This window comes from Sciurus vulgaris (assembly GCF_902686455.1).
Source record: "Sciurus vulgaris genome assembly, chromosome: 1".
NCBI classification, from domain to species: Eukaryota; Metazoa; Chordata; class Mammalia; order Rodentia; family Sciuridae; genus Sciurus; species Sciurus vulgaris.
In genome coordinates this window covers 208,657,479-209,795,693 of record NC_136461.1, presented here as the reverse complement: position 1 = coordinate 209,795,693, position 1,138,215 = coordinate 208,657,479, and the positions used below count along the sequence as shown (strand labels likewise).

The following is a 1,138,215-nucleotide window of genomic DNA, read 5'->3' as shown; positions in this document are numbered from 1 at the left end:
GAATCCCAGAGGCCGAGGATTCCTTTCTTGCCATAGCGTTATTATCCAGACTGGGGTTTTGCTAGAACACCCTTCTGTTGCAATATGCTAATTCCATTTACAAAGAAAGAATATAAAAGCTATATTTTGAAGACTTGAGTCACTTCAGAAAAACCTACATACACCCTTCTGTCTCCCGCCTTTCACGTCACATGAACACGGAAGCACTGCGCTGGAGCCAAGAGCCGCGTCTTTTCGCCAGGATAAGGTGCCCGTTGTTGGTGGTAGTGTGATTTCTCTTGGAAGCAGAAACACTTTGTACCAGAGCACCTCCAGACTGCAGCAAGGAGTCCAGAACCACCATTTTCCATTTTTATATGATTTATAAGGAAAGATTAAAGCCATGTTGACCCCTATAGCCACAGGCGCTGGCTGACCCTCATCGTGTCTGTTTTCCCCATGGAGAACTAAGCGGGACACAGGGGTTTGGTTCTCTAGATGTCCAGCTATTGCACCATCGTCCTCTTAGATCATTCTGAAGAACACACCCTCCCTTTAGTTTGTCGGGGGATATGAATTATTCTCAGGAAGAATATAATGAACTGTACAGTTACTTTGACCTATTAAAAAGGTGTTGCCGTAAGGTTCTCATTGCAATGTGCTTTCTTTTGATTCTTTTCCTTCAGGTGACTTAGAATTTTTCAGAGAAACCAGGCACAATGCCTCAAGCCTATAATCCCAGCCACTCAGGAGGCTGAGGCAAGAGGATCAAGAGTTCAAAGCCAGCCTCAGCAAAAGCAAGGCACTAAGCAACTCAGTGAGGTCCTGTCTCTAAAATACAAAATAGGGCTGGGGAGGCAGCTCAGTAGTCAAGTGCCCCTGAGTTCAATCCCCAGTACCCAAAAAAACAGAATTTTTCAGAGGTGTTGTCAGATACAGTAGTATGCAAGAAAGCTCTCACTAACTAATGCTGGCTTCTTTGTCCCTGTGTCTTCTGAGCATCTGGAAGACTGTCCCCTGGGTGACTACCCCACATCAGCTGACCCTCAGTCTTGTCACACTTACAGAATGCTGACTTCAAGGTGCTTCTGCATGGAAGGGTTCCCTCTGCAGGCCGCGTGTCAGAACCATCTATCCAGACTCGAGGAAGCCACTTGGGCACAGGGCCCAAGTTAAGGGAATTGCTGACTTTGGTCTCCCAGGCCCTCCCTGATCTTTCCATAATCTCTGAACCACAGAGCAAATAGAATTGTGCCCCACAGCTCCAGGACTATGGGAAGGAGAAGGCTTAGGAACAGGGGCCCCAGGGGAGGATTCTGAGGCAATGTTCTCAGATGAACACTTATTTATAGATGCACAGTCAGTCCCATTTGTGGATATATGGCATTTTCTTCATCTGAAGAAAGCATCAATAGCTATCATATTCTCAGTCAATCTTTATTTTCTGGCAGTCTTGGATCTCTTGAGTCATTTTCCTCCGTTTTAAGAGGTGATATGGGGAGGGGGTGGCTCAGTGGTAGAGAACTTGCCTAGTGATACACAAGGTCTCAGCACTTTGCAATGGTTTACCTAGTGATGATTCAAGACTCAGCACCACAAAAAAAGAAAGAAAGAAAGATGGTTATGAGGACAGTGATTATGAAATAAGAAAAACCCAGTGCAGAGGTGAGGGGCTGCTGAGCCATTTGTGCTTGTGGGGTGTGCAGCAGCAGGCAGCTCCCACAGCTGTGATAACCAGAGCTTTGCAGACATGGCCACGTGCACCCTGGGAGGAGACCAGAACTGCCCCACTCTCCCCTCAGAGGCCTCAGAGCAAGGCTTGCCCACAGTCAAGACACCCTTTGCCCTGTGATCCACTATTTGGGAAATCCTGCTTTTCCTCTTGGGCACAAGGTGGCAGGTAAGCCTCACACCTTCCTGTACTCCAGAGAAAGGCGTTGGTTTGAGAACAGGTGGAAAGACAGGTGTTAGTGCCAGGGCTGGAGGACCAAGGTGCAGTGTGGCCCCCACAAGGTGAGCAAGGCTGGCAGCACCATGCGGAGGCCCACTAGGGAGGCCTCAGTGGCTTGAAGACCCATTGGGCATGAGGTAACTTCCACTGTAAAACAAAATGGAGAGTTCAGGACGGAGACCCAGAGAAAAGTCCAGGTGAGCCGGGAGGTCCTCAAATGCTCCCCTTTATGGTTCTGCCTGCCTGCTACCCAGGTGGCTCGGGCCTGGGAGCCAGCCACCCACCACTCTCCTCGTGCTCTTTATTTTACATTGTTGAAGAATAAACAGGAAAATTCATGTAAATAGAGCTCACTGAATTCCTCCACAAAGAAGTACCCTGTCGTAACTGACAGTCACTCAGAACCAGCACCCTGAAAGTCCTGGGTCCCCCTCCCACTGTCTTTCCCCCCAGAGGAGCCCCGCCCTGGATGTCTTTACCAACCACCAAGATCCAATCTTCTAGAATCTGGTCGTGCAATGGCGCACACCTGTGATCCCAGCTACTCAGGATGCTGATGCAGAAATGCAAGTTCAAGGCCTGCCTGGGTGACTTGGGGAACCCTGTCTCAAAATGAAAGGGACTGGGGTGTAGCTCAGTGGAAGAGCCCTGCTTAGCATCCTGGGTTTGATCTTCACTGGAAAGGGAAGGGGAGAGATCCTGCATACCCTTGGCCCAGTTTCCCCTAAATGTTTTGCTGTTTTTCTGAGAGTTTTCTCATGAGTTGGTGTTAGGTTTTGTCAAACACATTTTCTGCATGTGAATTTTCTTTATACTGTTAATATGCAGGATTACACTGATTGAGTTTCACATGCTGCATCCCTGGAATGAGCCCCTCTTGGTAGTGGTGGTACCTATGTATTTTTTTAATACTGGGGGCTGAACACAGGGGCACCTTACCACTGAGTTACATCCCTAATCCTTTTTATTTTTGAGAGACCCTTTTTTTGGTGGTGCTGGGGATTGAGCCCAGGGCCTCACATGTGCAAGGAAAGCATCATACCACGAAGCTGCATCCCCAGTCCTTTTTATTTTTATTTCAGCAGGGTCTCATAGAGTTGCTTAGGGCCTTGCTAAGTTGCTGAGACTGGCCTGGAACTGGTGATCCTCCTGCCTCAGCCTCCAGAGTGGATAGGCTGTACCACCACACCAAGATAACCCTGTGTTCTTAGGAACTGGGAACTGGAGACTTCCCTGCTTTTCTAACGTATGTATGTTCGTATGTAGAGCTACAATTTCCTTCTCAGCATTGCTTTAACTACATCCAGAATTTCACTTTGTTATGTTGTATTTTCATTCAGTTCAATGCTTTGTTTCCCTTGAGACTTCCTTTTCCAGCTGTGGATTATTTGGAAACATATTTGTCACTTAACCCTCAAGCACTGGAGACTTTGTTGTTACCCTGCTGTTGCTGATTTCTGTTTGGATTCCCCTGTGCTTTGAAGACTTCACCCACATCAGGCCCCTTTACTTCTGCACTGGGTGGCACAGTGACCCCCGCCCCCAAGCCTCAAGTGCACTCCAAACCTATGGATGTGGCCTTACTTGGAAATAGGGTCTCTGGATGTCATCATGTTAAGGTAAGGCCATGCTGGACAGTGCTGAGCCCCAGTCCAGATGGTGTCCTTGTAGGAAGAGGAAAACTCCACAGGTGGCCATGGCACATGCCTGTCACCCCAGGGCCCAGGATCCTGAGGCGGGAGGATTAGGATACCTGCTCCTCACAGCATTCTTGTGGCTCCATGTTGACTGCCCATCTCCCCTTGGGTGTCCATACTCACAGCATCTTGGTGACATCTTGACTTGCGTGGGACAGGGTGGGTAGCGGGGCCAGGGGCCCCCTCTTGCCATGTTCCTGCAGCCTGGGAGCAGGTGCTGCCCTTTGTTCCTGGAGAAGGGCATGTGGAGGAGCCTCTGTAGGCAGTGAGGTGCCTGGAAGGAAGACACGGCCCTGTTGGCTCATCCACCTGAATACCCACTGGTCACGCCAGTGCCAGCTTCCCCGGAGGAGGTCCAGAGAGCGTGGCTCCTTACCACAGGGGGCTCAGGGCCCCACAAGGCCTGGCACAAAGGACTGCACATGAGATTAGCATGGAACATAACAGCCTGGAGACTGGGGAGCACACATCACCCTGATGAGAGGAAATCCTGATTTTTGGACATAAATATGGAAGTGCAAGGGGCTGTCTACTCCCTGGCCAGGTGGCCCTCACTGCATCCTCCTCTGACACACGACCTCCACGTGTCTGACATGGGCTGCATAATCACACGTGCACACATGTACTTACCCAGCAGAGCCTACGTGGCAGTACGGGCTAAGCTGTAGTGTCTGAAACAGTCAGGCTGGTCACGGTGGCACACACCTGTAATCCCAGTGGCTGGGGAGGCTGAGACAGGACTGCAAGTTCAAAGCCAGCCTCAGCAATTAGCGGGGCCCTCAGCAATTTAGTGAGAACCTGTCTAAATAAAGTGTTTACAAAGATTGGGAATGTGTCTCAGTGGTAAAACACCTCTGGGTTCAATCTCTGGTACAAAAAAAAAAAAAAATGCCCCCCTAGGCATGAGGCCCTGGGCTCCATCCTCAGTACAACATAAAAATAAATAAATAAAGGCATTGTGTCCATCTACAACTAAAAAATATTCTTAAAAAAACATAAGACATTTTAAAACCTTATTCAGGATTTGTGATACTTCTGATGTTGGCAAGACCCTAATTTCACCAGTAAGGTGAAATTTCTGCTGGTCTCTCCTCTATACTCAGTCCTAATTCATTTCCTAGCATCAAAACAACCCATCATAAAGGCCAAAAAACATGTAGAAAAGTTAGATGTGAAATTTTGGTTTGTGACTTTCCATTTTCTTCAAGCTGCTCAGTGACCAGGAAGGCTGGACAGTGAGGAAGCCTCCAGAATCTCCTTTCCAAGTTCAGCGTCCAAGGAGTGCCTCCCTTCTCCTGGGCCAGAGGCCCTGTCTTCCTGCCACTGCTACCTCTCCACCACCCTGGTCCTGGCTGGCCACAGCTGTGTGCCCTGAGGATGGGACCAGGACACACCCCAAACAGGTGTGTCCTCTACCCCTGAACTTGTTTCCAAAGTGCATTGCTCACTTCCTGTCTGGCTATGGAGTCAGGCGGGACCAGGCCAATCTAGAGAGGAGCCCAAAAGGCTGAGAAAAAGTGAATTTGTTTCCTGTTCCTCTGGGAACCAGGACACATCTTCTCTCCTGGACATAGAAACCCAGGTTCTCTGACCTTTGACCTCAGACTGAGAGTTCCCCAGTGGCTCCTCTGGGTCTCCAGCCTTCACACTTGGACTGAGCTGCACCTCTGGTTTCCCTGGTTCTCTGACTTGCATCCTGCAGGTGATGGACCTTCTTGGCCCCCATAATTGTGTGTGCCTCTTCCCCTGATGAGCCCCTTCTCAGCTGACTAGTTAACTGCCGACTCCTGTTGACTCCATTTCTCTGGAGAACCTCGAATGATGTGGGGTCAACATGCTGTGGGAATGGAGCCAGACACAAAGCGTATGTAATATGACCATTTTCAGAACGTGCTGCAGGCCATAGGGTCGGGAAGTGCCGTGGGGCTTGTCAGGGCTTGGGAGGTAATGCAGAGTAGCTGCCTCCAGTTTCAGGGCTCTGCTGGGGTAAGAAGCATGGTCGGGAACTGGCTGGAGGCAGCATCTGCACAGTGTCGTCCCTGTCCCAGGTCACTGTGAGGGTTAATTTTACATCGGTGTATTTACCACCAGTACTAAAAGCAGCTGCATGTGGTGGTGCCCCAGTGGTCCCAGCTACTCTGGAGGCTGAGGCAGGAGGATCACTTGAGCCTAGGAGTTCAAGACCAGCCTGGGCTACGTAGCCTGACCTCATCTCAAAAAGAGAAGAAAGAAAAGAGAAAAAAAGCTTAAAAGTGGGGAAAGGAAAGCAAATGTGGGGACCGAGCAAGTCACCCTGGCTCCCTCCCTGGACAGGGTCTCGGGAGCCACCTGACCAGTCCTGGTGGCTTGCCGTCTGGGCGAAGCTGGTGAGTCACTGTCAAGCTTCACACTAGGCCTGCCGTCCCGACGCAGCTCCAGCCCAGTGCCCTTTCCACACCTCGTTTTACAGACGTTCCCACTAAACCAGAGTCAGAACCTGGCTCTGTCCAGTGTGGTCCTGCTCCCCTCACTTAGGGACCACACTCGGCCTGTGTCCCCGGCTGTGGGGGAGTGACGGAGCTGGGCAGGGCTGCCCCAGGAGCACCCCGAAACTCACTAGGGAACTGGGAGAACTCTGAAGGGCCATGTCCAGAGGGGCTACCTTAAAAAAATTTTTTTAAACTGGGGATTAAACCCAGGAGCACTTTACCACTGAGCCACATTCCCCAGCCCTTTTTTGTGTTTTATTTACAGACAGGATCTCAGTGAGTTGCTTATTGCGTCACTTTTGCTGACGCTGGCTTTGGACTCATGATCCTCCTGCCTCAGCCTCTATAGGCGTGGGCCACCGCACCCACCTCCAGTTCTTTTTTTATTTTGAGGCGGGGCTCACTAAATTGCCAATCTGTGCTGGAGCTTGGGACCCTCTCCCTCCCGAGTCACTGGGATTACAAGCATGCATCATCGTTCCTGGCCCAGAGGGTCCATTTCTGTACAGGATCCTCCCTGTGGGAAGGAGAGCCTGCCTGCACCCTGGTCAGGAAGACATTTCCACCAGGCCACATTACTGGTGTCTGAACTCTGGGCTCCCTGCTTTGTGTGGGTGCTCTGACAAAAACAGGGATGGAGTGGTCTGGACCCCATCCCTCCAACCCCCAGCGCAATAGGATGGGAGAGCAGCAGCCTGGAGGAGACCTGCAGGCAAAGCCAAGACATGCCTGGGAAACTGAAGGCTCCGAGCAGCTGACTGGAGCATTTAAGCACCGCCCCCGTCCTCTCTCTTCTCCCCGCCCCACTTCTACTTCTCCCCTTGGCAGAGGCTGTCATGCCTCTGGTGAGGAGAGAGCACCTTGGCTCAATGACACTAAGTCTGAAATGGAACTGGAGTGTTTTCTGGAACCTGCACATGTTTCAAGAGCCATGTGCTAAAACCCACATGAAACTCAGGCCCAATCTCTTGAACGTGGATGGCATGAAGTAATGAAGTAGGAAAGAACTGACTTTAATAAAATCACTTTATTAACTCACTTTTAAAAAGGTTCCACTTTGGGTCAGTCCTCTTATCCTGTCAAATGCTTAGTGTTCTCTGGCCCTAACAGCAAAGAGTAACCCTGACAGGGGAGCCATCAGGGAGTGTTTCCAGAGCAGTGTCTGCCTTGCTCCTTCATGAGGATCTTAAGAAAATCTGATCCTGGTGTTTAATAAAATGAATGAAGGCTTCTCTGATTTTTATACTTGGTGCTCATTTAAGAAATCCCCAAAGCCAAACCCGCAGCCTAGCACACACATGCACACACATTTCCCAAGTGACCACAGGAACTTCATCCCACCCCGGCTTCATTCCATGTGTGTTGCTGCATTGTTGTGAACTATGTCAAAGAGCGCATTGATTGGTTTCTTTTTCCTGTAATATATGATAAAATAGATACATGAATTTTGTTTTTATCATTGAAACCTTGACTGCTTTTAGTAATCTGTCTTATATTGTCCCTTAATTTCTTTCTCAGTGAATACTACGCTGTTCCTGGAAACGTGTCTGAGCACACTGAGGTGGGTTGGAAGATGTGTTCACCTTCTGTAGGGAATCAGTCTGAGTAACAAGAGGTCAGGCTCAGCAAAGCAGATTGCGTGCCAAATCTTCCCATAAGCTAAATAAGCTAAATCTACAATTCTAAGGGTCTGACAGAAATGTATTTAAAGAATTAATACAGCAGGGTGTGGTGGTGCATGCCTGTCAATCCAGCTGCTGGGGAGGCTGAACAGGAGATCACAGGCCAGCCTGGGCAATTTATTGAGACCCTGTCTCAAAATAGAAAGGGCTGTGGATGTGGCTCAGCGGTAAAAGCCCCCACTACTCAGGTTCAATCCCCAGTACCGCCCCCCAAAAAAAAACGAGCACAGGTCTGGGGCTTGCACCTTTTCCTTTCTGTTGGGCAAGGCCCTGGAGTGGACTGCTGGGTCACAGCGTGGATATACACTTGCTTTTGTTCAAGGCCAAGTTTGAACAGAGTTTAGCAGAGGACAAGCAGCATGTTTGCTAGTCAGCAATGCAGAATCTTACCTCACTTGCCCTTTCCAGCTAGTTCTGTTGGTTTCTTTCTTACCAGTCATTCTAGTGGTTTTGAAGTGGTGATTCCTTGTGGCTCTAATCTGCATTTCCCTGATAACTGATGACATTGAGCGCCTTCACACACGCTTAGCGGCCATTCGTATTTTCTTTTGTGAAATGCCATGAAGTGGAAAAGAACCAAAGGAACGCCATTTTGTTCTGACCTGGCTCCATTGTGTGCTTGCTTTTACTGTTTTCCTTCCAGCCTCCTGAAGCTGCGTCTGTGGACAGCACAGTGGGACCTTCTCGCATCCCTGACTATGGCCCTGATGTGTAACAAAAATGACTCAAAACTATCCTCTCATGTCACCAAAATATCTGTCTCAACAAGGCCTTTTCTGACCTGCATGTGCCTCAATGGTTCCTGTGGTTTTGCCTTTGGCAGCTGTTCTCCCAATGGCCATGTTGGGCGTTGTGTGAGACAGGCAGCCGGCTGGCTAATAAAGACTCTCAAATTTGGACTTCTCCGTGGTGATCAGTCTGTTCTTCAGTTGTGCCCCTTAACAGTTTAGTCGAGTCTTTTGCCTATTTTAAAAAGTTGAGGGGCTGGGGTTGTGGCTCAATGGTAGAGCGCTTGCCTTACATGCATGAGGCATTGGGTTTGATCCTCAGCACCACATAAAATAAGTAAAATAAAAAATATCTATATAAAAAGCTGAGTATTTATTTTGGGTTGTTGATCTGTAGTGATACTTTATATGTGCTGGATACAAGTCCTTGCCAGCCATCAGTCACAAGTGCTCTCTGTGTGACTTGCTACCTTCTTATTTTCCTAGAACTATCTTTTGTAGAGCAATAGTTCTTAATTTTGAGAAAGTTCAATTTATACTTTTTTAAATACTTCTTAGTGCTTTTTGGCATCTTTTCTAAGATACCTTTGCCTACCCCAAGTTTGTAAAATATTCACCATATTTTATTCTAAAAGCTTTCCAGTGTCAATTTCATGTTTAGTTTTGTGATTTATCTTAATTTGCGTGAGGAACAGGAGATGGATGTTGAGGAACGTTATTTTCCATATGAATATTCAATTTGTACAGCACCATTTATTTATTTTAATTAATTTTTTTTTATTTTTACAGACATTTTGATTTGTTGTACACAAATGGGGTACAACATTTCATTTCTATGATGTAATGTAGATTGTACAGCACCTTTTATTGAAAATATCTTCCTTCCTCTACTGGATTGCCTTGGCAGCTTGGTTGAAGATGAATCAATCTGTCTGTGGATGTGTTTCCAGGCTTGCTGGTCTCTTGGTCTATCCTTATGTCTACACCACACCAGCCTGATTACTGTAGCTTTGTAATCAGTTGTGAAATTGAAGAGTTGGTCCTGAAATTGACTAGTGCAAGGTATCTGATTTTGCTCTTTTTCAGATATTTTATTTATGGCTTTTCTAATTCATTTGAAGTTATACATACATTTTGGGATCAATCTGTTAGTTTCAGGGCAGGGGGTGTGGCTCTGTGGTAGAGCTTACTTAGCATGCAGAAAGCCCTGGGTTTTATCTCCACCACTGCAAAAATAAATAAATAAATAAATAAAAAATAAATAAGATTTTTTTTTAAAGAACCAATTTAAATGTAATCCATCATGTCAATAGACTTAAGGATAAGAATCATATGGTTATTTCAATTGACGCAGAAAAAGCATTTGACAAAATACAACACCCCTTCATGCTCAAAACACTAGAAAAAATAGGGATAGTAGGAACATACCTGAACATTGTAAAGCCTATTTATGCTAAGCCCATGGCCAACATCATTCTAATGGAGAAAAACTGAAACCATTCCCTTTAAAAACAGGAACAAGACAGGGATGTCCTCTTTCACCACTTCTATTCAACATTGTTCTCGAAACTCTAGCCAGAGCAATTAGGCAGACTAAAGAAATTAAAGGGATATGAATAGGGAAAGAGGAACTTAAGCTGTTACTATTTGCTGATGACATGATTCTATATTTAGAGGATCCAAAAATCTCCTCCAGAAAACTTCTAGACCTCATCAATGAATTCAGCAAAATAGCAGGCTATAAAATCACACATAAATCTAAAGCATTTTTATATGCAAGTGATGAAACATCTGAAAGGGAAATGAGGAAAACAACTCCATTTGCAACAGCCTCAAAAAATAAAATAAAATACTTGGGAATCAATCTAACGAAAGAGGTAAAAGATCTCTACGATGAAAACTACAAAACACTGAAGAAATTAAGGACGACCTTAGAAGATGGAAAGATCTCCCATGTTCTTGGATAGGCAGATTAATATTGTCAAATGGCCATACTACCAAAAGTGCTATACAGATTCAATGCAATTCCAATTAAAATCCCAATGACGTACCTTACAGAAATAGAGCAAGCAATTGTGAAATTCATCTGGAAGAATAAGAAACCCAGAATAGCTAAAGCAATCCTTAACAGGAAGAATTAAACAGGGGGTATCGTACGTAATACCAGAACTTCAACTATACTACAAAGCAATAGTAACAAAAACGGCATGGTATTCATACCAAAATAGACAGGTAGATCAATGGTACAGAATAGAGAACATGGACAAAAACCCAAATAAATACAATTTTCTCATACTAGACAAAGGTGCAAAAAATATGCAATGGAGAAAAGATAGCCTCTTCAACAAATGGTGCTGGGAAAACTGGAAATCCATATGCAACAGAATGAAACTAAATCCCTATCTCTCACCCTGCACAAAAATCAACTCAAAATGGACCATGGACCTTGGAATCAGACCAGAGACCGTGCATCTTTTAGAAGAAAAAGTAGGTCCAAATCTTCAACGTGTCAGCTTAGGATCAGACTTCCTTAACAGGACTCCCATAGCACAAGAAATAAAAGCAAGAATCAATAACTGGGATAGATTCAAACTAATAAGCTTTCTCTCAGCAAAGGAAACTATCAGCAATGTGAAGAGAGAGCCTACAGAGTGGGAGCAAATCTTTGCCACTCATACTTCAGATAGAGCACTAATTTCCAGAATATATAAAGAACTCAAAAAACTCTACACCAAGAATACAAATAACCCAATCAACAAATGGGCTAAGGAAAGAAGAAGAACTACAAGCAATCAACAAACATATGAAAAAATGTTCACCATCTCTAGTAATAAGAGAAATGCAAATCAAAACGACCCTAAGATTCCATCTCACCCCAATTAGAATGGCGATTATCAAGAATACAAGCAACAACAGATGTTGGCGAGAATGTGGAGATAAAGGTACACTCATACATTGCTGGTGGGGTTGCAAATTAGTGCAGCCACTCTGGAAAGCAGTGTGGAGATTCCTCAGAAAGCTTGGAATGGAACCACCATTTGACCCAGCTACCCCACTCCTCGGCCTATACCCAAAGGACTTAAAATCAGCATCCTACAGAGATATAGCCACATCAATGTTCATAGCTGCTCAATCCACAATAGCCAGACATATATATATATATATATATGTATGTATATGTATATATATATATAATGGAATGTTATTCAGCTATAAAGAATGATAAAATTATGGCATTTGCAGGCAAATGGATGAAATTGGAGAATATCATGCTAAGTGAGAAGCCAATCTCAAAAAACCAAAGGAGGAATGATCTCGCTGATAAGCGGATGATGACACATAATGGGGGGTGGGAGGGAGGCAAGAACGGAGGAAGGAGGGACTGTATAGAGGGAAAAGAGTGCTGGGAGGTGTGGGGAGGGAAGGGAAAAAATAACAGAATGAATCAAACATCATTACCTATGTAAATGTATGATCACGCAAATGGTATGCCGTTACTCCATGTGCAAACAGAAACAAGTATCCCATTTGTTTACAATAAAAATAAATTTAAAAAAAGAACCAATTTGTCAATTTCCATCTTTTTTCTTTGCAGTGTGAATTCTTTCTTTTTAGATGTCGATGGACACAGCATCTTTATTTTATTTATTTTTATGAGGTGATGAGGCTGAAACCCAGTACCTCACACATGGGAGGCAAGCCTCTACCACTGAACAACTCGAGCGACTGCGAAGCGAGTCCTGCTTGTTGTGATGGTCTTCACAGGCAGAATCACAGGTCTTTAGAGGATGCCTGCGAGGAGCGGGCGTCAGCGTGCCTTCGCACCCCAGGCTCTCTGGAGTTATGGGTACAGGGCCGCCCTTCGGGGTGTGTGGACTCTGAAACCCGCGGAGCAATCTGCACACCCACCCAGGTCCAACCTGCTCCAGGTCACGGGAGCGTGCTTGGGAAAGCAACGGTTGCGCACGTCGAAGAAAACAGATCATACTGCCTTTTCTTGCAAAATGAAATGGAAAAATAAATCTAAAACACACTTTTCAAGAGTCATTCTTTAAACTTTATATATACATGCATATAGAGACTATATTTATTTACTTATACGTTAGAGCGTTCTCTCTCCCTCCCTCCCCCCCCCCCTCTCTCTCTCTCTCTTCCAATTGACTCTAAATTTCCATGTTTTAAAAAGCACCTTGGTGGCTGGGGCTGGGGCTGGGGCTCAGTGGTGGGCGCTTGCCTCGCCGGTGTGCGGCACTGGGTTCGTCCTCAGCACCGCATACAAATAAATAAACTAAAGGTGTCGCGTCCATCTACAACTAAATATATACCAAAAAGCAGCTTGGGGCGGGGCGCGGCGGGCACACCCGTCCTCCCAGAGGCCACAGAGGCCGAGGCAGGAGGCTCGCGAGTCCAGAGCCAGCCTCGGCAGCGTGGGCAGGTCCTAAGCACGCAGAGAGACCTGTCTCTAAATACAAAAATAAAAAGGTCTTCGTGGTTAAGCGCCCCTGGGTACAATTCCCCAATTCCCGAAACCAAAAAAAAGAAGTGCCTCGGGCGGGGTTTGAACCTCGAGCACTTCCGGTGACGCTGCGCCCGCACCCAGCAGCCGCTGGCGGTCAGCCGAAGCCGCGGAGCTTGCGGGAGGCGCTGCCCCGGCTGCACTGGCCCCGCGTCCACTCAGGGGCCAAGGTGGGGCAGGAGCTGCAGGGAGGACCAAATCGGAGGGCTCCGAGGGCAGACGCGTGGGTTCCAGGGGGAGGCGGGCGGGCCTGGACCGCAGCCCAGGAGCCACGCCTTTCGTGCAGACTGCGCGGGACCAGGGAGGGTGGCAGGGCTTGGACCAGGGAATCGCAGCCCTGGGCGTCATCCGCCCGGTGAGAGGGCAGCACTCGGGAGCGCTGGCTAGAGGCTTGAGGGGATTCAGAGAAGCACTGCATCTCGGTGACAGAGCCTCCTCTGCTCCCATCGGACCTTGAGGGGCACAGACCTCTCCAGAGCTGACGCTGCAAAATCGAAAATGGGGACAGAATTGATGAAGGACCCCGACGACGCCCAACGGCGACTCAGGGGAGAAGGCGGTTCTTTAAGAGATGTGCTTGCAGGGCTGGGGTGGGGCTCAGCCGTAGAGCATCTGCGGAGCGTGGCCGGGGCAGCAAAGGAAGAGAGGGACGCGTGTCCAACCACATTGTACTTTTCGGGATGGATCGTGGCTATCCAGAAGCTGTACGTGTCTGCGTCAGCTGTGTACTGGTGATGACAAACAAGATGTTCTTTCCCGGTACTGGCATTGAACCCAGAGGCCCTCTACCACTGACCCACATCAGGGGCTGGGTAGGTTGCCCAGGCTGACCTCAAACTTGAGTGCTCCTGCCTCAGCCTCCCCAGCCTCTGGGATTACAGGTGTGCAACACCAGGTCTGGAAAGGATTTTTTATCTAACAGTTGGAGCTTTGCAGGAAATCAAGCAAATTTTGAGATTTCCATTTACAGATGCTCCCCCCATGCTGGAGATGAAGCCAGAACCTTGGAGCCCTCTGCAGCCGAGCCATGTCCCATACCCTACATCCAGTTCTACTGCAGAGAAGTATGAAGAGGGAGCAACGAGACTTTTAAACATAAAATATCACCTGAGGATAAATACCTACAGAAGAATTAAAATGCAGTGTGGGTTCCAGGAGCACAGGATGTCTCATGTCTGCATCCTGTGCTATTTCGAAAGGGCTATGAGGGACATCAAATCGATGTGATATTTATATCCCATCTGGTTACATTCTTTAAAGTGATATGACAGTTTTGCTTGTAAGTGTCAATATTTACAATATGCCAGAAGTTGCGTTCTTTGTAACTACTTAAGCTTCTGTAATGTTTTAGGTGGCAACTTAATGTGTCGGGGTGGAAGTTTTCAGATTGTAGGGGTTTATGAACAAGATTGTTTGAAGACTGCTGATGCCACCTGCTTTCAATGACTCTTATGGTCAGAAGGAACCCAGAGACCAACCTCGGGGCCCCTTGGTGTGACGGTCCCACTGCGCCTCTTGGGAGGTGGCTGGTGCCACACTTCAGACCAGCCTCCTGGTTCAAAGCCTGCTGTGCGGACTCCCAGCCTCAGTTTCCCATCTGTAGGGTGCGGGTTGAATGTGGAGTTCATGCAGGGCCCAGAACAGGCACGTGGGCCAGCAGGAGCACACCGTGCCAGCTCTCCTCACGGGGCCAATGGTCCTATAGGCTGTCAGGTTCCTCCTCTCAGGGAGCCATTCTCGGTCTGCTTTTTCAGGAAACAGAGCAAGAGTCTTCCCTTCTAGGTGTAAGGGCCCAATAAGAGGCCTTGGTATGTTTGGGCTGAAACGAAACGTCACAGACTGAGTGGCTTACAAACAAGAGAAATCAGGGCTGCCAGGGTGGGGGTGCCCCTCTAGTCCTGGGCACTCAGGCGGCTGAGGTGCAAGGATCACTTGCACTCAGGACTTTGAGGCCAAGCCTGGAAAGCACAGCAAGAACCCCAGCTCAGAAAAAAAAAATGGGGAGCAGTAGGGAAGGAGGGACAGAGGGAAGGAAGAGGAGAAAGCAAAATCAGGGCCGAGCAGGTAGCTCAGAACGAGGACTTTGCCCCGTACATGCGAGGTCCTTACTTGGAGTCCCAGCACTGCCAAAACCAGAACATCAAAAACGGATTTTTCACAGTTTTGGAGGCTGGAAGCCCAAGACAAGGAAGGGCAGATTCAGGGCCTGGCAGGGCTGCCTCCTGGTCACAGATGGTGCCTGGGCTGCATCATTGCCTGCTGGGTCCCTGGGTCTCTCTTAGCAGGGCACCAGCCCCGCTGATTGACAAAGACTCTGCCTCGTGTCCTCACCACCTCCCAGAGCCCCCACATCCTAACACCGTGGGAATCAGTCCTCAGCATAGGAACTGAGGGCACACGTGCATTGAAACAGCAATGCCCACCACCCGCCCCACTGACTCAGTTCAGAACTCAAAATTTCCTTAATATGGGGCGCACTTCCTTTTGATGAATAAAGTTCTTAATGAACTCAAATTTTTCTCACAGTACTCTTCTTTTGTCTTAAGAAATTTGCACTACATTCTCAGTGTGAGATTCTCCAAGATGAAATTTATTTTGAGATGATCACAGATTCACGTGCAGGGCTAAGAAATAACAATTACTTCGCACATGCCTGTAATCCCAACAGCTCAGGAGGTCAGACAGGAGGATCACGAGTTCAAAGCCAGCCTCAGCAAAAGCGAGGCACTAAGCAACTCAGTGAGATGCTGTCTGTAAATAAAACACAAAAAAGGGCTGGGGAGGTGGCTCCGTGGTCGAGGGCCCCGAGTTCAACCCTGCCTCCTGACGAGGACTGCTCTCATTCTACCAGGTGTGCTGGCCACCCCCGTGAGCCCAGTGACTGCTCGGGAAGCTGATGCAGGAGGATCCCAATTTCAAGGGCAGCCTGGGCAATTTAGCAAGAACTTGACTTAAAATTTAAAAAGTTGGGGGCTAGGGTTGTGGCTCAGTGCGTGCGACCACTTGCCTAACGTGTGAGACACTGAGTTTGATTCTCAGCACCGCATATAAATAAATAAAATAAAGGTCCATTGACAACTAAAAATAAAAAATAAAAACCTTATGAGGGACTGGAGGTAGCTCAGCAGAAGGGCGCCCCTGGGTTCAATCCCAGAACCAAAACAGAAGGAAGGAAAGAAGAGAGGACCAGAGGGAAGGAAGAAGGAAGGGAGGAAGGGAGATGCTCTACTCAGCTCCCCAGTGCTGACATCTGCAGAAGCACAGGACAACAGCACAACCAGGGCGGTGACACCCACTCCAGAGGTGTCCACCCCCTCTCCTCAGGGGTCCCTCACAGGTTCCTTTATGGCCATGCACTCCTGCCTCCCCTCCCCCAGCTTCCTCACCCCTGGAACCACTGATCTCTTCTCTGCACTCCTGTAAACTCTGTCATTTCAAGAATGTTACACAAATGGAATCGGCTGCATGTGACCTTTTGGGATTGTTTTCCACCCTGCGTAGTTCCCTTAAGCTTCCTGCTGGGGGCTGTGTATTTCAGGAGTTAGTTCTTCCTTTTCTGAGTCTTGCTCCATGTCATGGATGTGCTACAGTACGCATGATCCTTCACCTATCGAAGGACGCCCAGTTACGTCCAGTTTTAGGCTGCTACAAAGAAAGCTGCTGAACACACTCATGTGAAGATTTGTGCCTAGACTAAATGAATGGTAGCTTGGGGAATAAGGCAGAGGAATGCCACTGCTGGGCTGTGGGGGCCGCATGTCCAGCTGGTTTCTGCTCTTGTTGTGTCCTGGGGATTGAACCTATATCCTCGACCCTTTTTGTTTTTTATTTTGAGACCAGGTCTCAAAATAAAACTAAGCTGCTGAAAGTCTTGCTCAGCTACTGAGGCTGGTCTGGAACTTGGGGTCCACCTGGCTCAGCCTCCCGAGCCATTGGGATCACAGGTGTGCACCTCTGTGCCCAGCAGTTGCTTGCTTTTTGACTGTTGGGGCTTGGTAGTTCTTTCCATGTTCTGGGTACCACGGATTTTCTGAATAGATTTGCAAATATTTTCTCCCACTCTGTGTCTTGTCTTTTCATCCTTCACAGAGAAGTTTTCTTTTTTTCTCTTTTTAAAAATTTTGAGACAGGGTCTCACTAAGTTGCTGCAGCTGGCCAGGAACTTGAGACCCTCCTGCCCCAGCCTCCGGAGTGGTTGAGTCACAGGTGTGGCCACAGTGCCTGGCTAAAGGCTTTCATTTTGATGAAGTCCAATGTGTCAAGTTTTCTTTTATGGATTGTGCTTTGCAATCAAGTCTAAAAACTGTCTTATCCTACAACTCAAAGATTTTCTCCTATTTTTTTGTAAAATCCAAGTCTTTTTTTGTCTGATCTTTAAACCCGCCAATCACAGTGAATTAATTTTCCAGAGTCCATGTTAGTTACATCTTGGCTGCTCTTCCCTATTTAGAGGGCCTAGAGCAGGCAGCGCCCCTGGGTCTGTGTTTGAGGCACTGCTGCTCTGTGTGTATGGCCCCTCTCAAGCCCAGAGGTGCCATGGTGCCCCTGGAGCTGGGCAGAGGTAGCCCTGAGGGTGTGCAACAAGAGACAGGGATGTGATTATGCTAAGTGGTCTCCGGCTCAGTTGCCTTCAGTGTATAGGTATTGCTTAGATGTGTGTTTTGTTTCTACTGTGAGGGAAATATTTTTAGAATCACAACTAGTTTGTTTTTGTCAGCCTGTTCACCACTGGGACCAAAAGACCCAACAAGAACAATGCAGGGGAGGAAAAGTTTGTCTGAGGCCCGTGGTTCAGAGGTGTTGGTCCATAAATGGCTGACTGTTGTTCTGTGTTGAAGGTGGAGACAGAACATCAGGGCAGCAGGATGTGACAGAGGAAGGCCACTCAGGACATGGCAATCAGCAGGGAGAGCTCTCCCACCTGGGACAAAATATATGTCCCAAAGCACACTCCCAAGGAAAAGTCTCCTCCGCCACACCCACCTGCCTACAGTCACCACCTAGTTAATCGCTGTCAGGGGACTGATGACGGATCAGGTTATTCCTTTCATAACCCAACCATTTCACCTCTGAACTTTCTCGCATTGTCTCATACCTGAGCTGTTGGGAGGCGCCTCATATCTAAACCATAACACAGTTTTGTTTGTTTGTTTTTTTAAATGTGGTACTGGGGATTGAACTCAGGGCCTTGCACATGCTAGGCAAGTATTTTAACCACTGAGCTATACCCCAGGCCCTCAATTATTGAATTTTTATTTCAGAAAAGACAATACTTTTTATTCAAAGAATCTTGAAGTGTGGCCAGGTGTGGTAGTACATATCTATATAATCCCAGAGATTCAGGAGGCTGAAGCAAGAGGATAGCAAGTTCAAGGCTGGCTTGGGCAACTCAGTGAGACCCTGTGTCAAAATAAAAAGATGAATAAATAAATACATGAGGCTGATGGTGTGGCTCAGTGGTACAGTGCCCCAGGGGAAAATCTTAGAATGCGAAAGTTGGGTCTCCAAGAACCCAAGCTCTGTTGCCCACGTTTCCTCCCTGACCCCTTAAGGTACCCAGGATGAAAGGACTCTGTGGCTGAATGGCCTGGGGACAGGTTGCACACTTTCTACTATGGCCTAGCGCCTGAGGTTTGTTCCCTCAGAAAGACCTACTGACACATAACCCCCAGAGTCGCATGTTAATAGTGTTTGGAGGTAATGAGGTCATGAACATGGAGCTTCCCGAAGGCTTCGGTGGCTTTACGAGAAGATGAAGAGACCCAAGCTAGCAAACATGCACTATGTGGTCATGTGATGCCTGCACCACGCCACAACGCAGCAAGAAGGGTCACTGGATGCCAAGCAGATGCTGAGCCATGCTCCAGAACCAGAAGCTAAACAAACCTCTCTCTCTCTCTCTTTTTTTTTTTTTTTTGGTACCCAGGGGCACTTAGCCACTGAACCACATCCCCGGTCTTTTTTTTTTATTTTGAAAAAGGGTCTTGCTAAGTTGCTTAGGGCCTCATTAAGTTGCTGAGGCTGTCTTTGAACTTGTGGTCCGCCTGCCTCAGCCTCCCAAATTGCCAGGATCACAGATATGCGCACCACATCTGGCCAAAGCTCTATTCTTTTATAAATTATTCAACCCGTGGTGTTCAGTTACAGCAACAGAAAAGATGCCATCTCTGTTTCCCTCCTTTCTCTTTGTAGAAGTATGATTCCTCATACTTTGCTAAAGGCTCAGAGGAGGCCTGCACTCAACAAAGCAGTGTTGTTTGCCAGTGCTTCTCAATTTATTGGTGTCCTAGACCCTCTTTAATCACGTGCAGAACATCTTTAGGAATGAGGATTCATTCCAGTGCCCACGGTTTAGTCTGGGAGTCTATGAGCCCCCAGAGTCAGGGGCTTTGCCGGCCCCTTCTCGGGGGCTTGCTTTGTGCTTCCCCTGGTCTCTCCTTCCTCTTTGCTGGATGCACCTAGCTTGCCCAGCTACAGAGCAGCCCAGCTCACCTGAGCTTCCCTGCCTGGGATTGGAGCCCACCGCCTTAACACAGCACCAAGACCCCCAAATACAGAGCACACAGTGCAGCAGGAGGAGCTGGCCCTGCAGGCTGTCCAGAGAGCTGGCGAGCAGTACAGCAGGGTAGGGAAGGGTTCTAGCTGCAAGCAGAGAGGAGGTCGTCCCAGGAAGAGATGGAGTCACTGACTGCAGGAGAAGAAGACAGAGGGGAGGGAGCTCCTGGCTCCTCTGGTGGATGGTGAATCTGTAGGCCCAGCTGGGAGAGCAGGTGGGAAGAGGGGCATGCACTTGGCTGTGGCCTAGAGCTCTTCAGAGGGTGGGAACTGGGGCTGCAGTAAGGAATTGACATCTGAGAGAGGACCGGCTGACCAGAGGACGGACAGGCACCGAAAGAGGCCAGGCCAAGGAGCACCCTCTGACCCAGCGCTGAGAGGCAGGACCTGGATCCAGCCACTGCTTTTGCCCTCAGGCTCTGGACGCCAATAGGGGCAGACTGTAATGGCAATGCTTTGCCAGCAGGGGGCTCCAAGTGTCAGGTCTTTGCAGTGAAGCAACACAAGGACAGCTTGAGGAGACAGTTTCTTGCTGCCCTCCAGGAGGGAAGCCTCGCAACAAAGTATCCCATTCAGTTTCTGTTAAGCTCTGACTCCTCCTTTTCTGAGGTCCCAGGAGCAGTTAGGCTTCCAGCCATTTAGGGCAGAAGCCAGTTTTGTGGGTGTGTGAAGGAGAGAGTTGAGTGGTAGGTGTGTGAGTTGGCAATTTATGTGATGGTGTGGTTCATAAATGGGACAGTGATAACCTTTACGATCAGTTTCAATGTTCTTTGTTGAGAAATATAGCAAAGGTACAGAAGGTATGTAAAAATGTCAATGTCGAACTACATAAAAATACTGGGGCTGGGGCGGGGGCTCAGTGGTAGAGCGCTGGCCTAGCACATGTGGGGCCCTGGGTTCCATCCTCAGCACTAAATAAATAAATAAATAAATAAAAAGGTATTGTGTCCTCTACAACAACAAAAAATATTTTTTAAGAAAGTACACAAAAATGTGTTAAAGGGATGGCTGCAGAATGAACAGCAGGCAGTACTGCTGGCAGGAACGTGCTGGCACCTCCAGAGCCCCCAGGGCCCTGCTCACACCTGCTCTGCCCATCACTCTGATGCTCACCGGTATCCGCCTTGTTTTTCTGTCAACTTTTTCTACTTGATAATATATTAAACAATGTAGTTTAACTTAAGGGCTTAGAACTTTATGAATGGAGTCACGCAGAAGGCCTGCAGCCTGTTTGCTGAGATTCATCTGTGTTGCTGTACTTGCCTGCAGTGGTGGGTTCCCTAACAGCTGGATTCCATTCTAGCTAGGCTTGATTTCTCAATGTGCTGCTAGTGAGTACCCAGGAGCCTCAGCGCTGTCCAGTCCTGGCTGTGATGAGTAGCACTGCATCCCTATCCAAGATTCCTGGTACACAGAAACCCATTTTACCCTGATGCTTCTGTGGTTGCTGCTGTTTGTTTGAGGTGGGGTCTCCCTGTGGTGCCCAGGCTGGTCTCCATCTCTTGGGCTCAAGAGATCCTCCCGCCTCAGCCTCCCGTGCAGGTGAAACCGTAGGTAGGCATGTGCCACTACCTTCAGCCATGATGACTCATTAGTATCAACCACTGTGTCCATTCGCTCTCCTTCTGAGTCTATCTGGAGGGGAGTGCTGGTTTTCCTGCACTCACTTGGGGCCCTCCTTGAGGACTTGAAGTAACTAACAAACCTACTTGAACTCTTGGCAAGAAGGACCCCTGCTTATCCTTTGACCTGGACCCTCAGCACTGGGCATTGCACCTCATAAACAGATAATACCTGCTTACAGGACAAGGGAAGGAGTTGGCAGAGATGTTGAGAGAGGATGAGCCACTCTGGGCTGTATTTCACCTTCTGCCTTCTGATCACCGATTAGGGGAGAAAGCGGGCAACCACTGTCTGGCTTCTGCTGGACTCAGGGGCAAGTGAAGGACCAGGACCATTTGGGTAGGAGGAAAAAGGACTCCAGCAAGTGGGGAAGGTACAAAATGCACAAAGCAGCATGATGGGACCCGTGAGGCCGGCCGAGCACAGTGTGTTGGGTGCTCTGATCGCTGGAGAGGGAGTCTTTGATCTGATCCTTGACAACTGTGAAAATTTCCGAAGACTGACTGTACTTTTTGAGTGCTTTACGCGGATTATCTGGGTACTTGGGACGCGCCGGGAGGTGGCAGTGTAGTCGTGTGCTAGGGCCGAGATGCGCTCAAGTTCACGCTCCGGGTCGGGAGAAGCTTCGCGTTCGGTTAATAACTTAAAGAGCCAGGCCGCGAGGCTGGGGCGGGCGTGCGCTGGCAGGACGCGGCCCCCTCGCGCAGGGTGCAGAGCTCGCCCCGGCGGGGCCCGTCCTGCCCGGCGCCCCGCGCGCGCCGGGAAGCGCCCGGCGGGGCTCCGCCGACCACCCCGCCCCCGGCCGCCCCCGGCCGCCCCCCGCCGGCCCCCGCTCGGCTGCGCGTCTGGCCGCCCGGGTGTCCGCCCCGCGCCCCGGCCCCGCCCCGGCCCGCCCGCCCCCGCCCCGCCCGCGGGCCCCGCCCCGCCCGCAGGCCCCGCCCCGCCCGCAGGCCCCGCCCGCCGCCCCGCCCCCGCCCCTCCCCCGCCCGCCGCCTCCGCCCGCCGCCGGCCGCGTCGGGTAAACCTGTTTGGCGACGCGGCCGCGCCGGGGCGGATCGTGCGGCCGGCGGCTCCCTCGCGGCTCGCGGCGTCGGGGCCCGTGGCGCGGCGGCCGGCCCTCGGCCCCGGAGCCTCGGCGGCGCCACCATGTACTCGGGAGCCGGCCCCGGTGAGTGCTCGCGCGGCGGGCGGCGGGCGGCGGGCCGGGGTCCTTCGCCGCCGCCCCGCGCCCGGCCTGCTCGCCGCGGGCGGACAGGGCCTCGCGCGGCCTGCGCCTGGCGCTCGGGCCTGGTCCCCGGCCGCCGCGCGCCTAGGCCCAGGCGGCGCCCGGCCCGCGCCGCGCCCGGTCTGAGGGTCGCGGGCCCCGCGCGGGGCGCCGGGGGCGGGGGCGCGGGCGGGGGCGCGGGGCGGCTGCGCCCGCGCGCGGCGAGCCTGGGGCGCCGCTTCCGTTTTCCTCTCGGGCCCGCACTTCGTAGGCCCTTCTCCGAGGGAAAGTCTGGAAATGCTGGATTTCGCCCAGTTGGTGGTAGTTGGACCGCAGGCTGAGGGATGGAGCGGCCCCGCGCCCCGCGCCCCGCGCCCCAGCGCCGCTCATTTTCATGCCAGACACGCCGTCTTATTCAAGTGCTAATTGCCTTGTACGATTTACTAGGAGAGGTGGGGAGACGCGTTGGTTTCTTTAGCACCCCTTCTTACTACTCAGCCTCGCTCTGCTTGGAAAAGTTCCAAAAAACTTAAACCAATAACACATTTTTTTTTTCTTTTTCGGTTTCATTGCGGAGTAGAAGGGCCGTTTACTTGCAGGGCCAAGAAAACGGTGAAGTGTTCTAGGGCTTTTTTGCCTGCTCCCGCCAGGCACGTGGCTCCTAAATTTCCCGGCACTTGGACTGGGCATTCCCTGCTCCCCTTTGTCCGCCACGCTCCAGCCTGCCGCCTGCCCCACAAGTCCCCGTCTGTGTACCTGGTCCAGTGCTAGGTGGTCACATCCCGGGCCTCTCCAGACCTTCTCCAAACTGTGGGTCTAGAAGCCTGCCCGATCCACTCGGTTCCCTTAATGGTGGCCCCACTGCTGTGTCTGTACACAATTAGTTCTGTGCCTTGTGAATTCTGAGTGCCTTGGTTTTTTTTTTTTCCTTGATGTCACTTAGCTGCTTCAAGACTCTCTGACCAACTTTTAAACCCTCAAGGGCCCTCAGCAGTTTGATTGAAGAATGTTTAACCCTGCACCTAGAAGGTGCCACAGTCCTAATTGCAAATATTGGCCTCTGGAGACCCTGGCAGTCAGCCCCCTAACTGTGAAGTGGACTGGGCAGCCCCTGCCGTGTAATGTGAGAATCTTCTAGAGCAGAGTTGCAAAGGAACCCCGCAGATGTTAGCCATGGAGCTGTACATTTTTTCAGATTATCAGCTTTAAAGTTGAAGGCCCAGAAAATGTGAGGAACCTTGAGGAAGGTCAGGCTTGGATTCTGTGTTTTATGTGTTGATCCATTCAGCTTGTTGAACTTGGTGGAGTGCCTTCGTTTTGAAGGCAGGCAGCAGAGGCTCAGAGAGGTTAAGAACTCTGCCAAGGTCATGGAGCCAGGAGCATTAGAACAATCTGCCTGGCTCCACTCCTGAGCTGATTTTCTGAACCCTCCTTAGAGAAAGTGGCTCTCAGTCCCTTTTGACCTTGACCCACAGTAAGAAATACCTCTTAGGTCTAGACTAGATCAGCCCATGCTGCGTACTCATGAGAACTTCAGGAAGAGGCATTGAGGCTTGTGCTATGTGTACCTGCACCAGGCTGTTGACTTATCTGTGGCACACTGCTTGAAGATGGCTTTTGTGCTGTGGGCCTCTGCCTGGTGCCTCTGCCTGGTGGCCTTGTGGGGACTCCTGTTAGCCAGCTTTGATGGGGAAAATAAATGTCTGCAGGATAATTCCTAGCTAATGGCAGGACAGGATTGAGCCCAAGTTCCAGGTGTACAAATGTGCTATAATTATGCGGTTTTTTTTTTTTTTTTTTTAAACACACTAAGGCTTTTAATTTTGTTTAAAAGGAATTTTTGGAATAGAATCTCTTCAGTGAGACTCCTAATATTTTGTTTCGTAATTTAGAATCTTAATTGGATCTGAATTGTAGAAAACTTACAGATAGTTCTAATTGTAATATAACTACTAAGCTGCTTAGTAAATTAATTTTTTTTTGCGGTGGTGGGAGTTGAACCCAGGGCCTTGTGCTTGTGAGGTAAGCACTCTACCAACTGAGCTATATCCCCAGCCCAGTAAATTAATTTAAAAAATGGAGTTCACAGTAGATTTATATTATGTCTTTTACAAAAAAAAAACAAAAAACAAAACTGTTGCATATGTGAAACTGATATTTGGTTGTCAGTTAGGAATGTTACCTTTTTTTCATTTTTCTAGACCATTGGAAAGAGAATAGGTCGATTCTGCACCACCCTGAAACTTAACAGGTGAATCGACTAGTTGTGGGCTCCCCTGGCTCCCAGTACTGGGGATGGGAGTTGGAGGCCTGTGCCTGTTAGGCAAATGCTCTGTCACTGAGCTACATACCAGCCCCTGTTTTTTAATTTTTTATTTTGAGACAGGAACTTGTAGGTTGCCCAGCTGGCCAGGAACTTGTGATCCTCCTGCCTCAGTGGCTGGGAATACACGCATGTGCCACCAGAATGCTACGCACTGTGTCCCCCATTTAAAGACCTTAAGTGATATCTAAAGATTGTTTCCTCCAAGGGGGTGGTTTCTGAGGGTTTTGCCTACTTAATGTTATACCCTTTTGGGTTTGCTACAAAGTAACCTCTGTGATACCTGAGTCCTAGTGAGAGTTGTCTAAACAGGATCTTGACTTTGAGAAGTCAAGATGGCTTTTATTGGTGCTTTCTGGTGCCACTTAATTTTTTCCAAACCCCATTTCTCTTGAACTCTGAGTTGTCCAGTTGTCCCAGCATGGATATGAGGAGCTCTCTCAGTGATGGTACCCGTTTCCCAGGACAGTGCTTCTGCCTGTGTCACCCAATGCTGCCCTGGACTGGAAGGCATGGCAGTGTGGCTCTATACGGGGCAGTCTCCCTTCCGCCTATCTGCAAGAGCTTCAACTCCTAAAAACTGCTGTTTTCAGAAGTAGCGGTATTTTTTCAAGTTGTGATTTCTGCATTGAAAATATACTGTTTTGTTTTAGACCTGCCCTCACTCCCACTTTGGAGGAGTACCCAGGGTGCTCTACCATCGAGTGACACCCCCAGCCCTTTTTGAGACCGTCTCTTGCTGAGTTGCTGAGGCTGGCATCAAATTTTTAGTCCTCCTGCCTCAACCTCCCCAGTGCCTGGCATTATAGGCACGGCCCCTGCAGGAGGCTATATTGGATGTTTTAACAAGGGTTATTTATGAGTTAAGTAAGCAACATTCTACTGTAGTGTGCCAGTCTGATAAAATGTGTTTTTATTTTATGAATTGTTACTGTGAACTTTGAAATGCAACACTTGATTTGTTAAAAAGAGTTACTATTGTGAAATAATTTGAAGAACATAACAGTGGAGTGACTGGTACAAAACTTGCCCGTTTCTCTCTCACAGGCTTCAGTGGTTGCCAGAATTTGTACCTTTGCTGGCTCCCCTGTTTTTTTTTTTTTTTTTCTTTGTGGACTGTTTTTTTTTTTTTTTTTTAATTTGTACATAAACACAATACCTTCATTTTATTTGTTTATTTTTATTGGTGCTGAGGATCAAACCCAGTGCCTCCCCACGTGCTAGGCAAGCGCTCCACCACTGGGCCCCGACCCAGCCCCTTTGTGAATGTTCTTTACAGCAGATTTGAGCCCTGCACTTGTTTCCACGTGTCCATGCGCACATGGAGGCCAGGGCAGTCCTAGACATGACCCGTGCCATTGTCACACAAGTTGGCTGTTACTTCTCATTTTCTCAGGGACATGCTTACAGTTGATTGTTTTATATCCTGGATTTTAATAAAAGTTATACATAAATGTGGGTTTCTGTCTTCTAAGGCATTTTACTGAGTCCTTGAAAACTAGCCCCCCCCCTGTCCTTTCTTTTAACTTGTTACAAACATTTAAGTTCTTAGAAGTATCTTTTCTTCAGAATAGCCATCTCCTTCCTCCTCTTCTTTCCTTCCTTTTTTCTTTCTTTCAGTTGAACCCAGGGGCATTTTGCCACCAAGCCACATCCCTAGCCCTTTTTGGTTTTTATTTTGAGACAGGGTCTTGCTTAGGGCCTCCCTAAGTTGCTGAGGCTGGCCTCCAGCTTGCCATCCTCCTGCCTCGCCTCCTGAGCTGCTGCGATTAAGGTGTGCATTTCTGTGCCCAGCCCAATTTTATTTACTTGGTTCTACAAAGAACCCTGCATTCACAATCCTTGGTTTCCCTGCTCTGTTGAGGCTGAATGGGGACAGTGCTATATCGTCACTCCAGTACACTCGCCTCAAGTGTCTTTGCGGACAGGTCTCGCGGCCTTTCATCCCAGGTGCAGCAGAGTCCTCTTCATGTGGCACTCAGTAGAAGAAAATAGAAGTGACACTTGTGGACTTGAAATCATTCAAGAAGATGGATCTCTCCTCCCCCACTTTGGGGGCTGAGGCTACCTCTGTAGCATGAGGTGGGGTCCAGCCCCCCCCAACTGTGCCCCTTATCTTTCCCCACTGTCCCCTGCTCTTGGCAGCTTCACCCCCACCTGACTCCCTATCTTCTCATTGAGCATCACCAGCCCACACCCATGCTGGCTGAGTCCCAGCGGGTGCCATGGCTGTGGCATGTCCTTTTCACTCTGCCACTTAAAATCAAGCTCTTGGTGTGATGAAATGTCATCGAGCTACTCTCTTCTAATTTCTCCACCTTTTCCCCCCAAAAGTTTAAGAACCTGAAACCACTGTTTGTTCTCTGGTCCCTTAGTCTTTGTGACCAAGTAACTGCCCTTCTGGTTGCTCTTTCAGTAGAGCTGTACCGGTGACCACAGCTTGCCCTCTAACCTGGGGACTTGTGTAAGTACAGTGGACACTCTTAATTGTTCCCTGGGGCCGCAGGCACATGCGGGGACCATGGGCAGATTTGGGTCCTGGTCCCTGACTGAGCCTGGCACAGCTCAGAGGTGGGGGGCCTGCACCTTTGACCCCCACTCCTCCGTGCTCCTGCGCTTCCCAGGGCTGCAGCGGGGTCCAGGGTGTGCAGGTGACTCTGCTGTGTGCTAGGAGGAGGAACTGGAGTCCCACTTCCAGCCTCTCTCCTCCAAACACCAGATTGGAATCTGGTTACCAGCTCCAGCCCTGTCCTTCACTTGTGCAGTGTGGGCAGTTTGTCCCCTGTAATGGCTGGGAGTGTGACCAGTATGGCTCATGCTCTTTCCATCTACCCCCAGGGCCAAAGGCCAAGGAGAGCTGCACATTTCCTCCTCATCATGAGACCATTCTGGTGGGGTGGCTGTCACCTAAGGTTTGAGAGAGAAGGCCACTCAAGGCCCAGCAGGAATGGCCAGAGCTGGGGTCAAATCCAGCGGGCAGCGCTCAGCTCCCTGCCACTGTGCTGTGCTGCCTGCAGAGATTCTTTGTGTCCATATAGACCTTGGGTTCCAGAGTCGGGCATGTCTAAGAAGCACCGTGCTGCCTTAACACTGAGTGGGATGTCGGGGTGCAAAGAGCGGCACCTTCCCGCCACATGCACGCAAAGGTACCAGTGCCTCCATGGCTGCTGGCCCCAGGTCCCTGACTTTCCTGACTCTGGGGGACTCACTCACACAGATGTGTCCCTGGGAAGGACAGGCAGCTCAGGATGGGAGCACTGGCTGTCCAGGAAGCAGGAGGTCAGAGCAGGTGAGGTTGTGGTGCTCTGGAGGTAGGTTTTGTGGGGAGGAAATGGGGTTTGATAGCTGGGCAGCACTAGTTGTCCAAAGAACGGGGGTCTTGGGGCTGGGGCTCTGGCTCTATGGTAGAGCACTTGCCTAGCATGTGTGGCACAGGGTTTGATCCTCAGCACTGCATAAAAAAAAATGAATAAATAAAATAAAGGTATTGGGGCTTGGGGAAGATAGCTCAGTTGGTAGAGTCTTGCCTTGCAAGCCCATTGCCCTGGATTCAATCCCCACCACAATAAATAAATAAATAAATAAATAAATAAATAAATAAATAAATAAATAAATAAAGTATTGTGTCCATCTACAACTAAAAATTAAAAAAATAATAATAAAAATTAAAAAATAAAAAAGAATAGGGACCTGTCTTGGTGGCACATACCTGTACATCAGACTACTCTGGAGTCTGAGATAGGAGGATCACAAGTTTAAGGCCAGCCTGGGCAACTTAGTAAGTCCCTGTCTCAAAAAAAAAGGGCTGGGGCTGTATCTCAATGGCAGGGCACTTGCCTGGGTTCAATCCCTAGGACCACACACCAAAAAAAAGGGTGGGAGGGACTGGACTCGGGGAATCTTTGTTATGAACCCTGGACAGCTGAGCCTGCTCTCCTGGGAGACAGTGGCATGAGACCCTCCTGCTCAGAGAGAGTGGTGGCAAGGGGGTGTCTGGAGCCTTGGGACAGCACAGAGATGCCCCACAGCCTGTGCGGCATGTAGGGAAGGGCCACTGAGACTGGGAGAGGCTCTTGGGCCTCCCAGGCACATGGCGGGTCAGCTCGTCGGACTTGTTCTAGAAAGGACATTCTAGTAGCATTGCGGGGTAGGGGTGTGTGGCACCCCTGGGGGGCAGACGAAGCTGGGGGGCTGATGAAGGGTGACAGTGGGGAGGAGAGGTTAAAGACGGGTGCTCGCGACTTGAGAGGGCTTGTGGGGTGGGGGCTCTGAGGGGAGGAAGGGACAGGAGTTGGTGGACCTGGCTCACCACCTGGACCCTGAGGGAGAATTCGCACTTGGAGTGATACTCTGCTGCTCTGTGGGAGGGACAGCTGAGGCTGCTTACTCAGGCTAGAGTCTTGTCTGCACGAAGCTGACCACCTAGGTAAGGGGCCCATGTGTGGCCTCTGGCCTCCACCTAGCTAGCTCCATGGCCTGGACAAACTGCAAGGCTCTCCAAAGACCCCCTTCCTTACCTGGAAGATGCAGGTGATAGTGCACCTTCCTGAGGGCTGGAATGGTGAGACAGGTGACAGGCTAGCTCATCACTCAGGGGTGACTGTCACCCTGCCTTACCAGGGACTTTCTGCAGTTCTCTGGAGAACCCAGCACAGGCCGCTGCCTGGAGGACGCAGCCCACACATGACTTTGGGCCTGGGGGCACCTTCGTCTCCTAATGTCATCTCTGGGGATACTTGGAGGAGCAACTAGTGTGCTGTGGTGCCGTGGGCGGTGACATGGTTAGCATGTGAATACCCAAGGATCCACAGGCTTGGGGGTGGGCTGCGGGGCTGAGTGGTGTGGGCAGAGGCTGGGGCTGGGAGATGTGGTGGGAGGGTAGGGCTCCAGGGTCAGTGAGGCTGCACCTGGGGCCCCAGTTGGCCTCAGTCAGGCACACCAGCCCTGGGCAGGGGCTCCAGAGGCTCCTGAGGCCCAGGGAGTGGGCTTTGCCTGTCCCAGATGATTGCTCTTAGGTGGAGCTTGGGGCCCACTGGTGCTGGAAGTGGGGATGGGCAAAGGATGTAGGAAATGGGCCAGAGCCAGGCCCATAGGACACGCAGGCACAGCCTGAGAGCAGGATCATATCCCAGAGGACACAATTCCAGAGGTGCAAGTTGGGTATCCCAGAGAGGACTCTGGTGGATTGAACGTTGTCAGTTGATCTGTGCTCCTTTTCAGAAAAAGCTTAGAAGTCTGACGACTGGGCTTGGGTACTGTGTGTGCTGCGATGTGTGGCTCCTGGGGCCATGAGCAAGTGCAGCAGGGACTGGCCGCATCTGTTTTTAAGACCCTGTAGCCCCAAACAAACAGAACTCTAGCAGGGTTTAGACAGCCAGGCTCGGAAGCCTGGGTGGCTCCTGACGGGGATCCCTTGCTGCGAGTGACACTGATCTCCTGAGCGTCCTTCTGCAGCATGACTCGGTGGCAGCGTTTCTGTGGCTCCCCAAGCTATCTGGGTGCTTCCGCTCTGAACGCTAGGGTATACTTTGTGTGGCGAAGCCGACAACCAGAAACTTTTGGCAGTTCCACATAAAAAGTTCAAAAAAACGAAGGTTCCCAAGTCATAGTCCATCATTGGAGATGTTTTGTCAGGTTTACTCCTAAAGTAAGATAATACAGCTATTGGGATTTTATCTCACAACCTGATGACCATCTGTTGGAGGAGCTTTAACCCAGTGTGTTTGTTCTGATGGCTGAGGACCCACTGGGGTGTCCTGCTGGGGTTCCTTCCTGGACTTTTTTTTTTTTTTTGGGGGGGGGTGTGCTGGGGATTGAATCCAGGCCTTGTGCTTGCAAGGCAAGCATTCTACGGACTGAGCTCTCTCCCCAAGCCCAAGAAATATACTCATTTTTTTTTTTCGTGGTGCTGGGAATTGAACCCAGGGCCTTGTGCTTGCAAGGCAAGCACTCTACCAACTGAGCTATATCCCCAGCCCTGCTTCCTGGACTTTGATAGCAGGAGGGCCCTGCAACTGGAGCTCAGATAGATGCTCAAGCCCTGGGGTCAGCCTTGCTTTGCCTGAGCTCATTCAGGACAGAGAGGGGGCTGGTGTTGGTGAGTGTAGGGTACTCTCTGGGCACTGTGGTTGCCTCTGAGTCTCAGATACAGTGACTGCTGCTCCCTTCCTGTGGCACTTGATGTGCTGGGAGTCCTTGACACAGTTCTCACCTGAGCAAGGTCCCCACACGTGCGGCCACGTAGCTGGGAGAGCTGTGAATGAGGAAGCCGTGCCAGGCTGCCAGTGACGGCAGTGTCCCCAGACTTTGATCTAGCAGGTAGTTGCGTCATTTAACAGAGTGATGGCAGGAAAGAGTTGGGGAGCAGAGGAGGAGCCGGGGACAAGGAGGTGCACTTGAAGAAAGCCAGGTGTCAAGGGCCCTGAGCGCCTGCCCTCAGCACGACATAGTGAGCCGGCTCCCTGGCAAGCCAGGTGCCTCTCTTCACCTCTTGGGTCTCCAGTCTCCTCTGGGAGCATGAAGAGCATGTGGGGGAACTTTGATCAGGTGGGAGTGATGCAGGCCCACTGCAGTTGCTCACAGCTCGTGGCCAGGAGGAAGTGCTGCTAGTCTGTACTGCTTCTCCCGCCCCCTCTTGCTGTTTACCCTGCAGGTGCAACAGAAGGGCAGCAGGGCTCCTGCCCACGGCTGTGCTCCACCACTGACCTCTGGGTCTTGTCTTTGAAGGGGGGAGGAGTGGAGACCAGGTCTCAGCTGGGCAGCATTTGCTGAGAGCCTGTTGTGCCTGTGCTGCTTTGTGAGGTGTGACTCCGATGTGAGAACATGGCACCAATGCCCGGGCCCCAAGGCCTGCCTGGTGGACCTCAGGGCTGTGGCGCTCCTGCAGTTGGATGCTGGCTGGAGCTGTGGACCAGCCTTGCCCACACAGAGGGTGGGGAGCACTGCTGAAAGAGTGCCATGTCATGTTCCCAGATCACAGCGCTGCCAGCTGGGCGGGGCTGAAGGGCAGTGCATGTGTGGTTTCCCTGCAGTGGGTCTAGATTGGCCGCTGGCTGACCTCGTTCCCCCTCCAGGTGCTGCTGCTCGCTGAATGTTAAAATGGGTGACTTGATTTGAGTGTGATCGCATTAGCCTTGGGAGTTTCTCAGCATCTGAGACAGGCATCCAGAGCTGTGGGGGAGGTGCAGTCCGGAGCACACCCAGCGGCAGAGGCCCCTGTTCTGCTGGCTGCCCTGAGGAGCGCAGTGTGTTCTCTTGAAGTGCTCTGGAACATCTGAGGACCCTCTGGATGCAGCTGGCCAAACCAGCACCTGGCAGTGGAATGTAGGAACTAGGACAGCTGCCCAGAGAGAAGGTGGGAATGCTGGTTGGAAGACCCCATCTGCAAGGGACTTGAAAGGCAGGGTGGATGCCAGCTTAAAAGGAGCAATGGAGAAGAGGCCTTGGCACCGCGTGCTGGGGACCGACACTCCAAACTCGTCACGCTCAAGGAAGTAGCAGGTGTGTCTGGCGCCTACAGCAGAAGAAAGCCTGTGTGTGGGAGGGGGTCCCTGGAGCCAAGAGCAAGGACTGGAGGTGGAGGAGTAAGGGAGGCCAAGCACACAGTGCACAGCTGCAGCGAGGTAAGGGCCCAGGTGTGGCTCGACTTGGAGGGGAGGCTCCCAGGAGGGGCCTGGCAGGGTTGGGCACCAGCTGACTGTACTGCTGCGGTGAGAGTAGATTAAGGGGTGGAGTGAAAGCAGGGAGACCTGCCTGCAGGAGGCATCAGAGAGGTCACTGTGCTGGGACTGGCCTGCCAGGCCTGCTCAGGACCTGGAAGAGCATGTGTGCACGCTCCCCGCCCTCCAACATCCATGCGGCTCCTCTTGCTGCTATTTTATCATTTTGGTGCTGGAGATGGAACCTGGGGTGCTTCACCACAGGGCTACATCCCAGCCCTTTTGATTTTTTGAGACACGGTCTTGCTAAGCTGCTCAGGCCAGCCTCTAGCTTGGGATCCTCATGCTTCAGCTTCCTGAGTTGCTGGGATCACAGGAGTGCACTGTGTGCTGAGGCTGCCTTCACTCTGCTTACAGACGTTCCAGAAGATGTCCTGTGAGTGTGGTTCTGCCTCCCTCCCTGTGCACAGGCCCCTGAGGGCTGTCCTGACTGGGGACAAGTAGAGTTCAGCTGCCCAGGTTTCTCGTGGTGTGGGGATCCCACGGTGACTGGAATCAGAATGCAGGGACCAGAGCTTTCTCCTGGTTCTCCACACCTTGCTGTTTACTTGTGGAGGACCTGGCTAGATTGTGCTGTCACATTTCCCAATCTGGCTGGCTGCACCCCTGGCGTGCGCCCTGTCCCTGTCCTATGTGTGCCGCTGCAGCCCAGGAGTGAGCTGTGGGCTGCTTTCCTATTTGCCTCAGCAGCTTCCTTGCCGGCAGGTAGGGCTCCTGGTTGTCTCGCATCTCCCGCGGCTGCCTTCCGTGGCTGGGCTCCTGTACTACTTCACCAGAGCTGTGGCATGCACATATGCTTTTTTTTTTTTTTTTTTTTTTGGTGGTGCTAGGGATTGAACCCAAGGCCCGTGCATGCGCGGCAAGCCCTCTCCAACTGAGCTATATCTCCAGCCCTGGCATGCATATTTTAAAATTCTACTTCTTCAAATAGGTTTCCCTGGTCGACTGTTGAGGTTGGGGGTATTTTGAGGGCAGGAGGAAAGCTGGTGCGTGATGTGAAGGCAGACCACTGCTGTGAGCGAGGAGGGCTGAGCTGCTGCTGAGGGAGGGGCTTCTCGTTCTGTGGGTGGTGGGCATCCCCAGGGTGTTGAGCAGGTGGTGCAGGCTGTAGCTGGCCAAGCAGGGGCAGTGTGGCAGGGTGGGGAGGCACAGAAACCAACCTCACAGCCAGCCGAGAGTGGGGAGAAGCACCTGGGGTGAGCTTTTTCAGATATGCCAAGTTTTAAGGTGATTCTGAGAAGTCCAGGAGAAGAGACCACTGTTGGGGTTGTGTGTCTGCCTCATGGTGGTCTCTGTCTGCCTCCTCCGCCTGCTATGAACCCTCCCTTGCTGCCCGAAGATCATCACGGTCACCCTGCTCTGCTTCCCAGGATCTGATGTGGTGTCTTCTTTGTTTAAAAAATTGAGTAAAAAGTTTAAAAGTTGATTTAAAAGTTAAATCTGGGGCTGGGGTTGTGGCTCAGTGGTGCAGCGCTTGCTTGGCATCTGTGAGGCACTGGGTTCCATCCCCAGCACCACATGTAAATAAATAAAATGGGGCTGTGGGAGGAACACTTAGCCTAATCCATAGAGACCATGGATGTTATTTCTTGGCTTGTTTTTATTTCTCAGCTGAGGATGATACTAATTTCCTGTAATAGACTTTTTAATCATTTGGGGGGAAAAATAAAGGCCCATTGACAACTAAAAAAATATTAAGGAAAAAAGTTAAGTCTGTGCATTAAAACTTGTTAATGCCTTTGAGAATCTTGCAGGCACCTTCCCTTGTGTGACCCTCCCCTGCGGTGTCTAGTTTCTGGTGACATGGGCTCTCCTCGGTCCTGGCTGTGTGGGGCAAGAGGCAGCATCTGAGGGTGGCCAGTGTTGAGTGTCATGGAGGGAAGTAGGTGAGTGGAAGGGATGGGCAGGAAGGTCAGGTCCTGAGACCCCAAGAGCAGCGAGGCGGCTCCTTCCACCCCGCCTCTGTGGAGCACGCCAGCTCCAGGCATAGATAGATCGGCACGCCACCCCGTCAGCCACAGTGGCCTGAGTGCTTCCTTGGTGCTGTGCCCTCAGGAGACTGGCAGGAGGCTGAAGGCCATTCCTGGAGGCCGTGGAGCCTGAGAGCCGGAGCCTTCCCACGCTCTGTCTAAGGCAGGGACAATGGTGGTGCCTGCCTTCCTGTAAGGATCAGCCGTGGTCACACGTGCCGGGGCTCCTCTGGGCCACACCGTCCCGGGATATGACGGGCGACTGATCAGGGATTCGCGGTTTCCCAGGATACGCAGTCCCCTGGCGAGAGTTCTGTTTTCCCATTATCTGAGTCTGGTGAGCTGCCTGCCCTCTACTGAAAGCTCTTAGGTGAACGAAGGAAGAAAATGGGTGTCTTGAAGGGACATTCTTTGCAAAAATAAATGCTGTGAAGTAAATAGAAAAAAAATGCCGAGAATTTTGAAAGGCAGCAGTTGTGTGTGTGTGTGCGCCTGTCTCTTTAGGAGCAGAACACAAAACCGGGTTGGCCTGGAGGGATCAGCGTTTCATTCCCTGGCATCCTCTTGCTGGTGAGATCCTGGCTGCCTGGAGCGCCAGCTGAGGCGGCCGCTTCCTGGACAGGCGCCATGTCAGGCTATCAGTATCTGCCACCAGCAGGGCGGGGAGGGTGGTGCCCTGTGTCCACGGCTCTGCCCTCCCTGCAGACCCACTCAGGAATGAAGTTTAAGTTGTGGTTTGTAAGACCCAGCCTTCCTGAGCTTTCCCATGGGACCACACTGCAGTGACCGTTTATTTAAAGTGTGGTTTCTATTTTATTTTTTAACAATCCGAATAAAGTGTTTTTAGTTAATCTTATAGGATGGCAAGGGTCAAGAATCTCCAGAGTGGCCTCCACGTTGCTCCCAAGCCTGCTGTAGACAGTTGTCAGCTTAGCCCTGGCCTCCCAGACACAGCCCATCTCCCTCTGGTCCCCACGGGGCAAGTCAGTTCTTCCCAACCTGGACTCGGAGTCTGACCCAGCAGAAGTCTCGGCTTCTATGGATGTGCTTGTGTTGTCTCATCCAAGTGGGTCTGTGTTGTTAGCAGAGGGAAAAGAGAAATGACCCATGTTTCAGAGGGAGGAAGTATTTTAAAAAACGGTGTGAAATTCATGCAACATAAATTTAACCATTTTTAAGAGGTTTAATGGTACTCATTGAGCCCCATTTTGACCCCTCACTCCCAGCCTCTGGAAATCTGCAGTTTGCTCTGACTGAATGGATCTACCTATTCCTAAGATCTTGAATGGCAGTTAGATAGTAAATGAATTTTCAGGGTGCACATTTCAGTATGTATCAGAACTAGATTTCTTTCTCCTCCCCTTCTTCTTCTTTACCAATGAGCCACATCCCTAACCCTTTTTGTTTTATTTTGAGAAAGGATCAGGCTGGGGAGACAGCTCAGTTGGTAGAGTGCTTGCCTTGCAAGCACAGGGCCCTGGGTTCAATCCCCAGCACTGGGAAAAAAAAAGTTTTGGGGCTGGGGAGATAGCTTAGTCGGTAGAGTGCTTGCCTTGTAAGCACAGGGCCCTGGGTTCGATCCCCAGCACCCAAAAAAAAGAAAGGATCGTACTATGTTGCTTAGAGCCTCAAACTTGTGATCCTCCTGCCCTGGTCTCTCGAGTTGCGGGATTATAGTTGTGTACTACCACACCAGCCTCTCCTTTTTTTTTTTTTTTTTTTTAGGTACTGGGGATCGAACCCAGGGCCTTGTGCCCTTGTGCTTGCAAGGAAAGCACTCTACCAACTGAGCTATCTCCCCAGTCCCCAGCCTCTCTTCTTTTTTTAAGATGGGGTCTTGCCACATTGCCCAGGCTAGTGTTAAACTCCTAGGGTCAAGCGATCCTTCGGCCTTAGTCTCCCATGTAGCTGGGACTGCAGGTACACAACACCAGACCCAGTTCTGAACTTCATTTTTTTTATTGCCAAGTAATATTCCATTGTATGGATATACCACAGCTGATCATCCATTTGTGTTATTTCTACCTTTGGCATTTGCGTACGAGTTTTTGTGTTGTGCAGGTGTACACCTGGGAGTGGAATTGCTGGGCTGTGTGGGGACTCTGCTTTGTGTAACTTTGTGAGGAATGACTGAGCTGTTTTCCATATGCCTGTGCTAGTTCATGTTTCCATGCAACACAGGAAGGTTTCGGTTTCTCCATATCCTTGCCAGCGCTGGTCGTTGGCATCTCACAGCTTTGAAAAGTGAACTTTATAAGTAGTAAACCATTCGTGGCAGATTTTATTAGTCACCAAACTGGGAAAATGTTAGGTCTATGCTTTTTTTTTTTTTCTTTTTTTCCTAGACCAACCTAAAACACATAAGTTACATTGATTTCTTGATGCCAGAGTGTAGTATTTGGAACTTGGACAACCAGATGAACACAGTAAATTCAGTATTATTAACAGGCAAAAAAATAAAAAAAAGAATCCAGATTCAATCCTGGGGTCTAATGTCAAAGAAGCTCATTCTTTGATAAGCATGGTGTGCCAGCTATGTCCTAGGCATCACGCTGGGGCTGGGAAGTGCAGACTGGCTGCTGCCCCCCATGTGCTCCCCCACGTCCGAGTATAGCTGTGGATCAGGCGGTCACTCCACATCCACAGGCAGTCCAGGTGTCTCTCACAGATCATGGGGTGAAGGGCACAGTCTCCTGCTAAGTGAGGGACTTCGAGGGCCACAGGGTGGCTGGGGATGGCCAGCAGCTTTGAAATGACAGACACAGTGTGGCAGGGCCTTTTCAAGGCCCCCTCCAGTGGCGGGCAGGAGCCAGGCAGGAGAGGTGCCTTGCACTGGCGTTCTGTCCCTAGGCTTCTGTGGCGTTGCCTTGGATGGTGGGACTCATTGATCAGAGACCAGGTTTATGTTGTTGGTCACCTTTGAAAAAATGTTTTAAAGTCTTTGTTGTGGAAAAGTTAAAATACACACAAAAATGGAGGGGAAACTCTTGAGGCCCACCGGGTGACCCTCAGCTGTGGGGTCAGTGCAGCCTTCTCAGCCCCACCTCTGTGATTCCATGCAGCACATCATCATTTTTAAAATATGTTTTACTTATAGATGGACTTAATATCTTTATTTTTATGTGATGGCATGCACGTGAGAGGCAAGTGCTCTGCCACCGAGCTACAGCCCCAGCTCGCAGCGTGTCACTTAACCCATTACGTTTCTTGGTGCTGGAGGCTGAACCTGCGCCACGCACAGGCTGCGCCTGCACTGCCCGCAGCCCCGACTCTTCACTGAACCACTGGAAATGACTTTGGGATTAAGAAGGTGGCCAGAGTCACCTGAGTTCCCTGATCAGCCCCTAGCCCCCAGTGTCCTCATCCTGCCTACCTTGGGCCAGCGTGGGAACCTGGACCTCCACCTTGGAAGTGCTGTGCCCAGGCCCGCAGGTGGACGTGCGCTTGCGTTTGTCTGACCACCTTCTGTTTGTGGGCCCTTTCCAACACGCTGCCGTGTGGTTAACCACAGCTGCTCGCCTGTGTGTCTCTTGGCAGCCTTGACCTGAGTGCTCTTGCTGGTGGGCCCCTGTGTGGGTGTGGCTGCCCCTCACGTTTTGTGACATTTGTGCATCTCCCTTTTCACTGCGAGACGCTCCAGGCTCTTGTGGGCTTATCCTTCGCAGTCCGTGTCATCAGCGAGCTCTCGTTCCTTTTATTGGAGATCTGGGTACTGGCGTGCTCGGCTGCTGCAGTGGCCTGGTCCTCTGGGTGGACACAGCCAGGAGGTCCTGTATTTATATGAGCAGATGTGCACACACACTTCTGTACTTATCGTTCTGCATTAATGTTAAAACCCCCCAGTTCACGTGGATATTTCTGGTTTGAATCACAGTGGCCTTCCTGGTCCTTGTTTGTGACTTCTTTTTGAGAAATGCCCGGCCCTCCTCACCCGCAGCATGTTTGCCTACTTGTCCAAACACAGTGTCCACACACAGGACTTCCAAGATTGCTGACCAGCGTCCCTGTGAGAAGCAGATCTACTTCCAGATCACTGGTGTGTGGGTTGCCCAGAGATATGGTCAGGCACTCTGCCCAGTGTGCTCCCTGGGGTGCTTGCATGGCCCAGGGTGCTCTGCGGCCCATCCTCCATGCCGCTTTCCTCTGAGGGGTGCATTCTGGATCGCACGTGTGCCACAGGACATTCTCCTTGTTCCATCGCGGGTCCTTCCCTGTGTCTTCCAGTGCATGTGAAACTCAGGGCAGCGTGTGAGGATAGCAATAGGATGGAGTGGGGAGCGAGGCTGTCACTCAAGTTGCAGTGAGAATCTGAAGCAGCTTGAGGAGGCCCCGAGTCTGGCTTCTGTCCCGCTGGAGAGGCGAGAGTGGCCTGTGGAGTTGCTGCAAGTATGTGCCTGAGCCCTGAATGGTGGGGTGGCGCTGCCTGTGTGGTGGGTCTCTGCCTGGCAGGGTGAGGTCCCAGATAGCCTTATCTGGAAAGGAGGCCCGGTCTCCCTGGCTTCCCCAGCACACTCTGTCCGTTTGCTGGGTATGCGCTGCGAGCACAGCCAGTTTTGCTTTGATTTGGTTTTCTTTTTTTAAGTTATTCTCTTTAATAATAAAGAGGAATATCTCCTCCCAGAGAATTTAAAGGACTGGTGAATAAGAAGAAACAAAATCGTGTTTAGTGTGTCACCTGCCAGAAATGGCGGCTGGACCCAGTGTTCCCTTGCAGACCTTTCCCTGTGTGTGGAGCTGGAGCTGGACCCAGTGTTCCCTTGCAGACCTTTCCCTGTGTGTGGAGCTGGAGTAGCTTGTTTTTCAGTTTCTTTTCTTTTTGGGGGAGGGGAGGTACTGGGGACTTAACCCAGGGTGCTTAACCCCTGAGCCACATCTCCAGCCCTGTTTATGTTGAGGCAGGCTCTTGCTGAGTTGTTTAGGTATTGCTAAGTTGCTGAGGCTGGCCTTGACCTTGGGAGCCTCTTGCCTCAGCCTCCCAAGCTGCTGGGATCACAGGTGTGTGCCACACCCTGCTGTTCCTTTTCTTTTCACCTCTTATCTTGAGCATTCCCGAGTGCTGCTTACTTGTCCTGGTGGAACCAGGTTTCCAACACTTTCTGAAGTAAAAAGCTGATGACTGTACTCAGATCAGATGGTGGGCACCCATGGGGTGGGGCTGTGTGTGGGGCAGCTGTGGACCCAGCTCTTGGTGCCCAGGAACTCCCCATCTCCTGTTTGGTGTGGTGGTGTAACCACAGTGCTCTCCTGGGAACCATAGATGAGTAGCTGGTATACAGCGGGCGCTCCTGTGGACCACCTTATACTCCTAGAGCCCCCTTTTTCCTGCAGGTGCTCTTGAGTCTCTAATAGTGTGGGGAATGGTCTGGTGTCCTGTCTCACTGCCCAAGAGCTTGACCATATCCTGGCTGTGTCCCCAGCATCTAGCACAGCAGAAGCTGAGAGCAGAGTGTCTGTGCTAGGTGGAGGGGCGTGGACGCTGCTTAGTGGGACTATGGGTGCTTTGCTACAGTTGCTTTGCTATAGTTGCTTCATGCTATGACATTTCCTCGGGGGTCAGGTACAGAAGCACCATGCTGTGTGGACTTCTGAGCACCTGGGCCTAGTGGAGAGGGGTGAGCCCTGGGTAATGATGGGCCATCGGTTCCTGGACTCCTTCCCTGGCTTCAGCTCTTTGGGCCTGTGTCCACTTCTGTAAAAGTCTGATAATAGTTCCTATTGTTATTGTTAATTATTGTACTATAAAATTATTAATCTGAAAATTTAATGTTAGTACAAAATTGTGTATCATGACTATCAGCATAATATACTGCATCGCATTTTATGTGGTGCGTGATGTTTAGTAGTTTATGTATATTATGTATAAGCTGTAGTTGATGTCATGATAACTCGATGTGAAGGGAAACGAACAGATGTGTGAAGGTCCCTGGGGACACGGGAAGTGCCTGCTGGGTGGAAGGGATGCCATGGCTCCTCGAGGGGCTGCTCCTGCTGGGATCTGCAGGTTGTGCCGTGTTGCCCAGGTGGGGCAGGGGTGCTGGTGAGGTGGAGTGGGGCTCCCTGGGGAGTCTCCTGGGCTTGGACCGTGGGGTGTAGGAGCTGTGCTTGACTCATGTGAACTGTCACAGAGAACCCACCCGTGCTTCAGTGCATTCCCCCATGTCTGAGGAAGGCCATCAGGTCTGCAGATGGATGCACGTTGACGTGGATGAGTGATGTCAACATGTGTCTCATAGAATGTTCTTCCTTGAATGGGAGCAGTTATCTTTTGTTCTTCTAAGTGACTTTACCAGCATTTGGTCCCAGTATTCGTTAAAGTTGTCTTCTAAACAAAGCTGCAGAAGAGAAAGAGCAGACACATTAGTGCTGTAACTCAGTAGAGCATGTAATTCAAGCCACACTCTGGGGCTAGGTGTCTCTGGTGCCCAGGAGAGCATCTCTGCCTCTAGCAAGGCCAGAGATGGACACGCAGGAGAGTCATCTTTTTTTAAAAGAGAACTCTGAACCGAGCGTGGTTGCACATGCCTGTAATCCTGGCGGCTCGGGAGGCTGAGGCAGGAGGACTGCAAGTTGAAAGCCAGTCTGAGAAACTTAGTGAGGCCCTAGGCAACTGAGGGAGACCCTGTCTCAAAATAAACTATAAAAAAAAAAGGCTGGGGAGGTGGCTCAGTGGTTAGGCAGCCCTGGGTTCAATCCCTGGTATCAAAAATAACAACAAAAAACTCTGAACAGGATTGAATCTCATGTTAAGATTTATTCCCCAAGCTGAGGTGCAGACGCAGGTGGCAACCATAAGTGTCGAGGCTGGATTCTGGCCTGGGCAGTGCCTGCAGTTCCAGTGTCTTGACCGCTGTCCACGTTTGGGTCCTAGTCCATGTGTTAGGCCTAGGAGGAGGCGTGACTGTGGGGGTCAGAACAGGCCTACAGAACTGTATGGGGATTCTTTGAAATAGAGCAAACTTGGTAAAGGAAAAGGAAGGGATTGGCTTAGAATTTAGTGCGTTTGGATTTTTTTTAGTGTTTTCATTAAAGAACGAACAGTCAGCTGAATGGATTATCTTAGGATGCTTTTGTTTTATTTACTTACTTTTATGTGGTGCTGAGAATCGAACCCAGTGCCTCACAGGTGCTCGGCAAGCGCTCCACCACTGAGCCACGACCCCAGCCCCCTGACTTGAGTTTTACTCTTGCTTTTGTTGTTTTGACCATGGATTCACGCTGCCCTGTGGTATGCTGTGTGCCACTGAGGCTGCAGGGCCCCAGACTCCGCCACCTGAGGCCAGTGCCTGTGGTCCTTGTCACCTGCTTCTCTGAAGGCTGATGACACCCACTGGGTGCTAGGGTAAAAGGCCTTTTCAGAACCAGCGCCTGGCTCTCCCACTGCCCCCTTTCCACATCAGAGCAAAGGGGTGCTCTTGGTGCCGTGGCTGTGGAGCCATGGCTGCCAGCAGATGCCTCCCTTCTGTGCTGTGGGGCAGCTTGGACTGGGCTTCAGGTGAGCTTGCTGGCCTGCCATCACGTCGCATCAGGCCCGTCTTGTGCTTGCTGTGTGCTTGAGACCCTGCCTCAGGAGCTGGAGCTGGAGCGGACGGTGTTCAGTAGCAGGACCCCGGGGTTTAGGACACTAGGCCAGCGGCTGCCCCTGAGCTGCACCCCGAGCCCAGACTTCTCCTTAAGGCTAAACTAAAAAATAAAAGGTAAAAGGAGAGCAGCTGTGTCTCAGCCCTGGGCTCCCCCCTGCGCCCGGGGCTCCAGGTCAGGCTGGGGAGGGCCGCACGGGCCTTCAGCCCAGATTCTGCCGCAGCTGCACAGCTGTTTGCTCACTCAGAGGGCAGAGGCACACCTGTTTGCTCAGCTCTTTTCCCTGGTGCGGTTTTATGTATTTTGAAGTGAATGATGTTTGCTGTCTTTTGAGTTAAGCACTTGATAAATAGTTGTTTAAACTGAAGTAACTGGATAAACTCAGAGGTAACATGATGATTTGCCAGACTTCCATGAAAATACAGGAAGTGTGTCCTGGTCACTAAATTAGGGATTCTGGAAGTTCAGTATTTGCAGAACGTGTGCCCACCTCCCTCCCATTCTGCGCTATTGATACTAGAAAAAACACCTGGGTTAAAAGACATTCGTGAGCTAGCTTTACACATCCAAGGCATTGTGGAGGATCTGGCTGCTGATCAGGAGTGTGCCTTTCCCCGTGCCCTGGGGTTGTTTCCTAGGGTGCCCATTCACCCTCGGAATGTCTCCCCACTCTGCGCCCACCGTGAGGAAGAGGAAGTGCCTTCTGGCCTGGCTGGTGTTGCTGGTGGACGAGCCTCCAGAGAGTGGCTGGAGGACTTGGTTATGTCGGACCCTTAAGACCCGCCAGCCCCCACCACCTGGGCACGTGGACGTTTCCGTTGGTGTCCTGGTTGCACTCCAGTGTGTCTTCCAGGTTGCCAGTGGCTCCATGCCTGAGGAACAAAGTACTCTGGTGACTACACTGCCAAATCATAAGGCCAGACGGCAGTCCTTGAGCCTTTGGGGTCAGCCCTTCTTTGTATTCTTCAGTTATTGAGGACCCCAAAGACCTTCTGTTTATGGGGTTATGTATCTATCAGTATTTACTATATTACAAATTAAAGCTGAGGAGTTTAAAAGCACTTAACGTAATGAAATGACAATAACAAACCAAATGTGTATTAATGTAAACATTTTTATGAAAGATTTTTGTCTAAAACAAAAATAATAGTGAGAAGAGTGATGTTTAACTTTTCAGTTTTTTTAAAGTTGTAGATGGACACAATATCTTTATTTTTACATGGTGCTGAGGATCGAACCCAGTGCCTCACGTGTGCTGGGCAAGCTCTCCACCACTGAGCCCCAGCACCAGCCCCCTTTAACGTTTTTCTAAAGGCTCCTTATGGCTTGGTTTCCTAGAAGACAGCGATTGGCTTGGTGTCCATTCTGGGACATGTGTAATAGGACTGGAAGCAGCCCTGCCCTCGCCCAGCTATGTAGCTGGAAGGGAGGATTATTTTCCTGTAATGGTGGATTTATTTATGTGCTGTGGGGACTGAACCCAGGACCTCGGCATCTAGCTAGGCAAGTGCTCGTCCACTGAAGTACCCCATTTTAAATCTCATTTGGCACAGGGTCTTGCTAAGTTTCCCAGGCTAACCTAAAACTTAAGATTCTCTTGCCTGAGCGTTTGGGTGTTTTCTGCTTCTGTGCCAGAACTCCACAAGTTGACCGTCCCTAATTTGGAAATCCAAAACGCCCCCAAATCTGAAAGTGAGCGCTGACACACGCCACAGGCAGAACCCGGCCTGGTGCCCCGCTACAGTCAAAACCTGGGCGCACTATCGGCCTAGGCGCAGTGAGCGAGGGCCGTGCGCTGGACGCGTGCGCGGGTCGTCGTCAGGTCGGGTGCACCCACCTCGCTGTCTTCGCGTGTGCGGGTCTTGGGGCGTCTGCACCGTCTCCTCCCACCCTGGAGGGGAGCCCGCAGCCGCGCCCGGCGCTGCACCCCCGGAGTCCGTCACGCTGCACGTCGGTCTTGGGAGCGGACGCCGCTGCTCACACAGGACCACACTCCCGCCGTGGCCGCGGTCCCCTCCTCCCGGGGCTGAGGCCAGGAAGCCTCCGCTGCGGTGGCAAGCAGAAGTGTGGGCCTCGGTTGTCCCTTCGGATTTGCGTGTCGCAGCTTGAGTTCCATAATTGGCACACTTGCGCTGCGGTTTCTTAGGAGGGCAGCGCCCGCGCCTGGTCTTCCTCCGTGGAGGGGATGGGCTCTTGCCCCGCCCTCGGCCCTTGCTGGGCTGCCCCAGGCCTGGGGGCGCTTCTCCTCCCCACGGGGTGGAGAATGGGCTGGAGGCTTAAGGGTCCTGAGGCGGTGCTGTCGCTGCTCCGTGCGGGGTTTTAGGATAACCGGGCCTGGCGGTGGGCGCCGTGCCCGGGCACCGGCCGCTCCGCCTGCTCTGGCCCTCTGCCGTGGCGCCTGCCCCTGACCCGTGAGCCCTTGGGCTGCGCACGGATGGATTGGAAACATCCGGACTCCGCTTTGCGCAGCAGAACCGCCCGCGTGAGAGGACTTCATTCCAGGTTGTTTAGAGACCAGCTCCTGTGCTGCTGCGGCGTCTTGGAGGTCTTGGTGCAGAGGGCCTCCCCGGGCGTCCAGCCGTGCACTCCTCAAGGTGGGCTTTCACCGGGAGGTGATTCCTTACGCCTTTCTGTTTCTCTGTCGTGGAGACAGTCTTCCCTGCCTGGTCCTCACCGTATGCATAAATACAGCGTCCCCCTCCCTCCCAGGACACGCAGAAGCTTCCAGGAGGCCTGGATGTGGCTTGGGGAAGTGTTGCTGCTTGGTGACTGTTTTCAGGATGGTTTTGCATGTGTTGGTGCCAGTGGGCTCTGACCTGCGGCAGTGAAGGAGGCCCATGGTCCCTTGTCACAGGCAGCCCTCTGGGTGGTAGCCCTGCTGCTGGGAGTCAGGACCTGCCATGTGTGGTCTGACCACAGTCCCAGCGCAGGGACCTCAACAGAACCCTCCTTTTTTTTTTTTTTTTTTTTTTTTTTAAACTGGCCCACAAACTTGTCTTCCCTCTTCCTTAATGATGTGAACTCGCAGATTTTAGTTGAGCACAAGTCCACAAGGATAAGACATCATTTCCCCCCCCAACCCCCATACTCCAAAAATGGCATCTCCCAGTATCACTTTCTAGCTTATTGTGTCTGTGAGATGAAGTTCTGGATCCTGCAATCTTAAGTGTCTCATGTGACTTTCTGAAATTTTATTCAAAGGAGAGGAGCAAACTTTTTTCTTGTTGACTAGAATACAGATGAGATGGCTGGAGCGCAAGCAGCTCAAACCATGTGCAGAAACAGTAGAATAAGATCAAAGGACCCTGCACTATGGAGCACACTATCAGCCTGGAGAGCCGACTTCTTTTTTTTAAATTTTATTATTTTATTAAAATCTTTTTTATTTTTACAGTCACATTTTGATTCATTGTACACAAATGGGTTACAACTTTTCATTTCTATGGTAGTACACAATGTAAATTCACACCATTCATGTAATCTATACATATACAAGGGTAATACTGTCTGTTTCATTCTATTTTCTGCCCCCAACCCCCTCCCACCCCATTTTCCTCTACACCATCCAAAGTTCCTTCATTCTTCTCTCCCCCCCACCACTCCCCCTTGTTATATATTGTCATGCACTTATCAGAGAAAATATTCGGCCTTTGGTTTTTTGGGCTTGGCCTATTTCACTTAGCATGATATATTCCAACTTCATCCATTTACCAGCAAATGCCATGATTTTATTTTTTATGGCTGAGTAATATTCCATTGTGTATATATACCACAGTTTCTTCATCCATTTGTTAATTGAAGGGCATCTTGGTTGGTTCCACAATCTAGCTACTGTGAATCGAGCTGCTATGAATATTGATGTGGCTGCATCACTGTAGTATGCTGATTTTTAAGTCCTTTGGGTATAAACCAAGGAGTGGGATAGCTGGGTCAAATGGTGGGTCCATTCCAAGCTTTCTGAGGAATTTCCATACTGCTTTCCAGAGTGGCTGCACCAGTTTGCAACTCTACCGGCAATGTATGAGTGTGCCTTTTCCCCCACATCCACGCCAATACTTACTATTGTTTGTGTTCTTGATAATAGCCATTCTCATTGGAGTTAGATGAAATCTTAGGGTGGTTTTAATTTGCATTTCTCTAATTACTAGGGATGATGAGCACTTTTTCATATAGTGTTGATCACCTGTTTATTTTCTTCTGTGAAGTGTCTGCCCAGTTCCTTAGCCCATTTATTGATTGGGTTCTTTGTATTTTTGGTGTAAAGTTCTTTAAGTCCTTTATAAATTTTGGAGATGAGTGCTCTGTGTGAGGTGTGTGTGGACAAGATTTTCTCCCACTCTGTTGGCTCTCTTTTCACATTGTTGATTGTTTCCTGTGCTGAGAAATAACTTTTTAGTTTGAATCTATCCCATTTATTGATTCTTGCTTTTATATATTGCACTCTGGGGGTCTTTTTAAGGAAGTCTGGTCCTAAGCCAGTGTGATGGAGTGTTGGGACTACTTTTTCTTGTATTTGGTGAAGGGTCTCAGGTCCAATTCCTAGATCCTTGATCCATTTTGAGTTGACACTTTACAGAAAACACCCCAACCCCCAGAGCCGGGCATGGGGACACCCCAAGTCCCCATGGCCACCACACACCATGCAGAGCATGTGCCATGTGGCTTCTTGGCTGTGCGGCCTTGGCCCTTCTGCCACTGCTGGAAGCTGCCGCTTCCTGTGTCCTGCTGGGTCCTCGCCAGGTGGATGGCCATTGACTTGTCGCCGGCGTTTCCTTTTCCTCTCCTTACCTGTTTGACTTGCTGCAGGGTCTGAGTCTCACTGTGTGGTGGCCTCGTGAGGGCTGGAGCTCTGGGCTCTGCCACCTTGCTCCTCCTCCTTTGTTGCCACCAGACATTTGGCCACTCAGCACACGGTGGTAAGGTCCTGAGAATATTAGGATCTGGGGAGGCAGAGGTCCCTGCCCTGCTGGGACTGAGGTGGTGGGGACTGGCGAGGGCTGCCTGCAGCAAGCTGAGGGGACAGGGAAGCTGAGAGTCCGTGGGACTGGCATACTGCACCTAGCAGGACCTGCCGAGATTGGCTGGCCAGATCCTGGGTCAGGGCTAGGTGGGGGTCTCTCTCCCAGCTATGGACTGTCCCACAGGGCCTGTTCAGATGCCAGGGTTCACTGAACATTGTTTTGTGACCTAGCAGGTGCCCTCATCATGCTTTGGAGCAGCTGGAGAATTATTATCTGACAGACGCTTCTCCTCCACTGCCTTCGTCTGCCTACCTTGGCTTTCAAGGGTTACAAAGCTCAGAAGCTTGGTCTGCACAGTTGAGTCCGGGACCTGGTAGTTTCTCTTGGCTAGGGGCACTGCAGGTGAGGTTCACAGGTGACATGCTTTGGACCACTGACCCATGACCTTGCTGCAGCCCTCCACTTCTCTGTGGGCTTTTGAGAAGCCAGAGGTGTCTGCCCACATCTACCGCTGAAGGCAGCTTAGGGACCTTAGTAGCACCAGTAAGAGAGATGGAGGTATTGTTCAGCAGTGACGCTGGGGGAATGAAGGTGTGCCTGGCAAGTATGCCAGAGCCTGGGGAAGTCTTCCTAGGAGCTCCGGGGAGCCTGGGACCTGCTGGCTGCAACGCTGAAGGGCGGTGAGGGGGGTGTGCCGTCACCTCCTGAGGGGCAGCACTGATACCTGTGAAACCACAGCTGCACCTCCTCAGGAGTGTGCCAAGCCCTGGGCTAGGGGTCTGAGCTCTGTTGCTACCAGGCACGCCTCCTGCCTAAGTTCTCCATAAGGCTGTGGCGGGGGCTCAGGAGGAGCTCAGTGCTGAAAACAGTCATGGAGTGCGTTGTAAACGTGTGTGCAGAGCGCACAGAACAAACCTCCTGCTGCCAGGTGTCCATTGGCACTGGGTCTGTCCAGTGTTGGGCAGCCTCCGCGCCTGGCCCACATTGTGGTGTTCTGTTGTCCCAGAGGGAAACCCTGTGCCCCTCAGCAGTCATTCCCCGGGCCCCTTTGATCCTCAGGAAAGGAGGGACATCTGCCAGATTGTGACTCTCCAGCTTCTCCAGAGGGTGAGGAGGGGCGCCCCCTGGGTCTGTGCTGCCTCAGTGGGCCTCCCTGTTACGGGCTTTGCTTGCATGTGGACTGTGTGGCGCATGGCAGTTTGTGGCAGGCTTCTGTTGCCCAAGTGCTTCCTTTTTCTTTTTTTGGCGGTGCTGGGGATTGAACCAGGGCCTGTTTTGTGTGAGGCAGGCGCTCTAGCACTGAGCTGCAGCCCTGCCTGAGCACGTCTTCAGGTTCCTTTGCGGCACAGCGTGTAAGTGCTTCACCCGCTTATGAAAGGGTGATGTTCCACTGCAGGAAGAAGTACTACCTTTGTTATGTCATTCTTCAGTAGACATCTGGGTTGTTTTCTAATTTTTTATAATTATAGAATTAACTTGCTGTGCTAGAATTTTAAGTGGGTGTAACCTTATTAGGACACATTGGTTTGACTGTTCTTTCACATTGTGACAGGAAGCATGTGTCACAGTTGGTCCTAGTTTGCCCTGGCAGTGAGTGGGAGCTCCCTTTCCCACCACACTGCGGTGGGTGGGCTTGGGCCCATCCGCATTGGCCCCCCAGGGGTTGGAATCCTTGGATTTCTTCAGGTGATCTAGGGTCGGAGGTCAGGCTGGCGCCTCCTCTCTGTGTGTAATCATGGAAAATCTTGCCTTATTTTTAGTAAACCTTTCTGAGTTGTAAATGTGTTGCTGCGACTTGTGCTGCTGTGACCATGATGAAAAACAGCTTATTCTGTGTGATTGTTCGTAATGTTGGTCATGCTTACTGCATTTCAAGGCTCGAAGGCTTAGAATGGTCAGCACAGGGGAAATTAATGAAGTTGCCTTGTCACTGCTTCATTTCACAGGAGTTAGACAATGGTTCCTCCAAGGACTTCTTGTGCTGGGATTTCTATTGCACAGGACCTTCTGACCCTCCTACCTCGGTCTACTTCTGGGCTAATTTTGAAGCCTTTGAGCAGGTTTTTGGCTTTTCCTCCTCTCTTTAAGGTGTTTGTTTCCACTGCTTTTCTTGTTCAAGTTTATGGTCAGGAGGAAAATGCTTGGAACTAAATCTAGGCCCATACCTGTGTGCCAGGCTCCTTGCCGGAGGTCCTTCAGGAAACCTGCCAGCCCTGATGAAGCTGCAGGCCCTGCCCATGTGATCCTGTGCTCCCCAACTGTGTGCACAGTCCAGACAGGTGCCTGGTGGAGGTGTCCCTGTACATCCCCACAGGGAGGCCTCGCCCCACTGCCCAGCCCCCAGCCTGCAACCCGCAGTGTGGGCTGCTGGCTCAGGGGCCCCCTGGCTGGGAAGCGACATTCCACCCCATCTGTCATTCCCTCGGGTGCTGTTATGTGGTGATGATTGCATTTTGGTGCTGTGGATCAAGCTCAAACTTGGGTGCTCTACCACTGAGCTACATTCAGCTATTTTAATCTTGAGATGAGGTCTCCAATTTGTGATCCTCCTGCCTCAGTCTCCCAAGAAAGCAGTTGTATTTCTTTGAAGCTTGAAGACATGCCCACAGATGTCACACAAGCAGGAGAGTCTGCTCTCCTTGCTGCCAGCCGTGAGAGGTTTCTAATCTCACTTCTTTACCTGGGAATTTTGAGGCAAATCCCCATATTTGATCCATAAAGACTTGAGTGTGTGTCTGAGAGCGAGACAGAATCAAATAAAGCACTGAATCACAGCACCATGACTGCAACAAATGGCCACTTCTCAGTGTCACCAAATGTACACTTGGGGCACAGATTTCCCTGGTTGACTCAAATGTATTTTTATTTCCAATTTGAGTATTTGTATGCTGAGCAGGCTGGGCCATCCAACACTCCTAGCTATTCGCCTGATGACTTCACGTTGTAGGGTGAACTGCAGCTGGAGGCTGCGTTGCGGGCCACTCTTCCTGGTGCACAGTGCACATCACCCCCTCTGCTGAATTTAAGAACGTGTACTTCCGGGTACCCTTTCCCTGCTGCGCCCCATCTGGGAGTGGCCAGTTGAGCAGCTCAGCCACCACCGCTGGTCTCTGGCCGCCAGGTCTTTGATCCAGGTTCCATCGGTGGAACTGGTGGCTCATCCCCAGAGAAGGAGCAGAAGCAGGCCAGCACTTTGATAAGCCCCCGTGGTTATGGAGCAGTTCTTGGCCAGAGGAAGCCACCTGGATGCGCCCAAGTCTGTGGAAGGGTCCAGGGTGGCACGGGGAGCAGCCAGCAGTGCCATCCCCGACCCTGCCTGATGTTCCAGGTGCCAGCTCCTCCTGAAGCCTGGGAAAACCAGTGTAGGTGAGAGCAGCCACCACAGGGATGAGCCTCAGTAACGTCTGGCTGAGCACAAGGAGCCAGGTGCAGAGGCCATGTGTTCCGCCATGTCTTTGTGGAAGTGTCCCAAGCAGGCGGGTCCAGAGGCAGAGGCTGGACAGAGGAATGGGGTGATATCAGAAGGCACGTGGCTCCTCGGGGGTGAGGAAGGAGCTCTGGAATTAGCGTGATGGGCTGCACAGTACTGCCAGCGTGGCGAAAACCACCACACTACACACTTTAAAATGGTTAAGGCAGCAAATTTTATGTGAATTTTAATATGAAGAAGGATAAATCTAGGCCCCGGATCATTTCATGTATATTTATCAGCCCAACTTTCCAAACTTAGCTCTGCGTTGGGCTTGAAGGCCCCTCAAGCCCTGCATTAAGGTGTGTGCTTTTGGCCCACTGGCTCCTGGGTGGCATAAGGGCCCAGCAGGGCACACGGACCCAGCCTCCCATCTCACGACCCACCTGGGCAGCTGTGCCAGGAGCCCTGAGGGCGAGGCCCACCTCTCGCCTCGTGGAGCGGGGAGCAGACGTCTAGCAAGCGCTGGTGCCCAAGGTGGATGGGAGAGTCGGGCAGACGGCAGTCAGCCTGCGGCAGGCACAGTCCAGGAGCCGCGGTGTGTGTGTCATCTTTACGTTCGTTCAGTCTTCTGAAGAACACATGCAGCTGTGATTTAGTTCAAATTGTGAGCTTGTCTCCAGGAAAGATTCGATTGAAGAAGCCAAACAGTCCTGGGGACTTTATCTGCTTGATTTTCAACAATTTACCTCCTAATTAATCATTCTGACTAGAAAAAAAAATTGTCCTTCTATGGGATGCAGTGTTTGGAAGTGACATTTCAGACGTCCGGTTGATTTCCGTCATTTGTTAAATTCACTTTTTTTTTTTTTTGCGGTGCTGGGGTGTTAAATTTACTTTTAAGTGTCCCCTCAGGGAGTTGTGTTCATTCCAAGTGCCAAGAATTGAAGTGGAATTTGCATTCAGTTGAATTGGATTGAGCCACAGGTATTGGCTGCAAAGCCTTGCTAGCTTGCAGGGAAATTTTGCTTTATAAAAGCAAAGGTAAGGATTTTTTTTTTAAATAAAGGAACATTTTGGTTCTTATCTGGAACATCATGGTTTTCTAATACACCATGATGCATATATAGTTTCCTATTCAATGTGTGCCCTGTTTTGTCAACATTAAGACAGTATTTCCATTTGCGATATATAGTCATTATAATTTAAGATAAGTTGGGAGTGTTGTGGTAGCTGAGGACCTGCTGAATTGAAGTGCTGGGTAGAAACATATCACACGGGACCTGAAAATCCAGGCTGGGGGGCCTGCTGTGTCGTGGGAGGCCACATTTATCTCAAACAAGGTATCACAAGCAGAGGCTCCATTTCCCCTTTGTAATACTTTTTTAGCATCCGTTTTATACTTTCTAAAAAAATAAGGAGTCTTCCTGGTGCACTGTGGGAAGCATGGTGGGCTGGAGGGAGCTCCCGACACAGCAGGTCCTGCTGGCGCAAGGCTCCTGAGATCCGCCACACAGTAGGCGGTGCAGGAGCATCGCTGGGAACTTAATCCTTGTCTTAAAAAAGAGGAGAGGAGGACTGGGGAAGTAGCTCAGTGCTGGGGAGAGTACTTTCCTAGCGTGCCTAGACTCCAGGCTCATCCCCAGCACCAGAAGGTAAGAGAATGGAACAAAAGGAGCACAAGCAACACCAAACACGGTGTCCCTCTGGGAATGCCGGTCCATAGATATGGTTTCCCTTCAGTGACTCTCCACGAGTGTGTGACTTTCGTGCTCCTCTGTCCAGCTACCTTGGCCACTGGCATGTGCAGCTGCAAGGGGAAAGATGGTGGCAGGGTGTTTTTGTGGGCACCCAGAGTTTACTTGAGTTGACTTGCTTACCAGGTGCCTGGAGCATGGTATAGCTGGGCAGCTGCACACCCTGTTGCTGTAGAAGAGTCAGCAGGCCGAAGTGAACAGCCAGCAGCTTCTGATGTATTGGAGCAAAAAGGGAGTTGGGTTGTACCTGGAACCTGCCCATCATAGTCTGCACATTCCTCAGCCTGTCGTGACCAGGTGGTGTTCTGAGTGCTGGAGGAGCACCAGGGAAGAGAGCAGGGAATGCCAACCTTCTTGGTTTACCTGGTGCAGGGAAGACAGATAGCGTGACAAGCCTGGTAGCAGAGAGAAGAGTGAGGGTTGGTTGAGGGCAAGTGCCATTCTCATAAGCCATCAGTAGTGTTCTCTAAGAAGGTGACGGTCCAGCAAAGACCTGCAGGGGTGAACGAGCAAAGGCCCTGGGTATGCAGTGAGGAGGAGAAGAGTTGGAGACGAAGAGGCCTGCATGGGCCTTTGCCTGTGGATATGGAGGCCATTGGTAGCCTTGAGCAGAGGAAGACCCAATCACCTGACCACTCCTTGGCTGCTTCAGAAATGGAAGGGGACTCTCAGGTATTGTGGAACAGTCCAGGTAGGAGAAAATGTCAGCCTACAGTGGCACTATTACAGAAGAGAGGGTAAGTCGAGGCATTTCCAGATGTTAGAAACACCGAGGTGCCACAAGGAATCAGACGAGTGTTCGGAAGTGGGTGGGCAAGGCACACTTTTGCTCCTGCCAGAAGGTCTGCTGCCGAAACGTGGCTAGCAGGGTGCCTGGGTGGACGGTCCGCCTGTTTGTATCCCTGACTGGAGAAGCGCCGGGCCACAATCTACGTGATTGGCTAATTTTGAAATTGGGGTGGGCAAAGGGAAGGGCTACAGCTGAAATGGCTACATGTGGATCCAGTTAAGGCTATTTGGAAGGTGGGCACGGACTTCTGTGTCTCAGACGGGCATGCTGGGGTGTTTCAGTGTCAGGGCAGCGTGCTGTGGTGAGAGGGACAGAGCCTCGGCTTCCAGATGGATACGAGAACATGCAGGGTCTGGGGGCTCCAGTCACAGGTCCAGAGAAGTCAGGACGCTCTGCTTGGCTGGAGGGGAGGACTGGAGCTGGCGAGCTCAGGGGGCTCTCCGGGAGCAGTGGGCCACAGCAGGCTCAGGTGTGGGGACAGCAGGGGTCAGAAGCCCTGCCCCATGGCTGGGTGAGGTCCCCAGGGTGGTGTAGTTTTGTGCCCAGCTGACTGTTGGGACCCAGTTCCATGTGTTCCAAACTGAGAGGATGGAAGTGGGGGCAGCAGTGAGGTGGCAGTAGAAGCCAGGGATGCAAATGTCTGGCAGGGGGCAGCAGGTTCATGCAATCTCCATGACGCCCATGGCCTCAGGGGCTGAGGTTGGACCATGGATGCTGACTTTGCAACAGCGGGGTCATTTGCTAGGTGTGAGTGGGAGATGGGACGGAATGGAAGGTGATGAAAGGATGGGACCAACTGATGGCTGGTTGGGGACTGCAGAGGCAGCGTTCCTCATGTGGACCACTAGCCTGGCATTCCTCCGAGAACTCCTTTGTCTTCATTCTTCACTGAGAGTGTTTTAAGTACACGCCTAGAATTATTTTCTCTTTGCACCTTGACGACTTTATTTCTGTATTCTGGGCAAGCGTGGCTGCTGTTACAGTTGGCCGTGTGTCTGATCAGTCTTTTTTCTCACCCTTTTGGGATCTTTGCCTGTCTTTGTTTCCTTTGGGTTGCAGCGTTTGTATGCTCTGGGAAAGACCAGATGGAGAAGGGACTAATGTCTTGCTATGGGAGCCAGACTGGTCCTCCCTCGGGGCAGTCAGAGTTCCCTGCACAGCAGGCAAAATGCTTGGGCGGTGTGAATGCTGGACAAGATAAAAGGCCAGCCGCCCAGCTGCCTGGTGCGCAGTCTTAGGGTAAGCCCAGGTGTTCCTGGGAATGGCCTTACCTGTTAGGCAGTGTTGGTAACAGGACTGGATATGGTACCTTTACAGTCTGATTTGATTTTCCTCTGAGCTTGCGAGCACTTTCGGGTCCTTGAGCCTCCACAATGCTGACCTGTCACAGTGCTGCAGGGTCCTGAGTGGAAAACGTGTGGTCACATGTGGCCCCATAACACAGGCCCCCCGCCAGTGTGGATGGACAGATTCCTCTTTGAAGTAGGTCTTGTGCTTGTCTCTCTTTTGTACCTTTGGTCTTTGTTGTTTGCAGATGGCATCTTTGTAGAATCAGCTTTTAAGGTTGGTGTTGCTCAGATGCAGGGACGAGAGCCCATCAGGCTGGCTGCGCTGGACTCTGACAGAGAGCCCTGGTTCTCCTGTGTTTGCAGCGCCCAGCACCACCTGTGTGTGCTGGTACTGTGTGCTGCCAGCCTCGCTTCCTGCTTGCTGCTCTGCCTGCTGTGCTCTCTGAGTCCTGTGGACCTCATTGTCTGTGAGCTCGAATCTAACACTTCCCAGTGGGAGTGATGTTGCTGCAGGCCTTCTCGGGCCAGAGAAGCAGCCCCCTCTCCTGAGGTGCTCGGGGCTCTCGTATGTCCGTTTATTTTTGTCTTTTAAGTCATGAGAGGCTCTTGATTTTTCAGACAGGTGAACAGATGCAAATCATACGAGGGATGTACGCATGCTCGCCACCTGGTTTAGAGAAGCAGCTGCAAGCTCCCTGGGGCACTTCGTGTGTGTGTGTGTGTGTGTGTGTGTGTGTGTTTTCAATTTCTCCGGGCTTTCTGGACCTTCAGAGAGTGCAGATTCAAAGCCCAGCCTGTGACGGGCTGGTAGCTAAGGACCTTCAGGAAGCCTGCTTTGCCCCCACCACCTCCTCCAGCCCTGACTGCTCTTGGGCAGACCTTGTTCCTCGTTGACACTGGGATGCCCTCAGAGCCCACCAGACTGGGTTTGTGACTCTGATCGTTTCTTGGTTTATCTCACCCCATCTTGTCTAAGGTGGAGACAGTGGAGGATACTTCATAAAATTCTTCATGCTAGTTAAGAAAATGAACACAGTGCTCCTTGCACATTGTAGGTGTTCAGTGTCATTCCTTTCAGATGCTGCTTGCAGGGGGACTTGGAGGACATGGTCACAGGTGCTGAGTGACAGCTGCACCACAGTGAGCACTCACTGAGCGTGCCGACCTGCCAGGTGTTAGCGTGGTCTGGGAGCCCTGCCTTTCTGCACAGCGCTCAGGAGGTAGAAGGGTTCTGAGGCAGGAAGGCAGGAACATCAAGAAGGGAGAGGTGCTCATTTTCTAGCACCGCAGGGGCAAAAAGGGAAAGGTGCACTTGGAGGAAGGGCACTGGTCGAGTTTGCCTCACTGAGCAGAGCAGAGGCAGGAGTCGTTGGAGGGCTGGGTGCCGGGAGCCACTGCTGCTGGTGGCCACATCTCAAGGTCATCTGCTAGGGGATGTCAGGGTTTCGAGGCAAGGTGACGTCTGCCCTGCAGTGAGATCCTCTGAGTCAGTCTCTTTCTCAGTGAAGGCGTGGCTGCTTCTCTGGAGGACCTGAGGCCCAGGAAGCAGGCAAAGGACAACGTCCAGAGTGGTGAGGGCAGTATTTCCTGGGGGAGCTCCGCAGTGCTGAGCAGCACGGGGTAGCAGCCATTGATCTGTGCTGCGGCTCCTCAGTGCGGGGACCTCGGGTGCCTGGAGGGCCTCAGTGTTTGGCCTGCCAAGGATTGAGGAAGGGCTGGGTATCACACTGGTAAAATACACAGGTCTCTTCCAAGGTTGGGCAGTGATGAGCAGAAGCTGCTCCGGAAGGTCAGGCTTCACGTGGTGGAAGCAGACTGGGGGTCCTGTCAGGTCCTGATGCTTTTGCTCAAGGTGCTAACAGAACCCAAACCACGGCTGGGCTGTGGCTCAGTGGTGAGCACTTGCCTGGCACGCGTGAAGCCCTGGGTTCCATCCTCACCACCACACAAAATAAATGAGTAAAACAAAGGTATTGTGTCCATCTACAATTAAGAATGAATTTTAGAGAGAACCCAAACAGCCCAGGACGTTATTCTTCTGTGACTGGAGCCTCTTGCCCTAGAGGTTGTGGGTGTTCTCGTGGATATCCACTTCCTACCTATAATGCTGCTGCCAGTGGCTCCTGGGCAGCTGTGTGAAGCTCCTGCCCCTCCGTGTGGCCAGCTCTCATCCCTTCCCTCTCCCTCTGTGTTAGGTCATGTGGAATGATCAGCTCAGTGCTGGACGGGGTACCCAGAGAGCACAGTCACGTCTTGAGCTGTGAGGTCCTGGGCAGGAGGGTCATTTCCCAGTTCTCCTGGGTGGCAGGTGACACAGTACCTTGTGCAGAGTGCACAGGGTTTGTGTGATGTGCAGATAAGTGGGAGATGCTCATGGGTTTTGCTGCTTCACTGGCAAAAATAGACCTTCTTTTCAAGACAGGCCAGAGCTAAGACTTGCAGAGCTAAGGCCAAGAGCTAAGACTCACACAGAGTTAGTTGTCAGGGACAGCATAATGCTCATTCACCACAGTCCTTCACCAGCATGTGGGCTTCGGGGCAGGAGGGCCCTGCTCTGTGGCGGCCAAGGCCCTGGCCCAACCTGGTTGCTGTTGGTTGTGGCTGTTCCAGCAAAGCAATTAGAGAAAGCAGTGGCAGCCAGCTTTGGTGGGCTGCCTGCCACTCGGTGAGAAACTCACCTTTCAACATCTCTTTCACACTTGTGCACTTTCAGGTAAGAAAGGCATAGATGGAAGTTCACAGCATGGGATTCCCGAGTGCAAGCACCACACTACCCAAAGTTTGCATTGGTGCCAGGCAGGTGGTCAGGTCTGGAGATGGTCTCCTCCCAGTGCCCACTGCAAAGGGTATATGTAAATGAGGTGTATTTTCAACACCTCAGAAAGTGGCTCGACCTTTAAGTGTGGGCAGGAGAAGGGACCTCCCTGCCTGTGTCCAGTGGGGGAGCAGGTCCCTGCCTGGCAGTGTTGGGTAGAGCTGTAAATGAACAGAAACGGATCTGCCGAGGCGCGTTTCTTTTGTACATTTGCAGTGTGAGTTCTCTGTGATATAAACCCAAATTGTGGCTTTTGTCCTCTTCCAAATGACACGGTCACCAGCTGTCCTGTAGGAGAGCAGGGTATGCTTCCATGCAAGAATGCTGTTTTCATCCTGCCCTGGCTGGCTGGGGTCCCTGGGCATCTCCCCAGGGGCTGGTGGCACCAGGGGAATTTTCCAGGAGAGAGCTGTTTGACCGCAGGGTGGCATGTAGTCTGCATCTCCAGCAGATGATGGTGCTCCACCTTTGTGCTGGGCGCCTACCCCTTAGCCTGCTGCTATACCTTTTGCCTTCCAGCAAACATGTGACCTGGGCAGGAGCTTTGCCTGTAACTCCACTTTGTCGTTTGTGAGGTGCACAGTGGGGAGACAGGCCCACCTTGGATTTTGAAGTGGGGCAGCAGTGACTTTGCATGCACATCACCTCAGAAAATGTCAGGAAAAGATTGACATGTCAAGTGTGCATTGGCCTCCTTCCGGAAGTCACTTGGTTTGTCCCTGTTATTTTTCTAGTGATAGATGCATATGCTTACTTTAAAAGTAGAGAAACACAGCAAAGAGGTAGGAGTCCAGTTGTAACTTGGTTACTGAGGAATGGTCACTGTTAGCATTTTGCTTTATAATCTGCCCCTTATTTTCCTCATTCCTGCACCCAGAGCATGCGCGTGTCGACACAGGACAAGTGGGATGGCCCCACCATCTCGGAACTCTCCCACATGCTGGTGTGGGCCTCTGTGTGATAAGCCAGCTGCACAGGCGCTGCCCCATGATGGGTGCATTGCTCTGCTCTGGGGCTGCCTGAGCCTTGCCTAGGTTGGAGGGGAGTTTCTGGAGGAGAGGCAGTGAGTCGGACCTTGCAGGAGTGTCCAGTGCTAGCAAGGCAGGTGGTCCTTCCCTGCTGTGCCACATGGGGAGGCAAATGCAGTGTTTCATTCGTATTTTCCGTTAAAGGCTAGTTATAGTTTATGTTTCTCAGCCTCTGGTGTTCATCCTTTGTGCATTTCCTGTTGGATTCTAAGATTTTCTTGTTAATTTACATGAATGGAATGTTTAAGTTTATACTTTTAGGTTTGCAAATTTATGATGCCATAAATTTTCTGGTTTTGTCTTACAATTAAGAGTCTTTTTAAAAAAAAAAAAAAATCTTGTGTAGGGCTGAGAATGCAGCTCAGTGGTACAGTGCTTGCCTAGCATACTCAGGGTTCTGGGTTCAATTTCTAGCACCAAAAATTAGGTAAAACAAAGATTAAAAAATGGTAGGTAGTTGGACTGGATGTGATTCAGTGGTAGAGCACTTGCTTAGTATATGGTGAAGCCCTGGGTTCCATCCCCAGCACTGCCAGAAAAAAAAGTAGTAGTCAAGCTTGCCTTTTGGGGCCTCTGGTTTTTTTTTTTTTCTTTTGAGAAGGTGTCTCCTGCCAAAAATTATTAAAAAAATCATTGAATTTTAAAATACTTGGGGATGTTTTTGTTTTGCTTAAAAATATTGACTGTTCAGTTTTGCTCCCAATTGGAATTTGTTTCACAGGATGTGAAAGGGATCTCTGCCTTACTTTTCCCTCAGATGCTCAGCAGGTAGTTCCCATGCTGCCCCTGCAGTGGGCCTTGGGTCTACCCACTGCCTGCTGGAACTTCCCCCGGGTGGTTCCTAGCTCTGCCAGCCTTGGCCTCGGCCTGGACGATCAACCTGTGCTGTGCTGGCTCCTCGGGGTGGGTCTCAGGCACGTTTGCTGCTGCGCACCTTTGGTTGATGCACACACATCTGCTCCTGAAGGGTGGGCAGCCTGGCCCATGCTGGTCTGCCTGCTTTGCCTAAGGACTGGCTCCTCCATACAGGCTTGGTTTCCCCCTCCATACAGGCTCCTCTGCTGTGCTGACTTCACGAGGTAATCTGTGGGGTGGTATTTGCATAGTGTATGGCACAGTAGTGGTTCTTGGTTCTTAAATTCTTAGGCAAAATTAAAATTAAAAGGGAGATGTAGGTATTGACAAATGTTCTTAGTGTCTAGGATGAATTGATTACGTTAAAAGAGCACACAATAGTTTTTGGCGTTTTCCTAGCTGCTTAACAGACAAAGGAACCCAAGGGAGGCAGGTCAGATTTTTGTGCGTTTGGGTAAACCAAGGAGGGTTAGGGTTTTGGGAGAAAGAATTCTTCCCTGACATTAAAGCTGGGCTCTTGTAAAGGAGGTGTAGAGTCAGTGGACTAGTGGGTACCTGGTGGGTTGGAAATTGGAGTCCTTACCTTGCCGTCTGCTGCCAGGTGCTGGTGCCGTAAGTGGCCCTGAGGAGCCCCGACTCCTCACCTGTGATGTGAAGACTGTCAAGTCTGAGAGTGGGGCTTGAGGACCGGTGAGTGTGTGCCAAAGCCTGGTGCCTGGCATGTGGTAGATGTGCACTGTGTGTAAAAGGTGGAGGGACAGTTCCCTGGTGGGGGCTCATGACTTTGCAGTGAACACCCTTGGAGAGCTGCTCTGGCAGGGCACTCCTGTGGGAGCGCGTCTGCCTCCTGTTCCCCGCGTGTCCATTGCCAGGGTCTGTGCTGCTTGAACGCAGGTGGTGGGTCAGAGGGGTTGCCTTTGACCTGTGAGGGACCTTTATTCAAATCCACAGGATGTTGGGGCTGGGGCTGGGGCAAGTGAGGCGCCGGGTTCCATCCTCAGCACCTTGTAAAAATCAATAAAGTGAAGGTGTCTGAGAAATTCCCAAGACGAACAGGTCGTCTTTTACCGGACATGGGTGGCTTTGGGGATCATTCCTCAAACAATGAGAGTTGGAGTTTCGGGCTGAATCGTGGAAGCCCGTTGCTGTTGGAGTGGATTCCCTTCGCAGCGAGAGCAGCAAGCCCTGCCCACAGGGCAGTGGGACGTGTGTTTACAGCTGGTCTTAAGCTCTGTGTCATTGCTTTTCTTATGCACGCCATATTGCTCACTAAAATAAGGTCAGAATATTTTTAGAAGATTACTCATTAAACTAAAAGAGCTGTGTGAGGAATGGTAGTAGCACTGGCGTAGAGGTGGGAAGCTCTCCACTTGTGCCGGCCTTACATGCTAAACGGCATCTTCCCTGGGGTGCGCTCTCCGCCACCCTTGCTGGCACCTGCATGTGCCCTTGTACCAGTGACCTCCCTGTTCAGCTGTCTACCAGGGCCCCTCTCTGGTGCGCCCCCTGGCTCTGATGGACTGGAGATGCCCCGAGGGTTTTACATGGGAACAGCAGAACTGAACTGACTTCCAGGACTGTGCTCTCCTACCTGCCAAGTTGGCAGTGCTCAGAAAGCAGTTCTCTGGCCTTCCTGCATGGTGTCCTCCAGTCCTGGGGTGCCCAGCTCAGGGCTCCCTGCAGGCCCTCCACCCCTCCCCTACTCATTCCTGAACTGGCAGCGCTGGCCCAGTCTCCCTGTGGGTCAGGAGAATTGATGGTGAAGTTCCTTCTTGCAGCAGCTGGATGTGTCTTCTGCCCCAATACCTACAGGAGAGGGGAAGGAGTCATTTATCCAGCTGGAACCCATGAGGCCCTGAGGCCACAGTAGGGGTCTGTTTCCAGGAACAAGGGACCATTGGCTGATGGGCAGCCATTGTCAGCCTTGTCCTGGGTCTCACAGGAGAGCACTGGTTTGATGGTTCCTGTGCTCTGGTCTCTGTTCCTATGGGCCATCAGGATGCGTGCTTTCCTGAGCAGAGCAGGCCTGGTAAAGCAGTCCCTGTGACATTCCCTGAACCCGTGCTCCCCGGGCAATCTACTCTCTCATTCACACACCCTAGTGGCGCCAGCCACACTTGATCAGGACAGGTATTCTTCCTTCTAAAGTGAACTGATCACACACTTTCTACCTAGTAGAAAGTAGTAGTAGTAGTAGTGCACACTTCCCATGCATGTGCTGGCATGAGGAGCAGCCTTCCGCAGGGTGGCTAAAAAGGCTGGGACCACCACCCTTTTCCACCTGGAATGTTTGTGTGCCTCCTTTCAGTCCTGTTTCTGCAGGGTCCTCTAGGTCTGGGAGCTGGGATCTCGCTCGCTCTCTCTTTTTGCAGTGCTGGGGATCGAACCCAGGGACTTCCGGCTGAGCTATCACCCCAGCCCCAAGAGCTGGGATCTCTGAAGGGCAAGGGTTCCTTTCCTTCCCACTCCGGTCACATTTTACTTTTCTTATTTCTCTGTATACCTGGAAAACTTAGGAGCTCACTCTGGATTGAGTTTGCCAAGGTTTGGGAGTTGGAACTGGGGCAGGGAGGTGCCTGACTGCAGATGCAGTTCCTATCCAGGCTCTGCTTGGCCGTGATGTTTGAGTGGGACGTGAGAGTTAGTGTTCTGTGCTTTGGCATTGATCATCCTGAAACTCGTGGCCCTGGGATGCAGGCTGAGTTTGGTTGTGTTTCTTGTGCATTTGGCTAGGCGGTGGTCCCGTGGTGCTCTGCATTTCTTGTTTCTTCTTTGCAGTTGGCTAGGCGGTGGTCTCGTGGTGCTCTGCAGTTCTGTGGGTGGAGTGCAGTTGTGCTTATTCTCCAGCTGACTAAGCAGCTGTTCCCAGCTGCATTTTGTTTCTTTATTTATTTTGAGATAGGGTCTCTGTAAGTTTCTGAGGCTGACCTTGAACTTACCATCCTCCTGCCTCAGCCTCCTGAGTAGCTGGGAGTAGAGGCTTGGCCATTGCACCTTGTTCTGGCTACATTCTCAGCACCTATTTTAAATGCCCTGTTCATTTCTCCAAGAAGGATGCTGTGGTTGTGTTGAATGCAGTCCAGTTCATTTGATGGCCAAGAGTGGGACTTGCCATGCAGGCAGCAGGTGATTGCCAGCCATGTGTCCTCTGTCTCTCAGGAGGGCAAGTGTTTGGTGGTACCTCCTCTCCAGTCAGTGCTCCTGTGAGCCATCAGGATCCTTCCTTTTCTGGAACCAGTGATAGGTGGCAATTCTCTTGGCCACTGCCTGGCCAGGAGACCCTGATGAGGCTGTCAATCCTGCAGCCTGTGATTCCCCTACAGGTATAAAGAAGATGGTGTCTATGCCTGGCTTGGCCCAGGTTGTAGCACAGAAGTGCTCCCTAGCTGAGCCATTTTTCCACTTTATTTGGCCTTCGCGATTCCTGGAGGCTGCCAGTGTGACAATAGCAGTTCTAGGAGGAAGATGGGGAGGTGCGACTTGGAGCAGTGATGCTCGGCTTGAGGCCTTAGCAGAGCGGCCTGGAACTTGGCAGTGTTCTTGCCCCCTCTGGGGGTTGCTGGGCCTGCCTCCTGGAGGAGAGCCGAGCACCCCATGCCAGCCCTGCTGCAGACCGTGGCACAAGTTCAGGCAGCAGCAACAGGTACATTGTGGGAGACCCTGGGCCCTGGGCTTCTCAACTCATGGTTTATTGGACAGCTCTGCGTGGTTTAGATTTTCATGAGTCACCCAAGAGTGAGCAGTGATGCGGATCTTTTTGCGAAGGCCACATAACTCATGCTAAGAAAGAACATGGGTTGCAGGCATGGTGACGATGGAAGCTTCAGACAGTTGCCAGCCCTGCTGGGAATTCTGGGTGCTGTCTCTTGCTGTTCTCTTTTCATTTCCCCTTCCCCAGACCAAGCCCCCTAGACTGTCTCCTTGGCCTTGTGTCTCCAGGTGGGACAGAGAAGGATGAGTGATTCTCTGCCCCTTTGGTTTCTAAGGTGACTTCCAGCTCAGTTCTGGGATTTTTCAGGCATTGGTTGTGGTCAAGGACACGGTCCTGGGCCCTGTGCTGGTGCTCATTACACCATTGGGTATAGTGAAAGCCTGACTCTGGAATGGGATGAGGTTGGGGTGGATGTCTTCTGCCCTGTAGGTTTGAGGTCCATATGCCCAACTTAATGGGTTGAGCAGCTGTTTTTTGAGTTCGTGTGTTGGAGCCTGTAGAAAATAGCAGAGAGGCAATCTCTGGCAGACACACTCCTTTGCTTGCATGCCCTCCAGAGTGCTTTCCATGGTAGACCCTTTTACTTGCCAGTGGCTGCTTGTTGCTCTTGGCAGGGGTGCCAGCAGAGCCACTGCCCTGGAGCATGAGTGTCAGGTCCCCAGGCCACCGACTTGCTGGCTTTCCAGGCAGCATTGGGGCATGGCTGTGAGGTTTGTCAGGATGACTGCTTTCTGATTACCAGCACTGAGCCCCACCCACACCCAGGCAGCCTGTGTGGTAAGACAGACGTGCGCAAAAGAGCATGGTTGTCATGGCAGCTGGTACATTGTGAGCTCGGAGCACATCAGTGCAGCCATGGAGACAGCAGGGCCCCTGCTGGACTGCAGTGCGTGGAGCCTGTCCTGGAGCTGCTCCTCAGAACCCTGGCAGGTGACATGCCCAGGGACTGTGTCAGAGGAATAGCAGTCCCTGCCCATCTTACCCCAGCGCAGGCTTGGGTGATGTCCTCAAGCTGAGGCACCATCTTCTCTGGTTAGAGAGGCCACTGTGCCCCAGGAGAGGTGGTTCTCAAAGGTTAGGTCAGCCTGGTGACGCTCATGAGGAATCCTTTCCAAATAATGGTTTTCAAGGACAAAACAAAACATAGGATGGCAGACGAAGCCAGTTGTACTGAGATATGGTCATCAAAACACTGAATAAAATGTGACAAAGTATCACATGAGTTCTTTATCACATTTGATTACAAGGACCCAAAGCAGGTGATTTGAAGTGCACTTTGTGGCCTTGATGACTGTTGTGTGACATGGGGACAGCTGTGTCTTCTGTTGGGATGGCAAGTACTGCTGGCCTTGCAGTGGCTCACTGTACACATTCCCAGTGGATAGGAGAACAGTTTGCAACCTTGAGTTTCAGGGGTGAAAATTCCAACTCTTGGGTACCAGGTGACTTGCCACCAGCATACAGTGGTCAGGACCAGTGCTGGGACGATGATGGCTCGAGAAGCTTTCCTGGTGAGGACTCTGGTGCCAGGGACTTGCCTGGCAACCTTTATATGTAGGCTTCTCCCAAGGGAAAGATGGCCAGGGAGTTTGTGGTTTCCCAGGGAGCACAGGATGTCAAAACCACAACCACTGCTCACCCCCCTCAGAATCATGGTGTGGCACAGGAGTGTTGGTGCTGGGGTTGAGGGAGGCAGAGAAGCAGGGAGCAGGGTCCTATTGCTGCTGGGCTCGACCTTGAACTCAGTGCATTCCAGGGCTGGGAGCACCTACAAAGCAACGTGTGCAAGGGTCCTTGTAGGATAGGATGGGGCTCTGAGCCTGGGTTGGTGCATGGGCCAGGGCCAGACTCACAGGGCAATTGATCTGAAAGTCCAGAAGCTGCAAGCCAGAGGCTAGAGTCTATCCTGGAGGAGTAGAGGTGTGTCAGGAGGGTTGGGTTTACATTGCTGGGTGGAAGGGCAGCAGGGCAGGTAGCTCAGTGTGGCAAAAGGGCGTCCTCCGGCTACTCTGGTTCTTCCAGGATGAGGAGGCTGCCTCAAGGGGCCTCAGCGGAGTATTTATATTATTTAGTGTGAACATTTGTAAGCCCTGGGCACTTAGGAAGGGCTATCTGGTCCTTCAGAAGTCTCATTCACAGGTGCACCTCTTGGCATCTGCTGTCCACACCGAGACTTGGTGGTGACCCAGCTGCTCACACAGTACGTCAGTTACACGCTGTTTCTCTCTAAAAACGGGATCTTACCACTGCTGTGCTGAGTGACCTGCAAGTCAGCAAACACTTATACCCACTCTGTCCCTGACACTGCTGGGTTCTGGGCCTCAGGAGTCTCGCTGCTAGGGGACGTGCTCAGCAAGGAATCCCTAGCCAAGGGGTATGTCATTAATGTGCAGAGCAATGACACTGCCCCTTCCTGGAGCCGCCGGGGTCCCTTCCCACTGTTAACATCCAGGGAATCCTGGATGAAAAAGCAGGATTTTCCTTCTTTTCACATCGACTCCAGAAACAAGACAGAAACAGGTGGAAAGTATTTAAAACAAGGCTGTGTGACCCACTGCCAGGTGAAAAGCACTAGTGTGCTACCTGTGGCCTGGAGGAAGTGCCTGCTGGGGACCTGGAGGTGTCTAGGACCCTGGGGAGGAGGCACAGTCCCTTGGGCCAGTGTGGGCAGGCAGCATGGCTGCAGCTGGAATGAGGCCAGGAGGAGTGGAGCAGAGAGCAGGAGCCAGGCATCTCCACAGATGCCCCACCCCAGCCTATTACTTAGGCTCCCATTTGTTCAACAGAAATCTTGTCTTTCGGTGAAATTAGAGCTGATGTGTAGCACATCTGGCTGCCCTGGTGCCCTCTTCTCTCCCAGCCTCCTGGAGCGTATGCTTTCCATCTTGGCACATCTCTGCCCGTCAGGCGCAGAGCCTGCAGGGCACAGGAGCAGCCCCTGCCCTCTATGCCTGCTTCCTCTCCATGGGTGTGTGCCCTGCGTCCCTCTGCCACCCTCTCTCCAGTGCTTTGGTCTGATCCTCCGCTTACCTTTGGGACTCCCAGTGAGTGATAAAAATAGCCCAGACGCTCTCCCAGGGCTCGAGGCCCTGCAGAGGGTTCCTGTTATTCAGGGGGAATTTCCTTCCCCAGGGAGGAGGTGCAGGCCCACTCCCTCTGCTTGGAAAGCTTTCATGGCTTTAACTTGGTATTTTCTATTCCGTGTGTCTTCCAGTGAAGTTGTCGGTATTTTCACGATTCCCAGGAGCAAGGAACAACTATCTTGTGAAATTGTTCATTTTATAAATATATTGCTTTTGTATTTTCTCATTGCTTTTATTCATTTGGGTTGGTGACACAGGCTGGTGGGCAGTTTTCCTTGTTTCCCACAGTAAATGTGAAAGGAATGGGGCCTTAGGGATGCTGCTTAGGAGAAACAGGGTCGACCCGAGAAAGGACCTGCTCCGAATCTATGCTGCTGGTCGGGTTTAAGTACTGGTCCATCAGCTGCGGTGGCCGGCCAGGAGGAGCTTGACCGGAGCTGTCTCTGCGCTCCTGCGTCATGGCCTCTAGTGTCCCCTCTCAGTGGTGTCCCCCTTCTCTGTGCTGGAGAGGCTCTAGTCAGGAATGTCCATGAGCGTTCTGTAAATCATGCCTGCCAACAAGGACTGCTCGTTCTCTTCCACCTGGAGAGTGCACTGGCCCTGAAATGGACTGCAGGGTCAAAATCGGTGTCTCTGTGTGGACGTTTCCTGGGACACTAATGTAACTTTGCTTCTACTTTTTGGTGGGATGGGTGGAGACACCTGAGGACTGGAGCACTTGTCTGTTGGTCTTCTCTCTGTTCAGCACCTCCTGGCTTGCAGAGCCCTGTGGACAGTGATGTTCATTCCTCGTAATGTAAGAGTCTGCCTGGGAAATATTGCTGGTAAAAGTGAAACGGCTGGGCTGGGGTTGTAGTTCAGTGGTAGAGCACTTGCCCAGCATGTAAGACCCTGATTCTGTCCCCACTACTGCCAAAAAAAGAAAAAAGGAAAAAAGGGAAAAGCTTCCTCCATTGGGGTGACTTACACTCAAAACAACAGGAAACTGCTTGAGAGCAGTTGTTCCTGGGCCCCCAGCTGGGAAGGGGCACAGCAGGTGTGCTGCTGGGCACCGAGTGTCCTGCCTCTGCACAAGTGTCCTCCCCTGAAGTGGGACCTGTGGAGACAACTCAGTGACCTTAGTAACCCTGAGCGTGTTAGTTTGTTAGAGAGCAAAACACAAGCAGTTCAAGAACTGAGCTTTTCTAGGGCAGAAGTACAGTAAGCACAGATCACACTTGCTCTTGTTACTGAAATACTTGCTTCCAGTGACTATGAGTAAATACTTAAGTACAGCGAGTTCTTTTTAGGAGAGGGTGTAACTGGAAAAGAGCGTAGTCCTGGTTGGACAAGGGCTTGCGTTTTTCCTGGACTGCAGTGTGAGCCTTACTGAGGTGCGGGCCTGGAGATGTGAGCTGGTGGCGTTTCCTTCCCCTGCTCGTCTACAGTGTTTCTGAGTAGACTGGCGTCTGAAGAGCAGTGAGAGTGGGGCTCCGCTTTGACCCTGATGAAGGGGACCCCTTCATCGCAGTTGAACCTTGCCCTTTGGCCTCCTTGAGCTTGCCAGTGCTTGATGCTGCCTGTCTTTCCAAGTGCCCGGGTGTGATAACCTGGGGCTGCTGAGAGTGACAGACGCCAGCAGGTGGGCCCGCATAGCAACCGCATAGCAAGTGCTCTCAGGCCCTGTGGCGGATGTGGGCACAAGCCTCAGTGTCAGGAAGGCTGGCCTTTGACTCAGAGTGGCGTGCACATCTTCCTTTGTGACTTTGGGAACATTCCTGTACCTCTCTGAAATAGCCATGCAAGGGTTGATCAAGTGGTCCTGGGCTCCTGTTGTGCCCTCCCAGACCCTGGGGGGCAACAGACAACAAACAAGATGACTGCGGGGCTTAGAGTGGGAATGGGAATAGGGTGAGGTTGAGATGGGGGAGGGTGGAGTCCTGGCTAATGATGCCGGAGCAGGGCCTCAGGACCACCAGGCAGAGCCCCAGGGCAGAGTCTGAAGCAGAAGGCCGGCTCTCTTGGCTGGGAAGAGAGTTCCTCTGAGTGCAGAATGTTAGACTGAGGCAGGCCAGATTGCGAGGACTGGTAGGTGCCTAAATGTGTTGGGGAGCCATTGAAGCATTTGAACCAAAAGTAATCAGTAACTCTGGCCCACAGCCGGGAAGGTGGGTGCAGGGGAAATGGAGACTCCTGCCTCCTGCTGAGAGGCTTCTGTTTGGACCCCTGCAGGACACAGGGAGCCCCAAGCTGAGCAAGGGTGAGGGTTTAGAAGGAGAGGAGGCAGCAGGGGAAGGCAGGGCAGGTGAGGCACGCTGCACAGTTCCCTGGCTACCCCAGTGGGAGGCTGGGGCAGGAAGTGTGCCTGTGGACGCAGAGTCTGAACTTCACTGAGCCTCCAGTGAGAACCCAGAGGGCTGAGCAGAGCAAATCCATTTTGAGGATCTGGGCAGAACATTTTGAAAAGAGTGGCATGGCACAGCGTCAGTCGCCTCCAAGCCATCAGAAGTGGGGACACTGCAGATTCCTCCAGCCTGGCAGTTAGGGGTCCCTGGGATGAGGAGGGTCTATACAGGGACAAGGGCCAAGCCTCAGAACATCCAGCTGGGTGGCGAACCTCAGATTTCCCCGCAGGCCCGAACGTGTGAGCAGAAGTGGAGGAGTGGCCGTGGAGAAGGTAGAGGACGCATCAAAAGGGGTGACAGCTGGGTCCCCGGGTAGCAGGAAGGGCAGGGTGTGCGCCGGACCTGGGGAGTCTGCTGCCCTTGATGACGGGAGCTCTCCCACTGTTTTCCAGTGCTTGCGCCTCCTGGGCCCCCGCCACCGCCCATCCAAGGATATGCCTTCAAGCCTCCACCTCGACCTGACTTTGGGACCTCGGGGAGAACAATCAAACTCCAGGCCAACTTCTTTGAAATGGACATCCCCAAAATTGACATCTATCACTACGAATTGGATATCAAGCCAGAGAAATGCCCAAGGAGAGTTAACAGGTATTCCATTCCATTCTTTATTCGTTTTCTCTGGTTTATGTGGGAGGTTTGTGCAGACATACTCAGTGTTGTTTGGCGGTGCTGGGGATTGAACCCAGGACCTTGTGCGTGCAAGACAAGCACTCGACCAACTGAGCTGTATCCCCAACTCCACACTCAGGGTTTTAAACTAACCAACTCTCATTCTCAGTGCATCCTTCCAACTTTTTTCCTTAAAGTTTGTGTTGCATTTGTTTTTGAGAAATGTTTTAGTGTTGACAATTTTAGTACAGTGAAATATAGACCCTGTAAACGTAGAGCTCTGAGTTTTGAGGAGTGTCTCCACACCACCCTTTCCAGGATTAGTTTTGGAGATTCACCTGTATCGTTTTGTATACTGTAGCTGATTCTTATTGCTAAGAAATACTTTGAAAACAAAATACTTCATTGTGTACTCAAAATTTATTTATTTTTCACTGTTCTTTTAGACGCGTGGGCCGTCTAAACTTTGACCAGTATAAATAGAGCTGCTGAGAACACTTGCTCAAGTCTTTTTCTTTTTGTGCACGTTTTCATTTTTCTTAGATAAATACCTGGGAGAGGAATGGCCAGGTGCAAGGCAGGTATAGGTTTCTCTGCCTGTGAACCTCCCCCAGGACAGTCCAAAGTGATTACATCAGCAATGTGAGAGGGTCTCGCCTGCTGCATGCCCTTGTAAGCTCCTGATGTGGCCAGTCTTCTGGGAGGAGTGCAGTGGCTTCTCCTGGTGGTCTGGGTTTTCTTTTCCCTGATACTGGTGAGCGGAGCACCTTTTCATATGCGAGAATTCTTATGTTCACGTATTAAATATTGATTAAATATTGCTTCTAGTAGGTATCTGTCAAAGTCTTTTTTCTATTTTTATTTGGGTTGTCTTTTTATTCATTTGTAGATTTTAGTAGAGTCTAGATGCAAGTCTGCTGGAAATATTTTTTCCCATCTGAAAGGGAAATCAGCTGACGTCCGTGTATGGGTTTGTGTGAGCTTGCTTCTGTCCTGCTGTCGGCTGTCACTCATCCTCTTATTCCCTGAGGTGTCCTGGAGAGGCATGGCTCAGAGAGACCCAAGACCTTCTGTTCTTCACAGTTGTTTTGCCTGTTCTTGGTCCTTTGCTTTTCCAAACAGACAGAATAATAAATAGAAATAACTGATCAAATTCTACTAGAAGCCCCTTGGAATTTTTAAACTCCGATCACTTTGACTCTAAGACTTGATGTGTTCTTTGCTATTGTGTATAGTATTTAAAAATTTCCTCCAGGAGCAGGGGAGTGACTGCTGATGAGTTTGGAGTTTCTTCGTGGGGGTGGTGAAAATACTTTAAATCTAGATTGCAGTGATGGTCGCAAAACTCAGGAAATACTAAGCCATTGAATTATGCGTGTTTCTTTCTTTTTTTCTTGTACTGGGGATTGAATCCAGGGGCACTGTACCACTGAACCATCCCCAGTGATTTTGATTTTGGGACAGGGTCTCCTTAAGTTGCTGAGGCTGTTCTTGAACTTGCAATTTCCTGCCTCAGCCCCCCGCCAGTTGCTGGGCTTATAGGTGTGCGCCACTGCACCTGCCTGAATTCACTTTTAATGGTGGATTTTATGCTTATGTGAACAGTATCTCAATAGAAATGTCAAAAACTTTTTCATTTTTTTTTAATAAAGATGTTTTGCTTCCTCCCAGTTTGTAATGTGTCTTATTTCCTTCACTTGCCTTCATGCGGGTGGGACACCCAGCGGAGAGTTGAGCACAGTGGTCGAAGTGTGAGCATACTGTGTCATTGTGGTCTGTAGGATGCGGGCCTCTCTGTGGCATCTTCCTCCAGACTCTCAGACTCTTGCCAGGCTGAGGGATTTATTGGCCTAGTTTGCTGAGAATTGTCCTCAGTGGTAAGTTGGATTCACCTTTTCTGCATCTACTGAGATCATCATGCTTTTCTTTTCCTTTTTTTTTTTTCTGTTAAATTAATGCATATTATTTCTGTGTAGTGCTAGATTGAATTTGTTAGTGTTTTGGTGTGAATTTTTATGTCTGTGTCTGAAGGGGCGTTGGTGTATAATTTTCTTGTGGGTTTTGTTCTGTTTTGTTTTGTTTCTTTCAGTGCTGGGGTTGAACCCAGGGCCTCAGGCATGGAAGGCAAGTGCTCTTTCACTGAGCCATGTCGCCAGCCCCCTCGCCATGTGCCGATGCTGGGGTTATGAGGCGTCACTGAGTAAGCTATCAGGTGTTCCCATTATACTGAAAGAACAGAATGAAAGATCATCTGTGTCGCTTTTTCTTAAACGTTTGACTGGATTGATTTATTGTTGAAGCTGTTTGCTCTGAAGTTGTCTTTGTAGGAAATGTTTTTGTCAGTTAATTGCTCTATCAGATGCCAGGCTGTTTTGGCTTTTTTGTGTTTTCATTTTGCGTCAGTTTGGGTGGTTTGCCTTCAGGATTCTTTCCACCCCCTCTGTGTTGTTGAGTCATTGTCAGAAAGCTGTTCGGGGTATTCCCCCAACGTTGCTGACCTGTGGTGAAAGCCCACTTCAGTCCTGATGTTTTGAACTCCTGTCTTTTTCTTTTTCCTCCGTTGGCCTTACTAGGGGTTTACAGTTCATTCGTCTGTTCCCAGAATCAACTTTTTTTTCTCTCTCTCATTTTTCTGCTTTGATCTTTTTTTTTCAGTGCTGGGGATCAAACCCAGGGCTTTGTGCTTGACAGGCAAGCACTCTACCAACTGAGCTATCTCCCCAGCCCTGCTTTGATCTTTATTATTTTATCCCTTCTACTCACTTTAGGTTTAGATTATCAATTTTAAACATTTAAGGTAGTCAGTTTCCCACTTAACTTGGTCTTAGCTGTAACCAGTAAATTTTGATTTTAATTTTCATTAAGTTAAATATTTTCTCATTTTTCTTGTGGTTTTTTGAACCCGTGGGCTTGTGGAAGTGTGCTGTTCCATTTCTAAGTATCTAGGGGATTTTTAAATATCCTGTTGATGTTGATTTATGATTTAATTCCTTTATGGTCAGAGCACATATTCTGGTAAGATCTGAGTCTTTGAAACTCTGGAGGCATTGGTTAATCTTTCTTTTCCTTTCTTAAATATTTTTAGTTGTAGATGAACATAATATCTTTATTTTATTTATTTATATGTGGTGCTGAGGATTGAACCCAGCATTCTACCACTGAGTTGTAACTCCAGCCCCAGTACAGTGTTATTATATGTGAACAATTAAGGAAAGCTGTTCTCTCTAGGGGCTGGGGTTGTGGCTCAGTGGTAGAGTGCTCACCTAGCATGTGTGAGGCCCTGGGTTCGATTGTCAGCATCACATAAAAATAAAATGAAGGTATTATGTCCACCTAAAACTAAAAAATATATTTTAAAAAAAAGAAAAACTTCTCTCCCCACCTTGAGTGCATGGAGTGTTCTTTGTTCCTTTCTGTGGACAGGTATCCTCTTGGGGCTCCGTTTACTCTAGCCCCAGAATGTCCTTCCACCTTCACTGTTTTGCAGGCAGGACTGCCTTCTTGCTGGGGACGGAGCCCAGAGCCTCCTGTATGCTGGCCTGGTGCTCTACCACTGAGCCATGTCCCCGGCCCGCATTTTAAAAAACGCTCCAGTGTTTTTGTTTCATCCTCACTTTGGAAGGATATTTTTGCCTGATGTAGACTTCTTCCCATCCCTGCAGCCCAGGGGCCAAGGATTGAACCCAGGGCCTTGTGCATGCTCTGTGTAAGCAACTTGTCCAGCTCGAGGTATAAAACTGATTGATAGTTTTTCTCCTCACCACTTAAAAGAATCTCTCTTTCTCTCTCTCTCTCTCTTTTTTTTTTTTTTTTTTCTTTCTCTTTTTTATTTTCAGTACTAGGGATCAAGCCCAGGACCTTGCTCATGGTAGGAAAGTGCTCTGACACCGAGCCACATCCTTAGTCCTTATTTTGTCCTTCTGACTCCACTGTTTCTGATGATACGTCAGTCTACATTCGTATCATGGTTCCTGGTGTGTAATTTCTTTTTTCTTTAAATGTTTAAAAGTTTGCTTTTCCAGTGTTTGACTTTGATGTGCTTATGTGCAGTTTTCTTGGTATTCTTCCTTCTCTGCGTTCATTGTTTGGATCTGTGTGACGCTGTCCTTCAAGAGGCAGGGGAAATCGAATCCTCTTCCTGCCTCACTTTCTCCTCCGTGGAGTTGTCAGTCACGTGCATGTTCGCCCATTTGATGCTGGCTCCAGGCCAGTGAAACCAGAGTTCCCTCTCCCTTTTTCATTTGGGATGATTTTTTTATTGCCTTTTCTTCAAGATCACTTTGCCCGCCTTCTGTGGTATTTGATCTGCTATTGTAACCATCTAGTGAACTTTTCATTAGGAATTCTACTTTTTAGGTCTAGAATTTGCATTTGATTCTTTCTCATAGTTCACATTCTCTAATGATAATTCCTCATCCTTTTACTCATTATTTCTGTCTTTTTCTTGATGACCTTGAATATGTTTATCCTAATAGCTTGTTTGTAGTAGTAGCCCTTGTCTGCTGGTTACAAGATGTGTCATCTCAAGGTCTGTTCCTGTTGACAGGCTTTACCTTAGATTATACCTCACCTTTCTGGCTTAGTCACACCCACAGTGAGTTTTTTTAAAGAAATAATTATTTAATTTTTATTTATTGTTTTCTTTATTTCTTTTCGGTGCTGCCTCACACTTGCCAGGCAGGCGCTCCACCGCTGAGACCCAGCAGGCCCTGCACTGTGCGTGTTAGGAGGTGACACGGGTCTGTGAGTCCACTTGCTGTCTGTTCTGATGCACTGACTTAGCAATTCCTGTCTTGTGTGGCTCTGGACGCCACTGCGTGTTGCCTTGGCCAGGCAGAACTCTGGGCTCCTAACCCTGGGTGGTGGTGGGACTGCTTCAGAGCAGGGCACAAGGACAGTGTGGGGCCTGCCCTGAGTGCCTGCCTCCCTCCGTCCGCAGCCCCAGCTGCCTGCTTCTCAGTGCCTCTGTTTGTCGCAGCTGCTTAGGGCAGGAAGTCTGACCTTTACATTGTGGGAGGCAGAGATCTTGGTCTCTTCTGGGCTCTGCAGTGTGTGCTGGTGCCTTGTGGGTAAGCAGTCTTTGCTGCAGTGCTTGCTTGGTTCTGATCACAGCTCGTGTAAGAAGATGGGTGACTGAGAACTCTGTTCCTTTACCTGTGAAACTAGCTAATGGTTTCCTTCAGTGTGCCCGGGACATGTTGACAGCATGAGGTTCGTTAAAGGCACCCTTACTGAAAAGTGTTTCTCTCTGGGTCCAGCACCTCGCACCTGGAATCCCAGCACTGGGTGGCTGAGACAGGAGGATTGCAAGTTTGAGGCCAGCCTCAGCAATTTGAGAGGGTACAACTCAGTGGTAGAGTGCTCTGGGTTCAGAAACTACAGGCACAACTGGTTAAACTCCTTCCTCCCGCCCTCCCTCCCTCTCTCCCTCCCTCCCTCCCTCCCTTCTCTCCCTTTCTTTCCTTTCTTTTCTCCCTCCCTTCCTTCCACTATGAGGATTGAATCCAGGGGCACTCTACCACTGAGCTATACCGCTAGGCCTTGCTTATTTTGAGATGGGGTCTCACTGAGTTGTTGAGGCTGACCTCGAACTTGTGATCTTCCTGACTCCACCTCTCAGGCTGCTGGGATTACAGGTGCCCGCCACCACACCTAAACAGCTTTCTTTACTGAGGGTTTTTCTAGATCTTTTCTTGGCTCACCCTATGTGACTTCTTGGTTTGCTTTTCAGTTTTTTGGGGTGGGGACTTCTGTGACCTAGGATGCAGTCTCAGAACTAGAATGAGGCTAGAAAAGACTGCTTGTTTCCTGCACTTGGCATGGTGGCTGTGGGGTCTTGAGTCTCCATTAGGTGCCCAGAGGCTTCCTTTCTAAAGGCTGGCGTGCCACAGGCTCTGTACCTGGCAGTGGCAGAAAGCAGATGGTGGTCACCCATGGAGACCATGGGTGTCCTGCACCCCTTGTGTGCATCCACGTGCCTGTAGATTCTGAAGTGCCTGCCCTAAGGGATGGGCAGGCTGCACGCATGGCCCAGGCAGCCCTGTGGGGTTTAAGACGACAGTTGTCATCACTGCCAGGCTTCGCTGCAGCCCACCCTTCTCCCCAGCTCCTCTCCAGCTCTGGTTCAGGCCGGGGAAAGGAGCTGGCAGCATAGAGGTGGCATCTGCAGCTTCCCACTTGAGCTGGGGGACTGCCCGCCAGCCACCTGTGGGAGTGCAGATTGAACTAGACATCAGAGGCAGTTGGGTGTGCACAGAAAAATAAAATGTCGTATATCCTGTGGCTGCTGATTCTCCTTTCAAGATTTTCATCTCAAGCTGACATGTATGTACAGGATGAAGGAAGATGATTCTTAATATTGCAATGATCCAAAAAACAAAAACAAAAAAACCACACCACCACCACCATCACCTAAATGTCAGTCAGGAGGGAAAGATTAAATGAATAGCAGTATCCAGCGAACGTAAGGTGGAACTCTGGGCAGCCTTCAACACCAGCCAAGTGGGCCCTCTGGGTAATGCAGTGAACAGTTTGTCAGTACTGTCATGGCACGATGCAGGTGAGAAGGAAAGATCTTTCCTATGGTGAGAAGGAAAGATCTCAAAGTACATAGTAGGAAGACAGCAAGCTTCAAAATCATGTATCGGATACCATCTATATAAAAAATAATAGCCCATTTATTTTTATATACCCTGCGTTTGTAAACCAGGAAGGGTGCTTCTGAGGGGTTTGGTCAGGAGATGTTTCGAGCAGACTCGGCTTTGTCTGGCACTGTGAATGCACAAACTTAAAGCCTGTGTGATTAGGGGTTAATGGAAGAATGACTGAGGTAGTATCTTCTACAATGGTGGCAGAAAGAACAGGAGCTGATGGGGAGCCTGCTAGCTTCTCCCAACTTGGAAACATGTTCCGCTTACTGTGCAGCAGCTCCATGTGGGGATCAGGAGCAGGGACCCAGGAGAGGCCTCGCCTAGGCCCTGTCACGTTGTGTTCCCTGTTCTATGCCTCGATGTCCCCGCGTATGAGGTGGAGATGATGGCATCTGCCGCCTAGCTTCTCATGAGGTGGAGCAGTGGTTCTGCTCCAGGTACTTGGGGAGAGTGACGCTAGCAGGCCTGGGTCACTGTTCTCACTGCTGTAGCCCAGGGCTGCCCTGTTAGATGCTGGGTGCACAGGGGGCCCGGAGAAGGTGGACAGGTGGCCTCTTGGACTTGTCCTTCTGAGTGAGGCCGGACACAGCCTGTGACTGTGTTGGGGGAGGGGTTTCTCTGGGGAGCTGTGCTGGTGCAGTGCAGCCCCTGGCCTTCCAGTGGTCCCCTCGATGTCAAGGAAGATTGGATCCGGGGACTTGGGGGAATAGCATCCCGATTGTCCTCCCAGGTGTCCTGGGGACAGGGCAGGGAGTTAGTGCCTTACAGGTCTGGAGCTTTGGCTGGGAAGAGAGAAAGTCTGTGGACAAACGACCCAGCGGTGGCACACCACTGATAATGTGCGCGATGCCCTGTGTGCTTCACATGGGGCCGTGCGGTGGCAGAAACGGTGAACTCTGTTATCTGTTATTTTACCACCATTTAATTTCATTCATCTACATTTATATTTTGTTTTCATTTTGATGGAACACTGGGGCCTCACACATGCCAAGCAAGCGCAGAGTTATACCCTTGCCACCATCTTAGAAGAAGGAAGAGGGATTTCCTGGAAGGGTTCCAGGGCTGGGTGCTCATGTAGGACAAGATGCTATTCAGGAATGGGCAGCAGGTTAGGTGGCCAGTTTCTGTTGGACTTTACCCAGAACAGTAGTGCCTTCTCTTGCACAAAAGCAGATTGCTGAGGCTTGCGGGTGGCATGTGAGTCTGAGGGCCGACCTCTTGGCAGCACAGGTCTGGACGGTGCAGTGCTGTCTGTAGTCATGGCAGGGGTGTTAAGTGTTCTGCTGGGGCAGCATCTGGCTAGGATGTGCCTGCCCTCTGTGTGCCTGGTGCCTTGCCCAGTGCTGGGCTCTGACTCCTGCCCCAGACCAGCCCCCCAGGATGAGTCCAGCTCAGGAGAGGGAGTGTTAACATGGGGAGGCTCCTCGCGGTTTGGGCTCAAGTACTTTCTTTGAATACTGGGTGCCAGTTGCCCCAGTATTATTTATTGAGAAGTGCCCTGTTCTCTGTTCTACTGCTTCTAGATAAGCAAGTTGGCCCTTGGCATGGTGTGTTTCTGTTGTGTGGTTTGGTCCTGAGCCTCCTCATCTGCCTGGGGGAGGTGAGGGCCAAGGCTTTATGTCAGTACTTCATTAGGCACCTGTGTGGGAGACAGGTAGCTAATGAGGTGAACTGACATGCCCCCAGAAGCCCCTGAGATACCAGGAGATATGTGCCAAGCAAAGACCTCCAGGAGCCGGAGCCTGGAAGGTCGGGGGCTACCGTTCTAAGCCTCTGAACCACAGGCAGTCAAGCCCCCTGGCCATTTGCAGTGTGTTCTGCACATGTGTGCTGGGGGCAAAGGGCGCACAGAGAGGCCTCAAGCCCGCTGCATGCAGAGCAGCAGGACAATATGGTTGTGTTCATCAGGTTTGTGTTGAGGTGACACCAGAGGAACGCACAGTGCTGAGACCTCAGTTGCTGCCTCTGAAGGTGGGCTGGATTTTGGCAGGGCTAGCTGGGACAGGCTGCTCTGGGCTTCAAGTCAACTTCAAGGCTGTCATTCTGGTAGTGACACAGGTCCTGGTGATCCTAGGAGCACCAAAGGCCAAGCCAGTCACACGAGACCCACACTGGACCCAACAGGGATGCTGTGTGTATACTGTGCAAGACCTGCACAGTCATGGCAGAGGCTCCCATGTCCGAGCTACAACTGTGGGGTGAGAATCCATCAGTGCCACTCTTTAGGGGCCTGGGAATTCTGGAGGTTCCAGAAGTACGCATGGTCTGAAGTATGTGGGCTTGCATGATCAATTGAACTAACATTGACCCACTTCAGGTCCTGTGTCGATGGTCACTCACTCTACTAAAGGAAGCTCAGGTCTTAGGAGGCCTGTTAAAAATCAGTGTCAGTGAAGTGCCATATTACAGTGCTCTTTCCTTGATTTCTGTTGACACTGACTTGAATTCTTTGTTTCAGGGAAATAGTGGAACATATGGTCCAGCACTTTAAAACACAGATCTTTGGGGATCGGAAACCCGTGTTTGATGGAAGGAAGAATCTTTACACAGCCATGCCCCTTCCAATTGGGAGAGATAAGGTAAGGGCACAAATTGGGTCAAGTGGGATGCAGTGCGATTCCGATGGACTGGAGGTTAACCCTTCTTACCACATACGACGTTGTTTCACCAGGAGAAAGGCACTGATTGCCTTGTGCTGTGTCCCAGGCTCCATGAAGACCCCCCCATGTGGTGCCGTGTGCGATGACCAGGATTAAATAGAGTGTGCAATTCTGCACGGCATGTGTGCACCCAAACGCGTGTCTCGGACTAGCACCAGGCAAGGCCTGTGGACAAGCGTGCTTGGCTGGGGTGTATCGTGGCATGAGTGTGCCTGGCTGTGTGTCCCTATCACCTAGGCCTGTCCCTTTCACCACCAAGGAAGTGTGCTCACACAGGATTGTGTGCGTCACTGGCAGCAAAATGAAGTGCACATTGTGCTGTAGCCAGCAATGGATGGGAATCAGAAGAGGGCATCTGTCAACCCAGACAGGTTGTGACAGTAAAATGCCACCTTTTCTTGTGACCTTCATCCTTACTGTGGCTTTGTTCTAAAAGTAATAAAATCTCTCCCTGGAAGTTGTCATTTCTGGGCATCAGCTTTTACCAAATGTCCTTTCTCGGGTGACGGTGGGTGCTTGTAAGTAGAGGAGCAGAGACCAGCTCCGAAGGAACCCTTACACGTACTTTAACAAACACAAGAAAAACCAGCCACTTAACAACTGTGGGAAAGTGCCAGCTAATTCCTTCTGGGAATGACACACACCACCAGTCCTTAAGCCCTGGGTCCCTGAGGAAGAGAAGAGTTGGGGTCTGAAATCACTGTTCCTCTACAGAGCTGGAGATACTTGTGCTCTTGCATCTTAATGGTGACCTTAAAGCACGTGAGCTCCTGGGCGGCTCCCAGCCTGTCTGCATCTCTGGCAGGCCCTCTGCTCCCCGGTGCTGTGTGCTGAAGGGGACAGCTTTGCACGATGACTGAAGGCCAGGTGCCGTAACATGACTCTGTCCAAAGGGCTCTGGTCTCATGGTGATCCCCAGAGTCACCAGTGGTACGTGGCATGTCGTTGCCAGCCCAGGGCGGGGCATGACATGTTCCAAGTGGAGCAATGCAGGACTGACTGCACCTGGGCTGAGTGTGAGCTCAGCAGTTCAGGATGCTGTGATGTGAGTCATCGGTCTTATAAAGTTTTGTGTTTAATTTGCATCTGTTTTGTTTATATAAGAAAGGAAAGCATAAGGGGATGATTCAGTTTTGTTTGTACCTATTTATAGTTAGACACCAGGAGGGCATGATGAGAACTTTCTTTAAGAAGGTGTTGGGGAGTCTTGTTGCTCGCATTCAAAACCTATCATTGTGAAAGTCGATCCCAGAGTAGATTTGCCCCTCTGGGTGGCGGGACCCAAGCACAGCCTCTGCTGGCAAGACTGTGTCCCCTCGGCAGCACTAGAGGTCAGGTCGTCCCAGAAGGCCCAGCCAGGAGGGTGGGTCTCCCTGAGATGCGAGTGGCTCTGGGGCTGCACGTGTCCAGCCAGCCCCAGAGGCTGCACCTGATCCCTGCGTCTCCCTCTGCGTAGCAGGTGTGTGAGGCGCTCCATCCCGCTGCCAGGACGTGAGAACGCTTGACAGATGCTTGGTTGCTGTCACTGCTCTGTCATCCTGGCCCAGTGCAGAGCATCACTGGGGGTGCCCAGTGCCTGCAGCGGCCTTCACACACCCAGCTGACACCTCGGGGACTCAGTGCCTCCTGGAGACCCCGGGTGCAGCTTAGTCCGGTGGGCATGGTCTCCTCTCCTAACCACACCTTTCCCACTTTCCCAAGGTTCTGCCACACGGGAGGGACATGGAGGCGGAACCTCCGTGGGAGCTGAGGGCTGCCCTTCCTGTACTCGTGCTGCTGTGTGGCATGGAGCAGAGGCATCATTGGGACTCGTCTTTTGTTTTCTCTTTTTACCACCTGTAGTAAGAATCGCCAGCTGGCCCTTAACCCATGCCTGCCAGAGGTTTAGTGGGGACTGTGGTGGTTCTTGCCCAGGCTTTGAATGGTGGCCAGTCATGTCACTGTTTGAGGTGGCTCTTCCCAGACCTCTCCTTGATCTCCCACTTGGGCCTTCACCTCCCTGCCTTTCTTCCAGCCCCTGAGTGGAAGGAAGGCAGGTATTTGGGTCAAGAGATCCCTGACCCCCCAGGCCTGCACCCACACTTTCCAAAGTAAGAGACAGACTCAGAGACTTGTATGCACCGTGCAGGGGTCCCAGTGTACCTTGCAGACGCACTGGGTGGGACTAGTTTTCATCCCAGGCATTTGAAGGGGCAGTGGTCTGCCTCTCAAGACAGTCGGTTGCTGTGCAGTCACAGAAGCCTTTTAAATAGTAGCTCCCTCGTCACAGTTCAGGATGTGATCTGCAGCTGTGATTCCAGCCCAGCCTGGCTGGTGCAGTGGGCGTGACACCCTCCTTGGGTCCAGGAGGGTCCTGGCCATGCCAGAGCTCTCCTTCTCTCCAGGGCACCTCCAGGGCTTAGTGGCCTGACCGCTGAGCTCGGTTTGAGGAAGTCTGGAAATGTGCAGCTACTACTCTGAGTTTGCTGCCCCCCAGGTGCACACACGACTTCTTTGTGTTCTTCAAAGTGTCATATTCCAGTCCTTTGTTTCTTAGTTGTATAGTGGCACTAAAGCAGGTTTCTCCCCATTACTGTTCCCACACCTAATGATTTTTCTTAACAGGGTGTGGGGTTCAGTGCTGGGTCTGCTGGGGAGGTTGCTTCCCCAGGCCCTGGACTGGTGCTCAGAAGTGGCAGTCATAGTGTCCCTGCAGCACAGACAGCCTCCTGCAATGCCTGCTGCTTATTCCTCATGTACAGAGGGGCCTAATGGAGCCACCTGCTGTGGTCAGACCTTGGGGCCACAGGACCATAGTTCAGTTGGGGCCCTTGGGATGCTGTGTTAATGGGGCACATATCATGCCATGGGGTACAACCAGCAGCCCAGACACAAATCAGGCCTGCTCTCCAGATGCTGCTGGGCCACTCTGCCTGGGAGGGGGTGAGTCTGCCAGTCTCTCCCCTAAATTACCTCAGGTCTGTTGAGAGACTGTGATTGGCAGAGGGTGTCACCAAGCCTGGGGTGGGCATGGCAGCTCTTTGTGTGTGGCCAAAAGGAGGCTGGGCTAGAACACATTTAAGAATGTAAGTACAGCTGGGTACAGTGGCACACGCCAGCGACTCTGCGACTCAAGACCGAGGCAAGAGGATTGCAAGTTCAAGGTCTTCCTCAGCAGCTTAACAAGACTGTTTTCAAATTAAAAAATGAGAAGGGCTGGGGGTAGAGCACCCCTAGGCTCACCCCCCAGGTCCACGAAAATAGATGAAGCCTTAAACAGACCTTGAAAGTGTAGGGTCTCCTCAGTGTTGGTTCCGAGCATCTGATGGGTCCCGCTTTTCCGAGTGTGCCTGGGACTCGTGGAGTGCCGTCGGGTAGGGCTGTGCAGGCTGAGTCCCTGCTGCCAAGGCGCGAGTGCCGTTGGGAGGCCCGCAGGCTGGTTTCCACTCCCACGTGCGCTGTGCTGCCTGTCAGCCTCTGTGGTGGGAACCAGGTCTCTGCCAGGCCAGCGTGGCAGCATGGTCCCACCATGATTCCACCAAAGGGGACATCTCTTCGGCTTTCTGCCCTGTGGCCGGCGAACCTCACTCGGCTTCTCTGGATCTTGAGGCTGTGGCTGTTAACAGGGGAAGACACCTACCACGTTATCAGAGTACATCAGATGACTGACTGCAACTTTTATCCAGAGTAGAAATAAACCCATATACCCACCCCAAGCCCCCAGGCCCCCTGGTGCTCCCTCCCTGGCCAGTGACTTGGGTTGGTCCACCCTTACCCTAGTGCACGTGCCCCCTCTCATGGGGGTTGATTTTGCTTGGTTCAGTTTTGGAATCTGGAGGGAGCCAGGGTACAGTACCCTTGGTGGTTCTTTGTCTTCCCAGCGTGAGAGTTTGAAGGCCATTGGTCTGAAGAGTACCTTTTCACAGCTCTCCTCAACAGAAGGACCTCGGCACTTTACAGTTTGGAGTCTCAGCTGCAGTGGAACTTCAGGCATGGTCAGGTGTGAGGGCACAGCTGGAGGCCCACGCCTGAATCTAAAGCATATGTGGGCCTGGGACTTGGCCTGCAGGGTGGCAGCAGTGCATTTGATCTTTGTCCTCGGGAGGCCCAAGCAAGGAGTGGCAGGTGGGACAGGAAGGCTATGTGGAGGAGGCTGTTGAGCATCCGAGCAGAGTGTGGTTGGTCCGTGAGTGAGTGAATGCCCAGACCAGGATTCAAAGGCCGATCAGGGTTGTGCAGGGTATCTGAGTTGGAGAGGATGATACATGCACATGGGGCAACAGGTATGGGTGTGAGGTGGGCACTGGGCTGTGTCCATGCATCTGGGTCGTGTGGCCCAAGGAGGCCAGCTCCAGGCCTGCACTGAGGTCCTCGTAGCCCAGACATCACGTGCAACCCAGCCTGGTCCCCATCCCATCCCTGCCCTTGCACATTGCTGTGGCCTTGGCCTGTTCGTTAAGTCTGAGTGTTATTAAAAAATGGTGAGCCAAGTCTCCCTTGCTGGGATTTCTGGGCATTTAAGGATAAAATGTAAATAGTCAGTGACCCGTCAGATAACTGATCCAGAAATGCCGGGAAGTGCCTCAGCGGAGGGAAGCCACGTAGTCATCCCTTGAAGGGTCTGTGTGCGCCACAGTCAGGACACGCCGATGGCCTGGTGGCAGTCTGGCTGTGGGTTCTAAGTGGTGGGGCCAAGTGAGCAGGTGAAGGCAGGTCTCCTCTTGTGGAGCAGGGCGGTGCCTGAGGTGTGATCTGGAGGCCCTGAGGGTAGAGTGGTTGCTGCTTGCTAAGCAGCAGCCCACGTGCATGCTGTGACCGTTGTTCTTCCTGTGGGCATGGCCACACAGCTATGTGGACAGGCTTTCACTGAACGTTGACACAGCTGGAAATTCAGTGTCCTGATCACATCTGACGTGCTCAGTGGTCACATGTGGCCAGAGGATAGGTAGGTAAATGGCTCATGGCTGTCTGTGAGCTGCCAGCTGCCCTGAGTGGCTTCTCAGGAGGGAGTGACTCTGTTTCTGGCCCTTCGCAGGTGGAGCTGGAGGTCACGCTGCCTGGAGAAGGCAAGGACCGGATTTTCAAGGTGTCCATCAAGTGGGTGTCCTGCGTGAGCCTGCAGGCCCTACATGACGCACTCTCGGGGCGTCTGCCCAGTGTCCCTTTTGAGACGATCCAGGCCCTGGATGTGGTCATGAGGCATTTGCCGTCCATGAGGTAAGGGTGCCAGCGGGGACCAAGGGCTAGAAGCGTCTGCTGCGCACCTCAGGTGTGCTGGGAGTGCGCAGTGTCCTGAGGCTCGTTTGGGCATATTCTGTGAAGGCAGCAGGCAGTGCTGATGCGAAAAGCGTCCTGCATGAAAAGGAGTCACCAGCATTTTCAGCCAAGCACAAAAAGGTCATCTGTGACCCCTCATGGTGGATTGTCACAGAGTCCCCTGGGGGAGCATTCAGTGTTCCCTGTTCTTGTCCCTGGAACTTGAAATTGAAGAGTACTCACAGTATGTTACTTGACTCAGGTCTATCCCAGAGAAGCCTTCTCCACAGCTTCTTGTTGACTCTGGGTAACATCGTAGAAGGCCTCAGACTTACTTTTTCTTTTTTTCGTCTGGGGATTGAATGCAGGGCACTCTATCAGTGAGCCATATCCTCTGGCCTTTTTATTGAAATAGGGCCTCACTAAATTGTCTTGGCTGGCCTCAAACTTGTGATCATCCTGCCTCAGCCTCCCAAGTCACTGAGATTACAGACATGTACTACCACGCCCAACTCAAGCCCTCAGACTTCTTGTTTCATTCTTTGGGATTCGTTTTTAACCACAAAAAGGTAAAAGAGGAGCACTTACCATTGCTCGGAATGAGAGCAGGTGAACATTTCAGTGACTCCTCATTTGCAGAGAGTTGTACTAACTTCCTGGGACAACTTAGAGGAGCCAGACCAGCTCTTCACATCCAGATCTGCGTCTTCACATCAGTAGCCCCACACATTTGGCACACAGTAGGACCTTGGGAGCTATATGCAGGCCCTGTGAAAAGCAGAGACCTGACCTGAAACAGCTCCACTTTGAGTACCTCCTGGGCGGAGCACACTCCGAACCAAGGCGAGAGTGGAGGCTCCTTCATCATGTCTGGAGAGATGGGCTTTGAAGTCATGCCTTAGCTGCAGAGTGGGCTCTGGAGGCGACCACACCCAGGACCAGCTGTCACTCTTGATGGGCCTTGGCATATAATCTGCCACTGGACTGATAACACTTTTCTCAGCATCCTGCTTGGAACTGTGGATGGGTGCAAGGTGGAAGGGCGCAGAAACATCCAGAAGGAGGGTTGCCAAAATGTCAACTGTATTTTTAATCGAGTGGCAGGAATTACTGTCATGATTTTGTTTCTGAATTCCTTTGGATGGTTTACATTATTTTTATAGCAGGAGTAAATGGCCTTTTTCATTTGGGGAAAGTAATAGGAATAGTGGCAGAATTAACACATCTCCGGTGGAAAATGAAAAGGACCCACCTCTATGATCTTAAGAGTGATCCGTATGTGACGGTGTTTGCTAAACTGTTCATCCTCTTTCAGGGTCAGGTGTGGTGGCACACGCCAGGCAGCCCATAGGTGAGGTTGCCCTAGAGAATGTTTCCAGGTGACCCTGGTTTAGGCCAGCACTCCAGGCAGGAGGTGTGTGGATCTTCCTGTGCTGACCTTACTATCCCCTGCGTATAAACTCAAGCTCCAAGGGCAGTGAGCTCAGTGCCACCTGCTGTCTCTAGGTGCCCGATGCATGGGAGGCACTCGTTGAACAGCTGAGCAGAACAGGGAATAAAGCTGGGTCGTGCATCTCAGTGACATCCACAGTAGCCATACAGCTCAAAGCCACATCGCCCCATGACCTGGAGCTGGCCAGTCCAGCTGCCTCGGCCTGGTAGTTGTTGGCACTTCTAAACCACTCATGTCTACCTGCATGCCCCATGTACCTGACACAGCCCTGTTCTAGAAGTGACTTGCATGACTGCTGCTCTGTGATAAACAGTAAGCAGAAGTGGGCAGAAGACAGGACTGGAAATCCAGGCAAAGCCAGGCCTCTCCTGTGCCTGGAGGCTCTGAGCCACAGCCAGAGCTTTTCCCCAAGGTGCCTTTGTCTTTGAAGAGACTCACAAAGGGAACACCCTCTGAGAACCAGTCACGCATCCCTGAGCTGAGACCACCGTGGGTCTCTGGCCCAGCTGACACCAGCACTGGGGAGAAAAGTCCCCTGGGTCTCCATCCTGTGTAATATGTTGAACATCTCATGCTGCCCCTGCCGCAGTGCCACGGGTCCCCAGGGCTGTTGCCTGCAGAGTGTCCCTCAGTCAGCTGTGAACACAGGCTGGAGGGCAGCATAGTAAAAGCAAGCTGACAAAGGAAAAACAATGTCAGAGTGTGTTTGCCTGGCTGACTGGTGTGGAAGAAGGGCAGACACGGAGTCAGCCTGCCCCTTCCTGGCTGTGCTGTGACCAGGCGAGGCCCCTCTTGGTTACAGGTACACCCCCGTGGGTCGCTCCTTTTTCACTGCCTCCGAGGGCTGCTCCAATCCTCTTGGTGGAGGCCGAGAAGTGTGGTTTGGCTTCCATCAGTCGGTCCGACCTTCTCTTTGGAAAATGATGCTGAATATAGACGGTAAGCAAAGCCCTGGGCCTTTACTGTGGGTGGATTGGGGACCACGTGGAAGAGCCATGACCTTGGAAGGACTTTGCTGGCGGGCTCCAAAAACAGCCTGTGGCACCTGTGCGGTCTGCGGTCAGGAGTGGTTCTCAGAGGCCCAAGGAACTGCCTCTACCATGGCCCTTGGTGCTGCTGAGGTTGCCAGGTGCAGGTTTGGCACTGCATGCCGGACTTCCCACCCTGGTGCCTCAGGCTCACAAGTTGCTGCAAGGCCTGAGAACAGTCAGGGGCCAGCCATGTCTGGCCTCCCTTGGCAGGTCTCATGTGCCGGTTTGGGCATGGCTGCCCTTCCCTGAGGACAGGAATTCTCAACTGAGAGTTAGTATATTGTGAAAAGCTCTAGAAAGGCCTGAGATGCTGTTCTGCTCAGAAGCACATTCATTGAACAACTTCTCAGTACTGTTTGTCAGAAGGTACCAGAAAATCCCAGGCTGTCATGATTATTAGGCTTTATGTTTTAAGAACCAATTTTATCAGCAGTGACTCCACCTAGGCTCAGCCAACCCCTTATTGTTGAACCCCTTGAGCTTGGTTCTGCCCCTCTTAGGTGGTGGAGGGCTGGCCTGCGAAGCCTCTGGTTGCCAGGGCCCACCTGCAGGGGCGCAGACAAGCCTTCGCCTTTCCTTTCCCGCCCACAGTATCGGCGACAGCATTTTACAAGGCGCAGCCAGTGATCGAGTTCGTTTGTGAAGTTTTGGATTTTAAAAGTATTGAAGAACAACAAAAACCTCTGACAGATTCCCAAAGGGTAAAGTTTACCAAAGAAATTAAAGGTAATGAGCGCCCCCACCACTACCAGGTTACAGGGCTGGGCAGCCCCTCCTGGGCCTCCCAGGCCTCTGAGTTCTTGTTCTTTGCACGTGGAGGGAGGTGGAGGTGGCAGGAGAAGGTAGCAGAGATGGTTGAAACCCATTCATTCCCCAAAGTCAGAGTGGCCATTCCTAGTTCAGTGCCTCTCCCTGTGGGTTGGGTCAGTAGTGTCCAAGTTGCAGATGTGAGGACTAGAAACAGCCTCGGAGTGGCAGTGTGGTGACACCGGCTTGTCCTCAGAAGACTGCAGGATGCTTGCTCATCCGTGGCCTTCTGACCCCTCACGTTGTAGTGTCTGCTCAGCCTGGTGTCTGCTCACTCTAGAAGACGTGGTCCAGGATTCACCTCTGCCGGTCGGTAGCAGCGTTGGCTGCACCTGCCAGCAGAGGGCCATCGGCGCTGATGATCCCAAGGGGAGCACAGGTGCCTGCACTCCACGTGTCGTGCGTGTGCTCCCAGGCTGGGGGTGCTTTGTCTTACAGCTTTGACAAAGACCTCAGATTTTGGCCACATTTCCCTGTAGGGAAGTGGACTCCACCTCAGTGTCCTGTGGTGGCCTGTGACACCCTCCCTGGGAGCCCTGCAGCAGATTTGGAACCCGCACGGCTGGCTCTGTAGGCACAGTGGCTCCTAAAGTGGAACTCGGCCTGCAGATGCTGGATGCTGACTGCCGTGCTGTGTCCCCCAGGTCTAAAGGTGGAGATAACGCACTGCGGGCAGATGAAGAGGAAGTACCGTGTCTGCAACGTGACCAGGCGGCCTGCCAGTCACCAAACGTAAGATGGCTGTCCCTTCAAACTCTGGCCCCTCCTGGGCAGGGTCATTCGTTCCGCTTTTACATGACAATACCCTACCTTATGTGACTGAGTAGATCCCAAACTTATCTGATAAAATAAACCCAAATACTGAAGTTCCACCTGTGTGGGGTAGTGGGCGACGGGCTTCTTATCATCTTTCCTGCTTTCACAGCAAAAGGTCATTGTTTTAGTACTGTGAGTGGTGCTGGGAAGAGTTGGCAGCTGTGGACATGGTCCTGACCCCCAGGGCCGTCAGGCCTAGACTGGCCCCATCTAACTGCCTGGTGTGTCTATCTTCTGCTGTCTTGTCACTTTGACTTCATACTTCAGTGTCCACATCCATGCTGTCCATCACTGGCTACAAGAATGCAGAGCTGTTGCAGGCTGAATGTGGGCTCGTTTGGTGGGGGTCGAGGGGAGTGATAGGTTTGGACCCTGTGGCCTATTTGGGGTCTGCTGATCCCAGTCTTACCTTATAGTCCTGTATGGGAAATTCCTGACCTCTTGCACAGCACTGGGGGTTCTGAGCTGCCCAGGCCCTTGTGGTGTAGTAGGTCAGCCGGGTCTGGCCTGATGCCTTCTCCCTCTGGGCAGAGGCTGCAGCCTGGGCGGACTGGATGGAGCAGAGGAGTCTGCACGGAAAGGCCGAGCTGTGTGGCCTTGTCTTCAGATGGGGCCACCCTCCCCAAATGTGTGGGACATCAGCTGACTCTCCCACCCTGCTCCCTAGCACCCCTCAGCATGCACAGGGCAGTGAATAGCGGGCTTGCTCTGTCCTCGTCCTGTCCTGGGAGGCCTCAGTTCCTCGTGGGCATGTGGGGCCTAGACATAGGAGTGATTTTCAGAGTCACATGGTCTTTTGAGAAGCACAAAGAGGCCTTGGTTTCTGAGCTTGTCTTCATTTATCCCGAATTCTTTCTTTACTGTGGACATAAGGTGAACTCGTGACCATCACTTCTATGTAGTGGAGGGCATTCTTTATTTTCCACAGGTGGAAAGACAGTGAGAATGGTGGGCTCGGGAATAGTTCAGGTCAACCAGGGTACAGGGCCTGTCTTCCACTCCCAGAGATCCTTGGACATTTGCTTTCCTCAGATCACCCAGCAAAGCAAGCACAAAACACAGCTCTGGGTGGGCACGTGCAGGCTCCAGCGCCTGCTCCAAGCATCTCAGGAGGTTCTTGTCTGAGCCACCTCTTTGCCCTCAGGTTCCCACTGCAGCAGGAGAGTGGGCAGACGGTGGAATGCACAGTAGCCCAGTACTTCAAGGACAGGCACAAGCTGGTTCTGCGCTACCCCCACCTCCCATGTTTACAAGTCGGACAGGAACAGAAACACACCTACCTTCCCTTGGAGGCAAGTGGCTTGGAGAAGAAAATGGGTGGGCCAGGCCTGGCAGCCTCAAGAACACCAAGGTCCCAACCTGGTCATCACCTGGTGCTACAGCACCTTGGGCAAGTTGGTGGATACTGCTGAGCCTTGGTTTCCCCTTATTAGAATGGGACCAGCAGCTCTGGTGGGATTGGTGTGCGGTCTGAATGAGGTCTGGGGCCTGTGCCCAGCAGGACAGTCAGTGCTTGGTGTTTGTGCTGGGTGTTCACTTCCCGTCTAGCCATAAGGCCACTTGAAAACTGCCTTCCTTGGTAAAAGATCCACACGGCAGCAAGCCATGTTAACTCATCCTTGCATGTCAGTCTTGGGGTTGCTCGGGGCCTTGGCTTCTCCAGGTCCCAGACCTTTTCTTGGGCAGCCAGTTTCACATGCACACCTTTTACGTTGATACCACTGATGTTTGGAGAGAGCCCCAGAACTCTTCAAGTGGAGCCGGGCCCTACATGCCTTACGTGCCTGGCAGGCTGAAGTCAATACCATGGCCCGCACATTTGTGTCATGCTGGGTTTCCTTAGAGCGGATTCTGCTATGAACCAGAAGGGATTCACAGTGCAGCACTATTGTTCCTGTGCTGGTGCTTGGGCTCCACCACTGAGACTCCCATTTGCTTCCTGGCTGCACATGGCACAGTTGTTGACCCCTTTCCATATTTTCTTTGTAGGTCTGTAACATAGTAGCAGGACAGAGATGTATAAAAAAATTAACAGACAATCAGACCTCAACCATGATCAGAGCGACTGCCAGGTCGGCACCCGATAGGCAAGAAGAGATCAGCAAATTGGTGAGCATGTGTCCTGGGGGTTGGTCCTGGCGTGGGACACCAAGGCTAGGAGACCTCCTGTGCTCTAGATAGACTTGGCTGCTAGAAGGAACAGAGGCCCTTCGTGACTCTAGGCTTTCTCTTTTCTCCCTTTTCAAGATGCGAAGTGCAAGTTTCAATACAGACCCGTACGTTCGTGAATTTGGAATCATGGTGAAAGACGAAATGACAGACGTGACTGGGCGGGTCCTGCAGCCGCCCTCCATCCTCTATGGGGGCAGGGTAGGTGCGGAGTGGAGAGGGTGCATGAGTGCCTGGCACTGTGGGCAGCAGTCTCCGAGCCTCCTTTGATTGCCCCATAAGGAGTAAAGACCTGAGAAGACCTGACTTTCCTGGTGCCTTGTGAAAGATTGCAGATAATCCATAATGCTTTCAAAATCTCATTTTTATCCCATCAGAATTTTGAAACTGTCATTCTTCACATGATCTGTGCTCTCCCAGTACTGAGCTCCTCTCTAGAGGCTTCTTCTGTGCGCCTGTTGTTTAGTTTTAGATTCTTGGGTATTTGGTAGCAAGCATGGCACTTAGGTTTTTTGTTTTATTTATTTATTTTCCTAGTACTAGGGATTGAAGCCTGGGCCTTTTATATGCCAGGCAGGTGTTCTACTACTGACGACACCTGCAGCCCTTTTCTTTTTAACTTTATTTTGAGACAGGCTCAAAGTTGCCCAGGTTGGCCTTGAACTTGTGGTCCCCTTGCCTTAGCCTTTCAAGTTGCAAGGCTTACAGGCCTGGCCACCATGCCCAGCAGCACTTGGATTTTGCCAGTTTTACCTGATTTTGTCACTTGTGACCCAAGGTGTCCTGCCCACTGAGCCTAGTAGGCCTCATGAGAAGAGTATCCTCATTTCCGCTGGGATGCAGAATATGGAGCATTCTGTGGGCAGGTCCTGGGTGATGGCCCTGGGGGCCATGCCTGGGCCTTTGGGCCTGAGCATCCGAGGTACCATCTCCCTGGCAGCCAATCCTGGGGGAGGACTCTACCTGTCTTTGTTTCCTTTTTACCTACCACAACTTTAAACTTCAGTCTTGAAGACCCGTAACAGGGTTTTGTTTTGCCGCTGCCGCTGCTTTTTTTCTTTTTTCTTTTTTGCAATGTTAGGGTGCGAATGCAGTTACCCTCCCAGGAAAAACATGTCATCTTTCTCTTTTGTAAAACCACCCAGGGATTATTATATTTTTTTCATGCTTTTTTGTTTAAATAGTAGCATATCAAGCACACTGTACCCTGCCTGTTATCACTATCCTGTTTACCTTCAGAACTCACAGAGGTCTCACAGGTCATCCGTGCTGTCTGATTCTTGGGAGTCTTATTCTTGGTGACTGTTGTGTGGTATTCCACTGCTGACCATGGGCTGCAGCTTGCTCCCCGTCCTGGAGGGACTTCTGAACAGGCCTCCTGCTGTGAGCCTGGACACTGTACATAGCACCTGGCCCCTCCCCAGCCCAGGAGGAGAGGGAGGTCCCAGTGGCTCCGGAGCGATCCCAGGGCCAGGCGGTGGAATGAAGACTTCTTCAAGCCCAATGTTCCACACTGCTCCATGCTCCCATCCACTTCATGGTGGTGTTCTGTCTTTTAGTGAAGATGGACGTCCTAGAAAGCAAAATAGCTCTTGTAACCAGCCTGCAAAAATCTTAGAACCGACTGGATGAGAGGAGCTCGTGATGTTTCTAAATGAGCATGCTTCTTCAGATCTCTGAAGCTTTCTAACTGGAGGACACTTTCTTGATCACCTCCCTCACTTGTTGTGCACTGTTAGCACAGGAAGTTAGGTGCCCTTCGTAAACAGGGCATGTAGCAGAGACTCCCAGCCAGGGGCTATTTCACCCCATGGGGACATCTGGCAGTTTCTGGAATCATGGTTGCAGCTCAGGGCTAGAGGAACTGCTGGCTCCCACTGAGCAGAGACCAACATTCCACAGTGCACAGGAAGCTGCAGCACAGAGAGCCACCCAGCCCCAAGTCTCAGTTGAGGTTGAGCCATGTGGATCGTTCTAACCATCACCTCTTGTGGGGGTGGGGGTGGGGGTGGCTCTTGTATAGAAAATCTTGAGAGGAACCCATGTGACAGCAGTCCAGGCACAGCTGTCCTGACATGGTGCCCACAGGCCTGGGATGATAGTCCCCTCCTACACATGGCCCTTCCTGGAGGATCACATGGAGGCAGTTCAGAGATTCCTTAGGTGGTGGTATCAGGGCTGGTCGTTTTTTGGTGGAAAGATGGCAAGATTTACACAGATGCATGGCTTCGTGTTTCTCTTTGTAAGTGGGAGTAGCTTCCATTTCAGGCACAACTGTAAGCAGTGGCAAAGTAGAAGCAGCTATGGGCTCAGTCCTTGAGTGCCCGTGCACTGGCCACAGGGCTGGGGAGAAGGACTTAGACCTCCTTGCCTTTTCTGGCAGCTTCATTGATAGCAGAGGAGGTAACATAAAGGCAGCATTTATACAGCAGGAAGCCTTGCTGTACCCTCACATGACACTTGTGTCCCACCAGGCTCCCTATGAGTCTGAGTGGAGTTTTTGGCCTTCCTGGTCTCCCAGCCTAACTTCCACGCACCCCCTCCATCTGTCCTCTGCTCAGCACCTATCCATCTCCTCTTCATCCAGCTCCCCCGCAAGCCTCCACCATCCCCTGCCCACCCGTTCTGCAAATGTGTGCAGATTGTCTATGACACTGGTCCTGTGAGAGACAGGAGACCACTCACAGGTTAAGTTTTTGTTCTCAGATCATTTTGGTGAGAGGTCCAACACAGTCCAAGGTCAGAGGAATGTGTTCACCATTGTTTCTTCCTATACTCTTCTCGACACTTGCAGAACAAAGCGATTGCCACCCCTGTCCAGGGTGTCTGGGACATGAGGAACAAGCAGTTCCACACGGGCATCGAGATCAAGGTGTGGGCCATTGCCTGCTTCGCACCCCAGCGCCAGTGCACAGAAGTTCATCTTAAGTAAGCTGCTTGAAAACCAGATGTGCCTGGCAGTGGTTCTGCTGGGTATGGGGATGTGAGGAGCTGAATGGCTACTTGGAAGACTGGCTCTGTTCATGTTCCAGAGCATCTGCTGGGATCCTGATGTCTGGGTTGTCAGCCTTTCCCTATCAGAGAGTGCTTTCTGGGGCAGCCAGACCAGGAGCTCTGGCCCGCTTGGTGTGCATCTTGCCCACAGGACCACTGTGAGCATGGGCGCGAGCATGAGCAGGTAGCACAGATTACAAACAAGGGTACCTGGGAAATGGATCTGTAAGTGCAGACAGAGCCGGTTGCGTGGCACACCCTGTGACCCCAGCAGTGCGGAAGAGGCAGGCAGGAGCACTGCAGGTTCCCGGCCAGTCTCGGCAACTTAGCGAGACCCTGCCTCAAAATAAGACGGATTTAAAACGGGGCTGGCGTGTGGCTCAGGACCATGCCTGTTGTAGTGGTGGTACCCATAAGTCCCAGCTGCTGAGGAGGCAGCCCAGGAGATCAATATCAGCTTGGGCAACCTAGCAAGCACCTGTGTCAAATAAGTCACTAAGTCAGTAAATAAATGTAGAAACAAATGAAATTGAATTCATGAACTAAATTAAAAAAAAAAAAAAGTTTGATATTTCTGTAAATTGAGAGAACAGAGACAGTGGCGGATGGTAAAACAAGGTGGCAAGCCTTGGGAGCATCTCCTGCTCAAGGAGAACCATCTAAACAAGGAGGGAGAGTGGCATTTGTGACCCTGCATGGTGCACAGGACCACTCAGCAGAGGGGTGCTGGTAGGGACCTGTCCTGACCTGGTATCGGGACAGTTTCATAGCTCGTGCTTTTGCGCTGGAGTTCAAAAGGTAGATGAAATGTTTGCTTCCCCCTGTCTGTGGGGCAGTAGTGGAGCTGCAGAGCCCATGAGTATAGCTGATAACTTGACCAGCCCAGCCAGGGGCCTTCTGAAAAGCAGTGGCGCTCAGCGTAGCCACCCAGGGGTGAGAGGCCATCATCCCCTGAAGGCTGCACTGCTGGGAGGATGGGCTGGAATCAGAGAGAAGGCTCTGGAGGCGGGAGAGCCTGGACGTCAGGCAGCTCTCCAGCCTGTCACTGATTCCGTTCTGTCCTCTGGCGTTCGCTTGGAGCTCCATGGTGCTGAGGCACACATGGGCACATGTAGATAAAAATGCAGAGGCAAGACGTGGGGAAGTGGGTGCGGACCAGCTGTGCTGGAGCAGTGTCCTCTGCCTGATTGTAGAAGTCGACACAGGATTCCTCCTAAGCTCAACATAGAAGCAGTGGATTCCTCTCCTCCCCCGCTGAGCTTCCACACCAGTCGCCCTGGCTGCGGGTGGTCCTCTGCCTTGGGTTGATTTCCTTCCTATTATAGTTGTGTCACAAGTCCAGGCTGTTCCCCCAGGAGCCAGGATGACAGTGCGCGGGTTGAACGCACCTGGCGTTCTTGTGGGGAGACCAAGTTCTCACCTGACGCAGGGACAGCCCTGGCCCGCAGGGGATCCGCAACCGCTTGGCATGGTGCTTTGAAAGGACGACACCTCTGCACCTTGGGAGCCTCAACCAGGGAGACAGCTTGAGCACAGGTGGAAGTCTGCTGTTTGATGCTGGCCTGGCCACTGTAGTACCTTTCTAGTAGCCTGGATGTTTATATATTCATCTTTTTCATAGGTTGATGTTTTGGTAGACGCTGCTTCGAATTCTGGCATTGTCTAGAACTTTAAGAAACTTAATTCTGACCATGAATGTACTTCGGCTTCATGAACCTTTTGCTCTTTATTTAGGACCTGTGGTTGATATAACTTCTTTGCCACTAGCTGTGCATTTTAACAAAGTGGACCTTCTTCCTCAGGTCCTTCACAGAGCAACTCAGAAAGATCTCAAGAGATGCTGGAATGCCTATCCAGGGCCAGCCGTGCTTCTGCAAGTATGCCCAAGGAGCGGACAGTGTGGAGCCCATGTTCCGGCACCTGAAGAATACCTACGCTGGTCTGCAGCTGGTGGTGGTCATTCTGCCTGGCAAGACCCCTGTGTATGGTGAGTGTCTGGTGACTGCTGGCTTCAGGGGCCATGGTGGCCTTTGTAGGAGTTATTGGTAGCCTGGGCACCCTCATGTTCTGCCACACTGGAGCATTTACTTCAGGTCCGTCCATGAGTCTGAAGAGGAAGAGGTAGCTCCTGGTCACTGCACTCCAGTGTCCAAGGTCAGCCTCATTGCTTCATCCGAGGTCACAGTACTGAGGAGCCAGCACCCCGGACAGCCTAGAATTTAGCCAGAGAGTAGGTGTGTGCACCATGCCACATGAACGCTGGCAGAGGAGCGGAAACAGGGTTCCTTAGCTCGGCAGTATCTCCCAGGACGCTACCAGCAGCTCCTACACCCACTACAGCCTCGCTTTGTTATCTCTAAACCCACCTCAGAATTCTCTAGAAGTTCCTCAGAGTCTTTTATGCCAAAGGACAGTCGCACAATCTTCCAACCATGGTAGCCCAAGCCCTGTGGTGCTGCCCCAGCCGTTGGAGAATACAGAGAAATCAGACATAGCCCTGTGTCGGGGGCCAGGGTGAGAGCACGATGTGGACCGCCGGGGAGAGCCACTGGCAGCAGGGCGGAGCCCAGAAGGGCCCAGGAGGCGTGGGGGCTTGGTGGGTCACCCGCAGGTTTACCTTCTAGTCAGAGGCCAGTTACAGACAAGTGAAAGCCTGCTTCTCCCCTCCAAGTTCAACTTCCAAACAAGAAGTAACGAGTGAGCAGTGGGTGTCGAGGTGCTCTCACTACTGCCTGGGAGCCGCTCTCCCCGGGCTGCTCCAGGAGAGCGTCCAGTCCAGCCAGCAGCTGTGTGCGGAGGGCCTCCAGGGCCAGGGCTCTCTGATGCCAGCTGCGTTTGCCAAGGGTTCCCAGGGCATGAGTGTTTTTATACCGGATCACTCAAGCCTGTGCTGTGGTAGAAGATGTCACCCTGCTCAGCAGAGCCACATCTTCTGCCCGTGGCCCTGGATAAGTCACTTAAGCGCTCTTGGTTACAGACTGGTGGGGTGAGATGTGCCTGCGTCCCATCCTGCTGAGGGTAAGCCTGACGCAGGTGCACAGCGGTGCTGAAGAGCACTCAGCCAGAAGCTCAGCCCTTCCACCTGCCAGAGGTCCTCTCACGTAGGTGACTGCAGTCACTCAGCCAAAAAATGTCCAGAGAAAGCGCTGCAGCTGTGCCAGTGCAGTTCAGGTGGGGGCTGGGGGGTAGGAGAGCTGCAGACAGCTGCTGCCCTAATGCCAGCAAAGGAAGGGACGTTGGCAGAATCTGTGACGTTGCACCTTTGTGTCCTGCAGCTGAAGTCAAGCGTGTGGGTGACACGGTGCTGGGGATGGCCACGCAGTGCGTGCAGATGAAAAACGTGCAGAGAACCACACCACAGACCCTGTCCAACCTCTGCTTGAAGATCAATGTCAAGCTGGGGGGCGTCAACAACATCCTGCTGCCCCAGGGCAGGTGAGCCAGCCCTTCTGCCCACGTGCTGGGTGCATGGATGGTTTTCAGTGGGGCGGGGAAGTGTGTAGGTGTGCAGAGGCGCCTGGGCGAGGGCAGTGCTGACAGTGCTGGGGACAAGGGCCCTGACTACACACAGTCTCTCTGGGACCAGGGGCATCTGCAGGGGGCAGGTGCAGGGCCGGAGTGGGTGCTCTTCCCATGCCAGGAGTTGTGCAGCTGAGCTGAGCAGGGCACACTTGGAATGACCAGGACAGGGATGCCCGGTTCACCTGCAGGACCTGGAGCAGGATGTTCCTGTGCCCCCTGCAAGAGGCTGACAAAGGATGATACTTGATGCTAGGATCGGAGCACTTTGGACAGAAAAGTGCCACATAGGAACCACTGTTGGTGAATCCCAGGCCAGTCCAGGAAGTCTGACTGAGCACTAGCTGCCAGCGTTGTCTCTGGAATGGGGGCGGGGGTGAGCAGCTGTGCCTTCCTCCAGAGTTCCCTGGAGCTGGCTTGCTGCCCTGGTTATTGGAGGGCAGAGCCAAGTACACATGTGCCACTCCTCAGAAACCAGGGCCTCCAGCACAGGCAAAAGGAGCAGTCTTCATGGCAACAAGTGTTGAGGTCTTATCATTAAAGACCCAGGCACTTGTCTTAACATAGAAATAACAAAAATGGTGAAGGCAGCCAGATAATTCAGTGAACCAAACTGTCTTGGTGTAAAAGAGATGAGAAGGCACCACCTGTGTGCAGATCTCCAGCCTGCTCTGGAGTTATCCTAGTGTCTCCTTTCATTTTCTGTTGTTATAAAGAAATACCTGATGCTGGGAAGTTCACAAAGAAAAGTGGTTTATTTAAAGGCACAATAGAGGTCCAAGAGTGAGCTGCCAGCCCTGGCTTCTGGCGAGGTCTCATGGTGAATGGCATCATGGTGGGAAAGCTCATGTGCATGGAGGAGAGGGGTCACATGGTGAGAGAGGAAACTTTGTAATGACTCCCACAGTAACTAACTCACCCCAGCAAGATGGGCATTAGTCCTTTCCCAGGATGATGTCCCAGTGACCTGATCGTCATCTGCTAGGCCCTGCCTCTCAATATCCTTACACTGGGGACCACACCTCCAGCACTCGATGCTGGGGCCACACTAGAGTGCAGCGTGAGACTCCCCTGCAGGTCTGGTTAACCACAGTGTCTGACTCAGCAGTTCAGGATTTGGGTCCAAGAACTCACTCTTCTGATGGCATTCTGCACTGCTGATGCTGGTGGCTAGGGGACACGCTTTAAGAACGGCTGCGTTGCCCTCCTAGCTGGGGGAGGAGGTGTGGTGATGCAGAATGAACCTGGACTCTGCCTGAACGTGGACCCTGGCTCTGCAGCAAGCAGTAACTCCACTCACGCATTCAGGGGAACAAGTGAGGACACACCAAGAGGCAGCTGCGAACCAAGAGTAATTCCATTACCAACAGGCTCTGTGGTTTTGAGTGCCTGTCGTGTGCGAGGAGTCTGGGCCGCAGAGTGAGCACTGGGACCTCAGCTGTTCCCTTTAATGGAGGGGAGATGGTCCATGAGGACGTTCACCTGGCATGCCAGTGGCAGGGGCTGCACTCAGGAGTGTGAGGACATGGGGTTTTGTGAAGGGGAGAGGGCCCTCCCAGGAGGGTGTCAAGCAAGTGGATTCCTGGGAGAAGAGCACTGGCCAAGGGTGTGGCCTCCAGGGCCCTGCAGCAGGAGCCATGGGAGTGGTGGAGGTTGTTTTTGCTGAAAGCTACACGTGCAGTGGTTCCTGTAGGCTACAGCTGCTGCACCACACCTGACCTGTGTTCTGGAAGGCCGCCTGTGGCTCTGCGTGGAGGGTGCTGCGGGCCTGGGCCAGGCTGGAGGCAGATACGGAGAAGGAGCACCCAGGCTGTGAGTTGTTTTGAAGATAGAGCCCCCTGGGGCTTGCAGGCAGAGTGGATTTGGGCTTTAAACAAAAGGGAAGAAGCAAGGATGACTCCACAGCCTTTGGCCTTGTTCCAGAGAGGTCAAGTTCATGCTCCTAGCTGAGGGCCCTGGGCTTACTGCTCAGGCCTCTGGAGAGCACCTGTGTGCATATGATGTGTCAATGTGGGAAGGAGACATCTAATGTCCAGAGGCAGCGAAATCCTGGAATCCTGGGTGGTAGTCAAAGCCAGGAAGTTGGATGAGATCTCTCAAGGGTGAGAGTAACAGGAACTGAGTGCTGGGAAGTCTAGTGTTAAAAGTCATGGGGAGCAACAGTGGAGACAGAAGGTGAGGCCAGGGAGGAAGGTTGCCAGGTCTCTGAATGCTTGGGAAAGTGTGTCCTGGGTCATGAGATGACTTAATGAGGTCTTAGTACATTTCTAGGCATAGGATTCTTCCAATACTATTCAGCGTGTGGGTCCATTGGACCAGCTGAGGTGGAGGTCCCTGGAGACCTTGCAAAGAGTAACCTGGTTGCCATGGAGTGTGAAGTTGATTAGGAATCTGGGAGGCAGTAACGAGTTTAGGAGATTCAGGGAGCTTGACTGCAAAGCAGGTGAGGTGGCTGGCGTAGGTGTGGTTTTTGTTGTTGCAGGTGATTTGCACATGTGAATGAGGGTGTCACAGGCTGCTATGCACTCTGAGCACCCTGACAGCAACAGCATGCCAAGACCTGCAGCAGGACTTCCCGCTGCTCCTGCCTTCTGGCTAAGCAGGGCATGGTGAGGCCAGGTGGGGTGCATTCCATCCGTGGTCCACTCCCTCAGGGTTACTCTGAGGCGTATTTCAGCCCTCATGTTATTTATCTGTGAGGTTACTGTGTTACCTTTAAAGGTAAAAATTCTGTTCAAAAGTATAGCCAGGTAGCAGTGGTGGTAACTAACATCATCAGAGCTTCGGGCCATGTCCGGAGCCTTGGCCTCCAATGCACTTCCCTCTGCAGGCCTCCAGTGTTCCAGCAGCCCGTGATCTTTCTGGGAGCAGATGTCACTCACCCACCTGCAGGGGACGGGAAGAAGCCTTCGATTGCTGCAGTGAGTGTCAGTGCTTTCTTCTGAGCCCTCTCTTGATGGCCTGGTGCTCAAGGACCCTGCAGAGACCACCAAGGCACCTGTGATCTCTGCAGTCATGTGGCCAAAGTACATGGAGGTTTGCCCAACTGCTCAGTGAGCTCAGAGCCTCATGGCAAATAGGTGATTGAAGGGGACACTGCGGGTGGCATGGAACAGGCTCTAAGAAGCTCTGAGTCGTGTGCACTAGCACTGTGCACAGACACATGTGGACTGGCTGCCCGTCTGGCCTTCCGTCCTCTTCAGTTGGGCCTCAACATTGCTGCTTAGCAGTGCCAATTATTCTCAGGAGGACCTGGGATCACTGTTCTAGTGGCCTTTCATTTCATTTTATTTTATTTTATTTATTTATTTATTTATTTATTTTGCGGTGCTGGGGATTGAACCCAGGGCCTTGTGCTTGCAAGGCAAGCACTCTGCCAACTGATTTATCTCCCCATCCCAGCCTTCTATTTTAAAAAAGATGGAACCAAACATGCCTTCCTGATAGTGAGGTTTTAAGCTTTGGAGTGCAGAGAGCAAAGGGGGTCACTTGAGAGCCATCTTTACTGAAAAGCCTCGTAGCAGTGGAAAAAACATCATTTGGTCATTGTCTGGAGCCAGTGGGTTTCCTATGGTGCCACCTTGAGTTCTTGCGCCTGTGGTTCAAAGCAGTGCTGGGCTGCTGGCAGGAATGGGAGTTTGAGGGCCATAAATGTGGGTGCCCTGCTCCCACCCTGCAAGGAACATGGAAGCACAGCCTGCAGCCTCTCCCTGTTCTCTGCCGTTCCTTTGGGCCAATTAAGCTTAATATTCCTGAGCTTTCACTTGTGTAGAATGAGGAAACTACTGTGGGCCTCTAAAGAGTATTGTGAGGCAATGTAGTTAAGCCCCACCACAGTGCCTGGCTCATGACAGGTGCTGAGGACACGCGGCCATCGTCCCATGAATCTGGAGGGAATCTGGTGCAGGAGCATCTGTCAGGGCGTGGGAAAGCCAGATGAGCCCTGGGAGGAAGGGAGCTGCCGTGTTCACTGTGTGCATGTGGGTGGGGCACACCTTGGGAAATCAGTGTCACATAAGCAAGGCAGGTCCTGCTGCCTGGCCCGGTAACCCACGGTCCTGGCAACCACGGTCCTGGCACGTCCCGTGTGAGTAGCGTTTCTTGCTTTGCTGAGTGCTTTTTAGCTCCTTCCTCCTTCGGACAGAGAGCAGCAGCTCAGCAGCTCTGCTCGAGGCGGCTGACTTGTGCTCAGGTTTGCAGAGGAGGAAACTGAGTTCAGAGAGGAGGCTCCTGGGGCTTCCCGAGCTGGGCTCTGCGCCCCAGCTAGCTCTCTGGGCTCCAGCTCCGGGCACTTGCCATCTTCCTGCCTCACCTATCCCTATTAGTGTTTGTTTTTCTGGACAAATGTGGCGTAGTGTTGAATATTGTCTCTGGGTTTCAGAGGGTTTTTTTCAAGTTTTTAGGAACAGAAATCTGTGTTCATCCCGACCCCCCAAATTCTCAATAAATAGAAACGGATTTCTGTTTATGTTAATTTATTTCTGTTTATATCAACTTAACATTACGGGGTCCGTCTTTTCACTTGTTTGAGAGGAAAATCTTGGCCCAAGGCAGGATATAGGCGAGAAGTCTGGGGCTAGCTCTGGGAACACTGTCCTGTGTGGGTTTCCTGAGAAGCATGGCTTCCTGGAGCCTGCTTTCCCTGGGCTTTCCCTCGGTCCTTCCACTATAAGGAGCTTGCCTCCCAGTCAGAGGTGAGCAGGGCCTGGGAGTGCCTGGTCCTTGTCCCATAGGGCTGAGCTCCATTGACCCTGGCGTTTCTTGTTGCCCTGACCAGAGAGCCATACCCTCGTGGCTCACCGTTCGCTTGCTTCTGGCGAGCATCTGCATACTTTGGCTCACACAGCTCTGGCCTTTGGGTTCCACCCCTCCTGAGAATCAAAATCTGGGTTGCTGTGTGTTGATAATGCCAAGAGTTCTTCAGAAAAGAGTTACCAAACCTTCAGAGGAAGCAAGGACACCACTGCCATTTTGCTGTGTTGGGACATCCAACTGGAGGCCTTTCTGCCTATCTGCAGGCCTTTTCCCACACATACCTGAAAGAGGGAGCCTCGGAGAGCCTTGCGAAATGCTCGGTGCGTGTTCCCACAGGTCGTGGGCAGCATGGATGCACACCCCAACCGCTACTGCGCCACTGTGCGTGTGCAGCAGCACCGGCAAGAGATCATTCAGGACCTGGCCGCCATGGTGCGTGAGCTGCTCATCCAGTTCTACAAGTCCACACGCTTCAAGCCCACCCGCATCATCTTCTACCGCGACGGCGTCTCCGAAGGCCAGTTCCAGCAGGTTGGGTGTCCACTCTTTGAGCCTCTTTCTATCCTCATCAGGTGTCTGAGATTATTCCCCAGTACGCTAATGCAGACTGATGCAGCGGCTCTCTGCCCAAGGTTGATGTGGTCAAAGTGTGGAAGGGTGAACGGGGTGGAGTCTGCAGGACACAGGATTATGTAGACCTTGGCCCTGCTCAGGCCCGTGATGCAGAGGCAGGGTGGAGGAAGAGGAGGAGGTGTGGGTGTGAGCTTGGGCACTGGAGACATGGAAGTGAGGGTCGCACCTGGCTGGTAGTGGTTCAGCAGCATAGCACACGGCCTGTGCTGTCACAGGCTTTGAAGAGGTGTCAGGGGAGCAAGGTCTTTGCAAGACAGGGGCCTTGTGTCGGGAACCCTCCTGTCTGTGTGTGAGGGACAGGCTGGAGGGGGTGCCACAGTGGCAGGGTGAGCAGACCCTGGTACAGTAGTGCATAGAGATGGGTGGGCCTAGTGTGGGTCCGGAAGGGTAAGAGCACCCTCACTTACAAGGGTGAGTGAGGGCATGGAAATGGCTTTATTCTCCTGATTGTACCTGCAGCAGTCAGGGGGTCACGGTGCCCTGCCAGTGGCAGTAGAACTCCATCCTGACCCTGAGATTCTCCCCGTCAGCTTGGGGTAGTGTTTCTTCACTCCCAGAGCAAGTGCTTTGTTAAGAAGCGATAGCAGTGGGGGCCACACCTGGAGGATTCCTTGTGCATTTTAGAGGCTCCAGGTGCACAGGAAGCTGCCCCCCTTGGTCACAGGCTGATACCATGTGGCAAGGCGCAAACATTTGCCTTCCTGGTCCCTGTAGAAACAGTGGCTCATGCTCCTAAAGTCCAAGATCCCCTGGAGAAGAATGGACTCGGCTTCTTGACCGAGTGGCCTTTCTGAACTGCTGTAGCACCTGGACTGGCAGCTCCCTCTGTGCCCTCACAGCCCAGGGTCCCACTGTGCTGCCAGCCCACTGCCTCTTGACAAACCTTCTGGGCTCCCCCAGGGGGACTCTTCTCCCTCCCTTGAGCTCCTAGCCCTTTTCCCCCATATCACAGTCCCATTCCCTGTTAGAGAAGGGACCTGCTTTTCTAGACTCTGAGCACTCTGAGCACTCTGTCTTACAGAATCCCACAACTGAGTTTTCTGCACCCAGAACTTAAGGTATGTTCTTGAGACGTTGTGACAGTATTTTGGTTGAGACTTGCTTAAGATCTATAGTGTAGCCAGGCACAGAGTCATGTACCTGTCATCCCAGCTACTTGGAAGGCAGAGGCAGGAGGACGGCTTAAACCTCAGAGTTCAAGGGCAGCCCAGGCAATACAGCAAGACCCTCTCTCAAAACAGTAACGAAAATTCAAAGTGCCCGGTACTTAGGCTTTGCCCGTCACTCCCAGTCTTCACATCAGGACTCAGGTAGTGCAAGCATGTTTTACAGGTAGGTTTGGGGTCAAAGTGTGTAGTTTTCCACATGACTATTTGGTTTCAGAGCTCAGATTCAAATTCAGGTCTGACTCCTAAGCCAGTGTTTTTTTACATTGGATCTATATAAAAAAAGAAGCAGCAGCTTAATGAATGACTGAATTGGTTAGTGCTTGTAAGTCTTCTATGTGCCCCTGAGGAATGTACCTGAGAATATTCTAGGTGCTGGGCTCGTCATTTTCATGCACTTTCTAACTTAAAACTGGTTAGCCGTGAAACCTGGGTATCCCTAGCTCCGCTGTATAAATGGAAACGTGAAGCCAGACAGGAAGTTCTGTGTCCAGGCACATACTAGCAGAGCTGGAAGGCCTGACCCTTTGCGTTTAAGTGGTACCTATTGTTAAGGTGTTTACTTCCAGATGTATGAGGCCTAGAATGACTCCGAAGCCTGCCTTTCTTGCTCTCCCCTCAGGTCCTTCACCATGAACTCCTGGCCATCCGCGAGGCCTGCATTAAGCTGGAAAAGGACTACCAGCCAGGGATCACGTTCATCGTGGTGCAAAAGAGACACCACACGCGGCTCTTCTGCACTGACAAGAACGAACGGGTGAGCTCCACGGCATGTCCTGGGGACACAGGGTCGTTAGGGTCCTGGGCCCTCCTGTTAGCCTGGACCTGAGCCACACTCAGAGCTCCCGCTCTGCAGAGCCTCCTGGCACCTGCCCCAAGTGTCCTGGATGGCTCTCCTTGCCTTGGGAGCGGTTTTATCTCGTGAATCTCGCAGAGCTGGGAAAGGTCTAGTCACAAAATGTCATTTATCTCATGAAATACCAAAAGATTCTAAGAACCCGTTGAACACACAGCTATGGACTGGGCAGCCGTAGAGTGTGGTAGGATGGAGGCAGCTGGGGCCCTCGAGGGGGTGTTGGGAAGTGTGCAGGGTGGTTCTGAGGAGCTCCTTCATAGGTCTGTAATAGCCGAGAGCGTCTTTCACACGCCTAACAGGACTCATGGTCCTGCAGCTGCCCAAGAAAGAGTGCCCAGGAGGGCAGGACCCAGACCGAGAACCATCGCCCTCGCACTGGTGGCAGCAGGGCGAGACCGTGGCTGTTTAGATGCACTCGGTGCTGAAGGGGAGTAACAGCTCAGCCTTGGTGGCCCTACTGCCACACCAGTGCAAGGAGGCAGTGTTGTTGTGTAAATGGAAGAGGCAGAAGGTAAGTGCTACAGAGAGGAAAGGGGATATTTTGTCTTGTGAACAAAATAATTCACTATCAAGATAAAGCACCTGGGGCTGCAGCTGTGGTTCAGTGGTGGAGCACTTGCCTGGCATGTGTGAGGCACTGGGTTTGATCCTCAGCACCAAATAAAAATAAATAAATAAATAAATAAAATAAAAATATTGTGTCCATCTATAACTAAAAAAATTTAAAACAAAAGCAACTGTGATCTTAAATGTACCCAGAACTCTGACCTAAAATTATATAAAGGGGAAAGAAAGTGGAGCAAAAACTGACAGAATTTCATCAGAAGTTGAAATGGGCAAAAAATGAATGAGAACTGACAACTGAAAGAGTGAAAAGAATGATCTGATGCAGTAACTCGATAGAACCCTGTCTGCAGCGACTGGGACACACGAAAGGGTTGCAGAAGTTGGCTTTCTACCGGGACAGAGAAGTTTCTCGCGTTTTCATACCTCACTTCTTGTATAATAAGCCTTATGTTTTGATCATTATACAATTAAATTTTAAATCAGTAGGAATGAAGTTTAAGAACACTTGAAACTTTCAATTTACTGCTGAGTAGCTAATGCATTAAACATATAATGAGGATGGAAATTGCAGAGCCCTTGGAAATGAACAAAAACCAGAAGGTTCCTAGCAAACCTGTGCAGTGCAGCTAGAACAGCACAGCCTCTAGACTTAGATGCACTCAGTGTAAAACAAGAACAATGACCATGAGTGAGAATAAAGACAGGACAGAAAGAAGGGACCCCAGTATTCCATTCCGGAGCCAAGGGAGCTGCAGCACCCTGCGGCTGGGCGCCTTCCTCTTCTCAGTCCCCAGGTCTCCGTTGCCAGGAAGCAAGGAGGCTCCGAAGGCAGCTATTCCTGGAAACACCTACACCCTCTCCCCCTTCCCAGAATGGAAAATTAGTAGAAATGAAGAAGCAAGAGAGGAGATTAAAATCAAAACCTGCCTCCTTGAAGATAGACCAAGCGTGACTCCACAGGGAATGGAAGAGGACCTTGTACCAGCATAGATCATAAAGGGGTCATACAGTTGTTCTTAGAAGGTCCTGGGCCCAGGGAGCTTCGCAGACACATCCTTCAGACCTTCAGTAACATGTCGTCTTAAGTGCAGTGGAACACACAGAGGCCAAAAGTTACTTGGCATATTTATAAGTGTAGACCAGAGTTTCTCAGGTAAGGTTTGTACCTTCAAGGAAAACACTTGTACCGTTTCAGAGATTAAGAATGAGGGAGAATCAGCTTACATGCCAAGGTTGGTTTTCTAACTTGGGTACTGTGGTGGGGTGAAGGGTACAGGGTCTGAGGGAGGTGGCCTGGGCTCCATTCTAGCCCTCGCACACACTGGCTGCTTGACTGTGCTTCCCTTTGCCTGCTGGGATCACTCTCCACTAGGCGAGGATGTTGAGAGGTTTAACTGTGTTGATTCACACTAAGCACATGGCTCAGCCCCTGATGTGGAGTGGGGGGTTGTCATGATGAAAGCTCTCGCATGGTTGAGGGAACACAAGCCACAGCTACCTTGCAGCATGATCTGGGTGTCTGTCCTGGAGAAAGTCACATGCCTGAGTGCAGGGAGACATATTTCTTGTGATGGCAAAAGTAGAAGTAAACTTACCTACCCATTGAACAGGAGGAAAGATTGTGCTGCGTTATATATCAGCATTCTGTGCTGCAGAGGAAAATCAACACATCATACCAAGTAGATACTTCTCAACTGTGGTATTAAGTAAAAAAGCAAGTAGCATATGTATTTGTGATGCATATGTAAGAGTTTTCAAATCTGCAAAAACAGTGACATACACTGCTGATGTAGCCTTGAATGGGTAACAGATATAAAAGTGTAGAGCGAGTGTCCCTCACCCACAGTGCTTGAGGACCCACAGCGTTTCAGATTTGGGACTCTTATCTTGGGAATGAGAGACCCAAGCCTAACATGACTTTTTTGAGGGGAGGGGTACCATGCATTGAACCCAGGGGCACTTTATCACTAAGCTACGTTCCTCAGTCTTTAGTCTCACTAAATTACTAAGGCTAACTTTGCACTTGCAATCCTTCTGATTCATCCTCCTGACTAGCTAGAATCGCAGCCCAGATTTTTTGTTTCTTTAAAAATTGGAGGGACTGGAGTTATGGCTCAGTGGTAGAGCGCTTGCCTGGCATGTGTGAGGCACTGGATTTGATTCTCAGCACCACATATATATGTATAAGTAAATAAAATAAAGGTCCATCAACAACTAATAAAAATATTCTTTAAAAAAAATTGGGGGCTGGAGATATAGCTCAGTTGGTAGAATGCCTGCCTCGCAAGCACAAGGCCCTGGGTTCAATCCCCAGCACCACAAAAAAAAAAAAGGAAGGTTTAGGGGCTAGGGTTGTAGCTCAGTGGAAGAGCACTTGCCCAGCATGTATGAGACCCTGGATTCAATCCTCAGCACCACGTAAAAATAAAGGTATTGTGTCCAATACAACTTAAAAATAAATAAATAAATAAATAAATAAATAAATAAATAAATAAATAAATAAATAAATATGCGTGTGTGTGTGTGTGTGTGTGTGTGTGTATGAGATGTATTTTGACATACTGAAGGTTTGTCTTTTTTTTTAAACACTAACAAGAAGTGAAATAATGAATCTAAAGCTACCAAGGGAGCACACTGGAGATTTTCTTTTTTGTATATATATCTGAAATATTTTATAACTAAAAATGACATATACATAGGTGGCTTTGTGAATGAGCAAGGAATGTGCACTGAGGGGTTTTGTAATAGGGGGATCTTGGCCAACTAATCCACAATTACAAACTTCAAGTTAGATTACTGAGCAACTGTATTTATTACAGCTTCTCCACAACATTTCACGAAGCCACACTGCTCTCTTGCAGGTAGTGGCCAGGAGCCAGCCACTTGTGGGAGCCCCTGCCAGCTTTCAGGGCTTTGCTTTGCTGCCTTGATGCTGTGTGGACGTGCTGGGCACTGGCCTGCAGAGGGTCCTTGCCTGGCTTGGTTGTAGAAGCATGTTGCTTCAGTGTGTTGCTGGCAGTACCCCTGGACCCCAGGTCAGAGTGGCACCAGCAGTGCCGGAGCCCTCTTAGAATCATGCTTCAGTGAAGACTGCATTTAGGCTGTGCAGCCTTGTAAGGCGTGAGGGCAAAAAGCCAGCCAAGACAGAGCAAGTCCAGTCATCGGTACCCGGTAGATTTTACACTGTACTCTGAGCACATGCATTAAGCAATTTGAAAACTTGCTTGTTAGGGCAGCTTTGGCCAGAAAGCCTGGTATGGACTAGCTTGCTTGCTTGCTAACTGTGTCCTGCTGACCCTGCCATGTCTGATGAGGCTCTTATGTTGCTACAGGTTGGGAAGAGTGGGAACATTCCAGCTGGCACAACTGTGGACACGAAAATCACCCATCCAACCGAGTTTGACTTCTACCTGTGTAGTCACGCCGGCATCCAGGTGAGGATGGAGGGCCCCACTGGCATAGTCTGAGGCGTCGGCTACAATGTCATCCACAGACAGGGATCTGCCTGCCCCCCACCCGCAGCTCATACTCTGGCTAGGAGAGATGGGTGGTTAACCTGGGACCCAGGAGACTGTGGCCATGTCAGATACTTGGAAGGAAAGAACCACTGAGGTGCTGGGTTAGACCATGTGGAGTGGCCACCAGGGCCTCCCCAGTTAAGTTCCAGTGTGGATGAGGTGAGGTCCAGGCAGAAGGAGCAGTGAGTGCCAGGGTACTTGAGGGGGACAAAGGGTGTATTGTGGCTGGAGCTTAGTGAGCTAGAAAATGAGACCTGAGTATTCACGAGGCCACCAGGAAGCTGCTGCAGTAGGGGTGCCTGGAGAGGCAGCCCTGGCCGGCCAGCCTTGCAGTCCCCTCCACACAGGCTTGCTGCTGGGCAGGCTCGAGGCGAGTGTCGGCACCAGGAGATGCAGTTGCCGTCTCCTTGTGACCCCATCAGGCTCCTTCAGGGAGGAGACCTGTATCTGGCCAAGGGTACCACACATGCATGTAGCCACCAAAGTGCCATGTCCATTGAGGACTGCAGCCTAGGGCCATGGCCATTTGGGTAGACCTGAGACCAAATGTGTATTTTTACACATTTGAAGCATTGTTCACAAGGAAAGGAAGAAGAAGAAGAAGAAAAAAAACATAATAAAGGTAGAGAGCGTAAAGGTTTTTCTGTGAGTTCCTGGTACAGATCGCCTGCCCTCTGTGGTCCCCCACAGCCCCTCTGGGCAGCTTGCTCTGTAAAGGCACGTTGTTTCTGAGCCATTCCTCTGCTGCCTGCCCCTCCTAGTTTCCATCCTGGTAGGAGAACCCTCACTCTCAGGCCTCTTTGGCTTTTCTGCCCAGGAACTTTCTAGTGGGGAGACTTCTGGTGAGATGTGGAGGCTGTTCACAGGGAGCCCAGGGAGCCAGTGTTGCTGCCCCGTGTCCCAGGCACACCACCTGGACAGTCCTGGGATGGTCTCTCTGTCTTCGAGCATGGTTGCAGTGTTCTGTGGAGAGATCTCGCAGTGCATCTGGCTTATCTCATCCTCTGATCTGCTTCCAGGGGACAAGCAGGCCTTCCCACTACCACGTCCTCTGGGATGACAATCGTTTCTCTTCCGACGAGCTGCAGATTCTCACCTACCAGCTATGTCACACATATGTGCGTTGCACACGCTCTGTGTCTATCCCGGCACCAGCCTACTATGCTCACCTGGTGGCCTTCCGGGCCAGGTACCACCTGGTGGACAAAGAACATGATAGGTGAGTCTCATGCCTGTCGGGGCAGGGACTGTTTCTGATAGGGACCCCTGCGGCTGCCTGTGTCCACCAGGCACACAGGTCCCTGAACGTGGCAGCCTTGCACCACTCATGCACTATGTGCTGTCACACGCTGCCCCCCTCCCCAGGTGCCTGTCAAGTAACGGCTGTGTTCTCTCTCATTCCCTGTGTCTGTCCCTGCAGTGCTGAGGGAAGCCATACCTCTGGGCAGAGCAATGGGCGAGACCATCAAGCCCTGGCCAAGGCCGTCCAGGTCCATCAGGACACGCTGCGCACCATGTACTTTGCTTGACGTGTTCTAGTGTTTAGCAATTGTGTACCAAGTTGGATTCACATGAGACCAGCTACACTCAGACCAACAGACACCCAGCCCTTCCGTGACAGCCAGCATCGAACATGAGACGTCATTGATTCTATCAGATTCTCCATTTTCCAGATTGCCTTCCGTCCCAGATTTCAAACTTGGATTTTGAACTGCAGACCTGTATGAGACCCCACTGTCGTAGGAAATATGGTTTGCCAAAATCTATAAGCTGCTTATTAAAATAGAGTCCCGTGTTTCCTAAAAATCTCCTAAAACCAGTCTATGAACTCAGGGCTTTAAAACATTTTTTAATTTATTTGGTCATTCAATTTACTTGTTTTTAACACATAATTCTCTATGAAATTGATGGGCTCAAACTAGCTGTGAATGTTCTCTGAGAGTGAAAGCAACACAAAACATTGTGGTTTTAAAGCCTTGAACATTCTGATGTCGTCACTGAAGTTGATTTCCAAGTGGCGTGGCTGTGGCCTGGCTGCACGAGCTCCGGCCCCAAGGGCAGTTGGCCATGCGCAGCGTCCACAGGTGTGTCTCACTCTGCCACCGCCTGCCTCACAGTGTGAGCTGAGGAGCAGTGGCAGACGAAGGGCCACGTGTGTTTACAGCAGTGACATGTCCAGAGAGATTGGCAGACAAGTGCCATTTTAACAATTTATTTAAAAAGAGAAGAAAGACAATATACCGACAGTCTAATCATAAGATTTGTCCTATAGGACTGTGATGTTTATTTTCCAAAGTTTCTAAAGAATACGGGTCTGTGGTGATAAATACAGTACAATCCTTTTTCACTGTTATGTCTTTAATGTAAGAGAAGAATATATATATCTGGTTTGCAGTATTAATGTGATAGGTAGATGCTGTTTTCCTTTTGTTGACTACGGGGTGCTTCTTGTGACCTGTTTTGCATATCAGGAGTGTTAGAGCCTGGAGACAGGCCACCTCTTGTGGCTCTTAGTGCTTAAGTACAGGAATATGCAACTGACTCCATGTGACAGCCATCTGCCCCCAGTGTGGACTGTGTGGCCTGTACCTCGGGAAGGGACTGCGTGTCCACCAGTCACTCGCCACTCCCTCTGCCTCCTCCCCAGTGTGCTGCTCAGCCGATGAAGCACAAACGGAGTCTGTTTATTCTTCCATCGCTGGGGAACACGTTCCCGTGTCAGAGTGCACTTCTCCCGGCGCGTGGTCTTGGTAGGCGAGTTTCATAGGATCTATGCACTGAGACAGAAAGCTGCTGCCAGTAGCTCTCCTGGCTGCAGTCGGGGCAGTGGAACCTGCCCTGGGGGTCGCCCGTGGCGAGGCCAGCAGAGGGCACAGAGCGCTGTTGGGATTTGCATCCAGGTCCCCAGATGTGGGTTTGCCAATCTAGAAACCATTGCACTAAGAGCGACACCACAGACGGCTTTGAAGGTGACAGCAGATGTGGCTGTTTGTGCTGAATGGGCCTGTTGTCCTCGTGCGCAGCTGAGAATCATACCCGTGCTCCGTGTAGACCTTAAGGAAGGGGGCGAGCCTCCCCTGTGCTGCTTTGTGCCCTGCAGGTTTCCTCCCTCCCTGCTGATGTCCCTTCCCCATCCCTGTGTGACGTTACCTCTGGCACTGCGGTGGAGTGAGGGTCCCAAAGGTGGTGCCTCATGCTGGAGTAGGCACCTGCCTGCCCCCACCCTTCACTCCAGGGGTGTCGGGCGTGTTGGTGAGCCCCTGGCAGGGCATCCTGACCCTGGGCCTGGCTGGCGGCAGTGACAGGCGGCTGTGGTCTGTGAAGATGTGTACTCAGTGGGGTCTGTGTGCATGTGGGTCTCTTACTGATGACATGAGTCTTTCCTTGCTGTATCTTTTTCACTGTTTCTGAGTGACAGCAGCCTCCGCTCTAAGAAGTACTGCAGCTGCCTGTGGTCTTGTTGGCAAGTGGCACTTTTTCCTGCTTCCCGAAGGACACAAGTGCACTGAGCTGAGCTCACCGGCACACTGAAGCTGAAGAGGGACTCTTGGCTAGTGGATTTTTAGAATCTGAAATTTAGTTTCAGCCATTCTTAGAGCCATCTGGAACCACGTTTCCCAAGGCGTTTCTCTACCCCTGCGACAGAATCTCAGTGTCAGGGAATGGTGGGTCTTATTCAGATGCAGGTTCCGAGCCAGCTGCAGACCTCCTGGATCAAGTCTGGGGAGCAGCGGGGCAACTGCATTCTGAGCTGTCACTTGCGGCTCTGGAGGAGCTGGGGAGGCATTTTCTAAGGATGTCCTCCCAGGGCGCCCAGGCACCTGAGGGTGCGCCCGCTCAGCCAAGCAGGAGGTGCCAGGAGAGTGTAGGCTGGCCGGAAATCAGACCTGGTTTTGTTTTGTTTTGTTTCTAGTTTAGTTTTGATCCCTTTGAAGGATAAGTTTTCTTTGAAGAAGGGTACTTTTTTATAGCCCTGTGCTTGTTTTGTAAAACTTTTAATACTAAAAACATTAACAGACCAAATGTCCCCATTTGTCAGCTGCATACCTTTGTACATGTCTGATGATTCAGAACTTAAATGGCTGTAGTCACAATTTCTCAGGTAAATAATTGTTTGATAACCCCATTATCAGCATACGTTTTGAGACCATGCAGAGCCTCGAGTTCAGTAGTGCGCCAACCCCGCTCGCTCGTGGAGACCAGGAGGTGCCGCCACGGCTCAGGCTCCCGGATGGCTGCTTCCTCCCCGGGCTCCTGTGCTCATGTTCACATTTGAGGGCTGGCCACTCGCTGGCTTTGTCCCCACCCCACTGTTAAGTAAGGTGTGCCTTGCTTTAAGCAAACTGAATGTGAAGATGACAGTGTGGAAATCTGGATTCATCTAAAAGAAAAACTGGGATTTCTCTCATCTCTTTAAAAGAGGCCTACCAATTAATGATGATTCTTACTGGGACTCTTCCCAGTGTACTTCAAAATACTCACTTCTTAAAACCATTAGTGAACTCCCATTTACCACTATCCCTTAGACTCAGCAGCTCCTTCCTGTGATAACTAAGCGATGCCAGGCCCAGGGGAGAATTTAAAGGAGAGCCCCTGTAACATCAGCAAAGACCCCATCCTGTCACCTGGGTGTTGTGAGCTCAGCTTCCTAGCTCTGAAAAATTTTGTAAGACTGGGTGTGTCTGTGCTTTTTAGAAAGGGGCTGCTTGCTCTTGGCCTGGGTTTCCTGTCTGGAGAAGTCTGCGTGTAAACCATTCTAGGGTCTGCTTGGTCTTCTCCAGATCGGGCTGCTTTGGCCAGGCAGTATCCTGGCCCAGACCCAGAGGCTCCAGGCCATCTTCCTGCCCCCACCCACCCCCTGGTGGGTGTGGCTGCCAGTAGGGAGTGAGCTCGGCTGTGTACAGTGGCCTGAACAGTGCTGTTCCTGTTTACCCCTTTATTGAGTGCTCATTAGAATGATCATTTAGGTTCAGTCCCTGCAGTGGGATTCAGGATTTGGGGGAATTTTATTGTTGTATGTTGTTTTTATTGTTGTTAAATGCAAATGTTGCTATTTATTTTTTTCCTTTCTGCTCTGGTTTGATTTGGCCAATGTGGGTATTCCAGTGCGTGGTACCTGATGATATGGTAGAAATGATTTTCCCCAATTTTTATAAATGACCTAATGTTTACCTTCAAGTTTGCTGGATGATTTTATTTTTGAAAGCCACAAATGTAGTTTTTCTGGATGAATTGTTTTTTTAATATATGCAGCTGTGTGCTTTCACATTGATCTGCCGGGTGGTTTAAATTTTTATTTTTACAAGGCAGTTTTTCAGTCAAATTATATATTTGATATAATATGTCAAGGGCAGACCAGCCATGCATCATGCAGTGGGACACCAGAGGGTCAGGGGCCTCTGGGGGCTGGTGGCCTCTCCTGGCTGTCCAGGGTCCTGGTAGCAGCTTGTTGCCGGGGCCTCGGGAACCGGGTGGGTCTTACATCTCATCTGGCAGACAGTTACAAGGATCTCTCACGGGCATTTTCCTGCACCTATGGACGTTCCGTTAGGCGCTTTAGATGTTGACCTAATCAGACAGTGGACAATCCCGGTGGCCCCGACAAGCCATAAGAAGCTCTCCTGTGACCTCTCTTTGACTCATCTCTTGCGCTCATGAGAAAAGGAATGTATAAGTAGAGACAGATACTCGCCAGTGTTCACATGCCTCACCTGCAGAATGCACATGTTTTATTTATACTTCAAGCCCCCTCCCCTCTCCAGCTGCTGTGCCAGCAGTCTCACTGCTGTGACGTGTTTCCATGTGAACACGGTGCACGTGTGACTCTGTCACGGGGTTGTCCCTGTTACATGCATGTTGACGCTTTTGTAAGGAAAATTTTTCAGCTCAAAGTAATTGCACTGATTTTTTGACAACTTCTTTTTATCGTGTCACCTTTGCATCCTGTACTTGTTTGAAACGACTGTAAATAGACTCACTGTGGCGAAAATGATGTGAAGACAGGAGCTGCTTGGCTTCCGTGCTGCTGCCTCGCGTTTCAGTATTGCGCGTGAGCGTGGTGCTGACTCGCCTCTGCCCTGCTTCCTGCTCCTTAGCCTCGTGTCTTGACCCTTCGTGAAGGACAGACGACCCTCCTTTGCTTGTGTCTCTGACAGGAAGTTTCCATCTGCTCTTCTGATGTCTGCAGAGTCAAACTTACAGGACTGACTGTACACCTTTGGGAATCCTCTTGGTCTGTCCAATTCCTTGCATTTGCCATGGCTCCCGAGAGTACTCCTCCTTGTAGTTCCATCCAGCCTTTGGGCAGAAGCGTCTGCGTGGCCCATGTTAACAGACCATGGGGGCCTGTCTTACATCTCTTTGGCCAGTTGTCAGTTTAAAACCACAAGGTCACTGTCATGTCAGACTGTCATTTGTGGCTGCACCCATAAATGCCAGAGAGACCTGAAGCCCAGTGTTTGCCCATATACCTTGTGTTCTGCTGGATCCAAGGGATGTGTTCCAGCTGCCATGTTTAACTCTGTTTGTGGTCAGGCTACCCAGTATCAGATACAGAAAGAAGCTTTTAAACCCATACGGGTCGTGTGTGTGTGTGTGTGTGTGTCAGTCAGTCATCAGTGCCATCACGTTGCCCCGACTTTGCTTCTGTGGTTATGTCCTGCCATTTTATTGTCTCAAGTGAATGTATTGACTTAGCCAAGTCACTAACAGAAGGTGGTTTCTGAATACCTTTTAGTTAAAACAAACAGATACAGATAAAAAGCTACCTCTGAAATCTCAAGATTCTTATTTGCTCTTAAGCGTAGCTGTCCACACTGAAAATAGCCAAAATGTTGCCTGAATAAACTGAATTTGGAACATCTCTCTGTTCAGTTCTGGCTTGAAAAAGTGTGTGCCATACTGTGACCAGGGCAGCCCCTCCTCTGCTGTGGCAGTGGACCAGGGACAACTCAGTGCTGTCCAGTTGTGAGGGTCGAGCGCTCTGGGAGGCCAGGCGCAAAGGAAATGAAGGGCTCCCTGCGCAGTCAGAGTGCCTTCCGCCAGGCGGTTGGGAGCGCCCCGCTCTGCCTGCCTGGGCTTTCCTGTTGAATGCAGGAGGCACTTGTGTTCTGCTTGCTTCTAAATGGGTTAACTACGGCTTCCTCTGCTTTCCTCTCCCTTTCTACCCACTCTCTAAAATCACGAAGGTGCTTTAACGCCGACTCTCACGTAAGAGACACCTTTGAGATAGTTGCAGGGTTTCAAAAGAGGGCAGGCATGATTGACCTTTGATTTTGATCTGAGTTACTGTCACTCCCTATTTAAAAAGGAACTAAAGGTTAAAAGCAAAATGATCTGTTCCAACCCAGGGTCATTGGAAGACCATAGCTTGAGGAAGGTCCTGCCAGCCATCCTGGGGGTCATACCTTGCAGGAAGTCTGGCCTGGGAGAGCCAGTGCCGCTGACCAGCCCCTGCGTGATCATCCACTTGGCTGTCAGAAGCGTCATCCCCACACCCTGCACTGTGGATCTGCCAGCATCCTCCTGGCCTGCCTCCCGTCTTTCTGTAGGTTTCTCATGTTCCTCTGGTCTTGGAGCTTGGCAGTCACTCCAGACCCCTCCCCCAATTATTTGGCTTTGGAATTCTTGAGGGACAGGTGACAGTTCACCAGTGTAGGCGTATGGTGTGTGGAGGTGGCTCTGTGCTCCCTGTGGCTTTGGCCCTAGCGGTCTGATATACTGTTCCCTGGAGAAGTTGCCTGTAACACTGTGGTTTGGGATGGGATGGGGTTCGTGCCATGTGGCGTGTTTTGATTCTGAAAGAGCCAAGTGCCCTTCGCAGTCTAAGAATGTTTGGATTCTGCCATCACATTGTTCTCTACCCCAGGAAGGTCGGGTGCCTGTGATGTCCCTGACTTGCCTCCTTGGCTGCTTGACTCCTTGTTGGCCTTGGGTTTTCAGCCAGAGTGCAGTGCTGGGCATTTGAGAAAACCGTGCAGCACCAGGCCCCCACTGCCCTCGGATCTGCCTTGCCCCTGCACCGTCTCTAGTAGGCAGAGGTGACTTCTCCGGCTCGGCTCCGGGTGTGTGGGAAAGCTGCTTCAGAAGGAAGGAGGCACTGAAGATCACTGGTGCTTTTGCTGGCACTTTTCTTATTGGTTGTGGTGAAAAATTCAGACATGTTGGGTCTCTGGAGCCCTTGGTGGTGTGACTGGGGGTAGGTCCTCCCATTGTCCCTCTCCCTTTGGCGGGGAGGATGTGTGGAAGGAGGCTGAATTATCCCCTATTTAAAACCTCCTTGAATTTAGATAGTTCGGAGTTAAAGCTAAAACACCAAATATTGATTTCCCATTCTGTTCTTTCTGTAATTTCAAGGTCCTTAAAACTAGTGAGTTGATCCCAAGAATACCTGCGCCACTCACCGGCGGCGGGCAGGGCTGTGATGCAGACTGCCTGGCAGAGCCAGCCTTGCGCACAGGACCGAGGCTCCTGGGCATCCTGGAGATTGTGAGAACAGTCTCAAGGGTGGGGTGGGGCAGGCCCCCACCCTGAGAGGCGGGTAGCCCCAGGTCTTCCTCCGGTCTCCACCCGAGTCTGGAGACTCAGTCCCAGACTCTGTGCCTTTGAAATCTGGTCCTCAGTGTTGTTTTAGAACGGCGCTGGGCAGGGTTTTAAGTGGAAGCAAGCCCGAGTCATCCTACAGGTCAGCCAGCGCTCCCTGCCACCCTCCGCTCCTGCCTGCAAACTGATGCGGGCTGGCTTCGCTGCATGTGGCCCACGGGTGGTCCAGGTACCATCCCTCCCTCGCATCTCCTACCCTCTGAGAGCACACCTCTGCTGGGGTTTCAGGAGGCTGATGCAAGACCACCTCTTAGTCAGGCCTTGACCATGACCATCAGCAAAGCCTGATGGTCTTGTTCCCTTAGTGACTCAGCAAGAATATCCATTGTAATGGACGTAGATTGTTTAAAAAAAAAAAAAAAAAAAAGGAGTGGGAATCGTGTTGTAAACGTGTGTGAAGTCCTCAGATGTAAGGTGCTCTTCGGTCCTTCTGTACTTACCTTGTTGTTGGCTGTTTCGTGACTTGCGGGGACACCATTTACTTGGCCTGGTGTCACGAGCTGTGCACACAGGACTCTGCTTTCACATGCAGTGTCATCTCTAGCTTTCCCAAGCCAGGTATTGAGCAGCTTCTTGGTCAGTGGTCTGATTGGAAACCACCCTCCCTGTCAAGGGATGATCTTGTTGGTTTTAATTGGAGAAATACTCTATTGTGTTTATTTTTAAAATATATGGAAAAGGCCTTTCCCTTGGCAGAGTCACTGGCTGCAGAGGGATGATTCATTAACAGTTTTGGTTCCTCTTCGAAGCCAAATAGACACACGTGACTAAGATCCTAAAGTATGTAGTTTAATTAGCATTAAATTGAAATTCAAGTCCTGAGTTTGATAGTGGATTTTAATATAGTTGTTAAAGGTATGAATTCATGTTTTATAACTGTAGAGGCAAGTGAGTTTTTTATTTTTAAAAAAGTTTTAAGAGAATAATTGTAAGTTTCTGTGCAGCAAAGTGGCTAATGGCTCATTAAATACAAGAAGAGAATGTAGTATCTAAATCCAGACTTTTCTTACCTCCGGTACACTTCAAGATTACTTGCCTAATATGTATTGAGGGATTTTAACCCTTAGTTTTATCAATTTTTCTAATTTTATTTTATTTTTATAAAATAATTGAAAAAGAACCAAAAATGAATTCAAAAGTCCCATGATGGATCTTGCCCCTTCTTAATTTTACCCCATAATAAGACATTTTAGAAGACATTTTGAATCAAAATGTATTATGACCATTTGAAGTTTACTGTTTTCTAAGAAGTCGAGCAGCTAAAGGGCCTCATTTCAGGTGGCACTCCATGTGTTGTCCCTGGACTCGGTGGTACCTGCACGCGGATCTGTGTGAAAATGTCTTGTGCTTGCGACGTGGAGACCATGCAGTGCTGTTTGTAAATTGACAGTTCCTGTACAAAACCGTTATTTATATACGTTGGCCTCTCTGTATGATTCTTAATTTGCTACATGGATTGTATGATTAATCATAAAATTATAGTACCTGCTAAATCCAGTCTGAGGCTTCCTGTCATCATCTGTGGTTCTGATGCCATTCCGTGTGTCAGGATGTCCAGTGCTTGCGTGATGCTAGGTGGTGATGCCACTTTAAGTTTAAGCCTTAATCAGACACTAAATTTGTGAGTTTCAGAGTATGCAAAAATAGTAGACAGAGTGAGTTTGAACTGTTCCAATCAAGACATTAGACCATAAGTAAACAGATTTTTTTCTCTGAAGTTAAAAAGGGAAGCATCCAGTAATTACCCCCCGCCCCTGCCCGCACCCCCAATCTGGCTTGGCTGTTGCCCTTGCTTGATGAAAATGGACCATTGTGCATGTCTGTGGCAGTCAGTCAGTCAGAAGACCTGTTCTGGAAGTCTAGAGACTTTTTCAGGGTTGTGTAAAATGTTTGATTTATTTCCCCTCCAGTCTGAGATTCAGTTCTGCTACTGGAGAGCACGATTTGGGTGTAGGTCTTACTTGCAAACCTGCGCATGTTTAAGCTTTCTGCAGATAGTGCCACCTGTCATTGCTTCTGCATACGACTGAAATGAATTTATGTTTTGTAAAAGCATAATTCAATTTAGAGATAAAATGGAGGGGACCCAGCTTTCTTTACAATGTGGATCTACCTCAGTTAAACAGTTGGGTGCTATTACTAAGTCTGTCAAATTAAATTGGAAAAAGTAACCAAACAGTGAGATGTTAACTCCACATGAAACTTGAAATCATAGTTTCCGTTTATTTAATAATATTTTTATTTATTTTGTGCCTTTTATGTTGAACCCTAATGCATTTGAAAAAAATCAGTGTAGAATTAAGCATTTTACATTGCAGAGGGGGAGAAGAGCCCAAGTGGCCATGGAATTTGATAGATTCCCAGCCAACTGCTGCAGTATATCAGAACCCCAACTACCCTCTTGTGGAAAGGAAAAAATTATGTCTAAAAGCAAACTTACCATTTTACAAACTCCAAACTCTTCTATGCATATATTTGTAACTATCACTTCCATTTTCTGTGCCAATGAAGGGGTGGCCAAAAAAAAAAAATCCTTAAGTACTTTCTTCATTGCGGTTGTAGCCATTCATGCCCCTCCTCTGGCGTACTCTACCAGAGCGTCTTCATGAGCAGCGGATGGCAGATGGGCTCTGCTGGCCCATCTCTCCTGGCCCAGCCAGCACCGGTGCTGGCGACCAGGAGCAGAGGAGGGGTGGGCTCATGGCTGTCTGGAGGCGGGTTTCCACAGCTTAGGACGGCTTCCTGACGGGTGAGAAAATCAGATAGGAGATTGGTGACTTTCCACACTTTTATATTTGGCGGTTTACAATTCTAGACTTTTCCTACTATGGCAATCTTTTTTAACTTAATTCTTTGGAGGTAACACAATATTTTGGAGTCTTAAGAATTTGATTTTATACCAATAAGAAATAAAAGTTAGGGATCTTTCCTGTAGTATATAGTTTTACTATTTTAAGGAGATCTCTGAATTTTACAAGAGAACCAACATTCCTTAGTGGCAAAACTTTGAAAGTTGATTTGGGAGGCTTTTTGCTGTAGGATCGTAAAAAAAAAAAAATAATAATTCTAGTTTAAATGTTTTTAATTTTTTAACTTCCATCAGGTTGATACATAAGCTATATTTTATAAAGAGTAAATCATCCTTTAGTATGCTGCATATAAAGATCAGCGTTGTTGCACTTTCTCGGTAATAATGAATGCCCTACAATTGGCTCGCCAGGAAGCATTTCGTTTTCCCCTAACAAGAGTACTCTGGGGGGTGGTGATTAAAATCTATATAGGTACCTCAAGAAAAAAAACCTGCATATGCTGCATTTTGTTTCTTTAGCTTTTACATGTAGCATTTTGTCTTGCTTTGGTTATTTTGTTTAGATATATGCTTTCTGGACCCCAATAGACTGTTCAAAGAAAATTTCAGAGTTACTCTTGCTGAGGTATAGTATCCTTTTTGACGCACTGCAATATCTGATTCAGAGGTTGCCCTGCATTAGAACACCTTGCCCGGCACCTGAGGAAAGGGTGCTACGTATAGCAGGCGGAGATGTTGCGGATCCTTCCTGTTCACGCTGCTCTCGATTCCCTTCTCCATGTCATCAGCAGTTGGACACCTTATTTCTGAGCTCAAAGTTGAAAACCATGGCATTTTAGTTTTTCAACACAGACCTCACAGAGTTGCCACTGGGCAAGCGTGTGACCCACAGTGCTGCTGATGGCAGCAGCTGGTCAGCCTGGCCTCTGAAGAGCCAGCCTGCGCCTTTCTTCATTCCTCAGCACTCACCCCGAGCGATGGTGGGGGTGGTCTGGATGGACAAGACCAGCTGGTGAAGGAAGCTAGATGCTGAGACACTGAGCGCCTACTGTGTTAAGCTGAGCTGGGTCCTTTCAAGTTTGTTTTTACAGCTTACTAGGTTAAGTAGTTTGCACTATTTTTGCAATAAATTCATGGAAAACCTAACAGTTACTTGTTTTGTTTCTTACTGTGTGTATATAAACTAATATTAAAAGTTTGGCATAGTGTTTTTTCACCTCCTTACATAACCCCTAACATGCACAGAATGCTGTAAATCTGATAAAATATGATGTGAATGATATTTTATAAAGTTATTTTGTATGGTGTCGATTTTGTTTTGCCTCATAGTATGTCAGCAAAAAAAAAAAAAAAAAAAAAAAACAAACAATAAAATTCCTCGTATTTACAGCTGCCTCTAACAAAGGTCTCCAGTTACTCAAAAAAGTCTGCCTTTGGACACTGTCACACACGGGTTCAAGTCCAGTTTCCAGGTGGACTCAGGCCTCCAGGAATGAAGTCCAGAACCCTCTTCCACAGCACATTGGGGCAGTTCCGAGCCAGGCATCACCTGAGGACCGGAGTCTTGGGGAAGCGTGGGACAGCACTGAGAGTGAATGTGGCATGCGGGACTTCGGTGTTCCGAGGCCAGCAGCCAGGGAGAAAGGACCACGTAAAAGGCCGGTCGGTGGAGCTGTCATGAGCAAGACTGAACTCCTTGTTCTGTGGGAGCCCAAGCTGGCCGCGTCCTTGCTCATGGCCTGGTCAGCCCCTTCTCTCCCTCTCCCTGGCAAGTTCACCTCCCTCTGCTCTGAAACTCCCAGTGCTCGCTCTCTGGGCTGTTTTTGACTTCTGCTATCTGTACTGAAAGAATAGGTGGTGCTGGGAAAGGAGAGGAGGGTGGGATCAAGAAAGCCAACAGCTAAAAATCCCTAGGACGTACGCGTGGCTAAAGCAGGCCATGTTTTGTCATTTGAGCTACCACGATCCATTGTTGAGGTAATTACTCTTGACATTCTGGTCTCTTGCTCCCGTTTTTTTCTTTTTCTAAACAAAATTAAGATGTAGTGATTTATTAATGTATCTAGGACCCTGTACCACTACTACAAAACTGTATCTGGGCATGGTGGTGCACATCTGTAATCCCAGCGACTCAGGAGGTTGTGGCAGGAGGATCACAAGTTGGAGTCCAGCCTGGACAACTTAGTCAGATCCTGTATCAAAATAAAAAGGTCTAGGGAAGTAGCCCAGTGGTAGAGTATCCGTAGTACCACGCAAAAGAAGAAAATCACAAAATACCTTTGTGCCCACGGGCCCTGGAACATGCTCATCAAAATCCAAAGAATACTCAAACTAGTAAGAGATCTACAATGTACTTACTACAGCCTGGCCTGCTAAAACCTGTTCACTGTCATTTATTGAACATCCAGAAGCAGTCACAATCTGACTGGAGAGACCTAAATGTGAAAGCAATGCATGATGGTTAGTGTTGAGTGAATTAGGAAAGGATTCCAAAGAACAGCAGCTCCTTGAAATGAGGACATTTTTGGTCTATATACGAAAGGAAGCCCGTATCAGCAGGAAATGAGTCAACAGAGGAAAGTATTAGAATAGAGTATGAGAGCAGGCTCATGGGCTTGAATGTTAAAATGAGAATCTTCCCCAGTGTGAAAATGTTACTTTTTAAGCTGCAAAGTCCAATGAAAAGTCTAGTCTGGAATTTCAATTCCATTTCCACCACTTACGAAAAAAGGATATTAATCTTCATTTAATTGTTTTGATAGGAGGGAGGCCGTAGAGATGGTGAGGAAACCAGTTAGGAAGCTGTTAGAACCATCCAGCACGTGGCGCTTCCTAAGCAAGTGGGTCTGGCGTGCTTGTGGTTAGGTGTTTTAGCTGGTCACGCAGGGAAACCAGTTAGTGTTTTTCCTGGGGAGTGCTCAAACTACTAGGCACAGACTCAGGGCCATGCATAGAGCTGACATAGAGCTGACATGCATAGGCTGACATAGGAGGCCTTCCTTGACTGGGTCTAGCAATCAGTTTTTAGATCGGACAAGAAAAGCATGTTCTGATCATAAAAGACTAAAACTAATCAACTGGACTTACATAGCAAGCCAAGCCACAGGCTAGAAGGCAGTGTTTGCAAATCACACTTCTGGCAAAGGATTTGTATTCAGGATATACAAAACTCAACAAAAACTGATACGAAGTTTGGCAGAGGATGAAACCAACCAGAACTCACTCACTGCTTAGTATACACTTGCACTCCTGAAATTAAATCCTGTTCATATAAAAGCTGTTCACAAATGCCCATAGGGATTCATTCATAGCCGTCAAAACTGGAAATAATCTAAGTGGAACATTATCCATGTACCTGGAGAATGGATTTACTGGTCTAACCATACATGGAATCCTATTCAGCAATAAAAAAGGAATGGACAGCTAATATTTGCAACCACTGATGAATCTCAGATGCTCCTAAATACAAAAATGCCAAACTCATGCTACATGCCTTGATTCTAATTATGAGTCAACAAACTGGTTTGTGAGCCAAATTCAGCCCCATTTTTATACAGTATGTGAGCTAAGTATTTACTTTTTTTTTTTTTTTTTCTGCTACTGGGGAGTGAATCCAGGGGGCACTTAACCACTGAGCCACATCCCCAGCCCTTTTTGTATTTTATTTAGAGACAGGGTCTCACTGAGTTCCTTAGGGCCTCACTAAGTTACTGAGGCTGGCTTTGAACTCATGATCCTCATGCCTCAGCCTCTTGAACCACAGGGACTACAGGCATGCACCACCACGCCCAGCCTACATTTTTTACCTGTTAAAGAAAATCAGTATTTCACGACCCATGAAAGTTATAGAAAATTCAAACTTCAGGGTCCATAAATAGTTACTGAAATACCTCCATGCTCATTCTTTTGCCTTTGTACTCTTCTATGGCTGTTTTCCTACTACAATGGCAGAGCTGAGCAGTTGCTAGAGATTACATAGATCAGAAAGCTTAAAATATTTGTATTCAGCTCTTTCCAGAAAGTTTGCTGGCTCATGCTACTACAACTGAAAACAGCTCAGAGGTTGCCAGGGTAAAGTGGTGGAAATGACCAGGAGAGTATTGTCCAGAGGGTGACAGAATTATTGTGTCTTAACTGTGATGGTTACATGGTTACATCAGTTTAAAACTCAAACTCAACAGAAGTGAATTCTTAAGTACTTTCAAGTATTTAAAAAAAAAAAAAAAAACAAGAGAAACAGAAAAATGTCAGCTGTTGCCGAGGGTTGGGGATAGACCAACCATAGGCAGCATAGGGTGACCTTTGGGTTGCAGAACTGTCCTGTGAATCGATCGGTTACAAATCTGCATTTGTGGCTGGCACAGTGGTAGGTGTCCATAGTTGTAGCTACTAAGGAGGCCAAATTTGAGGCCAGCCTAGGCAACATGAGACTCTGTCTTAAACAGAACACAGCAAACGAACACCCCCCCAAATCATACATTTGTCAAAATTCACAGACTTGAAACTAAAAAGGGTGATTTTACCAGATGTAGGCAAAGGCAGTATTTCTGCATTTCATTTGATAATCTGGGAGCTTTCCTTTAGGAATAAAATTGGGCTTCTGTTTTTTGGTGCTGGGGATCAATACCAGGGCTTGGTATATGCCCTGGCTAAGATACAGCCCCTGAAAGAAATGCTTGATTTTATGTTTTACAAAACTCTCAGGTAGTAAGCAAAAGATTAAAACAAAAGGGTCCTAAAACTAGTTCCACAAAGCATGTGACTGTAAAAATATGTACAGATCTTTAATAGAAAAGAAAAAGTATATTTCTTTACAATAAAAAAATAAAATTTGAACAAATAGTCAAATTTCTAAAAAATACATAAACTGAAAGGCAACATATGACCTATTAAACTACATATTTACCTAAAACTAAACACAGTTCTTTTAAGAACAAATTTCAGAATATAAATCACATATAAATCCACAGCTTATCCAGAAGCTTGTCAGAATCTATCTGCAAGTTCAGAGGTGTCAGCTGCAGGGTAACCTGTCAGACTGCAGTGGCACTACTTTCCCTTCAGCTCTTTATGGTGTAGATGCAGGAGATGCTCAGTCTTAGCCATGAAGGAATATGCTGTACTGGAAGTTTCTGGAAAAGGAGACCAAGGCCACATGGTGACGTGATTGCTTCAGAGCAACAGGGCTCTCGGGAAGGGCCTCGCCAGGCGAGTTCCAGACGCGTTCTTCCTTGGTTTAGGACTCTGCTTCGTCGTCGTCACTCCCGCCATCCCCATCCTCATCCGCTTCCTTCTTCTCTTTAAGCATTTTCAGGTACTTACTAGCTAAAATCTTCTTTGGTAATATATCTTAAAAACATAAAGCTGACATCAGCAACTGGTTATAATAAACTATAAATTTAACAGTACAAACTGAAACCAAACAAACTGGCTCCTATTTTGACCTCTAGAACAGGTTCCAAAACAAGCTGAAACTACCAGGGAAGCCAGCATTGTCTAACGGATGCTCTAGGCCTGTCCCCACTGCACCAGCAGCAAACCATGTGCTTCTGTATTCTGGTGTTATGAGCAACCCTGCCAACCTACCTGAAATGGACCAAGGGCAAACTCAAGCTCCTTTTAGCTGGGGCCCTGTTTCACAGAAGCAAGCACTAGTTCTGTTCTGTGGGTCAAGTAGACCCACTCTGAGTTCCCTTCAGTGGCAGGGGTTTGGGATCTACCCAGCAAACCATGTTCCCCATTTATTGACTTTATTACTGTTCTAGGTGGGCTACAAATTTCATAACAAAATTTCTAGTCTTCAAATATAAAGGACTATGTGCCAGGTCATGGTGAACTGTGGCACCTGAAGAGAGCACCAAGGGATCTAATTCACTGCAAGAACAACCAGGGTTAAAAATTTAATTATTAGGGATCCTTTAACCAGAATGTTTCAAAGACTAAGTACCTGCGAGAAACTGGAAAGTGTCCGATTCCGCTGCAGTATTGGCTAAATCACTGTAAGTCAGGGCTTTCTTTTCTCTTCCACTGCCATGTCTGTAGGAATAGGTGGCTAAGTACTGAACGAAGAGTTCCTAAAAGAAAATGAAAGTCAGATGAAAGGTGGGCTTTGAAAACCATAGGACTAATTTTTAAAAATTGCATTAAATTTATTTTTATTTTAGTTTTGGGGTATGGAGGGAGTGAACTCGGGCACTCAACCATTGAGCCACATCCCCAGCCGTATTTTGTATTTTACTGAGAGGCGGGGTCTGAGTTGCTTAGCACTTTGCTTTTGCTGAGGCTGGCTTTGAACTCGCGAACCTCCTACCTCAGCCTCCCAAGCTGCTGGGATTACAGCCATGTGCCACTGTGCCCGGCTAAAAGTACATTAAGTTTATAAGTTTACATTGCATTTAAAATTACATTAGGACTTTCTATAATCTTGTTTCCTTGAAATTACAGAAAATCACTTTACAGGAGAAAGGAGAAACATGAAGTCAGAAAGCAAGGTATAGGGCTGGGGAGATAGCTCAGTTGGTAGAGTGCTTGCCTTGTAAGCATAAGGCCCTGGGCTCATCCCCAGCACCAAAAAACAAAAAATCAGAAAGCAAGGTATGTCGAAGTTAGAAGGGGGCAGGCAGTTCCAGAGTCTAGCATAGATGTGTAACTTATGAATAATATTTACAAATGATTGAAAACAATCATAAATGTTTAATAACCAATCTCTACAGTAAAAATAGGTAGCAAAGGACCACTCGAAAACTCTACACAGGGTACAGTGCTTGTCTATCATGCAGTAAGTCCTGGGTTCAATTCCCAAAATAGCCAAAAAATATTTATCTATCTTAGGAAGGCAAGCTTTTCTTTTGCCCACCACTACTGGGGATTGAACCCTGGGCTGTGCATCTGCTAGGCAAAGTTCTCCACTGAGGTACACCCCCAGCCCTTTTTATTCTGAGAAGGTGTCTCACTGAATTGCCCAGGCTGGTCTTGAATTTGCCATTCTCCTGCCTCAAATTTGGGAGTACTGAGATTATAGTTGAGTGCCACCATGCCCCTCTAGACCACTTTTTTGTTGATATATATATATATATATATATATACACACACACACATATATATACATACACACATACACTCACATATATATAAATGTATTCTGACATTATACATACATGTACTGTAACATTCTAATTAGGATCCCATTCTTACAGCTGCACATTAGGAACACATTTTTAATCTTCTATTTTAATCCCTTGTTCAAAGATGGTTCACCCTACGGAATCAAACACCTGAAGCTAAAAATGGACATAACCTGTGTTGCTCAAACACCTCTTGTATGCTGGGAACTGACCCACAATTCTCAAACCATCCTAAAGCAACAACCTAAACTTCAGACTTCTTTCCTCAAAGGTCAGACTAATCCATCAGTCCAGTTAGAAAGGAATTAAAGAGGTGCCTGTATAACTTAGTTCCTTATTACTGACAAGGAAGACATGAAAGTCCCAGGATCTCGCCGGAACATGCAATCGCAGTTGCCCTGATTTCCACGTGACTCAGAGTATACAGAAGGAAGTGATTCGATTTTATGTGAATACTACACCACTTCCTACCGGGAGCCGAGCACCCAGGACTCCGATATCTATCTGGTCTTGAGATCCATCACAAGAACACAAAGGGACGACTATTTTGCTGAGCTCTAAAAACGCATGGCTCTGGCACGACACGGAAAAATTCCTGACCTCCCGCTTCCCTTGGCCGCGGCCCTCCTTCACCGTCAGACACCATGCACTGAACCAGCAGGGCTGGGAACTAGCCAGAGGAGGCTGGAGCGATTAACTGCGACTTAAACACGGCCCAGTCTCGGCCCAGGAAGGCTGCGGTCGGCGCTCATCCAAACAGGAGGGGCAGGGTGAGCCGCACACATCTCGGCCCCGCGCCGCCAAGCAGGCGGGCAGGGGAAAAAGGGACCCAGGTCTCTGCGGTTCGGCGAGGGAACGGTGGACACCCGCGCCCGCCCGTGCGTCGGACTCTGAGCACCGTGAGATAAGGAAAGTGTGGGCAGCGGGAAAGGCGCGGAAGGCGCGGCAGCGCAGGGCACGACGGGAACCGGAGGGGGCGGGGCGAGCAGGCGCGCGGGGGACGACGGGAGCCGTCAGGGGCGGGGCGAGGGCACGCAGAGGATGGCGGGACGGCTCAGGCGCTGGAGCGCGCGCTGGCGAGGGCCGGAAGCGGGGCGCAAGAGAGTAAGGCCGCAGGAGACCCGGAAGTGCCGCGGGGCCCGGCGGGGCGGGCGGTTCAGGGCGCCCACGCCCGCCCCTCACTCCACTCCTCCCGGCGCGCGGGCCGCCTCACCGTGGCCTTGGCCGTGAGCACCAGCGCCTCCTGGTTGATGCTGGACACCTCGGGGGAGCTCTTCATGATGACCCGGATGCGGGACAGAGGCAGCGACACGAGCCGCTGCTCCCCGCACTTGTCCTTGCCCACGGCCACGTCCGCCATCTTTCCGCTGCCTCGCAACTCGGCGGCCTGCGCGGGCCAGCGCCCCGCTGCCCCCTGGAAGTTGTAGTCGCTGGGAGTTGTAGTCGGAGCGGGCGGCCCATGATGCCCCGCGCGCCGCGCCTGCGCAGAGCTGCCGCGCCGTCCCGTGCGCCGGGATGCCTAGCGCCGGCTGTGCACAGGGCCTGAGGTGCCTGCGGGGCCTGCGGGAGGCGTCGCCTACTGGCCACGTGGTCCAGGGAGGACGGCGCATGTGCACGTGCTCTTGCTGTCTGGTAGGCAGCACCTGAGGGAAGACGAAGTCATGTAGGACACCGAGGAGCTGTCCCGGGAAACAGGCGCAGAGGCCCTGAGGTCCGCCGGGATTAAACTCCTAGGAAAGGTCAAGGAGAGACCACTGTGGGGAGCTGGGAGCTGCGTCCGGGTGGAGTGTATTCCAAGAACAGCAGGTGGTGGTGGAAGAAGAAACGATGAGCCATCTTAAGTTTTAAAAAGATCCCTCTGGCCACTGGTTGTGAACCGGTGGGAGCATAGGGTGGAAGCAGAAGACCAGTAGAAGAGCATTACTACCACGCAGGCAAGAGATCAGTAGCCAGTGTGCCTGTGGCGGACCCGGCTTAAAAAAAAGGGCAGGAGGTAGCGGTGCCAGATCAGGTCGCACCCGGACACTGTAGAACTCTGTGTGGGGAGGCTCTTGGAAGAGTAAGGTGGAAGGATCATGAGAAGTGGTAGGAATCGAGATCTGATATTAAGAACAGCCACAACACTTGCGGATGTGATGTGGAATGAGTGAAAGAATGGTGGGTCCATTTACTCAGAAACCCATGGGCGGAGCAAATTTGTCAGTGGTTTGGCCTGAAGCATGTCAAGTTTTAGTGCCTTCTTTGCCATTGTGACCTCCAGTTCTGGCCCAGATAAGTAAGCACACAATACAGTTATCCCTCAGTATCTGCGGGGGAGTTGGTTCCAACACTGCCCCCAAAAATACTTGGGTCTGCAGATGCTCAAGTCCCTCATAGAAAAGATCTGTGCGCATCCTCTCTTACACAGTATTTTAATCATCTCTAGAGTACTTAACAATACTGCATAACACTCACATCTTCTGCGAATGCTTGTTATGCTGTCTTCTTTGGGGACTAATGAGAAAAAAAAATTCTCTGTTTTTCTGAATATTTTCTGTACAAGGTTGATTGAAGCAATGAATGTAGAACCCATGGATACGTGTCAATCAATGTTAGGCAAAAGGATATATCCAGCGAGTAAGACAGCCATGGTCCCTGCTCTCATGGCACTTCCTTTCAGTCCTGAGGCACACTTAAAAGTAAAAACATTTCCAGTTGTGGGAAGCCATCCTTATTTAGCAGAATCAGAAGCATGTGGTGCTGTGTGGGAGTGGTTCCCTGTCTCCTGGAATTTTCCCCCTAAGAGAGTGGCTTCCCTAACTCCACCCTTATCCTGTCCATCACAGAAGCGCCTCCCAGTCCTGGCCTCCTGTACCTGTATATTATAAATAAAGGAGAGTTTGGTGAGTTGTAAGAGGCCAGACCCATCAAGTCCCCTCTCCTTTTAAAAGAGTATTGGCTCTTGTGTGTGTATTGAGTAGATAAGTTTTTTGGGTAATAGAAAAAATGCCAACATCCTCCTCCAGCAGTTAACCCTTCCCTCCTCCACACAGGAAGTGTCAGAGAGGATCCCCACATCCAGTGGTAAGCACTACAAGGAAAACAAAAGGAGCCAACCATGCAAAAAGCTGGGACAAAAAGAGTTTTCTGAACGAGACAGCCTGGAGAACACCCCAGGAGAAAGATGCCTTGGCAATTTGAGGAACAGGCCAGTGTCAAGGGAGCTCATTGAGTGAGGAAGAAAGCATGAGAGATGTGAGCAAGGCAGGTGGGTCAGCTCAGGCAGCTGGGTGAGCTTGGCTTTCATTCTGAGAGCAGTGGAAACCACCAAGGGGTGTGAAGAAAGGGAGCAGATCCATTTTAGAAGCCTAAGTGGTAATGACTGAATACACTGTACCCCATGCATAGCCAACTTTCTGGATTTCCACCTCAGGGTTCAGCTCTTGGCAGAGGAGCTTCTTTCCTCTAAGTGGGGAAGCCCTGGACCTTCACAAAAGACATAGAGAACTGCTCAACAGATACACAGTAAGGCCCTTTGCTTCACACAAGAAACAAGCAAACATGCTGACTTATTTTTAAGTTTCTAAATGTGTTGTTCCTTGGTTATTTTTTGTATGACTTTTTTTTTTTTTTTTTTTTTTTTTTTTTTTAGTGTGTTTGAGGGTAGGATGGATTAAGATGAGGAAAGAAAACAGGCAGAAAGTGTCTGGAGACAAGATAACTAAAAGAACTCAAGTAGAGGGATGAGAAGTTCAGGTTTAGAGGTGACAGCTAATATTCACAGGCATTAATCATTTGGGAACCAGAGAGAGGAGCAAAGATGGAAAAGAAGGGACCAACCCAGCACTTAAAAGAAAGAAATGAACTTCAAACCTAAGAGGATAGAAGTGGACTGCATTGCTTGGCAACATCCCTGCACTGGAGAGTCACACGAGTTGGTAATCTGTTGATAGCTCTGCGTTCTGCTAGCTCTTGTCTTTCCACCTTCCAGAGAGGTATGTTGTTCTCTGATGCCTCTGCACCATGCTCATTTGTGCTAGAAGGGGCCTGATGCCACTCTGGGAGACACTCTGGAAGTCCCCTGCCTGCTTGTTTCCAAGAGGCTATGGGAGGGGAGGAAGGAGGGAGCACTGTTTATCTGCTGGTGAGCGCACTGACACAGGTGCTGACTGTAGGGGGGTTACAGTGAATGCCACCAGGTTGAGCTTTGTAGGCTACTAGGTTCCAGGCCAGGGGCAGTACCCATTTCTGACCTCCAGGTAGCATCTTCTCCCTTGGGTGCCCCATACCTTCCTGTCCTCCCTACAGCCTCTCCAGCTCTTCCAGCATCCTTGGAAACATTTCTTGGCTTTAAATCCCTATTTGAAATACCTGGAGAGGTTTCTGCCTTTCTGGCTGAATGCTGAATGTGTGTGCTTAATTCCTGGAGTGATCCTAAAAGCTTGCATGGGTACATGTACGCATGCACATGCACACACACACACACACACACACACACACACAGGAGGCTGGGGATGGTCTCACTAGAGTGAGCCCTGGAAAAATAGTTAAATGATTGCCAGTCATTGGATAGTATGTCTGTTGAAGGCAAGACTGAGGCAGCGATCATCACAGTGGGAATGGTGACCACAGACTTGTGGGATGGGCTGACTTCTGATTGCAGCAGAGAGATTTCAGAAAGTTAAAACTCAGGATTTAAGATGTCAGATCAAACTTAGAGAACCAGTTTCCCTGAGGACCCAAGGAGATTCTCTTATATTATCTTAGCCTTTGAGCTGATAAGGCTGCAGGTCATGCTGGCCTTTGATCCTGCCTGATCCATATTTACAGCAGAAATTCAATTTGGAACTTCAGTTTTATGTGAAGTCAGGCTATTGACTGGGAAGGATAGGGTCCTAAGCATGAGACTAAGGAGTGTTGGGAGGATACAGTAAGCCTGAGAACCTTTAACCCCAGTCCCTGTGAGCCACTTTGTCTTGAGAAGTGGTGACTGCCTCCCGCCATCTGAAGCAGGAGCCTTTCCTTGCCAGGAGGTCCTCTTACTGACCTCCCTGGAGTCCACCTGGCTAGGGCATGCTGTCTCCTTAAGGCTGCCTCCTCCCAGCTCTTGCCTTTTGCCACATCCCACAATGCCTGTGGGAGACACCTGCAGAGGGTATTGTGGGAGATAGTTCACTCACTGAAAAAACTGTGACCCTTTGTTACCAGAAGGAACCTGGGGAATGTATGGGAAGTGGGTTCAAATGGAGTCAGTCTGGAGCACAATATTGGATCAGGCTGAATCTCTTAAGATAGTAGACATACCTAAGGTTCTAGATTCAGTACTAGCTCTAGCAGATAGGGATGGTATAGTTTGCCCAGCTAATGTGGAGAGAGATCTGGACTTAAGTGTCCTGCATGGTGGTTTTCTTTGACATCTGGAGACAATGTCGACCACATCTGAGTGTGCTGTTCTTACCTGTTTACCAGATAATACCAGTTCCTGTGATGTTCAGGGTGGCCATACATGTCCCAATTTGAGAGTCACAGCATAAGTTCCAAGGGGTCTCGAGCAAAGATATGGCCTCTTCTGCAAGAAGTATGCTCTGTTTGACCAACAACTTCATGTTTGCTGCTGGGCATTGGCAGAAGCCAAATGCCAGACTATGAGACTGAACTGAGCATTGAGCAGAGTTCAGCGTGATCTGAACCACTGAGCCACACACCGTACCCCATCATCAAGGGGAAAATCAACCTTGATTGAGCAGGTCCCAGGAGCACAAAGTTCCACAAGCGTGTGGCTCAGACTCCACAGCACCTCTTCCCATTCCATCCCCTTAAAACTCTGGACCTGCTAGGGATTCTCTCTGGGCAGTGAAGTGAGGAAGAAAAATGCAGACCTGGCTAACAGGCTGTTTCGTAAATATGCTGGCAAGGGACATGCTATGACCTAACTCCTCCAGAGCATGCCTGAAGTGGAGGTGGAAGGAAATCCCCCCAGGTGAGGTGGAGGGGAAGCTAGGGTACAGTTTCAACTCAGGGACAAGAGCTAACAGTCGGTTAAAGGTCCAGGAACTTGGAAAGAACAAGTTTGAAGACTTAAAAGACAAGGAGTCTTGCAACAGGACACCTTCACAAGAGATCTTTGAAGAAGTGGCAAGACCCTGTTTAGGAGCGTCAGCCTTTCCAGCCCCTCTCAAGTGCCATGCCAGTGCTTGTTCTGTCATGCTTACGTACTGAGTGGCTGTGGCCACTTCTGGAGCTATAGAAGCCAAATCAGGAATTGATGCAGCAGGGATATCAGCAAAGACTCTGGGCCTTTTCATCCTTTTGCTTTGTGTTTTTGGCATGTTGGTTTTAAGCCTCATGGTTCCAAAATGACTGCTGCTCTTCCAGACTTTGTGAATGCATTAGGAGCAAGAGGAAAAGGCAATAGCAAAAGACTTTCCTCATTGGACCTCAAAGTTTTGTCTTTTTCCTGAGGAAGGGACAGTCTCTCTTGGTAGTTTTACACACCTTATTTGTAAGAATCGGGTCATTAGCTCACCCTGATTCGAGTCACTGGCCAAAGGGAATGAAATTCCCCTGGAGCTGGCTTATACCAGTCAAGATTTATCCCTTGAGCTGGCTTCATGCCATCAAAGGATGAGAGGGGTGTGCAGCAGGGTTAAGGCAGGGATGTTAAAGCAATAGCTGATTACTTGCTAAAGTTGCCTGCATTTAAAACTTCAGAGATTTCACTTATAAATTCAAATTGAGGTGTGGGAAAGGATGGGCTGCATCTGCTCCCTAGCATTGTCGAGGTGCTTCTGTGAACTCTTGCCTGTTAAAACCCCAGACACAGGACTTAAGGAATTACTGGGGAGATTGGAATGAATGGGATGGACAGAGGAAGGAAGACTTCAAGAGCTGAACCCACACCTTACTATGCATTTCTTGGCTGGAAGTGCTTATAAATATTTAATAATAATGCTTATTTAACTCATAGAATATGATTATATAAATTATAAAAATAAAATTATGCCAGGCTATCAAATTAATGGCCTAAATACAGAGATAATGAGGATTAGTAGAGCCCTCTGTCATGATGGCTGCCAATAGGCACTTGAGACCACTGTAGGTCTTCATGTAGGTTGGGGGCACCTGGCAGCTAGGAGGAACGGGGAAGCAGCAGTGTGGGCCCAGGGGAGAGGTCAGTGGGAGCCAGACTCCACAGAACCTTGGGACAGGGTGGCTTAGTGGGACAGCTGCAGGAGAGCAGCAAGTGTTGACAGGGTTCTTAACATGTACACTATTGTACACAGCTACTCGAGGTTGATGCAGGAGGATCACAATTGAGGCCAGCATGGGCAATTTAGCAAGCCCCTCTCAGGGGTAGTGTACTTAACTTGCGTGCATGAGGCCCTGGGATTGATACAAAAAAAATTTTAATATGATAAACTACATAGAACATAAAATTTACCATTTTAGCTATTTTTTGAATGTTGGGTTGGGGGTGATACCAGGGATTGAACCCTTGACCTTGAGTTTACTGGGCAGGCGCTCTACCTCTGAGATATGACCCCATTTGAACCTTTGAAGTGTATAGTTCAGAGACACTGAGTGCATTCACATCGTCATCCAAGATTGCCACCATGCATCTCCTCCCCAGCCGCTGCCACACCTCTATTTTGTGTCCCTGTGAATTCCACACCTCTTGGCAGCTGGTGGCAGTTGAGGCCACGCAGAGTTCGTCCTGTGCCTGGCTTCTTTCACTCGGCGCGTGTCCTCAGGATCTTGTGCTGCAGCATGGTCAGAATCTCCTGAGGCTGGAGGCTGGGTGGCCTCCCCCTGTGTGCACAGACCATGTCCTGCCGCCCATTTCCCCATCAGTCACCTCAAGGCTACTGTGTAGGGCTGCTGTGAATGTAGAAGTACAAATGTCTCTTAAACCGCCTGCTTGCAGCCTGTTTCTTGCGGTTGGCAGGTTTGCGGTTGCCTTCTTACTTTGTGCACAGTGTCTTTCGTATTCAAGTTTTAAAATGTCCTCATCAAGTCACTCTGTCTGGTTTTCCTTTGCCTGTGCCTTTGGTGTCATGTCTGAAAAACATTTCTGATGACATGTTGTGAAGCTTCGGCCCTACATTTTTTTTTTTTTCAGTTTTTTAAAAAATATGTTTTTAGTTGGACCTTTTTTTATATGTGGTGCTGAGAATCAAACCCAGTGCCTCACACATGCTAGGCAAGTGCTCTGCCACTGAGCCACCTCAGCCCTACCCCATGTTTTCTTCTAAGAGTTTTTAAAGTGTCAGGACTCACACTTAGCTCTTCCATCCATTTTGAGCTAATATTTGCATATGGTTTAAGGCAAGAGTTCAGCTTCATTCTTTTGCATGTGCATATCCAGTTTTCTCAAACTGAAAAGACTGTCCTTTCCCCATTGAATGGCCCTGGTACACCCCTTATCAAAAATCATTTGAGCCAGGGCAGCACACACTTATAGTCCCAGTACCTTGGGAGACTGAAACAGGAGGATCACAATTTCAAGGCCAGCTTCGCAATTTAGCAAGTTGCTGTCTCAAAATTAAAAAAAAAAAAAAAAAAAAAGGCTGGGAATGTAGCTCAGAGGTAGTATGCCCCTGGGTTTAATCCCTGTGCCCTCCACAAAGTCATTTGGTCATATATGCAAGGGCTTATTCCTGGGCTGTCTATTCTGTTCCGTTCTCCTCTTTGTCTTTGTTTATGCTAGTACCACACTGTTTTGATTACTGTAGCTTTTTAGTCAGTTTTTTTTTACAAGGTCCATTTTATTGTTGTTATATATGGCATAACATTGGTGATTCTGATTTTAATGACATTTGATATAGATGAAAGAATGAGAATACAAAAGTCAACAATACAACACACAAGCATGTTGAAAAGCATTAATAAGCTATTCTATCTTCTGAAATTCACTTACCAAAATTAAATTGTTTATGCATACAGTGTAACTAATGTCCTATGACTGTATTCATTTATTCAAGTAGTAATATCCACTGTGGGGCAGGAATCATTCTCAGCCTAGGAATGAATAGGTAAGTGAGCAAAAGAAAGATCTGGTCCTTAGAGTTTCCATGGAAAGGTTATATAGCAGGCTTCTTTCTTCCCTGAAAGGAGAACACTTGTAATATGATGTAACAACACATGCATGAAGCTAATTGTGGATTTGCCTTCATTCTCTTCCTCACAGAAAAAGAAAACTTCGCTATGAAGTAAAGGTATAATCAAAGATTGTGTTTTTGAAAGTATTTTGAGGCTACACTACAATGTTATGTGATACCCTAAAATGCTGTACTTTAAATGAATGTAGCAATAAAATTTCAACAAATATTACTCTTAGGAATATGAGAAGGTCTGTTGTGCCAAATCAAATATGGCTGGAGTAAACAGAGGCCAAGACTTCAAAACTCGAATTGTAATAGACTGAGTTATTATGAAAGTCAACCACACTCAAATATATAAACTGATGAAAAAAATTTTAAATTCAGGAAATATAGTATATAGTATATAAGGCTAGAAGGAAGTTTTCAAAAAAGAATCTTCTTTTCTTCCCTTTTTTTTTTTTTTTTTTTTTTTTACCAGGAATTGAACTCAGGGGCACTTAACCACTGAGTCACATCCCCAGTCCTTTTTTATATTTTATTTAGAGACCAGGTTTCACCGAGTTACTTAGGGCTTCACCAAGTTGCTGAGGCTGGCTTCAAACTCACAATCCTCCTGCTTCAGCCTCCCAAGCCACTGGAATTACAGGCATGTGCCACCACACCTGACTTATTTTCCATAATTTCGATAACATTGAACTCAACTTACAGTGAGACTATATAAAGCATAACATCACTCAAATGGTATTCATGGCTGCACATTGTACTGTCTGTTTTGAACCTTTTTTTCTAATGCTAGTTTTACAGAGTCTGACATCAAGCACAGGAATTCTGATCAAAAGTCAATACTGTATTGTTGGGGGCTGTGCCATGTTGGCGGCGCCGGGATGGCTCCTGATCACATCGGCAGCGAGGAGGTTAATAGACATAAGCACAGACATAAGCACACTCAGGTGATTTTCTCGTCCATGCACACAATGTATGCACATGTGTTCTCGAGCACTAATTGCCTGCTCGGAGCTTCTCGCCTAATCTTTGCATGAGAGGCGTGGCCCTGCTCTCCGCCTCCTGGAGGTGATATAAGCGTAGGCGGAGCGAGACAGAGACACAGCAGCCATTAGAAGTAGCCAGAGGGAAAAACATGGATAGCAGCCATTAGCAGAAGAAAAGCAGTAGCAAAAGACACGCGGCGCGGCAGTAGCCAGAGAAGACACGCCACAGCAGCCATTAGCAAAAAAGCCAGAAGAAAGAACACAGCAGCGAGTAGGGGCAGCGGTGGAAGACAGATCGCGGAACGGAGAAAAGCCTGTCTTTCAAAGTTTCTCTCTTAAGCAAAGTTTCTTTCTCTCTGATAAGCGGGGTCTCTCTCTCTCTCTCTCTCCTCTCAAAGCAAGTAAACCTCATTTCCTCTGTCCTCTATAAACAAGCAAGAAAGCAGTGCACTAAAGAGAAAGATAGAAGTGCCTCAGTTTCCACTCCACCACCCATAAGACCCGTGCAAGTTGTTGCTGCAGGCGGTGACAAATATCCATGGATTTTGGAACCGCAAAGAGCCAGCGACGCTGTATTACAATACTAACATCAAGGAATTCAGTAGAATTTGATAAGGAAATGGGTTTCATTATGACCTTTTTATATTTTACACTTAGCATTTCACAACAAAGCCCAAGTTTCCATTGAGATATAAATTTTAAAAGTCACTACTGGAGTCATAGCCCTGGCTGTGATAAAAGAACATCCTCCTTGTATGGTGCTCCACACACAGACTTTCCTTCATTTTGTAAACTTTGTGCTGAGTGACACTCCTGCTCATCTGTGCTGCAGCATCTAACACATGGAAAAGGCTTCTCCTCCCAAGGATTTTACATTCTATTTGAGGAAGATGTACATTAAGTAAACAAAATTTAAAGTTAGAACCATAATCAGAGTTAAGTGCTATGAAAAAAGTCAAGTAGAGGGGATGAGAAGTGACAGAACTCTACCACAGCTGCAATGGTGAGAGAGACGACTCCTTGCTCTCTTCACCCTTTTCCTGTTGGTGCACATCTGAGTCTGCAGGGCAACCTTCGTTCTAGAAAATCTATGATTTCTCCTTCCAGTTGTCTTCCCTCTCCTTCAGGCTTTGTTATCTCTTCTTGTTGAAATCCTTTAAGGTTCTTAAACTTGTCCTTTAATTCTTTTTCAGCCTCTTTAAGTGTTGTTTCTTTCTCCTTTTTTCTCTGCTTAAACCTGTGTTCCAATCTTCTTTCTTCTGACATTGATCATAAAACTCTTGTCTTTTGGTCTCATACATCTCTTGAAAACTAACTAGCTGGTTGGTCCCATGTCTGTAAAGCCCATTTCCTGAAGTTTGCAGCACCTATAACATTCAGAGTAACAAGAGTGGGTTTGTTCCTTCAGGTCTTCCATTTGGTACAAAGAAGCATATCCCAGGGCTTCACAAAGTCACAGTGATTTTAATTTTCCATCTGCAAAATTTCCAAATGGTAATGATGGCCTGTGACCATGCTTTTTCCAGCTTTTATCTCCCCCATACACTGCACCACAGCGAAAAGTAGCAATCCATTAGTCAAAGAGTTTGCTTCTACTGTAGCTTCATCTTTTGGGAACTGATATATCTGGATATCATTGCTAATCAGTTAATTCATCAGCCTAATCTTAAGCTTCTGTAAGTCATTTTTAGAAATTGTATCTACAATCAGTGGTATAACGTCCACCTTATTGCCAGTGCTCTCCACTGTCAGGAGATCAAAAGACTTCAGAAAATGTCCTGTAGTTGAAATGAAGTAAAGACACACATGGGCATGACTACCATGATACTCAAAGAAGGAACGCTTCATCTTCAGTTCTTGAAGAAAGGCCTCAGGCTGAGCTTCTACGTAGTTGACTGCTGGTTAGTAGCTCTCTGAGGAGCAGCATTCCTGTTGCTTGAATCCTGAGCCTTCCCCGGACCAGCCATCTTGAATCCCCTGTGTCAGTTTTGTGGTCAGGTTCTGTGAGACCTCCAGCTTTGTTTTCTTTTCCAAGATTCTTTTGGCTATTCAGAATCCCCTGAGGTTTCACACAAATTTTAAGGTGGGTTTTTCTATTTCTGCAAAAAAAACCCCGACTGACATGCACTTTTAACTTGGGGTGTGGTGGGCGTGGAAGCAGACCAGTTAGGAGCAGCATGGGCAGGAATGAATGGTGCTTCTGAAAGAGAGGTAGCACCAGACAGAGGAGCCTGGACAGAGTTAGCAGGTGTCAGGTGGTGAAATCAGTAGGATTTAGTGATGGACGAGGTATGAGTGGGGAGGGAAGGAAGGAATGACTCCTCAGCTTGGAGGTGGGACAAACAGCAGTGTCCATTGCTGGGATGGAGAAGACAGAAGAATGAAAATGTCTGGGGATGGGTATCAAGAGTTGCATTGAGGACACCAAAGTCCAAGGTGGCCCTGAAATAGCCAAGTGGAAAGTTCATATGTGCTGTGGACACCACAGCTTTTGGCTCCAGGGAGAGATGTTGGCTGGATTAGAAATTGGACCTCGTCACCAGACAGGTTGCATTTAGAGCCACATGGCTGGTAGGGTGAGCAGGGAAGGAGAATAGCTGGAGAAATGGCAGTCCCACGACCAGGACCCTGGTATTGCTCACAGGGAAAAGGAGGAGTGGAGTCAGCAAAGGCAGCCTAAGCTCTGGGGAGCAGGCTTGCTGTGATCGCCATGGTACCCAGGCATGAAAATCAGAAGGAAGCCAGGAGCCAGGCTCCTCTGGTCCTGGGCTGAGGTTCTGCTGCTGCAGGAAGGCACCGGCATTTGAGTAGGCAGGAGACTAGTTTATTAATACTGTCATTCCCACTGGCTTTAGGGCCTGGGGACCCCCATCCACCTGACTCAAAACCTACTTCCGACCCACCCATCTCCATGCCAAGGTCCTACCCCTTCTTTCGTGCCTCTCTTTCTGCTGAAGACTTGCCTCCCCTAGCAGGCCCTAGGACTGCCACTTCTCACCCTGCCTGGTCACTGTGGGCTGTGTCTGTGCAGTTGGAGCCCCAGCACCCTGTAGAGCCCTCAAAGACAGAGAATGTGTCTATTCATCTTTGTTTCCCTGAGCCCAGTTTGGAGTTTGAATTTGAGAGATTAAGGGATATTTTAAAAAATATTTTTGCATTTATGTTCTGATTTCTATATCCTTGCCCTGTATTATTTGTGTAATTATTTAAAATAACCAAAGCTGCCAGGTGCAGTGGTACATGCCTGTAATGCCAGTGACTCAGGAAGCTGAGAAAAGAGGATTGGGAGTTCAAAGCCAGCCTCAGCAATTTAGTGAGATCCTGTCTCAATAAGAAGCAATAAGGACTGAGGATGTGATTGAGTGGTTAAGTGCCCCTGGGTTCGAGCCCTGGTACCAAAAAACAATAATAATACAATGAAATAACAAAAGCTAAAAAAACAACAGATATGAAGGTAGAATAAGCACTAATTTGAAAATGACAATAGCCAAGTGCATTCGCCCCTGCATTCCATAGTGATGGAGTGGGCACCCATGGAAGGCAGCCCTGGGCCAGTTGCTGGAATATGCACTCTGCAAGAAGAGGTCCAGTGGTGCCTGGCCTAGAGAGAATGTATGTAACTGCGATTCCCACTGCTGGTGCAAAGTTATGTGATATAGGCCCCCTGGGGAACAGTTGGCATGGTAACATCCTCCTACTGTGTTACCCAGCAACTCCCCATATTCACCCAAAGAAATAAATACTTACATCCATGCAGAAGAGTGTCCCCAATACATTAGCTTTCTTCACAATGGCCAGGAACAGGAGCACCTGCATGCCCAGGAGCCGATGGGCAGGTAACACCTGTGCCATGCCCACTCAGTGCATCAATGATGCGCTGCAGAAGAGAAATGGTCCGCAGAAATCTTGTGGACCTTGGAAGCGTTATGCAGAGGAAACGAAGCCAGACCCAGAGACACTCACACTGCATGACTCCATTGTGCGAGATGCTAGGTCAGCTAAACTAATGCACGGTGATGGAAAAAAGGTGGCAGTAGCCAGCCAGTGGGGACTGGCCCTGACTGCTGAGGGCATGCTGGAAATGCTCTGTGTCTTAATGTGGTGGTTACAGGAGCGGATGCATTTGTCAAAACTCAATAAATTGTATATTAAAAAGGGTTGTCTTCTGTATGGAATCATATCCCGGTGAGGTTTATAGAAAAGAAAAGGCACGGTCCCTGCTTTCATTTAGCCAGGGAGTGAGAGATGTGATGCAGGTAATGACAAGAATGCATGTGGAGTCACCACCTGTGGCAAGTGTCTCCAAGAAAACATGCTGGACTCTGCAGCCTCGCAGAGGGAGCCTGAGGTTGGAGCCAGCTTCCCAACTAGGAAAGAAGCCTAAGCTGGCCTTGGTTGGTAAGGGCAGGGACAGGGCTGCCACTGGAATGGCCTTTGCTAATGCAGGAGCTCCATGGGGCCAGACAGCTTGAGGGAGGGCAGAGTTCCTGGATAGAGAAGAATCTGACCCAGGTCTGAGTGCCTTCAGCACCCTCACAATCTTTTTTCTTATTACCAAAGATTGCCAAAAGAATGTGGGAGTGGGGAGTCTTGCTGAACTGACTTAGCAGGGATTGTATAGCTCTGGATTTCACAGACAGGTGCAGACAGCCTGCCCCTTGAGTACAGTATGGAAAAAATGAGAAGAAAGCAGACAGACAGAAAGAAGAACCTCTGCTTTCTCCACATCCTGCCTGCACAGATCTCTGATGTGCATCCCTCCAGACCCTTCTTGATGAGCTGGACCTTGAAAGAGAAGCAGAATCGGTGAGAGAGGGAAGGGTGCTTCTGGAAGAAGGCACAGCTTGTGCGGAGGTGGGGTGTGAAGTCAGGTCCTGCCCATGGTCACACGCATCCTGCTACCCCATGGTCTGAGTTAGTCCTGGCTAGAGAGAGCCTACCACAGAGTGAATGATGGGGGCTCTGGTTACTGAAGTGGAGGGATGGACAGGGGAGGAGAGAGGGGTTCAGGAATCCAGCTCCTCCCACTCCCCAGGGCTAGGGATGAACCTGGGGCCTATGCATGCTAGGCAAGTGCTCTGCCACTGAACTACACCCCAGCCCTGAATCCAGTTTTAAAGTAGAAATTGAACCATAGTCCCTACCTCAGGCTTACAGAATTTAGCTCTCGATTCACAAACCATAAAACTCTTTAATTCTTCATATCAGCAATTAGGCTTGGAGATGGTTTTCAGGAATTAGTCCCCCAGGGCATCCACGCGCTGCCCATACGGCCAGGCTCCTCTTCGCGCAGGGCCTGCTAAAAGTCTCCTTGTGTCACTAACACCGTTATTTTTCTGGTGATATGGCCACTACTACAGTCAAAACCGTTGAGTTCTAGAATTGGGGAGGTGGGTAATGATATGAAAGAAGTTGCCATTTCTGTCTTTAAGTTACACTGATTTTTATTAGCTTTTATAAAATGTCTTAACAAACAGTAATCACTATTAAAAAAAAAAAAAAAAGTTGAGTTTCTCACCTGGGGCTTGTCCCCTGGACCTGTGAATGGCCAGCTGGAAATGAAGAGCAACCCAATGCTGAAGTTCCTGGGAGCTGGGCAGGAGCCTGGCCAGCCCCCACTCTGTGCTGCCCCTCTCAAGCCCAGGTTCTGTCCATAGCAGTGGGGTCCAGGGAGATCCAAAGGTCGTGTTGTGTAACAGCTGACCCTGGGCAGAGGCCTCCACACTGATCAGCCTCCCTGTGACCCTCCCAAATCGGCTGGGGAGCTGAGCTCAGCTCAGGTGGAAGGAATGTGCCTTCAGGGACTTCACCTCAGGCTCTTCAGGCCCTACCCAGCCCAGCCTGCTGACCACACCACTGACCTCCTGGAAGGTTCTTCTATTGCTGTTGCTTATCTCTGTGCTCAGTTTCATTATTTCCCACATAGGGTTTGTTAAACATTGTTCAGTGTTGGAAAGCATAGTAAGGATCATGGAGGTAGGTACAGAGGCCACTGCCACAGGGGTTTGTAGCAGAGGAGGGAGATTGGGCTCCAATCCAAACCCAGTAGGGCCAGTGGGAATTCATTGTCAGGGAGCAAGTAGGGTCAGTGGTTGAAGATGGCTAAGGGGATACATCAGGGTAAGGAGGATTCTGGTTTAACAGGCTCAAGGCAGGCCATGGTGACCTTTAAGTGATGGGGGAGGAGGAACATGATCAGGTGTTGAGGGTGATCAGGTATTTGCAAGGTCGGGGTGGGGAGTCTTGCTGAACTGACTTAGCAAGGATGGTGTAGCTCTGGATTTCACAGGCAGGTGCAGAGAGCCTGCCTAAAGCTTAGCCAAGCAGAGAATATTTGTCAGGTTTGCTGGTGCATGTGGCATCAAGCCAGCTGTTTTAACTCTGGGCTACCCTTTCTCCACCTGTAAGAACAGAACCCATTTGCAGGGTGGTGTAAGAATTCAGCCAACAATGTGAAGAGGTACCTCCAGCGCCTGGTGCAGAGCTGTCCACACATTCATTCACAAATCTCACTTTTTGGATAGATAGTGGAGTGTCTGTGCATAGGCTTATTTGCCAGGAAGGACCCTTTGAACCAGCATAATTAACAAAGGGCCTTTCATTTTCCAGAGTGTCCTGGCTTGAATGATAATTGATACTGTCACCCCAACACTAACAAATCACCTCAATCCTTTTTCACCTGGGAAGGAACAACAGGCTGGGAAGGAGTCACCGCCCTCAGTGACAGAGAGGTAGGTAGCAGAGCCAAGGTTGGAGCCCTCCACGTGTGTCTCAGGTACAGATCCATTTGCTTAGGATTTACCCAATCGAGTTTATATTTCTTACATGATGAAATGTTTAGCCCCATAGGGAGATCCTTGTGTTTTAAGAGCTTATTAAATTTTTCAGGTGAGCAAGCCTCTTGGGACTCCTTTGCCTTAATGTCAAGCAACAAAAGTTCAAATAACTACAACTAGCAAAGCACATTGGTGAAAAGTGACCAGAAGCAGAGAAGGCACTACCGCCACTCACAAACAGGGAGAGGCCGTCTGCTTTTCTCTCTCTTCCTGCAGGGCCTGCACGAAGCTTCAATCCCAGCGCAGGGAGCCTCATAGAATGCTTGAAAAGGCGTCCACCTTGGCTGGCACATCCGCTCGGTGTGCTCACCCTTGTGCCAGCTCCTGCAGATCAGAAACAAAGCAGTAATCCCTTAATGATTGTGGCTCTCTGGGCAGGGGCTCATTCATGCCCTGCTGGGCTGTGCACATTGTACTAACTAGAAAGCTATTAGCAGTACGTAGCTAAGGTCTTAACAAATAAAATAAAATGGGGGACCCAGCCTTTGATCCTGACTGTGCCTCTGGAAATGTGTCTAAGAAAATAATCTGAAATTTGTAAAAAGCATTTTACACAAAGATGTTCATAGCAGTGTTATTAGTCTAGCTGGAATCATTTTGTTGAGTGGAAGGTACAATGGGGTCATTTTTTTTAATTCTTTTTTTTTTTTTTTTTTTTTTTTTTTGCGGTACTGGGGATGGAACTCAGGGCCTTGTGCTTGCGAGGCAAGCACTCTACCCGCTGAGCTATCTCCCCAGCAACCTTGAAGTTTGTTTTTTTTTTTTTTTTTTTTGGTGGTGCTGGGAATTGAACCCATGGCCTTGTGCTTGCAAGGCAAGCACTTTGCCAACTGAGCTATCTCCCCAGCCCCTTAGTTCACTTTTATTGTAAACAAATAGGATACATCTTGTTTTTCTGTTTGTACATGAAGTAGAGGCAGACCATTTGTGTATCAATGGGATTATTAATGTGAGAAATAAAACCATGTCTATGTCATAGCACCCTGAAGGTGCCTGATCTTTTCTGATCTTGGAAGCTCAGCAGGATGGGCTTGGTTAGTGCTTGGATGAGAGGAATAAAACTTTAAGACTGTACAAATGATGTTTACACATAACTTTCAGCAATGTGGAAAATAGTTTGGTTAAATGGAAAAGTAGGCATCGTTACCTACACACTATGATTACAATAGTATTAACTGGAAACTCAGGCTAGAGAAAATCTGGAAAGGCTTTTAGGAGATTATTCTACACAGGTCTCAAATTTCTACACAGCTTGCAAGCAAAGGCACAAACAGCCTCTGCTCCAGACAATCTTGCAAGAGACAGCCTTGAAATTCGAGTTAGTATCTCCATCTGGAGCGGAGGGCAGGTTGCCTACTGAATGGGGTAACAGAGATGCAAAAGTCAACTTTGCTTACATCTCATTATGAAAGTTTGGGATTTTCTAAGTTCAGGATTCCTCATCTATAATGCAAACCTACTGTGTTTATAGCATGTACCTGGGCTACTTCCACGTGCAAGGGCAGTTCACACGACTCTGTAGCTCATGAGTTGCTGCTTGAGTAATCAAGTCTCTGAGTCAGGAGTTTGGAGTCTTCTGCCTGCATCCTTAAAATCGTGGTAGATGAATTGTGAACAGGGTGAAATATCAGAACTTCATGAGAAATCGAGCAGCTTTAACAATGGTTGAGTCTGAATCATTGGCACCATTGGTCTTTTTAAGTATGTGCATGTTGGTGCACATTTGGGCATTAGACCTAGGGTGGCCTGCATGCTAAGCAGATGCTGTACCACTGAGCCCCAGCCCATCTGCCTATTTTTTTTTTTTTTCTACTCTTTAGGTTTTTGGGGTTTTTTTAACTTTTTTTTTTTTTTGGGTACTGGGGGTTGAACCCAGGGGTGCTTAACCACTAAGTCATGTCTCCAGCCCTTTTTATATTTTATTTTGAGACAGAGTCTCGCAAAGTTGCTTAGGGCCTTACTAAGTTGCTCAGGCTGGCTTTGAACTCTCGATCCTCCTGCCCCAGCCTCCTGAGCCTCTAGGATTACAGGTGTGCACCACCATACCTGACTTATTCTTATTTTAATCAGAATACTCTGTTTTTACATTGGCAACAGTATACAATCAATCTTTGTCCTTAGATTACTTATTTGCGAATGTTAGCACCTGCCTGCTAAAGTTTCTTTGTATTGCCAAATCAGTGCTCATGGTGTTTTGAGGTCATTTCCGGACCTGTACATGCATAGGACAGTGAGACCTTGCGTCACTAGATGCGCACATTCCAGCTGAGGTGATGTGAGGCCACCCTCCGCCTTCCGTTTCAACTCTCATACCAGAAACAAGTATCCTTCTTGCAGTCTCTTTAGTGCCACACTTTTGAACTTTTGTGCTCTTTGTTGGAGATCTTGATGTTTATGAGGGGCCCCAAGATAGTGCTAAAACACTGTCCAGATTTCCTGGGCGCCAGAAGGCTGTGACGTTCCTTATGGAGAAAAGCTTGGATGAGCTTCATGCTGGCTGTGAGTTCAATGTTAATTATGTCAACAACACATTTTTCTGACTTTTTCTTAATTGTCAATGGATTTTCATTTATTTATTTTTATGTGGTGCTGAGGATGGAACTCAGTGCCTCACACGTGCTAGGCAAGCGCTCTACCACTGAGCCAGAACCCCAGCCAATGTCAACAACATATTTTAAATAAGGTGTCTTTAAACAGAAGCACACATCAAATGAGCAGTTGACAGAATGTTGTCACCAGAGGCTCGAGGCTCGCCGTATCCTAGCCCTGTATCTCCCAGGGGCAGCTGTTCAGTATCTTTTAATTCAGTGTTTGTAGCAATTTTAACAACAACCACAAGTCATGAAAACTGACTCTCTTATAAAGCAAAAACGAGCCCAGTTTCCCTTGTGGGGAGGTTGCCAAACACCATCCCACAGTTCCACGCAGCCAGGACGGGCCCTTGGTGCGATGGGCCCTGCTCCTGCCTCCTGCTGCAGAGCTCCTGGCGATGCCGCGGTGCCGGCTGCGGCCCGTGGTTTCCTTGGCCGGGCTCCTTCACTTTTGCGAACCTCAGTCACACACTTGTCAAGTGAGACTCCTGCATCCCCAACAGGCCAAGGGGTGTCCCCTCTCTGCAGCTGTCACGGCAAGCTAGAGATGGTGATACTGAAGTGCAAGAGGCTGCACAGCTTGCCCAGAGGCACTTGGTGGAGAAGCAGCAGAGAAAATTGAAACTCGGGTCTCGGCCAACTCCAGTCCCAGCCTAAGTGAGTCTCCCCATCTTTTCTGCATCCTTCCAGTTCACAAACTCAACCCCCACCCCCTGTATGACTTCATCCCTTCTCATAGCTGAACTGCAGCCATTGTGTTGTTACAAAAAATTTTAGAAATGAATTAAAATGTTTCTATCCCACCCCATTTCATGACTCTCACATTTGTAAATTCCTTCCCAAGTCTTTTCTGTGTGCAGATAATACTTTCCAACTTGGCATCCTGCCTTTTGCTTATCATCGAAGTGTTTTTCTTATTCTCTGTAGGTTGCTCATCGTTTCTTAGACAAGTAGGAGGAAATGCATTTAATTGCCAGCAGTGGTTGTATGATACTAGTCCAGTTCTGGAATATTTTTCTTCTTTCCCCTTTTTTCAGATCTTGCAATTAGTTTTAAGATAAAAACATGGCTACAGTGTCAACACTCTGCAGTCAATTAATTCTCAACCCTGTACTGTGTATGTAGATTCTATTTGGTGTCCTAGCCCATGTTTTCTGAAAATGGTCTTCAAAGCTGCACCCAAGGAGGGTACCTGGAGGTTTTTATTCTGAAGGGAGATAAACAGTATAAATTCTGTCCATGTCTCAGGGAGGAAAAAATGTCCTGAAAATCTAGTAGCATATTGATGGAATTTCAGGCACATTTGGTTATTGGAGCCAAGCCAGGGACTTGCCTGCATCCCGCTGCCTGCCCATATAAGAAATAGGCAGATGATGTAAAAAGAAAAAAGTAGTTTTATGCAGCTTGATCCCCTGGTCCTGCAGGAGCAGTTGCCATTTATGGAGATCAGAGACTGGTGATGCACACTTGTAGACTTGGAGAGGCTGTGCTTGGCTGGAGGACATCGGCCTTGGCCTTTTTGGATCTGTCCTGAGCATCAGGGAGTTTTTATTGTCAGCGTAAGGAGGCTCAGGAGCTCTCTGCTCCAACTTCCCTGTTGATTCATCCCTCTGTCTTGAGGGAACTGGGGCTGGTGTCCACCTGTAGGGCAGTTCACTGCATGGTATGTCGAGCCCACCAAGGAGGAAACCAGGTGCTTGTTTCTTGAGGAGGCAATGTCTGAATGCCTACTGGTCCCACCTCTGAAGGATCTTAGTGCTGCTGTGCATAAGAACTCTCTGAAACTTACGCTCTTCATTCTGGTGATTGGACACAGGTATCCATGAAACCCCTGTCTCAGAGAGACATCCTGGGACATTGCTGATTATTTGCCAAGCATGGTGGTCCTGTGTCAAGGCAGACTTGTCCCATTCTTTGATTTCATTGGCCCCACATTGGATGGGAACTGTCGGAAGACCCCTCTTCAGCCAATGTTAAGAAACGGAAGGTATTAGAAAGATTAGTTTTCAGGCAAGTTTATCTAGAAGTTTACTGTCAAGAATTTTAATGGCAAGAACAAATACAAAATGTTTACTAAGGGCAAAGCACACCATGTGGAAAACACAGCCGGGAGACTCATTTTTAAACTGCTCTTGCTAAGTTGCCAAGTCTGGCCTGAAAATTGCTATGGTCCTGCCTCAACCTCCTGAGTTGTGGGATCACAGGTGTGTGACCCCACACAGGCTCAACAGACCTTAATGACTAGTTCTCCTCTTCCATTATTTTATGTTTCCATGCTTCCTTCTCAAATCTAGGTGAAAAGAACATTTAATCAAAAACTTACTTTAAAGGTCTAACTGACTTTTTCTAGAATGATTTCAAGTTCTTCTCAAGGAACTAACACATAGGACACTTGTATGCTGGCTCTGGTAAATGGGGCACCTTCTGTAACAGGTGTTGTGAGTCTCCTGTGTTTTCGAAGACTGGCACATTTTCAAGTTTGACGTGGCACCTGGTTCCAGAAACTCCATTCTGCTTTGGTCAGTCCAAAGGCAGCCTCCTGTAAGCTGGTCACCAGGCCCTCTCATTTCTTAGGGCATAAAAAGCCCCTGCATCTAATGTCTTTTCTGGAAATCCAAATGCATGAAAATATTTGTAAAAGTGATGTGCTGTGCTCCTAAAAGGAAAGAAAAAAATAAAGGAAATCCATTCTGTATAGTAGATTTGAACCAATGAGCATCATGTCTTTAGTTCTGTCATTTTATCTAATCAAAGGAAATCAGCTTGTCTGTAAAAGTGGTTCTGTCAGTGGGCTGGGGAGATAGCTCACTCGGTAGAGCGCTTGCCTTGCAAGCACAAAGTCCTGGGTTTGATCCCCAGCACCGCAAAAAAAAAAAAAAAAAAAAAAAAAGTGGTCCTGTCAGATTTGCTGTAGTGCTGTGGCAACAGGCATGTCCCTCAGCAGTGGAGCACTCTCCAGTAATGTCAGAGAAGGGGTAGATTCCCCAGCACTGCAACGAAGTAAATACATGACAAAGAGTGCCTGCTACTTAGAGTCCTTCTTATGCGAATCAAGGTTAATTACCATCTGAATATAAAGCCTAGCATCACTTTTTATGACATCTTTAGAATGAAGGTACATTTTACAGAATGTAAAAATTTTGAATACAGGTTACAAGACATAAGAGTATTTTACTAATTCAGATCATACATATACATACTTAAACGTGTTTGTAAACTGTCATAATGCAAACAGTACAACTGGAAAAACTTAAAATATCCTGTCTTACACATATCTTATGTCGAAATCTTTAACCTTAGAGTTGTCTTGAGTTGGAGGACAAAGAAAGCTAGGCTGTCCCTTATTAATTGTAGAAACACAGCTTGTGTTATCTAAAGTGACTGCAAACAATACATAAGATATTATTACTATGTGGTGTCTTTTTTTTTCCTTTTGTGGTGCTGGGCGTTGAACCCAGGGATGCTCTACACCCCAGCCTTCTTCTTTGTATTACTTTTGAGACAGTGCCTTACTAAATTGCTGAGCCTAGGCTCAAACTTGCAATCTTCTTGCCTCAGCCACCCCAGTCACTGGAATTACAAGCATGCACCACAACTCCCGGTGATAAGGTGTTTTTATTATAGAGAGTTTTGCAATTTAGCAAAACAATTTAGTTCCCTTTAAAATATGCTAAGACAACAATGATTTGTAGCATTATATTAGGACTACCAGATTTCAAAAACTTTTAAAGTATTAATATCAATAAAACATCTCATTATTGTAAGAATAGTTTATTTAACCAGGATTATAAACCAAAGAGAAACTTTGAAATGAATAAAGATTTGAATAAACCCTAACTCTTGTAGGACTTAGTTACTCTGTTAAGCAATAAAAAAACTAATAAAATCAATAGATAGAAAGCATAAAATCTTTGTTCTTTAAGTCAGTATTTTACAAACTTTCCTAAGAGCAGATCATTTAATGCCAGATTGTCGGATTTGTACCTATAAATGCATTTTAAAAAGTTACTCTGTTTCTTTAGAATTTAAGCATCACTAGACTTTTCACCTCAGACATAGCACAAGATCCATTTAACAGCTTTGAGAGAGATTTTAAGAGACTGTGAAGCACCTTGCTGATTCAAAGAATAAAACCCCAGCCCAGCACGGTGGCACACACTTGTAATCCCAGCCACTCAGGAGGCTGAGGCAGGAGGATCACAAAATCTTGGCCCCCTTAGGGAGAGCCTATCTCAAAACAAAAAATAAAAAAGAAATGGGGTGGTTTCCCAGCTCTGGGGCCCCTTTTGTCCAGGAAGTTTATCTCTATTTCTGTTGCTTTTGCAATAAACCCACTTTTTGCTTGCTTAAAAAAGTGTGGGACTTAGCTCAGTGGTAGCTTAGCTTGGTTCAATTCCCAGTATGAGGAAGGAAGGAAGGAAGAAGGGAGGGAGGAAGGGAGGGAAGGAAGGATACCTGCTAGGTGTGGTGGTACATGCCTGTAATCCAAGGTTTTCTGGGAGGCTGAGACAGGAGGATCGTGAGTTCAAGTCCAGCCTGAGTATTTTAGAGACAGCCTGTCTCAAAAGAAAAAAGAAAAAAAAAAAATGAAAAGGTTGTGGGGCCAGGCACAGTGATGCACGCCTGTAATCGCAGTGACTCAGGAGGCTGAGGCAGGAGGATTGTGAGTTCAAAGTCAGCCTCAGCAAAAGCAAGGCACTAAGCAACTCAGTGAGACCCTGTCTCTAAATAAAATACAAAATAGGGCTGGGGAGGCGGCAAAACAACAACAACAACAACAACAACAATACAGATAAGTGCTTCCATGTTTTATTATAGACCCTGGGCATTAGGTCACACACACAAACACATTTGGTCACCATTATTTCTATTGGGAATGCCCTTTATTAATTGGCTTTTGTAGAAAAACAAAGGATTCTGAATGTTTGTAAACACCTACCCTATGTATGTATCTAATTACTTATTTTAATAGCTATTTTTAGATTACCCATAGAAAGAAGAGTTAACATTTTATTTTGTGTAAAAACCCTGAAAGTTCTGAACATAAGACATTGAACATTATATTTTTTCACATTTTTATTGATGCATTATGAAAATTATTTCTTAAATATATAGAGACAAATACTTCAGTTGTTTCACAGGCCAGAAAAAATGTTATCAAATGTTAAAGACACATTATTAACAAGTTCAAAATAACTTGTTTGTCCTAGATTTACTAAAGTTACATGAATCAAAAGACACATTGGACTAATTTAAACAGGTTTTAAGTTATATGCTTATTATCTATAAGCCAACTTGATACCATGTAAACAATATTTAATATGAGCAATAAACAATATTTAATACATATCCCAAGTACAGAATCCCAAGTCTTAGATTTATCATTTGCCAGTTTTAAAAGCCAGACTTAGCGAGGTGTGGTGGTGCACACCTGTAATCCCAGCAACTTGGTTGGCTGAGGCAGGAGGATCACAAGCTAGAGGCTGGACTAGGCAGTTTAGGGAGATCATGTCACAAAATAAGAAATAAAATGGGTTGGGGATGTAGCTCAGTGGTAGGGCCACCCCCAGGTTAAATCTCCAGTACCAAAAAAAAAAAAAAAAAAAAAAATTCAGACTGCTAAGTCCTAAGTGGTCCTTAAACCCTAAATGTGTGTTTCCAAATATAAAACACTCAGTTGAGGCTAGGTAGAAAATTTATATCGCAAAGATTCAGACCTACCAACCTTGAGTAACCAGTTTTTCTTATCAGAGGAAAAAAAAAATAAAAGAAAATCAAAAGTTTTAATCAGACAAAATGAAAATTTATAATTTATACATAATCAAAATGTGAGTTTACTGGGGAAGGGACATGGGCTCAACATAAAGTGGTTGTGGGTAAGTTTCGTCCATTTTTTAGACAGAGGCTCATTGGATGACGCATGGTTGGGAAAATGTAGCTAAATCTCTGTCCCTGTAGCCATCAAATTGTCATCCGCACTCAGCCAGCTGTCAAGCTACTAAGCATATAAAGCAGCGGCCCTGAGTCAGAGTGCACTCCTACAGGCCACGCTGTCAAGCTCTCAGGAGCCCCAGGACGAATTGCGCGTCACATGTTCTCAGCAGAGATCTCCCGAAGCAACACCCCACTTCTCCACGCTTCTTAGTGTCTTCCAAACACACTGATACCTTCGAACAAATGATCCCCCGACAGAGACTAGGCCACATTTTCCTGTTAAACAGTTCTAGAAAGAATTCCAGATTGTTTCAGAAAAACACGCAGTTGGCTACATAGCCCCAGAGGAAAGGAAAGAAAGGATGAGGGTCTGTGTCACTGCCCGTGAGACTGGGGGTGACCAGACTTTGGGCCCACCTTTTCCTTAGAATTCCTTTTTCCATTTTATCCAAAGCAGCAGAGGGCAGTCAGCACTGATCAAGGGGAAGGAAAGAGAGTCTGCAGGGTTGTTCCTTGTCAGTTCCGTTCCTCCGGAGTGGTCCACACAGAAGGCAATCTAGTCCAGTCCAGGTCACCGTCATTATGGCAGCAAGCCAGGGACCTGCCTGGATCCTGGCTGCTGGAGTCAGCCACCTGCCCACCTAAGAAATAGGCAACTATTGCACAAAGGAAAAATGAATTTTATGCAGTCTGATCAACTGGGGAGAAGCAGCTAGCTTGTTCCTCTGCCAGGCCTCCAGAAGAGGTTATGATTCATAGAAACAACAGCCTGTGATACAGGCGTCGATTAGCCAGGCTGTGCTTATGTCAGTGTTGGCCTTCTTGGCATCTGTCCTCAGCATAAGGAAGTTTTTTTTTCTCAGTCGGAGGAGATTCAGGAGCTCTCTGTTTCCATCTTTTCCACTACATCTAACAAATAGAGGGCCACTGAGTTTCAGAAGGCAGGGACCTTTCTTGCTTATTTGTTTCTCCAGTGCCTGGCTAGTAGGTGCTCAGTCAGTGTTCTGGGAATGAGAATTTTCACTTGGCTGGGAGCGTAGCTCAGTGGCAGACAAGCCGGAGATCTTGGATCAATCCCTAGCACCAAAAAAAAGAAAAGAAAAAAATGTTCATTTAATTAAGACTAGGTGCCCCCAGGAGAATGACATTAAAGCTCCTCTAGAGTTTGTTTATTTTAAGTAGAATTCAGAAAGATAAGCCTTTGAAGTAAATGAAAAAATTTCAGTCAACAATGAAGTGGGAAATTCCATGGCCACAATTCCAAGTGCATCAGGCTGATCAACTCAGGCTTATTTTGTAAACCATCTCCTCTCACCTTATGACATCAGCCCTATGCCTTTCAAGGAAAAATCTCTTATCATGGAGACAGAACACAGGGCTCTGGCTGAGCTGTGAGTTTTCCATGGAAACACATTTTTTTGAGTGTTCTGTTCTGGATCTATATTGAAGACATTGCTAAAGTAGATTTATTTCAGGGGCAAAAACAAAAAACAAAACAACCCACCAGTCTAAATTCACCTGGACCAGACTTAGCAGACTGTGGTCCCTCTGCATTGCAGTGTGGGTGATCACCTGGATTACCTGGAGTCACATCTCTTCTAGGGCCTGTGGTTGACTGAGACATGTCCCCAAAGATGCCCCATCCTAAACCTGGGGACCTGAGACTATGTTAAGTCATACAGCAAAGGCGAATTAACACTGTGCTGGTCAACTGATGTGAAAGCGGGGAGGTTGACCTGCATTATCCAGGTGGGCCCAATACAGCCACAGGGTCCTTAAAAGTAGTTGAGGCGGCAAAGGTGTGGAGACAGAGGGAGCGGCGACTCTATAGTGTGAGAAGACTGAGCAGGCTCTGAAGGTGGTGGAGGGACAGCCAGCCATGGAACAGGGCAGCCTGTGGATGCTGCCAAGGACAAGGGATCCAATTCTCTCCAGAGAGAACTAGATGGTGGTAGTGGTCACCTCCATGGGCGAAATGGTGAATATGTTGGAAACCACTGAACTGTACACTTTAAAGTGCTCTGTTTTATGTTACATGAATTACATCTCAGTAAAAAGGAAAAGAAGCGTAAGGTAGGGGCAGCCTCTTTCCCCCGCCTCTGGGTTTGTTATCTATGGAAATGAAGCCTGGCTGCTGCAGTCACAAAACACAGTGGACACGCAGCAGCCAGGCTCAGAAAGGGACGTGCCTGGGCTCTGGCTGGCCTTGGTGAGCCCTCGATAAGCCTCCTGGCCACTGTGTGTGCTGGAATGGCGCTCAGGCCGCCCTCCCCGCTGACTTCCTGTGCTGCAGTCCAAGTTATTGCTGACCGGTCAGTGGCATGGGGTTTTCTGGTCCTTAGAGCCAAGATCATTCTTCCCCAGTGTGCTGAGCCTCTAGGGGATGCTTCTGCCCCCAGATGGAGTCTTGCTCAGTGACTTGGAGGAGGTGGCACGCTCCCCATGCTCTGCTCTTGCTGTGCCCTCCCTGCTGCTCCTGCCGCAGCCACACCCTCGACCTTGGAGCAAGTCTGCCTCTTGATTGTCCTTTCTGTCCCTCCATGAGTCTCTTTTAGGCACTCCCTGCAACCCTGGGTCTGGGGCATTGGGGTTGACCAGATGTCCTCCACCCCCTTCCTAGAGGAAAGCCCAATGCCTGACCCATCACACCCATTAGGGCTTCGTTACAAAGCTTGATATTGGCCCTAGCACTCAGTAGGTCCCCAGGAATGGCTCATCAAGTTGATCAAGGAGGTGAGATTGACCTCAGTCGAGTGCATGTGATGAGATGGAATCAGCTGCTATAGGTCGTGGGGAGCAGGAGTCGTGAGCAGGTGCCAGTCCCCTGTGGAGCTCCTCTCAGGCCCACACACTTCTCATCTGCACACCCCAAGGTGAGCTCTACTGTCTCCATAGGTGAAGAAAAATGGTTCAGAAAGGTGAAGCCACACAGCTGCAGGTGGGCCAGCTGGCACTCAAGCTCAGTTCTCTCTGACCCCCGCTCTAATAACAAGTGACAGCTGACATTAGATAGTGGTCATTGTGCACCAAGTGACAACACAACTCAGTTAACCCTCCTAATTGTTATTAGCTCCACCTATAGTTCAGCCAACTAAGGTCCAAAGAAGATAAGAGTCCGTAGCTAATAAGTGGCAGAGCCCTGCTCAGGTGGCATCAACGGGCTTGAATCCTGCGCTTGTCCATTGTGAACCCTGCTCTATGGACCTGGTTTGGCTCCTGACTTGGCACTAAGACTTGCGCCAACACCTGGATACCACCAGGTGTGTGTGACCAGAACACAGGTAGACAAAGCAGTCAGTTCCATGGTGATTTTACTCCGCGGTATGTTCCTATTCCAGGCCTTGTTGGGGCTGTAGAGAAGGTCGGCGCTTACCTGTCCCCAGGGAACTTCCAGGCTGATGGAAGAAACAGGGTGGTACCAAATCAGGACATTCCCACTACCATGGTGCCATGGAGGCTAGGGCGGAGGCAGGGCAAGTGGTGACACAGGCCACGTGAGAGGTAGTGTTTTAGTCAGCTTTTCACCACTGTGACCAAGAAACCTGATGAGAACAACTTAGAGGAGGACAAGTTTATTTGGGGCTCACAGGTTCAGAGGGCTCAGTCCACAGACAGCCAACTCCATTGCTCTGGACCCAAGGTGTGGCAGAACACCATGGTGGAAGGGTATGGTGGAGGAAAGAGGCTCAGGACATGGTACCAGGAAGCAGAGAGAAACCTTGCTCAACAAGGAGGAATATAAAACCCAAGGCACACCACCAGGAAGCCATCTCCTCCAGCCACACCCCCCCTGCCTACAGTCACCATCCAGGTAGTCCCCATCAGGGGTTTCATGCACTAATTAGGTCATAACCCCATCATATACCTCTAAACCTTCTTGTATTGTCTCACGCATGAGCTTTCGGGGAACACCTCACACCTAAACCATAACCAGTAGTGAGACCCAGGCACTCCGGCCAGGCAGAGGGGGTTCCAGACAGAGGGACAGAGTGAAGCACAGAAGCGTCAGTGAGCATCTGACTGGGACAGCAGTGACGGGCAGGGCCTGACCCTGCACACTGGCCAGGTCCTGACAGGATGGGTCACTGCTCATTAACTGTAGGGCCTATGGGATTGCTTCCCAACGTGGTCAGAGGGACTCTGCAGGTGCGCTTACGGATCCTGAGCAGGGAGAACTATCCTGAATCATCTAGGCAGGCCAATGGACTCCCAGGATCCTCAAAAGGAAGAGGAAGGCGAGGAAGCTGCCACAGAGAGGCAGGGGCAGAGGCGCCTCCAGGCGTGCAAGGGCCTCACAGGAGTGCTGGCTTTGAAGGAGGGGGCAAGTCTACCCCTCAGAGCCGGAACAGCCCCACTGACACCCAAAAGGAAATGGGGCCGCAGTCCTACAACCAAAAGGAACTGAATTCTGCCCACAGTGCAAGTGGGAAGGAAAACGGATTTGCCAGAGCCCCCGGACATCCGCACAGCAGAACTCTGAGATGGTCAACTCGTGTAGTCTTAGCTTCTGAAATGGCAGGAATCTGTGGCAGCAGCGATAGAAGATCAGCACACGCTCCGACCTCTTTCCACTGGGGCAGACTCATCCTCTTCTCGTCCTGGAGTCTGTCTGCCAGGACTGGGCTCCCAGCCCGGTTCTCCTGAGACCAGGTGCGATCATTTCAAGGCGACGTCGGTCTTGACCATGGGTGGGAAGGTGGGGCCTTGAGAAGGCCAACCTCACTCGGCTGCAGGCCCAAACCAAGCTCTGGGTACAAGTGTGCTTGCCTTTGAAAAAAAGTCAAGTGCTGACCCACTTTTTCCTAACTCTGGTTAAGACACATCCTCTAAAAGGAGATGCCTTCCAAGTACACATTGTCCCTGCTGACATCACCCACTTTGATTGGAAGTATGGCACTGAGGAGAGATCTCAGGGGCTGGCATCCAGTTTTGGATCATGGAGCAAAAGCCCCACAGACTGCTGGGCGTGGTGACTGTGTCAGCCTGGGATGCTGGGTAGTGCTGGAGTCAGCCTTCTGCATGGGATTTGGCCCTGTGCTCTGGCCCTGCTGTGCAAACCTGGCAGTCGGAGATCGAGCAATGTATGCCCTGGCTCAGCAATGGCATGCCAGCAGCCTGGCATGGGAGCTGCTGCCAGGACAGAAAGACTCCCCAGGAATATTGCTTCCCATGAAGCCGCGGACCTCCAAGCAGGTCTGGGTCTGGTCCACGTGACTGCTGGAACACTTTCTGAGCTCTGCACTAGCCTTGGCACCACGGACACATCAGGGAAAGGATGTGCACTTCAGGCTTGGCCAGCCTCTGCTTCAATCCTGGCTCTTCCTTCACTCACTGGGGGACCCCACACTAAACCTCAGATACTCCATGTGTAAAGTAAAGGTTGTATCAGTTTCCTATGGCTGCTGTAACAAATTGCTGCAAACTCAGTTGCGTAAACTGAACAAGTTTATTATGTTAAAGTTCTACAGGTCAGAGCCAGGTGCAGTGTGCACACCTATAATCCCGGTGACTTGGGAGGCTGATGCAGGAGGATCACAAGTTGGAGGGCAGACTGGGCAACTTAGGAAGACCCTGCCTCAAAATAAAAACGGCTGTGGATGTAGCGCAGTGGTTGAGCTGAAGCCCGGCATGCTTGAGGCCCCGGGTTCATCCCCAGTACTAGAAGAAAAAGAGAACAACAGTAAGCAAAGCAGTTCTGGAGGTCAGAGGTTCTGAGCTCAGCGCTGCAGGGCAGCACTCCTGCTGGAAGCTGTGGAGGAGTGTGTGCCAAGTGGACAACCAAACCTGCTTCCATGTGTGCCAGAGATGGCCTGCCCTCAAGGTGTTGGGTCTTTGAGAAGGCCAGCTGAAATGGCACATGAATGCAATGGGCGGTCAGCAGGTCCAGTCTGCATTTGGCATTGTTTTGTTTTTACCTCACATTAGTTTTGTCTGTTCTCGTATTTATGTAAATGGCACCAGATAGCAAGGACTCTGGTATCCTGTTTCTTTGGCTCAACATGACATTGGTGAGGTCCATACATGTTGCATATGTCAGTAGTTGATTTTTATTGCTAAGAAGTATTGCATTTCATGAATATAGAACAGTTTATCAATTTTTCCATCGATTGGTAACTTGAGTTTTGTCCAGTTTTTGGCAGTTTTAAATAAAGTTGCCATAATCATTTTTGTGCAAATCTTTTTGTGAACATACGTTTAAATTTATCTTGGACAGGTATTGGTACCAAAATAGGTAGATCAATGGTACAGAATAGAGGACATGGACACAAACCCAAATAAATACAATTTTCTCATACTAGACAAAGGTGCCATAAATATGCAATGGAGAAAAGACAGCCTCTTCAACAAATGGTGCTGGGAAAACTGGAAATCCATATGCAGAATGAAATTAAACCCATATCTCTCACCCTGCACAAAAATCAACTCAAAATGGATCAAGGACCTTAAAATCAGACCAGAGACCCTGCATCTTTTAGAAGAAAAAGTAGGTCCAAGTCTTCAACATCTTGGCTTAGGATCAGACTTCCTTAACAGGACTCCCATAGCACAATAAATAAAAGCAAGAATCAATAACTGGAATAGATTCAAACTAAAAAGCTTTCTCTCAGCAAAGGAAACTATCAGCAATGCAATAGAGAGCCTGCAGAGTGGGAGAATATCTTTGCCACTCATACTTCAGATAGAGCGCTAATTTACAGAATATATAAAGAACTCAAAAAATTCTACACCAAGAATACAAATAACCCAATCAACAAATGGGCTAAGGATATGAACAGACACTTCACAGAAGAAGATGTACAACCAATCAACAGATATATGAAAAAATGTTTACCATCTCTAGTAATAAGAGAAATGCAAATCAAAACTACCCTAAGATTCCATCTCACCCCAATTAGAATGGCGATCATCAAGAACACAAGCAACAATAGGTGTTGGCAAGGATGTGGGGAAAAAGACACACTCGTACATTGCTGGTGGGGCTGCAAATTAGTGCAGCCACTCTGGAAAGCAGTGTGGAGATGTTGCCGCCCACAACAACAATCTCGCAGTAATTTATCGGAGGTGGACTGGAACTGAACTACTTCTATTATCTTTATCTGGGCTTTCTTGCTTACTTGCTTGTTCATTAGTTTATAGAGGAAGAGAGGCTTTGCTTACTTTTAGTTTTAAAGGAAGAGAAGCTTTAAGAGGAAGAAAGACTTTGCTTAGAGGAAGAGAGACTTTCCTTAGAGGAAGAGAGACTTTGCTTAGAGGAAAAGAGACTTTGCTTAATTTTAGAGAAAGCAACTCTTTCAGAGAGGCTACACTTTTCAAAGGTCTACTGCTTCTTAAAGGTGGGTCGCTTCTTGGAGGTGTAGCGTGCAGCATGCAGCCTATGTCCTACAACCTGCGATCTGCGACCTAGAGTTGTCTGCTTAGTCCTGCGTTCTGCAATCCTACAACCTGTGACCTAGAGGTGTGTTCTTAGTTCTCGGTCCTGCGATCTAGAGGTGTGGCTTAGTCCTGAGTTCTGAGATCTGCAACCTGCGTTCTGCGATCTATCAGAAGTGCTGCTTATCCGAGGTGCTTCCTATAGGTGTGTGTCTTATATACCTAAGGCAGCCAATCAGCTTAGGATTAAGTAGCGTGGTTGGAGCATGTGCCACGGTACCAATTAAGAATGAGGAACATCTGTTGACCACTAGCGCAGAGGAGACATTAACTAATCAGGCAAAAGTAGATCACGCCGTGTTAACACTAATTATGCGCCACCTCTTGGCCCAACAGCCACCATCCTAGGGCTACCCAAACATGTCTCTGCATGGAGATTCCTTAGAAAACTTGGAATGGACCCACCATTTGACCCAGCTATCCCACTCCTCGGCCTATACCCAAAGGACTTAAAATCAGCATACTACAGAGATACAGCCACATCAATGTTCATAGCTGCTCAATTCACAATAGCCAGATGGTGGAACCAACCTAGATGCCCTTCAATTGACGAATGGATAAAGAAACTGTGATATACATATATATATATGCACACACAATGGAATATTACTCAGCCATAAAGTATAATAAAATTATAGCATTTGCAGGTAAATGGATGAAATTGGAGAATATCATGCTGAGTGAGATAAGCCAATCTCAAAAAACCAAAGGACAAATGATCTCACTGATTAGCGGATGATGATACATAATGGGAGGTGGGAGGGGGCAAGAATGGAGGAAGGAGGGACTGTACAGAGGGAAAAGAGGGATGGGAGGGGTGGGGGGGGAGAGAAAAAATAACAGAATGAGCCAAAAACTATTACTCTATGTAAATGTATGATTACACAAATGGTATGCCTCTACTTCATGTACAGAGAAACAAGATGTATCCCGTTTGTTTACAATAAAACAAAAAGTAAAAAAAAAAAAAAATTATCTTGGACAAATACCCAGATGTGGAATTGATGGATCAAAGGATAATTGAGTGTTCCACAGTGACATATGAGATCTCCAGTCTCTCCCTAATATCTGGAGGTGTTAGCCTTTTAATTTTAGCTATTCTGGTGGCCTTCTAGTGGTATGATATATATTTCCTTTTGGTATTGGAGAATCAAACCTAAGGCCTGTGCATTCAAGCAGAAGCTGCACCTCCAGCCTCTGATATCGTGGCTTGAATATGCATTTCTCTGATGACTAAAGATGTTGAGCAATTTTTTCATATGCTCATTGGCCATTTGTATGTAATCCTCTGAGGTTTTTTTTTATTTGCATTTGTCCAATTTTAAAGTTGTTCAATCAGCTTATTATTGCATTGCAGGGCTGTGTACACCTCGGGATGCAACTCTGTTGTTGGATGTGTTTTGCAGGGCTTCGGGCCATGTCTGAATTTTGGAGATAGAGGAGGCAGCCCAGTGGATGCCTGTGCACCAGCAGCGAGTCCAGTGGCTACCAGGACTTTGCCCGATATCAGTTATTTGTCGCTTCCACACTTCTTGCTGAATATTTTTTTCTTCCCTCTTCCTTATGTCATGGGGTTTGCTAAGTTGCTCAGGCTAGTCTTGGACTCCTGGCTGGAGGCAGCCAGCCCCCAGCGGCAGCCTGCAGACTGGTGGGGACTTTGGGTGCGCCGTCATGCCCCGCTTATCAGAACTTTTCAAAGCAGCTCCCAACTGTTGTGTCACGTCTCTCGGGAATGCTTTCTGTTGCCACCGTTTGTATTTTTCATGTTGCTGAGCTTCCCAGTTTCTTCTTCTGGTGACCAGCTTGGATCACTTTTACAAAGACCTTTCTAGTGCTAAGGTAACACAGGAGAACTGTCTTTTATTCTGGTAGTTTTATGACGTTGATTTGTTTTAACAGACTTTGTTTTCATTGGGTGATTTCAACAGTGCATAGCAAACCCAGCAGGAGGCACCGAGTTCCACAAAGCCGGCTCCCCACCCCTGCCATCAACGCCATGTTCCCGAGGGGTGTGCTCACTGGCTGAGGCTCTGCACTGTCTGTCTCACCAGGTCACCTCAAGTCCGTGGTTTCTAGCATGATTTCTTGCCACAGCGTGCATTCCATAGGCTTGACACGTGTGTACACACAGGCGCCCCTCCTCGCCCTGCCCCGCCCCTGCAGGCCACCACCAATCTTCTTACTGCCCTCTCCAGAAAGCCATGTAGTTGGAATGATGTAGTGAATACCTTTGAGATTGGCTTCTTTCACTTAGCAACACACATTAAGTTCCCCGCATGTCTTCTCACGACTTGATGGCTCACGTTTTATTTATCCACTCACCTACAGGGGGGCTTCTTGTTGCTTCCGGGTTTTGACAATTACGACTAAAGCTGCTATGGACATCTGTGTGCAGATTTTTGTGTGGACATGATTTCAACTCTTGGGTAAATACCGAGGAGCACGATCATTGGATCATGCAGGAAGGGTATGTTTAATTGTGTAAGAAACTGCCGAGCTGGCTTCCAAAGCTGCCGTCCCGTTCTGCAAGCCCAGTGCGCGTGACTGCATGTTTACATTGCCGTATGCCCTGCCCAGTGGTTGGCGGTGTCAGTGGTTGGGTTTGGACCTTTCTAATAGGTCACAAAAATTTGAATTTACAAATAGGCATAATTTGCAATTTTATTTATTCATATAAGTCTGGTCCTTGAAAAGTTGTCCATATTACACAAGTGAGCTTAAGATCTTCTGAAGATTTCTCAAAATTGACATACTTGACCTGCATGGCCAAGTACATTATTATTGACACTTAAATGTTTTCTTAAGAAGCTGCAAATGATGTAAGTTCCAGCATTAATAAATATGGAACTTTTAACACAAAACGTTACTTTTTGATGTTTCCAGCAGAAGGGAATGTAAACACACGTGGTGGGAGCCCACTGTAAACATACTTTCAGCTCCTCTTCAACCTTGGAGTTGTATTTCCGTTCCACTTCTTCCACCAAATTTTATCCCTTGCTGAAACCCTTTTTTATAGCTCCCTTTGATATGAATATTTACATCAATTGAATATTTAAAAATGGCACTTGGGAGGTTGAGGAAGGAGGATCAAAAGTTTAAGGCCAGCCTAAGCAACTAAGACCCTGTCTCAAAATAAAGAAAAGGACTGGGGATGTAGCTCAGTGGTAGAGGGATTGCCTAGCCTGTGTGGCACCCTGGGTTTGATCCCTACCACTGCACAAAAAGGAAGTTTAAAAATTTAAACTTCCTAAGACTATAGGCTCTTTTTAAAATTATGTTTTTGAAAAACTTTTTGAGTCAGGGGTCTCACTAAGTTGCTGAGGCTGGCTTTGAACTCGTGACCCTCCTGCCTCAGCCCACTGGCTGAGTCACTGGGATTACAGGTGTGGCCACTGTGCCTGGCCCGTAAGCCCACAGGCTGCAGGAATCAGAACACTTTTCTTCTTCATTGACTTCTTATCAAAGTTACTGTTGGCACACAGTTGACCCAAATAGCATGCATATGTCACAAATTCCAACAGATATTAAATTAACAAGCCAGGTGCTATATCATCCTTAAAGAAAGGGGGGACTGTAAAATATCATGTCCCTGAAATCCCCCAAACCTGGCCAAGTTATGGGAACAATGACGGCAAGTCCGAGCTGGAATCCAGACACATTGTCTTTCAGCACACTGGCTCTCGTGCACCCTGGGAACTAGGGCAAGCCACTGCGTGTGGAAAGTGGTCTCTGCATGCACACCAGGACAGCTGCTCCCAGGAGGCCAGTCGCCCGAGCTACCTAAGCAACTGGCGCTGAGGGCGTCACTGCCTCTGGGCATGAGCAGGAAACCCCTGTCTCTGTGAGGCCACTGTGGAAAGAATGTGTGTCCCTTGTCTAGCTGGTCACCACTGGACAAGTGAAGGAGAGGAGGTGTTGCTTGGCAAAGCATAGTGAGCAGGGGCCGTCTGTCCCGCCTATTGGCCTCAGACCCGCCCTGCGAACGCCTCTCAATAAGGCCTCCTCTCTGCACACTGTCCCTGGATATTTTCCCACTGCCCTGGCACAAGCAGAGTGTGGACACAATAGGGCCAGTGGCACGACCTGTAGTCCCAGCCGCTCAGGAGGCTGAGGCAGGAGTCCTAGGCTGGCCGAGGAAGCTTATCGAGACACGGCCTCAACAAATTAACAATTAAGACCTTAAGACTGACACACTCATTTTATACATTATGAATTTTATTGAGCACATTATTATTATTATTACTATTATTTTGCAGGGCTAGGAATATGGAGCCCAAGTCCTTACATGTGTTGACAAGTGCTCTACAACTAGGTTGTACTCTCAACCTTGAATGCTTTATTATATATAATAAAACATACCAATTTAATAGTTTGACAAACACGTAGACCTGTGTAACCAGCATGAAGATCGAGGTATAGACATTCCCATCACCCCCCAAAAGTCCCTACATCTTTTCCCAGTCAACTCCAAACTGGGCCCAGGGTGACACTTGATCTCCCTGTCACCTAGGTCAGAGTTGTTCTTTCTTGTGGGTCATATGGATGGTCATGACCTCTTCTATGTCAGATTCCTTTTACCAGCACATCTACGGAATTCAGCACATGACAACACATATCAGGATATCAGGAATCTGTTCCTTTTTCTTGCTGTATGTTTTTCCCTAAGGCTGGCTTTGAACTCGCGATCCTCCTGCCTCAGCCTCCTGAGTTGCTGGGATACAGGGTGCCCCAACACACCTGGCTGTCATTCTGTTGGTGGATTTTTTTTCTGTTTGTAGTAATTATGAATTAAACTGCCGTGAACATTTATGGACACGTGTTCGTCTTTTGGTAGTACCAGGGTTAAGTGGTAAATATGTGTGTGTGTGAGATGGAAAGCGCCAAACTTTATGCCAAAGTGTTTGAACTATTTTGAATTCCTTGGCAACGTATGAAAGGTCCAGTTTCTCCATATCCTTGTCAAAGACTGGCATGGTTGGTCTTTTCAATTTTAGTAATCAAATAAATGTTAGGGCTCTCTAGTTGCGGTCTTCATATTGCCAGTGAGAGAATTATTCTGTTGCTTCTTTTCTTTTTTAGTACTGGGAATTGAACCCAAGGGTACTTTACCTCTATACTATATCCCCAGTCCTTTTTATTTTTTATTTTGAGACAAGGTCTTTCTAAGTTACTGAGGCTGGCCTTCAACTCATGATCCTCCTGTCTTGATCCTCCTAAATTGTTGGGATTACAGGCCTGCACCCCTGCGCCTGACTTACTCTGATACTTTGTAAAGCAGCTAGAAGACTTTATTTAGGACTCTGGCAACAGACACTGAGACTGGCACAGGGGAGAGGGATCAGACTCATTTCCACACACAGTGAAGACAGCTGAGGATTCGTAGCCACAACAGGATGAGGGAGTCTGTGGGTGGAAAACCACTAAATGGGATTCTTGCCGAACTGATGTAACAGAATTTCCACAGAAGGCAGGCCAGGGGATCGAATGCCAAGGGCAGGGTATTCTCACTAGGTTGAGCAGGACTCTTGCTAAAACTGGGCAACATCAGGCGGTCAAGGATGGAAGCCAGAGTCAAGGTCTCACTGAGAAGTGGGCTTGGAAGAACAGACTCTCTCAGTGAGCATTTCTCTGAAGACTAGCACTTAAGGTTTTGTTTGGGGGTCTGGGGTCAAGCCTGTGGCCTTGTGCTGGCTAGGCAAGGTCTCCACCGAGCTATGCCTTTCCCCACCCACCGCCGGTCCATTTTTTTTGCAGTACTGGGGATTGAACCCAGGGGCCCTCTCCCACTGAGCTACATCCCCAGCCCTTTTTACTTTGAGACAAGGTCTCACTAAGTTGCCAAGGCTGGCTTGAACCTATAATCCTCCTGCCTCATGAGTGAGTAGCTTTGATCACAGGCGTGCTCCATCATGCTGAGCCCTAATCATTTTATAGTTGCTTTTCCCTTTTCAAAATCACACGTGTGTATAACTTTAAGATGGACACATAGATAATGCATGGGGCTTTACTATGCACTTACTGTGTGGGTCAAAGAAGCCACAACTACTTTTTCTTTCTTTTTTTGATTCAGGGTCTCAGAGTTTCCTAAACCCCTGAACTTGAGTGCCCTCCTGCTTCAGCCTCCTGAGTCGCAGGGATGACAGGAATGTGCCACTGTGTCCTACTCATCTCCATTTTTTTCCAGTACTGGGAATTAAACCCCTATCCTCACACATGCTATAGGCAAGTGCTCTACCACCCAGCTACATTCCCAGACCTTTTTATTTTGAGTCAGGGTCTTGCCAAGTTGCCCAGGCTGGCCTTGAACGTGTGATCCTTCTACCTCAGCCTCTGGAGTTGTTGGTGTATCAGGTGTGGCCACCACACCTGGCTAACCTGTCCGAGTCGCACAAAGAGGACTAACATCATGAAGAGTGTGGCCCTGGATTGTGCTGAGGCTCCAGAGCCCCCTTCCTCTGACACACGCACAACAGTGGCCACATGTCCCGCGCTGGCCGGAGGAGCGCACACCTGCACTTTCAAAAAGGCTCTTAGCTCGCTTGTTTTTTTTTTTTTTGCGGTGCTGGATTGAACCCAGGGCCTTGTGCATGCGAGGCAGGCACTCTACCGACTGAGCTATATCCCCAGCCCTAGTTCGCTTGTTTACATTCATGTGACGGCAAAACCAAACCTAGTTGTTTAGTGAAGTTATAAAAGTGCCATGGTAAACCAGTACCTGCGGAAGGGTCAGCTCCCCTCCCCTCCCCTCTCTCAGCCTTTCTCCAGAAAGCCTGACTGACCCCAGGTCCCTGCCTTCCGGATGGTAGACAACTTCCCCTGGGAGTCTGACTGCTCCCCTTTGAAGTGTAAATGCACCTGTGGAGGCTCGGGGCCCAAGGCTAGGTAGAGGTTTATTGAAGGCCAGCTGGCCGTGTAAGAGGAGCCAGTTCTTCTCCTGATCACGCTCTGTAAACATGCTTCCCGTGCACAACTGTAATCGCTAGACTAGAAAATTTCTGACACTAGATAGCCTATAAATGTTGTGAGAAACTGTGGATGGGAGTCGGAATTTGGAGGTTGCTTTCCCCTGGCCCGCCGGTGCACAGTAAAGTTGGGGCCCTCCTCCTCTCGAGCGCGGAGCCTGCTTGCTGCTTCTCCACCATCTGCTTCTCACAGCAGTAGCACTTGTTTAGCAGGAGAGGGGAGGCCTCCCATGCAATGGCGGAAATGGAAAGCAGAGCTCAGATCAGCAGAGGCTGACTTAACAAGGAACAAATGAATCCAGCCATGGAGACCTGAGTGATCGTCCATCTCACCCCAGGAGCAGCTCCTTTCCACACCTAACACTGCTTTTAAAAACATGCGACTCTGCCACCCCTCCAGTGTTCTCAGCCAGTCTGTCAGAGTCAGCCAGGAAATCGTGGTGTTTTGAACTGCTTGAACTTTCTCTGGAATTCTCTCTCTTTTTTTTCTTTGTTTGAGGTAAGGTCTTGCTGTGTTAGCCAGGCTGGCCTCCAACCCATGATCCTCCTATCTCAGCCTCCTGTAGCTGGGAGCACAGGTGTATGCCACACATGTGGCTTGGAATTCTTTTCTTTTCTATTTTTGCGGTGCTGAGGATTGAACCCAGGGCCTTGTGCTTGTGAGACAAGCACTCTACCAACTGAGCTATCTCCCCAGCCCAGGAATTCTTTTTAAAATAATTTTTGGAGCAATTTCTAACTTAAGTTGCAAGTACAGATACAAGTAACATTTTATTTTTTAATTTTTTGGTACCAGGAATTATCCCCACATCCCCAGTCCTTTTTTAGATTTTATTTAGAGACAAGGTCTCACTGAGTTGTTTAAGGCCTAAGTTGCTGGGGCTGGCTTTGAACTTGTGACCCTCCTGCCTTGGCCTCTGGAGCTGCTGGGATTACAGGCATGTGCCACTGTGCCCGGCAGAAGTAACTTATTTTCCTGAATCACTTTCTAGTAAGTGGCTGAGCTGAGGCTCCACCACCCCTGAAGAGTTCAGTGTGCATTTGCTACAAGAAGAAACATTCTCCTGCATAGTCTCCACACAGCCATCAAAACTAGGGCAGCAGCATTCATGTGTTACTGCCATGGGCTCCTCAGCCCCATTGAGTTTCACCACTTGTTCTAATTTGTATGAGCCAGTGTGCAACCACACACAACATCCAGTTGTCCTATCTCGTTTGTCTCACCAGGCTGGGCTTTTGGACTTGGCACTTGGAAAGCTCCCAGGCCAGTGTGCTCCCCAAAGGCCCTTTCTGCCTGCTGCTTCCTATGGCTGAGCCACACTGCTCACACCCCCAGCCCAGGACGCCGGGCTGCTCCAGGCCTGCCGTCGGGCGGGCACCATCTAGATCTGTTCTGTTGGCACCCTTTTCAGTCCCATGAGAATCCTCATGACCTGCTTCAGAAAAAGAGGAAAGGAAGGGCACAGGGGTTAAACAACAAAAACCCTCCACTTGCTCTGTCCCTGGACCATTCAGATAAGCCCTGTACACCAGTTAGCAGACCACAGAGAGGTGGCCTCAGTCTGTCTCTGAAATGTTGCTTCAAGCCCGTTAACAGAAGAGGATAGAATGTCACTTGAATTATGATACTTGACATATATACAAAACATATTTCCAACTACATTATTACATATTACTGTATATGTAACATAAAACAACATAATAGAATATAATGTAATAACTTGAATTCTTAAATTACCCAAGATTAAACCACTGACAATTTGGATGAATCTCTCTCAACCTCTCATTTCTGGTCTGTTCTGAATTCGCATAGAACTCCCTTACAAAGTGACAAAATCCTTGTTTTCAAAAGCAATTTGATCCTAATTCAGCCCAAATGTGAATGCTTGCCTTTCTAGAACAGCTTCGAGTCTCATATGCCATCTGGTGTTCACACACGGAATTGCAGTTCTTCAAATGTAATCTTTGTCAGGATTTTTTAAAAAACTTAAATTTTGAAATGTAAAATACAATTGTATTAAGTGGGATAGAGCATAACTTATTTCTGCAACCTTTTTGGCTCTACAAGCAGTCACCACATATTGGTGAGAATACTTAAGCATTAGCTAGGTTAGAACATTAAATATAACTTTTGACAGTTCCTCGCGTGTTATGTTTTTACCAATTAAAAAGGCACTGCTAATGTGTGAGAGAAATACAATGATTAACGAAGCAAAACTCAAAAAATGGCGAATATGCTTAAGGGGTGTATGGGAGTTACAATTCATGCCAACCTTCTGGTTTGAAAGCACAGTTGAAAAGCTAACTCCAAAAAAGTTGTCACACGCCTGTGGCCCCAAAGACTGGGAGGCTGAGGCAGGAGGATGGCAAGGTTGAGGCCAGCCTCAGCAAATTGGTAAGATCCTGTCTCAAGATGAAAAATAAAGAGGGACGGGTAGGGCCGAGCACCCCGGGTTCAGACCCCAGAGCTGCTCCTGACCGTGTGTATGTCACAGACACTCTATTGTCCTGTATATTCGAAAAGAACACGTTTTTAAATGTGGGGCGGGGGAGCTGCTCCTGAGGCCACACTTGTTCAAAGCGCTCCCTTTCTCAGAAGCGCCCAGGGCTTGACTCCTGGAGGCCGCCCACCGCCCGGGCCCGGAGGGGCGACTCGAGGTCGAGGCCCCGCGATCGCGTCCCCGACGCCCCGCAGGCCGCCCGGCGGGCACTCTTTCCGAACGTATTAGGCGCACAAAAGCAGACGCCGCCAGAAGCCGTGACGCACGCTGGACGCACGCGGGACGCAGCCCGAGAGCTCGATTTCCAAGGCGACGGCCGGCCCGCCTCTTTCCGCTCGGGCTGCACGTCACTTCCTGTCGCCTCGCTCTACTCTGGGCCTGGCGGAGGCTGAGGGTCTGGGCGGGTGGAGACCGTGCAGGGGGAGGGCCGGCCCAAACGAGGCTTGAGTGCTCGATAGGCGCTGGGCCGCCGCGGGGAGAAGGCGGGGCTTGGCTCCCGCCCTCCCGGCCAATCGCTTTCAAATGTGCCGCCGCGGCGCCGCGGGAAAGCGGTGCCTCGCTGCGGCCGGCCCGAAGGCATGCGCACTGCCGCCGCGGAGCCCGGGATCCGCATCCGGGATTTGCGCGCAGCCGGACGGCGCCCGAGGGCGGGCGGGGGCGTGGCCGCAGGCGGGCGGCGGGCGGAGCTGTGGATTGGCCGGCGGGGACCCGGCGGCGCGCCCCGGCGTTCCGGGCTCGCTGGTTCCTTGGTGGAAGGCGCCATGGTTTGTTGGCAGGGCACAGCTGTGCGAGCTCGTGCTAGGCGCTGGGGGTTCGCGGGTGCGGGGCGTCGCACTCAGCCCCAGCCCTCGCGGAGCCTGTTCTGGCCCACAGGGCGGTCTCCCCTCCTCTCAAGTCCAGTGTCTCGTTTCTGCAGAAGGACCTCGGTGGAGAGACCGGCTGGCCGCTTGGCTTTAGTCTCAGAAAGGATGATGCCGCTGCCTTGCACGGGGATTGTGAGGTTCCAGATGAGCTTGGCACTCAAGCTGGGGTCGAATCGGGGTGTCACTGTGATTGTGATTTCCTTGGACTGATTTCGCTCTCCTTTCTCTATTATTACACACTCAAGAAGTGGGGAGGGAGGGTGTTAACGGCTCTTTAAACTGGAACAACCTGCATCGTAGGGTCAGAGTGAGGGTTATGTGAGATATTTATGACATCACATTGCACATTACCTGCCTGTTGTTTTCAGGGAGGAGATGTGAAGGTCTAATGAAGCGACTGGTATTTAGTGGTGCTAAGTAAGTGTGGTTAAGTGAAATGATTTTTTTCCTCCTTGGTCTGTGAGCTAGAAAAACCAGACGAGACGTGGCACTGTGGACAAGCATCCCAGTGCTGGTCCGCTCATATTAAGAGAGCTGTACAACAGGGGAAAGCTTGAGGGACCTTACACTATGGTGGGGGGTCAAAACCTGCAGAAACGTTGGCTTTTGCCTGAGGTGGGATGATCACAGCAACCAACCAGGAAACAGCCAGGACAACAGCCATTACCGTGGACTGTCCCAGGCAAATTGAGACGTATGGTCACCTTATCCCAAAGCCCTGTAAACATGTAACAGAATTTGTCTCACGCTGTCTAAAATTGCTTTCCATTATTTTATTTAGTCCTGATCACAGTCGATGGAGTGGTACCCTCAATCAGTATGTGAAAAACATTGACATTTATAGCTAGGGAGGGCTGGAGAAGAGCCACCAACTTCTAACTCGAGGCTCTGGTAATAATCAACCCCACCAAGCCTAGTTGGGCATAGGTCCTGTGCTTTGAGACCCCTTGATTGAATGTTTCAAGGAAGCAGATTCTGGCTCTGTTTACTGGAGGATTTATATAGAGCTTGTTATGAACTGGATGTGTACCCCCTGAATTCACATATTGAAATCTAATTCTGTGTGTGATAGTATTAGGAGGTGGGGCCTTTGGTAGGTAATTAGGTCATGAGGACATTGCCCTCACCAATAGGATTAGTGTTCTAAGAAGGGACTAGAGAACTAGCCATCTCCTTATCTGCTGTGAGGATACAAGAAGTCAGCAGGCTGCAGCTCAAAGAGGGCTGTATCAGTCTGTTTTCTGCTCCTAATAATACAGTATCAAAGACTGAATAAATTGTGAAGAAAAGAGGCTTATTTTGGCTCATGATCTGGTAGTACCTTCTTGCAGGCAGAAATTGAGGCAGCACAGGGCAGAGACAGCGCTTGGATATGTGTCTGACCTCTCTTATAAAGCCATCAAGATGTAATCATAGGAGCTTCATACAGGTTACTACCTAACCCTAATCACCTCCTAAGACCTCCGTCTCTAAATGCCAAGGTCAGATTAGCTTTCCATCCTCTCATTTCCTCACAGTGGGACTGAATATTAGCATTTGGAGTCTTGGGAGGCGCTCAGACCACAGCAAGGACCCTCCCTGGAAAGGACCCTGCTGGCTTCCTGATTTCAGACTTCTGACCTCTGGATCCTGAGCAATCAACACTTGTTTAAGCCACCAGTCTATGGTCATTTGTTAAGTGACCCCAGACAATAGAAAAAGACATGGCGTCACAGCCTTCTACCAAGCCGGACACGGGGGCTCACACCTGTAATCCCAGCAACTTGGGAGGCTGAGACAGGAGGATTGTGAGTTCAAAGCCAGCCTCAGCAACTCAGTGAGAGTTCCTCAGCCTAAGGAACTCAGCAAGACCCTGTCTCTAAATAAAATATAAAAAGGGGTAGGATGTAGCTCAGGGGTTAAGCGCCCTTGGGTTCAATCCCCAGTACCAATAAAGAAGATGAAAAGAGCCTTCCACCAATCAATCTCTCTCTTTTGGTACCAGCGATGGAACCCAGGGATGCTTAACCACTGAACCACATCCCCAGCCCTTTTTGTATTACTCAGAGACAGTCTAAGTTGCTTAGTGCCTTGTTAAATTGCCGAGGCTGGCTTTGAACTCATGATCCTCCTGTCTCAGCCTCCCAAGCCCCTGGGGTTACAGGTGTGCACCATCACACCCAGCCTCTGTAGGATTTTTGTAAAGGGGATCTGGTATGGGTATGAGGTGGCTCATATTATTTTAGAGGTTCCTTCCAACTTTGCGTGTCTAACCAGGGCAGTCTTTGTGTGCTCTTTGACTCTCAGTATCCATTCTCAGATGCTTGGGAGATGTTAAAGCTGGTATAGAAGCAGAACCAAGTCCCAGAGACAGCCCTGGGCCTGATTTGGACACCCCCACTTGGCAGTCTTGGGGCTGTGCAACCTCTCACACCTGATGAGCATCTATTTTTCTCATTAATAAAGTTTCAGAATGATGGTTCCTTCCTCCCCTGCAGATTGGCTGGGACAGTGAAATAATAAAATGGGTATTATAAATAGGGAAATGCTGAACAAAAACAAACAATGTTTCAGTTTGCCAGCTTTCCCAGTTGCTTGTCTTATTCATTTATAGATTAGAAAAGAACTATGGAAAGAGTACAGGTTGTGGAGTCAGACAGCCCTGCATTAGCATCCCCAAATAGCGCCAGCCACTTGTGTGTGACCCCAGCCAAATGGTGTGTCCTTTCTGAACCTCAGTGTTCAGAATAGCTACTTTTTGTGGATCTGTGAAGTCCTTGAGTGAGCATGGAGCCTGCCTGCTGTCACACAGACCTCCATTACTGGGCTTTTTAAGCTGTCTCTCTTCTGTGCTCTGTAACTGTTAACCACATGTGCTCCTAGCCTGAGGAGGCCCTCCCCTGCCCCCCACCAGCTTTTTATGTTGTCTAGTGGGCACTCTTCCTCAGTCCTCCCCTTCTGCCTCTGTTGAAAAGGCTTCCCAGCCTCCTGGCGTGCTAGAAATCCCCTCTACCTGCTTTGCCCTGAAGATGTGTTTTGTTTATTCATCATTCCTACTCCTTACAATTCAATGAAAACTCAATTGGTTTTCTGTGGCCTTGGGTAGGAATGAGGGATAGCATATTATTATTTTATAAAAGTATGAATAATAAAATAAGACATAAAACAGTCTTGGTCACACAGCAGAGGGTCAATAAATGCTTGCTAGCTTAAAGCAGAAGGGTTGGCTCCGACCATTTTTCTGTTGCTGCTGTGTTTGCTGAGAGAACCAGTCTTGGCTTCCATTACTGTTTTATTTTTTAAATATTTTTAATTGAAAAAGAAATGCATGCATATGGTAAGATATTCAAACAGAACATTAAAAATACACAAAGGAAAGAGACTCCCTCTGTTTTCTGTCTTCCTTGGAGATGCCACCTATTACGAATTCCTTCTGAGGCTGGGGATGTCGCTCAGTGGGAGAGTGATGCTTGTCTAGCACACAGGAGGCCCTGGGTCCAATCCTCTGCACTGCAAGGAAAGAAAATTCCTTCTATGCTGTGCATATTCTAAGCTACGTGTATGACTCCTCTTTCCTTCGTCCTAAACCCAGAGCAGTTTATGTCCTTAAGTCGCTCCCGTCCCTGCTAGGCAAGCTGGGTGCTGTGGTCCTGGAGCTGATAGAGTGCTCCAGCACCCTCCGTGGGTTTGATTGCTGGGGTCCTCCAGTTGGGACACCCAGGCTCCAGGCTCAGGCTATCTCTGCCTGGCCCTGCCACCCTGCAGATAAAGCATGCCCTGGAGGCACTCCCACACACCAGGCCTCAGTCTCTCTACCTGCAAAGAGCGAAGGATGGTGGTGCACTGAGGCAGCATGAAGCCCCCTGCAAACCCTGACTCTTATAGTCACGCCACAAAGATTTCAAGACGTTGCTGAGAGTAGCAGCCATGAGTTTATTAGAAGGGGTACAAAAAGGGACAGAGAGACACGCCCAAGGGGGAGAGTGGGTCATCTCAGAGATGGGGTGGCACACCTCTCTTGCTCTGCAGTTTTACTGGGGGGCGGTCCCTGAGAAGTTTCTTGAGCGTCCTGACCAGGCCCACCTCTTGACTTTTGACTCACAGCAGGATGACTTTAGACTTCCAAGTCTCCACTACCATGACAATTCTAGGTCTCTTTGTCCCAGACTTTGCCCCAGTGGACCAGTTTGAACTGGAACCTGTCCTTAAATGTTTTATGGTTAGGGGATGATCCTTATCTCCCTGAGTTCTGGGATCTGGTCTGTGTAAGGGTCACAACGTTGTGTGTGTGTGTGTCCCTTCAGAATATCCCCCTTCAGAATAACTTGTGCTCTTATCTGCATTTTGGGGCCTGCATTTCTCCTGCAGATAACAGGTTGCTTGCTGAGGAAGGCAGGGCTGCAGGTAATTGCTTTTTTTTTTTTGCGGTACTGGGGATCAAAGCACTCTACCAGCTGAGCTATCTCCCCAGCCCGCAAATTGCTTTTTAAAAGTTAAAACATGTGGGGGTCAGCACAGTGGGCCCATTTTATAGAATTATTCCCTTAACTTCATGTTTCCACCTACAGCATCCATTTGCCCCCTGTCACTAGAGTCTTTAAAATTTTTTTGAGTACCAGGGATTGGCACTCGGCCACTAAGCCACATCCGCAGCCCTATTTTGTATTTTATTTAGAGACAGTCTCACTGAGTTGCTTAGCGCCTTGCTTTTGCTGAGCCTGGCCTTTAACTAGAGAACCTCCTGCCTCAGCCTCCAGAGCCCAGGCGTGCAGGGATCTCTACTACTAGCCCTGATGGATTAGAGTGGCTGGGAGACAGGACAGGTCCTTCTCTGGGGGGTGTGCTGCCCTAGGAGCAAAAACCTTGCTCTTCATTTCTGCTCCTCTCCCTCATCTCTTCCTTTCTTCCTCCTGGTCCTTTCCCCCTCCTTCCCTCAGCTCCTCCTGGTCCCTCCCTCCTCCCTCCTCCTCTTCCCACCATCCCCCGCCTTCAGCTCCTCCGGGTCCCACCCTCCCTCCTCCCCGATCCTGTCCAGCTCCTCCCGCCGCCCGCGCTTCCCCGCGTCTCTCTGAAAACCCGGGCTGGAGCGCCGGCAGGACGGGCGTCCGCGCACGCGCAGGAGCGGCGCCGCTCGGCCCCAGTCGGAAGCTCCAGCCCTGAGCCGGGGGAGCGGCCGCAGAGGCAGCTCGGCCCGCAGCCCGCCAGGCCGTTGGCTCCTGCTCCGGCCCCGGGCCGCCGGCTGCGTAAGTGCGAAGCGGGGGGCTCCGGCCAGGGAGTCCGGCCGGCCGGGGAGGCGCGTGTGGTGGCCGTGCAGCCGCCGGGTCCCGCGGAGGGGCTCGCAGCCCGCGCCTGCCGGCCGGGTCTCCCCCTGCCCGGGTCGCTTCCCCGCCCGGGGGCGGTCGGCCCCGCTCGCCGCCCCGACGCCTGTCGCCCTGCGCACACCTGCCCCGGGCCGTGTCCACGCCCGCGGCAGACCCAGCCGCACCTGCCCGGGACCGGGCCGCACCTGCCTCTGGACCGGGCCTGGGCCCGCCTGGTCGGCGCGGCGTCCACCTTCGCCGGGTGCCCTCGGCTGGCGCCCCGGCGCGGGCGGCGACACACCCCTCGCCCGGGACCCGCCGCTCTCCTGCTCTCTGCTGCGGGAGGAGCGCCTCGAACCCTTCCCTGCAACTCCCGCTTGTCCCGGTGCAGCCGTGGGCAGGAAAGTGTCACCCCGCGCTGGCCTGTCACCCCTCCGCCCGCGCCCGCTTACCTTCCCGACGACGTTTTGGTGATGCTGGGTATTTAACCCAGGGGCGCTCCACCATTGAGCAACACTCACTTTGAGACGGGGTCTCCTAAGTTGCTGAGGCTGACCTCGAACTTGCCATCCTCCTGCCTCGGCCTCCAGAGTAGCTGGAATTACAAGCGTGCGCCACCGCACCCACCCATAAATGCCTTTCAACTATAAGTTTTCTGGTGTTAGGATGCAGTGTGTGTTGTCTTCACGTGTTTTTGTGGAGAGGGGGAAATTGCACTGCTGAAAGCCCGGCTCAGTTTATTTCAAAATGAGCTGAAGGTTTTAGGCTGTGACTGAGGCATCCCCCCGCATTTAAACCCGTGACTGTTCATTTCTAAAAGCACTGATAGCTGCTTCCTGGGCCAGCTTTATTAATAGTTGAAACAGGAGCGCCAGCTTCATGATGTCAAAGACCTAGGAATGTTGCAGTCCTCCAGATCTGTCAAGGTTTTGTTTTGTTTTTAAAATTATACAACAGACTAGTAGTGGAGAAGGAAAAATAATTGTCAAGAAATTTTTTTTCCCCCTGATGCTGAGGATCGGTCCCAGGGCCTCAGGCATGCCAGGCAAACACTGTACTACTAAGCTACATCCCCAGCCGGTTTTAAAAAGTTTTATTTTGAGACATGGTCTGGCTCAGTTGCTAGAAGTTGTGATCCTTCTGCCTTAGCCTCCTGAGGATCTGGGATTACAGGCATGCAGTCCACACTCAAGAAATGTTTAAAAAATAACAGCTTTATTGACAAGTCCTTGACCTAGCAGCAAACCTGCTCGTTTAAGTGTGCTGTCCGGAGAGTTTCAGTGTATCCTCCGCCGTGCCACCACTGCCATTCCAGAACGTTTTCCATCACCCCAGAAAGAAGCTCCACCCCTGTTTGCAGTCCCGTCTGGTCCCCCTGCTCCCCATCACCCTGCAGCCACTGATTTCTGTGCCCTTGCATGTTCTGGGCATTTCACATTAGTGTGACGCGTGTCATTTGTGTCTGGCTTCTTTCTTTGGGCACAAATGATGCTGTCAAGGCTAGGTGATAGCATGTATCAGTTCTTGGTACTTTTTTTGTGGCTGAAAAACATTCCATGGCATGGATAGACCATCTTTTGTGGGTCTGTTTGGCACAGTGCACATTTGACTTGTTCCACATTTTGGCGAATTTGAGTACTGCTGCTATGAACATTTTGGACATGGGCAGGTATTTTCAGATCTCTTGGGTATATCCCTGGGAATAGAATGTTGCTTTTCTGGTTGCCCTCTGGTTTCACTCTTGGAGAAGCTACCATGCTGAACAAATACATTTTTGATGTTTTTACATGTGTGCCAGCTTTGTCTCCGACACGCTGACCACCTTGCGCCAGGCTATGTTCCATTAGATTCCCCGGAAGGAGGCAGTAGGGAACCGCAGGGAGCACCTGCCTTGGGGGCTTGCGGAGTCTGAGTGTGAAAGCGGTGCAGTCTCAGTACGCTTCCTTTGCCAGCGCCCCTAAGAGCCGTTTCTTCCTGGGTTAGAGGCATGGTTTGAATCTAGGGCAGAAGTTTATGAGAAATTTGCTCTGGTTCCGAGAAGCTTCAGGGACAACTTTTGCTGGGTGGTGTGCCAGGGCATGGGTGTGGCCCCTCCTGTGCTTCTCAGGGACCCTGAGGAGGACCTGGTTGTTGAGACTTTGTAGGTGAAATCCCAAAGCCTGGAGGGTCAATAGTTGGGTTGCGTGTCTTCGATTTTGCCCAGACAGGATAGTTGAGAGACATGTAGCCACCTCTGCTTGCATCTGCGTTTCATACACGTGACTTTTTTTTTTTTTGACTGAGATGGTCTTGCTATGTTGCCCAGGCTGGTCTTGAACTCCTGGCTCAAGTGAGCCCCCCCTCCCGACCCCCCTCAGTCTCCCAAGTGCTAGGGCCACAGGTGCACCCTGCTGTGTGCTGCTAAGAATGTTTTTAACAAAAAAGGAAGTTACCCTAAGAAGAAATGATTGTCATGGTGAATGTTTACCAGGCACTTAGTAGGTTTGCTGCAGATTTATGACGAGCACACACATTCTTGTTTTTCTCATTTTTCTTCAGAGGAGAGGAATAGAACACTCCCCTTCTCAGACCCGTGTCCAAGGCCACTGTCCCCGTCTTCAGGCAGAACGGCATCTACAGCACACGTGACTTCTGAGTCTTCGCTTTCTCCTGAGAGGAGCCTTGGAGGAGCAGCAGAGTCCCTGGGTGGAGGAGGACTGTGGTCCCGCACACGGCAGCCTGTCGCGTGCTAGACTGTAAGCACTTGGAAGGTTGACTTTCTTCCTTTTCATAACTCTCAAAAATCTTTGAAAAACATAACATCAAATGTATAATGTTTGAAATATTCATTTTTGATTCTTTACAAATTTCGAAGTACACATCCAACATGAAATGCTTGCGTAGGTTGGGGACGACCATTGAAGTCCGTACCTGCTGCGCAGGACTGCGCTTCCCACCATCCCCCCTTCCCCTCCCGCAGTGCCGCTGCCCACATTTCTTTATTTTTTGTCGTTTTGTTGTGTTTGTAAATATTCTTCAACAAAATATTGTTCAGTGTTGCCTCTTTTTTTCTTTTTCTGTGTGGGGGATCCAACCCTGGGCCACGTGCATGGTAGGCAGGTGCTCTGCCCCGAGCTGCACCCAGTGCTGTTCCCTGTGTGTGAATGTGATGCAATGGAATTGTTCTGTTTGTATTAGTCTGCAACGCGTTTCACTTCTCTTGCCCATTGTATTTTTGAGGTCCACCCGGATTCCTGCAGTATAGCTGTGGGCCATTTGCTGTCACTATTGCAGTGTATTTATCCCTTCCTGTGTTGGCAGGCATTCACGTCATCTCCGAGTCTGGCTTCTGTCAACTCTGTTTATGTCTCCTTGCCATCCGTGTGCCAGAGTTTCCGTAGGAGGAGTGGCCGGGCCCAGGGCGTGCGCGGGCCACCTGTGTCATTTCCACAGTGGACGTACTCTCTGTGCTCCCATTTGTCGAATGGGAGAGTGGCCTTCGTCCACAGCTCTGTGAACGCTTGCTGCTTTTCATACTTACATATTTTTGTCTGTATAGCTGTGTCATAGCAGCAGTATTCACAGCAGCCAAAAGTAGAAGCAGCCCACGCGTCCATCAGTGGATGAATGAACCAAACACGCTATTTACACACAATGGGATATTATTCAGCTTGAAAGGGGAGGGAATCCTGCACGTGCTACGACATGGGTGAAGTAAGCCAGTCACAAGAGGACACACTGCGTGATTTCACTTATGTGAGGTACCTACTGAGTCAGAATCCTAGAGATGGAGTACAGTGGCAGTGCTCAGGAGCTGTGGGCAGGGGAGTTAGTGTTTGGTGGGCACAGAGTTTCAGATGCAAAGTTCTGGAGCTGGGTGTGGCAAGTCCTGCCCAGCAGTGTGACTGCACTTCATGCTGCAGAACTGTGTGCTAAACAATGGTAGGATTTATGTATATTTTATAACAATAAAGACTATTTATCTTTTGGTTCTAGGGGTTGAACCCTGGGACCCTCTGCCTCTGAGGCACGCCCCCTCCTTCTCAGCGCTGAGCGGGTCACGCGAGCTGCCGCGGCTGGCCTTGAGCTTGCAGTGCTCCTCTCAGCCTCCCCAGTTGCTGGGATGACGGGCATAGGCCTCCGTTTTCTTGTCAAGCTGGTGGGTGCCAAGTGACCTGACTGCCGTGGTGGTGGACCTGCTCCTGGCGTGGAGAGGCCTGTGTTCCGGGACACGCGTCTTCCTTCCGCGTGCTCTGGTGCTGGGCTTGCCTTCGGGCTGTCCGTCCAGGAGTGCGTCTCCTGCCGTGGCTCAGTGGCAGCTTGTTGCCTTTCACATCTCCTCGTGTGTGTGGATCTGGTTCTGAGCTTGAATGCTTTTCGCCGGGCTAATTATCTCCGTGAGAATGCTGTGCTAACGGTGGCTTTTTATCTTTATTGAGATATCATCCAGGTCACCAACCTAAGAATATGAGCTAGTGGCCTGGATCACATGCAGATCAAGCTGCACAGCCAACACCACAGTCAGCATTAGAACATTTTTGTCATGCTGCAAAGACACCCTGTTACCCCATTAGCAGTTCCACCTGGTCTGTACATGCCCCTTCCTGGTGGTACCTCTGGGGTTTTGTAAGTACTCCCGACCATGAATCGGTTGTTATATTTCATCAAAAATCTGGTAGGGTCAGGTGCAGTGGTGCACACCTGTCATTCTAGCTCCTTGGGGGATTGAGGCAGAAGGACTGCAAGTTCAAGGACTGCCTGAGCAGTTAAGTGAGACCCTGTCTCAAAATAAAAAAAATAACAAGGACCAGGGTGGTAGCTTGTTGGCAGAACGATCCCCAGTATGGTAACAAGAAAAAAAAGGGAATGCTGGGCGTAGCTCAGTGGTGGGGCACCTCCAGGTTTAATCCCCACTATCACAAACACACACACACACACACACACACACACACAACCTGGTAGGAATTCTAATCAGAATTGCATTGACTCTGTCCAGCTGGGAGAATTCACTTGTTTACGATGTTCGCTTCCTGTCCATGAGCACTTCTGGCAGCCTGTCTTTTCTGTGCTCATGACATTGGGAAGGTGAATGATGAGATTTTGCACATGGTTAGTTTCAACTGTGGTTTCTCACCAAAAAGAAAAGTAAGCCTCAGTGACATTGCATGGGTCACTTGTGTCACACAGTGATGTCCAGTGTAGAACCACAAGCCCATCGGGGTAGAATGGTGCTGGTGTTGAGGTTGCTGTCCCCACTACTGATGGGATAGCAGCACAGGCTGCTTGGCCTCCCTGAGCCATGCTGAGGTCACCACCGCTCCTCAGAGTCTAGTTTTCTCTCTTTGGACAGGGCCTTCAGGATGAGTGTCCCCGACTACATGCAGTGTGCTGAGGACCACCAGACCCTGCTGGTGGTGGTGCAGCCTGTGGGCGTCGTCTCCGAGGAGAATTTCTTCAGCATCTACAGGAGGATCTGCGCCGTGAGCCAGCTCAGCATGCGGGACTCGCAGCGCGCGCTCTTCATCCGGTACCGGCACCACTACCCGCCCGAGAACAACGAGTGGGGTGACTTCCAGACGCACCGCAAGGTCGTGGGCCTCATCACCATCACCGACTGCTTCTCGGCCAAGGACTGGCCGCAGACCTTCGAGAAGTTCCACGTGCAGAAGGAGATCTATGGCTCCACGCTGTACGACTCCCGGCTCTTCGTCTTCGGGCTGCAGGGGGATGTGGCGGAGCAGCAGCGGCCCGACGTGGCCTTCTACCCCAGCTACGAGGACTGCAGCTCTGTGGAGAAGCGCATCGAGGACTTCGTTGAGTCGCTCTTCATCGTGCTGGAGTCCAAGCGCCTGGACAGGGCCACAGACAAGTCTGGGGACAAGATCCCTCTTCTCTGTGTCCCCTTCGAGAAGAAGGACTTTGTGGGGCTGGACACGGACAGTAGGTAAGTAGACCTGGGGGACTGCTGACCCTGGGGCCTGGGCCCCAGGGAGCTTGGGTTGCTTCCTTCTGCACAGGGGCGCTGATGGTGGAGTTCTGTTGCAGTGGGGACAGGGTGTTGTCTGTTGTTTTTTAAGACAAATGACTTTTAAAAACAGGGTGGCCTTAGAGTGAGGGGAGTCCCCAGGGTCAGTGTGTATACTTGGTCCCCTTGGGGACCTGGTGAGACTCCTGCAGCTGCTGACCAGTGCAGCAGCCACAGCCACATGTGTTGAGTGCAGCAAGGGGGCCAGTGTTGTCCAGGTGCGCTGTGCAGAACATGCACGCCTGGTTGTGGGACTCACTGCTGAGGAAAGGACAGAGTAGCTCACTGATATCTTTATGCCTGGACTTCATATGTCAGGTTAAATGAGGTATTATTCATATCTATTTCAGCTCTTTGCTTTTACTTATTAAAAATGTGGCAACTAGAAACCTAAATTTACCTCTGGCCTGTGCTTTGTTTCTGTCGGATAGCACTGCCCGGTAGCATGGTTTGGAACCTTTTTTTTTTTTGAACCCAGGGCCTTGCACATACAAGGTAGGTGCTGTACCGTTGAGCTATGTTGTCAACCCTGAAAAATTTCATTGAGACTCATCACTTTCATTCCCAGATGAGATACTGATTCTGGTGAGGCAAGAACTAGGTGCTGGGTTCTCACCTAACAGCCACAGCAACACAGAAACACAGCCAGGGAGCCTCTGAAGAGCTGCCTTAGGCCAGCGGGAGTGTGCTGCACTCCGTGTGCCAAGGGGTGCTAGATAGAGTGGGGAGTCAGTCTCACACCGTCCCTGCTGTGAAGTCAGCATTCCCTGGTGCAGGAAGCAGGCCAGGTCTCCTCTTCCCTTTGCCCGCTGCCCTTTCTCCATCCTGCAATGCCGCTGCCCCATGGTAGAGGTGCATTCAAGCTTAGCAGCAGCCTCTGCACAGGGGAGCCCCTCTTGCTGGGGGGGGAGTGCAGAGCGCTGTGACCCCTGGCCTGTGGCCTCAGAGGCACCTGGTCACTCGAGTCGCTTCCTCACTGGGATTGGAATGGTAATCTGAGGATCGCATGGCCCAGGGTCTGCCCCAGAGCAGATCCTCGGGTGCTTCTGGAACTGCTCTGTGGCCACACGGCAGCTTACTGGTTGGTGGTAAGTCTGAGGAGACGTCACAGAACCCAAAACAGCTGGCCAGTCTGGCCTAGGAGTTGGAAGCACAGAGTGGGCCTGTCGCATCCTGTGGTCTTTGCGGGTCTGTGGGAGTTCCATTTCCTCAGCTGCACGTGTGCTCTTGGCTTGAGGATGAGGATAAAGGGCCCTCCTGGTGTCCCCATTCTCACGATTGCAAACACTGGTCACCTCTGCACTTGGGTAGCTTGTGAGGCCAGCCAGCTGGGCAGATCCACTCTCCTGGTGGCTGGTGTCCTGGGTCTGGTGGCCTGTACCCCTCAGCTCCCACGTTCTCAGGCTGTGGGCCGGCGCAGGAGCAGAGTTGGCTCTCCCCTTGCCTGCACCTCCTGCACGGACACCGCGTTCTGTGGCCGGATGTACGTCCAGGTGCCCTGGGTGTGGGTGTGTGCTGCCCCAGGCCCCCGCCTGCCCTGCCTGCAGAGCCACGATCATTCGTGTGCGTAGAGTTGTAGCTCTCAGAGTTGTTCTTGTACGTTTCTAATGTTGCTTGTTCCTCTTTCTTTCCTTTCCCTTTCTTTTCTGTCATACCGCCCTGTGAGTGTGTTGTTGGGTCTGAAAAGGTAGGCTGTGTGCGCTGCTTGGCCGGCTTGCCCTGCGCCTGGCTTCTCGTGCCTTCCTTGCTTTCCCACATATACTTACCTGCTGCCTCCATCCACGTGTTAGCTGGATAGCCCTTGATTTTAATTGTTTTAATTGCAGCTTTGTTGGCATGTGGCCCATTGGTGTTTGATACTTGTTGAAGTACTTGCTGGGGAGAACTTGTTTGGTCTTCCATGTTTGGTGACAGATGAGGCTTTATTAACTTTTTTGTTTCCTTTGAGAAAGTGAGGTGCCACTTGATCTCAGGGCAGTTTAGCTGGGGAGCCGTGGGGTGCAGTGCCTGGCTTGAGCCTGGGCTTGGGAGCGGGCGCTCAGGCTTGCGCTGGGGCCATGGCTGGCGATGGGACGTGCTTGATGGCAGCCGGCTCTGGAGTGTGTGCCAGGTGGGCGGGCGCTGGTGCTGTTGGGACGGCCGTCTGCCCCCACCTCCGCATTCACTTCCAGCCTGCGTCCCCTCCGCCTTCGCCTGGGCACCTCCCCCAGCAGGGGCAGAGGTGACCCAGACTGACCCAGCCCCTCGCCCCCTTGGGAGGGCTGAAGGGCGAGCTTGCTGAGTGTGGGAAGGACAGCCCTCTCCCACAGCTGACCTCATGGGACCCACCAGCTCCTCTCTGCCTCCACGTTCGGACTGGGGGTGGGGGGGTGAGTGGGGGTCCCCACTGCCATCACAGTCCTCGCAACAGCCTTCCCCCATCCCCAGACAGGTAGGCCCATGTCCACCACTGCCGGCACGTCACTCATTTGACCTGGCACCTCCCGTAGCCATGGTCAGCCCCGAGGACAGGGTCCCAGCACACTGTGGGTAAAGTGTCACTTCTGCACATTGTTGCTGCCCCCTGGTGTGTACTTTAACGCTGTGGCTCCAATGACTGAGACAGGCTGGACTTCCAGAAAGACTCTTACATTCAGGCGGGGCACCAAAGAGCATGGGAAGTGCAGGGCAGGTCCTCCGGACTGCGGGCCGTCCTGCCTTGCTGAAAGCGGGGTTCTGCCCGCCTCGCCTGCCCACCTCTGGCAGGCAGGTCGTTAAGGCCATCACCCGGGAACTGTCTGGACTCGTGAATCCCTGTCCTGGGCCTCCTGTGTCAGGGACAAGTGTCCGTCCTAAGTGGAACAGGTAGGAGAGACCCCCTCATTAGTGAGGACCCTCCAGTGCTGGCTCAGCACACATTTGGTGGGTGCTTGCTGGGTGTTGTGCTAGGTCCTGGGAACCAAGCTGAAGGGTACTTTAGAGACAGGATTTCAACTCTGGGTGTGGAGTGGGCCATTGATGGTGAGGGGAAGACTGGCAGGTGCCTGTCTCAAGTGGCGGTCTGAGCTCGGGGCTGACATCGCAGAAGAGTTGGATTTGAGTCTGGGACTCGGGCTAGGGAGAGTCATTGCTCTCTGGCCTGCACTTAGACGCACAGATGTGGACGATCTGGGGAGACTGCAGACTGAGGCAGCGGGGAGGCCTGGGGTTAGACCAGGAGGCTGGAGGAGAGCCCAGACGGGGGTGGTGTGTGTTTTCTAGACTTGGTCGTTAGGGACGAGTGGCAGGCGGCTCTGAAGAAGTCAAGGCCCCGTGTGGCCAGATGCCATTCTGGCTCAGACACCGGAGTGCCCATGCGAGGGGGCTGGTGGTGGTGGGGAGGGGACAGTCAAGGGCTCCAGGCTGAGCAGGGGGTCCAACAGGTCTGCCCAACAGGTGGCAGACCAGGTGGGGTCAAGGGAGAGCGGTGACGAGGGCTGAGGGCTGTGGGCCAGTTCTGGAAGAGTCTTCCTGTTACAGACTTAAAGAAGCAAGCCCCCTGGAACGTGGATGTTCTGTGTGGGGCAGGCAGTTCTGGTTTGAGCCTTCCAAGTGTAAGGCAGCGTGCTGCGTGGGTACACAGCCAAACACGTGAGCACGTCAGACCGCATTCCTGGAGGAGAGTACCAGCTGAGAAGGCGGGGCGGAGGAGCCAGAAGGACGCAGGCAGCACCAGGCCACCCTCCCTGCAGGCTTCCTTCATGTCACCTGGGCTCTCTGAGGTGGGTGGTGGCAGGCCCATTTTGCAGAAGTGGCAGTCTCAGAGAAGTTCAGTAACCAGTCCAGTGTCACACAGCTGAATGATACAGCTCAGGCCTGCCAGACTTCAAAGGCTTGTGCTCTCTGCTAAGGCCTTTTCCCCGTCACACGTCACGGGACAGTTGGAACCTTCCAGGAAATCTCTCAGAAGAACCTCTCTTAAGTCAGAGCTGGCGTCCATCGAGAGGCCCAGCCCTCTCGGGTGGTTGGGTGCGCTGGTGTTTCACAGCCAGAGAGCCGTGTTTCCCTCGACGCTGCTGCGCGGACACGGCTGCAGAGAGCGTGTGCAGTGAGAGCGTGTGCAGTGAGAGCATGTGCACAGTGAGAGCGTGTGCAGTGAGAGCATGTGCACAGTGAGAGCGTGTGCAGTGAGAGCATGTGCGCAGTGAGAGCGTGTGCAGTGAGAGCGTGTGCACAGTGAGAGCATGTGCACAGTGAGAGCGTGTGCAGTGAGAGCATGTGCGCAGTGAGAGCGTGTGCAGTGAGAGCGTGTGCAGTGAGAGCGTGTGCAGTGAGAGCGTGTGCAGTGAGAGCGTGTGCAGTGAGAGCGTGTGCAGTGAGAGCGTGTGCGCAGTGAGAGCGTGTGCGCAGTGAGAGTGTGTGCAGTGAGAGCGTGTGCACAGTGAGAGCGTGTGCAGTGAGAGCGTGTGCACAGTGAGAGCGTGTGCGCAGTGAGAGCGTGTGCAGTGAGAGCGTGTGCACAGTGAGAGCGTGTGCGCAGTGAGAGCGTGTGCAGTGAGAGCGTGTGCAGTGAGAGCAGACGCGGCTGCACCTTATTCTCTCCTTTTTTCGGGCAGTGCTGGGCACGGACCCAGAGCCCTGCACCCTGGGCCTGGGCTCTCCTGCCGAGCCCCGCCCCGCCCCGCATTTGCACTCCAGCAGGTCTGCAGCCCTCCCTCCTTCAGCAGCTCCCCGGGCGGGCGGAGCTGTCAGCCTGGAGAGGTTCAGACGGTCAGTCGGTCCGTCGGCACTACTGGTCTGTCTCTGGTTCCTCATCGGGCAGCGTGCAGGACCGGTAAATGCAGCAGGTCCCCTGCAATCGAGTGTGAAGCGTTGCATCTTAGCTTCTACTCAGGGCTTATGGGTATGGCTGTCTGGAGCTTCGACTGTGCCACCTGGGCACCTGGCAAGGTGTTTTCTTGATTGCATTTGCGTGATGTCTGTGATGAGAGGCTCCCCACTGCAAAACATCCCAGTGAGAAATCATGAGCGGTGGCTGCTGGTTAATTATGGGAAGACTTTGAATCTATGGAGCACCTTCCCCAAAAGAGATCGGCTTCCTCAGAGTTCCTTTGGATTTTAATTGCAAACTGTTGTGCAGCTTCTTTCGTTATGAACATACAGTTTTTTTTTGCATGTAAATTGGTTTTTGTATCGGGACACTAAGCTCTCATTTTTCATAAGCCATATAAATAGTACCAAACCCACAAATATATCAAGCATTTTTAAGAATCTGATTAAGTCATGAAAACAGAACCACCTGTACCTTTAGTTGTGTTTCCCTCAGGTTCTTCGGCTGTGCTGGGGTGAAACCCAGGCCCCCTGTGTGCTAGAGCCCCACTGCTGAGCAGCCCAGCCACTCCAGCTGGACGCGCCTGTGTCGCCTGTGGAAGGGAAGAGCCACCGAGCCCCGCTGTGGGGTGGGCCCGCGTGCTGGGCACCCCTCGGGAAGCCCCTCCCTTCACTGTGCGGGCTGCAGCGAGGGGCGTGCAGCCCAGCGCCCATGGGTGGCCGGCCTCTGACTCCGCTCGCTGCCCTCCCACCACTGCAGTTCCCGTAGGCCGTGGCGGTCACCAGCTGGGCCTCTGGGATGGCCAGAGAACATGAAGACGGATGGCCCTTTGAACTGTGGAGAGCATGCTTATTTTTCTGAGGCTACATTCTGTCGCTTACAGCTCTGAAGTTCACTACTATTTTAAAATTTGCAACAAGCTAAATTGTATTTTTAATATTTGAATTTTGTGTTAATGTTAAATTTATTTCTACTGCAGCTTCATGCTACATTTTTTCATTTTTGTTCTCCGTGGTGCTGGGCCTTGTGCACTGCTAGGCAGACACTCACCACACTGAGCTATGTCCCCAGCCCCCTTCTTTTTTTTCTAACTTTATATAAAAAACTTATTTAGCTCACTGTTTTTAATTTTAACATACTGTTTCTTTTTTTAAAGATATTTTCAGTTGTAGGTGGACACAGTGCCTTTATTCTATTTATTTTTATGCAGTGCTAAGGATGGAACTCAGTGCTCACACACGCGAGGCAAGCGCCCACCACAGAGCCCCAGCCCCAGCCCCAGCCCCAGCCCCATTTCTTGCGGGCTTTTCTCCATTTCCATTAGCATAGTGAATGGTCATGTAATGTATATAAGAATTCAAAACTTCTAGAGGGATTTAAAAAACTAACATCACTTTCAAAGAAGAAAAGATCCATATCATTTTGAAAAAGCTTGGAGTTTAGTGAGAAAGCCTATATTCTGAATTTTACTACAATCGACTTACAATCTTTTAGTTGTTTATCTATATCATAACTAATTAGAAACTGAATTGTCTTAATTCTGTTATCTCTTTTTTACTCTGCTGTTCAGAGGATTATAACAATTACTTTTAGTCTTGAATTGATCCAATTTTGGGACGTAGAGAACTCTTGAGGGTAGTTATTTTAGTATATGTAAATCTGGGGTAGCATTATATTTGTATGGGATTGTAGACTCCTCCCAAGGTATTAACATTACTTTTATTTTTTTATAATAAAAATACTTTATATGATTTCATTGAATCATACGACCTTAGTATGAAAAACTCAGATTATTTAGATGATTTTTTTTTTGTAGGTCTTATGTTTCAAAACACGTTTTTTTACAAAATATTTTTTAGTTGACAGTGAATTTTTATTTATTTAATAAGTAAATAAATTCTCAGCGGTGCTCAGAATTGAACCCAGTTCCTCACACGTGGAAGGCAAGTGCTGTACCACTGAGCTACAATCGAGCCCTCAAAACACATTTTTAATAATTATTTTATGTATATATTTTTAGTTGTAGATGGACACAGACTTTTATTTTTTTGTTTTATGTGGTGCTAAGGACGGAACCCAGTGCCTCACATGTGCTAGGTGAGCCTCCACTGCTGAGCCACGACTCAGCGCTGTGCCTCTTACCTGTGAAGAATTTCCAAGCTGTATTTCACTATAGCAGATGTGCACTTTTTTTTTTTGGTGGTGGTGCTGGGATGGAACCCAGGGCCTCGTGCATGCTAGGCAAGTACCCCAGCCCTGATGTGCACTTTTATTAGGTTCACGTGTCTACGTATAACTTGCTGAAGGAAGCCCAGCCAAGGGCTGGAGCATGCTACCAGGGAAGACTTCCTGGAGGAGGCGGCTCTGTGTTAGGTTCCGAAGACAGACTAGGAGTTGTCCAGGGGAAAGGGCAGCCTGGGTAGAGGTCTGCAGCCTGGAGCCTGGAACTGGGACTGGGACTTGGACTGGGGACAGTGTGCTGGACTGAACAGCTCCCAGCAGCCCCTGTCCTGGGCTCAGGGTGAGAGGAGGCTCGTGGGGCCAAAAGAAGAAGACTTTGGAGGAGCCCATATTTAGGAGAGTGGACAGCAGAGGGAGGCAGCGAGGGGTCTTGCTCTGCTCACACTTCTGGGGAAAGTGGGTGTTGGGAAGGGCGTGAGCTGCTTGGCCCCAGGCCGTACCTTCATTTGTCACGAGTGTCAGGGCAGAGGGCCATGTAGAACCTCCGTGCCTCCTCGAAGCTTACCAGCATAAGCAGTCCATTAGGATGAAGTGCTCCAGGGGCCCGGCAAGGACACCTTCCCCACATGCAGAGGAAGGCCTCCTTGGAGATGGCGTGAGCCTTGGTTGGACACCCTTGGCACCGTGGGCCTCGATGTGGACCCCATGAACCGTGGGAGGAGCCTGGGATGCAGCTTCTGTGAGCCCCGTTTTCCTAGAACTGGGGGTCCTTTGAAGGCTTGAAGCAGGAGAGTGACACTGCAGCTCTGGGCTGTGCCACTCTGGCGTGCGTGCAGAAGCTCAGGAGGGGCCCTGCTTGGGCGATCAGAGACCAGCGGGAGGCTGTTGAGGTGGCCCAGTCTGGTGGGGGTGGAGGCACGGCAGGACTGCCGTGGTTCTCAGGGAGCACGCGTGGGCGGAGTGAAGGAGCAGAGTGTGGGCGACCTCTCCTCTTTCTCTTCAGGTCAGGTCTTGGGTCAAGCATTTGGCATAGACGAGATAAACTTCAGGCTAGCCAGCGCCTGTTGAGTTCAGGACTGTGGGAATCCTCTCTGCCATATCCCGCACGGAGGAGGAAAGGCTCAACTGCTGGAGGAGGATGCTGGCGGTTTTTCTGTCTATTACCCAAAAACTTATCTACTCAATACACACACAAGAGCCAGTACTCTTTTAAAATGAGAGGGGGCATGACAGGTCTGACCTCTTACAACAACTGCTTGCCCACTCTCCTTTATTTATAACATACAGGTAAGGGGCTGGGACTGTGGGGAGAGGGTGGAGTGAGGGAAGCCATTCTCTCAGGGGGAAAGTTCCGGAAGGAGACGGGGAACTACTCCTACACAGCGCCACATGCTTCCTGGCAGGCCTCTGCAGCCCATGGCTCAAGCTGGTCTGAATCTGCTAAATAAGGACGGCTTCCCACACAGGCAGTAGGTCTGATGGGGTGGCTTCACCCTGACGCTGTGGGTCCCACTCAAGTAGGAGCGGCTGTCCTCTGGAATCCCGCAGGCTCATTTTGGATGCGATTGCTTCCTCCAAAGGAACACGTAATAGCTATTCTTCTACTTCTTCTTTAAATTTTATTTATTTATTTTTACAGACTGTACACAAATGGGGTACAAGTTTTCATTTCTGTGGTTGTATACGATGTAGATTCACACCATTCGTGTAATCATATGCTGTTCTTTTAAAAAAATCATACCTTAAGGAACTTGATATTCAGAAGATTAGGACTATTTTCATATGATAAAGGTTTGGGTATGGTTGCTTTGGCTTCTGAGTTGATATGGAGTTTGAAGCCTTTGCATTATTTAACAGCATGTCCTTGCCAATATTTAAAGAGCTGAAGCATGCATCCCGGGCCCTGCCCTGAAGGCTTTATTAAAGCTTGCTCTGAAATTGTGAAGGTAAAGGTCCTGTTTGCTAAAGCCAAATGGTTGGCTAATAATAGGCAGCATTTCTCTCTTCATAAAATAGTAATAGATTAATGTTAAAGTGGAACATAATTGACTTTTTGAAAAGCTGAAACACAAACTTTCTTGTGCTAATGCTGCAATTGGAAAAGATGAAAAATGTCCTGCTGCAGTATTGTCCAGGTGAAATCCATAGTCGGAGTCCTGCACACCTTTGCCTTTAAAGGGTCACTTGGCAGTGCTTTTGTGAAGTTGGGAGCCCTCTGGCTCATGTAACTGGCAGTGATGGTCGCTGGCTTCCAGTGCCAGAACCTGAGGCTGCCTCCCGAGCAGTGGCTAGCAGTGAGGGAGTGGGTAGTGTGCCCGGGTGCAGCAGGCAGTGAGTGACGTGTCTCTCTGCACTTTGTTTTGCAGACATTACAAGAAGCGGTGCCAAGGACGAATGCGGAAACACGTGGGGGATCTGTGCCTCCAGGCTGGGATGCTGCAGGACGCCCTGGTGCACTACCACATGTCGGTGGAGCTGCTGCGCTCAGTGAATGACTTTCTGTGGCTGGGGGGTAAGGTGGCCGGCCAGAATGCTCAGAGGCCCTTGTTTTGACTCTTACTGCCCTTGACCTCTGCTTAGGATGCCATTGCCCACGCCTCACCTCCTGTACTCTGACCAGAACCTCCATACATCAGATAATGAGTGGGTGCACAGATGTGGAATGTCCACAAGGTGGAATATTATTCAGCCATAAAAATCGGTGAAATAGCCAGGGGTGGTGTACTCATGTACTTCCACAACTCAGGGGGCTGAGGCAAGAGGATTGCAAATTCAAGGCCAGCCTCAGCAACTTAGTGAGACCTAGGCCACTTGAGCAAGACCCTGCCTCAAAATAAAAAATAAAAAGTGCTGGTGCTGGGGATGTTAAGTGCCCCTGGGATCAATCCCCAGCACCTCCCTGCCCAGTACCTCCCTGCCCTCTCCCCTGCAAAAAAAAAAACCCAGGAAAGAATAAAATACTAAAATCTCTTACATGGGTGGGTCTTGAGAACACTGTGCTAAGGCCAGAACAGACGTGGAAGGTAGGCCCGCGCTGCGAGGCCTGGGGAGGGGAGTGGTGGCTGCTGGCCGGCTGCTGTCTGGGTGCTCACATGCCCTGGCGGCAGGTGGTGGAGGTAGCACAGCTGTGGGTGTGCTAAACACACTGAACTGCACGCTTGAAGTGGACGAGTTTGGTTGTAGTGAATCGAATCTCGATTTTAAAGAAATGAGAAGACGGAGGAGCAGCAGTGCCGTAGGGCTGGAGTTGGACCTGGGAGTGCTTGTCCATGAGTTTTCCTTTGGGGATGGCGTCTGCTGGTGGCGGGAGCGGAGTGTGGACTGGGGTTCTCCATCCAGGTGTCCTGTAAATAAATGCCTGTTAGGTGGAAGTTCCGTAGGCCTTTTCCTTGAGGTTGATGGTTAGTGAGGGGGCCGTTGGCCACTTAGAATAAACTGAGTCAGAACAAGGACGGGAAGGAGTTCTGTGTGGTTGAATAGACACCTTCCTGGATGACAGACCTAAAATGGGCTCGAGGAGTCCATAATTTGGTTTCTTAAAGAGAATAGAGGGTCCAGCAAGAGGCAGAGACAGCCTGACAGTTCCCCGGTTTCCCTGGGCACGGCCTCAGGAGTGCGTGCCTTGCTGGGGACTCGGTCTCCCCGATGCCGTGAGGCCCTGGGCCAGTGGTGCCTGCTTGTGCAGGGCACACTGGGTGGGCAGCTCCTGAGGAAGCACACACAGGCCCTTGCGTACTTCCCCTTGGTTGCTCCATGGCTGAGGCGGCGATTTCCAGAGGCTGTGCAGCATCTGCATTGCTACAGACTACAGGCAGAAGCAGGCTGGAGAGCCCCGCTGTCTTGTAGTGAGTCAGGCATTAGGGAGATTAAAAAGTGTAAGACGATGCTATTTTTCCAGTATGTTGTTTGTATTTTGGAGAACACATATTTTTCATTTAAACAACATGTGATTAGCTTATTATTATTATTATTATTATTTTTTACAGTACTGGTGATTGAACCCAGGGCCTTGTACTTATGAGGCAAGCACTCTACCAACTGAGCTATGTCCCCAGCCCCGCTTATTATCATTTAAAAAGGAATTAATACCTAAATATTTAAATCTTGTCTCAATTTTATTTTGTAATATGGCAAATCCCTATAGGCATAAATCACATTAAAAAAGAAAAGGGGCTGGGGATATAACTCAGTTGGTCGAGTGCTTGCCTTGCACACACAAGGCCCTGGATTCCATCCCTAGCACCACATGTACACACACACACACACACACACACACACACACACACAAAAGTGTTTGTGGTCCTTAGTAATTTTTAAGAGTGTCAAGGAATTTCAGGACCAGAAGTTCAAGCACCTCTGAATAAATGAATAAAGATGACCAGGGTGAACTTGGGAGCTCGACTCTGGAACCTGTAGTGTGACTTGAGACCAGGAGGGAATTCCTGCCGGCCAGAGGACGGGCGCCCTGTGCATGGCTCCTGGGAAGAGCCGGCCTGCACGTGTTCGCTGCAGTTTCGAGAGGAGTGAACATGTGTTGGAGTGGGTGTTTTCAGTGCAGGGAATGCCAGGCTTCCTGTATCTGCAGGTCGAGGATCCACCAGGCCCTGCTGTGCTGGTCCTGGGGCTGCAGAAGTGGACAGGTGCACCTTTCACCTGCACGCCCACGCTGTGGCCCCTGGAGCCTGGTGGGCTTTGTGCGTTGCCAGCCTTGACGAGGCCTGTGAAAGCCGGGTGGCCAGTTTCTGTGTGTCGCATAACCATTGATGTTCAGATTTCATTTTTGTTTTGAGGAAAAACTGACATTTTCAAATAATCCAGCCGTTTAAATCATTTTTAGCTACTATACACTGAGCTACTCTTGGGCCACTGACTTGACTGTTCATCCCCCACTTTTTTTCTTTAACATCCAGCTGCCCTGGAAGGGCTGTGTTCAGCTTCTGTCATCTACCACTATCCTGGAGGGACCGGCGGCAAGACTGGGGCTCGGAGGCTCCAGGGCAGCTCACTTCCGGCTGAAGCGGCCAACAGACATCGACCAGGTACACTCTGCTCTTTCTTCCTGTCTCTGACTTGCAGTCTTAAAAGAAAGCAGGAGGAGTTTATCACTTTTTCCTCTGAGTTAGGGCTGATCAGTGCTTATATAAAGTGTGAGGCCTTTTGAATCAGAAATCTCGCACACGAGGCACTTCCTTCTGATTTTCTCTAGTGCTTATTCTTCTTACTGAGTGCAGTTGATCATAGTGTTGGGTTGATTTCTGGAATTCTGGCATGGAATTCCATGGTGGAATAGCCTTGAGGATCTGCATTGAACCCTTTCCCCCATTTCTATTATTGGGTGAGGCTGGTCCCAGAAGTCAGTTTTAACTGCTAATGTAGGGCTTGGGCTGTTTTTGGATTTTTGGGTTAGTGAAGTTCTCTTTAAGGAGTTCAGTTTGATTTGCTCATGTTTGTTGGCATCAATGACCAGAGAAAACACTTCTTTGGAGGAGCAGCCCCACAAGTCCAAGTGAACTTGAACTTTAGCCCTTAACAAGTAAACTGGCCTTCATGGTATGGGATGTAGTCACCATGTTGCAGAGGCCCCAGGTGTGGTGAAGAATGCAGAAACCAAATTGCTAGGTAGTTTTCGACTCATGAGATTTTTGGGTATCCCCCAGAGTCAGCCTGCATTTTTTCCCCCTGACAGAAAAGATGGTGGTCAGTGTGTGTAGAGGGTTGGCCTGGAGGTGTCCATCCATTAGCAGAGACCCTAGATGCTTCTGGGCACTGGGTGCTGCCACACAGCCGTGCGGGTCCTGGTAGCCCCGTGCAGCTTTTAGATGAGGTCCGGCAGTTCTAGAGGGCACTGATGGTTCTTCATGGGGAGACCCCCGGGTGCCTCTCACTAGCCAAGAGCAGAGTGAAGTGGGCTGGGAGGGGTGGGTAGAGGCTGGAGAGAGGAGCATCTCCTCTCACGCCTCCTGTGCTTTGGTCTGCCTCGTGAGGTTCTGGCATTGGGCCTTGTGGTTGTGACTGCTGTCCCTGTGACAGCCTTCTAAGTGTTACTGTTTCTCCCCAGTCAGTTCCCAGTTGCTGACGTCACCTTCATGCAGAAACACAAGGGCAGGGTCCCCGTGTCTCTGTAAGGAAGCCCTTCTGTGCCCTAGGGAGTGACTTTCCCAGGGTTTTCTTTTCTTTTCTTTAAATTGTGGCTGGAAGAGGCGACAGTGTGTGGACTGTTCTGCTGATGTGCTTGGTGAGACTAGAAGCCTTTCAGGGCAGAGTTGCATTTCACCCTGGCTGAATGTAGGCAAAGAAGTTTTAAAGAAGCTGAAAAACTGCTCTGTCCGCATAGAAAAATGTCTTTATTTAGCTCTCATCGTAGCGTGAAGGTCTTGGGAACTTGTACTGTTGAAGACTGCTTTTGGAGAGGGCTCTCCATTGATGCCCACGGGACAGCGGGGACACCTACCCAGGAGCCTGGAAGTGACCCGCCTCCTTGGAGGCAGTGTGACAGCCAGACCTGTCCACAGGCTGGATCTCATGAGCAGATAGTGGCCCCACGTCTGTGTCAGGGTCGGGATCAGTGGGTCTGTAGCTGCTTCATCCTGCTGGGAGATTCTGGCTTCTGCCTCCTGAGAGGAGGGCTAGACCAGCGGATCATTTACGCTGACCCCCTTCCTGCATCTTGGGGGTGCATAGCTCAGGTCCCTCTTCAGCAGTGAAGCAGCAGGGACACAGAGGCCGGCTGCTGCCAGTGTGAACGGGAACAAGTTGTGTAGTCTCCTTGTGCCCTAGTCGCCTTATCTGTAAAACAGGGAAGATGATAAGTTCTACCCACAGGGTCGCTGAGAAGGTGGAATGAGGTGCACGTGTAAATTAGGACCCAGCATTTGCTGATGCTAGCAGCTGTTATTACCAGTATCACTACTGTTGCCAAGTAGTGATCTGAGTTCAAGGGTACTGTTGAAAACTTCCAACATCTTAGACCAAGATTGTGTAGTTGCCAGGCACATTTCCTCTGAGAAAGGGGCACTTTTCCCCCTTCTTAAAATTGAGTTATCTTAGCCTAAAACAGTTCTGTAACTCCTGCCTTGTTTTGTTTTAATTCTTCTTTTGTCTTAATTCATTTTTTTAAACTTTACATTTGTGGTATCAGAGTTTGGGTCCACTAATGGTTTATTCTGGATACTCATATGTGAAACTGTAAGTCTGAGATTAACAGATGATACAGTTTACCTAAAAATGAACAGGATATTCTATAATTAATCCCTAAGAAAATGCTTATGGTAGACTCACATTTTCTTTTTTATGGTCGTCTCTACTTTCGTTTCATCTGAACTCAGTGACCGTAGCCATCATCCTCAGAGTTGTCAAATAGTGCTGGCCTGGCTGCTGGTAGGGCCTTTGCTCAGCAGATGTGAGGGTGGCTCTCCCAGCACACGGGCAGGGGTGTGGTCAGATGAGTCCTTCAGCACCAGGCCAGCAGCTGTGCCCAGCGGGCGCCTGAAGATGGGTGCCAGTGCTTCTCTGCGAGGGACTGAGGCCAGGTGGCTCACCAGCAGGGGAGCGTCCGTGTCGGGCTGTGACCCAGCTGCTCCATCACACAATGGCCTTCTCAGTTGCTGCCTCAGCGGCCCTGGCCGAAACGCTGCGAGTGAGAGGCTTCTGTGGCCTTGCCAGAAGAGGAGGCACTGGAAACAGGAGCCAGAGCGGCCAAGGCTAAAGTTGTGTCCCTACAAACGTCTTGTTCACAGCTGACCACTTCAAAGTCAGTGTCTTTTTACTTTCTTAACTTTTTAAGCACTAAAAACAACACATTAAAAATGATTCCAGCGCAGAAAAAAAAGTGGCTTGGAAATTCAGCTGTTGCTCAGTCGCTGTTTGTTTTTCTAGTGATGCTGTTAAGCAAAAAAGCCATGAAGACTGAGTTGGTTTGGTGGAGTCTTTAGTGTGAAGAAAAGATCAAGTCACTCAACTAGTGAGTTTTGAGAGTGTAGACCTCTGTATTCTTTCTTGATGTTGAATGTAGTTTTGTGGCCTGATTCTGTTTCCTCGTTTGCGGGAGGGATGAGGTTGCTCACCTCTTGTGACTGTGACAGTAGAACCGCTGAGAGCACCCAGGGGCCAGTGCAGAGTGACCATCACGGTGACAGACTGGGTAGAGGCACCATCTGTGGAGAACGCAGGTGGGGGTTTATTTCCGATGCATGTTGGGTACGTGCGTGCTTGTGGAATGTGTGGACATGATGTGAAGTATTATGGGTCATGAAGTTTGGGTGAGATCAGTGTCATCCTGGTAAGATAGGGCATAGCTAAATTACTGCAGGCTGAAGAATTTAGAATTATCTGTATAAAATATACGTTTTCATAACTCAAAATTCATATTGCCACATAATCAGCCACTGATTTAAATCACCTTTAAATTACTAGAAACTTGTCATTCAAAAGTGGACCATAGCCATGAAGTTCAGAAAAATTGATATTGAGCTGTTTTCAGGGAAGGAGTTTGTCTCTTTTGCGATTGAAGAAAAGCTTGACTTTTTCTGTATGCTGTTGCCCAGGGGCCCAGATGGAAGTGCTGACTTGACACCTTCAGCTTTCCCGTTTGGAGGAGGGAAAGGCGTGTCCCTGAGAGGCATGCTTTTTAATAAGTGCATGAGCACTTTTGCTTCTCAGTGGTTGTGCCACATTGGCAGCCCTTTGGGAGGCACCATGCAAGGCACTGACATTGTCTACTGCTCCAAAGTCAGTGATGGCTTCATGGTGGCAGGGTTGAGGATCAGTTGGGTTTTGGTATAGAGCAAAATACAGAGCCTAGGAGGAAGCCTGGCGTCTGACTGTTGGAGAGGCAGATAGCTGGGGAGGTCCAGGAAGCTGCACTGGGTGCCCAGGATCCCTTCCTGGTCAGTTTAGTTTCTGTGAGCCTCTTTGTTTTGTCTCCATGCAGGGGTGTGGAACTTTTCAGATTAATTACTGATACCATCCCTTCCCTGAAGCTGAATTCACTGTGTGCTAAGTAAGCTTTTAGTCGTGGTCTCTGAGCATCCTATCTTAACCCCTCATTGCTTCTTGGTACGCAGGCAGTTTACTTTGCAGCATCCTTTTCAGCAGCGCGGGTGGCTTTTTAGCCGTAGGTGGAGCTGTTGCACCTGTGTTTTTAAAGGCCTAATTTTCTTGTTTGTAAAGAAGATTCAAACAAGGTTGCTTTAATTTGATTCTTTATTTAATGCTTTGGAATAGCACGACGTCCATTATTTCTGGAGACCTGAAAGAAGCATTCCAGTTACATCTCATTTTGTCTGTCATCTCAGCATTTTAGGTGTTGTGTGAGAGAGTGGTGATGTTGAACTTTCCTTCTGATATTAGAAACCAGCTGGCTGCAGCTTCACGAGAGAGAGACCATGTCTGCAGCCCCTTAAAGCTGATGAGAACGCGGAGCCCCCAGGGTCTCGCCCCCTGTTGTGCATTCACTAGTGGGACTCCTTTGGCACCACGGGCAGCGCCTCATTCCCAGGTTCAGCTGAGTGGGTCTGAGCGCAGGTGCTGCACCAAGCCAGGTGCGTCCAGTGAACCCTCTCAGCTGTGCAGGGCTGCTGGTGTCTGCACAGTGGAGAGAAGAGGAGAGAGTGCACCGCGTTCAGCAGCGGGGTCCTCCTGGATGACCTCGGCTCGCTGGCTACTAGTTTCTGTGTTGGAGCCCTCATTTCCTGGTGTCAGACAGTTACTAAGGGACTGAACTAGGAGGAAATGGTTTTATGAATAAAGACCCAATTAAGAAGTGAGCAGGCCTCTGAGGAGGGCATTGCTGAGGTCCTGGGTAGCAGCTAGGCCTGGGCTGAGGCCGTGTGTCTGTAGGGAGTGTGTCCTGGCCCCACAGCGGCACTCCTGCTTTCTGCTCCAAGCAGTTGAGGGATGAGACTAAAGAGTGTGAAGGCAGAGAATGAAAATGCTACCTCTTGCTGACGAAGCCACATTCCCGGTGCGCCTCATAGTGCAGGACAGTGGGTGTCAGTACAGTGTCCCACATCTCTTGTTCCAGGGTGCTGACCTACACTTGCCCAAACAATATTCCCTTCTCACTAGGCTTACTTCTGGAAATGAGAAACTCTCATACTCGTTTAAAAAGAGTTGGAGCAGGAGTTTGCAAGGTGGGGGCACAGAATGTGGAGGCACTTAGCTGCCTGTTGAGGAGATGGTAAGAGTGGCTTTTCTTTCTTTCTCTGCAGCACAAAGGCCCCGTACTAGTAACGCTGACTCTGAGTTGCTCTTCTGATCACCTTCAAGTGTCCAGATTTTTCAACGCTGTGAATTATGAAATGTGTTTTAGTAGTTATCTTTAAAAGTAGTTTTGTTTTCCAAATAAAAGACCCTAATCTGTTCTCTCTTCCAGGGGCACAGGAGGTTCTCATTGATCCAGGTACATCATCTATGTGCTTAGTTCTTTTGTTTTGTTTTTTTTTTTTTAAGTGCTTGTTTCATGGTGGTGTGAATGAATCTTTAAAATTTCTGGATTGTGATCTTGGGAACATTCTGATTTAAGAAACTTTAAATCAGAACTGTTAAAAACCTGATTATTATTTGGTCCTTGTCTGATGGGGCACCCTGTTGCTTTGTGTTGTCTGTTGAAGAAGATTCTTGCCCTAGCATGGTTAAGTGAATGGTTTGAGAAGTGTGCCTTAATTTTCTGAATGCACTGCGCATGCTTGTCCTGTCAATTCTGAATTCATTGATAATAATGACTTCACTCCGATTCTGTGGCTGTGTTCCTTTCAAATGACTTCAAATTCCCTATTGCATTTGCACATGTGTTCTTAACAGGGAAAGACATTTTGCATTTTTTTTTTTTTTTTTTTTTTTTTTTTTTTTTTACACAGGTGGTTTTTTCTTTCCCCTCTTAATACCTTCCATGATTAACACAGCAAAAATCTATCCTATTACAGAGCTTAATCATTTCACGATGAGCACTGGTGTTTTCCGGCCTCCTTTGAAGAACAACCAGGCAGAGTCACTTCCTTGGCGGGGTTGTGGGGGGCATCTGCTTTTGTCCCCCGTGTGTCTGCATTCTGAAATGCAGTTGCCTTAGGTTTGGAGACTTTTAATATTTGTGTCCCCTCCTTTCTCTAGGCTGATGGCAACAGGACTTCACAGGGTTTGTGGAAAGTGCAGAGGAAGGACAGCAAAGTGACTTTGCTTTCAGGACACTCAGTTACTGATGGGCCAGGGGCCTGTAGGCAGGGCCTCCAACTCCAGCTGAGTGACTGTGCCCACACCCAGGGGCTCAGCTGACCTGGATGTGGATGTTTGACCGGCAGACGTTTGTTGAGCCTGGACTGGCTCATTGTGCCTCACGGGAGGAGCTGACCTCACGGGAGGCGCTGAATTGCCCTGTGTCACTGCATTGCCTGTATAAGTGGTTTGGAGCTACTTCTAAAAGTCAGATTTGTCTTCCAATTAAAAAAAATCAGTTGAGATAGAGTATTTTATAAATTTCTGAAAAGTTCTCAAAATAAGATTGTGTAGAGGTGAGATCAAGTTTGGGGTGGTGGGAGTAGGGTGATGGCGATCAGCAGCCTTGTTATTCAGGGACTCCAGGTCCTGCCCCGAGGGGAGAGCTGCCAGGAAAGAATGTGGGCCCTGGCTGGTGGGCCTTCCCCGGGAGAGCAGTGGGCCTGACTGCCTACCGTGCCGCCAGGGGGCCTGCGTTCCTGCTCCTCCCCACGCCGCCCGTGTCCTCTGCTGCTGCACCGCACAGCACCTGCCCTCGAGCCGCTCCTTGGTCTTTTTTTAAAATTGAACCCAGGTTGTGCTCTGCCTCTGTCCCCAGTCCTCTTTAGTTTTTATTCTGAGCCACATTGGCCTTGAACTAGTGATCTTCCTGCCTCAGCCTTCTGCCTTGCTGGGATTAGAGAAGTGTGCCACTATGTCCAGCTCTGAATCTGAAGAGCTAATGTCCCCTCAGGGTGATGGAATTGTTCAGCCTTGCAGAAAACCCACCCAAGTGCAGCCATTGCAAAACTTCCCACTTTTATTTATTAATTTTAATTTTAAATTCTAATTAGTTATACATGACAGTAGAATGCATTTTGACATGTTGTGCATAAAAGGAATACAACTCATTCTGGTCGTACATCATGTAGAGTTCCACAGTTTGCATAAATCCCATGTGTACATAGGGTGATAGTGTCTGGTTCACTCTACTATCATTCCTACCCCCAGCCTGCTCCCCTCCCTTCACTCCCCTCTGTCTAATCCAAAGTACCTCTCTTCTCCCTTTGCCCCCCCCCCCACAACTTTTACTTAATTTTGAGTTTTAAACAGAGATAGTATTTGTTTCCCCACGACTGTTTGCAAAGCCCGAAGAAGAGTTGGATGGTTTGGGGTGCGTGCTCCGCTGCCCACTTCAGGGCGATGAGTCTCCTCTGTCCTTCTGGGTCCTTGGTCTGCACTTTAAGTGGGCGCATCTCTTCTCATTGCTGTCTCAGTCCTGAATGCTGCACATTCAGCGTGTCCTCCACCCAGGGACAGCCCTGCCACTCACGGACTCTCACTTGCTCTCCCCTTGCCGTGGGGAGGGCCGTTTCCTCTTCTTGTGGAAACCGGCAGCGTGTTTGTTTTGAGAGAACACTGCGCTCAGCTGCATTTCAGTGCTGTCCCGTTGAAAGCATAGCTTGAGTGGTTTATGTGGACTCAGAACTGTGTGACCACAAGCACAGCCACTTTTAGGACATTTGCTTCACCCCAGCAAGCAGCCCTTGCACCCGCTTACAGGTGCTCCCCGTTACCGCCCCCAGCCCCCAGCCCCAGCCCCAGGCATCGTCATTGACTTTCTTCCTCTCTTCTGTGATCTGCCTGATCTGCACATTTCACATGAATGACAGCATAGGACATGTGGTCTTTTGTGACTGCCTTGTGTGTGTGTACTGGGGGCTGCACCCAGAGGCGCTCTACCTCTGAGCTACACCCCAGCCCTTGTTAGTTTTTGTATTTTGAGTGGGGTCTTGCTAAGTTGCTCACTGGCCTTGAACCTGTGACCCTCCTGCGTGGCCCCGAGTGGTGGGACAACAGGCGTGGCCGGGCCTTGTCACAGCTGTGTCAGTGCTGCGGCTTCTTCCTGCTGAGTGCTGCGCTGCTCTGTGACGGGTCTGCTTCCGCTCACCCTTCCCTCAGTCGACGCCGGCCTTCCTCCCTGTGGGTGCTACGAGCACTCTGGTGCCTGTTTTCGTGTGGACCTGTGTTCTGGGTCGTGTGTCGTTCGATGTTGAACTTTCTGCGAGGCCACTTTTTCTGCTGCACCACTTTCATTCCCACAGGAGAGTGCGGGAGTTTCTCTCCCTCTGTCCTCGTTGGCATTTGTTAGCCAGGGCCGTCCTGGTAGGTGCGAAGTGGCTTTGGTTTGCCTTTCCCTTGAAGCTGATGAGCAGGCTTCATGGTGGGTATTGGTGCACTCCCTTTGGAAAGAAGTGCGTTTGGGTTTCTTATCCATTTCTTAAATCGGGCAGTCTGGTTTTTGTTGTTGAGGTGTGGGGGTCGTTTTTGCCGTAGCTGGGAGTCCCTTTCTAGCCGTGTGACCGGCAGAGCCCAGTGTGAACGCAGTGCTCCTGGCCCGGCAGCTTCCTCAGATGGCAGTGTTCCGGAGCCCACACCTGGCAGCCAAGGCTTGACAGCAGGCCCTGCGGTGTTGCGTGTTTCACGAGGGGAACAGTAGGTCTCGCTAACACAGAGACACCTGCGGTCTGGTAGGATCGAGGAGCGACACCAATCCCCGAAAGGCGTTTTCAGCATGGCAGGACTGTGTGAGGCAGGGTGTGGTCACACAGCAAAGGGGAGTCGTTACTTAGATTTGACGAGAGATGTGCACTACTGGTTGCTTGTCTTAATTAAAATATTCTGCTTTGATTAAAGTAATTAGTACCCATGAGTACACAAAAATTAAGTTTGCATTTATATGGCACATGAGGGCAGACTTCATATATACATGTTCTGTGTTTTTCTGAGCATTTTTAGCTTTTTTAGCTTTTCAACAAGCTTCTAACTTTAGATTTCTATTTTAAACATCACTCCCAGCTCCAATGTTTTCGACCGAGTTTGTCCTGTGTTCTACATTATATTGAGTTAGTGTTAAGAGTTATAGGGCTTCTAGGCCTTTTTTGTCCATTTATTTGAAGTTGGCTGTCAAATGGGGTATTACCTATATTTCTTTGGTTTTCATTATTCAGTTAGAATTTTTGAAAATGAATTTGTTATAATGTGTTACCTACATGCTTCCCAAGGAACTTCATGTCCTTGTGCTTTTAAGTTTTTAACATATAAAAAACTTAAATGCACTCTTGTTTGTTTTTTTCCACTGGGTATTTGTTTACTCTTTATAGTTAAAATCTTTTTTTTAGAGAGTAGATGTGCATGTTTAAAAAAATTATTTCCTCCCTTATTGTATAGATCTTGTTCATTGTAGAGAATTTAGAAAATAAGGATAAGGTAGGTACATTGTAAGGTTACTCCTCCCCAACCCCTAGATAAGACATAGTAAATTTTAGATTTGGGAGGTGAAGCCCTTCAAATTTCTTCTTTTCTTTTGAGATGTTTTTGATTATTCTGGGTACCTTGAATGTTCATCTGAATTTTAGGATCAGAGAGTTAGTTTCTACAAAGACTCAAGCTGGGATTTTGGTAGGGATTACATTGAATCTGTGGGTCAGTTTGGGAGTGTTGCCCTCTTAAGTGTATTTCATCTTCCAAACCGTGGGCACTGGATGGCTTTCCACTCATTTATCTTTATCATCATCCTTGTTGTAAGGCACTGGGGGGTCACCCTTGGGACTTGTGCATGCTAGTTGAATGCCTTACCACTGAGCAATATCCTCAACCCTAAATTTAATTTTTTTAGCAATGTTTGGAGTTTTTGGAGTATCACGTCATGCTTTTTTTTAAAATATTTTTTAATTGTCAGTGAACCTTTAATTAATTAATTAATTTATATGTGATGCTGAGGATCGAGCCCAGTGCCTCACACATGCCAGGCAAGTGCTCTGCAACTCAGCTACAACCCCAGCCCCATGCTTTTTTTTTTTTTTGTTTGTTTTTAGATTTATTTTTTGTTTTTGGTACTGAAAATCAAACCCAGGGCACTTTACCACTGAGCCACATCCGCAGTGCATTTTACTTTGTATTTTGAAATGAGGTCTCACTACATTGCTGAGGGTCAAACTCAGTTGCCGAGGCTAGCCTTGAACTTGAGATCCTCCTGCCTCAACTGGGTGAGCTGCTGTTAATGACAGGTGTGCCAGTGCACCCAGCCAGGTTTATATGTAAGAAGTTTCATCTTTTTGGTGTTATTGTGAGTGGAATTTTGTCTTACTTTCATTTTCAAATGGGTCATTGTGAGCATATTTGGGTACAGTTAGTCTTTGTATGTTGATCTCATATCCTGAAACCTTACTGGACTCATTTGTTAGCTCTGGTGATTTTTTAGTGGATCCTTGAGGGTTTTCTCAATGGAAGACCATGTCACTTGAAGATAGAAGTGGTCTGCTTCTTCTTTCCCATTTGGAGGCCTTCTCTTACGCCTGGTCTTATGGGGGAACACTGGGTCTTTCTCCATCACGTGTGATGAGCTGTGGGTGTTCACAGAAGCCTTTCTCAGGCTAAGGACACTCGCTCTGTTCCTGTGTGCAGAGTGTTTTGTCATGGAGGGTATTGCATTTGTCAGTGCTTTTTCCCTATCTCCTGGGATGATCATGTGTGTACTCTGCTCACATCTGTGTTGCTTTAATTAAGTTTTAGATGTTAAGCCAACCTTACATTTCTGAAATCAGTCTCACTTGATCGTGTTGCATTATCCTTTTATATCTTGCTGGATTTGGTCTACTAGTATTTTGTTGAGGAATTTTACATCTATATTTGTGAGAGATAATTGGTCTGTAGTTTTCTGTTGCTTTGGTGCTTTTTTCTGGTTTTGGTATCAGGGCAGTGTTGGTGCCATAGAATGAGTTGGTTAGAACTCCTCTTAGATGTTTTGGAATTGTGTGAAGAATTGATATTAATCTGTCTTTAAGTGTTTGGTAGAATTCAGCATTGAAACTGTCTGTACCCAGGTTTTTCTTTCTGGGAAATTTTTTGATTATTGATTCAATATCTTTGCCAGTGTGTTCATTCCGATTTTCTTTCTCTTCAGTTGGATTTGGTAGTTTATGTCTTTCCAAGACTTTGCCATCTCATCTAGATTACACATACTGACTTGGCAGCTGTTTCCAGCATTCCTAGGTCTTCCTGTCCAGCTCTGTGAGGCTGGTACTACATCTACTCTCTCACCCTGATTTTAGTGATTACACTAAGATCACTTTTTTTTTTTTGTCCATTTGTCAATTTTGTTGATCACGTTGAAAAACAACTTTTTAGTTTGGTTGATTTTTCTATTTCATTTATTTCTTTTGCTTGCTTTGAATTTAGTTGTCTTCTTTTTCAAGTTTCTTAGGTTACTGGCTCAAGAGCTTTCTTTCTTTTTCTTTTCAAACTATTTTTTTTTTTTTTTTTTTTTTTGCAGTTTGAGGATTGAAGCCAGGGCCTCACCTATACTATGCTAGGCAGTCACTCTACCCCTAAGCACACTCTCATCCCTTTTTATTTTATTTTAAGACAGGGTCTCACTGAGTTGTCCAGGTTGGCTTTGGACCCGCCATCCTCTTGCTCGGCCTCTTGAGCAGCTGGATCACAGGTGTGCTCTATCTGGTCCTTACGGCCACTTTATTTTCACTGTTTATAGTCCATTGAATTTGTAACTGGATTTTTCTCTCAACTTTCATGAACTCTTCATGTTTCAGAGATACGCACTTTGTGGTGTGTTGTGGGTATTTTCTCAGGTGTCGTGTTTTGCTGTATGATTAATAAGTTGAATATATAGTTTTTTTTTTTTTTTTTGCTACATTTGGTTTGAGTCGCAATGGTCTTTCACTGTACCTAGGTTCTGAAGGAATTTGTGCTGGATTTTGAGCCTCTTCAGGCTTTCTGTTTACCTATAGATCCCAGACCCACTTGCAGTTTGTTCTGGTGTTCGGCGGAGGTGAGGGTCTCATTTTCCTGTCCACAGGTGGCCATCCGGTTCCCAGAACCAGAGTGAGAAGGTCCCTCTTAGTTTTGTTCCCTCAGGGTTGTGCCTTGACACTGCAGGCTTTGTCGTGTGCTGGTCCAGCTTACCTTCCAGGCTCATGGAATCACTGTCTTGCTGCTAGTGACAGCTGGGCGGCACCGTTTTGAAGCCTCATTGACACTGGCATGGTAGCTGCTGCAGGAATTATTGCCACCTGAGGACTTGTCTCAGTTCCTCTCTATATGGCTTTGCCTTTCTCTCTAGCATCATTCATTTCTGCTTTACTTCCGCTTTCTCTTGCGTTGTTTTATCTGTATTTCTGAGTTCCTTCTTGTGTGAAGTGGAGCTTGCAGCTGCCTGCCAGTGATCGCAGGATTGCAGGGTGCGTCCCTGAGGAGCCAGGTGCTGGCGTCCCCGCCTCCCTGCCTTTTCACTCTGGTTCTCTGCCTGTGGCGTTGGTTTTCCTGCAGCAGGGCAGGGCTGTTGGTCTTGATGGCACTGTTTCCCTGGCCCACAGGAATGTTCCTGGGGGGCTGTCAGAACTGTGGCTGTCAGGAAAAGCAAGTCTACTGAGCTCTAGTATATTTAGAGCTTGTTATTCTTTTATTGAGTGGAATTAAATCAGTCTGGCCTAGTAAGCGCTCCCTAGTGCTCTGCTCTGCCTGCCTTCCCACCGACGACACTGCCCTTGCTGTCTGCTCCAGCCTGGGGGTTGGAGTTAAGTTGCTCACGGAGTCTCGGTGCTGATGTCCTTTATCCAAAGACGGAGGAGCATCTGGGGACCTCCTCTCTGGTGCTCTCATCCTGTGCCGCGTGACAGAGGAGACGAGGTCCCACATGAGAAGCAAATAGCCTGCTTCCCTCTAACCCCCACGGCTCTCCTTCCTCTCTCTAGGGGAAAAGAGAATGACAATAATGTAAAGGTGATTTTCCCCGTCATTTATTAAATGTTAATTTGTGCCAGAATCAAATGTATTATAAGCCAAGGGAACATGCATAGCAGTGCATAAGCCCCAGGCTTGTCCTGGGAGGCTCCTAGCAGGGACACCGGCCTCTCAGGACCTGCCCCTGCCCTGCAGAAGTGGGGCTCCCTTTGAGCTCCTCCCTTGGGCTGGCCATGGGGGGTGGAGTCCTCAGCGTAAGGTGACAGGTGCTGCTTTGTGGTGGTATGGTGACCACCCTGTGTGAACTTTGCTCCAAAGGGACACCTCAGTTCTGTGGGCACACAGGCCGGGTCACTGGCTCTTGCTGATCTGAGCGTGTTCTTTGAAGAGGATATATTTCAGGTGTTTTCATCTAAGATGCCCTTTCCTGTTAGCATTTATAGTTCTTTCCTCTCATTTCTTGCTGTGATTTTCACAGAATCTATAGGACACAGAAGTGCAAGTCCCTGCCTCTGTGCGGGGTTTTGGTGAGGGTTCTTTCTCCTGTTACTGAGGAGGAATCTCGCACATGGCGTTTTCTTTGTTTCTGGTTTGTAGTTTTTCTGCCTGTGTATTGGGATGTCACACCGCCATCTTTCCACTTACCTATCGTTCATTCCTCTTCTGTCTTGTTCCAAAACACGTTTGAGGCAGCTCACAGAGTTAGAGTGAAGACACAGGTAAGGAAGTTGGCTCCAGATTGGAAACAAGGGCCGGAAAGTGCCTCCTGGGAGCGTGCGGTGCATGCCCTGGCTGTAGACAGCAGTGGGCTCGTCCTAGCCTGGGGCACGGAACGAGGGTCTCGGGAGAAGCCCCACTCTCCCTGCTGCTCAGCCTTAGGACTATTCTGGGAAACCAAAGGATATTCCATCCTTTTTCCCCTCTGGAGTTCTCCGAGTTGGTTATGTTTGAAAACCGGACTTTCTCCAGAGCTCTTCCCTGTGGGGGTGTGATGGCTGGGGAGTAGGGGTTCTGTTAGTGACTGAATTTGGGCAGAAATAGAAATGACAGGCATGGAAAAGAGGGTGGTAGTCATAGGTGATTTTGTTTAATAGCAGGCAGTTCAGTAAATGTTTCCCATGGTTTATCTCCTTTGAAGATGCAGCATGGGCCCTTGCTAGCCAGAAGAGCTTCCGGCTGAGAGAGACTGCATGCCGACTGCACCCATCTCAGAACGGCTAAGATGCCTTTGTAAACATGTCACTTTTATGTTATATGTTTCATATTCTTTAATACACAGTTCCAACCAGGAGGAAAGCTTACCGAGTTAATTAGCATTTAATCGAGTGCTTTGATGGTAAGGCTCTTGTAGGGGAGAATGTGATCTGTGAAGACTTTAACCGCTGTTCCATTATTCAGAGTTCAGTAGGGCATGTCTTGGTCTTATCTTATTCCTGCTCCTCTTTAACAAAGAAACAACACTTGAAAAGCAGAAGATCATTTTTCGTTTCCTGCATTTGCAGGTGCCCTCACGACCAACGGCATAAACCCTGACACCAGCGCTGAAATTGGACGTGCCAAGAACTGCCTTAGCCCCGAGGACATCATCGACAAGTACAAGGAGGCCATTTCCTACTACAGCAAGGTGCCTCTCCACTCTGTGTCTTGCATGTCATGTTGTTTCAGTCAGAAGCGCCTGTTGTGTGATGCTGCGGTCTCCTGCTTGTTTTGTGTGTGCCTGTGATGCTGTGTGTCCAAGAGTGGTTTTTGTTTGAACACAGTATGTGTTTGATGAAAGACATTTGGTGAAAGGGGAAGAGGCTGTGGTCGCCTCGGTACTCAGATAATCACTATGAATGCTCCATACCTGCTTTCTAGGTGCCTTTGTCAGCGCGTGCTGTGCATATCGCAAAGGTGGCCAGCTCACTGTCCGTTTGCTGTGTGGCGAACTGTGGTTTTCCTTCGGCATGAGATGTGCTTTTCTGGGCTGCTCAGTTTTCCATGGGGCGACTTTCAGTGACTTCTCTAGCATTCTGTTTTCATCAGTGCAACATTCTTGTACTTTGGACTTAATTTTTTCCTTTTTTTGTGGTGCTAGGGTCTGAAGCCAGGCCTTGCATGGGCTCTGTCACTGGGCTACACACCCTGCCCTGAGAAAGTTTTAAAATCTCAGCCTGCTTATGACACACTGAAAGGGGCCACGTGGGCTGTGTGGAAGAGGAAGGCTCCTGGGCAGGAGCCCGCTGCCCTCCTCCCGAGGTGGCAGTGCACCTTTCAGGACTCCTATGCCTGCGAGGTGTGGTTGTGTTTCTTGCAGACGTGGGACCGGCCGTCTGTCATTCTGCAGCTTGCTTTGTCCACTCACGGTACTTCACAGCTCATGTCCTCCTCCTCAGACTGCTGGGCTCTTGGGAGCATGGCGGGGAGATCCCCATGTGCATGTGGTTGTCTGTCCCCAAGCTGCTTGGTGCAGGGCTGTCACAGACAGTGCCTGGAGTGAGAAGAGATGCCCACTCTTAGCAGCTCTCAGCTGCCCGTGGTTTGCGAGGTTGCCTCCTGTGGGTGGGTGTTAGGGTTCCTCACTTCCCACCGTCAGGAGAGTGCTTTTCTGGGCATTCTTATTTCTGTGGTGCGTTCGATCACACGTGACTGGGGTTCTTTGTGCGGTGTTCGTACGTGCATGTGATGTGATGATCAGCCTCACTCCCTGCATCTCCCCTTTCTCTCCTGCACACCCCCCACCTTCTTGCTCTGCTCTCCTGACCTTCCCTCTGTTCCTATGGTTGTTAACTAGTGTATCATGATCACACAAAAAAGCAGCATTCACCGTGGGGTATCTGGACCTGGACATGGCAGTTTGGCCGTCAGTCCCCAGTGCTTCCTCCGGCCTCCCCTCCTCCCTCCGCTCCATCCCCTTCCTCTGTCCTGTTGGTCTTGCTGCTGTTATCATGAGATCCCCATCTTTCACATGAGAGCCAGCACTGGACCCGTGGCTTCTGAGTCTGGTGTATTGCACTCTACTTGGTCCAGCTGCAGCAAGGGCCATGCTTGCTTTTCAGGCTTTTCAAACATTCGTGTACATAAATTCTTGTGTTCTTGTGTGAATATTCCTTTACGTCAGATTTCTAGACATTTAATCACTGGAGTGACATTAAGATTTCTCACAGGTCATTTTCAAGTCGCTTTCCAAATCCCTTCTTTAGTAGAGGATGAAAAGGTACGTACAGAACTGTGGACTTGAGCAGGCTCATTCCTGGATATCACTTGGCTTCGATTTTTCTTTCCTCTGTTGTGAACAGTGGATTTTTTAAAAGGAGATCATTCTTAGAAGTAGACTTGAGTCAAAGAACATAAAAAAATTTTAGGGTTGTATATTCCTATGTTGTTTTTCAAAAAGGTCGCCAACAGTTTCAGCTCCCCCCACCTCAAAACACCAGCTGTTATCCTTTTAAAATATTTGCCAATATACAGGCAGAGGTGATTTTCCATTATTTTAGTTTGTATTTGATTACCCGTAAGATAGTGGACATTTGTCATTTGTTAGCTGTTTGATTTTCTTTTATGAATTATCCTTTTGTGTACGTTGTATATATCTAAGGGTGCTTTTCTTATTGCTTTGCAAAAGTTCTTTGTGTGTTGTATTATTTTCTTGTCTATCATAGACATTGCAGATCTGTTTTTTTAATTTTATTTTTGTGGTGCTAGGGTGAACCCAGGGGCCTTTGTATTCTAGGCGAGCACTCTGCCCCTGAGCTACACCCCAGCCTGCAAATCTTTTTCTTAATATTATTTGTGTTTAAATTTTATTTAAAAAGGTTTTTTCTTTTTGGTTGTGGTCAAGAACATATTTGTGATGTAGTGATTGCTTTCTTTATGGTTTTTATGTTTGGTTATTTGCTTGAAATTCTTTCTTGACAATAGGATAAAACTATCTTCAGTTTTTGTCTACAATGGGCTTGACAATAGGACTCATCACAGAGTTGTGGTTAGGAGAAGCGGATGTATGCAGAGTGTATCTGTGTTTGCTGTTACTGATATTTTAAAATACCGATATCATCTATAATTTATTTTGTCTGCATTATGGCATAAGAATATAACTTATTTTTTCCAGGTGATTATCTAATCATCTCAACCAGAGTTTACTGAATTGGTGTTTTTCTTCCTTGATTTGAAATCTCACTTATACTCAGTACTTAACTGTACTCTATGTTGAGCTCTTCACTTCTTCACATGGACGTGCTTTCCTTCTGTAGCACCATGAACGTCCCTCTGTTGTTCGTTCCCTATCCAGGAGGACGGGCCCTTTTCCTTCTGCCCTCCCTGTCCTCTCTCTTTGCCTGGCAGTACTGGGGACCACACCTGGGGCCAGGTGCACTTGTGAGGGGTCTTCTGTCAGCTGGCTAAGCCCTGGCCCACCTGTTAAATGTTCTTTCCTCCCTTCCCCAATTTTCTTGGCTAATATGATGAATTTATTACTCCTGAAGAACTCTGAAGTACTTTGTTTTTTGTCGTTGTTTATCTTTCAGTCTCCTTTGGCCCTAGGGTTTCTTAAACTAAAGGACTTTGTTCAAAGTAGATTCAGCCTGATATGTTGATGGCGTGTGTGGTGCTTCTGCTTATCCTGGATTCTCCTTCATCTGCACGTGCTGTTTTCCTCTTTGTGATTTGTCAACATCCTTGTGTCAGGACACCTTATTTTAGGTCTTTCTGTGTAGTATTGTAGGGTTTTTCCCCTCTAGTGATTGTACCGAGGGGTGTTTTACCACTGAGCCACATCCGCAGCCCTTTTTATTTTTTATTTATTTTGAGACAGGGTCTCGCTCAGTTGCCCAAGCTGGCTTTGAGCTTGAGACCCTCCTGCCTCAGCCTCCTGCATGCAGGAATCACCACCGTGTGTTGTAGCTTTCTTCACGTTGTTCGGGAGCACTGCTTTGATGCTTATTCCTAGTTATGTGTGTGTTTTTGTTTGTGTTTTTGTTTATTTTGTGAATGAGAATTTTTTTGCCACTATGTTTTCTGTCTCTTTAAAGGTGATAAATCGGCGTTGATTTGTCAGTGTTCATCGCACACATAGCACTTATTTATTTATTTATTTATTTATTTATTTATTTTTTTATGGTACTGGGGATCGAACTCAGGGCCTTGTGCTTTAGAGGCAAGCACTCTACCAGCTGAGCTATCTCCCCAGCCCTACACATAGCATTTAGAATAGCCCTTTCTTGTCTATTTTTAACAGTTGTTTCCCAAGTGTATCACAACGGTGATAAGTGGGTTGCTGGAGGAACCGTGTGGAGTGTATGCACTGCAGTGGTGTAGTGGCCGCCTTGGCCTGGAGAGAGCCCATGGGGCGTGCGCAGAGACCACTTCTCCTGCTGTCATATCCAGCCTGTGGGCATGACAGGCAGATGTCACTTTGCCAGCCAGGCCTGAGCCTCAGTGGCCCCTGGAGCCCTGTGGCAGGAAGGCTTAAGGCCCATCTGTATGGGAAGGCCATCAGGGCTGTCCTGGGTATGCCAGAGCAGACCTGGGAGTCAGACAGGACTGAGAGGCCGCCCCTCTGCCGTTCCCTGGCTGTCCCATTTCATTGTGGTCTTGTGACCTCCGTGAGCTCTGTTTTCTGTTCTTTCGAGTGGGGACATGAAGGACTGCTGTATAGAATACTTAATGAGGGTAAATGATTTCATGTGTATGAAATGCTGCGCAGTGACAGGCAGGTTAGCACCGCTCAGTGGTCTTTGGCTATTGTCTCCTGTTCCTTAGGTCTGTGTTCTGCAAGGCTCAGGAACGCCAGTTCCTCCTGGGATGGGATGCAGGTGGAGGAAGGACATCACTGCCCCTGCCTTCTCTGGCTTGTTCTTTGTTCCTCTGCTTCACTTTGCTCTTTCTTCTTTTCTTTCCTCTTTCACCACCACAGAAAGGGCCTGTGACTTCCCATGCTATCAGCCCCCAAGACGAGGTTGCCTTTAAGGCTGGTCCATTGTCAGGGAATGATAGTGCAGAAAGGACACGTGTGCACACAGGGACTCTGCAGTGATTGTGCACAGACATGCAGACACGCCTGCTGTGCTTCGCCCCACTGGATGAGTGAGCAGCACTCCCTGCGGTTCTCATTGACGGGCTGACGATGGCGTCTTCTGAGCAGACCCTCTCCTGGCCTCACGAGTGACTTCTTCTTGGAGCCTCACTTTCGACCCAGGAAGTTCTCCTCTAGTGGGGGAGCTGAGATGGAGATGTTCTGCTGAGATGCGGGGCCACTGTACTTCTTGATGGAAGGAACTGCAGACCACATATAGCCTTCTGCCTTTCTATAGTTGTAGGGACCCTGAGGCTCAGAGAGGCCACGCGTCCCGGTCAGTCACACAGGGGCATAATTTGGATGAGAACCTTGGGTCATTGTGTGCACACAGGTAACAAGGCCGTGGTTTGGTGAGGATGGGTGGACACCCTGCTCACTTGGGTCCTGGTGTCTGGCGGAGTCATTAGTGCTCCCCGTCGTCACTGTCCTCGTGACCTCTCCACAGAGGCTTTCTCCCTGTAGACAGTCTCCAGTCAGCAAGGGGTTCTGGACCCACGCATGCTCCACAGGGCTGTCCTGCTGGCTTTGGGAGAAAACAGATCCCGAGAAGCAGGGCACAGAAGCTCCTTTTTGCTGGAGGTTGCCCCCAGGACCCGCATGTGTGTGGGGCCAGCTCAGGTCAGACCTGAGCAGGAGGGTGGCAGTGTGGTGCTGAGCTGCCCCGGTGGTCTGAGCTCAGGTCCTGCCTCACCAGTCACTTGCTTCGTGACTGTGGGCAGGAAGCTTTACTTTTTGGGTCTCATTTTCTTTATTAATTTGTTAATGAATAGGGGTCATATTTGTTTAGGGGCTTTGTTTTGGAATGAGTGAGACAGCTCCCTCACTTATTCTGAGATGTTAGCTGTGTGGCTCTGTGCTGGGAGCTCGGTAGGTGGGTCGCGCCTGGGCACGCCTGCCTCTCAGAGCTCACACTCAGGGATAACATCTGTGTGCACATCTAGGTATGCAGGAGGGTTCCAGTAACTGTCTGCACTGGTATTGACACTTGGGATGAACCAGGATTCTTTACCACTGAACCATGTCCTCAGCCCTTTTTATATTTTATTTTGAGACAGGGTCTTGCTAAGTTGCTTAGGACCTTGATAAGTTGCTGAGGCTGGCTTTGAACTTGTGATCCTCCCGCCTCAGCCTCCCTAGCTGCTGGGACTACCAGGCGTGAGCACTGTGCCTAGCATTTCCACATTTTTTTATTGGTACATTATAGTTGTACGTAATGATAGGATTTGTTGTTACGTATTTCTTTGTGATATGATTTAAAATATGTAAATTTGACCAAAAATATGTGGAAAAAACATCAAGTTGACCTTTTTCTCACTTAAATAGAAATGGTTTAAGATTTTTGAGGGAAAAACATTCTTTTTAGTTCAATAGAATCAAATTCCTCCGTTAATTCTTTGTTGCACTATGAGGTGGTGTATACAGTTGGTAGATCTCTGACTTCAGTCTTGGTCTTTGGGTAAGTTTATGTAGTCCGTTTTCCTGATCATCCCTGATAATTGCCTGTAGTATGTCACAGGTCTGTGTGGGTCATGGGCACGGAGACGGGGAGAGGCATGACGTCTCGGCCTTTCTGCTCCATAGCTACAGAGCAGTGTCCCACCTCGCAGGTGATCAGTGAGATGATGACGGGTTCCCTGGTGGCTTTTTGAGCTTGGCAAGCAGGCAGGCTGCGTTTTTGTGAACAGTCCCACCTGGCCAGGCCCACTTGGGTCCGCAGTTGACCGAGTGCTTCGATTTCCGTGTTAGTGCCTCTGCTAAGAGAATCCTAGTGTGTTATCCCTGCCCACCTCAGGTCCTCCTAAGTGCTAGTCCACATGGCCTCACCTCTACAAACTTCTCTTCAATTTTAAGAAAATTTTCCCTAATTACATCAATTGAAAATCACTCCAACTGGGTTAACTAGCACTGATGCTCAGAAAGTGCACTAGTCAAGTCCAAGCAAAAGGGTCCCCTCTGAGAACCCCAGAGTCTGAAGCACTGCTGAATAAGGCACCCTCAACCTGTATTTAGAAATTTGGTAAAATATTAAGTTAATGTGATTGCTTTATTTTAATGAATGCAGATGTCTTTACGTGGGCAACTGTATGTTTACTCAGTCCCCTTAACCCCTCTTGCACCCACATGGGATGCTTACTAAGGACCATGTTCTCCATTGGTGTGCAGTGGGGGGCTGGTCACAAAAGCCGTGTGCCTGGGATGCGCTGAGCTGTAACATGGTAGAAACCTCTTTTTTGACCGAGGTGCCCCTTTTATACCCTACAGTATAAGAATGCTGGAGTGATTGAATTGGAAGCATGTGTCAAAGCTGTGCGTGTCCTGGCAATTCAGAAGAGGAGCATGGAGGCTTCAGAATTTCTGCAGAACGCTGTGTATATCAATCTTCGACAGGTGAGCCTGCTTCTGCCCCTGGGACTTGGTACAGTGCTCGTGCAGTTGCTCTCTCCTGACCCCACCGTCTCTATGCCAGAGTGCACTGTGGCTTGGAAGGAACTCTGGGGCGTTAGCTGGATAGCCAGGCAATGTAGTTATTGGTAGATTTCACTTCTTCTTTTTTTTTTTGGTGCTGGGGATCGAACCCATGGCCTTGTGCTTATAAGGCAAGCACTCTACCAACTGAGCTATCTCCCCAGCCCCTCACTTCTTCCTTTTATGGTATTTTACTTTAAAAAGTCAGAACTTGCTGTCCCTCAGGTTTTTCTGATTGGAGAAGCAACTTGGCCTCTACCAGCTCTGTGCCTTGACTTTGTCACTTGGGAAGTGCTTGCCATTTGTCACCACCCCAGGTGTCAGGTTTATAAGACACGAAGTCTGAAGTCCGTGGTGGTACTTTGTGTAGTTCCTTATACCCAGTGGGCACTCCACAAATGTTAGTTAAGTCTGAATCTGCATAAGTTCTAACAAAACAAAGTTGTTAAAACAGGGGAGTTGTAGATTGATAATGCCAGATCGCCAAACGGAGGGTCCAAGGAGGATTTTAGATAGCTAGCTGGTCTGAGTGGCTCTCATGAGGAAAGCCAAGGGGAACCACGGCTTCAGGGGGCAGCACTTGGGAAGGGTCAGTGAGGATCCTGAGAGGGTCACGGGAACACCTGGTGTCTGCATGTGGTGGTCAGGTTGGGCTCTGAGAAGGGCAAACTGTACAAGGCATGTGAGGGCTGATGGTGCAAGGCAGGTAGGTGAGCCTGGGGCTTAGGTGAGACAGAGGGCAGAGGGTGAGGGGAGGAGAGAGACTACGGTCGTTTTCTACCTGAACATATAATAACAAGGCGCTCATCTCATTCAACATGTTGGTGCTTTGCCATGCTGACTGTAGAGATTACTGTATTTCAATAGAAAGTAAATAGCTTAAATAGAAACAAAAAAAGAGTTGACCACCATCTTAGAGTTGGTGAGTATTCTTCTTGTCCGTGACTTGATCCTTTATGTGTATATAACCAGAGTCTATGAACAGAGAAATATTTGGACATACTAGTTAAGCATGTGGACTCCAGACATGGACTGCTGGGGTGGGCTTTGCCCCTTGGCATGATACCAGCTTTTCTGTGCCGTAATGCCCTCTGTAAAGCACGTCTGCTGCACCTCAGGCCCCTCATCCCAGCCCATTTCCCAGATCAGACACCGAGAGTGAGGCTATGGAAAGTGTGTATGAAGTGGCAATGTCAGCCCCACACCAGAGAGAGGGACCAGGACAGAAGAGAGCTGGCGAGCAGGAACAGACTGATGCACAGCCTTTGCCTAAGGGAGTGAGCAGGCTGGACCCGGCCGGGGTAGGTCGGCATCTGCGCTGCTCAGGATCGTCAGGCTGGGGAGGCTGCTGTCTCCGGCTTGCCTTGAAGTCTCAGTAAAGGTGGCAGGAGAAGGACGGTCCTGGTGCCTCCAAGGGGAGGCTGCCAGTCCCCAGCAGTGCTGGGTTTTATTGGGCAGTTAACTTCATTCTTGGGTGGCTTATGCAGGGTTAGCAGTGTGCCAGGCCACAGATTTGCAGGTATGACGAGGGTGTAGTCCTTGCCTGGAGCTGGTAGTCACAGTGGCCTGTGCAGGGCACACACACTCCTGGTGGGGCTCAGCTTGGCTTTCCTGCAGATATGTGCTCAGGAGAGGGAAGGGGGCTGACCACAGGGGCGTAAATGCACAGCTGGGCATTAGCATTACCACAGCACTGGAAGAACTTTGGAGGCTGGAATGACTGTGTGGGAGGCAGTGAGGCAGGAGGGGCAGTGAGGGTAGGTGGGCTCCTGGTGAGGGCCATGCTTAAAGATGAGGCGTGCTGGGTCTCATCAGTGAAGCGAGAGGATGCTGGGGAGTGCGCTGGCTGCAGGGGCAGTCACTTAGGCCAGGGCTCAAACCCACCTTCACCTCCTGGTGGCTGCGTGACCTTGAGCAGAGCCACTCAGGGTCCTAACCCTCAGCTCCCCATCTGTGAGGCGACACACGGCCAGCTCACATGTGAGCGGGCGGATCACTTCAGCACTGTTCGCGCCTGCCCCGTGGAGGGACTGTGGTGTTCAAGTGCTAGCAGGTTGAGGGCTGCAGGTGCCACCTGCCGTCTTGAAGCAGACCCCATGGCCGAAGCTGTGGAGTGGCAGCCCTTCAACAGGGGAGGGGGCTCCGGGCCTGGGACTCAGGTGCTCCAGCACGTGTCTGCCTCTGAAGACGCCCACGCCTGTGCCTGCAGCCACCGCAGGCACCTTTACAAATTAATCTGGAAACTTTGGGTTTGCTGTGAAACTGTTTTTGCAGGTGGGCAGATAAATACACAAATTTTACAAAATATCGTGTTTTCACTTAACGTGTGGGCATTGGCTGCCTTCCGTGTTGCTCGGTCTCCTGCAGAGCACTAGAGGTCACCAAAGCCTTGCTGGAAGGGCCACCTTCGCTCCCTGCTGTGTGGCACGGTGCCAGCGTGGGCGCCCGGCGTCTGCATCCTCCCCGGCAGCTCTGTGCTTCAGTTGACTCATCTCTCTATCTGTTTGCCAGGCGAACAGGCAGCAAGATGACGAGCTCTGGTGGGGATTTATGATCGCAGTGGAGGGAAGGGCCGGTAGTTTTTCTGAAATAGAGCAAGCCTCTGGTTCTTGGTCCAGTGTGTTCTTTTGTAGCATGGATGAGTTGTGTCTGTTCCTGGGGAACGATTGTCAAATGTGGACGTTTTGAAAGGAGCTGTGGTATGGTTACTGCAGTTTTCTCCTGCCCCAGGAGACCCTGCAGGGCCTCAGAACTGGTGAATGCTGCCTTTGGACTGAGTATGACAGGAGACAGGGCTGGGTACCTCTGCTTTGTGTGCTGGGTCGTGGATTGGCCTGTTTTTCTCTTTAGTTGTTTAGGTGAGTGGTTTATGATAATTATCTAACACTGACAAACGGCAGCAAACATTTAATTTAATAACTGGCTGTGCACAAATCTGCCTTGGACATGAGGATTTTATAGGCAGATGGGGAGAAGTAGAGATGAGAGAGAAGGAGCTCAGGTTTCAGCCTCCCAAGATTGAGGTTTAAACCCGTTTTGTCATTGTGAGACCTGAAGTCATTATGTAACGTCTCTTGGCCTGTTTCCAAACCTGTAAAATGGGATCGATAATAATAATTTCTCCTAGACTCGCCAGTTTCAAGTGGTACAGTGACACCTGCCTAGGGCAAGAGGCCCTGCTGGGCACATTTTGAGTGCCAGTGCCAAGTAGGCACATCTGCTTCCCTGGTCGGTACCAAAGGAGGAAAGGCACTTGGAGGCAGGCTGAGGACCCACTGCAGATGCTTCACTGAGGCTGTGCATGTGGCTATTTAATCTTTTAACTTCTGTGTCTCAAGGGCAGTCATCCCTGTTGGAGAGGAGGAACCTCGGGCCACCCAGAGGTGCCGAGGCTCATCCAGGGTTGGACTGCATGAAAGGTGGACACACCTGCTTTTTCAAAATCTCACCTGCTGGTGCATAGCAGGCCGATTTGAGGCATCGTGGTGCTGCCTGCCCTTGACTATTCAGCAAGTGAGAGAGCAGCTGGTGCTACACCAGTGGAGCTTGAGGTCTAGAGGGGGAAACTGGTACTGAGCAGATGAGCACTGAAGTAAATAATTCTGCTGTGCGGATCTGGGGCATTTTCTAGTTGGGGCTTTTCTAGTGGTTTTAACCCTAGGAAAATAAGTTTTGTTACCATGAAAATAAGGCAAAAGGCAAAGCCTCTGCTCAGACCAGGTAAACTGGGATTCCTGGCAGTACTTACTACTAGTAAGCTCACTGGCAGTAGTTGATACTCACTGGGTAACCTGGCCAGTGCTTTACAGATACTGGACAACTTTGCTAAGTAGTTTGTTTTACCCAACTTCAGAGTCAGCAAAATCAAGGACAGGTACCCAGATTATCTTATGAATTCCACCATTGGTGTTTAAATCTAGTTTGCCATGTTTGTAAAACCCAAGTGCCACTGGGTGCTGGTGCACACCTGAAATCTCAGTGACTTGGGCGGCTGAGACAGGAGGACTGCAAGTTCAGAGCCAGCCTCAGCAATCTAGAGAGACCCTGAGCAACTTAGCAAGACAGTGTCTCAGAATGAAAAGGACATGGCTCAGTGGGTAAGTGCCTTTGGGTTCATCTCTGATACCAAAAGGAAAAAAAAAAAAGAAAAGGAAAAGAAAAAAAAAATTTCAAGCTCTTTGTACTGCATTATGTCGCTTTCCCTGAATAACCCAAGTGACTGAAATTAATTAATAGTAAGGCATTGTTTGGAAAGCTAAGAAAACTCTGACCTTACCAGCTGTGGGAAGGTGCTCTGGCTGCCTGCAGACCTTGTGCTTGGGGATGATTTGAGCCATTTGAGAACTTTTTGGTTTGTGACACTGTTGACCAACACCTGCAACCTCTTGGTCTTTGGTTGATTTTGTCTTCAGAGTCATTCAAGTCTGATGCAGGCTGCTCTGCTCAGATGTGAGCACAGCTCTACAGTTTTGATGCTGTTCCTTAGTGAAGCCGTTGCTAACGAAACCTGCGAGAACCTGGTAGAGGCGTCCATAGTGACCGTAACCCCAGAACTTTGTGTCAGTTTAAGCTCAGAATCAGAGGGGTGGAGGTCTGGGAAAGCTCCTTTCAGAAAGAAGGGACGTGTAGAAAGCAGCTTAGGTGAGGCTACGACAGATCTCACACAGTACCTGGCTTCCTGAGGCCTCTCGGGGGATTCCTGTTCTTACAAAGAAACCCTTGGGTGGGGAGGGAGGAAAGGCAAGTTCCTTACTGGAGAAGGCACTGAGAACTTTCTGGTCGAACAAGCATCAGGGATATGCTGTCACCTTGTCTTTAGGAGTGGGAGTCTCATGGGAAACGGGCGTAGAAACGGCTCACTCTCAGTGAGGTGTCAGAGCTGCAGAGAAATGAGCAGTCTGTGCATGGCCTGTGGTGCCTGGCTGCCCTCTGTATGAAGAGCTGCCTGCAAAGCGTTGGGACCCTAGCACCCAGCCCTTCCCCTGTAGCTCAGGTCTGCATCTGCAGCCCAGTCCAATGGTGCAAGAGAGAGCTGGTATCAGGAAGCCAGAAGTGCTGCAGTTGTTGGAGAGTGGCGCGGGGATGGCAGTGGTGCCTCAGAATCCCCCACCTGGGCATGTGCAGGCAGCGGGTAGATGTCTAGCTCACGGGCATTGTGGATGCTGTAGCTCAATGTTTTTTTCTTTAGCTGTTAGCAACCTTAGGTCCTAATCTGTATATACTTTTAATAATTACACCTGCTTTGTGGCAAAGCATTTTTTGTGATTAAACCCTGGATTTATTTCACTATAATCCTTATTTTCTTCTCACCCTAATTTTTATCTCTTTGTTGTTATTGTTGTTAAATTGTGTATGTTTAACAATTGATTTTAGATCCTTTTATAGAATGAGGCGGAATGTAAATAAATGCATAAACAGTGTATCACAGACACTTGCTGCTTTTAGAAATTCTGAGCTATTTACCTTAGGAGTTTAAAGCTGATCTGAGTATTAAAGCAATACATTTAATAGGAAAGTTCAGAAATTCACGCAGATTCTAGAATGGGGACCGCATCTAATTTGTCTTTATAATCACTGTGCCAAACACAATTCTTGTCAGACACCAGGCATTTGCTGATGTCTGTTGGATGCATGAAGTGGAGTCAGCACTGACGCATGATTTATCTGCTGCTCGGTGGGGCACTGGCCCTGCTCCTCTGAGCAGCAGTGACAGCGGGGACCGCGGGTGGATGTGCAAGGAGAGCTCTCCACCATTTCTGCATTCACGCCTGAGGATCCTCCTGGGAGGAATCATTTTTATTTCGTACTTATCACTGTATTTTATTTGGAAAGACTTGAGGCCTTCGGGAAGGTTACAGGGGCAGTGCAGCCAGTGCTGGTCTGCCCGCCGAGAACAGCGTCTGTGCTTTGTGTCTGACTGACTTAGTGTGACTTTTCCGGGTGTGTTTGTGTCGTAGTTCACACAAGTACTCCATTCCCTTTTATGGCCAGGTGATTTACTGTGTGGCTATGCCATGTTCTGGCCATCCATTCGTCAATGGACACTGGGTTCTTCCTACCTTTTGGGTATTATGAATAATGCTTCTATGAACATTCACATACAAAACACATTTTCAGTCCTCCTGGGGATATGCTTGGGAGTGTAATTGCTGGCCTGTATAACTCAAGTTAACTTCTTTTTGGTATTGGGGATTTAACCCAGGGGTGCTTTGCCACTGAGCTACATCCCTGGCCTTTTTGCTTTTTATTTTGAGACATGGTCTCGCCCAGTTGCTTAGGACCTTACTAAATTGCTTAGGCTGGTCTTGAACTTGCCATCCTGCTGTCTCAGTCTCTTGAGCCCCTGGGATTACACCATGCCCAGCTAGCTTCATTATTTTGCATATGGGTATTCAGTTGTCCCAACACCATTTGTTGAAAAGACTGTTCTCCATGGGTGGTCTTGGCATGCTTGTGGAAAATTAGTTGAGCATAAGTGTAATTTTCTTTCTGGGCTCTTAGTTCTGTTCCATTGATCTGTGTATCTGTACTTATACTAATTCTGTATTGCCTTGGTTATTGTAGCTTTGTAGAAAGTTTTGAAGTTGGGAAGTAAGTCTTCTCCAATATCGTTCTCCTTTTTCAAGACTGCTTTGGCTATTTTAGGATCCTTTGTACTTCCATATGAAATTTAGGGTCAGTTTAGCAGTTCTCTCAACCCAGCTGGGGTTTTGACAGGGATTTCGTTGACTCTGTAGATCAATTTGGAGAGTTTTGCCATCTTGACAGTATTGTCTTCTAGTTCCATGAACAAGGGTATCTACCATAAAGAGCCATCGGATCTTGCTTTTCTTCCAGGAAGGAGACACATTTATTTGGTAGCCTTTTATAACTTGCTACAACTTAAAAATGTTAGTTTTTTGTTTTAATTGATTGTATTTTACTTTGACCATTTCCTAATAAGAGAGGCATCTTATTGTCATACTCAGTGTTCTAGGAATTGCTGATTGATCCACAGGATATGGACTTGATTAACTTTGTAGATTGTTGTCTTCTTGCTTCCCTCCTTTCTGGATTTTGTATACCCATTCTATTCTAGTTGTGGCCTTACTTTTTAAAAATGTTTTTGCGAATTTCATTCCAATATTGAATCTTTTATAAAACAAACAATATCTGGGACAAGGGATTTATCTTAGCATTTTCCTACATTTGTTTCACTTTCAATGTACAATGTGATTTGTGGCTGATACTGATTTTCTGAGGGGAGGAGTGTTGTTAGCAAGATGACAGAATAGGACCTTCCAGCACTTGTCCACCTGCAGAAACACTAACCCAGCAGCTCTGTACTCTCTGGAACACCTTCACAAGATCCAGGACCCCAGGCAAGGGGCACAGCTGGACTTGAGTGTAGCAGAGCTAGGAGAAGGTGCACTGAAGAGGGAAGGAGGCCAGCCCGCACTCGAGGCTCACCCTTCCTCTGGCCCCAGGTAGGCTAGTGGAGGGGCACCTCTGCCTGGGGAGCGAGAGTAAAACAGCCTCGAGTCCAGCCTGCCTGGTAAAACCCAGGTGCCAGCTTGGCACCTGCAGACAGGAATTTTTTTTTTAATTAAAAATATTGTTTGTCAGTAGTTAAAAGAAAGAAAAGAAAAACTCCAAATCATACCTAAGTGTGGAAAATAGCTCATGGTTCTGTTTTTGGTAATATGGTGATCCAAAAACTCAGAACAGTTCCTTAAAAATGCTGATTAAGAGATATTTTTTTTTTCTCTTTCAAAATGCAGAGCTAATTGTTAAGAAAGAAAGGGGAAGTCTTCAGAGGCCCAAAACAACCAAAAGCAAGAATTCTGAGAGCGAGCCCCGGAAACCATAGAATGGCCACTCCAGCTCTTGTGGGAGGGACGGGGCCTCAATTTTAGACCTGCACACACTCGGAGTTGAGTGGCAGACACATACCTAAACTTGAGATCCCCCAAAGGATGCATGCTTAACAAAAGAATGCCCTCCCTGGAGCAAGAAAAAGGAAACTCGTGACTCTGTTGGGAGGCGGAAGAATCCCAACGGGAATAAGTTGAACTGTCTTGGCATGAGCAGGGGCACAGGCTGGCAGGGGATGTGGGATGGGAAGGGTGCTCTGGGTGAGCCAGGAAGCAGTTGGCTTGAAAAAGGCCACAGAGGCCCCGCACTGCTCCCCACTGCCTCTCTCCCAGGGCCTCACTTGAAGCTCTTGAAGGGAGAGCGCTTTGGTTATGTCTCATCTGCTGACTGAGGGTGTGCCAGGAGTCAGGCCTCCAGGCAGGTCTCCCGTGCTCTGTGCCAGTAGGGGCAGTAGCTGCCAAGAGGCAGGCAGGACATTCTAGCTGTGTACAGTCCCATTCAGGTGGCCAATTTCAGGCTCCATGAGTTGTCTTGTGAGGGAGTAGATTTTATGGAGGGTGGACTTAAAGAGACTCAGTCCTCAATATGGAAACAGTGTGGAGAAAATCTGTGATTGAGTTTGTGCAGTTATCAGTTCATACAGACTTGCTTTCTAAGCCCAGATGTGAAAGGAGGCCATGCTTGAAGCCAGAGAAGTTGGTTTTTCAGGTTGTCCAGGAATGAATCATAGGGAGTTGGGGCAACTGGGAGTCGAGCTTCCATCTTGCCCTGGCTACCTTTGGGTGGTGCGCTTACCATGGATACTGACTGTAGGATTCCATCCCTCTTCAACACTTGCTGAGAAACTGAGTGTAGGGGCTGGTAGGTTCCTGCCCAAGAGCATGGAGCACAGGTCCTTGGGCCATCCATCTTGCCAGTGATCCCGTGCAGAGTGATCCTTATTGGCTTGTTTATCTCCTTTTCTGCCTCGTGACTGTCAAAGGACCAGCTCTTATTTCTTTTTTCCCTTTGAATGATTAAGACTGAAATGGATCTCATTGCTTTAGGCAGATGCTTCTTAAAGAAGGTTCCTTGGTACATGCCTTGCTTTCCTGCTTGGGAGGCAGGAAGGGAAGTTCCATTCTTACCAACTTTTTTTTGCAGATATGATGAAAATTTGGGGTATATATTTCTCTCTGTGTAATCATGGCTGAATGTAATCAGGGAGAGAAGCAACGTGCTTCCTGTGCCATGTAGAATCTGGCCTTCACCGTCTCCCTCCATGTCCACAGTCAGCACTTGATGCCATCCCCAGCCTGTCGGAGCCTCCACCACTGTCTTGCTCTTCAGATCTCTGTGTTTCCTGTGCTTCTGAGGCTGGTGGGCACTGAGCATTTTCTTGAGTGTCCTGGTTGGCTAATGTGGTCACAACCTGTGATTCCAAAGGTCTTAACCAACAAGGATATTTCCCGTTTCCTGAGCCCCAACTAAGGGTTTTAGGCCTTTCCTCAATATCCACATTATTTTATTTGGTCTTTTCAACAATCACATTTATACTTGATTATCCATTACCAGCTTTTGCTGATACACAGAGTGGCAGACACGGGATGGGGCTCAGGCCTTTCTGATTCCATCATGTCCTCTCTGTCATCCTGCTAGAGAGCCAGTGCACTAGTCCTGTGGCCTGAGTTTTCCCAATGTCTCCACCTCCTCACTAGTGGAACAGAGTGGGTCTAAACTGACTTTGCAGCTGGAAGTGGAATGGCCAGTTAAGGTGGGACCCCGGTAGCCTCTCTTGTGGGTCAAGCCTCCCTTCTTGGCATCCTCGAGCCACCTGTGTTGGAACTTTGTCTTAGCATCTGGGTGCAGAACTCAGGCATCCTGCCTACATGGCTTTTGAAAACTTAAAACAGAGATGTGCTGATAATGCTCCCAGGGCTAGAGAGCAGCAGGTTAGAAATGAGTTTGGGGGTTCAATTGCATTTAAAAATTTCCTAAGAAAGCAGTATGGAGATTCTTTAGAAAACATGGAGTGGAAACACCGTTTGACCCAGCTATCCCACTCCTTTGTTTATACCCAAAGGACTTAAAATCAGCATCCTACAGTGACTCAGCCACATCAATGTTTATAGCAGCTCAATTCACAATAGCCAAGCTATGGGATCAACCTAGGTGCCCTTCAACAGATGAATAGATAAAGAAAATGTGGTATATATACATATTGGGATATTACTCAGCTCTAAAGAAGAATAAAATTATGGCATTTGTCGGTAAGTAGATGGAACTGGAGAATATCATGCTAAGTGAAACAAGCCAGTCCAAAAAAACCAAAGGTGGCATGTTCTCTCTGATGTGTGGATGCTAACTGTAACAAGGGAGAGTAGGGAGGGGAAGTGTAGAAGTTCATTGGATTAAAGGGGAAGGAAGGGAAGGGAAGAGGATAGGAACAGGGAAGAGAGTAGAATGAATTGGACATCACTTTCCTATGCTCACGTATGAGTACGCAACCAGTGTCACTCCACATCATGTTCAACCTCAGGAATCGGATCAGAATTGTAGTGGGCTGCGCCCTATGTATGTATAATATGTCAGAATACACCCTACTGTCATGTATATCCAGAACCAACAAGTACAAAGTCTTTCCTGCAGATCTTGGCCTGGCATCTTGCCTGGGACCGTTTCGGGTTCCCCTGGAGCTGTGTGCTGGTCCCTGCATGCCCACCGTGCACAGCCCTGTCCTTGGGCTCGCAGGGCTCCGCTAGGAGAAACCTCCTGCTCTGTCCACACCTGATGCTGGGAGACTGTTGTGCCCAAGGTTTCCTGCTAGGGATCTCTCTGAGGGCTTGATGTGACTTTGATTCCATTTGTAATGTAGTGTTCTTTCATTCTTTGCTGCCGTGTTGCATTCAGATGAAAAGGAGAAGAAGCCTGCATACCAGTCAGAGTATCACAGCCCTTCATTAAGGAGCTCCGTGGAAGCACCCACGCCGCTCTGGTGGGTGGGGGCCAAGGCTCGGACCCTGTCTTGGCTGCCACCTTGTTTTCATGGGTCTCAGTGAGGCCACAGCCGAGCTCGCCCTCTCCACCCCTGTCTTGTTGGGCAGGTACGGGTGCAGTGAAGCTCTGAGTGTGTCCGGGGTTGTGCTGGAGGCACCTTGTGCTCCGTCCTTCCTCTATGGACTTCCTCCATCCTCTGTCGTGGCGCCGTCACAGGAACCACCCCCACCTGTGCTACACGTTCACAGGAAGCGGAACCACAGGCCCGAGCACAAAGCTTCTGGAAGAAAACAGTGTCTTTGTAGCTTTGGGCAAAGGTTTCTTAGGGCATGGGAAGCAGTGACCTGAGAGAAACAAGTGATAACTGAGCTGTGTCACAGTGAAGTGTCTACTTGTCAGGAGGGCCCCTTAAGAAAATAAATTGGCAGATAGCCTCTTCAACAAATGGTGCTGGGAAAACTGGAAATCCATATGCAACAGAATGAAACCAAACCCTTATCTCTCACCATGCATGAAACTCAACTCAAAATGGATCAAGGACCTCGGAATCAGACCAGAGACCCTGCATCTTTTAGAAGAAAAAATAGGTCCAAATCTTCACCTTGTTGGCTTAGGATCAGACTTCCTTAACAGGACTCCCATAGCACAAGAAGTAAAAGCTAGAATCAACCACTGAGATAGATTCAAACTAAAAAGCTTTCTCTCAGCAAAGGAAACTATCAGCAATGTGAAGAGAGAGCCTACAGAGTGGGAGAATATCTTTGCCACTCATACTTCAGATAGAGCACTAATCTCCAGAATCTATAAAGAACTCAAAAAACTCTACACTAAGAATACAAATAATCCAATCAACAAATGGGCTAAGGAAATGAACAGACATTTCACAGAAGAAGATCTACAAGCAATCGACAGATACATGAAAAAATGTTCAACATCTCTAGTAATAAGAGAAATGCAAATCAAAACTACACTAAGATTCCATCTCACCCCAATTAGAATGGCGATTATCAAGAACACAAGCAACAATAGGTGTTGGCGAGGATGTGGGGAAAAAGGTACACTCATACATTGCTGGTGGGGTTGCAAATTAGTGCAGCCACTCTGGAAAGCAGTATGGAGATTTTTCAGAAAGCTTGGAATGGACCCACCATTTGACCCAGCTATCCCACTCCTGGCCTATACCCAAAGGACTTAAAATCAGCATACTACAGAGATACAGCCACATCAATGTTCATAGCTGCTCAATTCAGTATAGCCAGATTGTGGAACCAACCTAGATGCCCTTCAGTTGATGAATGGATACACCGTGGCATATATACACAATGGAATATTACTCCGCTATGAAGAATGGTAAAATTATGGCATTTGCAGGCAAATGGATGAAATTGGAGGATATCATGCTAAGTGAGATAAGCCAATCTCAAAAAACTAAAGGACGAATGATCTCACTGATAAGCGGATGAGGACATATAAGCGGGGGTAGGAGGGGTTAGTGTTAGGGTTAGGGTTAGGTTTAGGGTTAGGGATAAGGAGGGTGGTAAGAATGGAGGAAGGAAGGACTGTATAGAGGGAAAAGAGGTTAGGAGGGGTGGGGGGGGAAGGGAAAAAAATAACAGAATGAATCAAACAATATTGCCCTATATAAATTTATGATTTTTAATTAAAATAAGTAAATAATAAAAAAAAAGAAAATAAATTGGCAACAGGCTGGGAGGAAATATTTGCCAACCATATATGACTGAAGACCACGCTCAGAACATACAGAGAACTGCTACAGCTCAGGAACAAGACAAACGATCTAGTTTCAAGAGTGGACAGGAGATTCGAACAAGCACTTCACAAAGGAAGGTGTACAAGTGGCCAGCAATCATATGGAAAGATGTTCAGCATTGTAGTTATCAGGGAAATGCAAATTAAAGCCAGCAGAATGGCTGAAATTAAAAAGACTGATAACATCAACTGTTGGTGAGCACATGGAGGTCTGTGGCATGTGGGTGGGCACCATGGCTGAGCGTGAAGTGGTGCTGGGGTCTTCCGTGCTGGGGTGGGGTCTCAGCCTGCACATGGGTGGGGGAGAGCAGCGACATGGAGTCTGGGTTCTGGGAATGTGTGGGAGGAAGCAGTGGCTTGCGGGGACATGAGGTGGGCTCCTGGATGTGGGCAGCGTGGGGCGTGGGTCTTTGAGGGAGAGTTGGGTGTGGACGACGGTGGTTGGGCAGAGGGGCCGGGGGCTGGTGCCGGAGCCTGTCCATCTGGCGGAGCCCTGGGGTCCGTCTGGAGGCGCCTGCCTCCCCGCGTCGTCTGGGTGCAGCCGCCATCTTGTTTCTTTGCTTGCTGGTCTGCTGTCTTCTTCCCACTGACGCTCAGCAGGGTCCAGCTTCTTACCCTCTGGAGGCCCCAGAGGAGGGGTCTTTGCTGTGCTCACTCTGTCCCTAGCCATCCTCCTGTCTGGCATGGGGCGGGCATTCACGAGGGATGTGCTGACCGAGGGTGGAAGGGTGAGCAGCAGGGGGTCCATTGGCTGTAGGTGGGCCGTAGCCAGAGATGCAGGGCGGGTTGGGGCCGACGTGGGGGCAGTGTGCCTGTGGGCCTCTGGGCTATGCTTGGTGGTTCTGAGGGGTTCCTTTTAAATGGGGTTGTCTTGGTCCTTTCAGGCCACTGCCAGCAAAATACCATGGACTGGGCAACTAATGAAGTGGAAATTCATTTCTCCCAGTTCTGCAGGCTGGAGGTCCAAGACCAAGGCACGGGCAGATTGGGTGTCTGAGGAGGCCTGTGCTTGGTCTGTAGGTGCTGTGTCCTCATGGGGGTGGGTGTGGGGGGGTCACGGGAGTCTCTTTCACAAGCACCCTGTCCTGTGCGTGAAGCCTCTGCTCCCCTCTGGTGACCTGGTCACCCCACAAACTCCTCCCACTCCCATCATGGTGTCCAGGTTCAGCACAGTCTTTACAGGGAGGTGCCTCTGAGCCGGGGCGAGGAATGCCAGTTCTGCCAGGTGTGTGGGGTGGGTTGAGGAAGGCAGAGGAGGTGGAGGCAGGCCCTGGATGAGAGGTGAGAGCATGCAGGCTGGGGAGTGCCCAGGAACTTTGGAGGAGGGAGTGGGGGGGAAGGATCAAGGGTGCAAGTTGGCCAGGTGTTCGGATGTTTCCATGCCCTCACAGAAATGTCTGGGAGTAGACTCACCATCAAGGCTGGGACAAGAGAGAGCCAGCTCCTCAAGTGAGCTTCCTTGTATAGCAGGGGCCTCCAGCTGCCTTCGTCTCTCAGGACAGCTGTGTTGCAGCCAGGCAAGGGCTGGGCAGTGAGCAGGGCCTGACTCACTGTCAGATCTTGTCTCTGATGCTTCTTGGTTGGGTGACTTTGCACAGGTTATTGATGATGCGCTGAACTTCCAGTGCCTCGTCCACAAGCTGGAGTACTGTGGCTCATGGGTTGCTGTATTGATTAAAGGAGGTATGCTAAATATTCCGGTACACAGTAGGTGCTTAGCAGCAGAGGTCATTATTACTACACCTCAGAGTTGTTGGGAGAATGCAGTTGTGTCTCCGTGAAAGAAACTTGGTTTAAGCCGTGAAGTCTTAAGTCTAAGTAACGATTCATTTTCTACCAAAGATGTAATTGTTATTTTTAGAATATTCTTCTTAAAAAACAGCACAGCTGTCTTTATTTTTTCCGTTTATCATTTGTCTTTGTGCTGCTGGTGAGGGAACGCAGAGCCTGGCGCGTGCTGGTTAAGCACTGCTCCGCTGAGCTCCCCCGGCCCTGGCTGTGTGTACTCTGGGGTTCTATCAAGTACTGTCTTTGATGGCAGCTCTTGCCCAGATTCTGCTGGACTGTTGCTTCTCTCCTCTTTTCCTTGCTTCCTTCCTTCCTTCCTTTTTTTTTGGTGAGGATGTTTTATGTCATGTGTAGCAGACACCTTTGTGCCAGAGTCTGGGCCTTCTCCCCAGAAGGTGAGGAGGCATTTGGAGCCGTGGGCTGGTGGAGGGCTCCGTGGCATCCACAGTGGCCCTCAGATCGTCTCTCAGTGTTGCTGTGTCCCTGCCAGTGTCCATGCGCTCCCTCTCCTGATGGCTTATCTGGCCCTTGTTTGGTAAAAGTCTGTTTTAGTGCGTTTCCTTATTCATTGGCAAGCACGTCTGAAGAGCATTTTGTTGCTTCCTGTGCTCCAGCTTTCCGAAGAAGAAAAGATCCAGCGCTACAGCATCCTCTCCGAGCTCTACGAGCTGATCGGTTTCCACCGCAAGTCGGCCTTCTTCAAGCGTGTGGCAGCCATGCAGTGCGTGGCCCCGAGCATTGCGGAGCCCGGCTGGAGGGCCTGCTACAAGCTCCTCCTGGAGACACTGCCCGGCTACAGTCTGTCGCTGGACCCAAAGGACTTCAGCAAAGGTACCCATGTCCTGGTACTGGGGTGGAGATACTGTTTCATTTCTGTTGACCATGTGCAAGTAAGCACCTGTTCCATCTGGTGAACTTTGTCACTGGTGCTGGTGGCTCCAGGGGGGCCAGAACCCTGCCCTGCATGAGGTTCTTACAAATAGGTTTCTATTAGAATGAAGAGCTCTGCTTTGGGGTTCATGCTGCAGTCTTTACAGTGGGGGTCAGAAATCACCCTTGAGCACATTGCTGTGGTGTGTCATTGACAGAGCACTTGCAGTACCTCATAGATTTCACTTAGGATATTTAGTTAACAAAAGTCAGTGAACCAGAACTATAGTGCATGTGCTTATGTTTGGTGGTAAATTCTTTTAGTTCTTTAAATTGTTTTTCTTTTTTTAAATTTCTTTTATTTGGTGGCAAATTCTTATTTTGTAATATTAGTGCACGGTGACACATGTTAAACATAAAACTATGAATCTAGTATCAAGTGTACAGAAGTGTAGTGCCCACACTGGACAGAGCTGACCTGTAGGGTCCAGGCAGTGGCCTGCAGCCTTTTTCCCCAGTTAAGATCCATTTTGTGGAGGGAGGGGCTGCCAGGTAGGGAGAGTGAGAGACCCTGTGGCTCTAGTCCCACCAGGATCCCCAGCATCCTTTTCTATACGCCAGGTGGGCCCTGGCTGGAGGGGGAGCTCGTGGTCTTGGTGATGGATCCAGCTCTGCTTTGGGGTGACATGGGTGATGTGGCTCCCCCCAGATTTAGTTAGCAGCCATGTTCCTCCGTGGTTTCCCTCACGGGGATGTCACTGGACGTACCCTTTCCTGAACGTGGATGTAACGGCTTCGTGGTGCTTGGGTCCTGTGCCGTGTGGCGTGTTGGATGAGCCCCCGAGGTGATGGTGGGGTAGACAGTCCCTGCCCTCCAGGGAAGATGAGGAGGCTCACATACCATCCCCTCAGGGGTTTGCAAGAGCCCGCAGGTCCTTCCAGAGCCTTTCTGTCTGCGTGTTTCCCGTTGCTGTGGCAGTCCTCGTGGGTCCCCCTCCTCAGACACTTCACCATGCTGACCATCTTCCCAGAGCACAGTTTCACTCCAATAAAGCGCCTCAGCTCAGACTTTCAGGATGAATGCGGACTAATCAGAACAGAGTTCTGTACACTTGTTCTGCAAAGGGCCATGTTGTGGGTGCTTCAGGCTTTGGGGCCTTGTCCCCTCTCCTTTTTGGCACTGTGCTCTGAAGGCAGCCGTGGCTGATGTATACACCAGCTAGAAGAAGTGGCGGGCAGATGTGGCCTGCTGACTGACCCACCAAACCCCTGGCTGAGAACACAGTGATGCCTAAAGTGTTTTTTTTTTTTTTTTTCCAAACAATTTTTCTGAAATCCTTGAGAAGGAGGCAGTGAGTTTGAATGAGAGAGGGGGACTTGGCATTGTAGCTGGAAGATTGCTGTCTGGACAGGGAAGGGGGGAGGAAGCAGGTACAGCGGCCATTTCCTCAGCCCCTCACTTTTATTGCAGGAGGACACCTGACCTGGGGCTGTGCTGAGCCCTTAGCTGGGCCCGGCAGCCAGGCTCTGCCACAGGCAGGTGTGTCGTAGGAGGGGTTGGAAGCCCCTGGGGGGAGGCAGCCCTGGGTTCTTGTCTCCAGGGCTGAGCATCTTCCTTCTCTGGAGCCACAGGGCCAGGGTTGGTGGGGCAGAGTGTCACTAGTCTACCCCTCTGCATGTAGCCTGCCTGTGCTCCCTTCCTGGGTTGGGCCCTCTCCATGAGCTGGCCAGGTCCCCACTGTCCTGCACCCCTGTCACGGCTTGTTCACCCTAATTAAACTTGGAGTTTGACATTTGTCCACATTGGGTGTGAGTGAACGTGACTCGTTTGGGTGGGTTCATGTTGGTCTGGATCCTGTCCCTTGCTTCTGTATCAGCCGTTGGTGATGGTTTCAAGTGGAGAGGCCAAGAGGAGGATGTGGGATCCTTTCTAACAGCCCTTGTATTCAGCAGAGATTTCTTGGTCTTTTTTGTCCTGGTGCCATACCATGTGTGGCAGAGGGACACCTGGTGTGCTGAGCCCCTGCCAGGTCCTCAGCTGTGCCTGCGTCCCCTTGGTGCCTCTCTCTTCCCTTTTGGGGCTTGCCATCTTACCCAGATGGATATCAGGACAGGTTCCTCCACCTTCCTGGTCACCTGATCTCCTTTTTCCCTCGTGGTGTCCCCAGAGAGATGGGATGGGAACTGAGATTCTGTGACTGGCACTTTCTGACGGACTGAGTGGTAAGAATGGATGCTGGTGCTCGTGTGCTTCTCCTGCCGGGCTCTGACCTCCAGAGCTGGGGAACCTCCTGGGCAGCTGCCACGGGGCTGACCCGGCCCGCTCCTCCGGCACCTCCCCCAGCAAGCCCAGCTCCCTGCACACCTGCTGTGGGGGTTCTGCATGACTCTGAGAAGACTGGCTCATCCTGCCCTCTTTGCAGGTGGGGTGGGCTCTTGCTTAGTGCTGTTTCTGCTCAACCCCATTGGTAATGGAGAGAGGAAGGGGTTCCAGGAGTGAGGCCCTGGGACTGGCTGCCCATCGGGGGTGGGGACAGAGGTCAGTTAGAAGAGAGGGAGGGTGTGATGAAGAGTGGGATCCAAGGTCAGACTGAGCAGGGTGAGGAATTTGGAATCCAAATAAGGTCATCCCTTCTCCTGTGACCAGCATGCTTTACAGGAAGTGCCGCAGGGACCAGACCTGCGGGCGGGTGAAGCGGTGACATGGCCCTCAGGGAGCGTGTGCTCCTGTCCTCACTGGTCTGGCTCCTGCTCTTGTACCCACCCAGTGCCTCGCATCCTGGGGACTGGCCTAGGGTGCGCATTCCTGAGCGCCTGCCTCCGTGTAGCTGCTTCGGCAGCCCAATTGTAAGCAGCTTTCTACTCTCCAGAGGAGAAACGAGGTAAACTGGGCTTGCTGCTGGTGGGTGATGCCTGGCTGGGACCTGGGAGACGGAGTGTTGGTAGGCTTGCCTCCCGTGCAGTCCTGTGTCCAGGCAGCACGGTAATTGGCCAGAGAGGGCCCCCAGCAGGAGAGGTGCGCTGCCAGCAATAGTGTGTGAGCCCACGTCTGGGAGCACACATTCTCTGCAAAAAGCACTGCCGTGTGTCCACACGACCAGCACCTGCCTGTCTTTCTTTTTAAAAACAGGTCACTTAAGAATTTGTTTCTTTCATATTCTTCCCATCATCACACTTTCCCCTCTGTGATTCTACGTTATTTAAAACATTTATTTTTTAGAACGATTTTAGGTTTACAGCAAAATTGAGTGTACAATATAGAGTCCCCTAGTCCCCACTGACAGAGGCACAGCTGCCCCCTGCCAGCATCACCACCAGGGAGAGCACTTGCCTCTGCCCACTGCCCGGAGTCCAGTCTGCATCCGGACTCACTCTGGGTTGGTCTGTGGATTTGGACAAATGCGTAATGACACATGTCCACCGTCACAGAATCACACAGAGCGTGTCCCTGCCCTGAAGGCCTCTGTGCTTTGTCTACTTGTCCCCTCTTCCTCTGCCCCCCTGGACACTATTACCCTTTTATTCGAGCCTCCATAGTGTCCCAGAAGGCCACACGGTTGCACTTGAAGGGTGCAAAGCCTTTTTGGATTGGCTTCCTTCACTGGGTAACATGCAGTTAAGCTTCTTTCATGTCTTTTTCATGGATTATTACCTCGTTTCTTTGTAGCCTTGGAGATACTACAGTTGTTTATTCAGTAGGCTAAAGAATCTTGGTTCACATCTTGATTTCTTGCAAGCCTTGGAAATTCTGAATAAAGCATCCATAGTATTCACGTGTAAGTTTTGTGGGGCGTAAGTTTTCAACTCCTATGGGTAGATGTCAGGAGAACTGTTGCTCCTTCACATGGTGAAGGTACATTCAGTTTGGCAGGAACCCACCAGACTCTTGCATGTGGCTGTGCCGTTCTGCTTTCCCGCCAGCCATGGAGTGGCGTTCCCCAGGCTCCACACGCTGCCTGGGGCCTGGTGATGTCAGTGCTTGGGAGTCTGGCCCTGCTCACAGTGTTGAGGGTGCCTGTTGCTGTTTTAATTTACAGTGCTTTAAGGACATGTGGTATTAAGCTTTTTCCATGTGCTTATTTGCCACCTGAATATCTTCGTGGGTGAAGTGTCTGTTCAGATCATTTGCCCATTTTAAAATCAGGTTGTTTTGTTCATTTCGGGAGTGCATGGTGTGGTTCGAGTGACCATCTCTATCTGACGTCTTCTGCAGATGTTTTCTGCCAGTCTGCATGTTGTCCTCTCGTTCCCTTGGTTGTGTTGTTCACAGAGCAGAGGTCTTCAGTTTTAATGACTTCTGGGTACTGGTTCTCTCTTCTGTGGACGGTGGCTTTGGTGAGTGTGAAAGTCATTGTATCCCAAGAGTCACACCCACTTCTGTGTTGGCATCTAGGGTTTATAGTTGTGCACCTGTGTGCTCCTGGTATTTGTGCAGAGTTCGAGGTCTGTGTCGATTGTGGCCGAGCTGCCAGATGTCCTGCTGCTGCAGCCCATCCGTCATGGGGGGGCCCTGGTCTGTGTCGCCTTTGTGCCTGTGTCAAAGACTTGCTGATGGTGCTTTGTGGGTCTGTTTCCAAATTCTCTATTCTGTTCTGTGGATCTTTTTGTCTGTTCTCACACCAAAACCACTTGGCCTTGATTGCTCTAGCTTTGTAGTCAGTCTTGAAGTTGGGGATATTTTTATTTATTAAAAAAATTGCCCTTATTGGACATTACAAAAACGGTTGTTCACAAAAGGTGATTGTTCACATTCTCATGGCAGTTTCCTGGTACGTGCAGGGATGTACCAGGGAGCTGCCGTGCTGGGCGGAGCTGCTGCCTGCCGTCTGGCCCGTGCAAGAGTCCTGGGCCTCACTGCTGGGCACTGCTGGGCGGGCCTATTGCCCCACACACCTCGCGAGGCTGTGGGGTTTCTGTCCACTTGGATGCCGTGGCCTCTCAGTGAGCGGTGTCGCACGTTTCTCACTGCTCAGGGAGCGGAACCTGTGAGTCCCACGTGCTGCACCAGGAGATGGAGGCTTGGTAAGGTGAAGTGCTGTCTCTGAGGTTGAAACAGTGGCCCCCTGCTGTGTGACCATGGCCAAGTCACCAGGTGTCCTGAGTCTGTGAAGTGGGGAAGCTTATTGAGCCAGAGGGAGGTCATCACGGGTCGGGTCAGCAGTGCTCACGAGCAACTTAGGACAGTGCTCTGCAGGTTTGGGACTAGCCAGGTGCTCTTTCCAGATCTTCCAAGGCCAGTGAAGAGGCAAAAGAAAACACACCGAGTCAGGGTGCATCTTCTTCTGGCGCCACCCAAGCAGAAGCAGGTGTCACTGGTGGGGCCTCCTCCCTGGCTCCTGGTGGTGTTGATTGGAGTTCAGGGCAGAAATCACTGGACAAGCCCTGGAACCATGTAGGATTTACATTCAAAAGGCTAAGAGTTAACAGGTGGAAGAGAAGAGCGAGTAGGGAGAGTTGAAACTCAGCTTTGCTGTGTTCCTGAGGAACCCGATGGGACTGGGTGGTATGGGGAGAGGGGAGAGAGCTTCAGGGCAGTCGCACTCTGCCACTTTAAAGGGAGACAGGGAAGTATACTTTTTTTTTGATGCTGGGGATTGAACCCAGGGGTGCTTAACCATTGAGCCACATCCCCTGCTGTTGCTCAGGGCCTTGCTGGATTGCTGAGGGCCTCCCTAAGTTGCTGAGTCTATCCTCCAGCTCGTGATCCTCCTGCCTCAGCCTGCTGAGCTGCTGGGATTATGGGTGTGTGCACTGTGCCCGGCAGGGAAGGGTATTTTAGGAGGGTTCCTTGTGCTGTGAATGGAATCCCCATTTGGCATCCTTCTGAGACACTTCAGGAAAGTGAAGTGGAATTGCTCTCTGTTACTTTTTTTTGGTATTCTTTGATGTAACCCCAGGCTAGCTTCAGGGTGAAGCACGCCACCTGTGCTTTATGAAAGTTGCTCCCGAGTTGTCTTCATTTTCCTTTCCCTACTGAGACCAGTTTCTGTCACGCCTAAAAATGAGCCAGTCTTCAGTCTTCCAGCAGCTCTTCTCTCCTTCAGGGGTCTCCTCCCTACGCTGCTGTCTGACTTCTTCCTCGTTTCTTGAGAGAGGCCTTCTGCGGCCCTTCTGCCTGATGCACTCCTCTCACTTCTCACTGAATGCTGTGGTGCTCCCGCAGGGCGCTCACGCGGTTTTACGTGTGATTAAGGGACGCGTGGGGTGATCACTCCACGCCCCTGCTGGGCCCTCTGTGCACTGTGGCCCTGGCGTGTGGGTGGGTGCCTGTCCTGCAGGTCAGGCCAGGAGCAGCCGCGGCGTCTGTGGCCACTCAGCGAGGCAGTGTTTCTTGCTCTTCATTGGTAGGTCCTGTGAATGAAGCATGTTTCTTTTGAAAAACAAGACGAGCAAGCGTGCTTCCAAGTGATTTGGAACATTTTACTTGGTCTCATTTCAGGAGGGGACATTTGCAATCATTTCATGAAAGAGATCAGGGAAGGAGGGCAAGGGAGTGAGATCAAATAAAGGAAAAATGGTAAATGTCAGCTGGCTGTATTTTTAATTAAAAATAAAAACCACTTTAAACCCTGTCTCCAGTGGTGCCCTGGAGCTCCACCAGAACCCCGCGCCTGGGAAGAACAGGCGACCTGCTGGCGTTCCCCATCCTGTAGCAGCACCTGTCTCTCTAGTTGAGCGCTTCCTGGGGTTGTGGCATCCCGCATCCAGGGCCCCACCCCTGAAGGTTGGGCAGTGCCTCCTGCTCAGCCTTTTCCCCTGTGAGGTTGGATTCCGCCAGGAGCTCCTCTGAAAGAGGCTGCTGAAGCAAAGTGGATCTGCTAAGTGACCGCCATCCACGCATGCAGTAAACCCCAAGCCAGTGGGCTTTCGATTGCAAGAGAACTTTGTCACTGAGTCCGTCACATGCTGCCAATCTGTCTTGAGAAAAAAGAATCCTGTGCTTTGTCAGAGGAGCTCTTCGAGCCACCAAGAGATCACCACTTGCACACTATCTACTGCTGAGAAAATTCACACTCGGTCTTACTTACAGTTACCTGTGGTAGGAACTGCATGATCATCTGCTTTCACAAGATCAGCACCATGATATTTACCCGTTCCTTGTGAGAAAATCTTGGTGTTGAAATTGGCTGGAATTGGGTCTTTTTGAGGCATGGCTAGGTCAGTCACGACACTAATTGCCTGATTCTTTTTAAAATTTCAACTCTCGGTGTGCGATGGCCCCAGCTTTTGACAGTGGGCACTACAGGACGTGCCTCATTCCCTTCCTTCTGTTCTCAGTGCTACCATGTTACCCAGGAGGCTTCTGGAAGACATCTGTACTTGGGGACGTGCCGAGGGGTGTGGGTCCAGTCAGGTCGTCAGAGTCCAGCACATGCATCATCATTAGGCGCTGCAAACATTCCCAGAGCAGACAGCAGTGCTGTGGGCCCCCAGCGGGTTAGACTTGTGTCAGGATCTTAGCGCTGGGCTGTATCTCTATCCTCACTTCTCCTTATTCACTTTCTGTCGGAGTATTTCTAGTCAATCCTAGCAACATCATGTTTCAGCCTCAAATCCTTGAGTTTGCAGGCCTTTCTTGCCTCAGGGTTTTTTTTTTTTTTTTTTTTAATATATTTTTAGTTGTTGTTGGATCTTTAATTCATTTATTTATATGTGGTGCTGAGAATCAAACCCAGTGCCTCATACATGCTAAGCAAGTGTTCTACCACTGAGCCACAATCCCAGCCCCAGGTTTCCATCTTGACCCTGTGCTTGCTGAGCGCCAGCTGTGCCTGGGTGAGACTCACCCCTGGTTCCTAAGCTGAGGAAGGCCCACCGAAGAGACAAATGCATGGTCCACAGCTCGCCTGCATTGGGCCAAGGCTTGTGCCCTAGCAGGTGGCCAGGGTGTAGGAGAAGAGGCCAGGAGGGGCCGTGAGTGGAGGAACCCTTTGGGAGGAGTCTGAAATGTTGCAGGTGAGGCCCGGAGGTCAGGGCATGAGAAGGAGCCTCCTCCTGTGGTCGAGCTGGCCCATGCAGAGCCCTGAGGGAGTGCCTGGTCCACTGCAGCCTGCTTGGGTAGTGCGCTGCCGCCGTTCAAACGCAGGGGCTCCGATCCTGGGCAGGGTCCTACCCAGCCATACCCTGGTGGAGCTGGGGAGGTGCAGGGTTCATTCTTGGTGAAGCGTGCTCAGTTGGCGTCCACCTGGGCACAGCTGGAGTCAGAGAGCGCCTTGTATGCTGCTGTGTGTGTTCCTGGCCCCATGATGCTGTCCATGCTGACCAGCGGGTGTTTATTAAGAGCTTGTGGGTTGCTGCTGGAGCTCTTCAGGTGACTCACTGCCCTTGGAACCTGCTGTGCTGTGTGCTTACAGCTTCATGTTGCCACCTTCTTATGGAGGCCGCACCTCGGACGTCCCCTCCTTGACACCTACCCTAGCTGATGTTACACACTTACCTGCTGCTGTTGTTCTTGTGTCCACCTGGCATCCACCAGCGTGCTCCCTTCCCTGGTCCTGTGTCCCCTCCCACTCTCTTGCCATGCCTGCCTTGTATTAGGCTCTCGGTAGACACCTGTTAACTGACCTGCTATTGTGAGCTGCTGAAGATGGTCAGTGAATGCTGGCTTTGTCTGAGTTGAATGCACCTGCGTGTGTTTTTCATGGCTAAGTTTTAGATCAGTGGGAGCAGTGATTGCCACTCATCTGGTTGATTGTCAGGGTTAGAGTGAGAGACTTAAGAACACAGATTCCCTGGTCCCCATCCAGATGTTTCAAAATCAGCATCTTCTGGTGCAGAGGGCATGCTGCAGTCTGTATTGTAGTCTCTGTAAGTGGCTCTGCCCACCTGCTCAAGGGAGACTGCTGCAGTGGAGGCCACAGGGGCTACCATCAAGCATCCAGTGGGGAATGGATCCCAGCAGGTGGACGGCAGCCTTGAGGCAGGGATGCCTTCAAATCAGCCCTGCTGTGTCTGAGGCTTGGGTCTGAAATCATATCCCCAAACCCCTGAGCCCTGGGCACGGTGCAGACTCCTGTTGCCTTATCTTCTCCGTGAAGTGTTTTAGGGGTGGATATTTAGGTTCGCAAAGAGAAATGGAGTAAATGACTCTCAGATTCTGGGCTCGAGGAGCTGCACTGCTGGCCGTGTGCCACATTTCCTGCCTGCAGTTTGAAGCGCGCTGAGCTCACTTGGAAGGGAGCAGCCATAAAAACTCCTCGACAGCCTCTTTGTCCAGTTTCTCCACTTTTCTGTATTTTTCTTACACTTCAGAGAAATACTAGCTTTTTAACTTAATATCCTTGGTTATTGATAATGAAAGCCCATCAAAATATCATTGTTTTGGGTTGGGATCATGGCTCAGTGGTAGAATGCTTGCCTCTCACAAGTAGAGGCACTGGGTTCGATCCTCAGCACCACATAAGATGAATGAATAAAATATAACTTTTTTGGAGAAAATACGTCTGTAACTCAATGCCATTGAGAAGTGTTTTATTGTAAGTTTATTAGAGTTATCTCAGAGATACTTTTGAAATTGTGTCTCTGTGTGGAGAGAATATGAGACATTTTCATGTGTGGAAAATGGGCCCTTTAGGGTTCTTCTCCAGGATTGGTGGGCGTGGGGGAGTATGTGCGGTGACCCTTTGATGGGAGAGTTGAGGTCTCGCCACCTCTGCCAGGCTTCACACGTGTTGCGTGTTTGGTCTTTGCTGCAGGCACGCACAGAGGCTGGGCTGCCGTCCAGATGCGTCTGCTTCACGAGCTGGTCTATGCCTCCCGGAGGATGGGGAACCCTGCGCTGTCCGTGAGGCACCTGTCCTTCCTCCTGCAGACCATGCTGGACTTCCTGTCGGACCAGGGTGAGCCAGCGTGGACTGATTCTTTCCCAGGCAGCGGGTGTGGCCGCGTGAAGGGAGGTCCTGGACGCCGGGTTTGGGTTAGTGGTGTGGTGCTGCTGGGTGGGCTCCAGCCGCCCCTGTCCTTGGTCTGTCCTCCTGCCCTGCCCAGGACCCCGGTGCTCCGCCTCGCTCCCACACCTCTCAGGGCTCTGCGCTCTGCCTCCTTCCCTCTGCCCTCAGCCACCTCCTCTCCTCCTGTTTGGGCTCCCTTCTGCCACCCACCTTGTGTCAGGCGTGAGTGCTGCAGTGTGGCACCTGTGAGGGGAGGGCTCAGCTCCCAGGGACGCTCAGGGAGTTTCACCCTGTGGCCCCTGTGGCCTCCCTTGGTGGGAAGTGGAACAGCCAGAGGCCTAGTCCGTGTGCCTCTGGATGCTGCTCCTTCCAGGGGATCTTCTGTCCTTGTTTCCAGCAAACGTGAGGTTGCCCGTGCTGCTCTTGTGGGATGAGTGGGTCTTTGCCCACCCTCCACGGCGGGCCTCCTCCCGTCCCTCTTCCCACACTGCTCCTGGGCCGTCTGCGCTTTGCGGTTCAGTTGTGATCTGTTCATTTCGCGACTGTGGCATGTCTCCCCGGTGCCCCTAGGTGCTTCAAAGTCAGCGCCAGAGGAGGATCCCAGCGGCTTCCCCATCTGCCTCCCCCACTCCTCCGTGTCCCCGTAGGGTGCCGGCTGGATTTTCAGGGAAGTGTCTTCTGCTGTGAGGTCATATGCAGGGAGCTTATGAGGAAGGACTCCTGGGACCAGCACCCTCTGAGGTGGAGAGGAAGGGAGGCTGGTCTTGCTCAGGTGCCTGTTGAGAGCTGAGGGCTGGGGTGGCCTGCGCTGCTGACCCAGGCCTCTTGCTCCCTCACTGGCCAGCTGTTGGTTGTAGGTGGGTGTCATCCTCTCCAGCAGCTAAGGGGTGGCCTCAGCTGACCCATGGACCTCTGCCGCTGTGATGGCCCCACAGCAAGATCCGTGAGGGTCTGTGTCTTCATGCCCTTCCTGGGCACGTGTGCACGCGGCTCCCTGGGGGGCTGTGACCTGGGAGGCCAGCTTCTGGAGGGGCGCTGCTCTCCCGCTGGACACCCCCACCCTCGCCCTGAGTTGTGACTGAGCAGTGCCGTTGTCTACTGCAGTGCTGTGTGGTCACTGCTGCTGTCGGGAGCTTGAGAGGCCTGCCCAGGCTTTGCCAAGCTCTGTGCGCCCTTGTCCATTTTCCTGTCTCCCCACCCACTGCTTCCCCTTGAGCGTCCCTGTCCTGGAATTGAAGCAGTCTTCTCCAGCCCCGGGGGCCTCAGGGAGCGTGTCTGCCAGGGCGGTTGTGGGGCCTGGATGTGCCAGTCCCTGCAGACAGGGCCCACTTTGGGCACTGTATGGCATTGCCCTCAGAAAGGATGTGCCCTGCACAGAAGGGGAGGCTCCTGCCTCCTCAGCCTCGCTTTCTTGAAGTGAGAGGGGGGTTTCAGTTGTAGCTGTTTCATGAAACCACAGCACATGTAGCAGAGGGGTTGAGAATCCCGGTTGCGGGTTGAAGTGGCCAGGCACATTAGTCCAAGTCCCTCCCACCTGAAGCGCCGTCTGGGCAGCACCACGTGCTCCTTCTGCTGTGCCCCTCAGTTGTGGAGCCCTCGTCTTGGCCCTGCTGGACTCTGGCCTCATCTGAAGATGACCATCCGCTGCAGCAACTTCCATAGCCTTTTCTACCCTGAATGATCTCTCCTTCCTCCACCTGCCCCCTCCATCTCCAGTGTTCTTAAAGTGCTCACCACTCACTGTGGTCACGTGCCTCCCTCGTGGTGTGGGGTAGCTGTTGTTTTTACTTAGGACTTCTGGTGACCTGGGGGACTCACTGCTGGGACGGTGGCTTTCCGGACAACAGCTCAACTCCTGTGTGCCTGCCTGGTTGATTTTCATTTCCCTTGGTGTTGTGTTTGAGTTACCACTTGGTTTCCCTATTCTGGCAGGTCCAGCTGCCCAGCAGCAAGGACACGTGGACGCTGCCTCCGGGAGCATCTGGTTCCCGGGACTCTGTAGGGTCTGGATCCTGGCTCCTGCCACGAGGCGCGGCTGCTCATGGGCAGTGGGGTCCCTGCTTGCATCGTCGCCTCTTCGCTCTCCCTGCTCCAGATTTCATGACCCCACCCGAGACCCAGCAACCCGAAGAGGCAGCACAGGATTCCTGCCCTCTCTGACCTGAAGACCTGGCCCTCTCCCTTGGCTGAGGCTTTGCTCTCTCTTGGTACTGTCCCCTTGTCACTTTGAGATGTGTATGGTCTCATGTACCCGCGTCCTTCCTGTGCCGCTGACACCATGGGCCTGCCCTGCAGCCCATGAGCCTCTCTCCTCAGCAGCACACGCCTTCCTTCCTCGTTGGGTCCTTCACCTCTGAGTGAGGACCCCTCCTGGCCTGACTGCAGGCAGGCCAGGAAAGCTCTTCTTTGTTCTCTTGCTCTGTTCTTTTTTTTTTTTTTTTTAATTTATTTTATTGTAAACAAATGGGATACATATTGTTTCTGTTTGTACATGGAGTAACAGCATACCATTTGCATATTCATAAATTTACATAGAGTAATGATGTTTGATTCATTCCATTATTTTTTTCCTTCCCCCCCCACCCCTCCCACCTCTCTTTTCCCTCTATTCAGTCCCTCCTTCCTCCATTCTTGCCCCCCTCCCATCCCCCATTAAGTGTCATCATCCGCTTATCAGTGAGATCATTCCTCTTTTGGATTTTTGAGATTGGCTTATCTCACTTAACATGATATTCTCCAATTTCATCCATTTGCCTGCAAATGCCATAATTTTATTATTCTTTATAGCTGAGTAATATTCCATTGTATATATATACCACAGTTTCTTTATCCATTCATCAATTGAAGGGCATCTGGGTTGGTTCCATAGTCTGGCTATTGTGAATTGAGCAGCTATGAACATTGATGTGGCTGTATCTCTGTAGTGTGCTGATTTTAAGTCCTTTGGGTATAGGCCGAGGAGTGGGATAGCTGGGTCAAATGGTAGGTCCATTCCAAGTTTTCTAAGGAATCTCCACACTGCTTTCCAGAGTGGCTGCACTAATTTGCAGCCCCACCAGCAATGTATGAGTGTACCTTTTTCCCCACATCCTCTCCAACACCTATTGTTGCTTGTATTCTTTATAATCGCCATTCTAATTGGGGTGAGATGGAATCTTAGGGCGGTTTTGATTTGCATTTCTCTTATTACTAGAGATGTTGAACATTTTTTCGTATATCTGTTGATTGCTTGTACATCTTCTTCTGTGAAGTGTCTGTTCATTTCCTTAGCCCATTTGTTGATTGGATTATTTGTATTCTTGGTGTAGAGTTTTTTGAGTTCTTTATATATTCTGGAAATTAGTGCTCTATCTGAAGTATGAGAGGCAAAGATATTCTCCCACTCTGTAGGCTCTCTCTTCGCATTGCTGATAGTTTCCTTTGATGAGAGAAAGCTTTTTAGTTTGAATCTATCCCAGTTGTTGATTCTTGCTTTTATTTCTTGTGCTATGGGAGTCCTGTTAAGGAAGTCTGATCCTAAGCCAACAAGGTGAAGATTTGGACTTACTTTTTCTTCTATAAGATGTAGGGTCTCTGGTCTGATTTCAAGGTCCTTGATCCATTGTGAGTTGAGTTTTGTGCAGGGTGAGAGATATGGGTTTGGTTTCATTCTGTTGCATATGGATTTCCAGTTTTCCCAGCACCATTTGTTGAAGAGGCTATCTTTTCTCCATTGCATATTTTTGGCACCTTTGTCTAGTATGAGAAAATTGTATTTATTAGGGTTTGTGTCCGTGTCCTCTATTCTGTACCATTGATCTACCTGTCTATTTTGGTGCCAATACCATGCTGTTTTTGTTACTATTGCTTTGTAGTACAGTTGAAGTTCTGGTATTGCAATACCCCCTGTTTCATTCTTCCTGCTAAGGATTGCTTTAGCTATTCTGGGTTTCTTATTCTTCCAGATGAATTTCATGATTGCTTGCCCTATTTCTGTAAGGTACGTCATTGGGATTTTAATTGGAATTGCATTAAATCTGTATAGCACTTTTGGTAGTATGTCTTGCTCTGTTCTTATGTGGCTAGGTCTACGTGCTGCCCAGGGCCTGCGTCTGCTCCAGAAGCATCTGTTTCTGTGGATATGGCGTTTCTCAAGGATTGGGGTCTGCGGTCACGGGGCCTTGGCAGTGTGTGGTGTTGTTAAGTGGCCAGGTGTGGAGTGGGGTCCTTCAGTGGAACGATGCGCTCCATGCTGTGTGTCAGCTATGAACCTGACCTTCTGCACTCCAGACACATGGCCCTTTGTCCTGGCTTAGCTTGGCAGCGTCACCTCCCTCGCTCATGGTCCACCTGCGCGTGGGAGGCCACAGGAAGAGCAGAGCAGGCGCCTGCCGGGTGCTCGCCAGCTTCCCTCCATGGGTGGCGTCACCGGCTGTCCACAGGAGGCCTGTGCCTGTGAGTGGAGGTGTGTGTTTGCTGGGACTCAGAGGAAACCTCCAGTGAGCACGTGTGCGAATCCTGCTGGGCCTCAGAATTGTGATGATTTCCTCCTCTTGTTTTCTCATCCTGTTTATATTTTAAGATTTCTTTGTCTCTAAACCTATTCTGTGATCTTTCAAAAAGGGCCATGTGTATGGGTAACCAGGCGTCTTATAATAGGTCATGTTGAAGGCTTTACTGGTCTATGCATGTGAAATATTTGAACAGAATACAGTTGAAATAGCATGTCTGTAGTTGCCTACGGTCTCATTAAGGCCAGTTGAAATACAGTGAACTCAGGGTCAGGGTCTGGGCTGACTCCTTGTCTCCCTCAGGTGGTCAGGGCAGTATTGCACCTGTGGCCAGAGTCCTGGGGTCACCGTGCTGTATGCTGCCATCTCTTCTTGATGTGTGTCTCAATGGAATCCTGAAAATAGCTTTTTTTCTTTTTTTTTTTTTTCTCTATTCCTTTGAGATCTACTAGAAGTGCTGGAGCATAAAATGAAAGCCTCGAGTTTGAATCACGTGGGATCCTTCTTTTCCTGTGTTCCCAGAGGTAGCGTGGGGAGACGCTTTGTCTGCACCTGGACCTGGGTGGGGCCCTGGAGGCTCTTTGAGTGCCACACAGGCAGCTCTGGGAAGGGCAGTCACCAGGACAGCAGTGTCCTCCTTTCTGCGGTTGTCTTTTGGGGGTGGCTAACTCCCAGTGAGGACACAGAGAGTGGAACCAGTGTGCGTGTTTAGTCTTTTTCCTGTGGGCTGCCTTCCTTGACTCTGGAGTGAAGGATGGGGTCCTGGCTGTATGTTTTTAGGTGACAGAAAGGTCTGTTTGCCCATAAATGCTGATAGTGTCACACGGCTTGCTGGAGGTCTTACTGATTAGAGATTTAAAGGCATGTCGTTTACGGAGAGGAGAGCCTGGGCGTTTGATATTGCTGGACAAAATACCGTCTGCCGAGAGGCTCAGGGTGATGTCCTTGGTTAATTGGAGTCTCTGAAGAAGGACAGAGGGCAGGAGGACTGGGAGGGCCTCTCTGCCCCTCACCTTTGATCAGCGGGCCCTCAGGTCAGTAACTAGAGCCTTCCTGGGTCTCCATTTTCTCATTTGGACAAGTGGGATGTGGAAACTCCTGTGTGGCGGTGTTATTTTTAATGATGGGATTTTGATTTATTCTAGTGGTGGGTGCTTGGGCCTTTCCCCTGAAGAGCTCGGGGCACCCCTTGCAGGCTGGATAATCAACATTTCTAAACATGCCTGCACTGAAAGGGAGCTGGAATGGAGAACAGCATAGAGGAGAGACCAAAGACGTGCCCCTGCTGGCTGCTAGCCGTGCAGGCAGCCCCCAGGGGCTCCTCGCCTGTCCCTCCCTGTGTGTGTGCCTCTGATATGTGCAGAGTGCGCTTCCAGACAGGTCAGGAGGCCGCTCTTCACACTACCAGGCTCTGAGCTCCCAGGGCTTCGGTCCTGTTTGCCAGGAAGAAGTTCGGACTCGAGGACTCATGGCATTTTCTTTGGAAGTGCAGCTGCCTAGGTTTCACTGTACAGGGCCATGTTTGTGCAGATTTCCTGCCCACCTGTGCAGGTGCAGGGCCTCCCCGGCATTGCGGTAGTGGATTTACGAAGCTGTCATCCTCTTAAACCTCATGGGCTGTGTATGCCATCCTGGCCTGCCTATGAGGCAAGGGTTTCCTGAATCCCTGCTCCCTTTGTGGGGGGGCCTCGGGTTTCAATGACTACGGCTACACCCTCTCTGGCCTCCCTGTGCCCCTTGCGGCTCTCCTGCTCTGGCTGCTACGTTCCAGACGGTGCTCCAGGCACAGTGGTGCTCCCTCCCTGCAGCCTCCCTGCACACTGCACTGTCCTGCAGGCGTCTTGTGGTGGCAGCGCTCCTCTCTTGTTGCCAGGGCTCTGCTGCCCTCAGAGCCACCCCCATCCGTGGAGGGCCTGCCTTATTTCAGAGAATTCTGTCCTTGGGATGGTCCCTTGGTGCCTCCGTGCTTCTGCTCTTGGGTGCAGGTGGAATTCCATGTGTCTGCTTGGGCTGCCCTTATGGGGATGTGGAGGAAGTCTGCTGGCTTCTTTTTGCAGGGAACTCTGGGAAGTGAAACTCCCCCAGCCCAGGTTTGGGTCTGCGTGCCGTGTCGTATGAAGGGTAGAGGTGACACGCAGCAGGTGCTTGCAGATGTCTTGAGATGGTGAGGCTCTTCCTGGGACTTGGAAGTGGCTCTTCAGTCAGAGTGTGGTGGTTCTTTCAAGCCAGGTACTATAAAAGGACCCTAAGAGAAAGGGAACAGCAGGATGATTCCAGAGGGCGAGTAGACATGTGTACTGCTGCCCAATATGGCTGACTTAGGATTTGAGTTCCAGCGCTAGCCTTAATGATGGCATGCTGAGTGGGAGCCGGAAGAAAGGAAGGTCCAGGAAGGGCAGGGCGGCACCTGGGAGGTCGTCTCTGGGCAGTGATCCGTGGTCAGGCAGCTGCTGATTTGGCATGTGCCATTTCTGCCTCCCCAGGTCTGCCCACTGCCTTGCCATGAACCTGCAGCTCAGAGGCAGTGCTGGGGCATGGCTCAGTGCAGTGGCACAGAGGCCTGCTCCCGTAGCGTGCCCCTCACTGGGTTTCCTGTGGTACTCGAGGGCCCAGGGAACATGAACTTTGCTGGCCTCCTCCCCAAGCTGACTGCAGGGGTGGGCAGACACAGGCATGATGTCAGGGTCAGGGCTGCCCAGCCCTTGTCCTCCTCGGCTGGAGATTCCACCAGGTGTCTGGACACATTAGTGGGAGAAGAAACGAAATAATGGCCGAGTGACTTACAGCACGTTTTGCACACCCTCGTTCCCTGGCTTCTCTGTGCCCCGGCACCCGTCGGTGTCTGACAGCGGGCGCGGGTGAAGCCTCTGGAGCCTGCGGAGCAGAGTTGTGACCCGAGCCCGTGGGAGACCGAAGAGCTCACTCAAGTGGTTCTCTCACCTGTTGAGAAACAGGGCACACACCAGTGCAGAGCCACCCAGCTAACGCACATTCGAGGATGCGCGGGTTTGTTCCCGCGTCTCCACACGCGAGCGCTGATGCTCGTTGTGACGCGGATGGTCCTTGAGCACATCCTGCCAAGCCAGAGAAGTCGGGCACGTCTCCTGCTTTGCCATGCGTGTGCCGGCTGGGGATGGCCCTTGGGTTGGCAGCCAGCAGAGTCCGTGGTGCTTCCTGCAGGCCCCTGCCTCTCTTTTCTCAAGCTCAGCGAGAGGCCCCAGCCCTGGTAGTGAGTCTTCCGTGCTGTCCTCTCTGCACTCGGGATGCCTGCTGAAGCCTGGGGCCTGTCCTGGGGACCCTCGTTTAGCTCCGGTTGGGGTGCCCTCTCTTCAGCAGGAGCCTCCCCTTCAGCCCTCACACTTTTCCTTCACACTGTGAGATGATATCCTGCCCTCAGGTAGGGCCGTTCCTGGCTTCGCCTGGCTCCTGTGCTGAAATCTGGCACCTCGCTGAGGCCTGCAGGCTTCACCACACCCTGCCTGCCTCCTCTCCAGCCTGCTGTGTCTCACTCAGTTGCCTGTTCTGTCCCCTGGCTCCCTGATGTCCAACCTGCTGTCTCTCTCTCAGTCCCCTCCCCTGCCCCGGTATTTATGGCTGTGTGACGTGCCTGGAGCCAGCGACTGCTCCACCTGCAGGGAGGTTCCTCCCGTGCCTGGACTCTAGCCCGCCCTTGCCCCACAGCTTGCTGCCCGGCTCCCCATGAGGCTGTGAGCAGCCTCCCGTGCCATGCTGACTCTCCCTTGGCAGACCACCCGGGCACCTGCCCTTGGATACTTACCCTAGTGCTCCTTGACGACCATTTTGGAGGTTAGATGAGGGGCTGATGGGGCTTGCCTGGGGCCCCTTGGCCTGGGCGCTGATCTTGACCATGGACACGGCAGAGATGCATGCCCTGCGCAGAAGGGGAGGACCCCCTGCAGCCCTTTGGAAAGCAGGCAGAGTGCTGCTTCAGGAAAAGGCATTTTCTGAGCCAATTTATTGGCTGTTTTCACTCGTGGTGAAAACTGCTGGTGGCAGTGCTACCCACCTGTCCTCAGCAGCTGCCACCCGTCCTTCCAAGTCTGCCTCTTCAGGGCACACCTGCATGTGGTGGCCGTGCTGCCATTTTGAGAGGGCAGTTCTGCCAAGGACCGCCGGCCAGACTGAGACTGTTGCTCAGGTGGAGCTCACTTCTTCTCAGTAAGTGCCAGTGACCCGACTCCACGTGCTGAAACTGAGCAGGATTATGGCCTTGTCACTGAAGAGATGGCTTTGTGGTCTGTGCCCGCAGTAGGCCCCGAGACAGCCACCCCGGGAGTGGATTCAGCTGGTCACCTTCTTCAGCTTTCTTTACCTCCTCGCACCACCCCCACATGTTCCGCATGGGCCTGTACTTGAAGGGACACTGCTGGAATGGAACTGTGGGACTCATGTGTCCGGTTAGCACACTGCCTGGAGGGTGGCATCAGGCAGGAAGCAGGCTGGCACAGCACTCTTCTGCTGCCCGCTCCTCTCCAGGTGCACCGGGCCGTTCTGTGTGTGCAGATGCACAAAATCACCATGGCCTCCTGCCACACTGGACAGAAAACCTCCCCTGCAGAGCGCCGTGTGCGTGCCCCCTTTTAAATTCGCACATGCTGGAGGACGTGTCTGATTCCCTCTGTCCCAGGCCTGTCTCAGGCCCCTGCGTACATGCCACAGCCACCAGTTTCCAGAGCAAGTCCTTTCCTCTCCTCCAGCTCTTCTTCCCCAGCACGTCCTCATGGTCTTCCTTCCTTTCCTCAGCTGCCATCACGCCACGGTAGCTCCTGCCTGGCCTCCCTGCCGAGTCCTCTTCCACTGATTTCTGTGTGTGGGGCACTGGCTTTGGGGCTTGGTCCCTGGTCTTCTTGTCACTTTGCTCCCTCTCTGTCCCAGGCCCTTAAATGCCATATTAAACATACACTTGCCTCTCTGCATTCGCAGACCTGTGTCCCTGTCCCTTCAGCTGGTTTTAAACACCCACACTGCAGGCGGCCCTGTCCCCGCTGGAGGTGCATGGCGGCACCCTCCTTGTGTGTGAAGATCAGCGTCTTTCCTGTGCTCTGTGCTTTGGGTGGTTTTGCTACTGTATTTGATACTGTGCTGCTGCTGCGTTTCAGGTCACGGCTCCTCAGCAGGGAGGGTTCTCTGGGGGCTTCTGGGAGGCCATGGGCATTCCTGTTGCCGCTGAGCCCCGTCCTCCCATTGCCTCTGCAGCAGCGTGGCTGACTCCGTGTGTACAGAACGTGGCCTTGCTGTGTTCTTGGTGACGTCAGGTTGGACCCCTTTTCTCTGTGTCTGTGTACCAGTCGTGGCTCTCGCGTGAAGCTCTTTTCAGGTCTTCAGTGCCTCCCTATCTCCTGCCGCATGTGATTTTCACTGAATGTGGGTGAGTTGGGTGGGGGTAGTGTCCTGGCCATGGTGCCAGGTGAGGGCCGAATGCTCTGTGATGCTGATTAACTATTTTGCCCAAGGTGACCAAGTTCTGCAGGACAAAATGCAGCTGCTGACCCACCTGGGGCACAGATGCAGCTTAACGTAGAGATGTCTGTGCCGCACCAGACCTGCATGGTGGGCTTGTGGGTCAGGACGGCTCCCCACAGCACTGTCATTGACCCAGGCTGAAGCTGCTCTATCAGGACCATCTGTTGTGGACATTGTAGGATAGATCTCCTTGGCATGGTCTGAAATTCGAAGCTGTTGCTGGAGCCCTGAGAGGTATGTTCACCTGAGGGAGGGTTAGCTCCAGATGACGTGCGCGAACTCACAGGGTGGCATGGGGCTCGCTGGGCCTGGCTGCACTGGCAGCCTCTTGGCAGGCTGCGCAGTGCCTCCCTTTTGGTACTGCCCTCTCCCGGTCCACACCCAGTCCTTCCCCCACTGGCCTGCCCTTCTCATGCCCCCACCGTGGAGGGGTTTCTCGGCTGCTTCCTCAGTGCCCACCCGCTGCCTTGCCTTTTTCAAATGTGGGCTGGCTTTCCTCCCAGGTGGGCAGTTTTGGAGCAATGGACCCATCCTTTATGGCTGTCCCAAGATCCCTCTCTTGATAAACTGTCTCCGAAGCTGGGCCCGTCAGGGAGGGCGAGGCTGAGTGAGGGGCTGGGTTTGAGCCCCAGGGAGGGAAGGGCTCTCCTTCCCCCACAGGTTCGGAGGAGAGGCATGAGGCCAGGGAGCAAGGCTCCCCTGTGTCCCGTGAGAGCAGAAGCTGGGAGTGGCGCCCACGCTGAGGCCTGGGCCGCCCACCACTTCAGTGCCCTGGGTTCTCAGTGTCTGACCAGCTGCCTCCTTTCACTCCTGCCTGCAAGGCTGAGTGTTCAGACACTGCAAGTGGTGGCGCACCCGGTGGCCCCAGATGTGACCTGGCGGTCCTCGGGCCACTCTGGGTAGAGTGCCTCTCCGCTTCCTCATGGTCAGCCATTTACTTGCTCCTGTTTATCATTAGTTCTCCTAGGAGCAGGTCAGCTCCAGAGGACAAGGACCCTGTGGTAGGGCCTGTTGCAGAGACTCAGACCAACTCAACACTTCTGATGGGGTCAGGGCTCCCCACCTTCTCCTAGGACCGTCTAGAGCACCTGGGCCGCCCACCCACCATGTTCGCCTGTCCCTGCAGTGTGGGTCTGGGTGTGCGGGTGTCTCCTTAAACTGAAGCTCACTGAAGTTGAGGCTGCTGCGTGAGAGCATCACCGTCCTCTAGCCCCACAGAGCTGGGGCGCAGGGAGTGGTGGCCATCAGCCGCTCTCAGCTTCTCCATTCTGCTCCCTGCTTCAGCACCCAGTCCTCCCTGGGCCAGCCTGTCCCTGGCTCTCTTCCTTACCACCCCTTTCTTGCCATTTCCCTAGGAGCTTCCTCCTGGAGTTGTAAGGCTCAGAGCCTGACTCCTTCCTCTTCCTGCCTGTCTCCTGCTGCTCATCCCTCCGCCTGCACATCTCTGGTTGGGAGTGTGGGGCTCCTGCGCTGTGTCCGCACCCTTCCTCTCCTGTGTCTCCTTCTGTCACAATTGCCTGTGGGCCTTTGCTCCCGCTTCTGCAGCAGGATTGTGCCTGTCTTCATCGCATCCCTAGACCGTAGTAGTCTCTGGCCAGGAGTATTGTTCAGGAGCTGCTCACTAATGGCATAAACAATTTAAACAGTATGCAACAGGGCACTTAGAATTGGGTGGACATGTAGACATTTGAAGGAATGGAAAGAGGTGATATTAATAGTTGATTCCTGGTACCTCCATTGGCAACTGGAGATTTTATGTATATTCTTTGAAAATGGGTTTAACAGTGAGATGGTGAGATTCTATTAGTTTTTAGACACAAGTTTTCCAACTCCATATGAAAGGACCCACTAGTCATTCTGCATGCAGAAAGGTGAATTAGACCCGTACCTACACCACATAGGAAATCAACTAAGAATGGTTGCAGACCTCAATGTAAGAGCTCAAATTGTAGAACTTTTGGAAGGAAGTATAGAAGAAAATCTATGTGACCGTAGGTTAGGCATCGTTGTAGGACTCCAAAAACACAACCATGAGAGTGAAAGTTGGTCAGTTGAATGTCATCCAAATCAAAACTTTTGTCTTTGAAAGACTCCATTAAGAAAGTGAAAATGTAAGCCACAGACTGGGAAAAGGTATTTGTAAATCAAATGTCTGAGGAAGACTTGCATGCAGAATACGTGAAGAACTCTTACAGCTCATCAATGAGAAGACAACCTGACTAGAAAGGTGGAGAAAGGATGTGAATGGACGTTTCACCAGAGAGATCCTGTGAAGGCTGGTCAGAACCTGAAAATACATTCGGCATATTGGTCATCTGGGAACTGCATGTTGGAAACACTCCCCACCGGCTGGAATGCCTGCCTTGGAAGGAGACACCAAGCACTCGGAACGGGCTACCATTCATCTCCCCAGGGCTCTGAGAAGGTGCAGTTGTTTTGAACGAGGTTTGGCTGTTTCTTAGAGTTACACTGTGTCACATCGACCCAGGAATAGTGCTTCTTAGGTTTCCTGGAACACAAGCGCGCAGTCCCACTGAGAGTGTATAGAGTGTGCATGCGTCTTCGTGGTGGTTACCCACGATGGCCCTGCGGAGGGCCCGCCGGCTGTGCTGGAGCTGCTGAAGGCGGAGGGAAGGCAGTGTGTTAGTGCAGCAGCGTGCCGGTCAGCTGGGGCAGGGACAGGCAGTGGCGTACTCCCCCCGTGCTCCTCAGCACTGCTCACCAGAAGCAGCCGGAAGCGGAGGCTGTGTCATGCATGGTTCTTCATGAGAAATGCCCAGATGGTACGGGAAACAAGTGGTGGTTGCTGGGGCTGGAGGTGGCAGTGGGCATGGACACGAAATGAGCAGACGATTTTTTGGCGTGGAATGGTGTGCACCTTGGCTATGGCAATGGTAGCTTGACTCTAGCTCACTAAAGACTGCCGAGTTGTGTGCTTCTCTGGCATGTGAAGAGTAGCATATTTGATATTTTACTTATTAGCACCTGGTGCAACTTTTTGTTTTCTTCCTGGCAAGTCCATACTAATAGCTTTGGATGGGTTATACTGGAATAATCGGAAAGATAATTTTGCCCTACTTCCCTGTGTGATGTCAGAACATTGATCTGACATCATATGATGCTTTGAGTGACCATGGATTATGCTGTGAAGAGGAGAAAACGTTCAATAAATATATGAAAAAATGTTCAACATTTCTAGCAATTACTCTAAGATTTCATCTCATGCCAATCAGAATGGCAATTATCAAGAATGCAAGCAACAACAAATTTTGGTGAAGATGTGGGGAAAAAGACACACTCATGTTATTGGTGGGACTGCAGATTGGTGCAACCACTCTGGAAAGCAGTGTGGAGAATCCTCACAAAGCTTGGAATGGACCCACCATTTGACCCAGCTGTCCCACTCCTCGGCCTATACCCAAAGGACTTAAAATCAGCATACTACAGTGATGCAGCCACATCAATGTTTATAGCAGCTCAGTTCACAATAGCTAAACTACGGAATCAACCTAGATGCCCTTCAACAGATGTATGGATAAAGAAACTGTGATATATATATATATATGAGATGGAATATTACTCAGCTTTAAAGAAGAATGAAATTCTGGCATTTGCTGATAAATGAATGGAGTTAGAGAATATCATGATAAGTGAAATAAGCCAAACCTGAAAAACCAGAGACCAAATGTATTCTCTGATATGCGGAAGCTAATTCACAGTAAGGGGGTGGGGGATAGGAAAGAATAGAAATACTTTATATTAGGTAGAGGTGAATGAAGGGAGGGGAAGGGGTATAGGGGAAGGAAGAATAGTAGAGTGAAACAGACACTATTACCTCATGTACATGTATGACTGCATGACCATGTGATCCTACAGTATGTATAATCAGGAAAATGAGTTTACACTCCATTTATGTATGATCTATCAAAATGTATAAATGTATTCTACTCTCATGTACAACTAATTAGAACAAATAACAAACAAAAATTTTTAAAGATTATACTAGCCTAAGCTGAGTGTGGTGGTACACACCTGTAATCCCAGCAGCTTGGGAGGCTGAGGCAGGAGGATCACTCAAAACCAGCCTCAGCAAAAGTGAGGTGCTAAGCAACTCAGTGAGACCTGACTCTAAATAAAATACAAAATAGGGCTGGGGATGTGGCTCAGTAGTTGAGTACCCCTGAGTTCAATCCCTGGTACCCCCTCTGCCCCCCAAAGAAGAATGTACTAGCTTAGAAATCATAATTATAAACTATATAAAATATATTTAAAATATATTTAATTTAATAAACATAACAAAACTATTAATTGCATGTTATAGAAGAAAAAAATCATTGAGATTAGATTATAAAAATATGAGGTATTAGAGTCAACAGAAACATTCTAACCTGGCTAGTATATATTTTTATTTTCTGAAAGAATTAAAAATAACTATAATTTCCATCATAATCACCCTGTTTCTTAGAAAACAAATCCTCTCAATAAAACTCTCTTCTTACAAGTAAAAAAAAAAAAAAAAAAGACAAAAACGTGAAGTTGTCTGTTCCTTTTATTTCCATTTGAAGTAGCTAGGGGTTTGTGTTGGGAGTGAGTTCTAGTACGCCCTCTGGGCTTGGCGGGAGTGTGTGGGTTCTCCACGTCTTCCAGACGCAGGGTGCCCGGCGGGAAGCTCTCTTGTGTACCCTCCATGTCTCTCATGTCGTGGAGTGCTGCGAGTGCTGCGCTGGATCCCTCAGGACAGGAGGCGACCTTGGGCCCATCTGACTGCTGCAGGCTGAGGGAGGGCGTGGTGCTGTCGGCCAGAGTCTGCAGGAGCCATGGGGCAACCGTGGTGGTGCCCCTGGTGTTTGCGGGCGGAGTACACGGTCCACAGCTCACTGGACGTCTGTGCTGGGGAGGAAGCGTGGCCAACCTGAGAGGCCAGGCAGGCAGGGCAACGCCAGACCCTGAAGTAGGAGGAGGCCTGGTCCTAGAGGCAGAGGCAAGGGAGGCTTGGGGCATGGAAGGTGCCAATTGCCTTCCTCTTCTCAGGAAAGGGAGGAGGTGCTCTAGACAGAAGGCGTGAAGTTCGGGGTGAGTGGAGAGACCGACTTGGGTGGCTTTGGACTGAGAAATGGTTGTGCAGAGAAGCCAAGGTCATCTGCCTCCCCGTTCATCCCTGAATTGCCTGGCAGGGAGCCTCAGGGCCCAGGGATGGTGGGTTTTCTGGGAGGCTGACAGTTGCCGCGGTCCTGCCTTTCCTCTCCAGGTGTAGGTTTGGGGCGTGGATCATCACTTCCTGTTTTTGTTTCCTTAGCTAGCCCAGCCTCTGACCCTCTGTGCATGTCCCTCAGGGTGCCCCTCACAGCGGCCAGCTCCCCCATTCTGCAGTGGGGCAGACCAGCCCCTCTGGGCACCAGCCCCATTCAGGAAGGCTTGGCTCAGCCAGGGCTCTCCTGAGGCCACACGGGCGGGCTAGGCTTCAGCACACGTTCAGACCACAGCAGGGTCACGCCTGGGAGTGGGGCAGTGTTCGCTCCCTCCCTGGCTTCCTCCTCTCCTCCAGGTGCCCTTAGCTGGGTGTGGATTTTGTTATTTTGTTCAAGAAAGACCTGGTCCTCAGGGACAGTAATCACATTTCTAAAGAAAAACTTGAGAGATTACAGTGCCAGTCCCAGGCCCGCCCTCTAGACCTGTGGAGTCAGTGTCTGCACCCAGGGCCAGGCGCACCCTTCACGAGGACGCTGGTGCAGGTGGCTGGCAGTGTGCAGCGTGATGGCGAGTGGGCTCGGATCAGCAGTCATGACACGAACGCCTCCCTAGGCTTCCCTGTTTCTGAAGACCAGTCTCTCCTGTCCCCTTGGTCGTCATTTAACTGGCTAGGAGGTCACAGTCACTGCCCTGGCCACCCACGGGGATTTCTGTCTCCTTTCCTAGCTCTGCTTTCTGGGTGGCAGTGTTGCCCAAGTCCCAGTCCCGATGCGCGTCCCTGAGATCTCCCAGGGTTGTGAGCTGTGCCCCAGCTGGGCCAGAGCTAGTGAGTGCTTCTGCTGGAAAGCATGGGGGCTGCCATTCCAGGCTCGCTGGACCGGAGGACCAGGCTGAGCGGGGACACAGCCTGGTCTCCACCCAGCTGCACTTGCCTTAGCTCCTGTGTGAATCCCTGTGCTTGTCCATCACCTCTTAATTCCAGGTATTTCCTCCCTCCCTCCCTCCCTCCCTCCCTCCCTCCCTCCTTCATTCCTTCCTATTGAACTCAAGGGTGCTTCATCCCCAAGCCAAGTTCCCAACCCTTTTCTATTTTTCATTTTTGAGATAGGGTCTCCCTAAGGAATGTTTTTGAATTTAAGGAAATTGTAAGGTAACATTGGAAATTAGAATGCAAAATCTCTTTTCCTAGGTTTTGGTATTGGTTAGGGTAAAATAACGTGGCCATAATAACTGGAAGTTTCCTGTGCTGTGACTGTCAGTTGGGAGCATGGGTGTGTCGGAGGCCCTGTGTGCTGCTCTTAGTTCCTGCCACCAGACCAACACACCTGGCGTTTAGGTGTCGGCACTGGCTTCGCTCGGCAAAGCACACAGAGCTCTACGGTGACTCTGGCCACAGATGAAGAGTGTGGTTTTTATATCACTAAGGCAACACTTTTTTCCTTCCTGTTTTCCGTTTCTAGTGTTTTTCCCCTTGAGGTTCCCCCCTGGATTGTGTATATGGCTTCTTGGGAAGTTTTAATTCGCTCTATTTCATTTTTCACCTGGGTGGGGGAGAAAGCAAGGTCTACATATGAACTGCTCTGTTACAGAGTCCTGCTGGGAGTTCTTCAGGAAAGAGTATAACTTGTTTCTGTTGCAGTTTATATGATTCTTTTTGTTTGCTCAGAAATAGGCAGAAGCAGTTGAATAAAACCTAGGGAAAGGAAGGGGAGCTTTGGACTTCCTGTTACTTGTGTGTTGAAGAGATACATGCTGTGTAGTGCATAATGGGAACCTTCTAATAAGATGTGTGTTGCTGGAGAAACCACAAATGTAACAGCAAGGTGAAGAAAGCCATCAGTGTGGCAAAGTCCCAAGTGTATGCATGGATTTACTAGTTAAGGGAAAATACTAATTTGTTGAGTTGTGGGTGGACCAAACATGAGCGTCCGGGTGACCTCAGAAGGACCTTCTGCAGCCTCCTCAGAGTCTGGCCTCTAGGATGGAGTGGCTCCACTGACCTGCTTTCAGTGGGTGAGCACAGTCCTGCTGCCTTGCTGACTGGCCCTGTCACCATGTGTCCTGGGCCCTGCCTGCCATTCAGTCTGGAACATGGTAGTGCCTCCAAAGCCATCTCCTTGCTTCCCAAGCCCTCCCTATCCTGCCTGCCCTCCTCTGGGTGGCCCAGTGATCTCTGAAGCAGGTACTTACCTGTAGCTTCTTACTGCACAGATAGCATCAGCGCTTCCCTTTGCGGACAGAAGCCAAGCTTGGCGCCTTAGCACGCCGTGCCCTGTTCTTGGTCCGCGCCATCCACTTCCAGTGGCTCCTGTGTGTCCCCGCCCCACCTCCTTGCCCATCTCCCTGGACACCTTCGGGTGCCACGTGACTCCCTTCTCGCGGGAGTGTTTCCCCACAGTGTGCTGGGTGCTGATCAGTGCTTGTTGGTTTCCGGCTTCCACATCTGAGCTGCTGTGTGAAACCTGGGCAGCTCTTGGTTTTTCTAGATGCAAGCCCAGCACAGAGTCCGGCTTAGGGGCTCAGTAAGTGCTGGTTAGATCGAGTTGCCTTGTTTTTCTGTGGCGCTGAGAGAAACATCGTCTTGCTGTGCACTTGTGAGGATCGGAGTCAGTCAGCATGAAGAGCCTGCCCGTGCAGTGTGCTCAGGAACTCCTGTCCTTGTTCTGGGTTTGCTCCTCACGTCTAGAATTCCGGAAGCGTCTACATGCTATTCCTATGTCGCGGGAAGCAGAGGGTGGAGAAGCAGCAAGTGACACTCGGAGAGGAGGAGGGCGCCACCGGTGGGCCTAGAGGAAAAGGTCACTCCAAATTCGGAGCCTGATCCAGTGTCTCACAACATTTGTAGGTTATTTGGCGCCGTCTCAGACCCTCCTATCACTGAGGCTTCTCCCTCCTTTAAAAAACATCCTAACCTACTGCTGAAGGCCTGTGCGGCGTCTCTGACGGGAAGCTGCTCACGGAGCAGACGGGAGGAGAGGGCTCTTTTCACAGGCATCTGTGGCATTTCAAGAGGGAGCAGCCGGACGCCTGGGGCTGTCACTGACCGTCCTGGAGGTGGGGACCCACCTGGAGGCCTCCTGCAGAAAGGCTGAGAGGGGGCCGGCCCTTCCCCGGCACCGGCCTCTTGCCTGACGTTTCTGTGATTTCATTTCAGGTGTGGTTTTGCCATCACACTTAAGCCAGGAATCCTCCAGCCTCCTGTTTTGATGAGAGTTCATGTCCGTTGTGGGACCAAGTGCAGAGAGTGTAGAAAAGGATCAGGGATGCTTGATTTTGGCAGAGGAAAGTATGGACTGTGGTCTTCAGACTCAGGCAGAGCTGGCTTTGCATCCTGGCTCATCTACTTATTAAATGTGACCTTTGACAATTTATTGACTATACTAAGCCTGATTTTCAAATGTAAAATTAAGGCAAGTGTCTGGTCCGCTGGGGATTGTGGGACCTGGCATGAATCACCTGCGGCATGGTGCTGAGAAATGAGTGCCTAGGACGAGTTCGCATCCTCGCTCACTTTCCTTGCTTGACAGGAAACTGCCCCAAGGTTTCCAAAGGTCCTCTTGCTGGAGGTCCTGCATCGCTGGCTCTGAGTGGTGTCACTGAGACTTGGAGCTGTGGAGGAGCCACTAAGGGAGCCAGAAGACCCTTCCAGGCAGGATTTACCCTGTCAGGCAGGAACGGGGTCGGGTGGGGGCGGCCTTTATTTTTTGGCTATGTCTGACTCATCTTCATTTTCTTTAAAACAGTGTTTTTCTCAGTGGTGAGTTGCAGGTGCTTATTCGTTGCTATGTCTGACTTGAATGACAGATCTGCAGGCATGTCAGGCCCGTGTCAGAGTGAGGTAAGCAGAGGCGTGGTTAGAATCCAGGCCAGAGTGGAGAGGGAGGGTGGTCCTGGGGAGGTGCTGATTCTGAAAGCGGGAGCATCTGGCAGATGTGGTGCTGGCTCTGTGGACTGTGACTTGGCCTTGCTTGGGGCCTGGTGTGGTCCTGCCAGTGGAAATGTAGGACGTGACTCATTGGCCACTCGTGAATGCCCATTCCTTTACTGAGTAGCTCTTTAGGTTTCGGACCTCAGATCTGACGTAGAATCTTGAATCTGTTAGCATTTTCTGTCACTTTCCTGCAAGGAGTTCAAAGTCACAAAGCCCAGTGGGCACCACAGGGGCTCTCACCCAGGGCAGCTACGACGGCGGCTGCTGAGCAGTGGGAAGTACGTCGTGTGTGTCCTACGGTCTGTGGCATGTGTCTCTTGTGGCCACCGGTCCCTATTTGTTGGCTTTGCTTGTATGTGTGGCATGCGGACAGAATGCCCATAGTTGTCCCAGGCAGTCATCAGATCCTGCTGGTGCCCCACTTCAGTGACCTGGAGAGAAAGAAGGCATCAGCTCAGTCTTTATTGGACACCATCTTATTTGTTGTTGGTGCATTGTGGTTGTGCATAGTAGGGCTTCATCGTGGCATGTTCGTGCACACGCATGGCATGAGGTGGGCGATTTCCTTCCCCCTCTCCCCTCCTCCTGTCTCTCCCCGTCCCTTTCCTCTACTTGCTGCTGACCCCCTCTACTTCACGAGGTCTCTCTGCTTACTTTCTTCTCTCTAGCGTCTGCCTGTGAGAGAACATTTACTGCTTGACTTTTGAGTGCTCGGCATGATGCTCTCTAGTTCCAGTTGAATAAGAAAGGGACTGGGAGATGCGGTGGTGGCTCAGTGGTAGAATGCTTGCCTGGCAGGTGAGCGGCACTGGGTTTGATTCTCAGCACCGCATATAAATAAAGACCCATTGATAACTAAAAAAAATTAAAAAAAAAAAAAAGGAAGCGTTTGGGTCAAGTCAAACTAACGGTATCTCTTAAGTCATTTCTAAGCAGCTGGAATCTACTCGAGGGGAAGATATGACATATTACCTGGTGAAGTAAAATGCAGAGCCTCTCTTTAGGATGTTCAGAGTTGGTCCCCTTTGACTGCTCAAAGAACACAATGGCCGCTTCAGGGGAAGAGCCTCTCAGTCCATGGGGCCAGCCTGTTCTCCAGGCCTTTCCAGAATATCTGCCCTAGGCTGTAGGATGCCAGAACCCTGTGCCGGCTTTGGCCTTCGTCAGCAGTCCCGAGGGCCCCTGGTGTTTTGGATGTCGGCCTCCGCAGGAGGCTGGTTAGAGGCTGCGCCTGGCTGGCCAGTGCTTCCTCTTCAGCATGCTGTCCTTCCTCTGACGGTCATCCTGAAAATGAGGTTCTCTCGAGGCATCCAGGGGCGCACTCCCGCTCCTTCGCTGTGGTGCTGGGACCCAGGGCCTTGTGCGTGCTGGGACCCAGGGCCTTGTGCATGCTGGGCCCGCACCCCACCACTGACCTGTGTCCCCTGCTGTTCAAGGGCTCTTCTAACGTTGCAGCCACGTTTGGTGCACCTTGGGGGAGAGTCTCTCCTGAATCTGAAGGCTATGTACGGATAGTCCCAACCCTGTGAAAGCGGAGGCTCTGCAGCGTGAGAAGGTGATGCGCTGCGGCCGTAGCGACACAGGAGGTCAGAGATGCGGTGGACGTCGGCCTCACCCCAGCCACTCTAGGGTCACGGGGCTGCGGTGCTCACGTGGTGGGGCATCAAGCTCCTGGAGGTGGCGAGGCCACAGGTGAGCCTGGGGATGCTGGGGCCTTGGAGGTGGCAGCAGAGGGAGCAGAGCCCCCGCCTCTGCTGTGCTGCGGACCCACAGGAGCTCCACTGTCAGGTGCCTCTCTCTGGTCTCCCGCTCCCTCCGCCCTGATACTTGGGTTTGGGTCACAAAGCTCACGGCAGCACTCACAGCTCCTCCACAGGAGGGTGCTTGTGCTCAGTCCCTGCCAGCCCACACCTGCGCCCCCTGTGGTGGGAGGGGGAGGGTGCGTGAAGGGTGGGAGGTGGGCCGAGCTCTCCAGGGTGACTAGCCGTCCAGCCTGAGCTGCTGTGTCTGTGTGCCGTCTTGTCTCCTCAGCCTCTTGTTCGTGCGTCAGTGACGCGTGCTTGAGCCGACTGCCCTCTTGCTCCCAGGGGTGTGTCTCGGCTGCCCTCCTGTTGCAGCGTCCTCACGTGTAGCGACTGAGTCACAGGACACGCGCGCGAGCCTGTGTGCCGGGAGCTGTTGGGAGGGGAGCTTCCTCTTGGCAGTGCCGGGAGGAGGGGCTTTGCAGCTGCTGCCCTGCCCTTCCTGGCCCTCCTCATCTCTGGCAGGCCCAGCGAACCTGGGGCCTCGTCACCCATGGACGAGGGTGGAACCACCAAGGGCTGCCTCCGTGGGCATCAGGTGCCACACCTCGAGCTGACCCCTCTTCTGAGGAGGCCATCTATCAACTTAGGTGCTGCTGTTATTTGTTTGAAAGACGGAAATCGGATGAGATGGAAATGTCAGATTTGACTCATTCATTTTGCCGCCAGCTCATTACTTTGCTACTCAGCCCAAAGAAAATGCATTAAAAGTCTGCCATTCATCAGTGTCACGGTGGGCAGGGACTTGGCCTGGTGAGGCTGTGCTGCGTGGGCCTCCATCTTGATGAGGTGGACCTCGGTCTCTGCGTTTCTGGGCCGGGGGAGGGCAGGAAATGAAAGAAGTGATGCGCTGCCTTGGCGTTCCCAGGGGTCCTTGGTTTGGCTTTGTCTTTCCGCATCTCCTGGCTCCACGCCAGCTCTCTCGCTAGCTGCAGAGGAGGCAGGAGCCAGAGGCAGGTTTCCCTGAAGCCGCCTCTGGAAACAGTGGAGGGATTCGCTGAGCAGAGTCGGGCCACACTGCACCTTGTGACCATCACACCATGAAATCAGGGAGGCCTCGCGCCTCGAATGCCGAGTGCCTACTACTTCAGGGATGTGACAGAAGTGCGTTTCGCTCACACTTCACCTGGGGAAGAAAGTCAAGAAGTTGGAAGAGAAAAATTAGGAAATCAGTTACATATTGTCAAAGACAAGATTTGTTATGAAGAAAAGTTTACTATAAACCAGAAATTACAAAGAGGGTCAATGAAGGCTTAATTAAAAAAAAAATTCTTTGAAGGTTTAAGGTGGGAATTTAAGAGTGAAGCTTGGGCTATTAAAAAATATATTTCTAACAAAAATTTGCTTATGATTTTATATAGTTTAGACTTTTATTGCTTCAGTTTCCAAATGAAGACTGGGCTTGTCTTCTCATGGGACAACACTGTATCCTCAGTTGAATTCATCATCTTTTCCTCCCATGTTTCCTGTTTGAGATAAGGGTGATAACATTTTCCTAGTCTTGGAAGCTTATGGTCGTAGCCCTGGTTCAGACTGTCAGCCTCTGTTGATCGGATCATTGCAGTAGACTCTTAATAACAGGAAGCCATGATGTTTCCTGACTTTTCTCCTTGCAATCTGTTTTTCACACCAAAGCCAGAATCATCATTTTTAGCACAGAAGCTTAGTGACATTCTGTTCCTCAAGAACCTTCAGTGACTCCCTTCTCTCTAGTAGTCTCAGCTCCATCTCAAAGCTGTTCACGATCAGGTGCAGCCTGTGTGACAAGCCTGGTTTCATACTCTCTCCATCTGCATAATGTACGTGTCATGTATATTGGGCATTTTTGTTCTCTCAGCACATGTCACATGTTGTGGGGTGTGCGCTCCTTCTGCTCGAGGACCTGCTGTTGAGTGGCTTCAGGAGGGAATCTTCCTCATACAAGGTGAATGGATATGCAACATCTGTCTGTCAAGTGACTGTTGGGTGAAGGAGGGGCTTTAGAAGAAAGGGAGGTGGCTGAGCACATGAGGAGCACAGCAGTGTGGTCCCTGATGCAGAGCAGAGCTCTGCACTTGGGCTTCTTCGCCTGCAGGATGCGCAGAGCATCGCCCCACGGCTGGCTCTGGGGATCACTTAGAGCGTGTGTGCAAAGTCTTGGGACGGTGCCTGGCGCACACACGCCCGCACAGGACGCCAGCTGCTGACGAGCAGCTGCTCCTCAGCCTGCCGGATGCCTGTTGGCACTGGAATGGCTGTGCACTGCCTGCCCTTAGCCCTTCCCCTGGGAGGTGACAGGAGCTCGAAGGCGCCTCCCCCACCAGCCTTTCCAGCCCGCGTTCTTCACGCACGCAGCACCTACACACAGATCCTCCCTCACGAGCCGTGCGAGTGTCCCCAAGACACCAAGAACGCACATCTGGGCGGAGGCACTCTCTTCAATACAGGGTGCTGGGAAAACTGGGCGTCCACAGGTAGCAGGGCAAGGCCAGACCTCAGCCCTGGCCACTCGGGGTCATCACGTGGGGGTCATGCACTTCCCCGCGAAGCCCCACACCCTAGAGCCCCTGGAAGAAAGCAGGGAGATGCTCCAGACAGCAGTCGGCAAGGGGTTTTTGCATGAGGTCATAAGAGCACAGGCCACGACAGAACCAGACTCAGGGTGGGTCAGACTAGAGCATTTCTGCACAGCCAGGGAAGTGGCGTGAAGTGCACCTGGGGATGGGGCATCCTGCAGACTGCTCATCGCAGGGCATCCGAGCCTGGCTTTCTGTATGGAACTTTCTGAAAATTCAGTTTTATGCATTTTAAAATAATTCTATTACACAAATAATGCATGTTCCATATAGAAATCATGGGAAGCATCAGCAGATGGAAAAATTCTGCATAATTTCACATAGGTACTAATATCTTAGTGTATTTCTCTTGTATTATTCTCTATTGTTTAAAAAAAATGGATTGATTTTTTAAGATTGAATTTACTTAGTTATTGTAATTCTGCACCTTGAATTTCCAAGGCATAGCAGACATTTTCCATATAGAAATCATGGGAAGCATCAGCAGATGGAAAAATTCTGCATAATTTCACATAGGTACTAATATCTTAGTGTATTTCTCTTGTATTATTCTCTATTGTTTAAAAAAATGGATTGATTTTTTAAGATTGAATTTACTTAGTTATTGTAATTCTGCACCTTGAATTTCCAAGGCATAGCAGACATTTTCTGTCTTGCTGAAGACTTTTTATAAATGCCATTCTTGATGACCCCAGTTTCCCTAACCACCACTTCATGTTGACTTCCAGATTCTCTCTCTCTCTCCCTTTGTGGTGCCTGGGATTCTACGGGGCCTTGTGCATGCCAGGCAAGTGCTGTACTCCTTAGCTTTACCCCCAGATCTTTTTAAATTTTATTTTGAGACAGGTCCTCACTAAGTTGCCCAGGTTGGCCTCAATCTTGTGATCCTCCTGCCTCGGCCTCCCGAGTAACTGGGATTATAGGTGAGTGCCACCAGACCCAGAGAATGTACACATCCTTTCTAATTATTTACTAAGTCTTTGTTCTGTTTTGATTTATGACTGTAAGGACTAGAGGGATTCACCAGGCCATGTCTCATGTGCATGTAACACGATGGATTATTCTCGTCCCACTGCCTGCCCTCTCCTCCCCTCCTTCCTCCCCCATCCCCTCTGCTCTCCTAGTCTCCTTTCCGGTAGTGTTAGTTTTAAAGTTGGTGCATTATAACTATGTAAAACAGTGGGTTTCATTGTGGTGCATTTGTGGACGTGGCATGAACTGGTAGGTTTCTCTCCCCAGTGCTTCCCCAGGCCCTCAGTCCCCTTCCTACGTCCTCTGGTCTCCCTTGGATTATGTGAGGTTCCTTTATTCCTTTTTCCCCTCCCTGGCATCCATGTATGAGAGAAAGCATTCACCTCTTGCCTTTCTGAGTCTGGCTCATTTCACTCAGCATGATGTTCTCTAGTTCATCCATTTACCAGCAATCGACGGAATTTCAGTCTTTCTTATGGCTAAGTAAAACCCCATTGTGGCCACATACCACATTTTCTTTATTCATTCATCTGTCAGTGGGCACCGGGGCTCGTTCCACAACTTGGCTGTTGTGAATTGTGCTTCTGTGAACATTGGTGTGCATGTTTCACTGTACTATGCTGATTTTTGTTCTTTTGGATGAAGTCCACAGAGTGAGGAAAAGGTGTACGCATACGCTGTTGGTACAACCACGTTGGAGATCAGCGTGGAGGTTCCTCAGAGAGTAGGAATGGAACCACTGTATGACCCAGCTCTCTAATCTTTATTCTTAGGTGGTTTTCTCTTTTAGACATCATACTAAGACCTTTAGAGATGTCTAAAATTCTTCTAGGTAGTACATTAAATGGGTAATTATGGAGTGAGTTGATGGCTTAACATTATTGCTTTTCATTTTGGGAGAATACTTTTATAAGCTTGAATGGGACACAGGGAAATACCAACTCTCATGGTACGCTTGAATGATTGCTTGTCACTGTGTGAAGTGTGTGAGAACGGAGGCGAGGGGTGTGTCTGGGAGGTGACTCCTGTGGCTCTCTGCGTTGTTCTGCTTTGGAGAGGCTTGTTTTCCTGTTTTGTGGCAGGTCTTAGACGTGTCCTGGTCTGCCATGTCACTGATAATGGCAGGTGACTCTTGTGTCCCTTGTAGGTGGACCGTTACGCCACCTGGGAGGAGATTCGTTGCTTTCCCTATGAGGTGTCACTGTGGTGCACGTATGGATTGGCCATTTTGGGACATCTGTGTTTTCCTTACATATGCGCAGTCTGCATTGGCAGTGTGACAAGATGAAACAAGCACGAAGTCCGAGCTCAGAGCTCTGATTTTGGCAATGATTTAGGCACGTGTTACTTTGATAACACTTTGAAAGTCACAAGCCTCAAGTTGCCCCTCTGTAAAGTGGGCCCAGTGACACTGTGAGTGGTGGAAAGATCATTAGATTAGACGAGTCTGGGAGAGCCCAGCCTCGCCCACCCACAGGGTGACCTTGGAGAAGCCTTTTTAAATCTCAGCTCCCCCTTTTCTCATCCCTGCAGCGGGGCTAACGGAACTGCCCAGTTGGCCTGCAGATGTGGCCCTGCTACGTGTGCTTTGAATGTCCCTCGCCACCGAGGGCGCTGGCTGCCACTTTCCCACCTCCTGCCCAGCTCTCCACGTCTGCTCTGTGTGCCTGCAGCTTGTCCAGGTCCTTTGGAGGGCCACCAAGGATGGCTGGACTCCCAGAGGGGGTCCTGACTGTCGCTCTGTGGTGTCCACACCCATCTCCCCTTTCCAGGAAAGCTTGTCCTCTGCTGGAGTCCCATCACGGACTGCCAGGATTCTTTCCAAAAGCATCCACTGGCGCTCCCCTTTCTCTCTGCCTGTGTTTTTCCCAAGGTGCTGTCCTGGGGTCTGTGCTCCCCTTCACTCCTTTCCCTGGCACTTAGGTGGCTCCCGTGTGATGGTGGCCCCTTTGTGCTTCAGACGTGGCCCACCTAGACCAGCGTTGCGATCAGCTCTCCCGACCTCTGCACCTCTGCCTGGGCCTGAGCTCTCCTCCCTGCTCCCAGCCTATCCTGCTGGCGTCATCTTGTCTCCTCTTCAGCTCCGCCACTGTCGGGGCTCATGAGTGCTCCTTGACCTGGATGTGGTGCCTTGATCATGCTGGCACCTCTGGGTCTCCAGGATCTTGCCACCCGTGACACATGGTGTCTCAGCCAGTGGCTGTGTGAACGCCTTCTTAGCTCTGAGCCTGCGGATGTGAATTCCCTATGTCTGGGGCTTTCCTGGTGGCTTTGGGTTGGACTGTGGTCTGTGAGTCTTGAGCTTGCTCCAGCTGCAGTGCTCTGGGTGGCCGCTGGAGGCTTGGGCTGGCTCCCGGGGCCCTTCCTTGTGAGTCCCTAGTGCTGATGTTTGGTTCTGTGAGACTCTGGTGTGCAGGGTCCCCATCAGGCCGTGGGCTCAGGGTCACAAATGGGGAGGTCTTCCCTCCTCTCTTCTCTGAAAGAGACTGTGGGGGGCACTGTTCTCTCCTCAGTGTTGGGTGGGGTGCTCTGGCCAAGCCACCTGGCAGGGGCTTCCCCGGTGGGGTTTGACAGACACAGGGCCGCAGTCGCTGCTTCTTGTGTTGCTTCCCCGGGACTGTGTCTGTCACATCCTTTAACAGTGTGCCGGCTGTGGGCGTTGGTGCATCCCGTGTCCCCTCCGCCCTTCGTCCCTGACATGCATGTTTGTGTTTCTCTCTTGACTTGTCTCAGTGTTATCAATGTTTTCTAAGAATCAGCTTTGGGTCTTGATCTTCTTCATCGATCTCTGTTTCATTGGTTGTTTCCTTGGGTACACTTCATGTTTCTTCCTAGCTGTCACAGTGGGGACGAGCAGTCGCTTTGGCCCTTCCTGATTTCCTAGTGGAGACGCCGGCAGCCGCGAACTTCCTCAAAGCTTTGGGTGCAGGTCACACATCTCCATGCGCGTCTTCCACCACCACGTGCAGGTGCTTCAGCAGTCCCACTCAGCTTTAACTTGGACGCATGTGTTGCTTGACTTCCAGGTGTCGCGGGTGCGGTGGGTCTCCCGTGTGATTTCTGTTTCAGTGTCGTTGTCGCTGGGGACACAGTCTGCGGGATCTCAGCCTCATGTAGCTATCGAGACCCGCTTCTGGCAGGGCGTGTGCCCTGTCTGTGTTGGTGTGTCTCCCTGAGTGCTTGAAGAGGATCTGGACTCTTCAGGAGACGGTGCAGGGTTCCATAAACGTCAGTCGGGGGACGTTTGGTCGTGTGCTGACTCTTCTCTGTCTTTACTGATTTTTTTCTACTCATTCTTTTAATTATTTTAGTGAATGTGTTAAAGCCTCTAACTTCAGAATAATTGTGAATCTTTCTGTTCCTTCATTTGTTTATTTTTAAAATAGAATTCATTGTGGGTATTGGAGGCTTGCCTGCGATGCTGTGGACACCTGTAGGTGGTGGAGTGGTCGCTGCGGCGAAGCAGGTTTCTGTACCTGTGTCACAGTGACTTCCTGTGGCAGGAACAGCTAAAGTGTGCTCGTTTCGAGCCCCTCATGTGCCCCTCACGCCCGCTGAGCTCCTTCCTGTTTGCCCATCACGCAGGTCGCCTGTGAGAACCGTGGTCAGCAGAGGGAACATGGAGGCAGGTGTCCTTATAAGGGGGTGAGCTCATCTCCTGGGTCATCTCCTGGGGCGTGCGCCTGGAGGAGGGGAGACTGGGCTGGACGGGATGTGCTCTCATTTCTCTGGGACGCCACCCTATTTTCCATAATGCTTTACCAGCACTCCCTTCTGTGGAACACCAGGGTTCCCTCTTCTCACACACCCACACCAGGATGTTCGAAGATCAGTCGTTTTTTGTTTTTTTGTTTTTTTTTTTTGCCCTGGGGATTGAACCTCAGGGGCACTTAAACTCTGAGCCCTAGCCCCACCTTTTTTGTATTTTGTTTAGAGACAGGTTCTTGCTGAGTTGCTTAGGGCCTTACTAAGTTGCTGAGGCTGGCTTTGAACTCAGGATCCTCCTGCCTCAGCCTCTCAAGCTGCTGGGATTACAGGTCTGTGCCACCACACCTGATAATAGTGTTCTTTTTTTTTTTTTTTTTTTTTTTTTAATTGTAAACAAATGGGATACATGTTGTTTGTCTGTTTCTACATGGGTTAAAGGCATAACATTTGTATAATCATAAATTTACATATGGTAATGTTGTTTGATTCATTCTCTTATTTTTACCCTCCCCCCACCCCTCCCACCCTTCTTTTCCCTCTAAACAGTCCTTTCTTCCTCCATTCTTGCCCTCCTCCCTAACCCTAACCCTAACCCTAACCCTAACCCTAACACTAACTCCCCCCACCCTCCCCCTTATGTGTCATCATCCACTTATCAGCGAGATCATTCGTCCTTTAGTTTTTTGAGATTGGCTTATCTCACTTAGCATGATGGTCTCCAATTTCATCCATTTGCCTGCAAATGCCATAATTTTATCGTTCTTTATGGCAGAGTAATATTCCATTGTATATATATACCACAATTTCTTTATCCACTCATCAATTGAAGGACATCTAAGTTGGTTCCACAATCTGGCTATTGTGAATTGAGCAGCTATGAACATTGATGTGGCTGTATCTCTGTAGTATGCTGATTTTAAGTCCTTTGGGTATAGACCAAGGAGTGGGATAGCTGGGTCAAATGGTGGGTCCATTCCAAGTGTTCTAAGGAATCTCCACACTGCTTTCCAGAGTGGCTGCACTAATTTGCAGCCCCACCAGCAATGTATGAGTGTACCTTTCTCCCCACATCCTCGCCAACACCTGTTGCTTGTATTTTTGATAATCGCCATTCTAATTGGGGTGAGATGGAATCTTAGGGTGGTTTTGATTTGCATTTCTCTTATTACTAGAGGGGTGGAACATTTTTTCATATGTTTGTTGATTGCTTGTAGATATTCTTCTGTGAAGTGTCTGTTCATTTCCTTAGCCCATTTGTCGATTGGATTATTTGTATTCTTGGTGTAGAGTTTTTGGAGTTCTTTATAGATTCTGGAAATTAGTGCTCTAACTGAAGTATGAGTGGCAAAGATATTCTCCCACTCTGTAGGCTCTTTCTTCGCATTGCTGATAGTTTCCTTTGCTGAGAGAAAGCTTTTTAGTTTGAATCTATCCCAGTTATTGATTCTTGCTTTTATTTCTTGTGCTATGGGATTCCTGTTGAGGAAGTCTGGTCCTAGGCTGACATGTTGAAGATCTGGACCTACTTTTTCTTCTATAATCTGCAGAGTCTCTTGTCTGATTCCAAGGTCCTTAATCCATTTTGAGTTGAGTTTTGTGCAGGGTGAGAGATATGGGTTTAGTTTCATTCTGTTGCATGTGGATTTCCAATTCTCCCAGCACCATTTGTTGAAGAGGCTATCTTTTCTCCATTGCATATTTTTGGCACCTTTGTCTAGTATTAGAAAGTTGTATTTATTTGGGTTTGTGTCCGTGTCCTCTATTCTGTACCATTGATCTACCTGTCTATTTTGGTACCAATACCATGCCGTCTTTGTTACTATTGCTTTGTAATAAAGTTGAAGTTCTGGTATTGCGATACCCCCTGCTTCATTTTTCCTGCGAAGGATTGCTTTAGCTATTCTGGGTTTCTTATTCTTCCAGATGAATTTCATGATTGCTTGCTCTATTTCTGTAAGGTACATCATTGGGATTTTAATTGGAATTGCATTGAATCTGTATAGCACTTTTGGTAGTATGGCCATTTTGACAATATTAATTCGGCCTATCCAAGAACATGGGAGATCTTTCCATCTTCTAAGGTTTTCTTTAATTGCTTTCTTTAGTGTTCTGTAGTTCTCATTGTAGAGGTCTTTCACCTCTTTTGTGAGATTGATTCCCAAGTATTTTATTTTTTTCGATGCTATCGTGAATGGGGTAGTTTTCATAATTTCTCTTTCTGAGGATTCATCACTTATGTATAAAAATGCTTTGGATTTATGAGCATTGATCTTGTAACCTGCTACTTTACTGAATTCACTTATGAGTTCTAAAAGTTTTCTGGTGGAATTTCCTGGTTCCTCTAAGTATATAATCATATCATCAGCAAATAGGGATAGTTTGAGTTCTTCTTTTCCTATTCATATTCCTTTAATTTCCTTGGTCTGTCTAATTGCTCTGGCTAGCATTTCAAGTACGATGTTGAATAGGAGTGGTGAAAGACGGCATCCCTGCCTTGTTCCAGTTTTTAGGGGGAATGCTTTCAGTTTTACACCATTTAGAATGATATTAGCCATGGGCTTAGCATAGATGGCCTTTATAATGTTAAGGAATGTTCCCACTAACCCTATTTTTTCTAGTGTTTTGAGCATGAAGGGGTGCTGTATTTTATCAAATGCTTTTTCTGCATCTATTGAAATAATCATGTGATTCTTGACTTTAAGTCTATTGATATGGTGAATTACGTTTATTGATTTCCGGATGTTGAACCAACCTTGCATCCCTGGGATAAAACCCACTTGATTGTGGTGCACTATCTTTTTAATATATTTTTGTATGCGATTTGCTAAAATTTTGTTGAGAATTTTTGCGTCAATGTTCATTAATGATATTGGTCTGAAATTTTCTTTCCTTGATGAGTCTCTGTCTGGTTTAGGTATCAGTGTGATATTGGCTTCATAGAATGAGTTTGGGAGGATTCCCTCCTCTTCTATTTTATGGAATACTTTGAGAAGTATTGGAATGAGCTCTTCTTTAAAGGTTTTGTAGAACTCGGCTGAGAACCCATCTGGTCCTGGAATTTTCTTTGTTGGTAGGCTTTTGATGACTTCTTCTACTTCATTACTTGAAATTGGTCTATTTAAATTGTGTATGTCCTCCTCGTTCAGTTTAGACAATTCATATGTCTCTAGAAACCTGTTGATGTCTTCGAGGTTTTCTGTTCTGTTGGAATATAGATTTTCAAAATAGCTTCTAATTATGTTTTGTATTTCAATCGTGTCTGTTGTGATATTTCCTTGTTCATTCCGAATTTTAGTGATTTGCGTTTTCTCTCGTCTTCTCTTTGTTAGAGTGGCTAAGGGTTTATCAATTTTGTTTATTTTTTCAAAGAACCAGCTATTTATTTTGTCAATTTTTTGTATTGTTTCTTTTGTTTCAATTTCGTTGATTTCAGCTCTGAGTTTAACTATTTCATATCTTCTACTACTTTTGGCGTTGGTCTGTTCTTTTTCTAGGGCTTTGAGCTGTAGTGTTAGGTCATTTATTTGTTGATTTTTACTTCTTTTATTGAATGCGCTCCATGAAATATATTTTCCTCTAAGTACTGCTTTCATAGTGTCCCAGAGATTTTGATATGATGTTTCTTTGTTCTCATTTACCTCTAAGAATTTTTTAATTTCCTTCCTAATATCTTCTGTTATCTATTCATCATGTAATAGCATATTGTTTAATCTCCAGGTGTTGGAGTAGCTTCTGTTTTTTACTCTTTCATTTATTTCTAATTTCAATCCATTATGATCTGATAGAATACATGGTAGTGTCTCTATCTTCTTGTATTTGCTTACATTACCTTTGTGGAATAATATGTGGTCTATTTTAGAGAAGGATCCATGTGCTGCTGAGAAGAAAGTGTATTCGCTCTTGGTTGGATGGTATATTCTATAAATGTCCGTTAAGTCTAAATTATTGATTGTGTTATTGAGGTCTATGGTTTCCTTGTTCAATTTTTGTCTGGAAGATCTGTCCAGTGGTGAGAGCGGTATGTTAAAATCACCTAGTATTATTGTGTTATGGTCTCTTTGGTTTCTGAAATTGAGAAGGATTTGTTTGACATACATGGATGAGCCACTGTTTGGGGCATAGATGTTTATGATAGTTATGTCTTGCTGATTTATGCTTCCCTTAAGCAGTATGAAATGTCCTTCTTTGTCCCTTCTGACAAACTTAGGCTTGAAGTCCACATTATCTGAAATGAGGATGGATACTCCAGCTTTTTTGCTGAGTCCATGTGCATGGTATGTTTTTCCCCATGCTTTCACCTTTAGTCTATGGGCATCTTTTTCTATGAGGTGAGTCTCTTGCAGGCAACATATTGTTAGATCTTTCTTTTTAATCCAATCTGCCAGTCTATGTCTTTTGATTGATGAGTTCAGGCCATTAATATTCAGGGTTATTATTGAGATTGATTAGTATTCCTGGTCATTTGGTTCATTTTATTTATTTATTTTGACACGACTTGGTTCTTCCTTTATTTGACAATTCCTTTAGGATAGTTCCTCCCATTGCTGATTTGCTTCTTTGTTTTTCATCTCTTCCTCATGGAATATTTTGCTGAGAATGTTCTGTAATGCTGGCTTTCTTTTTGTAAATTCTTTTAGTTTTTGTTTATCATGGAAGGATTTGATTTCTTCATCAAATTTGAAGGTAAGTTTTGCTGGGTATAAGATTCTTGGTTGGCATCCATTTTCTTTCAGGGCTTGAAAAATGTTCCAGGCCCTTCTAGCTTTTAGGGTCTGGATTGAAAAATCTGCTGATATCCGTATTGGTTTCCCCCTGAATGTAATTTGATTCCTCTCTCTTGCAGCCTTTAAAATTCTGTCTTTATTTTGTATGTTAGGTATTTTCATTATAATGTGCCTTGGTGTCGGTCTGTTGTAATTTTGTATATTTGGAGTCCTATAAGCCTCTTGTACTTGATCTTCCATTTCATTCTTCAGATTTGGGAAATTTTCTGATAGTATTTCATTGAATAAATTGTTCATTCCTTTGATCTTTTTCTCTAAGCCTTCCTCAATCCCAATAATTCTTAAATTTGGCCTTTTCATGATATCCCATAGTTCTTGGAGATTCTGTTCATGATTTCTTACCATCTTCTCTGTTTGTTTTCAAGGTTAAATATTTTGTCTTCAATGTCTGAGGTTCTGTCTTCCAGGTGTTCTATCCTATTGGATATGCTTTCTATGGAGTTCTTAATTTGGTTTATTGTTTCCTTCATTTCAAGGATTTCTGTTTGGGTTTTTTTCAATATCTCTAACTCTTTATTGAAATGATCTTTTGCTTCCTGTATTTGCTCTTTTAACTGTCGATTGGTGCGATCATTGAGTGCCTGCATTTGCTCTTGCATCTCATTGTTTGCTTCTCTGATCATTTTAATTATGTACATTCTGAACTCCCTTTCTGTCATTTCTTCTGCCATGCTGTTGTTGGGTTTCATTGATGTAACATCTAGATTTGTTTGCAGCATTTTCTTTCCTTGTTTTCTCATATTGTTCAGGTAGCAGTTGACCGCTGTGATATTGCAGATTTTCTCTATTGACTTATAATGTCCCTGAAGATTTCTAGTATATCCCCTCTTAGCCTTCAGTAGCCTGAAGTCTTGGAGGAAGTTGATAATGCGGTGCTCCACAATTAGCTGTCTCCCTAGGGGTGGTGGCCTTCCGGCGGGGTATATTCCCTGCTAGTGGGCAGAGGTACCTTCACTTGCTGACGAATGGTCATCCAAAGGGGCAGTAGGATGTGGGCTGATGCAAGGCCAGTTTGGGCCTGTGTCTCTGGTTTTACAGTCCTTTTGGGAGAACCTCACCCGACAGGGAGGACTCACCCGGTGGGGAGGTCTCGCTGGTCTGTTCCCCTCCTAGAGGTTCCGTTCAATTCACAACTACCGCCTGGACTGGTCAGCCTTCTTCTGCAATGTTCCCAGGGACCTGGACCTACTTCCTGGGCCTGGAAGCCTCGCCCTTCGCAGACGAAACTCCTTAGGCTGCCTCTCCTCAGAGAAGCTGCCTGCAGTCCTGGAGCCTTCGCTCTGCCCCTCAGTTTGTCTGTGCGGCTCTTCCACCAAGAAGCCGCCTAGGCCCTGGGACCCTGCTCTGCACTTTTCGCCTGGCTATGCGGCCCTTCCTCTGAGCAGCCACCTGGAGCCCCTTACAGTGGCTCCGAGTCCCAGTGACCCGCCACACGCCTTTTCCTCCGGCAGCCGCCTGGTGTTCCGTGCGGTCGCTCTAAGTCCAGGTGACCCACCGCGCACCTCCTTCTCCACCAGGCAGTCACCCAGAGATCTGGTGCATTCGTCACGATCCCAGGAACTCACTGTGCACCTCCTCGTCCCGACTGCCACCCATAGCCCTGATGCAGTCACTTCGAGCCCAAGCACCCCGCCGCGCTCCTCCTCCTTCTCCAGACAACCCCCCTGTGTTTAGGAGCGGATGCTCTGATTCCATACCACTCACCACGCTGCTCCTCCGGATAGCCGCCCGGAGCCCTGGCGCAGCTGCTCCAAGTCCAAGCGATGTGCCGAGCCCGTGCTTCTCCTTCTCCTCTGGGCAGCCCCCTGTGTTCAGGGGTGGTCGCTTTCAGTCCAAACAGCTCACCGCGCACCGTCTCCTTTGGGTAGCCTCCCAGAGTCCGGGTGGGTTGCGCCGAGTCCAAGCGCTGTGCTGAGCGGCCTCCTCTCCGATGCTCCCAGTTGTCCGCGTTCACTGCTCCAGCGGGGGGAGGGGTGTCTTCGTCGGGCAGCTCTACTTCACAAAGTTCCTTGCGTTCGGGGACTACTGCCCCATCTGGGACGCCTCCCCAACGGGAGAGACTCACCCGGCTGCTTTGAGTTGGTCGCAAGTCTGTGTATATCTCCTCTTCTTGAGTCCTGAGTCCTGGAGCAACACGGAACGCAGCCACCCTCTAGTCCGCCATCTTGAATCCCCCGATAATAGTGTTCTTAGAAAAGAAATTCAGATATTAACCCTGTTTTCCATTTCTATAAGTGAAACTTACCAGAATTAATTCTGAAACTATAATTTCAGATTGCATCAAACCGCATCTGGACTTTTTTCCTCTGCATACTTCACTCTTCTTTGTCCTTAGTTTTTCTTTGCTCTCAGATTTAGAACAAAGGTGTACTTCTTTCTCTATTTTCTCCTCTCTACCTGTTTGGGACACCCTAACAGACTTAATGCAAACATGGCTGTCTCAGATGATTACTTAGAAGGAACAAGAGTAAACTGCGGTCACGATGCGGTGGCTCTCATGGCCGCTCCAGCTCCTGAGATGTCGGATGACCTGCAGATTGTTTGCAGGCAGAAGTCAGCGGACCACATTTTCTGCCTCCATGAAGAAGAGTTTAATGAGGTGACAACCATTTTTCATCAGAGATGGTCTTCGTTTGTGTGGATTCTTTAATCTCTGGCATGGAAATAAATAGCTCTCAAAGACATTAGGTGCTCTAATTTGAATGAAAGCATCGTTGGGCATCCTGATCAAAATGAAATGAGGTTTATTGATTTTTGGTGAAATGAATTAAGGAGCTATTGCCTCCCACTGACTGGGTCATATGCTTGAGAATGTCAAGCTTTATCACAGGTTTCACTCTGGTTTGGAGTGTTGACAGGTGTCAGCAGCCCCAGAGCCTGGTGCTCTTCCACTGGTGTGGTGGTGGCACTGGGCCCCATGGTCAGGCCCTGTTTGTTGGGATAGGAGGACCCAGTCACATCCCTTCCTCTTTGTGCCCTTGAGAAGAGCATCTCACTTCCTCAGGCCTGTAGAACAATACGTGCAGGAAGCGGTTTGAAACACAAAGGTGCGAAGGATAGCAAAATAATTCCCTGCACACCAGCTGCTCCGGTTCACTGTTCCTTGAGCGTTGCACATGTTTACTTCACTTCTTGTTTTTTTATTTGCTGGATTATTTTAAATCTTCATACTTTAGTATGCCTTGTTGAAAATTGAACATTTTCTTATATAATCATGATGTTAATCTTAGGTTTCAAATTACTAATTTTTTGGTAGTGTTCAATGTCATTCTGTAATCAAATTTCCAAGAATAATGTTTATTGTCTTTCAAGGGAATAATAATGCCTTCCCCTCTACCCTGGCAGGAATTTTGTGAGAGGGTATTTTGAATCAGAAAATACTGAGATCCTGTTATATACCAGGATACCTTGCTGTAAGGATTTTAGTGCCTGGAAAACTTTGTATAGTATTTGGCACATAGAAGGTGCCCAGAGAATGTCAGTAATGAAAGGCACTCTTCCCTTTAAGGAGCTTTCAGTACAAAACCTTTCATGGTTAGTTGTCAAACTTTAAAAAAAATTAAAGTAAAAATCACTTCTTGGGCTGGGTCTGAAGCTCAGTGATAGAGTCTTGCATGTGTGAGGCGCTGGGTTTGATCCTCAGCACCACGTAAAAATAACTGAAAAAATATTTTAAAAAATCACTTGTTATGTTAGCACTTTTTAAAATTTTTGAATTTTTTAGTTTAGGTGGATGCAATACCTTTATTTTATTTTTATGTGGTGCTGAAGACTGAACCCAGGGCCTCACACGTGCTAGATGAGCATGCTACCACTGAGCCACAACCCAGCCCTATCTCAGCACTGAAAGGCCTAGAAACACAGTGGGAATCCAGTAACTCAGCACCCTGGCTTCCAGGTTCTGGTCTCTGAACCCTTTCCCACCGGAGGGAATCGAGGCTTGTCGGAGAAGTAATTTGATCCTGGGTCTGTGGCTGGAATGAAGGAGAGTGTCAGAGTGCATTGAGGCCTTATCCACAGGACCCAGGAGCCAACCTGTTCAAAGAGGTACACTTTGAACATCAAAAAGAATGTAACGGGGAAGAGGTCCACGATGGCGAACCAGAGGGCGCTGCACTCCTTGTCGTTCCGTGACTCGGGATTCAAGAGGAGGAAATTCTGCTTCTCTGCTAGGCGGTCATCACTTCCCATTGATCCCCTGCAGTTTACTCCCATTCATCCACTGTGATCACCACCCTCTGCCAGAACATCGCCCACCTTTTAAGTGCAGATCGCTAGCTGACTGCTGCCTGTCATCTGCCATTTGCTGGTTTGCCAGCCTCTTGCCTGCCCATTGCCTGTCTTTCACCTACCCATCGCCCACTGCCCAAAATCCACCCGCAGATTGTTCTCTGTTAGCTTGCAGACCACCTGTAGACTGCCATCAGATCTCCTGCTGCCTGCTGTTGCCTGAAGTCTATTGTCACACTACCCACGGGTTTGGTTACATGCCACCATCTTGGGACACCAGCCAGGGCCTGCAGGTTTGCTGCTGCCACCTCTGCCATTTCAGGGCATGACCACCTTGGTCTGGGGACACAGGCCAGGTCCTGAGATATATTGGGGTACCTGCAGGTCTGGTTGTACCTAAAGTCTTTGTGCTCAATGTGGTAGTGGCTGCCATCTGGCTACCCCTTTATAGGGTTGCTCCTTTGTGTGAGCATGTCCCTGGTGGTCTCTCTGCAAGTTGAAAAGGCATTAATGGGAATGTGGAAGTTGAAGCCCAGGTCCATCAGATTGCAGCTGGGTTTGCGTGGGCCAGTCTGGGTTTGGCAAGCCTGTGGAAAGACAGAGATGAGGGGCAGTTCCATTGGGGGCACACAGGTTGAAGAAACTGGAGAAAACAGGACTCTCTGCAGCTCAGTGAGCCCAGAAGTATGCAGAGACAGAGGGGACCAGCTACATTGGGTGGGAAGACTGTACGAGAGTGTGAGGGCACCTTGCTATCAGCTCACCCACCCAACCAGTCTGGCACCCACTGGAATGGAGCTAACATCAAACTTCAGACAACCCCACCTATCAGTGAAAAAGGGAAGTGGAGAAAAAATTTGAAAATCAATGGAAGCAATCATTCGATTTTCCATTGAAACTTTTTTTTTTTACCTTATCTCTCACATTTTTACCGTCTTTTTTAAAAATATTTTTTTTAGTTGTCAATGGACCTTTATTTTATTTGTTTTTATGTGGATCATAAAAGGATCGAACCCATTGCCTCACACATGCTAGGCAAGCACTCCGCTGCTGAGCCACAACCCCAGCCCCCTTTACTGTCTTTGAATTCAAATTTTTTTCATGCATCAATTTATTGAGAAATGGGATGTCTGAATAGTATATTACAGTTTTGTTGTGTATTCTTATATTTTTACTTTAAAAAAATCTGCATGTTTTTTCTCTTACCTGTCTGTTCCCTGGTTTCCCTTTCTCACTTCTCTCATAATAACAGTCAACCTCTATTAACTCCTCCCTCACTCTTTCTATAAATTTTTACCTCTGTCTTTTCTCCCTCATAAACATCACATCTTACACTACTTCTGTTCCCTCACTGTCCATCATTTGAAATGGACTTAGCAAACTTACTGCTTATATTGCAGACAATAATTGATCACTTCATTTCTGTTTATTGCAACAAAACTGTATAAATTCCTGAGTAGGAGTCATTTAGTTTAAGGAGGTGTATTGTTTGCATTGGGTGCTGTTAATATTGGTCTCCCTCTTAAAGGTGAGGTACTGGAAGCCTTCAGGAACATTATAAGACTACAGGGTAGAATCTGTATTGCCTCAGATTGATACTGATAGATGAGAAGACACACAAACAACATGAAAAAACAAGAGAACATGGTGCCTCAAACAGACCAAGTTGTTCCAACAATATAATCCATAGACAACAGAGTGGAAGAAATGTCAGAGAAGGAGTTTAGAAAATACATAGTTAGATTGATGCTTGAAATAAAAGATGGTGTCAGAGAGAAAATACAGAAAGTGAAAGATCACTTCAATAAAGAGGCAGAGACTATAAAAAGGAATCAAGCAGAAATCCTTGAAATAAGGAAACAACCAAATTAAAAATTCAATGGACAGCATCACCAACAGACAAGACCACTAGGAAGACATAATCTCAGACAGTGAAGAAAAAAATATATACTCTTGAAAATAAAGTTGACTGCACAGAGAAGATGGTAAGAAACCATGCACAGAACTTCCAAGAAATATGAGATAACATGAAAAGACCAAATTTAAGATTTAGTGGAATAGACAGACATGGAGATACCAACCAAAGGAATGCACAATCTTTTCAATGACAAAGTCAGAAAACTTCCCAAATCTAAAGAGTGAAATGGAAAATCAACTACAAGAGGCTTACAGGACCCCAAATGTACAAAATTACAGCACACCCACAGCAAGACACATTATAATGAAAATGACTAACATACAGAATAAGGATAGAATTTTAAAGGCCATGAGAGAAAAAAATCAAATTACATATAGGGAGAAACCAATTTGGATTTCAGTTGATTTCTCAACCCAGACCCTTAAAACCAGGAGGTCCTGGAATAACATATATTAAGCCCTGAAAGAAAATGGATGCCAACTGAGAATTCATATCCAGCAAAACTAAGCTTCAGATTTGAAGATGAAATAAAAACCTTCCATGATAAACAAAAGTTAAAAGAATTCACAACTAGAAAGCCTGCACTACAGAACTTTCTCAGCAAAATATTTTATTTCATGAAGGGGAAATGGAAACAAAACAAAACAAAACAAAACAGTGAAAACCAGCAGAGAGAGGAACTATACTCAAGGAAAGGTTCATCAAAGGAGAAACCAAGTCAAGTTAAAAACAAAAATAAACCAAAATGACCAAGAATACAAATCACATCTCAATAATTACCCTGAACGTTAATGACCTAAACTCATCAATCAAAAGACAGGGAGTGGAAGATTGAATTAAAAAAAAAAAAGAAAAAACCCTCAACAATATGGTTTCTTCAAGAGACTCACCTCCTAGGAAAAGATATCCACAGACTGAAGGTGAGAGGTTGGGAAAAAAACGTATCACTCACAGGGACTGCTCATACAGGCAGGGGTTTCCATCCTCATATCAGACAAAGTGGACTTCAAACCAAAGTCAGAAGGGACAAAGAAGGACATTTTATACTGCTTAAGGGAATCATACACCAACAAGATATAACAATTGTAAATATATATGCCCCAAATAATGGAGCATCTACACACATAAACCCTTCTCAATTTAAAGAATCAAATAGACCACAACACAATAATACTGGGTAACTTTAACACACTTCTCTCATCACTGGATAGATCTTCCAAACAAACACTAAACAAACTATAGAATTAAATAATACAATCAATGATTAAGACTTAATGGACATAAAGTATTTAATCCATCAACAAACGAATATGCTTTCTTCTCAGCCACACATGGATCCTTTTCTAAAATAGACCATATGTTATTCCACAAAGCAACTCTCAGCAAATACAAAAAAATAGAAATACTACCCTGCATTCTATAAGATGAATGAAACTAGAAATCAACAATAAATAAAAAATAAAAGCTGCTCCAACAATTGGAGACTAAATAGAATGGATAAAAGAAGAAATTAGAAAATAAAAAATACTTAGAGGTAAATGAGAACACCAATAACAACATATCAAAATCTCCGGGAGGCTATGAAGGCAGTGCTAAGAGGAGAGTTTATTGCATTGAGCTAATACATTAAAAGAATAAAAAGGCAACAAATAAATGACCTAACATTATATCTCAAAGCCCTAGAAAAAGAACAAATCAGCACCAAAAGCAGCAGAAGACAGGAAATAATTAAAATCAGAGCTGATATCAATGAAATTGAAACAAAAGAAACAATTGAGGGGCTGGGGATATAGCTCAGTTGGTAGAGTGTTTGCCTGGCAAGCACAAGGCCCTGGGTTCAATCCCTAGTACCGCAAAAAAAAAAAAAAAAAAAAAAAAAAAAAAAAAAAAAAGAAACAATTGAAAAAATTGACAAAGCAACAAGTTAGTTCTTTAAAAAAATAAATAAAATTGATAAACCCTTAGCCAGAGTAACAAAGAGAAAGAGAAAACTCAAATGACTAAAATTCATGATGAAAAAGGGAATATCAAAATGGATGCCTCTGAAATACAGAAGATAATTAGAAACTATTTTGAAAATTTATACTCCAATAAAATAGAAAATCTCTAAGACATTAACAGATTTCTAGAGACATATGATCTACCCAAACTGAAGCAAGAGGACACACACAGTATAAATAGATCAATTTCAAGCAATGAAATAGAAGACACCATCAAAAGCCTACCAATGAAGAAAAGCCCAGGACCAGACAGATTCTCAGCCAAATTCTACCAGACCTTAAGAAGAACTATCACTAATACTCCTCAAATTATTGCATGAAATAGAAAAGGAGGGAACCCTTCCAAAGTCATTCTATGAGGCTAGTATCACCCTGATACCAAGACCAGACAAAGACACATTAAGGAAAGAAAACTTCAGAACAATATCCCTCATGAACATAGATGCAAAAATTCTCAATAAAATTCTGGCAAATTGCGTACAAAAACATATTAAAAAGATAGTGCACCACGATCAAGTGGGGTTCATCCCTGGGATGCAAGGTCCGTTCAGCACATGAAAATCAACAAACGCAATTCATCACATCAGTAGACTTAAAGACAAAAATCATATGATTATCTCAGTAGACACAGAAAAAGCATTTGACAAAATACAGCACCTCTTCATGTCCAAGACACTAGAAAAACTAGGAATATAGTAAGAACATACCTCAACATTGTAAAAGCTATCTATGCTAAGCCCAAAGCCAACATCATTCTAAATGGAGAAAAACTGAAAGCATTCCCTCTAAAAACTGAATTAAGACAGGGACTCTCACCACTTATTCTTAACATAGTCCTTGAAACTCTAGCCAGAGAAATCAGACAGTTGAAAGAAATTAAAGGGATACAAATAGGAAAAGAAGAACTCAAGCTATCACTATTTGCAGATGACATTATTCTATATTTAGAAAATCCAAAAAATTCCACCAGAAAACTTCTAGAACTGATAAATGAATTCAGCAAAGTAGCAGGATATAAAATCAATACCCATCAATCAAATGTAGTCCTATATATAAATGATGAATCCACTGCAAGAGAAATTAGGAAAGCTACCCCATTTACAATAGCCTCAAAAAAACAAAAACAAAAACTCAGGAATCAATGTAACAAAAGAGGTGAAAGATCTCTACAATGAAAACTACAGAACACTAAAGAAAGACATTTAAGAAGACCTTAGAAGATGGAAAATCTCCCTTGTTCTTGGATAGACAGAATTAATATTGTCCAAACGGCCATACTACCAAGAGAGTTATACTGATTCAAAGCAATTCCTGTTAAAATCCCAATGACATTCTTCATGGAACTAGAAAAAGCAATCATGAAATTTATTTGGAAAAATAAGAGGCCCAGAATAGCCAAGGCAATACTTAGCAAGAAGGGTGAAGCAGGGGGCATCACACTACCAGAACTTAAACTATACTACAGAGCAATAGTAACAAAACAGCATGGTATTGGCACCAAAATAGACATATAGACCAATGGTACAAAATAGAAGACACAGAGACAAACCCACATAAATACAGTTATCTTATACTAGACAAAGGCACCAAAAACATTCACTGGAGAAAAGATAACCTATTCAACAAATGGTGCTGGGAAAACTGGAAATCCATATGTAACAAAATGAAATTAAACCTCTATCTCTCACCCTGCACAAATCAGCTCAAAGTGGATCAAAGACTTAGACACCAGAACAGAGAACCCTGTACCTAATAGAAGAAAAAGTAGTCTCAAGTCTCCATCACGTTGGCTTAGGACCTGACTTCTTAATAAGACTCCTAAGGCACAAGAACTAAATTAAGAATCAATAATGGGATGTATTCAAACTAAAAAGCTAAGTAACATGAAGAGAGACTTACAGATTGGGAAAAAATCTTTACCACACACACCTCAGATACAGCACTAATCTCCAGGATCTATAAAGGACTCAAAAAACTCAACACCAAAAAACCAAATAACCCAATCCATAACTGGGCTAAGGAACTGAACAGATATGTCACAGAAGAAGAAATATAGTTGATCAACAAACATGAAAAAATGTTCATCATCTCTTGCAATTAGAGAAATGCAAATCAAAACTAAGATTTCATCTCGCTCCAGTCAGAATGACAGTTATCAAGAATGCAAGCAATAGTAAGTGCTGGTGAGGTTGTGGGGAAAAGGTACACTCTCATACATTGCTGGTGGGACTTCAGATTGATGCGACCACTCTCGAAAACAGTGTGGAGATTCCTCAGAAAACTTGGAATGGACCCACCATGTGACCCAGCTATCCCACTCCTTGGTTTATACCCAAAGGACTTAAAATCAGCATACTACAGAGATATAGCCACATCAATGTTTATAGCAGCTCAATTTACAATAGCTGAACTATGGAACCAATCTAGGTGCCCTTCAACAGATGAATGGATAAAGAAAATGTGATGTATATACACAATGGAATATTACCCAGCCTTAAAGAAGAATGAAATTATGGCATTTGCAGGTAAATGGATGGAACTGGAGAATATCATGCTACGTGAAATAAGCCAAGCCCAAAAAACCATAAGCTGAATATTTTCTCTGATAAGTGGATGCTGATTTATAGTGGGGGGTAGGTAGGGAAGAATGAAGGAACTTTGGATTATGCAGAGGGAAGTGAGGGGAAGGGTGGGGCAGTGAGGATGGGAAAAACATTTAAAAATGTTATTTATCAAAAAATAGATCAATGGTGGTGTTGATAGTAAGAGAAAATTTTAAAAAAGGTACTTACAAAACAAAGAGTAATGGGCTGGGTCATGGTTCATGGCGGAGCGTTTGCCTTGCATGTGTGGGGCACTGGCTTCGATCCTCAGCACCACATAAATAAATAAAATAAAAAGTATTGTGTCCATCTACAACTGCAAATTTAAAAAAAAGAATGTAACACAATTAATAAATGTGAAAATGAATTGAACAGACACTTCTCAAAAGAAGAAATACAGATGGCCAACAAATAGATGAAAAAATGTTCAACATCATTAGCAATTAGGGAAATGCCAATCAAAACTACCCTGAGATTTTATCTCATACCAGTCAGAATGGCAGTCATCAAGAACCAACCATGATAAATGCCCGAGAGGATGTGGCGGAAGGGGAACACCCCTGCACGGTTGGTGGGACTGCGAATCAGTCAACCACTGAGGGAATCAGTGTGGAGGTTCCTCAGAAACTAGGCCCGGAGCTACTGAACCACCCAGCTGTCTTACCTTGGTTTCCCTTGAAGAATTCAAGTCGTCCTGGCACAGTGATAGGTGCGTGCCCACGGTTATAGCAGCACGATTCGCAGCAGCCACGTTGTGGAACCAGCCCGCGTGTCCATTAGTGAACGGATGAGGAATGTGTAGTATGTATGCACAAAGGAACTTTATTCAGCCATGAAGAAACGTGAATTGTGTCACGTGCAGAAACCTGGATGGAAGTTGAGACAGTTGTGTTAAGTGAAATAAGTCAAACTCAGAAGGTCAAAGGCCTTGTTTTCGCTTACGAGTGGAGACTGGAGAGGCAAAAGGAAAAGAGAGGTGGAAAGGTGGGGATCTCAGGAAAATCCGAGGGAGATCAGTGGAGGGGCGGTTTAGGGGTCTGAGGCAGGGAGGGCAGGGGCGCTGGGGCAGGAGAGTGGCCAGAGTACCTTGTTACATTGTGTTTGTGTACAAACATGGCGACAAACCCCATCAGTATGTACAACCCTAACACACCAGAGAGAAACGTGGCCGCAGCCAGCTGTGCAGGGATCGTCTGCTGGTGGGGGGAATGAGTAAGGCACCCCACTGGCTGTCCCTGGCTGTACAGGCACTGTTCTCCACCCGGACCACGGCAGGGACGCCACCACTTGTAGCCTCCTGCGGGTGTCGTGTGTGTTAGGATAAACAAACGGTTGATGCGGGAAGCATTCTTCCTGCAGGACAAACCCAGAGTTATGAGTGCAGAGAAACGAGCTGCATAGAGGGCCACCTCGAGTCATCGATGGAGCAGTTGATCTGGGCAGTGGTGTCTGGCTGGTGCTGGAGTCCAGCAGGAGCCCGGCCAGTGGAGCGTGACGGCGGGTGGGCTGTGCTGTGGTCACACACCAGCACCCCACTCCGGATGCCTCGCAGATATCGCCACGGAGACCCCTGGTCGTGTGGAAAAAGAAAGCTGAGAAGCACCTGTTCCCGGGCCCTGCGCAGCCTCCAAAGGCAGTCCTGGCCTCTGGATGCTTTTCCAGCACTGGGGATTGGGCGGGCCTCTGACGGTAAGGACAGTGACAGCCAGGAAAGCGGAGACATCATTGAAAGTTGTCCCCGATCTCCTCGGCTCCCGAGGCAGGTGACTGTCCCTTCTCTACCCGGCAGGTTAGTGTCTGTTTGACGGTGGGCATCCTAGTCATGCTGCCGCAGCAGAGCACCACAGACTGAGCATTTCACACAGCAAAGGTTCCCACAGTCCTAGAGTCTGCCAGTCCAAGGTCAAGGCGCTGGCATCTGGTTGTGCCTCCAACGCTCCGTCCTCACCTGGCAGGAGGCAGAAGGGCCAGACTTCCCCAGCAGACCCTTTCAAATGGCACAGGTCTGTTCCTGCGGGCAAAGCCTGTGTGACTTAAATGCTCCCCCGAGGCCCCACCCCTGACACTGTCCCATGGGGCATGCAGCTCCTAATACGTGAATTTGGGGATGCACTCTAAGCACACGGTGGGTAAAGCAAAAATGTGCTTGGCAGGGTGTCCCCAGGCAGTTGGAGAGGTGCGCCTGGCTGCGACCAAGGAGAAGGAGTGACTGTGGGCCCCCATGGGATCCTCTGTAGGAGGCAGGCAGAGGTAGCTGCAGCACAAGGGGTCCCTGCTGGCGGGCCTGCAGGCCATGCCTCAGCCAGCCGCTCGCCGTGGGCGCTGCTCTCCAGCAAGGTCTTTGCAGCTCACTCAGCCCCTGTGTGGGGCTGACTTCTTGGGTAGCATTAGGCTTCGTTCGTTTTAGCGGCGTTTACTGAGAGTGTACTTGGAACTGGCCTAATTTAGCCTAACAAGACACCTGAACCGCAAGTGCTCTGCCCATCACTAGGCAAATTAGGTAATTTGCATAGCATCAGCTGGAGCCCTTGGGGAGATTTATCGTCTATAAATTGAAAATGATTTGATTATTTAAAGATTTTTTTCATGTTGCGGGTGAGCATTGCTGTCTTGTATTCAGAAGTAGTTCTGTCTACTTTCCTGCCTCCTGCTTCCTGGAGAAAGCGCCTGGACAGAAAATCTCTGTGTGATTAGGGTCAGTCTGTGTGGTTAGGGTTAGGGTTAGGGATCCAGGGGGTTCCCGCCTTAGCCCTCGCTGTGGTTCCCAGCCCGAAGAGAGCTTGGGGTCTCTGTGCAGCCCGTGGCCTTCTCTCTGCCTACTGTCCAGCCTGTCCCTTGCAGCCTCTGATAGTGCCACAGTGGTCATCATTTCAGTTCATCCAGTGCCCTTGTCTGCAGGCCGCTGTTCCTTGATGCAGTGTCCCGGTTGGCCCTGGATGCTTCCTTCTGAGGGCTGAGATGCAGAAGGGCTTAGTGCTTCCCCTCCAGCGGGCGGGGCAGGGAAGGCCACCCTCCACCCAAACCTGGGCCCACGTCACTGTTGATTGTCCCCTCTGCTGCTGTTCTCTTCTAGTTCCTGCCTGCCTTCCACAGTGGCAGCAGGCATGAACCCCTTGTACACACCCATCTCCCCGTCTTTGCTTTTCTTGGTTTTCGTTCTTTTTGTTGTACCAGTAGTGCTCTACCACCGAGTCACATCCCTAACCCTTTTCAATTTATTGTTGAGACAGGGTCTCTCTAAGTTGCCCAGGCTGGCCTCCACCTTGTGATCCTCCTGCCTTTTGGGTCACTGGGGTTACAGGCGTGTGCCATTACACTTGGCCTTTTCTTAATTCTTAAGACGCTGCAGTATGAAGACCACAGACTTAGGGCTGAGTTCACGATCTTAGACAAGCTGCACTCTTTGCTTGGTCTCAGGTTTTTCCTCTGTAATGTGGGAATAGTACTGCCTGCTGTCCCAAGTCATCACCTGAGCATGTGGGGGGCTCTGGACCTCACAGTGCTGGGGTGTTGCAGGGTCTGAGCGTGTGTCCAGAGCCTGCCTGGACAGTGAGCACATATTGTTGTCACTGACCGTATCTGCCCTTCTTCCTTTCCAGTGGAAGGGACGGGGTTGGGGAAGAGAGCAGTCTTACCTCATGAAGCTCTATGTTTGCGTAAAACTGTCAATCTGTGATTATTTGCTCAAGTTATCTGTCATCTAAATAGACTGGGTACTCTTTGGGGACAGGTCCTGGCATTGTCCTTGGTCCTAGTAGTTGCTGAGATGTACTGATTCTGCAGGCCTGCCTGGCTTTCCTGGAGTTGGGTAAGGACTTGTTCTCCTGGATGGCAGCTTGAGGCCTGCAGGGAGCAGCTGCTCAAGGTTATTCATGTAAGTCAGATAAAGGGTCTGCTTAGTTCTCATCTCTGGTAGTCACTGACCCTTATTTCTGCTGTAAGATTGGACTCACGGGACTGGTGTTGATTGCAACAAATAAAAGAAACAAAAACCCCCAGTTTTGCTTTTGTCTAATGAACTTTTATTTTGTTTATATTTTATCTTCAGAGAAAAAAGATGTGACTCAAAGCCTGGAGAGCTACACATCCAAGTGCCCTGGGACCATGGAGCCCATCACTCTCCCCGATGGCCTCATGCTGCCTCCGGTGCCCTTCACCAAGCTGCCCATCGTCAGGTGAGCCGGCCCTGTGCCCAGACAGCAGGGTGCACCTCGTGCCCACTCCTGCCCTGGTCTGGTCGTGCGTGGAGATCAAGGGGAGCTCCGTGTTTGGCTACGAATCTGGCTTATCAGCCTGTGAACCATGCCAGCAGTCCTTGGAAGAGTGAGTGTCGTACGTGAGAAAATCCAGTGGCATCATGTGACTACTGTGGTCCCACGCCTGTCAGATGGCTGAGCTGCCTGCAAATGGGTCTCCTGTGTCCCTGGCTGCACTGCGACCACTGAACTGTGATGGAAACTGGCCTGTCCTGTCCCTCTCCTGCTTCCAGGCATCTCTTTTCTTGGCCTGTGTCCTGCTGATGGCAGTGGGTGGCCCTCTTTTGCTCTGGTGCCTTTGCCAACTTCAGGTTCCATCTGCCAGGTTTCTGGGCCCTGTCCTGCCACTGTGGTGTGAAGTTCAGCACTGCTCACCTCAGTAAGCGGCTGCCACAGTAAGCTGTCCTTGGGTCCCCATCCTGGGGTCTCCTTCCTGTGATCCCTTTCTGTGCCACTGTCTCTCAGAGGGTAGTGAGATTCTAGAAACAGCAGAATGGAAGTGCTGTAGCACAGGGTTCCACAGCAGAAGGCACCAGCCCCCTTGGAAGTGCTGGTTGCTGCTCTTCCCTGGGTCCCGTGGCCTTGCGCTGCCCAGGGAGACCTGGGCCAACTCACAGGCCTGCTGCCTGGGTGACAAGAGCCCCTGGTCTTTCTGGGCTTCAGTTTCCTTATCCCGCTCCTCTCCATTGAGAACTGAAACCCAGGAAGGCTGGGCCGTGGCACACTGCGCTCGGGTGCCAGCTGGGTGTCAGAGAGCCTTGCCGTGCGTGCGTGCAGGCCCCAGGCAGGAAGCCCCATGCTGTGACGTGCTGCTACCTCCTCCCTGATGTGGACAGGAAAGGAAAGGGTCCCTTCTGGGCTTTCCTATGAGCAGGACTTAGAGTGGAATACGTTTGATTTGGGATTAAGGTCATGATTCATTTTTAAAAAAATAAAAGACTAGAAAAACCTTTCTTAATAATTTTTTATCTGCATCATGACTTAGATATTTTTTCAATTCAGAAAGGCTTGCATAATAGGACATTCTGAACTTCCTAGAACTTTCTGGGCTTCTGATGCTAGATCTGGATGTCCGAGCACTCAGGCCTCTTGTCAGTGAAGCTGGGGAAGATTGGTGCTGGCAGGGCTTCCTCCCCTGCAGAGGCCCAGAGACCGTTGGTTGCCGAGGCAGCCACACAGCTGGGTTTGTTCTCCAGCAGCCTCCTCTCCCTTGTTTTCAGACGGGTGTAACGTCTCTTGCAGGGCTGCTTGGCTTCGTTTCAGCTGAGTGATGGGCACGCAGTGTGGAGCATGGTACGTGGCACACACGAGTGCCCAGTCAACCTTTGTTTCTCTCTATATTTTTAGTTGTTGATGGACCTTTATTTTATTTATTTATATGCGCTGCTGAGAATTGAACCCAGAGCCTCACAACTGGAAGGCCAGTGCTCTACCCCTGAGCCACAACCCCAGCCCCCATCTGGGGACTCTTTTATACCCACATTTCAAACACTGCTGTGCCTAAAAATACTGTCATGTTAATATTTTCATCCCTGAGCTGTTTACAAACATGAGATAGAGCAAACTGGGCAGAGAGTAGTGGTTACATTTAGGCAAATACCACTGGGTAAGTCTGCTGTAGGCCCCTCCTTGGCTTCCAAGGTCTTCCCAGCCCTTCCGAGAGCTTTCCTGCCAGCAGCTGGGTCTGCTGGTGTCCTTGTGCTCTTCTGCCACCTGATGTGGTCACAGACTGTTTTCTCCAAGCTGATCTCATGCACTACCCGCTGTCTGTGTCAGCCTGTCCTTTATGGTTTCAGAGACCTTTAGCTGGACAAGTCAGCCTGGATTGTCCCGGTGATGGGTTGACGGAGCATCGTTTATGCCAGGACCCGTGAAGGTCTGGGAAGAACCAGTGCTTGAGCCGTGGTGCCGGAGTCCCGGGGTCAGACCTTTCCACCCAGGGGAGCCCTGCTGCCCCATCTGTGAGCGGGAGCTTGTAGGGAAGATAGGAAAGCCGTGTGGCCGCAGCCTGTGCACCGCCCTTCCCTGCTTTCAGTGTCTGGCCGGGCCTCGGGGCCACCCTGTCTGGCCTTGATTGTGAGCCCCTTGTTTGCTTGGTCCGGCTATCCCCTGCCCCTTGTAGAGACCCATAAGGTAGCTCAGATGTGTGATGGGCTCAGGCCTCATCTGCCCGGAGCACGGCCTCTTCTCTGTCTGCCTGGTGGTGCTTCTTGTCTTATGAGATTAGCTCAAGGGTTACGTCCTCTACGAGGCTTTTTTGAAGGTGCCCAGGTAGCAATGACTGTACCTTCTGTGTAAGTTAGGTGTTACTTCAGCTGTGAAGAGCACTAAACAGTCTGGCTGTGAGTCCAGGAGGAGGTTATTTTTCTTATTTATGAAGAACCTGAGAAAGGTGGCCTCTCTCTGATTCTGCCTTTACCGCACGATTACCAGGTGACTGCAGCTGCTCTAGATAACACACTTGCATCCAAGCCGGAGGAAGGAGGGGGCAGGTTCAGGGAGGGCTCTCCTTTGATAACAGGACAGAAGTGTTCCTGACAGATTCGCTGTGGGTTTCTGCCCCAGTCTCCCCACCCAGAAGTGTGCCGGGTGGCCTCTGGTCATGAGGGAAGCTGAGGCTGCCTGCACAGAGCTCCTCTGGACTGCACAGGCAGCCAAGGAGGAAGGTCAGGACTGGCGTTTGCCTGGCCCGCCCACAGTACCTGCTGCAGCGTCTGCTGTGTCCTGGCCAGCAGCCGTGGAACGTGAGCACACGTCTCTGTGGGCACCCCGTCTTTCTTTTAAGAGCACTCAGAAGAGCTCTTTGTTTGGCCTGGCTCTGGCCTCTGAGCATGCTCAGTGAGCAGAGGGATGTATCCATTCGAGTTCTTTTGTAGCAATGGTTAGAAAACCTGGCCTAGACTATGTAGGCAGAAAGGATTTAGGGCATGTATACTCAAAAGCCCAGGGGAACAGAGGCAGGCTGGGGCGGACACTCACGCAGCCTGGGGGACCTGGTTTCCCTCCCATGGCCATGCCTCTGTACTGTGGGGGACATTAGTTTTCAGCCCCAGGAGGCATCAGAGTGGCAGCAGCAGCTCCAGATGTCATATCCTCTTCCCACAGGGTCCAGGAAAAGAGAGAGGTAGCTTTTGGAGACACCTGTGAAGGAGGCTGTGTCCCCTGGCCCCTCACTGCCTCTCATGGGGTCGTGGACTCAGGTCTAAGTCTAACAGCAAGCTGCCGGGGTGGGGGTGGGGGTGGTGGGCCCGTGTGGTTTTCTAAAGTGAAGCCCAGGAACTGGGGCCCAGGAGGAGGGAAGCAGAGCAGCAAGGGCTGAGTGTGACATGCCCAAGTCCCCTCCCTACTGTGCTGCCCTGGACAGAAAGCCCAGGCTTTGGCCTCCGCACTGTGATGTGGACCATAGAGACATGTCACTGAGTGGCAGCTGCCTTCCTGGGGAAGCACTGAGGAAGTCCCTGGGAGCCAGGTATGATCCTGGCTGTAGGCCACCCCTCATCGTCCCTGGACCTGGGCTCTTCTGACCCAGAGGACCGGTTATATATTCCTGTTTTTTATCAACAAATAGGTTTGTTTTCATTCCAGATTAATTTTTACCCCGATATAATGCTACTTTCTTGTATTTTCCAGGTTTATTTTTGTGCCATTCTCCCGAGTTTTTGCCATTTTGAAATAGGAAGAATTGGAATGCGTGTGATGTCTTGTCCCATGGTCTCTGGACTTCACACTTCCCTCCTCCCGTCAGAGCAAGGTCCTTTTCCTCCACAGGGCTGCCGTGGCTCTCCGTGAGGAGGCTGCCCTGTGTACTCTTGTCCATTTCCCTGTGTGACTTGTGAGGGACACTGCATGCTTCTTTAAGTCTCAGGGAGAAGTGCAGCAGCCACGTCCTGTTTGTGCCTTTCTATAATGTTAGGGAACACAGGTGGGTCCAGCAGTCTTGTGTTCAGATTCTGTGTGCAGTTAGTCCTGGGCACTTCTTGGAGCCCCCGTTTCCTCTGCCCAGGCTGCGGTCAAGGGTACCTCCTTCCCACCTTCCCATGGCGATTGCAGTGAGCGCTGGGCCAGGTGCTCCTGAGCTGTAGCGCTCTCCACAGGCTCAGGTGCCCTGGAGCCCAGGGAGTTGTCCTTCTCTTTACAGCCTCTCCACTCTTACCTTTCAGTCATTCCTTTCTCTAAACATGTTAAATTAAATCAACTGAATTTAGTTCCATCCTCTCACGAGGAATGCTGAAATGTAACTTTCCTCATTTTTGGAAGTTCATATTATCTTTGATGGCAGAAATGGGAAAAGGTGTGATTTCGATATCATCATCAGCAAGAAGCAGCCTGGTTGGTCATGCATCCCTCTGTCCCTCCTGAGCAGATGTGGACCACACTCACGCTGGGGTTGTGTAGTTCCCCCAGAGGATGAGGGGTGTGGTCCTCTGTTGTCTGGCTTGCTCAGTCACATGGTGGGACTTGCAGAGCAGTCGATGCCCAGGCAATAGTGGGCCTTTCTTCAGGAACAAGGCTGCCTGCGAGCGAGGGGGCAGGAGGTGGGCAGCAGAGTTCAGAGCCCTACTCTCAGGCGTCAGAGGAGGGCAGGTGTGCCGGTGCCAGTCAGTGCTGGTGCACAGGGGGGAGCGTGGGCTGCTGAGGGGAGGCAGGTGGAAACCACGCAGGGGCAAGGTTTCTCCTTAGAAACAAGTCTCGGGCTATGTGAATAGGAAATGCCTCCAAGTCCAGTGTCCAGGAATGTGGGCTTCACCAGTTTAATTTGAAAAATCAAGACAGGCTTTGCAAGTCATTCCTGTAGATGCAGGGAGAGTGTTTGAGGGCTCCAGCTCCTGTTGCATTACAGAAAAAGTTGGTTAAATGTGTCTGAAATTATTAGATATAAGCTAATTTACTGTCGGAGATGTCCCAGGTCTGTGATTTTCTTTTTTTTTTTTTTTTTAGAATAGGTGTTTGGAGCCATTTTCTTTTTGATTAGTTTTTGACAGTAAAACCATCTTAGCAAGTTATAGGAAAATCTCACCTGTTCTTCAAGGCCTGGGAGCATGAACTAGGTTCACCCCAAAGTGTTTTTATGTAATCATGATACAGATTAATAAGAAAAATGAGCCAAAATACATCCCTATTTAATTCTACTCCTAAGTTCACTTAATCAAACGTGCCTTGATTGCCCAAAGTGGGCCTGGCCTCAGCTGACCCTTCTGGGCTCAGCAGCGGTCAAGTGTGACCTCAGCCCCCAAGAGGCTGCCAGGCCTAGTGCCAGGCACTGCTTTCCGTAGTTTTAGGAGCTGGCAGACAAAGTAGTAAGAGGTCTTAGTTTATTCCTCATAGAAGTTTCCACAGAAAGAGGAAGAGCGTACATAAAAGCCAACAGAGGAATATCAGGCCGCAGAGTGTTTTGCTGTGGATCTTTCAGAGAACATTTCTGTATGTTTATTGCTTCTTTTTATGGAAAAGTTCATCTGCCATCTCATAGTCTTTTTTTCCTCCTATGTTGTGGATTATTAAAGAAGAAATTGGAATTGAATTTAAGTTTCATTTTCAGTTAACCAAGGAGTCTTTAATTTGCCAGTGGAAATGAGAAGGGCTGAGGACTCATCAATTGTTTTTTTGATGAACATTGATTTCCTTCAACCCAGAAAAGGGATCTGGAGTTAATGAAGGCATTTAAATTAATAAAGATCCAACCTGGCAGCCAGAGTGAGCTTTGAGTTGCTCGGGTGCATTTAAACTTAAACTTTTCAGGTTAATTTTACCATTTGGGGAATCAGTATAGGCACTTATTCAAAAATGGCTGAGAGCTGATCAGGGTGGCACACGCCTGTCATCCCAGCAATTCTGGAGGCTGAGGAGGAAGGTTGTGAGTTCAGGGCTAGTCTGGGCAACTTAGTGAGACCCTGTTTCAAAATAAAAAATAAGGTGGCCGTATAGCTCCTCACGTAGAGTGCCTGACTGTCATGCTGGAGACCCAGGTTCGAGTCCCCAGCCCTCTGTGATTGTGCAAACGCCAAACAAAATAAAAAATAAAAAGGGCTGGGAGTGTAGCCCAGTGGTGGAGCACCCTGTTGCCCCAGGACCTCCCAGCTGAGAGAGGTGGTGATCTCCGGACTCTGTCACATGGTGTCTGTTAGCCAGAGACTGGGCTGTGCCAAGGCAGGGCAGCCAACCCCGAAGCCTCACTGACTGACTGCACAAAACTGTCCACTCACACAGACTTTGTGCGAGTTGGGCTGTTGTCTGGGCAGTTGACCTTATGGACTTGCTCAGTGACCCAGGCCATGCTGTCTTGGTCACCATCTTAACACCTAGCCTCCAGGGCTGCCACGTGATAGGAGAGCTGGAGGCTGGCACATTGCTTTGAAGTGCTGTATCCGGGCCCACAGCCAGAGCTACACAGGTGACCTCACCTTCCTGCAAAGAGGCTGGGAGGCGGGGTGGGAGAGCACGTCCACACAGCCAGTCAGCCAGTGTCCCCACAGACCTCTCAGTGCCCCCACGTCTACCCCTCGTCCTTTCATTCTCAGGCCTAGGAATATTCCAGATCTTAACGCCATCTAGCCTAATGGTGGTAAAGGAGGTCTACACGCAGTGTCTCTCGTCCTCATCAATTCCAGCCGCAGGGTCGGTTTCCTCACTGGTAGTGTGGAGACAAGTGTCAGAGCTCTGAAGCTGTGCAGGGGGTCGTGATGTTAATTGAGAAGGTGCTGATGTCTGAGAACATGCCCCGGTGTGCTCAGGCTCTCTGGATTGGAGGGGCCTCCGTAGATGCTGGATGCTTGGGTTTGGACACGTGCCCCTGTGCTGGTATGAGCAGTCACTCACATGGACAAAGCAGGGGTGCGGTTAGTGTGTGGACCAGGCTCTTGCTCCCACGTGTTCTGGGCAGGCCATCAGGAGAGGGAGACACCGAGAGAAGAGCCACCTCTGCTGAGTAGCCCGCCTGTGCCAGGTCCTCACCCCAGTTCCACGCGCAAGGCTCTGACCCCATCTGCATCTTATGGACAGGAACTCGCGTCTTGGAGAAGGCAAGGCCTTGTCCAGAGGCGTGCAGCTGGCGAACAGGGTGGTGGAGTTTCAGCCTGGCCCTTCTTACTGCAAACCCTGCTTGGGCCCAGGCACAGAGGCTGTGGTACAGCCATCAGCAGCGTTTGGCCGCCTGTCCTGCTGGGTGTGAGTGCCCTCTCTTCCCGCAGCGCGCTTTGGTTTTCTCTCACGTGGTGTTTGGGAAGGTCTGTCCTAAAGCCACGCCACCAAGGCAGTTGATGCGTTTGTGTTCTGTTTGAAATCATAGGCGTGTGAAGCTGCTGAGCCTTCCTGCCAGCCTCCGGCCCCAGAAGATGAAAAGCTTGCTGGGCCAGAGTGTGTCGACCAAGAGCCCCTTCATCTATTCACCCATCATCGCACACAACCGCGGAGAGGAGCGGAGCAAGAAGATAGGTAGGACCTTTGTCCCGCCTTCCCGCAGCACCCGCTCCCGGTTCTCAAGGCTGTTCTGGGATTTTAGGACAGGATTTCAGGCTGGATCATCAGGCCAAGTGTGCGCATGCGCATGAGTGGGTGTGACTTAGATCTGGCTTCTCCGTGTGCTCACTGTGTGCATGCATGCATGTTGGGCCTGTTCACCCATGTGTGCGCATCCATGCCTGCTTTAAGGATGGCTCATCTGTGTGCCCATAGATCTGATATTTGAAAACCTATTTTTTGAAAGGTGATTTTGTGGAGTTACTGGAAACCAGAAAGACTCAGGGCATCACAGAGAGACAGGAGCACATGATGTGCATCTTTTCTGGACTCTGTCCCTCTGACAACCACCAGGATATAACCACGGGGCCACCTTCCTGACCTTCTTTGACCCTAGTCAACTCCTGAAGGCTCAGCCTTGAAACGCCAGCAGCAAACTCAGTTTCCATTCTCTTAATGCTTCACAGTGTAGATCAAGTTTCCACCCATGCCCCCGTGGACCCCTGCCACCTCGTTCAAACCATGGCAGCACTTAAGGATTGTAGGAGATATTCTGCTTTTTTTTTAACTTTTAAATTTATTTTCATTGTAAACAAGTGGGATACTTGTTGTTTCTGTTTGCACATGGAGTAATAGCATACCATTTGCATAATCATACATTTACATAGGGAAATGATGTTTGATTCATTCTGTTATTTTTCCCTTCCCCCAACCCTCCCACCCCTCTTTTCCCTCTATACAGTCCCTCCTTCCTGCATTCTTGCCCCCCTCCCACCCCCCATTATGTATCATCATCCACTTATCAGCAAGATCATTCTTCCTTTGGTTTTTTGAGATTGACTTATCTCACTTAGCATGATATTCTCCAATTTCATCCAGTTGCCTGCAAATGTCATAATTTTATTATTCTTTATAGCTGAGTAATATTCCATTGTATATATATACCACAGTTTCTTTATCCATTCATCAATTGAAGGACATCTAGGTTGGTTCCACAGTCTGGCTATTGTGAATTGAGCAGCTATGAACATTGATGTGGCTGCATCTCTGTAGTATGCTGATTTGAAGTCCTTTGGGTATAGGCCGAGGAGTGGGATAGCTGGGTCAAATGGTGGGTCCATTCCAAGCTTTCTGAGGAATCTCCACACTGCTTTCCAGAGTGGCTGCACTAATTTGCAGCCCCACCAGCAATGTATGAGTGTACCTTTCTCCCCACATCCTCTCCAACACCTATTGTTGCTAGTATTCTTGATAATCACCATTCTAATTGGGGTGAGATGGAATCTTAGGGTGGTTTTGAGTTGCATTTCTCTTATTACTAGAGATGGTGAACATTTTGTCATATGCTTGTTGATTATTTGTAGATCTTCTGTGAAGCGTCTGTTCATATCCTTAGTCCATTTGTTGATTGGGTTATTTGTCTTCTTGGTGTAGAGTTTTTTGAGTTCTTTATAGATTCTGGAGATTAGTGCTCTATCTGAAGTATGATTGGCAAAGATATTCTCCCACTCTGTAGGCTCTTTCTTCGCATTGCTGATAGTTTCCTTTGCTGAGAGAAAGCTTTTTAGTTTGAATCTATCCCAGTGGTTGATTCTTGCTTTTATTTCTTGTGCTATGGGAGTCCTATTAAGGAAGTCTGGTCCTAAGCCAACATGTTGAAGATCTGGACCTACTTTTTCTTCTATAAGATGAAGGGTCTCTGGTCTGATTCCAAGGTCCTTAATCCATTTTGAGTTTAGTTTCGTGCATGGTGAGAGATACGGGTTTAGTTTCATTCTGTTGCATATGGATTTCCAATTCTCCCAGCACCATTTGTTGAAGAGGCTATCTTTTCTCCATTGCATATTTTTGGCCCCTTTGTCTAGTATGAGAAAATTGTATTTATTTGGGTTTGTGTCTGTGTCCTCTATTCTGTACCATTGATCTACCTTTCTATTTTGGTACCAATACCATGCCGTCTTTGTTACTATTGCTTTGTAGTAGAGTTGAAGATCTGGTATTGCAATGCCCCCTGTTTCACTCTTCCTACTAAGGATTGCTATAGCTATTCTGGGTTTCTTATTCTTCCAGATGAATTTCATAATTGCTTGCTCTATTTCTGTAAGGTACATCATTGGGATTTTAATTGGAATTGCATTGAATCTGTATAGCACTTTAGGTAGTATGGCCATTTTGACAATATTAATTCTTCCTATCCAAGAACATGGAAGATCTTTCCATCTTCTAAGGTGTTCTTTAATTTCTTTCTTTAGTGTTGTATAGTTCTCATTGTAGAGGTCTTTCACCTCTTCTGTGAGATTGATTCCCGAGTATTTTATTTTTTTCGAGGCTTTTATGAATGGGGTAGTTTTCCTAATTTCTCTTTCTGAAGATTCATCACTTATGTATAAAAATGCGTTGGATTTATGGGCATTGATCTTGTAACCTGCTACTTTACTGAATTCACTTATGAGTTCTAAGAGTTTTCTGGTGGAATTTCCAGGTTCCTCTAAATATATAATCATGTCATCAGCGAACAGGGATAGTTTGAGTTCTTCTTTTCCAATTCGTATCCCTTTAATTTCTTTGGTTTGTCTAATTGCTCTGGCTAGAGTCTCAAGAACGATGTTGAATAGAAGTGGTGAAAGAGGGCATCCCTGCCTTGTTCCAGTTTTTAGGGGGAATGCTTTCAGTTTTTCACCATTTAGAATGATATTAGCCATGGGCTTAGCATAAATGGCCTTTACAATGTTAAGGAATGTTCCCACTATCCCTATTTTTTCTAGTGTTTTGAGCATGAAGGGGTGCTGTATTTTATCAAATGCTTTTTCTGCATCTATTGAAATAATCATGTGATTCTTGACTTTAAGTCTATTCATATGGTGAATTACGTTTATTGATTTCCGGATGTTGAACCAACCTTGCATCCCTGGGATGAAACCCACTTGATCATGGTGCACTATCTTTTTAATATGTTTTTGTATGCGATTTGCTAAAATTTTGTTGAGAATTTTTGCGTTGATGTTCATTAAGGATATTGGTCTGAAATTTTCTTTCCTTGATGAGTCTCTGTCTGGTTTAGGTATCAGTGTGATATTGGCTTCATAGAATGAGTTTGGGAGGGTTCCCTCCTCTTCTATTTTATGGAATACTTTGAGAAGTATTGGAATGAGCTCTTCTTTAAAGGTTTTGTAGAACTCGGCTGAGAACCCATCTGGTCCCGGACTTTTCTTTATTGGAGGGCTTTTGATGACTTCTTCTATTTCAGTACTTGAAATTGGTCTATTTAAATTGTGTATGTCCTCCTCGTTCAGTTTAGGCAATTCATATATCTCTAGAAACCTGTTGATGTCTTCGAAATTTTCTATTTTGTTGAGGTATAGATTTTCAAAATAGCTTCTAATTATGTTTTGTATTTCAATCCTGTCTGTTGTGATATTTCCTTGTTCATTCCGAATTTTAGTGATTTGCGTTTTCTCTCGTCTTCTCTTTGTTAGTGTGGCTAAAGGTTTATCAATTTTGTTTATTTTTTCGAAGAACCAACTATTTATTTTGTCAATTTTTTGTATTGTTTCTTTTGTTTCAATTTCATTGATTTCAGCTCTGAGTTTAACTATTTCATATCTTCTACTACTTTTGGTGCTGGTCTGTTCTTCTTTTTCTAGGGCTTTGAGCTGTAGTGTTAGGTCGTTTATTTGTTGAGTTTTACTTCTTTTATTAAATGCGCTCCATGAAATAAATTTCCCTCTACGTACTGCTTTCATAGTGTCCCAGAGATTTTGATATGATGTTTCTTTGTTCTCATTTACCTCTAAGAATTTTTTAATTTCCTTCCTAATATCTTCTGTTATCCATTCATCATATAATAGCATATTGTTTAATCTCCAGATGTTAAAATAGTTTCTGTGTTTTACTCTTTCATTTATTTCTAACTTCAATCCATTATGATCTGATAGAATACATGGTAGTGTCTCTATCTTCTTGTATTTGCTAACATTAGCTTTGTGGAATAATATATGGTCTATTTTAGAGAAGGATTCATGTGCTGCTGAGAAGAAAGTGTATTCGCTCTTGGTTGGATGGTATATTCTATAAATGTCCGTTAAGTCTAAATTATTGATTGTGTTATTGAGATCTATGGTTTCTTTGTTCAATTTTTGTCTGGAAGATCTGTCCAGTGGTGAGAGAGGTGTGTTAAAATCACCTAGTATTATTGTGTTATGGTCTATTTGGTTTCTGAAATTGAGAAGGATTTGTTTGACATACATGGATGAGCCACTGTTTGGGGCAGAGATGTTTATGATTGTTATATCTTGCTGATTTATGCTTCCCTTAAGCAGTATGAAATGACCTTCTTTATCCCTTCTGACTAACTTTGGCTTGAAGTCCACATTCTCTGAAATGAGGATGGATACTCCAGCTTTTTTGCTGAGTCCATGTGCATGGTATGTTTTTCCCCATGCTTTCACCTTTAGTCAATGGGTATCTTTTTCTATGAGGTGAGTCTCTTGCAGGCAACATATTGTTGGATCTTTCTTTTTAATCCAATCTGCCAGTCTATGTCTTTTGATTGATGAATTCAGGCCATTAACATTCAGGGTTATTATTGAGATATGATTTGGTTTCCTGGTCATTTGGCTCATTTTTTAAATTTTATTTATTTATTTGTTTGACACAACTTGTTTCCTCCTTTATTTGACAATTCCTTTAGGATAATTCCTCCCTTTGCTGATTTGCTTCTTTGTTTTTCATCTCTTCCTCATGGAATATTTTGCTGAGAATGTTCTGTAATGCTGGCTTTCTTTTTGTAAATTCTTTTAGCTTTTGTTTATCATGGAAGGATTTGATTTCATCGTCAAATTTGAAGGTAAGTTTTGCTGGGTATAAGATTCTTGGTTGGCATCCATTTTCTTTCAGGGCTTGAAAAATGTTGTTCCAGGCCCTTCTAGCTTTTAGGGTCTGGATTGAAAAATCTGCTGATATCCGTATTGGTTTCCCCCTGAATGTAATTTGGTTCTTTTCTCTCACAGCCTTTAAAATTCTGTCTTTATTTTGTATGTTAGGTATTTTCATTATAATGTGCCTTGGTGTGGGTCTGTTGTAATTTTGTGTATTTGGAGTCCTATAAGCCTCTTGAACTTGATTTTCCATTTCATTCTTCAGATTTGGGAAATTTTCTGATATTATTTCATTGAATAAATTGTTCATTCCTTTGGCTTGTTTCTCTAGGCCTTCCTCATTCGCAATAATGCTTAAATTTGGCCTTTTCATGATATCACATAGTTCTTGTAGATTCTCTTCATGGTTTCTTACCATCTTCTCTGTTTGTTGAACTTTGTTTTCAAGGTTAAATATTTTGTCTTCAATGTCTGAGGTTCTGTCTTCCAGGTGTTCTATCCTACTGGATATGCTTTCTATGGAGTTCTTAATTTGGTTTATTGTTTCCTTCATTTCAAGGATTTCTGTTTGGGTTTTTTTCAATATCTCTAACTCTTTATTGAAATGATCTTTTGCTTCCTGTATTTGCTCTTTTAATTGTCGATTGGTGCGATCATTCAATGCCTGCATTTGCTCTTTCATCTCATCATTCAGTGCGTGCATTTGCTCTTTCATCTCATTGTTTGCTTCTCTGATCATTTTAATTATGTACATTCTGAATTTCTTTTCTGTAATTTCTTCTGCCATGCTGTCATTGGGTTTTATTGATGTAACATCTAGATTTGTTTGCAGCATTTTCTTTCCTTGTTTTCTCATATTGTTCAGGTATCAGTGGACCGCTGAGATATTGCAGATTTCCTCTATTGACTTACAATGTCCTTGAAGATTTCTATATATATCCCCCCTTAGCCTTCAGTAGGCTGAAGTCTTGGAGGAAGTTGATAATGCAGTGCTCCACAAGGAAGCTGCCTCTCTAGGAGTGGTGGCCTTCAGGTGGGGTATATTCCCTGCTAGTGGGCAGAGGTGCCTCCACTTGTTGACCAGTGGTCATCCAAAGGGGAACTAGGGTGCGGGCTGAGGCAAGGCCTGTTTGGGCTTGAGTCTCCGGTTTTACCGTCCTTGTGGGGAAACCTCACCCGGTAGGGAAGACTCACCCGGTGGGGAGGTCTCGCTGGTCAGTTCCCTCCTAGACGTTCGCCTCAATTTACAGCTACCGCCTGGGCTGGGCTGCCTTCCTCTGCAAAGTTCCCAGGGGCCCGGCCCTACCTCCTGGGCCTGGGAGCCTCACCCTTCGCAGATGAATCTCCTTAGGCTGCCCCTCCTCAGAGAATGTGCCCGCAGTCCTGGAACCTTCGCTCCGCCCCTAAGCCTGTCTCTGTGTGGCTCTTCCACCCAGAAGCCTCCTAGATCCTGGGACCCTGCTCTGCACCTAATCACCTGGCTATGTGTCCCCTCCTCTGAGCAGCCACCTGGGGCCCCGTACAATCGCTCTGAGTCCCAGAGACCCGCCACACGCCTCTTCCTCCAGACAGCCGCCCAGTATTCCGGTGCGGTCACTAGGAGTCCAAGAAACTCACTGCGTGCCTCCTCCTCCCACCAACCACCCGTAGCCCTGGGCAATCAATCACTCCGAGTCGAAGTGACCCTCCCTGTTCCTCCTCCTTCTCCAGATAACCCCCCCGGGTGTTCAGGAACGGTCGCTCTGAGTGGCTCTGAATCCATGTGACCCGCTGCACGCGTCCTCTGGGCAACCGCCCGGAGCTCTGGTGCAGCCACTCGAGACCAAGCGACCCACCGCGCTTCTCCTCCAGGCAGCCCCCCGTGTTCAGGAGCGGTCGCTTTAAGTCCAAACAACTCACCACTCGCCTCCTCCTCTAAGCAGCCGCCTGGAGTGCTAATGCAGTCACTGCGAGTCCAAACGTCCCGCCGCGCTCCTCCTCCTCCTCCTCCTACTCCTCCGGGCAGGCCCCGGTGTTCAGAAGTGGTCTGAGTCCAAACAGCTCGCCACGCAGCCCCTCCTCTGGCAACCGCCTGTAGCTCTGGTGTAGTCACTCCGAATCCAAGTGGCCGTGCTCCTCCTCCTCCCCCTCAGGGCAGGCCCCGGTGTTCTGAGACCACACAGCTCTCCTCGCCGCTCCTCGCCTGGGCAGCCGCTGGAGCCCCGGTGGTAGCTCCGAGTCCCAGCGCTGTGCTGAGTGGCCTCCTCTCCGATGCTCCCAGTTGTCCGAGTTCACTGCTCCAGCGGGGGGAGGGGCGTCTCGCCGGCAGCTCTACTTCACAACGTTCCCTACGTCCGGGACTACTGCCCCATCCGGGATGCCTCCCCAATGGGAGAGACTCACCCGGCTGCTTTGAGTTGGTCCCAAGTCTCTCAATTTCTCCTCTTTTGAATCCTGAGTCCTGGAGCAACATGAAATGCAGCCACCCTCTAGGCCGCCATCTTGAAACCTCCGTCATTGGGATTTTAATTGGAATTGCATTGAATCTGTAAAGCACTTTGGGTAGTATGGCCATTTTGACAATATTAATTCTGCCTATCCAAGAACATGGGAGATCTTTCCATCTTCTAAGGTCTTCCTCAATTTCTTTCTTCAATGTTTTGTAGTTTTCATTGTAGAGATCTTTTACCTCTTTGGTTACCTTGATTCCCAAGTATTTTATTTTTTTTTGAGGCTATTGCAAATGAAGTTGTTTTCCTCATTTCCCTCTCAGCTGTTTCGTCGCTTGTGTATAAAAATGCTTTAGATTTATGCATGTTGATTTTATAGCCTGCTATTTTGCTGAATTCATTGATGAGGTCTAGAAGTTTTCTGGAGGAGGTTTTTGGATCCTCTAAATATAGAATCATGTCATCAGCAAATAGTGACAGCTTAAGTTCCTCTTTTCCTATTCGTATCACTTTAATTTCTTTGGTCTGCCTAATTGCTCTGGCTAGAGTTTTGAGAACAATGTTGAATAGAAGTGGTGAAAGAGGGCATCCCTGCCTTGTTCCAGTTTTTAAAGGGAATGGTTTCAGTTTTTCTCCATTAAGAATGATGTTGGCCATGGGCTTAGCACAAATAGGCTTTACAATGTTCAGGTATGTTCCTACTATCCCTCTTTTTCTAGTGTTTTGAGCATGAAGGGGTGTTGTATTTTGTCGACGCTTTTTCTGCGTCAATTGAAATAACCATATGATTCTTATCCTTAAGTCTGTTGACATGATGGATTACGTTTATTGATTTAAAGATGTTAAACCATTCTTGCATTCCAGGGATGAACCCCACTTAATATGTTTTTGGATACGGTTTGCCAATATTTTGTTAAGGATCTTTGCATCTATGTTCATCAAGGATATTGGTCTAAAATTTTCTTTCCTTGATGTGTCTTTTCCTGGTTTGGGTATGAGGGTGATATTAGCTTCATAGAATGAGTTCGGTAGGGTACCCTCCTTTTCTATTTCCTGGAATACTTTGAGAAGTATTGGAATGAGATCTTCTTTGAAGGTCTTGTAGAACTCGGCTGAGAATCCGTCTGGTCCTGGGCTTTTCTTGGATGGTAGATTTTTAATGGCTTCTTCTATTTCGTTGCTTGATATTGATCTGTTTAAATTGTGTATGTCCTCCTGGTTCAGTTTGGGAGGAGCATATGTCTCTAGAAATTTGTCAATGTCTTTGGTAGTTTCTATTTTGTTGGAATACAGATGTTCAAAGTAGCTTCTCATTGTGTTATGTATCTCAGTGGTGTCTGTCGTGATATTTCCTTTTTCACCATGAATTTTAGTAATGAGTCTTCTCTCTCCTTCTCTTTGTTAGTGTGACTAATGGTTTTTCTATTTTGTTTACTTTTTCAAAGAACCAACTTCTTGTTTTGTCAATTTTTTGAATAGTTTCTTTTGTTTCAATTTCATTGATTTCAGCTCTGATTTTAATTATTTCCTGTCTTCTACTACTTTTGCTGTTATTCTGTTCTTCTTTTTCTAGGGCTTTGAGCTGTAATGTTAGGTCATTTAGTTGTTGACTTTCCATTCTTTTCTGGAATGCTCTCCATGCAGTGAATTTTCCTCTTAGTACCACTTTCATAGTGTCCCAGAGATTTTGATATATTGTATCATCGTTCTTATTGACCTGTAAGAATTTTTTAATCTCCTCCCTGATGTTTTGTGTTATCCATGTTTCATTCAATAACATATTATTTAGTCTCCAAGTGTTGGAGTAATTTCCCTTTTTTATTTTGTCATTGATTTTTACTCTCAGTCCATTATGATCTGATAGAACACAAGGCAATATCTCTATTTTTTTGCATTTCCTAAGGGCTGCTTTGTGGCATAACATATGGTCTATTTTCGAGAAGGTTCCGTGTGCTGCTGAGAAGAAAGTGAATCCGCTCGTTGATGGATGGAATATTCTATATATGTCTATTAAGTCTAGGTTATTCATTGTGTTATTGAGTTCCATGGCTTCTTTGGTTGGTTTTTGTTTGGAAGATCTATCTAGTGGTGACAGTGGTGCATTAAAGTCACCCAGAATTATTGTGTTGTGGTCTATGTGATTCTTGAACTTGAGAAGGATTTGTTTGATGTACAGGGATGCACCATTGTTTGGGGCAGAAATATTTGGTATCATTATGACTCCCTGATTTATGGTTCCCTTAAGCAGTATGAGATGTCCTTCTTTATCCCTTCTGACTGACTAACTTTGGCTTGAAGTCCACTTTATCTGATGTAAGGATGGAAACCCCTGCTTTTTTACCTAGTCTGTGTGTGTGGCAGGTTTTTTCCTATCCTTTCACCTTTAGTCTTTTTCTATGAGATGAGTCTCTTGCGGGCAACATATTGTTGGGTATTTCTTTTTAATCCATCTGCCAGTCTATGTCTTTTGATTGAGGAGTTTAGGCCATTAACGTTCAGGGTTATTATTGAAAAATGATTTGTATTCCCAGTGATTTGGCTTCTTTTTGGTTTTTAATTTGGCTTGGTTTCTCCTTTGAGTGGTTTTTCTCTAAGGAAGTTCCTCCCTTTGCTGACCTACATTGTTGTTTTTCATTTCCTCCTCATGGAATATTTTGTTGAGAACATTCTGTAGTGCAGGCTTTCTATTTACAAATTCTTTTAACTTTTGTTTATCATGGAAGGATTTTATTTCATCTTCAAATCTGAAGGTTAGTTTTGCTGGGTATAGGATTCTTGGTTGGCAACCATGTTCTTTCAGAGCTTGAAATATGTTGGTCCAGGCACTTCTAGCTTTTAGAGTCTGGGTTGAGAAGTCTGCTGCTATCCGTATTGGTCTCCCCCTATATGTAATCTGATGCTTTTCTCTCGTGGCCTTCAAAAATCCTATCTTTATTTTGAATGTTAGGGATTTTCTATAATGTGCCTTGGTGTGGATCTGTTGTGATTTTGTGCATTTGGTGTTCTATAAGCCTCTTGTATTTGGTTTTCCATTTCATTCTTCAGGTTTGGGAAATTTTCTGATATTATTTCATTGAATAGGTTGTTCATTCCTTTGGTTTGTATCTCTGTGCCTTCCTCAATCCCAATAATTCTTCAATTTGGTCTTTTCATGATGTCCCATAGTTCTTGGAGATTCTGTTCATGATTTCTTACCATGTTCTCTGTTTGGGCAACTTTATTTTCAAGATTAAATATTTTGTCTTCAGTGTCTGAGGTTCTGTCTTCCAAGTGGTCTAGTCTGTTGGTGATGCTTTCCATTGAGTTTTTTATTTGGTTTATTGTCTCCTTCATTTCAAGGATTTCCTTTTGGTTTTTTTGAGAATCTCTATCTCTTTTTTGAAATGATCCTTTGCTTCCTGCAGGTGCTCTTTCAGCTTATAGGTATTATCATTCGTTGCCTGCATTTGCTCTCTTATTTCATCCTTTGCTTTGTGAATCATCTTAATCATGTATAATCTGAAGTCCTTTTCTGACATTTCTTCTGTCATTTCTTCTACTGACATTTCTTCTACATACTGTCATTGGATTCTATTACTATAGAATCTAGATTTGTTTGGATCATTTTATTCCCTTGTTTTTTCATGTTGTTTATGTATCTTCCCTCTAGCAGTGCAGATCTGGAGTATTGCAGATTTCTCTCTATAGGCCTATAGTGGCCCTATAGGTTTCCAAAACTCTTTCTTTAAGGGGAGATCAATATTAGCAGTGCCCAATTCAGACACTATGCAATCCTAGACCAAATAGCCTCTATTATGACAATATCAAAATTGTCATAATAAACAGAATGAGTTCAAATATTATCTTCAGTAAAACAAACAGATTTGCAATAAGGTCTGCAGTTTCAGATGGAGGACAAAGAGGATGCAGAGGGATTTAGAATATGGCTGTTAATGGGATAAGAAAAGAATATACAGAAGTTCTAGATAATAGAAAGGGTGAGAGTGTAATCAAAAGAAATTGGATGTTAGCATGCAAAAAAGGGAGAAAGAGACTCTGAGGGAACAGGTAAACAAAAGGAAAAGAGAGCAAGAAAAGTAAAGAAATAGTTAAATTTTTTCAATAAGGAGAAAAAGGAAAATCTACAGTATAACAATCATATAGTAATAAAACCTCCCAGTGTTCAGTAGCCTGATGCATGAGAGGTACCTGACAATGAGCTTCAAGTCTCCAGCAGGCGTCTCAGGATGGGATTTCCCCCACCTAAATAACGGAGCTCTGGCTTACAGGGTTATCCAAGATGGGCACTCTGACTTCCAAATGTTTTGGCAAATGGGGAGCTGCAGCTCAGAGTGTGGCCGTGGTCAGCAGGAGGGCCTAGAGGCGGGATGCAGTTGGTCAGGCAGGGGTCCTGGAGGTCCCGTGTGTTTGGTGTGGTTGTGGGATCCTGGAGGCCGGTTGCAATCAGTAGGTCTGGGGTCCTGGTGATAGGGCGCATTCAGTTGGTCTGGGGGTCCTGGCGGCAGGGAGCAGTTAGTCAATGTGAAGGCCCCAGAGGCAGGGAGTGATCGGTCGGGCTGAGGGATCCTGGAGACGGGGCTCGGTCAGTCCGGCCAGGGGTCCTACGGGGCCTGGCTTTTGTCTGAAAATGGCGGCAGCCATGTGTAATCAAACCTGCAGGTACTGTGACAGTGAACTTCCAGGCAAAAGCAGGCAGCTGGTGCTCCACTGGCGGTTGGCAATCAGTTTGCTGACTGTTGTCAGACGATCAGGAGGTGAACTAAGAAACAGATATCCTCTGCTTGAAACCAGAGTTACAGAGCGACAAGGAACTCAGCCTCCCTCTAGTCCGCCATCTTGGATCTCCCCTATTCTGCTTTTTTTATGAGCAGGCTTTGTGTTGGGCAATTTTTCCCTGCTGGAGGCCAAGGTGGGTGCAGGTGCGGCTAAGCTGTGATGGTTGGTAGGTAAAGGCCAGAGGTACTTTGGACTCAGTAAGGGTTTTTGGGATGAGGAGCTGTGTTGCACAGTCCCTGCCTGGATAGCTTCTCCCATTCAGTTCATGCAGGTGGGACTCAGAACAGGATGCTGAAGGGGGAGACAGTGTGAAGGGAGTTCTTGGGAGTTGTGGCCCTGGTAGCCCTCTGCCAGCATCTGGTTACCTACTGCTGAACTGGAGTGAGCAGCAAGGGCCAGTCCCTGGGAGCAGGGCCCCCACAGACTTTGGGCCACTGTGGAGGGGAGTGCCCTGGGCTTCCTGCTGCTTGGCTCTGCCTGTGCCCACTTTCCCTGTTGAGGTGAGAAAAAAGTAAAGGGAGACGTGAGGGGCGGGGCCTTGGAGAGCGCAGCTGGCACTAGCATGGGATCACATGTCCCTGAAAGCAATCCAGCCTCGTTATTTTTTTCCCTTTAGTTCTAGGAATTGGGGCTGTGGATGTAGGAATTGTTTCTGAAGACGTGGCCCCTGAGTGTTGGCACCTACCCCTGGGGGAGCGTCCTGTGTATGCATGCATGAGTTCTAGACATTCCATTGCTAGTCCTTGGTTTTGCAAGACCACGCCAGCCTTTTCCCCTACTCTGCTTCTCTGCTCCAGAGAACTTTTGGGGGTGAAAGGAAGCTGAAGAGCCAGATGTGCAGGGTTGTGGGGAGGTGGTGAACCCCAGACCCTGTCTGGTGTGCACCCCAGGGAGAGGAGAGAGGGGGGGGTGCCACTGCATGACCTCCTAGGGGGGCTTCTTATGCCACCTCCTTAGGGACAGAGGACTGGGGCCCTGCGCTAGCTGGGCCTCTCTCTGGCCTTGTGACAGTGGCAGCTGCGTCCTGACTCTTCCCTCCAGGCTGGACCTGGATGATGTTAGGGCTGACGGACTCTTCTCCTGGCCTTCCCGGAGTCTCTGCCTGCTTTCTTGGTTCTCAGTATGCTTTTTTCCCTAAAGAACTTTTAAGGCAAGTCTCAGTCCTTTTGTTTAGAGAAAAACTTGGGAGGTGATAGTGCAGGGGTCAGACTCCCTCCCAGGGCCATCAGTACCTTTAGGGGTTCAGTGCAAATGAAAACACAGGGCCCTTTATTTAAAAAGTATCAGGAATTTGTATACAGCAAGTGCCAAGCATGTAGCAAATATGGGGCCTCCAAACATGGGGCTGCTGCTGCTGCCTGCATGGATTGCCTGTCCCTGAAGCCAGCCCAGCCTCGTTATTTTTTCCCTTCAATTCTAGGAAATGGTTGAGGCTTCTTATTAGGAAAATACTTCTGTGTGTGGGGAGAGGCTGGAGCAAACTTTGCACCCAGATTCTCATAGCTGTTTGGAACTGATGTTGCAAGCGTTGCTCTTCTCCCTGTTTACCAGTGGGAAAATTTAGACTGGATGCAGATTACCTGCCCTGGGCCAGGGAGCTAGCAGGCGGCAGAGTGCCGTCTCCATCCATCACTTGATGCCCAGGGAGTTGTTCCAGTGTGATGTGGCTCCTCACAGGGGTGATAGGCACCTGCTCACTTGGGTGGAGGGTGACTTCCTGGCTGATGTAAGGGTGTTTTTCTGAGCTCTAACAGAAGGTTCAGCCACGATGCACATCATTTGCAGTCTTGATCGGGAGTTTCCCTGCCAGGTGGGTCCATGTGGTGTGGTGCACAGAGCTTGTCAGCACTAGAACTGCTGGCTGCTGCTGGTCCTGGCATGCCAGCATGGTGTAAGGAGGGCTGGTACAGAGGGTGTTTAGTAGTTACCAACTCCTGTGCCTTCCTGATCTTTCTATGACAAAGTATTGAGGAAGGGGCATGTGCTTTGATACAGGGTGGGCTGGACCACCTTCTTTCAAACAAAAATAACTTACCACATAAATGTAAATCATTCCTTCCAGTATCCCAGAGCATGATTTAAAAAATGATGTTTTTTGACTGCAGAGAAAATGATTCCTTAGCACAGGCATAGTGACTTATTTTAAAAAGCAGTGACTTTCTCACCTGTGGTGAGGAACCGTCAGGCCCTACAGACGCCCGCAGGTCAGGGGCACTGTGAGGGGCGGTAGGGGCCGTGCTGTGCTCTGGGTGCTCATATGTGTGAGGGTGGAAGGTGAGCCCTGCAGTGGCTTCACAAAGGATCCTGGGCTTGTGCAGGGTGGTCAGGCAGGTGTGGTGAAGGAGAGAGGGGGCAGCGTAGGGGAAGCGCTTGGGTTTCAGAGCCAGGAGGACTTGAGTTTGAATTGCAGCCCCCATTTATCAAGTGGGCAGGGATTTTCCATTTTGTAGAATGAGAATAACAGGTGTTCTACTGACCCAGTAGAGTGTGGTCATTGACTGTGCTGTCCAGGGCTCACGCTCAGCCAGTGCACAGCTCTGCCAGTGTTTGTGCACTAACTCACCTGGTGGCCTTGTCATTGGTCCATGCAATTGCAAGATGCCAGGCCTGGTCAGTTGTCACAGATGTGGGGGAGCTGGTCTTAATCTCTGTGCAGGGTGTCTGGTACAAAGTGGGACAAAAGCTATAGTTTGGAAATATGATGTGAAATCTCCATGAAGCTTGGAGAATTCTAGTCAATAAGTCTTGCACCTGCTCTAGAAAGAGCCCTGCACTGCCTTGAGCTGCCTGTGCTGGGTCTAGATACCTCTTTGACGTCAAAGTCCTGGGCTGAATCCCTGTTGGCTGCACTTGCCAGTGGCAGGCTTCCTAGGCAAACTACCTAACGCATTTGGCTTGTGAGTGCCTGCCTTGTACCGCTGTGGCCTTGACACCCATGTCGAGAGTAAGGAGGTAGCCTGCGTGGACATGCATCCCACTCACACCTGCCAGCATGCCCCTTGATCTTGAATTCCCTCTGGTCCCCTGATGTGGTGCCTCAGGTGGAGGGGCAATGGAAGTGGGGATGGGCGCTGTACTGGTTTTCCATAGCTTTGTGACAAATTTCTGCAGTTTACCTAGTGGCTCAAAATATCACCAACATCTTTCTCACCGCATGGGTCAGGAGTTTCAGTTGGTCCTTGCTGAATCTCGTCACCGGATCCTCATCTGAAGGCTCCCCTGGGGAGAGGTCTGTTTTGAAGGTCCCCCAGGTTGGTCTTCCTTCAGTGCTTCAAGGTTGTGTGACGTAGCTGTCAACAGGGACTGCTCTCTGCTTCTAGAGGCCACCCCTACGTACACCCTTGCAGGAGGGTCTCAACCCCACTGGGGACCCAGCCAGTTGGATCAACCTGTTTGCGAAGCCCTTTTGGCTAACTCAGAGGCAGCTGATAGGGCCTTAGTTGCATCTGCACAACCCCTTCACTGCTGTTACACGATGTCACCTAATGCGGTGTCTGCGCTCCAGGGAGGGTTGCACCGGGCATGTATGCTGAGCTGTGGGGCCAGGCTCGTTTCACAGTTCTGCCTCTGAACTGCAGTGGCCTGGAGTTAAGAGAAGGAGAAACCACACTCTTCTCTCTTGGTCTCAGGGGCACAGGGAAGTCATGCTTTGTGCCCTTGACCCCCCTGCCATCTGCCTGCATTGCCAGCCTCTGGACCAGTGCTGTGTGTGTAGTAGCTTGTGACCCAGTGCCAAGGGTGGCGCCCTCTGGATGGAGCTTGGCTCCATGAAGTCCTTCCCTGTGGAGGTCGGCACTGTCCCAGTGCCACCTGCTGAATGCCCTGGGAAACGTCCTCCATGGTGCATCAGTGTGGCAGTGATGGTGGACTTTACGGTGATTCAGAGGGCTGGTGTCAAAACCAGCTTTGGATTGTTCCTCTCAAGGTGATCATGAGGTCCAAGGTGATCATACTGGACGAGTGTGTTGCCACAGGGGTACCTGACACCCCAAGAAAGCACAGAGGTGCTGACTAACCTGTGGATTCTTTTGTGCTCTGTAGATTTCCAGTGGGTTCAAGGAGACGTGTGTGAGGTTCAGCTGATGGTGTACAACCCAATGCCGTTCGAGCTCCGCGTTGAGAACATGGTATGCACTGCCAAACATTTGGCCTTTTGGACTAAAAACACCAATTTATCATTAAGATACATTTTTTAAAGTATATTTTTTGTAACTTTATTTTGTTTATTTATTTTTATATGGTGCTGAGGATTGAACCCAGTGCCTCAGATGTGCTAATCAAGTGCTCTACTACTGAGCCACAACCCCGGCCCCTGAAATACATTTTTACTTAATATTTGACATATACATCCTGTGACATTTTTTTTTTCCATTTTGCCAGAGATTATGAGCTTGTTGTGAGTGAAGACCACATTTTGTCATTTTGTGTCTTTCTTTATGCTTGGTACTCAGTGAACATTTGAATCCATAAACAGAGCTCTGATTTGCACACCAACTGAGCTTAGCCAATGGGATATGCGATTTGAAGTGCTCATTTTGAAGTAACCTGAGACCAGCACAGATTCCGATAACAGCATTCCGATAAATGCTGCTCGATAACAGCAGCAGCATTCCATGGCTGCAGGGTGACTGGATGATCAGGGCCCAGGGCAGAATGAGCAGGAGGCAGGAGAGTGGGCTGTTACACTGCTGCTGTGTGGGTCTCAGTTTGCCATCCCGACATGTTCCGAGCCCAGTGCAGGCTCTCAGAGACTCGCTTGCAGGTGGGTGTCCCTGGAAATGCTCAGCCCCCTCCTGGGACGAGCCCCTCCCGCCCTCCCCACTCGGGTTTGACCCTCAACCTTTGCTGTGCTGCCTGTGGTGGTGCTGTCTGGTGTTGACATGAAAGGGCTGTGTGGCCACTGAGGAGTGGTCCCACCTGGCATAGGGTAGGCTGCAGCTCTCCATGCAGTGCTGAGCTGCGTCCCTGCCAGGCATAGGCTGGGAGGCCTGGACGTGGAGGGGCGTGCCTGGTGTGGAGTTGGGGCTTCCTGGAGACGAGACTGTTTGGTAGTCATGCTTCCTGCCTGAGTTTCCCAAACCTGCCCAAGTGCTGAGAGACCCCCAGCGGCTCCAACCTGGCTCTGGGCCTTCCCTTCCCCACCTCTTGGCTGGGACAGGCCTCTGCAGTGTGTCCTGCTCCTGGTCTGGTCAGGAAATGTCAGTGTTTACAGAATTTCCCCCAATGGTTAAAGTGTCAGCCCTGCTACTCTTTCTCACACATTTAAAAAAAAAAAGTGTCTTTCATTTTTATCTGGCTTAAAAGTAATATGCGTTTATTATGAACATTTAGAAATAATAAAGAATAAAATAAAATAAAAAGATCCATTTGGAGATTTCCCACAAATCATGGCCAAAATTTCAGAACCTGAATTGTGAAATATTTCAACCATATGAAACATTACAGGGAGTCATAACACACATCAGTCCAACATCCACATGAACAATTATTAATAGTTGGTCATACTGCTTTAGCGGTTTGAAAAGGAAATAAGAGAAGCCAGGTGCAGTGGGGTATGCCTGTAATCCCAGGGGCTCAGGTACCTGAGGAAGGAGGATCACAAGCCAGCCTCAGGAGCTTTGTGAGGCTCTAAGCAACTTGGCGAGACCCTGTCTCAAAATAAAAAATGAAATGGGCTGAGGATGTGACTCAGTGGTTAAGTGGCCCTGGGTTTAAAAAAAAAAAAAAAAATCCCTGGTACTAATAAAACAAAGACATAAAAGAAATGCTAAAATATTCTGCCAGGGACAATCTAATTGTTTTTCTGCTTCTACCCCTGCCCACACTGTGCACCCCTGAATCATTTCACAGCTCTGGTCAAAATCCAGGCACTAGGTGCACTCAGTGTGTCAGAGTGTCCTTGCTTCTGGGTGCTGTCTGTGAGCGAGTTTGAAAAGTGTGCACACACACATGCTTGCATTTGTACACATGTACCTCTGTTTGCATGCCACACACTCCCTATACTTACATTTGTATCCACACACTCACCTCTGTGCATCCATACTTATATTTGCATACTCACCTCTGCACACACTCTGTACTTACATTTGTATCTGCACATTCTCCTCTGTGCATGTGCACACACATACACACACACTCTTACATTTATGTTTGTACACAACATCTCTGAAGCTTCTGGGTTTGTATGAATTCCTGACAGTCCTGGGTGTACTTGTAGCATGTGCCTCAAGGTTCCTTCAGACCTGATCATCCACGATGGGCTTGGGTTGGGCCTGCTCATGATGCACCTCCTTTGCTTTTAGGGGCTCCTCACCAGTGGAGTGGAGTTCGAGTCTCTGCCTGCTGCACTTTCCCTTCCTGCAGAATCTGGTCTGTACCCAGTGACACTTGTTGGGGTCCCGCAGACAACTGGAATGATTACTGTGAACGGTGAGGAGACTTCCTCTCTGGTTCTGCTTGCCAAGTGCTGCTGAGCTCGCGCATCACTTTGTCGAGGCCTAGAGCTGATCACCTGTCCTCTAGTCCTCACCGTGAGAAGATAAGGATGAGAAGGCGTTTCTGTGGATGCGGCCTGGGAAGAGCTGGGTCGAGTGTGTAACGGTGCGGAGGCTGTGCTCCTGCTGGCAGCCCATCCTGTTCCCTCCCCACCCGCACCACTTTCCCTTCGGTGGTCCTCTGGGGGTCTCCAGACACGTGCTCAGCTTCTCCCACTGCCCTTTGGAGGCTGTGACGTCTCCTTGCTGTGGCCTCCTTGTTTGCCCTTGGAGTTGTGCGTGCATCCTGGATCCACTTCTCCCCTCCCAGTGGTTTGTCACATTCTGCATCCCAGATCTAGCCCAGGCCACTTCACCAAAATCCTGTCCCCCAGCCGCTAGTGGTCTTTAGTTTTCTCTGACTGAATCCAGGGCCTGCTTTCAGTTTTTTTTTGTTTTTCTAACCTGACTGCTCAGAGGCCACCCTTCCTATAGGGAGAGCTCTGCTCCGGCTTTGGTGACCCACACCCTCTGGATTTGGTTGTTGTCATGGTGCACGCTTGGCAAGTGCTCCACCGCTGAGCTGTGCCCCTGCCTCCTTTGGGTTTTCTCCTGCCTCTCTGGCTCTTGCTTCTTGGTCTCTTCACATGCCATGTGTCACACTAGAACCACTGCCTCTCCTCCCCAAAGTGGCACCTTCCCCTGTGGCCCCATCCCAGTGACGGTGTCACCATGAGCCAGTTGCCCTCGCAAGCTTCTTGGGAGTTGTCCCCAGTGCCCCACCTCTGCTACACCCTGGACTGCCTCCCTGTCTCCTGAGTAGGTGAGCCCAGCCACTTCCTTTCCTGCAGATCACGACTCCCTTGCAGGGCTTCTCCCAGTGCATTGGGCCTGGTGTTCCCGCCCACGGGCCTGCTTGCTACCAGGTCTGTCTTGCAGGCTGCAGCCCAGGCCTTCTGTGGTGTGCCCTGCCCTGCCATGCCATGCCTTATTTGCTGGCCTTTTTTGGTGGCCATGCCTGTCTCACCCAGCAGCGCCCTCAGTGTCTGGTGTGGAGCCCTCACACCAGGGGGAGAGGTGCAATCTGCTGGGCAAGGGAGGCCAGGGCAGGAGTGGCCACAGGTTGTATGTGTTGCGGAAGCATCAGGATCGAGCCCCGCACGTGGAGGTAGGACTGGGTGTGGGGGAGGTCGACAAAGGCCTGTCATAGCAAGTGACTGGGAATTACCCAAATGAACGGGAGTGGGCAGTGGAGAAGCAGGGGCTGGTAAGCAGAGTGTAGAGAGGGGTCTTGGGCAGAGAGAACAGCTGGTCTAGAGACTGGTGGTAGGGCAGACAGTGGTCTCACTCAGGGAGCCCGGGTGACCAGGAGGTCAGGGCAGGGGAGGTGGTGACGGGGCTGGAAGGTTGATAGAGGGCAGCCCCAGGGGACCTTGGGAGTCACCCTGAAGGGTGCTGCCTGCTGCCTCAAAAGGGGCAAGGGTGCTGTGGCAGGAGTGCAGGAGCCAATTCAGCCTGGAAAGCTGTGTAGAGGAGGAGAGCCAGGGCTGATATGTACCAGTGAGCCCAGGGCCTCCAGGTGACCCCCGGTGTCCGTGACGTGAGTGTGGGGCCTCCAGGTGACCCCCGGTGTCCGTGACGTGAGTGTGGGGCCTCCAGGTGACCCCCGGTGTCCGTGACGTGAGTGTGGGGCCTCCAGATGACCCCCGGTGTCCGTGACGTGAGTGTGGGGCCTCCAGATGACCCCCGGTGTCTGTGACAGTGAGGGTGGGGTCCCCAGATGACCCCCCCAGTGTCCATCCTTGGTGCCAACTTGTGTACACTTCTGTCCCTCAGACTTGGCCGGAAGGGCTGGCTGTGTTATCTGACATCCTCATGGGCCACTAGCACGTATTTGTCATTAGACTTGGGGTTTATAAGGCAGTTGTTTTAAGCAATAGGTAAGAAAAGGGAAAAGCCTGTAATTAGGAATTGTAAGATAATGGTTGCTTAGCAGACAAAACCATACCATATCAAGTTCTGCAGAGAGAATAGTGTGGGGGCATTGGTGACATGGGGGTTTCTGGGTAGGAAAATGTTTGCCAGTGAAAGAAGCCTTTAAGAACTCACCACGGAGAGGGGCGAGCCCAGAGAGCATGGCGGCTGTGTGTCCCGTGAGTGGGGAGAGAACCTGAAGCTGCTGGGGAGGCTGATTCTGGCAGGGCTGGCCTGGTTTGCGTCTGAGCAAGTAGTTGGCTTCTCCCTTTGGAGATCTGTGCCTCCCAGCACGGTGTGCAGAGAAGGTGTTGCCCTGAGCATGGGCTCTGGGTGCTGTTTAATCTTGTTGCATAGTGAAGTTGTTTTTGATAGTGGCCTCAAAATTTCAAAGGCCATTTTAAAGGTTTGCTTAAACAATTTTGAGGGCTTATCTAACCAACATTTTTTTTGGGGAGGGGGGGGGGCTTGGGAAATTTGCTTATCTTAAGTGATAGTACTTGTATATATGGCAGATTTGCTGTATCACATAACAGCTATAATAGCAGTAATTGAACTTTCATCCTCAACAGAAGGTTTTGAAACATTTTTCAGATACTCATTAAGTCACATTATGTCCTGCAAAGGCATATTAACTATCGTTCTCATTTTGGAGATGGAGAAATCTGAAAAGCAAATAAGTAAAGGAATGAGATACTGATTATTAGGTTCTGGAGATTTCTAGTTTGCAGGGACCTTTACATCTGCTCTTCATTTGGACCTGGTCAGCAGTGAAATAGGACATAGGTGCCATTATCAGCTGCATCGAGGGTCCCAGGTGGAGGGGCAGTGGCAGGCCAGGCCTCAGGACTGGGGCGCCTGCACTCTTCTCACTGCGGCTCTGGGTGGGCTGTGGGCTTTGCCAGGACGTGTGAGTTCTGCCTTGTGTTCCAGGTTACCGTACCACTGTCTTCGGTGTCTTCAGTGACTGTCTGCTGGATAACCTCCCGGGAATCAAAACCAGCGGCTCCACCGTTGAAGTCATTCCAGCCTTGCCGAGACTGCAGATCAGCACTTCTCTGCCCAGGTGTGTTTCCACGAATGGGTCTAAGTGCTGATAAGACTTGGCTCTTAGGATATTGTTTAGTTATACATTTTTAAAAATATCTAAGGAGTCTGAGTTAGTCTGAAATTCTTTGACCAGAATGTGACTGAGGTTTTCTTTAAGATGCCAGTAGTTAATTTGCTTTGCTGAACGTGAATGAGAACTAAGTTGAAATCTTTCTTACAGGATGAGAACCAAATGTGAAGTTAGCCTTTTTAAATGTAACTTTTTAGAAGAACAATGTTTGAAGTCATTTAAGAATTATTCTTTCAAAAAATGATTTTGTTCTTATTTGTTTGTAGAGAGGGAAAGAAGTCTCAGGAGTCCCAGAATCACTCACTATAAATGCTTTGTACTCTTTCTTTGTGGTGTTTTGTCCACACTTTTTTTAAAAATACATATTTGAATACTTGAAATCATACATCATATATAGTATTATAGAAAACTTTCTGTGCAGCTACATAACATAAAAACATTTTCATAAATTTTTAAAAATATGCAATTTTAAATTTGATTAGGTACCTCACACAGATATGTCAGAGTTGCATAACCTTTTATTTCCTTGCTGTTGGAATTTGTGATATTTTAAACTTTTGCTATTATGAACAATGAGCATTCTTTTGGTCATCTTAATAGAAGGTATCCTGGAATTTTATGACATGCTTTTAAAGGCTGCTGACATGTTCACTGGCCCTTTGCTCTGCCAGGTGCTGTGCTAGGTGCTAGGGCTGTGACAGTGAGCTTGTAGTTCTGTCCCTTGCCCACAGAGCCCTGTCAGTGGCAGAGACTGAGAAGCACCCAGCAATCGCAGTTTGCTGTTGCTACAACTCTGATGAGCCCCTGTGCCGAAAGCGCTCCTCCAGGGGGGACTCTGCAGGGACCAGAGGGGGCTGGAGGAGGCACTAGCTGTGCGAACGGGCAGGTGGAACAGCTTCTGACAAAGGAGCAGAGGACAGAGGAAGCATCATGTGACTGGGGAGACGCTAGAAGCAGAAGACAGTAACTCGAATGGAGCACAGACCTGACAGGAAGAGGCGAAAGGTCCAAAACTTTTAGAAGAAAACAGGAGAGAAGAATGTTTATGACCTTGCGTTGGGCAAAGATTCTTTGATATGATGCTAGAAGTAGGCTCCATAAAATAAAATGTTGACAAATTGGGCTTCATCAAGATTAAAAACCTTTGTACTTCCAAAGACACCATCAAGAAAATGAAAACTCACAGTCTGGGAGAAAATATTTGCACATCATATATCTGATAAAGAGCTTGTATTCACATAAAGAGCTTTTAAAACTCAGTAATAAGAAAACAAACAACCTAATTAAAAAGTTGGCAAAAGAGTCAAATAGCTGTTTTACACAGAAAATATCCAAGCAGCTCAAAGCAACCTGGAGGGGGGCTCGGATCATTAGTCTCTGTGGAGCTGGCGTCATCTGAAGTCCCAGTTGCAGGGTGGCTGGGATCAGGGTGGCAGGGGGGAGGAGCTGACCCGCATGCCGTGCTGAGGGAGCGTAAAGTGGCACATCCCTTTCAGAGACACTTGGGAGCTCTCCTGAGAAGTTGAGCACAAGCTTACCTGTGACCCAGCAATTGCAAGAAGGTCACAACACTTTGACACAAAAATCCGTGCATGGACATTTGTAGTGGCATTACTCACAAAGGTCAGAAGAGAAGGAAGGACCCATACGTCCATCATTTGCTAACAAAACGTGCCACATCTGTACAGTGAAATATCACTCAGCAATAACAACAAGCCGGCTCTCGATAATGCTGGAGCACACACGCACCTCGGAGACACGCCATGGGAAAGTGGCAGGTGCAAAGAGGAGTCGGCTGGGTAGGGGCTGCGGGCAGTGGGGGGAGCGGGGGCCTGCAGGTGCACCAGGGCCTCTCTTCTGAGGTGATGGCGACATTCTCAAATTGGGTTTCAGTTGGTAAGCTTACTGAGCACAAGTGTTGACCTAAAAGAGGAGGACATCATGGCTGGTACGTCACACCTCAGTGAAGTGGTTTACACAGATCATTTTGCTTTGGCTTCAGTGTGTTGTAGATACCTGGTCTCAGTCGAGGTCTTGGCAGCCTTGGGAGGTTAGCCTTGTCCTTGTTCTCGAGGGCAGGACTGCCTCAAACCCTGTCACTCCAGCAGAGGACCCTGCAGACTCCTGGCGGACCTGACCCATTACTCTTCCTGCTACTGTGGCAGGTGGCAGACACCTGGTCGGGAAGGACTCCTGGCTGAGCTCCTGGACTTTTGCTGAGATTCAAGGTGACAGTGTAGCCTGCTCACATTGCCAGTCCCCCACATGGCAACCCAGCTGAAGGGCGGGCAGCGTAAGGTAAAAGGGCTCCCAGGTAGAGGGCTATTACCAGGAAGGGAGAGGATTTCAGGAAAAGGAACTGTGAGTGCCCTGCTCAGAGACCATCTTGCCAGCTCCGGAGATGCAAAGAAAATGGGTGTGCTAGCTGCCACTCCATCTCCCTCATTTTCCTCTTGCCTTTAGGATAGTTCTCAAAGATACCATGTGCCCACCTGCCCCGTTTCTGTGGTCCTGTGGTTGGGCACATACACTCGCAGGTGTCGGCTGCCTCCCAGTGAGGAGGCCTGGGGCTCTGGGGGTGCAGTCCAGAGTGTGCATCCTCACCTGAGCTTCTGGGCCTTGGAGAGAGACCAGGTGTTAGCAGAGGGCGTTTAACTCCAATTTGGAGTTAAAAGTGCTGTTTCTTGTTTTTAAGAATGTATGTATTTTACTAAGGTGATTTTCCACCTTAGATGAGTTGATAATATTCTAAAATAAAAACACCTGAGACAGGCACAACACATCCACTCACATTTATTGACACCTGTGGTGTGGTTTTGGCCTTGTGGGATAGGACTGGCATTTAAAACTCCCCTTGACCAGTGCCTGTCCCCTATGTGAGCTCAGTCTGGAGGGAGGGACAGATCGACTGGAGCCAGGAGTGCCTGCTGCTCCTGCAGTGAACCCCAGTGGACCAGAGCTCAAGTCTCCCCTGGGGCCCCAGGAGGGCCCATGCCAGGACGGCGTGCAGGCCCGAGGATTTGCAGAAGTCGGTTAGGTAATGCAGCAAGGAAGAGGGACCAGCAAGTCAACACACAGATGCAGACCACAGTGAAGCAGAATTGAATGTAGAGGGAGAGACCAAGGTAGCGTCACTCATGTGTCCAGAGGCCTTGGGTCTGTAGAGGCAGAAAGCAAAGGCCCTGCCAAACAGGGCGGCACACTGTCTCCAGGGAGCTGTCAGGGAAGCCCCTCAGGTAACAGAGCCCCCGGCAGTGGAGCAATGTGGCCTTTCAGGCGGGGAGGCCTAAGCCTGAGCTGGAGTCTCAAGCACTGGTATTTTGAGAAGCTGAGACAGGCAGGTGGCCTGCTACTTGGGGTGGTACCAATGGTGGGGTGGCAAAAATGTGTTATCTGTGGTCTCAGCTTGACCTCCATCCCCAGTGGCCCCTGGCAGCTCCAGGGCTGCTTGGCCACCACAGACATGTTAGGGCCTTATCCCTAAAAGGGGCTTCCTCTGCTTAGACCTCACCCTTCCTTCCCAGGCTCGCCCAGGCAAACCTCCATTCCCATCCTGGAGTGCCTCTCCTCCCCTCGGGATGCTGCACCTGCCCCTGGCCTGGCCTGGGCAGCCCTCCCTAGGGGCCTGACCTGCCATCTCAGCCCCTATCCTGTGCTTGCTTAAGATTGTCAGGGCCAGGCCCTGTAGCTCACAGCTCCTCTGCTCTGCTCTCTTTAATCCCTCCTTCCTGCTCTGCATCTGTCTGTCTTTATTTTTATTTTTATTTTTTAAATATTGGGGATTGAGCCCAGGGGTGCTTCACCACCAAGCTCTATAGACAGCCTTTTTTATTTTATTTTGAAGTAGAGGCTCGTGATCCTCCTGCCTCTGCCTCCTGAGTCGCTGGGATTCTGGGTGTGCCCCCACCCTGCCCTTGCTTCCTTCCCACCTGCCTGAGGGTATTGGCAAACTGCTATCCGAGATGCCAGCAGCGAGTCCCAGCAGGGCTTTCTTACACCCTAATACCTTCTCCACTGACAGCTCTTGCCTGAGGAGGCCTGCGTGTTAAACAATGGGAAGAAGGATGTGGGTCAGTTTTCCTTCCTTGGCAGAATTAACTTCCCGACTCAGAAGAGTTTATCCAGATGCCTCATACTCTTGCTTTCTGGGAGCTTAGCATGGACATCAAAGCTCCCATCAGTTTGGAACCCAGGCCCCAGGAAGCGCACAACTGCTGACCACACCTCCTTTGTTACATTTTTAAAAAAGTTTTAAATTCTTTAAACATTTATTTTTTACTGTGTGTAAATGTGTATTACATTTACACATAATGGTGGATTCGTTGTGCCGTAGTCCTGTGTGCTCACACCATGGTTGGATCAGTCTCCTTCCCCGCATTCCCTTTCCCTCCCCCACCCTCCCCCATCTCTTGCTCCACTCTTCTCGGCTCCCTCCTATTATTGTTATTGCCATTTTAATTAGTGCATTATATATATATGACTAATTTGGTATATTCGCACGTGAACACTTCCCCATGCCCTCCTTTCCTCCCTCCCTCTCTTTCAATCCCCTTCTTCTACTTCCCTCTATTTTTGTGAGATCCTCCCATTAAAAAAAAAAAATTCCATCCCTTCCCCACCATGTTTTAAGAATGGTTTCTTTTCTCTGGTAGTAGATGTGTGAGATCTTTGCTGTCTGGAACATTATGTCCTGTTCCCTGCTCCACACAGCATGGACATGAAGCTCTCCTGTAGTATGGGAAACTGTACTTGGGCTTGACGTGAGACTGTGCACTGACCAAGGCAGAGCCAGAAAGCTGGTCATTGGAGGCTGCTGGATACTGGTGAGGTGGTGGGGTAGTGTGGCGTGCCTGGGTCTACTTGATCATTTCATAGCCCATCTTAGCTTCGACTGAGCACAGAGTTGGCTTATGTACCCTAGGCCAATTGTGGCCCTGGGTGGAAATCCTTCAGAACAGGAAGGAGGGGGGTGGGGTGCTAGGCAAACCCCCAGGCTCCAGAAGTGCCCACCCTTCTCCATGACGTCCTGCAGCTCCCCCTTTCCTTGATAGCCAGAGTTCCCCAGAATTGTGTGTACTTGTGTGTATGTGTGTGTATGTGTGTGTGTTGTGAGGGATTGAACTTAGGGATTGAACCTGTGTAAGCCTTCTTACCTCCCTACCATGTGCACTTCTCCCTGTTTCCAGCTGTTCTTTGTTCCATCTCTGTTTCCTGCGATCCCAGTGACGACCTAGGCAGAAGTCTGTTTGCTACCTGTGGCCTGGGAAGGAGAGACTGGTCTACTTAGTAGTGTGGATCCAGTGGAGTTCACTGGAACTTGTGCAGACTGCAGGCCTGAGTGCACCAGGGTGTTGGTGCAGGAGCCTCAGGGAGGCCCCAGAGACTGGGCTGTAGTTGCATGCAGGGCTGGCTGCTGGGGCTTGTCCCACGTGCAGGGCCTCACCTGAGTGGCAGGAGGACAGAGCCCCACAGTTGCTGCCCTCTGTTACCTTGGTCTTTGTGGGTGTGGCTCATGGCTTGCACTTGGGAGACCAGATTGGTTCTGTACACTTCTATCTCCCTGGCTCTAGTTCCAGTAGGAATTGTTTTAGAAGTTTCCCTCTTAAGTCCATGATTTCCCCAAGGCACTTTGAGCATGAGCAGCACCCTTGTGGTTTGCTTGGATCAGTTCATTGTTTAATTTGTGTCTTCCACAATGCAGAGATTGAGTTTTTTGTCCTTCACACACCCATGAGCAGTGAGGGCTGAGCGAGGGTGACCAGGTTTTCAGCACCAAAGCCCAGGCTGGTCTGCGTGTGGAGGACCCTGACATGTGGCACCTTGCCTTGTCCCTGAGAGCTGGGCCTGAGGTCCCGGAGTAAAGCCAGGTTTCCTCTCTGCTTCTGGAGTGTGTTAGTGCAGATCCTCCTCCCGATGTGGATGGTCTGAGCACACAGTCGGCTCTTCCCTCCCTTCCTCCTCAAACTTACCTTTGTTATTGCTCTTACTTCAGATCTGCACATTCACTGCAGCCTTCTTCTGGTGATGAGATATCTACTAATGTGTCCGTCCAGCTGTACAATGGAGAAACACAGCAACTTGTCATTACATTGGAAAATATTGGAATGGAGCCACTGGAGAAACTGGAAGTCACCTCGAAAATTCTCACCACCAAGGGTAGGTATTGGGAGGAAGGGCTGTGTTGTTTCTTGGCAGAAGACCTGTTTTGAATGACCAACTCTGTTGGCTTAAAGCGGATCTTAGTCTGGGAAATGTGATGATACTATTCCACCCCCCCACCTCCATTTTGGGAACCAAATAAATGCAGTAGACAGAAAAATCTCTCTCTAATGCAGGATACCTTCATGTGGTATTTGGAATTTAAGTTAATTGTATAGAATTTGGTTGGTGTTTGACCAAGCAAGCTAACATTGAATACAGAAAATTACAAACTATATGGTGAAATTCTTTCACATCTGCTATAAATTTGTCTTGCTTTTACAGTTTAGCAACTGAAAAGTGTTTTCCTTCTCTCAAATAACCCTAAATTGTAGATTGTGTGATCATCATTCCTCATGAGCTGCTTGTCTTTCTGAAGCATGGTTCTACCTGTCTCTCGAGACCCTTGGGAGCCCTTGATGGGCTCCCTGTTGTCCCTGGTGCTGAAGTCCTGTGTGACAAGGCCTCACCTATGGTGCTTTATCTTCATCTCGGCCCGTCCCCTGTACTCCACTGGCATTGGTCCTAAGGGGCTGATCTCTTCTTCCTGACCTGGGCCTTAGGCCAAGCCACTTTTACTCTGCCTAGAACTCAGCCTGCCAACTTCTGCTGCTGCCCCTTTTGCTTCCTAAGTGTTGATGAATTTGTCCTTTGGTGTTAGCCTTGCTCCTTGGGTCCTTCTTTCTTGCTCAGAGTGCCCTAAATCACCACCACAATAGCCGTGTCACCACTGTACATGGCGACTGCTTGTGTTCTGGTCCCTTTCTTCAGTGACTGTGACTCAGTGTTCTTTATTCCCAGGGCCTGGCCCATAGGAGGTGCCCAGTACTGAGGGATTGATGATGGAAAGCCATTTCCATGCTTGCAGAATGAGGCTGTTTGGAGACGGCTGTCTCGCGTGTTAGTCCAGTGGAGGACAGCAGTGGGTGAGCCCCACTACTTTCTGATGCGATGCCCTGCTCCTCCAAGTGTGCCGTGTGCTTTCTGCGGGCTGTCCTCCTTGCTGAGGAGCCCTAGCTGCTCCTGCGTGCTCCAGGCTGCCTCTGCCCAGCATCTTCTCAGCCCTGCCTTTCCAGGGTACCCTGACATGTTTGCTCTGTGTGCCTCTCAACTCTTGTGGAGCTTGTTCTTGCGTCTGCCTTTCCTCCTTCCCAGTCTGGTTACCAAGTACTCAAACACAGAGGAGTTGACGGGATTCCATAGTAAACCTGGCCCCTGCCGTCCAGGCTCTGCCATGAACACTTGCTTCCTCACAGGTCTGTCCAGCCTACTAGTCATTAATTGATCATCTTATTTTTAAAATACTGCTTAATGTAAGTTGCAGGCTTCCATACTTTTTATTCTTAAATGCTGCAGTGTGCATCACTGAAATTCAGTTTGTTTTCATATGCAGTGAAATGGGTCATGTGATGAGTCTTGACTAATATGTGTACCTGTCTAGCCCACCCTGTACAAGATCTCCAACGCACCAGAAAGTTCCTGTGTTCCTTCCCAGGTAGTCCTTGCTCATCCCAGGAGGCAGCCACTCTTTTTCTTGTACCTGGTCATCCCTAGTAAATACTTACTAAGAACGAGGCAGGAAGTTGGGAATGCTCATGGCAACCAGACAGAGTTCCAAGGAAACTGTGGACACTGTGGATACAGTTACCTCTCTGCCCACATCTACAGTTCCCATCATGCCTTGCACACATCTGATCTGTTTTTGGTTGTGTTGCTTTTCTGTGCTGGCATCTGGTTGATCCTGGCATGAAGTGGGCGAGTGTTACTGCCTTCACTTGATGGACAGGGAGAGTAAAAGCAGAAGGGGTCAAGGACCTGTCTCAGGTTCACAAGGAACCAGGGCGAGAGCCAAGGCTTCCTGGTTCTCAGCTCTGGTATCCTCGCTTTTCATGTTGAGGGAGGAGGACAGACATGTAATATAGCAGGGTATAGCCATTTTCAGAGCAACGCAGTTACAAGCGAAAAATTAAAGCTATCATTCTTTTTTTATTATTGTCCTAAGCTACAGTACATTTACATGTGAAATTAAATTAATGGAAACAAACCATCTGCTTCCAAAATATACAAAGGGACTAATTCCTGTGGCTGGTGTGCTGTAGTCCCAGAAGGCCGTTAGCAGAATGCACGACCTGCCCTCTGAGGGGATGAGAAAATTGTCTGCAGCAGAAACCTGAGCTGGTGATGTGTGCGGGAGGGTGGGGAAGGCGGTTCCCGGTGGCGGATGGTTAGCAGCACCCATTTCTGTTGCAGCATCATCTTATCTGAAGCCCTTTGTGTTTCTCTTCTTTAGTGGTTTCTTAAATTTCTACTCGGTGACATTTCCCCACATGGAATTAAATGCTCCCTTCTCTGGGCTCCCCTGCTCTTTTCTCTGTGTGCAGTAAGTGTTGCTTTACTTCTCAATGGTAACAGCAGCCTTTCCTCTCTGGGCTCTTCATGTGCCATGTGCGCGGCACTTCACCGTGAAGCACACAGAACCACCTCAAGAGGTCTTCTGGTGTGTGTGGCGTGTGTCCTTCTGTCTCACTGCTGTGGCCTCTCTGCCTAATAACGGAGGACAGTGCTGGTGACACGGGAGCCCAGTGAGCGGGAGCCCTGGCACCCCCTGCATGGGGCTGTCATTGGGTGAGGCACTCTTTCAGAAGGCAGAAAGCTCCCGGACATCCCCGAACCCAGAAGCACGTCCCTGGCAAGCATGTCCCTGTTCACAAGTTCTGCCCCAGAGATGAGTACTTATGATCTGCCCAATTCCAAGACAGAGATTATCTAGCCACGTAATGTAATCATGCTAATTATGTACCACTTGGAAGCAAGCCTGTAGACTGTGAAAGATGTAATGCTTCCTTGTTTAAACAATTATAGATTCTGTTGTAATGAATTCCCAATTAAGAAGAACATATCAGCTTTCCCTCACATGACCCAGGCTGTGTGAGTGTGTGTCCGAGTTCAGCTCTCTATCCAGGCATGCCCAGAAGTGCACACGTGCGTCCCTGGGTTTCTGCATCCTTCTAGCTTTTACTTTTTTAACAAAAACTGATGACTCCATGTTGCTATGATTAAAAGTCCGAAAGTGCTTTGTTTGGGGCAGGGTTCTCCTTACTGCTTACTTCTCTCACAAATGTCCAAGTCCAGCATTCCTGCTATTAGCCAGTGTTAATGACTTCTTGTGTGTTGGAAGTCGGTAGTAGTGACTCTTTCTTTACTGTTTTCAGAGTGAAACAGCCAGTTTCCCTTGGTGGCACTAAACCAAACTACGGCATTAAGATAGTGACCATTATTTTAGACACTGAATTTTACTGGAGAAACAGTGACATATGCTTTCTTTCGCTAGTCCCAACTGCCTTTTGTGCTGCTGGGTTGGCAAAGCTCCTTTAGATATCCCATGCCACACACAAAGAGGGAAAGGGACGGGAACAGAAAGGCCTGCTTGTGAGGCATCGAACCGCCTTCAATCTGGTAACTGGGCTGTTCTGCTCCTGTGTTGCTGTAGCTGCAGGAGAGGCCATGTGGCACTGTGGCTTTCCTCGTGCCATTTCTAGATGCAAATACTTGGACTCTTTGGCCTCAGAGGGGAATGAGCTGTTCCCCATGCGTGGATTTGCCTGTTATTTGAATGTGTTACACTTAAGCCTCAGAACTTAATACAAAAATAAACCACACTGCTAGACATCTTTCCAAGTGTGCTGTGTGCTCAGAAAGAGCAGGACCCTGCAGTGGGAACTCAGGCCTGTGCAGTTGCTGGTCCTCGGCATGGTGTTGTGGGCGGATGGTTTTCTAGTTTCCTGCTCTGCTGTTGGTGCTTGCAGTTGCTGGCCCAGCCCACCATGCTCTTTGGGTGTATGTGGCCTCTTCCCCTTTCTTGGTCACTGCTGGTACCATCGGTACAGGTTACCTGTTGCCCGTTAGCTGTGTGACTCGTCTTGAGTATGTTAGCCAACGGCTGATGACTTAGTGCTCTTCTCTGGATGCTCACCAGACCAGGACCCAGTCCTCTCCTGTGCAGTGGTTCTAGAACCAGCATCAACATCTCTAGAGGACCCAGCACTGTGCTTGACACGTAGTGGCTGGGGAGTGGTCACTTGGTTGCTCTCCAAGCATATGGGGAAATGAGCTCATGATTTTGCTTTCCTGTCCCTCTGGGACTTGGGGAACTAGAATATCAGAATTATTAAGGCTTACTTTAAATAAGCAAATGCATGGCCCACCTGAGGAAGATGGATGGGTGTCTTTGTCTAAATTTCCCTACTTAATCTCTCTCTTTTCACTAAGATGTTTTAGAAATCATTTTAGCTTCCCCCCCCTTGTTCTCAGACTTTCTGGAATGGTGTGTTAGCTTCTCATCGCTGTGACCAAAACACCTGACAGGAACAACTTAGTGGGGAGAAGTATTTTAATCTCACGGTTTCAGAGTCTGACTGTGGCAGGCCTACTCCATGGATCTGGGCTCAAAGCAAAGAGCAACATCATGGTAGAAAGTTGTGGTGGAGGAAAGCAGCCCAGCTCCTGGTAGCCAGGAGGCAGAGAGAGAGGAGGAAGAGTCAAGGGACAAGACGTAATCCCCAAGGGCACGCCCAAGTGACCTACTTCCTCCAGCACCCTACCTGCCTACAGTTACACCCAGTTATTAGTCCTTTTAAATTAGCAATCCATCAAATCCATTAAATGGATTAATCCACTGATTAGATTAAAGCTCTCATAATCTAAACATTTCACCTCTGAACATTCCTACATTAACAGGAGTTTTTGGGGGACACCTCATGTTCAAACCATGACAAATGATGAAATTGAACTGTTCTCCAGATAGACGAGGGTACTTTGCATTAAAACTAGTAAACCCAAGCTGGAAACCCTATAGCAGTGTCAGCTGAACCCACCTGTTACCAGAAGGAAGGGAGGGAGGGAGGGAAGGAGGGAGCAGCATCTGGCACCACGCAGCTCTATGGGAGGGAGTGGCTGACTCCTGGTCAACGGGGAAGCATGGGACCAGGGGCCCAACAAGGAGCTGGCTGAGGTACCAGTGGGCGTCACCTTCCCTGCTGAGGTCTTATCTCTTTGGCCTGGATTGTTTCTGAGTCATGCTCTTTTTATATAATTATTGCTTTTAACATTGTAGCACCACAGGGCAAAGTTTTAAGAATGAATGTTGTAGAAAAATAGTTTCTACTTGATATTGTTGGGGAGCGGGGCATCCTGAGGAGGCAGGAGAAAGGACTCAGTTTCTCCAGTCCTTCCTGCAGCTTCTGTTGCCAAGTCCCACTTGCTTTTGGGACTGGGAAGAGGTAGAACTGGAGCCACAAGCAAGCTCTTGCAGCTGGCATTGGGCCAGTGGGGGTGGCGGACTGGTAGGAAGCCCCAGGGTTGGAATGAGTAATTCCAGCCAACAGCACAGTCTTCAGAGCGAGACCCGCCTGGGTCTGAGTCCTGGTTCTGGCAGGTGCAGTCAGTGACATGGACCACGCTATTTGTTTCTCTTCTGTGTTCATCTCTTCCTGTGGCGGAGACAGTCTCCGCTCCTTTGGGTTGTGGCGATGCACGTGAAGCAGTTAGCGTAGTCCCCGGCATTAATAAGTACTCAGCGATCAGAGCGCTTCCTGTGAGCTGTTGTTTTTTGTTGGTGCTGCCGCCACCGTTGTTTGTTTATTTAGTTGTTTGTTTTCAGTACAGGGGATGGAACGCAGGGCCTCTCACATGGCTAGGTCAGTGCTTTGCCATTGAGCTACATCCCAGCCCTTTTTATTTTTATTCTGAGGCAGAGTCTTGCTAAGTTGCCCTGAACTTGTGATCCTCCTGTCCCAGCCTCCTGAGTAGTTGGGAGTACAGGTTTGTGGCACTGTACCAGGCTCATTGTTTATTTCTTTTTTCACACCCACTCTCTAGTACCCGTTGTTTCAGATACTGTGTTATGGGGAGCAGGGCCACAGCGATCATGTCCTCATGGGGCTCAGAGTGTTGTCCTGCAAAAGCAGAGGACAGGACTCAGGCTGTGCAGGAGTTGCACTCTCAGTTCACCTTTGCCACCACCAGCCCCTTGCTTGTCCATCTATTTGTTGTTTGACTGCCATCTGCCCATCCCCTCGCTCGCCCTTTGGCAGGCCTGTCCTGAGCACTTCCCCTGTGCTGGATATTGTGCTGGGCACAGGAGACCCCCAGGTGAGTCAGGTCTGGCTTCCACTTGTGGGGTGCACATAGTGCTTCCACAGCCTGTGAACACTCTTCCGTGTGCTGAGAACTCTGCTCCCCCAGCCCCATCTTCAGTTCTGCCCTCCTTCGCAGCCCGTCCTCATGCGCCTCCTGAAGGCTTCTCTGATGTCTTCCAGTAGAGTTGATTATGCTGCTCCTGCTGCATGGCCGACTCACGCTCTCTTACAATAGCGCTCACCTCACTTGGCTTTGTATTCTTCAACAATCATACATTTATATTACATTTATATGCAGCCACTGTGCCAGCACATGAATAATGCACGAATACTGTCCCGAGGATTTCACGGTTTAGTGTGGGAGTCAGATGTGCTTGCTGGATTGAGCTGAGCTCTGATTGCACATCCTGTGTTATTTCTGCTCTGTGTGACTGACCACAGTGAATGGACTTGCAGGTGTGCCTCCTGGGGAGATGTCAGAATTCTTGAATGACTAAAAACCGCTCCACCTGAGGCTTGCATCCATGTGGGATTGCCGCATGCTTCTCGTACAGCCCAGCACTTAAACACAGCTCCAGGTCATGCTGGAGAAGTTCGCAGACAGGTGGACCAGTTGACAGGCCTGTTAGTGCTGGGAGACTTGGTGTGTTCCATGCTTTGGAACATGGGTGGCGGAAAGTGAGCCAGATGTGGAGCATGGGAGAAGATGGGAGCTATGGTCCACAGTTGGGGAACTTCCCAGCTGTTTGGGTCCTTGGTGTGTCATATTGTGTCAGCCAGTGTTTTGTTGGGGTGACCACAATTCCTGACAAGAACAGCCTGGAGGAAGAAGAGTCATTTAAGCTCATGGCTTCAGAGGTTTCAGTCTATGGCCGGCTCAGGCAGAAATGAGGCAGAGGGTGTGGTAGAGAGAAGCTGCTCAGCTCATGGTGGCCCAGAGCAGAGCGAGCATGGGGAGGGACCGGGGACAGCAGAAGTGTCCACGGGCCTGCCCTCGGTGACTGCTTCCTCCAGTCCTGCGCCACCTGCCTACGCCTCCCAGTGGCCCATTAGGATGGTCAGTCCATCGAGCGGATGAATCGCTGATGCGGTCAGAGCCCCCCTCTGCGCCTTGCTGCAGTGGGCTTCCACACACGGACTTCCGAGGGACGTCGCAGATCCAAGTCACAGCACATGGTACACAGACGAATAAAATGAGCAAAAATTCAGCATTATTTCCTGGGTTTGTTTTTAGGATCCAACAAGTGAACATGAAGGAGGCAGTAGTGTGGGGGTTGTTGAATCCTGGCTGTCCCCACTTCTGGGTGGTCTTGAGCAGCCTCCCTAAGTGGGTACACTAGGGGGGCCACGCAGAGGGACACATGGGTTCCCTGAGGCAGCGCAGCGCGGAGCCCAGCGTGGCCGGCTGGCAGACAGGCCCACGGGAGCCATGCCCTGGCCTGGCAGTGCTTGCCTCTCCTGGTCCCTTCCCGGGGCTGTGGTTGGCAGTGCCCCTGCGGCCCAGCTGAAGTCTCGGGGTGGTGCTTTTTCAGGTTCACTCCCCTCTGGCGGGCCCTTTCCTCCTGACCTCCTTGTCCTTGGGCATCTTGCAGTTGGGGCTGTGGGGAACCTGGGGGGCTTTCTGAGTTCATTTTGACAGACTCTCAGGTGAAACTCCCTTATGAAACAAGCAGCCGTCCAGAGAGACTAGCAAGACTAGTGCTGTGATCATGGTTTCTGAATTCCGTCCCCCCGGCTAGTTATAAATTTCTGGTTGGCTACACTGATGGCTGAGAGAATTTGTTCTTTAGCTACAGATCTGGGGCCCCCTGGACAGTGAGTCTTATTTTAGTTCTAGGCAATTAATTCAGCAATTATTGAACCTGTTCTCTGTGCAGTTGGAGGTATAAATTCCTGAGAAGTTTCTAGATGGAGGGGGACCTCATCTCTCATCTGGTCTAGGTTTGGGGATTTCTCCTATGCCTGTCTCTTCCTGCAGTCAGAAACCCCTTTCAGTCTCTGCTTTGTCCCTCTGTCTCCGGAAGCCAGCATAGTACCTGCTGTGAGGATGTTGGTGGCAGTGCAATGGCTGTTCACTGGATGAGAGTAATGGTGACAGTGGACCAGGGAAAGCTAGCATCGCTGTGCTCTATAGTTTCTAGAGACTTCCATGGGCCCTCCCCATGCAGTGTTCATGTGCTGTGGCTGTGCTGAGCCCATGTGGTGTCCCTTTCCCACTTCACAGTGACTCTGCTACTGTCTCCACTTGCCACTGGGGCTTCTGGGGTGATGGAGCAGGTGCGGTCGCACCTGTGCAGGTTGCAGGTGGACGGCAGGCCTGGCTGCCTCCTCTAGGCTCGTCTGGGCCCTCCTACCTTCCTGCCTGCCTTCTCCTTTCAGGGTGCTTCATTATATCTCCCTCAGAAGGTATTCCTGGAAATGGTTGTAGTGTGGGCCAGAGCAATGGTCTCAGGCAGAGGAGTGGAGAGAGATGGAGAGTATCCTGGAGAGAGCCGTCTTGGCCAGTCCCTGCTCTGACGCCTACTGACAGCTTGGGATGAGCTGCTTGCACTCTGAGCTTGGTTGTCTCTCCCATGACTTGAGGATGTCGTAGCTCTCGTGTGTGTTGGAAGACGGCACTTCAGCAGTATTATTTCAGTTTTTACCTTGGTTCACTGGGCATGCTCTTCTGCCTCCCCCCCCCCAGAGGGCCCTGCTGGGCCAAGGCCATGCAGGAAGTGGAAAGGGGTCTGGTCTTGCTTTTCCTTGGCCTGGTCAGCCTCCTTTAAGGCATTTGACCACCTGCCAGTAGCAGGGCTGCCACAAAGTGAATCCACCGCCTCAGAGAAGTTTCCTTAGCTGGCAGGGTTGAGTCTTGAGACTCAGATGGTGACACATATGCCCCAAAAGATTGTTTTTCTTGTTGTCAGTTCTCATCATTGCCTGACCCTGATCTAAGGCACCGTAAGAAGCACCTGAGCCCACCTCACTGTCGTGGGTGGCTGTGGTCCTCAGCATGAGCAGTCTTGCATGTAACTCTCCTTGCCAGGTTCTCTAGTCTATGCTCTGCAATAAATTGGAGGGTTGGTGGGGTAGGGGGAGGAATAGACTTAAGCCTGAACTAATCTCATGGCTTTATATCAGTGTGTGTGTGCATATGAGTTTGTGCATTTGTTTGTAAAAGGCTACTATAGCCTCATTGTGGAAAATTCAGAAAATACTAAACAATTTGAAGCTCCCCAAGAGTCTATGATCAGAACATTGGTGATATAGGTGTGTTTTCTTCTTCAGTTCTGTGTTGATGTTTTGGTGCATTGAACTTCTATCGCATTCCCTTTCGTCTCCTGCTTTCTCCCATCTGTTCTAGTCATATGTAAATCTAAGACGAAGGGTCGTGTGGTTCTGGGCTCTGTGCTGCACACACCGAGTGCCTGGTGGGGCCGGGCTCTGTTAGCCCTCAAGTGGGGAATGCACGGGCAGCTGTCACTAGTGCACGCTCACCGAAAGCCTGGTGCAGTGTTCGGTGCGCTGTGGGAGTTCCTCCACCTCACACAGCTCTGGTGCAGGGGCGTGAGGGTCACCCAGTAGGAAGAGCAGATTGGGTTTCCAGGAGCAGGAGGGATCACCAACATGGGTTGAGTGTTTATCCTGAGCCCAGCTGTGTTGTGAGAGCGTGGCATTATGAACACGCTGATCCTGCATGACAGCCCATGCTCCAGGTGAGTACAGTGGGGGCACACAGCAGAGTACCCAGGAGTACCTAGCCAGAGCCAAGGTGTGACTAAGCAGCACAGCATCCTGCCTTGGGGTGATAAAACTGAAGGCAAGGTTCAGCCCTGCTTGGTGTGCCCTGGACACGGGGCGACATTCTCATGGACGTGTGGGAAGGAATAGCTCCACAGGAAAGGAGCTTCTGCGCCGGGACCAGGAGGCAGAGCAGGAACTCCCTGCCGGAGGGAGCTGGCCTGCCGGCCTGGCAGGTGTTCCTGTGCCTGGTGCAGAGTGTGCCAGGCACAGGTGCTCCGAGTACTCACCTGTGGAAGGACCAGTGACGGGAGTGGTCCAGGGAGAGCCCCTCTTTCAGAGTGCCGGCTCCGTGCTGGCGGGAGGCCCCACCTGAGAGTGCAGGGCAGGATGCCATGAATCGGAGGCAGATCCTGGGACCTGGGCGGGAGAAGGCCAGCAGGAATACAGCCGGCAGAGCAGGTGGGGAAAGACAATTCTGGCAGTGGGACGTGACGGGGCACAGGTGTGGGCCCGAGGAGCTGTGTGGCTTGCCAGGGCCCACCAGCACCGGCTGTCATGGAGATGCTTGCGTGTCGGCCTTGAGAAAGCCTGGCACTGCCCCCTCCACTGGCAGCTCCCTGGCATGGCAGCTGGACCTCGTCCAGCGCTTGACTCTGTGTTGCATGAGGCCTTATGTCAGACCAAAGTGGCACTGACCTGATGTTGTTAGGATGGCTGCTGGCCACTGAGGGCAGGGAAGGCAGGGAAAGGTGAACTGAGGGAAGCACAGGTGGGCCTGGGAGCTGCCACTGAGAGAAGCCAAGGACAGAGGGAGGTGAATGTGGACAGGGGCAGGCACAGAGTTCAGGTCCTGGCTCGGGACATCCTGACTTTGTGCCCTTTGGAAAGGTCCTTGACCTCCCTGGACCCTAGTCTATTGGTTCATATCTTTGACTACCATGTGTGTATGGAGGTGTGGGGAGGAGCAAAGGGACAGTGTAAGTTCTGACCCTAACCCTGCCCTGTGGACACTCAGCTGCCTCCTTTCCCCTGGACTGTGAGCTTCTGATGGCTGGGCGTGGAGTTGGTGCTCACACAACTGAGTACTAGTTGGGACTGGAGGCAGCAGGCCTGGGCAGTGGCATCCCATCCCGGGGATGTTCTTGACCAAGCTGAGTGATGACAAGCACTGCCCTGAGGTTCCCTGGTACCACATGCTATCCTGAGTACACTGCAGGCTTTCACCCTCCAGCCTGCCCAGCAGCCCCGCCCAGTGGGGGCTAGTCTTCTCCCACTTGGGGAGTACAGGAGAAGCTGAGACCCCAGGGAGTGGTAGAGCTGGTTTATCTGCAGGAGAAGCCAGTATTGGGGATTTGCATTTTGGGGGAGGGTAGACCAGAAGTTTGGAGGGCCTGCAGCAAGCCAGCTTCTTGAGTGCGTGTAGAGTGTGGTGACCAAGAGGGGCCTGATGGGGCTGTACTGGGCACTGGCAGAAGAGTCCCAGGAGAGGGGAGAGAACTGGCCCTGAAAGGACAGTGGGGCAGGTATCTTAGGGAGCAGAGGGAAGGAAACCAGTCATCCCTGCAGCAAAGCACCCAGGTGTCCTCCGCACTCTCTGGGAGGCAGGAAGAAACATAGCCCTGTGGCTGCATGATTTTAGGTCAGACTATTGCCTTTTCCTTTTCTCACCTGGAAGATGGCTGTGGAATCTTTTCCAGATGGACACAGGTCTCTGCTCTTCCTGTGAGTGCATGCCTTAGCTTCCCAGGGACAGGGCACATTAGGAAGCATCCCCACATCCTGGGGAGCAGCCAAGAGCCTTGTGTTGTGTGCCAGGGCATGTTTCCAGTCGATAATTCAGCCACCCAGCTAAAGACCCAGGAATCCGCGTTCTCTACCATTTACCATTCTCCCCAGAGTTTTGCTGAAGCGTTTGGATTTTTATCCTGTAATTTCAGTGGCTGATCTTGGATGCAATGCACTTTCTTCTCTCTTAGGTTCTTTTTGTTGGCCCACTCCTCTCTTGCCTCACTGAGACCTGGTTACTCTCCTCTAGTTCTCTATTTCCGCATCTGTGCCTAGATTCCCATGAGAATCTCCTTTGACACCACAATTTCTTGAAACCATCCAACCTAGGGCGATTGAGCTATTGCTGTCATTGCAGTTTTGCTCCCTAGGAACCAGCCCTCTCAGCAGTGCTGCCGTTTCCTCCCAGTGTCCACCTTCCAGATAGTGCTGAAATGGTCATGATACCAGTTTACATGACATCTGGAGACCTTGTTAAGGGGGCCGAGTTGGTACTACTAATATTCATTGAGCACCTGTCAGATGCCAGGTCTTCTGCTTACTCAGCAGGTGACTTCAGCTACAAGTGTCCACCACCTGGCTTCTAGCAGGTCACTAGTGACAATTTCAGTGGTTAATGGGGCGAATAAGCGAGGGCATACGTGGAAAGTATCTGGCATGTTCAAGGTATTTAGCGAATGGCTAAGTAAACAAGCGTGTGTGGTGTGGTTTCTAAGCACCTTTCAGGGACTCCATCCCTCGGTCTGCTTCTGTTGGCTCAAGTCCCTCTTCCAGGAGACCAGGAGGAAGGCCATGACTACTAGCTGAGCTGCACCCCAGCGTGGCCAGCTCTGGAGGATGCCCTGATGGAGCTCACCTCCTGCCTGACAGACGGGGCGGACTGCAGCGTGGTTTGCCTTCTGTTCTTGCCTTTAGAGCAGACCTCGCTGGTCCTTCCTTCACGTAGACCTCTGCACTGTCTTCTACTGAAGTCCTTGGAGTTTAGTTTTAGGGTCCTAAGACCAGAACTTTTTTCTTTTTCTTTTTTGGTACTGGGTATTTAACTCAGGGGTTTTCTATTTACTGAGCTACATTTCCAGCCCCTTTAAAAAACTTTTATATTTTGAGACAGGGTCTCTCTCAATTTCCCAGACTGGCCTTGGACTCCCTTTCCTCCTGCCTCAGCCTCCTGAGTTGCTGGTATTATAGACAAGTGTCACTGTGCCCATTTAAGACCAGGACTTCATATTTTAACTCTACCATGAAGTGCCTTCATGCAGGAAGTGAATGTAATGACTTTGAATCATTTGTAGAATTCTAAAACTTTACCTGGTTTGTGAAGTTCCTTAGTCTCATAGTCTCTCTGAGCCTCCATTTGCCTTTTCAGTCAGAGGAAACAGCACAGAGAATTGGTTCCCAACAAGGAGCCGGTAGAACAGCTGTTAGCTGCTCCCACTCCATGACTGCAGGGGCCACCGGAAGAGGGTAGTAGCAGGTCAGGAAACCAGGCCCTCTTGACAGAGTGGAGAGGGACAGGGCCTGCTGGCCATCTGTTCTCCGCTGGGTGAGGATGGATTCTTGTCTGTGGGAAGAACCCGGAGGGAGCTTGTGTGAGGCTGTTGGAGGCCGTTCGAGGCCCCCCAGGTCCCTCCCTGTTCTGCTAGGTAGAATGCAGCACGTGGACCAGGCCCTGATTTTAGGTCTTCCCTGGCTAGGGAAGGAGAGGCTGACCGGGAGGAGGGAGCCCTGAGGGGACAAGGTGGCCCTGTCCACCCCTCCCCACCTCAGGAGGCCCTGTCCACCCCTCCCCACACCATCTCACCTTGGTCTACAGAGGTTGCATCTAAACTGCAAGCAGCCCGTGGGGCGGGGGGCGGTAACCACCCTGTATGTGGAGAGACCTCAGCCCCAAGGATTCCTCATTCTCCATGGCGCTGCAGTTAGTGTCAGAAGGGCAGCCTGCTCATCCAGCACTGACGGAGCTCTTCAAAGACAGGCCGACTTGTGGGGAGCCAGTGGGGCGCTCTCCTCCATGTGCCCTGGCTGCCACCCTCAGGTCTCTACTTGTGGCTGTGTCCTCTCTTTTGTCCAAAGGCTCCACCATTTGAGGACACTTCCTCCACTACACTTGGGTCTGTTCCTCTTTAAAGGGTCATGTTATAGGAAATCTCACGTAGAAATTTAGCTTAACTCTAGTTCATGGAAACAGAGACCATGGTTCCTTTGTGGGTGAGAAGCAGCTGCTCATTGGAATGGAGGACTCAGCCTGAAGATCCGAGCTGACCACCTCTTCCTCTGCTCCGAGCCCTGTACACAACAGGGGTGACTGCCTTGCAACTCTTGTTAATTCTGGAGTTTTCTTTGATATGTTGTCTCTTAATGCTTTTCATTTCTCATCACTTTTAAGAACAGGTCAGCATTTTCTAGGGGGATTGTTAAGCCCATTGCCTCGAGTGCTTCATCTTTATCATTGTTGTTTTTGTAGAAAAGCTATATGGCGACTTCTTGAGCTGGAAGCTGGAAGAAACCCTGGCCCAGTTCCCACTGCAGCCCGGGAAGGTGGCCACTTTCACCATCAGCATCAAGGCGAAGCTGGACTTTTCCTGCCAGGAGAATCTCCTCCAGGACCTCAGTGACGGTGAGTGCTTCCCAGGTTCAGCTGGCACATCCTTCTCCTGTGCAGCGCCCCTCCCCTGCTTGAGGCCCACTGTGCTGTCTTGTAATTTGCTGCCCAGTTGCTTGCTGAAGTTACTGAGACTTCGGGACACTTCGTTAGCAGAGTGAGTTACTGCATATGCCTAAAGTAATAAAAGTACATTTTAGCTAAATGATTTCTTAATTCTCACTCTTTACAGTTTTGTGCTCATTTGCCAGGAGGTCAGCCTAAATTAGTGGAATGTAGGAATTGCTGCATTTTTTCTAGTTTAACTGCTGTGATCCTGTACACTTCCAATTAACAGCAATGATCAAGTGCTTCCTCTGAGTCTGCTGATTTCTGCAAGGATATGGAGTCCGGGGAAATGGGCATTTGTATTTGTCGTGATGTTAGGATGGGTCCAGAGGTCTGAGATCGGGGAGCAGCATGGTGGGTTTCTGGTGAGGGTCCTCTTCCTGACTGGCAGGTGCTATCTTCTGGCTGTTACCTCTCATGGAGGGCAGTGAGTTCGTTTCTCTGGTATCCCTTTCTCTTCTTGTAAGGGCCCCAGCCTATTACATTAGGGCCCCATTACCACCTCAACACAGGCCCTATCTCCAGATAAAGTTGTTGAGGGCTGGGACTTCAGCATTTGAGTTTTAATTTGAGTCTGTAATGTGACTGTTGTTGGAAACAGTCAGTGGATTCTGTCTCTAGAACTTACTGAGTATGTGACTTTGGGTGGCTTAACTTCTCCGTGCCTTAATCTCCTAATTTAAAAAAATGATGATAGCCCCATTTCTTGGGTCATTGTGCAGATTTGCACGCCACCTGGAACATGATGAGGATCTGCAAGTTTCAGCTCTGTGAATGAGCGCTTGGAACACCTAGACTCATGGGTGTGACTTAGATGCAGCTTGCTTTTTCCGGAAAGGTCCTGCAGGTTGATGATGTTGCCTGGGGTCTAGACCAGGAAGCTTCCAGGGTGAAGTGAAGAGTGAGCCCCACAGCCCTAGGGGGAGCAGGTACAGTGGCCCAGACACTAGATGTCTGTCTGTCTGTCTGGGATTCTCTTTTCCCAGCATTCCTGCATGCTCAGAAACAAGGCTGTCACGGTGAATGAAAGACACCCTAAGACCAGTTATGGGTTTCGTTTTCCTGTGGCAGGAAGTCCCTTCCATCCTCTTTCCCTCTCTGGGGAGTCTCCAGCTTTGGGGCAGCCCTGTCTCAGGAGGGCACCCCTTCTATTTCTTCTGCGTCCTTGGCAGCTGCCCTTCCCTCACCGAGCGCTCTGCTGCACAGCCCTGCATGGCCTGCACCTTGTTCCACAGCCTAGGTCTAAACTTGCCACCCTGACCACTCTGCTGGAGTCTCTGCGGCGTCCCTGTTCCTCACCTGCTTACTCTCAGCACTCCTGGAAGTGTCTCGCTGCTTCTTTTCCTGCCTGTCTCCTGACTTTAGAGTGGGGACAAGGGTCCTGACTGTCGTCTTCTCCTGACTTTAGAGTGGGGACAAGGGTCCTGACTTGTCTTCAGTCCTGTGTCCCACTCTGGACCTTGCGGGCGCCAAGGGTTCCGTGTTTGCAGAGCAGGTCACAAGCAAGCCCTCTTTCCCTGCTTCTTCCCTTAGTGGGGGGCAGTTCCATATTGTTCCATTCCTGTTCATTCTTGTGAGAATTTCCCCCCAAAAGATCTCTTTGGGGAGTTAGGGCAGGTCTCTGCTTCCTGTGCAGTGTTTGACGGCATGGTTGTGTTAAGGTCCAGCCAGTCACTCTGTCTTAGGCAGCTTGTGCTCCCGCAACAGGTCACCACAGCTTATTGGACTGAGTGGGACACTGCCAGCTCACATGTGTGGACCTGGGAAGTCCATGGTCAGGGTGCTGGCAGGTCTGGTTAATGGCCAGGGCTCTCCCCTGGCCTGCAGATGGCCGCCTTCTTGCTCTGTCCTGGTACAGTGCAGTCTGGGAGCTCTGCTGTCCCCCCTCCCTCTTCTTCCAGGTGAAGGAGCTTCTCAGGAGGTGCCCCTCAGGACTTTGTCCTACCTTGTTCCTGATCGCCCACCTCCTGACACCACCGCATGGGGGGCCAGGACTTCAACACAAGATGGAGTCTGTATTCCCCCTCATAGAAGTCACCCTCCGTACACTCCGCAGTGTTTAAGACCATCATGGGATTGTTATAAAATGCTAATCCTTAATAAAACATTATTTTCACATTATTAGTAAATGTAGGGAAAAAAATTTAGTGTTGGAACATGTTAGAAACTGAAAAAGTCACGTGGTTTAACATATCAGGACTTCAAGATCTCAGTGAAGCAGACCCCTAGCCCCCACTGGCAAACTGCCTTTCGCCACCGAGCTGCAGTTCCCCGTCAGTGGACAGAGGGGTACCTGGGTCCTGACTTCTCTGTCCCAAGAAGGGAGTGTGGCAGCATAGATGGGCTCAGGCCTGGGAACCTGTCCAGATACCTGTCCCACAGATGCTTGAGTATCATCCCAGGTGCTCTTGGGAGGTAGACTTCTGCCTGGGACCTCCGGCATGGGAGCAGTGAGGCACTGGGGACTTGGTCTGCACTCCTGGCCTGTGTCATGCTATTCTCTCTCTTTTTAAAAATCAATTAATTAATTATTTTTTATTTTTAAAGACTGCATTTTGATTCATTGTACACAAATGGGGTATAACTTTTCATTTCTATGGCTGTCCACGATGTAGATTCACACCATTTTTGTCGTGTTATTCTCTAGGAAGGGTCTAGAAGGCTTTAGGATGGAAACCTTAGCTATTTGTGTGGTGGTGGCTATTTGAATTTACATGCCCAATGCTGCCCTGTTTGGTTATGTTCCTGTACTTCTCTTGGCTCTCTAAGTTGAGAGTGAGGTTGCAGTTTGGGATTTGTAGTCAGGGAATACCTTCTTCTAAATTTTAAGATAAAACCAAATCAGAACCAGAATCATGGTTATCAGATGGCTTGAGATGGAAGGCAGGCCAAATTCCTGGTCAGTTACACAATAGCCCACATGTGAAACAGCATGGTCATTGGAGGTCCTCTTTATCATTAGTGTTTAGCAGAAGCTTTGGCCAGTTGTTTACATAGCTTGCAGAACAATGTGCTGTGTAAACAGAGAATCTTAATGGGCAAGTTTTACAGAAGAAAAAGGTGGATGCAGGGACTCCGAAAGAGTGCTCCCTAGACGGCGCCTCATGATGCGCAGTTCAGTCTGGGTACTCGGTGGCAGGGCTCACTGTGGCCTCCCAGAGCTGAGAGATGACTCCCTGTGGCTCTTAGTCTGGCAGTCTAAGAAGCATTGAAAAGGACCCAGTTTTTCAGGCATGAACTCATATTAAGTATGGTTACTAAAATTAGATGTCACTTCTTAAATTTACTGCTGTCACATAAAACTAGGAGGCTGACTTCAGTGTGTGCTACGGACAGACGGGAGGAGGTCTGTTGCGCATTGTTAGGCAGTGTGGGCTGGCCACTTTATTTGTATTCTTTTTATTTAATCTTCCCAACAACTGGATGGAGTAAGTGTTATTGTTACAGTTCCCATTTTGTAAAAACAAGTGGGAGGACTGTTGTAACCAAAGGAGATTGAAGAAATATGACCATAAGATGCTCCACATGGTCCTTAATAATATCCTGGATTAAAAAGCTGAAGACATGTTTGGGACCATTGGGGAAATTGAATATGTGCTGCATATTAGAATATGTTATTATATCAAGGAAATTGCAATCATAGCAGAATGTTTTTATTCTTGGAAAATTCGTTCAGAAGTACTCAAGTATGAAAGCTAATCAAGCCTGCACTGTCGTTGACATGGTTGGGGAGACTGAGAATGTGAATGTAGGGAGAACTAAAGTAAATGTGTCAAGTTATTAAAACTTCGTGACTTTTAGGTGAAGGACATGTGGATGTCCATTTCTATTCTTGTAACTTTTTTGTAGGTTTGATATTTTCAAAATAAAGGAGGAAAGATGCCTTTGTAGAGTGCTGCTTTGATTTATCATGTTTTGATTTCTAAGTGAATGCTCAGCCAGCAAGTGTTTTCCCGGATCTTCCAATTCTTGGGCAGCATCTGTCTTCCTCTAGGGTAAGACAAATCAACCTGTCACCTGGGAGAGCGTGTATTTTTTCTTATAATACAATACCCAGAAATCTTGATTTCTTGGAATTTTATGGGTAAGACTAGAAATTTTGGGAGATGGTGATAAACCATTATAGACCTTGGCTATCTTTGAATTACCCAGTAAGTAATCAGACTGAGCAACTCCGATGGGAGGATCAAATTCCCTTTTAGGCAGAGTGTACGACTGAGCCAGATACCAGGGTATCGCCAAAATATAAGCAAGTGCAGGTGAAGCCTGGGCAGCTGCATGGCCTCGGCAGCACAGAGGAGGCAGGTGAGTCACTGTGACAGTCCCAGGGACCCCCAGACAGCCAGGGAGTTCTCACCAGCCGGTTCAGCACAGTCGAGAGCAGCAGCCGAGAGGCTGGGGGCATCTTGCACATTCCAGGGACAGCTGAGTAAAAGGAATTCGAGAAGGAGGACCACCATGGGCAGCTGCCAGGAGTAGACTTTGGAGAGCAGAGCAAAGGAAGACACAGCTGCACTCCAGGAGGAGCATGGTGCTGGGCCGTGTGCGGATCATGCAGAGTGCAGACACAGCCAGGACAGCCAGGATGCATCCTCTCTCCTAGAAGCTCATGTCGACTGGCTTCCCGTGAAGACAGTCTGTGGGAGAGGACCCAGGTCCAACTGCAGGAAGTGACCGTGAATTCACGGCGAGCACAGTAGCACAGCAGCACCCCAGGAGTGCGGGCCGGGGAGTGTGCTGCAGCTGTGGAACACCACAGAAGGGAGCAGAAACAAGGGAACCCCAACATGCTGAAGTCTGTGATTCAAGAAAACTTCCTGACGTTAAAAAAGTAAAAAAAACCACCTTGAAACTATTGTGTGGTACATTGTGTACATGAGGACTCTGGCCCAGAATGACCAAGACATCTTCTAATAACATTGTTAGAGTTGGAAAACACATCTTTCTTCTGGGCCTTCAGACCAAAACAGCAAGTGACTTCAAGCCCCAGAACCACGTGTGTGAGGTGCTCACGTGATGAAGATGGGAGCCCGAGACCCTGAGGCGCAGCCGTATGTGCTTCGAGGTTTCAGGGACCCAGACAGATGTCTATCAATGTGCAGGACACAAAGCTCATGCTCTCGGGCACCTTCTCGAGGGTCCACTGGGAGGACGACCAGAACAGCTAGAGAGATGTCCTGAGGACCGTGGCGAGCATCCAGCACACAGTGGCTGTGTGGCTGGCTCCCAGTGACACCAGAGGGACAGTGCAGTGCCCGGGCCATCTGCTCCTATGGCGCCTCCCAGGGGACTGGATGGGAAGGGAGCAAGAGGCCATCACCCGTGGTGCTTTTGGTGGGGATGTCGTCAGCCTTGGAACATGCGGAATACAGTAAATGAGTCGTCCGGTCATGAGCTGATCCTTCATGGGTGGACTCGGCTTCTTAAGTGGAAGACAGGAGGAAACCGGTATAAGATGGAGGGCGAGTGAAGACCATGTGTTCTAGAGTGTCAATTAAAGATACCAGCGAGCAATCACGAGCTGTTTAAGAATCAGTCAGTCTGTCAGTCAGTCAGTCATCTGTCCCCGAGTCCTGTCTTTCACCAGAGCTGGAAATGGTGTAGCACAGCACAATGGCGAAGCATTCTTTCCACTCCGAGGAACCAGTCCTTCTTGCAGGATGGGCAAACTCCAGGTTCGGAGCAGGAGGTAGAGCAGTGAGGTGGTGGTGTTAGAACAGCTGTGCGACCCGCAGCAGGGGAGTAGCAGGAGAGTGCTGAGGAGATGTCAGAAGGACCCTGTCTGAAGAGGCCACCACTGGCAGTTTAAGTGTCCATAGGAAGAATAACTGCGTTTCAGCCCTTGAGTTCCTGGTACCACTAAAAAGAGTTGTTTATCTTTGGAATATGCTGGAGAACCGATTTGTTATTTTGAAAGTGATAAGTAACGAGCATTTATTCTACTTTTCCATACAGTCTGTACACTGGACCGTCTAAGAGTTGATGAGGGTTTGCTCCTAATAGAAGTTGCCCAGCTAACAAGTGAAGAAGGGTGATAGAAGCACAATAGCATCATTTTGCCATCTCTGTTGGATGATGGCTTGAGGCAGTGATCACCCACAAGAGCCAAGAGGCACTGCACATTATGTTCCTCCTGCTGGCAGGTCACAGTGCCTCCTGAGCCCCCGGCCACACCTGAGGCTGGCCTGTGCTCTAGCTCTGACACGGCCTGCAGGACCAGGGGACAGGAGCACTTGCTGACCCACATCATCAGGGTGCAGCTGCAGGGCAGATTCTGGAAGCCTGCGTTGTAAGTGGAGAGGAGGAAGAAGGTTCTGGAGGTGGGGGTGGGGACGGTGGCACAACCTCGCCAAGTGTTGCTGAGCTGTTCTCCTCAGACCAGTCAGTGTCAACCCTGCATTATACATGCTTCATACCCCCCAAAAGGGAGTGAGAGGGGTGCCTGTAGTTTAAAAGAAAAGTAAACAACCTGTTTGAAAGTGAACAGGTGCAGCTGCAGGGCAGCGTCGGGCTCCACTTGGAGGACAGGAGTGAAGCCAGGCAGTGGCTGCGGGGAGGCAGGCCTGGCTCTGGGGAGGCGGGAGATGAGGCTGGGACGAGGCACAGGAACCTCTGGGTGGCTGGTGAACTCCTCTCTTGACCCACACGGTGGTTTCCGGGCTGTTTGCTTCTTAAGAAGTCATTAAGCGACCCATTTATCATGTGCAGTTTTAGATTTTACCATAAGACGTTTCTGAAAGAAAAGTCAGCCACATCTTGGCTTTTGCCTCACAGACGCTTTCTCATCTGATCAAATTGAAAAGTTATTTTTACCAGAGAAATTTTTCATCACGGCATCATCTGGAAGACCCAGCCAGGCCGCAGCGTGGCTGTCTGCGTCTGAGGGTGGTGTCTGTGCGCAGGGAGCTTCCATGGGGGTGGGTGCAGCAGAGTTTTGATCTCCTGGGGTTGGTGCTCTGGGTGAGAGCGCCTTCAGGGTCTGTTGTCCCCTGACGGCGGATGGGAGCATGGTCTGCTCTGGTTTCCTTTCCAGTTAATTCATCATTTAATTTGATTTTCCTTTTCTCTGTACTTTTTGGCTCTCGGTTTCGTAAGAGAAATGTCAGCCTTCCCGCGGACAGTTTCTGTTGGCTCGATGATGACATGTGGCGTTTCAGTGTCAGCGTGGAAGGAGTGTGATCCTCAAGCCTCACAGGCCTGTGGCATCAGTTTGCTTTACAGAGCAGGAGGCGGAATCCTAGGAAGGAGAAGGGACGCTGAGGCTGCGCGCGCAGTGCCAGCAGCCTGCACACCAGCGGGGTCGTAATGTCCCCACTGCTTCCTTCCCTCAGGGAGTGACAGCCCCCACAGCCTCATCTGCCCTGCCTGTTAGAGCTCTCTGGGGCTGTGACCTGGTACCCAGGGGCACCTGGCACCCTTGGATGGGGACAGCGTGAGCCCTGGGCTTGGGATTGTTTGCCACTGTTGTGTCTTGACAAGGGCGGGTGACTGCCAGGCACTGGTGTGCGCCCATGGACTGTCATGCTGCAGAGAACGTGGGGCGTCCACCAGCCTACCCCGGCTCTCCCGCTCCTCGGCACGTGCTTGCCCCTTCGGGGGGGGGGTCCTCCTCGACCGCCCCTCCTTCAGGAGTGCGTTTGCATTTCTGTCGGCCGTCCTGGAAGATGTCTGACCCCTCTCCTCCAGCCTGGGGTTCTCCCCATGGCTGTGGAACGTGCTTCCAACACCTTTACTCGAGCCTTCCCCGGAGCCTAGCAGCTCTCCTCCTGGTACAGCCTTGCCTCTCAAATCCACCTTCTGTTGTATCCTAGGTTCTCCTGAAAATCCAGCCCTGCACAGACTGGTCCCCGACTCCCTGCCCTGCTGTGCCTCTGTCCTGCTCCCCCTTGCTGGGCCCTTGCAGGCCACCCTGCAGCTGTTCTGAAACACTCCTGTTTGTTCAGTGCTCTGCCACACCTGCAAAGCCTCCTGCCTTGGAACACCATCTGGCCTCTGTCTGCCTGCCAAGCACATCTTCAACTGCCTCTTGGTTACTTATTGATTTATCTGGTATTGGGAATTGAACTTGGGAGCACTCTCCCACTGAGTTACACCCCTGGCCCTTTTCATTTTTCATTTAGAGACAGTCTCTCTGAGTTGCCCAGTCTGGCCTCCAACTTGCTATCCTCCTGCCTCAGCCTCTGAAGTAGCTGGGATCACAGGCTTGTTCACTGCACCCAGCAGCCTGTCACCTCCTCTTTTAAGTTTTTGCAGGTCTTTTCCCTAGTGGACCTTGCTGGCAAAGGTGGCTCTTTTGTGTGTGTCACTGTGGCACCTTGGATTACCACTCCACCTTCTCCACGCTGCCTCCCTTTGTAGTTACTTAGTGGGGGCCTGACCCAGAGATGCCCAGTACACACTCACTGGAGGAGGGGTGACAGGCATTGGGCCTGGCTGTGTTCTGGACCCTATGTTGAGAGAAGGAGGGGCATGATTTGACGGTGGGTGTTGCTGGCTGGATGAGGGTCCTTGAACCTGGGGCCTGACTGAAGATGATCTCCCTGCCACCAGCCAGATTGGAGGCAGTGGGCAGCCTTAAGCAAAGAAGATTCTGGCAGCCCAGAGGCTCTGGGTAGTGGGTAAGGGTCAGGCCGGCTGTGGAGGTCTGATGCCCCAGAGGCATTCTGGGTTTTGTTGGGAAGTCTGGAGGTGGGGGCAGAGAGCGGCAGCAGAAAGGGCTTTTTAAAAAAAAAAAATTTAAGAGTAGGTGGGTTTGATGGAGACTGAAGCAGGTGGGCGGACTGGGTTATGAGGGTCCTCTGAGGTTCATGTGGGCGTAACAGGTGGCAGTGCAGAAGTCAGGTGGGTCACAGAGTTCCCTGCATGTTCCCCAGGGTTAGGCCTGGCCCCAGGTCCAGCCTCCTGCCTCCCTGTGCACCGCTGCTGCAGGACACCGCTGGGCTTACAGCCCTGAAGTTAGAAGCAGAGTGAACAGTCGGGGGCTCCTACTGGAACCTGTTCGCTCTGGTGGAAAATGTGGGTCTCCTGCCTGCTGCCGTGTGTTTGTCAGAGGACAGACCACCTGCTGAAGGTCCAGCTGGGGTAGGGTTAGGGTTAGGGTTGGTCCAGAACTGGGGCCAGTGCAAGGAACATTTGCATCTGGCATTTCATTCCATATTGTTTCTTCAGGATTTAATGCCCATAGAAGCTTCTGTTTGTTACTGTGACCAAGAACTGAGTCAGCTTGAGGAGTTGCTGTCTTGTGCGCTGTCTTCACCTTGATAACCACCCTAGCCCCTGACCATGTCCTCTGAAACTGGGGCACCTGTTCAGTGTCTTTGTCCTGGTCTGCTGCCCCCCTTGAAATTAAATACCAAGTTTTGGAATTCCAATCTTATTTTTTAAAGAACAGTGACTCATCCTGAATTATCCAGAAGCCAGAGACCAACGTGACTGGAATCTTAAGGCCATAATATTTCTTCTTTTCTTTGCGGTTCCTAGATGCCTGAGTTTTTCACAAACATATGTGTTTTTAAGAGGGTGGCTAGGGATTTGTTTGAGACTGTGGTTTTTATCTGGAGGCCAGGGAATGGAGGGACAGAAGGACTGAGTGTTTCCTGAGTGCTCACCATGTCTGGTCGCTGCTCAGACAGTCCCTGCAAGCTCTGCAGCCACCTGCCCTGAGGCAGGAGTAGGCTGCGCGGTGCTGCCCCGGGCCTGGCCTCAGCCCGCTGCGAGCTCTGGCGCCAGCCCTGTGCTCGTGCGCTGGTGGTCCTGCTGCCTCTGCTGGATGCGTCCTTGCTGCTGCATCTCTTCTTTCCCTGGCAGCTCTGTCGACATCATCTGCAGCATCTTCCGCTTCCTTTCCACTGGGGGCCGGGATTCCTGGGCCCTCCATCCCAGGTCCTCTGAACCTTCTTTCTGACTGTCTCTGAAGATTTTTGTTTGCCGCCTAGTTTCAGTGACATCTGCCCCACAGGAGACCTGGGGAAGGCACATCGTGGCTCCCCGACACTGGGTTTCCCTTCGACCCTCCTGCTTCCCTGCTGCTCTTGGTCATTGCCTGGCTTTGTGTCCACAAGAGCCAGCAGAGGCCACCATGCCTCCCAGCCAGTGCTAGGTGGTAGCTTTCTCAGGGCCCTCCCTTATCTGCCCACGAGCTCCTTGCAGAGAGGCCTGTTCGGGGCGAAGGTTGCCTGCCTGCTCCGGGTCTTCATGTGGCCTTCACTCTCTGGCAGCCATCCTGGGCTCGAGTGGTAGATCACTGAAGGCTGGTGCCGAGCTGCTCACGGAGGTGATGACGGGGCCTGCTTCTCCTTCAGACACCTCTTCATAGTTCAGTCTGGTCTTTCCTGTGACTTCTTCCCCCTGAGCAGTCAGGGAAAGCTAATTTCCAGTTTATTTAGTGCATTTTCATTGTGAGAGCGGGAACAATGTTTCTGTGCACTCTCTCCATCCTCCAGCTGAAATTGAGTTAATACCTTACATTTTGATTCAGATCTGCCATCAGTTTTGCATCCAGTGGGCTGTTTGCCATGCCATGTACAGTATGTGTTCATGTGCAGGGCTGTCTGCTTGTTTGAAGGAGGAAGCCGGTGGAGCACTGGACAGCCTGCCTGTCGTTGTCTTTAGCCTGGGCCACCTACCAGCCTTCTGACTCAGACAGTAACTTCACAGCACACGACTCAGCTCAGGGAAAGGTCAGCCTGCTCCTGCTGCCCAGCTGCTCTTGGGGCACATCTCTGAGCATTGGCCTTCCATAGACATAGAGCCTCATGCGCCCCAAGCTGGATTCCTGCCCCAGACACTATTAGTGACCTGTGAGGTACACTTATCTCCTAGTCACCAATTGCCCCACAGCTGGGAAGGTTGACTCAGTCTTTTGATTTACATTTGGGTTGCAGAATAACCTCCTACACTGCCAGGGTGGCGTGGAGATCCTGGTCTTGTCATTTGCCAGCAACAGGTGACCTCTGCAGTCAGCCAGGCGGAAGTCCTTTGGACCATGATCTTGCTGTACTTACTGTTGCCTTTTCCAACCAAGCTGGTGGTGACTTGTCCTGAGATGATCAGGGGGTACTGGGGAGAGGACTCAGGGGTCTTGTATCCAGAAAGGGAAGGATGGTGCCAGGGCACTGCAGGTGGGCTTCCTGCCAGCTCCTGGTGCAGAGCACCGAGCAGGTCAGAGTTGCTTCCAAGGCACCCAGCCCATCTCCCCGCACCTCCCTGCTGCACCCTGCACCCACTCTGGAATCCTCTTGCTCAGCTTCCCTGCTGGCATTGTTCGACTGATCGCCCACTTTGCTCCTGCCACTGTCTTCCACGCTCTTGCCACAGTCACAGTTACGAAGCAGAATCTGATCATGCCCCTCTGTGGTAGGACTTGTCGTGGTTCTCCTCTGCCCTCAGGGTGGAGTCTCTTTCCCTTGCCGCCATTTGGTCTTGCTGCCCCTGCCCCTCCCTCCTCTAGCGTATCTTCCAGAAGTACTGCATCACTCGCTTCTCTTCTTCACCACACTCTCTTGTTTACTGCACGGGTAGCTGAAGGCTCTCTAACCTTTCAACTTGTTGGAATCGCCTAGGATCTTCACAATGCTGACCTGGTTCCTGGCATAGACAGTGTGATTTAATTTGCCTTTGGTACTTCAAAGGATTCTAGTGTGCAGCACAGTTTGGGAACCACTGATGTAGACTCTCACTCGTTCTCTGCATCCCAGGTCAATCGTTCAGATTTTGGACTTCTGCCAGTGGGGCCCGGGCCCATTGAGTGCCCACCCGCTGTGATGATGCGCTCTGAAGTCTGGCAGGGCAGGTCTCCTGACTACCTGATCTCTGTGGTCCTTTCTGGATGTTCCGTACCCTTGATCTTCTTTAGGAATCTTAGGATCAGTTTGCCGGAGCCGTGCATCAGAGCATCGCTCGGACTGCGTGGCTTCGGTGGTTCAGCCGGGCGACGATTGTCACGGCCGTCCTTTTCCTGTGAGTGTCGTGTATCTTCCTTGTCTTTCAATGATGTTTTCTAACTGTCTCTATAGAGGCTCTGCAGTACTTTACTGGATGTGTTCCTGGATATCTTGTTTTTGCTGTGTTATAAACGGTTCATACAATACTTAGAGCCGAGCCAGGTTCAGGGTGGCTCCGCCGCCCTCCCTGAGCCCTCACCCCGGAGCCTGGCCTCCTCAGCCGCGCTCTGCCCAAGCGTGGCCCAGCCCCTCTCGCAGTGCGTGCGGCTGTCCGGCCAATCCTTCCTCACTGCGGGTGCGCCCGTCCCTCGCGTTCCTCGGGGCCGTGTGCGGTGCTGTCCTGCAGGGCTTTGGCTCTCTTGCCAGGGTGCATGGTGTTGTGCTCCTTTCACAGGATTTTTTATTATTCAGTTCTATATTTTTATGCAGCATCTGCTAAAACAATTTCCTCATTTTTGTTACTTTCTTGTAGTTAATTTGTAGGAGTAATTAATGTATTTTGCATATTAGTCTATTTTTAGTTATGAATATTACAGATATCTTCTTCTAACCTAGAGCTAGGCTTTTTACCCTCTTAATGTTATCTTTTCATGAACAGAATTTCTTAACTTATCATTCTTTTCCTTCTAGTTATTGGTAATTTTTGTTTAGGAAACCTTTACCATACATGAAGGTCATGGAAACATTATTTACGTTTTCCTGTTTCAGTTTTACAATTAGGCCTGAGACATCTTCAGTTAGCTTTTGTGTGCAGAATTATCATGTTGTTCCCACAGTGTTGTGTGGTGCGTATTAGGTACTCACAGTACTATTGATCGGGAGCGGGTGTTGTAGAATACATGGAGTGGCATCCTATAATTTTTGTTTACTTTGTTTGCAGTGCTGGGGGTACACAGGGCCTTGGCCGTGCTAGGCAAGTGCCCTGGCCCATGTCTTGCAGTTTTAAGTTTAGCGATTATTAGTGTTCTCTTCCAGTCTGGTAACAGGATTTAGCATGGTTTCCTCCCCTTTGGGGGGGTTCGGAAAGCAGGGTATGGTTTGGCATTCAGGTTTTCCCTGTCACTCTTTCACATGTCTGTGATGTATCTGTTGTCACCTGTTTTGTTCCCTGTGCTGAGGAGCACAGCAAGTCACTGGTCCCCAGGCCCAGCATCTTGCCGGTGCCGTGCCCTCCCACAGAGCCCCCTTGACTGCTGTGTTGTCCAGACTGTGGCTGCCATGTGAGACTTTGGCACTTGAGATGTGCATCGTGCTTCTAATAGACCAACCATTAATTTTATTTGATTTTAATTTCTCCAAGTTTTAGTGCTTTTCTCTGGTGGTTCCTGTATCAGAAGCTCAAGTCTCGAGGGCGAGAAAACACCCAGTGCAGCCACATGCCCTGCACAAGGGAACACTCAGTGCTAGCTGTGCAGGGTATGCTACACGGAGCAGGGCACAGGGCTTGGCCCAGTTTGAAGGACCAAGGCTTTTCCACGCAAGCAGGTGGGGTGAGCAGTACAGAAGGGGCAGGACTCAAAAGGAGACAGGGTGGGCGGGCGCAGTAGCTCTTCAGGCACTGTAAGAACCCTACAGCAGAGAGCAAAACAAATCCCAGGAACTTAAACGGTTTTCTGAAAACTGTGTGTGTGTGTGTGTGTGTGTGTATTTGAGGGAGGGACCTTGACTCCTGAGCTTAGTTCCTGAAAGGCTTAGGCCATAGGTATCAAAACTACTTACTTTATGGGGAAGAAGTTTTCTTGTGACGATTGGCTGAGTTTTTCCTTTGATAATTGTTAAAATCAGTGGTCCACTTGAACAGTCAGCTTTGAGACTTGGCTGAATGTTTATATTTTAAAAGAGTGCAACAATTTTTTTTATTAGAGCATTATAATTATACACAGTATTTGGATTCATTTTGACAAAATCATATATGCATGGAATTTGGTTTCACTTCCCATTCCCCACCCCTTTCCTCCCCTCCTCGCCCCTCCATCCTCCTCCTCGACTCTACTGATCCTCCCTTGGTTCCTTTATTTATTTATTTTTGAATGGTACTTTCTAAACATATATAAAAGTGAAATTCCCTTTGGTACATTTATGTATGCATGTAACAAGGTTTTGTTCAATTGGTTTCTTATTTCCTCCCCTTTTCCTTCCTTCTTCCTCCTTCTAGCTCTTCTGCTCCACTGGTCTCTGCTTTATCCTTGTGATATCCAGACACCTCCACCCCTGCCTTCTTTGGTTTGAACTTCCACATATGAGAGAAAACATTTGATCCTTTATTTTCTGAGCCTGTCTTATTTCACTTGGCATGGTGTTCTCTGGTGCCATACACTTACTGGCAAATGCCATCATTTTCTTCTTGTGGGCCTAGGAGAACTCCATTGTGTAGATATACACATTTTCTTGACCCATGCATCCATCCAAGGGCATCTGGGCTGTAGACTGGCTATTGCCAATTGTGCCACTATAAATATTGTGGCTGCATCCTATAGTACCTAAAAGATTTTAGGTCTTTTAGATAAATGAAAGACTGGGACAGCTGGGCCCTATGGTGGTTCCATTCCTGTTCTTTTGAGGAGTCTCCTTACTGCTTTCCAGAGGGCTTGCACTGATTTTCAGACCTACCAGCAATGTATGAGTGCACCTGTCCCCCACATCCTCTTGGCTGACTGTTGAATGAAGAAGTAATGACTTTCCCTGACTATGGACATGCAGTGCTTAGGACTGCTGTGCAGAACGCAGAGAACATTTAGCTTGTCCTTCAAATTTTTGGTTTCTACTTGGAGAGCAAGCATGTGTTACTGTAAGGCTTGGGACGCCTCTGTGCCCCTTTATTATCATATGAAAGAAGCAGTGGACTTTAATCTCCAACTGACAGTTCTCTGGTTTTGTTTCCCTGATTTTTATCCTGAAATAACATATGCTAATTGAGCTATTTCTGTGGCTTTCTTTGGAGAGTTGATGCAGTTAGGCCTATGAGCCATCTTGAATTAATTCTGGAGAATGGATGCTCATTTGTTTGTGTTTCTCTTCCAGTAGGAATGGAGTTACACGTGTAAACAAGGTACGAGAGAAAGGAAACCCAGAGCGGAAACATGCGAGGATCCGTGTCGGTGCTGCTGGGGTCCTTGTGAGGGAGATATAGGAGGGCGTAGGCTGCGGGGCAGGTTGGCCCACGAGGAGGTTGGGCCAGGAGCACGGAGAGGGCCTTCTGCTGAGGTCAACTTCCTGCTTGACCAAAGCACTTGTGCACACAGGTGGGGCCCCCATCTGACCACACTTCCGTACTTGTGCTCCAAAGTGAGGGATCCAATAGAAAAACCAAAACAGATGCGGGGACCAAGGAGGTACCAATCAATAACAGTGAGGAGCTCGGGGACAGGGAGGAGATAAGGAGAGGAGGAACTCGCAGAGACCCTAAAAGAACAGGCCCAAACTCCCGCACTGGACTCCCAGCTCTGGGGCCCCTTCTCTTCTAAGAAGTTTGTCTCCGTATCTCTGTCTCTTCAAGTGTAGAATTCCTGTCTCCAACACACCTGGTTTAGTAAAATACCAGCAAAAGGCAACTTTTGTAAGTGCCTGGGTCAGTTTGAGCTGCCCTTCTTGGTCAGGTGCACCCTGAGACCACCATGTCCCTTGAGGGTTTCTGCAGAAGAAAGAACAGTGCTTTTGTTTGAATACACATTGTGGGTTCTGTGCCTGTGCTGCAGCTGTGCTCTCTGGCTGAGTCCAGCTAAGTGCTTGCTCAGTTCTCACTGAGTCAGGTTTTGTCTTAGTCATCTGTGAAGGGGAGGAATTTGCAGTACTGTCCTTAGGCGGACAGGCTGTTGAGTAAAAGTGCTTCCTTGCAGCCGAGCACTCAAGGGTTGCTGTCCATCAGAAGTGACTGTTGTGGTCAGCAGGCTTCAAGTGCCATCGTCATTGGACATGGGCTCCTGGAGCACATCTTGTCTATTCTGAGAGGACCTGGCTGCAGAATGAGTTCTCACATTTCCCCTCGGAGGGGACAGGCTGGCCTCCCCATGAGATCACCATGAGGAGGTGGACAATCTTACCTTTGTGTTCTCCCATTATTGGGGACTCCAGGAGGGGGTCTGCTGTCAGATTTTAGGGCTACACCTTTACAGAACTTTTCCTTTTTCCTGCCCATGTGACATTGTTGGGTCCGTCACAGATGCTGGTGGCCTTGAGAATGTGTGGGCCAAGCCTGATGTTTAGACACGTGTACGTGACATTTTCTGTTGACCTTTTCTTTTTTGCCTATCTGATCTTCCTTCTGAAACTAGTTTTTTGTGTTCTCCAAGTGTTTCACTGAGAGCTTCCTGGTGAAGGAGTTGTGGTGTTAAGTTTTCTCAGTGTTTGTCTGAAGCGTCTGGTTTCCATCCTTCTTAGACAGGAGTCCCACTGTGCACGGAGTCTAGTTTAGCAGTTCAGTTTTCTTAAAAGCCTGGAAGATGGATTTGTGCCACCTCGTGGCTTCCATTGTCTTGAAATGAGCTGTCGGTCTGCCGTTGTCCGTTTGGATGTATTTCCCTTCCCTGCTTTCCCCCGATTGGAAAGTGTGTGTATCCTAAGGAACTCATACTGTCCTTTTAGTTTCAAAATGTCTTTCTTGAGCTAGAATTCACTCCCATAGGCTCGTGTGTGTGTGTATTCAAAGAGATGTGTAGGCATCACCATGATTTAAGTTCAGAACTAGCTAGGACCCAAAACATTGCATCTGTTGAGGTGGTGGGTAGTTGGCCTCATGCACAGCAGCGTGGGCAGAAGACGCCAGTCTGGTCCCATGACAGCATGCACCCATCACAGGGAGAGGAGGGGAGTCTCGGGGTGAGAGAATGGGGACTGTTCATTAAGGGCTCCTGTTTCTGTAGGAGTTATTTTTTCTTTCCTAAGCATATTCCAGAGTTTCTGAATGAGTGAGCTTGCTGCTTTCTCTGTGGAAGTTCAGGACGAGTGTAGGCTAATTTTCCTAGCCAACTTCTGTTGTTGTGGTTCTCTTGAGGATATTTCATGATAGCCAAGTGGGCTTTTTTGGGCACCGATGGAGTTTATGAATAAATGAGAAAGCATCTTTGAAATACATTCTACCTGGAGCCGCATGCTCAACAGACTCCCTCTGAGAGATTGTCGCTTCCTTTTGCCTTTGTAAACATATTTTATTCTCTTTTAAGTGCCTGTCACAAAAGAGAAAAAGATATACTCTTGCTTATTCATTGGTGCTCTTTTGGAAGTGTGCAAAAATGGACACGACCCTGAGTAGGTTCTGATCCCTGAGTAGACCTGGAGATGGGCGCCAAGCCATTGTGGGGTTTTGAGCAGGCCTGATGGGATGTTGCCTGTACAGTTGTGACCACAGCTCCTGGCTGGGAGCTCTTCAGGTGCGCCACCGTGCTAGGGTGGTTGTGCTGCGTCATGACAGACCTGAGGGCTGGCAGTTCTGGTTTTGGCCATGCCTCCGATGGTCTGTAATGTGAGAAGGTCTCCCATCTTTTCAAAGCCTCCACTGTCGCTTCTGTGGCGTTGATAAGAAGCTGTGTGCCTCGCAGGGAGCGAGGAGTGAGAGCCGAGCCCAGGGTGTCTGCTGCCCGTGTAGCTGGAGGAACTGGAGGGCACTTCCAGAGGCTGAGAAGTCCCGCAGCAGCTGCCTGCAGGCTGGAGGCACAGGAAGCAGGAGCATGACTCAGTCCAAGTCCAAAGACCTCAGGACGCGGGAGGCCGATGATGTCACTGCAGACCAGGGATGAAGCTTGTGATCACAAAGGTCACTGCTTCAAGTCCTGGAGTCCCAAGGCCAGAGAGCTCAGGGGTGAACTCCAAGGGCAGGAGGAAGAGTGCCCAGCTTTGGGAGAGAGCATGAAATTGCCTTCTCTCGGCCTCTTTTGTTCTCCTCAGGCCCCCAGCTGATTGGGTGGTGGCTGCCCAGCCCACTCCGGGGGGTGGGTCTTCCCTGCTCAAGTCACACACAGGGGCCAGTCTGCAGAGACCCCCTCACAGACACACCCAGAAAGAGAGGGTTTGCCAGTTCTTAACTCTTCTTAATCCACAGGTTGACACACAGTTAGCTGTCACCATGGTCACCCCTTCCAGTGTGGCTGTTTTTATTGTGATCCTGCATTTTCTTTCCAATGCACGTTCCTGCCTTCAGCTGTCATCTTCCCTTTCGTCATCATGGATGTGATGTGGCTGAATTCAAGAGAAAACAGTTATTTCAGCATTCAAAATTGTATTTTTGAATTGCCTAAGAGATGTTTTTAGTAGGAAGATTGAGCATGGTAGTGGTGACTTTGAAATTCTCTCCAGAAGCTTACTTTATTCTCGCTGCTCCGCTGACCGCTCACCATCCACCCGTATCCTCTGTCCCCATAAGCCCACAAATGCTTTGGTCCTTCCTCAAGGCTGCCTTCATCTGCTTTTACCTTTGTTGGTTCTGCCTTCCCATTAACTGTCAACCCAGCTTGTTCTCTGTGCTGTTCGGGATGGCCTGGGTTGGCAGGAAAAGCGGCCAAGAAACGTCAGCCCTGCCCCGGCTGGCGAGGCTCCGCCGTGGCGTTCTCAGCAAGTTGTTCCTGTGCACACGACCTTTCTGAGCCATCACTCTTGCAGCTGTCCTGCCCCCCTCTGGTGGCTCTCCCGTGAGCCTGCACCTGAGCGGGACACATTGCCCAATTCACAGCCCACATGCCTCTCGTTCTTCCATCTTCAGCTGGATCAGAGAGCAGAACTCTGGTCTATGAGAAAGATAGAATGGCTTTCTTAGTGTTTTTCTGGGCTTGAAGACGACAGATTTCAGTTTCTTTGAGATTTCAAGGTCTGTGACCAAAAGGAGGCATTTTCACGCATAAATCTAACTTTTTTGCAAAATGCCTGTTCCAGACCCTTCCAGTTGCCAGGTGCTGCCCATCTGTATTTCAGAGATGCTTTTGCATTGCCAATGGAGTCCTGTGAGTTGGCTCCCTGTGCTCAGCTTGCCTGCGTGCAGGGTGGTGAGCAGCAGCTGTGGATCTCAGGACAGAGGTGCTGGAGCTCAGAGGGAGGAGGCCTTGCTTCAGTTAGGGCAGTAGAGAGGCACCAAGGGCGGGCTGGCACCTGGACTGAGATGAAGATTTGGGCATATTAGGTGAGCAAAGATGGTTGTCACAAAAGTGCAAAATGTGGGCAGACAGGAGTGACAAGGAATGCATTTTGGCATTGGAATTGTTAAGTCCTGTTGCAGGGGCTGGTGGCTTTCAAAGCTGGGCTCCAGCACCTGTGAGGACTCCTTTGTCTCTGGTCTGCTCTTAGTGTGTTGCTCTTTGGGATCCCAGCTGGAACTTCTGGATCATTCACTTTCTATCCTTCATTCTCCATGAATGCCATTTTTATTTTTTTAAATTCACACAGTCCCCATGAATATGTTGGAACCTGGGCTCAGATCCTCAGGTTCTTGGTCAACTCTTCTGGAATTCACAGGCAACTGTAGAGGGAAGTTCCTACCAAGCTCATGTCTTGGTATTCCTCCTTCTTTGGCTAGGTTTTAGCCCTGTGATTTTCCATTGCCTCATGAGTGCTCCACTGCTTGAACAGATATCAAAACTACTTTGCCCGTATTTTCCAGTTGGCCTCTGTGCCCAGGGGTCTGAATCGTCTGGCCTGTTGTTTTCAGGAGTGTGATCTCCTGAAACTCGAGCTGCCGTGGGACATCAAATGGGCCACTGTCGCTCACGCTTGATGCTTGAGTAAAGGCCTGTTTGGCAGCTGTGTTTCGTTTGGAAGTGCAGAACTTTCTCCCACATGCTTACTTAGTCTTCATTTGTATCTTCCATGGGAACTTCTGGAGGACACAGATCGATTTGTAATTTTCTTTATGGATACTCAACATTTGATTCCTGCATACTATTTTGAATATAATGTATAATAAACCTTTCAAATACACTATTTTTAATTTGTTAAACGTAATTTAGCTTTAGAAGATTTGAAGGCTCTAAACAGAGTTATTTAATTTTCCTTACTTCAGATGAATATTGTTTGACATCCTGAAAATTGAATTACTTATGGGAATATAACCTAGCAAATGATGTTTAAGTTTTTTTTTTTTTTAAATCATGAACCATTTCTGTTATGCTTGGTTAGTTATAAGTTTTTCAAAGACATTTAGGCATAAGGTCTTGAGTCTGAGTGGGAATTTGGGAATACCTGTTCTGTATCAGTTAAGTGTAAATGCTCTTCATCTTATCATAAGAAAATTTACTTTGCTAATAAGAAGTTACTTAGATGGGTTTGTTTAAGACAAGCAGCCATTTCGATTTTCTTCCTCAACAACTGTGTTGTGGTGACAAGCTATGAGACTTGGACTCAGAGGCGTTGAGGGTGCGTCTCAGGTGTGACACCCATCTTCCCTTCCACCCGTCTAACCCCAGCCAGCCAGCCAGCCGTCGTCCATCTGTCCACCCAAACTCACTGAGTACCTGTTCATGTGTGGCGCTGTGCCTCAGGTCATCTCGTGCCCTTGTGAACTTAGATGGGGACAAGTCACCTACATCTCTTTCTGTCACTCGCGCTCGTCTCGCTGTTCTCCTGCTTCTCGTGTCAGCATTGGTGTTCCTGCTCCCTCCTGCACCGCCACCTTGGTCCCCTGTCCTCGGGGCCTTGGTGCCCCGAGTTCACCACGCACAGCATCCTCGGGCGCCCTCCCCGACAGGGACTGTCCCGCAGCTCTGGCCACTTGAAAGTATGTATTAGGAGGGAGCTCTTTACGTTCCTGAGGATAGTAGGGCTCTAGTCAGGTCACTCAGCAGCGCAGCCGGTTCCTCACCTGTCACTCGTGGCTGAGGGCCTTGCCACGGCCCGGAAGACCTGCGGTTGGTGAGTGACGGCGCTGCGAGAGGGCTTTGGTGGGCCAGCTCTGCCTGCTTACTTGTGGAGAGTAGATGGTCAAGGAGCAAGGGTGACATGGGGGAGCTGCTGGGAGGGAAGTGACAATGGCTGAGCCCAAGGTGCTGGCCGTGAGCCATTCCTGGATACCCTCAGCTGGAGCTGGGTGGGGTGTGAGATACGGAACAGACTCAGAGGCAAGTTAACAGAAACAGATTAGAAGGCTGTGAATGCTTCTCTTGAGGGCTAGAAAGGGTCTAGTGGCAAAGAGGAGTGACCCCTTGTCACTGGACTGAGAGGTGGCATTTAGGTGAAGGTCGAGTGGTGAGGTGGAACAACCCTGCAGAGTGAGGGGAGGAGCCTTTCAGCCTGAGGGAGCAGCTCCTGTTGAGGCTTGAGGGGAGCAGAGGTAGCGTGGCTGTGGGGCCCGTGGGACAGGTGGCAGGCAACTGGCTCGGACAGGAGTGGTCTTCTCGGCATGGTAGGGATAGTAGGTGTGAATTTTGCTTGTGCAAGATTTCCACATTACAAGTCATACAGAATATTATAGTAAGGACAGAGCCCAGCGTGCTCTTCCTGCTAGCATTTTTGAGAAAACCCCAAGCTCAAAAACCCTACATTAAAAAACAAAAAACAAAAACCAATGCTTGAGCTCAGGTCTGACTTACAACATTTGTTCTTGTTTCCTAGATGGAAGCAGTGTGAGCGGCTTCCCCCTATCCAGTCCTTTCCGACAGGTCGTCCGTCCCCGAATGGAGAACAGACCCTCGAATGCCCCTGAGGGCAGCAAGGCAGGGGACCCCAGCCACCTGAAGGTGAGTCTGCCCAGAGGACAGGCCGCCGGCCTAGTTCAAGCCTGCAAAGCCTTTCCCAAGGCTGCCTTTGGAGTGCTTTTCCAAGAGGAAGGGCAGTGTGTGGTTGGAAGTGGTTTCTCAGGTTTTCCCTCTTGTGGAATGCTTTGGAAAGTGGTTTGGGGTAGCTCGGCCCTTGCGTTTTGGTGCTGCAAAGCATCGTTTCTTTGCGATGGGGGAATTTGGTGGAAGGAAGGAGGACAGTGGTGAGTGGGCCATTTCCTGCCTTTCTGCTCAGCATTGGAAAAGGCATCGATGGCATGATCGTTCTGCCTGGATGTTCACCTCTCCTTTGGTGGGGCCATCCAGTTGTTGGTTTATAAGTACATGGGAACAGGGTGACTATCTGTACAAAGTTGAGATGCCTGGGACTGGCAGGCCAGCCCGAGCAGAGACTGCAGGCTGCCAGTGCCCTCCCTGGAGAGTGAGCAGTGGGGTCACTGCAGGACTTGGAGCTGCCACTGGGGTTCAAGTGAGTGTGTGCTTCTGACCAGCCTTTGGGACTGCTGTTTATAGTCCTCATTCCAGAGTGTCAGGGGGCACTGGATGGTGGGACACCTGATGAAGGAGCTTGATTGAGGTGCCTGGGTCGGTCACCAGGAACTACACTGTAGAGCTGCCCTGGCAGGGCAGCATGCGGTGGGGAGCCACTGTCTGAAGCAAGGTCCTGGCAGGAGGGAAGCAGCCAAGGGTGTTGGAAGTGGAATCAGTACCTTCTGCACTGAGGGCCTGCTGTGCATTGCTGTGCCAGTCTCTGGTCCTAGCCCAGGGGCCTGGGTGTGAGGAGGAGATTCCCCCCAGGGAGAGTAGAGGTGCAGCAGGGAGCAGCACACACAAGCAGGGGGCTGTGGTGCTGCTGGGGGAGGCCTCGGGGGGCTGTAACTGGTTCCTTGCCTGCAGCTTTGTGTCCTCACCACCGACCCGTGAGGCAGGGGCCACGGTGAGCACTCTGTTTTCCAGAGGCACGTGATGGCCCAGGTGTGATGGGCAAGAACCAGCCCTGGAATCAAGTGGCAGAGGTAGAAACAGGTGCCTGGCTATCCAGTACGTATCTTGTGCCATCCTCCAGGCTGCTGGTACACTCAGGGATGGCACATCCTTGAGGTGCTGAGGGCAGAGAGAAGTATGGTACAGGAGGCTCTGGTGCCCCATGGGAAATTCAGCACCTTAAGCAGCCTTTGCAGGTTCCTTCCCTGGTGACTGCAGCTGCACATTACTCAAGTGGAAGTCACTGAGCCGCTCAGAGAGATGAACTGATATGCCCAAGGTCAAGCAGTTACTAAGTTAAGACCCAAACCAGGTGTGTCTGAATGTGAAGCTTATACTGTTTCCACAATACCATGCTGTCTCTTTACACATAATTTCTAAGTTTCTAAACATTATGGGATACAAAACAATCTCTATTGATTTAAACCATATTTATAGAGCAGTTGTGTATAAGCTTTCTGGCCTATCTGACCTCAGTTTCCATTCTGTGAAAAGCAGATAATACAGCTCCTCCTGGGCTATTGTAAGGAGTTAAGTGTCTGCTATTAGCTCTGGTAGATAAGAAAAGCTTACAAAATGGCAAATCCAATTCGGTTCCAAATTATTTCTAATCTGTCCTAGTGATAGTTATAGAGACAGGGGATTTCTTCCTGCAAAGTTTAAGCATAAAAGCTTCAAAGGAATCCTTTAATCTGCTCAACAATTTCAAAACTTAATAAGAAATTTAGAAGTCAGAGATGTGGAGAGAACCTGCTGCCTGTGGAATTCTAATGTAACATTGACATTTGAGGCGCGCTAGGCCAAAGGAACGCTCCTTGAGGTTCTGTGATGTCCCAGGCTTGTGCCTTTTGTGATCAGCGTGTTCATCCAAGCCTCCTGCAGCATTTTATTCAGTTCATCCCTTCCATGGATATCTAGTACGCAACTGTTTCACGCCTGTTCTGGATGCTGGGGCCATAATAGTGAACAGGGTCTCAGAGCCACATTCTGGCAGAAGAGAGACCAACAGCAAAGAGTATCAGGGTGTGTCGAGTGCAAGATCAAACCAAGAGGAAATAGGAGCAAGTGCTACTTGCTGTTTCAGAGAAAGGGTCACCACAAGCCTCAGTGCAGACCCTCTGTGAGAGGAGGCAGCCCCTTCCCAGTCTGAGTGACACTGCTGTCCTGAGGTCAGCGCGTTATTTGGGCGACAGCATCAACTGCCAAAATTGCTGGTTTTCCCCACTAGATTGTGAGTTGATCAAGGCTAAGGATGAGGTCTCCTAGTCTCTGCATTGCCAGCATGTTGCACAGGGACACATGCTCGCTCGCTCTCTCTCTCTCTCTCTCTCTCTCTCTCTCTCTCAGGACTCTCAGTAAATGTTGAATCACTGAATAAGAAAGAAAGTGGAAGGCTCCTAAGACTTGGCTCTTCTCTTCCAGTGAGAAGAGCAGGTATCACATGCTATAGCTCATCCTACATTGCCGTGGGCAGAGCTGCAAAGGGTAGCCAGCGTTAGAATCTCCTGGGAGGCCTGTAAGCCAGCTCATTGGGCTTGTCCCCACAGTCTTGTAGGTCCAGCAGGGCCTGAGAGCTGCATCTCTAGCAGGTTCCCAGGCGACAGTGATACCATAGTGTGGGAGCTCACCCCAAGGGCCACTGCTTAAGAGAACAAACATTGTGCACCTCATTTTGATCTTCCTTAAGACTGGACTGTAGCATCCTTAAGAAGGCTTCTGGACCTTTCTGATGTTCTTCACAGACACAGGCACATGGTAAGCTCTTTCTAGGTACCCCAATGGCAGATTTGAAAATACCTGGGTTCCTGAGAAGGTATTTTTTTAGACATCTGTGACACAATTAAAATTAAATCTAGGGAGGCTGGTGATGTACCTCAGTGGTACAGAGCTTGCCTAGCATGGGCAAGGCCCTGGGTTCAATCCCCAGTATCACAAAAAGAACAACAACACAACAGAACAACAAAAAGTGACATCTAGGCACTGAAGTGCTTATTTTGGGGCAAGCCTAGAAACGCCCATATAGAGAATGCTTGAACATGTCAGCCCTGCCCCATCAGGAATTTCCCCAGGCTGGAGCAATGTCAGCACAGCATCGGGGTCCTCAGGAACCCTCACGGCTTTTGAGTGTGCAACCCTGTTGCCGAGAAGCGCGTGGTGGTTCATTTGCAGGATCCAGGGATTCTGAGGCACTTTCCTAGTGAAGGTAGGTCTTGTGAACTGTCATTACAAACCAGCTTCTGCCTCTGCATGCAGCATGATTGATCTGCAGACAGTGGGGGGAAAACCAGACGGTAGAAGAAATTGTGTACTTTTATTGCATTCTTGCCAAATAGGAAAATTTAGTTAGGTCTGCTATTCAGAATGACTGACAGAAAACAAATATGTTTGCTCTGAGTAAGGACATTTAGGTGACATTATTAGTACCTACAAAATCCAAAGCAGTTTAGCGACCACATCAAACAAAATGATTCTATCTCCCGCCTCCAGAATATCACTGTGGAAAAACCCTATGTTTGGCATTCAGCAGACCTGGAGTGACCCTTGCTTTTTGCCAGTGTTGCCATGGCAGATGAATTACTTCAAGGCATATGTGAACTGGAGGGGACCCTTGGTACATCCAGGGGAGTTCCTGCAGTGGGCCAGGCTGCACAGAACCCACCAGAGGAGCACGCCAGGTTTCCTGGGGCTGAGCAGACACAGGCCCTGTGTTCTTGCTGTGGTGTGCCTGCTTCCTGGCACCTCACTGTCATGTGATGGAGATGCTGACCCACTAAACCTCAGGCTCCATGAAGGCAGAAAATATCATTCTCTCATCTTTCCCCATGCCCAGCAGAATGCCAGGCACAAGCCAGATGTCCAGGCTACCAAAAGGATGAAAGTTGTCTTGGAAAGGAGGGGCCTCTACCCTCAGCAGACTGGTGGGAGCAGGCCTTGCAAGGAGCAGCAAGAGCCAATGCCAGGGGATGAGCTGCTTATAGGTGTTCAGAGGAATTGTGCCGAAGCATGACAATGACAGAAGAGGTGAGAGAGATGAGGGAGACCACAAGCGAAGACTCCTGAGTGCCCCTTGAAGGCCCAGCCCAGATAACACGGCTGTGGAGCCGTCCTGAGGCTGCCGGGGGCAGTGACTGTATGGCCTTCCCCAAGCCCATGTTTACCAGCTTTGTCAACCCCAACTCCAATATCCTGGGTTTTCTTCCTTGCTCTGTCAAGGAAGACACAAAACAGAATTACCTGGTGTCCATCTCGGATTAGACAAAAGATGTCCTAGGATATGGAAAATCATTGGCTTTATAAATAGCAGTCCCTGAAGAAAAATTGAAGATAAGAAAGAAATAAGGAAGCAGTTAAACGACTAGATGCATAAAAGGAGTTAGATACTGTAGAAAAGACTTTGACTAACTTTGAAAGCAATTCCATAACTTCAGAAGATAATTACTTTATATTTCTAGTTTGCTAAGATTTTTTTTTTTTTTTTAACCAGGAATGGGTGTTAGTTTTCTCAAAGCTTTGTGTGTTTTGAGATGAGCATATGGACTTTCCATCTTAGTTTGTTAACATGATGATTTTCAAGGATTGGTTATAGCCTGTCAAACCAGCTTTGCATTCTTGAGATAACCCTTACCTGGTCATGATGTATTATCCAGCCTCAAAGCATAGGAAATAACTTAGGAATGAATCTGACAGAAGGGGTGAAGGAGCTGAGACAGTCAGCAGGGGGGATGATCAGGGTCTGCAAGAAGACCGGTGTGTGGGAGCAGAGTGGCTGCACCTTGCTGGTGTCTCCTGGGTGACACAGTACTACTTTGGGGTGAGGATCAGCACTGAGCACGTGGAATGCCAAGACTGAACGCAAGGCAGGGGCGGTGGTGATTCTGGAAGCTCTGCTGGAGAGTGCAGCGGAAAGCGAGCAGGAGCCGCTGAGTTCCTGCCGTGTTGCCCAGCCCTGCCCTGCTGCCCATCGCCCACCGGGCTGGCAGTTAAACGGACTTGAACAGGGACCCTGCACTGGGCTCTTTTTCACTCTCATTTTTCTATTCACATTCCTTTGATTCTTAAAATAGTTCATGTGGTGCATTCATGACTTAATGTCTCTTATTTGTAAATAGCCCATGAAGTGGCACTCTGAGAATTTCTGCTCAAGTTTTTAATCTTACCATTTCCTCACGGTATTTAGACAACATTAATTCTGTATTAATGAGACTTACATAACGGTCTTTTTATAACTGATTATTTTAGTGAGGTATGTTTTTGACCTTTGTAGATCTTGCAGTTTTGGGTTCCTAAAACTAAAATAAATGAACACATTTACTGTAGCCTTCAGGACACGGTTCTGTATTGCGCAGTTTGAACTGCTTCCCTTTGATCGCTTGTGGGTTGTCAAATGACTTATCCATGTTTTTGATACTCTCTTTGTCTTCTGAATGCTGGTGATATCTTTTTTAACCCCTGGTGACACCAAGAATTTTGAGGTAGAGTAATTTCGACATTTGAGTTACAGTAATGGAGACTTCATTAGTTACTACTTTATATGATCTCTCTGCATCTAGGTTGGGGATTCCTATACAAATTCCCTTCTTTTTTATTTGTTTTTAAACTGACATTTCTTTGGATGATTTCTGAATTCCTTGAGTAAACTCTTCCTGTTATCTGTATTCACTCCTTTTCCCTTCAGTGAAAACCTCTAGCATCTGGCTCGGATCCTCAGCGTCTGTGAGTCATGTGCTCTGGGGCCATCTGTGAACCTGTCTCGTTCTCAGGACCATCTGTGAACCTGTCTTAATGAAACCCAGTGGTCTTTCTCTCACTGCTCTCATTCATCTTTTCTCTTTTCACCAGATTTGAAGCCCTGGACACTGTTCTTTTCCAGTGTCCCCTTGGCCTCCTACATGGTGTACAATGAGGTCTCCTGGCTTTTCTTTGTGTTTGTAGTCCTTGAAGCTTCATATTGTGGCCTCACGTGATGTCCTTTCCCATTGCTGGTGCCCAGCCAGCTCACTAGTAATGACCATCCATCAGCTACAGCCCCAGGCCCAGCTTCCCACTGCCACTGTGACGAGTCCCCCAGGCACGGGTGCCACAGGACCACTGTTGCCTTCTTGCTGAGCAGCCCTGTGAAGCTGCCAGGGCACGGTCATTGCACACAGACCACCTGCAGACATTTCCCTTTGCAGAAGTGGTGCTGACAGAGACTCCTTCTGCAGTGTTGTTGAAATGCTTGAAACAAAAAGTGGGGAGATTTTGCTTTCCTCTGCTGGAGCCAGTACTGTGAAATGGGGGTGCGTCATGCTGGATCTTGCAATGGGCATGCATACGTGCATACCTGTGTTTTTCTCCTAAATCAAAATTAGAAAACTGTAAATACTGTTTTTTAACTCACTTAGTTCAATTAGTGATATTCCATGTTCTGTTTCAGTAATGTTTTTATTGCTTCTAATATGCAAATGATATTAAATGTCCCCTTTGGTCCTCAAGCTATACCTACCTACTTAGTCTAGCCCAGGGGCAGTCAGGACCTCTCCTTGCCTGGAGTTGCTATGTCACTCAAGGTGATTTTAGGCTGGTGCTTTTTTTTTTTTTTTTTGCATTGACTTGTGCAAGAGGTCAGGCCAGTTCTCCTATGGGTTTTCTTTCCTTCTGAATTTGTGTTTCATTGCAGTGTTCTTTGCTTTGTTCCTCTGTCCCTTACACTGGAAGTTTTGTGTTAAAGCTTTATGGATTCAGATGAGGTGTTTTTGCCTAGAATACTGCACAGGTGAGGTTGGAACTTCAAGTTGTATTTCATCAAAGATGCCCTGGGTCTGACTGTCCCACCATTAGTAGGACAAGGAGGCTCTAAGCCCAGCCCATTCCCTAGCACGAGAAAACATTCTGGGTGTTGGTCTTTTGACAGTAACCTAGTGCATCACCCGTGCCTGTAATGGCTTTAAATCCATTGTCAATCTGTCCCTGGTTCCAAAATGTCATAGTTTTGTAAGATGATATTCTCTATTATTTCTTCTGTCTTTGTAAGGTGGACTTCTCTTACAAAGGAGGACTTTTAGTTCTATAGCTGGGACTATTTGGGTGCCTGTAAACATTGCCTACCAGAAAAACAGAAACAAATGTTTCCTCTTTTCACTTTTACTTTCTTATTTCAAAATTTCTTCACATAGTGTGACGACAGTGTCCCCACCCCCCATTTTTTTCCGAGTACCATCATGGACTGATGGGTTAATCCAATGTTTTAATCCACTTAAAGCCATTATTCTCATTGCTCAGATTGTCACTCTTTGACCAGAAGGAGCTTTCTTAAGATGGCTCTATGTCCTTTTGGCATGCTTGTTCATCTCTTAGAGTTTCACTGCTTTTTATACAGAAAATGAGCTCTTTTCATCTTATTTCTATAATGTGTTGATGTCTCCATTTGGAAGGGGGAAGCTGAGGCTTGGGCAGATGTTTTGTACAGTTAGTGCAGGCAGTCATTGACACCATTGTGGTGCAGACTCGGGCCTTTCTGACCCCCAGTCTCCCCCATGGTTCTCCTTAGCGAACTTCCACCTTCTCCTTAGCGCCTTCCCATCTACCACCGCTCTGCCTGTGTTTCAGACTCCCCTCCCCACCCCGAACGCCAAGCTCTGCATGCAAGCCGGCACCAGGCATGGCCATCTTCCTGTCCCTGAGCACCACCCCATCCCTGGCTGCTGTCCTTTTTCTTCCCTTTTGATCAGCTCTAGGATGATGACATTGACTGAGTGGGTGGGTGGGAGTCATTGCGTAAGAATGTCCCCAGCAGCAGAATGATGCAGTTGAAGTGTGGCTTAGTTTAAATTAAGTATCAAGAGCTGTCCTCTGACAAACACATAGAAGTGATAGTGAGCTATGATGTTGGAAATTAGATCTGCTCTGGGGAACCGTGCTTTCTGTGTAGTGCACATGGTAGACTTTGTAGAGCGAATGGGAAGGGGCTCATCTATTTTCTGGAAAAGTTTAAAGTAAAATTTGCCAAATTTCAACTGAGTTTAGTTTTTTTAAAAACTAATTAAGGCATCCTTGGGAAATTCCAGGACCTATTTTCTTCAACACCAAACCAGATGAGGAGGTTAGCAGTGTTTATCCAGGCAATAGAATGTAGGAACCCTTCTCTTAAGAAACTTAACCTAGGGCTGGGGCTGGGGCTCAGTGGTGGAGCGCTTGCCTAGCATGTGTGAGGCACTGGGTTTGATTCTCAGCAACACATGTAAATATATAAATGAATAAAGATCCATCAACAACTAAAAAAATTTTTCAAAAGAATTTTAATCTATAAGAGTAAACAAGGCCCTGATATTAATAAACCTTCCCCCTGAAGTACGCTATTACTATATTAAAAAACTGTAAATTAAGTCCACTGTATAAATGACATTCCAGTCTCCAGTATTTATTCCTCAGCTCAGAGGAAGCAAGTGGCCCCAGGGCCTGGGAGGCTGAACTGCTTGACCAGCCACTGCTTTAGCAGCACCAGCTAAGGGCGTGGGTGGGCCCTGGGAGTGTGCTGGCGGCGTGGACCAGCAGCCCCTGCCGCAGACTGCATTCTAACAGGACCTGGTGACCAGTTGCGCACATGCTGATGCTCAGCTGAGCCTGGGCTCCTGCATCTCTCGTGCCGGCATCTCCTCCTGAAGTCTTCCGTCACCCTCGCCTGGTCTCGCATCACGTTTTGCTTGCTGTGCTGTTGTCACCGGTTTTCCTGTCCTCTCACTGCCCCATCCTCCTTTCCATACACGGTGTCTGATACACTGAATTGTTCAAATATGTGCTGATTAATGAATGTTCTTGACTTTGGTCCAACTCCTGAGACTGTAAGAGGAAGCAATTGGCCCAGCCACTCAGCCCTTGCAACCCAGAGAGGAGGCAGACTCTAGGAGTCCATTGAGACCACAGGTACCCCAGATGCAGGATGCTTTGAACACCCAAGGAGGGATGCAGATTCATGTTGCCTAAAGCAGGTGCTGCTTGAGCTGAGCTCTGGAGACTGGCCAGCAAGGCACTAAGCCTCCTCCTCACCCCACGCCCAGCATCCTGGAGAAAGCACGTGTCCCTTTGCTTCCTGATGCAATAGAGGTGACAACCAGTTCATGCAGGTACCCTGTAAGCTTCCAGGAAAGGCCCTGAGGACCTCCTACTCTGCTCCGTCTTTAGCCTATGCAGGCTCCCCTGACAAATCTTGATTTTTTTTTTTTTTTTTTTGTTCTGTGCTTTCTTGTTTTATATTCTGTGCTCTTGAAGAGACAGGGCTATTTTAAAAAGCAACACAAAACTCATTAAATGAAATATCCCTAAGGGTTGGATTGTGGCCTGAATGTCAATACGTATCTGGTAGAGAGAGGAAATCAAACCCCACATCACTGGGTTTCATGTGGCTAGGTCTTGATGGCAAGGCAGACACTCCCAATAGCAAGGCTGTGAACAGTGCAAATAGCAGAAAGCCCCCTGGGCTCCACCCAGGTTCCATTCCCATATTCTGTTTCTGGAAGGTCACTGCGCTGCTCTGGGCCTCGGGTGTCTCCTCGCAGAGCCCACAGTGCTTTCCTCACAGGCTTTAAGGGCATCAAAATGAAGCGGTGGATGTGTGCATGCTCGTTTTTGCCTGGAGGACTCTTACATTGACATCAGGGAAAACTGTATTATTGGTTCCAAAGTTTAGTCCCCAAATATTGTCCTAGGTGAGCCCAAGGTTTCCCCCCTTTTCTCCCTTCCTGCCTTCCTCCTCGGCCCTGCTGCTTCCTGCTGCTCCCAGCCTTCACGGCAGCCCCTCCCTCTCCGTCTGCGCTCCTGAGGCTCATTCGTGCATGGGATGGCATTCTGAGCCTTCCTGTCTCCTGGGCAAGTTAGTTCTCCTTCTCCTTCAGTCTTTGAGATGGACCATATTTTCTTGGCTGGTTCTGAAACTTTTTGGGGAAGAAATTGGGAATAAATGGCGTTTTAGTGGGCTTTTCTTCACTGTGACCAAAATACCTGACAGGAGCAACACAGAAGAGGAAAAGTTTATTTGGGCCCATGTTTTCAGAGGTTTAGCGTATGGGGGGCTGAGTCCACTGCTCTGGGACCAAACAGTGCCTCATGGGGGAAGGATGTGGCAAAGGGAAGCGGCTCAGCTCCTGGCAGCCAGAAAGTAGAAAGGAGAGATGGAGGGGCTGCAGGGAAGATGCACTCTCCTGGGCATAACTCCAGTCGCCTGCCTCTCTGGCCATGCCCTACCCCACTGCAGTTACACCCAGTCTACCTGTTCAAACCAGGAGGGGCTGATTCAGTTACTGCTCTCACAGATGCAGTCATTTCACTCTGAACCTTCCTGTGTTGATACAGGAGCTTTTGGGGGACATCTCCTATCCAAACTATAGTCAATGAGATGAGCCAAAGGAACCAGGGTGTCATCAGGTGCAGAGTGCTTAGGCTCCTGATGCCTTGCTCAAGGATGGGTGGGCGGGAGTGGGAGACAGGGTCTCCTGTCCCTCCAGGGACCTCATGCCTTGAAGGAAAATTGGGACCTAGGCAAGGGACCTAGGGTTATGTGGTAGCTACTATTAAGATCTCTGCAGGGGGCTTGAGTGGAGAGTTGGATTTTTTTCAGTGACCATTGCATCAGGAAGTGTGGTCCTGGGCTGAGTTTGAATGATTGGGGCCCTTGGGCCTGCTGCAGTGACAGCTTCTCAGTGGACTGTCCCCCAGGAAAGTACAGGCCAGCTGGTGTGACATGTGATTGCACCCGCTGGCACAATCATAGTGCAACATGTCACTGGTGTGGCTTTCTTTTCAATTGGCTTTTAGTGATAATTTTATTGATTTGCTTGATTCCATAAACAAAGGGATATTTTGAAATGCTGGGTTTAATTTTTAGTATTAAAAGTAATTATTAAGATCTGATGATTTAACACTTTAAGACAAATATTTTACACCCATAAATTCTCACTCCTGTTGTCAAGATCTGATGATTTTTAGGATTCCTTTTTTGTACCCACTTTAGTGAAGAATAATGCAGGGATACAGAAACTACATTATTAATGAAGTATACAATCAAGAAGAAAAGGGTAATTGCTTATACTCTAGGCAATATCACTTATAAACACTAATGGTAAATGGAAGTACTACAGCCACTTAATAACTTCTTAGGGTTTTATTTTTAATTGACATCATAATTATGCATATTTATGAGGTACAATGTGATGTCTTACTACATGTACAGATTGTATAATGATCAAATTAACATATTCATCACCTTAAACATTTGTAATTTCTTTGTGCTAAGATTATTCAGAATCTTCTTTTCTAGCTATTTTGAAGTGCATGACATTGCTGTCATCACCATGCTGTGCCATGATACTGGACCTTACTCCTCCTGGTGATCTGTAACTCTGTGTCTCCCGCTCCCTCAGCCTCTGGTGACCACTCTGCTCTTGGCTTCTGTGAGTTTGACTTGGTCCACATGTAAGTGAGATCTTGTGGTAGTTGTCCTTACGTATCTGACCTATTTCACTTAACATGGTATACTCTGAGTCCATCCATGTTGTCACATTACAAGATTTCATTTTTTTGTGGCTGAATGATGCTATTCCATTTTCTTTCTTTTCTTTCTTTCTTCCTTCCTTCCTTCCTTCCTTCCTTCCTTCCTTCCTTCCTTCCTTCCTTCCTTCCTTCCTTCCCTCCCTCCCTCCCTCCCTCCCTCCCTCCCTCCCTCCCTCCCTCCCTCGGGATTGAACCCAGGGCCTTGTGCTTGCAAGCTCTACCAAACTGAGCTATCTCCCCAGCCCTACATTCCATTTTCTATGTATACCTTTTTTTTTTAGTGGTGCTGGGGATTGATCCCTGGTCTTTGTGCAGGTTAGGCAAGCACTGTACCACTGAGCTACACCCCAACCCACTATGTATTGTATTTTAGAAATCAGTTCATCTGGATTGGCACTTAGCGAGGAGTACTAAAGTTGTCCGTGCCCTGGCTCTTGTGAGTACTGCTGCAGTGAACTTGGGAGTTCAGAAGCACATTCCAAACACTGATCTCAGTTCCTTTGCGTATGTACTGGTAGTGGGACAGCTAGATCCTAAGGCAGTTCTTTTTTTTTGAGGAAACTTCATTCTGTGCTCCACAATGGTCGTACAGATTCACAGTACGCCAACAGTGTACAGGGTTCCTTTTCTTTCACATCCTCTCCAACACTTGTTTTCTTTTTTTTTCTTTTGATAATAGCCAATCACACAGGTGTGAGTTGACGTCTTATTGTGATTTTAATTTGTATTTCTGTGATGATGAGTGTTTCTGAGCATTTTGTCATGTATCTTCTCTATTTGTATGTATTCTTTTGAGAAATGCCCATTTAAATCTTCTGTGCATTTTATAAAGTGGTGTTCTTGTTGTTGAGTAGTTGAGTTCCTTATTGTTTGGATATTAGCTTCTGATCTGATATCTGTTTTGTAGATATTCTCTCCTGTCCTGCAGGTTGTCTCTGCATTCTGTTGATTGCTTTTTTTTTTTTTTTTTGGTCAGAAGCTTTGTAGTTTGAGCCATCCCATTTGTTGTTTTTGCTGTCATTATCTGTGCTTTTGGGGTAGTATCCAAAAAAATCACTGCCCAGCCCAGTTTCACGGAGTTTGTGTTTTCTTCTAGAGGTTTCATAGTTTTGAGACTTGACTTTAAGTCTTAGTCTGTTTGAAGTTGATATCTATACATGGTGAGACATGAGGAATTTCATTCTTCTGCCTGTGGTTGTCCAGTTTTTCCAGTTCCATTTCTTGAAGAGACTGACCTTTCTTTATTGTGCATTCAGTGTCTCTTCATGATAAGGACTCTCTCAACAAATCAGGCATTTTAGGCATGCAACTCAACACAGTAAAGGCATATGTGTCAAACCCACACCTAAAGTTGGAAACTTTGTCCTCTGAGACCTGGAACAAGATAAGGATGATTGCTTTTGCCACTTATATTCAACACAGTGCTGGAATCACTACCCAGAGTATATGCAAGAGAAAGAAAGAAGTCATCCATATTGGAAAGGACAAAATTAAATTGTCTCTGCAGATGATTTGATCTCATATAGAGAGAACCCTTGAGATTCCACAAAAAACTGTTAGAACTAACCAATTCAACAATATTGCAGGATACAGAATCAGCATATAAAAATCAGGAGCATTCTTATACACTAATAGCAAACAATATGAAAAAGAAATTTTAAAAAATCTCATTTATAATAGCTACAAAAAGAAAAATACCTAAGAATAAATTTAATCAAGGGGGTAGATCTTTATGCTGAAAAGTACATATTATTAATGAAAGAAATTGAAGAAGAAACATGTAAGTGGAAAGATATCCCATGTTCATGGATTGGGAGAATTAATGTTAAAATAACCATACTACCCCAGATGATCTACAGATTCAATGAAATACCCATTGAAATTTCAATGGTATACTTTACAGAAGCAGATAAAACTATCCCAAAACACAAATGGAACCACAAAAGGCTCCAAATAGCCAAACCAGTCTTAAGGAAAAAGAACAAAGTTGGAGGCATCACATTACCTGACTTCAAAATATGCTACAAAACTGTAGTAATCAAACCAGCATGGCATCTGGCATAAAAGCAGGCAAACACATAGACGTAGACCAGAATAGAGAGCCCAGAAATAAATCCATGCATCTATAGTCAACTATACATGAATCATCTGCTGTATAGCTGCTTGAGCAGTCTCCTAGAATAGGATTTTTGGGGTCACTTTTCTTCCCAGTCTCATATCATCTTGGAGCATGCCAGGTTCCTCAATGTGGCTGCCACAGCACTTCCCTATGCCATCCTGCCACCTCCTGGGGGGAGGCTGTGTGGCCGACTGTGAACATGCAGCATCCGGGATGCAGGACTGTGAGTAGGATGCTTTGTCTCCGCCCTCTGCCTGGTAGTACCCAAGGCTGTGACCTGTCTTGCTCTCTGAGGATTAGGCACAGCAGCAAGCTGGGTCATCCCTTCCTGAGCTGTTTATTCACCCTGATTGCTCAAGCCTGGGCTGTTAAGGGAGAGGGAGATAGAACTCTGTGTTTTTTCAGTCCCTGGCACCCTGGCATGGGGTAGCACTTGAGCCTCTGCTCCCCTCCCAGCCTCCTACCTCTCTGCCTCTCTCCAATCCATGTCTTCCTGGGGCCCGGGGCTCTGCCCTCACCGTACCTATGACTTGGGTTTGCAACTAAGTGTGCATATGCACCTGGGAGCAGGAGGGCATCTCGTCCTGCAGTGCACTCGTGAGGAGCACCATCACCCAGTGCTGTCGGATGACCCCACGTCCTCCACAGGGCCTGGTGCTCAGCGCGGGCCGAGGCCTCTGACTGTAACACATGCAAATCCTGTATCTGAATGGGGAGTGGGGGGTCCGAATTTGAGAATATGGTGGGCCAATAGCTCTTACCCTGTGTGGAAGACAAACTATGGTGTGGGTGAGCCATCTTCTGCGGGGCAAGTCTGAGGATGAGCAGTTCTGTCATGTTCAGTCGTCACTGCTGTGCAAATCTACAAGCTCGGTGACCCAACACGGGCAGGATCAGACCCTGGAGTGGGCCATCTTCTCTCTGGAGCTGAGTGCCGGATTTAGTTTTTCCCTTTGTGATAATTTGTGGAGCCTACCTTTATATTTTGGGTAATTTTATGTATACGCATTTTATTTAATAATAAAAGTAGTACTTAAGAGGTAACTAATTTTAATTATTTTTTAAATAATAAATGTTTTACAAAATGAGCACAGCCTCTATAATTAGACAACAGCATCAACTTTGGGTGAGTTTTCTTCCAGTCCTTTCCCATAAATATTGCTTTTGAAAGAATGGTGTAACACTTTCAAAGTGGAAAAGAGCCGTGTGCCCTATTTTGAGTAGATTAAGGTAGTACATATATATTTAACAGGGGTTATTGTTGGCTGGGCATGGTGGCACAAGCCTATAATCCCAATGTCTCTGGAGGCTGATGTAGGGGGATTGCAACCTCAGCAGTTTTAGTGATACCCTGACTCAAAATAATGAAGGAAAAGGTCTGGGGGGTGTAGCTCAGGGAAAGTGCCCCTGCAAGCAGTCCTCAGTACTACAAAAGGTTGTCTGAGGATGTCCCCAAGGCCCCAGAGGTGCGCCTGCTTGCTCTGCTTGTCGCTCACCAGTTCCCTCGGGCTGGTCAGGAAGAAGGCCAGGCCTTCCCGGGGTTGGGGACTCTGGGCCCCCACAGTCAGTCTGCCAGTCTGCTTCTTACTGTCAAAGCCTGTGGTTGTTTTCCAGCTGGTTATTTTGAGCCCTTTTCTCTTGAGACTCGAACTCTCAGAGCTGCTGTGTGCAGTGAGAAGCGATAGAGATGAGGCTCTGTGTTCAGTTTTTAGTATCATTCATCTCTTTCCTGAGTCGGTCCTTGGAGATGCCCTTGGACTTGATGGTCTGGTCTCTGTCCCTCCCTCTCTCGCTCTTCGTCTGCCTGCAGGTCCTTTTCCCTCTGACCCCGTGTTCAGTGAACTGCTGAGGATCTGGGGTGATGAGAGGGCAGCGCCGTGTCTGTGTGCAGGGCTTCCAGCAGCCCTCCCCTTGCCCAGCTCGCTGTGGGCGCCTCTAGCAGGATGGTTTCCTTACTGTTCATTCTCCTCTGGTGCCCAACAGCACCTGGAACCCAGTAGGCTCACACATGCTTTTTGATTCAAGAATAGATGAAAGCTAGAACTGGGGAGAATTATGATCAATTCAGTATCATTTCTTTTCCTACATCAGTTTTATGTGAGAAATGAGTGAGGTGATACTGATGGAAGCTTCTAGTGACTGCTGGGAGGCAATATGAGGCTCTCTGTAGTGACACAGACACAGCTTCCTGAGTGCTGGGGTGCTGCTGGGCAGCTCGGGCTGAGCCGTGGTCTGAAGGGGGCATGACGCAGGCTGGTGTGCCCGACATGTGTGCAGCTGAGAGAGGTCAAGGCCGGGTCAAGGAGGACTTGATTGCCAACAAGTTGTATTTTTAGAATTTGAAATTTCTTAAGTAAGCTCTTAGGATTTAATAGTCAAATGGTGCAAGGATTTGTTCTGCCAGCTCCTGATATTCTTTATTGGAGAATGAAATGGAAAGGCTGTGAGCAGGAGGCCGAGAGCGCACTTAACAAAATGGCCCTTTTCAGTGGATCAATGTGCACGAAATCGTTCTAAAGTGAGCACAAAGGTAGAGCTGTGCAGTCAGGAATTAGCGCATCAATAACGAAGTTGTTTCCTGTCTGTGGAGCAGCAGCCTGGGGGAGGCAGCCGTTCTCAGGGATATCTGAAACTGAATTTAAGGTAGTGGGCAGTTATTTCTGGAAGAAAGCACTCCCTACACCAAATTTCTTTTTATTTACTTGAAATATGTAGAAAATAAATTAATGGAGCACGTTCTTGGGGAAAGATAGGTTTTAACCCAGAGACCATAATTTAAAGAATTTTTGATATATGTATGCATTAGAGATCTGGAGAGCAAGATTTCTAGGTACCTGAAACAAAGAGGAAGTTCAAAGTTGCAATGATGAATGGAACCTAAAGCCAAAGTGCCTCTTGGTGGTGGACTTCACAACTCACGTGGGCTTCTGTTGTCCACGTGGAAGAGGGAGCTGGCTGCAGGCCTCTGGCACCGAATCTCATGAAGGACTTTGCAGAAGCTGGAAGGAAAGTCTGTGCCCCAGATTAGGGAGTGGCTAGGAAACAGTTGAGGTCTTCCCTGAAACCTGCGAGTAGCCATGCCAGGTAGAAACTGCTCTGCAGAGACACTTCCTGGCCACAGACACATGGACACTCCACGTGAAAGAATCTGTGCAGAGGACGGGGTACCGTGATCCACTACAGACTGCCATGAGAGCAGATTGTCATGGCGGGGAATCCACAGGTGCAGCAGATGGGAGCATCTCGACATTCTTGAGTAGTCCTGTGTGAAGCGATCATGACAGTACTGGAGGAAGTCAGACCACAAGTGTGAAGCAGCAGAGGCTGATTTGGAGAAAAACTGCATGGACATCCTAAAATTAAGAAGGAAAAAATATGTACACCTAGCTGTTGAGGCAGAAATAATTCAAAATAGTAGGTGGGTTGAAGAGTGGCCTAGATGAATTGAAGACAGAGAGAGAGAGTGGATTGGTAGCTAGCTCAGAGGAACCTCCCTTGATGGGTTTCAGCTGGAGAAGGAGAGACCGTGCAAGAGTGGCTCAGAGGATAGAATAAGAGGCTCCAGTGTGTCTAGTAGGAGCTCCAGGAATAGAAAGCACAAAAAATATTAAAGAGGAAAATATTCAAAGAGATAATAACTGAGAATTAGCCTAAGGAGTTCCTGAGGTGTAAAATTGAACAAGTATATCAAGTTTTGGGGTTTCACATTTTAATTAGAATGGTAAATCCTCAGATCCAAAAAGCTTAACAAATCCCCAATCAGGGATTGTGATCAAATTGCTGAAAACCTGCTGTGTTAAGGAAGATCTTTACAGCAGTCGAGAAAAAAGGTACATATTACGTGGGAGCAAAGACAGTGGTTGTGGACATCTTGTCAAGAGAAGTGCAGTTGGAAAACAACGGAGTGCCACTTTTCACTTGGCAGAAGAAAACAGCCGGCTGGTGTGGTGATGCATGCCTGTTAGGCGGGTTCCCGAGGCTCAGGAGGCAGCACCTCTTTGCTGAGGAGGATCACAAGTTCAAGGCCAGCCTCAGCAACTTAGCAAGATCCTATCTTAAAATAAAAAATAAAAAGGGTTGGGGTTGTAGCTCAGTGGCAAAGCCCTGGGTTCCACCCCCAGCACCAGGAAAGAAAGAAAGAAAAGAGCTGTAAGCCTAGGAGTCTATATTCCAGCAAAAGTATCCTTTAAAAAAAGATAAAGTACAGACAGACAAACACTGAGAGATTCGTCTCCAGCAGACTGCCCCATAAGAGGCTTTAAATAGGTCCTCAGGCAGAAGGAAGCATGCCTCAGATCTTGAGATGTGTTGAATATGGTAGAAATGTGAGTAAGGATAAGAATAATTAATGTAATGTACTTTTTTTTCTTTGGAATTTTAAAGTTTCCTTAAAAGAAAATTGTTTATACTTTAAGGAAAATATATTTGAAAAACATATAAAATAAAAAATATGACAAACATAGGGAGAGAAGAGAAATGAAATTATATGGTGGGCTAAGTTCTTGTACTCTAGTCATACTATGTACATTATTATTTGATGAGCAACTGATAAGCTCAAGATGCATATTATAATCACAGAACAATTATAAACTTGAGTTCAAAGCACCGTATCACTAAGTAAGTAGTGAAGGTAAACTAGAATCCTAAAAAATATTTAATCACAAAGTAAGGTGGGAGAAGAGGGGAAAAAAGAAAGCAAAAAGAGGTGGCACAGATGGCCAGGTATTGGTATTAAACCAACCCTGTCTACAGCTGGTGGAGTGTGAGTGGTCTAGACACTTCAGTTTATTGGTAGACACAATCACATTGAACTGAAAATAAAATCAAGACCCAACTGTATACTGCTTATACCAGATGCATTTTAAATATAAAAATACAGGTGAAGTGTAAAAGGATTGGAAAAGATGTGATGTGGAACCTTTCCTAAGAAAGGGGGAATGTGTTAATGTAAGATGAAGTACAACAGGAACATTACCAAGTTGGTAAACAGTAACATTTCATAATAGAGAAAAAGTAAATTCTTCACGAAGATGTAACATTCTTAAATGTATATGCAAAATATATGAGGCAAAGAATTGACAATATAGAAATGAACAAGGGACAGATTCATAATTTCAATCAGAGATTTTAATGCTCCTTTCTTGGTAACTGATAGATCAAATAGAATATCAGTAAAGATATAGAAGACTTCATACAACCAACTTGATCTAGTTGACACAGACACCTAACAGCAAAATACTATTCATCCCTTTCAAATATATATTGGACATTTAGTAAGATAGACCATATACAGGGCCATAAGTCCATTCCCAATAAACTAAAAAATATTTAAATTATTTAGAGTATCTTCTGTTACTGTAACAGAATTAAATTAAAAACCCATAACAATAAGATATCTTGCTAAGCCCCAAATATTTGGAAATGAAGTAACATACATAAATCGCTCATGGGCTACAAAAAGAAATCAAAAGGGTAATTTGAAAATGTTGTGGATTGAATAAAAATAAAAATGCAGCATATCATAACCTCTTGAAGCAGCTAAAGCATTCCCCAAAGGGAAATTTGTAGCATCAGATACTTACTTAGGGAAGGAAAAGACTTTGAAATTAATGAACTGTGTTCTACCTTAAAAAACCACAAAGGAAGGAGAAATTAAAGCCAAGGTAAACATAAAGAAGGAGGAAAAGCCATAAATTCATGAAATTAATAGCAGACAACAGAGAAAAAAACCAATGAAACCAAGAGCTTGTTCTTTGAGATCAATAAAAGGCATAAACCTCTAGCCAGACTGATCCAGATAAGAGAAAACATGAAGTATTAATATCAGAAATCAAGAGGCACACCAGTCTTGTCTAGAGACATTAAAAGGATAATAAAGAATTTTAATGGACTTCATATAGTCAATTTGATAAATAAAAAGAAAACCCTTCATGAAAGGACACATCGCTAAAAGGTACTCAACTGACATATAATATCTAAATAGCCCTTTATTAAAATAAAACAGTTCATTGTTTAAAAATATTCCCCCAAATAAAATGCCAGCCAAAGAACTTCAGCAGATTTTATCATATTACGGGAAGAAATACCAATTTTTATAAAACTCTGGCCAAAAATCAAGAAGAGAACACTTCCAGTTTATGAGGCTAGCATTATCCTGACAGCGAAAGCAGACAGACATTACAAGAAAACTATTAATCAGAATCTGTCATGAGCACAGAAGCAAGCAAATGGAATGCAGTGCTACACTTATTAAAAAAATCAAAAGAACAAGTGATGTACCACATGGGTGTTTCATCATGATCCATGGGCTTTATTCTAAGAGCGGAAGATTCATTAAACTCTCAAAATCAAGTCACTTTAATTCTCTATATTAACAGAATGTAGGATAATAAAAACCATGGTATCACTAGATATGATAAAAGTCCTTGACAAAATATAACACATTTATGATACAAAAATACTCAGCAAACTAGAAATAGAAGGCCACCTGCTCTGCTCCCATGGGCATTGACAGAAAAATCTGTACTTAATTTTATAGTTCATGGCGGATGCTTTCCTCCCAAAGTTGGTAAGAAGGCAAGGTTTTCATTCTACTTCTATTTAATATTGTACTAACAAGTCTAGTTAGTGCCATAAAGAGCAAAAAAGAAATAAAGTGCCCAAATTAGAAAGAAAGAAATAAAACTCTCTTTATTCACTGAAAGAATACCATTTACATAGAAAATATTAAGGAATTCACAGAAAGTCTGCTAGAATAATTAAGTTTATTTAGCAGATACAAGGCCAATATAAAAAAACTCTTATTTCTGTATGTTATCAATGGACACTTGAAAAGTTGAATTAAGAATACCATATCATTTACAAAACACACAAAAAATCATATACTTGGGGATACACATAAGAACAGATATGCAAGAATTGTACTTTGAAAATGACGAGAGATTGCCTTGAGGAAATAAAGACCCAAATAAATAGAAACATATCAGAAGGTACACAGGGTAGTGGTGTGGCACCTCATGTTAAGTTGGCGATTCTTTCTGAGTTGAGCTTTAGATTGAATGCCATTCTAATAAAAATCCCAGCAGACTGCTTTTTTCTGAAATTTGTTTTGAAGTACATAGGATCTGAGATCCCTAGACAACAGAGCCACAGAGGTTAAGTGGTGTGGTATTGGCATAAGGCTGAGCGCAGGGATCAGTGGGGACAAACTCAGGAGTCCTGCAGGAGACCATCCGCAAGCAGTCGGCCGTGCCAAGGTGAAGCACAGGGGGAGTACTGAGGCTGTCGCTTGTGATGCCAGAAGAACCGATGACGAGTATGTGAAAATTAACTTTTGATCCGCATGCTGCACATACATAAAAGTTAGAAGGGATTGGATAGGTCCCTAAACATAAGAAACAAAACCGACATTCCTGAAGGTAGCACCAAGGAAAACGCTCTCAGCCTTGGGCAGGCAAAGGTTTCCTAAGACACAAGAGCACTAGATACAGAATGAAATAATAAATTAGACTTCATCCACACTTAAACGTCTCTTCACAGTTACTTTTAAGGACACGAAGAAGCCATCCTTAGTCTTGGAGTAAGTATTTGCAAAACATGTCAGTGGAAGGACCTGCATCCATAATATACAAAAAACTCTTACAACCAACAATAAGGCAAAGAACCCAATTTTAAAAATAGGTAAAAGCTTTGAATAGTTAGTCCACCAAAGAGGAGAATGGTGAATATGCACGTGACAGATGCTGAGCATCGTGTGTCAGTAGCACCTAAAGCCATGGTGCGATGCCCGTGTGCAGCCTGTCAGGATGACTGTGGTTCAAGAGGGGTCATTCCGGGGGTTGGCCAGGCTGTGGAGGGACTGGCGTCTCCTGTGTCGTTCATGAGAGTGTGAGATAGCACAACTACTTTGGAGGACGGTGCAGCCATTCCTCATGAAATTCAACTGTTACTTAGCTTAGGGCCCTCAGTTCCTTTCCTGGTCATTTGCCATAGAGAAATGAAAGGGTAGGTTCACACCACGCAGACACAACAGAGGCCCTTAGCAGCTTTGTTCCTAGAGCCCGGCCTGGAAGCGGTGAGTGTCTGTGAACAGGTGAATGGATGTGGGAACCGTACGGTGCAGTGCCGCTTGGTACCAGGAAGAAACGAAGCCCTGCTGATGACGCTCAGCAATACAGGTGGCTTGCAAAGACATGCTCTGCTGCAGAAGCCAGACAAAACACATGCCGTAGATAGCATTCCTAAGGCATTTGGAAGGCGTAGAGCCCAACTGCAAGGCCAAGGCGTGGATCATTTTGCTGGGGCTTCAGGTGGGGCAGACTCTGGCATGGATAGGAGGAGCCACGAGGGAATCTTCGGGGCTGTGGAGATATCCTACATGCTAGCTGTGCTCATGGGTTCACCAGGGCGCTATTTACCCAAGGTTGTTCTGGAGACAGAGTGGGAGCATTTTAGTGCATATTCATTTCTTCCTCAGTGACGTTGACTAAAGCAACTTTTCGCCTTCAGCAAGGTCTCCCTCCACTGCCTTTCCTCGTGGTCCCCCTGCTACTGTGCCCAGGGGCACCCTGTGCTCTCCCTTACCAGGACACTCAGTGCACCTGAGTTGTGATTGCTTCCTTCCCTGCCTCCCACGGCAGACTCGCAACTTCCTAAGAGCATGGTCTGTCTTTTACGTGAGTGTCCTGAGAGCACAGCTCAGGGTGGCACGGATCCTTGCTGCGTGACAACCAGTTTATTGATTGCCTGCTGTGTGTCCAGGCGGGTGCTGGAAGCTTTTCCTTCGTAGGTGTGTGTTGCGGTAGAGCACAGTGAGTTGCAGTCGCATGGCCACATGCCATCATGGAGTGGGATGATTTAAACACTTGCTCGAGGCCATTCTGCTGCTTGCCAGTGCCAGGACTGAAGCCCCTGGAAGGCGCTGACTTCTGCTGTTTCTCTTAGGGAGGCCTAGCTGTGCTTCCTGTTCTGAAGACTCAGTTACCCGTTGTTTCTTGAATTGGTCTTGTAGCAGGTGGCGTTTACTCTGATGACATGGGCCTTGAGTTTTCTAATGGACTTGACAGCACTTTTTGTTTGGGGATAATGATTTAAAGTGGGAAATACCCTGGAGCCATCTGTCTTCAGAACCTGGCCCAAGCTTACATTGAGCAGCATTGTTGCTGCTTACTTGCATAATAAACCAACTACAGGACAGGAGCCTGAGAACTCTTGTGGCAGCTTGGATGCCAGTTTCTGCTTGTTCCCTTTCCCTTAAAGAAGAAATGAATCTCTCACAACTCTTAGCATGGTGAAAGTTCATAATTCAAAAACCAGTTATTTTGAGAACTAATGGATGAATTTTCTTTGGCATCCTTTTTTTGGTTGTTTTTCCTGTGAACTGTGTGTTCTGTTTTCCATAGAAATGTGGTAAGTGGCTGTCTTTTGGTAGTTCCATTATATTGAGTGGATTTAATGAGTGAAACCAGGCTGTCCCAGAACCACTACAATTTTATTTTCTATTAACTCCTAAAGAGGTTTAAAAAAAGAACTTAGACTTTGGGTTACAGTAAAAAACCAAATAAAACAAAAAAACTGTTGGAAAACAGTTTGGTATTTTTTCAAAAAATTAAGCATGGAGCTATCATCCGACCCAGCAGTTGCACTCTGACTCCAGAGAGCTGAAAACATGGTCACTCAAGAACTTGTCCACGAATGTCCACAGCGGTGTTGTTCCTGATAGTGCGAACACCTCGCATGGCCGTCGGGTGATGAACTATAAACGGAGCGTTGTGCAGTATGTGTCTGGCCCGTGAAAGGATGGAGCGCTGACCCCCACAGCGTGAATCCTGGAGGATAGCATGTGGAGAGGAAGGAGCAGGCACAAGGTCATGTGTGCCATGCTGCCGTTCAGTCTCCAGAGTAGGTGGCACCACAGAGGCAGAGGCCGGCTGGCGCTCGGGGCTGAAGGGGCCAGGAGCCTCAGCTGGTGGGGGCCCGGTTCTCTTTGGAATGGAAGAAGCATTCTGAAATTCAGTAGTGGTGGTGACTGTATGGTTCTGTGACTACACCAAAGGCCACCGAGGGGGACACCACTCTAATGGATTCTGTGGCATTTATGAGTCACATCTCAGTTAAGAACTTCTTAAAGAGACCTTTCTCTCCTACTTCTCTTCTTGCCCTCCCTGGCGCCCAGCTCCTAAATACTAACTTGTTGCCCACACTCCTGTTGTGCGTCTGCTGGGCCAGGCACCCGGGTGGCCATTTTATTTAAGGTGTACAGCAGTCCTGCTGCACAGATGTGGACAGGGCCAGAACTACTTCAAGTCCCTCGTGATTCACCCCCCGGTGGGCAGGAAGAGCCAGGATTGGAATGTGGTCCTTGGGACTCCTGGACATCTCTTGCTCTTGCTAATGTTCTTCCACCTCATTCAGGGAACTCTTCCTGGTGTGTGTTTTCAGTGAGGGGACCGCTAAGCTGACATCCTGCCGTGTGGATGTCTTAGAGCAGTGGGCTGCAGGCAGGTCCCTGGGGGGTGTGCAGCAGACCACATCAGCACCCTGCCTGGAGGCAATTCCATATGTTTCCATGACACTGGGGGCAAAGCAGAACCTGCCCTTCAACCAAGGGACTGGTGCGGGATTTCCCTGCTACACTGTGTCCTCTTTCTTCTGTCTTTTCTTACAGTTGTAAACTATTTATCAGATGTTGTTTTGGGTGATGACTTGTTCCTATGTCAATATCAATTGAGTCAAAACACAGACTGCAGAGAACAGTGACGTTATTGTTGCCTATCAAGGTGGCTTTGATTTCAGCATCTGTCTCCATGGCTACTGTCACATACCTCGAGGGCCTTGTGATTGCTGGCTTCGACTCTTATGCAGGCTTTTGACTGTCCCTCAGCCTTGGTTTCTTTCCCTCCGTGCACTCCTTGCCGTGTTGCCAGCAGGGGTGATGGATCAGAGACCCAACCACTTAGCTGTTGACCTTGGCCAACATAATCTTAATCTCACTGAATCTCATCTTCTACAAAAAGTGGGAATCAGTGAAGCTGGGGGTGATAGTGCTCATCTCAGAGGCTTATCAGGAGGATCATTTATGATGGTCGTAATAGCTAATTGTGTGCTCGCTGCGTGCTGGACCCTTTCTGAATCCACGTAAGGTGTGTAGCACAGTGCATGGAAGCGTCTCTAAGTGCTCAGTAGGTGTCAGCTGTTCTTGTTATTATTACATCTCTCAAGCTCAAATTCAGGCTCTTCCTTCTTGATTCTCCTTCATTGTTCAGACATAGTCCACACTGGCATGATCATATGCAGTTCTGACTTCAGTCTCGTCTTCCTTGGGGGACTCTTCTGCTGTCCCACTCGGATAGCTCTGCCTGCCTTGTGTGTTTCAGAGGTCCTTGTGCCTTCAGGCCCAGCTCAGTGGCATGGCTGAACTTGCTCTTGCATTACTGCACAAAGAACCAGCTCCTTCTCGATGTGCCTGTTATAGCGTCTGTGTGCTGAGTGGCAGCGGTCATGGCCCCGAATCCTTCTGTGTTGCTCGCCTGTCCTTCAGGTCCTCCTTCAGCCTTCTCCAGGGCCAGGTTCAGAGCCTTGTTCACATAGCACCAACCGTGGTGTTGCTTTTGTCTTTGTCTTTCTTGCTACACCAGGTGCTCCTGAAAGCAGAGACCTGGACCTTTGTCCCACCCCCAGTAGTTGCTACGGAGTGTACTGGTTTGGTGTGGCCATGTGCCTCCCCAGGATCTCATTTTTAATGTGCTAAAAAGTATAAAAATGACTCTGGAATATAGTACAGGGATCTCAGGAACGTGGGCTTTAGGTTCTCCTGTTTTGTCCCTCCTATGATTCTGTAGGGATCCGTGTCCTGCTCAGATATACTTCTTGGCCATGCTGAGTTGGAAACCCCAGAGTCCCCAAGAAGCTCTGCGGCAGAAGACTGAGTTCTTGCATGACTCTAGCCGTGACTTTTATACCTCACTATTTATAATTCTTGCTATTAATAACTCTTGTAAGATTTAACAGAACACAGCTGTAAGCATAGATAATCACAGAGACCCTCAGTGACTTCTAAGTAAAGCTTCTAAGAGGTGTCCTTCCCGGGAAATCAGCCTTCAGCTTCCCAGGTTCATTTCCATGGACATCTGCTGACTTCCATGTCCCCGGGGCCAGGCGAGCGGTGGACGCTGTTGCAGCATTACTCATCATTTGTCTTCACTTCTTCAAGGGTATTTTCCTCACCTATATTCATAGTCATCAGTTTCTCTATAGTTAGTGAATCAATTTTATATCTCTAGAACGTTTTCATAAGAATGTTAGGGTTGAGATTTCCATTATCTATCTAGAGACCCAGGAATGCCCAAGTGGTGGCCTGCTATTCACTCCCTTTCCTCACCTGAGATTCCAGGGAGCTGTGCAAGAAAGAAGGTTCTAGTGGGGCTCAGACGTTCTCCTCCTCAGCAGCGATGAGGCCTGCAACTGCAGGCATGAGCGTTCTCGTGACTCTGTCCCTGGGGCAGGCTGGTCTGGGGACCGCCCTCCACTTCTCTCCACCTGGGAGTCTGTAGTCTCTTCTCTGGCCACTGCTGTGTGGGGAACATGGGGTCTGCCCTGCTTGCTTTGTCTCCCCCTCTGTTCCTGTGCAGCAGAGAGGAACTGTGACTGTCACTACTGGCACACACCACCCATCCCGGGCCTCAGAGGCTCAGCAATCAGAGTGGTGTTTCTGTTAAGGACTGTTGTCCTTGGACCTGGGACTTACTGAAGTCCGGTGTTTCTCAGCAGGATTCTTCACATCACTAATGGCAGAAGCCCCAGCTCTCTGTGATCTCGGCTCACTCAGTGGAAATTTGGGCAGGTTTGTTTTAGCTCTTCTCTTCCCTCGTTCGTGGCATTCTTGGGTTCCATGCAGCGGAAGCATGGCTAACTGGTGATGTCAGTCCCTGGTTCTCCTAGATGTGAGATGACAAAGAGAAAGTGTACTTCCTCTTAGACTGGACATCCTCGGGGCTCCCCTCCACTGCACAGCCACTGGCTGATTGATTGGAGGCTGCAGTGGTGATTCCCACTTGGAGCAGGAGAGTGAGGTGCTGGGGCCATGATCCTCCAAGGGAAATGGGAATGTTGTTGTCACAAGAGGGGTGCGTGGGCTGCAGAGAGCCCAGGTCCTCCAGCTTTCCTCCCAAGCATTGCTTCAAAGCCTGCTGTTCTGTGGGCTCTTTCTGATTCTTGTTGGTTTCTCCCTAGTGCTTAACTCATTCCGTCGCACGAGAGTTTGACATCCATGTGTTTCTCTGATTGGATTTTGAGTTTCTGAAAAATAAAGTCTATTTTCCACCTTTCTCCTGCAAGCCCTGGCATGTCTCAGATGCCCCAAATGTTTCTGAGTGGCAGCCAACCTGGAGTGAGGTGTCTGATGAGACACACTAGCTGCCCGCCCCCCTGGGGAGTGCCGCTTGCTTTTTAGTGGATCAGCCTTGCAGACGTAGTGTCCGCCCTGGAGAACAGGTGGGATTAATCTCCTGTGCTCGATCGTGTGGTGGTTGTGCAGCATGCCTGGCCTTGCTCTTCATAGACATGAAGGTGGTACCTCTTGGGAGGTGTGAAGCAGGGCACGGTCACTCAGCAACTCTGCATCCCCACCAGCCCTGTCACCACTGCCAGAAACTTCAAATGCCGAGTTTCCTAATAGGGCTTCTGTTGGATAAAGCAGCCGTAAGAGGAAGTTTGTTTAGTGGTTTTATTACTTCCATGTAAGATACTCACTGTATGATTGTTCTTAAGGCTTGGAAGCAGTTACAAAAACATGCCAGGGAGCCACTGCTGTTTCCACTTGTGCAGTTCATTTCCTCTGTGGCTTTGTTCCAGCGTGTTTCCAGAATGTGTGCTCTTGGCTGTTGTTCTTGTGGCTCCACTGACAGGGTGTCCTGGTACTGGCCTCACCCACCTCCCACCAGCTGGGTGCCAGGAGGTGGGAGGCGGGGTTAGCCGTGGGCAGTGGTTGAGGGAAGCAGTGGAGGAGCAGAGCTGGGATGAGGTAGGATGGCTGTCTCCTTGTGTGGCACTTCCACCCATGTCTGGCTCTCTGTAAGGCAGGGACGGATGGATTGAAGGCCAGGAGAGGAGGTGCTGCCCGAGGCTGGTGTCCAGGGTTGTAGGCCCTCTCCAGACCCAGCCTTTCCCGTGGCATGAACATTCCTGCCAGGCCCTAACCCTGTTTCATCCTGAGCAGCCCGCTGGGAGTCTCCTTCACGAGGCTGCATGTGCTTGGGGGCAGGATAGGCTTTGTCTGTTCCTGTGCCCGCAGTGCTTGGGCCAGCACCTGGGATAGAGCAGCTTTTCATAAATGCTCAGTGAATGAATGACTAATCGCAGATCCAACACCAGCTATCTTCAAGGGGCACACTGTCCCCTGGGGAGATGGGCGGGTGAACCAATGGTGAAAGGAGGTCAGCACAGCACATACTTCCTAAGGGACCTGGGGAAAATTCACCTATTTTTAAATAAATAAAAATTACTATTAGGTTTTTTTTTTATGACGAACATTGATTATGTTAGAAATGAATAAGTTATTGACTGTAAATCAAAACCCTGCTGAGGTGCCAGTTCCCATGGAGCAGAATGACTGTGATGGAAACCCTGGAGAAGAGCGAGTGTCGGGGCAGCTGTGGGGCAGCTGTGGGGCAGCCGTGGGCCATGCGGATGGTTTGGTGCTGTGGAGGACCCTGCTCCTCGAGGAGTTCCGCTCCTGGGCGCCGGCTGAGATACCTCCAACCCGGCGTTCAAGCAGGTACACATGCTTGTGTGTCACACAGCGCACCTACTACCATAAGGTAGGAACAGCCCAGACTCTTACCAGCAGATTAATGGCTGAACAAATTGTGGAGCAGCCATAGTGGTGTTATTCAGCCATAAAAGGGAGGGAAGTACTGACAGGCCCTGCAATACAGAGGAGCCTGGAGACTGTGTTCGGTAAAGGTGATGGAAGTGAAAGTGGCCATTTGGCTTCTGTGCAGTGTTCAGAATCGGGAAGGCCATGGAGGCACCACAGAGTGGTGGTGGTGGCCTGCAGGACCTGGTGGGACTGGGGGGCAGCTGCTCATGGCCATGATGTGTTGAAAGTATTTTGGAACTGGGTAGAGGTGGGGTTGCACATCATTGTGAATGCACTCAATGTCACTGAATTGTTCACATTAAAGTAGTTAATTTTATGTTACATCAACTTCACCTTCATTAAAGAAGTTGAAGAAAATGGAACATAACCCTGATGATTTTGAAAGGCTGCTATGTGTGGCGACGGATAATTAGGATGCCACCTAATTATGCACCTGGATGCCTTTCTACACACCCTGTTGTTGCTGTGTCTTGTCATGGAGCCAGCTGCCTGTGCAGGGAAGGCGTGTGGTTCTGGGAGTGCAGATGATGGCTTGGTCTCTTTATAGCCTTGTTTCACTTCATGTCTCTGCTGCATGGATTTCTGCAAAGCCCAGCCTTTCCTTTTGTTTGCTGCAAGGGTTTCCTGGGTGCTAGGGTCTCTAGTACCCTGACCAGAGCTCCCTGTGAGTGGGAAAGCTTCCCTTCAGTGAACCATGAAGGAGATGGAGGTGGTCTCAGATGATGGCCGTTGTTTCCTTGTGGAAGTCCTGAGTGTGCTTCTGGGCGGCCTCCTGATCTGCAGTCAGCAAGGAGGGTGTGCTTTCGTGCTTCCAGAGTGTGCTCGTCTTCTGCCTTGCCTTCCTACCTGAGCCCTTTTCCTGAGCACCCCTTACTTTCCAGGTATGCCCATGCAGATGTCTTCGTGGCCCTATGAACTCAACATGTCCAGACTGGAAGCTGTCTTGTCCAGACTTGGGTTGGAGGCCTGTTGCAGCTGTTTTCCACTTAGTGGTCTCTATCAGTTCTCAGAACCTCAGTTTCCACTCCTGTGGGATGGTGTGAGGACACCCATCTTGGGCTGTGCTGAGGATTGTTGGAAAATGTGTGCATCATCCTCAACATGGTGTTTTTGGTGTGTGGAATGTGTGCACACTGTCATTCCCCTCTCACGTGCCAGTCCCTGAACCACTTCATCCTTGTTTTTGAAATCCTCTTATAAAAATCTATAGCATGACCCCTGACCCTTCACCTAATTGTCAGGGCCATTGTTAGTTCCCAGGAGACTTAGCTGCTTGCTTTATACTTGCTTCTCTATGTGATATTGATTCTGCACAGCCTGATCTTCTAAATCTCAGTATAAGGTTGTGTTTTGGGGCTAGGGATTGAAACCAGGGCCTCTTGCTTGTGTATGTTTGTCCGTGTTGGGAAAATCAAGGCAGCTGACAGTGAACGTTTGTGTTGGGGGGTTGACTCAGCTACCTGTTCTTTGTCTTCAGAAGTGCTGTGGCAAGAGTGTGGCTTTGGGTTGAGACAGACTGACTGGCAGTTGTTCTAGTTGGGAGGTTTAGGCTTTCCTTCTGTGTGTTATGGAGGCACAGTGAGCTCCTTCTCAATGAGGAGGGACTTGGGGAAGCACAGCAAGCTCAGGCTCAGGGCTTACGCATAGCAGGCATGTCCTTTCACTAGATGACGAGGCCTGACTCTGTGCCATGACCGGGGACTTGGCTCTGGAGGAGCTCATTGTTGTAGTGAAACAGGAGGAAAGACTTTTAAATTGGTGTCAGAGTTGCTATACCAGCAGATTGGTCCGGAGGAAGATTGTGTTTTAATAGAAAGTCTTGTTCTGAATTCAGGTCTGGGTAATGGCAATCATTGTTGATCTGCACCGAACCCCTGGAGAGGGGCTGCCAGGCCTGCTGAGCCCAGGCCCTCCCAGCAGTTGATTTGGGCCGTCTGTCTTCCTGTTGGCATCATGATTGGTGTCTCCTCCAAGGTTTCCATCTGCACCAGCTGCTCCTAGGCAGGTGCTGGTGGAGGGGACTGTGGTTCGTGGCAGCAGGGTTTCTAAAGGAGTTGGTGGTTGGCGTGGCAGCTGGGGCCCCCTGGGAGGATGATCTAATGCTCCAGGAACTGGGGAGGCGGGTCCTGGCATCGGAGCACAGAAGCAGCTAGAGCTTAGAGAGGTGTGGAAGGAGGAAGAGACTTGTTCTCACCAGGTCGTGTGTTTTGGGGGCAAGTGGTGCATGACAATACTGAAGCAGTGGGCGAGGTGCCAGGAGAAAGTGGCTGGTAGTGTGGGCTCTGGCTTTAGCTTCAGATGTGGCTCCGCTGCCAACACACACGTAATCTCAGTAAAGTTACTTCAACTCTGTGGACCTCAGGTTCCTCCTCTGCCAAATGAGCATGGTGGTAGGATGCATTTCCTCGAGTGGGTGTTGAGACGAGTGGGTTTACCACTGCAGCGCTGTCACAGTTCCTAGGGCGCAGTAGGTGTGGCACTTAATGCTTCACGTGTCACCTCATTACCACCAGTAGGGCCAGGTGCTGGGCACTTTTAATCTCCTGGCCAAGTGTTGCACATTAGGGACCTACTAAGGCCTGAGCGTCCCAGCAGCCTGCTCAAGGCAGACTTGAGAGCAGAGACAGGTGGCTGCTGGTGGTGGTGCTCGGAGATGAAGTGGGCTTGAACCCCATGTTGGGAATGGATAGACGTTATGGATTAGATATGAAGTACCCCTAAAAGCTCATACGTGAGACAATGCAAGTATCTTTGGAGCTGAAATGATTAGATGATGAGAGGTATAACCTGATCAGTGGATTAACTGTAGGCAGGTGGGGTGTGGCTGGAAGAGAACTCACTGGGCTGTGCCTTTGGGGTTTATATTTTGTTCTTGATGAGCAGAACTCTCTCTCTGCTTCCTGGTTTCCATGTCCTGAGCTGTTTTCCTCCACCACACCCTTCTGCCGTGATATTTAGCCTCATCTTGGGTCCAGAGCTACAAGATCGGTCATTTATGGACTGAGATCTCTGAGACCGTGAGCCCCAAATAAGCTTTTCCTTCTCTAAGGAAACTTTTCCTTCTCTAAGTTGTTCTCATTAGTTCTTTTGGTCACTGCAACTCAAAGCAGTAGGAGAGGATGACTAGGGTCGACAGACCTCAGGATCAGTAAGCCATGGTGGGATAGATTTTGGTTCTGAGCTGGGTAGCTCTGGGTAGAGTCGGGTGTGGTGGGTGCATGTGAGCTCCACTCGGGCATGCCGAGTCCCCAGACGGCAGTGGCTGGTTGTCCTGGGAAATCAGCCAGAGATGGAGACATGGCAGCTAGCCACAGGTAAGGGGAAGAGACAGCCGCATACTGGTGGTGCTCACTCAGGAGATGGGGCTGTTGCTGGAGTCCTGAAACCTCAGTGTCTAGTGTCGGCAATCAAAGAGATGCCCGTGGAAGAGACTGAAGTGGAAGGAGGGTAGGTCAGAGAAGTCGAAGGCTTTTCCGGCAGCTGACCCGATGGGAAAGGTGCATAAGACATCAGCTGTCTGGGCAGGGTGGAAGCTGCTGGCCTGGTCAGGTACTGGAAATTCCTGTGGAGTGTGTGGGCAGAATCTGGATGGTGCTGGGGAATCACTAGCAGGACGTGACCAAGTGCCAAGTGTGGCACTTGTTGTCAGGTTAGTGTCCCTCTTGCCTGGAACCATGTTTCCCGAGAAGATGTGTATGGCAGGTGATCTCCCCCAGGTGGCTGCTATGGACTTTGAAAAAAGATATATAAAACTGTAGGATTTAAGTTAGCAGCTCTTTTATTAGGTGAGGTATTTTTAGTTTCTCAAAACGGTCTTCATTTGTTAATTAATCCTAAGCCTTCTTTTTGAAAATTACATGAATTCTAAGTCCGTTCTCTCTTCACCACTCTCTTCGAGGACCTGGAGTTAATAGGCTTTTACGCTGACCGTATTCATTCTTCGAGATCTGAACTGGCAATTATATTCTTCATGCTCCCCGCCCCCCAGCTTTTCCTCTAAAAGGCAATTTATTGAAGCAGAGGTCTAATAACTAATAGGAAATCTCGATGAATTCTATAAGGGTTGTCAGATGGACCTGGTTTTGGCACTTGGCTGCTGCCCCAGAGGTCAGCTTCCACTTGAGACTCACGGCATGACGTCTGTGTCTGTCTCGGCCTGCTGCCTGTTTCTACCAGTGCTCACTCAGCACTTCATTCACCCATTTGTGGGTCAGCTCAGCACTGGGGTGGCATCACACGTGGGTGAGTCTCCCTGGTGGTAAACGGCAGTAGTGCCCAGAGATGTTCACATGTGACCTCTGCTCTGCTCTCCCATGGTGGATGCTCTTGGCGCAGGTCTGGGCAAGGCAGCGGCATGGAGTGAGGATGGTCCCTCTCCTGAGGGGTCACCACTCAAGTTAGAAGCACAAGTCACGGTGAGGTAGGCCAAGCTAGTGTGGCTGTGCGTCCCTGGCCGGTGACAAGGCCGAGGGCCACAGCCTCATAGTGATGGGCTGTGGGCACACCTTCCAGATTTCCATGGCTGTGGCTGAGGTGTAGGAAGGCATAGTCCTCAGGATGGAAAGAGAACACACCTTGCTTTTAAAAGCACTTTTTAAAAGTCTGCATGGCATAAACTTTACTACTGTAGCCGTTCCTAAGAGTGCAGTCCAGTGGAAGCACCCAGAAACCACTCCAGACGCAGGAACTCAAGCAAGAGATTTTATTAAGCAGATAGGCAGAGTGTCTGCCTGCAGGGTGAGAGAGAGAGAGAGAGAGAGAGAGAGAGAGAAGGAGAGGGAGGGAGGGGGTAGAGAGAGAGAAAGAGAGAGGGAGGGAGGGAGGGGGAGAGAGGGAGGGAGGGAGAGGAAAAGAATGGCGATGGAGCTGTTCTTCAGTGGTGGAATTTCGTGGGCTAATAACAACGAACCAGTGATTGACTAGGAAATTTGTGGGCTAACAATCTGGACCGCTAACTGCCGGGAATGTTCGCAGGCTGACAAGAGGACCAGTGGCTGGCTAGGATGTTCGCAGACTGACGATTGGGTTGTAAAATGGTGTGTGTGTGGCGGGGGGTGGGGCAGAATGCTGGCGGCAGCAAAATGGCAGGTCTGATGCCAGTACAGGCCTGTTGTGCCGCTCTTGCCGCTGTCCCACGGGCTCCTGTGTCTGTGCTCTTCCTTCCGGCTAACACCGATGGTGGTGGGCTGCTGGGGTGAGTGATGTGGGCAGTCTGCGGGAGCCAGGCTCCCGGGAGGGCAGCCAGGACAGTGCAGCTGCCCCGGTGAGCCCGGAGGGCTTGGGCACCGCACATGGGGGAGTCCAGGGTGGCATGACAGGTGTCTGGGGACTTGAGGGGTCAAACGCACATGAGTCCTTGGCAAGAGATTGAGTCAGGCATGTGCAGAGGTGGGGTGGGGACAGGGAGGCAGGTGGCAGGCAGTGGTGGTCTCTGTGGCCTTCATTTGAGTTCTTCTCAAACAGGAAGCCATGTGTTTCCGTCATGCTCAGTTTCACCTGGGCTCTCTGGGCACTGCACAGTGCCCTTTGCACTCACAGAGCGACAGGCCATAAGCTCCAGGCTGACAGAGGGCGTCGTGCAGCCGAGCTGGCATCCTGGCAGTGGGCACCACCCCTCTGTCCAGGGCAGTGTGAGCAGCGTCTTCACCTGCAGGTTCCAGGGGCAGCGCTGTGGGGAGCCAGGCTTCCTCTGGTCATTTCTGTCCCGTGGCTCCTGTGGACTGCCGTGGCCCCTGGCTGTGCCTGCCTGCCTCTCCCTCTCGGCCCCTCGCTCCCCTCCCTCCATCCCTCTGCCTTGCTGAGGCCCACAGTGCCCGGGCTGAGATGCCACCTGTCTCTCGTCTCTTTTGTGGCTGTAAGCTGCAGTTGAATGGGCGGTTACATTTGGAGCAACAGGCCTGGGGAGCCGGTCTTGTCTGCTGCTAGCGCACCGTGTCATCTGGGGCAAGCCACGTGATCTCTTTGAGCCGAAACGTCTACATCCATCAGACAGGGATGAGACTTCCCTTGGGTGCCGTGTGAGGAGAGGTCATGTATGCGAGGTGCCTAGGTGCCTGGAGTACAGCCAGTGCCCCGTACACGCCACAGCCGGATTTACCCTGTTCTCCAGAGAGGGGAGAGTGGAGGGGCTCGCGTGCTCTTGCTTTCCATGAAGCACGGGGGTTCCCTTGCACTCGAGGGCAGGTGCTGCCCACATAGCTTATCGCCGCCTCTGTGCCTCAGCTTCCTCATCTGTAAATCAGGGATGACAGCAGCCACTGTGAGCACGGGGCACAGTACAGGACGCAGCCTGAGCGCTCAGTGCTGGGTGGTGCATGCTCCCCGTCCGTCTGCACTGATGTTTCTCCTCTTGCTCAGGACAGTTGACCTCCTTGCCTCTGTCCACCTTGTCCATTACTGAACAGGGCAGAACTTTTAGAACAGGGGCCAGCAAATGCCTCGCTGTCTTCTCTGGCTGGAGGAGGATGAAGGGATGCGGCAGCCCGTGACATTGCCATTGCAGTTCCTGTGTTCCGCCACGCAGGGCTGCCCTTCCTCCTGAAATGTCGGCTGCAGGGTGTCTGTGGGGCCTCAGAGGCTGTTCAGAGAGCGCCATCGCTGGGCTTGTTGTTCCCCCGCCCTTCCCTTCCTTCCTTACCATAGCCGCGCGGCATGGGAGAGGTGTGGGGTTCTGGCAGTACCTGCGGGTGCTGTTTTGTTTAGAATGCATGTGCTGTCCTTGTGGCCAAGCCTCCGAGGCAGGTGGAAGCTCAGCTTTGCAGGGGTGCTGCCGGCAGTTTCCATGTTGCTGGAGAGCAGTGGGGTCTGGGGAGGCCAGGTGGGTTCTGGACAGTAGTTCAAAGCTGCTTATTGAGGCCTGCCATGCTGGGCACCATCCTCAGGTGGGGGCGGTGAGGTCCTGCCTGTGCGGAGCCCACGTTGCAGCCGGGTGGCTGTCAGTGGAGTGAAGGCAGCTCAGGCATTTGGGGCCTAAGTTCACCTGCGTGGTGTTTTAGGCCTCAGGTGTTAGGGGACTAAAGGAAAGAGGCGTGTGGTGGGGGCTGTGTGGTGGAGGGAGTAGGCAGCTGCTCCGCCTCCTGGCTGGGCCCCTGACAAGGAGGCAGGGTTGTTCTGCTCACACTGCGTGCCTGCAGGATGGCAGATGCCCCTCAGGGCTGTGGAGTGAGCGTGTGGAGTTTGTTAGGCTGGAAAACTGTAACAAAAAGCCCCAGTTGATAATCTAGGAGAGGATGGGTCAGCCCAGGCAGTGCTTGGCACATGGGTGCTTAGGGAAAGGTTCATCCCAGCCTTCCCCAAGACAGTGTGCCACCCGTCCTGAGCAGAGCGGCATCCGCCTGGCTCCAGAGGGAGGAGTGAACAGCTGCGGGGAGCAGAGTGGGAGTGTTGGCTGAGTTGTCGAGTACAGTCTACCTGAGAAGGGACATTATGTTTTTAAAATAAACATTTAAATGTACCAAAAACGTGCCTGTTTCCTTTTGTGGCTATAACAAATACTGTAAACTCAGTGGCTTAAACAACACACATTTATTAGCTCATGGTTACAGAGGTCGGACACGTCATGGGGCAAAAGCCGAGGGCGAGCCAGATCCCTTGCTTTCCTAGCTGCTACAGGCCCTGCATGTCCTGGCTCCTGGCCCCTTTCTTTGTGAACACAGCCTGCACGCACATTGCATCTTTGCCTCCTCTGACTTCCCTGCCTCCCTTTGCCCTCTGAGGACAGAGCTCCCCTGGCACTCTTGGAATCCTTCACCTGGTCACACCTGCAGAGTCCCTTTTGTACATAAGGTCACATGTTCACAGGTTTTGGGGATTAGGATGTGGACGTCTTTGGGGGCTTTCTTTGTCCACGATGGGATCTGAATCTTTTGATCCAACAATCCCATAATTAGTTTACATTAAGAAAAAATTGGACTAGTTCACAAAGATGTGTGTGCTAGGTCCTTTGACATAGCATTATTGATAATACCAGAATCATTAGAAGCAACATAAATGTCCAGTAATAGGGACTTAATTAAATAAATGATGATGTATCCCTTTGACATACGGGTCTAGAAGGACATCAGTTCACGTGGAGGGAGATCTCTGAGTAGAGGCAGGTCATAAAACAGAACGCGGGGTCCCATTCTTACAAAGCATCTCTGAACGTGCCTTTGGATCTAGAGGAGCGTGCATGAGACGTTAACCAGGGTCATTTCCGGGCTGTGGGATTCTAGGTACTCTTCCTTCTTTTTACTTCACACTATTTCCTAATGTTTTGACAGTGGAAATGCATAAGTCTTAAAAAAAGAACCCCCTCCTTCTTAAAAAAGAAAGATGACTGAGTTTGGTGGGAAAGAACATTTATGATCCGGCGTGAGTTGGTGTCTGAGAGCTGCGCTTGCCAGGAGCTGGGCTGTCCAGTCAGTCCCTGGCCCTCACGCAGTGCAGCAGAGCACCAGAGCCTGCTGGCGGCTCCTAGCCTCGGTGGGATCACTTCACCCTCCTCTGACAGCTCCCCGTGCCCTGCCACCTGTTCCCCAGAGGAGGGGAGACCGAATGGAAGAGGGCTGCTCTTCCTTGGCCACCGCACCGCGGGTTGGCCTGTTCCTCTGGAACCTGGTTTTTGAAGCCCTCTCTGTCTTGCATTAGAATTGTCATTTTCTTTGCTTTCAGTGTGTGTGTTTTCTTGGTTGAGCTTCCCTTCCTGAGGCCCTGTGACGGTCCCCCAGTGCCTCAGTGGCAGTGCACTCTCCTTCGTACTCCTAACTTGAAAACAGCTCGCTTTCCTCCTCTGGAGCTGCACCCTCTGCCACTGGAGAGGGCTGGAGGGGCAGGCGGGGCTTGCCGCGCAGGCTGCTGCCTGTCCCCCTCAGGAATCCCATGGTCGTGGTCTTGTTGATAGGGGAAGGAAAGCACATTAGTAACTAAAAAGTAGTCAGATAGCATTTTTGCTTACAGCGATAACAGCGGCTCCATGCAGCCCTTTCACCTCCATTCCTCCTTCCTGGCCTCCCCAGCGCCCTGGGGCAGGCCTGCCATGCCTGTGCCTTGCAGTGCAAATGTTGAGGCTCGAAGGTGGTGAAGGATTGCCCTGAAGTTACAGCTAGTGAGCTCGAGTTAGGCTCACTGCTTGGGTCTCCTGGGGCCCAGATCATTGCTACCAGGTGTCTGTGTTTGTCTTTGTGATCAGAGAGATCTTGAGATACATGGCCCACATGTGCGAAACACATGTCCAGGGCTTCCTGTATATCAGACCCTATCCTCGTATTCTCCCAGCGATCATGTCTGGCTTGAATTTTATACTTTTCATTTAGCAATGAGTGTGCTGAGGCTCAGAGAGGTAAAGAAGGTTGTCCTCAATCACACAGTTGGTGTGGTTGTGGCCCTGGTCCCTGATTCCAAACCTCGCCACTCCATGTGCTCCTTGTGGGCCATGGTAGGGTAATGACTACCATGGCCACCCAAACAGTTATAACCTTGAACATCAGGACTGCACTCAGATGGGCAGTTTTAGAGGTTTGTAAGTGTCTCCAAAGCTGTGAGGTGTCATTTCTTGTCAGTAGAGCATAACCCCTTTCCCATTCGGCATCACCAATCAATTCGGCAGCTGTTACAAGGGCCAAATTATACACTCAATTGATTTGGCTTTCCTGCCTTTTTTGGGCATTGATTGACAGCCGGGGGGTGTAGTGGGGACACACGTCAATAGACCCAAAGAAATTTATCTGTTTTGGCCAAAGGGTCATGCATTAAGACAAATGAGACTGTCCTTCTAATTTATTCAAGTGACTTCTCAGACGCCAAGGTCTGGAAGCAATCTGCACAGTTGCCTGCAGGCTCTGCCAGGTGGCCATCTAGGGCCTCTCTCTGCCTGTTTTTCTCGCTCCTAGTCAACTCTGCCAGATGTAGGGGTTCCTTCCACAGCCTGTGGGCAGTGGCTTTGGCCTCCAAGGTCTTGGTCACATCCAGTGATGGGAGCGCAGTTTCTGCCTGGTTACCCATCTGCAACTGCTGTGCCTGTTCTGAGACCCTGCTGCAGCCAGACCAAGTCTGCATGGGGTGGTGGGGGCGGGGCTTATCTCCTCAGAGCCCCAGGCCAGAGGATCTGTGGCCCCTCTATTTGCTGATGGAGAGTTTTGCTTTTTTACCTGGTGGCCCTCAGAATATGCCCATCCACAAGTGAGCTTCATTGTGAGATGTTCACTGAGGGCTGCTGAGTGCAGCTTGCAGGAAAGAGCGTCTGTGCACACGAGCTGAGAGGCTCTGACAGAGGCTTGACAGCAGCTGGGGGTCATCTCTCTCTGAGAGGGTCAGTGAGCACAGGTTGCACCTAGCACACGCTTGAGTGCCTCCTCTGTGCCTGCTGGTGCTGGGTGGTTAGGCACGATGCCATGTACCCTCCCATGGGGTTTATAGGCCATGGGTGTTGTGATCCAACCAGTGAGGGTTTACTTCAGGCTGAGATGGAAGCTGGAGGAGAAGGGACCTGGTTCTGTGAGGCCATAGGCCTGTCTAGACCCATGGTATCAGCCCAGGCTTTTCTGAGGAGGTGCAGGTCCAGGGCAGTGCCACTAGCCAGGAGGCTGGGGCAGGAGATCTGCACACACAGACTCGGAGGTCATGGTGGTGTTTGTAACCAGAGCCGCGGGAGCATCTGGAGGACCGTGGGGGTGACCAGAAGGAGCCAGCTGAAGGATCTGATTTTGCCGTGGGGGAGGCCGGGTGGCGGTGGAGGCAAGAGCCGCCCTACCAGAGCAGGAAAAGCTGTTGTGCTACCTTAGAAGTGGGATCAGCAAGGGATGGCACTTGGTGATGGAGGATGTGGAGAGGAGACGGGCCAGTAGCATGTCCCCAGGATACTGCTTGGGCATGTGGAGGACAGTCGGGTCACGGGCCTGGGGCTCAGAGGAAAGACGAGGCAGTCTTGTTGGCTGCAGCAGGGTGGAGGTTAACCGAGTCTGGCTTCGACCTGGGAATGTGGGGTCCCTCTGAAACACCAAGCGGAGGAGACGGCCATGTGAACAGAGCTCAGGTCAGAGGCGAAGTGTGGGTGGGCCCTTGGGGAGATGGTCCTGTGGCCTCCGGGCAGAGTGGGAAAGGCAGAGGGTGTGACGTGAGCAAACAGGGGAAGCTTCAGAGTGAGGGGAGTTGTGTGGTTTGCAAGGTGTGGGGTGGCGAATGGAAAGACATGGGGCCAGGTGGGCTGTGGAGCAGCTTGTGTGCTTGTTAAGAAATCTGGTCTTTGTCCTAAAGGGTATCGTAGCACCTGAAGGGCTTTTAGTAATTGAATATCATAGCAAATCAGCACTTCAGGAAAATCCCCGCTCTGAAGTAAGGACGGATCAGACGAGCCACTCACCATCCATCTGCCGTGCCACGTGGCGTGCCAAGCCTGCGTCGAGTGCCGTGTCCATTCTGCCGTGCCACGTGGCGTGCCAAGCCTGCGTCGAGTGCCGTGTCCATTCTGCCGTGCCACGTGGCGTGCCAAGCCTGCGTCGAGTGCCGTGGGGTAAGGTCAGCGGAGCAGAGACAGCGCCTTTGCTGGATTGTTGCCTGCGGGGGACGTCGGGCATAAACGTAGCGGTAGAATGTGAGATGGCCAGTGGATGGTCATGGGAATAGCACTCCAAAACAGAGGGACGGGGAGAGTAAAATAGCCGAGCAAGCGTAGTGTCAGGAAGCTCAAGTCAGTTTGTTGCCAGAAGGCAAAGAGCAAAGCGGAATGGTGATAAGCGAGGGTGGAGATGAAAGGAGGGGCCGGGCATGGACAGTGTCCCTGTCTGAGGAGGTGGCTGCCATGTGCTCAGCTCTGCATTTTAGTCGATCACCTTGGTGGCTGTGGGAAGCATGGATCTGCAGACAAGAGACCGAGTCCCTTTATCACAAGACAGGAAACAACAAACACCAAACCTTATCAGGGTAAGATGAGCTTCCCCAAAGGGATAAAGGGCATCTGAGAAACCCCCGAAAACCCCACAGCTAGCATCGTGCTTTTTGGCAAAAGACCCGAAGCTTTCTTCCTAAGATCAGGAATTAGACAGGATGTCTATTTCTGTTTGACATTATACAAAAAGTTGTAGTTAAGGCAATTGAGCCAGGAAATGAAGTGCAAAGCACCCAGTTGGAAAAGCAGCAGCAAAACTACTTCCCTTTGCAGATGTCATGAACTTGTATGTAGAAAAATCTACGTAGTTCACTAAAACACTGTTTGAACTAATGAATGAGTCTGCAAGATTCCAGGATTCCAGATGTCCATACAGAAACCAGTGATCTCTGAACACTGATAACAACCAGGGAACCAAGTTAAGAAAATAGTTTTTATGTTATCAAAAATGATAATTAGGAATAAATTAACCAAAATAAGTACAAAACATCTGTGCTGACCACCAGAAGAAGGTCAAGAAGACCGAGGTGGATGGAAAGGTATAACATGTTCAGGGCTTGGAGGGCTTAGTATTGGTGGGGTGGTAGCCCTCCCTGTCAAAAGCCCATCTGCCTCTGGGTGCAGATTCAGCAGCTGACCCTAAAATTCATGTTTTTCCGCATGACTTCTTGGGAGAACGCCCTTATCTAACTGTAGCTAACTTGATATGTAGTTGGGATGTCTGTGACACAGTGCTGTCTGAGGCTTTGCTTTAGTCTTTTTATCATGAATTAACTAATTCACATTACCAGAAGCCTGTACGTTGCATTGATGGGTGAGGAAATGAGAAGTGACCAGCTCATGGGAAGCAGGGTGACGACCCCGACCAGTTCTCCTGGCCCCTAGTCCACGGCCTTTCCCTATGGAGCGCTGCCTCCTCCACACCAGAGAGCCTGCAGGAGTTCTGGCCGTGCAGAGCAGGAGGCCGAGGGACACCAGTGCTGCTCAGCAGGCAGCCCGGGGAGGAAGTAGTACGGCCTCCAGGTCGTGGAAACTAAGAGAGAATCAGAGTTTGAATGTCCAACCCCTCTCCTCCCGCTCCGAGGCAGCCTGCCCTGGAAGCAGTCCAGTTAGCGTGAATTCTCCAGCATGTCTGGCTACCTCCTACACAGGGGAGATGGGAGGTAGGCATGCCACAGGGGGAACGCCCCTTCCCCAGCACAAAGCCACCACGTCTCAGCCAAGGAGGGACCTCCAAAGGAACGAGCCCTGCCACGCCCTGCTCTCAGACCTCTAGCTTCCAGCTCCGTGAGACAACAAAGCTGGGAGGCCCGAGTCTGCTCTGGACTGACATCACAGACTCTTTAAAGGAGTGTGACTCCAGAAGAGAGTCACACTCCTGCCCCCGAGCAGAAAGGGGGCCAGGTACCTCCCTTGCTGTGTCCTTCATCGGCTGTCACTCTGTCCTCCTCATCCCTGTTGAGTTTTTTGAACCTAAATGAGGTGGGTTGCTGGGAAATGTCATCTGGGCTGGAAGAAGTGGCCTACCTTGTCTGCTCTGCTGTACTTCAGAGGAGACTCTAGATTTCCCTATAGATCCGTGGTGGCCACAGAGCTAAAACAAACTTATTTGTCCTTATTTATGTCACTGGGAGACACAGTGCCAAGGGCCAACTCCAAAGGGCAGAGCCTGTTGTGACCCTGGGGTCTGTTGAGACCTTCCTCTCCCCTTACTCTGGGTCCCAGAACCCTAGCCCTACCTCGGTCTCTCTTCTTACCCTGGTCCTTGGTGGTCACCTGCCTGGTCTTGACTACTCTTCCCTGCCTACTGCTCTTACCTGCTGCTTTCAGTGTCTCCTCAGGTGAATTCTGCAGTCCAGCTGGTATTCACCCCTTGAACTCTTGGGCTTTGGGTTCCTCATCTGTAAATTGGAGATAATGATACATAAGAGTGCAGTTGCTATGCAGACTACATGAGATAACATGAGCAGAGGACTCGGCAAGGGTGCTGGGCACATGTCGAGCCCTCATGGATGTTCACCATCATGACCACTGCACCACCACCACCATCATATGACGCATTTCCCAGGAGAGATGGCTGCCTGCTGGCTCCCTGTGCCCAGTTACTGGACAGCAGCCTGTAGAGTGTCTAGCTCTAGCCCAGTAGCTCTGCTGCTTCTCCCTTCATCTGACTTCTGGATTTTAAGAGTGGCATACACATCCATAGACGTATGCATGCGTGAGTGTTAAAGGAATCATCTTATACTGTTTTTTGTACTCCATATGCTGGGCTAAGCTGAACAGAAAGGCAGAGGAGATGAGCAGACACAATACATACTTGTCAAATAGCGTGGAAGGTGATTTATATGCATTCTAATCAACATTGCGCCCTCGCGTGGCAGATACTTGACCCCATGTCACAGATGAGGATTGGAGAGCCTGTCTCTAATCCTGGGGATGTTTTATTCCTGTGCGAGGGTCCAGGGAACCTGCAGCGCCTTCTGAACTTCTGGGCCCATTTAGGATGGACTTGCCTTCTAGGGTCAGCCGACCAGGGGGTAGGTCAGGTCCTGTCGATCACTGTGCATGGGCAGGCGGGAGCAGTGGCGGGACCAGAGGGGCTCACTAGTGTCATCCCCACTCTGGTCCTGCCACCAGAGGTATCTTCTGTGTCATCCCAGCACCTCGAGACGTACCGACTCAGCCCGGTGCATCACAGATTGGAAATGTAACACTTACCTGTGCTCTTTTTCTGCTTGAGATACAGCAGACTTGTGAAGAAAACCGTCCCCAAAAGGGTTAGCTCCTTCAGGAAATCTGATCAATAAAACAGGGCTGTAAATAGTGTCTGTAGATTAACCATTTGCAATCCCAATAAAGCAGGAACAATTGTGACAGCAGATAGAAAACCGAGTATCCACGTGGGGATCACTAATCTGCGTGGTTCATCATGCCACTCGCCTCCAGGGGTGGTCTCCTGTCGTGGGGTCAGTGCGACGCAGCTGGCCTGGCCTGCTCTCCAGACTGCAGCAGGGTAGTGGGGAAAGCACCTGATGGGAAAGCCCTTTGGGGCCCCCCTCGGGGTACAGGGTACCAGGGGTACAGGAGGCTTCCTTTGGGGGTGGTGGGGTTCTTGAACATGTTGTCAGGGATCTGACGGTCCCAGCTTCGCTGTGGGCTCTTTACGGCACACTGAAGTGACTCCAGGGTGTAAGAATGGGAGGACCAGTGGGCAGTCGCCACCTTCTCTTTAGACGGCGAGTCTGCCAATGGCAGTGGGATTTTCTCTTTGACAGCAGAAAATCTGGCGCAGAAAAGAGTTCAGTGGGGTCCAGGACGTGGGTGTCCTTATCAGGGGAAGTGCGATTCATGCCTGTGGATGGTGCCTTGGAACGGCAGTGAGGGGACTCATCGCTGTATGTGTAGAAAAGCTGCAGAGCACACCTGGCTTCTGCAGCAGCTGGTGGCTTTGCCCTGCTCCCTGCACACACGCCTGTGCTGGCACTGCCTGTGGGTGTGACCACTGAGGGCACCTGCGAGGGCAGAGCTCCTGGGACCTGAGCCAGCACTCCGCGTGCAGTGGGGTGGAGCTTGTGCCCTCTGCCAGGGCCTGCATGCTGTGGGCACATCTGGGCACTGAGTCCAGGCGCTTCTCCTACAACAATGCCATGTCACTTTGCTGTGGCCACCGCCTGACCTTCAGTGTGCTCTTCTGTAAACTAATTCTCAGTGACTTATTCTGAAAATAAAACATATGAAAATGCTTATGTAAATATGAGTTGATGTTGGTCATTAAGCTGTGTCTGCCTATCATTGTTATTATGTTCCTTTAGGTTGGAGTGATGTTCACACTTAAGATAAAAGCAACTTAATAATGTTAGTAAGTTCTGATTTAATCTTTGATTTCTCATCTTCTTGTCCTGAAGCTATCAATTTATAAATAAATGTTATGACTACTTTATGACAAAGGAATTGAAATAGGGTTTCTTATCTGACACAGACAACTTATCTGTGCGACACCAGCCAGCGTAGCTCGGTGTCTCCTGTGACTGTCCGTCATACCTAGAACGTGGCATCGTCTGAGAAATCTAGACGTTTATAAGATATGAAGATATGAAGCTCTGCTGTGTGCTAAGAGCAGATGCACTGTTCTCAATAAAGTGACCCCTTTAAATATATATTAAACAAGAGGTAGATGGGATGCAGACCTGAAGGTGCTCTCTGCAGAGGCGCCTTTCTCTGCCAGGAGTCCTGCAGAAGCCACACTGTAGAGGGCGTCATAGGGGTTGAAGCTGAGTATGCAAGAGCAGCAAGTGGGTACTGAGCACCGAGCACTGCGGGGTAGAGCAAGTGCAGGACAAAGAAATGAGAGGGGCAATGGAGGGAGAAAGGAAGAAGGAATGATGATTTGGGCAGGAATGGAAGAAAGTATGCCTTTATTGAGCACTGTGTAGTTGCTCCTTTCAGTGCTCAGTCACGTTAGTCATCAAACTCATACTACAAAGTAAGTGCACTTAGTTAGCCCCACTGTTTCCTCCAAGAAAACAGGCTCATAGATATGAAGTCACTTGCCTGAGGTACAGAGTTCAGAAACGACAGTGCAAGTGGTTCCCAAGTCTTGTGTGTGGGAAACCTAAGAAACTTGTGAGTTTTCACTCTTATAAAGAGATATAGTAACAGGAGAGAGGCAGGCAGGAGCCACAGCATTAGGGTGGGACTAACAGGAGAATTTAAAAAAATTCATTGCCACATATGATAGTTTAAAAAAAAAAATCTTTTAAAACCGAGTTAGTTTCCAGAGACTTGCTTTTTAAAATGGAGGTACTTATACTGGCTCAAATATAAGTTGAGTTTAAAAATGTGCCACGCACCTGTCCCTGCCCACCCCCTCCCCCACATGCATACAAGGGACCTGCTGACTGGCACATATTCCTCAGCTTGGAGTGTGGGAGTCAGTTCCTCACCAGACCCCACTTGGATCCTGCTCTGCACAAGGGGACTGACAGGCGTCTGCTGCGACCACTGGCCTACGTGCCTCCGTGGCCCACATAGCTGCCTCTGCAGACTCAGTGTGATGCATCTCCACAGCAAGCAGAAGTGAGTAGCCAGCGGAGGCTTTACTAAATATATCCCATGAACTCTTTAAATATATAGCACCACCAAACTCTTCATCCTTGAAGAATCTTGGTTTTTGAAAATTCAACTTGTGTATCACACACTCAGCGATTTGTTATCTGATGGAGCAACTCTTGGGTATACAGGGTCTCATGTAAGGTAATAAGCAGAGTGTGGGGAAGGTCGGAGAAAAGGACAGACAGTAAGGATGGAATCACAGACGGGTGCTGGTGTGGCATTCCAGCCAAGATTGCCCAGTAGGGCTGAGCTTTGTTTTGTCCTGCCAGGCAAAGAAGAAACCTAACAGGAGAAAGCCAGAATACCTCAGATACCTTGATGGTTAAAAAATAGGATCAGCGTTTAATGAAATAGAAATAAACTCAAACATGAAACAGTTAACGAGTTCCTAGCTCACAAGTTTCATTGGTGCTAGGAGTTTAGCACATGCAAATAAATCTAAATAAAATGTTAGGAAGTCAAAATCTGCAGGTAATAAAATGAATACTGTACTGTGACCAAGTAGGGCTCACCTCAGAAATGCAGACGCTTCTGCATCAGACAGCCTGACTGAAGGGGAAGTGTACTAATTTAGATAGCTACAGAATGATTCACTAAAACTCATTTATTCGTAATCATAGCAGCTCTTTGTAGACTAAGGCTGCAAGGGAGCATGGCTTGCTTAATAAAGAGTGTCTGTCAAAAACCTCTAGGAAGCATCATTCTTGCAGTGAGCATTTTGATACCTGACCTTTGAAATCCTGAGCAAGCCAAGGATATCTGCCATCACTGCTTCTGCCTGAAGTAGTCCTGGTGCCCGCTGAGGCAATAAGGAAAGGCAAAGACAGGGGACATGTGGATTAGAATAAGGTGAGCAGAACTGACCTTATTTATAGGTGAGAGCATTTTCTTTCTAGAACGTTAAAGAGAAGGTATGAACAAACTGTGAGAACTAGTGAGAGAGTTTTTCTTGATTCAAGACAAAAATTAATAGCATTCTACTGTATCAATAAAAACCAGCTAGAAAATGCAGTTTACAACATTCCCCTTTGTATGTCATTGGCACGCTAAGGCACCTTAGAAAGCCGAGACCTTTGTGAAGAGCACTTCAAAGCAATAGTTGGAGCACACAGAGTGGCGTGCAGAGGATGGTCTGAATTGGGGAGCAAATGAGAACGTTTTTATAAGTGGTGCTGGGATATGTGGTCACACACATGAGGAGGATTGATACGCTCAGGAGGTCAGCATCAGGAGGCCGGTGAGGCTGGAAGACTGTCTTTGGGCAGGTGAGCACAGCCCGAAGGGAAAAGGCCCAACAGTTGACGCTGTTCCCCTATCACAAAATTCTATGAAGGCCACTCTGAGCAGCGTGTGAAATCTCAGGCACGTGTGGATTGTGTGCTAGGCATCTTTTTGCACGTGTGCTAACCATGATGCAGGAACATGGAAGGATGGGGGAGCGTCCCCAGCAAGCACAGCCCTGTGGCCAGCACACCTGTTAACAAGCCCTGGTGTCTAGAATGCAGGCTTGGAGAGGTTAATTATGTGTGCAAGTAAAATAATAATGTGCTAAGCCAAAGTCCAGGGCTGCACTGTCTGGCTGCCTGCCCCCTGGCATATGTAGACAAGAACCTGTCCTGGGGGGGCATGTGGGTAAGGTGTGGGAGGAAGACAGAGAGGTTGCTGGGAAGGGCTGCGGAGAACCCGGCTAAGGTGGGGCTGCTGCTCAGTCCAGCTTGTGCTGCTCCTGTGGGGCCACTGCAGAACAGCCTTTCTAGTGCTCACGGCATGTGGAGCCTGCAGGGCCACCCTGACACACCAACACTGAGGCCACTGCCTGCCCCTGCTGCCTCCAGCTGACGGTAGACTATTGTGTTTTGGGAGATACTTTCTGGAATATTGCAGTGAAAGAGGAAGGTCATAAGATGTCACATTGTCTATTGTGCACCTCCAACATTCAATTCTTGGCACTAGGAAAAAAGAAAATGAAAACCCTTCCTGTGTGTGTGTGTGTGCATGTGTGAGTGTGTGCACAAGATGCGGTATTTCTGAGGACAGGCTTCAAACGAGAATGCGCTGAGCTATTTTTAGGCACCCTTCCTCCCGACAGTGCTGTTTAAAGATTCAGCTCAGGCTGCTAATAGGTATATTTATAACCATTCTGTCGAGGTCCCAGCATGAATGCTGCTGCAGATGATGCTATTCTTGGAGGCAGTTGCCATGGTTACCATTAACCCTTTTGCTTTGAAAGAGTCTATCCGTGGGATGCTTTGTTCCCCCCAGGGTACTCAGCAGCCTTTGAAGGCATGAGTGTACTCTGAAATGGAAATAAAAATCAAGTGTATTTTATGCTTAAGTAATGAATAAACTCTGTAAATGAATGGGCAGCACTAGTGATTAATATTTGTAGAGATTCCCCCCCTTGTCCTTAAAAAATTTAACAGTTACAGGTAGCTTTGTAGCTACTGTCCAGCACAACAGTACAACAGTGCTAAAATCATTTGAATTTGAACATAGACAAATGTGTGAAAAAGAAGAAGTCCCTTAAAATACATTGTTCCTGCTTCATTACTATGATTTCTCTAAGTTAGTAACTTTGAGATTTAAAAAATCTTAGTTCCTTTTAATGCTTGTTCATTAACTGGAGCTCCAACGGCACCAGGCTCTGGACTCCTCATCCCTGAATGCACAGGTCAGTCCTGATTTATCTGGAAGGACTGATGGGTCGGGTGGGGGGGCGAGTTCAAACAGAACTGAGAGGTAGTCCAATAAGCAGACTTCCAAAATTCCCTATGCTTTCAACAAACCCCCCCACCATGAGGCATGTGGTGTTAGAGATGTCTTTCGTTTTCCTACCCACAAGCAGCTTATAGTTGGCAGAGGAATTAACCAAATTTTTTAGCATGAAGAACAAAGTAAGTATTAGAAAAAGATAGCAGAAGTGTTTTATGGAAATGTAAAAAGTGTTCATTTGCACTGATCCTTAAGGATTAAGGATGTTAGGTAGAAAGTAGGAAAGCCAGTGGCTGTGGGATGCTCTGGCCACACAGCCCTCTGGAGCAGTGGCCAGGACCCAGACCTCACAGGAGGGATATGGTGGCAGTGCCTGGGAAAATACCTTGGCTTGACCCTGGGAGGCCCCGCCCAGCCCAAGGAGCTGCTGTCTGCTGAGGAGCCTTGGAAGGCTTTTGAGAAGAGTCCACTTGACCCGACCTCTGTCTTATGCAGGCAGCAATGTGGCTGGGGTGGTGAGGCAGGGGCGCCAAGGAGGGTGCTGCGGGGTGTTTCTGGCAGAATCTGAAGTGCACAGCCGTTTTTCTTCTTGGATGGTTTCTTGAATGGAACTGTCCTTCACCCATTGATGGGTGAATACGGGAGGTGTTCTCATGCCCTTGTTCTGTGCCAGGTGCAATGCCAGGCACCCCGGAGAGGCTGGGTATTAAGTGTGTGGTCTCAGACATACCTGGTGGGGAAGGGGACTCTTCTCACTCTCCGGAGCCTCTTTTAATTGGAAGGCATGCATCTGGAAGGAGCCAATCTCCAGCACTGCAAAAAGAAAAAAAAAATGCCAGAAAGATATAACTCACCGATTATTTGGGTATCTGCTGCCCAGGTTCAGGATGTGTTCCTTTGGAGCCCCTGTGACCCAGCACCCCATCAAAGTTCTCTTTTCTCACCTGGTAGACCACAATCTGTAGCTAGATGCTCATCAAGCCCAGGAGGTTCTCTGCTTCTAAAAACTGATGCTCACCCAGCAATACCGATGGTGACTTGTAGCATCTTCTAAATTGGGTTGTGTGAGCTGTAGGGGAAGGCAGAGCCCAGCGTCCAGGGCCTTGTCAGGTGCGTATTTGGAGAGAAGGCCAAGGGCAGAGGTGCCTCTGGGAACCACAGCCCACTGGGAAGGCCTGGGGGGAAAGCTTGACTGAGCGAGGCTGGGCCAGGCATGCGAGCCTGTGGGAAGGCGGGGAAGGTGAGGACGTTGTGGTTTGCAGCCCTGGTGTGGCCTCTCCAGTCCCATCTGCATCTGAGAAGTGTTCACAGCAGACATTATTCTTACTGTTAGGAAATTGAACCTTTGGAACACAGCAATGCTGGGATTCTCATCAGCCACACCCAAAACATCCCCCCAAATCCTAATTTCCATGAAATGGAGGCAGTTCTGGGCTTTCCTTTGGGTATCAACTTTGAAACATCCTGCCCTGAGCTCCACTTGTCTGGTTGATTGGTAAATAAATTAGATGAATCAGACATTTCAATATTGTTTTTCATGCCACAAGAAAAAATTCAGCATATTTCTCAATAAATCCAATATTATCTGATCTTTCTTATCATCAAGCATGCAGGTGGACTGCTGCAGATTAGACGCTCACTATGGATTACAAATCTCTAGAGAACATTCCAGAAAATCGAAGAATGCCACCTTGTTTTCTCAGATGTTTTATTTGTAAAAGGGAGGGGTGACATGTAGTTCTGCCTCCTGTAACGGGTTGCCTGGAGTGTCAAGGTCATCAAACCAGCCAGCAAGTGGCACCAGGTGAGGCTTCAGGCATAGTCTACATTCTGCCAGCGTGTGCTTGCTGAACAAAAGTGCCATTTAGAAATGCCGCCGGGCTGCCGGACGGATGGCACTGTCAGCCTGTGGTTGAGCTCTGGACGCTTTCTGGTCAGCTCCTTCCCCTTCTCCAGGCGAGCCTTCTGTGAGGTGTGGTTTGGATTGATGTGGTGCTGAAGCAGCTGTGGGGCACCAAGAGCCCCTGGTGGAGGGGCCACTCTGGCATGTGGACTTCAAAGAGGAAGACGGTGGACTCGACTTTTGCTAGTCCTCAGCGCACGCCAAAGGAGCCCGAGGGTGGCGACTGTGGTTTCTTCTGTCCTCTCTCTCGCACATACAGGTCCACTCAGCACCACCCGCTCCATTTCCTCTTTGGTGAAACTCAGACAGTAGTGGCTTCTGCCACACAGTCAGGAGGAGACCAGAGGACAGTGCTACCCTTGTTGAGAGGTCATCCCCCCTTGCCCCTTCCTCTGTCTAGGACGCTGGGCCCTAGGGATACATGGCAGCCATGACCTGCTTTCAAGGTGCTCATGGTCTGATTAGTGCCTTCACTGGTCAGACAGGTGACTGGTGATGTCCTTTGGAGAGGGAAAATGGCACACAGGCTTTGTCATTAGAAAGCCTTCTGTTGAAATATTGGGTACTGAGCCACATGGACTGTGTGATGCTGAAGACTCAGAGCTTTCTGGAAAACAAAGATGGCGCTGCTGAGCAGGGTGGTGGGAGGCTTGGGTCAGGTCACAAGCCCTGCCCAGCTGGCACTGCCCTGTGCCCTTGCCTTGCCAATGGTAGACGGGAGTGGGAGGCCCAGACTGCCACTGCGAGACCTCAGCCTGCACCTTTTGGACCAGGGCATGTGTGGATCCTTTAGCTCTGCTTCTAAAGTTCTTTCTCAGTGTCGCCCCGTGGACTTCTGCACTGGACCCTCTGCATTCTTGAACACCTTGCTGGGCTTGCTTTCAATTCTGGGAGGCCGAGGCCCATTGGTTTTGGCCCTGCTCCTGACAGAACACTGCTGTCTGCACTGGGCCCTGCACCTTCCCCACTGCCCCAGGTCACCGGCCACACCCCTGGATCAGCTGATCATGCTGCCACCTATCTGCCGCCAGCTCCTCCTCCTCTTCATTCATTTATTTATTTAGAAAGAAAACTTGTGGACCAACTCGGCTGTTGCTTGCTCTCTAAGGCAGAGTGCCACACACACCTTTGTCTCTGCTTGTCCATGCTGTTCCGTGCTGCCTTCCCCGACGGGTGGGCTCACCAGGAGGCGGGCAGCTTCAGTCAGGCCTGAGCCGAAACTACCATGAGTCCCCACAGGCGTGGAGGAGATGGTCCTGCTGAGGAAAGCAAACTGGCAAGGACACCGCTCTAGAAAGGAAAGCTGCCATGTGGGCATCCTTTTTACCACACCAAGTCTCTTCCTAGCAGACCCAGGCAGCAGAGACACCGTGTGCTGAACACACAGGGCCCGGTGCTCGTTAGTGCTCCCTGGGCATCGCCTTCCAATATGATCGTCGCTTTAGTGATTCAGAGATAATGTTGCCATGTATTTGCTGTTATCTTGTGGGGACTCAGCAATACCATGATATACTTGCAACCACCGTTTTCAGAGTGAGACATACTAGATAGTTTTGTAATTTATTTTATTGATAAAGTATAACTGGTTACAAAGCAGACATACCTAGATTTAAAGCTAACCCGGTGACTGTCTTAGACAAAATGGGTGTGATCACCATACATGTGGTATGTATGTTTCTTACATACCGTGTGAGAGGGAGATGCCAATACCTTCGTCACAGGGTTGCCAGTGAGCCCGAGGTAGGCATCGCTCCCGAGAGGCCCCTGAGGATGCAGCCCTGCCGGCAGGCCTGTGGGGCCGATGTTGGCGGCCCCACAGCAGCTGAGCAGCTGGGGGACTGTGCCCAGGAGATGCTCACGCTCTCCACTCCAGAGGGAGCCAGGCAAGGCCCTCCACCTCTGCAGCCTGAGATGACTCACTGGAGGAGGGATTACTACTGAGGCGAAGGAAATTGAGGGTCAGTTGTAGGGCCAAGGTGGTCACTGGAGCCTGTGGTCTCTGCTCTGGAGTCACTCACAGTCTAGTGAGGAAGATGACCACCCAGCGGACCCCAAGAAAGAGAGGGCTCTTGGGAGCCACTCAGTGCACGGCATGGCTCTGTGCATAGCTACTGGTGACTCCATACTGCAGGTCAGACTTGCAGGCTGCTGTGGGTGCTTGTCACCTTCGGCGGCAGGGTACTGCACCCCTTCCTCCCTACCTCTTCCTGAGACCTCTGTTTTCCTTCTTCTACCTGAGTCTGCACTCCTGGCTCTGGTGGACCAGTTCCTGAGGGGCTGGGCGCGTCCTTCCTCCCTCTGTAGAGCTCAGGTTTAACCTCTTGGGAAGCCCATTCCGCTGGGGCTGGAATCAGGCCCTTGCTGGCCCGTGGGGTGCTCACGCTGGTCCCGTCCCTCTGCTCAGACTGTCCCGGCAGTGCTCACAGTGTGCCGGGCCAGCCTGGGCCTCTGCTTGTGGCAAGTCTCCCTCTGCTGCTCGCTGGCCGTGTGACTGTGTGTCCTCTGCACAGTGCTCCAGTCAGTCCCTCCGAGTGGCCCGACTCAAGCACAGTCACTTGCTGGATTCTGGAGCGAACAGTGGTGGTCCTGTCAGTTCCCAGGTCACCTGGCGGTGGCGCAGGTGCAAGCCCAGGCGCCTGGGGTGGTGCTGGTGTGGGCACGCCGCCCGCGCCAGCCCCACGTTGGGTGCGTGCCACCTGTTGGTAAATGGCCTTCCGGGCGTGTCTGCTTGCTTCTGATGTCACTGGAGAGTGTGCTCCTTGCTCGTAGATGACACGACTGTGGCACTGCATGCTGGGCCATGGGCGACCTCTCCTCATGGCCGCTGCGTCCCAGGTTGCCCCAGGAGGCTCACAGAGTGGCCGCCCCAGGCTCCAGGTGTGTGAGCGTATGGAGACGTCTGCATGGCAGTGGCTTCCCTGACCCGTGCCCCGGCATGGCATTGGCGAGCCACACACGCCCGGCACGTCTTCCCTGCGTCCCGGCTGTCCACCTCTACCCTTTACAGCCACTGCTCTTACGAGGACTGCCCTCCATGCTCAGGCTCCCAGGCACAGAGCTGGCGCTGGTGACTTGTTCTTCTACTTCCCAAAGGGTCACGGGATCCTTGCCTGCAGCTGCTGGGCAGTTGCTGCCTGTCCATGCTCAGTGAGGACCTGTGACCATGGGCACAGGGCAAGCGTCCGCCCCGCCACCCTCCCATGGTCCTCTGGGGCGGTGAAGCTTGAGGCCTCTGCTCGCTCGCGTTCTGCGCATTGTCTCTTGGTCTGCCAGCTGCAGGCCTTCCCAGCAGCCCTCTCCCTGCTCACTGGACCCTAGCGTACCCGAGGCACTCATCTTCCTGGCCGTTGCAGGACGGGCGAGGTGCAGCCACGTCCTCCTTCCGCCCACGCCTGCACCCCGAGAGCTCCTGTGCCGTTCCATCTTCTGTGAGCAGTCAGCAGTTTAGTGCTCTGTCACTTGTGTTTTATTGTCATGACATAGCTTCTGAAGCAGAGCTGACTGTCGCTCTTTTTCTTAACCCACTTGCCCGTGGGCCAAGAGCCAGCCTTCTTCCAGCCCTATAGCCAGACGTGCTCATGACCCCAGGTTCTGCTCCATGTGCAGCAGCTGCTCGGAGTTCTTGCTTTCTCTCCTTAAAAAGCATTTTAACATGTTCACATGTGCAATTCAATGGCATTAATTACATACAGAATGTTGTACAGTTACCTGCCACTCTGTTTAAAGGCTTTCCATGTCGCCAGCAGAAACCATACCCATTAAGCAACAGCTGTCTGTCCCTCCACCCTCTCAGCTCATGGCATCCTTCACTCTCCTTTCTGCCTTTATGAATCTGTCTATTTTAGACATTTTTTATATGTGCATCCATACACTACCAGTCCTTTTGTGTCTGGATTATTTCACCTGGCATAATATATTTAAGGTATCTCTGTTATAGCATGGGTCAGAATTTCCTGTTTTTCTGGCTGAGTAATATTCCATTATGTATCTACAGCAGAATAATTCATCCATTCATCTGTTGATGAACATTTGGGTCACTTCTGTCTTTTGTCAACTGTGAGTGATGCTGCATGGCACTGGCACACAACTGTCTGCTTGAATACCTGTGTTTTATTTTGGGGGTATATATTTGGGAGGGGATTTGTTAGGCATAGTAATTCTACACTTAGCTCTTTGAGGACTCACTGAGTTTTTCCACATTGGTCATGTTGCTTTATGTTCCCACACGGGATGCACAGAGGTACTGGTATTTCCATATCCTCACCAACACTTATTATTGCTATCCTTGCGGTGGGAAATAGTATCTCACTGTGCCCTGATCTGTGTTTCTCTCGTGTAATGATACTGAGCATCTTTTCACATGCTGGGTGACCATTTATTTCTCTGAAGAAATACTATTTAAGTTATTTGCCCCCTTTCAAATTGGGTTGTTTATCTTTTTGTCTTTGAATTGTAGGAGTTATGTATTCTGAATATTAAGCCCTTATCAGATAAGCGATTCATCAATGCCTTATTCCATTCTGTAGATTGTTTACTTTCTTGACAATGTCTCTTCATGCACAAAAACTCTTACTTTCGACGAAGTCCAACATGGCTGCTTAAAATTTTTTTTCTTATGTTTTTGGTGTTATAATTAAGAATTCATTGCTAAGTTTAAGGTTACAAAGATTTATCCCTATGTTTTCTTCTACAAGTTTTTTGGGTTTGGCCCTTACACTTAGGGTATTGGTTCAGTTTGTGTGCATATATAATGTGAGGTAGGTATCAGCTTCATTCCTTCACATGTAGAAATCCAATTGTCCTAATATAATTTGTTGAAGAGATTATTCTTTCCCCATTGCATAAACATGATTCTCTCATAAAAATTAATCAACTATATATGTAGATGTTTATTTCTTGACTCTCAATTGTAGTTTGCTGGTCTGTGAGTCTCTCTGTATGCCAGAACCACAATATTGGTTATTGAGGTTTTGTAGTTTTTTTTTTTTTTTTAATTGAGTATGTGAGTCCTCCAGCTTTGCTCTTATTTTTCAATATTTTATTTGCTCTTTGGGGGCCTCTTTGCAATTTAGCTGAAGATCAGCTATTCCACTTTTGAAAAAAACATGCTGTTAACATTTTGATGGGGATTGTGTTTGAATCTTTATTTTGTTTTGGGTGGTATTACCATCTTAGCACTAATTAATTGAATCCATGAACATGGGCTGTCTTTCCATTTATTTAGATCTTCTTTTATTTTGTTAGCAATGTTTTATAATTTTTAGTATACAAGTCATTTATTTTTTTTGCTAAACTTAATTTTAGGTATTTTATTCTTTCATATGCTATTTTAAATGGAATTGCTTTCTTAGTTTTATTTTCAGATTGTTCATTGCTAGTGTATTGAAATACAACTGATTTTTTGTGTACATTGCAACTTGACTAAATTTTTAAATTAGCTTTCTTATATATTCTTCAGGACTTTCTATATATAGAATCATGTCATCCATGAATATAGATATTTTTATTTCTTCCTTTCCAATTTGGATGCCTTTTTCTTGTCTAATTGCTTTGGACAGAACATCAAGTACAGTGTTGAATAGTAATGAAGAAAGCAGGCATGCTAATTTCTGATCTTAGGGGAAAAGCTTTCAGTCTTTATTGGATACAGTGTGGGTTTTTCATAGAGTTTATCGTGTTCAGGATGTTGCCTTACATTTCTATTTCAGTGAGTGTTTTTTTTTTTTTATTATGGAAGAGTGTTGAATTTTTTCAAATGCTTTTTCTGCATTAAGATGATTGTGTGAGTTTTCCCCTTGATTGTATTAATCTGATGTATCACACTGATTCTTAGAAATTGTTGACTCATCCTTACAGCCCAGAAATAAATTCCACTTGGTTATGGTATATGACCCTTTTAGTACACCATTCGATTTGGCTTCCTAGTCTTTGGTTGAGAATTCTTGCATCTATATTCATCAGGAATATTGGTCTGTAGCTTTCCTTCCTTGTGCTTTTTTGTCTGACTTTGACCTCAGGGTGATGTTGGCCTCGTGGAATGAGTTAGGAAGTCTTCCCCCTTTGAAGTTTTTTGGAGAGTATGAGGAGGATTGGCCTTAGTTTTCCTTCAAGTGTTCGGTTGAATCTGCCAGAGAAGCTGCCTGGTTCTTGGCTTGTCAGAGTGGGGTTTTTGATGACTGTTTCTGCTCAGGGTTCCTTGGATGCCCCGTCTCCCACCCCCGCCTCAGACTCAGCTCAGGCTGCCGGCCCATCCCAGGTCCCCGCCCCGCCCTCCGCAGTGCTTCCTTCCCTTCTGGTGACGGACCGCCTCTTGGAAGTTTATTCTGACTCCCTCACCCCCAGGTTCTTTGCTTTCCTCCCTGACCGTCGGCACCCTGTGGATGTCTTGTGACCCATCTGTCTTGCTCACTGGACCAGGGTCTCAGGGCTAAGGTCTCTCCCAGCCCTCTTGGGCACCTGCACCTCCAGGCATGCAGGGGTCGTCCTGATAGCAGGGTGCCCTGTGTGCAGGGACTGCTGTCTGTTCTGTCCTGTGTCAGCCTCTGCAGTGGTGGGCTTGGTGAAGCGACACTGCAGTGGCCACAGTGAAGCCCTAATCTCATTTCTCAGTGACTCACAGCATAAACAGGGAAGATGATGTAAGCCACTGAGACTGAAGTTTGGGTCACAATAAAATAATACAAGAGAAAGTTATTCTGTTGAAAAACATTTCTGGCAAAGAAAAAGATCTTTGGGTCTCAAGATTAGAAAGGAGTCTTATGTGGTTCCAGTCCTTTTTACATGGCCTTTCCCTCTTCTGAGAATGATTGCCTCTAAAAAGAGGGAGTCCAGAGAGGGTGCGGTTTAGAGGCCCCAGCTCCCATGCTCTGGGGCATGGACCTCGGGACAGTGTGCTGCAGTGTGCACCAGGCTGTGCTGGACCCTGGGCGCAGGGCTGAGAGTGGGCGAGTGATGAGGGCCTCTGCAGTGTGGAGCGGGTGATGCCAGCAGAGGTGGCCGGGGAGGGGATGAGCAGCTTGGACAGAGGCAGCTCTGAAGTTCATGGCTTCATCATCCAGTGAGGCACAGGCACGGCAGTCCCCTCCGGAAGGTGGGGAGACTGAGGGTGGCTTGGGACCAGCCTGTGTGGCTCGGGTGGACTTTGGGCCGAATGTGGAAGCAGTGAGATATTACTGACTGTGTATGGGGCCAGAGGTCGTGCATGGAGAGGACCACCTCGGGGTTCGTGCCAGGGTGACTGAGCCCTGGGACTCTGCTCCCTGAGGTTCCCTGGGAAGGAAAGGCCTGGGGGGTTTGCTCTGTGGGATGAGAAGCGGGTGATCTGTTCCTGGGCGGCCGGGCCTCTGAGAGGAGGGCCTGTCGTTTTACGGTGTGTTCTGCCCTTGGGAGCGTGAGGCCTCGGCTACGCCCCCGGAAGCCTGAGCTTGGGTCTGTCCATGAGGGGTTCAGAGGTTCAGAGTAGTCCGCTCCGTCCTCGCTGGGTGGATGCAGAGGCCACAGGAGCTGTATCTTTGACAAAGCCTGCGTGTCCCTAGCGTAGGGTGGAGGTGGTGGTATGAGAGCTGAAGTGTCTGTCTTCAAGCCGAGATGCCCAACTCCACAGACGAGGCTGCGCTCAGTGTGTTCTGAGGGAAGTCTGGCAGTCCTCAGAGTCCAGGACCAGGACCTCGCAAAGTGCTCACTCTGCCACCCTGGCTTCCACACCGCTTAGCACACCGAGGGAAGAGCCCAGGTGCCCAAAGATGGGTGTGCAGGGAGGAGTATCACAGTGTTGTTCATGAAAAGAAAGAACGGGCAGCAGCGTGTAAGTGTGAGATGATAGGGGACTAGGTAGTTGAATCACCAAGCACATTTACAACAGAACAATAAGTGGTCATTGAGAGTTGGAAAAGTACATTATAAAATATTTTATGGTGTAATTTCAGTTTATTAAAAATCAGTAGCAAAGGGGTCTCTCCTTGGTACCCCCCAAAAAAATCCATAGAAAAGAACTGGAAGGTGGCACACAGAGTCCATGTCAGTTACTTCAGTGATGCAGTAATGAGTCATTCTAATTCTCTGAATTTTCGTGATGAACATTATTTATGCTTAGCAATTTAAGACAACTGGAATGCTCATACCCAGAAGTTGCAGATATCACACAGAGGACCTCCTCTACCCCACCTCCTGAGTCAGCTGGGAGCAGAGCACGCTGTTGACCCAATGCCCCAGTGCCTGTGGATTTTTCACTGTGTCACCAGGTAGGGACAGGGCAGGGGGAAGTGCAGTGACTCTGACCTCCCCTCCTAGTGCACGTGTGGGTATGCCGTGGTGAATCTCACCATCGTGCACACCCAGGCTCCCTGTGGGTGCCCCCGTCTGCCCAGGCTCACCCTTGGGTCCCCTGCCCTGGTTCATGCCTGTTTGGCCTCCACCAGGGGAGACCCCCTTCCCACTGCTGCTGCTGTGGCAGACTGCCCCTTGCTGGGAGCCCTGGGTCCTGCACGCTGAGAGCCACACGTGGGCACCTTCCTTGTCCTCTCTGTGCTCCCAGTGCCAGGAGCTCCTCCTCGGGCGGTTTTGCCAGCGTGACCTCGCTCGGGCTTGGTACCTCGACCTCTCTCTGGGTGGTGCCTTGCTGCCTCACCTGGTGACTTCAGCACTGAGTTGTTCAAGAAGGGGCTGGGACCCTGGGTTGTTGTTAAGCAGATCTGGTATGGAATCAGCATGTGCTTTAGAGGTGACTTGAGGCTCAGAAAGGACTTTGCCTTGTGCTAACTAAAAATTCCCATGAAAATCAACGTCCTTGGCAGAGCAACAAAGATCTTCAAAAAAGGAGTCTTCTTGATGGGAGCGCAAACAACTGTGGAGTTGCCTCCTTTTGAAAGGAATCAGCTTTAGCGTCCCCTGTGTGCCGACCTTTTCCTAGGATGCACTGACTCATTATTGGAAGGACTCAGTGGAGGGAGAGCGGATAGGTGGAGAGAGCAGTGGCTTTGCAGCTGAGCAGGCCTGGCTCCAAATCTAAGCTCTGCCATTTACCAACTAAATCACATTGACCCCTTGGGCAATTCACATGCTTCTTGAGCCTCAATTTTCTCTTGTGTAAAGTGTAGCACTGTTAATCCCTGCCTCACAGGACTGTTCTGAGGCTCTACAGCACAAAAAGCATAGTTGGTATTCAATTAGCGCTAGTTCCTTTTTACTTCTCGCAAAGAAAGTGAATTTGCCTCACCCAGACTCTCAGGAAGAAATGGGAATGATCTGTACCCTAGCCTTGGTCCCCATCTTGTTCTTCAGGCTGCACAGCCCTGATTCACCGGGCCTGCATGCAGCTCCAGTGGCGGGGCCCACCTCCCGTGGATGGCCTGCACCTGCAGGAGCAGCGTGCGTTTCCACGACACTTGCAGGAGCAGATGTCCTCCTGCAGTGAGAGGGAGGCTCGCTGGGCGCAGGCTCCATGATCTGAGGCACGCGGGACTGAAGAGTCCTGCCTTTGTCGTCGACAGAAACATATTAAACCAATTGTCAACCCTCACTTCTGTATATTTCATTGTCTGCCCTGTCTTTTTTTCTGAAAAGCCAATTTAGCTCTTCTCTATGAATCACTTTGGTGAGTCAAGTAGATGCTATCTTCATTTGTCGGCTTATAACTCACCCCCAAAGTCAAAATATTACTTAAACTTTCATAATAAAGGTGAATTCAGGCTTCAGAATTTATGACTTTAGGTTAATCTGAGTAAGAGCATCTTAGTTCATATGTCACAGGGCCTCACTTCTTGGCAGGAACCTGGTGGAACAACAAAGATTCGTGAACTCAGACTTTATTAATCATCAAATTTTGGGGCTTACTGGTTTGTGCATAGAAGCAGCACTTCTGGGTCCGGTAGATGCTTCCTCGGTGGAAGGACCTTCTCATAGCCAAGAGCATTTTTCCTTTAAGTGTTTACTGAAAAAGTGAAGTGACTTCTGCAGTGAGTGCATGATCTCCAACGGAATCTGTGGCTTTACAGTAAACACTACTTTCAATTAAGGAGGCGAGACATTTCAGTTTCTGTTTTGGTTGTCGTCGTTGTTCATGGAGTGTTTGTTAAGCACTCACTGTGTGTTAGATGCCAGTCAGACTCCTAGGGGTGTGGTCAGGCACACTTCGTGGCCAGTGCTCTCGGGTGTTGGGGGTGGGGTGGCGTGTGGTCCCGGTGCAGCTGTTCCTGTCAGTATCTGACCCAGACTCACTGAACTTTATTTCTTGGGTTTCTTCACACAGGGACACACTTGGCTGTTAGGTGTCCATAATTCTTGTTCATTTGTTTGTCCATCTGTTCAGTGAACACATAGATATGTACTGAGCCCCTGCCTGTTGGTGGTGAGCGACCCAGACCTGGCATGGGTCTCTCCGAGCTTCTGCCTAGATGCTCCTCTTCCTTGGATCCATCTTAAAGAGATGGCAACAGCGCCTCTACTTGGGAGGCAGGTTCCACACTCAGTGCCCGTGCACACAGCAGTGGCCCGGTTCTCTGCCAGTAGGAGGCCTGTCTTTCTCTGGCATTGTGCTGTGAAGTCATGAACACACACCCAGTGACAGGTGAGGAGTCACCCTAATGCGAGGATCACAGCACTTGTGTGTCTGGGTCCCCAAGGCCACACACATGCTGCAGGCTTGCCAGGCTGCCCTCCATGGCCCTGCTACCAGGATCTGGGGTGGTCCCTGGTGAAGCTGACCTGGCTGAGCTGCTGTTCCTCACTGCGTAAGCGCTGGCTAAATACACTGTCCTAATTAAATGTTTCTTTTTCATCTAAAATTCCACAGTGCTGTAATTCAAATTAGAAAGCTGCTGTTTTGACAGATGATGTCATTTAATTTTAGGATCATTGTGCTTCTTATATTCAACCACAGACTAAATTGGACCCGATCTCAGAGCGTTTATACATTATAAAATACTACGTTCTTATGAGTGTCAGGATGGGGTCTTTGAATTCCCCTTTGCTGATGTTCTTCAAGAGGACCCTGGATGAGGGTGGAGATGGGGTTAGCTGGTTAATTCACTTGTTTGGAGCCTGGTGCCTGAGGAGTCCAGCTCTGAAGTGGACCTGTGAGTTTCCCTAGGTCTGGCGGCCATCAGCTGTCCCATAGTGTGGCTGATCCAACAGACCCCACCTCCCTTCTCTCTAGGCCTGGTTCTCCTCCTTCACTTGGAACCCACCTGGGAGCCAGAGAAAAACTGAGCGTTGCTCCTGTCTCTCTCCTTGCCTCCCCACGTTCTGCTGAGCCCGAGTCCCCTGGACATTTCTTCCTACTCTCACGACCCGCGCTACAGCTGTAGAGGGGGAGCTGGCAGGAGCACACCTAGCAAGCTGCAGCTGCCCGTCCCCTCTGCGCCACCCCTCTCCCAGACAACACCCTCTTTCTGGATGTGAGGTGAGAGCTGGCCGCAGTCACAGTGCTTTCTGCACGCCTCCCTGCCCCGCGCTGCCCTCTTCCTACTGGGGCTCCCAGGGTGGTCACGGCTCTCCTGAGAGCTGCTTTCTGTGCTGCCCGCAGCTTCCAGAGGAATCTTTCTCAGAGCCCGACCTGTGGTCCTCTGGTCAGCCTACTGCTAGTCCCTGTCACCGTCTAGCACACTCCACTCTCCCTCCTGGGCCCTTTGAAGAAGTGATGAACACATTGTCAGCTCTTCCTAAGGTGTGAAAAACAGCAGGCAGGACCTCCCCAAGGCCACCCCGCTGGGCACCTTTATTGAGTGTGCCTGGGAGGACAGGGCTTTCCCTCTAGAAGGGTGAGAGTGGAGCCTGAGGACCCTGAAGGCCTTCTTCCCTAGCTGGGAAACATGACACCACCGCCCCAGAGCCCGGACGGGACTCTTCTCCAAGCGCTCAGCCTGCCATGACATGATATTGTCACCAAGTGTCTGCCACCCTCCTGTGGGGGTTGCACCCCATGCTCTGGCATCATACTCTGCCAAGGGGCCGGGGTCTTCCTCCCTGTGAGGGGCTGGGCTCCCTCTCCTGTTGGTGCCAGGAGCGAGTGGTGAACTGCTTTGGCCATGTGACAAGGTGACAAGAGGGGAGCATCTCTGAGCCCACTCCCCAGAGAGGTGCAGGTCCTGGGACCCTGTGATCACGTGGCCGTACAAAAAGGGCTTTGTCACTGCGATTAAGTTAAGAAGGTGGGGAGATGGTCCCAGCATATCCAGGAAGGCCCACTGTGATAATCAGGGCTGCTGGAGCCGGGTGGGAGCTCAGATCACAGTGGGCAGGGGACAGTGGGAGCAGGAGGGGCAGCAAGGCCAAGCAGGTCAACCAGGAGCACGGTGGCCTCCCAGCACCGAGCAGGCCAGGGGCAGATTCTCCTGAGACACTGGCGGGAACGTGCTGATCCCAGCACTTCTGACTCCAGAATGTGAGATAATGTGTTTAAGACTCAAGTTTGTGGCCATTTGTCACAGTGGCCATAGGAATCTAATTCAGGGTATGTGGAGACTTCTGAGTGAAGCTGAAGGAGCCGTCGTGAGCATGGCCATCTCTCTTCTCCTCTGTCCTGAAGCTGGTCACACCCTGGACAGGGCCAGCTGTGTCAGCCGGGCCCGGTGGAGATGGATGGCACCAAGGCCTCTCTGGGGGAGAAGGGAGGTCTGGGGGCTGTGGCTGCCTCAGCACAGCCTGGTCTTCCCTGGCGCAGCCTGCCTGTCCTGCTCACGGGAGCTGGAGCCTTCCATCACCCAGCAGTCACCTTCCATGCTGGTGTGGCTGGGCCCTGTGCTAGCCCTGGCATACGGTAGGCAGCAGATGGACCTCAACCATCCTTCTGCTTGGGACCTATAGTCTTGTTGGGAAGACAAAAAATAAATAAGTAGCAAATGAATCTGTGATTAATGCTAAGTTTTGACGAGGGTATGAGTGAGGAAGGAGTGGCAGGGGAGGAGGGAGGGCCCTCTCACGGGAGGGACCCGGAGCAGAGCTGAGGAGAGAGCCCGACCACACAAAACGGACGGGGCATCGGAGGCAGCAGAGGAGACCGATGTCAGGCCTCCGAGGCACCTGGCACCGAGGGTGGTGGGGCGGATGTGGCCGTCCTGATTCCAGGACCAGCTTGCTCAGGGTCTCCCTGGGTCAGGGTCTGCAGTGGATGCAGAGACAGTGGATGCCAGGGAAGGTTTTAAGCAGGAGTGAAATTCGCAATTTCACTTAAGAAAATAGCTGTTTTGGCTGGAGTGTAGAGTGGATGGAGGAGGCAGGTGGGTGGTGAGGCAGCCGGGCAGCCAGAGTTGGTGTCATTGTGGAGTGGGCCTTTTCTTTGTCTGTCTGTCTGTCGTTGTCTTCTTCTTCTTTTCTTTTTGTTGTGGTTTCAACACACATTTCTGCAGGACACATAGCCAGACTTGCTGTGGCACTATAGACGGTGACCAGCATCAGGGTGGATGGCGGGACTGTTTCCTGAGATGGGAAAGCCTGGAAAGGGCCAGGTTCAAGGGGAAAACAGGAAATTCAGTTGTGGAGGCACCAGCTTTGAGGTTCTAGTTGGCATCGGGGAGATGTGTGGACGAGTCAGGCTCACGGCGTGAAATGAGCACTCCGAGGGCTCAGGAAGACCTCTCCAGGGATGCCCTGGGCAGCCATCCAGCGTGTACGCACCACGGAGAGCGCTGTGCTGCCTACCACGGAGCTCGGCGCTCCTGACCTCAGCCCTGCTCAGGACTAGCTCAGTGCGCTTCTTGAGGGTCACTTGTGCAATCATGTGCATCCTGTCACCTCGTCACAGCTTACTGGTTAGAAACAAGTCACCCACAGCCAAGGGGAGTTGAAGGACAGAGGGAGGAACCTTGGGAACCACCTCGGACTGTGTCTTACTTATCACCACTGTGCCTGCCACAGGAGCCAGGGCCCTGCAGAGGGTCCTCCCGTAAGTGAGGGTGACACGCCAGGCCCTGATCCTCCGTCAGAGCTGCCAGCCTGCAGCTTTGCCCTCAGCGAGGACTTCGCAGTGTCTGAGGCTCTGACACTGGCAGGAGAGCCCAACTGGTGTCTCTTGAATCCCTGTGCCCTGTCCAGTGCTGGGGTGGCAGCTCCTGCCCAAGCCCGCCGCTTCTCCCTGGGGCACTTCTGCTCCAGCCTCCTGCCTGGGTCAGACCCCACCATTTGTCCTCTCTTCCTGTCACTTCCCTTCTCATGACATCCGACTGTTCTTCCCCGTGGATGGAATCCCATCACCTTGGCTACACCACACCTGGGCACTCTCTGGTCCTCCTTCTCCAGTCCCTCCTGCCACCATCCCTCTCTTGTGCCAAGCCCAGACCTGTGCCTTCGTGCACACCGTGTTCCTCCCTGACATGTGCCTTTGCCCCTGCTCTTTGACTTGCCCACACACCTGTGGCCTGGCGAACCCCCACTTCTCCCAGATGTGACCCACAGCTTGCTGCAGATTCTCTGACAGCCTCGGGACAGCTCTCCCTTCCTTGACTTTCTTACTGCGCAGTGCCTGGTGGACCCCATCACAGATCTCATCGTCCTGCAGAGTTATTTGATTTTGTTCTCCATTTGTCTTGATTGGATGGATGGGTGGATGTGGGTGGGTGGGTTAGGACACTGCAGTGAGACTGTGTGGAACTGAAAATCTTAAAAGCAAGATCTATTTAAAATTCCTTTCTGGGAGAGGCGCACTATATTGTATTAATTCACTCAGAAGCTTGCAAATTAGGGAAATGCTAATGATCTCTTTTTTCCAGTTGCTGAAGAAAGGAACTGGCAGAGTACCCTCTTCATTCATCATTTTTAGCTTAGGTCTGACTGTGCTTATTTTTCTGGTAAATAAGGAAATGAAATTACACCATACTTTGAGTTGAAGAGATTTCATTTGGAATCCAAAGTTGCCTTAATTTCTGTTTTGTGGATGTGTACTGGATATTATCTAATTCAAAATCCGGGGCTATGTGTCACCTCCTTTTTTGGGACCAGCCATTGTGCCTAGACCAGTGCTGAAAGGCCCATACTAAAACCTGGGGTCAGCTGGGACATAAATCCTGAGCAGTGCTCTACATCCAACTTGCCTTCATTTACTTCTTTTTTTTTGCGGTGCTAGGGATCGAACTCAGGGCCCTGTGCTTGTAAGGCAAGCACTTTATCAACTGAGCTGTCTCCCCAGCCCTTCATTTACTTCTTGAACATTTACTAACCATTAGTTTTGTGAAACTGGCATCCAAGAGCCTGACTAAGACTTAGAACCCAGGAACACAGTCTTGTGGGGGGGCCAGAGTGGCACAGAAGGAGGTGCTGGTAAAGTGGACTGTGGCAGGGACTCTTGAGAGGCCTGGCATGTTCCAGGGAGCCCAAATGAGGGAAGTGGTCCTTTCTGGCTTATAGGAACTTGGCAAGCTTTAGTAGGGGGGTGATATTGGGCAGACCCCATGGTGTTAACTGCAGGGTCTCTGCCTGCCGGGCTCTCAGCTCTTGCATTCTGCGTTTCTTGTCCCTCTGTCTTTTTCTGGTCACCAGCTCCCCTCTCCTTCAAACCCTGGCCCCCAGCAATGACTGTCCCAGGCCCAGCTCACACCACTCCAGGGGAGATAGCAGCCCTGACCACTGGACGCTCTCAGTGCTGCTCCAGGCTTCCAGGAGGAGCCTCCTTGGCCCGGTTTCTGTTTCGTGTTCTTCCCTGGTCCTGTCACAGTGAGCCCATTAGTGACACACATGGCTGCCATTGGCCTTTCCTGTTGTAGAGGACAGGTTCTGAAGAAGGGGACACCGTGGACTGGGCAGACTGCTGAGTGCATCTGCTGTGACACAGCTGCTCAGCTGGACTCCCTGGATGCCTTGCAGGCCACGATGGGCACGCGTTCTTTCAGCTCTGGCTCGTCACCTGTGGCGGAGGAAGTGGTGGGACTGTGAGGGTGCAGTGTGCACGCGTCTGTGGCCGCTCTCCAGAGCCTGGTGGACCTCCTGCGCTGCAGCTGCGTGTAGGGCAGGCCTGGACTTCCCCTGACTGCCGTTCCCAGCCGGGGTTCTTCTGTGGTCCCGGGCCGCCGGGTGGGGGCGGCGGCATGGCGACTGCTTCTCTTTGAGCAGGTCTCCGGCCCTGCTTTGTGAGTGGGATCATGTCGCGGTTCCCTGAAGTTCTGTGGGAGACGTGTTTGTGTGGGCTTGTGAGCTGTGGGCTGGTGGAGACGTGGCTTGAGTCAGCACTGACAGTAGGCAGCTCGCGGGCTCCGTCACAGGGTCCGAACAGGCGCACTGTTTCTCTGCGGCTCCAAGCTGGACTCTGTGCCTCGGCAGAGACGCAGTGCTGAAGCAGAGCCTCCTCCCAGACGCACTTGGAGAGAAGGGCGCGAGCCTCTCTGCCTCCCTAGGGGCAGCAGCCCTGGGAGCTGTCTGTCACCTCCATGGAGGCACAGATAGGGCTGCCCTCAGGCCCCTGCTGTGGCTCCACGTTCGTCCCTCCCACTCGTTCTGAAATGGTCTTGGTGTCAGCAGTACGACAGTGAAGTAAGTAGGCGGTGTAACTGCAAGAGGGCTTGGGCTGGGGCTCCACGCAGCCTGGCCTTCCTGCCACACGAGGATCCGGCGTCCCCTTCCATCTGGAGGGCAGAGTGTGTGAGGTCCCCCCCCCCCCCCCCCCCCGAACAGGGAGGCCGGGCCCTAACTTGCTGACCTTGACCTTTGACTTCCCACAGACAGCTGTGAGACAGTGCTTTTCTGTTTCGTATAGATGACCTAGTTTTAGGGATTTTTTTTGTAGCAGCACAAAGTGAACCAACATAGGCCTGCTATGTGCCTGGCATATTATGTGCATCAGATCACTTTTCTCCTTACTCTCTACAGAATACACTATTTCTGTTTTACCTATGAAAAAATCTCAGCGTGTGAAAAAGACCCAAAGAAGGCAGGTTCCGCTCAGACTTGCCACCCTCCCTTCCCACAATAGCACAGCGAGGGGTCAGGCTTGGGCTAGAGAGAGTTCCCTTCTGTTCCTATGGAGCCTCTGGCCATCAGTTGCTTGAATGTGGCTGGAGGTGGAGAAGCTGGAGTCCTGTCTGCTCAGCCCCCTGGACTCTCCCCACTTCCAGGCAGTGTCCTGGGAGCCTGTGTACTTGGCTGGAGTCCACAACCTCTTCCTGGCACAGGCCAGGCTGTGCACTGGCTGGGGAACCCATACTCATGGGGAAGCAGGCACTCGTTGTCTTCTGAAAACATGGTGTTATGAATTCATTTTAGTGCTTGAGAGATATATGTGGCTCTATTTTGTAATGGCCCCTAAATTTTATCGCTGCGTTCAGCTGAGCTTCCTGCCTCTAAGTTGCCCAGGGTTTGTCCCCACAGGTGGGGGATGAACCCTTCCGTCTTTTCTGCAGCTGCAGCATGCTCTTCATAAAACGAGGGTAGACCCCAGGCCTGCTGTGAGTCTTCTCATCACTCCTACCACCTTCAGAACTGAAAGACACACCCTCCATCCTGCAGAGGCCACTCCTCCCCTGCCTCGCCCCCGCAGGGAGCCCTGGTTCCCAGCCTGTGCTTAGGACAGCTCCTGGCTTTCCCGCCTCTGCCCCTCAGCTTGACATGGCCTTTCTCCCCTTGCCCCTTCCACGCCTGTGCATGTTTTAGGCCCCAGCTTGGCACCGCCACCTCTGCCCTCGTTCCTTCCCTCAGGAATGCCCCTGCTCTGCGCACTCCTCACGGCCCCTCCACTGGTGCTGAGAGGGCAGAAAGGGCACACTGCTGCCCGGGAGAGAAAGCTCATGGCCAGTCCTGATTCGGGCTCCCTCTCCACGGGACCGCTGCTCCCCCTGTGCCCTGGCCCTCACCGTCCTTACTCCTGCGTTTAGCACCCCGTGTGGGATTTGTGACGTGCACTCAGAGGCTTCCTTTCATCAGGGACTGCCCTCTGAGTCTCCTCCTCCCCTTAGTCCAGCACAAATCCGGCTCTCAGGGGTGGTCGGACTCTTGGTGACTCCCGTCGGATGGACATCACGTTCTGCAGCTGCCGTGTCCATGGACTGACATCGCCTATCAGCAGCCCCCTCATCTTGCCTCTTCACTTGTTCACTTCCTTTCTCATCCAGAAGCTTTTCCTGTTTCTGCCAGGCTCTGCAGGACTGTCCCCCACTCCCCGGAGTCTGCCCTTGCTCCTCTAATCGTGGCGCTTCACCTCTTCCTCCGCCTTGTCTTCGAGTCTTGGATGTGATGGCCCAGGGCCTGAGAGCAATTACACGGTGACGGCGGTAGTGATGGATGGCCCCATCACCTTGCAGCCTGTGCCGCGATTAAAGATCTCACCGTGAGGTGCCAAGAATGGCTATGTTAATGTCATCTTTTTGGTCAAGCTTAGCTCAGATTTTTGTGGGTAAGAACAGTCAAATTAATGACATTATGAAAACAGATCTCGACTGCGTGGCCCTAAGTACCTCCTGTCTCTTGCAGTGTCAGCAATTGCTGTAGGAAAATCTTATGGCGGGAGGTGTTTAGTTTTTAATCTTTCTCATCCTTATTAACATGTTCTTAGGCAGGTGGGCACTCAGCGCAGACAGACTTGCCTGATGCACGACCTTACTCCATTGTCAGGGCTCTCAGCAGAAACCAGTCAGAGTATGGCTGTCACCTGCGTCACCAGGAAGGGTGGCAGTAGGAATCTGGCTTGGTTCTGTAGTCTAGTGGGCGTGCGGACTCCGTGGCGTTGAATTTGCCTCTCCTGGGAGCTCCCTGCCGATGTACTTCCTGCTCCCCTCCTCCACTGTCCCACAGGGCCTCCCTCTGAGCAGGTGACCAGGGCGTCCCTTTCAGGCGGTGGTGGAAACGTGAGGCCTGGGAGAGGGCTGTCTCTTTCCTCAGCCCCTCCTGCTGCAGTAAGTGGTGGGTAGCACCTGTGTCATTTAAAACTCCATGCAGGTGAGCTGGGGCTGGCACATCTGTGCGCTCCAGCCCAGGGGACCCCAGGGGACCCTGGTGACGAGCTTCCTGCCTCCCGTGGTCATGCTTGGCTCCTGTGGTCCTTTCTGATGGTACCCCCCAAACACACCCATCGCAGCCCCACCTCTCTTCAGAGGCCCCCTCCACGTCCCTCCCACCGGGAGCACCCTTCCCTGGGTCTGTCTCTGAGTAGCCACACCGCACACACGGCCCAGGATGGCACTTTGTCTGTTCTTCATAAATGAAACTCCTTTTGGGTGGTGTCTGTCTCTCTTCTGCTGTGCCCCTTTACCTTTCCTTATATACCTCTCGGCTCCCCAAATAACCCTAGATAGGGCCCAATCCCTAAAATAACCTCTGACAGATGGATGCTCAGTAAATTTTGGACAACAGAAGGAGTGACTAGTAAGTAATAAACACATAAAGGAAATTTTACCAGTTGATTTTTTATTTATTTTTGATGTCAGGAAAAGAGGAATTAAAAAAAATGAAGCAGACCTTCAATGTACAACATGCCCTTGTAGGAACAGCCATGGGCCCACAGGCGAGAGGCTTGGTTTGAGCTGCAGCTCATGATCTGCAGCTCATGATCTGCGAGGCCACCTGCTAAAATGAGCCTCTGAGCAGGATCTATTCACCTGAAAATGAGACCATCTTTCCAGCAGGGGTCTTGAGGCATGGGGATGACGGCAGCTTTGCAGTAGCTCTGCCCTGTGGTGGCTGAGAGCTCAGAGCTGTGGAGAGGACTAAGAACGACTGGGGCAGTGTCTAGCCTGCTGCTGGGTAGGCAGAAGGCTACCAACAACCCTGGAATTCTCCACTTCCTGTCTTGTGCCTGGAGGCAGAGTGAGCCACCGCTTCCTGTTGACACCTTGGCTTTCTCCTTACTTCTCTGGGTGTGCAAACAGCCGAGTTGATAAAGGAGAAGGTGCCTAGAATGCTCTTTTCTATGGAGAGCTGTGACTGTTTTATGACACACACTGCAGAGTCCAGTCCTGCTGTGATGCCAGTGCGGAGCTGCCTGCAGGAGTCACTTATTAAAGTGTCCCTCTGATGGGCTCTGGCAGCAGGCACAGGGGACACTTGTTTCTTTTCAGAATCACTTGGAAGTCATCAGTATTTTAAGGAGTTTATCTACCCACTGTTTTATGTATATTAATCCATCATATTGTTCACTTTTTTTGGGACAAAGTATTTTGCCTTTTCTTACCAGGGAATCACAAGTACTGTTGTCAGTTTCTTTCCATTTCTACTTGGCTTGAGTTTGAAGAAAGTTCCTTGGCGCCCTCATCCACACACTGGAACTTGGACAAATCCCTGTCTCGTGAGGCGATAAGTGTGTGTGGCCAGACTTAGCATTGAGGACACAGGGTCAGGGTGCGTCATCTCCTGTTGGGCACAGGCTGCTGTTGCAGAGCACTGGCCCTGCTCTGGGGGCTGTTCTCCGTGCCGCTGCCCCTTCCCATCTCACACTCCAGGGGCAGCCACACTCAGGTGAGGGCGGAGTGCTCATGGGGCCAGGGCCCACTGTGCTGGGTGCAGACTGGTCTGGACGGGGGGCCTGAGTCTGAGCCTCGAGGTGACCATGCTAGGCCCAAGGCTAGAACGGAGGCAAGCTTCAAGATCAGAGGGGTGGCTGGGGATCACTGAATCAAAGGGAATCTTTCCAAAGGCTGGGAGTTCTTGTCACCAGGCCCTCATCTTGGAACGTGGTGCATGGCAGAAGTGGATGGGAGGAACACACCGGGCGTGTTCCACGTGAAGGAGTTGAGTGGGACCAAGTTTCACAAGGCTTCAGGCCCAGGCTGCCAGGCCTTGGAGGACCCTGCCAGTGTTTCTCAGGCAAGGAAGCGTACCTGGTGCCCCTGAGTGGAGCACAGAGCTGTGTGTGTCACCTGTTTTGATGCTGTCAGGTGGGAGAGGTTCTGGGTCGGGAGAAGAGGGCGTGGACATTCTGAGAGGCACCCCGCAGTTTTCGTGGGGATCCTCAGAGTCTTTTGGCTGTACGCACTACCCTCGGTGCACACAGGCATGGTTCGGATCGAACTCCTGTTGTCTTTTCTCATCTGGGTCTAACCCTGCTTCCTCTTTAGCAGTTTGAGTGGCGGCTCTGCTGGGCATGGCTTGACCCAGCCTTGTCCCATGTGACCACCACCTCTCTCGATGAGTGGTGGCCTCCTGTGGCCACCTCAGGGCCACCGTCATGGTTCTGGAGTCGTCCTCAGTGCCTGTCCACCTTATGTGCCCTGGCCTGGCTCGGCTCTCCCAGTGAAGCTCTGCCCTGCCGTCTCTGGACTGAGCCCACACGTGGAAAGGCTTCTGCCATCCTCCCCTCTCTTGGCCATGTGGTGCCACTTTCTTTGTGTCTTATAAAGCTCAAACATATACTGGAGTACGTTCGGACTCACATTTGCTTCAGAGTTGGAAAGGACAAATACAGTATTTGGGGTAGTTACAAATCACGTCTTCACTTTTAGAAATCCATATAAGTGGTACTGCTTTCCACTAAGTAACAGGGCTTCTTGAAATAAGGAAGAGAAGCAAAGAGCTGTTCTCTGTACAGTTGTGCTGAATGTGTTCTCAGGGGTCTTGTCAAGCAAGAGTTCACAGACCCCCGACACAGAGCGTGTGACCGCTGGGCAGCTCTGCTAGAAGCCAGATGGCAGCCATCCCAGGTCCTGGGCAGCATTGTGCCAGTAGATTCCTTGCATGTTTGCTGTGGGTCTCCTGTGTGCCAGGCACTGCTCAGACACCAGGAGAAAGCAGAGGACAGAGCACACTGAAGCCACAGGAGGGTGCTGCCCGGGACGGGCATAGGCTAGAACTGTGGTGGAGCAGACTTCATCCCTTCCGTCACCTTCCACTTCCACACCTCAGCAAGCACCAGGCATTGGAGCAGGCTCAGGGTGGCAGGGAGAAGGTGTGTTCTAGGGAGAGGGCGCCACGCAAGTGAGACATCACAGAAGATGCTGGAAGGTCAAGACGATGCGCAGGCTTCAGGACTGTGCCAGGTCTGTGCTGGGTACTGTCAGGAGTGGCAGTGTCACTGGTGAGGGTGGAGACAATGAAATGCCTCAGTGGTCCCCCTGAGAGGGTCCTCAGGGACTCTGTTAGAGGTGAACAACAGAGGGCTGGGCCTGGAGCAGCTGAGGGCTCAGGACTGGGTTTGCAAAGTACTGGTTTTAATTCTGGTTTTCCACACATGAAGCTGCATAGTGATAACTTTGGAATTGCTATTTATCTTATCTAGGACTCAGTTTCATCATTTGGAAACAGGATTGGACTGAATTTGGGTACCAGAGATTAAACTCAGGGGCACTTGATGGCTGAGCCACATACCCAGTCCTAGTTTTTATTTGTTTATTTATTTTTAATTTAGAGACAGGGTCTCACTGAGTTGCTTAGTGCCTCACTTTTGCTGAGGTTGACTTTGAACTCGCGATCCTCCTGCCTCAGCCTCCCGAGCTGCTGGGACTACAGGCATGTGCCACAGTGCCGGCTGGACTGGATTAAATTCTTTTTTTTTTTTTTTTAATTTCTTGAATTTTTATGTATTATTATTTTTAAATTTTTACAGACTGCATTTTGATTCATTGTACACAAATGGGGCACATCTTTTCATTTCTGTGGTCGTGCACGATGTAGATTCACGGATTGAATTCTTGACCCTCCTTCCCCATTTGTCCTTCACAGACTTATGAATCAGTGGTTTGAAGTTCAGATGTCACTGAGAGGATGCTTCCTTTTATACACAGTTGGTAACAGTACATACGTCTGTACACAGACGTGCCAGGTGTGCTTCTGGAGCACACGTCTGCTTCTCCTGCACATTCTGAAAGCCGAATGCTCGCGCTTGTCCTTCCCACCTAGCTGTGGGCAGGGACCTTCAGGACTCAAGTCCTGCTCTTCCCCCCGCAGGCTTGCTGCGTGCTCAGCAGCTCCAGGCAGAGAGCTGTGCATTGCTGGTCTTTCAGTTTCAGGCTGCCCCATCACCCTCAGGACATTTCTCCTCTTACCTGGCAGCCTCTTCTCTTCTCCTGGTCCTCAAGTGGTCAGGCCAGCGGAAGCACTTCCCCTTCTCTCACCCATGAGCACCATGCTTAGGTGCCGCCTAGACACTTTTCCTCTTCAACTCTCAGGCGCCGCTTCTCCCGAGAAGCAGCTCCTGAACTGAGTCCCCTCCCCGTCTAACGAGACCTCCCATTGCAGACCTGTTGGTGGCTCCAAGGAACTGAAAGTCCTTGGAGCCACAGGCCATCATCCTCCTTCGAGTCCCCAGCTTTTCTCCAGGTCTTTGTTGTGTTCGCCCTGAGGGCAGGGCTGTTCCCTGTACATGCAGTGCTGTTCCCTGCTCAGGGAGCTACGCCTGGTCTGTCCTGTGGGCTGAATCGAGTATTGGGTAAAAAAATGCAGGAAGGGAGCTTCAGAGGACTTGCACTTCTGCTTTCCTGCGGGCCTGAGATTCCTTACTTAGTGCCGCTGCTACAGAGAGTGATGGCTTTAAGATTTCAGAGGAGGGACCAAAGGTTGAAGGCTGCTTCGGGGCTGGAATGGATTATGCCTGGTAGTGCAGTTGTCCTTCCTGTCTGGTGGCCCAAGGCCTCCTCTGAATCGCTCATGAAAGCCATGGGCCATGCCCACAGAAGCTTTTCTGTAACTCCTGGAGCTCGGTACCTACTTGGCCTGTGGCCCTGGGATGAGGCTCCTGTTTTGGGCAGAGTATTCAGGAGACGAATTGGCGTACTGTGCGCCAGGCATTCTGATGGATGCCAAGGAGGCGGCGCTGAGCACCACTCACAGGGAGGACCAGGGTCTACCTGTCTGAGCACCTCCATGCAGCTGGGCATGTCGAAGCCCTTATGGAGAGCATCTGACTCCATAGCAGTGCTTGTGGGGTGGTGGTGCCCGCTCTTTCTTCGCGACGACACTGAGTCTCAGCCTAGCTCTCCCCTCCTACCCTTCCACTTCTTCAGAGCACAACTTGCTCTCACTCTCTGGTTCTCTCCACTCACAGCTGCTTGGAGGGGTCCACCCAAGAGCCCCGACAGTCTTGGCCTCCGTTCATCCCCTAGGCTGCATGGGGAAACTCAGCCCAGTCTGCCCTGCCCTCTGCAGGGGCAGCTGCTGCATAAACCTGTCCCGCTTAACGTGACTTAACAGTTGGGAAATGCCAATCTTGAGTCAAGCTCAGTTTCCCAGGCACCTGCTCATCAGCAGCTTTTCTGTTTTTCTATCTCTCTGTGCACCCCTGTGTGGCCCAGGCGTGCAAGCCTGGAGTTCATTTCAGGGGATGGGACCTTGGCTCCGATGGGACAGTGGTCTTGGGTTAGGAGCTGCAGGAGGCAGGGGGCTCCTGCACAGCTGTGCTCCCCTTGCTTTGTTCTGAAGGTTGAGCTGAGCCCCGCGTGACTCACCAGCCAGCACTTTGTCATTCTGTTTCTTTTTGATGTGAGCATCAGACCTTTTTTTAGAAAAATGTCATCATTACAAAAACCTACATTCGACTTGGCGATCGAACTCTTGGGATGGCTTCGCCCTTCCACCGCTCTTCCCCAGGGACAGGCCAGAGGCTCCCCTCCTGCCACACTGGGTGCAAGCGACGGAGCGGCCAATCCTGAGCTGCTAGGCTGGTACTGTCACTGAAGATTGACCCTCATGGGTGGACAGCTGAGACCACGTGCAGTCTGTCTCCTTCCTGGGGCCCGCACATGGTGAGCTGTCACTGAGATGTGACTGAGGGACAGGAAGGCATGGAGAAAGCTGGTCTCCAGTGGAGGCCCTGCTGAAGCAAAGTGTGGAAGGAGAGGAGTTGTCTCCCAGTGGGAAGAGGGAGGTGGCCTTGCTGCAGGAGGGTGACCTGGATATGCAGGGGGAGGCAGGCATGAAAAGACAGTGTGTTAGGAGTGTATCTACCCAGGCTTGTGTCTCTGGAGTATGGACGTGCTTTTCCTTCTGCAGGGTCAGGGAGGTCAGATGGTTCTGGAGAAGGAAGGCACTACACCTCAAACGAGGGCTGATCCCCAAGGGGATCAGTAACCCCAGGGCGACAGAGTCGGTGGTGTTAGCTGAGGTCTGTGGAAGAACTGGCTGTTAGAATTAATTACCAGTTTGTTTGTCAATTTACCATATGTTTGTGCGTGACTGTTCTGTGGCAGGCACTGTTGGAGCACACCGCCTTGTCCCCAGAGAGGAGCCTGTGGGTGGTGCCGCTAATGATAATGAGGTGCTACTCAGTGGCAGCAAGGAAGCAGAAGCTGGTGCCCCTTGAGGAAAGGAAAGGAAAGGCTGCTTGGGGACCATGTCTTGTGCTTCACTTGACTCATCCTCACTGGGGTGTGGAGCTGGCCAGGCAGCACCACCTCCTGTCATCACGGAGCTGCCGACTGACACCTGGGGCACTAGGAGGCTCTGTGGTGCAGTCTGTTGCTGCTGAGTTGGAGGCCCGTCCTGGCTTGGCACAGATTATTGGCAGGGGCAAGCTGGGGCCGACTTGGCCCAGGGAGCTTGAGTTCACTAAGTATGGCCATTTAGCCTGTTCCTAATGGAACTAGAAAGAGGAAGTGAGGCTTCAGTGCTCTTGAGCAACTCTGGGAAGCGTTCCCATCCAGGTGGGAGGTTTCAGTGGCCATGTCTGTGCCGATCCTTGCTCTGCTAGCAGAGACAACTGGCTGGCCTGGGCCCTGGTGCCTGGGTGGCAGGCACAGCACCCTCCATGGCATGTGGTTTTCATAGCACCTGAAACACAGATCCCTGAAGCCAGAGCTGTCATCTGCCTGCCTTAGAGCCAGTCTTTGTCACCAAGGCAGAAAACAGGAATAGCTTGGCCTCTTGTGTCTTTTCCCATGCAGATTCTTGCCTCCTCCCTTCCTTCCATTCCTCGGCTTATCTGCTGTTCTTATAAACGATTGTGGCTGTGCCTCTGGTTGCCGACTGCACTAGTCCATGGGTGACTCGAGGCTCAGCGTCTTTAGTCATGTGCATTCCCAGTGGTCTCCTGGCTTCATTTTCCCCTCTCCTGGAGTGTCCCCTCCTTATCTGCCTAGGAATGCCTCATTCTTCAAGCTGCAGCCTACTTGGGCAGGTGCAGAGGTCTTCCCTCTGCCCATAGCCTTGGGCTGCAGCCCATGCCCCGGTGCGCCCTGCAGCTCCTGCATCATCCTGCCGTGCTTGGGTCACAGTTCTCCCGGGTGACTTGCTGATCTCTGCTCTGTTAGCATCGTGTACTGCACAGTGCTGGGTCCGCAGGATAAGTGTTCAGCATGTACGTGGTGAGTGAATGAGTAAACGCGTGAAGCAAGGGGGTGGTGCCATGGCTGAATCTAGAGATGCATGTCAATAAACTACTTGCTTGGATACCTTCATTTGTATATTCTAAACCAGGCATTTGGTATAGCTAGGGACACAGCAGTTGGTGTGCACTGCCTTCCCTAGCGAGGAGGCAAAGTGGTAGAGGCACAAGGCTCTGAGGGACGCTACCCAGGCTCAAAACTTGGCCGTTACTTCCCAGCCACCATGACTCCTGGACCCTCATCTGTGAAGAAGCCACAGCAGCCACCATGACAGTACTTTGTGGCTGTGACGCGTTGTTGACAGTACACACCACTAACACTTTTTGCCGCTTACCGGACTCTGGGTGCTACTCTCCTACTTCCCAGCCGAGTTTCTCAACAGCAGCACTGGTGATGTTGTTTTTGTGGTGCTGGGGATGGAACCCAGGCCCTGAAGCATGCTAGGCAAGCAGCCTACCATATGTCCCCAGCCCCTTGATATTCTTTGTTCTGGATGATTCTTTGTAGGGGGGTGGCATAGGATGTTTAGCAGTACCTGTGACTGCTGCCCACTAGATGCCAATAGCATCACCCCTCAGTCATGACAACCTGCAGTTGTTCAGGTATTGCCAAACATCCCCTGTGGTGGGGGCGGAATCGTCTCTTTGCAGGTGTCCTTCCATTCAGTCCTCGCAGTTCTCTGAGGAGGAGTCTGTTGTTCGTCTTGGTTTATGGATGAGGAGACTGAGGCACAGGGAGGTGAACTACCCAGTAACACTACATTCAAAATGCTTCTGTAGAACTGAAGCCTCCTAGGCGATTTTTGTCAGGGCCCAGCAGGAGAGATGGTGTAGCTAGGCAGGGAGCCTCAGGGTGAGCTCCCACCTGTGCTGCCAGCTTGCAGCCTGCCCTCCCTCCCACGGGAGGTGGACACAACCCTTCAGCGGGACTCTGGATTGGCAGCTGTCCTTCGTTTCCTCATCTGTCTGCACCGTGTGGGGACTGTGTGTGGTCCTGGTTCATTAGATGCTGTTCCAGCTCTTAAGAAACGTTCTCTGTAATTGAAACGGGAATCCTGTGGATATGACAGTTGCACTGCCCGGTGCCCTGGCTCTACAGGTGGGCAAAGTCAGGGCACAGAGTTGAGAGGACTTCACCCAGAGTCATGCAGCAAAGCAGTGTCAGATACAAGGTGCAGCCCTCAGTGTCCTGAGTCCTCCCCCACCCTGCCAACCAACCTGGCAGCCTGGATCCTGCTGTCTCCAGTGCCTCTGATTTTCCCTTCAACCCACCCCAACTGGACAACAGAAATGGAGATGGAGTTGTGAAGCGGCAGGGAAAAAACTACACCAAACCAAGAGCCTGTGTGTCTGGCAGTCAACTTGAGGGTGTTGGGGAGCAGGTGGCACGTGGTACTCTCCTCATGCACATCTGGTGTGTGTGTGTGTGTGTGTGTGTGTGTGTGTGTGTGTATGCACTTGGGTGTTTTTTATTTTACTTATTGTATGAGTATTTATTTGGCTATTTTGCTATGTGCCAGTGCAGATACTAAACTAAGACATGTATAAGATTTTTAATTTCCCTGAAGCCCCAGGCTAGGATTTTCAGTGAAATTTACATGTGTCTATTATATCTCTCTCATTTCCACCTGGAAGTCAGGAAAACACGTTAGATAAAAAAAAATTTTTTATTGTAAACAAATGGGATACATGTTGTTTCTCAAAAATTAAAATTAACACAGCGTTGTAAATTTTGAGAGAAAAAATGTTGAATTATATTAGTAATCATATAACAACAACGTCAAACACACTGGTTGTCTTACAAAGCACACTGAGTTTTGCCAGTCACTATTGTTAACTGCATTCTGTTATGAATCGAAGTCTGCTAACTAGGGGGATGCACACCAGCATATTAGCATATAAACCTCACAGAAACAAGAGCAAAGTACTGTTGGACAAATGTGAACATGCATGAGTCAATTTGAGATCTGACTGGGGTCAGATATTCCACATTACAATACTGATAAAGCAGAATGTCACAGAATTAGCAATTTTCCTGGTTTCCAGGTCTTTCTTCATACAAGATTTAACAAAAAGTAAAACAAAAGCAAAAACAAAAACCCAACAAACCCACTCACACTCATAGAAACTAGAATTTTCAGGTATGTGTATGACAATTTTAAAACACTCTTTGGGACTTAGTGGTAGAGTGCTTGCCTGGCATGCACAAGGCCCTGTGTTCCGGCACCACGATAAATAAAATAGAGTAAAATAAAATAAATAGTCTCACTTTAGAGTTGAGTTGTCCCACTTCTTGGCCTGTTGCTGGAAGAATAAGGACCAACAAGAAATTTTAAATGGTTCAGAAAGCCCTCCCTGTGCAAAAACAAGCAGGTGGGATTTTTTTTTTTTTTTTTTTTTTTTTTTTAATTCCATCTTTTGGTTAGAAATTAGTGAAGCACAAACTGCCCTCCAGGGAGCGCTCAGAGACCCTGTTGTTAGTGCTGGCAGTTAATAAAACTGGAAAGTGCTGCAACCAAAGACGCAGCATTTTAGTGTGCAGTCCCGCTTAGGGCTCTGGGAAAGGGTGCGCGTGTTCCGGAGTTAAGACCCATTCCTGGCGGTCGCGGTCAAGGAACACCCGTCACCTGCCAGGCTTCTCACCGCGCGAGATTAAAGCCGCAGACAAACGTTCCTAGTCCACAGTGCTGGTCCCCTTCCAGAGCCCGGGCACCTGCCATCCTGGAGGCCCTGCCGGCACCCTGGAAGGGCGGACTTATGGGCGGGGCCTAGCGCGGCAACCCTCAGGCTTGCCTCAGTGGACCTGGCCAGGCCCCTTACCCCGCAGAGTTGCACTGCCATGGCTGCACCACCAGGACCTGGGCGGACCTGGGAGGACATCTCTACTCTGGGGAGGGTGGTACAGCAAATCCGTTTGCTGATAACCCAGTGAAGTAGTCTTACGCTGTGGACCACCGCCCTGGTGCAGCCACACACCAAGAACCTGGGTGGACATGCAGAACCCGGAAATCGTGCCACAGAGGAGCATCCTTATCCTGGGAACCATCACCCCATGCAGCCACACGTCGCGTGCCCGAGTGGACATCCTTACTTTCCAGGCAGCCACATTACCACGCCGAGGATCTGGGTGTGCCTTCCAATCCTGGAGACTGCGTCACAGTGCACCCGCACACCCTTGGGAGGGCGTTTTTACCGAGCAGGATGCGGCAAGGTTAGGAATGGGGTGGACATCCCTATCCTTCGGAAGGTGGCGCACTAGATTCATGAACCGCTGCTACCGTGCACCGAGAACCTGAGTGGATGTCCCTGTCCTGAGGATAGTGGCACAGCAAGACTATACGCTGATAATACAGCGCATCATCCTCTGCCCTGTGCTGTGGTATGCTGAGGACCTGAGCAACATCCTTATCCTCCGGACTGTCTGATTGCCGCGACTGTGCATGGAGTGTCTGGACTGGACTTCCAGCCCTGCAGACTACGTCACGGCTATATTGGCATACTTAGGACTTGGGTAGGTATTTTCGCCCTGCAAACTGCGGCAAGGCTTGGGGCTGGGCGGACGTCCTTATCCTGCGGAAGGTGGGGCATTAGATTCATGAACCACTGCTACCGCGCATCAAGGACCTGGGCGAATATCCCTGTCCCTGACACAACCGGACCGCACACTTGTAATCCTGCGCATCGTCCTTATTCTACGATTACTGCCTGTGTGGTAGCGTACAGAGAATCTGGGCAGACATCCTTATCCTCAGGACAGCTGCATTGGTGCGGCTGCGCACTGAGGATTTGGGCGGGGTTGGAAGCCCCGCCCACTGCGTCACTGCTTTGTCTGCACACCCAAGATCTGGGCTGACGTTTTTATCCTGCAGTCTGCGGCAAGGCAAGGAGCTGGGCGGATGTTCTTATCCCGTGGATCGAGGTGCACTGGATTCATGAACCATTGCCACCGCGCACCGAGGACCTGAGCCGATGTCCCTGTGCTGCAAACAGTGACACAGCAGGGCTGCATGCTGATAATTTAGCGCATTGTCTTTATTCTGTGATTACTGTCCTGTGCAACGGCATATATACCAAGGATCTAGGCGGACGTCCTTCCCCTCCAAATAGCCGCACTGCTGTGGCTCTGCACTGAGGACCTAAACCCTGGTGACTGCTTCACGGTTGCACCTGCACACCTAGGACCCTGGTTGACGTTTTTACCCTGCAGACTGCGGCAAAGCTAGGACCTGGGCAGACATCCTTTTCTGCGGAAGATGGCGCACTAGATTGATGAACTGCTGCTACAGCGCACCAAAGACCTGAGTGAATGTCCTTGTCCTGAGGATAGTGGCACAGTCGGACTACAAGCTGATAATCCAGCGCATCATCTTTATTCTGTGATTACGGTGGCAGCGTTCAGAGGATCTGGGCGGATATCCTTAATCTCCGGACAGCCGCATTGCCGCGGCTGCGCACTAAGGCACTGGGCGGGGCTTCCAGTACTGCTGACTGCGTCAGAGCTGCATCTGCACACCCAGGACCTAGGAGGGTCTAGCCAGACTGCGGCAAGACTAGAAGCTGGGCGGATGTCCTTATTCTGTGGATGGTGGCACATTGGATCCGTGTACTGCTGCAACCACACGTCGAGGACCTGGGAGAATGTCCCTACCCTGAGAACAGTGGCACGCCAGGGTTTCACACCGATAACCCAGCAGAGTTTTTTTTTTTTACCTAGTGAACCATTGCCATTTGCGGCTACACACGGAGGACCTGGGTGGACGTCCTTAACCTGGGAATTGTACCATTAAGGAGCCTTTCCCTGATAATCCAGCGAAACATCCTTACTCCGTGGACTACTGCCTTCTGCTGCTGCATACCGAGGACCTGGGTGGATATCCTTACCCTCTAGACAGTGCACTGAGGATCTGGATTTGCCTTCCAGTCCTGGAAACTGCGTCACAGCTGCATCTGCACACCCAGGACCTGGGAGGACATTTTTACCCTGCAGACTGCGGCAAGGCGAGGAGCTGGGTGGATGTCCTTATCCTGCGGAAGGTGGCGCACTAGATTCATGAACTGCTACCGTGTATCGAGAACCCCGGCGGACGTCCCTGTCCAGAGGATAGTGGCACAGCTGGGATGCACATTGATAATCCAATGCATCGTCCTTATACTGTGATTACTGTCCTATGCGGTGGCATACAGAGAAACAGGACAGACATCCTTCTCGTCTGGAGAGCCGCATTGGCGCGGCTGCGCATTGAGGATCTGGGCGGGGCTTCCAACCCCGCAGACTGCGTCACAGCTTCATCTGCACACTCCGGACCTGGGCTATTGTTTTTACCCTGCAGACTGCGGCAAGACTAGGAGCTGGGTGGATGTCCTTATCCTGCGGAAGGTGGTGCACTGGATTTATGAACCACTGCTATTGTGCACCGAGGATTTGGGCGGACGACCCTGTCCTGGGGATAGTGGCACAGCTGGGATGCACATTGATAATCCAATGCATTGTCCTTATTCTGTGATTACGGTCCTGTGCGGTGGTATACAGAGAAACTGGGCAGACGTCCTTATCCTCTGGAGAGCTGCGTTGGCGCGGCTGCGCACTGAGGATCTGGGCGGGACTTACAACCCCGCAGACTGCGTCACCACTATATCCACACATTCCGGACCTGGGCTGACGTTTTCACCGTGCAGATTGCGGCAAGGTTAGTAGCGGGGCGGATGTTCTTAGCCTGCGGACCGAGGTGCACTGGATTTATGAACCTCTGCTACCGCGCACCGAGGATCTGGGCGGACGACCCTGTCTTGTGGATAGTGGCACAGCCGGGCTGCACGCTGATAATCCAGTGCATTGTCCTTATTCTGTGATTACTGCCTGTGTGGTAGCGTACAGAGAATCTGGGCAGACATCCTTATCCTCCGGAGAGCCGCATTGGTGTGGCTGCGCACTGAGAATGTAAGCGGGGCTTCCCACCCCGCTGTGTTACAGCTATATCCACACACTCCGGACCTGGGCTGTCGTTTCTACCCTGCAGATTGCGGCAAGGCAAGGAGCTGGGCGGGTGTTCTCAGCCTGTGGACCGAGGTGCGCTGGATTCATGAACCATTGCTACCGCGCACCGAGGACCTGGGCTGATGTCCCTGTGCTGCAGACAGTGGCGCAGCAGGGCTGTGTGCTGATAACCGAGCGCATCGTCTTTATTCTGTGATTACTGCCCTGTGCAACCGCATATACCAAGGATCTAGGCGGACGTCCTTCCCCTCCAAGCAGCCGCATTGTTGCGGCTGTGCATCGAGGATCTGTGTGGGCCCTTCCAACCTTGCAGACTGTGTCGAAGCTTCATTGGTACACCCAGTACCTGGGCTGACATTTTAACCCCATGGTTTGCGGTAAGTCTAGGAGCTGGGCAGACATCCTTATCCTGCGGACGGTGGCGCATGGGATTCTTGAACCACTACCACTGTGCACCAAGAATTTGGGCAGATATCCCTACCATGAGGAAAGTGGCCCAGAGGGGCTACACAGGAGTAACCCAGTGGAGCATGAGCATAGTTATCCTCTGCGCAGTCGCCTGGCCTTGGCTGTGCACTGAGGATCCGGGCGGCTCTTCCAACCCTACAGCCTGTGTCATGGCTGCACCCCCACACCCAGGACTTGGGAGGGCATTTTTACCCTGCAGATGGTCGTGCACTGGATCTGTACTGCTGCAACCACGCACCGAGGACCTAGATGGATGTCCCTACCCTGAGGACAATTACACAGCGGAGCTGCACTCTGATAACACAGCAGAGCTTTCTTACTCTGCAATCACACTTTTTGCTGCAGGGCACCATGGATCTGGGCCAATGGCTATCCCCTCTCCACAGTGGCTTTGGTGCAGCTACGCGCTGAGGATATGGGCAGACTTTACAATTCTGCATCCTGTGTTACAGATGCATCTGCATATCCAGGACATGGAAGGGCATTTTTACCCTGTGGATTGCGTCAAGTCTAGGAGCTGGGCATACAGACATTTTCATCCTGCAAACGATCGCATGCTGGAGGAATTTGCCCATTCAGTCACGCACCGAGATGTCCTTACTCTGGCGACGGTGGCACAGTGAGACTGCGTGGCGATAACTCACCAGAGCAGCCTTGCTCTCTTCACTGATGCCCAGCTGCGTCTCACATCCAGGACGGAGGCAGATGTCCTTACCTGAGGATGGCGTTACAGGGGATATGCTAATCCAGGGTACCTTGGGTACCCTTACTGGTAGTCACATTTTTGCTGCTGCATAGTAAGGACTAGGACGTGTGTCCTTACCTTGGAGATGGTGGTACAGTGGAGCTTCCTTGTCCTGTGGATCTCTGTGTTGCAATGGAGAACTCTAAGGGCCTGGGCAAGTGTTCTAATCCTGTGGACTGTGTCACAGCTGCATATGCCCACCCAGAACCTGGGTGGGCAGTTTTACTCCGCAGACTGAGGCATGGCCGGGAGCCGTTTGCCTATCCTTATTGTGCTGACACTGGCACAGCAGATCATCCTTACCTGGTGGACAGCTGCATTGTGGTGGCTGTGCACAAAAGGGTCTGGATGGCCTTCTGACCCTGCGGGCTGCATCACACCTGCGTGGCATATCCAGGTCCTGGGCCAGCATTTCGACTCTGCAGACTGTGTTGTGACAACTGGGAACTGAGTGGATATCTTTACCTACAGCCAGTGACACTATGGAATTGTCTTTTCCCTGGAGAACTCTTCATTCTTGTGGCTGCTTATTGAGTGCCTGGGCAGAGTCCTTACCTTGGGATGGTGGCTCTCTGGAGTATCTTTTCTTTACCACCAGCCCTGTGATGTGGCTGTGCACTAAAGTCTTGGGCTTTCTAACTTTGCAGATGATAGAGTGCCTTACCCTGTGGGAAGCCACATTATTGTGGCTGCATATTGAGGACTCAGGCATGTGTCTTTATCCTGGGGATGGTGGCACAGTGGACTGTGCACTGATAATCCAATGGGGCATCTTACCCTGTGGCTAGCTGCTTTCTGGAGGTTGCACACTGTGGATCTGGGGGTGCTTTCTGCCCCAGAAGACTGCATCACAACTGCACTTGCACACCCAGGATCTGGGTGAGCATTTTTACCCTGTAGGCTGTAGCCTGGCTAGGAGCTGGGTGGATGTTCTTGTCCTGCAGATGGTGGCCCAGTGGAGCTTCCTTACTCCCCGGATAGTCACAGTGTGGCGACTTAGGCATCAAAGACCTGCTGTAGGGGCCTGAAGGGGCTCTCTAACTCTGTAGATCGCATCACAGCTGGATCAGCACACCTCCAAAATTAGCTGGGTATTTTTTACCCTGTAGGTGGTAACACCATGGAGCCACACACTGATGACACAGCTGAGTGTCTTTGCTCTGGTGTGGCTGCCCACTGAGGACCTAGAGGATATCGTTACCCTGGGGATGGTGGTACACAGGAGCTGCAGACTGACAACCCAGCCAGGTGTCTATCCTGCAGATAGCCGCACTGCCATGACATGTGCCAAGGACCTGCAAGGATGTCCTTACCTGGGGATGATGGTGTGATGGAGGCTCACACTGTACAGCTGGGTGTCCTTATCGTGCTGATGGCCTCTGCCACTCACCAAGGATTCCTTACACGTGGAGTTTGGTACAATGTTGCACCTTGCTGAGAATCTAGTTGGGCATCTGTACTCTATGGATGGTGGTGTTGCTTTGGCTGTGCATCGAGGACTGGCCTGGGCAAGCAACTTTACCTTGTGGACTCTGATGGCTAGGACCTAGACTGACATTCTTACCTTGAGGAGGCTGGCACAGTGGACTCTGGTGTTATCATATGGGTGACTGCAGCTGCCCACTGAGGACCTGGGTGAATGTCCCCAACATGAGGACATTGACACAACAGAGCTGCATGATGATGACCTAGCCAGGGTCTTCACTCTGGGCTTGGCTGTGGCTATACACCAAGTGCCTGGGCAGACATCCCCAGGGGATGTGGCACAACAGAGCTGTTCAGATAGCCCAGCTGGTGTTCTCACCCTGTGGACTCTATGCTGGATGCTGCATTTCCAAGAACTCAAGACCTGGGTGGGGTTCTAAGCCTGTGATCTGTGTTACAGCTGTCCAAGGACCTGCTGGGTAGGCATACTGACCCTGAAAACTGTCATAGCTAACGCATACATGGCATCTGTGTACAACTCTGGCCATGCCCCAAGGACCCGTGTGGTCCTGAGCATGGCATCTCCAGAGCAGCCTGGGGCTCTTTGTCGTTGGCCAGGGCTATGAGCCGTAGCGGGAGATGCAGGTGGAGCTGCGGACCTCATCTCCTGGGTTTCTCCATGTGAGACATCCGTGCGTTTGAACTCCAGAGGCCTGTGGCCCCTGCTTGCTTTCCTGGGTGAAGTCCCTCTCCTGATGTCCTGCTTGGAATGCACTTACAGTGGGGCTGGGACTTTACTCCAGACCTACCCTGCACAGAGTTCTCCACAACTGCGTGGCAGCTGCGTCCTTCCCGTTGTTCAGGCCAGATGCCTTAGAGTCACCCCTAACTCCTGTCTCTAAGCTTCACGTCTCACCCTGTGGTGACCCCTTTTTCTCTTACACACCCCCAGTCCAGCCACTCATTTGTTAATGCTGGTTGTGTCACCTTTGCAGTGATTTCCTGACTTCTCTCCCTGCAGTCTCTTCTGTTTTCAGCACTCAACCAGAGCAGTACTGTTCAGGCCTAAGTGAGAGGTGTCCCTTCTCCTCAGAGGCTCCCTAGTTACTCTGAGTAAAACCCACAGTTTTACTGAAAAGTTGCTCATGACCTGCCCCCCACCTCTTCCCTGCTCATTACACCCCCTGGCGCTCAGCCTGTCTTCGCCCAACAGGTTGGGGACCTGTAGGCCCATTTCAGCCTTATTGTCCTTGCAGAGCTGTTTCCTTTTTCCCAGATGCTGTTCTCTCAGCTGCCCACAAGGCTGACATCGTCACCTCCTTCAGGTCCCTGCTGAATGGCAGCCTTGATGGTAAAGGGAGGTGTGTGCCAAGGCCACCTCCTCTCTCCCAGCAGCCCCTCAGCTCCTCCCCTGCTCTCCTCTTCCTTCAGAGTACTGTCTGTTCTGTGTCATTAGAAGTCTGTCACCTACTGTCTTCCTCCCCTTGTTTGAAGGTAGGCTTCTTGTGGGTGGGCTCTGGGTTTTGTTGGTGGATATATTTCAAGTGCCTGGTACATTGCACCTTCAGTAAATAAAAGTCTACACATATTCCTGTGAGTGTGACAAAGTTATTTTGGTGGCTGTTGCCCCTGATGGTGCACACAGAGCAGGGAGGCTCCTCAGCTCCTGCCTGGAGGCCTAGAGCCCGTGACAAGCTCCCTGGAGGGGCTCCTTTAGACAGTCACTTGGAGGCTACACACCTCACTGTTCTTTGGTGACCACCCTAGTCTCCCAAGCACAAGTCATAGAGGTCTAGGCAGAGTGGCAGGTGCAGGCAAAGCCATTCCCCAGACACAGACCATCCAAAGAGAGTGTTAGGTAAGCGCGCCCTGTGGTCAGAACCAAGCTGAGCACCTTAGCTCTTAGGGGGAATGGAAGCCACACCAAGAAGTTCCATGTGAAACCCATCCTGGGGACCTAGGATGTCCCCAAACTGTGATTTATGCAGCAATGTGAACTCCAGGTGAAGTTCTGAGAGGAAAGGACACTGAGGGTAGCTAAGGGTCAGGGAAGTTAGATATGTACCTGCATTTGATTCTAATTCTAGCCCTGTGAGTTATTGGCTGGTGACCTTGGGGGTAAGCACCTTGTCCCTAGAGGCCTGAGCTTCTGCCTGAGCGGTGAGAGGTCACGTTTGACCTCTAGGTTCTGCTCAGTTGAGTTGTTTCCCTGCAGCCTTGTTTCTAGCTGTTGGCCTTCGAACCTGTTGGCCGAGCATAGTCCATCTCCCCAAGACTGGAGGGGACAGCTTCAGCTGTGCAGCACCCACCTCTGGGGCACGTGGGAGACAGAACCTGTTGAAAAGTGCTGAGGACGCTGGAAAAGAACCTAGAGGGCAAGTCCTTGTCCCAGGCTGGTGGCATGGACTCTCCAGATGGACCCTGACAAGGCAGGAGGGGCCAGAGCGGATGCTTGTGCAGTAGTGTGCTGAGGACTCTTCACGTGCTGTCCAGCCTGATTTCATAATCATCGTGAGCCAATGTTACCTTCCCTGGATGGAGTAGAAAATCAGAAGGGCTAGGGACTCATAACTACTTGGTGGAAGAGCTGAGGCTTTCTGACTAAATCCCATTTTCTTAACCCTCTCACTGTGTGTGTGTGTGTGTAAAACAAGTAAAAAGACAGAAACGTGGCAAGCATAGAAGCGCGTTGGCTACTCGCCATGTCCCAGCGGAGGTGGTCGAGTGGCCGCCTCATCCCTCCTTCCCCGGAGGTGGGCAGCAGTGCCTGGTGGGGTAGGCTGCAGGAAAGGAGGTGTGGGGGTGGGACGGGCAGGCTGTGGTTTGATTCTTGGACTTGTTAGCCATGTGCCCTCAGGCAGGTAGTTCAGATCTGCTGTCACTTTTCTCACTTGTAATGTAATAAGGACATATATAGACTCCAAATACGGAAGAAGGGTTGGAATATGCTGTTTACTAGTGGAGAATGTGCCCAGTTGTTGTGGCTCCTGTTGGTGTTGGTGAATGCCTGGACCCTGGTGGAGTGGGGCGCTGGCTAGCTGGAGAAGCGGGGCCCTCTAGACTAGGGAGACAGCAGAGGCCCTGCTGGGCTGGTCCAGCTTCTGTGGTGGAGGTGGGGTAGCACCTGGGGCTGGCAAGAGGTGGTCTGCAGAGCCTGGGCAGCTGGGGAAGGCCTGAAAGCCATGCTGGGCTTGGCCCTGGCCCCAGGCAGTGGGAGTGAGTGCCAGTTGGGAGGAGACTGCTGGGTGGGAAGTCCTGGGTCTGGGTGCTTTGATTTCCCATTGTTTGTGTAACTTGATCACCATGGGCGCTGGGCAGATCCAGCTGTGAGCTGCCTGCAGAGGCTTGTGCACTCCTAAGCTTGTGGGCTTGCTGCAGCCTTTCACCTCCGCTCTCATCTGGATCTCCACAGTTCATTATTTCTTCACATATTAACTCTCCCTGTGACTTTATAATGAGATTTTTCCATCGTCTCTCAAAGAGAATCTCCTCGTTTCTGCAGGAGTCACCCTTAGTAGCAATGTGTTGGTGCCCCAGAAGTAGAGGCCACCAGTAGGGGATCTGAAAAGGGCCCTTGCTCTGAGCACCCACCGGGAGCTTTGGGCAGGAGGCAGAGACCCCTACTCCATTGGCCCCGCCCCCTGTCCTACCTGCCACTCCCTGCACATATTTGTGGGGTACTTATACCCCAGGCATAGTGCTGGCCCTGGGGTGCACGGTCGTCCGAGGCCATCATGGTATGACAGGTTGACAAGGAGGCAGATAGCATGGGGTGCTGTGGGGTGAGGTCTGGAGGGGGCCTGTGGCGGATCGTGGCCCAGCGAGTGGAGGAGCAGGCTGCCTGGGCCCAGGTCCCCTCCAGCACTCAGCCACATTCCTGGTGAAGAAGGGGATGTGAACCCTGAGAGCATATGTCTGTGGCTCCTTCCTCTCTTGCTCTGTGTTTCCTTTGGCCCGCTCAGGCCACCTTCAGTCTTTCCAGGCCCCATGCTTCTTCTCCAAGCACCAAGACCACCTGTGCTCCCAGGGCAGTCACACAAACCCAACGTGTCCCCCAGAAGCCAGTCATCAGTGCTGCATCAAAGGGGTTTTGTGTACCCCCACTTCTGCCCCAGAGTGGCTGTGTGGGAAGCCAGGTGCAAACTGCTGAGTGACCCCAAGGCCAGAGCTAGGAGTCTGAGGAGCACCACCTAGGGCCAAGGGTCCTGCAGCCTTGTTCATGTTCTGGAGGGGTAGGCATGCTGACGGGAGGGCATGGTCCAGGGTCAGGGCCAAGGTGTGCAAGTGACTGGCATGGCCCAGGTGTCTGGTAAATATGGGATTATTTGGATTATCTCCAATCCCCTGGTCTCCCGGGGAAACTGGAAATGAGTCACCTGGTGATGCAATCAGTGGAGATAAGATCATGAGGATCCTTTTTCTTAAAGTGACAGCTGTTTAGTGTCAGGTGAAAAAAATGAAACTTGTCCTCAGAGGGGGGTTGGCTCCAAGTGCCAGGACTTGAATTCCCCTGGCCATGGTTCTAGCAGGAGTAGCGATGGCAGGAGCCCCTCCTGGGAGTGCTGGTGGAGGGATGCATCTGGAACATCTGGAGGGCACGGGCGACTAGGTCTGCACGTGGTGGGGTGGGGTTTCGGAGTTGTGGGGCAGAGGCTGCACGCAGAGGCCGCAGCCAGACTTCAAAACTGGTCACTCTGCTCGCATGACAGTGGAGAGGAGACTGGCAGTCACCGCCACGTCACTGTGGCACGGGACATGCCTACTCCAACCTTCTAAGTGTAGATGCCAAAGGTCTCCTGGACGACTCTGCTCAGTGTGGGTTGCGTGTCGTGTGCCAGTCCTGCTGCTGAACTGGGGGATCTGTGAGGAGCTCAGCCTTCCTGCAGGGAGGTGGGCAGCAGGCCCTGGGGCAGAGCCATGGCCCTCTCCCAGGGAAGGGCTTTTCTGTTTGTGAAGGTCGTATCCACCTTGGTTGGTGGAGTCTGACCCGGATTCCTGGGAGGTCTTGTAGAGACTCTGCATTCTGCATAGCAGGACTGCTTGTATCTTTCACTGAGACTTTCTGGGTCTGATTCCAGGGTGCCTGCTGCCTGGTGTAGGGTGCACCCTATGGCCCTTACAGCATCTGAAGGGTGCTGACCAGTGTGTTTCTGATTCGTAAAGTGGGGAGGTGGGTGCGAGGGGGAGGGGCAGTGCTGACCTGAGGGGAACAAGCAGCTTTTGAAGTGAGTGTGGGTGGGGAGGAGCTTCCTTGGAGGGAAGGGGAAGAAGAGCTTTGCCAGGGAGCATGTGCTCTAGTAATGAGGAGGAGCAGGTGGCCTCGTCTCCCTCTGTGCTGAGCATTGCTTGTCCAAACCAGTGAGATGCCACCTCCTCCATTGCACTGATCTGGGTAGAAAACATAAGACACAATAGGTGCTGGCCAGGGTGCCAAGAAAGTGGGGAGCTCATGCACAGTGGTGGGGTTCTGAATTAGCACAGTCATTACAGAAAACACTACAGGGCGTGCTCAGAAAACTTCAGCTAGAACCACGGTAGGATCCACTCTCCCGGTGCTTTGTGTGTGTGCAAAGGAAACGAAATCCGCATGTTAAATAGACACTCGCCCTGTTCACAGCTACCACGGTGTGCGTTGACCTGAACGTCCCTTGGTGAATGGGTGAAGAAATACAGTCCCTGTATGTGCAGTGGAATACTATGTGGATATGAAGAGTGAGGAATCTTGTCATTGGTGACAACTGGACAAACCTGTAGAGTGTTAATGTTAAGGGAAATGTCAGGCACAGAAGATCAACACTGTATGAGCTCATTCATGTGCCGAATCTACAAAGTCCGTCTCAGAGGCTGAGAGCAGGGAGCAGGCTGGGAGGCGCCATCAGCAGCTACAGTCACGCTGGGAGAAATGAGTCCTGGTGTTGCATGGAGCGCTGGGAGGTGGGAGGGCTGTAGCTAACAGTGATCTGTTGTCTCGAATGAAAAAGAGAGGATTTCAAGTACCAATAAGAAGCGACCATCATTTAGGTGGTAGGCAGGCTAATTACCATTATCATTATCATTGTTAGTAGTAGCAGTAGTAGAAGTGCCAGGTGTTGAACCCAGGGGTGCTTAACCACTGAGCCACATCCCTGGCACCCTTCCCCCACCTTCTTCTTGTTTTGAGACAAGGTGTTGCTAAGTTGCTTAGAGACTCACTAAGTTGCTTAGGCTGGCCTTGAACTTGTGAACCTCCTGCCTCAGCTTCCTGAGCCCATGGGATGACAGGTGTGTGTCACTGTGCCTGGAACCCTTTCTTCTTCTTTTTTAATTTTTAAATTTGTTCTAATTAGTTATACATGACAGTAGAATGCATTTTGATACATCATATATAATGGAGTATAATTTCTCATTCTTCTGGTTATACATGATGTAGAATCCCACCCGTTGTAGTTATATATGTACACAGGGTAATAATATCTGATTCATTCCACTGTCACCTATTCCCAGTTCCCTCCCCTCCCTTCACTCTCTTCTGCCTAATCTAAAGGAACTCTATTCTTCCCTAGCTCCCCACCCATTGTGGATTAGCATCCACATATCAGAGAACACATTTGAAACAATCAATTCTGGGAATAGTGAGCCTACAGAATGGGAGAAAATCTTTACCACATGCACCTCAGATAGAGCACTATCTCCAGGATAAATAAAGAAAGAAAAAAAAATTAACACCAACAAAACAAATAACCCAATCAATAAATGGGCTAAGGAACTGAACACACTTCACAGAAGAAGAAATAACAATCAACAAATGTATGAAAAAATGTTGAGCATCTTTAGCAATTAGAGAAACACAAATCAATTATTCTAAGATTTCATCTCACCCCAGTCAGAATGGCAATTATCAGGAATATAAGCAATAATAAATGTTGGCGAGGATGTGGGGAAAAAGGTACACTCATACATTGCTGGTGGGACTGCAAACTGCTATAACGACTCTGGAAAGTGATATAGAGATTTCTCAGAAAACTTGGAACTGAACCCTCATTTGATCCAGCTATCCCACTTCTTGGTTTATACCCAAAGGGCTTAATATCAGCATATTACAGTGATGCAACCATAACCAATGTTTATAGTAGCTCAATTCACAATAGCTAAACTATGGAATTGACCTAGGTGCCCTTCAATAAATGAATGGATAAAAACAATGTGTTATGTATATATGATGGAATATCACTCAGCCTTAAAGAAGAATGAAGTAGTGGCATTTGCCAGTAAATGGTTGAAGCTGGAGAATATCATGCTAAGTGAAATAAGACAATCCCAAAAAAGTAAAACCCTTTATTATTATTATTGTTTTTAGTTGTAGATGGACACAATATCTTTATTTTTTTATTTATTTTGTGTGGTGCTGAGGATCAAACAAAGCTATCACCCCAGCCTCTAATTACCCTTATTTGATCATTGCCCAATATATACATGAATCAAAACACACATTGTGCCTCATATACATGTATAATTACTGTGTCATTCAAATATCTTGGAAAAGTACAAGCACAAGAGGAAGGTGTACAGAAGAAATCATCCCAGAGTTCCCTTCTGAGAGCAGGGGTTCCCAGCTTGGCAGGACCTCAGACAGAGCCCAGGGGGCCTTCCCCGCAGCAGCACCATCCGTGTGTGCTCTTTTTAACAAAACTTCTAAATTCCATGTTTCTTTAGCATAACAGAGGAAAGGAAATGCAGGTAAAAATCTAAGAAGTTGCTGAACGTGGTATATTTCTTTGTGATGACAAATCATTCCCTTAAAGGTCTCTTTACGCTGAAGAGGAAAGATTATGATCAACCTCAGGAAGTTGACTATTGATCCTGTACTAGTAAACACTGTGTTTTGGCTCCCCAAGTCATTGACTGATTTCTTGCTGGGAAAGACGAGATGTGTGTCATCCTTCTGTCTCTCCTCTCCTCTTCCTCCACTCAGCATTTCTTCCTTGTTAAACCCTGCGGCCTCCACCTTCCACGCTGAGATCGTAGTTTCAAAGGGTGCTTTGTCCTCCAGTGACCTGGGTGGAGACCGTGCTCACCATTTGCCCTTGGCAGAGCTTCTCCATTCTCTGTTCTCCCTCCTCCCTGGCTGGTGGGATCTGATGGTCAGGATTTTCTGCTGAGCACGGCCGTCTATCAGGTGCTGTATTTCCATATTTCTTACAGCACTGGTCAGCTAGCAAACTGCTGTGGGATCACTTGGTTAATACACCCCGGACAACCGTATGTGTCAGACAGGTTTCCAGGACAGACACATCTGCCTTCACAGACTGAGTTCTGTTGAGAAGAGCATCCGGGGTGGATGTGAACAAATCAGTAAAACCATAGAGCAGCAGTGCTCCTGGGAGAAACAGCAGGTGGCACAGCAAGATGAGGGGCTGGTTCAGATAAGGAGGGCAAGTAGAGGTCTTCCAAGCAGAGATGACAGCTGGTGCAAAGGCCCTGTGGGCACTGAGCACAGGCCTTTGAGGAACTGGGAGCCATGACTCAGGGTAGTAGTGGGAAGCCATGGGGAGCCAGGGCATGCCATGAGTGTGCTGGAGGCCCTAGGATGGCCACGGTGGGTGGAGAAGAGGTCAGTAGAGAGCATCGCACCTAGGCACCTGACTTCTGCAGGGTGCTGCCTGGGATGGAGCCCCCCAGAGCTGGGAGGAGTGGCAGACACACAGGAGCATGGAGCAGACTGAGTCTCAGACCACGGGGCCAGGAAGCCATCACAGCCTCTGAGTGCCAAGGAAGACAAGGCCAGGAACAGGCCCCTTGGCTTTCTTTGGGAGGGTCATCAAGGAGTAGGGGATGGAACTGGCATGGAGATTAAGGGGGTCCTGGTGGTGAGAAGGGGGGCCAGCAGGAGCAGCTGGCTTGGGAAGAGCACCCTGCAAAGTAGCAGAGGATCAGGAGGTGGCTGGAGGGGCGGGTAGGATGAAGATAGGGCGCTGTGCTTAGGCCGGCAATGGCGACCTTTGGTATGCGCTGTGCAGAGCTTCCAAGGGGCGGGAGCGGCTGATGGAGGGGCTGGATGCAAGTGCCCTGAGCTGAGGGGCAGGGCACAGGTGTGTCGGGGCTGCCCTGGAAGTCTTGGGAATGCTGTTTCCCTTGTCTCGTCCCTTGTCCAGGATGACCGTGCAGGGCCAGTCTCAGCTGAGGGTGTGTCCTTGGCCACTTCTCTTTCCCTCCACCTTCCTCCCTTTCTCCTGTCTCGGCTGTTTCTCCCTTTCCCCGCTTCTTCCTCTTCACACTCTGGGCTGCGCTTGTGCTTTCTTCATTGCAGCCTGAGTCGGGTGGCTTGCTGTCTCAGCTGTGGCTGGCTACACCTTTCCGGTCTTCAGGAGGAGGCAGAGGTCTCGCAACTGCTAGCCTGTCTCCTGCTTCAGGTGGGGAGTCAGTGGGAAAGCACAGAAGTCCTCTTAAAGGCATGTGTGCACACTGGTGGCTTCCCTTTTTATTTCTGTCTGTGTCTTGTCCTAACAGGAAGCCCCAGTGATTCCAAGGGGTGGAGGCAAGGGAGAACCAGTCAGATTGGAGCAGCCCTTGCAGAGAGTTCTACCAGCACTTTGCAGGAGAAATATTTGTTTTTAACAGTGAATTGGAGGGATGGAAGGTAGTGCATCAATGGAGGCAGCCTTCCTGTGGGAGCGCAGTGTCGGGCCTGGCCTTAGCTGCTGTCTGGTGGGGCAACCTCTGAGACCTCATGACCAGTGGCTTGGCCTTTCCTGTCTGAGGGGCAGGTGGAACAAGAGAGAGGCGCTCACTCTGAAACTGTAGGATGGGCACCTGCTGCAATGGGCAGCCCTGTGCTCCCTGCCGCGTCCAATGGGTGAGCCCAGTTCCCACAGTGCCAGGTTGGACTGGTCCAAGGTGCTTCCAGGTATTTCCATTTAAGAGAGGTGATTCTCCTTTTACTCTGCATGGAAAAGAAAGATCGTTTTGTATTTGAAGAGCTATTTAGTCAGGATTGTAAATATAGAAGAGGTTGAAATTTGTATTTTTCAGTCTAGTGGTTTCCAAGCCCTTTTCTTTCTTTCCTTTAGCCACCACATTCCGCAAACAGAATCAAGTAGGGGAAGCTAAAGCATGAAGCACCCAGTGCTGTTGCCTTGTAGAGGTGTGCTGAGGGCCGTGGGGCCCTGAGGTGAACAGGCACAGAGCTTGTGCTCTCTGTACCCGTACCTGTGTTCACCCACAGAGTGCCACTCTCAGAGGTGGGCAGAGGGCCAGGCCCTGCCGTCACCCTGCCCTCACCCCAGCCTGATCATCTTGGGCAGGTTTCTGCAGCTCACCAGGCACCAGTTTCCTCTCTGTAGTTGGACAGTAATGATACATCTGATCCGAAGAGGCTTTGTTAGGGAAGGAGAAGATGCTAGGCGAGTGCTTGGTCCTGTGCCTGGCACTTCTGCACGGGAAGAAGGTCGTTGGTGACTTTCTCCCACAGGGCTTGGGCCCCAGACCCAGCACCCACGACAGAGATGGCCTGTGACCAAGGGCAGGCAAGGTGTTCCCAGTGCCACTCACTGATGGGAGCCTGGGGTCCCCGTCCTGCTGCGAGTGAGGCAGCAACCCTGTTCTCAGCAGCTCTCAGGCAGGGGACCGAGGCCCACGTAGCCCTGACAAAGTGCTGCATTCTGGTCTTCGCCTTGGCCCTGTGGAAAGGCGTGTTGGGGCTGGATCAGGAAGGCCCTGTGTGTCACGTGGTGAGCTAGGGCATCAGGCTGCAGGCTGCCACCAGATCTCTTCAGAAGAGTGTCCTGCTCGGCATGTTTGCTGCCGAGGTGGCCACTGTGTGTGGGTCAGAACAGCGGGGTCCATCTCAGGGAGAGTGAAGTGGAGGTGAGGGCACTAATGTCCTTTCTGTAACCCTACCTGCTTCGGTATTTAGTGGATAATTCTGGATTTGTTGAGGTTTCCCTTCTGCCATGGCAGTGTACTGTGTTCGCCAGGGAAGATGTTAAAGGTGCACAGCTCTTGGAGGAAGACAGTTGGCGTGGTTCTGCCTGGCTCCTTGGTCTCGTGTTTTCACTCTTTTTCTAAGCTAGAATGTCCCTCAGTGGACATTTTCCTGACTTGCACATAGAGGAACAGGAGACCAGAGGGGTTTGCCCAGGCTGGCGGCGAGCGTGAGTGTGGCCGCGCTGGGGCCGCCCCCGACTCCGGGTCTTCCTCTTTCCAAGTCCCGGAGCCCTCAGTGCATCTGTGTCCTGCTTTGTCACTCCTCTCCCTATTCCATCCAGCAGCTGTCGTCACTGTGATTTTAAAGGCTGTACATTTACAGAACATTCCAGACAATATTCTTTGTAACAGACGTGCAGGCGCCGCCCCTTTTGCTGCTGGTGCTGTAAACACTGTTTGGTGAGCACTGCTTGACTCTGGGGAGAGGCTTTGTCTGAGTTCCAGCTCCTCTTCCAGGAGTGCTCCAGAGGTAGCCTTCTCTGGTCAGTGGACTGACACTTGTGGTCAAACTGCTTTTCCAGAGGAGTGGTGTCAGGCCTCAGCTGTGTGTGAAGATGCGACTTCACCTGCACTTCCCTAGCAGTGGGCTGGGCGTGGTCCTGGATGAAATGTGGAGGAAATCTTGTGGTCTTGAGCTGAATCAGCCCAGTTTGATTTTTGTTGTTGTTGTTGTTTAACAAAAGAGAAAAGAATATATTTAACAGTCTTTTGCAAAATCTTTATTTCTAGCAGAAAAATTAATGTGAACACCACCGGGCTGGAAAAAATATGAAATTATTAGCAGTTTGTCCTGGACTGGGTTATTCAGAGTAGTGTTTTCTAGGTTAGCAGTTTATAATCCTTAATTTCTTAATCTCCTTTCCTTTGTGTGTCTCTCACCATCTTAAAGTTAATTAGGTTGTTAGAATGCATGACAATATGCAGATGTGCCCATGCTGTCCTCCTTGACCGTCTTCACTGTTCGGAAAGTGGGGACGCCCTTCCTGCTGATGCTCTGGGTCATTCGCTGGCGGCCACACGGGGCTGAGCTCGGGTAGAGTCTCATTCAGCACGTTTCCCTCCTTAGAAGATACGTTGCTGTCCAATGTGATGTTTCAGATTCTTTTTGCCTTTAAATTCTTAGGGGAAAAAATTGCTGCTGGGCCCAGGTCATAAACACATGTGGTTTTCAGGTGGCTATTGGCTCTGATAACAGAAACCTGTGGCATTCATAGGGGATGGATAAAAACTCAAATTTCAGATAAGGCAGAAATGGGTCAAAGCATTTGAAAGCTTTTTCTTCCACTGACAGCATCCTTTCCTTGTTAAGGACTCTTCAATTTGAGTTAGTTCCCAGGCTTGTTTTGAGGATATGCCATGTGTAGAGAATGCCGGGCTGCTGAGGTCCCTGGGGGAGGCAGAGTGAGTGCCAGCCAGGTGCTGCTCAGAGTTCCTTCTTTGGGCCATGCCCTGGCCTCTGTGTTGAGGCCAGAGACATGCATGGAGACACATGTCTTGAGAGAACAGTGAACCAAATTGCTTATTTTGATCTTTCCCAACATCACTGCTGGCCGCAGAGAAGAGTGCTGGGCCCATCATGGTCTGTCCTCTGTAAGCAGCTTATGTGAAGCGTCTTGTAGAGCAATGGCGTGTGCAGTTTAGAGTGTTGATTCTGTTTTCCACCTTGACTTGAGGGCGTGAAACATGATACGGGAGAAGACGTCAGAGGACCCTTCTGGACTGGGGCTGGAGGGTGTTGGGGCATTGGTAGCTGGAGAGGCGGGGGTGGGGGTGAGCAGGAGATCTCGGGCAGCTGCCACAGGTGGGTGGGTCAACCTTGCTGCTCTCAGAACCCCAGCACCCCTCCAGCACTGTCACGGGCGGTCTTGGGGGAGGGCGCCGTCCTGGAAGGTGGTGGGGAGGGCTGTGCTGTGGGCTGGGCTCCTGTAGCTGGTGTGACCCGGGGGCGCTTGATCTGTGGGAGACAAGGTGGGAGGATGCGGAGGGGCCGCAGTGGACAGTCTGGCTTATTTAAACATTTCTCCTCATGGTAATTGTTAATCAGATGTTGTTCATACAAAAAAAAAGTTCACAAAACTTTGAGCCACCACCGTGTGACCTGTGTCCTGCAAATGTATGTGTGCACGCGTGTGCCGTGTCATCACGTCCAGCCTCACCATGGTGCGTTGGGACTGATCACCCGTGTTTCTGTTGCCGATGCAAGGTAGTCTAGCCCCTGAGGAGCTGCACGTGAGCACGTAGCATCTGCACTGCCATCACATCTGCCTACGTTAAAGCAATTCAAAAGTAGAAGAAGAAAAGTATGTATGGAGATGGCTTTTCAGATTTTATTTGTAGTAGCAAATGGAGAGCAGCTTAAATGCCAGTCAACAGAGAACACTTGTCAGCTTGCTAGGTGATAGTATATCATGGGATGATTAGAAGCTGCCTAGTCTGTTTTGTGTTGCTGTAGCATAACACCTTCACTTAATAAAGAGGTTGATTTGAGTGGTTATTTTGGTGCCTGGAAGGTCCAGCAACCTGATGTGGGCCCCTGGCTTCCTCACAACATAGCAGAGAAACAGGATAGGAACCAGCCATATGCAGAGGGGCAAACAAACACACCAGCCATGTGCAGAGGGCCAAGCACACAGGGCAGGCTTGCTTTGTAGCAGCTCTCTCTTCAGAGGACTAATTTACTCTACATCATTCACTTCTGTGAGGCCCAAGCCACGCTTCCATCCCAGTATGAATGCAGTGTGTGTGTGTGTGTGTGTTGGAGTGAGGGGGGAGAGCTAGTCACCTTCTTCTGGGCTCCACCTCCTAAGGGTTGTACCACCCTGGGGACCATGCCTCTAGCAGGTCATATCAAACCACATCAGGAGGCACAGACCTGGAAGCTGTCTCAGTTCGCTCTGTCTACACCTGCTCATAGACCTCCTGCTCCTGCCTGGCTCCCACTGAGCATGCCCTGACAGGTGCTTTGCTGAATCTGCCACCTCCCCCACTCCCCAATGATTGCCTTGTAGAGAAGTAGGCGGAGGCCTTGTGTCTTACCTGCTAGGGTTCTGTGAGCCCCGGGGAGCCAACCCACCCTAACTGGGCACCTGGACCAGCACAGAGGCTGCCCCTGGGTGTGGGGCGGGGCAGAGCAGTCAGCTCCTGCTCCACAGGTGCTGCGTTCTGCTGTTGCACCCTTGTTCCTTAGCAGCTGCAGAGCCAGTAGCTCCAGGAGGGTGTCAGGACCCCTTGCCAGGCCTGGCAGACACTCTGTCCAGGCTGGGGCTGTGCACAGCGAGGCGCCTCGTGCATCTCACAATGTGATCTTCCCAACATCATTTGAGAAGCTTGTTTTCCTTCTGATTTTTTTTTGTCCCTGATATATTGTGGATGCAAGGGAAATGCAAGGGTGAATTACTCAATACAGTAGCACACATTAAATAATCAAACTTGCATAGACACCAAACGGTTCATGCATAATTCAGGTCATTAAGACTCACTGATTTGATTTATTAGGCAAAGCTATATTGTTGTGCCAAATGAAGCATCGTCATGAATGAGGGTTGAACAAGTGGCCAGAGTGTGCTGTTTGTGGTAAACTAATTAGGCTTTGATTGCTGCCTGCAAAATGCAAATGGACTAATTAAGCCGTTTCGATTTAAGAATTTCGTCATATAGGTGGTCACCCATTCTCATTGCGCCCCGTGGCCAGATTCCCTCAGGAGGGTGACAGAGTTTGAATTGTTCCTTTGAATGAGGAATATGAATGATGCAAGTGCATTTGAAAGTGAAACTTCTTTAATTCAAAATTATGCCAAATTTCTGAGTGGAAGTCCTTGCCAGATATGCAGGTTTTCTGGGCTGCCTGCTCGGGTCTTTTGCCCTGAGGTGGTGATGGTGGCACCTCTTATGGTCCCACTGGGAGTCGGGCTGGTCTCCTTTAGGTTGCATTTGTCACCCTTAATCTCAGGGCTGCCCAAAACTGCAGAGAGCAGCCTTGCCCCCTCTCGCCTCTCCCCATCCATGAAGCCACCCGTTCTTTCTGAAATGGCTCACATGTCATTTCCCCATGAGGTCTTTCCTGCTTCCTCAGGCAACTCTGTGTCCCACATTCAGCACTTGGGACACAAAGGCCCATCCAGCACAGTCCTTGTTGGTGAGGAGCGAGGACACAATGGGGTGGATGGTTTCCACACATGACTCTCACACACACGCTCACACACTCACATGCTCACACACTCACACACACTATCGGTGAGTGTGAGGTTCAGAAGCAGCACCACAGCTCAATGAAGAAGTATGTGTGTAAACAAGCACCTGTCTGTCTCACTTGCCCAGTGAGGAAACTCCATACGTGCACACAGAAGTCACCTGGGACATCAAGGCGTGGGCCCCGCTCCACCTCGTGGTGGTGAGCTGACCCCTCGGTTTCTCCTGCGTAATCCCAGAGCTTTGGGGCTGGAGATCAAGCTTCCTCAGGATTCTGGCCTCTATTGGTGTCTGCTTTTATTCACAAATTCTACCCTTTCCCTGCATGGGCCGGTTGGTCTGGGCTGGTAGCACCTCTCGGGGAAGGAAAGGAACCCTCTCCTGCTTTCTCACGCTAGTGTCCGTTTTCTTGCCCCAGGGCCTTGTTCAGGTTGCCCTCCCCTCTGGATTTTCATCTGCAACAGGAGGAGCAGGGGAAGAGGTCCTCAGGCTTCCACCTGGTCCTTCCCTTTGCCTCCACGTGCCTAAGAGCAAGCTTGGATGTGGGCAGCCATTCCTGTGGGAGCGAGCGAAGGCAGAAGGGCAGTCTGCTGTCAAGAGCCAAGTGCGAGCACTGGACACTGAGATGTCCACTAGAAGGGAAGGGAAGAGGTCTTTCCTGGGCTGCTGCTCGTTCTCTGACTGACTGACTGACTGACACCCCATGACTAACAGGTTTCCAGGGAAGAGAAGCTTAAGTCCTATTCAAGTTCCTGTCCTGTCCTGGATGAGCTCCCCTGTGCACCTGAAACCAGGAAGTGGGCACCATCACTAGGTGGCTTGGCTCCATGTGCCAATGCCTTTTATTCCCTGATGGCTTACCTGCAGGTACTCCCAGGAAGACTGCAGTGTCCCCTCCAGGAGCAGGCTTTGTGCTGGAGTCACCACACTCCTGGTCACTGACCCTTAGGTCACGTGCAGCCATCCCTCAGTGTCTGTGAGTGGGTTGTAGGACCCACGGTGGGCACCAAGTCCATGGGTGCCCCAGTCCTTGTGCCCAGTGCCTTGCTGCAGCTCACCCACACACCACACACTTCAGATAACCTCCAGGTCACTTGTCATGCCTGAAGCCACATAAGCACTATGCAAAGAATCATGCTGTGTGGGTTCGGGAGTAATGGCAAGAAGAGTCTGCAAGTGTTCAGTGCAGACGTCACTTCTTTCCCAGATATTATTGAACTGGGGTTGGCTGAACACAGATGCTGAGCCTGTGAACTACATTCCTTGTGTTGACTCCAGGTAGCTTTGATCTCTGCTTCTCTTTTAGGCTTAAAAAACAATCGCACAATGCCTGTTTCTGAGGTGTTCATTTTATGTACGCTCTGCACATAGTAGGTGTTAAGTAAAGCTTTGGTAGTTAAGAATTGCATCTTGCACATAATTACTTACTGATTAATTTTCTTTTCCTTGACCTACTTAGACTGTAATTTAGGGTAAATCTAATAAAATAATTTGGAAGCAATTTTCTTGGGGTCTGCATTTTGCCTGCCTTCTGGAACCCATTGGTCTTGCTAACCCTTACCAACTGAATTAGTTCAGTTCACTGTTTCAAGGGCCATTCACTGTGCTGGCCCGGGGAGAAATCCCTGTGTCCTCCACGGCTGTCCCCAGGAGTCTGGCTTCCCAGGCCACGCGTCGACTGCACACCTAAGTGGATCAGCACCTTGGTTTCACACGGGCTTCCTCAGTGGGAAGGGGAGACGCATCCTGAAAAAGCCAGGCACATGGACAGGCCAGGAATGTTGATGGAAGTGCGTCGGCAACACGGGGACGATGCCTTGCTGCTGCTCCAGTCTCCAACCTGTCCCTGGGGTCATTGGCTCCACAGATAGGGGAGCTGATAGCATGAACGTGGCAGCTGCCCCTGTTGTTCAGGGGCTCATGGGCCAAGGCCTTTGTGGCCCTACAGCAGAAGGGGCATCTTCTGGGAGAGACAGCACTCCAGCCCGAGGGCTCCACCCCCTTTCTTTAACCTGGTGTCTGAGCCAGTCGCGGAGAAACACCTTGTGCGGATCCCAGGGCTGGGACCTCAGCCTGCTGCCCAAAGCGCTGGACCAGGGTAAGACTCTAAAGGCTGCTTGTCTCTGCTCAGTGTTCTGTGTCTCAGGCCTCCAGCGTTCAGGCCTCTAGGGTGTGTGTCACTGTCTTCTGCATTTGTCAACTCTCTCTAAGCACAGGGAAGCACCGGGGAGAGCCGGGGCTGCACGTTGGGGCCTGTGCTGCCAGGGGGACAGGACACGGGCTGTCAACCTGCCACTTCTTTGTGTCTCACCAGTTTTAAAATGCCTCTGGCCCCTTCTGTGTCTCGTTTCTTCTGTTGTCCTTTCTTCCTTTTATCCTCAGCATTGCAATCTCCAGCTCATGTTACCTTGAATTCTAGTGCCTAACAATGATTGTCACTTTGTAAAATAAGAGAGTAGAAGAAAGTCAGCCTGTCCACATTGCCCCTTGTCATGTGAACACAGTGCCATTGTTGGCATTTTTCAGGAAGGGGTCTTGTGGGTCAGTGTGTGATTGGCACGGGGATTTGTTATTCCTGCCAAGCATAAGAGTTGAGTTGGGAAAATTAATGACCTGAATGTCACTATGGAAAGGTGTTGCTGTTTTGATGCATAGAGTCGCAAAAGCCACACTAGACAAACGACCAGCTGGAACATGCTGGTTCCACTGTGGAGGAGTCCATCGGCCAGCAAAGGTGTCACTTAGAGACAGCCACCTTGGCTGGCCTTCAGAGGTGGAGAGGAGGGGCTGTGGCATCAGTAGAGGTGTCGAGCCATGGCTGTTTCTCAGAGGCAGGGCCACCCTGCACTTTTGGTTTAGGGGTGTGGTTGGGGGGTAAAGTGTGACCTCAGGGTGAAAGAGCCGTGCGCCAGGCGCCATGTGTACACGGCAGGTGGGGTGGGGGAGCAGTGAGTGAGGTGAGGCTGTGCTCCAGGGAGCTCGTCTCCCAGTGGGATGCAGGCACACACACAGGAGAGTGAGGGCTGGCCTGGGACCAAGTGCCACACAGCCCAAGCAGGGCAGGCAGGTGCTGAGAGGGAGTGCAGGGGAAGGTTGTCAGAGCTGAACCTCGGGCAGTAGCCAGCACCTGAGGCCAGAGGGCGAGGCAGGGAGGGGCAGCATTGGAGTCAGCAGGAGGGACGCTGAGTCTCAGGAACTGGGGAGAGCACCAGGAAGTGCCCAGGGAAAACAGGAGCCCGATGGCACGAGGGGCTCGTCCCAGCCCGAGATCATGCCAAGGACTGATCTGGCATAATAGTGTGTAGCATTTGGAAATCCTTGAGGCAGGGGGTGGTGGGCACAAGTCCCCAACAGTGGCTCTGGTTTATCTAGGGAACAGATGGTCATTGCCCAGCCCACTCTATCCTACTCCACCAAAGATCTGAGCACTGCTCAGGCTCCCGGGGAGTGAGGTCAGAAGGGTGGCTGCCAAGTGACTTGAGCTTGTGAACACGTGCACCCGCGTGTGCCTGGGTATTAGGCTGTCCACTAAACTCAACTGACAACTGGTAGACGTTTAGATGCGTGGGACGTGGGCTCCCAGCTAAGGTGAAGGAGTGGGCCTGCCCTCTAGTGCCCGGGGCAAGGCTTGCTAGAGAAAGTGATCCCTGAGTGCTCATGGACTGGGGTGCTGTGCGTGGCATGGCTGGAGAGCTCCAGAGCCAGCTGGCACAGGGGGCCTGGCTTCTCCCTGTTCTCACCCTGGTTCCCTTCCTCTAGGTTCCCGTTCCATTCATTGATATTTGTGTCTGTTGTGCTCAGAACCTGGACTCAGTGTCCCCATGGTGCTTGTCTGTCTGTCTGTCACCTGCTGCCTCCCAGCCCTTCAGATCCTAGCTCACATGCCCTGTCTTCTGACCTGGCTCAGGTGCCTCTGTGTTGTGCCAGGGGAGTGGCCAGGCCTCTGTCAGAGTGCCTGGTGCACTCTGACCCCTGCCCGTGGATCCTTGTGGGCGGAGACTGCTTCTCATCGCATCCATGTCCCTAGCTCCCCGCCCAGTGTCTGACGCACATTGGCTCTTCAGTAAATGCTTCTCGACTGAGAACACCAGACTACAGATGTGGCCTCAGAAGCTGCAGGAAAGGGTGCAGCAGGCAGCCAGGCAGCCTTGGGAACGGTGACCTCTCCACAGAGGCTGCTGGTCCTCAGGCTGGGAGAGTGTCTGCACGTGCTCAGGCATCCCTGGCTGTAGCACAGGGCCCAGTGCCAGCCTCAACAGGTTCTGCAGGCTCCTGGTGGATCCCCAGCACCTGTGGACTTGTTCCTCAGTTCTGGCTTCACAAAAAATTTGAATGATCTGAGGATATTAAAAAAAAAAAAAAAAAAAGCCTGGGCCCATGCCAGCCTGAAGGAGGATCCGAGGAGGGGCGTCTTTCTCGCCTTTCAAGCACTGTGGCGTGACGGAAACGTGCTGGCCTCTGACGTCGGACCCCTCTCGAGGTCCTGTTTCTCCAGCTGGCTAAATACTGAAATCACCTGCAAGGTGAAAAACCACCGCTGCCTGGGGACTGTCCCCAGCGTTTGGTTCGGCTGGTCTGGAACGTGGCCTTTGTGTTGAGATTCCCCAAAGCTGCCATGATGGAGCCACTGCTGCCAGGCTGAGCTCCTGCTGCCAACTACTAGCTAGTGAGGGTTTGCAGATAAACCAGATCTCCCCACAAACTAACCTCCTCCCCACACCCCAAATAACACACCCACCTCTCTGCCCAGCATGGCCCTGTGATCCGAGAGAAGAGGCCCGTCAACCCTGTGACTGCGGGCTTCCTGCTGAAGAAGGTGCTCCCAGCGCTGTTCTCTGTCTGGGTGGGGAGAAGCAACTGAGCAGAGGTAGTGGTTTAGCTGAGTTGAGATGGAGGCCAGTGGTAGGGAAGGCTGCAGTGCTGAGATTGGGGTGCCGAGGCCAGGGGAGGACCTAAGCACTGCAGGGTGCTTCCTGGGTCACTGCAAGCCCAGGGCTCTATCCTAAGGGACACATCTGTGGGTAGAAGCCCTGAAGGCAGAGTACCACCAGGTCAGTGTCAGCTGAATACAGAGGGGTTGGCCAGGACTGGGAACTTTCTACCTGAACAGCCAGTGGAGAGACCTCATGGAATGGCCAGGCTTCAGAGGGAGGGACTGTGGAGGAGCCGGCCTTCCTCGCCAGCTGCCTCGCTCCAGACTTACCTTCAGAGAGTCAGAAAGAGCATCAAGAGAGATGAGCTGGTCTGCAGGTAACTGAGCTGCCAAGTGAGAGGGGACTCAGACGTTTCAAAGGAAGGCAGCAAAACTGAGACGCAACAACCTAAAACTCACAAAAGCAATAGGAAAATAGGAATCGTACTGTGAGAGAGGCTGGGCAGTTAGCAGACCCTGGAGTGGTAGGGACGATGGTTTCGGCATGCACAGACCTCCAAGCAGTCACTGCTGGGGTGACTGTGCTCAGGGACTTGGAGGAATGAAAGGAAAGAACATGTAGAGCTGAAAGTGTGGCTGAACTTGTATCTAGAACGTGCAGAGAGATTCAAGCTCACTAGCAAGAAGACAGCTCAACTAAAACCGTACAGAAGTTTGAATGAACATTTCACAAAAGAAAGTAAGTAGATAGCCAGTGGGGTGAAAGAAGGTTCTCATATCACAGACTTTCAGAGAAATCCATGTCACACCATGACTGGACCCTCCTGTGCAGCACTGCGAAGCGGGGCGGTGCAGCTGCTGGTGGCTGCCCGAGGGGGCGTGGCCACCTTGGAGACAGGGCTGGCTCTCAGAAGCTGCGTGGGCAGCTCCCATGCAGGGCAGCAAGCCCACCCCGGGCTTGGAGGGTGAGAGGCGCTCAACATGGAGCCTATCCTGTATCGTCTCACCCTGGGAATTCCAGAACAGGCAGCCCTCCTGTAAGACAGGAGGAGACTGCTGCTGCCTGGAGGGAGGTGGTGGCCTGTGAAGTGGGCAGGGGGATCTTGAGAACCGCGGCCTCAGGGCCCCTTGCTACCTTCCTCTCTGACCCCAGTCCTCCTCCTTGCTCGACTGCTCTGCTTTGGCCAGAGCCCACAGCAGGCTGCACGCAGCTCCCTGAACAGGGCGGTCTGTGTCTGTTTCCTTTTCCCAGTGTGTGCCACCCGCCTAAAAAGTCTTTCTTCCACACCTTCCTCCTTGCAAGCCTTCTTGGCCCTGGCTGACCTGGAGCCTGGTCCTCTGTGTGTCTCCAAGAGGGCCCTTGGTTGGTTAAAAACCGCCACTGCCTGGGGACTGTCCCCAGCGTTTGGTCCAGCTGGTCTGGAACGTGGCCTTTGTGTTGAGATTCCCCATGATGGAGCTGCCATGATGGAGCCACTTCTGCCAGGCTCTGCCATCTCAGGTTTGTGCTCTGTGATGAGTCCCTGGCCCAGGCCCTGTGTTTCCACCTCTGTGTTCTTGGGGACTGCAAGCCCAATTGGAGGTGACTTGAGAGCGAACGCTTGGAGGGGAGTTTCACAGAGGCAGCAGGTGGACGAGCTTCAAAGGCGAGGGCTGCGTTCTGGTAGAGGAGAGGAGTCAGCCTGGGGGACCTTGCGGGGAGTTCCACCACCAGCTGGTTCTCATGGGTAGGCTGCTCAGTTGGCACTAGGCCCTGTGGACGTTTACAAGGAGGACGTTTTGGAACTTGCTGTTGAGGTGACACACAGTGCCCGTGCTCCTGCCCGCACCCCTGGTACCTTGTATATTAAAGATTCTGAGAAGTGACTCTGAGAAAGGAAATTAATTTTCCTTTGGTGCTGACTGATTTCGATCTCAACTCATTAAGGTCTGACACAGGAATCTTCTAAAACCAAATGGAACAGTATCCTAGAAATCAGTAGACATGGCTAGTGAGCTGCCACTTTTGTGAGAACTTCCTGTATGCACTGTGCTTAGAAAAACAACACCCCCAGGTGCCGTGGCCCCTCCGTCCTCCGGAGTCTGAGGCAGCCCAGGGCAGGTGGCTGGGAGGAGGCTGGCTGGCCAGCCCCACCTCTCCCTGGCCAGGCCACAGCTCACTTGATGCAGCAAGCCTCCACTGGCCATTTCCTTCACTCAGTAGAGAGCTGCCCCTTTACAGATGTTCAGATGTGTGATACAGTACTGTCCACCGTATGACGCCTGCTGGACAGTATCACACATGGATTTTGTTCATCTTGTGTAACCAGAACATATGCTTGTTAAATAGCGGTTCCCCATTTCCTCCTTCCCCGGACCCTGGGTGCCACCCTGAGCTTGTTCCTCCTAAAGCTCACTGTGTTAAATCCCTCACCTGGGCAGAAGCACACAGGACTTGTGTTTCCCTGTGCTTGCCTTACTTCCCTTGGCATGATGGCCTCAGGGTCCACCCATGTGAACATGTGGCAGGACCTCCTATTTCTAGAAGTCTGACTGATACTCCTTTGTGTACTGTATTTTGCTGGGCTGTTCATTGCCCATTGATGTTTAGGTTGCTCCTCTGTCTCTGCCATTGTGAATGAACATGGAAGTGTAAGTATCTCTTCAGGACCCTGATTTCAGTTCTTTTGGATAAATACCCACAAGTGGGATTGCTGGATCTTATAGAAGTTCTATTTTTAATTTTTGAGGAATCTCCATCTTATTTGCTATAGTGGCTGTTCCATTTTACATTCTCACCTGCAGTGTTTAAGGGTTTTAATTTCTTTAATTTCAGGAGTACTTGTTATTTTTATATTTTTGAGAATAATCATCTTAACAGGTGTGAACTAACATATGTCAGCGAGGTTTTGATTTGCATTCCCTGATGCTGAGTGGACTTGAGTGTTGCCTCATATATTCTTTGGCTTGTCTTCTTGGGAGAACTGTGTGCATTTATCTCTTTTGCCCATTTTTAATTGGTTATGTATTATTCTGTTTTGTGCGTATCATCTATTTATTTTGTTAGTCGTAGGAATCCCTCATATATTTTGGATTTTAATCCCGTATTAGATAGGGGGGCACTACCTTCTGCCTTTCTCAGGTACTCTGTTCACTGTGTTTCTTCTGCTGTGTACCATATTGGTCCCATTGGTCTATGTTTGCTTTTGTTGTCTTTGCTTTGGGGGCCACAGTTAAGAAATCATTTCAGTCCAGTATCACAAAATCTTTACCCTGTGTTTCCTTCTGGACTCACATTTAAATCCTGAGTGCATTTGTAGCTGATTTGTGTGTGTGGCCTCAGAGTGTCTAATTCCAGTCCCTGGCATGTGTGTGTATCGTTTTCCAGCCCCATTTGTTGAAGAGTCTGTCCCTCCTCCCTGTGGACTCGTGGCACTTTGTGGAACATCAGTTGAGTGTTCGTGTGTGCATCCATTGATAAGCCCTCTGGTTAAGGCAGGTGCTCTTCTCTTGGGTTTTTGTTGCTGTGGTGGTGGTGGTGGTGGTGGTGGTGGTGGTGGTGGTGCAGGGGTTCAAGCCCAGGACTTCACACATACCACAGTACTGCACGCCATGTCCCCGGACCCTGTACTCTATTCTGTTGGTATACATCTGACTTCAGACTAGTACCATGCTGTTTTATTACTGTAGCTTTGCAATGCATTTTGAAATCAGAAAGTGTGATGCCTAAACTTTGTTCTTTTTTTTCAAAATTATTTGAACTATTCTGTGAATTTTAGGATTGTTTTTATTTTTCTGTAGAAAACTATCATTATTTAGATGGGGATTGCATTGAATCAATAGATCACTTTGGTTAGCATGAATATTTTAATACTATTAATTTTACCATTGCATGAACACGGAATGTCTTTCCACTTATTTGTATTTTTAATTAATTTCATCAATGTTTTGTATTCTTTAGAGTACAAGTCTTTTATTTCCTTGGTTATGTTTATTTCTAAGTTTTTAAAAATGTTATTTTAAATGGGATTGCTTTTTAAATTTCTTTTTCTGACAGTTCTTAGTGTTTAGAAATGCCACTGATTTTTATGTTGATTCTGTATCCTGCAATTTTACTGAATAAATTTATTTGTTCTAGCAATTCTCTCCACCCCACTCAAAGTCTTTAGTGTTCTGCATGTGTGAGATCATGTCATCTGCAAACAGATCATTTTACTTATTTTCTTCTAATTTGGATGCCTTTTTTTTTTTTGGTCTAATTGTTCTGGCTAGGATTTCTAGTTTTGTGTTGAATAAAAGTGGCTAGAATGGAAATTCTTGCCTGGTCTTGCCTCAATTCCGAATCTAATAGGAAAAATTTTCTTGTTTTTTTTCTTTTGCTATGGGGTATGATATTAGCTGTGGGTTTTTCACATATGAACTTTATTATGCTGTTTAGAGGTTTATATTATGAAAGGGTGTTAAGTTTTGCTGAGTGTTTTTCTGTAGCAGTTGAGATGATTATGGGATTAAATGTGTTCCAGCACATTTATTGACTTCCTGGGTTGAATTGTCCTCTCCTCCTGCGAGTAAATCCCACTTGGTTGTGGTGTGTGATTCTTATAATGTGGTCTTGAGTTTGGTTGTTAGTATTTTCTTGAGGATTTTGTATCTCTGTTCATCTGGATATTAAATTGTAGTTTTCCTTTTATGTAGTATCTTTGTTTGGTTTTGGTGTCAATGTTGGCCTCATAAAATTCATTTGGAAGAATTCACTCCTCTTCAATTTTTTGAGAGTTCAGATGGTTGACATTAATTCTTCTTTGCATGTTTGATAGAATTCACCAGAATAACTGTCTAACCCTGGAATTTCCTTGATTGGGAAATTTTTTATTACAAATTCAGTCCCTTACTAGTTGTAGTTCTGTTCAGATTTTCCATTTCTTTCTGATGAAGTCTCGTTTCTAGGAATTTGTCTATTTCTTCTAGACAGTCCACCTGTTGGTGTATCATTGTTCATAGTAGTCTCTTAATATTTTTATTTCTGTGTCCTTGATTACAGTATCCCCTCTTTTGTTTCTGATATTAATTATTGAGCCATCTTTCCTTTTTTTAAAATTTAGTCTGTCTAAAGGTAGGTCAGTTTTGTTTATCTTTTCAAAAGTCCAATTCTTTGGTTATTTTTCATGTGTTTTTCTATTATACATTTTATTTATTTCTATTCCAATCTTTATTATTTCCTCCCTTCTGCTACCATTGGGATTACTTTGTTGTTATTTTACTAGTTCCTAAAGGTAGATTGTTTGAGGTCTTCTTTTTCTCTGGTGGGTGTTTACTGCTATGAACTTCCCTCTTAGTACTGCTTTTACTGCATCCCATGTTTTTAGAATGCCATGGTTTTATTGTTGTTTGTCTCAAGATATTTTTTAATTTCTTCTTTGACCCTTTAGTTGTTCAGGAGTGTGTTATTCGTGTATAATTTTCTCTTTTCCTTCTATTGATTTCTAGTTCCATTCTACCAAATTGGAAAAGACCCTTATGATTTCATTCTTCTATTTTGCTATGACATGTTTATGACCTAATGTGTGATCTCTTCTAGAGAATGTTCTGTATGCACTAGAGAAAAATGTAAGTTTTGTTGCTATTGGGTGGAATGTTATGCCCATTTGGTCTGAGGCATTGTTCAAGTCCACTGATTATTAGTTTTCGGTGTGGGTGTTAGCCAATATTGAAAGTGGGACTGTTATTATATTGCTATTTCTCCCTCCATTGTTGCCAATGTTTGCTTTATATATTTAGGTGTTCTGATGTCACCTCTTATAGTTAAATTGACACTTTTTTATCATTATATAATGAACTTATTAGTTTCATGGCAATTTCAGATTTAATGTCTATTTTGTCTGGTATAAGTATAGCTACCCCTGCTCTTTTTTGGCTTCCATTTTCATAAAATGTATTTGTCCATCTTTTCACTTTCAGTTTTAGTGTGTCTTTGCAGCTAAGTGGTCTTAACCTCTGCCTTTTGTTTCCTAATCTATACAGTGGGAATAACAAGTGCTCCAGAAACATTAACTACTCCTACAATTGTTTCTTGCTTGATATTAATTTTTTTAACTTTGTATTTTGCAAGAATTTCAGATTTAATTAAAAAAAAAAAAAACCCTGCAGAATTAGTTCAGACAATTTCTGCATACCTATCACCAAATTTCTCCAAATGTCAATCTTAAGTAACCACTGCAAAAGCATTAAGATCAGGAGGTCAACACTGACGTACTTCCTGTAGCTAATGACTGACGTTACTCAAGTCTCACCAGTTGTCTTAACTGTTGTCCACTTGCTGGCTTGGGACTCAGCAAGGACACTGTGCATCTGTTGTCAGGTATCCTCTGGCTCTGTGCTGGGACAACTCCTCAGTTCTTTGTTTCATGATCTGGACATTTTGGAAGGTGCTAGCTGAGTAGTTTTAGAATGCCCCTCAATTTAGGATTGTGTGCTGTTTCCTTACTGTGGAGTTCGGGCTAGAAGGGCCCAGAGTGATGCATACCCTTCTAGGGTTTCTTCCCATGGGAGTGATGTGTGCCTTCTTCTCATGCCTTGTTCCTGGTGATGGTCACCTTAGTCACCAAGTGGCATTTGTTGTCCTTTTTTCGCTGAGAAGTTACTGGGTTTCTTTTTGCAGGCAACATGGGAGGAGCCTTGGGACTGGGTAAGCACCCTCCTTCTCTTCTGCCTCACTTGGGTCTCAGTATTGGGAATGACCCTTGCAGAGCTCAGCAGTTTTTGCTTTTCTTACTAATATCAGTTAGGAGTTGTGGATGTTTGCTTCACTGTACGGGCCAGAATCCATTGCTATCATTTAATTGTTGCTTTGATGTCCCAGACTTGACCTTGGGATCTCCTCATGTTTCAAGGGAAGGCTTTCCCTGTTTCCTTCAAGTGAATAGAAAGGGCTACCCTGTGCATGTGTGTTTGAAGAATGCTGTGACGAGACAGTTCTGCCTGTTCTTTATTGGTTGTGTTAATTCCAAATCAGCACTTTTAGCCTTTGAGTTGGAATGCAGAGGTCGGCACGCTCCTTGCCAGGCTCTGTGTCCTGCGTGTGGTCTCTTGCAACTGTTGGTTGCTTTGCCAGCATTGGCCCAGCCACCTTCCTTCACTGCTGAGTTGCAACTTGGGGTTCTAGAGAGAAAGTGCAAGTCGGGAATGCCCAGTTCTCCCCCTCTTCTGCCTCTTTTTTCTGGTAGTTACCCTGATTTGCGTGGAAAGAAACATGGCGGATGCATTTGGTTTGGAAACACATTTCCACTCCTTCTGTGAGTGCATGGGGAAATTACTGATACCGCGTCACCAATCACGAGTTTAGACATGTGCTTTTCCCATTAGCTGCTTGCTGCACATGTTTACCAGAAGTGTGCCAGGACCTAAATGCTATCTCTGTTACATGGGAAAGCAGCCATCCTAACTAGGCATCTTTATAAATGTCCTTCATAGGCCATTAAATATAAATCTCTGGAGAACAAAACATCCCCTATCTCAAGAATATGCTTTATGTTTGATATTTGTTTTATGTGTTTGAAGGCAACAAGAAAAAGCTACATTGACTACATTTTACTATGTGGTTGTATGGGTGGGACCTGTTTTTCCAGGTCTAAGCAGAAGGTATTGATGGGGGCTTGTCATTTGGAGCATCCTGTGCCTCCTTACCTATGTCAGGAGAGGAAGATGGGCCACTAAGATGCCCAAGGGAGAAACAGGGGCCCTGGTAATCTTTATGGCCTCTGATGGTGGGTGGAGGTTTAGGTACATCCAGGTGGAATATGAGCAACAGAGGGTACAGAACTCGCAGGACCCAAGTTCCAGTGCTCTGGTCCTGAGCAGCTGCTCTGCCCATCTGCTAGGCCACGTGGGGATAATAGAATTGTCCTTTGCTTTGTGGCTTCGGCAAGGTTCTAAATGCCCCTTCAGCTCATCCCTTGTGTGAGCTCTTAACCCGTCTCTCTCTCGCCCACATCTGGTGGTCCCTATGACTTGTGCTGTTCAGGACACTGCGATTGGTGTTCAGCATTCCCCTTGATTCCTTGCACAGAGTGGTCACAGAGGGTCTGCGTATGGCATTGTGTTTTAACCACAATTGAAGATTGGGAAATAGCAATCAAAGATTGCTTTCATGGCTTCTATCCTGTCCTGTGGAGGAGACATCACATGAGTCCCCTTTTCCAGGCTAGATTCTGCTCAGATTGTGTGTAAAGGAACCCCCAGATTCATTTTTCTTGTTAAAATTCTCCCCTTCTTTTGAGAAGGACACTGATTTGTGGAAAGCAGACAGCACTACAGTAGAAGTTCAAGGGTGGGCTTGGCAGCAAATGCTTTTCATCTTTCTTACATAGGCGAGTATTGACTCAGAACAGCACTTTGGCAGAAGAATGAGTTGAGGAACATGCTCGAAGTTGGGCATGTTGGTTGCCTGTCCTCAGAAGTCCTGTGTGGCCTCTGTAACTTGCTTGGAGGCCAGCTGTTCTCCAGGTGGCACCAACAGAGCTGGCAGGGTGTGCTAAGCCTGCAGTCCTCTCTCATTCAGGGTTTACCACCCCTGGGGGTGGGTAAGTTCACCTGCTCTCCGCTGGAGAGTCCAGGGTGCTGCCTACACTGGGTCTCTGGACTCTGTCTCCTCCTCCTTTTTCTGTCCACCTGTGATGGAGATAGGGTGACCATGGGCAGGGATTCAAATGAAGCAGGAAGGCATGTGCCTTGGTCACAACTTGGCCCTGTTTTGGGGGTACAGCTCCAAGCCCTTGTTCTGCATCTTGTTTTAATACTGATGATTCCTGTGGTGGTTTATTGACTCTTCCCTAATCCTAGCTTACCTCTGGCTTCATGTTTTCAGCTGACAAAGAATATTGTTCCTTTGTAAGTTATATTATTTAGTTATTCTTACTCTTTGGAGTGAATATGTCTTAGGTGAGTGTAATTAGAAAAGCATATTTAGCACACAGGGGATAATTTTCTTTTGCAGCTGTGCATCAAAAAAAAAAAAAGTAGCATCTGCAGGACTATAAGACTTCCATTTATAATAGGGACTCGTGCTCCCAGAAGCTAGAAGCTGTAATCCTCTGAAAGCCCTGAATATGAATGCTGAAGCTGTTTCTTTCATTTATTTGTTTATTCCGTGAGTGTTTTATCAACTCTGCCCATTGGGCAGCATGCCAGGCTCTGTGCTACGTCCTGCCCTGGAGGAGCTCTGGAGTGGCCTGGCCTTGGATGGGCCAGGAGGCTGATGGGGAGTGGTGGTTGTGGTTGGATTCTGCTACCGGCAGGCTGCAGAGTTACTGGGAAGACACAGATCCCAGCCAGTTTGCTGTTGGCCCTATAAGACTTGGAGGACAGCACCCAAGGGTGATGACTGTGAGTCAGAGCCTCAGTACAGTGCTGTTTCGGGGTCACTGAAGTTGAGTTTGCTCTGCCCGCAGTGGTGGCAGGCGGTACTCCCCTGGCCTGCTGAGAAGCAGGGTCAAGGGTGTGGCACTTGGCTTGGCCATGGATGCGGACCCTCCAGTGTGGGTGGCAGGGCTTGTGGGTGCCTCACTAACACCTTTCTTGTGCGTTCTCAGTTTAGAACAACTGCGAGGTGCATGCGGGTGTGGCATGTTTACCTACCTTGCTGGGGTGCTGAGTGCTTCCATGTAGTCACCAGCAGGGCAGAGATGACAGCCAGGCCCAAGCTGGCCCTGGGGCAGGGCTGCTGGAGAGCGGGAGGGGGCGGAGCCCACGGGGCCCATCCTGCTCCCCATCCTCCCTGTCAGGGAAGTTGTCCCATCCCCTCATCCTCAGCACACTGGTTCTCAAAGTGGGGTCCCTGGACCAGCAGCCCGGGCAACCTGAGCTCCTGGAAATGTGAACTCTCAGGCCCCACACAACCTGTAAGCTGGGAACACTGGAGTCTGGCAATCTGTTAACCAGGCTCCCCAGGGGATTCTGTTGTCAACTCAAGGGTAGGGCTTCCCTTTGAGGGATGTGCTGTGAATATGCAGCTGGAGGGCACAGTGATGACCCCTGGGCCTCAGGATGGACTGGAGAGTGTGTGACATCTTTCGAATGCATATGAAGGGTGGAGAACTGGTTCCCTTAGTCCTTGTTAAGCCTCATTTCCCTCACTTGTGGAGTGAGCTAATGCATTCTTCTCTGTGGGATGGTCTTAACCCCACAAGGGCCGCACAAAACAGCTCCGCGCATCAAGGTGCTCATTGCGAGGGGTCCTTCCCTTACTCTTGTCCTACTGGCCTGCGTTGGGTATCCTGGAAGTTCACAAGCATAGGAGAGCAGTTCCTAGAAGAGAAGAAGAAATTCTCGGTGTTGGACTCAGCCTTTGTTTTTGCAGACAGGAGCCCAGCAGAGAGCTTGGACCAGCACTTGCTAATCTCTTCTGGTCAGTTTTCATCCTGGGCTTGGGGACAGCCCATGTGTGGGGAGGAGACAGGATGGATGGGATCCGCTGCACCAGTCAAAAGACCAATTGTGTGGTGCAGTTATTAGATTGATTCCACTGCAGAGATAAGGGAACAGAGGCTCTGGGGGAGTAGCTGTTTACCCATGGCCCAGCCAGAGCAGCAGAGGTGCCCTTGCTGCGCAGCACTCAAACAAGGAAGCTCGCTGGAGTGAGCAAGCAGCAAAGGCCACAGGCAGGACGAGTCACTGAATAACTGAAAAGATCAACAGGAGGAAATTAAATCAGGAGCAGGTTGGGGCCCATGAGGCAGGAGGCTTTGCAGCCCCACACTGTGACCCTGTGGGCCCTCCTCTGGCCTGGACAACGTTCCTGACCTGGTCCATTCTGGCTTCACAGAGTTGCTGTTCCTGAGGGGTGCAGAGGAGAAGGAAGGGCAGGAGGCAGCCAAGATTCTTGAAGACTCTGTCCTGGGGTTGTTTTTTAATGCTGGCTGAGCCCCAGTTATACCAATTGAAAAAGCAGGTCTTTCTTGGGAGGATTAGGAATCTCTTTAGAAGCAGCAACAGGAATTGTCCTTGGAGTCCGCATGTGCTCAACAAAGTTGCTGCTGTACACACTTTACATGTTTTTGATCATTTTTTAAAGTCACAGGTCCCAGTGCACTTGATTTGTTGATAATTTCTCCCAATGTTTTATTTCAAGTTATTTCAAACACAAAGTCAAAAGAATAATGCAGTGATTATACCAGTTCTCTCCCTTCCCGAGCCTCTCTCTGTGTATGCATGTTTTCTTTCCCACATACACACACACACACTCTTCGGGGGGCCCGTGTGAAAGTCGCAGACCTGGTCTTCTGCTGACCTGCATCTTCACATGCCTTCTGAGAACAATGACATTTTTCTAAACGACAGCTACCTTGCCCGTGAACTTTGAGATCGGTATAATGTTGTCTGATATTCATTTCATATTCACATTTCTCCCATTGTCCTCAAACATCCATCTGTTGTTCGTCTTTTCTTCCTTTTGTAAGGGACACACACCTCTGCCCAGTCATCCTGTCTCCCTGTCTTTCTCTGCAGCTTGCTCTGTGATGTTTTTCTCAGTCTGCTTGTCAGATGTGTTCCCCTGACAAGAAGCTGGAATAGATCTCATTGCCATGCTGAGGACCTCTCAGGTTGTGTGACCACCCAAGGGCTCCTTCTGCCACCTCCTAGGGTCTGGTGGGTCAGGAGGGGCCCAATGTGGACGCATGCCTTGGTCCTGGGTCCAGGGCCATCCTCTCTCCTCTATGAACTTGGGTTCCTCAGTTGAAAAATAAGTCCTCTGTTTATTTCTAACTTTTTGTTGCTAAATTTGTTTACTCCTTGATACGAGGAGGCCGGGAGGGGTCCTCAGTCCAGCTTGCTGGCAGAGTGGCCCTGACAGCTGGGGGTGTTGACCACTTGTGCTCCCAGACGCTCGTTGTTCCATAGGGTTATTCAGACTCTTCTTTGTGTGTGCATGTTTCCCCTGCTGGGCTTACTGTGCTGAGGGTATGGTTACCCCGGCTCTTCTGACCTCCCTTCTTCAAGGTCCAGGGATGGGCACCATGGGAGACAGGAATTCCTAGTGTGTTTGGGGTGGAACTGGGTCAGGGAGACTCAGTGACTGAGGGCTTGCTTTCCTCTGCTGTTGTCGCTGGGGCTGGTCATCCTTGCAGGATGCACTTACAGGCAAAGACTTCCTACAAGTTGCCTTGGCAGCAGCAGAAGGAAAGGCCAGCCCCAGCCTAGGTTCCCACCTGTGAGTGGGTACCTTCATCATGGTTCCCGGAGAGCTGCCTCCTTGTGGCCCAGCACACTTCCGGAGAGTCCTGCAGCTCCTGTTTTACCCTGTCCAGATGCCATCACAACTTGCCTCCTCCAGAGGGTGGGTCACATCCCTGATAGATACTTAGGGGCGATGACACAGAGGCCTTGTCAGTGTGTGCTCATCAAGGTCAGGCATGACCTCACCCTTGACCACTGACCGTGCTTGTGTCAGTGGGCTTGAGGGTGGTGTTCTGAGCAGGCCTCACACTGCACTTTGTCAGAGCACCGCCTTCCATTTTCTGAGGAGCATTGTTGGTGTGCACTGTGGTCGTCGTTCCCGCACCAGGCCGCACCAGGTCGTAGTTGTTGTGGGCGTTCTTGGCTGGTGGGGTCGGGTGGTCAGCAGTTGAAGTGGACTGGTGTTGCCTTCAGTCTTGAAGGTGTTCTCGTGCTCTGGTGCGTCTTCCTCTTTGTGTACGTGGGTTGTCAGCAGGGGAGCGGGAAGAGACGGTGACTCCCATGGCTCCACCCTTTGGGGGCGTCTCAGAATCCTCGAGGCAGCTGTAGATCCCACAGCATATTCAACCTTTGTAGCACCCCGCTTGACGTTGGTGGGTTCTTGCTCCTGGGAGGTGGACATGGGTTTCTGCTGATCACGAAGTTCCTCTTCATCCTTGTTGGTCCCTTGAGTGTTGCCATAGAGTCAAATTGGAACCTGCAGACCTTGTAGTTGTTCAGTGAAGAAATCAACAAAAAGTCAAAGTGAGCCTCTTCGATGGCCACGAGGTTGCTGTCCAGAGTCAGAGGCAGCTTGGTGAGCAGGTCCGATCCGAGCGCTCCGGCCTGTGCCATGGCCGTGGGGGTGTGGCTGAGCAGAGGGGAGCGGAGTGCTCTGCACTGAACCTTCATTTTTCCAGATGCCCTGACCCCAGTTCCTCACTTCGAGGGCATTCTGTGGCTAATGGGTGAACACAGGCTTGCTTGTAGATGTGTCTGGCACACTAACTACTCAACTCCTGGGCACATTGGATCATAGTTTTCTTACCTATAAAAAGTGGGTAATAATTAATATATTTTATTATGTTTTTTAAAATAGCATAATTCAGGGAAATCTTCCCACTCTTTATCTGATACATGCACAGCTCCCCCAAGTAAGAACTCACTTCTTACTCAAACATCCTGACCTGCTTTGCGAATTAAGCCCTGCTGATCTCGTACATCTCTCAGGTGAAGCCATAATTGCATCTCAACCATTTAAGTAAATGATCTCCATGTTTTCCACCCTGGTTAGGAGGCCACATGGCCTATTAGACCAGCAGACACTCATGCTTCCAGACTCCAGGGCCAGAATGCTATTAGACTTAATGCAGGTGTGCCAGCCCTGGGGGCATGATGACTAGTGAGACCAGAGATAGTCTCCTTTCCACAGATGTATCTCTGGATGGGATCCTGGCGATCGTTCCACATTGGACTGGAGTTTCAGGAAGTGGGTGTGTGCCCATGCCCCTGTTCCTCCCACAGATGTGTGCTGAGCTCCCTGAAAGTGCAGGCACCAGGTCTCAGGAGGCAGTTCTTGGTAGCCTGTTGGTAGGCCAAGATCCAGCTGGGACGTGGGCCATTCTGAAGCAGTGACTCGGTTCTGTGGAGGGAGCGCAGGTGCTTGTGCTCTGAGGATGAGCAACCCTTTCCTGCCCTGAGGTGGGAGCTGTCTGGGCATGTGGGTCTGACAGCAGGAGAGTGGTTCTTGATGCACCTTGCCCCTCCAGGACCGCTCTGCTGCTCCCTCTTTCCTTTCATAGTGGGTTTGCTTTGATCCTACTGTGACCCCCGCCGTGCCTGCACATGGGTATTGCTGGATAAGGATGGTGCATCCTGCGAATGCACCAAGGCCATGCGTCCATCCATCCACACACCCTGTGCTGATGGGGTTGTTCCCTGGAGGTGTCCTGCACGTGTGCTTTTCATGGTTGTGCCATGCAAACGTAGCCTGCTAGTGTCCCATGAAGCCATCACTGTCTTTTCTGGGGGCACCTGGTTCTACCCATCCTTCTGGCCTGCAGCCCACCTCAGGGTCTGGCTTGTAGGAGTGTCGGGCACCACGCTAGGTGCTGGAAGGACTCATGTCCCCTGCCCACAGAGTGCTGTTGGCAGAGTGAACAGAGATGAGGCAGGCCAGCCCTGGACTGTCCTGGTCTGTGCTAGACTTGTGGTGAGCCACGTTCCCATTCGTCCTCACAGCCCTGTGTGACGTGGCTCTTACTTGCCTTGCTGTCTGATGACGAAAGTCTCCTCTGGTAGGAAGAGACATGTGTGGGATATAATGGTGACAGAAGACGGAGAGACAGACTCTCAGCTGTGTGGAGGGGGCACCAGAGAGGCCAGGTCAGTATCTTGGGTAGAGCAGGGAGCTGGCTGGTTGGGTTGGTGGGTGAGGACGTTCTTCCAGCGTTGGGGTGGGAACAGCATAGCCTTCAGTAGCTGTGTTCTCAGGACGTGCACGGTAGGAGCACCAGACATGCGTGCATACCTGTGAAGGTCCAAGGTAGTAGGCACGGGAGTACGTCTGGGAGGGCTAGGCAGCCGTGTGTGGGTCTTGACTGCAGCTAGGATTGGTGATGGTTTTGAGTAAGGGACAGATCAGATTTGTCTCCTTGTTCTCGATTCTGGGATTCACTCGTGCCAAGTAACTTTCTTTCTCAGTGTCGAGTACTGACTTAGTTTTAATAGCACTAGCTGGTGCTCACAGCTCCTTCCAAATGCCGGGCTTTCCTCTACAGCTCTTTCTAATACTTGCTGGCTGTATCTTCGTGATAGCCCAGAAGAGAAGGAGGCTGCATGCAGATCCAACCCCTCACCCAGGGGCACGTGGTAAATGACAGCGGGGTCTGAGTGGCAGTCTGCTTGCGGAGCCTTGCTGCTGGCTGTTCACTCTGCTTCTTACGATGTGAAGCGGAGACACAGGCGTTACCTCACATGGCGAATTGCCGAATGGCCCACGGCAAGAGGACAGAAGAGCTTGAGATAAACAGCCGTGTCACTGTGTGTTGTGGAACACATTGCAGTGTGTCATCTTTGGAAGGGCCCTGGGGTCAGCTGTAGGGCCCAGTCTGGCTCCTGCCCTCCATACCCACAGACTGCATCTGTGCCCTGGACCTGAGCCGTCCTGACCTGGGCTCCATCTGTGCCGCCCATGTTTCCCCTCCCGTCTGCGCTGCAGTCCTTGGGTACTTGAGGTTTCACGTTCTCGTGTCAAAGCCCTGAGTCCCTCACACCGTGCCCACATGCCTGCCTCTCCTCACTTCAGTGCTTGCAGCTCGTTGGTCAGTCCCCGCAGTGGGACCTGCCCACACAGTCCCTCTCAGTGCACAGTCTCCCGGTCAGCTCTGATACCTTGAGCCCCGGCTGTCTGCAGCATCCACCGTCAGCCCTGGACAGAGTGCCACCTCTTCCGCTGCACCTGGTGTCCCTCCCCAGTCCGCTGTCTCTAGCCTCTTCCTCTGCGCCCTTCCATCTGCCAGTGTTCTTTAAGGTGCCCACCGGTGGCTTCTCCTCCCAGTGCCATTCTGCCCCACTCCCTGGGATGCTCAGGACACAGCGCGATTGCGGGAAGAGCAGGACCTTTGGGGCCAGACAGGCCTGGCTTTGAACTTGGAGTCAGATTCTTCTTTTTCCTAAGTCCTGAAAATGACGTTTTTAGGTGATGATGCCTCTGTGACTAGGTTATAAGATGAAGATCCTTGGGCCCCTGATTGTAGTGCCAGGCGTGCCGATGCCAGCCCCTCCTCCTTCCGAGGTTCCCGGCGAAGATGCCGTCTTTCTTAGGCTGAACGTTTCTGCCGCAGCACGCATTCTCCTGGGTTGAGCCTTGTGCTGCAGTGTGACCAGCTAGGCGTGATGGGAAGGCCCCTGTGCCCTGGTGTCACTAGGACTGCCCGCCTGCCCGTGGAGCCTGAGCTGCTGGTACAAGCGGTCTGCAGACACCTAGTGACTGAGGAGGAGTTTGCCGTGTGGTAGCAGTGTGGACAGACGGGGAGTTCTATAAAGCCAGACGCAGAAGCAGAGGGTGGGGGAGCTGCGTGTATTAGTAAGGTATCTGTGTAACAGACATTGATCCCAGCCAGTTCCAGTCACTACCCTGCAGCAGCGTCTGCAGAGTACTCGCTCTGTGCCATGTCCTGTGTGGCTTCAGATGGTTGAGAAAATGGGCAAAGCCCAGAGCTGACTGTTACAGAGCAGTGATAAAGCCGCCACCCCATTGGACATATTCAGCAAGGAGAAGAAAGGGGCACACTGTAGATCCTGAAGGCACAGAACGGGAACATTAGGAAGAGTTGCACATCAGTAAATTGCAAGACCTGGGTGAAATGGTTTTTATCCTGTGGTACTGGGCCTTGAATCTGGGGCTACTGAGCCACTGAGCTACACCCACAGCCCTTTTTATTTTTTATTTTGAGACAGGGTTTTGCTAAGTTGCCCAAACTATCCTGAAGCTTGTGAACCTTCTGCCTTGGCCTCTGAGTCACTGAGATCACAGGTCTGTGCCTCTGCACCTGTCTGGAAAGGACAAATTTTGTATTCCAACTTTTCAAATGTTTCCCTGGATGTAAATCTTCAGTCATTTTTCGTGGGATTCCATGATTTCTCCTAGTGTGCAGTGCCCTTTGGGTCTTGTGGGAGGTCTCTGCCTATCTGAGGTTGTCAAGCCATCTCCTGAGCTCGGTTCTAGGGTTCAGGTGTCCCACTGTGGGCTTATAGGTAGAACGCACCTCAGAATAGCTTGATTGTGTGTGGTAGAGGCCCAGCTTTATTTGCCACCATAACTGTCTGGTTGCCCCCCAGTCATTTGTTGAAAAGGCTGATTTGGTCATGACCTTACCTTGCTCTTGGTCAAAAAACAACTATATGTGTCAGTGCGGTTTATTTTTAGAACCTTATTCTCATCCATTTATTTGTCAGTCTTAGACAGCTTTTAAAAGGCCTCAGTGTGAGAAAAGAAGTAGTGTAATTGTCTTTATCTTCAGATGTGACTTTGTGCAATGTGTAATCCCCTTAATGTGTAATCCCTCCCAGGAATCTGGAAGAGAGAAACTGGCTGGTCAGTAAATGAAGGTCAAGGTATGAATATGCAAGTCACAAAAAAATCATGGAAATGGCCTGTACATATGAAAACATATTCTTTCGTAATAATGAAAGAAATGTGAAATAAATGAGCTGAGATCTAAAAAATCTGTCAGACTGTCAAAAAATCAAGTGTTGGGCAGCATCTCCTACTTTCAAGGTTTTTTATTGGTGCATATCGATTATTCAGGATAGTGAGATTCATGGTAGTGTATTGTTACATGTGTGTACCATTATTTGACCAATCTCACTTCTCAGGCCTTCCCTTAGTCCCTCCCCTGTCACCTTGCCCTACCTTTTCAGTCTCCCATCTCCCATGGTAGTCGCCCTTACCCCACTGTCTTCTGCACATGAGAAAAAGCATGTCTTTCTGAGTCTGGCTTACTTCACTTAACATCATGCTCCCCAAACCACCCAGACTCCTGAAGATGACATTGTTTCATTATTCTTTATGGCTGAATGAAGCTCTATTGTGTGTGTACACCATTTTTAAAAAATCCATTCCTCTGTTGATGGACCCAGGCGATTCCACAATGTGTCTATTGTGAGCTGTGCTGTGATAAACATATACTTTGGTGGTATGCACATACTCTCAAGGTTTTGAGAATGTCTGAGCGTCCTCAGACATTGCTGTCATGTGAAATGGTTCCGCTTTGAATAAAGGGCATTTTGGTAGTATCTGTTAAAATAATTGCAAATACATGTATGTTTTGACCCAGAATGCCCGTTTGGAAAACATACCTTTCAGAAATATCAATGTATATAGAAAGTATCTTGTATATATATAATAGTAGCAAAATAGTGCAAACGTCCAGAAAGCCACTGTGTAGGGGACTGTTGAGTCTACTGCAAGTCGCACTGTGGAACACCACCTTGTCCACAGGCACTCTACAAAGGACATTCTACAAAGAGTGCCCCTGTGCACCGATTAGCAGAACCCTCCAGCACACGTGAAGGGAGTGGTGCCCAGCACGGTGCCCACACACATGTATTGTACATTATTTTTTGGTAAAGTGACCATTGGGGAATGATGATTGGGAAGGAAGATATTTATATTTGTATTTTCTTGTACCTGCATAAATAAGCACTGTGTGTGTACACTGACGAAAACAATGAAAGTGCTTACTGCACGTGATGGCGTGGAGGACAGTGAGGACCGAGGGAGATGGCAGGGACCATGCCGGCCAATGCTGTTTTCACGCCTTAGGCTTAGATGACGTGAGTACACGATCTCGAGTGTGACGGGGGTCGTGAGAACTGGGGCAGCATGCCTGCGTAGCAGATATAGAGAGGGAGGCTTCCTTGGAGACCCTGCAAAGCCTTGTCAGAGAGGGCACTGGCCTGAGAACAAGTGTGGCAGGCATGATAGCCCCTTGCTCTGCTGAGGTCTGTGGTGTCTGGGGTCTGACCTGTCTGCTGCCCAGGCAGTGCTCCATGTGAAGACTGGCCCTCTGGGTTCTGATCTGCTCCTGTCCTTGGCACCCAAGCCCCACCTTCCCACCTCCTCTACTTACACCTCTTCTGAACTGCAAGGCCTAGCCCTTCTCAGCCACCAGGGCCCAGGGACCTCCTGAGTTGGAGCTGTTTTGATGACTGATATTGCCCAAACCTGTTCCTGCATCATCTTGGATGTGCCATTTAATTTGTCGCTACTTGGCATCTTTAACACTGAAGAAAGACTTTGGCCCAAAGTGTTGATTAACTGGAAAGTAGTGGTGTGGCTTTCATGTGTACATTTCACTGATCTTAAGTAAACTGTTGGGCTGGTCTCTTGTGGGGATGAGCCCCAGCTGCTGGTTTTGCATGTTTGACTTGCTAAGTGGACCACGTCACCACTATTAATTTTATGTCCTCTCAGAAATAGAGCAGAAGGAAATTTGTGGTGACAGGTTCACTTAGGGTGTTTAAAAATTAGAGATCTGCTTATACTTTTAAATTGGCGAGGGACGTGTGATTGTTTTTCTCTGGCAATAGCCATAGTTATATTAGAAATCATAGAACATTAGATTAATAACTGGGTGAGCAATAACAGTTCACATAAGAACTGATCAAAATCGTAGGCAATGTCTGGCAGAACACTCGGATTCCCAGTGAGGACATCGAGAGCTGGAGGGGTGGTGTGACTTTTGCAAGGTTACCTACGGTCTTCACTCCAGTCAGTCATAAGTCCACTCACGTTGGCTGCAGAACCTGCAGCTCCTGAGCCCACGCCTGAAGCCCCTCCAGGCTCCACCTTTGTCCTCACCAGTGGGCAGTCCCTGTCACTGTAGCTTACGTTGTGACTGGGGGGGGGGGGGTTTGTTTTGATGTCTACAGATGACTGTGTACATAACCAAAATCAACTCTACTGAGTGTAATTTGCATTCTTAAAATGAGCTGTAGTCTGATGGATTTTGGCAAATCTATGTGCCACGTGACCACTGCCTCCATCGAGGTGTGGGATTTCGAGTCACCCCTAAGTGACCCTGACTCCTTTGTAGCCACGAGCAGCTCTGATATTCTCTTGTCACTGAAGACTGACCTTTCTCGCAACTGACTAACATGCAGTGTAGATTCTTTGGGGTCTGGCTTCTCACTCAGAATGACCTGGAGATTTTTCCACATTCCTATGTGTGTCAGTGATTTGGACTGTTTTGTGGCAGAGTAGTAATCTATATTATGGATAGACTAGTTTGTTCATCTAGTCACCCATCTCTTCCTGGACTTTGAGGTTGCTTCTGGTTTGGGATTATCATGCATAAAATTTCTGTGGACATTTACATACATGTACTTCTGCATGTGTGGATATCTGTTCTTATTTTTCTTGGTAGGAGTCACGTTGCTAATTGGTCATGTGTTAATTATAGGTTTAAGTTCACAAGGAATTGCTACCTATTTTTCCCAGCTATTTCCAAGAGTTCTACTAGTTTCTTAGAATTTTTTTTTTTGACATGATCACATTGTCTTTGAACAGTATTGTTGCTGCTTTTTCAACATGCATACATCTAATTTCTTTTTTAGGAATATTTTTATTTGCAGATACAATACCTTTGTTTATGTAGTTTTATGTGGTGCTGGGAAATGAACCCAGTGCCTCATGTGTACCAGGCAAATGCTATACCATTGAGCCCCAGCCCCAGCCTCTCCTTAATTTCTTGACATGTTGAATTCACTAGGATCTCAAATGCAATGTTGATAGAAGTGATAGCTATGTATTTGCCTTATTCTGGATTTTTAATTGCAAAGCTGCCTGTTACCAGCCATTAAGTATGGTTTCTACTGTGAGTTTCTCATGGATGCATTCAGTGATTGGGTGTACTTGCTACGCCTAGGTTGTTGAGCACTTTTAAAAACTCATAAATGGAATTTGAATATTGTCAGCTGCTTTTTCCGAAGCTATTGGTCGTATGCCTTTTTTCTCTATTAATAATCTTTATTATAGTGAGTGACATAGATTGATGTTTCAAGATTAAGCTAACCTTGCCTTGCTGCGATAAGAACTGGCCACAATGTGTGATCCATTTTACATACTACCGAGCTTTTCTCACTAATATTCAGTTAAGGATTCATACATTTTTATTCTTGAGAGATATAGTCCTCATGAAAACTTTTCTTATAAACTTCATCTGATTTTGATATTTGGAGCTGATAAAAATAAGGGGGCAGTTTTCTCCGTTTATTTTCTGAAGATGTGCATATAAAACCGGTGTTCTTTGTGACACGCGTTCGATGGGATCCAGCGGGATCTGAGTGTGAGGTCCCCCTCAGGAGGGCGCTTCTCACTGTGAACCCAGCGTCTTGGTCGGGGTGAGGCTGTGTGAGTCTTCCATTCCTCCCGGAGCCCTTTGGGAGTGTGTGTCCCCTGAGCCTGAGCTGTGGATCTGTTGGTGTGGAACTGCTGGCAGGGCTCCCTCCTGGCCTTCTGTCGTGGGGTCTGTCCTGCTACTTGTCATTCCTGATGTCATTGGCTTCTTGATCAGCCTGACAGGATCATTACCTTAATGATGTTTCCAGGAAGTAGGTTTAACCTGTTTTCGGCTTCAGCCTTACCCAGTCCTGCCCTCCTTCCGGGTTTGTTCCTCCTGCCTACCGCCTGCCCACCAGGCGTGTGCTCCTTCCTCCCTGTGCCCTCCCAGCACTTACCTGTGAGCAGCAGGCCCGCTGGCTCTGTAGAGCTGCCTGGGTTTGTTTCTTTCACCAGACGTGAGCTCCTGGGGGGCGGCAGGTGGTGGTGCGGCCGAGCGCCTGCTCTTCTGGGCGGGAGGCCTCTGTGGCAGGGGCACGGCTGTTGTCAAGCCCTGGATGTGCCACCTCTGGATGGGTGGCTGTGCCTACCCTTCCTAGGGCTTGTTGGGATGTGGTAGTCAGTGGGCAAGTCACCTTGTGCCACCTGGCACTCAGAGGTGCTGAAGGATAGGCAGCCGTCGAACGACCTTCCGTTTCAGCATGAAAAACCAGTTGCAGGGTGCCTCGGCTGAACATCTGTTTTCAGCCTGGTCCGACTGATGTTCGTGACAGCCCTCTCTCAAGGCACGAGTGAAAGTACTCTGGAGAGGGAGAGTCTCACGTCGGAGCAGGGCTTTGCTTCCTGCCGCTCCGCAGAGCCTGGGCATTCTGTCTCAGCGCCGCAGCCCGCTGCACGGTCTTCTGATGCCTTCCCGCTTTCCGGGCCAGGGGACCTTCGCTGCTTTTCCTTGACTCGTAGGAGGAAGGCAGTGAGGCTGCATCTTGCGAGGCTCGTCCTTCTGACTTCATAGAGCAGGTTCCCCGGAGTCATTCTTTTCCTTGGTTCTCTCTGGGAAGGGGCAGCAAGTCCCCAGAAGCAGGAACGCAGACTGCGCCTTCTTTACCTGGTGGTATTCAGCAACGGCTTGTCTCTGCTTGCTCCCTGCCCAGTGACTTCTCCCACAGTGTTCTCTGGAGGTGACTTGGTTCATCTCCTGAAGCAAAAAAAAAAAAAAAAAAAAAAAAAAAAAAAACAGCATGTCCCCGTCACCTCGCAGATTCTGGTTCCTGGTCTGCACTTGGGGAAGATGCCGCACACGAGGCGGGTGAAGGGTTCCTTGTGCATGCTTTAGCTGGTTTCTGCAAGTGTTCTTGCCCTCGGCTCTCCTGAGCTTCCTGAGATCAGGAGCCGACTTTTCTCCATTCTCTTTGTTGAGGCTGGTGCTGAGGAGGCACCTGAAGTGTGTGAAGAGGTGGAGGAAAGAACTGACCAGCCAGAAGGGAGCTGGCTGCCCCTGAGTCTTCACAGGAAGGCATCTTGGGTGTGTGTGGCAGTCGCACCTTCTAACCATGGCGAGTGTGATTTCAGAGGTCTAGGACACATTCACAAGAAGACAGCAGTTGGAGTTAGGGCCATGCTTTGGGCCCAGGGCCGTGGGAAAATAATTTGGGGTTTTAGTGAGGCCAAAATATGATCCTTGATTATGAAACAGTGCCTGTTTCACTGAGCACGTGGTGGGCAGGGAGGTGGACTGCTCTCACCTGGACCTTAGGGGAGGAGGGTCAGCAAGGCAGTTCTGGGCGCGGGTTTGAAGGACACTGTGAACACAGGTGTGGAGGCCTCAGGGGGCGGGAGGTGAGCTGAAGTGATAAACTTGGATGTCAGGCCGAGGACCTAACAGACGTTTCTTCATCGAGGCACAAAGGCCAAAGAGAGCACGAAGAGGTGCTCCGCACCGCCAGTCATTAGGGAAACGGCCACAGAGCCACAGAGAAGTGGCCCTCACAGCCCCTGAAGGACTCACCCGCGGAGGCAGTCCTGGCGAGGGCCCGAGGACTGGAGCGGGGGATGGTGTGGCTGCCGCGGACAGCCTTGTGGCGGCTGCCCGGGAGATCCGGTGTAGAATGACCACGTGTTCCCAGAAGGCCGCTCTGTGTGCCCAGGAGAACTGGGAGCAGGGTCTTGGCATTGGCACACCCCGTTCACAGTGCACCACTCACGAGAGCCCAGAGGCAGGAGGAGCTCCAGGGTCCCTCGACTGCCGAGCGGGTGAGAGGATGGGGTCTCCCTGTCAGAATGTTGCGCAGCCTTAACCTGGGGGAAGCTGGTGCAAACCGCGATGCACAGGACCCTCGAGGACACTTTGCCAAGTGAAATAAGCCAGCCACAAGAGCACACGTCTGTGAGGCCACTGCGTGAGGTGGCACAACACCAAACCCAGAGACAGACCGTAGGGACGTGGCCAGGGGACGGTGTGTGGGGGCTCAGTGTAAGATGGGTCCCCAGGTTGGATCTGGGGAGGTGAGGATCGGCTGGAGGTGGGTGGCGGTGATGGCTCACAACAGTGGCCTGTACTCAGAATGGCCATTTTGTTAGGTGTATTTTCCCATGAAAAAATGTTAAAAGGTTAGAGAAAGGGCACTAACACTCACTTCTCCCTCTTCTGAGCCATGTTGCCATGGCCCCAGATGGTCAGGATGCGAGGAACGAGGGAGTGTACCTCACGGTGACTCCTCGTCTGCCAGTGCGTTCTTGTTGAGTCCTCACTGGAGCCTGGAGAGACCTGTATCATGACTGTCCCCTCAACAGTTGGGAAGCTGAGGCTGGAGAGGCCAGATGAGGTGCCCAGAGCTTCCAGCGCTGGGTGGCCAGCCAGCTTCCCCGGCCCCTCCTCACCCCCCTGCAGCAGCTGCTGCAGTCCCTGCCTGGCGTGCCACCTACCCGCCACGCACACATGGGTGCTGCCTTTGTTCTGAAGTGCCTGCTGCTGTACTATGTCCTCGTAGCAGAGCAGTGGGTCACCAGGAGCAGTGATTGCGGCATGAGCAAACCTTCCAGGGAGGTGTGCAGCTCAGGGAAGAGGTCGGGGTGCCAGGAAATGGCTCCAAGCCGCCCAGGCAGGCAGGAGCGGGCGGACTCCTGCGCTGCAGCACAAGATGGGAGACCCCATCTGGGGCCCCAGGCTGGACCCCATCCAGGACCACCAGCACCTTTGCAACTTGAACTCACACATGTGCCTGACTTCTGGCCTCTTACCACTTCTGGAACCTTCCATCAGGGTTATCAGTGGCCCATGAAGTGCCCGAGGTGCAGCGGGCTCTCTCAGACCCCTGGCCACCATTCCTGTGGCTGGCCTGCTCCTACTGCTGCAGCTCCTCAGATCCGGAGGCCCTGTCCTTTCAGCTTGGACCCATTGCTCGCGCATCTGACATCACAGACAGGAAACCGTTGCCTAGTTCTGGTCATGAAGACTCATCTCTGTTCCCTCCAGGAGTATTATCTGAAAATTGCTTATGAAAAGGGGCAGGACTTCCAGCCCATAGTGTCTCTGATACCTAGCCTTCTTTGTTCTTATTTTTGTTTTGTTCTGTTTTGTTTTATGAGCTTTAAAAGATGCAAAACTATTCTTAGCTGACAGACATCCAGAAGCAGACCGTGACTGGACTTGGCCCCTGGGCCGCAGTCTGCTGCACCTCTTTCAGGACGTGGGAGGAAGGCTGCACCCTTCCAGTCAGGACTGGCTGGTTGCGGACTCCCCTTGCTCTGGCTACTCTGGTGCCTCGCAGGCTGCAGAGTCCTCTAGTGTTGCTTTGTGCCGGTGTGGGAGGGTGAAGAAAGTCCAGGAGCAGGACTCCCACCTTTCCCATGATGTCCCCCAGCCTCTGCCTGCCCTCCTCCCTACACGCAGCGCCATGTTGGACCCGCTAGGCCTCTGCTTCCCTCCAGGAGCTTCTAGGCAGCAGGCAGGGGCAGGGGGGCTTCCTGCTCCCTGGCTCCTCCCCAGTCTCAACAGTGTGCTTTCTCAGTATCCCCGTCCCTTGCACTGCAGCCGCCTGCCCCTGCCCATGCCGTGGCGGGTGCTGCACCTGAGTTGTGTCCTGCCCCTCCCCTGTCCCGGAGGCTTGCTGTCTCCAGTGCTGCTGGTGTGGTGTCCTGGATCTGGCCCTCTCCGGCCTTACCCTAGGAGAATGGTGTTTGCTGAGCTGGTCTTTGCCTTTGGCCAGTGCTGCCCTTCCTTCAGCACAGGAAAGAAGAACCAGGTGGGGACCAGGTGACAGTATCTGACCACCTCCTACCTGCCTGAACCACCAGTGGAGGCTGTGTCTGCTTTCCTGCCCTCCCACCAACCCTGGTATGAGTATCCAGGGAAGATTCATGGAGAAGAGCCTAGGAGGAGTGGGAACTGCCTTCTGGTATATGGCATGCCTGGGGAGGGATCCTCGCCGTCATGGGAGGCCCCACCCAGCCTTTGGTACTCCACTACCTCTGAGCCGACCCTTCCCGCCCCCTTGGGGAGCACTTGCTCCTCTGTGCAGTGCTCTGTTGCTGATGGGACGGTGCGACACCGTGTTACTCCCAATGGCATTGCCCTCGACTTTATCTTGGGTGGGCTCAGGATGTGTGTGTGGGGGGGTCTGTTGGTGCCTGTCACTCACTGGGAGCCCGGGGGCCAGGCTGGCACACTACCTCCATGATGGAGGCTCACCCTTCCCCATCCTGCTTGGTCTGTGCATTTAGGTGATGCTCACCACAGTGTGTTTTCCTCTCTGAAGTGCTGCATGGCACTCCAGAGTAAGTCCTGGAATCTGCCTGGTGGCATATCCAGGCTGAGGATTGTGTAGATGGGGTATCACAGGAAAGACGGTGCTGGGTGCTTGGCTGCAGCCAGGGTGGGAACTGTCCAGTGTGAATGCCTTCCCCTGCTGGGGTGCTCTTTAGATTCTTTGCAGCAAGTGAAGCCTCCTGGCAAGAAACTTGGCCAACTTGGGAGCACTAACTTGTTATTGGTTTTATCTTTTCAGACTCTGGAAGCCGTCCTGAATTTCAAGTACTCGGGAGGCCCAGGCCATGCGGAAGGGTACTACCGGAGCCTCGCCCTGGGGCTGCATGTGGAGGTCGAGCCATCCGTGTTTTTCACCAGAGTCAGTACGCTCCCAGCAACCAGGTAGCCATTGCCCCTGAGTCTGAGAGTGCTGCCTTTGGAATACCAGGCTCTGATTCATTTCAGTCTGACTGCCCATCAGTTGGGCACTGTTGGGCCAGGGTGCTTAATTAGCCTCTCTGACCTGGGTCACCTCTACTATTAACAGGGTCTTGAGAGAAAGCTACATGTCTTGGGGACCCCTGGGTGAGCCCAGCATTTCTCTCTCTGGCTTCTGGTGCCCAGTAAACTGAATGCTTTCAACGTCCCAGCTGTCCAGCACTGCAGGCAGCTCCCAGCACGTGCAGCGGCAGGTCGTCCCTGCCCAGGGAAGCCGTCTTGCTCAGCGACTCCCTCTGTGACTGCCTTTTCCAGTCCCGATCTTCCTTCAGGGGAAAGGAGTGGTTGCTTTGTCTGTTTCAAGGCTAGAAGTGCAAGAGGTGCTGGGGATGTCCCTCTCTTGGTGGGAGAGTGACAATTTCTCATTCCAAACTTAGGTGCTGCAGTGGAGGTAGTGGGACCTGGGAGGCCTGGGTGGAGCCCAGCAACCGGAGGCTCTTGCAACTCAGAGTGCTGCCGCACGTACAGCCTCTGGGGAGCAGGTGCCCGCACCGCTTAGCTCCAGCAGGTCCTCCGGCTCCCCTGCCTTGCTCCTTTGTGTGTGTGTGGGGGGTTGGGCAGTCGTTTTTGTTCTCAGTAGCCCAGCAGCAGTAAGGCAGGCCTTTGGGGCAGAGCCTCACGGGCAGTGCTCCCATTCCCTCCCCAGGCCCTTCATGTAAAATAGAAGTGCGTCCTGTCCAAGTTAATGTTGACACTAAAGCCCATTTAAGGTGATAAAGCCCCAAATAATGTGTGATTTTGGTGTACGGGACAGACTTTTTCTTCCCGGCCGTTGGAGAAAGCCTTCAGCAAGAATCAGTGGTGTAGCTGGGCCTTGTGGCTTCGCATTTCACCATCTAACACTTTCAGCGCGTGGAGTGGTCCTCTTCACTGCCAGGCTTGCTTCCCTTCTCCTCTGTGTAGAGCCTTTGTGTGCTCGCCTCTCGGAGGACTTGGCCAGGACCATGCTAGCGAGGTGAGGTGTGCTGGGCCTCTGTGCATCAGGTCTGCTCCAGCACAAGCCTACTGTGCCTTTCTTTCCCGCCCCCTCACCTCCTGCTGCCGTTTCCCACATAAATAATCCTCGGAAGTGGCACAGGTTGTTCCTGAACTCTTTTCTCCCTATTGATATCTGGCTTCCACATCATGGCCCTGCAGTTCCAAAGGCAGTGTAAGGGGAGGGGAAACTCTGCCTCCTGGTGGGCTCTGAACTGATTGGGAAAGGCCGGTCATCACTGCTTGGGTCCTGCTCTCAGGTCCGTGGCCCTTGCTCTGTTCTTCTGGCTCGTGTGTTTCTGTCCCCTGCTCTTGGGATTGAGGTTTGACTTCTACTCCTCTGGCATCCCTAAATCTAGTTTGTCACCAAATCCCCTGGGTCAATCTCTCCAACATCTCCAGATGCCTCTGTGTTCCTCCTTTGTGCTCCACTGTGTTTGCTGCTTTGAGAAGCATCCCCATCCCTCCCATGCCCACAGTCTTCTTTCTGCAGGGTCCCTTACGTATGAATGTCCCCTGTGACTGCCCTTGCACAGTACTTGTGCGGTGTGGAACCAGAGTCCTCTGAGACGCGCACAGGTTTTACACCCCTACTCTCCCCGGTGGCCAGGCTCCCTGCAGGAGCTGCTTTGCTCCTTACCAGCACTGCCCAAGGCATCGACTCCTGACATCCTTTTCTAAAATCACTCCTTTCCTAAAACTACTGTTCTTGGATTTAACCTTTTGGAAAATATCTGTTGGTAATGTATGTTACCATTCTTGTAGAATTTTTCTGAGCATGATTAGGCAGAGGGGGCTGTTCTCTTGGTGGTTTTGTGTACCTGCCTGGTACTTCCAGTGAAGCATTTGCCAGATCGTCCTGGGAATATGTTCACTTACACTTTAAGCCACCACCTCCAATGTGTCAGGAACTGTATGAGCCACTCTCTGGGGCAGGAGGTAGGGGGAACACGGTGCACATCAGGCAGAATTTGCCAAAAGGAATTTGAATCTACATCAAGGAGAGACAAACCCAAGAAACAGTAAATAAGTGAATAAATATAAAGGGTTCGTTCCCCTCATTCTTAATTTCTTTTAAAGACTATTGACTGTTTAGAGAAGAAATGATAACATTTAAGTCTGTAGTGTATAGCATATGCAAGATAAAATATGTGACAAAAATGTGGCACAAAGAATGGGTGTTTTTTTAAAAATATTTTTTAGATGTTGATAGACCTTTATTTTATTCATTTATTTATATGTGGTGCTGAGGATGGAGCCCAGTGCCTCACACATGCTAGGCAAGCACTCCACCACTGAGCCATGACCTCAGTCCAAGAATGGGTGGTTGATAGAAGGTCTCATGTTTTATGCAAGTAACCAGGATGCTGTATGAAGTTAGAGTGCAGTGGTACCAGGCACATGGCACTCTCCAGAGCAGCCATCCATGGTGTGGACAAGAGGCTACAAGAGACAAGATGGAACAGTAGGAATGTTTGATTCAACCAAAGAGGAAGATGCATCAAGAATGGAACAGGGAACATTTAGTCAAGTAGGAAACAAAAGCAATGTGGTAGACTTATTCCTGCGTCTCAAGAACTGCAGTAAATGTAAATAGACTAAACATTGAATTTAGAAGTAGAGATTTCAGACTCTATGAGTAAGTAAAATGCCAATGATACGCTTTTTACAAGAAAATGACATTAAATGCATGTAGTGCAAAAGTTAAAAGATAGCAGAAAACCATCATGCAGCTGGTTTGGCACGGTGGTGCATGCCTGTATTCCCAGCAACTTGGGAAAATGAAGCAGGAGGATTGCAAGTTCAAGGCCAACCTCAGCAACTTAGTGAGGCCCTAAGCAACTTAGAAATACCCTGTCTCAAAATAAAAAAAATAAAAAGGGCTGGGATGTAGCTCAGTGGTAAAGGACACCTGCATTCAATCCCCAGTATCAAAAATAAAAAGAAAATATCCAAAACAAAACAATAATATTTAGAAAGTTGGTGTGGGTATATTAACGTTAAACAAGGACACTTTCAGTATAAAAAGAGGCAGATAAGACAATTTATAATGAAAGCAGCCCTGAGTGCAAATGTATTTAAAAACAAAATAGAACAGACATACTGAGGGGAGAAATACATAACTGCACATTATAGATGGATGTTTCAGCATTTCTTTCCTCTCAATATTTGATAGAGTGAGTAGACAAATATAAAGAAACAAACAAACAAAAAACCCACCAAAACCCAAGATAACTATAGCAACTTAGTTATTTCTGTTAACCAATTTCACCTAATAGTCATAGACTAGCAAACTCTTTTATTAGAAAAGGTGAATGGTTTAAAATCAGTGATATAGCTCCTGTATTAAAGAAGAGCTCAATGTACTCAGAGAAAACAACAAAAATAAAGTGTGGGTATCAATGAAATTGTGAAAAAATAATGTATAAAGCCAGTGTTATGGTTTAGATATGAAGTATCTCTCAAAAGATGTGAAATGATGGTGTTATAAGATCCTTAAACTAATCAGTGCATTAATCCTCTTATAAGGATCAACTGAGTGTTAACAGTAGGCAGGTGGGGTGTGACTAGAGGAGATGGGTCATTTGGGACATGCCTGTGATGTTTATATTTTGTCCGTGGTGAGGGAAGCTCTCTGCTTCCTGTTGCTACGTTTCCAACTGCTTCCTCAGCCACACACTTCTGCCATGATGTTCTCCTTCACCTTGGTCCCCCAGGAATAGAGCTGATTGTCTATGGACTGAGAACTCTAAAACCATGAGCCCCAAATAAATGTTTCCTCCTCAAAATTGTTCTTGTCAGGTCTTTTGGTCACAGCTTCAAAACAAAACAAAACAAAACAAACAAATAAACAAACAAAAAACTGCCTAAAACAGAAATTGGTACAGGGAGTGGGTTCATTGTTGTGTTTAACCTGATCCTGTGCTTATGAAATTTTTGGGTTCTTTTAGATTTTGTGGGAGGAATTTTGAGATGTTTAGAGATGCAAGCTGGAAAAGCTTTATATTGGTGTAAGCAGAGCTTAATGGGTGATTCTGGTAGGATGTCGAAGGACCAGAATGTCAATTAGGACTGTGGACAGTAAAGACTAGGCTGCATTTCAAGTTGCTCCATGGCTCAGGATTCAAGCACTGGAAAACTGCTTCTCAACAAGGTGAGTGAAAGTAGGAATTCACTGAAATTCAATATTGGACAGTCAGAGTCTTTTAGACTCAGAAATCCAGGTGCATTGAAGAGAGAACAGGAAAAAACACATTGGAGCCCAGCTGGTTATGGGCTCCAATAGTGCTGGTTAACTGCAGAGGGGAGGGATAACACAAAAGGAAAAGCCACAAAGAGCAAATTTGGCATAAAAAAAGCTGTAGATCAGAAAAGCAGTTTGAACTTACCTGATCTAGAGTCTATATAGCAAATGGCTGTTTTCAGAGTGCTCTGTATTTCTCAGCTGGCAAGCAGGGAGCTGAGGCAGGATGCCTGTTAAGGAGGCCACAAGCTGCTTGCTGCTGCAGGAGCACAGGAGGTCATGGCACACATTTCCATACTGTCCTGGTAAGCGCCTACCACGTGGCTTAGGATGTGCTTATCAGAAGGCGAGTGAAACAGGCCAGAGGAGATGGTACCCAGGGGGATTCAAGTCAGAGAAACGGAGGGGAGTGCAACTTGCTTTCCCTTTGAATCTGGTGACTCACATGACCAGCGGAAAAGGGTCGGGCAACTGAACAGGCGAATGTGAATACGCTTGACTCAGCCTGGGAAGGCTGTATTTGAGGGCAGTAGAGCATGTGGAGGGTCATTTTTCCTGCCTCATAAGTAGAATTCTTGGGAGGCTCCAGATACCTGGGCTCCCAGCAGAGATCAGGATCTGCCTGGCTCTAGAGTTATGTTGATCTAATTTCTCCAGAACAGATGCCACCCAACCAAGTCCCTAATGCCTGATTAGACCTAGGTGCCAGGGCCAGAACGCCTCTCATAGAACTCTTAGCTTCATCCTGGGAGTGCATCCTTCCTGTCTGTCTGGGCAAAACCTCAAGTGATCATGCTTGCCATTCTGTCCTTCCTCATACTGGTGACAAAGTAGAGCTCTTTCAACCAGGTTCAGTTTTAGGCCACTCTAGCTGGCAGCTCTGTGAGCCACGTGTATCAAGAAAGGAGGTCAGCAAACCCCAGACCTGGCACACGCGGGCATGCGCACTGGGGCATTCATTCTCTCTATATATAAATACATAGCCCAAGAAGAAACTGAAAGAAGGATAACTGGGCATATGCAGTGACCATCCGTTCTTGCTGACTGACCACCTCAACAGAGATAGTTCTTGATTTTCATTAAGAACCAATGCATCATGTATAACAGAAGATTGAGAAATTATACTCCATCATATGTGATGTGTCAAGGTGTATTCTATTGTCAGGTGTGACTAATTAAAACAAAAAGAAGAATCTTTTGTGTGTGTGTGTGCTTGTCATGGAAATGTACACACACACACACACACACGTTCCTTTTTTTCTCATTTTTAGCAGTTTTATAATAGCTATTTTTCCTTATCTTTTGAGGGTTATAATTTTTGGTTTATTTTTGTTTCGTATGTTTATTTTTATTGTTTCTCTTCCTCTGTTCTCCCACTAACAGATAAATTCTCCTCTTTCTCTGTGATTTGCTTTCTCTATTTTTCTTTTTTTTAATAACCACTACTTTCTACATCTTTTCTGCATTTTTTTCTGTTCACATTGTGAACATTCTGAACTTTTTTGCTACCTAGGAAGGTATCACATTTTCTTTTCTATTAATAAACCATATTTTTACTATCTTTTAGACTATTTGACTTATGTAACTTCTCTACTGTTCATTTTGTTGCAGTTATTAGTACTATGGATGACATACTTGACACATACTGTTGAATGTCAGATTGAGGTTAGGGCTATTTATTGTTTTCCTGTGGTCAATTGCTGACCCCACCATTCCTGTTTTTGTGGTAACTAGTGTTGGGATGTCCTAATAGGCACTGGGTATTTGTTTTAATGCTGTATTTTGTTTGCTTCAGTTGCTGCTATGATTTGTTTCCCTCTTACTTATAAGGTGGTGGGAATCTACAGGGAACTACTAGTTCACAGAGTAGACTCTCACTGAACTAAAACCAACCAAAGGACAGTGAACCTTGCTCCATACCCAAATTAATTACACTCAGACTTCAGCTATACTTTAATACAAAGAATAGAAGAACAGAAACCCCAAACTAACAACTAGGCCCCAAGTAGGAATGACCAGGGGTTGGCCCTCTAATAACACTCCTGGACATCCACTTCTACAGCAAAACCACAGAGAAATTACAGAAAGACTGTGGATACAACGCCTCAGAGGGACCTCAATATTACTTAACTCTGGAACACTGTGGCAAGAGAAGGCTATGTCCCAAAAAAAGGTCCACACATACAGCAAAAGAGAAGTGTATACCAACAGATGCATAAAATATAAATAAAATAATTAAATATATATTTATGAGATCCAAGATGGTGGTCTAGAGGGAGGCTGCGTGCCTTGTCGCTCCGCAACGTGGGATTCAAGCAGAGGATATTTGTTTCTCGGTGAGGTAGTTTTTGCTGCTTATCGATCCCCTGCTCTTTACCCCATTTGTCTGCTGTGATCACCTGCAATCTGCCAACATATCGAAGCCTTTTTTGAGAGCAGATTGCTCACTGTCAGGCGTTTGTCATCCGCCATTTGCCTGCCTCTCGCCTGTCCATCGCCTGCCTTGCCTCTATCCATCACCCAACGCTGGAGGTTCACCTCCCGATCGTCGGACAGCTGCCAGCAGATTGACCGCAGATCGCCAGTGGAGAACCAGCTGCCTGCTGCTGCCTAGAAGTTCACTGTTACAGTACCCGCAGGTTTGATTACACGTGGCTGCCGCCATTTTGAGACAACAGCCAGGCCCTGTAGGACCCCTGGCCGGACTGACAGAGTCCCGTCTCCAGGATCCCTCAGCCCGACCATTCACTCCCTGCCTCTGGGGCCCTCACATCAACTGACTGCTCCCTGCCGCCAGGACCCCCAGACCAACTGACTGTGCCCTATCACCCGGACCCTAGACGGACTGATTGCACCCGGCCTCCAGGATCCCACAACCACACCAAACAACGGGACCTCGAGGACCCCTGCCAGACCAACTGTATCCCGTCTCCAGGACCTCCAGCTGACCATGTCCACCCCTGAGCTGCAGCTCCCCATTTCCAACACATTTGGAAGACAGAGAAGCCATCTTGGATAATCCTGGAAGCCATAGCTCCGATCATCGGGTGGGGCAAATCCCATCATGCGACGCCTGCTGGAGGCTTGAAGCCCATTGTCAGGTACCTCTCATACATCAGGAGGTTTCATTAGTATATGACTGTTATACAGTAGATTTTCTTTTTTCGCCTTTTTAAAAAAATATTTAAGTTTTTATTTCTTTACGTTTCTTGCTTTTTTTTCCTTCTGTTTACCTGTTCCCTCAGAATCACTTTCTCCCTTATTTACATGATGTTATTGTCCCCATAGGGGCTATTTGGTCTAGGATTGCATAGTGTCTGATTTGGGTACTGCTAATATTGATCTTCCCTTAAAGAAAGGGTTTTGGACACCTATAGGACCACTATAAGGCTATAGGGGGAAATCTGCAATACCCCAGATCTGCAGCGCTAGAGGGGAAGATACATGAACAACATGAAAAAACAAGGGAAGAAAATGATCCAAACAAATTTAGATTCTATAGTAATAGAATCCAATGACAGTATGTTAGAAGAAATGTCAGAAAAGGACTTCAGATTATACATGATTAAGACGATTCGTGAAGCAAAGGATGAGATAAGAGAGCAAATGCAGGCAATGAATGATAATACCAATAAGCTGAAAGAGCACCTGCAGGAAGCAAAAGATCATTTCAAAAAAGAGATAGAGATTCTCAAAAAAAACCAAACGGAAATCCTTGAAATGAAGGAGACAATAAACCAAATAAAAAACTCAATGGAAAGCATCAGCAACAGACTAGACCACTTGGAGGACAGAACCTCAGACAATGAAGACAAAATATTTAATCTTGAAAATAAAGTCGCCCAAACAGAGAAGATGGTAAGAAATCATGAACAGAATCTCCAAGAACTATGGGACATCATGAAAAGACCAAATTGAAGAATCATTGGTATTGAGGAAGGCACAGAGATACAAACCAAAGGAATGAACAACCTATTCAATGAAATAATATCAGAAAATTTCCCAAACCTGAAGAATGAAATGGAAAATCAAATACAAGAGGCTTACAGAACACCAAATGCACAAAATCACAACAGATCCACACCAAGGCACATTATAATGAAAATGCCTAACATTCAAAATAAAGATAGGATTTTGAAGGCCACGAGAGAAAAGCATCAGATTACATATAGGGGGAGACCAATACGGATAGCAGCAGACTTCTCCACCCAGACTCTAAAAGCTAGAAGGGCCTGGACCAACATATTTCAAGCTCTGAAAGAACATGGTTGCCAACCAAGAATCCTATACCCAGCAAAACTAACCTTCAGATTTGAAATTGAATGAAATCCTTCCACGATAAACAAAAGTTAAAAGAATTTACAAATAGAAAGCCTGCACTACAGAATGTTCTCAACAAAATATTCCATGAGGAGGAAATGAAAAACAACAATGGAGGTCAGCAAAGGGAGGAACTTCCTTAGAGAAAAACCACTCAAAGGAGAAACCAAGCCAACTTAAAAACCAAAAATAAGCCAAATGACTGGGAATACAAATCATTTCTCAATAATAACCCTGAACGTTAATGGCCTAAACTCATCAATCAAAAGACACAGACTGGCAGAATGGATTAAAAAGAAAGACCCAACAATATGCTGCCCGCAAGAGACTCATCTCACAGAAAAAGACATCCACAGACTAAAGGTGAAAGGATGGGAAAAAACCTACCACGCACATGGACTCAATAAAAAAGTGGGTGTTTCCATCCTTATATCAGATAAAGTGGACTTCAAGTCAAAGTTAGTCTGCAGGGATAAAGAAGGACATTTCATACTGCTTAAGGGAACCATAAGTCAAGAAGACATAAGGATAGTAAATATTTATGCCCCAAACAATGGCGCATCCCTGTACATCAAACAAATCCTTCTCAATTTCAAGAATCACATAGACCAAAACACAATAATTCTGGGTGACTTTAACGCACTGCTGTCACCACTAGGTAGATCTTCCAAACAAAATCCAACCAAAGAAACCATAGATCTCAATAACACAATGAATAACCTAGACTTAATAGACATATATAGAATATTCCATCCATCAACGAGTGGATACACTTTCTTCTCAGCAGCACATGGAACCTTCTTGAAAATAGACCATATGTTATGCCACAAAGCAACCCTTAGGAAATGCAAAAAAATAGAGATACTGCCTTGTGTTCTATCAGATCATAATGGACTGAGAGTAGAAATCAATGACAAAGTAAAAACAGAAATTACTCCAACACTTGGAGACTAAATAATATGCTATTGAATGAAACATGGATAACAGACAACATCAGGGAGGAGATTAAAAAATTCTTAGAGGTCAATGAGACTGATGATACAACATATCAAAATCTCTGAGACACTATGAAAGTGGTACTAAGAGGAAAATTCATTGCATGGAGCGCATTCCAGAAAAGAATGAAAAGTCAACAATTAAATGACCTAACATTATAGCTCAAAGCCCTAGAAAAAGAAGAACAGAATAACAGCAAAAGTAGTAGAAGACAGGAAGTAATTAAAATCAGAGCTGAAATCAATGAAATTGAAACAAAAGAAACTATTCAAAAATTGACAAAGCAAAAAGTTGGTTCTTTGAGAAAGTAAACAAAATAGATAAACCCTTAGCCACACTAACAAAGAGAAGGAGAGAGAAGACTCAAATTACTAAAATACATGATGCAAAAGAAATATCAGAACAGAATGAGAAGCTACTTTGAACTTCTGAGCTACAGAACATAATGAGAAGCTACTTTGAACTTCTGAATTCCAACAAAATAGAAAGTACCGAAGACATTGACAAATTTCTAGAGACAAATGCTCCTCCCAAGCTGAACCAGGAGGACATACACGATTTAAACAGATCAATATCAAGCAATGAAATAGAAGAAGCCATTAAAATTCTACCATCCAAGAAAAGCCCAGGACCAGAGGGATTCTCAGCCGAGTTCTACAAGAACTTCAAAGAAGAACTCATTCCAATACTTCTCAAAGTATTCCAGGAAATAGAAAAGGAGGGGACCCTACCGAACTCATTCTATGAAGCTAATATCACCCTCACACCCAAACCAGGAAAAGACACATCAAGGAAAGAAAATTTTAGACCAATATCCTTGATGAATATAGATGCAAACATCCTTAACAAAATATTGGCAAACCGTATCCAAAAACATATTGAGAAAATCGTGCACCACGATCAAGTGGGGTTCATCCCTGGAGTGCAAGGATGGTTTAACATCCGTAAATCAATAAACATAATCCATCATGTCAATGGACTTAAGGATAAGAATCATATGGCTATTTCAATTGACGCAGAAAACATGTTTGACAAAATACAACACCCCTTCATGCTCAAAACACTAGAAAAAATAGGGATAGTAGGAACATACCTGAACATTGTAAAGTCTATTTATGCTAAGCCCATGGCCAACATCATTCTTAATGGAGAAAAACTGAAACCATTCCCTTTAAAAATGGGAACAAGACAGGGATGTCCTCTTTCACCACTTCTTTTCAACATTGTCCTCGAAACTCTAGCCAGAGCAATTAGGCAGACTAAAGAAATTAAAGGAATACGAATAAGAAAAGAGGAACTTAAACTGTCACTATTTGCGGATGACATGATTCTATATTTAGAGGATCCAAAAACCTCCTCCAGAAAACTTCTAGACCTCATCAATGAATTCAGCAAAATAGCAGGCTATAAAATCAACACACATAAATCTACAGCATTTTTATACGCAAGCGATGAAACAGCTGAAACGGAAATGAAGAAAACAACTCCATTTGCAATAGCCTCAAAAAAAATTAAATACTTGGGTATCAATCTAACCAAAGAGGTAAAAGATCTCTACAATGAAAACTACAAAACAGTGAAGAAAGAAATTAAGGAAGACCTTAGAAGATGGAAAGATCTCCCATGTTCTTGGATAGGCAGAATTAATATTGTCAAAATGGCCATTCTACCAAAAGTGCTATACAGATTCAATGCAATTCCAATTAAAATCCCAATGATGTACCTCACAGAAATAGAGCAAGCAATCATGAAATTCATCTGGAAGAATAAGAAACCCAGAATAACTAAAGCAATCCTTAACAGGAAGAATGAAACAGGGGGTATTGCAATAGCAGAACTTCAACTATAGTACAAAGCAATAGTAACAAAAACAGCCTGGTATTGGCACCAAAATAGACAGGTAGATCAATGGTACAGAATAGAGGACACGGACACAAACCCAAATAAATAGAATTTTCTCGTACTAGACAAACATGCAAAAATATGCAATGGAGAAAAGATAGCCTCTTCAACAAATGGTGCTGGGAAAACTGGAAATCCATGTGCAACAGAATGAAACTAAAGCCCTATCTCTCACCCTGCACAAAACTCAGCTCACAATGGATCAAGGACCTTGAAATCAGACCAGAGACCCTGCATCTTATAGAAGAAAAAGTAGGTCCAAGTCTTCAACTTTTTGGCTTAGGATCAGACTTCCTTAACAGGACTCTCATAGCACAAAAAATACAAGCAAGAAACAACTGGGATAGATTCAAACTAAATAGCTTTCTCTCAGCAAAGGAAACTATCAGCAATGCGAAGAGAAAGCCTACAGAATGGGAGAATATCTTTGCCACACATGTTTCAGATAGAGCACTAATTTCCAGAATATATAAAGAACTCAAAAAACTCTACACGAAGAATACAAATAACCCAATCAACAAATGGGCTCAGGATATGAACAGACACTTCACAGAAGAAGATCTACAAACAATCAACAAACATGAAAAAATGTTCACCATCTTTAATAATAAGAGAAATGCAAATCAAAACTACACTAAGATTCCATCTCACCCCAATTAGAATGGCGATTATCAAGAACACAAGCAACAATAGGTATTGGAGAGGATGTGGGGAAAAAGGTAGACTCATACTTTGCTGGTGGAACTGCAAACTAGTGCAGCCACTCTGGAAAGCAGTGTGGAGATTCCTTAGAAACCTTGGAATGGACCTACCATTTGACCCAGCTATCCCACTCCTCGGCCTATACCCAAAGGACTTAATATCAGCACACTACAGAGATACAGCCACATCAATGTTCATAGCGGCTCAATTCACAATAGCCAGACTATGGAACCAACCTAGATGCCCTACAATTGATGAATGGATAAAGAAACTGTGGTATATATATATACAATGGAATATTACTCAGCTATAAAGAATAATAAAATTATGGTATTTGCAGGCAAATGGATGAAATTGGAGAATATCATGTTAAGTGAGATAAGCCAATCTCAAAAATCCAAAAGAGGAATGATTTCACTGATAAGCGGATGATGACACTTAATGGGGGGTGGGAGTGGAACAAGAATGGAGGAAGGAGGGACTGTATAGAGGGAAAAGAGAGGTGGGAGGGGTGGGGGGGAAGGAAAAAAATAATGGAATGAATCAAACATCATTACCCCATGTAAATTTATGAATATGCAAATGGTATGCTGTTACTCCATGTACAAACAGAAACAACATGTATCCCATTTGTTTACAATAAAAAATAAATTAAAAAAAAGTAAAAAAAATATATATATTTATAATAGAAACATATTTTAAAAATAAGGTAACATGAACTTTCTAAAGTTTATAATTCAACAGTAGTGGACCCTAAAGATATTGAAGTGGATAAGATATCAACAAATTCAAAATCCAGAATATAAAAATGATCAATGAATTACAAGTGAACACAAAAAAATAATTCAGGGAATTAAGGAAGGCAATAGAGGATATGAATGAGAAATTCAATAAGAACATTGAGATAGTGTAAAAGGACCAAACAAATCTTGGAAATGGAAGACACAACAAATACAATAAAACGATCAATTGAAAGTCTTGGGTAAAGTAGGCCATTCTACAGACGGAATCTCAGAGATGAAAGAAAAAGTGGCCAGCCTTGAACATTCGGACAGTATTAAGGGAGAGAGACTATCTGAGAACTCAGGGACAGCACAAATTTAAGAACCACTGGAACTGGAGAGCGTTGTGAGATGCAGGCTAATGGCATGAATGACCTCTTCAGGGAGATGATAAAACCGTTTCCAAGCCTTGAGAATGAGGTTGACATCCAGATGCAGAAGCCATTCAGAACCCTATACAGACATCATCAAAACATGACCTTTCTACAACACATTACAGTTAAAATCCCTAACATACAGAACAAGAATAGAATTGTAAAAGCTTCAAGGGAAAAATGTCAGATCACATTTAGAGGCAACCCAATCATAATTACTTGTGATTTCTTAGCACAAACACTGAAATCCAAGAGGGCTTGGAATGATGTGTTCCAAGTTCAGAAAGAAAATAACTGTGAACCAAGCTTGTACATTCAGGAAAACTGTCCTTCAGAATTGATGCGGAAATAAGTCTTCCTAGATAAGCAGAAACTAAAAGAATTAATGACAATCAGTACTACATAAAATACTTAAAGACATACTACACACGGAAGTAATAAACAAACCCCAGAACTCATAAATGGGCAAATCTCATTTGAAGAATAAGTAAAGCATATGGAAACAGGACCAAATTAAATATTAGAAATAAATCAGAATGAAAAGAACTAAACATCTCTTTGTAATAATATTGAATGTTAATGGTTTCAACCCTCTAGTTAAATGGCATAGGCTGGCAAAATGAATTAAAAAGCAAGTCTCAACCACCTGTTGTTTTTAAGAGACTCATCTTACAAATACTTATAAACTGAGAGTGAAAGGATAGAACTTGATATGCCATGTCAGTAGAACCCAAAAACAAGCAGGAGTACTTACTCTCATATCTAACAAAGCAGACATCAAGTCAACATTAATGAGGAGACAAAGGTCACTTCCTACCGATGAAGGGAACAATCAAACAAGAGGAAATGATGATAATAAATATTTAGTACCCAAATATTGTTGCACCTAATTGCATAAAAGAGGCACTATTAAGGACAGGCAGACCATGGTACAATAATACCAGGTGATTCCAACACACGTGTATCACCAGAAGATAGGTCATCCAGACATAAACTCAGTAAAGATGCTTTGGATCTAAAAAATATTATAAGTCAAATGTACTTTAGAGACATACAAAATATTTAATCCAGCAGCAGCCAAGTATACTTTTTTTTTTTTAGCTGCTTAGGGAACCTTCTCCCAAATAGGCCATGTTTTAGCCCACAAAGTAACTTTTAACAAATACAAAAATAATAATTTTTATCTTATCTTATTATAATGAAATTAGAAATCAATACCAAAAAAAAAAAAAACCCTGCAGAAATTATATAGATACATGCAGAATGAACAAGACAAACCCTTTTGAATGATGAGTGGGTAATAGAAGAAATCCAGGTGAGAAATTAAAAAGTTCTTAGACTTAAATGAGGAAGTGATACAATATACCAGAGCCTCTGGGCCACTATGAAGGTAGTTCCAAGAAGGAAGTTAGAACTACGAGTGCCTATGTAGGAAAATCCAAAAGATCCCAAATAAAGAACTCAATGGTGCATCTCAAGGCCTTTGGAAAACAAGAACAAGCCAACTCCTAAAGCCAGTAGAAAGAAGGAAATAATGAAGATCAGAGCTGAAATCAATGAAATTGAGAATTTTGAAAAAATACAAAGGATCCATGAAACAAAGAGTTAATTCTTTGAAAAGACAAGATTAATAAGCCCTTTGCCAAACTAACCCAAAGAAATAGAAGACTCAAATTAATTAAATTAGAGATGAAAAATAAATTACCACAGACATCACAGAAATTCAGAGGATCATTAAGTTCTGCTTTGAAAACTTATACTCTAGTAAACTGGAAAACTGCCTATGACATGCGAAGGTCAAATCAGAAGGACATAGAAAACCTAAACAGACCAATAGCTACCACTGAGATGTCAGTAGTAATAAAAAATCTTCCCTCAAAGAAAATCGTGGGACTAAATGGATTCTCAGCTGAGTTCTACCAGAAGCCAATGCTTCTCAAATTATTCCTTGAAATAGGAAGGAATGGAACAGTTCCAAATTCATTCTATGAAGCCAGTATCACTCTCATACCAAAACCAGATAGGGACATATCATGAAAGAAAACTACAGACCACCATACCTGATGAACTTAGATGCAAAAGTCCTTAATAAAATTTTAGTAAATCATATACAACTTATTATGATTGTATATCATAACCCTTGTGGTTTTGTCTCAGGGATGGAATAATATTATTTAATGATAATACTTAATAACCTTATTAATCAACATGTGAGGATTAATAAACATAATTTACCACATAAATAGAATTAAGGAAGAATATCACAGTTATTTTAATACATGCAGTGAAAGCTTTTGACAAAATTCAGGACCCATTGATGATAAAAACACTAAAGAAACTAGGGATAGAATCTGCCTTAACTTTATAAAGGGTATATATGACAAATTCAAATTCAATATCATAGTGAATGGGGAAAAACTAAAATGTCACGAGAAGGGAAACTTCAAACCAGTAATCTCATGAATGTATACTTGTAAAATATGAAAACAGAGACAGAGTACTAATCAAACCATCTTCAGTAGTGTGTAAGACTCAGCATGAGCTGTTCAGACTTCATCCAGAAACATAAGGACTTTCAGTCATTGAAAAACCAATCATTGAAATTTATTACATAAGCATAATAAAGGGGAAATCATATTACACAGTTGCTAAATAAACATCATTTGACAAAAAATCTAACAAAAACCATTCAAAATTTAAGAAATAATTGTATTTCTATAATCTAACAACGAACATTTTGAAAATAAGATTTTGAAAGCAATGTGTTTAAAAGAGTCAAAAACATAAAACACTTAAGAATAAATTTCTAAAAATATGATCTCTAGTAGATAATGATAAAACATGATTAAGAGAAATTAATGACCTGAATAACTGGAGAGTCAATTATTATTACAATGTCAGTCTTCTCACCATTGAGTATAAATTCACTGTAATCCAATCAAAAGCTCAGTGTATTTTCCAGTAAACTTTTTAAAATAGAACAGACCTTGAATAGACAGATCACTTGACATAAAGGAACAACTTTGGAGGGCTTGTGCTATCTGATTTTAAAACTTAATGGAAAGTTATTGTAATCAGAGTGTTATTGGTGCAGATAGACAAAGAGATCAGTGGGCAATAGTAGATTGTCAACAGTTGACTTTAGCCAGATGCACAAACAATTTCATGGGGAAAATCGAAGTCTCTTTCTCCTCAAAGAAAGCCTAGCAGAGTATCTTGAGTGCCTTAGATGGGGTCAGAAACATCTAACCATAAAATAAAAGGTCAACAAAAGATGAACGTAACCAAAGTTAAAATCTTCTCTTCATGTAAGGCAGATCATACAGTAAAATGTGCTATGATATTGGAGTAGACATTTCTCCTGTGGTACACAGACCCCTGAAAAGTGATCCACATCAGGGAAACAAATTAAAATCACCATGGGATGCAATTCAGTCCTCCACCAGGGTGGCCAGACCTGGAGGACCAACGACGCGGATTGTCGGTGAGAACGGGAGACAGCAGAGCTCAGCCAGGCAGGTGCTTCAGGAGCCGCTCAGCTGCTTCCCACACTCTCAAACAACCGCCCGATGATCCAGCCACTTCATTTCCAGATGTCTACTTCATGGGAAACTAAAATTTATATCCACAAAAAGATTCCTGTGAGAATTTTGTAACAGTTTTATTCTTAATAACTCCAAAGTGGAAACCAGACCATGTAGCCACTGCACAGGGGTAAGACTAGCCCAGCAGTGGTGCAGCAGCACAGCAGAATCCCACTTAGGAGTGAGCAACTTCTGGTGCCTGCGGAGAGACGAAGTTCAGCTCACATTATAAACCAGAATCACGATGCTCTTCAAAGGACTCCAGCCAGAGGAAAAGGCAAGACTCCACTATTCATGTTTCTAGAACAGGAACCCTTTTTTTTGATAAAAAGTCACCTGAACCAGAGCTGAATATGGTTAGGATGGGTGGGACGGGGAAGGGACTTGATCAGTTACCAGCTACCCTGTTTGCCTGGGATTTCCCTGACTTCAGCTCTACATTCCCTCCCCCTGGAAAGGCCCCATAGGACCCCTGGCCAGACTGACTGAGCCCCGTTTCCAGGATCCCTCAGCTCGACTGATCACTCTCTGCCTCTGGAGCCCTCACATAGACTGACTGCTCCCTGCCGCCAGGACCCCCAGACCAACTGACTGTGCCCTATCACCGGGACCCCTGACCGACTGATTGCACCTGGCCTCCAGGATCCCACAACCACACCAAACACACCCGACCTCCAGGACCCCTGCCTGACCAACCGCGTCCCTCCTCCAGGACCTCCTGCTGACCACGGCCACACCCTGAGCTGCAGCTCCCCATTTGCCAACACGTTTCGAAGCCAGAGTGGCCATCTTGGATAATCCTGGAAACCAGAGCTCCAATCTTTAGGTGGGGCAAATCCCATCCTGAGACGCCTGCTGGAGACTTGAAGCTCACTGTCAGGTACCTTTCATGCATCAGGCTACTGAAGACTGGGAGGTTTCGTTAATGTATGACTGTTATACTGTAGATTTTCTTTTTTCTCCTTATTGAATAATTTTAAGTTTTTATTTCTTTACTTTTCTTGCTCTCTTTTCCTTTTGTTTACCTGTTCCCTCAGAATCTCTTTCTCCCTTTTTTGCATGCTAACATCCAATGGGTAACATCCAATTACACTCTCACCCTTCCTATTACCTAGAACTTCTGTATATTCTTTTCTTATCCCATTAACAGCTGCATTCTACATCCCTCTGCATCCTCTTTGTCCTCCATTAGAAACTGCAGACCTTATTGCAAATCTGTTTGTTTTACTGAAGATAATATTTGAACTCATTCTGTTTATTATGACAATATTGTTATTGTCCTCATAGGGGCTATTTGGTCTAGGATTGCATAGTGTCTGAATCGGGCACAGCTAATATTGATCTCCCCTTAAAGAAAATGTTTTGGAAACCTATAGGGCCGCTATAAGCCTCTAGGGGGAAATCTGTAATACCCCAGATATGCACTGCTAGAGGGAAAGATATGTGAATCACATGAAAAAACAAGGGATCCATACAAATCTAGATTCTATATTAATAGAATCCAATGACAGTGTACAGGAAGAAATGTCAGAAAAGGACTTCAGATTATACATGATTAAGATGATTCGCGAAGCAAAGGATGAGATAAGAGAGCAAACGCAGGCAATGAATGATAATACCAATAAGCTGAAAGAGCACCTGCAGGAAGCAAAAGATCATTTCAACAAAGAGATAGAGATTCTCAAAAACAAACAAACAAACAAAAAAAACCAAAAAAAAAAAAAATTGAAATCCTTGAAATGAAGGAAACAATAAACCAAATAAAAAACTCGATGGAAAGCATCACCCAAAGACTAGACTACTTGGAAGACAGAACCTCAGACAATGAGGACAAAATATTTAATCTTGAAAATAAAGTTGCCCAAACAGAGAAGATGGTAAGAAATCATGAACAGAAATCTCCAAGAACTATGGGACATCATGAAAAGACCAAATTGAAGAATTATTGGGATTGAGGAAGGCACAGAGATACAAACCAAAGGAATGAACAACCTATTCAATGAAATAATATCAGAAAATTTCCCAAACCTGAAGAATGAAATGGAAAACCAAATACAAGAGGCTTACAGAACAACAAATGCACAAAATCACAACAGATCCACACCAAGGCACATTATAATGAAAATGCCTAACATTTAAAATAAAGATAGGATTTTGAAGGCCACGAGAGAAAAGCATCAGATTACATATGGGGGGTACCAATATGGATAGCAGAAGACTTCTCAACCCAGACTCTAAAAGCTAGAAGGGCCTGGAACAACATATTTCAAGCTCTGAAAGAACATGGTTGCCAACCAAGAATCCTATACCCAGCAAAACTAACCTTCAGATTTGAAGATGAAATAAAATCCTTCCATGATAAACAAAAGTTAAAAGAATTTACAAATAGAAAGCCTGCACTACAGAATGTTCTCAACAAAATATTCCATGAGGAAGAATTGAAAAACAACAATGTAGGTCAGCAAAGGGAGGAACTTCCTTAGAGAAAAACCACTCAAAGGAGAAACCAAGCCAACTTAAAAACCAAAAATAAGCCAAATGACTGGGAATACAAATCATTTCTCAATAATAACCCTGAACGTTAATGGCCTAAACTCATCAATCAAAAGACACAGACTGGCAGAATGGATTAAAAAGAAAGACCCAACAATATGTTGCCTGCAAGAGACTCATCTCACAGAAAAAGACATCCACAGACTAAAGGTGAAAGGATGGGAAAAAACCTACCACGCACATGGACTCAATAAAAAAGCGGGGGTTTCCATCCTTATATCAGATAAAGTGGACTTCAAGCCAAAGTTAGTCAGAAGGGATAAAGAAGGACATTTCATACTGCTTAAGGGAACCATAAGTCAGGAAGACATAACGAGAGTAAATATTTGTGCCCCAAACATGGGTGCATCCCTGTACATCAAACAAATCCTTCTCAATTTCAAGAATCACATAGACCACAACACAATAATTCTGAGTGACTTTAACGCACTGCTGTCACCACTAGGTAGATCTTCCAAACAAAATCCAACCAAAGAAACCATAGATCTCAATAACACAATCAATAACCTAGACTTAATAGACATATATAGAAAATTCCATCCATCAACGAGTGGATTCACTTTCTTCTCAGCAGCACATGGAACCTTCTTGAAAATAGACCATATGTTATGCCACAAAGCAACCCTTAGGAAATGCAAAAAAATAGAGATACTACCTTGTGTTCTATCAGATCATAATGGACTGTGAGTAGAAATCAATGACAAAATAAAAAACAGAAATTACTCCAATGCCTGGAGACTAAATAATATGCTATTGAATGAAACACGGATAACAGAAAACATCAGGGAGGAGATAAGAAAATTCTTAGAGGTCAATGAGAACGACGATACAACATATCAAAATCTCTGAGACACTATGAAAGTGGTACTAAGAGGAAAATACCTTGCATAGAGCGCATTCCAGAAAAGAATGAAAATTCAACAACTAAATGACCTAACATTACAGCTCAAAGCCCTAGAAAAAGAAGAACAGAATAACAGCAAAAGTAGTAGAAGACAGGAAGTAATTACAATCAGAGCTGAAATCAATGAAATTGAAACAAAAGAAACAATTCAAAAAATTGACAAAGCAAGAAGTTGGTTCTTTAAAAAAGTAAACAAAATAGACAAACGCTTAGCCACACTAACAAAGACAAGGAGAGAGAAAACTCAAATTACTAAAATCCGTGATGAAAAAGGAAATATCACGACAGACACCACTGAGATACAGAACATAATGAGAAGCTACTTTGAACTTCTGAATTCCAACAAAATAGAAAGTACCGAAGACATTGACAAATTTCTAGAGACATGTGCTCCTCCCAAACTGAACCAGGAGGACATACACGATTTAAACAGATCAATATCAAGCAATGAAATAGAAGAAGCCATTAAAAATCTACCATCCAAGAAAAGCCCAGGACCAGACGGATTCTCAGCCGAGTTCTACAAGACCTTCAAAGAAGAACTCATTCCAATACTTCTCAAAGTATTCCAGGAAATAGAAAAGGAGGGTACCCTACCAAACTCATTCTACGAAGCTTGTATCACCTTCATACCCAAACCAGGTAAAGACACATCAAGGAAAGAAAATTTTAGACCAATATCCTTGATGAATATAGATGCTAAGATCCTTAACAAAATATTGGCAAACCGTTTCCAAAAACATATTAAGAAAATTGTGCACCACGATCAAGTGGGGTTCATCCCTGGAATGCAAGGATGGTTTAACATCCGTAAATCAATAAACATAATCCATCATGTCAATAGACTTAAGGATAAGAATCATATGGCTTTTCAATTGACGCAGAAAACGTGTTTGACAAAATACAACACCCCTTCATGCTCAAAACACTAGAAAAAAGAGGGATAGTAGGAATATACCTGAACATACCTGAACATTGTAAAGGCTATTTGTGCTAAGCCCTATGGCCAACATCATTCTTAATGGAGAAAAACTGAAACCATTCCCTTTAAAAATGGGAACAAGACAGGGATGTCCTCTTTCACCACTTCTTTTCAACACTGTCCTCGAAACTCTAGCCAGAGCAATTAGGCAGACTAAAGAAATTAAAGGGATACGAATAGGAAAAGAGGAACTTAAACTGTCACTATTTGCGGATGACATGATTCTATATTTAGAGGATCCAAAAACTTCCTCCAGAAAACTTCTAGACCTCATCAATGAATTCAGCAAATTAACAGGCTATAAAATCAACACACATAAATCTACAGCATTTTTATACACAAGCGACGAAACATCTGAAAGGGAAATGAGGAAGACAACTCCATTTGCAATAGCCTCAAAAAAAAAAAAAAAAAAAAAAAAACTTGGGAATCAATGTATCCAAAGAGGTAAAAGATCTCTACAATGAAAACTACAAACATTGAAGAAAGAAATTGAGGAAGACCTTAGAAGATGGAAAGATCTCCCATGTTCTTGGATAGGCAGAATTAATATTGTCAAAATGGCCATACTACCAAAAGTGCTATACAGATTCAGTGCAATTCCAATTAAAATTCCAATGACGTACCTTACAGAAATAGAGCAAGCAATCATGAAATTCATCTGGAAGAATAAGAAACCCAGAATATCTAAAGCAATCCTCAGTAGAAAGAGCGAAGCAGGGGGTATCGCAATACCAGATGTTCAACTCTATTACAAAACAATAGTAACAAAAACGGCATGGTATTGGTACCAAAATAGAAAGGTAGATCAATGGTACAGAATAGAGGACACGGACACAAACCCAAATAAATAAAATTTTCTCATACTAGACAAAGGTGCCAAAAATATGCAATGGAGAAAAGATAGCCTCTTCAACAAATGGTGCTGGGAAAACTGGAAATCCATATGCAACAGAATGAAACTAAACCCCTATCTCTCACCCTGCGCAGAACTCAGCTCACAGTGGATCAAGGACCTTGAAATCAGACCAGAGACCCTGCATCTTATAGAAGAAAAAGTAGGTCCAAATCTTCACCTTGTTGGCTTAGGACCAGACTTCCTCAACAGGACTCTCATAGCACAAGAAATACAAGCAAGAATCAACAACTGGGATAGATTCAAACTAAATAGTTTCCTGTCAGCAAAGGAAACTATCAGCAATGCGAAGAGAGAGCCTACAGAGTGGGAGAATATTTTTGCCACTCTTACTTCAGATAGAGCACTAATTTCCAGAATATATACAGAACTCAAAAAACTCTACACGAAGAGTACAAATAACCCAATCAACAAATGGGCTAAGGATATGAACAGACACTTCACAGAAGAAGATCTACAAACAATCAACAAATGTGAAAAAATGTTCACCATCTCTAGTAATAAGAGAAATGCAAATCAAAACTACCCTAAGATTCCATCTCACCCCAATTAGAATGGCGATTATCAAGAATACGAGCAACAACAGGTGTTGGAGAGGATGTGGGGAGAAAGGTACACTCATACATTGCTGGTGGCGCTGCAAATTAGTGCAGCCACTCTGGAAAGCAGTGTGGAGATTTCTTAGAAAACTTGTAATGGACCCACCATTTGACCCAGCTCTTCCACTCCTCGGCCTATACCCAAAGGACTTAAAATCAGGGTACTACAGAGATACAGCCACATCAATGTTCATAGCTGCTCAATTCACAGTAGCCAGATTGTAGAACCAACCTAGATGCCCTTCAATTGATGAATGGATAAAGAAACTGTGGTATATATATACAATGGAATATTACTCAGCTATAAAGAATAATAAAATTATGGCATTTGCAGGCAAATGGATGAAATTGGAGAATGTCGTGTTAAGCCAATCTCAAAAAAGAAAAGGATGAATGATCTCACTGATAAGCGGATGATGACACATAAGTATGGGTGGGAGGGAGCAATAACGGAGGAAGAAGGGACTTGTACAGAGGGAAAAGAGGGGTGGAGGGAAGGAAAAAGTAACAGAATGAATCAAACATCATTACCCTATGTGAATGTATGATTACGCAAATGGTATGCTGTTACTCCATGTGCAAACAGAAACAACATGTGTCCCATTTGCTTACAATAAAAATAAATTTAAAAAAAAAGTGAAATAGGGTGTTAATTCCACAGATGACTAGGATTACATGCCAAGTCCTGGAGGAGGGGAAGCACCTTTTATTTTGATTTCCTCTCTCAGTCTTGAACTCTGCAAAACCTCGAGACAGACTGCAGTTCTGTGTTTCTGAGACCCGTGTCAATTGTGTACCTGGAGGACAGCAGTGTTGGCACTCAGCGTTTGCTGTCTGTCGCATGGTCCACCACGCATTGTGAACTCCCTCTGTGAGTTCATTTGCTCCCAGGTGAAGATTTGCCGTGAGCACCGTGTGCCGTTAGAGCCGTACGCGTCCCCAGCGATGGCCCGTTTCAGCACACTTGCATTACAGTGAGGCCCACGAGGCCTCTGCTGCCTTCTAGATGCCCCGGCTTCAAAGCCACTGCAGCTTGGACAGGTAGATGAGCTCATGCCTGTCAGGTTGAGCCTCGTGGAGAGTCAAGCTGACTTTATGCAACAGGAGCCATGGATGTGTCAGAGGAGCTCCCTACTGTTGGCACAAACAAAATTTCATATTCTATTATGAAATGAAAGTACAAATGGATGTGTATTAGTTGTTCCTGGAATGGCCTGTGTGTCTGTCCCTCTCATTCTTATTGACAATTTCTGCAGTTTTGCTTACTGATTGTTTTTAAATGGTAGTTTTGTAGAAGAGAAGGGGAGAGGAGAAATCCTCTTTGTTCGAGCCTGCCGTTCACCAGGGAGTGCCTAGGTCTGTGGAGTCCAGCCCTCCAGAGAGCCCTCAGGGTGGCATTGCTGCAGGCCGGGGCAGTGGCCGGCCTGAGTGCACGGTGCCTGGTGGAGCGATGGGCCTCATCTGCAGCCTTCTTAACACCCGGAGTTGTCGACCACTTTTGCCTGAGCTGGGCATCCCAGCCCTGGATGCTGATTCCTTGGTGCTCTGTGACCTCCGTGGCAGACTTCGCAGCCCTGCTGGAGTCTGCATCCTCGAGCCTCCCTGTCCTGGCCCTCCTCACAGGGACCACCATGACTCTGCTATCCTCATCAGGGCGATGACAGGATCAAATCGAACGGTGGAGCCTGTGGTTTTCTAAACACCACAGCACAGCATGGATGTGAGATGGAATTCTCTCTCTCTTATAGCATGCTCCCTCTGGGGTGTACGTATTCTCAGTTGCCTTTTATTTAGGAGATCAATTACCTCTGAGATTCACATCACACAGAGCTGCCTGGTAATGTTCTTAGGGACTAGACTGAAATGGATCAGGCCACACTGTCCCCGTCTGAATGCCGAACTTCCCTCTCACCTGAGGAGCAATTTCTTTCTAGCCTGTTAGAATAAATGATCCATCTTAGACATTTCTACGCTGAGTATGTGGAAGATGCACCCTTGGAGGAGGAGCAGGGTGTGAGGGCTGTCACATTAGCAGCAGGAATCATACTCTCAAGGCCCCAGAGCACTCGCTCTGTGTCATTTAGAAAAACTCCCTTCCACCGCAGGGTAGGGACAGCTCAGCTCTGAGGGGAGCTTGTGCTCACAGATGTGCCAAAAAGGCCAGGTTAAGGGAGAGTTATGAGCCTGGTAGGTATTTTTCAGATTGTTGCATTCATTTATCAAGTTGGTTGAAGTTTAACAAGAATTCAGAACTTTGGTGAGCACCAGGATTCAGAAGCATCCACACCTGTACCTGGCCTCAGGTTGGATCCCATGGCTGCTCGGCTCCGTGGTCTTAGGCAGGCAGTGGTGTTTCTCTGCACCATTCTTTCTTCATCTTGAAATGGAGGTCACATGGATCTTGCGTGTCATAAACCTGGGTGTTTGAAAATGTCGCACACGGTGTCAAAAGCAGCACAGACAGTGGGTAACGTGTGCCAGGGTGGGCTTTTCTCTCGTGTGCTCTCTGCCATGTGCCGTGCTCCGAGCACCAGGGGATGAGCCGGTCCTGTGAGCCCAGCTTTGCGCAGCTGACCCTGGGAGCTCGCTGTCACTCACCTTGCAGGTACTCAGCTGCTTTGCTGGCCTTCTCCCCACCCTCTCGTGAGCCTCTGGAGGCAGCATGCTGCATGGTGCCTGGCAACAGACCAGCACAGGACTCCATCGAGTTGTGGTAGGCACTGAACTGCACGTGACGCTCTCTGTGCCGCGTGCCCCCTTCCTGCGGGAGACGGTGCGGCGGAGGGCTGAAGGAGGTGGGAGTTGGAGGCGGACTGACTGGTGCTAGAATCCCTGCTCTGCCCCGCGGAGCACGCCTGGGCTCTGTAAGATGAGGCCCTAGTGGGACTGTCGTGAGGGTTGGACTGGAACACGGCACATCAAGTGTGTGCAGCAGAGCCAGGCCCTTGGCAATCGGCCGTCGCGCCGTCCCACTGGCCTTCCTCTGTTCACAGTCTCTGCCCTGGGTTGCAGGCCACACCCTGCCCTTTTCTCTCTTTAAACGAGTCCCCAGGATTGCTGGCATGTGTTAGGGACATAGCGAACAACCCGATGACAGGGCACGTTGATTCAGACGGTGCCTGGTCGGGACAGGGTCTAGTTCTGCCCTGGATGGTCTCTGATTGCTCTGAGCCTTGCTTGACCGATCTAGAATAGTGGAAAGATTGTATATAAGCAGTATATTTCTCCCCAACTTCTTTTTTTCTGAAGGCTAAAGTCATTCAAACTTGTTATACAACATTTATGCTTTGTGCAAGGAAGTACGCTGTGGCCAGCGGCATCTATGATAGTGGCAGCTGGCAGAAGCTGTTGACAGCTGGATACAGATTTCTCAAGTTACTTACTCCTCTGTATGCTCTTTGTTACTGTTTTGAAATAAAAGTTGAATCTTCATATTTTGTAAAATAAGAAATACAATTTATGTTGATCGTCTTTTCATGTAAGGACACATAGGTCTCCTGATTTGTTTTCTTTTTTTATTTTTTATTATTTATTTATTTTAATTAAAAATTATAAATTTACGTAGGGCAATCTTGTTTGATTCATTGTTATTTTTTTCCCTTCCCCCCCACCCCTCCCACCCCTCTTTTCCCTCTATACAGTCCTTCCTTCCTCCATTCTTACCACCCTCCTTATCCCTAACCATAAACTTAACCCTAAAACTAACCCCTCCTACACCCCCTTTTATGTCCTCATCCGCTTCTCAGCAAGATCATTCGTCCTTTAGTTTTTTGAGATTGGCTTATCTCACTTAGCATGATATCCTCCAATTTCATCTATTTGCCTGTAAATGCCATAATTTTATCATTCTTCATGGCGGAGTAATATTCCATTGTATATATATGCCACAGTTTCTTCATCCATTCATCAATTGAAGGGCATCTAGGTTGGTTCCACAATCTGGCTATACTGAATTGAGCAGCTATGAACATTGATGTGGCTGTATCTCTGTAGTACCCTGATTTTAAGTCCTTTGGGTATAGGCCGAGGAGTGGAAGAGCTGGGTCAAATGGTGGTTCCATTCCAAGCTTTCTGAGGAATCTCCATACTGCTTTCCAGAGTGGCTGCACTAATTTGCAACCCCACCAACAATGTATGAGTGTACCTTTTTCCCCACATCCTCTCCAACACCTATTAGTGCTCGTATTCTTGATAATCACCATTCTAATTGGGGTGAGATGGAATCTTAGGGTAGTTTTGATTTGCATTTCTCTTATTACTAGAGATGGTGAACATTTTTTCACATTTGTTGATTGTTTGTAGATCTTCTTCTGTGAAGTGTCTGTTCATATCCTTAGCCCATTTGTTGATTGGGTTATTTGTACTCTTCGTGTAGAGTTTTTTGAGTTCTGTATATATTCTGGAAATTAGTGCTTTATCTGAAGTAAGAGTGGCAAAAATATTCTCCCACTCTGTAGGCTCTCTCTTCGCATTGCCGATAGTTTCCTTTGCTGACAGAAAGCTATTTAGTTTGAATCTATCCCAGTTGTTGATTCTTGCTTGTATTTCTTGTGCTATGAGAGTCCTGTTGAGGAAGTCTGGTCCTAAGCCAACAAGGTGAAGATTTGGACCTACTTTTTCTTCTATAAGATGCAGGGTCTCTGGTCTGATTTCAAGGTCCTTGATCCACTGTGAGCTGAGTTCTGCGCAGGGTGAGAGATAGGGGTTTAGTTTCATTCTGTTGCATATGGATTTCCAGTTTTCCCAGCACCATTTGTTGAAGAGGCTATCTTTTCTCCATTGCATATTTTTGGCACCTTTGTCTAGTATGAGAAAATTTTATTTATTTGGGTTTGTGTCCGTGTCCTCTATTCTGTACCATTGATCTACCTTTCTATTTTGGTACCAATACCATGCCGTTTTTGTTACTATTGTTTTGTAATAGAGTTGAACATCTGGTATTGCGATACCCCCTGCTTCGCTCTTTCTACTGAGGATTGCTTTAGATATTCTGGGTTTCTTATTCTTCCAGATGAATTTCATAATTGCTTGCTCTCTTTCTGTAAGGTACATCATTGGGATTTTAATTGGAATTGCATTGAATCTGTATAGCAATTTTGGTAGTATTGCTATTTTGACAATATTAATTCTGCCTATCCAAGAACATGGGAGATCGTTCCCTCTTCTAAGGTTTTCTTTAATTTCTTTCTTTAGTGTTCTGTAGTTCTCATTGTAGATGTCTTTCACCTCTTTTGCGAGATTGATTCCCAAGTATTTTATTTTTTTCGATGCTATTGTGAATGGGGTAGTTTTCCTAATTTCTCTTTCTGAAGATTCATTACTTATGTATAAAAATGCATTGGATTCATGAGCATTGATCTTGTAACCTGCTACTTTAGTGAATTCACTTATCAGTTCTAAGAGTTTTCTGGTGGAATTTCCAGGTTCCTCTAAATATATAATCATGTCCCTTTAATTTCTTTGGTTTGTCTAATTGCTCTGGCTAGAGTCTCAAGAACGATATTGAATAGAAGTGGTGAAAGAGGGCATCCCTGTCTTGTTCCAGTTTTTAGGGGGAATGCTTTCAGTTTTTCACCATTTAGAATGATATTAGCCATGGGCCTAGCGTAGATGGCCTTTCCAATGTTAAGGAATGTTCCCACTATCCCTATTTTTTCTAGTGTTTTGAGCATGAAGGAATGCTGTATTTTATCAAAGGCTTTTTCTGCATCTATTGAAATAATCATGTGATTCTTAACTTTTAGCCTGTTGATATGGTGAATGACATTTATTGATTTCCTGATGTTGAACCAACCTTGCATCCCTGGGACAAAACCCACTTGATCCTGGTGCACTGTTTTTTTAATATATTTTTGTATGTGATTTGCTAAAATTTTGTTGAGAATTTTTGCATCGATGCTCATTAAGGATATTGGTCTGAAATTTTCTTTCCTTGATGTGTCTCTGTCTGGTTTAGGTATCAGGGTGATATTGGCTTCATAGAATGAGTTTGGGAGGGTTCCCTCCTCTTCTATTTTATGGAATACTTTGAGAAGTATTGGAATGAGCTCTTTAAAGGTTTTGTAGAACTCGGCTGAGAACCCATCTGGTCCCGGACTTTTCTTTGTTGGTAGGCTTTTGATGATCTCTTGTATTTCATTGCTTGAAATTGATTTATTTAAGTTGTGTATGTCCTCCTCGTTCAATTTAGGTGATTCGTATGTCTCTAGAAACTTGTTGATGTCTTCGAGGTTTTCTCTTTTGTTGGAGTATAGATTTTCAAAATAGCTTCTAATTATGTTTTGAATTTCATTTGTGTCTGTTGTGATATTTCCTTGTTCATTCCGAATTTTAGTAATTTGAGTTTTCTCCCTCTTTCTCTTTGTTAGTGTGGCTAAGGGTTTATCAATTTTGTTTATTTTTTCAAAGAACCAACTGTTTATTTTGTTAATTTTTCCGATTGTTTCTTTTGTTTCAATTTCGTTGATTTCGGCTCTGATTTTAACTATTTCCTGTCTTCTACTACTTTTGGTGTTGGTCTGCTCTTCTTTTTCTAGGGCTTTGAGCTGTAGTGTTAAGTCATTTATTTGTTGATTTCTACTTCTTTTGTTGAATGCGCCTCATGAAATAAATCTTCCTCTAAGTACTGCTTTCATAGTGTCCCAGAGATTTTAATATGATGTGTCTTCGTTCTCGTTTACTTCTAAATTTTTTTTGTTTCCCTCCTGAATTCTTCTGTTATCCATTCATCATATAATAGTGTATTATTTAATCTCCATGTATTGGAGAAGTTTCTTTTTTTATTCTGTCATTTATTTCTAATTTCAATCCATTATGATCTGATAGAGTACAAGGTAGTATTTCTATCTTCTTGTATTTGCTAACAGTAGCTTTGTGGCATAAGACATGGTCTATTTTAGAGAAGGATCCATGTGCTGCTGAGAAGAAAGTGTATTTGTTCTTTGTTGGATGGTATATTCTATATATGTCGGTTAAGTCTAAATTGTTGATTGTGTTATTGAGATCTATGGTTTCTTTATTCAATTTTTTTTGGACGATCTATCCAGCGGTGAGAGAGGTGTGTTAAAATCGCCTAGTATTATTGTGTTGTGGTCTATTTGATTTCTGGAATTGAGAAGGATTTGTTTGATGTACATGCATGAGCCAGTGTTCGGGGCATAGATATTTATGATTGTTATGTCTTACCGATTTATGCTTCCCTTAAGCAGTATGTAATGTCCTTCTTTATCCCTTCTGACTAGTTTTGGCTTGAAGTCCACATTATCTGAAATGAGGATGGATACTCCAGCTTTTTTGCTGTGTCCATGTGCATGGTATGTTTTTTCCCATCCTTTCACCTTTAGTCTATGGGTGTCTCTTTCTATGAGATGAGTCTCTTGCAGGCAGCATATTGTTGGATTTTTCTTTTTAATCCATTCTGCCAGTCTATTTCTTTTGATGGATGAGTTCAGGCCATTAACATTCAGGGTTATTATTGTGATATGATTTGTATTCCCAGTCATTTGACTCATTTTTGTTTTTTGACATGATTTGGTTTCCCCTTTATTTGGCTATTCCTTTAGGGTAGTTCCTCCTGTTGCTAATTTGCATCGTTGTTTTTCATCTCTTCCTCGTGGAATATTTTGCTGAGAATGTTCTGCAATGCTGGCTTTCTTTTTATAAATTCTTTTAGCTTTTGTTTATCATGGAAGGATCTTATTTCATCATCAAATCTGAAAGTAAGTTTTGCTGGGTATAAGGTTCTTGGTGGCATCTGTTTTCTTTCAGGGCTTGAAAAATGTTGTTCCAGGCCCTTCTAGCTTTTAGGGTCTGGATTGAAAAATCTGCTGATAATCTTATTGGTTTCTCCCTGAATGTAATTTGATTCTTTTCTCTCGCGGCCTTTAAAATTCTGTCTTTATTTTGTATGTTAGGTATTTTCATAATAATGTGCCTTAGTGTGGGTCTGTTGTAATTTTGTATATTTGGAGTCCTATAAGCCTTTTGTACTTGGTTTTCCATTTCATTCTTCAGATTTGGGAAATTTTCTGATATTATTTCATTGAATAGATTGTTCATTCCTTTGGTTTGTTTCTGTATGCCTTCCTCAATCCCAATAATTCTGAAATTTGGCCTTTTCATGATATCCCATAATTCTTGTAGATTCTGTTCATGATTTCTTACCATCTTTTCTGTTTGGTCAACTTTGTTTTCAAAATTAAATATTTTGTCTTCAATATCTGAGGTTCTGTCTTCCAGGTGTTCTATCCTATTGGTTATGCTTTCTATGGAGTTTTTAACTTGCTTTAGTGTTTCCTTCATTTTGGATTTCTGTTTGGTTTTTATTCAATATCTCTAACTCTTTATTGAAATGATCTCTTGCTTCCCGTATTTGCTCCTTTAACTGTTGATTGGTGCGATCATTTAATGCCTGCATTTGCTCTTTCATCTCCTCCTTCAATGCCTGCATTTGCTATTTCATCTCCTCATTTGCTTCCCTGATTGTTTTAATTATGTACATTCTGAACTTCCTTTCTGGCATTTCTTCTGCAGTATCTAGGTTTGTTTGGGACATTTTCTTCCTTTGTTTTCTCATATTGGTCAGATGTCAGTGGGACTTTGTGATATTGCAGAATTCTTCTGTTGGCTTATATTGTCCCTGTAGATTTCCAGTGTATCACCTTCTTTGCTTCAGTAGCTTGAAGTCTTGGAGTAACTTGATAATGCAGTGCTTCCAAGGAAAGCTGCCCCTAGTCCTCTACTGGTTCCAGGACTTGGAGCTGGCTCTGTGTGAAAAGGCTCTCACTGGGGGTCTGCTCCGAGAAGCTAGCCTGGAAAGGCGCTTCCCGCAGGAGGGGGCCGGGCTGCGGGCTGCCTGGGGAAGTCCCTGGCTGCCCTGTCCTGGTCCTTGAAGAAACCTGCGGGCAGGAACTCGCCTCCCTGGTTCAGGGACTTGAAGCTGGGTTCTGTGCAGCAAGGCTCTCACTGGGGGGCCTGCTCAGAGATGCTGGAGAATCTGGCCCTGTGGGAGGACCCCACCCCTGGAGTGCGCAGGGCTGCCTGGGCAAGACTCTAGCTGCCCTACACTACTCTAATAAGCCACCCGAATCTGGGCCTGCCTCGCGGGCAGCGCTTCCACCGGGTGGGGGAGACTCACCCCGTGGCTCTATTTTAGTCCGAGTCTCTCAATGCTTCCCCTTCTTGAATCCTGGGTTCTGGAGCGACTGAAGATGCAGTCACCGTCTATTCTGCCATCTTGGATTGCCCCGTGGAAAAAACCTGCAGCCAGGGGTGTGGGGGGACAGGTCCACCTGGAGAGGTCTCTGGATGCCTTGCTCTGGTCCCAGGGGCTGCTTGCGGGCCGGAGGTCACCGCTGGCTTGGGGACTTGTGGCTGGCTCTGCGTGGAAGGGCTCTCACTGGGCGGTCTGCTCCGAGAAGCTAGCCTGGAAAGGCGCTTCCCGCAGGAGGGGGCCGGGCTGCGGGCTGCCTGGGGAAGTCCCTGGCTGCCCTGTCCTGGTCCCTGAAGCAACGTGCGGGCAGGAACTCGCAGCCCTGGTTCAGGGACTTGAAGCTTGGTTCTGTGCAGCAAGGCTCTCACTGGGGGGCCTGCTCCGAGATGCTGGAGAATCTGGCCCTGTGGGAGGAGCCTCCGTATTTGTTTTCAAATTGCCTGCTCTTCCTAGATCTTCTATGTATAGAGGTACCAGGAGGTTTAATGCCTTCTTATTTGGAGATATTTGTATTTTTATTTTTTTATTTTGGTACTCAGGATTGAACCCAGTGGTGCCTAACCACAGAGCCACATCCCCACCCCCCACCTTTTTTTTTTTTTTATTTTGAGTCAGGTTCTCTCCATGTTGTATAGGATCTCACTAAGTTGCTGAGGCTGGTCTTGAAACTTACAGTCTTCCTGTCTCAGCCTCCCATGCCACTGGGATTACAGGTGTGTGCCACTGCCTGGCTGTTTTTTATTTTATTTTTTTATGATTTCAAATAGTTTTGCATTGAGCTTTCTTGTAACTCTGAGCATGTGTGGATATGTTTATGTAATAAAAATTCAAAGCATTTTTACTTTTACTATATACTATGGAATTTTGCTCCAGTTTGTACTCCTGAAAGTGTGTGAAAAGGCTAGTTTCCCTGTATCACAGATGTCATCAAATTCTTTTTCATTTCTTGTAGCTTGATGGATATAGGTCTCCCTTCTGTTTGATTTTGATGTCCTTAATTTTGAATAGGTAAATGCCTTTCCATGTGTGTGTTGAAGCCTTGCTTGCTTCTGTGTATTCCTTTGTATGTAATCTGATCCTATTTAAAATTTTTATTGATCTTTTTTATTGTTAGGAGTTCTTGTGTGCTATATATTTTAATCTATCCTAATTTGTCATTTACATTTTGATACAGAGTTTATGTCTTAATGTAATATCATTTGGACCTTTTTATTGAATCTTTTTTCATTTTTATGTGTAAAATTATCATTTTGTTTTTAGTGGCTTCTGAGTTTCATATATCATTTTGGAAAACTTTTCCCAACTTAGATTACATAAATGCTCTCCTTGGCTTTCTGCTAATATACTTATAATTTTACATTTTTATGTTTATTCACTCATATTTATGTTTGTATATGGTGTGAGATTAAGAACAAATTTTTAAATCATAAAAATCCAGAAAACACTGTAAAATGTGAAGTGCTATGTAAATTTACTATTAAAAAGTAAATTTCAATTCACTACTCGTAGTAAAAGTAAATCATGAATGCAGATGAAAGTCATGAGTAATTTCTAGATTTAATGTGTATTTTTTAATTACCTAAAAGAGATTTCCAGTATGTGACGTAGGTTTGCCTGCGTGTCTGTTTCCCTGTAGTCTTGTTGGCATGGTCCTCCTTCCTGACTTCCTGCCTTCCTCCCTTCCTCCCTCCCTCACCTCCTTGGAACAAATGCTTTTTGTATTACATTCTGTGTCAGGCACTGTCCTAGGTGCTGCACACACACAGCAATGGATAAAGCCATGTTCATGCCTAGGGAGTTCACGTTTCAGCAGGGAGAGAAGGCCTGAGCGCCAGCGTGCAGGGTGGTATGGGTGCCAGGGCATGGACAACAAACACAGAGGTGCCAGGTAGCAAGGCTGTGGAAACAAATAGCGACTCTGTGGACTGAGGGCAGAAGCAAGTGCCACTTGGGTGGTTGCTGTGATAATCCTGGGTGACAGCAGGAAGAGATGACATCACTGACCAGGTTCTGGATGTACTTTGAAGGACAATACATGGATAAAGGGTGGCTCTTACGCAGGTTTGACAGCGCAGAGCTTGCGTCCTGAGAGACTGGGGCCGTGCAGGTGCCATGCACCGAGAGAGAAAACAGGAGCAGAAGCAGGCTTTAGAATCATTGCTGATTTAGCAAGTTCAAGGCATAAATGAGTGTAAAATACCTTCCACTGTTCTTTTTCCATTTACCTTGTTTTAGTCACAGATGTGGTACTCCCTGATCTTTATGCCTTGTGCTTTTTATGTGTGTGATGATCTCATCCAGTGTCTGGGTACCTTGCAATGTGTTGCCAGAGCCAGAAAGTTCTCATTCCAGGGGCACCGTGTTGGCATGTACAGGTGATATTAGGCTGTCTGTGGCCGACCGAGTGTGGATGCTCCACTGAAGTAGTGAGTATTTCAGGCATCCCCCCTTTCTTCATGATAAGCATATTTCTGTGGGGAAAAACCCATTCTAATTCCAGTATGCTTCTAAAACCTGGAAGGAGTTACAGGGCTTCCTTCCTCCTGTCCTTAGATGCCTGAAAATAGAAATAGTTTCGATTCTCTTGTTTTGCTTCTGTGCATGTCATTTTTTAAAGTTTATTTTGTAACAATCCTAAATATGCAGGGAGTTGCAAGAAAAGATATGGAGAGACATTCTGAGTACCTTGAACTCACCTTCCCTCCTGGGACATAGCATTCAGCTCTGTGGTTGGATATTTAGAAGGCAAATATTGCAAGGAGGTATGTTAAGTGCCAAATGAAGACTTCTTTGTGATATCTTTAAATATGACGAACCTTCCAATATTGTTTTTGAATTCTGTGTGTCTGTAATAATATATCTGATGTAGACGAGGTGTGGTGGCCACAAGGGGACTGGTAGCCAAAATGGGAGACTGCTCCTGCTGCCATCCCTCATGCGAGGGTGTGGAAAGCCAGCTGGACCCACTCTTTGGAGATTTTATTATTGAGATGTGGTCGTGAATGTTTCATCAACGTCTCAGAAAGTCTCAGAACGTGTACTGTAGGGCAGGTGATGGCCCTCTCCCCTCTTCGGTGGAAGTTGCTAAGGGAGCCGAGCTAGTGTGTTCCACCTTGGTGGCTGGGGAGAAGAAAGGGGCCGTGTTGCCGAGGGGAGGCCCTTGCCATGATCCCTGCTCTGCTCCCCTTCCATTGGTCCCCGGTCATGGTGGGCTGTTGAGGTGCGCACAACAGGGTAGGAGGAAATCTGTACCGAGGCCTGCTTTAGTGAGTAAAGGAGGCTGGAGAAGCTGTGGGGCTCTGGTTTTGCAGGCCGCACTCAGCACCCTACCCCAAAACTGGCCTTCAGTTCCATCAGTCCATAGGTCCTGGGGCTGGAAGGGGTTTTCACAGTGGAATGCACTTGCTTGACCCTGTCCCTCCCTGTTGGCTCATGTTTCCTGGGAGAATGAGTATGGCTTTTTATCACCTTTCCATTGGTGAACTTATCGTAGGTGTATATAGGACGGGACCCAGGGCCCAGCATGGCACGCAGGAGCAGGGAGCTCCTCCGTCAGATTGAGGCTGGCTCTGTGACTAGCCCTCCCCAGCTCCAGCTGTGAACCAGTGGTGGCCTCCCAAGTGTACCTTCTGCTGAGGAAGGCCTCAGTCTTCTCTATCTCTGCTCCCAGGAGCATCTCGAGAGGATCTGCACTCTTCCTGGTGCATACTGCCAGGTTATTAACATCAGTCATTTTAAGTGACCCACACTTTATTTTAGATTGGCAGATTACTAAGTGTTAGATATTGGTGTTCATTTAAAAACAGCATTAAATATTATCTAAAAGCATTCAAAGTTTTTACTATTTAACAAATATCAGCTATTTGTTAATATATTTAAGAGCCTGATTTGTAAACACCAGTTACAAGAGAGCATATTGCTTTTGGCTTGGGGGTTGAATGAATGTTCAAAGCTGGATTGTTTTGTGTAACAGTTGGCCGGTGTTTTTTTTTTTTTTTTTTTTTTGGCCTTTTGTTCAGATTTTTTGCATTTGGCATTTTTCAAATTCAGCTGGTTCGTTTAATCATTGTAAAGTTTAATTCCCAAATAATGACACATGAAACATGATTTCAAGTTGTTATTTGCACTTACTTTTCTTCAAATAATCATTGGTGGATGTGGATTTTCTTTATTCTCGGAGATGAAAAGCCAACTTGGATGTGCTTATCATTATATGCCATCTGATTTTTTAATTTTTGTTATTGGGGACTGAACCCAGGACACTCTACTACTAAGCCACTTCCCCATTTCTTTTTATTTTTTACTTTGAGACAGGGTCTTGCCGAGTTTCCCAGGCTGTCCTCACGCTTGTGACCCTCCTGCCTCAGCCTCCAGGGCCCCGGGGAATGCAAGCTTTGGGCGCTGCACGTCACCTCTTCAACCTTGTTTTTCAGTGCTCTACTGTGTTTTGTGGTGCTGTAGCTGTGTGCTGACAGAGGAGCATGGCTCCCAGGCCTGGAGCACGATTTCAGAACCATTCTTGTACCCCGTTAGCGTGTGGGCCTCACGACCCTCTTCTCCAGCCAGTGTCCTCATGAGCACACCTTGTGCAGCACAGCAGCCTCCTCTGCACGACTGTCGGGACCACCGCGGCCCACGGGCCAGCGGGCGGAGAGAGGGCCGTGGGTGTTCCCGTGGTGTCTGGCAGTCCTGGCCGCCTGGCTCCCTGTGCTTGGTTCTCAGACGCTCCCTTTCTTCTATAGCGGCCTGCTGCGCGGTTCACCCACGGCAGACGGCTGCCTGTCGCAGCACACACACAGAGGCGCTCTGCCCCACCGCACCTCCTTCCAGCAGTTTTCATCACCGCGGAAGGACCCTGTCCCCACAAGCAGCTGCTCCCTCTTCCTCCTCCTGCCCTCCTGCAACTGTCTCTTTCCTTTTCTATTATTTGTTTATTCTAAACATTTCATGTAAATGAAAGCAAGTAGCATTGGGCCAGATTCTTTTACTGAGCGTAGTGTTTCCCAGAGTTACCCACAGTGAAGTATCAGTGTCATTGTAACTTGCTGAATAATACTACGTTGTCTCAATGTAGCGCTGGTGTGGACATACGGTGAGTCCCACCTCTTGGCTGTTAGAAACGTAGCCAGAGGCCATTGTGTGTGCCATTTGCCCCCTCTAGAAGACCTTCTCCCTGCTCTCAAGCCTGTGAGTGCAGTGTCACTTCCTTTCTGGAACCTTCCCTGACCATTACCCAGACTACCTGCTTTCTGTGTGCTCCTTTCTCCGTTGAGATCTGAGCTTCTTCTGACTGGTTTCAGCATGCAGGTGGAGCCCAACTCCACTGTACCTCCTGGTCCCTGCTGTCACTGCAGAGACACTGATTTCTCAAGTCTTTCTGGGGCAACTGCACAGTATCATAGTAACCCCATCGAGTAGATGGCAGTTGTTCATTCTTCTGTGGAACTCTGGAGCTCTGTGATTCAGCGTGACAGAGGATAAGTGGAGACTCTACCACCAGAAAGCGTTCCAATTCTGTATTCTGCTTTTTTCTGGACTTCAGAAAGACTTAGGCTCTATGGCTGTCCTAGGACTTGGAGAAAGCTCTCTAGCTTCATGTAGCCACTGTTCTTTCTAGAAAGAAGGCAGTAAAAGAAGCAGGCAGGCATATGGAACTTAAGAGACCACACAGATGAGACCCACGTGCACGTGGCTGTTGCTGCTGCTCTAGTTTTGTGCCACCCACTTCGCCTCTTTTCTGAGATTGACCACAAGTCTTCACAGAGCAGCCAGGCTTGGAGGAAGGGAAGCCCCATGGACTTTTCTGCACCACCACATGACTCTCAGGCAGGCTCAGACCTGGGGGTGAGCGTCTCAGACCCACTTCCAGCTGACAAACGTGGTATGCTGAGTGGCAGGTTCTACTGCTCCGCCGACAGCAGCCAGGCACGAGGTGATCTCTGCGCCTTGTGAGTGTGGCACTCAGCTCCAGTTTTACAGAGCACTGTCACCTTTCCGGTGGAGCCTGCTCATAATTTCATGGCAAATTCTTACTGTGGAAACAGACTCAGAGAAACTAAACAGCCTGTTCATGACATGACCTCTGCTGGGCAGCTAATTCATGTTTGGAATAAATTTTAGGCACTGTAGACCTTTACACTCATAGTGTTGTATATTTTTAATTGCATTGTTTTAAAAACATTGACTAACATGCAGTAAAACAGACTTATTTGGCTTATATTTTTGTGACTTCTAATATAAACATATTCATGTATTTACTACAATCAGGATGAACAGTTTCATTAAGAATGTAATCATAGCCTGGCACAGTGACACACACCTGTAATCCCAGCATCTGGGGAGGCTAAGGCAGGAGGACCACAAGTTTGAGGCCAGCTTCGGCAACTTAGCGAGGCTCCATCTCAAACTTCTTGGTACTGAGGGAAGAAAAGCAACAACAAAATAAACCATCACACTGCCCTGACCAGACCCTGCACCCACCCCAAACGGTGGCAGCTGCTGGTTGGTCCTCCTGCTGTGGGTTTGCTGTCAGTGCCATAGGAGTTGTCATGCCTCATGCTTCTTGTCAAGAGTGGCTGCTTTCCCCGCCTGCAGGCTTCCTTGTGGGGTTGGCGGCCCTCTTGCCTGCAGAACTTTCTTGGTGCTTCTCTCTGGGGGGCCTCTCTGCTGAGGAGCTTGCCCAGTTCTTCACACCAGCACGTCTGCGTGCGGCCTCGAGAGTTGACGGCTCCTGGCTCTCGCTCCCTCTGCCCTGTGGGTCTGGGAGAGGAACCTTCAGGTTGCTCCATTTGCTTCTACAGTTTGGTTGTGATGTTCCTGGGCAGTTTGGGGTCTGCTGAGCGTCCTGCATCCGTTTATGTCTCTCGCCCAGGGCGCGGGGTGTTTAGCCAAGGTTTCTTCAAAAGCTGCAAGTTGGTTTTTCCTCTTTGTCTCTGGATTTCCTATGACACGGTTTTCAGAGGTCTTTTTGTCCTACAGAACTATTTTTTCCAAACATTTCCCCCTGTTGTTTCAGCTGGACAATTTATTAATCTGCCTTCAAACATACTAATTTATTTCCTTTCTGGTTCCTAAACCCACTTCCCTTGATTTCTCTTCTTTTTAGTTGTTAGAGCACCCGCCTTGGCCTGGAACGCGGTAGCACACGTGGCCAGACCCCTGAGTCCGCCGTGCGTGCAGCATCCTCTGATGCCAGCCAGATCAGGTGGCTCCTGCCACTCTCCCCTCGGATATCCAGGTGGTCCACCATCTCTTGAGTTTTTCTGTCCCGTTCTTCCTTTTCCACAGCCTCTCTCTGCTGCTTCTTTGTGCATTTTTCTCTTTCTGCCGAACTTTCTCTTTCCATTTGTTCCATGTGGAACTTCTTGGACTGTTTAGTCTCCCTGTGAGACAGTCATCTTGAGATTCTTGTCTGTTCATTTTCTTCCTCCTTGCAAGTTGATATTTTTTTGTGCCAAGTTATTTTTGGTGATATTCTGAATACTTGAACCTAATGCTGTGAGACTTTGGGGTTTTGTTTGAATCCTGAGAAGAATGGTGATTGTGTGTGTGTGTTTGTTGGTCCTCAGGGATTTTGCTTCTTGGCACAACATAAGGCCTAACATGGGCTGTGCTGCAGGTCCAGCTGCATAGCACTGTGCTGCCCTCTGAACGAGCCCGCCTGTGGGCCGCCCTGTTCTCCCTGGAGCTCAGTCGTCAGTCTGACGCCCTGCACTGTGCTCCCCGTGAGCCACCCACGCCTCTCCAGCCTTCTCTGCCTCCCCAGCACTCCCAGGGCTTGCCTCCTCATGGGCTGCTCCAGAGCCAGGGTCTGCTTTTCCCCTTCTGTGTGTCTCATGTGGGACAGTTGGCAGAAGAGCAAAGGGAGGGGATCTGGTGCTGTGGCTCGAGAACCCAGCTCCTGGGTCAGGGAGAGGCATGACTCTGGGCAGTCCTGCTGGCCACCTAGCACTGTATCCACCTCATTGAGCTGCTGAGGGCTGGGCCGAGAGGAGCAGAGGGGAAAGCCAGGAATGCCACACCTGCTCTATCTCACGCAGTGTCCCCTGGCTGCATGGGGAAGGGGGTCTCCTGTGGCTCTGTGCATCGCCCCCCTATCGGGGGCCCTGGGGGAGGTAGAATTCTCCCAGTTCAGAACTTGCTTCTGGCCTCTGCTCTGATCCACCTTCTGTGCTTTACTGTTTGCGTGTCCAGCACTGTCCATCTGGCTGTGGTTCTTGGGCAGGAGTCAGTTGCCCTCGGTAGGAAAGTGGGGTGGCTTGTGCGTGCTCCTCTTTTTCAGGATTGGAAAGCATTGTTTTTTCACAGAAACTAAGTTATGTTACTCATTCACTTAGAACTCTCAAAATAGAGCTGGGGATATAGCTCAGTTGGTAGAGTGCTTGCCTCATAAGCACAAGGCCCTGGGTTCAAATCCCCAGCACCACAAAAAAAAAAAAAAAAAAAAAAAAAAAAGAATTCTCAAAATAGCTTTCCATCATGCTTAGAATAAAACCAAGATTGCCCTAGGACCCTTCTGCCATGAATCTCATGCTGCTCTCTTCTTCTCTTGTTCTGTTGCATGATCACACTGCACCTCAAGATTTCTGTACCTATTTCCATGCTCTCTGGAATGCTCTTCTTTAAGATCTTCCCAGGATTGCTTACTTGTCACCTAGTCGCAAGTGTTTCTTCTTCAGGAAGGCCTGGGACGTTGGCCATGAAATCATTCTTAAATTCCTCCTTTCAGGAGACACTCAGGTTTAACCAGCGCTCCATATCGGATGAGTCTTGGGGCCCACTGCACACCCTGGCCTACTTTTACACCACCTGTTGCCACAGCAACCAGGTTTATGCACGTGCTACCTGGGAGCACGTTGCCTCTGCAGTGCCAAGGGACTCTTGCTTTCTGGAATGTTCTGAATGCTGCAGCGTGGATGACCAGGGGCATCTGCTCTGCACAGCATGCATGAAGTGTGAGAGCTTGCCCCTAGGGGAGAGCTTAACCAGTGACGTCGAGAGTTGGTGGAGGAATTATCCCGTCTTCTGGGACTCAGGTGCGAGGTTCTTCTGGGACCTGTGGGATTGCCCCAGGGCGGCACCCTGTGCTGCTGTTCCACCGCCCAGCGCTCTGCTCACACCCACCTTCCCCTGGACCCTCTTCCCTGAGCGCTGGCTTTTCTCAGGCTCCACTTTCTGTGGGGGACCCAGGCTAAGACACCAGACTAAGCAACTTAAGAAACACTTTTTATAAAGCATTTTTGCTATAAGAAACAAAGAATGCTCACAGGACAGCAGTTCATTCACCATGTAGATTTGTCAAATTTTGATATTTTGCTACATGTATTTGCTTCTGTTTTTGAATTTAAGGACAGAAGAGTGTACCCTGAATGCTCTGTATTCTTGTCCTAAACCACTTTTTTTTCTTCACTCAGCAGGAATAGCTTTCATCCTGAATTTGATGTTTATAAACAATGTTGAGTATTTAAAAAAATATTTCAGAATTTGACATGTGCGTCCACTGGTATCTTCTCCATGTCTTTGCCCAGTGTCATCAACATGGCTTTGTCCCTGGTAGGGCAGCTGCTCTAGGTTCGTTTTCCCTCTGCTCAGGTTCAGGCCTGTGGCTGTTCTAGGCTGCCCACCTTCCAGCTCACGAGCACCTCCTTAGATGCAGTCCTTTGCTTTGCTAAAGGGCATTGTGGCGAATGTTTCCGGAAGTGCCCTGCTATACCCTGAGTTGCCCCAAGATGCACATGCCTAGAAGTTAAATGTCAGGCTGCAGTGTTGGTGGGCAGCTGTCCTGGGTGTTCCCAGTACTCTCTGAAGAAGTCATGCCAATCACTACCCTCCTGGCAGTGCAGGACAATCCCACGTCTTCTGCTGACGTGGATCTCACCAGCGCTTGGTGCGGGGATACATCTTGACTGTTCCGCTAGGGTGAGCGGGAGACGGTGTCTGAGGCTCGTTTCCGCTTCCCTGGCCACCAGCTGGATTGAGCCTTCACTGTTTATTGACCATTGGATTTCCTCCAGTTTCAATGGTGAATTCCTGGCCAGTACTTCATTTGCTACTGTCATTTGTTATTGATTTATAGGAATTTTCTATAAATCCAGGATTCTAATCCTTTGTTAGTTTAAGGTAGTGCAAATATCTTTTCCAAAGTGGCTTAGTTTCGCTTTGATTTTTAATGTTTTCTGTTATACCAAAGTTCTTCATTTTAATGCAACCAAACATTTTAGTCTCTTACATTCCGTATGTCTTGTGAGTCATTTGAGAAATCTTTCTCTGTTCCAAGACCATAGGTTGTTCACCTAGAATTTTAACCCTCTGCTCTTACATTGGGTCTCCTTGGGATCTGTTTGCCTGTGGCAGGAGGTTGCGGGTCCTTTCTGTCTTGAGTGGCCTCTTGTCCTGTGCACTGTCGAATGATCATTTTTATCACTCTTCCAGCCCCTGGGCTCACTTGGCTCCTCTGGGCTCTTTTTCGAGGCCACGTGTGTACTTGCCACTGCCCGGGATCTCTGCCTTCCCATTGGTCCTTCCTGACTCCTCTTGACCAGAGCCTTCCAAGAGCCGTCCTTGGCACCATTTTCTTGTTCTCAGCCCTTCAGTGTAACACTGTGAAAAGAACGTCAAGCTGTGCCAAGAACAAGCCTTTGCTGGGGCCTCTTTATTGAGTTGCATTGAATCTGTGTGAAATTGGAAAATAGCAACTGCTTTAGAAGTATTTTTCTCATATTGAGCATCATGCCATCTCTGTGCTTATCTGTCTTTACTGTTGCTCCACGGAACTTCAGGTGCTCTCCATATGTACCTTGCTTTTACTCTGTCACTTTTATTATTTGGATGTGTATTATGGACTACATGGCTATTGCAAATTTATTTTCTTAAAAAATTTTTACCTTGTGATGTTTTTAGTTAATGTATAGAAATGTTTTGATTTTGTGTGTCTTAACCCTTTGTTCAGCAATCTTTTAAAACCATTTTCCTAATTTTATAATGAAAGTTAGAATTTTCGAGGTTTTCAAGATGGCGGCCTAGAGGGTGGCTGCATTACGTGTTGCTCCAGAACTCAGGATTCAAGAGAGGAGATATTGAGACGCTTGGGACCAACTCAAAGTAGCCGGGTGACTCTCACCCCCTGGGGGGGCATCCCGGATGGGACGGGGGTCCCGGAACGCAGGAAACTTTGTGAAGTAGAACTGCCGGCGAGACGCCCCTCCCCCCGCTGGAGCGCCATAGAGGAGGCCGGTCGGCACAGCGCTGGGACTCGGAGCAGCCACTGGGGCTCCGGCGGCTGCCCGGGGGAGGAGAGGCGGGGAGAACTGTGTGGACTCAGGACACCGGGGCTTGCCCTGAGGAGGAGGAGAGGAGCGTGGCCACTTGGATTCGGAGAGACTGCGCCAGAGCTGCAGGCGGTTGCCAGAGGAGAAGCCGCGCGGCGAGCTGTTTGGAATCAGAACGACGCTTCTGAACCCCGGGGCCTGCCCTGAGGACGAGGAGGAAGAGGAGCAGCCGCTTGGATTCGGGCGACTATACGGGAACTACAGGCGGTTGCCAGAGAAGGGGCTGCGTGGCGAGCTGTTTGGACCCTGACCACTTCTGAACCCCGGGGCCTGCCCGGAGGAGTAGGAGAAGGAGGAGAAGGAGCGCGGCGGGTCCTTTGGACTCGCAGTGACTGCATTAGCGCTCCAGGCGGCTGCTCAGAGGAGAAGGCGAGTGGTGAGTTATTTGGTCTTAAAGTGACAGCTCCTGAACACAGGGGGGCTGCCTGGAGGAGAAGCGTGGTGGGACGCTTGGTCTTGAGGGACCACACCAGAGCTCCGGGCGGTGGCCCAGAGGACCCGTGCAGCGGGTCACGTGGATTCAGAGCCACTCAGAGGGACTGCTCCTGAACACCCGGGGGGTTATCTGGAGAAGGAGGAGGAACGGGCAGGGTCACTTCGACTCGGAGTGATTGATTGCCCCGGGCTACGGGTGGTTGGTGGGAGGAGGAGGCACGAAGTGAGTTTCTTGGACTCCTAGTGACCGCACCGGCATACTGGGCAGCTATCTGGAGGAAGAGGCCTGTGGCGGGTCTCTGGGACTCAGAGCGATTGTTCGGGGCCACAGGTGGCTGCTCAGAGGAGGGGCCACGCAGCCAGGCGATTAGGTGCAGAACAGGGTCCCAGGATCTAGGAGGCTTCTGGGTGGAAGAGCCGCACAGAGACAGGCTTAGGGCGGAGCGAAGGTTCCAGGCCTATGGGCAAATTCTCTGAGGAGGGGCAGCCTAAGGAGATTCATCTGCGAAGGGTGAGGCTCCCAGGCCCAGGAGGTAGGGCCGGGCCCCTGGAAACTTTGCAGAGGAAGGCAGCCCAGCCCAGGCAGTAGATGTAAATTGAGGGGAACCTCTAGGAGGAAACTGACCAGCGAGACCTCCCCACCGGGTGAGTCTTCCCTGCTGGGTGAGGTTTCCCACAAGGACGGTAAAACCAGAGGCTCAGGCCCAAACAGGCCTTGCCTCAGCCCACAGCCTAGGTCCCCTTTGGATGACCATTGGTCAACAAGTGGAGGCACCTCTGCCCACTAGCAGGGAATATACCCCACCTGAAGGCCACCACTCCTAGAGAGGCAGCTTCCTTGTGGAGCACCGCATTATCAACCTCCTCCAAGACTTCAGCCTACTGAAGGCTAAGAGGGGATATATATAGAAATCTTCAGGGTCATTGTAAATCAACAGAGGAAATCTGCAATATCTCAGCGGTCCACTGATATCTGAACAACATGAGAAAACAAGGAAAGAAAATGCTGCAAACAAATCTAGATGTTACATCAATAAAACCCAATGACAGCATGGCAGAAGAAATGACAGAAAAGGAGTTCAGAATGTACATAATTAAAATGATCAGAGAAGCAAACGAGGAGATGAAAGAGCAAATGCAAGCATTGAATGATGAGATGAAAGAGCAAATGCAAGCATTGATTGATCGCACCAATCGACAGTTAAAAGAGCAAATACAGGAAGCAAAAGATCATTTCAATAAAGAGTTAGAGATATTGAAAAAAAACCAAACAGAAATCCTTGACATGAAGGAAACAATAAACCAAATTAAGAACTCCATAGAAAGCATATCCAATAGGATAGAACACCTGGAAGACAGAACCTCAGACATTGAAGACAAAATATTTAACCTTGAAAACAAAGCTGAACAAACAGAGAAGATGGTAAGAAATCATGAACAGAATCTCCAAGAACTATGGGATATCATGAAAAGGCCAAATTTAAGAATTATTGGGATTGAGGAAGGCCTAGAGAAACAAGCCAAAGGAATGAACAACCTATTCAATGAAATAATATCAGAAAATTTCCCAAATCTGAAGAATGAAATGGAAAATCAAGTTCAAGAGGCTTACAGGACTCCAAATACACAAAATTACAACAGACCCACACCAAGGCACATTATAATGAAAATACCTAACATACAAAATAAAGACAGAATTTTAAAGGCTGTGAGAGAAAAGAACCAAATTACTTTCAGGGGGAAACCAATACGCATATCAGCAGATTTTTCAATCCAGACCCTAAAAGCTAGAAGGTCCTGGAACAACATTTTTCAAGCCCTGAAAGAAAATGGATGCCAACCAAGAATCTTATACCCAGCAAAACTTACCTTCAAATTTGACGATGAAATCAAATCCTTCCATGATAAACAAAAGCTAAAAGAATTTACAAAAAGAAAGCCAGCATTACAGAACATTCTCAACAAAATATTCCATGAGGAAGAGATGAAAAACAAAGAAGCAAATCAGCAAAGGGAGGAATTATCCTAAAGGAATTGTCAAATAAAGGAGGAAACAAGTTGTGTCAAACAAATAAATAAACAAAATTTTAAAAATGAACCAAATGACCGGGAAACCAAATCATTTCTCTATAATAACCCTGAACGTTAATGGCCTGAATTCATCAATCAAAAGACATAGACTGGCAGACTGGATTAAAAAGAAAGATCCAACAATATGTTGCCTGCAAGAGACTCACCTCATAGAAAAAGATACCCATAGATTAAAGGTGAAAGGATGGGGAAAAACATACCATGCACATGGACTCAGCAAAAAAGCTGGAGTATCCATCCTCATTTCCGATAATGTGGACTTCAAGCCAAAGTTAGTCAGAAGGGATAAAGAAGGTTATTTCATACTGCTTAAGGGAAGCATAAATCAGCAAGATATAACAATCATAAACATCTATGCCCCAAACAGTGGCTCATCTATGTATGTCAAACAAATCCTTCTCAATTTCAGAAACCAAATAGACCACAACACAATAATACTAGGTGATTTTAACACGCCGCTCTCACCACTGGACAGATCTTCCAGACAAAAATTGAGCAAAGAAACCATAGATCTCAACAACACAATCAATAATTTAGACTTAACGGACATTTATAGAATATTCCATCCAACCAAGAGTGAATACACTTTCTTCTCAACAGCACATGGATCCTTCTCTAAAATAGACCATATATTATGCCACAAAGCTAATGTTAGCAAATACAAGAAGATAGAGACACTAGCATGTATTCTATCAGATCATAATGGATTGAAGTTAGAAATAAATGAAAGAGTAAAACACAGAAACTATTCCAACATCTGGAGGTTAAACAATATGCTATTATATGATGAATGGATAACAGAAGATATTAAGAAGGAAATTAAAAAATTCTTAGAGGTAAATGAGAACAAAGAAACATCATATCAAAACCTCTGGGACACTATGAAAGCAGTACTTAGAGGGAAATTTATTTCATGGAGCGCATTTAATAAAAGAAGTAAAACTCAACAAATAAACAACCTAACACTACAGCTCAAAGCCTTAGAAAAAGAAGAACAGAACAGCACCAAAAGTAGTAGAAGACAGGAAATTGTTAAACTCAGAGCTGAAATCAATGAAATTGAAACAAAAGAAACAATACAAAAAATTGACAAAATAAATAGTTGGTTCTTCGAAAAAATAAACAAAATTGATAAACCTTTAGCCACACTAACAAAGAGAAGATGAGAGAAAACCCAAATCACTAAAATTCGGAATGAACAAGGAAATATCACTACAGACAGGATGGAAATACAAAACATAATTAGAAGCTATTTTGAAAATCTATACTCCAACAAAATAGAAAATTTCGAAGACATCAACAGGTTTCTAGAGACATATGAATTGCCTAAACTGAATGAGGAGGACATAAACAATTTAAATAGACCAATTTCAAGTACTGAAATAGAAGAAGTCATCAAAAGCCTACCAACAAAGAAAAGTCCGGGACCAGATGGGTTCTCAGCCGAGTTCTACAAAACCTTTAAGGAAGAGCTCATTCCAATACTTCTCAAAGTATTCCATAAAATAGAAGAGGAGGGAACCCTCCCAAACTCATTCTATGAAGCCAATATCACACTGATACCTAAACCAGACAGAGACTCATCAAGGAAAGAAAATTTCAGACCAATATCCTTAATGAACATCGACGCAAAAATTCTCAACAAAATTTTAGCAAATCGCATACAAAAACATATTAAAAAGATAGTGCACCATGATCAAGTGGGTTTCATCCCAGGGATGCAAGGTTGGTTCAACATCAGGAAATCAATAAACGTAATTCACCATATGAATAGACTTAAAGTCAAGAATCACATGATTATTTCAATAGACGCAGAAAAAGCATTTGATAAAATACAGCACCCCTTCATGCTCAAAACACTAGAACAAATAGGGATAGTGGGAACATTCCTTAATATTGTAAAGGCCATTTATGCTAAGCCCATGGCTAATATCATTCTAAATGGTGAAAAGCTGAAAGCATTCCCCCTAAAAACTGGAACAAGGCAGGGATGCCCTCTTTCACCACTTCTATTCAACATCGTTCTTGAGACTCTGGCCAGAGCAATTAGACAAACCAAAGAAATTAAAGGGATACGAATTGGAAAAGAAGAACTCAAACTATCCCTGTTCGCTGATGACATGATTATATATTTAGAGGAACCTGGAAATTCCACCAGAAAACTCTTAGAACTCATAAGTGATTTCAGTAAAGTAGCAGGTTACAAGATCAATGCCCATAAATCCAACGCATTTTTATACATAAGTGATGAATCTTCAGAAAGAGAAATTAGGAAAACTACCCCATTCACAATAGCCTCGAAAAAAATAAAATACTTGGGAATCAATCTCACAAAAGAGGTGAAAGACCTCTACAATGAGAACTATACAACACTAAAGAAAGAAATTAAAGAACACCTTAGAAGATGGAAAGATCTTCCATGTTCTTGGATAGGAAGAATTAATATTGTCAAAATGGCCATACTACCTAAAGTGCTATACAAATTCAATGCAATTCCAATTAAAATCCCAATGACGTACCTTACAGAAATAGAGCAGGCAATTATGAAATTCATCTGGAAGAATAAGAAACCCAGAATAGCTAAAGCAATCCTTAGCAGGAAGAGTGAAACAGGGGGTATTGCAATACCAGATCTTCAACTCTACTACAAAGCAATAGTAACAAAAACGGCATGGTATTGGTACCAAAATAGAAAGGTAGATCAATGGTACAGAATAGAGGACACGGACACAAACCCAAATAAATACAATTTTCTCATACTAGACAAAGGGGCCAAAAATATGCAATGGAGAAAAGATAGCCTCTTCAACAAATGGTGCTGGGAGAATTGGAAATCCATATGGAACAGAATGAAACTAAACCCATATCTCTCACCATGCACGAAACTAAACTCAAAATGGATTAAGGACCTCGGAATCAGACCAGAGACCCTGCAGATTATAGAAGAAAAAGTAGGTCCAAATCTTCATCTTGTTGGTCTAGGACCAGACTTCCTTAACAGGACTCCCATAGCACAAGAAATAAAAGCTAGAATCAACCACTGGGATAGATTCAAACTAAAAAGCTTTCTCTCAGCAAAGGAAACTATCAGCAATGCGAAGAAAGAGCCTACAGAGTGGGAGAATATCTTTGCCAATCATACTTCAGATAGAGCACTAATCTCCAGAATCTATAAAGAACTCAAAAAACTCTACTCCAAGAATTCAAACAGTCCAGTCAACAAATGGGCTAAGGAAATGAATAGACACTTCACAGAAGAAGATCTACAAGCAATCAACAAACATATGGAAAAATGTTCAACATCTCTAGTAATAAGAGAAATGCAAATCAAAACCACCCTAAGGTTCCATCTCACCCCAATTAGAATGGCGATTATCAAGAATACGAGCAACAACAGGTGTTGGCGAGGATGTGGGGAGAGAGGTACACTCATACACTGCTGGTGGGGCTGCAAATTAGTGCAGCCACTCTGGAAAGCAGTGTGGAGATTCCTTAGAAAACTTGGAATGGAACCACCATTTGACCCAGCTATCCCACTCCTTGGCCTATACCCAAAGGACTTAAAATCTGCATACTACAGAAATACAGCCACATCAATGTTCATAGCTGCTCAATTCACAATAGCCAGACTGTGGAACCAACCTAGATGCCCTTCAATTGATGAGTGGATAAAGAAACTGTGGTATATATACTATGGAATATTACTCAGCCATAAAGAATGATAAAATTATGACATTTGCAGGCAAATGGATGAAATTGGAGAATATCATGCTAAGTGAGATAAGCCAATCTCAAAAAGCCAAAGGACGAATGATATCGCTAATAAGTGGAGGTTGACACATAATGGGGGGGAGGGAAGGGTTAGAGTTAGGGTTAGGGAGGGGGGCAAGTATAGAGGAAGGAACTACTGTATAGAGGGTAAAGAGGGGTGGGAGGGGTGGGGGGAAGGGAAAAAAATAACAGAATGAATCAAACAACATTGCTCTATGTAAATTTATGATTACACAAATGGTATGCCTTTACGCCATGTACAAACAGAGAAACAACATGTATCCCATTTGTTTACAATAAAAAAAAAAAAAAAAGTTAGAATTTTCACACACCCCTACCCCCGTATACTTCATATGAAGCCGAGGTCCCAAGTCCCTGTTCACTTGCATGTCTCTGCTTAGAACATAGGTCAGGGGAGTTAATTAATACCATTTCCGATTTTGGGCAGAGACAATAAGGTGCAGGCTGTTCCACATACACCGCTTCCCGCCAGAGTGTGTTCTGCCTGACAGCCTGAGCCCCCTCGCCCAGCTGCACCTCCGACTCCCAAATGAGGTGCTCTTCTGTGCAGCTGGGTCTTTGCTCCCCTCTCTCCAAAGCCAGCCGACATATTTGTCCTTCAGTGACTTGCCCTGATCTGGGTTCTTCCAGGAAGTCTCCTTGGACTTTCCTATTCTTTAGAAAGATGGATCCAGAAAAACAAAAACAAAGCAAACAAGAGTTAAAGTACTCTGTGCTCAAATGGAGCATAAGCCTGGGAGAAAATCGCCCGAAGCGCCGGGGAAAGATCCCCAGAGTAAATGATATTACTGTGGGTACAAATGCTCCCACAGTCTGGGGAAGGGAATCAACTCATGAGTAACAGCGAGAAAACAAAGGCCCACCGATACATCATCATGTCAACAATTAGAGGGAATAGAGGATCCAGACGCCCCCACACGCAGACAGTGAGTCAGGAACAGCCAGGACAAAACCGCACTGTGTGCCAAGGCTGCCCGCTCCTGTGCTTCCCGCAGTGCTGCCCTGCGGGGAGGGTGCTCAGTACCAGCGTCTCCTGTTCCAGGCCTCAGGATCACCTCAGCTTCCCCTCTGGTGAATGTTTTCCGAGTTCCCATATCTGGGGAGAGATGTTGCTGGTAAGTTCCGTGAAGTCATGACACAGGCAGAAGGGACCTTGCTTCAGGGAGCTCACTTTCCCGGGAGCTGAGCGAGAGCCCTCGTAGGCAGCTTTCGGAGCACAGGAGTATTTTCCAAGTGCCAAACCCTGACCCCGGAATCATCCACTGTGAACCTGTCACCAGAAGGTGTGCGTCACTGTCTATGCCAGAAACGAGATGCTGGTCCTCTACCTTGCCCCTTGAGAGGTCACACGCCACGTCCTGGAGGTGCCTGTGTGTGTGAGTGTGTGGCCCTGGGTGTGCCAGTGTACCCCTCTGCACCTCACTTTCCCTCTCCAGAGAGAGCAAAGACAGGTGTGACCTGGAAGCCAGGTCCTCAGCTGCTGTGAAGGTGTAGCTTTGGCCCTCACCCCAGTGCTCTGTCCTCTTCTGGGCCTCCCTTCCTCAGGGGAGCATGTGGCAGTGACCAACTCCCAGGTGAGTCAGAATGCTGGGCACATGGCAGGGTCCGTCCTCCTCCCCTTTCCTTGGACTTGGCTTTCCCAGCAAGCAGCAAGGCCTTGCTTCCTACCTGGGGGATACATGTGGGAACTCAGAGTCCTTGGCACACCAAACCAGAAATGACCCAGACCACAGGTCTTTTTCCGAGCCTTTCCCTCCCCTCATGGAAACATCTCACCCTCCTCCTCCAAGAAGGATGGGCCCCTGCTCTGTGCCCTCTTCTCTGGTCCTGGTCCTACATGCTGTTTAGATCCATGAATGTTTACCAGTTACCTGTCCCGTGCTGGGGGTGATGCTTGATGTTTGGAGTGCTGTGTTAGTTTTAGGCAAGCATTCAGCCGTAATGGGAACCTAACAAATAGTGACCGACACAAACGAAGCATGCACTGTTGGCTTTTCAGAAATACTTCAGCCATGTCCCTAATGAGTCCAGAGGGAGGAGGCAGCATGGAGCTGCTGCAGCTGCTCAGGACAGCGTGGGCCGCAGGCCCCTCAGACCCACCCCACCCGCTGCAGCCTGGAGTGGTGTCCTTGTCTCTGAATGACTGCTGGCTTCGAGGCATCCGGCTTACTTCTGGGGCATAGGAGATGAGGGAGGCTGAAGGGCACAGCCTTCTTTCAAGGCCCAGGCCCTGGGAGCCGTGTGTCCTGCCAGAGCTTGGCCACATGGACAGCTTCCTGCTGTGAGCAGCCATGGGGACCTGAGAAGTATCTTTCCCTCTCTGCAGCAGCGCAGGGAGTAGAGCTTTCAAAGGGCTGGCATGTTAGCCTACAGTGTCCGCCTGGCTCTGTGGGGTAAGGCGGCACCCTGGGAGGAGCTCGGGTGGGGTGTACAAACAGCTGTGGTCAAGTTCTCGGTGCTCCAGGGCACAGCACCTGCTTTGGTCCCTGGGGGCTGAGGGGCGCCTCTTGCGACACAGCCTTCGTTAACTGGTGCTGTGCACCACGGGCTCGGGTGGTCTTACTTTGGCGTCAGCTGCTCCAGTCCTCCTCCTGTATATCCACCCATTTGCCTTCCACGGTGCTTGGTATGCTGTGGGCATGGCTGAGTTCCCATACATGTCCCCAGAATGAAGGAGGATCTGATGCTCACCTCACGTTGGAGTGAGTGAGTTCAGCTCTGCAGAACGGACCACAGTGCTCCTCTCTGCCCAGGGGCATTTGCTACCTCGCACTTCTGCCTGTCTTCACCCCGTGGTATGAGCTCCCAGAGGAGAGGTGGTTGCTCCTCAGGGGCTTTGGGGTTCTGAACCTTCTTTTGTCTTTAAACACAGTACCCGGCAGTGCCACCTGCTTTTGGATGTCTTCAACTCCACCGAGCACGAGCTGACCGTCAGTGCCAGGAGCAACGAGGAGCTCATCCTGCATGCCGGCGAGTGCCAGCGGTGAGTGCCCCGCGGGAGGTTGGGAGCACAGCCAGGCCTAGGGTGTGTCCCTCTAGTGGCCTTTCCCCACATGGAGCTGTGCCTGTCAGCCCAACCTGGGAGTTAGGGTCGTACACCTGGAGATAAGTTTTAATGGCTAAGTATTTCAAACATACAAAAAAATAAGAGATATAAGCACACATGTTCTGCTCTATTTGTGCCAGATTTCTTTCTCTCTTTCTCTCCGTGCACCCCCGTCTTATTATAAGGAAAGAAAATGTTTGCAAAAATTACCTGGCATGTTATCATGATTAGTCAGCAGGGAAATGCAGATAAAGAACACAACTAGGTCCACTGTATCTTCATCAGAGTGGTGAGAGTGGTGTTGGGGAGGATGTGAAGCAACCAGAAGGCTCGCCCCTGTTGTCAGGAAGGCAGGCAAGCGCAGCCTGTGAGAGGCAGCCCGCTCCCTCATATCAAGCCAACACCTTGACACTTTGCCCAGACGGTCCAGCCTAGTTATTTACTCAAGAAAAATTAGACATATGGTCACCAAAAGAGCTATGCAAGAGTGTCTCTAAACCAAAAACTAGAAGGAGTGCCATGTCCCTTACAGAATGAATAGGTAACTGGTGGCGTTGTCCTAAGAATGGCGCAGTCCCCAAAACAAGAACCTTGGGAGCATCATGGGTGGTGAAGGGGGCCAGGGCCAGTCTGTGGTGGGAAGGGTCGGACGTGCACAGCCTCCAGAGGCTGGAATGGCTCTGACCTGGAAGGACAGAAGGTGGCTTCCTGGAAATGGTGAGGTGGCATGGCTCTGCAGGGTTTGCGTACTCAGCACTTGTTCCCCTGAGACTTGTTCGTTTCCCTGTTGGCAATTTATAGCAAAAGAAAAACTGCCAACAACACTGAGCTGTGGCGGATGGTCCACACGCTGGGGGCTGGGCCTGGCACAATCGTACAATGGTGGTTGAAGCACAGAACACATTCATTGGATGCCAGCTAGAGAGGCGAGTGGAGGGACAAGTACGCACAGAAGCAAGTCTGGCCCAGTGGGTGTGCAAGGTCTCACTGTGGCATCCTTCAGCTTCACATTGGGCATATTTTAAATAAGAAAATTTTGGGAAAACAAGCAAAAGAATAACAGCTGAAGCCCCTCCTGCCTACCTGGTACCATCTCCCCTGTCCTGGGGCAGCTCTGCCATGCAGGTGATGGGTGTTGGCTCATGTTCTGCTTCTTCTACTGTATGTATACGTATCCAGAAGCAAACGGTATCTTGAGTGTTTTTTTTAATGGCATAAGTGGGTCCCTATCATATATGTCCTTTTGAAAATCAAAATAAGCATTATACTTTGGAGGAAAAATTTCGGTTCTTTCATTTGACTGCTGCTAATATTTCACTGTGTAAATATGGCACCTTACTCATTTCTGTGCTAATGCACTCACAATAAGGTGGCTTCCAGGATATTGATATTTAATATGATCGTTAATGACATAGGAAAGTAAAGCAAGGCTCTGCAGCCCCGTGGGACATAATTGGAAGTTGGAGTCCAGTGGCTGGGGGGAATTCCTGACCCTCCTTTGAGAGGAGCTGAGTGCATGCGTGGTATCCCCTTGCTCTCCCCGCCCCCAACAGGCATGCTGCCCTGTGTGTGCCTGCGTGGGCTCCTATGCTCTGCTAGTGAATGTGCTGCAGAATCCTAGGTGCTGGACAGAACCTTCTGACGGAGCGGCTGCCATCCACTGGTCTGCTGCTTAACCGTGAGGGAACCATCTGCGCCTGTCCTCTTTGTCTAGAGGTTTTGCTGTAGCCTAAGATCCCAGAGAACATAAATCTAGTCTTCTTATGACACCAACATGAAACACTTTTAAAAAGTATGAATTGCCAGGCATGTTCAGTGGTGTAAGCTTGACTCATTCTTGGCAATGAGGATGGCTGAATAATATTAGCAACCCCAGTCGCAAATAATTGCGATTTGGTTCTGTGCTTCAGGCTGCTGCTTTATTAAGCATTTTGCTGCACTTCTCATTTCCGAAAGCTCACAACTCACATGTTGTTTTATTCATTCATAAAATATTCATTCAATAAATATTGATAGTTGGGGGACTTGCTATGTGGTGAGCCCTGTGTCGGGCTCCAGCGGGGCCAAGATGAATGGATAAGGACCCCTCCCAGCTGGGGGCAACACAGTGCGAGGAGTGGAGGGTCTAGTCCAGGGGGGTGCCCCCTGCCTCGCTGACCCAGGAGGGCACCTTGCTGTTCCCAGTGGGGTGGAGAGTGATGGGTAAATGATAGGCTGATGTTAGGTCTGCCTGGGATGTCATCTGGGGCACTGTCCATGGAGTCCCCACTGCTGAGGCTGCCCACTAACCCATGGGGACTCTGCTGTGAGCCCCTGCTGGGGACACCCAGCACTGAGACCTGGGACACAGGAAATCACTTCTGGTCTATTGTCAGGTGCATGCTCAGTCTGCATGGAGGGCTTCATGTTCTTTGGTCTCAATTTGGGACAGGCATGGGGCAAATGTTCCCATTCCTAAAGGGATGAGTAAGAAAAATGTTGTGATCCCAAGCAAGTCCAGAACCCAGTAGAGCAACCAACCCAAAGTCTTGAGAATAGTCCTTTTGGCTTGATGTTCTGTGTTTCAGATCCACTGGAATGGGACCCTCATTTCAGACTTACTAAGGTGGGGTCCTCCTTCCAGACCCAGCGGGGCGGCACCCTGCAGCTTCGTGAGGCAGGGATTCGTTCTCAGGACCCACCCCTGGGGCAGGTCTGTGCCTGTGCTCTTCTGAGCAGGAACCATCTTGGCACACTGGTGGTTCCACAGTCCATGCCCCAGCAGGGCTCTCGCCTATGCCAGGCTCCTGTTATGACTTCTGAAGTGCCCTTGGGGTCATTCGTCCTTTGGGATGGCGAGTCCTGGCTTCTGTTGAGGTGACTGAGTGACCAACCTTCTCAGCACGTGGTCACCAGGCCGCATCCTCTGCGTTCTTTCTTTCACTATGGATAGACTGAGAAGATTGCAGGTCTTTAAGTTCTGCTCTTCAGCTTTTCTGCCTTTCTATCTATCCTTCACTCCCATCTTACTGTAAAAGTTGAGAGAAACCAAGCCACACCTTCAGCACTTGCGTGGATGTTTTCCTGTGCTGAATATTCCGTTGCATCGCTCACAAGCTCTACCTCCCAGAAAGCACTGGTGCATGAGCACACGCTGGCCATGGTCTTGCCACTCTACAACGAGGTGGCCTTTTTGCTTCTGATGCAGCACCGTCTACACTGCTGTCGGAGAGCTCCTCAGGATGGCCATGGCCACCCGTGCCCGCCAGCATCAGCTGGATGTCCTCTGAGACTGACAGGCTCTCTAGCCCCCGCTCTTCCAGATGCTGGGCAGAGTCGCTGTCCTCGAGAGTGTGCACCTCAGAGCCTGCACCCAGCCACAGCTGCTCCAGCAGCGGACGTCTGTCACAGCAGCCCTGCTCTCTTGGCGTCACGTTTCTGCCTGGCCCCCTGGGGTTGCTGGAACCATACCACTGACTGTGAGAAGTTTGTTCCCCATGGCTCTGGAGGCCAGAGTCAGCGCTGAGGTCCCAGCTGACTGTTTGCTGTGGCCACTCCTGCTTTGTAGAGAGAACTCGTCACTGCCCTCAGGTGAGGAAGAGGAGGGTAAGGGCACTAATCTAGTTCATGGGGCCATGCTCAGGACCCAGTCACCTCCCAATGGCTCCCCCTCTTAATGCCATCAGCGGGGCTCAGAGTATCCACACACGAGCGCATGGGCAGGGAGTGATGGAAGAGCCGCCCAGAGACCGAGGGCCGAGTTTTCCCTCGGTAGGAACACCACACCCCCATGTTCCTTAGAGCAGATCTTTCTGCTCTTCTCATTTAAAGACGACATTTCAGCAGATGGGTGTAGAAGGTACTTTCCACCTTCTGACTCTCTTCTCTGCAGGTCCTTGGGAATGGGAGTGCGTCTCTCAGCTGCCAGTCTCAGGACCTGCTCAGCATTGGTCTGTGACTGAGGATTATGGGTTAGCTTTATTTTTGTCTGACAGGGTAGTGCTGCTTGTTCTGTGGTGAATACATTTCCTGGGCTCCCCACCATTGGTCAGGATGCAGGCTGTGGGACCTTTCCTTTTCCTCCTAGGAGCGTGTTGTCAGGGTGCCACTGTCCTTTGCTTCGCTTTATTCATCCTCACAGCTAATCTTCAAGGATGGGCTTTGTGCCTGTTTTCCCTAGTCAGAGTCGGCCACAGTCATGCAGTTGATTAGAACTGGGCCGTGGTTGCAAGACTGCAGCTGCATAGCCCTTCACAAAAGTCATCCACAGTGGCTTGGCTGTGTCCCCAGAACTGGCATCCCTTCTCACCTACCTCCCATTTATGTATGCTCTATCAAAATGTACAAATGCATTCTACTGTCATGTACAACTAATAAGAACAAGTAACATTTTTAAAAAAGGTGACGAGATAGTAGAAGGCTTTCCTGAGTAAGAATGACACAAAGTTTAAGAAAACATGGTGCCTCCAGCTCCAAATAGACCAGAAAATTAAGATATGATAATTGTTGTTTTTTGCTTAATTATCAAACCATTAAAATTAAATTTCACAATAACCCTCACTAATGCATAAATCTATTTTTAATTTATGGTAATAGATGTTATCTCATTACATGCTTCAAGAGACTGTGTTTGTTTGTCCTCCCTTGCTGTAGAAGTACTATGTTCTTTTGCAGGGAATCTGTGCTGAAGTGTCCACACATGGAAGGGTTTGTGACTGGGAGGATCTGGATGGATTCACCCTGCGGTTTGTTTTGTCAGTGCACCCACATGGACCACAGAGCAGCTTTGGTGCAGAAGGACCCAGGAGGGGCCCATGGGCAGCCCACAGCTCGGGGCCCTGAACTTCTTGAGTTTGTCAAGGCTGTGCTTTCTGTGCAGCTCTGTCTCCCAGGGGTTGTGTGGTGTCGCACATTCCTGTTCCTGCTCATCCAAGCACAGAGCAGCACAGAATGCATATATCTGGCTCTTCCCCAAGCCATCCCTAACTCTGTTTCTCATTTGGTTCCTTCAGATACTCCAAGGAGCACTGTGGATCATCAAAGTGATACTTAATCTGTGGAGCCTAGTTTTATTGCTAGATGTGTCAGTTATCTTAGTGTGGTTGTGACCAAAGTACGTGAGAAGAACAATTTAGAAGAGGAAATTTATTTTGGCTCATGGTTTCAGAGGTTCAATCTGTAGCCATCCAGTTCTATTGCTCTGGGCTCAGGGTGAGGCAGAGCACCATGGAGCATGAGCGTAGTAAAGGAGCACTGTTCTGTTTACTGCGACCAGGAAGCAGAACGAGGAGCCAGGGCCAGAATGTAATCTCCAAGTGCATACCCCCAGTGACCTACCTTCTTCAGCCACACCCTACCTGCCTATAGTTACCGCCTAGTCTAGTCAGATTATTAATCCATCAAATGAATTAATCCACTGACTACATTACACTCTCCTAGCCAAATTCTTCAGCTCCAAATGTACCTGCATTAACACGTGAACTTTTTATTTTGGTTGGGGGTGGGACATCTCATATGCAAACCATAACACTAGTAGTTATTTATTGTTACCTATAATGTTTTAGCATTTCTCAACCTCTCAGCCTGGGTGTTCCCTTCTGTAGTCTTTTTGAGTTACAGATGATAAATATTTTTTCTGTGTACCTAGTTGTTCAATCTGAAAGAAAATTAGAAGATTCTTTTGGAGACTTAACTTCTAGAAGCAGGAAGAAAGCACCTTATATGTTCTTTCCCCTTCAACCGAGGCTCAAGTTTGCTTAGCAAACCCTGCAAGGGCTGGTGGAGGCTGTGGATTCTAGTCCCCTGTCCAGAACAGCTTGTGAAGTTTTCCTGATAGAAACCCAGTGGCTCTTGGGACAATGGGAGCCTCCTAATGATCAACAGGCAGAGAGCAGGAATGCCAGAGTTTAGCCCAGAGAAGCAACTGGAAAGTGCCTTGGAAGATGCAGCAGTTTGCTGACTCAGATGACAGGAGAAATTCTTTGCTTGTTGTGAGTTCAGAAAAATAAGCCAGCTTGATTGGGTTTGCATATGCCTTGCTTCTTTTGGTTCCTTATAAATCCTAGCTTTTCCTTCTGGGTTTTTCTCTATATTGTTCTTGGTGACTTCCCCTATGGGGCCATGTCTGGAGTCTTTCCTTAGTGTGGAGCTAGCAGGAGGGCCCATGCTGGTGTATGGCTCGCCCTATATATAGACCCTCAACTGCCCATTGCCATGGAAGAGGCCAGTAGGTACAGGCCTAGAGCTTGTGAGTCCCAGCCTGGCTCAACTTTGAACTGTTTCATGGTCTGGGGTAAGTCATCCAGCCTTGTTGAGGTCCCAAGGACTTTTGCATGCCTGACAACTGTTCTAAATAGTAAAATTCATCCTTCCTACATACCTAGCAGCATGCCTGGTGCACCATGCATGATCAGAGCATGCCAGGGCCTGTGTGAAAGGTGTGCAATCAAGGGTGTATTTGTCCTTTCTATAGAGATGACCATCCCAATAGGTGGGTAGACATACAAGCAGTATGAAAAAGCAAGGGACCAGACTACCCCAAACAGCCCACAACACTTTAATCACTGACTCCATTGAGACCACAGTGGAGGAAATATCATAGAAGGAATTTAGAAAATTCATAGTTAAAATGTTCAGTGAGCTAAAAGAAGATGTAAGGAATGAAATTAGAAAATACAGGAACTGAAAGATCATTTCAATACAGAAATAGATATTCTGAAGAAGAACCACACAGAAATCCTGGAAATGAAAGACTCAGTAAATCAAATTAGAAATTCAATGAAAAACATCACCAACAGATCACTTTGAAGATAGATTTTTTCAGACCTTGAAATATAATCTTGAAAATAAAATTGTCAAAAAAAACCAAGATTACTATATCCAGCAGTATTATCCTTCTGAATGGAAGATGAAATAAAAACCTTCCATGATAAGCAGAACCTAAAAGAATTCATAATCATTAAGCATACTCAGTCAGTGCAATATTCAATGTAGGAAAAATGAAAATGAAAATCAGAATAGGAATGACTTGTACTAGAAGAATAATAAATAAAAGGAGAATCAAGTCTGAATTAACCACTAGATATAAATCAAAATGGCAGGAAGTAAAAGATCATTCCTCTATGATAACATTGAATGTAAATGGTCTTAACCCTTCAATCAAAAAGATATAGTTTGTCAGATTGGATAAAAAAAATACCCAACCACATGTTGTTTACAAGAGACTTTCTTTGCAGACAAAGACATCCACAGACTAAAGGTGAAAGATAGGAAACGATATACCATGCACATGGAAACCCAAAGCAAGGAGGGATAAATAACTATTGTGGTATCAGACAAAGACGATGTTATGTCCAAATTAATCAGACAAAGAAGGTCACTTCATACTGGTTAAGGGAGTCATCACCAAACAAGATGTAATGATTATAAATATTTATGCTTCAAACAATGGTGCTTCTATTATCTAAAACAAACCCTTCTGAATATAAATAATCAAATAGACCACAATACAGTAACACTGGGTGATTTTAACATACCTCTCTCACCACTGGGATAAGTTATCTAGGCATAAGCTAAATAAAGACTCTTCAGAACTAAAATATATTAGTCAAATGAAGCTTGTAGATATCTATAGACTATTTCATTCATTGACAATGGAATTCACTTTCTTAGTAGCACATGGAACACTCTCTAAGGTAGTTCATATTTTAGGACACAAAGCAAATCTTATAAAATACAAAGAATAGAGATAATTTCTTGCATCCTATCAGATTATAATTGAAGGAAATTATACATCAATGATAAGATAAAAAACAGAAAACATTCTAACACTTGAACATTCTAACACTTGAAAATTAAATAATACTCTTGAATGACAATTGGGTAGCAGAAGAAATCAGGGGAGAAATAAAAAATTCTTAGAAAAATAAGTGACACAAATAAAAATAATGATATAACATTAAAATTTCTGGGACAGTATGAAGGCAGTTCTAAGAAGAAAGTTTATAGCACGTAGTTCCTACATTAAACAAATAGATACCAAATAAATAATTTACCATTACAACTCAAGATCCTAGAAAAAGAAGAAGGGAAATAATTAAAATCAGAGCCAGTCAGAGAAATTGATAATTAATAAATAGAAGGAATCAATGAAACAAAGATATGTTTTTTTTTTGAAAGGATAAGCTCAATTGATCAACCCTTAACCAAACTTACCAAAAGAAAGAGGACCCAAATTAACAAAATTAGAGATTAAAAAGAACATATCACCACAGACACCATTGAAATCCAGAAAGAGGATCATTAGAAACTATTTTGAAAATTTACACTGCAAAAAAAACGAGAAAATATCAAAGATATTAACAAATTCTTAGAGACACATGACCTACCCAATTTGAGCCATGAAGATATAGAAAAATTAAATAGATCAATATCAAGTAACAAAATTGAAGCAGCTATTAAAAGCTTTCCAAAAAAGAAAAATCCAGAACCAGAGGATTCTTAGCTGAGTTCTACCAGACCTTTAAAGATGAACTAATACCAAAACTTCAAATTATTCCATGAAATGAAAAAAGAAGGGAACATTTCCAGGTTCATTCTACAAAGTTAGTATCACCCTGATACCAAAACCAGACAGAGACACATCAAGGAAAGAAAACTACCATCCAATATCCTGATGAGCACAGATGTAAAGTTCTTAATAAAACATTAGCAAACTACATTAAAAAAAACATATCAAGAACATCATATACCATAATCAAGTGAACTTAACCCCAGTGATGCAAGGTTGGTTCAACATGTGCAAATCCATAAATGTAATTTACCTCATAGAGTTAAGAACAAGAACCACATGATTATCTCAATAGATACACAAAAAGCATTTGACAAAGTTCAGCAGCCATTTGTGTTTAAAACACTAGAGAAACTAGAGAGAGAAGAAACTACCTCAACCGTGTTAAGGCAATATATATGACAAATCCAAGGCCAACATACTGATGGAGAAAATCTGAAAGTGTTTCCTCTAAAGTCAGGAATGAGTCAAGGATGGCCACTGTCACTACTCCTATTCATTATAGCCCTTGAAACTCTAGCCAGAGCAATAAGACAAGAGACGGAAATTAAAGGGATACAAATAGGAAAAAAAAAAAAAGAAGTCAAATTATCTTTGCTTGCTGATGACATGATCTTATGTTTAGAAGACTCAAGTGATGACTTCTAGAATTGATAAACAAAGTTAACGAAATAGCAGAAGATAGGAGATCAGATACATCAGTTGGTCACTTTCTTATATCCCAAAAATGAATCTGCTGAAAAAGAAATGAGGAGAAGTCTCCTATTTACAATAACCTAGAAAAAACTTTGGGAATTAATATAATGAAGAAGGTGAAAGACCTCTGTGATGAAAACTACAGAACCCTAAAGAAAGAAATCAAAGAAGACCCTAGAAGATGGAAAGACCTCCGTTTTCATGTATTAACATGGTCAAAATGACCATGCCACCAAAAGCATCACACAGATTAAATGCAATCCCCGTCAAAATACCAATGACATTCTTCACAGAACTAGAAAAAACAGTCCTAAAATTCATTTCAAAGAATAAGAGACCCAGAATAGCCAGATCAGTCCTGAGCAAAAAGAGCAATACTGGAGATATCACAATACCTGGTCTCAAATTACACTGCAGAGCTATAGTAATGAAAACAATAGTATTGATACTAAAACAAACGTAAAGACCAACAGAACAGTGTAGAAGACACAGAGACAAACCCACATAGATGCAATCATCTGATACTTGATGAAATGCCCAAAAAACATACATTGGAAGACAAACAGCCTTTTAAACAAATGGTGCTGGGAAAGCAGGGTGTCCTTATCTAGAAAAATGGAACTTGATCTCTTATCTCTCACAAAAGGTCAACTCAGAGTGGATCAAAGACCTTGGAATCTGACCAGAAATTCTGCAACTGCTACAAGGAAATGTTGATTCAACTCTCCAATATATTGGCACAGGAACTGACTTCCTTAACAAGATTTGCATGAAATAAAATCAAGAATCAATAATTTGGATGGCATCAAATTTAAAAACCTCTACACAGCAAAAGAAATGATTCAGACAGTAAAGAGAGAGGCTGTAGAATGGGAGAGAAATCTTTTCTACCTGCTCCTTGGATAACAGGTTAATATCCAGAATATATAAAGAACCCGAAAAATTTAACAGCAGAAAAAAAAAAAAACCCAATTAATAAGTGAACAAAAGAACTAAACAGACATTTCTCAAAAGAAGAAATACAAAAGGATAATAAATATATGACGAAATGTTCAACATCTCTAGCAATCAGGGAAATGCAGATCAGAACTACATTATTTCATCTCATTCCAGTCAGGTTGGCAATTATCACGAATACAGGTAAATAAATATTGCTGATGTTGTAGGGGAAAAGGTACACTTACAGGCTGTTGGTAGAATGCAAATTAGCGCTGCCACTCTGAAGAGCAGTACAGAGATTCCTCAAAAAACAGAATGCAGCCACCATCTGTGCCATTCCTTGGTATATGTTTTAGTCAGCTTTTTCATTTCTGGACCAAAAGCCCTAGAAAGGACAATTTTAGATGAGGAAAAGCATATTTGGGTTCTCATGGTTTCAAAGGTCTTGGTCTATATATAGCCGACTCCCTTTCTCTGGACCAGAGGTGAGGCAGAATGTCATGGTGGAAAGGGGCAGAGGAGGACAGCAGCTGGTAGTACTGCTCCAAGAAGGAGGTGGGAGAGGAGGGATGCTTGTCTCAAGGAGGACAAAACATTTATCCCAAAGGCATGACCCCAGCGACCCTTCTCCTCCAGCCACACCCACCTGTCTACAGCCACCACCCAGGTAATCCCTATCAGGGAATCAATGCACTGACTAGGTTAAGGCCCTCATAACAGATCACTTCACCTCTAAACTTTCTTGCATTGTCTCACACATGAGCTTCTGGGGGACACCACATATCTAAGCCATAACATTTATCCAAAAGATCTAAAATTAGCATAGTATTGGGATGCAGCCACATCATTGTTTATAGTAGCATGATTCATAATAGCTAAGCTGTGGAACCAGCCTGGGTGCCTGTCAACAGATAATTGGATAAAGAAAATGTGGTATATGTACACATGAACCACTACTCAGCCATAAAGAAGAATGAAATTATGGCATTTGCCAGGAAGTGGACGAAACTAGGGACCATGGTATCAAGTGAAATAAAGCCAGAACTAGAAAGTCAGAGGTCAAATGCAGAAGCTATGCATTTCTCTGATATGCAGAAGCTAGACCAAAATAAAGTGGGGAAAAATACAAGAGGGGAGGGACTTCCTTGATAGATAGAGAGATCAGTGGAGTGGAGGAAGGGGTGAAGGGGAGGGAGGATGGGCAGGGAAAGGGAAGAATGGTGGGAGGGATGAAGGGGGAAGGGGGATGGGCAGGGAAGGGGAGAATGGTGGAGGAAGGGGTGAAAGCTGCTTCTTTATTCCTTGTCAAGTGAGCAGTGGGATCTAGGTGCTTGGTCTGCCCAGCAATGTGTCCCCAGAGCTGCTCTGTGCCTGTTGGAGGGTCCGAGTGCTTGCACCACTGCTGTTCCCTGCTCTGGCCTTGCACCCAGACACCTTGCCTGGAGTCCACATGTGCCTTTCCATCCCCAGGGGCTCAGTGGACATTAAGTATCCCCAGCTCTTCTTCAAAACAAAACACAAAGGTGCTGTCCTGTCTGGGGTCTGGAGATGACAGAGGAAGACAGGATGCCATCGGCTCTGGACCATCAACATCACCACTGCCTATGGCTGCCAGGGAGGGACATGGGCAGTGCTAGCACTTGGCACTCGCAGGCTCTCAGAGGTCTGGCAGAACCTGGAGAGCTCTGACGTAGCCCTGGAGCCGAGGACCAGTTACTCTGAGATGCCAGGGTACGAGTGACTCCATCTGCGGGCTCCCCAGGAGTGTGTCTTCGGGAGCAGGGGAGGGTGAGCCCAGTCGGGATGTCTGGGACTTTCTCACCCACACTTGCTTGAACGTCCTCTGTGTGCATTTGTCGCCTTATGCTGTTTTCTCTAGTAGCAACTTGAGCTTGTAACTGTGTGTCTATGCTTCTGGACAGGGGCTACCATCCCTTTGGAGGGAACAACTCTTGGAGCTCGGGGAGGTGCTGAGTAACCAGTCACGTAGTTAGTTTTGAGTCCCACCAGCTCGGCGGCACCCGGAGCAGTTTGTCCCTGGTGCCTTTGTCTCCTGCCCCGCTGTCCTATGCTGCTCCTGTGGAGAAGCCCAGCTGAGCGGTTGTCAGTGCCCATGTGTAAATGACTCCAAGGCCACAGCCACAGCAGGAAGTGAAGGAAGCAGGTGGCCGTGGATTCTCCTGCCCATTTGGACGAGCTGCTATGTGAGCTGCAGGTCTTAGTCACCCTGGAGGTGCCGGTGTGCCGCTGTGGCTCTGATTTGCATTTCTCTAGTGACCCACAATCACACCTTTTCAGGAGCTTGTGAGCCACTCAGAGGTCTCATCTGCAGAGGTGTCTGAGTCTAGGGCTCTTTGGAGCAGGCTGGTGGCCATCTTGTTACTGCATTCAGAGGGTTCTTTCTGTATTATGGTACAAACCCTTTTCAGATTTGTGATACAGGGATGTTTTTTCCAGCCTATGAATCATCCTTTTATTTTCCTCATGGTGAGCAGAAGTTTTAAATGTTAAAGTCCAATCTAGTAGTTTTGTCTCTTATAAATTGTGCTTTTGGTATCATGTCTAGGAGAATTTTGCATATTCCAAGGTTAGACCTGTTTCCTCCTGTGTTCTCTTCTACAGGTCTTACAGTTTTTTAAATTTTAATTTTATTTGTTCTAATTAGTTGTACATGACAGTAGAGTGCATTGTGATAGAACATGCATAAATGGAGTGTAATCTTTCATTTTTTGATTACACATAGGATCACATCAGTCATGCAGTCATATATGTATGTGAGGTAATAATGTCTGTTTCACTCTACTATTCTTCCTTCCTCCATACCCTCCCTACCCTCCCTTCACTCCCCTTTACCTAATCTCAAGTAACTCTATTCTTCCTTAGTGCCACCCCCTCCTTATTTTGAATTAACCTCCGTGTATCAGAGAAAACATTTGAACTTTGATTTTTTTGGGGTCTGGCTTATTTCACTTAACATGATATTTTCCAACTACATCCATTTACCAGCAAATGCCATAATTTCATTCTTCGTTAAAGTTGAATAATATTCCATTGTGTATGTATGTGATATGCATACATATATGATATATATATCGCATTTCTTTTTTTATTGTAAACAAATGGGATACATGTTGTTTCTCTGTACATGGCATAAAGGCATACCATTTGTGTAATCATAAATTTACATAGGGTAATGTTGTTTGATTCATTCTGTTATTTTTTCCCTTCCCCCCACCCCTCCCACCCCTCTTTTCCCTCTATACAGTCCTTCCTTCCTCCATTCTTGCCCCACCTCCCTAACCCTAACTCTAACCCTAACACTAACCCCTCCCTCCCCCCATTATGTGTCATCATCCACTTATTAGCGATATCATTCGTCCTTTGGTTTTTTGAGATTGGCTTATCTCACTTAGCATGATATTCTCCAATTTCATCCATTGGCCTGCAAATGCCATAATTTTATCATTCTTTATGGCTGAGTAATATTCCATTGTGTATATATATATATATATATATATATATATACCACAGTTTCTTTATCCATTTATCAATTGAAGGACATCTAGGTTGGTTCCACAATCTGGCTATTGTGAATTGAGCAGCTATGAACATTGATGTGGCTGTATCTCTGTAGTATGCTGATTTTAAGTTCTTTGCGTATAGGCCAAGGAGTGGGATAGCTGGGTCAAATGGTGGGTCCATTCCAAGTTTTCTAAGGATACTTCTCACTGCTTTCCAGAGTGGCTGTACTAATTTGCAGAGCCCCACCAGCAATGTATGAGTGTACCTTTCTCCCCACATCCTTGCCAACACCTATTGTTGCTTGTGTTCTTGATAATTGCCATTCTAATTGGGGTGAGATGGAATCTTAGGGTGGTTTTGATTTGCATTTCTCTTATTACTAGAGATGTTGAATATTTTTCCATATGTTTGTTGATTGCTTGTAGATCTTCTTCTGTGAAGTGTCTATTCATTTCCTTAGCCCGTTTGTCGATTGGATTATTTGTATTATTGGTGTAAAGATTTTTGAGTTCTTTATAGATTCTGGAGATTAGTGCTCTATCTGAAGTATGATTGGCAAAGATATTCTCCCACTCTGTAGGCTCTTTCTTCGCATTACTGATAGTTTCCTTTGCTGAGAGAAAGCTTTTTAGTTTGAATCTATCCCAGTTTTGATTCTTGCTTTTATTTCTTGTGCTATGGGACTCCTATTGAGGAAGTCTGGTCCTAAGCCGACATGTTGAAGATCTGGACCTACTTTTTCTTCTGTAATCTGCAGGGTCTCTGGTCTGATTCCGAGGTCCTTAATCCATTTTGAGTTTAGTTTCGTGCATGGTGAGAGATATGGGTTTAGTTTCATTCTGTTGCATATGGATTTCCAATTCTCCCAGCACCATTTGTTGAAGAGGCTATCTTTTCTCCATTGCATATTTTTGGCACCTTTGTCTAGTATGAGAAAATTTTATTTATTTGGGTTTGTGTCCATGTCCTCTATTTAGTACCATTGATCTACCTTTCTATTTTGGTACCAATACCATGCCGTCTTTGTTACTATTGCTTTGTAGTAGAGTTGAAGATCTGGTATTGTGATACCCCCTGTTTCTTTCTTCCTGCTAAGGATTGCTTTAGCTATTCTGGGTTTCTTATTCTTCCAGATGAATTTCATAATTGCTTACTCTATTTCTGTAAGGTATGTCATTGAGATTTTAATTGGAATTGCATTGAATCTGTATAGCACTTTTGGTGGTATGGCCATGTTGACAGTATTAATTCTTCCTATCCAAGAACATGGGAGATCTTTCCATCTTCTAAGGTTTTCTTCAATTTCTTTCTTTAGTGTTCTGTAGTTCTCATTGTAGACGTCTTTCACCTCTTTTGTGAGATTGATTCCCAAGTATTTTATTTTTTTCGATGCTATTGTGAATGGGTAGTTTTCCTAATTATTCTTTCCAAAGATTCATCACTTATGTATAAAAATGCATTAGATTTATGTGCATTGATCTTATATCCTGCTACTTTACTGAATTTGCTTATGAGTTCTAAGAGTTTTCTGGTGGAATTTCCTGGATCCTCTAAGTATATAATCATATCATCCACAAATAGGGATAGTTTGAGTTCTTCTTTTTCAATTTGTATCCCTTTAATTTCTTTGGTCTGTCTAATTGCTCTGGCTAGAGTTTCAAGGACGATATTGAATAGAAGTGGTGAAAGAGGGCATCCCTGCCTTGTTCCAGTTTTTAGGGGGAATGCTTTCAGTTTTTCACCATTTAGAATGATATTAGCCATGGGCTTAGCATAAATGGCCTTTACAATGTTAAGGAATGTTCCCACTATCCCTATTTTTTCTAGTGTTTTGAGCATGAAGAGATGCAGTATTTTATCAAATGCTTTTTCTGTATCTGTTGAAATAATCATGTGATTCTTGACTTTAAGTCTATTGATATGGTGAATTACATTTATTGATTTCCTGATGTTGAACCAACCTTGCATCCCTGGGATGAAACCCACTTGATCATGGTGCACTATCTTTTTAATATGTTTTTGTATGCGATTTGCTAAAATTTTGTTGATAATTTTTGCGTCGATGTTCATTAAGGATATTGGTCTGAAATTTTCTTTCCGCGATGTGTCTCTGTCTGGTTTGGGTATCGGGGTGATATTGGCTTCATAGAATGAGTTTGGGAGGGTTCCCTCCTCTTCTATTTTATGTAATACTTTGAGAAGTATTGGAACGAGCTCTTCTTTAAAGGTTTTGTAGAACTCAGCTGAGAACCCATCTGGTCCTGGACTTTTCTTTGTTGGTAGGCTTGTGATGACTTCTTCTATTTCAGTACTTGAAATTGGTCTATTTAAATTGTGTATGTCCTCCTCTTTCAGTTTAGGCAGTTCATATGTTTCTAGAAACTTGTTGATGTCTTCGAAATTTTCTGTTTTGTTGGAGTATAGATTTTCAAAATAGTTTCTAATTATGTTTTGTATTTCAATCCTGTCTGTTGTGATATTTCCTTGTTCATTCTGAATTTTAGTGATTTGGGTTTTCTCTCATCTTCTCTTTGTTAGTGTGGCTAAAGGTTTATCAATTTTGTTTAGTTTTTTGAAGAACCAACTATTTATTTTGTCAATTTTTTGTATTGTTTCTTTTGTTTCAATTTCGTTGATTTCAGCTCTGAGTTTAACTATTTCCTGTCTTCTACTGCTTTTGGTGCTGTTCTGTTCTTCTTTTTCTAGGGCTGTAGTGTTAGGTCGTTTATTTGTTGAGTTTTACTTCTCTTATTAAATGCGCTCCATGAAATAAATTTCCCTCTAAGTACTGCTTTCATAGTGTCCCAGAGATTTTGATATGATGTTTCTTTGTTCTCATTTACCTCTAAGAATTTTTTAATTTCCTTCTTAATATCTTCTGTTATCCATTCATCATATAATAGCAATTGTTTAATCTCCAGGTGTTGGAATATTTTCTGTGTTTTACTCTTTCATTTATTTCTAACTTCAATCCATTATGATGTGATAGAATACAAGGTAGTGTCTCTATCTTCTTGTATTTGCTAACATTAGCTTTGTGGCATAATATATGGTCTATTTTAGAGAAGGATCCATGTGCTGCTGAGAAGAAAGTGTATTCGCTCTTGGTTGGATGGTATACTCTATAAATGTCCGTTAAGTCTAAATTATTGATTGTATGGTTTCTTTGTTCAATTTTTGTTTGGAAGATCTGTCCAGTGGTGAGAGAGGCGTGTTAAAATCAGCTAGTATTATTGTGTTATGGTCTATTTGGTTTCTGAAATTGAGAAGGATTTGTTTGACATACATGAATGAGCCACTGTTTGGGGCAGAGATGTTTATGATTGTTATATCTTGCTGATTTATGCTTCCCTTAAGCAGTATGAAATGACCTTCTTTATCCCTTCTGACTAACTTTGGCTTGAAGTCCACATTATCGGAAATGAGGATGGATACTCCAGCTTTTTTGCTGAGTCCATGTGCATGGTATGTTTTTCCCCATCCTTTCACCTTTAGTCTATGGGTATCTTTTTCTATGAGATGAGTCTCTTGCAGGCAACATATTGTTGGATCTTTCTTTTTAATCCAGTCTGCCAGTCTATGTCTTTTGATTGATGAATTCAGGCCATTAACATTCAGGGTTATTAGTGAGATATGATTTGTATTCCCGGTCATTTGGTTCATTTATTTTATTTATTTATTTATTTGTTTGTTTATTTATTTATTTATTTATTTGTCACTACTTGTTTCCTCCTTTATTTGACAATTCCTTTAGGATAATTCCTCCCTTTGCTGATTTGCTTCTTTGTTTTTCATCTCTTCCTCATGGAATATTTTGTTGAGAATGTTCTGTAATGCTGGCTTTCTTTTTGTAAATTCTTTTAGCCTTTGTTTATCATGGAGGGATTTTATTTCATTGTCAAATTTGAACATGAGTTTTGCTGGGTATAAAATTCTTGGTTGGCATCCATTTTCTTTCAGGGCTTGAAAAATGTTGTTCCAGGCCCTTCTAGCTTTTAGGGTCTGGATTGAAAAATCTGCTGATATCCGTATTGGTTTCCCCCTGAATGTAATTTGATTCTTTTCTCTCGCGGCCTTTAAAATTCTGTCTTTATTTTGTATGTTAGGCATTTTCATTATAATGTGCCTTGGTGTGGGTCTGTTGTGGTTTTGTGTATTTGGAGTCATATAAGCCTCTTGAACCTGATTTTCCATTTCATTCTTCAGATTTGGGAAATTTTCTGATATTATTTCATTGAATAAATTGTTCATTCCTTTGGTTTGTTTCTGTAAGCCTTCCTCAATCGCAATAATGCTTAAATTTGGCCTTTTCATGATATCACATAGTTCTTGTAGATTCTCTTCATGGTTTCTTACCATCTTCTCTGTTTGTTGAACTTTGTTTTCAAGGTTAAATATTTTGTCTTCAATGTCTGAGGTTCTGTCTTCCAGGTGTTCTATCCTGTTGGATATGCTTTCTATGGAGTTCTTAATTTGGTTTATTGTTTCCTTCATTTCAAGGATTTGTTTGGTTTTTTTTTTTTCAATATCTCTAACTCTTTATTGAAATGATCTTTTTCTTCCTATATTTGCTCTTTTAACTGTCGATTGGTGCGATCATTCAATGCCTGCATTTGCTCTTTCATCTCATCATTTGCTTCCCTGATCATTTAATTATGTACATTCTGCACTCCTTTTCTCTCATTTCTTGTGCCATGCTGTCATTGGGTTTTATTGATATAACGTTTGTTTGGGGCATTTTCTTCCCTTGTTTTCTCATATTGTCAGGTATCAGTGGACCGCTGAGATATTGCAGATTTCCTCTATTGACTTACAATGTCCCTGAAGATTTCTATATATATCCCCTCTTAGCCTTCAGTAGCCTGAAGTCTTGGAGGAAGTCGATAATGCAGTGCTCCACAAGGAAGCTGCCTCTCTAGGGGTCGTGGCCTTCAGGTGGGGTATATTCCCTGCTAGTGGGCAGAGGTGCCTCCACTTGTTGACCAATGGTCATCCAAAGGGGAACTAGGCTGCAGGCTGAGGCAAGGGCTGTTTGGGCCTGTGTCTCTTGTTTTACCATCCTTGTGGGGAAACCTCACCCGGCAGCGAAGACTCACGCGGTGGGGAGGTCTCGCTGGTCTGTTCCCCTCCTAGAGGTTCCCCTCAATCTACAACTGTTGCCTGGGCTGGGCTGCCTTCCTCTGCAACGTTCCCAGGGGCCCGGACCTACCTCCTGGGCCTGGGAGCCTCACCCTTCACAGACGAGTCTCCTTATGCTGCCTCTCCTCAGAGAATCTGCCCGCAGTCCTGGAACCTTCGCTCCACCCCTAAGCGTGTCTCTGTGCGACTCTTCCACCAAGAAGCCTCCTGGATCCTGGGACCGTGCTCTGCACCTAATCGCCTGGCTCTGCGGCCCCTCCTCTGAACAGCCACCTAGAGCCCTGAACAATCGCTCCGAGTCCCAGCGACCTGCCGCATGCCTCTTCCTCCGGACAGCCGCCCGGTGTTCTGTGCAGTCACTAGGAGTCCAAGCAACTCACTGCGTGCCTCCTCCTCCCGCCAACCGCCTGTAGCCCTGGGCAGTCACTCCGAGTCCAAGTGACCTGCCGCGCTCCTCCTCCTCCAGGCAGCCCCCCGGTGTTCAGAAGCGGTCTCTCTGAGTCCAAACAGCTCGCCACGCAGCTCCTCCTCTGGCAACCACCTGTAGCTCTGGTGCAGTCACTCCAAGTCCAAGCGACCTGCCGCGCTCCTTCTCCTCCTCCTCCGGGCAGGCCCCATTGTTCAGGAGTGGTCGCTCTGAGTCCAAACAGCTCGCTGCGCAGCTCCTCCTCACTATATCACATTTCTTTATCCACTCATCCATAGGTTGGTTCCATAGTTAGCTGTTGTGAACTGCGCTACTATGAACATTGATGTGGCTGCATCATTGTAGTATGCTGATTTTAAGTCCTTTGGGTATAAACTGAGGAGTGGAATTACTGGGCCAAATGGTGGTTTCATTCCAAGTTTTCTGAGGAATCTCCATACTGCTTTCCGTAATGGTTGCACTAATTTGCAGTCCCACCAGCAATGAAAAAAAAAAGTGAAAACCAGTAAAGGGAGGAACTACACTAAAGGAATAGTTGATCAAAGGAGAAACTAAATCAAATTAAAAACCAGAAATGAACCAAAATGACCAGGAATACAAATCATATTTCAGTAATTTCCTTGAATGTTAGTGGACTAAACTCATCAATCAAATGAAGACATAGACCTATGGATTGGATTAAAAAACAAGACCCAACAATATGCTGTTTCCCAGAGACTCACTTCCTAGGCAAAGGCATCAGCAGGTCTTGCAGTGTTGGGTCTTCCGTTGTTTCTTTAATCCTCCTTGAGTGAGTTATCTTGGGTATGATGTGAGGTAGACGCTGAGGTGCCTTGTGCGCACGCATGCCCGACTGCTCCAGGGCTAGTGGGAAGGACTGCTCTCTGCACGGAGGCCTTTGTGGACCACATGTGGTTGGGTCATTCTGAAGATTTGTTTGAAGAGAGCAGCTGCTGTGGACCTCAGAGCAGAGGGGAGGATGGGGTTGGGTGGACAGGAGTTTGTGCAGAGTGAAGCTGGGACAGAAGAGGTGACCTTGTGGACAGGCATGGGTGTTTGTGCCATAGTGCAGGTGGGGGCCTCAAAGGCCAATTCCAAGAGGCCCTAGGTGCAGGGGACAGGAGCAGCCTCCCTGGTGTTCTCCATGAGGGTTGTGTAGGGGCACTGAGAGAGCGACTTTGCCTTGGTCTTCCTGTTAGAGCGGTGGTTCTTCAGGTACGAACCCCAGCCAGCAGTAGCACTGTCTCTAGAGACACATTAGAATTCCCGTCCTTCCTGGGAGACTCTACATCTGAGTCCTTGAGATTCTGACTCCAAGGCACAGCTTCTCTTTTGGGTCAGGTATTGCCTGTAACTCATCCCTGTTAAAATGCCCCCATTTCTTTGCATGCTGTTGCGTGAGTCTGAGCTGGGCTGAGCTGAGAAGAGAGCCCTGTGCTTTCATCCTGGCCTTCTCTTATCAAGGTTAGCACTCTGGAAGTGGGGAAACCACTTTGTTCCTTCTCCAGCTTCATGGAACTTTCTTTGTGGTCTTTATCACGTTGATATCCCCTCTTTTTTTTAAAGTTAGTGTTACATTTCTTTGATTTTGCCATTTGTCACCTCATCTGGGTCAAGGCTCCTAGGTACACTGACTTGGTCATGCACAGCCATGCAGCCCTCCTGACTACAGCGCCTGACCCTGGATACTTTTGAGAATGGCTTGGAGACAGTGATGGCAGAGGTAGCAATGCGTTGACAGTGGACCAAGCCTGGACTGTCTAGGGAAGCTGGCCAGTGGCCTCTGTCCAGCAGGTCAGCTGCTCAGCTGGTGAGATGGGACCATGAGCTCAGACTCCCCTGAGAGGAGCCTCAGAGGTGAGCCTAGCCGGGTCCATCTGCTCACACAGTGAGGCTTAGTGAGTGTCTGCTCATGCACGCATGTGACAGATAACTGAGGCACACTTCTTCTTACGGTAGAAACCTGTGCTCTTTCATTCTGTTCTCTCATTGAACTCATGTCTTTCCCTTCCCTCCTGCTGGGGCCTGCGTAAGGAAGAGGCACTGCTGTGCCTGTGTGCAGCCTCCTGGACGGTGGGAGTCCTTGGCTCAGGCTGGGTCTGAACTCCAGCCACAGAGAGGCTGAACTTTCACCTCCTCCCATCTTACCATATCAGGGAGGCATGTTGTAAGTGGGAAAAAGTTAACTTTATTCTTCAACCTGTATTTTGTTTTGCAGAAATTCTTTGGGGTATGGATTTGCTGCTCTCTCTGTTGCCCCAGGGGTTCCAGCCTCGAATGCGGAGGTTTGGTTGAGGTTCAGATAGGAAACACCTGACCATGGCATTGGTGGCTTGAGTCACTTTGAGCTGAGCTGTGCCAGGGCCATGGCATATGGTGGTATAGGTCCTGTCTTGCATCAGTTGCTTGTGGCCTGAAGCCCCCTCCCATAGCCCGCCCAGCTTGAAGGGAAGAGTGTCCTTGTCTGAGTGTCCTGCCCAGAGGTAGCACTTTGTACCTGTCTACCTTGAGGTGCATTTACTGGCTCACAGAAGGCAACTGGTGTCCTATGGTCCTGGGGGCACCCTCCCAGTGTGGCTCTGTGTCCTCTGGGTCTTTGTCTGTTCCTGGGGGAGGGTCGGGAAGAGCAAGCGTGATATGGCCCACACGGAACCACCTCCGGGCAACCCCTCCTCAGAGCTGTGCCACCAGGTATAAACAGAGATGGAGTACCTGTCCCCGGTCCTACATCTCCTTACTTCTCCCCCAAGCTTTTGGTGGTGGTGCGTGGTGTGGCGTGGGTACCATGAGGGTGGGTTTTTCACACACAGCGCTTGACGTCTGGTACCTTCATTCTGCTTCCAGCAGTCGGCACTCTTTAGAGTGATGTCTCTTGCCTTGTGTGCATGAGCTGGTGGTCCAGCTGAGAATGCGGTGCAGCTCTTTGTGCAGAGCCTGGCTTGGGGTAGGTTTTATAAGGTGAGGCAGGCCCAGGGCCCACAGAGCGGGACTCCCGTCCCACCAGACAGGAAACTGGCTTTAGCTCCCTCCTTAGGGAACGGGGTCCCTCGTTCCCAAGGCCTTCTCACGTCCTATGCGTCGACATGGCAGAGGCTGTGAATGGCACTGGAGTCAAGGGTCCACTGTCAGGGAAGCGACCCTGAAGTGCAGAGAGGCTGCAGCCATGCAGCTTCTGGCAGCAGAGTCCCGCGGTGGCTTTTGAGGTCCTGCCCTTTCCCCTGGGTCTCTGTCTCCTCCGGGAGGAGGCTTTCCCTTCCACCCTGGCACCTTGGCCCTTGGCCCAGGAATGGAGCTCAGGCCCCACTGTGCCTTGGAGAAGGCGGCCAGGGAGGCTGAGACAGGTCGCTGCGTCTCCCTGTGGGGGCAGCCTGGCTGCTGTCTGGATGGGGACCTGCAGGTTCTGTGGGGCAGGGGCCAGGCTGAGGTTTCGCCTCTCTGGGAAAATGTGTCCTGGAAGGCCTGCTTTCATTTGTCAGCAGGTCATTTATGGCCCAGAAAAACTGCTGCATCTCTCTTGGACTGTGGCTTCCACAACGTTTTTCACATAATGAAAGAGATACTTCAGTGCCGAGAACTGGCTAGGAACCCTGATAAGGAGGTGGTGGCAGAGAGCAAAGTGCTTGCCTGTCGGAACTGTTGGCGGCAAAACCGAAGTGCAGTGGCGCTGACATAATGGAGTCATTTAATCAGGGTTAGTTTGGGAAGTCTTTGAGAAGTCGCGTTAACTCAGAAGACCTCTTAGCTTCGGGAACCTGCCCAGGGTAGACACAGGACACCAAGCCATGGCAGCGAGGAGCTGTTTTTGGCTCCAGAGCTTGACGCGTGGTGCCCGCTGGCCCTGGAGGAGGGTGCTCCTGCCTCTGCCTGGGCCGTCCGCTCGCACCTTCCTCCGTGTGCTCGTCTTTCATGCCCTTCAGCAGTAAGGGGTTTTCAGATACATCTGAGAGGGACTTCCAGGCTCCTCATCACACCATTCCTGCTGGCCATCCAGGGAAACTGGCTGATGGAATTGAGCGAGGTGCCCAGCTGGCCCTGCCAGTCTGTTAAGATGCCTGCTAAGTACCTACCAAGATGCCTACTGTGGGGAGCTGTGTCATGCTGGCTCACCTGTTGGTCCCCACTGTGAGCTAAGTTCTTGGTAGGAACTGAGCCCTGCACTGGGCACCAGAAGTGCAGGTGTTAAAGGGCAGTGGTGTTGAGCCCTTGGAGTCTGACGGGAGGGAAGGTGCTGGACAGGTGCGCCTGGGTCCCCGGTGCCTAAGGCGAGCAGCCAGTACCTGGGGCTGGAAGGTGTGTAGCTGTACACATTCTGTCTCTTCTGGTGTGCGGAGCAGTGTGTGACGCTGTCGCGAGGCACCCTCTTGTTCATCGTCTCTGCTGACTTTGCAGCTTGGGAGTGGCCATGTCAGACACCCACAGAACGTGTATAGACATGTGCACAGACATGGCTGCCTGCAGACACATGTAAGATGGTGACTGTCTTCACCTCTCCCTGTAATATGGTTGCTCTGGCTCCTGGGGTCTGTCTGAAGTGCAGTTGTAGCTGACATTGGAGGCCAGTCAGAATCCTCTGCTCACTGTGCTTGTTACGTAGTCCGTGTTGGGCCTGCAACCTCTCTGAGCACCAGTGTGTGTGTGTCAGGGTGCTACTCGTCTGCTTTGCTGGGCCGATGGGGGTCCATGGGGTGACAGGCTGTTCGTTCCTGGCATGCTGCTGAGCTAGTATTCAGTAAGGGGTTCTCAGAGAACTTGCTTCTCTTCCTTGGGAGGCTGGTGTGGGTGCTCCCCTCTAAAGCAGAGCAAAGGGAAGACATTGAAGAGAGGCTTACAGGGAGCAGTTACCATCCATCTTAGGCAATGTGGACCCTGTGAGTACAGAGCAGTCCCCTAACACCTCGAGTCCAGGTTGGTCTGGCCCAAAGTCCTGCCAAGTACTCTTGTCTCCTTTGGCCTTATCCTCTCCCTGACTTCAGGGTCATCTTATCAATCCCCGAGATCCAGGAAGATGAGAGGCAGATTGGGTTTGCCATCCTGGGAAGACACATTGGCCTCGATGGTGGCAGCCCATTTTCAGGACTGGTTGGAGACCAGGTTGCAGACTCTATGGCAGGACAGGCAGGCTGAGGACAAACGCTAGGGGTTTCTGGTTTTACATTAACTAAGAGCACATGCAAGCATCCTTGTGCATTTTGAAAAGCCAAAAGCAATGCTCTGTTACTTTCATCTACGCTTTCCAGTTATTGTTCCAGAGGAGGAAAAGGCCAGGAACACACCAGTGTGATGCAGCACGCGGTGCTGGAGGGGCACCAGGCCTTGCTGTCCTTGCTGGAGTGCGCTGTCATGCCTTTGGACTCCTTCAGGGAGCACCTAGTGGACGCGACCCGCTGTGGCTGCTCCTGAAAAATGGCCTGGCATCTGTGCCCAAGGAGGCTGTGCCAGCCCCACAGAGCTAGAGGCTGGAGTCCACACAGGAGGCTGGGGCAGGGAGGACGAGAAGTGCATTGGATTAGACAAGGGGAACGCGGGGCCAGGGGCATGGGTGAGAGGGTCAGGAGGGATCGGGCCGCCTCTCCTGTGTTCCTCTGAGCGCACGCCTGTGTGATTCCACGTGTGCCACCACAGGAATGGGGTCCTACTTAAGAGTAAGTCAGACTCCATGTGCGCACATGTCACATATGAACATACCTAAAAAGAGCAGATTTTTAAAAAAGAAGTCTTTGTGACAGGGGACCAGAACATTTATGGGCACCCAGCATCTACTGGACCTTGTGTTCCCTGCAGCCTGGAAGAACAGGTGGATTTATACCTATTTCACAAACAAAGAACCAAGTTATGAACAAAACTAACTTTGCCCAGCAGGATATTCTCTAAGAGTCTCCCGGGCCATGGGCCCCACTGCTGTGGGAGCGGGTGTGCTCTGCGGCAGCCCAGGACAGGGCTCACGAGGTGAGTTGGGAGGAGACCCAGCCAGCTCCCGTCCCTGTCAGTCAGAGGAGCAGTCAGGGCCCAGAGGTGCGCTGTGTTCCCACTGCAGGGCACCCCAGGAGCAGGCGAGCAGGCGCTGGGGTACAGACCATTTGGTTTCCTGCTCAGGTGTGTGACATGACCTGGCCCTGGGGGGTGTCCCATTGCCCTCTAGGAAGGATACTGTCAAGCCAAGGAACTTCTCCCACTGTCTTTGGGTCCTTGCCTCCTCTGTGGCAGCTGGCAGGTGCCCCTCAGAACAGGCAGAACTGTCCCTGTGGCTGCACAGAAGCCTGCTGCTGGAAGGTGCCCTGAGAGCTGAGAGGGGCTTCTTACTGCAGACGGGACTTCGGTGTTGCACTGGAAGGCATCGTAACGTAGGCGGCACTGTACTCTGAGATGTCAGTTCGCCGTGCTTCTTTTGCTGCTCTTCGCTGGTAATTGGGTAGAAGGACATCAGCCACCCTTGTGAGCTCGCTCTGATGCAGCGCTTGGCCCACTCGGCTCCCGCTCTGCGTGGTGTGCAGCAGCTTCCCCACTTGTGATTCCTCGCTGGTGTTAAGAGCCTTGCCCTGTTTGTGCCTGCTGCTTGCATCAGGAGGCCTCTAGGGCAAGGAGCCAAAGTCACGGCTGATGAGGCTGGCGGACCACGCCAGTCACAGGCTCCAGAAGACCACGAGGAGAAGGCTTTGCCCTAGAGCTTTGTTCTTTTTCTCAATGAATTTCCTGACTGTTAAAAATTCGTGAATGCGTCATTTTCTCCTAAATGGGACCTGAGGACCACTTGTTAGCCACAGTTCTGAAGCTCGTGCACCAAGGTGCCTGCTGAGCCCCCTGGGAAGAGCATGCAGCCCCAGGTTCAGGCAGAGGGACCCAGGGAGGCAGCGGGGAGCCCAGGAGCCACTGTGGTACTTGGGGGGTTAAGATGAAGAAGGTGACTTTTCAGAGACCAAACGTGGGGAGGGTCAGTACCTGAGAGAGCAGAGCAAAGCCTAGCTTCCCAAGCGCCAAGGGCACATTCCAGGATCCACAAGAATTTCTAGGCAGTCAGTTTCTATCAACAGTCGTTTCTACAGGCCTACGCTAGGGGCTGAGGGGCCACAGCTCAGCAAGTGCTTTCTTGCTTTATAGTTAGCAGGGGTTGGAGGGAAGGTGGCCAGTGCTGTCGCACAGGGACACCTGGAAGGGAGGACCAACACAGGCAAGTCCACAGCCCACCGAGCAGAACTGACCGGCCCAGAGGCCACGGCCAGCCACTCTTCCCATCTGTGTCCACTGCGCCAGCATGGTGGCGCGCACAGCTGCTGCTCTGGTGTTTCATGGGTAGCCTTCCTGCTGCACCTTCCCCGGAGCGCCTCTCAGTTTTGAATGGATAGCACTCTGGCCAGAGGTCCTTAGTAGAAACCCTTAGTATCTAGGGAATTAAAAACCCAGCCTCAAACAACAATGTAGGTCAGCAAAGGGGGAAATACCTTAGAGAAAAACCACTCAAAGGAGAAACCAAGCCAACTTAAAAACCAAAAATAAGCCAAATGACTGGGAGTACAAATCATTTCTCAATAATAACCCTGATCGTTAATGGCCTAAACTCATCAATCAAAAGACACAGACTGGCAGAATGGATTAAAAAGAAAGACCCAACAATATGCTGCCTGCAAGAGACTCATCTCACAAAAAAGGACATCCACAGACTAAAGGTGAAAGGATGGGAAAAAACCTACCGCGCACATGGACTCAGTAAAAAAGCGGGGGTTTCCATCCTTATATCAGATAAAGTGGACTTCAAGCCAAAGTTAGTCAGAAGGGATAAAGAAGGACATTTCATACTGCTTAAGGGAACCATAAATCAGGAAGACATGATGGTAGTAAATATTTATGCCCCAAACAATGGTGCATCCCTGTACATCAAACAAATCCTTCTCAATTTCAGGAATCACATAGACCACAACACAATAATTCTGGGTGACTTTAACACACCGCTGTCACCACTAGATAGATCTTCCAAACAAAATCCAACCAAAGAAACCATAGAACTCAATAACACAATCAATAACCTAGACTTAATAGATATATATAGAAAATTCCATCCATCAACGAGTGGATTCACTTTCTTCTCAGCAGCACATGGAACCTTCTCGAAAATAGACCATGTGTTGTGCCACAAAGCAGCCCTTAGGAAATGCAAAAAAATAGAGATACTACCTTGTGTTCTATCAGATCATAATGGACTGAGAGTAGAAATCAGAAATTACTCCAATACCTGGAGACTAAATAATATGCTATTGAATGAAACATGGAGGTCAATGAGAACGACGATACAACATATCAAAATCTCTGGGACACTATGAAAGCGGTACTAAGAGGAAAATTCCTTGCATGGAGCGCGTTCCAGAAAAGAATGAAAAGTCAACAACTAAATGACCTAACATTACAGCTCAAAGCCCTAGAAAAAGAAGAACAGAATAACAGCAAAAGTAGTAGAAGACAGGAAATAATTAAAATCAGAGCTGAAATCAATGAAATTGAAACAAAAGAAACAATTCAAAAAATTGACAAAACAAGAAGTTGGTATTTTGAAAAAGTAAACAAAATAGACAAACGCTTAGCCACACTAACAAAGACAAGGAGAGAGAAAACTCAAATTACTAAAATCCATGATGAAAAAGGAAATATCACGACAGACACCACTGAGATACATAACATAATGAGAAGCTACTTTGAAAATCTGTATTCCAACAAAATAGAAAGTACCGAAGACATTGACAAATTTCTAGAGACATATGCTCCTCCCAAACTGAACCAGGAGGACATACACAATTTAAACAGATCAATATCAAGCAATGAAACAGAAGAAGCCATTAAAAACCTACCATCCAAGAAAAGCCCAGGACCAGATGGATTCTCAGCCGAGTTCTACAATACCTTCAAAGAAGATCTCATTCCAATACTTCTCAAAGTATTCCAGGAGATAGAAAAAGAGGGTACCCTACCAACTCATTCTATGAAGCTAATATCACCCTCATACCCAAACCAGGAAAAGACACATCAAGGAAAGAAAATTTTAGACCAATATCCTTGATGAATATAGATGCAAATATCCTTAACAAAATATTGGCAAACCATATCAAAAAACATATTAAGAAAATCATGCACCACGATCAAGTGGGGTTCATCCCTGGAATGCAAGGATGGTTTAACATCATTTTTAATGGAGAAAAACTGAAACCATTCCCTTTAAAAACAGGAACAAGACAGGGATGTCCTCTTTCACCACTTCTATTCAACATTGTCCTCGAAACTCTAGCCAGAAAATTAGGCAGACCAAAGAAATTAAAGGGATACGAATAGGAATGATGTTTGCCATGGGCTTAGCATAAATATACTTTACAATGTTCAGGTATGTTCCTATTATCCCTATTTTTTCTATTCTTTTGAGCATGAAGGAGTGTTGTATTTTGTCAAACGCTTTTTCTGTGTCAATTGAAATAACCATATGATTCTTATCCTTAAGTCTATTGACATGATGGATTACGTCTATTGATTTATGGATGTTAAACCATCCTTGCATTCCAGGGATGAACCCCACTTGATCATGGTGCACAATTTTCTTAATATGTTTTGGGATAAGGTTTGCCAATGTTTTGTTAAGGATCTTTGCATCTATATTCATCAAGGATATTGGTCTAAAATTTTCTTTCCTTGATGTGTCTTTGCCCCAACATCATTCTTAATGGAGAAAAACTAAAACCATTCCCTTTAAAAACGGAACAAGACAGGGATGTCCTCTTTCACCACTTCTGTTCAACATTGTCCTCGAAACTCTAGCCAGAGAAATTAGGCAGACTAAAGAAATTAAAGGGATACGAATAGGAAAAGAGGAACTTAAGCTGTCACTATTTGCTGATGACATGCTTCTGTATTTAGAGGATCAAAAAAACTCCTCCAGAAAACTTCTAGACCTCATCAGTGAATTCAGCAAAATAGCAGGCTATAAAATCAAAACGCATAAATCTAAAGCATTTTTATACACAAGCGACGAAACATCTGAAAGGGAAATGAGGAAAACAACTCCATTTGTAGTAGCCTCAAAAAAATAAAATACTTGGGAATCAATCTAACCAAAGAGGTAAAAGATCTCTACAATGAAAACTACAAACATTGAAGAAAGAAATTGAGGAAGACCTTAGAAGTTGGAAAGATCTCCCATGTTCTTGGATAGGCAGAATTAATATTGTCAAAATGGCCATACTACCAAAAGTGCTATACAGATTCAATGCAATTCCAATTAAAATCCTAAGGATGTACCTTACAGAAATAGAGCAAGCAATCATGAAATTCATCTGGAAGAATAAGAAACCCAGAATAGCTAAAGCAATCCTTAACAGTCAGAATGAAACAGGGTATCGCAATACCAGAACTTCAACTATACTACAAAGCAATAGTAACAAAAACAGCATGGTATTGGCACCAAAATAGTCAAGTAGATCAATGGTACAGAATGGGGGACACGGACACAAACCCAAATAAATAAAATTTTCTCATACTAGACAAAGGTGCCAAAAATATGCAATGGAGAAAAGATAGCCTCTTCAACAAATGGTGCTGGGAAAACTGGAAATCCATATACAACAGAATGAAACTAAACCGCCATCTCTCACCCTGCACAAAACTCAGCTCACAATGGATCAAGGACCTTGAAATCAGACCAAGACCCTGCATCTTCTAGAAGAAAAAGTAGGTCCAAGTCTTCACCTTGTTGGCTTAGGATCAGACTTCCTTAACAGGACTCCCATAGCACAAGAAATAAAAGAAAGAATCAATAACTGGGATAGATTCAAACTAAATAGCTTTCTGTCAGCAAAGGAAACTATCAGCAATGTGAAGAGAAAGCCTACAGAATGGGAGAATATCTTTGCCACACGTATTTCAGATAGAGCACTAATTTCCAGAATATATAAAGAACTCAAAAAATTCTACACGAAGAATACAAATAACCCAATCAACAAATGGGCTAAGGATATGAACAGACGCTTCACAAAAGAAGATCTACAAACAATCAACAAACATATGAAAAAATGTTCACCATCTTTAGTAATAAGAGAAATGCAAATCAAAACCACCCTAAGATTCCATCTCACCCCAATTAGAATGGCAATTATCAAGAATGCAAGCAACAATAGGTGTTGGAGAGGATGTGGGAAAAAGGTACACTCATACTTTGCTGATGGGGCTGCAAATTAGTGCAGCCACTCTGGAAAGCAGTGTGGAGATTTCTTAGAAAACTCGGAATGGACCCACCATTTGACCCAGCTGTCCCACTCCTCGGCCTATACCCAAATGACTTAAAATCAGCATACTACAGAGATACAGCCACATCAATGTTCATAGCTGCTCAATTCACAATAGCCAGACTATGGAACCAACCTATATGTCCTTCAATTGATGAATGGATAAAGAAACTGTGGTATATATACACAATGGAATATTACTCAGCTATAAAGAATAATAAAATCATGGCATTGGGTGAAATTGGAGAATATCATGCTAAGTGAGATAAGCCAATCTCAAAAAACCAAAGGACGAATGATCTCTCTGAGAAGCGGATGATGACATATAATGGCGGGTTGGAGGGGGGCAAGAATGGAGGAAGGAGGGACTGTATAGAGGGAAAAGAGGGGTTGGAGGGGTTGGGGGGGAGGAAAAAATAGTAGAATGAATCAAACCTCATTACCCTATGTAAATGTATGATTATGCAAAGGGTATGCAGTTACTCCATGTATAAACAGAAACAACATGTATCCCATTTGTTTACAATAAAAATAAATTTTAAAAAAATATTTAAAAAAAAAAAAAAAAACAGCCTCCATCAAAAGCTGTTTCCTCAAATTCACTGAGTGCTTAAATTACGTAATCTTGCTATGTTTTACCCCGTGTCATTTCTCGGTGCTTTCTTAAAGAACCTCATCATTTGGGAGGTGTAGCTCTGAACATTTGTAATGAGTATTCTGAAAAATGCCTCTGAAATCCATTAAATGTTGGAATCTCAAAGTTGGAAGAGGTCTCTGTGCACCCCGAGCCTATACCCCCTCGTTTCACAAAACGCAGGCCCTGAGACTCAGGGGCAGAGTGACCTTCTCAAGACCCCATGACCCGCTGCTACAAGAGCCCAGGCTGGAGGTTGACTTTCTGCCTTGCAAGGCCATGGCTACCTGGTCTTCCACCTGGTTCCCAGCGGGGGCCACAGCAGGGCCCTCTGAGGGGGCTCACTGGCAAAGTTGGAAGCAGACAGCTTCCTGCCTCCTGCCCGTGGGTCTGGAGAGTGGCCTCTGTCCTCCTGGATTGTGCCAGGCTCCCTCCTTACTCAGCTGCCCTGGCCTGGGTGCTGCCAGGCACCTGTGTTCTGCAGCTCCTCTCAGTCCCCCTCTTGCTGTGTCCCTGTGCCTTGTTGCATGTGTGCAGGTGTCTCTCCCCACAGATGGGGCCCTTTGTTCTCTATACCCGCAGCACCGGATGTCAGCGAGTGCAGGAGGCAGGACGGCCCCTGCTGTGCATGTGGAACTTCTCACTTGCCAAAGGGACCCAGCAAATGTGCTTACATGAAAGTCCACTCAGGTGGGCCCACGTGGTTACCAGGGCCTGTAGGGTGAGAAAGAAGAGCAGGGTTGGGTGAGAGAAGGAGATGGACACGCTGAGGCAGGTTGGATGTAGGCTGGGCCCTGAGCCCAGGGGGGCAGGCGGCCCTGGAAGCTGTAGAGGCAGGAGAGCAGCTCCTCCGAGGGCCTCGGGGAAAGCATGGCCCTGCTGCTCATCGGGACAACCAGCAGGACAAAAGAGGATCCATTTATTGTTTTTAGCTGCTAAGCTTGTCTTTATTTTTTACAGCAACAGCAGAGAACTATCAGCCACTAAATGCATGTGCATTCTGGCGGCCAGTGACCAGGAGGGACACTGGGTGAGGGCTCTCTCAGTCCTGCTGTCTTCCTGGGCTCTTGTTCTCTCTTGGCCTCAGTTTCTCATTCCTCTCCCACCTCTTAGGGGAGAGGAGGAAGGGGAGGTACAGCTGGGCTGTGAAGTATGAGCGGTTCCTGGGGTAACATTGCCCTGTGTTTGAGCTGCAGCGGCCTTCAAACCTGTTTCCTGAGTCCAGAGCCTTACGGCTCCGTCCCCAGATGCCAAACACGTTCCTCCTGCTACCTCTGCTTCTGTATTTGATTCAGGTTTTCTGTCTCTGAGAGCTTGAGGACCCTAACATGGACATGTGGGAAGCCCCTGGGTGGCCTGCTCTCAGCCTGGGCTGGGGTGTGCTAGGGAACATGCCCAGCCCATGCTCTTGTCATGCTGGCACTTACTGGGCTCTTCTCAGTAAGTCTTCCGCCTCACAGTGGCACTCACGACGGCGGGAGGGGTGGCGCCCTGCTTTACAAGCACGAACACGAAAGCTTACGGAAGTCAGGCTCTTTGCCCAGGATCTGGCAGCTGCTGTCCGCTCTAGCCCATGTCTACTGGCATCCCAAGCAAAGCTGGCCCCACTGTAATCGCTCCATCGCTGTGCTCAGCTGCACGTGGAGCACGGTGCAGTGTGGTTTGGTTCCCTGTAGCTCTTGGGTGAAGCATGTGGAAAACAGGTTCTAACGTTGAGCTTCCCAGAGGCTGCAGGCTCATCTTGAGACCTCCTGCACGGGTCCTCACGGTGCCACCCTCTGCTGTGTGCCAAGACCCATGCTTGGCACATGCAAGGAGTACGTGTCGTCCTCCCCCGATGGTCGACCTTCGTCATTTGCCCATTTTTAGTAATTCATCACTGACCCATTCACCCATAACAACAGTGCGTATCAAGGCCACCATTTCAGGTGCTGGGGATTGGCCTCTGCTCCCCTCCCTGGGGGCATACGTCATGGTGGGGACTCACGGGGGACCGCCTGCTGCTTGTCAGTGACAAGAGGCACTCTGAGGAGACTGGAGGAGCAGGAGGGACTCATGCGGGTTCACAGTGTGGAGAATACCTGGAGTTTACTAGGCCCCAGCAGGAAGGTTTCTGGAGAAGCCCCGTACCTGACCCCCATTGTCAGGGGTTGGCAGGTGGGGACAGAAGGCACAGAGCCTGGCGCCTTCTGTTCCTTGGCTGCTCCCAGCCTGCTCCTGCATTGCTGGGGGCAGTGCCTTGAGAAGGGGGCTTTGAGGACGTTCACTTCTTTGTTCCCTGGGTGGCCATGGCTCTTGGTGGCCACAGGAATTTAGGGACTTTGTGGGGAATGGGTGACACCACCTTTAAACTGAAGGTGACCCAGCTGACCTCCCTCCAGGGCCTCAGGTCAAGGGGGCCCTTCTTCCTTTCCCTTTCAAATGTTCTGTCAGGTGTTCAGAGTCCAGGCCGACCACACCTTTGTGCCTTACTGCATAGCCACTAGGTGATATCTGACATAGAGCCTCAAAACCCTTGGGACCAGTGAGTGTCTCCCCGTCCTGGGAACCTGTCCTTGTGAAAGAAAACCTGAACTGCAGACCAAGTCTTTTAAAAAAAATTTAAATTGTTCTTTTTAGACATACATGACAGTGGAGTGTATTTTGATATATTATACATACATGGAGTATCACTTCCCGTTCCTGTGGTTGTACCTGATGTGGGAGTCCACTGGTTGTGTATTCCTATATGAACATAGAAAGTTATGTCCCATTAATTCTGTGCAGATCAAGTCTGAACATAAGGATGCCTCTTTCTGTTACTTATAATACCAAAACAATGGAAGCACCCAAGATGTCCGACAGTAGGGCCTGAGCAGGAAATTGTGGTGCATTTCTGTGATTGACTGTTACACAGCCACCATGAAATTGTGATGGTAGTCTCAGTTGTCACAATGAGAATAGTGATGCTAACCAGCACAGACAAGAGACAAGTCCCCAAATGCAAGTGAAGGGAACGTCCTCGTAGACAGAGGCAGCCACACCAAGCAGGAGACCTAGGAGCCTGGACCCCAGCTGGTCCAGGACACGCTGAGCTGCTGCTGACCCTTCCTGATGGAGGTATGCTGATCATGTTTTTGCAGAAGCTTTTGGGCCCTTCCTTGGAGGTTGGCGTGTTCCCGTGTGTTCATTCTGCCCAACCCCGTGATGGTGGCATTGAGGCCACTCCCATGGAAATTGGGAGAGCTGCAGCTGGATTCCCAGGAGGAGAACCGGGGCCTCACACCCTCGGCAGCTTACCTGGGGACAGCATGTGGGTACACAGATGCTTGCCACTTGCTATGTGGGAAAGGTGGATGGGGCATGTTCAGAACAAGATGCACAGTGCTCGGGCATCAGTGGCACCCTTGGGTGTGCCTGTGGCTGAGGAAGTGCAGCAGTGAGTCGTGGGGAGGATCAGGGTGGGATTTTCCTTCTGTGTTTGTGGTTTTTGTAATGTGCTTGCAGCACTTGTTGCACACACAAGTTGTAGAAGCAAACCCTTTATCACGTGTTGCACGTACAAGTTGTAGAAGCAAACCCTTTATCACTTGTCACACACAAGTTGTAGAAGAAAACCCTTTATCATGTGTTTGGATCGCTGTCTGGATTTCGAGCAACACCATTTTCCTTCTTTCTCCTTTTGTTATTTTGTGTGTCTGGGACAGAGTTGAACTTGACACTTTCCCTTTGCATCTCTACTCCCATCCCCGACCCCAGCACCTTCCAGAGCCCCCAGGAGGCCAGGGCTGCCCTGAGGAGCCATTGGGCATGCATCTCTGCTCTGGGGGCGCTTGGAGGTCGAGGATTTCCACACAGCCTGTTTTGAGTCCTGGAATGAATCAGACCTGTGTGAAAGTAGCTTTTGGGTCACTTTCCTTAAAGGGAGATAATTCTCATAGGGCCCCCACCCTCATGCTGGTCATCCGGGTGGTACCTGGCTTATTTCCTGGCACCAGCTCTGCAGTGCTTTCTCACTAGGGTGTCTCAGCTACAGGCCTGAAGCCTTCTCTGGCACCCTAGAGTGAGCCAAGGTTGTTATGAGCCGGCTCCATGTTCCTCAGCCCTGGACACGAGGCCATGGTCCCTCTGGTCAATGCCTACTCTGCAGGTGGCTCTCCTCAGCTGTTCTCCCTCACCTTGCCTCTGGGGATGGCACCCTGACTCCCTGTTCACCAGCCGGCAGGGCACCTCTGTTTCCAGCTCTACCACTACACACTCAGCTTCAGGCCCCTGCCACCTGCCACCCTGCAGGCCCCCTATCCAGTCTGTCCTCCCGTTTCAGGACCGTCACAGAGATAGCCTGCTGTTCTCCACGCGGACTGTGGGATACAGTCTAAACCCCATCGCAAGGCCTTCGCTCTCCATCTGCCCTTCCCACCTCCCATCCGTTCTTCACCTGTGTCAAGGTCCTGCCAGCAGCTTTTCCAGCTCCAGGGCAGAAGGTCTAGGCTACTCCTGGAAATTCTCTGTCTCTCCAGGAGACACAGGGGACATGGTTAGAATGGGAGGAAGGGCCCCTTGGCTCCGTGTCCTGCCCACCTTCTGGGGCCCCTCATTCCTGTGTCCTGCCTCCCTTGCGCAGCCCGTCCCCATCCCCGAGAGCAGACAGTCTGCCTGTGTGTGTCCTGCCGTCTTCTCCCTGTGTCTCATCCTCTTGTCACTCCCCGGGGCCTCATGTGGGCCTGTGCCTCACAGTGGGTCTCCTCAGCCTCTATCACCCTGTGTCTTTTTTTGTTTGGTCCTTGGCCCTTTCTCTTTTGTCACCTGCTTCTGCTGTTTGTCCCTGGTGCTGGCCCTGACTTCTTGGGGTAGGGATTGCATTGCTTCGATCTTTGTGCTCCAGGACCCGCCAAGCTCACTTCTGGTCCTCAAAAAGTGTTGAGTGAATGGATGAATGAGAGCTGTTTAACCTGGGTTTTATACCTCTGTGTCTTTGCCTAGGCGTCTCCTGTTTATGGCATGACTGTCGATTTTATTATGTTGGTATTACAACTGCAGTTCAGTTAGCAGGTGGCATTTTAGGTTGTGATGGATACCTAGAGAGCAAGCTTCCCACTCACAGCCTGCCTTCCTTGCCCAGCCCGAATGCTGGGCACAGACCCATCTGTTGGCCTCGCGATGCCGCTCTCCTCTTCCTGTTTCAACACGTCTCCTCTTCCACTGAGGCAGGAGAGTGGCGGGCCGAGTGGGACCGAACAGGCCGTTGCCTGCTGCGCTTGCATTTCCTCCAGTCTCCAGCTCAGGAGGGCTGAGGGAAGCCAGCGTTTTGTTGGCATTTGTCTGTGTGTTTTATAGCTCCTGGTGCTGGGAACACTTGCACCCGGAAGGCAGGTCTGAAAGTTGGGGTGAAGCCCTAAAGAACCTTCTTTTTGTCCTTACTGAGCCCTTGCAGGGACAGTGTCTCAACCTGTAGTGGAGGCCCCTATGGGGGAAGGGGCCCAGAAGACATGCTGAATCCTTGGGTGGCCTCAGTGGGGTACATTCGCCATGATGGGAGTCTTCCCGGCATTTGTGGTGTTGGAGGGCCTTTTCCGCTGCTGAGGTCTGTGTGGCAGGAGATGTGCTGACAAGGGACAGACACAGTCACAGTCTAGTGGTCGCACTTGTGGAGCTGGAGAGTCCACAATGTGCCAGTCACGGGCGTGGTGAGCACCAAACCTGGCTTGCCATTGGCATTGGTGTAGAGGAAGACAGGGGACCCGCACCTTGCTGTGTACGTCTGAAAGATGATTGCCCCTGGGTCCCATGTGACCTCTTGTGCAGAGGCCTCTCGAGTGCCCTCCAGAAGGGCACCATCCTCATGACCTGCTTCCCTCCATCACCCCTTCCTCCACGCATGCCCCTGCTCTTGGTGTCTCGCGACCTAAATCGAGGCTCTGATGGGACTCCTCGGCCTTGTGTGGCCTCATGGACCCTCTGAAGTTCTCCATCCACCTGGCGTGAGTTCCAGAAGGGCCCTTGAGTTGGCTGCTTCGATCTCTCCTGCTCTGTAAGGAGCCACCACAGGACCTGCCCAGCAGTTTCCCTCCCTGTTTAGTTCTGGCTTATTAAACCAAGTGGCTTTCCTAGCTGGGGCAGCACCTGTAATTATAGCTCAGTCCATTAACATGATTCTTTCTGTGATTCTGGCCAGTGACCTCTGTTCCTTCCTTCTCCTGCCACGTCTCCTGTGGCATAGTTCTTCTGCACGGGAAGCGGGGAGGGGATACTACCCATGGTCTATGGACTGGACAGCAGTAGGTCAAGGATTGACTTCACTTCTTAACAGCTGTGGAACTCATTCCCTCTTTTGACATCAGTTTTACTGACTGTAAAATGGGGATAACAACCTGCTTTGTAGGCTAATCTGGAAAACCGTGGATTTATAGTTGTTGACGCTTCCAGTGAGTACCTGGCACATCACAGTAGGCACTCAGCAGGCCTTGGATGGAAGTGGTACTGAAGCCCTCATGCAGGTTGGAGTCCTTAGACCAGGAGTGTCACAGAACACCTCATCAGGCTCTCCTGACAGTTCTTGGGCTACATGGGGATAATTGTGTTTAAAAGTTTGTTCTTAACCCAGAAAGTGACCAAGCTGGGGACACTCCCATGTGTGTGATACAGAACACAGTGCTCTGACCTCCACACGGCTGGGCACGCAGGTGGGTCAGGCACAGGCTCCCAGGATAAAGCTGTGCTTGTGTCATCTCATGGTGTCTGCCAAGCTCTCTTTGTCACCCCAGAAGGGACAGGACACTCCCTTGCACATCCAGGGAACTTACTAGCACCTCTTCCTACTTGTGAAGTGTCTGTGGCTGAAGGTGGAGCCTCTCTATCTGGAGACCCCGTGCAACTGACCCTCATTTCAGCTGTGCAGGGCTCAGAAACGGGTCTGTCCTGGGAAGAGCAGCGCCTCTGTAGAAGAGCACCAGCCTCCCCTCCCCAGGGTCGCTTACCGAGAACGCTCCAGGTTGTGCGAGCAGTCTTGCTCTGCTGAGCCTCCGGTCTGCGGGAGGAGATGGAACAGGTGCGTGTGCTGCTCCACGGCGTAGGGAAGGCGGCACCTGGACGGGGACTGGCCGGGACTGCGGTCTCAGAGGAGAGCTGCAGGTGAGCCTCATGCAACCTGTGTGCCTGGAGTTGTGACAGTGGGTCCCACCATGCTGAGATGAAGGGGGACAAATGAAGAAAAGCACTTGGTTAAAAAGATGAGAACACTTGGTGGCAGGAGCCAGCACTCATGCCCGCTCAGGAAGCAGTGTCCCATCAGGAGATGGTCTGAGATGGGTGTGCAGAGGGCCTGCGGCAGCGTCTTCCCTTGCTCTGGCTCCTGGCCAGCTTCCTCCCACCAGCAGCTTCTCTCACTTCCCCTCATGTGGCCTCTAGAGCTCTGGCTGCAGAGTCCTGGCTCAGGTCCCCACCACCAGCCAACTTGGGTCTGTGTGTTCACATTTTGCAAAGAGGATGTCAGCGCCTGGTGGCTGAGATTGAGTGTTCCTCCCTGGCTGACCAGCCCCCACTGGCCCCCCGGGGTCTTCTAGTTCTTGGAGCTCTCCTGGCGGCGCTGTGGATAGTGTAGGGCAATAGCTAGACTGCTATGTTGGGAACAGGAAACAGTTGAGTTTGATTGGAACACAGGGTCTCTTTTAGGGGAAGGACAGGAGATGGCCCTCTGCAGGGCCTGGTGGGCCTGGCTGGCCCACTTCAGCCCCAGGGAACAAAGTGGCTTGTGCTGCACACCATGCTTCTCCCAGAGAGTAAGCAGGCTGGCCCCTGGGTGACCGTGACTCTTCTCTGAGATGGGCTTGGTGCTGCGCCCTTCCTGCTGGGGAGCGCCACCTTCAGCATGAGTGTGTGTCGCTGAAGAGAGTGAGGCCACAGCCCTGTTCAGTCACCTGTGTTGGATGCCAGAGGCACATGGCTCTGTCCCGGGACACTCCTATGGGACGAGCTTGGTCATCCTAAGGAAGCCTAGACACACAGTCACCATGCAGTGGGTCCCCTGACGACCCCACCTCTGACTGACTCTAGAGTTCTTGGTCTCTCCAGAACATGCTGTGTGTTTTCATTTATTAAAAAAAAAAAAGAAAAAGAAAAAAGAAAAGAAAGAGAGACAGCCAGCCTCCCGTTGGAGTGCTGAAGGCGCATGCTGTCCACTGGAGGCTGGCTTTTGGAAAAAGCGCCCGAGGCCCCCGCCCCGCCCCCGTCCAGCAGTCTTCTCCTGTGGCCACAGTCCTGAGTGGCTGCACAGGTGGATGCCGTGTGTCCTTGCTTGTGGCACCTTCCAAGCTGTGCTGTTTCCATGGCAACTCTTACAGCCTAGGCTGGCCCAGGTTTCTGCTGCAGGGTTCTGTGGACACAGGTTACTGATGGGTCTAATCAGAATGGTGTCGGTTATTTTTAGCTTCTGTGAGGAAAATCTTTTGACTTAGGAATGTCACAGGATAAACTGCTTTCAGAGCACACATGCCTCGTGGAATGTGAGTTTCCCATCTCTGAGCGAGCAGCCTTCTGATTCCACCTCTCTCAAACTTAGTGGTATGCTCCAGAACGCTCCTCAGCTTTCCCGGGCTCTCCTTCTCTCTCTCTGGCTCCTGAAACCCCAGGTGGCGCTTCTGGACTAATCAGGAGCAATGCCGAGTCTTTCACCAACCCAAACTCATGCACTCCAAGCTGACCCAGAGGCAAGGTGCTGTCTCCAGGAGGAGGAGGCTTCTGCAGGGCGAGGGGGCAGAAGACGTGTGCCTAGCCTGAGAGTCCCAGCAGGCTGTTGGAGAGTCAGCACAGCAAGGGCTGGCCCTATGCCAGTGCCACCATGAGCTGGCCTCTGAACGAGCGCTGTGTGCAGGCATAGCAGTCTGGTTCCATCTGAGGATGTCATGGTCACTGTGGTGTCTCAACCCTGTGCCTTTTGTCAAGGTCAACTGGACATGAAAGGACAGCCTTGAGTGATTTCGAGTTCCATGCTGCTTACCGGTTGATGATTCAGAGTGCTGTGCTTTCCCCTCTGATCTTGTGGCCATGGGAGAAGGCCCTCTTGGGGAGCAGCCCTCGCCTGCTCTAGTGCAGACCGGCCGTTTTCCCCCACAGCCTCTGCAGAAGCCCCCAGCTTAGCACCTGAACCCTCAGCCCAGGGTGGCCTGAGGAACAGGGCTCCCGAGGCATGTGCTGTCACTGCTGCCCGCTGGCTCTCACCACCCCTTGCTGATCTCAGCACTGGCTTGATCTGCTTAGGAAACAGCAGAGGCTTACTTCCCACAGCCCTGTAGTGGACAGCCCGAGGAGGCCGTCCCTGGTGTTGGTGCCAGTCTAGGGCTCTGCCCTCGTGCAGATGGCTGCCTCTGGCCTTGTCCTCACACGCCTTTGTGCAGTGTGGCATGCGGAGGAAGGATGAGGTCCTCTATCTTACAAGGACACTGACCCCATCTGGGAGGCCCCCCACAACCTGTACCCCAGCTCCCTCTCAGAGGCCCTGTCTCCTTACACTGTCATGCTGAGCTCCAGGGAGGGAGTAGTGGCCGCCCACAGGACACTCAGTCCGTGACCGCTTTGTCGGGTGTAACTGGCGCACAGTAACGAGCACAGGGATGAAGGTGCGACTTAAGCTTGGGCATACGTGTACACCCGGGGAGGCTGGCTGACACCACTGAGGTCCCCCAGCCCCTCATCCCTCCCACCCCGGCCCACCCCGGGCCTCCCAGCCTGCCCTGCAGATCAGCTGGCTTTCCAAGGTGGTCTGCAGGCGGCTTCTGCCGCCTGACGGTTGGAGGCCCATCCATGCTGTTGAGTGCGTGGCAGCCTCTGCACTGTCCCTGGCACGGCTGCGGGCTGGCTCCTTGCCTCAGCCCCGCTTGGGGCGCACTTGTGTATCAGTACAGCTTTCACTTGGATTTTCCTGATGGCTGATGAGCACCTTTTCATAGACTTATTTCCCATCTGTGAATTGTGTTTGGTGAGGTGTGGGTTTGCATGCTTTATTTTTAAGTTGGGTTATTTTGTTGCTGTTGTTTTGAGATATTTACGTGTTCTAGATACGAGTCACCCATTGGTGTGAGGTTTCGAGCATTTATTTCCATTCTGGTGTACCTTCTCAGGAGTCATTCCTGGAGCCTGCCCGGGTTTGCTTTTGATGAACTCAGGTTGTTGGTCTGTGCTTTTTTCAGTCACACCTCTGGTGTCATTTCTAAGAAGCCTTTGCTTACCCCAGGTCGTGGATATTTTCTGCTGTGTTTGCTTCTGTGGGTTCATAGTGTCAGGCTTTGCACACAGGTTCGCAATCCCTTCGGAGCCGGTTCCGGTACTGCGGGGGGTCAGGTAGCAGCTGTCCCAGTTCTTCCTCTGCCTCCTCTCCTGCTTCCTACCATGTGGCAGGCAGTATGGGCTCATCCTGGGTGTGGGCTCCATGGTCAGGTTCAACCTGTTCTTGGGTTCAGGTCCAGCTCTGCCACTTCTAGGTGTGGGACCTTGGAAGTCATCTGACCTCTGAATCCTTGGCTTCCTCATCTGTATGGTGGGCCAGTAATAGGATGTGCTTGTTAGGGCTGCCGTGACGTCCTCTGTGACAGAGAACCAGAGGCACTTAGCCAGCGTGCTGTGTGAGGAAGTCCCCAGCACCTGCCGGTTCACTGCCCGGCCCCAGCCCACCCTCCGATGTCGCACCTTGTCTTGCCATTTCCTGGTCTCCCCACATTTCTTGGTGCCCCAGAATCTTCCTGTCAGAGACGTCTTTCTGTTTGCTGTCCCCTTTCCTTGGCGCTTGTTCCCTCTGGCTCTGTTAAGTGCTGCCGTCTCTGTGGGGCCGGTGCTCCCCGAGCTGTGGGAGCCCGCGAGGCTCCCGCGGTGGGTTCAGGTGGTGTGGCCCACGCACTCTGCTCTGCTCCTCCTCAGGAGTCCACAGAATGAGCGCTGGGCCCGCGGGCAGGCAGGCCAGGCTCACACCAGGACTGCGTCGCCTACTTAACCATTTGATTTAGGCAAGTCACTTAGAGCCTCTGAGCCTGATTCTTCCTCAGTAATGAGAAAAAGAACAGCTTCCTGGGATTATCACACTGAAGACACGCAGTTGGACACAAAGCGCCTTACTCAGTGGCTGGCACGTGCTTGCTCCTAATGAATCTCACTCTTCAGCCGCAGAATGCAAAGGGAAGAAATGGCCACTTCAAGACCGCGTAGCAACGGCATGAGTTCTGGAGTCGGGAGAAGGCAAAGTGTTTCCTCAGCGCGTAGGTCTGAGAGACAGTTCATTTCCTTCCTCTTAATCTGAGAAAGGGAAGTTGGTTCTTCCCTGGAATCGGCAAGCCTGGCGAGCAAGTGGTTGCACTTGGCAGTTTGGTGGCAGATCACCCCTCCCTGACTGTGTCCGGCGCAGTGGTGGCAATGGCATGTGCTCACTCGCACTGGGCCACAGGTGTCACATGCAGTGACCGGACCTTCGGCACCGACGCTCTGGGCTGTGGACCACCTCTGTGAGCTCTTCTCCCGCCCTCTCGAGGGGCGACTCGGGTGGCGAGCGTGGAGCCAGCCTCGAGGGACCTCAGTGCCTTCCTGCAAATGGGCAGTAGGACCTAAGCAGACAGCGTAGGCCCGGTACCTGCTGCCCGCCAGAGATGTCCATCCAGAGGTAGAAGTGAGAGGAGGCCCAGCACTTGGTAAGCCACCAGGGACGGAGGACGAGGACTGGGCAAGGCGAGGAAGGCCGTCGTGGTGGCAGTGGCATCAGCCGCCACTGGAGCCGCCTTTTTTTCTTCTAAGTCTTCAACCCTCTTGGCAGATTGTTCACTGTATTGGATGCTACGGTGACAAGTGGTCATCTTCAACCGATCTGGCTTGTCCTCCACCTGTCGGGCACAGTGTTTGATCAGCTTCTGAGGGACGGGCCGAGCTGCAGGGGCTGAGCAGAAGCGAGTGCCCATTTCCCTTCTGACCCTATTCTCTGAGGACTGAGAAGAGTTCTCCCAGTTTTCGAGATGAAGAAGTTGAGCTCAGAAAGGTGACGTAACGGGCCTGGGCCCTAGGTAGGAACGTGCCACCTAGACCCAAGCTGACCCTGGCGTGCGAACAGAGGGAGGCACACTGCTGGCCAGGGCTGAGTCCTTAGTGGACTCATTTAACCTCTTTGCTTCACTTGTTTTGACTACAAAGCAGGGACCCTGCCCTCTCCCTCCCGTCGCAGAGCCTGTGCCACATGCCAATATATTTTGGTGCTTACAGAAAAGCTGCAGGAGCCCTGGGTGCACTTGTGGGTTGGGACACAACCCAGACGCATTTGTTTCCCTACTCCGATAGCCGATGGAACGCACGCTTATCAGTCCTAGACTGCTGCTTTCTGTGCCTGTGTCAAGAAATAATGATACTTAGGGAGAGTCTTGGTCTACACCTGTGTGTTTGTCTCAGTACTGGGGAGGCCGATTGCCAGTGGGGCCTCGTCAGTACGACGTCGGTTTATGCCTCACAGCGGCAAGGTGAACGCTCCTGTTGGAAGCAGCGCCGGGGCCACTTGGGCACCTGCTTCAGACGTGCTGGTCTCCCTTGCAGTGGTCTAGGACTGTGGCGTTCTAGTTCACTCCTGTGAGCTTAGCAGCTGCACTCTGGGCGTGCTTCCCAACCACTCTGACCTTCAGTTGCCTCCTCCTGAACTTGGGGAATCAGAAGAATCAATTGACGGGGATCAAGGTGTTGATTTCAACCGCTGACAAACTCAGGTCCCACTAAGTATGCTGATCCTAAAGAGACTAACATTGTCATTTACATTACAGAGTGCAAAGTATTTTCTGTCTGTCATTTTTATCCTTACAGTGATTGCCTTACGGTGATAACACTCACTGTTGTGACATAGCGGAGGACAGACAGAACTGACCCTGGACTCAGAATCCCAGTCCTTCTGGCACCCCTTGGCTGTAAGGACTTCAGCTGCCCTGTAGCTGCCCTGCTGGATTTGCTATCTCAGGGAATGCCTCTGTCTTCCAAGTGATTTTATGGGCCTCATTCTGCAGGCTGTGGTTGACATGCTCAGATGTCTTCTGAGGAGGGGCAGTTACTTGTGTTGGATGGACAGGATCAATAGCAATTTCCTTTCTTTTTAAGTAATAGCTTCATTGAGATATAATTAGCATGTCGTACCATGAGTCCATTCACAGTGTACCGTTTGGTGGTTTTTGATGCATTCACAAAATTGCATAGCCATTTCCACATTAATTTTAGGACATTGTCTCCTCCCCTCCAAAAGAAAAAGAAAGAACCTTTCTACTCACCTACCCCTGCCCTGCACAATTATTGATCTACTTTTATCCTCTGTAGATCTGACTGCTTGGGACCCTTGGCAGAGTGGAATCGTGAGGCCTGGCCTGTGCAACTGGCTTCTTCCACTTTGTATTGTGTTTCGAGTTTCATCCACATTACAATCATTCTTCATCATTTCTTCTTTCTGTTTTGTCACCGAGGTATATTCCATTGTATGATTGTAGCACATTTTATTCACCAGTTTGTTGGCGGATGGAAGTCAGCTGGCTTCCCCTATTGTCTATTCTGAGCAGGGCTGCTGTGAATGTTTAATACATGTTTGTGTGTGATGTTTTCATTTCTTGTGGGCATATTCCCAGAAATTAAATTGTTGGGTTGTATGGTAATGCTAGGTTGAACTTAAAATTTGTTCTCAAATCAACTTTGGTGAGTTATATAATTTTTCCCTTGGGAATTTGTCAATTTTATCTGAGGTTTTAAAATCCATAAGCAGAGAGTTATTTGTGATTTTCCCTTATCTTTTTGCTCTCTTGGTCTCGGTAACCAAGCCCGGTTTTCTTGTTCTTCATGTTCTTTCTGGTGCCTTCTCTCCATCATTCTCACCAGAGGCTTCCATGGCTAGTGTGTGATCGTCTTGGTGAGGCCTGGCTGATGAGTTCCCTGATGGCAGGACCGGTGCAGGGGCTGCCCCGGGAGCCAGGCCAGCTCACAGCTGCACAGCTGCCCCAGAACGGGGCAGAGGGGAGCTCCTAAAGTCATGAAGAAGGGGGGGAGCATGGCGTTGGGCCACCCTGGGTCTGGAGTCCCACGCCGCCTCCCTGATGCTCACACATGCTTGCGCTGCCTGCCTGCACACTCAGCCAAGCTGGGTTCCCCCGTGCTTCCTCTGCTTCCCACATCTGGAGTAGCACCTGGCATTAGGGCTGCTCAGTGAGAGTGCAGTGGTCCTCAAAGCCCTTTGCTGGTGTCATTGTCCTCTCGACAGATCACGAGACCCAGGCTCAGTGCTAACAGCTTCCTCAGGGTTCTGTGGTTCCTGTGGGTGGGACCAGAGGTGGATCCAGTCCCCTGGACTCGAGAGCCTGCGCTCTTCATTCCAGAGGTGCCCACACCATGCTTTGATTATAATGGACTTTAGGGGGAAGAAGCAGAGCCTGATTCTGCTTTACAGGAAGGACAAAATAAAACTTTATTCAAGTCAAAACTGAGAGATTTTGGTGTACAGAGCAAAGCTCTGGTTTTGTCCCTCCTGGTCCCTGTTCGCTTGTTTTTCCAGCTTCCTTTCTGTCCCGAGGCTCAGCAGCTGTGGTCCTTCTTCTCTCGGGCCTCCCTCAGCACCAGCAAGCCCCCCTGGTGAGGCTGCCTCGTGGCCAGGGGTCAGTGCACAACGCTTTGCAAATACCTGTAGCCTTAGGATGGTCACAGCAGCCAAGGCGCAACGTGCATTTCTTTGTCCCCGTCATGTCAGGATCTCATGACGGTGCCGCCTGTCCTGCTGCAGCACTGGTTATTTGGCTTGCCAGGGGAATCTTACAGACCCTGAAGTCTGAGTGCCAACTCATGCAGGGTGTGCAACCCCTCCTCTCCATGCAGTTATTAACATCCTTATGGCCACCTTTATCATCTGGCCTTTGTGACACCTTAGGGCCCTGCTGCATGGCAGCTTTCCCTACTCTCTGCCATCCTCACTCATTCCAAATAGCCCCACTAGAGACAGAGTAGGAAGCAATGCCCCAAGCCGTCACTGCCAGCTCAGACCGAAGAGAGGTCACTCATAATTGCCAAGCACCTATTATACACCAGCTGTTGCAGTCAGTGCTGACACACCTGGCCCCATTTAATTACCATTTAGGCCTTCAAGGGCATGCAGTTAGAAGCCCCATTTTACAGATGATGAGACGAAGACCTGTGGACAGGAAGGGGCTGTCCAGGGAGGAATTGATGACATAAGAATGAAGGCCAGGTCTGCCTGGCCCAAGGCTTGGCCAACCTGTCCCATTCAGCTTGTTGGCCTTTGAGCTTCTCTTTCCTCAAGACCTTCATTAGAACAGGGCAGAGAGGCTGGGTGCACAGGTACACACCTGTAATCCCAGCAACTCAGGAGGCTGAGGCAGGGGGATCCCCAGCCAGCCTCAGCAACTCAGCAAGGCCCCAGGCAACTCAGCAAGATCCTGTCTCAAAATTAAAAAAAAAAAAAAAGGGGGGGGGGCCAAGAATGTGGCTTGGTGTTTAAGCACCCCTGGATTCAATCCCTAGTATCAAAAAAAAGAAGAAGAAGAAGAAGAGGAGGAGGAGGAAGGTGGGAAGGGGGCCATATTTTCAAAGATAATACAAGGCAGCCATTTCCCATTTGTGGAGATTTTCATGTTCATAGTGTTTTAAGGACTCAGCATTCTTCCACTTAACAAAATGACTAAAAGTAATTTTTTTTTATTAAAAAAATTAGGGGGTGCATGTACTGGGCATCGAACCCAGCGGCACTTAATCACTGCGCCAAATCCACAGCCATTTTCATTTTTTTATTTAGAGACGGTCTCACTAAGTTGCTGAGGCTGGTTTTGAACTTGTGATCCCCCTGCCTCAGCCTCTGGAGCTGCTGGGATTACAGGTGTGTGCCCCCATTCCCAGCTCTTATTAAAAGTTTTAAAGATATGGTAAAGTAAAATTTTTAAAGATACATTAAAGTTAAATTGTGCCATTGATATATTTGCTACACTTGCTTCATCACATGTCCGTTTATATATCCATCATATTTTGTTGGTGTATTTTCAGGGAAATTCTAAGCATCAGAATCTCTCTCTCTAAAACCTCAGCGTGCACATCATTAACTGAAGTTTAACACCTGCTCGGTATGATTCCAGTCATTTGAAATCAGACTTGTTTTATGGCCCAACACCTGGCCCTTGCTGGTGAATGCACCTCCTGCCCTCGAAAAGAATGTGTGTTCTGGGGCACGTGCTGGTGGTCCTGGTCACTGCATGTCTTTACTGGTGGTTCTCCCCCCGCCCCGGTCTAATTGTTCTGTCAATAGCCAAGAGAGGGATCCAGAGAGCTCCAGCTATGATGTGGCATTGTCCATGACGCCCTTTAATTGTGATCAGTTTTGCTCTGTGGACGTTGAAGTCCTTTCTTGCATTCCTGAATGTGCACAAAGATTATGCCCTGCTGGTAAATCCGTGCTGTTTGCATTATGGACTTTTCTGTCTTATCTTTGGTGACACTTTGTCTTGAAACCTGTCTGTGATGTTAATGTAATCACTCCAGTATGGTAGTATGACCATGCTGTTTGTAAAGGATGACTTCGTCAGTCACTTGAAACCTACCATGGTATTAATATTTAAATTGCATCACATGTAGATAACATATACTTAGATTTTGCCTTTTCATTTATTGTAACTATATTTGTCTTTTAGTTGCATGTTGAGTTTATTAATATTTAGTAGTTCCTTCCCATATGTCTTCACTATTTTTGTTCATTTGTCCTCCTTTTTCTGCCATCTTCTGAATTATTTAGTTATATGAAATAATGCAATGTTATATATGCACATATGCATTTATACAGGAATTATATGTTCACATATAAATTTATCTAATTTTTGCCTATCCCATTTTACATGTTTTTAGTGGTTGCCATAGAGATTACAATATACAATTTTAATTTTTAAGCATTAAGTTAATATTTAAGTTAAAATTGCTCCATTGCACACACAAGAGAGAACCTTTCTAACTGTAGTTTTACTGCCCATGCCCTTCTTCCTGCTACAGTTGTTGTGCATATTAATACTTTATAAACCACACACGACAGTGTTGTAACTTGTGCTGTAAGATGTCCTGTGTGTTCAGAAGAGAGCGAGACAAAATCTTTGACATTGGTCTAGTTATTTGTTTCTGATTGTCTTCACTTTTATCTGAATACCCAGCTTTCCACCTGATTTTTTTCTCTTTAGCCTGAAGAAATTTCTTTAGAGTTTGTGACAGAGTAGGTCTTTCAGTGACAATTTCTCTTCGTTTTCTTTAATGTAAAATGTTCTTATTTTGCCTTGATTCCTGAGGGATATTTTTGCTGGCTATAAAATTCCAGTTGACTGCTTTTCTTTCAGCTGAACAGGAGTCCATTCAGCCCTCTGCTCTAGCTTCCCTTCTCTAAGAAGGGAATTCATTAGTACTGATTTGATTTGGTACATCTTGTGCTTGTCTGTGTACTGTATATCATTTTTCTCAGGCTGGTTCTAAGATTTTCTTTTTATCCTTGGTTTTTAGCAGTTTGTCCGTGTGGTGCTTAGGTGTAGATGTCTTTGCGTTTGTCTTACTTGGGCTTTGCTGAGGTGTGTGAGTCCATATTACTTTCACCACATTTGGGAAGCTTTTGCCTTTACTTGTTTAAATGAGTGTATTTCTTCATCCCCATTTTTCCTTTCCTTTTTGGGACTCTTAGGACAGATATGTTAGGACTTTTCGTTTTATAACACAGGTCATGGAAGCCCTGTGGTTTTTAAACATTCTTTACCTCTCTTCTTGAGATTACTTTTGATTTGCCTTACACTATTCTCTGTTTCATTCTCCTGTTAAGCACATTCACTGCTTTTTTAAATTAAAAATGTTCTATTTCTCAGTCTTAACTTTTCTACTTATTTTTAATAATTCTTATCTTTTCTGAGCTTTTTATATCCCTTCATTCTTTGCCAGAATCTTTTTCCTAATGTTCTTTAGTATTAATAACTTAAAAAAAACTGTCTGCTAATTGCAACATCTGAATCATCTCAAGATTAATATAGATTTATTGATTGCCATTTTCTTAAGAAGGGGCCATAGTCTTGCTCTTTATAGTTTGGTTAACTTTTTAAAATATATTCTAGGTATGCAAAATGTATTAAGGAGAAGCTAAGTTCACTTTTTGTTCCACTTCACACTTCCTTCACTGTGAGAATTTCAGTAGTGTTCCAGGATATGTAAACCTTCAGAAATGAGATTTTGAAGAACTGGTTGGGCCAAAGTCAGATAGATGAAAATTTACTAAGTGCTTTGGTAGATAGTTATTTTCATTCTAAACTTCAGAAGCTACCATGGGAAGCTATCAAATACTTCTGGAAGCCTGACTCCAAGCTTCATACACATGAGAGAGAGAAATCAGCTTCTCTTTTGTTTAAGCCATTGTTATTTCTGGATGATTGGTTAATCAAAGTAGAGCCTGCTGTTGTTAATAAGTTTTCTAAGGATGTTTGGAGATGTCTTTCTAAACCCCTTGGAATATTCAAAACAAGAGGAATAGGAATATTTGTTATGAACTAAATTAAATATGTATTATATTTTCTTCCACATTTAAAATCTGTAATTCTTCATCCTAGGAAGGGAAAGAGATATAAAGGTATAAGTAATTTTTTTTTCAATTTATTATAAGTCCTATATTGAGAATAAACACAGGACTACTATATTGATTAGTAGCTTTACATTCAGGAGTGGTCCCTTTATTAAAGGGCAATTTCTGAGAGAGGGATGGCCTCTCGCATGTTATTTCTATTCTGTTGATGGTCCAAAGATTTAGAACATATGCCTCATAGTAAAGAATGTATCTGGGCATGGTGGCATGCGCCTATAATTCCAGCAGCTCAGGAGGCTGAAACAGGAGGATTTCAAGTTCAAAGCCAGCCTCAGCAAAAGCAAGGTGCTAAGCAACTTGGTGAGCCCGTCTCTAAATAAAATACAAAATAGGGCTGCAGACGTGGCTCAGTGCTGGAGTTGTCCCTGAGTTCAATCCCCAGTATCCCCCGCCCCCCAAAAAAGAATGTAAGATAAAAGAATTCAAAGATGAAACCTAGAAAATCATAAAAACCTAAAAACCTAAAAATACCTGACTTCAATGACAGCTTTTCAAAGAGGATTATAGACTTTGAAATTATTGAGTAAACTAGCTTCACATTAACTAAATATTCCTGGAAATTTTTAATTTAAATCCATCCCATTTATTGCTTCTTAATTTTACTTCTTGGCACTTTAGGAGTCTTGATAAGGAAGTCAGGTACAAAGCCGACATGATGAAGATTTGGGCCTACTTTTTCTTCTAGTAGGCACAGGTTCTCTGTTCTAGTGCCTAAGTCTTTGATCCACTTTGAGTTGATTTTTGTGCAGGGTGAGAAATAGGGAGTTTATTTCATTTAATTACATCGATTTCCAATTTTTCCAGCATCTTTTGTTGAATAGTCTATCTTTTCTCCAATGTATGTTTTTGGCACCTTTGGCTACTATGAGATAACCCTATTTATGTGGGTTTGTCTCTGTGTCTTCTGTTTTGTGCTATTGGTTTATATGTCTATTTTGGTGCCAACACCATGCCGTTTTTTTACTATTGCTCTGTAGTATAGTTTAAGGTCTGCCTCTTCCTTCACTCTTCTTGCTAAGGATTGCCTTGGCTATTCTGGGTCTCTTATTTTTCCAAGTGAGTTTCATGATTAATTTTTCTATTTGTATGAATCATGTCATTGGGATTTTAACAGGAATTGCATTGAGTCTGTATAACACTTTTGATAGTACCGCCATTTTGACAATATTAATTCTGCCTATCCAAGAACAAGAGAGATCTTTCCATCTTGTAAGTTCTTCAGTTTCTTTTTTTAGTGTTCTGTAGTTTTCATTGTAGAGGTCTTTCACCTCTTTTGTTAGATTGAAATAAGTGTAGAGAAATGCATTTATTTATGGGTATTGATTTTATATCCTGCTACTTTGCTGAATTCATTTATGAGTTCTAGAAGTTTTTGGGTGGAATATTTTGGATCTTCTAAATATAGAATCATGTCATCAGCAAACAGTGATAGTTTGAGTTCTTCTTTTTCTATTCATATCCCTTTAATTTCTTTCGTCTGTCTAATTGCTCTGGCTAGAGTTTCCAGGACTATGTTGAATAGAAGTGACGAAAGAGGGCATTCCTGTCTTGTTCCAATTTTTAGAGGGAATGCTTTCAATTTTTCTCCATTTAGAATAATGTTGGTCATGAGATTAGCATTGATAGCTTTTACAATGTAGAGGTATGTTCCTACTATCCCTAGTTTTTCTAGTATTTTGAACTGAAGGAGTGCTATATTTTGTTAAATGCTTTCTCTGCATCTATTGAGATGATCATGATTCTTGTCTTTAAGTTTATTGATGCAATGTATTACATTTATTGATTTCCACATGCTGAACCAAACTTGCTTCCCGGGGATGAACCCCACTTGATCATGGTGCACTATCTTTTTAATATGTTTTTGTATGCCAGAATTTTATTGATAATTTTTGCATCTATATTCATGAGGGATATTGGTCTGAAGTTTTCTTTCCTTAATGTGTCTTTGTCTGGTTTTGGTATCAGGGTGATACTAGCCTCATAGAATGAATTTGGAAGAAATCCCTCCTTTTCTATTTCATGGAATAACATGAGGAGTATTGGTGTTAATTCCTCTTTGAATGTTTGGTTGAACTCAGCTGAGAATATGTCTGGTCTTGGACTTTTCTTGGTTGGTAGATTTTTTTTTATTTTAAAATTTTATTTGTTCTAATTAGTCATACATGACAGGATGCATTTATACATTTTGATAGATTATATGTAAATGGGGTGTAGTCTCTCGTGTTTCTGATTGTACATATTGCAGGATCACATTGGTCATTCATTCATACACATAGATGAGTAGTAATGTCTGTTTCACTCTACTGCCATTCCTTCCCCCAGGCTTGTGACGGAGTCTTCTAGTTCATTGCCTGAAATTGATCTGTTCAAATTGTGTATGTCCTCCTGCATCAGTTTGGGTAGATCATATGTCTCTAGAAATTTGTCAATGTCTTCAAAGTTTTTCTATTTTATTTGAGTATAAATTTTCAAAATAGTTTCTAACTATCTTCTGTATTTCAGTAGTATCCATCCTCTTGCTATCAGTTAAATTTTTATTGCATCCTGAACATTGTAATGTTTTGTTTTGGATTTTCTGGATTCTGTTACATTCATTTGAAGAGAGTTGTCTTAATAATTTAAATTACTACTTAGCAGGTATTTATCTTTGTTGGACTCTAATCAAAAACTCTTCTTGGCCACCTCGAATCTCTGTTTCTTCCTTTTATACTTAGCTGGATGTCACAGACTGCTCCATGCACACCTGGTTCAGGACTAATTCTAGGATTGGGGCAGAGGCTGTGTACGTCCTGGGCTCCTGCTCTCCTTTCCCACACCCCTCTCTGTGGTTGCTGCAAATGCTCCTTCTGGATTTTGGGCCACGGAGGGTTGCAGATTCTCCATGTAGTGCTGACTTGGCCTGGCCTCAAGGCAAAATCTTGAACTCTAACTCATTCCATTTTTTTTTTTTTATTCTTCTGAGTGTTTCCTCTCCTCAACAATATGCCAGTTTTTCTTCACCCTCTAGTTGTTTATTTAAATGGACTTTGTCCAGAATCTATAGTTTTTATTTGCAGGAGCAACTGGAACTCAGACATCTTAGAACTTTCCTACTTTTAAAGATTTTGTGTTTTCCAATTTTACCTGACTATGGAACTCTTGTTACAACATCATTAGGAAATTATGGGACCAATTATCCTTCTGAAATATTCTAGCCTGTAATCTCCTCTGAGAAGCTTTCAAAATTCTCATTATTTTCTGAAATAAAATGACCAAATTCCTGATCCAAATAGGATGCTTCTTGGTCAAGGTTGAGTGATGCCGTAAATGGAAGCTGTTGTCCATGCGTCCCTCAGTCGGCCATCATGAGGGAACACCCAAGAGCTAACCAAGTAGGCAGCACCCCGCTGGGGCCCGGGGAGAAGGTGCAGCGCCACCCCGCTACCACCCTGCCTGGTCGGCAGAGCGTCCTCTGCTGCTGTGGCAGCCGAGTGTTGAGAAATCAGCCAGGCCAGGTCTGCAGTCCCCGTCACGTCTGTGTAAGGAGACAGGCTGGAGAAGTTCAGTGGCGCTGAGAGCAGCTCAAGCCAGGCTTGTCTGACTCCAGGGCGGGTTCTCCAGCTCTCGAGTGTCCTGCTCTCCTGCACACTGCCCAGGTCGTTTTCCTGTGTGACCTTCCCATCTGCCTGCCCCCTTCTCCACCTGCCTTGGGAAGACTTGGTGGAGCTCTACGGAAGCCACCCCCGAGGCACCTTGGGCCAGAGGTGGCTGGCGTGTGGCTCCTTGGTCACCCAGTCTGCCTTTGGGTTGGCCACTGCCCCGAGATCTGCTCTGACAGTCGCTGGGGCCACTGGCTGCCTCAGTCCCACCGCGCTGCTTGTTACAGCTCTTTCTGGGCATGGAAAGGGCCTTTTCTTTTGCTGTGGTGGCACTGCCAAGAGACTCCTTCTTCCCTCTGCCTGGGCTAGATCAGATCTGGTTGCTGACCATCCTCCTGCCCAGCTCCTGGCCTACCCTCCTCTAAGCTGGCCACTTGGGGACCCATTGTCACTTCTACCCTGCAACCTTTGCTTCCAGAGGCCGGGGCATCTTGGAATCCTCCTGGCCTGTTGGACACTGGCCCTCCTGGATGGTCCAGCCCTGCTCTGGCAGCCTCCCTCTTCACCCTCCAGGTCTCCCCATCCTGGTTCCTGGCTGTGGTGGGTGCAGGATGCATCTCCCTTCTCACTGGCAGCCTCCTCCAAAGGGCTGAGGGAAGAGGAAGACCCACCCCCTCAAGGACAAGCTGACGTCCTCCCCAGGCTCTGTCCCAGCCCACTCCCTGCTGCACTGCCACGGCACCCATGACTGAGCCCCGACGGCCTTTCCCACTCACCATACCATGGGTTTGGGCCTACAGAAGGCACCAGGCAGGTCCTGTGCTGGTCACCTCTGAGCTAGGACAGTACTGGGCTGCTGTCCCAGCCCGTTCCCTGATTCCCCTTCACCTGACTCAGCCCCTCTGCCACAGCAGGCTGCATCCTCCGAGGGAGCACGTTGAGCCTAGGCCGCCTCAGGTCACCCCATGCCCATGGTGCCATGAGGTGTCAGAGGCTTTCTAAGCTTTGAGGCTGGGTGGGGGTAGGGATCTGCCAAGGTGCTTGCTTCCTTCCCTTGGCTAATGTAGCCAGGGTCGCTTGGAGCAGATTCTCTGGGTGACGGTGGTGCTGCCACTGGCCTGAGCGGGCTGTGCCCCTCCCCAGGTCCCTGCCAGCATCCCCAGGCAGTCCTCTGCCTGTGCAGCCGTGCTGGGTGGGCAGCCGCCTGTGACTCCTCCAGTCCCGCGCTCCCTCTCTGCACGGGAGCAGGTACGCTCTCGCTGGGTTTCTGATTCCTTCACTTTTTCATTTTTAAATCTTCTCCCATCTCATTATGGTGTTTCATTTCCTTCCATCTGGCACTATGAGGCTTTCACAGTATGAAATTTAAAATGAAGATGATGAAGATGATAATATTGGTTGGAATAGAACATAGCAAAACTTTGCAATTAAAATAAACTTTAGCATTTGATTTCCTCCCTATTCCTCTGTCCAATAATTTGTGTCAGTATCTGCCGAGATGACAGGAGATAGATGAAGACAAACCCGAGTAACCCAGTGTTCAGGCAAGAGCGACTTCCCAGCTGTACCTGAGCTCCCTGTGCCTGAGGGTGTGGGTGCTCGGTGGGTGGGGAGGGTGTGTCAACCAGGTAGCCATCAGCGTTCCGAACGCCCGGCCAGCGGGCCCAGTCCAGCTCGCAGCTGTGTTCAGCCTGCCTCGTGTAACAAAACAAAACAAATTGAGCTGTCATTTGAAAAGTGCAGAACTTCCAGATTCAATCTGGGTTCTACTTCTCTGCAGATCTCTGCAGATCTGCTGTCTCGGTGGCTGCTGGGGTCTCCTGTCGCTCACCCCTGCCCCAGGCTCTATCTGCTGCTGCAGGAGAGGCTCTGAGCCCTGCAGGAGAGGCTCAGCCCTTCTCAGAGTGACTCTTCCAGTGCCTGGGGCACTGCTGTTGTCACCCCAAGCGTAGACATTTCCTTCTAGTTCTAGGATTTAGGATTTGAGCACATGGGGTGGTGCCAGCTAAAGCTGTTATCAGATCTGGTCAGGTTCTTCTGGCCAGTTGGAATTTGCTAGTTCTTGCCCACCAGGACCACAGTGGGCACAGAGACCCCCAGGGGTGGGGTGATTTGGGGAGGGGACTGCCTAATGTACTTTTTCCTGAGGTACTTATGTCCTTGTGCCTGCAGACCCAGAACTTGAGAGATGCCCTGGTCTGGAGGAAGTCTGTGGCTTGGCCCCCTGCCTGGCCCCTCTTGCCTGGCCTCCTCTGCAGGTTTTGTTCTGCCATGCATGGTCCCTGCTGTGCACAGTCCCAACTGTGTGCTGCCCACTCGCAGTGCAACCCTTGGCTTGTAGGCTCTCTCACCTCTTCTGGCTCTGGGGCCAGCCAAAGTGTTACCTCTTCTAGGGCCTTCCATGGCCTCTTTCTGGGCTTTTGTCTGGTCTCTGACCCTATGCCATGTCCCCCAAATGGAGCCCTTACCAAAGTACAGAGGAGTCACCTGCCTGCCTGCCTGTCTGACTGTCTCTCTCAGGATGTCTGCTGTTTTAGTCAGCTTTTTCACTGAAAGACTCAACCAGAACAACTTTAGGGAAGGAAAAGTTTATCTGAGGGCTCATGGTTTCAGAAGTCTTAGTCCATAGACAGCAGGTGCCATTCCTTGGGGTTCAAGGTGAGGCGGAAGAGTGTGGCGGAGGGAAGTGGCTGTCATGATGATCAGGAAGTAGAGAGAGAGAGATTCCACTTGCCAGATAAAAATGCATACCCAAAAGCCACACCCCATGCCACCTCCTCCAGCCACCCCACCTGACTCCAGTTACCCCTCAGTTCATCCCATCAGCTGATCAATTCACTGGCTGGGTTAAGGCTGTCACAACCCAGCCCTTTCTCCTCTGAGCCTTCCTGCGTTGTCTCACGTGAGCTTCTGGGGACACCTCACGTGCAGGCCGTATCATCTGGCCAGTTCTTGGGTGCAGAGGCATGCTTGCTTTGCCTCTGTTGCCCAGTGCCTCGCAAGGAAGCTGAGGACACTGCACTCCTTGGGGGTGGAGAAGGAGGGGTGATGGATCTGAGGACGCCACACTTTATTCAATCCTCTGACCTCCTCTTTGGCCTTTAAAAAGTGATGTGGAATGACTCTTGGTCCCAAAGGTTTGCATATTCAGGGCACTCACATTCAGGTGGACCATTGTCAACCACCAGCTTGCTGTTTGGTTTCTCATCGGATTTTGGCACAGGGACCACTGGACTGGCAGGCAGTTGCAGCCTTGGTTCCACAAAGACGTGCCAGTCACATGGCATGAGAGAAGTCACCGCTTCACTGTTTCAATTCAGACATCTCTTTCTTGTCCCTAATTGCCAATTTCCTGTTGTGAAGGACTTCTTCCCATTCGCATCTGAATGACTGTGGCATTTTCAGTATTAAGTCACACTCCTGGATGGTTTTTCTAGTTGAATCCCTCTCCCGCAAGGTTGACTTCTCTGTTTTCATATCCCCAAAGATGCAAAACAGCTTAGGAGGTGTATCTTCACTGAGTGTCTTAGTGACATATTTTTTGCCTTGTCTGCTTTTCTGAGCCACATCAGGCATTGAAGCAAGTGTGGGGCCACTGTGGCAGCTGAGCAGCAATGTCCTTGTCAAGTGCTGGTCAGAGAAAGCTTCATCACCCGTGCCTAACTCGATTAGAAACCGTGGTGGCAGCGGTAATGCTACGTGACATTTGTGTTAACATGGCCCCTGCACGCCAGGCCTTCCTGGTTCTTTCAGTCTGGCCTTGCCCGTCTGCTGGGAGCTTCTCCAGAGCTGCCTGTTTCAGTCCTGTTCCCCCCGCCGCCCCCGCTGCTGCTCATGTGCCCTGCTCTGCGGTGTGTTTGCTCACACTGAGCCCCTGTTTGCTGAGACTGCTGCAGGCCCTGCTAGCCCAGCCCTGTCCTCATCCCCACCCCTGTGGCCCTGGCTGCTTCTACCCAGCTCCCAGGAGCAGGATTTCTTTTCCTGAGATAACATCGGTTAACCCCATACAGAAGTAACATATGTTCGTTTTAGAAGATAAGGAAAAGTGTATGGAACATAATTTCTAAATTACACTTAATCCCACCACTTAGAGATAATAGCCTGCCTGCCCACACGCACAGCCAGGTTGCTGCTTGTGCCTAGCATGATTCGTGGGGAAAATTAGGGACTGTTTGGGGTTCACTCTTCTGCACCCTGTCTTTTCCCCACAACATAACAAGAGCTTGTATGGTCAGTGCAGCCACCCAAAGTGGTGGCCCTCAGCACAGGAGTTTTGTTGGGTGATGAGGGGAGGCGGTGGTGAGTCTTGGTCTGCTTGCTTTTAAGTGTTTTTGGGGAAAGTGAATTCTGCTGGGTCAGTTTCTGTGATCTTTCTGTCTGCTGAGGATGGAAACATGGACCAGATGCTGTTATAGTCAATGGGTACATCCCAGATGATGCCACCTTGCAGCCACACTGCGGCAGGTGCCTTCTTTGTGTTATTGCTCGTCTTCACGACACTCAGGCCTGGCGGCATCGACCTCCTCATCACTGTCATGTAGATGAAGAAATAGGAGTTCAGATAGGTCAGGTAGTTTATCTGGGCTCTCGTATGTGAGGTGGATCTGGAATTGGTATCAGTCCATCATTGATCATGAACTTTGATTTTATCTCAAATATGTACAAACTGATCCCAAAACTTAATGCAGGAAGAGCAGAAACCAATCCAGGGACCAGCGAGATCAAGGATGAGGGAATGATCAGTTAGCAGAAGCGAAGGGCTCATGTGTGAGGTACGCAAGACCTGCCAACGTGTGTGTACCTGGCAGAGCCAGGAAAGTGTGCTGCCTGGCCGAGGGAGGTGGGAGAGGTCACGTGCAGGGGGCATGGCTCTGGCCCTCTGCCCCACTTGGCCCCTGTGGCTCAGCAGGGCCCTCCTCTGACCTGGCATCCAAGGTCTGCAGCTGGCTGCTCGGCTCTCCTCAAGCTGCGTGCTTGAGGAAGGAATTCCTCCGCAGAACGCCCTCCTCTGGGCACTGGGGCTCCCGGGCACCACTTCACATGGACTTTTGCAGTTCGACCCAGATTCCTGTTCTAGACGGACCGTGTTTCTTAAGTGTTAGGAGAAATCTTGGTTTTGGAATTTCTGCTCCAGATGGAACGAGCCGACACGGGCTCTGGCAGGTCTTGAGGGCACCGTTCCTGGAGCCATGTCCTCAAGGGATGTGTCGGGAGCAGAGAAGAAAAAGCTGTCTTGGAGGACCATCATGCAGGATGATACCAGAGAGGACTGTGGGACTGAGGGGTGGTCCTGGACGCCCGGCTACCCTGCTCCTGAGGAGCCAGCCCCTGTGCCATAGAGGAAGGCAGGGCACCCCAGGAGGAAGCTCTGCTTGGTCTTCCACTGGGCACACCAGGTGCCAGGGAGTTGAAGCAGAGTTTGACGTCTCCTCACATGGCACACCACTCACGAGGGCTTGGCTGAGGTTGGAACCCTGCCCTGCAAGCCCTCCAGTCCTAGAAGTCAGGTTGGCCAGCTTCGCCTTGCCCTTGCCCGAGGGAAGACGGGGCAGACCATGCCAGAGTCCCAGGTGGTGCGTGGCACTCTGCTCGGGCCTGGCGAGCAGAGCCTTGTGGGAGCCTAACGCCCATGAGGCAGGGCGTCCTCCTCCCGTGCGGCAAAGCTGAGTGGGGCCTGGAGGTGTGAAAGTCCCGGGTACCCCGCGTGCCGGCTGGGAGCTGCCTTCCTTGCGAGGCACGTGGGGCCAAGCACAACAGCCCTGCCGAGCTCGCTGTGCCTCCAGACTTCTGGGGCCAGCCTTTCATTTTGAATTGTATTGTTGCTCTCAGGTATTGCAGTAATGCTTGACAGATTCTCTGTGAATGAGGGAAAAAATTGAAGCATTAATCATCTAGAGAGTGGCATTTTCTAATTTGGATATGCAGCAAAACAACTCTGGGTGATTTTTGTCCTTTATTTTCAACACGGCTTCTCTGACAGGTCGTCGTCAGCTGCTGTAGAGCAATAAATCAGAGTCATATTCTCAGGGTGAAGTGGGCTTGATTTCCCGTTGTTGCATTCGTGTCTCCCTCCCTCCTCTGCACGTGAAACTTGTGATCCCTAATGGAGATGGTACAACATGATGTTCAGGGCCTCTGTCTTATCAAGATGGGGGGACAAATGAAGAGATCCACACGTGGTCCTCTGCATCCCCCGTGGAGACGGCACAGACACAGTTTGCAGACCGGACCACGCACTCCCTAGAGAGAGGAGCTGTGTCCAGACTGCAGACTGGGAGACTGAGTGCCAGGGTTTTGTGCAACCTTGTGACTTGGGTTTGTTTAATCTGTGCAAAGAGGGGACTGGACTAGGTGGTGTGGAAGGGCCCTTTCAGCGTAAATCCCTCATGCTGCAGATGGAGTATCAAGGGTAGCTCGCTCTCTTCAGGTGTGTGCCAGCCTCTGGAAACGAGCCGGCCTTCCGAAGGTGCACGTTGTTAGTGTAGTGCCAGGAAGCTCTTGTCAAAGTTCTGCCCTAACCCTCCCCTTTCCACTCTGGGAACTGGAGTCCTTGTGCCCAGTGCCCAGGTCCTGAGGATTGTAGGCAGCATGGGGCCCCATGGACTGGCTTTCAGTAAACAGTAGTGGTCTATTAGTTATTTTCTTTTTCCAGAGCAGAGAACAGCCTCATAAGGTCAAGTGAACTCCCAATGACCTCAGAGCCCTGAGAAGTAGAGATAGGTTGGCCTCATCTGGATTTGGGGCAGCCTGGAGATGGGGGGAGAACGAGGGCCAGGGCTTGGGCTTGTTTGGTGCCCAGGATGAATGGACTGGCCCTGGTGCCCAAGCACTGGTCCCAGCAGAGGGCATGGGCTGTGTGCTGAGGGCTTGATGAGCTCATGCCGCCTCTGCTGCAGGTGAGCACTCAGTGCTGTGGCTGTCAGGATGACCTTTGCCATCAGGTAACATTTTGTTAAGGCATTGTTGTCAGGTAGCCCTTGGGGGGCCACATTCACAAACACCCCCTCCTGCTGAGCCTCACTGTCTTTTCTATCAGAAAGTGATGGAGCAAGCCTGGGTCTCCAGGGCCCCCAGTGCAAGAGCCAGTCACTAGGGTTGGTTGAGAATAAAGACACTCTGCATAATAATGTCCCTCCTGTAGGACCAAGCAAGAGTCTGTATTGGGTTGGAAGGTTAGAAAGTTGAGATTGCCTCTGCGTACTCATCTGTCACTGGCACCTTTTTGTCCTTTTAATGTCTGGGCTGGGAGAAGGGGGTGTAAATAGCAGTCTGTTTCCTTGAAGGCCCGCCTCCCTTGCTTACCTGCTGCAAATGCAAAGCAGACATGCATTTGCAAGGCTTTGATCCAGTCCTCCACTCCCCTGCCTTCCCACGTGATCCTGGACCAGCCATCCCTCCTTCCTACCCTGCTCTGGTTTGCGAGAAGAATCATTTTGTCTGCCTATAGTTCTTCTCGCCTGTCCTTCACATTCCATTTTGACAACAGGTCAGCTGCACCTCCAGGGCCCGCTTCACATGTCTGTCCCTTCCTAGGAGTCGGGAGGGAGCGGTAAGGGTGTGTGCAACCATCAAGGGGTGCAGCCCTTCATAAGCACTGTCCTCTGATCTGTCACATCTAAGACATCCTGGAGGTCCCAGGAACGAGAAAAGCAAAGTTATGACTGTCCATCACAGCTCCGTCTGTACATGGCTTTCCGTACCTTCTTTGACTTGCTGATGCACACCAGACACAGCAACCTACTCACTGCAGAAAATGCTTATTTTGATGGCTTTCCATGTGTCGGGTACTGCTTCCAGGATCAGAGAACCTGGAGCCAGCAAAGTAGTGGTCACCTTTTTCTGGACCCCAGAAGAGACTGAAGAGTGGCACGCAGAATGGGCCAAACTGGGAGGGGAGTAAGGGCAGTCCGGGGGCCCGGCTGGACTCAGCCTGCTCTGCCTGGGCCTTGCATGACTGTTCTGTCTGATCACCATTGAAGATGCCCTGCAGCACTGCTTAGTGACAGTCTCCAGCCAGGGCCACCTCAGAGTCCCCCTTCACACACCTGCACCTGGGGTGGATGGCACCATGGTGTTCAGAGTTGCAGGGCACTTGCAGAAGCTGTTTCAGAAGAGGCCTATTGTTATCATTCTGGAAGACAGTGGAGCCCTGTGGATTAGGAAGAGGAGGCCAGCAGCATGACTCTGCCAGGAGAGAACACCAAGGCCAAGGACCAGCAGCAGCTGCTGAGGCTCAGGACAGGGCAAACTTTTCTCCCCACGTCTGAATTGGCTCTGAACAGTGGATTCCTAAAGTTTTTCCGAGACATTTCATTATGGTGGCACTAAACATTAAGGGGGCTCTCCTGTGGCTCACCTTTACAGGGCAGGGCTGTGCAAAACTTAGAGACCTATGCCTGACAAGTGACAGACACGGTTGTTACCTGGGTGACTGCCAGGGAAGGCAGCAAGAAATTATAGAACACTTAAGGTGTGAGGATCGTTAACATGCATTCTTAAGAATCGCTTTTTAAATTTTAAACAAACAGAACTAATGATAGTTCCCAATTTCATTAGGCGCTTGATATTCATAAATTTCCCACAAAATGGACTTGCTGTTGGAGCGTGGAGCACGTGCCGTGGAGATGCCACAGGCTTCCGCGCGCTGTCTCCGGGAGCAGTATTTAAGCACTGTCAGCGTGCGGCAGCCAGGAGTTGTGGGAACCTCCAAAAAGTGTGTTGCAGTCTGCAGGCTACTCTGGTCTCCTGGAGGAGAAAACCAACAACAGAAGGGAGCGGGAAGCCCACGAGGCTCCATCAGCAGCCTTACAGACAGTCTGCATCTTGGAGGGAGGAACTCCAGTGGGAGGGCAGCACAGCCTGGTAGGTGCAGAAGCAGGAGGGCCTCTGAGCCAGGACGACACGGGTCTTCAGCCATGAGCCCACTCACTCCTGCTGCAGCCCCGGAGGGGGTGCGCACCACAGGCATTTCTGCTTCGCACATGAAGAAACTGAAATCAGGGAATTCAGTCTCTGGCCAGACCTAGGATTCAGACCCAGGCTTCTCATTCTTGGCATACAGTTTACCTGTGTGTATCTTTTGACGCAACTCTATAGGATGATTGAGTTATAGTAAATGGCACATTTTTAAAGAGCACCATTTGATCACTCAATGTATATAGGAACCCAGGAAATCTCCAGCACACTGCACATACAAATGCTTCCTTCACCCCAGCAATGTTCTTTGTGCCCCTTTGTGACTTATCCCCAGGCAACTGCTGCCCTGCCATCTGCCACTGCAGGTTAGCTTGTGCGATCTGCAACTTTATGGGAAGGGCCCTTTGGTGTTCTCAGGCTTGTCTCTGTCACTCAGCACAGTGGTTCTGGGGGTCGCCCACATTGTCGGCGCATAGAATGGCTTGTGTTTGCAGCCGACGTGTGTTTGATTCTGAGGATGTGCTGTTGTGTGTGTCCCTCTCCATTGGTGGACGTTCAGCTCTTCTACCTTGGTGGCTGCCGTGGTGACCACTGTGGTGGCCATGCCCATGTTCAGCTCATGTGCACAGGTTCTGGCTCCCTGGCATCCCCTTGGGGGTGTTGCTGTCTCTGTGCCAGGTCTGTGGACAGCACAAGGAGGTCACTCCTGCAGCAGCCCTGTCCCTGGCTTGCCAGCGCTGAGGAAGTGGGCGCTTCCCAATGGCATTTCTGCATATGCACTGCCCTAGTGAATGCCTACACCAGCATCTTCTCACGTCCTTACAGGCCACTCGCTGGCTGCCTTCTGTGACACACATCTTTTTAAATGTTTTGCTTTTTTTTTTGCAAGTACTGAAATTTGTGCGCTTTTATTTTCTTCTATATTCCTTTCTGTATTATCCAGATTTTTAAAATTTGTATTCTTTTTAGTTATACATGATGTAGAATGTATTTTGATATATCATATATACACATGCAGTATAAATTCCCATTCTTGTGGTTGTACATGATGTGGAGTTAGGCTGGTCGTATATTCATTTATGGACATAAGAAGGTGATGTGTAGGCTGGGGATATGGCTCAGTTGGTAGAGTGCCTGCCTCGCAAACACAAGGCCCTGGGTTCAATCCCCAGCACTGCAAAAAAAAAAAAAAGAAAAGAAAGTAATGTGCAGTTCATTCCACTGTCTTTCCTATTCCCATCCCCCATCCCTTCCCTTTATTCCTCTTCATCTAATCCAAGGTACTTCTGTTCTCCCCACCCCCTTACTGTGAGTTATCATATGCCTATTGGAGAGCACTTTGGCCTTTGGTTTTCTGTGATTGGCTTATTTCACTTAGCACGATAGTCTCCAGTTCCATTCATTTACCAACAAATACCATAGTTTCATGTTTCTTTATGACTTAATGTTCTGTTCTGTATAGATACCAATTTTTTAAAATTCATTCATCTGTTGAGGGGCACCAAGTTTGGCTCCATAGCTCAGCTATTGTGAATTGAGTTGCTATCAACACTGATGTTTGCCCACTTTTTTAAAAAAGTTGGGTTGAATTCTCATTGTTGAGTTTGCACATTCTTTGTGCAGCGTGAGGCCGGGCTCGTGAGTGGTCCGTGTTATGAGGTCCTGTAGTCTGATGTGCAGATCCAAGTGTTAAGTCCGGCCCTGGCGGGGTTTATGCAGTTGCAGAGAAGGCGTCCGCGTGCGTCAGTGAGGCTGGCGTGCTGTCACTCAGGAGCTTCCCCAGAGCAGCCTGTCGGTAGTCACCAGGACTGGTCAGCACCCTGGAGTGGAGGCCCACACACGGAGGACCCTGCTTCTCAGCATCCCTGCCCCTGGTTCAGATCCACCCTGCCCACTTCTTTCTGCTCTCTGGTCTGACCTCTCCACCCACCCCTAGTTAAGCCAGTGCTGGAGCCAGCTGCTCCTTCTCCATCCAGGCAGAAGTGGTCACATGGCTCCCTGCCTGAACCTTGGCATGGCTAGCACCACAGTGCTGAGCCGCTCTCTCAACACTACCTCAAGGCCTCAGCACTGCCTAGACCCCCTCTTGCCACAGCGTAGTGCTGCCGCCCTGGGAGGCATGTCCCTGCCCACCTGCTGTCCTCCCCAGTAACTGGGAATTCTGTAGGAGGCTCAGTTTCCAAATTGGTAAAAATGGGAGTAATGGTGCATGCCCCATGGGACCTCCTGGGGCGAGTGGGCGTGGCGACTGAGTGCCTGGTCCAGCCTGCTGCTGCTTCTGTGGGCCCGAGCCCAGCTAAGGACAGGGCCTGGTCCCTGGAAGACATCATGTGTGAGAATTGATACTTTTCATTCTAATTCTGCCCATGAACTGTGCTTCTGTGAGTGAATTTTGACTTTCTGGAAATAAAATTTTATTTTCTAATTCTGTATCATTTTATTCCATATATATGTCCTATAAATATATTTGGTATCTGTGCTATTTGTTGATGGTGATGAGAATGTTATTTTACACGCAGATGATAATTAGGCAGTTTCCAATTTGTAAATTCCTCTGAGAACTCCCGGACTTGGTATTTTTGTTTTCCTGATGGCTGTTTTGGTTTGAAGATGGGCCTCTGCATGCACTGCAGGCTAGTCTCTGTGCAGGCCCCTCCAGCTCCCTGCCTCCAAACACTCATGCCCTTTGGAGTCTGGACCTCCTTTCCTCACACTGTCACCCCCACCAGGCCAACTATGCACACATATGACCTGATTTCTGCCCAAAGGAGATTAACAACTGCCAGGCAAGGAGGCTGACAAGAGGGAGGCAGAAGCTGGGAGTGGCTGGTATGTTGCCCTTACCGTATCCCACAGAAAGGGAGGCTGGAGGCCTGCACCAGGCATTGTGGAGGAGGCAGGAGATTGGGAGCAGACCCACAGAGGTGGTCCCTTTGCAAGGCAGGTGACCACACCTGGCACCTGACCAGGACTGGAGGCGGAGGAGAAGGAGCAGTTCATGGTAGCTGTGTTTGAGTTGGCCATGTGGGGCGAAGGCAATGGAAGGGGCATTTCCTGGGAGAAGCAGGCTTGGATAGAGTGTCTGGTTTGGATATAATGAGATTGAAGGGCCAGTGAGAAGCTCTGCTGGCATTACAATAGCAGTAAAGCAACCAGAATTTCCAAAAAGGTTTTCTGATTAAGAATATATTGTCTCAGTTAAGCCACACCATCTCTGTTTAGGTAGGAGTTTTGTTCACCTTACAGGTGACCATCTGGTCTCACGGTGACCAGGACATTTCCCTGGGTCACAGCTGGTGTGGCAGGCAAACCTTCAATGACTTAGCCATGTTGGGCTCCACCCTGGGGACCGATTGGCCTCTGCCAGATCCCTGGGAGGCTGTCAGAGCACAGCTGTAGGTTGTAAAGAGCCTTTGCTCCATGGATACAGGGCCACGTTTGCCTTGTCAGAGCTCATGTGACCCACGAGGTGCAGTTCCTGTGGCCAGGCACAACTTAGGGAAGGGCCAAGCCTCAGTTTCCCCTTCTGTCAAATATAAGTTACCACCTTAGGACAGTTGGAGGTGAAGTGAACGGTGTGTGGGCACCTGGCCTTGGGAAGTGTGCAGTACACCAGCTCTCCCTGGGGCTGCACAGGGCCTGCATGCAGGTGCAGCTTGAGTCTGACATGCATGGCCTACCTCTGCTGCCCTGCACGCCAGCATCCCTCTGGGAGAGTCAGCACCCAGTTAGGCTGCAGCCGGCTGGCATCCTGGAGGAGGGTCCAGTGTACAGTTATAAAAATGACAAATTGCACCCCATTTATGTGTGATTTATCAAAATGCATAAAATGCATTCTACTCTCATGTGTAACTAATTAGAACAAATTTAAAAATTAATTAAAAAAAAAGACTGATGCACCATGGTAATCTTTTCTAGGTTCAGCTCCACTTAATGGGGGACTTTGATGCTTAGGGATTCTTTTTCCATGGCGGTGGGTGATGGAAGCCGTCTGGTCCTTCAGCCCTTTACTGTTTCCATTTACCTCGGGAACCGGCTGTGTGCCAGAGCCTGTGCTGCAGACCTGTTGGTTTTCTAGTCTGATCTATCTGTAACTGTTCCAGGAGGAATCTGAGGAATTGACTCTGTTGGTTCTTTGTCTTCTGATTAGCTTGATGAGAGAAACTGCCACGATGGGCTTTCTTAAATGCAGGGATGACACCTCCATGGATCGCTCAGGCCTCTTTCCGTTAGTGAGACATCCAGGAAAAGAACTGCCAGAATGTCTGGACTTCTGTGTGTCATTGGCTCTCTGGGCCTAGAGCTGGAAGACACGTGTGCATTCTGGCCCCACCTGGCCTGCTGTTAGCTGGGTGATTCTGGCTATCCCCTCCCTCCCTGCTTCAGTGTGAGGCACAAAGGAAGGTTGTGCTCTTCCTTTGGAACTGTAGACCTGGGTCCTGGCCCAAGGCCTCTGGGCAGTGTTCTAGGTGTCACCCGGAGTGGAGGGAGAAGGCCACACCTCACCTTGGATGCACCCCTATCACACAGCAGGCCTCTGGCCACACTTGTGGCTGCCCAGTCATTTCTGCTGGAGGCTCCACAGAAGGATGTGCCATGTGTCCAGAGACCTGACTCCTGGCAATCACATATTGTATGAGCCTCAGTTTCTTCATCTGCTCTGTGAAGATAAAGCCCCTTTGAAGGAGGGAAATGAAAATATCCTGTTAGCACAGGTAAGGTACCATCCTGTCCCTCTATCGTTTATTCCCTTCTCTTCACCTCTGGCTTCCCATTTGTGATTTCCTGTCTTCTGAAAACTGGCCTTGGACACTCAGGTCAGTGCAGACCTGTCTCCTGGGCCAACAGGGAATAAAGGCGTGCAGTCCTCGTGGAGGCTGCCGGTGCTCGTCATCCGGCCCCACTGGCCTCCTCCATCACCCTCACTCCCTCGTCCTTGCAGACTTGGCCAGATCCTAACTGGTCTGTGTTCTAGCACAGCTGTCCTGGTCCTGTTGCTCTGTGCTGGGCAGGCCCTTGTCCACCAGCACCCCAGTTCTGGCTTCCCCAGCCTGCAGGCCCCGGCAGCAGTGCCCCTCCCTGCCTCTGGCTGGAGTCCCTCAGGCAGGGCCCCAAGGTTCCTCTTTATACTTGAACAGTATCTGTGCCTCCTGCGTCAGAGCACTAATCACAACCTGCCACTCACCCGATGACCGTCTGGCTTTCTGGGTCCTTCTCTCCCGGGAATTCTGCAGCTCCTGGAAGGAGATTCACCTCATGTCCCTACACAGCATGGCAGCTGCTGCCTGAGTGTTGTCCAGCTGTTGGTGTGGTTTGTCCCAGGTTCCTGCCCTCGGATCTGGTGCTGGGCAGCATCGCCGTTTGAGCCATGAGGTTGCTGGTGACCTGTCCTTAAGCACCAGCTGGTAGTGGGAGGTGAGACCTTGCTGAGCCTAGGACACTACCTCTGAGTTGGCCCCATGGACCTGTTTGATTGGGCAGCCAGTGTCCTCCTGTTCTGAAAGGGCCAGGTCACCTGAAGGTGATGGGAGCGGCCTTCATCCGACCCCCACCTGGAAGGGCTGTGACCTCCACACCTTCAGAGACACGACAAGATGCAATATGGCCACACCTGGGCATGGACAGGGACACAGAAGCAGACTCTGCACCATCACCCTTGTTCCTTGACCCCCTCTGTGAATTCATCCAGTTTCTGAGGACTTAACAGGAGTGGAAGGAGCCTAGGGTTGGTAGCGGGCCAGCTTTCCACCCAAGGAAAGGTGCCTTCCTCTGCCCTACAGGCTCCGCTGGCCTCACCTGAGTGCTTGTGTTGGCTTTTCCAGAGTTCTATGCCCTGAGCATGCCTCTTTGGGAAGGGCAAGGAAGCGCACAGCCACTCTGGGTCACCCAAGGCTAAGAAACTGCAAAACCGTCCATCTCTGTGGTGATCAGGTAGCAGGAGTAGGGCTCTATGCCCTGCCCTGTGCCCCACTTAGGGGTAGTCTCTCTGCAGGAAGCAGTCCCCCGGTGAAGACCAGGACAGAGGTGCAGGGACCTGGCAACTTGCCTGATGGCATAGGCAATTATAGGCAGACCCAGGCAGGACCCAGATCTTTCAAATTTTGAAAGAATAGTAGAAAATCTGCAAAAAGCTTCATAGTTTTTTGTTTTGTGTTGTCTTGTTTTTTTTTTTTTTTTTTGTACCAGGGATTGAACTCAGGGGCACTTAACCACTGAGCCACATCCCCAGCCCTTTTTAATATCTTATTTAGAGACAGGGTCTCACTAAGTTGCTTAACACCCCCCTTTTGCCGAAGGCTGGCTTTAAACTTGCAATCCTCCTGCTTCAGCCTCCCGAGCTGCTGGGATTAAAGGCATGCACCACCGCGCCTGGCCTTAATAGATCTTTTAATCTCAGTGCAAACATCATCAGAATAGCCAGTGAGTAGTCCTGGGGAAACCCAGAAACCCACCCTTAGGGATGGAGAAATGCTGGGAGGACTGCCCAGGCCCAGCAGAGGGACTTTGGCCAGTCTTGAGGAGGGCCCAGATTCTGTGAGTGGGCATGACACCAGGGCAGGTGCTCTCCAGCAGCTGTCCAGTGCCTTCTCTGATCTGGCACTCTGGTAGCATGAGGGGAACCAGGATGAAGGAAATGGCAGAGCGAGGATGTAGTAGAAGAGAGACACCTTGACATTAGCCTCAGTGAAATGCTGTTTGTGAACTCAGGGCAGTGAATGAAAATAATACACAAAACAACCAGCATTTATTCAGCATTTTATAGCTCATGAAATATCTCCATAAAAGCTCTCCTATTTGATCTTCAGAGGAACTTCCTGTAATAGCCATGATTTTTTACAGTAGCTTTACATACCATACAACTCACCTACTCGAAGTGTGCAACTCAGTGGCTCCCAGGGTCTTATGGGGTTGCACGGCTGTCCCACAGTCCACGTCAGAACATTTCCATTCACCCAGAAAGTATCAGCTATGATTTTTCAAGCCCCAGTTATGTGCCGAGAAATTCAAGTGAGTTCTCCCAGGTCCTCACCAACCCTGCACTGTGGACTGTCAATTTTTGCAGGTGACATATCTGAGGCCTAGGGGAACTTAGGCCACTGCCCCTGGTGACAGGGCTGACACCTAAAGAGAACTGGAGTCCAGCCAGTGAGGCCCCAGAGCCTTGATCCTCCCTCTACACAGCTCTCCCCACACCCCACCCCGCAGGCCAACCTGGGAGCTCGCCCTGGACAGGGATTCCCCCCAGGGGCAGGCAGGCCTGGACTCCTACCCACCCCTTCCTGCTGCACATGGCCCTGGGGAACATGGGCCCTGCTTGTGCCGCTCTTGTGATCAGATGCTTTGGCGGGCCAGTGACCCTGCTGATGGAAAAGCTGCTTTCTTGAGAGCCCAGGGGAAGGGAAGTCAGTGAGAAATGCCCTGCCTCCTCCATGGCAGAAGGCAGTCCTCCATGTGCCTTCTGCAGTTTGCAGAGGGAGGGCAGCTGGCAGCCTGTGGCATTGAGGGTGCTTTTTATTTTATTAGGCACTGCCTTCTGTGCTGAGGAAAGGAAGTGCTTGAAGGTCCTAAAATAAACGTGCCTCTATAGAAGTGCAAGGTAAAGGTTTGCTCTCCCCAGAGCAGTGCTGGCCAGGGCTGCAGAGAAGCTCCACTGTCCTTATGCTTGCAGGCCAGCTTCTCTGCAGCCAGTAGAAGCATCACTTTTCCCCTCTAAAACAGAGTGAATTCATACAAACTTAATGTACATGAGTATCAGTGTTCAAGGGAGTATTTCAAGGGCTACCAATCCTTGTCACTCATTCTCTTAACAGTTGTATAGAGCCAGCTCTGGGCTGCAGAGACCTAGGTAATTGGGACGTGGTCCCCAACCTTAGGCCAATAAGCCTAGACACCAGTAGTGAGGGTCAGCAAGGGCTGCCCGAGAGCACCCCAGTGGGTTTACAGGATGGGGTGGCAGGCAGGGGACCTCAGGGAAGGACGAGACTGGCTGGGTCTTGAGGTTCAGTGGGATTGAGCCGGGAGGGAGGGCCAGCTGGGCCTCTGAGCTCAGATGCTCTGTGGGGTCCGAGCCCCTGCCCACTCTCTCACTGTACTCCAGAGACTATGTTGGGACCCTCCGAGACTCGCATGCTTGGTTCACCCCTCTCTAAAGTGAGAGTGGGATCAGAGGCACAAATGAAGTGTAGACAATACTATGTGTGTATGGGGCTTTCTCAGCACAGGGTCAGGAGGTCTTCCCTATCCTGGCTCACCTGCAGGGTCAGCTAGACCTAGACAGATTTAGAAACCAGCCCTGCAACTGCACAGGCCACACCTGGCTTGGGGGTCTGACCACTTATGAGCCCAGGAGCAGTGCACACGCTCACATCCTCAGAACCCTGTCACTTACACTACACGGGATCTTACAAAATAGGGTCTGTTCACCTCAACAGAGGAGAACTGATCCACAGTGTGTGCACCTGTGAAGAACTGCGACATGGTGACTAGAGACACACGCACTTGGAAGAGGCTCCAGAAGAACTGGAATTTGATCATACATTTTACAAAATCCCGAAGTTCCCTCCTCGGAGATGTGTGGGGCCTGGTCCTGTTCTCCACTGGATTCAAGGGTAGTCCCTTCATTGAACCTACAGGGACCATCTCAAAGTGCCAAGGGTGTTACCCCACCGAGGTGACCCAAGGCCTAGCAAGCAATCTTTCTTACTTACGAAGTCAAGTTGGGTGTAGAGGAGTTAGGAGCACGCGCAAGAGGCCCAGACCAGGGAGAGCTGTCTGTTTCCATGCTCCTGGCCTGCCAGAGCACTGCTCCCCCAGTCGGCAGGTGACTGACAGGCCTGGCCTCCTAGTCCCTCTGCCTACTCACTGGGAAGATGCCTCCGCTCTGATGTCCTCGCATGTATTCCCCAGTTCCTGGGAGGACAGGGAGCCAGAGGCCATATTCTTATCCCAGGGCAGCCGCTAACAGGAGGTGACTAGCCCCAGCCCTCAGCAGGACTTCCTTCTTTACCAGAAACAGAAACAACTGTCAGGAACCACAAAACCAAAGAACTGTTAGGATGGGTGGGTGCCTGGGCAAAGACCCAGCACTGCCACCCTGCAGGGGCTGCCTGAAAGGTCACCCTCCATACCCTTGCCCAAAGAAGGCAGGCAATTGGCTGCTGGCCATGAGCACGGTGGCCCACCCTCCTCTTCCATGTGGTCTCACAGGCTAATGATTTCCAGGGGCTTTGCTGCACTTGAAGCATATGTTTTAGAATTACTTTCAGACTCTCTCTAGAGTGAGATTGTGCAAATATTCCCTGATGCATGTTGCCCCATGCCAGTCTGAGTTTTGATGCCCACAAACAGGTATGTGTACAAGGTTACCAGTGGCAGGAGCAGGCAGGTGGGCTTCCCTGCAAGAGGCTGTTGAGGAAGAGGGGAGGACTGTGGCTTCAGTGAGGAATCAAGATTCTGTCACTCCCTAACTGAAAGTGGAGTCAGAAAGTCACCTGGGCTCTAGGCGGGTCTTTACCTTTCACCGATTGTGGTAGCTCCGAAGCTGGCACTGAATAAAGACTTTGCAGTCCTTTTAGCCGTCCCTCTAGGTCCAGGCACTCAATTCACAAAGGTGCTCAGGGAACCGAAGGTCTTGACTAAGGCCAAGTGCAACCTGTGCAGAGCTAGGAATCCAGCCCCTGTGGTCATCTCCTCCTCTGCTCCACAGTGCAGGGCACCTGCAGCCCTGGTCTAGGTGCCCTTTGTACCTCAGCTCCTTCCCCTCTGGGGTGATGCGGTAGGTGGCTGCTGGTCCTCCCTCTCTTCGGTGGCTCTGGACTTGGCCTCCTGCTTTTCTTACCTGGTTTTGTCACACTGTCCTTGGGTTCTCTGTTTGTGGCCTCTCTACACAAGTCCCTCAAATTGCTTGCCACCACCAGGGAGCATTGGCATTCTCAAGTGTGACGGGCCTCCAAACACAATGCTTCCAGTCCTCACCAGAGCCACTACCTGTCCTGTGTAGCTTTAGAGCAGGGCCACCTTCAGGGCAGCCTGGTTGCTGGCTCTCCCTTGATAGTGCTGGCCTTGAGGCTGCTGGACAGCACAGGAGCATCTTGCCTCAGGTAGCAAGTCCCTCTTCAGGAGGGACTGCAGTTTCCAGGCTGCAGTCACAGAGCCACCCCCAATTCCTGATGGCAGGATGGCAGAGGGTGGTCAGAGCTAGGGAGATCTGCACGTGCTCCTCTCTGGTTTGGGGGTAACCCTCCGCCTTACAGGTGACCCATTGGAGCTGGAATCCCAGGTGCAGGATTGGAAGCTGGAGAGCCTGGGGTCAACTGGCTTGGTTCCTTGGTGTCTTGGTCTCATTGCTGCAGGAAAGGACTACTGCCTTCAGGATGCTCCCTCTGTTCTGCATCCCAGGGCTCCCTGGGAAGCCCTGTTGGGAGGCCTGTTGTGAATTTGGGATGTGGTGCGTTGCTCATGCAGTGGCCGGCCACAGAGGGCCCGTGTCCTGTGCCAGCTCTGAAAACAGCACCAGCAACAGAGCCTCTCATTTTGGGTGCTCAGCCTAGACATGGGAGCAGGGTCAGGTCTAGAGGCAGCCTGCGTGTGGCACCTGCCCCTGGGGGTGTTGAGCAGGCGCTCACACGCCTGCCACAAGCTTCCCCTCAGCCCTGTACCTGCTGCAAATTGCAGCCATCCTTGCTGGTGTGCGGTCATGAGATGAATCCGTGTGCAGAACCCCAGCACAGGGCTTGGCACTGAGGAGGGACTCCTCAGTTCTGTTTTCTTCCCTCCTCAGCTTCCAGGGTACGCTTGGCTACAGTGTGGGTGAGGTTGGCGGCGGGTGGCATAATATGACACTCATGCAACTTTTGTGTTGTCTGGCCAGTGTACTTAGATTGGCCTTTTTTGGTGAAACTTGGGAAGTACTCTGACCTTCTCTTTGGACACAGCATTGGTTTGCTTCAGTCTACCTTTGGGATGCAGAAATAAGAGGTGCTTTGGGTAGAAAACTAGACACACATTGGTGCCTGGTGGGGAGGAAGGACAGATGCTTCCTGAGGTTTGTGTTTTTTTTTGTTTTGTTTTGTTTTTTTGTTTTTGTACCAGGGATTGAACTCGGGGCACTCGGCCACTGAGCCACAAACCCAGCCCTGTTTTGTATTTTATTTAGAGACAGGGTCTCACTGAATTGCTTAGTGCTGTGCTTTTGCTAGCTTTGGGGTCCTCACAGGTGGAAAACCCCTTCTCCCCTCCCCCTTCCCCCACCCATGTGATGCACACTTATCGAGTGCCTTTTGTCTGCCTACCTGTGTGCTAAGAGGTGGGTTTCGGACTCAGGGAGTCAGCCCTGCCCATGTGAAATGATGATCCAGGGCAGGGACAGGCGATGCACAGTCAGTAGAGCATCCAGAATGCAGGTTGCCTTTTCCCGCAGGCCAGGTGCTGGGCTGGGGACCAGGGTGCACCAGACGTAGGCATGGGTGCGAGGTCGGATGAGTGGCGAGCAGGAAGAGAGAAACCTTGGCTTTTGGTACAGGGAGGCTCTTAATCCACTCCTTCATTTACTCAGCTATTATTGACTGAGCCACAACAGTGTGCCAGGCACTGTTCTGGGCTGGGGAGCTGAAAAGAGACCACGATGGTCTCTGCCCTCAGGGAGCTACCCAGGAGAATGGACGGAGGTCAGCAGACCAGAGAGGGCCCTTAAGTCCAATACGTGCTCTGCCAGCAGTGAGCGGAGTGCTGCAGCGGGCGGGAGGGGTGTGCGCAGTGGGCCACTTGGGGAGGGCTCACACTCTCTCCTCCAGGCTCCAGGGGACATTCCGGGGGCAGGGCAGCAGGTGCAAAGGTCCAGGCAGGGAGAATGGCATGTTTTGGAGCCATCAGAAGGTCAAGAGGACTGGACAAGCAGCAAGGGGTTCTGTGTGGAGGGTGTGGGCGTGAGCAGGGACCCAGCGGGAGCCTGTGGGGTCTGAGGTACAGGAAACTGAGGGGAAGGCGGGGCTGTGAATGTGGTGGACTTGGGAGCTGCGTGTCCACTTGGCTGGAGGAGGAAGTAGGTAGGGTTGGAGGGGGACTTCCAGTGGGCTTCCAGGCTCCCTGCAGTCAAGTAGTTGCCAGCATTCTCTGTGATTGTCCAGGGAGAAATTTAAGATGTGACCCAGCCCACTATGGGCAGCCTTCTGGGTCCTCTCTGCCTCACCCCTGCACAGAGCTCAGACTTCCATATGACCCAGCCCCCTATACAGGCAGCCTTCTGGGTCCTCTCTGCCTCACCCCTGCACAGAGCTCAGACTTCCATATGACCCAGCCCACTACAGGCAGCCTTCTGGGTCCTCTCTGCCTCACCCCTGCACAGAGCTCAGACTTCCATATGACCCAGCCCACTATACAGGCAGCCTTCTGGGTCCTCTCTGCCTCACCCTGCACGAGCTCAGACTTCCTTCTGGGGCAGCACGGGTCTTCTGGGGGCTTTCAGTCTGCAGCCGTGCCTTCAGCTCCTGTGTTGAGCCAGCTCTGCAGGCAGGGTCGCCTTGGGAGTGGTTTCGTTTCCTTGGAGTGAGTCTGTGATGAATCGCTAACAGTGACGCTCCATTATGCTGCCTCACCTGGCATGTGCTGATTCTCCAACAGCCAGCAGAGGAGCTCGCCCCACTGATTGATTTTGTGCGTTCTTCTTCTTCTCTTAGAATGGCTATACAAGTGGACAAGTTCAACTTTGAGAGTGTCCCGGAGTCCCCAGGAGAGAAGGGGCAGTTTGCAAATCCAAAGCAGCTGGAAGAGGAGAGGCAAGAAGCCCGAGGCCTGGAGGTGAACAGCAGACTGGACATCCGCTGGAGAATCATATCCTTTTCATGGTGGTGGTTGCAGTCAGCTTTTTCGTTGCTGTGACTAAAGGACCAGGCCAGCACAACTTCAAAGGAGGAAAGGTTTATTTAGGGGCTCACAGTTTCAGGGGTCTTAGTCCATAAAAGGCCAGCTCCATTCCTCCGGGCTCGAGGTGAGGCAGGACATCATGATGGAAGAGTGTGGTAGAGGGAAGCAGCTCACATGATGATCAGAAAGCAGAGAGACAGACTCTACGCTCCATGTAAAAAGCATACCCCACAGCCACGCCTGCAGTGAACCACTTCCTCCAGCCACACCCCACCTGCCTCCGGTCATCACTTAGTTAATCCCATCAGGGATAGATCCACTGATTAGGTTAAGTCTATAATCCAGTCATTTTCTTCCAAACCTTCTTGCACTGTCTCACATGGGAGCTTTGGGGTCTCATCTAAACCATGACAGCAGTTCACCTTGAGCTGGGGTGCATCTGCGTCGAGGGCTTCTGAGCCCTGAGGAGGAGCCAAGAAGTGTCAGCCACTGGACTTCAACCAGGTGGCTCCACAATGCCCGGAAGGAGACATAGACCCAGGGTTTGGCATTTTCTTGACCACTTCATGCTTCAGAAGCCCCACTTAATGAAGTATTGACTCTGAGTGGGGAAAGGTCTTCCTGGGACTGGTGGTGTTCTTGACTTCGGATCACATGTAGCTTGCCAGTGTTGATACTCATGTTAGTGACAGGTCCTAATGGCCACCTATCAGTGCTGGGCTCAAGCATTTTCACAGACTGACAGCTAAAAACTTAGACACGATTGTCTGGGAAACTGAAATCGGATTGTACAGCTTAGTGAGGCATGAAGATGCAGTTTTGAAAAGACTGAGTTGAGTTTTCAGAAGGACTGTGCTTTGAAAGAGTGTTTCATAAAGTAACTGAGACTATTCCAACTTTTGGCCCATGCCTGGCTCATCGTAGATGCTTAGCCGAATGAACAAATGCTCTGGAGAGACCCGGGGTCTGCCTGTTGCTAGGCAGTTTGTGCAGAACACCTATGAAAGGAGGTCTTGTGTTTCGTGAGGCACTGAGTGGGCGGAGTTCAAAGACAGGGCCCTGGTGCAGTTGTCCCATCTGGAGGTAGAAGGGCAGTCAGGACAGAACATTGTGCCAGGTGCTGGGGTTTTAGAGCTGCAGCTGCCAGGGGGAGGTAGTCAAGGAAGGTTCACAGGGTGCGCGACATGCGAGCGGGCTGTATTGGTGCCTAGAAGTTTGTCAGAGGGACAAGGTGGGGAATGCTGAGAGAAGGTCTCCCAGAAAGAGGCACTGGGGTGAGTGTCTGTCCATCATCTTCATCATGCATGGACTCTGTGGCTCTGGGGATAGTCAGATCATTCTGGAGAGCCTCTCTGGATTCTGGAAGTATTTTATTCTTCATTTACATGAACCATGGATTCTGAGACTGGAGGCAAGTTCCTGCATTTGAGCTGATGTGCATTCGGGTCTGGTAGATGTCTCCAAGCATTCATGACAAAATACTAACTTTAGATGTAGACACAAGACTCTGTGAACTGGATGCCAATGACAGAATATGGTGCCTCCTGGGTGACCAGAGCAGTCCCTGTGGGGGTGCAGGTGTTTGGTACTGAGAGAAGTGACAGGTGGGGTGATGGGACTTATCTTTGACACCCCGCTGAGCTTGGCACAAAGCCAGGTGCACTTCTCATGCTGACTGAAAAGGAGCAGGGTGGCGAGCAGGCGGGTGAGGAAGGTTTCACCTGTGTGCATCATCTCTGCTCTGCTGATTCCCATGGGGCTGGTCAGTCAGTGGGGCCAGAGACATGCTCACCCCCTGTTGCATATGTTCACATGCTGGCCATGATTCTGGAGCAGGGAGCCTCTCAGTCCTTCTGGGAAGAGGGGTTTGGAGAGGCTCCGTGTCCACCTGCTGTGGAGGCCTCCATTAGTCAAGACGTGCCCCTCCCCCAATCTCAGAGCTTCATCTTTAGGCATGGTCTTTAGGCATGGAGCTGCGCAGGGCAGGGCAGGGCAGGGCAGGGCAGGGCAGGGCAGGATGCCCTCACAGAACAGCAGCACCCAGAGGGAGAAGGGGCACTGTAGGGAGGGATTCACTCTCGAAGGCTCTCACTCTGAGGCTCAGATAAAGGCAGGAAATCTCGGAATGGGTTTAATTGTGACCCCCTCACTAGCCCCCTCCATGCTGGGCACATAGTTGCATCTGGTCAGTGTCATAGCTACCACTTTCTGGGTGCTGTGCTGGGTCCAAGGCACCCTGGTCTCCCCAACTCAGGGCAGATTCATCATCCTGCCTGGAGATGACAGGATGTGACTCAGGTTCATGCATAGGAGGTGGAAGAGCTGGCTCCCAAACCCCTTTAGGCTGCCCTGGCCTGTGGTCCTGGCCTGTTGTCTGCTGCCTCTCAGGATCACGTTAGCCAGCAGAACTCTGATGCTCTTCAGAACTAGCATCAAGAAACTACAGGAAACGTCTTTGCCCGATCTCCTTTAAGAGATTGCCATCCTGTTCTGAGTTTGTTTAATAATTCTTAAAACAATTATTTATTAAATGCCTAACATGTGCCACACACACCTGTCCCACAAGTTTCCTGGTTGTGCGTTTATGAGCTACTGTCCCTGTAGACAAATTTGGTTAAGGAGAACAATAGGGACATCCTTTCTGTCTCTGTCTCTGTCTGTCTCTCTCTCTCTCTCTCATCTGAAAATGACATTTGGCATGGGTTGAGTAGCAGACTTTTGGTATTATAAATCTGAATTCAAGCAGATGGAAAGACCAAGGATTGAATTGGCTAATAATTTTATTGTGCATTTTAATAATATTTTCTAAATATTTAGACTAAAAAAATTTTTGAGTGATTTGACACCTATCCATAGCTATAACAATTGCCCATATGCAGCATGTAAGGCCAGATAGATGTGCTCTGCAGGAAATTGGGGTCTTTGCTATAGATGTGTGTGTATATCTCTGCCCGAGGGTCTTCCTCCGAGGACCCATCCTGCCCCTGAGTACACCCCAACTGGTGCTGACCAGCGCCTGGCCACCCCTGCCCCCCAACCCCAGCTGCCCACCTGCTCTGTGGAAGAGGCAGGTGATTCTGTTACAGGAGCCTGGTACAGAGATGGCAGTGAGGATGCTGGGATCACAGCCTTGGAGCTGGCTGTCACTCCACGAGGCTGGAGTCTGCTGGGCCTCACAGCTACATTCCTTAGGCTGCCTGGAGGGGTCATGAGGACCTTGTGCCTGTGGGACAGGGTAACTTCATGGCAGTCAGCCCCACAAGGGGTGGTGAACACTGGGGGCCTGCGTGGTGTCTTCTACTCTGAACTGTGCTGGTTCTGGGATGGGATGTGTGCCCTTTAGTGCTGGGCCTGCACAGGCGAGCTGATGGTCTGATGGCGCTTTCCTTCTTTTAGGAAGCCTCTTTTCCTAAGCCTGTTTATGGTTTATTATCACTATGACCAGGAAGAGCTGCCTCTTGTGCCTCCACACAGTCTGTGTCCTCTGTCCCACAGAGGCTGGGGGACACACCCAGCAAGCAGGAGCCTGACTGGGCAGTCAGACATGCCTGCCTGCCCCCAGCCCTCTGTCCTCCTCCCGAGGTAGGGCTGTTGACCACTCCCGTGCCATGGGCGCCATGAGACATGCGTGAGCTTCAGAGCTGAGGCTGCTCGCTGTGCTGTAGGGGTGGCACCCTCTCCCCGCTGTGTCCTGTGGCCACACCACACACAGGAGGCCTCTGCTGTCTCTCTGCTTTGACCCTCATTCTGTCCCAGGGTCAGAATTTTCACAAAGTACTCCTCATACTCAAAACATGTTGTGTCTTTCTACCTTGCCTATACCTGTCTCCAGGCCACCAAGTAGCCTGGCCATTTCTAGAGGGAACCTTTTGCCCAATACTCTCATTTAGAACTGGCCTGGTTGTATTGTTTGTGTAACTTTCTGGGGGGCAGGGGTCTGCCTGGCATAGGCGGCATCTGGTCCAGGGAGCTAGACTTATTTGACATCATCTGTGCTTTCTGGATAAAACACATCCTTACTTTCAGTTCCTTGGAACTCTCCTGTCAATCCCCTCTTTACCCCCTAAGAACTGTGGTACACCGTCTTTACTGAACCTGGAAAATCCTACTGTAAACCAGCTGTCTGTGAACTGTTAGTAGTGGATGGTAACCTTCAGCATGTGATCCCAACTCTTCCTCATTTGGCTCTAGGAGAGCACTGTAGGGACTGGAGCCCGGGGTGGTAAGGCTGGCCCTGCTGCTATAGCATCCTGACATGGGGGGGCGGTGTGGTTAGAGGGCCCTGTGTCCATGTCTGTTCAACCAAGATGGTGACAGCTGCTTCAGAGGGTTGCTGTGAGGACCAGTTCTAAGTCCCAGTTGCTCCTTTGCTCCCCTACCAGGTGCCAACCAGTGTGCTGGAATTTATTAACCGTCCCCCTGCAAAGCAGGCAGTCTCTAACCCTTTTAAGAAAATAATGGGATTTTGGAAAATCCAAAATGATAGGGATGTGTAGCTAGCAGGTTAGCCAGGACTCCAGACTTGTGTCACTGTGCTGTTGACTACTTTGGTGAGGTCATGCCTAAGAGGCACAGACATGACTCCTGACCCCTGAAGGTGTCAGCAGCTGAAAGTTCCCCAATTTCCCATGGAAGCCCTCATTCTGCTCTGTGACATGGCACAGGTGAGGCTCCTCCAAGATGGGCCTCCCAGCTCTCCTTCTTGGGAGCCATCCAGTCCCTGGCCTCTCTCCTGGTGCTTCCGTCCCGCTTGTCCTTAAGAAGTGCAGAGATTTGTGTTTTCCTGAAGTCTGACTCTCCTTTGAGATTGTGCTGGAGGTCAAGTGGGAATCCCATTCGCTCCTCAGCTTGTTCTTGGGGACATTTTGTGCCAGGCACTAGGCTAGCACTGAGGGACACCACAGTGAGCAGTTGTGGACCCTGTCCCAATAGACATCCCAGCGCTGACTGTGATCTCTGGCACATAGGTTTTAAAACCCATGCAAATGAGAAGTTGTAATTTCCAGGGTGCAGCCAGCAGGAGGTAGCCAGCTCAGTCGCCCTGAGCTGAGTGCTGCGATAGTCTGTGAAAGGAGTTTGCAGTCGGAAGGATTAGTCTGAATTGAAACCTGCCTCCTTTTCCAGAGCTGGCTCTGCACAGACTGTCTGTGGCCGTAACAGCATTGAGCAAGCCTGCTGTCATCTCACCTCCTCATTTTCCTTGCCGTTACAAGTGTCCCTTCAAAGAGCCTTTTGGAGATTGGCAAGGGACTTGCTGACCTGTGGGTATCACCTGTGAAGGCTTAAGGAGGAAGAGCTGGTGCAGTTTGGCTGCTCCTCACAGAGGCCTTTGGCCTGGGCCATCCAGGTGGTCTCTGCCAGGTGCTCTGATAAGCATCCATTTCCCCCATTTAGTCTGGAGAAGCATTTTTAACAGTGTAGCTGCTTTTAGAGTGAAGCAGAGGCTCAAGCAGCTCCTCGGCACACTGGACTTCAGATTCCTGGGAACCAGTGTTCCAGACTGGGAGAGAGGGAGTCTTTCCAGGAGGCAGAGGCCAAGTGAGCATCCTCGATCAGAAAGTGGAAGGATGAGGAACAGTGCAGCTGTCGTCTTGAGTGTGGGGGTCTTGCTCCTGGAGCAGCCCCTGCAGACAGTGGGTCCCCTCCTGGCTGTGTGTTGCTGAGGGTGTTGCTGCTTGGCCTCACAGACAAGCCACCCTGTACAAACTGGAGAGACTCGCCAGTGGCTGAGACATTTGCCAGAGGTTTACAGCCTTTCAAGGATTTTAGGCCCCATGTCCTGCATTTGGTTGATCATAACCAGGATGGTTGGAGCTTTGTTCTTAGTTTCCAAGACTGCTTTCTTCCCAGTGAGGATAAGTTGCCGTCTGCTGGTCACTCCTCCCTCTTAAGACAGGCGGGTGGAACTGCTCACCCTGGGCGCCTTGGGACCCCCTTCAGCGTCTCTAATGGCTTCTGGTTCTTCATTGAGATGCTTCTTAACAGAGCACTTGGCATCTCCTGAGAAAGCATTCCACCTCTTTCAACAAGACTCTTCAACAGCACACTGTGTTTTCTAATAGTCTTGCTTGGAGAAATAGCTTTATCTAAATGAATTTTAATACAAACAGCTCCTGTCATCAGTACAGCTGATTCCTTGATCATCTTAAGTAAAACGCAGGGTTGCATTTTGTATCTGCCTTCAGGGAATCTGGCTTTTAGAGCAGTTTGCAATAACTTGCTTCAGAGGCCTTTAATCTCATGACAGGGAAGCTCTGCAGCCAGAGGAGCAACATACCTGACTGGCACTCGGATCAAATTGCCCTGGCTGTTTGCCCTTCAGTGGGCAGGGTAGTGAAATGGGATGGACGTGGGTTGATTGCTGTCTCCCCCAAATCCAAGCATAGTGTCCACACCCCTCAGAATTACTTTGAAAGGAATCGGGGTTGACATGCAGTATAGATTTCAGATCTGGCTGGCTCAGGAGAATGGGGAAGGATATTTCATGTACAACCTGGTTCGGGTTCACGAGTACAGGCGTGAATTGATGTGCATTGTGTTTGTGTGATTGGACATGTGTGTGCCGAGCGTGAACAAATTCTGTGTAATTTTGGTATGATCATTACTGTGAGCATGTGTATCTCATAGAATAGTCATAAAATTACAATGCTTAACAGCTACCACCCATATGGCAGAGACTGAATGCAGGTACTAATCTGAACAGTTTGCTTAGAGTTATTCACTTAATTTTTACAATAACTCTCCGAAGCAGTTTTTTCCCACATTTTTTTATTGGTGCGTCATAGTCATACATATTGATGGATTTTGTTGTTACCTGCTTGTACCTACACAAGTGGAATGATATGGCTTGGCACTTATCACCTCCCCACGTCAGTTTTTAATGCACATCCTACTGAGGAGGAAACTGAGGCCCCCTCAATTGCTCAAGGTCAGCCAGCTAACTAGTGGTGGAACTGTGCCTCGGCTGCAACTGGGAGTAGCACAGGCCTCTCCTGAGGTGTGTCCTGCTGCATGGTGATGTCTGTCCAGTTGAGCCTCGGACATCAGGAAGCTCAGCCAGATATAGTACACTCACTGAGAGAGAGCAGCAGCTTCAGCAGTCCCAAAGTTTGTGCTGCAAATTGGAAAACAAAGCCACGAGAAAGAGGCTCATTAATCATTTAAAGCAGCCTTTCCATTAGTGCGATTTCTACTTATGACAATTTGCTAATTTATTTGAGCTCAGGTAGGACTGGGGTAGCCCCTGCCTCTGTAGTTCTTCACTCCAGAACTGGCATGTGGGACGCAGCCTGTCTAGGGGAGGGGTGCCCAAGTGTAGGCACCAGAGAGCCCCGCTTACCTTGCAGCCATCTGGAAAACCTGTGTCCACTTCTCTTGTGATGGAGTTTCCATTTTGGTTCAGTAGACCCTCGATGATGCCCAGGCATTCTGAGCATGGCACTTATTTCTCCTTGGAGGAGGGAGGCCACCATACCTCAGTTCTATGGGTTCAGCCTAAAAAAATCCCTTCACTTCCCCAAGGGCAAGTTGGTCAACCAAACATTTTTTTTCCTAGAATATAAAAGTAGATAGTGGTAAACTTCAGCCACATGAATATAGACAGGATCTGCAAGGTGGTTTCAAATGGTCCTGTGCTTATGGTACGTTCCCAAATATTTCACTACTGATGGCTGAGCAGACAGTGAGAAAGGAGAGGTGTTTTACTTGCCTTCTGAATTTTCTCTGTATCAGGCTGTGTTTTTCAAAGTTTTGGTAATAGAGCATTCATGGTTCTCCAGATGAACTGAGATGGCATGCATGAAAATGTTTGTGTAGAAAAAAGGCTGTGCACAAATACTGGCAATAATAATTATATTTATATATAATTATTATATATAGTGATAATTATAATTATTATAATTATATTTATTAATGATAAATTAATGACTAATAATGATGAATGACTAATAATAATGAATAGGATATAATGCTTGCACAATAGATCTAGATCCTCAAAAGTGGAATAGTCTGTTTTGGTGCAATATGCACACCTCTAATTCTAGCAATTTGGGAGACCGAGACAGGATGATTGCCAAGTTTAAGACCAGCCCCAGCAACTTAGTGTGACCCTGTCTCAAATCAGTCCCACATGGTGGCAGGCACTGGTAACAGTGGCATGCATTGGGCAAGCAGTCAAGAGCACATGGCTCAAGTTCAGCACTGTGCAGCAAGCACAGGATGCGTGCCCTGCAAAATGTGGCAGGGCAGCCAGGGAGAGAGGGAGGGAGGCTGGCTTCTCTGTGGGTTGGGGATGGACCTGGGAGGATGTCCCAGGTAGGTGGTGGGTGGGCATCCTTCAGGAAGGCCAGGCGCAGGGGTGCTCCGGGCAGAGGGGGAGAGCAGGAGCAAGGGCTCCGGGCGGCAGAGGGTGCGCTGTTGGGAGGAGGCCCAGGAGTTGTGAGGCTGGCCCATGCGTCAGCACACACAGGAGGGTGTGCAGGCTGTAAAGGGAACAGTGGAGGGAGAAACAGGTGGCCAGGGGATTTGGGCCCGGCTAGGAGGCTGGCTCTGTCCTGAAGATGTGGAGCTGCAGAGCTATGCAGTGGGCCTCATTGCAAGGAGGTGGCTCTGGCTGCCCTGCTCCCCATTGGGGTGGCATGGCCAGGCCATGCTTGGTTCTGCATCACGGGCCTGCACTGCCTATCTCTGGGGCCTCTGCAGGTGTGCGCAGCTCTGTGGGCCTGTCTCTGCCCTCTCCCTGTCCACACCTCAGAGGTGAGGCCTTGGAAGGTGGCTGCGGTGAGGCATGCTGCTGGGGCACGCTCCCACTGGGCCGAGGTTACCTGGCTCATAAACTCATCCCTGCTCCGAAAGGTTCACAGGGAAAACGGCCGGGGTGCCCCCAAGCCCCTCAGCATGTGGAGAGGTGTAGAGGAGGCCTCTCTGTGCACAGGCTGCCCTGGCAGGGGTGCTCTCGAGTTCGATTCTGTTTGAAGTGTGTGTCTCTTCCTCGTCTAGCTAGATCTTTAGCCCAGGGACAGGAGTAAGGTGTGACACCTGAGGGAGAGTGGTGTGGTCCACCATTGCCTTTCCCATGACATATACCACTCCTGCCAGCCTCAGTGTCCCCTCTGCTCTGTGTGTGGTGGCACACGATACGTTTCCTGTGCTGTGTCATCATTGTGCACTGCTGTCACACAGAGCCCACCGCTCCAAGGAAGTGTGTCTTCCCTCAGTGCCACGTGCAGGGTCTGTGCTCAGTAGCCATTCACTTGTGGGAGGTGACCTGATAAACTGGCCCACATGAAGGCTGCCTGTACCGTGCCTTCTGCCTCATTCATTCAGTTGACTTTTACTGCCACCAGCCCTGCAGGCCCGATCCAGTGACTTGGATAGTCCGCTTCTTGCATCAGGGTGCTCATCACGGTCCAGTTTGGAATCAGTCGTGACAATGAATCTGAAAGCAAGAGCGGCTGGCCCTGCTGCAGGACGAGGCAGGAGCCCCGAGCTGAGGAGTGCCCGCCGGGCGTTGTGCTGAGGCTCACCACTGCCCGGATTCGGGACCCCCCTTCCCGTGAAGGTAGGAGCACCGCTCCTCCTTCCAAGAGAAAACCTCCTTACTCACACCTCTCATTTCCAGAACTAAGCACTGCCATTAACACCTGTTGGGGACAAGCCCATCCCCTTTAAGCCTCTGACTGAATATGTCTGTCACCACTCCCTCTTGTCCTACCCCGGAAGCTTTAGGAGCACCTCACAGGAGGAAGAGCGGGCCCACTGGGGTCCTAGAGATTCTTACCTTCATCAAGGGGTTCCAAGGCTAACCCACTGCTCCCCTGGTTCCTTGGAGGTAAGGCTCTGGCCTGCCACTGTGGTGCACTGAGGATGTCAGGCTGATTTACTGGCCAGGTGACTCCTTAGATGGACAATGGGGCACTGCCCTGAGTGAGTTCCTGAATTGGAACCCTCACGTCCACCCTTCCTGCCTGTGCAGCTTCGGGAACCTTAGCATTCCCCAAATTGTTGAGGAGCAAGTGGAATGATTTATAGGTGACAGGCACGTGATGGGTGCTCAGTAAAGGGCAGCAGGTGCTTACTGAGCCTCCACTATGCCAGACACAGTGCTGGTGACTCAGACACCATTTTGGGGTCTCTGTGGCTTAGAACCAGAAGTAGTCCTCTAGAGGAGCTCTTTTCCTCATTGCTTTGTGGTTTTTGTCCTTTTAAAATAGCCATTTCCCCAGGAAAGCTGACAGCTAGTGGTTGGGGTGGCAGGGCTGCTCACTGACCTCACTGGTTGAGCTGGAGATGGCAGCCCCAGCCTCTGGGCCTTGCAGGTCACCACCTCTGAGGGTCCATGACCAGCAGGAAGGGCAAGCAAACCACAGTGGATACCAGCTCACTCAGCCACGTCTCCAGGGTGGAAAGCGGTGAGCGGGGGATGTCACCAGCAGAACTGTGCTTCGAGTGAGGGTTCAGCTTACCCGGAGCCGAGAGCGTGAGCTGGTCTGAGCAAGTTGGGACTTGAGATTTCTCCATCAGGCCCCCCAGGGATGGTCAGTCATTTTGCAGGGGGTGTGGTTAGGAGACTTGCCATGCTGATCCCATAGTCCTGCTGCCATCACTGTCCTTATCTGTGCACAGGCAGAATCTACAAGACAAGGACCTGAGGGTGAAGAGGAAATGTGATCTGCATGTCCCAGATGACTGGAAGGGGGCCTCTTCAGCACCATGGAGAGTTTCCACTGGGGTGTCCGCCTGTGCTGGAAAGAACAGGATAGGGCAGGCTGGGCAGCTGCTGCCTGAGCCTTTGCCAACTACAGGATCTGGTGTGACCCAGCCTTGTGTGTAGCAGGGTCTGTACTGTCATGTGGGGGCCATTTTTATAGTGAGGAATCAACAGAATGTACAGAGCAAGGGCTCCTGGTCACACTGCTGCATTCAAGCCTGGGCCCCCCTTGCTGGCATTCACGGCCTTCTGTTGCCTCCTGAGGTTTCACAGAACCCGTCCCATACCCAGCACGTCCTGAAGCCCTAAAGTGGAACTAGTATTACGCTGGCAGGACTCATGGCGATGCTCACCCACCTCTCCCCAGCAGGCTCTTGGCAGTGTTCTCTGCAGTAGCAATAGTCCTGTCTGCTCTGGTCCCGTCACCACTTCCTCACCCCCTGTCTGCTTACCATGATCTGCGTGTTTAAGAAGCAGTAGCCCCACCATCCCCACAGTGACACTGAGTCAGGGGTGGTGACAGTGGCTGATGGCCAGCCAGCTTGGCCAGTTGTAGGCACAGGCTCAGATGTGAGGCTGTTTTGGTGGCTTATAGGGCTGCAAGGGAGGAGGTTGCAGATGCAGGTAATCAGCTTTATTAGCTCAGCTGTGTGACTTTATGGCTCAGGTCCGAAAGCAAATTAATACAGCAATGTGCTCTTGGGGTGGTTTCCAGAGCCCAGTGCCATTTGGCAACTTCGTCATCACCCACGTGCTGCCTTGCCTCTCTGCTCATCTTCTGTGAGCCCTGTGTTCCTGTTGGTCTGGTAGGCTGTACTGTGTGCTGCAGGCACAGCCACATCACCTTGGGGCCCAGCGTGAGTTCCTAATCAGAAGGTTGTGTCTTAATTTCACATAAGAGCCAATAAACCCTGGAGAGTATCAGGAAGGAAGGCAGAAATAAACCCAGGAGTGTGCACTGTAAATCCGAGCATGTGGATGATGTGCCCCAAGTCCTCCTCCCCTTTCAGGGTGGGCAGAGGCCCCTTGAGCTCAGCTGCATCTGCAGGCCTGGCCTGCAGCTCACTCAGCATTTGTTTTGGACGCTGTTGAGGAACTCTATGGTTGGCTTTTTCCCAAGTGTTTCTGTGTTGTGAAAAGGTGCTCATAGTTCAGACTCTTCAACACCTAGATGTGCCTACCTGCCTATTCCTGTCCCCTCTCAGAGTGCCCACTTTCCTTTGTCCTGACATAATCTTTCAGAATTGCTTTTGGACACGCTAAGTAAATGCCAGTGCAGCCTTCTTTTTTACCCCAGTGTTTTTATACAAAAGGTGTATCTGGCTGTGCCTTGCTTTCCACTTATGTGTCTGGGATGACCTCATGGCCTCCCTGTGGTGATGGAGAAAGCAGGTGCCATGTCCACCTTTGCCGGGATGCTCCTCAGCCTGGGGTTCCAGCTCGTCTGTAGGTGTGTGTTCTTGAGCACGGCGTTTCCCTTGCTGGAGGTGCTGTGCTGTGGGGAGCAGCTCCGATGTGGGGGCAAGAGAGGGCTGCGGCAGGTAGCCTGGGGCTGAGCCATGAGCCCCCTGGCTCCCACGTCTTGAGGCAAGAGCCCATCACCATGGCTGCCTGCCCGCAGGTGCACGTAGAGCCGTGCCGTGGAGCCCCGCTTTCAGGAATGTCCCCTGGAGGTGCCCCTCCTTGTTCCTGCTCTCTGGGACCCCATCGAGTGACTTTGAGTCTGGGCCTTAGAGGTCCCAGGGAGGGTTTCCTTGCTTGGGAATGGGTCTCTGTCCAGAGGATGGATTCTGCACCGTGTGCTGTGTGAGCCAGAGCCGAGCCATGTGCCTCAGTGGAAAACAGTGCTCTCAACTTGTTTTGCCAGCACTGTGCACGTGCTGCTACCTCCCCTCTGCCCAGGATTGGGACAGACCAGAGCATTGCCAGCAGGGATTTGGTAGTGAGCTAAGGGAGGGATCTTCTTGTCCTTTTTATGAAAGAGAAAGTCACTCCTTATGGATGGCTCCATCAGAAACTGGCCTTCCCTGGTCCAACCCGCCCTCAGTACTCTTCCTAGAATGAGGAAAACAGTGACTCTCTGTCACTGTCCCTTGGGCATCCTCAGCAGGTGACTGAGAAAGACCCTCAGCACAGAGCTGGTGTGTGTGGCTCTCACTGTGCGCCTCTGCCGTGGAGTCGGTGCTGATCCCTGTGTCCAGCATGGGGCCTGGCCCAAGTCCATGCACAAGTGGACAGGTGAGTGTAGGCTGCAGAGTCCCACAGTCCCCGGGTCCCATTCGGACCGCACCACTTCCCCCAGCAGGACCACAGTTGGGTGGACAAACCCCTTGGCCGGGTATCTGCCATCCCTGGTTGCTCCCGTCTCTGCCCTACCCCTGCCCTCCTCCGGAAGGTTCTTCCTCATTCCTGGGCAGGCTCACATCATTTCCCATTCCTCGCCTCAAAGACTGATTCAATGAGGTATAGCAGATGTCAAAGAAGAAAAAGAATCCGCTCATCATCCCTGGAAACTAAGCATGGAGCTGTGCCCTGTTCATACATGAGAAAGTTCTTAATTCCAGGCAGTTCCTCTTAAGGAGATTAGATTTCTAGAAAGCGGAGTAGTGGCCACTTGCTGGGGAACCTGGCTGCTTACATGGGTGATGTCACCCGTGGGCTGCAGCTGGCAACTAGACCTTTTGGGTCCCACTGCTGTGAAAGTAGTCACACTAACCACTGACCCACACTGCTCTCCCCCTGGGAGCCAGTGAGCCCATCACAGACAACCCATCCAGGACCCAAGTGCCCTCAACTAGGAGCTGCGTTGTGAGAGCGACAGGTGTTTTTAGGAGCATACAGTCCACAGGGCAGACAGACCTCTGCCTCCACCAGCTTAAGTTGAGAGAAGAGACCTGGAGTGTCCTCTCCTAGGCTTGGGCACCTTTCCTGCTCAGCCTGCCAGCCTGCTCACTTAGGAAGCCTGGCGGGCTCCAGAAAGGGGCCTGGGGTGCTCACAATGGCCTCTGGCACAGCACCCTGAGCAGGGCCACACCCCTTACCCCGTGGGTGAGAAGTGGAGCCGTTGGTAACAGGCCGATGAGACAAGGGCATGCTTTCTTAGGGAAGGCTGCCTCAAGGGGAGGCTGGAAGGAGGGAGGGGCTGCGGGTGCCCTGGGGTCAGGTGTGGGCCGTGCCAGCCTGCTCCCACTGCGGCCTCCAGGTCTCCGACACACAGAGGGAAGCCCCCTCTGCTGCTGCTCGTGCCACTTCCACACCCTCGTAGTACAGACATTTTCCTCCCATCAGCAGCTTTTTTTTTTTTTTTTGGTGCCAGGGATTGATCTCAGGGGCACTGGACCACTGAGCCACATTCCCAACCCTACTTTGTATTTTATTTAGAGGCGGGGTCACTGAGTTGCTTAGCACCTCACCATTGCTGAGGCTGGCTGTGGACTTGAGATCCTCCTGAGCCCCTGGGATTACAGTCAGCTGGGCTTACAGGCCACTGTCCCCTTCTTTATATCAGCATCTTCTGAAAATCCCACTTCATGGGGCTGGGCTGTAGCTCAGTGGTAGAGGCTTGCCTCACACTGTGGGCCCCCGGGTTCCATCCCCAGCACCACATAAATAGATGAAGTAAAGACATTGTGTCCACCTACAACTAACATAAAAACTCCTCTCTGCCTGTGTTTACGCGCACGGCTCAGCAGCGCAGCAGCCCTGCCCCCTCGGCCACACAGCCAGCCTTCTGCTGCCATGAGTTTGACCCTCTAGCCCCTCATACAAGCAGAACCACATGGCGTTTGCTCTTTCATGACTGGCTGGTGTCACTTAGGCTGCCACCAAGGCCCTTGCATGTCGAATCCCATGCTAGGCTTCCCTTCTGATGAGGGGAATAATGCTGGATGGCAGGGGTCCCATGCTGGTTGACCCCCAGCTCTGTGGCTGGACCATGGGTGGTTCGCCTTTGGGCTCTGTGCCCAGTGCTGCTGTGACAGGTGGACGGTGTCTGTGGGTCTCTCCCGGGCTCAACTGTATGCCCAGAAGGGGGCTGATGGGAGCCTCGTTGTTGGTGGCTGACCCCACCAGCCTGTGCCCTCCTTGTGCTCAGGGTCACAGTCTTAGCTCAGTATCCCTGAAGGCCTGCTTGGCTCTCGTTGAACTAATAGAGTCCCAGCCCTCAGGACTGCCCTGGGACCAAATGGGAGAGTTAGAGGCACGTGGCGGGGTTCGTGTCACTGAGGACAGCACCTGCGCACTCGGTGACGGGATGGAGAAGGCTGCATTTGGAGGGTTCTTCCTAGGAGAGCGTTGGCTTTGGAAGAAGCTCTGAGAAATTGCATGTGAAAGAGTGGAGACCACGGCAGCACAGGGCAGCTGGACCTCTGAGGCCAGGGGCAGGGAGCAGAACAGGCAGCACTAGCCACGGGGCGCCTGCGCGTCCGCACACTCCTCTCGACACCCCCGGGAGGCTGGTGCTGGCATCCCACGCTGCAGATGCTGACAGCGAGACCCAAGCCCGACGGTCAGCTGCAGTGGTGGCATCAGGATTCACATCTGGGCTGAGACGTGCAGCTGCTCTGGGGGTGGGAGAAAGCAGAGGCCTGCAGGCAGGTGCCTCTTGGGGCTGCAGTACCGGCTGATCCCAGAGCTCTCAGAAATGGCTGTTGGGCTCTCAGGTCCTCACGGAAGTGGGGAGGGAGGAGGGGATGCCATAGACGTCAGGTTTGTGTGGAAGGAAAAGGTGTCTGGAGCTGGGGCAGACAAGGGCCTGTGCAAAGCAGCCTGGAATTCAGAGACAAAAGAACAGCTGAGCATGCCGGTCTCAGGACTCGGGGCCCCGGCGCACAAGCCACGGCCCCTGCACTGCTTACCTTAGGCTGCTAGCTGCCACTTGCTCACTCTCCAGCACCAAGGCTCTGTCCTCCTGAGCTCCTAGGATGGTGGCGTGAGTTGCTGGGGCCACAGACATCTTCTGAACAGAGGCAGCTTAGGGAGATTTCCAGAGGTAGCCATGTCCAGGCTGAGACTTAAGTGATGGATGGGGCTAGGAAGGTGGAGGGTCGGAGGGAGCACGTGGAGTTTGGAAGAGTGGAGAGAAGGCCAGAATAGCTGGTTGGGTCCAGGGATAGGCAGAGGTCCCCGAGCATGCCCAGGCCAGCGTGTCACTGCCTCAGCCACCTTGGTGTGTGGTGATCATCCCAGTCTGGCAGATCTGATTTTCTGTTTCTTTGGTGCTATCTTAGCAGTGAAGATCAGCCTCTTTGCTGCAGGGTTTGCATCCTGGTACCTCAGTCCCTTGTGCTGGGCCTGTCTCACCTCAGAAGCACTGAATGTTTGTTGAATGGAATAAACTTGCCAGAGGAAGAAGAATGTGGGTTTTTCCTCCCCTTTTCCAATCACTAGAGAATGTCAGGAACTAAATTTTTCCTGCTTGGTTGCAACTTACAAATGGTGGCTTTAATTTGCATGGGAAAGGGAAAGAGGCCTATATTCCTGCCTCTGAGCCACACTGGTGGTTTAATGTCAGCGCCTGGCAGACTTCTGTGGTCTGTGTTCAGCCCAGTTTCTTACCCACTGGTACTTGCTGAGAGGCCGATTTCCTCAGTTATGAGGTTGCTTCTTTGAGCTGGTTGGTAATAATATATGTAATTACCTCAAGACGCAGGAGGCAGCAGACGTGAAGCCCGCAGGAAGCAGGACGTGTTGGAAGCGCACAGGCCGTATTGAACAGCCAACCACAGCATGCGGGCTTCGTTGAGGAAAAACAGCCTCCCACTTTTTTTATTTTCCCCAGCAAGAGTAGTTGTTGGAATAAGATCATCCCAGTGGATTGCCCTTCCTCACGTAAGGGCTGCTTAACTTAATGGATTTAGGGGTGAGGGAAGAGGGGCACCTGGTAAGTTGTTCTGCAGGTTTCCTGCCTCAGAGTGACGTTGCAGTGGTTGGGTGGATCACCACCTGAGCAGAGGGGGGATCAGCTGCAGGAGGGTCCTCATCTGGGGTGTCTGACTGCAATCTTCTAGAACTTTTCTCCAGTCCCAGGACCTCAGCAGGTGTTGACTCTTCCTTGACCGAGACGCACCCTTCTCTGACACGCAGTGGTGAGGCGAGCGTGGAGGGTCTCCTGAGCCAGCTCGTCCTGGAGCACCTGCAGCTGGCTCCCCTGCAATGGGGTGAGTACCCACCGCCTGGCGCTTCTGGTGAACGGGCCCCTTCTCTCAACTGTGCGAGTTCTCAGGTGTGTGGCAGCATTGCCTCGGAGGCCGGTGGGTGTGGCCATCATCTCAGGAAGCTGGGAAGGAGGAGCTCCCCTGCCGTGCTGGCGCCTCTGCAGGAGCTGCGTGCCCCTGCTGCGTCCCCATGGCCTGTGTGAACAGATGTGTGTGATCAGCTGTGCGGGAGGGAGGCTTTCAAGCTGGCCACTGCTCATCGCTACAGAGTTGCCATGGTGTCTGGATAGGTGTGCTCGGCAGATGTTTCTGGAACTTGGAGTGAGTTGGGATGGGGGAGCAGAGCAGGGCCTGGCTGCCTCCATGTGCCTGGAGTGACTGAGGGCTCCCGCCGGCGTGGAGGTGCGTCTCGTAAACCCCTGCACTCACGCTGCCCTTCAACCAGGGAGACCGCGTTTACTTGACACTCAGCACTCGGCGCTGTTTACAGCGTGTTCATGTTCGTTCTGCTGTGCCCACAAGGCAGCTGTGGAGCTCATTCTCAAAAACTCCCACCCTGGCCACACCCTTCTAAATAGTGCCTAAGGTGTCCTGCTCGGAGACAGACTCAGTATTTCCTTAGAAGTGCAAGTCTTCCGTCCTCTGGAGTCACTTCGTTGGGTGATCTGTTTTGGATCAGTGGCTAAGACATGTATCTGCCTTCTGTCTCTCCTCCACCCAAAGATCAGTGCCCCTTCTCTTAGGTCCAGGGTCGGTTAATTGCTTAGTAGCTTGAGCTGCCCTTCTGCCTGCTGGGGACACCTGACCTTTCTCCTGCGGCTTCGAGAGAGGAGCAGGCCTTTCTGTTTGCATCCCCCACTTCTCTTCAGGCCCAGCTCCTCACAGGGAGAGCCCTGGCAGCTGGGCGGGCCATGCCCTCATGGCCTCTGGGAATGAGATCCCTTTCTCCTTACTGATCCACTAGAGTGGGAGCAAGGCGTGGCCTTTTTGCAGAGGGTGTCACAGTTTGGCCCCTGCAGGCTTCCTGCTGTCCAGAGACGTGTCCAGGTCAAAACATCCTGTCTCCCAATTTCTTAGACACAGTGAACTGCTTCAACTTGGTTCTGGCCAGGGAGGGTCAGACACATGACAGGCCTCAGTGACCAGCCCTATGTAACCTCTAGCCAGAGGAGGTTCCACTTGGCAAGCAAGTAGGGCATTCATGGGAAAGCAAAGGAATGGCTGGTCATGAGCAGAACCAGGTAAGCAAAGAGAAGAATGACTTAATGTAGGGAGGTGGGAAGCAGGAGGCCTCCTTATCATGTCTCAGGTTGGCAGCCTGTGCCCAGTAAAGGTCTGCAAGCTAGTGTGCGTGGCCACCAGGGTGCCTGGTAGCAGAGACCTGGGAGATACCACCCAGGTCTCTCTGTGAGGGCCGCAGAGGCTGCTGTCAAGGGGGGCGGTGTTCTCCTGAGTGGTGTACAGTGGGTGCAACACAGTAGGGGGATTCCTGTGCTGGGGAAGCACAGGTCAGAGAAGAGGGAGGGAGCTAGGAGGACCGGGCCACTCCTGCCCCAGGCATTTTGGAACCTCGTGAAAAGCCACCTTACCAGGGAGAAGCCCTGCCCAGCACCTACACTCCAGAGGGCTGCAAGACTGTCAATGAAGGACAGTTGACATAGTAAAGGTTGGTCGTTGCTCCTTGCACCCTGTCCCTTGGGGGTACTGAGACACCCTTTAGAACTGCGCAGTAACAAGTGGGGCCCTGCCACATGCCTGCAGTCCCGGCACAGGTTTGGCGGCTGTTGTGGGCACATTCCATGTGTGCACCGTATGTGAGTCTGAGTGCCTTTACCCTGGGAAACACAGCTTCCAAAAGCTAATACGATGGCTGGAAGGCAGTGCCCTGGTGGGCTTTGCCAGTAGCGTCCCTGCAGCAGGTGATGCAGCCTTGTGCTTTTGGCCTCCAGGGGCATCCTGCCAAGGCCCAGGCTGGCCTCTGCAGTGTGAAGCGGCCTCCTTGATCAGAGCAGAGTCCCCTGCTCTGGGTTCCATGGGTCATATTTGGCTATTTCCAATGAACATCTTTTTGTTTGTTACACAAATTTTTGTTTGATTTTCTGACTAGACCTGCCTTCTAGTTACAGAGTTAGTAGGTCAGAGGTGTGAACATTCTAAGACATTGGCATGATTATTTGTCAGATGCATGTCTGCTGACTGTGATGTGGACACTGTGGGAACTTGGTTTCTGAGGTGACTTTCTCCTCCTGGTGCTGGCACAGAACTCCAGTTGTCATCTGCAGGGCAGGGTGAGGGCTGGCATGCCCTGGAGACCTGCAGGCCGTGGAGCTTGGGTGGGCTGTGTAGACCTACTCTCCCAAGCCCCAGGCAGGCAGAGGTCTTGCTGTGGCCACCAGGCTTTGGCATCTCTCCCCATAGTGTCTTGCTGTCCTGGGGGCTGTGGCCACCTGCACATGCCAGATCATGGTGAGTACCTGCAGGGGTCTTGGCCAGGTTGCTGCTGCTGTTTCCCAAGGGCAGCCATGTTGGGATTCTCCATCTGTTAGCAGAACTTTCTCTTTGAGCCTCTTTTCAATTCAGGTATTTCTGTGTCTGTGCGTGTTCAGAGACACCCTCCCCTGTGACTCAGTGCAGCCCCTTGGGTACAGAGAGGAGCCAGGCAGTCCTGGAGGGTGACTGACTTCAAGGCCGGGAGACCTGGCTCCTGGACTCGCCTCTGCCGCATTCCACTGGTCTGGCCGGGTGCCACGGCCGTTTCTTGGGCCTGAGCTCTGGTGCGCTCTGTGGAGTGCTGACAGCTTGCGATGCTGCCAGGGCAAGGGCATGACTCCTTCCTCGCCACGCAGCTAGTGCCCACTGACTGAGCAAGGTCTTCTCCTTGTCCCTCTCCCCTCCTTATTCTCAGGGAACTCACAGCCTAGGAGGGAGGCCTGCCCAACACTGGAGTCACACTGCAGCACAGTGGGCACTTAGGGGACCTGCCATGGAAGGGCTAGCTCATTTTCACTGCGCAGACCCTCCGGGGAGGGAAGAAGCACTTTGGGGTGAAGGAATCAGGATGGCATCATGGAGGGACAGTGCTCCATTGACCTTGGGGGCCAGGGAAGGAGCAGGCTAAACTCGCTAGTGTTTATCATCAGGGAAGGCCAGCTAGAAGGCTCAGGCCACAGCAAGCTGGATACCTGGTGGTGGGGGAGACAGAGGTGAGTTTTGTCTGCCTCCTTCCTCCTGATTGGACCTTCCAGCCTACCAGTGGCATATGACTGATACGGGTCTTCACCCCTGGCCTCAATTCAGCCGCCTCCCACCTTCCCTGTCGCCTGCGTTGGCTTCCCCTATCTGGGGTCACGAGGCTCCCTTGGCCCCTGCACCCCAACACTTCCTGACCTGGGTACCCCTAAGCAGACTTCCAGGGGCTCCTGAGGAGATGGACTAGGGCTGCAGCTCCCCAAGGGCCCCACTGCACAGGCCACTGCCCCAGCTAGGCCCTTGTTCCCTGGCGTGCTGGTTGTTAGCCTAGGAATGTCTACAGCTTGGCCCAGGCAGTTTGATCCTTCTCTGAGAGCAGTTCAGGAGGTCAGCTCAAAAAGGTTCCTATTTCTAAGTAGCCATTTTGCAAGAACAGTCACACCTGCTGGACTGGGGCCAGGGGTGGGCAGTGACTTTTAGCCCTAATGATCCTGCGTGTTCTTGTGTCCCTCCTGTGAGGGAGGAGCTGAGGCTGAGCCAGGTCCAAGGCAGCCTCCCCTCGTGCTCACAGCCGGCACAGCACAGTCCAGCTTCAGTCCTCTCACACCTGCCTGTGACCTTCCCTCTGGATCACTTCACGGAAGTAATGGATTCTCACAGCAAAAAGCGAGAGGAAGCCAGGAGAATTCAGCAGAGGAAAACCAGCCCTTGCCTCTCCTAACCACCTCTATTTCATCTTCGTGCATTTCTGAGTTATTTTGCGATCCTCCAATTGTAACTTTGTTCATGGAAATGATCATACCATGGATACTTCCTTGACCTTTTTTATGCTTGACAAAACATAAACTTTATCCATATTATAAACACATCTTATGCACATGGTTAAAGGCTGAACTATGTTTCATCAGATAGATACAAGATAATACTTGTCCAGATGTTGAACTTTTAGATTGTTTCAAAATGCCTACCTCTGTAAAAGTTAGACCATGGCATCTACACAGAGCCTTATTTAGTTTCGGCGTGGATTCCCAGAAATTGCTGGTATTGCAGGGTCTCGGCTGAAAGTGAAACTGCCAGCTTTTACCATGAGGTGGTGGCGGCAGCTGCAGGGCACAGACAGGCCTGGTACTGCTGCTGGCCAGCCCAGCTGGGTTTCACCCCAGACCCTCCTTCCCCATGGTGAGTCATGATGTGGGCTAGGGGTCCGGTTCTCAGCATCTCATTTGTAAATGCTAAAGGTGAAAGAGGTGAAATACTTCCTCACCTCAGTAAAGAGCGGTCGGTCACGCTGCAGATGGGCCCTGGGTGGTGGGGGTCCCGGGAATTATAATTCTTATCGTGGTTATAAAAAGAAGGAAACTAAACTTCTGGGTGGGAACTCGGGACCCAGTGTGCTGCTTCTGCCAAGGAATGACAGCAAGACAGGACTTGGGGCCTAGTCAGCCACAGGCAGGCCCAGGCTCACCACAGGACTCTGAGTGCAAACACCGGGCAGGAGCGCCCGAGATGCCTCCTGTCTCAGTCCTTGAATGTTCTGGAAATGGTGTGTGTTTGTGTGTGGTTCATCCTGTCCTCCCAATGGGATGAGGAGGAAGCAGGTCTGGGCCTGTCTGTGCCCCTTGCAGAAGCCATTGTACCTTCCTGCCTCTGTGTTCTGAGGACCATCTTCCAGATGTTTCTATAGATACGGGGTCATGGTGACTAATGGGGCTAAGCCGCTTGCCACACTGATTGGAATGTCCCATTGCTGTGTCACCTGCTTCTTCCATCTTCAACTGATAACACTTTTCTCTTTTTAGCTCTTTATGTCTTCTTAGATACGTCAATGATGGCTTGAGTTGCCATTCATAGACATTTGATGAATACCAATCAGGTCCTCACTACATCACAGAGTGAGCATTTTTAGTACACAGTCTCCAAATAACCACTGAACAAGCACACCTGAGCTCCAGGCTCAGCCTGATGTGGCAGCAGCACTGTGGGACTGGGGACCGTGGCCATCCAGGAAGCAGTAGGGTGGCCACATGATACTTGGCGAGGTTGCTCTGCTGCCTTTCCCAGGGAGAACCACTTGGGCCTGAATTTGCAGGAGTCTTGGACATTTCCATTACTATAGCCTTTGCTTTATTAGGAAGTAACCCAGGGTGGGGGCTGCCTGGGGTTGACGATTTGGTTCTTGGGTTGATGGATCCATCTGTTTGTTGAATAAATATCTATTGCCCATCTGCTCTACACCAGGCACTGTCTCAGGGCTGGGGACCCAAGAACAGATTAAACCTGGTCCCTACCCAGGAGCACTTCCACTGTGGTGGGCGCTGGGGCCTGGGTTGATCCCCAGACCATCAGCTCACATCCTCATGTGCATATGCCTGGGCCTTGTGCAGGTGTTCTAGAGCAGAGGTGGGAGGCAGGCCTGGAGCCCAGCTCTCCCACCACCTTGACCAGAAGGAGCCTGTGCTGTGCTTGGGAATGCGGCTCAGTGCCTATGGGCACTGCAGACTCTTGCGGGCCTCCTGGAGCAGACCACCTGTATGCAGACGTCACTCTTTCCCTCCTAGTGGCGCTTCCGCGTTTGGCCAGCTCCCTTCAGGAGCCTAGACCTGGTAGTCTAGGCAGCCTAAGCTCCACTGGCACCTCTGAGTGCAGGCCTTCTGGGGCCCTGCAGGGAGACATGTCCCTGCTGTCCCTGCCCCTGAAATGTGTTCTTTCATCACACTGTGTAAGAGGGATGTGTCGTGAGGGGCTCGGTCTGTGTCTAATGGGAGGTCCCTGCAGAATGGCTGCTCCAGGCAGTCTTGTCTCAGGCCACCTGGCAGCAGGGCGAGTGAGGACCAGCCCTGCCCAGCCAGCCAGAAGGATGGTCAGTGGCACACGTGCCTCCCTGCCGCTGGACTTGCCTACCGTGTTTACCCAGTGCTGCCCACCTCCCCAGACATCTGCTCCTGGGCCCAAGTGCTCCAAGTGCTAGTCAGTACTCTGAAGCCCAGGGGCTGACTGGGCTCCTGGGGTGGTGTCAGTCTGAGAGGCTAACCAGCCTGGCTGAACACCACTTCGTGTAGTCCAGCCTTGCCAGTGACCATCTTGTCTGAGGCCAAGGGACCACTCACTGTCCCCTTGGTATGTTTGGTTACAGACTGACAAGGAGAATTTCTCATGATTTTCCTTTACAAACACATTGGTCTACTCCTTCGTCCTCCCAGCCCTGGGCAAAGCCTCCTTCACTGTCTGTGGGCTGAGTGTCCTTTTCTCAGTCTTCTTAGCGCCTCATGGATGTTCAGTGTCCATCCACTGACCAAAGACTTGGTGGCTGAGGCCTCCCTCCTGTGCAGTCAAGGTCAGATTCGATCCCAAGGCAAGGATGCCATCCTTCCACGTGACTTCAATGGTTCCACATTGATATGCCCACACACACTCAGGTGGTTACCTCTTGTTGGTGATTAATGGCTTCATCTTCCCCTTTGAAACCCTGAGGCAGAGGTGCTTGGTCCCTGCCTCCTGACAGCCCTGTTGTTCCCTGAGGGTCAGCAGCACAGTGCATGTGACCTGTGAGGTTTTGCATGCCTGTGGCCAGTGTAGCCACCGAGGTGGTTGTGTCCATTCATGCTTGTGCTGGCAAGGGGAGGATGGCTTAACTGGAGCTGCTCTGGGTTTGCTGTGAAGCATAGCAGCCAGCAGGAGAAGAACCTGTCCTACCCCAGGCATGGGCACAGGGCGAGCCAGGTCCAGCCTCGTCCTGGTCACACCTGAATGCAGCAGTGGAGGGTGGCATGGCTGGAATCTGTTCCTGGGAACAAGAGTCAGACCAAGGATTCTGATCCTAGAGCAGGGCCAAGTCTTTGTGACCCAGGTCCCTAGAGGCCCAAAGGACAAGAGTGGCCCGATTATAAGCCCAGTGGAGTTAAATGCTCATGGCCCCACAGGAATAACCTTCCACCTGAGGTAACCCAGACCTTCCTTCGCAGACATGTGCCTCTGCTGTTCCCATTTACCACCCATCACATCCCTCAGCACCCAGGGCTGCCTTTGCCTGAGCCCTATTTGTCTCCCTGGGAGACTCCTGGGGCTCTTGGGGCAGGTGGAGGAGGCACCCTGCAAGCCTCCAGGTATCCAGAAGGGCCTGGTGCCTAAAGGCAGGTGAGGAACAGTTGGCCTGTAGCCCAGGGCAGGGCCACATCTGCGACTCCTGCTCAGCCTGATGGGGGTGGGTGGCAGACAGGAGGAGGCAGTGCAGCCTGAGAAGAGGGGCCCTGTCCATCCAAGGAGCTGGGATAGCCCCCGCTGGCCTGGCAGCAAATGTCCACTTGCTGCTTTCAGCCTCTGATGGAAAAGATAGATGAGCAAATGTCACCATCCTCTCAGATGACGAGGAAGGGAAGGTTGGGAGAGGCTTCTGGGCCTCTCCAGGGATCCCCAGTAATCAGCAGTTACTTCAGGGCTAGTCCTGAAGCCCATCCCCCACACACCCACCTCCACCTGTCTACCTGCTGCCCACCCACTCACCCACCCACCAGAGTGCCTGTGTGCTGGAGGGGGGCCACTGTGCGCCTCAGCTTACTCCCCTTGCAGCTGCGTGCCACGTGCTGTAAGGGCTTCTCCATTTGAGATGGTAACTGTCCCTGTGGAGGGTGGGGCCTGACCGAGATCAGGCACTTTAGGTTTGAGCCTGTGTGATGCTGGTGCCTTCTGCTCCCGGACCGGGTAGGCGTGTGGTAGGAGAGGAGAATGGAGGCAGAGCCCTTGCCCAGCACAGCAGCCCACAAGCACCAAGAAAAGGGACAGTGTGAGTGTGTGAGTGGTACTTTCAAGTATGCAGAAAATGCTAAGGAATGAGGTCTGCAGTCTGCATGGCGTGGCAGGTGCCAGGTTACCAATCCTGGTGACCAGGTAAGAAGAGTGTGCTCTATGCCTGCTCCCAGTGCCATGAAGCCCAGAAACATCTCAGCGCCCAGACTGTCACCAGCCAGCAGCACAGCTAGCTAGGCTGAGTGTCCTTCATGACAGGGACCTGTTGGGATGTAAACAAACTTACCAGTCTTCATATCCCAGGAGGTAGGGGCACTTCAGAGGGGGAGCTCCAAAATTAGGAAGGCCATTTTACCATGTCCAGCAAGTTGTGGCAGATTGAAGACCTTTCCAGGTCAGGCCCTGAGACGCCCAAGATGCCTGCCCCAGGGAAAAAATCCAGAGCACCGGGAACCGCCTCCCCACCTGCAAGGCACCCTCCGTAGGCCCGTGAACGAAGTATCTGTCTGCTTTATATATCTTGCAGAGATAAAATGTACACAAACATACTTCAAGGTTTAGGGGGTGTAGGAGGCGAGGGTACGTGGTGAGAAATGCCTTTCCTGACGCAGGCCTCCGCAGCTCTGGTTATCTCCAGATGCCGTCTAGGGACGCTTTCCTCAGGAGCATGAGAGCACTCTGCCATGAGGTTCTGTTTTCACCTGGTGATGGATGGTGGACGTCAGTGGCTCTCGCTCCATCTCAATCCATCAGGCTGCCACTCTCTACAGCTGCTGCGTGAGACATGTGGCCATTTATTCACCCTGCGTGGTTGATGGGCTCTCACGTTGTTTCTAATCTGCTGCTGTCGTAAACATTGTTGCAATTAGTTTCCTTGTAAATATGTCATCCCTCACACAAGTAAGTCACACTGTAAGACATTTATTTCAGATTGAGCAATCTCTTTAAAAATATCTTCTGGTTTTTATATCATACTTAGAAAAACCTTCCCCACTTGGATTATTTTTTAAATTTTGCCATGTCTGTTCCTAGTGTTCATTTATTTAGTATTGAAATCTTTTTATTTATCTGGAATTTATTAGAATGTGAGTCATGGGGCCACCCTTTCTTTTTCCAGAAATCTTAGTTGTCCCCAAGCCATGATCTCCACTCATGAGCAATGCCACTTTTCTTATGTTCAAGGACAGTCTTGGACTCCCTTCCACTGACCTGCGCGCACTTTCCCCTAGTTAACCCCTGTCCTGGAGTGTCCTCAGTGTTCCATTCTTGCCTTTCTTACTCAGGTTTTTCAAAGATGTGCCATCTTGGCCACATCTTGGGTTGCAGTTCAGTGGGTTGATTGTGTACACGTGGTCATGCAGCAGATCTCTGGAAGTGTTCAGCTTACCAAACTGAAGTTCTCCACCCATTGAGCGATGTCTGCTGGACTCACTTGTGTCCAGCTCACCTGAGAAGCTCACATCCACTCTACCCTCGCCTGGCTGCGTTTCCCTGTTCTGTTTTCAGGAAATCTTGCTTCCTCCCTTTTTCTCGATCAAGCTGGCAAAAAGATGACTACTTTCTTTATTAATTTTGCCCCTTTCTCTTTTCTATTTCAATAATTGTTTCTTCTGTTTTTATTAATTTCTCGTTTCTGTTTTATGTGGGCTTCCTGGACATTTTTTATGCTTACCAGTAGGATTAGGTGTTGAAATTATTTAAAGCTTCCTGATATTTTTAATTGGTGCATGGTAGTTTTATGTGAAATTGGAATGTACTGCGATATCTTTATGTATGCATATAGCATAGTTTGGTCAGATAAGTAAGTTGAGAGACCAATAGAGGAGGGGAAGGGGGATCAGAGAGGAGGGAAGACAGAAGTACAGAAGATTGAAAAGAAACAAACTGTGTCATATGCATTTATGAATTGCCAAATGAACCCCACCTTATGTAAAACAATGATGCACTATAATATTTTTAAGTGACTTCTTTTTATTAATATGATTCTTTAAGGCTGTCAGTTTTCCTCTGATCACTGCTTTAACTCTGCTCCATGTTCTCAAATTTAATAGTCTCACGTCTGATATTTTTTAGACATCCTGCAAGTCTAGTTTGTGTTTTATCTCTGTCCAAAATATTGTTTAAAGGATAGTTTTTAAAAAACTTTGTGTGTTTTTGTTTTGTTTGTCTGATTTTGTTTTACTTTCTAAAATAGTGGCATTTTAACCAGTTTATAATCAGTGTGAGCTGCCCCTCAGAATTTACCAAGGTGTCTTTGTGCAGGTTTTGGGTGACTCCTCGGTCGACACTGAACAGCAGGCGTGCTCCTGTTGTGAGTGTGTCCTGTGGGATGGTTGGCTGTGCCTTGCTGATTATGTCGGGAAAGGCTGGTGTCTTGTTACTTGATCTACACTGGTCTCTAAGGGGAACACGATGGCTCCCCCTGACGGGGTCCCTTCTGTCCGGTGCCTCCTCTCTGGTGTGGGTGCCGGTGACCTCTGTGTGCCGGTGCCCACAGTGCCTGTTTGCTGTGGCGTTGTTCCTCAGTGTGCTCTTGTCTCCTTTCTGTCTGGCGCGCAGCGTGACTTGTCTGCAGCTGTCATGCCTGCTCGTTTTGCTTGCTGGCATTCCTTCCCCAAGGCTTTGGTTTGGACCCTTAGAACGTTTCCCTTCAGGAAACGTTCCCTGTATGCAGCACTTGGGCTTTCCTGGGTCTTCTCCCTAGCAAGTGGCTGGGACTGTTGTGCATGTCGCATGCCACGCATTGGGTCCGGGGGCTCAGCGCTTCTGTTTTTGTACTTTCGATCTTGACTTTGGTGATGTGTGTTTTCCAGGGTTTGTTCTGCATGGTTCTGTTTCATCTTCTTCCTTTCTAAGCTGTCCTGCATCTCGTCTGCCCTCCCACCCTCCTCTCCTTCTGAGGAATGAATCCCTCGCTTTCTTCACAATTCTTGTTTTCTGAAATTTCATTATGCAGTTATGAGCTCCCGGATATTCGGTCACCAGTGGACCACATTTATCATTGTGGTTCCATAAGGTCATTAGGAACCGGTGCTATGGCACACGCCTCTGATCCCAGTGACACTGGAGGCTGAGGCAGGAGGATCACAAGTTCAAGACCAGCCTGGGCAATATAGGGTGACCCTGTCTCAAAAATAAAAAGGATCGAGGATGTAGCCCAGTGGAAGGACACCCTTGGGGTCAATCCCCAATATTGCAAAAAAAAAAAAAAAAAAAGTTTTTTCTTCTTTTAAAGATCCAGCTGAAAAACTTCTGTTGCCTAGTATTTTTACTGTATCTTTTCTATGTCTAGATACACAAATACTTACCATGTGTCACGGTTGCTGGAGCCTTAGGTGCAGTGACATTTCTGGCAGATCTGCAGCCGAGGAGCAGTAGGCTCTGCCATGTAGCCAGGTGTTTCTCCACACATATCCTGTCACTAAGCAACATGACTATGTGCATATTTGGTTCTTATTTCCCCTTTTCACCCCCACCAGAGTAAAAGTTCTGTGGAGGGCAGATTTTGTTCCCCAGGGTATTCTCAGAACCTGGAATACCACTGGAAGGTTTAATGCACACTTAATAAATATTCGTTGAAGGAATTAGTAAGACAGCCCTCAGGACGAATTCCTGACACAGGTAGTAGTCCCCATGCTGTAGGGAAGGGAACTCAGAGCATATGCAAGACGGTCATTCAGCCTGCTTGGCAAGCACTGGAACCTGGCAGCAGTGATTTCAGAATCCATGCTTCCCCCCGCGTACTGCACTTCCTGGATCACCTCCTGGACTCTCCCTGTTTCTCCTGCTACCTGTGTCGATGTCCTGTGCTCTGTGAACTCGGTGCAGAGGGGGTACAAAGTAAGTGCTGGTGAAGGAGGTGTGAGTCATAGCCTTGACCAGGCACTCAGTGTGTGCATGAGCGCAACAGTCCCTTGCTGGGGAGAACGACTTTGTTCCTACGGGTAGGATCACCTGGGCAGACTCCGCTGTTCTGCAGAGCAGGAGTCTTGGGCTCTCCTACCAGACCTCAAGGGGATAGTCTTAGCTGTGATGATGGCTTTGCTCGCTGGGCCTCCTTCAGTTTTCCCTGTGCTGCTGCCTGATCACAGTGAAATCGAGAGAATTTAGACTGCTGGCTTGACTTGGTGCTAATTAGTGCAGATGCAAATCAAGTCCAGGTCTCGGCGGGCTTTTTGGTCCTGGCGTTTCACATGGGCACAGCAGAGCATGCACGCTTGCGTTCTGCAGAGCTGCTCCACCACCCTCAGCCCTGGAGATTCATTCTCAGCACCCCGGGTCCTGCTGGTGCTCACAAAGAGCAAGGCATTTTGGTTCAGGTGGATAACTACTGGCACCTTTGCCCCCAGCAGAGGGGGCAGCCCTGATCCAGGTCCAAGGACCTTTCCATTTGCTGAAATTTTCCCCTCCAGGACCAGGAAATGACCCTGGGGAGGGCAGTGGTACTCACAGCTGGGCAGGGTAGCTTGGCTGCTGGGCACCCTGCCGCCTGCTCCATAGACACCACCTCCCCTCCCTCGCCCCCTGCAGACCCATGGAGCAGGTGTTTTGTTCTCATTTCAGAGATGGAAACCAGGGCTCTGCTGTCACCCAGCCAGGAAGTCACAGAGCCAGCATTTGAATCAAAACCTGTCTGGTGCCAACCAGAGGCTGCATTCTAGGTCACATTGTCCTTAAACCTGTTCCATCCCTTAAGTAATAAAGTGAATTGAAGATGCACAACATACTAAAAATAAGTGATAGACATTTCAGTCTTTCTCTGGTTTTCTCCATTGTTTCTTCATAAGATAAGAAAAAAAATTAACCCTGCTTCCACCTTGCAGGAAATTTTATATGTCTGGATTTTGCAGCCTTTGCAGCCCCTGGTGGAGGACATGGAGAGCGAAAGCATAAGCTGTTGATGGCATAGTCACTGGGGGGCATCTGGACGTGGCTCAGCTGGGCTCACGCACAGTGGACAGCCTCCTGCTTTTCTTGGATGTCTCACGGAGGACAGCACAGAAAAGAGCCTTGGGTGCCAGCTGAGGAGATGCGCCTCACACTGGCCCACTGTTCTAAGGGCTTCTGGCAGGGAAGTGCTCAGGGACAGGGACAAGCCACTGACCACTGCAGAGCTGGGAGTTGCCTGGGAGCTTCAGTAACAGTGGTCCCTACCAGGGCCTGGGAATGCCTTTCTGCTGAGGATGTGCCCGTGAAGGCCTTCCACCTGAGAGGCAGTCGTTACGGGGCCTCAGGGTGGGCAGTAGCTGGCTGATGGACAGGGGACAGCTGCCTCTCTTCTCCATCCTCCGTGAGGCCCAGGAGTGGCCTGCTCTCTCATGCCATCTGCTCAGAGGTCTCTGCTGGATAGCCTGCCTCTCCCAGTTCTTTGCTCCTCCCTAAGGATCTCTCTGACAGTAAGGAGCCTCACCAACCCAGGCCCTGTGCCAACCCCTGCACCAGGATGAAGCTGAGGGCTGTGTTCCAGGCCCAGGCCTGTGCTCCCTGAGCTGTCCCATGGGCTGCTCTCAGGCCGCTGACCCCTTAGCCAGCCTGTGCCCCACCCTGTCTGCCCTCTGTGCTGCCCAGAAGCACCTCTACACCTGTCAGGACACAGCTTCCTCTGCCAAGGATGTTCCCTGTGCCCTCAGGTGAAATCTAGGGCATAGCCCTGTGTCCAGGCCCTGGGCCACTGCTTTCACTGCCCCAAGGTCAGACCTCATGGGGAACTCAGCACCTGGGAGGGGCTGGATGAGATGGGAAGTGAGGCCTTCCCCCTGCAGAACTGTGGGGTGTAGTTCCTGGATGCTCTCCAAACTGCCCAGGGTCCACCTCCCATCTGCCGAGGTACTATGGTAGCCACAAGGAGGAAACCTCTCTGCGTGAGCGCGTGCCACCTCCCCTCTACAGGCAGTCCCATCCAGCCAACCTTGTCCCCCTCCCCTCCATCCCAACCCTGCAAATCCCCGGTGCTCTGTCTCTTCCATGGAACTCTTCCCATACTGCCCCAGGGCTGGGTGTCAGCAGCTCAAGCCCAGGTGGGTGCAGGCACCACATGCCTGGGTGTGTGTCCACCACTATGCCCACTCCGTGCCCTTGGCTGGTCCTGCCAGTACACTCCTAACTTCCTTCATGTTCAGTGTCGGGAGAGGAAGTGCTCTGGGCACAGGTATGGGGTTGCCTCTGCTTCACGTGAGAACGAAGGCCCACTTTCTCCATCCTTGGGGTGCTGCCAGATGTGCCTGCTCTGCAGCTTTCCAAAGCACACACAGGCTGCCTGAGGGCCTTGGCACAGCTCTGCTGGGTGGTGGCCCTTTCCATTGTTGTTTCGCATGTGAGTACCTTGGGACATCTAGCAAGGTGAGGCACTGGCCCCAGGTTTTCCTGTCAGGAAATCAAGCTCAGCCTTCTGAGCCATGTTCCTCAACAGCTCCTGGTCCCCTGTGATCTCACTGAGTGGCCATCAGTCCCTGTGAGGGATTTGACTTCCACAGGAAGGGAGTAAAGACATGGCCAAGATCTGGACTCAAGGTGGGGTGTGCACACGTGGGGGAGTGCAAGTGAACCCTGAGGATGTTCTCTCTGTGCCATAGGAATAGGGAGGAGCCGCAGGCAGGAACCTAGGGAGATAACCAGCAGTGCCCTGCTCCTCCATGACCTCTGGCCCCACCTCTCATCCTCATAGTAGACTTGGAGGCAGCTGGGTTCTGGTCCCAGCTTTGTGACCTTGAGTGAATATTTTGACCTGAGACCTAGGAGATGACTTGAGAGTTAGTAGTCAGCTGATGGTAGACATCCGACTCCTTTCCTCCCTCCAGCCCACAAGGGAAATAGGGAAATAAGACACGTCCTTCAGGAACTAAAGTCCCGGGCCCTGTGTCCTCCATGTGGCAGGAGAGCGGGGGCTTTGTGGTGGCCTGTGAAGCTGTGCCTGGAAGAATGGGGTGATTAGCAGGGTCAGCAGTGTTTCTGCTGCACTGGTGGGTGATGTGCCCCCGCACCCTGAAGCCGCATGGTCCTGGTGCTGGCTGGCAGCCACCAGTTTTCTGGGTGACATCGCTGCAGCCCCCACCCTGGGCTCCCTTTGCAGCCTGCTGTGGACTTCTTGGTGTAGGTCTATTTTTAGCTGCAGCCTTCAAACTGGAAGCTGCAGACAGAAGACAGGACTGGAGGGGGGCAATGGTGGGTGAGGGTGGTCTCTACAGACTTCCCCACCTGTCTGTGTTCGCTGTCTTAGCCTTTTAGAGGTGAAGGGCCTCACTTTCCATCTCATCCAGCCCTCACCAGGTGCTGAGTTCTCCCTGAGTCTTGGGGCGGCAGGAGTAGCGGCCGATCTTAGGGACCCAGAACCTGGCAGTGTGGCCGGCAATGGACCCAGAGCTGATCTGTTCCATTGCTGCACCCTGGATTTCATCTGCTGGTGTGGGGGGCACCCCGACAGAGGAAGCAGCATCCCTACAGATATGGGGTTTCCTGGCAGTGCAGAGGGAGTATGGGGATCAGCCCCGCTGCTGTTTCCCTGAGTGTGGGCTTACTCGTGCACCCTTCCCACCATCCTGCCTAGCGAGTGGAGGAAATGTCCCTCACCTGAGCTCAGGCTCCAGGCTCAGCAGGAGTAGAAATGCCCGGAGAAGGTCGCCTGGGGGCTGTGCCACTTTGCATCAAATGTAGCCAGGTCTGTGGCCTTTTCTTTTGGGGAAGAGGAGCCAGAGGAGCTTTGGTGGGGATTCTTAGAGCAGACTTCTGAGACAGAGAAGCACTCGCCTCAGAGGCCCTTGCCTTAGCTCGGGCTTCCTAGCAGAGGAGCGGGCTCTGGGGCAGCCCTCAGGTTCCTGTGCCCTCACATGCTGGGAGAGGGAGGAGGCCATGTATGCTGAGTGTGCACCGATCAGGAAGTCCATTTGGGGCTCTGAATGGAGGCCTCAGAGGGCAGTGTCGGCCTGGCCCTGTGGTGGGTGGACAAGGATCCCCACACAGGGCTGCACTTTGGCTCACTGAGCCTCCTGCTCCTTCACTGTGTCGGGCTTGGGATGCTCAGGATGTGCTGAAGAAGCCTCGAGCAGGTGCTCAGTGGAGGTGCTTGAAGTTAAGATGGCTAATTTCTTTGGCAGGGAAAGACATCTGGAAGCAAATGTGGGTCAGCATAGGTGCGGCTAGGAGGCGTGGGGAGAGTAGCCCCTTCCTGTGGGGGACCCAACAAAGGAAGTGGTCCTTGGAGGAGCACTGGCCTCGGGGCCACTTTGAAGCCAGACCTTGAGTCTGACAAGGCACTTCAAAGGCTCAGCCCCTGACCTTTCCCAGGCGGCTGCTGACAACATCCTTCTCCCAAGGCCCAAGGTTGGTACTTTGTCACTGGACGGCTGCTCTGTTGTCTAACAGGAAAAAACAGCAGAGCAGCCTTTGCCTCGCAAGGCCTCAGCTCATTGGAGGACCAGCCTGGAACTTGAAACGCATCGCCAGACCTCCCTTGACGTCGGGAGCGGATGAATGGGTCCTGGTGAAGTAGGGACAGTGCAGGGTTGTCCTCTCTTCTGGCAGCAGCCCAGGGAGAACAGAGGCCTGGGCTCTCCTTTCAGCTAAGCCATCCATGTTTGCTGTGTGACCTTTGCCTGGCAGAACCCATTTATAGATCTGGCAAATGAACCATAATCCCCCCTTGCATGACCATGGAGAAGAGGTTGTGGACATGTGACCTCCATCAGCACCAGCACCTATGGCCACCACATTCTAACAGAAGGGAGGCACAGAGCCCAGCCACATCCTGGACTCCTTGCAGTATCTCACGGTCACCATCTGTGGACACAAAGGGCGGTACTCCCCTTCCCAGAGTTGACAGGTCCTGCAGCCCACTCATCCCCAGTCCACCCAAAGGCCTCCAACAGAGCTGCTTTCATGCAGTGTTGTAAGGTGGCAGCCAGGGCTGGATGGCAGAGGGGCTGTAGCCTTCACTTTTTCCCATGAGGAGCCAAGGCTCAGAGCCTGTCAGCAGCACTCAGCTTGTAGGTGCCACAGATCTCCAGCCTCCCGCTCTGCTCTTATCTGGAGTAGGCAGAAGGGAAGTACAGGGTGCGGCCAGAAGCCCTCTCTTCCCAGTGCAGAAGTGCAACTGTGGGTGTCAGAGAGCCAGCTGTGCCAGCCCACTGGGGCCTGTGCTGCCCAAGCCCCTGGCTGTCCCAGTTGTCTTTTGCAGACTGGGAAGGGACAGCTATCAGGTGGCCCAGGTGGGGCCGGCCTCATGCAGCACTGGCCGGGTGCCCTGGAGGCACCTCAGTAGAAAGCTGGGGCTGTGCTCAAGGACCCCAGGAGAGGCTGCCCTCCACATGAGGGCCGGTAGCCATCAGTAGGCATCTGGGCTGAGTGTGGTGAGGGAGCCACTCCTTCAGCCCGTCTCTGGCTCTGAGTCAGGAACGGGCATGAGAGGGAGAGCTGGTCTGAGACACTGAAGGCATTGTGAGAGAGCACAAGGTGGGAGAGGGCACCAGGCAGGGCTTCGGACAGACCTGTGGACACCGGGAGCCAGACAACACACGGGGCAGGACAGATAGGGGCCGTCCTCTCTCCATGTGGTCATATGGGGCCACAAGATCGTGGTGACAATAGATCCCCTGTGTAGCCGAACCTGGGGCAGCAGAAGTGAGTGGCAGGCAGATTGGGTCACTCAGGATGGTCAGGACAGTGCCCAGAGGATGTGGGCTTTGACCAGAGATGTGCGGAGTAGCTCACTAGGCCCCGGATGGTGGGAGCCTAGCAGCCCCAGCAGGGCCTGTGCAGGGAGGAGAGCAAGCTGGGCACGCGTGGGGGCCTGAGTGGGTGAGCCTGGCCCAGCAAGGGTGTGTGCGCAAGGGATCGTGCACTAAGGCCAGGGCCAGACCGGAGCACCCTAGAGGAACCGCTCTGTGCCCTGTTGCGGTGTGTCCACAGCCGGCATGGCCAGCTCACTGCGAGTGCTGCTGTCCTGCGCCCCTTCCCTCCTGGGGGCCTGGGCCTCATTCCTCAAAAGCCCAGCTTTGCAGTGAATGGAAGGCCTGCTTGTAGCTACTGTCCTTGGGGGTCACTGCCACAGTGAGTAGCAGTGTTCTCGCTGCTGAGAGTGGGGACACAGGGACTTGATGCCAGAAAGGAAGCCAGCACTGGCACACCTGGGCTCAGACATGGGCAGCTCTCTTCACCTCAGTGTCACCTCCTGAGCCATGACCTGCGCCTGTGCCCAGAGAGCAGGTAGCCTGGACAAAATCCAAGTGCCCACTGTGCCCAGGAGAACAGGCCCTATCTGTGCGGTAGGTGGCAGAATTCACGGGGAAGTGGTGTGGCAGGGGGCCCCAGCATGGTGCTGCTCACCCTGTGGAAAGAGGCCCAGGCCACAGGTGGGACTGAGAGGTCTACGCAGGGTCTGGGTTGGAGGGTGGCCAGCGCTGTAGCTGTCCCCACATTGGCAGTCCTGGGTCATGGGCTGTTCTGTGGATGTTCCACACTGGAGTCCCTGTGCATACAGGTGGTGCCCAGGTGTGGGCATCTCCCACGAACTTGCCCAGGGCTCTCACTCTGCTCCTGGCCTGCCTGCCTTGTGCCTGCAGAGCCTGACTCCTCCCAGCCCCTTCCAGACACAGGACAGGTACCAGCCATCGGAGCCTACCCCCCACTGGGTGCCAGCTTTCCCCAGCTGTCTAGTGTCAAAGTTCACTGCCTAGTTTCTTATACCTGAGCCCTCCTGAGAGCAGAGGTGCAGGGCCAGTCCTTTGTGTCCCTTGAGCAGTGTGGGACCCATGGCAGGTGTTTAGAGAACATCTAATTGGAAAACCTGTGTGTCAGTGAAGAGACCATCCAGGGGAGTGGGCAGGGTGGGAGTGAGTGAGTGCGTCCCCCTCATTCTGCCCATACCTTCCTTCCACTGCCGCCCCACCCCTACCAGTTGCTTTCTGTCAGGTGCCGGGTTTCTTTTTTTTTTTGGGGGGGGGGGGCGGTGCTGGGGTGCTGGGGATTGAACCTACGGCCTTGTGCATGCGAGGCAAGCACTCTACCAGCTGAGCTATATCCCCAGCCCCCAGGGGCCAGGTTTTGACAGGACCTGAAAGCGAGTGTGCTGTGCAGCAGGGGCCAGTGCTCAGACAAGTTACTGCGGTTGCTCTTGAGGAGAGAAGGGCAGTTGGATTTGCCCACCCACAGGCCAGCGGTACCTCTATCCACCTGTGTTCCAGGTGAATTGGGCCGTGGTGGGCCCAGGGCAGGAGAGCACACGTCCTCTCCTGCCAGAGCTGGGCTTCACTTCCTGAGGCCACATCTCCCTCATCCTGGTCCCAAGGTTTCTTAAAGGCCTCTCTCCTGGGGAACAGAGCGGCCTCAGTAAACTGGCCTCTGAAGGAAGTGGCATCGGTCCTGGGGTGCTTCCAGGCAGAGGTAGCAAAGAAATTTGGCCCATTGCTGCCTTCCAGTTGAGAGATCTCAACTCAGTCCTTGGTCTGCAGCCCCCACTCCCTGCCAGGGCCTCTTCTCTATTCTAAGGTGCCAAAGGTATGGCAGGAGGGAGGTCTGTGCTGGAGTTTGGAGCGAGGGCAAGGAGAAGACCCCAGGTGAAGAAGCTAACTGCACTCCTCGAGTCTGTTCCAAGCCCTTGATCTTTGCACACATTGTCTCCCAGGGAGCAGAGGTCATGCATGGTCCCCCTCACTGAGCAGACAGGGACCTATGAGCTAGGTCACCTGTTCAAGGCAAGACAGGCAGCATTTCAAGAACCAGCATTTAGACACAGTCATCCAGATTTGGAATGTGTGTGCTTTGTACCAGGCCCCACTGCCTCCTGGTTTTGTGGTTCTTGGGAGGGCACACCATCACTGCTGAAATAAGAGCTATGGCTTAGTCTTGCCCCAAGGAATTGCCAGTCTTATGCACTTTCTAAACTGGGCACCAAGTAGCTTCTGTCCCAGGGTGACACTGAGGTGTCTGGATCTAGCTGGGGCGTCCCAGGATGGGGAGCACGTCACTGAGCAGCTCCTGGACACACACCTGACCTGGCTTTTTATCAGCTGTTTCCAGAGGGAAGGTGACAGTGATAGGTGCCACCTGAGACTCACCGAAGACCACAAACTTCCCTGCCTGTGGTGGAGCCTTCTTTGGAAGGTCAAGAGTGGCATTCCAGATTTGCATGTTTAATCATCCCCGTGTGGTTCTTAGGATGAACCGTGGGAGTCTCTGCTTTCTGTCCTCAGAGGTCCACGTGGATGGGCCTCATTGGGGATGCCACTGACACTCAAAAGGCGTCGACTCAGGTTCAGAGGAACAGAGCAGCTTGGCAAGGTCAGGTTGCCAGCCAGGGCCCAGAGCCAGGCCGTGGAGCTGCCTGGGTGTCCCAGCGGAGCTGTGGCCTCGTCCCCTACGTGTGCAGGCACCTAGCTGCTCGCTTTCCCTGCCCACACCCACTGATTTGATGTTCGCAGATCCGGGATCCTTGGGCCTCTTTTATTTATGTGTTTGTCTTTTGGCCTGTGCCTGGCTAGGACAGTTGTGTTCCAGGGATGTTTGTGGAGGAAGCAGTCTCTCGCTGCTCTGAGACATGAACAAATAATGGTTTAATAATTAATGCTCCTGACTCAGAAGTTTGGTCCCAGCTGCCAATGAAGATAGTCACACAACCAAAGGAAGCGGAAGGCTATCCAGAGGCCCTTGTTTTCAGCTGGCAAGGGCATAGTGGGCTAGTGCGACTTTCCGTGGTGTCAGCAGGCTGGGGGCAGGCCCTGGGCATCCAGTGCTAGCTTTGGTACCTGCTCAGTACCCACTTTGCTGAGCTCTTTGGAGAACCTGTCCCCGCTAATTCCTTGGATCCACCTGAAGAATCACTGCCAGGGGGTCTAGGACATTGCCGTGTGCCAAGCATGATGCTAGGAGGAGAGGAGCCAGGGCCGAAGCTGGCGGTTTGAGTGCCACCCTTCAGTAAGGGTGCCCTGTGTGCTCCAGGCATCACCTGCTCTGCCCTCGGCCACAGATAAGGACACATGGGTTGTGCTGGCACCTAGTTTCCACAGTTGGCAGAGGCAGAGTGGGGCTGTGGCCTAGGCCTGCCCTGGGGTGGATGCTCTGTCCCCACCAAGACATCGTGGTGGTGGCATCTGGGAGCTAAGCCAGTCCGAACACTGACTCAGAGAGGGAGAGGATTTCAGTTGTTCACCTGCTCCAGTCAAGTGGGGAGTGGAGAAAATTCTAGAGTGTTGGCAGCACGGCCTCCAGAGGTTCCTGAGCACAGTAAGCCCTCAAAACCCTCCCAGGGTTTGATCTTCTGATGGAAAATGATGGTTTTTCTACTGTAGGAGGCCCAAAGGCAAAGCACAATGAGAGGATTGATCTTCCTGGTTTCCTTTCTGTTTGAAAGACTCTTGCAGTGAGACACTTGGACCCGGGAATAAAACAAGTTAACCTTTATGTTTGCATGTTATGTAATTATGTGTACATGTAATTACAGGTGTAAATATGTGTGTAGACAATAGTTGCATACATGTCATACAGGTAATATAAAATGTTGCTTATTTACTCATAAGAATCATAAAACCCAAGTCAAAACAAGAGCCCCTTGCATCCTCTGGCACGTTGCGCCACCTCAGCCCTCAGGTCCTGCCCTTTGGGACACCTGCCTGATCCTGTTCTGGTCTAGAGCAAGCACATGGTGCAGTATACCCCTTCAGCAGGCCCTGCCCTGTCCTGGGTCCTGATCAGTGCTGACTAGGAGTGAGAGCCGTGACTGCCCCACTTCCGTTTTCTGGAGCTGAGAACTAATCAACCCTCGGGGAGGCCAGGGCTGGAGCCCTCTGCGTCTGCTGCCTTCCTCGTCTGTCTATTCATTCACCCGAAAGTATTTAATGATTGTCTGCTTGGTGCCCATGCTGGTGACCAGGACCAACAGCAGCAGATACATCAGATGCTGATTGGGGCCTGTGGTGAATACAATGAAGGGGTCATGGGCCCACAGGGAGGCATGTGGACCAGGGGCCTTCCTGGAACTGAGCGTGGCACTTCCCTGAGTTGACAGTGACAGGGGTGATTTAATGCCAGACTGTGGTGTCACCTCAGAACACTTCTCGGGAAGCCTAGACTCAGAACCATTACGGGAAAGAAGATCAAAAATATTTTGAACCAAGAAGGACTGATGGCCTGGTCAGCGGCTCAAACCAACGCTCAGAAGGCTGGGCAGCCGTTACCTCTGCCCACCATCCAGAGACTCACTCATGGTTCCGTCTCCCCAGGGTCCTCCTGTATTTGAAAGATCGTGTCCCAACATGTTCAATGGAGGATGATGAACTCATTTTCATGGTTCTAATCAAAAACATGTCTGCTAGCCAGAGCTCCTGGGCAGCCCCTGGTAACTGGTGTAACCTCATGGAGGAGGGTCATGAGACCCTTCCAGCCCGAAGGGAGCAGCGGCGACATCTCCAGGCGTGCCCCCTGACGGGGATAAGTGTCTGATTCCAACTGACCATATGAAATGCTGAAAGTCGTCACCATTAACACTGTTTGTGCCTCCGGGAGCCCGGGCCAGAGCCATCAGCCCGACTCTGCACTGTCACTTTACGCATTTGGAAACTGTGCCCACGAGAAGCAATTCATAAGTGGCAGAGGGAGGAGCGTCCACTGCATGTTGGGCACTCCAGTGGGGGGCGGGCAATGCCTGCCTGGAGCATGAGGGGGCAGGGATCAGAGCTCAACTCAGAGGTGGCCTGTTTCCAGCTGAAGAGAGTGCACTTCTCGCCACAGCCCCTCCAGACCTCTGCAGGGAACATCGCCGCCGCTTCAGCAAACCTCCATCCTCTCTCCATCACCCTCGTCCCGCTCAGAGCTCAGCTCCCCTCTGAGCAGCTGCACCTTTACAGTCCAGTGACTTGAGATCACTTCCTGATGCAGCTCAGTTTGCAATGAGACCATCCTGCACAGTTGCCACATTCGCCAAAGGTCATAGATCATTACGCATAAAGAGTTCTGCAAGTCTTGCGAAGTCCTTTCCTTCCTGACTCACGGGCTCCCCGATCATCCCATTAGGCTTCTAGCACTCTCCGGGCTTCCCAGGCTGTGTCCCCATCCCATGTGTCCCTCTGCTGGGCTTCCCCTGTAGAACCAGCAGTGGCATGCAGCTGAGCCAGAGCTGCTCTGTGCCTGTCCCCCAACATTTTCTGGGAAAACCACCCCTTGTTGATCACCCATATCTGGCTCCTGAAGTCAGGGTGGAGGAGCAGTTGGTGGCATCTTAGGTCAGCATGTCCAATTTTTGAGTGGCTTTGGGCCTGAGCCCCTCAGTTGCTGTTGGAAGCACTGTGTAGCTGGGCAGGGGGTGATCATGGGCCATACCTGCCGAGGTGGAGTTGGGTCACACACCTGTCCTGCAGTTTTCCCTGGCCCCAGCACAGTGGCTCAGCTCAAGCAGGGCTTTGTTCACGCCTCCCTGGGGACAGTGTCACATTGTGGCATGTTCCTCTGCTTGCCCACAGGTCAGACTCCAGGGCAGTGACCCCTGGCACTATCCGCTGGGTGGGGGCTGAGCTGATGTTTTCTGTTTTTTATTCTCATGAAAGTTTCTGAGGTGAAAATCTGTGGGTGGAAACCTGTGGTTTGCTTTTTATGTCCTCTTTTAGAAAGTTCTTTTGAGTCGGGGTAGTATCACATTTTTCTTGGTTTTCCCACATCTGGGCTAGTTCCTGGCCCAGGACAGGACATCAGCAGGTGACCATTGGTGAGGTGAGTAGGAAAACGAGTCCCTAGCTAGAGGGAAGGACAGTTGGATGGGTGGGTGTATAGCTGGGTGGATGGACGAGAGCTGAACAGATGGCTGTTGATTGGGTGAAAGGGGCGAACACGGGATGGCTAGTGGGTGTGTAGAGGTGTACGCGTCTGTGGCTGGGTGGGTAATCTGGTTGCCCAGCTCATTGACAGAGCAAAAAGCCCTTCTCATGTGACTTAGGTTCCTGAGGATGGAGAATTATATGTCCCATTCATTTTGGATGCGTTGGCAGGTATGTGGAGTGTCACTCTTAACAACGGTGACAGTGGCTTGTGGTAGAGATGCTGTCACAGGTAACGCACCTGGGACTGCAGTGGCAGGAGCCTGTGAAAGCTCCTGCCCGTGAGGGGCGCTGCAGCTTCACCTGGACTCGGGGTTCAAGAGCCCTGGGCTCCAGCATTGGCTTTGGTGGCTGCTCAGCATTGAGGGCTGGCCACTTTGCAAGAACTGAGCTCTGCTGGTCATGTGTCTAAAATAATTGCCACCATGGTGGGAAATTCCAGTGGTTGCTTCCTTTTCCTGAGCCCTCAACCTCTCCTCAGCCCCATGGCTACCTTTGTAAGGCACCGCAGAGGACGAGTTGTAGATGCCAGACGCTTTCACAATGGCTAATGCCCTGGGGAGAACTGGGAGGGGTCTTGGGTTTTACTGGGGAGTTGGCCTGGTGACTGAGGAGTGGTAGAAAGCCCTGGGAGGCAGGCAAGGAGAGAAAGGCACGTAGGGTCTCTCCCAGACAGGAGGGTCCTGGGCACTGGTGTTGAGAGCTGTACTGCAGAGCTGGTCCTTGAGTCAGATGACTTGTGTGAGTCCCAACTGGAAGCCACTCATGTCCCAACTCATTTGACCCTCTGTAAAAGGAGCCCATTAATACCTGCCTCGTAGGGAGTGTGATATCACTGAGCCAGAAGGCACGGGACATTGAGCCCAGCTCCTGACGTGGGACCTGCTCACGTGGGAAATGCTGGTGCTCGGAGCATTATCCCGTGAGTGTGCTTCCATGACCCAGACCCAGGATGCGTGCCCAGCGTTGCGGACAGAACACAGCAGGGGGATCCTAGAGGCCCCTGGCTGCCGTGGGAGGAATGTAATCGAGTCCAAAACTGGAGGAGGAGGAGGAGGAGGAGCGGCTGCTGCATGGCATCTCTACACTGGTCCCCAACGGGCAGTGGCGGCAGCTGACTCCCGAGCTGGGCACGACAGCAGGGGTGATGCCCCGAAGCCAGTGATAGTGGTCATTCTATGGGTGTCCTAATGGTCCAGCCCTAGGGACTCCATTTCCATTTCTCCCCACTTTCCGCTGCAGTCCCTGGGATCATTGTGGAGGCCCAGGAGACCTCTTCCCAGGCACCCTAGACAGAGGGTACCAGAAGCACGTAGTCCAGGAATGGCCTCACCAAGGAATGGCTGAAGGAGCGTTGACCAGGGTCCAGGAGGAAAGAGGACACTGGCACTGCCATCTCATGCAGGGCCACAGGGCCTGGGGGCACTTGTGCTGACTCTCAGGTGCTGGAAAGGCCCAGGTTGGTATGTCCAGAAGTTGCCTGTGTGCACTGTTAGGACTTGTCCAGGCAGAAGCCTTCCAGCTTGCTCCTACTCGGCTTCGGAGGCCCACAGGACCCCTGGGGCTGAGCCACTGTCCCCAGATGTACACGGCTCTGTGGCTACACAGTGAACCTGCGTGGGGCTTCAGCTTGTGAAGGTGCACCATCGGAATCGGAGAGGCAAAGGCAGAGCCTAGGGAGGCTGTGAAGGGAAGGAAGGCAGGAAAGAGTGTGTCGTGTGGGCCGCCAAGCTCAGCCCTGGGGTTCCTTCAAACACGCCGTCATTCATCTAACACAGAGGTTTCTATTTCTGGGATGGGAAATACACACACATGCATATTTATCTGTGGAGAGCTGTGTCTATATGTTTTATGTCTATATATAGAAAATGAGCCACCTTGAGATGTACGCAGAGGGATTTTGCATGTGTGTGTACGTGTATTTATAAGATCACATACCTACGTGTATCCCTGCACCCCTCCTGATTCGCTCATCAGTCTGAAGCCCTCCTTCCCCAGGGTGCTGCTGTGGGGAATGCACCATCCCGTCCTTGTAGCCCTACACTCTGCTTTGTCTTGTTAAGGAGGCAGTGGATGTTCTCTCTACAGGGTGGCTGGGAAGCTTGCAAGGGGTAAACAACTGCCCCTCAGTGTGCAACCATGCTCAGTGCTGCGGGAATGCAGCTGGCTGCATAATAGATGTTCATCGTCACCGAGGCCCAGCTGTGGGGGCCCAGTCATCACCTGCCACATTCTTCCCTCTCTTCCACTGTGCTTCCTTGCCCCTCCAAAGCCATCTGTGAAAGCCACTGGGACTAGGCACCTTGTCCAAGGGAAGAAGCAGTGGCCCCTCGGCATCTGCCCTGTGTATGTGACCCTGCAGACCCTAGGCCAAGTCCCCTGGAATCCAGAGCCTATGAGCTGGCCTGGGGCACACAGCTCTTGGCCTTGGGGGGATCTGATGTGCTCTGGCTGTACGGAGCTGCCTCAGGAGTGGCTGCCTGGGGCAGAACGGGTTCGTGTTCTGGGTTGTCTCCAGGCGCCACCTGGTTTGGGTGGGGAGTCTGAAAGCTGACTCCGAAGCACACGTGTGCTGCAAGTGAGCTTCATTTTCACTAATCAAGTGGACTCGATCTCTCTTCCAGGGTGAGGATTGGCCCTGTTGGCTTTAGTATCTGCTCCTGGGCTTGTGTAAAGAACCACCTTTTAGCCAGGCATGGTGGCACAAGCCTGTATTTCCAACCGCTGAGGCAGGAGGATGGCAGGTTCCAAACCAGTGCTTGGGATGTGGCTCAGTGGCCAAGTACTCCTGAGTTTAATCCCCAGTACCACCCCCCAAAAAATAAGCAGTGTTTATCCTGGGGACATGAGCAGGCTTCCCTGTGCAGGACAGCTTGTTTTCTCTCTGTGTTTACTCTAGGCCAGGGTTCCACTTTTCTGGCCTACCCATGGTTTTGGAAAGCAGGTGCACATGTTCCCCGAGCGTCCTCTGGTCTGCTGCCTCCTGGCCTTGCTCATCTTCTCCCTGCTGTCAGGGCTTTGTTCTGCCTGTGATCCCACAGTGCCCAGCAGCTACATGCCCAGATCTTGGCTCACAGCCATCTCCTAATAAGTTATCATTGAATAAATGATTGAGAGGGTGAGTGCTCTGATTGACTGGCACAGGCAGCTTCCATCGCCTGCTAATGGCTTTGGATCATCAGTTTGGATGATAAAGAAGCTGTTGGTTTGGTATGGATCAAATGAACAGACGGCACTGATGTTCAGACTCCTGGCCCAGGCTGCTCATCCTGGTTTCCAGGTGGCAGCACTGATACCAGCCGGGCCCCACACCAATAGTGACTGTGCAGGTGCTTCCTCAGTACAGCCCCGTGCTCACCTTGGTGGCCCTCCGACTCTGGCTGGAGTAGTGGTTGCTGACATGGCTTAACTTGGGCTAGTGAAGTGATTATATTGTTTTGCAGAGAACATCAAAATGCATGTGTGTGTGTGTGTGTATGAGAGAGAGAGAGAGAGAGAGAGAGAGAGAGAGAGAGAGAGAATTCACTGAAGTCATTTGCAGACATCCATCATTCACTGCACACTGCACCCAGTTACTTTAGGGTGTGCTCACCTTGCCCTGCCAGCGTCAGCTGTTGGCAAAATGCACAGTCCCAGTGAGTGCTGGTGCCTGGTGCTGGGCATCGACAGCAGAGCTGTTATCCTGGCACTGTTATCCTGGCCGCCACTCTCCTGGGCTGCCGTTTCCTGGGAGGTTGCACTCAGAGCTCTGTTCAGTTTAGGGTTGATGGTTGGCTTCTGGCGGGGAGCCCTGAGCCCGGACCATCATCGCTTCCTGCCAGGATGGTGAGCACAGCCTCTGTTGCGTCCCACTCCACATCAGAGCTGCCTCTCTGCAGCACGGGTCTGACTGTGTCTTCTTAAGCACCCCTCCAGAGGCATTCCTTCATTCTCTCCATGAAGTCCAAGGCCACCACAGCTGGTCCCTGGGGCCTCTCTGTTGATGACTTGCCTCTGCCACAGCCTGTGACACCCTTTCCCTCTCTCTCTGTTCTCTCACAGGCCCTTTGAGGGGCCTCGTGTCACCCCCTCCTCTGAGAAACCTTCCCAGATGCCCCAGACTTCGGTGTGTCTGCATCAGTCTTCCCTCTCCCACCTGTCACTTCCTGGCTCACTCATTAGAACTTTAGACTTCCTGGGATAAGGATCCTGTCTGTGACTACAAAAGATTATGGGTTGTCTGTTAGGGTTCAGTTTGGCTACAAGTAGCAGAAACTCCAAAATAGTAGCGGCTTCCATGAGGGTCAGATGTCTTTGTCACCTAAACATCTGGGGGATGATAGACTGCAGTTGGTGTGACATGCCCAGAGCCAGGAACAGGGGCACCTCCTCTGCAGCCCTCCCCAGCTGCAGCAGGAAGCAGGGAGGGAGGGCATGACTGCCCCTGTTGAAGGGACTTCCTGGAATTTGCAGAGACCTCCTGCTGTGTTCCATTGGCTCGAATGTAGTTAAAGTGTATCACTGGACTGCAAAGGCAGCTGGGAAGTATGGACTTCATTATTATGCCCAGCTAAATATTGGGTTCCATAATAGAAAGGGAAAGTAGGCATCAGGAAGCCACAAGTAGTCTCTGTCACTTGATTGCTGTAACTTCTGCAGTTTTTGTGGAGCGCCATGTCAGTTGACACAGGCCTGGGACAGGAAAGCTGTGGAGCATAGCAAGAGACACATTTGTTCAGTGTCTACCTGAGTTGGCCCCTGACCCTGGGGATCTCCATCACTCCTCCCCAAGCCCTACCATGCTCAGAGAGAAAGAGAAGCAACCTGCCCAAGTCATGTAACAAGTCAGGGCTGAGCCAGGAGCAAAAGCTGGAATTTTCTTACTGCAAAGACTACATCATTCTTAGTTCCCTGGAACTGGGGAAACTTTAACCAAGTAAAGTAAGTGTTGATTGAGTGATGGCACACAGAAGAAATCATGGTCAGTCTGGCTGGGCAGCGTAAGAGGGAAGCTGGAATGTGTGGGAGGAACTGACAAGATGTGCAGGCAGCAGAGCAGGCTGGGAGCAGCGTGGCTGACTTTTGACCATGACGGGCAGCCCCTGTAGCCATGCAGGGTCTTGGGCAAAGGTATCTGCGTGTCTCCACAGCCCAGGCTGGAGGCTCTGGCAAGGCAGGAGGGAGCCCTTGCTTGTGTGGTCATGAGAAGGACTTGCCTTTGGCAAAGTGGAAAATGGTTCTTCTCCCCAGACAGTCCTCCGGGAAGCTGACTCCCGCCACGCTCAGACGAGCGGTGCAGGGGAGCGGGCTTTCCTGCTCGGTGCCTCTTCCCGCCTTTTTCTTAATCTAAGGTATGGTGTGCGGGTTAGCGGCCGGCGTCCCAGCAGCCGTGGCTGTGGTGCGGTCCTCCCCTGCTCCGGCCGCTTCTCTGCACTGGCTCCATCCTCACGCCTTGGAGGAGGTTCGTTTTTTTTTTCACAACTTGCCTTTCTGGAAAATTAATGGCCCCTCTATTTCTCACAGGAAGAGCAATGAGGGAACGTCTGGATGGGATGGCAGGCCCCATCCTTCTCATTTGATGACATGTTTAAAGCCCGATTATTCCATGTGGGGAGGGAGGCAGCCTGGCTGGGTCCCTCCTTGGTGCCGGGCGCTCTGCTGGGAGGCTGGCAGTGCCACCTCACCCAGCCCTCACGACAACCAGACGCGATAACAGCCCCTTTTACAAATGGGGAGAGTGAGGCTGTGAGAGGCGCTGGTGGCAGTAGACAGGGTCTGAGATCCACGCTGTCCTTGTGTTTGTCCTTCGTGTGAGGAGGCCCCCTGCGCTTTTGGCAGGGTGGCCTGGGTGGGTCTCTTGGGAAGCCCAGGTGCTGTGAAGCAAGAGCCTGTGCCCACTAGTGATGGGGGTGGGCCCGGGCGAAGCATGTCCTCACTGGGTCGCGCACAGGGACCTGGGGCTGCTCTAACAAAGCCACATGAGCTTATTCTCACGCAGGTCTGGAAGTGGGGGTCAAGTGAGCCTTAGCAAGCCACAGCTGGGGTGCAGCAGGGCCACACTTCAGCAGGAGGCCTGCAGGTGCTCTGCCTCCCTCCTCCTCAGCCTTTTCCACCTTGAAGCAAGCAGGCTGTCCACGCCACCTCTCGGGCGCTGACGTTGTCCTTGCGCTCCACCGTGGTGGTGAGGTCTCTGCTGGGAGAAGCTGCCCGGCCATGGTTGTGCTGGTACCACTTGCCTCTCACTTTGAGGACCACAGTGGTCCTCGGGTTTCCTGCATAATTCAAGACGTAGGTGCTGTCCCCAGGTAGCAACTGGCCGCCTTCATCTCCCCTTGCCATGGAAGGATGCACATCATAGGTTCTGGGGACCAGGGTCTTTGGGGCCCTTATTCTCCCCGTGTACCTGGGCCAAGGCCTGCTGTGTCCTCTGCTGATCTGCATCACACCTCCAAGCCTCAGACTATTTGTGTCGAAAGCGGGCTGCTGACTGCTGTTGCCCACTGTTCAACAGAAGCAGGCACCAGGCAGGAGCCCGGTGAACCAGCACTGCCACGGGCCCGTTGCTTCTCCTCCCTGGGCCTCAGCTTCCTCATCTGAGAAATGGAGACCACAGGGAGGTCTGTTAGACAAGACTTGAACCCAGGGGCTGGTGTGGGTGATGCTCCTCCGTGATAGTAAGCGTGTGGCTGGGGAGTAGCCAGTCGACTGGGATGGTAGAGACTGCTGATGGGCAGAGCAGGGGAGGTGGCCAATGCCTCTGCGCAGTGTGTGTAAGGACCCTCCTGGGGTGCAGGAACAAGGCCCCACTGCCCATCCCGGGAATCAGCTCCCTGAGCCTGAGCTGAGCCCATGTCTGCCCCACCCACCCAGAAGCCCAGGCTCCCTTGCAAGGGGGAAGCTGCAGATGGACCTGGGCCAGAAGAGGAGAGAAAATGCTGATCCCATTCATAAACGTGGCGAGTGCCTGCTGGTGGTTAACCTGTCAGGGCTGCTGTGGAGCCAGGTGTCAGTGGGGAACCTGGGAACTGCTTTGGCCAGAGTGAGGAGGGGGTTGTTCTTCAGGAACTCTTGCTGTTCACTTTGAGGGGACTGGCTGGAGGGTCACTCCTTAGGACAGAGCTGGACTTCAGCAGAGATGAGAAAGCAAGTTTCCGAAGGTATGATGCCCCAGGCCCAGGCTGCTCTTTAAAAGGAGCGAGGAGGAGAAAAGCCCGAGGCCGAGCAGCAGCAGTATTTCAATAGGCAACGAGATTAACTCCCTGTAGCTGTCAGGAGAGGCTGCATACTGGCCAGGTGGATGTCAGGACAGTGCGGCCAGCCCAGCTCTGTCTGGGGGCCAGAGTCCAGTCTAGACTTCAGTGTCCAGCATAAGCCTCAGGGGCTAGCTACTGCCAGGTTCCTCCTCCTCGTCTTGAAGCCCCTTGCTGTCAGCTATACTCAGGCTGCTGAGTTCTCCAGAGTGACAGGTTCACCCTTGTCCTGGGTCTTCACTCACATACCCCTCCAAATCCCTGGCCTCCCTTCTCCCATGGTCCAAAATGACCTTGAACTGCAGTGCAGCCCAGCTGGCTTCCCTGAGGATGGTGGCCTCCTCTCCTGGGCTCATGCAGCAAGCCCACTGTGTTTCCTCGGCCCAGCGAGGGAGGGCTGCCTTCTGTGAACAGCATGCGTTCTGCCTGCTCCAGGAACCCCCAGGGCACCTCCCTCCCCATCTGGCCAGCCCTGCCCTGGACCTGGGTTGGATTAGACAGAAGGAGGACTCAGACCGCACTCAGCAGGTGCTGACCATCAGCGTAGCTTTTGTCTGCTGGCCACTCCATGGGGCGAACCTCTTCTGCCAGGCAAGCAGGGATCCCGGGAGAAGCAGGGGCAGAAAGCTGGCCCAGCGAGGAGGCATGCCCACGCAGAGCAGCAGGGCCATGCTCCTCCCAAGGGCCAGGCAGAGCGGTACCTCCCCGACACGTCCACAGCCTGACCCGCAGGACCTGCAGATATGCTCCTCCTATAGCGGAGGGATGGAATTCAGGTCATTTGTTCACTGACCTTCACACGGAGCTGAGCCTGGATTGGGTAGGCCCAATGTTGCCACAGGTGTCCTTGAAATTGGCAGTAGGAGAGCCATGTGATGTGGGAAGGACAGGCAGGAGGGGCCGTGAGCCAAGGGATATGGGGCTGGAGCCTGGGTCGGGCGTCAGCGGCGTGCACTCTGCTCTCCCTGCTGGCTGCTCCTGCTGGCAGTCCTTGGAATCCCTCGGCTTGTGGCTGCATCCTGTGCTCTTTGCTCCTGTTGCCATGCGTCCTGTCCTCTGTGTGTCTGCCACCTCCTCCTGTAAGCATCACTCATGAGTATAGGGCCACCTTCAGCCCAGGGTGAGTTCATCCAGGGAGCCTTAACTGCTTGTGTATGTGTAAAGACCATGTTTCCAAATAAGGTCACATGCTGAGGTTCTGGACGGACACAGGTTTGGGAGGTCACTGCCCCACCCACCCCCAGTCTGCTCGCAACACGGGGAACTGGTGTGCCTGTGAGCCTGGCAAAGCTGTGTGCTGAGGAGGTCTGCCAGGCTCAGGAGCAAGAAGCCCCTGCTTCGCCCTCCCCTGCGGGCAATGTGCCGTGTCCTGGGAGAGAAAGGGCTTGGGAGGCCTGGGCTGGGAAGGCAGGGTCTCTTGGAGGAGCCCTGGTGTTTGCCAGTCTGAAAGTACATTTCCCAGAGATCCCTCGGGAGAACTCAGCACTGATTTCCAGTGGGGAAGGGAGAGCAGGGACATGAGCATGTGCTGTGGCACCCAGCAGGTGCTCTGTGTTTGTCGAAGAAATAGATGAGTGAGTGAGTGTGCCGGTGAGGTAAGGGGCGGACAAGAGCCAGAGGTGGCGGGACCCCATACTGGCCTCAGCACCCACCTCAGGCCAGTACCCAACTGAGGACCTTTTGCCATGGCGAGAACAACCACAGTGACGTGTTCACGGGGGGCGATGGCCCTGATAGGCTTTTTGTAATGGTGGCCCAAGTTCTCCTTCCTGTGACTTTGAAGGCAGGGCCAGTGAACTGGCCCTGGTGTCCCCTGCCCCAACACCCAGCAGAGCTTGGGCTTTGCAGTGTCTCATGTGTTCTATGGTGTGCTTTATGTCGCTGTGCAGCTGTTTAAGTGACCAGCTGTGTGCAAATGAGGAGGCCACACAGTGGTCAGGACCCTGGGCTTCATGAATCAGGTAATTTACACCCCAGGCTGGGCTCAGCTATGTGTCACCTGTCACCAGGGACAATCCTATGACCTGGCTGGTCCTCTGTGACCACATCTGCAAGATGAAGACCCTCATGTTGTACCTCACAGGCCAGTGTGAGGGTGGGCCATGGCAGAACACAGACCAGTGGGTGGGGAGAGGGTGCCCAGGTCTGGAGATGCCCTGGATCGTGGCTCCCAGGCTGTGAGCAGTCGTGTGCATTTCCTTGGCCCTGGGCAGCCGAGGCTCCACCAGGATGGTGGGCGGGAGGCAGGGCATAAGCACTCGCCCTGGAGAGTCAGGTGCAGAGGTCGGGGGATGTCTGTGAAACCAAGCCTCCCAGGACATCACTGTCACATGTGCTGCTGAGGGCCCAGGCGTGTCCTCCATACCATAGGCTTGGAGAGGGCAAAGGGCTCACCCAAGGTCACCATTGTCCCACTGAAGACTGTCCCATGTTTCTACACTTGTTCTCCCAAGTCCCAGACAGAGTCTTTGGACTTTTCTGGCAGTTGCAGAAACACCTGCAGCTCTATTGGGGACACTGTGACCCCAGAGGACTCCAGGGCCTGGAGGTGGTGGGTGCCCCACTGTTGTCTCTGGATGGGGAGGGATTAAAAGCAGCCTCTTCCAGAAAAGCAGAAAGTGACAGGGGAGTCCTTCAGCAGAAAGCTGGGCAGGCAGGAGGGTCTCAAGGCCCCACCAGGGCCCAGACTTCCAGGAACAGGCTATAGCTGCAGCAGGACCCCTGGGGAGTCCTAGTCAGCAAGTAGCACCTCGGTGGCACCTGGAACACCCTGAATTTCTTGGGGAGCAGTGCTGGCCTCACTAAGTGTTCAGAGCTGCTCTGTTGCCATAACTACGACATTGCATGGCATTAAAACACCTGGTACATGATAACCGACATCCGCTCGGTTAATTATCTAGCGAGAGCTTTATCTGGTGCTGTCCTTGGCTGAGCCCTGGGCAGAGAGTGGTGCCAGGTCTCACAAGCTTCCGTGGTTCCCAGCCCAAGGTCCCTGTTCCCTGGGACCTTCCGGATGGGCATGGAGGCTGGGAGCCATTTTCTCGCACTTTTAGGTACCCAGCTGGGCTGGCCAGACCACTAAAGTGTCGCCTCCCATGGTTTTTGTAGAAGATAGCCACCTCAAGCTCTCCTACAGAGACCAGTCATTGTCAGTAGCCCCGGGGTTTTGACACTTCTAGTCTCTCAGGAAATGGATTCTGTTGGAGACAACATCAAAACTCCTGGGAGCAGGGGCCCCTGGAAGGAGGGACATTGGCTTTCCTGCTCTCGTTGTCCACCTCTGGAAGGTGCTCTCTGCGCTCCTGTTGCCTGGGACTCGTGCTCCCCTGGACACTCCTTCCTTCCCTGTTGCTCCCCAAGCTTGGAGGAGACTTTCCTCCAGACGGAGGCTTCCTGGAGGAAGTAGCATTTCAGCTGTGACCTGAGGATGGGAGGATCCCCTAGGTAGCACCAAGTGGGAAGGCCTGAGGCAGGAGCAGCCCCTGCGGAGGGTGGCAGGTGGTGGGTACACTGTAGCATCAAGGTCACTTCCCATGGACCCACTGTGGGTCTGCTGACTCCCCAGGAATTGTCCTGAAGCGGTCCCTTAACTATGCCGTGGCAACAGCCTGCCAGCCCCCGCCAAGAGCCAGCTGCGTGTGGGGGTCTCTCCAACTCCTCAGTCAGCATGGGCTTCCCTTGCCGAGAGCCACTCTCCCCCTTGGCTGCACCAGCCCTCTGCCCAGGCACTGGCCTCCTGTGTGCAGTCCTGGCTGGAAGCCCTGTTTGAGTGGCCTCTGACAGCAAGACTGTGACCCTCGCATCCTGACCATGTCCCCAGCACCAAGCGCAGGGTCAGGCCCATGGTAGGTACTCAGCGTTTGCTGAACACACAGAGGAAGGAGCGTCTGAGACCCGGCTTGAGTCGTGTCTCAGACAAGCTATCAGCCAGACATTTACAGATGGAGAGAGCATTTTAGGCCAAGGTAACACCTTGAAGAAAAGGCCAGGGCTGACTCATCTTGAGATAGTACTTGGCATTATTGGATAGATGTTCCTACTCAACAGGGCCTCCCTGTGAAAAGGAAGAGGTGGCCCCATAACACACCGAGGGGATGTGCCTCTTGTGCGTGTCGGTTTCCCCCCACCACAGGCAGGCAGAGCCTGGGCCCCACTGCACATTCTGCGCATCCTGCCTCCAGCTGGGTAAGAACTCTCCGTGGTAGGAGCCGGAGGAGAGCACCCGCATCCAAGTTCCCAAGGAATGCTGGACATCAAGCCTCATTTAGAGGGACCAGGAGTCAGAGACAATCATAAAAAGCCTTTGACAGGGTTGCGAATGTTCCAGGAGGCTGACCTCCCTCCCAGACAGAGGTCCCAAAGAACCTTGACTGTCCAACATCACGGCCAGCAGTCTTGCCCCAGGGAGGCCGGGCCCGCAAGAGGAAAGTAGACTGACGCTTGGTGGATGGTCCAGGGCTCCTGGAGGCCCACACCAGTGAGGACCCTTCCGCCCTCCTGCTCAGTGCTGGGATCTGCCCCTCGTGCCACAGAGGTTCACAGCACCCACGCGTGCATTCGCCTCGGCCCATGTGTGTTGGCCCAGCGAGCATTCAGGGCACAGCAGTAAACTTGGTGGTGTGTCCTGTGCTCACAGCTGACAGCTAGTGAGGAAGAAAGCAGTTAAATGCATACGGCTCCAGTGACGCACCGCAGGTGGAAGCAGGCAGAGGCAGCTGTGACTGCCTGGCGCAGCAGCAGGGGCGTACCTGCTGAGACTCCAGCTTTAAAGACTAGAAGAATCCACAACAGAGGAAGAAGAGTCCTGGCTGAGAGCCTGCGGGAATGTTGGGCCTCAGACTGTCCAGAGGCAGGGGAATAGCAACGGCTTTTAGGTGCTGTAACCAGATATGGTTTGGGAGGAATACGCAGTGTGTCCCAGGGGAGGCCAGTGTGGCTGGAGGTGGATGGGCTGTGAGGAGTCGGTGCTCCCCAGTCCAGAGCTGCTGGGGCTGGGCCACCAATGACCCTGCAGAGGACAGGCGTGGCATCTTAGTGGCAGTGAGACGGGGCAGAGAAGAAAAGGGTTGAGGGGCCTCCCTGATGTTTGGGTACTAGAGGGTCAAGGAATGAGGTATGTGTAGGGAAGTGGGGGTCCACCCCACGGACCTGCTGAGGATGTGCTTGGCTAACACTGTAGCTCTGGAGATGGACCTTCTCCAGGGGCCAGACCCATTCCCTAGGACTCCATGAGGCCACTCAGTGAATGTGTGGAGGATACAGACAGCCAGGGACAGGCCCTTCCCTGGGCCATCAGGCTCAGGTGGTTGACAGGAGGAACATTCTTCTTAGCAAGTCACAGCCCAGAGTTCCTGCTGTAGAGTTAACTGTCCCAGCCGATGGTCTTCTCCAGTGGCCAGCTTTGCCCTGGGCAGACGTACTTGGAAAGATAGGAAACCTGAGAAAACTGCCTGCCTGCTGCTCACTTCCCTGCCTAGTGTGGACCCTAATGTAGCCATGGCCTCACACAGGCCCCTGCTCACAGCTGTCTCCTGAGCTTCAGAGGTCATCTGGCCTTCTCTGCCCCCTTGCTAACACTGGGATGGTGGAATTCAGGCCTCACCCAAGCCTCAGGTCCTGGTCTCTTGCTCACAGCCAAGCAGGGCTTGACCCAGGTCTGTCAGCTCCAAGTCCTCCTTGCTGTTTATAAGAAAAGCAAGCAAACAAACAAAAAACAGAAGCAGCAACCCATGTTGAGCATTCCTGACTTCCGTGGGAGAGTGGGCCATTCATAGCTCAGTGATTCGCAGCAATGAGAACAAACAGCAAAGTTATTTAAAAGATAATGTGCTTGAGTATTTAAAGTAAAATATCTCCAATCTGAAACCTCCTGAAAGAGCGTTGGTTTCTTCTCATAATGAATAACAGGTGAGCTGAGATCCCTGAGAGCTTTGTTCTCTGCTCATAGGGTCAGTAGAATGTTCCTGATGACTTTGGGAAACTAAGCCCGTTTCTCTCAGTCCTCGGTGGCATCCAGATGAACTGTGAGTCTCCCATCTGCCTGGCCATGTCCTGTGCTTCCAGAGTGCTTCGGAGACTCGCCCACTGAACACGGGGGCAGCAGGAGGTCCACATGGGCCTGGGTGCACCCTGATGGATGCACATCAGGCTTGCTGGGGACACGGGCTTGGGGGGGACTGGGGTGGACAAGTATGTGGGGCAGAGCGGAGCCTGGAGGGAGGTGACTTCCTGCTCCTGAGCGGGTTTTCCTTGGCGAGAACCATCATCTAGAGTCCATGTATAGATAGATGGATGGGTAGCTATGGAGAACTCATACTGCCAAGGTCAGGCCCCCGTCAAGGTGGACTTGAGACCGTGGGCGGTTCATCGTACTGGCCTCTGCCCCATACTTTCTGCAGCTACTTCTGTGAGCTTTCCAGGGAAACTATTTTGTTTTTTTAATCTTCAGCTTTCCCTCTCATGTCTCAGCAAACCAGTGAGGCTTAGAGTCTCTTCATTTTGCTCTGACAGCTCTTATCAATCTCCCCCTTAATTAAAGAAAGCAGACTTGGCAGCAGCATCTCTCCTCTGCGTCATCTGGACCGATTGCCTTCCTTGATGCCTCCACTGCTGTCCCCAGGGCTATCAGCAAGATAGCTTGTGGACGCAAGAATAGAATCTGAGGATGCGTGGCTGGAAAGGTGCACAGGTGCCTGTCTATGGACGGGTAGGCACGCGGGCACGCCAGCGTGTGTGTGTACTTCACAGTGGTGCAGGAGAAGGTGGCGGTGAGGGTGCGCATTGCAGGGCCCTGGGGCGCCAGGGCTATGGCAGAAATTCAGGGTTCTTTTTCTCAGTGCCTTTAGAAATTGATTAATCAAATGGAATGTTTGCACAACCCAATATACAAGATAGATTCAAAGCAGCTCTAGCCTGGTCAAAGGGAGCAGAGAGGCAAGGACGGTCAGTGGATGAAGGTTTGGGAGTGGGCCTAGCCCTGCCATGCACTGCAGTTGGTAAATCAGTGCTCTGGTCCAAGGCACAGGGAGGAGAGGTGACTGGCTCAGGGTCATACTCACTAGCAGCAAAACCCCACTTGGCAGGAATACCCAAAAACTGTGGCCACATCGCAGCCCACATTATCCCTGGACTCTTAATCTTAGGGTCCAGGCTGCCCTGCCCCTGGGGGTCACCGTGAAGCAGGGATCTGCAGCCTGTGGGATGGGACTCACTATCTGCAGGGGGAGTAGGCAATGCTCTGGGCCTGGAACCCGGCAGCTGGCTCACGACCACCTCTTCTACTTGGGCAAATGGCTTGCATTTCAGGCGTGTGGCTTCCCTGCTTGAAGCAGGTGTGGCAGTGGCAATGCCCACACCTCTCAGCTGCAGTTCCCCTCAGGAGCATCTGCCGTATCATTTAAGAAGACATCAGCTTCAGGAACAGGCCACACCAAGGAGAGAACTTTGTTGCCTGTCCAGCCTGGGCCTGGGCTCAGGTCACACTACTGACTCCCTAGTGGACATTGGACAAGCCAGTCCCTCTGGGCCTCAGCTGACAAGGCAGTCACTACCCCACTGCTCCAGCTGTACTAGGGCTAAGTGTCGTGCTGGACGGTAAACTGGCATTTACCAGGCACCATGCCCTCCCTGTGTATAGACTAACTAGTCACCACATGCCCCAGGGCAGTCACGCACTCTCTTCCTGAGGGAGACAGTAAGGAAACTCACACTTGACCAAGGTTGGCTCCTCAGATCCCCGGAGGCCGAAGTCAAGGTGTGCCCCAGACCAGCTCTCACTGGACGTGGGAAACGCTCAGGTCCCCCGAGGCCGAAGTCAAGGTGTGCTCCAGACCAGCTCTCACTGGACATGGGAAATGCTCAGGTCCCCTGAGGCTGAAGTCAAGGTGTGCTCCAGACCAGCTCTCACTGGACATGGGGAATGCTCAGGTCCCCCGAGGCCAAAGTCAAGGTGTGCTCCAGACCACCTCTCACTGGACATGGGAAATGCTCAGGTCCCCTGAGGCTGAAGTCAAGGTGTGCTCTAGAGCAGCTCTCACTGGACATGGGAAATGCTCAGGTCCCCTGAGGCCGAAGTCAAGGTGTGCTCCAGACCAGCTCTCACTGGACATGGGGAATGCTCAGGTCCCCTGAGGCCGAAGTCAAGGTGTGCTCTAGAGCAGCTCTCACTGGACATGGGAAATGCTCAGGTCCCCTGAGGCCGAAGTCAAGGTGTGCTCCAGACCAGCTCTCGCTGGACATGGGGAATGCTCAGGTCCCCCGAGGCTGAAGTGAAGGTGTGCTCCAGACCACCTCTCACTGGACATGGGAAATGCTCAGGTCCCCTGAGGCTGAAGTCAAGGTGTGCTCTAGAGCAGCTCTCACTGGACATGGGAAATGCTCAGGTCCCCTGAGGCCGAAGTCAAGGTGTGCTCCAGACCAGCTCTCGCTGGACATGGGGAATGCTCAGGTCCCCCGAGGCCGAAGTCAAGGTGTGCACCAGGCCAGCTCTCACTGGACACGGGAAATGCTCAGGTCCCCTGAGGATGAAGTCAAGGTGTGTGCCAGGCCAGCTCTCACTGGACATGAGAAATCTGCTCTCGCCCTGGTTCTCATGGGCAGAACTCAGGAACCGGGGCTGAAGGGTGAGGGCCTGGCTGCCTGCTGGCCTTCTCTAGGGCTGCTGTCAGCTACGAGCGGCCACACCCCTTCCTTGAAACATCTTGAACCTGCCATGGTGTGTTGGGTCCTCCCTGTGCGTCACACTGTGGCTCCTCTTCTGACGTCACCAGGAGGAAGTTCACAGCTGCCAAAGTACTGCCCTGGGTAGGTGATGCACCCCCGACAGCCTCCCTTTGGCCAGAAAATGAACCCCAGTCATGGAGTCAAGTTCTGTACTCACAGGCCCCTGCACAGTCACAGGGGGCGTGTTATCCAAGTGCAGTCGCTGGCTGTCATCTTAGAACCCTGGCTTCCACAGGGCAAATCCAGTCCCACCAGGTGGCAAAGGCTGCCCCCCGCAGGCGTCTCTTCCAGCTAGATCTTCCAGCTGAAGAGAAGCGGGTGAGGGTGAGTAGTGGGAAGACCTCTGGGTCGCTCTGGTTTCCTCTACTCACCTTTCCCAGAATGTCACACCTGTGCTTAGCTCAGGGGGTTCAAGGTGTGGACCTGGGTCCCCATCTCAGACATTTCCTGCCCAGATATCCTGAGCACTGTGTCTGTGTTGTGCATGCCTTGTCAGATTCCAAATATGAAAACAGGCGCATGCTGGATGCCGGTCAGCTGCTAGCATGTAGACGTCCTCTCTTCAGGAAGGTCGAGGAGGAAAGCGGCTGTTTTGCACTTTGATTGGAAAATGGGCTTACATGGTCTCAGGCTCAATGTGAAAGACTGGTGGGTCTCGCAGGCCCCTGAACACCCCCCAGGGGAGCCTCAGCAACCAGAATGGGTCTCTCCATCCTGGAGCTGGTCCCTAGCAGGGATGCCCTGGCCAGCATGAAAGGAAGGGCAGTAGCCTTGGGCACCTTGGGAGAAGGAAGCAGGAACTTGGAAAGAGGAGGTTAATGGGCACGTCACACAGAAGAAAGGGAACAGTGGAGTCACACATGTGTCTGATCAGTAACCAGTTCGGCACACTACTCACAGTCACTGGGACAGTGGAGACACTAGGTAGGAGGCCCAGGACCCCCTACCACACAGCCAAACCTGGGGGCCTCAGTTTCCCCCTCTCCAAATGGACAAAAGTGACACATTTTTTTGCCACAAGCTACCTGGTTGGCATGACATGTAAGGCCTGGCCCCTAGAGGTCCATGGAGGATGCACAGGTGACTGATGGGAGCTGCTGTGGGGAAGGTGCCATGGCGGTGCCTGCAGATGGGGGGTTCCCAGGGCACACTTGGTAGGGCCCATATCCACCCCAGTTCCTAATCAAGAAAAAGCATGGTGATTAGTTGCTGTGTAAAATAAGGTGACTCGCGCGCACGCGAGCGTGCGTGTGTGTGTGTGTGCGCGCGCCCACATGTGAGTTGTGATTCTTTTCCCCCAGCCTGTGTTAGGATCAACTATCAAGAAAACATTGGCGACTGGGAAACCCCCTTCCATATCCCCCCGTGTTCCCAAGTCCCTGCACAAGGCAGGACCTCCTCAGTTGTGGCCAGACACACACGACACTGTAGAAGAACAGAAGTCCAGGTGTCATGTGGAACCCTGGATGTGTCCTGGGAACCTGCAACACTAGTTTACACTGTGGACTTCCAGAGACCCAGGCCTTGAGCCCTATCCCTGTCTCTCTGCCTGCTGTACCATGCAGGGCAGGGCTCCTCTTGTCCCTCAGCCTTTGACTTCTTTCTGAGGTGGCGCAGGGGCCCTGCCACTCAGAGAGGCTACCAGCACTAAGTGAGCCCAGGCATTCAGCTGGATGCAGGACAAATGGGCCGCCAGCACCCTTGGCCACATGACCATTCTTGTCCACTCATCCCCAGTCGTTGGCCCTGACGTCTCAGGCTCTCCAGCCTGTGGTCACGACTCTGCTGGAGACCTGGATGATGGGAGCACGCCCTGGGGCCATCCTGGCTGCCTTTGCCCACAGCTGCCAGTCTGAAGGGTCCAGGTGGTGAGGGGAGCAGGTGTCACAGGTTGGACTGTCTCTTCATGGTCCCCAGCAGTGTTGGTCTCCACAGAATGGTCCTGGGGTCCAGAGGGGCCTTGTGGTACTCTCTGCTGACAGTGGCCCTCGCCAGCACATGCCATTCATCTAGTATGTCTCCTTCCAACAATCTGTATATATCCCAGGGGATGTGTGTGTGTGTGTGTGTGTGTGTGTGTGTACAATTGTGTGTTACCGGCTGAATCGTGTCTCCCCCACAATTCACATACTGAAATTCTGCATGCCCCCCACTTCCAGAATGTACCTGTGTTTGGATATAAGGTCTTTAAAGAGGTAATTAAGTTAGAAGGAGGTCACTAGAGTGGGCTATAGTCCCGTGTGATTGTTGTTCTTATAAGAAGAGGAAATTTGGACATAGACATGTATAGGAGGCCATGTGAGGACACAGAGAGGACACCATCTCCAAGCCCAGAAGACCTGAGGAGAAACCAGCCCTACTGACACATGATCTTGGACTTTCAGCCTCCAGAACAGAATTCTGTGAAGACACCTGTCTATGGTACTTTTTTGGCACCCCTGCAAATTGATTCGGCATGGGTGGACCTGTGAGCGTACGCACATGCCCATCGGGCCTCTCCTGCCACCTTGCTGAGTCGCTGCTGGCAGGCTGCAGAGCCTTGTTCTACTTTGAGATTCTCTGTAGGAGTGAATCTATTTCTAGCTAACTTGAACTTGGCCCAGCAGAGCATATGTGTTCATAATCATTCATATTCTCTCCCCTCCCCCTCATTTTCCTCCTCATCACCCTCCCCATGCCCCTGAGTGGAGAGGCAAGTTCTCTGATAGAAAGGAATGGGAAGAACGTGGTCTGTGGATTCAGATCTGGCTGAATCCCAGTCGCAGCTCCATCACTCATGGGAATCACCTTAACCGGCCACATAACCTCCCTTAGCCTCCTTTCCTGGTTTGTTAAGTGGGGAAACTCACACTGAGGTCTCCTCTCTCGGGTTTGGAAGGCTCAGGGAGACTGAGGGGGCACATCAGTAGGGCCAGTCCTGTACCCAGTGGCCAGCAGTCATCAGGACTTTGTCTATGTGTATTACCACACCTCTGCAGACAATAAGGAATAGTCCAGTCTTCCTGTGATCTTTCTTCCTTACCTGCCCCTGATGACATGTCAGTTTTGGTTTTGTGTTATAGGATTCAGAATTGTTTTGATAGTAATTTATTTTTGTGTTGCTGGCGATTGAACAGTGGCCTCGGGCATGCTAGGCAAATGCTCTTCCACTGAGCTACAGTGTTGTACAGTATATAGTATTCCTAACCCCAGCTTTCAGAATTATACCCCCCAAAGCATAGATGCAGGATGAGATGTCCCTGCTACAATGCAGGAGCAGGTGTCTGACTCTCCCACAGCCCCCCTGCAGGACTTGGTGGAAACCGTATGCAGGTTACAGAAGTCACTCCTTCCGTGCAGCATGCTTGTAGACATAGCGGCCCATGTGTTTGCAGACAGACCTGGGGACTGGGCTCTCCCATGGGGCTTCACTTGGCAGCCTTGGGGTGGGGTGGTGAAAGGGTGTCAGGCCTGCAAGTCCAGACAAGGGACTGCATGTCGGAGGCCATGTTCTCAGGCAAGCTTCCGTTTCCCCACACCCTTCTTCCTCCTCTTGCCTCACATGTCAAGACAGATGGCTCCAAAAACCAGGCACATGCCAAAGTGGTGACAGGATTACTATGCAAGGGAAGAAGCGCTTGGTGCCTTCATGAGGTGTCCGTGTGGTCAGGCACTCAGACCATAGCCTAGGACATCCAGGCACATCACTGTCAGAAGGGGCATTCTCTCCACAAACAGCTGCAAGGGAGAGGTGCTTCCATGTGCATCTGCAGGAAGTTTAGGCAGAGGAAGGCAGGGGAGGGAAGAATTCCTTTTCTGAGTGCCATCTTGCCGTTAGGGTATACAGCTGTCCCTGGCCTTTGGTGATCAGGTTGGGATTTTCAATTTCACCACAGTGCAAAAGTAATCCACCTTCAGTAGAAACCATTCTTCACATCTCGATTCTGGTTCTTTCCTGGCTGGTGATGTACAGTAGGACACTCTCTCTCTTAATGCTGCACAGCTACTGTGACTTGCAGCTCCCAGTTCAGCAGTGATTGTGTGGGAAACAGCCAAGGCTCTGGAGTGGATGTGTTGACCAAATGTAACCTTCAGTAGAGTAGAGATCTAAAGGCACTTTTGACCTGTGACATTTTCAACTCATGATGGGTTGACAGGGTGGAACCCCGTCATAAACTGAGGAGCATCTGTCGTTGGGCTCCATTGGCTGGTTTTATCCACACTGGTTGTTCATTTCCTTAGCAGAGTGCTCCCTGGTTTGCATGCACTTGTGTACATATTGCTCATCGGTGTTTATTGTCTCTCTGCTGAGGGTTAGACGGTAGGATCTAGGACAGAAGACTGCTGGCCTGGTCCAGGACACCAGCTTTGGAGTCAGACAGATCCAGATAGGGTTCCTTCAAGTTGCTGTCTGGCCATGACTGCACAGAAATAAAATGGTGTGTAGATTGGGCGTTAGGTCTTGCCCTTGGTAAAAGTTACAGGCCAATGTCAGATACCCTGGGGCATCTCGATCAATGAATACTGATTGTATTGGCCCATCCTATGTCCAGAAACCCCAGGCTTTTCCTTCTCCTTCAAAGGAACACTCCTGATCTGGCAGTCACCTTTCTTAAAGGAACTTGGTCTTTGATCTACTTGGAACAAAATTTAAGCAATCAGCTTCAAATGACAGTCATCCATGGGCTTTGGGCCATGAGTGATATGGTTTCCTAGATTAGTTCATGGGGATCAAAGATGCCAAATAGACCACAAAAGAGAATGCTGGGGAAGAGCTGCCCTGCAGTGTGGAGGAGATTCCATTCCAGTTTACTCATTGGTCAAACTGGGGGTGACCAGTCCTTCCTGCATGTTCAAAGGCAGAGCTGCCTATCCCATTCTTTGCGCTTATACCCTGTGCTCTCGGCAAGCCAGTCATATCTCTATGGCCATCCCCTGGCCTCTCTCTGACTGCCACCCTGCTCAGGATGCCCATCTTGCACAGGCCAATACCCAGTCTTATACACAATATCTTCAGAAGCTGGAATGAGATCGTGGGGATCCTCTGCAGGTTGACTTTCCTCTGCCTTGCACCCAAGGGCATCAGCAATGAGAGCAAGTGACTTACCCTAAGGTTATTGAAACCGATAGGAACTGCAACTTCCTACAGCATTTGACTTAGTCTGTAACAGTGACCTTTGCAGGAGCCACCTTTGGCTCCTTCAGCCTGCATATCCTAAGTTGCTTTGACCTGGACCTGGTTCTGGACACTGCCCTCTGTAGGGGTGGCCTAGAGATCGGATACTGTTACCGTTCTGGCGGAGGACTGTGGGGCAGCCACCAGATTTCTGAAAGAAGACACTCACCTCCCTGGACAGGTCTTTATTTTTCTAAGCAAACAAATGTGCATTTTGTTTCAAGTATCAAGTGCTAGTCTTCAACATGGGACTGGGCCTCACTCTGGCCAGGAGCATGCTTGGGACTACCAGCAGCCCCAGAGTCCCCGTTCTTTTAGATCTTGCCACAGAACTGTTCTCTTGTCTTCAGGGATTATGTCACTTTTCATGGGCTCCTTGTGATCTACTGGTCTGGAAGACAGGAGAGCCACAAGTCCAGGATCTTTGTATCCGCGTCCCTGGGAGGCTCTTGTTGGAAAATGTGGCCCTCTGTACACTGCGCATAGTAGAGCTGCACCTGGTGACTGGAAGGACCTGGGGTGGACTGAGGAGACTGATAGTCAGAGCCTGCAGAGGCTGCAGAGAGGTCTCTAGGAGTCAGAAACCTCACCTGAGGCCTTTAGGCTCAGGCTGGGTGACATCATGGCCCAAATACTGACTGCATGGGCAGATGGTTGACTTCTGAGCTCCCTTCAAGCCCTTTCCTGCCCTTCCTTCTCCTGAGTGGCAATCACTTTGGGCAAAGAGGTGGAGGGGAGAGCAGCAAGGCCCTGGGGACACTGGGGGATGGATGGGATGGGTCATTGGCTTCGGTGGCAGAGGAGGGGGTCAAGGTCCAGAAGAAATCTGTGGGACTGAGGTCACTGTTGTGTCACTCCTAGAAACTGCACTTGATGAATTTGCTTGAATGATGCTGTAAAACTTGGACCCAACCAAGTTGGGTTGCCCCCTCCAATGAAGGACGTCCCTTGATAGAGGAAAACCAAGTATGGACACAGGGGTTCTGCTCCCCAGGCTTGCAGATAGTGCCCTTGGAATCTACCAGATGAGGCCCCAGAAGCACAGAGTATCTTGATGCTTCTGGAGTGGCAAGGTGACCAGGAAGACCCGTTTCCCTCCTCTTTGCCCTCAAGAGTCTGCCTGGATGGGGTCAGCTTAGAGGTGGAATGTGCACTCAGGACATGTTTAGCAGGTACTGGCTGAAGTACCTTCAGTACATTAGCAGGTACTGAAGCAGGCCCTGGCTTCAACTCCTGGCACCAAAAGAAACCACAAAAAAGAGTCTATGTCTAAACCTGCCACTCTTTGCATTCTGTCTGATAAGGGCATTGAGTAGCAATGGTGGCAGGTCACATGGATGAACCACACTCTAGAACACCATCTCCACATAGACTGAGGGCAGTGACAGGGGCTTGACCTTTCCTGGAACATGAGTGTGGAAGGAGACAAGAAGGTTGTCCCTGTGTCCATCAGTCCCAGCTGGAGTGGTGGGAAGTTCTGGTTCTCCTGATCTGATGGTGTCTCCACCTCTCTTTGGTGATTTCCTTTAGAGCGTACTCTGGAGACTCTCCAACTGTGATCTGTCTCACACTCTATGTTGTAGCCTTGGCCCATAACCTCCCCTCACAGCTGGGCCAGTCCAGCCTATGTCCCACCTGCAGGAGGGAGTCCCCTCTGCAGCCAGCCCCTGGACCTGTGGCTGCACCTCTCGGAGCGCCCCTTTACACACTGCTCAGTCAAGGGTTACAGGCCCTGCCTTTCCAAGGCCCTCGGGAGGTCTGGAATGTCTACACTGTCTGGTGAGGTGTGGCCCCGAGTCACCCATTCCCTGGGGCAGCCCTGGCCACATGTATAACTCATGGGGAGCAGCAGTAGCGCTCTTGAGCTGCATGTCACCCTCCAGAGCTATTGGGTTGGAAAATGCCCAAGGAGGCTGCTGGTGAGCTATGCCAGGGCTCTCTGTGCCCACCCACTGGGACGTCACTGCCTCCTCATCCATGCCATTGCCGTGGGAGACCTTTGGCAGCAACCTGAACCAGCAGTTCATGGCCATTCCACCAGTGTGTCCCAGCTGACAGGTACTTATGGTGTGTCGTCTCCTCTGATCCTCACCATCTCCCTGTGGGAGTCTCTTAGGGTTGAGGAAGAGAAACAAGGAGGCATGAAGAGACTTGCCCCAAATCACAGCTTCCGGCTGGTGAAATCAGTTGGGGCTCCGGCTGGCGAGACTCCAAGACCTTAGGAGCTGGCCTGAAAGCACTGGCCTCAGGCTTGTGAATGCTCCACCCTGGGGCTCCCACCTTCCCTGCTGGGGGCCTCCTGATCTCCTACCTCCAGACCCCCTCTGTCCCTTCGTCAGCAGCCTGGATGCCTGCTCTTTCCCAGCTTGCCCTTGAACCCCTCCCACTCACGTGCACACTTGCTCCTTGGCAGACTGTTCACCGGGAAGGATCTGCCTTCCTGGGGCACCTGGAGCTCCTCCCTCTTGGAATGCCTCCCTCTTGGGAGCACCTCCCTCCTGGACCAGGCCCTGGATCATTGAGTGTTTGCTGCCAACTGCAAGTTTGTAGTCCCCCCAAATTATGTGTTGAAGCCCTGTTCCCAGTGTGGTTATATTTGGTGATGGGACTTCCAAGGGCTTAACTGAGGTCAGGAGGCAGGCCCAATGCAGTGGGGTTAGTGTCCTTGTAAGACGAGACACACAGAGTGGCACGTGCGCTGAAGTGAGACCAAGTGAGCACAGAGTGAGAAGCTGCCGTCTGCAAGCCGGGAAAGGGCCCTCACCAGTGCTGGGACTTTGATTGACTTGGGGCAGCTGATCTGCATGAAGCCTCAAGGCCACAGAACTGCGGGGAGGCAGATGAAGGCAAGACCCCCCCCCCCCCCCAATAGAGCCATCCCACTGCAAGGGCAGGAACCAGGGCCGTTGTACTGGGAAGGAACTCTCAAATCTCTCTTCTTTATACTCAGCCACTTAACTAAGAATTCTCAGAGTGAGGAACAGTTTGGACCCAACCAATAGCCAAGCATGGCGCTGTGATTCATTTGCTCTCTGTGAAGCTCTGCAGGGAGAGCTGCAGCTGCTACCTTTTTGATTCCTACTTTCCAGGCTGTAATGGTGCCATGAATCTGCTGGTCTCTCTGATGAAGCCCTGACAAGCTCATGGTCCTGTAAGCAGTGTTAATGGTCACACCACTTACTAGCCTGGCCACCGGTGCTGGTGTTCAGCCCAAAAAGCACTTAGAAACCACCCCTCATTACACCGCTAAATACAAATGTAGCCCCTATACACCCTGACTAGCTAAATAATACAAAGCAGTGTAAAATGTCTTCAGCTCCCACCATCTCCCTTTCCATCCTTTTGAGGAGAAGCGCAGTTCTGGTGCCCGGCCACTGCCATCTGCACATTTCTCCTGGCTCACGTAGGTGTATGCAGATATACTTATGCATAGAGACTGTATTTGCCGTATAGCAGTGGGGCCCTGCTTTATTAATTCATGTAGATCTACGTGCTGACGTTTGGTGCACTGCAGCTGCGTCAGAGAGGGGCGTGGAGCCATCCACCTGCCCATCACCCCCACCCGGCACTGCACTCCACACCAGCTTCACAGATTCAACCCGAAGGGCAGAGCACATCGCTGTTGCCTTATCTGCCTTTCCCGACTCCTCCTGGGGTTGGGCATCTCTCCTGCTTATCAGTCGTGTGGATTCCTCTCCCTGTGGCCCTGTTCTCATATTTTGCTCTTCTCCTACCAATTGTGTGTCTTTTTCTTATTCATTGGGAGGAAATTGCGACCTGGGGCAGGAACTGGCCACCTGCTCTGTCTGCACTGTGGCTACCTTTTCCTGGTCTGTTGTTCACGTTGCCTGCTTTTCACAAGCTTTGCCATGTGAAACGTGACCATTTTTCTGCGATCCATATGTGTTCCTAGGAACACTTCCCCACAACTGATCCACACATGCTCTCCTAATTTCTTTTATTAAAAACATTAATCTGGGGCTGGGGAGATAGCTCAGTTTGTGGAGTGCTTGCCTTGTAAGCACAAGGCCCTGGATTCGATCCCCAGCACCCCCGCAAAAAAAAAAAAAAAAAATTAATCTTTCTAGAATTTTTTTGTGCATATGGAATAAGATGAATCCTTATTTTGTCTTATGAGATGTTTAGTCAGTTATGCTGGAACCAATTTATTCTAAAGACCATCTTTTTTTCATGTGAGTTAGCATGCCACCTTGGTAATAAGTTCTTCCCAGGCTGTCATGTGTCACTTAATGATGGAGAGCATCATTAGGTGATCTCAGAGTGCGCTTACAGGACCTTGACTGTGTGTGCAGATGGGGAGGCAGCCTTGCTTCTAGGGCCACGAGAATCAAACCAGGAGCCCGACCGTCAGGAGCATAGGAGGCTGCTGTCGGCATGACAGCGGCCTGATGTAGAGTGACCCTGGCTTCCTGGAGAAGACGCCTGTGACTAGTGAGTGTAGCAAGCACACATACCAGGAGCCGTTAATCACCACCCAGTGTGAAGCACTGCGTGCTTGGCATGCTGCGTGTCCATACGATGGGCAGCCAGTAGGTTCATTTCCACGTGCATCACCCGGGCATGTGTGTAAGGCACTGACTTGTACAGCTGTGACACCCCTCGGGACCCCGTCACAATGCAGTCATGGCTGACCAAACACTGCTTTGTAGCTGGTGACTGCAGGACTGTGGCTATTTCTAGATTCTCTCATCTGTTCTCTGAAAGGACTTGTCCCTTTCTGTGCCAGTGCCATGCCTTTCTGTCATGGAATTTGGGACAAGTCTCACTGTCCTTTTTTACAATTTTCTTAATTATATGTCCATTTCGATCTAGTTAGACATTTGCATTTTATTTAAAAATATAAAATGGGGGACTGGACGCCTATGCTGTGGTGGGATGGGCGGGATGGACTTGTTTCTAGAGCCATGAGGGTCAAACCAAGAGCTTGATGGTCAGGAGCATAGGAGGTGCTCAGTGGCAGGGTGCTCGCATAGCATGCACAAAGCTCTGGGTTCAAGTCCACGCAACACCCCCCAAAATATACACACACACACACACACACACACACACACACACACACAGGCGCACACAGAATAAATGTTTTTATGCACAGTATTTGCTGTTTTCTAAAATAGTTATAACTTTAAAAGAAAAGAATTTGCTGCTGCTGTTTCAAGATGAGTTCTGTTTCAGGAGTCTTGGATTTTCTTAAATCAAGTGACTTTTGGCATTTATGAGCATAATCATGTTTTTCCCCTTTTAAATGCTGTAATGATTATGTTGGTAGATTTCTTGAAGTGACCCTCCTTTGGACTAACCTCTATGTGGCCATGGTAAATTTTTTGTGCAGTCGAATTGGATTTAGTAGTATTTTACTTAGAATTTTGGCCTCCTATGCTCTATGCTGAGTCAAATTTATCTGTAGTTGTCTCTGAAATGTTACTGTCATCCACAGGCCACACCTGTGTGCTGATGATATTGTCGCTGTCTTCAGGGGGCTCCCAAAGAACAGTGTCAAGTGCTAGAGATTAAGTGTTGTGATTGATATGTGTACAAGGAGCTGAGGGGTCACAGAAGATGGACAGGGACACGGTGTCTAAATAGATCAAGGAAGGCAATGTCCAGGTGTCGACACTTGAACCCGTTAAGGATCACCTGAGCAGAGTAAGACTGCCGCCGGGAGCTCCTGGGCCAGCTCACGTCCTCAGGAGCATTGGGAGCCAGTCAGCATCACCCTTGTAGCTAAAAGTCATTGCTGGGAAGCATTTATAGCCTGGAATTGGGCAATCACACAAAAAATCACATTCCCACACACTTTCACTGAATTGACTGATCCTCGTTCCTCTTGAAGCCCTCCACCCCTGGGGCAGGGGTTATTCCATGTCGTTACTGCACTGGGCCAGCCACTCAGACAAGGAAGTGCAGCCAAGCTACCCAGAACACAGACTTTAGAGTCAGAAGACCCTGGGCTCAGCCACTTACCAATCAAGGGTGGATCATCTCAAGCCTGGAGATCCTGTGTGCTTTTTCATGAGATGAGGGTAATAAACCTGAAGTGCGCATGTGAACCATCCATGTGGCTGGCTCAACACGTGGTATCGCAGCAGCTTAGACATAACATTTAGAAACAGAATTGTTGATGAATGGACAGTGCAGTTTTGTGATCCTCTTTGTGTGCTGATTCTGGGGATCTAGGAATGACTTCATAAGACTTGAGGAAGCATGTCTGTGGTCAGGGGTGCTGGTCACCCCGCATTGAGGTTCATCTTTAGCCCAAGGATGTAAGTCACCCTGTGTCTGGCTCTGCTTTCCCCAAGGCCTTGAGGTAATTCCTGAAACACCTTTCCTGAGCTGTTGTCCACCATCTGTCTCCCAGAGCACTGAGTAGCTCCATGTCCTCCAGCAGTGGAAGTGCTGAAATGATGGGGACACTTGCGAAGGAAAAACCTAAAGAGAAGGCTAAGCCATAGTGATGGCGGGCTATGCCTTCTCCGTGCCCTGCCTTCTCCGTGCCCTGCCACGCATGTGCCAGCTAGCAGCCACAGACAAGAGGTGGCTAGAGGAGAAGCAAGGACCTACGAGCCTGTGGAGGAGGCCCAGGAAGCAGACTGCGTCTGCTCTTGTGAGGGAACTGAGGGCCTCTGCGGGCCCAAAGCAGCCTGGACGTGTGCCACATACACCATGGCTGTTGTTCCCACCTGTCCATCCTCCTGCGGTGAGTTTTCAGAGACTCCTGAGATATATCTGCTATAAGTAGCGTTCTCAGATCTTGTTCTTGAAAAGGCCCAGAACTCTCCCCCATGGCTGCCTGGTTTGGTGGGAAAGGCTGAGATTGTAAGCCTGAACCTGTTACTCAGGAGTGTGCCCTGAGCGAGTGACCCAGCCTCTCTGAGCAGTCCTTGATCTAATTCCAAACTGGGTGCTGCAGTGTCCACTCACACTGCAGAGGTTGAGCTGGTGTACCTGAAGCACCGGGCCGCGTGTGGCACCCTGTGGGTGCTCAGGAAGCAGTGGCGGCTCTCACACACATCCTTATTGATGAGAGGCCATACACTGTGTATACGGATTTGGAAATAACACAGGGTAGATGTACTTAAATGGGCAAAAGGAGACAGAAGAGAAAGGGTGGTCACTAGCGGAGGTGGGGACGAGGCTGTGTGTCCACAGCACCCTGTGCTCACAGGGTTCACATGTCTGGGTTTGAGCAGCCCGGGGAAGGAGGACCTGCTGCTGAGTTTGCTGTTCCTAGCGGTGGGGAAGCTTTGGCTCTTTCCAGGAGTTCTTTGGAAAATCAACGTTCTTCCCTTCCTGATTTCTAGGCCAGCCCATGGCACTTGAGGCAGGGGGAGGGGAGCCTTGGAATCAGACCTGGAACCGGGTTCTAGCCCTGCTCCTCGTTAGCTGCGAGCCTTTCTGAGCCACGGTTTCACACCCCCTGAAGGGAACGCCGTGGGACCTGACCCTGGACGAAAGCCGGGCTCCCTTCCCTTCCCGCAGTGCCCAGCCTCCAGGGCTTGGGGCCTGCTGCCTCCATTTGTGCTGCACCCTGCTTTTCCAAGCCAAGTCACCCTTCCCTCTTCCTGAGGGCTGGAGGGGTTGTGAGCGGGCTACTGTCTGGAAACCATGCTTGGCTTCTTGGCTTCCTGTCTACTGGGAAGCCCACTGGCATGGAGAAGGCATTACCCCAGGCTTGCTCTGTCCTGGCTGCCTCTCCCAGGGGCCACAGCCTCCCTGTTTGGCAGCAAAGTTGGTTAGTGGCCCCAGGGAGCCTGGGGACACTAGGTGGAACTGGTGGGCTTCTGCAGATGCTGGGGAAGCAAGACCCTTCTTGGGCCTCTGGCCCACAGGTGGGGGCTCTGAGGGTGTGACTCAGGGCAGAGCGAGGACAGGAGAGCCCTCAGAGTGGGCTTGGTGTGCTGGGTCTGTCGCCTCCTCCCACTGTGCTCCACAGCACCATCAGCTCTGTGGCCTTGTCTCCTGCGTGTCTGTCTTCCCCAACAGAGAGGCTGCATCCTGTGAGACCAGAGCCAGGGACGTTCTCAATGCTGACTTAAGCAGCTGGCCGCAGCCCTACCAGCCCTGAGCAGCTGGGCCCAGAGGCAACCTCTAGACCTCACCATGGTCCCCGGCCTCCTCCCCCGGGCCACCATGAAGCCAGTGGGGCAGCAGTCTGGGGCCCCAAGGCACCTCACCTCCGGGCCTGGCCCAGCAGAGCACCAGGTCTCACCCTGGTATTGCTACAGGCTTTGCCAAGAACTGGCATCAGCTGCCCTTCTGAAGACGGGCCCTGCAACCCAGCAGGAGACACAGCGGAGGCAATGCCATGGCCGGGCATGCCCTGGCTTCTCAGGGGGCCCTCATGCCTGCCCAGGTGGGCACTGTTGAAGGAGAGAGGTGAGACCCAAGGGGACAGCCAGACAGCCGCAGAGCTCACTGTGGCGGGTCCCGGGTCCCTTTTGCCCTCTCACGAGCTCACTGGGCCCCTGGTGAAGGTGCTGGGTGCTAATTCAGAGCACTCACCACCATCGTCCTCTGACGGCTGCTGTCCTGCTGACTCAGTCACACAACTTTAAAGCCACTCTGCCCTCAGGGCACACCTGAGGCTGGCAGTCCTTGACCCCCCACCCCAGTGCTCAGCCCTGCCCTGAGGCACATCTCCCAGTGCCCAGCGTTTCCCCAGCTGTAAGAAGTATGACGAGTAATGCTCACTAGCGCGCAGGCCTGACCTGGCATGTGAGGCTAGATGCCGTCCGTCTGCTGACTTCCTTCTGCCTCAGTCTTGGTTAAAGCAGAGAGTCCTTCAGCTCCTTTCTCTCTGACAGTGTCACTTTTCAAGCGGAGTCAAGTGTGGATCATGATCATACTTCAAAGGCACACTTGTTTGCTTTTTATAGAATTAATAATTGCTCTATTTTTCTTATTATTTGTTTTTCTATGAACATTAAATGAAGTTTTCTTGAAATTGCCATAGAGCCAGGGCATCCCTTTCAAGACCACCACTCCCACTGGCTGAGCTATGGGTACCTCTTTGGTTCTAGGAGCCCTCTCTTCTGGTGTTCTTGGGACCTGGTGCTTTGGCCTCTCGTCCTGCTGTCCTCCAGGCCTGTGGCCCTCATACATCCTCCCGTCACCCTAGCATAACCCCAGCCTCTGCCCCTGCTTCTGCTTTGCCCTGCTTCTCTCTTTATAGGATTACTTTTTCAATTTGCTGGAGCACATCCTCTAGTACTTTCCCAGGAAAGAATGCTTAGAAAAATGTTTGTGAAGTAGTACACATCTGAAAAAATTCTTTCTTGATCTTGGCTAGATTTACAATTTAGAATTCTTTTTCCCTTAGAATTTTGAAGGTGTTGCTTCTGTCTCCCAATTTCTAAAAATTGTATCTTCCAACTTTCAAATTTATAGCCTTAAAAAATGAGCTCCGTATTCCCGTGAAGAAGTCTTCTGCCATGTGAGTTCCTGGTTCCCCCCTTCATATGTGTCCTGCCTTCTTCCCTTGGGGGCCTTTGGCATCCTGTCTTCTATCTCCAGTGTTCTGCAATTTCATGTAAAGTACCCATGTTCCTCTTTTGAAATTCATTTGGACTATGTGCTCAGTGGGCTATTTCAGAACAAAAAAGAGACATTTCCTTCATGATGTTTCTTCTAATTCCCTCTTCCCTCTCCTGTTTTCTCTTCCAGAATGCCTGTTGACTGCCGATTAGACTTCCTTGGCAAGTCTTTTAGTTTTCTTTTCTCTCTCCTTTTCCATCTCTCAGAATTTTTATTCTGCTTCCTGGGAAATGCTCATAATTTCATTTCCAGTCCACGTATTAAATTTTTCTTTCATTTTTAATTTCCAAGAATTCATCCTTGTTCTCTGATTGTTACTTTTTATAGTATCTTGCTCTTTTTTAATGGACAGCCATCTCCTCTTATCTCTGAGAGTATTAATTACAGCTCCCTTTGAAGCTGTCTTTGTTCCTTGCATTGTTTCTCTTTTCTTCTTTCTCTGCTGTTTCTCCTGGTCTCTGTCATCTTGAAGGTTGTCTGCAAGTGGCTGTGCTCCTTGGCCTTGGACCCTGACAGGAGGTGCAGGGGGCCGGGGAGTGCTGAGCGGGTGTAGGCTGTGCCAGCCACCCGTGTGGTAGGAACCATCCATGTTGGGGCCCCCTCCCCCTCTGCTGGCCCTCAATCCTTGCCCTTGGGACTAGTTCCAGAGAAGATTCCGGAGTGGGCTGAGTAGGTGTTGGACCGTCCTGCCAGCATCCTGGGAGCTGCGTCTGGGAAGGGGCCACAGCTCTGAAAACCTGGTGTCTAGACTTTGTCTCCACTCAGTGGACTTGAGTCTGGAGGGTCCCTAGCCAAGTCTGTGGAGAGACAGAGAAACTCTGCTGTCAGACAGAGGTCCAGTCAGTCCTTGACCACTGTGCTGCTGGTAAGAATTCAGCACCAGCCCTCTGGAGGAGGCAGGCTGGTTGGTAGCACTTGCTGGTTCCTGAGACATGAGTTCTAAGCGGTCGCTTTCAAGCTGCTGACACCAGGCAACAGATTCACTGTGTGTCCCCGACTTGGTCAGCTCCCCTGCACCTCAGGTCACACAGTCCTCATGCGGTCTGGTACCTGGCCCCTCTGCTCCTTGCTGTTCTCGGTGGCTTCCGGTTCTCGCTGCTCACCCACTGGCCAGGCCCAGGCATGCCTATCTCCTGGGTGTCACCTCCGCAGGCCAGCTGCTCTGCTAACCAAGGAAGCCGCCTTTCGTTGGTTCTCTTTGCTTCTCCCAGGACCAGCTGCCCTCTTCCACACGGTCTGCACACTTTCCCAGGAGGCTGCAAACCTGCGTGTCAACTCCTGTCACGAGTTTCCTCATGCCCTGTGTCCCCTCACTGTTGCTCCTGGGGTCTCCTCATCCCTCGTGTCCTGCACTGTTGCTCCTGGGGTCTCCTCATCCCTAGTGTCCCCTCACTGTTGCTCCTGGGGTCTCCTCATCCCTAGTGTCACTCACTGTTGCTCCTGGGGTCTCCTCATCCCTAGTGTCGCTCACTGTTGCTCCTGGGGTCTCCTCATCCCTCGTGTCCCCTCACTGTTGCTCCTGGGGTCTCCTCATCCCTAGTGTCGCTCACTGTTGCTCCTGGGGTCTCCTCATCCCTCGTGTCCCCTCACTGTTGCTCCTGGGGTCTCCTCATCCCTCGTGTCCCCTCACTGTTGCTCCTGGGGTCTCCTCATGCCCTGTGTCCCCTCACTGTTGCTCCTGGGGTCTCCTCATCCCTAGTGTCCCCTCACTGTTGCTCCTGGGGTCTCCTCATCCCTAGTGTCACTCACTGTTGCTCCTGGGGTCTCCTCATCCCTAGTGTCGCTCACTGTTGCTCCTGGGGTCTCCTCATCCCTCGTGTCCCCTCACTGTTGCTCCTGGGGTCTCCTCATCCCTAGTGTCGCTCACTGTTGCTCCTGGGGTCTCCTCATCCCTCGTGTCCCCTCACTGTTGCTCCTGGGGTCTCCTCATCCCTCATGTCCCCTCACTGTTGCTCCTGGGGTCTCCTCATCCCTCGTGTCCCCTCACTGTTGCTCCTGGGGTCTCCTCATCCCTCGTGTCCCCTCACTGTTGCTCCTGGGGTCTCCTCATCCCTCGTGTCCCCTCACTGTTGCTCCTGGGGTCTCCTCATCCCTCGTGTCCTGCACTGTTGCTCCTGGGGTCTCCTCATCCCTCGTGTCCCGCACTGTTGCTCCGGCGTTCTCCTCATGCCCTGTGTCCCCTCACTGTTGTTCCAGGGGTCTCTGGTGTCCCCCCAGTGTTGCCTCTTGGCTTCTGCAGGGACAGAGGTCTGTGTGGGTTGGGTTTGACTATGTCGGCTCTCCTGGTGTGCGTGTCTCCATCTGCCCACCGATTCCTGGTCAGTCAGCATGCCAAGCTGCAGGCAGTGCCTTCTGCATTCCCTGCCTGAGTGCGCAGGGCGACTGCTCCGTAACGTGCTGTTCTCAGCGGGCTTCACGGGCCTTGGGCAGCTGGCGGCGGGCTCCTCGCTGGCCCCGTGTGGCTGCTGTGGTGTGAGCGTTGGGTGGCTGTGGTTACAATGTGCCTAGTGCCTTTGGGACGGTGCTGTTGGCATCTGGGGACTCCAGTTAGAATCCGTTGGGGAAAAGGAGGCACGAGGTGGGTGTCAGCCAGTTGAGGTTTCGGAGGACCCCAGCTGCCAGCTGGGAGCCTTAGGCCCGTGTCCTGCACCACAGTGGGACAGAGACTAAGGCCAAAGGTGATTGCCCAGGGCTCGTTCCTCAGGGAGGTTGCAGCTGACTGTGCGTCCACACTAGGCAATTTGACACCAGCCCTACATGTGCCAGGGAATCGCCTGCGGGCTCCTGGTAACTTCCACAGTTCTCCAGCTCCCAGCCTGCTCACCCTGGCTCTGTCAGCCTGTGGGCAGGCGTCCAGGAGGCCACTTCCCTCCCAGCCACTGTGTCCTTGCATCTGAATGGCAGGGATGGGACTCACGGCATACAGCCAGGTCCGCCTTTGCCTGTGGGAGCCATGTTAGAGGTGGCTCTTTCCTCCTCCTTGTGTTAAGTGCCAAGGGGACAAATTGAGTGAATTATCTGGGCTGGGAGTTTGTTTCATTGTTCTGGATAGGTCATCAGTCAGATGTTTTGGGAATAAAGCATTTCGTCAGTGGATGTTTGGTGTGTGTCCATTGGAGCCCCTGCTGGGTGCAAGGTGGAGAGAGAATACAGGGGCTTATGGTCAGGCATGTGTTCTAGGCAGCTTTCCTTGCTGCTGTGACTAAAAGATCTGACAAGAACACTTGTGGAGGAGGAAGAATTTATTTGAGGGCTCACGGTTTCAGAGGTCTCAATCCATAGACAGCTGGCTCCATTCCTCAGAGCTCGAGGTGAGACTGAACATCATAGCAGAAGAGTGTGGCAGAGGGAAGCAGCTGGTATCATCAGAAAGCAGAGAGAGAGAGTCTCCACTCTCCAGATGCAAAATATATACCCCATAGCCACGCCCTGATTCCCACCTCCTCCAGCCACACCCAGCACTACAGTTACTCCCATCAGGGCTTCATTCACTGATTCAGTTAACACTCTCACAACCCAGTCATTTCTCCTCTGAACCTTCCTGTATTGTCTCACATATGAGCTTTTCAGGGACACCTCACCTCCAAACCATAACATTCTGCCCCTGTCCCCCCAAAACTCACACTCATCTGACAATGCAAAATATATTTTGTCCATTTCCACAAATCCCCAGTCTCAGCGGTTCTGAGATTGCTCAAAGTTCAAGTCCAAAGTTTTCTCTGAGGCTCAAGGCAATCTCATATTGTGAGCTCCCATAAAATTAAAAGCAATTCACAAATATCCAGCATATAAAGGAGCTGAGTAAACATTTCCATTTACAAAAATAGGAGCATAGAAAGAAGGGATGGGACCGAAGCAAGACTGAAATCCAGCTGGGGAAGCAGGTCCTAGAGCTCCATGGCCGGCACCTGGGGCACATGACATCCTGATGTTCTCTCCAAGGGGATCCTGTCGTTCTGCCCCTGTGGCCTTGTTGCAGCCCAAGTGACCTTCCTGTTGGCTTGTCTCTGCTCCACTCCTGCGGCTTTCCTAGGACGATGTCCCATGTTGCTGGCATTCCTTAATCTCGGGGTCTCCACTGCAGCTTCGGCTTCCTCCTCACATCACCACACTTTGACTTCTCACGCTGACCCTGCTGCGCTTTGCCTGACCTCCCAGGCCTTCCTCTGAAACCTTGGTGGTAGCCTCCATGACCCCCTAAATCCAGCATCCTGCTTTCCTGTAGAACCAGCACCATGTGATCCACACCAAAGTCTGCTGCCATCTCGGGCAGTAGCCAAGCCTCCGGGGACCCTGGCTGCAGCAGCCTCTGAGTGCCTGGGTGGCTGAGCATGTTGAAAAACCTTCCTAGGCTCCCTTGTGCAAGAAGGGTGCCCCACTGGTCTCTTCTCCAGAGAATTTTCACCTTTATTCCCTTGGGCTTGAGATGGGTGTGGTCTTGCCAGCTCCTGAGGTGCCCTCAAGCCATCTTTCTTATTGTCTCTCAAAGTCCTTAGCATTTCTGTAGTGGCAGTAATGTCTTTAACAGCTGTGACTTCCTTAGCCCTAGTTTTACTCCAGCCTTTCAAGTTCACTTGTTCCCAATCTTTCTGCTCTGTTTTCTGCTCCTGATCATCACAGTGAATTTGGCTAAAAGCCACCAGCAATATCCAAGCCACTGCCTGAATGCTAAGCTGCCTGGACATTTCTTCGGCCGGATGAAGAAGTCCATCTCTTCTAAAATCAGCCTCGCAGAAAGTCTCAGGACAGGGGCAAAATCCAGACAACTTGTCAGCCAGGACCTAACACGAATGGCCTCTACTCCAAATTCCAACAGAGGCCTCCTTTTCTGAACCCTCTTGAGCCGGGTTCACTGATCACTGTCCCCTCACCATTCTGGTCTTCTGAGCCCCCAGCCGAATCAGCCATTAATCTCTGCGGTCGAAAGCATTTCCAGACTGCAGTGCTATCCGTCTCAACATTCCTCCCCCAATTCCACGAAGTTCCAAAATCTTCCGAAACACATGGTCAGGTTAGTCACAGCAACGACCCCACTTCTTGGTACCGATTTCTGTTTTAGTCTGCTTTTCCCACTGCTGTGACTAAAAGATCCAACCAGAACAATTGTAGAGGAGGAAAGCTTTACTTGAGGGCTCACAGTTTGAGAGGTCTCAACTCATAGACAGCTGGCTTTGTTCCTCTGGCGGGGCTCGAGGTGAGGCTAGACATCTTGGCGGAAGATCGTGGCAGAGGGAAGCAGCTCACATCATCAGGAAGCAGAGAAAGAGAGGGAAAGAGTCTCCACACTCCGGATACAAAATATATACCCCATAGCCACGCCCCAATTCCCACCTCCTCCAGCCATACCCTACCTGCCTCAGTTACCACTCAGTTAATCTCATCAGGGATCAATTCACTATTTGGGTTAAGACTCACAACCCAATCTTTTCTCTTCTGAACCTTCCTGTCCTGTCTCACACGTGAGCTTTTGGGGACACCTGACATCCAAACCATAATAGCATGTCACTGCTCTGTGTTAATGGAGGCATGGCCGACAGCAGGCCTGTGTGTCTCCTGCTGGGTTGGTGGTCAGCACAGTGGAGTACCACTCAGTCATAAACAGGAATGGCCTACTGATATATGCTAAAAATGGTGAATGTTCAAGAATATTCTGCTAAGTGAAGGAAGCTGAACAGAAAAGGCAGAATATTCCATTTCCACTGATGTGAAACATCTAGAATCGTAAATCCATAGAGATAGAAAGCAGATTGGCAGTGTTGGAAAGGATTGGAGGTCACCATGGGTGGGAACAGGGTGTCTCCTGGAGGAGATGGAGAGGTAGAAACGTTCTAGAGTTAAACAGTGCTGACAGCCACACAGCCCTGAATACTCTGAGACCTTAAGTGTGCACACTCAGTGGGGCTACATGGCCATGAAGTGCATCTCAAGGTGTAGAAATGATCTTTAGAACTCAAGCAGAACCCACTTGTGCCCCCCTGTGACCTCTGGGCTCCTTCAGTTTCCTACCTCTTATCTTCTTTTTGTGTCCACCAGGCTCCTGACACCCAACTATGGGGACGCTTTAGCCTCCACTATGGGAGACCCTGGGTGTGCACCAGGAAATCCCCTATCTTCCAAGTCCAGCCCATCGTAGGCAAAGCCAGAGCCCAGGGCTACCTCGGGTCCCCACAGGGCCACACTGTCTGCATGAACAGAGTCGCACCAAGCCCTGCAGCAGGTTCCGTACCATGTCTTTTCCATTAAGGCTCATCACCAGCCTCTGTGCACACTGAATGAGCAGCAGAGGGCAACTTGGCACTGAGCCTCACCTGGAGTGGCTCACCTGCTCGGGGCTCTGAGTGCTCTCGCCTGCAGCTCTAGGTCAGCAGCTGGGTCCCAGCACTGGTGTGTGTCAGGTCTCCTGGTCATGTCCTCTGGACCCCAGGTAGTCAAGTTCATGCATCTGCACCTTGGCTGGCAGTGATGGGAGAGAAGCAGGGAACCTCTGTCTCCAGCCATTGAATCAGTTTGACCTGCACCCACATAGGAGGGAAATCCAGCCCACCCTCCTGCAGGAAGAAGCAGAGACCGTGAGACCCCACAAAGAAAGTGGCAACAGTCCACTGCTCCCTCTGGCTGTAGGGAGCAACCAGTCCCTCTGAGCCTTGGATTCCTCTTGGTTACCTGGAGTAGAAGCAGTTCTGTCGGATGGTAGGGAGTCAAGTCCTGTCAGCCTGGTACCTAGTAGGACTGCAGGCGGAAAGCTCTGGGTTCACACCATGCGGAGAGCTGCATGGAGAATCCTCGAACGCCGTGCTAAGGAGTCAGGGCTTTGTTCGCGGTGGACTCATGCACATGGTTACCTCTGCAGGTGTCCTTGTGTGGACACGACATGATTGTAGGCGAGTATTAGCCACTTTTATGCATTGAGATCCTTATAGGCTTGGACTGCAGTCCAGTCTGGAGTGGACCTCCTGGTGCTTTAAAGCACGTCCTGAGCTGTCCTGTGCTCAGTGGCGTCCATACTTAATAACTGTCCTCTGGGGCCAGATTCTCTGGGTATGTGGTTGATCTTTTTAACACACATCAGGAGTTACCAGCCTTTTCACTCCTACTAAGAACTCCTTTTATAATTCCTTTCGTGGACACTGCATTTTGTCAAAGTATATTCCACTTGGAAATAATTAATTCACTGACCCTGAAAATAGAGAAGGCTGGCCCTGTTTTACAGAATGGAAGAGCCAAGCACAGGGCCTGGCACACACTGGACGCTCAGTAAGTGTTTTCTCAACAAGTAACAGAACAAACAGGTTCCAGTGCACAGCTGATAAGGGCAGGCCCGCCAGGTCTACAGGCCTAACCCTTGCCTTGATGAGTGTACTGTTTGCGGAGGAGGCTAGATGAGGTGGCCAGGTAAATGAACTGCCTAGACTTGGACTTCAGGGCAGAAGGCAGCTCAGTCACACCCTTGCTCCCACTCTCCCCGCTGTCTACCAGGCTCAGTCCATAGCCCACAGAGGCCACCAAGGCCTTGGGACACACCTGCTCTGCACCTGGGCCAATAGTCAGGGGCACTGGCCCCTTGGCCGAGACTCCAAGGAGTCTCCAGAGGGTTCCATGTGGGGGAGATGCTCAGAGGAGGCAGGGAAGGGCTTTAGTCTGACCCTTAGCACCCCAGCTGAGATGTCTCCCTCCGGCTCCATCCTGCTCCCAGCTTGAGGACCCCTCCCTGGAGATGGGCTGAGCGAGCTGCTCTGTGAGACTGAAGACGGGCACCGTGGGCATGGAGCGTCCTCTGAGAATGAGGCAGCAGGCAAGAGGCCTGCAGTGAGAGCACCAAGTGCCGCGGCTGAGCCGTACTGGCAGGAGGGTGTGGTGTGGGGTCTGCAGATGTGGGGGCTGCTGCTGAGGGTACACCGGGCACATCTTGGCTTCAGTGGCAGACTCCACTGAAAGCTCTGTGACATTTATTTGTAATGGCTGCCAAAGTCACTGAACAAAAACCCCAGCTGTAGCCTGGTCTCCTGGGAGGCAGCAGAGTGGATCAGTGGACTCAGAAAACAGAAGCTGGAGGGCCACGTCCATCCTGAGTAGCAGGCTGCCCCCAGCCGCGCTTGCAGCACGCTGTCCTTGGGCAGACCTCTGGCTGGCAAGTCGGGAAAGAGATGAACCAACATCTATCGATCTCTGATGTGTGCTGACTGATGTGTGCCCAGCTGACTTCTGGGCGTGGCCCTCGCCTGTTGGGTCCTTGTGTGCACAGGTCACACAGCGGGCTGCTCCAGGCCGGGTTCCTGGCTCCACTGTCCTGCCCAGTGATTGTGAGTCCGAGTGTCCCTGTCTTGCACTGTCTAGGCATGGGGTCCTGGGCGACATGCCTGTGCCCCCTGGCGCTTTGTGGGAACCAGCAGAGATGGGACCCTTCACCACCTCTCCTGGGCAGCAGTGCAGGGCTGGAGTTCCATGGGCAGGAGTCAGGGGCAGGCAGGGGACTAGCTGTTCTAACTGTCCAGATGTCTTCCCAAGAGGCCTGTGCTTGGAAAGAGCTTGCCAAGGCTCCTGGCAACACACACACACAAACACATGTACACACACAGTATGAATACAGTGCACACATACATGCACAACACGTGGGCACACTGCACACGAGCACATACACACAGACTCACATGCAAAGAACACAAGCACACTTACACCCAGACATGCAGAGCACATACGCACACCTGTGTGGGCACAGCACCCTTGGTGCACAGTCTGTGTCCCATGCTCTGCAGATACTTGTGCCCTGAAGCTTCAACTTGCTGGTTGGAGAGCGACTGTGAGTCCCGGGGGTAACCACAGTCACTGTTTCCAAACAACGTTCTGCATAGAGGATGTCCCCTTGTCCTCCAGATAAACAGGCTGCCGTCTCGCCTGTAGAGGAGGCTGCTGCCCCTTGTCCTCTTGGGCCAACATAAGCGTCTCACAGAACCAAGCTTGTTATTGCCGTGAGGTTCACCTTCACAGCAGTCCTGGGAGCCAGTCAGTATAATCCTGTTTTAAAGATGGAGAAACAGAGTCCAAAGTCCCCCTGGGTGGTGGCAGGAGCCAGGGTAGGACCCCTCCTCTGGCCATCTTTCTCCTTCCCTGCCCCAGTGCCCCTCACAAGACCAGGGTCTCAAGTCCCTGGGAGACCCTTCCCTCCCCCACGTAAAGAGCTGGTCCCACCTGTGTGGCACTGAGCTGCTGCCCATGTTTAGCTCTGGGCATGCTCTTCCAAGTGCATTTGTGCCAGAGCAGATCCTGCCCCACGGGCCTCCCTGTCGCCGGGAGGGTGTCCAGAACACCTGTGCTGACCCAAGCTGGGCAGAGGGTCCTCGTGGGCTCAGTGCCCTGGAGCCGGTCCCGCCTGAGCACCCAGGGAGGAGGGGCCTCTGGGGCCCCGCAGGGAGGTCCACAGCTACTTGCACAGGCCCTGGAGACTCCCGGGTAGATGCTCCAGGTCCCGTTTGGAATTGGAGGGGAAGTGTGATGTGGCAGAGCAGGTGCTAAGCATCTGCATGCTCTGCACATCCCACTGACTAGCTGATTGGTGCTCAAGAGGTGGGGATGAAGGGCAGCAGGAAGAGAGGAGGCAGCACCACAGCTGAGGGTCTCACTGTGACTTCTGGCAGTGCCTGCGTGCTGCTGAGTAGCTCCAACCCAGCTCTAAAGTCAAGCCTTCTGGCCGGCGCGCAAACCCCCACTCATACCCCGAGGCCCTGCCCACTTCCCCCCTTTCACGGCTCCCTGTTCGAGCTCAGTGTCTTCACTTTTGCCTCGTTCACTTAACAGGGGCCACAGGAGCAGGAGTCCACAAACTCACCCCAGCCCCAGCCTGCAGGGGAGCCTCCATGCTCCTGTTGTCCCTGTGCCTCACGTCCTGACCGCTTTGCAGCATGATTGCTGGTTTATGCATCTCCTCTTTTGGTACCTGACTGTGTTCACCAGCTTTACAATTGGGTTTTCTGTGGCTCCTGTGGAAAGATCCAGAACCTTGCCCATTCTGTCCCTTCTCCTGTGGTACTTTTGTGAAATTACACGTGATTTCCATTGGGATTTGGAGGTCCAAAAATCCTAGCTTGTCCCAGATAATCGGCCCGTTCCCCTTATGGTGGTAGGTAGCAGACCTCAGGCTTCCCTTCCCACGCTGGGCCCAGCGGCGCTGAGCCCAGTCACAGCAGTGGTGAGGCACTCAGTGATCTTGCCCAGGACCAAATACATGCCCACAAGTGATGGCAGCACAGGACAGACATCTGTCCATCTGCACAGTGGGTGTATTTACTCGCCTGTGTTTATTTTTGCTCTGTCACCTCTACTAGGCCATCTGAGCCCAGCATGTGGTCTACTTTAACTTTGTTTGTTGCTACTGCATCTCCAGTGTCTAAAATAGTGGCTGGCATGCAGAAGGTAGGCCACATGTCTATTTGTCAAAATTCCCTGCTAACACCTTGACTTTGGCCCTGTGCTACTGATTTCAGTCTGCTGCCCTGCAGAACTGTAAGAGCAAACGCCTGTTACTTCAAGCCACTGGTGCCTGGGACACCAATGCAGGAGTCCTGCCCAGATCCCACTCCTGTGCTGATTCACTGCCTGATGGCCAGGACCCAGAGTTGTTCAGAACGTAACCCCTGAGCACCGGCCAACACCATCACCAGGGAGTCGCAGTTCAGCAGCCCTCACAGGGCCCACCTCCTTCACAGCATGCATCCTGAGATGGCCACCCCCTGGGCCACTGCCCCAACCTCCTGCTCTCCCCATCTTTGGAAGAAACAAACAAGTAGGAGCAGCCATTGCTGTTCAGGCCGTGTGTTCTGGTCCTGGGTGTGCACAGCGACCCCTTTTCTCTGAATCTCCACGATCTCCTGTTTAGGACGCTGAGGGAGTATTTCTCCCAGCTCTGTTTAAAGTCTCTGTTGCCATTTGAGATTAGTATATACTGTCAATTGTGTTTCTGTACACTAGCAATGCAGATCCAAAAATGATATGAAGAAGAAAATTCCATTTATAATAGCAGCAAAAAGAATAAAATACCTAGAAATAAATCTAACATAGAAAGTTCATGACATGCAACTGAAAACTATAAAACGTTATAGACAGAAATTAATGAAAATTGTAAAAGCCTAAAGAGACATCCTGTGCTCATGGATTGGAAGATTGAAGACTTAATTTTGTTAAGATGGCAGTACTCCCCAAATTGATCTAGACTCAACCCAACCCCTGTCAAAATCCCAGCTGACTTCTTGGTAGAAAGTGACAAGTTGCTGATCCTAAAATTTGTATGGAAATTCAAGGGACCCATAATAGCCAAAATAATCTTGAAGAAGAGCAAAGTTGGACAATTCACACTTTCCAGTTTCAAAAGTAACTACACAGATCCTCAGTAATCAAGGAAGTATGATACTGGCATAAGGATAGTCACATAGATCAATTTAATAAAATAGAGTGTCCAGTAATAAACACTTGAATTTATAGTCAATTGATTTTCAACATTATTGCCAAGACAATTTAATAAAGAATGAATAGTATTTAAAACAAATGGTGCTTGAACAACTGGCTTTGAACAAACGCAGAATAATGGAGTTAATCAAATAGCTAAATCTAAAAGCTAAAACTATAAAAGTCTTAAAAGAAAACACAGGGATTAATCTCCATGACCTTAGATTTGCCAGTGGCTTCCTAGGTGGGACACAAACGTATAAGAAAAAGGGAAAAATAGATAAATTAGACTTCACAAAATCAAAAACATTGTGTTTCTAAGGAAACCATCAAAGTGAAAAGACAACCTATGGAATGGGAGAAATTATTTGCAAATCATACAAGTAATGAGAGATTGGTATCCACTTCTCAGGGAAAACATTCGGTCTTTTGTTTTTTGGGATTGGCTTATTTCACTTAGCATGATATTCTCCAGTTCCATCCATTTATTTGCAAATGCCATAATATTATTCTTCTTTATGGCTGAATAGTATTCCATTGTGTATATATACCAGAGTTTCTTAATCCATTCATCTGTTGAAGGGCATCTAGGTTGGATCCACAATCTAGCTATTGTGAACTGAATGTTTTCCCTGATAAGTAGAGAATGATATATAATGGGGGTGGGGGGTTGACAGAAGAATGGGGGAACTTTAGAATATGTAGAAGAAAAATGAAAGGGAAGGGGGTATGAAAAATGGTGGAATGAGACAGACATCATTACCCTATGTACATATGATTACACGAATGGTATGAATCTACATTGTGCACAACCATAGAAACGAAATGATGTACCCCATTTGTGTACAATGAATCAAAATGCAGTCTGTAAAAGCTAAATAATAATAATAAATAAAAATTCAAACTCCAAAAAAAAGAGAAGAGATTGGTATCCAGAATATATGAAGAATTCTTACAACTCAACAACAACAAAAAAGACAACCTGATTTAAAAATGGGCAGAGGGCTTGAATAGACATTTCTTCCAAAAGAGATTGAGATGACCAATCAGCCAAAGGAAAGATACCCAACGTGATCTGCTAGTGATTTGGGAAATGAAGTCAAATCCACAGTGAGATACTGTCTTTCACCAGCCAGGTTGGCTGGAATCAAAAGACAGACACCAGGAAGTGCTGCTGGCGTGTGGAGAGCGCTGGAGCCCTTGTGTGCTGCTGGTGGGGACACAAGAGGGTCCGGCTGCCACGGACAACAGTGCAGCCAGCAGCCCTTCCCAGGTTCAAGCCAGCAGTCCTACTCCCAGGTGCGCATGCAGGAGGATCGGAAGCACACGTTCACACGAAGCTGGGACACCAGCGTTCCTAGCAGCATGGCTCACAGTAGCCCCAGCATGGGCACAGTTTAAATGTCCTTCAGCCGGAGAACAGGTGAGCAAGTGTGTCTCATCCACATGGTGGAACATTATTGGCTATGGAAAGAAATGGACATGAAAGACCTGGAAAGCACTACTGTATTAGTCAGGGTTCTCTAGAGAAACAGAATCGACAGGAAGTATGATATAGAAAGGGGATTTATTAGATCAGCTCACATGACCAGAAGCTGGGTGGTCCACAATGGCCGTCTGCAGCTGGAGGGCCGGAAGAACCAGCAGCTGCACAGTCCAAGACCCAGAAGCCCCAGAACAAGAAAGACCAACAGTGCTGCCCTAGTCTAAGACCAAGGCTTCTGCAAACTGTCTGGAGAATCAGTGGCAGAGTCTGCTTTGGACGAGTGAAGAAGTGAGTCCGATATCCTCAGATGATCGTAGCAGCAGTCAAGAACCCGTTCAGGAAGAGCCGAGCTGCATCCGCACCTGTTCCTAGTTCTTCCAGCTTTTGTCCGTCCAAGCCACCATCCTATTGGGCAGTGCCGCCCACGCTTAGGGAGGGGCTCCACTTCAGTCTCTATCCCAGATGCCAATCATTTCTAGACATGCCCTCAGGGACACACCCAGAGGCCTCTTAATCCATCTCTTAATCAGCATCTCTTAATCCAGTCAGGGTGACAATTCGAATCAACCATTACAATTACGCTAAGTGGAAGGAGCTGGTCACCAGTGGTCACATACCATTGACAGGAAATTGACATACTATTGACACGATTCCATTGACAGGAAATGTCAGAATAGGCAAATCTCTAGAGGCGGGAGGGAGTTCAATAAGTGGTTGCTAGCTGAGGTGGGGGGCAACAGTGCCCCCGCTCCTGAGCACACTTCATAGAACCAGGGCTGGAGCAGCAACCCGCCAGATGTCTCTGAGTCCACCCCTTCCCTTTGCTGGTACACAGACCCCAAGCCCAGCATCATGAGTGCCTGCCCAGGGCTCACCGTCAGTGCAGGGCAGGGTTCTGCGTGAGTATGCTCAAGTTTGAAGGCCATATTTCTGACAGCACTGAAGTGCCGCCGCCTAGCCCGTTCCATGCTCTCGCTGAGGATGCTGGGTTCTCACGCACAGCACTGCTCGCCGGGGAAGGACCCTGAGTGTCTGCACACTGGGATCCCAGTTCGCCCTGTGTCACTGGGAGGGTGGCCCTCGGTGTGGCGATTGGCTCGAGGTTGGCTGGCCCGCCTCCCCCTCTGGACCCGGGGAGCACTGTGCCAGTGCTGGTGGTTTCCTGGCACTTTGGCAGCACACACTGGGTTTTGGGTTAGGTTGTGGTTTTGTTCTAACTACCTGCCAGCCCGTGCACCTCGGGACTGCATCCCTCCTCCCACCCCCCACCCCCCCTCCCTGCCAGACTTTGATTACAGACCCAGTTGGCTGCGTTGCCTAGCAATTAAGCCATATCTGGCTCCAGGGAAAAGCTGCGTTTGAAGCATGGGAGTAGGGGCTGCTAGATATGGCGGGGTCCTGGGGGATCGTGTGCCCTGACTCGTGTTTAGAGCCTCTGTGTCTGAACAACACCGAATTGACAGCACACACGGCATGGCTGTCTGCTTGCCCAGCTTCTGGGAGTGCCTTATCCTACTGTGATGGCTGGGAAATAGGGTCCTGGGCAGGATTCAAGCCTCACAAAAGAGGGCAGGATCTGCACTGCTCCAGGACCAGGGAGCCCCCTGCCCACCCGCTACAGGCCAGGTGCTTAACTCCCTGATCTTGGGGTGGAAGGAGCTGGGCTTGGTGCCAGAAGGCACTTTTTTGTGCCTGCCTATCACCTGATGTCTCCCCAAAGACCCTGGTAAGGTCTCTCTTCCCAGGCAGTGAGAGGCTGAGGCAGGCTGGGGCATGGCAGACGCCTGGCGGGAGCAGGAGCTTGACATGTGCTCTGAGTTCCCTGGGCTCCCCTGGGATTTGGGGGAGGAGCTGGATGCATGTGGTCAGGCGGGAACCTAGTGTAGGCAACTCATGGAGGGGACAGCCTCTGCCACCACACGAGGCCATTAGTGTAGAATGCTCTGCAACCCACTGCTGCTCACCTGCGAGGAAAGGCCACTCCTGCAGGGGGGCACCAGCTTGGTTGTCTTTAGGTAGCACCTGCCCCCAGAGCCTCTGGGTGGAGCAGGGGCTGGCACAGGCTCAGCCCCAGGAGACCCCAGGTGGACACCAGGTGCACCAGCAGTGCCCGTGAAGGGGAGCAGGTGAACTGTCCAGAGAGGCCAGGAAGTTGCCCTGCTCTGGGGAACTCACGGAGTCTGGCCAGGGCTCACACCTGGGTTTCCCAAAGTGCATCCCCTAGTGAGCCCCGTGCCCACCTGTGTTTGGAATGCTGCCCAGCATCACCCCTGTGGAGAAGCATCTCTCCACCCATGCTCAAGGCTCCAGGAAGTGCCATGTGACAGAATCCTGTCCCCCTGTGTAACCAAGAACACCATTTGGCCATGAAACCCTCTCTTACTGGTACAAGTGTCTGTGGACAGCAACCTGGAGGCCTCTGTGGGCAAGGGCTACAGGTTAGCTGCAGTGGGCAGAAGCTGAGGCAGAGGGAGGAGGGAAGTACCTGGTCAGTGGACAGTGTGGTTATGGTGCCAGCTAGGGTTCTGGGTGCTAGGAACACTGCAGAAGCCACCCAGTCTGCTTCCATGGAGCTTGTGGGCTTGTGGGCAGGAGGTAGGACAAGAGTGAGCAGGACGTGGACTCTGTCTGATTGTGCCAAGCCATGATGCAAAGCAAAGCGGGACTGGTAGGAGGGGAGGAGAGGGAGACAGGCAGGCCCACTCAGCGCAGCCACCCAGACACCTGTGGGCAGCCTTGGAGCAGAGCAGCCTGGCACCATCTTTCTTTTCCCGCCTGCCTTTCAAGTCCCCTCCCTACCTCCCTGGGGGACTGCCCCTCTTGTCGTAGCAAGTAAGTGACAGAAGTAGGGATCAAACTCAGACAGTCTGATTTCAAAATGGACACAAGCCCTGCCATACTGGGGAGGATGGAGATGCCCACCCAGGTGCCTTTCTCTCCGCTTCTGTCTCAGGGGCTCAGCCTTGCACAGACCATCACTCATCTGCACCCACATGGAACACACACTGACATCTTTTGATAGTGTCCAGCCAAGGAGACAGGCACATCCAGAGCTGTGTTCACTCCCCTGCAGGTGGCTAATGACCTGAGGGTCTGATTGGGTCTTAGAGCAGCCTCAGATGTGAGCCAGCTTCTTGAGTCAGGAGCTACTGGAACCTTGTGTCCCACAAGGCCTGGGCACCTCTCTTTAGGTGGGGGGGCTTGCAGGTGGGGGAGGGGTCACGGGTGGGCATGGGGTGCACAGATGCCAGGATGCTGTCCAGTCTCCTTGCATGCCCTGCCCAGGGCTCCACATGCAGTGGCAGCACAGCAGAGGTGCCGGAGCCTCCTCCCTGTCGATGGGGGCCTGATGGGTGGGGAGGAATCCCGTGCTTATTCCCCATCATGGCCTCCCTTCTGAGAGCAGAACACCCTCCTAATCGCCTTTATTCTCAAATCAGTTTTGAAAATCTAGGCGGTCAATTCAGAACTTCTGAATCTGATTAGCGGAGCTGCGCAGAGCACTTGAGTTCCTGTTCAAACAGGGCTAAACTTATCTTTCAGAAAATAGACTGTTTTTGAGGCCTAATCATAGGCATTAGAGCCATTAATTAGTGATAAGATTCAATTTCCCGGTGTCCTTGCCTGTGTGTGTCCTGATGTAGAGATTCTGCCTCGAGCATTTTCCACAGATGCATCGACAAACACCTGCTGTTCCCATTGGGCAATGACACGTCGTAATGTTCCCCAGCCCGGCCAGGCCCCAAATAACCCCATTACTGAGAAGGATGATCCACTCCAAACGTCCTCGCCACAGGTTGGGGGGCGGGCAGGGGAGGAGGCGGGGCCAGCCGCCAGGGAGCCCTCCTGATCCTGTTACTGATTTCGAATGTTCTAGCCAGGCCAGGTTGATAAGGCGGATGTAAGGCGCAGCCGAAGGCCTCCACTCTGGACGGCTGCTGCTTTGACCTCCCTCAATAATTGCTTCTCTTGGTTCTTCCAGCCCTCCTTGTGCTGGCCTCCCTTGGGACAGAACATGCTTCCAGAGTCACAGGTGTTCTTGTCCTTTGTCCTAACCTAGGAGGCTCGGGAGCAGACGACCAGGAGCAGGTGGACAGTCAGAAGGGTGTCTGGGTCTCTAGGCTCCGGGGGTGCCACCTTAGCACTGGCCCTGCTGGGAAGCAGGAGCAGACAGAGCATCATGCTCACAGCCCCTGTCTCTGGCCTCCAGATGGGCATGAGGTGCCAGAGCACACAGGTGTATAGCCAAGTTACAGTTACCAAGGGCCCTGGAGTGCCAGACGCATAGGAAGCCCCAGAGGAGGTGTGTCTCTTGCCCATTGCAAAGCATGGTTAAGTAGCATGGGAGTAATGAGGCCAGGCTAAGCAAGCACGAGAAGAAGGTCTGAGTCCACGCCTATGGCCACCTATGGCTATGCAGACAAGGGAGTGCGCATGTCCTGCTGTCTGGCCTGTGGCTGCCACACAGCTCTCCAGAGGTACCCAGAGCTCGGTGCAGGCCCTGGGATCTGACCCTGTCCCCCAGCCTGTGGTGTCACAGCAGGTGTGGTTTCACCCTGCCCCAGGCCAGGGCTCTCGCGGCTGGTCTGAGCACCCTTCAGGAAAGGAGATGGCAAGGGATGAATTCTTAAGGGAGCCATGCACTTGCCCAATCAAGAGCTCCAGATGGGTATTTCTGGTACGTTCCGTATAACTTCATGATATTTAGATTAACATGCGTGCTGATTTTAGCTGTACTGTCTCAGTTCCCAATAATTTGTTTACATTTTAGTGCACAGAATATCTCTCAGAAAGAATGGCTTTTTTTCCAACAAGCGCTCTCCATTCGGACTTCCTTTCACACCTGCTTGGTGTGACCTGGAGAGTTCAGGCAGAGTGCTGCCAGCCTGGCCCCAGTATCTGGTTTTGTCCCTCGGACCCTGGAAGCCTGCTCCACCCTCCCCAGGAAGGCAGAGAGCCTGAGGGCCCCGTGTGCCCCTAGTCCTGGTGAGTTGACCTTGTGTCCAGAGAGGTCTGGCCCGAGGACTGGGTATCCTCCGGCATGCGGTGCTCCCTGCTGCAGGTCCTGGTCCTTGCCTGGGAGGGAGGCAGTGGTGGAGGGCCCTGCCCTGCACAGGCTGCGGACCTGGGTGGAGCCGCAGGGCCCCAGGAGGTGACCGAGTGCCACCACTGGCGGCGCTGGTCCATTTTGCCATGTGCAGCAGGCACCTGGAGGCCTTCCTCTCAGCCACAGTCCTCTGGCAAAGGCAAGGCACACACTCTGTCTCCTGGTGGCTGTGCAGAGCCTATAGGAGAGAGGCAGCTCTGACAGGGTGGCTGTCACTGTCCTACAGTGACAATGGCTGTCATGAGGTGTCTGCCTGAGCAGCCAGCAGGGCTGCAAGCCTCTGGACAGCCTGCTGCTGGCCGTGCCAGGGACACAGGCCCCAGGAAGGTCCCGTGTGGAGCCCTGCGCGGCTCGGCGCCTGCCCCCTCCCGGCAGCCCGTTGCCCTGCCTGATCGCTAACCGTTTTGACAGGCCGGCCTATTTTTAGCAACCTGCTCCCACTCCTTTTCCCTGTGGGGAAGGAAAGCAAGTTAGATTTTAGAATCAGCCCACCATCCTCCCTCTTCCAGCACTCGCTCTTCAGCCACCCCGACGCAGGCCCTGTGGCGGGGGGCCTGCAGGGTGCGGGCCAACCCCGCCAGGGCCTGGCCAGGTGCAGGCCTTTGCCCTGGCCTGTTAGACAGGGCCATGGCCTCAGGAGTAGCGGGAACAAGTTCAGAGGGGAAAGTGGATGCCAGGCAGGGCCTCCTGGCTCCTGGTCCTCAGGTCCTCAGCCCTCTATGGTGCAAGGCGGCCGTGTGGTCACCCTAGGAGTGGCTGGCTGGTGGCATGGAGGACACCACAGGGAGGGCCAGTGCCCGGGTCGGGGCTTCTGGCTCCTCCTCTCAACCTCGCCTTCTGCAGCTCCGCCATGCTAGGTAGCCAGCGTGCTCCTGACAGTCCGGGGAAGAGGCCGAATGCAGACTCTCACCCACGCTAACAGCCCGGAGCCTGAGGGGATGGGGTGGGGCTCCTGGAACCGCGTCCCTTAGGAAGCTTCCCTAGGGGTCCGGGAACACCCGTGGCCCCTGGCCAGCACTACTGCATGCAGGTTAGCAGGCAGTACCACCAGTGCAGGGAACCTGAGGAACAGGAGAGTTCACCTGATGAGGAAGCTGAAAGTCAAAGTGAAATAATCACCGGTTTTTAAGAGCTGTCCTGACAGATCTAGAAAAATGTAAGTCTCACTGTCCAGCTTGGTCTCCTTCCATGTGAGCTTCAAGGTCCTTGAAAGTCCCCCTTGCAGGTTAGGAGGGCAGGGCTGGGTAACCTGGGATCTGACTCCACCCGCTCTGCTTCTGCGGTGCGGCCACAGGAAGAACTGCTCAGGCCGGCCATGGTCCTCGCCCTCCGTGGCTGCCACAGAGTGCAGACAAGCCCTGTCGCGTTGCAGGTCCAGCCTGCACCTGCCCTCCCTTGCCCTCTCTGCCCAGGCCATGGGCATAAAGCAGCTCAGCTGCCCCAGAACACCACTTTTCCTCCTCTAATTCAAACCGAGGCAGTGACTGAACATTTCCCCAGGCCTGGCTGTGCTCGGTGGCCAGTCACTCATTCTGTCAGTTTGCCACTCTGCCATAGAAAGGCACAGCCTTCCTGGTGTGGGTAGTAATGAAAGTAAACCTTGGGGTGCCAAGGCTGGCTGGCGTTCAGATTCTTTTCTAACAGCTTTGCTGTGGTCTAACTGACATACAACTCAGCCCGGCTCACCATGTAGCTTGATGCGTCATGACAGATGCATGCACCCCAGAGCCCTGGCTGCAGTCGGGGCAGGAGCTTCGGCCTCCTCTGGCATCTCTGCTGCCCCGACCTCTCTCCCCACCACTCGCCGGTCTGTTTCGCCTCACTGTGGATTAGTGGGCACTTCCTGGAGTTCTGTACAGATGCACTCATGCCGATGGACTCCTCGTTTTCATCTGGCTGCTTCTGCGCTGCAGGCTCCTCTGCCGTATTATTTGCAGGGAGCCGTAGCACGCGCTTCCTTGTTGTGGGCGGCACTTCCCTGCACGCATGACCACGCGGCTCCTCCTTGGCTCTCTCAGTAGGCGTTCAGCTCACCCCGAGTCGGGCCTTACGAGCAACACATCATGACTGTTTGTCATTCATGGGGAGCAACTGCCTGCTGGTGGAGTCGCTGGGTGCATGTTGTTGTACGTTCATCTCTACAGAACTTCAAACTCCCTCCAGAGTGGTTCCGTCGCTGCACACTTCATCTCAGGCCATCACCAGCACTTGCGTCCCTCGGTCCCCTTCACCTCTGTCTAGAAGGCTGAGGGGCATCTCACGGTGGGTGGTCTTGGTTTCCCTACTGATGGTGGTGCCAGTACCTCCCTCTGCTGACCGCCTTGTTTAGTGGAGTCTCTCGTCTTTCGCCCACTGCTTTGCGGGGTTTCTGTATTATTACGCTTTATATGCCATGTGTGAAGCCCTGCATTGCCTTTGTGCCTGCAGCTCTGGCCTCCCAGGCTGCACCTGCCCTTTCATCAGGTGGTGTCTGGAGAGCGGAAGTGGAGTCCAGCTGACCGCGCTCCTTTCCCGTCGTGTCTAAGGCGTCTGAGCCTGATGCAAGGTCATTCTCCCCTGCACCCTTCCAGGAGTCTGTAGTGTTAGGCCTTCCATTTGGGCCTCTGATCCACTGGGAGTTTCTGTGTGCATGTGGCACAGAGTGTGGGTGGAGTTCATTTTAGTGTGTGTATGTTCAATTGTTCCAGAGCCATTTGTTGAAAAGATTCTTTTTTTTTTTTTTTTTTCTTAACCGACTTGCCTTTGCAGATTTGTCAAAATCCATTTGTGGGTCTGTTTCTGAACTCTTCTGTTTTATCGATCTGTTTGTCTGTCTAGAACTTAATAGCCACATGATCTTAATTGTTGTGTCCGTCTGAAAACTCATGAAGTCAGGCGGCATTTTTGCTATTATAGGTCTTTTTATTTCTGTGTGAATCTCCTCATCAGTTTGTCACTGGGATTTTAATTGGGATGATGTTGCCTACATGAGACTGGGCAGGCCTGGTGTCTTGGCCCAGCTCCCCACCAGGGCCCCCAGCTCTCAGGCAGGGCCTCGCGGCCTCCGTGCCTGGGTCTTGCATCCCCTGCAGACTAACCCTCACGCTTCTCGTTCTGCAGGCTCCTGTAAATGACATTGTGTGTGAAACTTCAACTCCCACAGCTTGTTCCTGGCTTTTGTGTGTTGACGTGGCATCCCGCAACCCCTCTCCACCCGTGTCTTTGTGTGTCCGTTTTCACAGTGACCTGTACAGACTCGTGGGTTTTCCAGAGCAGGTGAAGGTCTGCTTGCCTCTCCGGCCTTGTGTCTTGCCCCTTCCTCCTGCACTGCCTGGCACCCCAGTGCCTGCGGTTCTCAATGGAAGCATGGCGTCTCGGCGCATTCCTGACCTCAGGGGAAGTGCTCAGTCCAACCAGGGCCATCCTCTAATGCTCCTGATGTGCTGACGCTTTTGTTTCATTGTTTTGTTGGTTGGTTGTTGTTGTTACTGTTTTGTTTTCCAGCTTCCAGTCAGGAATGAGTATTAAGACTACGTCCAAGACTTTTTCTGCCTTGAGATGATGATATAGTTTCTCTTTTTTGATTTGTAATATGGTGAATTCACATCGATTGATTTCTACATACTGAACCCACCTTGAGTTCCTGGGGTCAGCATTGGTTGGCAATGCTATATTATTATTTTTGTTTGTATCAGATTCAGTTTCAAAATACTTCTTAGAATTTTTTCACCTATATTTGCAGGGAATATTTATAGTTTTCTCATAACTGCCTAATTCTGGCATCAGAATGATGCTGGCCGCATAGGATAAGCTAGAAAGTGTTTCTTTGGTTTTCTGAAGACTCTATGAAAGCTGTTACCATCTCTTTCTAACTGTTCAGTAGAATTTGCTTCTGGAATGATCTTGGCCTTGCATTTCTCTGTGGGAAGGCTGCTGACTACGTCCTTGGTCTCTTCAGTACGTGTTTCCAGGAACACTGTGGTCGTCCATTGCTTCTCTAGGGAGCTTCGGTGGTGTGTCTTTCAAGAAACCTGCATGTTTTATCTAAGCTCCGAAACCTTAGGAATGACGTTTGTCATCTTATCCCTTGTTTCCCTTCTAACAGTCATGGAGACTGTGGATACTTCAGAGTCCTTGCACTCCTGACCTGATGATCTGTCTCTCCTCTTCTCAGTTTGACTGGAGGCTTAGTCGCTCTTTGGAGCTTCTTGAAGAACCAGCTTTTGGTTTCATTGATTTTTCTCTGTGGATTTTCTGTTTTCTGTTTCATTGACTTCCACTTTGCTCTTCATTGTTTCCTTTCGCTCCTTTACTTTGGATTTGAATTGTTCTATTCCTAGTTTCTTAAAGTGGAAGCAGAAATCATAAATTTGAGATTTCTTCTTCTAATAGTTGTTTAGTGGGGTTTTGTTTGTTTGTTTTTTTGGCTTTGTTTTTTTGGTACCAGGGATTGAACCTAGGGCACTCAAGCACTGGGCCACATTCCCAACCCTTTCAATTTTTTATTTTGAGACAGGGTCTCATTAAGTTGTTCAGGGTCTCACTGAGTTGCTGAGGCTGGCCTTGAACTTGTGATCTTCCTGCCTCAGTCTCCCAAGTCACTGGGATGACAAGCATGTGCCGCCATGCCTGGCTTGTTTAGTGTTAGAAGCCCCCATTTGCATTGCTTTAGTGACATCTCACAGATCGATATATTGTACTGTTATTTTCACTCAAAATAATTTCTAATTTCCGGTTTAATTTCTCCTTTGACCTAAGAGTTATTTGGAAGTGTGTTTTCCAGTTTCAAAGTGTTTGGATGTTTTCCAGTGATCTATCTGTCTCTTATTGATTCCTGGTTTAATTTCATTGTCAGAGCACATACTTTGTATAACTTGAATTCTTTTCAACTTAAGAGTCAAGGATGTGGTCTATACTGATGAATATTCAGTGTGCACTTGGAAACACTGCATTCTGTCATTGGAGAGAACATTCTTCAAATGCACCTTAGGTCGTGTGACTTGAGTGTCACTCAGGAACTTTGTCCCGTGGACGTGCCCTGGTAGGAGTGGAAGTGCTGAGGCCCAGCCACCAGGTGGACTTGGCTGTTCCTCTCCAGCTCTTCTGGATTTGACTTCATGAGTTTTGAAACTTGTTCAGGGCATTGTTTGGGGTTCTTGTGTCTGCTGCCTAGTCGGACCTTTTGCTGTGGCAGAATGACCTTCACAGCTTGATGGCACCTGTTGCTCTGGCGCTGACTGAGCCGCTCAGCTTCCCTTACCTTAGAGTGTAGCGCAGTATTCCTTTTCCCATGTTCTTGATTTTAATCTGCTTGTTTCTTTGAAGTCTGTTTTGTGAATGCCCACCCTGTTCACCCTGATGGTTCCTGTCTCGTGTTGAGAGTCATTATTAACATGTCCAGGCTCAAGTCCTTGGTCTCCCATTTGTTTTCTGTTGTCCTAACTGTTCTTTTCTCCATTTTCTTCTTTCTCTGCCTTGTTTTGGATTAGTTTTTCCTTATCATTCAGTTATTTTTAATGAACTCTATTTTTTAAGATCTCAACAAAATTGAGCCTGAAGCAGAGTCCCCGTATGCCCACCACCCCACAGCCTGAAGGGCTCAACATCCCACCCTGGAGCGGAGCATCTGTCACCCTCAGCACGCAGCCTGAAACAGCAGTGGGCCCATGTCCATTGCTCGCTCAAGGGTTCATACTGAGGCACACTCTGTGGGTTTGGGCAAATGGCTAACGACCTGTGTCTGCCACTACAGCATCTGCCTGTCCCTCTCCTTTCTTCCGGCCCTGAGGCTTTTTATTTCTAGAATGTCATACAGCTGGGGTCTGGCCATGTGTAACCTTTTTGGAAGGGTTTGCTGCCCTTGGTTGTATTGTTAGGCTTCCTTATATCTTCCCATAGCCTCTGAGCTCACTTGTGTTGCTGCTTACTGACACTTATTATGTAAATGTACTAGTCTATTCATTCACCTATAAGGACGCCCTAGTCACTTCAAAGTTTTAACATTTGTCAATAAGCTGCTGTAAACACCCACGTGAAGGTTTTCGCATAGACATAAGTTTTTTAAATTCACCTTGTTGACTGGGGGTATGAATACCCTTGAGATTCTGAGACACTGTTAAGTCACTTAGAAGTAGTCACTGCACTGCCAGGGGCAGTGATGCATGCCTATAATCCCAGCAGTTCAGGAGACTGAGGCAGAAGGATAGCAAGTTCAAAGCCAGCCTCATCTACTTAGTGAGTCCCTGTCTCTACGTAAAATATAAAAAAAGGATGGGGATATGACTTAGTGGTTAAGGGCCCCTGGTGCCAAAAAACAGATAAATAAATAAAATCACTTAAAGTAAGAAATAGTCGTATCGTTTTGGGTTTTGCTCCCAAGGGTCTTAGGCAGTGTTTGGTCCATGGCTGATCTCCCCCACAGAGGCGAGGGCTCCCCGGGTGTGCTGCTGGATGCCCTGTGTGTGTCTTGCTGCCTCTGGTGGGAACAAGCGCTGCTCCTAGCTCTGTGTGAACACTGTGCCCTTTGCTCTAGGATCCCCTCTGCTGTTCCTTGCCCACAGCCTTGGATACCACCCGTGCCTTCCAGGAGCCTAAGGAACCTCGCAGGCCCGAGTTCCCGCCTCCCTCCCAGCAGCTGCCTTCCCTCCAGCCTGCTGCCCCAGGGGCTTCGCTGGCTGCCTGCCCTGCCTGTGCGAGGCAGCGTAGGGCTGGGAGCTGGTGTGCAGGGCTCCTTCGTCTGTATCCTGCCTCCCACTGTTCTCGGCTGCCTGCTGGCCAGAGCAGGGGAGAGTGGACCTGGCCCTCTGCTCCATCTTGTCTGAAAGCAGAAGCCTCTCTCAGGCAGGAGGTGCTGGTGTGATTTTGTCTCACTGAATGCATGTTAATATGTAAGAGGTCTCATGGCCGGCTTGGATAATTCATCTAGGAAAGCCTTGCTGTCAAGGAGAAAAGCATTCTTTCATTCATTTCCTCACTCAGGAAAGATCTGCCTGGGTTCTGTGAAGCCGTGGGGTCACCCAGGATAGAGCAGATGCACCCTGTTCCTTCTGGGCCTTGTTGGAAACCAGACCCAATGCGTCTTACCAGCCTTCTCAGGTGGAACTGCAAGCAATAAAGCTCTCTATCACTCACCCATCCGACATTTGCGAGGCACCCGGCGCCCACCAGAGGCTGCTTGCACTGCCCCCACAGAGCTTGTGGACTGTAGAGGTAGATATATGGCCATCAGAGAACTTTCTGCTAAATGCTGGAGTGGAGGTTCAGAGAAAAAGAGGCCATGCTGAGCTTTGACCATGAAATAGAAAGGTAACCCTCCCTAGAGAAGGTGGTAGTCGGGGAGTCTCGGAAGGAGATCGGGGCAGATGCTGCAGAAGGTGATGGACTTTGGCAAACAGAGTGGGAGCAGCTGGTGTGACTGGAACTTCACATTGGGCCTAGGGGAAGATGAGGCTCCCACAGGGTCACAGCACCCGGGGGTGGGAGGCACAGCATGCTGCAGTGCTCTGTGGGTCAGGAAAGAGGGATCATGCTGCACTGAGCGTGACTTCAGTGGCACCATGGACTTCTGTTTTTATTGTCTCAAAACCACTTACGGTTCCCTGAGGAACCTTACTTGTAGTGGTTGATAATTACTTTTTTTGGTGTAGGAGCCTGTTCTATGCCGAGCTCCTGACACCAGCACGTGCGTGCACACATGCACACAGGCAGGCGACAGCGCCTGCAGATGCCAAGCCACTGGGCAGAGGCCCTGGGGAGGTCAGTTCCAGGTGCAGCTGAGAGGGAGGCCCTGGGTGCTGTCTTCCTCGGGGACAGTGGGTTTGTGACAAAGCTCTGATTTCCTGGAAGAGTTGCCGTGCATCCTGTTGTGTAAGCCTTGCCAACCCGCAGGTGACTAGCGCTTGTCTTCACCTTCATGACACCTTTCTTCCAGTTCAGCATGCCCTCGCCCTGATCACAGAGGGCCACACCTTGCTCTGACGGGGAAAGGTGTCACACAGCGGCTGACGCTGCCCTGCCTGGCCCTGTTGGCTTGCTCCTATGCTGAGTTCATCTGTGCACTGAGCCACCAGACCCAGGACCTGCAGCAGGCCTCCTGTGCAGGAGGAGGAGACCCAGACGTGGGTTCCCAGGCCCCATGGGCAAGCTTGTAGCCCCAGCCAGGGCTGCCTCTCCTTGTCTTCTTGTCCCTGGGAAGGAAGTGACAGGCAACAGCTGACACACACTCATGGCCTCTACTATGCCAGTGAGAAGGACAAGTAGCTTGGGAGCAGGAAGCCATAGGTGGAACTTGGCAACCTGGCTCACTCCCCACATTTCTGGCACTATTGGCAGGGAGGAGTCAGGGGCTGAACTGCCTTGGGTGGCCCTAAAGGCACTGCGGAATCGCAGGGGTGGTAAAGGAGAGGAGGTGTTCCAGTACGGGCACGTAGAGACCCAGGCATTGGGCAGAGAGTAAAGGTTGCTGTGGAGGACAGAGCGCAGCACCTTGCCTGGGGTCAGGTAGGCTCTGAAGCTCCAGAGTGTGGGCTTCACTGTGGGGCAGTGGGGAAGAGGCACTTGACATATGAAGGACGTGAGAGCACCTCCGGCACGGCCCAGTCTCAGTGGCAACACCAGTCCCACTCGGGGACACCAAGCTGGCCCTGAGAGTCCCTTGGGAGACCCTAGGCTTGCTCCTGGCTGCCTGCACCCTCCTTGCATGATGTCACCTCTGCCCTCGACTTCCACGCACCCTGGAAGAGTGGCTGCTGACTTCGAGCTCCAGGTGACACTCGTGTCCAGCTCAGCCCAAGGCCCTTTGCTTTTTTAAAAAATGTTTTAGATGTGGATGGATTTTTATTCTGTTCATTTATTTATGTGTGGTGCTGAGGATCCAACCCAGTGCCTCACACATGCTAGGCAAGCGTCCATCACTGAGCCGCATCCCCAGCCCCCCGCAAGGCCCTTTTCTAAGAGTTTCTGGGAAAAGCAAATTTATCAGCTTATACAAAGGGGAACTGTTTACAGGAACAGAAGACACAAAGAGAATGAATAATCACTGCCCAGTTCCTCGTCCCCAGAGAGCAAAGCTCTAGCTCCATTTGCCTTTATTAGAGCAGTGAGCCCGAGAGCCCTGCCAGGCCCTGGGAGCCAACCCCCCACAGACCCCGCACAGGAGGGCAGGGGGTGTGTGCAGGGAGAGTCTTCCCCCTGGGAGCCAGCCCCCCTCAGACCCCCACAGGAGGGCAGGGCCTGTGGCCACCTGGGCAGGGGTGTGTGCAGGGAGAGTCTTCCCTCTGGAGTCTGACCCCAGGTGTGACTCCATGCACCCTTGCCTCTTAGCAGTCTCAAGGAGCTTCCTGGGCCACTGTGGTCCTCAGACACACGGGGGACAGATCTTCAACTGGCTTTTTTACCAAGCACGGCCATGAGTGGCGGGGCAAGCAGGCCTGTTGTTCTGTGTGTTCTCTGCTGACCTCAGCCCTCTCAGAGTGGATGTGCAGAGGAGCTGGGGTTGGGCTGGCAGAGTTAATGTCCCATCTCTGTCCCTCCCTTGTCCATTTGAGAAATGTTGTTCCCTTCCTGAGCTTTTGTGACTTACCACCAATAAAATGTCAGCACATAGTGATCATGAGGTATCTTTGAGGTGGAAGGAGGATGCCCTCAGCCCTTTGATGAGTGTTAGGAGGTGCCGCTCCTTCCAGGTGCTGCTACTGACTCCAGCAGGCCTGGGAATCAACCTGGGTGGCTGCCGATGGGCAGGAGGAGGCCGCTGGCCAGAGTGTGCTTCAGTGCGCTTGGAGGTCGTGCTGGTCATGGAGGGCACATGCACACACAGCCTGAGGTTGGCCAGCGAAGGCCAGCCTGCCATGCCCCATCCAGGTCTGTGTTCCCACATTTCCCCAGGCTACTCCCAGGGCCTGCCATCCGGCCCCACGCCTGTGGCCGCACAGCCCATGCTGTCTTCTCCCGTGGTGGTGGGAGTGACCTCTAGACCCATGAGCAAGGTGGCCAGTCGTGTGTTGAACGTGCGCTGACTGTCCGTCTTGCTCAGGGCAGGCCTCTGGGTCTCCCGCTGCCCACGCCACTCACCCTCCCTCACTGTGCAGCCTGAACGGCTTTCCACCCCCATGCTCATGCCTCCCTGCAGCCGCCAGCCTCCCCGTGTCTCCCCAGCAGCACACGCCCCTCCCATCTGCCCCCTTTCCCTCACAGGGTTGGCTGCTGCCCAACACGGGCTACCTTATGGGGACACTGTTTTCTGCCTTCCCCACTGAGCTTGGTAAACCAGGCGCTTGCATGCCATTGTAGCTTACTTGTTTCTAGAAATTCAGACTTTCTTTCTAGAGGAGGGCCAGGCCCCAGGAAGAGCTACTTGGAGGGCTCAGTTGAACCAGTGCATGGTGGATGGTTGGTTAGTTCAGGCAAAGGGGCCACATGAGGAGGCCCACAAAGGGCGGCAGTGGCCCAGTCTGCAGCTGGCCAAGTGAGCAGGCAGGGGCAGGCCGTGGCACAGCTGTGGGCGTGGAGCTGGGGTGACCGTGGGGAAAGGAAGCTGCTGTCACACAGCTCAGCCTAGGGACCTCGCTGTCCCGGTGACCTCGGTTCTGTCCACAGGGGAGGACCCACCCTGCCACCTCCTCTGCTGCCCCCTGGAACAACCTTCCTGTTCAGGTTTCTGGCTTTGCAAGTTCATTCTTCTGCATCTGCTGCTCCTGGGAGTGATTTTTGCACTCAGGAGATACTCCATGATGTAATCAGGTTCTTTGGGAACTTTTTCTTCACTTAGATTAATTTTAGTGATCTTAGTTAGCACTAAATACGCTGTAACTCTTATTTTGGATTTTGTTAAGACCTGTTTAAGCCACCAGCATGAGGAAAAGCAGGAACTGACTTCTGGTGTGCCAGGCATTGTGTGGGACACTTAACCCCTCACAACCCTGCCTGTGGTTGTGGGTGCCACCACATTCCTGTTGAGAAAGCCAGGACTTCATCAGGCCAGATGGAAGTCACTGAGAGGAGGCCTAGATGTAAAGCCCAGGCCTGTGGACCCCTAGGAGAGAAGCCACACTGGGAGGAGATGGGACAGACCTAGTGAAAGCCCGTGGCCCCACCTGTTCCATGGAGCTGCTCTGCAGAGATACACCTGGACTCACCTGTGGCCCTGGGACTTTGGGTGTCATCAGCAAGATAAGCAGAGAAGGCCAGGCCTGAGCAGTGGGGTCAGGCACGGGGAGTCGACCAGGAGAAGGGGAAGCCCCAGGACAGACACCCCAGAGCTCATGGCAGAAGGTGGGTTGCTCAGCTCAGCAGGATCCCAGGGGTGTGGAGCTAGAATGGGGGCTGAGGAGATGGTGGGAACAGTGGGGCTCGGGTGACGGATAGCTCCCTCGTGACCTCCCTGGCTGCGGCCATGGTCACCCTTCCCTCCAAGGAGACCCTGCTGCTCCTAAGAGCAAAGGCTGCATGGCTGTCTGAGCTCCTGCCTCCCAACATGTGGTTCTGGTCCTCAGAAGGGAACCAGTGTGCCCGCTTCTCCCCTCCTCACCCAGAAGGAGAGGGTGGCCAGCCCTGGCCCCTCAGCCCCCGTCACCGTCTGAGGCAAGGAATGAGGGGCCACCCTGGCCTCTAGCTGTGTGGGCTCCCATGGGCAGGTCACTGGACCCTGAACCAGTTTTCTCATCTGCAAAGGGGCCAGTCCTCTCCCTCGCTGAGCCCCCTACAGTGAAATGAGGTCTGCGCAGAGCACCCTGTGGGCACTCAGTTGGGGCCTCTTCCTTCCCTTGCTGGAGGCCTCTCTGACCATGTGCACAAACCTGCTCCTGGTGCGTTCACCTGGCACATGTGCAGGTGGATGTGTGAGCAGATACACACGTGGACCATTTGGATCCCAAGTGATTTTATAAGCAGGCTGTAAAGGGCTGGAAGATTGGCAGGACACGTCTGTGGCAATAGCCACATTTTGGCAGCCAGCCTCCTTGCCTCCCTTCAAGCCAGGCTGCAGCATGATTAGGTTCCTACCCAAGGGGCTGTCACCTTGACTGTCATCTTCCTGCTAAGCCAACCTGGGCGGCTGTCCTGATCTTTGTCAGGGGACAGGTTCTCCCACCCCTCTTTCAGGAAGCGGGGAGGGCCGTACACGCATGCCTGGCTCCTGTGTCTGCTGGACACCCCTGCTGGAGGGCAGTTCTGCTCAGGCCTGGTGTCTGGCCATCTGCACAGACAGGCTGAGATCGCCAGCGTGAGGACTCTGCTTCATGCATGTCACAAATGGTCCTATGGTCCCTGAGTGCCCATGGAGTCGAGGGGGCCAGGGTGACTGTGGCCCCTGCTGCAGTTCCCGTGCCCAGGCAATACAGCCTCCTGGGGGCATATTCAATCTGTACTTTTTTCTATTTTAAAAACAAAGTTTTGGGCTGGACCTGAGTCAGAACACTTACCTAGCATGTGTGAGGCACTGGGTTTGATCACTAGCACCACATAAAATTAAAAAAAATAAAGGCACACTGTCCATCTACAACTACAAAATTTGTTTTAAAAAACACAATTTCAAGAACTTTTAAATGCCAAAATAAAATAATTCATGCTCTACCTAAAATAGAGGGAATACTCAAAAACAGTTCCGCCACTCACCCACCTCCCCCATGTAAGATCTGTGTCATTTTGCTCTTTAATTTTGAACTTTTGGGTATTTATCCTATTACTTCATCTTAGTTTTGGTCTGGATTTCAGTTTCTGTTGTGTCCCCCGTTTGCACACACCTCTGTGTAAAGTACCCAGACGCGGCTGTCAGGACCAAACACCACCGACCGGGCAGCTCAAACAACAGACGTTGGTTCTCACCCCATTCAGGGCCTGAGGTCCAAGATTGAGGTCAGGCAGGACTGGCTCCCCCTGCAGCCTCTTCCCTGGCCAATTTCCTGCGTGCTTGGGTGGTCTTCCCTGCGTGTGTGTTCCGGTCCTCATCTCCTCCTCTCATGTGCTGCCAGTCGTGCAGGGTGGGGCTCAGCTAGGGCCTCATTTTACTCTGATCACCTCTGTAAGCCCTGCCTCCAGGCACAGTCCCTTCCTGATACCAGGGGTCAGGGCTTCAGCGTATAAATTTTGGGGCCCCCAGTTCAGCCCATAACACTAGGTGTGGCATACAATAATGAGTATTTAACAGGAACAGTACAAAGACCAGCATAAAGGTGACCTATCAGCTTTCTATTCAGATAACCCCACTGATTAATCAATCTAAGAAAGTAAATCTGTTCGTTGCACAAACAGTAGTCGTAGGTGAACACAAAGAACAGATCAGCTCTTCCCGGAAACCCCCACAGTCCAGAGGAACCTGTTAATGTAGGTGCGCCGCCGTCTAGCTTGCTCTCTACCTGTGCACTTCATGACCCTGGGACATAACTAGAAGGTCACGCATGTCACCATGCTTTTGCTTAAAAATCTGCATTCAGGTCTCTTCAACCCAGATGCACACCGAGTCGTGGCTTCGATGCTGCCATGTGCCTTTACTCCTTCAGTCCAGCCCCTACGCTTTGCTGGGAATATGGTTTCCGGCTTCTGGTGTCTTCACTTAAATCTGTCCCTATCAGTAATGTTCTGGAAGTAAAGCTGCTGAGTCAAAGGGTCTGTGTATTTTCAAGGCTATTTGTGAATTATTATGAGATTGCCCTCCATAAATATTGGAGCTTTTAGTCCCTAATCGGTCATGTATGAAAATGTCCATTTCCTTCACTCTGGCCAGCAATCCCTTTATTTTCCTTAGAATCCATGTCGGTCTCTTAAGTCCAAAAGGGATGGCACTGCAGTCTTTGGTTTGTGTTCTTTGATTACTGGTGTGGCTGGACTCTTGCCACGTGTCGGCTGACTGGCTGCGTGTGCTCCTCTTGGTTGAAGTGCCCTGTCATGTCTGTTGTCCTCCTTAACCTGCAGCCATGCACTGTAGCACACTCCCACCTTTCTATCTCGAAACTGCGACGCCGTTCCCTGCCTCCGGAGCTCCCCCACACCTGCCCTGCTCCTGCCCAGGGTGTCCACCTGGACCAGTCTCCTCCGTGCCTGGAGGCCTTCATGTCCTCCCTACTGCCAAGGAAGGGGACTTGTGAGGACAGGGCATGTGGGGTGCAGGGGCACAGAGCCATCTGTGGCTGGCCAATCCCAATATGGTAGATTTCCAAGCCCTTATATTACAATGGCGGCCGGAGCCTGGCAGGTGAGGTGTGTGAGGACTCACCCCCTTAGGACTAGCATCCATCTCTGCTCCCAGTGTCCAGGTTTCCTGAGAACTCGTGGGAAATAAGGGAATAAAGCAGACGGTTCCACTCCTGGATTCCCTGGTCGTTAGCCGTCAGCTATGTCTCTGAATTACTCGCTGCTGTTATTAGTGCTGGTGTCGCCTTGATTGAATCCAGGGACCCCTGGCGGGCGGGCACCTGCAGGCACGTCTCGTCCTCGCCACCCGCCTGACTCTTCTGCTCAGGGCAGCCCCAGAGAGCCTCAAAGTACATCAGCTCGCCACCCTCCCTCCACTCAAAGCCCCAGACTTCCATCTCCCCCAGACGAAAAGCCAGCCCTGCAGGGGAAGCCCCTCCCAAGCCACACTGCGCCTGCTGCCTGTGACGGCATCTTTCTGCCTGCGTGTCACTCCAGCCACAGCAGCCTCCTTGCTCAGCTCAGCTGTCCACGTGCCGCTTTCAGGAAACTGGGAGTTGATGACCCCACAGGGGTGTAGGGGCAGCCAGCTGGGCCAGCACCTCGGCTCTCCTGGTGTGTGAGCAGGTGCTACCCAGGGCTGCTGCCTCCCATCTCCTGAACCCAGGGGCTACAGAGCTGGGTTCAGGGGTGAAATGAGAGGCTGGGGGTCCCACCACTGACAGGCCCAGGTCCCCTGCTTGCTGTGGCTATTGTTTCCTAATCAAGTGCTTGTCAAGGAAGAAGGTGGCAGTGCAGATGATTGAATTACTTACAGGAACAAACCGTTTTCAAGAGCTCTGATTTGCATGCCGCTTCTTAACTCACTTTTTATGAATGATTCTTCTCGGTTCTCTAAAGCAGACCTGTCTAGTGGCTGCTGTGTCACAGTGGAAGTGTCTCGAAGGTGTTCTTAGCTGACTCAGTTCAAAGCTGGGCCTTCCTCCCCTCTGGTTAGCCTGTAGCAGGCCCTCACTCAAGGTGCAATACCAGGGTGGTGCAGGACCTTGGTGGCCCACAAGGCTAGCAGGGGTCCAGGAAGGAGTGTCCTGCCAGGGCAGGACTGTGTTGCAGAAGGACAGCTATAGGTCTAAGCATGACTTTGCTCAGGCCCAGTGTAAAACACCTGCATCTCTCTCAGCCAGAGAACTTTGAACTTGGTATGAGGCATAAACAGGGTGGGATTGGGGAAGCCAGCAGAGGAAGCAGCTGCACACTGTAGGCAACAAGGGGCTTTGGAGTGAGCAGTGTGGGGTGGACATTGGACTTGCAATGGTGGCATGACAGCAGAAGGGGCAGTGACTATCCCCTGGGCCTTTCCTGATAGGGGCCACCTAGCAACAGAAGCCAGGAAGGGAGGGAAGGGGGTTCATGGGGGTGTGCTGCTGGTCTGTGGGCTGTGCCGATGGCCTGTGTTCCCAGGCCTGGAGTCAGGATGGGGGCTCCAGTACAAGGCAGAGAGGGGTTCCCAACCTCAGTCCCCCACATGGTCATCTTCCCTGGGTTCCCCTGCCCAGAACTCTGCAGGACTCAAATTTGAACTCGCCCTTCTCGGCCAGTGTAAAGGTAGGTCTGCCAGGTTAGAAGACAATGTCACACCGTGGATGGTTAGCTCATCGGCGGCTTTTACGTATTTAGCCGCATGGGCCTTGTGGGGCAAGTGGGTCTCCAGTGCAGTTCCTGTGCCCCGGAATGCCTGGGTGGGCTGCCTGGCCTGTCCCCGTCCCCTGCCTTTACCACGTCAGGGACGGTCCCTGCCACGATGCCATCGTGATCCCGTTGGCTCCCTGTAAAATACGCAGCCAAGTTGCTTTCAAGAGCTCCATTTCTCTCCTGGAAGCAGAAAGTTGTCGGCCCAGAGGTACATGCTGCTGCTTGTTTGACGGCAAGAGGTGGACTGGCCAGCCTAGGAGGATGCTGGGAATGCCGGGTACTTGCCAAGTCCCAGGCCCATTCCAACCCCCCAGTCTGCCCCTCCCCAAAGACGCACATGTCCCCACATTTATCCCTTGCAGTGCACCCACTGAGCTGAAAGTCACCCCAGCATTTCCTCCTGGCACCCCTCCATACACCCCTGCAGGGCCCTGCCTCCCGACATGCGCCCTTGCCTGTCAACAGCACATGGCGGCCAGGAGCTGCTCCACCTTAGTCACTTGACTGGAATCAGACATGCAGCTGGGTTGGTCTTTCATTTTAAAATTTAGTTAACAAGAAGCCAGTGGGCAGAGAACTGGTAAGATCCGCCTGTGTTTGCATGAGGTTCAACCTGGCTTATGGTGGGGGCTGGATTTCCCACTGTGCCAAGACCGCTTCTCCTGGCATTCCCAGCCAGGCACCAGGCCCCACTGCTGCAGCCCCCACCAGACGCCCACACCCTGGCCCTGAGGGAGAGGCACCCCATGAAAGACAGCTGACTCTCCACTACATGGAGGAAACACTGAGATCTAGGAGTCTCACCTGTACTCACTGCTTCAGCATCAGGGCCACGTGGGGACTCGGGATCAGGACTGCCCTACTCTGTTTAGCCGAACCCTGTGCTTATGATCACACTGGCTCAACCCTGCAGGCTCTCACAGGCCTGCTCAGGGCCACCAGTGAGGAAGCCAGCAGGGAATTGGTCAGGTGGGTGCTCCCTGCTTCATCATACAGCCTGCAGGGTTCAGGGGTAGAGGGGAGCCCCTGGCTCTGCTTTCGCAGATCCCAAAGAAGTGGACGCCCAGTCCCCTACACCCCTTGCCAGGCTTGGCCTGTCCTGGGCTTGTTGCCATCACCCCCTTTCCTTCCCTGCTCTGCAAGCTCTCTTTGGGTTTTCCCTACCCCAACCCACATGGCCCTAGCCTGGCCTCTTTCATTTGCCTGGTTTCCCTGTGGGTCACAAGCCACTGCAGTACCCATGGGAAATACATCCTGCACATGAACATACACATGCTACACAGTGTGCACACTATGCACATGTACACACCTGCACCCACACAGGGTTTGGGCACCCATGCGCATACGTATATGGTGCACACCAGCCACTTGCACTACGCAAGAGCACACAGGATGTGCCCATGCGTGCCCACACTCAAGGTTGAGATGAAGGCCAGAGACATGGGCAGGGCTGGGATCTGAGCCCACCTAGCCCCACAGAGACAAGGGGATGGATGACTGGGCAGACCCTGGCTCAGGAGTTTGTCTTGGGAACGGTGACGTTGCCAGCTGTTGGCAGGCATGGTGCCCCACTTCAGGCATGGGAGCTGTCTTTTGCTTCCACACCTGGAAGGTCTGATAGGAGGGCAGGAGCTGGTAACCAGCCTCCTGGGAACTTTGAAAGGCAGCTGGATGCTGAACGTGCATCCCTCCCTGGAGAGCCTAGCCCCAGCGCCTGCTCCGCTGGCATTTCCCAGGGGACACTGCCTTTCAGAATGTTGTTTTCTGTTTAGAATAGCCACTTATCCATCTTAGCCTTGTCTGAAAAATCGCCAGGCTCCCTCATGCCTTGCTCCTCTGCAGGAAGAGGGTGCAGCTCTAGGTCAGAAAGGAAAGTCCGCCTCCCCATATTGTTCTGGGCCTTGGAATTTGCTCGTGTGCTGCTGCAGCTTGCAGACTATTCTGTGTCCATGCTTTGCCAGTGTGGTGGGCTGGTCCAGGCCAGGCCACTCCTGCACCTGCTGTGCCAGCCTGGCCAAGGTGCTTCCTCCCCGAGCCCCCACCTTCCTCAAGGAGATGGCCCACGGCTGAAGACCCAGGGACAATGGACATCCAAGCCCAGTGCAGTGCCATGAACCCGATAGATGCCCAGTGAATGGCAGTCTCCACGTCCTCACCTCCAACTCCAGTCGCTCCCCTCTGTGCAGCCGGGGCAAGGTGCTAACTTCTCCAAGTCTGTTTCCTCGCCCATAAGTGAGGACATGGCGACTTTTGTTTCGAGGGTCGCTGCCAGGATGAGTTTGGGCCCTGGCTCATGAGTGCCCTGGATGTGCAGTGCAGCAGTGCCGTTCTTTCTGAGTTAGAACAGAAAGAGGATGGGCACCTGCTCAGTAATGACACGCAGGCTCATCCCGGGAGCCCAAGCCCTCCATCTGGCTCCAGAGAGACCTGGGTAGGCTCTTCTGAGTGGGGGCAGCAGCAGCAGCCTTGGCATTGGAACCCTAAGACTCACCAACTGTGGCTAGGAGCCATCTCCACACTCACTTGACTGGTGGGCGACATAATCTGGCTGTCCCACCTCTGGGGCTCATTCCCGTCACTGTCTGAAGGCATTGACCAGCATGTTCTCCCCACCATCCTCCCTTCCAAACAGTTTCTGGCCCCTGCCTTCCCACACCCAGGTCCCTGCCCTGGTGCGGCACCCCTCCTCCAGAGGTACACAGCTGCTCAGTGACTGTTCTGAGGACTTAAGGACGAGCTAACAAGTCACACCTTGCCTGTGCCTGATGTTCTCCGGGTGCTCGTGGCCCTGCGCCTGCCTGGCCTCAGCATGGCTCTGGGGGGCTGCCGTGTCCTCTCTGCCACTGCCCGCCTTCCAGCCAGATGTCCCCCAGCTCCTGCCTGGATCTCGAACCAGGGCAGGAGCCAGGAGATTGATGGAACCAGGTCTGAGCCAAGCTCAGTCGGGGTTTCATCCTCATCTTCAGCCATCAAGCAAGAAAGTGCAGAGCACCCCACACAGCGACTCCCAGCCAGGCCACTTCACGGCACATGGCTCCTTTCTGTCTCCTCTGCAGGCACTGTGTCCCCTAAGTGGCCACTCTCAGCCCTGAGGGTGGACACTGGGGGAGCAGGAGAGGTTAGCCACACTCTGCTCAGAAGGAGGCTGTGCAGGGCCCAGGCCCTGTTTGAAACAAAGGAGGAGACCAGGCCGCTCCTATAGGACTGCGCTTCGCTCCCGGGGTGCCTTCAGACCAGGGCCGCAGCTCCTGCAGCAGCTCTTGCTGGTAGAGCTCAGCTAGAAGCAGCCTTTCTCTGGGCTCAGGCCTTCCCTGTTGGACAGGAAGGGGCAGCCAGCAGCATGTACTGAGCATCTACTAGGTGCAAGTACTGTGGGCAGTGTAGCGGGTCAGAAGCTGCCCGAGTTCTCTGTGCTTAGGATTACTGGGCCCTAAAAGCCCAAGACCCACAAACAAGATGTTTGGCCAGTGGCACCAAAGTGGATGATGTCTGAGGGGCCCTCTCTCTGGACCAGTCTGCAGGGCATTGCCAGAGTGGCCGTCAGACACACTGTGCCCTGTATCCAGGTCTGGTGTACCTTGAGCCCAGGCCTCCTGTGAGTCGTCCCAGCACCCACAGCGTCTGGTGGACGGGGCCTTGCCTGTCTCCTCCAGGTTTTTGCTGTGTGTTCCAGCTCCACGCTTCACTGAGCATGCCCTAGGTGCTGTGCTGGCTCTGGGCTGACCACAGGAGGCCAGGTGGACACAGGGAGGCAGCTTGTGGTTCCTCGAGCCTCTTTCCCTCGGTCTTACTCAAGTCACAGTGTGCGTGAGGCTAGCTGAGGGCCGTCTCACCACCTCCTGTCCTGTGGTCCCTGAAAGCCAAGGCAGATGGCCCTGGCTGGTCCTTCCCAGGACCCCAGGTGCCACAGAGCTTCAGTGGCCTCCTCGCTTCCTCATCACAGACCCATGTGCTCTCCACACAGCCCTTCTTGACTCATGATGGGGCCGTGTCCCACAAGGCCACTGTATGTCAAAAATGCACCGGGCACACGGACCTGCCCAGCACCTCACCCGACCTTGTGGCACACTGCACTGTCACCACCCTCCTGGTGGCCTGGCTGTCAGGCCACAGCTCCTCCCACTGCCCAGCACCACAGAAGAACATCACACTGCACATCAGCACCCTGGGAGGTGGAAACTCAAACGTCACCTGTGGCGTCCACGAATGCACGTGGCTTCTGTGCCTTGTGAAGTTAGACCATGGCAGGGGGAGACCCAAGTGTCCCTCAGCTCAGCAAATGAAGGAGCCAAGGCTGCAGTCTCTGGACCCAGCGCTGAGCATTGGTTTTGTCCCAGCAGGGCCATCTTCATGTGGAAGGGGGTGGGCTGTTCAGCTTATGTCACAGTTCAGGGTTCTTGGGTAACGCCCTGGGCTAGAGACTGGCATGCAGCCCTTGGTGGTCACTGAGGAAGGAAAGGCGGAACAAATGGATGAAGGGACAAGTCAAGCAGGCCTGGTGCTGGAGTGGAGGGGCTGGCTCCTTGGTGTCGCCTGTCAGGGTGTGGGGCCTGCCCGGGTACCGCGTGTGGCTCAGTCACTGGTCAGTGTTTTAGACAGCTCTACCACCACTGCCACTGAAGGACCTGAGCAGAACAATCGTAGAGGAGAAGACGTTTATTTGAAGCTCGTGGTTTCAGAGGTCTCAGTCCGAAGGCAGGCTCCATTCCTCAGGGCTCGAGGTCAGGCAGGACATCGTGACAAAAGAGTGTGCCAGAGGGCAGCAGCTCACATCACGATCAGAAAGCAGAGAGAGAGACTCCACTCAACAGATACAAATACGTACCCCAAGGCCACACCCCAGTGAACCTCCTCCTCCAGCCACAGCCCCTGCCTCCAGTTACCACTCAGTAATCCCACCAGGGGTTACTCACTGATTAGGTTAAGCCTGTAATCCAGTCCTTTCTCCTGCAAACCTTCTTGCGCTGTCTCACGTGAACTTTTGAGGAACACCTCACATCCAAACCACAATGCCCAGGAAGGGCCTATGACCTTGGTCAAGGCAGCAGTCCTAAACCAAGGCAGTCTCTGAGGAGGCTCTCTAGGTAGAGGCCCCAGCACCTGGGCACTAAGGCCCTTGCTCTTGAGAGATGCCCAGAGGAGTCCTAGCTTCCACACGGACTGCGACTGAGGCGACGTGAGCGACCATGACTGGCACCAGTCACCAGTTCTTGGTGGTATTTGCCATTAATTAGGCTGCTGAGACCAGGCAGCCAGAGGCAAAGGGCTGAGGGGGTCATCATTTGACTGCCTCATTTTACAGAGCAGGAATCAAAAGTCCAGAGAGGGCCAGGCATCTGCCCAAGGTGCCCAGGGTGTCAGGAGCAGGGCATGGAATGGAAGCAGACCAGGGTGGCCTCAGCTCTCCTGGTTGACAGTGGCTCCCATGTGGACCCAGCTTTGCCTGCAGCACCAGAACAAGCTCAGAATACTCCAGACAGTAAGGTTCAGACTTGCCAAGACAAAGATGGTTCAATTCAGCAAATATTTATTGGAAACCTCTGTGCCAAAAAACAGGGTTGGAACATACAGACCACATGGTTTTGTTCCAGCTGAGGAGACAGTAGGCAGGAAGGTAACCACCATGCAGCTGTGATGCGGTCCATGGAGAGAGGGAGATGGTGCCAACACTGGGTCTTGGGACACTGATGTCCTTTCACCTGTGCAGGCATCTTTAGCCCCTAGTCCAGGCGAGGGTTCTGGGACTCATAAAAAGAGGGGCTCGCCGAAGGACAGATAGCTAATCAGTAGAATACATAAGGCTTAATGTGGCCTATTTGTTTCAGGCAACCAAGGAAAGGAACCATCAAGTCCCTAGCAAAGAAACCACAGAGAAATCTAGACGCAGGGAAGGCTCTTCCAGTGACCTTAGTGGATCCAGCCCTCAAAAGATAGATGAGAATCAAGTGGGCATTGGAGGCTCTTCCACCCTGAGGGAAGGATAGGGCAAGTCAGCAGAATGCGGACCTGCAGGGAAGGCAATTGGGAAGCTCATAGAAAGCAAACGAAGGGAGGGAGGAAGTGAAGGAGGGATGGATAGGTGAGTGGTGGATGAAGAGAAGGAAGGAGGATGGATGATGGGTGACTGTACATGATGGATGGATGGAGGATAAATGGATGATAGATGGATGGATGGATGGACAGAAAGATGGAGGATGGATAGGCAGAAGGGCAGGTGTTGGGAAGATGGGTAGAAGATTGGGTGATGGATAGATGCACGGTGGTTGGGTGGCTGCATGGACTAGATAGGTATGAAGATGGGGAACAAAAGGGTTCATGAAGGATGGATGGTGGATGGATAAAGGAATGGATAACAGATGGGGAAATGAGGGGATGGATAGATGACATGCAGTTTAGTTTGGTTTGAGTTGTGAAGGCAGAAGTAGTATCCAGATCTTTGTTCCACGGCCCCCAGATGGCTAGGTAGGCAGAAGAAGCTGCATGGGTCACCCTACCTGGGAGTCCTGCAAGGCTGGGGTCAGCAACTTCCGTCAATGGAACCTGGCTGCTAGTGTTCCCAAGCCGGTGCTAGAAGCAACTGAGAGTGAGCCAGGCAGGCATGACCCTCAGGCCTGTGCCAGGGATGCTTCTGGGTGATCCGGTTTCTAGAGGGGTCAGGTTTATCCAGGAGCCAAGGTTAACGTCAGTCCAGGTGCCATCAGCTTGGCCCCCAGACATCTGTTGCCTCCAGATCCCTGAAAAGATTTGATTCTGTGTTCCAGACACTTATCCCTTCACAGCCGAGAAACCCACTGTCATTTCTAGACTAACACCCACAGAACTGGGCCAGAGGTTTCTGTTGTGCGACTGGGAGGGCCAACTTCATGACCGCCCATAACCTTTCTCCTGGGCTGGACTGTGCTCATCTTAAATGGTTATTGATCAGCTGGCGGGGAGAACAGGGCAGCCGTCCCCCAGGATGACCTCACAGACTGCTGGCCGCGAGGATGCCTCCACCTCTGTGCCGGCTGTCTGCAGCCCTGGGAGCAGGCGGCGCTCCGCCACGCTGCCCGCAGGAGGAGGAGGGCTCAGGAGAGAGCGGCAGTGCCTGGGAGAGCCGCGCTGACCCCGAGCGTGGGCGGCCCGTGGTGCCTTCGTGCCTTTGCCTAGGGGCACTCCATGCCTGCCAGGCAGATGCCCCCATCCCTTCTTACCCAGGGGAGACGGAGGAAGGTAGTTGACCTGCAGCCATGCCACCGGCCGGCAACAGTAACCTGCCTCTGCCCGGGCCTGTCATGTGCCCACTTCAGTGGCGGCTCTATGGCACCCCCCCCTTCTCAAGTGCTTCCCCAGATCGCACCCACCTCAGGAGCATCACGTGCAGGACGGGGAGCCCGTCCTCCAACACCCTGGGGCCCTAGTCCTGCCTTCGCGGGCTAGACGGCTCTGTCAGAGAAGTGCCACAGTTCTTGGAGGGAAACCTGGGCCCTGAGCCAGGAGCAAAAGCCAGCAGCCATTGCTGGGAACCAGCGTGTTTTAGTCGGCTTTTCCACCACTGTGATAAAAGAACCCGGCTGGAACTACCAGAGGAGGAAAGGTTATTTAGAGCTCACGTGTTCAGAAGTCTCAGTCCATAGACTGCAGGCTCCATTCCTCGGGGCTCGAGGGGTGGCAGGACATCATGGCGGGAGAGTGTGGCAGAGAGAAGCGGCCTACGTGATGATGAGGAAGCAGAGAGAGAGACTCCGCTCACAGGGTACAACTGTATACCCCAGAGCCAGGGCCCGGGGCCCACTTCCTCCAGCCTTCAGCTACCGCTCTCAGTCTGTAGCGGAGTTAATCTGCTGATTGGGTTCAGACTCTCACAACCCAATCTTCTCCTCTGCCTTCTTGCAGTGTCTCACAGTGAGCTTCTGGGGGACACCTCACATCCAAACCACAGCACAGCGTGTCCTTCTTCTCTGGCTCAGGGCTGCCTGCCTGGGCACAGACCCTTTCATGCTGCAAGGGAGCAATGTAGGGGAGCTACCTGACCCCGTGCTCCTCCCCTTCAGCCTGACACTGTAGCAGCAGCCTGGAAGCACCTCTGGTCTGTGACAGGGGCAGGGCAAGGGCGGATAATGGATAGGAGCTGGGTCACGGGATCTGCATCTGGGACCTGGTGACGAGGCTGGTTCTCAGCTGCCCACTGTAGCCTTAGAGCAGGTGTCCTGTGTGCGTCCAGCCCCTGGGGAGAACTCCCACAGCCTTCAGGCCCTCAAGCCCTGCCACAGGAGGCCCGGCTGGGGAGGTTGCTCCTCGGACCTCAGACCCAGGGTGACCACTGTCCGGGGCCTTAGAACTGAGGCAGTCCATGCCTTAGGCCAGGAGTCTGCTCAGCAGCACCACCCTGCCCACCAGCTGCCCAGCCTGGAAGCTGCCTTCATGCCACGTCCTTCCTGAGTGCTCGCTTCGTGCTGTGGGGCTCCAGGGCTCCGCGTGGCACTTGGGCAGTCCCCACTGCGGAGCTTGTGCAGCCCATGCTACGTGAGAGCAACCAGAGCGGGAGGGGTCTCCAGGCCCTGTGTGAGCAGGCCTGCTGCCCACACCCAGCACGTGGACGCAGAAGGCCGAGCCTGGGTGGGGCCTGGATAGGTAGCCTGTCCTGAAGACATCTGGCCCACCCTTTCTGTGACAGATGGGGAAGCTGAGGCTCAGAGAAGTTTAGTACTTTACCTGGGGCCACACATGAGGCCACCAAGTGCTGGGGTCACCTATTCACTTGTCCACTAGTTCACTGAATGGGCCCCTGAGGCCCTGACCTTTGGGCACTCACTGTTACCAGGAGAATCATTCCATCTGGGGACAGCTGTGGTGCGGATGGTAGTTGAGGACGTTTTCCTGGAGGAAGTACCACCGGGGCTGTTCTGAAAAGGCCAAGGGAGCTGTCAGGAGGGCACAAGGGTGTTTCTGGAGGCTCCGAGGGGAGCATGCAGGGAGGAGACGCGGGAGCCTCTGAGGAGCCGCACGTGTCCTCTCTGCCCTCTCCTTCCCTGTGGCCAATCCTCCCATGGGACACCCAGGAGCACGGGGAGCTGGCGTCCGGAGCAGGCTCTTGCCAGCCAGTCCCAGGTATGAGGTCCCAGCAGAGGCCCAGGCACATAGGCCCTGCTGGGCTTGGGGAGCTGACTGTCCCTTAGTGGAGGTAGACCCAAGGCAAGCACCCTGCTGATGGCTCACCCTGGCCAGGCCCAGGAGGGTGGACTGAGGGACAGCCACAATGGGCTTCCAGGTGGAGGTGACCGGCAGCCTACACTACAGCTAGCCCCTAGGCCCACTGGGGCCACCATACCCCTCCTCAGCGGCCTCCTCCAGGAAAGAAAGGGTGTGATTTCACCAGCGCCCTGTGCCCTGGTACCACACCAGTGATGGGGCGGCAGAAGGGACCGTCCAAGGCTGGGCGTGGCGTGGTGAGGACGGCTCCTCGCAGGCGCAGTGGAGGGAGCTGCCTGGGGCAGGAGCGTTCGCTCTCTCTAGACAGGCTTGAGAGGAGGCGAGAATGAGAGTGGGAAGCTGGGGCCATGCTGGGGACAGAGCTGTCCCCACCTCCCTGCCGCTCTCAGGAGGGCGTCCCAGCCACGCGCCCCGCCAGAGCACACTTCTCTTTCTTCCTCCCTTTTCTCCTGGTTTATCTTCCGTTGTCTGAAGTGTTTGTCCAAGAGAGAGGTCTTGGGGGAGGACTTAACGGGGCCGTTGCCCCTGCCTGCTGAGGTTCGCCGTGCATGCTGCCGGCCATTTCAGTGCCTGCCCTGTCCAGGAAGGCCTGGGTGTGTCGGCCCCTGCGGGGCCCCCAGTGCCCTTCTGACAGGAGGCGTGGTTAGCTGGTTCTGGAGGCTGTGGTTCTCACTGCTAAGTGCTGTAACAGTCCCCAGTGCAGGGACCCACCCTCCAGCCCTGTTATCCTACCTCGTGGCTTTCCCTGGAGGCACTTTCTGGAGCTTAGGCAGGGATCCAGGCTCTGTCTGTCTTGTAGTTCTGACCACTTTGCCACTCTGTCCATCCGCTCTAGGGCCTGCCCATCCTGAGGCTCCAGTCTGGCTGGTCCCACGTGGCCCCACCCATCTTGTCACTCCCAGGCAGGCAGGAGCTGAATCTGTCTGTGCCTGGGAGGAAATGGAATGCATTGGGATGCACCTGCACCCTCAGCAGCTAGAGGCTTCTCCAGAGAGGACCCTGGGCGGCCCTTCGGGGAGGACTTGTGAGCAGACCATTGAGAGGCAGAGCTGGCAGTGGAGACCACAGAGCCCAGCACAGGCAGCAGCAGATGCCACCCTGAGGAGGGATCTGGGATGAGGGGACTGCAGGCTTCAGGGGCAGGACGCAGGACCTTAGGGGACGGGCTGGTGCACTTGACTCCATGCAAGTAGGTGGGCTGCTCTCTGAGGCTCTTGAGTCCTGTTCAGTCCGGGGTCGTGAGTTTACAACTTTGAGCTCAGAGAGGTAAGGGCTGACTGGAGGCCATAGCAGCTATGAGGCTGCCCAGCCCTGGCTCCTGATCCCTTTGTCCAGAAGCCTCTTGCTTCCTCTCCTGTCAGCTGCCTCGTCGCCCTCGATCCCAGAAGGGAACTTCAGCCCCTGCAGCAAACACCAGAGCCTCTTGGGGCTTCTGGGGCTGCAGAAGCACCCTCAGCAGGCGAGTATCCTGACCCCAAGCAGACCCAGCCCCCCTGGCCCCAAGGGCTGGGCCATGGGTGGTCCCTGTGCCTAGCTCCCTCCACTCACAGAGCCTATTGATGGCACAACACTTGCTGCTTCTCCTGCGATGAAGGCTGGGCTGCTCCAGGTGGGCCAGGACCTCTGGCGCTTGGCCAGCTTAGCTCAGAACCCCTTGGCCTTCCTGGCTGTGGGCACCCAGGGTCCCCGGGACCAAGCTGTCTGTGTGCCGGGCATTCCTCCTCCAGCCAGGCTCCGGGCTCAGCCCTGCCGGCTCGCCTCCTTCACGCAGCATGCCCTTACCTTTATCAAGATGCCGGAGCCCTGCTCTGGGTCCGGAGGGGCTTCCCTGGCCCCCAACTCGGTGCCGAAACTCTAACCACTGCACAGCTGCTTGCCAGCATCAGCCAGGAATCCTGGCCCTGGCTGCGAGCGCTCTGAGCTGAGGCTACAGGCTTGCCATGTGCACTGGCTATTCCACCGTTCGAGGCAGGGGCAAGGCCGCGGTCCCCAGCCCCGGGAACCCAGGGGCGGCCTGGAGGCCTGTGGGTGGGAGAGCCCTCCTGCTGAGTCGGCTCCCAGCCCGGGCCTGGGACAGGCACCTCCCTCCGCAGGCTGGGAGCTTCACAGGTCTCCTCTCCAGCTCCAATTTGCCTTAATTTTAATTTAATTCCCTTTAATCTTTAATGAAAAGTTGTAAAAGTAAATTATTTACCCGAGAGAGGCAGCAGCTCCTCGGGAGCCGTTCTCGACGGGAGGGTAATCACACATGTGGGTCGCTGGCAGCCCCGCCCGGGCTGAGCCAGAGGCGCCGTGGTCCTTGAATAGTCAGCGACCGGTGGCTGCCAAGCGTGCACCAGGCCCTGGCCGTGCCGCGCCGAGGACCTGTGTGCTGCCCCGCTCGGGTTGCTGCATGTCCTGTAGGACGAGCAGCATGCTGGGTCTGGGGGACCAGAGGAGCCCTGACCCGTCCCTCATGTCTTCTCTCCACATTGGAGCTGCCTTGGGCTCCAGGGCACCTGGCAGGGGCTCCCTTCCTGTGAGGGTGTCAGAGGTGGGGTGCACAGGCGGGGCCGTGGTCTGACTCCCACCTCCTCAGGACGCGCAGCCTCGGCGTAGACCACTCGTGTCCCGCCCGCCTCCAGGCATTACCAGGCTTCCAGCTCCTCCAGACTCTCAGCACAGTCAAGTGAAATGTCTGGGTGGAGGGAGACCGTATTGGGCACGGTTGGGCTGTGGAGGAGTGGGTGTCCAGGAGAGGCTGTGTATGTGTGCACATGCACACGAGTCAGCATGGGGACTAAAATATAGCTCCTAGGGACCAAGGTGGCACTCTCACTTGATACCTGTTTGGTTCTGAGCTTCCTAGCAGCCAGTGTGAAAAGGCAAGTTGCTTGGCTCTCATTAGTAAGGAGGGAAAGCCTGTCAGATTGGTTGGTTGAGCACCTAGCAACTAGCTGTGCTATCACAGGAGAAAATTCATCATGAGAAAAATCACCAGTTTTTACCAGAATTGGAAGGTACAGAATTTTATTCTAGATCTGCCAGTGCTTCCCCCAGAGGTCTCCTGGCAGAAGGGAGGGACGTGAAGACCTTGGCTTAGCTCTCACCACACAGAGGCATGCCATTTGCCCATATGAACTCCTTCTGTTTCATCTAGAGAGAAAGGAAGCTCCTTGATCAATTCCAAAGCCAAGTCTTCATGAGTCAGACTTCACTCTCAAACTTAGGTCCGCCCCAAGATTCACGTCAACTAGAAAAACGCGTGTGCATGTCTTTGGAACTCTAGCTCTGAACACGAGCTAGCCGGGCACCCTGGGCGCCTTGCGCATCGTTCCCCATCTGCCTTTTCTACCTCAAATTCAATGTTTGCATTGAAGTCTACCTGGAATTAAGGAGTTAATTCTGCTGGTCTCCCGAGGCAGTGAACAGAGCACGAGCTGAGGCAGGCAGGTCAGCCACACTAGATTTGGAGCTCTGGAGCAAAGATGATCCTTCACGGTTCAGCCGTGGGAGCCTTGCAGACGTCTCCTGGCTACCAGCGGAGTCCAGCCGCTTCGGGCCCGGGGCCTGGCCCTCACGGTCACCACGCTGCGTAGACCAGACTGGAAGGACAGCCACAGATGCTGCCGTGCCTGATCCTGACCTGTTGGCCTGCGAGTCCTGGGGATCGGGTCCACCTTACCCTGCCTTGTGGCCCTCATTCCCTCGTCCACCCTGTTTGGCCCAGGGCTTTGATCTCAGTGTGACTTGCCCAGAGTTGGAGTCCTGACTCTCTGGTGGCCCCTAATTTGCCTGGCTCTCTGCTCTGGAAACCACTCTGCCAGGGTCCAGGGAAGAGCCTCAGCCTCGGTCCCAATCCCAGGGAAGGAGCCCCTGAAGAGTGGAGGCCTGGGCTCGGGTTCCAGGTCCTCCTGCAGGGAGCGAGTCTCGAAGACCGCGCAGGGCCGTCCCGTGCTGGTGGGGGACATGAGAGCTAGGCAGGACGGCCGTGATGTATGAGATGCCAGTGGAAACCACGAGGCAGGGTCCCCCACCCCACTTAGAAGGCGGGACCGAAAGGCAGGCCCTGCGCTGCTGTGAACCTGAAGCACACAGCAGCTGGGGGAGACGCTCTGGCACTCCTAGGGTTGGAGAGCCACCGTCCTACGCAGCAAGACCACCCTCGGATGTGCACGCAGAGAAACAGGAATGTGAACGAAGTTCACAGCAGCATTCACGACAGCGAGAGGCAGGTAACTCCCGTGCCCACCAACAGTGCACTTCTTGTGTCCATGTGACAGATCGTCACTGTCCTGCAAAGGAGTGGCATGCTGGTGGCCTCCGTGGGCTACTGGGGCTTCATCCCCAGGCTCAGGGCCTGCTTCCAGGTGGCAGCCCAGCCACCCCTCTGCACTCCCATGTTCTATGCAAGAAGCTTAAAGCTGCACCTGCTCTCTGTGCTCCCAGGGAGCAGGGGTAGCCAGGCTGGCAGGTGGGCATCCTGTAGGCCCTAGTAAGAGCTCAGCCTCCCCCTGCCAGGGCGCCCCATCTGCATTCTCTCTGACCCACACAGCCACCCTGGCCCAAGCTCAGGCGGACAGCCGCGTCCCTTCTCCATGTCTGACAGCATGGCCCCAGGAGCCCTGGCCTCGCGCCTCCTATTTTTAGCCTGAGGTTCTGCAGAGCCTGCGGTGTGCGGCACACACAGGCAGCCACCGCAGGAGGAATTCTGGGCCAGACAGAATTAAGTCCGTGACTCTGGCCAGTACGAAATGCGAAGGAGAGACTGGGGCCAGAGGCTCAGAGGGAGAAGATGGTCCTTGACCTGATTTAATACTTTGAGAAAAGATACTGATCTGCTCCTCAGAGAGTCCTTACAACCTGAGGCCTTTGCACAGATCATCTCCTCCAGGAGTGCACCTTCTGGGGCGGGGCTGGAGTGGGGCATGGCAGTTGGTCCCCAGATCCTGTTTGGAGTGCACTGGAGGGTCTGTGGCCCCCTCCTGGTACAGACCAGCTGGGAGCTCACAGGGGTGGGGCGTGGACAGGCACCCAGCCCCAAGTCCTGTGGTTCATGCGTGGGCCACCGTTTCATTCCTTCAACAGATAAGAAATAAGACCAGTGTCTGCCACGTGTCCTGTCTGGGTACTGGGCACCACGGTGAACAGGACAGCCAGGGCCAGTTTCCTGGAGCTTTCTGGAAGAGAGGCAGAGACAGTTAATGATTAAACAATCAAATAAACAAGACAACTTCAGACAAGATGACGAGGCCTGTGAGAAAATGTGGTGTGGAAGAGCGGCTGACATGGGCATGAGGGCCCTTTGCAGTATGGTCAGGGCAGCCTCTCTAGGGAGAAGGCCAAGACAACCATCAGGAAGGAGCTGCAGGTGGGGGAGCAGCGTGTGCAAAGGCCCTGGGGCAAGGATGGTGTGTTGTAGGAACAACGAGGGCAGTGTGTGGATCCAACCCCCGTGATGGAGGGGGAGACCAGACCCTGGTCAGAATTTGAGCGAAGTTCCTTCTTCTTCTGAGTATAAAGCAAAGCCATGGGCCAGCAAAGAGCAAACAAAGCGGAGATGTTACCTACCAGCATCATTACACCAGGACTCTGGTTGCCACCTGGAAGAAGGGTCTGAGCCAGGTCGGAAAGGTGTGGACACAGCTGGACCCAGCAGAAAGCTGAAGAGAGGGTACTGGCCTGGGCAGGGGAAGAGAAGGCGCAGCCTCACTGGCCATGGCGCATGCCCACCGGCTGGGGCTGGGTGTCAGGGGGAGAGGACAGCCTGACCTCAGATGGGTGGTGGAGCCACTGGATGGGGGCACCAGGGAGCAGGCATCTGAGGAGAAGGTGGAGGCTTCCACTTTCGCCAAGTTAGGGGACGAAGCCCGTTACCGCCCAGATGGAGGTGCCAGGGTTTCTCAGTGTGGAGACCGAGGCTCGGGGTTTCTGCTGGGTCCGTCCGCACCAAGACAGGTCCATACCTGCCTGTGGCTCTGAGCCTGGTCCTGCCTGCCCGTGCTGGCTCTCCAGTGCCAGGGGCCAGCCAGGCAGTGCTCTGGGGCTGCTGGGGCTCCCTAGTCTCCCAGGCACCTCCTGCCTGGGCTGCTCGTTGCTCTGACAAGGGAGTCACTGACGGCCTGGTGGTCCTGGAGGTCGCGTCCAGAAGGTGCTGGCTGAACAGTCCCTCCTAGAGGCTCCTGGGGAGAAGCCCCTCCTCGCCTCCTCCCCACCCCCCGCAGCACCAGCGTGCAGCCTTGCTCTGCCCACAGGAACTCCCCTTGCCACAGTGACCAAAGGCCAAGGGGCCTGACCACCTGCCCCAGGTCGCCCATTCTGTCCCCTGGGCCTCTCTCATAGCACAGTGGAGCAAGCCCTACAGGGCCCAGGGGCAGAGCCCGTGCTTCACAGCGGCCACCTGCCCTGCCCAGGGGCTTGTCTGCAGTCTCTCCACCCACCCCCCAGAACCCTCCTGTCTCCTAAGACCAAGGGTCCTGCCGTGTGCACGGGTGGCGTGCAGCCCAGCTCCCCTTGGGCTCAGCTGCTCCTGCAGCCTCGCTCAGCAGGACCCTATGGAAAAGAGGCCACTGCCCTTCTGCAAGGTTGGGGCCCAGCTGGTTCCCATCCCAGGTCTGAGAAGAGAGTTAGCCACAGCCTGGATGTGTTAGGGCCTCGGCAGGACACTGTGCTGGGCAGCCATGTCCTGTCGGGTGGCTCGGTCACCGTGGTGGCCACTGGTCTGTCCCGTGAGATTTACTTTCACCATGTTTCCTAAGCAGGACCTTGTGGGACCCAAGGGAGACGGGCAGGGCATCTTTGGAACTCAGGAACCAAGGTGCTCTCTGGAGAAAACAAGCTGCTACACTGTCCCCTGGCGGGGAGCTTGGCTTCCCTGTAGCATCCTGGGAGGTTCGGTGCGCCTGGCCTGGCTCTGATGAGCTGGGCTTGGCAGGAACTGCCTCCACTGAGAACGGGAGGAAATGCCTGCGTGTGGAGCACAGAAACCTGTGCATTGGGCAGCGGGTGTGGCAGGACCAGGAATGAGGGCATGTGACCAAACATCCTGGTGTGCCTGCACCGTTTCCTGGGATGCAGGACAGCCCCAGGCAAACTGGACAGTTGGTCCCCCAAGACCAGGGACAGACAGAGCAAGACTGACCCCTCCCCAGCATTGCCCTCCTCCGCAGGGCGGCGGGGCCCAGTCCTTAGAGCTGCTCACCCGAGCTGTGTGGGAGCAGCCACAGGGCCCTGGCCAGATCCTCTCACCCTCGCCCCTCACCCCACCCAGACTGGAGTCAGGGTCAGCGAGCCAGCTTTGCAGATGAAGTAGAGGCCTCAGTGGGCAGAACTAGAGGACAGAGGTGAAGCGGAGGCCCAGCCAGGGTCCAGCCCCATGCTCACACCTACTTCCCTGGTCTGGCTTCAGGTCCCAAGTCCCTCCTTCTCCTAGAGAGGAAGGGACAAGGAAAGGGTCACCAGGAGCTGTGTCCTAGGGAAAGTTCCCTGCAGGGAAGCTGGCTCCCAGGCCAGCTTTGTCCTGCCTTCCTGGGGCCCTGCAGTGCTGGGCTAGGAAGGTTCACTGGGCAGGGGCCACAGCACAGGCTGCAGGAGGGTGGAAGCAAGCAGAGACAGCGAGGCAGCTGGCGTGCCTGATTCCCACACACCCTGCAGCCTCAGCAGGAGCAGCCACCAAGGCCGGGCCAGCACTGCTTGTTGAAGAGCTTCAGACTGCACCTGGAGGTGGAGGAGGGAGGGGGCTGAGGACTGAGGGGCACCTCCCTGTGTCACCGCGGGGGAAGCCAGGACGGGATAGAATCTGCTGGGCTATCAGCACTGTCCTCAAGACTCAAGTCCCTCAGACACTTACACGTGGCAAGATGGGAGCTTTGCTTATGCCACAGCTGAGCCCCTCCAGAGGGGCATTTCTAGAACTCAGTGTCACTATCTCATCTCAGCTGTTAGTGTTGGCAAAGCTCCATTGGATAGGAGTCCCAGCCCCACAGACCCCAGCTCTGGCCTCAGCAGAGCCTAGCAGCTAGTGGAGAGAACAGCCTGTCCTCTTGCTGCCCGGTGTGTGCCAGTTGCTATTGGAAGTGCTTACGTGTGCTATGGAGACCAGTGGGTAAGGGCTCGGCCCTAAGCAGGTCCCAGCCTGGTGGTCCTGTCTGTCATTCAGGGCTGTAGGAGGCAGGAAAAGCAGAGTTCTGAGGGCAAATCATAGCCTTACATGTGTATAATGGACAAGAAAAAAGTGCCCTCTTCCTCCTCGTGTCATTCCCTGTGCTCGCACTGAGCGAGGGCCCTCCCCTGGTCCCCTGGTCCCCTAGTGAGCACCTTACCTGCTCCATCACTGCAGTCTCAGCGTGGCCCGATCCTTGGCTGACCTTTCCTGATCTCTTTCATTGTGAACTTCCAACACTGGGACTTGTTCATCTCTGTCCTCCTTATCACACTGGCTACAGGTGCTCGCAGGGGGTGAGGGACAGTAACATTGGAATGAGTGATGCCACTGAATTATTCTGCAGCCCCTCCCAGCTCCTGTATAGCTGGTGCCCTGGAGGCTCTGCCTTGTGATGGGGGAGGGAAAAAGGGCCAGCAACTGTGGGGTAGGTAAGATGGGTTCACCTGGGGAGGCTTGAGGACACGACTGAGGACTGACCATGGACCAGCTCAGGGCCCTGCAAGCCCTGTACCTGGTCTCGGCCGGCCACTCACTCCTTGCTTTGGTAGTTCCTTCACCCATGCATGGCCTGCCATCTTCCCGCACAACCTGGGGCTCCTGGGCCAAGGCATGGCACGGCCCCTAGGTAGCCTCCACACCTGCCAGTCCCACCAAGGAGCACTCGGCCCTGAAGGACCAACTTGGGAACAGGCAGGGGGCCCACGCCATCTCAAGGAGGGGAGCTGTTTCTCAGAACTTGGCCTCCATGGGCCTCACTCCCACCTGCCCCAGGCCATTCTGCTAGCCCAGATCCTTGGAGGAGGTGGACTGAGGGCATTGCTCTTCCCGGAGGATGCCACGTCCCCTCCAGGGACCCTGCCAAGCCATTCCCTCAGTGGTCTTCTACCTCGTCCCCGCCCTGACTTCAGGCATGGTGGGTATTTAGGGGTCCAGTCAGTCGCCAGCCACCCTGCCTGCCTCCTTCCTGGCCCTTCTACCCCTTCTGAGCCTCTCAGCTGAACCGGCAGGAACACTGGAGCCCAGGGACCAGGCTGGAGGTCAGCCTTCCACCCAGGCTGTATTAGGAATGTCCAGGAGGCCCTCCTAGGCCCCCAGAGGATCCAGGTCATACCTCTGGCCCCCACGCCCATCTCTGCCAGACTCTGCTTGGAGCAGGGACCAATGGCACATGTGTGTCTGGCACCCAGGCTGGCCTGGAGGAGCCAGCAGCTTCAGTGGGGTGGGCAGGGAAGGAGCCGGTGAGTGGTAGCTGGCCTCTAACTGCTGTGTCCCTTGCAGACGTGCTGGTGGATGGGCAGCCCTGTGACTGTGAGGCTGTGGCGGCCTGCCAGGTGGGCGATCCCGTGCGCCTGGAGGTGCGACTGACCAACCGAAGCCCCCGCAGTGTGGGGCCCTTTGCCCTCACCGTGGTCCCCTTCCAGGACCACCAGAACGGCGTGCACAACTACGAGCTGCACCACACCGTCTCCTTTGTGGGCTCCAGCACCTTCTATCTCGACGCAGTACGTGGTGGGGCACAGGGTGGGCTCCAGGTTCTGGTCGGGCAGCCCAGGCCTCCTGCATCATTGTCCCCCTGCCCCTGAGGGTGGGCTTCAGGGTCAGCATGGATCAGCAGACATGGGGGCTTCTCTTGTCACCTTCTGACCCTGTGCCTGCCCAACACTGGGAACAGGGAGACCAGGGCAATGGTCCAGCCCACCTCAAGGGCCTTCAAGACAGGAAGCCTGCTGAGCCCAGGAGCCCAGCCAGGACAGTGCTGCCCCCTGCACTTGGGTGCAGGGCCTCCAGGTGGTCACATGGTGTCTGTGGCCTCCTGACCAGTAGCCACTGCACGCAAGGCCCCAAAGCACTGGAGTCAGCTCAGATCCAAGCTCTTGTCCCCCACACCTGCCATGTCAGGCCTCAGCACAGCCTCCTGCTCACCCATCCACACCCCACTGCACCCAGCCACCCCAATACCACTGCCCGCATTCCTGACTCATGGTCCCCAAACAGTTCAAGGAGGGAAACACCAGTGTTTTCTTTCAAGCATGAAAACGGAGGCTCAGAGAAGTACAGCAATTTGCCCGAGGCAGCAAAGAGCTTGGGAGAGGGCCAGGGAGCCAGGCATGGGTGGCCTGCCCCTTCCTTGTGTCCTCACCTGAATGGGTTCAGGGGCTCTGGTGGTGGTGTGGGCTGACGCATCCTCCTGCCACAGGTGCAGCCCTCGGGCCAGTCCTCCTGCCTCGGGGCCCTGCTCTTCCTCTACACTGGGGACTTCTTCCTTCACATCCGGTTCCACGAGGACAGCAAGAGCAAGGAGCTGCCGCCATCCTGGTTCTGCCTGCCCAGCGTCCACGTGCGCGCCCTAGAGGCGCAGGCCTGAGTCCCCTGCTGGCCCTGGCCCCTGGGGCAGGAGAGGAGGCCACCCAGCACCCCACACAGGCCGAGGTCTCCACAGCGGCCGTCTCCTCCTCGCCCCTGCCGCCCAGTCCTCCCTCCCTCCCCTGGGGAGTCTGCCATCTCCTCAGGAGCTCCAGGCGGAGCCTCGCGCACTTCCCGCACTGTGTGGACCCCACGGTAGCTGACGAGACCCCGTCCCAATGTGCCTGCCCTGGGGGCACAGCCCCACTCTGCTCAGTCCCATCTCTGCTCCCAGCTCTGCCACCGGGAGAAAAGGCAGACCTGAGGGTGGGCACCCCGGAGGGCTTAGGGCACCGCCCTCCATGGCCCTAGGAATGTCCTGAGGGCCACTTTTCTTGGAGGCCTCCGTGGGCAGCCCGGGCTGTGCCAGGCAAGGTCTGGGGGCTTCCCGCTGGGCTGGGCTCTGTCTGGGATGAGTTCTCCAATAAAGCGTCTGCCTCGCTGCTTCTGCACAGTGCTGGGTGTGCCTGCCGCGGAAGGGGTGTCGAGGGAGGGCTGCCACCCAGCACAGCCCCTGCCTCAGTGAGGACTTGGGCCAGTGGCCCTGCCTGAGGCCACCAGGGTTGGCTGCCTCGCTCTGCCTGCCTTAGGGAGCCATCATCACCCCTCACTGTGCTCTCTGGGCCTGGCCCCCAGAGCCCTCTCAGAACCCGGCCTCAAGCCCCACACCACAGTCCTCCGCCCTCGCCTCTGCTGGCTCTGGCTGTCTTGGCCTCTTGCTGTCCCTGATGAGGGCCACTCGCCCCTTCCACGCAGGTGCTGCAGATCGGCTCCCGGCAGCAGCACCCAGGGAATCTGGTCTGGTCGCACGCGGCTCCCGAGCCGTGAGGGCGCTCCCTCCTCTTCCCTCCTGTCCCATGTCCACAGCGCCACCTCTGCCCAGGCACCCTTGGGCCTGTTTCTGGAGACCATCCCTCCCTGAGCAGAATCAGGGGCCACCTGCTAGGTGGGCTCAGAGAGGGCAAGAGGCTGCGGGTGCAGAGCCACAGATGAGGCCAGAGTGGCAGCATCTGAGGCACCTGGGGTCCCTCTGTTCCCTAAAGGCCACCTGGGCAGCCGGGGGGTGCTGACACATGTCGGGATTGGGGAAGGAAAGATGTCACCAGGCAGACTGTCGTGGAGTCCAGTGGTGCTGCAGGGACAAGGGCCCTGCTGTGCCAGGGCCTGGGGCTCCCGAGTACCCCAACTAGAGAACCCCACAAAGGCCGCACCATAGGCAAGGATGCGCTCTCTCTTGCCCATCATGAGGGGCCACATGGTGTCCACTGGGCTGTTGGGCAGATTTTATGGGGCCCCTCCCTGAACTTTGTGTGGCCTCTCCTGAACACCTTCCAACAGGCTGGCCCCGGGCAGGACTTCGCTCCTTTTCAGACGGGAGACAGAGTCTCTGAGGAAGCAAGAGCAGGGTCAGATCCTGTCCCCGGGAGCAAATGGGGTCCTCCCTGCACCTGCACAGCATCTCCTCGGGAGACAAGCCTCGCCTTGCAATGCTGTTACCCTCAGCCGCTCAAGGTCCAACACAGGGCCACCACCAGCTTGCCCAGCACCTGGCCTCAGGGGCCAGGCTGCTCTCAAGGCAGCTTTGCAGGCCATTGGCCACCCAATGTCACCCACAGGGGGCCAGGTTCAGCCATGCCTGCCCACTGAGTCTTGAGTTGGGGCAGGGGCAGCTTTTCCCGTCACACAGAGCTACAGCAGAGCCGTGGGCCCTGCTGTAGGCCCACCCCACCAGCCCTGCTGGCTGGCCTTGCTTTCTGAAGCGGCCGCCCTGCACTGGCCTCCAGGGCGCTCAGAGCGGGCAGCACAGCGTGCAGCCACTGGCCTCGCTTGCTCTCAGCAGAGACCCAGGCTCAGGGAGGGCAGAGTCACAGGGAGGGGAACAGCCAACAGAGGGTGGCATGGAGCTGCTACCACCGTGGGCCTGGCACCGACTTCCTCAGGAAGTCCTGAGGGAGAGGGAGCCCCAACGGCTGAGCGCGGTCCGTGGCAAGAGCAGAGGTACCACACGTGCGCGCCCAGTCGCTGAGGCCACTTCCCGCCAAGGCAACTCCGTGCTCTGCCAAGCTGCCACCTGCATGAGCAGATGGGTCCCAGGAGACTGGACCACGGGCATCCCCGGGATGCTGGCATTCCAGGAACGCTGGGGGCGAGGCTTGCCTGAGGCCACTTCACCGGAGTCTGGAAGGGGCCTCGTGGTCTCTGTGGAGCAGACCGAGTTGTGTGGGCCTCAGGAGGCCCGTGGGGCTGAGGAGCTTCCCAAGGACCTGGGCTTCCTGATCCCCAAGACCCAAAGAATGGACTTCCTCGCTGCCCACCTGTGGCCTTCTGCTGTTGTCCAGGTGTCGGGCATTGCAAGGTGGTGAATGGGGCCAGCCAGCTGCCCTGCAGTCTCTTAGCACGTCCAGAGGCAGCTCGGGGCTACCAGGCAGGCCCACTTGTACTAGGTTTCAGGACCCGGGGGCCTGGCCAGCCTCGCCAACAGGCTCAGAGCAGGGGTGAGCTGGCCCACCGGGCTGCTCCTAATGGGGACAAGCGCTCTCTCTGCCTGGCCGTGGACACAGCCCTGCATCAGCTGTTGAAAGAGCATGTGCAGGGTGGTGGGCACAGAGCCGGCCGGGCCACTCTGCAGCACCGCCCAGTCTCCATCCGCTCTGCCTCAGAAGATGTCTGCATGTTGAGACACGTTGAGAAGAAGCAAATGCTCACCTGGGTTGCGAGTGACACTCACCTGGGGTCAGAACGAGGCTGTGGTCACGGGGTGTTACTAGCCACCACTTTCTTTTCAAAGGTATGTGCGATGGGGAGAGGTACAGATTCGTGAACCTGGACTTGCGGATAGGGTCCCTGGCGGAGTTCGGTTCCAAGCAGCAAGCACATGGGTGATTGTTTCCAAACAAAAAGTGCAGAGTGCCAGGAAAGCAGACTCGCGAGAGGCAGGCAGAGCTGACTTCTTGAAGGGCGGGTGTTGGGGAGACCTGGGTCCTGTGCAATCCTCCCACGGTCCTGACTGCAGGGCCCAGGCCCTTTCCTGTGCCCAGGGTACCCTCCGTCCCCTCTGTCCTGGGGCAGGAGGTGACATGGGGGCAGGAGGTGACATGGGGTCAGGAAAGGAGGCCTGCAGTGTGCCCTGGGCAGTGGGAGCTTTGTTGTGAGGACATGGGACTGTTGGGGAAGGGGTGCTATTTACTGGCCCCTGTGCTGGATCATCCTGGCTGTGTTGCTGGGCAGTAGCTGAGACAGAGGACCTGAGACACGTGTCCCAGGGACAGCTCAATGCCCTTTTGGTGCTGCGGCCTGTGCGCTTCACTCTAGCAGTGAAATCCCCTTGCTGGGACATCCCTGGGCCACGGAAAGGTCCAGAAGTCTTCCCCTCTGGGCAGAGGAAATAAGCCAGGGCAGGCCACATCCCTTCAGCTCACAGGCTGAGTGAGCTGGTGGGGCCCCTCTGAGACCTGTTTCCTTCAGGCGTAGCTGTGACCCCATAATCATCCGGCTGTCACATTGTGTCACCTGAAGTTCACTAGGAACCAAAAGGATCCCACAGAAGATGTCTGAGGAGCTCAATTCTGGCTCAGTCACTTGTCAACTCTGTGACCTAAGACAGGTTATCTAAATTAAGCCTTGATTTTTTTTATCTGAATAAATAGAAACAAAACTGCTATTCCACGGCGACTGTCACACAAGTGTTCAGTCTGCTCTGCTCGCTGTCCTGGTGTGGGCTGCAGCTCCATTCTGCACTTCTTCCTTCTTCCACCCTACATGTCCCGCCATGCCTGAGACTCCACCTTCCTCCGGGGACCCTTAACATAGGTGACATTACTGTACTCTGTTAGTGTGGGTTAATTCATCAGGAAACATGAAGTGGTACAAAGCAGAACTTTCCAAACAAATGCTCACATAGGCACGTGTCTGCGTATTGAAGGGCTGAGCTCCTCACTGGAGATACTCAGCAGAGCCCAGACTGGTGGCAGATTTCAAAAGATTCAAGCTTCACAGGGGCCTCTCAGCCTGATGGCTCGGAAAACCCTTGTCATTATGACATGTTCAGAGCCAGCACTGGTTCTGTTAGCAGGAAAAAGGTTGTGGTACACATGATCACCTGCCTCCTGGGGCCACTGAACAATATCTTAAGGGATTAAGACAAATACAGAACAAAAAAGGCTATCAACATGGGGACGAGGGCCCAGGCTTGCCTCCTACAGAACACAACCAAAGAGATGGAGTTACCTAAATAAAACAAACAAACAACAGTGATGAAAACTCACATGTCAACCAGGCACGTGGTGCACGCCTGTCGTCCCAGGGGCTCAGGAGGCTGAGGGAGGAGGATCACAAGTTCAAAGCAGCCTCAGCAAAAGCCAGGCACTGAGCAACTCAGTGAGACCCTGTCTCTAAATAAAATACGAAATAAGGCTGGGGGTGTGGCTCAGTGGTCCCGTGCTCCTGAGTTCAATCCAAAGTACCAAAAAGAAAAAGAAAAAGAAGCCCCAAGCCCCTGAGTCAGGGCATCAGTGAGCAGACAGGAAGGTAAGAGACAGTCTAGGACCTGTACCTGCAGGCAGGCAAATCCAGAGAGGCGGGCCATACACAGACTCTGACCAGAGTGCCCAGAGGAAAGGAAGAAAGGAACTGGGAATTGACATTAACACACAATAGACACTCTGTGATGCAGTTTCAGAAGACCAGAGGAAATGCAATGACCTCAAAAGGAGCTACAAAAACAATGACCTTCAAAGAAGTGGTGATTTGATTGACAGCTGACTTCTTACTATCAAGAATAGGGTCCAAAAGTCAATGGAATAATAGCTGAGAATGCACTGAGTGATAGTAATGCTTTCATAGGTGTAATACACATAACCAAAAAATAGTCCTCATCACCGAAACTTCATTAAAGGGACTGCAAAAGAATGACCTAGAAGCAGAATAAAATTGATACCAGACGGAGTGTCAGAGATGCAAATCAGGAAGAACAAGTAAGGCGGTGTATGTGAGTAAATCTGAGAAAATGCTCGCAGTGTAGATGGCAGTGATCTTGAACTGTGGGGTCAGAACAGGACAGAATGGGCAAGTACAGCAAGATCACTTGGAAGTCAGTGAGGGACTGTTGGAATCAAGTTATAAGATGCTTTGATTTCAATCCCAAAGGTTCCAGAAGAGGGTGAAGAGAATGATTAACAGACTTGTGATTTGGTGCTTTTGTTATGGAAGTTACCCTTTCTAGGGTGACCATTAAGAAAATGAAAAAATAACATGAACATCTTCTCCATTAACAAACCCCAAATAGGAATAAGGCAAACTCATTCATCAGTTCAAAAGAAGGCACGAGAAGGAAGATCAACTGAAGAAATAAAAATGATAGAAAAATAAAACCACAGACATGCTGATACTAATGATGTTAATAGTAATGCTTACAGTACTATGCATTAGGTGTTACTCTAATATTTTTATGTATATACATATACATATATCCATATGTACCATATGTATGCATATACTTATATACGTATATATACACACACATACAGTCTTATTATATATTTATGTGACTATTAAATATGCTTATAAAGCTTATATTCCTTCCTTATAAGATACATATATCATTCCGGCCTGGTGTTGCACACCTATGATCCCATCTACACAGGAGGCTAAATCGGGAGGATCCCAAGTTTGAGGTTAGCCTGGGTAACTTAATGAGAACTTGTCTCAAAATGAAAAACAAGTTTTCTGAGGAATCTCCGTACTGCTTTCCAGAGTGACTGCACCAATTTGCAGTCCCACCAGCAATGAATGAGTGCTCTTCAATAGATAAATGGATAAAGAAACTGTGGTATATATACATAATGGAATATTACTCAGCTTAAAGAAAGATGAAATTATGGCATCTGCAGGTAAATGGATGGAGTTGGAGACTACCGAGATAAGTGGAGTAGGCCAATCCCAAAAAACCAAAGGCCAAGTGTTTTCTCTGATAAGTGAATGCTGACCCATAATAGGGGGTAGCAATGGAAGAATGGAGGAACTTTAGATTGGGCAGAGGGGAGTGAGGGGATGAGAGGGGTGTGGGGGGGAAGATGGTGAAATGAGATAGACATTATTAGCATATGTACATGTATGATTGTACGAATGGTGTGACTGCATTGTGTACAGCCAGAGAAACGAAAGGTTGTGCTCCATTTGTGTACAATGAGTCGAAATGCATTCTGCTGTGACGTAAAACTAATTAGAACAAATTTAAAAAATGAAAAAAAAAGGAGAACAGGGATGCAGCTCAGTTGTAGAGTGTCTATCATGCACAGGACCCTGGGTTCAATCCCCAGTATTGCCAATAAAAAAGAAGCCTTCTCCAAATTGCATGTATCAGCTCTTTTTCTCAAATGTAAAAGGATTCATAAAAAGTCTTTAAAGTAGATGCTATTATTATCCTCATATTACAGATTAGAAAAAATGAGACATTGGCAGTTAAATAATAGCTAGAAAGATTATAAAATAAGTTGTAGAAATAAATTTAGTACACATATTTCCAGTAAATAAAAATCATCTAAATATCCAGGTGAAAGACTAGATAAAATCCATAAAATCAGGGTTATAATGTTTATACTAAACATTAAAACATAAGGATACAAAAAGTTGATATAAAACAGTAAGTAAAGAAGTATCAGGGGCTGGGGTTGTAGATCAGTGGCACAGTGCTTGCCTCACATGTGTAAGGCCCTGGGTTCAATGCGCAGCACCACATAAAAATAAATAGAGGTATTGTGGCTTTCTATAACTAAAAAATATTTTTAAAAAGAAGTATCAGCAAATCCTAATCAAAAGAAATTTCAAGACAAATAGTAAATTATACCTAGAAATAAAGACAATAACATCACGATGACAACTCACTAAGAAGTTTTAACTCTAAATACATATGCAACCAATAATATAGTCTCAAACACATAAAGCAAAACATGACAGAACTATAACTGGAAATAGACAAACCCCCTCTATTGAAAGACCAAGACCAAGAAAGTTTAGAAAAAAATATGAAGGATGAAGATCTGAAATTTTAGTAAACAAGTTTGACTTAGTAGACATATATACAATATTTTACTTAATAGCTAGAGGTATTTTTTGTCAAGCACATACGTTGTGATTTGGTTTATGACTCAGTATACAGTTCAAAGACTGATGATGAAGATCACATTTTCTGAACCCATATGTTTTAGAAATCAATCACAAGAAGATAATTAGAAATATCTCAAATATTTGGGCAATCAGAAGCAACTTTTAGATAACACAATTGAAAGAAGAAATAACCAGGGAAAATGAGAAATGTAGAAAATGAACAACAATTTAAGTATGCATCAAAACTTGTGTGATGCAGATAAATCAATATGTAGTGGGAGAATTATGAAGTTTCAATGCTTATAATCAAGAGGGAAGTGTGAAAGTTAATGAGCTAAGCACTGTCCCCAGGAACTAAAATTGTTGGTTGTAGAGATTAAAGAAAATAGAAGGCTATAATAAAGATAAGATCATAAATTAATAACAGAAAAGAAACACATAATAGTGAAGTCATAGGTTATTTCTTGAAAAAGCTGATAAAATAAAGAAACCTCTGACTAAATTAATAATGAGAAAAGAAAAGGCACAAATAACCACATTACAAATAAAGAGGGACATCAGATACTACAGACAGAGCTAGGAGGATATTAGAAACATGATAAGAGGAAATTAGAAAGAATGTTATGCCAATACACTTGAAAACTTGAAGTAAAAGTTTTCCAGAAAATATAATACAAATAAAAATTTATGATAATAAATGAAATTATTCTAAGACCATTAAAGAAATCAAATCAGTACTTAAATTCTTTCCAAAGAGAAAACTGTAGGTCCATGTGGGTTTTAACAGTGAGTTCTAACAAACATTCAAGGAACAAAAAATTCTAATAATTACACAGATTATTTCTAAATGTAGGAAAAGAGCAAACTCTTGAATATTCCTTACAAGGCTAGTATAAACTCACTACCAAAGCCTGGCAGAGACAGCATGGGAAGGGAGGTTTCAGGCTGCTGTGTGTCAGTGTGAACATGAAACTACTGGTCTAAGGGTTGGAAAGCATCCTGTGGCAGGTGACAAAGGCCACATGGTCTTTATTCAGAGAATGCAAGGTTGGCTTTGTGTTAGAAAGATTATTAATGTATTCACTATACTAACAGCTTTAAAAAGAAAAAACCATGGGATCATTTGTATGAATGTGAAAAAAGACTTTGATAAAGTCTACAGCAATGACAAAAGCCCATGGCCCAAACCCAAGTGCTCTCAGCAGACGGGTCTAGGAGAGTGGCTGCAAGCCCACACAGCAGGCCTCGCTGCCCAGGCCCAATGCCCTCTGCCAGCTCCTCCACAGCAGGAATGAAACAGGATGCCGGTGACCTCCATGTGACTCAGCATCGAACCCAGGAAGGCAAAGGAAGCAAGAGAAGGCAGGGAGTCCCGAGAGGAGGAAACAAAACTGTCAGTAAACCTGTCCACTGTGTCATTGACCACATACAAGTCCTAAGGAATCTTCAGGTTTATTGAATCAATAAGTGTTTAGCAAGGAATTGGTTTACAAAAATCCACAGCATTTTGTACTATGGCAACGAACTTCTTAAAAATAAAACAATAGAAGTTGCTCTTCCAGAACTACAAAAATAAAAAGGGCCTTCTAGGCAGAAAATGTCATCCCAAAGATGTCTACGTCCTATTCTCCAGAACCTGTGACTATTACCAGGAAAAAGAGAACCGCGGGGACCCATAAATGAAGATGGCTGAGCACATGAGCTCAAGGCAGGCAGATGATCCATGTAGGCCTGAGGCACCACAGGGTCTCCAAGGGGTGCGAGGTTGTTGTAGCCAGCTCTTTTGCTGCTGTGACTAAAGGACCTGACCAGCACAACTGTAGAGGAGAAAGAGTTTATTTAAGGGCTCTCGGTTTAGGAGGTCTCAGTCCATAGACGGCCGGCTCCATTCCTCGGGGCTCGAGGTGAGGCTGAACATCATGGAGGGAAGTGTGGCAGAGGGAAGCAGCTCACGTGATGACAGGAAGCAGAGGGACTCCCTCAACAGATACATAGGTACTCAAAGCACGCCCCAATCTCCACCTCCTCCAGCCACACCCTACCATTTCCGTTACCACTCAGTTCCTATCAGGGGATCAAATCACTGATTGGATTAAGACTGTCAAAACCCAAACATTTCTCCTCTGAATCTTTTTGCATTGTCTCACACATGAGTTTTGGGGGATACCTCACATCCAACAATAACATTCCGCCCCTGGCCCCCAAAAGCTCACACTCATCTGACACAATACATTGTGTCATTTCCAAGAGTCCCCATAGTCTCAGCAGTTCTGAGATTGCTCAAAGTTCAAGTCCAAAGTTTTCTCTGAGCCTCAAGGCAATCTCATATTGTGAGCTCCCATAAAATTCAAAGCAATTCACAAATATCCAACATATAAAGGAGCTGAGTAAACATTTCCATTTACAAAAATAGGAGCATAGAAAGAAGGGATGGGACCGAAGCAAGACTGAAATCCAGCTGGGGAAGCAGGTCCTGGAGCTCCATGGCCGGCACCTGGGGCACATGACATCCTGATGTTCTCTCCAAGGGGATCCTGTCATTCTGCCCCTGTGGCCTTGTTGCAGCCCAGGTGACCTTCCTGTTGGCTTGTCTCTGCTCCACTCCTGCGGCTTTCCTAGGACGATGTCCCATGTTGCTGGCATTCCTTAATCTCGGGGTCTCCACTGCAGCTTCGGCTTCCTCCTCACATCACCACACTTTGACTTCTCACGCTGACCCTGCTGCGCTTTGCCTGACCTCCCAGGCCTTCCTCTGAAACCTTGGTGGTAGCCTCCATGACCCCCTAAATCCAGCATCCTGCTTTCCTGTAGAACCAGCACCATGTGATCCACACCAAAGTCTGCTGCCATCTCGGGCAGTAGCCAAGCCTCCGGGGACCCTGGCTGCAGCAGCCTCTGAGTGCCTGGGTGGCTGAGCATGTTGAAAAACCTTCCTAGGCTCCCTTGTGCAAGAAGGGTGCCCCACTGGTCTCTTCTCCAGAGAATTTTCACCTTTATTCCCTTGGGCTTGAGATGGGTGTGGTCTTGCCAGCTCCTGAGGTGCCCTCAAGCCATCTTTCTTATTGTCTCTCAAAGTCCTTAGCATTTCTGTAGTGGCAGTAATGTCTTTAACAGCTGTGACTTCCTTAGCCCTAGTTTTACTCCAGCCTTTCAAGTTCACTTGTTCCCAATCTTTCTGCTCTGTTTTCTGCTCCTGATCATCACAGTGAATTTGGCTAAAAGCCACCAGCAATATCCAAGCCACTGCCTGAATGCTAAGCTGCCTGGACATTTCTTCGGCCGGATGAAGAAGTCCATCTCTTCTAAAATCAGCCTCGCAGAAAGTCTCAGGACAGGGGCAAAATCCAGACAACTTGTCAGCCAGGACCTAACACGAATGGCCTCTACTCCAAATTCCAACAGAGGCCTCCTTTTCTGAACCCTCTTGAGCCAGGTTCACTGATCACTGTCCCCTCACCATTCTGGTCTTCTGAGCCCCCAGCCGAATCAGCCATTAATCTCTGCGGTCGAAAGCATTTCCAGACTGCAGTGCTATCCGTCTCAACATTCCTCCCCCAATTCCACGAAGTTCCAAAATCTTCCGAAACACATGGTCAGGTTAGTCACAGCAACGACCCCACTTCTTGGTACCGATTTCTGTTTTAGTCTGCTTTTCCCACTGCTGTGACTAAAAGATCCAACCAGAACAATTGTAGAGGAGGAAAGCTTTACTTGAGGGCTCACAGTTTGAGAGGTCTCAACTCATAGACAGCTGGCTTTGTTCCTCTGGCGGGGCTCGAGGTGAGGCTAGACATCTTGGCGGAAGATCGTGGCAGAGGGAAGCAGCTCACATCATCAGGAAGCAGAGAAAGAGAGGGAAAGAGTCTCCACACTCCGGATACAAAATATATACCCCATAGCCACGCCCCAATTCCCACCTCCTCCAGCCACACCTTACCATTTCAGTTAATCCCATCAGGAGTAATTCACTGTTTGGGTTCAGACTCTCACAACCCAATCATTTCTCCTCTGAACCTTCCTGTCCTGTCTCACACGTGAGCTTTTGGGGACACCTCACATCCAAACCATAACATAGGTAGGCAAAAGAGAAGCCGAGAGATGGTGGCAAGGGAAGAACCTAGTCCAGTGCTCTTGGTTTAGAAGATGGAGAAAGAGGCCATGAGCCAAAGTGTCCCTTAAATCCCAGAAGCCAGGACAGACCAGGCAGCAGATCCTCCTCTGAAACACCCACAAAGAGCACACTCCTGCCACCTCTTCATTTTTGCCCCACGAGACTCATTTGGGCTTCACACTTCCAGAACTATGTTGTTTTAAGCCGTGGAGTTTGTGGTAATTTGTTACAGCAACTGAATGCAAGAATAAATCTTTTCTTTAATGGGCAAGCCCTTTACAGGGAAAGTTATAAAAATTTTATTGGAATACTTTAAATAAGATCTATGTAAATGGGTTGGAAGACTTGCATAAAGATGTAAATTCTTGCTAAACTGATCTATAGATTCAATGTAATGTCAATAAAAATCTCAACAGTTTTTGGTGGAACTCAGCAAGTTGACTCATATAGAGATACAAAGGTTCAAGAACAGCCAAAACACTCTTAAAGAACAAGTCAGAATGTGCTATAATGCTGTGTGGCACAGGTGAACCAAGACAGCCAGAAGGGACACTCAGTGTATAAAATACTGCGGGGGAAATTATGAACTTTTCCATAAATAGTATTGCTAAAATAAGTGAGTGGCCACTAGGAAAGAGGGACATTGGACCCTATGATATACCACATACAAAATCGATTCCAACTAAAGACTTAAAATGTGAAAGAGAATGTATGAAATATTTAGAAGGGGTTAATATGCCTTTATGAACTTGGCACAGAGGATACTTATCCTAAATTAGACATGAAAACCAGAATCCATTAAAAATAATAAATTAACTTGTATAAAAATTAAGAACTTTTGTTCATTAAAATATACCATAAAGAGATTGTATGGCAAACTAGGAATAATATGAGGTTGGTCTGACACTGTTGTACTGTATTTTCTGTTGCTATAACAAAATAACTGAGGCTTGTATTTTACAAAGAAAAAAGGCTACTAATTTAATTCATCATTCAGGAGGTTCAAAAGCATGTTTCTGGCTTCTGTTGGCACTGGCGAAGTCCTTCTGGTTACATCACACATGGCAGATGGCATCATGGTGGGAGCCCATGCAAGAGGTGGTGCACATTGTGAGACTTGAGGTCAGAGACAAGGGAGGGGCTGGGCTTGCTGTTTGTAATAACCTCTCTCAAGAGAGTGAACTCATTTTGTAAGAGCAGAGCTCCCACAACCTAAGCACCTTCTCCCAGGTCCCACCTCTTGTAACTTCTATCACCACAGCACTGTCTCACTGGGACCAAAATTCCAGCTTTGAGAGCCACACTCAAACCCGAAGGCATGGTGGTGAGATCATTCCACCTGGGAAGGATGCAAATCGCTTCTGTTCACACCCCACGTGACAGAGCACATTACAGGGCCCCATGGGTGCAAGTGGGCACGTCTCCCTCTGGGAGGAGGGGAGAATGGATGGTGGCGAGCATCAGACACCCAGCACACTCTGAGCATGGCCAGAGTGGCCCTGTGTTCTCACCCACTGACTGCACAGCTGGGCGTGGACCTGTGAAGCTTGCAGTCTCGAGAAACGTGAGGCGTGTTCCAGAATGTTTATAGTAGAAATGCTGACAGTACAAAAAGGGCAGAAGCCACATTCCACATCGAGAGGGGCCAGTAAACAGGTATGGCTGAGCGGGCGTGGGGCTGCACCTGCAGCGAGGTAGGGCACCGAGACACACGCCGTCGGACGTGGCTCTGAGGAATTCCCACAGTGAGCCAAGGCATCTGTTAAGAACACCAGCGCAGCTGAAAGACAACACGACCACCGGAAACCCTCCCAGACTCTAGAGACAGTCGAACAAGGAGCCCAAAATCCCAGACATTGATTTCCTGAGGCAAAGAAGAACGGGGTTTGTAAGAATCCAACAGGGGGGTTTGGGAATTAAGGGGTGCTGCATGTCTTCACCGGGACCCTGGAGACTTCATTCTGTGTCTCTGTCCGAAAATTGAAATATTCAATTCAGGTGATGAGAATTGACACAGACACGGGTTTTGGTTTAAAAAAAGAGAAAGATTCTTTAGCACTGACTCAGCACACCAATAAAGAATCCTCTCTTCCTTCCACCTTTACAATGTAGCTGCCGGTTCAAACCTGCTGACTAATCACAGTAGGCTCCTGGCAGCCGCCCAAGCCAGTCCCTCCAGAAACCCTGAGGCCGCTGGAGCGCCTTCAGCACCACGGCCAGCGACCCGCAGCCGGCTTGGCAGCTCCAGCGCTGCAGGGGCAGAAGTCCTACCCTCGGGGCCCAAGGATCTGGTGGCAGACGGAGAAAGGGAGGCCAGGTCTTCTAACACCTAATTCAGCACTCAGACCATGGCTCCTGGCTGCAGACAGACGGACTGGGATTCCTCTATGAACAGGATGCCGTAGGGGGACAGGGCTGCCCTAGAAAGCTCGGGGGTGCAGCCAGGCGCACCGGGCTTCCCATGCAGACTCCACCTACTGGAAGGCTCTAGGTCGCTGCTCCTTTCCAAACCTCCGTGTCATTGGTATGCTCTTCCTGTAGAGGTGCTGAGAGAATTCAGTGGCACGAGGTCTATTGCACTCAGAAACGTTCCCTTGGCCTTTCCCTTCATGGATTTCAAATCAGAAAGGGAATTGCCTTTGTAGAATGTTTAAGAGATGCTGAAACAATATTATCTTTCAGAGTCTTCTTTGGAAATAAATCTAGTACAACTTCTATGTAAAATTTTTGCTTTTCCTAACAGACTTTAAGTTCCAGTGGCTGTCACTTGAGGCCCTCAATGCACTGGCGTCCAAGAGATGCCTTGAGAGAGGTGACACTATGCCAGCAAATACCCCTAGGGCCAGGATTCTCAACCAACAGGAATAAACCTAAATAGAGTAATACATTGTTCTTTTGATACATTGCTGGGTCCTATTTGCTGGTATTTTATTTATAATATCTTTTCTATATTTATAAGTTCTATTGGGCTGGAGTTCCCATTATTTTGTACTATTTGTATTAAAAAGTTATTCTAAATGCAAGAATGAACAGGGAATTTCTCTTCTTTCTTGCTCTAGGGTTTAAAATAGTCCGAACAGCACTGAAAAGATTAGTTCTTGAGAGGTTAGATAAGACAGGCTGCTGCCCATCTGATTCTGCTGCCCTCACTGATAGATCTTTGATGGCCTTCTAGTATCTTCTATGATAATTGGCCTGTGAAGCTTTCCACTTTGTCTTGGATTGACATTGGTAATTTACTTTTTCTAGGAAATCACCGTTTCCTTGTGGCTTCCATTCTTTATCACAGAGCTGCATATGCTGCTTCTGCGGTGGTGTTGGTTTGTCTGTCTTCTCGTTCCTAGTCTTGACTAATTGCTCTCTCTCTCTCTCTTTCTCCATTCTCCATAATTGGGCTCATGAGGGGTTTTTTTTTTTTTTTTTTCTATTTTATTGGCCATTTTAAAGAATGAGCTTAGCTTTTGCATTTCCTTATTCTTGCACTTTTTTCAATTTTCTCTTTCATCAGTTCAGCTGTTTCTATGGATTCCCTCCTTTTTGCATTTTTGGGTTTCTTCTCCTGATTTCTTGAGACGGGCGACAGGAATGGGGTCATGCTTCGTCCTCCCGTTTCTGACGAGGCCGTGGTTTCTAGGCAGTGTTGCTTTGTTCCTCCTCGTGTTTTAACACAAAGCATTCTCGTTCTCTTTGTTTTCTAGATAGCAGGTACTTTCTCCTTTCATTTGGTCTTCGATCCAAGGGTCACATTGGAGTGATTTAAATTTTTGAGTGAAGAGCTTTTTTGCTCCTCTTTTATTATTTATTGCTATTTATATGGAAGATGGCCAGAACAGGTCACAACAGAACTTTGTTCTCCCCGAATTTTCTGTGTGTCCTGTTCCGTATGGGTTCTTCCCAGTGGTCTTTGGACAAATGAGAATGTATTGTCTATTGGAAGGTACATAAACATTTCCATTTATTGTTCGCTCTTTCCAATTCTGATATCGTGACTTTGGAGTTTTGTTTGCTTTGAGATTTTCACATGTGCAGAAAGACAGAGAGACAGGCATAAGGAACACAAGTCCCAGCCACACCACCGAGGTTCCTCAGCGGTCTGTCCGGCTGTCCTTGTTGTCCACTGGACGTGGGCTTCACCCTGACGTGCTTCAGGTTCCATCTTCGACAAGAACACGCCCCCACGACCATGAAGGTGCCACTGTTGCACGTACAGAATTCAGGCGACGTACATGGTGTCCTCAGACTTCATCCATATTCTAATTTCCATAATTGCCCCTAAAATGACTTTTAAAATCTGATTTGCTTAAACTCGGATGCAGTCAATGACTGTGCAAGACACTGGACTGCTGCTTCAATTGTCTCAGACCCTTGTCTCCGTCTGATGGAGGTGTGCCGGGGTTTTTGGATAGAATTTCATTTTTATCAAACTCTTTTTGACATAGTAGATTTTTCTCTGCATATTTAGCTCCTCTTCTTTTTTTCCCACGTGGACTATATGTGACTTCATTGTATAATGTTCTAATTTATCACATTTAAATATGTTTGATCTTTTTTATATAGATAGTTGTCAGTCCTCCCTTGTTTTCATTTATTCTTGTAACTATATCCCAGCCACTTATTTTAAATATCTTAAAATATCATTTTGAGTGTCTCTCTACAAACCGCTTCTCATTGGCCTTTTGTTTGTCTTCCTTGTTAAACACAGTGTGGCAGGGCCTGTCTTTTAGTGGGAGAGTCCCTGTTAGAAGCCCTTTCCATGCAGACCGTCGGCCTTACTGATCTAACGGGTGTATTTGACGTAATCCCTGTGATATTCTGTGGCTGATTAGTGGCTTACTCGGGGAGCCGCTGTGATCTTTCTCTTTCCCTCATCCTTGTGGTTTGGTTCCTTGTTTTATCTCCATTTCTTCCCTTTGTGAATTTGCGAGTCCCAGCCACACCCCTTTGCATCAAGGGCCCCTCCTCTCTCCTGCTTCATAACCCACACGAGTTCCTCTGCATTAGTTAAAAACAAGGTACCAGCTATTTTTCAACACGAGATGTTCTATTTCCTCCCTAATTATTCCCCCTTGGTCCTTAACGATAACACTTCCAGACTCTTTTATTGTATTCCTCTCCCCTCCCCCTGGAGGACAAGGTCTCTGGACCCTTTCCTGGCCCCAGCTCCTGAGGTTGCTGAGCTGGGACTTTTCTAGAGACACTCTCATTAGACTGCTCCCTCCAGGCCAGACCTTCTCTGTCAGGCCCTTACTCAGCTGTCGGGTCACAGCGTGAGACAGGCCTATCCTCGTTCATTTTGATTTAATTTATTCACATTCAGGGTCCACTGCTCTCGGCTCCGCCCTTTCATCTGTTTTCATTTCCTGGCCTCTTCTGCCTCATTTGTTCTTGGACTCTGCTGGTCTTGTCGCCGGCCGTTTCCTCACGTGGGACGTGGTGACTTGGACGATCAGCTCTCGCCTCCACGTTGGAGTGGGAGCTTGTCTGAGGACAGGGCTCTTAGCCCAGGTCTTGGCTGGGTGTAAGGTCCCAGTGCACTCCCAGGCCTGGCCAGGGACCTGCTGTGGCCACGAGCTGGGCTCAGAGGTGACGCAGGTTTGTCACGCCCATTTTCCCTGTTGAAGGCTGTGCAGTCCACATTGGGGGAGCCTAGCCTGGGGCCAGGAGGGACCTCCAGAGCACAGCCACCTGTGGATTCAAGTGGGCAAGACATCTTTGCTCTCTTAAGCCACTCATGACTCGTTTTTAAAAGATCAGGTGTTACTGTTGCACAATGTCCCCATGCCGTTGGGTCAGGACCTGACAGGACACAGGGTGCTCTTGTTCCTGTTTGGTTCAGGGGCCCTTTGGTGCTGCATGTGTCTCTATCAGCTCAGGTCTATTGCTGAGTGTCTCTGGATGCAACTGGAACTTCACTAGGGAGGAGGCCTGGGAGAGAAAATGTAGAGGGAGCCAAGAGGTTGGGGGAGCCACCAGACCAAGACGCCATCACACAGAGATGCCCCACACAGAAGAAAGGGGGCAGGAAGGACAAAATTAGCCCCAACCCAAGAGCTTGGCTGTGAATCATTTTCCTGCATGTTTTCCATGGTGCCAGAGAAGATGGCAAAGCCATGGCTGAGAGAGGCTTGTGCTGGGCTGGCCCAGGTCAGTATGGCAAAGGAAGGGCTGCACCCGTCGTGGGGGCTGCCTTTGGGGTTGGCCTGTGGACACCACTGCTGACAGTGGACCATGGCCACGTGATGGCCAACATCACTGCCATGCCTGACACCTTACCTTTGCAGTCTCCAGTGCCTGGGCCAGGAACCGGCTGAGGTGATGCTCAGGAGATTTCTGTTGAGAAAGGACGATGCAGGTGCCCCTTGGATTTATCTGGGGGAGGTGGTACTCTGGGGTGTTGATCTCAAGGGGCACTCGGGCCAGAGTCAAGGAAGCCTGTCAGGGTCACCCCTCCCGTCGTCTCTCTGTCTTCTACCTGACTCCCTCCTGCCGCTCTCCTGTATTCTACATCTTCCTCTGCCTGTCCCTTCCCAGCATGCACTGTGAGAACTCAGTGTTCCAATCCAGGAGGACAACTTGTACCAGGTGCCGAGTGTGCCTGTCTGAGTGGCCGGGCTGGCTGGGCAGCATGGGAGTCTTCAGCCTCTGTGGGTCCCCTGACCTCCCCTCCTGAGCCCTCCTGAATGGCCATGCCCTTGCACTCTCATCCGCTTCCCTTGAACTTGACCCGTAAGAGAGGGCTCTGTATCAGCACTGATTGACTGAGGGTGTAAAAATTGGTGTTTTCCAAACCTCAACCCCCACTGCTCCAAGGGTGCGGCGGGACTTCCCTGGGGCGAGGTTCTTTACTGGTTTCTTCTCCTGTATATGCTTTCCTCTGCTTTTTCAGGTTTTATGCAAAACTATCCTTTCTGTAACACGAGACAAATAGAAGGCTAACAAATTTTTTAAAAATGGGGGTCAGTGATTCAACCTGATACCATTGAAGAGATTTCAGGCATCAGGTGGAGGACAGGAAGGGACCTGGGGCTCCTTCTTATGCTGTGGGAATCACCTCGTGTTCTGCAGGCCTGGCCCAGCTCCAGGAACCCGTCAATGTCAGAAGAAGCAGCAGGACTTCATCAAACTCACTCCCGTGGCCCCGGTCCCTCTGGGTAGACCCTGGCACCAACTGTGCAGGAGGTCAGGGTCTCTGACCTGCCAGCTCTCTGATAGTATTTCTGATTCCAAAGGAGAAAAGACCCCTGAGCAATGGGTGACAGTTAAAGCACTAACAGCTCCAGCTCTGATGACCACAACCAGCCCGAGGTATAAGAGTCACAGCGCCTGTCACCTGCCTCCTGGACCTGGGCTTAGGTCAGTCACATCTCACTTCAAACAGTCTCCCCTCAGGGACTCTTCCCCGCCCATCACGCACACCAGACCACATGCAGGCTCCTCCTCACCCGCCTGTTTTACCTCCCCGTGCACACCTGGCTCTCCCTGCTGGCCAGCTGGCTTATCGTCCACCTCCGACATTAAAATGTCCTTTCCATGAACTCAGGGACCAGTACTGCTGGTTGAGTCTCCAATACCCCTCATGGGGGCTGGAGGTAAGAACCAGATTTTTGAGCTGCTTACACTCCTTGGCAACCTGGAGGTGGGGCTCAGGGACCCAGGAGGTAGATAGTGTCCCAGTTATGCTTGCAATTAGCTCCATGACTTCGGGCAAATCCCTGGACTTCTCTGGGCCAAGCTTGTCTTCATCTGTGAAAAGAGGAAGGAAACCTCATTGCCGCCCTGCCTCCAGTCCTGTGGGGAAAGACTTAAGCCCCTGGGGTGTCTCTGCCACCTGGCAGTCAGGTCCTAAAGCCTCGAGCTCAGGGCTGCCACGTGTGCATACCCGGGGAGCCCCGCTCTCAGCTGGTCGCTGCTCCTGCAGCCCCACACCATCCCGTGGGCCTTCGCCACCTGCCTCGGCCATTGCCCTCTACTTTGTGTCACTAGCAGATGGTGCTGGGGGTGGAGAGTGACCTCTGCACTTCTAGAGGCCACTGGGAGCTGATTCTATTGGGCAATGTTTCCCAGCCCTACTGTATGCTAGAACGCTGCCTGGTGCTGGGGATGCAGATCGCAGGCAGGGCAGCTGGAGGCCGAGTGCAGGGCGCCGTGGTGACTGTGCTGAGGATGCAGGCTGTTGCCATGGCAACATGTCATGCTAGGGCTCAGACCAGTCTAGGAACCCAGGAAGGCTCCCTGGAGGAGGTGCCAGGGGACCGGAGGCCGAGGGGCTCTGGGAGGCTTCTGGAAGTGCTCGGCCCTCTCTTCCGTTTCGCTGGGAGTTGACAGCACCTGTAATGATACAGAGGACACACCTGCGAGTCCCTGAAATAGCAGTGGAGTGCACAGGGACGCTGCGTCACGCTGTGAAGTTGCTGCCGCCTCGACTGTGTTTGCAAAAACACCTTCTGCCACACAAAGGTGAAAATGGCAGAGGCGAGAGCCAGTCTTCTGAAAAGGAGAGACGTTCAAACACCTTCGCGGGGATCTGTGAGCTCTCGGCACAGGCTCAACTAATGCTCCATGTGGCGGGCTAAAGTTAGCTCCCACCAGGAGGGAGCTGGCTGCATGGTAGCGTCTCTACCGTGAGCATGTGGTGCTGGCTCTGCTCCCTGGAAGGCGGGCAGTTGGTGAAGAGGGGAGGGCAGGATGCCCTCTGTACCCAGGAGGAGAAGCAGCATTGATTGAGCACCACTGGGAGTCTGGGCCTCTGGGCCTCTGCCAAGGAAGGTCTGAGCCTTGTCTCCCTTCATAGGACGGGGACAAGCTCTTTCCCCCTTGTTTTATTCACAGAGAAGGTTCTTGCCCAGGGTCACGGAGGGGTTGGAACCAGGCCTACTTGTGCTGCAAGCTGCGTGGGCTTCAGCGCTCCATCTGGCCCAGCCGACGGTCCGGTGATGGAGAACTGGCCTGCTGAAGCAAGCTCTGGAGGGGCAGGCTGCGCCCTGGGGAGGCCTGGGGCCCGGGAAATCCTGCTCTGCCTCAGTCTTGCTGGACATTTCACAGGAGGTACGACCTGTGGTCTCAGCTCCATGAGGCAACCCGTCACATCTTCAAACTCAAGGGGGGGCCTGCGTGCGGCTGCCTTCCCCAGGGTCACAGTGAGTTCTCAATCGTTTCTCACTTTTGTTTATTTAAGCAGAATATGTCTATTTTAACTGCTGTATGCTATCATTTCTTTTGAGAAGGTAGAAGGCCTGGGTCCATCATGTGTCTCTTTACCATGAAGGTCTAATTATTCCCAGCACAGGGTGACAGGGGTGATGGAAGAATGGTCACCAATACCATTTCCTGGCCACCAGTATCCTGATTGTCCCCACATCCCTTCCATTCAGACAGCTGGTGAATGCCCAGCGCCTCTGCTCTGTGCCAGGCCCTGCCCCTGAGCACGAGCTGGGGACAGGATTTACTCTCCATGCCGCCGAGGAGGCCCACTCTGGCTCTCGGCCAGCGTACAGGTGGGAGCACAGACTGCCTTCCCATCTCCTTGGCCTGCTTCTAGCGCAGCCCCCAGGGTGTGGTCCTGCCTCTGCAGCCTGCCAACGAGAACTTCGTGATGGACGCAGGGACGGCCCAGAAGCAGTCCCTCTTGAGAGCTGCCGGCCGCTGCCGATTGCCCGGTGGCTCCTGGCAGCACCTGTGCTCCACGGGGATGCGGTGCAGCTATTTCTGGATCAAGTGACGGGCAGTGGTCCAGCTGCATACGAAGCCCGGATTCTACTAACCAGATTTCCTCTAGTGAAACAAGGGCGCCCTTATGTGTGGGGCTTCCAAGAGGGGGGACCCTGGCCTGACTGCCTCTGGCCCCTTCCCTCACTTGCTAGGTGACCTTGAGTCCCAGAGCGACTTGTTTGCCACTAGTAAAATGATGTCTCCAGTCTTGCAAGTCCTCTAGGTCAGGGAGCAGATCTGATCCGCTCCACACCCCAGCTCTGCCCCCTAGGTGCCCTGCTCCTGTGACAGCTGGTGAGTCACACAGCTGCCTCCGCTCATGGGACCACAGCTGAAGGCTTCACCCCACATGGACACTTGGAAGTGTCCAGCAAGACGCACCAGGGCATGGCAGCTGAGGGTGGGACCCAGATAGTTTGGACCCATGTCCCCATGCTACCTGTGCCAGCCACCCACAAGCCCAGGCAGGGAGGGCTCTGAGAACTCCAGGGCCGCACCTGAGGCCTCAGCCAGTCCCAGCCGTAGTCTCCTCTTCCACCCCTGCCTTTGCCTCTTACGTCTCAGAAGCTCCAAGCCTTGTTCCTTCCCTGTCACCTCTGGCAGGCACATCACCAGAACCCATCCCTGGGGACACACCCCTGTATCTTTGGATTTAATCAGAGAGCCATGAAACAAGTTTCGAGCACCTACTGTCTACAGGGGCTGGCTGCCCCCTGCCTCCTCCATCCTCTTGCCACCACGCTGGCAGGCTGCCGCCGCCTGTCTCTGTTAAAGAAGAGCACGGCTCCTTGCCAACCCAGGCCAGGGCCACAACACAGTGGCAACTCCAGAGCGCCTTGGCTTCGGCTCTGGCCAGCGGGGGTGATGATGGTGGTCTGAGAGAATATTCCTTTGAGGACTCCTGGAGCTGCAGCTGGGAACGCGCCCGGCTCAGGCCTCACCCCGCAGCCCGGCTGGCCAGGGAAGCTTCTGGAGGACTTGCAGTCAGGGCAGATTTTGGAAGGACAAAGAGGTGGGAGGAGTGATGGGAGGCCACGTCTACGGATGGGAATGAGGGGCTAAGGGCTTGGGACTGACCTCGGCCTACTGGAGGGGTTTCAGCACAGAAATGCAGGGTCAACCTGTTCAAGAGGCAGTCCGGCTGCAGGCGGTAGAGCAGGGAAAGTTCAGACACAGGTGGGGGAACCACAGAGGAGCCGGGAGGGCTAAACCAGGCTCATCCGTGCAAAACCAGAAGAGGAATCCAGACCTCCCGCTTCCGGGAACCCAGTCTCAGGGCTGGGCCAGTGGTTCCCAAGGTGTGATCCCAGGTCCAAGTGTTGCTGCAGTATTTGTGCCCAAAGCAGATTGATTCCATGGTTGAGTGAGTCTAGAAAATAGTGCTTCTAGCACTCCTGTCTGGGAGACAGAGTTTGAAGGCTCAGAGACTCCTGAATTCTTCCCTGTTGAAGCCAGTGTTCTCCAAACAGAACAGACCTGTTCATTTCCCAAAAAAGAGTCTAGGGTGAGCCAAGCTGCCTGCTTTGAGGGGGCTTGCTCTGGAATCTAACATCACTGGAGGCGTAAAGTGAAGACATATCCACGAAGGATGCACAGACTCAGCACCACTCTCCCTGTGACTTGGGACTGCTAGACACCTTGGTGCCTCACCTTCCCCTTCTGTGAAATGGGTATGATGCTTCTGCACCCTCTGCTATTTTCAAAGGTGTGAATGTGAATGGAGCAGCAGACAGCTCTGGCTTCTTCCCAGAAAACTGAACGCACCCTGGCTATTGCTGGCATCAGCCTGGGGCACCTGGCCAGGAGTTCTCGATGCACTGTCTTTGGTTGGTAGCAGCATGTTTTCCAGACTCACATGGTGATGTGGAAGGGGTACAGGCCTGGGAGTCTCACTCTCTTACTGTAGGACCAGGATAAACTAACCTCTGGGTAAAACTCTGGAGAGGCTGCTGACACACCCACAGTGTGTAAAGATGAGCTAGGAAGTAGGCAGCAGACCATAAAACCATGATGTTCTTTATTATTTAATAAGATGATCTTGTTTTCACTACAAAAATCCAGGTCCAAGGAGGCCTAGGGGCTGAGCACTGCAGGGTTACAAACAGGCTGTGAAGCCAGCTGAGGGGCCCAGGGGTCCTGGGCAGCCTTGGGACCAACTCACAGTGGCGTAAGCCAGAGAGGGAATGCGTTTACCACCCACGGGGTGGGCCTTGCATGCAGGTGCCTGCATGGGGTTCTCAAAGCTCCTCTGCTCTTCCTCCACCTCCCAGCTCTGCCATCACATCTTATCCATGCTTCTCCAAAATCAAGAGAAGTTGCCCAGGAATTACACTTATCAGTTTACCGCTCTCAGGGATGGACGTGTGAGCCAGAGTCCTGTGGCTCTGGACAGCCTTGGGCTCTGGCCGTACCTGGGCCAGGCAGGGCATTAGGACTCCCAGAGCCACACAGATGGGACATCCTGGGAGATGCTATCAACACCCTGGCCCTCTCTGGACTGCCAGCCACACGCACTCTGAGCAACTGCCTTGGGGTAGGTATGCGTGCACAGGGAAGATGGGCAAGACTCAGACTCTGCTTCACCGCAGCATTCGGGTCCAGCTGCAAACCAACACGTACGGAAAGAGTGGTGTTTGTGTGGTGGCCCCGCAAGGACACCCTCCTCCTCCACTCCAGAACCTGCCCTGAGGCCCAGCACCCTGGGGCATGTTGCTTTTGAGCCCAAGAGCCATAGTTCCAAGGGGACAGAAGAGGGCAAATCGGCTGGCCATTTGTGGCACTGTAAAGTTGGGGTAAGGAAGCTGCTGGTGTCTCTGAGGGAGTGTTGGGCAGAAACCCAGGGAGGCGTGCCAAGCACTGTTTCTGCACGAGAGAAGAATCGCGTGTGATCCTGAGCAGGTGATCCTTTCTTGTTGGATGTTTTCCCATCTGCAAAACAAAGGGTTTGGAGTAATTTATCTCTGAAGCCCTTTTCTGTTTTCCTCAAAGGCTGTATGTAAATTGGAGCTCCGAAAACAGAGTAAAAGTGGCTCTCCCCAAAGCATGGAATCTGTCCGCCGAGTGCCAGCCCATCCCCCGCTTCAGCCTTTGCCAGTAGGGACAGCCTGGACGGTCCCTGCAACCCGGGTGACTCAACGCTAGACTGGCCTGTGGGTCGGAGTCCAGCGCCCCCTGGTGGCGCCAAAGCTGGCAGGCTGCTCGGGACCTTGCAAAGGCCCGACGGCTGTGACTCAGGGTGGCACCACTGCAGGGCTGTGCTAGGCCTGACTGGGGTTCCATCGTGGGCAGAGCCGCAGCTCAATTAATTACCAGCTGCTGGGAATCCTTGTCGCCCGCTTGCGGTGACTCACCCAGCAGCCAGGCTCACTTGCCGAGCTCGGGGGGCCTCGGTTTCCAAAATGAATTCTGGGGAGAATGCCTGCTGGGGTGGGGCTCCCCAACCTGGTGCCAGAGGGTTCCCATGGACCCAGCAGAGGTCAGACTGCCCAGACATAGTGCACAGCACCAATGTCACTTCCCCCATGGGCACCCACCAGCCCTTCAAATAGTGTGCAGAGCTTTCCTACTGGGTTCCTCTTTGATGCAGAAGGGTCCCAGACCCCTCACCCGAGTCCCTGTATGCCCGGAGCCTGAGCTCTGCCAGAGGGTTTCACCTGGAGGGAACCTGGAGCTCTGCTGGAGTCCGGGAGTTGCTTGGGAGTGGGGTCTGACTCCCCAGCCTATGCCAGTCTCCGCCAGCCTCCTAGACCAGAAGTGGGCAGGTGAAGGACCCTGCTCCGAGGTCTCCTTCTCCTCCTTGGCTAGGGTCAGAGGAGGGAGCCTGGCCAAGTGAGGAGAGCCCGTGGGTCTCGGTTGCTTGGTCCTCCGGGTTTGGAACTCCCGGGTCTGGGGGCATTCATGTGGGAAAGCCGGGGATGACCTAAAGGGAGATAAGGGTAAGGGAACCGAGAAGGTCTAAGTGGACAGGAGCAAAAGCTGAGCCTCCCTTCTGGACGCAAGGAGTAGCTGTGCCCTGGCCTGAGCGACCTGTGTGCATCGGCTCGGCAGCTGCAGCGCTGGCCCTGCGAGGCGGGCGGCGCCGCGGTGCGGCTGGGGGAGGGGCGGGGCTGCCTTTCAGTCGCACCCCGCGCCCCACCTTGGGGTACACAGGAGTGCTTCTCAGAAAAGCAACAGGGAGGGCACTGGGTAGGGGAATGCGACGTCCTTTTCTGCTGTCCCTACTCCAGGAGTGGCAGCCTGTGCTATCCTCAGCGCTTCGGGCAAACGGTTCAGGTTGGTCGGTGCTGGGCCACCCGGGCAGCACCACTCCAAGGGACTGAGGCGGCTCTCAGAGCCCCACCACTCTAAGGAGATTACGGCCCGGGCCAGGGCCAGGCTCTTGCGCCAAGTGGCTGGCCTGAGGGGTGGGATACCGCCTGTGCCGCGCCCCTAGGTGCCCATGGCCCCCTCCCTTCTGCTCCCCACTCTCCACCTGATCTTTCCTCTCCCTGAAGCCACCAGTCTGCCTTCTCGGGCTGAATCCCCTTTTCCTCCCCGAGCCCCGGGTCCCTCAAACTCTGCCTGCCACTGCTGCGTGCGCTCTCCGGGGAGCAGAGCTAGAAGGACCCAAACAGCCACGTTTGTTCTCCCATCCCCCGCCAAAATCCGCTAGTGGCTCCGCCCCCCACCCCCACTCTGGCGGCACCCAGCCCTCAACCCTCCCCCACCCCTCCCTGGCGGCTCTGGTCGCCTCTCCTGGGCTCCCTCCCTGTGCGCCCTGCGCAGCGCTCGGTCTGCGGCGAGAGCTGCCACTCCGCCTCGCCAGCTGGCTGGGGACCAGGCGGGAGGTGGCGCGCCCTGGAGGCTGCAGGAGGGAGGGAGGGAGGCCCGGCCTCGGCGTAGCCTGGCCCCCGCCCCCGCCCCCCCGCGGCCCTCCCGCCGGAGCGGGGCTGTCAAGCGCAAACACACACGCGCACTCACAGACGAACACACACACTCCGCTCCCTCCGGCGCGCACGCACGCAGCGCCCCAGGCAGACCAGCGCGGCGGCAGCCTCTCCGGACGCCCAGACGCCGGAGGGCTCAGACCTCGGCGCGGCTGGTGCGTCCGCACCCGCCCGCGCCTCCATCCCGCAGTTCCTCCAGGCTCGCGGGATCCCTCCCGCCTCCGCCGCCGCTGCCGCCGCGCCCGCCGCCCCCGAAGAAGCTAACTGGCCGGCTGCCGCCGCGCAGTTCCTTGGCGGTCCCCGAGGTAGCTCCGCTGCGGACCCTGCCGTCCTGGGGCCGCGCCCCGCTCCTGCGTCTTGAAGGCTGAGCAGAGCAAACTTCGCAGATCGGCCAACGCGCGGCGGACACCCAGCCGTGTCCCCGCGCGCCCAGGTGGGCTCAGGGCGTTCGGACATTAGGGCATCGGGCTGCCTCACCCGTTGCACCTGCTCCATCCCTGCCCGCTAGCAGGGGACTCTAGAGACGCCACCACTTAGCAAACTTTTCCGCCCCCGGAAGGGGGTGAGAAAGGGGTAAAACGAGTAAGAGGTCCAGCCGGGCGCCCTCCCTGGGCGCCGCCGTCAAGCTGGACCCCACCGTCAAGCTGGATCCCGAGGAGCGTAGATCCCCCTCCCCCCGGCCACCCTCCACCCTGTCCCCGGCTCCTGCTCTTCCAGTGGGAGCTAGGGGCGGGGTGCGCAGGGCAACCCAGCCGGTGAGGATCGCCACTGGGCAACCGATCATGGCCCAGCGCAATGGGGCGGGTTGCTTTGGCCGGGCTTGGCGCAGGGTGTCGGGGTTCCAGGACGCCTGGCCCCGGCGCTCGAGCAGCCTCCTGTGCCTGCCCGCCTTCTCGGCTGAGCCCGGGCCCGCGGCACCCCTGGCCCGCCGTCCGCCTCGCGGTGGCGGCGGCCCCAGCGGAGGGGGCCCCCCACCGGCTGCCGGCCCCCCGCCTCCCGGCTGCTGCTGCTGCTGTTGCCACCGCTTACAACTTGGAGGTGGCAGCGGCGGTGGCGGAGGAGGCGGCGGCCGTGGGGCGCTGCAGTGGGACGCGCGCGGCTGCCAGCCTGCGGGACATGCCCCCCGCACCAGCGCCTTGCTGGCAGCCATGAAGAGACAGAACGTGCGGACTCTGTCCCTCATCGCCTGCACCTTTACTTACCTGCTGGTGGGCGCCGCCGTGTTCGACGCCCTCGAGTCCGACCACGAGATGCGCGAGGAGGAGAAACTCAAAGCCGAGGAGATCCGGATCAGGGGCAAGTACAACATCAGCAGCGAGGACTACCGGCAGCTGGAGCTGGTGATCCTGCAGTCGGAGCCGCACCGCGCCGGCGTGCAGTGGAAATTCGCCGGCTCTTTCTACTTTGCCATCACGGTCATCACCACCATAGGTAAGCGCTGGGTGCGCCTCAGCTGGGCGCCCCGCTCCCCGAGAGGAGTCCCGGGAAATCGCCGAAAGCACGGCTCAGGTCTGGGTGCGGGGCTTAGGGGGTACACGTAGCCTCCCTGGGGGCCTCCTGCAGCGCCCCCTGGTCTCTGGGGAGCCCGCTTCTCTCGTGCGCTTCTGCGCGCATTCCTCGGGGACCCCACCCGGTGCTCTCCACAGCGCCGATGTCTGGGCCAGGCGTGTGAGCCCAGAGAGAGTGTGCTGGAGCCCCGAAGGCGGAGGCGCCACTTTTTCGAAGAGTGGAGCGCTAAGAATAATCCCATTGCAGTCACCCACCCACCCACCGCCCAACGCGGGCTGTGCCGTGCGGGGTTCCAAGACTTACACTCACTACCTCTCGAGGAGTTGGGGAGGGCTGGCACTCTAAGTGCCCAGGAGGACTTAGGTAGCAGGAGACTGCTCCTGAGGGTGGGAGAAACTGACCCTGGCTAGCCTCTGGCCTCCCTTTTGCCTTCTCTGGGGCCAGATTTCAGCCCCCCCTCCAAGCCCCAACCTGACTTTCTTTGAGCTTGGAGTGCCTGGCCGGTGGGAGAAGAGTGCACTCCTGCACTTGGGGTGGGGATGGTGGCAGGTGAACTGCTCTTGGATGGAGCTGGATGGCTAGGACAGGACAGCACCTGTCCACCCCCTAGGTTGTGACTGACTATGGGTAAGGTGAGTCTGAATATTGCCCAGAAATGAGAACATTCAGCAGTGCCCCCTACCATGGTCCAGCAGGTGCCCTGGGAGTTGCCTGTACATCCCACTCCCGGGACACTTCCCAGCAGGCTGTCTGGTGGATCCCTAGGGTATCCCCCACTGACTGGGAGTTGGGAGACCTCCAGACATTCCACTTTGAGACCTGTGGGCATTTGAGCAGGCTGTGTGGCGTTTCTGTGGGTCACATGACATGCTGCTTCTCTAGGATTTTAGGTGTCCCTCCAGTCCTTTCTGCCCCTGTGCCCTGGGCTGAGGTCTCCTTCCTCCTGTCCTCTTTAGCCCCTGTGCCTTCTTCCCTCCCTGGACCTCCCCTCTAATTTTCTCTTGATATTTTCTTGGTCCGGAAAGCTCTACGTGCTGTGGGGGTGGGGAGGATTTCTCTGTACCATATGCAACAGGAAGCACCAACACAGGACGGCCTGTCTTTCCTTCTTGGTTGAAAAGACTTTTTAGAGTGTCATCTCGTTTTAAATGTTTAATTCATTGGTGCAGGTTTTAATGTTTGGAGAGGAAATCGCCCTTCTGTCGTCTACGTAATCAGCTTGGCCCCTGCTGGCCCCAAGCCCTCTGCCAGCACCCAAATGCTGAAAAGTCCTTCCCTCCCTGTGCTGTTTCTAGCACTGGGGAGGGCCAGATGGTCATCACCGTCATTTCTGTCTTTAAACCGAGGAGGTGGCTGGCAGATGTGCAAGTCATTGGTTCTGGGGACGGGGGCCTGTTTGCTGGCAAGCAGGACAGCAAGAAATATGCCTGTGGTGCTGGCCTTGCGGGGAGGAGGGAGCCCCTGGTTCCTGAAGGTCTTTTTGTGATCTAGACCCAGACAGGTGACATGGCTTGCATGCTGGCTCTCAGTGGTGAGCCCAGCACATAGAATGTTTGGCTGCCCCCAGGAGATGAGCAACAGCATCGAGGAAAGAGTTGGGGTTAAAAACAAGCCCAGAAAGCTTCTAATTTTCTTTAAAAATAAATTGTTGGGACTTGTGAAGTTCTTATCAAGGTGTGCTTTCCATTGTTGGTTTCCTTGGGCAGCTCTGGACATGTGCTTCTAATGGCGAACCTCTGAGGGGGGTCTGTCGGGCGCAGCGTTGTGGAGGCCGCATCGATCCAGGGATGGTGGGCTCACCCCAGTGCAGCCAGGGGCTCCTGAGGGGCAGACTGACCTTCTTGCTTCCTTCTTGGGTTTTCAGCTGATTGAAAAGCAGGGTTGGAACCCACACACACACGCACATGTACACGCACACACACATGCACACGCTTCTTCCCTTATGCACACACTCATTCATACGCTGTGTCACACCTGTGCTCTCACATACAGTCTCAGTTTCTCATGCACAATCACACACATGCACTCACACTTTCTCTTACACGCAGACATTTGTGCACTGTCTCATGCACACACACACTCATACTCTCACATTCTCTCACACGCGTGCCCTGACATAACTGCCTGTTAGTGGAAAGATACTGCATGTGGAGCCCTCAGACCTGGCTTGGAATCTGAATCTTGCTATACTCCTGGGACGTCATTTCCTGACTCCCAGCCTCAGTTTCCCCACCTGTCAAAGGGGCAGTGCACAGTGAGTGCTGGCAGGAGTCTCCGAGGGGCCTGTGGGATCCCACATGCGCAGTGCGGCACTGTCCATGTTCCTGGACAGTGGCTGACCCAGCCTCATGCTCTTTGGCCTAAGAAGTGTTTAGCAGAAGAGCTCACGTTTATAGAAAATAGAGCACCTTTCCAGTTAATTCTGTTTGTTTTCTTCCTCTTCTTTTTTTTAATATAAATGCAAATTAAGGTGCTCTTAGGCCTAGAACAAAAACCAGCCTCAAGCCCTGCCCTCCGAGGAGCTGTCTCCTGTTGGACAGTGATGTTAATGAGTCGGGTTGATCTTCATGGGCATCATTGTTTTCAATCGAACCTTGAGCGATTTTTCGAGTGTGCGTCAACTTTGCGTCCTGGTGCTGGGCGTCTTTAGTGAATGCATCTTCTCAGATGCAGTTATTAGCTCACTCTGTGAAGTGCATTTTAAAAACTATATAATTACCACTTTGAGTTCAATCTGTGGCCGCGCCTTGGTGAAAGGCTTTGGAGGGGAATTGCACTGAATCCCACCCCGGTCTCCAGGGAGCCCTGGGCACAGCAACCTGCCATTGTGATCACCAGGGGACAGCACCAGTCCAGCCAGCGGGGCAAAGGGCAGGAGCAGTCACATCACTTACCTGGTTCTGGTTTCCATGCCTCCTCGTTACTGTGTCTGTGCTGGTGCCACTTGTGGCTCCTCTGAAAGGCTTTTATTGTTTAGTTCAAAACTTGCGAAGCCTTAGACCTCTGCACGGAGACCTTGATCTCTACCTTGCCGGACCTGTCTGATTAGCAGGGCAGTTTGAGCGCCCCCTCCCAAGGCCTGGCGATGGCAGTGTGGGGCTCAGGAGAGCTGGGAGGGTCTGGGGGCGGGGTGCACACTTTAGCTGAATCTGCTCTGCATAGGCTGAGGTCTTGGTGCTTGTTAAGGGATTCTGGGTGCCATCTTGTCACTTTCTCACAATAGGCGTTTTAAGCCACAATTGCACCCCACATTTGGCCTCTCACATGATGTGACAGAGGTGGAATCGCCCTGACATTTCTTTCTTCAATCTGATATCTGGGATCTAGCTTGCTACCACCTTCAGGACCATTACAGAAGAAGAGATCCGATCTCATCTGCAGAGCCGTGGAGGACAATTTAAAAACTGGTCTGCCATGGCGGAGGGAGGGAGGGTGGGAGACATGGGGTTTTCCTTTGTGGCTACAGTTTGGAGGAGGGGCCTCTACTTCCTCTGGCTCTCTGTGTCCATCTTAAACCGGGAGGATCACCATGGGAATGGAGGCAACTGGCTCAGGACCAGGGTCCCATCCCATTGGGGCGCTCGGAGAAAGTGCAGGGTCTCTGCACCTGCTCCCAGAGGGTGCTTTTCTAGTCACAAGCGGAACGCACACAGACTTCCTGAAGTGGATGGCATCTCCCATTTTTGGGGGTGTAGTTTCTGAAACGTGGTTAACACTTGCCAAGTACCTGCCCTGCCTCACAAGTGCCACCAGCTTTGGAGGCTCTGGGCGACAGTCTAGATGACATGATAAGGCCTGGCCTTGACAGGCAAAGCTGGGAACCCAAATGTTTGCATGAAGTGTGGGGACAGCTAAGCCCAGGGACTGCCTTAACTTGTCCTGTGCCAGCAGGCTCTGTGGGCACACACAGCACACCCCTTGTGTGCCCTTTGAATCCTTGCAGATCCTCATCCTCCAGACGTGGCCCTGGCCTTTCCCACACCTGCTGAGCTTGTCCTTGCCCTCCTCCCCTCCCTCAATTCCAGCCTCTTGATCCCATTCATTCTCCTTTCTACCTGCCCCTGTAGGACCCAGCCTGGCACAGGGTGGGCAGCTCGTGAAGGACTGCAGGATGGAGCAGACCAACGGGTGGCACAGAGAGGGCACAGAGCAGCCTCACACTTACCACATCCCCAGGCTGGCAGGCACCTGCTTTAGCAAGGAGAACACTGAGGCGGATGAGGGTGGGCGGCTTGCGTCCCACCGTGCCATTAGTCTCTCCCTGCTGCAGACTCCACGTGGGGAGCTGTCTCAGGGCCTGGCTGGCCTGTGCAGCTTTCCACCCCTCCCGTCACCCCCCGGCTTAGGACACCTGCTCATCCAGCCCCCAGTGAAGGACCCGGACACCCAGTGCACCATGGGCAGGCCCAGGAGGAGTGGGGGTTCTGGGTTCACGTCCAGTATGGCGACTGCCGTGTAAAGAATGTGCGAGATGCCCGTGGCTAGTTCCTCTCTCCCCGACACTCCCTGGACCCAAACCTGGATCAGCCAGCTCCACAGAGGGCTGCTTGGCACCAGGCTCTTTGGGAAACAGCCTGTTGTCGATGACACGGAGAAGTCAGAGAGCGGGGCAGAGGTGGGTATCATAAAAGAGACATCAGTGCCTAGGCGTCTGGAGACACCCTGCCCGTGCTCTGAAGCAGAGACGAGACTTGGGCAAAGCCCAGAAGTCCCAGGCTCCCATGCCTTCCTCTGCTCTATCCCGCCACCCACCGACAGAAGACCAGTGAGGGCGGAGCAGGTGAGCCCCGCCTCGGTGGACACGCTGACTCCACGCACTCACTCGTGCAGCCCGGCCACGTGCTCACTCACTCCACGACCACATGCGAGGTCATTCCCCGTGGCCACTGTGTCAGTCAGTCCTCTTGGAGGCATTCATTGCCTCGCCTGACCTGGCCTCGCCCAGTGCTTGGCCCTGTGATTCACCCCCACCTGTTGTTGCATCGCTCAGTGCACCCCTGTGCCCGCCATTTTATCACTCAGTCCTCCTCAAACACGGCCATTCTCTCGCCCAGCCTTGCATCTTTCAGTCCTGCGAGCACCTGCCACTCATCCCCATGTGCTGACGGACGCCACTCCTTGCCCTTGTCATCCATTCACCACCTTACGTAGTATCTCTCACTCCTCATCTGACGCTGTGCCACACATTTCTACACAAACCTGCCATTAATCCACCCATCTGACGTTGACTCACTCCTGCCTCCGTTACCCTGTCACTCGCTGCCCTGCTGCTTCTTACACCGTTCATTCATCCACGGACATATCATTCATTCCACTAGACGTTGTATCACTCTGTCCTACATGCACCCCTCACTCATTTCCCATCCACCATTTTGCTGAGTCCTTCACATGCTTGGCATCTACTCCTTCTCAGCCATCGTGCCACTTAGTTCTTAACCCACCTGTCACTCGTTCTCCACCTGCCATTGTCTCATTTAGTCCTTCATGCACCTGTCTTTCATCCCTCTAGTGGCCACGATGTCACTGGGTCCTCCATGTGCCTGTCATTCACTCCCCACCTGCCTTGCCCTGCTTCTCCACGTTCCTGTCTTACATCTCATCACTCTTCCTCGGAGCCTGTCATTCATCCCATCTGACCTCATGGCACTCGGGTCTCTACACGCTTGTGGTTCGTTCCTCCACCCTCCGTTGTCTCACTCATTCCTCTGGCTACCTGTCATTCATCTCCCATCCTTCTGGTCTTCCTCACCCTTTTCTTTTTCTCTTTATCCCCATTGTTTCACTCAGTCCTCCCCAGGCCTGTCATTCATTCCTCCATCCACCACGGTGCTACTGGGTTCTTGGTACACCTGTCATTCATTCCTCAGCCTGCCACTGTGTCCCTCGGTTTTCCACAGCATGTCCTTCTTCCTCAATCACTTAGTTCTCTGCCTCCCTGTCATTTGTTCCTCTTGCACTGTATCATTTGGTCATCCACATGCCTGTCATTCTTTTCTCCCTTGGCTGTGGTATCACTCAATGCACCTGTCATTCATTCCCCCATCTGCCATTGTACCCCTGAGCTCTCTGGACCTGTCGTTCATGCCCCCATCCGCCATTTTGTTATGCAGTTCTCCAGTCACTCACAGCCCATTCCCCCACTGCCACTGCGCCCTTCCATCAGGACTCAACTGCCATCCTTTTATCCATTGCACAGGTGTCACTCAGTCTTCTGTGCAATGACTATCATTCTCCCACTAACCCTCGTGTCACACTGTGCTCCGTGCACCTGCCAGTCGTTCCCCTTCACGTTGCGTCACTTGGTCATCCCTGCACTGATCACTTGTTGCCCCTTTGCCGTTGGCTCCCGCAGTGCTCCACACACGTCACGCACCCCCCATTGCCATCACCCAGTTCCCGCGCAGTTCCCCTCGTGTCACTTGGCCCTCCACACACTTACCATTCATGCCCCATCTGCCGTTGTCTTTGTTCTCCATGCCCCTGTCTCTCACTCCCCTCTGCCATTGTGTCACTCAGTCCTCTAAACTGCCGTTCCTTCCCCCTTTGGCCTAGTGTCACTCCATCCTCGTGCACCCCACCCTTTCCCCTCTTGCTATGGCACCACCCACTTCTCAGGAACCGCCCATCCATTTCCCACCTCGCGTGGTCCTCCGTGTACTTCTCCTTCATTCTCCTTGGCCATTGCTTTACTGAGTCCTTGAACCTAGGGTTCATCCCCCCGTCTGCCATTGTACCCTCAGGCCTCCAAGCACCTGTTGTGTGTCCCTCCATTCCCCTTGTTGTGTCCTGGGCTCCATGCTCCTGCTGATGTGCCACTGGATCATTCGCGGCCAAGCATCCCTTCCCCCTCTGCCATCGAGGGGCCCGGTATGCTAGTCACCTGTCATCGGCACACACATCTGCAGTTCTGTTACCCAGGTCTCCATGCTCTCATCGTCCGTTCTCATCCACGGGTGTCACTCATCCTCCCAGCCACCAGGGGCGCTCTCGGCTCTCTGTGCACTACCTTTCATTCCCTTAGCCAGTGACTCATCGCCCCACTTGCCATCGCATCACTCAGTCCTCTATCCACCTGTCGTTCATTCCCAGCCCCCGTGTCACCTGGTTGTCCCAGCATCCGTCATGCATTCCTTCATTCCTCTGTACGCCTACTGTTCACACCCCTCCGCCCTCGCTTACCCCGTCTTCTGTGACCCGCCAGTCATTCTTCCATCTGCCACGGTATCGCAGAGGCCTCGTCCCGCACCTGCCACCCGTTTCCCCCCAGGCAGGGCATCACGGGTCCTCCACCACTCCCGTTCCTTCCTCCATCCACCGTTGTCGACTTAGCCCTGGGTCCCCTGCCCCTTTGCCCGCCTCCTCTGTGGCCTCACCCTTTGGTTATGGCTGGGGTGCTGTGCTGGCATGAGGCACAGTGGTGAGTGTGTGCGGGGTCCAGGTGGAGACAGCAGGTCTTGGTGCCTTGGTGGCCTTACCGTGCGAATCTTCAAATTGTTCAGTCCCTGACTGCTTCTTGTCAAATGGTCAGCCAAGTCCAGTCATTTTTGATCATTTAAAAATTTTTATTTCAGACTCTTACAAAAAGCATACATTTCACAAATGTGTTACTCAGTAAATCCTTATAAAATAGCCATGCCCATGTCACCAACTCAGAACCCCAAAGCGTCACCAGCACTGCAGAACCCCGCAGCTTTTTTTTTTTTTTTTTTTAATTTTCATCTTGATTTTTTATTAATTTTTGTGTTTGTTCTAATTAGTTATACAGGAAGCAGAATGCATTTTATGCATTTTGGTAAATCACACATAAATGGAATACAATTTCTCATTTTTCTGATTGTACATGTTGTAGGATCACATTGGTCATGCAGTAATATATGTACATGAGGTAATAATGTCTGTTTCACTCTACTGGCCTTCCTACCCCATACCCCTTTCCCTCCCTTCACTCCTCCCTAATATAAAGTACCTCTATTCTTCCTTATCTCCCCGCAGCTTCTTGAATGCCTCCCGTGTCTGGAGCTGGGGACCTCCCCCGGGGCCAGTGCGGAAGCTGCTGTGCGGGGCTCTGAGCTGCCACGCGGAAGGGGGCTGGGCCCTGTGGGGAGTCTCCTGGGGGTGTTGCCAGCCCCCTCCGGTCAGGGAGCCAGCAGAGACCACAGAGACACTAGAACAGGGTACAGGACCAGGAGAGCAGAGGGGTCTTGGCAGCTATTTGGCAGGTCTGCTCACGTGGCTCAGGCAGCCAGGATGGCAGGCTGTGTCCCAGGGCATTGTCCCCCGAGGCAGAGCGCAGCGGGCAGCTCCCTGTTTCCTGGCGGCCCTCCCACAGGACCAGGGAAACGCTGCGCGTGGAGATGGAACACCTGGCCTCAGCAATGGGGAATCAGAAGGCAAATGCCCAGGCTGGGCTGGGCTGGGCTGGGCTGGGCTGGCCAAGGAGGCCTCAAGTGTCGCTCAACAAAGGGCAGGGTCTTTTCCTCTCCGGCTGGGGAGTCCTCCTCCCTACCACCTCAGAGGAGGGGGATTTGGTGTGCCTTTCATCAGGGATTTGTCCTGAGGGTGTCTTTCTGCCTCTTCCTACTCTGGGGACCTCTGCCTGTAGAAAGTTCTCCTTTTTAAGCTGAGCACACCCACTGGTAGCCTGCAGCTCTCTAAAGGAAGCGTCGTGGCATTGACACCTGAGCACAAAACAGAATTAGGTGCTGTGGATGGAGAGAGGGAGGTGGATGGGAAATCGTGGTGTGGCGATCTGGGAAGCGTAGGACCGTCAGGGGGCAGGGCTCAGCTTGCCAGTCACTAGGCTCACGAGTCCCCCAGCTGAGGGTTGACTGACCTCAATCCACCATGCCCCTGCCTGGGGCCATGGGGTCAGCAAGGTCCTGAGTAATGGCAGACCTGGCCAGGAACGACTGCTGGAAGGTGGGGCTAGCCCACTGGAATGGACCTCCCTGGATGGGCCTCATCCTCTTCTGTCCTGGTAGGTACCTGGGGTGGGGCTGGGGCAATAGGGCCAAGGTGGGCTGGTGAGGGGTGGTGGGTGGGGACCCAGTGATGGTGTGGCCAGGTGGATGCTGGAGGTGCCTGGAGCGCAGGGGCAGGTCCCTCTTGCACCTTGGCCAACTGAGGGGAGCCTCGGCCTTCCATTGGCTGGGCAGGACATGGTGCCGCCTGCTTCACAGGCAGAGCCTCAGAGATTCCTGTGCCTGGCTTGTGAACTCACACAGAGGAGTAGGGTGGCAGGAAGGTCCCTGGATCCCACTGGCCCATGTGGGATTGCTCACATCGAGGCCATCTTGGGACCATCTCAGGCACTGAACCTCTGCTTCCTTGTGTGTGAAGTGGGGTCACCGAGCCCAGCAACCGCACTCTGTGAGGCTGGGGAAGTGAGAGGCCTCCTAGCCTCAGTCCAGTGTGGGGTGGCCTGAGGCCACTGAGGTTGAGAACTGCTCCTTGGAGAGGGACGAGCACCCTCCCTGAGAAGGGATGCCATCATGGCCCAGCGGTCTGCGGGGCTTGGAGGCTGCAGAGTCCAGCCAAGGAGGTAAATTTTTCCCAACTTGGTCTTTTGGGGAAACATGGCTTCCTGACCACCCCCCAGTCCACCCCCGTGGTGACCTTCACAGGCCCTTGGCTGCTGGCTCCCCCTGCTCTAGCCCCTCACGTGAACCCCCAGTGCAGTGCCGCCCTGGTCCTGGCCCCTGCCCTGCCTTCCTCTTTCCCAAGTCCTTTACCCCTTGGGGCACAGGACTGGTGTGTCTGCGCCCAGAGGGTAGCCTCTGTCTGCCTGCTAGACACCTTGGCCCCCGGGGTCACTGGCTCCCCGGCAGGTGCCCAGGACCCTTGCTGGGCTGGATGTGCCTTGGCTGCTGGTCCTGGGCTGCAGGCGGGTGCGGGATGAGGCTGCAGACTTTTTTTTTTTTTTTTTTTTAAATGAATTCTTAAAATTTCCTTTAATGTGAATTGTTTTCTTTTTTGTGCTGTGAATTCCATCAAATATACCCATTTAGGATTATTTTTACTGTCACTGATCACTTTTACGAGTATAGACAAATTCATGACATTATTTTAAATGTTCTGCAACTAATTAACTTAATTTTAAAGAGGTTGTCTGTGTTGTCAGTGTTCACATTTTAAGGAATATATAGCACAATTTATGAAACAAACTCCTGACCCAAAAGTCGTACTTTGAGCCCTCTTCCCACCTCACTGGTGTGTGGCCTCGGGCAAGCCCGTGTACCAGTACCGCAGGTCCATGTTCTTGAAGTGAAGACATTACAGTCTGCCCCACCTACATCACAGGAATCCCTTGCAGACTGCTTACATCAGTACACATAAAGCTCTTTTAACCACTATAAAGTACTATAAAGTGACAATTACTGATAAGTCAGTGAAGTCTGTCACCAAAATATTCATACCTATAATCAAAAACTTCTAAGTGAAACAGTTTAATATAAAGTGGTCAGCTAAACAAATGAAGATTATATTATACATACTGTGCTCCTAGCCTACTCTCTGGAGTCTAATCTTGGGAAAGAATTAATTCATTTTAGGAAGGAAAAAATCTGAATTAATATATTTGTTAGTGTTTACACAAATAAGATGCAACCACTAATTCGAAGATAGGTGGATTTTCCTCCAAGAAGAGTGTATTCTTTAATAGAACTGTATTTGAACAAGAGAGTGCATTCTTTAATATAACTGTATTTGAATAAGAATCCCATACAAATAGAATATATACCTTCAAGAAAGCAAGGAAAAATCATTTTTACATTACATTGAATATTCAGATGATTCAATCAAGTTACTCCTCCAACCGAATACTTACTTTTCGTATTTATCATAAACTCTGCAGTCAGTTCTGCCTCTGCCAACCTCGTGAAGTTTCGGCAGTTAGTGATGCGAAGCACCCCTGCCTGGTTCCAAAAAGAGGGTGAGATGCAGCCTTCGTTGAGGAGGAGCCCAAGTGATTGAATTTCAATGTTTCCACTAACCGTTCCAAAGCCCGAGCCTTGGTCGCTGATGTTTTGAGTATCTGCCAGTTCCGGCCCTTCAAGGCGGCTAACCCTAGCGGGCTTGCCCTCTCTGAGGGAGTCCAGGCCTGCTCACGTTGTGCTTGTTTGCAAACTCCACTGGAATGGCCTTCTCAGCTCTTCTTCCTCCCACATGGCAATGAGCTCTGATGTAGAAATGCAGATTTGGTCTTGGACACAACTGTCCGCTACACAGATGACCGCATCTGTGCTTGGACAATGACCTCTCCTGCATGGCCTGATGTTTGTCTGTCCTCCTAAATCCCAAATTTGGAATCTAAGGTCTTTGCATGTCACTGTCTCTAAATTAAAGCCAATGGTAGGAATAGTAGTAACGACTTCTCCAACCTGTAATCTGTACAGAATTGTGGTTTTTCCTGCACCGTCTGATCCCAAAGTTAAAATCCTCACTTCCCGGGTTCCAAAGAGACTGGAAAAAATACTCGAGGAAAAGCCACCCATGATGACCCGCCATCCGGCCCTCGCTGTCCTCCAGGCAGGCACCGAGGCGGCAGCGACTGCTCTTCCAGCCCCGCGCTGCCACCTCCGCTAGCTTCGCCCTCCGGCCACAGTGCCGGGCGGTCTCCAAGGCTGCAGACCTTCGGAGAGGAGCTGTTGCTTTTCATGAGAGGTGACAGGGCAGGGACCCGTCTTGCCGAGTGCAGAGTGTCTCACTCCCTAGGCTTAGAGCTGTGATCTCAGTCCCTCAGGTGACCACAGGTGCCAGGCCTGTGAGAGTCCGTCAGTCACCTGGGAGGAAGGGATGCCACCTGTGACGTGGCCTTTCGCTGTCATAGGCCCTGCCAGACCTGTGAAGCGCCCCCCATTCTGGAGTGGGGAGGCCTGGCCTGGGGCTGAGGGGCACACAGCCTGTGGTCAAAACATCAGCCATCTGCCCCGAGTCCTCGCCATTCCTCTGCACACCCCAGGACACGGGTGGTGTGGAGGTTCTGGCCTGGGCGCCTGGCCCCTGCAGCGTGTCCTGGCACAGTGTGCTCGAGGTGCCGCGGCTGTCCTTGGTCTGTTCCCTCTCTCTGGGTGGGTGATGAGGGGTGCCTGGAATGCGCTCATGGAGGCCACTTGAGGCTGTGACTGCGTCTGTTGTCTGAGGGTCCTGTTGGCTGGCACCTACGGAGGCCTCGGGGGCGTTTGTTGATTGACTGCACCATGGACGCTCAGGATCAGAGGGCCAGGAGCATACGTGCACGAGGCGCTCATGTTGTGAAGGTCCTCGTGGCCATGCAATCGAAGGCGTGGAGGGGGCACAAGCTGGGGTGGTCCTACCAGCTGAGGGCACCTGCTCAGGTGGGCGTGACCATCGGGTGTGTGAACCCGGGTGGGTGATGTTGAGGGGACCCTGGGAACAGACACTTGGTCTCCACACCTCAGGCAGAAGATTTGAGTGGCACTGTGCCGAGGGCCCGCCAGGCCCTGGAGCTCAGGCAGCGCCCTGCCCCAGCACACGTTCTGTCCGAGTTGCTGGGCAGTGACCGCTGCTGATGCAGGCCAGGGCCAGACTGTGGCTTCCTGTGGACTATTTGTCTGGGCCCTAGGAAAGGCCTGGCCAAGGAGGCTGCTGGGCCTTGGGTGTGCGCTCCTCCCAACTGGTGCTTCAGGTGAGGGCTCTCCCAGGGTGGACGCCATTTCCTGCAGATTAGGCTTCTTTGTCAGCACCCAAGTGCTGAAGAAACCTGGCAATGAGGGAAACGAGTCTGATGTCTGTTGGGGACAATGTTCAGGCCAGAGGGACCCAAACGCCAAAGAAGTGGAGGCCAGTATCAGTTACAAAATAGTTCTCCCACGCTGGAAAGGGGAGGGGGACGTGATGGCAGAGGATGTTCATGAAGTGGGGAGAGATCCCTGTACCTCACCTGTGGCCCTGTGGTCACGAACAGGAGCTCCTTTGGCCCAAAGTGTGTCCACTCTTGTGACCATTTCATCAGAAGGAAACATCCAGGTTGTGTTCAGCTGCTTGTAGCAGGGTAGCCACGTAACAGTGACCTGAGGGAACAGCAGTTTTCTTTCTAGTGTGGAGGCCTGAGGCAGGTAGATGGGCAGCTCTTCCAGGCCTTCAGAATCTTGGCTTCTTCTCTTAGCCAGTTAGCTAGGCTCTTGTCCTCAGACTGGTGCCTCATGGTCCCAAAATGGCTGCTACCGATCACCTGCAGCATCCTTTCTCTCAGGAAGGAGGACAACCTGAGTCACAGATATATGTCAGCTGAGTTTCCTTCTTTCCAAATCTCTTTCCCAGATAACCCACCTGGTGGATTCTGCTCATATCTCAATAGCCTGGGCCATGCTGCAAGGGGGGCTGGGAAATGAGATGTACAACTTTTCCAAGCAACCTGGGGCGTTCTGCTGAGGAGGGTGGAGCACGTGGGGGGGTCCCCACGGCATCTCCGCCGTGTGCAAAGCACTTCAGGGCCTCTTTTCTACTCAAGTTCATATCAAACATTACCTCATATTTCCAAGCCTTTAGGGAGATTGATTTTTATGACTTCAAAGCCACTGAATGAATGTACTGTCATCTATTTATAGCGATTTAGTGCTTTTCTTCCGTCCTTTGCTAATTATAGGCAGTGCTTCTTTGAGCATCTTGGTGTGAGTCTAGATTCTGCTGGGCCCTACCTCTCAGGGCTTCCTGCAGGTGGTGGGGTTTCCAGATCAGAGGGCTCCAGTGCTGAGTCGTGTTTTTGTGCTGTGCCTGTGGGTGATGGCACCAGTGTGGTGTGGGGCTTCTGGCTTCTCTGAGGCTTCAGCAGCCTGGCAGCTTTGGGGATGTTTGAAAGTTCAGTGTCTTCTTAGCAATCTCTGGCCTTTGAGTGGCAGCTGGGCCTGAGCCACGCGGGGTTGTGAATCCTTGCTCACTCAGCCTGGCGAGCCCAAGGGGTCTGTGGATGCAGCCGTAGACTCCTGAGCCCGCGACCTCCGGGACCCCGTGGAGCTGGGACGGGGCAGGGGAGCGGGTGGACCTCAGTCCAGTCGTGGGACCAGCAGTGTTTGCCAACTGACTGTGGTCCTGGAGGACTGTTCTAGAAGCGGCCTTGGTGGCAGGAGCGCTGTGCACCATGGTTGGTCATGGCGGGGTGGGCGGGTCGGGCAGCAATGGCGTGACAGTTGACACTTGTCTGGGCCAGTGGAAGAGAGGACTTCAGAGGCAGGGAGCTCTCGTATTGCATTCCAGGACTGAGGTGGGCAGTGCTGGCCCATGGCAGGGTCTTCTGTCCTCTCTGTCACACCCACAGCCTGGCCAACATTCCAGACACTCAGCTGCCAGGGACCGTGGTCCTGGCTACAGGGAGAGCTCAGTGGTTATCACCTGGTACTTAGGAGGACTGACAGGTCATTAGCCCTGCTCTCTCAGGGGGTAACATCACTGCTGAATCCCCAGGGGTGGGCAGCTTGTGACCTCACTAAATTAGAGGGAAAGGCAGATGTGGCATTGGCTTTACAACAGGGGGCAAAAGGGCTCTCATTGGTTTGTGCTGGCCCTGCTGGTGAGGGATCTCCAGAGTAAACGTAGCCTCTTATTTTCTAGCTTGAGAGAGCTGCTGTTCATGGCATGTCTATGGTCTCTAGGGGTCTTTCATTTTTTTTTAATTTCTAAATCATCTTTTTTTAAAACAATATTTGTTATACATTACAGTAGAATGCACTTTGACACATCATATATAATGGAGTATAATTTCTCATTCCTCTGGTTATGCATGATGCAGAACCCCACTGGTCATATAGTTATATATGTACATGGGATAACAATGTCTGATTCACTCTATATCCTTCCTATCCCCATGTCCCCACCCCTCTCTCACTCCCCTCTACCTAATCTGAAATAACTCTATTCTTCCCTGGCCCCCTCCCCAACATCATGAATTAACATCTACATATCAGAGAAAACATTCGACTTTTGTTTCTTTGGAATTGGCTTATTTCACTTAGTATTATTCTCCAGATCCATCCATTTACCAGCAAATGCCATTATTTCATTCTTCTTTGAGGCTGAGTAGTATTCCATTCCTTTCCCTAACACCATATATTTTATTCCATTCCATTCCCTAACACCACATTTAAAAAAAAATCCATTCATCTGTTGAAGGGCACCTAGGATGGTTTCATAGTGTAGCTATTTTGAATTGAGCTGCTATAAAACATTGATGTGGCTGCATCACTGTCGTATGCTGATTTTAAGTCCTTTGGGTATAAACTGAGAAGTGGGATAGCTGGGTCAAATGGTGGTTCCATTCCAAGTTTTTTGAGGAATCTCCATATTGTTTTCCACAGTGGTTGCACCAATTTGCAGTCCCACCAGCAATGTATGAGTGTGCCTTTCCCCCACATCCTCGCCAACATTTTATTGCTGTTTGTATTCTTGATAATTGCCATTCTGATTGGAGTGAGATGAAATCTTAGTTTTGATTTGCATTTCTCTGATTGCTAAAGATGTTGAACATTTTTTTTTCTTATATTTGTTGATCGATTGTATTTCTTCTTCTGTGAAGTGTCTGTCCAGTTCCTTTGCCCATTTATTGACTGGGTTATTTGTTTTTTTGGTGTTAAGGTTTTTGAGTTCTTTATATATCCTAGAGATTAATGCTCTGAGGTGTGTGAGGTAAAGACTTTCTCCCATTCTGTAGGCTCTCTCTTCACATAATTGTTTCCATTGCTGAGAAGCAGCTTTTTAGTTTGAATTCATTCCATTTATTGATTCTTTGTTTTATTTCTTATGCTTTGGGAGTCTCCTTGAGGAAGTCAGATTCAAAATTGACATGGTGAAGATTTGGGCCTACTTTTTCTTCTATGAGGTGCAAGGTCTCTGGTCTAGTGCTTAAGTCTTTGATTCACTCTGTGTTGACTTTTGTGCAAGGTGAAAGATCAGGGTTTAATTTCATTTCATTCCATGTGGATTTCCAATTTTCCTGGCACTACTTATTGAATAGGCTATCTTTTCTCCAGTGAATGTTTTTGGCACCTGTGTCTAGTAAGAGATACTTGTATTTATGTAGGTTTGTCTCTGTGGCTTCTATTTTGACCATTGGCCTATGGTCTCTAGGTTTTTATGGATAGTATCGGAATTAATTTCATCCTCAACTCTAAAAAATAAATATTTTTATGTATCACCATTTTATAGATGAGCACAACCTTCCATGTGGAAGGTTGGAGAGATTAAGAAGCTTGTCCCAGGTCATACAGTTAACACGTAGCAGAGAGGACTCGTATCCAGGGAGCCTGATTTTGATCTGGCTTGTAATTCTTTTGTTATATACTGCTTCTCCTGAATTCTGTTATCTGTTAGCTAGGAATGCATAACAAATCACCCAGAGAGTTTTAAAACAAGAGGCTAAGTTTTTGGTGTGGTTGTTTTATGATGACTGTGAGGAATAAATGAGTTCTTGACTTTAAGGGATACTGAAGCATTTGTAGATGTAGTGTCTGAAATTTGCTTTAAAATAATCTGAATTTCAAGGAAAGTGAGCAACATCTTAGGTGAAACAAGTCTGACCTTGAGTTGTTAATTGCCAAAGATAGATTGTTCCTATCTGGGGGTTAATTATACTTTTTTCCACTATGTACTTATTTGAAAATTTGCATAAACACTTAGGACAAGTCAAGTAAGGTGCAGAGCAGGAGTGGGAGCGTCTTGTCCGGGCCTGTCCCCTCAGCCCTCCTTCAGGAGGTGAGAGCCACAGCAGGTTGCTGTGCAGAAGAGGACAAAACACTTGGTTTTCTCACAGGCTCTAGCCTGCACACGTGTTTCCTTGGTTCTTACAGCTTGAAAACATGTAAAATTAGTTGCTAACATTTAATGATCTTTTAAAAGAAAGATATATAATGGGGTTGGGGGTGTGGGGAGTGAAAGAAGAATGGGGGAACTTTAGATTATGTAGAAGGAAATGAGAGGGAGGGGGTATGAAAGATGGTGGAATGAGACGGACATCACTACCCTGTGTACGTGTATGATTACATGAATGGTGTGAATCTACATCGTGCACAACCATAGAAACGAAATGATGTTCCCCATTTGTGTCCAATGAATCAAAATGCAGTCTGTACAAATAAAATAATTAAAAAAAGAAATAAGAACTTACTTCAATAAATGATGCTAATAAATGAAAAAAAAAAGAACCAATTTTTGGTTTTATTATAATGTTATTATCTTGTTTTTTGTTTTTATATTTATAAATTCTTTTTTCTTTTTTTTTTTTTTGGGGTGCTGGGGATCGAACCCAGGGCCTTATGCTTACAAGGCAAGCACTCTACCGACTGAGCTATCTCCCCAGCCCCAATTTATAAATTCTTGTTTTACATGCTTTACCTTTTCTTTTCAAAATATATGTACTAAAGGCTATATGTTTTCCTCTGTGTGCCACTTTGGCTATGTCCTACAGGTCTCTCATTTGTATTTTTTTTTTTTTTGTAAATAATTTTCAAATATATTTTTCTTTAAGAGTTATTTGAAGTGCATATGTTTTAAAATCTCTCTCTCACACACACATACATTAGCGTAGTAATTAGAAGTGTAAGCATTGGAGCCAGACATTAAGTCTGTTGGAAAAATTAGGCTAATTATTGCATCTCAATTTTAAACAATTAACAGGTATTGGGTGTTCATCATCTGTAGGCACATTTCAAAAGCATAATTTCAAATTTTATTGCATTTTTTTCTTTGTAACCAAATTATTACATTTTGTAGAGTCCCATGGCTATTCGAAAATAATATTTATCTTTTTGTTGTGAGTAAAGTTCTACACAAATTACTAAATCAAACTTGTTTATGTTATTCAAATCCTTTCCAAGTTGAAAACTAATATTTACTTGTTTAATCACCCTGCACACATGTTGGGTTTAGCACACATAGTATCTTAAATCAATTTGCATGCCTTAAATGGAGTAGGTACTCTGTCCTGCTCACTACAAATCCCAGAATCATGACACTAGGTCACTTCACTCTTCTACTTCAGCTACCTGGCTGCAGTTATTTCACCTTGTGTTCCTTGCTTTATAATCTGATCATTATTATTATTTAAGCCTACTTGATTTCTGCAGGAGACCTGTTGGTGTGTCTTTCTGTGCTTTGCTAGTGTGGTTTATCGGTTTCCCCTTATATTTCTGGCAATTTTAGCTTTATGTATTTTGAAGCTATGTGATTAGGTGCATGAAGGTTCATGTTTATTATTTTTTCTTGGTGGAGATAAGCTTGCCTCTATAAAACAGCTTCTTTAATATGATTTGTGCTTTTTGTCATGGGGTTTTCTTTTCTTCCCTAGTATTATTGCTGTGATAATTTTATTTTATTAGCATCTGTTATATAAATGTTCCTGTTTTCAGCTTATTTTTGTATTTTTTTTTTCTTCTAGGAAGATTTTTACATGGTTTTTAACAAAAGGCACAAATATAGGTGTAAAGCCATTCTGAAATTCGGGAGTAATTCATGAATACGAACCTTTTTGGTGACCATGATGGAGGTTCAGATTTTCTTGGAGCTTCCTAGGAGGAGGAACAAAGGGAAACCAGTGCTACCGCTGCTGTTATCAGTAGTGCTGGTGTTTATCACATTTCTGTTCCAGGTAGGAGGAAGGAGTGGGAAAAGGTCAGAAAGATATGCCAGCAGAGATTATCCTTCTGACAAACTTTCCTGGAAGCACTACAGCACCTACCTCATGGCCAAGGGTGAGTCATGAGGCTGTACTTAGAGCAGCCACTGGAAGATGACTAGGAGATGGGGATGGCGTGTTCCTGTCTGCTCTCTGCCTAGCAACTTAGGGCAGATGGAGTCCAGACTCCTGTGAGAGAGGACCTCCTGTTGGTCTAGTCAGTGGCCCTGTGCACTCTGTTTCTGCTCCTTCCATGATGGGGACAGCCCTCTGGTCCCTCGACCATGATTGGCTATCAGCCCTGGGCACATCAGCCTTCCTTGTCTGGCCTTCCGTCTCCCCACATGTGAAATGAGCCACAGATAAGGTCAACTATGCAGTCCTGTGGCTGGCACTGGGACCCCAGACCTGCTTCTGAAGACAGAGGCCACCAGCTGATTTGACATCTCAGGATATTCCAAGGGTCCTCTGCAAAATCATGAGTGGAAGGGTGGTGCTGGAGTGGGGCCTGCTGCTGGAGGGGAGGGGCGGCAGGAAGGAGACTGGTGGCACCCTTTCTGGCTGCTTCCCTGGCTTCTGGTGCCTTCTCTCTACTTGTCCTGCTAGCAGGATGTGGTTGGCATCCTTGGAAGCATCTCATCCTGGGCCAGCCCTCTCCCTCATGGCAGGTGCTAAGTGCCACTTTTACCCCATTCTTTCCTGTCCTATCAGGTGGGAGTTGCCATTTGAAGGCCACCCTGGATGTATTCCTCCACCCCACAGCCCCAAGAGTCCCTGCCATTGGAAATGCCCCCCTTTTTTTCTTCCCCCCAGTTTTTGTTTTCTGGCCATCTAGATCCTCTCTGGACATATGTGAGAGCCTTCATTAATTTTTGGCTTCCTCTGGGGTGATCTGAACATCTGCTGTTCTTAGGGGGCTGGTAGGGCCACCAGGATCATACAATGCTGCACTAAGACAGTGTTGCCCCCTGATCTTCTCCCAGTTGCATTTCCAAGGTGGCTTCAGGTTGAACTGATGTGCATCAAGCTGGCCACCTGCTATCAGAGCAGATCAGGTCACTTCCCTCTCAGAAGATGATGGCTCCCCATGGCCTATGTGTGCATGCATTGCTTACCATGGCCCTTGAGGTCCAATGTCTTTATGTGCCACTCGGTCCCTTGCTTCATGTCATTGCTGTCCCATACAGACCAAGTCACAAGATGGGGCAGGCATCCCTAACCAGCAGAGATCCCTCCTTTGTGCACCCTTGTCTGGGTGTTAGGTGCCTCTCCTGTGTCTCCTCACTGCCCCAGGGCTCCACAAGTTCAGCACCTGTCATCCTGTGTCACTTTTCCCAAGCTGGTCTTTGCCCCTGCCCCCAGAACCCCTGGGCAGGGACCATCTACTTCACTTCATGATGGCTGATACGTCCACCCACCAGTGTCTGGCACCAAGCAGGCCCTTGGAGAATGTTTGTTGAATGAACATAGGCATGCAAATGGGACAGCTTTCACGAGAGCTATATTTAACTGTTCTAGAATATTCTCTAGGTCTTTCAGAAAAGCAAATCTTGAAAAACAGCAGCCCACGAATCTGAATAGCAGGTGTTTGCAAGAAGTGGTGGGTGGTCTAGTTGGAAGGCTGCCCTGCTTTATGGGGCTGGGGCTCTCCCTGCACCCCAGCCTCCCTGCACCCCAGCCTCCCTGCTCAGCCCAGGGCCCTGCCAACACGACTCTTTTCCCTCCAAATTCCAGGGTACCTGGGGGCCCAGCCCAGTTCCCATGGTACTAATGGAGCTTCCAGGAAGGCGAACCATGTGGGAGGGAAGGGAGCCCTTCTTTCCCACGTGGGGCTGGGCCACATTCCCAGCGGCTCCTGTTCCTGGGCTCTGGGCGTGGCTCTGTGGTCACCCGCATGAGCTGCCAGTTAGCTCGATGGCAGTGTCCCTGCACTTACCTCTTCTCCTGAGTGGGGCAAATCTGGAGGGCCTGGGCATCTGCTATGGGTAGCCTGGTGCCCACGCCGCCGTGTAGGAGGGACCCTCTGCAGCATTCCAGGGAGGCTGGCCCCAGCCTCCGTGATTCTTGTTCCTGGAGCAAAGGGAGCCACTGAGCACCTCTGCGTGGGGCAAGCTTCCTAAAGCAGTGCCCCAGCCCTGGGGGCACTTGGATGTCTAGAGGGTTAAGTTTAAACTTCTGAGACGTGTGGGCCCCTCAGACAGCTCCACCCGCCTCTCCCAGCAGTGCTTCCACATGTGGCATGGGTGGAATATTGTCCGCTCCCCAGAGATGGGATGAGACTCAGTGAGATGGCAAGGGTGAAGCACTTGGCCGGCACCTGGCATGTGACGAGCGGGCAGTGGGTGCTGTCAATCACTCTCACGATTGCTGGCCTGTTCGTTCTGTGCTGCACACTGGGCTGGGTGCTGTGGTTCAGAGGCAAATAAAAGACGTGAAGGCCACGTGCGTGCTGAGAGACGGATGTTGAACTAGGAAGGCTACGGAAGTACTTGTGGTGGGAGGAGGGACTGAGGGCGGGCCAGCCTGAGGCTGCGGAGAGTACCGGGTCAGACGGTGGAACGGGAAAGCAGTGGCTGGGAGTTTGGATTTTGCCCTGTAGACCTCAGAGTTGGAGGGAGTGTCCTAGCTTTGGAATTAGGGATTTAGGCCAACTGCCTTCCAATCCTGGCTTGAGCATTTACAGCGGGTGGCTCCTGCCTGCTTTTGCCCTGGTTTCCTCGCTGTGAAGTGCAGATGGCAAGAGGACCAGCCTCAGAGAGCTGGGTGGCACGGGATGGAGAATCCAGGAGAGGGGCTGGCACAGTGCTCCCCTGACCTCCCCGAAGTCAGAATGACAGCTGTCACATAGCGCAAGGTGCACCGAGTCCCCAGGCTGCAGGGACAGTGGGCTGTGGGGCCTGGTGGAAGGCTGGTAGGGCAGGCTGCCTCTGGCTCCAGGTGAGTGCAGGTGGAAGTTTCCTGGGGCCCCAGGTGGCTGTGGGAAAGGAGCGTTGGATCTGAGGGACTGGCATCCTAGAAGGCCAGCCAGCACCCTCCCCTGGTCCCCTCTCTGGGGAGAGACCCTGACTTCTGCCCTGCTCCAGTCCCAGGACTGCCCCCTAGCCCCGTGACTGCTTTAGTGGGGTACGGGACCCTCTGGGCCCAGGAGCTGCCACCCACAGGCCAGGACAGTAGCTCTGGCTTTGGTTTCTGTGGACAGTGCACTGGGAGATGGGTTGGGCCAAGGTCCCCTGCCCCTCTGCACCCCGAGGCTGCAGTGCTGGCCCTTTAGCCTGCTGTGCCCCTGCCTCTGCTGCCCACGGCTGAGCCTGAAGCCTGTACTTGGCTGCTCTCAGCAGAGGCCTTGCCAACCGGAAGGGAGGCTGCCAGTTCCTCCTGGCCTTGGGCGTCACTCCTGAGTCCCTGTGGGTGTGGGGTGGGACCAGGTGGTGCAGAGGAAGAGACCAGCAGGGGTGGGCGCCATGGGCCCTGGGAAGGCCCAGAGCCTGGCACACGGCAGGTGCTCAGCTCACGGGGGCTCCCCCCCCGCCACTCCCTGAACCAGCGGCTGTGTCTTCATGCCAGGCGCCTGAGGACAGCCCAGCTGTGGATGCAGAGGCTCGGGGGGAGAAGCTGCAACCCTCGGACTCTCATGGGTCCTAGCCTGGTCACAATGACAAAGAACCACAGACCAGGTGGTTATAAATAGCAGAAGTTGGTTTCTCACAGTTCTGGAGGTTGGAGGGTCAAGGTCAGGGTGGCAGCCTGGCTGGGTGCTGGTGGGGCCTCTTCTGAGGTGCGGCATCCCTGCGTGGTGGAGGAGAGTTTCCTTCTCATAAGGCCACCGATCCCATCATGGGGCCCCGACCTCCTGACGTCCTTCAGGCCAAATTGCCCACAAAACCCCCTTTCCCATGACCGTCATATTAGGCAGTGGGACTTCAACATGAGTGTTTGGGGGACACAGACCTTCATTCCACAGCATATCCTAAAAGGCCCTTATAAACAAGCTTGGGGGCCCTGTGTCCTTGGCATCCTAAGGAGGCTTAGTGAGGGAAGGACTCCGAGGGAGCCCAGAGGTGTGGGGGTGCCTCAGGCTGGAGAAGCTGGGTCTGGCTGGAGGGGACCTCAGAGTCCTTGGAGGAGCCAGGCAGTGAGTGGCATGCACTCAACATGAGTGACCCAGGGACAAGTGCTTTCTCATGTGAGGGGCTGAGCCTGGTACCCACGGGCACCACTGAGCCCCCACCCCTGGCTGCAGCAGGAGGAACGAGGCCAGTGGCCTCTGTGGCAGCAGGTCCACAGTCTGCAGAGAGGCTTAGACCACCATCCAAACGGCTTTCCTGTCCGACCAGCCATTGGTCAACCGTGTGGCCCTGGGAAGCCTGGAAGTTCTCCCGACAGACCCTGTTTTCCCATCTGTCAAATGGACTAAAGGTGTTCACCAGGTCAGATCACTAGGGCTGCTAGGTGTGGCATGACTGTCCAGGTGACAGGTGGAATGCGTGCATGCCAGGTGTGCCTAAGCCTCCGTCTTTGTAGAACATTTCATCACCTCTCAGAGACGCCTGTGCCTTCAGCACCCCACCCTGGCAACTAAGCAGCCAGAAAGCAGATTCGTCTCCATTTGGCAAGGTTTAGGAGCCCCTTCCTGCTGGTTACTCCTTTGGCAGCTGAGAGGACCTCAACCCCAGGATGAAGGAGGCCTGGCTGGCCTCTGGTTCCAGGTTCCAGTCTGCACGGGGCGGGCTCCGCCGTGCTGGCTGGCTGGCTGGGGGACTCCGCGGTGGATTTATTCCTTCTGGCCTGCCTGATCGCTCCCCAAACTGCACCTGCCCTACTGGGCCTGGCCCAGCACATCGTTCTGCAAAGCTGGGGAGGACAGGACGGGCTGCCTATGGAGGTGCCAGGGGGTACAGACCCTCCCAGGCCGCTCACCCTCTGCGATGAGGTGGCGCCTGCCTGCCATGCTCCCCAGCTTCCTCCCATGCTGCCCCTTTCTCTGGAAAGGAAAGGAAGGGAACTGAAGACCCCCATGGGCCCCTGTCTGCCCTGTGCCTGTGGATAGGCGGACAGCCTATGGTGAGGAGCATCCCCGGGGAGGCTGGGCTGGCCCCGTCCCATGCCCCGCTGCCCCCCCGTTTTCCTAGAGACGTCCCTTAGGGCCGTTGCCATGGGAATTGTGTTGGAGTCTATTTTGAGACCATTGTGTGGCTGATTTTTAGTACTGTCTGGTGTGGCTGTTGCTTCTGCTGTTTGCTCAAATGACTGGCCAGAGAGTTTGGACTGTTGTCTCCAGGCGGCATTGTCCAGAACATCGAGGTGTCTGTAACAGGTGGCAGGGCCCTCACGAGGCCCCTTCAGAGGTTGGGCTTCCTGGCCACCACGGCCAGACCTGAGAACCCGGAGGCCGCCCCAGGTCCCTCGCTCTTCTCCGTGTCTACCCCTGGATGGTGGGAGGAGGCAGGTGAGGCCTGTGCCGGGGGTAGAAAGCCACCTGGGCACCCCCGGGAGCTGAAGAGGGCCCAGGTGGAAGCTGCTGAGGAGCCTTCTTCTTTGGTCCCTGGCTGCCTGATGACGGGTCTTGCTGTTGGCTTTGGTGGTCCTGGAGCACGATGTGAGCGAGCTTATGTGTCTGAGGTCTGCCTCCCCTGTGGCCTCTGGGCCCCACAAGGATGGGTAGGGCCGGCATGGTCCTGGAGACAGTGCTGGGCAGAGGGCAGGGTCTCCCCGGCTGGATGGCCAGGACAGGACTCTCCCTGGGGACTTGGCATCATCCACAGTGACTGGGAGGGCTACCACAGTAGCCCTCAGTGGTCAGTCCTGCATGAACCGGGGTCCCCGTCCTGCAGCGTCTCCTCTCCCCCTATCCTAAGGGAGAAGACAGTTTCTGCAGCACTGCCTGCCCATGCCCACTGAGCTGTGCTCGGATCCTCTTGGCCTTAGCTTTCTCCCCTTCCCCTCCCTCTTGTCCCAGGGTGAGGCTCGGCCTGTCAGTCCAGGGCAAGGTCGTGGGCCTTGGCACCCGCCTCAGGTCTTGTCATGAAGGTGGCACATGCCATGAGGTTGAAATGGTGGGACAAAACAATCAGGCCAGATGTTGGTAAAGGGGCCAGTTCATAGATTTCTCCTGACCTAGATCTACCTATGGAGCCAGAGCCTTCCCCCATTCAGTCAGCAGCTACTTGAGCACCTGCTGTATGCAGGCACTATTAGAGACAGGCCCATTCAGGGGGCGGAGAGGCTGAGAATGTGAAGAGCTGTCTAACACTACAGCTCCAGTAGCTGGGTCTGGAATCCACAACGCCCCAACATCGGGACTTCTTGAGTGCTGACATGAAACCATACTTGACCTCCGGCGCCAGGTCGCAGTCAAACTCAGGTGCACTTCCTGGTGAAAGGGTGGCACAGAGGGGCCCCAGGCACCTGAGTGTCAGGTGACTTGACCACCATCTTCCCTCCTGGGCTCTTGTTCTTATTATGCAGACGAGGACACTGGGGCCCAGAGGGCTCCCTCCAGGGATGGCCCCTCGTCTCTTTGCTATAGGCAAGTGTCCTCCTGTGACTCCTGCCCTGCCCTCCCAGGAAACCCTTCCTGACTACCCTAGGGGTCAGGGGCACCGTCTTCTTTCTCCACCTCGGGCAGGCAGTCTTGGATAAGGGAAGCCCACGGGATGGGAAAGCAAGTTATTCAGGTTGGACACATCTGCTTGATTCAGTCTTCAGAAGTGCCTGCCCCTCTGGGCCTCAGTTTACTTTTATGAGAAATGGGTAGTTCTCACAGGATGGGGTTCTCACACACGCAGAGCTTGGCACCGCTCAGCAAGCTGCTCCCTCCCAAGGGGGCAAGGCCCTCACCATTTTCTCATAGCTCCCCATGCCCCTTCTTCCCCCACCCCCGACTCGGGGCCCAGAAAATCTGCCTCATCAGGTTTGAGTGGGGAGAGCTGGCCGGCGCGCCTGGGCGGTGAGAGGCTATTTTGGGAGCGAGTCGGGAAGCAGTGCTTTGTTTTGTTTGCTTCTCGTGATTACCAGAGGTGGAAGAGCCCTGCTCGCCTCTTCTGGACACCAAGTGAGGGATGGGCAGGGAAGGAGATGGACTGTCAGACGCTTGACAGCCAGAGGCCACGTGGGTCTGCAGTCTGACCCCATCACTGTCGGTCTGTTCCAGCAGCGTCTAAGAGGAGGCAGTGGAGGAGGGAGGGAACTCGGCTTCTGCCACGCCAGACATGGTCTCCAGTTCTGCCCTCCGCCCATGTGTCCACCCACCCATCCATCCAGCCTGCCACACTCCCACTGTCACCCCCATTTATCTACCGCTCTTCCTTCCCCCACCCACCCATTTGTCCATCTGAACATATTTTAGCTAACTATGTATCCATCCATCGCTTGTCCATCATCCATTTTCCCTTCACCCATCCATCGCTATCCATCTGTCCATCTCACCGTCCAGCCATCCTCCATCCATCCAACCTCTACCCATCAATTCCTATCCATTTGTCTATCCTTCACCCATTCTCCACCTTCCATTCATCCATCCTCTACCCATCCATTTCTATCCATTTGTCCATCCTCCATTCCTCCACCCATCCATTCCTATCCGCTTGTCCATCCTCCATCCATCCATTCCTATCCATTTGTCCATCCTCCACCCATCCATCCATCCATCCCGCCCTCCCTCCATCTTTCCATCCATCCGTTCATCCATCCACCACCTACCCATTTTTCCATCCCTCCATCCTCCTTTCACCCATCCACTCCTATCCATTTGTCAAACCTCCATCACCCATCCATTCACCCTCCACCCATTTCCAACCAACCATTCTCTTGGCATTTTCTCTCTTGGCCTCCCCTCCATCATCTCTCCCAGTCAACGCCGGGAGCTCCTTGTCCGTGTTTGCCGTCACAGGCCCTGACATGGAATGGTAGACAAGATGCGCTGTTGCCAGTCCGTGTTCCCCTTGGACTGCTGAACAGTGAACTGGGCATCTCCTGCTTGTCCTGTAGACCTCACAGTCTCTTGGTGCTTGGAAGGATTTGAGCAGGGTATTGTGTCAGATGTGACACATTCCTGGAGGAGGTAGCACCTCAGTTTTAACTGGAGGGCTGACTATGAGCCTGTTTCCTGCTGTCAGCCTAGCTGGGGGGAGGGACCTGTAGCCTGTGTGGGCCTGAGCAAGCCAGGGTTCCGGGGCTCAGTGAGGAGTGGGGATGGGACAGGGATGATGAAAAGGGGACACAGGGTGGGGCTCAGAGTAGTGGGCCTGAGGCAGGAGACTTATCCGGCCACCTGCCCACCCTCTGATTCAGTCTGTGGGATGCCAGGCAGGTCAGGACGGATGCAGATGCAGGGGCTGAATACAGCAGGGCAGGCCACTGAGGTCCCGGTGGCTCTTCTCACATGCAAGTCTTGAAAAGCTGCCCCGAGCTCCCCCTGGCCCATAAGCAGAAAGTCTCAGCAACTCGGTTATTCTTGGTCCCTGCTTAGCATTTTCTTTTCTCAGGTAACGTCAGCCTCTCCTCTTCCCCTGTTGGATTAAGTTGGAAAGCTCTTCTCGGAATTGTGCTGTGAGGCCTTGGCGCAGGGTTGGGGCTTCCCAGCCAGCCACGCTGATCCAGCTTGTCTGAGCCACTGTCTTGCCCAGTCTGGGATCTCATTTCCTCCCCAGGTGAAAGAAAGGACCCTGGGACTTAGCTCTGTCCGCTTCTGCTGAGGCTCTGGGGTTGAGGACTTGGGTTGGTGCCTCCTGCAGGGAGGGGGTTTCAGGCGTTGCGTGGGAGCAGAGGGGGCCCTCGTGGGGAGGAGCACTGAGCGCAGGCCACGGCTGGGCAGAGGAGATGGATTTTTCCTGAGCCGGTCACTCTGCCTCGTATTTGCAGGGTGATGTCTTCCCATCTGGGTTTTGAGTATGGATGGAGCAGGTACCTGCACACGGGGCAAAGGCGAGTCCCGCCAGGTCCTGGGGTTTGGGGAGGGGGACCTCGACTGCACTTAGATTCAAAGCAAATATGGCACAAAGAAATACAGGTTCTTTTTATTATGATGAAGCCAAATGTAGGTGAAATATGTGAACATTTTCCATTCCTGGCCATACATTTGTGACATCATATAATGAAATACTTTTTACGAGAGTGGCCGACAGGGTTGGTGGCTTTGTAACGGCTCTTCCCTGATTCTCATAATGCACATCAGCAGCTGGTGCGCACTAGGCAAAGCACTAGGCCCGGGGGCGAGGCTCCGACCCTCTCACCTCATGATCACGGAGAATGGGAGGAGTGCCGACCGTGGAGGTGGGCAGGAGGCCGTGCACAGCTCCACGTCACCGTCATGGTGCACATGTCTGCCCGGGCAGCTCCTCACCCCCAGTCCTAGATATTAAATTCTGACTCCAAGGCAAGGTGTGGGTAGAGCTGGCGTGGGAGCCCAGGCTGTGGCCCTGCCCTTGCTCTGTGTGGCAAGGTCAGGCTTAGGGAACCCCAGACGGCCACTGTGGTCTGGGTGCCCAGGCATCAGAGTGCCCAGGTGATGCTACCTACCAATCGGTGCCCTGGCCAACAGCAGCCGACATCTTATGGACCAATAAAATGCGAAGTGATCATCACCAACCCCTTCTCCTGAAGGCCTTTAAGGGCATTTCTCCAATTGGAAGGCAGAGCCAATGGCCGTTTAATCAACTCCCAGCCAGGGGCCAGCCTCCCCACCCTGAACAGGTGGAGGTCCCCTTCATTCTAGACGGCTGGTCTCTGGTGTGAGGTGGGACAGGGGAGGACCCCTCTGCACACTGCAGCCCCTGCTGCAAACACTCATGCCTCCCGCACCAGGGTCTGCCTCCTGTATGCTGTCCCTTGTTACCAAGGTGCGGAAGCAATAATGTCTCGAACTCCTTTGGAGTTTGAATTTTGATCTGCTGTGCTGGATATGCAGGCTGATGCCTTCTGGATGCTGGGCAATGGCAGGAGCTGCAGCTCCCAGTCAGCCACGTGACCAGAGGGACCTGCAGCAAACCGCACTGCTGAGCTGAGCTGGGCAGTAGGGTAGGTGTATTAAATACATCCTTGGCTTTCAATATTTTTTATTATGCTGGTTTATTGGGAGGCCAGCTCATCATAAGCCAAGGATTCCATCTTCTATGGAGAACAAGGACACAAAGTCCTTGAGGTGTCTTGAACTGAAGAGTGGGGCTTGGAGTCGGGACACCTTGGAGTCGACCTGCTCAGTACAGTACATTTGAAAAATCAGGTCTTAAAGTAACTGTATGCTGGACTCTGAGTTGTTTGGGCCACCTGACTACTGACAGGACTTGATACGTGTGGCATCTCTACTCTACCGATTTCTGGAGGTTGATCGGAAAATGCATTTAATTTATATTTAGCATTCTTGTTGATCCCACAGGAGTTGAATTGGCCAGTTTACTATTTGTATTATATAGGTATTATGTCTTTTTTCTGATTTCTCTATTACTGGTTTTCTTTGCAATAAGTAGATATTTTCTAGCATGACTTTCTGATTTGTTGTTTCTTTTGCTGTATTCAAATTATTTTCTTAGCAGTTGCCCTGGAGATTATAAATGAGAAACTTCATTTTGAAAAAATCAGTTTGGGTTGATACCATCTTAACTTCAGATGTTTATAAAAATTTTGCTCCAATATAGCTTTATTTCTTTTATACAGTTATTGTCTTATGAATTAAATATTCATACATCGTAGGCCCTTTAACAGATTTATAGTTTCTTTATAAGTGGTAACCTTTTAAAATTAGGAGAGGTTACAAATAAAACCCATCAATACTTTCCTAAATTCACCTGTGTGGTTAGCTTTCCAGCACTCTGTCTGGTGAATTTGAGGTACTGAATAGAGTCCTTTCATTTCCTGTAAGGGTAGGTCTGTGAGCAATGAATTTTTATTTTTTGTTCATTGGGAATGTCTCCATTTCCCTTCAACTGTCTTTCTAGTTTAGCTGGATGTAGAACTTTTGTTGACACGAATTCACTTTCAGCACTCTGAACAGGTCATCCCATGGCCTGGCCTTTGGATTGGGTCAGCAGGAGGCGGTGGGGTCACCTCTCCTGAAAGGAGAGGGTCATCACCAGGAAGAGAGGTCTGGATCCTACCAGGCAAAGGCTCAGGAAGTGACCCACGCTGGCGTGCAATGGCTCCTGTCCTGGCCCTTCCCGTCAGCACACCAGCCTGAAGGTGGACGAGGCCAAGATTTCCATGCTCATTCTTTTCTCAGCGGTGCCACTTGCTAGCCGCGTGACAGCAAGTTGCTTGACCTCCCCATTTCTTCACTTCAGAGGTGGGAGCCTTGTGCCTAGCAGTTGAGCACACCAGGGGACACGAGAGGGTCCCAATTCTTAAAGTCTCTTATAGTGCCCGGCCCAAGTCCTAGCCCTTAATCGGTTTCTGGTCTTTGCATGTGAGAAGAAAATCTCAAGGACCAGAAACAGTCCTTGGAGAAAACTCAAATGGCAACAAATGGGAGTCCAGCAGATTCCCTGTGTGGCCTACTGAGGGGAGGAAATTATGGAGTATGTACTTGAAGTTGAAATAAAATGACATTCGTGAAGAACTTTTACTGGCAACAGAAGAGCGAAAGCATTTTCTTAGAAGTGAAAAAGGCAGGCGTGTAACTGCTTACATACAGCCTGCTCTCAGCCCCGGAAGATATATTTCCTGAGTCCTTTTCCTAAATACACCAAAATACTCTCAGGGCTGCCTCCTGCGTGGTGGGATGGTGAGCAGCTTTTCCTGCTTGATGTATATATTTTTAACTTTGTGATTTTCTTCAGTGAGCAAGTGTTATTCCTACAATCAGCAAATTACTAAATGGAAAAATCTAAAGAGTAGAAAATAAAGGGAAGTGACTGGGAGATACATTAATCAGTATTTAATCGCAGGGATTTTCCATTTCTTGTCCTGCATTTCAGCCTCTTGATCTCTGCAAGGTTAGTGACTTGCCCAAGGTCACATAGCTGAGCCACAGAGAAGGTGCCACCAGTACCCTGGTCTTCTTTAACTGTTATTATAGAGTAATTGTGACGCCACACTTCCCCTTGGCGATGCCAGCCTGCCCCTTTGCTGCTGGTGTCTGACATTGGCAGTTGATGGGAATCAGCAGTGACAGATACAGAAGCAGCCACCCCAGTAGCCGTCACCCTTGACATTTTTGGAAAGGGTAACAAGGGCAATGCTCTGGTTGGGCATGATTTCCTCCCTGGGGTCTAGTGCCCAGCAGCTTAAATCTATAGGTACTTGCCTTAGGGGACCTGCATGGCCACCCCTGGAAACTCCTCCAATTTCCCATCCCCCCAGCAGATTCAGAATGGACTCTGAGACCTACTCCGGGTTCACGTGTGGCTCTGGAGCTGTGTCTTGGCTGGTTCTGCAGCGTGAACTCCAGGGCCTGCTCCGGGGGTGCTGTCCCAGGTGCCACACTGAGACGCTCTCACCAAAGGAGTGTTTCTCCCAGTGTTCTTCCCAGACCTGTCCCTTGAGGGCGAGCGTCCCTGGAGCTGTCTCCCTGGGGCCAGCCTTTGTGGTCACCTGTGCAACCACAGAAGCTCAGCTGGTCCTTGTTTTCCCCAGAGCTGAGGACTTGGCCAGGGCCTGTCCATCCTGGCCAAGTGTGTGGCCATGCAGGTGGCTAGCCTGCTTATCCCTGCACAGGGGCAGCTCTGTCCCAGTTCTTGTGGCACGGGCAGGGCCCAAGACCCAGCTAGGGATGAGACGGGTGCCAGGCTGCTCTGGCACCCCAGGGCCTCCCTTGGCCTCCAGCAGCTGGGCTGCTGCTTTCACTGAGGGGCTCAGCAGAGACGAGCTGGGCCACCTCCTGTGAGTGGGTGTGATCTCCTGTGGGAGGGATACTGTGCAGCCCTGCTCCCCGGAGCCGGGAGGCTGGACAGGACTTTCCCTTCTCCAGTGCCAGCTGCAGCAGGAACCTGGCCTGTGAGAGGCCCGGAGCAGCAGCGTCTGCCTCCGCCTCTCCTGTGAGCCGAGGATGCTGGGGGCTGCTTTCGTGCGCAGCCCAGTGGCACCCTGGTGACCAGTGTGCCCTCTGCTGGCCACACAGCTGGCCTTGCTCGAGAACAGTGCCCACACCACCGGGCTAACATTTGTTATGCACGTAATGTTTTTTCTTCTTGTTGTTCATTATCCATTCGTTTAACGATTTTTATTGAGGTTCTATTCATGGGGACACACAGCAAGGAACAGAACAGGCTGGCAGGGCCTGGCCCTCACTGCCCACGGGCTGGCTGCTCCCCTGGCCTTCAGGGCACTGGGTGGAGGGGATGCCCCAGCTTGTGCCCTTAGGGCCCAGAAACTTTGAAAACATGAGTCCTGTGCATCCCAAGGAGGGTCCCCAGTGAGGAGCCAGGCAGGCCTGGCAGGCCGCAGCTGACATCTTCAGCCACTGACCTCACCCGAAGACCCCTCCCCTCCATTCCAACCCAGGACATGATGGCCTGGGCAGGGGATGGCGGCAAGAGCCTTACTGGCCAGCTGCTTGGCAAACAGCTACCTGTCACTGCTGGGCTTGGTTCTGGAGACCCGGACACACCCTGGAGTCCAGCTGCCCATGAGGTGCTCCTGCTGCCCTGGGGAGGAGGGGCCATCGCGGCAGCATGTTCTTCACAGAGAGGTGGGAGGCTGAGGGACCTCAGGGCCTGCGACTCTGAATGTGCAGGCTGAGGGCAGACCCCTGTGCCAACACGATGCCCTTCTGCAAGAGGCTGGGAAAGACTTAGCAGAGCCACAGAAGCAGAGGGAAGCCCGCTCCCTGGAGAAGCAGGGCCTCACAGGCCGTAATCCCTCTGGCTGGAACCAGTGCTGGCTGACCCTTAAACGGGCACATGCCCCTCCATCAGGCTCAGGGTCCTCACCCGCCCTTTCACTTCTCCAACAAGTCCTGCCTCCCTTGACCAGCACTTACCAGGTTCCTGGAGCCATTTGAACTTGATACCACAAGCCAAGTAGTAGTTCATCCTGCTGAGTAGTCCCAAGGAACAAGGCAGGCAAGGTGTGAAGTGGCAGGAGGAAGCCCTGTTCCAAGCAGTGTACAGCATGTGCAAAGGCCGGGGACAGACAGCAGAGGGAACAAATTGCAGTCCTGTGATGAGCTGGCTATAGCATATTCAGGGCGTCTTGAAAACCGAATGGCACAATCAGACTGGAAGCTTCCAGGGAGAGGCCCATGGCCTGCCTCCACCGTTGTCACCTTCTTTGTAAAACTATTAGTCTCATGTGCCATATTTAGAGGTAGAAGGACTGAAATACTGGAGAACTTCAGTGTTGCCTATTCACCATGCTTTCTTTGTAGCTTTGTCTGTAAGCGGCTCTCTGTGCATTAGACACAGGCCCACCACCCCTGCGGCCCGTGATGGGGGTAGGCGCGGTCCATCTACCAGTGATGCTGTGGGGCACACGGCTGTTTTGGACTGGCTGGGATTCTGAGGCCTGAGGTCTCTCGGCGCGCAGGCCCCTGGCTCTTCTGATCCAACAGATCTTTCTGGTACGAATCCCCTGCCATGTGCGTGAATCAAAACCTAGGAGGACCAACAAAACAGTTTGATTTTTAGAATTTTTCACTTTTCACTTTTTGTGAAACCATATCAATTATTACCTATTGAGTATTTGGCCCTAGCTTGGTTTAAAAATTTACTTGCTCTACCAGAGACTTTTCAAAATGTCAATCCAGTATTACATCATCTTTCCTATGCATATTTCTTTCTTTTTTTTTTTTTGTTGTTGTTTTTTTGAGAGGTGTGGAGTGGGAAGGAGAATGGGTGAACCAAGGAGAGCTTTGCTGGGGAGGGAGCGGTAGGACACAGGCCTCTGTGGAGCTCCTTGACCAGCTGGAAGCAGGGACCTAGGTCTGGAGCCCAGATCACTGAACCTGGAAAGATGCCGTGCTTCGCCCAAGGCAAGGGGCGTCTTCTCAGCCACACCAGAGGAGTACTGCTTACCTTGCCAAAGACTTCCCTTCTCCCCAGGGCACGGGCGTCAGCCAACATGAAACATCTCAGCTTGGTTCCTGGAGCTGAGTGGTACCCTCAATGGTGGTCATGTGTTTATTGTTATGTTTTGTCTATCCCCAAATTTCACGGACTGATGGTAGTTTGGGGGAGAAAACGACCACGGACACATCTCGTCTGCGGAGAAGATTAGAGCGCTTCCCTGCGACTCCTTGGTCCTGGTTGTGGTCTCAGGTGCGTGCTGGAGGCTGCTGGGGCCCCTGCGCAGCGTTTCTGCAGCTGTCCAAGCGCCCGCCAGAGGGCGCGCTCGCACCTCTGGTGACCAAGGGGCTGAAGCCTGCGTGCACCTCAGCTCTGCACCGTCAGCCTTTCAACCCCGCCGCCCCGGCGCAACCTCTGCGCCTCCCCCAGCAGCAAACTCCTGGGGAGGGGAGGGGAGGGGAGGGCAGGGGCAGGATGGTCCCAGCCTTCGATGCTTGGGGCAGGGCGGGGTGCACAGGCGCCCACCCTGCGCCCTGCCGTCTGTCAGCTCCGCTCTGGTCCACCGCCACCTCACTTGGGCTTGCCCTTGGCCTTTCCCGTCCTCCTGGAAGGGACAGGCTCTCCCTACGAGGGTCTCAGCCAAGGCCTCTCGGGGACAGAAGAGTGGAAAGGACAAGGCTTCTCATCAGCTTTTGGCAGAAATGTGTGCTCTGTAGCTTGTGTGTTAATAGTTTAGGTCTGTTCTCTCCCTTAAAACATACAATGAAAGAGAACTAACAGTGAACTGAAGTTCTTTTTGGAAATCAATAAAGCATATGAGGAAATTACCTTTTCATTAAATAAAACAAAATCTGCCAGCTTCTCCTTTCCAGGCACAGACTGCCAAGCTGAATACGCATGTCCCCAGGCCCTCCTGGGCTCGGGGACAGCCAAGGGCTTGGTGCCTGGAGCCAGACTGCCCGCAGGGTCTTGGGACTCCCCACAGACGAGACAGTCACCGGGAGAGCCTCGGTATTCTTTGTGAGACGGGGCCTCTGAGCCTGGGAAGGGGCTCGGTCTGTGCAGAAGGCCCAGGCTGGCAGGGGCGCCTCTGTGCCCTGGGCAGGCAGTACTCTCTTGCTGCCTTTCTCTTTGCATCTGTGGAATGGGCCCGTGGGCGATTCTCATATCAAGGGTGGAGGGAGGCAAGTGGGGAGGGGAGAGGGCTAGTGGGGAGGGCGCCCAGGCACCCATGTCTTATAGCCCACGGATCTGAGCGGGCATATGGGTCCAGGAGGTGACCAGTCTGTGGCAGACGGTGGCCAGCTGGACAGCCAGATCCTGTCAAGGACCAGGACCTGTCAAGGATCACCCTCCTTCCGTTTCCGGAGCACGTGAAAGCGCCATTTTAGACCAACGTGGTCTCTTGCCTTATTTGGTCTACGTTCAGAATGTTTAATTAGACGCTGATTCAATCCCACATTTTAAAAATCCATATTTCCAGCCTCTCTTTACAACTCAGGAAGTTGGGCCATCCCAGCCCATGGTCCTTGGGAGCCCCTGGTCCTTGACAGGATCTGGCTGTCCAGCTGGCCACCGTCTGCCACAGACTGGTCACCTCCTGGACCCATATGCCCGCTCAGATCCGTGGGCTATAAGAGGAACCACATGAGACTGCAGGGGTGCGTGAAACACAAAGGGCTTTGTTGGCAACATTGTAATTATTTGTAGGCAGGCTAAGGTATTAGGACATGGAATCCTGGTTGGGTATTAATTGCGAACAAAATACTGTCTGAAGCTAGATTTATTGGGAGATAGACTGGAGCATCTGTGAATGGGGTGACTATTGGATGGGCTCAGACAGAGGCAGAATAGCTTCCTTATCTTTGATTTCAGGGACAATTTCCTCTGTGATTAGAGGTTATCCTTATAATGGTGAAATGACCGCAGCAGCTCCGGATCTCACACTCTGACACCAGTGCTTCAAGTCTGTCAGGAAAGAACAAAACTCTTTGTTCCAGCAAAATCCTCAATGATTCAGGGTTTGATTGTGCTAGGCATTCTGTTCCCTGGCACCCACGGGCCTGAGGAGACCACTACCACCACTACCCCTCACCTGACACCAGGTTCCCTGGGAGGTTACGATAAATATGACCGCAGAGTGGGCTGGGGGATACCAGGCTGGTGAGAGCCAGTCGCTGAGGTGGCAGCCAGTCCCTGACATGGGAGGTCGATCTTGATACTCCACCGGCCTGCATTGCAGGGGAGATTCCGAGCAGGGCTTGAGGCTTCTGGTGAAGATGGTGGGGCATCAGGGAAGGCACTCCTTGAGCTGGGCTCAGACATGAGTGGGGTTTGCCTCATGCAAGTGGGTAATGGTCAGGGGCATTCCCAAGAAGGAAAAAGGTTGGGAAAGGTGCCAGGCAGGAACACCAGGCCTGCTGTCCACCTGCCTCTGGAGCCCATGCTCCAATCAACTTTGCCTGGAACAGCCACTTACAGCTGGGCATTGATGGGCCCAATTTCCAGGGCAGGAAGGAGAACGGACGTGTCAGCGAGACTGACTGCTGCCCACCTTTGTCCAGTGTGGACAGCCGGCTGGACAGTCACCGTGTGATTAGAGGAAATGCTGCTCAGAGTGGGAGTCAGGCCAGGAGGCGTTCCTACACCGCTGGGAACCTCGTAGAAGCCAGTGGGGAGCACTGCCTGCCAGTCACAGCAGGACCTACGGCAGCCCAGACACAGCAGGAACGAGTTTGATTTCCCTCCTCCTCGGCCTGTCCTCACTGAGGGTAGGGTTGCGGGAAAGCAGAGACGTGTGGTGCCTGGGGAGCAGGGACCAGGACCTGCTGGGGCACGCACCTGATGGCCAGGGCCCGCCTTGGCCTCCTTTCCTTTGATCTCTTCCTGGGGCTGCCCATTGGCTGGAGCAAGGGGACACTTGATGTAGTTCAGATAGCAGGGTGGAGTGGGCACCTGGTGGGAAGGCCGAGACGCCGGCACACCCTTTGTTCTCCTGGAAGGCCTTGAAAGTTCTGCAGCTCATCTCTCACTTTGGAGGAAGCTGTCCTGTTCCCAGACCACTGGGCTCCTGTGGAACTTATTAACGTGGAAGGGCCCTGAGCGCTGGTGTTCCAGTCTCCCGTGCTTTCTGGCGTGCGTCTCACTGAGGCATACCATCAGTGTAACGGGCCTGGACCAGCAATTGAACTGAGGAGTGTCGACATGATCAAGTTCTTCCATTCTGTAATATGACAGCAGGACAGGCATAGCCCCGAGACAGGATGTGCTGGTGTACTGCTGTCCAGACGGTATAAAGCACACCGCTTCTGATCTTATTTACTGACAGAAATGGAGGTGGAGGGGCCTGGCACTTGGTGTATGCTGTTTTTGACGCAGAAAATGCTGTGTTGATTTCTTTCAGTAAATATATCACATCCAGAACTCTTAGCATTGTCATTTAAGTTTCCAACAACTTCCTGTTATTTTCCAACATCCATCTGGCTTTTGTATCAGTTCCACAGGTGACTATGTGGAATATAGTGGGATTCCCACCTGCATGTTTCATATTTACCTACTTGTTTACCAGGATGTGCCTCATTCTTTCTGAAGACCTAAGTTTCCATCTGGCCTCCTCCCTGCCTGGGCAGAACAACTTCCTTTGGTAATCCTGCCATGCAGATTTGCTGGTAATGAATTCTCCCATTTTTTAAAATCTGAAAATGTGTTCATTTTGCTTTCATTCCTGAAGGTTATGTTTTGAATATAGAACTGAGTTAACAGTCGCTTAGCCCTTTGAAGATGTGATTCCACTGTTTGCTGGCCTCCATTGTTCACAGTCAGAAGTTAGCAGTATGCAAGTTGTTCCTGTGTATATGTGACTTGTTCCTCTTCAGCTGCTTTCAAGTGGGTCACTCTGGTTCTCGGCAGTTTGAGGTGATTTCTTTGTTTTACTCTACTTGGGGTACATGGAGTTTCTTCAATCTATAAATTTGTCTTTTCACCAAATTTGGTTAATTTTGTCCATTCAATTTTTTCCTGTTTCATTTTGTCTCCCCTTTCTTTCTGGGATAACTTTTGATATTATTTTAAGGTTCCTGAGGCTTTTTTCAATCTTTGTTCCTCTCCATTCTCCAAATTGCCTGTTTCTACTGACACCATTGCTGTACCTTTCAGCTTTTCTGTTTCCCACTATATTCTCTGGCCTGGCTTCAACTATGTCATGTCATGTATCCTTTCTTGTAAGGCTGTGGGGTTCTGAGGGGTCAGAGCTCAGTGATGGCTAGACTGATGGAATTGAGGGCCAAAGAGGAGGCAGTGAAAGCCTCCTGGAGGCATGTGATGTCCTATCGAGAGTGTGGCCTGGGCCAGGGAGAGACGGAGTGCTGGGGCCTTGTCACTTAGTAGAGGAAGGTCAAGGAAGGAGACTGGTGGGTACAGAAATTGAGTCTGGTAGATCCCTACGGTGTATTGGGATAGCTTCTCTCTGTTCTCACCAAACCCACCTAGAAACATTGCTATTCTTGTTATCAGATGAAGAAACCTGGGTTTGGAGGAATTCTCTGGGCCCTCGGTCAAGAAGCTGGTTTAGTGACCATGATCATGTGACTGGGGTAACATAAGCAAAGTCTTCCGTGACAGGGCAGCTCTTGAGATGGTGGAAGACAGTCTATCCTCCAGACTGAGTCCAAACACCGTCCATGACCCAGGTTTTCTTATGGGCAGTATTCATCCCAGAACTTGAGCTACGACCTACTGGGTCTGAGATTCCTTTTGCCATATCGGACAGACCATATCATGGCTCTGACATTGCCACTGGCTGGCTATGTGTCCCCGGCCAGCAGACTCACCTTTCTAGAACCATCATCTTCATGTTGAATAGGAGCAAGTAAAATAGAGGCTTGACTTTGCCTGGCTGCAGCGGGGAATCAGTGAGATGGTGTGAAGTTCCAGTGGAGTTTCAAAAGCTCCTGCACGTAGGGCCTTTGAGGCCACATTTTCTACCAAGGCCACGTTCACACAGTGGTGCAAATTTACTCCTTCCTCCATCAGAGGAGTATTTTACCTTTTAGGTATTATCTAGGCATGGGGGCTACAGCAGTGAACAAGAGATGAAAGTTCTCGTCCCCCAGCATTGTGCCCCACTCTGCCACCACCTCTCTTGATTATAATTCTTACTCTTAGCCTCATTCTTGGAGGCTGAAAACTCTGGGCTCAAATCCCAGTTCTGAAGAAGCCAGCCTACCCTACTGTGAAGTCACTAACCCAGATTTCTTGTCAGTAATGTGGGGATCATTATGCCTGTTTTCTAGGGTGACTGGGAGGTTAGGCTAGGGTGTGTGTTTAAGGCAGCGGCAGTGCCTGCCACATGGCTGTGGTCCTTTGAATATTCCCTTTCCGTGGGCATCCACCTGTGGCGGGTGTACTTCACTTCTCCCCTGGCTTTGGTATTTGTGCAGTTTTCTTAGTCGTAGATGTGCCCTTTTAAAAACTGTGTTGCTCCAAGAACATTGAAATGCCCCATCTACCTGTCCCGCGTCACATCCGCATGACATACCCTGGTGGATTCTCCTGTCAGTCCTGGGTTGTAGTACAGGTTGAACAGCCCTTATCCAAAATGCTTGGAACCACAAGTGTCCCGGGTTTGGAACCTTCTCAGATGTTGGGACAGTTGCACATACACAATGAGCTAGCTCAGTCTAGACATGAAATTCGTCCATGTTTTCTGTACCCCTCATTCACATAGGCTGAAGTTAATTTTATATAATATTTTAAGTAACTTTACATGTGAAACAATTTTGTCATGTGCAGTTTTTCTACGTGCGGCGTTGTGTTAGTTCCCAAAGGTTTGGATGGCGGAGCATTTTGGATTTCAGATTTTTGGATCGGGACGCTTAACCTATGCTCCAAGCCCCTCCCTACTGAAATTCCTTCAACTCCACCCCACGCAACCCTTATGTCACTTAGACAAAACTGGTTCTCTTTTGTTCTTCTCTCATCCCCTTAGGATGTGGGCCAGCCTCCTCCCAAATAGAGTATCCCAGACCCCAGCACACGCGCGCGGCACAGGGCCTGTCTTGACTCTGCTCTTCCCACCCCTCCTGCAGGTTACGGACACGCGGCACCTGGCACCGACGCTGGCAAGGCCTTCTGCATGTTCTACGCCGTGCTGGGCATCCCCCTGACGCTGGTCATGTTCCAGAGCCTGGGCGAGCGCATGAACACCTTCGTGCGCTACCTGCTGAAACGCATCAAGAAGTGCTGCGGCATGCGCAACACCGAGGTGTCCATGGAGAACATGGTGACCGTCGGCTTCTTCTCCTGCATGGGAACGCTGTGCATCGGGGCAGCCGCCTTCTCCCAGTGCGAGGAGTGGAGCTTCTTCCACGCCTACTACTACTGCTTCATCACCTTGACGACCATCGGATTCGGGGACTACGTGGCGCTGCAGACCAAGGGCGCCCTGCAGCGGAAGCCGTTCTACGTGGCCTTCAGCTTCATGTACATCCTGGTGGGGCTGACGGTCATCGGAGCCTTCCTCAACCTGGTGGTCCTCCGCTTCCTGACCATGAACGGCGACGAGGAGCGGCGGGAATCCGAAGACAGGGAACCGCTCCCCGGAAACCGAACCAGCACGGTGGCCCACATCTCGGAGGAGGCGCGCCAGACCCGCCAGCGGTGCAAGAGTGAGGGCGGCGACCTGCAGTCCGTGTGCTCCTGCGCCTGCTACCGTCCCCAGGCGCCGAACTTCAGCGCCAAGCTCGCGCCCCACTCCTTCCACTCCATCTCGTACAGGATCGAGGAGATCTCGCCGAGCACGCTGAAAAACAGCCTCTTCCCGTCCCCCATCAGCTCCGTCTCGCCTGGGCTGCACAGCTTTAACGACAGCCACAGGCTGATGCGCCGCCGGAAGTCCGTCTAAGTGCGGGGAGGGCAGGAGCGGAAGAGTCATTGTCATGTGGATGTAAGTTCCATCGGCCCGACTCGCCTTTCCCTCCGTATTTATTTATTATTATCTTTTGTTCCGATTACGGTCATCACCATTACTTTCTCTCCTCCCTCCTTTCCTGGTTTCATTTCCTCCCCACCTTTCCAGCCAGGCAGAGCTGTCCAAAGGGAAGAAAAGGCCCATCCTTCTCTGAAACTCGCATCTGAGCATGAAGCATGGATTTCTTCCTTCCTCCCCCAGCAAAGTATGCCTTATATTCTCCCGCCCTGCCCCCTTTCTCTGGGGTGGCTTTTCTAGGACAGGTGTGAGACCAAGAGCACGGAGACAGAGCTGAGGATACCCAGCCTGAAGTTGCTCACCAAGCCGAGAGCCTTTGACCTCCGCCCCTAGTGGTGTCTCACTAACTGTCTCTTTCCCTCCCTGAGGACTGGGTGGCTGTGTCTGTGTGCAGTGTGAGCGTGTGCCTCTATGTGCCGGTGGATCGTGTGACCAGATGGGAAGTGTCAGGCTCATTTTCACCCCCCTCCCTCATGTTTTGTTGGGAGCCTGCTTCTGGCTGCTTCCAAACAGAATGGAAAGTCGAAAACCAAGAGGTTTTTATCATCTTGCCAAATCGAGCATGTTCCATGAGCAGCCTTGACCGGGGTGTGCCCCGACCACAGGTTCTAAGTTACATCAACTTTTCAGGGGGTGGGCGGGCAAGACGACATGGATCATTTTAGCTTGCCAGTTCAAAAATTTAAAAAGCACGCACTTTGTGAAACTGGTATGCATTATCAACAAAAGTAGCAATGGAATAATCAAAAGCCACCACTATGAAAGAATTTTAGTTTTATCATCTCCAGTTCCAACAATTTACTGTGCAGCTGGAATTGTCAGGGGAAACTGGGAAATTGTTGGAACCCCAGAGTATCTATTTTATTATGTCCCTCTTCTCGATGATGATGACATGACGATGACTTTGTGCAGCACTGACCTGCGTGAATAGGAAGTAGAGTTTTGGAGTGCTTGAGAATGGGGCTGGTATGTGGATGTGCTTTCTTTTCCTAATAAAAGGTGACAGGGCATTCCTCGTTTAAAAGATATATCTCTATATATTTCAAGAAAGATTGTCTGGAACTGCATTTGATTTGTAAATAGGGAAAGTTCAAGTTGGTCTCAGGAAGAGTTTAGAGGCTGTATATTGGCCTGGGAACTTGTCAATCTCAGGGGACACTTTGGTTTAGGCAGAGGAGAAATTCCTCCCCACTCCCCATAAAGGGGTGACCCCAAAGGGAAGGCATGCTAATCTCTTAGGGACACATTAGGCTAGAGAATATGGCACATGGTAGGCCCTTATGATGGCAGGAGTAAGGACAGTTTGACCTCTATGTTCACTGAGGGAACTTTAATTTCTCTCATCATCATCTCTGCCATTTCTAAAAGTCACCCATTTGCTCATCCTCCCAACTCCTTTTTCGTGCACTGGAAATTCCTGGCTCTTGGATGGAAATGGGCTTCGCTGCACTGCTCAGAAGGAACACACTGGCCTACAGGATTTCTTAAAGGAGACCGAACCCAAATCCACCTGGCCCAAGCATGTGGGCCACTGGGCGGAAACAGGAGCACTTGGACTCCTCTGAAAAGCTACGCATGCACACCTTAATGCTACATCCGTGTTGAAATGTCCCTCTCGCCTAGGACACAGGACCTTCGGAAGGAGTCTGTGAACCTCAGACTCTCTTGGCCAAACTTGACAGTTATGAACCTTCAAGGCCTCTATCAGCTCGCTCATCTTTAAGATTTTGTTTTGTGGAACGCCCTGCATAGGGTGCTCAAGTCTGTCCAGAGAATAGACAACTCTTCTTGAATTCTCTCTCTGAAGGGATTGTTGGCTGTAGGAGGTCAGAGGTGTGAACGCACTAACGCGTATTTGCAGACTACTTTTTGCTTTGGAGGCTGCCTGGGACACATGTAGGAGTTCTCCTGAAAACCATTGTAAGATTTGCCCTCGAATGGGGGATGTGTGATCATCTTTGATCTTTATGTGGCACAGGGAGGTTGAGAGATCTGCTCAGTATCAGAGCTGATCCTTGACAGAACCAAGGCCATAGCCTCAGACCAGATCCCACGAGGGTCCACAACACTGACTCCACCACACCGGCCCTCCAGTGAGGCACCCTGTCCCTGTGTCTCCACAGGGACACACACTGTGGAGTCAGAAGGAGGTCAGCTCACCCCCTTCAGGGCTGGTTTCCCTCTAAAGTATCTGCATAAAGTGGTCATGCAGTGACTGCCCTGCTTGGATGCTCTGAGTGACAGGGAGTTCCCCTCTTCCCAGGGAGACATAGGACACATGCTGTATTCTCAGTTGACTCCCTTTTTGGAGGTCAGGGTTGTAGGATGAAGCCTTTGTCTTCAAGTCATGACCACTGACTGAAGGGTCTGAGGCAACTTGCTCTGTCTTGGTTCCGTTTCCCTTCTGCATCTTCTGCAGTTTGCGGCCAGGTGAGCCCCGAGGGATGAGCACTGTGTCCCCGCTTTTGGGGTTAGACTTCCAGAGTGGCCAGGGGATGCAGGTGAGCTTGGCTTGCTCCCCTTCAAAGTCGCTCTCTTTCTCAGGTGGCCCGTCTGTTCCCCACCGTGGTGCACCCAGTACGTGCTCCCGGGGAAAGGGTGGGGAGATGTTGAGATCTCCAGAGCTCTTCTCTCTTGATAGGATGGGAGTGGGCCTTCTCGGCTGAGAGCCCCACGTGGCCAGTGTGCACAGGAAGCTCAGTCTGCATCGCCTCACTGACCTCTTGCCTCTTCAGAGGAGACCCAGGGCCACGAAGGCCAACAACTATCTGAGGTCACATGGCCAAGTTGAGGTCTCATTACTCTTTCTGCTGTTGTCCAGGATGCTTTTGACGCTGCTGTCCTGCACAGCCCTCCAAAGATCCCTTGCTGCTGGACTTCTCTGGCTCTGGCCTCTCTTCCTCCCTTATATACTTGGCAACTTCTTTCAGCCAGGTGATTATCACCCCCCTTCCTCCACTTGACCATACCTGTTCAGAAAGAGGGATGAAATCATCCCAGGGGGTCTGGATAGGGGCATCAGCTTCTGTTGGGGTGCATAAGAGGAAAGGCCCTCCCACCAGGGGTGCAGGAGGCCAACTTGCCTTCCGGTCCCCACAAATCTACATGCCTTGTATATACTTGAGATTTCTGATTCACTTGAACTCTTTTCCACTAAGAGATATCCATCTTTACTCCATCAAAGACAGGAGGAAGGTGGACATTGGATTGATTTCCTGGAGCCCTGGGCTCTCTGCTTTCTAGTAAGCATCCGGTTTGGGTCCTCACAGCACCCATCCCAGGTGGACGGTGCTGTCTTGACCAGCAGCCTGTTAGACTCTTGTTTACATAGAAGTGAACCAACCTCTCTGAGTTTTGAGATCCCTCTTAGCCCCACATCTGGGACCAGATCTGTTCTTTTTGCTCTGTCTTGAAAGCAAGGCAGCAACTTCTGCCCAGAAAGCATAATCATAGCAGGTCATTTGCTGCCCACCCAACCAGTCCCTCATACTTCCAAGGGAGGAAGCAAATGGATGCAGATTGCTACCTGGAGGAGATTTCTGGGGAGGTTCACAGAAAGGTGGAGAGGGATTCACCTGGCACACCTGTCAGTGCACAGGCACCTGACAGAGAGAATATCAGGTGCGAGATCTGAAGTGTGGGCTGCCCGTGGCACCTGAGAGTGTGGCTTAGTTCTGAAAGTAGCATAGTTTGGAACTCACTTCTAAAGTGAGTTCCTCCAGAATCATGGTCTTCGTGAGACCCTTGGAGTATCCTAGGGGAGGCAAGAGTGCAGGGCAGGGCCTGTTCCCTTGTCTTGCCTCACTGGGCTCCTGGAAGTCATTTCACTCCCCGAGTCCCTGAAGCTTCCTCCTGCAATGGTGGGACAGCATGGGTGGGGTCCATGAGCACTTAGCACAGAATGGACTTGACCCACAAAGGCATTTGGCCTGGATATTCTGATCTCTGGGCACATTGAAGGTTGAGTCCCCAGGAAGCAAGCCAAGTGATCCTTTCCTTTGGCAGGAGACAGAGCTGGGAAGATGAAGGGACACAGGAATGGCAGATGGTGGTGGTGGTGGTGGTGGTGGTCATGTGCACTGAGGCCCAGTGCATTCTGGGTTTCCCAGAGAACTGGGCATAAATCCATCCGTGTTGTTCTTTCTTGACCACAACCTGATAGAGGCTGCTGCTTCAGGCAAGTGAAAGTCTATGACCATGATTTCCCTGCCAAGGTTGTTTTGAAAATTGAGTTAGAGAAAAGTTGCAGGAGCACCATGAGCTTCCTGATACCTCGCCCGGACCCACTAACCTCAGCACTTCGCCACCTTCCCCTCAACTCTCACTCAGAGGTGTTTGGAGGATAGAACGTCACGACGTCTGTAACAGTTAGGTGGTTCAGCCAAAGAAAACATTGTATATCTCCCATGAACAAGCACATTCTCCTATATAGTAGTGATGTTGTCACACCTGAGAAATTTAGCCTCGTACAATATTATCTAGTATAACCTGTATGCAAAATCCCCCAAGTGTCCCAAAATTATCCTGCAGCGCTTTTTGTGAATCTCAGAAACCACCCAAGATCACACCCCACACTTGCTTGTCTTATTGTCCCAGAACCCCCACCCCCCACCTGAGGGCATCTCCCTCAGCAGTTGTGTCTCGCTTGATGTTTTTGAAGAGCCCAGGCCCGTAGTCTTGTAGAACGCCCTATGATCTGCTTTTGTCTGCTTGTTCCCTCAGGTTGAGGGGCTGTTGGCAAGAAAACAGTTGATGTTGTGTAGCTATGATTTATGCTTTTGATGTCCGTCTCTCTGGGGACCTCTGTGGTTACTGCTTTCATTGTGAATAAATAAGTCATATTAAATGTTGTTTTCCTCTGTCAGGGGAACTAACTGCAGCTTCAAGAGGCGTCCACGGATGCTGGGTCTCACTGCCGAAGCCCAAGCAGGCTTCAGATTTCTGACCTCTCCCGGGGACCTCTTCCGTGTGGGCTGAGCGTCAGCACCTTCCCTACCTGTGGGGTGGCCCAGCTGTAAATAGAAAGCACGGCGATGCGTGTCGTGAGGGCCCACCAGGCTACTTGGGCTCCTCCACGGTGCAGTGCTGGCCATGCCCTTCCTTCCATCACTGAGGTGGAATTTGTCTTCATGCTCCACCTGGTCATTAAGGGCTATCACCTGTATCTTTGAGACGTTTGCTCTGGCAAGCTCTAGAGCAAAGCCCTCCTAGATCTGATCTGATGAAGCATAGCTGCTGTGTCTACCACCATTCCCTTTGATCAGGGAAATATGACCATGCAGGTTCTGCCACTTGGGACCTCTGTATGATGGAGATGGAGCCTCTAGCTCCTCCTGTCAAAGTTCCTCCTGACCCTTTTGCCCCCTGATGGAATTTGTGATGTCCTCCTCTGGGCTCCCCTGGTCCCGTTTCCCCCATGGAAGAACACACTGGGAAGTGAACCTCCCAGGTCCCGGCCTTAGAAGTGACCAGGGTGGGGTGGGGTGGGTTCCCAGACAGGGGGATGACCTTGGGGAAAAAAGATAATCTGACATCTTGTCCCAGTGGTCACACATCCTCATGATCAAGACATGCCTTGACTGCCCCAGTGGAAACCACCCCAAAGCCCTGTGGAGACCACCAGGCATCACCCCTCTTGTTCAGTGGCACATGCCCAGTGGCCCACAGCTGGGTGCTGCCTCAGGGGGTTATCAGCATACCTTCAGAGCATAGAACACACCTGACATTTCCCCTGTGGGAGAGGGACCTTGTCCCCGGTGATGCTCCCGCCACCTGGGTCTAGCCAATGCCCTTTGCTTGTGGCAGTACTTCTGGAGGTGGAGCAACACGGGAACCTGCGATGAGTGGGATGGGTCCCCATGCCTCAGTGGGACTGCCACTCCAGCTCTGGAGCCCGGGGAGGGGCAAAACCCACCTCTCCTTGTCCCCAGGGGCAGCACAGTGGAGTGCAAGCTGCTCAGGCCTGGCCCTCACATACCTCAAACCAACCGCGGCCACTCGCAGGCAGGGGGCTTCGCTCCTCCAGGCCTCAATTTCCTCACCTTCAAGTTGGAGTTACAAACAGCCCCTCCTGTACAGGGTACCTGGGAGAACTAGAAGTGGCCCCATCTACCAGGCACCTGTTCTGTGCCAGCCTTCTCTCCGCTTCACCCACAGGTGCCTGGGCGCGGCCCGGGGCCTCACCTCAGGCTCTCCGCTCTACTGGGGCCTACGCTGCAAAGAGCGCACGCACCTGCTGCAGGGCGTGTTCCCGCTGGGCAGTTGTTCTACCTGCTGGGTGGGGGCGGGCAGTCAGACACCCCCACTCTGCAGGTCCACCAGCTGAGGCTTGGAGTAGTGGGCAAGTTCAGAGTTCTGTCCTCCAGTGTGCGGGGAGGGGTGGGGTGGGGTGGGGTGGGTGGAGTGGGGCGGGGCCCTCCCACAACAAGAGGACACAAAGGAAAGCAGGGGAGAGTGGGTGTCACCTCCAGGTAAATCACATGGGGACTTCAAGCTGTGGAGAGGATTGGAGAGAAACTTCCAAGCCAGCCAGAAGGGCAAATGTTAAACCTGCCAGACCCTTTGCCCGTTTCAAAAAGCCCAGCTCTGTGCTAAGCACCATGACAAAACCCACCACCGAAGCCATGTGCGGGCTAAGCCTCTGATCATATTAACCATGCAGACATTTGTCCCCAGGCTGCCTTCTCCACACCAGTGGACCCCAGAGGGCACACCGGGACTGGTAGCCTGTGCTCTCTGGCAGGCAGCGGGACCCTTGCGGGGTAGAGCTGTGGTAGAGTGGCTGCAGGCCTTCTGAAAGCCTGCAGTGGCCCCTGCACATGACCCCTCTGCAGCACGCTGTGTGACCCAGGCAGGTCACCCTTCCTGGTAGGCAGATATGAACGACTCAAGATGGTGACGCTCAAACCTGTCATCCTGGCGAGAAGGCCCCGTCCCACGAGCCTTCCTCCCCGCCTGGTGGGTCTGGAAGGGTGGAGCTGCTGCAGGTGGCTGGGGTGGACTCCCAGCTCTGCGGATGGCGGTGGGCTGACCTTTCAGAGTGTGGGGAGGGGAGCTCACCAGGAGTTGCCTAGGTGCTGTCCGAAGCTGTGTGGGATGGCACAGGTGGGCTAGGCCTTCCTGTCACCCACCCCCTTGGTGTGGTGACAGTCCCAGGGTAGAGTGCTCTGGTGGGAGGACACGGGAGGGGATTGGGTTTGGAGGGAGGAGCTGCTGGAGCAGCAGGGAGACTTGCTGGGGAAGCACTCGTTCTTCACACCTTCCCATTTACTTTGGGTCCTAACCGCCTCCTTGGAGGCCTCCAGCATCTAGAGAGCTATGCTCGTTTCTGGGATCTTCAGCCATAGCTCTGGCCTCCGAAGGCCAATGGGTGAGGGGACACGGGGTTCCTTCCTCACATGTAATGGACTTCCATGGTCTTGGCAAGTGTCTCCTTGTCCCTTTCTGTGGAAGCTAGGATGACCAGGAGGGAAGCAGGTGTCTCCCAGAGACATCTGCTGAAGATGAAAGGAAACCAGCGTCCCTGTCCGCAGACTTTGTTGGCATCTTGGTGGGAGTCATTGAAGGAGGAGCAGGGTCAAGTGCTTCCAGCACAGGTCTGGGTTCCTAAGTGTGGGCCAACTCCCATCTCTTGGGGACCACCAGTTTTCCAGGTAGAGTTGTTCTATAGACTTCCTCTCTGAAGAGCCACGTCTCGCCAAGCTTCTGGACCCTCCTTGACAGATCCCCATCTTAGTGTCCCCACTAAGTTCTCTGTGAGCCAGAGGCTTGGACCGTGGTGGGCAGGGGTATTTGCCAGAGTCAACGCCTGCCTTCCTCTGAGGAGCAAGTTTTACCTCCTTAACCCAAGAGGACACAGCTGCCAGGTGAGAGATGGCAGCTGGGACCTGGCAGCCCGCTGGGCCCCCACCTGCGTGCAGCACTGGCTGCTGGGTCACCCTGGTTGCATGCTGACTACAGGCACATAGGCTGTCTGTGGCCAGCCTCTGTGAGGGGCCCTGTGCTGAAAGACGGCCAAAGCCCTGGCCCCAGCTGAGAGCTCACTGGCCACAGGCTTCCAAGATGGGAGAGGTCGCAAGCCCAGGCCAGGAGGGCGGGGACTGCCATCAGGACATGCCTCTGCAATTGTTTCGTTTCTCAAACTGAAGTTTAGAAGTTGGGTAGAAAAATAAAAATCTAATGAAAGAAAAAAAGTGATTAGCGGGAACCCCATGAAGCAGACCCACAATTAACACGATTTCTCTATCATTTGATGGCTCCTCAGAAGAACATACTCCTGAAAAGGGCTAATTATGTCTGTTTATTCAGTCCACAAATAGCATTGTGACAGCTGGTTCTGGGCTGGAAAGGCCCATGTGAGGTCATTTCAGCCCACTCTTGCCTCATCAGAAATCTCCAAATAGACCACGGTGAGCACGGTGACACTGGGCACAACCAGGCTTACACAGGGAGCCCCGAGGACCTCATGTCCAGAAACCGAGAAGGTTTGCAACTAAGCCCACGTAGGAGACAAGTGACAAAGACGATGACCTGATCAAAACCAATGACTTGATGTAGGACAGGAAGAATTTCTAGTCTATTCCCAGCAAGCCAAGAAATTGCCGATAACCCTTCTTAGATGGATAGCTTTAGCTCCAGCCAAATGTGTATACTGTGCCTCAGGACATAAGGGAAACAACCCCGGTCATTTGTGACCCTAGGTGTAGAAATTAGGTTCCAGTTGGTGTCAAACTCATCTTCAGAGTAGTCGACCTATAGTCACAGGGCTTCACTCCCCAGGCGGGAGGTGCTGGGTGGGGACGGGGTGCACTCCCTGGACATCTGGGTCTCTGGGCCTTTGTGTTGTGCTTTTGTCTTTGCATTGCTGGACATCGTTGTGCACTGCGGTAAGAGGACCTGGACTTGGTTCTGATGGCGACACCAGCAGAGGCCTGTCAGAACCTTCCCGGGGGGAGGGTGATGGAAGGCAGGACAGTCCCACAAGAAAGGGGGTCCACTTGCCCTAAGGACCAGTGGGCCCACATTCTGGGGGGATAGCATGGGACCCCCAGCAGGGACCTGCCCTCCCACTGGTTGACGACACGCCCTTTGAGGTGGAGGTGGAGGCGCAGGCTTGAGTGGAACCCACCACACGGCAGAACCAGCGATTCCAGGGGACGGCGGAGAAGCAGAGTCGAAGACTCCTACCGTGGTGTGAGCCCGTCACGTCTGCGCCTGTGCCTGCAGCCCGTGTAGAAGCGTCTTCACAAACGGCCTTAGAGTGCATTAAAGGAACGTGGTGACCGTCAAGTCAGCATCAGATGCGTTTATTTTTGTTACTTACCTGAAAAAAAGAAAAACCCCAATGTTTACATGTCTTAGTAGAGGTCCTGCTTGTGTGACAGACTCCTCGTGCAAGAGACTGCATCTTTCTATTTCAATGAATGCTTTATGCAGCCTATCTTTTACAGTGTCATTTGCTGTCGTGTAAAATATTGCACTATTTTCTAATTTTTCCATTAAAATCTCTGGCTCATTTGCAACTGTATCTTGGTTTTCCTTCAGAGAAAAGTTGGACAGGAGCTGCTTTGACCCAGCCTCTCCCGCCATGTTCTGAGCACACTGCCGGGTGAGCAGACCGCCAGGTGGGCATCTGCATGGCTGGTCACATTCATTACCCGTCCTCTGCGTGGCATAGGCTGCCGGGACACCTTCCCCTGAAGAGCCCTGGTAAAGGAAGGAGCTGGCCCCACACATGAATGTGGAAGTCTCCTTGGACTCTGCCTCCCAGCTCAGTCATTTTGTGCAGCTTCACTTGGAGGCAGGAAGCAGACGGTAGATGAGGATCATTTCAAGGAGGGAATGAACCCAAATCAAAATGAGTGTCTGCCCTCAGCTGAACCGAGACTGACTGCTTGACTGCCGATTTTGTTTTGTTTTTTTAACTAAAAAAAACACCCAAACCAAACAACAACAAAAACCCTCATGTCCCCCCTTTTTTTAAAAACCAACCAAAAACCAAGAAACAAAATACCTGTATGAGGAGGAAAAGGAAACTTGAGGCAGGTGAAAGGTGCTCAGGGGCCTCTATCCAAGGTCCGTTCTTCCCTCCTGCAGGAGCCCGGGTTAGGGGCTTGCTGCTTCCCCTGGAGGTGCCTGGAAACAGGGCACCAGGCCCCACCCTCGAGGGGGCCTAGGGTGGGGCTGAGAAACTTCCTGCACAACAGGGTCTCAGGTGCTGGCCTAGGGCCTGTACCTCAGGAGACCCGAGTTCTCCAGTCTGCCCCATTGCTGAGATGAACAGGCGATTCTGACCCAAGGCAGTCCCCGACCCCAGGCCATTTGGAATCCCTGCCTACACAATGCCAGACTCTTTCCTGAGACTAACGGGACTCCTTCACCCCCACCAGCTACCTGCTCAGCTTTGTGGCTTCCTCAACACCTACCCCAGGCCTCATCCTGGGGACAGATGGGCCTGACCTCTTGCAAGAACTCAGGCTGTGGTTTACATTAGATCATTTTAGCTTGTCCCTAACAGTGTTTCAGGAGCTGGGTCTTCTGTGCTGGGAGTTGGCAGTTTTCCCGTACAGGAGCAGACAGTCCCCATTTTGGACTCAGTATAACACCGTGAAAACAGTCAGACAGGGTGAATGGGCCTGGCCGGGTCCCCACAGCACTTCACATATGGGAAACACATTCTAAACTTCACCTAATTTTCATGTGTCAGAAAAGCACTGTTCAAGCATCCCCTCCAGCCACTGAATAATGTAAAAGCCATTCTTACCCAGTGGGCCATACAAAACCAGGCTGGTCCAAATCTGGCCTGGAGACCAAAGTGTACATCCCTTTTCTAAATGCTTTTGTATATGTGCCTGATTAAATCCCCACAGCCCCAAGGTACTGCCATCATCTGCACCAGAGTGACAGGACCAGACGGAGAGCTACTGGCCAGGGGCCAGGGTCTCAGCCCTGAGCTGCCGTGTCTGACTCGTAGTTATCAGGAGAGCCAACGTCAGTTCTAGGGTAGAGGCGGCAGCTTCCGCCACCCTTCTGGGGCGTCTTCTCAGAGGGTTCAGGAGGTCACCAGCCTGGGTGAAGGCTCATCTTTATGTTGCACTGTGGCCCTGCTCTCTTCCAAGAGCAGCGGTCACAGGCCGGGGGATGGACAGGTGTGGGCTGGAGTGGAGGTGGTTGTCCTGCCACCTGCAGCCTCTCTGGAGGGGCTGCTCAGATTTGGGTCTTCATGACCCGTGCTTTCGGGTTGTGAGGAGGTCACACACAACCTCTGGCTTAGGATTTAGAAATGTTGTCCAGTTTGCAGTTGAAGCTCTCTTCCCTCTGAGTCTCAGTGGGTGGTGACACAATCCACCCACGGGGAGCCATGCTGGGCCAGCAGCTTGGACCCAGAGATGGGGAGGGGGCGCGGCACAGACCCTGCCTGCCCACCCACCTTCCCCATCCTCACAGTCCTTGAAGGCTCCAGCCCACGTAGCTGACAGCTCTTCCACATCCAACTGGCTGTCCAGCAGGCTGCGTGGCCTTCCCTCACCCCCCAGCACTCCCAGGAGGCGGCAGGCCCGGCTTTCCAGCGGATCAGATGGGAGAACTCCAGGACTGCTCACTTGACTCTCCCTCACTACAGATCCAGCCCCTGGAAGCCCCATTGGCTCTGTTGGCACAGTTCCAGAATTGGACCCTTTCCTGCCCTCCATATATCCACTGACTCCAGTCTCCCCTGGATATGGCAACGACGTGAGCCCCAGTCCCCCTGCTGTTGCAGGCATAGCAGCCCAGGCAGAGTATTGTATTTTAAAGTCATGGAGGTTTAGCTTTTCACCGAGTTCTGGGGTATGTTTGTGATGGTCTGACATGACCCAGAGGAGCACCCCGAGCAGGTGGACACAGCATTCACTTTGGGGTTCCTGAAGGGGGCCCAGAGGGGAAGCAACTGTATGCTCTGAAACCAACGTGAGAAGGAGGCCCTGACTCCTCACTAGCAGTGATGTGCCAAGGCCCTGAGGTCACATAGGTCTTGCTCTCCCTTTCTACAAATGAGAAGTCCATAGTGAAGAGCTCCCAGGTGGTTAATTTTCAAGTGATCTGCTTCCCCCCTGGGCCTCTGTGCCCTGCTCCAGTATGAGCCATCTCAGGAGCTTGTGATGGTGCTTAATGACTCTTGGAGCTCCCCTCTCCAGGTTGCTTACATCATTACTGTCCCCATGTCCTCGGGCACTGACCACCTGCAGATGGTCAGGAGAATGTTGAGGCCACAGCAGCTCATTTGCTGCTCGTTTACCTGTGTCGGAGTGCCAGGCTCTAAGCCAAGTGCTTTCCATGGAGTGCCAGCCCTAAGTTGACCTCCACACACCACTCAGTCACATGCAAAAGACCAGATGCACTGTTCCAGGCCCCTTCCCGCAGACCTACCTCTCCCACACCACAGACTTCTCGCAGAATTTACCATCCTGGAGAAACTTCTGGAGGTTCCTGCCTTGATTGATGACTCCACCCCCTATCCTCAAGATCACTCAGGTTTGCCTTCCTCGCAACCCCTTCCCACATGCGTGTGGCAGGCTGCTGCTGCTTCTGCCTCCCCAGCATGGGCAGGTTGCACTTCCTGGTCCCCTGGCTGTGTGCAGTCAAGTGGCTAGTTCTAACCAGTTAATCTCAGGGGAAGTGACGTGGGTCATACGTGTTAGTGCAAGACTGTCATGCACAGACAGCAAATTCCAGGATAGTTGCTAAGCCCAGGTGCTAAGGGAGATGGGGTGCAGAGTTTGCAGCTGAGGACACATGCCATAGGAGAGAAGATGCCTTCAAGCCACTAAGCTGGGGTTTTGGCATAGCCTGACTTCAGGTTAAGCATTGCCCACTCCAGTCTTATCCTCATCCTGGGCCCCTTTTTATAGAATCTTTTGCCCGAACAGCCTCTCAAATGTGACCTCCACGTTCCCTCCTTATGACAGAGCTGTGGGGGCGACTTTAGGCATGGCAACGACCCTCTATCAATGAGGGGATCCAGGTCACTTCCTTCTCTGGATCCTTACCGTCTCTCGACCAGAAGTAGCAAAGTTTGCATCAGAAAGGTACCATCTTTGGTTAAAAAGCAAATCTTTTTAAGAGCGTGACAAGCTGGTGTTTCAGGGGACCTATTGGCTCCACTACAATCCCATGGCTGTGGGGTCCTGGAGCCCATTCATTCACCCTGAGAGAAGCAGATCCCAGGCACGTGGTCTAACCCTCAGCCCTTGCAAGCTGTTTGAATGCCCCCCGCCAGCCTTCCAAGAGGGCCCACACCACAGCTACAGTAGGTAGAATGCTCTTCCCTGCCAGTTCCTACTGGGAAAGGAGGGGAAGGTCTCCACTCGGTCAGTGTGGGACACATGTTCATCCCTGGGCCATCACTGTGGTGGCTAAGGGGGCAGGGTGCCATAATTGGCTTCGTCTGGATAATGGAGCCCCCCCCATCCCCTGGCTGGGGCAAGGTCTACACTAGTGTACAGATTCTGCCCACAGTCAAGTATATCTATTCCAATCATCCATTCCAGAACTGGAGGAATAGCCACAGGAGGCGTGGGCTCCCACTGGACCCCATGCGATGGGCCCGAGCTAAAACTCCATTGATTGCTGACCTCCATGGCACCTGCCAACTGCAGGACCCCAGTGACACTCTGGGAGTTCTGGAATCGGTATCAGCTCAGAGCCAAGATCTGTGATCCCCACAGTCTGACCATACACACCTCTTTCCCCAGTGCCATCACCTGGGTAAATGGCTATGGCTCCCTCGGAGAGCACCTGGGAAAAATCAGTGCAGTTTGGTTGTGTGCCTCAAGGGTACCTGGTCTTCCCCTCGAAGGATTCTGGATCTGTAAACAGGCTCAAGCCTGGACTCTTCTGGAAGGAGTAGAAGGGGGCAGGTAGCAGGCGCTAACACCAGAAGGCAGTTTCCATAGTGGGCACAGCCCAAAGGCTCTAGTGCTCAGGGCTGGACTAGCAGAACATAAAGGCGTGTCTCAACAGCACCCGGTGCTCAGTGGGCCATTAGCTCAGGTATACGGCACATCTCTCAGTAGCTGCCTTCACTTACTGGGCAGTGTTACAAGAGTAATTCCCCAGAAGGCCGGGTTCACACAAGAAGCTGCTGCTTGGAGGTTACCAGGCCCCACCTGCTGGGAGGAAGACCCCGCCCCACTCTGGGGGCTCCATACTCCGAGGCCCTCTCGGTGGGCCCAGTGAGATCCAGACTCTTGGGCTTGTTGCTCATGTGATTCTGGTCTGGGGGAGGCCAGGTAGAGGGGAGCTGCCCAGGCAATGCCACACTGAGTCCACAGACAGATGACCTTGGCATCCTTTAAACCCACCTTGCTAGGGCGAGTGTTCCAGGCCCAGATGAAGTCATCCTGGAGACTGATATGTATCATTTAATGGTATAAGCAAATCAGTTTTAAAGCCAACGTGGGCTTGAACGTGATATGGACTCTATAGGCCTGAGTCAAACTCTGGGGTGGGGATTTTCCATGTATTTCTCCAAGTCCCTCTCTACGTTTATCCAATGTGCCCTGTGTCCATGGACATGAACCTGCTTGGCTTCCATCTATTTTTGCCCAATGGGGAGCAGGAGGTTACAGGAAGGGGGAGTGGGCATACTTACCCCCTTCCCTTGGCTGGTCCCAGCCCCTGCAGGTAGCCGGTCCACATAGCCTCTGGTTTCCAGGTTCTGAACAACCCAAAGAGACATCGGAGCCCTGCTGTTCTTACTTCTGGGCATTTTCCTACTTTGATGGCTCCCTTATGTTCTTTTGAACTTTAGTAAAAATAGTCCCCTCATTCCTAAGTACCCACATCTTAGCCAGTGAAGAGCCAATCTTTGCATAGACAGTCTCAGGTCACAGTGTCAACCCCATTTCTAGCCCTGTGCACAACAGGAAAACTATGTAGCTGCTGGACAGTTGGCTCCAACATGGCTCTGGGCAGAAGTGACAGGACACAGTGGCACTTCTTCCTCATTTCTTGCGGAAGCTCTTCTTCAAGGGTAACAGTGCTGATTATCCTGCAAATCCCAACCTCCCTCACTCTTGGCTCAGACCTGTGGGGCCACAGTGGCTTCTAGTATGCCATTTCTTCCATGGCCCCTCTACTAGGATCCTGGCTGCTGGGACCTGGGTTTGAATAAGAGCGAGAAAGGGAGGGCCGATATTCACTGCTCAGAGCAGATGGTACTGGCTCACACAGCTGCCCTGTGAATGGTGGAGTCCCCAAAGAACCCTCAGGTAAGTGAGCTCACTTGCTGGGCTTCCCGCTGCCATGGCAATGCCCCAGCGCAGCAATAGATAGTTTGGGGGGATGACATCTTGTTAAAACACACACACACACACACACACGTTGAGGTAAGGGGTTTTCCCCGAAGGACACTGAGCAGGAAGCAGGACAGGGGTGACGTCCAGGAGTCTGACACAACTGAGGGCTTTGCTCTTCTACCATGTTCTCTGCTTCAAATATTGTCCGCATGCTGTAGTACAGGTTGAGATACTGGGCACAATGGGAGCATCTGGGTTGGTGGGGAAGCAATCCATGCTCACCTTCAGTGAGCCCTGGACGGGGGCCTTCCACACTTGAGGGCTGGGGTCAGGTAGGTCCCATCCAAACCCAGCTCTCCACTGCTTGCTGAGCAAGCCCAGGGCAATTCCTCAACCTCTCAGAAGCTCAGATGCTGGTTCAGGCAGACATCCTGCAGTGCAGCTGAGCCAGTGGGACAGAGATGGGAAGAAAGTCCTCATGAGGCATTGGTCAGACTGATTGTGGGGCCTGGTTGTTCCACAGAGAATCAAGGCAGGCCCCCAGGACGAGCAGACCAGAATGCCCTTCCAGACTTAAAGTCGACTGTGGCCTCGAATCACACCTGTGGAGTATCTGGCAACCTCTGGAGAGACTGAGTGGCTGGGGTCTGTAGCCTAGTGAGGCTGACATGCTAAAGGACGACCCACAGAATTTTCCTCTGTAAAGTGGGGCTAGTGGTTTGGGGAGTTGATTTTTGCACTGTACTTATTCCACGTAAGCCTAATAGTAGCAACACATGACAGCAATGCCTGCGGCGTGCCTTGGTGGAAGGCCTGCTGTACCCTAGGCTCATCCGTCCCCTCCCGTCTTTACAAGAGGCCTCTAGGCAGGTCCCATTTGATCCTTATTTACCAATGAGGAAACGGAGTCAAATGCCCTGACCTATGGCGAAGATCCCCCAGGGCCGCAGTCGTTTGTGCCCCAGGAGGCGACGTTCTGCAGAAGACAGTGTTGTGCTAGCACTTACCCAATGGTGCCGAGCTGAGATCCAAGCTGGTAAGACACTCTGGGCCGTTGCCCATTCTCCAGGTGGGTGACACACCCTGGCATGCTTGGTCTGCATGCTCAGTACTCAGGTCCCCACAGTAGGTGGCACGATTCTTGTGACATCTAAAAATGGAGGGTCTAGGCTACACATGAGGAGACAGGCCTGGGCTGTGGGATTTCCCAGGTCCACATTTTCTGGGATGCCCTGTCTTTGGAGGAAGTCCCCACTGGACCCTGTGGCTCTTGAACTCAAGCCCCAAGGGTTGCTTCTGGGGAAGCTTATGGACGTGTATGCTGGCCACTCTCGAGATCCCTTCTGGCCCACTCTGCCCTGCATGCCTGGAGAGGCGACCATAGCCAGTCATCCATCTCCCTCTGGCTTCTAGTGTTGGTCAACAGGAGATACTGGACAATGAGCATGCTCAGGGTGTGGTTAACCCTTGCCTTGTCCTGCTCTGCCATGGAGGGGTACGGTCCACTTCTTTCTGGTCTGACAACTCAGGGCCCCAAAGTGGAAAAGGGTTCCCTCAGTCTCTAGACCCAAGGTGTCTCAATATTCCCCCCTCCCCCAATTCCCTTAATGCCATTTTAGTAGTCCCTTCATTAAACTCTGTCCACATTCAGGTATTCTGTCTACTATAGACCACTTACCTAATAGGCCTAGAGACTTATTAGGTGGGGGCCTGCCTAATAAGTATCACCTCATTAGGGTGATAACAGGACCTGACATAATGGAGGCAGGGACCGAGTAGGGCCACTCAAGGAAATCACAATCAGTGGGGTTAGGGACCCTTGAATGTACAATGAAGAAAGGAGGTTGGTGAGGGTACCTTGGTTTGCCTGGGACTTTCCTGGTCTTAACTTTGCATGCTTCACATTCTGGGAATCCCTTCAGTCCCAGGAAGATGATCACCCTAGAGATGAGTCACACTGTCATTGCCACGGAGGATATTCTGCCCTCGAGAGACACTCAGGGGGCATCCAAATCACTAGGAGCTCTTGCCAGGATCTACAGAGGTGGTGGAATGGGTTGAGCCTGCAGAGACTGAGGCCCCAGAGGGAGAGAGGCAACTGGACAGGCCTCCACCTTAAGAAGCTGCAGTCTAGAAAGGTCCCTGTCTGCACCAGACCCTTTGAAGGCCTGGCTGCTTGTAATTGCTTTGCAGATGACACCCAAGTAACAGCACAATTGCTATGTATTTAATAATCATTAACATACATGAGATAAGCTCCTCCTCTCTGCTTCTCACCATAAGGCCTGCATTTCCTAGGAATGCTTAATTGCTATAGTGACAATATCAGCTCACAGGCCACCACCTGTTGAGGCTCTCACAGGAAAGGAAGGGTTCAAATTTGGGCTTAGTGGTGCCAGGCAGGAAGTTGAACTGCACAAAGCCACCTCTTCATGTGCTGTGCCCTTTGCCTAAGCATCCCTTAGGTAACCCCACTGGCTCAACAGGCTCAATGCTGAATGCCATTCCAGGTGTCCTCCTGGAGAAAGGGCAATGGCACTCAGCAAAAATCATTCGAGTAGGAGCTCCAGTGCCCACCCTGTGCCCCTTCCCCGCCTGGTAAACTAGAGCAGTTGGAACCATGTCATGTGGATAAACCACCCCTCCTGGCCTACACCCAAGTCCTGGGAGAATTTGAGATGGTTGTCAAGTGCTGGTCTCCCCAGGGAGCCAAATGCTCACTCTGCTCTGAATTAAACCTAAACCTCCGTTTGCAAATTGACAACTCCTGTTTTTACCTTCTCTGATCCGTGACAGCTCTACCCACTTCTAGGATGCTATTGTCCTAAGCCAATTAAAAGCCACGAGTAGGTTTTGGGTAGAGGAAGGCCAACCTCTGAATTCTTTGCCATGGGCCCCAGGTACCTCCCTGCCCTCTAACTCTACATCTTCTCTAGAACCAAGCATTCTCCTGACTCAGGGAATAGTCCTTGCTCTTTGGTTTGCTCAGCATGTCCCTTCCTAGGGCCTGGTCAATTCTTACTCCACCTTCAGGGCAGAGCAGGTTCCTTGATCTTTCCCCTCCTATCCCTCGGAACCTTGGTAAATCCTTGTTTCTCTTGTGCCCTGAACTTCTTTCATAGCACTTGTGAAAATTAGTAAGACATTAACCAAATAATTAGACAAATCTGCTTCTTCTCACTCTTAGAGCAGAATCTTATCATCATTGCTAGTCTTCAGTGTTTAGCCCTAGAACATCTAGCACACAGCAGGCACTCGATAAATGTTGAATTAAATAAGCAAGTATGACTTTTTCTTAGATGAGATAGAGGCATCTGGGGACATATCACATGTAGACATGATAGGGAAAATGAGTTTTCCTCTTTTGCTTTGCATACCTCGACCTCTGACGTATCAAACATTTCTGTAACAACGATGATCAGCCTAACAACTTCACATACACCATCTTGGTTGATATGCAACTCTGAGGTGGTACTATTTTTATCCCTGATTAGCATGGGAGGAAACAGGCACAGAAAGTTAAAGTTTAACTAAGAAGGCTATGGACAGACTCCAGGTCGAAGAAAGTGAGTCGTTTCTTCAGATCTCCTTCAGTGACCATAAAAACCTGGAAGTAGGCTGTCCCAGTCTGTAGGCAGTCATAAGGACAAACTTTGGGCATCTTACCTTTAGGAATTCAGCTATCTTCATGGATATCAATCCACTAATGTTCTCTTACAATTGAATAGCAAATCTCATCCTTGCTTTTGATAGAAATATATTGTTATTTGATTGCACCTTAATATTTGATTGAAAATGTGGACAAGATTCATCTAAGAGGCAGTATCTTTTAAAAAGCTTATATGAAACTGTTGACAAAGGTGCTTAAGAATGAAAAGTACTAGGTTAGCCAGTCATTAGTTAGAAGATATGGCTTTCCATATGGAAAGCCAGATAGTATGATCAACAAATATTTGCATAATAGTGTCCATAACATTTAAAACTATACATGCCCTGTATCTTATATAATCTTGGAGTTATAACTTTGAATTCTAAACCCAGCAAAAAACCAACCATTTGTGAGGATAGATTAATACTTTCAGACAAAATGAGTTCTGAATCTTACTAGTAATGGGAATAGTCCTCAAAATGTTTGCCCCAGTCACTCTTATCCAATCTTGACTAATTGCTTTGTATACAACTGTCACGTTGGACCTTGTTTCAACTTCATGCGTTTTTTTCTTTCGTTCATCTCCCATTGTGTATCCATAGGCTTTGTTGGGAGCATATTCTGCAGGAGCTTTCAGCAAAAGAAGTGGCTTGAGATGAAGAACATCATGAAGGTAGTGTGTGGCAGAAGAAAGCAGCTGGGAACATGGCACAAGGAAGCAGCAAGAGTTTTCTCACCAAGGACAAAATACATACCCCAAAGTCAGGCCCACTTATGCCCACCTTCTCCAATCATACCCTACCTGCCTTTGGTTACCACTCAGTTAATCCTAGCCAGAAAATTGACGTACTAATTATGTTAACTTTCTCACAATCCAATCATTTCACCTCTAAACCTTCTTGCATTGTCTCACATGAGCTTTTGGGGGATACCCTATATCTAAACCATAACAGTGGGTGATAAACATAGGTCCAAAAATATAAAAGCGTAAACATTTTTATATCTTAGATAGGAATGGAATTCTGAATTGGAAATAACTTTCCTTCCACTTAAGGTATTGCATCACGATTTTCTCTAACACTGCTGTTGGGAAACCTGAAGATACTCTGCACCCCAGTCCTGCGTAGGCGAGTTTTCTTCTCTTTAGAAACAAAGCCCACATACTTCCATTGTTTTGTAACTTCAGGGTGTATGCATTGGTATGCAGAGAGCTTGCTAGGCCCTTTTAGTCTAAAAAGTCATGTCCTTTGTTTCTGGGAAAGCATTTTAAAAGCTTATTAATGATTTCTTCTTTAATTTCCCTTTCTGGAACTCTTATTATTCAGATGCTGCTTCTCCTGAGATGGCCTTTGAATATTTTCATATCATACCATTATCCATCTTTTTGTTCTTACTTCCTTGGGATTGCCTTAATTTTTTTTATAGCTTCTTATTTAGTCTATTCCTATTGAGTTTTTCATGTTTGCATTTGCTTTCAAATTCCAGAAGTTTTTGCTAACATTTTCCCTTTAAAACCCAGCATCCTGTTTTATGCCACAGATCCAGCCAGTGTTTCCAGAGATATTAAAGACTATCTTGATGTTTCTTTTTTCCCCTGCTTTGTCTCAATTATTTCCATCTTTCTCTTTCCTGATGGTCCATTTTCTTCAGTTTTTATGGTAGATGTGCCCCTCATCTCTGGGGGCCTTTGGTTGTCTGTGTGTGCTGCAGCATGGGAAACTAGGGCCAATGGGCCTCTGAGCACAGGGTGGGGCCTTATGACTGAACTTTGGTGTAAGGTGTCTAGAAAGGCCTTTGGAGGAGCCCCTGGTGTTGGTCAGAGTCCAGAGTCTCTTCTCAAATCTCATGTGCTGAGGGATTAGGGCTGGGCACTAGGAGGGGAAGGAGCTGGGGTGCCTCCGTTTGTGTGTGTGTGTGTGTGTGTTCGTTCCCTGGATGCCCTGAAATTTTCAGAGACTTCTGCTCTCATTGCCCTTGGGGCCTATAGGCTGGTCTTCTGGTTTCCTTTGGTGAGCCAAAGTCCTTTCTCCTACCATGGGGAACAGAGGCCCCCAGGGCATGGGGCAAGGGTGGGTTTCCAGGGCTCTGGTGACTTTAGCCCTCCCTTTCCACCCACCCCAAAAGTTCCTGGTGCCATCAGTGGGGTCTTTCAGGGACCTGCAGTATGACCTGCAGATGTGGCTTTACTGCCCATTAGCATTTGACATTTGCAGGGAGACTGCTACTAGCCCCCCTCTTTCCAGGTGCTGAAATATGTTTCTGTCCCTTATTCTCTTGTTCTTCTGAACTTGGAAACTCAGGAGAGTCCCCCCTTCTGTAGTTTTAGCAGAGGTTCAGGAGGGTGAAATCGCATGTTTGTGTGATATCTTTAGATGAGAGTGCTCCAGGTGAAATTCTCCTGGGATGCACTTCCCTCACTCTCTCCCTGCATGCAGCCAGTTGCAGGACTTGGTCTGTCCCATCTCTTCCGGGTCTCAGAGCATCTCATTTCAAACTCCCCTTTGACCAGGTGAAGAGATCACTAGAGAACTCAGTGTTGCTTACAAGTTCATGCTGGTGGAGGACGTGGCCCGTTGGAGCCTGGGAAGGGCCAAGTGAGGGTCTTAAAGGTGCCATGAAGAGTAAACAGCAGTAACTGTCCATCTGTGTATTGAAGTCCCACTGGGGTGAAAAGGTCATGGGTATAAAGTCAGCATATCAAGAAAGCTTTCTAAGTGCAGCACCTAATCAAGCCCAGTTCAGCAAGGACCAAGCTGAAGGAGACATGGAGCCAAGCAAGACTAACTGCTCCAAGCCTTAACGGGAAGGCCAGGACTCACGGGAGCACCATCTCCTCAAAGCTCTCCAGGCAGCACTGACCAGTGACTGGGTGGAGGCCTCCTGGAAGCTGGCTATGAGACAGGAGTGCCAGTTATTTCCCGAGATAGTGTGCTAGATACAGCAGGGAGAAGGCAGGCTTGGACAGGAAGCCTTCAGATCATGAGCAGTTCTGACAGTCTGGAGGGATCCAATGGGAGCCTCAGGGCAAAGGTGGCTCCCAGGAGTCATGCTGGACAGAAGTGACCAGGCCCCCGTCGCCCTGCAGCTGCAAGTTCCCAGGAAGAGCACAGCATTAGACAAGAACCAAAAGCTGGATGCTGGCTGTGAATGGAGGCTACCGCAGGGAATGGCAAGTTTCTCCTTGGAAGGGGGTCTGGGGATACAGCCCCCCAGTTCAAAGAGCTCCACTCATCTCTTCCCCCATTACCACCTGGGGAAAGGCAGGGGGTGGACTGGCTTGGCCAGTAGATTATCCAGTTTTATGCTGCCAGATGGGCCCCTGGATGACCAGTGCCCAAGTTCAAGACGGCATTCACAGGGATCATGAAAATATCTGAGGAAAGTTTTTTTTTCCCCCCTATAATCCTGCTGAAGAAACAGGGCAGGGCCTGGGATAGAAGAGCCTCAAGGAATACTTATTATTTCCATTTTCCAAATGTAGTGTGTGCCAGGCATTTTTCTCCACCTCTCCATATATTAACATATTATAATATCCAGGACTTTCACAATAGTAAGAATACCTTCCTTCCATTTTATAGAAGAGAATGCCAAGGGTCAGATGGACAGATGTGTGGACAGAGGCCGCAAAGAGCCCAGGTGAGGCTGCCTGGGCAGGAGAGTTGTGTGGGGAAGAAAGTGAAGCCAGACTGGTGTGGAGCAAGTCAGCGTTGGAGGAGGGGGTGAGGTGGGAGGGGGAGGCCTGGAGAGCCAGCAGGTCTCTGTTGTGGGGATGTGATGCGTACTGTGGTTGCTTGGTGGCATCTGCTGTAGACAATGCTGCCACATCCCCGACTTCAGCACAGTGCTGCTGGACAGCTCCGCGTGCATTTCCCAGTTCTGTCCCAGTGAGGTGGCTGTCTGCTTTTTCTGGAGCCAGCTGGACTGCTTGACCCTGTGAAGAAACACTTGAAAAACGGGAGTTAGCACCCGAGAAGCAGCCTTGACCAGGGTGGGGTGGGAGCTTCTGGACGGAGGCCTGACCCTCGAGTCCTGTGTGTCATCCCAAGTCACATTGCCCCCGTTTTCTCAGCAGGGCTGTAGTGGGCCTGAGTTTCAGTTACCCAGGGCTTTACGCAGCCCTCAGCTCTGCTGGTCTGCTCCCTTTCCTCCTCTCCTACTCCCTCACTGTGCTTCCTGGGATATCCCACCAAATCGCCTTCTGGTCCAGCTCTCGAGTTCTGCTTTGAGGAAGAGAAGGGCGCCGGACCTGGACGATGGAGGCTGAAGTTGCCCCCTGTTCCTGAAGCCATCCACCTCGGCTGGGAACAGCCAGCCAGCCAGCCCTGGCAGGGACAAGGAACGATCGTTCTGGGACGCCTGCATGCTGAGAACCCTGGAGCAGTGTGGGCGCCACAGCGGCAGAGCAGGGGGATGGGTGTACAGCAAGGGCCCTTCTGGGACAGCAGCAACCATGACCGAGCTGGGCACACTAGGCCACTCAGGCTCTCCAGTCCTTTCTGCCAGACCCTGTGACCGAGCAAGCCTCCGCTGCTCACCAGTGGTCAAGTCAGCCCTCAGACAGTGAGCCTTCTGCCCCCAACAGGGTGTCCTGGCTGCGTGTGTCCTAGGTGGGGCCACCCACACCCACTCCCACAAAGTCACACACTAAGATGTGCTACAGACACTTGCTCCTAGTTTTCAATGGAACCACAATTTTTCCCTACCGTCTCCTCACTTCTGATGAAAATTAGTCTCAAAAGCTTACTCCTGTCAGGGAAAGGCTGGCCTCATTGGCTTTGGCCTGGTCCCATGCAGTCGTGCTCAGGAGCCTAATACTGTACCGGGCAGGCCTGGAACCCCCATGGTCAGAAGCTTTCATGAAGAATCTCAGTTTGGATGTTCAATAAATGCATTTGAGAACTCTGGAGAACACGGAGTTCAGAGAACCCTGAACACTACTACCTCTGGGCATAGCCGCCCCTTCAGGGAGGGGCAGAAGCACTTGGTCCCATTTCCTCAATGGCCCTCGGCATGGATAGTGTCATGAACCCACACGCTAGCTGACAGACTTGCAACACGACAACTTTCTACAGCCACTTTTGTTCTACTCCTCCACAGGCAAAGTGAACTTTTTATTAGACGCAAGGCAAAGCATTACTGCAGTATGTTAAAAAAAAAAAAAAGCAAAACCACATCAGGCTTACTAATCCATGTTTCATTATACTTAGCAATGATCTAGGCATCCAAGGAGTGCCCATTGATTAAATTTAGTATCAGCCCAAGGTTTTAAACTACCTAAAGGTCTTAGAAACTACCTTCAGGCTGACAAACTTCTAATCAATTTTGAAATGCAACTTCATAATGATGGTTTGATTTAAATACAGATCTTTATTTTCCACAGTCTTAAATATATAGCTTTAAGCCACAACAACACGAGGGAAAGGAAAGTTTAGGACAAAGGGGAATGGAAGGAAGAGAGGATAGGAAGACAGTAAGTCTCATAATTTTCCCATGTACACACATGAAATTAAGTGAACTGCACCATCATGCCCACCCACAAGGATGAGGTCCTAATTAGAATAAGATTCCATGCTTGTATGATTTTATCAAAATGAATTCTGCCATCACATGTAACTAAGAACCACCAATAAAATTAAATAAAAATGATCCTGTATTGGTTTGGGCAGAGCATACCCAAGTAGAATAAAAAAATGCTTTTATTATAAACACTGATAACCATTTTAATAAGAAATACACTGATCTAATTTGCCAAAATTTTACCAACAATGGTAACCTATTTAAAGACATTTGATTAAAAAAAAATTATCCACATTATTCTAAGTGTACAATTTGATGTATTTATAGACTTGTACAAAATCGCCATGATCTAACTTAACACTTCCATCGCCCCTTAAAAAAAAAAAAAAAAAAAAAAAAAAAAAACAAGACAAAAAACCTATGCCACACCCAACAGCCACTCCAGTCTGCAGCAACCTCCCATCTCTCTCCATCGATTTGCCGGGTTCTGGGTGTCTTGTGCAAATGAGATCATACCACAGGTGTTCCCACGCCCGATGTCATTTTGCACGCTGCTTCTTAGGCTAGTCTGCACGTGACATGTGTCAGCACCACCACCTTCCAGTTGCTTCACCAACCCTTCCACTGTATGTGTTTGCCGCACTTCACTCATCTGCTCTCAGTTGATAGATATCTGGGTTGTTCCCCCTTGGAGGCCATCTGAATAAGATGTCTATGAACACTTGTGTAAAACTGGTATAGTCCTATGCTTTCATTTCTTCTAAGTAGGTACTTAGAATTTCTGGGTCGCAGGTAGCTGAATAAAGTTTGGAAAACTTCAGTACCGTGTTCCAGAGTGGCTGGATCATTTTACATTCTCACCAGGAATGTATGAGCATTCCAAAATCTCCATATCCTTGGTATCTGCCTCCTGTTTTTTCTGGTGGGTTTAAGTGTTACCTCATTGTGATTATGATTTGCATTTCCCCATTGACTTTGTGCCTCTTTTCATGTGCTAATTGATCATGTGGACTTATGTCAGAAATGTCCAAGTCCTTTGCCCATTTTGAATTAGACTCAATAAGAAGGCAACCTAAGAATTCACTTGTTTAAATTACAAGTCCTTTATTCGTCAATGGTTTGCAGATATTTTCTCCTAGGGTATGGGTTGTCTTAAGTTGGTTCTGCAGGAATGAATTTTCATTGAGCACTTTTAAAAGTATTAAATTGAGTATGTAGAAATTTTAGATGTTTTAGTTTATTATATTTAAGGTGCTCAATATTTTGACATATACACAGTGAAATTATTCCTATAGTCAAGTAATTTAAACTGTCTTTATAAGGTAACATTTTTTTATAAGAGCACTTGACAGCTTAGCAAGTTTCCAGTGTACAATATTAACTACAGTCATCATGCTGTACATGAGATGTCTAGACTTATTCATCTATGTAATTGTAACTTTGTAGAATTTGGTACATTGATTTTGTATCCTGTAATCTGAGTTCATTTAATAGCTTCAATGATTTTTTGGTTGAAACTAAAGTTTTGAAATAAAGTTTTAAATTTGATTATCTGTTTGAATGCTGATTGGAAATATTCACGTTTATATTATATTGCTTTCAAGTATTTATCATTTGGAGACTATTTACATGTTTTCTCCCATCTAGGGATACAACGGGTCTGGTCATTTGTTCTAGGTCCTTCAATAAGATTTTACATACAGGTCCTGGACCATTCTTGGAAAATTTCTAGAAACCCTATGGATTTGTCACTGTTATGAATGGGATCATAATGGAAAGGAGACAAACAGCAGAGAAAGGGAATGGACAGGAGGAGGGGACGGTGCAGGGACACACTGGGGAATGAAATCTCCCAAGTCAGGCTATGTCCATGTCCGAGTGGAGCGCAGTGAATCCTGCTTCTACACATGATCATAACATACTGATCAAAATAGGAAGTCAGGAGAATAGGTGGTTCGGGGAGGGGAGGGTGGGGAAAAAAAAAAGGCAGGAGGTGGGGAACAAGATTGATCTAATTGTGTGTATGCACAAATATGGCATAATGAATTCTACCATGTAATTATGATGCACCGTAATTACAAATATGATTTTAGGCCTTTTTGTTAATAAAGCCATTTTTGAATATACATCCGATTCTTCACCTGAATATTATGTTTTAACAAAATTTAGACTTAGGGTTTTCTGGATTTATAGGTATGCAATTACAGCATTTGAGTTTTTCAGGTACTTGTTCAACTTTTCACATTGTGCTTGCTAATATCTGAAAATGCTAATAGTTTTTGGCAGATTGACTTTATAATGTAAATAGCAAACATCTACATTGGAACATTAAGGTCATTTTCATTAAAACTCAGAATACTTTCTACTGAATTATAGTTTGCCTATAACTTAAGAATTACTACTAACAGATGAAATGCCAATTGAATAGTCATTTATATGATTTTTAAAAGAATGCTCCTTTACCATTTAATCCCTTGTATCAATAGACTAGGATTCTGGATAACAAATTATTTTTGTATTCTTTCTTGGACTAAAACCAACTTGCCTACTGTCTACTGATGTTGCAGGTTGAGTTCCAGGGAAATCAATTCCAAGGAGACCCATTGCAGGTCAGCTGAGGGAACAAGTCAGGCAGGTTGGACAGCCCAAGCTGAACTACGGGTCCCACAGGGGACGCTGGACACGGATGGCACCTCAGAGTTGTGTTGGGCTGAGGCAAGGGGGCCAGGCCTATTTTTCCACTAGGAAGGGAGGGTGTATAACCCTGGAACTTGGGTGAGGCAGCTCTGCAGTAAAGGTTAACGCCCACAGAGGGACTCAGCTGGGAGCCATGCGCCACAAAGTTCCATCACCTAGGAGTGATTCTGTCAAGAGGGGCAGGAAGATGTGTCTTGGCCCACAGCATCTGCTACGGTTGGTGTCTTCCATTTATATTCACAAATACAATCTAAGTTTTTCCTCCTCTTGGACAGCAGTCCTCCAGGGAAGAGCTCCTCTATGCTCCTTCAGGGGTAGGCCTGCCCTCCCATGGTGGTGGGCGTTTGCTTGATTTTGTGGCTTGGTTGATTTTGTGGCTTGGTTAATTTTGAGGCTGGCAGGTTGCTTTCCCCCCGACTTTGCCTTTGGCAGAGATAAAACTGACACTTTAGAACACCATGTGCTTCATAAACTGTTCTGAGACTAGTGGGGATTGAAGAGGGCAGGCACTTATTAGATGCTCCCTTGGAAATCCCTCTGCCATAGATGGTCACCCCCAAATTCACATGTTGATCCTAATCCCCAATGTGATGGTGTTAGGAAGTGGGACCTTCGGAGGTCATAAGGTCAGAGCCCTCTTTTTGCCATGTAAGGTCACAAGAAGGTATCCACCTGCACCCCAGAAAGGGCCCTCACCAGAACCTGACCATATTGTCACCCTATCTTAGGCTTCTTGTCTTAAATGAGAAACTTGCTTGAGCCAATTAGCCTGTTGTATTGTCGTAGGATCCCAAACACAAAGATACCCTCAAAAAAACCTTTCACACATTTGTGATAATCTGATCCAGATAACAGGTTTCAGGTTACTATTATTTAACAGTACCTATGCCATTTAATCTAACACATGTATTCTCTAAAGAGTAAAAAAATGAAATATTAGAACTATCCAGATTTCACCTGTATATATGTGGGTTTAGGATACACACCCATCTAATTTGATCCATGTAATATCATGCTTTTAATGTTGTAGTTAACCCAGTTATGGTGACAATTGGCTTAAATGATCTCCATGTTTTTAGACCTCCGTTTTCTTTTTGAAGTAAAAAAATCCCTGGGAAATAACTCCTAAGGCCATACATAAATGAAGGTGAGATGAACCCAGTTATGAGCAATCAGAATTGAGAGTACTGCATTATATTGTTAAAGAATCCCAGGTTAGGGAAGATAAAGTATCAATGATTTAAACCGATTTACACCCCCCCCAAAAAAAAAAAAAGGCCAACGCCCAGATTGGGTTAAAGAAAATTCACTGAAACTTGTGTTGAAAGAAGTCAACTCTGTGGCTGTGAGAAACTCACAGACTCTTGTCCTTTAGCCATTTATCTTTAGCCATCTTCATACAAATTTCAGGACCATGCAAACAAAGCTGGGATGGATTGATTTCAGACACTAAAATGGGATGAAGGGCTATTTTATATTGATAAATGTTCCAACTCACAATGGAGACAAAATAGCTGAAACTAGTATGCTCAGTATATAGATTTGCAAAAAAAAAAAAAAAAAAAAAAAAAAAAAAAAAAAAAAAAAAAAAAAAAAAAAAAAATTCCAAGTGCTGAGCATGAACAATTACACTCATGTGTGACTCTTCTCCAGTGCCAGGGTATTCTTGGGAGCCCCATTTTGAACCTCAGGTGGTTATAACAGGCCTTGCTGCAGGCCCGGGGCTGGCAGGGACTCTGCTTTTAGGTTTGTCCTCATCTTTGAGGACCCAGATGTTCTAGGTCAAAAATAGAGGGTTACTCTGAACTGGAAAGCAAACACTCTCCCAGGGAGTGGAGTTACTAGGGGACACAGGAGACCAGAGCACAGGTCTCATATCAAGTCCTCACAGGAAAATCTAGCCAAAGAGTAAAAGGCAGGAAATAGGTTGTGAGAATTCTTGTTGAGAGGAAAAAAAAATCCAGTTCCGCCGAGTGTTCCAGGTTCCCGTCATCGACGAACTACCAACTCAGTGGCTTAAGACAGGCCAGATTCTATCATGAGTCTGGGGGTCAACTGGGCTGAGGAGTGTAGGTCTGACTTGGCAAACCAGTGTGTTTGTAGCTGGGTTTGTGTGTCTGTGGTTGTGGTTCATGATGGTAGTAAGAGCTAGAGAGAACCTGGACTCAGTTCTCTAGCGTGGTCTTGGTATTTGTCTTGTACTGAGCTTGTACTGAAGTTCTGGATCTCCCCTCCTGGATGCTGAATCCCTGGAGGACACTCATTTCTGAGCAGAACTGTCCTGTTTTGATTTATTCCTCAGAACTGGAGGTAGGCTAGGGAGAGTTTCTCTGCTGAGTGGCCCCTTCCCTCTGCAATCAGGGAAGGACTCCAAGGGTGGGGAGCGCCTCCTCTCCCAAACTCCCTCCTGAGCCGCCCACTGACTCTGCCCAGTGGTAAACACCAGAGGAGTCCATTCGGACTGGGGCCTGAGGGTTCTTAGATTATCTTTCCATAGGAGCCATTGTCCTTGTCTTGGCATGTGCCTGCTCCTGTTTAAAAAGCCACGTGTTGTGTTAGTATTGCCACGTATGACTTACATTTATTAAGAATGAAATCAGTCACTAGGCTTGTTGTGTTATTCTCTTGGACTACTAGAAGGGGAAGGGGGACCACTGGGGAGGCAGAGGGCTTCAAAAAGGTGCCAGTTCACATTCTGGATTCATCCTTCACACAGATACAAGACTGAAGGAAAGTGTAATGCCACATAGGTCGCAAACATTTTGTGGATGATACACTTAACCGTAAAAGATGTTCATGATTCTCAAACTGGTTTATGAAAAAAAATCTAGCAGTAGACTAAGACACTTGTAAACTTGGTGACACCAAACAGTTTCTATGTAATGGGGTTGGTCAGATTTTTCTCCCTCTTGAACTAGTCTTTTAAAAACCGAGAAAAGCATCTGCTTCTGCTAGATATTAAAAGTTTGTCACAAAGTTGCATGTCTAATTTCCTCTAGGTCTTCAAATTAGCTGTCCGAGTTGCAAAGTAATTTGCTAAGATTCTGTAGTATAACTACAGATAGAGATAAAATGTCTTCCTTTGGTGCTGGGGATTGATTGGGGGACCAGCGTGTGCTGGCAAGTGTTCTGCCACTGAACTTCACTCCCAGCCCACCCTCCTTGCTGCATCCCATTTCTTTATACATTTACTCACCTGAGCTTTTACTTAGAAGTCAACAAGATGACATACATCTGAATATTCCAGGCAGAGAGCGAGTGAATAAGGTCCCAGGGAAGAGGCATATTAGTCAGAGGGAGAGGACCATAAGATGACATTGGCAAAGCGAGGGTCATTCCAGTCCTTTGAGGACTTTGCATTGTATCCCAAGGATGATGGAAGACACAGAAAAGTCATGTATCAATACAAATGTGCTGTTTAATGGCTATGTGATAACTATTTTTAGCTAATTAATCAAAATTCTATGGATATGTAAACTGCAGTTTTGTTATATTGAGCAAGGTGAAGAGTGTATACATTTGTCCGTTTGTGAGGTTATGACCTTAAGTTCCTAGAACGGTGTTAGAGTAAGCTTATTGGCTGCCCTCTAAGTGGTCACATTGTGCTCAACTGGACATCATGCTGACGTAAGGGTGAGCAGGTGGTCATCAGTATCTTAGATGCTGGCCACGATGGTCTCGTAGGCCATTTTTGTTTTGACGTGGGGCATGACCTGCTGCCTTCGGCATTTTTCCTGCTCATATCGGTCCTCTCCTACCTCCCAGGGACTGGTCCCTGGCAGCTACAGTTTCAGAGGCCCTTTGTTGCGCTATGGGGATCAGACTCCACCCGACAGAAGCCCTCGGGCAGGGTTTGGAGGGTGTATAGGGAGCAAGTGCCATGCTGCTCCTACAAGAAGCTGGCGGGGCAGCTGGGCTTGATTCTACAGTGTTCTCAGACAGGGCCCTCCTCCCTCTGTCACCCACCTCCTTCCTGCTGCTGATTTGCATGATGACCACCGATGACAGTTTCTTGCTATTCCTGGCCTGGGTGGTGCTATCCAACTTTCAGATTCTGAAAAATTAGAGCTAGCAGGAGCTGTCCTTAACCTTCCAGAGCTTCCCAAGTGCCTTATAAATGCCCAATTCCCCGTTTTAATTCCCTGCTTGACATACCAAGAGTGGTTTTCCTACCTGTTACCAATTATGAAGACCTTTTCCACACATTTGTTGACCATGTGCTGACCTGCAAGAATCATTTGCTTTAAACTTGAGGATTTTAAAGTGTTATTTCTTAAACTGGTTTGTAAGTACTCTTTAAAATTAGGTGTGATCAGCACATAGATTGAAATTTTCTAGTTAAAATTCAGATTTGAAAAATGTTGTGTTTTAGTGTTTAAAAAGTGCAAACCTCAGAATAGGATTAAAGATTGTGCTAGGAAAGGTTCCTGGGGTTGTAAGTGCCATTGAGCCAGCTGATCTTCCTAGTGGGGGACTATCCTGTACAACATGGAATATCCGGCAACATTCCTGGCCACTACCCAGTTGTGACTACCAAAGCTGTCTTAGACATTGCCATGTGCCCCCTGTGCTAAAGATGCTGCCTATGACAATCCACCTTCCACCTGTGTCCTGTCCAAACTCTGCAGTAAATGTCCTAGTATGATCTCCAGCATGCCATCAGCAATGAGGTCTCTGCCGCGATCCAGCGAGACCCAGCTCTAGATTCCCACTCTGAAAGTGACTTCTGTCCATTGTCATGGCATAGTTGCTCTAGAGGCAGCTTCTGAGCAAGGATCTGCAGGGCAGTTTGCTACTGTTCCTTTCTCTTTTCCATTTCTTTACCAGTTTCCTGGGATTATCTTCCATGTAAAGGATACATCAAGCAAGTTAAGCTCAAGTTACCCACGGGATTAATACTACTAGAGGACTCTGGGAGCCAGCATAGAACCTGCAGCTCAGGGTCATCCCATACTGGTGGCAAGGGATTCGGAGCGTTTGTGCATTGACTCAGTTCCTGACCAGAGTGGCTTCCAAGGATGCAGATTCTCAGGTGCTTCAGCAATGTGAGTCATGCAAACTGAGCAAGCTCCACTGGTTGGAGACAGCTGTGGGTGAAGAGACTGCTTGGTCATCAAGTGCACTAAAATTGGAAGACGAGGGTGGCGCCTGCACCTGTTGTCATGAATCATTAAAGTTCTTGTTGCTGGAAACTGGGGCTAGCCCTTTCTAGAACCCTGGAGGAGCCACGTGAAATGGTTGGGGAAGAGCATAATTCTATATGCTGTCCCGATGGCCAGGTGGTAACTGCCTTACAGCTCCAGGTTGGTACTTGAGCCCCAAATGGGAAAGTGGGCTCCTGCAGGCAGCCAAGTAGAGGTTCTGAGGCAGAAAGCCAGGTGCATTCGGTGTGGTTCATGGCGGAATTAGGCCATCCTTCTGCACTGCTGCAGCCACTCTGGAGCAGAGGCAGGAAGAGCGAGAGATGGGCAGAAATGCCCAGGACACTCACACCCCTACATTCCCATCTTCCTAAGCATTTGGATTCTTCCACGTTTTACTGAGGAAGTTCTGGCATAACTTATTAGCTGGTAGAGATAGGCTTTTGGAGACTTGCAAGGCCAGTTCCTCAGGGGAAATCGGTACAGGATCTTTAAGTAGGGGGCCGAGTCTTCAGACAGGCAAGAAGGGGAAACTAATGCAGTGGTGGAGCTTGGTAGGATATGGGAGTTTGATTTGAAAATAGTATCCCAATTTGAATTTGAGGGTTCTAACTTCCACAGAGCCCTGAGATGGATAGTAAGCTAAATTATTATTTCATCACTGGAAGAATCAAAATCTCAGTTTGACTTTACAATATATGGACCCTACAGCTATAGGCAGAGAAAGTCTTTTAGGTAAATCTTAGCTTTCCAGCTCTGTAACAATGTCTTGTACTGAAAAGGCAAAAGATCCGAACTCGTCATTTTCAATTCTGAAGTAAAAAATAGCCAGCTCCCATACCCCATCAAATGCCATGTAATTCAGGGTACCAAAGCCCTAGGCGGGGAGCAACTGGCTGGGGGAATCATTGTAGGAATTTCAAGCAGTAATTATTTAAGTCAGGGAATCACATACCTACAAAAATCACCAAATGGCTAGAGAGCAAAAAGTGGGACAAACTCTGACTTTAGATTCACTGCCATGGAGAGCCAGATGGCAGCTGCTACCCAGAGTTTAGGTCCTTAAGGAAATTGCTAGAATTTCACAGCTCTTCTACAGGCCTGGGGAAGGATAACAGAAAACTCAGAGGACACCAAAGTTCACATTTAGCAAATAAGTACATTAGAGAGGAAGAAAGGTTCTGCCTCAATTTCACATTTCCAGGCTTCGCATGAGCATTTCTCATTAGCAAAATGTAAATTACGTCTAGGACCTGGGGAAGTAAGGGACTCTGGCAGATGGCGTCACTGAACTTCTGTGCCAGGCGGGAGAGCAAAATGAATTCTGGTTGTCTTCCCCCAAGCAAACAAGAGCCAGCACAGAAACCAGTGTGTTCCCGAGTTTGCAGAGGTCCTGAAATGGTAAAAACTCAATTTGGCAAGGGAATTGAACAGGAAAAAGTTTTTACTGAAGAACTGATCCTACACTTTGTTTTGTTCAAATATATTAGACAATGGGGTTTAAAGTTAGTGCTCAGCATTTGCAGAGTTTTGAAAGCAATTGTTCAGAAAGATGCCTTATCAATTACAGTAATTGAAGACATGAGATTCCCATTGCTAAATTTGTCAAATGCTTATTTTAGAATCTATTTTTGTGTCTTGGCCAAGTTTAATGTTTGATAAATCTTAGGGCCTGTTATTTGCTCAGAAAAAGTGATCAATGGCTTCCCAGTATCTTAGAGCAAAATAAACTGAATTATTTAAGAAATAGTAGCATAAAGGTACATGATTTAAGCTTATAGTTGTGTTTATTCCTAATTTAATTTCTATTTTAAGGAAAGGAACTTTTCTACAGAACAATCAGACTTGAATAACTGAGGACTTAGGGACCAAGAGAAAACTTTGGACTCAGTATAGAAGGAAAGAACATAGTAAAAATGAAAATCTTAGAACTCATTGGAGGCTCTTTCCTCAAGTAGAAAGGACAGTAGTGGGGGCTGGTAGTTTGGTTCTCCTTACCTCCTCCGAACCTGTAATAAAGTAATTATGAAAATATTAAGTGCCACAAATGTGAATAATCAGAAAGTGATTAAAATATGTAGTATAATGCAAGTGGGAAATTTAAAAATTCACTTTGATAATTTCCTAATCAGAGGTTGCTAATTGCATTAGGGAAAACATTTCTTTTTGTAGCAAAGTGTTAATAGGTTTCAAAATTTAATGGTGATTACTTATTTCACCTCTGTAACACCTATAAAATTGCTAAAAACAATTGAATTGCAGGTCTAGTTTCACATAAACTATGCAAAAATTTAAATACATGCATCTAAGGTGAAATTAAGATATCTGCACTAATGCTTTGTTCCCTCTGTTCATGTAAAGGAGTTTTTGTGAATTTTTCTATGGAAACCTAAGCATGTACAATTATTTGGTTTGTTATTAGGAGCATCTAAACATTAATATGCATCTTATATACTGCTATAACAATGTTGATTTTTATAGACCTAAATATTGTAAATAGATGTACATATCCCAAGTTCATAGTTTAGTTCAAGTAAGTTTTTCCCTCTGACATCTTTTTACAGTCATTTAATTGAATTAGTTTCAGTCTCTTCCCTTCCCTTCCCCTCTCCAGAGGGCACTGAAAAGATAGTTTTAACACCAGAATTTTCTGTGGAAAAATGTTTGCATTTAAAAAGTCATGACTTGTTCATATATGGAGTAATATGAAGATAACTGGCTAAGAAACAAACACCAGTGCCATTTTTTAAAAATGGGGGGAATATCTGGTCAGCAGACCGATGGGAAGCACTGCCCCGGAGGCTCGGCCGCCTTGGGAGCGCGGTCGACACCGGCCGGCTCGTTACAAGGTTAGGTTTCCCGACTCTGGAGATCAACCAAGGGCTTACAGCAGTAGGGGAACCTACTCAAGAAACAGCAGGACCCGCGGTCCTGGACACTGTCGTTCCATTCCCGTTTCCCTTTCCTCAGCTCCACAGAAGCCTTGCAACTGCGCAGGGCTGGGAGGGGCGGGTCAGGTGGCAGCTCTCTGGAAGCCTCACCAAGAACTTTCTATTAGACCTGAAAAGCTGCAGGAAACTTGGGCCCACCAACGTCAGGCCTCTAAACGACCAGACAAGCCAGGCTTCATCAAGAGCAGGCCAATTCCTGTGGAAACGGAGAAACTGATGTGGAGACATCTGTTGCCAAATGCCGGAGCCCCCACAGCCCCCACAGCCCCCAGGGAAAAAAGAGGCATAGTGCCCGATTAGACACAGGGCCCAAAGGCACATGGAAGGCTCATGGACACTTAAACCAGGCCTGGGCTGGAGGCGGCCTTCCTCAATTCTGTAGGTTCATGAGCCCTAGAAAGGCACCCATTACCCATTAGAATCTCCCTGTGACCATATCCTACCCATATGTGTAGGATATTCCTAGAGCAAACCTCATCCAGGCCTCCCCTGTGCTGGAGCCTGGAGGTCATCCAGAGCCAGACCCTTCAGGAGAGCCTCTGATGCCAGCAGCCTGATCTGTCTGGCTTTGTGATTGGTGGCCAGTGACTGGAGAATGGGTTTGGGGAGATTGCTGGGTGAAGGCTGCAGAGATCCTCATTTTTACTGCCTTATCAGCTAAAGGTAAGTTTAGATTTAGCAAATAAAAACGTAGGAGGCTCAGTTGAATTTAAATTGGAGATAAACAAGTCATTTTTTAGCATAAGTATGTCTCATGCAATTTTGGGCAGCTGAGTTCAAAGGACTGTACTAAATTGGATTCTTCAGTTTGGAGATTCTATTAGCGTAAACCAAATTAAACTGCAATATACTTAATTGGTGCTAAATAGAAGTGAGTACAAGGTTGAAAGAAAGTTTAACACTGCCAAGAAAGCAAATATAGTACATAAATTGGTGACCAATTATGTACACCCATTCAGAAATTTTAGACTGCTGGTGTGAAAAAGGCCCTCCTGAGCTACTTCTAGTTTTTAAATAATTGGACTGAGACCCCTTGTGAGACCAATTATCATCCCGTTTTAATTTTTAAAATAAATCCCAGACACTAATATAGTATGGGGAATAAATGCTTTAAATCTCCCATGATCCCAAAGTAGAAATGATAACAAGACTGTATTTACAAGTGACAGTCACATGGAGAAGGCAGGGGACCACAGGTGGCCTGCGGGGACCTGGGTCTGGAAACAGCAGGTGGCCAGCAGTCCCAAACCTGATCTCGAGGCCCTAAACTCGGCCCAAGTAGAATCATAAGCAGGCTCCCCGCAAGTGTGGAGCTGGTAGGAGGGTCAGGTCCAAGGTCACCGTGGGCCTCGCGTTCACGGGGAGCCTTGGGAACACGGGTGGCCACCAGGCCACAGCCACACCCAGCCTACTCATCCTTACGGTTGCCACGGCCGCTCGCACACGCTGGTGACGCTGCTGCAGCTGACCCCTCCCCACCACCCAAGCTCACCGGGGTGCAGTCTGCTGCCTGGCTTGCACCCATGATACCCAGAAGGCCCGTGGCGACCCCTTACTGGGCCACGCTCCAGAGTTCCACTCAGCAGGTCTGGGTGGGACCCTGAATTCCCATTTCCAGTGGAGTAAGAGATGCCGATGCTGCTGGTCTGGAGACCACACCTTGAGAACTGCTCGAGTTTCACCCATGCTACCAACATGCCACCTGTGGCCAATTAATGGTCCTTGTCACCTGGCTTGTCAGGGGGCCACTTCAGAACATCCTATTCTGGAACTCTGCTCCCCAGGACAACTTTTGGCTACAAAGTGTCCCAAGTCAATTTTTGCAGAAGCATAAAAGGTGTATGCTAATGATTAAGGAGATGCTTCCAGAAGAAAACAAGGGAGCGGAGTGGCTGGGGGGTGGGTGGCTGCATTAGGAAGGGAAGGGAAGGAAGTGCATGGCTCCAGGGGAGACTAGCAGAGTGCCGAGCCTGCTGCACCAGAATGTCCCTCCCAGGCTTCCCATCTCCCACTGCTCCCAGGTGCCCTATTCCCACCTCACTCGAAGTCAAATCCAGTGACAAGTGATAAACTGATCAGTGCACTGGAACCTGGATCCCTTGATTCATGGCCAGGTCAGCTCTAATATGTCCAGGGAGCCCCAAGCCCCTCCTCGGGTCAGGAGTTCCCTAGGAAGGCTCGAATCTGCAGTACTTATGCTCACGGCTACCGTTTACCACAGTGAAATGATAAATTAAGACCAGCAGTGAAAGGCACAGCAGGCAGGAAGGGACAGACCAGGTGCAAGCCTTCTCCCCCAGCAATATGGGCACCACCACATGTTGAGTACTGCCAACCAAGCAAGCTCCTGAGCCATGGAGTCCATCGTACTTATCACTGGTGGACATGGGTTGGACATTATTGCCAAGTAATCTTGATGGAGGGATGCTTTTTTTGGTAGGAGAAGTCAATACAGAAGTAATATATTGGAAGGATATTCACCCTTCACTATTTCTACAGACTGCATTTTGATTCATTGTACATGAATGGGGTACAACTTTTCTATGGTTGTATACAATGTAGATTCATACCATTTGTGTAATCATACATGTACATACAGTAATGATGTCTCAGTTCACTATCTTTCCTTCCCCAACCCTCTCCAGCCCAATTTTCCTCTACACCAAAGTTCTCCATTCTTCTTTTGCCCACCTCACTGTTATGCATCATTTCACTTAGAGAAAACATTCGGCCTTTAGTTTTTTGGGCTTTGCTTATTTCACTTAGCATGATATTCTCCATTGACTTATCAGTGAATGCCATAATTTTCTTCTTTATGGCTGAGTAATATTGCATTGTGTATATACACCAGTTTCTTTATTCACTCAGTTGGAGGGCATCTAGTTTGGTTCCACAATCTAGCTATTGTGAATTGAGCAGCTATGACTATGAACATTGACGTGGCTGTATTACTGTAGTATGCCAATTTTAAGTCCTTTGGGTATAAACTGAGGAGTGGGATAGCTGGGTCAAATGGGTCCATTCCAAATTGAGGAATCTCCATAGTGCTTTCCAGAGTGGCTGCACCAATTTGCAACTCCACCAGCAATGTACAAGCATGCCTCCCCTGCCCACACCCCCATGCCAACACTTATTGCTTGTGTTCTTGATAATAGCCATTCTAAGTAGTTAGATGAAATCTTAGGGTGGTTTTAATTTGCATTTCTCTAATTACTGGAGATGATGAGCACTTTCATATATTTGTTGATCACATTTTCTGTGAAGTGTCTGCCCAGTTCCTTAGCCTACTTATTGATTGGGTTCTTTGTATTTTTGGTGTAAAGTTCAAGTTCTTTATAAAAATTTGAGATTAGTGCTCTGTCCGAAGTGCATGTGGAAAAGATTTTCTCCCACTCTGTAGGCTCTCTTTTCACATTGATTGTTTCCTTTGCTGAGAAAAAGCTTTTTATTTCAAATCCATCCCATTTATTGATTCTTGGTTTTGTTTCTTGCATTTTAGGAGTCTTAAGAAATTGAAGACCCTAGAAGATGGAAAGATCTTCCATGTTCTTGGATAGGCAAAATGAATATTGTCAAAAATGGTCATACTTCCAAAGGCATTATACAGATTTAACACAATTCCAGTTAGAATACCAATGACATTCCTCATAGAAATAGAGGAAGAAATCATGAAATTTCACCTGGAAGAACAAAATACCCAGAATAGCCAAAGCAATCCCAGGAAGGAAGAATGATGCAGGAGGTATCAATACCAGACCTTAAACTCTACAATAGAGCAATAGTAACAAAAACAGCATGTATTGGCACCAAAGTAGACAGGTAGACCAATGATGCAGAGAAGATACAGAGACAAACCCACGTAAGTACAGTTTTCTCACACTAGACAGAAGGAGCCAAAAACATACAATAGAGAAAAGATAGCCTGTTCAACAAATGGTGCTGGCAAAACTGGAAATACATATGCAGTCCAATGAAGTTAAACCCCCGTCTCACGGTGTGCAAAACTCAAAATGGATCAAGGGTCTAGGAATTAGACCTGAGACCCTTTATCAAACAGAAGAAAAAGTAGACCCAGCTTCATCATCCTTCACTTCTATATCATGAAACTAATCACTTGAAAGGATGTGAATAAGATAGCAGATGTGTCTTTCAATATCCAAGAAACTTCAATGGTGGTCTCAGCCTGGATCATGGTGGCATCCATTTGAGGATATGGTTCAATTCAAGGTTTACTATTGGCTCCTCAAGGTTGAGGGTTGAAACCAATTCCACCTGGGTCAACCAGCTTCACAAGGGTAACCCAATCTGGATACATGTCTGGACACATCTTAATGTATACATTCCTCTATTGTTCCAAGTAAGGATTGTATGAGTCAAAGGCCTTAAATTTTCTTCTATGATATTCCTTGGGAATATGATAGCTCAGTTGGGAAAATCTTAAGTGGTTCCTCCAGTTTATTCTGTCTCAAAGACTTTTCAACTGAGGCAAAATTCACAGAACACATAATTTTAGCAATTTAGAGTACAAAATCCAAAGCATTAGTACATTCAATGTCGTAACACGGCCTTGACCGGTAACTGGTTCCAGAATTCTTTCATCACCCCAGGAGGAAACTATGGTTTTAGGGAATTACTGTGGAGTGTCTTTTCACCTAAGCCTGAAGGACTGTTTAGCATTTCTTATAGGGCAGGTCTACTATGGATGAACTCATTTAAATTTTTTTATTTGTCCTAATTAGTTGTATATGACAAAATGTATTTATTTTGATAAGTCAGTGTAATCTCATTTTTCTGATACTGTAGGATCACATTGGTCATGCAGTCATATGCACATGAGATAATAATGTCCGTCTCTCCATTATTCCTTCCCCCATACCCCCTCCCCTCTACCTAATACAAAGTAACTATTCTTCTCTATTCCCCCTCCCCTTATTGTAAACTAGCATTCACCTATCAGAGAAAACATTGTTTTCTTTGGGTGGGGGTTCACTTATTTTACTTGGTTTATACCCAAAAAGGACTTAAGATACTACAGCGATATAGCCACGTCCCTTTGTTTTTATGTGTCTTCATTTTCCTTCATTTTTGGTGGACAGTTTGGCTAACTATAGCAGTCCCAATTACCCACACGGGAGACCTTGCAAGACCCCTAGTGGACGCCCAGAACAGAGACGGCAGGCGCAGGGTAGTGCCGTCTCTCTCTACGTACTGACGACATTTGATTTACAGGTCGGGCAGGGTACAAGACCAACAAGAACCTAAAGAAACAGAACGATCACCACATGCTGTACTGGAGCGTGTGCGAGTGTGGCCCTTCACGCTCAGGACAACATGGATCTCACTCACCCCTGTGGCGTGGGGTGATACAAGTCTGAGAAAGTGAGGTGAATGACAGCCATCGTGACAGTTCCCGCACCAGCGTCCCCGGACACCAGGGATGTGACACCATGAGTCTTCCCCTGACAACCAGGATGGATCCGAGGCGATGAATGGGCAGGCGGCATGGACAGTGTCTGCACGGACAGAGGGACGATTCATATTCTGGGGAGGGGATGGGCCTGGACAGAGTGATCATAATGGCATACAGCACTTAAACTACCGCACAGAACGCTCGCTTTTCACTTTGTCTTGCCGTCTTCTAGCTTTTATAATCTAATGAGACGTTGGTTAATTTTTTGTGGATCCCTTGTATCAAGTGAAGTGCTTCTCTTGATTTCAGGATCCTTTGTCTTGACGATTTGATAATGCTCTGGTAAAGATCCAAGTTTATCCTACTTTGTATTTGTTGGGCTTCTTGGATGTGTAGATTCTTATATTTCAAATTTGGGAATTTGTGGCCTTTAACTTTTTGGTAATTGGTTGTACATAACAGACTGCCTCTTTAATACAAATATAATGAAATATTGTTTCTCATTTTTCTGGTTATATTCTTCAAATATTCTTCCTGCCCACCATTCTTCTGTCATGTGTGGCTGCTGAAGTCCCCATTCCTTTACCTTAATGCTGTGGTTTGGACATGAGGTGTCCCCAAAGCTCCTGTGTTGTATGCAGGAATTTTCTGGGGTGAAACAATTGGATGGTTAAAGCTATGACCCAATTAGTCCTTCATTGCTTGAATGGACTTGGTGGTGACTGCAGGCAGTGGGATGTGACTGGAGGAAGTGGGTCACTGAAGGTGTCCCTGAAAGTGTGGCTCTTCCTGTGGCTCCTCCCGCCCTTGTTGATGCCACCACGGGAGCGGCCGTGCTCTGCCATGCCCTTCCGCTGATGTTCTGCCTCTGCTTGGGTCCAGAGCAATGGCATGGGTAGAGACCTCGAACTATGAGCTGCAAATGGACTTTCTCCATCTAAGCTGTTAAGTGTTTTGGTCACAGCAATGCAGAAACTGACTGAAATACCTTAGTGTTCTATTAGTGACTTAGATTTCCTTAAATGCCTCTGGCCAAAAAGCCCAAGACCAAAAAATAAATGCTTCTCCTTAGTTTTTGCCAACTGGCTCTGTTAGGCACTCCATTCACACTTAAGCCATTTACAGTTGCTTTAGCTTTCACCTCCTGCTTGCACAGGTCTAAAGATCATCCAGAGGACAAGTGTAGGGTCTTCTCAGGTATTTTCTGAACACAAGTTCTGTCCTTGACATGCATATGTCCTTCTGGACTCCACTATACCTGTGAGCTTTGCAAAGCCTTGTATTCCATTAAATGTCTCCTTCTCAAGACATCTATTTCTTATCTGTTATTCATTACCCCTGTTATCCAAGTACCTGTGGCTAACATGCTTTCTAGTGCTTTGGTTTTTTATTTGTTCTAGTTAGTTATACATGACAGTAGAGTGCATTTATGCATTTTGGTGAATCACACATAGGAGTATAATTTTTCTTCTGATTGTGCATGTTATAGGATCACGTTGGTCACGCAGTCATTTGTACATGAGTTAATGGTGTCTGTTTCACTCTATCCTTCAAGTACTTTTGACAAATGTCATCCACTTCATCAGGTAAACTCTGCAGTAGGAGAGACCAGGATGAGCCCTAGAGCTGAAGTCCACTGAATAGGTAGACACACAATCACAGTTCTTTGAGAATGAAGTCCATGTTCTTTCAGGGACGTGGGTTGCTGTCAAGTTGGGGAGCGAGAAGGCAGTAAGCAGAGGTTAAAAATGCCACAGTGCTCTTAAAGTCCAACATTAAGTTGCCCTGTTATAAGTTTCATTCAATTCTAGAGTTCAAATATTCCTTCTGCTAGCTTTTACCAGCATATCGGGTGCCTTGGTGGAAGGATGAAGCTATAGAGTTCCCCACCACATCACCTGCAGTGACTCTCCACATTTTAACTGTGGACCAGATTCTAGTGAGCAAAGGACCCAGCTTTTACAAGTGTATAACTGGGGCTGTACATTTCGTTTCCTACCAATACCACATTCTCTGCTTGGAAATCTTCCAATCTTGAATATCTGACACTCTTCCACTGTAAGACATCTGCCATTCTCTTACAGGCTGTGTGTTCAGCAACTGTTTGGATAACTACTAAGAGGCAGCTAGGCAAGATCTCCTGTAGTAGGAGATACAAAGGGCCCTGTATCTCTCTACCCAAAGAGCCCACAGCCATCACTGACAGGGCTGGGTGGCAAACTCAGTATCCTAAAGCATAGCTTGAAATTGTTCTGCTTCCCGAGAGCTGGAGGACCCTAAACAGTAACAAGAGTCAGGGGGTCAGGGAGAAGGACACTGTGCAGTTTTGTTGGGCGGGGGAGACGACTATCTCCTTGACTTGTCTGCTTTGAGCAAAGACACTGCCAGTGATCTCCAAGACCCAAATGTAACCTATGGGTTCCACAGATCCAAGAATGGATTGAGTCTATCAAAAATTCCATGAAGGGCTGGCTTGATTCAAGATCACACAAGGCCCTTGCCTTATAGAGAAGAAATCAAGTTCTTGGATGGGTTATATTTAAGGTATGAGATTCATGAAAAGAATTTAATACAGAAAATGACAACCCAATGCACTTGGATAATGTTAATATCTTTGAAAAAACTTTCAATGCAAAAGAAAATCCACCTTCGTGTTCAGGCTGATATTGCACCAACAGGGGCCTACTGTGCATTATAGACAAAGAAAAAGTGAATCATCTCTAAGGCTTGATACACAAGCCCAGTGGAACACATTGTCAGCTCTCTACCCATGCCCCTTGGGTCCTCTTATGACCATTTCTGTCAGGTCGACTTCCCAGGGTGACACCTGCATCTTAGAAGGGCTGCCCACAGACCACTTTGTCTGCACGCACGGAGGCACACAGTCGACAGTGGTACGTGTCAGGGGTATGTACATAACCCAGCTCTCCCAAAGGGGCATTCCGAGCATTCCTCAGGCCTCCCTGAAGGGCCCCTCACTCGCGTGGTGGCTGGCTAGTTAGGACACCTCTCGCTGGCTGCCTTTTCTTTCCCCATAGCCTCTCACTCCAACGGTCTGACTGCATTTCAAGTAAACCCTCGTCTCAGGGTCTGCTTTTGGGGAAATCCAGTAAGAGAATTGGACAATTTCATTCAGGCCTGGCTGGGGTGTAGCTTGGTGGAAGAACAACTTTCTACCATGTGCAAGGGCCTGGGTTTGATCCCCAGCACCACAAACCCCAGAAACTGACTGAAGGTTTGGTCCTGGCACTGATTTGCCCAAGGATTTTTTTTTCCCCCAACACCTCTCTAAAGCCAAGTGTCATGGTAGATAGGAAAATTGTCCCTACCCAGGTCAGATGGCAAGTGGTGGGAATGGTGCTGGTCACGGCTCTAAGGGAAGTAAACTTGGAGAAGGAAGAAGGCAGAGGCTGGTCTGAACTACAGCTCGATTACTGGGCTTTCTAAGCTGACATAGGGGAGGTGAAAGGGACCTGAAGTCAGGAGAAGAGGGGTGCAGTTGACGGAGGCCCCCTCCATCCAGGAGCTCCGGCTTTTCTACAGCCTCCACTAGTCTCTCCTACATGTGTCCCTGTGCACAGAACAGGGCCTAGGGTGTAGCAGGCACTTGCATTCGGTCAATAAGAACCTTCCCCCACTCAGCCAGTGTCGTCTGTCAGCCCTGTGAAGTACTGCTTGCAGGGCCCCCTTATGTCCTGGGACAAGCAGGTCAGTGGCAATGTTGCTTATGACCACATGGCTGCCCAGCGGCAGGAAGACAGTGCTGAAGGCTTCAGCTCATGATGTGCAGGGACCAGAGGGACTGGAGCCTTCAGCATCACATTTGTGCCCGTTTTGGTGGTTCCAGAAATTGAACCCAGGGCCCCGTGCATGCTAGGCAAGCACTCTACTACTGTGCCACATCCCCAGCCCATGTTTGTGCTGGTTTTCAGACACTCTCCAAGTCTATTCACCCACTCTGGGCATCTACCACGTGATCAACCCCCTCACCGAGCCATTAGCAGTATATCAAAGTGGCTACTGGACTTGTTAACTCGTCCCATCTCTAGCTGGTAGGAAAGTCCTTATTTTGATCCATGCCTGCTTTGCTGTGAACATTCAGCACGGACAGTGACTAATGCCAACCCTTCTCACCACACATGCAGTGTTAAGTATATGAAGTCTTGTGGTCCTTAAGCCTTCAGACTGAATGGCCCCAGTGTAAGCTGGTCTCCACAGGAGACATGTTCCTTAACACAGGGTAATGTTCACGTCTGGGACGATGGCTCATTTTCCGTTAGATGCAAAGACCAGGAAGTCCCAGCGTCTCCGATGAGACTCCATCTGGTAGCCACCTGAGCTCTCCTGAAGAGCACACAGACCCTCATTCCACCTGGGATTCCTGCTACCAGTGTCACTGCCATTTCCACTTCCCAGTGCATTCTGAAGGTGAGCCATTTTAGTGCTTTGGACCTTGGTGACAATCTGCCAGGGACCGAGCATCCCTCCCCGAGAGGTACTGGTTTGGTGCTCATCCACATACCAGTTCTAGTAGTCAGCTGACCCCATTAACCCTGCAAGGTCCTACCTACACTGGACTCAGATTCCATAGGAAAACGTGGGTGTTATTAGCAAATTTGAACTTCCAGAAGCACACATGCCCTGTGAGCAAATAGCCAGATTCAAGATTTTGAAGATAAAACTTCTAAAGTTCGAGATGAGATCAGGTTATAGATTTTATTTTGGCAAAGCCAAAACTGATCTAGTCAACGTTGTTTCAGAAGAATGCCAAAAACAGAATTAAAGATCGTGCAACTTGTGAGTCACAGCATTTGCCCTATTTTTTGATTTTTGAGGAACATGAGTGAGATTGTTTATGCTGGTAGAGAAGCATGTGCTGTTTGAGAATCATCTTTTCAACAGCAAAAATCCTCTTCAGCCTCACCCTCGTGGACTCACAGTTCTGAAGTGCTTGCTAGAGAGAAGCCAGAACAGGAACTAGGCTGTGGCCATCCTGGGATGGGTTCTGGAAGAGCCCTCGCGTGAAGCCATAGGAAAGGACTTAGAGTGGTATTTCTGTTCCATGTGAGGGCTTTTCCAGGCAGCTGTACCGTCTGCTTTGTAAGAACCACCAAGGAAAACCACCCTGACCTAGCCCCAAGACCTGGACTCAGCCATTTTTTAGACTTCCTCCATTGCCTCAATATGGAACATGGGACCCAGCCAATGGATGCCCAGCTTGTGACCAGCTCTCAAGGTAGCTAGCTCCCTTCCCACTAGATCCTGCCTGGGAGCAGGTCCCAATACCCCAGGAGCCCCCAGTGTGCAGATGTGGGAAGCTCAGTACCATATCACTTAGGACCCCAGCAGGAAGTCTTGGGGGTTGTGGTAAACCTGGACTGAGTTCCATTCCACTGAATGCCAGCAACAAGTAAGTGTGTTCCCATCTAATTAGAAGACCTGGGACTCCATTGCTTCTCCACTGGTAACTAGTTGTATTGCTTCAAGCAAGTCGAGCAGTAAGTGCATCTCCCAGTTCTGAAATGGGTACGCTGGCTTTGGTCAACCTCATGGAAGACTGTCACCTCACTCCCTCCACTCCATGTTCCCAACCATGGTGGTCTGGGGTCATAGATTCATGTTGCCATGTAGGCAGTGACAAGCCATGGAGACTGGGAGTTATGAAAGAGGTTCTGCCCAGGTAAGGAAGATTAACTAGAATTTAGTTGACATTGAATGGAGTCTTCACAGACCCACAATGCTTACCCGAGTTACAGGAGCAAGCTCACGCTCTGTGGCTATTTGATTTTCCTACAGCACCATGGTTGTCCTGTTGCTACCTCCTGAACTGAGGGAGCTCGCTGGCAAGTTGCTTGGGGGCAGCTAAGGCTACTCATCTCCTGTGTTCCTGCAGTGGTTCCTGCCCTTCTCAGCCCAGGCCATGCTAGTGTGGTTGCATGTCTACAAGGGCTACAGTGGCAATGGCTTCACTGCTTTTAGTTTACTGCCTGAAGAGCCAGCACTGGAAGTGCAGGCCACGCCCTGTGGTAGGCATCCTCATCCTTGTAGTTGCCCTCGATGTGCCACCCTGTCGTTTCATTCGAGTCAAGCAAGGGACACATGGACACTTTCCAAAGTTGGCTGCTGATCAACCAGTGGTGACGATACCCCTTCACTGATAACATCCCAAACCCCCAAGAGCCACTAAATGAAGTCACATGCAGGGGACACGGGTACCACCACATTGCTGCTTCCCCTGCATAAGGAAGGAAGGAACCGAGTCCCCAGTTGAACAGTCTGTTCTTCCAGTTTAGGGATCACACAGCTTATGTTGAACAGAGAACCCCACAAGGTCATTGGTCCCTAACAATTGCCAGGTTGGATGGAAATTAAAACAAGGGTGAAGTAGGCAGAGGACATCAGGAAATGCATCGCTTCTGCTCTCCTGTGAGGGCACCAGGTTCCATCTCTAGTACTTTGCTACACTCCCTGCATGCCAGTGAAGCTCCTGCCTTGCCCTGGCTTCCACCACGTGGAACCCCCGGGCTGCCTTAGGCCTGGCTTGGGCCACCTCCACCCAGCTTTATGATTTTAAATCAGTAATCCAAGCTTCACCCTGCCTTTCTGAACTGGGGCTGCTGAGTTCCCTTTCAGAAAGGGACAGCAGAGGACACAGTGAAGAAGGGCTCTTGGTCTGCAAGCGCCTGTGGTAGGACTTCCTGTGGGCTCCTCCTGGGTCTCATCAGAAAAGAGCCACCATGCTAGTAGACTCCCGAGGTTGGGCAATACAGAGGATAGGAGAGAAGTTTGGTGAGGGAGGGGGCTGGGGAGACCGGCTCCCCAAGGAAAGGTGGAGGCAGCAGCTCTGAACGCTGCAGTCTCATGCTTCTGGAACTAAGTGGATACTGACTAAAGCAACATTAGTTGCTTAATTAGGGGCTCAAGTACACAGGGACAAGTTAAATAGCATACATGAAGTGACACTGGAAGCCTGGAGTAGGACGTTGCCAGTCATCTGAAGTTCTCATGTTAGACTTTGATGCCGATGTTATAAATCCCCAGCACGACTATCAGAAGATCTAATGCTTGGAGGGGAAATAAGGAAAAGTGAAAGTTAACCTAATTAAAAGCAGTAAAGGGAGAGGATTGGAAATTAGTTTATGGAGTAGAGTATGCAACGTGATATTAATTACTGATAATTATGTTAAATGTAAATAGTCTGAATTAAGCAGCACACATGGGACATCTTCCACGACCCTCTGGATCTGGCCTCAGGCTGCACTAGTTACAGTCTGTTCCAGGGGACAACCTGCTACCTGTCAGTAGGCTATGGTGTAAAGCATCCTCTACTGCAGCCCAAGGGGCTCAGTGAGGGCTGTCTGCAGTACCCGACCTGGAACAAGGCAGAGAACTTCACCTTCATTTCTTAGGCACAACCTGAGTCTTTCCCTGGTCTTGAACTAGATTCCTCTGCAAGCAACCAAGAAGCTGCTTCCTCCAATACTCCCCAGAGGCCCGAGAAGACCAGTCTTGAGTTCTGGGTTCCTCAGGTTTCTGGAGCATCACTAGACTGGGTTCCAACCAGGCAGGTGCTACATATAACAGCTGGACTGGGGTTAGCTGGCTATCCCGTGGCTCGGCCTAGTTATACCACCGCAATGCTGGGAGTCAGACCTCTGGCGCGTCACTCCGGACCATTGACCTGCGTCCAGTTGCTTGTAAGGAGTGAACTGGATTTGTGGCATTCTGAAGAGAAGGTGCCACTGCCTCACTTCTAGAGCCTCAAACAAGCTGTTCTGCATTCCCAGGACACGCCCTGCCCCGCCAGTGTCTTCACAGGCATCTGACCCTTTCTCCTAGAGGGGACTGGCTTGAACCAAGGTGACTCCTCCACAGGAAAATCCTACCTCCCTGCTCCTCAAGTTTACCTTGGACATTGGGGATGGGAAGAGAAGCAGAGTATAGACAGTGGGGCGAGAAGCAAGATGGATCTGCTGTAGCTGGGAGATGGTGCTTCCAATCTGCCATGTTCCACTGGGGGTTCACTAGAGGATTAGGCAGAGTACGGGGAGCATTTTAATGTTTTATACAGTAAGTATATGTTTGAAATAAGAGTTCTTATACCCTATCAACTCTTCATATCCATTTCGAGAAGACGCTATTTTTACATAAATGGCTATCACTTTAGTATTTTCTATTATAAAGGATACACTCCTTTCCTATGCCTGCTTAGCACAAAGGAATTCATCAGAACTGAAAGCAGGTGGGATGGGATTGAAAAAAACCATGCCCTGGTATTTTATTCAGTCTTTTAAAGTCGTTTTCCCCTTCAGCTTCTATCATAGAAGATAATTAGCATCACCAAATTCAAGGGCATATAGGAAAAGCAACCAGCCTCAGCAAGACCGGAAGCACCTGGGATGTCCTCCCCATCTTACCCCCACGCAGAGTGCACATGAGTCTGATGGAAAGGGGTCAGGTTGGTGTGAACAAGAGGTCTGCTACCTAGGTCCAGTGTCGAGTGTGCACTGAGAGCCTTCCCCCACGCCAGGCTGCCCATCTACCCCAGCTCCAGGCCAGAGATCCACATGGAATGTTCCAGAGCAGCTGTCAGAGCTCTGCACTCTGCTGGAACACGCACAGTAGGTCAGTTCAGGGCTTGCCCCTCTGGAGAGGCCGCCCTTGCTAAACCACGCTGTTCCTTGGATGGCAGCCTGTTCGCTTCATCTCAAGGGCCCAACTGCCCTGCGTCTCAGGTGATCAATTAGGATGCCCTGTGCTGTTTGACTTGGGCAAAATCTCATGTAGAAGTCCTAGAAGTGGCTAAGGGCTGTATCAAGGCACGCTGGTGCAGACGTCTGCTGGTGCAGGAGTCAGCAGTCACCCCTTGGGTAGACTTCTGCCCTGGGAACCAGCATCCCTGGGCTTCTATACTGGCTGTGTATGAACTCTCCAGTACACATTGCAGCCTCAGCCAGCCAGTACAGCCTGGCACTTCTTCCCCATGGTCTCCTTACCAACTTCCAGGTCAATGATTGCTTCATTCTGAAAGGAAACTCAGGTCCGGCCTTGATTGGAGTCAGGGGAGCTGCTCCTAGCCTCACAAAGCCACTTGTGGCTGATTGCAAGACAAGTGCTTTTCACAGCTGGAAACCCCAGGCTGCCTTCCTGCCTGGCTCAAATCAGACACAGCACAGGAGGTTGGGCAGGGCAGAGAAAGAACCGAGTACACCTCTCCCAAGCACACATGATGTGGAGGCTGGACCTTCCCGAGGATGCTTGCTACTGTTCGTGACCTCAGATGGACTCCTTCAGCCTGTGGTACAAAGACCTTTGATTGGAAACTCCAAAAGCCCGTGGCCTCTCCATCTCTGGACACAACTAGCAATGGAAGAATAAGTGCCATTACTTGCCTTGAACAAATCAAGTTTGTCATGGTGCCGTTTTGTCCTTGGACACCTGAAGTCTGCTGAGGTCAGACTGGCTTCCAGCTGAGTGAGAAAGAACCCGGCTCAGCAAGACTTTGGTGCTTCTATCATGTGATGCATAAAAGGCCTTTCTCTAAGGCTGCCATTGAATCCAGATGCTCAAGTTGGGGCATGGGGTGGGGACATGGCCTTCATGTTTGGCCTGTCACAGGCTGGAACTTGACAGCATTATGCTACCTGAGGATGAAGACAAGAGGCCTCGTGTGCCATGTGGTTCACTTGTATGTGACATCCAGGACAGGCATGCACAGACTGCCATCTGTCAAGCAGGGTGTGGGGGATAAGCTGACGGTGCGTGGTTCGAGTGTTTTCCAGTGTTCACATGTTGGAAACGTGATCCTTAGCACGAGTGTTAAAGCTCCTAACTCTTAAGAGGTGATGAATTCATTACATCATGTGTTATGGTTTAGATGAGGCCTCCCTCAAAGCTCATGTGGAACAATTGAAGAAAGTTTAGGTGAGATGATTGAGCTACAAGAGCATGAGCCTCATCAGTGCATGAATCCATTTATATGGATTAAGCGGGTGGTAACCATAGGTAGGTATGTAGGGCATGGCTGAAGCCGTTTGTTGGCCACACGCCTTTAGGGTATGATTTTGCCCCTGGTGAGCCAAGTTCTCCGCTCTCTGCTGCCATTTCCCAAGTTGTCTTCCTCGTCTACCTTTCAACCATGATGTTCTTCACCTCGGGCCCAGAGCTATGGAGTTGGCAGTCTGTAGACCGAGACCTCTGAACTGGGAGCCCCAGATAAACTTTTCCCTCCTCTAAAATTGTCCTTATCAGGTCTTTTGGTCACAGTAAGGAAAAAGCCAACCAAAACATGGCAGTGGGAGAGAACTGGGGCAAACAAGCTATCATTTAGTCCTTCCAACTCCTAAGTCTCCCCCAGAAAAAGCCCACCAGAGGTTAGGAAGCCCTTCAGCATGCATGGAGACGTGGCCATGGGTATGAATGACAGGCTGTGGGGGGCATGGAAGGGTATGCCTTGGCTCTTCCTTCAAGGACAATAGCCCTGACAGCCAGGGACTGCCAGACACTTCAGGGCTCCTCTCCATATCTGAGAGGAAGGTATATTCTCCCTGGGCAACCTGTGGCCCAGGGATTAGGGCCTCCAATTCTGTAGAGGCCAGAGTTCGGGATGGTAAGCAGGCTCCATAAGCACCTGGGAACAACAGGGACCATGCCTGCTTCCATGCCTTGGTTTCTAAACTCAGCGCTTTTCCTTTTAGGTTCAAGGCCATGTAGAACTCTCCAGTTTGGTATAAATTCTGTGCCCAGGAGGCTGGTGCCCATCTTCAGAACTGCCTCTGTGCTGCTGGTGCTTCGGCTGCACATGTGACAGACAATTACCCCCCTTCCTCAGGACTGCCGTGTGCAGAGCTGAGGACTTACTGCATGGCTTGCTTTAGAGTCTCAGGGACCCTGCAGAGATATTCCCCCTGGGGTCTACCGTCAACTCCATGATTTCCCTTTCCCACCATTGACAACTAAATCCTTAGGGTCTGCTCGATTGTATGGCCCAAGAGCCAGGGCCCTTTGCCTGCTGCTGCAGAGCCCTTTCCTGCTCTTGGCCATACCCAAAGCTGGAAGTCTTGTATCACCCAGTGTATAGGTGAACAGTACTCCTGTGCTTGGGGAAGGGGCTCTAGAATCTTAGAAACCTGCCAGGCATTTTACTTTTATGTAGTCATAGGGGCAAGATGCTACAATCCGTTCTTCTGCGATCTGCCCTTAATCCCTTGAATTCTTTCTGGAAGCAGGTTTCCAGTATGTTCCTAGAGTTCTCCTCACCCTCCAAGATGCAGTGTTCCACCAAGGCTGTCCATTGGCTAGTCCCTCCCTCTCTCATCTTGTATAATCAGTGTGGCCCTGGTGGTCTGCTAGGTTACTACGAAGCTCTGCAGGGTGATCAATTCAGTCTGCAAGACAATGGGACAGCAGGGATGTACACATAGTTGTGTAACAAAACCATGCTTATTGTTGCACTTTCTGTAAATGCACAGAATTCTCACCCTCTCCCCACTCTTGGGTACAAAGTAACACACTTTACAAGTAAAAGGTGCACAGGTGCTGTCCCAGCGATGATGCAGGTCTTCTACCTTGCTGGGCTCATAGTGGTCCTGTTCAGATTCTTCCATTTGAGGGAAGGCAGGTGAGCAAACTGGAGATGTGGTAGAGACACCCACCTCCATACCCTTAGTCTCTTGAACAGCAGTCTTCACAGTGCCTCTGTGTGCAGCATCATTTGGGGTGTGTTATCTTGGGGAAGAGGACAGTTCAAGTACCTCCTCCACCTTGCCTACAGTGACATCTCTCACTCTCAGGCCAAGAGGCCAATGTGAGGGTCACTGCTACTCAAGTGTGTCATTTTCAGTCATATTAAGGGACCAAAAAAAGTGACCACTGGGTATGTCTGCAGGGGTAGTGGATCCACTGGGAGCTCACCTTGTCCAAGTGACCACTTAAACTGGCCCTTTCATGCTTCCACTCACTAGGGAGCATAAGGATAGTGGAGAGGGAGCAGTATAAATTCACATTTGTCTTTAAAAACTCCCTTAAATAGGTGTGTTTTGCCCTTACTTTCTTATAAGCCTCTTGGGGAAAGTTGACCAGACCCCGAGACTCCACACAGTGGTGTTGCAGAGTCTCTCCGGGAGTCTCACACTTTTTCAGTCAATGAGCTCTGGGTCCAAAACCCTCTGGGGTTCTGGGATTAGGAGAGAGATCAAGACTGCTGTGGTCAGCACCTAGCTTCCTCATTTTCATCTTGCTTTCTTTTACGCACATGCATGTGGCAAAATTGGCCAACTGTTCTGCTTAGCAGATCTCCTATCATCTCCTCCATCTTTGCAGGTCATGACCTACTTGGGCACCTTGCCTGCCATCAGGTGAGAGGTGCTGGGCCCGACCTCTGCTGTGTGGCTGGGGTAGGGGCAAGGACATGGCTGTCAGCAAGCCCCACTCTGTGGGCATCTCTAGCATTGGCCTGCCCAAAAGCTGTCACTGCACTTCTGGGCAATGCCATGACCTCCCCACAGCCTCTCTGGAACACACCTTCATTCATCTTCTGGTTCGTTGCAGCACACCTGACCCCAGCCCCTTCGTCCCTCTGTGGTCTGCCACAGCAACTCGACACTTCCACCTGGCTCAGGATGGGTTTCCCCAGGCATCTAGTGCTACCTGGCAGTGAATTTGCATCGTCCCATGGGGTCTGTTCTGGAGCATCAAGTCTTGCATTCCAAGAAAGTGAGGTGTCCAAGACCTTGTCTCAGTTCAATCCCAGACCCCCTAAGGCTTTCTTGCACACCAGCCTGTGTGCATGGTACCCTGCATGCTGCCTGGCCTCCAGCCACCATTGGTTGTCTAGTTTTTGCAGAGACCTTCTCTGATTCCCTTGCCTGGTTGTCCCCTGGACACATGCCACAGGACTCAGTGCCAGTCCAGAAGGGTGAGCTGCTTGGTGATAACCTGTGGCTTTGCCCCAAGGCTGTAGAGTATCCTGCCTTCAGAGCAGGGCAGGTGTGCACCGGGGCTATGCTCCAGGAAGCCTGCAGAGTTTAAGGGATGCTGGCCTTAACCTTGCTGTGCAAAGCTGGATGACCAAGAATTAAGGACCCTAGGGTCTGTCCCATCAGTGCAGGAAGGAATCTCCTGGGAAGAACCCTAGACAGTAGGGAGCCCTAAAAACATGGAATTGGCTTTCTTAGCATAAGGGACTTGGCTGTCTGCAAGCAGCCAACTGATGTGGGTATGGGCACAGAGGGTGAGCCAGACTGGCCCTTCATGCTGTTCTCTCCTTTCTGTCTGGGTCAGGGGTTGGTGCACCCTCATCTCATCTCTGAGCTTTAGGCTCAGTCTCACCAGTGGGCCCTCATCTCTGCCCAGAAGCCCATTTCCTATTCTCAATAACGTCTGGATATTCAGACTTGCCATATGCCATAGAACCAATGAAATGCTCTTACCTCATTTCCTGGCCCTAGTCTTTTGCAGGCATATGGTGTGGGTACAGTAGGCACTTCAGAAACCCCTAGGATTATTCAGCACTGAACATGGACTTGGACATGAATAGTCCTGACCTACCTCCTATTTCATTAGCTGTGGCCCTGTGGAGGTCTCCCTCGGTGATGGAGGGACAGCCCACTAGAGGGGCTCAAGCAAAACCACACCTCACGTGAGACCGATTTTTCTTAACACCAAGAACGGTAGAGAAAAGCCCAGACACAGGGGCCCTATTATGCTTAGGAACATAGGTAGGAGCTCCTGAGTCAGCTGCAGCCACAGCAGAACTGACACCTCAGCATCTGACTGAGCTGCCTGGGTCCTTGTACCCACTGCCTGCAGGGCATGTCCTGGCCATACCCCAGGCCACTCACCCACAGCTTCCTTCTGCAGGGCGACTTGCCGCTTCGCTTTGTCCTTTTTGGCAACTGAGAGTAACTTACCTGCCTTGTTGTGTGTACATTCCAGGGCGATCTGCATATAACTAAGCTATTTGTTTTGTACCAAGTTCCCCTTTGCTACCAGTTAACATGATCATTACATCTGATGAAATATTTATACAAAAGTGGTCAATATTAACCTATAGGGACTTCCCACATGCTGGCCATAATGAACCTGTATGTTCACTCTTTCACAATAATTTGGAGTTATTTGAATCTGCATAGATTGCTGTGATAAGTTAGTTTTTCCTGGGGAAAAATGTTTTTAAAATGAAAGTCTCATGTCAAGACAGATTGCACCTGGCTCCAGACTTGCCCAGTAAATGAATCCTGCAAACTGATGTTTGAGTCTCCAGTTTCTTAATTTACTTAAGAGTGAAATTAGTTATGCCCAAGTTTCCACATGAGTTAAGTGGATTTTGAGAGTAACTGCCTATGGAGTCTGTTGAAAAGAATTAAGACAGGGTAAAGTACTGACCAATTAAATGGCTTGTATTTTCATTTCAGTATTATCCATAGTGCCTATGGTGGTGATTGATGATTATAATTTATTTCTACATAAACTCCAGTTCCTTATTTCCAGCAACATGGTAATGATTTATGGCTTTATGCAATCAGGTGGAAAAGAACCATGGAATTTAGCATTTTTCTATAAAGTTAATAAATGCTGAAGTATAAGGTGTTAAGCTATTAGCTTTGATTTCCAGGTACTTTGTGCTTTGGTTTGTTTTCCTTTAATATTATGAAAAATTTAACATGGAAAAATTGGCAGTTGTGTAGTAATATACCAGTTACTATAATTAAAATGTTTCTACATGTTTTATTTCTATCCAGTAATTTTTGATACATTTCACAGTGAGTTAACTCTTTTGCCTCTAAGTACTTATTTTAGTTAAAGCTTTGAGGTTAAAAAAATTACACTGAAATGCCCATGCCATTTGATGGGTTTCTTAACCACACACCCCAGTCATCTGGGCCTCCATACCAACAGTGACCACTACCCCAGAAATTTGCCTAGTGACTCTGGCAAACCCACTTTATTCCCTTATGGGTGACCACCTTTGGGGTGCCCTACCCACTATAGGTTGGTTCTGCATGTTCTGGAACTTCATATGAAGTTGCTCAACATACACTCTTGTATAAAAATTGCGATTTTAAGTTTTTTTTTTTTAAAATAAACCTATATTTAAGTAAATTTAATTAAATTTTATCTAGAAATTCAAATTTTTTGGCTTTTATTTAAAATGCAAATAACCTAGCAACATTGGACCTGAATTCACATACAACAAACAGCTTTAAACCGAGAAGCAATTTCTTCCTCTAAGACAGCCAAGTGCCTTGGTTCATCACATGTGGCCCAGGCACTCTTCCTGGATCTAGACCCCCTGCCCGGCTTCAGGGGTATTCATCTGTAGTCACTGCAATCAGGAAAGTGCAGAAACAACTGTGGTAAGCATCCCATGTGGTTTCTCAGGTATGGGCCCATTTGGACGTGTGCAGCATTTTGGCAGAGTGGGGGTCTGGATAGGGTACTTGTATCAAAGACTCAGCAAGTTGGAGGGTCTCATCCTCAGTATTCACCTCTACTAGCATCTCAGGGTCCAAAGTGTTGACCAGACTCTCAAGATAAAGACTCACTCAGCTACCTAGAGATCTGACAATTTAGAACTTTGAGCAAGAAAGATACCTTTCCAAGGTTAATCTGGGGACCTCATTCTTTGAGCTTCCAAATAATAGCCATCTCCTTTCCTCAGCCTCATGGTCTTCCTGAGCAATTTATGGTTAGTCATTCTGAAACACATAGGTCATGTATCTGAGATCAATGCAAGAGTGATTTGATTAGAAAAGTGGTATTTTCTGATCAATGACTCTTGATCACTTTTGAAGTAAAGTGAACAGCACCCAGTATGGGGCAAATTTTACTTGTTTATAACCTGCCCAAGGGATGAAATTGGTACAACACAGAAAGGTACAGCTCAAGAAAAGGCTCCTCTTGGGTCACATCCATGAATGACTCAGCGTCCCCTGAAATTTCTTCCATTTATCCCCTCTTGCATCTCTAAAAAACCTTTCCCCTTTAATTCTATTTAGGAAATGCATTAGAGGAAGAAGGGGAAAAAAAAGCACAAAGTTTTAGTATCTTCTTATTCCTACTGTAAGGGCAAAAGAGCTACTTTTAAAGAGGAAAAGGACTAAACAATTTGTTCAACATGAAGTGTTACTTTTCTATTAATTTCAATGTTACCCCTGCAGAAAAATGCAGATTTTGCATAGAGATTAAGTTTTCTCATGTTCTTTATAGCTTTAGTCACAAACATGACTGCCTTTTGGCATACAATTTATCACCCCCATTGTTTAAATCCTGAGTCTTTCAAGCCATGAAACAGTTTGCTTAGCTCTAGATGATCCTCTCATGGCGAAGCAGAAGGCCCACTGTGTGAAACCGAGCAGGAGGGTTAGGGGCAGCACCCTAGCACTGGGACAAGCCCACTTTTCATACCTATATGTCTTAGCGAGGGACTTCTGAAAGATGACTTAAAGTTTATGGATAGCCAGGTAGTTCATATTCTGAGATTTCTCCTTTGACCTTTCCGAGAAGTCCTTTTGTCTAGTTCTGCAAGGTGTATGTATTAGAAGTGTATCCCTGGCAGTCTACTGTCCATTTTTTTTTTTTTTTTTTTTTTTTTTGAAGAGAATAGAGAACTGCATCCAAGTCTGTAGCTTGGGAACTTTGTGATGAGGGGAAGCTAAGTCTTAAAAAGTCAGCTTCCGGGATACTGGAGCAGACAGCTTGTCATGTACCTCAAGCCTTTAGTCCCAATGGCACTTGAATTAGTCCATTGGTTAGAATCCACACAGGTGGACAGGACACTCCTTTTGAGGAAAATTCAGGGGCGTGACGGGCACCCTTCTGAGTATGTGGAGCTCAAGTCAGAAAACATGCAGGTCTCAGATCTTCCCATGTCACCATGGGGATAACCCTTATCTTAATTCTCCAGCAGGATGGATGAAGAGTTCTTGCATTTATAGCCTTGCTAAGGTTGCTCTTATTCCCCAAGGGGTCAATGCTTGGGCCGAAGTGAATTATCCAAGTCTCCTACAAATGGGCTTGCCCTCTGGCCACTCTTTAGCTGTGAGGTGGTAGAGATCGCAGCATTTTATGAACCTGCTGCTCTAAAGGGTAAAACCCACCGTACCTCCTACATAATGCCACGTGGCTGGCTGATCGTAGGTCCTCATGCTTCGGGTGCTCATATAAGCCTGCATAGTGAGTCAATGATTAGCAGAGTTCTAGGTGTGTCCTTCATGCTGGCTCTATCTTCCACGACCAACCATTTCAGATGCTGGAGCTCACCTAGCCTTGATATTCAGTGTCCTGTTGGAATTGGAGGGCAAGCTCAGGCCAGTCCGACTCCTAGTGCTTCTCGTCTCCCTTGTCCCATGGATCACGATCTCTACACAAGATGGAAACTTAGTTGGCTTTGCTCACTGCCTTCTGTCTCCCATTCACACCAGGACCTGAAGGACTCAGGACTGAGAATTTAAATTCTACTCCCCCCCACCCCCCAATCATGTCAGCCAACATCTTTCTTCTAGGTAATGCTCTCCTGCCAACGGACTCACTAACCAATCCTCCAGCTAATGTATTAGATCATTATTCCAATGTGTGGCAACTCTCCACTGAGGGAATGTATTAGAAGACCTATACCCTGATGTTTTTGTATTAGGGATTGAACCTAGGGATGCTTTACTGAGTTACATCCCCAGCCATTCTTAGTTTGAGACAGGGTCTCAAGTTGCTTAGGGTCTTGCTAAATTGCTGAGGTTGGCCTTGAACTCAGGATCCTCCTGCCTTAGCCTCCCCCGTTGCTGGGATTAGAGGTATGTACCACTATAGCCAGCTACCCTAGTTTCTTGGTCTTGGCACATTGTACTAACTCATGCTGACCTATGCTTCCCAATCCAGTCCAGGCCTCTTTATGGTGGCATTTTGAAAGAATTAGCAGGTCTACGTGACATGGAAACTTCATAAGATTTGTGTTGGTCTGAGATAGTAACATCAGCTGAGTTTGAGATGGATCTAACCATCCTACGCTAGCATCCCTCTCCTCCTGGGTGAACTCCACCATCCAACATTCCTGTGCATCTCCATCTCCAAGGTCTTGTGGTCAGCTGGGGAAACTGACGTTAACAGGCCGCTTCCAGGCGTCAGCTGTCTTGTCCTTGAGTCACTTTCCCAAGTCAAACCTTCCTCAGGAGTCCAACATCCACTGCGTGCTAGTGGTTGGGGCTGTGTGAGGATCTGGCCATTTTTACCTAAGGCTTTGGACCTGTGACCCTCAGTATTTCCCACTGCCCAATCCCACTTTCTCCCTCCCTCCCCTTTCCCCGGTTTCTAAGCCTACTGCACTCCTCATCACTGTTTCTCAACATCTACTTAGAGAATGCAGCCTGTGACGCATGGAGATGACAAATTCGAGAATCAAAACCCACTCTGGGTAGTGAGATGCCTTTTGCATCTGTTCTGCGTTCAGACAATGGAGCAGTCTTACTGCTGCACCATCTCGCCACCGCGCAGGTGACCCAAGCATGGAACCTAGTGGGCTCAGTAAAGCCTCGTAGGGCCAGAACAGTCTGGATGCCCTCCCCCCATCACCTAGATCAAGGGCAGCCTAAGTCAGACCACCGGCATCCTCACCATCGCACCTATTCCAATGGGAGATCCAGGTCTGCCATTAGCTCATCGTATACACTTTTTATCAGGTAAGTTGTAGTCACACTTAACAGTTATAGGTTTTAAGACTCAGGGCACAACTTGGGAATAGAGGAAATTGGAAACAAAAAGACAGTGTTGTAGAGAACCAAGTGATCTGTAGCTTACTTAACCATTGCCCTTGACTGGCTCTTACCTATGGAGTTCCAGCTAGAAGCGTTTGTGCTAGCCCACATGTTTCTTTGCCTTGCTGAGAAAAAAATTTAAACTAGATTTTTGGGTCCCCAGAGATGAAGAGGGACCTTTGGGGCAAGGAAAAGCAGACTTTTCCATATGCCATCCCTCCTATGGGAATCCAAGCTTGCACACGAGTGAGCTACTGTCTGGGACTCACTGGCAGCTCGGGCTTGCCTCATTTTGTGCATCCTCAGGGAAGCAAGGTCCAGAGGGGAGGTGTTGGGCCATCTCGAGGTCTAACAATGATGCCAACACACAGGGTAAGTCAGTATGCTGGGGGAGGGAGTAGCCCAAATGTAAGTTTGGCGCCCGCATAAGTTAGTTCTTGAGTTGGACATGCACTGTCTGGGGTGTGTGAGAATCAGTTTTTTAGATGGGAAGATTTTGAACAAATTAAGCTCTTACGAAGCAAGTAGAAATATTTCTAGATAGAACTCACTATTGTAGCAAACATAGCTCACTAGTATACGTGTCTAGTGGGCTGGGTTCTGCGGATAGTGTTAGTGTGAACTCAGTGGTCTCAATTTTATACAATTGGGGATTGGGATTAATGACAGGAGAATTCAAGTGCCAGATGGAATCTGTGGAACAAGATTTCCCTTCTGAAGTGATCACAGGAAGAGCTGTAAAAGTTGGTCTGCAGGGTTGAGGGGGAATCAAGGGCCAGGGTTAATGCCCACTATAAAGTGCTGTCTTGGCATCGGGCTCCACTGGGAGGGCCAGCAATGGCTTATTCAGGTTCCCCCCCACTACTCCTATGGATAAGGTCTTCTAGCCAGCCAGCCCTCCAGATCATGGGCTCAAGCTCAGCTCCTCCAAGAATTGGTTTCGGTTCCTGCCAGCCCAGGGAATTGTTTGGATGAGCCACTGCCAACTTCCCATAGGCACTAGGGGGCATCTTCCCCTGGTGTCACTGCGTAGCCCACTTCTTGAAGCCCCTGGTTTGTCAAGGCTCCCAAGCCAAAGTCCCGTGTGGCCCTGATGGGTGGCTTGAGTCAGCAGCTGGCTCGTGGTGTTCGAGGTGGCCTGTGGCTCTCACCTATCTGTACTATCGTAGCCCTGGGACAGAATCTCTTCCTCAATGGGAGGTGGTCAAGTGCACAACACAGCTGCAATCCGAGGATAGTCTTGTTGCTCCTCTTTCAGTGTCCAGAGAAGACCATGGTGACTCAAAGGATGAAGCAGAGATTGTTTAGTGGGTCACTAGGTAGCGTCAAAATACAACAGCAGCCACCAGAAAGGGCAGTGCCAGCACTGAAAGGTCACAGCTCGGGTTTCATCATCCTGGGTTGCAGGCTGTTCTCTGCAATCTCCACTGAACGTGGCCTAGAGCCATCTACTCTGCAGAAGTCACCATGAGAAGCCACTGCAAGGTGGACACAAGAGGACATGGTGGTGGGGACCTTGGCAGTGAGTTGGGTGGGGTCTGACACAGGGAGATGACAACAGAACAGACAGGAATGGCCGTAGGAAAACCTGAGTGGAGGGCCTGGAAGAGGCCACTGATGGCAGTCTCCACACCTGTCTTAAGTGAGGAAGGCCAACCCCTCCCACCTCCATAAGCATGGCAGCAGCAGAGCTGATGAAGAGCTTTCTCACCCCCAGCAGCAGGGCAAGACTGCCCCGTCCTCCAGCTGGTGGGAAGGACACCGTCTTGCACTACACTGCCCTCCTGCTGGTCACAGGCAATCCCTCCTGCCCCCCTGCAGACTGCAGCTGAGACAGGTAGGGTCTCCATCTGGGAGACACTTGTGAAGGGCCAGGATGGTGTTGCAGAGGACTTCACACCCTGAATGCATGATACCTCGACAGGCAGTGGACCAGGAGTTCCTCGGCTTAACAGGCTGAATCTGCCAAAATAGATTTCAGTAGGAAGGGGAATCTTGGATGGAAAGCCCAAGGTATAGTCCAAGATGATTTCATACCAGGGGCCAAGGGACATTTCAGCTTGAAGAGATCAAGAGATGTGGAGATCAAGAAATGTGATCAAGACAATATTGGGATCAGAAAGTGATTTTAAAAATACTCTAACAATTATGAACACACTTGAAACAAGATCTGAAAGAAATGGGTGACCTCATAGGAACCAACTGGAAATTTCAGTTCTAGAACTGAGGTTTATAATGTAAATTTTAGAACCGACAGTCTGGACAACAGGATGGAGACAGATAAGCCAATGAATAGATAGTAAAAGAAATGAAAATCTGCAAAAGTAAAACCAAGTGGGTTGTTGCAAGCTGAACCTACAAAAAATGGACATATTCTCACTTTATAATAGGTAGGAACTTGGATCAACCTTGAGCTTCTAGGTTCTGCTCTCACTACCATTTCTACACCAAACATAGGTCTCCAAGATATTTATGGAGTTTGATTGGAGTTGTTCCTTCAGGCTTTGCTAAAACTGCCTGTGTCAAGAGGGCCCAAGTTCAGGGAGACTGGTCTTGCTGGGTAGAGCTTCATGAAACTGGCATCCCACGTTAGAGTCCTCAAAGGTCCTGAAATAAGCACATGATCTCCCTTAAGCCAATTATTGTCTCTCCCAAGGGAGTGTGGAGCAGGCAGAACAGGTACATCCGAGAGAAATTGGTGGAGGGCCCTGCCTAGGCAGCCCTGATCACAAGCACATCTCATCAGGACTCTGGGTGGCGGGAACAGCTCTGACCTCAGGTGAGAGCATGCTCAGTGGGTTCAGTCGTCATCTACAGCCAGAGCTCTGCATCGCCCATGCCAAGAAGCCAGAAGAACCCGATTCCAGGAGTCAAGATTAAGAACAGTGTGCAGCACACATAGTGAAGTGTCAATAGGAAGGAGAGTGCACCAGAACACTGCTGAGCAGGGTCTGGACCTCAGGACAGCCTCCCAAGAGCCAGGGGCAAGTAACGCTTGCTCTGCCCAACAGTAAAAAACAAACACTGCTTGGTAGACTTAAGAATTAGAAGGCGTACAACACATTAGGGGTGCTGCTCAGAGGGGCCGAGCAAACTATTACCATTACCAAGTTGGACATAGCTGGGGAAGGCCTTGCTTCATGTCCAGCCTAGGGCATCAGCTGCCATGCCACATGGGCTGGCTCAGTGGATATGCAGTTGCCATCTAAACCCTCGCTGGATGTTCATACCACAGGATTCTGGAGAAGGGTGATGCCCACCTCCACCAGCAAATATTCTCCATTTAAAAGTTGTCATTGGTAGCTATAAATGCTGAAAGATCACCAAAAGCCTGGGAATTCTCAGTGGCTCTTATGCTTTGGACACCAGATAACCCCCAAAAGCTTATGTGCAAGACAACACAAGAAAGCTCAGAGGCGAAATGATTGGGTTATGAGAGTTTTAACCTGATCAGTACATCATTCCTTTTATGGATCCACTGGGTAGTAACTGTAGATGGATAGGGTGAATCTGGAGGAGATAGGTCACTGGAGACATGCCTTTAGATTTTCTATTTTGTCCTTGGTGAGTGGAGCTCTGCATCCTTGTTGCCTCATCCTGGGCTGCTTTCTTTTGCCACACCCACCATGATGTTCTGCTTCACCTTGGGCCCAGAACAGTGACTGGAGTCAGCCATCTGAACAAAACCTCTGAAGCCATGAGTGCCAAATAAATGCCTTTACAGGTCTTTTGATCAGTGATGAAAACTAAGCATGGCTGAACAGTAATGAGCTGGCTATAAGCTGATTAAGTTATGGAGTTGTACTACATCCTCTGTAGGATACTACTTAGCAGATGGCAAAAATTCAGGACTGGAAGGCACAGGTGAGGATCTAGCAGAACTTCAGAGGTCGTGGTGCCTGCTCCTTGTATGGAGCTTCATTTTCATCTCCTATCTATGACCCATGGGGGTCAGGGGGACCCTGACAGTATCTTCATCTTTTTAAATGCACGATCTCTACTCAAAGAGGCAAACTCTGATCTCACAGTTCTAGGTTGCTGAGGACAGGTCAATACATGGCCCCAAAGGTGGTACTTAGTCACCTGTCCAGGTGACAATTGCCAGGGTGTATGAAGTGCCTCTCATTTTCAGGTGTCCAGCTTGTTCTCAATGTGAACTTCAATGGATACCAGGGGTTTCCAAATGTGGATTTCAATGTGTTGATACTTCTTTCATGAAGTGTGTGGGGCTTCTGGATTGTCCCTCAGCACCCCAAATTCATTCAAGTTCATATTTGTGGTAAATTGAGCTAAAGGAAAAGCAAGGCAACCCCTGCACGTGTGGCCTCAAGTTATGTCAATTTCGTCACCCTGTGGATGGGAGTCTTGGAACCTTGCCTACTTGGCAGTGTCTGAACTGATCCCTCTGCATGGAGAGCAAAGTCTCTGCCCCATTCGTGGCTAGGCACTGGGACTCGGGACGCTAGACTTGGGCCACAAGGAGAATATGAAGATCTTGCTGCTGGACAGGTAGTGTTCTGGGCAGGTTGTGCTGGGATCAGCCACCTGGAGAGGCCCCATCAATGTCCCTCAGCTGAAGGGGGTGCCTGGGGTTCCATCCTGTCCTAGGCCCAGATGCCTGGCTGTGCAATGACACGTGCTGAGCCTCTTTGCTGTGGCCCTTGGGTCCAGGCAGCTTCAGGTCCCACCAGGTAGACCAGAAGGATGGATCTGGAGCCTCCGACTTCTCCAATGACGTGCAAGGTTGAAATGAAGAAGGCAAAGACTAGTGAAGATTGGAGGATGTGTTTTCAAATGCTCAGGCAGGAAAATAGGCCGGAGGCCAAGACACCAGGTGGTGGCAACTTCCTGCCTGTTCTGTTACTTCTTAATGTAAAGTCTTACTGGATTCCCGAGGTGAACAGCTCTGCCAAAGGACGACCTCAGGCTTCCTCGACTTGGTCCAAAACCGGGATGCCCTCCATAGTAGCACTTTTCCCACAGATTCAGAGCACACCATGTTTCTTCCACATCCCTAGCACTACAGGATGCAAGCAGCATTTCTAAGCCCACTCACAGAAGAAATTGTGTTCTTCCAAACTTCCCAACGTCAGTCACTTTTCTGTCCTTTGTAGTACCATCTGCACATGTATTCTGACCCCTGGTGTCTCCCTCATGTTGTGTTACCACCTCTGTCCCCGCTCCTCAGCACTCCCAGTCACATGTCCGTCATTTTGATGCCTATCCAGAGTGCCAAGGAATGTGGCCTCTATCCGACTCCACTTCCAAAGACCTTTTCTATCCCCGAAAAGGTTAATCATAGTTACCTGAAAACATCATTTGACCTTCAGATGACCTCTAGGTTCTTTATGCAGTCTTACCGTGACACTCATTCCCAGTGACTTACTCTGGGGCCCCCAGAAAGGCCCATGGTAGAAGCAGAGCCATTGGCATTTCACGTCTACCTGTATAGTAATGACCTGTCCCTCGGAACACAACTTCCCTTCTCTCCAGCTCAGGTGACCCATTCCCAAACCATTTTTCTTACGAATAGTCTTTCCCCTTAGTTAACTGTCATCAGTATTCTTCTACATTGTCCTTGGAGTACACTGGAGTTTGAAGGAGTCATTGTCAGTGGCAGTTGGTTCTCATCTGCTCTTTGATTTTCCTGCATCTCAACCTTGCCATGCCCAGCTCCAACTCTTTCCCCACACGTTTCCTAGTTGAGCACCTAGAATTTGTCAGCTCTTCCCTCACAATATGCTAATATTCTATCAGCTGTCTGCTAGAGCCTGCCTAGGCTAAGCCAGCCCCTTGCTCCTTGATGGCTACACAATGTTCCTGACTGTGGTCTCCCCTACCACATGATTGCCACGTACAGCCAGTGAGAAGAAGCCACAGCCCTCCAAGCCCAGCAGTACGCCCACGTCTTTCTCCAAGTGAGGCCTTGTGCTGTCCCTGCCCTGACTTGCGCCCTCAGCTGCGTGTACATTGGTCTGCCCTTCCTCACAGGCCCCAGCTTCTGGCTGGCAGGGCTGTTCTCCTGGCCACTGCATGCACAGGCATGCAGTCCTGGAGTTAGACTCTGATCTAGGTCATCCCATTCCTCCCTCAGGGCATGTTCTTATGTTACTAAGTTATCATGGCTTGACATACCATCAAGATGAGGGGAGTAAATTCAAGAGGGCAGATGACCCCTGGTGGCTGCTTGATGAGTACCACGCTGTTCTGTTAATCCCCTCCCCCCATGTGGTGTGGCTATAGGGGCAGCAAGTTGCCCCAGGGCCCACGACAGGCCCCAGCTCAGTGTAAGGCACCCCCCTCCTGTGGCTCCTGCTGCCCAGTGATGGCCCTGGGGAGTTGGTCCGTATCAGGCTTCCAGGAACCCCAGGGCTGCCGCCCAGGACATGTGAGGACTTGCTTTTCAGCACAGGGTGGGCTTCCAGCTTAGGAGATGGGGTTCTTCAACATGGACGCTTCCTGGGCCTGGCTCACTAGCAGACTTGAGCTGGTGTGGGCCTGGAGCCAAGGTCTTGGTCCCCCCTCCTGCAGGCCTTGTTTTCTAGGCCGAGTGTGACCTGTCCTGGCTGTATTGGTCTGTGGACTTCACATCCTCTTCCTGAAGACACCTACTGAGGCCCAAGTTGCTTTCAGCTCTAAACACAGCTGGTAAGCTCTGCAGAGCTCTGCCTTGGTTTTCCTAAAGGACATGGGGCCCCCCCAAGTATTCAGCCAATTGTGCATCATCTTTGCCCATAGGGTACATGGGGATCAGGGCTCTCATGAGACAGTCAATGAGACTTAGGTCCCTTTGGCAGTGACAGAAGGCTAGCACTTCGACTATCTTTACTGTGTATTATGGCACGGGCAATGGCCCCTGGACCTTCAGTGCCTTTGAGGTTTTGCGCCTCACTCCGGTCCAGGTCATTAGGAGGAGACCTGCCGTTACTTTTCTGTGAAGTGTTCTTATTCTAACCTGCTGCTCTTGCTGACCAGGGTGCCCTCACATTCTCACTATACTCAGGATCTGACACCCTGGCCTGGGCTCCAAAGGGTGGGGGAACTCACCAACTTTAAGCATCTTGGCACCTGCCACAAGACTTTAGCTTGAAACTCATGCCCATGCCCATCTCCACTTCACGTGCATACTGTCTTCAAAGCCACGAGGTGCTCCCCTGATCCCACAGCCAGTTCAACGTGGCTAATTTAATCAAGAACCATTGTCCTTCCAGACCGCCCTGGCCAGCAAGGTTTCTACTGCAGGTTACTAGGGAGGAACGCCAGGCTCCCCGGAGGCAAAGCTCCTCTTTCAGAGAAAAATCAGCTTTTCTAGACTCATCCTTGCAGCCACGTTTACCACATTGAGTCAGAAGTCACTAACTTTATAGAATTATCCAGTGAGCAGATATTCCTCGCCATGAGTGAGCACAAGTTTGGGTAAGGAGGAAAGACAGTTAGAACTCTGAAAGACGATACCAGCCAAGGGCTTGCTATCCTGTGTGCACAGACGCCAATGCCACAGCTCCAGCTTTTACACGTTATTCAAAGGTTAACCAACAGTGATAGGAGGCAAGTTCAAATCTGTCTCCCTCATTGGCCAGTGAAGTTTAAGGGCTTTGAAATTGATGGGTCCGATATGTTTGTCTTGGTTGGATGTAGTTAGGTTTTTTAGTATTTTGTTCCTCTAAGTTTCTGGGTCATACCTTGATCTTGGTTGGTGTAGCTCCTAGTCCTGAAACCAAGTTCCCATTGGCTTGAAATTTCTAGTGCATGCAAGTGTGGTCATCCTTTAGGCCAGACCTTAAGGTGTCTGTCAAGACAGGTTCTGAAGAACGTTTCACACAGTTTAGAATGAGGAATTGAATTCCTAGCAGGAGAAAAAAACCGAGCATTTTGATTTGTGCATCTTAGAAGGTGTACAGGGACACACTGCCATCAGAGGAAGTGGAGTTGGTGGGTGTGCCCAAGATGAGGCCAGCTGCATCGGCTGGCAATGATCAGTCAGGACTCTGCCCTCCCTTGGAGTCCTAGAGACCCCTTTGATGATTATGTTCTTGGGAATAGCTCAGGTCCAGAGATACTCTAGAGATATAACAGATACCCACTTACAGTTGTAAGACTTTTTAGTAAATATCTAGCAGGACTGGCCTACATGGGCTCAGTTTTAGATACAGAAAGCAAGACTCCAGGATTCAGCACAAAGTGACAACTGTCTTCTACAATTTCACCCTGAATCACTACTGTCAGGTCATCTTGAGCCAAGGACTGCTTCACCTTCCTGATCTTATTTCTGATTAGGTTTCTAGTCATATCTTCTGGATAAGAGATGTGTTCAGGGTGTATTAGGATGTGGGGGGTCAACTTGGGGAGAGGAAGGAGGTCTAACATTTCTATTTTGACCCTGTGGTCCAGTCTTTCCATTCACTGTCACAGGAATCTTAATCCCAAGTGAGCGGCAGAGATATGCCAACACTGCTTACGTTCAGAGTGTCTAACATTTCACAACACCAATCACCCCTGCCTCCCCTGAAAGGGTTCAACTGTAGCTACACAGCAAACTAAGTCACCCCTCAGCAGTCACGGAGGGGTCATTCAACAGTTGTGGAGCTACTTTGCTTTTAAAGCAAGTTCTTCCTGTGGACACTAGCTGTGGAGCTCATGGAGACTCTTCCGGTCCTCCTGCAGTAACGAGGGATTGCCCCTCTCTTCTGCAGAACAGAACTGCCTTTCATTAGCAGTAGTGACCCATCCCATCATGTAGTTTGGGGCTCAGAAGAGATTGGGCAGAGCCTGGTCATCTGGAAAATGATGGGATTGGCTAGGAGAGGACCACAGGAAGATTATATTCAGGCCAAGACATTGCCACAGGCCAGGGGTCAAGTGTCCACTGATTAATAAGTTGAAACATACCAAAAATGGAGAATTGAGGAATTAGTCCTGGACCACTCTAAAAAGGTCCAGGACAGACTAAAGCTACTTGATACTCCAAAAGCCAGGCACATTGCAGCAGGAACAAGGACACACCAGACTTGAACACCGAAAAGGTGTCAATGATCGGGAAGGAGTGTTAAATACTCTACTGGACAATGAGACCATCTTGAGACAGATGAAAAAAATCTAATAGATGAGGAAACAAATGGAAATTTGAGTACTGAAGGATATGAAAAAGCTTAAACTCACTGGATGAGTAAAATCAGAATGGAAATACCTCATGAATTTGCAGATCAATAGAAGTGATCAAATCCAGAGTATATTAATAAAGTGGGTCTGTGTAGCCAAGACCCACATTTAGATTACTGAGATAATCCCATTCCAGTTGTGGGTAGGGACTTGGACAACCCAGATCTGTTCCATTCTGTTCTAGCATTTCCATACAATTCTGGTCTCCCCAAATATTTTAGACCAGTGAGAAGTGTCCCTCCAGGGGAGTTTATGAGTTTTCAGGTGAATCTGGACCAGTGCATTGAGAGCAGTCATGTTGGGCAGAACATTGGCAGAGCCGTGCCATCGCATGTCACCAATCAAGGCCCGAGGGCAAGCTCGGTCTTAGCACCTGCCTCTAGTCTGTAGGTTATGGAGCAGTGTGAAGCTGACTACCTCCTTGAGGCTTGGGGGGTAGGAAGAAGGCCCTCCCCACTGCCTGAAGCATCCCAGGTACACCTCAGGGCAGGTGCTTTCCCCAAGCAGTTCCCAACTGTGAGGCTGGAGGTTTTGGGTTCTTGAGCAGCTATGGACCTCAGGTCATCATGACTGAGTGGAGCTGAATACACCATTAATGAAAGCACGTTGCCTTCTATGGTCAGGGCTTTGTTCTCCTGGGTCTCAACATGGACAAAGACTTACTTTGAGGGGTTAGAAGGGCCAAGAACCAGGCTATGCTTGAGGCACATGCAATGCAGGTTCTCTAGGGAGAAGGTACCTCAGTCACTGCTGGGTACAAAGATCTGGGCCCTCTCATCCAAGAGGCTGACAAGGGAGGAACAAGTGGCTGCCTTTGCTCTACCCAATAGAGACATTGCTTGTAGAAGTTGGATGAGGTGTCCCCCTAAAAAGCTCATGTTAGGCAAAAGAACAAGGTTCAGAGCTGAATGGTTAGATGAGAGCTGTAACCTTATCAGTGGATTAATTCACTTGATGGATTAGACATTTGAATGACTCATTGGGTGGTAATTGTAGGCAGGTGGCGTGTGGCTGGAGGAAGTAGGTCACTGACAGCATGCCTTGGAGTTTTGTCCCTGTCACCTCACACTGCTTTTCAGCTGCTATGAGCTGAGGGATGATTTTCTGTCAGGCCCTTCCATCGTGCTCCCCCTCACCTCAGGTCCAGAGTGATGGAATTGGCAGACCATGGACTGAACCTCGGAAACTGAGGCCAAATACATTTTTCCTCAGTTTGTCAGAGCAATGAAAAACTGACCAAGACATCTTGGTAGGCCTTTGGAGTCCTGGAGGATATGACACATGGGGTTGCTGCTCAGATGCAATAAACAGGTCATTCTCAGAGTTCCCATTATTGAGTGGGACACAGGACAAGAGAAGCTTTGCTTCCTTATGATATAAGCTACGATGCCACAAGGATTTGGTCTCAGTGGAAGTAAGTGTGGTAAGGATAGTTGGATCCACGGGAAATTCCCAGAGGCAGATTCTGATCCCACAATCTTGGGGGAAGGCCAAGACAATGCTCTTACATGTTCCAATGAGAGGTCACTCAGCTCTTCTACCACCTTGCTTAATGTGTTTGAGTGAGCCCCACTGCTTAAGGCCCAGGTGGGTGGGTTTGTAGCATCAAATTTAAAGTCTGGAAGGGAAACTTGGGTAACCCCTATTATCTCCTTTCTATGTGTTGTGCCCAATGACCAAGTCACCCATAGGACTTCTAACCAAGTAATGTAATGTGTGCTGTGAGTCTTGGGTGAAAACACCTAACTGAAATTCTGGGAATTCCAAATTTGGATCTCAGTTTGAGGTTAAAATTATCAATGACTAAATGAACAACTGCCAAAAATGCAACCGAAGCCCCATGGTGTTACCACAGCATCAGGATCCACACAGGAAACAGGGCTTTGAGCTCAGGGGCTGGAGAGGGACTCCAGAGTGAGGATCTGCATGGAGAAATGGGACCACAGGAGACTCAGGAAACACTGAGTGTCATTCAGACCAGGAGTTCAACAAGCATCAATCTCCTGGAGAGCTGGTGTCGAACAGGCTGCCAGGCCATCAGGTCTTCTGCTTTAGGAGGATGCGATGGGGTCAATAATACCCATTACCAGCAAGTTCAAGTCACTGAAGCTGAGGAACTCACTTGGAGAGTCAGTTTAGCAGTCTGAGGCCAGAGACAGAATAGGAGCCCTATTAGAGTTGGGGAATTGGGAGATAAATTCTGGAAGAATCCTAGAGATGCCTGCCTTGAGTTATAGCAACCTTTATCAGGTACACAGCCAGCTGGAGAAGACCTTTGATATACTGAGGTCATTATTTCTTGGGGATTGTGGTCAATGGGAAGTTCCACATGGTCTCATGTGGAGGTACAAAGCTCATGGAAAACTGAAGTCAGCCCACAGGGACAGCAAAGGTGTGTGGAAAGGATGGAGACATGCCAGGAGGCAAATGGAAGCTTCCCGTCTGACGAGATGGGTCTGAGGGGAACTTTCCACAGCCAGTTGTTTTAGAGAAGCCGGTACCCTCGGCGTCACCAAGTCCTCGTACTCCTCAGCTATGCCCATTGTGAGCATCCATCCTGTGCTTTTAGAGTCACATCTCTGCACTAGCAGGTGGGGCCCTGGGCGGCCCGCCCTCATGGAAGACACTGGAGCACCAGCTTCCTGCAGCTAACTCCTTCTAAAGGGGAAAGCCCAGGCCAGCTAGATGCTATAGGCCCCAGCTTGATTTGTTCTGTTGTTGCCAGCCCTCAAACAGGTACATCAGCCCAACTTCCTACTGCCATTTGTGCCTCAGAACCATGGACAACACCTTAATCTGACATCAGATCCACCATTGACAGGTTCATGGTGGAATCTCAAATTCTTTGGGGCCCGGCTAGCTGTCTGCTGTTTCTCAGGCGGCTCAGCATCCCCAACTGCTTGCCAATGCCACCCGTCTGATTCTGTACTCACTAACTGTTCCCTTTCCTTAGTTCCCTTGAGAATGATTTTTGGCACACATGCACTTACAGGAATAGTTGAACAAGATCTTTTCAGTTGAGGAACACCAAGGTCTTTATTCTGCTTTTTGCCCCTTAAGGACAGCATGAGGTTTTAGAAATCCCTTTGACTTTTCCATCAATGCAAAATGTTCTTGGAGGAAATGAAGAGTTAAGTTAGGATATGGTCAGGTTTGCAATGAAGCCCTGTCACCACAAGGCCAGAGGAGGTACAGAGGCCAAATGCAACACTCTTGGCCCAGAGAAGGGCCCAGACCAGACTCATTAGGCTTGGCTGAGCTCAACCAAGTTGCTTATTTAATTTTGTTTTTGTTTAGATTAAAACCCTGGACAACTTTGATGTTTGATCTGACCCCACTTGGAAGCTAATTTGTTCAGTTACACACACACACACACACACACACACACACACACACACACTTGTATTAGGGATTGAACCTAGGGGGGCTCTTTACCACTAAGTCACATCTCGGCCTTTTTGATGTTTTATTTACAGGTAGGGTCTTGTCAAGTTGCTGAGGCTGACTTTGACCTCACGATCCTCATGCCTCAGCCTCTTGAGCCACTGGGATTACAGGCATGTGCCACTGTGCCAGCTCTTTTCCATGTTTTGGAGTTGGGGAGGGTGGTGTTACCCAACAGGACTTAGACTATGCAGCTGTGAGGCGAGGAGAGGACACTGGACCAATCGGAGCAGGGATGCTCACACCTGCACTCTGCAGAGCAGATGTGCCTTTCTAGGTTTTCATCTTTGGTACCTAGTGTCAACTGGGGAACCAGCATTCAGGCTGGTGGAATGATTAAAGGAAGAACAGGTAACAGAAGGTCGTTGACGTTCCTCATGAAGAGCAGCTTGAGTAAGGGAAGGTATCTGGATGAACTTCATGCTCTAGAGCTCCGTAAAGGCCCAGGAAAGAATGCTGTAGGACAAAGGGATAAGGCTGAGATGCCTGGGTTTCGTCACCAATAGCCCGGATTCTCATCCACTTGTGCTACAGCCACTGGGCGTGGCCTGGGAAGTGTCAGCATCCTTTGTGGTGGGCACCTTTGCTCGAGGAAGACAGGAGTCCCAAACTCATGGGTCCTCATCGATTTGGGGGGCAAACTTGTTGCCTCTCACCCGCCCATGAGCATTCTTCCTGGATCTTTGTTATTATGGTGATTAAAGAGAGACTTCAAGTTTCTCCAGTATTTCCTCCTCACAAATTCAACTTTTAAACTTATTTCTGTCCAGCTTCCTGCTTAAAGATCCCGTGAGTGACTCCTCATTCCTCGAGAAGGCTGACCCTGTGAGCATGCCCGTCTCCATCCCCCTAGAGCAGTTTCCCTGGCTGCCTATGGAAGCCCCTTTGACCTCCAGAGAAGATGTCTCCCAGTTTTGACCTGTCCTATTGTGACATTGGCATTCTGTGCTGCTTACCCTGATAACCGTCTGTTCACTGAAGGGAGAGCCACAGGACAAGGGTTCTCATTGGGACACTTTCCCCTTCCCAGTTCAGTGTAGTTGATCCAGTCTCACGAACACCGCTGCCATCTCCCTTGGTGTGACCAACGAGAAGATCTGTCGCCACTCTGAAGAGCGAGGGTAGCTTGGAGTAGGGCTGAAGGACGGTGCCAGTGGCAACTTACCTTCAACACCCACTTGCCCTTTTGCATTCCAGGTGGGCTAGGTAGGCCTGGCTCCCGGCTTTCTCCTGCGACTTCCCCACAAGTCCCCGCCCTCAAGCACAGGCTGTCCATCTTCCCTCAAGCTGTGCTGAGGGTTGACAACCCCCACCCTACCCCCATGGAGACTCGGCCCTGGCCTTGGCGTCTGTTCGAGCCTCCAGTCTGCCAGTCACATCCTCTATACCGAGCCCACGAGAGCTTTTGGGAAGCGAGACCTCGCCTGCGGCTCACCCACAGGTCTGCATTCTACTCCGGGTTACAGCAGTTCTCAGGAAGGCCGAGTCTTGGGGTCTCGGCTCCCCTCTACCCCTCCTCATGAGGGCCCAATTCCTGCTTGAACTTTCAGTGCTGCTGTGCTCCAGCCCGTGCCTTATCTGAGCAGGTCACACCCGATTCTCAACGATTCTCACGCAGGGAGCATTCCAGGAACCAGCGCTTCACCAGAACTTTAGTTCAGATGAGGGGACTGGATACAAGGGAAGTGGGCTGTGTCCCAGGGTGGCAGAGCAGGGGCACCCAGCACTTGGTTGCTTCTGAGAGAACTAGAGGCACTTCGATAGAGCTGCTCCTTGAGGTAGGTGACCAGGGGACAGTGCTGTAGTGCAGTGGGCAGGGACTGCATGGTGGAAGAGGGTGGGAGAGTGCCCCGAGGGAGCGGGGAGGGCCGCCCTACCCTGGAGAAAGTCTGGACAGACAGATCTCCATAGAGCACTGGCCCCGGGGGAGTTCTGGGCCCTTCACAGACTATCCTCATGGCACTAACTAGGAGCCATTGCAAGAAGGGTTTATTCCGAGCTTACTGCTCTGGGAGAAGGGAAGGCACTGCCCTCCAGAATCTGGTTTGCCAGGCCAGTTGCCGGTCTGGGGAAGTGAGTATTCCTGTGTGATGGTGCACAGGATCCATGCAGGGGGCCACCCACCAGCTCAGATTGAGACATGGCTTGTTTGACAGTAGGGGCATAAGGGTCATGCCACAGAGCTAGTATGGACTGTCTTGAGTGTTTAGCATAAATGTGCCAGAATTCCAATTCTCTAGTTCCTTGACATGACATGGTTATCAGTGTTTACCCTGCTCCCAGAGTCCACAATCCAAGTAGCACCAGAGACTAGAGGGAGCCCCATGTTCAGCCAGCTGTCCAGCAAGCAAAGCTGCCCAGAGCTATTTCCATGGACTCCACCCAAAGTCACTCCCACTGTAATCTGATAGCCATCTTTGAGGGGAAAAGAGTAATGAGTAGCCTCAGCCATCACTGTTCAAGGGACACACAGCCTTAGAAGACAGGCATTGACAGAGGCCAAAGTTTTATGCCTCAGTTGAGGAAAATTGCTGCCATTTTCTGCTTTCATTCCTCTTTAATTTTGTCCTTTTATCACTTCTACTTTTTCTATTAATTTTAAGTTTTGTTCTAGATTATTCCCCCCTTTTTGTTTGTCAATGGTGTCATCGTTTGTTATTTTGATCCTCTCCCTGCTTTGCAGTACTGGCTATGAAGACCAGCACATCGATGAGGTGGGGCAGGTGCTCTGCCATGGAGATACACTCAGCCCCACTGAGGGATCACACCTTACTTCAGCCACAGCACAGCCCTACCTAAACCTTGGTAAACATGTCCACTCAAGGAGTAGGGGAGGTAAAAGCCCCCAGATGATACCAAATAGGCACAGCCAGGGGGTATTGGCAGCTCGACTCCTGGAGAATTACTCCCATAGCAACAGCAAAGAACAGATATGGCTCCCGTAACGGCTATGAGGAAACCCATCTGTCACTGCTAGTCTCCATCAGATCACATTGCTGATGAACTGGAGGGAAGTACTACAGAGTGACTTGTGACTCTGGTGCCCGCCCTTCCCCACAGAACACCTATAACTGAACCCTTATCTAAACAGATGGAAGCTCCAGGTCTATTACCATGACTGGAACATCTAGTAGGAAACACGCGTTCAAATGACAGTAACTACGGAGCCTTTGAAGCCCCCCAATACCCAACTGAGGCTTCCGTTTCCAGAAGGGTTTACAGAGTGTGTACCTGTGTCTGTTTATACCACACCTGCCTGAGCTACCTGAAGGACGAGCTCTTGTGAGGCCCATAGAGAAAGCAGGTCCCTTGGAATCTGTCATGACACACATTGTGTCAAAACCCACTAGTCACAGTCAAAGAACCCACAGGGAAACTATACTACAAAGTCCAATTGGAATTAAACACTTCAAAAAAAAAAAAATATCCCAAGACAGTCGAGAAGATTGCTAATGGTCTCACATGAGAGTGGAAGAGACATCCCCAACAGATGCACAGAACATAGAAACGAGAACTGAAACAGGGCAATATACCTCCTAGAAGTTCATAACTCTAGAAAGAGATCCCAAAGACAAAGTGGTTAAAATGCTGGACAAGTAATTATGAAAAAAATGACTTCTGAAAAGCTCAATGAAACATGACAAAAAGTTGAATTAAGACAATACAGTATGTAAATGAGTTCACTAGAGACTAATAACCAAATAGCTTTGAATAGATTGAGTTACTAAGTCAGATAAACTCAGCTAAAAAGCTTCAGACTAGATCAAGCAGAAAAAAACTTGAGAATAACTCTACCCAAGTAGTACATTCATATAGCAATGAACATTTAAGATCTCTAGGATACTATTTAAGGATCAAGTGTCTGAATTACTAACAGATGAAGAGCTACACACTGAGGGCATAGAAAGACTTGCGTGAAATAGCTGAAAATTTCCAAAATGTTGGAAAAGACATGAAAGTCCAGGCTCAAGGGTCATTTAGAACCCCAAATATACGTGACCAAAAAGAACCTCTCCATTATATTGTAGTTTAGTTGCCAAGAATATTAGAACTTGCAAGAGAATGCCCAGTGTGGTGCACACTTGTAATCCCGGCAGCTTGAGTCTGAGGCAGGAGAATCATGAGTTGAAAGACAGCTTCAGCAACTTAGTGAGACTGTCTCAAAATAATTTAAGAAAACTGGTTGGAGATGTGTCTCAGTGGTTAAGTAGCTCTAGCTTCAATCCCCAGTTAAAAAAAAAAGAAAGAAAACCACCACAAACCACCCAGAAGTGCCAGGTTAAAGTCAAACCTCAGATTAACAGATTCTCAAACTCTAAAAGGTCAGGGGAGCATGGAATGCTATATTTCAAGTCCTGAAAGAAAAGTTCTCACCAGGAGTATTATACCCAGCAGCATTATCCTTCAGAAGGAGAAATAATCTTTCAAGATCAGCATGAACTAAAAAATTCATGACAACTACGAATACCCAAGATATTTAAGGGAATCCCATACTCAAAAAGGGAAGAAAGATCAGCACAATTACAAGAACACAGGAAAGAAATCTCACTAGTAGAGAGGTAAATGAGAACTATGAGTCAAATGCTTTCAATGTAGTTAGCCATCAAGTGTCTAGAAGACAAATGAACATGCAATATTTAAAGAAAAACCCAAAGGGAAAAAAAATGATAGGAACTACATTAACAAGTGTAAGTGATAATTAAAACTGGCTAGTTACAAAACCAAGACCCAACAACATGCTGGCTACAAGAAAAAAAAAAAAAAAAAAAAAAAAACCTCCCCTGAAAAGAGGGACTGAAAGAATGGAAAGTGATATTTCCAAGCAAGTAGAACCTGAAAGCAAGCAGGAGTAGCTATACTGATAAGTGATCCAAGTAGACTTACTGAAACCAGTTTGAAAAACAAAGTCCCTACATAAAGGAAATCATGAAAATATTCTCTAAATGGCAAGAGCAACCAAGTTTTCAAAACGTTACTGGACATAGAAGGTGGAAGATAGACCCCAATGCAGTGGATGATGTCAATAACCCACTCTCACCATAAAGCTACTCAGACCAAAAAAGTTGAACTATACTTAAGTGATCTCACGGCATCTATAAAGGTCAGTCTTAAATTCAAGAATGTTGAATGGATGAGGTCAGGCGACAAAGATAAAAATGAAGGTTAAATGATCTTTGAACTCAGGGACTATTGCGTAGGATGAGTGAGGGTTGGGGGTTTCAAATTGGGACCAGCTTACTTTTTGAGATACAGACTAAGGGTTTGATTGTGGCGGGGGTAGTGCTGGAGATTAAACCCAGGGACATTGTGAGCTACATCCCTAGCTCCTTTAAAAATATTTGAGATAGGGTCTTACCAAGTTGCTAAGTCTTGGCTTAAAGTTGTGATCCTCCTGCCTTGGCCCCTCAGGTAGCTGGGATTATAGGTAAGTGCCACGGTAGTCAAAAGGGCCTTTTTTTTTGAAGAGTCTGAATGTGTGGTTATCTTTGCTATGAGTTGACAGTGTTCAACATTACAAAAAAAGGTGTATTTTAGTTACAGTCTATTGGTATTTAGTTACAGTCTATATATCATCTACCTCATGATGGCGAGATCCCAGGGAAGAACTGGCTGCCTTGAACCTTCCTGCTTAGATTGAGAACTTAGCCACAGCCATGTTGTCTGAGCAGGCTCTTGGATTTTGTCACAGTACAAGTATCCAAATGAAAACCTCCATTTGTAGGCAAGGTATAGGATGGGTGACGTAGCAGGTTCCCCAGGAAGTGTTCAGTAAACCACCAGATTTCACTTAAGTTGAAATAGATGACAGAACCATCTCTGTCCTCTACAGTCATGGCTGGCATCTCAGGCAGATGTCCTGCCATTACCTTTAGCAAAAAGTTCACCTGGAAACAGGTGGTATGGCCAAGACCAGCAGCAGCAGTGTAAGAACTAAGTCCCACACAATTCCTGAAACTGTTAGTGTCCCCTTATGTGGCTCTAGGATTCTCAGCAACTTTTCTTCCATCCAAGTAAGTTAGAGACCAATTCAGGAAAGATCAGATTTTCTTTTCTTAGGCACCTGCGTGCTGGAAAACTGAAAGGAGCAAGGCCTCCAACCCAGGTGGTTGTTAGCATCAAGCTGACCAAAGCTACTCTGAGCACATGACCTCCAGGCAGAAGCTGGAAGGAGAGCAGCTCATGACCCATCAACCACGGTTTTTATGTAACCGTAAGTCATTTCCGAGATCCAAGTGAGAGCAAGGGCCGTTTTGATCTGAACCCACAGCGAGACAGGAGCCCAGAGAAAGGAAGAGACTCAACTCGGGCTGGATCCCCACCCTCCACTCACTGCAGCCTAGTAAACACATCCAGTTTGCCGCCATGACGACCCATCCAACCTGGCAGAACGGCAAGGTTGCCGATCCTCAAGGCGTTGTGCATGTATGGACACGACCTCACATGTCTTGGCTACCCAGGGGCTACTTACGGAGTAAATCTTGAGACATTCTAGACCTAGACTAGCACTGCTAAGAGCCACAAGGTGGCCTGAAGTCAACAAACGTTACTACACGCTGGCAACCGTCAGAGCAGTAACAAGTATATCCTTTCGTACGACGGGGGTGACACCAAAAGTTAGAAACTTGAGATTTTACTGCACAGTACACACGCAACAGAGCAACGCCAGAAGGGGCGAACTGGAGCACGTCAAGCACAGGTTGGAATCAGGAGCAAGTACTGCGACCCACAGCATGGCTAGGGCATGACCCAAGGGCGCGGCCTGTAGCCGGAGCCCCTGCATGCTAAGATGGAAGCCCTCGTCTGTTGGTATCAGTTCTACATCTGGGGCAGTGAGTGGGGATGTGGGGGCTGCTGCTAGAACCCAACATCTTCCCCATTGTGGTTTCCCCAGTGTGTCCCTTCAAATGTTCCCAGGCTCGCTTAGTGAGGTCACAAAAAGGCCAAGTAGACTCAATGGTGAATTTAAGCACTACCAACTTGGAGTCTGCCCCTCAGTGTTACCCCATTCCCAGGAATTGAGGGTCTTTCCACATCAGTCTGGAAGACTCAACTGCAGAGCTCACTCAAGGATGCGACTCAGGCTTGGCTTGCTTCCAGAGTCAGAATTCCTGGGGCTCCAAGATCTGCCCGAAAGACCACTGTGGGAGATTCAGTTGCACAACCTCTGGCCACCAGCAGCTGTTTTGTGATCATGGGGGCTCATGTGTGTACAGACACCAACATAGGCCTTTCCCAATCCTGCAGAAGCCTCAGCTTTCACTCAGCCTCACGTTTCTGTAGTGCCTCTGTACCCACAGCATGTAACAATGCATTAGAATCAAGGAAGATTTTTAAACCAGTCACTGGCTAAACTTGCTCATCAGATGCTAGTTACAGCAGTCTGTATGTACACTGTACTCTTGACCCATCGCCCTGTGGCACGGGTGGAGGTTCAGAGGCAGACACCTTGGAACCCGTTCCTTTCAGTTGCCTCTACATTTGTTTCTACAGAGGTGAGCCTTCACCGTCCCCTCAGGGTGCTGACCCTGCTCCCAGGGTCCTGGGTTAGGCTTCAAACTTTTGGCCTTTGACAGTAGTAGAGAACGGGGCAGAGGATCAGCTGCCCCATAGGGGCAGATACTGCATCTGCACAGACCCCATGGCCGTGGCATCAATGTCCCAATGAGACCCCCATGAAGGGAACACATCCTTCATTTGGCTATTAGCCATGGTATCAGTTTTAACCTGAGACAACAGAACTACCAATGGAATGTTGGTAAACAAATGAAAAGGAATATTTACACTTTCCAAACAGCACCAGAGCTAGATGGCCATCCACTCTTGGCTTAGAGTCAATGAATTCAGAGCCAGTGTTTGAAGCCCGTGAGGGAGATCTGAGAAGGGCAGGCTGGTGCACAACCACTTTAGTTTCTTCAATTTATGTGGCATTTCACATAAACAGAAGTTATCTTCTCCCATCTTTAAAAATCCCAAGGCCACCTGTGGTCCCTTGTAGAAAGCCGAGTTTTTGCCAGTCACACTGGAGGAACTGAAGTCAGTGGACCCACTTTTCAGTGGTTGCTTCATGATCTTGACCTCACCCTTGCCTCCCGTTATCGGGACTTCTCTGTGGCACTAAGCTCTGGAGACAGTACAGGCTAGTCAGAACGCTTCCCTGGGAAGTTGCTCTTGCACTGGGCTCTACCGACTCATTTGCAGGAGTAAAAGCAGATTAGTGCTATGAACATTTATCCCCCAGACATCTAGTGACAGGCAGCCTAGTTTTGTTTAAGTTGTGTACTTTAATGCCAATGGACAGCTCTCATTTAGAGGCTCCCTAAGTCAGGGCCCTGGGAGAGAACTGGGGACTCGAGGATCATGTTGTTCTTTCAAAGCATTCTCACCTGCAGCCCTTGCAGAGGGGCACCGTACCCCTGGATGGCACAAGGCTCACAGAAGGCTCATTTTCCACAGCTAGTCTGCCATTTCTCCAGAAGTCTACCAGGCAGGTGATCCTTTGATACCTTGAAAATAAGTTCTGAAGAGGGTACAGCATAAGGTTCCCAGATGAATGATCGTCACCAGGCAGTTCAGTGGCAAGGTGTCACCTCAGGTGACATAGGGATGCTTCCTTCTCAGTGAAGGATCAAGAGACATGGTTCTTCAAACACAGGTAAAGAGGTGGCAAGGTCTTGGCAACCGTAAGTTGCAAGTAGGAGAGCGATGAGCTATCCCACTTAATAGGCCCTGAGGACCAGAGGTCCATCTCTAGAAGCCAGGAGCAGGGGCCAGTGCTTCAGTGACCCCCTACCCTTGGGTGCATCACAGCACCAACTTGATATCAGACGAGTTCATATCACTAAGTCTGTCATGGTCATCTTTGCTTTCGAACATGAGTGAAATTCTGGAGTTCTTGCCGTCAGCCATCCCATGCTAGATTGGCTAAGTCTGCTAGGCTGATGCTGGAAGGGAGAAAGCGCCACTCGAGTTCTGGGCCTCCTGCCGTACTGTGGAGCAGCCCTTGTCCACACACAAGGATACCTCCCATTTGGGCAGTGCCTGGGCATCCCACCATGAAGGACGTGAGGTGTCCGTCCAGCCACAGGAACACTGCTGGATAGGTCACCATGCCACCCTGTACACAGCTTGGCTAGATGTACGCATCTTCAGAGACAGCTGGCACAAATACTTGTTGTGGCCCGGTTTTCCAGACCTCCACCTGCCTAACATCAGGCTTGTGTGCTATGGCTAGGAGAGGGGCCACTCATTTAGGTCTAGTGACCTTGGCATCCAGTCTAGCCCAGTGAGGCAACACCCAGGATTCGGGGTTCTCGTTCTGAACGAGAAGCAGGCACTGCCTGGAATGTATGGCCCCCAACCTGCAGCTTCATGCCAGTGTCCTGTGTAGTTGGGTTCATTTGGGAGTCAGTCTTCCCCTGGTCAGAAATAGGAAAGATTCTGCCCCCACTGGGGGCCCTCGGATGTGGGGGTGGGCCCACTCGGCAGCATTGCCATTGAGCCCCTCAACCTCGTTAGACAGGAGCCAGACTGAAGCAGAATCTGATGACATGTTGGTGGACAGGTACCCCAAATTCCCATGGCTTGCCAAATGGAGTTAGGGTCAGCAAGGAGGAACCCCTGTAGCTCCAAGTTCAGTGCCCTGCATTTGGCTTCCCTCTTAGCTGCAGATGCAGAGGTCAAGAGCAAGGATGCCCCTATCTGGGGGTTTCTCCACAGGCTGGGGTCCCTGTTGGAGGATTTTTTTTGGGGGGGGGGGACTAGAGAATTTTATTGTTAGCTTCTAGGGAAGATTAATTTTTCCCCAAGTAGGTTAGAACCAGCACTTTAGTTTTTAATTTTTAGACCACATCTTGATTCATTGTACACAAATGAGTAACGTTTCATTTCTGTTTGTGTACCATGTATGTAGATTCATACCATTCATGTAATCATACACGTCCATAGAGTAATGTCTCATTCCACCATTTCATATCCCCTCCCTCTCAATTCCCTCGATGTAATTTAAAGTTCCTCCATTCTTCTCTCACCTCCATGCCACCCCCCGCCCCCATTATATAATCATTTATCAGGGAAAACATTCGTCCTTTGGTTTTTTGGGAATGGTTCCTTTCTTATAGGACTCATCTAAGCGGGCAGTTACAACCTGTCTGAGGATCAACTACTACTTTGCATTAAGTACTCCTTTACAGCACTGGGCCAAAATTTAGGACAATATCCATTTCAAGAATCAAATTTACCACTTGCGTTCAGTATAGGCCAACTGGCATCTATGAAGTTGCTGGACATGATCCAAGCCCAGGATTGTCAGTCACAGGGAACACAATTCTGAAGGGTCCATGAATGTCTTAGCCTAGGCCTTCAATGTTTTTAAGCACCAAGTCCAGGCATGACCTGGACTGGTGGAAAGGTAAGGAGGTGGGCCTGAATGAGGTCCAGAGAAACCCAAAGCCATGGAAATTGGAGCCAGTTCCAAGGGGCCCACCTTGGTACAAGTCATTCAGCCTACTTAGTTTTTTTTGGGTTCTGGACTTGAGGCATCTGACATTAAGACGGGTGGCCTAGAATTGTCCCGACACCTGAGATCAGATGAGACTCCCAATTTGAAAGCAGGGGCAAACCCTTACTACTGTGGACACAAGTCAGGGTGGAGAACAGACCTGTCCTTTGGAAACCTACAAGCTCTGGTCCTTCGTATGAGACTCTACAGAGCCTTCAGCTGTATACTCTAAGCACTTTTTAGCTGCTAAGACCTCATGTTCAAGTTTTAGATTTTTTGCTTTTAACTCAAAACCTTAGGAGTCCCCTCAATAGGATCACACAGGACTCATTTTCCAATGGCAGCCACAAACGACAGAGCCAGTATACTCAGGCTTCTGAACTAGCTGTTACAAGCTTCATTTCCCTGTAGGGGTAGCAAATCCATTCTCTAGGGCCTTAGCCACACCCAATCCAAATGAGGAGCCCACCGGCCTCTTGCAGGATAGCACCCACAAGATCCCCATGCATTTCAAAACACAGCACCTTACCAGGGATGTTAGCCTCCCAGGCACATGCCACCACTTGACAAGTGGCCTCCGCATTAACACTTCACAGCATTTGACTATTAAGTGTGGTGGGTGTGGGGTGGCCGAGAGCCATGTAAGGTTATGGACTAATGTGTGAATAAGAACACTGTTAACCCAGCACTATGTAAGCCAATGCCAAGCTAAAATGGGTGGCTCAAAGATTCATCGTAGTCTTTAAGTTGTTGCTTCAATGAAGATTAGAAACTGTCTCCCAGTGACTAGGTTCTCAGACTGTTGTCTGGTGATGACTGATTGCAAAGACTAACAAGCTCTTCAGTGTAGAGGACAGAAGCTGTGACAGGATGCAGAAGTCAGAGCAGAAAGCCAGGCTGCAACCAACAGGGATGGTTTTTTAGTGGCTTTCTCTAAGCACATGAGTTGGACTGCATCATTTTCTGCACCAGAAGGTAACTTTGGGATACTCCAGTTAGAGCAGGCTGCACCCCATGGTAGCTCGCTCTCCAGGAAGCACACTCAGAGGTCTTTCCTAGCCCTCTGCACTTCCCTGTTCTCCACAAGAAGCTGGGATGTCATCTGCATCTGAAGCAAGCTGCACCTGCTGGCTGTTTGCAGCAGCAAGGAGGGGCCGTCTCTGGAAATCTTGTTAGCATCTCGTTTCCAGCTGGACGCCCATTCCTGCACCCATGGAGTCACTCAGCTGGTGTCCTAAAATTAGGCACACCGAGGCAGATCCAAGAAAGCCTCAGGAATGATCGACTCTCCCGGTTTCTCAGGTGAAGGCAACTTTAGCATCAATGCAGGTAATAAGCCCAGGTTATATGGTTAGGAAAAGCCAAGCCAAATCAAGTGCACTCAGCTCAGGGACCATGAATCAGCAGACTGAATAGAAGTGGAACTAGATCTCCTCCACCTGTCACTAGTTATTGCATTGAAGTTCCAGCTTGATTTTTTTCCTCTAAGGTAGAATTGGGTGCTACTGACCTATGTACAAAAGAATGAGATGGAAGAATGAAATGTCCTCATGGAACACCAGGACATTGGGAGGGGGTCACCTCTCAGGGGCAAAAATGCAGACCACCGTAGCACACCCAGGATTGGGAAGGAACAACGAATCCCCACTGAGTGGGCAGGCCCTGGCATTCTGCCCTGTGCTGAGCCTCGGAAGTCTGAGCTTCCAAGCTTTCAGTACTGGAGGTCCTCAGCCAAGTCTGGTACCCAGATAGTGACAGCACACAGCACTGGCTATGCTTCACAAATTGGGAGACCCGCTATGTCAGGTACAGCCCCAAACAGCCCATCACTCCTTAGCTCTTCCTGACAGAAGCACTTGATCCAGTCTCAAAGCAGGAGAGGCACTAGGGAAGAGTAGTTACTTTAGACAGGGGAGTGAAGAAAGGGGAGGTGTATGGGGTAGCGGGGTAGGAGGATAGAGTGAAACACATTATTAGCTCATGTACGTGTGTGACTGACCCATGTGATCCTGCAATATGTATAATCAGAAAAGTGAGGAATTACACTCCACTTATAGGTGACTTATCAAAATGCATAAATGCATTGTCATGTATAGCTAATTAGAACAAGAAAAAAAAAAAAAAAAAAAAAAACCTGTTTACTGGCCAGAGAAGGAACCAGTCTTAAACTTTGGGTAAAGACTATGGCCAGATCCTTACGGATCTCAGTTTTTCAAGGACACGTCTTGCTGAGGTTGCAGGAGTCAGGCGATTAAAACGGCCGACTCGGGATGACTGGACTGGGTGTCCTGTCAACCCAAGGCAGATACTCCCGAGGATCCCCAAGGCCTGTCCAGTGAAGCAGCGTGGAGAAAATGCTGCAGGGGCCCTAGTGTGGCAACTGCTCGCCTCGCTGTCCCGTGGGGCTCTAGGGTCTCGGGTTGAGCCCCGTAACACCGGTCACTTTGCCTTTGACCTCCTGATACTCAGAAGCTCATGGTCTTTAAGCAGCCTTCCTGCAGGACTCCTCTACCCAAAGCCTCACCTCTGCTTCCCAGCTTCGGAGCTACCTGCCCACACCCCCAAACATGGCTTCTCTTGGCCGGGCGGCTCTGTTCTAGCATCCTCCCCCAGGCCAAGGCGTCAAGGCCCTCGCCAGCTCCTTCCCGACCTGCTTTTTTGGTTAGAGTAACGGAAGCCTCACCTCAGTTCCCTGAGCTGAGGGCGAGATGTTCTAAAGCCTCTTTGTGGGAGGGAGAGAAAGCGGTGGAGGACAAGTAGAGTTCCTTGGGGACAGGGAGCCTCCGACAGCGCTGGGAAAGTGGAAAACTCAGCTTGTTCAGGAGTTGCACCAAGCAGGGGTTTTTTTTGGCAGTTGTTTTGGCTGGAGTCTCAGGTTTTGAGAGTCAAAGATCTGAGAACCTTCAGGAAGAAAGGAGACAGAGGAAGAGAGCAGATCTTGAAAGCTTCAGAGCAAGCATAGGACAACCCACCACCCCTCCTCCACAGCAGCCGGATAGAACCAGAGCCCGGCCCTCTTCAGGGGTGCAGGGCCTACTCTCCCCAGGGATGGAACCCCCAGGGCAGCTCATGCTGGCTAGGCTGACTGAGAGGAGGTGTAACTGTAGCCCTCTATTTATACTTCTTCCTCCCCACCCACCCAGTTAGCAGGAACCACAAGCACCTGGGCCTGTAGTGTCTTTCTGTCTACCTCTGTGAGCAGCCTGTTGGGGTTTCTGGGTTGATCAGGGACAGCAGCTGTGCTGGTGGCCAAACAGGATTAGGGTGAGGGCTGCATGCCACTCTTGGAGGCTCAGCAGCTAACTCCAGAGGAGATACTCACCAGAGACCCTCGCCATTAGAGCATTAGGGTTAGCCAGCTGGGAGGTTATTCTGCAAGAGGGACTTGAGGATTCAGATAGGGTGACCAATTTGTGCCCACAGGTCCTGGCATTAGTACCAAAACTTCTGCATAAGTCCAGGTGAACTGGGAGGTGGGTCACCCAGCAGACAAGGACGGGGCAGTGAGAGTGGGCTCATGGCCCTGGACCGACCCACAGTAGGTGGAGTTGGTCAGAACAGGCAGCAGCTGGAAAACATTCTGTGGCGGTTTTTCTAAACTTCTTAGCCTTAAATAGGCCCCAATTCAGTTTGTTTAGCTAGCAAGCATTTCCTATTACCGCAATTCAAATTATTTTAATTTTTGATAGGAAGGCTAGAGTTTTTATATTTGTTAAACAAATACCTTTGAGCATTTGTTATGAAAAAAAAATTCACCAATTGTTTCCACAGAGATTTTTTTTAGAAGTTTGATTATATCCCAGTTGAGGAGTTAAATGTCAAAATTTTAGTGTTAGAATTCTGCAGGCATAAACAAGAGTTGATCCTGCAAACAGAATGTAAATGGCTAGAGTTTAGAATTATATTAACTATGCAAAATGTGTGGGTTTGTTTCATTTTGTTTGTCCTCAGGACTGAAACGCAGTGAGCTTGATTAAGTAATACAGTTTTTGTTTCAGTTCAACTTTGGTGCCAAAGCTTCTGGAACTGCATTCCATTTGAAAAGTTTCATGGTGATTGGCACATGGGCTGATGATTTTAGCCAACGAACTTCAAACTTAACAGTGAAGGACATGTTTTACCTTTTTGTGCAATTTACATGTGCAAACACGTTTGAGTACCTTTAGTTAACATTCCAAATAACTTAATGAGATGCTGAATTAGAAGAGACCACGAAGCACTTAGAAAGGCATCACCTGTTCCTAAGGGACGTTGGATGTGATTTCTTTTTAGTACAATGAGCCAGGTGGCTGGTGTGAGAGATTGCGTAGACCAATCCCATCAGTCAGGTTCCTCCACCCCAGCGTTCTCTGGTCCTGCGGAGGTGGGGCGGGTACTACTGTGAGGATGTCGTTAATCCACCTCTGAGTGAAAGTTCCACCTCAGTTTTGGAGTGCCCGCGGGCAGACTGCAGAAGTGTCTCTGAGCTTAAAGTAGGGTATGTGACTGGGGCCTGATGGCTCGTGGATGATTCTGCATTTTGTTAGAACCTGTTGGGATGGTCTGTGTGACGGTCTGTGTGACTATTTTGCAGTGTAGACATATATCAAAACATCACATTGTACAAGGAGAATGTATTTGATTTTTATCTGTCCTCTGCATTTCAATAAAGCCAGAGGAAAACGGAATGGGCTCCAAGTCTCTGTTGAACAATCTGGTGGTAGGATTGTGGGGACCAGATTCACCTTCTACCTGCCCACATGGACTGGCTTTGGATTTTAAACACCTAAACATTAGCAACACAAGAAACCAGCAATTGCTGAATGGTCCAAACTGCCCTAAGTAATTTTGCCATAGCACTTTTTGCAGTCTGAACATCTTTCCCCTGTGCTTGGATGACCGGGGCTCACCCATTTGCACGAAGGAGATTTTCTGCAGTTGGTTCTTTATGCCTTGTTCACGGGATGGCTTCATGCCAGTGATCAAGAATGAGTGAATGTCAGGCTGGCAGTCTCAGATCAGGGCATCTCCTTGTCTTTAAACATCTATTTCACACATTTGTCAAGCACCTCCTGTGTATGGGAAGACCATATCGCTGCTGTGAGTAGCAGCGAGTGTAATGAACACAAATCTCTGTTCACAGAGCTTACATTTCAGGAGGAAGTAGATCATAAGCAAATGATATGTTTTCTTGCTTGTCAGATGAAGACAGGACTGTAGAGATAAACAACAGCAGACTGATGGGGCTTGGGATGTGCGTGGGGTGCAATTTAATACACGGTGAAAAGGTGGCATTGAGTGAAGGCTGAAGGAGTGAGGAGCTGACCCCGGTCTGTTTAGGGAGAATAATTTAATCTGGGGACCATTTGTGCAAAGCCGCTTGGGTTGACTTGTGCTTGGTTCCAGAAACAGCTATGTAGCCTTTCTCTCTTGACTCTTGACAGCATGGAGGGAGGGGATGGGGGAATGAGATGAGGGGACTCCAAGCCCAGGGGCCTTTAATAGGACTTTGGCTTGTCCTGGAAGGTACTTAGAAGACCCTGGACAATTTTGAACAACACAATCTGACATGTTTATAAAAAAAAAATGCTAAAACAGTGGTTTTCAATATGTATGTGGTCCCTGAACCAGTTAAGCCAGGGAACTTGTAAGAGAGGCACATTCCTGGACCCACCCTGGGCCTAATGAGTCAGGAACAGCAGCAATCTGTTTCAACAAGCCCTCTGGAGGGAAGACAAATTATAAGACCCTCAGTTCAATTTGAATTTCAGATCAACAATGAGTAAATTTTTAGCATAAGTGTGGCTCATGCAATATTGAGTATTCATATTAAAAATTATTCATTGTTGATCTGAAATTCAAGTTGAGCTGGGCGTCCGTGTTTTCCCTGGCTAAGCTCCAGGTGATTCTGATGCACACTGAGCTTTGAGAACCACTGCTCTAGAATCTGTCAGCCTCAGACCCAGGGGCTTCCCCTCAGCCGGAGTGGCGTGTCGGAGGGTGCGCCCTGCCAAGCTTGCCCCTCTTCTGTGCGTGTTGACTCTTGATGGCTCTAAGCTGCCCCTTCCCCAGTTAACTAGAACCACCACTGGTCATGGCTAATGACTGATGGGGATTACAAAAAGCTGGACCTCCCTCAAGGACCGAGAACTCATGCGCCATCTGAACCTCAGAGCCACTCCGCACACCCCTCCCGCTGACCAAGCCAAGGCCCTCCTCCTTGTTCATCTCTTTCTCCTTGCCTCAAACCCTTCCTGATTATTTTCCCCAAGGGAACTCCTGCGGTAAATCATGTGCACCAAAAGTCTCCATCAGCTTCTCTGCTTCCCGGGGACCTTGCGTAAGGCAGAGGGTCACTTAGGTGTTTTGAGAATAGATCCTTAAGGGAGATAAGCTGACATTTTACTGCAAAGATCTAGAGGTTTGGATATGGTGGTAGCAGTGGAGGGGCTGGGTTAGGGGTACGTCTGATGCAGTCAACTAGATTTGCTAGTGAGTTTGGATGAGATGAGAGAGAAGGGAGTTGAGGATGGTGCACTTAATGAGGTGGAGAGAAGAGGAGCAGGTTTCTTGGGGAAAGAGCCAGACTTTGGCTTTTGCATGATAAATTGCAAATGCCTTTCAGACGTCCAAGTAGGTGTGTTGGGGAATCAAATGGATACGCTGCTCTGATGCTCCAGATAAGCCTGGAGACTTTCAGTGTACAGATGGTGATCAGAACCATGTTGGGGGTCACGGTCACCCCAGCAGAATCATGGAGAGAGTGAACACGTAGAAGTCCTGAGTTGCTCCCTGATCAAGAGACTGAGGAGGAGCTAGGAGCCACACAGGAGTAAACCGAAGAAGTGGGTTGTGGGTTACTGTGCTAGAAGGCAAGAAAGTCATCTTTGCCGTGTTGTAAAGGAAACCAATTTTCAACTCCTTATTGAAGTCTATAAACTCCATTTTACAGCCCAGGATGCTTCCCACCCCCACAAACCCTCAAACATGCAACTCACATAGGCTTACACTCACTCATGCCGGGTGACCACCACCAACACCTGGTCCAAAGTGGCAGTGGTTGAAGGATAGGATGAGCTGGAGGAGGGAGGGAGAGGGACGGAGCAAGAGGACAGGAACCTCCATGTGAACCCCTCAGATGGCATGTCCTATGGAGCTCAAAGAGAAGAGATTTGCATAGTGTTTGCATGGGTTTGGTGTGGTTCGTTACAGTGGGGCTAGGACCTGGTGCGGGGGAGCAAACTCAGGGTGGATCCATCTCCGGGTGGAGAAGAAGGAAGGGAGGGTGCAGACTTGGGACAGGGACTCTGGCCCCTGCCTGTGCCCAGAGGCTTCCCTGAGGTCTGACTCTGTGGCTCTTGCTCTCAAGTCTGCTCCTGCTGGGCATGAGGATGGTCAGCAGTCCTTGCCTGGTCCAGAACCTACCCCAGACTTTCCAGGGAATGGTGCCTTGCCTTCCGCTGGGGGACTGGTCTGTTGTTCTATCTCAATGGGCTGATTTAAACTTTTCTGTGAATACCCTGGGGTGGCTGTTTGGCCCCTCCTTAAGCTGGACAGGTTATTTCTGCTTTGGAGACTGCCAAGATGAACCGATTCCCTTAGAGGAGTTCATCCTTTAGAAAGCACCCAGAATACCGATTCTCACCAATTTCTGAGAAACCTTGTCTAACAATAATGCAGGACAGCTTTGCTGTCACCAACACGTGGTGCCCTTGAGTGTCCTGCACCTCCACAATGCTCAAGGAAGGGGCTTGTCTCCTCAGCATGCCCTGACAGCACAACAAAGGACCCAGGTTCAGAGACCCCAAGGAGGAGGAATCAACAGGACAGCGTGATGGAGAGGAGAGGTCTGGGCTAGAGTTTGCATCCTTGAGACTCGAGCTGGGGCCCTGCAAGCGCTGAACTTGTCCAAGCCAGTGTTCTCATGTGTGAGCCAGGATTGGCGTGCGGGGCATGGGGCTCAGGTCCTCCTTCAAGAGAGAACCTACCTCAAAGGGTGTGTCAGCCTCCAGCTTCTGCACCTCTGGGATCAACTGTCATTCTTGGGCCCATGCTTGCCCCCAGATGCTCCAGCTGATGGTTGAGCACAGCGAGGATATCGGCCAGGTGTTTTAGCCCAGTGTGGACTGTGCTATGGAGGAGTCTGTGCTCTGGGCACTCATTGGCCTGAATGAGACGTTCTCTGGGCTGCACTGAGGCCTCTTCCTCCCCTCTCTCCCTTCATAAATGTCAGACCAGAAAGTCCCTCCCCACCACACCTACTCAGCCCCCTCCCTCTGTTTTCTTTAGACTTTTCCCCCAATGAATCTTCTGCATGCTTAATTTCTTTTAGCATCTGCTTCTTAAAGGACGTGGACGGTCATACCTATATATGGAAAAGCATGTTTCATTGGCATACAGACCAATGAATTTTCACAATTCGAACACACCCGTGTTAGCTGCAGACTGATTGAGAAGAACATTTCCAGTCCTGAAAAGTCCCTGTGTTCCCTTACAGTCTCTGACCACCATCCTGTCTCTTAACAGCAAGATCTTGACACTGAAACCAGAGGAAGGCATTGAGAGAAAGGAAAATTAGAGATGGTTGCATCTCCTGGAAATAGAGGCCAAACCTTAGTACTGATCAACAAACTGAATATAGCCACTTGTGTATGAGAACGCACTTCTCACTGTGGTGTGTCCTGAAATGGCTCTTTCATCAACAAAATTTGAAAGCCAGGGACTTCAAGTGCTTTCTTACAAACAATTACCTCATTCCATTCCTGACTTTCCACTCCACCCCCTCTGGAAATCCACTCTGATTGTCACGAGAATTTCTTGGTGTGTTAGCTTGGCTAGGTTGAGTGACAGTCACCAGGTACTCAGGAAAACACTGACCTAAATGCCACTGATCATTTGGAAGATGTCAAGTTCATAGTTAGCTGACTTTAAATTGGGGATTATTTTGAATGGACCACCTGACTCAGTTTAAATTCCTTAAGAGAAGGCATAGGATTTTCCTGGAGAGACATGCTTTTGTGGCAGGACAGCACACCTAGTGGTTTCCAGCTGCTAGTGATCTTTCCTTCCTGTGACCTTCCTGTGGACTTGGAACTTGCTTGGCCAGACCATGATTGCAAGTCCAGTCCCTTGGGATCTGTCTGTCTCTGGCTTCCAGCTCTCCACACAGACATCCATCTCACCTGTTGGTTCTGATTGAAACTTGTCTGATGCAATCACCCTGTTGCCAAGGCAATTATTCTACTTGTGATTTTCCAAAAGCCTTTGGGTGACACCTTTATTTTAGGCAAAGATGCAACTTCAGTTGCTGGTTTAACAAGGTGGTGTTGCGGAAACCAACAGAAATCCAACAGCAAGCTCCCTGCCCTCTAACTGTGCCCACTTGATGTGCAATCATGGGAGAGACCCTTAGGTTGTCTGGGTCTGTCTTTCCTTCTGGGCAGAATGAGAATGTTGGAGAACTGTTACCTGGAAGGTCCCGGAGCCTGTCATTCCCCTGGGCTTCAGGACATCTGTCAGAGCCCACAAGTGAGCAGCGGTGTGGGGAGAATGCAGTTTTGTGATTTCGCCTGCATAGTTCAAGGTCGGCTTTTTGTCCAATGACCTCTTCATTCATCATGTCATTTTGACTTTTGGTTTTTGCCAAAGCAGTGAGCAAACATAGTCTTAAAAAGGTGAGTGTAATAGGGACTAGTTTGAGTGGGGTAACTGCATGTCAATGGACTGTGATGAATGGTACATTTAATACAATCGATGGCAAAGTTATGGATCTTATTATTTCATACTTTAGATTCACTTCACTTGCTCAGAGGCTCCAGAACATGAATAATGATCCTTTTACAGTTTAAGGGGCTAACCTTTACTTGGCAAATGAGATTGCGTAAAGAGTATTAGGGATAATTTAAGGGCCAAAACAGACGTTTTGACGGGAGCTGGTGACCCAGAGGTGATACACTTGTCCCCTCTTGTCGTTCCCCCTTCATGGCTGCTGACACCTGCATTTCCAGGACCTGCCTCTCCCCTGGGCTTGGTTCCTGCCATTCCTTCAGGTGGTGCCTACTTTCCTTTCAACTGCGGACTTTGACCTTGGGCAAGTAAAGGAACGCCTCCCAGCCTGATTCCCTCCCTGGAAGATGCAGGAACAGGCCCGATGAGTCCTGCGGGCCCTTCATTCCAGCTGGGAAGTTCTGTGAGCAAGAAACTTGAGTATGAAATTTCAACATCACCTTTCTTTGAAAAATAGAAAACACAGTAATGAGAAAACAGCTTTGGCTCATTATTTGAAAAATGAGGGATTGGGAAGATTGATGTGTTTGCTCAGAAGAAAAATAAGCTTGGATATAGGATCTGTAAAGAGTACCTTTATGAAATTGTGAATTTTTCAAGAGGAAGAAGTTACATACTCCTGGGGCTGCTGCTTGACAGGAGGCATATAAGTTATTTATAGCCCACGCCAAGAGGAGGAAAGGCACTGAGACAGAGTGGCCAGAAATTCTGCATGTGTTATGCACTTCGCTTTGTCCTGATACCTCCCCACTCCCGCTCCTGCTGTGAGGGTCACCCTGTCCCTTCGCCCTGCCATCTGGGTCACCCTTCTGACTCTCCACCCCACAGTCCCACCCTTTGTCCTCCTGGCTCACATTCTTCTCGTTCAGGCCAAGGGAGTGCTGTCTTTTGCCAAGAACCCCAGAAGTAATGGCATAGGAAGTGAGTGAAATGCCAGCGGAGGCTGCGAAGATGGGGAAGTGGATTTAGACTCAGCCCGTACTCATCACTTGTCTACTGGGTGCCAGGCTTTCACTGTGGCTTTGCAATACCCGCCTTCCCCCTGCCTGGTGGTAGAGGGTAGAGAAGGGTGTACCAGCCACAGCCCCCCAAGAGATACATCCACATACTGCTCCCCAGAACCTCGGAGTGTTTTGGTGATTGGGAAAAGAGCCTTTGCAGATATACTGAAGAGCTTTTGCAGATAGACTATCTGGGTGGGCCCTATATTCAATGACAAACCTTCTCATTAGAATGAGGCACAGGGAGATTTGACACATAGAGAAAAGGTGTAGACAATGGGGTCCACAAGATGGAGACTGGAGGGATGCAGCCTCAGCCAGGAACACTTGGGGCTGTCAGAAGCCGGAGGAGGCAAGGAAAGGGACCTTCCCGAGAGCCTTCAGAGATGATGTGGCCCTGCCAACACCTTGATTTCTAATTCTAGCCTCCAGAACTGTAAGAGAATAAATTTCTGTGGTTTGCAGGTACCCGGGTGTAACTTGTTACAAGAGCCAGAGGGCACAAAGCCATATCGGTAGGAGAGGGAATAACCAAGAACTCTTGATATCATTGATGCCAGCGATCTCCTGATATTTATTTGCAATGAGATCTCTTTTTCAAGTCATGCTTCTTCCTTTCTAATGGAAACCTGCATCTTTTATCCTGAGGATGCGTCCTTCTTCTGAAAAGCAGTGGGCCTCAGGGAAAGCTGATCCCATTCCCCTTGAGGGCAAACGTTTTTTCTCATGAAGAAGCATGGTTGAAGAGTGATCAAGTGGTCTGAGCCTCCTGGAAGGTAGTCTTTGATATTAGTGGAGAACTGGGTTCCAGGAGGTGTTACTGGGTCATAAGTGGAGCTTGAAGATGGTAAGCAATCCTCCACCTGGAGTTATGGTAAAACCAAGGCTGAGAATAACAAAGAAAAGAAAACAAAACCAAAGGACCCAACAAAAGCCCAACCTTGGTCCTTGTGGAAGCTTTAAGGAAAGAAGCCTGTTTTGCCTCTGGATTTAATATTCTATGTGCTGATGAAGTTCTTATTTTTATGCTGTTTTGACTAGGGATTGATCCCTTTACCAGCAGCCAAATCCTCCTGAGGGGTTCGAATCCCTCCATTGGTCTCTTGTCTCCTGCTACCTCTGTTGACCTTCCTGATAGCCCCTAAAGGACCTGGAAGCATTGAAGTGCAAGAAATGTAAATCAAAACCAGGGATTGAGTGCCACTTCCCTTTTAGGGATGCAAAAGTTGGAAAAGAACTTATTCTTTGGATCTGGGGATCTGTGGACGTTATCCAAGTTTATTTTGTGAAAATTTCAAAGACAGTGTTTTGTTTCACTTTAAGGATAGAACCAAATTCTGTACCCTGTGATATACAATTTTCATTTGAGAAAGTTTATGTACCAAGAATTGTCCAGAAACCATTTAATCTGCACAAAGTCCAACAAGGCATTGACCATTTTACATGTGAAATTTAAGTACAGAGCACAAGTATCTTTTACAAGTTCACATAGCTAATCACTAGTGGGGGTTAGATTCAAGTCCAGGTTTTCCAGATTCCAAAGACTGTTAATTAACCAAATGAAATACAGCCTGTGTTGTTTGCTTATACATCAAATATTTGCAGTTTATCACATGGTGACGTTTTGAGCATTACTTTAAGGGAAAATATTTCAAAAAACTAGAAAGATTTTTTTGATCCAATTTAGCATTCTATTGAAGTAAATCAATGAAGAGTTTAGATTATTATCTTTAAAACAAAACAATACATTTTGGAATAAGGATATCTAACAATGCTCGGGTTAGCATCCTGAAAATAGCTTGGATTTTGTTCCAGCTAAGTCACTCATTAGAGTGTTACCTTGAGAAATTCAAGTTCTGTAAATCTTATCATTTGCATCTGTATAATGGAGAACTGACAGTAGGATTTCTCCCCAGCACTGTTCTGAGGATCCTATGTGACATTGTGTGCAAACATGCTTCGAGAATGAAGATAGCCATGTTAAGGGCTTTAAATTTTTTTTCATTATTATTAATATGGGGCCTATTGGGATAGAGAAACCATAGCAGTTATTTGACAGGAAGAATTTAATAAAAAGAATTGTTAACTAGGTGCAAAATTGACTTAATAACCAAGAGGCACTCTACGTATCACAGAGGTAGGACTTAAACATGGCTCAGGGACCCAAGAGAAAAGGCTAGAATGGGTCATGGAACTTTCTGGAGGTGGGCCTACCCAGTGGTGCTCATGTGTCAGAGGGCCCTGAGAAAGCTGGTTCTGAGAGCTGCAAGCTGTATTCAGCAGCTCTGAGGGAAGGGACAGTCAGTTCCAGGCAGTGTTGCAGGGCGATGCTCACAGGGACAGGAGGTCAGTGGGCAGCACCGGGAGTGCACAGGAAGGAACCAGCCCCTTCTTGCACTTTCACCTCACAGTTCCACTGTGCTGCCTCTACTCTCAGCTTATGTGGAACCTGCTGGCCAAGAGAAATGTGGTCTGTGGTCAGTCTAGCACCATGGAACAGAGTATAGCTGGGTGGGTGGGGAGTCAGGGTATGTGATTGTGATTTCTTATCTGACGTGACATCTGTCTAGTCCTACAAGTACCATTTCCACTTTGTATCATAGAAACTTGTTGCTGAGAGACGTTGAACTTTTCCAGATTTTAACCACAATGTTTCAGAACCAGGATTATAATGAAGTTCTGCTTGGCTTTGAAAAATTCTCTCATGGTTAGCTTTCAACTCATTTTATTTTAAATTCAACTATAATATTCATGTGTATTCTTTCTTTCTTTTTTTTTTTTTAATACTGGGCTGGGGATTAAACCTAGGGCCTTGTGCTTGACAGGCAAGCACTCTACCAACTGAGCTGTATCCTCACCCTTCAACTATAATATTCAATAAGTACTTTTTAGTCTTGATATCAGACACCAGTACATGGAGTGGAAATATGGTAGTAAATAAATAATATATCTCTTTCTGGAATTTATAGTGTCTGAGAAGCATTATAAACACTCATAGACACACTGTTTATGGGATTAGAATCACAATTTTATGGCAAAAATAAACATTGTGATATTTTACAAATGAAAGAAACTAGGAAGGGGATCTAAGAATCAAATATTAGTGAACCCTGAATTCTGAATTTTCAACAGGTTTGTTATTTGCTCTATTCATTTACCCTACTTTTTTCTGGGTTGTTAAACACTTAGCAATACTTACAATGTATATACAATTTTTTTTCTTCTGTAATTTCAGTGTACACATTTTTTTTGTTTTTTGTTTTATTCTTTTAATGTTGGTTTCTAATGATGGTGTGGCAAAAGATGGTGAATTGCTTATCAATTCACTAAATATCTCAGATTTGTGGGAGGGAGAATGTGTGTCTATTTACTTGCTTGGTTGTATTACTTCTGTTCTAAACCACTACATACCATTTTAATCATGGATCTGTCAACATTTTCTTCGATTTGTATACCTTGAGGTCATATTTTGTGCATGAAGGTATAGACAAGGTCTTGTGTGATGTGCTTTCCTCGTGCATTGTAACTGTGCATGGCAGTGGGCTCCCTGTGGCCTGTTCACACGTGCACACCGGATAACTCAGTCCGTTTTATTCCCCAGGGCTTCTCCTTTCCCTCTTCTCCCTCCCGCTGGACCCTGGTCCCTTGGTCCCCTTTCACTTCCTTTTATCCTTTTGTCGGGTTGATCCTTTTGTTCTTTTAATATTTTTTTCTTTGGGTTCTTTTTGGTCTGATACTAAACATGACTAAATAACGGTCTTGGATCTGATTATAACCAGGTTGTTTTCTGTATTCCTTGTTAAATTCCATTTCCTGAGTTAGTAACTGAACCTTAAATGATGTTCTTGTGTGCTGAGTACCATCACACACACAAATTCACCTAACTTTCATAACTCTTCACAGGGCGGTCATCTTTGTTACCACTCAGATCGTGGAGGTAAACTCGGCTCAGGATGCATAACTGATAGAGCTGGGTTAAATATGCATGTGGTCTGGCTTCAGAGTTATGCATTCAGCCATACTTTACATCTCATATAAATTATGGCCTATTATGATTAGAATTTTGGGTTGACAGTAATTTCCCTTTAGCCCTTGGAAGATGTTATTTCATTTAATCTGCAACTGTTTCCTCGCTGATGAGAAATCTGCTCTCAGACAGATTCCATTGTAGGTGATCTATTCTCTCTGGAAGGTCTTTAGGCCTTCTCATCTTTCTTTGTGTTATAAAGTCTTCCAACATCTATGACGGTTGCCTAGAACTCAGAGAATCTTCTGAAGTGAGAACCTGTGCCTTTTTTAAAGCCCTTCACTTCTGGAACATTCTTCGCTATTATCTCCTTTGTCGACACCCACTTATCTCCTCCTTCTGGCACTTTCATTACGCAGCTGTTGGAGGTTCCTGATCTCGCCTGCCTCGCGCCAGGTTTTTCATTTCCTTTTTCATTTCTTTATCGCTGTGTATTGCCTCCTCGGTGATTTCATCAGCGCTGCCTTCCTGCGCACTGTCTCCTCTGCCGGATCCAGGCAAGACTACGTGCCCAAAGAAAGGAAGTGCTGCAGAGACCCCTGCACTCCGAGGTCATCACGGCACTGCACGGTGTCCACACCGTGAGGTCGTCCGCGTGTCTCTGGGTGGATGAAGGAAATGTACGTAAGCACCGTGGAATGTGGTGCAGCCAGGACAAGCTGAGGTCCTGTCGTCTGTGGCACGGTGGGGGACCATGGCGGGCACTGAGAGAAGCGAGCCAGGCACAGAGAGACGGAAGGCCGTGGGGTCGCCCTTGCGTGGAAGCTTTAGAAAAGGCTTTCTCACAGGAACAGCAGCAGGGTGCTTAGCGGTGGCCGGGCCAGGGCGCAGGTGGGGACCCGAGAGTTTGAGCAACAGGTACAAAGTCAGTTAGACAGGAGGAATGATTTCTGGTGTTCTCCTGAAGGGAAGGCAACTCCACTTAGTGACGAGGTGCTGCATGTTCTAACACAGCCAGGAGAGAGGATTCTGAAAGCTTCACCACAAAGAAATGATGAACGTCTGAGGTGGCGATATGCTGGTGACCTAATGGATGCGTGCGTGGAAACATCATGTTGTGACCCATAAATCTGTACAATTACAATGTGTCAAAAAAAAAAAACACGAATAGTATCCTAGTGTGGTTTTAAAAAGATCATTTCATAAAAAATATGATTCACATACCATGAATTTTACCCACTTAAAATGTGCACAGATATTTTTAAATTTCATATTCATAGAGTTGCATAACTATCACTGTAATTTAATTTGGAACATTTTTATCATGTCAAAAGAAACCCCTGGTCCCATTAGTCACCTCCATCGCTCCCACCTCCTCAGTCCTAGGCTGGGTCAGATCAACTTCTGTCTGTGTAGAGTTGCTTATTCTGGACGTTTCAGACAGACGCGATCATACAGTATATGACTGTTTATGTTGGGCTTCTCTGACTCGGCATCTGCTCTTCAAGGTTCTTCTGATGAATTGCTACCTTATCCTCCTCATGATGGGGTAACGATCCTCTGGAAGGAAGCACCACATTCTGTTTCTGTCAATAGACATTTGGATTCTTTCTACTCTGTTAGGAACAGGTTGCCATGAACACTCATGTACGAAGTTTTTATGTGGACACCTTTTTCCTGCTCTCGGGTGTATACCTCGGAGTGGGATTGCTGGGTCATTGGGAATGCAGTTGAATTTCCTGAGGCTCTGACAAACTGTTCTCCAGAATGGAGGCACTATTTCATGCTCCCACCAACAATGTGTGGGGGTTGCAATGTCCCCAGTTCCTGACAACACTTACTATTGTCTGTCTTTAATTGGTCATGGCTCTCTGAGTGGGTGTGAAGTGGTATCACACCATGGTTTTGTTTGCTTGTCTCTAATGACTAATGAAGTTGAACAGCTCTTCATGTGGCCATTGGTTCTTCCTGTCCTCTTTGGAGAAATGTCTATTTACATCCTTTCCCCATTAAATGTTTCTTTTTTTTTTTTTCTCTTTTTATCATCACAAAAGCTTTTTCTCTTTTTTAAAAAATACATGTTCTGGATAAATGTCCCTTATCAGATACATGATATGCAAGCATTTTCTCTCATTCTGTGGATTGTCTTTTCACTTTTTGATCATTGAATTTCAGTATGCTTTTAACAATTCCATTGAAGCCCAGTTTACCTAATTTTTCTTTTGGTGTTTTTCTTTTGTGTTGTACTTAAGAAATCATTGCCTAATCTAAAGCCAGGAGGATTTATGTGTTTCTTTTCTTGTAAGGGTTTTATGTGTTTTTTATTTAAATTTTGTTTTATTGGTTCTTAGGTCTTACATGACAGTAAAATCCATTTTGATAAAATTATACAAGCATAGTTTGGTTTTTATATTTAGATCTCTGGTCCACTTTGAGTTAGATTTCTATGAGTGCGTTGTGTGTATGGGGGGGGTGTCCCACGTCACCATTTTGTATGTGAATATCCTGTTTTCCTAGTGTTATTTGTTGACAATACTATTTTCTCCATTGAATTATTCTGGCATCCTTGGCAAAATCAATTACCATAAATGTCAGGGTTTATTTCTTTACTTTCAACTCTGTGCCATCAATTTATAAGTCTACCCTTCTGGGTCGTGATATACTGCCTCGACTGCTGTACCTTTCTAGTCGTCTTAAAACCAGGAAGTGTAAACCTCAAACCTTGCTCCTGTCCAATCTTATTTGGGCTATTTGGGGGTCCCTTGCGCTATTTAAAGTATTTTAGAATCATCCTATCAACTTGTGCAAAAAAGCCAGCTGAGCATTTGAAAAGGAATGCATAGAATCTGTAGATAAGTTGGGGATTATTGTCATTTAGCAAAATTAAATCTGCTGATCCGTGAAGATGGAATTTTCGTTACATTTATGTAGCTCTTTAATTTCTGTCAATACTATCTTGTAATGGTCAGTGTACAAGCATCACTCTTTTTCTGCTAAATGGGTCATTCTTTTGTTCCTTTTGGTGCTCTTGTAGATGAAATTGCTTTCTTAATGGGTTGTTGGTTGCAGGTGTAGAAATAGAACTGATTTTGTATGTGGATCTTATGTCTGCAACATTGGTGAACTTGTTCATTAGTTTTTATAGTTTATAGTTTTTTAGTGGATTTCTTCATATTCTGGATCCAAGATCATTTCATCTGCAAATACAAAATTTTACTTTAAGTTTTACTTTCCATGACTTTCTCATAATTTTTGGCCTGAGAATGCTGGCTGGAATCTGCATTAAAACATTGAAGGAAGGGGTGCTGTCAGACCTCCTCGCTCTATGCCTGCTGAGGGGCAAAACAGTGTCATATGGCCAAGGGCGACGTTAGCTGTGGGTTCTTCACGATGTGGGTTCTTCATTAGGCTGAAGTTTCCTATTATTCCTAATTAGCTGACTTTTTATCATGAAATGATGTTGAGTTTTATCATATGTTTCTCTGCATTTAGTGTGATGATCATCTGATTTTAAAAATTTTATTAATAGACTATGTTGACTGATGAATTATAGCCCAGGCAATAGTTTCCTCAGCAGGGGTTTTAAGTCACTGATTATATCCTGGACGCATCTGGCCTTAATGCTGGTCCATTGCTTGGAATAGTAAATGAATGATCATACAAAATGTAGACTCGTATTTGGGAAAGATTCTTTAACAAAGGTCAGCCTCCCCCTGAGCACTGGTCCCCCTGGTCACCTGAACACTTTTTTCCTCAGGTTCTTGTTTCTCTCTGGGCCAAGGAAGATCCGTATACATTCACCAGCACCATCAGTACGAGTGGCTCTTGGTTCTTTTTCCTGTTAGATTTTTGGATCTGCGATGACTCTACCTGGGCTCTTATGGACTAAAGTTGATAAAATACTGGACATCTGTCTGTCCTTTACCCTGAGGAGTCGTGGAGAGTTTATATACACTGAAGAGAAGTGATTGTTTTGGTGGACATCCTCCAAGTGAGGGTCACGGGCCAGCAGTAGTGGCATTTCTGGGAACTTAGAGATGTGAATTTGTGGGTCTCATCCAGACCCACCATAGTCTGTTTTCTGTGGCTAATAACATGGTGCCACAGACAGAATAAGTCATAAAGAAAAGGGAATTATTTAGGCTCACACTTCCAGGCGCAGGTTGAGGAACTGCATCTGTGATGAGCAAAAGTGGTGAGTTTTTTCCCCTGGTGGTACGGGCATCAGATGGTGAGAGACAGGGAGCATAAAGTAACTTAACCAATTGGCTGTTAGAGCGGACACACTCTAAAGGGTTAAGAAAACCCATTAACTCAATAATTCATGAATAGCATGAGTGGGATAGTTCTTTCATGAGGGTAGAGCCCCACTCGCCTCCCAAAGTTCCCGCCTCCTGATCTCTCACAATGGGTTTAAGTTTCAACATGTGTTTCAGAGGGGTCCAGCCATATTCCAGCTCTTGCATCTTCTGAGTCTGTGCGACTGGTGAGTGGTGGGGCTTGGGTGCCGTGTCTGGAAAGCCCTTGGGCACCCCATGCGTGCTGAAGCTGGAGAGCTGCTGGTCAAGTAGAGGCTCCTGAGGAAGGCCAGTGAACTGTTAGAGGCGGGGGCTTTCCGTAAGTCAGGGAGGTGGGAGCAGAGAGGAGGATGGCAAAGTGCAGAAATGAAGACAGGCTGGGGCGATGGTAGATGCAGGGAGGGGTCAAGGACAGTTGTGGTTTTGATGATGTAGTAAGGAAAGGAGGAAAGGCAGTGTCGGGGCAGGAAGATGATGGGCTGGGAGCCGGACTGGCCATATGCCTTGGAGTCAGGGGACCTTCTTGCACATCCCTGACAAACCACTATCAAGCTGTATGGCTTTTCCGTGAGTCACTTTAGGCTCTCTGAGCCTCAATTACTTTGGCTGCAAGGAGAGACTATTAATAGTAACATCCTCGCGTTGTCTTGAAAAAGGGAAACAATACCACCACAGATTGCTGCTTGTGAAAGTTCTGTTAGGCCTGGGGCACCGTACATCTCTGCAGGGCCTTCCGAGTTGAGAAAGAACCAAAACCACCTGCCCCCCAGTTGGCTGCTTGTATCGGGAGGCTTGGTGAACAGGTTGACACCTTCTCACCTTAGTGTCCTTGGGAGCTAAGGTGGCGAGAGGGGATCTACCTCCGTGGGGTCCTCAGAGCTTAGGGATCTGGCATGTGGGAATCATCAGCCCAGAACCTGGCACTCGGAAGTGCTCAGCAAATACCAGCACCGTGGTTTCCATGTTGAGGACAACTGGTTGGATTTCAAGTTTACAGTTACAGTGTGAATTTCCGAGGTCTCAGTTCTCCCCTCGACCCAGGCTTAGGCCTGAGTCAGCTGTCACACCTTGGTGGTTTGCTTTCCAGAGTCACAAGACTGCCTATCACACAGGGAGAACGCTTCGGAGCTCAACGGGGACTTCATTACTTATGGGACTCTTCCTTTTTGAGGAGAGTGTGCTGTTAGATCCTCGGAAACGGGAAAGAGGGTGCAAATATGCAGATTCTAACTGAAGGGACCCAAAGATCCTTCGATTAATTAGGATCATTTTTTGCCAGAAGTAGGTATAGCAGGGATGTTGAGACGTGCTTTGTCTTCAGATCTGCACTGTCGTGGCAGAGACTGCTTTTCCTCAGGTCTCCCCTCTGGGACCCCCAGACATCATGATCCCACTGCCAGCAGCATCATTAGAGAGCCCATCTCTCTCCCTCCCCTGCACCGCCACTGCCACCGGCGCTAGACATCACTCGGGGAAGCCAGCCGAGGCCTCCGCTCAGGCTCCAATGACACTCGGTCATGAAATGTTCACTTGAGCACGTCGTGAAAGTGCTCATTCTCGTCTCCATCCTCGTCTGTTATTCACGAGCTCCAGCCCATCTGCCTCAGAAGGGGCAGATAACAAGGGTGCGCAGCCCAGCGGGTGAGCGGTGAGCTCTGCTGGCCCGCTCCTGCCTCGCTCCCTCTTCCCCTAATGAAATGCACAAAGGCTGTTAGCATCTTCTTTGAATCCTATTCTAATGGAGCCATTTGTTCTCACCCCTGCAGGAATCTGCATTCCCTTGGGAATCAAATTTAAACTTCCTAGGGAGTGTCCTGGGGGCCCAGCAAAAACCTTCCCAGGCCTCCTCCCTCTTCCTCAGCCTGGGCTTCCTCACCGTGGACCACTCACCAGCCCATCACCCGTTGCCAGGGTCAGCCCCCGCCCCTTCCCAGGCTCTTCCCAGGCTCGGAAAGTCACGATCCCATCAGTGTACTCTCATTCTCACCCCAGGTTTAAATGCTCTTCTCGGTGTTCCGGGGGCCTTTATGAAACAAAGACAGCAGATACCTCATAAAAAAGCATTTATATTCAAGGCATCTTGCTGACGCTATTTGGAAACGTGGTTGAGGCAAATGTGGTTCTTGTGTTGTTCATGGCTTGGGTGATGAAGGACCTGTTTCCCTACCCATTCGGGCTAATGTCAATTATACCAGCATCCTGTTTCAACCCCCATTGACTTTTTAATGAAAAGTATTAGCAAGAGCAGCAACACAGCCCTGGACTCTGTGTCTACTCCCTCTGCAGTTGGAGCATCCCACCTCAGCCCTCCTATGTGGGTGGTGGGGTTCTAATGGTACAAGGCTGTGGCAGGAAGCCTGCCCCTACCCGTCATCTGGCCCAAAGACCTTGCTGGCCTGTTAAAATGTATTAATTGACTCAGGGGTGCAAGGTGTGGCCCAGGCTGTCATCACAGGAGTCTTTCTGGGTTGTCCTTTCTAGAAGAACCATGGACACCTGTGCTAACCCAGATGCAAGAGCATCAGGAAGGAGCGAATGAGAAAGAGGACTTCTCCTGGGCTGGGTGGCTTCTGAACACCTTGTGCAGGGACAGAAGCAACAGCACTGAAAAGGGGGGTTCCGGCAGGGAGTGGAGAGGTTCTCCCAGCTTTCTTTTTACCTGCATTTGGAAGCACGACTCACTCCATTGGATCAGGGGCAGCCCAGGACAGGGAGAGTCCAGATGTGCTGAGAGGCATGCAGGGCCTCCTAGTGGTTGGCCGCACCCTCCCCCTGGGCTGTGGCAGTGGGTCCCACCACCTACCTGCACACTCACCTGGATCTAGTCTCATAACAGTGCCATAGACGGACAGTGCTGGACTCAGTTCTTCAGGAGCCCATCCCTAGACTCTGTTCAAATGCCAGCTCCATCTTTAGACAGCCATCAGGGCTTATGGGCTGAACACTTGGCTATAAATTAAACAACGGGCATCTTTCCTGCTCTGACCAATATAAAATATTCAGAGAGAAGTAGGCTACCCTACTTGTAATGCAAATGACTAAGCAGAGGCCATTTGGTCAGTACAGGGTGGGGTGGGCGGAGCTGAGGAGGCTCCAGTGTGGCACTTGTCAGGCGAGGCGGCCAGCTGCAGATGTAGCTCCAGGAGGGCTGCAAGGTGCCAGGTGCTGCAGAAGAAACCTTGCCTCTCAGGTCTCATGTTGGCCACTGGCAATGGAGTCTGTGTTGGCATCACGGAACTGCTTTGGCAAACACTTAACACTTCTCAAAGTCGCTCAATCAGTCACCCAAGCTTTAGAGTCCCTCTTTCAATCAAGGGCTAGGAATTTTGTACCTGCCTTGTCCCCACCCATCAGGGTCTCCTGGAAGCTCATTCTGGATCTGTGCCCTACTGGTATTAGGTGGGAGGCCTTAGACAAGTTAGTCAGTCTCTGGTTTGCTTTGGTTTCCTCATCTGTCAAATGGTGTTGTTTTGAGGATTAAATGAAAAAGCAGATAAAAATGCTTTCTACTATTCTGCCTGGTCCATTGTAAAATTTTCAGTTTTTATTAATTATGTCGAATTGATTTCAGATCCAACTGGAAAGATGAATTTGGAAACATTTTGCAAGCCCATGTATATAAGGATCCACCACTATGATTCCACCTGTTGTGTGCTCATAAACATCTGGCACAAGCACAACAGGAGTGTGCCCAGATTATAGATGAAGAACCTGTGCACAGAGATGGATGAACCCGCCCCAAGACGCCTGGCATCCGAGGGCATGGTAATTCCTACACTGCTGCAGTTTCTCCTTGAACAATTTTGGGACCTGGCTCCCCAAATGCCTGAATCTCCAACATCAAAGCTTAGGTTGCCTCGGTACCCTCCCTGCATGACGGTCACACCCTATCATTGCTTTAGGTGGTCTTCTTTGTGCATACCTGCAAGTGTCTGTGGGTCTACTTACTGAACTCGCATGTGTTGGTATAGACTCCAGACCTTTACCATTTTTCTCAATAAATTGCATTTCACTCAGGAGTTGCTTTGTTGAAAACTCTCCTGTAGCCTGAAAATCTACTGCGAATGAACTTGAGGCACCGGCAGGAATTTTTCACCTCCCTGACTCCCTGCCTGACCCAAGCTTCCTTTGCAGTGCTTCTCGCTCCTTGTGGCCATGTTCCTGTCCCAGGCAGGCCCCTGATGACAGCAGTCTAGCCCCACCACCCCATCTGCTGAAATGGCTGCTAACCTGAGCACTGGTTCAAATTCAGCCTCTGCAACTTACTGACAGTCTTGGACAAGTTAGTGAAGTCCTCTGTGAATCTGTTTCCTCATCCAGAGGGTTTAAATAAAATGAAGCCAAGCCACAGGATTATTCTGAACATTGAGGGAGCTAGAGCCATGTTTCCCAAGTTTTTTGGACTGTTCCTCCACCTCTGCTTTTTACTGGTGAACACCTGAAATTCCTTTCATAATTTGTAGATACCTTATAATAAGCAAAAATTCCATTTCACTATGACAAACTGTCAGCAGGTATATTGCCTATTTATAGGTAAGGCAATTAAATTCAGAGTGTTTTTAACCTGTTCTCAACACCTGAGGGCCAGAACTATGCACCCAGTCTGCCAGCTCCTGACTCGGGTCTAAGCTGTCCACTAACGTGATGGTGAGCCGAGTGAGGACCAGTCTGACAGGACCTCCCAGCTGACGCTGGGCGCTGGAGATGTGCAGGTGCACATGCACACACCCACTGCCACCATTTCTGTGCTTCTCCACGGGATGGGAGAATGCAGTCTTGAGAACATCAGTTTATGCAAGGCAATGTGTCTTACCTCTTGAACTAATTTGAAAAAGAAGTGTTTTGTTTCTGGAATCCTGCGATTCCAGCCAGCACAAACCAGGTCCTCAAAGACTTTAATTTCTCTTTCCCTATTCCACTGAAATTTTATCAATTGACTTTTTAGAAATTATACCTAGTGAACATAACTCCTGTCTATTGGGTCCATTTTTACCTGGGATGAATCCAGTTAAGACAACACCCCTTTGAGTCGGTGTCACTGTTATCCTGATTTTGCAGATTTGGAAAATGAAGCCCAGAACTTTTAAGGAGATTGTTCAGTATGGCCAACTGTGTGGTAAGTGACAGAGCCAGGTTTCAGGAGGGTGCAGACTGGCCCTCATCACTAAGCGGTCTATCTTAGTTGCCATTTAGTGGGCATTGTCTGGATGCCTGGCATTGGATTAGGTATATTCATATATTAACGATGGTGTTTTATAGCAACTCAGAAAGGCAGTGAATCAGTTGGGACAAAACCTGAAAAGCAGATGTCATTCCAAGTATTTCAATAAACTTCTATCCCTTTGGGTGGTGCTTGGGATTAAACCAGGGCCTGTGCCTGGTAGACAAGAGCTACATCCCTGGTCCTTTTCCCAAGTATTTCAGAAAGAGAATTTAACGTAGGGGGCTGTTTACAGAGGTGATTAGAAAAGCTGATAAATCAATAAGGTATGGTCAGCCAGCCCAGATTTAGTGACACTAGAAATCTACCTTCATTGTTCTGGAGAGGTACTATTATTGGACCAGGGGCCAGTGTTCCTTGATGAGAGTGAGAACCACCAAAGACCCCCACACCCCCAGAGGTAGGGTAGCTGCCGTGGAGACACTGCCTGGACTCAGGAAGAGCAATACATGGTCCTCCTTGCATTCCGTTCCGTAGCCTTGATGCGTACTCCTCCCTGGTGAGCACGGGTCAAAGCCAGCCTCCTGCAGGCAGCCCCTGTGATAAAGCCAGACAGGGGAAAGCAAGGAACAGACGTGAGTGAACTCAAACCCAGGACAGCCATAGTCCATTATGTCTGGCATTCTTTAACTTCTACCCTTTTATAACCCCCGAGACACTTGTATGCGTCTGCCTAGCAAGGCAAGGACGTAGAGTGTCAACCAAGACATTCTGCCACCTACCCATTGATGGGAAATGGGAAGTATTGCAGGCTAATGATGTAGACATCAAGGATCTGTAGCTGATAAGTGGTCCTCCCCTTTGAAAGCTTTTCTTCATTTACGAACTAAATCACGAGGTGAAGCATCAACAGCACTCTTCATGGGGAGTGGAGGCACAGAATTATAAAAGAAGTCATTTGTCCCCCAAAACCAAAGGCCAAATGTTTTCTCTGATATGTGGAAGTTAATTCACAATAAGGGAGGGGATAGGGAAGAATAGAGTTACTTTATATTAGGTAAAGGGAAGTGAAGGAGGGGAAGGGGTATGGGGGAGGAAGGTTAGTAGAGTGAAGTAGACGTTCTTACCTCATGTACATGTATGACTGCATGACCCATGTGATCCTATAGTATGCACAAGCAGAAAAATGAGTGATCACACTCCACTTATGTGTATATGTATAAATGTATAAATGCCTTCTACTGTCAGGTACAACTAATTAGAACAAATAAAATAAATAAAACTTTGCAAGAGGAGGAAGAGAGGGTCTGGTGGTATGCGATGTCAAGCAGCTCCACGCGTTGCCCACCGGGAGTCTTGGCGAACATCTCCTGCACAGGCAAGTGTCGGAGAACCTGCACGCAGACAAAGCAGGGCTCCTGCAGGGGACGAAGGTGGGCTGAGGAACGTGGGCAGGAAGTGAGTGGGAGGGTATGTGGGGCTGTGTGGTGGCCAGGCTGGGGCAGGAGCAGGCCAGGCAGTGCGGTGGCTTGGGCATCGGTCTGACACCACCAGAAGCCAGAGCACAGGGTTCCGAGCCTCCGGCCCACCCTTCCCGGCTCTGTGACTTAGAGCAAGTCACTCTCAGTGCCTTAGTGTTCTCACCCACAAAACGAGGCCGATGCTGGTGTTGACAGAGTGTGACAATGTCACACAACATGGGCGTAAGCATTGAAAAACACAGTAGACGCATTGTCCAGAATCAACAGTCTCCATCACCATCAAAAAAAAAGAAAGCCAGTTGTTCACACCCAGACGTGCATGGCTCTCCAGTTCCATGATATGTACTGGTGACGAGGCCCTGGTAGATATTACTTCCTTCTGCCATCATTTTCTGTTACTTTAATCCTCATCCAGACCCTCAACCAGGGTCTTGTGATGGGGGAAATGGTATTAACAGTACCAACACTGATATTTAAACACACCATTTCTTTCTACCCAGTGTGGTTAGACATACATTCCTGAAGTCTGAGTTCTCGGTGGTCCTGACTTTCAGTGGGTTGCTAGATGCTCTCACTGGTACTTACTATGGAGCATACACACCATAATGAGTGCCCTTTACCCCCAGATGCCACCCTCATCCTCCCTGCCCTGTTCTGCAGCAGCTGGCCATTTCCCCATGGGGTTTGAATCAATCATCCTAGTCGTAATGGAAATCCCGTCTCTGCCTGGTGTTTTATGACTTGAGGAGCCAAACATAGCCAGGTGGTGATTTCAGTTTCTGATTTAATGAGGCCAATTTTGTGTCCCATGATGAAAGAGTTCATCCCCTGGGACCTAAAAGCTCTAACTCATCAACACCCGAAGTTTTGAGATAGGAAGCACAAATTTGCAGGGGATTATTAGGTGTTACAGTGATGGTGCGCTACTGCTTTTATCCTTCATTTTCTGGATCTGTGTATGTGGCTCTGGAAGAAACAACATTATATTTTGCTCACTAGCTCAAAAATATATCCCATACAGGGTCCTAACTTTGTAAGGTTTTATCCTAGTTAGTGCCATTTTTCAGGCTTTAGTAAGACATTGTACCCATCTAGCTGGATATAGCAGCTGTGGGTTTAGGTATACCAGGAAATACAATGGGCATGAGCCCATTCTTGGATTCTTTGGTGATAAAGTGAAATTCTAAGTCCTAACATGCTACACTATGGGAATGAATGAAGACTTGTGCAAATCCACAGGCAGAGGGTCAGCAGAAGCACAGTGTACAGGAAAGGAACATCCTGACCAGAATATGCATGCTTTCCCGAGATGGCAAATCACTGTGTCTGCCATGATGAACTGAGTTCAATGTGTTCAGCCTGCTACTAGGTGACTAGTTGCACTCTCTGGGAAATCATCCACGCTGTGGCTTGGATTATTAGCAAAGTGGATCCATAACTTGGGTAGCAACCTGTCTAAGCCCATGTCCCTGGTTTTGAACCCATGCATGACCTCTATCTCTGCCACCAGGGCCACTCTGGGAAAGTGCAACAGTGGGGAAAGATGTTGAATGGCATTGCAGTGTGAGTCATCTGGTTGTCCCCTGATTTTGTGTTCTTTGGTGAACAGTCACATGTGCCAAAAGTGATGCAAAGACACTGCATTTGGACAACAGCCACAGAAGAAGAGCAGGGGAAGGAGGGCCTGAGGACAAACAGCCTCAAGAGTGGCATCAAGAGAAAACCAAAGTTGAAGAAAGTAAAGTGACTGCTCAAGGAGAGGAAGCTAGAATGAGACAAATTGGGGCCTGGACACAGTGTCTCTGACTCCAAGGCCATATGATGCCAGACGGTAAGAACTGGGGGGATTCCATTAAGAAAGAATTCATCTTGACTCCACGAACTCAGGGTCTTTCCACCATGATGAAAATGGCACATACCCATTGCCTTTTGGACCTGCACCCGCCCAGCTTCTGGACTGGGGAAGGGCTGGGTTTGGGTGAGCCAGGCTAACGTGTGCTTTACCTGGTATGCCCGTGTGTCTTCTCGGGCGAGGTAGCGCGGGGCATCACTGCGACTGCTTCGATCTGCTCAGAGGTGGCTTTGGCATGGCAGTGCGTGGTGCAGAGAGGATGTAAGTGAGGGCTCAGAGGCTTTAGCACAGGGAGCAGACAGCTTGGTGGACAGTGCTGTTATGCCAAGGTCACAATAGGTAAAGCCTCCCAAGACTCCTGAAGGCACAGTGTTCTTGTAGTTGGTCAGATCCTAACTGTCCAGGGAATAAGTATTCTAGTTAGCGCCAAAGCAGCTAAAGTATAGGTCCAATTCTGTGGTATGGGCACATGTCCTGCTGTAGAACTTCAGAGGAGAGAGTCAGAGCAGAGCAGACTGCCTGGAGGGCACGGGAAGGCCTAGGCCTAGCGCTGGGTGCTGGAGACTTCTTCACTGCAGTCCCCAGGCCCATTTTCTCAGTGATTGTGGGGCTTTGGCAGAAAGAAGAAGTTGCTTTATTTTCTAAGTTGTCCAACTTCCTAAGTGATAAATAGCCCCAGAATCTTGGTCTTTTGAACAATGCCAGAGCATTTTGGGAGAGCAGGCTGCAGGCTGCTGTGTGCTGAGGTTACCTGTGTCTGATGTTCTGCTAACACAACCAAGAGCTTAGTGCTGTTGCATGCTCTAAACGCCTCTGTTGACCTATGGTGGGATTCCTGCCACCATCTCTTCCATTGGTGACATTCCTGATAACTTTTCTTTGGAAACGCAAGCTACTGATGTGCATAACAAACTCCCCTTTAGATTGATAAATGAAGCAGAACATTCTATTATTATAACCCACTGTTAGTCACTAAAAATAAGAAAAATGGGATTGCTTTTCTATTATACAAGTGAAACAGATTCTTGACTGCAGATCCAGATTATAGATCTGCAACTGGCTCCATCTTGTGGAATCGGACCAGGACCATTGCTACTTTTGTTCCACTTAGGGACTCTTGGACATGCCAGAGTTTGTACGTTATAGAGATGTAGCTCCAGGAAACATTGCTGAGAATATATCCTTACTGTCTCATCCCCCCACAACCTAAAACACCAGAATTCTTGTTTAAGACTTACTTGAGTTCTCACAGATAGCTCAGATTGTATCACCATTCCAAACTTAATAAAATCTCTGAAACAATTTTTACTTTGCTGGGAGAGATTAATGACTTGTTTCCACCTCAGGCTGGCTATAATACATCCAGTGTCAGAGTGCACAGTCAATAGACTGCACAGATGCTCAATTGAGTTGGGATGTGATATCTGGGGACATTTTTTAGCATGCGTCTATTGGTATCCAGATTATATTTAGCCAAGTTATTATTTTGGGAGGAAAAAGAAAATAAGAGGCTTGTTTTTATTATATTGTTGGTTGTAAAATGCTGCTTTTATGACTCCTGTGACTTCCTTTTGAAGTGAGAAATCTTTGCTAACATTTTTAATTTTGTACTTCACATTTGCTGTGTAATTAATGTAAGTTAAAATATGTAATGTTCAAAGTAAGCACTTATTTATTTTTAAAGACTTTTAAAAATTGCAGAGGTTATCAAAATGAATTTTGGCCTCCCCCACAATTCCCCACTGTCACCAGTCGCTCCTCTGTTGGGACGATCCCAAGCCCCATGGACTGCAGGGACCTCACAAAGCCTCACAGGAGGAGTGGATCAGACAAGGCCTCATGGTTTCATAGCTGTTGTAATTTTAATTCCATGTACATTCTATTAAAATCATTCACACTGAAACAGATTTTCTTATGAAAACTTAACCTAAAAAATTGGCTGTGCTGGCAGGAAGATAAATGGGTAATGTCTAACTCTCCTCCAAAGTAACAAAGTCGGTTCTGAATCAGTAATGAGCTTGGAATGGGTGAGGAAGAAAAGCCAGGCCAGGGTAGTTGGAAGATGTGAGCAGGAAGCAGCTTGCTGGCCAGGAAGGACATGGTGGGTAGGAGCCTAGACCTTGGGATGGAGAGGGCAGGGGGACTCGCCTGATGTTCACAGATATCAGCTTTTCTGCTGATAAATGGGGGAACTTGGACTCAAATTTGTATTTTTTCAAAATTGGAGATTTCAGTGAGACTTGAAAAAAAAAGTATGGGGAGGGTATAGAACCACCATTGAATTGGGCACCAGTTTCGTATTCAGTCAGATGAGAATATCCAGTCCAAATCAACGCAAAGTTCGTTTGATTTATTAAAACCAGCATTTCAGAAGAGATTACAAACACCAGAAAGTCAGTGGGAACACAATTGAAGATGAAATGAATTTTTATTTATTTAACAATTTGTGTAGCCCTTCTTTATGGTTTAAGTATGAGGTGGCCCCCAACAAGCTCATGTGATAGACAATGTGGGAATGTTCCGAAGTGAAGTGATTAGATTATGAGAGCTGTAACCCAGTCAGTGGATTAACCCATTTGATGGATTAATAATTCAGGGGCACTGCTGTACTGGGGGTAACTGTAGGCAGATGGGTGTGACTAGAGAAGTAGGTCACTGGGGCCTGCCCTTGGGGATTATATTTTGTCCCTCTGGTTCTGCCTCCTCTCTGCTTCCTGGCTGCCATGAGATGAGAAGTTTCCCTCCACCATACCCTTCTGCCATGATGTTCTGCCTCACTTGGACCCAGAGTGATGGAGTCAGCCAATCACAGATTGAACCTCTGAAACCATGAGCCCAAATAAAGCTTTCCTCCTCCTAGATTGCACTTGTCAGGCATTTTGGACACAGTGATATAAGGCTGACTAGTGCATACTTATCACGTGCCAGGTACTGTTCTAGATGCCTCACAAGTTTTCGTAATAAATTATCTGTTTATAGACATCTAGGAATAGACAATTATCTTTATTCATTTTATTAGTCCTCAAAACAAAACTATATGGTAACATCACTGTTATCATCTGCATTTCACAGATGAATAAACTGAGGTCCAGAGGAGTATGGCATCTGCCATTATTCTTAGTTGCATAACATTGATCTTGTTTTTTTGTAATTTTGTAAAAATGTCTCAGTGTTGTCCCTGAGATGAACTAGGATCATGTTCCTTGTGGTCTACACAGGGGAAGGGATTTGGGCATCAGTGCAATGACTTTTGGCCCTCACATTCTTTGAAGGAACAGAGTCAGGTTGTTGGCAAGCGATGTGCCTTTGCCTGTGTTTGTGGGTTGAGCTTTTGTTGAAATATGTATGTGACCGCACTGCAAAGCTCTAAGCAAGCAAATCCCCCTCTGAGCACTTTTATTTAGCATCTGCTTATACCTTTGATAAAGCACAGATTAGTCTGGTTCCTGTGTCTCTTTCACTTTGAACATTTGCTGGCATTTATTCAGACTGTGTCTTGAAGTGAGCAAAATATCCTTTACTGAACCATCAAAGTTGCATCTTCTTACCAGATAAGAAGGTCTAGTAGTACCTCCTTCATCTTTATCAACAATACTTCTAAAATTTAGGCATCTTGTTAACTTGCATTTTGTGGGGTGGGGGTGTTAGAGATTGACCCCAGGGCCTCACACGTACTAGACAAGTGCTCTACCGCTGAGCTACACCCTGCCCCCAGCCTACTTGTAAATTTACCTACTGGAGGGTGATTGTTAATGCATGGTCCACTTTTCAACTGGGGGCTCCCTGCCCCTGGATCCATGCAATAAGGACTCCATGTCTATTCTGCCTACTCTGAATACCAGTATTTTTAGAATCTATCCTTTTCCAATGATGAGGTGGGGTGAATAGACCCAACATTTTAATTATTCTCAGCTTAGATGATTATTAATAATCAATGGTGGTCAAGTCATTGGAAAAAATAGATTCAAGCTTTGGAAGATCTCGGGCCATTTTACTTTGGTTTAATCTTAAAATAGCCTCTTTGCTTCACCCAGGCTATTAACCTCAGTGGGTTAGGGGCTACAGTATTTTATGTACAACCTGAATTGTGGAAAAATCTCCCTGAGTTTTGATGCTAAAGCTACCATTGAACACAGGCTTTATTTCTTGTAAGAAATGCAAACCTCTGTTAAGTCTTTAAGGTCTTTCATTACCTGCTCTAGTTTGAGTGCCCCAGGAGAATTCCCTGATGATTTCTCCATATATGACCAGCATCTCTCTAAACTCTGTGCCTGGGTCTGTGTCACTTTATCCATGTTCCAAGGATGTGTTCTAAGACCCCAGTGGATGCCTAAAGTCTTGGACAGTACCAAACCCTACATTTCCTGTATTTTCCTATGCATACATACTTATGATAAAGTTTAATTTATAAATTAGGCACAGTACAATATTATCAACAATAAGTAATAAAGTATTTGTGACTACACACTGTAATAAAAGTTATGTGTATATGGTCTTTCTCTATCTCAAATGTCTTGTACTTTGATGTTTTTATTTATAAGAAATATTTGCCAGCATCACTACTCTTGCATTTTGGGGCCATTATTAAGTAAAATAAGGGTAACTTGAACACAAACACACCAGCTTTGTAACAGTTGGTCTGGTAACTGAGATAGCTACTGAGGGACCAATAGGCAGGTGGCATATACAGAGTGGATATACTGCATAAACGGAAAATCACATCTTGGTGCAAGATTTTGTCATAATACTGGTGTGCAGTTTAAAATTTATGAATTGTTTATTTCTAGAGTTTTCCATTTAATATTTTCAGACCAAGGTTGACTGTAGATAACTGAAACTGCAGAAAGCAGAACCACTGAGCAGGAGGGACTGCCACACACCTTCCTCATTTCATTGCACTTCACTCGATTGTGCCTTGCACACGTGCTCTTCACATCTTGAAGGCTTGCAGCAACCTTATGATGGGCAGGGCCATTGGCACCATTTGTGCAATGGCTCAGATGGTCTTTAGAATTTTTAAAAATTTATTTTTATTGTAAACAAATGGGATACATATTGTTTCTGTTTGTACATGGAGTAACAGCATACCATTTGCATATTCATAAATTTACATAGAGTAATGATGTTTGATTCATTCCATTATTTTTTCCTCCCCCCCCACCCCTCCTACCTCTCTTTTCCCTTTATACAGTCCCTCCTTCCTCCATTCTTGTCCCACTCCCACCCCCCATTAAGTGTCATCATCCGCTTATCAGTGAGATCATTCCTCTTTTGGATTTTTGAGATTGGCTTATCTCACTTAACATGATATTCTCCAATTTCATCCATTTGCCTGCAAATGCCATAATTTTATGATTCTTTATAGCTCAGTAATGTTCCATTGTGTGTATATATATATATATACACACAATGGAACATTGATGGGGCTGTGTCTCTGTAGTGTGCTGATTTTAAGTCCTTTGGGTATAGGCCGAGGAGTGGGATAGCTGGGTCAAATGGTAGGTCCGTTCCAAGTTTTCTAGGGAATCTCCACACTGCTTTCCAGAGGAGCTGCACTAATTTGCAGTCCCACCAGCAATGTATGACTGTACCTTTTTCCCCACATCCTCTCCAACACCTATTGTTGCTTGTATTCTTGATAATCGCCATTCTAATTGGGGTGAGATGGAATCTTAGTGTAGTTTTGATTTGCATTTCTCTTATTACTGAAGATGTTGAACATTTTTTCATATATCTGTTGATTGATTGTACATCTTCTTCTGTGAAGTGTCCATTTCCTTAGCCCATTTGTTGATTGGGTTATTTGTATTCTTAGTGTAGAGTTTTTTGAGTTCTTTATATATTCTGGAAATTAGTGCTCTATCTGAAGTATGAGTGGCAAAGATATTCTCCCACTCTGTAGGCTCTCTCTTCGCATTGCTGATAGTTTCCTTTGCTGAGAGAAAGCTATTTAGTTTGAATCTATCCCAGTTATTGATTCTTGCTTTTATTTCCTGTGCTATGGGAGTCCTGTTAAGGAAGTCTGATCCTAAGCCAACAAGGTGAAGATTTAGACCTACTTTTTCTTCTATAAGATGCAGGGTCTATGGTCTGATTTCAAGGTCCTTGATCCACTGTGAGTTGAGTTTTGTGCAGGGTGAGAGACAGGGGTTTAGTTTCATTCTGTTGCATATGGATTTCCAGTTTTCCCAGCACCATTTGTTGAAGAGGCTATCTTTGCTCCATTGCATATTTTTGGCACCTTTGTCTAGTATTAGAAAATTATATTTATTTGGGTTTGTGTCCGTGTCCTCTATTCTGTACCATTGATCTACCTGTCTATTTTGGTGCCAATACCATGCTGTTTTTGTTACTATTGCTTTGTAGTATAGTTGAAGTTCTGGTATTGCGATACCCCCTGTTTCATTCTTCCTGCTAAGGATTGCTTTAGCTATTCTGGGTTTCTTATTCTTCCAGATGAATTTCATGATTGCTTGCTCTATTTCTGTGAGGTATGTCATTGGGATTTTAATTGGAATTGTATTGAATCTGTATAGCACTTTTGGTAGTATGGCCATTTTGACAATATTAATTCTGCCTATCCAAGAACATGGGAGATCTTTCCATCTTCTAAGGTCTTCCTTAATTTCTTTCTTCAATGTTTTGTAGTTTTCATTGTAGAGATCTTTTACCTCTTTGGTTAGATTGATACTCAAGTATTTTATTTTTTTTGAGGCTATTGCAAATGGAGTTGTTTTCCTCATTTTCCTTTCAGCTGTTTCATCGCTTGCGTATAAAAATGCTGTAGATTTATGCATGTTGATTTTATAGCCTGCTATTTTGCTGAATTCGTTGATGAGGTCTAGAAGTTTTCTGGAGGAGGTTTTTGGATCCTCTAAATATAGAATCATGTCATCCGTAAATAGTGACAGCTTAAGTTCCTCTTTTCCTATTCGTATCCCTTTAATTTCTTTAGTCTGCCTAATTGCTCTGGCTAGAGTTTCAAGGACAATGTTGAATAGAAGTGGTGAAAGAGGACATCCCTGTCTTGTTCCCGTTTTTTAAAGGGAATGGTTTCAGTTTTTCTCCATTAAGAATGATGTTGGCCATGGGCTTAGCATAGATAGCCTTTACAATGTTCAGGTATGTTCCTACTATCCCTATTTTTTCTAGTGTTTTCAGCATGAAGGGGTGTTGTATATTGTCAAATGCTTTTTCTGTACCAATTGAAATAACCATATGATTCTTATCCTTAAGTCTATTGACATGATGGATTATGTTGATTGATTTACGGATGTTAAACCATCCTTGCATTCCAGGAATGAACCCCACTTGATCGTGGTGCACAATTTTCTTAATATGTTTTTGGATATGGTTTGCCAGTATTTTGTTAAAGATCTTAGCATCTATATTCATCAAGGATATTGGTCTAAAATTTTCTTTCCTTGATGTGTCTTTTCCTGGTTTGGGTATGAGGGTGAGGTTAGCTTCATAGAATGAGTTCAGTAGGGTACTCTCCTTTTCTATTTCCTGGAATACTTTGAGAAGTATTGGAATGAGTTCTTCTTTAAAGGTCTTGTAGAACTCGGCTGAGAATCCGTCTGGTCCTGGGCTTTTCTTGGATGGTAGGTTTTTAATGGCTTCTTCTATTTCATTGCTTGATATTGATCTGTTTAAATCGTGTATGTCCTCCTGGTTCAGTTTGGGAGGATCATATGTCTCTAGAAATTTGTCAATGTCTTCAGTACTTTCTATTTTGTTGGAATACAGATTTTCAAAGTAGCTTCTCATTATGTTCTGTATCTCAGTGGTGTCTGTTGTGATATTTCCTTTTGCATCATGTATTTTAGTAATTTGAGTCTTCTCTCTCCTTCTCTTTGTTAGTGTGGCTAAGGTTTTATCTATTTTGTTTACTTTCTCAAAGAACCAACTTTTTGTTATGTCAATTTTTTGAATAGTTTCTTTTGTTTCAATTTCATTGATTTCAGCTCTGATTTTAATTATTTCCTGTCCTCTACTACTTTTGCTGTTATTCTGTTCTTCTTTTTCTAGGGCTTTGAGCTGTAATGTTAGGTCATTTAATTGTTGACTTTTCATTCTTTTCTGGAATGTGCTCCATGAAATGAATTTTCCTCTTAGTACCGCTTTCATAGTGTCCCAGAGACTTTGATATGTTGTATCATCATTCTCATTGACCTCTAAGAATTTTTTAATCTCCTCCCTGATGTTTTTTGTTATCCATGTTTCATTCAATAGCATATTATTTAGTCTCCAAGTGTTGGAGTAATTTCCTTTTTTTACTTTGTCATTGATTTCTACTCTCAGTCCATTATGATCTGATAGAACACAAGGCAGTATCTCTACTTTTTTGCATTTCCTAAGGGCTGCTTTGTGGCATAACATATGGTCTATTTTTGAGAAGGTTCCATGTGCTGCTGAGAAGAAAGTGTATCCACTCGTTGATGGATGGAATATTCTATATATGTCTATTAAGTCTAGGTTATTGATTGTGTTATTGAGTTCTATGGTTTCTTTGGTTAAATTTTGTTTGGAAGATCTATCTAGTGGTGACAGCGGTGCGTTGAAGTCACCCAGAATTATTGTGTTGTGGTCTATGTGATTCTTGAACTTGAGAAGGATTTGTTTGATGTACAGGGATGCACCATTGTTTGGGGCATAAATATTTACTATCGTTATGTCTTCCTGATTTATGGTTCCCTTAAGCAGTATGAAATGTCCTTCTTTATCCCTTCTGACTAACTTTGGCTTGAAGTCCACTTTATCTGATATAAAGATGGAAACCCCCGCTTTTTTACTGAGTCCATGTGCGTGGTAGGTTTTTTCCCATCCTTTCACCTTTAGTCTGTGGATGTCTTTTTCTATGAGATGAGTCTCTTGCAGGCAGCATATTGTTGGGTCTTTCTTTTTAATCCATTCTGCCAGTCTATGTCTTTTGATTGATGAGTTTAGACCATTAACGTTCAGTGTTATTATTGAGAAATGATTTGTGTTCCCAGTCATTTGGCTTATTTTTGGTTTTTACGTTGGCTTGGTTTCTCCTTTGAGTGGTTTTTCTCTAAGGTAGTTCCTCCCTTTGCTGACCTCCATTGTTGTTTTTCATTTCCTCCTCATGGAATATTTTGTTGAGAACATTCTGTAGTGCAGGCTTTCTATTTGCAAATTCTTTTAACTTTTGTTTATCATGGAAGGATTTTATTTCATCTTCAAATCTGAAGGTTAGTTTTGCTGGGTATAGGTTTCTTGGTTGGCAACCATATTCTTTCAGAGCTTGAAATATGTTGGTCCAGGCCCTTCTAGCTTTTAGAGTCTGGGTGGAGAAGTCTGCTGCTATCCGTATTGGTCTCCCCCTGTATGTAATCTGATGCTTTTCTCTTGTGGCCTTCAAAATCCTATCTTTATTTTGAATGTTAGGCATTTTCATTATAATGTGCCTTGGTGTGGATCTGTTGTGATTCTGTGCATTTGATGTTCTGTAAGCCTCTTGTATTTGATTTTCCATTTCATTCTTCAGGTTTGGGAAATTTTCTGATATTATTTCATTGAATAGGTTGTTCATTCCTATGGTTTGTATCTCTGTGCCTTCCTCAATCCCAATAATTTTAAATTTGGTCTTTTCATGATGTCCCATAGTTCTTGGAGATTCTGTTCATGACTTCTTACCATCTTCTCTGTTTGGGTGACTTTATTTTCAAGATTAAATATTTTGTCTTCATTGTCTGAGGTTCTGTCTTCCAAGTGGTCTAGTCTGTTGGTGATGCTTTCCACTGAGTTTTTTATTTGGTTTATTGTCTCCTTCATTTCAAGGATTTCCATTTGGTTTTTTTTTTGAGAGTCTCTCTTTGTTGAAATGATCTTTTGCTTCCTGCAGGTGCTCTTTCAGCTTATTGATATTATCATTCATTGCCTGCATTTGCTCTCTTATCTCATGCTTTGCTTCACGAATCATCTTAATTATGTATAATCTGAAGTCCTTTTCTGACATTTCTTCTAACATACTGTCATTGGATTCTATTACTATAGAATCTAGATTTGTTTGGATCATTTTCTTCCCTTGTTTTTTCATGTTGTTCATGTATCTTCCCCTCTAGCGCTGCAGATCTGGGGTATTGCAGGTTTCCCCCTATAGGCTTATAGTGGCCCTATAGGTGTCCAAAAACCCTTTCTTAAAGGGGAGATCAATATTAGCAGTACCCAAATCAGTCACTATGCAATCCTAGACCAAATAGCCCCTATGGGAACAATAACATCATGTAAATAAGGGAGAAAGTGACTCTGAGGGAACAGGTAAACAGAAGGAAAAGAAAGCAAGAAACGTAAAGAAATAAAAACTTAAATATTTTTTTAAAAAGGAGAAAAAAGAAAATCTACTGTATAACAGTCTTATACTAAAGAAACCTCCTGATGTATGAGAGGTACCTGACAATGGGCTTCAAGCCTCCAGCAGGCGTCGCATGATGGGATTTGCCCCACCTAAAGATTGGAGCTACGGCTTCCAAGATTATCCAAGATGGCTGCTCTGGCTTCCAAATGTGTTGGCAAATGGGAGCTGCAGCTCAGGGGTGGACGTGGTCAGCTGGAGGTCCTGGAGACAGGATGCAGTGGTCCTGGAGGTCGGGTGTGTTTGGTGTGGTTGTGGGATCCAGGAGGCTGGGTGCTATCAGTTGGTCTGGGTTCCCGGTGATAGGGCGCAGTCAGTTGGTCTGGGGGTCCTGGCGGCAGGGAGCAGTCAGTTGATGTGAGGGCCCCAGAGGCAGAGAGTGATCGGTCGGGCTGAGGGATCCTGGAGACGGGACTCAGTCAGTCCGGCCAGGGGTCCTACAGGGCCTGGCTGTTGTCTCAAAATGGCGGCAGCCACGTGTAATCAAACCTGCAGGTACTGTAACAGTGAACTTCCAGGCAGCAGCAGGCAGCTGGTTCTCCACTGGTGGTCTGCGGTCAATCTGCTGGCAGCTGTCCGACGATCGGGAGGTGAACCTCGAGCGTTGGGTGATGGATATGGGCAAGGCAGGCGATGGACAGGCGAGAGGCAGGCAAATGGCCGATCTTTAGAATTTTTTAGCAATAATATTTTTTTAAAATTAAGGCATATAGATTATTTTATAGGCTGTTGCACACTTAACAGATTACAGTATATTATAAACATAATTTTTATATGTATCAGGGAACCAAACATTTTTGTGACTGGTTTTATTGTGATATTTGCTTGATTGTAGTGATCTGGAACCCAATCTGCAGTATGTCTAAGGTCTGCCTCTACTCTGGCCTTAGGAAGGTCTTACCACGCATAAATCCTTATTGACTAACATGGCTTTACAGTACATAATGTATTAAAGATCAAAGTGGATTGAGCAATAGGAAGGTAATATGGGTTGGACGAATCCAGAAATGAATTGGCCTGTTCCAGCCATAATGGTTTCTTCCTTATTTTGTTCAGAGTAGATGACACTATTTACTGTGGAGAAGACGTGAACAGCTGAAGAAGGGCACCTGGAGAAGTTTGAGGTGTCTGATCACCTGTGTACCTGTGAGAAGAGTGGATAAAGAGAACAGAACAGTCTCTGCCTAGTCACTGTGTGCTAAACAAGTCATGCATATTAACGTGTCCATATTTTTGCTTACATGGTTTTTCTGCTTGAAATGCTTCTTTCTGTTGGCTTTGAGTCTAGCATTACCACCAGAGTGGAGTCTGTCAGTGCCTTGCTCTTTCCCCCATATTTAGAAGCAATTACCAGCCATTTACAAAAAAAAAAGAAAAAAAAAATCTCAAGGCTTCGGTTAAGGTTGCATGTAGAGCATTTGTTGGTTCCATGTCACTAATGGATCAAGTTCTCTTCCAGGGCATAGAAGTCTTAGGAAGTGAGGTCAACTCTGGAGATCTGGGAAAACTGTAACATTCCCATGAAGGTAGTAGCTAAGTGCACCTGGGATGTGGAATCAGTTCCTTATGATTTAAAATCACATCGAAGGCATTAAAAGCTTATGAGACTGAGCACAGAAATGAAATGTCTAGCTCATTTTAGGTGAAAAAGGACACATTTTTGCATCTGTTCTTTCCAACTCATTATAGTATCTCCCACAAGTTTGACAAATTAAAACCTGGCTTGTTTCCATCTCATTAGGGATCAATTTGCATGAATTATAGGTTTGCATTATTCAAGATCCGTGTTTAATTACCAGAGTTGCATTGAAAAAAGAAAAGAAGAAACAGCAGAGTAGCCCTCACCTCACACGATTTATGTTGGTTTCGAATTTGGTTTTATTGCCAAAGTGTGGAAAATACTTTAGGGTTAAAAGCTGCTAAAAAATGAATGAAGCTCTTCCTGGAGTTTACAGCCTCCTGGCAACCAAAACCCCTTCCAGCTTTCTTCTGCATTTTCAAGTCCAACCCAGGGCCACTGCCTCACCCTCAGAAGGAGGCAGAGGTGGGTGTGAAGCAGATGAGCGCTGCAGGCCCACCTGGTGAGAGGCTCGCTGCTGGCCCTGGCCCTGCAATGTTCCGTGCCGTGCCGGCTCCTGTTGGATTCCATTCATCCCCTCAGCAAACCCACAGAGCATGGACTGGTGTTTCCACTTTATATGTATGGAACCTGGGGCTCAGAAGGTGGAGTGACTTCCCAAGGCCTGGACAGGGAAGCAGAGAGGCCCAGATTGAGAACTGCGTCTGTCTGAGACCAAGCTGGTGGACCAACGAAGACAAATGGCCACATATTGTTCTTGGGGATTTATGCCCTCTTCTTCACACCTGAGTCACCTTTGATTCCTCCCTTCTCCTCATCTCCATGTCCCTATCCTTTCTATTCCTTTCTATACCAGCATTACCCTCCTCCCTTTATCCCCCCAGACTTGCCTTCTCACTAAGAAAAGAGAAAGCAAGGCAGGGAAAGAAAAGAGAGATCCCTCTTGCTGCCCTTTAATTCACCTGTGAAGTTACTCCTGGTCGGCTAATCCAGAGTTTAGGTAGGAACCACTGGTCTAGCCCGTGTTTCTTCCTTTACTAATGATTACCGAGAGAGGGAAAGTGAATTTCTCAAATGCCCACAGCAGTGCAGGCATTGCCCTGAGGAGGAGAGCTCCCATCTCTGGCTACCCAACATTCTTTACCCATTTCCTCATCTCACTTGCATGGGCCATGGAATGTAGAATGGAGAAGGCCTTGCCCATCAACACACACCCCACTTTGCTCTACAGGTCAAAGCACGAGGTCCAGAGATGGGCAGTCGGGGCCCTCTCAGAATTTGTTGCTCGTTGTGATCTACCTGTAAGCCCAACCGCAGCCTTCTGGGCTTGGCATTAGAGTGGGTAAGTTCTGAGTTCATATGGCCTTATTTACATAATGAAGTGCCAAATGGCCCTATTATTGTTTGAAAACAGTTTATTCTTTCAATAGTTTTTCATTGTAAAATGAATCAAGAATGAAGCCCTAGGTAGAGCCCAAAGCGAAGATGCCCTGTTTCCTGATCTCAAATTCCAATCCCCAAGCAAGAGGCTCTTTGTGTCTGTGAACTTTTCCCAATGCCACTTTGTGTATCAACAAACACACCTGCATGTTTTACACACAAAAATGCTCACACTCACCGACACTCTTAAGGGTGGAACTGTGACTCCTTGAATTCATATGTTGCAATCCTAACGCCAGTGCTTTAGAGAGTGACATATTTTCAGATAGCTCTTTAAGGAGGCATTTAGGTGAAATGAGTCATTAGAGGTAGCTCTACTCAGATCTGTCCTCTTCATAAGAAGAGGACATTGAAAAAAACATACACAGAGTGAAGACCATGTGAAGACACAGGGTGAACAGATGACCTGCAGTGTAGGACAGAGGCCTCAGGAGGAAGCAGTCCTGCTGGTTTTAGTTTCAGACTTCCAACCTCCAGGGTGGTGATAGAATAAATCTCTGTTGAATGTCATCTAGTATGGGCACTCAGTTATGGCAGCACGAGCAAACTAAAACACAATATCCTTTGAAAACAAATGGTACTATTCCACGCTGTGTTTTGAGCTTGCTTTTAAAAACCACTTTATTGAGGTATAATTGAGATACAGAAAATGTGTATCATGTCATGAGTTTGGACATTGACAAACACCCACAATGTCACCACCACAGTCAAGGCAGCAGACACATCCATTGCCTTCAAAAGTCTCCTTTTGCCCCTTTGTGGGTTTTTTGTTTTGTGACAAGAACACTTAATATGTGATCGACCCCCTTATGTTTAAGGGACAACGCAGCACTGTCAACTGCAGACAGAGCACATCTCCAGAACTTCCTCATCTGTGTGAGCATAATTTCATGCCTATCCAGCAACTCCGCACTCCACTCTCCCTGGCCTGGAGAGCATCACTCCATTTCTTGCTTCCATGAGGGGAACAATTTGAAACTTTTGTTGTTGTTGTTTCACTTACCATAGCAGGGACATTGCTAGTCAAACTTGTCAGTCTATTACTGTCATTCTTTATGAAGCTTGAGTTTGAATATACTGCATACAGCCTCTGCCACATAAAGGGACCACTCTAAGTGCCCTGAGGTCAGCATAAAAGTGCATGACCAGTGAATTTGTTTGTGATTCCATCTAGAAATATTTTTTGAATTTATCTATCAGAGGACAGATGGTAAGAGCAAGGGATTTTGGAATTGGAAGACTGAGTTGTGCCCCACCACAAATTCATATGCTGAAGCTCTAACACCCAATGTGACTATTTGGCGATAGGGATTTTAGGAGGTGATTAAGGGGAAATTAAATTGTAAGGGCCTTAATCTGATAGGATTGATGCCCTTACAAGAGTTGGGGAGAGAGACAGAGTGAGCACAATCTCTGCCAGGTGAGGACATAGCAAGAAGATGGCCATCTACGAGCAGGGGAGGAAGTCCTAACCACGAAGAAGATCCGCAGCACCTTGACCTTGGACTTTCAAGTCTCCAGAACTGTCTGTGGTTGTTGCTGCCCCGTCTGTGGTGTTCTGTTAGAGCAGTCTGAGCTGCCACTTGGCGGAGTCATCATGGCAATGCAAGGCCTTTTATCAAGCTCGAGGTTCCTCCTCTGTGAAAAGGAGCAATGACATACCTCCCTTTGCTTCTCTGAAGTGTCTCGAATTAGAAATGGCAAGCAAAGCTCCCTGCACTCGGGTAGTCTGCAAAGGAAACCAGTGACTCTTCTGCACCCTGAGAACTGCACTCCCGCCCATCAGAACATGACCCTGTTGGTAGTAGGATGCATACAATCTCTTTCCTGTCCTTCATTATGTATTGGCTGGAGCTCGATACCCATGACATGCCATGACGTTTGAGATGGTCTCTTCTAGGACTCAACATCACGCTGGGACACCGTGGTCCACACCCTCCGCAGCACACGGATCCCTGGGCCTCACCAGGGCTCTCACTGCACACCCTCCTGGCTCCTTGTCCCTTCTCATTTTGTAGCACCCTCTTGGAAAAACCCCAAACCTGCAGGAAAGCATCTTCCTTGTGATTTCCACGGCACTTCCACCCAGCTGGCTACATATGGCAGGAGAGAGCAGACGGACCAGCAACAGCGGCCTGACAGTGAGGGGTGGCTCTGATGGCCTCCCTCAGTGTAGTCCCAGGGCCGCTGCACCTCCCGCTGGCTCCTGGTGCTCCCACTCCCTGATCAGTTGCACACTGACTCCCCCCAGCTCCCCAGGAAGTCACCCTCCCCCTCTCAGGTGATGCCTCCTTCTGGGGAGAAGAATAGCAGTGACCCCACCCCTCACAGTGTCCCTCCCAGCCTCCATGCTAGCAGCACCTGCACTAGTGCCTTCCACCTCCTGCCGGAAACAGGAGCGTCCTCTGAGCAGCCCTCAGGCAGCAGGACCAGCCCCTGCTTCTTGCACAGCGAGGCGCCCACTCTCCCCTCGTCAAGGACATGGCCATGGTGATTGACCACTCTGCTCACTGCATTGTTTCCCACTGTTCTAGATCATTCCCAGTACACCTGGGAACATGCTAATATTCCTCCCCTGGAAAGCCCTGGTGGAGTTCACTCTCCCCACCCCAGACTGCTCTGCTTTTTATTCCTGGTTACAGCAAAACTCCTTAAAACAGTGGCGTACTCTTGATTTTTTCCAATTCTTTTCTTCCTTTCTTTCTTAGACACATCCCGAGCATCCATTTGCTACCACTCTCTGAGGAAGTTGCTCTTGATAAACTCTACCAGTTTCCCTGCTGTGAAATCCCACGGTCATTTTTCAGTCCAGTTCTTAAACTGCAAGCAGCTCTTGAAATAACTGATTTTGTTCCATTTCCAACTGTTCCTTTTTATTTTATTTTATTTTTTAACTTTTCTTCCAGGACATCACATACATTAGTCAGGGTCTTGGCAGATACAGATGAAATTCTGAGCAGGGAATTTTTAAAGAGACATTTCAAGAAATGGGCAATTTAGAGAAGGGTAATAGGATAGAGATATTGATGTGTCCAGAGAAAAACTGGCCTGGAGCTGCTAGCTCTCCTAGACCCAAGGGGCTGGTGGGGGGGATGTTGCTGCCCACACCTGGTTGACAGTTGGAGGCAGAGGTGGCTCGATTGGCTAAATGCCGTGGGCAAGGAGGACTGGGGTGGACGCAGGAGGACAGCCTCGCAGAGCTCATCAGAGTTGGAAAGGCCAAGGGACAGAGTGGACAGCGTACTGCATTCTTTGCCTTTTCTCACCTGTGCCGAATTTCCCTACCTCTGAGTTGGACTCCCAGGACTCGGGCCTCTTCTCTCGGGTCTTTCCTTGATGGTGCCGTTCAGTCTTATTTTAGGAATACTGTCCGTCTTCCAATCTCCCCCCACCCCACACTCATACCTGCAGCTGGACTTCTCTGAAACCTACCCTGGATATCCACCTGTCTGTTCAGCCTGTCCTTGGACATCGGCTTGGTGCTGCCCATGGAATACACCTTAAATCCAAGTGCAGAGACTCCACCGGCAGCTTCAGGCACAGTCAGTCTTCTCTACCTGTCAGAGGCTCCTTGATCCTCCAACTGCTTGGCCAAATATTTCTCTTTCGAGCAGCCTTTTCCTCTCACATAAATATACAATTTATCAGCAAATGTTTTTTGCTCTACCTTCAAAATAGTTCAAAAACTCAACAGTGTTTAAGACTCAACTGGAGTAGTCTCTGCAGGGATTGCTGGGTGCACTGCCCAGGCCCCCACCCCTCAGAACGGCTGCCCACATCCCTCCACTGCAGAACTGCTAGCTGGTGGCTGAAGGCTCTCAGTGAACCCCTCTCTGGGAATGGTCCTCTGCTGAAGAGAGCTGCCTAGGTCAGTCCTACCTGTACCTTAGAGTCAGCCAGCTCCAGTGCCTGGTCAGTGTGGGGCTGGCAAGGCCTTGGCTCAAGGTGGGATGACCTAGAAGGGCCCTCCAGCTTTGGAATCTGTGGGATCAGAGAAAGCCCTTTGCAACCACGTTTCTGTTCCACCTGTTCCTCTCCACGTCCTGCCTTCCCTCCTGTCCCATGTCCTTCCTCTCTAATGCAATCTCCAGGCAAGTTCCCACGTGCAGATTTTCGTCTTGGGGTCTGGTAGTGAAATGGACCAGGACAGACTCCTGCATGGCCTCCCTCCTGTCCTCTTGCCGACTCACAGCCTATGCTATCCCTAAACACTGCATCGAGGGCACAGCATCTCCACATCAAGTAAAAATAGAATTGCCATATGGCCCAGCAATAACACCTTTGGCTATCCTGACAGAAAGGGCTAGGAGCCAGTTCTGAAAAGACCTTTGAACCCCTGTGTGCACAGCTGCCAAAGTGGAAACAGCCAAGTCCTCCTTGGTGGATGGGTAAGCAAAACATCATCCAGCTACACGGCGGAGTATGATGCATCCTTAAAAGGGAGGCTCCAACAAGTTCATCCGCTCCAACATGGATGAACTTCTAGGGACATTTCGCTAAGGGAAATAAACCGGGAGCAAAGGACATATGCTGCACGATTCCACCTAGATGCGGATCCCAGAGGACTCCAGTTCATGCACGGAAAGCAGGCAGGGTGCAAAGGGCTGGGGAGCATGGACTGGGAGCTGGTGTTCAGTTTTGTGGGATGAAGAGCTCAGGGGTTGATGGGCTCCACACCACCCATCCAGGCCCTGAAACGTGCTGAAGGTGCTTTTATGCTTTGTGCAATTGACCACAATTGTTAAAAGTTGATCCTATCAGTTCCCCGGCTTGAACCTCCTCAGTGCCCCGAGTCACTGTTAGAACAAGCCCAAATCCTCACGCTCCAGGCCCTGGGTGATGGGCCCCTGCTTTGCTCCTGGCCTCTGCGAGGGCTCCCGCGCTCCCGGCACCAGCACCCTATCTTGCTGGTTCTCTCCGTACCCCTGGTGCTGTGGTATTTGCACAGCACTCTCCCCACCTCCTTCAAACCCTGGCCGGACTCCACCTCCGGGCCGTCCTGATCCCCTGCTTGGTGCCAGCCTTCCCTGCACCCCTCATCCTCTCTCCATTCCCTGTGCCACCTCTTTGGACAACACTGGGTTTTCCCACAGACTTTAATGTGTCATTACTGCATGTCTTCTCTGCATCCACTGGAATGTCCTCTGCAAAAGACAAACACAACAGTGCGAATAGATGCCCCACCCTTTCTTCAAGGCCATGCGCCCACGCTGGCGAAATGACTAGCGCATAGTAGGTAGCCAATAAATATTTGCAGGATGAGTCTGTTAGGAGCTGAATATGCATTTTGTTGATGACATGTAATTTGTTTTGCCCTTCTCCATAAAAGAGTTGAGATTTTTTTTCAAACTATCTTTTTGAAACATGCTTTGGTTTCATCAATTTAATGCAGAAAGGGCTTAATGAACAAATACTTTCTGCTCAAGAGGGAGCCCGTCTAAGAGGATGGACACTTCTGTGACTAGTATGGAAATACTCTTTGATTTTTGCTTCAAGGGACTGAAAGAACAGAGTCTGAGCTGTTTTTGTCCCAATTTTTGGTGCATTTGGGCTGAATTCTGGGAAAGGGAGACAGAAGTAGAATCGTTGAGTGCTGAATCTAGCAACGTGGCAATGTTTCCAAAATGGGTGATCCAAATAGGTCCCCACGGAGTAGACAGGAGTGAAGAGTGGTGGCATTTAATTGGCAGGGACAGAGAGCTTCCACTGTCACCTCTGGGCCACTGCCGTGCCACAATTCTGCTTTTATCCCAGTGTGCAGTGAATGTGAGCGTGAAGGGACTGCCACTCATTAGGACTCGTCCCAGCCGTGTTGTCGAGACTGAAATTCAGTAGCAGGCCCTGCTGAAGATTGCACCACGGTTTCAGCATATGATATATCTCCCAAGCCGCGGGCTGAGGGAGAGAGGTGGATGAATTATTTATTTTAACTCCAAGTTATTGGACCGTTTATCAAAATAAATGTGAAGTCATGATCCATTATGCATCCCCGATTATTCCATGTGAAGGTGTTAATGGGTTTTCCTGGACTGAGAGGACTTTGGCTCTCGCTCAGCCCCTGTCTCTGAACTGCCCTGTGGACCTGCAGGACTCGCTCACAGATCCGGGCGGAGAGAACTAGGTGTGCTGCTTGTTACGGGGGGCTCCGTTCAGATTAGTGTAAGGTTTTCAAGCATGTGAAGTGATAAAATCTTCTATTTTACTCCAAATGTGTCCATTTATAACTTTTATTTTTCAAATTCGGATAGAGGAGAAATTAATCTTCTGGATTTTTGTTTTGTTTTGTTTTTTACTAATGAAGGCAATCAACTTAATTTATCAATGTTCCAGACCCTCTTGTTCTAGTCAATATGGATGAACAAAGGCAATGGAGATAATGAACAAATCCATCACTCCCGGAAGCAGCCTGCGTCCCTCAGGAGTCCCTCCCTCGCACCCCTCCCCCTCTGCCAGGTTCCTAGGCAACAGCTGATCTGCTTTCTGTCATTATAGGTACTGAATTTTTAAAAAGGAACCCTGCAGCATGTGCTCCTTTTGTTTGGCCTCTTTCTCTCAGTGTAATTATTTTGAGATCTGTCCATGTTTTTGCGTCTAACAATGTTCCTGTCTCTTTGTCCTGGGTGACATTCGTTGTGTGAATATGCCAAAATGTGTCCGTCCTTCCCTGGGCTGATGGACTGTCGGATTGTTCTGGGGTCTGCCTGCTACGGATGAAGCAGCTCAGTACATTTTTGTGCCATTCTTCATGTGACATACACTTTCGTTTGTTGTGGGGAATATTTCGGGGTAGGCTGGTGGGTCCATAGGTGGCTGTTTATCTGACACAGTCAGATAGTTTTCAAACCATTTCTCGTGCCTGGCAGCTGCACTGCTGTCGGGTGAGGGTGGAAGGGTAGGTAGCAAGCTGCCTCTCAGCTCTCTGGGGGTGACAGCCGGCAAGGTCTCAATTCCTCCCGCGGGGCAGGCTGGGAGTTCTGGTCTCCAGGCCCCCATGTGGGTAATGCTGGGGGTCAGGATACTCTACTTGGCTCCCTGTGGGGAGATGCAGAGGAATCTTGTCACTGCTGGAGGGTGGAAGTCAGGTTGGCTCCCTATGGTCTCTGCTGATGTGGGGAAGGGGTGTCGTGCATCAGTGTAGTTTGGCAGGGATAAAAGTGCTGACCCCTGCTTGGCCTTCTCAGCAGCTATAGGGGGAGGAAGTCCCTCTTTCCAGCCTCCAGAGTCAGGAAGCCTGGCTTCCCTGCTGCCTTCACTGGAGCCGAAGAGGCCTTGGTTTTCCTAGGTGTCTGGCTAGAGTGAGGTTTTCTGTCTCACCAGCCTGCCTCTTTCTTGGGTCTTTGGTGAGAGCACAGGCTTTCTTTTGGGGTATTTTGGGTCATGCCTGCCGGTGCTTCTGTGCGGCCATGGCAGAAGGAAGACCCAGGGGACTCACTTCCTTTCCTTGCTGGAGTCCTGAGTGTCCTAGTGGGGTGCCTCCTTCTGTCCACCATTGAGTCTTCCTGTAGGTTTCCTGTGCAGTCAAGGTCTCTGTGTCCATGAGTTCTTTATCTGCAGGAAAGGAACCATGGATATAAAGTGGTAAAAGGTTGTATCTGTCTTGAACACAGACTTCTTTCTCATCATAATTTCTTAAAAGATACAATGTAACAACTATGTGTACAGCATTTGCATTCTATTAGATATAAGTCATCTAGAGATGATTTCATGTATGCAGGAGGATGTGCAAACACTGCACCATTTTACATAAGGGACTTGAAATCTGTGGAGTTTGGTACCAGCAGGACCCTGAACCCCACCCACCCCTGTGGTTATGGAGGAGGATAGTAGTGCCTAGGGTTTTCCTTGCACTTGGTGGGAGGGACAGGGGAACACTTGCTTTTCTTCCTGGAAGGGGAAGGCTCGATAGTACTGTTTTAAAGTTACAACTTTAAATTTCTAATTGATTAATAATTGCTGTGTTTATGAGGTATGATGTGATGTTTAGTATCTGCATACATTGAAGAGATTAAATCAAACTAATTACCAGAGCGTTCACCTCTCCCCTTATCATAACTTTTGTGATGAGGACATTTAAAATCTACTCTTTTAGCAGTTTTGAAGTATTCACTATATTATTATTAACTATGGTTATCTTGCTGTGCACAATGCAATTTTTATCATTTCTTGCTAGTGTGCAGAAACACAATTGATCTTTTAAATATTGATCATGTATCCTGTGGTCCTGAGAAACACACATTAATTCTCAGGACGTTTTGGTAGATGCAGTGGAATCTTCCATGTCGATTGCCACAGTGTCTGTGAGTGAAATGGTTTTACTTCTTTTTCAGTGTAGATGCCTTTATGTCTTTTTCCTTTTTCCCCTTGTTACATGTGCTGAATGTCGGACACAGTGCGATGTTAGATAAGCGTGGAAAGCAGACATCCTTGCCTTGTTCCCACAATGGGGACAAATGCTTGGTCTTTCTTTGTCAAGGGTAATGTTAACTGCAGGGTTTTGAGATGGCCTTTATCATGTCGCAGAAAAATCTTTTATTCCTAGGTTGCTGAGAATTTTTATCAGAAATGTGTGTTGGATTTTGCCAAATGCTTTTTCTATGTCTACTGAGGCAATTTCTCTTTTAGCTTATTAATATGGAGAATCACGATTGGTTTTTCGAATGTTAAACTGGCCTTACATCCTACGGTGAACTCCAGTGGGCTATGATACATTATCTTTTCATATATTATTGGATCTGATATGCTACCTTTTGAAATCTTTGCTTTCTATAAACATTTATTAGCTGAGTGTCCCAAAGGTTCAGTATGCTATTTCCATGCACGCACATGGTAGGGACTGACCAAGCTGACTTCCCTTCACCGCCCCACCACCCTGCCTGCCACCGTTCCCATCTCCAGAAATCCCTCCTCTACTTTCAGGCCAGCTTCGTTTGGCTTCTGTGTATGAGACAGAATGTGTGATGCTTGTCTCTCTGCCTGGCTTATTTCCTTTAATGTCCTCCAGATCCATCCATTTTGCTGCAAATGGCAGGATTTCAGTCTTCTTTGCGGCTGAATCTTGTTCCAGTCTGCACATCACATTTCATCTGTTCACAGGCAACTAGGCTGGTTCCATATCTCAGCTAGTGCAAGGCTTGCTCCATTTCTGTTTTGCTTGGTCTCATTGCCCCTGTGCCCATGAGGGTGGAGTCCAAGACTTGGGCTGGGATGCCTGCGGCACGTAGCGGAGACTCTTGCACCGTAACATCCACTGGAGCCTTTAAAATCAACGAACCTCATGAAATGGCCGTCAGTAAGGATGCAGAGGAAAGTGAGAGGAGGCCCAGATTAAAATAGTAGGAGCAAGCCAGGTGCCTCACTGCCATTCCTTCCCCCTGCTTGGTTTGCCTAGAGGGTTTATCAGTTTATTGATTATTACCAAACTTGGGATCTATTGATTCTCTCTCCTGTGTCTCTCTTTTTCCAATTTCACTAATTTTTGACTCTTTCCTCAATCCCTCCCTCCATACTTTGGATTTAATTTGCTTTTCCTTTTCTATTTCCTTGAGGTGGCAATGGAGGTCATGAATTCTTTTCTAGTACAGGTGCCTAGGGCTGTGACTTTTCTGTTAAACACTGTGTCGGAGCATTCTGTGACACTGGCTTTTTTATTTTTTTCTTCATTTTCAATCAGTACAAAATAATCCTTAATTTTCCTTGCGATTTCTTTTTTGACCATGATGATTTATTTTCCCACCATCTGGGGATTTCCCAGATATATTTCTGTTATTGATTTCTAATTTAATTCCCTGGTGGTCGGACACACACTCTCCATGACTTGAATCCTTTTAAATGCATTCAGAATTAAGTGTGTCTTGGCAAATGATCCACTTGTACTTAGAAAGAATATGTATTTTGCTGATCTTGGGGAGAGTATTCCACAATATCAGTCAGTTCAATTTGGCTGACAGTTTGGCTCAGGCCTTCTGGGACTTAAGTAATATTCATTCAGTTTGTTCTATCAGTTATTGAGGACAAATGCTCAACTGGCTGAAGATAATTGTAGCTTTGTCAATTTATCTTTTAGTTCTATCAGGTTTTGTTTTGTTTTAAAGTACTCGTTTTAGGCAGATATACATTCAAGATTTTTTTTTTCAGGGATTCACAATTAAAATTTAATATTCATAAGAAATTCCATGATTTCAGGTGGTTCCACCAAAATGCTGTAATACTTCCCTTTATCTCCAAAGAAATATACTCCAGAGGTCACAATAACAAAAGTACATTCAAGATTTTTATGTTCTCTTCATTGACACATTTATCATTGTGTGTCAGTGACTTGTTAACTACATTAAGTTGATATAAATGTCATATATATCATATGTATGTCTTGTACTTGTTTTATTAATTTTATCCTTACATATTTTATTCTTTTGATTCTGTTACAAATGAAAAATTTTCCCTGATTTTACTTTTCAGATATTTTTCTTTGAGAGTATATAGAAATGCAGTTGATTTTTGTATATTGATTTTATATTCTGCTACCTCATTAAACTTATTAGCTCTACCACTTTTTTTATGGCTCCCTTAGTTTATATAGATTGATAGATGGATAGATCGATCTATGTGATAATGCCCTATGCAAGTAGAGACCATTTGCTCCTTACTTTCCAATCTGGATGCTTTTTGTTTTTCTTGCCTAATTGTTCTGGTTAGAACATCTAGAACAAGAACAAGGTTGGATACAAGTGGTGATCATAGACATTTTCATCTTGGATCATCTACCTAAAGGCTTGTCAATTCTGACTTTCTCAAAGAACTAAGTGTGGGGCTTCCCATTGTTTGTGTATTCCCCATTTAATTCTGCTCTCATCTAATGTATTTCATTGGCTAGAGTCGGGTTTAGTTTGCTCTTCTTTTGGGCAGGTTATCAGTTTGTGATCTCTTTTAGTGTAGCAGTTAAGGATGTAAATTTCTCTCCAAGCCTTGCTTCAGCTGAGTGCAGATCTTCTGGTGTGCTATGGTTTTGTCTTTCTTAATCTCAAAGCACTTCCTGCTTCCTCTTGTGATATTTTTTGACCTACTCAGTTCTTGAAAATATATCATTTAATTCCCACATTTGTGAACTTCTGACTTTTTTCTGATACTGATCAGAGTTCATTCCACTGTGCTTGGGCAACACGCTTTGTATGGTTTTACTTCTTTTTAATTTCTCTGATGCTTTTATGGCCTCACATGTTCTGCCCTCAAGAACATACCCTTGGGAGGATCCTGCCTTGGGCTTTGGCTGGCTGGGGATTCTCTGCTGTCTGCTGGGTCCAGCTGGCCTAGTTGTTGTGGTCATCTGTTTCCCTTGCTGTCTTTGGCCTGGTTGTTCTGTGCATTGTTGAAAGTAGTCAACTACTTGTTGGATTGTTTATTTTAACTTGCATTTCTGTCAGTTTTTGCTTCATTTTTTTTTGTTTGTTTTTATTTGTTTGTTTCTTTTTATTTTGTTTTACCTGCCACAGCTTAATAAGCTTTTCTGGAGATGAAACTTGTAATCATGCTTTTTCACATCTGCTTTAATATTCATTTAAAAACACTTTATTTTAGATATTGACTAAAACCCAGATGAGAGAAGAGATTTCCCTCATCTCTTAACATCCAATCCAGGTTTGTCCTAGTGATTTGTATCAAAAGTGGGATCAGTAAGTTAAAATCTCTACTCTTACCTTGAGAGAATAACCAAACTCCCTAACACAGCAACCCAAAGAACATGCATAAGAGAAAAGCAAGCGAAATTGTATACACACAAGCAATAGTACTCAAAAGGACATTAATATGGAGATGAAATTATTTTGCTACAATGTAATGGTTAATTGCAACCTGGCTGAGCTTAACTGTGATAGGACAGGCCACCGACCTGTACATGTCTTTACCTCTCCTAGCCAAATAGTGGTTTCCTCTTGAGTCTGTTTCCCAACTATTAAAAAATCTTACTGTCATAACACATAGCTAAGAACTTGTTTTCTTTTGCCTAGACAGAAACCCAATGTTAATGTCCATCTGCTACGCTCTTCTCTCCTTGTACAATTGTCAGGGAACTCAGAACTTTCTGGATGTCTTCGGTGGACCTCTCTGTTGGATTGCAAAACAGAACGGTCAGAGGCCCTGCTTCTCTGCAGAGTTTCTGAAACAGAAGGACTATAATCTATTTCTCTGACCCCTGACTTGCTTTGACCCAGAGAAATCCATGATGTCATTCTAAGCCCTGGCGCCCAGAGGAGTTACAGCCTTTTTCACTCTTGGAATCTGGTTGCCATGGCAACAGGTCTGGTGTTTGCTGGGGGCTGGGGTCTGTGTAAAGGAAAACAGTCTCTGCTGGCCCTCAGCATCAGGAGATAGCCTGACATCAGGAGCTTAGCTGACCCTTGGCCCCGCTTAAGGTCAGCTAAGCTTGACTAGGGTGGCAGACTGCCCATCTTGGCCCCACCCAGGTTATAAGCCCACAGACTCAGAAAGTCAACAAGAGGGGTCACATTTATACCACTATATTTTGGGGTGGTTTGTATGTGGTAAAAGTTGATTAAAACCTTCTTCCCTGGAACATATAAAACAAAACATTTTACAATGCAGACTTTCCAGAGGGGAGAAAAATTAGAAAATTAACTGGGCTTTTGTTTATATATATATATATTTTTTTTTTTTTTTTCCTTAAAGCAAATTACCTCTTCCCATGAACATATTTAAGAATACTAAAGTCTTGGTACAAAATATTATTGGAGTCACTTCTTATGTATTTTATCAGATTTTAAAAATTAAATATATTTTAAGTGATATATAAAAACATAAAATTTATATAGATTTATGGGGTACGATGTGATGTTTCTATAAGCATATTATCTTGTCATGTTTAAGACAGAGTCAACATAACTGTCTCCTCAAATAGCGATGATTTCTTTACAGTGAGAATACTCTAACCCTCTCACCTGGGTGTTTTCAACATACAGAACGTTATTCTCTCCCACGGTTGCCAAACACGCAGCTGTATTCTAGAACCCCTGGCTCCCGTCTCCCTGTGAACCATGAGCCAGCCTCTGTCATCCCCTGCAGCCTGCCACCTGTCTGCTCTCAACTCCTGTGACGCCAGTGTTCTGACCTTCCTCATGAGTGAGATCACAGGTTACGTGTCTGTGCCTGGCTCATTTCCCTTAATGCAAAGATCTCCCTTTCCTCCCGTGTCACTGGGGATGGCAGCATTTCACTCTTTTTTTTGCGGCTGAGTAATACTGTGTGGTGTTTATCTAGCACCTTCTCTTGATGGAGCCTCGGCTGACGGACACATAGGTTGTTTCCAGTTCTTGGCTGCAGTGAGAGTGTAGCACAGGTGTCCTTGGACAAGCTGCTTTTGTTTCCCTTGGGCGTACAATCAGTGGGGGTGCTGGGTGGTAGGGCAGTTTCATTTTTAATCTGCTCTCCATGGTGCTGATCTAACTCGCACCCCACCACACTGTGTCTTTTTCTACCTCCTCATCGACTCGTTTCTCTTTGTCTTTTTTGCACATCTTTCTTTACGGAGTGAGGTGAGATCACATTGTGCCCATCCCTGATGCTTAGTGACGTTTGGTCACATACCTGTTGTCCATTTTTATGTTCTTTTGAGAAATGTGTTTTTAGGTTTATCGCCCATTTTTAAAACACGTTGTGTGGGGTTGCTCTCCAGTCCTTGGAGTTCTTTACATGTTTGGAATATGAACCCCTTGTCACAAGTATAGTTTGCAAATATCTTCTCCTGTTCTGTGTGTGGTCTCCTGACTCTGAAGATTGTTAACTTTGCTGTGCAGAGGATTTTTGTTTGATGGAGTTCCATTTGTCTATTTTTGCTTCTGTCTCCTGTGCTTTTGGTGACTTATCTAAAAAATCTGTGCCCATTATCATGTCCTGAGGTGTTTCTGCAGCCACACGTTTACGTCTGATTTGGCAGGACTCATGGACAACGCAGAAGCGTGGCTGCTCACATGCTGACGAGGGGGCAGACACAGGCGCAATCCTACCTTATGAACGTCATGTTCACTTGCGGTGAAGACAGGCTACTGTTTAGAGGCTTTGTTCCCACGTCACATGTGAAGCACCAATGTTCCTGTGGTTTTTCTCTACCTGTTAACTTTTTGTCATTGCTGAAATATAGAAGGCCAAAGCTGGGATTCGTAAGAGTAAAGGCCATGTTTCCAGTTTTCTTTTAAAATAGGGCCTTATTTAGTCTTCTAGTACTGTTACAATGACATTTTAAAATATACTTCCTGTGTAAATCTATCTGAAACTAGTTTTTTATCATGTTAGATGAGAAGCCAAATTGACTTTTCTCTAAAACATACCAATTTTCAAAGAACCATCTAATTTTTGTAACCTGCTCATTTGAAATGCTACCTTTTAATATTTTAAAACTTTATGGAATTGAGTCTGTTTGTGGATTACCTGTTTGATTCCAGTTTTCTGTGTATTTTTAGAATGGTACCACACTATTTAAATTATTTTAGGGTTGTTACCTTTGCTGCCTGGAAGGGTGAGTTTGCGCCTGGTATTCTTTTCCAAAACATCTTGGCTAGTTTCCCTGGATTTCATTTTCCCAGATAAACTTTAGAAATACTTGGTGAAGTTTCACAGCATTACATTAAGATTTAGTTTGGAGTTTTATAAACATAACTTAATTTGAAACTAACTGACAATTCTATAATATTGAACGTTCCTATCTGGGAACATATTACAGTTCTGTATTTATTCAAATCTGCTTTAGGCCCATCGATAAACTTTTGTCAGATTTCAGTCTGTGGAGAGGTGGCATTTTGGTTTTCATTATTTTGTTTGTTTTCAAGTAAGCCGTGTTAATTCACTTTACACTTGTTGAGGCCTTTCATCCCGTCCATCGCTCTTAGGAGAGCAGACTGCTTTAATGGGCTTAATAGCAAATGTCCAGGCACATCAGAGAGGCCATTAAGGAATGCTTAGCAGGGCAACTTGATTAAAACTAGTTCTCTGAGCCCCTGTGCCATGCCTCCCTGTATTAGCTTTCTTTGCATATTTACATGTCTTGAACGTGGAGAATCGCATACCTCTTAAGAGCATTTTAAACGACACATCCTCTGGGCCTTCGTGCTCTGCCTGTCCACACCCCGAGAGGCTGCATGGCTGGCATCTCAGTTCACTTCACATTTTCTGGCACGTGTGACATCTTCGGTGTGGGGGGGGTCTCATGGTCCTGGCTGTACCCTCTGGTCCTTTTTCTAGGTCCCCTCAAAATTTTCCAGTGATCCTTCCTTACCACCTGCAATCACTGATTTTTCTCGGGGCTCCGACATGGTTTTTGGCACACCGTCCTGCCTTCCTCTCCTTGGCAGGGACCTCTGTGTGACCTGCCAGTGATTTGTAATGACTTAGACTCAGGGTTGAGGGGATGACAGCCAGGGCACGAGATGGAGGCAGAGGTGTCATGTGCCCCCAGCCAGCTCCCCAGGAGTCCCAGGACCAGGACTACCAGGACTACCCTGCACACTCCCCTGTTCACCCCAGCATCGGGAGGGCAGGGGTCTCACGACCCCACATCCTGTGGCTCCCGAGGGTCCCGGACTGGCTGCTCTGCTTGGAGACAGGACGCTCTCTGCAGGTTGCTCTCTGGTGCTTCCACTTCCCTGCTCCACGTGTTGGCCGCCCAAGCCCACGCTCCAGGTCACTCCTGACACATCCCTGGCTCGGGGAGAAGGCAAAGTGGTGGTGAGCAATTGTGCCTTGGAGTTGGTGAAGATGAGGTGTGAGCTCACTTCCAATCACCCTGTGTGTGTGTGTGGGTGTGTGTGTGTGTGTGTGGGGGTGTGGGGCGTTTTTTTTTTTTTTGTTTTTTTTGGTTTTTTGTACCAGGGATTGAACTCGGGGGCACTCAACCACTGAGTCCCATCCCCAGCCCAATTTTGTAATGTGTTTAGAGACAGGGTCTCACTGAGTTGCTTAGTGAAACTTCACTTTTGCTGAGGCTGGCTTTGAACTCAAGATCCTCCTATCTCAGCCTCCCGAGCCACTGGGATTACAGGTGTATGCCACCCTATTTTTTAAGGATGGATTTTTTGACTGGACTAGGCAAGTCTAGTTTCACCCAATCTGAGTGTGACAAGGAGGGCATTGTAATTACTGTTGAGTGGTACACTTTTGCAACATTATAGCTTCTTTGTCTGGAGGAGAGGGAAGGCGGATACAGATGTAGTGGTCCTCTGTCTGATAGAATTACGTCCATGCTGCTCTGTAAGAAAGATTTATTTGAGTCACTTGATGTTGAAATGGAAATGGTTTCTTTGAGAGGTGGTAGTCTCCCCAGGGATGTGGGCTTTGAGCAGGGCTGGGATGCTCTCAGGGAAGAATCTGCTTGGTACTCGTCTATTTTAATCTCCCGTGAGTTGAACACCATTGCCCACACGTAAGTAGCAGGGCAGAAGATGAGAAACACGTGGACCCTGGAGTCGATACACCTGGGTGGAAATCGTGTGCTGTTATTTACTCTGGGTCAACCCCTCCCTCATCAATCTGGGGCTCCCCTGCTGTAAAGCAGAGGCTGCCCATGTTACCTCCCCTGTGCTAGCCTGCTGGGGCTGCAGGGTCAGAATGCCAGAGACTCGGGGGCTTAAACAACAGCCCTTTATTTCTTATGAGGCTGAAGTCCAAGATCCAGGTGTCAACAGGTATGGTTTCTTCTGAGGCCTCTCTCCATGACCTTCTGCTGGCTGCCTCCTCCATACAGGATTCCTGTGCTTCTCCAGGTACCCCAATCTCCTCTTCTTCTGAGGACACGTCAGAATGGATTGGGAGCCTCCTATTAGCCTCCTTTAGCCTCATTGCCTCTTTAGAGGCCCGCCTCCCAATGCAGTTGCAGGCTGAGGTTCTGGTGTCCAAGCCTCTGCATGCTCTGCTCAACCCTTCACATCCTTCTACCCTCAGGTTGCTTTTTGCTCACCTGCTCTGCCCTGGTTCCCATTCCATCATGTGTCTGGACGCAGAACTAAGTACCTCTTCCTGCTGGACTGGGATAACCGAGCTGCGGCAAGACCTGGATTGAGGTTTCAGCCGTGGGGATGAAGAGGGGGTATAGGTGGCACGGCCTTTAGAACACACAGTTCAGATCATGATGCCAATTTATTTTTCCTTTCCAGTAAGTTAATTAGCGGGCATTCCACCTCTGCTTAAATACCTCCATCGCTAGAGAGCTCACCGCCTTGTCAAGTGAAAACTTCCATCTTGAGCATTTGTGTGTGACTAAAAAGAAATCTTCCTGGTATGGGGAAGGAATGTCCTCTTAGAACCCCCAGTTTCCTCGTGATCCTTCAGAGCAGTAGGGGGCTTGTTTCCCTCTGGCACCTGGGCCTGTGCTGGGACAGCTGAGTCCTCTGGCTGCTTCTGTCACCCCACCTCCCTTGAGGACATCAAGCCCCCACGCCCACTCCTCCTCCTCCTTTTAGACTTTGTGATTAATGCCCCTCCTGCACTGTGCAGAGATGCCCTTCACTTGGGCACTTGGCCCCACCTTGCCTGTGCAGACCCTTCTGGTAACTGCCCTGCCAGCTAATGGCCACCTCAGGCCTCCCTTCCTCAGAGGCAGTGTACAGGGGGCCATGGCGGCTCATCCCTGCCTCAGGAGGCTCCCCAAGACCCATTCCACATTCCCACCACTCTCCTACTGCCAGGGGCTCTGCTGCACAGAATGTTCTTCACCTTTATTCACCAGGCTAAAAGCTGTGCGTCTCAGGTGGCAGGGAAGGGGCAGGAGCATTTTCCACGCTCAGTAAGGTTTTTCCCCCTGAAGGAATGCCTGAATAGATGTCTGTTATAAAAGAAATGCAAGCATTCCAAAGGGTGTTGTGCCTTGTGAGTTGGCCCTGAGATCACTCTGATAGTCTTTTCCCGAAGGCGATATCTAATTCCGCATGCCGAGCTGATTCGGGCTCACTTTCTCTCCTGCTCCACAGAGGCTTGTTTAAAATAGTGAATGCTTACTGAACGCTTGCTGTGGGCCAGGCACCTTTCCAAGTGCTTCAGTCACGTTGGCTCATGCAATCCTCATGCATACCCTCTGCAGAGGAAAGCTTGCTGCGGCTTCTCCTATCCTGGGGCAACCGAGTCAGAGCAAGCCATTCTGCAGAGTTCAGGCATTCTGCGTCCAAAGCACACAGCTCGAGCCCCACAGTGCCCTTCCCCCAATTGTGCAGTGTCCTGAATTCACAGTCAGAGATGTCTAGAGTCCAAACGGTGGGATGAGTGATTAAACAGTGCTGAGAGGAAGCTCAACTGCCCTGGGGAAAGAGCGCTCCCAGCAGCAGAGTCCTGGAGTTCAAAGGCCAGGTCACTTAGTCCCCCCTAACCCCAGCTTTGTGGTCCCCTCTGCCCAGCTTGCTCTTGTGTTGGACTGTGACCCAAGGTCCAGGCTTCATGTTTTCCATCTGATCTCTGAACACTACTCTCATCTCTGACTTCAGCTTCCCTTTCTTCATCTTTAAAAGTGGTGTCTGCTTACCTACCACTCAACAGCCACCCTGAGCTCTGACTTAATCCACGTGGTCAAGCCATCAGCACTGTGTCGGATACAGCGTGTGCTTAAGAATTGTCAGCTGCTGGCAGTATTGCCATCATGTGACTGCATGTCACAGTTTTTATAGTCTCGTTGCAAGCAAGAAATAAATTATTTAAACCTGTATTCTGCAGTAGTATTTTTCCCCTTGCAAGTAGTGATACCAAATCTTAGAAAATAAATCATTTTTTCCAGGGAAAAGTAAGATTTCCAGTAAGCTTATATGTGATCTCAGGTCATGCAATGAAATGGATTTCTATAAACCCCACCCACCACAATTTAGACTTTGAACCTGGTCAGCAATGTGATAGTATTAAGAGGGGACGACTTTGGGAAAAGAGTGTGCTCTTATGAAGTGGCCCCAGAGGTCTTTTTCTTTGACCATGTGGCGCTCTGATCTTGCACTTCAGGCCTCTAGAACTGTGAGAAATGCTTTCTCTTGTCCACAAGCCTTTGCGGGAGGAGGTTTGTGAACTTACACTTGAGTAACAGGGAGAAACTCACTGCAAGAAGATCCGGGCAAAGAGCATTTGAAACTGAAGAAGAGATGCCTGCCAAATGCTTAAGCATATTCTGCTAAGCAGAAAGAATGCCTAGCCTAGATCAGGGCAAACAGGCAATACCCAGAGAACACGTGCCTTTTAAGTCAAAAGGTCAACGTCGCTGACAAACTGTTTTTATATTTCTCACAAAACTTATTTTCAAGTGTCAGAATCCAAAGTCAAATTGATGTAAATTAAAAACAAACAAACAAAAAAACACTTTACTATTCCACTTTGGGGGAAAGGGGTGGGACCAGCTTCGAACCCCCAGGGTGAACCTCAGCAGCCAAGATCCAGGGACTTGATCTGGGCTACAACAGCCAGATGTGCCCTTGCCTCTGCCCATTGCACAGTGGTGGTGACCTCTCTCACCCTCTCTACAGGGCGAGTCCGAGAATGGCACTCTGGTGGGAAGAGATCTTCCCATATGCTTAGTGAGCCCAGGGAGGAGTTCTGCTTGGCCCTGTTTGGAAACTGAGGGTACTACACTGCAGGACACCATGTCTGAGGAACCCCTGACACAGGACAGGCACTGGGCAGCCCAAGGAGACTGTGCTTTGTTCACGCACTTTGAACTAGGAGCTTGCAAGTGTCGTGTGGGGAGGAGCTGGGTCTGCTTTGTCCTTCTGCCCCTGGAGCTGGCCTAGAGAGAGGTGGACAGGGGAGGGTGTACAAGGATTGCTGCAGGAAGAAATGGATGAATACGTGAATGGAAGTTAAATCTGTCCCTTTCCTGTAGCTAGCTTTAAGCCTTTAATATGTAAATTTGTCTGGTGTATCTCCCAGTGGGAATGTGAGCTTGCAATAAAGGAGAGGAAAGCTGAGCATTCCAGACAGGAAATAGCAGGAGAAAAGGCACAGCCTGTTCAGGAAGTCCTAAATAACACAGAGGGATTGCAGCCGGGCCCTAGTGGCAGAGCTTGAAGTGGCAGTGAGGGCCAGATGGTGGTGGCCTTAATCAGGTCACTCCAAGGGCTGTTCCTCTCTCTGCCAGGCAGCCAGGACCTATGACAGTTCTGCTTGCGATAACATGATGCGCTCTGTGCTTAGCAGTGTTTTAAATATTGTTTGCTCTCTCCTAAAGCTTTTTTGGATCAATATTGTTTATGCTGACTTCTAAAGTCTCTGTATGCTTGTGATACATTCCTTGCCTTAGCGAGGAGAATAATTGAAATGTTTATCGGTAGTTAGGAAGAATCCATACTGTGCAATTGGTACAGCATTCCAAACAATAGAAAGGGATATTACTGATATGGGAAGATGGCGAGGGGGTGTTTAGTGAAAAGGGACAGTGAAGGGGGATAGTAAGAACGGTAACATACTATTCTAGAAAGAAAATGCCTTTATAGGGAAGAACTGAATGGGGACAGAGACACTTCACAGGGCCTGGGTGGGGCAAACCAGCCGCCACAGAGACATGGTGGGCCAGGAGACCAGAGATGCTCTTCAAGGGCCCAGGAGCTCTGGAAATTAAATAGAAATCAAAGCACATATACCCCCTTTTTTTTTTTCCTGGTAAATATATTGCTATGGTTTGAGTGTATATGCCAAGAAGCACATACTGTCACTTAATCCTCAGTGCAGAGCTGAGAGGCGGGGCCTAATGGGAGGCATTTAGGTCATAAGGTTCCACCCTCAGGAACTGACTAGTGCCTGTAATAAAGGGCTTGAGGCTGTAGGTTTTCTCTCTGATGGGCACATCCCTCTTGCCCTTCTGCTCTCCACCATGGGATGATATAGCAGAAGCCCTCACAGAGACCGAGAGCAGATGCTGCACCACGTCCTTGGACTTCCAGCCTCCAGGGCCATGAGCCAAATTAACTCCTGTGTATAAATCACCCAGTCTGTGCTATTCTGTTACAGCAGCAGAAAACAGACTAAGATAGATGCCTGTACATCTATTCCCTTTTACCATGTATGGGAGACCACACAGACTCACTAAAGTGCTCAGAAGGAGGCCTGTCAAAAGAAAGTGGCATCGTGTTCCAGGAGGCTGACCCCTTAGGATGCTAACAGGGTCGATTTTCTTCTCTTCATGGACATGGATTTGATTGTGACAGACCGTGGCTGCTATTTAGTGCCTCATAATCAGATTATTTTGGCAGAAGGATACTTCATGGCTAATTGGCACAGGGAGTGCAGCAGGAGCCAAGGTGTCCAGCTAGAGGAGGGAGGGTAAAAATTTATAGAGGGCCGAATACTGAGAGGTGCCTTTGGAGACATTTAAATGGGTTTGAGAGAGAGCCTGTCGCATCTGGTTGTTGTGATAATTAGATTAGGAAGCAGAGAGATGGAGAGAAAGAGAAACATCCAATGCAATCTGTACAGGTTCTGCCAGAGGCCTGGGAGGTGGATTGAAAATAGACCATCTGCAGAGGTGACTCCAGAGGGTCACACTCGACACAGCCCAGAGGCATGTGAGCTCCAGGGCCCTTTTGCAGCAGCTTCCAGCTCAGTCCACAGAGTGTTTGAGAATCCAAGTCCCCTCAGGGGTTCCAATGGGGATGTGAGCTCCATGCTCTCAGCCTGTACATTTCGGCCAGTAGACCTGGGTTTGGCTCCAGGATTCTCTATTGTGAAGGGGTTTCTGGGAGGTTCTGCATGCGTCTGGGTTAGGACTCACTGACCTAGTTTAACATAGACATCTGAGAGAGCCAGCATGGAGGGGCACATGCCCTGCTGGGACCCATCAACCTGTGGCAATAGCCACGTGAACCAGGCGTTTGACTGTGTCACATGTATCTCAGTCTTTGTGGGAAGCCCTGCGTGAGTAAATTGGTGTAGCTGGTGTGGTTTGCATATGTTTTGAGTGTGTCCTCCAAAGTTCTTGTGGTGGATGGTTAGTCCCCAGTATGGCAATGTCAAGAGGTGCTGGGGCCTCCAAGAGGTAGTAGCCAGAGCCCAGGGGGAGGCTCCATGAACAGCCCCTTCCTGTGCTCATTAACTTCCTGTCTGGTGTTAGCTTTCCCCTTCGTGCATGTACTCCTGCCATTGAGAGGTCATCTGCCATGAGGTGATGCAGCCATGGGGGCTCTTGATGGAACTGGTGCTATATTATCAGACTATCACCCTCCAAAACTGTGAGTTAATAAACCTCTTTTCTTTGTAAGTTACCCATCTTCAGTATTTTGTTGTAGTAACAGAAAATTGACTAATATCTAACTGCATTTTCCAGACAAGTATACTGAGGTTCTAAGTGGACCAGGGATGTACCAAGATCATATATAGCATATGAATAATGAATAGGAAGGAGCATTGCTGCTTCCCATGTCATTGCTGTTTGAGGGCTTCCTCCCATGGTCCACAGCCTTCATGTTCTTGGCTTTAGACTATCTCTAGCCCCCTCCTGCTCTCTCACCTCACTATGCACGTAGTGGCTCAATTTTTGTTTGTTGAGAGAAGAAATGAAAACTCTATTAAACACCTCATTTTTAGTTTACAATTCCTTGCATTAAATCATGAAGTTTCCCATCCAGCTCACATGTTCTTGAAAAGGTGGGAATCTCCATTTTCCCAACCAAGTTAAGATAGGGTAGTGCAGAAAGCACTGAGTTTGTCTTCAGGACTGACATTCGGATGTTTCCTTGTGGCCAGGTGCTGTTATTAAGATGTATTGTTTCTCAGGTATCTTGTATACCTTGGTTGAGAATTTAGATGTTACTCTTTAGACCACCTGTGTTCTTTCATGACATTTACGATGTATAGTGTCAGATTCAGGACCAACTCCTGTGGGTGAGACCAGATTTGAAAAATAAGCTGGGACATCAGTTATTTCAAACTTTACCAGTCAGGGTCCAAGCAGGAAGCAGGTGACATGTTGAACTTTTTAGAATAACAGGTTTATTGAGTGTGATTAATTAGATAAAAGTCATCCTCTGAAGCATGTGATTCAGTAGTTTTCAGTATGTTCAGGGAGCTGTGCAACCATCACAGCTATTGAACTTCAGACCACTTTCATCACCCCTGAAAGAAATGCTTGACTCACCGGCAATCACTCTGCATCTTTCCAACCAGCTCCTGGAGCTTCATGCCAGAATTTCCCTTCATCGACGATATTGTCCTTTGGGTCTACCCCTGAATGAGGCCAAGATGCCACTGCGGTCCATTTTCAGATAATTCTAGAATTGTGCAGAACCAAGACATGGGCCTTTTCCTTCCTCAGTAAACTGGTCATAGGGGATGCCTCTGGAGGCAATGGGTGCGCAGGAGAGAGAGAGAGAGAGAGAGAAGGGCACGTTTCAAGTCATAGCCATCATAGCCATGGGGATCTGAGCTACCTGGCTGTGTGACTTATTAGAGCCTCAGGTCCTATTAGCCAATCTCATGTGTCTCACTTTCACTCAATGATGGACAGTGTCCATGCATGGCTAACTCTAACCCATCAAATCAGACAGTATCCGCTCCACCATGGCACCTCAGGTTGCCAGTCATTGGGTAGATTATGGTGAAACATTTGCTATCCCCTGGAGCCTGTAGAAATCCAGAAACATTCAAAAGAATAGCATCTGAAGGGATGGTATAACCTCACTCTAAACTTCCCGTGGATTGGGTTGTAATTCTTCTGTGGGACCTGCCACCCCTCCCCAGACCATTTCTGCCTACCTTGGATACTTCAACACCATCAGACCTTTTGAGTTGTTTGCCCAAAGTTGTCAGACCAGTTTGAGAGACAATTTGGACCTGATCTGGGCCATTCCTTCTGGTTTTGAATCAAAATGGGCAGCTTTCCTGTTACTTGTGATATAGGTTATGTATATATGCCTATATATATATATATATATATATATATATATATATATATCTATTATACCAAAATGAAATATATATATGTAGGCTCTGAAATCCAGAGACCTGCTAGGCATCATGACTTTTGTGGAGGAGGAGGGCCCAAACCAACAGCCTGCACTTCCCCTGAGAAGGATATACCAAGTCCCAGGCTACCGGACTCACTAGACATGTCATATGCTTTTCTCTGAGTTGAAGATTCTGGGAGTCAGCAATTTGGCTGGGCTCTGTGGGCAGTTCTAATGGTTTCTCCTGAGTTTGCTCAGGTGTCACACTCATCTGGCAATTCACCTGGGGCAGGATGGTCCAGATGGTTTCATTCACATGTCTGGCAGGTGGTGCTGGCTCTTAGCTGGTGCCTCGCTCCCTTTGGTCATTTGTTCTAAGGAAGCTAGCGCCAGCTCCCTCACATGGTGGTCTCGGGGTTCCAAGAGCATGCAGAAGCTGCACAGCCTTTTCAGTTTTAGAGTCAGGACCTCTGCACCAGCACTGTCACTACATTCTAGAGGTCAGAGGAAGTCACAAGCCAGCTCAGGTTTAATAGCTCAGGGAGGAAAGGAAGCAGATGACTTTCTCCTTGGGAAGTGCAGCCAGCTGCCTGCAAAGGGGCCTGGCTACAGGGGAGGAAGGGGTGTGGGCTGTGGTTTGCACTCTCCAGTGAGCCTCATGGATGTGCTCCATGCAGATCAGCCTCTGGGACACCAAGGGAAGTCCAGGAAGTGGTGACGTCCAAGTAGCCCTTGCAGAAGCCCCAGGGGAAGGCAAACAGGAGGGTGCTTTTATAGAGTTAACCTTGGATTTTCTCTAAATCATTTCTAAATACATGACTGAAAGTACATCAGTTCGTTAATGGCTATGAACCCGATTACTCTGACACATCTCTGAGCTCACTGAGACACACTGGAGGGCTAGCACCATATTTGGGAAATGCTCTTCTAGACAACTGGGAATATCTGAGAAGGTGCATCGGAATATAGTTTTCCTGGAATTTTTGTGTTCTGTTCTGGACAAATGATATTTTTGGAATTTAGATCAATCAATTCAGAAGAGAGATTAGTGATATAAAAAAAATCAGATAATTTAGCTATGAATAATTTGAATATATTCTCTTGTTTTTTTTCCTACAGGAATTAATGGCATATCAAACATGTGTGTGTGTGTGTGTGTGTGTGTGTGTGTGTTTCAGAATGGTTGTTAATCACTAAAGGTAGGAATTACTTTGAATAGTTATACTCCGTGGAACAGTTGACACCCAGGGATCTGGAACTTGAGATCTGACCCACACGTCTCTACTGCATGGTGGGGACAGTATTATCCAATCACTCAGTTTTCTTAACAAATCTTGGACAAGTGCCAGGGACTATAAATAGTGGAATTAAAATTAGTAAATCGGGCTTTTATTTGCGTGCTTTTGGAGGGATCATTCTTAAGAAATTTCAGGCCAATTCTGCTCTAGATATTTTTAATATTTATTTTAATTTCAAAAAAATTAAATTTAAGGCAACATATACACAAGTAGAAAAAGTTAACTTTGATAGAGATTCATAAAAACTCCGTTTCACAATAAACACCCAAATTTTTCAAACGATGATTCTCTTTAGCATTGATTCTAGTGGTTTCCAAAAAACTTCTTGGTCAAGAGATTTTTATGAGTGTTAAGAGCCTTTTTAAAAATTTCTGTTCCTGATCCTCAAGGAGTGATTTCAGAGTTCAGTGTTTCAAACTTTCTAATATTTAAACTTCTAGATATAACATTTTGGTTTTGTTTTGCTTTTTAGAATGATTCATTCAACAGATACTTATTTTACCCCCGAGTTCATTCAAGCAATGAGAGACATCAGTAAACAAAATCAAGGATAGTTCCTGCCCCCAAGGAACTTAGGTTTAATTGTAATGCAAAGGATCTAAGAGGTTCTTCGAATAATTTCACTGGCAAGTAACTGGATACCTATTAGTCTAAGATGACAAGACTCCGAGGAGTTAGTTAAGAAGGATCCCAGAAACAAGCAGTTCCAGTATTGATTTTTAATGTCTGAAGGATGTCATTAAACTCAGGCCCTTTTGGTCCTTGGGTTTTACCATCCCTGAGTGTACCTTCTTCAAGGTGCAAGATGGCTGCTGTAGCTCTGAGCCCTTTTTCCTCACACCATAGCTCCCAAAGCAGGGATCAAGAAGGGAGTTTTCTCTTGTCAGTCCTTGGGGGAAAACCTACCCTCCTTTTTCTTTTCTCCTTCTCTTCTCTTCTCTTCTCTTCTCTTCTCTTCTCTTCTCTTCTCTTCTCTTCTCTTCTCTTCTCTTCTCTTCTCTTCTCCTTCTCTTCTCTTCTCCTTCTCTTCTCCTTCTTCTCCTTCCTTCCTTCCTTCCTTCCTTCCTTCCTTCCTTCCTTCCTTCCTTCCTTCCTTCCCTCCTCTTTCCCTCCCTCCTTCCTTCCTTCCTTCCTTTTTCTTCCTTCCTTTCTTTCTTTCTTTCTCCCCCCCTTTTTCTTCTTTCCTTCTGATTGAAGAGATGATTTAATTCAAGTTATCACAACACAGAAAACATTCATTGATGTGGAAAGACAAAGAAAATGAAGGTCCCTGTGGTTTTGATGGAGACTGATAAACAAGGGACCCAATCTGGAAATCTATGGATGTTACAGGATGTTATTGTCCTAATAAGAGGAAGGATGGAGGTGTGTTTTTAACTGGAAATATGCAAAAGCAAGGTGTTTTGCCCCTGGTGCTTTTTGCTGGGAACAGAAGTCTCAGATAAAGTCCAGTATTGTCAGGCTGATCCTTTTGTATGAAACAAATGAATATCATACATCACCAGAGCACTCAGAGGGAGTCATAGACCTCCCGAGTGGAGTGAGGCAGGCTTGAAGAAAGTCTTTCAGTGACTCCTGTGGACGCTGTTCCTGTAAAACCAGTTGAAATACCTGTGGAAAGGTAGTAGCAAGGTCAATTGTTTAGAGTCAGGAATCTTAAAAGAGCTGTCTAAAATGACATGCTCTGATGCGCGGTTGTTGAACTGTGAGTGTGAGTAGCTCGGCGGATTCTAAGGGGTTGGTAGAGGAAGTCTGCTGGCTGTTCGGCACCGCTGCTTGGTGCCTGGAAGCTCTCCAGCTATCACAGGGTGTACTTGTGAAGTCAGGCTCACCTAGGTAAGAAACCTTGGTTTCTTCAATAATCAATATAAAATAAGATCAGTGTAAACACAGAAGTCTACTTTGTTAAGACCCAGAATCTTTGCTATCATGGTAGATTGTATGACACAGAAGGCAAAGAAAAATATTTTATTATTTCTTTAAAGAGAAAGCCAATAGTCTACAAAGAAAAATCATTAACTGAGAAAATTAATTCAAGTTTGGTAACAATATCATATTTGATAATAAAGTTCTTTTAAAAATGTTGTGAATAGGACTGGTTTAAGTTGCTCAGTGGGAGAGCACTTGCCTGACATGTGGGGTTTGATTCTTAGCACCAAAAAACTGTTACGAAAATTTTTTTCTGAGGAATCTCCATACCACTTTCCAGAGTGGTTTCACCAGTTTGCAACACCACCAGCAATGTATGAGTGTACCTTTTCCCCCACATCCTCGCCAACATTTATTGTTGTTTGTATTCTTGATAGTTGCCATTCTGACTGGGGTGAGATGAAATCTTAGAGTAGTTTTGATTAGCATTTCACTACTAGCTAAATATGTTGATGAATGAATTAAAAATGTGATATATATATATATATGATGGAATATTACTCAGCCTTAAAGAAGAATGAGATTATGGCATTTGCTGGTAAATGGAGCTGGAGAATATCATGCTGGGCAAAATAAGCCAATACCCCCAGAACCAGAAGTCAAATATTTTCTCTGATATGCAGATGCTAATTCATAATGGAGGGGGCTAGGGAAGAATAGAGTTGCTTTAGATTAGGTAGAAGGAAGTGAAAGGCGGGGAGGGTGTGAGGTAGGAAGCATAACAGAGTGAAACAGACACTGTCACCCCATGTACATATGTGACCAGGTGTGTATATGACCATTGGGACTCTACATCATGTATCACCAGAAGAATGGGAAATCATACTCCATTATATGACGTATCAAAGTGCATTCTACTGTCATAACTAATTAAAAGAAATTTAAAATTAAAAAAAAATCAACCCGTAAGCCAACTTTGACCAATAAGTAAAAGTCCCTTACCACAAGTCTTTCATAACTTTTCATAGCCCAAACATATTCTTATGATGCAACTTAAAATGGCAAAAATGGACAGACTATAGTCCACCTCTCTGTAGCATATGAAAGGTAAAGGCATTGAAACTGAAAACTACCATAAATAATTCATGTATCAATATTTGAATATCCCATAAGTAACTGAATTTAGTTTCAGTCTAGCATTTTAAGTCACCTAAAGATCTGTAAATTATCTTCTAGCTGGCATACTATGAAATATAATTGCTGATGGAATAAAGTTCTTAAAATAATTATTCAAGTGTAAATACGAATTTATACTTTTTATGACTTAAACATTGAGAAGAAATATTAGCTTATTTATCAGTAAACCCATGTACATTTAGAAAGAATGTATCCAAGTAGAATAAAAACCTGTCAATGTTACTTAAATGATAAATAAGAGAAAACTTAACTGATTTTTACAAAACGAAAAAATATCAGAGTACTGTTTGCCAAAAATTTACCTAATATATGGGCTTGATGGAAAACCTTTCTTGGAAGTTCAATTAAATTTCTTCTCAGGTCTAAGTGGCCAAAAGCAGGCTCAGGCCAGTACTACCCCGAGCACACGTCACCTGGATTGCCTTAGGCTAATCATGGTTCCTATGGAAGGCTGATGGTAAATTACCGCCAGAAAAAGAAACCTGATGTCAGCCATCCAGGACTAAGAAGGTGGCTTCCAGTTTGCTTGGCAATCTTACCTTCAGTTTAACCGTAATCTTGCTTAAACATTGTCCTTAGGGACTTTGCATACATTATTGTTTTCCAGTATTTAGTATTAACCTGAAGATATCTGAATCTTGCATGATGCATGATGTTTTCCTTCGTGATTTATTTTTCTTCCTGAAGAGATTTACATTGTTGAGTGCAATATATCAATTAGGATATTCCATGGAGTTGAGGAATTCAAAACAATTTTGGGGGGGTTACATATCCATTTCAATATTCATACGTAGTCATTTATATTTTAGAGAAAGTGCCTGTTATTTTACCTTCAAATATGCCTATGAACATTGTCATGGGTGAGCTATGTCACTAACATAGACCAAGCACAAACTAACAATAAAGTCAGTCTGCACCACTTGCAGCAGTGGAAGTTGACTGAATACTCGCGGGTCACCTGGTGGTCATGAGCTGAGCAATCACAGGCTCTTATTTTAATCTGACTTTCTAGTATCTGTAACATTCAAGTCACGCATCACACTTCACACATTAGAGTGCAGAGGGGTCGAGGTGGCCACAGGGGGCGTGGAGGCTGCTGACAACAAGGGCAGCGAGCAGACAGAAGGCGGCCACTGCAGGCGGTCAGATACGACCAGAACCAGGGCCAGAGCTGTCAGCCGTCGGGGTGCGGGAGCTTCTTCTAGGCCAGGGTCCAGTAATCGGCAGTTTCTGAGCATCATCTTGGTCAGCTTGAGGGGTCAGCTTGGACGTGGTCGTCACTGGTAGGAGACACCGCACTCTGCTAAAGCCCAAGGACAGGGATTTGGAGGTTCTTTGTGACTTTCCTGGGCAAGGCTGGTGACGAGTGACCGGTGGTGGGGTTGGGGGCCATACTGTCCAGTCACAGGGTGGCCCTCCTCTGATGGGCCTCGAGGGAGGGGGTTGCGGTGTTCCTTGGTCTGGAGGGTCTGGTGAGCTCGTGGGCTGGTTGCCCACCGAGTTTACTAGGGGCACGCCGTGCCTCTGACCCACTGGACAAGCTCGGGGCTCTTCTCAGGGGGATCGACCTATCAGCCTGTGCCTCGTGGCCGTGCCTGGCAGATGCTGGTGGCTGGCACGTGCAGAGAAGGTGTGGAGTCGCTGCGCCTCAGCCCTTGAGCTGGCATGGGGTCGCCTGTGGCACACTGCTGCCGCGTGAATGGGCAGTGGAGGTGTGGGCAGAGCCTGGGAACCGCTGCTCTCCCCGAGGGGTGGCTCCGCAGAGCGCAGGTGGCTTGTGTATCCCTGTGTTGGGCTTTCTACTTTAGAGCCACCAATTATACTTAATTTGGCCCATTTCTGTCCTATTTGTCTGTGAGTTTATCTTTTAAAAAAATCTTGATTGGAAAATAAGAATTATATATATTATAGGATAGTGCGAGGCACACACTGTAGAATGTCTAACAGTTATGTAATATATCCATTACCTTATAAACTTATTTTTTTGTGGTTAAAACATTTAAAATCTATTCTCAGCAATTTTCAAGTATATACTGTATTGTTATTCGATAAATCTTGTGAACTTCTTCCTAACTGAAATTTTGTATGCTTTGATCTCATTTCTTCAAATCCCTACCTCCTCATCCAGCCCCTGGGGACCACCATGCTGTCCTCTGCTCCTCTGAGTTCAGTGTTTTCAGATTCCAGATGTAAGTGAATTATGCAGTCTATTAGATGCTTATCTTTAATTACTTTAATATTTTTCCTTTTTATCAGAAATCATTATTCAAAACCTATCTTCTATGTCAGTAGTTTAATAGTAACTGTGATTACTCTGCTTGATAAGCTTATTAGTTCCCTCATGTCAGGTGAATAAATCTTCCACACACATTAAGATAAGGAATCAAATGATTTCAGACTTATTACAATTTCTTTCTGTGAAGGGGGAGGATAGTAATAATTCTAAGTTTCTTCTTCTAAATAGGCGTAGCTCCTGACATATATTTAAAAATTACAGAAGTTGAGTGTTGTTATCAGCCCAACTCAGCTGTGGAGTCTGTCTGTCTCTGGAGGCCCCATGTCCACACATTCCCAGTCTGCTTTCAAACAGGGTCTCTTGGCTTCTCCTCCCTGCGGCACTCTGCTGAGAGAGACCTACCGACAGGCTAGAAGGGGAAAAGCACTGGGCTTCATGGTGTGTGTCTGTGATCCCAGTGACTCAAGAGTTTGAGGCAGGAGAATCACAAGTTCAGGGCCAGGCTCATTAATGAGATCTTGTCTCAAAAAATAAAATAAAAAGAACTGGTGACGTAGCTCTGTGGTGAAGGTCAATCCCCGGTACAAAAAGAAAAGAAAAAGAAAGGGGCAGAGGGAGGCCAGGGCCTTTGCTACTAGCGTCCACTGCCTTCAGGTCCGCGTGGCAGTGACTGGGTTCTGTGGATGCCCAGCCCCTGTGGGCAGCCCTTCCCTGGGGCCGCAGCTCCTGCTGGCTTCCAGCTTGGCTTATTTCTGGTCCCGGGCTGGGTTAACCTTTTGCTGCTGTCTGCCCATCGAGCTTCTCTGACTCCCCGGTGGCTTTCCTCAGCTCCCTGGCCAGGCGGTTTGCTGCTTCCCCTGTTCACCTCTTTTGGTTGCAGCAGGGGTTTTCTGTCTGACCTCGACTAATCTGTAAGTATGAAAGGAAAGGGAAGGGGAGCCGGAAAGGAGGAAAGGATGGAGGGAAGGAAGGAAAGAAGCCTCCAGTGATTGAGGCTCAGATTCCTACAGAAGCACATGAAGTCCCTGAACGCTGGATGTCTGGGCCATGCCCTGGTCGTGCTCTGGTGTGCGTGGGTACTCTGGCTGCCTGGCACCCAAGCCATTTCTCTGCATTTCAGTCCTCTTTCCAGGGCTCCCTCTCCCTGTTGGCTCTGGCGCAGTGAGGCCAACTTTCCGCTGGCGGCTCATCTTGTGCGGACGATACTTCTTCTTGAGAGGCCAGGGCATAAGAGCACATTCCATCTGCTCTTTGACTTAGGGGTTGCTCGAGTTCGGCAGAGAGCTGCGAAGTTGGCAGAGATAGATTTGAGGTCAGTGTAAGAAAAAAATGAGTGCAGCACTTTCTTTTGGGATTTGATTAACTGTCTGGTAGCAGGTTTCACTCCACTTGGCAAATAACTCCAAAGGAAATACCTTGGGCTTTCTTAAGAAAAAAGAAAAAAAAAAAAGACAAGAAAGAAAATCACTGATTTATGGAATTTGGAGTGATTTATTTATTTATTTCTCATTCTTTTTAAAAAAAATTTCTACAGGCTGCATTTTGATTCATTGTACACAAATGGGGTGCATCATTTCCTTTCTGTGGTGTGCACGATGTAGATTCACACCATTCGTGTAATTATGAGAGCAGTTGCTCAGCATATCACAGGATGAAGGGTACAGCCCATGACCGAGTCTCTACCTGTGCTCTGGTCATTCTTGCAGTCTCCAGACCTGGTACATAGCCTTGACTTTGCACTGTCTTCCCTCTGCATGTCCCCCCATGGTCAATTTCAAGCTAGCTTCAATCTAATGGCTTTCAAAACTCTTGAGCATTAACACTTGACTCTTAGAAGCCATTATGAGCAGACTTCAGCAGAGGCAACTGAAGTACTGTGTGTTCGTTTGAGATGGGGTCTTGCCATGTTGCCCGGGATGGTCTCCAATTCTTGGGCTCAGGATGAACCTCTTGCCTCTGCCTCCCAAGTAGCTGGGACTACAGGTATCCCTTACATTATAATAATAGTCCCTTACAACTTAATCCTGGATAATCATTTAGGAGCCTGTTGTAATAATTTGGATGGGAGATTTTTGAGGTTAAACCTAAAAAAACTGATTGTGGAGGCAGAGAATTTGAAGATGTAGCTTGGGGATCATGTTACAATGAACCTTTCTGTAGAGCAAAGGAGTTTGCCTGTGGTAAGCAAGAGAGAGATGCTGGAAGGTTTCTGAACAGAGGAAGGAGGTCATTAGACTTGTGGCTTTATTCCTGAAGACAAATGATAACTGTTGGAAAGTACTTACATCAAAAGGCCATCGATACAACTCTATTTAATAATAGAGTAATGTAATTGGCTTTAATTTTTAAATTCCAAATGACAACATCTTATTCCAGAAGTGCAAAGATGATTTAACAGCAGAACATTAATTAAGGTAATTTAGCACCTTAATTACTACATATTAGTAATTATATGAGGAGGAAAAGACATAGTGTCACAAAGATATCTGGCATTAAAATATTGTGGAATAAAATTCAATAATTATTTATGATAACACCTAGAAATATAGTGATAAATATTTAGTAATAAGTAGTAGTAAGTCCCCCTTGGTTAAGAAGTTTTTATTTTAAAAATCATACTAAGCATTGTACTTATGGTGAATTGTTAGAAGCATGTCCATTATGTTGAAAACAGAACTTAAACACTTCCTATGAGTCTATCTATTTAATGTTTTCCTGGAGATCCTAATTAGCACAGTAAAACAGAATTTTTTAAGAAAGACCTAAGAATTGCACAGGAAGAGTGAAAATTGTCCTGATTTACAAATATGTGAGTAAGGCTGCCTATAAAGAGAATCTGAGAGAACATATAGAAAGACAGAACTGCCTCAAACAGCTTCAGGACCTGAGGCAGATGGATCAGTGCTGCTGGATGCAGCGTGAGCTCATGAAAGTCAACAGCGAAGCTGTGCTCTGATAACATACCGTCAAAGGCTGGCATGGCAAAAAGGACCTAGTTATTCGATTCAATAACTTGCAAAATCTGACAGAACACACAGGACTTCATGTAGAAGATTCTGGCACAGTACCAAAGGACATAATAGAAGATGGAATGAACAGTGATATGCACTATGTTCATGGAAGAGAAGATTCACTATAGTAAAGACCTCAACCATGACTAAATCTAAAAATCTAATTAAATTCTACTCCAAGTAGCTAAATTCATTTTCTGTTGGAACAAAGGTGATTCTAAAAAATACATATGGAAGATAAGGCCCGAAGTGTCAGATATCAAATCATATTGCAAACAGGGACAACCAGGACAATGTGCTAGGAGGGACATATTTTATATATCAGAGAGCTGTCTTTAAAAATGCTTTTAGAAAAGACAGTGCTAAAATTCTTTTACACATGTAAAAAAAGCCCAGAAGGACTCCTTTCTTTATACCACAATAATTCTAGGCAAATGAAAGACCCAAATGTGAAGGGCAAAATTTTAAACTTTTAGAATGACACTTAGAAGAACCTATTTCTGAACATATAGATAAGAAAACACTTCTTAAACAAGTCAAAAAATACAGACCACGACGGAGAAGATCAATACACTAAATTAAACTTAAAAGATTTCTGTGTAACATGATGGCATAAAGAAAATTAAAAAAAAAAAAAAAAAGGCAAGCCAGTAATTGGGAGAAAATATATGCAGTATTAGTCCCTGGAATGTATAAATACTGCTTCCAAATCAACGTGCAAAAGACAGACAGAATGGAAAAAATGACAGAGGATGTAATTCACTGAAGCAGAAGCCTAAATGACCAATAATCTTACAAAGCAAGATGCACCACTTCACTGGAGAAATGCAAATAAAAGTCAAGTTGAAATGTGCTTTCATACCAAACAGATCATCTGAAATCGATGCAGCGGGAAGGAGGGAAAGACGTGCTGAGGGATCCGTTGCAAGGCCTGCTCTCCTCACAGCTGATGAGGAAGCAGCGGGGCATCATGGGCTGAGGTTGGAGATGCCCGTGGTTTCCAAGTCGCCGACTCTATAACTGTGTATTAGCCCTTTTTATAAAAGAGATGAAATGCACATCTCGTATGACGCCATAGGATAATAGAGATTTGACGAGCTGGACTTAGGTGGACAGACAGACTCTGTAGCCATCAACCTCTCCAACTAGACACCTATTTGTCTAACACCGACTCATCTTCAGGCTGCCCGCCTGTCACCCAGGTGTCTACCTAGACTGTCCACACCTCTCCCCACCAGCTCCTGGGCTCGCTGCAGTAGGGCTGCCGCGGGTTGTTGTCGGAGGTCGCCCACTGTTTCCCCTCGCCAGCCTCGCCCTGCCTGACATCTGGAACACACCTCTCCTGGCTCCTGGCGTGATGCCCTCATGTCCTCACCTCCATGGCCTCCTGTCCACTCCCACCCTGGGTGCTCCTCTACTGCCTTGCTGTTCTCCAAATGCCACCGTCCCTCCTAGTGTCTTCTGCAGTCCTATTCTCTTTCGAAACTCCTTTGATGGCATGGTTAATTCTTTGTCTGGTCATCTCTTTGGGTAGTTTCTTCCCACACACTGTGGACTCTGGATCCTCAACACCACCATCTTGGATTGGGCAGTGGGCTCCAGTCTCCCTCCTCAGCTGTTCTTGTCCTTTCTCTACAGACTTCCCCTTCTGTGCCCAATCTCTAAGGATGTCCCCATTTGGCCTCCTCACCTTACATCCAATCTGTCACCATAACCTCTTGATTAAATCACAAATATCTTTGCAAATATAATGAAAACCATGGACCTAAGAAGGTTTAGTGAGTAAGAATTGCATACCAAGTATTAAGCTGAGCATTTTTGCATAGTTTATTCCATTTCATTGGCACAGGAACTCCATAAGGCAGATCTGAGGATATCCACCAGTTTTCCAGACCTGTATAACAAGGCATAGTGATTTCTTACATGAATGCCAGGCACCCCTTCCTAGGGAATCTGCCTTGCAGATATACTAAATTTCTTAAAGCAGCAAATGCTACCATTCAGGGGTTCTCATGGCTGTAGGGTAATACCCCACTTCTTGGCAGGATGTAGAGTCTTTGTGGGCACCAACACAGCTGTCCACAGATTCTGCTGATAGTCTGGTCTTGGGTTTGCCTGGACCCAGAGCACCTAGCAAGTCCTTCTCGGGAGGTGTCATTCACCAGGCCCTACCTCACTGCCTCAGTTCTCCCAACTGGCAGGCTCTTCGGTGCCCCCTACTGGCCAGCAGAAACTTAAGACCATGGAAGTACTTCTGTGGACTGTTCAACCTCTTTTGTTCTGGTAGCTTCTGTGAATTTGGCATAGAACTCCTGGCATGGGTGCCAAGTGGTGCCAACCAAATTCCCCTTCAGCATCGAAGGTCTTGTTTCGTCAGCTGCTGGGAAGGTTGTTGGCTAACTTTTCTACTCTTAGCCCTTTGCAGTGCCTCCCAGAGAGCCACCTGGCCCTGTGTCATCTCCCCACGCTCCAGGGTGACTTACGCCCAGGGGTTGTTCTCAGTGCTCTCTGAAGGCCTGGCCCACTCCTTCCAACTCAGGCCAATTCTGAAGGGTTATCTCAGCTTCAGAGCTCCCTGAGCTTCCACCGAGGGCTCATGGTGACTGCTGGTGGCCCGTCTGGCATCCTTTCCTTCCTCACAGATGACGGTGCTGGTGATGGGAGCAGTCGCAGCGCCTCGTCAGCTGCTTCCACCTCAGCGTTGGGACGCTGGACCTGGGTCAGCTACCTGGAGGTGGACAGGTTGAGCTCAGCACCACCAGACTCAAATCAGATGCCTGGAGTGGGGCCTCCAGAACTTGCATTTTTGGTGTATCAACTCGGGTGATTCTTGTGTTTGCAGAGAACTGGAAGAAAGGGAGATAAGCTTGGTGCCTGCCAGGTCTGGTCCCAGCTTCCGTTCTGCAACTGCTTGTGACTCCTGGCAAGTCACTTACCCACCAAAGTGCTGTCCTCATCTGAAGAACAAGATTCCTTCCCATGTGCCTCAGAGGACTGTTGGAAAGTTTGAGTAAGATAAATCTTGCTAATCGTGTTTCTAAGAGCTTAGCACCATGCCACACACAGCACACAGTTGGTGACTGCGGGTCTCTGGCTGCTCGACAGTTGGAGGGATATAAGAGAATAATCAATGTGATCTGAGGTTTGCAGACTAGAGCTCGACAAAACCCTCTTGTCCCATGAGATCTGGGCTTGGCTGCTTGAAATTCTTTTCTCTGGCTGAAGGCATTGTCTCGCACCCTTGTTAACATACTTGTGCCCTCTGGGTAGGCCAAACTGCCACTCAACACATTCTGTAAGCTTCTCAGTCTTGGGACAGTGGCCACAGTTGTTAACTCCGTCCAGGGTAGCTTGAGGGGGATTCAGACCTAAAGGCAGGGCTACTTGGGGTGGAGCATAGTCGAGGATGTTCCAGGGGTGTGGGCTTGGGGAAGCTAAAGGAAAGGGCAGGCAAGTCCCACCTGTCACCAAGATTCTGCACCTGAGTTGTGGGTCCTGGGTCCTGCAAGCACCTGGCTACTACTTCTTAGGAGTCTGTCCTTCCACCGCCTTCCCTATTCCCCAAATCAGACCCAAGAATCCTAGAGCCCTGTCACCAGAGAGTGACTTTGGTGTCTAAAGCATCATCATCACCTTTAAATGAGAATGGAGTTGGCCAAGGGATGCTGGCAGCCACCACCCACTGCTTGGCGACATATCGGACATGAGCCTGGCTCTCATTTTCGATCCTGAGATTAATTTCCACACCTCCCTGAGCTCCCAGCTCCCACGCTCCCTCACCATGGGTGGGGCTGGTCTGCCTGTGCAGGTACCGGCCCCCGCGCTGCCCTCTCCCTCCTGCCTGTTTCACTCTGCCTTAGGACAAAGGTGCAGGTATGGTGGGTTTACTGTGCAGTGCAGGGCCAGGTCCTTAGTCCCTCTCCCAACAGAGGGAATTCTCTTGGGCTTCTCTCCTGACACTTCCTGAAAGTGGGCTGGGCCATAGGGGAAAGGGATCTTGTACCTCTCCTTCAGTTCTTAAACTCCCACCCCAGATCCATCCCTAGGCTGTTGTCCCGACCTCCTTGGTTTGGAGCACCTTTGCTCTCTAGAGGCAAGGGTAACTCACTGCAGGCCCACGGTGTACTCCTGGAGCTGTGGTCTGCAGAAGTGAGCAAAGACCACCTATGTGGGAGCAAGCGAGGCTGTTTCCACAGAGCTCGCTACAGGGAGGGAGTCGTCCATCGCATGCGTTTGGTAGGTGGAAGAGAGGGAAGACTTGCTAGAGGACAGAAGAGCAGGTTTCAGGGATGCAGGGGGCTTGCTAGTCGTAAACGTACTATGTGACTGGTTGGAGGGCCATATGTGACTTTCTTGGTCAGCCCTGAGTTGGAAGTGGGAGCAAAGATTAGGGAAGCTGCTGGCCCTTGACCAAGTCCTGACTGTGTGGTGACAGTGCTCCTGAGCTCTGGTTTGGCATTCCTGGGTGGGCGCCGAAGAGGCTGCCCTTCCAAGCACTGTCACTGTACGTGGCCTGGCCATTCTCCATGGGCATATCCAGTGTCCCATTCCCAAACTTGGCTGCAAGCTGGAGTAACGTGGGCTCTGAAACCCACGGGTACCTGTGCCCCAGCCACAGAGATTCCGACTGAGGTATCTAGACTACATTCTAGGCCTGGGGATGTTTCAATGTTCCCTTAGGTGATTCTAATGCCAACGTTGAAAACTACCTCCTAATAGCTGGGGCTATAAACCTTTTATGAAAAAGGTTTCACATGAGCCCGATGGTCTGCATTGCAACTGCCCAACTCTGCCATTGCAGCATAACACATAATGGATGACGGTCCCTGTGTCCCGGTAAATCTTGATTTACACAAGCAGTCAGGGGTTAGGTTTGGCCACTGGCTCTGCATACCTCAACTACTTCAAATGCCTAATCCCTATTCTTTGGGGCTCTTGCCCACAATTCTTTGGGGGCATTTCCTGGGTTCACTGTAAAGCTTGTGAATGTTAATCTGCAAACAAAAGACCTCTGTGGGTCTTATCTCCCAAGAGAAGGTGAGAACCTCTAGGGCGGGGGCTGCATCCTCTCGTATGACCGATATCTATGTCGAGCACCATGGCTGTCCAATAAAAGGACACAGAAGGAAAGAAAGGTAGGAGAGGAGAATGGGTTCAGCAAGTGGGTGTTGAGAGGGAGCTGGGGACTCAAATGGCAGGGAAGCTTCAGATCCACCCTGGTGCCGATCTGACACCTGTCAGAAGGAATGTGAGGAGAGGATTTGAGCTGGGAGCAGCATCTCCGCCTGCCAGGCAGGTCTGATAGTGTCTCAGTCAATCCCAAAAGAAGTTTGAGGCACAGATTGTCCACTGGAGGGGCCCCACATTGGATGGAAAAGCCAGATCCATGGCCCCTGCTACTTGTTATAGCTTTTTAAAAAAAATCTTTTTCGTTGTCAATGGATCTTTTATTTTATTTATTTATATGTGGTGCTGAGTATCAAACCCAGGCCCTCACACAAGCCAGGCAAGTGCTCTGCCACTGAGCCACAACTCCAGCCCCTGTTACGGGGTTTTGACTGTCAGCTGGGTGTGCAACAGAGTCTGAGGTGCTGCAGCTGGGAACTCCAGCTGGTGGCTCTCCTCATGGCTGATGGCAAGTTCCTTCTCCAGGGGAGGGGCTGTGCACCTCTATGGCTGCCTAGAGAAGAAAAGGCATCAGTGAAAGAGAAAAGGTCGGACCAGAGAAAGAAACGAGGAAGAAAAGAGTGAAGGAAGATGAGGGGTTAGACATGACCTGGGAGCAGAGAGGTTTCTGGGAAGTCTCCTGACAGATTTCAGAGCTTCTCAGGCAGCTTGAATTCTCTCTGCCAGGACTCTGCACTCACTGCTCACCAGCTCCATCGTGTCCTTGGGAAGGAGCAGCCAGGAGCTGCTTAGAGTAATGACAGTGTCAAGGGACCATAGGCTGTAATTGCTTCCACTTTCCCCTTGGGAACTTCCCCTACCTTCTGTTTCATAATGGTGGCCTCGCTGTGTTTGTCCGGTCTCCCATTGTTTGGAGTTCTTTCCCTGCACCAGCTTAGTTAAAGTCTAGCAACATTTTGGGTACAGACTGTACATCAGGATTCCTGATTTTCAAGTAAGCAAACTTAGGCAAATCCCTCTTCCTCCTCGATTAAATCAAAGACTACCTAGGTTTAGCTTGCAGAAGCAACTGTGAGACCCTAAACACGCCCTGCCCCCTCCAGGTGGGCCTCCCCACATCAGGACCCCTCGCAGGACTGTCTTTCTCCCCCGCAGCAGGTACTCAGGAAAGCATCACAGAATTTATTTTAAAGGGATAGAGCGAAGATCCCAAAATAGTCTTCTATCTGATTATCATAAAAAATTAGATTTTGGGAGAAAGTAGCAAATGTTATATTTCTAGTTCCACAAGAAAGAGAAAAGATAATAAAACCATGGTGAAAAAAGACCTAAGGTATCAGATCAGTAAAAAATAGCCAAGAAACTCAAAATAATAGCAGCTCCTTAGTGGCGGTATCTAAACCCAAACCAAAACCCTCTCCTCACCAAAACCTACTGTCTTCATTACACTTTTTCCAAAAGAGAAATAAAATGGCAGCTGATTTTCTTTAAAAAAATTTTTGAGAAAAGCCCTGTTTTCTCCCGTCCTCCCAGGATGCTGCCCTCTGGGAGGTGGCCTCCTTGTACCTGGGGAATGGCCCTCACCCCCCCATTCCCTCCTGCTGTGGCGTGCCAGGCAGAGGGCTGACCCACCCTGAACCAGACATTCAGGCCCTCGCTGGTGGGTGAGCCTGGTTCTGGACACATCAGGGCTGCTCACAACTGCGCAGCTGTCTTCCTCCAGAGCAGGGACTCAGGATGGGAAAGGAAATGATTACCATGGTGAGTCCATGAGATGTGACAATTGGTTGTCACTGCAGAGAAAGTTGGCTGAAGTTCTTAATCAAATAAAAGCTACCTCTCTCTAGAACTTTCTACCTGCTGATTTATTTTTCTCCACAAAATCTATACTATATCATATTTGATAAGTACATCCTAAACTATATAAAACATACTATATGCTTTTCCAGTTGTTGGTTTGTTTATTGTTTGACTTCACCTTCCAGAAGGTACATGCCAGGGGGCTGGGATTTCGTCTGTGCTGTCCCCGGCTGTATCCCCAGTGGCGGAAGCGGTAGAACAATGTTTGCAATGCAATATTCCCTTTGCAAATATTTGTTGAATGGATGAATGGATAAATGCTGATGTAAGAGACAGGTCTGGGGAATTATGGATGTCAGAGTTTCTCTCTTCAGAAAGAACAATGACTGCACTGGATTGATGGGAAGCAACTTCAGAGACATCTCTAGGGAGATTTTTTTTCACTTGGGTGAGATGCTCTGCCCCTCCACAGACCCAGGCTCTTCAGGGTAGTTTGTACAATTGATCCAACATCACAGCAGAAGTTAGCGTTCAGGTCAACTTAGCATGTAGCTCAAACCGCCAGAAAATGTACAAGGAAGACATGCACAGAGGCCTGGATGAGCTGGCAGACACGGGACCCACAGCACACAGTCTGTGACCTCCTGCTTTCCACGTGGTGTTCCAGTGAGCAGCAGGCTGACGCATTTCTCCCCCTACCCCCGACCTGGGCTGCATGGTAGCACAACACTGGTGGCTTAAAGCAACGGACATGTATTATCTTAGCGTTCTGGAGGCTAGAAGTTCAAAATGCAGGTGTTGCCCAGGTTGGCTGCTGGAGAAGGCCGGAGGGGGACGCCAGCCCAAGCCTTTCCTGAAGCTGCAGGTGGCACTGGCAACGTTCGGTCTTCCCCACTGTGGATGAGTTGCTCCCGTCTCTCTCTGTCATTGCCATGTGACTCTCCTTGTTCCTGTGTTTGTGTCTCTTTCCTGTTCTTGTAGGAACATGATTTATATTGGATTAGGGCCATCCAATGATCTCCTCTTGACCTGATTCTATCTGTAGAGAGCCGGCACATTTTCAAATGAAGTCACATTTGCAAATACTGGGGACTGGGACTTCCATGTATCTTTGGGGGGGACAAAACCCAACCCATGATGGATTCAGCCTTCCTGGAGTCTTGGTGTGCTTGGTGAGACAGAAGGAAAGAGGCACGAGTGCCGACATTGTGCACGACCCCAGTACGTTCCCAGCAGAGGAAGGCGCAAGAACCAAGGCCCAGCGACACAGGGTGGATCTTACAGGTGGCGCTGCAAATGTCTTGTAAGTGCAGCTGAAGAATTTGTGCAGGGCCCTGCAAGACAGGCAGAGGGGCAGCTCTGAACCTGGCCCTCAGTTCAGAGCTGCCCCATTTTGGGACAGAGGAAAGGAACTATTGGTCCATTCTGGGGCAATAGATGCTCTGGGGTGACACAGGAAATTGCAGGCTCTGCGGCCAGGCCTGGGAGAGTGCGGGTGAGGAGAGGCGTGGGCACCCCAGGTGCTGTCAGGCAGACGAAGCGTCTGGGCAGGGGTGCGGAGACATGAGGCTGCCTTCCCAGGGTCTGAGGCGTTTTCCCAGGGAAACGACAGGCATAAGAGAGCCGTTGCAAGTGCTGATGACTTCACAGCAGGGCCACGTGCTCCAGCAGTAAGCTGGCGTATATTACGTAATAATGATATATATTCTTGGTACACTATGACTGCACACTCGACTTCTTGAAAACCAACTTGTCTTGTTCATGGGCTTGATTTTGACTTGGTAAATTCTCTGTTCTTAAACAGCCTTTTGCAGACGCCAGACCTGGGTTGCCCTTCGGGTCAATCTTCAGGACACCAGGGGAGGGAAGCGGAGGAGCAGAGAGCGCCTCCGGATCCAGCTCGACTTCAAGGACACCAGGGTTTAATTAGCAGAGAACAGAACGTGGGCATGAGGTAGGCCGGGCGGTCGGGCTGGACCGAAATCGATGCGGCGTCTGTGCAGAGATGGCCGCGGCCGCGTATTGTTAGGAAACTCCAATTAGACAAGACAGCAGCGGACGAAGCCTGGTTAGCATTCCAGGCAGGGTCTCTAATGAGCTCGCTGCCAGCAGCACAAACAAATGACCACTCGGAAAAGGGCACTGTCCTGGGAGGGAAGGAAGCCTTGTCAAGGGACAGGAAATGGAATGACTGAGAAGACAGCCTCACCCCAGGGAGGGGACTTGTAAGTTGCAGCCGCAGCCTAGCATGACTATTCTTAAAACTTGAGCTTTCAGTTCACCGGCCCCCTCAACCTCTCCCGGGAACACTTAGCCCTTCACTCCAACCCAGCGGCCCGACAGGAAAGGTGTTGGAAGCCCCTGGCCAGACACAGCCCCACAGCCTTGGCCGCCCCTGGGGGCCGCCTCCGCTAGAAGCCATTCTGAGGTTCACTGGTGGCCACCGTCCTTTCCTTTCTCTGGAATCTTATGAAATACAAAGCACACCATTCGGAGCACATTTTCAAGGAGATATTTAATCTGGATATTAGTCTCTGATTCCATTATAAGCCACCAGGATTTGGTGGCGGGAAGGGAGAGTCTTTTCAAGGCAACTGCCACCGCAGCTACCTAACCCTCTCGGGATTTAATCACTGCTGGGCCCTGTTCTAATCATCTGCCAACGCAGGCTCTCACCTCGAACACCCTCTGTGCAGGCAGGGACGCTTACGTAACGTGGCCAAAGGCACCAAGCTAGCAGAAGCAGGCTCATGTTTACAGCAGGGCTAACGGCCCCAGAGTCCTGATCCTGAACCCTCCACACAACGGGGTTGCAAGCCGCCACTGCCCCTGGTGACCCTGTGACGTGGACTAGTTCCTTCCTGCCTTTGAGCCACAGGTTCGCATCAGGCATGCCATTCTGCCTGCAGTCCCTGGCTTCTTAGGGTAATGGGCTCTGCAGGAGACTCCTGAGCAGGGGCGAGCACTGAGCCACGTGTTGCAGGGAACAGTTGGTCACCTGCACTGCAGAAAACCAGAACTCCATACGCAGAGGGGAGTGAAGGAAGGGGGCAGACGGTGTGATGAACTGGACATCACTACCCTATGTGCATACACGAGTACATGACCAGTGTGATTCGACGTCACGTACAACCAGAAGAACGAGAAGTTATGTTCCACTCACGTAGGGTGGGTCAAGGTGCACTCTACTGTCATGCATAACTAATCAGAACAAATTATCAAAAAGAAAATCAGAACTGCTTCCTTGTGAATCTGCACTAGGAAAGACAAGGCCATTGAACTTCGGTGGGGGGGCCCTTATTTCCCCTGGATCTCATGCTCCCTGGTGCCCAGAGTGCCCAACAGGCTCTGACTGCAGTACGTGGCAGGTGTGGGTGCAGCCTGACGTGTGAGCCAGGCTGCGCACCTGAGTGGCCACTCTTGCAGAAGTGCAGAGCTGGGGGAAGAGAAGATGAAGGGAGGTGAAGCCCAGCCTGGACACCTGCTCTCCCTGCTATCACATGTGACCGGAGACACCAGACAGTCCTCCATTATGAAATTCATCTGGAAGAATAAGAAACCCAGAATAGCTAAAGCAATCCTCAGTAGAAAGAGCGAAGCAGGGGGTATTGCAATACCAGATCTTCAACTCTACTACAAACCAATAGTAACAAAAATGGCATGGTATTGGCACCAAAATAGGTAGATCAATGGTACAGAATAAAGGATATGGACACAAACCCAAATAAATACAATTTTCTCCTACTAGACAAAGGGGCCAAAAATACGCAATGGAGAAAAGATAGCCTCTTCCACAAATGGTGCTGAGAAAACTGGAAAACCATATGCAACAGAATGAAATTAAACCCCTATCTCTCACCCTGCACAAAAATCAACTCACAATGGATCAAGGACCTCAGAATCAGACCAGAGACTCTGCATCTTATAGAAGAAAAAGTAGGTCCAAATCTTCAACATGTTGGCTTAGGAGCAGACTTCCTTAATAGGACTCCCATAGCACAAGAAATAAAAGCAAGAATCAACAACTGGGATAGATTCAAACTAAAAAGCTTTCTCTCAGCAAAGGAAACTATCAGCAATGTGAAGAGAGAGCCTACAGAGTGGGAGAAAATCTTTGCCAATCATACTTCAGATAGAGCACTAATTTCCAGAATATATAAAGAACTCAAAAAACTCTACACCAAGAACACAAATAATTCAATCAACAAATGGGCTAAGGAAATGAACAGATACTTCACAGAAGAAGATGTACAAGCAATCAACAGATATATGAAAAAATGTTCAACATCTCTAGTAATAAGAGAAATGCAAATCAAAACTGCCCTAAGATTCCATCTCACCCCAATTAGAATGGCGATTATTAAGAACACAAGCAACAATAGGTGTTGGGGAGGATGTGGGGAAAAAGGTACACTCATACATTGCTGGTGGGGTTGCAAATTAGTGCAGCCACTCTGGAAAGCAGTATGGAGATTCCTCAGAAAGCTTGGAATGGAACCACCATTTGACCCAGCTATCCCACTCCTTGGCCTATACCCAAAGGACTTAAAATCAGCATACTACAGAGATACAGCCACATCAATGTTCATAGCTGCTCAATTCACTATAGCCAGATTGTGGAACCAACCTAGATGTCCTTCAATTGATGAATGGATAAAGAAACTGTGGGATATATATATATATATATATACACACACAATGGAATATTACTCTGCCATAAAGAATGATAAAATTATGGCATTTGCAGGCAAATGGATGAAATTGGAGAATATCATGCTAAGTGAGATAAGCCAATCTCAAAAAACCAAAGGACAATTGATCTCACTGATCAGTTGATGATGACACATAATGGGGGGGGTGGGAGGGGAGCAAGAATGGAGGAAGGAAGGACTGTATAGAGGAAAAAGAGGGGTGGGAGGGGTGGGGGGGAAGGGAAAAAATAACAGAATGAATCAAACAACTTTACCCTATGTAAATTTATGATTACACAAATGGTATGCCTTGACTCCAGGTATAAACAGAGAAACAGCATGTATCCCATTTGTTTACAAAAAAAACAAAAAACAAAAAACAACAGACTTGTCTTGGGAGGCAGTTACTACTGCCTTTGCCCACATAGGAGAATGGAGAGCATCTGAGGACATGTCCCCTGGACTTGCAAATGACTAAACACAGAGGCCTCCACTGGAAGGCTCACCTTTGGTCTTGAGCTTGTTGGGAGCTGATCTGGATCAGAGCCATGAGGAGAAGAAACAGGGGCCTAGCGGGAGTAATGGAGGACACGGCTCCATGGGCCTGAAGGTCGGGGAGGAGCTCTGAGAGCCTGGAGGAAGGGAGGCAGGGAGCCACTGAGCAACCTGCAGGACGCACCTGCCCTCCCCACGCAGCCCTGACGCCCCTCAGTGTTGGTTCGGTTTCTTCCTTCCGAGCTGCCGAGCGCGCCTCAGCTCAGTCCTGGCGCGGCTCCGCGGTCCCTGCGTTCTGCGGGTCGCTCAGTAAGGGCAGAGCCTCGCACAACAGCAGCAAAACGAGTTAGAGGCTCACAAGGGCCTCCCGTCCATGGCGTGGCCAGGTCGGCGTTTCTGTGGTGGGAATAGAGACGATGCCGACCCACGTTCTGAGCAGGGCTTTGCATCATATTTGGTGAAGGTACTTGGGGCAAGAGGACATTTGGACTGCAGCAGGCTGCTTGCTGTGTCTCCAGAACCCTTGGGGTTGGCGGTGGTCTCTGCGGGGGGATGGGTGAGAGAAGCTGTGGCACCAGGAGGGCTGGTCTTGAGGCTCGCTCCCTGGACTCACCGTGCAGGAGGAGCAGCAGCATCCTTCAGAATGTGGAGACTCGCCACCCAGGTCTTGCCATCCTTGCTCCTGAAGAGATGGAAGGAGTGAAGGAATGAGACGTAGATACAGCCGAAGCCTGCTCCCTAAGCAGTAGTAAGGGCAGACAGCCACGAATCATTGAGATGTGCTGGGGGCCCTTCACGGGTATTGATGGGCTCATTCAATCCCCACAGCAATCCTGGGGGGTGGCAGTCACAGGGTCCTCGTTTATGGAGGGAGGGGGGGAGGTACACAGATGTTGCAATCGCCACGGTCAACCTTGTTGGCAGGAAGAGGGACATGTGAACAGCATTCTGAATGCTTCACTGCACTGCTCCACTGGCTTCAATCAGGGAGTAGATCTGTGCACGTTTCCCAAGTTTATAAACTGGTATAGTGTATTTGTCTTAATTCAAATTGTTCTTTCTACTGTGAGATTTACCCATGTTAATACATGTTGTTCCTTTTTAAATATTGCATAGTACTCCAGAGCCAAATGTTTCCAAGTTTATCATTGATCCTTCCGTTGATAGACACTGAAACGGTTTCTAATGTTCTCTTACCAGCAGTACAAAGAACATTTTCATCTCCTTACGAACTGCCTCCATTTAAGCATTCATACTTGTGTCCTGAGCACACCACAGTTTCTCAGTGGGGGCCGTATGCTAAGGGAGAATTAAAGCTTTATGTCTATTAATCTGCCCTGCGTTTGGTTTGTTTTCCTTTGTTGTCCAGCTGGCCATGCAGCTGTGATGTGCACCGGGTTTCAGAACCTCCAGCTTACGTCAGATCTCCACCTGGACTCACGGGACCTTCAACATTGGGACATTTGAGCCAGTCACTCCCAGAGTCCTTCTCTCCGTTTACCCTCCCAGGAGGGCTGTGCGAAGACCTGCAGTTCGCTCCTTCCCTTGGCCCCGATGTTGTAGCACACGTTCATTCTGGTTTTGGCAAATTTCCAACATTATTACTATTTTCAAAGAACACGCATTTGACTGATTTTTTCTGCTTTATGTTTTTCTATTTCATTTATTTCAGTTCTTTATTTTTCCTCTTCTTTATCTCCTTTTTTTTTTTTTTTTTTTTTTTGGTCCAGATTCTGAAGAATTGGTCAAATAACTTACCTTTTCCCCTTCCTAACAGAAGTAGTTGAGGTTATACATCTCTCTCCAGGGATTGCTTTTAGCTGCACTGCAAAAGTTTGGGTGGGTAAAACATTGTCTTTTTAATGTTAGGTTCAAAATGCTTCTTTTAAAAACACTTTTTCTTTCACTCAGATTATTTAAAAGTATATTGCTTGATTCACAAATAGTGGGTAATTTTTCAAATAATCTTTTTGATATGTATTTCTAGCTTAATTTTACTATAATTACAGAATTAATCTGAATAATTATGATCCTTTGAATTTCGCCAGAGCTTATTTTGTGATCCGTTATGTGAGGAAAGCTGTGTGCAGTGTTCAATATGTGTCAGATAACTTTAGTTTGCTGTTTGTTCTGGTTTTCTTTACCTCTATGGATTTTTTTTTTTCTCTGCTTGAGCTATCAGCTATTGTGATATGTGTGATAAAATTTCCATTATCATTGTGAATTTCTTTATCTTTCCTTTTGGGTCCGCAAGTTTTCACTGTATATATCTTGAAGCTAAATACACATCCATAATTGTTATTTTTTCCTGAAGATTTATCCCCTTTTTGATGAAGGAAAATATTCATATATATTAGTAAAGTTTTATCTTTAAGTCTGCCTCAACTGACATTAGTACAGCTGGGCCTGGTTTTGTTTGGTTGATGTTTTCATGATATCTGTGTGCTTCGTATATTTCTTTGTTCTTTTAATTAAGGCATAATTCTTATAAGCAAAAATATTGTCAGATTTGCTTTTACATATATTACTCTGGTGATCTAAGAGCCTTAATTGAAACATTTACTCCATTAAGAATAAAAATACGCCCTACTATCCTTGGGGTGCTATCTGCTTCCTTATTATTTGTTTTCTAAATGGCCCATTTATTTATTGCATGTCTCGTCTCTCTCTTTCTGCCTTCTCTTAGATTGAAAATTATTGTTTCCTTTATCCTATTGAATGTTTGGTTACACATCTATTTTTCTAGTGGTTACCATGTGATTAGAATGTGGATCCCTGATCTGCTGTAGTCTAACATGACAGAAAAACCTGAAGGTAAGAACTGGAACAGGAGTATTCTTGAGGTCGAGCATCACGAGGATGCTGGGAAAGAACTCATCTGTATGAGGTTTGTAAAACATCAAGGATGCTGAAGGGAAACAGACCACCCAGTCATCCCGCATCTAACAAAAATAACGTAGAAATGAAGGCAATGTAAAAATGCTTAAGAAAAACCACACTGTAGTATTAGCATATCTTCACTAAACGCAGAGGATGTGCTCCAGGCATCCCACGTGATTCCGAGTGGAAATCCATCCCTGAATGATCCCATATGAAAGCATGGACACCCAGGCCGGAAGGAAGAGCCAAGTTCTCCGCAAACGCAGGAGCAAGGCTCATGGAAACAACGCACGACGTGCAAGGGGGCGAGACGAGCTGGAGATTTTCAAACTGCTGGATTCCACGAGGCGGATGCAGACGGCTCGGTGCGCAGCCTCCCGTGCGTTGCATGGGTGCTAAGTCCCGGCTGCAGTGGCCGCGCAGCTGCACACGTTCCCATCTCCTAGGACTGTGCACTTGGCACTTAATGCATTTTCTTTAATACAAATTATAGATTTAAAAAGAAAAAATGAGCTAAACACCCTGTCCAGACCCCTCCTGGGATGACCATGGCCATACCTGAGCTCGTAGGAAGACCTGGCCAAGACGCAGGGGGCTGCCTGTGCAGGATGTGGGCTCCCAGGTCCCGGTGGCCTGACTTCCCATCCTTGATCCTTCTCCATCTAGGTGAGTTTTGCTTTACAATTTTAAAGAGTTTTTCTCATTTTCTTTGTGATGGATTTGTACATTGATTGGATTTATTCTTAGTTAACCTGTGTTTTGTTGCTATTAACGAGTGAAGCCTTCTGAAAATTGACGAGTCTGACTGGCTTTGCCTGATGCTTGGACGTGCACTTGATTATTGAGTGGATTTCTCTTGGAATGTCCATTTCCCAGGGCTTCATTTCCCTCAGTGATACTATATGCCAGTTGAATTGTTGGAACTTGAGGTCCCTTACAGCAACGTGACTATGTTTTTTCTTTTCTCTGGGCCTGCTAAAACCTTTGAGAATGTCAAGGACACTTTTTAAAATTACATCACCAAAGACCTTTCTGTTTCAGCTTAAAGCAGGCCCAGTCCCTGTCTGGGTCACATTAGGGCGATTTCCTCTGCGATTTATTCCTATTGTCTGAAAAGGCATTGTCTGCAGAGATTTTGCTTTAAAACCTGAAAACAAAACACCCTTTATTTTCCTCTTAGAAAACATAAAATGTACTGATGCAAAATATTTGTAAGATACAGAACTGTACAAGGGGAAAAGCAAAATCCTCCTGAAACCCCCTCTCACAGCGAACACCTCTAATCCATTCAGTACCCATTTCTCCCTTTCTTGATGCTGAGCCTATTTATGCTGGCTGGTGCTCCGTCCTGAGAGGCAGACTGCTGGGCCGTTTCACAGCACTGGGCTCATCACCCTTGCCGGAGACCCACAGTGTCTTCCCATAGGTCTGGGATGAAGGCCTGGTCCTCTGGAGGGGCACTGCCCCAGGCCGTGCCTGGTATGCCGCTTCTTGAGCAGCTGTGGCCTGCGCCTCATCCACCATCGCCTCAACTTGGTCCCACTGAAGTCCTGAATGCCAGCCCCTCCTGGCATCCCTGTGGCTTTGTCCTTTTCTGAACTGGGATGCTCTGTCTCTAGTACAATCTCTTGCCTGCCACCAGGTGCCTTTGTGACCTACAGGACTCACGGGGGCAATGGCATGTTTGCTTTGGCTCTATATCTTTTTTCTGTTTTTGGCAGCGTCTGATCCATTGTAGGGGAGGCTTTGATATCATGGCTTGAGTTATTGTTTTCTCCCATCACCCTGTGATAGGTACATGCAGGCTTAGGGGTCAGTCCTGACCTCTTTAGTTAGTTCTTCAAAACCACCTGTAATACGACATCACCTGGGAGCTGGATGGTCCCTGGCTTTGGTCTTGGGGAGTTGCTGGGGTGCCTGACTTTGAGAGGTAAACCTGGACATTTATCAGGAGGCAGGACTAAGGTGGGGATGTCCAGGCGTGGCAGATTATGGAATCATTTTTGCAGGTCCTGGTAAATTTGGAGGAAGGCCATAGCCTACATAAATGACTGGGGTTTGAAAAACAAGTGCAATTGGTTTCAGGGCAGGTGAGACACTATATGAAATGCATCATCAAACCCTCTGGATCTGTCCTTACTCTGTAGGGACCAGGGCCACTGAGGTCCCAAGGTGGCACTCATTCCGTCCCAGCCCCAGTGTGGAGGCGGCCACTGGGAGGCAGCTCCAGATGGGGACCCAACATGGCAGGAAGGTCTGGGGTCCAGCCCTGGGTCTACCATGTGGGGAAAGATTCTGCACATCTGCAGCTCTCTCAGAATTCATGCCTTGCCCCTCATGCTTGTGGATGGGGTCTGAGGGGCGCTCGACCAAGTGGCCTGGATATGGATTTGGGGACTGCACCTTGCTGGGCTAACAGCAGCACGAGGAAGCGCTTCTGTGCACAGAGTTTGAAAATAAAATTTTGCATTAGATCCTGGCCTGTCATGTCCTGGCCATGTGACCACCCTTTTCATTTGGTTCCTTGACGTTGATTTGAAAAATGAGATGAATCATGGAGGCTTCCTTGGGGTGGGGGGCTTGTGAGAGTTGAATAAGTGGAGCAAACGCGAGTCACTGGGCACACCCTGCGTGTGACAGGAGCACACTGATGTCAGCACGCAGGTCTGCCAGCACCAGACCACCCACCTTGTGCCCTGCTGTCCTGCCAGGCTTACAAGGGCTGGTGTGTTGTGGCCCTTGAGTTGGAGAACATGGAGCCAGAAAGACTCTTTGAAGACCATCTAGGTCACCCCAGCATGCTGATGAGAGCGGAGAAGACATTCCTGGCTCCAAGTTCAGTGCCCATATAGGTTCTTCCTAGCCTTGGCTTCCTCCCAGGAGTAAATCATATCATGAATTTCGGAGAATTGAATGATTATGAAAACTACATTAAGGTTTTAAATGGGAACACCTAGACCCTAGTCTTGACTCCGTTGTCGCGAGCTGTGTGGCTTTGGATGGGCATTAACCCAATATGCTTGCAAGAGCACTGGATAAGGAATCAGGAGACTGCTTTCTAACCATCATTCTCTTCCAGTTCCTGTGTGACTTTGCCAAGTTGCTTTGCCTCTCTGATCTTGAGTATTATCTATAAAATGAGGGAACCAAACCCCAAGTTTTCAGAGATCTCATTTTTTTGGCATTTAAATATTTCTATTGAGAGAACAGTGGAATAACCAGACTTTCCCCCCACATTTCTTATTGGTGCATTCTAATTGTACTTAATAGTGGAATTTGTTCTTATATATTCATGCATACATATAATATAACAATATAATTTGGCCAATATCATTACTAGTATTTTCCCTGGAATAATCAGTAATAAGTATACTGTCATGTAATAATGTATACTGTCATGAACCTAGAAGTCAGGATCTGGAAAATTCTGCTATTCTAACATCTAGTTAGTACCCATCTCCCATAGGCAAACGGTGTTCTGATTTCTTTCATCGCGGACCTGTTTTCCAGTCGACGTGAGTAGAGTAACAAGCCACGTGTACTCTCCTCCTGTGCCTGGCTTCCTGGGCTGAGCTCCTCCTCTGTGTGGCAGTGCACTGTGCTCTGTGTCAGTGGCTGGTCACGCCCAGTCCTACCCCAGCATAGGGGCACATCGCCACGGGCTTTTGCATTTTCTTTGAGTATTCTGGTTGTCTCCAGTGGTTGGCTATCATGAAATAAATTCCTGCAAATACACTGATACAAATACTTTGTGGCCGTGATTTCTCATTTCTTCTGGTTAAATGTGGAGGAGGAGAACCATGGAGCCACATGGTGGATTTCTGCTTCGCTTGTAGCTAGCCGATGGCTCTCCGGGGGCCGGCCCTTCAAATGCTCACCCGTAGCTATGAGGTGTAGGTACACGTCAGTATTTGGTGACCCCAGCTTTTAAGCTGCAGCCATTCTTCTGGGGGAGAAACAACATATCTGTCATGATTTTATCTACCTCTCCAGGGTAGCTAGGGATTCTGGGCCTTTGCATGAGATGCTCATTCACCATCTTGACCTCTTCTGAGGCATTATTCAAGTCTTTAGTCCTTTTTCAGTAGGACTGTTAGTCTTATTAGTGATTTGAAGAAGTTCTTATATATTCTGGACACAAGTTCTTTGTCAGACGTTTGAATTTGGATGACTTTTTCCTATCTGTGATTGACTCTTTATTATCCTAATCCTTTGTTGTAAAATTAGCCCTTCTAGTTTTAATTCAATTAAAAATGCTTTGAGTTCATATTCCCAATTCAGAAGTTTTTTTTTTTCTTATCTAAGAGTTGTCAGATTTCTTCTGTATTCCTTTCTAGAAGCTTTAGAATTTGAGCTCATGTTAGTTAGGTCTATGATCCATCTTGAAATAATTTTTCTGTAGAACATGAGGAAAGGCTCAATTTTCCCCTTCTATGCATCTCCAGCTTTTTCTGCTCCACTTGTTGAAGCACTCCAGTGAAATATCAAATAACAAATGATCCATCACGTGATCTTGTTCTTGTTTTCTGCTCCTCTTTCTCCTGCTCTCACATGCTGCAGCTTTGTGTTACATCTTGGTGTCAGGTAGTATGAGTAGTCCAGCCTCTTCTTCTTCAAGAATTTTTTTTTTTTTTTTTGTCTAGTTCAGGTCTTTTGCATTCTCATATATTTTTAGAAACAACTTAGCCCATCTTAATAATAACTTAAATTTAGAAGCACTAAATATTAATAATAAATACTTGGGAAATGTTGCTATGTGCTGGGCAAGATGCTAAGTGCTTCAGGTATGTGATCCATCACATTTACTCTTCACACCACCTTCAGAAATGGGCGCTATTATCAAGATGCTTTTATGGATGAGAAAATGGAAAATGAAGGTAATGTTCAAGTTTCAAATCCAGTCCTGTCTTTCTCCAAATTCAGTGGTCCTGACCCCTACTTAAGGACCCTCTTGAGCAATCCTTGCAATCTTTCCAATTAATATTGTAACAGGGACTTGATTTTTATTAATCACAAATAAGTGAAGTTTCATAGCATTGGGGATGGAGAACAAGCGAGCAGTCAAGTTCCTGGGAGGACCTGGACAGAGCGACAATGAACACAGGCATCAGCAGGAGTGACCAGCACCCTGCAGCTGAAGAGAAGCCAGGTGGGTCCTTGGTGAACTTCACTGTGAATTGAAACACATCCTTCTCCTGCCACGGTGAGCAGGCTGTGTCTGCGCGGTCTTTGTATGTAAGCCTTGAGTCTACATCTAGGATCAATCTTAGTTCTAAATCATAGGGAAGTCTTTGTTGATACTTCCGTGTGGTTGGTGAAGGGCTTATAGAATACACAGTGGCAGGAAGACAGCGCTTGGAAATCAGATTAGAGGAATGTGTGAAGATTCAGAATTACTTTGGCTCCAAAGCTTTCGGTCTACCCAGGCCTATTATGGTCCAGAGTGGAGACAGGGCAGGCTCTGGGAGGACTAAGTGCTAAGGAGTGTGTAGGGGAGCTCATTTCCCCTGACCCCGTGGAGTGTGGAGTGGTCATACACTCTGGGAGGCTCACCTGTCACCCAGAAGAGGCTCTGATGCAGACTGCAATAAGGGAGGGACGCCTCTTTCCAGATGCATCCCTGCTGACCAGGGTTTGGAGATGTGCTGGGACAACTAAGAGCCCCTCCTAAAATACCACAAGCGCTCTGTGACCCTCACCGCTGCTCTGATCCTCCTTGAGTCAACTGTGAGAGAAATTCCCACCCCACCCACCCGAGGTGTACTGCCGTACAGGGTTCCATTCCTTATTCTGTCCTTTGGGATGAGAAGGACCAGGCAAGGGCCCTCTATGGCTGGGCTTCCCCACAACTGCGTGCACAACCCAGCCTCCCCGGGCACGTGCAGGACACCTGCCGCCCACGTGGCCTTCTCCACGGGGTGTCGTATTTCCTACTCTCAGGCTCCTGTGGGTGTATCAGTGGTGTTCTCCTTCTCTCCTCTGGGTTGGCGAAGAGGGTGTTGGGGTTACAGATGATGATGTTTCTGAATTCAGAGTCAAAGACAGAGGTTTGTGAGCAGGAAGCATGGGCCACGGGCCTGGACCCCTCCAGTTGTGACCTGCATCTTCACATGTATGCTAATGGTCTTTACTTAGAAGGGGCTCAGCGATCTCCATCGGATCATCTGAGGGGAGTCCAGGACCCCAGAATGGAAGAGAAGAGAGCAGAGCTCTGCAGGCTGGACACGTGAGCATCGTGGGACCAGCTAGAGCAAGAACTCATGAAGGAGACTGGATGGAACATTCGTTGTGCACCACTGACGGAAGTCCTGTGTCTGAGCCCACACTTCCTGAGCCTGGCTTCTGTCTTGACAGGGATTCTTTCTTCTTTCCACCCCGCCAGCAGCTCTTTCAAGAGGTAGAATCAGAGCTGCTTGTAATGAGAAACTGAAAAGAGAAGACATCTCGCCACTTGGCAGTCACAGCCTCAGAGAGCCCGTCTCGGGAAGGCGGCAGCTTTCCACCATCTCTGGCCTCCTGGAGGTGGTCCTCAGCTATGTGGGAAATTGGATTCGACTCCATTGCCCTTCCCCTGCATCCTGCCCACCCGACAAGCACGCCTTGGGAAAATGAGCAGGATCCTGAAGCAGCCCTTCGCTCTGACTGGGTCTGCATTATTGGTGGGCAGGTCCAAGGAAGTACAGAAGCCTGTCAGGGGCTGTTGTGCATCTGATATGGACACTCTCCACTGTGGTTGTTGCATTATTTAGAATGCAGAACCCAGAGGCTTCTGGAAGCAAAGCTGAGCTCCCTTCACTCTTTGGAACTTACCTTCCTAGTCTGTAAGGTCAGAAATTGGACTAGATGTTTTTCCCAAGATAGCTTCTGACTCTTAGATTCTCTACTCCAGCCACAGTCTCTTCAGGATGAAAGATCAGAGAGGGTGATCAGTTTTCCAAGATCAAAAAGCGAGTTAGTAGAAAGCCTGGGTGGGAACTTAGGTACATGAAGGGAAGAGCCGTTTTCTGCAGAGGGACATTAAGCCCATGATTCTAAAAGTAAGGTTCCAAACCAGGCCACGTGCTTTCCTTCTGCTCCTTGGGCCCTCTGCCTGTGGTCACCTTTGCCAGAAAGAAGAGGGGACACCCACAGCAAGGGTCCAAATCTCAGCCTCCAACCCTGAAGTTTGTGTTTGTAGGTTGTATCGTCTCTATTCGTCAATTTATAATTCAAGAAGAAGAAAAGCTTCCTGCTTGCCTGTTGACTTTTGGAAAGAGAAGGGGCTGTTGGCAAATTCTCCTCAGTGGAAAGTCCTTTGTTCAGGTGTGACAACCCTCAAGGTGGCTTCGCTCCCTCCCTCTAATCCCATCAGCAAGGGAAAGCCCCTTGAGCACCTAGAGGGCAGCCTTCCTCATTGTCATTTGTCACAGTGCACAGTTGCCTGCCAGGGACGACGTGGTGTCAGCCACCCAGACCAATGGTGTGCCTGTGGCCAGAGTGGGCACTGCTGCAGGCTCTGGGACAAGATGCCACAGGCGTTGCCCCAGCGTGTCCCCCACCCCAGGAGTGCTATTCAACACAGAACTTGCTGCATGATAACACTGAGCAGACCAATCAGGACGGAGGCCAGGCTTGGGCGGACAGGCCGAATACCGGGCCCCAGGTTGCCATCTCTCAGAAAGGAAGCAGGGTCAAGGAGCTGAGCCAGCTCTACCATCCAGAGAAAGGTGCAAGGAGAGCTCAGACCCAGGTCTGCCTGAACTAAGCCCCACCTGCCTGCAGGAGGGCAGAGAAGATTGTCTTTCTTTTGGCCAAACTAATACCTTCTGGAGGGTGCAGGGCTGGGGAACATGCCAGTGAACTTCCTTCTTAGCTGTTGTTCAAAGTCTTAGTCTGATACAGTCTCATCTCAGGGCCCTGGGTTGTATTTCCCAAGGGGAAAGGGGTCATGAAGGAGGAGACTGTGCTGTTTTCTTAAACAGCTGCCAAGAGCACTCAACATTGCCGATTCGTTTTCTATTGTTACTGGGTATTGAACCCAGGGGCGCTTAACCACTGAGTAACATCCTCAGCCCTTTTGAAATATTTTATTTAGTGACAGAGCCTTGCTGAGTTGCTTAGGGCCTCCTTGCTAAGTTGCTGAGGCTGGTTTTGAACTCACTATCCTCCTGCCTAGCCTCCCCAACTACTGGGATTATAGACAAGTATCACCACGTCCAGACTGATTTTGTCTTTTGGAGAAAGTCCCTCTGTGGGTCCCTTGGATGCCACCTGACATTAGGAGCTTGGAGCTTGATGGTGGCCTCCACTGGGCCCCTTACTCTTAGAAGTAGATGGGATTCCAGATTACATGACCAGTCAAATCAGTATTTCCTAAAACAGAAGCTAAATATGTCCCGAGGGGGCTCTCTCTGGGCCCTGACATAAAATACACCATATACCCGTCCCTGCATTGAGACAGCTCTTTGCAACTTGCAGAGCACTTCGTGAGCTCTTTATAATACTGTGACTCTCATTTAATACTGCTGTATTGTTATTGTTTTTGTTCTGCACGTGTGGAGCTGAAGCCCAACGTGGATGCACGGACCCATCCAGTTTCAGAAAGGAAGTGTGGCCATATTTGGACTGTCCCAGTTCTGGATAGTACCATTCATCATTCATAGAGGGGTAGAAGCTGGAGGCAGATACAAGGAAGGCAACCAGGCTTATGGGAGGCTGGGAAACACCCCATGCATTCATTCAGTGACCAAAGGAAGCCCTTCTCTGGTGGAGCTTGCATTGCTGTGTGTTGGGGGTAGGGCAGAACTTTACTCATAAGTTCTATAAAGAAAAGGAAAGTAGTAAAGAGGAGGGGAGGCAAGGTGGCCCCCTTGGCACAGAGATCCTAGTGAGTACTTCAGGAAGAGGCATCAGGGACAGCAAAGGCGCTGCAGGGCATGAAACTCTGACCTCAGGACAAGAGCCCCATGAGGCTAGACTAGAGGGAGGCATGGAGTGTGGGGGGACAGAGTCAGAGTCAGCTGGAGTAGCATGTGTGGCCCAGGCCAGCCACGATGGACTCTGTGATGAATTCTGGGCGTGCTGAGAAAACCCACTTGGTTTTGACCACATTCAGATCGTTCAGAGGAACTGGAGTTGAGAGACTGGGAGGAGGAGAGGTCTCTCTCAGATGTAAGCAGCAGATCCAGGAGAAGGGGACAGAAATGCTGCTCTCCATTTGGGCCCAGATGTCACAGAGTTGTCAAGATGCTGCAATGAGGAGCTGTGAGCTGCCTGTCCTGGAGGGAGTCCAGCAGAGCAGAGGGAGTGCATCTGCCCATCGGCCAGCAGGGTCCTAGGACATTTCTGAACTGAGGGCCCCCCTTAGGTCAGACGGCCTCACATTCCAAACCTCATCCCTGGGGATCTGAATGTTTCTTTCAATATTATTAAGCCATGCTCTTGGAATGTGTAGGTTGATTCTTCCTGCTCAGTTTCTAAACACTAGCAGTCCCAACTACTTGCTGCCAAAATGGAAGTTGACTTATTAATCAGACAAAGCACAGTTATCACAAGAAAGTTCACATTAAATGTATTCTAAAAATTCTGGATCAACTGTCTTGACATTTTCTATCTGCCCCTATTGAGAACTCACTCATTAGCCAGTAGACATCTGCCAATCAAAACATGGATAGATAGAGGTTTGATCACTTGGTGGCACATGGATCTTATTGGAATAAGAGACAACAGTCCATCATGACTAGGGCTGGCACATATGCTTAGTGTACATTTGCCTTTCGCCCTCAGTACCTTGGCCAGCACCCTGTCCTATAAGCTCAAGCACCATCTAGAGTCACAGTACAGAACTCTGCATGGCATTGGTCCAGACCAAGTGTCCCCTGTACCCCTACCACAAAGTAGAGGTGGCAGTAGCTCATGTGATTTGCTGGTCCCATGATAGACCAGACCAGAAGTGGCTTATCTTATTGAGTCCTCAAGTGACTTAACAATACACAGTAGACCCCAGCTTGGAAATGACATCCTTAAACCAACAGACATGGTATGATACTGTCTCCAATCCATAGAAGTCACGAGTCAGGGAACCTAGGGTTGGAAACAGGAGTGGTCCTGTCCTCTGTCACTCGCAGGGACCTGTGTGAGGACTGTGCATTCCTCTTCCTGAGAATTCGGGCTCCACGGGTCTAGCAGTCCTACATCCCAGAGAAAGCTTCCACCAGGGCATGCAGCAAGACCCCCACTAAGAGCAATGTCTTCTGCATGATTACATGACATGAGATTCCTTGTGCCAGTTGATCAGCCAGTGCAGGGAATTGGTACAACTGATACTGTCCCCACGCACTGAAGACGAGGAACCTAGAGCATGTGGAAGAGGACAGAGATGATGGGTATCAGTTGTGGCCTTGGGACCATTGGCACGGGTTGTAGTTCATCCCACTAAAGTTCCTTCATGAAGTTTCCCCAGAATGGAAACAACTGGGGCCCTGGAGGGGCTGTCGCTGTTTGAGTGGGCCTGATGGGGGGAGGGCGAGGGAGGGATGCCCTGTGACGTTCGTCCACTCACAGCTCATGCTACGTTATTTCCATTGGTCTAAGAGAGTGGATGGCCCAGATGTGCTGGAGGAGTTACTCTCCTTCCTGCAGATGTCATTAAGCCAGGGACTGGCTGGTTCCAAGGTGGAACGTCGGTACCCTTGCCTCGAAGTGGGACGAGCTGCAGAAGTTCTGATGGAGGCGACTCCAGCTGAGTCCTCTTTCTTTTCTTTGTCCTGAGCTGCCTTCCTCACTTTTTGCAGTTCCTAATATGAACACTTGCTGTAACTCTGTCTTTCATCCTATTGTGATAATTAAATTGCCCCACTTTCTCTCAAGATTATAACCAGGACCCTGGAGAAGAGGGGAGGAGAGACTGAGCCTGCAGGCCTCTCTCGCCACCTTAGGGCTTGGTGTCCTTAGGATACCTTGATCCTTGGTGTAGATGACACTGACCTAGAGATGTGCTAATAGAGGGCCACTATTACTAGGAAGAGAAATGATAATTTCCAGCAGTATAGTATAATAGGGCTTTGGTTATACATTTTCTGTAAGCTAAACTTTGTTTGGACCAGGACTTATGGATTGCATGGACTAGTCTAAAGGAAACAAAGCTTACTAATATGCCTACAGTGATCTGAATTTGGGTTATATTTGTAAATTCCATGGTAATCACTCAGGTCTTCTCCTATTTAGGTTTCTAACTAGTTGAGAACGGAATAAGAAAGTAGAAAGGATCGAAATAGAGCGTTGGTGCCATTACTGACTTGGCCAGAGCCAAAACACCCAAATAGGGCATTTCTTGTATTTGGAGGGCACAGCTAAGGCCTGAGATTAAAAGTTAGTCTTCCCTTACTTGCACCAATCTGGACCTTAGGCCTTTCCTTGGGAAGAGTTGAAACTATGCAACTGCATCCACGCCTTTCCATCTGCATGGTACATTCCAGAATGCCTAGGAGAACAGAGCAACATATGAAACAGAGTTAGAAGAGAGAGAGGGGCCAGAGCCAAGTGGGCATTATTTTACAGCCCTGTGGCCACCTCCCTGGCTAATGCAGCCTACTGGATGTCGAGGCCTCTAGTTTACTGATGAGGTGAGTGACTTCTCCTCCCATGGTGAGTGGGGGTGAGGCACAGAGGGACCCTGGTGATTCCCTGCCAGTACTGCCACTTCCTAGGGCACACCGTTTCCTCCTGGGGTGAGCCTCATAGAGGACTCCCCTAACGTGGCACCCAACCGAAGTGAGTTTTCTCTGAAGTGGTCACTGTGAGACTAAATGAAGAGGCAGATGGATAATATTTTCCATTATATTTTTACTAGGAAGAGAAATACTACTGAAAATTATACGTTCCATCTTCTCCTATCTGAGAGTTATACAGTGGTGGACGGGAGTCGTAAGGTTATTTCTGCAGGTGTCTGAGGTGACATAAGTCAGAGAATGGCTTCTGCTGACCTGACTTGATACAGTCCTTGTTTTGTTTTCAGTCTCAGGGACCCCTCCTCTGAGGGACAGATGTCCCTGGAGAGCTAGGACCTGTGGGTGTACATTTTAATGAGGTTGTTCTGTGTGACATGGGGGTGGGGTTGGTGGGAGGCTGTAACCCCATCTTGTGGCAGTCGACCCAGGACGTATAGGTGCTTGCGGTTGTGGTGTGGCCAAGCTGTGTGCTAGGCCATCCTCCTTCACTTTTGAAGGCAGCCTCATAGAGCATGTGGCCTTGAAGCTCACACTGAAGGGGAAGGACAGCTAGAGTTACCCTCTTCTCCTCTTCAGTGCCGCACCTAGAAGGGGTGTGTTATTCCCACTCACAGCCTGAACCATGGAGGTGATCAGTGGCTCCCCGCACTGGCAAGGTGGAGCATCTCCAGGGCCCAGGAGAACTGGACTCTTGGGAGCCCTTGAATTCTCTACCATGAAAAATGCAGGCTGAGGGCCCAGTGCAGTGGCTGGCCCCAGCGCTGGTTATGGCTGGCCTCCTGTCCCTCTGAACAGCTGGTCTCTCCCAGCCTCCCAACCCACCACACTGCCCTCTACCCTGCTGCCCACCAGAGTGGCTCATACAGAACTACTCAACCACAGACACCAGTACCCACAGGACATGAGGACGATGACTCTCTCAATATGCCCCACAGCCTGTGGTTTGCTGAGCATTTTGCCAACGGTGACTGGACTGAATCCTTACCATAGTCAAGGCAGACGAGGACCAGAGACACGTGACCAGCTCAGCTCCCAGCCCTGGCCTCAGTGCTTGTCCTCTGGTACTTAGTGAACACTGGTGGCTGAGTGTGCCAAGTGAATATTTAGAAGTATAGGTGGGGTCTACAAATAGGGCAGTGAGTGGCCTTGAGCCTCTGGTTTGGGACTAGGATAAAAAAATTATAATAAATGGCAGGTGCTCAACCAGGTTGCAGTGATGTTTGTGGTTCGTTCCTTACAATAACTAATTAGGTGCATGTGGCGATTGTGATTCCTGTTCAAAGGCAAGGAGAGAGGGCACGCGAAGGTCACGGAGGAAGGCAGTGAGGCGCAGAGCTCCCTGGACTTGAGGCCTCCACTCTGGGCCTCTCTGCTGCAGCCGTGCTCCGTGTAGATCACATTGGGCACAGGTTCCTTTGGGCTGTTGAGAGGGTTAACAATAGCAGCTGACCTCCGTTTATGCCCGAGTTGGGCAATATTGATGGGGTCTGTCATGGGGACATGCACAGGCTGGGAAGGTGCGTGCTGGTGCCCGCGTGGTGTGGGTACCACTATCCGCTTCTGGGCCAGCCCACGACACACCACTGGCTGCTGGCCGGCAGGGCTGCCTTTGCACTGAGGCCCCTTCTTCAGAGGCTGCGTTGGTGCTCATTCCTACACCTGCTCTCGCCAGATGTGGCCTCAGAAACTTGCAGCTAATCCTCGACCAAACTGCCCCTCAGAGAGGGTGCCTTCTGTTGATGTTGCACGGTGAGTGGCCGTGGGGCCAGCAGCGAGGCACAGGAAGTCCTCCTGGGTGGTGGCGTGGGCTGTGTCCCCAAGTCCACAGCCAGCAGCGAGGCACAGGAGGTCCTCCTGGGTGGTGGCGTGGGCTGTGTCCCCAAGTCCACATGCTGAAGTCCTAACCCCTAGTTGTTTAGAGCGTGGCCTCGTTTGAAGATGGGGTCTTTAAAGAAGTCATTAAAATGAGGTCATCAGAGTGAACCCTGGTCCAGGATGACTGGCATCCTTAGGTCACAGCATACACAGAACGAGGCCATGTGAAGGAGAAGACAGATGGAGAAGACAGACTCTACTCCAAGGACAGAGGCCTGGAACAGCTCCCTCCCTCACTGCCCTTAGCAGGAATTTGCTCTGAAACTCCTGTGCCCCCAAAAGGGAGGAAATGAAGTCATGCTACCGCCATCTGTGGGGTGGCCCTGGCACACACTCGGGAGCCTACACAGAGGAGGGCTGACCTTCACTGGGAAGCAGCTGTCCAGAGCTGACCACCAAGGACCCACAATCCTCCTCTCAGCTTTATTCCTGTGGCTTCTGCTCCTCAGGTGGCCACAAAGCAAGGGATAGATGGCTAGGGTTCTTCTGGTGTGGCTTCATCTGCCCGTGCTCCTTAAGGACTTGACAACTTTGAAACAGCCAGACTAAGTCCCAAATGGCCATCCCTGCTACAAGAATCTACAAAAGAAATCTGGACTCTGCTCCTTCCTCACCAAGTCTCAGAGGGCTGCACGTAGGTAGAGGGCAGATGGCTGTCGAGTACCTGGGGTACAGGGTCTGCAGCAGATGTGAGGGGTGTGTGCTGGGTCACACGCTCACGTGGCAGACCGTGCCCTGGAGTCAGGCCACCTGTTGAATGCACAGGGCCATCTGTGGTGAGGTGGTGTCAGGGCCTGGGACTCATCTGTAGGGCCACGTGGCCCTCGGCAGGGCCTTCTCTCCACCTCGCTGTTCTGTGGGCAGGCTCCCTGGTTGTGCAGGATGATAAGTGCTGTGTATTTGTGAACGAGGCCTCTGAGCCCAGGAAGGGGGCATCCTCAGGACTCACGGAGAGGAGGCCTCCCCTGTCTGCTCTGCAGCAGGAGTCAGTTCCTTCGGGGCTTGTGGCCCCCTGTCCATTCCAGTGTGGTTATTTATCCTCGTGGGGCATAGCCGGTCACTGTGGTGAGATAGGGCTAACTACTCAAAACTGCTGCACATCCTTAACTCCCTCGTCCCTGAGGTGTTCCCAGGACTAGGAAAATCTCCTCCCCAGGCTCCAGAATGCAGAGAGAAGCAACTCACACACAAATAGGGCCTCCATCATGTGCCTAATGGCTAGGCGTCCAGGGCCAGGAAGCCTCACTGACTGGTTTGGAGGGTTGGCGGCCAGAGGCTGGAACTCTGCTCACTAATGCTGCTCGGGTCAGGTAAACACTCATTCAAGTGATGTCTGTGTGTGGAAAGGGCAGTAGCAGTCTACTTGTCTGATTGCTATATTTCAAGACGGGTGGGCAGAGGTCCTTGTGTATTTTGATCTCTCTAGCCTTTTCTCTCTGAGCCTTGCCCTCTAGATTATCCTCGGGTGGTCTTTATGAGTCATTTAAGCAGCTGGCTCTGTGTTGGACAGTTCATCTTGGACTTGAATTTGCAATAGGGGAGTGGGTGGCAGCTGGAGCCCAGCCCTTCTGTGATGTCCCAGGCTGTGCTACCTGTGCCCCCACCCCTCACCCTGGCACCTATCGAGCCTTAGATTTCTCCCTGCTACAGCGCATACACGGTTTCTCACTTTGGCGCTATGTATATCTTCTTTTCTAGAATGGAATTCACCATGGCAACATGGGAGGCCACAGTCAAATCCTGTCACCTTGCTGGACCCCAGTTCCCTCACCCACGAAATGGAAATAGCACCCGCTCTTCCCTGGGTCCTTGCAGGTCTGTTGTGAGGATGAAATGAGAATGATGAAGAATGAGAAGACACGTGCAAGTGAAGAAGAACAAAGACAGGCTCGGTTTCCGGTCTCTAGGCTTTGCTCCATGCTTAGAAGTTTCCTATTTTCCAACCTGAGGTCCAAATTTCACCCAGAAATCCTGGAAATGTTCCAAGCAGAGCTTGACTTGAAGGGAATCAAATGCCCAGTGTGCTTTTATACTTGGAACATCCATTTTCTTCATAAACTTGGGTGAACACAATTTTAAGTGATTTTAAAGTATTACCTTGAAATAACAGATGAAGGCTGATATTTGGAATAAAATATCAAATATGTATGCATTTTTTTTTTCCAAATTACAGCTTACTCTGCTTAAAATGAATTTACTCCCCTGGGGGCCTCTTTGGCGAGCTGGTGCAGGGGCGGGTGTGCTGTCTCCCTGTCCCCTCGTGGGCGTGGGGGAGCCCCGTGGGAGCACGCGTAGATGCAGCCCGTGTGCCTGGACTCTTCCAGCAGGCTTTTCCCATCTGTCTGACTGCTCCCAGCCCAGCCTCATGTCTGTCACCGCAGCAAGAGGCAGCGTCCTATGAGCATGACAGAGTGAGAGGGATAAAAATAGAGGCAAAGGAAGGCAGCCGAGGCGCTGAGACTTTGCACCATTTTCAGGCTGCCGTGAAGACCTGACTTTGGAGAAAAAATTCCTGACTGAGGACGGCAGTGCGTTCCCACAGGCTTTGATGTCCGGGAAGAGCAAAAGTGGACGGCCCCGGACCTCGGCACGCCCAAAAGCTGCCCGAGGTCACTGGGCTCAGAGGGAAGGGATGGGCGAGCACAGCTTGGGCCCACCCGTCTCCTGCCTTCCAGGGTTGTCCTGGGGCTCATGCTCATTCCACATTCCAGGAGGATGCCCCTCCTGGCCCCGCGCACAGCAGGTGCCCCGCACCACAGTCTCCTCAGGACTGGAAGACGGCAGCTGCAGTTGTCGACACTCCTGCATTTCCTTTCTTCTGTGCTTTCTAGAGTCTTCCAAAGCCCTCTTCTCTACCCTCTGCCCATCCAGTCCTTCCTTCCTTCAGCCTTCTGGTCAGTGGCCCTTCGCCAGGCGCCCTCTCCCGCTCTTCCGGGGTGGAGGCTCCTCTCCTGTTCTTTGCCGTGTGTCCCTAGCACTCAGTCCTTCCTTTCTCCCAGGGCCCAGCCGTCCAGCCGCGTTCGTGTCCTCTCCTGCTCTTGCCGCTCTGGTCACTGGGGAGAGGGTAATGGAGAGGGAGACCTTCTTGTCCTCGCTCTTGGAGGGTGGCCGGCAGAGGCTGCCTTAGTGAACCCAGGGCCTCTGCTGCCGAGGGTGGCGTCGGAGCAGGAGTGACTGGCAACGGTCTTACACACGTTCCCTTCTGCGCTTGTGTTTTGGACAGTGCGGACAATGCCTAGGCTTGAGCTGTGTGAGGTGCTCAAGGAAAAGGGGCCTCTGTGAAAGCCCAGTCCACATCTGCATGGGGTGCTGTGCCATCCAGATCACCCACCTTGGCATTAGCTGGCATGCTAGAAGAATTGGTGGACAACGTACAGCACTCTTCTAATGTCCCCTCTCACTTGAGTGACATACAACCTTGCAGGTTGCTGCTCAGTATCCCTGCTCCATCTACAGGGAACCTGGAGGCCAGACGGGTGCAGATGTTAGCAGTGGTCTTGGCAGGGCGGTGATGGGGCCAGGAGGCGTGGTGCCTGAGGGATTTCCGATCTGCTTCCTGAGCCTTTGCTGGGCTCCACGCTCGCTCAAACCCACTCGCTGCAGTGCGCTGCTTTATCTTACGGCGAGAGCAAAATTCACAAATTGTGTCTTAAAAAAACTTTCCGCCTTTATCTACACCATCTCTCCCCTGTCTTTGAAGCGGCTGCTCATTTGGGCCTTTGCTATTCTCTGCGATCCTGCTTCCTTCACGTCACCCTCTTCTGGTTATTCTCATACCTTTTAGGCACTTTTTCTGTGTTTGAAAGGGCTTGTTACTCCTTTCTTTCTCTGAAGGTCAGGGTGCCCTGTGCTCTCCCTGTGCCCACTGCCCTCGTCAATGCTGTGCAGCCATTCTGAGGACCTCACCTGGCCTCCCGATTCCACTCTCCCTGCCAGCTGGGCTCTGCCTAGAGCTGCCCTGTCACTCACCATCTCCAGTCTGCCCATTGGGCTTCTGTGCCCTGGTGTGCCAGCTGTGCAGCTAACCCGCCAGCCTCTTTCCTGGTCTTCTTGGTTTCCAACCTTTCCCTGCTGTGCAGGGTGGCACCTCCAGCCAGAGGGGTGAGCTGTCTGTTTCTCAGTGCGCAGAGTCCTGTCCTCCGCCTCATCCCTGGTGTGTTGGAGAACTTGCTCTTGTTTTACGCACTGTAGAATGTTTAGCAACTTCTGCACTCATGGTGCCCTGTGTGTGTCTGTCATTGCTGTGAGGAGGACACCTGCCCAGGACAAGTCAGAGAAGGAAAGTTTATTCAGGTTCGGTTTCAGAGGTTCAGTCCATGGTGGTTGGTTCCATCACAGTGGGGAGTGTTGCTCAGCTCATTACATCCAGGAGGTGGGGAGCAGGAGGCTGTGCTGCCCGGGAAAGGCGCACCCTTCCAGGGTGGCCCCATGACCAGCCTCCTCCAGCCACACCCCAGCTGGCCTAGCCAGCACCCAGTCAGTCCACTTGAACTGGATGGGCGGCTGGTTGCAGCTCTCCCACTCTGGTCGTTGTACCTTTGAGTGTTCTCATTGACGCAGGAGCTGTGGGGTACCCCACATCCCAACCCTAACAGGCCTCCTTCCCCAGACGTCAAGTGTCCCTGGAGGGTTGAAAACTATTGCCCTGAGTCAGTTGCAGTCACCTGGCTCCAGGACCCAACAGGTAGATTTTCAAGGGCCTGGGGACCCACGGGGAAGAAGGCTGCCCTGCTTACCATCAGCCCTGGTCCTCAAACCCGAGAGCCACCTGTTTAGAGCCCTGGTCCCCAGTGGAGAAGTGCTTCTGCCAGGGCTCGTCGCCGAGTGGCACACTTGAGCCGTGGTGCCACTTGGAGGCGTGTGGGGCCCACGCAGTCCCTCGGGGCCTGTGCTCGGGAGAACCTGCGCTGCAGTCAGCTCTCTGCTGGCCGATCTTGAGATTCTCAACGTAGTTTAGTAAGGGACCCATGTGCTCTGTAGCCACCTGCTGCCTGGCCACTGTGGGGTCTTCCGCCAGGACAGTTCCTCTGTCCTTTCTCTCCACGTCTCTGACTTGGTTCAACAGTGTGGAAAGAGATCTGTTTCCATTTGGCTATACACCATCACACAAAGACCTTTGGCAAAGAGGAAGTTAGAAATTACAGGATTTTAAAGAACTCACGTTACAGGTAGACAGGGACCAGAAAGAGAAAGTGAGTTGCCCAAAACCACACAGCAGAGTCCAGACCAGGTTTCTCAGGCTTTCCTACCAAGGTATGTTTCCATTCACTGACTCAAAAGCAGCATGAAGGCATTTTAAACATGGGACACTGAGGTGAGGGTTCTGTGCCATCCGCTTACAGATGTGGGCACTAGGAAGCACATGAGACATTATGTAAAGAAGCTTACAGAGGCACAGGAAGAACACACTCAACCAACTAACAGTGACCGTGATGTGCCATACCCGGGGTGACGCCCAGGACAGGCGATGTGCAAATTCTGTGACAGTCGGTAGCTGGATGGACTCTGAGCAGGTTGGATTCACCTCTGTGAGCCTCGGTCATCCTTAGGTAAGAAGGTGATGTGACATAAGTGCACAGAGGGCTTGGCAAGCCGGGAGGTGCTTCTTGGACTGGGACTTTCTTGGGAGATTTGTTTTAAGAGTTGCACCGTGGGGCAGGCTGAGGCATGGCCTGGGGTGGGACACCTGTGTCGGGACCCCTGGGTCAGCAGCAAGTCATGGCGCATAGGAATTAGAAGTGGGGTTGCGCATGCTTCTGACCCAAGGTCAGATACTTCAGGTTCTGCATAAATAACTGCTTTTTGAACAGAAGGACCTACAGTCAAGTCCACGCTCTGCTGTTGCCATTTTGAAATGAGTAGAATTTAAAATCTCAGAGACTTTCCCTGGAAAGTTGTCCGTGTCTCTGTCCACACTGTTGAAGGGACTCCTGGCCTCCCAGAGCCCACAGGGGTTTATTCCAAAATGTCACCATGTTTCGCTTTTGTACTTTGGTTCCTGGTCCTAACCTGTCCACAGAAGAGCAGGATGGACTGCAGTCTGTCATCTCAGCATCCAAGCCCTGGTTCTGGGGCCCCAGGGGTTCTAAGATCATAACTTGGCATCTGTCCTTGGCAGACAGTTCCTGTTTGATCTGACCCCAGGAAAATAGCTTTGCCTTAGGTTCTTGGGAAACTTTTTTCTATTTTTCAAAATGTCTGCCGTAAAGAAGACTGAGGTCCGGCAGTGAGACTGGACACTTTCCCAGGCCACGCGCCCACCATGGCCTCATTTCACCCCCCAACCCAGCTGCCCAGGCTCAGCAGGAAAGGCTTGGAGACCACAGCGGGAGGTGAAGCTGCGGTTCTTCCTCCTCTGCTCAGTGCTAGGATGCCTGGTCCTCCCGCGGGGACCAGACATGGGCTCCTCCCTCTTGCATCTTCTTGGCTTTCTTTGGGGACCTCATGCTACACCAGAACAACTCAGGGCTTGGGGTGTTGGTTCAAGCCCTGCCTTGGGGGAGACTCTCAACCTCTAATGCATCTCCTTGCCCCTCTGGCATCAGTTTCCCCAGATGTGCCAGGAAGTGGTTAGTTTTTGTGAACAGTGAAGGTCCTTTCACCTGTACTTTCAGAAGCTGGTAGCAGGGGGGCTGCTGAGCAGCACTGGGCCCTGTGTGGGTGCTGGGAGATTTTGATGTTTTAGCATTTGCTATTTGCCTTTCTAATTAGGAGACTGAAAATAAAGAAGTCAATCAAATATAAGGAGCATGATTTTGGGGTGAGATGTGCTCTGATGGGGAAACCATGTCTACTTTTGCTCCATCACGGAGCTAATTCACATGGTTTCCTTCTATCTGTTTAATGGGCAGACAGCAAGGTGGAAGAGGGCTAGAGAACAGACCCCAGGAAGAAACAGCCAACATCCTTCACACTCCAAGAATGAAATCACATCAAGTTCTAAACTGCTTCAATATTTTGGGACGATCATTGACCATGGACAGCTGAAACCAGTGAAGTGTAACCCTGTAATTCCAATTTTACACAAAGGCTTCTATAATTGTTTGTGAGGCAAATATTACCTTGACACCCGAGCCAGTTAAGGACAGGTAAGAAGAAAAATTAACAATATAGAGTAAAAATCCTAATCAAACTATCATCAAATCAAAGTTAAGTCGTTTGCCCAAAAGGTACATGGTGGCTAAATCGGGACCCGGAAGCCAGTCAGTAGACTTAACCTCTACCACTTACCATCTCTAGTGTTATGCTCGTTGGGTGTAAAGAAGTCTAAACTGTCATAAATCAACACAAGTGAATCATATTCTCCACATGTGGACAAGGCCTGGAACAGCTTCTGGGCTTCTTTCTTTGGGTCTCCAGTGGATGGCGCTGGGGCAGAATGACTGACTCCTGCCTGTTTGACAGTCTCAGGGTGTGAGATTTCAGGTCTCAAACAGGAGCAGAGCCCAGGGCAAATGGAACCATTGGTCCCTGGGTAGGGGAAGCCTAGCACCCTTTATTCTCCTGATAAGTCTCTCTAGTAAAGATGATTCTCAGGAAGACAGAGTTTGGTCCGCAGCAGCTGTAGCAAAGACTGAGAACTGGAGGCAGGACCTCTTACAGCTTCCCGGGAATGGTCCCGATGATACACAGACTATGCATCGCCACTCCATTGTGTGTGGAAAAAGAAAAGCTAAATGGACACAAGGTAGAAAGGAGAAAAGTGAATGAATCAACCATTTGATAAAGTATTAATTCCACTTTTCATGGAAGTGGGAGTTTTGATTAAGAAGGTGTGGTGACCTTATCGCTGCTCAGAGTGCGCTGGGGCTTTGGCCATGAGCCCTACTGGCCTGAGGGTGTGGCATGGGCTCCCTCCCTGGGCCTGGCTGTCACATGATCCTTCCTTAGAAATTTCCCTTGGTTCTTTCCTGAGAGCAAGCTACGGCCTGGCCTGCTGCTGGCTGCTGGTCTACAGACAGTGATTCCTTCTCCTTGAACTGGGAGAGATGGCCAGGCAGTTCTGGCAAAGCCCAGAGGGTCTGCAGGACACCTGGCATTGGGAGCACTCGCAAGCAATATTTCTGCAGGCTCTGGCTTTGGAATCCCAGGATCACAAGAACTCTGTGGAACTTCAGACCTCATGGTGCCTAACCTCCACCTGTCTTGCAGAAGAGAAAACAGGACCAGCAGGTCCCAATGGCCTGCAAGACCACTGTTAATTCAATGACTGCTCCTAGCCAAAAGTACAGCCTCCTTCTCCATTTTTTCTCCTTCATTCCTTCAACAGAAATTGTGTGTGTATTGCTGTGTCCAGGTGCTCTGCCAGCATAGAAACTAGAGCAGTAAGCCAACAGCACAGGGACTCGCTGGGTCAGGAAGGAGGAGCAAGGGGACCTAGAAGGTGGGTGGGAGCGATGCATGCAGCAGGATTCCGCCTGTGCTCGGGCCTGGACATTTGGCCAGACAGAGCACCGTGTGCTGGGGCTGAAAAGTGGTGAGTCCAGCTCTGGCCCAGCTTGCCAGGCTCGGAAGAGCTGACTTCAATCCGGGGGCCAACCCTAACCTCAGGAAACTGAAAGCCACTTCTGATGCACACCATTGTGGTCTGTGGGCCAAAGATGCAGCTCAGATGCAACAGAAGCTATTGAGCCCATTCTGAATGCCAAATATTCTAATGTACGTGAGCATGTCATTCCATGTTACCCTATGGCTTCATCTCTCCCTGCAATAAAACAAGAATAAGCAGAGCCTCAGAGAAATCACAAAGCTTCCCCGAGGCCACAGAGGCCTGTGGCACAGCCAGGTCCACAGTCAGACTCACCTGATCCCAGAATGCCTGGGCTGCTCATCTCCACTGCTCACCTCCCTGCGTTTGGTCTGAGAACTCTTGCTCCTTTAAAAATGGGTTGCATTTTCTGTGTTTGTTAAGGACATCTTTGTTCCCTCACAAAGATATTTGCTGATAGCGGTTGTTAGGGTAGAGGGAGGTCAGCCCAGGTTCCAACATGCAGTTACAGGAGGAGTGGGCTCCAAAGCTCCACAGCCCAGCAGTGACTGGAGGCCACACCAGTTCATCACATGTATTTTAAAGAACTGGAAGAGAGGAGTTCAAGGGTTCCCAGTGCAAAGAAATAAATGTAAGGAGACAGAAATGTTGAACTCTGATCTGATCATTATACATTATATACTTGTATTGAATTTTTCACACTATATCTTGAAACTAGATGTAATTAAATGAAAAATAGTTAAGATGATAAAACCATTCTTCTGTGTTCTCATATATTTTGTAGCTCATAAGCCATGAACTTAACTCTTCTGGTTAGGCCGTGATGGTTCCACGGAAGGATACGAGGTCAAGATCAGCAGATGTTGAACAGTGAGACCATACGGTCAAGGTTCAGGTCTGGGCTGGTGAGATCTTTCTGGTTTTTGGCACTGTCCCTTACTCAGCGAAATACCTGTGAGAGAGAATTATATTTGTATTCAGGTGTTTTGCAGATTCACCGAAGGTGAATTTTTATGTGACCGGGCACGTTGTATTCATTTCCAAGCGATAACATTAATTACGTTGTTTTGCTCTTCTATGTAATTACTGGATTTTGGTCTGCTTGGTCTATCCACTTCTGAGAGAGCAATTTAAAAAATGTTCCATTATAATTGTGTGGCTTTGTTTTTCTTTCATTTCATCAATTTTTGCCTGTATATTTTTAAACTACAGTCTTATGTGTAGATTTATAATTGTGATTAGCCCTTTACAATGACTCCCTCTTATGTCTAGTGATACTTCTCAAAGTTTACTTTTCTGATGTGAGTGTAGGTTTTTCAGAGAGAGAGATTGGTTCGAGCACCAAGTCTCTACTAGGTTCACCAATGCTGCAGCCATGGCTTTTCAAACATTTTCCAGTTGTCTATTACAGAAGTCTCTGCTCCAGAGTCATTTAGGCCTGTGCTGTGACTCTTCTTTGGGGACTGGCCAGATGCTCCACAGGGTGTCCTTGATCACTCCAGGTGTCTCTACATAATCGAATCTCCTAGTGGTGGAGCCCTGGCAACCTGGACCTGCTGAGAATGTCTGCCCTGGGCCCTGTTCAGGTTTGGTGAGCTCCCCTGTCACCACTCAGAGCAAGATTCCCAGGTGTGTTTTAAGCAGCTCTGGTGTTGAGAGCCCCTCCAATGACCCTGCTCTTTTGGATAGATACAACAGATTGACCTCTTCTTTGAGAGGATACTGTGGTATGCCTCTGGCCACTGACCTTAGTGACGTGGCAGCCCTCTGAATCTTGAGTTCATTACCCACGCTCTAGCATGCTCTTATCACATGGAGCACAAGATTGCTTGCTACTCACCGCAAACCAGGTGCAGCTGGAATAACATCATTGATCCAGTGGAAGTGTGACCATCTGCAGAATATCAGAACAACTCCCTCCCTAATGACTATATCCTAGTAGAGATAAGGAGAGTCGGAATAGCCCTGGGAAAGAGAGTGGATGTCTACTTCTCTCCCCCTCATGTGAAGGCTGATTTCATCTTCACTGCTGATAAGATACATCTCTCGATCAATAATCTCAAAACAAGTGCCAGAATCTGTCTATTGGTTCCAGCAAAGGAATGAATTCTAGTGCATCACTTGTTATCAGGACTAACACCTGCTTAAATTGTCCACCATAATCAGACAAGACCCACCTGGAGTTTGCAAGAACCAGACAGAACCCTTGAGTGGTGAGGGGGACAGTAAGCCCTGCACCCTTCGGTTTCTGACAGTATTGTTGGTTTCTGCAATTACCCCAGGTGTGTGGTCTCGATTCTGATTGACAGCCTTGTCCAGGTTGGAGGACATGTCCCGAGACTTTCATGTGTTCATTACAGCCATTATAACTCTCCATGCCAGGGATCCAATGAGGGTCTTTAACTGCATGTGAGGTGCACTTACATCAATGGCTCACTGGAGATCCTGGGCATATCCACAGTGTGGATGTGCAGGCTCACTTAGCTATGACAGGACTTGGTTTAGAGTCACATTGATCCCCGGCCTCAAGAGGCCACCTCTGTAAGCAAAGATCCATGATGGCATTCAGGGCTTCTCGGTATTGTTGTCTGGGACTTTATACCAAACAATCCTCGACTGTCTGTCTGTCCCTCTTCCAGCATTCCCGATTCCTTGGTTAAACACTGCAGTTCCTTTGGAGAGAATGACTGGGAGACGATTCTAGAAATTTCAGCTCTTGGGTACTTCGAGTGATCCAGCCTGGTTTTCAGTCAGTGGGTGGTGTGTGTGACAGACTGGGAACCAGACGGAGCTGCAGCCTGTTACTTCTCCATTGTGTTGTGAGCTCTCAAATTAGTTGTTGCACAAGTCGAGTGACGCTTCCACCAGCTCTTGACAAATGCACTAACGTTTTAGACATCGGCTCATCCGTCTTGCCCCAGGAACATCTTGACCTTTAGCCATCATTGAACCCCCTGCAGATCAAAAAGCTCAGATGACCTCTGTGGCTTTGAAGTCCACCAGCTGGCCTCGGTCCCTACTACTGTCATTGCGGAATGCCCTCGTCACCACTGATACTTGGGAGGCCATTTCCATGGCGGCTTCTCCTATGTCAATGCAACCCTGCATGGGCCAACCTTAGTTTCTTTTCTTCAGTGAGTCCTGACTGATGTGAGGCCTAGTGGGAGGCCATTAGGCTTTAGGCCTGACATTCAGCACACTGAGCCTCCAGACCATGAAAGGGGAGCCTCCTTCAGTGCACCTTAGCTTTCACAGCTGGCCTTGAGCTCATGGTTGGCTGACCTAAGACATCCTTTTCTTTTTAAGTGATCTAAGGAGGTGACCAAGGCCAGAACATTCATAGCCCCACAGTTGTCCCTGCCTCTCTGCCGTTCTCAGCCATCGGCTTCAGTGCTTCCCCGTGTCCGTACCACATCCCACAATGTTTGTGGATGTCTCTGAAACTCTGGTGTCGACACTCCACTTGCCACCATAACAGGGTCCTGTTGCCATCTAAGGGGTGTGATGCCCAGATCCACAGCCCCACCCCTGTTTTTAAAGTCACTCCTGCTACCACCTGCTTTGGCCTCATGTCCATCAAAACCAGAATCAAACAACAGATGATACACATGCGTTTTATTTGGGGGTTTGACCATATTGTGTGAGGGGCAGTGGGAAGGGGAGACTTAGGAGATTCCCAGAGAGGCTGACTGGATACTGTCACAGGGATGCATCTCTGAGTGGTCTGCCTGGGGAGTGAGTGTAAGAAATGCTGGTCCTTGGCTTCTGTGTCCTAGTGGTTGAGGATATCCCCAAAGCTGTATCCACTCTCTCAGAGTTCTGGATTTTGAAGACATGGATGTAAAATGTTTACTGTCTCACCCTATTTTCTGAGTCAGAGAAGTGCTGGGGTCAGAAGGAAGATGTGTGGCTTCTGCCCCGAGTGAGGTGTTGTCAGGCCACATGAATGAAGATGGTGAAATCTGCAGCAGCTGGTTGACTTAGCCATGTGTAGAACAGCATGTGAGGCCAAGGACTTGGAAGCAGTCTGTAGCAGCGCCCCATGCAGTAATGTGTACAATGGGAAAATCCAGGAGACACTGCTTCAGGCATGGCTGGATCTAGGAGTGAAGCAGAGTCTCCTGGGCAAGACCTCTATCTGTTCCTCAGCTCTGTCTTCTCCTGGTTGGTTTCATTCAGACTCTTTCCTTATGCTGGCAAGATGGCCAGTGAGAAGCATGGCTTTCACATCTCCTCTCATCTCCTCAGCAATCTCAGGAGAATGAGGCTGCCTTGTCTTTTAAGGAGCAGTTCCAACAGGAGTGACCAATGGCATGACTTCCTCCTTGTTCCCCAAAGAACAGCTGGAGCATGCTCTGAGGAGCCACAGGGCCTGTTCTCTTACTCTCCTGATCCTTGAGAGTCCAGAGTCTTGGCCCATGCCTGGCTTTTGATCGTCCCTTGATGAATGCTGGTTGAGCAAACAAGTAAAGGAGCGACTCTTGTTCCATAGCTTTGATGGATTTTATCTTCCTAAAAGGCAAGGGACACTCCAGTAGTTTAGGCCAAATCAGGCAGGCAGACTGGGTTGATTCTTTGTGAAATTTCTGAAACTGTCTGTCCTTCCTAATTTTGGGGACATTATTTTATGTAACTTGGCAAATTACTGGTCATTTTGTATATTACTGTTTTGTAATTTACTGGTTATCCAAATAGCTTCCTTGGAGATCCAGTGGAAGCTTGGATTGGGATGAATTCATCCCATTGGGCTGATTGTTAATTTTTAAATGACATTTGAGGCAACATCCAGAGAAAGTCCCCAAATCACCAATAGTTGCACAGAGTATTAATAATTGTTTATTATTCCCTGGGTTGCAGGGAAAAGGTGCCAGGGCATTCCAAGCGGTCAAGGCCAAGAGCTCAGTGCATCACTTCAGGCAGGACACAGTCTGGACAGAGATGGAGACTGTGCCTTAAGGATTTCCTGCAACAGATGGAAACGGCTCTGGAGCCAGTTGCAGAGGCAAGTGAGCGAGGAGTCAAAGCCCTCATCTCTACTCCAAATTCCTCATTTCCAGATGTGCACAGCGACACCCCCAGGCCCCAGAGACGTCAAGTGACTTGCCCAGACATGGTCTGCTAGTCGTGCTCAGAACGCTGCCCGGCAGGCGTTGGTGCCTGGTGGGCTCAGTGCCCTGCCTCCTCCATCTTTGCTTTGAAACATGCTGCTCTGTGGTTTCTGTCTAGGTGGCGAGTCTCTAAGAGCAGAGACGGAGTGAACTTGAACTGCCTCTGCAGGAGCAGGCCTACCCCCTGCTGCAGGCACAGGGAAGTGGGTCCGATTCCCACACAGACTGGAGCCCAGCATGCCTATCCTCCTTTTCCTTATCTGCAAGATGTTAGCTACCTATCTGGTTGCTTTTATAATTAAAGATTGTACTCAACAATTTCATTGAGTAATCCTGAAGTTAAATTGCTCACTTTAAATGGCAGAACTTCTCAGAGCTTCTCCCGGTCTGCTGGGCATTGTGAACCCAGGGCGGAGCCTGCAGCCCCCACAGTTCTTGTGAGCATTTGTCCTGGTTCTTGTGAGCATTTGTCAGGGAGCATCTTGAAGGACCAGTGTTCTTGGAACACTTTGGAAATGCTCACAAAGCCCTTGGTAGGTGCTGAAAATAGTATTTGCTCTTAGTGTTATTGTCGCGATTATTACTGTTGTTTTATTATTACTGATATAATACAGGGACTGGGAGCTGAATGACCCTGAGATCATATTTCAGAAATCACAATTTTCCAATAGACTTTCATGCCAGATCCAGCCAGGCCTGTCCCCTGTGAATTTCTCTAGCTTCAGAACATACAAACTGAACGTAGACAAATCCCTCCTGTCCTTGCTAATTAGGGTGATGGATGGTAGAGACAGGACTGGGCCACGCTGCGGTAAAGATGATGGCTTTGCTTTTAATTAACTGTGCAGGGACTTGAGGGGCACGGGGAAAGTGGAGCAATCTTCCTGCTCACTGCTTGCTCCTGCCCCGAACGCACCAAGTCTTTAAGGACCCGCGACAAGAGAGCAAGCATGCAGCCTGCAGACACCACTCAGTGTCTTCAGTCCTCCCCCTTTCCAGGGGACAAGGGGCCAAGACAGACAGGAAATGGCAGGTTCACAGCACTGGGCAGCCCAGCCTCTCTCCAAGCCCTCCTGGGGCAGGACTGGGTTATTCCTGGAATAGCTTCAATCCCAAATAGTCACTTGAATGTTGAACTGTTCTCCCTTATTTATGTGCACGTTCTTGGAAGAGGGGAGTGCTTGGGGCTTTAAGGCCCATCCAACACCCCCAGGTCCCTGGGAAGCATGGGATTCTAGACGCACACCTCGGGCTGGGAGCACAGGCCGGGTTCTCAGCTGGAGTCTGCTATTCACTTGCATGGAAACCTGGGAAGGTCCCTCCTCCATTCATCTGCCCTTTCCTGTGGGCTGGGTCAGTTCTGCTATGACAGCTTTTGGGTTGTGGCTGGCTCGGACTAGTTTATCTCAATTTGACAAATATTTGATGGTCACCTATCAGGTTCGGGGCCCTGGGATATGTGGTGATGCCCAAGCCTGCTTCTGACTTCAGGGAGCTCACAATCCAGACAAGAAGGTAAATGTATGTACTTGAACGTCAGGTGGACGACATAAATAACTCGAAGGGGCTCAGTGGTGTCAACGAAGACATGGGAGCTGGGATGAGCGGCTTCAGAGGACATTCTGGAGTTGGTCAGGTGGGTGAGGTGGTGGCCAAGGCTTTCTGAGTAGAGGAACTGGCAATTGTAAAGGGACAGAAAAATGAAAAAGTATGGTTTTTGTGGGGAACTGAAGTCGGTCATGTGTTTGGGACATTGAGCATGCCTAAGTGCATGCGAGCACGTGTGTGTGTGTGTGTGTGTGTGTGTTGTATGGACAGGGACGGGCAGAAGTTGGGACAAAACCACAAGCAGGAGAGAAGATCTTGGGGGTCCTTAAACATCACTGGCTTCCTCCTGAGGCCAAGATGAGGAGAGATCAGGATGGACCTTGGATTCTAGTGAGCTGGAGATGGTGAGCGGGGGCTGGCCTGGGCTCTTTCTCATCAGGCAAGTCTTCTAAATGTCTGATTAGCTTGGGTGCTGTTTTCAGGGCTGCAGATACTGATGGAGGAGTGACTCAGTGGAGTTTTAAAAGCGAGAGTTTTTTGCTAAGTCAGAGGAGCCCACAGCTCGTTGCTTTTCTCCTGCACCCTCCTCAGCTGGTGCAGAGGCCCAGCACTCATTTTTGATAAAAACCTTGCCTACATTTGAGTCCGCCAGCTCTCCTGGATGGGTAGACAGCACAACTTTGGATTCCTGCCTCAAATCCTGCCTCTTCTTTGCTTGCTGATTTTGAAGGAAATGAATTAAACTTCCTGTGTTCAGTCGAAAAAGCAGCCGGCAGGAAGGGAGATGTCTAAGGAGGCAGGGATTTAGCGTGTCTTCAGGTGGGAAGCAGGGGAGGCCAGCCAGCACGGAAGCTGGCCGTGTCTCACCAGGTGCAGGAGCTGGTGCTTCCGCCAGGAGCCGGCACATCCTGTCTCTCTCCTCCAGCGCCAGCACGGGGAAGGATGTTCCTGAAATGCAGCTCTGACCTGCACATCTGCTCCTGGGCTCCTTTTCGCTCCCACGGCAGAAAGCCCAGCTTCCATGCCAGCCCCTCGCCCCGGCCCCTCCCCAGCTCAGCCCTTTCACCCAAAGGCAGAGCTTATCCCCACATGCAGGTGCACCCTTCTCCTGGGTCTGTCTTGGTCCCCTATGCCCTCATTACTCAGCCACCTAGCCACTGCCCAAGTTTAAAATGGAGAATGTTCCATCTGGGACACTTTCCCAACTTGCTCCTCTGGGCCAGCAAGGAGCCAGGACTTCCTGGAGGGTTCTTGACCTTCCTTCCAATCCACACTATCCCACATCAATTTCTCAGTCCCAGTCCTGAGCTTAATATTTCATTTATTCCCTTCTCTCTCCCATTACATGCTCTGAACACTGTGGGGACACAGACATTGCCAGGAGGAGCTCACCCCAGGGCCCACCCGCCAGGCACCTTCTCGCAGAGCCTCTTCCACGTGCTGGAATGGTGACGGGCAAGGCCGTCAGATTCTGAAGCTAACGGGAAGGGGTGTAAACACAGACCACAAGACCAGGAGGAGTGTGGCTCCTGCCTGTGTGAGCTGGCGTCCCCAAGAGGTGGGCCTGGCCCTGGCCCGACCCTCCTGCAGCGGTCAGTGGGACTGCTCTGGCCTCTCCGTGACAGTAAGGATGCGCCTGATCACGTCTGTCTTCCTCCCTGACCTCATCTGTGCTGGATGCAGCGTGGGTGGGCTGGAGCTGGCGAGGGCTGCTCCCCACCTAGAAATGGCTGCCTTCCTGCCGTGCCAGGGCGGTGGGAGGATCTCTCCCTCCTCTCCTCCTGCTTTTATGAAGCCACTCCTTAGGACCCACTGTAGCCGTCACCAGCCTTAACGTCCTGGCCTTCAGCTGTGAATTCAGGGCCACAGTTCCGTCCTCAGCACTCACAGGGCCTTGACAGACTTCCCCAGGCAGCGAGCTGGCACCCCACGAGTGCCTTTGCCACAGCCCTCACGGCGATCCTTCTTGTGCCTGTTCAGTGTTTTCTGCTTTCGAAGTGGTTTGCTAACGCTCCAGCCAGAGCCTCTGCTTAGTGGGACAAGTGCACGGACCTCCACGTAGTGAGTTCCAAGCTCCTGCCGCTGCTGATCGCAGGCTTCCGTTCTCACCATCCTCTCTGGAAGGAGGCCCCAGCCTGCCTACAGATCCACCCAGGCTTGGAGGCCTGACCTTTGCTTCCAACAGCCTTGCTGCTCTCAGGGACTGGAGTCCAGCTGCTGACCCCAGGGTTCTGCTGTCTGCTGCGAGAGCCACCCATGGCTGTCTCTGCCCTTCTGGGAGTCCGGTCTCCAGGCCGCTGCCCTCTAGGATGCCCAGGCTAGGAGCTGTGGCTAGGGAGGGAAGAAGGTGGTGTCGACTTCCCCATTCCAGTGCATCGATGACCACCTGAGGGTCAGATAAGTCAACACCACCCTGAAATCCCATAGCAGACGAGCAGCAGAGGTTGGGCTTGTACCTGGGTGTCTGCCTCTGATGGGTGGTGCTCTGCTTAGGCCGCCTCACTGGGCGGTGCACCCATGCCCACCTGCCGAGCACTCCTGGTGTCCCCTTTTCCTGAGATTTGTCCTTGCCAGGGCAGGAACGACCCTCCCCAGGACTCAGCTGTGGGAAGGATGTGCTGGTAAGGAAGGATGTGCCCACCCCCTGCCTTACGGGAGGGGCAGTTCTGCTGAGAACCCCCTTCTGTGGGTCAGGCTCAGCACTGCCCTGCCACCCTGCTGTCCTCGCAGCCTTTCTGGGTTCTCCGAGCACCATGTCCTCAAGAGGCCACAAGATGCTGAAGCCCTGCCTCCCCCTCTGCTTTCAGGGAACTTGACCTGAGAGACTCCCAGACCCACCCTTTCCCCATGCCACATGTGGGAGTCGGCTCACTCGGACATTCTCTGTATTGCCCTGTGTCCAGGGATATGTCACCCTGGCTTCTGGGAGTTTGGTGAATGGCTGGCTGGGGGTTAGAGAAGGAGGGGTGGGGCATTTATCCCTCTGCCCCTACTTTGCTCTGGCTCCTGGGGTGTGACCATGTGACCCATCTTGTCATCTGTCCCTGCTCATGGCTCCAACTGTCAAACTCACTCCCACCCCTCCCCCTTCTCCATGGGCTCTGATGTCTTCCCCACCTCACCCATTGCTGCTAGTCCCTGGCCACTTGACATCTGAGCTGCTAACCCTAACATCTTAACCCTAACACAGGCCCTTCTGTAAAAGTGCCTTCATTCAAAGACTCCAGCTCAGATGGACATCTGTTTCTTGTCAGGCCCCCTAATTGCTTTGCTTTCATCTGTCAGATCTACTCAGATTGATTGCCAATGGTACCTGAAGTGGCATGGTTAGGAAAAGTGCTGTGATCCATTAGTGATGTCTGTCAGTGTGCAGCAGGGTAGGCTCTGAGTGCTATGTTTTGGACTTCTCTGAACTGGATGGCCCTGTCTCTGAGATTCCTTTTGGCTTTGACTTCTAGAATCTATTTATGAACAAAGAGATCAATTTCCCTGACCAGAGAAGCCTAAACAAAATGATGGAGTTAATGACTATGGCCAACAGGCTGACAGCTTATTGGCAAATAAGACATTGACACTGTGGGAAATTATCTTCTCTGTGTGGCCAATTAATCTTGACTTTTAATCTTGACTTTGTGGCTCATGTACAGTCAGTACTGCTGTCAGTCATGGACCCCCAGGGCAGAGGGTGGGAGGGTCTTTCACAGGCTTTTGGAACCAGGTGTAAAAATGATTGGGGGGGGGGTCTGTTGAATGCAAACCTTTCCTGTTACAGGTGGGTCTGGTCATATCAGAGACAGTTCAGTGATTTGCTCTATAGCCTTTGTAAATGCATATTTTTATTAAGGATGCTTTTTGATCAGTTATTGTGGACCAAATCTTGTGCTATGTTCTGCAAAGGAATAACTCCATAGCCTTAAGACTTGCAAGGGTGAGAGACCATAAGATCACACAGATAAATGTATACTTTCAGAATTTTGTTCAAATGATAAAAGTGAAGAATGGAAGCAGGACTACTTCAGGATGATGTTCAATTATGAGAGACCTGGAGTCTGGTAGGAGGGGCCCAGGTGGAGATCTGGTGAATTGTTGGCTCAGGCAGTGGGGACAGTAGACACAAAGATCCCTGAGGCAGAGAGATGAAGGAATGGAAAACAGGCCAGAGTATTTGGACTGCAACATGGATGAGGAAAATTCAATAGGAAGAGAGGAGAGGGAGACAGGGTCAGATCATGCAGTGGTGGAGGACAGCAGCACACCAGGAGGTGGTTAGTGGGGTGTCTGAAGGCGGAGCCCTGGGGCAAGTGGGCAAGAACCCCAGCAGAACATGGGGGTGGGGACGCAGCCTGTAGTTCTCGTCTGCACAATATAGATACCAGGTTGTGTGCCAGTCACACTGGGGTCCCCATGGGATTCTGTTTGGGGATGCACGATAATTAGAAGGCCATCGGGCTAAGATGGCTTCAATATCTGGGATCCTCCAGCAAACCTCTCTCTAGGTCTCTCCACTTTAACACTTGAAGGTTTTGCCCTTGATTCTGCAAATGCCTTATGAAATGTTCTCTGTCTTCCCTCACCGGAGGAGTGTTGAGCCATTCCTGGGCGGGTACATGATTGGTGGGTTGGGTGCTCAACTAAACTGTTAACCTTTTAATGTGCTGAGGTGTGTTGTTGAAGAGTTTGCATTCAGCAAACTGTTAGTTCCATCCCAGCTGTTGGTAGACTAGATGGCGATGGCACAAAGCTGACACAGTGGGAATGGAAGCCAGGCTGCGGCCATGCACACTCGTTCAGCACTCTGGCCAGATCCCACGGTCCTGAAGGAGGCCACCTGCACCATGGCTCCCTACCTGGCCTGTCTTCTCACCTCTTGGCGGATTCTCTTTGAACAGCCCTCTAAACCACTCTGCCTCCCCAGCCAGCCCCAGGCCATGTCTCCTCTGGGTGTCAGAGGTGAGCTCTGGCCCTCTGCTTCTTCTCAGGGCTCCTGTGCCCTGGTGCTAGCCATGGGAAGGACCTCCTTGGTGGAGACTGAAGGTCACACAGGAGGGATGTGTGCTACCAGCCATCCAGGCCCATTCGCCACCTGCCATTCTCAACAGCTGCTCTCCATTCCCCAAAATGGCGCCCTCAGGATTCCAGGCTTTCTTCTGGAATGTCCAGGCTTCTCTTACTCTTTGAACTTCTTCTGCCCTTCAAAACAGTGACCTGACTTTCTCTGGGGTCCCATGATGATGGCCTTGTCACCCAGATGATCCCTGCAGAGGACCATGCTTGAGGCCCCACTGTCCTGTTCCTAACCCGTGTCTTTCCTGACACCTGCTGCTCTGGCACAGGGCTCACTCCTCGTAGGGACCCATTAAAAATTTATAAACCATGAATATGTGAGTGAGTCAATGACAAGATGATGGGGACATTTCTCCTAAAATCACAACTAGAGAGTAGCTTCCTTCTGCCAAAGCGCAGCATGCTGAAGAACAGAATGCTGTCACACTCTGGGAAGCTCTTCCCACCGTGCAGAGAAAATAAAGATTCATTGGTTTTCCTCCCTCTGTGCCCTTGCCAGGTGGCCATGGAGTCCCCAGCCCCCTGCTTTCAAGTTTGCAGCCCAGGCCAGGCACCAGAGGGTGTATCTGCTCCCCACCACGGCGAGAAAGCCAGCCAGCAATAAATCCTCAATTAGCAAGCAGGAAAATTGATTGAACCTATTCTCCTCTTCCTCCACTTTTGTTTAATGCCCCCTGTAAACAAGGCTGCGTGGCTGGCATTCAAGAGGAAGGAAAATTGAATTTAAAGTCATTTAAAACTCGCCATGATTAATGTCATGCCAGGTAAGCAGTGAAAAAGCACATTAAAGAATACAAAAAGAATTCTGCTCTTCAACCAGCAAGCCGTTTTTCTCCGTGCCTATGACTGCATCGTGTAGAATCCTCTGCTTTAAACAGCTGTGAAAGCATGACCCGTATGTGATGGCAGCTCACCATTGCTACATAGTAGGAGTGTCACGTGTGAATCCACTGCCTCTGAGCCCTGAATGCACCTCCTGTCCCTGTGGGGCACAGCCTGTGCCCGACATTGCAGATACATGGGAAGAACTGTCCATGGAGTCAGACGGCACCATCTTCAGCATTGCATAGAACTCTGGCATCTTAGAGGCCAGCTTGGCTGTTTGCCTTCTCATTGGTGGTGACACCAATCACAAATGTGTCAGGACTTTATGGGATACTGTACGTGAAAAATTAGCAAAGAAACTGGCATCCATTAAATATTCAGTTAACAAGTCATAGGTCTATTTATCTGTGTCCATGGTGTGTGTGTGTGTGTGTGCGTGCGTGCAAGCACTTGCTGCGTACTATATCTGAAAAGACACGTATCGATACTTTGAGGAATATAGAGGGGTGTGTGTATGCGTGTGTAGGGGACTGTACAGGCATCTATAGAGTTTAGAATGACATTTTAATAGTATTTTTTACCAAATATTTTAAAATATGTTCCCACCTAGCCATGATTCCAAAAAAAGAAGTCTGGATTTGGACGGCTCTGCATTCACATCATGTTCTCACACAGTTCTCTGAGGCATTTGACCTCACCGACACTCCTCCTCTCCCTCTGTAAAATGGGAAAATAGGAAAGTTTACAGTAGAGAGCTTGCACATTTCAAACCGGCGTTTTGCTAGTTTGGTCACTCATTCCCAAAGCATTCTTTCAGTGTCTTTCTGCAGGGGACTAAGATGCAAGGAAGAATGGATGGGGTTCCACCCCCAGAGGACCACCTGTGGTCAAAGCTGGCTTGTGAACATGCCATCCTCTGTCCTTGGCCGAGTGCAGAGAGGATGGTGCCTCCAGGGCACGGGACCCATGAAGGGCTCAAGAGTTTGTATTTGTTTACACTGAGCTGTAACCGGGAGTAGGAAGAACAGCTTAGCAGGATGCTGGCCTACAGCTGTGCTCACCTACCTGTTCTTACTGTGGCCTGGCTCTTTGCCTTCGCTATAAAATAGGGCAGGTGTTAAGGTGGGTGTTAGAAGATGGCCATCTTTTCCTTACTGTGTCCTGGACCATCGCCATAGCACCTAATCAATCCTGCAGCTTGCACCCCATACCCACGTTGAGGTGGACTCAGCAACCAGAGTGAGTTTTACAGAATGTAGATCTGCCATCACCTGGCTCCTCTGTGGGTCCCCCCATGTTCTTTCTGTCTCTGAAGAACATATCCTCTAGGTTGTCATAGCTCTTCCGTTGCTTCCCTGACTGCCCTTCTACCCTGGCCTCTTGGGCTCCAGCCATGTTGATTTCCTTCTTGTTCCCAGAAAATGCTGGATTTCTTGCCACCTTGGGAGTGGCTCTGCCCCTCTGCCTCCATGTTGTCCACCTGGAAGTCCTCAGAGTGGGCTTCCTGTAGGTCTTTCACAAGTGCTCAATCCTGTCACATGTCCTGTTCCCTAGAAAAAGGTACAAGGAGGAGCCTTGCAGCTGGGAAGATTTTTGGAGTCTGCTCTCAGGCGCCACATGTCTGGGAGTGTGTGTGGGGTTGGGTCATGCAGTGCCAGGGGTTGAGGTGTGAGACGGCTGCCTCAGAGCCCTCTTCTGGCCCTTCAAGAATGTCTGCTGCTGGCATGGCCCCAAGGTTCACGATGTGGGACAGGATCTCTCGCCCCCGCTATGTCTATCAGACATGGCTGCTGGGGTGGGTGTGTGCCTTTGGGGAGGCAGTTCTTCTGATGAGTAGGACTGATTACTCCATGAGCCTGTGACACTGCACGAGTCCTTACATATTCTTATCTCCGGTCACTTTAACACAGAGCAGATGATCCAGTGCCATGCCTAATCCTCAGTCTGTTAGGAGAACTTTCAGGGATGATCCTGCGTGGAACATCCTAGGCTGGCCCTCACACTCCATACTGACCCGTCCATGGGACGGTCTTATTCCTCCTCCTCTGCCAGCTGGTCCTGAGGGAGACGGTGATGGTGCATTGTGAGTCTGGGGGAGAGCTCTGCTGTTTGAGACAGACCATCATTTAGGAGTCTTTGCTTGTGTCCTCTGGCCCTGCTCATGATTTGTCCTGGGTGGGCCACCTCCTGCCCAGTGCATGATGTGAAGAGTTTGATTTAACCCACATACTGAAGGGAAATTTTGGCCACGTAGCCAACAATACCCTCTGATCAGACATTCCTTCTTTACCAGGGCTAAATCCCATCCCAGGATCTGTTTGTTGGTACAACCCTGCTCCAGACAGTGGGGCCTGCCTGGAACCTCAAGAGCCATCTTTCCTACCACAGATAACTTGAGGTATCTTAGGGTCTTTCTGTTTACAGGACCCTAATGGCAGGGCACTGGTACTGCGGCCAGGACTTGCTGCAGAGCCTTTTCCTGGTTTGCGTCCCCTGGAAGCTGATGGGCTTCTGTGTCACATGGCGAATAGCTTGAAGCAGTACAGCGGTGCCTGGGTGTCTTTGGGGAATTGATTCCAGGAGCCCCATGAATACCCAAATCTTCAAATGCTCAAGTTCCTTCTATAAGGTGATGTGGTGTTTGCCTATGACCCACACACATGCTCCCCCACACCTTACATCTTTTCTAGATTACCTGACAATCTAAGGCAGCCATTGCTATTGTGTACTGTTTAGGGAGTAACGATAGGATAGAGTCTTCACATGTTCAGCACAGTGGCCGTGTAAAAGATTTCCTCCTGTGTCTCGTTGAGTCCATGAACACAGGAAGAACTTCTTCCCGAAATGCAGAACCTGGCGAGGGCTGCTCAGCTTTGACGGTGGGAGGGAGAGGCCATAACTTGGTGATTTTCTTTGGGGGGAGAGAATGTTCCAATCCATTAGATCCCTATGAGTGTCAGTGACATGGTGGAGCCCTGAAGTTCAACATGGTTTATTTGTTGCTTCTTGGAGCACGTGTTGTTTTACAGAGACCCTTGCCAATCCTGCCATGTCTGTGCACCCTGTGCAGCCAGCAAGATGTCATTGCCTGTCGTCCCAGCGACTCTGGAAGCCCAGAGGAACACGGGGAGTTCAAGGTCAACCTGGGCCACATAGGGAGATCCCATCTCAGAAAAAAAGACGGAAAATGATACCTGTTGTATACTTGTATATTAATCCATTGTGATATTCTTTGGAATATTCAGACCATAATATTTCAGGGATTTGAGAGTTACGATAGCCATATCAGACCACAATACTGTAAGTGTATGCAGACATCCTTCTCAGAGAAATCCTTTTGGTTGTCTTTCCCAATCGAATTGGGAAAGAAGACTTCACAAAAATCAGAGGTGCAAAGGTGCTGTTGGAGAGAGCCACTGAAGGCCTGAAACGTAACCCATCCATGATTGAGAGAAGACTGTCAAGCATATTGTGATATTTTCTGCTTCACTCTTCCTGCTTAGGATTGCTTTGGCTATTGTGTGTCTCTTATTCTTCCAAGTGAATTTCATGATTGCTTTCTCTATTTCTATGAGGTGGGTCATTGGGATTTTAATTGGATTGCATTGAGTCTGTGTAGTGCTTTCGGTAGTATGGCCATGGTAACAAAAACAGCATGGTATTGGCACCAAAATAGATGAGCAGACCAATGATACAGAATAGAGGACACAGAGACAAACCCACATAAATAGTTATCTCATACTAGACAAAGGTGCCAAAAACATACAATGGTGCTGGGAAAACTGGAAATCCATATGTAGCAAAATGAAATTAAACCCTTATCTCTCACCCTGCACAAAAATCAACTCAAAATGGATTAAGGACCTCAGAATTAGGCCAGAGACCCTGTACCAAATAGAAGAAAAAGTAGGTTCAAATCTTCATCATGTCAGCTTAGGAACAGACTTCCTCTCAAGACTCTCAAAACACAAAAAATAAAAGCAGGAATCAATAAATGGGATGGATTCAAACTAAAAAAACTTCTTCTCAGCAAAGGAAACAACAATGTGAACAATGTGAATTTTTCTCCCTACAGAATGGGAGAAAAATCTTTGCCACACGCACTTCAGATAGAGCACTAATCTCCAGAATTTATAATGAATTCAAAAAACTTTATACCAAAAATACAAATAACCCGATCAATAAACAGGCTAAGGAACTGAGCAGACACTTCACAGAAGATATACAACTGATCAACAGACATATGAATCAATGTTCAACATCACTAGTAATAAGAGAAATGCAAATCGAAACTACCATAAGATTCCATCTCACCCCAATTGGAATGGTGATTATCAAGAACACAAGCAACAACAGATGTTGGTGAGGATGTGGGGAAAAGATACACTCATACATTGCTGGTGGGGCTGCAAATTAGTGCAGCTACTCTGGAAAGCAGTATGGAAATTCCTTCAAAAACTTGGATGGAACCACCATTTGACCCAGTTATCCCACTCCTTGGCCTATACCCAAAGGACTTAAAATCAGCATATTACAGTGATGCAGCCACATCAATGTTTATAGCAGCTCAATTCATGATAACTAGATTGTGGAACCAACCTAGATGCCCTTCAATAGATGAATGGATAAAGAAACTGTGGTATACATACACAATGGAATATTACTCAGTCATAAAGAACAACAACATTATGGCATTTGCAGGTAAATGGATGGAGTTAGAGAATATCATGCTAAGTGAAATAAACCAATCCCAAGAAACCAAAGACTCAATGTTTTCTCTGATAAGTGGATGATGATACATAACAGGGTGGGGAGGGGTAAGAGAAGAATGGAGGAATGTTAGATTGTATAGAGGGAAACGAGGGGTGAGGAGGGGATGCCGGGAAGGAAAGATAATGAAATGAGAAACATCATTTTCCTATGTACATGTATGATTACATGAATGGTGTGAGTCTACATTGCACCCAACCAGAGAAATGAAAAGTTGTACCCCATTTGTGTACAATGGAATACAAAAAATTAAAAAAAGACTGTCAAGCATATATCTAACAAAGGGCTCATAGCTGGCATATTTAAAAAAAAAATCTACACAAATAGGGCCCCCAAAAAATAGACAAAAAGGTTTGAGGACCAGACTTCATGAAAGGCCAATGAACTTGAGAAAAGAGGGCCAATTCTACTAGGAACTGGAAATATAAGACACTGTGGAAGATCCCACACACCTCCCACCGAGGGCGGCTTCGGTGATGGCTGGTGCAGGTGTGGAGCTGGAGACTGGCTGCGTACATCCTCTACGACTCAGTGATTCCAGCCTTAAGTGTATATCCTTAAATATCATGTGTGTGTGTGTGCTATGCATATTCAGAATAGCAATTTTTATAGTAAAAAAATTGGGCGTGTACAACACAAATGACTGTTCATAGAGTGGCTAGTTAAGAGTCAATAATAAATTGCACACTCACAATTATTGTCTTCAGTCCCTGTACCTGAATAAAAAAAAAAAAAAAAAAAAAAGTAAGAAAAAAAGAATGAAGAATGAGCTCCAACTGTAGATAGCATCATGGGTGAGTTTCACAAACAACTTGGAGTTGAACCCAGCCACACACAAACAGGACATTCTGTGATTGAGCACGCGCAGGCTCACCTCTGTGCTAGAGATCAGTCACATGAATCCTCTGAGGGGAGGGTAGAGATTGGAATGGGGCAGGAGACACTTTTAAATTCTGCTAATGATCTCTCTATTTGGATATTTGTATCATAAGTGCTGGTTTGAAATATTTCAATAATCTGGATATTGTTCAGGTTTTGTAGGTAGACTGTACTGATGAAATCTATTAAAATGTGACCTTCTTACTGCAAAAAAATGATCATGCGCTCCCTTGCTTAAAGCCATTTGGTGGTTTTAGTATACTTACAAATGTCTTTTATTATACTTAGAAGAACACATAAGAACCCTGGCCAGATCTCTCCTGCTCCACAGGACACAGCTAGCCAGGACAGCGGCAGCAGAGGTCAGTCCGTGGAACGTGATTCTGGGTTGGAATCCCATTTGCACCATGTACTACGTAGCCAAGTTACTTAGCTTCTCTGTGCCTCAGTTTGCCCAACTGTGAAGTCAGTCCTCAGAGTTGTTATGACTGAAGTGAGATAATCCATATAGTGCTGAGAATCTGTCATTTCACAGTAAACATAAGTGGCCTGATTTCCTTTCATTTCCTTGAACACATTGAACACTTTTCTTTCCCCCAAAGGACTTTTTATCTCTCTTTCCTCTTAGAATCCTTTCACCCTATTTTAAGAAATAAAACAAAAAGCAAATCGTAAGAGTGGCTCTCTTTTGATTAAGAGTTGGTAGGAGCTCAGCACCTCACCCTGGGTCTCCTGGTTTGGTGGATTCTGAACCTGAGCTCTCCTCATGGATGTTCTAGTCTAGGGCTCTTCCTGTTTTTTTCCTTGAAGAAAGACAAATATCACTTATTTTCATGCATTTTCTTGTGGCATGAATAGCACAGGAAGGATTTTGATGAATTGAATCATTTTCTTGAACTGATGCGGTTCCTGAGTGAGTGTTCAGTTTGGTTTAGGAGACAATACATAAACACTCAAAGTAAAATAACAAATGTATGTTTCCATGCTGTAGGAGAAGAGCTTTCACCCAGCATGATTAATTGCCAAGTGATCAGTGCAGACACTGTTCAAGTTCAGAGAAATGAGAGTCCTGTGGGCTGGGCTGCTGCTCAGGGAGGACCCCTGGAGGGCAGACCCTGCACTGCACCGACTGGGGAGGAGTTGGCAGGGCGCCCCGAGGACAGCTTCTAGGCTGCACAAACCCAGTAAGCCCAGGGTTTCGTGGGAACAGTGCAGGAACCAGCGTGCCTGGTGCCTGTGAATGGGAGATTTAGGTGGGAAGCAGGAAGAGGTCGATTTCCTGGAGAAAGATGGGTGCTGAAAAAAGAAGTTTAACTTCATGCTGATTTATAATTTATTTTCTTTTTAATTTTTTCTGTGGTGCTGGGGATTGAACTCAGGCCCCTGTGCACGCTAGTCAAGCACCCTAACACGGGGTCACATCCCCAACCCAATCTGTTAATTTGTTTACTTTTTTGTAAACAATTTTATTGACATCTATTCAAAAGACAAAACCCCTGACATGTTTAATGTGCACCATGTGAGGAGTCTGAACACGTGCCTGTGTCCGGGAACCCACCACAATCAAGCAGATCATCACCTCCAACACTTTTCGTGGGTCCATCTGTTTTCCTTTCTATTGCGTGTGTTTGGGGAGGAGGTAAGAATGCTTCTCATGACATCTATTCATCTAAGTATTTTTAGCACACAATGCCATGTTTAACATAGGCACCCCATTGTGCAGCAGATCTCTAGACGTGTTTATATTGAACAAACTCCTCTCTCTTCCCCCAGCTCATGACAGCTACCATTCTAGTCCACGCTTCAATGGCTGGACTACTTTAGATACCTTATATTTAAGTGGAAAGCCTTCTTGACTTTGGCCTTGGCAATCATTTCTTGCATATGCCAAAAAACATAGGCGATAAAAGCAGAATTAGGCAAGTAACACTACATCAAATGGAAGAATCTTCTGCACAGCAAAGGAAACAATTGTCCCAGTGAAATGGTAACCTAGGGGATGGGGGAGAATATTTGCAAACAATGTATCTGACAAGGGATAAAGATCTAAAATATATAAGAAACTTCTCTATGTACTAAGAAAACGACAAAAACACACAAGACTCTAAATAGCCAGATTAAAACAAAAATGGGCCAAGGACTTGAATAGACTTTGCTTCAAGAAGACATATCAACGGCCGCCAGGTTTATGGAGAGATCCTCAAAGCACTGCGAAGACACGCTAAAGGCTGACGGGGGCCAGGAACAGTGCTTCCTGCCAGCACAGCCATGAGGAAACTGGACTTTGGGGCCTGGTTGCTTGGCCTAGATCCTGGGTCTACCATTTAACACCCCAGCTGCTGTCCCCTGAATCCAATGGCTGTGGTTTTGCTAAGGGCACACTTCTCCGGAGCCCCTCCCTCCCCATGGTAAGGAGGCAGTCTGCCGCAGGTGTGCCTGCAGGAGTCGCTGCTGCTCTCCTAGGTGATGCGGTGCTGCTCCTCTAACTGTGCAGGAGAGGCAAACCCACCCTTGTAATCCCAGCAGTGATATCGAAGCGAGAGAAGTAAAGAAGATTTAAGTGTATGTAATAGATACCAAATTTGTGATCAGAAAACGGAGCGTTTATCAAACCCCAGCTGATCTAGAGATTTGGTGCAGTCCTGATCAAAGTGATAATTTTTATGGAAATGCAAATGAGACAAACCTGAAAAGACAGGAAGTGAAGGACTAGCACATTCCTGCAGGACTTATTTCAAATCTCTAGTGGTCAGGGAAGCCTGATGTTGGCACAAGGATGATTGACTGCATGATGAGAAGCGAGTGCCTAGGAACCCCCCCACAGGCATGTCGCCTGGATTGACCAGAAGGCAGCCCAGTGTGTCAGCACACAAAAGGGTCGTTTCCATAAGGAAAGCCAAAACCTTGGCTTTTAGACATGAAGGTAGTAGATATGAAACATCCTATCTGAAAGGCAAAATGTTAAAGCTTTTAGAATAAAACAAAAGAATATCTTCATAATCTTGGGTTTCTTGATACTGTTACAGAAAGGGAAAGGACACAGCAAAATCTTACCCAGAAACTAAACAACTCTCTTGCACACATACACGTGTCTGTATATGGCCATTAATGTACACACTACAGATGATTTATCTTGTGTATTTTTCCTCACTCTCTTGGGGTTAGGGAGGACACACTTCAGCCCATCCCGAGTTCCTAACCGTACGTCACTCACCTGCCAGGCCTCTGCAATGGCCCGGGCGGGGCAAAGTTAAAATGCCAAGTCTAGAAACGGGACAAGACATTGTGGCCTGGCCTCCTGCGCTCTGCCTGATTTGTTCTGCAGGTACAGGTGGCTAGGACCTCCTCACTGTCTGCCCACCTGTTTTGCCCCTGCGGACGCTGTGTTCTGTCAGGGGCCTCATAATTCTCTAGCTCTCATTAGGGCCCGATCCTCACTCCAGCCTTGCCAGTAGGAGAGATAACCGTGAGCCCCGGGCCTAGGGTGATTAAGAATGGCCCCCAGCAGCGACAATTTCATAAAACCTATTGTTACCTTTGCTGTTGGGGAGCCACATTCTGTGATGCCGCTCCTTCCCTCGGTGCTGGCCCATGGAGGACCACCAGAGGCTTTCCTCTGAAATTCTAGGGTCATAGCAGGTGCCGAGGCCTCTGGGCCTGTACTTGAAGGCTTTCATCTGCTGGGTCTTCTTTCTACATACCAGCATCCATTCCCACGTGCACCTGCTTCCTGTGCTTGGAATATCTTTCTCTACTCTCAGCAGTGATCCTTCTGCGCTCTGTGTGGGTCCTTATATCCTCCAGGGGTCTAGGAGCAACTCTTGTGTGACCTAGTGGCCAGGAACAGGGAGAGTGATTCCCTGGGGCAGAGGTCTCTGTGCCACTTTCCAGCGTGGGGGAGGCCATCCTAAGAGGGAGGAATGGGCCACATCTGCTGCCTTGGAGGGTTTGGAGCAAATCCTTGGGGGCCATCCTCGGGTCAGGGTCCCAGGCTTTCCCAGCGAGTGTTCCGGACCTGACTTGCTTGGGCCTCATCCAGTCCTCCAGGGTCGGCCACTCTACCTACCAAGTCCTGGACGTGGCCCTGTTTATTCACACTCCAGTTGCAGGAGATGGGGATGTCTTTGCTTCTAAAAGAAGCTTCCACATCTGGCTGCCAGGGCCGATTTCTGCTCCCAGCTATTTTCTATCTTTCTGAAAAACATCTGTGGCCCTCGACCACTGCCACCACATACCGTGATCCTTACAGACATGTCATAGTCCCAGGTGGTGGCTCTCCCAAGGGCTGGCACTTCCCCTTCCACCTTGCCTCCTTGTCTTGCTCACACCATTCCCTGAACTGGTACAGGCTGAGACAGTGTGACCCTGAGACAGTTTGGGACTCACAATATTTGCGAGGACACCATGTGTGGCAGAGTGGGGAGGAAGGAGGACTGGGTAGAGGAAAAGGCCCAAGTGCCATAAAGATCCACTGCACCTCGGCTGACCTGCTGGGGACTGTGGAGCAGGCAATGCCCATCAGAACATCCAAGAAGGCCAGGACGTTAGGGCCTTAGTGCCTCTGCTGCCTCAGCCACCGTGGTCAAGGCCAGACCCTCTGGGGATAGTCCATACCCAGTGATCCTCTGAGATGAAGAGGCTGAGCTCAGAGGATTCCTGTTGACCACACTCCCTGATCCTGGGCAGGAAGTCCTCTGGGGAGGTGTCTGGTGTCCATGCCACAGGGGTGGGTATGGAGTGCACAGTACGTGTTGTGTGTTGATGCGTGTTCCGTGCACTCAGGCTTGTGTTCTCCAGAGTTCTCCTGGGCTTCTGGTGAGGGTGCTGCAGGAAAGAGGTGGAGGAGGTTCCTCAGGAGCCCTGTGAGCTCTGGGGCCCTTCTGCGCCTGGGGATGCGTATGGCCCGCAGGGGGGGAACTCAGGGCAGGAAGAGATCTGAGGGCACTGGCTAAGTTCTTTCCTCCCTCTGTCCCCTTCCCCTCTCTCCCTTCCTTGAAAGGAAGCAATGAGAAGGTTAGGGGAGAAGTATAGGAAAAAGCTCCCTGGTTGAAAATTCAGAGAAAGCAAACATCATTCACTTTGTAAGGTTTCCCACTCTCTGCTCCAAGGCATCCCCAGGTGGTGGCTCTGTGACTGGCTGCGTGTCCTGGAGCCCAGAAGATGACAGAGCTCTTTGGAGAGCAGTGGATTTGAATAATACCTCGTTCGAATGCTGGTCTTGGCAGCCTGTGGGATAATCATCCACCACCTGAGCACTCTCCAGCCCCCAGGCCGTGGTGCACAGGGTTGCCAGGCGCGAGCAGCCTGCATGTGGCTCTGTGTCCCCATGTGGCCAGTCCAGAGCGGCTGTCTGGAATGCAGCTCGAAAGCTTTTTTGGAAGCATTAGTCAGGGATGGCTGGCACAGCTGCCAGTTCTTCCAATCAGACTGGACCTGGCCATGACGGGTGGCTCAGCTGTGGTGGGCACGAGACTGGGGGTGGCAGCAAACAAAAGCAACAAGCTAGCAGTGTCGCCGCAGCTCCTGAGCAAGTCAGACCCCGGGCTGAGCTGTAAGCCTGTCTTTACAAGAGCAGTGAGAGATCGTTCTTAACCCCATTTTAAAGTAAAAAAGAAGATAACTAGTTTATCGAGCATTTACTGCTAAGTGCAGCGCTAGCCCTTGGCATGGATCATGCTGTTCCATGCGCACAGCTTCATGTTGTGGGCATTACCACCACCATGTTGGACAAGATGAGGAAACATAGGCGTAAAGGCATTAAATAAATATCTATAATCAAGGTAGGTTTTAGAGCCAGGTCGTGGCAAAAGATATCACCCTGAAACCTGCTATCTCGGGAAGAGGGCCTGGCTGAGGAGGAGTCAGCCAGTTAACCCTCTGCGTTCTCATGTCTGCACTCATTTCTGTCGATAGCGACCACCCTGGTAGGGAGCAGCATCAGGCAGAGAAAGAACACAAGCATCTTGCTTTCCATGCAAGGACCACCGTGGCTCCAGGTTGGTGTCGGGACAGTGCCCAAGTCCTGGAGGGAAGCCAGGACCCCAGAAATCAGCACCCCGGGCAGGACCACGGCTCCAGGGCACTGGTGCTCTCTTCCACTCCAGATGGCTGGGCGCAAGGGCTTTTATGTGTTAGCCTCCCCACCTAAAGATGGGGAGCCATGGGGAGGGAGTCGGGTGGCTGGTCTGAGGAGCATTTTCACCGACTGACCAGCACACAATGCCTGCATTGCCCTGGTCGCCTAAGCACATGAGAACATGCGAGGGTTGTTTGTGACCATCTAAATGAGAATGGTGACAATGGTGGAGAAGGTGACTGGGACACAGATGCACGATGCTGGCGAGGACAACAGTGGAGGTGACAAGGACACGGTTGGCTCCTTTTGCTTAGGAGAGGCGTCGTCATATCCGGGAGGGTGTTGTGCGGGGGTGATCACGCTATTGTCAGGGCGATTTTCTGGAGGGGAAGCTGAAGCACAGAGAGGTCAAATGACTTGTCCAGGGTGGTCACGACCTGTTGCTCCTCCAAGAGCAAGAGCCCTGGCTACACAGAGGTAGCAAGGGGCGGAGGCTGGCATGGCAGAAGCAGCTAGCCCTCAGTGGAAGACAGCAGCCTTTGGTAGCTGCAGTTGTCCAGAGCGTGGTCTCTGGGGAGTGGCCTGATGGCCCTTGGCTCTGCAGAGATGCACAGGTGCAAAGCCACTTAGAGGACTGGACAAGGAGGTTAAGAAGGGCCCTGATCAGGAGAAGGTTAAGGTCCCTGTGCTTCTTGTTTTCTGGAATTCTGTGATAATGTTTTAATGTCTTCAATTGAAATTCCTGTACTTTTTGCAAGAAGGAAGATTGGGGTTAATCTGCTACCAGGTAGAGGTGACCGTTCATTTGCATGTTCTCTCTGGAAGAATGTGGGATTTACAAAGTGAAATCTGATTAAGGTGCACAGACTTTCTCAAGGAAACAGCGATTATGCATCACAATGAAAGGAGAGCACAGCCCGAATGGAGAATTCACTAATTGCTCTTTGCAGCTGGGGGCATCAGACCCCTTTTGGCACCAGGCTTATTATCTGTGTGTATACATTTTCCAAATTCTCCCCCAGTGGCCTGGCAGCACAAGAATAAATGAGAACCTTTTTTTTTTTTTTTTTCTTTTCCCTGTAACCTTTTGAAGTGAAAAGGAGTCTGGGTTCTCCTCTGAATTTTGGTTTAGCGAAGACTCCTGTCTAACATATTTGTTGCCCTAGGGTGTCCCCAGGGAACCAGGTTTACTTAGGAGGAATTCACCGTCTTGAAAGAACAGGAACAGGGACATCAGCTTCGTTGGGAAATAGCTGTCAAATCAATTATGCCAGGATCAGATTAGCACATCAGAATTGGTATCTCTCCCCAGGACAGCATTCCCAGGCCCATCAAGTTCACAGGGAGAAGGGGAAGGGGAGAAGCCCAACCAGGCTTGTGCTACTCCTTTCCCCATTCCACAGAGCTCGGAAGCGCAGAGCCTCACCTCTCGGGTCCTTCCTGCCCCCCATCCCAAACAGCCCCCACTACAGTATCCTGCTTCTCTGCCTCGGGTAGCCTGGAGTCTGTGATGACGGCCCAGCTCTCCAGACTCCTTCCTGTCAGATTCCCAACCCCAAAGGGACCAGTGAGGCAGGATTAGTCTGCCCCATTAATGGTCCCTGCTTTGCCCCAGCCCGGTCTCCACCCCAGTCCGGTCTCCACCCCAGTCCTGATTAGACAGCCTAAGCCCCTTGAAAACCTGGCTCCTCATGCTCCTGGCCTCGCTTCTGATATCATGTGCTTGGAGACATCTTACCTTCTTCACTATCCCCAAATGCCTGACCCGTGTCTTCGTTTCTCATTCATGAGACACACGTAGCAGTGACATCACGATTTGGGTTTGATGTCTTAACCTTCTGCTCCTGAAGGCAGGGGTCGCATCCCTCTTGCCTGCTCTTCTCTCTTCAGTGGCCTCCGACCCGGTTCATCCTGGGCCTTGGCCCAGTCTGCATTGCTTGAGCCTTGGTCTCCTCTTTCACAGAGGAGCCAGGATGGAGCCCCGCCTCTCCGACCGTGGCGTGGACTGTTTGCTGAATGGGCAGGTGAATTGCACCGCAGCCGGTCTGACGTGAGTGTAGGAGTAAGAAGACTGTTTTCTGTTTGCTCTTTGTGGTCACCACCTCACATGCAGCAAGCAGGGCTACAACTGGCACAGCATGGGCTAAGGGACAGGAGCCAGTCAAGAGAAAGCAGAGTCCCCGGCACCCAAGCAGCCACTACAGGCCGGACTTGGTGGGCCCAACTGCGTGTCCTCTAAGCTCTGGTGGAGACAGGCTGGGGACTGTTCATGGGCAGATTAGTCCTGCCGCCCTGGAGCCACGCTCCAGCTGCAGGCAACACCATTTCCAGAGTTTTCTGGGACTAACAACTGGGACCACTGCTGACCACCGGGCGTAAGACGCTGCAGTAAGAGCAAGAGTCCTGCCAGAGGTGACGCGTGTGTGCCGCCTCCCCATCCAGACAGGGCTGCGGCCAGGATCATAGTGCCCCCGCTGCCCGGGCAAAGCGCGCGCACACCAGGCAGACACTCCTGTTCCTTCCTCTCTGGTTCCACGTTCTCCCAGTCGGCTTGGCACCTTGGGGCTGTTTTACTACTGCTCTTCGCGTCTGCCCCTTCTTGGCACTCCATGCCAGGTGGCAACCTGCTTGGAGCTCTCTAGCTCCACAACAGCTCTGTGCAGTCTGACCAACCCCCTCCTACGGAGCCAGCTGTGCCCTCTTATGGTTGGGCTCTCATGAGACTGTGAGTTTCCAGTGGCCCATTACCATTGACAGAGGTCACAGTTCATCTAGTTGCCTGTCCATCTCATTCTCTGAACCAGGAGATGCTTGTGGTCAAAGAGCTGGGTCCTTCTCATCCCCTCATTGCCCTCTGTAGGGCCAGGCACAGAGGGCAAAGCGCTTTGGACTACAAGCTTGTCAAGTGACCACCTTACTGAAGGAGAGGAAGGGAAGAACCAGACTAGAGGGTGACCCAACGATGGAAAGATGCTGGAAGAAGCCCTTTCCTTTTCTTGGCCCAAGGTCAATTGCCTACAGGCCTCTGAATCCTGCTCCTAATCCAGCCCTCTGCTCTTCAGCCTTCCTAGTGCCAGTGGCTTCAGAGCCTGGCCCTAGGTTGAACATGAGCTTTTGAGCTTGGAACCTTCAAGACCTTCAGCCTTGAGGATGCCGTTCGTCCTGGGAGACCGCACTGGGACGAGAAGTGAGCCTCAGGTTAAGCGTGCCTTGGAGGAGCCCGGAGCTCCGACCCTGCCCTTCTGGGGAGAATCACAGGATCTTTCCGGTGTCCTGGCTCAGACTTCCTATTGCTGTCTGAACTATACCAGTGCTGGTGACTCAGGGGTGTTGCCGGCAATAGGAACGAGGGGACTTCTGGTGAGGGTCAGTCTTTAGTGTTCCTGTTTGCCTCCTGTAAGGACATGAGGTGTTTGTAAAGGCCCACATGTAGGGAAGATGGAGAGAGGGTCAAAGTCAGTTCTTCCACTTAGCTTTTGACATTGGGCTGCTACTCTGTTAACTTCTGGGAATCTGTATCCTCCTATGAAAAATGGGGACAGGTAAAAGCAGCTCAGAAACATGAAATAAATTCTTCCAAGGGCCCCAAAGTCAGTTGGTGGAGGAAAAGAATTTGTAGAAGGCCATTTTTAATGCTCTGTGCCGAGTTCTACCTCTGGTCCCTTCTGATTTCTATAAAGAGAGAGATTGTCTCCCAGTGCATGTCACAAGCTCAAGTACACAAAGGAATTAGTGGTCACTAACCACAGAGAAGCAGCCATGAGGAGAGGCCTCACCTACCGCACGATGCCCAGAGTTGGGGTGCTCTGTTCCAGCAGCAGTGACTCCAGTCGTGGTGGTCAGGAGGGCAGGTGCAGAGAGGCCCGCCACAAAGTCGCACTTCTACAGCAAACTCCACATCTGGATTCTTGTGACATGTATGTTTCCACCATTCAAAATTGGTAACTGAGTCCATGGATTTTCAAAGATGAATGAGATCTTACCTGGGAGGCCAGCTTGACCTCCAGGTGGCCAGCTTTCCCCTGCTGCCCTAGAGAAGAGGAAAAGAGTCTCTGCTGGGAGGGGTCAGCTTTGGGGCCAGCACATCTCGCAATCCAGTTTGCCGTGAGGAAGGGCTCATCCGCGGTCGCCCTTCTGGGGGGCTGTAAGCAGGTGTGTGCCCACATGTGGGCCTGTGTGCCTTCCTCTCCTGCAGGCGGTGCACAGACTGAAATGACGGCATCTGGACTCTCACCCAGGCTGACGATCTCTGGCTTGTCTACAGATGGCCGCTTTGTTATTCCTATGCTTGGCTCCAGAGAGGTTTGGGGGAGCTGACCAGGGGAGGGGGCAAAGCCTACTGAGAGCTCAACTTTGGCATATGCCAGGACTCTGTGAGACATGGGCAGGGCATCCAGGAGAGGCAGCAGCTCCAGAGCCATAGGGACATGGGGAAGTGAGTGCAGGTCCCGTGACTGGCTCCTTGCCGGCTTTCCCTTGCTGTGATGGTTTATTCTAATGACTTCAAGGGAAATACCAACCCTATCTTCCATTTGCTGAAGCTGTTAGTACTTGACACGTTCCCATAATAAATCTTCACTACCACCCCAAAGTTGAATGGTATTGCTTTCAGTTTACAGGGGAGTCCATCATGGACTCCTGCCTGCACATGAGGCCAACCCATTGGAGAACAAGCTGGGCCGTGCCCCCCCAATGGCTGGTCAGAAGGGGTGGTATTTTGCTGCAGGTGTGAGCTAAGGGAGGCACCCATGGAGGCCACCTGCTCAAGCTGCCAGCCTTGCCCCCAGTCCCACTCATGCTCACTTCCAGATATAATCTTTCACTTAACCATATGACCTGGTAGATCTCGTGACAGGGAGCTCTGGATGCAGCTCATTTCATATCTCCTGGGTGGGCATTTCACCAGGGCCCCGTCACATGCCAGGGGCTATTTTATGAAGGTGGGTGGTTTTCTACTATGATGGCAAGACCTTGTGACCTGTAGCCCCATCTTCCCAGGAGTCTGCCCACACCCGACAGAGCACCTCTCCCACTGCAGCTCCCTTTGATGCACAGGCTGCAGGGGGTTCTGCTTCTGTCCGGGGTCAGGTCCAACTTTGCAGTAGTGTCTCCAATGTCCTTGGCCAGCAGCTGCCATGGCTTCTCAGGGCGAGTGGCAGGAACATGAGAGGAGCAAATGGAAACTTCCCGCAGCCAATAGCAAGTCCCAGTGCAGGGACAGTGCTCTGCCCAATGGGTGGGAGTAGCCAGTACCATGGAAAGAAAGGGTGGATGCATCCTTCTGATGGAGGGAGTGGAAAATCAGAGGCACTGGCCTGGCTCCCCAGTGTCCTGGAGTGCAATGGAATGCTCCAGCTTCCGGGAGACTTAGGGTCCCTCATGGCCCCCGTTCCTGCACTTCTCACACCGGTGCAATCCCGTCTTGCCGTTCTGGTGACCCTTCAAGGCAGAAACTGGTATGTGAATGTGGTCTCCCTGACCCCAGAGCCCAGCCTGCCCTCAGGAGGGGCCAGTGTCGACAGCCCAGCAATTACACCCTCGCGCCAGCTGCTGTGTCTGTCTCTTGCTGTTGCTCCCTCCAAGCCGCAAGATTATTCCTCGTGTTTGCACATATTCTGAATCACTGACTTGAAATAAAACTTTTCTTGCCCAGGTCTGTGCACTTCGTGTGCTGCTGTATGGAGGAGCAGGAGTAGCTACCTCAAAGCATGCCGTGGCGCTAGATAAGTCAGCCCAACACAGGATGGCCATGGTGCTGGCGCCCACGTTGGGCCTGAATGTTGGTGGGAAACCTACATCACCTCTCCAGGTCTCTTTCCTCATCAATAAAATGGAGACAATAGCTACTAATTCACAGAAATTATTTTGAGAATACAGGGAGCAGTGGATTTGGAAGGACTCGTGCAGGTGGTCATGTGGAAGGCAATTTCAGAGGCCTTGATGGTATTGGATAAATGTCCCTGTTTGTGTTTCAGACTGAAACAATAAACTGTGGTTTGTTGATCTGTGGTGAGAAGTGGGGCATTTGTTTTGTTGTTTTATTGACCCAGCTGCTGGTGACAGTCTGGCCCAGGCCAGCACTGCCACAGGATGAGGTCTGCTGGCTTCTGCTGCCAGCTCAGAGCCTGCAGTTGTCCCTTCATTGCGCCTGTGTTGCCAGGCTCTGTCGGGTCACTGGTGTCCCCATGTGGTAGATTGCAAAAGCAGCTGCGGATTCGTCCCTTCTTTGTATCCCTGCCTTCAGAGTGTGGTGTTGCACAGAATCTCTCTCTGCCCCTCGAATCTGGGTTGCAGTGGGACTTACTCTGACCAGTGAGCTACTAGCAGCATGAAAGCTCGCATGTCAGGGTCCTCTCTTGCAGCTCTGCCGCCATGTGACGAGCCTGAGTTAGTTTGCAGGATGAAGAGACATGCAGTCCAGTCTCCCTTGCTGCCATACCTGGCATCCAGCTCCGCCCCGTTCAGAGCCACTAGGTGGTTGGCAGCTGAGCACGTGAGTGAGCCCAACCAGAGCAGAAGAACAGCCTGGCTGAGCCTGGCCAAACCACAGGTGCCGAGTCACAAGCTAACCCGGAGGCGTTTCAGGCCATGCAGCTTGGGATGATCGTACAGTTAAAGCTGCTGATAGACTTGGCATGTCTGGTCTCCACCATGCACCATCTGTCTGGAGTTTACACACACCTCAACAGGTGTGTGACATGCGGATGAATGGAGTAGGGGACTGTATTGTGTCTCCAAGTCCACCCTCAGGTCTGCTGACTTACTAGGAGGGTTCAGTACTCAAAAACCTTCGTACTGGTGGTTAGTTTATTAAAGTAAGAAGGATGCAGATTAAAACCTGCTGATGAGAAAGGTGCATGGGTGGAGCCCTGGGGAGAGCTGGCATGAGTTCTGAGCGTTTTCTCCAGTGGAACTGCACAAAGTGCTCAGTCCCCCCAGCAATGACATGTGACAGCAGGACAAACTGTCAATTGGACTGGTGCCAGCCTCGGAGGTGGCAGTGCCTTCGAGTCTGACCTCAGCTATTTGGTGCTTTGTCTGCTGGAGGTCAGACTGACATGGTGCACCCAAAACCTCAGGCACATGCCATCTACTACAGATGCTATTGCTAGCACAGCCTGTGGGCTGGCCCAAGCCTAAGGAATGCAGCACACTTTTCTCAGGCAGGGTGCTCAGAGGGCTTACTGGTCTGAGGCAGAGCCTAAAGGCAAGGTTTCAGCAGCCCAGGCCTGCCTGGCACACAGTGGGGAATGTGTCTTGGTTAGTGACAAGCACATTCCTGCAGATGACCTGCACAGAGGTGTTGTGCACAGCTCAGAAGGCAGGTGTGTGCAGCTATAGGAGCTGCAGGTGAGTGAGTGCCATAGCAACTTCTGGGCACAGAACAGCCTTGGGCACAGGTCTCAGGCCACATCTCCTCTCCCCTTGGCCTCAGTTTCCTCCAGGGAAGAGTGAAATTAGAGACGAAGTCACCCCTGTGGGTTCATGTAGGCTTATGGTGCTATGACTCTTCACACTTGATAGAGTCACTTGAAGGAGGCATTGATGTGGGACCCAGATTCCTGACAGTGCCTATTAAATGTCATAGATTGACTTTCCTTAGTCATTACTCTAATGACTTTGTCTTCGGTTTCATTCAAAATGGAGATACAATCCAATTTTCAATCCCCAGATAACCAGCCAGGATCTAATCAATTGCAGAAGAGTGACCAGGAGCAGAGACACCTCTGCAGCTCTGGCACCCTCCTGATGGGAGAGGCCATCACCAGGTTCATCTGCTTGCTTTTTCATTTATGCAACAAACACACATTTAGCCTCTACTGTGTGCAGGACACAGGGCTCTGCGTGAGGGGCATGTAAATGAAGGGACATAGTTCCAAGTGGCATCGTTTCATGGGTTAGAGGAGGAGCGTAATGAGGGGCGGCCACACGCAGGGGGTCAGTGCTCAGCTCGGAAGTTTCATGTGTAAAAACTCAGATGGGCTGTCACCCGCACTGGGCAACAGAGAAGGCTTCCTGGAGGAATGAACTGGGTTTGGAGATGCCCAAGGGCTGGGGGACGTCAAGTGGGAGGGCACAGCACCTGGAGGCTGAGCTCACTGACGACAGCACCCAGCGAACTGAATGCAGCTGGACGTGACTGAGCCTTGTGATGCTCAAGGTGGCTCTCTTGGCCTCCCTGGTGTGATCCTGCCAAGAGCCTTGCCTGGTGGTGCCGTGTTGTCCCTTCCCTGCAGGAGAAGACTCAGCTCAGCCCCATGAGAAGCAGCCGGCTAACCTGAGTTCAGTGTGGCACTCGACAGGAAGTCTCTGGGCCTCTGGCCCAGAGCTGAATAGGGAAGCGCTCCCAGGAGCCCAGAGCTGGAGGAAAGAAGCGGAACGAGCCAGTGGTCAGTGTGCGGGGTGGCTTCCGTGGGGCTCATTTGGATTTTAGTGTCACGGAAACAACGTGGAGGGATGAGAATGGAGCGCAAACTCTGTTAGACACTCAGGTCCAGGTCCAGGGAGGAGCAGGGAAGGTGTGCCGTGCCTCCTTTGGGCACAGGGTGGGCCTGCACTGGTCATGGTGTAGGAGACAGAGGGGCTCCTGGGTTCTGGTCACAGCTGCAGATGTGTCAGCTTTCTGGACTAGACAGTCCCTGGGGCTGTTCAGGCCTCGGTCTTCTCCTTGAGGTGAGGCTTCCTAGGATCTCCAGATGCTGGGGTTTCATCCAGCTGAAGCATGGTGAGCAGGCTGGGGGTCTGTGTAGGGTTGCTGGCGGACAGCCGAGCACAGTGAGCCAGCGAGCGAATCAGTCAGTGCTTGAAGGATCTTGAAGGGGAAAGACCAGGGATAGTGCTTGCTCTGGGCCTCTACCAGAGGTAGGTGCGTTGTTCATTCTAATCTTTTAACAAATTTTAACTGCATAATGAAGACACCTCAATTGACTCCTCAACTCCATTGCCTGGTATCTGTGCGTCTTTGGCCAAGAGATTTGCATTTCTTCTTTGTTTTGAATGTTTTTATTAGTGTATTATACTCCCTAGTACTTCCCTCCCCACCCCTCCTGCAGCCTCTTCCTCTCTTGTTCATGTATTTTAATTGATGCATTAGATCTACATGAAAGTGGAATGCATTTTGATCTGTTCATACGTGCACTTCGCATCCTTGCCCCCTTGGTGCAAGACTTCCATTTCTGCTTGAGACTTCCATTTCTAACCAGCTCAGAACGAGCTCGTGGTATTTACCTCTCAGGCTCATTGGGAGAATGCAGCAGCATAACACGTGCAAAGCACACAGCTGGGTGGAACCCACACATTCAAAGTCCTCCGCAGGCTTATAGACACTTTCCCAGAGAACTCCTGTGATTCCCAGAGGTTCCCTTTAGTGTATGTAAGTTAGAAGTTTTCATGGGAGAAAAAACAGGGACAGATATAAATGTGTTTCCTTAGGGTCAAGAATACCAGGATCCCACCTCTGTTCCTTCGAGCCTGCCTCAACCCGTCTCTCTAGCTCTTTCCTAGCAGAGACAGTGCATATGTTATCTCAGACACGTCGTCCTCTGGGATTATGGATTTGGGCCATTTTTCCTGGGAGGCTCTCTATGACATCCCAAAAAGAGTTAAGCAATTTGTCCAGAATTCACACAGATGCAACAGGGCATCCAGGGCTGGAATTCACATCTCCTTCCTTCCTAATCAGTGCTCTTTCAATTGCACAACCAGGAAAATTCTTAGAAGTCTTGGAAGTGAGCAAGAAAGTACTGGATTTTCTTTCAACTGGACTCTGGGAGTTATTTAGCAAACTCTGTGGGATTATCTGATTTCATAGCCATCTGACCCCTCCAGAGGGTTTCACTGTGTTATTTTTTCAATGCTCTAAGTTATTTAAAAACTTGAGGGTCAAAAAAATACTGCTTTTCTTTGGAAAGAGAAATGGATTTCATCTGGTAGAGAGGACAATTGATTCCCACCCCTTCCTCCCATCCAAAGGAATAGCCTATTTCAAAAACTACATTCTGCTAGTGTGATCAATTTTATCTCTATTAGCAAATTCATTTCAGCATTCCTGATTTCAGATTATATTTCTTCAGATTTTTTTTAAACTTAACATCTTACTGGTTCCATCATTAATCAATGAATTTATTGAAATCTTTAACATGTGTTCATTACATATATGTATAAAAGTCATAATTTTGTTATTTTGAAGAAAGGAAATAAAGGTATATTTGAAACAGAAGGAAGCAGGCCATGTCTAAGAGATCTATACAAATAAATGTATAAATAATATATCCATTTGTATCACTAAATGTCTCTTCAGTTTATATTTATGCCTCTCCAAATGCATGAACACATAGCTTAAATATTTTTTGTTCAAACACTATATATTTTAATGTTTAAGTGACTTTGTTCTTAAAAAAACATACTTCCATTTTCTGCCTGTGGTGTGTGTGCTGTATAGAGTGTGGTGTAACAGATGTATACATTTTTGATTCCGTGACATTCCAGCTCTAGGCGTCCCAGAGCTGTACCTGCTGACTCTGTACCCAATCATCTACTTGGAAACACCTGCAGATAGCCGTGTCCCACCAGCCTCGTGTATTTCATCACTCAGAGACCTCACGATGACTCTCCCTATGGTCAGGTCAGGAGCCGCTCTTGATGTACAGGTGACATCCACTGGACCCTTCGGACCCAGCTGCCCCTGGGGAAAGCAATTAAATATAACTAACTGTGGTCCAACTAAAACTCTGAGGAGGTCACTAGGCATGGAGACATGGGAGAGCAGAATAGTTGTTGGTTTCCATCCCACTCTGCCTGCTGATGCTCAGCTCCCCACAGCAGGCAAGGGTTTGAGGGTCTTTGTTGACACAAGCATCTACGTCCTCTGGACTATCAAGGGCAGGGATCCTCAGATGCTAGGGCACACAGATGCCGGTGGAGTGCTCAAATTTGGAAGAGCATCCAGTTATGTTGGAGATAAATTGGCAGTGGAAGAAAGCCTTCCATTTGACATCCTCTCTGACCCGGCCCTGAGAGAGGAACCTCTGCCGTGTCATGTCAGCCATCCCTCCACACTTGGGATGAGAAGCCTGGGTCCCTGCCACCTAGATAATCTGTATCCATGAAGTGCTGGATGGTCAGAAGATCCTCTTAGTGAAGACTACTGGGTGACATCCAAACCCCCATGAAATTGAGGAAGTGAATGAAGTCACCATGTAAGAATCACTACAGTATGATTTCTGTTTTATAAAACACAAATAAATGCAGACTCTCCTTTCCTCCTTCAGATCCTGCCCCTGGAGGGGGAAAAGGAAGGCTTATTCTGTCACTTTATCTCATTTCCTTTCCCCTCTAGTCAAGCCTGGGTGGTGAGGAGGAGATGGAATTTCAGAAGTTTTAAGAACTCAATGCTCCAACATCAGTTAATGAAATAGAAAGAGACCACCTAGATGTTTTAGACATAGCCTAGCTTGTAAGGTTATTGCTGGACATTCCAATCCATTTTCCTATGGGAAAGCTGTAATCATCCTTTGAAACTCTGTGCTCCTTCTGGTAATGCAACAAGGAAGGTCACACTCAGGGATAGGAGAAAAACATCAGCAAGTCTAGAGGGATCCCTTGGTTACATACACACTTAACTTTTCTTCAGTCAAGTACGATATCGCGCACCTGTGCTGAGCCAGGCATTAGGTTTGGAACCAAGAACAGAAGAGCAGACCTTACAGAAACCACCTCGTGCATCTCAGTCTACTGGTGACACAAATAAGAAAGTCAAAGGACATACAGTGAATACCCTGACAAACTCGGGGCACAGAGAAGACTCCTTACCATGCTTGGGAGGTCACCCCCAAAGGAGCTAGCACAGAAGCCAAGCGAGACCCGAAGAATGAATAGTTCACCTGTCAAGTGGTAGGTGTGTACCAGCCAGAGTGTCGCAGGTTTAGAGACCACCATGAGCAAGTATCCAGAAGAAATAAAGCAGGCAGTGTTCATTGCCACAAACATAAACCCCAAAGTCATTACACAGAGTATAGAGAGGAGGGAGGGAGCAAGAGAGCAGAGATGAGTGTGGATGGTACAGACCTTTGTGCTGTGGAATATTGGACCATCCAAGGGACTTCTCTGGGTCTGCGTTGTATACAGAATGGATGCCAGCACTTGGCCCTTCTCCAAAAGGACTTGGACATAAAGGCACAGAAGGTCTGAAAATGCTACAAACCCACAAAGACAAATTGGGCAAGCCTTACGGCCAGGAAACCTCTAGGAGGGGGAGATCAGACAGTTGAGTGGCAATTGAAGTTGGGTCCTGTTTAGAAGGATGCCAAATAACCAAAAAGATGCGCCTTGGGGGAGTCATTAAAAGGGGAGATTTCATAGAAAGAAGAAATTACAAGAAAAAATGGAACAAGCAGCTCAATAAAAAGGAAGCATCACAGCACTTGCTCAGTTCCGCTGGAGAGCTTTGTAAGTGAAATACGTAGGCACTGTTTAGTGACAAGAGTGCCAAAACAGTATCAGGGAGCAGAGAGAAGCAGGGCGGGCCTGTGTTGGAGAGGCCCAACAGGCTTACAAAAATGAGACATCTGAATACAGTTCTAAGATTCAGAAGTCAAGGGAAAGCAGAATGAGCAGTTTATTTTATAGGTAAATATACACTTACCATAGGAACCAGCTATCCCACTCCCAAGTACCTATCTAAGAGAAATGAAAAGGTATGTCTACACAAAGACTTTATCCATAGCATCACAGACTGAAATGGCCCAATGCCCACGACTGGAAGATGAGTGAAAAGTCGTGGGGTGCTTAGACGACAGAGTGCCTACACTCTGAAAAACTAATAAGGAGGAATGGACTATTGATGCGTGCCATGCAGACAAACCCAAGGCACTGTGGTCACGGCAAAAATCCAGACATGGGGACCAGATACTGTGCAGCTTCCCTCATGCTAAATCCTTGCCCAGGCAGACCCACGAGGGAGCGAGCTGACTGGCATGAGGGAGCGGGTGGAGGGCTTGATGGCCCCAAGGCCACCACGGATTGAGGACAATGAAAATGCTCTATATCTTGAAGGTGGGGGTGACTCTATAGCTATTCGCCAAAATTTATGGAATTACACACTTAAAATTTCTGAATAGAGTTGATTTTAAACAGCCATGAAGTCGATGAATTTTAAAATAGAATTAGAGGTGAAAAGACACTTTCTGAAATTAATCAGATTAGGCACAGCTCAAAAGGAAGGAGTGACTCGGAATATAGATTCAGAGGCAGTGACAAGAAAGGAAGGAGAAAATACAAAAGGATCTTCTACCATGAAAGGTAATTAGAAATTCTAACACGCGTCTAATCAGTTTCCTGGAGTGATATAAAATGTAAAAGGAACCATTTGAAGATGAAATGACTGAAATATTTCTACTTTAAAGATACCAAACACACATCCAGAAAGCATAACTCATAACAAGCCTCATAAATAAGAATTTATACCTAAGCATGTGGCAGTAAAGCTGTACAAGAGCAAAGATGAGATTTCCAAACATCCCCACAGACAGGGCATGTAATTTACAAGGAGACAATTAGGATCACAGAAGTAAAATCGGAAGCAATAGAGTGTTAAAATATGCTGAATGAGGAAAAACCTGAGGATCAGGGCTAACAAAGTGCCTCTGAAGAATGGGCGTGCCACGTAGACACTTTTGGATATAGGAAAACTGTGTTTCTACTCAAATTTACTGAAGGAATTACTAAAGCCCGTACTTTAGAAAGAAGGAAAACTGACCCCTGAAAGGCTATGCTGTAGGAAGGAGCAGTGATCTACGAACAGGGAAATGGATAACTCCCGACAAACACTTCTGTGATTAATAATGAAAACGTGGTTAAAGAGGACAGAGCGCAGTGTAACTGAGCATGAGCTGCAAGGTTCCCAAGAACCAAGCTGCTGCAATGCATGTAGGAAGCAAATCTATGCTTTTGATTCATGGTAGGATTCATGAGGGAATTATGATAGTATAACATCAGGGACAACCCTTAATAAAAACAACAGGAAAAGCACAAACAGGTTCCAAACTGGAAGAAACAGAAACCAAAGATGCAAAAATATTAAGAATAACATAAAACAAAGCATATTCTAGAGATCAAGGGAGGTATTGTTTGGTAACCAAGGCAACAACCCACAGAAATATACAAGGCTACAGTGACTGAGGGGCAAATTGTCCAGTGGATAACATGGGACCAGCTCCCTGGGAACTCGTAACCATTGCTTGTGCCCCAAATGGCCTTCCTTGAGCAGAGGCCCATCCTTTCACTGCCCCTGTGAGGGTGTTTCCCCATGGCCACGTCTGTTCCATTACGGTGCATAGTTATGATCGTTAAGGACCAAGTATGTTTAATTGCTATTACGATCCCTCTGTTACCCGGGAATTTGTGTACCCACGACAGTGTAGAGCTGGCATATGGAGAGATATATAGGTCAGTAAGATATAATTGAGAGTTCATTAATAAACCTGCACATTTGTGAAAAAACTATACAAATCTTAGAATAAATTCGTGACTTAGGTTAAACAAAGTCTTAGATTTAACATCAACAGCATGAGTGAAAAAACAATTAAATGGACTTCATCAAAATTAGAAACCTAAAGAAAATTTTTGCTTTACAGGACATCACCAGAAACAGTGAAAAGGTAATCCACAGAACAAAAGATGTTTGCAAATCATAACTCTGGTCAGGGTCTTCAATCTAAATAGGTAAAGAGATCTTACAATTCAATAACAAAAAGACAAATATAATTTAAGAGTGATCAAAGGATCTGAATAGATGTTTCTTTAAGGATGATATACGGATTTGCAGTAAGCACATGAAAAGATGTTCAACACCTTTAGATATTAAGGAAATGCAAGTCAACACTCTGATGGAGCCCTATTCTTCCACGCCAAGGAAGGTAACAACCACAGAGAGATAATAACTATCTGTCAAAGAGTATGGAAGGACTATAACTCTTATATACAGCTGGTAGAAACGAAGGGTGCATTCACAATGGAGGTAGTTCCTCAGGAGTTTAAACACAGTTACTGTATGACCCAGCAATTCTACTCCCAGATTTACATCCAAGAGAATTGAAAACATGTCCAAGAAAAATGAGTCTATGAGTGTTCAAAGTAGCATTATTTAAATAGCCTCAAAGTGGAAACAATCCAAATTATAAAATGGTTGATGTATAAACCAAAAAATAAAAAAGTTGTTCATCCACACAATGGGGTATTATTCAGCCACAAAAAGGAATGAGCTGATACATGCTACAACATAGATTAACCTAGAAAATATGCTAAGTGCAAGAAGCCAGTCACAAACCCTATATCATATGAATGTATTTACATGAAATATCTAGAACAGGCAAATCTATAAATAGGTTGGTGTTTCCTGGGGCTGGGGAGGGGTGGGGAGATACAGGAGTGACTTCTAATGGATAGGGGTTTCCTTTGGGGTTGATGAAATTTCTTAAATTAGGTGGTGGTAGAGGTTGTGTGATTATATGACTACATCAGAAATGACAACTATTTTAAATGGTATGGATTATCTTTTATTTTACCTGGTTTGAATTATATCTCAATATGTTGTTAAAAAGTTTGGCAAATACTGTATGCAGCAATACATGGAAATATTCAACTTTAAATATTTATATTTGAAAAACGTGTGAAAACTAATGAAATAAACATCTCACTGTGAAAGTTAAAGAACAGAATATCCCAAAATAAATGGGGGAAGAGGATGAAAAGGAAAAAGCAGAAAGCAATTATAATAATACACGAAAGAAGCCCGGCAAAAATCAAAATTTGGTCTTCGAAAAAAGTCAAAATAGGCAAGGTTGATGAGGAAAGAAGAGCAGAGCAAAGTACTAATAAAGTTTTATTTTATTTTTAAAGGAGACATACATAGGGATAAAGCAGAGTTTGGAAAACTACAAAGATGGAAACTTCCAGAAGAAAACACCAGGGGGACGTTTAATGACACTGGACCTGGCGTCTTGGGCATGACACCAAAGCACGGGCAGAGGGAGAGGGCATCTGCAGAAAGCAGCCTGCAAGTAACATCTGCGAAAGGGTCACACCTGGAACACAGAGCTCCTAACCATAGCAGTAAATCCAAGTAACGCGCCTCAAGGACGGACAAGTGACTGGAAGGATGTTTCTCCAGAGAAGACACACCAGGGGCCAACAGGCCTACAAGAGATGCTCAGCATCACTCGTCGTCAGCCATCCAGGTAAAACCTGGGCAAGCCATTACCTGGCAGCTGCCCTCCCGACGCCAGAACAGGACCACGCTGCAGGAGCTGGGGAAGTCGGACCTCCAGCAGCACCAGTGGGACTGCAAAACCGAGCAGCTGCTGGGCAGAGCAGTTCAGAGGTTCGAAATCAGTTAAGAGAACTGCCAGAGGATCTCATGATCCCACTCCTAGGCATACATCCTAAGGAATTGAAAGCTGGGTCTCAGATTTGCACAGCCAGTCAAGGAAAAAAAAAAAAAAAATTAAGAAAACCCTCATGAATGTTGTATGATTCCATTTACAGGAGGTAGCTGAAGTGGTCCGATTCATAGGATTCATAGGTAGGGGGTGCCTTGGAGATCCGTCTCACAATGAGAACACAATGCTACTATTTGTACTTGAGGAAAAACTTAAGATGGCAAATTTCATGTCATGTTTTTTTAAACCATAATAGAAAATATTAGAAAAAGCTAAAAGGACAGATACGTGACTTCAGGCCAATCTATTTTAAAAATGAGATAGAAGAAATCTTGAAGAAAAATTGCCATAATTCACCAGAGAAGGAATAGAACTCTGGATTGTTCTGTATCTATTACAGAAGTTTAATTTATAGTCGAAGTCTTCCCTGAAAGAAAAATTCCATAAGCTGATTATTTTCAAAGCAATTAAAATGAAGCTTTGAAGAAATAGTACAACAGACAGTATAGATACGTCAGCTCCTCAGCACTTTCGCGGATGGCCGTCCTGTGCAGGGGGAAAGGCAGATGGAGGGAAGAAGTGTGTGCCTGTGTGGTTAGACCTGGGTGACCGGTGGACCCACAGGCACAGACAGCCAAAACAAGACAGAAGGGTGAGGGGACCAGGCCTGGGGTAGGGACCACACCAAACAAGTCCTGCTCGTGACAATCACGCAGATAACCGTCCTGCAGTTCCCCCGCAGTGACTTTTGAAGGTGAGCCTGCCTCTACCTGTTGGACCAGGTCCTGCTGCTGGAGTGGAGTCCAGCTCACCCATGACCAGACAGATTTGAGACTGGACTGATCTCTCCAGGAAAGTGACCAGGGCAGCTTTGAGATTGAGGAAGCATTGCGGGTTGAATTTCATCCTCAAGAATTTCTCATGCTGAAGCCTCAAGTCCCAGGACTTATTTGGAAATGAGGTCATTGCCCATGAACTTGGTTAAGTTGAGGTCAAATTGGAGCTGCGGGGCCCCTCTCCAACATGACTTATAAAAAGGAACATGCACAGGGAGAAGGCCATGTGACAGTGGAGGCTGTGCAGTCATGGCTGCAGGACACCAGGATTCCCTGTAAAGCCTTAGAAATGGGGGAGGGCGTGGATGGACCTGCCCCTAACCCCTTCGGAAGTAGCAACCCTGCTCAAACTCAGCTTCTGGTCTGCAGAACTGAGAGAATAAACTTATGTTGTTTAAGGCTCCTGGTGTATGGGTCCTTTGTCACTGCAGGCCCAGGACAGAAAACACACAGTTTGGTAGTTATACAGACCCCGAGGAAGAGAATGAGCCAAGAAGCCCGGGCCTGGTGTTTCTTGTCCCACAGTGGGATGGCATGGGAGAAAGAGGGACACATGACTGCGTAGCAGACTGTGGGTCACCCTGAGGCTCAAGGGCTACGCTGTACCACAGCTCTTCTCTGAGGGGATGCAGAGTCCCCCCACACCCCCAGAACTTAGGAGGTAGGGAGAGATCATCTCCTGGTGGGGGAAAGGGAGGCTGGGGAGACGGCCAGGAAACTGCTCTGGTGGGTTGCAGGTGCTTGGCTGAGACTTAGGTGGACAGGTCCCCCGGTGGCCCACACCTCCACTGCTGCTTTTCCTCAACTACCTAGGATGCCCCCTGCTGTGGTGTGTGCCGCAGGCAGGCTCCACAGCTCCACTGGGAGAGGTACCAGTTCCATGACCTCAGCTTCCAGTCTGGTTTTATTCTGTGCCAAGTCTGCCAAGCGGTGGATTAGAAGCAGAGGGATGCACCCCACGACGGCTTACTGCTGGTCACCTTCACTCGTCCCTTCCGCCTGCTCCTTGGCGTGCCTCCAGGTAATGCAGGGCAATGACAGCGCCCAGCTTGCGGTTTTCTTGTGAGAATTATCAGTGCTGATACTTTACACTGCTTAGAGTGGCTCCTGGCACGTGGTAAGCACTGTATGAGTGAGCAAAAGAAACAGATGTCTGTATGAAGTGTGTGAGTGTGTGTGAGTGTGAGTGTGAGTGTGAGAGTGAGCATAAGAGTGAGTGTGAGTGTGTGAGTGTGAGTGAGTGTGTGAGTGTGTGAGTGTGTGTGTGAGAGTGAGTGTGTGAGTGTGTGTGTGAGAGTGAGTGTGAGCGTGTGTGAGTACGCTTTTCAGTCATGCTAGCTTCCTCTCAGCTGCCTACAGTCAGGATGGCTAAGGTGGCCAAGAAACCCAAGGGCAAGGTGCCTGCTTCATGCAGATATGCAGAGAACATAAGAAAAAAATATCCCATTTCCCTGTCAATTTGGCAGAATTTCCCCAAAAGTACCAAGAGTTGGAAGACAATGTCTGGAAAAGAAATCTAAATCTGATGGAATGGCAAAGATGGATCAAGTACACTGTGATCAGGAAAGGAAGGACCATGGACAGGAAGGCAGGCAACAGGAAAGAGGACCCAGATGCCCCCAGAGCATCGCCATCTAAATTCTTCTTCTGTTCAGAATTCCACCCCCCAAATCAAACCCACATATCCTGAGGTCTCTTTGGGGGACATGGCAAAGAAGCTGGGTGAGATGTGAAGCAAGAGACAGCATCAAGCAGCTGTATATCACCAAGGCCACAAAGCCAAGGGGGACGTCGAAGGACGTTGCTGACTAGAGGACTCAAGTCAAGTTCAGTGGTGCAAAGGGACCTGCCAAAGTGGCCTGGGAGAAGGAGGAAGAGGAAGACAAGAGGAGGAGGAGAGGGGGGGATTAAAAAAAACCTGTCTCCTTTGATTGACACATGTCTTATTGGAGATGTGTCTGTTACTCTCATTAGGTTCAGTTCTAGAATCCATTCACAGTCATATTACAGCCTCTCAAAGTGCTCTAGAAATTGTCAGTGGTTTATCTGAAGTGACCCTGGGTTTCCAGAGCACCCTGAAACTGTATCAAAGTTGTCCATGTTTTCAAACATTTTTAAAATGAAAAGGCTCTCTTGTGTTCGCTTCACTCTGTGCGCTGTGTTGTTGGCATTGGAAGATGTTTCTGGCATATAAAAATAATTTTGTAAGGTGGTGTTAACTATATGCTTATTGGTTAGAAACCCTCAGTTATCAACTGAACACATCTGTGGTCTGTTAAAAGAACCAACCAACAATCGATGCAACCTGATGCTCCTGGCGTGGTGCCAAGGCTGAGGGGCAGGTGCCTTTCAGAGGGACCACGGCTCGGATCCATTTAGCTTCAGCTTGTCTTGTTTTTAATATCGCGATACAGCATTGTGCTCCCTTTCTTAGCTGTGAGAAAAGGGGGGTCGGCTGGCATGAGAAGTACTTGGTTTTTTTTTTAGTCAAGTGGTCAAGTGCAGATTTTAAACTGTTTTTAAACAAACAGAACTCTATTGTCAGCAAAGAGCCACTGCATCAACAAAAAGTTCAAGAACCCTCTGTACCTAAACACAATTTGCAACATTGTGTATGCTTTTTTAGTATGTTTAGAATGTTGAAGTATTTTTGAAGTTAAGTAGTATTACATTTTCTAAAGATTCTGAATGCTTTGCAAACTGGGTGGTTACCAATTTGTGAAGTCAGTGTAGGGAGCATGAGCCAGTAATTGTTTTTAATGAAACTGTAAGTAACAGTAATGCTGGAAGAGGACAGCTTGGCACGTGGCAGGGGCAAGTCTTGCTTTGTGTCATTGCCACACGTGGGTCCCGTGAGGGTGCGAGCTGTGGTCCCAGTTTCAAATGCATTTTTTGTAAGAAGTGTGACCACGGCCACTGCCTCAGGGGGACCATTCTGTCAGAGCACCTGGCAGACAGATTTGCACACATCCGCCAGCAGCATGCAGTTTCTCCTGTGCACGCTTTAAAGAAGGATTCTGTGGCTGCCTCTGGTGGGAAAAGCGGAGGAAGTTGTGGTTGACTGGAGCCATCTGTCACGGGTGCAGCTGGGAGCAGTGGCACATGCTGGAGTGCAAGGTTCAGGACTTACCAGCGCTTCCCTCCCTCGCTGCACAGGTGACCTCACCAGCTGCCACCTGAGCAGCAAGAGGCAGCTACTCTCTCAGCCTCGCTCACAGGCCCAGCAACAGGAGCACTGTTAACTGTGGCATGTAACTGCCAACCACCCAATCGGCAAAAATTAATAGGATCTATGAAATTCATGGCTGGCGAGGGGTTAGAGAAAAAGGACTTCGTATATGACTGATGGGATTATAAATGACTGTGGTCATTTCAGAAAGTAATCTGTTTTAAGAAAATTAAAAACACAACTGATTTTTGACCTAATAATCTTCTTCAGGCAATGCATACCACAAAAGTAAAGCTATCAGCCTTAAGAATATACGTACAAGGTGTATTTGCAGGTGTGTGGAGAAGGTGGAAAAATGACACAGCGTGCACTTAGTTCATTGAAAAGTGCCTTTTGGTAGAAAGTGGGAAACATGGAAGAAAAAAACCTATCACAACATACTGGTTTTATATCAGTATGCGACTGGGAAGTCTGGACACACACCTGTCAAAATTGGGTGCCTCCAGTGCTGTTGTGCTCACTGTACTGAGCTTGTCCTACCAGGGACTCGATAGCGGGTCCAACCCAGTGGACACATTCAAGAAATGCATGCTCATTCCAAAAGTCTCCAGAAGATGGTTTGATGGGAAAAAATATCCGCGTCAAATTCCAAGTGACGCTGCCTACTCCCTGGGAACACCCTTCACGGGCTGGCCTTGTCCTTGGAGGCCCAACCTAAGCCGCCTTCCCTTGATCACACCCCCAGTCATGCCAGGCAGAGGTTTCGGGCCACACTGGAGGCTTCTCCCCCAACCCAGGACTCTGTCAGCCCCATCAGTACTGAACTGCAGCAAGAATCTCTTAGGTAAATCATGTTGGGTGTTTTGCAAGACATGTTATTTCCTTAATAAGAAAGATTCCAGAAATAGAATTTTAAAAAGAAATTTGGAGGGAGAAAAATCACACACATACACAAAATCCCCAAACACGTGCAGCTGGAAGAAGGGTTCCTAGACATCTCTTTCCCCACCCTGGTGAGACACTGGTTGGAGGCAGGAGGACATTCACTTACAGGGACCTGGGAGTAGAATTGCTGGCTCTGGACAGTGGGGCATCTGGGTTGGAGGAGATGGAGAGCTGGCTTTGGGGACCACAGGAGGGTCAAGGAAGAAAGGAATGTCCTCGCGGGGAGCCCTTGAGCTGGGGGGGAGGTCTTGAAGGGTAAGGGCGGTGGTCGGCACTGTGGTGGTCAGCCCTGCCCTTTCCTCTCTCACTGCCATGGTCTGGTTCAATTCTGGAGCCTTGTGCCTAGAACCCCTTATTTTTGGTGAATAGTGTGGCATAGTGCTGGGGCGGTCTGCTCCCAAGACCCCAGCAGGCTTCTAAAATGCTGACGTGAGTCCAGGCAGTTCAGTGTCAGAGGCAGGAAGGCTCACAGCTCCTGACCTTGCCTTCACCAAGGCCGGATGGAGAGTAGAGGACTCAACAGGAGGAGCAAGTCACAGTCAGCAGACTTGGTTTCAGCCTGTGACGCCGAGGGGGTGGGAGTGGGCGGGAGGCAGAAGAGGTGTGCGCCAACGTTTGTCCCGTCCCTCCCTGTTGTGGTTCCTGTGTTAGAAGTTGTCACAGCTCCTACGTTCCACGGTGTGTAAGGCAATGCTGACCTGATCTCAGGCCCAACTCCAGGGCAGCCCCTGGTCACTCAGGAGAAGACCATGCACTTGGTCAGGAAGAAAGACCCCAGCCAGTCAATGGTGCGACTCCTCTGGCCTCAGGGCCCAGGACCTGGCCATGATGAGTCCTTTCTGGGAGCATTTGAGAAAGAAGCTTTCTAAGGGGAGACGCCCCAGGGGCTGACAGTTTCTCTTCCTATGAATTCCAGGCCTGGGAATGCTGCAGGCAGCTTCTCCTCCCAGAGGTGGTATGGCCTGGATGGGGACAGGGACGAGGAGGGGCTGAGACAGGAGCCAGTTCCCTGCCCCTAGACATTTCAGTTTTGCAGCCAGAAATCCTCTCTGTGGAGACAGGGCCAAATGGTCATCAGCAATGGCTTCTCTGGGGTTTGTACCGTAGTAACTGTTAACAACCTTCAGAGAAAAGGCCGATTTGTACCAGGTGCCAACATCCATGATGTAAATGAAGTGGCTCCCCTTGCCCACGGGAGATGTATCCCAAGACCCCCAGTGGCTGCCTGGAGCCACAGAGGACTGAGCACAGTGTGTGCTGTGTGTTTTCCTATACATAGGTATATGATGGAGTTTATAAACTAGGCACAGTGAAATATTAAACAGAATAGACACATTTACACAGTACTATAATAAAGTTATGTGAATGTGATCTCTCACTGCTAACTTTCTCAGTTTGGGGCAAAACAGTAAAAGTAGCATGACTTTCTTTTTCTTAATTTCACAGATATAAGATTTATTCTTATGGTAGATCTTAACCTCAGCATGTATTTTTTTCTTTATTAAATCAAGATATTCACCTTTATGCTGAAAGGAAGCATTTTACAGCTTCTCTTTGGCAGCCCAACTGCCAGCATCACAAGTCTTGTGCTTTGGGGCCATTTATTAAGTAAAATGAGGTCACTTAAATATCAGCATTACTCTACCTTGACAGTGGGTCTAATAGCCATGGTTAAGTGACTAGTAGGCAGGGAGCAAATACAGAGTGGATACACTGGACAAGGGGGCTGATCAACATAACTGTATACAATTTCATCACACTACTCTGGACAGTGCACGATTTAAAACTTGTGTTTTGTGTTTGCAGTTGAATGTAGGGAACCGAAACTGTAGAGAGTGAAACTGTGGATGGGGGGACGACAGCATTCCCACCGTGGTCAAATGTAAGCTCCGAATGGGCTGTTGTCCCTGCTGTGGAACTGGGACAGAGGGCACAGGGCTGGTGCTTCTGAGCCTGCGTGGATGGCTCACCTCACCCCTGCTTTCTGCAGCCCCCTCTTGGTTCCTCTTCAGGTTCTCAATGTTTGTCAAGAGCCTTTCCCTCTCCTGGCAAAAATGAGGTAGCGAAAGCCAGGCAGGCTCATTCGATTTGTCAGAGTGATTGATACTGCCCAGCAGAGGGCCAGGGCAAAGGCTGCTTGCACAGCAGACGGGGAGAAAGATTGCTATCTACAACACAGAAGGAGACGTGCAATTTAAGAGAGGAGATTGATTTTTTTCTTAAACAAGAGGGATGGGTACTGCCACTCCATAGCCAGGGCTCTCCCTGGGAACAGCAGACATGACTGAATCTTTCTTGCTTTCCCAGCTCTTGCTCTACAGATTTGTGTCACAGGAAGGCAACCCTGCCAAAAGCCCTGACTCATCTCCCAGCCTGGGCCTCTCCCCTCCAACTGTCCCCAGGTGGACATACTGCCATTTGGGCAGCAACCCTCACGGCCAGGCTGCAGGGATTGAGCAAAGTTCTAATCCATTGGCTGCAGGGTCATCACTGGCTGGGTTGGGCGTGGAAACATGCATCTCACCCTCACTCATTGAAAAGCCTCCTGGCACCTATTGTGCTCCTTCCCGAGAATCCCAGTTGTGCGTAGGAAAACCTTTGATGATCTGCAAGACACACTGGGTGTGTGGTTGTTGCTCACTACACAATATCTTCCTCTGCTGTGAGGCCCATATTGCAAACTGATTTCTCTGTTTAAGTCCCCATTGATTTCTTTCACTGTATGGGGTCATCCCTGTGTTACTTATTGATCAGACACTGATGTTCAGAACAAAAATCTTATCAAACTGAATCTGTGCTTACCTTCTGGTCACGTAATGCCAGTTTTAGCAATTTATCTCAGAGACAAGATAGAGCAATAGACACATGCCAGGATGATTGTGATAGTTGCAGTATTATTTGTAATAGAAAAATAAAAACCAAAATATCTATCCCTGGGAATAGTGAGAAGTAACAGTGTATTAAACTGTGAGAACAGCTTTATAGTGCTTAGAGCAGCAACTGGCTGTATAGAACATGCTCAGTGAATGTCCAACCAATGTGTGTACAAATAAATAAAACACAATGTGACTGTTTTAAACAATAGGATAGAGCTAAATCAAATACATCAGATGGGGAGTTGTAGTGAGTAATTTGTTCTTGTCTTGTGAAACAGATGATTTCTTCCCCTCTCTCTTCTTTCCTCCATTCCTCCCTCTTTTTTCAGTGTCTATGTTAAATACCTTCAGATGCACCAAAGTTACCTGTCAGGCTGAAGCAACACTATGGCAGTAACTTCTGGAGCAGGTGTTGGGTGACCCTTGCTCTTTTTCATTCAAAAAATGTACATCTGACAAATGTACATGAAGATAAGTGGGTCTCAACATTGCCAGGCCTAATGACCACCCAACTCACTCTGCGGAGTTTTCATTATGCTGAAACAGCTTATTGGCAGTTTTTCACAATTCCAAACTGTGCCCAGATGCATTCTGTGCATAGATCCTTGCTTGTTGAGACTATTAGTCGGTGCACACAAGCAGGAGAAGCTTTTTATGTTTACACTTGACGCTTTGTTTCTTGGTTAATTTCAAAACCATGAAATGACTCAGCCACTTGACCAGCTGTGATGCTGGCCCGGCAACCTCCATTGAAATCCCGGTTTCCTCCTCTTGAAGTAGGAGCGTCCTCCCAGGGGCCACCATGAGCATGAGATACGGCACGAACACGACCTGCCAGGTGCACAGAAGGCTCACTGCGAGCACAGAGGTCAGGAAGAACCAGGCTGGAGACGAGGGGCTGCACGGAGGAGGGAGAGCAAGCACGTGGCACAACCCAAGAAGGGAGATGACTGAGTGGGGGCCACTTACTCCTGCACCTTCCTCAGGGAGACCCGGAAGGTCACAGGATGACATCGCCGTGAGGGGGTGAACCTCCCAGCAGGTGACAACAAAGCCAGCTTGCCATGGAAGCTTGCAGTAGAAGCCACATTGCAGCCAGACTGGCCCCTATGCAGCAGCCTCAGAGGTGACACCTTCATGGGTATCAGGTCCAGGGACTGTGGAGGCCCGCGGCTACCTGCCGGCATGAGAATGGGGACGTGATCCATCACTCTGTCCTTCCATTGTACTGCTGTATCGGAACGCCGCAGAGCTGGTATCTATAATGACCAGAAGCTCACAGTTCTGGAGGAAGTCCAAGGTCAAGGGGCCACATCTAGTGAGGGCCTTCTTGCTGTGTCATCACATGGCAAGAGACAGCCAGAGAGCCCTGAACCCACTTCCGTCACGAACTTACTCTTGCAATAATGAACTCCCTTGTGTGATAGCAGCATGGCACCACTGATGGAGACAGAGCCCTCGTGTCCTGTCACTTCTCAACACTGTTGCACTGGGGACTAGCTTTCCAGCATGTGAACTGAGGACACGTTCAAACCATAGCAGTCACCCGCTGGGTATGGACAGAATCCTAGAGGGAGACAGAATGAGCCATGGGCGAGAGTGGGCAGGGGCTCAGACACCTCCAGTCACTTACTGATCTTGATGTGACTGCTTCTATCCTCCTGCATACCCAGGCTGGGCACGAGCAAAGACTGGCCCTCTGTGTGCCCACATGGCCTTGAGAAGGGCAAGTGACTGTCCCCAGCTTGCTTGAACAGAATGGGACAGAGGAAGAGACACTGCATTTTCTCCTTTGGTTCAGAAGGAGGCAATGAACTGCTTTGAAATGTAAACTGTACTTTTTGGCATCCTGTTCCCCCCCACCCCCCAGAAATCAAAGCGTCCTGCACAGAAAGAGGTTCCATAAAACACTCCCCCAGAGCTGCAAGCCCTGTGGCACTGGAGGGGTTGGAGACCCTCTTCCCGCGCTGGTCAAGCTGCTGAAGAACCCTGCCTCAGGTCTCCTGCAGAGTGGAGCACCCTGCCCATTAGGTGCAGGACGGCGAGGGAGTGGACAGACACCAGCCCGTGGGACAGGGCTGTGGCTCTTCCTGTTGCTTCTGCCTCTACTGAGCTTTGAGACCGAGTAGTCACAGGTGACAACGCACGATCTTCATCCACGTGTCAGGTGCTGTCTAGGCATGGCGTCCCGGCTGCTCTCCTGGACTCTGCATTCAGGGGGAGACCGCAGATGATTCACAGTGGCACCGCAAGGGGTCCAGCTTCAGGACCATCTTTGCTCCGTGCAAAGTGTGTTTTCCTCATCCCTTCAGAGGACAGTGATGGGGTACGATGTGAGGGGGTGAAGTTGTCAGGGAAGGACAAGGAAGGCGGCTTCCTGAACAAGGCCAAGGGCAGAGGGTGAGGAAGGCGGCGGCATGTGACCCCTGAGGCGAGGACGAGGGTGGCGGGAGCATGGCCACCGTGCTGGGTTAAGCAGGGCTGCAGACGAGGCAGCAGGAGTCCAGATGCCTGGGAGGCCCGAGGCTCTGGTTCTCTGGCCCAGGAGAGGCTTTGAAGGTGTGCCGACGGGGATGCAATTTGATTTACATCCTGAAAGAACGTGAATCCTGGGGAGGCTGCTGGGAGCAGAGCCTGGATGGGGGTTGCTAGACTCTATGTGAGTCCGTCTTCCACACTAAGCACGCCTTCCACCACGTCTACAGGAAATAGACAACCAGGGACCTTTTGTCCCATCCAGGCAGAAAGGATGACCAACTCAGCTCCGAGGAGCTTCCTCAGCCTGCTGTCACACCCGCTCTTGCACACTCCTCACCCGAGGGCACTGTGTGCCCGTCACTGACTTCCCTTGGCATAGTGATGGGGCTACCCGAGAGACAGGCCAGGACAAATTCATACGGCCAACCCCCGTGCAGTGCTGCGCTGGCCCAGATGTGAAGCTCTCATGGTTTAGATGAGGTGTCCCCCAAAGCTCACGTGTGAGGCAGTGCAAGAAGCTTTGGAGGAGGAATGATTGGGTCATAGCCTCAACCTAATCGATGTATCGCTCCCACGGGATTGAGAGGTAATTGGAGGCAGGTGGAGTGTGGCCGGAGGAAGTGGCTCACTGGGAGTGTGGCTACGGAGCATATGTTTTTATTTGGCTAGTGGAATCTGTCACTTCACTTCCCTCTCCCACTCTTCTGCCATGATGTCCTGCCTCACCCGGAGCCCTGAGGAATGGAGCTGGGCTTCTGTGGACCAAGATCTCTGAAACCCTGAGCCCCCAGCTAAACTTCTCTTTCCTAAAGTTGTGTGGATCGGTCACAGCAGTGAAAACGCTGCAAGGGAAGTGAAGGCCTGGGTGGGTGAAGGACGGCTGCCGCGAGACCACTGGTCACCTGCTCAGACCGAAGAGCCTGAATCCCGGAGCAGAGGCACGCACAGAGCCTGAATCCCGGAGCAGAGGCACGCACAGAGCCTGAATCCCGGAGCAGAGGCACGCACAGAGCCTGAATCCCGGAGCAGAGGCACGCACAGAGCCTGAATCCCGGAGCACAGAGGCACGCACACCTGACTTTGTTTTGCAAGACACAGATGCAGTTTCTTCAAAGAAAAGTGCGTGATTTTTATAGGAAAGAAACAAATGGATTCTAACCAAAAATCTCATTTTTATGTGCAATTTTCTCTACTCTTGAAAAGAAAATATAGCAAAGAGGAAACTGTTATTACAGAGAATTGAAGTAATGGGTCTTTGAGGGCTCAAAAAATCCTCTATCGTGTCTATTGTTTCAAGGCATTTCTGAGGCGCCTGTGGGAAGACCACCATGGGCCCCGAAGAGGGGGAGCCAGGCTTAGAGCGCATGCCACGTGGACAGTACTCTGTTTTGGGAGGGCAGAGCCGACTCAGCACTTTGAGGTGAGAGTTGTAGAGTGGCCTAGATGTGTGTTGGCTGGGCCTAGCGGCAGTGGCAACCCACCTGTGGTCTTATCTTTGGAAGACGAGAAGCCAAGAAGAATCCATTTCTGTGGTCTTGGGACACATGGGGCTCTAGGAGTCCACAGGGAGGAATTGGTGCCTGTTCTATGGGGTAGTCATACTTTAATACAGCTTCTTCCTCTAGCCAGGTGGGACACAGGTCATCTGTAAATCAGTTTTGATTTCATCTCTCTCTGTTGCAGAGGTGGGTCACTCAAGTTACTCCTTGGTTTCTGTTTGCAAAACAGGTACAAAGGATGATTTCACCTGATACCTAAGAAACCTACGTAGCCCCTGTTGTATACATGGTGGTTTTGCTAAATGTCCTGGGAGATGTATATATTCCTTCTGTATAGTTCATCACGTCACTGGGCTGTATAAATATACATAGCCCAATAATACACAGATTGATCTGTGTGTACAATTTACTCTTGAAATTAAAAAAATGTAACAGAGGAAGCTGTTATTATAGATTATTCAACAAATAGGTGTTTGAAGTTCTAAAAACATTCCCTCCATATAGCAAGCATATGTAGTCCAATAGCTTTAAATAGAGATAAACAGACATCTCTATATGCAGACGTCAAGGTGTTATAGGTTGCCAAGTAAATACACTTCAATTCAATCAGTCCTTCATTTAGTTGTCTATTCACATATTACTTATTTGTAGAAAGAGCTACCCTGTGTCCCCACCACTTTGCAGACAGTGAGAATAGAGCAGCAAGAGAAGACAGACACTTACCCTGTGTGGGGGCAGATATTACAGCAACAAATGCACAAATAGATCACATGCTAATCAAACATGCTAAAGGACCAGCGTGTGAAGGTGGTGGGCTGTTATGCCTGGTGGTGCCTGTTGAGCACATGTCCCGGGTCAGGCCACTGCTGGAAAGTGGCTTAGCAGGGACAGGCCCCAGATTTCAGCACACAAACTCGCCATCCCAGGGCAGTGGGGGGCAGTGGGAGGAGGAAACGGTGCTCAGGTACTGTCCTTCTGCCTCAGCACCAACGATGCTGCCCCCAATGCGTATTTTGCCTCTTCCATTTTCAGCCTTGTTTTAGTCAGCTTTTTCTCTGCTGTGACTGAAAGACCTGACCAGCATAATGGTAGAGGAGGAAAAGTTTATTTGGGGGCTCACGGTTTTAAAGGTCTCAATCCATGGATAGTAGCTCCACTCCTCAGGGTCCAAAGTGAGGCAGAACATCATGGCAGAGGAGGGAAGCAGCTCACATGATGGTCAGGAAGCAGAGAGAGGTCTCCACTTGCCCAATACAAATATATACCCCAAAGCCACGCCCCCAATGCCCACCTCCTCCAGCCACACCCACCTGCCTTCAGTTAAACACTCTATCCCATCAGGTGATTAATTCACCGATTGGGTTAAGGCTCTCATAACAATTTCTTTTTGGAACCTTGCATTGTCTCACATGTGAGCTTTTGGGGGACACCTCACATCCAAACCATAACAAGCTTTGAGTCATGTGCAGCAGACATTTCCATACCCTTCAGAAGCTCAGGGAGCTTAAGGTTAGAATAGACCAGGGTTGGATTGAGTGGACTCCCCCTTCCCTCCCCTGTCTGGGTCTCAAAATAAGAGAAACTAAAGTATTTCCAAGGCCACATCTAGGCTGGCCGTGCTCAGGTCTCAAAGTATATATTTGGTACATGCTTGGATTTTTTGGACATTATTCTTGCTTTAAATTTGCCTGACCTTGGCTCTAATAAAAAACCATCAGGGCCACAAGTGGAACTCATCTGCTTTAACCATGATGAGACTTTTCCTTCGTGTCTCTTTCCCTTAGAAACTTGTTGGGTATCCGAAGTTCATCTTCACAGGTGTCGATAACTGAGAAGTGAGGCGTGGCCAAAGCCTGGAGTGACCTAGTTTTCAAAGAGGACTGCCTTTAAGCGACCTTGGTGCATGACCAGCCCCCCCCAGCAGAGCGTGGCTGCGGGCACCAGTAAGACGGACCATCTGTGTCATTTCAATACTTACTTACTGTATGGAAGTCATCCACAAGCTGACACCAGGAGTGAAAAGATTCACTCTTGGACAAAGGGGTCAGGGTGAGGCGGTTATTTTTACTTCTTTGCATTTTATAATTTTTCCACAATGACTACAAGTCATTTGTAAATAGGTCAGTGAATTAAAGTAGTTTTAGAAATTTCAGGTGTCTAGAATTTATATTACATACACATGGAAGTGACCACATTTTTTCCCTTGTGCATCTTTGAACCATTGGTAGTATCAGATAATCTATGACTGCTTAAACCAAATTTTGTTTTGTTTTATAAAAACGTCAGTGAACTTGGGGAAATTGCATGTGTCTGGGCATGTGCTTCTAATCGTGTCATGTATATTTTGTTTTTTACTCCAACAGGATGACAAGAACTCAAAGAACAGGGAGTCACTACCTACTTGTTGTGGGGATGAGATCGCTGGTAAACAGTTTGTTGATCTGTTGGGTCTCAGCCCTCTCCCCAGGCACACATTCCATGTGGAGCTCATAATCCAATCACTTTCTTCCAAAGCCTTCCTGGAAAACTGACTATCCTTGTGCAGAAAAATGAAACTAGACTCTTCTCTCTCATGCTGCACAAATTGAGTCAACTCAAAATGAATTCGAGACCCAGGAATTAGACTGTGCAAATCCTAGAAGAAAAACATAGGGTCAACACTCCTTAATATAGGTGCAGGTAATAACTTTCTCAGTAGGACCCCTAAACCTCAGGAAATACCGAAAATTAATAAATGGGATAGCATCAAATTAAAAAACTCTGACTAGCTAAAGAAACAATAAGAGAACCTACAGAAATGGGTGCAAAAGCTTTGCTAGCTGCTTTTCTGACAGAGGATTAATATCCAGAATATATAAAGAACTCAAAAAACACCAAAGAAACAAGCAACCCAGTCAGTTAATGGGCAAATGAACTAATAGACACTTCTCAAAAGTAAAAATGGTCAAATATATGGAAAAATGATTAACATCTTTAGCAATTAGGAAAATGTAAGTCAAAACTACACTGAGATTTCATCTCACACAGGTCAGAATGGCAATCATCAAGAATAAAAACAATAAATGCTGGAGAAGATGTGGAGAAAAAAACATTTATACACTGTTGGAACTGTAAATTAGTGTAACCACTGTGGAAATCTGTATGGAGGCTCCTCAAAAGGCTAGGAATGGACCCACCATAGGACCCAGCTACACCAATCCTGGGTATTTATCCTGAAGAATTAAAGTCAGCATTCTATAGCAATAGACGCATACCCATGTTGATAGCAGTACACTTCCCAATAGTCTAGGCATCCAGCAATGGATGAATGGATAAAGAAAATGTGGTATACACAATGGAGTTTTATCCAGCCACAAAGGGAAATGAAATTATGTCATTTTCAGGAAAATGGATGGAACTAGAGACCATTGTATTAAGCAAAATGTGTCAAACTCAAAGTCAATGGTCCTATGTTTTCTCTCATGTGGAAGCTAGAGAGAAAGAAAGAAGTCGGGGGGAGGGGTCTCATGCCAATCAAAGGGAGATCAACAGAGAGGAAGAAAGGGACCAGGTGGAGGGAGGAAGAAAGGGGAAGTACTGGGGAAGTACTGGGGAATTCTGTTGACCAAATTCTATTGTTATGTTGTGTGCATAGACGAATATGTAACAACAAATCCATCATTATCTCTAAATATAATATGCACCAATAGAAAGCATGAGAACCTTTTCTTAGTAAAAACTGGAATAATTTTACTATCTTCCTGTTACTCCATTTCCATTCCTCAGTTTCTGAAGGCCCCACTTTGGTTAAGCAATTCCTTGAATTTCAGATTCCCCACAATTGAAATACCTATGGCCTTGTGTTGTGGAAATTTTCCAACAAACATAAGCTGATAAGTGTTAGGCACATTGTCCTAATGATTATCATTATATACCTTTTCCCATATTCCTCCAGTTATGGGGGCAGTGAGGGTGAGTGTATTGCAAAAGAAATTGCAGACAACATTCTTTCATGTACTTCTCTAACAGATGGTCAGTCCATTGCATTTCAAAACTTGGATTTCTTGCTGGGCTTGGTGGTGCCTGCAGGTAATTCCAGCAACTCTGGGTTCTGAAGCAGGAGTGGGACAAGTGCCCTTAAGACCCAGAGTTATTGTGCGAGTCAGCTTTCTGTTGCTGTAACAGATACCTGTGACGACAAACTTGTAAAGTGACAAGGTTTGACTTGCAGTTCTGGAGTTTTCATTTCATGATTGGCTGGACCTGTTTTGAGGTAGCACCTCATGGTAGAACCGCATGGCAGAGCAAAACCTTTGCCTTCATCACTGGAAGTAGGAGACAGGAAAATAAGGGACTGGGGTCACTAGATCTCCTTCAAGGGCACACCTGCAAAGACCTAAGACTCCCACGAGGCTCCACCTCATAAGTGTTCCACCACTTTCCAAGAGTACTGTGGGCTGAGGACCAAGCCTGCTATCCGTGGGGCTCTGCGGGACACACATCTGAGCCACAGAGCAGTTAGCTAGCTCCTTTTGCCACGTGAGAACCCCATTAGAAGGCATCCTCTGAACTAGAGTGGGCCCTCACCAGATGCTGTCTGCCAGCACCTTGATTTTGAACCTCCCAGTCTCCAGAGCTTCTGTTCTGTGGTGTGTATGCTGCCTGGGCCATGGTATGTTATGGCAGCTGAAGTGGACTAAGACACTTGAGTCAAACTTGGCATGAGATTCTAGATCCCTTGATGGTTACCTTTGTAAGAAAATTGCCTGCAAAGCTCGTCCTTGGACCAGGCGCCCCAGCAGGTATGGTCCCTGGCACCTTACAGATGGACACACCCAGAGCCGCTCTACACAGAACAGCTGTATCCTGTGGGGGGCACAGGGCTCCACTTTGTCAAGGCAACTCTTGCTCCAGTACACCGGGATTTCTCTGCAGCCCTTGGGGGTTAACATGGGGGGTTGGCTGTGACACCAGTTGACAAACCCAGTCTGGGACTACAAAGCCCCAGGGGCTCCGTAGGACTCAGCCCAGTCAGCCTGGCTGGGATAGTTCTGCTCTCCCAGTCTCACCTCAAGCCTTGTAGAGAGACTGCCTGTGTAGGCTCCTTCCCCAGAGCAGAGAACCAAATCCCCTAAATGCGAAGTAGCAACCGTGATAACCAAATCAAAAAGCCCATGTCACTCACTCCCCATGACTCAGATTCACACCCCCAGGTGGCACGTAATGATTTGTGACAGGCGCAGACTGCCCGAGGCCCTTCTTGTGTTTCCAATGATCAAGTATTTTCATCGATGCTATTTTTCTTGCTGTTACTACTTTAAAATTAAAGAAAGTTTATTTTGGAATCTAGAGACAGGGAAAAAAAATTTCCTTTTAAGAATATATAGTTTTTGTTTAAGTGTGCATGTGCACACCCATATGTACACATGTACAAACACACACACACACACACTGGTTTCAACAGGGGCAGCCTGGAAGGAGGACCTGAGTACTGTGGCTTGGCAGGAATCTGTGGTTTGCAGGCAGAGACAGATGCTGTGGCACCAGCCAGGTGGGACTTCCAAGCAGTCTCTTGGAGTCTCCCGCCTCAGCCTCCTGTCCTACCAACTTTCATCAGGAAAAGACCGAGATGAGCAAAACAAGTGTCTCATAAATTTTTAGGCATTTTCAGACCCATGGCTCCATTGTAGCAGAGAAATTTGGTTCTACAAAGAGTGAGTTAAGAACCTGGCTGTGGACATGTGCAGATCTCTAGCAAGCCTGGCTCTCCTGCTGGCCTTGATCTCCCCTGCGACCTGGAGAGGGAGGTTCATCTGGATCTGAGTGTCTCTGGATCCTTGTTTCCATGGGGAGGGAGGAAACTTTGCTTTTAGGAACCTGAAGGAAAGTGGCCTGGGGCTGGGCAGGTCATTCAATCAGTCCACATTCTAATGTGATTTAAAATATTTCTCTGTGGTTCTTTTGAAGGATTGATTGCCCTAAGCAAGAGCTTAGGGCAAGAGCTAAGCTGTCTGTGGATACCTGTGGGTCCACGGAGCAAGGCCCTGGCAAGAGATTGGGAAGCAGACAATCCAGACTCCCAGCCCTGCCAGCCAAGGCTCAGGAGGGGGTTTAATGGCTTTCAGCCTCATTGTCCTCTCTCAAAGCTAAAGGTGTCTCTGTTGTGGATCAGACTCTCTCATCCCGCATACCTGCCCTGCCACTTCTTGCTCCTCAAGCTGATACTTCAGAAGTCCCCTGGGAAGGTGCTGCTTGCCTGCCTCTCCAGGACAGAACTGAATCTGGCCACTGGCAAAGCACATTACTCAGATCAACCCCAAACCAACCTCAGTTCTCTCAATGAAAATTTCAATCCCCAGAGAAACACAGAAATCTATTCCTGTATGACCTGTTGGAATTGCCTGGTTTCACATTCTGCCTATTCTAGTTCAGTGGGCAGAGTTACTTGGGGGAAATTTTAGATTTCAGAGTTTTGTCTTTGTTCATGAGATCAAGTGGTGTGTCCAGCGGCAGTGCAGAGGAGTGTAGCAGAATGGGCTGGAGACTGGCTGCCAGAGTGGACTCTGGCCTTTGCAGCCTTTGAACTTCACTTTCTTCCTCTGTGAAAGAAAATAATCTAAGGGTCAGGGGGATTGAAAATAGAGTGCATGGGAGCTGTGCAGTAAGTGTTTTGTCGTTTATGGTTAAAAACAATGGGAGTTACCTCACCGAAGACATACAAGCAGATGAGAAGGTGCTCCACAGAGGGCACTGCAAACAAGCAACACCAGATGTTACCGCTTTCCTATTGGAATAGTCAAGATTCAAGCTGACAATACCAAACACTGGTGGGCAACAGAAGCTGGTGGGAATTCAAAATGGAGCAGCCATTTGGAAGGGAGTTTGGCCATTTCTTATAGAACTAAACGTGCTTTTGTCATCCAACTTTGCAATCATGCTTTTGGATGTTTATCCAAGTGCATTGAGAACTTGTGTCCACACCAAAATCTGCACAAATGTTTACAGAAACCTCATTCATAATTACAAAAATTTGGAAGCTACCAGGATGTCCTTCAATAGATGAGTGAACTAGTCAACTGTGGAACACCCAGATAGTGGCATACGCTAGATATGAGCCATCAAGCCACAAAAAGACATCGGAGAGCTACACTGTGAGGTGAAGAAAGCCAATTGGAAAAGGTGATCCATTCCGATTCCAACTGACATTCTGGAAATAGTAACAGGATCAGTGGTTTCCAGGGACTTGGAGGGAAGAAAGGAAGAACAAGGGGCACAAAAGACTTGGAGGGCAGAGAAACCTTCCTGTATAAATAATGCCACAGAATGCACACACATTAGTATGCATTTGTCCTAGCCACTAGACTGGACATCAGAAATGACGGACACGGGGTGAGAATGTGTTCATGTGGCTTCGTCAATGGAAACGAGGTCCACACTGGGGTGGGATATCCATGGTGGTGTCATGTGAAGGTGGCATGTGGGGGCTGCACTTCTCTCAGGTTTGCTCAGAACCTAAAACCTCTCTTAAAATATCCATTAAAAACAAAACAAAAAAGGTTGGAGATATAGCCCAGTTGGTAGAGCGCTTGCCTTCCAAGCACAAGCCACTGGGTTCAATCCCCAGCACCACAAACAAAACAAAAACAAAACCCAAGCATGTTTTCCCAAGCCACATGATATGTGTTCAAAACTAGAAAGTTTATTTTTAGAAAAGGATTTTTTTTTAACAAGTCAACTTACAACTTTTTAAAATGACAATCAGCAGTAGTTTCTAGAAAATCCACCAGCAAGAGAGTGAGCCCTGAAGGCATGAAGTAGCTAGAAGTGAAAATTTAAAGCCCTAGACAACCAACATGAACTAGTCACATTTAATAAAATATACTATGCTTGAATATTCAGTGAAAAACTTATTCATAAAGCTCGGAGTCAACGGATTTTATGGGGTAGTAAATGTTTCTTAAATCTTGGAACCAAGTCTAAGATTTAAATGCCACTGTTTAATATTAGTACCATAAGCTCAAAATTGAACTAAAAATCATTACTGTCCTCATTGAACACATCCTTTAACTACTGTAAGTTTTCATAACCGTGGCTGTTCTTTGTGCAATGCATTTATGAAAAGATCCGTTATGAGCAGGATTTGTGGTTAAAAATAACCACCTAGAAAAACTTAAGCATGTCTGAATACAGAATACAACCTACTGGCACAAAGGACAGGGTTAAGGTCCGACTCCACGGGTGACTTTCAAAACCATTGTGTTGGGCAAAAGAAGGCAGACACAAAAGAATACTTACAGTACGACTCCATTTGTATGACATTAGGTAAAGCAAATCTAATCCATAGTGACAAAGCGTGTTGGAGTTGGCCGAGCTGAAAGGGGTGCAGGAGTGGGGAGCCTATTAACTAGGAAGGGGCCCGAGGAGCTCAGCACTGGCCAACTGTTGCATATCTGGACTGATGTTGCATATCTGTGCTGATGGTTATCCGGGTGTACCCATCCATTTCAAGACTCGGTTCACTCCAGCTGCCCTAACAGATTACTGTGGCCTGGGTAGCTTCATAGTTCCACAGATGGGCAACCAACAAGGAGACCTGTGCAGGAGGAGGCAACCTCATAAGGTCGTGGGCCTCCCACTACCGAGTGCTGAACAGGCTGCAGGACAGTGGCCCTCGTCTTGGAGGTTAGACAGGCGTCTGTTTAAAGTTCCTTCCAAGTTAGGGACTTTGGTTCTGCCTTCCTCTGCACCCTAGTCTCTTCAGCCTCCCTGCTGTGTAGTCCCCACATGCCAGGGCCTTAGTGTCGCACCATGTACACCTTGTGACCTTCATGAGGTGGAAATCAGTACCCACACTTTCCAAATGTTACTAAGGTCCAGATAGGTTGTCTGTCTTAGCTAAAGGCACAGTGTGAGCACAGGGGACAGAGTCAGTTTTGAGTGACACAGATTGATCCTTGTGCAGAAGAGGCTTGTGCTCAAATAAGCATGAGGCTGCTCTTGGTTTGATAGATGGAGAAGCCCCTGGCCACCCGCCTCTTCCCCCTACCCTAATAACCACCTCCACAGCTCTCCTGGGGTCAAGGTCATGACACCTTGCTGCGATAGTGCCCCTGGCTCATGGCCAGGGAGCATGGCCATCTGGCCTCTAATTGAGGAATCCTATGGAATATTCTGCAACAGAACAGCATCCCTACTGCCCTTCTGCCCTGGAAGGATGGCCACAGCACCTCCGTGAACGGCTACCCCTCTCTCAATTCATGTCTCCGTGTTGGGGTCCACGGACCATCCCCTGAGCAGGGGAGTCTGCCAGAGTCTAGCACATCCACTTCTCCAAGCCACTTCCAATGTTTCCCATGACTTCCACCTTTTACACGGGTGCTTGTTCTTTTAAGGTCTAAGAGCCATGGCAGAAGAGGGGGATTTTTGCTGAGAAGTTCACTGCCATATCATGGGAGCACACTCTTAGATTTATTGACTTCCCTCATCCAGCCTAGAGGTCACCCTCCTTGTTCCAGAATTTTCTGCATCCAGGTCCATGATGCTCTCCTGTCTCTGGCCTGTACAAGTTGGCAGGTCCTACAGCTGCTCCTTTGGGATAGACTCCCTCTCATGGCAGCTCCAGCTGTTCACCAGCTGTGCTGTGACTTAAACCTGGTTATTGGTCCAGTAGCCACCCAGGCCCCTGGTGTGCATGTTTCCTGGTGGTCCAGAGCCTCCTGCACACAGTCAAGCCTCTAACAGGGGAGGTGGACCAGGTCTGGCAGCCCAGCGGCTGAGCAATTGAGATTAGAGATTTTAAGTGCAGTAACTAAGATGGTCACATCCGGTATGACACGGCAGTCTCCCACCTCAACCTCGGCCCCAGCATTGCGGTGGCAGACCTCCCAGGGTCGACAGCCGAGACGCCTCTGGAGCTTCACTGCTCTTATAACAGGCCCCGTGCTGGGCCTCAGGTCTCATCCTCATGGCTGCAGGAAGAGTCTATGTACCACCGAGGACGCTGACTGGATTTCAGACTTGGTATTAATTGACTGTGTAACCTCAGCCTTTCTCCAGGGTAGTCACATCTGAGGGGCTAGGAGAATTTAAGAGATGGGGCAGTGGGCAGGCCCTACGAGCTCAGGCACACCCTCTTCCAGCAGTATTCCATCTTTCTGCATTGTCTTTCCCGATTCCTTCCTTCAGACTCTGCTCATGCAGGAAGCTGTATTAACGCAGGTGGCATGTGGCCCAGAGTTTATTGTATATGACTAGTTTCCGCTTATGTGGATTCAAGAGAGAGGTTGGTCACAAGTGACAGAAACCCATTCAAACTAGAAGACATTTTGAAGTATTTCTCTCAGCCCTCCCTCCCCTTGGACTCATGGAGCAAACATCCCGCTGGGTTGCATTTGAGGCAGACCCTGGTAAAGGTGCTCCAATGGTGAATCTGCCTGTATCTGTCTTGACCTCATTCTCCAGTGGCTCTCCCCTGAGGGCCCAAAGGGCACTGTTTGTTCCGAGATTGAGGAACGTAGTAAATGTATCTTTCTGATCCCTAGCAAAATTTTTAGAGCTCTCTGGTTGGCTCAGCTTTAGTTAAGTAAACTAGGGTTAGTAAGTCCCAGGGCACCGGAGAATGCAGGTATGTAGCTGGCCCACCTAGTGTCATATGCCCCCCACTACCACAAAGGAGGGGCTTTGCTTCCCGAGTCATGGACAGGAGTAGGGGAGATGTGACTTTCTAAGAGTTGTTACCATTACTCAAAATGAATACTTGATAGGCAAAAATGGGAAAGGTAGGAGAGAGCTGGACTTCCAATTTGAAGATGCTCCAACAAGGTCATCTCTGTACATGTTGGCACACTGTTAGCTCAAAGACATTCTCATGTCCAAAGGACCCAGTGGTCTCCATGAATGGAACATTACTACATCTGTGACAGGAACATAGGAACTAAAGGTCAGAGCTGCAGTGCAGGTCATGTGACTGAGCATTTTAAACAAGATTGATCTGAATTGAGACATGCTATACATATAAAATACATGCAGATTTCAAAGACTTGGTATTTAAAGTATGCAACTTATTAATGTGTGTCAAATACATGCTCATGCAATATACTGGATGTTTTGAATTAAATACTGAAAATAATTCTATCTGAATTTTTTTTAACTTTTAAATATAGCTTCTAGAAAATTTAAAAGATGCATATGTTTCACATTTATTTCTATTGGATGGTGCTGGTTTCAGAGTTGGAACAGCTCACCAGGGCAGGCACAACTATTAAATGGTAGAGCTGGGACTGAGCCTGGCTGTATTGTCTTTCTTGGACGGCCCTATCAAAGTGCCACAAACTGGTGGCTTCAGTAGGCAATCGTCTCAGTGCTGGGGTCTGGGCACGTGGTTGATCCTCAGTTCAGGACTGAGGTATTGATGGGCTGTTTCTCCCAAGACCATGGAGAGCTCGTTCTGGGAGATCTTTGCTATTCTGTGCCCTGTAGCACCAGCACCACCACGTTCTCCCTGTGACTCATCTCATTGTCTCTGCATTCAAATGTCCCCTTTTTATAATAACCCAGGCATATTGGATGGGGACTGCCCTAAGGATGCCGTTGACTTAATTACCTCTGTAAAGACCCTATTTCCATGACAGGCATTTCCAACACTGGGCTTTAGGACTTCAACACATGAATGGGGGATACAATTCAGCACATGGCACCAGGCTGACGCCAAAGTCCATGTTTTCCCAAGATATGAAAGTCCAGGCAAGAGTGAGGAACCCTGAAGAGAAGACGGAGGTAAAAGGCATCAGAACCGGAGAGCTGATCCCAAGAAAGCCTTGTGAGACACAGGAATTCCCGAGCAGCTGGGGAGGTGGCAGAGAAGGGCTCTGCTCACCTGAGACACCTCCTAGTCAGTTCTGTAAGTTATCCAGATTATCCAGATTTTCCTATCACTTTGTCCTCTTGGATTGCTATAAAAAAAAAAAAGAGAAACAAAAACAAAATATCAAAAAAAAAAAAAAAAAAGAAGAAGAAAAAACACCCCACAGACTGGGTGGCTTATGAACAGAAATTTATTGCTCACCATCCTGGAAGCTGGAAGGTCAAAGACCAAAACACCAGAAGATGAGGGGCCTGGGGAGAGCACACTCCCTGGCTTACAGATGGCACCTTCTGGTTGCATCCTCACATGGTGAAGGGATGAACTAGCTCTATGGGGTCTCTTCTGTAAGGGCATGTGTCCCCATTCTTATGGTTTGAATATGAGGTGTCCCTGCAGAGCTCCTGTATCAGTACAGGAAAGTTCAGAAGTGAAATGATTGGATTGTGAAAGCTGTAACCTAGTCAGTCCACCCTAGTTGGAATGGGCTAACTGGGTAGTACCTATAGGCAGGAGGGTGGTGGCTGGAAGTGTGTCCTGGAAGGGTGCATCTTCCCTATGACCTCTTCCCCCCACCCTCTGCTTCCTGACCCACAAGCTGAGCAGCCTTCCTCTGCTGAGCTCTTCTCTCATGATGCTCTGCCTCATCTCAGGCCAAGAGCAATGGAGTTGCCCATCTATAGACTGAGCCTCCTCTGAAATCTTGAGCCTCAAATAAAGTTTTCCTCCTGTAAGTTGTCCTTGATTGGCGCTTTGGTCAAAGCAATGGAAAAGCCAAGTAGAACACCATTTGAGAGAGATGCTCTCTATTCAAAGCCCCACCACCTAATGTCTCTGGGGGTTAGGCTTTCAATGTATAAATGTGGGAAGACATAAGCATTCAATCTCTTGCATCTATCTTCCTGTGGGTCTGTCTCCCCCACAGCAATTTTTTTGAGAGTCTCCATCCTAATCCCACCTCTGAGAGGTTGAAAGGCATCTGGAACAACATTATCTGGTCACATTCAATCCCAAAGCAGCTTGATTTTTCTTAAATGAAATACCCTCATGATCACTCACTTCCCTCTTGAATGTTTCCCAGTATAGATTCATCTCCATGCTTGCGAAATGACTGAGAGGCTGTTGGCTTGTTGCTATTTTGGGGTAAGACAGAGATGAACGAGGGGACCCTGGGAAATAGAGGCTGCTATCTTTACCCTGTTCAGACGTTGTTCATTACGTACACTCAGCAAATGATGAGCGGGCTGCAAAGATGCCTGGGCCGGCTTCACTCCCATTGCTAATTTGGTTGTATTTTTTCAGAATGGTGATAGATTTTATGGCTCAAAAAATATTGTTTCTTCCTGTTGTAGCTGCTCATTTGAATCCATTCATTCATTCATTCGATACAGCTGTGGGGAACTGCGGTGGACTGTGGGGTACACAGTGGGGGCCAGAGAAGCACAAACCTTGCCCTCCCAGGTCCAAGAGGCCTTTCCTCCGGGAGAACCCTGCTGGTTAAATGGGGTGTCATGTGGACGTGCCTGCTGGAAGTAACCCTTACCGACTCCCTTGCCTCTTCCACTCTCCTTCCTCTGGGTTCAGACCTTCTTTCCAGATGGCTCCAACCTAGAACAAGTTTCTTGCTGTCTCTGAATGTTGGCATTCTCAGCTGTGGAGAAGGGCCGGTGCTGCTGGTCCAGCGGAACGCTCCTAAGGTCATTAGACAAGGTCAACTGTGGAAGCCCCCTGGGCTGGTCACCACCAGAACCAAGAGTGAGTGGAACACTGCATTCTTGTGCTCAGTGGGTCTTGCAGGTAAAAACACTGCCTTTACTCTTCTCCATGAGAGTCAAAGAAAACAGGAAAGGAAACTAACAGTGGAGAAGAGCTTTTCCTGAATGGAGTCAAAGTATCACAAGTAACCCAGACAGACTCCGTCTCCTCCTCCACCGTCCCTGGCGCCCACCAATATGCCACACTAAGGACACCAGGATTCCCAGGCCTGGCCCAGGTCCCTTTCTCCTGGCTGCCATATCTGCTTGTTCTTCTGCCCTTGGGGTCTTTTACTGGGATGTCCCCCACATACCTGCCACTCCAGGTGTCTGGTCTTGAATGCGTTACTGCCTCCAACCTGCTCCAATCCCAGCTGCTCCCCAGTATCGGCTCTGGGTCATCCAGCCAGGCCCCCAGGGGCACCCTGGGCATCTCCCTCAACCTGCTTCTCAGCACCTAAGAAGTGACATGTCCTGGGCCTTCTGCTCTTAGTGCATGAACGAATCCCCCATCCTACGCCTGGGGGGAGCCCAGATTGCCTCTCCATGTTCTGGGACGACAGTGGCAGCAAACCCTGAAGCTGAGCTTACTCTATCACACCTCCTCACCCCAACTTGGCTCCTATAATCTACACACACCTGGAGGTGGTGACTGACCACACTTTGAGGGTGAAAAAACTGAGGATTGGAGAATAATGTGAATAGGAATCAAACACTTGGGTGTGGCTACCCTCACAGAATACCTCATCCAGTTCCCTCCGTGGCCCTGGGTGGGAGCTACCGTCCTCTCCCTTTCAGGGGAGGGAGCCAAGGCACCAGAGCCTTGCAGAGTTGGCATTGGTTTTTATACACACCCATTCCAGTTTCCAGAGACAAGTCAGGTTTCTAGAACATTCTTTATGCTTCCTGGACTTGCTCAGAGTCACATTGAACCTTTCTTAAACCTAGCAACCCTTCCAACTCTTCGGCTCTTCCCTAGCAGCGAGTTCTGCCGCCCAAGCTGAACTCTGCTGGCCCAGCCCTCTCTTCTCTGAGATAGCACAGACAGATCGCACCATGACAGCTCATGTGGGTTGGGGCCGCACTCAGCGCTGGGGTCTGATAGTAAGACTCAGCTCAGTAGTCTGGACATAGACAAATCATACATTTCCATCACAACCACGTTCTTACCCAGGCTTCACTCGCTGTCCTAGCAATACATCAGCGGAGCCTTGAACTCTGCACCCATGTGCAGCAGGGGTGGCTAGACGGAGTCAGGCGGCTCCTGCTCTGCCCAGGTCATCCTCAGTGTGCTGCATCTCATTGTCTCTCAATCGCCTTCTGCTCGCCCTCCTCTGATTCCCACAGTGAATGCTGGCTACTGTGATGGTGGCCTGACATCTGGAAGGACTCTGGAAGCGACTTCCATGTTTTTGGAGGACCAGCGTCAGCTCTGCCTCCCAGGAATCCAAGGTGTGTGGTCTTTCCCATGCCACACACCCTCAGAGACAGTGAGAGGCCTGGCCAGGAGGGAATGGGACCTGGAGTCCAAAGTTACTGGGCTACACCCAAGGATGGCAGGAGGTGGCAGGGTGAGGGGTCCCAATTAGCTCCTACTCACTGAGCTCCTAGTTTGGACCAGGATTCCTGCTTCTTGTTTCATGTACTTTATCTCACGTACACTTGGAATATTCCTTTACTAGAGGTGTCTATTTGCCCTTGCTTCTCAGATTAAGCAAGTGAAGCTCAAAAATACCTATTCCTGTTGCTAAGTAGTAGGGCTATGACTCATTCCCAAGCCTTTAACTCCAAGTCAGAGTTGATACCAATGCACTGTTGATTTCCGAGTCAAATGCCAATCCTCTTACTTTGGATGGTGTTCCCTGTCCTCTTTCCCTGTATGTCTCCTTTGATCTTTCACTCTGCCATCCAAAATTGTCTTCCCCAGGGAACCCAGATTCATGTAACTGACCAAATTGGCTTTCCACTTCCTGGTTCTTGCCCGAGGGTGTGCTGCTTGGCACATGCTTCACTTGAGGTGTTTTTACTGTTCCATCTGCAATCAAGATGCCCTAGTTCTTTGGTGTTTCTACACTGCTTAGCTACAGCAGTGTGCCACTGGGCTCTTGGATTGTTGACCAGACAAATAACCCGTCTTGTCCTTGAGGTTCTCCATCAGTGATGGTTGCCTTCCATAGCATGTGGCTTTGGAAGCAGGCAGGTCAGAGTCCGAGACCTCACCCTGATTATGTTCTGAATATTCATAAAGCAAAGACTTAGTTTTCCCCAACATCCCTGCTGTTGACCCAGAATTCCATCTCATAATTTTGCCATTTCAAGGAAGTTATATAAATGGAATCATACAATAGAAAACTTTGAGTTTGACTTTTTCACCCAGCATAATCCATCCAAGTTAGTGCATGTACCAGTAGCCTTGTTTTTTTTTTTTTTTTTTTTTTTTTTTTTTTTTTTTTGGCTGGGGAGGGATGAGTGATTATCCATGGTATGGATGTACTGCAGTTTGTTGAACCATTCATCTGTTGAATTTTGGTTGTTTCAGTTTTAGGATGTTATAAATGCAATTTCTGTGAGCATCCATGTACAGGTTTTATGTGTGGACAAAGGTTTTTATTTCTGACGTAAATGCCCTGGAGTACAACTGTTAGGTTCTATGTTTAGATTCTAAAGACTGCCCAGCTACTCTTAGTGGTCACACCTTTTGTGTCCTCGTCTGCTATGCACGAAACATCCACTTTCTCTACATCCTTCTCAGCATCTAGTATTGCACTTTTTTGAAGCCGCCTAGCCCACGTGCTGTGAGATCTCACCATTTCCCTAATTGCTGGTGCTGTTGAACATGTCTCATGTGCTTATTTGCCATCTGTATATTTTCTGGAGGCACATTTCTTCATGTTTTTATTTTTTCCTGTTTTCTAATTGGATTGCTTGTTTTTCATGTCGAGTTGAGAGTTCCTTTCATACCGAAGATATGAGTCTGCAGTCAGATGTGTGATTTGTGGGTATTCCCCCCCCCCAGTTTGTCTGTTCATCTGTTTACAGGGTCCTGTGCAGAATAGAAGTTTTGTTTGGGAAGGTGTCCGTTGTATTTGTCCTCTTAGGGATTCTGCTTTTGGTGTTGTGTCTGGAGACTTCATTAGTCTCCCCAGGCGAGGGCCTCTGGGTATTCTGTGTGGAAGGCCACGCTCCCATGCAGCTCTCCCCTGACACTGAGGGGTTACTGCCTGCGGTTCAGAGTACTGGCTCCCTTTTGGCCCTGACTCCACCCCAGAGGAGGGTGGGGACCTGGTGCTTGCATCTTGGCCAGGGACCCTCTAAGACCAGCCCTAGCCCAGGCTGTGTGGGGGATGGTGAGGTGGGCCAGCCTTGCTGTGGTTTTGGTTGGAAGGGGGTGGCTCTGTTTCAGGAGGTTGCCCCTCACCTGGTCTTTGGTTGGAGACCCCAGGCTTCTATTGGCCTTGTCCATCTCTGGGTTGTCAGTTTTTTCAGGATCCAGTCCAGGACATTTGAGGCCAAAAGGAAAACCCAGAGACTTGGGATCCATGGTTCCTTTGGTCCCGAGGTCCCCAGCTGGTCCTCTTCTATTGTTTTACATATAACCTTCAGTGTTTTCAGTTATATACAGAGGGAGGAAAATAGAAGTTTTTCCCTTTTATCTTCCCAGGGGTAGAAGCCTTTTAGAGGAATTTTGTCATATAAAGAGCTCAAGTTGCAATGCTTGGGAGAAAAACATTGTACAAAATTCTTTGAGCCTCTCTGCCAGATACAGACGATGTAGCCAGCTGATAAAGGGCATGGGCTCTGGTTTTCAATTCCCTGGAAACTTGCTGGTCATGTTTCTTCTGCCTAATTATTTTCACCCAGGTTAAAAAAAAATTGAACTATCTTCAGCTGTCCAAAGGGGCTCAGAGTGACATCTTTCTCATGAGCTGGAACGAAGGATAAACTTGGAGGCTTCATGTCAATCCAACAAAGTAGCTCAACTTCTCACCAAGCAGTAACTACTTCGCTAAGGGAAGCAAATGGCACTGGATTTGTGTGCAGGGTCAGGGTGGTCCCGACTCCCTTGCTGCATTTCTGATAAACAGCCCGCTTGCTGTTCCTTTCCTTCTTCCCCGCCACCCTCCATTCCTCCATTACAGATTAGCTCCAGTTTTGGCATTGGGCTCTGGAGTTGGAAATCCAAGTGGAGCTCAGTCTGACCTGAAGGGGTCTAGCAGACCACAGGAACATGGGTGGTCTGGCAACAGGTGTGGCGAGAGCTCCCACAGGGGCCTGTGCCTGTACCAGGTATGACAATGGCTCGTCAAGACAATTGTAGGGAGGTCAAGCCTCAAATGACTGTTGGATTTAGTCAACGTCCCCCCACTACAGATGGACGTTAAGAATAAACCCTCCCTGTAACACCTTCAGCCCAGCCCAGGAGCTCAAGGATGGAGAGAAGATTCTTGATGGCTAGAATTCAGTCCCGACTTCAGCTGCCAGCCAGAGTGGGCATGGGCTGAAGAGCCTGGAACTATTAGATGTCTGTCGTGCCACCCTGCCAACTATGAATGCGGATTTGCGGCGTGCTAAAAAACAGAGCAACAAAACAACCACCACAACACAAAAACAAGAACAAAAAAAGCCCCAAACCAAACGTGTTTTGTTAAGGGCCGTGTTACAAATCAGTTTGGCACACATGAGGGTGGTTTTGGGCTGTGGGCTCTGATCTGACTGGAGCCAGACAAGTCCTCAGGCTGTGAGGCCGACTCTGCACTCCGACTGCTCCCTACCCTTGTGGCAAACAGCATTTTATGTGGCTGTGGTGTTGTCATGGCAGGCTGGCAGGTAACAGCTTATTTCCTACACTTCGGTGGGTTTCCTGGGCTCACATGTGGCTGCTTCAGCTGGAGGGCCAGCTGGTTGGAAGTTCCAAAATGTTTCATTCACATGTCTGGCGGTTTGAGCTGTCACCTGGTCATGTGGCTGCCCATTGTCCCACAGGCTGACTGGCTTCATTACACAGTGGCCTTAGGGCCAAGTTTCAAGACAGAAGCAGAAATGACACTGCCTCTCAGGGTCACCCGATATCCCCTTTTCTGCATTCCATGATGCAGGAAGGCAGCCCCAGTTCACTGTGGGAGGAAACTGCCCAAGCACCGCGACTCAGGCAGGCGTGACCACTGCAGGCCACCTCCTATCAATCTACCATCAAGATCGTTTACCATCTTACTGAAGTGCAGAGATGTGTAGTCATTTACATGAAGCTATACAGCAATCTGGGTAAAGAATTCAAGGTAATGTTTCTCCAAGTTCAAGCTCACTCGAATCTCAAAATATGAAGTCTGCACATTTCTGCATGTTTTATAATTCATAACATTTTCAGATAGTGATAGGATCATGCATTTTGTTTGAACATCACAGAAGTCTGCTTAAACCTACTGTATTTTGGATGTCTCCCCACCTCTGTGCCAGAGCTACCCAAAGTTCCACAAACGGGTGGCTTAAGAAATTCATTGTCTCACAGGAAGACAGAAGTCTAAGATCAAGGTTGCTTCCTTGTGAGGCTGTGAGGAAGCATCTGTCTCATGGCTCCCAGCTCCCAGGTGTCTGATGACCCCACACATTTCTTGGCTTGTAGCAGCATTGCCCAAGCTTGGCCTTGACCTTCACGACATTTTCCCTGTGTATTTGAGCTCAGAGCCCCTTTTAACAAAGACACTAGTCCCTTTGGACAGATGCCTATTCTCTAGCATGAGTCCTCTTGACCAAAAAGGTCACACTCAGGTTCTGGGAGCCAGAGTATCATCACAAGCATCTGGGGCAGGGGCTGTGCTCCGTCTGATAACGCCCCCTCTTACAGGTGTAGAAAATGAAGCTCTATGGCTTTTACAAGAAAATTGAGTGGATGCTACTCTCACATTTCATGTATAGGTGCGGCATTGTGTGGTTATGAGGACTCTAGAGGAGGAAATGGAGTCCCAGAGGGACGTGCCAAGTTAGCGAAAGTCACACAACCCAAGGTAGCACAGGGGCCACATCACATGCAGGGACCCCTGGTGGCCTTTTTGATAAATGATCCATCCCACCATACACACTTCATCCTCTCGTACACACCAGTCCATGCTCAGGCCTCCAGGATAACATTTTCCAGAGACTATAAAGGGTCATTTGGTGAGATATCCTAAAATAAGACCATCTGCAGCCTCAGAACAATTTTGCTCTAAAATATTGCCCATGAATCTGAAACCTGCCTGGCCTTCAGGCACTGGAGAGACCATTGCCTCCAAGACAAAAAGATGTATGTATCAAAAAGAAAAATCCTCAAGAATGAGTCCAACCACCAGGCAGAGAGTCAACACACTGATGCTGTTGAACAGCTCTGCTGGGACAGGGCACTAGTAGATGCTAGTGTAGGTTTCCAAGTATCTACTTTCCACCTTAACCAGAAACATGAATAAGTGTGCGAATGTGTGTGTCTGTGCATGTGCACGTGCGCATGCCTGTCTTTGAGAGTGTACACACACCTTAAGAGCCTGGCAGTTATACCAAGTTAAGGCAGACGAGTTTAGAAGGGCAAAGGGCTGGGACTTATGGGGCAGAATGTCACAAAGGGAGCAGCAGGGGGAGGCCCCTAGCTCTGGGGGGCCTCCCTTCTTCTGGCTGAATCTTGAGCAGGGCTGGCATTTGAGGTCACTTCCATGGCAGGTAAAAGAACCCTGGGAAGTCAGGTCAAATAATGCCTGGAGTTCAAACAGGCCAGGGACAGTCACCTTCCACCACCACAGGAGGAAACAGGTTGTCATGCCCAAGTGTTGGTGGCAAACTCATCAGGCACTGCTTTAGCAGGGTGGTTAAGTCAGCTACAGTCCAGGCTGCTTGGGATCTGCCCTTTCAAAGCTGAAAGGCCTCCAAATGAGCAAATTGATCTCAAAACTTAAGTGTACCCCAGAAAAAAAGCCAAACACTATTTAAAGTAATATAACAAAATCCAGCACCAAAGCAGTGTCTAGAATTCAATGGAACTTAAACCTGCTAAAACAGGAATATATATCTGAAAACCAGGAGAGAAAGAACAAAGAGGAAGAGTTACAGGAACAGTGATGGAAGCATAAGAGCATTGATACAGCCGTTATAAATATGCCCACATATTAAAATAACTGGTGAGGAAAAATTTTAAAAGATAGAGTTGAAAAATGGAATATCAGAAGTGAATGAGTTGGAATTCACACCAAAAAACTAATTTTGAATGCACAGCAGTGGTGACTTAAATGAAAGAGGAAGAAAAGTGAACAGTCCCAAGAGCTGCTGTTATAGTATTAATGTGTTTGATGGACATGTAATTGATGACCTTGGAAAGTAGGAAAGATAAGGTATTTGAAGTAATTATGACTGAAAATTTTCCAAATTAATGAAAACCATAAATCCAGAGGGGCAGGTTCATCAACTCCAAAAACAAAAATGTATCAAGCAAAATAAGCCAATCCCCCAAAACCAAGAGCTGAATGCTTTATGATATACAGATGCTAATTCACAATATGGGGTGGCTAGGAAAAATAGTTACTTTACATTAGGCAGAGGGGAGTGAAGGGAGGGGAGGGGCCTGGGGATAGGAAGGACAGTGGAATGAATCAAACATTACCCCATGTACATATATATACATGACGGGTGGGACTCTACATCATGTATAACAAGAATGAGAAATTATACTGCATTATATATGATGTATCAAAGTGCATTCTACTGTCATATGTAACTAATTAGAACCAAATTTTAAAGATTAGTATCAAATTGTGATAAGGAATCTTAAAGTTCTTGCTGAGGAAAGAGGGCGTATTATGTCATACAAATAGAAGACTTGTTTTAAACTAGAAAGCGAGCAAACCGGAAGGCAATGTGGCTCTTGGAGTAGTTTGTACGTGTGTGCCATGTGGCGTGTATGTGGTGCACGTACGTGGGTGCGTGCCTCGAGGAGGCATCTCCAGAAGCCTTTCAGCTGCCACGATGGGTTTCATCAAGCTCACGCCCAGGATGAGGTCAGGCTGGGGCTCCTTGTGCCACCCTTCAGTGTGCTAGCCTGACGATGCTTTATGGCTTGTGACACGCTTGTCCAACAAGCATGATGAGGTCTGCCTCAGGTTGTTGCATGAATGACAAAAATATTCTAACGGAAAACTCAAACATACGTGGCCCACAGTGGGAGTGAGGTCAGCACGGGTGGCCACCCACATGAGGGAAGTCCGCCGTCCTCAGTGATGTTGCAGGTGTGTCAAGGCAGCGGAATGAGGCGATAAATTGTTAACTGTAGAACAAAGCAGGCGAGAGGCAGGTATGGGGCAAGTCCAGGTTTACAGGTAACCAGACAACAGGAAGTTATCAACACATTTTCATGCAACATTCCATTTTGGATGTTTCCCCAGACTCTTCTGGAGAGGACAACGTTGCTTCTAACAAGGCGGCAACATTACAACCACTGCCAACGGAATTAAAGTGACCAGGAGGTACCCGGGTGCTTCTCCCTCGATGTCTTTGATATTGGAGCACATGCCATCTTTCCACGCGCCCTGATCTGAGGTTCCAGGGATGCGGGGATCGACCCCAGCTTAGCTGCTGATGGAAGGCTGTGTAGACCTTCCACTGCGGTTCTGACCACAGCATTGCCTTTTGCTTCAGCTGTCAGTGCACGATCTGTTCCCTATTTGTTTCGAGTCCTGCTTTTCCTTTAATCTATGGTAATAAGAGTCCACTAGAGCTTGGTCCTCATCTTAGGCCTTTCTCCCAACATTACCAAGGAGGATGTGGAGAAGGTACAGATGCATAATGGGCACCTAGTTTGTGCCCGACTTTGTTCTGAGTTTGGCACTGGTTGGCATTTGAAGTCTTAAGTGTTTCTGCCCCGTATTTCAGTGGCACCCATCACTAACCCTATCCTGTGCCCACACAGGGCCTGGCACAGGGAGTGCAGTGTTACCAACAGTGTTACCATTGATGAAGGAGCAAATGAAATCCCTCTCCAGTCTGTATGTGTATACATCATTTTTTAAAAAAAGGATTTCACAGTGTTTGAAGGAAACATTCATATTTTGCAGAAACAGATGGCAAATAACAGGAATTATAGTAATAAGATCAAATCTCATTAAATTCATCTTGCTTCTCAAATATCATCCAGGTCCTTGAACATGAGGCTCCAGTACAACTTGGAGCCTGTCAGGTCCAGACACCCTCTCAGGGTCAGCCTGACTATCCACATGTGTACCACCCAGCAGACCCTGTAGGCCTCACCAGACAGGTGTCAATCACACGTGTGCACACAGATCCTACTTTGGTTTGACTGTCCCACAAAAGTTGATGCATTGGAAACAATCCCCAAATTCACATGTTGTTTGGAGGTGGGTCTTTGGTAGGTAAAATTAGCTGAGGTTGTGAGGGTGGGCCCCACAGCTGCATCGGTGGCCTTGCGAGGAGAGGAAGAGGCAGCTGGGTTCACATGCTTTCTCTGCTCATGTGGTGCCCTAGGCCACGCTAGGAGGCAGCAACAGGCCCTCTGGTGTCTGCATCTTGATCTTGGACCTCAGCCTCCATCACTGGGAGTCCATAAGCCTCTATTTATAAGTTAACCAGTCTTGCAGCAGAAGATGGACTAAGACCCACACATAACCTCAGCCAGCGATCTCTGTGTGGACACCCACACATTCATCATGGCGTACGCACACACATAAGACCCACAAAGGGGACTCCGCACACCCCGGCTGGATTCCCGATGAATGCACATAGGAAGCACGCACAGCACACAGAACCGAAGTTCACAGAACCTCAGATTAGGGTGGGCAGTTTCCATCCCTCAGAATCAGCCCGGCACTAACATCGCATGTCTGCAGGTTTTGAGTCTTGGTCCTCAAAGGGAGAACTCTTGCCTACCTGTGGTCCTTCCTTCCGCCCCTCTCACCTGCACTGTCCTCTTCCGCCTCAGCTTAGGCTGTCCCCACCTTCTCTCCTTGTATCTGTCTGTTCTCAGCCACCTTGGGGTGTCCCTGGCTATAATAGGCATGCCCAACAGAGAGGGTTCCCAGGGGATCAGACTGCCATTGGGTGGGGGCTGAGGGTGGTGGACAACAGGTTGGGTCAGCCAAGTTGCCCATGGGGACCAGATATGGAGGATGCTGCCTTGCACAGGTGGGAGGGAGGCAGGACCCTGGCTCTCTGGAAGCATGGATGCACAGCTCCAGAGGTCTGGCAGGCAGAAAGGGGGCATCTGGGGAAGTTGCAGCAGGAGCCAAGGTAGCAATAAGGATGGAAATGTGGACAGGGGACTACAAGCTCTAAGCTGCCCAGAGTGCTCAAGGGAGGGGCAGGAAGCCTGGGGGTAGCAGGACTGGGCAGGCTTGTACAGGGCGACACTCAGTTCTTCCCCCAGCCCAGAGACGGTGGGGTTGGAAGCCCGGCAGCTCTGCAGGGAGCTATCCTGATCAACCATTAGGTCACAGGTAGAAGCGACTGCACCCCTTCGGAATCCAATGGCCCCGGCTGTGCCATTGGCTAGCTGTGTGACTTTGATCAAGTTACTGTCACCTCTGTTCAGTCACATTCTTTGTCACATGTGATACATATGATATGCATGTGTTTATCACAACTGTTGACATCTGTGTCTGTCAACTGAGCTCGTTCCTCCGAGCAGCTCAGCACACCTTGCTGGGCTGCTCTCCGAGCACGGAGCTTCTCAGGCTTCTTCGCACATTGGCCTTTGTGGGCACTAATATTTGAAAGTCCCTGGGATAGATCTGGAATTCTGCGAGACCCTCTCCACTATGGGCCCCCTGGGGAGTTTCCTCTCAGTCTCTGGTGACACCTACTGGTTCTTGGCCCATGGGGAGGAGCCTAAAGACATTTGAAGTCACAGGGTGATGGCAGCTGGGGCTTATAAAAAGCATATTACAGCTGATGATAACCATCACGCCAAGCTGGGATCGCCGCCTGCTGGGTCTCTGCCTGACCTCTGCATTCAGAATCTGGAGGACTCTTCAAAAATACAAATTGGGTTAAAAGATTGTCCTGCCTGAAGCCTGCCCTTGGCTCCCCTTACACTGGGGGGAATGCCACCCTCCCTGGGTGAGGACCCCAGGTGCCTCCACTCCTCCCTGTCCCCTCCCTGCATACGCTGCCCTCGGGGATGACGCCGCCCCTGTGGCTCATTTGCATCCTTCGGCTCTGGCCCAGGGGCTCCTCCCTACAGCTTCCTGACTGGCACATCTGCTTCAAGCCCCGCCTGCATCAGGCTGCACAGCTCCTTAACAGTAGTGGTCCCAAGTCACTGTCAGTAGCCCATGCTTCTGTTCCCTTTGGTCTGCCTCTCTTCTAGTGCCAGCACCACCACGAGGACAGTGCCACCTTTTCTGCCCCTGCACCGCAGAGCAAGCCTGGGTGTGCACACTCGTGGATACAAGGCACTCCTAAGCCATGCTGCCTTCTCTTGGCCTCAGTGAGGGAAACCAAGGCAGGAAATGCAGCATCTGTCCATCACGTGCAGGTTCATAGGATCAAAGTGTAGTTGCTTGCTAAGCCCCAACAATAAAGAAAGCTGGGAGGTCATGCGGGAGGGACCGAAGGCTGCTTGCTGACGAGAGCCCACGTGAAAGACGCCGGCAGGCAGAAAGCCTTGCAAAGGCTGCAGCCTCACAAGGAAGGCTCTGCGAGGACGTCTACCAGCAACAATCTGCCCGACCTGGACTGAAGCCACCCTTACTATCAACCTGTGGCCAAGGCTCATCGCTTCAGAGCCACATATGATCTCGTTCTGCCTTTTAAAGTCTCCTTGTACCCCGCCCACATTCACCATGGCTTCCCTTGCCTGCTCGCCCACATTGAAGCCCTCCTGGCTTACCCCCCAACACCCGCCTTCCTCAGTGGGGCCATTATCTGAGCTGATCGTGGAAGGGCCACAGCTTCCCCAGACTGGTTTCTCTGACCCTCCCCAGGGGTGTGTCTGGTTGTCACAGATGAAAACGAACCCCAGGGGAGGGAGTCATTGGCAGAGAGAAGCTCAAGCCCAGATCTCTGTTCATACCAGTGTAGTCACATCTGGCCTCGTCAAGGGCTGCTGCCGACTGCCCGTCCCTGGCTGGGCATGTTCCAGCAGGTGAGGAGCAAACAGCTTTCCCGAGTGGGCAGGTAGCTCAAGTGTGGTTTGGCAGGACAGCCAGGAGGAGGCAAGGCCCCAGGGCGTCCTCCAGGCAGGCTGGGTCTGCCCGAGCCTCAGCCTCAATCTCATCGTCTCATGTGTACCTATTCCTGTGCCAGAGTAGTGACGGAACCCACCAATGCCTTCAGCACCTATTCGTTCAGCACCCAGTGTGACCAGGCACCAGGCAGGGGGCCTGGGAGCTGCTTAGGGCTGGAGGGCTTTGCCTCCAGCTCCCATGTATGGGGCGCAATGTCTCCAGGTGCTTTCCTTTCCTACCACCTCTGGCGAGCGCTGCTGGGGCCAGGGGAGCTTGGCCTCAAGGAGGGAGGGTCTTCCTTCTTGCCCCGTTGACTCCACTAAAAAAGGGGTGGCCGCCTTCCTGCTCCGGAGAGTGGGAGCTCTGGTGGGAGGCCCTCATGTCTTGCTCCTCACCTGGGGCCCTGTTCTCAGCTTGATGCCAATGGCTCTGCAGTGCGAGGCTCACATTTTCCCAGTGAGATGACGGCGAGAAGAGATGAGGGAACAAACCGAAAGCAGAAGCAGAGTTAAAAGTTCGAGGGAGTTGGAAGACAAGTTCAGGCTCTCGAAGGTCTTGGCACAAGTCAGGTGCCAGTGGGCTCAATGCTGCCCACCACGTGGCCCTCAGACTCTGGCAGCCACCAGTCAGTATCTCCTCTGTCCCTCTGGTTCTAGTGGACAGAGTGGACTATGGTGGGCACCAGCTCTGACCCTCGGTCATCAGTGTGATTAGCGCTACTCGAGTACCCTGCCAAGCCTGTGCTGGCTGGCTGGTCTTGGAGCAGTGCAGGGATTGGGCTGTGTCTGCCAGGCTGAGTCATCCCTTCCCCTCCTCCACCTCTCCCCTGCCCACCTGGAATGTCATCTGTCTCTGGTCAGCTGCACTCAGCAGCGGCTGCCGAGAGGGGATGGATGAGCAGTGATTGCTTCCTGTCTGTTCCCAGTGGGCTGCCAGGCCTCCTTCCCCAGCCTCTGCTGGTCCTGTGGCCTCCTATCTGGGTCCTGGCACCCCTGGGTCTCAGATGCATCTGCATCTTAAGGCACAGACAGCTGACATCTATTTAGAAGGACTGATCCAGGTCTTCCACCTATTAAACTTCAGAGCAGTTTTCTCATGTGTATAGCAAGGATGGAAACCTGCCCCCTAAGCCGAGGGGCCCCCAGGGCCTAGTGGACCCTTCTTGGTGGTTGTATCTCTCACTGCTGTCTGACCTTCGGGGATCCGGGCAAGCCAGAAGTGGGGGACACTGAAGAGCAGGGGCTGCATGTGGCCTCCTGCTCCTGGGTGGTCTTCAGACACCCTATGCAGCCAGGGCTTCTCTGCCCACACTGCACGCAGCTTCCCCGCTTCCCATCCTGCCCCTGAGAACAGGGTCAGGAGTCCAGTGTTTCCCATCCGTTCATAGGGGATAGTGTGGAGAGGGCTGCCCCACCACTGGGGTGGACTCCTTCGCCTCAGCGGATGCGAAGTGGATGTTCCTCTGGTAACAGGAAGCTAACTCCTGGGGAGCATCTTTACCCGAGGACTCCGAAGGCTTCAGTCACACAAGACATAAAGGAAATTAAAGTTCATGGGTAGAGAAAAGTCACAGCCCTAGGAAACATTTCCTGTGGACAGGCTCACCATAGGCACCAACTTTTATCTTTCAGATTTCAAGGCAAAAACGAATCCAAGAACAGAAGTAGGTACGATCCTGAACCCTGATAAATATCTTCTCTTGGTGAAAGAAATATTTCCGATTTTTTCCCATTGGTTGCTGGCCAAATCTGTGGCTACTGGTTGACTAACTGGAACACTGCAGTCAGTTGCTCCCATCCTAGAAAATGAGGCATCTCTTTACCAGACTCAATCAAAAAGCCAGGAGGAAACCTGCTGCCCAGGCCCCGTCAGTCATCTTGGAAATGGTGTTCCGAGGAAGTGAGAGGGCAACAGCTGCCAGGAACAGACACCCGTGACTGGAACATACATTGGCTTATTTTCTCACCACAGAAAAAGCCTCAATTAGCGGCTGCCGGTATTGGTTGCTATTGGGACCTATACTTCCCGATTCTCCTGGTCTGCCATGTGGTAATCAGGTGGCTGCTATAGCTCCAGATGTCATGTCTACATTCAACACCTAGAAAGTGGGGTAGGTGACATGCATGGTCACTTCTGTAAAATTTCCCAAAGCAGGCCCAGCTAACCTCTGCTTGTTTCATAGATTACATGACCACTTTTAGCATCAAGGGCATCAAGGGGACCAGGTAAGTTAGAAGTAATTGTGACTGCAGTAGACATGGATCAACCATGACTCATCACTTGGGCATGGACACAGTGACATCAAGTCAAATCAGTTCTTTCTGCAGTGGAGAAATTCAGATGGGCTATTTGGCTATAAACCCACCCTGCTGTGTCTCAGTCACAGGGATTGAAGGGTTAAGTGGGAAGCCCCCAGGTGGAAGTAAATTTGTACTTTCCTTGATGTTTCCTCTTACATTAAAGCTGCTCATTGACTCCCGTGTGGAGTTGTACCACCTGCCCAGCCCTGTCCTGTGCTCAGCTGCATCGCTCAACTATCAAAATGGTCCATTCCATTCAGCCAAACATTTACCTGAGGCCAGTGATGTGCCTGGGTCTCATCTGCACCCTGAAGACACAGACTAATGAAATCCAGCCCTGTCTGAAGAACTTCCAGTACTTCACGTCACTTTAGTAAGTGCTGGGAAATAGTACAGAGAAGATCTCCCACCTTGCCAGATTTCTTGGGTCCTCTGCTCCAGCCAGCCACTGTGCCTTGTGTGCTATTGATTTTTGCACCCTGGTTGAATGTAGCCCTTTATCTTACATTCCCCAGCCTTGGTCCAGTGACTGACATACCTGGAGCTATTTTTTGTACAGTTAGATAAATGAATTAAAAAATAAGGAATTAAGAGATCACTATCCAAACCTTGGCAATCTGTTTCACCTTTCAAAGTTTGACCAAAATATATGGGATATAATTAGAGTTAGAGGGGCTTATGGGTGTTGTATTAGAATTACCAGAAAACATCACACACACACACACACACACAAATGCACGTTTGTATGTAAGAACTTTAATTGGCTCATGTGACTGCAGAGGCCGAGAATCAGTCCCAGCCACTGGCCTCTGAAGCCGGGGAAGTCAGCGAGGAGTCCATGTCTGAGATCAACGACTGAAGTACCAGCCCATGTGATGGGGCAGGCGAAATCTGCCATCTCTGCCTTTTTGTTCCACTCAGTCCTCCAACAGTCAGATGGTACCCACTGTGTCATGGAGAGCCATCTGCCCAAGTGACCTGTTCTAATGCTAAACCCACCTGGAGCCTCCCTCAGACACACCAGAAATAATCCTCAGCCAGGTATCTGGTCTTCCCTTGGCCCAGTGGAGTTGACGTGTAAAGTCTGTCACAGATGCTAATACCATCTTCTTGTCAAGCCACTGAATGTCCCAACTGGAGCACAAGAGCACGTGAGGGAAGCCTTCAGAGGCATGTGCTTCAAGAGGCATTTATTCTGAGTCATCCAAATGGAACATTATCTCTCCAGCTACTTGAAGTTAGGAAGTTTCCCCAAGCATCAGAAAGAAACATGTAGGTTTCCTAAGGACTGAAATACCCAATGTACGTGCAAGGTCTAGAAGCAAAGACTGACTTGCTACTTTCACTTCCCTGGCATGTGGGTTGACTTTCCTCTGTGTGGAAAGAGCATGGACAGAGCCAGGCCTCAAAGTTTTCCTGGAATGAGGTCTCTAGCTGTAGGCTCTAAGGATTGCCTGTGGTCAGGTGAAAACTCTCCAATGAAATGGCTTTTAAGTGATACCTGACCAAATGTTTTATTTCTGTCAGGCTGCCAAAGTTCAAGTAATGGACTGTCACATTGATATATGACCATCCATTGGTGCTGGGCCCAGGGTTTAAACATGGCTTAGCTCAGGGTCTGAACTAGCAGCTAATTGCCATTTCTAAAACATGCTAGTTGACTTGGGTTGCTGTGGCACCACAGGCCCAGTGGTTGAAACAAATGTACTGTGTCAGGGTCCTGGAGCCAAAGTCCGAGGTCAGGGTTGCTCCAGCCTCTCCTGCTCTGGCTGGTTCTGTGCCTCGTGGCATTAGATCTCCAGTCTCCACAGTGTCTCCATTCCCGGATTTCCTAACCACACCAGCCATGTGGGGTCAGGGCCCATCCTCTCTAGAACCACCTCATCTGAACACCATTACCTGCAACACTCCATCTCCAAGCGATGTTGTGCCCCGGGGTGCTGTGAGTGGCACCTCAACAGATGGATTTTGAGATGACAACTGAATACAAACTAGACTGCTTTCTCTTTTCAGGGTTTGTCACTCCTGGTGGTATCTTTTAGGGTAAAAAAGTTGATATGATTTCCAAAAATGGAAAAGACCTGATCTACCCCCATGCCCATTTATCAAAAGGTCCCGAGCAGGTCTGCTATGAAATAAGAAATAGCAGGAGAGAGGACATTCCGAGGAGCACACTGCCTACAAGGCCCAGAGCCCGAACAGCTTCCGGTGCATCAGCTCGCCCAGCTCTAAACAATCCCATCAGGTGCGTTTCTTTTGACTTTTCCCCCTGAAGCTGTCTTTTCACGGACACTCTAGGAAACCTGTCAGACTTGGGGGGCTGTGTCCACAGGAGAAGCAGGGCTGGAAGCTGCTGCAGGGTTGTGGGCTCCAGGTCCAGCCTTGCTTCTGATGTTTATGGGCCACAGGGAGGAAGCCATGACTTAGTTTTTTTTAAAGGGAGAAATCACAAGGAAGATTCTGGGACAGTAAATTTAATGTGCATGGCTGCAGTTTTGACTTGCTCCATTGGTCTTTGTATAATGTAGACACTTTTATGCTGTTTAGAACACAAGAATATGAATTTTGGTGGATTAAAATCTCATCTATGGCCCTGCATCTCCAACATTTGCTATTAGCTCTCAAACAAGAGCATAATTTACTATTAGAACATTTTATCTAATGAAAAGTTCTGATCGATTTGGATCAATTTAGCTCCGGGTCTTTTTTCTTGGAGAGACAGTCTCCATAAACAAGAATCTTATCTATACGGAGAGTAATGATGGTGCCCAAGTCGCCCTGAGGCGTAAAGCCGCCTGGGCTCTTTCAGATTCTCATGGCGATTCCAATTACCGTGATTTAGAATGATGTGTCTCTCCACCCGTTCTCTCAGGCGTGCACAGGGAGCCCTTCCCCATGGTAGGAGACACTTCATGATCTCCTGCTTATCCCTGTGGGCTCGTCAACAGCCCCCCTTCAGCTGCCTTTCTCCTTCACCATGAAATGGCTTCTCCAGTTCCTTATCCTTGGAGCCAACACTTACTCTTCCTCTAAGACCAACTGAGTGCCATCTCCTCGGGGAGATGGGCACTTCCCTGGGTAGGAGTGGACTTGATTCTTCCTACTCTGTCGTCACCCTCTGTTTACTGGGCTTCTGCATCTCGGGTTGACTCTACACCTTCCCAGAAAGGAACAGGAGGCCTGCTCGGCTGACCAGGGCAGCAGTGGGGTTCTTGGGGGCCCATGTTGTCCTAGGGGGCACTTTGCTTTATGGCCATTGCTTCAGAGTGTCCAGGGCATCTGGAGACTCAACGTTCCAAGTGCCTCTGCACAGTTGATGCCCCCATGCCAATCTCAGGCCCGACTCCTGCCCCCTCAGGGTGGATGTTGTCAGAGGAAGACCTTCTGGACTGGTCACACAGGGTTCTTGCAGTGACTCAGGACTGGTCATCAGCCAGGCTAGCTTCCCAGCAGTGTGACAAGGGCATTTTTAAACCCTGCCAAGAATGCCCGCTGACTCCCCTGTTTGACTTTCTGCAGGTGACCAACGGGCAGGAGCCTGCCATTTTCTGGTCAGTGTGTCAGTCACTCCTGCAAGAGCCCCAGGCATCCTTGGGCCTTTCCAGGACCTTCTCCAGGCAGGGCATGCCTTCCGCCTGTGCTCCTTCCCATCTCTCCATGGGTGGATCCCCTAGTGCTCATGCTACCACAGTGTGCCAGGTGTTGTATGCCCCCTTGCCAGGTCAGAGACCCTCACTGCCATTTCTATAGTGTGACCCAACCCCAGAACATGGACCTAACCTGCCTCCTGGAAACACTGCTCCCTGAAGCATGGTCTGACGCAGTTTGAAAAGTCCTTTGGGAGTCGAGTGTGGGGTCAGCAGAATCTGAAGGGGGCTCAGCTGAGCAGGGACCTCGAGGGGTGATGCACTGGCCACAAGGCAAGTGTCCTGCTGCCTCCTCCCACCTGGCTGGGGAGGTGCTCAGGGAGGACTGTACGGGAGCAGAAGGTTCACCTCAGCCTGCCTCACCTGGGCAGCTGGAGGCACCCAGCCAGAACCGCCACCTCCTGCACCTCCCCACCTTCCTTCTTCCAGTTGCCACAGGTGTGGTTTTTCCCCAAGCACCATTCAGGATCAAGCCCCGAGAACGCACCAGCAGTCTCGAGACTCGCGTGCTCACCACGCTCCTCTGCCTAGTGCCGAGGTCCCACCTCTGCTGAGAACTCCCTTGTCCAGCCCTCAGGGCCCCACCCCAGTGCTCCCCTTGAGCCCCGTCAGACTATCACTTGCTACCTGCCTCCTGATCCAGCCTGGGGATGGCTAGGAGCAGACCCGCTCAGTGTGTGGGGTCATCCCTGGATGGAAGGTCCAGCAGAGCTCTGGGCACTTCTGAAGTGCTGGTTAATGCCTGCCTGGGTGAACATATGGGTCAGCAGGGGACTGAGCAGGGACCCAGGAAAAAACAGGACCAGTGGAGGCAGAACACATGGACTTGTTGCTCCCAGATTCTGAACACAGCTCTAGGGGATGCAGAGGACCCTGAAGGTCTGTTTGGGGAATTACAAGAGGGAATCTCATGAAACTCGGAGGGATAGCAGTGGGGCGAGGACAGGATCGAGGGCCAGGGAAGGAGAGGATCCCAGAAATGAAACTGACAAAACCATGTTGTTAGGTTCATAGTGAATGTCCCAGTGAATTCTAGTTTTATGTATAGATATAATGCACCAATTTAAAAAATAGGCCAACAGAATAGAAAATGACCACCAGGGAAAGGGAGAAGGGATAGTACTGAGAATTGAAATGGGGCAAATTGTGTTATATGCACTTATGAAAATGCCAAAACGAACCTCACAATTGTGTATAAATGATGCATTAATGCAGCAAGTTAAAGGTTTAAGATAAAAATGGATTTCTTATGCATAATTGGCTTGTGTCCAACTGGCCATCCAGACAAGTCTTGAAGCCTCTGATCCCTGCAAGTTCTGAAGCTCCTGGGAAATACATAAGGCCAATGGACATCCGCCTACACATGGAGGGCCAGTCCTGTCTGCCTGGCTCCAGGCACGAGGAGGGCTACCTTTCCTACTCTCAATCTCAGGAGAGAAAGCTCCTTCCAGGCTGGGCTGGAGCAAGAAATGGAGACCTCTCCCTGACAATTTGAAGACACTCGAGTAATAGGTGCAGTTTATAGATATCAAATGAATTCGTGCCCAGAAGCATCTGCATTGAGTTGTTTCCAGCCAACAGCTGAGTCTGTTATTAGAATAGTTCTGGCCTCCTGGAACTGAGGACGGGAACTGCCTGCTGTGGGAGGAGAATGCTCCACGTTGGGACCTGCTGCTCACCGGCTGCGTGGCCTGGCCTCAGTGCCATCCCATGAGTGATGACAAGAAGCCCGGTTCCCTGCTGCCAAGGGCTGGCTTCGTGGCATGTGGCTTGCATGTGCTTAGAACAGCCCATGCTCTGCTGGGCGGTGTAAGTTTTCTTAAGTTTGTGCTGTAGCTGAAGTCTGCCGGGACAGTGGAGCATGTGCATCAGCAGAGGGGACTCCTCTGGCACCTGCGTCCACTGTTCTCTGCCCGCCAATGGAGGGCCTCCCACACCCTGTGGACCTGTGCTGCGTGCCCCAGGAAAGTGACGTCCAAAGGCAGAGCAAGTGGGGCAGTGGCAACTCTACAATGTCACACATTCCACTGGGACCAGAGTGCACCTGGACTGCCAAGAGAATGGCACTCAGAATCATGAGCCAAGGAACCCTGTTTTACCCTTTATTTCTCACGTAACCTGCCTGCATTAGCTAACCATGTATACAGAAAATGGGGATGTGGGAGGAAAGGGAGAGATAAGAACTCGTGGTGGGATTTCCTCCAGTCTTCCCTTATGAGTCAACTAGTAAAGAGGGTCTTAAAATGTGCAGAGAAGAAATTGAAAATAGCAAGTATTTTTATGCTTTCCTAAGAACTATACGCATATGAGCTGAAAGTCATAATCTTGGTAATTCTGTATATTAGTAAAATGCTCATATTTGTATTTAAAAGTGGCAATTCTTGTTCACACTACCCAAAGACATCTATTACATAGAGTGTGATCCCTAACTAAATTCCAATGACATTCTCAACAATAAAAAAAGACCCTAAGACATGTATGGAACTATACAAATATCCTGACTAGCCAAAAAGAGCAAAGAACAAAGCCGGTGCATTATATGATTTTAAGTTATGCCACAAAGCGGTAGTCATCAGAACATGGCATTAGCACAAGATGACACACGGAATAGACAGAGCCTGAAAGTTCACCCTCACATCACAGCCAACAGATCCTCAGAGGACGGAGAATGGGCACTGGAGGAAGGCGGGCTTTCCCTAGCTGGTGGGCAGGCATCCATGTACAGAGAAACGCGCTTAGAAAACCAGCTACAAAGACCAGCTCAGAACAGTCACCAGAGGCTGGCAGGGGCTGGAGCAGGGTAAGGAAAGCATGATTAGTAGGTGCCTCATTATAGTCGGTTAGGAAAGAGGCTATGGCTGCTATTGCTTGGTAGGGTGACCACAGTAACAATTATGGTCAGCGTGTCTAACAAGTCGGAAACGTAAAACAATGACATTTCACATCATACAGGCGACAGGTAAAAATCATGCTAATTACTTTTTCTTTACCTAGAATGACATTAAATAGCATGTAGAAATCCTATACACGCCAAGGGACTTCAGGAGAAAAAGATAGCTTCAAATTTCCAGATTTACTGTCGCCTTTTTCCAGCTTTTATTAATTTATTTTTATTTTTTAAAAACAAAAGGCTCCCATTTTCTCTTTGCATTGGGCCCTTCAAGTTGTGTAGCTGCCCCTGCCATGGTGACAAAGAGGCGATCAGGTGAGAAGGTCCCACTCTCAGTTCCTGACTTCACTTACCAAACACCTTGTATGGCTTGCAGAGAATGGTGGTTATTTCAAGTTTAGACACAGACACAGACGTGGCACAAGTCTTAGACAGGGCTCTACACTGTCTGGATTCCTCTCTACCCTCAACCCCTCCTGACCCATGGAATACCAATTCTAATTCATCTACCCCTCCATGTCTCTCCAACTCCACCCCCTGCCAACGCCTGGGACAAAGCCACCTTCAACATCTCCCGAGGGTGCTCCAGGCTTCCTGCCCTGACCCGACCACTCCAAACTGGCTCACAGAATGACATCTTCAACATGCCACTCTGATCATGCCTTGCCCCTCTCCTGCCTCAAATCCTTCCATGACTCCCTGGTACCCAGAATGGGAACATCTTTGAGCACCTCCATGTGGCTGCCAGTCCATGCTGATCTGATCCCAGATGCCACTTGCTCCATTTCTTCCTGAGGCAGTTGGGCCATCCTGAAGTGGCTGTGATTCCCAGGAGGAACTCTGGTGAGGATGGCTACATGGCGTTCCTCTGCCTGACCGGCTTTCACCTGCCTTTCCAAATTCAGATCAGTTCTTGCCTCTTCCAGGAAGCCCTCCCTAACCTCACAACTGTGTGAGGAATATAACCCAGGCAGCCCTATAATAGCATCTCTGCCATCTCCTACTGCAGCATGTGTCCACATCCTGGAAGGACGCATGGTGGGGCTCGTTTCTGAGTTTGTGGAGTGTGGAAATCTTCGCATTCTGATCATTGGGATCTGAGCAAACAGGTGTCTAAGGAATACCGGTCAAGTGTCTTCTCTAACCAGAAGTGCCTCAATCAAACCAGCAAACATGCAGGTGTTTCCGGCCGAGCAAGTGACCTGGATGTGGCTATGGCTGTGGCTGCAGCTGCAGGCCATCTAGTGAGGGACCAGTGGCCGCCTTCAAGCGCCTTGTCTGTAGATGCAGGGCAGCCAATTCTGCCCAGAGGGCGGGGAGTCTGCCTTTCCAGGGAAGTCCTGCCAAGGATGGTCAGAGGGGCACACAGTGGGTGCTAGCACAGTAGGTTCAGCTGGTTGACCAGCAGTTGCGAGTCATCAATGTCTCTCGGTGACTTTGAGGCCGGAGGAGACGTCTTCCCTTGGTCTTTGCACAAGGCAATTGCTCCTTTATCTCGCGATGCTTACGCCGTATCCCATTTACCTCAGGGACATTTTTCATTTTCCTTCCCAGTTCTTATTTATTTCAGGCAATTCATCTTTTCTCAGTGCCCTTTGCTGCCACCTAGTTAATTGCTTGTTGTTCAAATTTTTCGTGTTGAAGTTTACTTTTATGTTCTCTACCCAAGAATTTTTTTTTTTTTAATTAGTAAAATGCACTGGAAATGCAGCTTTGTTTTTCTTCCCTTCTCTTCCCCTCCTATGCAGGCGTGGAGGGGAAAGCTGTCCCAAGGAGAGGGCTTCTGCTGCGTTCACTGGGCTGTCAGGGCTGACCCTCCTCTGCGGCCACACACCAGGACAGGGGCCACTCAATTCCATGTGGAGAAAAGCAGACTTGTGTCTGCTCCGTCTCCTTTGGGGTCTTTGAAGACCAAGGTTATTTAGCTTGCTGTAATGAGTTTCATCTATAAAAATGGAACAACCTGGAAGCAAGACTACTCAAAGGGTGACCCAGAGTTGTCTTCAGAGATTCGGAGCTCTCAGACTGGGGGAGTTCACAGTCTGGACAGTGCCCCTACCTCCCCTACCCTAAGAGTCCTGATCTTGTCCAAGTACCCTGTTCCCTGTGCTCAGGCTCCAAACCCTCAGCCTGCTGAGTCACCCTGCATGGCTCTTATCTTTGTGGAGGGTCCATTTTTTAAAGAAATTTTTCACCCCATACAATTCTATGAATTTCATGAAAGCAGGGATTTTGCCTCCTTGCCTTCATCTCCCTGGTAAGAGCTCAGCAATTTTTGGTGAATAGGGAGTGAAAGATGGATTCTAGGGTAGAATTTAGTATTAGAAAATACTTCCTGATGTGAAAATGATGCGTTACTGAAAGATACCAAAACGTTTTTTAAAAACAATGACCTGGTGGCTATTAACAAAGCCTGGGGTGTTGCATGAAGGGGTTGGTGTGTCAGATAGCAGTTTCATAATCCCATGAGTTTCATGTCGTCATTCCCATTTTACAGGTGAGGCAACCAAGGTCATGACGGTCTGGGAACTTGCCCCAGCCGGGACATGCTGGGCGGGGCTGAAACCCAAGCCCAGCTCCAGGGCAAGTGCTTCCCAGGGGGCTCACCCTGCTGCTCCTGGTCTGCTGAGTACCCCGAGTCCTGAGCCAGGGAGCAATGCCAAACAAGACCTGAGGTCAAACGTCAGGGAACTGCTCACAGAAGATGGATTTCACTGCAAGAATGTCTGAGAGGTCCCTGCAAGTCCCAGCAACGGCAGACCAAGTGCTCGAGAACCATCGGAGGGACTTGGGTTCCTCCTGAGGGTGGCCTCCCTGGCCCTGCGCTGCAGAGGCGTAGGCTGCGCTGGAAAATCACTGCCGCACCATCGCATTGGAGGTGAGAAATAATGATCGGGATGGCCGGTGACGACGGTAATGATAATGGTGGCGAGGCGCCCGGCCCGCCGTAGGGCAACGCGCTTCCTGGCCCTCATTTTATTTCATTCTCGCCACAGCGCCGCGAGGTACGCTGCTCGGGATCAGAAAGGCACGGCTCCGGCCTTGCGTAACCAGGCCGCTGCGCGCATTCAGCCCCTGCCAGGCTCTCCACAGCCTTCGGCGCGCCGGTTACGCCACACTCCCACGGCACAGTGTGTCCTCTATTAGCATTTTTTAAAATTACCTTTCATTTTATGCAGAACTGTGAGCCCAGTTCTTTCTCGTGTTCCTCTGTTTAATATTAAATAATGACCCTCGACTCTGCCAGACGGTGAGAAAAATTCAAGTGAATTTTTTAAAAAAGAATAAAAGTGGTTGTGGGAAGAAGAACAGATTGCTGTTTTGCTGGTGTGGCCAAGCCAGGTGCAGGTGCTAACAGAGCCTGGCTGCGACCCGTCCTCGCCCCGGACGGCTGGGTTCGCGGGAGAGCGCGGCTTTGCTCTGCGCACGGCTTCCCGGAGGAGGAAGAGCAGCTCTGCTTCTCACCACGTCACTCCTGTCACTCCTCCCATCGAGGGTGCCTGGACGGCGTTGGTTGTTGACACTTCATGCTCACCCTATGTAGCGCAAGGAGTGCAGGCTAGACTGGCAAAGGGCTCAGAACCAGGTTCCTTTCCCAGACTCACGTCTGAGAGCTCCATAGGGTACTAGGTAGAGCCCCAAAAGTCTCAGTAATGCCGACTTATTCTGCTCAACAGTTGAAGGTTTGGCAAATGTAACACTTGTATGATCTCCGACTAAGAATCAAGACAGAAAAGTTCCGCCATCTGTAAAGTTCAGACTTGCCCCTACTCAAGCTGGTGCAACCTCTGGGCCGGCTCTCTGCCCCTGTGGTTTGACTGAACGGACTCATTTCGTGAGTGGCCCATGGAGTTGGGCATCTTGTGCTTGGATTTGTCTGCTGAGTGTGGTGGAAGTTACTTCCTTTTTATTGCTGACTAACATTCCTTCCACTTTGAGTGCACTGTGGTTTATCCAGTCACTTGAAGGATACTCACGTTGTTCCTAATTATAGTCAATTATGACCAGTTACTGTGTATTCAGATTTTTGTGTAAATTTTTATTTTGAAGCTGAAAAATACTGAGCATTGAGATATCATTTTTATGTTGCTAGACTATTTGCTATAATTTAAAAATAAATTTTGTTCAGGAGAGAATGGTCTATAGTTTGAAATGTCTTGTGTGATTTTTGCTTTGGGGTAATTCTGGACTCATTAAGTTATCTGGGAATATTCCCTCCTCTAATCTCAAGAAGAGATTTGTGCAGAATGTTTTATTTTTTTCCTGAAATGTCTGGTAGGATCCATAGATATTGAGTCCATAGGCCTTCATCTGAGTGTGTTATTTTTTGGAAGAATTTTACTAATTCAATTTCTTCAATAGATGTAAGATTATTCAGGTTCTCTCTCTCCTTGAATGAACTAGATTGTTTCATCCAAGGAACTGGTCTATTTCTAAAGGCATCAAATTTACCTGCACAGATTTTTCATCTTGTTTTCTCATCCTTTTGATCTCACAGGATCAGCAGCAATGTCCTCTGATTGCCAATAGTGGTAATTTGTATCTTTTTGATAAAACTATAACCAGAAAAATCAATTTTATTGATTTTAATGAATCTACTTTTCACTCTTTACTGCTTTCTATTTCAATCTTGTTTTTGCTATATTTCTTTTACTGCTTCCTTTATTCTACTTGTTTTCTCTTTTTCTAATTTTCTAAAAAGGTATAAACTTACTGATTTTAGATCTTTTCTAACATACATTTCAATGCTATCAACCTCTACTTAGCTACTACTTTTGCTACTTCTAATAAGTTAAAATGAAAACACAATTACCCCAAACTTAAGTATTCAAGATGTCCCTTAAGGCTTCCTTTTCTGCATGATAAATACTGCCCCCCCACCCCCGCTTTTGTTTGAAGATTGTATTTTTGTGCATTTTATGCTTGCTTGCTTGGTTTTTTATCTCATTTGGCATTTTCTGAGAATGGCACAGAGGCTAATGACCAAGAAAAAGCACCCCATCCCTAAAAGGAAGGATAGGAATGTGGGGAGAACACACAGAGGCACAGGCCCACCACGCACTCCAGAACATGAGACTTCGGCAGAAGAGGATGACTGAGCAGCAACACCCAGGGAAACCCCTGACAAGAGGCAAGGGGAAAAATATTTAGTGGACTTGGAAGCCTGGTGACCACCAACATAACAATCACATAAAGCAAGCCCAGCTTCCAAAAGGTTAGCACAATAGTCACAAAACAGTCCTATTGAATTCAGTATCTATTATCTACGTAATAAGGATGATGTTTAAAAGATGTGCTAGGCATGCCAAAAGACAAGGGAAATTAGACTCAGATGTGACAGACTTTGGAATTATCAAAAAAATTTACAATCATGGATTTGTTAAAAGCTATAATAGAAATGTAGACAGCATGCAAGACAAGATGGATAATGCCAAAGAGGCAACTGAGAGAATCAAGTTTCTAGAAAACACTAATAGAGACGAAGAATGTCTTCAGCAGGCTAATTAGTAGCCTCGGTACAGCTGAGCAAAGATTTAATAAACGAAGTCAGATTACTCAAAGCAAAATGCAAAGAAAAATAATTTTAAAACAATCATTAGATCATAGTACATTTGAGAACTCTGGGGCAATACAAAGTGGTGTAACAGGCATTTGGAAAACCAGAGAACAAGGTCTAAGGAACGGTCGAATGATTAAAGGTCGAGAATGTTCCAGAACAGTGGCCTGTCAGGGGTGCAGGGCTTCACATTCCTCCCGCTGCGCTCAGTCATCCTCTCTTCTGCTGAGGGCTCAGGTTCTGGAGTGCATATGGGCCTGTGTCTCCCTGTGCTCTCCATACTTTCCTGTCCTTCCCTCAGGGACTGGGTGCTTATCTGTGGTCTTTAGCTCCTTTCCCGTTCTCTAGGGCTTTCAGACTTTGTCCTGGATGAGACAAGGAGGAGGGGCTGGAGGGCTTCCCCTGTGCCAGCTGGGAAGGAATTTCACCTTCCCTCCATGGCATCTTCACAAGGCTTCGTTGGCAGAGGTGGTTTCATGAGGGATGGATCTGGGCAGGATTCATGAGTGCTCTTCCCTTCCCCAGCCAGAGCAGGATTCTTCCAGGTCCTTCAGAGGGTCTGAAGAGGTTCCAGGAGGGAAAAAGTGAGGATCCTGCCCATGACTGTGGCCCCTGTGAGCTTCACGCTAGCCTACCAGGAACGCATGGAAACTAATCTGTCCCACCCGTTCATATAGCATCCTGGTCTGGGGAGGCACATGCTGAGTCTCATGTCTCCCTGTTGATGCCCATCTCTCCAAATATTTCAATGTCAGTTTGCTCTGCCAGCTTAGTTCTGACGGGTCCAAGAAAAGGCATAGATTCTGTTCTTATAAGGACGGCAGTGGGCTCTTCATATCTCAGCTGAAGACCAGAAATCCCTAGGTGACATTTTATTTGTATTCATCCTGCAGACGCTTTAGAGCGTCCTGATACTGTAGCCTAAGGTCTCTCACTTTTCATAACTCTGCATCATTACCTATTCTGTCATTGCAGGTCCTCCAAGAAGTAGGCGCCAAGAATGGACATTTCAGAGATTTATGGAGAGAGACACCTGTGAAGAATAAATGGTGAGGTGAGAAGCACAGACAAAAGAGCCTCGAGACCAGACTGGCAGCAGTCCTGTGAAGCATGGCTCAAACGAAAGGCAGCCCAGGAGCACAACTCGCACGCTGGCAGATCTGTTGAGCAGGAGCAAGCCAGAGCCAGTAAGTAGGCCCTCTGCTCCGTCTCTGGCTGGGGAGGGCAAGAGTGGCCTCCACTGTAGTATGCTGGGCAACATCAGGAGGGTCACCTTGTGCACACACTCCATGCCCAGATGTGTGGGAGCTCTTCTCTATGGCCCCAGCTCTACCCATTTGACCTCAGCAGTCTCTTGCACACTTCCATATCACCTGTCCCTTCTGCCCTTCCTAATATTCCATCTTCCTGTTTGCAAATCACATGTGTTCCACCTGTGCTTAACTCATTGACTGTTCTTAAGTACTAAATTTTTAGTTGCTGAATTTCAAGCTTATTTCTTATTCAGTCCAATTGTCTGGTAAAATGCTGTACCTTGTCATGTGTCAAAGTCATGGGCATGATCACAGCTCTTTTAAGGCCCTTGTCTGAGGATTCCAATGACTAAGCCCCAGTCTGTTCCTGTTGTCTCTTTTCCCTCTGACACTGACATAACCAATGAGATTTTAAAAGAAAAGTCTGAAATCGCACATGAAATGTTGTAGAAACTGAAACTGTTGCCTTCTACCAGATGAAGTGGACTTGCATGTGGAACATTGTGGAAACAGGCTGCGGCCCCCTACTACAGAGGGACTCGCCCCAAATCAGCCAGGAGCTGTGATCGCTCTGCAGTGCTTGAAAAGCCGTTTCGACTTTAGATTCATTGCTAATCATGAGTCGCACCTGATAACCTGGGAGTTTTTGCTAGAACCCATCCTCCCTCATTGCTTATAAACCCGAAGATTTGTCTTTTGGTGCCTGGAGATTATTCTTCACGTTGTTCTTTTTTCAGTGGGTTTTTGCTGAACCTCTGAGGTTGGCTATTTAAGGATACATACATTGTGGAGAGACCAGCTGGGTGCTGGGCCCACTCCTGTGCTAGCTCTTTACTAAGATCTTGGGTCTTAAATCCTGGCTGCCTCTATGGCCCAAACTCCATTTTTCCTTGTGTCTCCTGCCTTCCGAGGCTGCTGTTCTTGTGTCTCTGCCTTGCAGCAGAGGCCTTTTGCCAGTTCCCTTATGTGGAATCTCATACCCTCCCCTGAAGTATGAATCAGCAAGTACACTTGAGGAAAATCAGTGCAGAATGTGGGATGATTTGTCTGCATCTTCCTTCTCAAAAATCCCGCTTCCCAGACCCTGAACACGGCCACAGCTGAGGCTGTCGACGAGTCTTCTAGTGTTTTCTTGTCAGTTCTGTGTGTTCCTGGTGGTTGCATTGCACCACTTATGGCCACTCCATCATGGCGGGAAGCAAATGTGCCAAGGGAAGAATTTGGTATGGAGAGTGGCATTTCTGAAAAACTCCAGCAATGCAGGCAGGTCACTGAGCAGCTCCCCACATGGATCTACAACAGGCAGGTTACAGGGGGAGTAGAAGTCACGTGAAATGAGAGAAAGGGCAAGACGCAAGCTGTTCTTGGTGGTTGGCGAAGACTGCAGTTTGTTATGTTAAAGAGTGGAACCTAAAACTGGAGAAGTGGTTTGGTGGCCAGCCTCGAAGGACCTTGAATAATGAATGAAACAGTCGAGTTCCTCATCCTGCCACCATGAGAAGCTACCTAAAGGGTCTGGCAAAGACTGGAATTTCTGGAAAGCATTCTCTCAGCAGGTAGTTCTGATAGGTAGTGCCCTATGGGTTTAAGAGGCCAGAGGAAAATAGTTAAGAGGTTAATAGGAGTAGAGAGAGTTGCTGAGGATGTGCTTAGAGGGTCTGCAGTGCACTGGGCAAGAAGAGGGGAGTGGAGGAGACCCTGGGGGAATCCTGGAAGGTTTTCCCAAGTTAAAGTTGCACTGTTTCTGTTTAGCCCATCATAGGAACCTTAGGCTAGGTGTTGCTCATTTTAAGGGAGCAAGGACCGCAGGGGCTTGTGTCCATAAGAATTCATGCAGAGGCCAAAGAATGCCATTGCTCCTTCCTACATTATGATCAGCATTTGCTTTTCCTCTGGACAACGGTCCAAGTCTGAAGGCAATTGCCTGGTGACTCTGCATCTTTCTTGGCAGAACCAGTGTGCCTCCCGTGGGAGCGTTCACCTTGATTAATTCACCCGCGTCCAAGGGCTGGCAGGTTCAGAAAGATGACTTCAAGAGTCCCCAGGGGTGTCTGCATTGCTCAGAGGGTGCTCACATTAGCTAATCACACAGGAGTGGATAAGTGAACCAAATGCCTCTTTATTAAATTCCAGGGAGAAGCAGCCCAGTCACACGGACAGACTTGTGTTGATGGGTCAATACCACATTCTCCCGATAGGCGGGCTTGTCAAAGGCTGTAGGAATACCCAGAACCTTGCAATGAATCCACAGAAGTTGAACTATTTCAGGAAAATGATCAGAGACATGCACACATGTTTACATGCAGAAATGTTTGTTGTGGTATAATTTGTGAGTGAAACTGGAAACAAAATGCCTACAGTGGGAGAAAAATCAGTGAAATAAATTGTGGCATAACCAAATAATAAACCAGCATGTGATGGATTTAAAATTACATCTGGTAATATAATTAATGAGATGCAAAATACAGACAATGCATTCATTTTACAAAGCCAGACTGAAAAGGCATGTACCATCATTGATTGATTTGTGTGTGTGTAAAGGGAGAGCCTGGACGAAAACTGGGGGGGAAAAAAAAAAAAAAACACTAAGATTTACTCCATGGTGATGGGTCATGTTTTTAAAAAATTCCATTTCTTCCACAAAACATTTTTATGTAAGTATATATACATATGTTTATACTTAAATATGCATACTTATACATCACATATCACTATGTGACATGTGGCTTTAGAAGAGTTCCGAGAGGCTTATTGTCCTAGCCAAGGCTTTTTGGACTCGAGCAGACCTGGCTAAAATCAGGACTGCCAACTTCCAGCCCTCAGATCTTAAGACTCAACAGCAAAAACAAAGTTTTGAGTTCAGATTATTCATAAAATGGAGATTAATGAGAACTCTGGTACTTTTTATAAGCCAAAATGAAAAGCATCTAACATGACATTTGTGCTCAAACAAGAGAACTTTTATTTTCTCGGAAGATGGTAGCAGGGGTAACAGGGGCCCTGCCTTCCTCCATGCAGGTGGGACTTTGGAGATTCAGAACACAGGATACTGACTGGATGGATCAAAGCTCTCTGGCCTCAGCCATGAGGCCACCGTGCCTTTGGGGAGAGGGCACCTGGGCCCTGGGCATGCTCGACTCTGACCTTCAACTGTCCTCTGCAAGTTTTCCTATTCTGTGTGAAGGGACAGGAAAGGCCATCCTTTCTCTTTCTGATGAACAGGGAAGTCTCTGCTTGGAGGCTTCTCATCTTCATTCTTGGGGGCAACTCCCTGAATATCAGATTTTGCTTTATCATGCAGGTCAGTCATAGAAATATGGACATAGGTCTCCACAGTCCTTTCCCTAAACATGGCACCGCCTATTAATTCCCTACACATGAAGCCCATTCTGCTTCAAGTCCTCCTAGAAGGACCCGCAGCAGCTTCTGGCGCAGGCTTCACCGACGCTTGCTTGCAGTTGGGTCTTTAAGCAGCGTTTAAATCCAAGCTCAGCATAGTCTTAGCTGATGATTTGGGGTGAGTCACTTCCTCTCTGGGCCTCTGCCAAGCTTCAGATTTCCCCACCTGGGAGGGCCTTTGTGCCTCACCTTGTCCAACCTCCTCATTTTTCCAGACGAACAAATGATCATTCCACCCCCAGCCCAGCCACTCTGTGGCCTCATTGATCAGTCTCGGCCACCCTCAGCCCAGGCAGGGAGGTGGCAGTGGATGACTCATGGAGGGGACTGGTAATGAGCTCTGTGGCTGTACCGTCTCCCTGGTGGGTTGCTGTGTGCTAAGGAAATTCACCAGGATGGAGTCTCATGCCCCCAGGAATTGCTTTTCTGATTTTTCTGTTACCAGCCCTTATTTTGCTAGGTGTAGTTATGACGGTCCTCTGTTGGGTCCCTACTCGATGCTGGGTGAAGGTGAGCTATGCTAATGCCCGATGGCCATTTCTCCTAGTGCTTCCCACATTAATGGGATCCCTATTTCAAGAGCCAGGACATTGCAGATTAGAGATTAGATTTACATATTTGGAGATGATGAACTGTCTGTCAGCTTCTACTGAGCTGTAAAAAGCAGTACATGATTATTAGAATAACGGTTAGCTGGGAAGCTTATTGCATTCTATTATTTCCAAGTTGAAAAACAGGTTTTGAGAAGGTGCATAGCAGGTGTAAGTCCACGTGGTAGGACAGCAGCTGGAGGACTTGGACCTCCTGCCCTCTTCCAGAGCAGAGATGTAGCCTCTCTGCACAGCATGTTCACCATTTGCTCCAAAACTATCACTACCTCAGTCCCTTGTTTTAGAAACTGATCCCTCTGTCCAGTGGTGTTCACAGGTCTAGGCATGTCCATCCATAGTTACAAAAATCTGCTGTTTTAATCAGATAAGATCACGCCTCCAAAGAGCCACCTGCAGCCCGAGGGAGATGGACAGAGGAGGGGGTCACAGATCCAGATGGCCTTGGGGAGAAGTAGCAGCAGAGGCTGCTTCCAAATGCCATCAAGGAAATTCCAGGGTTTGGTTTGTGTTTCTCCAAGTCTGCCGTTTTTGACCCCCTGCTCATTTTGGTCACTTTCCTTCATCACCTGCTTTTGAGAGATACTCTGTCCTTTTGGTCATTTAACAGAACTATGAGCATCCCTAGGGTGAGATTTGCCACTGTTTAGGCGAGACTGTCATATTATGGTGCATATAGTCAAGATATGTGGACATACAGTAGGCAATTTCTGATGTACAGATGAGGGAGAACTGACTTCTGGGTCTGGACTGTGGACTCAGTGATCTGGGAAGTAAAAGACCAGATGCTGGCCTCCAGCCAACTACTTCCAATGCCAGCTTTGACTCTTATCAGTGACTTACCCATCTTGAGTCTCAATTGCTTGTTCCCTGAAACAGGAAAACGATGGTTCTTAGCTGTATGGTTTTTAGTATTGAAGTGTCTGGTACATGCCTGGAAGAGCATGCCCTGCATGAATATTGGCTCTTGCTGAGGGTGCTGTGTGGTTATGGTTTCAATATTATAAGAGATAGCAAAGTCTTCTGTTCAGTCTTGGGCTGAGCTAGCCAAGTCCAGAGGGGCAGGGGCTGCAGTAAACTCTGGGCGATCCTTTTCAGACATTTAGCATTTGATCTTTTTTGCCATGCTGGGGATTGAACCCAGGGCCTTGTGCTTGTGAGGCAAACACTCTACCAACTGAGCTATCTCCCCAGCCCCAATGTTTGATCTTTAGAAACGTCCGCAGGTGGAGGTGGGTCTGGCCTTTTGGGTGACTGAGTCACTCTGGCTTGGAGTGAGGTAGAAGGTAGATTCTACTGGACTATGACATCTAGGAGTAGAACGATGTGGGCTGGTGTCCTTGCTTTTTCTAAGTTGTGCTGTTTCCACCGAGTTCTGGTTCAGCCACCCGAAGACCCTCTCCTCCGCCCCCAAGCCCTGGAGAACAGATTGAACTTGGTGCAGGAACCAGAGGGGATGCCAGGCAGCCGCCTCTTCCTGGACCTGCAGCGCCCTCTTGTGGCACGGATCCTGAGCCTCCTGCTCAGGTTTCTTCCAGCCGGCGCTCCTGCATGCAGGATCTCCTGAGCGGCCTACTACTCCCTGGGTTGTCCCACTTCCCTTTGGGACCTAGAGCTCCGGGGGTTGGCGGGGGAGAAGGGGAACCCTCCCATCACATTCAAAATGTGGGTTCATATGACCGAGGTCAGGTGTGCCACTAACTTGCTGGAGGACCTGCAGTTTCTTGCCCAGGCTTTTTGAATCTCTTCCCTTGTAGCTGTACTGAGAGATGGAAGGACAGATATCGCACACGAAAGCACCTCGAACCCTTTGTGACACCCAGTAGATTCTCATTAAAAACTTAGCGACCTTGTCTGCAATAATTTCCTTTTGCTAGATGAATTTTCTAGAGCCCAAAAAGAGTGAGGCTTTTATCCTTTTAATAGATGTTACAGTCAAGTGATAAAAGGTGGTGGTTTGCAGATCTAAAATCTATGTTGCACTCCCTAGGAGCTCATAAACCCAATTGAGAAAAGGAACTAAGCAAGAAAATAATTGTTTTTAAGATTGCTTCATGACATTTAATCTTAAGTTTTATTTTTAGTTGACACAGTAATTGTACATATTTATGTGATACAGTGTGGTATCTTGATAAATGTGTGATGATCAAACAAGAGTCATTAGCATATCCATCACCTTGAATATTTATCATTGCTTTGTGGCGAGAACATTCAAAAATCCTCTTCCAGCTATTTTGTATTCCGCTAAGCCAGTCAGGCAGTGTCCTCATTGTTATTCCTTCCTCGCTTCACAGATGGAAAAGGAGTTAATGTTTCTAATTACCACACCCAGTCCATGGGGCCCCACAGGGAGGGAGGTTGCCATGACAGTCACAGGAGCAGAGCACTTCAGGGGTTAACAGGGCTCTGCAGAAGTCCACCTCACCACGAAAAGGACAATTGGGAGATGAAATTATGTGAGTCATAGCCTTTGAGCTAGTATTATGTCCACCCAAAATATTCTAAGCAAAAAGTTTAGCTGAATATTTAAAATGCATTAGAATCATATACAGAAGATACTCTTATTAGCAGAACTTTGTAAATAACAAAATATGGAAATAGCCTAATGGTTAATAGAATTATGAGCCAGATGGATTATTATGCAGCCATTTAAAATTAGAATTAGAAAGACTAAAAAGGTAGAGACATGTATGCAATTATAATACAAATATACGAGCAGAACGCAAAGTTGCATACATTTACACCTAAACAGGATAGACCTACCATTGGAGGCCTGATGTATCAGGATGATGTGACTTGGGATGTTAATGTCTTGACGTTTAAGTTTTTATATGAAGATACATGAAATTTAAAGATCTTAATCCTAATGCAAGACAAATAACTTAGAAATGCAGCTTATTCTCAATTGTGAGTAGAAGGCAAAGCGTGACATGGTTCAGAATTTGTGGAGACCTTTTTGGGGTTGGTGATGTGTTTACCAAACAGTGAAAGGTAGAAATATCTCTAGCAGTGGCTGGAGATAGACGCTCCCAGAGACCAGGAGCACAAGTCTTGCTCTTTGACGTTGGGCCAGCAATGTGACTCTGGCCTTTGTGACTGTCTTTATTGGCAAAGTTAGAATTGTAGGACCTGTGCTGAAGGGTTCCTGTATGGATGGCATTAGTTACAAGTTGGAAAGAGTTTTGAATGTAACTTTAAATTCCTATCCTTTTTGCAGTTAAGGTGAGGTGGGGAGCCTTTGCGCAGGGACTGGGAAGGTCACAGGGACAGATGGCATATGTTCCTCATCAGTCCCAATTCCCCTGGAGAGTGATAGATGTTATGGGCACTGCTGTGTAAGGGTCAGGTGCCCATGTGTGGTTTGGCCTTTGGAGCTCCTAGGAAGGATGCAAGACAAGCTTATGACATGATCCAAAGCTTAGATTTGGAGCTGGCATTACCAAGACATTGTTTCTTTAGCATCTTACCATAATGCACGTGGCAGGAACTGAAAATCCGTGTGGATTTTATGCTCCCATTTTATGCTGGTGACACTGAAAAAGTTCAACAAGCAAATAAAAAGAAATTCAGCTGAATTTTATTAAGTCGAGTCAGCAGCAGAGAGCATTTCAGATTGCACAGCCACGAGTCCCTTGTCTTTGATGGTTTGCTTCATTTTTCACCAGGGCCATAAACCTGGCAGGCATGAGCACGGTGTGGACACTCCTGGGCTGCTGCTTTGCTCTGGCTTCTCTGGATGCTCCAAAGCAGAATGTCAGCCGAGCGGCATGTGTGTTCTACAGCTGGGCCCGAGACTCACATGGCTCACCATGCAGGTCGCCAAGCAAGGAACTGGGGAGGAGACAGGGGAAAGGCAGCACAAGGCCCAAATTAAAGGGCGGTTGTGACAAACAGCTTCCTCTAGATCAACTAAGGTTGTTCGACTTCCCCCAAGGCCTCACTCGAGAACATTTCTGGGTGCATTTGTTCTAAACCCAAGTGCTCCAAGGTCATTAAAATGTCTTTGTTCGATTCCCAAATATTTGATGTCTTTAAATCAGAGGTACCTTTCCCACTTGCGGACCTTGATGCAAGCGACCTTTCAAAGGTGGAGCAAATTCAGTAAGGCCTTTGCCATTGGTGGAGACAGTGACCTGAAAGGTACTGCGACCCACACTGCTTAGCCCTGGCACAGGTCCTGTCTTCATAGTGGGTCAGAGACCTGCGTTTCCCATGGGCTTGATGCCCTTTGAAGTTTTACTTTTTATGCTAAGTGGTTATAGCAGGAAGACAAGTAATTTATAATCTCCAGGTGAATCAAATGGACAGCTATTTGTTGTGTATACACTGTCAAGCTAACTTGACAAGGACAAGGAAGATAAGTTTGTCATGCTAACAGAACTCAACACTCTACACCTGTACTCTCTAGGAAGGAGGAGCCAATACAGGTTCTGGCCTGGACTGCCCACTTTCCTCTAGCAGAGGAAACAGACCAGGGAGCTGCAAATGAATGGGCTTGGTGGTGTGAGTCCAATCTCTCTGCATTACCTATGCTATCTCCATGTTACCTACACTATCTCCATGGAGGATCAGAGCTGAATCTCCTTGGTGAAGAGGACCCAGGCCCAGAAGGCTTAGCACTGGAGCTCAGAATTCAGCTCAGGGTTTCTCAGTTTCAGCACTATTGACATTAAGGCTTAATTCTTGGTTGGGGGACTGTCTTGTACAGCCTGCCTACCATACAGCTCTGTGGATGCCTCATGTCCCCTCTCCCAAGCACAGCCAGCAGGATGACACGAGTAGCGTCAGCATCTCCTCTAAGCCCATGAGCTAAGGGGCTTAGAACTGGAACCTGGATCGTTGATGTTTTTCAATGTGAGGTCCTGTTTGAAATTCTTAAATTCAAAAGAAGTGGAGCCAGAAGTGAAGAGTGGAAATCGACAGGTCTATTACTCTATGGTTGGGTTGTGAAGAGGGACTGACAATGATTTTCCCCAAAGATGCTTTGTCCCTCTGCAGTGAGTTCTTGAGGCTTCCATGTACTGGAAGAGGATCTACAATTACCTGGGCTCACCGTGCAGGTGAAAAGGCTGGTGTTTGGTCCACTTATTCTCTGCATGTGTGCAATAGGGACGTTAGCAATGGCAGGGCAAAGACTTGTGGCTTAACTAAGTGGTCAGCCAACACTTGGTGATTTTCTGTGCTGTGACTTTTTAAGACGCCACATGGATGAGAGGTGCAACCGTCTTTCGATGAGCTATTCCAGTTTGTGCCCTTTTAGGTTCCAGCATTAGTGGAGCCCTTCCAAGTTCACAGCCACCCAAGAAGTTTCAACTTGTCTAACATCACAGCTGATGGGGTGGAGCCCGTGCTGGGTGATCCTAGATACTCCATTTGAATGTGAGGACTCTCAACCACTACACTGGTCAGTGCTGGCTCTTGTTCATTCCCGACACATTTTCAAGGTCCAGGAAAATCATTTGCCTTTGAAGGCATTTGAGATACAACCATGGTTCTTAAAATGTAGAATCAGAATCACCTGGATGACTTGTTAAAATAGATTGTTGGCCCTTACCTGCAGAATTTCAAACTGGTGGGGAAATTGAAACGGGTTGGTCTGGGCGTTTGAAGCTTGTTTCTTGGGTAGCTTGGCATCTGCATTTGAACATGAACGAATGCATGCAGATCACTATCCTTGAGAAGTATATGCACAGTTTCTCCTGATCCTGGTTGCTCTCGCCTGGGTTCGTCAGCGCCCCCATCTCCTATTCTTAGACTGTGCATTAATGTGCATTATTCATGGCTATCGAGTTGGATAACTGGTTGAGTGCCTTCTATTTTTACAATAATTAAAGGGTTTGGAGGAAAATAAGTTGGACTGCTTGTGTGCCCTCAAAAAGCCTTGTACTTTGGGGGCAAAATGCTGGGGGAATAAGGGGTTCTGTGCCCCGTCCGTGGTGCTGAAGGAATCCCTGGAGGAGGTTTGCTCTCTCATCTCAGATCCAGACAGAACAAAATGGGGAAGTCTGCACTATGTTCTCCAGCTCTGAAAATTGCTTTCTACACCTACTGGGCCAGTGAGGAAAGGGGGCAGTCCAGCAGGCCCAGCTCTTCAGCCTCAAACTCAACATAGGGAATGCAAAGAAGGGGAGGCAGATGACAGATCCAGGAGGGAGGCCAGCACAAGGCCACTGACCATCAAGTCCACTACAAGTGACTGTCTGCTTCTGTCAGTGCTGAACTGGGCAGGAAGGACACCTAGGGCCTAGGACTCTAAACCATAGGTTTGTTCATCTTAACTGTATAACCCACGAGGCCAGGACTCAGCCCGATTAGCCTTGGAGTCTTGTAGAGGCAGGCAATTATAGTAGTCCCTCCCTCAGAGGGACTAAATAGTTGGTATTTAGAATAAAAAACAATATTAGTTGTAACATCTCCCAATGAACTGTTAAGATTTGTATATACCCAAGGGTACCCTCTGCATTGAATGACTACTTCTTATTCCTAGTTCATGGGGAGTCACCCCAAAAGGGTCTTTTAATGCCCACACCTTAAGATAGCAGAGTTGCTCTCATTTTAGTGTTCAATTCACATATCTTTCTAAAATGCTCATTATTGAAAGTATGGTCCATGGACAAGGAACATCGGCATTACCTGAGAGATTCATAGCATCTCAAGCCTCATCTCAAACTTGTTGACTCTTGATTTGTAAGCATGTTCAAGATTGAGAGGCACTGGCCCAGAGAACACTATTAGATGATATGCTGCACTCAGCATCTTTGGTCATCTCAGTCCCTACATCATCCAATCCTCTGATTCTTTATCTAGGAATTCTGTCTTAGCACTTACCACCAGCTGTCTATGTAATCGTGAATTTAGTCATTGCAACAACTCCATGAGGTAGATATTGCATTTGATACATGGACAGACTAGGGACTGGCAACTCTGACCCTAAGCAAGTGCTGGAAGCTCTCCTAGTGGCAGGGCCAGGGACTGACTGTGGATCTTCGTCCGGTCAATGATGGACTTAAATGTTTGTTGCCCAGCAGGTACCTAGTGGGGAACCTTTACATCTGTACAGATGCGCCCTTGGACAACCTGCTATGGGCCTTCTACCATATAGAGAGGTTCTAACCAAGTTTCTGCACATGTGTGTATCAAGACTATAAACTTCAAGTTTTGGGGTGTATAGAGGTAATTCTTCCATATTGCAGTCATTTTCTTCCATTTGTTTTATATGTTTTATACAAGCTACCTTATCCCTTTCTCACCAAAAAACAGGTTCTAGAACATAATTGCACACTAATAACCAAGTGATCTCTGAACATTAAATTATGAGAGCTGATGCTTAACTGGGAGAGATCCAGTCCTCATCTGGCTCTTTTCTCTAGGTCTTGCCAAGGAGGTGGCCATGGGTGCAGATAGTTTCTGTAGCCTCAGGTGCTGAGAGTTGGGATGTTGGTAAGGTTCTTTCTTGATGTGGACCCTCCCAGGGGAGTGCAGGTAATGTACATGCAGAAGTTATGTATTTAAGACATGAATTTCTCAGACAGCCTCTTGAAGCACAGCAAGGCCCAATACTGTCTGGCAGATGGCACAGATGGCCTGTTTTTGTAGGTAATGAATATCAGGAATGGAATCAGGAACAGATTCAACTTCTGTCCTACAGAAGGAAATACACTGAACAGGAAAGCATGACTTCTCTTAGGTTATCCACCTCTGATAAGGAATCAAACCAGTTCACTAACTCCCCAAACCTGGGTCTTCCCGGGGACCCACATTTGACTGCCGATCAGAAACGAGTATGGTTTCTTTCCAATGTTCTCATGAATGTGCTCTATCCATGACCTACCAGGTGGAGAATGGCTTAATGGGATGTGGTAGCCTGGGCCTGAGGGCCCTTCTAGGAAATGGACATAGTGCCAAGATAGAAAACCTTGGGCTTAGCATTTCAGACCCTGGTGGCGAGTTCAACTGGCAAGATCCATGGGGCAAGACCAAGATGAGTGGGCCCTGTGGTGATGCCAACTCTTGAAAAGCAAGGAGCAGATTCTCTCCTGGAGGACACAATTTTCATGAGGGTAAGAAAGCATCCAGATCCTGTGAGGACTTAGAAATTGGATTTTATCATTTGAAGATGACTGGATAATCCAGTCATGTACAAAGATTCAAAAACAAGATGTCCATTTCTCTGACAGTTATGGAATTAAACTACAAATCAGTATGAGGAAGAGCTGAAAAATTTTCATGGTCTAATTAGACTTTTTAGCTTCCAAATACATGAGTCTAAAAATAAAGGGATATTTAAAAATCTAAACAGTGACTATGAAAAAGTGGCACTTCAGTTTAGATGTGTGTGTAGACACGCATGGGCCTGCTGTGTCCTTCTGTTTCCTGGTCAGACTTTCAAGGTCAGCCCTGCTCTAGGAGAATGTGATTAGCTAGGACTAGAGGACTCAGGGACCAAGTCCTGCAGGTGCCCAGGGCCAACCAGAGGCTAAGGTGGGCCTGGGGCGAGCAGAATGGGAAATTATTCCCATGATTCTGTCTATTGCTTGGGGTCAGGTAGGTCTGAGTGTGCATTACTGGACAAGAGCTGACATGGGCTGTGGCAGAAAGGGCCAAAGTGGTAGGAGAGGGGTGGAGCAGGCAGAGATGAAGAGGCTTAGACAACATTTGCTGGGAGAAGAATCTGCATATTGATCAAAACATTCTTTCCTTAATATCACCCTTGTCTGATCTTTTTCTTGATTGACCTTGGAGAGGCCTGAAGGAACACCTGGGCCTCCAAGACCCCTGGACTTGTCAGGGATTCTGAAGTAATAGTGCTTATGTGAGGAGATGGTCTAGGGAAGGAATCCTGAGAGAAAGGGGGCAATTGGTGGCAGAGGGGAAACCACATCCTGTTAGAAGCCCTTCTCTGGAAGTGAACCCGGGTACCCTCTTTGGCAAGCATCACACTGGATCATCAGAACAGCCTCCGGTTTCAGGGTGCACCAGCATCCTCTGGAGAACATGCCAAGTGTTTGACAGTGCTCCATCAGCTGTATTTTAACCAGCACTCCAGGTAAGTCTGACATGGGAGGTCCAAGGAACACTGAGCAGATCCACTTTTATTTGCCAGCCCTCTAGGAAGCAGGAGTACCATTCCCTTCACACCTGGTCTTAATATACAGGATAAACAAGCAAAGGAACAAAGAACTCAGGATTGCTCGATCCTCTGGCAAGGGTTGGGCAGCTCTGGATGAGTCTGTGGCAGCCAGGTTGTAGACAACAAGGAGTCTCAAGCTAAAGTGTATTATCCAAGTAGACATCAATGAGAAGTTGAACTGGTACAAGACAGTCTACAATCCATTCTCTAAGCTTGATGATGTCCTCGTTCTGTCATTTTAAGTGATCTAACCATGCATTTCACATTATTGTAACTGGAGATCAAACAGTATTCCAGGAACCCAGCCATGCCACCATCTTGGTCAGCATCAGTAAGAATTCTACCTAGGGGCTAGACAGTCTTGCATAGGGATCAAACCTTGCTATCCCTAAGAATTCATTCTAGAGAGGGTTCTAGATTTTCCTACTTGGCTAATGCAATTGGCAGAGAAATGCTTTTTACAAGCTATATTTTGTGGATACTGATTTAATATCACCCATTTCCCATATCCAGTGTGTTAATCAGCTTGGTCAAAAATTAAAAGGTGACCAAGCACCTACCCTAGAGATGCAATTTATTGTTGGAATGCCACTTGATCATTTGATACAAATTACTTAGGGCAATGCTTGCCCCTTGATCCATTGCTTAAACCAACTTGCACATTCTTTTTATTGCCTCATTATGAGAAATTAAAAATGAATTATGTCATAACTTCCATTGATAGTCATAGTTACTTGGATCTTTTAGGTAAAGTGAAGCAATACATTCTATTACATCTGATTAAACAAACCAGCCATGAGGGATTAAGTATATCTGTGGACATACAGTTAATGAATTGTGGAGGATAACTTAGAATACAGTCTACAATCCAAAACTGCCACTGAAGTTTGAGGTGGTTGAGGATGTAGAAGTTACTGTGTCACTAGATCGAGTGATCTTGAACAGACCACTTGTCTTCCTCTTTGGCTTTGGTGCCCACAACAGGACCAAGACTAAAGTTGTTTGCCCTGACAGGTATTTTAAGACCAGTGGAGAAATGCCCGAGACCGCTATGGTGACAGACATACCCTGAGGGTGGTCATGGTGACTTTGTTTCCAGAATGGTCTGTCGTCATCTTCACTCTCAACACTGAAATGGGTGTGAGAGTGAGCAGACTGGGGATGACACAGCCTCTGAAGCTTGAGGAGATGCAGTCATCTTCCAGCTCAGGCAGACAGGATCTTCATGGGGACAGACTTCAGCCAGGATGTGTGCCGGCCTCCCTGTGCAGCAAGCCTACCTCCCCACCACAAAGGGCGAGTTCTGACTCACTGGACTTCCCACTCATTGCTGCCTGGAGTCAAAATTTCCTCAAGACATTTCTGAATTTAATTTCAAGAATTTTGATCAATTTCATGTAATATAGATGCATAGAAACCATAGAATAAACTTAATACCTTCTTCCATATCAAAATTCATATTTGTTGGTCTCAGGACATTCTTGCAGTTTTTTTTTTTTTTTTAACACAGGGATAAAAATCATGCTGTATGTTTAATTTTCTAATCCAGCTTTTCACTCACTCCATTGTGTTTTTCCATGTTGTTCGAGTTTTCTTAACTCATTTAAAAACAGTATTCAGTCCATTGAGTACATGCACTATAATTTATATACCCATTTCCTTATTGATTATTTAAGACTCTTTCCAGTTTTTTCCTATTAAAATAATGCTTCAGTGAGTATATTTATACATAGAGGTTGCTTTTGAGATATAGAATTATATCCTTGGGCTCAGTTCCCAGAAGTAAATTATTGAGTTAAAGAATATGAATATTTCCATGGCTCTGCAAGTACAATGCCAAATTGCTTTCCAAAATATTCATTAAAATTAAGAAGCAGGGAGGGTTTTACCAACCCCACCAGTGATACTGTGCTTTTTTCCTTTGTTGGCATTTTAGTGGGCAAAAATTTTGTTGTTTGTATTTGTTGGTCAATGAGATTTTTCCATTGAAGTTTGCATGCATCCTGTTTCTCCTCACTTGTGGGGACTGATGTGGTATTAACAATACCTCAGTGTGGCAGTGGCATTGGGAGACTCGGCACAGCAGCCTGGTCTGGGAAGGACTGGAACTTCAAGCTTGTAGTGAGCAGGGTTTGGGAACAGATGAGCTACAAAAGGTCAAGAGGAGGGTTGAGACGAGTGTTCATGAAGTATTGTGTTAAGTGAAATTCACATCCCAATGTCAAAGACCTGGGAAGAAAGATACCAGTCTGTCTGAAGCTGTAGTCTCATCCTTTAACCTGGGTGGGTAAAAAGGGCCTGGTTGTTCACTCACCTTCTCAGGGGTCCACTGAGCATCTGGCTCTATTTTCCCAGTACTGGAGCATAAATGCCACAACGTCTTAGAAGTACAAGACCTGCCAATGGCATAGTGGGCAAGTCAATGCCACAAATGATTAGAGGAGCTAGGTCTCAAATGCCCAATGCTTAGAGCTGGTCACATGGGGCACCCTCAATGAGTGGGTTGAATTAATCAGCAACTCAACTAGTGGCAGGTTGGGTGTGAAGTTAATATCCTGGAACCAGGTGCACATATGAAGGGTAAGATCAGGAAGGGGCTTGTGAGGCGACCCTAGGGAGGCAGGTCTCGGCAGCTCAGGAGATGGCAGCTGAAGCGTGTGGCTGGCAGGATGTCCAGTACTGAGGTCAAGTGTTTCACTGGAGAAGCACAATGGCACCTCCCAGGCCCTGATGAAGATGGACAGTTCAGCAAGCAGGCCTTTCCTCTCCCCATCTTCAGCAGGAATTGAAGTTATGCTTATGACATTAATTAGTACAGCCAAAATGCTCTGAAGCCTTAAATACGAGCATGATGGAACCGTTAGAGATGTTAACGACAACGTAAGTAAACCCCCATATTTTCGAGGGGGAAGAACTGAGGTCCAGAGAATCCTGATGTTCAATGCCATGGCATGAGCTAGAAGGAAAGTCAGGGCTTATTCATCCAAGCGCCCCATTCCCTGACCTGGGGCTTTTCCTTCTGTGGCCCATCAGACTGATGTATTAGATTGGTCCAAATGACATCTATTGCTTCATCAACTGGTTTGCCCACCTCTTCTGCCAATCCTGTTTACTATCTATGTTTGGCCTCAGAATCCACATCATCCTCAGGAAGCAGGCACTAAGCAGAGGAGCCCTGGAAGTGGTGTGTGGAACAGCCATGCCAACTCATGGCTCACAGGAACAGTCTGGCTCAGTGGCCCCAGCAGCACATGGGCATCATGCCATTATGCTGCCCCCCATCTGTACCTCACAACCTTTGGTGCTGTGATTAATAAGCCAGATGAAAGGGCCATCCATTTTGTAACTGTTTCCCATTTGTCCAGTGGTGACCCTGGGCTGGATGCACCCCTGGCCCCTCCCAGTTCTGGCATGCCATAATCTGATGTTTGATGAAAATTGATTGCTCATACCGCAGCATGAGTGAAGATTTCATCTTCCCCTGTGGAAGGCACAGTGCTGGGCAGGTGTCCAGCTTTGCCTCAGCAGAGCATGCTGGCCATGTCCATCCTTGAATTCTCTTCCCAGCAGCAACATTTCAGGACATTAGGTGAAAAAGTAGCAGAACCCAGCGTGTCCGACTCTTGATACAGGCTCAGCAAGAGAAGCAGTGGTCCCTTTGGATCAGGCAATCCCAATTTGAGGGACTGAAGATGGACAAGGGAACAACCACGATGAAGTACCATGAAAACCCACTTGAGGAATCTACTCCTTAATGTGACTAAAAGTTACAAGCTATGGGTCTCTGATCCATCTAGGAAAACGTTCTGCCCGAAATATTTTTGCTGGTTGGCAAATAGCTTCAAGGAACAAGATTTTCTAAGGTGTTCAGCATCTAACTTGTTGAAAAGCAGTTTAGGTAAAAGTTGTAGCGAGATTTCAAGAGCATAGCTTTTGGAGACAGCAAGTGGGCTTCTTGATTTGAAGAATTTCACTTCTATAGCTCCTCACCATGAAATTAGGAAGAGCAATACTGCTGAGAGATATCCTTATGATTAAATTAAGTGTGTGATGATAATGTAGTTGGCATCTGATTTTTGATCCATAATTATGACAAAAGTTTTGAAGGGATTGTAGTCCTAATCCAGGCTGATGTGAGTAGCTTCTTTCACTTTCATCCCAAATTTGCTCATGTCATCAAAAGGGCAGTTATACCGAGTGACATCTGTCATGGCAGGGATGTCTTAACATTAAGCTCCTTGTTTGCTGGGCAATAGGTGAATAAATCTGTCTCTTTAGCATTTAACCTATTCATTTATAATAAACTATACACACATACAGTGGTACTGGGGATCAAATCCATGGCCTCATGCATGCTAGGCAAGTGCTATACCACTGAGCCCCACCAGCCCCATTAACTAGGTGTTGGCTCAAAGAATCTACCATCCCAGACACTGGCAATGGAGTACAATGGATACTCGTCTTCAGCTGGGACAGTCACATCTTGAGAACCATAGTCATTAACAGCTTGAGACCCCAAATGCTAGATTAAACTTCTGTATTTTCAGGAAAATTGCTTTTGTAACTAGCTAGTTGCACAATCTCAATTGTGATTGATGAAGCAATTCTTATGCTATCACACCATGTGAAGTTTATGGGCCACAAGTGTCATTTGCTTGTGACACTTGGAGTAAGGCCAACCAACATAACCCAGTTAACATGGCTGCTCTTGGACAGACCCGACTCTGCAGGCCACTTGGTAAGACCAAGTATTGTTTGGGATTGCACGGAGTTTGGATCCACCCTGAGGAGGAGGTTGTCATGCCAACCCCGGGATGTTTCATGGAACCTGGAGTGGAGTAGGGTTGATCATGTGTGCTTATGGAATGAATACTCCACGCTTGTGCTGGAATCAACCTCTTTGGTCATTTCATAAGTGTGGATATAGCCACTTTGTTTGCTGAGCCCTATGGAGGATACAACATTGAATCAGATTCAGATTGTGCTCAGTCTATTAGAGAAGGTGAGACAGGCCAAGTGTAGACAGAATGAGGAAACCCGGGAGAACTGAAAAATTTTGTGAGGTCGTTTCTGCATGAGGTAAGGAGTTGTAGCTTGGTGGCAGTCAAATTGGGCTGCAATGCACATACTATTCACTTATCTAGCTGGTATTTCCTAGGGTTTCTCGAATTCTGACTTAAACCACTCAAGTAGGTATGCAAGTATTTCCTGTTTCACAATAACCATAACTTAGATATCGGGCAACTTGTCTAAGAATATAGAACTTGGGAAATAGGATAAAATTTGAACCAGGTTGATAAGTCTACAACCCAAAAGCTCCTCCCAAGTATACTCCTTTGCCTGTTGATTGACTGATATTAAACCAGAAGTGGGGAAGGGTGAAGCAGGCAGGAAAGGCAGGATGTGTTGGGTGGGTGGGGAGTGCTGGTCTTTGAGGCCTACCATGTGGCCTATGCAGGTGGGAGGGTCCAAACTTGATCCTGTGGGCAAAGGAGAGCTACTGTTGTGGAAGAGAAATGGCGGGAAGTGCATCATGGTGGGATCCTGGAGGAAGGAGGTTGGTTTGGAGGATGCAGCCATGGTTTGTTCAGGACAGCGAGGCCAGGAGAGAGCAAGGAGAGAATGTGTGTTCCCTTGCCAGGGAAGCCTGAGTTAGAGTGGGGCCAGGGCAGCTCACTCCTGTGGGAGGAGAGAAAAAAGGTACAATTTCTAATATGCTAAAGGTCATGTGCCTGTCAATTCCACTGACAGACTCACGTGGTGGAAAGACGGGAGCAGGCACACGGCCCTCACCTGCACATGTGGTGCCAAATTGCATGCATGACAGCTGCTCACAGGTGCCCACCAACATTGCTCACATGCTTGGTGTGTGCTAACATACAAGCCATGCCTGCTTACACATGCCTGGCACATGAACACATGCATGATGCTCTGTGTTCCCATTAATCCTAGGATATATCATAAAGGCAGTACCATGGAGAAATGCATATGTGTGTGGCTCTATGTGGAATGTTGGTTCCCTCTACTGATAAAGATTTAGCCAGTGGACTGTCTGGTGCCTTCTTTTGGCCTAGGTTCAGAAACTACTTGGGAGCTTTGGAGTCTGAGGCTCAGAAGGGTTAAGTAATTTACTCAAATCCACACAGCTATTAAGACACCCTGGACTGATCAGAATTGGAATGGTTTTTCTATAGAGGATTTATTCTTAAGTACCATGATAATTAAACTAGAAATGCACATGCATTATTTGAGAACTCAGGTTTTCCAGAGAAATTTAATTTATTACAATATTGGGCCTTTGCAAAGTTCTCTTGTATTGTGTGGTGTGCATCCCACCATGATGCACTTCCCGCCATTTCTCTTCCACAGCAGGATTTCAAGTACACTGGTTTTAATGCTTTTGTGTGGCATATTCTTTTGGCCTCATTTCATTTTCTTTTGGCCCTGCCTACTGATTCAGGACCCTGCAGAAATTATTTGACTTGTCTTTTCTCACCTCTTCCATCTCTTCTATGTTGTAGACTTCTGAAGTTCTTCATAAGGAATAGCAGGGCTTCTTGGAAGACTAATATGATTGGTGGTTTGAAGCAGGAAACATCTAATGGACCAGATCAGAGGGCCTAAGAGCCAACATGGAGGGGCTCCCTTTGGCCAAAGATGGTACTTTTTAAAAGTGATCATCAACTGCAAAAGCTCCCAGTAATTATTACTGCACAATGGTATGCCTGCACAGAAATGCACAGAGCTCATTAGGAACCACTGACTTCCAGGGCATTAAAAGCCAGCAGCCCAGGACCATTCCTACCATTACTGAACCAAAGTGTTTTAGTGTAACCAAAGAGCCTAGATGAGGAAAGTTTTATTTATAAAGACTTTGGATAGTAAATTACAGAATGGTGATACAGACAGTTGCACCAGACAATAATTGCCCATCGTTGGAACCATCAGCCACTGACAGGAAGAGTCATGCAGCAGACATCAGGTAGCCCCACCTCAACCATGACCAGACACCTGCTCCTGAGAGGCTGGCACGTGAGGCACCAGGAACTGCAGGCAGCATCTGGACCAAAGTTGAACTCTGATGGGTGAAACCAAGAGGTAGTATCCTGCAACCCCGTTTTTAGGCCGAGTAGTAATAGTGGCCTGCCTAAGAACAGCCTTCATTTCTTAAGGACATGAACAAAAAGGCTATGTGCCCAAGACCACACGTGGCCTCCATAGCCAGAGGTGTTTGCTGTCCTCTTTACAGCGAAAGTTCCCCAGTCTCTGGGTTTTAGAGAACCTGCAACAGGGATGAAAGATGACACACAGAATCAAGTAGACAAACATGGAATGTGGGGCGTGTTACGGGACATTTCCTGTTTCACTGAGTCAATAGCATAAGCATTGGAACGGGAACTAGACTTCTCCAGACCGAATGACATGCAAAGGGCATGGCATTGGTACTTGTGGACAGTGTCTGGTTCCTGACTCAAAAGTAGTAATTTAAGTACTTCATGTAACTGACAGATGATCATATAATCATTTCACATTTTTTTTTTTAAACACATATCACCTTGCTTATTTTGTGGTGAGACTTGCGGTTTACTCAGTCATTTTAAGTGTTATTGACTATAATCATGCAAGATATAAAACCTTACTCTCATCGGAAACTTCATATCTTTTGACCAACAGTTCCTTGTTCCCTCCTGCTACCACATCCAACCTTTAGTCATCCCACTTTTTACTGAGTTCGATTTTTTTGTATTCCATGTAAAAAATTGAGATCCTATAGCACGTCTTCCCGTGCCTGTACCATTTCACTTAGTGTCTTCCAAGTTCATCCGTGTTGCAGATGACAGGATGTCCTTCAAGGCTGCATGATTTCCATCGTGAGTACAAACCACACTACCCACTCATTCACTGTTCACTGGTGGACTCAGACTTTCCTGCTTAGCCATTACAAACAGTGCTGCAAGGAGCATGGTGTGCAGATGTCTCAACATAACAATTTCATTTCCTTTGGATCAGAAGGGTTGCTGTGTCAGATGGCTCTATTTTTAGTTTGAACAAACTTCTGTACTCTTCCATGATGGCTGTACTAATCCTCATTTCCACCTGCAATGTACCCGAGTTCCCTCTTTAGTCCTTGCCAGCACTTGAATAAAAACAAAAAACCCCTCAGTTTTGTAGGTGACTATTGTTCATATTCAATATGAACAAAGTGTCCATGTTTTAGAGTTGCTTGCTGATAAAGTCACATTTTGAATTTGCTCAAAAACACTTTACCAAAGAATGGGGTGGAGAATGGAATGAATGACAACATATTGATAATTATGAACCTGTGAGATATAGTTTTAAGGTTTTCATTAATAGAAAATGCTTGATTTTTCATTCATTTGACAAGTTATCAATTCTGTGATCTTTGTCAGTTTGCCTTGGCCATGGGATGCCAGACGCCATTAAACGCTATTTCTGGGTGTGTCTGAGGGTGTTTCTGGGAGACTGGCATTGTTCTGTCAGGCACCAGTCCGTTGAGGGTGGGCCTGAAGGGAATGAAAGGGTGGAGGTTGGGAGCGTCCGCCAAGAGGCGGTGTCCTCCTGCCCTCAGCGGCCCCTGTTCTACATTTAGACTGGACCAGAATCTAGACCACTGGCCCTCTACCTCTCAGACCTTCAAAACACCACCATTGGCTCTCCTGGGTTTCCAGCTTGCTGAGAGCAGATTCGGGGACTTCTGTGTCTCCATAGTTACGTCAGTCAATACCTTAAAAATTGTGATATTTTATGTTCTGTTTAATGTTTTATGTATGTTTACATTTTATTCCTCCTATTGGCTGTTCCTCTGAAAAGCCCTAATACTAGTGTGCATGCATCATGTGAGGGACTCTGCTCAGCGCTGGGAATCAGTGTATGACAAAGGCCTGGTCTACGTCTCCATACGGTACATAAGCACGCTGCAGTATATTCTACGAAGGAAGGGGTGTGCTGGATCCCTGGAAAAGAGAAGAACAACTTTCAAGCTTAGACACTGAAGGATTAAAATGTACAACAAAGAATAAAAACACCCAGAAATATTTGGGGCAGTTCAGATATGTAGTATAAAAGGTTTTGAGGCTGAAAGAGATGTTTGAGAAAGTGCATGGTGGCTTGAGTGTCAAACAGCTTGAGAATTCTATAGCTTAATAGAACTATTTAGATGTGTTAGAGGTTCACAGTGCAATTGAGCAGAAGGTAGAGATTTTCCAAATGCCCTGCCTTTGCACACAGCCTCTCCGGCACCCCTACCACAAGGGCACGACTTGTCCTAGTTGCTCGATCTACAGTGGCACAGTAGCAGCTGAGTTGTGCGGCTTCCATGGCGTCTGTGCAGAGGCAGGTAGCTGCCCAGTCACAGAATGGTCTGCCTGCTGAGTGTCTTTTCCTTTTCTACCTATCAGTCCTCATCTTCCTCCTGTCCTCCTCCTTCACCCAGGATGAAGGATGTCCCCCAAATGGGCAGAGCTCCATGCACTCCATGTAAAGAGATAGGTGGTTCAGTATTAGAACAGGTAGTCATGTGAGCCAGCAACTGAACTGATGAGCTGCTCAGACATGGAAGGACAAGGTTTGGAAGATGGAGAGAAGGAATTCTGAATTAGGTGGGTGGTTTTATATAAGCAACTAGCAAGAAGTCTGACAATCTTAGTATCATTTGATGACCTCAGATTACACATTACAGATGAGGCACTAAACCACTTAGACCAAAAATCTCAACCAACTGAGAAACCAGCATGTGCCATTATTGTCCCCACTATTGACCTGAGGAACACAAGGACCCCCTAAGGTGATAGGGATAGAATTTATGTGTGGCCAAAACACCCTCAGTACCCATTTGCTAAGGTTATTTAACTATTTTAAATCTGCTGAAAGCAGGGGCAAAGCCAAGGCCCTGAAGTGGTACGTTACTCAAGGAGACCAGCTGGAGCCACATTGGGTACTTTGGGTCCTACCACAGAAGGGTCAGTGATTTGTTCAGATGGGAACAAACATTCCGGGTATGGGGCCTCTTTCCTGTGTTTTAGCCAGAATTCCCATCCAAAGCCTTACTGAAGGTTTGATTCACTGGCTTATGTAGTATGTCCCAATAGACCAGTTGTGAGATACACAAGTCAGACGACATGCTGTTTCCCAGGTGCTGCTCACCTGATCAAGCATGGAACTGAACTGCAGACACAGCTAAACCCTTAGCTGAGAGGCAGCACTGCGGAGAGCCCGACATCAACCTCATTACCAGATTCCACCCAAGCAGGGAATATTTAAAACCTTGTTTAACAGAAAACATTTATGTAGGTCTTGGAATTAAGGGGAAGAAGCCATTGTGACCTATTAACTCCAAATGGCTAGCTTGACAGGTTTGTTTACTGACCCTACAAGCTCTGGATTTTGTAGGGTTTGATGTCCTGATTCGAGGGCAACAGTTTCACCAGTGGACAAAGTTCTGCCATAGCTTCCATCTGGGAATTTAAGTCCAGGGACCAGCAGGCAAGAAGGGAAGCCACCATCTTAGGAGAAAATTAGTCCTAATTAGGAGGATGCCCATCAGGCAGAGGAGGTAGAAGGAACGTGGTTGGTACCTAGTAATCCACCTAGCTACCCTCTAGAGCTCCTTTGCCGAATTGGGATGGTAAATGCATAAGTGCAGAAAGCCAATTCAAGAATCACCCAGGGATAAGAGCCTGGGTCACTACCAGGTGAGCCACCAAGACCTGCAGAGGTAGGTAAGAGGGGCAAGGTTCTATAGGAGACGGTGAGCATTACTTGCCATGCTGGGTTTTCTCCCCACCGACCTTCCTTTCCAAGTTGATCTTTCTGAGAGTCAGGTCCATTGGTCACAGCAGCTGCTCCCTGACTTTGCATGAACAGTGTCTTCCCCACCCCTGGGCACCCCCACCTCACCTGCACTTAGCTGCCTAGGTGTCCCGCAGCGTCTAGGAGTCCTTCATGTCCTCGATAACCGATTTTTCCCCTCCGCCCATTCATGCTTTCTCTTCCAAGAGTGCCACTCCTCAGAGTCCTTTAAATTCTTTGTTTTTTCAACTATTGAATTTTTTGTACCTACTGATAAGATTTCTATAATGTTTTTGTACATTCATATGATAAACAATTTGGCCAATATCACTCCCTGGCACTTTCCCCCTGTCCCTGATGCCCTTCCCCCACTGATCCTCATGATACCTAACCCCCCTCCATTTTTCCTCAGCTTCCTATGAGAAGAAACAGGACATCCTTAACTTTCCGAGTTTCTAGCAAATGACCTGCAAAATGACAATTTCCTTCTCCTTTATGGCTGAGTAAGACTATTGTGTACACCACATTTCCTTTATCCTTTCAACCATTGCTCAACACCTAGGCTGGTTCCATAGTGTGGCTATTGTGAATTGTGCTGCTAAAAATATCAGTATGCATTCACTTCATGACAACCTAATTCTTCAGGGTAAATACCAAGAAGTGGTACATATGGTGGTTTCCATTTCTAGTATTTGAGGAGTCTTCTCTGTGTTTGAGCAGCTGGTTAGAGTAGTTTTACTAATTTGCAATCCCATCAGTGTAAAACTTTTTCTCCCTATCTTCTCCAGCATTTATTATATTTGTATTCTTGATGACTGCTATTCCAACTGGTGTAAGAAAATCTCAGTGTAGTTTTGATTTGCATTTCCAATTCATAATGTTGAACACTTTCATGTTTGTTGGCCATTTCTTTTGAGAAATGTTTAATTCATTAGCTCATTGATTGGTTTATTTGTTTTTGTGGTGTAAAATGAGTTTATATGTTCTAAATGTTAATCCTGTCAAGAGTAGCTAACAAAGATTCTCCCATTGTGTAGGTTCTTTACATTTGTAACTCTTTCCTTTGCTGTGCAGAGGTTTTTAATTTGATGCTATCCAATTTTTGGTATTTTTCCTGAGCTTTAGGGATCCTATTGAGAGAGTTGCTGCCTGTGTCTAAAAGCTGGAGTGTTGACCCTGTGTGTTCTTCTAGGAGTTACATAGTTTCTGGTCTAGTTCTGAGGTCTGATCTGTTCCAAGGTAATTTTTGTGCAGGGAGAGAGATGAGGTTCTAGTCTCATTTTGACATATGAAGAATCAGTTTTTTCAGCACCATTAAGACGACTGCCTTTCTGCAATGTATGTTTTAGGCACTTTTAAGGATCAGATGACTATGTGGGTTCATTTGCCTAATCTTTGCCATTGGTTATGTTCATTTTTATGCCAGTACCATGCAGTCCCCCACCCCAAACACATACACACACACTATAACTCTATAGTATAATTCAAAGTCAGGTATTGTGATACCTCCAGCATTACTTTTGTTGCTTAGAATTGTTTTGGCTATTCTGGGTGTTTTATTATTCCAAGTGAATTTTAGGATGAATTTTTCTAGTTATGTAAGGATGCCATTTGTTTTGATGGAGATTGCATTGAATCTTTTAGGAATATGGCCATTTTAACCATATTAATTCTGCCTATCCATGAATATGGGAGGTCTTCTGACATCTTTAGTTCCTTCAGTGTTCTGTAGTTATAGGGGCTTTTCACCTCCTTGATTATATTCCTTCCTTGGCATTTTTTTGAAGCTACTGTGAATGGAATCATTTTCCTGATATCCTCAGATTCCTTAGTATGTAGGAAAACTATTGATTTGTATGTTGATTTTGTAACCTGCTACTTTGTCAAATTCATTAGCTCTTGCAGCTCTCTGGTGGGGTTTTGAGTCCCATCCCTGCTTCCAGTTATAGGATCCTATTATCTGCCAAGAGTGATAGTTTGACTTCCTTTTCTATTTATTCCTTTTATTTCCTTCTTTTACCCAATTGCTCCTCATAGTCCTAAGAAAGATCCCACATTAAAATGTACACTTTGTGTACGACCCAATAGGAAAGTCTTAGTCCAGTACTCCTACAGAGTATAGCATGTGGAGTCATGAGCCCTTCCTTAAGATGTACAGTTACACTTTAGGGACTTGATTGGTGATTTAGTTATGGTATGGTTTCATGTTAAAAAGTAACTCATCCTCTAATCTATGAGTAATCTGAAGTCAAGTAAATTGTTCAGCTACTAGTGATATCTGCAATTGAAAACAAGGGCCATCTGCAAGCAATCAAAATTTGTTTGCTCTGCATAAATGGTTGTTAGGTTTAAGATGCTCTTTTGTATGTGGATTTTTATTTTCACCCTAGATACAAGATCACCTATATCTCATGTTTGCTTATTCAATTGAAGTCTTATTTAGCTGACTTTCATACATAAATCCCTTGCTGTCTTCTATTAATTGCAGAATTGTCATTAAGAGACTTAATTCAAATTAAAATCCTTATTTTCCAATGATAGTTTCAAAATTGTTATCAACATGGAATAGTTTATGCTAATCTGTAAGGAATGATTTGGTCTATTAATAGGCTGTATGTAGAATTTTACAAAATCATATCTGACTTGAGTTACTTCCTTTGATCTGCACAAGAATCCAGCGAGGCAAGATTGCATTTTTCAATCTTAGATACAAATGAGAAAATTGCAGCTCACATCATTCTCTTGTCCTGCTCCTCCCCCAGTCTCTCCACCTCTTCCTGCACAGTTATTGCAAAATGATTGATTGGCATGTTAACTCTAAACTCCTACCAGATTCTTGGTGGACTAAGGTTTGTATCTCATCCCAATGTTCATTTATTTGAAAACAATTCAGCAAGGAATAAATGAGTTGCCTCCCCAGAGGTTCCAAACCTTAACCATAACTGCATCTAGAGTCAGTTGCGCATTGAACCACACTATGTGCGTGCATTGACAGGAAAGCAAACCTAGACATAAAGGATGTTTTCTAAGCCTGCTAGGATTACTCAGCAGTCAGGGTAACGTGGGGAGGGGGGCATGTTGTGTTCAGTATCAGTGGGAATGGCAAAGAGGAGACCATGTTTGAGGACCAGAGTTGTTTTCATTTAGACTCGGAGAGTCTGTAAGACTGGGCTGTCAGTAGCTCAGTGATATAGCATTTGCCTGTCATGTGTAAGACCTCAAGTTTGATCCCCAGCACCACAGAGGGAATAAGGACTTGGCACCATCTGGTTAGAGGTCATTTTAGAGGCTGGCAGCAAGAGGGATTAGGAGGAACCCTACTCAGCCCAGGGGCCAAGATGTGGGGAACACCTTCCCCCAGGTGACTCACAGCAGCCTCAAGGCAGCATCACAGAGACTCCCTCCCAGTGAGTGCTCAAAACAGAGGGAAGAGACTTCCTACCTTCCAGAAGCAGACAGGGCACACTTAAGTAAACAAGTCAGCTTGTGCCAAAGCCTCACTTGGCTTTGGAGCTAGGACTGGAGCCCTAATGCCTCCAGGCCCACCCACCCTGATCCACTCTGGGCCTCATCCTCCTCTCCTTGTAGGTATTGCCTGTGTTGTGTTTTGTAGTACTGTCTTTAGAATAGCCTTTAAACTTAAGTGCTCATGATATGTCTGCCAACTTGTGTTAGGATTAGAATGTTCTTTTCCTACTATGGACAGGGAAAGGTGGTAGGAAATCCAGAACAAGTTTGCCTGAAGTCACACGGCCAAGTGGCATGTCTTACTCCTGCTGTGTGGACATGTGCAGCTCTATGTGCGTGCATCTGTGTTTAAACATGGTCTTTAACCATTCCCCTCATTTGACTTCCATGTTGTCCTGCACTTGGGGAAACATGAGCAAACAAAGGGTGGACACCTGTGAGGGATAGATGGGACTTGTTTTTTCCAGGAAAGTCATAAGATTAGAAATGCACATTAACTTCCAAGAGAAGAAAATCAAGTTACAAAATACGGAAACAGGTAGGGTGCAGTCGTACTCCATTTTCAGTGAAGAGACTGAAGTACAGTTAAGATGACTTACCTGAAGTTACCTAGGGATGAATTTACAGAGGACTTAGGAGTTCGTGGGATCTCCACATGGAGTGAGTGGGGAAGTGCATATTCAAATGCTGGGCTGTGTGCCATTGTATACAGCATTGAGGTATTTCTGCAGCTAACAGATCCTCATGAAACTCGTTTAGGGGAATCAAGTGATTCAAGAAGACAATCTGGCCTCAGTATGCACTCACTTGTGACTTAGTCATAGTTAGCCTCCCAAGTTTCCTCCCACATGAGGAAGCCTCAGTGCAGACAGACTCAGGAGGGTTAATGCACTTTCAGGTTCTGCCTGCCTGAGCTGAATGTCCATGACTGAAGTGGCCCGAGAGGGCAGACATGGGGTTGTGATGTCCAGCAAACTCGGGTCACCCTGGGGAGATAAACTCCCAGGTACTTTTCAGGAATCTGACAGTGGCTCTGGTAGCCTGAGGCTGTTTTAGAAGTCCGCCCTCATGTGTGATCCACCTGGCCTGCCTACGGCCCAGTCTGGGAACTGATGCTGAGCTACAAGGAGCTGTGACTTCCCGCCATGTTTCAAAGTAGCTCTCATCTCTTCCATTCCATGGAATTTGTTTATGACTATCCTGGTTGGAGAATGGATCCATTGTGCTCCAGTGGACCTTTCCTACAACGGTCTCTTGGCCATCAACAAAGGTCCCTGGTAGTCATGGTGCTCGTTTGTCTATCAAACAAGGCTGACATTAATCTCCATCTTCTGAGCCTCTGCTCTTCTGCAATATGATCAGCCTATCAACACCAGAGGACCCAGCTCTGTAACAGCATCTAACATCAGCCTCCACCTAAAGGTGATAGCCATCATTGAGTTCCAACAATGCCAGTTGCTTCCCCACCAGGACACTGAACTAAAAGCTCTGTTGTCCCTAGAGGCATGCAGGCTGTTGATGGGCTTTCTAGATGTGTGCAGTATATATTCTAGTATGCCTTCCTAAGACTTTGGATCACTTCCCTGAGCCAGTTCTAGCATTTGTCTCATTTCATGAGCAACATCTTCCCCTCTCAAAGCTTACATAATTTCTCCCAGCAGGGCATTAGAGCTGTCTGCTCCAAGAACCTTTGCCAAGACACTGAATTCCAAGCTAGGAACTTGTGTCCCATCACTCACTTGGCCTTATTTCTCCTTGCTCTGGCCCAGTGCCCTAGAGAACCACTCCCAGCAACTCTTTCCTGGTTCCTGATGAAACAATTTGGTCAGATCTTGCAGCTACTTTAGTAATTATTATTCTTTTAATATTAGCATTATCCTAATCCAGTTATCAGACTTTACAATGTGTTGGTCAAGTCCAGGAGCAGAACTAGGGCATGTGTTGTAAAGAGCAAGTATTGGACTTAGATGCAGAGGTGTTGGTGAATGGGGGAGGGTACTGTCCTCTAGGATAGGTGGGCCAGTGTGCCTGTCCAGAGGCCTTGGGATCTAAGTTGGTCATGGTCTCATGTACTCCCAGCTAACATCTCCCATTGAAGTTTAGTGCCTAGTCCTTTTCCCTCAGAATCTTGGCTTTGGCATGGGGAGCTTTCCCAGACTGTAAATACAGCCTTCTCTGAAGGTCTGCTACTCACATTTGTGTGAGGTGTCCGCTTGTCAACATTCTGTCCCCTGGTCACAAGAAATAGGGATCTTTTTAGATGGCGTCAAGAAGGCTTTCTGAATTTTGTACCATGTCTTAGATTTGTCACCAACTAGAGAAAGTAACAGGCTTAATCCAGAAACAATGGACAAGCCATTGCCTGCATTTCTACCCTTCTTGCCCCATCCTCCATGGATGAACACTTTGGTTGTTGTGCTATCACATGGTGAGCATTCAACTCTCCATTTACCACCACTGATGGGACAGTTTTGCCTCCTAATCAATAAATGATGTAGCTCCTAAATGATACGGAGGTTCCTTAACCAATTCTGGTACCTACTCTCTTCCATCAGGTTCCAAGATGAAGGTTTATGTGCAGATAGCTCATTCCAGTGTGGGATTTAAGGGAAAAAAAGAAAAAGAAAAAGAAAAGACAGGAGATGGGAGGGCCGCAGAGGTGGAAGGTCAGGTCAAGGCCTCCGTAGGGTGGTTCCAGCTGATCACGTGGAGAAGCTCTGGCTAGTGTTACATCTCAGACCACCTGAGGCAGAGGACCTAGAGATGCAGACTCCTGGACCACTAACCATAGTCACATGGGGAGATATAAACTCATACTTGCAGTTCTGGGAAAAGTGACCCAAGTAGCCAACATAGTACTTCAAGAAGAGATAACTGCATGTTAGAGAAAAGGAACTTCAAATCTTGGCATGAGGTCTACAGAATAAGCCAAGGTATCAGATTCCCAGCAGGGTTTGTTCTATGAAGTTATCTGCTTTATGGTCCTTTAGAAAATGAAGGACAGGTGCAGGTCAGTCGCCCTTAACTCAGAGCAAGGCTTTAAATACAGAGATGAACTTTTGGTTCTAAAACAGTTTTTGTATTTAGAGATATGGCAAGGAGTGCCAAGAACTCCCATGTACCCCTCATTTAGTTGCACAGGTGATCAGTAGGATACAGTCTTGGTCTGTTTTTGCTATAACAAAGTTCCACAGACTGGGTTAGTTATAAATAGAAAGTTGACTCATGGAGTCTTGAGAGTCCAAGATCAAAAGGCACTGGTAGGTTTGGTGTTCGTTGAGCTGTCCAACCTCTGAGATGGCATCTTACTTTAGCATTCCCTGGAGGGCCAGAATGCTGCATGCCCTCACATGTATAAGAGCTCGACCCTGCAAAGGGCCTTTTATGGGGCATTAATCCCATGGGTGCCCTTATGGGCTGATCACTGCCTGAAGATGGCACTTAACATTATCACATTGGCCATTCCCAAGGAATTCACGTAGGCTTTCCCTCAGGAGTCGGGGAGATGTCCACCTCCTAAGTATGAGCTTCCTGTTCGTACAAGAGAACTATAGGGAGGACACATGACCAACACCATCTCAAGTTAGGTATCAAGGTTAGCCTCAACCCTGGACAAATCACATTGACACTAATAATTATACGAACTTATGTTTTTATATATTAGTGTCATCTTTGGTTTTCATCAATGATATTTAGTTCAGTGTACACCCTTGTTTAAATTTCATGAAGTTTTTATGGTAGATGGAAGTTTGATTTCTTTAGGTAGTTTGCCACTGTATGGAAACAATACTAATTTTTGTATGTTGATTTTGTATCCTACTTCAACTGAAATCATTGTTTCTAATGGTCGAATCTTTAGGGTGTTATATAAGATCATGTCATGCAAAAAAGCAACAGTGTAGCTTCTTCCCACTTCAGTCGTCTCCCCCTTCTCTTGCACAATTGCTCTAGCCAGGACTACCAGTCCTGTGTAGAATGGAAGTAGCTGGAGCACCCTTGTCTTCATTCCTTCTCAGGAAAAGCTTTGTTTTTCAACCTTGACTATGTTAGTTGAAGGGTAATATGACCTTCGTCATGTTGAGGTCCATTCCCTCTGACTTGATATCATGAGGTGTTAACTTATCAAATGCTTTCACTGCATCTTATGACTTGTCCTTGATTATTCTAATTAGTTGTACAACAGAATGCATTTATACATTTTGATAAATCATACATAAATGGAATGTAACCTCATTAATTGTACATATTGTAGGATCACATGGTCATGAAGTCATACACGTACGGGAGGTTGTGTTTCACTCTACTATCCTTCCTACCCCCATATCCCTTCCCCTTCCTTTACTCCCCTCTACCCAATATAAAGTAACTATTGTTCCCTACCCCTCCCATTGTGAATTAGCATCCACATTATCAGAAGACATTTGACCTTTAGTTTTTGGGTTTGCTTATTTCACTTTACATGATATTCTCTAACTTCATCCATTTACCAAATACCAGAATTTCCTTCTTTCAAGCTGAATACTACACACACACACACACACACACCACACACACACATTTTCTTTATCCATTCGTCTGTTGAAGGCATCTAGGTTGGTTCCATATTTACCTATGGTGAATTGAGCTGCTGTAAACATTGATGTGGCTACGTCGCTGCCACTGTGCCCAATCCATAACTTAAGTGGTTGAAATGATCAGTGTATACCTTCCTTTGATGTGTTGTCTGTTCAGATGTTTTACCCATTTTTAAAAAGGCTATTTTCTTAAGTGTTCTTTGTATACTTTGGATACAAACACTTTCAGTTTTGTAAATGTTTTCTCCCAGTCTGGCTAGTCCTTTTATGTTTTCCCCCCATAGACAAGTTGGACTATATTGATTTAAACTGTTAAAATTGTTGCAACTGTCTTAATTTTTTGTAACACATTTCAGAAAGACTGCAGGATGGAATTTCATATGTATGCAACTAATTTATACCTCTAAGTCAGTAGTGTTGAATAAACACTTCTATATAAAAACCTGGCCTGAGAAATTTGAATTTTAATCTACATTTCACGTTACAGGACAGTATATATAGAACATTAACATGGGGAAAAATGTTTCATACCTTAGTAGGAACAATTTCTACCAACATCTCACTTATCTTGGTGTCACAGATCTGACAACTGCAGTTGAAGATCAGAATATAAGTTGGAAGGAAGGAGTTGAGCCACAAATGTCAGAAGTCAAAGGAGTCAACGCAGCCAGTTCATTCCCGTTAATGCTCAAGAGTCCTTCAGCCTCGTTTGGCTGGTTTACATTGGGAGAAGATGCAGTTACAAGACTCCCAGCTGCCCAGAAAACCAGAGGAAACTTCTAGAGGCAGGTACCAAAACAAAGGTGAAGGAAAACAGACCACTGTGGAACTCCAAGAGCAAGCATGTCTGGGGCCATTCAGCATAGGCGTTACCAAACTTGAGCAGAGTAAGACAGAAGTAAAAACGAGGGAAAACCTGCAAAGATGTCATCTTCGATACTTCTGTTTATAAATGCAGGGAAATGTATACTAACTGTTCATGCAAATGGTTGAACTAGAAGTACAACTTAAAAACCTCAAGTCATCTGTACTGTGTACCCTACATTATCTAATAAGTGCGATTGCTGGTACATGTGTATTGCTTATAAAACTTGGAGAGCTAGGGGTACTGCTCAGTGGTAGAGGTGCTTAGCATGCACAGGACCCTGGGTTCCATTCCCAGTGCCAAAAAAATTAGATTCATGAAAATACAGCCCCTTTTTAATCTATGAATGATTGAAAGTGCAACAACCCCCTCCTGGGAAGGGCACCTCAAGTTGTAGGGATAACCCAAGTCAGCCTGTCTGCATAGGAGCTTTTCACTGTGTCCCAAGTGATCAACTACATTGATCAGGGTGCCAAACTTATTGTCAAACCTTCTTAAATGATAGACATTGAGGTCAAAAATCTCCCAAATTAGTGTTTCTCAAAATGTGGTCATGGAACAGCATGACCAGATCTCCTGGGAGAACTTTAAGATGTAGACCCCCCGCCCCCCAAGTCCCAACTGGAAGTCCATGAATCAAAACCTCTGGGGGAAGGACCAGAGGACCTGCAAATCAGCATGTTTCTCCAGGATACATCTCACCTTGAGGTGCAGGCTCAGCAGCCAAGTTAGGAGACTGGCCAGGTCTGTGATCCACCCTTCCCAAACCTCATTCTAGAGTCAAAGCCAGGAGTGCAGTGTTTTGGACATTTCTTAAACTATGTTAGATAACAAAGTTACATGTGGACTTCTGTAATACAAGTCTAACAAGCCTTAATTCTGGAAAGCAAGATTTGTCATACATTGGCAGCCTTTTTAATATCTAGAGACTAGATGTGAAATTAGGACTTTGTCTAGTATATACACAATATGTACAGCACAGCAAAGTTAAGCTAAATGCAGGCCTCAGGGCCATAGCCAAGTTGAAGTTTTCTAGCACACTAAACAAAACAGCTCTCATGACTTCTTCCCTTCCATGCCTCTCAACCCAATGAACACGTAAAGACATTCTGTTCACAGGTGGTTTAGTGATTCCAAATGCAGATTTCCCATCAGGTTTTTAAAAGCTATAAGAAGCCTTATTCTACTACTTTAATATTTAAAGCACTTCAGAGCATCCAGAAGGATGAGATATTCCACATAAGAACTCGTCTGCTGGGTGCACAGCAGTGGTCATCACCCGACACCTTCCAATATGACCGTGTTGTCCCAGAACCTCTCCCTCCTTTCTTCCTTCTACTTCCAGTCCAGTGGACAAGCACAAGCATCTGAGATGCCAAGAGTTGGTTGAACAAATTCATATCCAGAAGTCACTTGCAGAGGACAACCTTTCCTATGAATTAACAAAATTTAGAAAATATGCTAATTTTATTATCTTGGTCATGCGCTGGTAACCTCCTTAACATGTAAGACTAGATGTTGCAAAATTAGAACTCATTTGTCTGTTACAGGCACTATCTACAGAGCAAGGTACACAGAAGGGTCCGAACTTCCAAGTATGAACATACTAACGTTATGTTTTGTAATTGCTTCCCTCTCACCTCCTCACTGAGCAAGTATAGACGGTACTGTCCTGTTCAGAAGTGGTTTGATCCCCATTCCCAAATGACAGTATTTCATACATATTTTAGCAAAAAGATGTTTATGAAATGTTATTTTGCTACCTCTATGTGTAACATACCAGGCACTTCAATACCTGGACAGTAGATGTTTCAGCAGGTAAGGACTGTTAGTCCACTGTGTACATGGTAATCTTGAATAAACTGCACACATGTAAGAATGGTTACAATTTGATAATGTCTTCAGAATGCAGGCATTTTGACCCCTCATGGACCCAGTGGGTTATAACCCTCAAATTTTAAGAGTCCTTCCTAGGAATTTTAACATAGAACATACAGAATTTGTTTATTAATTCTACTTTTGTACACTGGCAATCTAATGTCTAGAAAGTTATAGGATTGTCCTTTATATGTACTATGTACACTGCAAAGTAAAAAAGCCCAGACATGAACAATGGTTATTCTCGCCTCATGAGCACACTGGCACGGAGGTCTGGAGAACCAGCACATAACATGTACTACTAAGAACGTGGCTACTGTCCACTCAAATATTTCATAAAGATCTTAAATTTACAAACTTATTTATACCAAAAATACAATGGCCCCAATCAATAAGTGGGCTAAGGAAATGGGCAGATATTTCACAGAAGATATAAGTGATCAAAAAAAAAAAAAATGAAAGTTCATCTCTAGTAAGAGAAATGCAAGTCAAAACCTGAAGATTTCATCTCACTAATTAGAATGGCTATTAAAGAACCCAAGAAATAATAGGTGTTGGCATGGATGTGGGGAAAAAGGCACAATTGTACATTGTTGGTGGAGTTGCAAATTGGTGCAGCCACTCTGGAAAGCAGTATGGAGATTCCTCAGAAAACTTGGAATGGAACCACCTTTTGACCCAGCTATCCCATGTCTGTTTATATGTGAAGGACTTAAAGTTGGTATACTATAGTAACGTGACCACATCAATGTTTACAGATCAATTCACAATAGCCAGATTGTGGAATCAACCTATATGCCCTTCAATAGGTGGATAAAGAAACTGGTATATATACACACAATTGAATGCTATTCAGCCACAAAAGTTATGGCATTTGCAGGTAAATCCATGGAGTTGGAAAATAGGCTAAGTGAAATAAGTCAAACCCAAGAAATCAAAGGTTGAATGTTTTCTAATAAGTGGATTATATATAATGAGGGGGGCACACACAATAGAATGGAGGAACTTTGGAGTGTGTAGAGGGAAGTGATGGGGAAGATAATGGACTGAGACATTACCCTATGTACATGTATGATTACATGAATGGTGTGATTCTACATTGTGTACAAAGGTTGTATCCCATTTATGTACAGTCAAAATGCAGTTTGTAGAAATAAAAGTTGAAGCTGAAAAATAATCACAATGAAGCAACATTTTCTTAATGTACCTTTAAAAATTACAAAGGTACATTAAGTTTATAAAAATGTCAACTCTAGAAAAATAAGTTTGGTTTTTTAATTAAAAGTAGTAAACATTTTGTAAGTTCTCTTAATGTATCAGGCACTCGAACATCAGCAAAGTCTACATAAGTACTTTGCATTGTCAACTATACCATGCAATAATGAGGAATGAAATGCACACACAAGACAATCATAATATGAAAAGTATCTTTTACATAAGTCCAGTCTGGCATGTTCAACATCTCTAGTAATAAGAAATGCAAATCAAAACTACCCTAAGATTCCATCTCACCCCAATTAGAATGGTGATTATCAAGAACACAAGCAACAATAGGTGTTGGCGAGGATGTGGGGAAAAAGGTACACTCATACATTGCTGGTGGGGTTGCAAATTAGTGCAGCCACTCTGGAAAGCAGTGTGGAGATTCCTCAGAAAGCTTGGAATGGAACCACCATTTGACCCAGCTATCCCACTCCTTGACCTATACCCAAAGGACTTAAAATCAGCATACTACAGAGATAACAGCCACATCAATGTTCTTTGCTGCTCAATTCACCATAGCCAGATCGTGGAACCAACCTAGATGCCCTTCAGTTGATGAATGGATAAAGAAACTGGCATATATATATACACAATGGAATATTACTCTGCCATGAAGAATGATAAAATTATGGTATTTGCAGGCAAATGGATAAAATTGGAGAATATCATGCTTAGTGAGATAAGCCAATCTCAAAAAAACTAAAGGATGAATGATCTCACTGATAAGCGGATGAGGACATATAATGGGGGGTGGGAGATGTTAGGGTTAGGGATAAGGAGGGTGGTAAGAATGGAGGAAGGACTGTATAGAGGGAAAAGAGGAGTGGGGAGGAAGGGAAAAAAGTCAAAAAACATTGCCCTATGTAAATTTATGATTACACAAATGGTATGCCTTGACTGCATGTACAAATAGAGAAATATGTATCCCATTTGTTTACAATAAAAGATTAACTTTCAGGAATCATTTTTATAGTTTTGGGATGGCGATTTTGGTGTGTCTAGAAACAACCAAACCTAAGGTCATGTTAGATTTCCAAAATTCTTAGGAGTTTGAATCTTTGTCACAAAGATGCTCTTCTTCCATTGAATTGCTTTGCTCTGCAAAGATCAGTTGATTCTATCTGGGGCAGGGGGAGTCAGTTTTTTGGCTCTCCTCCCGTTTCCATCATTCAACACCCTTGATTGCTGTAGCCTTCTGAAGGCCTTCAAGTTGGTTAGCGTAGGTCATGCGTTTTTATTCTTTCAGTCTTGCATTGGCTAGTCTAGAACATTTACCGTACCACATGACCTTCAGATTCCTGGTTAGCTTCTTGTTACTGTAATGAATACCCGAGGTAATCAACATAAGAAAAGGGTTGTTTTGGCTCAGGTTTGCGGATTTCAATCCAAGATTGGATGATCTATTGTTTCAGGTTTGTGGCGAGCATGGTGGTTGGCAAAGGCGAGATGTGGTGGTGAGCAACTGCCCACCTTGGAGCCAGCCCACCCAGGGCACACTCCCAGTGACCTAAGGACCACCCACTAGGCCCCTTGCCCAGTGTTTCACCCCTCCCTACAGCATCTTTGGGATCAAACTTAACTCATGGGCCCTTGCAGGGAACAACCCCTAAACTACACCAGAAACACTTTGGTACCTACAAAGTAGTTTGCTTGGATTTTAAAATAACCATTTGTATTGAATCTAAAGTTGTGAAAAATTGACACCTTAAAAATGAGTTTTGTAAACAATTAACTTGGATAGTTCATTTGAGTATTTTGTCAGCAATTTTTTCTAATGTATTTATGTGCATTCATGTAGATAAGGTTTATACTTACTGATTTGGGGATGAATTACAAGTAGTTTTAAAATTTCAGATTCTAAAGTTGCTTATCACTAGTATATAGGAAAATTTGGAATTTTTATCTTGCATCTTGAGCCCTTGCTGTGAGGGTTGTCCATCAACCTGATTGGACCATGATTCCCCTACATTGGGTCAGGTATTTTGAATGTTTCTATGAGTGTTTTGGGATGGGATTAACATCTAAATTGGTAGGCTGAGGTAGAGCAGCTTACCCTTCATAATATGAGTGGTCCCTACCGAGTAGGTTGAAGATCCAAATAGACCACATTCTGAGCACGGAAGTATTTTGCCAGAAGTCTTCAGATGTGCTGCTCCATCAGTTCTCCCGAGTCGCAAGCCTGAGGTCTTTGGATTTGAACTGCAGTGTTGACTTCTGACTCTCCGGCCTTCTCATCTGCCATGAAGATTTTTCACTTGCCAGTGTCCATAATCACACAGTAATTCCTTAAAGTCTCTCCATCACTCACATGTATTCCTTCAGTTTTCCTGGAAAATCTTGGTTAATACACTTGGACAGTGATGAGTTTGGTGACTCTTTGGGTTTTTTCCCCCCCAGACAGTTGGGTCATCCTGAGTAAAGAAGAGTTACCTTCTGCCTGCATTGACCTGTTGTCATAGTATTTCAAGAGCTTTCTAAGCACAGGGTTGAATAGAAGTGATAGGACAGATAAAGTGCAAGTGCTCAGTATCAGTTTTGGCTGTAGGGTTTTTGTAGATATTATTTATGATATTGAGAAAGTCACCCTCTGTCCTTTGTTTCCTGAAGCTTTTTAATCAGATTAGGTGTTGAATTGTGTCAAATTTTTCTGCATTGATTTTTATAATCATGATTTTTCCTGTTATTCAGGTCAACTTTTATCCTTATTGATTTTCTACCTAATTAATCTTGCAAGTTCTTTCATGTATTTTGAAGCTCATTTTAGGTGAGCACATTTGAAATTGTTATGTCTTCTTGCAGATTTGACCCACTTTCCACTATGTAATGCCACTACTTCTGAGAAGTCTTTGTTCTGAATCTTCCTTGTCTGAAGTTAATACAGCTATTCTGGCTTTCTTTTGACTAGTATCAGCATGCTGTCCCTTTATCCTTTTTAATCTGTTAGTATAGAGTGCTTGCTTCTTGGAGATGACCTGTAGTGAGGTCTTGCTTGAATCCATTCTTACAATTCGTCTTCAAATTGGTGTATTTAAACCTACGTTTAAAATGATTGATGCACTAAGATTGACATCTTAGTGTGCTCAGGCTGCTATAACAAGATGCCATAGACTGGTCAGCTTAAGTTACATTGCCTCAATTCTGAAGGCTGAGCATTATAATATACAGGAGTCAGTCAACCAGACTCCTGGGGAGGACTCTTTTTGGGGCTGGCATAAGCTGCCTTCTTACTGGGTCCTCATGTGACAGCACAAGGTGTTTCTCTGTATAGGAGCACAGCACTAATTCTGCTGAATCAGCACTCAACTTTGACCTCAATGAACCTTCAGTACCTCCTTGTAGATCCTATATCCAAATATAGCCACGCTGAAGGTTAGGGCTTTGGTATTCAATGTTAGAACATGATTGGTGGACAATTTCTGTGGACCCACATTTGTATCTGTTATAACATTCATTTCAGGGTGACTTTCTTGCCCTTCTCTGGTTTAAAATAAGCACTGTATGTTACATATTCTCAGTATATGCATCATAAACATTCTACTGTTTGCCCTAGAGTTTACGAGGACATTTTAAACTAATCTCCACCCACCTCTGAATGCCATTTAGCTTCCCATGTAGTGCATGTAACTTGTAACTTAATTTTCAGTTGGCTTCCATAACCACAGATTTGGTGATTTGCTTTCATTGCCAAGCAGGCCAAAACTCCAAAATGTGGGTGTTGGTCAGGCCAAGCCCATTGAAGACTGAAGGGTTAAGGTGCTTGTCTTTTCTGGCTTCTCATGTTTCAGAAGCTTAATTCTGCCCCCATCTGCACATAAGCTTCTCTTGTTATGTGGATATTTATTGTATTTAGGGCTCAGCCTGGCAAACTCAAGGTGATCTCATTAAGATCCTTGATTATAGCTACAAATAGTTTTTCCTAATAAGGTAACATTCCCAGCATCCAGCACAGTATGCTGGAGACATTGTGGCTATACAATTAATAGCCATGGGACCAGACATCTTGCAGGGCTGGCACTTCATCACCGAGTACCTGGTTTAGGGATTTCTGAGAGACAAGCTCCTCAGTGCAGATTCATCTCAAAACCTTAGAGCAAATCTCACCAGAATGGCTTAAAGTCCCTTATAACAATCACCTGGCAATTTCTCAGAACACATGGGCACAAGGAAGGGGAAGGAATCCCAAGCCCCAAGGATGGTCTCTGGACAGAGGTCCTCC

At 49.2% G+C, this 1,138,215-nt stretch overlaps 4 protein-coding genes, 2 long non-coding RNA genes and 2 pseudogenes across 10 annotated transcripts; 4 read left to right on the top strand and 4 right to left on the bottom strand.

The window, feature by feature from the left end:
- The first annotated feature begins 22,206 nt into the window (after positions 1-22,206).
- Positions 22,207-109,910, top strand: AGO2 (argonaute RISC catalytic component 2). The gene is made up of 19 exons (XM_079106861.1): positions 22,207-22,367; positions 68,468-68,663; positions 77,793-77,913; positions 83,009-83,190; positions 85,485-85,621; positions 86,305-86,439; positions 87,165-87,252; positions 88,481-88,628; positions 89,326-89,445; positions 89,584-89,706; positions 92,300-92,433; positions 94,302-94,486; positions 95,775-95,934; positions 98,849-98,939; positions 101,110-101,304; positions 103,195-103,329; positions 107,328-107,429; positions 108,533-108,732; positions 108,934-109,910. Exons 1-19 carry the CDS (start codon positions 22,346-22,348, stop codon positions 109,040-109,042), a joined length of 2,583 nt encoding a protein of 860 aa, XP_078962987.1. The 5' UTR covers positions 22,207-22,345; the 3' UTR covers positions 109,043-109,910.
- Positions 109,911-123,682: 13,772 nt separating this feature from the next.
- On the bottom strand, positions 123,683-127,434 carry CHRAC1 (chromatin accessibility complex subunit 1). Its single transcript, XM_079106922.1, has 3 exons — positions 127,261-127,434; positions 124,871-124,997; positions 123,683-124,272 (listed from the first exon to the last, which is right to left on the bottom strand). Exons 1-3 carry the CDS (start codon positions 127,405-127,407, stop codon positions 124,160-124,162), a joined length of 387 nt encoding a protein of 128 aa, XP_078963048.1. The 5' UTR covers positions 127,408-127,434; the 3' UTR covers positions 123,683-124,159.
- Positions 127,435-136,826: 9,392 nt separating this feature from the next.
- LOC306665359 (septin-14-like) lies at positions 136,827-140,094 on the bottom strand (annotated as a pseudogene). The gene is made up of 3 exons: positions 140,080-140,094; positions 139,927-139,993; positions 136,827-138,011 (listed from the first exon to the last, which is right to left on the bottom strand). The product of its transcript is annotated as a septin-14-like (transcript).
- A 34,221-nt stretch (positions 140,095-174,315) lies between these two features.
- Positions 174,316-742,632, top strand: TRAPPC9 (trafficking protein particle complex subunit 9). The gene is made up of 24 exons (XM_079106933.1): positions 174,316-174,456; positions 177,052-177,248; positions 179,843-180,436; positions 189,854-189,999; positions 192,398-192,526; positions 197,860-197,886; positions 206,939-207,060; positions 213,754-213,879; positions 228,960-229,176; positions 238,911-239,054; positions 286,821-286,947; positions 294,314-294,459; positions 310,607-310,692; positions 312,868-312,994; positions 315,946-316,078; positions 322,125-322,288; positions 336,443-336,595; positions 358,159-358,283; positions 489,272-489,414; positions 542,072-542,182; positions 617,187-617,357; positions 634,166-634,239; positions 741,060-741,283; positions 741,979-742,632. Exons 3-24 carry the CDS (start codon positions 179,853-179,855, stop codon positions 742,144-742,146), a joined length of 3,447 nt encoding a protein of 1,148 aa, XP_078963059.1. The 5' UTR covers positions 174,316-174,456; positions 177,052-177,248; positions 179,843-179,852; the 3' UTR covers positions 742,147-742,632.
- On the bottom strand, positions 617,266-634,382 carry LOC306641715. Its single transcript, XR_013758249.1, has 2 exons — positions 634,139-634,382; positions 617,266-617,330 (listed from the first exon to the last, which is right to left on the bottom strand). It is a non-coding gene; the product is annotated as an uncharacterized lncRNA (long non-coding RNA).
- Positions 742,633-768,069: 25,437 nt separating the features above from the next.
- KCNK9 (potassium two pore domain channel subfamily K member 9) lies at positions 768,070-815,713 on the top strand. 3 transcript variants are annotated; one of them, XM_079139246.1, is made up of 3 exons: positions 768,070-769,463; positions 809,183-810,039; positions 814,947-815,713. In XM_079139246.1, the coding sequence occupies exons 1-2, from the start codon at positions 768,815-768,817 to the stop codon at positions 809,995-809,997; spliced, it is 1,464 nt and encodes a 487-aa protein (XP_078995372.1). In that variant the 5' UTR covers positions 768,070-768,814; the 3' UTR covers positions 809,998-810,039; positions 814,947-815,713. The 3 variants fall into 3 exon arrangements, with proteins under 3 accessions (XP_078995372.1, XP_078995373.1, XP_078995371.1); XM_079139247.1 differs by lacking the exon at positions 814,947-815,713 and adding an exon at positions 810,172-813,720; XM_079139245.1 differs by lacking the exon at positions 814,947-815,713 and having other exon boundaries at positions 809,183-813,720.
- LOC306654497 (ADP-ribosylation factor-like protein 1) lies at positions 777,510-781,033 on the bottom strand (annotated as a pseudogene). Its single transcript has 2 exons — positions 780,533-781,033; positions 777,510-777,705 (listed from the first exon to the last, which is right to left on the bottom strand). The product of its transcript is annotated as an ADP-ribosylation factor-like protein 1 (transcript).
- Positions 815,714-964,779: 149,066 nt separating the features above from the next.
- Positions 964,780-1,044,827, top strand: LOC306641719. Its single transcript, XR_013758250.1, has 3 exons — positions 964,780-964,898; positions 1,044,230-1,044,644; positions 1,044,685-1,044,827. It is a non-coding gene; the product is annotated as an uncharacterized lncRNA (long non-coding RNA).
- The last annotated feature ends 93,388 nt before the right edge of the window (positions 1,044,828-1,138,215 follow it).

What these genes read in the sequence shown, in the direction of transcription:
- AGO2 (XM_079106861.1), top strand. Translation starts at nt 22,346, where the DNA reads ATGTACTCGGGAGCCGGCCCCG. An exon ending in ATCCTGCTGCCCCAGGGCAG is followed by an intron (nt 95,935 to 98,848) that starts GTGAGCCAGCCC and finishes TTCCCTCTGCAG; the next exon opens with GCCTCCAGTGTTCCAGCAGC. An exon ending in CCGAAGGCCAGTTCCAGCAG is followed by an intron (nt 101,305 to 103,194) that starts GTTGGGTGTCCA and finishes CTCTCCCCTCAG; the next exon opens with GTCCTTCACCATGAACTCCT.
- CHRAC1 (XM_079106922.1), bottom strand. Translation starts at nt 127,407, where the DNA reads ATGGCGGACGTGGCCGTGGGCAAGGACAAGTGCGGGGAGCAGCGGCTC. An exon ending in TGCTCACGGCCAAGGCCACG is followed by an intron (nt 124,998 to 127,260) that starts GTGAGGCGGCCC and finishes ATTTTCTTTTAG; the next exon opens with GAACTCTTCGTTCAGTACTT. An exon ending in CACTTTCCAGTTTCTCGCAG is followed by an intron (nt 124,273 to 124,870) that starts GTACTTAGTCTT and finishes TATGTTTTTAAG; the next exon opens with ATATATTACCAAAGAAGATT.
- TRAPPC9 (XM_079106933.1), top strand. Translation starts at nt 179,853, where the DNA reads ATGAGTGTCCCCGACTACATGCAGTGTGCTGAGGACCACCAGACCCTG. An exon ending in GGCCAACAGACATCGACCAG is followed by an intron (nt 192,527 to 197,859) that starts GTACACTCTGCT and finishes TCTCTCTTCCAG; the next exon opens with GGGCACAGGAGGTTCTCATT. An exon ending in TGGAATGATTACTGTGAACG is followed by an intron (nt 312,995 to 315,945) that starts GTGAGGAGACTT and finishes CTTGTGTTCCAG; the next exon opens with GTTACCGTACCACTGTCTTC.
- KCNK9 (XM_079139246.1), top strand. Translation starts at nt 768,815, where the DNA reads ATGGCCCAGCGCAATGGGGCGGGTTGCTTTGGCCGGGCTTGGCGCAGG. An exon ending in CACGGTCATCACCACCATAG is followed by an intron (nt 769,464 to 809,182) that starts GTAAGCGCTGGG and finishes CCCCTCCTGCAG; the next exon opens with GTTACGGACACGCGGCACCT.